Source organism: Pungitius pungitius, unplaced genomic scaffold, assembly GCF_949316345.1.
Source record: "Pungitius pungitius unplaced genomic scaffold, fPunPun2.1 scaffold_26, whole genome shotgun sequence".
NCBI lineage: Eukaryota > Metazoa > Chordata > Actinopteri > Perciformes > Gasterosteidae > Pungitius > Pungitius pungitius.
In genome coordinates, this window is record NW_026909893.1 from 1 (window position 1) to 1,018,546 (window position 1,018,546).

The 1,018,546-nt window shown below is 40.1% G+C and overlaps 3 protein-coding genes, 1112 non-coding genes and 7 pseudogenes across 1115 annotated transcripts; 49 read left to right on the forward strand and 1073 right to left on the reverse strand.

The window, feature by feature from the left end:
- Nucleotides 1–13: 13 nt before the first annotated feature.
- LOC134120316 (5S ribosomal RNA) lies at nt 14–132 on the reverse strand. Its single transcript, XR_009951864.1, has one exon. It is a non-coding gene; the product is annotated as a 5S ribosomal RNA (ribosomal RNA).
- Nucleotides 133–471: 339 nt separating this feature from the next.
- LOC134119744 (5S ribosomal RNA) lies at nt 472–590 on the reverse strand. Its single transcript, XR_009951293.1, has one exon. It is a non-coding gene; the product is annotated as a 5S ribosomal RNA (ribosomal RNA).
- A 395-nt stretch (nt 591–985) lies between these two features.
- Nucleotides 986–1,104, reverse strand: LOC134119855 (5S ribosomal RNA). The gene has a single exon (XR_009951404.1). It is a non-coding gene; the product is annotated as a 5S ribosomal RNA (ribosomal RNA).
- Nucleotides 1,105–1,446: 342 nt separating this feature from the next.
- LOC134119966 (5S ribosomal RNA) lies at nt 1,447–1,565 on the reverse strand. The gene has a single exon (XR_009951515.1). It is a non-coding gene; the product is annotated as a 5S ribosomal RNA (ribosomal RNA).
- A 395-nt stretch (nt 1,566–1,960) lies between these two features.
- LOC134120077 (5S ribosomal RNA) lies at nt 1,961–2,079 on the reverse strand. Its single transcript, XR_009951626.1, has one exon. It is a non-coding gene; the product is annotated as a 5S ribosomal RNA (ribosomal RNA).
- A 395-nt stretch (nt 2,080–2,474) lies between these two features.
- On the reverse strand, nt 2,475–2,593 carry LOC134120188 (5S ribosomal RNA). Its single transcript, XR_009951737.1, has one exon. It is a non-coding gene; the product is annotated as a 5S ribosomal RNA (ribosomal RNA).
- Nucleotides 2,594–2,932: 339 nt separating this feature from the next.
- On the reverse strand, nt 2,933–3,051 carry LOC134120300 (5S ribosomal RNA). Its single transcript, XR_009951848.1, has one exon. It is a non-coding gene; the product is annotated as a 5S ribosomal RNA (ribosomal RNA).
- Nucleotides 3,052–3,446: 395 nt separating this feature from the next.
- Nucleotides 3,447–3,565, reverse strand: LOC134120377 (5S ribosomal RNA). Its single transcript, XR_009951920.1, has one exon. It is a non-coding gene; the product is annotated as a 5S ribosomal RNA (ribosomal RNA).
- A 342-nt stretch (nt 3,566–3,907) lies between these two features.
- On the reverse strand, nt 3,908–4,026 carry LOC134120388 (5S ribosomal RNA). The gene has a single exon (XR_009951931.1). It is a non-coding gene; the product is annotated as a 5S ribosomal RNA (ribosomal RNA).
- A 395-nt stretch (nt 4,027–4,421) lies between these two features.
- On the reverse strand, nt 4,422–4,540 carry LOC134120399 (5S ribosomal RNA). Its single transcript, XR_009951942.1, has one exon. It is a non-coding gene; the product is annotated as a 5S ribosomal RNA (ribosomal RNA).
- A 395-nt stretch (nt 4,541–4,935) lies between these two features.
- Nucleotides 4,936–5,054, reverse strand: LOC134120410 (5S ribosomal RNA). Its single transcript, XR_009951953.1, has one exon. It is a non-coding gene; the product is annotated as a 5S ribosomal RNA (ribosomal RNA).
- Nucleotides 5,055–5,393: 339 nt separating this feature from the next.
- On the reverse strand, nt 5,394–5,512 carry LOC134120422 (5S ribosomal RNA). The gene has a single exon (XR_009951965.1). It is a non-coding gene; the product is annotated as a 5S ribosomal RNA (ribosomal RNA).
- Nucleotides 5,513–5,907: 395 nt separating this feature from the next.
- Nucleotides 5,908–6,026, reverse strand: LOC134120433 (5S ribosomal RNA). Its single transcript, XR_009951976.1, has one exon. It is a non-coding gene; the product is annotated as a 5S ribosomal RNA (ribosomal RNA).
- Nucleotides 6,027–6,365: 339 nt separating this feature from the next.
- On the reverse strand, nt 6,366–6,484 carry LOC134120444 (5S ribosomal RNA). Its single transcript, XR_009951987.1, has one exon. It is a non-coding gene; the product is annotated as a 5S ribosomal RNA (ribosomal RNA).
- A 395-nt stretch (nt 6,485–6,879) lies between these two features.
- Nucleotides 6,880–6,998, reverse strand: LOC134120455 (5S ribosomal RNA). Its single transcript, XR_009951998.1, has one exon. It is a non-coding gene; the product is annotated as a 5S ribosomal RNA (ribosomal RNA).
- Nucleotides 6,999–7,337: 339 nt separating this feature from the next.
- LOC134120466 (5S ribosomal RNA) lies at nt 7,338–7,456 on the reverse strand. The gene has a single exon (XR_009952009.1). It is a non-coding gene; the product is annotated as a 5S ribosomal RNA (ribosomal RNA).
- A 395-nt stretch (nt 7,457–7,851) lies between these two features.
- Nucleotides 7,852–7,970, reverse strand: LOC134120477 (5S ribosomal RNA). The gene has a single exon (XR_009952020.1). It is a non-coding gene; the product is annotated as a 5S ribosomal RNA (ribosomal RNA).
- A 395-nt stretch (nt 7,971–8,365) lies between these two features.
- On the reverse strand, nt 8,366–8,484 carry LOC134120488 (5S ribosomal RNA). The gene has a single exon (XR_009952031.1). It is a non-coding gene; the product is annotated as a 5S ribosomal RNA (ribosomal RNA).
- A 339-nt stretch (nt 8,485–8,823) lies between these two features.
- LOC134120499 (5S ribosomal RNA) lies at nt 8,824–8,942 on the reverse strand. The gene has a single exon (XR_009952042.1). It is a non-coding gene; the product is annotated as a 5S ribosomal RNA (ribosomal RNA).
- Nucleotides 8,943–9,337: 395 nt separating this feature from the next.
- LOC134120510 (5S ribosomal RNA) lies at nt 9,338–9,456 on the reverse strand. Its single transcript, XR_009952053.1, has one exon. It is a non-coding gene; the product is annotated as a 5S ribosomal RNA (ribosomal RNA).
- A 339-nt stretch (nt 9,457–9,795) lies between these two features.
- LOC134120278 (5S ribosomal RNA) lies at nt 9,796–9,914 on the reverse strand. Its single transcript, XR_009951826.1, has one exon. It is a non-coding gene; the product is annotated as a 5S ribosomal RNA (ribosomal RNA).
- Nucleotides 9,915–10,253: 339 nt separating this feature from the next.
- Nucleotides 10,254–10,372, reverse strand: LOC134120521 (5S ribosomal RNA). The gene has a single exon (XR_009952064.1). It is a non-coding gene; the product is annotated as a 5S ribosomal RNA (ribosomal RNA).
- Nucleotides 10,373–10,767: 395 nt separating this feature from the next.
- LOC134120533 (5S ribosomal RNA) lies at nt 10,768–10,886 on the reverse strand. The gene has a single exon (XR_009952076.1). It is a non-coding gene; the product is annotated as a 5S ribosomal RNA (ribosomal RNA).
- Nucleotides 10,887–11,225: 339 nt separating this feature from the next.
- On the reverse strand, nt 11,226–11,344 carry LOC134120544 (5S ribosomal RNA). Its single transcript, XR_009952087.1, has one exon. It is a non-coding gene; the product is annotated as a 5S ribosomal RNA (ribosomal RNA).
- Nucleotides 11,345–11,739: 395 nt separating this feature from the next.
- Nucleotides 11,740–11,858, reverse strand: LOC134120555 (5S ribosomal RNA). Its single transcript, XR_009952098.1, has one exon. It is a non-coding gene; the product is annotated as a 5S ribosomal RNA (ribosomal RNA).
- Nucleotides 11,859–12,253: 395 nt separating this feature from the next.
- On the reverse strand, nt 12,254–12,372 carry LOC134120566 (5S ribosomal RNA). Its single transcript, XR_009952109.1, has one exon. It is a non-coding gene; the product is annotated as a 5S ribosomal RNA (ribosomal RNA).
- A 395-nt stretch (nt 12,373–12,767) lies between these two features.
- Nucleotides 12,768–12,886, reverse strand: LOC134120577 (5S ribosomal RNA). Its single transcript, XR_009952120.1, has one exon. It is a non-coding gene; the product is annotated as a 5S ribosomal RNA (ribosomal RNA).
- Nucleotides 12,887–13,225: 339 nt separating this feature from the next.
- Nucleotides 13,226–13,344, reverse strand: LOC134120588 (5S ribosomal RNA). Its single transcript, XR_009952131.1, has one exon. It is a non-coding gene; the product is annotated as a 5S ribosomal RNA (ribosomal RNA).
- A 395-nt stretch (nt 13,345–13,739) lies between these two features.
- On the reverse strand, nt 13,740–13,858 carry LOC134120599 (5S ribosomal RNA). The gene has a single exon (XR_009952142.1). It is a non-coding gene; the product is annotated as a 5S ribosomal RNA (ribosomal RNA).
- Nucleotides 13,859–14,197: 339 nt separating this feature from the next.
- LOC134120279 (5S ribosomal RNA) lies at nt 14,198–14,316 on the reverse strand. Its single transcript, XR_009951827.1, has one exon. It is a non-coding gene; the product is annotated as a 5S ribosomal RNA (ribosomal RNA).
- Nucleotides 14,317–14,655: 339 nt separating this feature from the next.
- On the reverse strand, nt 14,656–14,774 carry LOC134120610 (5S ribosomal RNA). Its single transcript, XR_009952153.1, has one exon. It is a non-coding gene; the product is annotated as a 5S ribosomal RNA (ribosomal RNA).
- A 395-nt stretch (nt 14,775–15,169) lies between these two features.
- Nucleotides 15,170–15,288, reverse strand: LOC134120621 (5S ribosomal RNA). Its single transcript, XR_009952164.1, has one exon. It is a non-coding gene; the product is annotated as a 5S ribosomal RNA (ribosomal RNA).
- Nucleotides 15,289–15,627: 339 nt separating this feature from the next.
- Nucleotides 15,628–15,746, reverse strand: LOC134120632 (5S ribosomal RNA). The gene has a single exon (XR_009952175.1). It is a non-coding gene; the product is annotated as a 5S ribosomal RNA (ribosomal RNA).
- A 395-nt stretch (nt 15,747–16,141) lies between these two features.
- Nucleotides 16,142–16,260, reverse strand: LOC134120641 (5S ribosomal RNA). The gene has a single exon (XR_009952184.1). It is a non-coding gene; the product is annotated as a 5S ribosomal RNA (ribosomal RNA).
- Nucleotides 16,261–16,599: 339 nt separating this feature from the next.
- On the reverse strand, nt 16,600–16,718 carry LOC134120652 (5S ribosomal RNA). Its single transcript, XR_009952195.1, has one exon. It is a non-coding gene; the product is annotated as a 5S ribosomal RNA (ribosomal RNA).
- Nucleotides 16,719–17,113: 395 nt separating this feature from the next.
- On the reverse strand, nt 17,114–17,232 carry LOC134120663 (5S ribosomal RNA). The gene has a single exon (XR_009952206.1). It is a non-coding gene; the product is annotated as a 5S ribosomal RNA (ribosomal RNA).
- A 342-nt stretch (nt 17,233–17,574) lies between these two features.
- On the reverse strand, nt 17,575–17,693 carry LOC134120674 (5S ribosomal RNA). Its single transcript, XR_009952217.1, has one exon. It is a non-coding gene; the product is annotated as a 5S ribosomal RNA (ribosomal RNA).
- Nucleotides 17,694–18,088: 395 nt separating this feature from the next.
- On the reverse strand, nt 18,089–18,207 carry LOC134120685 (5S ribosomal RNA). Its single transcript, XR_009952228.1, has one exon. It is a non-coding gene; the product is annotated as a 5S ribosomal RNA (ribosomal RNA).
- Nucleotides 18,208–18,602: 395 nt separating this feature from the next.
- LOC134120696 (5S ribosomal RNA) lies at nt 18,603–18,721 on the reverse strand. Its single transcript, XR_009952239.1, has one exon. It is a non-coding gene; the product is annotated as a 5S ribosomal RNA (ribosomal RNA).
- A 339-nt stretch (nt 18,722–19,060) lies between these two features.
- LOC134120707 (5S ribosomal RNA) lies at nt 19,061–19,179 on the reverse strand. The gene has a single exon (XR_009952250.1). It is a non-coding gene; the product is annotated as a 5S ribosomal RNA (ribosomal RNA).
- Nucleotides 19,180–19,574: 395 nt separating this feature from the next.
- On the reverse strand, nt 19,575–19,693 carry LOC134120718 (5S ribosomal RNA). The gene has a single exon (XR_009952261.1). It is a non-coding gene; the product is annotated as a 5S ribosomal RNA (ribosomal RNA).
- A 339-nt stretch (nt 19,694–20,032) lies between these two features.
- LOC134120729 (5S ribosomal RNA) lies at nt 20,033–20,151 on the reverse strand. The gene has a single exon (XR_009952272.1). It is a non-coding gene; the product is annotated as a 5S ribosomal RNA (ribosomal RNA).
- Nucleotides 20,152–20,546: 395 nt separating this feature from the next.
- LOC134120740 (5S ribosomal RNA) lies at nt 20,547–20,665 on the reverse strand. The gene has a single exon (XR_009952283.1). It is a non-coding gene; the product is annotated as a 5S ribosomal RNA (ribosomal RNA).
- Nucleotides 20,666–21,004: 339 nt separating this feature from the next.
- LOC134120752 (5S ribosomal RNA) lies at nt 21,005–21,123 on the reverse strand. The gene has a single exon (XR_009952295.1). It is a non-coding gene; the product is annotated as a 5S ribosomal RNA (ribosomal RNA).
- A 395-nt stretch (nt 21,124–21,518) lies between these two features.
- On the reverse strand, nt 21,519–21,637 carry LOC134120763 (5S ribosomal RNA). The gene has a single exon (XR_009952306.1). It is a non-coding gene; the product is annotated as a 5S ribosomal RNA (ribosomal RNA).
- A 339-nt stretch (nt 21,638–21,976) lies between these two features.
- Nucleotides 21,977–22,095, reverse strand: LOC134120774 (5S ribosomal RNA). Its single transcript, XR_009952317.1, has one exon. It is a non-coding gene; the product is annotated as a 5S ribosomal RNA (ribosomal RNA).
- Nucleotides 22,096–22,490: 395 nt separating this feature from the next.
- LOC134120785 (5S ribosomal RNA) lies at nt 22,491–22,609 on the reverse strand. The gene has a single exon (XR_009952328.1). It is a non-coding gene; the product is annotated as a 5S ribosomal RNA (ribosomal RNA).
- Nucleotides 22,610–22,948: 339 nt separating this feature from the next.
- On the reverse strand, nt 22,949–23,067 carry LOC134120796 (5S ribosomal RNA). Its single transcript, XR_009952339.1, has one exon. It is a non-coding gene; the product is annotated as a 5S ribosomal RNA (ribosomal RNA).
- Nucleotides 23,068–23,462: 395 nt separating this feature from the next.
- On the reverse strand, nt 23,463–23,581 carry LOC134119694 (5S ribosomal RNA). The gene has a single exon (XR_009951243.1). It is a non-coding gene; the product is annotated as a 5S ribosomal RNA (ribosomal RNA).
- A 339-nt stretch (nt 23,582–23,920) lies between these two features.
- LOC134119705 (5S ribosomal RNA) lies at nt 23,921–24,039 on the reverse strand. Its single transcript, XR_009951254.1, has one exon. It is a non-coding gene; the product is annotated as a 5S ribosomal RNA (ribosomal RNA).
- A 395-nt stretch (nt 24,040–24,434) lies between these two features.
- Nucleotides 24,435–24,553, reverse strand: LOC134119716 (5S ribosomal RNA). Its single transcript, XR_009951265.1, has one exon. It is a non-coding gene; the product is annotated as a 5S ribosomal RNA (ribosomal RNA).
- A 395-nt stretch (nt 24,554–24,948) lies between these two features.
- On the reverse strand, nt 24,949–25,067 carry LOC134119727 (5S ribosomal RNA). Its single transcript, XR_009951276.1, has one exon. It is a non-coding gene; the product is annotated as a 5S ribosomal RNA (ribosomal RNA).
- Nucleotides 25,068–25,406: 339 nt separating this feature from the next.
- Nucleotides 25,407–25,525, reverse strand: LOC134119738 (5S ribosomal RNA). The gene has a single exon (XR_009951287.1). It is a non-coding gene; the product is annotated as a 5S ribosomal RNA (ribosomal RNA).
- Nucleotides 25,526–25,920: 395 nt separating this feature from the next.
- LOC134119750 (5S ribosomal RNA) lies at nt 25,921–26,039 on the reverse strand. Its single transcript, XR_009951299.1, has one exon. It is a non-coding gene; the product is annotated as a 5S ribosomal RNA (ribosomal RNA).
- A 339-nt stretch (nt 26,040–26,378) lies between these two features.
- On the reverse strand, nt 26,379–26,497 carry LOC134119761 (5S ribosomal RNA). Its single transcript, XR_009951310.1, has one exon. It is a non-coding gene; the product is annotated as a 5S ribosomal RNA (ribosomal RNA).
- Nucleotides 26,498–26,892: 395 nt separating this feature from the next.
- Nucleotides 26,893–27,011, reverse strand: LOC134119772 (5S ribosomal RNA). Its single transcript, XR_009951321.1, has one exon. It is a non-coding gene; the product is annotated as a 5S ribosomal RNA (ribosomal RNA).
- Nucleotides 27,012–27,350: 339 nt separating this feature from the next.
- LOC134119783 (5S ribosomal RNA) lies at nt 27,351–27,469 on the reverse strand. The gene has a single exon (XR_009951332.1). It is a non-coding gene; the product is annotated as a 5S ribosomal RNA (ribosomal RNA).
- A 395-nt stretch (nt 27,470–27,864) lies between these two features.
- LOC134119794 (5S ribosomal RNA) lies at nt 27,865–27,983 on the reverse strand. The gene has a single exon (XR_009951343.1). It is a non-coding gene; the product is annotated as a 5S ribosomal RNA (ribosomal RNA).
- A 339-nt stretch (nt 27,984–28,322) lies between these two features.
- On the reverse strand, nt 28,323–28,441 carry LOC134119805 (5S ribosomal RNA). Its single transcript, XR_009951354.1, has one exon. It is a non-coding gene; the product is annotated as a 5S ribosomal RNA (ribosomal RNA).
- Nucleotides 28,442–28,836: 395 nt separating this feature from the next.
- Nucleotides 28,837–28,955, reverse strand: LOC134119816 (5S ribosomal RNA). Its single transcript, XR_009951365.1, has one exon. It is a non-coding gene; the product is annotated as a 5S ribosomal RNA (ribosomal RNA).
- A 395-nt stretch (nt 28,956–29,350) lies between these two features.
- LOC134119827 (5S ribosomal RNA) lies at nt 29,351–29,469 on the reverse strand. Its single transcript, XR_009951376.1, has one exon. It is a non-coding gene; the product is annotated as a 5S ribosomal RNA (ribosomal RNA).
- Nucleotides 29,470–29,808: 339 nt separating this feature from the next.
- LOC134119838 (5S ribosomal RNA) lies at nt 29,809–29,927 on the reverse strand. Its single transcript, XR_009951387.1, has one exon. It is a non-coding gene; the product is annotated as a 5S ribosomal RNA (ribosomal RNA).
- Nucleotides 29,928–30,322: 395 nt separating this feature from the next.
- Nucleotides 30,323–30,441, reverse strand: LOC134119849 (5S ribosomal RNA). Its single transcript, XR_009951398.1, has one exon. It is a non-coding gene; the product is annotated as a 5S ribosomal RNA (ribosomal RNA).
- Nucleotides 30,442–30,783: 342 nt separating this feature from the next.
- On the reverse strand, nt 30,784–30,902 carry LOC134119861 (5S ribosomal RNA). The gene has a single exon (XR_009951410.1). It is a non-coding gene; the product is annotated as a 5S ribosomal RNA (ribosomal RNA).
- A 395-nt stretch (nt 30,903–31,297) lies between these two features.
- Nucleotides 31,298–31,416, reverse strand: LOC134119872 (5S ribosomal RNA). The gene has a single exon (XR_009951421.1). It is a non-coding gene; the product is annotated as a 5S ribosomal RNA (ribosomal RNA).
- Nucleotides 31,417–31,811: 395 nt separating this feature from the next.
- LOC134119883 (5S ribosomal RNA) lies at nt 31,812–31,930 on the reverse strand. The gene has a single exon (XR_009951432.1). It is a non-coding gene; the product is annotated as a 5S ribosomal RNA (ribosomal RNA).
- A 339-nt stretch (nt 31,931–32,269) lies between these two features.
- Nucleotides 32,270–32,388, reverse strand: LOC134119894 (5S ribosomal RNA). The gene has a single exon (XR_009951443.1). It is a non-coding gene; the product is annotated as a 5S ribosomal RNA (ribosomal RNA).
- A 395-nt stretch (nt 32,389–32,783) lies between these two features.
- Nucleotides 32,784–32,902, reverse strand: LOC134119905 (5S ribosomal RNA). Its single transcript, XR_009951454.1, has one exon. It is a non-coding gene; the product is annotated as a 5S ribosomal RNA (ribosomal RNA).
- A 339-nt stretch (nt 32,903–33,241) lies between these two features.
- On the reverse strand, nt 33,242–33,360 carry LOC134119916 (5S ribosomal RNA). The gene has a single exon (XR_009951465.1). It is a non-coding gene; the product is annotated as a 5S ribosomal RNA (ribosomal RNA).
- A 395-nt stretch (nt 33,361–33,755) lies between these two features.
- LOC134119927 (5S ribosomal RNA) lies at nt 33,756–33,874 on the reverse strand. Its single transcript, XR_009951476.1, has one exon. It is a non-coding gene; the product is annotated as a 5S ribosomal RNA (ribosomal RNA).
- A 395-nt stretch (nt 33,875–34,269) lies between these two features.
- LOC134120318 (5S ribosomal RNA) lies at nt 34,270–34,388 on the reverse strand. Its single transcript, XR_009951866.1, has one exon. It is a non-coding gene; the product is annotated as a 5S ribosomal RNA (ribosomal RNA).
- Nucleotides 34,389–34,727: 339 nt separating this feature from the next.
- Nucleotides 34,728–34,846, reverse strand: LOC134119938 (5S ribosomal RNA). The gene has a single exon (XR_009951487.1). It is a non-coding gene; the product is annotated as a 5S ribosomal RNA (ribosomal RNA).
- A 395-nt stretch (nt 34,847–35,241) lies between these two features.
- Nucleotides 35,242–35,360, reverse strand: LOC134119949 (5S ribosomal RNA). Its single transcript, XR_009951498.1, has one exon. It is a non-coding gene; the product is annotated as a 5S ribosomal RNA (ribosomal RNA).
- Nucleotides 35,361–35,702: 342 nt separating this feature from the next.
- Nucleotides 35,703–35,821, reverse strand: LOC134119960 (5S ribosomal RNA). The gene has a single exon (XR_009951509.1). It is a non-coding gene; the product is annotated as a 5S ribosomal RNA (ribosomal RNA).
- Nucleotides 35,822–36,216: 395 nt separating this feature from the next.
- Nucleotides 36,217–36,335, reverse strand: LOC134119972 (5S ribosomal RNA). The gene has a single exon (XR_009951521.1). It is a non-coding gene; the product is annotated as a 5S ribosomal RNA (ribosomal RNA).
- A 395-nt stretch (nt 36,336–36,730) lies between these two features.
- Nucleotides 36,731–36,849, reverse strand: LOC134119983 (5S ribosomal RNA). The gene has a single exon (XR_009951532.1). It is a non-coding gene; the product is annotated as a 5S ribosomal RNA (ribosomal RNA).
- A 339-nt stretch (nt 36,850–37,188) lies between these two features.
- LOC134119994 (5S ribosomal RNA) lies at nt 37,189–37,307 on the reverse strand. Its single transcript, XR_009951543.1, has one exon. It is a non-coding gene; the product is annotated as a 5S ribosomal RNA (ribosomal RNA).
- Nucleotides 37,308–37,702: 395 nt separating this feature from the next.
- On the reverse strand, nt 37,703–37,821 carry LOC134120005 (5S ribosomal RNA). The gene has a single exon (XR_009951554.1). It is a non-coding gene; the product is annotated as a 5S ribosomal RNA (ribosomal RNA).
- Nucleotides 37,822–38,163: 342 nt separating this feature from the next.
- On the reverse strand, nt 38,164–38,282 carry LOC134120016 (5S ribosomal RNA). The gene has a single exon (XR_009951565.1). It is a non-coding gene; the product is annotated as a 5S ribosomal RNA (ribosomal RNA).
- A 395-nt stretch (nt 38,283–38,677) lies between these two features.
- Nucleotides 38,678–38,796, reverse strand: LOC134120027 (5S ribosomal RNA). The gene has a single exon (XR_009951576.1). It is a non-coding gene; the product is annotated as a 5S ribosomal RNA (ribosomal RNA).
- Nucleotides 38,797–39,191: 395 nt separating this feature from the next.
- LOC134120038 (5S ribosomal RNA) lies at nt 39,192–39,310 on the reverse strand. Its single transcript, XR_009951587.1, has one exon. It is a non-coding gene; the product is annotated as a 5S ribosomal RNA (ribosomal RNA).
- A 339-nt stretch (nt 39,311–39,649) lies between these two features.
- LOC134120049 (5S ribosomal RNA) lies at nt 39,650–39,768 on the reverse strand. Its single transcript, XR_009951598.1, has one exon. It is a non-coding gene; the product is annotated as a 5S ribosomal RNA (ribosomal RNA).
- A 395-nt stretch (nt 39,769–40,163) lies between these two features.
- Nucleotides 40,164–40,282, reverse strand: LOC134120060 (5S ribosomal RNA). The gene has a single exon (XR_009951609.1). It is a non-coding gene; the product is annotated as a 5S ribosomal RNA (ribosomal RNA).
- A 339-nt stretch (nt 40,283–40,621) lies between these two features.
- On the reverse strand, nt 40,622–40,740 carry LOC134120071 (5S ribosomal RNA). Its single transcript, XR_009951620.1, has one exon. It is a non-coding gene; the product is annotated as a 5S ribosomal RNA (ribosomal RNA).
- Nucleotides 40,741–41,135: 395 nt separating this feature from the next.
- LOC134120083 (5S ribosomal RNA) lies at nt 41,136–41,254 on the reverse strand. The gene has a single exon (XR_009951632.1). It is a non-coding gene; the product is annotated as a 5S ribosomal RNA (ribosomal RNA).
- Nucleotides 41,255–41,593: 339 nt separating this feature from the next.
- Nucleotides 41,594–41,712, reverse strand: LOC134120094 (5S ribosomal RNA). Its single transcript, XR_009951643.1, has one exon. It is a non-coding gene; the product is annotated as a 5S ribosomal RNA (ribosomal RNA).
- A 395-nt stretch (nt 41,713–42,107) lies between these two features.
- On the reverse strand, nt 42,108–42,226 carry LOC134120105 (5S ribosomal RNA). The gene has a single exon (XR_009951654.1). It is a non-coding gene; the product is annotated as a 5S ribosomal RNA (ribosomal RNA).
- A 395-nt stretch (nt 42,227–42,621) lies between these two features.
- Nucleotides 42,622–42,740, reverse strand: LOC134120116 (5S ribosomal RNA). The gene has a single exon (XR_009951665.1). It is a non-coding gene; the product is annotated as a 5S ribosomal RNA (ribosomal RNA).
- Nucleotides 42,741–43,079: 339 nt separating this feature from the next.
- On the reverse strand, nt 43,080–43,198 carry LOC134120127 (5S ribosomal RNA). The gene has a single exon (XR_009951676.1). It is a non-coding gene; the product is annotated as a 5S ribosomal RNA (ribosomal RNA).
- A 395-nt stretch (nt 43,199–43,593) lies between these two features.
- LOC134120138 (5S ribosomal RNA) lies at nt 43,594–43,712 on the reverse strand. Its single transcript, XR_009951687.1, has one exon. It is a non-coding gene; the product is annotated as a 5S ribosomal RNA (ribosomal RNA).
- Nucleotides 43,713–44,051: 339 nt separating this feature from the next.
- On the reverse strand, nt 44,052–44,170 carry LOC134120280 (5S ribosomal RNA). The gene has a single exon (XR_009951828.1). It is a non-coding gene; the product is annotated as a 5S ribosomal RNA (ribosomal RNA).
- A 339-nt stretch (nt 44,171–44,509) lies between these two features.
- LOC134120149 (5S ribosomal RNA) lies at nt 44,510–44,628 on the reverse strand. The gene has a single exon (XR_009951698.1). It is a non-coding gene; the product is annotated as a 5S ribosomal RNA (ribosomal RNA).
- Nucleotides 44,629–45,023: 395 nt separating this feature from the next.
- LOC134120160 (5S ribosomal RNA) lies at nt 45,024–45,142 on the reverse strand. Its single transcript, XR_009951709.1, has one exon. It is a non-coding gene; the product is annotated as a 5S ribosomal RNA (ribosomal RNA).
- Nucleotides 45,143–45,481: 339 nt separating this feature from the next.
- Nucleotides 45,482–45,600, reverse strand: LOC134120171 (5S ribosomal RNA). Its single transcript, XR_009951720.1, has one exon. It is a non-coding gene; the product is annotated as a 5S ribosomal RNA (ribosomal RNA).
- Nucleotides 45,601–45,995: 395 nt separating this feature from the next.
- Nucleotides 45,996–46,114, reverse strand: LOC134120182 (5S ribosomal RNA). Its single transcript, XR_009951731.1, has one exon. It is a non-coding gene; the product is annotated as a 5S ribosomal RNA (ribosomal RNA).
- Nucleotides 46,115–46,509: 395 nt separating this feature from the next.
- Nucleotides 46,510–46,628, reverse strand: LOC134120194 (5S ribosomal RNA). Its single transcript, XR_009951743.1, has one exon. It is a non-coding gene; the product is annotated as a 5S ribosomal RNA (ribosomal RNA).
- A 395-nt stretch (nt 46,629–47,023) lies between these two features.
- Nucleotides 47,024–47,142, reverse strand: LOC134120205 (5S ribosomal RNA). Its single transcript, XR_009951754.1, has one exon. It is a non-coding gene; the product is annotated as a 5S ribosomal RNA (ribosomal RNA).
- A 339-nt stretch (nt 47,143–47,481) lies between these two features.
- LOC134120216 (5S ribosomal RNA) lies at nt 47,482–47,600 on the reverse strand. The gene has a single exon (XR_009951765.1). It is a non-coding gene; the product is annotated as a 5S ribosomal RNA (ribosomal RNA).
- Nucleotides 47,601–47,995: 395 nt separating this feature from the next.
- Nucleotides 47,996–48,114, reverse strand: LOC134120227 (5S ribosomal RNA). The gene has a single exon (XR_009951776.1). It is a non-coding gene; the product is annotated as a 5S ribosomal RNA (ribosomal RNA).
- A 339-nt stretch (nt 48,115–48,453) lies between these two features.
- Nucleotides 48,454–48,572, reverse strand: LOC134120281 (5S ribosomal RNA). The gene has a single exon (XR_009951829.1). It is a non-coding gene; the product is annotated as a 5S ribosomal RNA (ribosomal RNA).
- Nucleotides 48,573–48,911: 339 nt separating this feature from the next.
- On the reverse strand, nt 48,912–49,030 carry LOC134120238 (5S ribosomal RNA). Its single transcript, XR_009951787.1, has one exon. It is a non-coding gene; the product is annotated as a 5S ribosomal RNA (ribosomal RNA).
- A 395-nt stretch (nt 49,031–49,425) lies between these two features.
- LOC134120250 (5S ribosomal RNA) lies at nt 49,426–49,544 on the reverse strand. Its single transcript, XR_009951798.1, has one exon. It is a non-coding gene; the product is annotated as a 5S ribosomal RNA (ribosomal RNA).
- A 339-nt stretch (nt 49,545–49,883) lies between these two features.
- LOC134120261 (5S ribosomal RNA) lies at nt 49,884–50,002 on the reverse strand. The gene has a single exon (XR_009951809.1). It is a non-coding gene; the product is annotated as a 5S ribosomal RNA (ribosomal RNA).
- Nucleotides 50,003–50,397: 395 nt separating this feature from the next.
- LOC134120272 (5S ribosomal RNA) lies at nt 50,398–50,516 on the reverse strand. Its single transcript, XR_009951820.1, has one exon. It is a non-coding gene; the product is annotated as a 5S ribosomal RNA (ribosomal RNA).
- A 339-nt stretch (nt 50,517–50,855) lies between these two features.
- On the reverse strand, nt 50,856–50,974 carry LOC134120283 (5S ribosomal RNA). The gene has a single exon (XR_009951831.1). It is a non-coding gene; the product is annotated as a 5S ribosomal RNA (ribosomal RNA).
- A 395-nt stretch (nt 50,975–51,369) lies between these two features.
- On the reverse strand, nt 51,370–51,488 carry LOC134120294 (5S ribosomal RNA). The gene has a single exon (XR_009951842.1). It is a non-coding gene; the product is annotated as a 5S ribosomal RNA (ribosomal RNA).
- Nucleotides 51,489–51,883: 395 nt separating this feature from the next.
- On the reverse strand, nt 51,884–52,002 carry LOC134120306 (5S ribosomal RNA). Its single transcript, XR_009951854.1, has one exon. It is a non-coding gene; the product is annotated as a 5S ribosomal RNA (ribosomal RNA).
- A 339-nt stretch (nt 52,003–52,341) lies between these two features.
- Nucleotides 52,342–52,460, reverse strand: LOC134120317 (5S ribosomal RNA). The gene has a single exon (XR_009951865.1). It is a non-coding gene; the product is annotated as a 5S ribosomal RNA (ribosomal RNA).
- Nucleotides 52,461–52,855: 395 nt separating this feature from the next.
- LOC134120326 (5S ribosomal RNA) lies at nt 52,856–52,974 on the reverse strand. Its single transcript, XR_009951869.1, has one exon. It is a non-coding gene; the product is annotated as a 5S ribosomal RNA (ribosomal RNA).
- Nucleotides 52,975–53,313: 339 nt separating this feature from the next.
- Nucleotides 53,314–53,432, reverse strand: LOC134120336 (5S ribosomal RNA). The gene has a single exon (XR_009951878.1). It is a non-coding gene; the product is annotated as a 5S ribosomal RNA (ribosomal RNA).
- Nucleotides 53,433–53,827: 395 nt separating this feature from the next.
- On the reverse strand, nt 53,828–53,946 carry LOC134120347 (5S ribosomal RNA). The gene has a single exon (XR_009951889.1). It is a non-coding gene; the product is annotated as a 5S ribosomal RNA (ribosomal RNA).
- Nucleotides 53,947–54,285: 339 nt separating this feature from the next.
- On the reverse strand, nt 54,286–54,404 carry LOC134120358 (5S ribosomal RNA). The gene has a single exon (XR_009951900.1). It is a non-coding gene; the product is annotated as a 5S ribosomal RNA (ribosomal RNA).
- A 395-nt stretch (nt 54,405–54,799) lies between these two features.
- On the reverse strand, nt 54,800–54,918 carry LOC134120369 (5S ribosomal RNA). The gene has a single exon (XR_009951911.1). It is a non-coding gene; the product is annotated as a 5S ribosomal RNA (ribosomal RNA).
- Nucleotides 54,919–55,257: 339 nt separating this feature from the next.
- Nucleotides 55,258–55,376, reverse strand: LOC134120374 (5S ribosomal RNA). Its single transcript, XR_009951917.1, has one exon. It is a non-coding gene; the product is annotated as a 5S ribosomal RNA (ribosomal RNA).
- A 395-nt stretch (nt 55,377–55,771) lies between these two features.
- Nucleotides 55,772–55,890, reverse strand: LOC134120375 (5S ribosomal RNA). Its single transcript, XR_009951918.1, has one exon. It is a non-coding gene; the product is annotated as a 5S ribosomal RNA (ribosomal RNA).
- Nucleotides 55,891–56,285: 395 nt separating this feature from the next.
- On the reverse strand, nt 56,286–56,404 carry LOC134120376 (5S ribosomal RNA). Its single transcript, XR_009951919.1, has one exon. It is a non-coding gene; the product is annotated as a 5S ribosomal RNA (ribosomal RNA).
- A 339-nt stretch (nt 56,405–56,743) lies between these two features.
- Nucleotides 56,744–56,862, reverse strand: LOC134120378 (5S ribosomal RNA). The gene has a single exon (XR_009951921.1). It is a non-coding gene; the product is annotated as a 5S ribosomal RNA (ribosomal RNA).
- Nucleotides 56,863–57,257: 395 nt separating this feature from the next.
- LOC134120379 (5S ribosomal RNA) lies at nt 57,258–57,376 on the reverse strand. The gene has a single exon (XR_009951922.1). It is a non-coding gene; the product is annotated as a 5S ribosomal RNA (ribosomal RNA).
- Nucleotides 57,377–57,715: 339 nt separating this feature from the next.
- Nucleotides 57,716–57,834, reverse strand: LOC134120380 (5S ribosomal RNA). Its single transcript, XR_009951923.1, has one exon. It is a non-coding gene; the product is annotated as a 5S ribosomal RNA (ribosomal RNA).
- Nucleotides 57,835–58,229: 395 nt separating this feature from the next.
- Nucleotides 58,230–58,348, reverse strand: LOC134120381 (5S ribosomal RNA). Its single transcript, XR_009951924.1, has one exon. It is a non-coding gene; the product is annotated as a 5S ribosomal RNA (ribosomal RNA).
- A 339-nt stretch (nt 58,349–58,687) lies between these two features.
- On the reverse strand, nt 58,688–58,806 carry LOC134120382 (5S ribosomal RNA). Its single transcript, XR_009951925.1, has one exon. It is a non-coding gene; the product is annotated as a 5S ribosomal RNA (ribosomal RNA).
- Nucleotides 58,807–59,201: 395 nt separating this feature from the next.
- Nucleotides 59,202–59,320, reverse strand: LOC134120383 (5S ribosomal RNA). Its single transcript, XR_009951926.1, has one exon. It is a non-coding gene; the product is annotated as a 5S ribosomal RNA (ribosomal RNA).
- A 395-nt stretch (nt 59,321–59,715) lies between these two features.
- On the reverse strand, nt 59,716–59,834 carry LOC134120384 (5S ribosomal RNA). Its single transcript, XR_009951927.1, has one exon. It is a non-coding gene; the product is annotated as a 5S ribosomal RNA (ribosomal RNA).
- Nucleotides 59,835–60,173: 339 nt separating this feature from the next.
- Nucleotides 60,174–60,292, reverse strand: LOC134120385 (5S ribosomal RNA). The gene has a single exon (XR_009951928.1). It is a non-coding gene; the product is annotated as a 5S ribosomal RNA (ribosomal RNA).
- A 395-nt stretch (nt 60,293–60,687) lies between these two features.
- LOC134120386 (5S ribosomal RNA) lies at nt 60,688–60,806 on the reverse strand. Its single transcript, XR_009951929.1, has one exon. It is a non-coding gene; the product is annotated as a 5S ribosomal RNA (ribosomal RNA).
- A 395-nt stretch (nt 60,807–61,201) lies between these two features.
- On the reverse strand, nt 61,202–61,320 carry LOC134120253 (5S ribosomal RNA). The gene has a single exon (XR_009951801.1). It is a non-coding gene; the product is annotated as a 5S ribosomal RNA (ribosomal RNA).
- A 339-nt stretch (nt 61,321–61,659) lies between these two features.
- LOC134120387 (5S ribosomal RNA) lies at nt 61,660–61,778 on the reverse strand. Its single transcript, XR_009951930.1, has one exon. It is a non-coding gene; the product is annotated as a 5S ribosomal RNA (ribosomal RNA).
- A 395-nt stretch (nt 61,779–62,173) lies between these two features.
- On the reverse strand, nt 62,174–62,292 carry LOC134120308 (5S ribosomal RNA). The gene has a single exon (XR_009951856.1). It is a non-coding gene; the product is annotated as a 5S ribosomal RNA (ribosomal RNA).
- A 339-nt stretch (nt 62,293–62,631) lies between these two features.
- On the reverse strand, nt 62,632–62,750 carry LOC134120389 (5S ribosomal RNA). The gene has a single exon (XR_009951932.1). It is a non-coding gene; the product is annotated as a 5S ribosomal RNA (ribosomal RNA).
- A 395-nt stretch (nt 62,751–63,145) lies between these two features.
- On the reverse strand, nt 63,146–63,264 carry LOC134120390 (5S ribosomal RNA). The gene has a single exon (XR_009951933.1). It is a non-coding gene; the product is annotated as a 5S ribosomal RNA (ribosomal RNA).
- Nucleotides 63,265–63,603: 339 nt separating this feature from the next.
- On the reverse strand, nt 63,604–63,722 carry LOC134120391 (5S ribosomal RNA). The gene has a single exon (XR_009951934.1). It is a non-coding gene; the product is annotated as a 5S ribosomal RNA (ribosomal RNA).
- Nucleotides 63,723–64,117: 395 nt separating this feature from the next.
- Nucleotides 64,118–64,236, reverse strand: LOC134120392 (5S ribosomal RNA). The gene has a single exon (XR_009951935.1). It is a non-coding gene; the product is annotated as a 5S ribosomal RNA (ribosomal RNA).
- A 339-nt stretch (nt 64,237–64,575) lies between these two features.
- On the reverse strand, nt 64,576–64,694 carry LOC134120393 (5S ribosomal RNA). Its single transcript, XR_009951936.1, has one exon. It is a non-coding gene; the product is annotated as a 5S ribosomal RNA (ribosomal RNA).
- A 395-nt stretch (nt 64,695–65,089) lies between these two features.
- Nucleotides 65,090–65,208, reverse strand: LOC134120394 (5S ribosomal RNA). Its single transcript, XR_009951937.1, has one exon. It is a non-coding gene; the product is annotated as a 5S ribosomal RNA (ribosomal RNA).
- A 339-nt stretch (nt 65,209–65,547) lies between these two features.
- On the reverse strand, nt 65,548–65,666 carry LOC134120395 (5S ribosomal RNA). The gene has a single exon (XR_009951938.1). It is a non-coding gene; the product is annotated as a 5S ribosomal RNA (ribosomal RNA).
- A 395-nt stretch (nt 65,667–66,061) lies between these two features.
- LOC134120396 (5S ribosomal RNA) lies at nt 66,062–66,180 on the reverse strand. The gene has a single exon (XR_009951939.1). It is a non-coding gene; the product is annotated as a 5S ribosomal RNA (ribosomal RNA).
- Nucleotides 66,181–66,575: 395 nt separating this feature from the next.
- On the reverse strand, nt 66,576–66,694 carry LOC134120397 (5S ribosomal RNA). Its single transcript, XR_009951940.1, has one exon. It is a non-coding gene; the product is annotated as a 5S ribosomal RNA (ribosomal RNA).
- Nucleotides 66,695–67,033: 339 nt separating this feature from the next.
- Nucleotides 67,034–67,152, reverse strand: LOC134120398 (5S ribosomal RNA). The gene has a single exon (XR_009951941.1). It is a non-coding gene; the product is annotated as a 5S ribosomal RNA (ribosomal RNA).
- A 395-nt stretch (nt 67,153–67,547) lies between these two features.
- On the reverse strand, nt 67,548–67,666 carry LOC134120400 (5S ribosomal RNA). The gene has a single exon (XR_009951943.1). It is a non-coding gene; the product is annotated as a 5S ribosomal RNA (ribosomal RNA).
- A 339-nt stretch (nt 67,667–68,005) lies between these two features.
- LOC134120401 (5S ribosomal RNA) lies at nt 68,006–68,124 on the reverse strand. Its single transcript, XR_009951944.1, has one exon. It is a non-coding gene; the product is annotated as a 5S ribosomal RNA (ribosomal RNA).
- A 395-nt stretch (nt 68,125–68,519) lies between these two features.
- LOC134120402 (5S ribosomal RNA) lies at nt 68,520–68,638 on the reverse strand. Its single transcript, XR_009951945.1, has one exon. It is a non-coding gene; the product is annotated as a 5S ribosomal RNA (ribosomal RNA).
- Nucleotides 68,639–69,033: 395 nt separating this feature from the next.
- Nucleotides 69,034–69,152, reverse strand: LOC134120403 (5S ribosomal RNA). The gene has a single exon (XR_009951946.1). It is a non-coding gene; the product is annotated as a 5S ribosomal RNA (ribosomal RNA).
- Nucleotides 69,153–69,491: 339 nt separating this feature from the next.
- Nucleotides 69,492–69,610, reverse strand: LOC134120404 (5S ribosomal RNA). The gene has a single exon (XR_009951947.1). It is a non-coding gene; the product is annotated as a 5S ribosomal RNA (ribosomal RNA).
- A 395-nt stretch (nt 69,611–70,005) lies between these two features.
- Nucleotides 70,006–70,124, reverse strand: LOC134120405 (5S ribosomal RNA). The gene has a single exon (XR_009951948.1). It is a non-coding gene; the product is annotated as a 5S ribosomal RNA (ribosomal RNA).
- A 339-nt stretch (nt 70,125–70,463) lies between these two features.
- On the reverse strand, nt 70,464–70,582 carry LOC134120406 (5S ribosomal RNA). Its single transcript, XR_009951949.1, has one exon. It is a non-coding gene; the product is annotated as a 5S ribosomal RNA (ribosomal RNA).
- A 395-nt stretch (nt 70,583–70,977) lies between these two features.
- Nucleotides 70,978–71,096, reverse strand: LOC134120407 (5S ribosomal RNA). Its single transcript, XR_009951950.1, has one exon. It is a non-coding gene; the product is annotated as a 5S ribosomal RNA (ribosomal RNA).
- Nucleotides 71,097–71,435: 339 nt separating this feature from the next.
- Nucleotides 71,436–71,554, reverse strand: LOC134120408 (5S ribosomal RNA). The gene has a single exon (XR_009951951.1). It is a non-coding gene; the product is annotated as a 5S ribosomal RNA (ribosomal RNA).
- Nucleotides 71,555–71,949: 395 nt separating this feature from the next.
- On the reverse strand, nt 71,950–72,068 carry LOC134120409 (5S ribosomal RNA). Its single transcript, XR_009951952.1, has one exon. It is a non-coding gene; the product is annotated as a 5S ribosomal RNA (ribosomal RNA).
- Nucleotides 72,069–72,407: 339 nt separating this feature from the next.
- Nucleotides 72,408–72,526, reverse strand: LOC134120411 (5S ribosomal RNA). Its single transcript, XR_009951954.1, has one exon. It is a non-coding gene; the product is annotated as a 5S ribosomal RNA (ribosomal RNA).
- A 395-nt stretch (nt 72,527–72,921) lies between these two features.
- On the reverse strand, nt 72,922–73,040 carry LOC134120412 (5S ribosomal RNA). Its single transcript, XR_009951955.1, has one exon. It is a non-coding gene; the product is annotated as a 5S ribosomal RNA (ribosomal RNA).
- Nucleotides 73,041–73,379: 339 nt separating this feature from the next.
- LOC134120413 (5S ribosomal RNA) lies at nt 73,380–73,498 on the reverse strand. Its single transcript, XR_009951956.1, has one exon. It is a non-coding gene; the product is annotated as a 5S ribosomal RNA (ribosomal RNA).
- A 395-nt stretch (nt 73,499–73,893) lies between these two features.
- Nucleotides 73,894–74,012, reverse strand: LOC134120414 (5S ribosomal RNA). Its single transcript, XR_009951957.1, has one exon. It is a non-coding gene; the product is annotated as a 5S ribosomal RNA (ribosomal RNA).
- A 339-nt stretch (nt 74,013–74,351) lies between these two features.
- On the reverse strand, nt 74,352–74,470 carry LOC134120415 (5S ribosomal RNA). The gene has a single exon (XR_009951958.1). It is a non-coding gene; the product is annotated as a 5S ribosomal RNA (ribosomal RNA).
- Nucleotides 74,471–74,865: 395 nt separating this feature from the next.
- On the reverse strand, nt 74,866–74,984 carry LOC134120417 (5S ribosomal RNA). Its single transcript, XR_009951960.1, has one exon. It is a non-coding gene; the product is annotated as a 5S ribosomal RNA (ribosomal RNA).
- A 339-nt stretch (nt 74,985–75,323) lies between these two features.
- Nucleotides 75,324–75,442, reverse strand: LOC134120418 (5S ribosomal RNA). Its single transcript, XR_009951961.1, has one exon. It is a non-coding gene; the product is annotated as a 5S ribosomal RNA (ribosomal RNA).
- Nucleotides 75,443–75,837: 395 nt separating this feature from the next.
- On the reverse strand, nt 75,838–75,956 carry LOC134120419 (5S ribosomal RNA). Its single transcript, XR_009951962.1, has one exon. It is a non-coding gene; the product is annotated as a 5S ribosomal RNA (ribosomal RNA).
- Nucleotides 75,957–76,295: 339 nt separating this feature from the next.
- LOC134120420 (5S ribosomal RNA) lies at nt 76,296–76,414 on the reverse strand. Its single transcript, XR_009951963.1, has one exon. It is a non-coding gene; the product is annotated as a 5S ribosomal RNA (ribosomal RNA).
- A 395-nt stretch (nt 76,415–76,809) lies between these two features.
- On the reverse strand, nt 76,810–76,928 carry LOC134120421 (5S ribosomal RNA). Its single transcript, XR_009951964.1, has one exon. It is a non-coding gene; the product is annotated as a 5S ribosomal RNA (ribosomal RNA).
- A 395-nt stretch (nt 76,929–77,323) lies between these two features.
- Nucleotides 77,324–77,442, reverse strand: LOC134120423 (5S ribosomal RNA). Its single transcript, XR_009951966.1, has one exon. It is a non-coding gene; the product is annotated as a 5S ribosomal RNA (ribosomal RNA).
- Nucleotides 77,443–77,781: 339 nt separating this feature from the next.
- On the reverse strand, nt 77,782–77,900 carry LOC134120424 (5S ribosomal RNA). Its single transcript, XR_009951967.1, has one exon. It is a non-coding gene; the product is annotated as a 5S ribosomal RNA (ribosomal RNA).
- A 395-nt stretch (nt 77,901–78,295) lies between these two features.
- Nucleotides 78,296–78,414, reverse strand: LOC134120425 (5S ribosomal RNA). The gene has a single exon (XR_009951968.1). It is a non-coding gene; the product is annotated as a 5S ribosomal RNA (ribosomal RNA).
- A 395-nt stretch (nt 78,415–78,809) lies between these two features.
- LOC134120254 (5S ribosomal RNA) lies at nt 78,810–78,928 on the reverse strand. The gene has a single exon (XR_009951802.1). It is a non-coding gene; the product is annotated as a 5S ribosomal RNA (ribosomal RNA).
- A 339-nt stretch (nt 78,929–79,267) lies between these two features.
- On the reverse strand, nt 79,268–79,386 carry LOC134120426 (5S ribosomal RNA). Its single transcript, XR_009951969.1, has one exon. It is a non-coding gene; the product is annotated as a 5S ribosomal RNA (ribosomal RNA).
- A 395-nt stretch (nt 79,387–79,781) lies between these two features.
- Nucleotides 79,782–79,900, reverse strand: LOC134120309 (5S ribosomal RNA). Its single transcript, XR_009951857.1, has one exon. It is a non-coding gene; the product is annotated as a 5S ribosomal RNA (ribosomal RNA).
- Nucleotides 79,901–80,239: 339 nt separating this feature from the next.
- On the reverse strand, nt 80,240–80,358 carry LOC134120427 (5S ribosomal RNA). Its single transcript, XR_009951970.1, has one exon. It is a non-coding gene; the product is annotated as a 5S ribosomal RNA (ribosomal RNA).
- Nucleotides 80,359–80,753: 395 nt separating this feature from the next.
- LOC134120428 (5S ribosomal RNA) lies at nt 80,754–80,872 on the reverse strand. The gene has a single exon (XR_009951971.1). It is a non-coding gene; the product is annotated as a 5S ribosomal RNA (ribosomal RNA).
- A 339-nt stretch (nt 80,873–81,211) lies between these two features.
- On the reverse strand, nt 81,212–81,330 carry LOC134120429 (5S ribosomal RNA). The gene has a single exon (XR_009951972.1). It is a non-coding gene; the product is annotated as a 5S ribosomal RNA (ribosomal RNA).
- A 395-nt stretch (nt 81,331–81,725) lies between these two features.
- Nucleotides 81,726–81,844, reverse strand: LOC134120430 (5S ribosomal RNA). Its single transcript, XR_009951973.1, has one exon. It is a non-coding gene; the product is annotated as a 5S ribosomal RNA (ribosomal RNA).
- A 339-nt stretch (nt 81,845–82,183) lies between these two features.
- LOC134120431 (5S ribosomal RNA) lies at nt 82,184–82,302 on the reverse strand. The gene has a single exon (XR_009951974.1). It is a non-coding gene; the product is annotated as a 5S ribosomal RNA (ribosomal RNA).
- A 395-nt stretch (nt 82,303–82,697) lies between these two features.
- Nucleotides 82,698–82,816, reverse strand: LOC134120432 (5S ribosomal RNA). Its single transcript, XR_009951975.1, has one exon. It is a non-coding gene; the product is annotated as a 5S ribosomal RNA (ribosomal RNA).
- A 339-nt stretch (nt 82,817–83,155) lies between these two features.
- LOC134120434 (5S ribosomal RNA) lies at nt 83,156–83,274 on the reverse strand. The gene has a single exon (XR_009951977.1). It is a non-coding gene; the product is annotated as a 5S ribosomal RNA (ribosomal RNA).
- Nucleotides 83,275–83,669: 395 nt separating this feature from the next.
- On the reverse strand, nt 83,670–83,788 carry LOC134120435 (5S ribosomal RNA). Its single transcript, XR_009951978.1, has one exon. It is a non-coding gene; the product is annotated as a 5S ribosomal RNA (ribosomal RNA).
- A 395-nt stretch (nt 83,789–84,183) lies between these two features.
- Nucleotides 84,184–84,302, reverse strand: LOC134120436 (5S ribosomal RNA). Its single transcript, XR_009951979.1, has one exon. It is a non-coding gene; the product is annotated as a 5S ribosomal RNA (ribosomal RNA).
- A 339-nt stretch (nt 84,303–84,641) lies between these two features.
- Nucleotides 84,642–84,760, reverse strand: LOC134120437 (5S ribosomal RNA). Its single transcript, XR_009951980.1, has one exon. It is a non-coding gene; the product is annotated as a 5S ribosomal RNA (ribosomal RNA).
- Nucleotides 84,761–85,155: 395 nt separating this feature from the next.
- On the reverse strand, nt 85,156–85,274 carry LOC134120438 (5S ribosomal RNA). The gene has a single exon (XR_009951981.1). It is a non-coding gene; the product is annotated as a 5S ribosomal RNA (ribosomal RNA).
- A 339-nt stretch (nt 85,275–85,613) lies between these two features.
- Nucleotides 85,614–85,732, reverse strand: LOC134120439 (5S ribosomal RNA). Its single transcript, XR_009951982.1, has one exon. It is a non-coding gene; the product is annotated as a 5S ribosomal RNA (ribosomal RNA).
- A 395-nt stretch (nt 85,733–86,127) lies between these two features.
- Nucleotides 86,128–86,246, reverse strand: LOC134120440 (5S ribosomal RNA). Its single transcript, XR_009951983.1, has one exon. It is a non-coding gene; the product is annotated as a 5S ribosomal RNA (ribosomal RNA).
- A 395-nt stretch (nt 86,247–86,641) lies between these two features.
- Nucleotides 86,642–86,760, reverse strand: LOC134120441 (5S ribosomal RNA). The gene has a single exon (XR_009951984.1). It is a non-coding gene; the product is annotated as a 5S ribosomal RNA (ribosomal RNA).
- A 339-nt stretch (nt 86,761–87,099) lies between these two features.
- LOC134120442 (5S ribosomal RNA) lies at nt 87,100–87,218 on the reverse strand. The gene has a single exon (XR_009951985.1). It is a non-coding gene; the product is annotated as a 5S ribosomal RNA (ribosomal RNA).
- Nucleotides 87,219–87,613: 395 nt separating this feature from the next.
- Nucleotides 87,614–87,732, reverse strand: LOC134120443 (5S ribosomal RNA). Its single transcript, XR_009951986.1, has one exon. It is a non-coding gene; the product is annotated as a 5S ribosomal RNA (ribosomal RNA).
- A 339-nt stretch (nt 87,733–88,071) lies between these two features.
- On the reverse strand, nt 88,072–88,190 carry LOC134120445 (5S ribosomal RNA). Its single transcript, XR_009951988.1, has one exon. It is a non-coding gene; the product is annotated as a 5S ribosomal RNA (ribosomal RNA).
- Nucleotides 88,191–88,585: 395 nt separating this feature from the next.
- On the reverse strand, nt 88,586–88,704 carry LOC134120446 (5S ribosomal RNA). Its single transcript, XR_009951989.1, has one exon. It is a non-coding gene; the product is annotated as a 5S ribosomal RNA (ribosomal RNA).
- A 395-nt stretch (nt 88,705–89,099) lies between these two features.
- Nucleotides 89,100–89,218, reverse strand: LOC134120447 (5S ribosomal RNA). The gene has a single exon (XR_009951990.1). It is a non-coding gene; the product is annotated as a 5S ribosomal RNA (ribosomal RNA).
- Nucleotides 89,219–89,557: 339 nt separating this feature from the next.
- LOC134120448 (5S ribosomal RNA) lies at nt 89,558–89,676 on the reverse strand. The gene has a single exon (XR_009951991.1). It is a non-coding gene; the product is annotated as a 5S ribosomal RNA (ribosomal RNA).
- A 395-nt stretch (nt 89,677–90,071) lies between these two features.
- Nucleotides 90,072–90,190, reverse strand: LOC134120449 (5S ribosomal RNA). Its single transcript, XR_009951992.1, has one exon. It is a non-coding gene; the product is annotated as a 5S ribosomal RNA (ribosomal RNA).
- A 339-nt stretch (nt 90,191–90,529) lies between these two features.
- Nucleotides 90,530–90,648, reverse strand: LOC134120450 (5S ribosomal RNA). The gene has a single exon (XR_009951993.1). It is a non-coding gene; the product is annotated as a 5S ribosomal RNA (ribosomal RNA).
- A 395-nt stretch (nt 90,649–91,043) lies between these two features.
- LOC134120451 (5S ribosomal RNA) lies at nt 91,044–91,162 on the reverse strand. Its single transcript, XR_009951994.1, has one exon. It is a non-coding gene; the product is annotated as a 5S ribosomal RNA (ribosomal RNA).
- A 339-nt stretch (nt 91,163–91,501) lies between these two features.
- Nucleotides 91,502–91,620, reverse strand: LOC134120276 (5S ribosomal RNA). Its single transcript, XR_009951824.1, has one exon. It is a non-coding gene; the product is annotated as a 5S ribosomal RNA (ribosomal RNA).
- Nucleotides 91,621–92,015: 395 nt separating this feature from the next.
- LOC134120452 (5S ribosomal RNA) lies at nt 92,016–92,134 on the reverse strand. Its single transcript, XR_009951995.1, has one exon. It is a non-coding gene; the product is annotated as a 5S ribosomal RNA (ribosomal RNA).
- A 395-nt stretch (nt 92,135–92,529) lies between these two features.
- Nucleotides 92,530–92,648, reverse strand: LOC134120453 (5S ribosomal RNA). Its single transcript, XR_009951996.1, has one exon. It is a non-coding gene; the product is annotated as a 5S ribosomal RNA (ribosomal RNA).
- Nucleotides 92,649–92,987: 339 nt separating this feature from the next.
- LOC134120454 (5S ribosomal RNA) lies at nt 92,988–93,106 on the reverse strand. Its single transcript, XR_009951997.1, has one exon. It is a non-coding gene; the product is annotated as a 5S ribosomal RNA (ribosomal RNA).
- A 395-nt stretch (nt 93,107–93,501) lies between these two features.
- LOC134120456 (5S ribosomal RNA) lies at nt 93,502–93,620 on the reverse strand. Its single transcript, XR_009951999.1, has one exon. It is a non-coding gene; the product is annotated as a 5S ribosomal RNA (ribosomal RNA).
- Nucleotides 93,621–93,959: 339 nt separating this feature from the next.
- Nucleotides 93,960–94,078, reverse strand: LOC134120457 (5S ribosomal RNA). Its single transcript, XR_009952000.1, has one exon. It is a non-coding gene; the product is annotated as a 5S ribosomal RNA (ribosomal RNA).
- A 395-nt stretch (nt 94,079–94,473) lies between these two features.
- On the reverse strand, nt 94,474–94,592 carry LOC134120458 (5S ribosomal RNA). The gene has a single exon (XR_009952001.1). It is a non-coding gene; the product is annotated as a 5S ribosomal RNA (ribosomal RNA).
- Nucleotides 94,593–94,987: 395 nt separating this feature from the next.
- On the reverse strand, nt 94,988–95,106 carry LOC134120459 (5S ribosomal RNA). The gene has a single exon (XR_009952002.1). It is a non-coding gene; the product is annotated as a 5S ribosomal RNA (ribosomal RNA).
- Nucleotides 95,107–95,445: 339 nt separating this feature from the next.
- LOC134120460 (5S ribosomal RNA) lies at nt 95,446–95,564 on the reverse strand. Its single transcript, XR_009952003.1, has one exon. It is a non-coding gene; the product is annotated as a 5S ribosomal RNA (ribosomal RNA).
- Nucleotides 95,565–95,959: 395 nt separating this feature from the next.
- LOC134120461 (5S ribosomal RNA) lies at nt 95,960–96,078 on the reverse strand. Its single transcript, XR_009952004.1, has one exon. It is a non-coding gene; the product is annotated as a 5S ribosomal RNA (ribosomal RNA).
- Nucleotides 96,079–96,417: 339 nt separating this feature from the next.
- LOC134120462 (5S ribosomal RNA) lies at nt 96,418–96,536 on the reverse strand. Its single transcript, XR_009952005.1, has one exon. It is a non-coding gene; the product is annotated as a 5S ribosomal RNA (ribosomal RNA).
- Nucleotides 96,537–96,931: 395 nt separating this feature from the next.
- LOC134120463 (5S ribosomal RNA) lies at nt 96,932–97,050 on the reverse strand. The gene has a single exon (XR_009952006.1). It is a non-coding gene; the product is annotated as a 5S ribosomal RNA (ribosomal RNA).
- A 395-nt stretch (nt 97,051–97,445) lies between these two features.
- LOC134120464 (5S ribosomal RNA) lies at nt 97,446–97,564 on the reverse strand. The gene has a single exon (XR_009952007.1). It is a non-coding gene; the product is annotated as a 5S ribosomal RNA (ribosomal RNA).
- A 395-nt stretch (nt 97,565–97,959) lies between these two features.
- On the reverse strand, nt 97,960–98,078 carry LOC134120465 (5S ribosomal RNA). Its single transcript, XR_009952008.1, has one exon. It is a non-coding gene; the product is annotated as a 5S ribosomal RNA (ribosomal RNA).
- A 339-nt stretch (nt 98,079–98,417) lies between these two features.
- LOC134120467 (5S ribosomal RNA) lies at nt 98,418–98,536 on the reverse strand. The gene has a single exon (XR_009952010.1). It is a non-coding gene; the product is annotated as a 5S ribosomal RNA (ribosomal RNA).
- A 395-nt stretch (nt 98,537–98,931) lies between these two features.
- LOC134120468 (5S ribosomal RNA) lies at nt 98,932–99,050 on the reverse strand. Its single transcript, XR_009952011.1, has one exon. It is a non-coding gene; the product is annotated as a 5S ribosomal RNA (ribosomal RNA).
- Nucleotides 99,051–99,389: 339 nt separating this feature from the next.
- On the reverse strand, nt 99,390–99,508 carry LOC134120469 (5S ribosomal RNA). Its single transcript, XR_009952012.1, has one exon. It is a non-coding gene; the product is annotated as a 5S ribosomal RNA (ribosomal RNA).
- A 395-nt stretch (nt 99,509–99,903) lies between these two features.
- On the reverse strand, nt 99,904–100,022 carry LOC134120470 (5S ribosomal RNA). The gene has a single exon (XR_009952013.1). It is a non-coding gene; the product is annotated as a 5S ribosomal RNA (ribosomal RNA).
- Nucleotides 100,023–100,361: 339 nt separating this feature from the next.
- On the reverse strand, nt 100,362–100,480 carry LOC134120471 (5S ribosomal RNA). Its single transcript, XR_009952014.1, has one exon. It is a non-coding gene; the product is annotated as a 5S ribosomal RNA (ribosomal RNA).
- Nucleotides 100,481–100,875: 395 nt separating this feature from the next.
- LOC134120218 (5S ribosomal RNA) lies at nt 100,876–100,994 on the reverse strand. Its single transcript, XR_009951767.1, has one exon. It is a non-coding gene; the product is annotated as a 5S ribosomal RNA (ribosomal RNA).
- A 395-nt stretch (nt 100,995–101,389) lies between these two features.
- LOC134120472 (5S ribosomal RNA) lies at nt 101,390–101,508 on the reverse strand. Its single transcript, XR_009952015.1, has one exon. It is a non-coding gene; the product is annotated as a 5S ribosomal RNA (ribosomal RNA).
- A 339-nt stretch (nt 101,509–101,847) lies between these two features.
- On the reverse strand, nt 101,848–101,966 carry LOC134120473 (5S ribosomal RNA). The gene has a single exon (XR_009952016.1). It is a non-coding gene; the product is annotated as a 5S ribosomal RNA (ribosomal RNA).
- A 395-nt stretch (nt 101,967–102,361) lies between these two features.
- Nucleotides 102,362–102,480, reverse strand: LOC134120474 (5S ribosomal RNA). The gene has a single exon (XR_009952017.1). It is a non-coding gene; the product is annotated as a 5S ribosomal RNA (ribosomal RNA).
- A 339-nt stretch (nt 102,481–102,819) lies between these two features.
- Nucleotides 102,820–102,938, reverse strand: LOC134120475 (5S ribosomal RNA). The gene has a single exon (XR_009952018.1). It is a non-coding gene; the product is annotated as a 5S ribosomal RNA (ribosomal RNA).
- A 395-nt stretch (nt 102,939–103,333) lies between these two features.
- On the reverse strand, nt 103,334–103,452 carry LOC134120476 (5S ribosomal RNA). The gene has a single exon (XR_009952019.1). It is a non-coding gene; the product is annotated as a 5S ribosomal RNA (ribosomal RNA).
- A 395-nt stretch (nt 103,453–103,847) lies between these two features.
- Nucleotides 103,848–103,966, reverse strand: LOC134120298 (5S ribosomal RNA). Its single transcript, XR_009951846.1, has one exon. It is a non-coding gene; the product is annotated as a 5S ribosomal RNA (ribosomal RNA).
- Nucleotides 103,967–104,305: 339 nt separating this feature from the next.
- Nucleotides 104,306–104,424, reverse strand: LOC134120478 (5S ribosomal RNA). The gene has a single exon (XR_009952021.1). It is a non-coding gene; the product is annotated as a 5S ribosomal RNA (ribosomal RNA).
- Nucleotides 104,425–104,819: 395 nt separating this feature from the next.
- LOC134120219 (5S ribosomal RNA) lies at nt 104,820–104,938 on the reverse strand. Its single transcript, XR_009951768.1, has one exon. It is a non-coding gene; the product is annotated as a 5S ribosomal RNA (ribosomal RNA).
- Nucleotides 104,939–105,333: 395 nt separating this feature from the next.
- On the reverse strand, nt 105,334–105,452 carry LOC134120479 (5S ribosomal RNA). The gene has a single exon (XR_009952022.1). It is a non-coding gene; the product is annotated as a 5S ribosomal RNA (ribosomal RNA).
- Nucleotides 105,453–105,791: 339 nt separating this feature from the next.
- LOC134120480 (5S ribosomal RNA) lies at nt 105,792–105,910 on the reverse strand. Its single transcript, XR_009952023.1, has one exon. It is a non-coding gene; the product is annotated as a 5S ribosomal RNA (ribosomal RNA).
- A 395-nt stretch (nt 105,911–106,305) lies between these two features.
- LOC134120299 (5S ribosomal RNA) lies at nt 106,306–106,424 on the reverse strand. Its single transcript, XR_009951847.1, has one exon. It is a non-coding gene; the product is annotated as a 5S ribosomal RNA (ribosomal RNA).
- Nucleotides 106,425–106,763: 339 nt separating this feature from the next.
- On the reverse strand, nt 106,764–106,882 carry LOC134120481 (5S ribosomal RNA). The gene has a single exon (XR_009952024.1). It is a non-coding gene; the product is annotated as a 5S ribosomal RNA (ribosomal RNA).
- Nucleotides 106,883–107,221: 339 nt separating this feature from the next.
- LOC134120482 (5S ribosomal RNA) lies at nt 107,222–107,340 on the reverse strand. Its single transcript, XR_009952025.1, has one exon. It is a non-coding gene; the product is annotated as a 5S ribosomal RNA (ribosomal RNA).
- Nucleotides 107,341–107,735: 395 nt separating this feature from the next.
- LOC134120483 (5S ribosomal RNA) lies at nt 107,736–107,854 on the reverse strand. The gene has a single exon (XR_009952026.1). It is a non-coding gene; the product is annotated as a 5S ribosomal RNA (ribosomal RNA).
- A 395-nt stretch (nt 107,855–108,249) lies between these two features.
- Nucleotides 108,250–108,368, reverse strand: LOC134120484 (5S ribosomal RNA). Its single transcript, XR_009952027.1, has one exon. It is a non-coding gene; the product is annotated as a 5S ribosomal RNA (ribosomal RNA).
- A 339-nt stretch (nt 108,369–108,707) lies between these two features.
- Nucleotides 108,708–108,826, reverse strand: LOC134120220 (5S ribosomal RNA). Its single transcript, XR_009951769.1, has one exon. It is a non-coding gene; the product is annotated as a 5S ribosomal RNA (ribosomal RNA).
- A 395-nt stretch (nt 108,827–109,221) lies between these two features.
- Nucleotides 109,222–109,340, reverse strand: LOC134120485 (5S ribosomal RNA). Its single transcript, XR_009952028.1, has one exon. It is a non-coding gene; the product is annotated as a 5S ribosomal RNA (ribosomal RNA).
- A 339-nt stretch (nt 109,341–109,679) lies between these two features.
- LOC134120486 (5S ribosomal RNA) lies at nt 109,680–109,798 on the reverse strand. The gene has a single exon (XR_009952029.1). It is a non-coding gene; the product is annotated as a 5S ribosomal RNA (ribosomal RNA).
- A 395-nt stretch (nt 109,799–110,193) lies between these two features.
- On the reverse strand, nt 110,194–110,312 carry LOC134120301 (5S ribosomal RNA). The gene has a single exon (XR_009951849.1). It is a non-coding gene; the product is annotated as a 5S ribosomal RNA (ribosomal RNA).
- Nucleotides 110,313–110,651: 339 nt separating this feature from the next.
- LOC134120487 (5S ribosomal RNA) lies at nt 110,652–110,770 on the reverse strand. The gene has a single exon (XR_009952030.1). It is a non-coding gene; the product is annotated as a 5S ribosomal RNA (ribosomal RNA).
- A 339-nt stretch (nt 110,771–111,109) lies between these two features.
- Nucleotides 111,110–111,228, reverse strand: LOC134120489 (5S ribosomal RNA). Its single transcript, XR_009952032.1, has one exon. It is a non-coding gene; the product is annotated as a 5S ribosomal RNA (ribosomal RNA).
- A 395-nt stretch (nt 111,229–111,623) lies between these two features.
- Nucleotides 111,624–111,742, reverse strand: LOC134120490 (5S ribosomal RNA). Its single transcript, XR_009952033.1, has one exon. It is a non-coding gene; the product is annotated as a 5S ribosomal RNA (ribosomal RNA).
- A 395-nt stretch (nt 111,743–112,137) lies between these two features.
- On the reverse strand, nt 112,138–112,256 carry LOC134120491 (5S ribosomal RNA). The gene has a single exon (XR_009952034.1). It is a non-coding gene; the product is annotated as a 5S ribosomal RNA (ribosomal RNA).
- A 339-nt stretch (nt 112,257–112,595) lies between these two features.
- LOC134120492 (5S ribosomal RNA) lies at nt 112,596–112,714 on the reverse strand. The gene has a single exon (XR_009952035.1). It is a non-coding gene; the product is annotated as a 5S ribosomal RNA (ribosomal RNA).
- A 395-nt stretch (nt 112,715–113,109) lies between these two features.
- LOC134120302 (5S ribosomal RNA) lies at nt 113,110–113,228 on the reverse strand. The gene has a single exon (XR_009951850.1). It is a non-coding gene; the product is annotated as a 5S ribosomal RNA (ribosomal RNA).
- Nucleotides 113,229–113,567: 339 nt separating this feature from the next.
- LOC134120493 (5S ribosomal RNA) lies at nt 113,568–113,686 on the reverse strand. Its single transcript, XR_009952036.1, has one exon. It is a non-coding gene; the product is annotated as a 5S ribosomal RNA (ribosomal RNA).
- Nucleotides 113,687–114,025: 339 nt separating this feature from the next.
- Nucleotides 114,026–114,144, reverse strand: LOC134120494 (5S ribosomal RNA). The gene has a single exon (XR_009952037.1). It is a non-coding gene; the product is annotated as a 5S ribosomal RNA (ribosomal RNA).
- A 395-nt stretch (nt 114,145–114,539) lies between these two features.
- Nucleotides 114,540–114,658, reverse strand: LOC134120221 (5S ribosomal RNA). Its single transcript, XR_009951770.1, has one exon. It is a non-coding gene; the product is annotated as a 5S ribosomal RNA (ribosomal RNA).
- A 395-nt stretch (nt 114,659–115,053) lies between these two features.
- Nucleotides 115,054–115,172, reverse strand: LOC134120495 (5S ribosomal RNA). The gene has a single exon (XR_009952038.1). It is a non-coding gene; the product is annotated as a 5S ribosomal RNA (ribosomal RNA).
- Nucleotides 115,173–115,511: 339 nt separating this feature from the next.
- LOC134120496 (5S ribosomal RNA) lies at nt 115,512–115,630 on the reverse strand. The gene has a single exon (XR_009952039.1). It is a non-coding gene; the product is annotated as a 5S ribosomal RNA (ribosomal RNA).
- A 395-nt stretch (nt 115,631–116,025) lies between these two features.
- Nucleotides 116,026–116,144, reverse strand: LOC134120303 (5S ribosomal RNA). Its single transcript, XR_009951851.1, has one exon. It is a non-coding gene; the product is annotated as a 5S ribosomal RNA (ribosomal RNA).
- Nucleotides 116,145–116,483: 339 nt separating this feature from the next.
- On the reverse strand, nt 116,484–116,602 carry LOC134120497 (5S ribosomal RNA). The gene has a single exon (XR_009952040.1). It is a non-coding gene; the product is annotated as a 5S ribosomal RNA (ribosomal RNA).
- A 339-nt stretch (nt 116,603–116,941) lies between these two features.
- On the reverse strand, nt 116,942–117,060 carry LOC134120498 (5S ribosomal RNA). The gene has a single exon (XR_009952041.1). It is a non-coding gene; the product is annotated as a 5S ribosomal RNA (ribosomal RNA).
- A 395-nt stretch (nt 117,061–117,455) lies between these two features.
- Nucleotides 117,456–117,574, reverse strand: LOC134120222 (5S ribosomal RNA). The gene has a single exon (XR_009951771.1). It is a non-coding gene; the product is annotated as a 5S ribosomal RNA (ribosomal RNA).
- A 395-nt stretch (nt 117,575–117,969) lies between these two features.
- On the reverse strand, nt 117,970–118,088 carry LOC134120500 (5S ribosomal RNA). The gene has a single exon (XR_009952043.1). It is a non-coding gene; the product is annotated as a 5S ribosomal RNA (ribosomal RNA).
- A 339-nt stretch (nt 118,089–118,427) lies between these two features.
- Nucleotides 118,428–118,546, reverse strand: LOC134120501 (5S ribosomal RNA). The gene has a single exon (XR_009952044.1). It is a non-coding gene; the product is annotated as a 5S ribosomal RNA (ribosomal RNA).
- Nucleotides 118,547–118,885: 339 nt separating this feature from the next.
- LOC134120502 (5S ribosomal RNA) lies at nt 118,886–119,004 on the reverse strand. The gene has a single exon (XR_009952045.1). It is a non-coding gene; the product is annotated as a 5S ribosomal RNA (ribosomal RNA).
- A 395-nt stretch (nt 119,005–119,399) lies between these two features.
- On the reverse strand, nt 119,400–119,518 carry LOC134120304 (5S ribosomal RNA). The gene has a single exon (XR_009951852.1). It is a non-coding gene; the product is annotated as a 5S ribosomal RNA (ribosomal RNA).
- A 339-nt stretch (nt 119,519–119,857) lies between these two features.
- Nucleotides 119,858–119,976, reverse strand: LOC134120503 (5S ribosomal RNA). Its single transcript, XR_009952046.1, has one exon. It is a non-coding gene; the product is annotated as a 5S ribosomal RNA (ribosomal RNA).
- A 339-nt stretch (nt 119,977–120,315) lies between these two features.
- On the reverse strand, nt 120,316–120,434 carry LOC134120504 (5S ribosomal RNA). The gene has a single exon (XR_009952047.1). It is a non-coding gene; the product is annotated as a 5S ribosomal RNA (ribosomal RNA).
- A 395-nt stretch (nt 120,435–120,829) lies between these two features.
- On the reverse strand, nt 120,830–120,948 carry LOC134120223 (5S ribosomal RNA). Its single transcript, XR_009951772.1, has one exon. It is a non-coding gene; the product is annotated as a 5S ribosomal RNA (ribosomal RNA).
- A 395-nt stretch (nt 120,949–121,343) lies between these two features.
- LOC134120505 (5S ribosomal RNA) lies at nt 121,344–121,462 on the reverse strand. The gene has a single exon (XR_009952048.1). It is a non-coding gene; the product is annotated as a 5S ribosomal RNA (ribosomal RNA).
- Nucleotides 121,463–121,801: 339 nt separating this feature from the next.
- Nucleotides 121,802–121,920, reverse strand: LOC134120506 (5S ribosomal RNA). The gene has a single exon (XR_009952049.1). It is a non-coding gene; the product is annotated as a 5S ribosomal RNA (ribosomal RNA).
- A 395-nt stretch (nt 121,921–122,315) lies between these two features.
- On the reverse strand, nt 122,316–122,434 carry LOC134120305 (5S ribosomal RNA). The gene has a single exon (XR_009951853.1). It is a non-coding gene; the product is annotated as a 5S ribosomal RNA (ribosomal RNA).
- Nucleotides 122,435–122,773: 339 nt separating this feature from the next.
- On the reverse strand, nt 122,774–122,892 carry LOC134120507 (5S ribosomal RNA). The gene has a single exon (XR_009952050.1). It is a non-coding gene; the product is annotated as a 5S ribosomal RNA (ribosomal RNA).
- Nucleotides 122,893–123,231: 339 nt separating this feature from the next.
- On the reverse strand, nt 123,232–123,350 carry LOC134120508 (5S ribosomal RNA). Its single transcript, XR_009952051.1, has one exon. It is a non-coding gene; the product is annotated as a 5S ribosomal RNA (ribosomal RNA).
- Nucleotides 123,351–123,745: 395 nt separating this feature from the next.
- LOC134120224 (5S ribosomal RNA) lies at nt 123,746–123,864 on the reverse strand. The gene has a single exon (XR_009951773.1). It is a non-coding gene; the product is annotated as a 5S ribosomal RNA (ribosomal RNA).
- Nucleotides 123,865–124,259: 395 nt separating this feature from the next.
- On the reverse strand, nt 124,260–124,378 carry LOC134120509 (5S ribosomal RNA). The gene has a single exon (XR_009952052.1). It is a non-coding gene; the product is annotated as a 5S ribosomal RNA (ribosomal RNA).
- A 339-nt stretch (nt 124,379–124,717) lies between these two features.
- Nucleotides 124,718–124,836, reverse strand: LOC134120511 (5S ribosomal RNA). Its single transcript, XR_009952054.1, has one exon. It is a non-coding gene; the product is annotated as a 5S ribosomal RNA (ribosomal RNA).
- Nucleotides 124,837–125,175: 339 nt separating this feature from the next.
- On the reverse strand, nt 125,176–125,294 carry LOC134120512 (5S ribosomal RNA). Its single transcript, XR_009952055.1, has one exon. It is a non-coding gene; the product is annotated as a 5S ribosomal RNA (ribosomal RNA).
- Nucleotides 125,295–125,689: 395 nt separating this feature from the next.
- On the reverse strand, nt 125,690–125,808 carry LOC134120225 (5S ribosomal RNA). The gene has a single exon (XR_009951774.1). It is a non-coding gene; the product is annotated as a 5S ribosomal RNA (ribosomal RNA).
- A 395-nt stretch (nt 125,809–126,203) lies between these two features.
- LOC134120513 (5S ribosomal RNA) lies at nt 126,204–126,322 on the reverse strand. The gene has a single exon (XR_009952056.1). It is a non-coding gene; the product is annotated as a 5S ribosomal RNA (ribosomal RNA).
- A 339-nt stretch (nt 126,323–126,661) lies between these two features.
- On the reverse strand, nt 126,662–126,780 carry LOC134120514 (5S ribosomal RNA). Its single transcript, XR_009952057.1, has one exon. It is a non-coding gene; the product is annotated as a 5S ribosomal RNA (ribosomal RNA).
- Nucleotides 126,781–127,119: 339 nt separating this feature from the next.
- On the reverse strand, nt 127,120–127,238 carry LOC134120515 (5S ribosomal RNA). The gene has a single exon (XR_009952058.1). It is a non-coding gene; the product is annotated as a 5S ribosomal RNA (ribosomal RNA).
- Nucleotides 127,239–127,633: 395 nt separating this feature from the next.
- LOC134120516 (5S ribosomal RNA) lies at nt 127,634–127,752 on the reverse strand. Its single transcript, XR_009952059.1, has one exon. It is a non-coding gene; the product is annotated as a 5S ribosomal RNA (ribosomal RNA).
- Nucleotides 127,753–128,091: 339 nt separating this feature from the next.
- LOC134120517 (5S ribosomal RNA) lies at nt 128,092–128,210 on the reverse strand. The gene has a single exon (XR_009952060.1). It is a non-coding gene; the product is annotated as a 5S ribosomal RNA (ribosomal RNA).
- Nucleotides 128,211–128,605: 395 nt separating this feature from the next.
- LOC134120518 (5S ribosomal RNA) lies at nt 128,606–128,724 on the reverse strand. The gene has a single exon (XR_009952061.1). It is a non-coding gene; the product is annotated as a 5S ribosomal RNA (ribosomal RNA).
- Nucleotides 128,725–129,063: 339 nt separating this feature from the next.
- LOC134119688 (5S ribosomal RNA) lies at nt 129,064–129,182 on the reverse strand. The gene has a single exon (XR_009951237.1). It is a non-coding gene; the product is annotated as a 5S ribosomal RNA (ribosomal RNA).
- Nucleotides 129,183–129,577: 395 nt separating this feature from the next.
- On the reverse strand, nt 129,578–129,696 carry LOC134120519 (5S ribosomal RNA). The gene has a single exon (XR_009952062.1). It is a non-coding gene; the product is annotated as a 5S ribosomal RNA (ribosomal RNA).
- A 339-nt stretch (nt 129,697–130,035) lies between these two features.
- Nucleotides 130,036–130,154, reverse strand: LOC134120240 (5S ribosomal RNA). Its single transcript, XR_009951789.1, has one exon. It is a non-coding gene; the product is annotated as a 5S ribosomal RNA (ribosomal RNA).
- A 395-nt stretch (nt 130,155–130,549) lies between these two features.
- On the reverse strand, nt 130,550–130,668 carry LOC134120520 (5S ribosomal RNA). Its single transcript, XR_009952063.1, has one exon. It is a non-coding gene; the product is annotated as a 5S ribosomal RNA (ribosomal RNA).
- Nucleotides 130,669–131,007: 339 nt separating this feature from the next.
- Nucleotides 131,008–131,126, reverse strand: LOC134120522 (5S ribosomal RNA). Its single transcript, XR_009952065.1, has one exon. It is a non-coding gene; the product is annotated as a 5S ribosomal RNA (ribosomal RNA).
- A 339-nt stretch (nt 131,127–131,465) lies between these two features.
- On the reverse strand, nt 131,466–131,584 carry LOC134120241 (5S ribosomal RNA). The gene has a single exon (XR_009951790.1). It is a non-coding gene; the product is annotated as a 5S ribosomal RNA (ribosomal RNA).
- Nucleotides 131,585–131,979: 395 nt separating this feature from the next.
- LOC134120523 (5S ribosomal RNA) lies at nt 131,980–132,098 on the reverse strand. The gene has a single exon (XR_009952066.1). It is a non-coding gene; the product is annotated as a 5S ribosomal RNA (ribosomal RNA).
- A 4,107-nt stretch (nt 132,099–136,205) lies between these two features.
- LOC134120416 (5S ribosomal RNA) lies at nt 136,206–136,324 on the reverse strand. The gene has a single exon (XR_009951959.1). It is a non-coding gene; the product is annotated as a 5S ribosomal RNA (ribosomal RNA).
- A 395-nt stretch (nt 136,325–136,719) lies between these two features.
- On the reverse strand, nt 136,720–136,838 carry LOC134120524 (5S ribosomal RNA). The gene has a single exon (XR_009952067.1). It is a non-coding gene; the product is annotated as a 5S ribosomal RNA (ribosomal RNA).
- A 339-nt stretch (nt 136,839–137,177) lies between these two features.
- LOC134120242 (5S ribosomal RNA) lies at nt 137,178–137,296 on the reverse strand. Its single transcript, XR_009951791.1, has one exon. It is a non-coding gene; the product is annotated as a 5S ribosomal RNA (ribosomal RNA).
- Nucleotides 137,297–137,691: 395 nt separating this feature from the next.
- On the reverse strand, nt 137,692–137,810 carry LOC134120525 (5S ribosomal RNA). Its single transcript, XR_009952068.1, has one exon. It is a non-coding gene; the product is annotated as a 5S ribosomal RNA (ribosomal RNA).
- Nucleotides 137,811–138,149: 339 nt separating this feature from the next.
- On the reverse strand, nt 138,150–138,268 carry LOC134120244 (5S ribosomal RNA). The gene has a single exon (XR_009951792.1). It is a non-coding gene; the product is annotated as a 5S ribosomal RNA (ribosomal RNA).
- Nucleotides 138,269–138,663: 395 nt separating this feature from the next.
- Nucleotides 138,664–138,782, reverse strand: LOC134120526 (5S ribosomal RNA). The gene has a single exon (XR_009952069.1). It is a non-coding gene; the product is annotated as a 5S ribosomal RNA (ribosomal RNA).
- A 339-nt stretch (nt 138,783–139,121) lies between these two features.
- On the reverse strand, nt 139,122–139,240 carry LOC134120528 (5S ribosomal RNA). Its single transcript, XR_009952071.1, has one exon. It is a non-coding gene; the product is annotated as a 5S ribosomal RNA (ribosomal RNA).
- Nucleotides 139,241–139,635: 395 nt separating this feature from the next.
- On the reverse strand, nt 139,636–139,754 carry LOC134120529 (5S ribosomal RNA). The gene has a single exon (XR_009952072.1). It is a non-coding gene; the product is annotated as a 5S ribosomal RNA (ribosomal RNA).
- A 339-nt stretch (nt 139,755–140,093) lies between these two features.
- On the reverse strand, nt 140,094–140,212 carry LOC134120530 (5S ribosomal RNA). Its single transcript, XR_009952073.1, has one exon. It is a non-coding gene; the product is annotated as a 5S ribosomal RNA (ribosomal RNA).
- A 339-nt stretch (nt 140,213–140,551) lies between these two features.
- Nucleotides 140,552–140,670, reverse strand: LOC134120531 (5S ribosomal RNA). Its single transcript, XR_009952074.1, has one exon. It is a non-coding gene; the product is annotated as a 5S ribosomal RNA (ribosomal RNA).
- Nucleotides 140,671–141,065: 395 nt separating this feature from the next.
- LOC134120532 (5S ribosomal RNA) lies at nt 141,066–141,184 on the reverse strand. Its single transcript, XR_009952075.1, has one exon. It is a non-coding gene; the product is annotated as a 5S ribosomal RNA (ribosomal RNA).
- A 339-nt stretch (nt 141,185–141,523) lies between these two features.
- LOC134120534 (5S ribosomal RNA) lies at nt 141,524–141,642 on the reverse strand. The gene has a single exon (XR_009952077.1). It is a non-coding gene; the product is annotated as a 5S ribosomal RNA (ribosomal RNA).
- A 395-nt stretch (nt 141,643–142,037) lies between these two features.
- Nucleotides 142,038–142,156, reverse strand: LOC134120535 (5S ribosomal RNA). Its single transcript, XR_009952078.1, has one exon. It is a non-coding gene; the product is annotated as a 5S ribosomal RNA (ribosomal RNA).
- Nucleotides 142,157–142,495: 339 nt separating this feature from the next.
- LOC134120536 (5S ribosomal RNA) lies at nt 142,496–142,614 on the reverse strand. The gene has a single exon (XR_009952079.1). It is a non-coding gene; the product is annotated as a 5S ribosomal RNA (ribosomal RNA).
- Nucleotides 142,615–143,009: 395 nt separating this feature from the next.
- LOC134120537 (5S ribosomal RNA) lies at nt 143,010–143,128 on the reverse strand. The gene has a single exon (XR_009952080.1). It is a non-coding gene; the product is annotated as a 5S ribosomal RNA (ribosomal RNA).
- A 339-nt stretch (nt 143,129–143,467) lies between these two features.
- LOC134120538 (5S ribosomal RNA) lies at nt 143,468–143,586 on the reverse strand. Its single transcript, XR_009952081.1, has one exon. It is a non-coding gene; the product is annotated as a 5S ribosomal RNA (ribosomal RNA).
- Nucleotides 143,587–143,925: 339 nt separating this feature from the next.
- On the reverse strand, nt 143,926–144,044 carry LOC134120539 (5S ribosomal RNA). Its single transcript, XR_009952082.1, has one exon. It is a non-coding gene; the product is annotated as a 5S ribosomal RNA (ribosomal RNA).
- A 395-nt stretch (nt 144,045–144,439) lies between these two features.
- Nucleotides 144,440–144,558, reverse strand: LOC134120540 (5S ribosomal RNA). Its single transcript, XR_009952083.1, has one exon. It is a non-coding gene; the product is annotated as a 5S ribosomal RNA (ribosomal RNA).
- Nucleotides 144,559–144,897: 339 nt separating this feature from the next.
- LOC134120541 (5S ribosomal RNA) lies at nt 144,898–145,016 on the reverse strand. Its single transcript, XR_009952084.1, has one exon. It is a non-coding gene; the product is annotated as a 5S ribosomal RNA (ribosomal RNA).
- Nucleotides 145,017–145,411: 395 nt separating this feature from the next.
- Nucleotides 145,412–145,530, reverse strand: LOC134120191 (5S ribosomal RNA). Its single transcript, XR_009951740.1, has one exon. It is a non-coding gene; the product is annotated as a 5S ribosomal RNA (ribosomal RNA).
- A 339-nt stretch (nt 145,531–145,869) lies between these two features.
- LOC134120542 (5S ribosomal RNA) lies at nt 145,870–145,988 on the reverse strand. The gene has a single exon (XR_009952085.1). It is a non-coding gene; the product is annotated as a 5S ribosomal RNA (ribosomal RNA).
- A 395-nt stretch (nt 145,989–146,383) lies between these two features.
- Nucleotides 146,384–146,502, reverse strand: LOC134120543 (5S ribosomal RNA). The gene has a single exon (XR_009952086.1). It is a non-coding gene; the product is annotated as a 5S ribosomal RNA (ribosomal RNA).
- A 339-nt stretch (nt 146,503–146,841) lies between these two features.
- Nucleotides 146,842–146,960, reverse strand: LOC134120545 (5S ribosomal RNA). Its single transcript, XR_009952088.1, has one exon. It is a non-coding gene; the product is annotated as a 5S ribosomal RNA (ribosomal RNA).
- Nucleotides 146,961–147,355: 395 nt separating this feature from the next.
- Nucleotides 147,356–147,474, reverse strand: LOC134120546 (5S ribosomal RNA). Its single transcript, XR_009952089.1, has one exon. It is a non-coding gene; the product is annotated as a 5S ribosomal RNA (ribosomal RNA).
- A 339-nt stretch (nt 147,475–147,813) lies between these two features.
- LOC134120547 (5S ribosomal RNA) lies at nt 147,814–147,932 on the reverse strand. Its single transcript, XR_009952090.1, has one exon. It is a non-coding gene; the product is annotated as a 5S ribosomal RNA (ribosomal RNA).
- A 339-nt stretch (nt 147,933–148,271) lies between these two features.
- Nucleotides 148,272–148,390, reverse strand: LOC134120548 (5S ribosomal RNA). The gene has a single exon (XR_009952091.1). It is a non-coding gene; the product is annotated as a 5S ribosomal RNA (ribosomal RNA).
- A 339-nt stretch (nt 148,391–148,729) lies between these two features.
- LOC134120549 (5S ribosomal RNA) lies at nt 148,730–148,848 on the reverse strand. The gene has a single exon (XR_009952092.1). It is a non-coding gene; the product is annotated as a 5S ribosomal RNA (ribosomal RNA).
- A 395-nt stretch (nt 148,849–149,243) lies between these two features.
- Nucleotides 149,244–149,362, reverse strand: LOC134120550 (5S ribosomal RNA). Its single transcript, XR_009952093.1, has one exon. It is a non-coding gene; the product is annotated as a 5S ribosomal RNA (ribosomal RNA).
- Nucleotides 149,363–149,701: 339 nt separating this feature from the next.
- Nucleotides 149,702–149,820, reverse strand: LOC134120551 (5S ribosomal RNA). The gene has a single exon (XR_009952094.1). It is a non-coding gene; the product is annotated as a 5S ribosomal RNA (ribosomal RNA).
- A 339-nt stretch (nt 149,821–150,159) lies between these two features.
- On the reverse strand, nt 150,160–150,278 carry LOC134120552 (5S ribosomal RNA). Its single transcript, XR_009952095.1, has one exon. It is a non-coding gene; the product is annotated as a 5S ribosomal RNA (ribosomal RNA).
- Nucleotides 150,279–150,673: 395 nt separating this feature from the next.
- LOC134120553 (5S ribosomal RNA) lies at nt 150,674–150,792 on the reverse strand. Its single transcript, XR_009952096.1, has one exon. It is a non-coding gene; the product is annotated as a 5S ribosomal RNA (ribosomal RNA).
- Nucleotides 150,793–151,131: 339 nt separating this feature from the next.
- LOC134120554 (5S ribosomal RNA) lies at nt 151,132–151,250 on the reverse strand. Its single transcript, XR_009952097.1, has one exon. It is a non-coding gene; the product is annotated as a 5S ribosomal RNA (ribosomal RNA).
- A 395-nt stretch (nt 151,251–151,645) lies between these two features.
- LOC134120556 (5S ribosomal RNA) lies at nt 151,646–151,764 on the reverse strand. Its single transcript, XR_009952099.1, has one exon. It is a non-coding gene; the product is annotated as a 5S ribosomal RNA (ribosomal RNA).
- Nucleotides 151,765–152,103: 339 nt separating this feature from the next.
- On the reverse strand, nt 152,104–152,222 carry LOC134120557 (5S ribosomal RNA). The gene has a single exon (XR_009952100.1). It is a non-coding gene; the product is annotated as a 5S ribosomal RNA (ribosomal RNA).
- A 395-nt stretch (nt 152,223–152,617) lies between these two features.
- LOC134120558 (5S ribosomal RNA) lies at nt 152,618–152,736 on the reverse strand. Its single transcript, XR_009952101.1, has one exon. It is a non-coding gene; the product is annotated as a 5S ribosomal RNA (ribosomal RNA).
- Nucleotides 152,737–153,075: 339 nt separating this feature from the next.
- On the reverse strand, nt 153,076–153,194 carry LOC134120559 (5S ribosomal RNA). The gene has a single exon (XR_009952102.1). It is a non-coding gene; the product is annotated as a 5S ribosomal RNA (ribosomal RNA).
- Nucleotides 153,195–153,533: 339 nt separating this feature from the next.
- Nucleotides 153,534–153,652, reverse strand: LOC134120560 (5S ribosomal RNA). The gene has a single exon (XR_009952103.1). It is a non-coding gene; the product is annotated as a 5S ribosomal RNA (ribosomal RNA).
- Nucleotides 153,653–154,047: 395 nt separating this feature from the next.
- On the reverse strand, nt 154,048–154,166 carry LOC134120561 (5S ribosomal RNA). Its single transcript, XR_009952104.1, has one exon. It is a non-coding gene; the product is annotated as a 5S ribosomal RNA (ribosomal RNA).
- A 339-nt stretch (nt 154,167–154,505) lies between these two features.
- LOC134120562 (5S ribosomal RNA) lies at nt 154,506–154,624 on the reverse strand. The gene has a single exon (XR_009952105.1). It is a non-coding gene; the product is annotated as a 5S ribosomal RNA (ribosomal RNA).
- A 339-nt stretch (nt 154,625–154,963) lies between these two features.
- LOC134120563 (5S ribosomal RNA) lies at nt 154,964–155,082 on the reverse strand. The gene has a single exon (XR_009952106.1). It is a non-coding gene; the product is annotated as a 5S ribosomal RNA (ribosomal RNA).
- Nucleotides 155,083–155,477: 395 nt separating this feature from the next.
- Nucleotides 155,478–155,596, reverse strand: LOC134120564 (5S ribosomal RNA). The gene has a single exon (XR_009952107.1). It is a non-coding gene; the product is annotated as a 5S ribosomal RNA (ribosomal RNA).
- A 339-nt stretch (nt 155,597–155,935) lies between these two features.
- LOC134120565 (5S ribosomal RNA) lies at nt 155,936–156,054 on the reverse strand. Its single transcript, XR_009952108.1, has one exon. It is a non-coding gene; the product is annotated as a 5S ribosomal RNA (ribosomal RNA).
- Nucleotides 156,055–156,449: 395 nt separating this feature from the next.
- LOC134120567 (5S ribosomal RNA) lies at nt 156,450–156,568 on the reverse strand. Its single transcript, XR_009952110.1, has one exon. It is a non-coding gene; the product is annotated as a 5S ribosomal RNA (ribosomal RNA).
- A 339-nt stretch (nt 156,569–156,907) lies between these two features.
- LOC134120568 (5S ribosomal RNA) lies at nt 156,908–157,026 on the reverse strand. Its single transcript, XR_009952111.1, has one exon. It is a non-coding gene; the product is annotated as a 5S ribosomal RNA (ribosomal RNA).
- Nucleotides 157,027–157,365: 339 nt separating this feature from the next.
- LOC134120569 (5S ribosomal RNA) lies at nt 157,366–157,484 on the reverse strand. The gene has a single exon (XR_009952112.1). It is a non-coding gene; the product is annotated as a 5S ribosomal RNA (ribosomal RNA).
- Nucleotides 157,485–157,879: 395 nt separating this feature from the next.
- On the reverse strand, nt 157,880–157,998 carry LOC134120570 (5S ribosomal RNA). The gene has a single exon (XR_009952113.1). It is a non-coding gene; the product is annotated as a 5S ribosomal RNA (ribosomal RNA).
- Nucleotides 157,999–158,337: 339 nt separating this feature from the next.
- Nucleotides 158,338–158,456, reverse strand: LOC134120571 (5S ribosomal RNA). Its single transcript, XR_009952114.1, has one exon. It is a non-coding gene; the product is annotated as a 5S ribosomal RNA (ribosomal RNA).
- Nucleotides 158,457–158,851: 395 nt separating this feature from the next.
- On the reverse strand, nt 158,852–158,970 carry LOC134120572 (5S ribosomal RNA). The gene has a single exon (XR_009952115.1). It is a non-coding gene; the product is annotated as a 5S ribosomal RNA (ribosomal RNA).
- Nucleotides 158,971–159,309: 339 nt separating this feature from the next.
- LOC134120573 (5S ribosomal RNA) lies at nt 159,310–159,428 on the reverse strand. The gene has a single exon (XR_009952116.1). It is a non-coding gene; the product is annotated as a 5S ribosomal RNA (ribosomal RNA).
- A 339-nt stretch (nt 159,429–159,767) lies between these two features.
- LOC134120574 (5S ribosomal RNA) lies at nt 159,768–159,886 on the reverse strand. Its single transcript, XR_009952117.1, has one exon. It is a non-coding gene; the product is annotated as a 5S ribosomal RNA (ribosomal RNA).
- A 339-nt stretch (nt 159,887–160,225) lies between these two features.
- On the reverse strand, nt 160,226–160,344 carry LOC134120575 (5S ribosomal RNA). The gene has a single exon (XR_009952118.1). It is a non-coding gene; the product is annotated as a 5S ribosomal RNA (ribosomal RNA).
- A 395-nt stretch (nt 160,345–160,739) lies between these two features.
- Nucleotides 160,740–160,858, reverse strand: LOC134120576 (5S ribosomal RNA). The gene has a single exon (XR_009952119.1). It is a non-coding gene; the product is annotated as a 5S ribosomal RNA (ribosomal RNA).
- A 339-nt stretch (nt 160,859–161,197) lies between these two features.
- Nucleotides 161,198–161,316, reverse strand: LOC134120578 (5S ribosomal RNA). The gene has a single exon (XR_009952121.1). It is a non-coding gene; the product is annotated as a 5S ribosomal RNA (ribosomal RNA).
- Nucleotides 161,317–161,711: 395 nt separating this feature from the next.
- LOC134120579 (5S ribosomal RNA) lies at nt 161,712–161,830 on the reverse strand. The gene has a single exon (XR_009952122.1). It is a non-coding gene; the product is annotated as a 5S ribosomal RNA (ribosomal RNA).
- A 339-nt stretch (nt 161,831–162,169) lies between these two features.
- On the reverse strand, nt 162,170–162,288 carry LOC134120580 (5S ribosomal RNA). The gene has a single exon (XR_009952123.1). It is a non-coding gene; the product is annotated as a 5S ribosomal RNA (ribosomal RNA).
- A 339-nt stretch (nt 162,289–162,627) lies between these two features.
- LOC134120581 (5S ribosomal RNA) lies at nt 162,628–162,746 on the reverse strand. The gene has a single exon (XR_009952124.1). It is a non-coding gene; the product is annotated as a 5S ribosomal RNA (ribosomal RNA).
- A 395-nt stretch (nt 162,747–163,141) lies between these two features.
- LOC134120582 (5S ribosomal RNA) lies at nt 163,142–163,260 on the reverse strand. The gene has a single exon (XR_009952125.1). It is a non-coding gene; the product is annotated as a 5S ribosomal RNA (ribosomal RNA).
- A 339-nt stretch (nt 163,261–163,599) lies between these two features.
- LOC134120583 (5S ribosomal RNA) lies at nt 163,600–163,718 on the reverse strand. The gene has a single exon (XR_009952126.1). It is a non-coding gene; the product is annotated as a 5S ribosomal RNA (ribosomal RNA).
- Nucleotides 163,719–164,057: 339 nt separating this feature from the next.
- On the reverse strand, nt 164,058–164,176 carry LOC134120584 (5S ribosomal RNA). The gene has a single exon (XR_009952127.1). It is a non-coding gene; the product is annotated as a 5S ribosomal RNA (ribosomal RNA).
- A 395-nt stretch (nt 164,177–164,571) lies between these two features.
- Nucleotides 164,572–164,690, reverse strand: LOC134120585 (5S ribosomal RNA). Its single transcript, XR_009952128.1, has one exon. It is a non-coding gene; the product is annotated as a 5S ribosomal RNA (ribosomal RNA).
- Nucleotides 164,691–165,029: 339 nt separating this feature from the next.
- Nucleotides 165,030–165,148, reverse strand: LOC134120586 (5S ribosomal RNA). Its single transcript, XR_009952129.1, has one exon. It is a non-coding gene; the product is annotated as a 5S ribosomal RNA (ribosomal RNA).
- A 339-nt stretch (nt 165,149–165,487) lies between these two features.
- Nucleotides 165,488–165,606, reverse strand: LOC134120587 (5S ribosomal RNA). Its single transcript, XR_009952130.1, has one exon. It is a non-coding gene; the product is annotated as a 5S ribosomal RNA (ribosomal RNA).
- Nucleotides 165,607–166,001: 395 nt separating this feature from the next.
- On the reverse strand, nt 166,002–166,120 carry LOC134120589 (5S ribosomal RNA). Its single transcript, XR_009952132.1, has one exon. It is a non-coding gene; the product is annotated as a 5S ribosomal RNA (ribosomal RNA).
- Nucleotides 166,121–166,459: 339 nt separating this feature from the next.
- LOC134120590 (5S ribosomal RNA) lies at nt 166,460–166,578 on the reverse strand. Its single transcript, XR_009952133.1, has one exon. It is a non-coding gene; the product is annotated as a 5S ribosomal RNA (ribosomal RNA).
- Nucleotides 166,579–166,973: 395 nt separating this feature from the next.
- Nucleotides 166,974–167,092, reverse strand: LOC134120226 (5S ribosomal RNA). Its single transcript, XR_009951775.1, has one exon. It is a non-coding gene; the product is annotated as a 5S ribosomal RNA (ribosomal RNA).
- A 339-nt stretch (nt 167,093–167,431) lies between these two features.
- Nucleotides 167,432–167,550, reverse strand: LOC134120591 (5S ribosomal RNA). The gene has a single exon (XR_009952134.1). It is a non-coding gene; the product is annotated as a 5S ribosomal RNA (ribosomal RNA).
- Nucleotides 167,551–167,945: 395 nt separating this feature from the next.
- LOC134120592 (5S ribosomal RNA) lies at nt 167,946–168,064 on the reverse strand. The gene has a single exon (XR_009952135.1). It is a non-coding gene; the product is annotated as a 5S ribosomal RNA (ribosomal RNA).
- Nucleotides 168,065–168,403: 339 nt separating this feature from the next.
- LOC134120527 (5S ribosomal RNA) lies at nt 168,404–168,522 on the reverse strand. Its single transcript, XR_009952070.1, has one exon. It is a non-coding gene; the product is annotated as a 5S ribosomal RNA (ribosomal RNA).
- Nucleotides 168,523–168,917: 395 nt separating this feature from the next.
- LOC134120593 (5S ribosomal RNA) lies at nt 168,918–169,036 on the reverse strand. Its single transcript, XR_009952136.1, has one exon. It is a non-coding gene; the product is annotated as a 5S ribosomal RNA (ribosomal RNA).
- Nucleotides 169,037–169,375: 339 nt separating this feature from the next.
- LOC134120314 (5S ribosomal RNA) lies at nt 169,376–169,494 on the reverse strand. Its single transcript, XR_009951862.1, has one exon. It is a non-coding gene; the product is annotated as a 5S ribosomal RNA (ribosomal RNA).
- A 395-nt stretch (nt 169,495–169,889) lies between these two features.
- On the reverse strand, nt 169,890–170,008 carry LOC134120594 (5S ribosomal RNA). The gene has a single exon (XR_009952137.1). It is a non-coding gene; the product is annotated as a 5S ribosomal RNA (ribosomal RNA).
- A 339-nt stretch (nt 170,009–170,347) lies between these two features.
- On the reverse strand, nt 170,348–170,466 carry LOC134120636 (5S ribosomal RNA). The gene has a single exon (XR_009952179.1). It is a non-coding gene; the product is annotated as a 5S ribosomal RNA (ribosomal RNA).
- A 395-nt stretch (nt 170,467–170,861) lies between these two features.
- Nucleotides 170,862–170,980, reverse strand: LOC134120595 (5S ribosomal RNA). Its single transcript, XR_009952138.1, has one exon. It is a non-coding gene; the product is annotated as a 5S ribosomal RNA (ribosomal RNA).
- Nucleotides 170,981–171,319: 339 nt separating this feature from the next.
- LOC134120596 (5S ribosomal RNA) lies at nt 171,320–171,438 on the reverse strand. The gene has a single exon (XR_009952139.1). It is a non-coding gene; the product is annotated as a 5S ribosomal RNA (ribosomal RNA).
- Nucleotides 171,439–171,777: 339 nt separating this feature from the next.
- Nucleotides 171,778–171,896, reverse strand: LOC134120315 (5S ribosomal RNA). Its single transcript, XR_009951863.1, has one exon. It is a non-coding gene; the product is annotated as a 5S ribosomal RNA (ribosomal RNA).
- Nucleotides 171,897–172,291: 395 nt separating this feature from the next.
- Nucleotides 172,292–172,410, reverse strand: LOC134120597 (5S ribosomal RNA). The gene has a single exon (XR_009952140.1). It is a non-coding gene; the product is annotated as a 5S ribosomal RNA (ribosomal RNA).
- A 339-nt stretch (nt 172,411–172,749) lies between these two features.
- On the reverse strand, nt 172,750–172,868 carry LOC134120746 (5S ribosomal RNA). The gene has a single exon (XR_009952289.1). It is a non-coding gene; the product is annotated as a 5S ribosomal RNA (ribosomal RNA).
- A 395-nt stretch (nt 172,869–173,263) lies between these two features.
- On the reverse strand, nt 173,264–173,382 carry LOC134120598 (5S ribosomal RNA). The gene has a single exon (XR_009952141.1). It is a non-coding gene; the product is annotated as a 5S ribosomal RNA (ribosomal RNA).
- A 339-nt stretch (nt 173,383–173,721) lies between these two features.
- On the reverse strand, nt 173,722–173,840 carry LOC134120600 (5S ribosomal RNA). Its single transcript, XR_009952143.1, has one exon. It is a non-coding gene; the product is annotated as a 5S ribosomal RNA (ribosomal RNA).
- A 339-nt stretch (nt 173,841–174,179) lies between these two features.
- LOC134120601 (5S ribosomal RNA) lies at nt 174,180–174,298 on the reverse strand. The gene has a single exon (XR_009952144.1). It is a non-coding gene; the product is annotated as a 5S ribosomal RNA (ribosomal RNA).
- A 395-nt stretch (nt 174,299–174,693) lies between these two features.
- On the reverse strand, nt 174,694–174,812 carry LOC134120602 (5S ribosomal RNA). The gene has a single exon (XR_009952145.1). It is a non-coding gene; the product is annotated as a 5S ribosomal RNA (ribosomal RNA).
- A 339-nt stretch (nt 174,813–175,151) lies between these two features.
- Nucleotides 175,152–175,270, reverse strand: LOC134120603 (5S ribosomal RNA). The gene has a single exon (XR_009952146.1). It is a non-coding gene; the product is annotated as a 5S ribosomal RNA (ribosomal RNA).
- A 395-nt stretch (nt 175,271–175,665) lies between these two features.
- On the reverse strand, nt 175,666–175,784 carry LOC134120604 (5S ribosomal RNA). Its single transcript, XR_009952147.1, has one exon. It is a non-coding gene; the product is annotated as a 5S ribosomal RNA (ribosomal RNA).
- A 339-nt stretch (nt 175,785–176,123) lies between these two features.
- On the reverse strand, nt 176,124–176,242 carry LOC134120605 (5S ribosomal RNA). The gene has a single exon (XR_009952148.1). It is a non-coding gene; the product is annotated as a 5S ribosomal RNA (ribosomal RNA).
- Nucleotides 176,243–176,637: 395 nt separating this feature from the next.
- Nucleotides 176,638–176,756, reverse strand: LOC134120606 (5S ribosomal RNA). Its single transcript, XR_009952149.1, has one exon. It is a non-coding gene; the product is annotated as a 5S ribosomal RNA (ribosomal RNA).
- A 339-nt stretch (nt 176,757–177,095) lies between these two features.
- Nucleotides 177,096–177,214, reverse strand: LOC134120607 (5S ribosomal RNA). The gene has a single exon (XR_009952150.1). It is a non-coding gene; the product is annotated as a 5S ribosomal RNA (ribosomal RNA).
- Nucleotides 177,215–177,609: 395 nt separating this feature from the next.
- On the reverse strand, nt 177,610–177,728 carry LOC134120608 (5S ribosomal RNA). The gene has a single exon (XR_009952151.1). It is a non-coding gene; the product is annotated as a 5S ribosomal RNA (ribosomal RNA).
- Nucleotides 177,729–178,067: 339 nt separating this feature from the next.
- On the reverse strand, nt 178,068–178,186 carry LOC134120609 (5S ribosomal RNA). The gene has a single exon (XR_009952152.1). It is a non-coding gene; the product is annotated as a 5S ribosomal RNA (ribosomal RNA).
- A 395-nt stretch (nt 178,187–178,581) lies between these two features.
- On the reverse strand, nt 178,582–178,700 carry LOC134120611 (5S ribosomal RNA). Its single transcript, XR_009952154.1, has one exon. It is a non-coding gene; the product is annotated as a 5S ribosomal RNA (ribosomal RNA).
- A 339-nt stretch (nt 178,701–179,039) lies between these two features.
- On the reverse strand, nt 179,040–179,158 carry LOC134120612 (5S ribosomal RNA). Its single transcript, XR_009952155.1, has one exon. It is a non-coding gene; the product is annotated as a 5S ribosomal RNA (ribosomal RNA).
- Nucleotides 179,159–179,553: 395 nt separating this feature from the next.
- On the reverse strand, nt 179,554–179,672 carry LOC134120613 (5S ribosomal RNA). The gene has a single exon (XR_009952156.1). It is a non-coding gene; the product is annotated as a 5S ribosomal RNA (ribosomal RNA).
- A 395-nt stretch (nt 179,673–180,067) lies between these two features.
- Nucleotides 180,068–180,186, reverse strand: LOC134120614 (5S ribosomal RNA). Its single transcript, XR_009952157.1, has one exon. It is a non-coding gene; the product is annotated as a 5S ribosomal RNA (ribosomal RNA).
- A 339-nt stretch (nt 180,187–180,525) lies between these two features.
- LOC134120615 (5S ribosomal RNA) lies at nt 180,526–180,644 on the reverse strand. The gene has a single exon (XR_009952158.1). It is a non-coding gene; the product is annotated as a 5S ribosomal RNA (ribosomal RNA).
- A 339-nt stretch (nt 180,645–180,983) lies between these two features.
- LOC134120616 (5S ribosomal RNA) lies at nt 180,984–181,102 on the reverse strand. The gene has a single exon (XR_009952159.1). It is a non-coding gene; the product is annotated as a 5S ribosomal RNA (ribosomal RNA).
- A 395-nt stretch (nt 181,103–181,497) lies between these two features.
- Nucleotides 181,498–181,616, reverse strand: LOC134120617 (5S ribosomal RNA). The gene has a single exon (XR_009952160.1). It is a non-coding gene; the product is annotated as a 5S ribosomal RNA (ribosomal RNA).
- Nucleotides 181,617–181,955: 339 nt separating this feature from the next.
- On the reverse strand, nt 181,956–182,074 carry LOC134120618 (5S ribosomal RNA). Its single transcript, XR_009952161.1, has one exon. It is a non-coding gene; the product is annotated as a 5S ribosomal RNA (ribosomal RNA).
- Nucleotides 182,075–182,469: 395 nt separating this feature from the next.
- LOC134120619 (5S ribosomal RNA) lies at nt 182,470–182,588 on the reverse strand. The gene has a single exon (XR_009952162.1). It is a non-coding gene; the product is annotated as a 5S ribosomal RNA (ribosomal RNA).
- Nucleotides 182,589–182,927: 339 nt separating this feature from the next.
- Nucleotides 182,928–183,046, reverse strand: LOC134120620 (5S ribosomal RNA). The gene has a single exon (XR_009952163.1). It is a non-coding gene; the product is annotated as a 5S ribosomal RNA (ribosomal RNA).
- A 395-nt stretch (nt 183,047–183,441) lies between these two features.
- Nucleotides 183,442–183,560, reverse strand: LOC134120321 (5S ribosomal RNA; annotated as a pseudogene).
- A 339-nt stretch (nt 183,561–183,899) lies between these two features.
- LOC134120622 (5S ribosomal RNA) lies at nt 183,900–184,018 on the reverse strand. The gene has a single exon (XR_009952165.1). It is a non-coding gene; the product is annotated as a 5S ribosomal RNA (ribosomal RNA).
- A 339-nt stretch (nt 184,019–184,357) lies between these two features.
- Nucleotides 184,358–184,476, reverse strand: LOC134120623 (5S ribosomal RNA). The gene has a single exon (XR_009952166.1). It is a non-coding gene; the product is annotated as a 5S ribosomal RNA (ribosomal RNA).
- Nucleotides 184,477–184,871: 395 nt separating this feature from the next.
- On the reverse strand, nt 184,872–184,990 carry LOC134120624 (5S ribosomal RNA). Its single transcript, XR_009952167.1, has one exon. It is a non-coding gene; the product is annotated as a 5S ribosomal RNA (ribosomal RNA).
- Nucleotides 184,991–185,329: 339 nt separating this feature from the next.
- LOC134120625 (5S ribosomal RNA) lies at nt 185,330–185,448 on the reverse strand. The gene has a single exon (XR_009952168.1). It is a non-coding gene; the product is annotated as a 5S ribosomal RNA (ribosomal RNA).
- A 395-nt stretch (nt 185,449–185,843) lies between these two features.
- Nucleotides 185,844–185,962, reverse strand: LOC134120626 (5S ribosomal RNA). The gene has a single exon (XR_009952169.1). It is a non-coding gene; the product is annotated as a 5S ribosomal RNA (ribosomal RNA).
- Nucleotides 185,963–186,301: 339 nt separating this feature from the next.
- Nucleotides 186,302–186,420, reverse strand: LOC134120627 (5S ribosomal RNA). The gene has a single exon (XR_009952170.1). It is a non-coding gene; the product is annotated as a 5S ribosomal RNA (ribosomal RNA).
- Nucleotides 186,421–186,815: 395 nt separating this feature from the next.
- Nucleotides 186,816–186,934, reverse strand: LOC134120628 (5S ribosomal RNA). The gene has a single exon (XR_009952171.1). It is a non-coding gene; the product is annotated as a 5S ribosomal RNA (ribosomal RNA).
- Nucleotides 186,935–187,273: 339 nt separating this feature from the next.
- Nucleotides 187,274–187,392, reverse strand: LOC134120629 (5S ribosomal RNA). Its single transcript, XR_009952172.1, has one exon. It is a non-coding gene; the product is annotated as a 5S ribosomal RNA (ribosomal RNA).
- A 339-nt stretch (nt 187,393–187,731) lies between these two features.
- On the reverse strand, nt 187,732–187,850 carry LOC134120630 (5S ribosomal RNA). Its single transcript, XR_009952173.1, has one exon. It is a non-coding gene; the product is annotated as a 5S ribosomal RNA (ribosomal RNA).
- A 395-nt stretch (nt 187,851–188,245) lies between these two features.
- On the reverse strand, nt 188,246–188,364 carry LOC134120631 (5S ribosomal RNA). Its single transcript, XR_009952174.1, has one exon. It is a non-coding gene; the product is annotated as a 5S ribosomal RNA (ribosomal RNA).
- Nucleotides 188,365–188,703: 339 nt separating this feature from the next.
- LOC134120633 (5S ribosomal RNA) lies at nt 188,704–188,822 on the reverse strand. Its single transcript, XR_009952176.1, has one exon. It is a non-coding gene; the product is annotated as a 5S ribosomal RNA (ribosomal RNA).
- A 395-nt stretch (nt 188,823–189,217) lies between these two features.
- LOC134120634 (5S ribosomal RNA) lies at nt 189,218–189,336 on the reverse strand. Its single transcript, XR_009952177.1, has one exon. It is a non-coding gene; the product is annotated as a 5S ribosomal RNA (ribosomal RNA).
- Nucleotides 189,337–189,675: 339 nt separating this feature from the next.
- On the reverse strand, nt 189,676–189,794 carry LOC134120635 (5S ribosomal RNA). Its single transcript, XR_009952178.1, has one exon. It is a non-coding gene; the product is annotated as a 5S ribosomal RNA (ribosomal RNA).
- Nucleotides 189,795–190,133: 339 nt separating this feature from the next.
- Nucleotides 190,134–190,252, reverse strand: LOC119207574 (5S ribosomal RNA). The gene has a single exon (XR_005118640.1). It is a non-coding gene; the product is annotated as a 5S ribosomal RNA (ribosomal RNA).
- Nucleotides 190,253–190,647: 395 nt separating this feature from the next.
- On the reverse strand, nt 190,648–190,766 carry LOC119207576 (5S ribosomal RNA). Its single transcript, XR_005118642.2, has one exon. It is a non-coding gene; the product is annotated as a 5S ribosomal RNA (ribosomal RNA).
- Nucleotides 190,767–191,105: 339 nt separating this feature from the next.
- LOC119202975 (5S ribosomal RNA) lies at nt 191,106–191,224 on the reverse strand. Its single transcript, XR_005116302.1, has one exon. It is a non-coding gene; the product is annotated as a 5S ribosomal RNA (ribosomal RNA).
- A 6,511-nt stretch (nt 191,225–197,735) lies between these two features.
- Nucleotides 197,736–197,854, reverse strand: LOC134120637 (5S ribosomal RNA). The gene has a single exon (XR_009952180.1). It is a non-coding gene; the product is annotated as a 5S ribosomal RNA (ribosomal RNA).
- Nucleotides 197,855–198,249: 395 nt separating this feature from the next.
- On the reverse strand, nt 198,250–198,368 carry LOC134120638 (5S ribosomal RNA). Its single transcript, XR_009952181.1, has one exon. It is a non-coding gene; the product is annotated as a 5S ribosomal RNA (ribosomal RNA).
- A 339-nt stretch (nt 198,369–198,707) lies between these two features.
- LOC134120639 (5S ribosomal RNA) lies at nt 198,708–198,826 on the reverse strand. Its single transcript, XR_009952182.1, has one exon. It is a non-coding gene; the product is annotated as a 5S ribosomal RNA (ribosomal RNA).
- Nucleotides 198,827–199,221: 395 nt separating this feature from the next.
- On the reverse strand, nt 199,222–199,340 carry LOC134120640 (5S ribosomal RNA). Its single transcript, XR_009952183.1, has one exon. It is a non-coding gene; the product is annotated as a 5S ribosomal RNA (ribosomal RNA).
- A 339-nt stretch (nt 199,341–199,679) lies between these two features.
- LOC134120642 (5S ribosomal RNA) lies at nt 199,680–199,798 on the reverse strand. Its single transcript, XR_009952185.1, has one exon. It is a non-coding gene; the product is annotated as a 5S ribosomal RNA (ribosomal RNA).
- Nucleotides 199,799–200,193: 395 nt separating this feature from the next.
- Nucleotides 200,194–200,312, reverse strand: LOC134120643 (5S ribosomal RNA). Its single transcript, XR_009952186.1, has one exon. It is a non-coding gene; the product is annotated as a 5S ribosomal RNA (ribosomal RNA).
- Nucleotides 200,313–200,651: 339 nt separating this feature from the next.
- Nucleotides 200,652–200,770, reverse strand: LOC134120644 (5S ribosomal RNA). Its single transcript, XR_009952187.1, has one exon. It is a non-coding gene; the product is annotated as a 5S ribosomal RNA (ribosomal RNA).
- Nucleotides 200,771–201,109: 339 nt separating this feature from the next.
- LOC134120645 (5S ribosomal RNA) lies at nt 201,110–201,228 on the reverse strand. Its single transcript, XR_009952188.1, has one exon. It is a non-coding gene; the product is annotated as a 5S ribosomal RNA (ribosomal RNA).
- A 395-nt stretch (nt 201,229–201,623) lies between these two features.
- On the reverse strand, nt 201,624–201,742 carry LOC134120646 (5S ribosomal RNA). The gene has a single exon (XR_009952189.1). It is a non-coding gene; the product is annotated as a 5S ribosomal RNA (ribosomal RNA).
- A 339-nt stretch (nt 201,743–202,081) lies between these two features.
- Nucleotides 202,082–202,200, reverse strand: LOC134120647 (5S ribosomal RNA). The gene has a single exon (XR_009952190.1). It is a non-coding gene; the product is annotated as a 5S ribosomal RNA (ribosomal RNA).
- A 395-nt stretch (nt 202,201–202,595) lies between these two features.
- Nucleotides 202,596–202,714, reverse strand: LOC134120648 (5S ribosomal RNA). Its single transcript, XR_009952191.1, has one exon. It is a non-coding gene; the product is annotated as a 5S ribosomal RNA (ribosomal RNA).
- Nucleotides 202,715–203,053: 339 nt separating this feature from the next.
- LOC134120649 (5S ribosomal RNA) lies at nt 203,054–203,172 on the reverse strand. Its single transcript, XR_009952192.1, has one exon. It is a non-coding gene; the product is annotated as a 5S ribosomal RNA (ribosomal RNA).
- A 339-nt stretch (nt 203,173–203,511) lies between these two features.
- On the reverse strand, nt 203,512–203,630 carry LOC134120650 (5S ribosomal RNA). The gene has a single exon (XR_009952193.1). It is a non-coding gene; the product is annotated as a 5S ribosomal RNA (ribosomal RNA).
- Nucleotides 203,631–204,025: 395 nt separating this feature from the next.
- LOC134120651 (5S ribosomal RNA) lies at nt 204,026–204,144 on the reverse strand. The gene has a single exon (XR_009952194.1). It is a non-coding gene; the product is annotated as a 5S ribosomal RNA (ribosomal RNA).
- Nucleotides 204,145–204,483: 339 nt separating this feature from the next.
- On the reverse strand, nt 204,484–204,602 carry LOC134120653 (5S ribosomal RNA). The gene has a single exon (XR_009952196.1). It is a non-coding gene; the product is annotated as a 5S ribosomal RNA (ribosomal RNA).
- Nucleotides 204,603–204,997: 395 nt separating this feature from the next.
- On the reverse strand, nt 204,998–205,116 carry LOC134120654 (5S ribosomal RNA). Its single transcript, XR_009952197.1, has one exon. It is a non-coding gene; the product is annotated as a 5S ribosomal RNA (ribosomal RNA).
- A 339-nt stretch (nt 205,117–205,455) lies between these two features.
- Nucleotides 205,456–205,574, reverse strand: LOC134120655 (5S ribosomal RNA). Its single transcript, XR_009952198.1, has one exon. It is a non-coding gene; the product is annotated as a 5S ribosomal RNA (ribosomal RNA).
- Nucleotides 205,575–205,913: 339 nt separating this feature from the next.
- On the reverse strand, nt 205,914–206,032 carry LOC134120656 (5S ribosomal RNA). Its single transcript, XR_009952199.1, has one exon. It is a non-coding gene; the product is annotated as a 5S ribosomal RNA (ribosomal RNA).
- Nucleotides 206,033–206,427: 395 nt separating this feature from the next.
- LOC134120657 (5S ribosomal RNA) lies at nt 206,428–206,546 on the reverse strand. Its single transcript, XR_009952200.1, has one exon. It is a non-coding gene; the product is annotated as a 5S ribosomal RNA (ribosomal RNA).
- A 339-nt stretch (nt 206,547–206,885) lies between these two features.
- On the reverse strand, nt 206,886–207,004 carry LOC134120658 (5S ribosomal RNA). Its single transcript, XR_009952201.1, has one exon. It is a non-coding gene; the product is annotated as a 5S ribosomal RNA (ribosomal RNA).
- A 395-nt stretch (nt 207,005–207,399) lies between these two features.
- On the reverse strand, nt 207,400–207,518 carry LOC134120659 (5S ribosomal RNA). Its single transcript, XR_009952202.1, has one exon. It is a non-coding gene; the product is annotated as a 5S ribosomal RNA (ribosomal RNA).
- A 339-nt stretch (nt 207,519–207,857) lies between these two features.
- On the reverse strand, nt 207,858–207,976 carry LOC134120660 (5S ribosomal RNA). Its single transcript, XR_009952203.1, has one exon. It is a non-coding gene; the product is annotated as a 5S ribosomal RNA (ribosomal RNA).
- Nucleotides 207,977–208,371: 395 nt separating this feature from the next.
- LOC134120193 (5S ribosomal RNA) lies at nt 208,372–208,490 on the reverse strand. The gene has a single exon (XR_009951742.1). It is a non-coding gene; the product is annotated as a 5S ribosomal RNA (ribosomal RNA).
- A 395-nt stretch (nt 208,491–208,885) lies between these two features.
- LOC134120661 (5S ribosomal RNA) lies at nt 208,886–209,004 on the reverse strand. The gene has a single exon (XR_009952204.1). It is a non-coding gene; the product is annotated as a 5S ribosomal RNA (ribosomal RNA).
- Nucleotides 209,005–209,343: 339 nt separating this feature from the next.
- LOC134120662 (5S ribosomal RNA) lies at nt 209,344–209,462 on the reverse strand. The gene has a single exon (XR_009952205.1). It is a non-coding gene; the product is annotated as a 5S ribosomal RNA (ribosomal RNA).
- A 339-nt stretch (nt 209,463–209,801) lies between these two features.
- Nucleotides 209,802–209,920, reverse strand: LOC134120664 (5S ribosomal RNA). Its single transcript, XR_009952207.1, has one exon. It is a non-coding gene; the product is annotated as a 5S ribosomal RNA (ribosomal RNA).
- A 395-nt stretch (nt 209,921–210,315) lies between these two features.
- Nucleotides 210,316–210,434, reverse strand: LOC134120665 (5S ribosomal RNA). Its single transcript, XR_009952208.1, has one exon. It is a non-coding gene; the product is annotated as a 5S ribosomal RNA (ribosomal RNA).
- Nucleotides 210,435–210,773: 339 nt separating this feature from the next.
- Nucleotides 210,774–210,892, reverse strand: LOC134120666 (5S ribosomal RNA). Its single transcript, XR_009952209.1, has one exon. It is a non-coding gene; the product is annotated as a 5S ribosomal RNA (ribosomal RNA).
- Nucleotides 210,893–211,287: 395 nt separating this feature from the next.
- On the reverse strand, nt 211,288–211,406 carry LOC134120667 (5S ribosomal RNA). The gene has a single exon (XR_009952210.1). It is a non-coding gene; the product is annotated as a 5S ribosomal RNA (ribosomal RNA).
- A 339-nt stretch (nt 211,407–211,745) lies between these two features.
- Nucleotides 211,746–211,864, reverse strand: LOC134120668 (5S ribosomal RNA). The gene has a single exon (XR_009952211.1). It is a non-coding gene; the product is annotated as a 5S ribosomal RNA (ribosomal RNA).
- A 339-nt stretch (nt 211,865–212,203) lies between these two features.
- LOC134120669 (5S ribosomal RNA) lies at nt 212,204–212,322 on the reverse strand. The gene has a single exon (XR_009952212.1). It is a non-coding gene; the product is annotated as a 5S ribosomal RNA (ribosomal RNA).
- A 395-nt stretch (nt 212,323–212,717) lies between these two features.
- LOC134120670 (5S ribosomal RNA) lies at nt 212,718–212,836 on the reverse strand. Its single transcript, XR_009952213.1, has one exon. It is a non-coding gene; the product is annotated as a 5S ribosomal RNA (ribosomal RNA).
- Nucleotides 212,837–213,175: 339 nt separating this feature from the next.
- On the reverse strand, nt 213,176–213,294 carry LOC134120671 (5S ribosomal RNA). Its single transcript, XR_009952214.1, has one exon. It is a non-coding gene; the product is annotated as a 5S ribosomal RNA (ribosomal RNA).
- Nucleotides 213,295–213,689: 395 nt separating this feature from the next.
- On the reverse strand, nt 213,690–213,808 carry LOC134120672 (5S ribosomal RNA). The gene has a single exon (XR_009952215.1). It is a non-coding gene; the product is annotated as a 5S ribosomal RNA (ribosomal RNA).
- Nucleotides 213,809–214,147: 339 nt separating this feature from the next.
- On the reverse strand, nt 214,148–214,266 carry LOC134120673 (5S ribosomal RNA). Its single transcript, XR_009952216.1, has one exon. It is a non-coding gene; the product is annotated as a 5S ribosomal RNA (ribosomal RNA).
- Nucleotides 214,267–214,661: 395 nt separating this feature from the next.
- LOC134120675 (5S ribosomal RNA) lies at nt 214,662–214,780 on the reverse strand. The gene has a single exon (XR_009952218.1). It is a non-coding gene; the product is annotated as a 5S ribosomal RNA (ribosomal RNA).
- Nucleotides 214,781–215,119: 339 nt separating this feature from the next.
- Nucleotides 215,120–215,238, reverse strand: LOC134120676 (5S ribosomal RNA). The gene has a single exon (XR_009952219.1). It is a non-coding gene; the product is annotated as a 5S ribosomal RNA (ribosomal RNA).
- Nucleotides 215,239–215,633: 395 nt separating this feature from the next.
- LOC134120677 (5S ribosomal RNA) lies at nt 215,634–215,752 on the reverse strand. The gene has a single exon (XR_009952220.1). It is a non-coding gene; the product is annotated as a 5S ribosomal RNA (ribosomal RNA).
- A 339-nt stretch (nt 215,753–216,091) lies between these two features.
- LOC134120678 (5S ribosomal RNA) lies at nt 216,092–216,210 on the reverse strand. Its single transcript, XR_009952221.1, has one exon. It is a non-coding gene; the product is annotated as a 5S ribosomal RNA (ribosomal RNA).
- Nucleotides 216,211–216,605: 395 nt separating this feature from the next.
- On the reverse strand, nt 216,606–216,724 carry LOC134120679 (5S ribosomal RNA). Its single transcript, XR_009952222.1, has one exon. It is a non-coding gene; the product is annotated as a 5S ribosomal RNA (ribosomal RNA).
- A 339-nt stretch (nt 216,725–217,063) lies between these two features.
- On the reverse strand, nt 217,064–217,182 carry LOC134120680 (5S ribosomal RNA). Its single transcript, XR_009952223.1, has one exon. It is a non-coding gene; the product is annotated as a 5S ribosomal RNA (ribosomal RNA).
- A 339-nt stretch (nt 217,183–217,521) lies between these two features.
- LOC134120681 (5S ribosomal RNA) lies at nt 217,522–217,640 on the reverse strand. The gene has a single exon (XR_009952224.1). It is a non-coding gene; the product is annotated as a 5S ribosomal RNA (ribosomal RNA).
- Nucleotides 217,641–218,035: 395 nt separating this feature from the next.
- LOC134120682 (5S ribosomal RNA) lies at nt 218,036–218,154 on the reverse strand. The gene has a single exon (XR_009952225.1). It is a non-coding gene; the product is annotated as a 5S ribosomal RNA (ribosomal RNA).
- A 339-nt stretch (nt 218,155–218,493) lies between these two features.
- On the reverse strand, nt 218,494–218,612 carry LOC134120683 (5S ribosomal RNA). Its single transcript, XR_009952226.1, has one exon. It is a non-coding gene; the product is annotated as a 5S ribosomal RNA (ribosomal RNA).
- Nucleotides 218,613–219,007: 395 nt separating this feature from the next.
- On the reverse strand, nt 219,008–219,126 carry LOC134120684 (5S ribosomal RNA). Its single transcript, XR_009952227.1, has one exon. It is a non-coding gene; the product is annotated as a 5S ribosomal RNA (ribosomal RNA).
- Nucleotides 219,127–219,465: 339 nt separating this feature from the next.
- On the reverse strand, nt 219,466–219,584 carry LOC134120686 (5S ribosomal RNA). Its single transcript, XR_009952229.1, has one exon. It is a non-coding gene; the product is annotated as a 5S ribosomal RNA (ribosomal RNA).
- A 339-nt stretch (nt 219,585–219,923) lies between these two features.
- Nucleotides 219,924–220,042, reverse strand: LOC134120687 (5S ribosomal RNA). Its single transcript, XR_009952230.1, has one exon. It is a non-coding gene; the product is annotated as a 5S ribosomal RNA (ribosomal RNA).
- Nucleotides 220,043–220,437: 395 nt separating this feature from the next.
- LOC134120688 (5S ribosomal RNA) lies at nt 220,438–220,556 on the reverse strand. The gene has a single exon (XR_009952231.1). It is a non-coding gene; the product is annotated as a 5S ribosomal RNA (ribosomal RNA).
- A 339-nt stretch (nt 220,557–220,895) lies between these two features.
- Nucleotides 220,896–221,014, reverse strand: LOC134120689 (5S ribosomal RNA). The gene has a single exon (XR_009952232.1). It is a non-coding gene; the product is annotated as a 5S ribosomal RNA (ribosomal RNA).
- Nucleotides 221,015–221,409: 395 nt separating this feature from the next.
- On the reverse strand, nt 221,410–221,528 carry LOC134120690 (5S ribosomal RNA). The gene has a single exon (XR_009952233.1). It is a non-coding gene; the product is annotated as a 5S ribosomal RNA (ribosomal RNA).
- Nucleotides 221,529–221,867: 339 nt separating this feature from the next.
- On the reverse strand, nt 221,868–221,986 carry LOC134120691 (5S ribosomal RNA). The gene has a single exon (XR_009952234.1). It is a non-coding gene; the product is annotated as a 5S ribosomal RNA (ribosomal RNA).
- Nucleotides 221,987–222,325: 339 nt separating this feature from the next.
- On the reverse strand, nt 222,326–222,444 carry LOC134120692 (5S ribosomal RNA). The gene has a single exon (XR_009952235.1). It is a non-coding gene; the product is annotated as a 5S ribosomal RNA (ribosomal RNA).
- Nucleotides 222,445–222,839: 395 nt separating this feature from the next.
- LOC134120693 (5S ribosomal RNA) lies at nt 222,840–222,958 on the reverse strand. Its single transcript, XR_009952236.1, has one exon. It is a non-coding gene; the product is annotated as a 5S ribosomal RNA (ribosomal RNA).
- A 339-nt stretch (nt 222,959–223,297) lies between these two features.
- On the reverse strand, nt 223,298–223,416 carry LOC134120694 (5S ribosomal RNA). Its single transcript, XR_009952237.1, has one exon. It is a non-coding gene; the product is annotated as a 5S ribosomal RNA (ribosomal RNA).
- A 395-nt stretch (nt 223,417–223,811) lies between these two features.
- LOC134120695 (5S ribosomal RNA) lies at nt 223,812–223,930 on the reverse strand. The gene has a single exon (XR_009952238.1). It is a non-coding gene; the product is annotated as a 5S ribosomal RNA (ribosomal RNA).
- Nucleotides 223,931–224,269: 339 nt separating this feature from the next.
- Nucleotides 224,270–224,388, reverse strand: LOC134120697 (5S ribosomal RNA). The gene has a single exon (XR_009952240.1). It is a non-coding gene; the product is annotated as a 5S ribosomal RNA (ribosomal RNA).
- Nucleotides 224,389–224,783: 395 nt separating this feature from the next.
- LOC134120195 (5S ribosomal RNA) lies at nt 224,784–224,902 on the reverse strand. The gene has a single exon (XR_009951744.1). It is a non-coding gene; the product is annotated as a 5S ribosomal RNA (ribosomal RNA).
- A 395-nt stretch (nt 224,903–225,297) lies between these two features.
- LOC134120698 (5S ribosomal RNA) lies at nt 225,298–225,416 on the reverse strand. Its single transcript, XR_009952241.1, has one exon. It is a non-coding gene; the product is annotated as a 5S ribosomal RNA (ribosomal RNA).
- Nucleotides 225,417–225,755: 339 nt separating this feature from the next.
- LOC134120699 (5S ribosomal RNA) lies at nt 225,756–225,874 on the reverse strand. The gene has a single exon (XR_009952242.1). It is a non-coding gene; the product is annotated as a 5S ribosomal RNA (ribosomal RNA).
- Nucleotides 225,875–226,213: 339 nt separating this feature from the next.
- LOC134120700 (5S ribosomal RNA) lies at nt 226,214–226,332 on the reverse strand. Its single transcript, XR_009952243.1, has one exon. It is a non-coding gene; the product is annotated as a 5S ribosomal RNA (ribosomal RNA).
- Nucleotides 226,333–226,727: 395 nt separating this feature from the next.
- LOC134120701 (5S ribosomal RNA) lies at nt 226,728–226,846 on the reverse strand. The gene has a single exon (XR_009952244.1). It is a non-coding gene; the product is annotated as a 5S ribosomal RNA (ribosomal RNA).
- A 339-nt stretch (nt 226,847–227,185) lies between these two features.
- Nucleotides 227,186–227,304, reverse strand: LOC134120702 (5S ribosomal RNA). Its single transcript, XR_009952245.1, has one exon. It is a non-coding gene; the product is annotated as a 5S ribosomal RNA (ribosomal RNA).
- A 395-nt stretch (nt 227,305–227,699) lies between these two features.
- LOC134120703 (5S ribosomal RNA) lies at nt 227,700–227,818 on the reverse strand. Its single transcript, XR_009952246.1, has one exon. It is a non-coding gene; the product is annotated as a 5S ribosomal RNA (ribosomal RNA).
- A 395-nt stretch (nt 227,819–228,213) lies between these two features.
- Nucleotides 228,214–228,332, reverse strand: LOC134120704 (5S ribosomal RNA). The gene has a single exon (XR_009952247.1). It is a non-coding gene; the product is annotated as a 5S ribosomal RNA (ribosomal RNA).
- Nucleotides 228,333–228,671: 339 nt separating this feature from the next.
- Nucleotides 228,672–228,790, reverse strand: LOC134120705 (5S ribosomal RNA). The gene has a single exon (XR_009952248.1). It is a non-coding gene; the product is annotated as a 5S ribosomal RNA (ribosomal RNA).
- A 395-nt stretch (nt 228,791–229,185) lies between these two features.
- LOC134120706 (5S ribosomal RNA) lies at nt 229,186–229,304 on the reverse strand. Its single transcript, XR_009952249.1, has one exon. It is a non-coding gene; the product is annotated as a 5S ribosomal RNA (ribosomal RNA).
- A 339-nt stretch (nt 229,305–229,643) lies between these two features.
- On the reverse strand, nt 229,644–229,762 carry LOC134120708 (5S ribosomal RNA). The gene has a single exon (XR_009952251.1). It is a non-coding gene; the product is annotated as a 5S ribosomal RNA (ribosomal RNA).
- A 339-nt stretch (nt 229,763–230,101) lies between these two features.
- LOC134120709 (5S ribosomal RNA) lies at nt 230,102–230,220 on the reverse strand. The gene has a single exon (XR_009952252.1). It is a non-coding gene; the product is annotated as a 5S ribosomal RNA (ribosomal RNA).
- Nucleotides 230,221–230,615: 395 nt separating this feature from the next.
- On the reverse strand, nt 230,616–230,734 carry LOC134120710 (5S ribosomal RNA). The gene has a single exon (XR_009952253.1). It is a non-coding gene; the product is annotated as a 5S ribosomal RNA (ribosomal RNA).
- A 339-nt stretch (nt 230,735–231,073) lies between these two features.
- LOC134120711 (5S ribosomal RNA) lies at nt 231,074–231,192 on the reverse strand. Its single transcript, XR_009952254.1, has one exon. It is a non-coding gene; the product is annotated as a 5S ribosomal RNA (ribosomal RNA).
- Nucleotides 231,193–231,587: 395 nt separating this feature from the next.
- LOC134120712 (5S ribosomal RNA) lies at nt 231,588–231,706 on the reverse strand. Its single transcript, XR_009952255.1, has one exon. It is a non-coding gene; the product is annotated as a 5S ribosomal RNA (ribosomal RNA).
- Nucleotides 231,707–232,101: 395 nt separating this feature from the next.
- LOC134120713 (5S ribosomal RNA) lies at nt 232,102–232,220 on the reverse strand. The gene has a single exon (XR_009952256.1). It is a non-coding gene; the product is annotated as a 5S ribosomal RNA (ribosomal RNA).
- A 395-nt stretch (nt 232,221–232,615) lies between these two features.
- Nucleotides 232,616–232,734, reverse strand: LOC134120714 (5S ribosomal RNA). The gene has a single exon (XR_009952257.1). It is a non-coding gene; the product is annotated as a 5S ribosomal RNA (ribosomal RNA).
- A 339-nt stretch (nt 232,735–233,073) lies between these two features.
- LOC134120715 (5S ribosomal RNA) lies at nt 233,074–233,192 on the reverse strand. The gene has a single exon (XR_009952258.1). It is a non-coding gene; the product is annotated as a 5S ribosomal RNA (ribosomal RNA).
- A 395-nt stretch (nt 233,193–233,587) lies between these two features.
- On the reverse strand, nt 233,588–233,706 carry LOC134120716 (5S ribosomal RNA). The gene has a single exon (XR_009952259.1). It is a non-coding gene; the product is annotated as a 5S ribosomal RNA (ribosomal RNA).
- Nucleotides 233,707–234,101: 395 nt separating this feature from the next.
- LOC134120717 (5S ribosomal RNA) lies at nt 234,102–234,220 on the reverse strand. The gene has a single exon (XR_009952260.1). It is a non-coding gene; the product is annotated as a 5S ribosomal RNA (ribosomal RNA).
- Nucleotides 234,221–234,615: 395 nt separating this feature from the next.
- LOC134120719 (5S ribosomal RNA) lies at nt 234,616–234,734 on the reverse strand. The gene has a single exon (XR_009952262.1). It is a non-coding gene; the product is annotated as a 5S ribosomal RNA (ribosomal RNA).
- Nucleotides 234,735–235,073: 339 nt separating this feature from the next.
- Nucleotides 235,074–235,192, reverse strand: LOC134120720 (5S ribosomal RNA). The gene has a single exon (XR_009952263.1). It is a non-coding gene; the product is annotated as a 5S ribosomal RNA (ribosomal RNA).
- A 395-nt stretch (nt 235,193–235,587) lies between these two features.
- On the reverse strand, nt 235,588–235,706 carry LOC134120721 (5S ribosomal RNA). Its single transcript, XR_009952264.1, has one exon. It is a non-coding gene; the product is annotated as a 5S ribosomal RNA (ribosomal RNA).
- A 339-nt stretch (nt 235,707–236,045) lies between these two features.
- LOC134120722 (5S ribosomal RNA) lies at nt 236,046–236,164 on the reverse strand. Its single transcript, XR_009952265.1, has one exon. It is a non-coding gene; the product is annotated as a 5S ribosomal RNA (ribosomal RNA).
- Nucleotides 236,165–236,559: 395 nt separating this feature from the next.
- Nucleotides 236,560–236,678, reverse strand: LOC134120723 (5S ribosomal RNA). Its single transcript, XR_009952266.1, has one exon. It is a non-coding gene; the product is annotated as a 5S ribosomal RNA (ribosomal RNA).
- A 395-nt stretch (nt 236,679–237,073) lies between these two features.
- Nucleotides 237,074–237,192, reverse strand: LOC134120724 (5S ribosomal RNA). The gene has a single exon (XR_009952267.1). It is a non-coding gene; the product is annotated as a 5S ribosomal RNA (ribosomal RNA).
- Nucleotides 237,193–237,587: 395 nt separating this feature from the next.
- On the reverse strand, nt 237,588–237,706 carry LOC134120725 (5S ribosomal RNA). Its single transcript, XR_009952268.1, has one exon. It is a non-coding gene; the product is annotated as a 5S ribosomal RNA (ribosomal RNA).
- Nucleotides 237,707–238,045: 339 nt separating this feature from the next.
- Nucleotides 238,046–238,164, reverse strand: LOC134120726 (5S ribosomal RNA). The gene has a single exon (XR_009952269.1). It is a non-coding gene; the product is annotated as a 5S ribosomal RNA (ribosomal RNA).
- Nucleotides 238,165–238,559: 395 nt separating this feature from the next.
- On the reverse strand, nt 238,560–238,678 carry LOC134120727 (5S ribosomal RNA). The gene has a single exon (XR_009952270.1). It is a non-coding gene; the product is annotated as a 5S ribosomal RNA (ribosomal RNA).
- Nucleotides 238,679–239,017: 339 nt separating this feature from the next.
- LOC134120728 (5S ribosomal RNA) lies at nt 239,018–239,136 on the reverse strand. Its single transcript, XR_009952271.1, has one exon. It is a non-coding gene; the product is annotated as a 5S ribosomal RNA (ribosomal RNA).
- A 395-nt stretch (nt 239,137–239,531) lies between these two features.
- On the reverse strand, nt 239,532–239,650 carry LOC134120730 (5S ribosomal RNA). Its single transcript, XR_009952273.1, has one exon. It is a non-coding gene; the product is annotated as a 5S ribosomal RNA (ribosomal RNA).
- A 339-nt stretch (nt 239,651–239,989) lies between these two features.
- LOC134120731 (5S ribosomal RNA) lies at nt 239,990–240,108 on the reverse strand. Its single transcript, XR_009952274.1, has one exon. It is a non-coding gene; the product is annotated as a 5S ribosomal RNA (ribosomal RNA).
- A 395-nt stretch (nt 240,109–240,503) lies between these two features.
- LOC134120271 (5S ribosomal RNA) lies at nt 240,504–240,622 on the reverse strand. Its single transcript, XR_009951819.1, has one exon. It is a non-coding gene; the product is annotated as a 5S ribosomal RNA (ribosomal RNA).
- A 339-nt stretch (nt 240,623–240,961) lies between these two features.
- LOC134120732 (5S ribosomal RNA) lies at nt 240,962–241,080 on the reverse strand. The gene has a single exon (XR_009952275.1). It is a non-coding gene; the product is annotated as a 5S ribosomal RNA (ribosomal RNA).
- A 395-nt stretch (nt 241,081–241,475) lies between these two features.
- LOC134120733 (5S ribosomal RNA) lies at nt 241,476–241,594 on the reverse strand. The gene has a single exon (XR_009952276.1). It is a non-coding gene; the product is annotated as a 5S ribosomal RNA (ribosomal RNA).
- A 339-nt stretch (nt 241,595–241,933) lies between these two features.
- LOC134120734 (5S ribosomal RNA) lies at nt 241,934–242,052 on the reverse strand. Its single transcript, XR_009952277.1, has one exon. It is a non-coding gene; the product is annotated as a 5S ribosomal RNA (ribosomal RNA).
- A 339-nt stretch (nt 242,053–242,391) lies between these two features.
- Nucleotides 242,392–242,510, reverse strand: LOC134120735 (5S ribosomal RNA). The gene has a single exon (XR_009952278.1). It is a non-coding gene; the product is annotated as a 5S ribosomal RNA (ribosomal RNA).
- Nucleotides 242,511–242,849: 339 nt separating this feature from the next.
- On the reverse strand, nt 242,850–242,968 carry LOC134120736 (5S ribosomal RNA). Its single transcript, XR_009952279.1, has one exon. It is a non-coding gene; the product is annotated as a 5S ribosomal RNA (ribosomal RNA).
- A 395-nt stretch (nt 242,969–243,363) lies between these two features.
- Nucleotides 243,364–243,482, reverse strand: LOC134120737 (5S ribosomal RNA). The gene has a single exon (XR_009952280.1). It is a non-coding gene; the product is annotated as a 5S ribosomal RNA (ribosomal RNA).
- Nucleotides 243,483–243,877: 395 nt separating this feature from the next.
- Nucleotides 243,878–243,996, reverse strand: LOC134120738 (5S ribosomal RNA). The gene has a single exon (XR_009952281.1). It is a non-coding gene; the product is annotated as a 5S ribosomal RNA (ribosomal RNA).
- Nucleotides 243,997–244,335: 339 nt separating this feature from the next.
- LOC134120739 (5S ribosomal RNA) lies at nt 244,336–244,454 on the reverse strand. Its single transcript, XR_009952282.1, has one exon. It is a non-coding gene; the product is annotated as a 5S ribosomal RNA (ribosomal RNA).
- A 395-nt stretch (nt 244,455–244,849) lies between these two features.
- LOC134120741 (5S ribosomal RNA) lies at nt 244,850–244,968 on the reverse strand. Its single transcript, XR_009952284.1, has one exon. It is a non-coding gene; the product is annotated as a 5S ribosomal RNA (ribosomal RNA).
- A 339-nt stretch (nt 244,969–245,307) lies between these two features.
- LOC134120742 (5S ribosomal RNA) lies at nt 245,308–245,426 on the reverse strand. The gene has a single exon (XR_009952285.1). It is a non-coding gene; the product is annotated as a 5S ribosomal RNA (ribosomal RNA).
- Nucleotides 245,427–245,821: 395 nt separating this feature from the next.
- Nucleotides 245,822–245,940, reverse strand: LOC134120743 (5S ribosomal RNA). Its single transcript, XR_009952286.1, has one exon. It is a non-coding gene; the product is annotated as a 5S ribosomal RNA (ribosomal RNA).
- A 339-nt stretch (nt 245,941–246,279) lies between these two features.
- LOC134120744 (5S ribosomal RNA) lies at nt 246,280–246,398 on the reverse strand. Its single transcript, XR_009952287.1, has one exon. It is a non-coding gene; the product is annotated as a 5S ribosomal RNA (ribosomal RNA).
- A 395-nt stretch (nt 246,399–246,793) lies between these two features.
- LOC134120745 (5S ribosomal RNA) lies at nt 246,794–246,912 on the reverse strand. The gene has a single exon (XR_009952288.1). It is a non-coding gene; the product is annotated as a 5S ribosomal RNA (ribosomal RNA).
- A 339-nt stretch (nt 246,913–247,251) lies between these two features.
- LOC134120747 (5S ribosomal RNA) lies at nt 247,252–247,370 on the reverse strand. The gene has a single exon (XR_009952290.1). It is a non-coding gene; the product is annotated as a 5S ribosomal RNA (ribosomal RNA).
- A 395-nt stretch (nt 247,371–247,765) lies between these two features.
- Nucleotides 247,766–247,884, reverse strand: LOC134120273 (5S ribosomal RNA). Its single transcript, XR_009951821.1, has one exon. It is a non-coding gene; the product is annotated as a 5S ribosomal RNA (ribosomal RNA).
- Nucleotides 247,885–248,223: 339 nt separating this feature from the next.
- Nucleotides 248,224–248,342, reverse strand: LOC134120748 (5S ribosomal RNA). The gene has a single exon (XR_009952291.1). It is a non-coding gene; the product is annotated as a 5S ribosomal RNA (ribosomal RNA).
- Nucleotides 248,343–248,737: 395 nt separating this feature from the next.
- LOC134120749 (5S ribosomal RNA) lies at nt 248,738–248,856 on the reverse strand. The gene has a single exon (XR_009952292.1). It is a non-coding gene; the product is annotated as a 5S ribosomal RNA (ribosomal RNA).
- Nucleotides 248,857–249,195: 339 nt separating this feature from the next.
- Nucleotides 249,196–249,314, reverse strand: LOC134120750 (5S ribosomal RNA). The gene has a single exon (XR_009952293.1). It is a non-coding gene; the product is annotated as a 5S ribosomal RNA (ribosomal RNA).
- A 339-nt stretch (nt 249,315–249,653) lies between these two features.
- LOC134120751 (5S ribosomal RNA) lies at nt 249,654–249,772 on the reverse strand. The gene has a single exon (XR_009952294.1). It is a non-coding gene; the product is annotated as a 5S ribosomal RNA (ribosomal RNA).
- Nucleotides 249,773–250,167: 395 nt separating this feature from the next.
- On the reverse strand, nt 250,168–250,286 carry LOC134120753 (5S ribosomal RNA). Its single transcript, XR_009952296.1, has one exon. It is a non-coding gene; the product is annotated as a 5S ribosomal RNA (ribosomal RNA).
- A 339-nt stretch (nt 250,287–250,625) lies between these two features.
- Nucleotides 250,626–250,744, reverse strand: LOC134120754 (5S ribosomal RNA). Its single transcript, XR_009952297.1, has one exon. It is a non-coding gene; the product is annotated as a 5S ribosomal RNA (ribosomal RNA).
- Nucleotides 250,745–251,139: 395 nt separating this feature from the next.
- On the reverse strand, nt 251,140–251,258 carry LOC134120755 (5S ribosomal RNA). Its single transcript, XR_009952298.1, has one exon. It is a non-coding gene; the product is annotated as a 5S ribosomal RNA (ribosomal RNA).
- Nucleotides 251,259–251,653: 395 nt separating this feature from the next.
- Nucleotides 251,654–251,772, reverse strand: LOC134120756 (5S ribosomal RNA). The gene has a single exon (XR_009952299.1). It is a non-coding gene; the product is annotated as a 5S ribosomal RNA (ribosomal RNA).
- A 339-nt stretch (nt 251,773–252,111) lies between these two features.
- On the reverse strand, nt 252,112–252,230 carry LOC134120757 (5S ribosomal RNA). Its single transcript, XR_009952300.1, has one exon. It is a non-coding gene; the product is annotated as a 5S ribosomal RNA (ribosomal RNA).
- Nucleotides 252,231–252,625: 395 nt separating this feature from the next.
- LOC134120758 (5S ribosomal RNA) lies at nt 252,626–252,744 on the reverse strand. The gene has a single exon (XR_009952301.1). It is a non-coding gene; the product is annotated as a 5S ribosomal RNA (ribosomal RNA).
- A 395-nt stretch (nt 252,745–253,139) lies between these two features.
- On the reverse strand, nt 253,140–253,258 carry LOC134120759 (5S ribosomal RNA). The gene has a single exon (XR_009952302.1). It is a non-coding gene; the product is annotated as a 5S ribosomal RNA (ribosomal RNA).
- A 339-nt stretch (nt 253,259–253,597) lies between these two features.
- Nucleotides 253,598–253,716, reverse strand: LOC134120760 (5S ribosomal RNA). Its single transcript, XR_009952303.1, has one exon. It is a non-coding gene; the product is annotated as a 5S ribosomal RNA (ribosomal RNA).
- Nucleotides 253,717–254,111: 395 nt separating this feature from the next.
- LOC134120761 (5S ribosomal RNA) lies at nt 254,112–254,230 on the reverse strand. Its single transcript, XR_009952304.1, has one exon. It is a non-coding gene; the product is annotated as a 5S ribosomal RNA (ribosomal RNA).
- Nucleotides 254,231–254,569: 339 nt separating this feature from the next.
- LOC134120762 (5S ribosomal RNA) lies at nt 254,570–254,688 on the reverse strand. Its single transcript, XR_009952305.1, has one exon. It is a non-coding gene; the product is annotated as a 5S ribosomal RNA (ribosomal RNA).
- A 395-nt stretch (nt 254,689–255,083) lies between these two features.
- LOC134120764 (5S ribosomal RNA) lies at nt 255,084–255,202 on the reverse strand. Its single transcript, XR_009952307.1, has one exon. It is a non-coding gene; the product is annotated as a 5S ribosomal RNA (ribosomal RNA).
- A 395-nt stretch (nt 255,203–255,597) lies between these two features.
- Nucleotides 255,598–255,716, reverse strand: LOC134120765 (5S ribosomal RNA). Its single transcript, XR_009952308.1, has one exon. It is a non-coding gene; the product is annotated as a 5S ribosomal RNA (ribosomal RNA).
- Nucleotides 255,717–256,055: 339 nt separating this feature from the next.
- LOC134120766 (5S ribosomal RNA) lies at nt 256,056–256,174 on the reverse strand. Its single transcript, XR_009952309.1, has one exon. It is a non-coding gene; the product is annotated as a 5S ribosomal RNA (ribosomal RNA).
- Nucleotides 256,175–256,569: 395 nt separating this feature from the next.
- Nucleotides 256,570–256,688, reverse strand: LOC134120767 (5S ribosomal RNA). Its single transcript, XR_009952310.1, has one exon. It is a non-coding gene; the product is annotated as a 5S ribosomal RNA (ribosomal RNA).
- A 395-nt stretch (nt 256,689–257,083) lies between these two features.
- On the reverse strand, nt 257,084–257,202 carry LOC134120768 (5S ribosomal RNA). The gene has a single exon (XR_009952311.1). It is a non-coding gene; the product is annotated as a 5S ribosomal RNA (ribosomal RNA).
- A 339-nt stretch (nt 257,203–257,541) lies between these two features.
- LOC134120769 (5S ribosomal RNA) lies at nt 257,542–257,660 on the reverse strand. The gene has a single exon (XR_009952312.1). It is a non-coding gene; the product is annotated as a 5S ribosomal RNA (ribosomal RNA).
- A 395-nt stretch (nt 257,661–258,055) lies between these two features.
- Nucleotides 258,056–258,174, reverse strand: LOC134120770 (5S ribosomal RNA). Its single transcript, XR_009952313.1, has one exon. It is a non-coding gene; the product is annotated as a 5S ribosomal RNA (ribosomal RNA).
- A 339-nt stretch (nt 258,175–258,513) lies between these two features.
- Nucleotides 258,514–258,632, reverse strand: LOC134120771 (5S ribosomal RNA). Its single transcript, XR_009952314.1, has one exon. It is a non-coding gene; the product is annotated as a 5S ribosomal RNA (ribosomal RNA).
- A 395-nt stretch (nt 258,633–259,027) lies between these two features.
- On the reverse strand, nt 259,028–259,146 carry LOC134120772 (5S ribosomal RNA). The gene has a single exon (XR_009952315.1). It is a non-coding gene; the product is annotated as a 5S ribosomal RNA (ribosomal RNA).
- Nucleotides 259,147–259,485: 339 nt separating this feature from the next.
- On the reverse strand, nt 259,486–259,604 carry LOC134120773 (5S ribosomal RNA). Its single transcript, XR_009952316.1, has one exon. It is a non-coding gene; the product is annotated as a 5S ribosomal RNA (ribosomal RNA).
- Nucleotides 259,605–259,999: 395 nt separating this feature from the next.
- On the reverse strand, nt 260,000–260,118 carry LOC134120775 (5S ribosomal RNA). Its single transcript, XR_009952318.1, has one exon. It is a non-coding gene; the product is annotated as a 5S ribosomal RNA (ribosomal RNA).
- Nucleotides 260,119–260,513: 395 nt separating this feature from the next.
- On the reverse strand, nt 260,514–260,632 carry LOC134120776 (5S ribosomal RNA). The gene has a single exon (XR_009952319.1). It is a non-coding gene; the product is annotated as a 5S ribosomal RNA (ribosomal RNA).
- A 395-nt stretch (nt 260,633–261,027) lies between these two features.
- On the reverse strand, nt 261,028–261,146 carry LOC134120777 (5S ribosomal RNA). Its single transcript, XR_009952320.1, has one exon. It is a non-coding gene; the product is annotated as a 5S ribosomal RNA (ribosomal RNA).
- Nucleotides 261,147–261,485: 339 nt separating this feature from the next.
- Nucleotides 261,486–261,604, reverse strand: LOC134120778 (5S ribosomal RNA). The gene has a single exon (XR_009952321.1). It is a non-coding gene; the product is annotated as a 5S ribosomal RNA (ribosomal RNA).
- A 395-nt stretch (nt 261,605–261,999) lies between these two features.
- LOC134120779 (5S ribosomal RNA) lies at nt 262,000–262,118 on the reverse strand. The gene has a single exon (XR_009952322.1). It is a non-coding gene; the product is annotated as a 5S ribosomal RNA (ribosomal RNA).
- Nucleotides 262,119–262,513: 395 nt separating this feature from the next.
- Nucleotides 262,514–262,632, reverse strand: LOC134120780 (5S ribosomal RNA). Its single transcript, XR_009952323.1, has one exon. It is a non-coding gene; the product is annotated as a 5S ribosomal RNA (ribosomal RNA).
- Nucleotides 262,633–262,971: 339 nt separating this feature from the next.
- LOC134120781 (5S ribosomal RNA) lies at nt 262,972–263,090 on the reverse strand. Its single transcript, XR_009952324.1, has one exon. It is a non-coding gene; the product is annotated as a 5S ribosomal RNA (ribosomal RNA).
- A 395-nt stretch (nt 263,091–263,485) lies between these two features.
- On the reverse strand, nt 263,486–263,604 carry LOC134120782 (5S ribosomal RNA). Its single transcript, XR_009952325.1, has one exon. It is a non-coding gene; the product is annotated as a 5S ribosomal RNA (ribosomal RNA).
- A 339-nt stretch (nt 263,605–263,943) lies between these two features.
- LOC134120783 (5S ribosomal RNA) lies at nt 263,944–264,062 on the reverse strand. The gene has a single exon (XR_009952326.1). It is a non-coding gene; the product is annotated as a 5S ribosomal RNA (ribosomal RNA).
- A 395-nt stretch (nt 264,063–264,457) lies between these two features.
- LOC134120322 (5S ribosomal RNA) lies at nt 264,458–264,576 on the reverse strand (annotated as a pseudogene).
- A 339-nt stretch (nt 264,577–264,915) lies between these two features.
- LOC134120784 (5S ribosomal RNA) lies at nt 264,916–265,034 on the reverse strand. Its single transcript, XR_009952327.1, has one exon. It is a non-coding gene; the product is annotated as a 5S ribosomal RNA (ribosomal RNA).
- A 395-nt stretch (nt 265,035–265,429) lies between these two features.
- On the reverse strand, nt 265,430–265,548 carry LOC134120786 (5S ribosomal RNA). Its single transcript, XR_009952329.1, has one exon. It is a non-coding gene; the product is annotated as a 5S ribosomal RNA (ribosomal RNA).
- Nucleotides 265,549–265,943: 395 nt separating this feature from the next.
- Nucleotides 265,944–266,062, reverse strand: LOC134120787 (5S ribosomal RNA). Its single transcript, XR_009952330.1, has one exon. It is a non-coding gene; the product is annotated as a 5S ribosomal RNA (ribosomal RNA).
- Nucleotides 266,063–266,400: 338 nt separating this feature from the next.
- Nucleotides 266,401–266,519, reverse strand: LOC134120788 (5S ribosomal RNA). Its single transcript, XR_009952331.1, has one exon. It is a non-coding gene; the product is annotated as a 5S ribosomal RNA (ribosomal RNA).
- A 395-nt stretch (nt 266,520–266,914) lies between these two features.
- Nucleotides 266,915–267,033, reverse strand: LOC134120789 (5S ribosomal RNA). The gene has a single exon (XR_009952332.1). It is a non-coding gene; the product is annotated as a 5S ribosomal RNA (ribosomal RNA).
- A 395-nt stretch (nt 267,034–267,428) lies between these two features.
- On the reverse strand, nt 267,429–267,547 carry LOC134120790 (5S ribosomal RNA). Its single transcript, XR_009952333.1, has one exon. It is a non-coding gene; the product is annotated as a 5S ribosomal RNA (ribosomal RNA).
- A 339-nt stretch (nt 267,548–267,886) lies between these two features.
- Nucleotides 267,887–268,005, reverse strand: LOC134120791 (5S ribosomal RNA). Its single transcript, XR_009952334.1, has one exon. It is a non-coding gene; the product is annotated as a 5S ribosomal RNA (ribosomal RNA).
- A 395-nt stretch (nt 268,006–268,400) lies between these two features.
- Nucleotides 268,401–268,519, reverse strand: LOC134120792 (5S ribosomal RNA). The gene has a single exon (XR_009952335.1). It is a non-coding gene; the product is annotated as a 5S ribosomal RNA (ribosomal RNA).
- Nucleotides 268,520–268,858: 339 nt separating this feature from the next.
- LOC134120793 (5S ribosomal RNA) lies at nt 268,859–268,977 on the reverse strand. Its single transcript, XR_009952336.1, has one exon. It is a non-coding gene; the product is annotated as a 5S ribosomal RNA (ribosomal RNA).
- A 395-nt stretch (nt 268,978–269,372) lies between these two features.
- Nucleotides 269,373–269,491, reverse strand: LOC134120794 (5S ribosomal RNA). The gene has a single exon (XR_009952337.1). It is a non-coding gene; the product is annotated as a 5S ribosomal RNA (ribosomal RNA).
- Nucleotides 269,492–269,886: 395 nt separating this feature from the next.
- On the reverse strand, nt 269,887–270,005 carry LOC134120795 (5S ribosomal RNA). Its single transcript, XR_009952338.1, has one exon. It is a non-coding gene; the product is annotated as a 5S ribosomal RNA (ribosomal RNA).
- Nucleotides 270,006–270,344: 339 nt separating this feature from the next.
- On the reverse strand, nt 270,345–270,463 carry LOC134120797 (5S ribosomal RNA). Its single transcript, XR_009952340.1, has one exon. It is a non-coding gene; the product is annotated as a 5S ribosomal RNA (ribosomal RNA).
- Nucleotides 270,464–270,858: 395 nt separating this feature from the next.
- LOC134120798 (5S ribosomal RNA) lies at nt 270,859–270,977 on the reverse strand. The gene has a single exon (XR_009952341.1). It is a non-coding gene; the product is annotated as a 5S ribosomal RNA (ribosomal RNA).
- A 339-nt stretch (nt 270,978–271,316) lies between these two features.
- On the reverse strand, nt 271,317–271,435 carry LOC134120799 (5S ribosomal RNA). Its single transcript, XR_009952342.1, has one exon. It is a non-coding gene; the product is annotated as a 5S ribosomal RNA (ribosomal RNA).
- A 395-nt stretch (nt 271,436–271,830) lies between these two features.
- LOC134120800 (5S ribosomal RNA) lies at nt 271,831–271,949 on the reverse strand. Its single transcript, XR_009952343.1, has one exon. It is a non-coding gene; the product is annotated as a 5S ribosomal RNA (ribosomal RNA).
- A 339-nt stretch (nt 271,950–272,288) lies between these two features.
- On the reverse strand, nt 272,289–272,407 carry LOC134120801 (5S ribosomal RNA). The gene has a single exon (XR_009952344.1). It is a non-coding gene; the product is annotated as a 5S ribosomal RNA (ribosomal RNA).
- A 395-nt stretch (nt 272,408–272,802) lies between these two features.
- Nucleotides 272,803–272,921, reverse strand: LOC134119689 (5S ribosomal RNA). The gene has a single exon (XR_009951238.1). It is a non-coding gene; the product is annotated as a 5S ribosomal RNA (ribosomal RNA).
- A 395-nt stretch (nt 272,922–273,316) lies between these two features.
- On the reverse strand, nt 273,317–273,435 carry LOC134119690 (5S ribosomal RNA). Its single transcript, XR_009951239.1, has one exon. It is a non-coding gene; the product is annotated as a 5S ribosomal RNA (ribosomal RNA).
- A 339-nt stretch (nt 273,436–273,774) lies between these two features.
- On the reverse strand, nt 273,775–273,893 carry LOC134119691 (5S ribosomal RNA). The gene has a single exon (XR_009951240.1). It is a non-coding gene; the product is annotated as a 5S ribosomal RNA (ribosomal RNA).
- A 395-nt stretch (nt 273,894–274,288) lies between these two features.
- Nucleotides 274,289–274,407, reverse strand: LOC134119692 (5S ribosomal RNA). The gene has a single exon (XR_009951241.1). It is a non-coding gene; the product is annotated as a 5S ribosomal RNA (ribosomal RNA).
- A 339-nt stretch (nt 274,408–274,746) lies between these two features.
- On the reverse strand, nt 274,747–274,865 carry LOC134119693 (5S ribosomal RNA). Its single transcript, XR_009951242.1, has one exon. It is a non-coding gene; the product is annotated as a 5S ribosomal RNA (ribosomal RNA).
- Nucleotides 274,866–275,260: 395 nt separating this feature from the next.
- Nucleotides 275,261–275,379, reverse strand: LOC134119695 (5S ribosomal RNA). The gene has a single exon (XR_009951244.1). It is a non-coding gene; the product is annotated as a 5S ribosomal RNA (ribosomal RNA).
- Nucleotides 275,380–275,718: 339 nt separating this feature from the next.
- LOC134119696 (5S ribosomal RNA) lies at nt 275,719–275,837 on the reverse strand. Its single transcript, XR_009951245.1, has one exon. It is a non-coding gene; the product is annotated as a 5S ribosomal RNA (ribosomal RNA).
- Nucleotides 275,838–276,232: 395 nt separating this feature from the next.
- LOC134120196 (5S ribosomal RNA) lies at nt 276,233–276,351 on the reverse strand. The gene has a single exon (XR_009951745.1). It is a non-coding gene; the product is annotated as a 5S ribosomal RNA (ribosomal RNA).
- A 395-nt stretch (nt 276,352–276,746) lies between these two features.
- Nucleotides 276,747–276,865, reverse strand: LOC134119697 (5S ribosomal RNA). Its single transcript, XR_009951246.1, has one exon. It is a non-coding gene; the product is annotated as a 5S ribosomal RNA (ribosomal RNA).
- A 339-nt stretch (nt 276,866–277,204) lies between these two features.
- Nucleotides 277,205–277,323, reverse strand: LOC134119698 (5S ribosomal RNA). Its single transcript, XR_009951247.1, has one exon. It is a non-coding gene; the product is annotated as a 5S ribosomal RNA (ribosomal RNA).
- A 395-nt stretch (nt 277,324–277,718) lies between these two features.
- Nucleotides 277,719–277,837, reverse strand: LOC134119699 (5S ribosomal RNA). Its single transcript, XR_009951248.1, has one exon. It is a non-coding gene; the product is annotated as a 5S ribosomal RNA (ribosomal RNA).
- Nucleotides 277,838–278,176: 339 nt separating this feature from the next.
- Nucleotides 278,177–278,295, reverse strand: LOC134119700 (5S ribosomal RNA). The gene has a single exon (XR_009951249.1). It is a non-coding gene; the product is annotated as a 5S ribosomal RNA (ribosomal RNA).
- Nucleotides 278,296–278,690: 395 nt separating this feature from the next.
- LOC134120197 (5S ribosomal RNA) lies at nt 278,691–278,809 on the reverse strand. Its single transcript, XR_009951746.1, has one exon. It is a non-coding gene; the product is annotated as a 5S ribosomal RNA (ribosomal RNA).
- A 395-nt stretch (nt 278,810–279,204) lies between these two features.
- On the reverse strand, nt 279,205–279,323 carry LOC134119701 (5S ribosomal RNA). Its single transcript, XR_009951250.1, has one exon. It is a non-coding gene; the product is annotated as a 5S ribosomal RNA (ribosomal RNA).
- Nucleotides 279,324–279,662: 339 nt separating this feature from the next.
- Nucleotides 279,663–279,781, reverse strand: LOC134119702 (5S ribosomal RNA). Its single transcript, XR_009951251.1, has one exon. It is a non-coding gene; the product is annotated as a 5S ribosomal RNA (ribosomal RNA).
- A 395-nt stretch (nt 279,782–280,176) lies between these two features.
- Nucleotides 280,177–280,295, reverse strand: LOC134119703 (5S ribosomal RNA). The gene has a single exon (XR_009951252.1). It is a non-coding gene; the product is annotated as a 5S ribosomal RNA (ribosomal RNA).
- A 339-nt stretch (nt 280,296–280,634) lies between these two features.
- LOC134119704 (5S ribosomal RNA) lies at nt 280,635–280,753 on the reverse strand. Its single transcript, XR_009951253.1, has one exon. It is a non-coding gene; the product is annotated as a 5S ribosomal RNA (ribosomal RNA).
- A 395-nt stretch (nt 280,754–281,148) lies between these two features.
- Nucleotides 281,149–281,267, reverse strand: LOC134119706 (5S ribosomal RNA). The gene has a single exon (XR_009951255.1). It is a non-coding gene; the product is annotated as a 5S ribosomal RNA (ribosomal RNA).
- Nucleotides 281,268–281,606: 339 nt separating this feature from the next.
- LOC134119707 (5S ribosomal RNA) lies at nt 281,607–281,725 on the reverse strand. Its single transcript, XR_009951256.1, has one exon. It is a non-coding gene; the product is annotated as a 5S ribosomal RNA (ribosomal RNA).
- Nucleotides 281,726–282,120: 395 nt separating this feature from the next.
- On the reverse strand, nt 282,121–282,239 carry LOC134119708 (5S ribosomal RNA). The gene has a single exon (XR_009951257.1). It is a non-coding gene; the product is annotated as a 5S ribosomal RNA (ribosomal RNA).
- A 338-nt stretch (nt 282,240–282,577) lies between these two features.
- On the reverse strand, nt 282,578–282,696 carry LOC134119709 (5S ribosomal RNA). Its single transcript, XR_009951258.1, has one exon. It is a non-coding gene; the product is annotated as a 5S ribosomal RNA (ribosomal RNA).
- Nucleotides 282,697–283,091: 395 nt separating this feature from the next.
- LOC134119710 (5S ribosomal RNA) lies at nt 283,092–283,210 on the reverse strand. Its single transcript, XR_009951259.1, has one exon. It is a non-coding gene; the product is annotated as a 5S ribosomal RNA (ribosomal RNA).
- Nucleotides 283,211–283,605: 395 nt separating this feature from the next.
- Nucleotides 283,606–283,724, reverse strand: LOC134119711 (5S ribosomal RNA). The gene has a single exon (XR_009951260.1). It is a non-coding gene; the product is annotated as a 5S ribosomal RNA (ribosomal RNA).
- A 339-nt stretch (nt 283,725–284,063) lies between these two features.
- Nucleotides 284,064–284,182, reverse strand: LOC134119712 (5S ribosomal RNA). Its single transcript, XR_009951261.1, has one exon. It is a non-coding gene; the product is annotated as a 5S ribosomal RNA (ribosomal RNA).
- A 395-nt stretch (nt 284,183–284,577) lies between these two features.
- LOC134119713 (5S ribosomal RNA) lies at nt 284,578–284,696 on the reverse strand. The gene has a single exon (XR_009951262.1). It is a non-coding gene; the product is annotated as a 5S ribosomal RNA (ribosomal RNA).
- Nucleotides 284,697–285,035: 339 nt separating this feature from the next.
- LOC134119714 (5S ribosomal RNA) lies at nt 285,036–285,154 on the reverse strand. Its single transcript, XR_009951263.1, has one exon. It is a non-coding gene; the product is annotated as a 5S ribosomal RNA (ribosomal RNA).
- A 395-nt stretch (nt 285,155–285,549) lies between these two features.
- Nucleotides 285,550–285,668, reverse strand: LOC134119715 (5S ribosomal RNA). Its single transcript, XR_009951264.1, has one exon. It is a non-coding gene; the product is annotated as a 5S ribosomal RNA (ribosomal RNA).
- A 395-nt stretch (nt 285,669–286,063) lies between these two features.
- Nucleotides 286,064–286,182, reverse strand: LOC134119717 (5S ribosomal RNA). Its single transcript, XR_009951266.1, has one exon. It is a non-coding gene; the product is annotated as a 5S ribosomal RNA (ribosomal RNA).
- A 339-nt stretch (nt 286,183–286,521) lies between these two features.
- LOC134119718 (5S ribosomal RNA) lies at nt 286,522–286,640 on the reverse strand. Its single transcript, XR_009951267.1, has one exon. It is a non-coding gene; the product is annotated as a 5S ribosomal RNA (ribosomal RNA).
- Nucleotides 286,641–287,035: 395 nt separating this feature from the next.
- Nucleotides 287,036–287,154, reverse strand: LOC134119719 (5S ribosomal RNA). The gene has a single exon (XR_009951268.1). It is a non-coding gene; the product is annotated as a 5S ribosomal RNA (ribosomal RNA).
- A 339-nt stretch (nt 287,155–287,493) lies between these two features.
- On the reverse strand, nt 287,494–287,612 carry LOC134119720 (5S ribosomal RNA). The gene has a single exon (XR_009951269.1). It is a non-coding gene; the product is annotated as a 5S ribosomal RNA (ribosomal RNA).
- A 395-nt stretch (nt 287,613–288,007) lies between these two features.
- LOC134120198 (5S ribosomal RNA) lies at nt 288,008–288,126 on the reverse strand. The gene has a single exon (XR_009951747.1). It is a non-coding gene; the product is annotated as a 5S ribosomal RNA (ribosomal RNA).
- Nucleotides 288,127–288,521: 395 nt separating this feature from the next.
- LOC134119721 (5S ribosomal RNA) lies at nt 288,522–288,640 on the reverse strand. Its single transcript, XR_009951270.1, has one exon. It is a non-coding gene; the product is annotated as a 5S ribosomal RNA (ribosomal RNA).
- A 339-nt stretch (nt 288,641–288,979) lies between these two features.
- LOC134119722 (5S ribosomal RNA) lies at nt 288,980–289,098 on the reverse strand. Its single transcript, XR_009951271.1, has one exon. It is a non-coding gene; the product is annotated as a 5S ribosomal RNA (ribosomal RNA).
- A 395-nt stretch (nt 289,099–289,493) lies between these two features.
- Nucleotides 289,494–289,612, reverse strand: LOC134119723 (5S ribosomal RNA). Its single transcript, XR_009951272.1, has one exon. It is a non-coding gene; the product is annotated as a 5S ribosomal RNA (ribosomal RNA).
- A 339-nt stretch (nt 289,613–289,951) lies between these two features.
- Nucleotides 289,952–290,070, reverse strand: LOC134119724 (5S ribosomal RNA). Its single transcript, XR_009951273.1, has one exon. It is a non-coding gene; the product is annotated as a 5S ribosomal RNA (ribosomal RNA).
- Nucleotides 290,071–290,465: 395 nt separating this feature from the next.
- LOC134119725 (5S ribosomal RNA) lies at nt 290,466–290,584 on the reverse strand. The gene has a single exon (XR_009951274.1). It is a non-coding gene; the product is annotated as a 5S ribosomal RNA (ribosomal RNA).
- Nucleotides 290,585–290,923: 339 nt separating this feature from the next.
- On the reverse strand, nt 290,924–291,042 carry LOC134119726 (5S ribosomal RNA). The gene has a single exon (XR_009951275.1). It is a non-coding gene; the product is annotated as a 5S ribosomal RNA (ribosomal RNA).
- Nucleotides 291,043–291,437: 395 nt separating this feature from the next.
- Nucleotides 291,438–291,556, reverse strand: LOC134119728 (5S ribosomal RNA). Its single transcript, XR_009951277.1, has one exon. It is a non-coding gene; the product is annotated as a 5S ribosomal RNA (ribosomal RNA).
- Nucleotides 291,557–291,894: 338 nt separating this feature from the next.
- Nucleotides 291,895–292,013, reverse strand: LOC134119729 (5S ribosomal RNA). The gene has a single exon (XR_009951278.1). It is a non-coding gene; the product is annotated as a 5S ribosomal RNA (ribosomal RNA).
- Nucleotides 292,014–292,408: 395 nt separating this feature from the next.
- LOC134119730 (5S ribosomal RNA) lies at nt 292,409–292,527 on the reverse strand. Its single transcript, XR_009951279.1, has one exon. It is a non-coding gene; the product is annotated as a 5S ribosomal RNA (ribosomal RNA).
- A 395-nt stretch (nt 292,528–292,922) lies between these two features.
- Nucleotides 292,923–293,041, reverse strand: LOC134119731 (5S ribosomal RNA). Its single transcript, XR_009951280.1, has one exon. It is a non-coding gene; the product is annotated as a 5S ribosomal RNA (ribosomal RNA).
- A 339-nt stretch (nt 293,042–293,380) lies between these two features.
- Nucleotides 293,381–293,499, reverse strand: LOC134119732 (5S ribosomal RNA). Its single transcript, XR_009951281.1, has one exon. It is a non-coding gene; the product is annotated as a 5S ribosomal RNA (ribosomal RNA).
- Nucleotides 293,500–293,894: 395 nt separating this feature from the next.
- Nucleotides 293,895–294,013, reverse strand: LOC134119733 (5S ribosomal RNA). Its single transcript, XR_009951282.1, has one exon. It is a non-coding gene; the product is annotated as a 5S ribosomal RNA (ribosomal RNA).
- Nucleotides 294,014–294,352: 339 nt separating this feature from the next.
- LOC134119734 (5S ribosomal RNA) lies at nt 294,353–294,471 on the reverse strand. Its single transcript, XR_009951283.1, has one exon. It is a non-coding gene; the product is annotated as a 5S ribosomal RNA (ribosomal RNA).
- Nucleotides 294,472–294,866: 395 nt separating this feature from the next.
- LOC134119735 (5S ribosomal RNA) lies at nt 294,867–294,985 on the reverse strand. The gene has a single exon (XR_009951284.1). It is a non-coding gene; the product is annotated as a 5S ribosomal RNA (ribosomal RNA).
- A 339-nt stretch (nt 294,986–295,324) lies between these two features.
- LOC134119736 (5S ribosomal RNA) lies at nt 295,325–295,443 on the reverse strand. Its single transcript, XR_009951285.1, has one exon. It is a non-coding gene; the product is annotated as a 5S ribosomal RNA (ribosomal RNA).
- Nucleotides 295,444–295,838: 395 nt separating this feature from the next.
- LOC134119737 (5S ribosomal RNA) lies at nt 295,839–295,957 on the reverse strand. The gene has a single exon (XR_009951286.1). It is a non-coding gene; the product is annotated as a 5S ribosomal RNA (ribosomal RNA).
- Nucleotides 295,958–296,352: 395 nt separating this feature from the next.
- LOC134119739 (5S ribosomal RNA) lies at nt 296,353–296,471 on the reverse strand. The gene has a single exon (XR_009951288.1). It is a non-coding gene; the product is annotated as a 5S ribosomal RNA (ribosomal RNA).
- Nucleotides 296,472–296,810: 339 nt separating this feature from the next.
- On the reverse strand, nt 296,811–296,929 carry LOC134119740 (5S ribosomal RNA). The gene has a single exon (XR_009951289.1). It is a non-coding gene; the product is annotated as a 5S ribosomal RNA (ribosomal RNA).
- Nucleotides 296,930–297,324: 395 nt separating this feature from the next.
- Nucleotides 297,325–297,443, reverse strand: LOC134119741 (5S ribosomal RNA). The gene has a single exon (XR_009951290.1). It is a non-coding gene; the product is annotated as a 5S ribosomal RNA (ribosomal RNA).
- A 395-nt stretch (nt 297,444–297,838) lies between these two features.
- LOC134119742 (5S ribosomal RNA) lies at nt 297,839–297,957 on the reverse strand. Its single transcript, XR_009951291.1, has one exon. It is a non-coding gene; the product is annotated as a 5S ribosomal RNA (ribosomal RNA).
- A 339-nt stretch (nt 297,958–298,296) lies between these two features.
- LOC134119743 (5S ribosomal RNA) lies at nt 298,297–298,415 on the reverse strand. Its single transcript, XR_009951292.1, has one exon. It is a non-coding gene; the product is annotated as a 5S ribosomal RNA (ribosomal RNA).
- Nucleotides 298,416–298,810: 395 nt separating this feature from the next.
- LOC134119745 (5S ribosomal RNA) lies at nt 298,811–298,929 on the reverse strand. The gene has a single exon (XR_009951294.1). It is a non-coding gene; the product is annotated as a 5S ribosomal RNA (ribosomal RNA).
- Nucleotides 298,930–299,268: 339 nt separating this feature from the next.
- On the reverse strand, nt 299,269–299,387 carry LOC134119746 (5S ribosomal RNA). Its single transcript, XR_009951295.1, has one exon. It is a non-coding gene; the product is annotated as a 5S ribosomal RNA (ribosomal RNA).
- Nucleotides 299,388–299,782: 395 nt separating this feature from the next.
- On the reverse strand, nt 299,783–299,901 carry LOC134119747 (5S ribosomal RNA). Its single transcript, XR_009951296.1, has one exon. It is a non-coding gene; the product is annotated as a 5S ribosomal RNA (ribosomal RNA).
- A 339-nt stretch (nt 299,902–300,240) lies between these two features.
- LOC134119748 (5S ribosomal RNA) lies at nt 300,241–300,359 on the reverse strand. The gene has a single exon (XR_009951297.1). It is a non-coding gene; the product is annotated as a 5S ribosomal RNA (ribosomal RNA).
- Nucleotides 300,360–300,754: 395 nt separating this feature from the next.
- On the reverse strand, nt 300,755–300,873 carry LOC134119749 (5S ribosomal RNA). Its single transcript, XR_009951298.1, has one exon. It is a non-coding gene; the product is annotated as a 5S ribosomal RNA (ribosomal RNA).
- A 395-nt stretch (nt 300,874–301,268) lies between these two features.
- Nucleotides 301,269–301,387, reverse strand: LOC134119751 (5S ribosomal RNA). Its single transcript, XR_009951300.1, has one exon. It is a non-coding gene; the product is annotated as a 5S ribosomal RNA (ribosomal RNA).
- Nucleotides 301,388–301,726: 339 nt separating this feature from the next.
- LOC134119752 (5S ribosomal RNA) lies at nt 301,727–301,845 on the reverse strand. Its single transcript, XR_009951301.1, has one exon. It is a non-coding gene; the product is annotated as a 5S ribosomal RNA (ribosomal RNA).
- A 395-nt stretch (nt 301,846–302,240) lies between these two features.
- LOC134119753 (5S ribosomal RNA) lies at nt 302,241–302,359 on the reverse strand. The gene has a single exon (XR_009951302.1). It is a non-coding gene; the product is annotated as a 5S ribosomal RNA (ribosomal RNA).
- Nucleotides 302,360–302,698: 339 nt separating this feature from the next.
- LOC134119754 (5S ribosomal RNA) lies at nt 302,699–302,817 on the reverse strand. Its single transcript, XR_009951303.1, has one exon. It is a non-coding gene; the product is annotated as a 5S ribosomal RNA (ribosomal RNA).
- Nucleotides 302,818–303,212: 395 nt separating this feature from the next.
- On the reverse strand, nt 303,213–303,331 carry LOC134119755 (5S ribosomal RNA). The gene has a single exon (XR_009951304.1). It is a non-coding gene; the product is annotated as a 5S ribosomal RNA (ribosomal RNA).
- A 395-nt stretch (nt 303,332–303,726) lies between these two features.
- LOC134119756 (5S ribosomal RNA) lies at nt 303,727–303,845 on the reverse strand. The gene has a single exon (XR_009951305.1). It is a non-coding gene; the product is annotated as a 5S ribosomal RNA (ribosomal RNA).
- A 339-nt stretch (nt 303,846–304,184) lies between these two features.
- Nucleotides 304,185–304,303, reverse strand: LOC134119757 (5S ribosomal RNA). Its single transcript, XR_009951306.1, has one exon. It is a non-coding gene; the product is annotated as a 5S ribosomal RNA (ribosomal RNA).
- Nucleotides 304,304–304,698: 395 nt separating this feature from the next.
- Nucleotides 304,699–304,817, reverse strand: LOC134119758 (5S ribosomal RNA). Its single transcript, XR_009951307.1, has one exon. It is a non-coding gene; the product is annotated as a 5S ribosomal RNA (ribosomal RNA).
- Nucleotides 304,818–305,212: 395 nt separating this feature from the next.
- LOC134119759 (5S ribosomal RNA) lies at nt 305,213–305,331 on the reverse strand. Its single transcript, XR_009951308.1, has one exon. It is a non-coding gene; the product is annotated as a 5S ribosomal RNA (ribosomal RNA).
- Nucleotides 305,332–305,670: 339 nt separating this feature from the next.
- Nucleotides 305,671–305,789, reverse strand: LOC134119760 (5S ribosomal RNA). The gene has a single exon (XR_009951309.1). It is a non-coding gene; the product is annotated as a 5S ribosomal RNA (ribosomal RNA).
- A 395-nt stretch (nt 305,790–306,184) lies between these two features.
- On the reverse strand, nt 306,185–306,303 carry LOC134120296 (5S ribosomal RNA). Its single transcript, XR_009951844.1, has one exon. It is a non-coding gene; the product is annotated as a 5S ribosomal RNA (ribosomal RNA).
- A 339-nt stretch (nt 306,304–306,642) lies between these two features.
- LOC134119762 (5S ribosomal RNA) lies at nt 306,643–306,761 on the reverse strand. Its single transcript, XR_009951311.1, has one exon. It is a non-coding gene; the product is annotated as a 5S ribosomal RNA (ribosomal RNA).
- Nucleotides 306,762–307,156: 395 nt separating this feature from the next.
- On the reverse strand, nt 307,157–307,275 carry LOC134119763 (5S ribosomal RNA). Its single transcript, XR_009951312.1, has one exon. It is a non-coding gene; the product is annotated as a 5S ribosomal RNA (ribosomal RNA).
- A 339-nt stretch (nt 307,276–307,614) lies between these two features.
- LOC134119764 (5S ribosomal RNA) lies at nt 307,615–307,733 on the reverse strand. The gene has a single exon (XR_009951313.1). It is a non-coding gene; the product is annotated as a 5S ribosomal RNA (ribosomal RNA).
- A 395-nt stretch (nt 307,734–308,128) lies between these two features.
- LOC134119765 (5S ribosomal RNA) lies at nt 308,129–308,247 on the reverse strand. Its single transcript, XR_009951314.1, has one exon. It is a non-coding gene; the product is annotated as a 5S ribosomal RNA (ribosomal RNA).
- Nucleotides 308,248–308,642: 395 nt separating this feature from the next.
- Nucleotides 308,643–308,761, reverse strand: LOC134119766 (5S ribosomal RNA). Its single transcript, XR_009951315.1, has one exon. It is a non-coding gene; the product is annotated as a 5S ribosomal RNA (ribosomal RNA).
- A 339-nt stretch (nt 308,762–309,100) lies between these two features.
- On the reverse strand, nt 309,101–309,219 carry LOC134119767 (5S ribosomal RNA). The gene has a single exon (XR_009951316.1). It is a non-coding gene; the product is annotated as a 5S ribosomal RNA (ribosomal RNA).
- Nucleotides 309,220–309,614: 395 nt separating this feature from the next.
- LOC134119768 (5S ribosomal RNA) lies at nt 309,615–309,733 on the reverse strand. The gene has a single exon (XR_009951317.1). It is a non-coding gene; the product is annotated as a 5S ribosomal RNA (ribosomal RNA).
- Nucleotides 309,734–310,072: 339 nt separating this feature from the next.
- On the reverse strand, nt 310,073–310,191 carry LOC134119769 (5S ribosomal RNA). The gene has a single exon (XR_009951318.1). It is a non-coding gene; the product is annotated as a 5S ribosomal RNA (ribosomal RNA).
- A 395-nt stretch (nt 310,192–310,586) lies between these two features.
- Nucleotides 310,587–310,705, reverse strand: LOC134119770 (5S ribosomal RNA). The gene has a single exon (XR_009951319.1). It is a non-coding gene; the product is annotated as a 5S ribosomal RNA (ribosomal RNA).
- Nucleotides 310,706–311,100: 395 nt separating this feature from the next.
- LOC134119771 (5S ribosomal RNA) lies at nt 311,101–311,219 on the reverse strand. The gene has a single exon (XR_009951320.1). It is a non-coding gene; the product is annotated as a 5S ribosomal RNA (ribosomal RNA).
- A 339-nt stretch (nt 311,220–311,558) lies between these two features.
- Nucleotides 311,559–311,677, reverse strand: LOC134119773 (5S ribosomal RNA). The gene has a single exon (XR_009951322.1). It is a non-coding gene; the product is annotated as a 5S ribosomal RNA (ribosomal RNA).
- Nucleotides 311,678–312,072: 395 nt separating this feature from the next.
- LOC134119774 (5S ribosomal RNA) lies at nt 312,073–312,191 on the reverse strand. The gene has a single exon (XR_009951323.1). It is a non-coding gene; the product is annotated as a 5S ribosomal RNA (ribosomal RNA).
- A 395-nt stretch (nt 312,192–312,586) lies between these two features.
- Nucleotides 312,587–312,705, reverse strand: LOC134119775 (5S ribosomal RNA). Its single transcript, XR_009951324.1, has one exon. It is a non-coding gene; the product is annotated as a 5S ribosomal RNA (ribosomal RNA).
- A 339-nt stretch (nt 312,706–313,044) lies between these two features.
- LOC134119776 (5S ribosomal RNA) lies at nt 313,045–313,163 on the reverse strand. Its single transcript, XR_009951325.1, has one exon. It is a non-coding gene; the product is annotated as a 5S ribosomal RNA (ribosomal RNA).
- A 395-nt stretch (nt 313,164–313,558) lies between these two features.
- Nucleotides 313,559–313,677, reverse strand: LOC134120297 (5S ribosomal RNA). The gene has a single exon (XR_009951845.1). It is a non-coding gene; the product is annotated as a 5S ribosomal RNA (ribosomal RNA).
- A 339-nt stretch (nt 313,678–314,016) lies between these two features.
- LOC134119777 (5S ribosomal RNA) lies at nt 314,017–314,135 on the reverse strand. The gene has a single exon (XR_009951326.1). It is a non-coding gene; the product is annotated as a 5S ribosomal RNA (ribosomal RNA).
- A 395-nt stretch (nt 314,136–314,530) lies between these two features.
- On the reverse strand, nt 314,531–314,649 carry LOC134119778 (5S ribosomal RNA). Its single transcript, XR_009951327.1, has one exon. It is a non-coding gene; the product is annotated as a 5S ribosomal RNA (ribosomal RNA).
- A 339-nt stretch (nt 314,650–314,988) lies between these two features.
- Nucleotides 314,989–315,107, reverse strand: LOC134119779 (5S ribosomal RNA). Its single transcript, XR_009951328.1, has one exon. It is a non-coding gene; the product is annotated as a 5S ribosomal RNA (ribosomal RNA).
- A 395-nt stretch (nt 315,108–315,502) lies between these two features.
- Nucleotides 315,503–315,621, reverse strand: LOC134119780 (5S ribosomal RNA). The gene has a single exon (XR_009951329.1). It is a non-coding gene; the product is annotated as a 5S ribosomal RNA (ribosomal RNA).
- A 395-nt stretch (nt 315,622–316,016) lies between these two features.
- LOC134119781 (5S ribosomal RNA) lies at nt 316,017–316,135 on the reverse strand. The gene has a single exon (XR_009951330.1). It is a non-coding gene; the product is annotated as a 5S ribosomal RNA (ribosomal RNA).
- A 339-nt stretch (nt 316,136–316,474) lies between these two features.
- Nucleotides 316,475–316,593, reverse strand: LOC134119782 (5S ribosomal RNA). Its single transcript, XR_009951331.1, has one exon. It is a non-coding gene; the product is annotated as a 5S ribosomal RNA (ribosomal RNA).
- A 395-nt stretch (nt 316,594–316,988) lies between these two features.
- LOC134119784 (5S ribosomal RNA) lies at nt 316,989–317,107 on the reverse strand. Its single transcript, XR_009951333.1, has one exon. It is a non-coding gene; the product is annotated as a 5S ribosomal RNA (ribosomal RNA).
- A 339-nt stretch (nt 317,108–317,446) lies between these two features.
- On the reverse strand, nt 317,447–317,565 carry LOC134119785 (5S ribosomal RNA). The gene has a single exon (XR_009951334.1). It is a non-coding gene; the product is annotated as a 5S ribosomal RNA (ribosomal RNA).
- A 395-nt stretch (nt 317,566–317,960) lies between these two features.
- Nucleotides 317,961–318,079, reverse strand: LOC134119786 (5S ribosomal RNA). The gene has a single exon (XR_009951335.1). It is a non-coding gene; the product is annotated as a 5S ribosomal RNA (ribosomal RNA).
- Nucleotides 318,080–318,474: 395 nt separating this feature from the next.
- LOC134119787 (5S ribosomal RNA) lies at nt 318,475–318,593 on the reverse strand. The gene has a single exon (XR_009951336.1). It is a non-coding gene; the product is annotated as a 5S ribosomal RNA (ribosomal RNA).
- Nucleotides 318,594–318,932: 339 nt separating this feature from the next.
- On the reverse strand, nt 318,933–319,051 carry LOC134119788 (5S ribosomal RNA). The gene has a single exon (XR_009951337.1). It is a non-coding gene; the product is annotated as a 5S ribosomal RNA (ribosomal RNA).
- Nucleotides 319,052–319,446: 395 nt separating this feature from the next.
- LOC134119789 (5S ribosomal RNA) lies at nt 319,447–319,565 on the reverse strand. Its single transcript, XR_009951338.1, has one exon. It is a non-coding gene; the product is annotated as a 5S ribosomal RNA (ribosomal RNA).
- A 339-nt stretch (nt 319,566–319,904) lies between these two features.
- Nucleotides 319,905–320,023, reverse strand: LOC134120245 (5S ribosomal RNA). Its single transcript, XR_009951793.1, has one exon. It is a non-coding gene; the product is annotated as a 5S ribosomal RNA (ribosomal RNA).
- A 395-nt stretch (nt 320,024–320,418) lies between these two features.
- Nucleotides 320,419–320,537, reverse strand: LOC134119790 (5S ribosomal RNA). Its single transcript, XR_009951339.1, has one exon. It is a non-coding gene; the product is annotated as a 5S ribosomal RNA (ribosomal RNA).
- A 339-nt stretch (nt 320,538–320,876) lies between these two features.
- On the reverse strand, nt 320,877–320,995 carry LOC134120200 (5S ribosomal RNA). The gene has a single exon (XR_009951749.1). It is a non-coding gene; the product is annotated as a 5S ribosomal RNA (ribosomal RNA).
- A 339-nt stretch (nt 320,996–321,334) lies between these two features.
- On the reverse strand, nt 321,335–321,453 carry LOC134119791 (5S ribosomal RNA). The gene has a single exon (XR_009951340.1). It is a non-coding gene; the product is annotated as a 5S ribosomal RNA (ribosomal RNA).
- Nucleotides 321,454–321,848: 395 nt separating this feature from the next.
- Nucleotides 321,849–321,967, reverse strand: LOC134119792 (5S ribosomal RNA). The gene has a single exon (XR_009951341.1). It is a non-coding gene; the product is annotated as a 5S ribosomal RNA (ribosomal RNA).
- A 339-nt stretch (nt 321,968–322,306) lies between these two features.
- LOC134119793 (5S ribosomal RNA) lies at nt 322,307–322,425 on the reverse strand. Its single transcript, XR_009951342.1, has one exon. It is a non-coding gene; the product is annotated as a 5S ribosomal RNA (ribosomal RNA).
- A 395-nt stretch (nt 322,426–322,820) lies between these two features.
- On the reverse strand, nt 322,821–322,939 carry LOC134120228 (5S ribosomal RNA). The gene has a single exon (XR_009951777.1). It is a non-coding gene; the product is annotated as a 5S ribosomal RNA (ribosomal RNA).
- A 339-nt stretch (nt 322,940–323,278) lies between these two features.
- LOC134119795 (5S ribosomal RNA) lies at nt 323,279–323,397 on the reverse strand. Its single transcript, XR_009951344.1, has one exon. It is a non-coding gene; the product is annotated as a 5S ribosomal RNA (ribosomal RNA).
- Nucleotides 323,398–323,792: 395 nt separating this feature from the next.
- On the reverse strand, nt 323,793–323,911 carry LOC134120201 (5S ribosomal RNA). The gene has a single exon (XR_009951750.1). It is a non-coding gene; the product is annotated as a 5S ribosomal RNA (ribosomal RNA).
- A 339-nt stretch (nt 323,912–324,250) lies between these two features.
- On the reverse strand, nt 324,251–324,369 carry LOC134119796 (5S ribosomal RNA). Its single transcript, XR_009951345.1, has one exon. It is a non-coding gene; the product is annotated as a 5S ribosomal RNA (ribosomal RNA).
- A 395-nt stretch (nt 324,370–324,764) lies between these two features.
- On the reverse strand, nt 324,765–324,883 carry LOC134119797 (5S ribosomal RNA). Its single transcript, XR_009951346.1, has one exon. It is a non-coding gene; the product is annotated as a 5S ribosomal RNA (ribosomal RNA).
- A 339-nt stretch (nt 324,884–325,222) lies between these two features.
- Nucleotides 325,223–325,341, reverse strand: LOC134119798 (5S ribosomal RNA). Its single transcript, XR_009951347.1, has one exon. It is a non-coding gene; the product is annotated as a 5S ribosomal RNA (ribosomal RNA).
- A 395-nt stretch (nt 325,342–325,736) lies between these two features.
- On the reverse strand, nt 325,737–325,855 carry LOC134120229 (5S ribosomal RNA). The gene has a single exon (XR_009951778.1). It is a non-coding gene; the product is annotated as a 5S ribosomal RNA (ribosomal RNA).
- A 339-nt stretch (nt 325,856–326,194) lies between these two features.
- LOC134119799 (5S ribosomal RNA) lies at nt 326,195–326,313 on the reverse strand. Its single transcript, XR_009951348.1, has one exon. It is a non-coding gene; the product is annotated as a 5S ribosomal RNA (ribosomal RNA).
- Nucleotides 326,314–326,708: 395 nt separating this feature from the next.
- On the reverse strand, nt 326,709–326,827 carry LOC134120312 (5S ribosomal RNA). Its single transcript, XR_009951860.1, has one exon. It is a non-coding gene; the product is annotated as a 5S ribosomal RNA (ribosomal RNA).
- A 339-nt stretch (nt 326,828–327,166) lies between these two features.
- LOC134120246 (5S ribosomal RNA) lies at nt 327,167–327,285 on the reverse strand. Its single transcript, XR_009951794.1, has one exon. It is a non-coding gene; the product is annotated as a 5S ribosomal RNA (ribosomal RNA).
- Nucleotides 327,286–327,680: 395 nt separating this feature from the next.
- LOC134119800 (5S ribosomal RNA) lies at nt 327,681–327,799 on the reverse strand. Its single transcript, XR_009951349.1, has one exon. It is a non-coding gene; the product is annotated as a 5S ribosomal RNA (ribosomal RNA).
- A 339-nt stretch (nt 327,800–328,138) lies between these two features.
- Nucleotides 328,139–328,257, reverse strand: LOC134120202 (5S ribosomal RNA). The gene has a single exon (XR_009951751.1). It is a non-coding gene; the product is annotated as a 5S ribosomal RNA (ribosomal RNA).
- A 339-nt stretch (nt 328,258–328,596) lies between these two features.
- On the reverse strand, nt 328,597–328,715 carry LOC134119801 (5S ribosomal RNA). The gene has a single exon (XR_009951350.1). It is a non-coding gene; the product is annotated as a 5S ribosomal RNA (ribosomal RNA).
- Nucleotides 328,716–329,110: 395 nt separating this feature from the next.
- On the reverse strand, nt 329,111–329,229 carry LOC134119802 (5S ribosomal RNA). Its single transcript, XR_009951351.1, has one exon. It is a non-coding gene; the product is annotated as a 5S ribosomal RNA (ribosomal RNA).
- Nucleotides 329,230–329,568: 339 nt separating this feature from the next.
- On the reverse strand, nt 329,569–329,687 carry LOC134119803 (5S ribosomal RNA). The gene has a single exon (XR_009951352.1). It is a non-coding gene; the product is annotated as a 5S ribosomal RNA (ribosomal RNA).
- A 395-nt stretch (nt 329,688–330,082) lies between these two features.
- Nucleotides 330,083–330,201, reverse strand: LOC134120230 (5S ribosomal RNA). The gene has a single exon (XR_009951779.1). It is a non-coding gene; the product is annotated as a 5S ribosomal RNA (ribosomal RNA).
- Nucleotides 330,202–330,540: 339 nt separating this feature from the next.
- Nucleotides 330,541–330,659, reverse strand: LOC134119804 (5S ribosomal RNA). The gene has a single exon (XR_009951353.1). It is a non-coding gene; the product is annotated as a 5S ribosomal RNA (ribosomal RNA).
- Nucleotides 330,660–331,054: 395 nt separating this feature from the next.
- Nucleotides 331,055–331,173, reverse strand: LOC134120203 (5S ribosomal RNA). Its single transcript, XR_009951752.1, has one exon. It is a non-coding gene; the product is annotated as a 5S ribosomal RNA (ribosomal RNA).
- A 339-nt stretch (nt 331,174–331,512) lies between these two features.
- Nucleotides 331,513–331,631, reverse strand: LOC134119806 (5S ribosomal RNA). Its single transcript, XR_009951355.1, has one exon. It is a non-coding gene; the product is annotated as a 5S ribosomal RNA (ribosomal RNA).
- Nucleotides 331,632–332,026: 395 nt separating this feature from the next.
- On the reverse strand, nt 332,027–332,145 carry LOC134119807 (5S ribosomal RNA). Its single transcript, XR_009951356.1, has one exon. It is a non-coding gene; the product is annotated as a 5S ribosomal RNA (ribosomal RNA).
- Nucleotides 332,146–332,484: 339 nt separating this feature from the next.
- Nucleotides 332,485–332,603, reverse strand: LOC134119808 (5S ribosomal RNA). The gene has a single exon (XR_009951357.1). It is a non-coding gene; the product is annotated as a 5S ribosomal RNA (ribosomal RNA).
- Nucleotides 332,604–332,998: 395 nt separating this feature from the next.
- On the reverse strand, nt 332,999–333,117 carry LOC134120231 (5S ribosomal RNA). Its single transcript, XR_009951780.1, has one exon. It is a non-coding gene; the product is annotated as a 5S ribosomal RNA (ribosomal RNA).
- Nucleotides 333,118–333,456: 339 nt separating this feature from the next.
- Nucleotides 333,457–333,575, reverse strand: LOC134119809 (5S ribosomal RNA). The gene has a single exon (XR_009951358.1). It is a non-coding gene; the product is annotated as a 5S ribosomal RNA (ribosomal RNA).
- Nucleotides 333,576–333,970: 395 nt separating this feature from the next.
- LOC134120313 (5S ribosomal RNA) lies at nt 333,971–334,089 on the reverse strand. Its single transcript, XR_009951861.1, has one exon. It is a non-coding gene; the product is annotated as a 5S ribosomal RNA (ribosomal RNA).
- Nucleotides 334,090–334,428: 339 nt separating this feature from the next.
- Nucleotides 334,429–334,547, reverse strand: LOC134119810 (5S ribosomal RNA). Its single transcript, XR_009951359.1, has one exon. It is a non-coding gene; the product is annotated as a 5S ribosomal RNA (ribosomal RNA).
- Nucleotides 334,548–334,942: 395 nt separating this feature from the next.
- On the reverse strand, nt 334,943–335,061 carry LOC134120208 (5S ribosomal RNA). Its single transcript, XR_009951757.1, has one exon. It is a non-coding gene; the product is annotated as a 5S ribosomal RNA (ribosomal RNA).
- A 339-nt stretch (nt 335,062–335,400) lies between these two features.
- LOC134120247 (5S ribosomal RNA) lies at nt 335,401–335,519 on the reverse strand. Its single transcript, XR_009951795.1, has one exon. It is a non-coding gene; the product is annotated as a 5S ribosomal RNA (ribosomal RNA).
- A 395-nt stretch (nt 335,520–335,914) lies between these two features.
- Nucleotides 335,915–336,033, reverse strand: LOC134119811 (5S ribosomal RNA). Its single transcript, XR_009951360.1, has one exon. It is a non-coding gene; the product is annotated as a 5S ribosomal RNA (ribosomal RNA).
- Nucleotides 336,034–336,372: 339 nt separating this feature from the next.
- Nucleotides 336,373–336,491, reverse strand: LOC134120204 (5S ribosomal RNA). Its single transcript, XR_009951753.1, has one exon. It is a non-coding gene; the product is annotated as a 5S ribosomal RNA (ribosomal RNA).
- Nucleotides 336,492–336,830: 339 nt separating this feature from the next.
- Nucleotides 336,831–336,949, reverse strand: LOC134119812 (5S ribosomal RNA). The gene has a single exon (XR_009951361.1). It is a non-coding gene; the product is annotated as a 5S ribosomal RNA (ribosomal RNA).
- Nucleotides 336,950–337,344: 395 nt separating this feature from the next.
- Nucleotides 337,345–337,463, reverse strand: LOC134119813 (5S ribosomal RNA). Its single transcript, XR_009951362.1, has one exon. It is a non-coding gene; the product is annotated as a 5S ribosomal RNA (ribosomal RNA).
- Nucleotides 337,464–337,802: 339 nt separating this feature from the next.
- LOC134119814 (5S ribosomal RNA) lies at nt 337,803–337,921 on the reverse strand. The gene has a single exon (XR_009951363.1). It is a non-coding gene; the product is annotated as a 5S ribosomal RNA (ribosomal RNA).
- A 395-nt stretch (nt 337,922–338,316) lies between these two features.
- On the reverse strand, nt 338,317–338,435 carry LOC134120232 (5S ribosomal RNA). Its single transcript, XR_009951781.1, has one exon. It is a non-coding gene; the product is annotated as a 5S ribosomal RNA (ribosomal RNA).
- A 339-nt stretch (nt 338,436–338,774) lies between these two features.
- On the reverse strand, nt 338,775–338,893 carry LOC134119815 (5S ribosomal RNA). Its single transcript, XR_009951364.1, has one exon. It is a non-coding gene; the product is annotated as a 5S ribosomal RNA (ribosomal RNA).
- A 395-nt stretch (nt 338,894–339,288) lies between these two features.
- LOC134120233 (5S ribosomal RNA) lies at nt 339,289–339,407 on the reverse strand. Its single transcript, XR_009951782.1, has one exon. It is a non-coding gene; the product is annotated as a 5S ribosomal RNA (ribosomal RNA).
- A 339-nt stretch (nt 339,408–339,746) lies between these two features.
- Nucleotides 339,747–339,865, reverse strand: LOC134119817 (5S ribosomal RNA). The gene has a single exon (XR_009951366.1). It is a non-coding gene; the product is annotated as a 5S ribosomal RNA (ribosomal RNA).
- Nucleotides 339,866–340,260: 395 nt separating this feature from the next.
- Nucleotides 340,261–340,379, reverse strand: LOC134120209 (5S ribosomal RNA). The gene has a single exon (XR_009951758.1). It is a non-coding gene; the product is annotated as a 5S ribosomal RNA (ribosomal RNA).
- A 339-nt stretch (nt 340,380–340,718) lies between these two features.
- Nucleotides 340,719–340,837, reverse strand: LOC134119818 (5S ribosomal RNA). The gene has a single exon (XR_009951367.1). It is a non-coding gene; the product is annotated as a 5S ribosomal RNA (ribosomal RNA).
- Nucleotides 340,838–341,232: 395 nt separating this feature from the next.
- LOC134119819 (5S ribosomal RNA) lies at nt 341,233–341,351 on the reverse strand. The gene has a single exon (XR_009951368.1). It is a non-coding gene; the product is annotated as a 5S ribosomal RNA (ribosomal RNA).
- Nucleotides 341,352–341,690: 339 nt separating this feature from the next.
- LOC134119820 (5S ribosomal RNA) lies at nt 341,691–341,809 on the reverse strand. Its single transcript, XR_009951369.1, has one exon. It is a non-coding gene; the product is annotated as a 5S ribosomal RNA (ribosomal RNA).
- A 395-nt stretch (nt 341,810–342,204) lies between these two features.
- On the reverse strand, nt 342,205–342,323 carry LOC134120284 (5S ribosomal RNA). Its single transcript, XR_009951832.1, has one exon. It is a non-coding gene; the product is annotated as a 5S ribosomal RNA (ribosomal RNA).
- A 339-nt stretch (nt 342,324–342,662) lies between these two features.
- Nucleotides 342,663–342,781, reverse strand: LOC134119821 (5S ribosomal RNA). Its single transcript, XR_009951370.1, has one exon. It is a non-coding gene; the product is annotated as a 5S ribosomal RNA (ribosomal RNA).
- A 395-nt stretch (nt 342,782–343,176) lies between these two features.
- Nucleotides 343,177–343,295, reverse strand: LOC134119822 (5S ribosomal RNA). Its single transcript, XR_009951371.1, has one exon. It is a non-coding gene; the product is annotated as a 5S ribosomal RNA (ribosomal RNA).
- A 339-nt stretch (nt 343,296–343,634) lies between these two features.
- LOC134119823 (5S ribosomal RNA) lies at nt 343,635–343,753 on the reverse strand. The gene has a single exon (XR_009951372.1). It is a non-coding gene; the product is annotated as a 5S ribosomal RNA (ribosomal RNA).
- A 395-nt stretch (nt 343,754–344,148) lies between these two features.
- LOC134120285 (5S ribosomal RNA) lies at nt 344,149–344,267 on the reverse strand. The gene has a single exon (XR_009951833.1). It is a non-coding gene; the product is annotated as a 5S ribosomal RNA (ribosomal RNA).
- Nucleotides 344,268–344,606: 339 nt separating this feature from the next.
- Nucleotides 344,607–344,725, reverse strand: LOC134119824 (5S ribosomal RNA). The gene has a single exon (XR_009951373.1). It is a non-coding gene; the product is annotated as a 5S ribosomal RNA (ribosomal RNA).
- A 395-nt stretch (nt 344,726–345,120) lies between these two features.
- Nucleotides 345,121–345,239, reverse strand: LOC134119825 (5S ribosomal RNA). Its single transcript, XR_009951374.1, has one exon. It is a non-coding gene; the product is annotated as a 5S ribosomal RNA (ribosomal RNA).
- A 339-nt stretch (nt 345,240–345,578) lies between these two features.
- Nucleotides 345,579–345,697, reverse strand: LOC134119826 (5S ribosomal RNA). The gene has a single exon (XR_009951375.1). It is a non-coding gene; the product is annotated as a 5S ribosomal RNA (ribosomal RNA).
- A 339-nt stretch (nt 345,698–346,036) lies between these two features.
- On the reverse strand, nt 346,037–346,155 carry LOC134119828 (5S ribosomal RNA). Its single transcript, XR_009951377.1, has one exon. It is a non-coding gene; the product is annotated as a 5S ribosomal RNA (ribosomal RNA).
- A 395-nt stretch (nt 346,156–346,550) lies between these two features.
- LOC134119829 (5S ribosomal RNA) lies at nt 346,551–346,669 on the reverse strand. The gene has a single exon (XR_009951378.1). It is a non-coding gene; the product is annotated as a 5S ribosomal RNA (ribosomal RNA).
- A 339-nt stretch (nt 346,670–347,008) lies between these two features.
- Nucleotides 347,009–347,127, reverse strand: LOC134120206 (5S ribosomal RNA). Its single transcript, XR_009951755.1, has one exon. It is a non-coding gene; the product is annotated as a 5S ribosomal RNA (ribosomal RNA).
- Nucleotides 347,128–347,466: 339 nt separating this feature from the next.
- Nucleotides 347,467–347,585, reverse strand: LOC134119830 (5S ribosomal RNA). Its single transcript, XR_009951379.1, has one exon. It is a non-coding gene; the product is annotated as a 5S ribosomal RNA (ribosomal RNA).
- A 395-nt stretch (nt 347,586–347,980) lies between these two features.
- Nucleotides 347,981–348,099, reverse strand: LOC134119831 (5S ribosomal RNA). Its single transcript, XR_009951380.1, has one exon. It is a non-coding gene; the product is annotated as a 5S ribosomal RNA (ribosomal RNA).
- A 339-nt stretch (nt 348,100–348,438) lies between these two features.
- LOC134119832 (5S ribosomal RNA) lies at nt 348,439–348,557 on the reverse strand. Its single transcript, XR_009951381.1, has one exon. It is a non-coding gene; the product is annotated as a 5S ribosomal RNA (ribosomal RNA).
- Nucleotides 348,558–348,952: 395 nt separating this feature from the next.
- LOC134120234 (5S ribosomal RNA) lies at nt 348,953–349,071 on the reverse strand. Its single transcript, XR_009951783.1, has one exon. It is a non-coding gene; the product is annotated as a 5S ribosomal RNA (ribosomal RNA).
- A 339-nt stretch (nt 349,072–349,410) lies between these two features.
- LOC134119833 (5S ribosomal RNA) lies at nt 349,411–349,529 on the reverse strand. The gene has a single exon (XR_009951382.1). It is a non-coding gene; the product is annotated as a 5S ribosomal RNA (ribosomal RNA).
- Nucleotides 349,530–349,924: 395 nt separating this feature from the next.
- Nucleotides 349,925–350,043, reverse strand: LOC134120235 (5S ribosomal RNA). Its single transcript, XR_009951784.1, has one exon. It is a non-coding gene; the product is annotated as a 5S ribosomal RNA (ribosomal RNA).
- A 339-nt stretch (nt 350,044–350,382) lies between these two features.
- Nucleotides 350,383–350,501, reverse strand: LOC134119834 (5S ribosomal RNA). Its single transcript, XR_009951383.1, has one exon. It is a non-coding gene; the product is annotated as a 5S ribosomal RNA (ribosomal RNA).
- Nucleotides 350,502–350,896: 395 nt separating this feature from the next.
- Nucleotides 350,897–351,015, reverse strand: LOC134120210 (5S ribosomal RNA). Its single transcript, XR_009951759.1, has one exon. It is a non-coding gene; the product is annotated as a 5S ribosomal RNA (ribosomal RNA).
- Nucleotides 351,016–351,354: 339 nt separating this feature from the next.
- On the reverse strand, nt 351,355–351,473 carry LOC134119835 (5S ribosomal RNA). Its single transcript, XR_009951384.1, has one exon. It is a non-coding gene; the product is annotated as a 5S ribosomal RNA (ribosomal RNA).
- A 395-nt stretch (nt 351,474–351,868) lies between these two features.
- On the reverse strand, nt 351,869–351,987 carry LOC134119836 (5S ribosomal RNA). Its single transcript, XR_009951385.1, has one exon. It is a non-coding gene; the product is annotated as a 5S ribosomal RNA (ribosomal RNA).
- Nucleotides 351,988–352,326: 339 nt separating this feature from the next.
- LOC134119837 (5S ribosomal RNA) lies at nt 352,327–352,445 on the reverse strand. Its single transcript, XR_009951386.1, has one exon. It is a non-coding gene; the product is annotated as a 5S ribosomal RNA (ribosomal RNA).
- Nucleotides 352,446–352,840: 395 nt separating this feature from the next.
- On the reverse strand, nt 352,841–352,959 carry LOC134120286 (5S ribosomal RNA). The gene has a single exon (XR_009951834.1). It is a non-coding gene; the product is annotated as a 5S ribosomal RNA (ribosomal RNA).
- A 339-nt stretch (nt 352,960–353,298) lies between these two features.
- Nucleotides 353,299–353,417, reverse strand: LOC134119839 (5S ribosomal RNA). The gene has a single exon (XR_009951388.1). It is a non-coding gene; the product is annotated as a 5S ribosomal RNA (ribosomal RNA).
- A 395-nt stretch (nt 353,418–353,812) lies between these two features.
- Nucleotides 353,813–353,931, reverse strand: LOC134119840 (5S ribosomal RNA). Its single transcript, XR_009951389.1, has one exon. It is a non-coding gene; the product is annotated as a 5S ribosomal RNA (ribosomal RNA).
- A 339-nt stretch (nt 353,932–354,270) lies between these two features.
- On the reverse strand, nt 354,271–354,389 carry LOC134119841 (5S ribosomal RNA). The gene has a single exon (XR_009951390.1). It is a non-coding gene; the product is annotated as a 5S ribosomal RNA (ribosomal RNA).
- A 395-nt stretch (nt 354,390–354,784) lies between these two features.
- Nucleotides 354,785–354,903, reverse strand: LOC134120287 (5S ribosomal RNA). The gene has a single exon (XR_009951835.1). It is a non-coding gene; the product is annotated as a 5S ribosomal RNA (ribosomal RNA).
- A 339-nt stretch (nt 354,904–355,242) lies between these two features.
- LOC134119842 (5S ribosomal RNA) lies at nt 355,243–355,361 on the reverse strand. The gene has a single exon (XR_009951391.1). It is a non-coding gene; the product is annotated as a 5S ribosomal RNA (ribosomal RNA).
- A 395-nt stretch (nt 355,362–355,756) lies between these two features.
- On the reverse strand, nt 355,757–355,875 carry LOC134119843 (5S ribosomal RNA). The gene has a single exon (XR_009951392.1). It is a non-coding gene; the product is annotated as a 5S ribosomal RNA (ribosomal RNA).
- A 339-nt stretch (nt 355,876–356,214) lies between these two features.
- On the reverse strand, nt 356,215–356,333 carry LOC134119844 (5S ribosomal RNA). The gene has a single exon (XR_009951393.1). It is a non-coding gene; the product is annotated as a 5S ribosomal RNA (ribosomal RNA).
- Nucleotides 356,334–356,672: 339 nt separating this feature from the next.
- Nucleotides 356,673–356,791, reverse strand: LOC134119845 (5S ribosomal RNA). Its single transcript, XR_009951394.1, has one exon. It is a non-coding gene; the product is annotated as a 5S ribosomal RNA (ribosomal RNA).
- Nucleotides 356,792–357,186: 395 nt separating this feature from the next.
- LOC134120211 (5S ribosomal RNA) lies at nt 357,187–357,305 on the reverse strand. Its single transcript, XR_009951760.1, has one exon. It is a non-coding gene; the product is annotated as a 5S ribosomal RNA (ribosomal RNA).
- A 339-nt stretch (nt 357,306–357,644) lies between these two features.
- On the reverse strand, nt 357,645–357,763 carry LOC134119846 (5S ribosomal RNA). The gene has a single exon (XR_009951395.1). It is a non-coding gene; the product is annotated as a 5S ribosomal RNA (ribosomal RNA).
- A 395-nt stretch (nt 357,764–358,158) lies between these two features.
- LOC134120212 (5S ribosomal RNA) lies at nt 358,159–358,277 on the reverse strand. Its single transcript, XR_009951761.1, has one exon. It is a non-coding gene; the product is annotated as a 5S ribosomal RNA (ribosomal RNA).
- A 339-nt stretch (nt 358,278–358,616) lies between these two features.
- Nucleotides 358,617–358,735, reverse strand: LOC134119847 (5S ribosomal RNA). Its single transcript, XR_009951396.1, has one exon. It is a non-coding gene; the product is annotated as a 5S ribosomal RNA (ribosomal RNA).
- A 395-nt stretch (nt 358,736–359,130) lies between these two features.
- Nucleotides 359,131–359,249, reverse strand: LOC134120213 (5S ribosomal RNA). The gene has a single exon (XR_009951762.1). It is a non-coding gene; the product is annotated as a 5S ribosomal RNA (ribosomal RNA).
- Nucleotides 359,250–359,588: 339 nt separating this feature from the next.
- Nucleotides 359,589–359,707, reverse strand: LOC134119848 (5S ribosomal RNA). The gene has a single exon (XR_009951397.1). It is a non-coding gene; the product is annotated as a 5S ribosomal RNA (ribosomal RNA).
- A 395-nt stretch (nt 359,708–360,102) lies between these two features.
- LOC134119850 (5S ribosomal RNA) lies at nt 360,103–360,221 on the reverse strand. Its single transcript, XR_009951399.1, has one exon. It is a non-coding gene; the product is annotated as a 5S ribosomal RNA (ribosomal RNA).
- Nucleotides 360,222–360,560: 339 nt separating this feature from the next.
- LOC134119851 (5S ribosomal RNA) lies at nt 360,561–360,679 on the reverse strand. The gene has a single exon (XR_009951400.1). It is a non-coding gene; the product is annotated as a 5S ribosomal RNA (ribosomal RNA).
- A 395-nt stretch (nt 360,680–361,074) lies between these two features.
- LOC134120288 (5S ribosomal RNA) lies at nt 361,075–361,193 on the reverse strand. Its single transcript, XR_009951836.1, has one exon. It is a non-coding gene; the product is annotated as a 5S ribosomal RNA (ribosomal RNA).
- Nucleotides 361,194–361,532: 339 nt separating this feature from the next.
- LOC134119852 (5S ribosomal RNA) lies at nt 361,533–361,651 on the reverse strand. Its single transcript, XR_009951401.1, has one exon. It is a non-coding gene; the product is annotated as a 5S ribosomal RNA (ribosomal RNA).
- Nucleotides 361,652–362,046: 395 nt separating this feature from the next.
- LOC134120289 (5S ribosomal RNA) lies at nt 362,047–362,165 on the reverse strand. Its single transcript, XR_009951837.1, has one exon. It is a non-coding gene; the product is annotated as a 5S ribosomal RNA (ribosomal RNA).
- Nucleotides 362,166–362,504: 339 nt separating this feature from the next.
- On the reverse strand, nt 362,505–362,623 carry LOC134119853 (5S ribosomal RNA). Its single transcript, XR_009951402.1, has one exon. It is a non-coding gene; the product is annotated as a 5S ribosomal RNA (ribosomal RNA).
- A 395-nt stretch (nt 362,624–363,018) lies between these two features.
- LOC134119854 (5S ribosomal RNA) lies at nt 363,019–363,137 on the reverse strand. Its single transcript, XR_009951403.1, has one exon. It is a non-coding gene; the product is annotated as a 5S ribosomal RNA (ribosomal RNA).
- Nucleotides 363,138–363,476: 339 nt separating this feature from the next.
- Nucleotides 363,477–363,595, reverse strand: LOC134119856 (5S ribosomal RNA). The gene has a single exon (XR_009951405.1). It is a non-coding gene; the product is annotated as a 5S ribosomal RNA (ribosomal RNA).
- A 395-nt stretch (nt 363,596–363,990) lies between these two features.
- On the reverse strand, nt 363,991–364,109 carry LOC134120214 (5S ribosomal RNA). The gene has a single exon (XR_009951763.1). It is a non-coding gene; the product is annotated as a 5S ribosomal RNA (ribosomal RNA).
- A 339-nt stretch (nt 364,110–364,448) lies between these two features.
- LOC134119857 (5S ribosomal RNA) lies at nt 364,449–364,567 on the reverse strand. Its single transcript, XR_009951406.1, has one exon. It is a non-coding gene; the product is annotated as a 5S ribosomal RNA (ribosomal RNA).
- A 339-nt stretch (nt 364,568–364,906) lies between these two features.
- LOC134119858 (5S ribosomal RNA) lies at nt 364,907–365,025 on the reverse strand. The gene has a single exon (XR_009951407.1). It is a non-coding gene; the product is annotated as a 5S ribosomal RNA (ribosomal RNA).
- Nucleotides 365,026–365,420: 395 nt separating this feature from the next.
- Nucleotides 365,421–365,539, reverse strand: LOC134120236 (5S ribosomal RNA). Its single transcript, XR_009951785.1, has one exon. It is a non-coding gene; the product is annotated as a 5S ribosomal RNA (ribosomal RNA).
- A 339-nt stretch (nt 365,540–365,878) lies between these two features.
- On the reverse strand, nt 365,879–365,997 carry LOC134119859 (5S ribosomal RNA). The gene has a single exon (XR_009951408.1). It is a non-coding gene; the product is annotated as a 5S ribosomal RNA (ribosomal RNA).
- Nucleotides 365,998–366,392: 395 nt separating this feature from the next.
- LOC134119860 (5S ribosomal RNA) lies at nt 366,393–366,511 on the reverse strand. Its single transcript, XR_009951409.1, has one exon. It is a non-coding gene; the product is annotated as a 5S ribosomal RNA (ribosomal RNA).
- Nucleotides 366,512–366,850: 339 nt separating this feature from the next.
- LOC134119862 (5S ribosomal RNA) lies at nt 366,851–366,969 on the reverse strand. The gene has a single exon (XR_009951411.1). It is a non-coding gene; the product is annotated as a 5S ribosomal RNA (ribosomal RNA).
- Nucleotides 366,970–367,308: 339 nt separating this feature from the next.
- LOC134119863 (5S ribosomal RNA) lies at nt 367,309–367,427 on the reverse strand. The gene has a single exon (XR_009951412.1). It is a non-coding gene; the product is annotated as a 5S ribosomal RNA (ribosomal RNA).
- A 395-nt stretch (nt 367,428–367,822) lies between these two features.
- Nucleotides 367,823–367,941, reverse strand: LOC134119864 (5S ribosomal RNA). Its single transcript, XR_009951413.1, has one exon. It is a non-coding gene; the product is annotated as a 5S ribosomal RNA (ribosomal RNA).
- Nucleotides 367,942–368,280: 339 nt separating this feature from the next.
- LOC134119865 (5S ribosomal RNA) lies at nt 368,281–368,399 on the reverse strand. The gene has a single exon (XR_009951414.1). It is a non-coding gene; the product is annotated as a 5S ribosomal RNA (ribosomal RNA).
- A 339-nt stretch (nt 368,400–368,738) lies between these two features.
- On the reverse strand, nt 368,739–368,857 carry LOC134119866 (5S ribosomal RNA). Its single transcript, XR_009951415.1, has one exon. It is a non-coding gene; the product is annotated as a 5S ribosomal RNA (ribosomal RNA).
- A 395-nt stretch (nt 368,858–369,252) lies between these two features.
- Nucleotides 369,253–369,371, reverse strand: LOC134119867 (5S ribosomal RNA). Its single transcript, XR_009951416.1, has one exon. It is a non-coding gene; the product is annotated as a 5S ribosomal RNA (ribosomal RNA).
- A 339-nt stretch (nt 369,372–369,710) lies between these two features.
- Nucleotides 369,711–369,829, reverse strand: LOC134119868 (5S ribosomal RNA). The gene has a single exon (XR_009951417.1). It is a non-coding gene; the product is annotated as a 5S ribosomal RNA (ribosomal RNA).
- Nucleotides 369,830–370,168: 339 nt separating this feature from the next.
- On the reverse strand, nt 370,169–370,287 carry LOC134119869 (5S ribosomal RNA). Its single transcript, XR_009951418.1, has one exon. It is a non-coding gene; the product is annotated as a 5S ribosomal RNA (ribosomal RNA).
- Nucleotides 370,288–370,626: 339 nt separating this feature from the next.
- LOC134119870 (5S ribosomal RNA) lies at nt 370,627–370,745 on the reverse strand. Its single transcript, XR_009951419.1, has one exon. It is a non-coding gene; the product is annotated as a 5S ribosomal RNA (ribosomal RNA).
- Nucleotides 370,746–371,140: 395 nt separating this feature from the next.
- Nucleotides 371,141–371,259, reverse strand: LOC134119871 (5S ribosomal RNA). Its single transcript, XR_009951420.1, has one exon. It is a non-coding gene; the product is annotated as a 5S ribosomal RNA (ribosomal RNA).
- A 339-nt stretch (nt 371,260–371,598) lies between these two features.
- LOC134119873 (5S ribosomal RNA) lies at nt 371,599–371,717 on the reverse strand. The gene has a single exon (XR_009951422.1). It is a non-coding gene; the product is annotated as a 5S ribosomal RNA (ribosomal RNA).
- A 395-nt stretch (nt 371,718–372,112) lies between these two features.
- LOC134119874 (5S ribosomal RNA) lies at nt 372,113–372,231 on the reverse strand. The gene has a single exon (XR_009951423.1). It is a non-coding gene; the product is annotated as a 5S ribosomal RNA (ribosomal RNA).
- Nucleotides 372,232–372,570: 339 nt separating this feature from the next.
- Nucleotides 372,571–372,689, reverse strand: LOC134119875 (5S ribosomal RNA). Its single transcript, XR_009951424.1, has one exon. It is a non-coding gene; the product is annotated as a 5S ribosomal RNA (ribosomal RNA).
- Nucleotides 372,690–373,084: 395 nt separating this feature from the next.
- LOC134119876 (5S ribosomal RNA) lies at nt 373,085–373,203 on the reverse strand. The gene has a single exon (XR_009951425.1). It is a non-coding gene; the product is annotated as a 5S ribosomal RNA (ribosomal RNA).
- A 339-nt stretch (nt 373,204–373,542) lies between these two features.
- On the reverse strand, nt 373,543–373,661 carry LOC134119877 (5S ribosomal RNA). The gene has a single exon (XR_009951426.1). It is a non-coding gene; the product is annotated as a 5S ribosomal RNA (ribosomal RNA).
- A 339-nt stretch (nt 373,662–374,000) lies between these two features.
- On the reverse strand, nt 374,001–374,119 carry LOC134119878 (5S ribosomal RNA). The gene has a single exon (XR_009951427.1). It is a non-coding gene; the product is annotated as a 5S ribosomal RNA (ribosomal RNA).
- Nucleotides 374,120–374,514: 395 nt separating this feature from the next.
- On the reverse strand, nt 374,515–374,633 carry LOC134119879 (5S ribosomal RNA). Its single transcript, XR_009951428.1, has one exon. It is a non-coding gene; the product is annotated as a 5S ribosomal RNA (ribosomal RNA).
- Nucleotides 374,634–374,972: 339 nt separating this feature from the next.
- Nucleotides 374,973–375,091, reverse strand: LOC134119880 (5S ribosomal RNA). The gene has a single exon (XR_009951429.1). It is a non-coding gene; the product is annotated as a 5S ribosomal RNA (ribosomal RNA).
- Nucleotides 375,092–375,486: 395 nt separating this feature from the next.
- Nucleotides 375,487–375,605, reverse strand: LOC134119881 (5S ribosomal RNA). Its single transcript, XR_009951430.1, has one exon. It is a non-coding gene; the product is annotated as a 5S ribosomal RNA (ribosomal RNA).
- Nucleotides 375,606–375,944: 339 nt separating this feature from the next.
- LOC134119882 (5S ribosomal RNA) lies at nt 375,945–376,063 on the reverse strand. Its single transcript, XR_009951431.1, has one exon. It is a non-coding gene; the product is annotated as a 5S ribosomal RNA (ribosomal RNA).
- A 339-nt stretch (nt 376,064–376,402) lies between these two features.
- On the reverse strand, nt 376,403–376,521 carry LOC134119884 (5S ribosomal RNA). The gene has a single exon (XR_009951433.1). It is a non-coding gene; the product is annotated as a 5S ribosomal RNA (ribosomal RNA).
- A 395-nt stretch (nt 376,522–376,916) lies between these two features.
- Nucleotides 376,917–377,035, reverse strand: LOC134119885 (5S ribosomal RNA). Its single transcript, XR_009951434.1, has one exon. It is a non-coding gene; the product is annotated as a 5S ribosomal RNA (ribosomal RNA).
- A 339-nt stretch (nt 377,036–377,374) lies between these two features.
- Nucleotides 377,375–377,493, reverse strand: LOC134119886 (5S ribosomal RNA). The gene has a single exon (XR_009951435.1). It is a non-coding gene; the product is annotated as a 5S ribosomal RNA (ribosomal RNA).
- Nucleotides 377,494–377,888: 395 nt separating this feature from the next.
- On the reverse strand, nt 377,889–378,007 carry LOC134119887 (5S ribosomal RNA). Its single transcript, XR_009951436.1, has one exon. It is a non-coding gene; the product is annotated as a 5S ribosomal RNA (ribosomal RNA).
- Nucleotides 378,008–378,346: 339 nt separating this feature from the next.
- LOC134119888 (5S ribosomal RNA) lies at nt 378,347–378,465 on the reverse strand. The gene has a single exon (XR_009951437.1). It is a non-coding gene; the product is annotated as a 5S ribosomal RNA (ribosomal RNA).
- A 395-nt stretch (nt 378,466–378,860) lies between these two features.
- Nucleotides 378,861–378,979, reverse strand: LOC134119889 (5S ribosomal RNA). Its single transcript, XR_009951438.1, has one exon. It is a non-coding gene; the product is annotated as a 5S ribosomal RNA (ribosomal RNA).
- A 339-nt stretch (nt 378,980–379,318) lies between these two features.
- Nucleotides 379,319–379,437, reverse strand: LOC134119890 (5S ribosomal RNA). The gene has a single exon (XR_009951439.1). It is a non-coding gene; the product is annotated as a 5S ribosomal RNA (ribosomal RNA).
- Nucleotides 379,438–379,832: 395 nt separating this feature from the next.
- LOC134119891 (5S ribosomal RNA) lies at nt 379,833–379,951 on the reverse strand. Its single transcript, XR_009951440.1, has one exon. It is a non-coding gene; the product is annotated as a 5S ribosomal RNA (ribosomal RNA).
- A 395-nt stretch (nt 379,952–380,346) lies between these two features.
- On the reverse strand, nt 380,347–380,465 carry LOC134119892 (5S ribosomal RNA). The gene has a single exon (XR_009951441.1). It is a non-coding gene; the product is annotated as a 5S ribosomal RNA (ribosomal RNA).
- Nucleotides 380,466–380,804: 339 nt separating this feature from the next.
- LOC134119893 (5S ribosomal RNA) lies at nt 380,805–380,923 on the reverse strand. The gene has a single exon (XR_009951442.1). It is a non-coding gene; the product is annotated as a 5S ribosomal RNA (ribosomal RNA).
- A 395-nt stretch (nt 380,924–381,318) lies between these two features.
- On the reverse strand, nt 381,319–381,437 carry LOC134119895 (5S ribosomal RNA). Its single transcript, XR_009951444.1, has one exon. It is a non-coding gene; the product is annotated as a 5S ribosomal RNA (ribosomal RNA).
- Nucleotides 381,438–381,776: 339 nt separating this feature from the next.
- On the reverse strand, nt 381,777–381,895 carry LOC134119896 (5S ribosomal RNA). The gene has a single exon (XR_009951445.1). It is a non-coding gene; the product is annotated as a 5S ribosomal RNA (ribosomal RNA).
- Nucleotides 381,896–382,290: 395 nt separating this feature from the next.
- Nucleotides 382,291–382,409, reverse strand: LOC134119897 (5S ribosomal RNA). The gene has a single exon (XR_009951446.1). It is a non-coding gene; the product is annotated as a 5S ribosomal RNA (ribosomal RNA).
- A 339-nt stretch (nt 382,410–382,748) lies between these two features.
- Nucleotides 382,749–382,867, reverse strand: LOC134119898 (5S ribosomal RNA). Its single transcript, XR_009951447.1, has one exon. It is a non-coding gene; the product is annotated as a 5S ribosomal RNA (ribosomal RNA).
- A 395-nt stretch (nt 382,868–383,262) lies between these two features.
- Nucleotides 383,263–383,381, reverse strand: LOC134119899 (5S ribosomal RNA). The gene has a single exon (XR_009951448.1). It is a non-coding gene; the product is annotated as a 5S ribosomal RNA (ribosomal RNA).
- A 339-nt stretch (nt 383,382–383,720) lies between these two features.
- On the reverse strand, nt 383,721–383,839 carry LOC134119900 (5S ribosomal RNA). The gene has a single exon (XR_009951449.1). It is a non-coding gene; the product is annotated as a 5S ribosomal RNA (ribosomal RNA).
- Nucleotides 383,840–384,234: 395 nt separating this feature from the next.
- On the reverse strand, nt 384,235–384,353 carry LOC134119901 (5S ribosomal RNA). Its single transcript, XR_009951450.1, has one exon. It is a non-coding gene; the product is annotated as a 5S ribosomal RNA (ribosomal RNA).
- A 339-nt stretch (nt 384,354–384,692) lies between these two features.
- Nucleotides 384,693–384,811, reverse strand: LOC134119902 (5S ribosomal RNA). Its single transcript, XR_009951451.1, has one exon. It is a non-coding gene; the product is annotated as a 5S ribosomal RNA (ribosomal RNA).
- Nucleotides 384,812–385,206: 395 nt separating this feature from the next.
- LOC134119903 (5S ribosomal RNA) lies at nt 385,207–385,325 on the reverse strand. Its single transcript, XR_009951452.1, has one exon. It is a non-coding gene; the product is annotated as a 5S ribosomal RNA (ribosomal RNA).
- Nucleotides 385,326–385,664: 339 nt separating this feature from the next.
- LOC134119904 (5S ribosomal RNA) lies at nt 385,665–385,783 on the reverse strand. Its single transcript, XR_009951453.1, has one exon. It is a non-coding gene; the product is annotated as a 5S ribosomal RNA (ribosomal RNA).
- Nucleotides 385,784–386,178: 395 nt separating this feature from the next.
- On the reverse strand, nt 386,179–386,297 carry LOC134119906 (5S ribosomal RNA). The gene has a single exon (XR_009951455.1). It is a non-coding gene; the product is annotated as a 5S ribosomal RNA (ribosomal RNA).
- Nucleotides 386,298–386,636: 339 nt separating this feature from the next.
- On the reverse strand, nt 386,637–386,755 carry LOC134119907 (5S ribosomal RNA). The gene has a single exon (XR_009951456.1). It is a non-coding gene; the product is annotated as a 5S ribosomal RNA (ribosomal RNA).
- Nucleotides 386,756–387,150: 395 nt separating this feature from the next.
- Nucleotides 387,151–387,269, reverse strand: LOC134119908 (5S ribosomal RNA). Its single transcript, XR_009951457.1, has one exon. It is a non-coding gene; the product is annotated as a 5S ribosomal RNA (ribosomal RNA).
- Nucleotides 387,270–387,608: 339 nt separating this feature from the next.
- Nucleotides 387,609–387,727, reverse strand: LOC134119909 (5S ribosomal RNA). Its single transcript, XR_009951458.1, has one exon. It is a non-coding gene; the product is annotated as a 5S ribosomal RNA (ribosomal RNA).
- A 395-nt stretch (nt 387,728–388,122) lies between these two features.
- LOC134119910 (5S ribosomal RNA) lies at nt 388,123–388,241 on the reverse strand. Its single transcript, XR_009951459.1, has one exon. It is a non-coding gene; the product is annotated as a 5S ribosomal RNA (ribosomal RNA).
- A 339-nt stretch (nt 388,242–388,580) lies between these two features.
- On the reverse strand, nt 388,581–388,699 carry LOC134119911 (5S ribosomal RNA). Its single transcript, XR_009951460.1, has one exon. It is a non-coding gene; the product is annotated as a 5S ribosomal RNA (ribosomal RNA).
- Nucleotides 388,700–389,094: 395 nt separating this feature from the next.
- Nucleotides 389,095–389,213, reverse strand: LOC134119912 (5S ribosomal RNA). Its single transcript, XR_009951461.1, has one exon. It is a non-coding gene; the product is annotated as a 5S ribosomal RNA (ribosomal RNA).
- Nucleotides 389,214–389,552: 339 nt separating this feature from the next.
- LOC134119913 (5S ribosomal RNA) lies at nt 389,553–389,671 on the reverse strand. Its single transcript, XR_009951462.1, has one exon. It is a non-coding gene; the product is annotated as a 5S ribosomal RNA (ribosomal RNA).
- A 395-nt stretch (nt 389,672–390,066) lies between these two features.
- LOC134119914 (5S ribosomal RNA) lies at nt 390,067–390,185 on the reverse strand. Its single transcript, XR_009951463.1, has one exon. It is a non-coding gene; the product is annotated as a 5S ribosomal RNA (ribosomal RNA).
- A 339-nt stretch (nt 390,186–390,524) lies between these two features.
- LOC134119915 (5S ribosomal RNA) lies at nt 390,525–390,643 on the reverse strand. Its single transcript, XR_009951464.1, has one exon. It is a non-coding gene; the product is annotated as a 5S ribosomal RNA (ribosomal RNA).
- A 395-nt stretch (nt 390,644–391,038) lies between these two features.
- On the reverse strand, nt 391,039–391,157 carry LOC134119917 (5S ribosomal RNA). Its single transcript, XR_009951466.1, has one exon. It is a non-coding gene; the product is annotated as a 5S ribosomal RNA (ribosomal RNA).
- Nucleotides 391,158–391,496: 339 nt separating this feature from the next.
- Nucleotides 391,497–391,615, reverse strand: LOC134119918 (5S ribosomal RNA). The gene has a single exon (XR_009951467.1). It is a non-coding gene; the product is annotated as a 5S ribosomal RNA (ribosomal RNA).
- A 339-nt stretch (nt 391,616–391,954) lies between these two features.
- LOC134119919 (5S ribosomal RNA) lies at nt 391,955–392,073 on the reverse strand. The gene has a single exon (XR_009951468.1). It is a non-coding gene; the product is annotated as a 5S ribosomal RNA (ribosomal RNA).
- Nucleotides 392,074–392,468: 395 nt separating this feature from the next.
- On the reverse strand, nt 392,469–392,587 carry LOC134119920 (5S ribosomal RNA). Its single transcript, XR_009951469.1, has one exon. It is a non-coding gene; the product is annotated as a 5S ribosomal RNA (ribosomal RNA).
- A 339-nt stretch (nt 392,588–392,926) lies between these two features.
- LOC134119921 (5S ribosomal RNA) lies at nt 392,927–393,045 on the reverse strand. The gene has a single exon (XR_009951470.1). It is a non-coding gene; the product is annotated as a 5S ribosomal RNA (ribosomal RNA).
- A 395-nt stretch (nt 393,046–393,440) lies between these two features.
- On the reverse strand, nt 393,441–393,559 carry LOC134120323 (5S ribosomal RNA; annotated as a pseudogene).
- A 339-nt stretch (nt 393,560–393,898) lies between these two features.
- LOC134119922 (5S ribosomal RNA) lies at nt 393,899–394,017 on the reverse strand. The gene has a single exon (XR_009951471.1). It is a non-coding gene; the product is annotated as a 5S ribosomal RNA (ribosomal RNA).
- A 395-nt stretch (nt 394,018–394,412) lies between these two features.
- Nucleotides 394,413–394,531, reverse strand: LOC134119923 (5S ribosomal RNA). The gene has a single exon (XR_009951472.1). It is a non-coding gene; the product is annotated as a 5S ribosomal RNA (ribosomal RNA).
- A 339-nt stretch (nt 394,532–394,870) lies between these two features.
- Nucleotides 394,871–394,989, reverse strand: LOC134119924 (5S ribosomal RNA). The gene has a single exon (XR_009951473.1). It is a non-coding gene; the product is annotated as a 5S ribosomal RNA (ribosomal RNA).
- Nucleotides 394,990–395,384: 395 nt separating this feature from the next.
- On the reverse strand, nt 395,385–395,503 carry LOC134119925 (5S ribosomal RNA). Its single transcript, XR_009951474.1, has one exon. It is a non-coding gene; the product is annotated as a 5S ribosomal RNA (ribosomal RNA).
- Nucleotides 395,504–395,842: 339 nt separating this feature from the next.
- On the reverse strand, nt 395,843–395,961 carry LOC134119926 (5S ribosomal RNA). The gene has a single exon (XR_009951475.1). It is a non-coding gene; the product is annotated as a 5S ribosomal RNA (ribosomal RNA).
- A 395-nt stretch (nt 395,962–396,356) lies between these two features.
- On the reverse strand, nt 396,357–396,475 carry LOC134119928 (5S ribosomal RNA). Its single transcript, XR_009951477.1, has one exon. It is a non-coding gene; the product is annotated as a 5S ribosomal RNA (ribosomal RNA).
- A 395-nt stretch (nt 396,476–396,870) lies between these two features.
- On the reverse strand, nt 396,871–396,989 carry LOC134119929 (5S ribosomal RNA). The gene has a single exon (XR_009951478.1). It is a non-coding gene; the product is annotated as a 5S ribosomal RNA (ribosomal RNA).
- Nucleotides 396,990–397,328: 339 nt separating this feature from the next.
- LOC134119930 (5S ribosomal RNA) lies at nt 397,329–397,447 on the reverse strand. The gene has a single exon (XR_009951479.1). It is a non-coding gene; the product is annotated as a 5S ribosomal RNA (ribosomal RNA).
- A 395-nt stretch (nt 397,448–397,842) lies between these two features.
- LOC134119931 (5S ribosomal RNA) lies at nt 397,843–397,961 on the reverse strand. The gene has a single exon (XR_009951480.1). It is a non-coding gene; the product is annotated as a 5S ribosomal RNA (ribosomal RNA).
- A 339-nt stretch (nt 397,962–398,300) lies between these two features.
- Nucleotides 398,301–398,419, reverse strand: LOC134119932 (5S ribosomal RNA). Its single transcript, XR_009951481.1, has one exon. It is a non-coding gene; the product is annotated as a 5S ribosomal RNA (ribosomal RNA).
- A 395-nt stretch (nt 398,420–398,814) lies between these two features.
- Nucleotides 398,815–398,933, reverse strand: LOC134119933 (5S ribosomal RNA). The gene has a single exon (XR_009951482.1). It is a non-coding gene; the product is annotated as a 5S ribosomal RNA (ribosomal RNA).
- Nucleotides 398,934–399,272: 339 nt separating this feature from the next.
- LOC134119934 (5S ribosomal RNA) lies at nt 399,273–399,391 on the reverse strand. Its single transcript, XR_009951483.1, has one exon. It is a non-coding gene; the product is annotated as a 5S ribosomal RNA (ribosomal RNA).
- Nucleotides 399,392–399,786: 395 nt separating this feature from the next.
- LOC134119935 (5S ribosomal RNA) lies at nt 399,787–399,905 on the reverse strand. Its single transcript, XR_009951484.1, has one exon. It is a non-coding gene; the product is annotated as a 5S ribosomal RNA (ribosomal RNA).
- Nucleotides 399,906–400,244: 339 nt separating this feature from the next.
- Nucleotides 400,245–400,363, reverse strand: LOC134119936 (5S ribosomal RNA). The gene has a single exon (XR_009951485.1). It is a non-coding gene; the product is annotated as a 5S ribosomal RNA (ribosomal RNA).
- Nucleotides 400,364–400,702: 339 nt separating this feature from the next.
- LOC134119937 (5S ribosomal RNA) lies at nt 400,703–400,821 on the reverse strand. Its single transcript, XR_009951486.1, has one exon. It is a non-coding gene; the product is annotated as a 5S ribosomal RNA (ribosomal RNA).
- A 395-nt stretch (nt 400,822–401,216) lies between these two features.
- Nucleotides 401,217–401,335, reverse strand: LOC134119939 (5S ribosomal RNA). The gene has a single exon (XR_009951488.1). It is a non-coding gene; the product is annotated as a 5S ribosomal RNA (ribosomal RNA).
- Nucleotides 401,336–401,674: 339 nt separating this feature from the next.
- On the reverse strand, nt 401,675–401,793 carry LOC134119940 (5S ribosomal RNA). The gene has a single exon (XR_009951489.1). It is a non-coding gene; the product is annotated as a 5S ribosomal RNA (ribosomal RNA).
- A 395-nt stretch (nt 401,794–402,188) lies between these two features.
- LOC134120324 (5S ribosomal RNA) lies at nt 402,189–402,307 on the reverse strand (annotated as a pseudogene).
- A 339-nt stretch (nt 402,308–402,646) lies between these two features.
- On the reverse strand, nt 402,647–402,765 carry LOC134119941 (5S ribosomal RNA). The gene has a single exon (XR_009951490.1). It is a non-coding gene; the product is annotated as a 5S ribosomal RNA (ribosomal RNA).
- Nucleotides 402,766–403,160: 395 nt separating this feature from the next.
- LOC134119942 (5S ribosomal RNA) lies at nt 403,161–403,279 on the reverse strand. The gene has a single exon (XR_009951491.1). It is a non-coding gene; the product is annotated as a 5S ribosomal RNA (ribosomal RNA).
- A 339-nt stretch (nt 403,280–403,618) lies between these two features.
- LOC134119943 (5S ribosomal RNA) lies at nt 403,619–403,737 on the reverse strand. Its single transcript, XR_009951492.1, has one exon. It is a non-coding gene; the product is annotated as a 5S ribosomal RNA (ribosomal RNA).
- A 395-nt stretch (nt 403,738–404,132) lies between these two features.
- On the reverse strand, nt 404,133–404,251 carry LOC134119944 (5S ribosomal RNA). The gene has a single exon (XR_009951493.1). It is a non-coding gene; the product is annotated as a 5S ribosomal RNA (ribosomal RNA).
- Nucleotides 404,252–404,590: 339 nt separating this feature from the next.
- LOC134119945 (5S ribosomal RNA) lies at nt 404,591–404,709 on the reverse strand. The gene has a single exon (XR_009951494.1). It is a non-coding gene; the product is annotated as a 5S ribosomal RNA (ribosomal RNA).
- A 395-nt stretch (nt 404,710–405,104) lies between these two features.
- On the reverse strand, nt 405,105–405,223 carry LOC134119946 (5S ribosomal RNA). The gene has a single exon (XR_009951495.1). It is a non-coding gene; the product is annotated as a 5S ribosomal RNA (ribosomal RNA).
- Nucleotides 405,224–405,618: 395 nt separating this feature from the next.
- Nucleotides 405,619–405,737, reverse strand: LOC134119947 (5S ribosomal RNA). Its single transcript, XR_009951496.1, has one exon. It is a non-coding gene; the product is annotated as a 5S ribosomal RNA (ribosomal RNA).
- Nucleotides 405,738–406,076: 339 nt separating this feature from the next.
- On the reverse strand, nt 406,077–406,195 carry LOC134119948 (5S ribosomal RNA). The gene has a single exon (XR_009951497.1). It is a non-coding gene; the product is annotated as a 5S ribosomal RNA (ribosomal RNA).
- A 395-nt stretch (nt 406,196–406,590) lies between these two features.
- On the reverse strand, nt 406,591–406,709 carry LOC134119950 (5S ribosomal RNA). Its single transcript, XR_009951499.1, has one exon. It is a non-coding gene; the product is annotated as a 5S ribosomal RNA (ribosomal RNA).
- A 339-nt stretch (nt 406,710–407,048) lies between these two features.
- On the reverse strand, nt 407,049–407,167 carry LOC134119951 (5S ribosomal RNA). The gene has a single exon (XR_009951500.1). It is a non-coding gene; the product is annotated as a 5S ribosomal RNA (ribosomal RNA).
- Nucleotides 407,168–407,562: 395 nt separating this feature from the next.
- Nucleotides 407,563–407,681, reverse strand: LOC134119952 (5S ribosomal RNA). The gene has a single exon (XR_009951501.1). It is a non-coding gene; the product is annotated as a 5S ribosomal RNA (ribosomal RNA).
- A 339-nt stretch (nt 407,682–408,020) lies between these two features.
- Nucleotides 408,021–408,139, reverse strand: LOC134119953 (5S ribosomal RNA). Its single transcript, XR_009951502.1, has one exon. It is a non-coding gene; the product is annotated as a 5S ribosomal RNA (ribosomal RNA).
- A 395-nt stretch (nt 408,140–408,534) lies between these two features.
- LOC134120199 (5S ribosomal RNA) lies at nt 408,535–408,653 on the reverse strand. The gene has a single exon (XR_009951748.1). It is a non-coding gene; the product is annotated as a 5S ribosomal RNA (ribosomal RNA).
- Nucleotides 408,654–409,048: 395 nt separating this feature from the next.
- Nucleotides 409,049–409,167, reverse strand: LOC134119954 (5S ribosomal RNA). The gene has a single exon (XR_009951503.1). It is a non-coding gene; the product is annotated as a 5S ribosomal RNA (ribosomal RNA).
- A 339-nt stretch (nt 409,168–409,506) lies between these two features.
- Nucleotides 409,507–409,625, reverse strand: LOC134119955 (5S ribosomal RNA). The gene has a single exon (XR_009951504.1). It is a non-coding gene; the product is annotated as a 5S ribosomal RNA (ribosomal RNA).
- Nucleotides 409,626–410,020: 395 nt separating this feature from the next.
- Nucleotides 410,021–410,139, reverse strand: LOC134119956 (5S ribosomal RNA). The gene has a single exon (XR_009951505.1). It is a non-coding gene; the product is annotated as a 5S ribosomal RNA (ribosomal RNA).
- A 395-nt stretch (nt 410,140–410,534) lies between these two features.
- On the reverse strand, nt 410,535–410,653 carry LOC134119957 (5S ribosomal RNA). Its single transcript, XR_009951506.1, has one exon. It is a non-coding gene; the product is annotated as a 5S ribosomal RNA (ribosomal RNA).
- A 339-nt stretch (nt 410,654–410,992) lies between these two features.
- LOC134119958 (5S ribosomal RNA) lies at nt 410,993–411,111 on the reverse strand. The gene has a single exon (XR_009951507.1). It is a non-coding gene; the product is annotated as a 5S ribosomal RNA (ribosomal RNA).
- A 395-nt stretch (nt 411,112–411,506) lies between these two features.
- On the reverse strand, nt 411,507–411,625 carry LOC134119959 (5S ribosomal RNA). Its single transcript, XR_009951508.1, has one exon. It is a non-coding gene; the product is annotated as a 5S ribosomal RNA (ribosomal RNA).
- Nucleotides 411,626–411,964: 339 nt separating this feature from the next.
- Nucleotides 411,965–412,083, reverse strand: LOC134119961 (5S ribosomal RNA). Its single transcript, XR_009951510.1, has one exon. It is a non-coding gene; the product is annotated as a 5S ribosomal RNA (ribosomal RNA).
- Nucleotides 412,084–412,478: 395 nt separating this feature from the next.
- LOC134119962 (5S ribosomal RNA) lies at nt 412,479–412,597 on the reverse strand. The gene has a single exon (XR_009951511.1). It is a non-coding gene; the product is annotated as a 5S ribosomal RNA (ribosomal RNA).
- Nucleotides 412,598–412,936: 339 nt separating this feature from the next.
- Nucleotides 412,937–413,055, reverse strand: LOC134119963 (5S ribosomal RNA). The gene has a single exon (XR_009951512.1). It is a non-coding gene; the product is annotated as a 5S ribosomal RNA (ribosomal RNA).
- A 395-nt stretch (nt 413,056–413,450) lies between these two features.
- LOC134120310 (5S ribosomal RNA) lies at nt 413,451–413,569 on the reverse strand. Its single transcript, XR_009951858.1, has one exon. It is a non-coding gene; the product is annotated as a 5S ribosomal RNA (ribosomal RNA).
- Nucleotides 413,570–413,908: 339 nt separating this feature from the next.
- On the reverse strand, nt 413,909–414,027 carry LOC134119964 (5S ribosomal RNA). The gene has a single exon (XR_009951513.1). It is a non-coding gene; the product is annotated as a 5S ribosomal RNA (ribosomal RNA).
- Nucleotides 414,028–414,422: 395 nt separating this feature from the next.
- On the reverse strand, nt 414,423–414,541 carry LOC134119965 (5S ribosomal RNA). The gene has a single exon (XR_009951514.1). It is a non-coding gene; the product is annotated as a 5S ribosomal RNA (ribosomal RNA).
- Nucleotides 414,542–414,880: 339 nt separating this feature from the next.
- LOC134119967 (5S ribosomal RNA) lies at nt 414,881–414,999 on the reverse strand. Its single transcript, XR_009951516.1, has one exon. It is a non-coding gene; the product is annotated as a 5S ribosomal RNA (ribosomal RNA).
- Nucleotides 415,000–415,394: 395 nt separating this feature from the next.
- On the reverse strand, nt 415,395–415,513 carry LOC134119968 (5S ribosomal RNA). Its single transcript, XR_009951517.1, has one exon. It is a non-coding gene; the product is annotated as a 5S ribosomal RNA (ribosomal RNA).
- A 395-nt stretch (nt 415,514–415,908) lies between these two features.
- Nucleotides 415,909–416,027, reverse strand: LOC134119969 (5S ribosomal RNA). Its single transcript, XR_009951518.1, has one exon. It is a non-coding gene; the product is annotated as a 5S ribosomal RNA (ribosomal RNA).
- Nucleotides 416,028–416,366: 339 nt separating this feature from the next.
- Nucleotides 416,367–416,485, reverse strand: LOC134119970 (5S ribosomal RNA). The gene has a single exon (XR_009951519.1). It is a non-coding gene; the product is annotated as a 5S ribosomal RNA (ribosomal RNA).
- A 395-nt stretch (nt 416,486–416,880) lies between these two features.
- LOC134119971 (5S ribosomal RNA) lies at nt 416,881–416,999 on the reverse strand. The gene has a single exon (XR_009951520.1). It is a non-coding gene; the product is annotated as a 5S ribosomal RNA (ribosomal RNA).
- A 395-nt stretch (nt 417,000–417,394) lies between these two features.
- On the reverse strand, nt 417,395–417,513 carry LOC134119973 (5S ribosomal RNA). Its single transcript, XR_009951522.1, has one exon. It is a non-coding gene; the product is annotated as a 5S ribosomal RNA (ribosomal RNA).
- A 339-nt stretch (nt 417,514–417,852) lies between these two features.
- On the reverse strand, nt 417,853–417,971 carry LOC134119974 (5S ribosomal RNA). Its single transcript, XR_009951523.1, has one exon. It is a non-coding gene; the product is annotated as a 5S ribosomal RNA (ribosomal RNA).
- A 395-nt stretch (nt 417,972–418,366) lies between these two features.
- LOC134119975 (5S ribosomal RNA) lies at nt 418,367–418,485 on the reverse strand. The gene has a single exon (XR_009951524.1). It is a non-coding gene; the product is annotated as a 5S ribosomal RNA (ribosomal RNA).
- Nucleotides 418,486–418,824: 339 nt separating this feature from the next.
- Nucleotides 418,825–418,943, reverse strand: LOC134119976 (5S ribosomal RNA). The gene has a single exon (XR_009951525.1). It is a non-coding gene; the product is annotated as a 5S ribosomal RNA (ribosomal RNA).
- A 395-nt stretch (nt 418,944–419,338) lies between these two features.
- Nucleotides 419,339–419,457, reverse strand: LOC134119977 (5S ribosomal RNA). Its single transcript, XR_009951526.1, has one exon. It is a non-coding gene; the product is annotated as a 5S ribosomal RNA (ribosomal RNA).
- A 339-nt stretch (nt 419,458–419,796) lies between these two features.
- On the reverse strand, nt 419,797–419,915 carry LOC134119978 (5S ribosomal RNA). Its single transcript, XR_009951527.1, has one exon. It is a non-coding gene; the product is annotated as a 5S ribosomal RNA (ribosomal RNA).
- Nucleotides 419,916–420,310: 395 nt separating this feature from the next.
- On the reverse strand, nt 420,311–420,429 carry LOC134119979 (5S ribosomal RNA). The gene has a single exon (XR_009951528.1). It is a non-coding gene; the product is annotated as a 5S ribosomal RNA (ribosomal RNA).
- Nucleotides 420,430–420,824: 395 nt separating this feature from the next.
- Nucleotides 420,825–420,943, reverse strand: LOC134119980 (5S ribosomal RNA). The gene has a single exon (XR_009951529.1). It is a non-coding gene; the product is annotated as a 5S ribosomal RNA (ribosomal RNA).
- A 339-nt stretch (nt 420,944–421,282) lies between these two features.
- LOC134119981 (5S ribosomal RNA) lies at nt 421,283–421,401 on the reverse strand. The gene has a single exon (XR_009951530.1). It is a non-coding gene; the product is annotated as a 5S ribosomal RNA (ribosomal RNA).
- Nucleotides 421,402–421,796: 395 nt separating this feature from the next.
- On the reverse strand, nt 421,797–421,915 carry LOC134119982 (5S ribosomal RNA). Its single transcript, XR_009951531.1, has one exon. It is a non-coding gene; the product is annotated as a 5S ribosomal RNA (ribosomal RNA).
- A 395-nt stretch (nt 421,916–422,310) lies between these two features.
- On the reverse strand, nt 422,311–422,429 carry LOC134119984 (5S ribosomal RNA). The gene has a single exon (XR_009951533.1). It is a non-coding gene; the product is annotated as a 5S ribosomal RNA (ribosomal RNA).
- Nucleotides 422,430–422,768: 339 nt separating this feature from the next.
- LOC134119985 (5S ribosomal RNA) lies at nt 422,769–422,887 on the reverse strand. Its single transcript, XR_009951534.1, has one exon. It is a non-coding gene; the product is annotated as a 5S ribosomal RNA (ribosomal RNA).
- A 395-nt stretch (nt 422,888–423,282) lies between these two features.
- LOC134120282 (5S ribosomal RNA) lies at nt 423,283–423,401 on the reverse strand. The gene has a single exon (XR_009951830.1). It is a non-coding gene; the product is annotated as a 5S ribosomal RNA (ribosomal RNA).
- Nucleotides 423,402–423,740: 339 nt separating this feature from the next.
- LOC134119986 (5S ribosomal RNA) lies at nt 423,741–423,859 on the reverse strand. The gene has a single exon (XR_009951535.1). It is a non-coding gene; the product is annotated as a 5S ribosomal RNA (ribosomal RNA).
- A 395-nt stretch (nt 423,860–424,254) lies between these two features.
- On the reverse strand, nt 424,255–424,373 carry LOC134119987 (5S ribosomal RNA). Its single transcript, XR_009951536.1, has one exon. It is a non-coding gene; the product is annotated as a 5S ribosomal RNA (ribosomal RNA).
- Nucleotides 424,374–424,768: 395 nt separating this feature from the next.
- LOC134119988 (5S ribosomal RNA) lies at nt 424,769–424,887 on the reverse strand. Its single transcript, XR_009951537.1, has one exon. It is a non-coding gene; the product is annotated as a 5S ribosomal RNA (ribosomal RNA).
- A 339-nt stretch (nt 424,888–425,226) lies between these two features.
- On the reverse strand, nt 425,227–425,345 carry LOC134119989 (5S ribosomal RNA). The gene has a single exon (XR_009951538.1). It is a non-coding gene; the product is annotated as a 5S ribosomal RNA (ribosomal RNA).
- A 395-nt stretch (nt 425,346–425,740) lies between these two features.
- Nucleotides 425,741–425,859, reverse strand: LOC134119990 (5S ribosomal RNA). Its single transcript, XR_009951539.1, has one exon. It is a non-coding gene; the product is annotated as a 5S ribosomal RNA (ribosomal RNA).
- Nucleotides 425,860–426,198: 339 nt separating this feature from the next.
- Nucleotides 426,199–426,317, reverse strand: LOC134120290 (5S ribosomal RNA). The gene has a single exon (XR_009951838.1). It is a non-coding gene; the product is annotated as a 5S ribosomal RNA (ribosomal RNA).
- A 395-nt stretch (nt 426,318–426,712) lies between these two features.
- LOC134120311 (5S ribosomal RNA) lies at nt 426,713–426,831 on the reverse strand. Its single transcript, XR_009951859.1, has one exon. It is a non-coding gene; the product is annotated as a 5S ribosomal RNA (ribosomal RNA).
- Nucleotides 426,832–427,170: 339 nt separating this feature from the next.
- Nucleotides 427,171–427,289, reverse strand: LOC134119991 (5S ribosomal RNA). Its single transcript, XR_009951540.1, has one exon. It is a non-coding gene; the product is annotated as a 5S ribosomal RNA (ribosomal RNA).
- A 395-nt stretch (nt 427,290–427,684) lies between these two features.
- LOC134119992 (5S ribosomal RNA) lies at nt 427,685–427,803 on the reverse strand. Its single transcript, XR_009951541.1, has one exon. It is a non-coding gene; the product is annotated as a 5S ribosomal RNA (ribosomal RNA).
- Nucleotides 427,804–428,198: 395 nt separating this feature from the next.
- On the reverse strand, nt 428,199–428,317 carry LOC134119993 (5S ribosomal RNA). The gene has a single exon (XR_009951542.1). It is a non-coding gene; the product is annotated as a 5S ribosomal RNA (ribosomal RNA).
- A 339-nt stretch (nt 428,318–428,656) lies between these two features.
- On the reverse strand, nt 428,657–428,775 carry LOC134119995 (5S ribosomal RNA). Its single transcript, XR_009951544.1, has one exon. It is a non-coding gene; the product is annotated as a 5S ribosomal RNA (ribosomal RNA).
- Nucleotides 428,776–429,170: 395 nt separating this feature from the next.
- On the reverse strand, nt 429,171–429,289 carry LOC134119996 (5S ribosomal RNA). Its single transcript, XR_009951545.1, has one exon. It is a non-coding gene; the product is annotated as a 5S ribosomal RNA (ribosomal RNA).
- Nucleotides 429,290–429,628: 339 nt separating this feature from the next.
- LOC134120291 (5S ribosomal RNA) lies at nt 429,629–429,747 on the reverse strand. The gene has a single exon (XR_009951839.1). It is a non-coding gene; the product is annotated as a 5S ribosomal RNA (ribosomal RNA).
- A 395-nt stretch (nt 429,748–430,142) lies between these two features.
- LOC134119997 (5S ribosomal RNA) lies at nt 430,143–430,261 on the reverse strand. The gene has a single exon (XR_009951546.1). It is a non-coding gene; the product is annotated as a 5S ribosomal RNA (ribosomal RNA).
- A 339-nt stretch (nt 430,262–430,600) lies between these two features.
- LOC134119998 (5S ribosomal RNA) lies at nt 430,601–430,719 on the reverse strand. The gene has a single exon (XR_009951547.1). It is a non-coding gene; the product is annotated as a 5S ribosomal RNA (ribosomal RNA).
- A 395-nt stretch (nt 430,720–431,114) lies between these two features.
- Nucleotides 431,115–431,233, reverse strand: LOC134119999 (5S ribosomal RNA). Its single transcript, XR_009951548.1, has one exon. It is a non-coding gene; the product is annotated as a 5S ribosomal RNA (ribosomal RNA).
- Nucleotides 431,234–431,572: 339 nt separating this feature from the next.
- Nucleotides 431,573–431,691, reverse strand: LOC134120000 (5S ribosomal RNA). Its single transcript, XR_009951549.1, has one exon. It is a non-coding gene; the product is annotated as a 5S ribosomal RNA (ribosomal RNA).
- A 395-nt stretch (nt 431,692–432,086) lies between these two features.
- On the reverse strand, nt 432,087–432,205 carry LOC134120001 (5S ribosomal RNA). The gene has a single exon (XR_009951550.1). It is a non-coding gene; the product is annotated as a 5S ribosomal RNA (ribosomal RNA).
- Nucleotides 432,206–432,544: 339 nt separating this feature from the next.
- On the reverse strand, nt 432,545–432,663 carry LOC134120002 (5S ribosomal RNA). Its single transcript, XR_009951551.1, has one exon. It is a non-coding gene; the product is annotated as a 5S ribosomal RNA (ribosomal RNA).
- A 395-nt stretch (nt 432,664–433,058) lies between these two features.
- On the reverse strand, nt 433,059–433,177 carry LOC134120003 (5S ribosomal RNA). The gene has a single exon (XR_009951552.1). It is a non-coding gene; the product is annotated as a 5S ribosomal RNA (ribosomal RNA).
- A 339-nt stretch (nt 433,178–433,516) lies between these two features.
- On the reverse strand, nt 433,517–433,635 carry LOC134120004 (5S ribosomal RNA). Its single transcript, XR_009951553.1, has one exon. It is a non-coding gene; the product is annotated as a 5S ribosomal RNA (ribosomal RNA).
- A 395-nt stretch (nt 433,636–434,030) lies between these two features.
- Nucleotides 434,031–434,149, reverse strand: LOC134120006 (5S ribosomal RNA). The gene has a single exon (XR_009951555.1). It is a non-coding gene; the product is annotated as a 5S ribosomal RNA (ribosomal RNA).
- Nucleotides 434,150–434,488: 339 nt separating this feature from the next.
- LOC134120007 (5S ribosomal RNA) lies at nt 434,489–434,607 on the reverse strand. Its single transcript, XR_009951556.1, has one exon. It is a non-coding gene; the product is annotated as a 5S ribosomal RNA (ribosomal RNA).
- A 395-nt stretch (nt 434,608–435,002) lies between these two features.
- On the reverse strand, nt 435,003–435,121 carry LOC134120008 (5S ribosomal RNA). The gene has a single exon (XR_009951557.1). It is a non-coding gene; the product is annotated as a 5S ribosomal RNA (ribosomal RNA).
- A 339-nt stretch (nt 435,122–435,460) lies between these two features.
- On the reverse strand, nt 435,461–435,579 carry LOC134120009 (5S ribosomal RNA). The gene has a single exon (XR_009951558.1). It is a non-coding gene; the product is annotated as a 5S ribosomal RNA (ribosomal RNA).
- Nucleotides 435,580–435,974: 395 nt separating this feature from the next.
- Nucleotides 435,975–436,093, reverse strand: LOC134120010 (5S ribosomal RNA). The gene has a single exon (XR_009951559.1). It is a non-coding gene; the product is annotated as a 5S ribosomal RNA (ribosomal RNA).
- Nucleotides 436,094–436,432: 339 nt separating this feature from the next.
- LOC134120011 (5S ribosomal RNA) lies at nt 436,433–436,551 on the reverse strand. The gene has a single exon (XR_009951560.1). It is a non-coding gene; the product is annotated as a 5S ribosomal RNA (ribosomal RNA).
- Nucleotides 436,552–436,946: 395 nt separating this feature from the next.
- LOC134120012 (5S ribosomal RNA) lies at nt 436,947–437,065 on the reverse strand. The gene has a single exon (XR_009951561.1). It is a non-coding gene; the product is annotated as a 5S ribosomal RNA (ribosomal RNA).
- A 339-nt stretch (nt 437,066–437,404) lies between these two features.
- On the reverse strand, nt 437,405–437,523 carry LOC134120013 (5S ribosomal RNA). The gene has a single exon (XR_009951562.1). It is a non-coding gene; the product is annotated as a 5S ribosomal RNA (ribosomal RNA).
- Nucleotides 437,524–437,862: 339 nt separating this feature from the next.
- LOC134120014 (5S ribosomal RNA) lies at nt 437,863–437,981 on the reverse strand. Its single transcript, XR_009951563.1, has one exon. It is a non-coding gene; the product is annotated as a 5S ribosomal RNA (ribosomal RNA).
- A 395-nt stretch (nt 437,982–438,376) lies between these two features.
- Nucleotides 438,377–438,495, reverse strand: LOC134120015 (5S ribosomal RNA). The gene has a single exon (XR_009951564.1). It is a non-coding gene; the product is annotated as a 5S ribosomal RNA (ribosomal RNA).
- Nucleotides 438,496–438,834: 339 nt separating this feature from the next.
- LOC134120017 (5S ribosomal RNA) lies at nt 438,835–438,953 on the reverse strand. The gene has a single exon (XR_009951566.1). It is a non-coding gene; the product is annotated as a 5S ribosomal RNA (ribosomal RNA).
- Nucleotides 438,954–439,292: 339 nt separating this feature from the next.
- Nucleotides 439,293–439,411, reverse strand: LOC134120018 (5S ribosomal RNA). Its single transcript, XR_009951567.1, has one exon. It is a non-coding gene; the product is annotated as a 5S ribosomal RNA (ribosomal RNA).
- Nucleotides 439,412–439,806: 395 nt separating this feature from the next.
- LOC134120019 (5S ribosomal RNA) lies at nt 439,807–439,925 on the reverse strand. Its single transcript, XR_009951568.1, has one exon. It is a non-coding gene; the product is annotated as a 5S ribosomal RNA (ribosomal RNA).
- A 339-nt stretch (nt 439,926–440,264) lies between these two features.
- On the reverse strand, nt 440,265–440,383 carry LOC134120020 (5S ribosomal RNA). Its single transcript, XR_009951569.1, has one exon. It is a non-coding gene; the product is annotated as a 5S ribosomal RNA (ribosomal RNA).
- Nucleotides 440,384–440,778: 395 nt separating this feature from the next.
- Nucleotides 440,779–440,897, reverse strand: LOC134120021 (5S ribosomal RNA). The gene has a single exon (XR_009951570.1). It is a non-coding gene; the product is annotated as a 5S ribosomal RNA (ribosomal RNA).
- Nucleotides 440,898–441,236: 339 nt separating this feature from the next.
- Nucleotides 441,237–441,355, reverse strand: LOC134120022 (5S ribosomal RNA). The gene has a single exon (XR_009951571.1). It is a non-coding gene; the product is annotated as a 5S ribosomal RNA (ribosomal RNA).
- Nucleotides 441,356–441,750: 395 nt separating this feature from the next.
- On the reverse strand, nt 441,751–441,869 carry LOC134120023 (5S ribosomal RNA). Its single transcript, XR_009951572.1, has one exon. It is a non-coding gene; the product is annotated as a 5S ribosomal RNA (ribosomal RNA).
- A 339-nt stretch (nt 441,870–442,208) lies between these two features.
- On the reverse strand, nt 442,209–442,327 carry LOC134120024 (5S ribosomal RNA). Its single transcript, XR_009951573.1, has one exon. It is a non-coding gene; the product is annotated as a 5S ribosomal RNA (ribosomal RNA).
- A 395-nt stretch (nt 442,328–442,722) lies between these two features.
- Nucleotides 442,723–442,841, reverse strand: LOC134120025 (5S ribosomal RNA). The gene has a single exon (XR_009951574.1). It is a non-coding gene; the product is annotated as a 5S ribosomal RNA (ribosomal RNA).
- Nucleotides 442,842–443,180: 339 nt separating this feature from the next.
- On the reverse strand, nt 443,181–443,299 carry LOC134120026 (5S ribosomal RNA). Its single transcript, XR_009951575.1, has one exon. It is a non-coding gene; the product is annotated as a 5S ribosomal RNA (ribosomal RNA).
- Nucleotides 443,300–443,694: 395 nt separating this feature from the next.
- Nucleotides 443,695–443,813, reverse strand: LOC134120028 (5S ribosomal RNA). The gene has a single exon (XR_009951577.1). It is a non-coding gene; the product is annotated as a 5S ribosomal RNA (ribosomal RNA).
- Nucleotides 443,814–444,152: 339 nt separating this feature from the next.
- On the reverse strand, nt 444,153–444,271 carry LOC134120029 (5S ribosomal RNA). The gene has a single exon (XR_009951578.1). It is a non-coding gene; the product is annotated as a 5S ribosomal RNA (ribosomal RNA).
- A 395-nt stretch (nt 444,272–444,666) lies between these two features.
- On the reverse strand, nt 444,667–444,785 carry LOC134120030 (5S ribosomal RNA). Its single transcript, XR_009951579.1, has one exon. It is a non-coding gene; the product is annotated as a 5S ribosomal RNA (ribosomal RNA).
- A 339-nt stretch (nt 444,786–445,124) lies between these two features.
- Nucleotides 445,125–445,243, reverse strand: LOC134120031 (5S ribosomal RNA). Its single transcript, XR_009951580.1, has one exon. It is a non-coding gene; the product is annotated as a 5S ribosomal RNA (ribosomal RNA).
- Nucleotides 445,244–445,638: 395 nt separating this feature from the next.
- On the reverse strand, nt 445,639–445,757 carry LOC134120032 (5S ribosomal RNA). The gene has a single exon (XR_009951581.1). It is a non-coding gene; the product is annotated as a 5S ribosomal RNA (ribosomal RNA).
- A 339-nt stretch (nt 445,758–446,096) lies between these two features.
- On the reverse strand, nt 446,097–446,215 carry LOC134120033 (5S ribosomal RNA). The gene has a single exon (XR_009951582.1). It is a non-coding gene; the product is annotated as a 5S ribosomal RNA (ribosomal RNA).
- Nucleotides 446,216–446,610: 395 nt separating this feature from the next.
- On the reverse strand, nt 446,611–446,729 carry LOC134120034 (5S ribosomal RNA). The gene has a single exon (XR_009951583.1). It is a non-coding gene; the product is annotated as a 5S ribosomal RNA (ribosomal RNA).
- Nucleotides 446,730–447,068: 339 nt separating this feature from the next.
- LOC134120035 (5S ribosomal RNA) lies at nt 447,069–447,187 on the reverse strand. The gene has a single exon (XR_009951584.1). It is a non-coding gene; the product is annotated as a 5S ribosomal RNA (ribosomal RNA).
- Nucleotides 447,188–447,582: 395 nt separating this feature from the next.
- LOC134120192 (5S ribosomal RNA) lies at nt 447,583–447,701 on the reverse strand. The gene has a single exon (XR_009951741.1). It is a non-coding gene; the product is annotated as a 5S ribosomal RNA (ribosomal RNA).
- A 339-nt stretch (nt 447,702–448,040) lies between these two features.
- LOC134120274 (5S ribosomal RNA) lies at nt 448,041–448,159 on the reverse strand. The gene has a single exon (XR_009951822.1). It is a non-coding gene; the product is annotated as a 5S ribosomal RNA (ribosomal RNA).
- Nucleotides 448,160–448,554: 395 nt separating this feature from the next.
- Nucleotides 448,555–448,673, reverse strand: LOC134120036 (5S ribosomal RNA). The gene has a single exon (XR_009951585.1). It is a non-coding gene; the product is annotated as a 5S ribosomal RNA (ribosomal RNA).
- Nucleotides 448,674–449,012: 339 nt separating this feature from the next.
- LOC134120037 (5S ribosomal RNA) lies at nt 449,013–449,131 on the reverse strand. The gene has a single exon (XR_009951586.1). It is a non-coding gene; the product is annotated as a 5S ribosomal RNA (ribosomal RNA).
- A 339-nt stretch (nt 449,132–449,470) lies between these two features.
- Nucleotides 449,471–449,589, reverse strand: LOC134120039 (5S ribosomal RNA). Its single transcript, XR_009951588.1, has one exon. It is a non-coding gene; the product is annotated as a 5S ribosomal RNA (ribosomal RNA).
- Nucleotides 449,590–449,984: 395 nt separating this feature from the next.
- On the reverse strand, nt 449,985–450,103 carry LOC134120040 (5S ribosomal RNA). Its single transcript, XR_009951589.1, has one exon. It is a non-coding gene; the product is annotated as a 5S ribosomal RNA (ribosomal RNA).
- Nucleotides 450,104–450,442: 339 nt separating this feature from the next.
- LOC134120041 (5S ribosomal RNA) lies at nt 450,443–450,561 on the reverse strand. The gene has a single exon (XR_009951590.1). It is a non-coding gene; the product is annotated as a 5S ribosomal RNA (ribosomal RNA).
- A 395-nt stretch (nt 450,562–450,956) lies between these two features.
- On the reverse strand, nt 450,957–451,075 carry LOC134120042 (5S ribosomal RNA). Its single transcript, XR_009951591.1, has one exon. It is a non-coding gene; the product is annotated as a 5S ribosomal RNA (ribosomal RNA).
- Nucleotides 451,076–451,414: 339 nt separating this feature from the next.
- On the reverse strand, nt 451,415–451,533 carry LOC134120043 (5S ribosomal RNA). Its single transcript, XR_009951592.1, has one exon. It is a non-coding gene; the product is annotated as a 5S ribosomal RNA (ribosomal RNA).
- Nucleotides 451,534–451,928: 395 nt separating this feature from the next.
- LOC134120044 (5S ribosomal RNA) lies at nt 451,929–452,047 on the reverse strand. The gene has a single exon (XR_009951593.1). It is a non-coding gene; the product is annotated as a 5S ribosomal RNA (ribosomal RNA).
- A 339-nt stretch (nt 452,048–452,386) lies between these two features.
- LOC134120045 (5S ribosomal RNA) lies at nt 452,387–452,505 on the reverse strand. Its single transcript, XR_009951594.1, has one exon. It is a non-coding gene; the product is annotated as a 5S ribosomal RNA (ribosomal RNA).
- A 395-nt stretch (nt 452,506–452,900) lies between these two features.
- On the reverse strand, nt 452,901–453,019 carry LOC134120046 (5S ribosomal RNA). The gene has a single exon (XR_009951595.1). It is a non-coding gene; the product is annotated as a 5S ribosomal RNA (ribosomal RNA).
- Nucleotides 453,020–453,358: 339 nt separating this feature from the next.
- Nucleotides 453,359–453,477, reverse strand: LOC134120275 (5S ribosomal RNA). The gene has a single exon (XR_009951823.1). It is a non-coding gene; the product is annotated as a 5S ribosomal RNA (ribosomal RNA).
- Nucleotides 453,478–453,872: 395 nt separating this feature from the next.
- LOC134120047 (5S ribosomal RNA) lies at nt 453,873–453,991 on the reverse strand. The gene has a single exon (XR_009951596.1). It is a non-coding gene; the product is annotated as a 5S ribosomal RNA (ribosomal RNA).
- A 339-nt stretch (nt 453,992–454,330) lies between these two features.
- On the reverse strand, nt 454,331–454,449 carry LOC134120215 (5S ribosomal RNA). The gene has a single exon (XR_009951764.1). It is a non-coding gene; the product is annotated as a 5S ribosomal RNA (ribosomal RNA).
- Nucleotides 454,450–454,788: 339 nt separating this feature from the next.
- LOC134120048 (5S ribosomal RNA) lies at nt 454,789–454,907 on the reverse strand. The gene has a single exon (XR_009951597.1). It is a non-coding gene; the product is annotated as a 5S ribosomal RNA (ribosomal RNA).
- Nucleotides 454,908–455,302: 395 nt separating this feature from the next.
- Nucleotides 455,303–455,421, reverse strand: LOC134120050 (5S ribosomal RNA). Its single transcript, XR_009951599.1, has one exon. It is a non-coding gene; the product is annotated as a 5S ribosomal RNA (ribosomal RNA).
- A 339-nt stretch (nt 455,422–455,760) lies between these two features.
- Nucleotides 455,761–455,879, reverse strand: LOC134120051 (5S ribosomal RNA). The gene has a single exon (XR_009951600.1). It is a non-coding gene; the product is annotated as a 5S ribosomal RNA (ribosomal RNA).
- A 395-nt stretch (nt 455,880–456,274) lies between these two features.
- On the reverse strand, nt 456,275–456,393 carry LOC134120052 (5S ribosomal RNA). Its single transcript, XR_009951601.1, has one exon. It is a non-coding gene; the product is annotated as a 5S ribosomal RNA (ribosomal RNA).
- A 339-nt stretch (nt 456,394–456,732) lies between these two features.
- On the reverse strand, nt 456,733–456,851 carry LOC134120053 (5S ribosomal RNA). The gene has a single exon (XR_009951602.1). It is a non-coding gene; the product is annotated as a 5S ribosomal RNA (ribosomal RNA).
- A 395-nt stretch (nt 456,852–457,246) lies between these two features.
- LOC134120054 (5S ribosomal RNA) lies at nt 457,247–457,365 on the reverse strand. Its single transcript, XR_009951603.1, has one exon. It is a non-coding gene; the product is annotated as a 5S ribosomal RNA (ribosomal RNA).
- A 339-nt stretch (nt 457,366–457,704) lies between these two features.
- On the reverse strand, nt 457,705–457,823 carry LOC134120055 (5S ribosomal RNA). The gene has a single exon (XR_009951604.1). It is a non-coding gene; the product is annotated as a 5S ribosomal RNA (ribosomal RNA).
- A 395-nt stretch (nt 457,824–458,218) lies between these two features.
- Nucleotides 458,219–458,337, reverse strand: LOC134120056 (5S ribosomal RNA). Its single transcript, XR_009951605.1, has one exon. It is a non-coding gene; the product is annotated as a 5S ribosomal RNA (ribosomal RNA).
- A 339-nt stretch (nt 458,338–458,676) lies between these two features.
- Nucleotides 458,677–458,795, reverse strand: LOC134120057 (5S ribosomal RNA). Its single transcript, XR_009951606.1, has one exon. It is a non-coding gene; the product is annotated as a 5S ribosomal RNA (ribosomal RNA).
- Nucleotides 458,796–459,190: 395 nt separating this feature from the next.
- On the reverse strand, nt 459,191–459,309 carry LOC134120058 (5S ribosomal RNA). Its single transcript, XR_009951607.1, has one exon. It is a non-coding gene; the product is annotated as a 5S ribosomal RNA (ribosomal RNA).
- A 339-nt stretch (nt 459,310–459,648) lies between these two features.
- LOC134120059 (5S ribosomal RNA) lies at nt 459,649–459,767 on the reverse strand. The gene has a single exon (XR_009951608.1). It is a non-coding gene; the product is annotated as a 5S ribosomal RNA (ribosomal RNA).
- A 395-nt stretch (nt 459,768–460,162) lies between these two features.
- Nucleotides 460,163–460,281, reverse strand: LOC134120061 (5S ribosomal RNA). Its single transcript, XR_009951610.1, has one exon. It is a non-coding gene; the product is annotated as a 5S ribosomal RNA (ribosomal RNA).
- A 339-nt stretch (nt 460,282–460,620) lies between these two features.
- LOC134120062 (5S ribosomal RNA) lies at nt 460,621–460,739 on the reverse strand. The gene has a single exon (XR_009951611.1). It is a non-coding gene; the product is annotated as a 5S ribosomal RNA (ribosomal RNA).
- A 395-nt stretch (nt 460,740–461,134) lies between these two features.
- On the reverse strand, nt 461,135–461,253 carry LOC134120063 (5S ribosomal RNA). Its single transcript, XR_009951612.1, has one exon. It is a non-coding gene; the product is annotated as a 5S ribosomal RNA (ribosomal RNA).
- A 339-nt stretch (nt 461,254–461,592) lies between these two features.
- LOC134120064 (5S ribosomal RNA) lies at nt 461,593–461,711 on the reverse strand. The gene has a single exon (XR_009951613.1). It is a non-coding gene; the product is annotated as a 5S ribosomal RNA (ribosomal RNA).
- A 395-nt stretch (nt 461,712–462,106) lies between these two features.
- LOC134120065 (5S ribosomal RNA) lies at nt 462,107–462,225 on the reverse strand. The gene has a single exon (XR_009951614.1). It is a non-coding gene; the product is annotated as a 5S ribosomal RNA (ribosomal RNA).
- Nucleotides 462,226–462,564: 339 nt separating this feature from the next.
- On the reverse strand, nt 462,565–462,683 carry LOC134120066 (5S ribosomal RNA). The gene has a single exon (XR_009951615.1). It is a non-coding gene; the product is annotated as a 5S ribosomal RNA (ribosomal RNA).
- Nucleotides 462,684–463,078: 395 nt separating this feature from the next.
- Nucleotides 463,079–463,197, reverse strand: LOC134120067 (5S ribosomal RNA). The gene has a single exon (XR_009951616.1). It is a non-coding gene; the product is annotated as a 5S ribosomal RNA (ribosomal RNA).
- Nucleotides 463,198–463,536: 339 nt separating this feature from the next.
- On the reverse strand, nt 463,537–463,655 carry LOC134120068 (5S ribosomal RNA). The gene has a single exon (XR_009951617.1). It is a non-coding gene; the product is annotated as a 5S ribosomal RNA (ribosomal RNA).
- Nucleotides 463,656–464,050: 395 nt separating this feature from the next.
- LOC134120069 (5S ribosomal RNA) lies at nt 464,051–464,169 on the reverse strand. Its single transcript, XR_009951618.1, has one exon. It is a non-coding gene; the product is annotated as a 5S ribosomal RNA (ribosomal RNA).
- Nucleotides 464,170–464,508: 339 nt separating this feature from the next.
- LOC134120070 (5S ribosomal RNA) lies at nt 464,509–464,627 on the reverse strand. Its single transcript, XR_009951619.1, has one exon. It is a non-coding gene; the product is annotated as a 5S ribosomal RNA (ribosomal RNA).
- A 395-nt stretch (nt 464,628–465,022) lies between these two features.
- Nucleotides 465,023–465,141, reverse strand: LOC134120072 (5S ribosomal RNA). The gene has a single exon (XR_009951621.1). It is a non-coding gene; the product is annotated as a 5S ribosomal RNA (ribosomal RNA).
- A 339-nt stretch (nt 465,142–465,480) lies between these two features.
- On the reverse strand, nt 465,481–465,599 carry LOC134120073 (5S ribosomal RNA). Its single transcript, XR_009951622.1, has one exon. It is a non-coding gene; the product is annotated as a 5S ribosomal RNA (ribosomal RNA).
- Nucleotides 465,600–465,994: 395 nt separating this feature from the next.
- On the reverse strand, nt 465,995–466,113 carry LOC134120074 (5S ribosomal RNA). Its single transcript, XR_009951623.1, has one exon. It is a non-coding gene; the product is annotated as a 5S ribosomal RNA (ribosomal RNA).
- Nucleotides 466,114–466,452: 339 nt separating this feature from the next.
- Nucleotides 466,453–466,571, reverse strand: LOC134120075 (5S ribosomal RNA). The gene has a single exon (XR_009951624.1). It is a non-coding gene; the product is annotated as a 5S ribosomal RNA (ribosomal RNA).
- A 395-nt stretch (nt 466,572–466,966) lies between these two features.
- Nucleotides 466,967–467,085, reverse strand: LOC134120076 (5S ribosomal RNA). The gene has a single exon (XR_009951625.1). It is a non-coding gene; the product is annotated as a 5S ribosomal RNA (ribosomal RNA).
- Nucleotides 467,086–467,424: 339 nt separating this feature from the next.
- LOC134120078 (5S ribosomal RNA) lies at nt 467,425–467,543 on the reverse strand. Its single transcript, XR_009951627.1, has one exon. It is a non-coding gene; the product is annotated as a 5S ribosomal RNA (ribosomal RNA).
- Nucleotides 467,544–467,938: 395 nt separating this feature from the next.
- On the reverse strand, nt 467,939–468,057 carry LOC134120079 (5S ribosomal RNA). Its single transcript, XR_009951628.1, has one exon. It is a non-coding gene; the product is annotated as a 5S ribosomal RNA (ribosomal RNA).
- A 339-nt stretch (nt 468,058–468,396) lies between these two features.
- Nucleotides 468,397–468,515, reverse strand: LOC134120080 (5S ribosomal RNA). Its single transcript, XR_009951629.1, has one exon. It is a non-coding gene; the product is annotated as a 5S ribosomal RNA (ribosomal RNA).
- Nucleotides 468,516–468,910: 395 nt separating this feature from the next.
- On the reverse strand, nt 468,911–469,029 carry LOC134120081 (5S ribosomal RNA). Its single transcript, XR_009951630.1, has one exon. It is a non-coding gene; the product is annotated as a 5S ribosomal RNA (ribosomal RNA).
- A 339-nt stretch (nt 469,030–469,368) lies between these two features.
- Nucleotides 469,369–469,487, reverse strand: LOC134120082 (5S ribosomal RNA). Its single transcript, XR_009951631.1, has one exon. It is a non-coding gene; the product is annotated as a 5S ribosomal RNA (ribosomal RNA).
- A 395-nt stretch (nt 469,488–469,882) lies between these two features.
- LOC134120325 (5S ribosomal RNA) lies at nt 469,883–469,996 on the reverse strand (annotated as a pseudogene).
- A 339-nt stretch (nt 469,997–470,335) lies between these two features.
- On the reverse strand, nt 470,336–470,454 carry LOC134120255 (5S ribosomal RNA). Its single transcript, XR_009951803.1, has one exon. It is a non-coding gene; the product is annotated as a 5S ribosomal RNA (ribosomal RNA).
- A 344-nt stretch (nt 470,455–470,798) lies between these two features.
- Nucleotides 470,799–470,917, reverse strand: LOC134120084 (5S ribosomal RNA). Its single transcript, XR_009951633.1, has one exon. It is a non-coding gene; the product is annotated as a 5S ribosomal RNA (ribosomal RNA).
- A 339-nt stretch (nt 470,918–471,256) lies between these two features.
- On the reverse strand, nt 471,257–471,375 carry LOC134120085 (5S ribosomal RNA). Its single transcript, XR_009951634.1, has one exon. It is a non-coding gene; the product is annotated as a 5S ribosomal RNA (ribosomal RNA).
- A 339-nt stretch (nt 471,376–471,714) lies between these two features.
- Nucleotides 471,715–471,833, reverse strand: LOC134120086 (5S ribosomal RNA). Its single transcript, XR_009951635.1, has one exon. It is a non-coding gene; the product is annotated as a 5S ribosomal RNA (ribosomal RNA).
- Nucleotides 471,834–472,228: 395 nt separating this feature from the next.
- LOC134120087 (5S ribosomal RNA) lies at nt 472,229–472,347 on the reverse strand. Its single transcript, XR_009951636.1, has one exon. It is a non-coding gene; the product is annotated as a 5S ribosomal RNA (ribosomal RNA).
- A 339-nt stretch (nt 472,348–472,686) lies between these two features.
- On the reverse strand, nt 472,687–472,805 carry LOC134120088 (5S ribosomal RNA). The gene has a single exon (XR_009951637.1). It is a non-coding gene; the product is annotated as a 5S ribosomal RNA (ribosomal RNA).
- Nucleotides 472,806–473,200: 395 nt separating this feature from the next.
- LOC134120307 (5S ribosomal RNA) lies at nt 473,201–473,319 on the reverse strand. The gene has a single exon (XR_009951855.1). It is a non-coding gene; the product is annotated as a 5S ribosomal RNA (ribosomal RNA).
- Nucleotides 473,320–473,658: 339 nt separating this feature from the next.
- Nucleotides 473,659–473,777, reverse strand: LOC134120089 (5S ribosomal RNA). Its single transcript, XR_009951638.1, has one exon. It is a non-coding gene; the product is annotated as a 5S ribosomal RNA (ribosomal RNA).
- A 339-nt stretch (nt 473,778–474,116) lies between these two features.
- LOC134120090 (5S ribosomal RNA) lies at nt 474,117–474,235 on the reverse strand. Its single transcript, XR_009951639.1, has one exon. It is a non-coding gene; the product is annotated as a 5S ribosomal RNA (ribosomal RNA).
- Nucleotides 474,236–474,579: 344 nt separating this feature from the next.
- On the reverse strand, nt 474,580–474,698 carry LOC134120091 (5S ribosomal RNA). The gene has a single exon (XR_009951640.1). It is a non-coding gene; the product is annotated as a 5S ribosomal RNA (ribosomal RNA).
- A 339-nt stretch (nt 474,699–475,037) lies between these two features.
- LOC134120092 (5S ribosomal RNA) lies at nt 475,038–475,156 on the reverse strand. Its single transcript, XR_009951641.1, has one exon. It is a non-coding gene; the product is annotated as a 5S ribosomal RNA (ribosomal RNA).
- Nucleotides 475,157–475,500: 344 nt separating this feature from the next.
- On the reverse strand, nt 475,501–475,619 carry LOC134120093 (5S ribosomal RNA). Its single transcript, XR_009951642.1, has one exon. It is a non-coding gene; the product is annotated as a 5S ribosomal RNA (ribosomal RNA).
- Nucleotides 475,620–475,958: 339 nt separating this feature from the next.
- LOC134120095 (5S ribosomal RNA) lies at nt 475,959–476,077 on the reverse strand. Its single transcript, XR_009951644.1, has one exon. It is a non-coding gene; the product is annotated as a 5S ribosomal RNA (ribosomal RNA).
- Nucleotides 476,078–476,472: 395 nt separating this feature from the next.
- On the reverse strand, nt 476,473–476,591 carry LOC134120096 (5S ribosomal RNA). The gene has a single exon (XR_009951645.1). It is a non-coding gene; the product is annotated as a 5S ribosomal RNA (ribosomal RNA).
- Nucleotides 476,592–476,930: 339 nt separating this feature from the next.
- On the reverse strand, nt 476,931–477,049 carry LOC134120097 (5S ribosomal RNA). The gene has a single exon (XR_009951646.1). It is a non-coding gene; the product is annotated as a 5S ribosomal RNA (ribosomal RNA).
- A 395-nt stretch (nt 477,050–477,444) lies between these two features.
- LOC134120098 (5S ribosomal RNA) lies at nt 477,445–477,563 on the reverse strand. Its single transcript, XR_009951647.1, has one exon. It is a non-coding gene; the product is annotated as a 5S ribosomal RNA (ribosomal RNA).
- A 339-nt stretch (nt 477,564–477,902) lies between these two features.
- On the reverse strand, nt 477,903–478,021 carry LOC134120248 (5S ribosomal RNA). Its single transcript, XR_009951796.1, has one exon. It is a non-coding gene; the product is annotated as a 5S ribosomal RNA (ribosomal RNA).
- A 395-nt stretch (nt 478,022–478,416) lies between these two features.
- LOC134120099 (5S ribosomal RNA) lies at nt 478,417–478,535 on the reverse strand. The gene has a single exon (XR_009951648.1). It is a non-coding gene; the product is annotated as a 5S ribosomal RNA (ribosomal RNA).
- Nucleotides 478,536–478,874: 339 nt separating this feature from the next.
- Nucleotides 478,875–478,993, reverse strand: LOC134120207 (5S ribosomal RNA). The gene has a single exon (XR_009951756.1). It is a non-coding gene; the product is annotated as a 5S ribosomal RNA (ribosomal RNA).
- A 339-nt stretch (nt 478,994–479,332) lies between these two features.
- Nucleotides 479,333–479,451, reverse strand: LOC134120100 (5S ribosomal RNA). The gene has a single exon (XR_009951649.1). It is a non-coding gene; the product is annotated as a 5S ribosomal RNA (ribosomal RNA).
- A 395-nt stretch (nt 479,452–479,846) lies between these two features.
- On the reverse strand, nt 479,847–479,965 carry LOC134120101 (5S ribosomal RNA). Its single transcript, XR_009951650.1, has one exon. It is a non-coding gene; the product is annotated as a 5S ribosomal RNA (ribosomal RNA).
- Nucleotides 479,966–480,304: 339 nt separating this feature from the next.
- On the reverse strand, nt 480,305–480,423 carry LOC134120102 (5S ribosomal RNA). The gene has a single exon (XR_009951651.1). It is a non-coding gene; the product is annotated as a 5S ribosomal RNA (ribosomal RNA).
- Nucleotides 480,424–480,818: 395 nt separating this feature from the next.
- Nucleotides 480,819–480,937, reverse strand: LOC134120237 (5S ribosomal RNA). The gene has a single exon (XR_009951786.1). It is a non-coding gene; the product is annotated as a 5S ribosomal RNA (ribosomal RNA).
- A 339-nt stretch (nt 480,938–481,276) lies between these two features.
- On the reverse strand, nt 481,277–481,395 carry LOC134120103 (5S ribosomal RNA). Its single transcript, XR_009951652.1, has one exon. It is a non-coding gene; the product is annotated as a 5S ribosomal RNA (ribosomal RNA).
- Nucleotides 481,396–481,790: 395 nt separating this feature from the next.
- LOC134120239 (5S ribosomal RNA) lies at nt 481,791–481,909 on the reverse strand. Its single transcript, XR_009951788.1, has one exon. It is a non-coding gene; the product is annotated as a 5S ribosomal RNA (ribosomal RNA).
- Nucleotides 481,910–482,248: 339 nt separating this feature from the next.
- On the reverse strand, nt 482,249–482,367 carry LOC134120104 (5S ribosomal RNA). The gene has a single exon (XR_009951653.1). It is a non-coding gene; the product is annotated as a 5S ribosomal RNA (ribosomal RNA).
- A 395-nt stretch (nt 482,368–482,762) lies between these two features.
- LOC134120217 (5S ribosomal RNA) lies at nt 482,763–482,881 on the reverse strand. Its single transcript, XR_009951766.1, has one exon. It is a non-coding gene; the product is annotated as a 5S ribosomal RNA (ribosomal RNA).
- Nucleotides 482,882–483,220: 339 nt separating this feature from the next.
- Nucleotides 483,221–483,339, reverse strand: LOC134120106 (5S ribosomal RNA). Its single transcript, XR_009951655.1, has one exon. It is a non-coding gene; the product is annotated as a 5S ribosomal RNA (ribosomal RNA).
- A 395-nt stretch (nt 483,340–483,734) lies between these two features.
- LOC134120107 (5S ribosomal RNA) lies at nt 483,735–483,853 on the reverse strand. The gene has a single exon (XR_009951656.1). It is a non-coding gene; the product is annotated as a 5S ribosomal RNA (ribosomal RNA).
- A 339-nt stretch (nt 483,854–484,192) lies between these two features.
- On the reverse strand, nt 484,193–484,311 carry LOC134120108 (5S ribosomal RNA). Its single transcript, XR_009951657.1, has one exon. It is a non-coding gene; the product is annotated as a 5S ribosomal RNA (ribosomal RNA).
- Nucleotides 484,312–484,706: 395 nt separating this feature from the next.
- On the reverse strand, nt 484,707–484,825 carry LOC134120319 (5S ribosomal RNA). The gene has a single exon (XR_009951867.1). It is a non-coding gene; the product is annotated as a 5S ribosomal RNA (ribosomal RNA).
- A 339-nt stretch (nt 484,826–485,164) lies between these two features.
- Nucleotides 485,165–485,283, reverse strand: LOC134120109 (5S ribosomal RNA). The gene has a single exon (XR_009951658.1). It is a non-coding gene; the product is annotated as a 5S ribosomal RNA (ribosomal RNA).
- Nucleotides 485,284–485,678: 395 nt separating this feature from the next.
- Nucleotides 485,679–485,797, reverse strand: LOC134120110 (5S ribosomal RNA). The gene has a single exon (XR_009951659.1). It is a non-coding gene; the product is annotated as a 5S ribosomal RNA (ribosomal RNA).
- A 339-nt stretch (nt 485,798–486,136) lies between these two features.
- Nucleotides 486,137–486,255, reverse strand: LOC134120111 (5S ribosomal RNA). Its single transcript, XR_009951660.1, has one exon. It is a non-coding gene; the product is annotated as a 5S ribosomal RNA (ribosomal RNA).
- Nucleotides 486,256–486,650: 395 nt separating this feature from the next.
- LOC134120112 (5S ribosomal RNA) lies at nt 486,651–486,769 on the reverse strand. Its single transcript, XR_009951661.1, has one exon. It is a non-coding gene; the product is annotated as a 5S ribosomal RNA (ribosomal RNA).
- A 395-nt stretch (nt 486,770–487,164) lies between these two features.
- On the reverse strand, nt 487,165–487,283 carry LOC134120113 (5S ribosomal RNA). Its single transcript, XR_009951662.1, has one exon. It is a non-coding gene; the product is annotated as a 5S ribosomal RNA (ribosomal RNA).
- A 339-nt stretch (nt 487,284–487,622) lies between these two features.
- LOC134120114 (5S ribosomal RNA) lies at nt 487,623–487,741 on the reverse strand. Its single transcript, XR_009951663.1, has one exon. It is a non-coding gene; the product is annotated as a 5S ribosomal RNA (ribosomal RNA).
- Nucleotides 487,742–488,080: 339 nt separating this feature from the next.
- On the reverse strand, nt 488,081–488,199 carry LOC134120115 (5S ribosomal RNA). Its single transcript, XR_009951664.1, has one exon. It is a non-coding gene; the product is annotated as a 5S ribosomal RNA (ribosomal RNA).
- A 339-nt stretch (nt 488,200–488,538) lies between these two features.
- LOC134120117 (5S ribosomal RNA) lies at nt 488,539–488,657 on the reverse strand. The gene has a single exon (XR_009951666.1). It is a non-coding gene; the product is annotated as a 5S ribosomal RNA (ribosomal RNA).
- A 395-nt stretch (nt 488,658–489,052) lies between these two features.
- LOC134120118 (5S ribosomal RNA) lies at nt 489,053–489,171 on the reverse strand. The gene has a single exon (XR_009951667.1). It is a non-coding gene; the product is annotated as a 5S ribosomal RNA (ribosomal RNA).
- A 339-nt stretch (nt 489,172–489,510) lies between these two features.
- On the reverse strand, nt 489,511–489,629 carry LOC134120119 (5S ribosomal RNA). Its single transcript, XR_009951668.1, has one exon. It is a non-coding gene; the product is annotated as a 5S ribosomal RNA (ribosomal RNA).
- Nucleotides 489,630–489,968: 339 nt separating this feature from the next.
- LOC134120120 (5S ribosomal RNA) lies at nt 489,969–490,087 on the reverse strand. Its single transcript, XR_009951669.1, has one exon. It is a non-coding gene; the product is annotated as a 5S ribosomal RNA (ribosomal RNA).
- Nucleotides 490,088–490,482: 395 nt separating this feature from the next.
- LOC134120121 (5S ribosomal RNA) lies at nt 490,483–490,601 on the reverse strand. Its single transcript, XR_009951670.1, has one exon. It is a non-coding gene; the product is annotated as a 5S ribosomal RNA (ribosomal RNA).
- Nucleotides 490,602–490,940: 339 nt separating this feature from the next.
- Nucleotides 490,941–491,059, reverse strand: LOC134120122 (5S ribosomal RNA). Its single transcript, XR_009951671.1, has one exon. It is a non-coding gene; the product is annotated as a 5S ribosomal RNA (ribosomal RNA).
- Nucleotides 491,060–491,454: 395 nt separating this feature from the next.
- On the reverse strand, nt 491,455–491,573 carry LOC134120123 (5S ribosomal RNA). Its single transcript, XR_009951672.1, has one exon. It is a non-coding gene; the product is annotated as a 5S ribosomal RNA (ribosomal RNA).
- Nucleotides 491,574–491,912: 339 nt separating this feature from the next.
- On the reverse strand, nt 491,913–492,031 carry LOC134120124 (5S ribosomal RNA). The gene has a single exon (XR_009951673.1). It is a non-coding gene; the product is annotated as a 5S ribosomal RNA (ribosomal RNA).
- A 339-nt stretch (nt 492,032–492,370) lies between these two features.
- LOC134120125 (5S ribosomal RNA) lies at nt 492,371–492,489 on the reverse strand. Its single transcript, XR_009951674.1, has one exon. It is a non-coding gene; the product is annotated as a 5S ribosomal RNA (ribosomal RNA).
- Nucleotides 492,490–492,828: 339 nt separating this feature from the next.
- LOC134120126 (5S ribosomal RNA) lies at nt 492,829–492,947 on the reverse strand. The gene has a single exon (XR_009951675.1). It is a non-coding gene; the product is annotated as a 5S ribosomal RNA (ribosomal RNA).
- A 395-nt stretch (nt 492,948–493,342) lies between these two features.
- Nucleotides 493,343–493,461, reverse strand: LOC134120128 (5S ribosomal RNA). The gene has a single exon (XR_009951677.1). It is a non-coding gene; the product is annotated as a 5S ribosomal RNA (ribosomal RNA).
- Nucleotides 493,462–493,800: 339 nt separating this feature from the next.
- On the reverse strand, nt 493,801–493,919 carry LOC134120129 (5S ribosomal RNA). The gene has a single exon (XR_009951678.1). It is a non-coding gene; the product is annotated as a 5S ribosomal RNA (ribosomal RNA).
- Nucleotides 493,920–494,258: 339 nt separating this feature from the next.
- LOC134120130 (5S ribosomal RNA) lies at nt 494,259–494,377 on the reverse strand. The gene has a single exon (XR_009951679.1). It is a non-coding gene; the product is annotated as a 5S ribosomal RNA (ribosomal RNA).
- Nucleotides 494,378–494,772: 395 nt separating this feature from the next.
- On the reverse strand, nt 494,773–494,891 carry LOC134120131 (5S ribosomal RNA). Its single transcript, XR_009951680.1, has one exon. It is a non-coding gene; the product is annotated as a 5S ribosomal RNA (ribosomal RNA).
- A 339-nt stretch (nt 494,892–495,230) lies between these two features.
- On the reverse strand, nt 495,231–495,349 carry LOC134120270 (5S ribosomal RNA). The gene has a single exon (XR_009951818.1). It is a non-coding gene; the product is annotated as a 5S ribosomal RNA (ribosomal RNA).
- A 395-nt stretch (nt 495,350–495,744) lies between these two features.
- LOC134120277 (5S ribosomal RNA) lies at nt 495,745–495,863 on the reverse strand. The gene has a single exon (XR_009951825.1). It is a non-coding gene; the product is annotated as a 5S ribosomal RNA (ribosomal RNA).
- Nucleotides 495,864–496,202: 339 nt separating this feature from the next.
- Nucleotides 496,203–496,321, reverse strand: LOC134120132 (5S ribosomal RNA). The gene has a single exon (XR_009951681.1). It is a non-coding gene; the product is annotated as a 5S ribosomal RNA (ribosomal RNA).
- Nucleotides 496,322–496,660: 339 nt separating this feature from the next.
- LOC134120133 (5S ribosomal RNA) lies at nt 496,661–496,779 on the reverse strand. Its single transcript, XR_009951682.1, has one exon. It is a non-coding gene; the product is annotated as a 5S ribosomal RNA (ribosomal RNA).
- Nucleotides 496,780–497,118: 339 nt separating this feature from the next.
- On the reverse strand, nt 497,119–497,237 carry LOC134120134 (5S ribosomal RNA). The gene has a single exon (XR_009951683.1). It is a non-coding gene; the product is annotated as a 5S ribosomal RNA (ribosomal RNA).
- A 339-nt stretch (nt 497,238–497,576) lies between these two features.
- LOC134120135 (5S ribosomal RNA) lies at nt 497,577–497,695 on the reverse strand. Its single transcript, XR_009951684.1, has one exon. It is a non-coding gene; the product is annotated as a 5S ribosomal RNA (ribosomal RNA).
- A 395-nt stretch (nt 497,696–498,090) lies between these two features.
- LOC134120136 (5S ribosomal RNA) lies at nt 498,091–498,209 on the reverse strand. Its single transcript, XR_009951685.1, has one exon. It is a non-coding gene; the product is annotated as a 5S ribosomal RNA (ribosomal RNA).
- Nucleotides 498,210–498,548: 339 nt separating this feature from the next.
- LOC134120137 (5S ribosomal RNA) lies at nt 498,549–498,667 on the reverse strand. Its single transcript, XR_009951686.1, has one exon. It is a non-coding gene; the product is annotated as a 5S ribosomal RNA (ribosomal RNA).
- A 395-nt stretch (nt 498,668–499,062) lies between these two features.
- Nucleotides 499,063–499,181, reverse strand: LOC134120139 (5S ribosomal RNA). The gene has a single exon (XR_009951688.1). It is a non-coding gene; the product is annotated as a 5S ribosomal RNA (ribosomal RNA).
- A 395-nt stretch (nt 499,182–499,576) lies between these two features.
- LOC134120140 (5S ribosomal RNA) lies at nt 499,577–499,695 on the reverse strand. Its single transcript, XR_009951689.1, has one exon. It is a non-coding gene; the product is annotated as a 5S ribosomal RNA (ribosomal RNA).
- A 339-nt stretch (nt 499,696–500,034) lies between these two features.
- LOC134120141 (5S ribosomal RNA) lies at nt 500,035–500,153 on the reverse strand. The gene has a single exon (XR_009951690.1). It is a non-coding gene; the product is annotated as a 5S ribosomal RNA (ribosomal RNA).
- A 395-nt stretch (nt 500,154–500,548) lies between these two features.
- LOC134120142 (5S ribosomal RNA) lies at nt 500,549–500,667 on the reverse strand. The gene has a single exon (XR_009951691.1). It is a non-coding gene; the product is annotated as a 5S ribosomal RNA (ribosomal RNA).
- A 339-nt stretch (nt 500,668–501,006) lies between these two features.
- On the reverse strand, nt 501,007–501,125 carry LOC134120249 (5S ribosomal RNA). The gene has a single exon (XR_009951797.1). It is a non-coding gene; the product is annotated as a 5S ribosomal RNA (ribosomal RNA).
- Nucleotides 501,126–501,520: 395 nt separating this feature from the next.
- Nucleotides 501,521–501,639, reverse strand: LOC134120143 (5S ribosomal RNA). The gene has a single exon (XR_009951692.1). It is a non-coding gene; the product is annotated as a 5S ribosomal RNA (ribosomal RNA).
- Nucleotides 501,640–501,978: 339 nt separating this feature from the next.
- On the reverse strand, nt 501,979–502,097 carry LOC134120144 (5S ribosomal RNA). Its single transcript, XR_009951693.1, has one exon. It is a non-coding gene; the product is annotated as a 5S ribosomal RNA (ribosomal RNA).
- Nucleotides 502,098–502,492: 395 nt separating this feature from the next.
- LOC134120145 (5S ribosomal RNA) lies at nt 502,493–502,611 on the reverse strand. The gene has a single exon (XR_009951694.1). It is a non-coding gene; the product is annotated as a 5S ribosomal RNA (ribosomal RNA).
- Nucleotides 502,612–502,950: 339 nt separating this feature from the next.
- Nucleotides 502,951–503,069, reverse strand: LOC134120251 (5S ribosomal RNA). The gene has a single exon (XR_009951799.1). It is a non-coding gene; the product is annotated as a 5S ribosomal RNA (ribosomal RNA).
- Nucleotides 503,070–503,464: 395 nt separating this feature from the next.
- On the reverse strand, nt 503,465–503,583 carry LOC134120146 (5S ribosomal RNA). Its single transcript, XR_009951695.1, has one exon. It is a non-coding gene; the product is annotated as a 5S ribosomal RNA (ribosomal RNA).
- A 339-nt stretch (nt 503,584–503,922) lies between these two features.
- Nucleotides 503,923–504,041, reverse strand: LOC134120147 (5S ribosomal RNA). Its single transcript, XR_009951696.1, has one exon. It is a non-coding gene; the product is annotated as a 5S ribosomal RNA (ribosomal RNA).
- Nucleotides 504,042–504,436: 395 nt separating this feature from the next.
- On the reverse strand, nt 504,437–504,555 carry LOC134120148 (5S ribosomal RNA). The gene has a single exon (XR_009951697.1). It is a non-coding gene; the product is annotated as a 5S ribosomal RNA (ribosomal RNA).
- A 339-nt stretch (nt 504,556–504,894) lies between these two features.
- Nucleotides 504,895–505,013, reverse strand: LOC134120150 (5S ribosomal RNA). Its single transcript, XR_009951699.1, has one exon. It is a non-coding gene; the product is annotated as a 5S ribosomal RNA (ribosomal RNA).
- A 395-nt stretch (nt 505,014–505,408) lies between these two features.
- LOC134120151 (5S ribosomal RNA) lies at nt 505,409–505,527 on the reverse strand. Its single transcript, XR_009951700.1, has one exon. It is a non-coding gene; the product is annotated as a 5S ribosomal RNA (ribosomal RNA).
- A 339-nt stretch (nt 505,528–505,866) lies between these two features.
- On the reverse strand, nt 505,867–505,985 carry LOC134120152 (5S ribosomal RNA). The gene has a single exon (XR_009951701.1). It is a non-coding gene; the product is annotated as a 5S ribosomal RNA (ribosomal RNA).
- A 339-nt stretch (nt 505,986–506,324) lies between these two features.
- On the reverse strand, nt 506,325–506,443 carry LOC134120153 (5S ribosomal RNA). Its single transcript, XR_009951702.1, has one exon. It is a non-coding gene; the product is annotated as a 5S ribosomal RNA (ribosomal RNA).
- Nucleotides 506,444–506,838: 395 nt separating this feature from the next.
- LOC134120154 (5S ribosomal RNA) lies at nt 506,839–506,957 on the reverse strand. The gene has a single exon (XR_009951703.1). It is a non-coding gene; the product is annotated as a 5S ribosomal RNA (ribosomal RNA).
- Nucleotides 506,958–507,301: 344 nt separating this feature from the next.
- Nucleotides 507,302–507,420, reverse strand: LOC134120155 (5S ribosomal RNA). Its single transcript, XR_009951704.1, has one exon. It is a non-coding gene; the product is annotated as a 5S ribosomal RNA (ribosomal RNA).
- A 339-nt stretch (nt 507,421–507,759) lies between these two features.
- On the reverse strand, nt 507,760–507,878 carry LOC134120156 (5S ribosomal RNA). The gene has a single exon (XR_009951705.1). It is a non-coding gene; the product is annotated as a 5S ribosomal RNA (ribosomal RNA).
- A 395-nt stretch (nt 507,879–508,273) lies between these two features.
- Nucleotides 508,274–508,392, reverse strand: LOC134120157 (5S ribosomal RNA). The gene has a single exon (XR_009951706.1). It is a non-coding gene; the product is annotated as a 5S ribosomal RNA (ribosomal RNA).
- A 339-nt stretch (nt 508,393–508,731) lies between these two features.
- Nucleotides 508,732–508,850, reverse strand: LOC134120158 (5S ribosomal RNA). Its single transcript, XR_009951707.1, has one exon. It is a non-coding gene; the product is annotated as a 5S ribosomal RNA (ribosomal RNA).
- A 395-nt stretch (nt 508,851–509,245) lies between these two features.
- On the reverse strand, nt 509,246–509,364 carry LOC134120159 (5S ribosomal RNA). Its single transcript, XR_009951708.1, has one exon. It is a non-coding gene; the product is annotated as a 5S ribosomal RNA (ribosomal RNA).
- A 339-nt stretch (nt 509,365–509,703) lies between these two features.
- On the reverse strand, nt 509,704–509,822 carry LOC134120252 (5S ribosomal RNA). Its single transcript, XR_009951800.1, has one exon. It is a non-coding gene; the product is annotated as a 5S ribosomal RNA (ribosomal RNA).
- A 395-nt stretch (nt 509,823–510,217) lies between these two features.
- Nucleotides 510,218–510,336, reverse strand: LOC134120161 (5S ribosomal RNA). The gene has a single exon (XR_009951710.1). It is a non-coding gene; the product is annotated as a 5S ribosomal RNA (ribosomal RNA).
- Nucleotides 510,337–510,675: 339 nt separating this feature from the next.
- On the reverse strand, nt 510,676–510,794 carry LOC134120162 (5S ribosomal RNA). Its single transcript, XR_009951711.1, has one exon. It is a non-coding gene; the product is annotated as a 5S ribosomal RNA (ribosomal RNA).
- A 395-nt stretch (nt 510,795–511,189) lies between these two features.
- Nucleotides 511,190–511,308, reverse strand: LOC134120163 (5S ribosomal RNA). The gene has a single exon (XR_009951712.1). It is a non-coding gene; the product is annotated as a 5S ribosomal RNA (ribosomal RNA).
- A 339-nt stretch (nt 511,309–511,647) lies between these two features.
- On the reverse strand, nt 511,648–511,766 carry LOC134120164 (5S ribosomal RNA). Its single transcript, XR_009951713.1, has one exon. It is a non-coding gene; the product is annotated as a 5S ribosomal RNA (ribosomal RNA).
- Nucleotides 511,767–512,161: 395 nt separating this feature from the next.
- LOC134120165 (5S ribosomal RNA) lies at nt 512,162–512,280 on the reverse strand. Its single transcript, XR_009951714.1, has one exon. It is a non-coding gene; the product is annotated as a 5S ribosomal RNA (ribosomal RNA).
- Nucleotides 512,281–512,619: 339 nt separating this feature from the next.
- Nucleotides 512,620–512,738, reverse strand: LOC134120166 (5S ribosomal RNA). The gene has a single exon (XR_009951715.1). It is a non-coding gene; the product is annotated as a 5S ribosomal RNA (ribosomal RNA).
- A 395-nt stretch (nt 512,739–513,133) lies between these two features.
- On the reverse strand, nt 513,134–513,252 carry LOC134120167 (5S ribosomal RNA). Its single transcript, XR_009951716.1, has one exon. It is a non-coding gene; the product is annotated as a 5S ribosomal RNA (ribosomal RNA).
- Nucleotides 513,253–513,591: 339 nt separating this feature from the next.
- LOC134120168 (5S ribosomal RNA) lies at nt 513,592–513,710 on the reverse strand. The gene has a single exon (XR_009951717.1). It is a non-coding gene; the product is annotated as a 5S ribosomal RNA (ribosomal RNA).
- Nucleotides 513,711–514,105: 395 nt separating this feature from the next.
- Nucleotides 514,106–514,224, reverse strand: LOC134120292 (5S ribosomal RNA). Its single transcript, XR_009951840.1, has one exon. It is a non-coding gene; the product is annotated as a 5S ribosomal RNA (ribosomal RNA).
- A 339-nt stretch (nt 514,225–514,563) lies between these two features.
- Nucleotides 514,564–514,682, reverse strand: LOC134120169 (5S ribosomal RNA). Its single transcript, XR_009951718.1, has one exon. It is a non-coding gene; the product is annotated as a 5S ribosomal RNA (ribosomal RNA).
- A 339-nt stretch (nt 514,683–515,021) lies between these two features.
- LOC134120170 (5S ribosomal RNA) lies at nt 515,022–515,140 on the reverse strand. Its single transcript, XR_009951719.1, has one exon. It is a non-coding gene; the product is annotated as a 5S ribosomal RNA (ribosomal RNA).
- A 395-nt stretch (nt 515,141–515,535) lies between these two features.
- LOC134120172 (5S ribosomal RNA) lies at nt 515,536–515,654 on the reverse strand. The gene has a single exon (XR_009951721.1). It is a non-coding gene; the product is annotated as a 5S ribosomal RNA (ribosomal RNA).
- A 344-nt stretch (nt 515,655–515,998) lies between these two features.
- LOC134120173 (5S ribosomal RNA) lies at nt 515,999–516,117 on the reverse strand. Its single transcript, XR_009951722.1, has one exon. It is a non-coding gene; the product is annotated as a 5S ribosomal RNA (ribosomal RNA).
- Nucleotides 516,118–516,456: 339 nt separating this feature from the next.
- Nucleotides 516,457–516,575, reverse strand: LOC134120174 (5S ribosomal RNA). The gene has a single exon (XR_009951723.1). It is a non-coding gene; the product is annotated as a 5S ribosomal RNA (ribosomal RNA).
- A 339-nt stretch (nt 516,576–516,914) lies between these two features.
- Nucleotides 516,915–517,033, reverse strand: LOC134120264 (5S ribosomal RNA). Its single transcript, XR_009951812.1, has one exon. It is a non-coding gene; the product is annotated as a 5S ribosomal RNA (ribosomal RNA).
- Nucleotides 517,034–517,428: 395 nt separating this feature from the next.
- Nucleotides 517,429–517,547, reverse strand: LOC134120265 (5S ribosomal RNA). The gene has a single exon (XR_009951813.1). It is a non-coding gene; the product is annotated as a 5S ribosomal RNA (ribosomal RNA).
- Nucleotides 517,548–517,942: 395 nt separating this feature from the next.
- Nucleotides 517,943–518,061, reverse strand: LOC134120256 (5S ribosomal RNA). The gene has a single exon (XR_009951804.1). It is a non-coding gene; the product is annotated as a 5S ribosomal RNA (ribosomal RNA).
- Nucleotides 518,062–518,405: 344 nt separating this feature from the next.
- LOC134120175 (5S ribosomal RNA) lies at nt 518,406–518,524 on the reverse strand. Its single transcript, XR_009951724.1, has one exon. It is a non-coding gene; the product is annotated as a 5S ribosomal RNA (ribosomal RNA).
- A 395-nt stretch (nt 518,525–518,919) lies between these two features.
- On the reverse strand, nt 518,920–519,038 carry LOC134120257 (5S ribosomal RNA). The gene has a single exon (XR_009951805.1). It is a non-coding gene; the product is annotated as a 5S ribosomal RNA (ribosomal RNA).
- A 344-nt stretch (nt 519,039–519,382) lies between these two features.
- Nucleotides 519,383–519,501, reverse strand: LOC134120176 (5S ribosomal RNA). The gene has a single exon (XR_009951725.1). It is a non-coding gene; the product is annotated as a 5S ribosomal RNA (ribosomal RNA).
- A 395-nt stretch (nt 519,502–519,896) lies between these two features.
- On the reverse strand, nt 519,897–520,015 carry LOC134120258 (5S ribosomal RNA). The gene has a single exon (XR_009951806.1). It is a non-coding gene; the product is annotated as a 5S ribosomal RNA (ribosomal RNA).
- Nucleotides 520,016–521,228: 1,213 nt separating this feature from the next.
- LOC134120177 (5S ribosomal RNA) lies at nt 521,229–521,347 on the reverse strand. The gene has a single exon (XR_009951726.1). It is a non-coding gene; the product is annotated as a 5S ribosomal RNA (ribosomal RNA).
- Nucleotides 521,348–521,686: 339 nt separating this feature from the next.
- LOC134120178 (5S ribosomal RNA) lies at nt 521,687–521,805 on the reverse strand. Its single transcript, XR_009951727.1, has one exon. It is a non-coding gene; the product is annotated as a 5S ribosomal RNA (ribosomal RNA).
- Nucleotides 521,806–522,200: 395 nt separating this feature from the next.
- Nucleotides 522,201–522,319, reverse strand: LOC134120293 (5S ribosomal RNA). Its single transcript, XR_009951841.1, has one exon. It is a non-coding gene; the product is annotated as a 5S ribosomal RNA (ribosomal RNA).
- Nucleotides 522,320–522,658: 339 nt separating this feature from the next.
- Nucleotides 522,659–522,777, reverse strand: LOC134120179 (5S ribosomal RNA). Its single transcript, XR_009951728.1, has one exon. It is a non-coding gene; the product is annotated as a 5S ribosomal RNA (ribosomal RNA).
- Nucleotides 522,778–523,116: 339 nt separating this feature from the next.
- Nucleotides 523,117–523,235, reverse strand: LOC134120266 (5S ribosomal RNA). Its single transcript, XR_009951814.1, has one exon. It is a non-coding gene; the product is annotated as a 5S ribosomal RNA (ribosomal RNA).
- A 395-nt stretch (nt 523,236–523,630) lies between these two features.
- On the reverse strand, nt 523,631–523,749 carry LOC134120267 (5S ribosomal RNA). Its single transcript, XR_009951815.1, has one exon. It is a non-coding gene; the product is annotated as a 5S ribosomal RNA (ribosomal RNA).
- A 395-nt stretch (nt 523,750–524,144) lies between these two features.
- On the reverse strand, nt 524,145–524,263 carry LOC134120259 (5S ribosomal RNA). Its single transcript, XR_009951807.1, has one exon. It is a non-coding gene; the product is annotated as a 5S ribosomal RNA (ribosomal RNA).
- Nucleotides 524,264–524,607: 344 nt separating this feature from the next.
- Nucleotides 524,608–524,726, reverse strand: LOC134120180 (5S ribosomal RNA). Its single transcript, XR_009951729.1, has one exon. It is a non-coding gene; the product is annotated as a 5S ribosomal RNA (ribosomal RNA).
- Nucleotides 524,727–525,121: 395 nt separating this feature from the next.
- On the reverse strand, nt 525,122–525,240 carry LOC134120260 (5S ribosomal RNA). The gene has a single exon (XR_009951808.1). It is a non-coding gene; the product is annotated as a 5S ribosomal RNA (ribosomal RNA).
- Nucleotides 525,241–526,453: 1,213 nt separating this feature from the next.
- LOC134120181 (5S ribosomal RNA) lies at nt 526,454–526,572 on the reverse strand. The gene has a single exon (XR_009951730.1). It is a non-coding gene; the product is annotated as a 5S ribosomal RNA (ribosomal RNA).
- A 339-nt stretch (nt 526,573–526,911) lies between these two features.
- On the reverse strand, nt 526,912–527,030 carry LOC134120183 (5S ribosomal RNA). Its single transcript, XR_009951732.1, has one exon. It is a non-coding gene; the product is annotated as a 5S ribosomal RNA (ribosomal RNA).
- Nucleotides 527,031–527,425: 395 nt separating this feature from the next.
- Nucleotides 527,426–527,544, reverse strand: LOC134120295 (5S ribosomal RNA). Its single transcript, XR_009951843.1, has one exon. It is a non-coding gene; the product is annotated as a 5S ribosomal RNA (ribosomal RNA).
- A 339-nt stretch (nt 527,545–527,883) lies between these two features.
- LOC134120184 (5S ribosomal RNA) lies at nt 527,884–528,002 on the reverse strand. The gene has a single exon (XR_009951733.1). It is a non-coding gene; the product is annotated as a 5S ribosomal RNA (ribosomal RNA).
- Nucleotides 528,003–528,341: 339 nt separating this feature from the next.
- LOC134120185 (5S ribosomal RNA) lies at nt 528,342–528,460 on the reverse strand. Its single transcript, XR_009951734.1, has one exon. It is a non-coding gene; the product is annotated as a 5S ribosomal RNA (ribosomal RNA).
- A 395-nt stretch (nt 528,461–528,855) lies between these two features.
- LOC134120186 (5S ribosomal RNA) lies at nt 528,856–528,974 on the reverse strand. Its single transcript, XR_009951735.1, has one exon. It is a non-coding gene; the product is annotated as a 5S ribosomal RNA (ribosomal RNA).
- A 344-nt stretch (nt 528,975–529,318) lies between these two features.
- On the reverse strand, nt 529,319–529,437 carry LOC134120187 (5S ribosomal RNA). The gene has a single exon (XR_009951736.1). It is a non-coding gene; the product is annotated as a 5S ribosomal RNA (ribosomal RNA).
- Nucleotides 529,438–529,776: 339 nt separating this feature from the next.
- Nucleotides 529,777–529,895, reverse strand: LOC134120189 (5S ribosomal RNA). Its single transcript, XR_009951738.1, has one exon. It is a non-coding gene; the product is annotated as a 5S ribosomal RNA (ribosomal RNA).
- A 339-nt stretch (nt 529,896–530,234) lies between these two features.
- Nucleotides 530,235–530,353, reverse strand: LOC134120268 (5S ribosomal RNA). The gene has a single exon (XR_009951816.1). It is a non-coding gene; the product is annotated as a 5S ribosomal RNA (ribosomal RNA).
- Nucleotides 530,354–530,748: 395 nt separating this feature from the next.
- Nucleotides 530,749–530,867, reverse strand: LOC134120269 (5S ribosomal RNA). Its single transcript, XR_009951817.1, has one exon. It is a non-coding gene; the product is annotated as a 5S ribosomal RNA (ribosomal RNA).
- A 395-nt stretch (nt 530,868–531,262) lies between these two features.
- On the reverse strand, nt 531,263–531,381 carry LOC134120262 (5S ribosomal RNA). The gene has a single exon (XR_009951810.1). It is a non-coding gene; the product is annotated as a 5S ribosomal RNA (ribosomal RNA).
- Nucleotides 531,382–531,725: 344 nt separating this feature from the next.
- Nucleotides 531,726–531,844, reverse strand: LOC134120190 (5S ribosomal RNA). The gene has a single exon (XR_009951739.1). It is a non-coding gene; the product is annotated as a 5S ribosomal RNA (ribosomal RNA).
- A 395-nt stretch (nt 531,845–532,239) lies between these two features.
- Nucleotides 532,240–532,358, reverse strand: LOC134120263 (5S ribosomal RNA). Its single transcript, XR_009951811.1, has one exon. It is a non-coding gene; the product is annotated as a 5S ribosomal RNA (ribosomal RNA).
- Nucleotides 532,359–533,571: 1,213 nt separating this feature from the next.
- Nucleotides 533,572–533,690, reverse strand: LOC134120320 (5S ribosomal RNA). Its single transcript, XR_009951868.1, has one exon. It is a non-coding gene; the product is annotated as a 5S ribosomal RNA (ribosomal RNA).
- Nucleotides 533,691–537,941: 4,251 nt separating this feature from the next.
- LOC134120372 (small nucleolar RNA U3) lies at nt 537,942–538,157 on the forward strand. The gene has a single exon (XR_009951914.1). It is a non-coding gene; the product is annotated as a small nucleolar RNA U3 (small nucleolar RNA).
- Nucleotides 538,158–538,810: 653 nt separating this feature from the next.
- Nucleotides 538,811–539,026, forward strand: LOC134120346 (small nucleolar RNA U3). The gene has a single exon (XR_009951888.1). It is a non-coding gene; the product is annotated as a small nucleolar RNA U3 (small nucleolar RNA).
- Nucleotides 539,027–539,680: 654 nt separating this feature from the next.
- LOC134120345 (small nucleolar RNA U3) lies at nt 539,681–539,896 on the forward strand. The gene has a single exon (XR_009951887.1). It is a non-coding gene; the product is annotated as a small nucleolar RNA U3 (small nucleolar RNA).
- Nucleotides 539,897–540,551: 655 nt separating this feature from the next.
- Nucleotides 540,552–540,767, forward strand: LOC134120348 (small nucleolar RNA U3). Its single transcript, XR_009951890.1, has one exon. It is a non-coding gene; the product is annotated as a small nucleolar RNA U3 (small nucleolar RNA).
- Nucleotides 540,768–541,422: 655 nt separating this feature from the next.
- On the forward strand, nt 541,423–541,638 carry LOC134120353 (small nucleolar RNA U3). Its single transcript, XR_009951895.1, has one exon. It is a non-coding gene; the product is annotated as a small nucleolar RNA U3 (small nucleolar RNA).
- A 655-nt stretch (nt 541,639–542,293) lies between these two features.
- On the forward strand, nt 542,294–542,509 carry LOC134120367 (small nucleolar RNA U3). The gene has a single exon (XR_009951909.1). It is a non-coding gene; the product is annotated as a small nucleolar RNA U3 (small nucleolar RNA).
- A 1,550-nt stretch (nt 542,510–544,059) lies between these two features.
- LOC134120354 (small nucleolar RNA U3) lies at nt 544,060–544,275 on the forward strand. Its single transcript, XR_009951896.1, has one exon. It is a non-coding gene; the product is annotated as a small nucleolar RNA U3 (small nucleolar RNA).
- Nucleotides 544,276–544,930: 655 nt separating this feature from the next.
- LOC134120368 (small nucleolar RNA U3) lies at nt 544,931–545,146 on the forward strand. The gene has a single exon (XR_009951910.1). It is a non-coding gene; the product is annotated as a small nucleolar RNA U3 (small nucleolar RNA).
- Nucleotides 545,147–545,800: 654 nt separating this feature from the next.
- Nucleotides 545,801–546,016, forward strand: LOC134120328 (small nucleolar RNA U3). The gene has a single exon (XR_009951870.1). It is a non-coding gene; the product is annotated as a small nucleolar RNA U3 (small nucleolar RNA).
- A 1,550-nt stretch (nt 546,017–547,566) lies between these two features.
- LOC134120355 (small nucleolar RNA U3) lies at nt 547,567–547,782 on the forward strand. Its single transcript, XR_009951897.1, has one exon. It is a non-coding gene; the product is annotated as a small nucleolar RNA U3 (small nucleolar RNA).
- A 654-nt stretch (nt 547,783–548,436) lies between these two features.
- On the forward strand, nt 548,437–548,652 carry LOC134120329 (small nucleolar RNA U3). Its single transcript, XR_009951871.1, has one exon. It is a non-coding gene; the product is annotated as a small nucleolar RNA U3 (small nucleolar RNA).
- Nucleotides 548,653–550,202: 1,550 nt separating this feature from the next.
- LOC134120356 (small nucleolar RNA U3) lies at nt 550,203–550,418 on the forward strand. Its single transcript, XR_009951898.1, has one exon. It is a non-coding gene; the product is annotated as a small nucleolar RNA U3 (small nucleolar RNA).
- Nucleotides 550,419–551,073: 655 nt separating this feature from the next.
- On the forward strand, nt 551,074–551,289 carry LOC134120338 (small nucleolar RNA U3). Its single transcript, XR_009951880.1, has one exon. It is a non-coding gene; the product is annotated as a small nucleolar RNA U3 (small nucleolar RNA).
- A 655-nt stretch (nt 551,290–551,944) lies between these two features.
- On the forward strand, nt 551,945–552,160 carry LOC134120357 (small nucleolar RNA U3). Its single transcript, XR_009951899.1, has one exon. It is a non-coding gene; the product is annotated as a small nucleolar RNA U3 (small nucleolar RNA).
- Nucleotides 552,161–552,815: 655 nt separating this feature from the next.
- Nucleotides 552,816–553,031, forward strand: LOC134120339 (small nucleolar RNA U3). Its single transcript, XR_009951881.1, has one exon. It is a non-coding gene; the product is annotated as a small nucleolar RNA U3 (small nucleolar RNA).
- Nucleotides 553,032–553,686: 655 nt separating this feature from the next.
- Nucleotides 553,687–553,902, forward strand: LOC134120359 (small nucleolar RNA U3). Its single transcript, XR_009951901.1, has one exon. It is a non-coding gene; the product is annotated as a small nucleolar RNA U3 (small nucleolar RNA).
- Nucleotides 553,903–554,557: 655 nt separating this feature from the next.
- On the forward strand, nt 554,558–554,773 carry LOC134120340 (small nucleolar RNA U3). The gene has a single exon (XR_009951882.1). It is a non-coding gene; the product is annotated as a small nucleolar RNA U3 (small nucleolar RNA).
- A 655-nt stretch (nt 554,774–555,428) lies between these two features.
- Nucleotides 555,429–555,644, forward strand: LOC134120360 (small nucleolar RNA U3). The gene has a single exon (XR_009951902.1). It is a non-coding gene; the product is annotated as a small nucleolar RNA U3 (small nucleolar RNA).
- Nucleotides 555,645–556,299: 655 nt separating this feature from the next.
- LOC134120361 (small nucleolar RNA U3) lies at nt 556,300–556,515 on the forward strand. Its single transcript, XR_009951903.1, has one exon. It is a non-coding gene; the product is annotated as a small nucleolar RNA U3 (small nucleolar RNA).
- A 654-nt stretch (nt 556,516–557,169) lies between these two features.
- Nucleotides 557,170–557,385, forward strand: LOC134120331 (small nucleolar RNA U3). The gene has a single exon (XR_009951873.1). It is a non-coding gene; the product is annotated as a small nucleolar RNA U3 (small nucleolar RNA).
- Nucleotides 557,386–558,039: 654 nt separating this feature from the next.
- Nucleotides 558,040–558,255, forward strand: LOC134120332 (small nucleolar RNA U3). Its single transcript, XR_009951874.1, has one exon. It is a non-coding gene; the product is annotated as a small nucleolar RNA U3 (small nucleolar RNA).
- Nucleotides 558,256–558,910: 655 nt separating this feature from the next.
- On the forward strand, nt 558,911–559,126 carry LOC134120362 (small nucleolar RNA U3). The gene has a single exon (XR_009951904.1). It is a non-coding gene; the product is annotated as a small nucleolar RNA U3 (small nucleolar RNA).
- A 655-nt stretch (nt 559,127–559,781) lies between these two features.
- LOC134120370 (small nucleolar RNA U3) lies at nt 559,782–559,997 on the forward strand. The gene has a single exon (XR_009951912.1). It is a non-coding gene; the product is annotated as a small nucleolar RNA U3 (small nucleolar RNA).
- A 654-nt stretch (nt 559,998–560,651) lies between these two features.
- Nucleotides 560,652–560,867, forward strand: LOC134120333 (small nucleolar RNA U3). The gene has a single exon (XR_009951875.1). It is a non-coding gene; the product is annotated as a small nucleolar RNA U3 (small nucleolar RNA).
- Nucleotides 560,868–561,521: 654 nt separating this feature from the next.
- LOC134120334 (small nucleolar RNA U3) lies at nt 561,522–561,737 on the forward strand. Its single transcript, XR_009951876.1, has one exon. It is a non-coding gene; the product is annotated as a small nucleolar RNA U3 (small nucleolar RNA).
- Nucleotides 561,738–562,392: 655 nt separating this feature from the next.
- LOC134120341 (small nucleolar RNA U3) lies at nt 562,393–562,608 on the forward strand. The gene has a single exon (XR_009951883.1). It is a non-coding gene; the product is annotated as a small nucleolar RNA U3 (small nucleolar RNA).
- Nucleotides 562,609–563,263: 655 nt separating this feature from the next.
- Nucleotides 563,264–563,479, forward strand: LOC134120342 (small nucleolar RNA U3). The gene has a single exon (XR_009951884.1). It is a non-coding gene; the product is annotated as a small nucleolar RNA U3 (small nucleolar RNA).
- Nucleotides 563,480–564,134: 655 nt separating this feature from the next.
- On the forward strand, nt 564,135–564,350 carry LOC134120363 (small nucleolar RNA U3). Its single transcript, XR_009951905.1, has one exon. It is a non-coding gene; the product is annotated as a small nucleolar RNA U3 (small nucleolar RNA).
- A 654-nt stretch (nt 564,351–565,004) lies between these two features.
- Nucleotides 565,005–565,220, forward strand: LOC134120330 (small nucleolar RNA U3). The gene has a single exon (XR_009951872.1). It is a non-coding gene; the product is annotated as a small nucleolar RNA U3 (small nucleolar RNA).
- A 1,550-nt stretch (nt 565,221–566,770) lies between these two features.
- Nucleotides 566,771–566,986, forward strand: LOC134120364 (small nucleolar RNA U3). The gene has a single exon (XR_009951906.1). It is a non-coding gene; the product is annotated as a small nucleolar RNA U3 (small nucleolar RNA).
- Nucleotides 566,987–567,641: 655 nt separating this feature from the next.
- LOC134120343 (small nucleolar RNA U3) lies at nt 567,642–567,857 on the forward strand. Its single transcript, XR_009951885.1, has one exon. It is a non-coding gene; the product is annotated as a small nucleolar RNA U3 (small nucleolar RNA).
- Nucleotides 567,858–568,512: 655 nt separating this feature from the next.
- On the forward strand, nt 568,513–568,728 carry LOC134120351 (small nucleolar RNA U3). Its single transcript, XR_009951893.1, has one exon. It is a non-coding gene; the product is annotated as a small nucleolar RNA U3 (small nucleolar RNA).
- A 656-nt stretch (nt 568,729–569,384) lies between these two features.
- On the forward strand, nt 569,385–569,600 carry LOC134120344 (small nucleolar RNA U3). Its single transcript, XR_009951886.1, has one exon. It is a non-coding gene; the product is annotated as a small nucleolar RNA U3 (small nucleolar RNA).
- A 655-nt stretch (nt 569,601–570,255) lies between these two features.
- On the forward strand, nt 570,256–570,471 carry LOC134120365 (small nucleolar RNA U3). Its single transcript, XR_009951907.1, has one exon. It is a non-coding gene; the product is annotated as a small nucleolar RNA U3 (small nucleolar RNA).
- Nucleotides 570,472–571,126: 655 nt separating this feature from the next.
- LOC134120366 (small nucleolar RNA U3) lies at nt 571,127–571,342 on the forward strand. Its single transcript, XR_009951908.1, has one exon. It is a non-coding gene; the product is annotated as a small nucleolar RNA U3 (small nucleolar RNA).
- A 655-nt stretch (nt 571,343–571,997) lies between these two features.
- On the forward strand, nt 571,998–572,213 carry LOC134120371 (small nucleolar RNA U3). The gene has a single exon (XR_009951913.1). It is a non-coding gene; the product is annotated as a small nucleolar RNA U3 (small nucleolar RNA).
- A 627-nt stretch (nt 572,214–572,840) lies between these two features.
- Nucleotides 572,841–573,054, forward strand: LOC134120349 (small nucleolar RNA U3). Its single transcript, XR_009951891.1, has one exon. It is a non-coding gene; the product is annotated as a small nucleolar RNA U3 (small nucleolar RNA).
- A 653-nt stretch (nt 573,055–573,707) lies between these two features.
- LOC134120335 (small nucleolar RNA U3) lies at nt 573,708–573,923 on the forward strand. The gene has a single exon (XR_009951877.1). It is a non-coding gene; the product is annotated as a small nucleolar RNA U3 (small nucleolar RNA).
- A 627-nt stretch (nt 573,924–574,550) lies between these two features.
- Nucleotides 574,551–574,764, forward strand: LOC134120350 (small nucleolar RNA U3). The gene has a single exon (XR_009951892.1). It is a non-coding gene; the product is annotated as a small nucleolar RNA U3 (small nucleolar RNA).
- Nucleotides 574,765–575,417: 653 nt separating this feature from the next.
- LOC134120337 (small nucleolar RNA U3) lies at nt 575,418–575,633 on the forward strand. Its single transcript, XR_009951879.1, has one exon. It is a non-coding gene; the product is annotated as a small nucleolar RNA U3 (small nucleolar RNA).
- A 629-nt stretch (nt 575,634–576,262) lies between these two features.
- On the forward strand, nt 576,263–576,476 carry LOC134120352 (small nucleolar RNA U3). The gene has a single exon (XR_009951894.1). It is a non-coding gene; the product is annotated as a small nucleolar RNA U3 (small nucleolar RNA).
- Nucleotides 576,477–577,130: 654 nt separating this feature from the next.
- On the forward strand, nt 577,131–577,346 carry LOC134120373 (small nucleolar RNA U3). The gene has a single exon (XR_009951915.1). It is a non-coding gene; the product is annotated as a small nucleolar RNA U3 (small nucleolar RNA).
- Nucleotides 577,347–579,374: 2,028 nt separating this feature from the next.
- LOC134119686 (uncharacterized) lies at nt 579,375–583,129 on the forward strand. Its single transcript, XM_062560581.1, has 2 exons — nt 579,375–580,867; nt 580,909–583,129. The coding sequence occupies exon 2, from the start codon at nt 581,115–581,117 to the stop codon at nt 583,071–583,073; it is 1,959 nt and encodes a 652-aa protein (XP_062416565.1). The 5' UTR covers nt 579,375–580,867; nt 580,909–581,114; the 3' UTR covers nt 583,074–583,129.
- Nucleotides 583,087–584,235, forward strand: LOC134119687 (uncharacterized). The gene has a single exon (XM_062560582.1). The coding sequence runs from the start codon at nt 583,119–583,121 to the stop codon at nt 584,118–584,120; it is 1,002 nt and encodes a 333-aa protein (XP_062416566.1). The 5' UTR covers nt 583,087–583,118; the 3' UTR covers nt 584,121–584,235.
- On the forward strand, nt 584,125–587,531 carry LOC134119685 (uncharacterized; the record flags this gene model as incomplete). Its single annotated transcript, XM_062560580.1, has 2 exons — nt 584,125; nt 584,159–587,531. Coding segments are annotated over 2 exons (3,051 nt in total), but the record flags the coding sequence as incomplete, so codon positions are not given.
- Nucleotides 587,532–738,836: 151,305 nt separating this feature from the next.
- LOC134120327 (U2 spliceosomal RNA) lies at nt 738,837–738,954 on the forward strand (annotated as a pseudogene).
- A 4,687-nt stretch (nt 738,955–743,641) lies between these two features.
- LOC119228245 (U2 spliceosomal RNA) lies at nt 743,642–743,812 on the forward strand (annotated as a pseudogene).
- Nucleotides 743,813–747,739: 3,927 nt separating this feature from the next.
- LOC119228237 (U1 spliceosomal RNA) lies at nt 747,740–747,902 on the forward strand. Its single transcript, XR_005121458.1, has one exon. It is a non-coding gene; the product is annotated as a U1 spliceosomal RNA (small nuclear RNA).
- A 534-nt stretch (nt 747,903–748,436) lies between these two features.
- On the forward strand, nt 748,437–748,550 carry LOC119228258 (U5 spliceosomal RNA). The gene has a single exon (XR_009951916.1). It is a non-coding gene; the product is annotated as a U5 spliceosomal RNA (small nuclear RNA).
- Nucleotides 748,551–1,018,546: the final 269,996 nt, after the last annotated feature.

Below are 1,018,546 nucleotides of genomic sequence, written 5' to 3' on the forward strand. Positions count from 1 at the left end.
AGAGAAGTGAAAAAGCTTACGGCACCTGGGATTCCCAGGCGGTCTTCCATCCAGGTACTAACCAGGCCCTGCTCTGCTCGGCTTCCGAGATCAGACGAGATCGGGCGGAACCAGAGAGGTATGGCCGTAAGCTGCTTTTTATCTTTTTCCTAATCCTTTATAATGCGTCAATGAATTATGACACGCCTGCCGTTGGCATCTTTGTGTGGGTTAAATAAGGGTATGCAAAGAAGGCTGTGACATCCCATGCCGAAAATTGGATGGACTAGAGAAGACCCGCCCAGGGGTCCCAGCCAATCGGTGAATGGCCATTGCAGTCCCCGCCACCTCAAATGGCCTGACGATGGTATGGACGTAAGCCACCTTTCATCTTCTTCCTATTGCATCTCTTCTACAATGTGACATTTTTTTTACAATTGTGTAGGTGTACAATCTACGGCGCTGGGCGGCTTTCAGAGAGAGAAGTGAAAAAGCTTACGGCACCTGGGATTCCCAGGCGGTCTTCCATCCAGGTACTAACCAGGCCCTGCTCTGCTTAGCTTCCGAGATCAGACGAGATCGGGCGGAACCAGAGAGGTATGGCCGTAAGCTGCTTTTCATCTTTTTCCTAATCCTTTAAAACGTGTCAAAGATAATCAGAAGTTTCTTTTTCTAAAATTGAAGCAGTTCTTAGCATTGGCAAGAGAGGTTCCTAAAGCCTGAAGGTAACTTTACTTTTCTTCACTGGCAATTCTAACATGTTGGGTTAGCACCTGTATTTCAACGGCTAAATTACAAACAATAGTATGCCAATCGTAAATGTTGATCAACACTAATTTAGCAATCATGAAACGGAATCATTTTGGATAATATTGTCTAATTTCCTTTCATATCCAACGTTAAAACAACACTAAACATGCATCTCTTCAACAATGTGATATTCTTTTTGTAATTTGTAGGTGTACAATCTGCGGCGCTCGGCGGCTTTCGGAGAGAGAAGTGAAAAAGCTTACGGCACCTGGGATTCCCAGGCGGTCTTCCATCCAGGTACTAACCAGGCCCTGCTCTGCTTAGCTTCCGAGATCAGACGAGATCGGGCGGAACCAGAGAGGTATGGCCGTAAGCTGCTTTTTATCTTTTTCCTAATCCTTTATAATGCGTCAATGAATTATGACACGCCTGCCGTTGGCATCTTTGTGTGGGTTAAATAAGGGTATGCAAAGAAGGCTGTGACATCCCATGCCGAAAATTGGATGGACTAGAGAAGACCCGCCCAGGGGTCCCAGCCAATCGGTGAATGGCCATTGCAGTCCCCGCCACCTCAAATGGCCTGACGATGGTATGGACGTAAGCCACCTTTCATCTTCTTTTTCCTATTGCATCTCTTCTACAATGTGACATTTTTTTTACAATTGTGTAGGTGTACAATCTACGGCGCTGGGCGGCTTTCAGAGAGAGAAGTGAAAAAGCTTACGGCACCTGGGATTCCCAGGCGGTCTTCCATCCAGGTACTAACCAGGCCCTGCTCTGCTTAGCTTCCGAGATCAGACGAGATCGGGCGGAACCAGAGAGGTATGGCCGTAAGCTGCTTTTCATCTTTTTCCTAATCCTTTAAAACGTGTCAAAGATAATCAGAAGTTTCTTTTTCTAAAATTGAAGCAGTTCTTAGCATTGGCAAGAGAGGTTCCTAAAGCCTGAAGGTAACTTTACTTTTCTTCACTGGCAATTCTAACATGTTGGGTTAGCACCTGTATTTCAACGGCTAAATTACAAACAATAGTATGCCAATCGTAAATGTTGATCAACACTAATTTAGCAATCATGAAACGGAATCATTTTGGATATTATTGTCTAATTTCCTTTCATATCCAACGTTAAAACAACACTAAACATGCATCTCTTCAACAATGTGATATTCTTTTTGTAATTTGTAGGTGTACAATCTGCGGCGCTCGGCGGCTTTCGGAGAGAGAAGTGAAAAAGCTTACGGCACCTGGGATTCCCAGGCGGTCTTCCATCCAGGTACTAACCAGGCCCTGCTCTGCTTAGCTTCCGAGATCAGACGAGATCGGGCGGAACCAGAGAGGTATGGCCGTAAGCTGCTTTTCATCTTTTTCCTAATCCTTTAAAACGTGTCAAAGATAATCAGAAGTTTCTTTTTCTAAAATTGAAGCAGTTCTTAGCATTGGCAAGAGAGGTTCCTAAAGCCTGAAGGTAACTTTACTTTTCTTCACTGGCAATTCTAACATGTTGGGTTAGCACCTGTATTTCAACGGCTAAATTACAAACAATAGTATGCCAATCGTAAATGTTGATCAACACTAATTTAGCAATCATGAAACGGAATCATTTTGGATAATATTGTCTAATTTCCTTTCATATCCAACGTTAAAACAACACTAAACATGCATCTCTTCAACAATGTGATATTCTTTTTGTAATTTGTAGGTGTACAATCTGCGGCGCTCGGCGGCTTTCGGAGAGAGAAGTGAAAAAGCTTACGGCACCTGGGATTCCCAGGCGGTCTTCCATCCAGGTACTAACCAGGCCCTGCTCTGCTTAGCTTCCGAGATCAGACGAGATCGGGCGGAACCAGAGAGGTATGGCCGTAAGCTGCTTTTTATCTTTTTCCTAATCCTTTATAATGCGTCAATGAATTATGACACGCCTGCCGTTGGCATCTTTGTGTGGGTTAAATAAGGGTATGCAAAGAAGGCTGTGACATCCCATGCCGAAAATTGGATGGACTAGAGAAGACCCGCCCAGGGGTCCCAGCCAATCGGTGAATGGCCATTGCAGTCCCCGCCACCTCAAATGGCCTGACGATGGTATGGACGTAAGCCACCTTTCATCTTCTTCCTATTGCATCTCTTCTACAATGTGACATTTTTTTTACAATTGTGTAGGTGTACAATCTACGGCGCTGGGCGGCTTTCAGAGAGAGAAGTGAAAAAGCTTACGGCACCTGGGATTCCCAGGCGGTCTTCCATCCAGGTACTAACCAGGCCCTGCTCTGCTTAGCTTCCGAGATCAGACGAGATCGGGCGGAACCAGAGAGGTATGGCCGTAAGCTGCTTTTCATCTTTTTCCTAATCCTTTAAAACGTGTCAAAGATAATCAGAAGTTTCTTTTTCTAAAATTGAAGCAGTTCTTAGCATTGGCAAGAGAGGTTCCTAAAGCCTGAAGGTAACTTTACTTTTCTTCACTGGCAATTCTAACATGTTGGGTTAGCACCTGTATTTCAACGGCTAAATTACAAACAATAGTATGCCAATCGTAAATGTTGATCAACACTAATTTAGCAATCATGAAACGGAATCATTTTGGATAATATTGTCTAATTTCCTTTCATATCCAACGTTAAAACAACACTAAACATGCATCTCTTCAACAATGTGATATTCTTTTTGTAATTTGTAGGTGTACAATCTGCGGCGCTCGGCGGCTTTCGGAGAGAGAAGTGAAAAAGCTTACGGCACCTGGGATTCCCAGGCGGTCTTCCATCCAGGTACTAACCAGGCCCTGCTCTGCTTAGCTTCCGAGATCAGACGAGATCGGGCGGAACCAGAGAGGTATGGCCGTAAGCTGCTTTTTATCTTTTTCCTAATCCTTTATAATGCGTCAATGAATTATGACACGCCTGCCGTTGGCATCTTTGTGTGGGTTAAATAAGGGTATGCAAAGAAGGCTGTGACATCCCATGCCGAAAATTGGATGGACTAGAGAAGACCCGCCCAGGGGTCCCAGCCAATCGGTGAATGGCCATTGCAGTCCCCGCCACCTCAAATGGCCTGACGATGGTATGGACGTAAGCCACCTTTCATCTTCTTTTTCCTATTGCATCTCTTCTACAATGTGACATTTTTTTTACAATTGTGTAGGTGTACAATCTACGGCGCTGGGCGGCTTTCAGAGAGAGAAGTGAAAAAGCTTACGGCACCTGGGATTCCCAGGCGGTCTTCCATCCAGGTACTAACCAGGCCCTGCTCTGCTTAGCTTCCGAGATCAGACGAGATCGGGCGGAACCAGAGAGGTATGGCCGTAAGCTGCTTTTCATCTTTTTCCTAATCCTTTAAAACGTGTCAAAGATAATCAGAAGTTTCTTTTTCTAAAATTGAAGCAGTTCTTAGCATTGGCAAGAGAGGTTCCTAAAGCCTGAAGGTAACTTTACTTTTCTTCACTGGCAATTCTAACATGTTGGGTTAGCACCTGTATTTCAACGGCTAAATTACAAACAATAGTATGCCAATCGTAAATGTTGATCAACACTAATTTAGCAATCATGAAACGGAATCATTTTGGATATTATTGTCTAATTTCCTTTCATATCCAACGTTAAAACAACACTAAACATGCATCTCTTCAACAATGTGATATTCTTTTTGTAATTTGTAGGTGTACAATCTGCGGCGCTCGGCGGCTTTCGGAGAGAGAAGTGAAAAAGCTTACGGCACCTGGGATTCCCAGGCGGTCTTCCATCCAGGTACTAACCAGGCCCTGCTCTGCTTAGCTTCCGAGATCAGACGAGATCGGGCGGAACCAGAGAGGTATGGCCGTAAGCTGCTTTTCATCTTTTTCCTAATCCTTTAAAACGTGTCAAAGATAATCAGAAGTTTCTTTTTCTAAAATTGAAGCAGTTCTTAGCATTGGCAAGAGAGGTTCCTAAAGCCTGAAGGTAACTTTACTTTTCTTCACTGGCAATTCTAACATGTTGGGTTAGCACCTGTATTTCAACGGCTAAATTACAAACAATAGTATGCCAATCGTAAATGTTGATCAACACTAATTTAGCAATCATGAAACGGAATCATTTTGGATAATATTGTCTAATTTCCTTTCATATCCAACGTTAAAACAACACTAAACATGCATCTCTTCAACAATGTGATATTCTTTTTGTAATTTGTAGGTGTACAATCTGCGGCGCTCGGCGGCTTTCGGAGAGAGAAGTGAAAAAGCTTACGGCACCTGGGATTCCCAGGCGGTCTTCCATCCAGGTACTAACCAGGCCCTGCTCTGCTTAGCTTCCGAGATCAGACGAGATCGGGCGGAACCAGAGAGGTATGGCCGTAAGCTGCTTTTTATCTTTTTCCTAATCCTTTATAATGCGTCAATGAATTATGACACGCCTGCCGTTGGCATCTTTGTGTGGGTTAAATAAGGGTATGCAAAGAAGGCTGTGACATCCCATGCCGAAAATTGGATGGACTAGAGAAGACCCGCCCAGGGGTCCCAGCCAATCGGTGAATGGCCATTGCAGTCCCCGCCACCTCAAATGGCCTGACGATGGTATGGACGTAAGCCACCTTTCATCTTCTTCCTATTGCATCTCTTCTACAATGTGACATTTTTTTTACAATTGTGTAGGTGTACAATCTACGGCGCTGGGCGGCTTTCAGAGAGAGAAGTGAAAAAGCTTACGGCACCTGGGATTCCCAGGCGGTCTTCCATCCAGGTACTAACCAGGCCCTGCTCTGCTTAGCTTCCGAGATCAGACGAGATCGGGCGGAACCAGAGAGGTATGGCCGTAAGCTGCTTTTCATCTTTTTCCTAATCCTTTAAAACGTGTCAAAGATAATCAGAAGTTTCTTTTTCTAAAATTGAAGCAGTTCTTAGCATTGGCAAGAGAGGTTCCTAAAGCCTGAAGGTAACTTTACTTTTCTTCACTGGCAATTCTAACATGTTGGGTTAGCACCTGTATTTCAACGGCTAAATTACAAACAATAGTATGCCAATCGTAAATGTTGATCAACACTAATTTAGCAATCATGAAACGGAATCATTTTGGATAATATTGTCTAATTTCCTTTCATATCCAACGTTAAAACAACACTAAACATGCATCTCTTCAACAATGTGATATTCTTTTTGTAATTTGTAGGTGTACAATCTGCGGCGCTCGGCGGCTTTCGGAGAGAGAAGTGAAAAAGCTTACGGCACCTGGGATTCCCAGGCGGTCTTCCATCCAGGTACTAACCAGGCCCTGCTCTGCTTAGCTTCCGAGATCAGACGAGATCGGGCGGAACCAGAGAGGTATGGCCGTAAGCTGCTTTTTATCTTTTTCCTAATCCTTTATAATGCGTCAATGAATTATGACACGCCTGCCGTTGGCATCTTTGTGTGGGTTAAATAAGGGTATGCAAAGAAGGCTGTGACATCCCATGCCGAAAATTGGATGGACTAGAGAAGACCCGCCCAGGGGTCCCAGCCAATCGGTGAATGGCCATTGCAGTCCCCGCCACCTCAAATGGCCTGACGATGGTATGGACGTAAGCCACCTTTCATCTTCTTCCTATTGCATCTCTTCTACAATGTGACATTTTTTTTACAATTGTGTAGGTGTACAATCTACGGCGCTGGGCGGCTTTCAGAGAGAGAAGTGAAAAAGCTTACGGCACCTGGGATTCCCAGGCGGTCTTCCATCCAGGTACTAACCAGGCCCTGCTCTGCTTAGCTTCCGAGATCAGACGAGATCGGGCGGAACCAGAGAGGTATGGCCGTAAGCTGCTTTTCATCTTTTTCCTAATCCTTTAAAACGTGTCAAAGATAATCAGAAGTTTCTTTTTCTAAAATTGAAGCAGTTCTTAGCATTGGCAAGAGAGGTTCCTAAAGCCTGAAGGTAACTTTACTTTTCTTCACTGGCAATTCTAACATGTTGGGTTAGCACCTGTATTTCAACGGCTAAATTACAAACAATAGTATGCCAATCGTAAATGTTGATCAACACTAATTTAGCAATCATGAAACGGAATCATTTTGGATAATATTGTCTAATTTCCTTTCATATCCAACGTTAAAACAACACTAAACATGCATCTCTTCAACAATGTGATATTCTTTTTGTAATTTGTAGGTGTACAATCTGCGGCGCTCGGCGGCTTTCGGAGAGAGAAGTGAAAAAGCTTACGGCACCTGGGATTCCCAGGCGGTCTTCCATCCAGGTACTAACCAGGCCCTGCTCTGCTTAGCTTCCGAGATCAGACGAGATCGGGCGGAACCAGAGAGGTATGGCCGTAAGCTGCTTTTTATCTTTTTCCTAATCCTTTATAATGCGTCAATGAATTATGACACGCCTGCCGTTGGCATCTTTGTGTGGGTTAAATAAGGGTATGCAAAGAAGGCTGTGACATCCCATGCCGAAAATTGGATGGACTAGAGAAGACCCGCCCAGGGGTCCCAGCCAATCGGTGAATGGCCATTGCAGTCCCCGCCACCTCAAATGGCCTGACGATGGTATGGACGTAAGCCACCTTTCATCTTCTTCCTATTGCATCTCTTCTACAATGTGACATTTTTTTTACAATTGTGTAGGTGTACAATCTACGGCGCTGGGCGGCTTTCAGAGAGAGAAGTGAAAAAGCTTACGGCACCTGGGATTCCCAGGCGGTCTTCCATCCAGGTACTAACCAGGCCCTGCTCTGCTTAGCTTCCGAGATCAGACGAGATCGGGCGGAACCAGAGAGGTATGGCCGTAAGCTGCTTTTCATCTTTTTCCTAATCCTTTAAAACGTGTCAAAGATAATCAGAAGTTTCTTTTTCTAAAATTGAAGCAGTTCTTAGCATTGGCAAGAGAGGTTCCTAAAGCCTGAAGGTAACTTTACTTTTCTTCACTGGCAATTCTAACATGTTGGGTTAGCACCTGTATTTCAACGGCTAAATTACAAACAATAGTATGCCAATCGTAAATGTTGATCAACACTAATTTAGCAATCATGAAACGGAATCATTTTGGATATTATTGTCTAATTTCCTTTCATATCCAACGTTAAAACAACACTAAACATGCATCTCTTCAACAATGTGATATTCTTTTTGTAATTTGTAGGTGTACAATCTGCGGCGCTCGGCGGCTTTCGGAGAGAGAAGTGAAAAAGCTTACGGCACCTGGGATTCCCAGGCGGTCTTCCATCCAGGTACTAACCAGGCCCTGCTCTGCTTAGCTTCCGAGATCAGACGAGATCGGGCGGAACCAGAGAGGTATGGCCGTAAGCTGCTTTTCATCTTTTTCCTAATCCTTTAAAACGTGTCAAAGATAATCAGAAGTTTCTTTTTCTAAAATTGAAGCAGTTCTTAGCATTGGCAAGAGAGGTTCCTAAAGCCTGAAGGTAACTTTACTTTTCTTCACTGGCAATTCTAACATGTTGGGTTAGCACCTGTATTTCAACGGCTAAATTACAAACAATAGTATGCCAATCGTAAATGTTGATCAACACTAATTTAGCAATCATGAAACGGAATCATTTTGGATAATATTGTCTAATTTCCTTTCATATCCAACGTTAAAACAACACTAAACATGCATCTCTTCAACAATGTGATATTCTTTTTGTAATTTGTAGGTGTACAATCTGCGGCGCTCGGCGGCTTTCGGAGAGAGAAGTGAAAAAGCTTACGGCACCTGGGATTCCCAGGCGGTCTTCCATCCAGGTACTAACCAGGCCCTGCTCTGCTTAGCTTCCGAGATCAGACGAGATCGGGCGGAACCAGAGAGGTATGGCCGTAAGCTGCTTTTTATCTTTTTCCTAATCCTTTATAATGCGTCAATGAATTATGACACGCCTGCCGTTGGCATCTTTGTGTGGGTTAAATAAGGGTATGCAAAGAAGGCTGTGACATCCCATGCCGAAAATTGGATGGACTAGAGAAGACCCGCCCAGGGGTCCCAGCCAATCGGTGAATGGCCATTGCAGTCCCCGCCACCTCAAATGGCCTGACGATGGTATGGACGTAAGCCACCTTTCATCTTCTTCCTATTGCATCTCTTCTACAATGTGACATTTTTTTTACAATTGTGTAGGTGTACAATCTACGGCGCTGGGCGGCTTTCAGAGAGAGAAGTGAAAAAGCTTACGGCACCTGGGATTCCCAGGCGGTCTTCCATCCAGGTACTAACCAGGCCCTGCTCTGCTTAGCTTCCGAGATCAGACGAGATCGGGCGGAACCAGAGAGGTATGGCCGTAAGCTGCTTTTCATCTTTTTCCTAATCCTTTAAAACGTGTCAAAGATAATCAGAAGTTTCTTTTTCTAAAATTGAAGCAGTTCTTAGCATTGGCAAGAGAGGTTCCTAAAGCCTGAAGGTAACTTTACTTTTCTTCACTGGCAATTCTAACATGTTGGGTTAGCACCTGTATTTCAACGGCTAAATTACAAACAATAGTATGCCAATCGTAAATGTTGATCAACACTAATTTAGCAATCATGAAACGGAATCATTTTGGATAATATTGTCTAATTTCCTTTCATATCCAACGTTAAAACAACACTAAACATGCATCTCTTCAACAATGTGATATTCTTTTTGTAATTTGTAGGTGTACAATCTGCGGCGCTCGGCGGCTTTCGGAGAGAGAAGTGAAAAAGCTTACGGCACCTGGGATTCCCAGGCGGTCTTCCATCCAGGTACTAACCAGGCCCTGCTCTGCTTAGCTTCCGAGATCAGACGAGATCGGGCGGAACCAGAGAGGTATGGCCGTAAGCTGCTTTTTATCTTTTTCCTAATCCTTTATAATGCGTCAATGAATTATGACACGCCTGCCGTTGGCATCTTTGTGTGGGTTAAATAAGGGTATGCAAAGAAGGCTGTGACATCCCATGCCGAAAATTGGATGGACTAGAGAAGACCCGCCCAGGGGTCCCAGCCAATCGGTGAATGGCCATTGCAGTCCCCGCCACCTCAAATGGCCTGACGATGGTATGGACGTAAGCCACCTTTCATCTTCTTCCTATTGCATCTCTTCTACAATGTGACATTTTTTTTACAATTGTGTAGGTGTACAATCTACGGCGCTGGGCGGCTTTCAGAGAGAGAAGTGAAAAAGCTTACGGCACCTGGGATTCCCAGGCGGTCTTCCATCCAGGTACTAACCAGGCCCTGCTCTGCTTAGTTTCCGAGATCAGACGAGATCGGGCGGAACCAGAGAGGTATGGCCGTAAGCTGCTTTTTATCTTTTTCCTAATCCTTTATAATGCGTCAATGAATTATGACACGCCTGCCGTTGGCATCTTTGTGTGGGTTAAATAAGGGTATGCAAAGAAGGCTGTGACATCCCATGCCGAAAATTGGATGGACTAGAGAAGACCCGCCCAGGGGTCCCAGCCAATCGGTGAATGGCCATTGCAGTCCCCGCCACCTCAAATGGCCTGACGATGGTATGGACGTAAGCCACCTTTCATCTTCTTCCTATTGCATCTCTTCTACAATGTGACATTTTTTTTACAATTGTGTAGATGTACAATCTACGGCGCTGGGCGGCTTTCAGAGAGAGAAGTGAAAAAGCTTACGGCACCTGGGATTCCCAGGCGGTCTTCCATCCAGGTACTAACCAGGCCCTGCTCTGCTTAGCTTCCGAGATCAGACGAGATCGGGCGGAACCAGAGAGGTATGGCCGTAAGCTGCTTTTCATCTTTTTCCTAATCCTTTAAAACGTGTCAAAGATAATCAGAAGTTTCTTTTTCTAAAATTGAAGCAGTTCTTAGCATTGGCAAGAGAGGTTCCTAAAGCCTGAAGGTAACTTTACTTTTCTTCACTGGCAATTCTAACATGTTGGGTTAGCACCTGTATTTCAACGGCTAAATTACAAACAATAGTATGCCAATCGTAAATGTTGATCAACACTAATTTAGCAATCATGAAACGGAATCATTTTGGATAATATTGTCTAATTTCCTTTCATATCCAACGTTAAAACAACACTAAACATGCATCTCTTCAACAATGTGATATTCTTTTTGTAATTTGTAGGTGTACAATCTGCGGCGCTCGGCGGCTTTCGGAGAGAGAAGTGAAAAAGCTTACGGCACCTGGGATTCCCAGGCGGTCTTCCATCCAGGTACTAACCAGGCCCTGCTCTGCTTAGCTTCCGAGATCAGACGAGATCGGGCGGAACCAGAGAGGTATGGCCGTAAGCTGCTTTTTATCTTTTTCCTAATCCTTTATAATGCGTCAATGAATTATGACACGCCTGCCGTTGGCATCTTTGTGTGGGTTAAATAAGGGTATGCAAAGAAGGCTGTGACATCCCATGCCGAAAATTGGATGGACTAGAGAAGACCCGCCCAGGGGTCCCAGCCAATCGGTGAATGGCCATTGCAGTCCCCACCACCTCAAATGGCCTGACGATGGTATGGACGTAAGCCACCTTTCATCTTCTTCCTATTGCATCTCTTCTACAATGTGACATTTTTTTTACAATTGTGTAGGTGTACAATCTACGGCGCTGGGCGGCTTTCAGAGAGAGAAGTGAAAAAGCTTACGGCACCTGGGATTCCCAGGCGGTCTTCCATCCAGGTACTAACCAGGCCCTGCTCTGCTTAGCTTCCGAGATCAGACGAGATCGGGCGGAACCAGAGAGGTATGGCCGTAAGCTGCTTTTCATCTTTTTCCTAATCCTTTAAAACGTGTCAAAGATAATCAGAAGTTTCTTTTTCTAAAATTGAAGCAGTTCTTAGCATTGGCAAGAGAGGTTCCTAAAGCCTGAAGGTAACTTTACTTTTCTTCACTGGCAATTCTAACATGTTGGGTTAGCACCTGTATTTCAACGGCTAAATTACAAACAATAGTATGCCAATCGTAAATGTTGATCAACACTAATTTAGCAATCATGAAACGGAATCATTTTGGATAATATTGTCTAATTTCCTTTCATATCCAACGTTAAAACAACACTAAACATGCATCTCTTCAACAATGTGATATTCTTTTTGTAATTTGTAGGTGTACAATCTGCGGCGCTCGGCGGCTTTCGGAGAGAGAAGTGAAAAAGCTTACGGCACCTGGGATTCCCAGGCGGTCTTCCATCCAGGTACTAACCAGGCCCTGCTCTGCTTAGCTTCCGAGATCAGACGAGATCGGGCGGAACCAGAGAGGTATGGCCGTAAGCTGCTTTTCATCTTTTTCCTAATCCTTTAAAACGTGTCAAAGATAATCAGAAGTTTCTTTTTCTAAAATTGAAGCAGTTCTTAGCATTGGCAAGAGAGGTTCCTAAAGCCTGAAGGTAACTTTACTTTTCTTCACTGGCAATTCTAACATGTTGGGTTAGCACCTGTATTTCAACGGCTAAATTACAAACAATAGTATGCCAATCGTAAATGTTGATCAACACTAATTTAGCAATCATGAAACGGAATCATTTTGGATATTATTGTCTAATTTCCTTTCATATCCAACGTTAAAACAACACTAAACATGCATCTCTTCAACAATGTGATATTCTTTTTGTAATTTGTAGGTGTACAATCTGCGGCGCTCGGCGGCTTTCGGAGAGAGAAGTGAAAAAGCTTACGGCACCTGGGATTCCCAGGCGGTCTTCCATCCAGGTACTAACCAGGCCCTGCTCTGCTTAGCTTCCGAGATCAGACGAGATCGGGCGGAACCAGAGAGGTATGGCCGTAAGCTGCTTTTCATCTTTTTCCTAATCCTTTAAAACGTGTCAAAGATAATCAGAAGTTTCTTTTTCTAAAATTGAAGCAGTTCTTAGCATTGGCAAGAGAGGTTCCTAAAGCCTGAAGGTAACTTTACTTTTCTTCACTGGCAATTCTAACATGTTGGGTTAGCACCTGTATTTCAACGGCTAAATTACAAACAATAGTATGCCAATCGTAAATGTTGATCAACACTAATTTAGCAATCATGAAACGGAATCATTTTGGATAATATTGTCTAATTTCCTTTCATATCCAACGTTAAAACAACACTAAACATGCATCTCTTCAACAATGTGATATTCTTTTTGTAATTTGTAGGTGTACAATCTGCGGCGCTCGGCGGCTTTCGGAGAGAGAAGTGAAAAAGCTTACGGCACCTGGGATTCCCAGGCGGTCTTCCATCCAGGTACTAACCAGGCCCTGCTCTGCTTAGCTTCCGAGATCAGACGAGATCGGGCGGAACCAGAGAGGTATGGCCGTAAGCTGCTTTTTATCTTTTTCCTAATCCTTTATAATGCGTCAATGAATTATGACACGCCTGCCGTTGGCATCTTTGTGTGGGTTAAATAAGGGTATGCAAAGAAGGCTGTGACATCCCATGCCGAAAATTGGATGGACTAGAGAAGACCCGCCCAGGGGTCCCAGCCAATCGGTGAATGGCCATTGCAGTCCCCGCCACCTCAAATGGCCTGACGATGGTATGGACGTAAGCCACCTTTCATCTTCTTCCTATTGCATCTCTTCTACAATGTGACATTTTTTTTACAATTGTGTAGGTGTACAATCTACGGCGCTGGGCGGCTTTCAGAGAGAGAAGTGAAAAAGCTTACGGCACCTGGGATTCCCAGGCGGTCTTCCATCCAGGTACTAACCAGGCCCTGCTCTGCTTAGCTTCCGAGATCAGACGAGATCGGGCGGAACCAGAGAGGTATGGCCGTAAGCTGCTTTTCATCTTTTTCCTAATCCTTTAAAACGTGTCAAAGATAATCAGAAGTTTCTTTTTCTAAAATTGAAGCAGTTCTTAGCATTGGCAAGAGAGGTTCCTAAAGCCTGAAGGTAACTTTACTTTTCTTCACTGGCAATTCTAACATGTTGGGTTAGCACCTGTATTTCAACGGCTAAATTACAAACAATAGTATGCCAATCGTAAATGTTGATCAACACTAATTTAGCAATCATGAAACGGAATCATTTTGGATAATATTGTCTAATTTCCTTTCATATCCAACGTTAAAACAACACTAAACATGCATCTCTTCAACAATGTGATATTCTTTTTGTAATTTGTAGGTGTACAATCTGCGGCGCTCGGCGGCTTTCGGAGAGAGAAGTGAAAAAGCTTACGGCACCTGGGATTCCCAGGCGGTCTTCCATCCAGGTACTAACCAGGCCCTGCTCTGCTTAGCTTCCGAGATCAGACGAGATCGGGCGGAACCAGAGAGGTATGGCCGTAAGCTGCTTTTTATCTTTTTCCTAATCCTTTATAATGCGTCAATGAATTATGACACGCCTGCCGTTGGCATCTTTGTGTGGGTTAAATAAGGGTATGCAAAGAAGGCTGTGACATCCCATGCCGAAAATTGGATGGACTAGAGAAGACCCGCCCAGGGGTCCCAGCCAATCGGTGAATGGCCATTGCAGTCCCCGCCACCTCAAATGGCCTGACGATGGTATGGACGTAAGCCACCTTTCATCTTCTTCCTATTGCATCTCTTCTACAATGTGACATTTTTTTTACAATTGTGTAGGTGTACAATCTACGGCGCTGGGCGGCTTTCAGAGAGAGAAGTGAAAAAGCTTACGGCACCTGGGATTCCCAGGCGGTCTTCCATCCAGGTACTAACCAGGCCCTGCTCTGCTTAGTTTCCGAGATCAGACGAGATCGGGCGGAACCAGAGAGGTATGGCCGTAAGCTGCTTTTTATCTTTTTCCTAATCCTTTATAATGCGTCAATGAATTATGACACGCCTGCCGTTGGCATCTTTGTGTGGGTTAAATAAGGGTATGCAAAGAAGGCTGTGACATCCCATGCCGAAAATTGGATGGACTAGAGAAGACCCGCCCAGGGGTCCCAGCCAATCGGTGAATGGCCATTGCAGTCCCCGCCACCTCAAATGGCCTGACGATGGTATGGACGTAAGCCACCTTTCATCTTCTTCCTATTGCATCTCTTCTACAATGTGACATTTTTTTTACAATTGTGTAGATGTACAATCTACGGCGCTGGGCGGCTTTCAGAGAGAGAAGTGAAAAAGCTTACGGCACCTGGGATTCCCAGGCGGTCTTCCATCCAGGTACTAACCAGGCCCTGCTCTGCTTAGCTTCCGAGATCAGACGAGATCGGGCGGAACCAGAGAGGTATGGCCGTAAGCTGCTTTTCATCTTTTTCCTAATCCTTTAAAACGTGTCAAAGATAATCAGAAGTTTCTTTTTCTAAAATTGAAGCAGTTCTTAGCATTGGCAAGAGAGGTTCCTAAAGCCTGAAGGTAACTTTACTTTTCTTCACTGGCAATTCTAACATGTTGGGTTAGCACCTGTATTTCAACGGCTAAATTACAAACAATAGTATGCCAATCGTAAATGTTGATCAACACTAATTTAGCAATCATGAAACGGAATCATTTTGGATAATATTGTCTAATTTCCTTTCATATCCAACGTTAAAACAACACTAAACATGCATCTCTTCAACAATGTGATATTCTTTTTGTAATTTGTAGGTGTACAATCTGCGGCGCTCGGCGGCTTTCGGAGAGAGAAGTGAAAAAGCTTACGGCACCTGGGATTCCCAGGCGGTCTTCCATCCAGGTACTAACCAGGCCCTGCTCTGCTTAGCTTCCGAGATCAGACGAGATCGGGCGGAACCAGAGAGGTATGGCCGTAAGCTGCTTTTTATCTTTTTCCTAATCCTTTATAATGCGTCAATGAATTATGACACGCCTGCCGTTGGCATCTTTGTGTGGGTTAAATAAGGGTATGCAAAGAAGGCTGTGACATCCCATGCCGAAAATTGGATGGACTAGAGAAGACCCGCCCAGGGGTCCCAGCCAATCGGTGAATGGCCATTGCAGTCCCCACCACCTCAAATGGCCTGACGATGGTATGGACGTAAGCCACCTTTCATCTTCTTCCTATTGCATCTCTTCTACAATGTGACATTTTTTTTACAATTGTGTAGGTGTACAATCTACGGCGCTGGGCGGCTTTCAGAGAGAGAAGTGAAAAAGCTTACGGCACCTGGGATTCCCAGGCGGTCTTCCATCCAGGTACTAACCAGGCCCTGCTCTGCTTAGCTTCCGAGATCAGACGAGATCGGGCGGAACCAGAGAGGTATGGCCGTAAGCTGCTTTTCATCTTTTTCCTAATCCTTTAAAACGTGTCAAAGATAATCAGAAGTTTCTTTTTCTAAAATTGAAGCAGTTCTTAGCATTGGCAAGAGAGGTTCCTAAAGCCTGAAGGTAACTTTACTTTTCTTCACTGGCAATTCTAACATGTTGGGTTAGCACCTGTATTTCAACGGCTAAATTACAAACAATAGTATGCCAATCGTAAATGTTGATCAACACTAATTTAGCAATCATGAAACGGAATCATTTTGGATAATATTGTCTAATTTCCTTTCATATCCAACGTTAAAACAACACTAAACATGCATCTCTTCAACAATGTGATATTCTTTTTGTAATTTGTAGGTGTACAATCTGCGGCGCTCGGCGGCTTTCGGAGAGAGAAGTGAAAAAGCTTACGGCACCTGGGATTCCCAGGCGGTCTTCCATCCAGGTACTAACCAGGCCCTGCTCTGCTTAGCTTCCGAGATCAGACGAGATCGGGCGGAACCAGAGAGGTATGGCCGTAAGCTGCTTTTTATCTTTTTCCTAATCCTTTATAATGCGTCAATGAATTATGACACGCCTGCCGTTGGCATCTTTGTGTGGGTTAAATAAGGGTATGCAAAGAAGGCTGTGACATCCCATGCCGAAAATTGGATGGACTAGAGAAGACCCGCCCAGGGGTCCCAGCCAATCGGTGAATGGCCATTGCAGTCCCCGCCACCTCAAATGGCCTGACGATGGTATGGACGTAAGCCACCTTTCATCTTCTTCCTATTGCATCTCTTCTACAATGTGACATTTTTTTTACAATTGTGTAGGTGTACAATCTACGGCGCTGGGCGGCTTTCAGAGAGAGAAGTGAAAAAGCTTACGGCACCTGGGATTCCCAGGCGGTCTTCCATCCAGGTACTAACCAGGCCCTGCTCTGCTTAGCTTCCGAGATCAGACGAGATCGGGCGGAACCAGAGAGGTATGGCCGTAAGCTGCTTTTCATCTTTTTCCTAATCCTTTAAAACGTGTCAAAGATAATCAGAAGTTTCTTTTTCTAAAATTGAAGCAGTTCTTAGCATTGGCAAGAGAGGTTCCTAAAGCCTGAAGGTAACTTTACTTTTCTTCACTGGCAATTCTAACATGTTGGGTTAGCACCTGTATTTCAACGGCTAAATTACAAACAATAGTATGCCAATCGTAAATGTTGATCAACACTAATTTAGCAATCATGAAACGGAATCATTTTGGATAATATTGTCTAATTTCCTTTCATATCCAACGTTAAAACAACACTAAACATGCATCTCTTCAACAATGTGATATTCTTTTTGTAATTTGTAGGTGTACAATCTGCGGCGCTCGGCGGCTTTCGGAGAGAGAAGTGAAAAAGCTTACGGCACCTGGGATTCCCAGGCGGTCTTCCATCCAGGTACTAACCAGGCCCTGCTCTGCTTAGCTTCCGAGATCAGACGAGATCGGGCGGAACCAGAGAGGTATGGCCGTAAGCTGCTTTTTATCTTTTTCCTAATCCTTTATAATGCGTCAATGAATTATGACACGCCTGCCGTTGGCATCTTTGTGTGGGTTAAATAAGGGTATGCAAAGAAGGCTGTGACATCCCATGCCGAAAATTGGATGGACTAGAGAAGACCCGCCCAGGGGTCCCAGCCAATCGGTGAATGGCCATTGCAGTCCCCGCCACCTCAAATGGCCTGACGATGGTATGGACGTAAGCCACCTTTCATCTTCTTTTTCCTATTGCATCTCTTCTACAATGTGACATTTTTTTTACAATTGTGTAGGTGTACAATCTACGGCGCTGGGCGGCTTTCAGAGAGAGAAGTGAAAAAGCTTACGGCACCTGGGATTCCCAGGCGGTCTTCCATCCAGGTACTAACCAGGCCCTGCTCTGCTTAGCTTCCGAGATCAGACGAGATCGGGCGGAACCAGAGAGGTATGGCCGTAAGCTGCTTTTCATCTTTTTCCTAATCCTTTAAAACGTGTCAAAGATAATCAGAAGTTTCTTTTTCTAAAATTGAAGCAGTTCTTAGCATTGGCAAGAGAGGTTCCTAAAGCCTGAAGGTAACTTTACTTTTCTTCACTGGCAATTCTAACATGTTGGGTTAGCACCTGTATTTCAACGGCTAAATTACAAACAATAGTATGCCAATCGTAAATGTTGATCAACACTAATTTAGCAATCATGAAACGGAATCATTTTGGATATTATTGTCTAATTTCCTTTCATATCCAACGTTAAAACAACACTAAACATGCATCTCTTCAACAATGTGATATTCTTTTTGTAATTTGTAGGTGTACAATCTGCGGCGCTCGGCGGCTTTCGGAGAGAGAAGTGAAAAAGCTTACGGCACCTGGGATTCCCAGGCGGTCTTCCATCCAGGTACTAACCAGGCCCTGCTCTGCTTAGCTTCCGAGATCAGACGAGATCGGGCGGAACCAGAGAGGTATGGCCGTAAGCTGCTTTTCATCTTTTTCCTAATCCTTTAAAACGTGTCAAAGATAATCAGAAGTTTCTTTTTCTAAAATTGAAGCAGTTCTTAGCATTGGCAAGAGAGGTTCCTAAAGCCTGAAGGTAACTTTACTTTTCTTCACTGGCAATTCTAACATGTTGGGTTAGCACCTGTATTTCAACGGCTAAATTACAAACAATAGTATGCCAATCGTAAATGTTGATCAACACTAATTTAGCAATCATGAAACGGAATCATTTTGGATAATATTGTCTAATTTCCTTTCATATCCAACGTTAAAACAACACTAAACATGCATCTCTTCAACAATGTGATATTCTTTTTGTAATTTGTAGGTGTACAATCTGCGGCGCTCGGCGGCTTTCGGAGAGAGAAGTGAAAAAGCTTACGGCACCTGGGATTCCCAGGCGGTCTTCCATCCAGGTACTAACCAGGCCCTGCTCTGCTTAGCTTCCGAGATCAGACGAGATCGGGCGGAACCAGAGAGGTATGGCCGTAAGCTGCTTTTTATCTTTTTCCTAATCCTTTATAATGCGTCAATGAATTATGACACGCCTGCCGTTGGCATCTTTGTGTGGGTTAAATAAGGGTATGCAAAGAAGGCTGTGACATCCCATGCCGAAAATTGGATGGACTAGAGAAGACCCGCCCAGGGGTCCCAGCCAATCGGTGAATGGCCATTGCAGTCCCCGCCACCTCAAATGGCCTGACGATGGTATGGACGTAAGCCACCTTTCATCTTCTTCCTATTGCATCTCTTCTACAATGTGACATTTTTTTTACAATTGTGTAGGTGTACAATCTACGGCGCTGGGCGGCTTTCAGAGAGAGAAGTGAAAAAGCTTACGGCACCTGGGATTCCCAGGCGGTCTTCCATCCAGGTACTAACCAGGCCCTGCTCTGCTTAGCTTCCGAGATCAGACGAGATCGGGCGGAACCAGAGAGGTATGGCCGTAAGCTGCTTTTCATCTTTTTCCTAATCCTTTAAAACGTGTCAAAGATAATCAGAAGTTTCTTTTTCTAAAATTGAAGCAGTTCTTAGCATTGGCAAGAGAGGTTCCTAAAGCCTGAAGGTAACTTTACTTTTCTTCACTGGCAATTCTAACATGTTGGGTTAGCACCTGTATTTCAACGGCTAAATTACAAACAATAGTATGCCAATCGTAAATGTTGATCAACACTAATTTAGCAATCATGAAACGGAATCATTTTGGATAATATTGTCTAATTTCCTTTCATATCCAACGTTAAAACAACACTAAACATGCATCTCTTCAACAATGTGATATTCTTTTTGTAATTTGTAGGTGTACAATCTGCGGCGCTCGGCGGCTTTCGGAGAGAGAAGTGAAAAAGCTTACGGCACCTGGGATTCCCAGGCGGTCTTCCATCCAGGTACTAACCAGGCCCTGCTCTGCTTAGCTTCCGAGATCAGACGAGATCGGGCGGAACCAGAGAGGTATGGCCGTAAGCTGCTTTTTATCTTTTTCCTAATCCTTTATAATGCGTCAATGAATTATGACACGCCTGCCGTTGGCATCTTTGTGTGGGTTAAATAAGGGTATGCAAAGAAGGCTGTGACATCCCATGCCGAAAATTGGATGGACTAGAGAAGACCCGCCCAGGGGTCCCAGCCAATCGGTGAATGGCCATTGCAGTCCCCGCCACCTCAAATGGCCTGACGATGGTATGGACGTAAGCCACCTTTCATCTTCTTCCTATTGCATCTCTTCTACAATGTGACATTTTTTTTACAATTGTGTAGGTGTACAATCTACGGCGCTGGGCGGCTTTCAGAGAGAGAAGTGAAAAAGCTTACGGCACCTGGGATTCCCAGGCGGTCTTCCATCCAGGTACTAACCAGGCCCTGCTCTGCTTAGCTTCCGAGATCAGACGAGATCGGGCGGAACCAGAGAGGTATGGCCGTAAGCTGCTTTTCATCTTTTTCCTAATCCTTTAAAACGTGTCAAAGATAATCAGAAGTTTCTTTTTCTAAAATTGAAGCAGTTCTTAGCATTGGCAAGAGAGGTTCCTAAAGCCTGAAGGTAACTTTACTTTTCTTCACTGGCAATTCTAACATGTTGGGTTAGCACCTGTATTTCAACGGCTAAATTACAAACAATAGTATGCCAATCGTAAATGTTGATCAACACTAATTTAGCAATCATGAAACGGAATCATTTTGGATAATATTGTCTAATTTCCTTTCATATCCAACGTTAAAACAACACTAAACATGCATCTCTTCAACAATGTGATATTCTTTTTGTAATTTGTAGGTGTACAATCTGCGGCGCTCGGCGGCTTTCGGAGAGAGAAGTGAAAAAGCTTACGGCACCTGGGATTCCCAGGCGGTCTTCCATCCAGGTACTAACCAGGCCCTGCTCTGCTTAGCTTCCGAGATCAGACGAGATCGGGCGGAACCAGAGAGGTATGGCCGTAAGCTGCTTTTTATCTTTTTCCTAATCCTTTATAATGCGTCAATGAATTATGACACGCCTGCCGTTGGCATCTTTGTGTGGGTTAAATAAGGGTATGCAAAGAAGGCTGTGACATCCCATGCCGAAAATTGGATGGACTAGAGAAGACCCGCCCAGGGGTCCCAGCCAATCGGTGAATGGCCATTGCAGTCCCCGCCACCTCAAATGGCCTGACGATGGTATGGACGTAAGCCACCTTTCATCTTCTTCCTATTGCATCTCTTCTACAATGTGACATTTTTTTTACAATTGTGTAGGTGTACAATCTACGGCGCTGGGCGGCTTTCAGAGAGAGAAGTGAAAAAGCTTACGGCACCTGGGATTCCCAGGCGGTCTTCCATCCAGGTACTAACCAGGCCCTGCTCTGCTTAGCTTCCGAGATCAGACGAGATCGGGCGGAACCAGAGAGGTATGGCCGTAAGCTGCTTTTCATCTTTTTCCTAATCCTTTAAAACGTGTCAAAGATAATCAGAAGTTTCTTTTTCTAAAATTGAAGCAGTTCTTAGCATTGGCAAGAGAGGTTCCTAAAGCCTGAAGGTAACTTTACTTTTCTTCACTGGCAATTCTAACATGTTGGGTTAGCACCTGTATTTCAACGGCTAAATTACAAACAATAGTATGCCAATCGTAAATGTTGATCAACACTAATTTAGCAATCATGAAACGGAATCATTTTGGATAATATTGTCTAATTTCCTTTCATATCCAACGTTAAAACAACACTAAACATGCATCTCTTCAACAATGTGATATTCTTTTTGTAATTTGTAGGTGTACAATCTGCGGCGCTCGGCGGCTTTCGGAGAGAGAAGTGAAAAAGCTTACGGCACCTGGGATTCCCAGGCGGTCTTCCATCCAGGTACTAACCAGGCCCTGCTCTGCTTAGCTTCCGAGATCAGACGAGATCGGGCGGAACCAGAGAGGTATGGCCGTAAGCTGCTTTTTATCTTTTTCCTAATCCTTTATAATGCGTCAATGAATTATGACACGCCTGCCGTTGGCATCTTTGTGTGGGTTAAATAAGGGTATGCAAAGAAGGCTGTGACATCCCATGCCGAAAATTGGATGGACTAGAGAAGACCCGCCCAGGGGTCCCAGCCAATCGGTGAATGGCCATTGCAGTCCCCGCCACCTCAAATGGCCTGACGATGGTATGGACGTAAGCCACCTTTCATCTTCTTCCTATTGCATCTCTTCTACAATGTGACATTTTTTTTACAATTGTGTAGGTGTACAATCTACGGCGCTGGGCGGCTTTCAGAGAGAGAAGTGAAAAAGCTTACGGCACCTGGGATTCCCAGGCGGTCTTCCATCCAGGTACTAACCAGGCCCTGCTCTGCTTAGCTTCCGAGATCAGACGAGATCGGGCGGAACCAGAGAGGTATGGCCGTAAGCTGCTTTTCATCTTTTTCCTAATCCTTTAAAACGTGTCAAAGATAATCAGAAGTTTCTTTTTCTAAAATTGAAGCAGTTCTTAGCATTGGCAAGAGAGGTTCCTAAAGCCTGAAGGTAACTTTACTTTTCTTCACTGGCAATTCTAACATGTTGGGTTAGCACCTGTATTTCAACGGCTAAATTACAAACAATAGTATGCCAATCGTAAATGTTGATCAACACTAATTTAGCAATCATGAAACGGAATCATTTTGGATAATATTGTCTAATTTCCTTTCATATCCAACGTTAAAACAACACTAAACATGCATCTCTTCAACAATGTGATATTCTTTTTGTAATTTGTAGGTGTACAATCTGCGGCGCTCGGCGGCTTTCGGAGAGAGAAGTGAAAAAGCTTACGGCACCTGGGATTCCCAGGCGGTCTTCCATCCAGGTACTAACCAGGCCCTGCTCTGCTTAGCTTCCGAGATCAGACGAGATCGGGCGGAACCAGAGAGGTATGGCCGTAAGCTGCTTTTTATCTTTTTCCTAATCCTTTATAATGCGTCAATGAATTATGACACGCCTGCCGTTGGCATCTTTGTGTGGGTTAAATAAGGGTATGCAAAGAAGGCTGTGACATCCCATGCCGAAAATTGGATGGACTAGAGAAGACCCGCCCAGGGGTCCCAGCCAATCGGTGAATGGCCATTGCAGTCCCCGCCACCTCAAATGGCCTGACGATGGTATGGACGTAAGCCACCTTTCATCTTCTTCCTATTGCATCTCTTCTACAATGTGACATTTTTTTTACAATTGTGTAGGTGTACAATCTACGGCGCTGGGCGGCTTTCAGAGAGAGAAGTGAAAAAGCTTACGGCACCTGGGATTCCCAGGCGGTCTTCCATCCAGGTACTAACCAGGCCCTGCTCTGCTTAGCTTCCGAGATCAGACGAGATCGGGCGGAACCAGAGAGGTATGGCCGTAAGCTGCTTTTCATCTTTTTCCTAATCCTTTAAAACGTGTCAAAGATAATCAGAAGTTTCTTTTTCTAAAATTGAAGCAGTTCTTAGCATTGGCAAGAGAGGTTCCTAAAGCCTGAAGGTAACTTTACTTTTCTTCACTGGCAATTCTAACATGTTGGGTTAGCACCTGTATTTCAACGGCTAAATTACAAACAATAGTATGCCAATCGTAAATGTTGATCAACACTAATTTAGCAATCATGAAACGGAATCATTTTGGATAATATTGTCTAATTTCCTTTCATATCCAACGTTAAAACAACACTAAACATGCATCTCTTCAACAATGTGATATTCTTTTTGTAATTTGTAGGTGTACAATCTGCGGCGCTCGGCGGCTTTCGGAGAGAGAAGTGAAAAAGCTTACGGCACCTGGGATTCCCAGGCGGTCTTCCATCCAGGTACTAACCAGGCCCTGCTCTGCTTAGCTTCCGAGATCAGACGAGATCGGGCGGAACCAGAGAGGTATGGCCGTAAGCTGCTTTTTATCTTTTTCCTAATCCTTTATAATGCGTCAATGAATTATGACACGCCTGCCGTTGGCATCTTTGTGTGGGTTAAATAAGGGTATGCAAAGAAGGCTGTGACATCCCATGCCGAAAATTGGATGGACTAGAGAAGACCCGCCCAGGGGTCCCAGCCAATCGGTGAATGGCCATTGCAGTCCCCGCCACCTCAAATGGCCTGACGATGGTATGGACGTAAGCCACCTTTCATCTTCTTCCTATTGCATCTCTTCTACAATGTGACATTTTTTTTACAATTGTGTAGGTGTACAATCTACGGCGCTGGGCGGCTTTCAGAGAGAGAAGTGAAAAAGCTTACGGCACCTGGGATTCCCAGGCGGTCTTCCATCCAGGTACTAACCAGGCCCTGCTCTGCTTAGCTTCCGAGATCAGACGAGATCGGGCGGAACCAGAGAGGTATGGCCGTAAGCTGCTTTTCATCTTTTTCCTAATCCTTTAAAACGTGTCAAAGATAATCAGAAGTTTCTTTTTCTAAAATTGAAGCAGTTCTTAGCATTGGCAAGAGAGGTTCCTAAAGCCTGAAGGTAACTTTACTTTTCTTCACTGGCAATTCTAACATGTTGGGTTAGCACCTGTATTTCAACGGCTAAATTACAAACAATAGTATGCCAATCGTAAATGTTGATCAACACTAATTTAGCAATCATGAAACGGAATCATTTTGGATATTATTGTCTAATTTCCTTTCATATCCAACGTTAAAACAACACTAAACATGCATCTCTTCAACAATGTGATATTCTTTTTGTAATTTGTAGGTGTACAATCTGCGGCGCTCGGCGGCTTTCGGAGAGAGAAGTGAAAAAGCTTACGGCACCTGGGATTCCCAGGCGGTCTTCCATCCAGGTACTAACCAGGCCCTGCTCTGCTTAGCTTCCGAGATCAGACGAGATCGGGCGGAACCAGAGAGGTATGGCCGTAAGCTGCTTTTCATCTTTTTCCTAATCCTTTAAAACGTGTCAAAGATAATCAGAAGTTTCTTTTTCTAAAATTGAAGCAGTTCTTAGCATTGGCAAGAGAGGTTCCTAAAGCCTGAAGGTAACTTTACTTTTCTTCACTGGCAATTCTAACATGTTGGGTTAGCACCTGTATTTCAACGGCTAAATTACAAACAATAGTATGCCAATCGTAAATGTTGATCAACACTAATTTAGCAATCATGAAACGGAATCATTTTGGATAATATTGTCTAATTTCCTTTCATATCCAACGTTAAAACAACACTAAACATGCATCTCTTCAACAATGTGATATTCTTTTTGTAATTTGTAGGTGTACAATCTGCGGCGCTCGGCGGCTTTCGGAGAGAGAAGTGAAAAAGCTTACGGCACCTGGGATTCCCAGGCGGTCTTCCATCCAGGTACTAACCAGGCCCTGCTCTGCTTAGCTTCCGAGATCAGACGAGATCGGGCGGAACCAGAGAGGTATGGCCGTAAGCTGCTTTTTATCTTTTTCCTAATCCTTTATAATGCGTCAATGAATTATGACACGCCTGCCGTTGGCATCTTTGTGTGGGTTAAATAAGGGTATGCAAAGAAGGCTGTGACATCCCATGCCGAAAATTGGATGGACTAGAGAAGACCCGCCCAGGGGTCCCAGCCAATCGGTGAATGGCCATTGCAGTCCCCGCCACCTCAAATGGCCTGACGATGGTATGGACGTAAGCCACCTTTCATCTTCTTCCTATTGCATCTCTTCTACAATGTGACATTTTTTTTACAATTGTGTAGGTGTACAATCTACGGCGCTGGGCGGCTTTCAGAGAGAGAAGTGAAAAAGCTTACGGCACCTGGGATTCCCAGGCGGTCTTCCATCCAGGTACTAACCAGGCCCTGCTCTGCTTAGCTTCCGAGATCAGACGAGATCGGGCGGAACCAGAGAGGTATGGCCGTAAGCTGCTTTTCATCTTTTTCCTAATCCTTTAAAACGTGTCAAAGATAATCAGAAGTTTCTTTTTCTAAAATTGAAGCAGTTCTTAGCATTGGCAAGAGAGGTTCCTAAAGCCTGAAGGTAACTTTACTTTTCTTCACTGGCAATTCTAACATGTTGGGTTAGCACCTGTATTTCAACGGCTAAATTACAAACAATAGTATGCCAATCGTAAATGTTGATCAACACTAATTTAGCAATCATGAAACGGAATCATTTTGGATAATATTGTCTAATTTCCTTTCATATCCAACGTTAAAACAACACTAAACATGCATCTCTTCAACAATGTGATATTCTTTTTGTAATTTGTAGGTGTACAATCTGCGGCGCTCGGCGGCTTTCGGAGAGAGAAGTGAAAAAGCTTACGGCACCTGGGATTCCCAGGCGGTCTTCCATCCAGGTACTAACCAGGCCCTGCTCTGCTTAGCTTCCGAGATCAGACGAGATCGGGCGGAACCAGAGAGGTATGGCCGTAAGCTGCTTTTTATCTTTTTCCTAATCCTTTATAATGCGTCAATGAATTATGACACGCCTGCCGTTGGCATCTTTGTGTGGGTTAAATAAGGGTATGCAAAGAAGGCTGTGACATCCCATGCCGAAAATTGGATGGACTAGAGAAGACCCGCCCAGGGGTCCCAGCCAATCGGTGAATGGCCATTGCAGTCCCCGCCACCTCAAATGGCCTGACGATGGTATGGACGTAAGCCACCTTTCATCTTCTTCCTATTGCATCTCTTCTACAATGTGACATTTTTTTTACAATTGTGTAGGTGTACAATCTACGGCGCTGGGCGGCTTTCAGAGAGAGAAGTGAAAAAGCTTACGGCACCTGGGATTCCCAGGCGGTCTTCCATCCAGGTACTAACCAGGCCCTGCTCTGCTTAGCTTCCGAGATCAGACGAGATCGGGCGGAACCAGAGAGGTATGGCCGTAAGCTGCTTTTCATCTTTTTCCTAATCCTTTAAAACGTGTCAAAGATAATCAGAAGTTTCTTTTTCTAAAATTGAAGCAGTTCTTAGCATTGGCAAGAGAGGTTCCTAAAGCCTGAAGGTAACTTTACTTTTCTTCACTGGCAATTCTAACATGTTGGGTTAGCACCTGTATTTCAACGGCTAAATTACAAACAATAGTATGCCAATCGTAAATGTTGATCAACACTAATTTAGCAATCATGAAACGGAATCATTTTGGATAATATTGTCTAATTTCCTTTCATATCCAACGTTAAAACAACACTAAACATGCATCTCTTCAACAATGTGATATTCTTTTTGTAATTTGTAGGTGTACAATCTGCGGCGCTCGGCGGCTTTCGGAGAGAGAAGTGAAAAAGCTTACGGCACCTGGGATTCCCAGGCGGTCTTCCATCCAGGTACTAACCAGGCCCTGCTCTGCTTAGCTTCCGAGATCAGACGAGATCGGGCGGAACCAGAGAGGTATGGCCGTAAGCTGCTTTTTATCTTTTTCCTAATCCTTTATAATGCGTCAATGAATTATGACACGCCTGCCGTTGGCATCTTTGTGTGGGTTAAATAAGGGTATGCAAAGAAGGCTGTGACATCCCATGCCGAAAATTGGATGGACTAGAGAAGACCCGCCCAGGGGTCCCAGCCAATCGGTGAATGGCCATTGCAGTCCCCGCCACCTCAAATGGCCTGACGATGGTATGGACGTAAGCCACCTTTCATCTTCTTCCTATTGCATCTCTTCTACAATGTGACATTTTTTTTACAATTGTGTAGGTGTACAATCTACGGCGCTGGGCGGCTTTCAGAGAGAGAAGTGAAAAAGCTTACGGCACCTGGGATTCCCAGGCGGTCTTCCATCCAGGTACTAACCAGGCCCTGCTCTGCTTAGCTTCCGAGATCAGACGAGATCGGGCGGAACCAGAGAGGTATGGCCGTAAGCTGCTTTTCATCTTTTTCCTAATCCTTTAAAACGTGTCAAAGATAATCAGAAGTTTCTTTTTCTAAAATTGAAGCAGTTCTTAGCATTGGCAAGAGAGGTTCCTAAAGCCTGAAGGTAACTTTACTTTTCTTCACTGGCAATTCTAACATGTTGGGTTAGCACCTGTATTTCAACGGCTAAATTACAAACAATAGTATGCCAATCGTAAATGTTGATCAACACTAATTTAGCAATCATGAAACGGAATCATTTTGGATAATATTGTCTAATTTCCTTTCATATCCAACGTTAAAACAACACTAAACATGCATCTCTTCAACAATGTGATATTCTTTTTGTAATTTGTAGGTGTACAATCTGCGGCGCTCGGCGGCTTTCGGAGAGAGAAGTGAAAAAGCTTACGGCACCTGGGATTCCCAGGCGGTCTTCCATCCAGGTACTAACCAGGCCCTGCTCTGCTTAGCTTCCGAGATCAGACGAGATCGGGCGGAACCAGAGAGGTATGGCCGTAAGCTGCTTTTTATCTTTTTCCTAATCCTTTATAATGCGTCAATGAATTATGACACGCCTGCCGTTGGCATCTTTGTGTGGGTTAAATAAGGGTATGCAAAGAAGGCTGTGACATCCCATGCCGAAAATTGGATGGACTAGAGAAGACCCGCCCAGGGGTCCCAGCCAATCGGTGAATGGCCATTGCAGTCCCCGCCACCTCAAATGGCCTGACGATGGTATGGACGTAAGCCACCTTTCATCTTCTTCCTATTGCATCTCTTCTACAATGTGACATTTTTTTTACAATTGTGTAGGTGTACAATCTACGGCGCTGGGCGGCTTTCAGAGAGAGAAGTGAAAAAGCTTACGGCACCTGGGATTCCCAGGCGGTCTTCCATCCAGGTACTAACCAGGCCCTGCTCTGCTTAGCTTCCGAGATCAGACGAGATCGGGCGGAACCAGAGAGGTATGGCCGTAAGCTGCTTTTCATCTTTTTCCTAATCCTTTAAAACGTGTCAAAGATAATCAGAAGTTTCTTTTTCTAAAATTGAAGCAGTTCTTAGCATTGGCAAGAGAGGTTCCTAAAGCCTGAAGGTAACTTTACTTTTCTTCACTGGCAATTCTAACATGTTGGGTTAGCACCTGTATTTCAACGGCTAAATTACAAACAATAGTATGCCAATCGTAAATGTTGATCAACACTAATTTAGCAATCATGAAACGGAATCATTTTGGATATTATTGTCTAATTTCCTTTCATATCCAACGTTAAAACAACACTAAACATGCATCTCTTCAACAATGTGATATTCTTTTTGTAATTTGTAGGTGTACAATCTGCGGCGCTCGGCGGCTTTCGGAGAGAGAAGTGAAAAAGCTTACGGCACCTGGGATTCCCAGGCGGTCTTCCATCCAGGTACTAACCAGGCCCTGCTCTGCTTAGCTTCCGAGATCAGACGAGATCGGGCGGAACCAGAGAGGTATGGCCGTAAGCTGCTTTTCATCTTTTTCCTAATCCTTTAAAACGTGTCAAAGATAATCAGAAGTTTCTTTTTCTAAAATTGAAGCAGTTCTTAGCATTGGCAAGAGAGGTTCCTAAAGCCTGAAGGTAACTTTACTTTTCTTCACTGGCAATTCTAACATGTTGGGTTAGCACCTGTATTTCAACGGCTAAATTACAAACAATAGTATGCCAATCGTAAATGTTGATCAACACTAATTTAGCAATCATGAAACGGAATCATTTTGGATAATATTGTCTAATTTCCTTTCATATCCAACGTTAAAACAACACTAAACATGCATCTCTTCAACAATGTGATATTCTTTTTGTAATTTGTAGGTGTACAATCTGCGGCGCTCGGCGGCTTTCGGAGAGAGAAGTGAAAAAGCTTACGGCACCTGGGATTCCCAGGCGGTCTTCCATCCAGGTACTAACCAGGCCCTGCTCTGCTTAGCTTCCGAGATCAGACGAGATCGGGCGGAACCAGAGAGGTATGGCCGTAAGCTGCTTTTTATCTTTTTCCTAATCCTTTATAATGCGTCAATGAATTATGACACGCCTGCCGTTGGCATCTTTGTGTGGGTTAAATAAGGGTATGCAAAGAAGGCTGTGACATCCCATGCCGAAAATTGGATGGACTAGAGAAGACCCGCCCAGGGGTCCCAGCCAATCGGTGAATGGCCATTGCAGTCCCCGCCACCTCAAATGGCCTGACGATGGTATGGACGTAAGCCACCTTTCATCTTCTTCCTATTGCATCTCTTCTACAATGTGACATTTTTTTTACAATTGTGTAGGTGTACAATCTACGGCGCTGGGCGGCTTTCAGAGAGAGAAGTGAAAAAGCTTACGGCACCTGGGATTCCCAGGCGGTCTTCCATCCAGGTACTAACCAGGCCCTGCTCTGCTTAGCTTCCGAGATCAGACGAGATCGGGCGGAACCAGAGAGGTATGGCCGTAAGCTGCTTTTCATCTTTTTCCTAATCCTTTAAAACGTGTCAAAGATAATCAGAAGTTTCTTTTTCTAAAATTGAAGCAGTTCTTAGCATTGGCAAGAGAGGTTCCTAAAGCCTGAAGGTAACTTTACTTTTCTTCACTGGCAATTCTAACATGTTGGGTTAGCACCTGTATTTCAACGGCTAAATTACAAACAATAGTATGCCAATCGTAAATGTTGATCAACACTAATTTAGCAATCATGAAACGGAATCATTTTGGATAATATTGTCTAATTTCCTTTCATATCCAACGTTAAAACAACACTAAACATGCATCTCTTCAACAATGTGATATTCTTTTTGTAATTTGTAGGTGTACAATCTGCGGCGCTCGGCGGCTTTCGGAGAGAGAAGTGAAAAAGCTTACGGCACCTGGGATTCCCAGGCGGTCTTCCATCCAGGTACTAACCAGGCCCTGCTCTGCTTAGCTTCCGAGATCAGACGAGATCGGGCGGAACCAGAGAGGTATGGCCGTAAGCTGCTTTTTATCTTTTTCCTAATCCTTTATAATGCGTCAATGAATTATGACACGCCTGCCGTTGGCATCTTTGTGTGGGTTAAATAAGGGTATGCAAAGAAGGCTGTGACATCCCATGCCGAAAATTGGATGGACTAGAGAAGACCCGCCCAGGGGTCCCAGCCAATCGGTGAATGGCCATTGCAGTCCCCGCCACCTCAAATGGCCTGACGATGGTATGGACGTAAGCCACCTTTCATCTTCTTTTTCCTATTGCATCTCTTCTACAATGTGACATTTTTTTTACAATTGTGTAGGTGTACAATCTACGGCGCTGGGCGGCTTTCAGAGAGAGAAGTGAAAAAGCTTACGGCACCTGGGATTCCCAGGCGGTCTTCCATCCAGGTACTAACCAGGCCCTGCTCTGCTTAGCTTCCGAGATCAGACGAGATCGGGCGGAACCAGAGAGGTATGGCCGTAAGCTGCTTTTCATCTTTTTCCTAATCCTTTAAAACGTGTCAAAGATAATCAGAAGTTTCTTTTTCTAAAATTGAAGCAGTTCTTAGCATTGGCAAGAGAGGTTCCTAAAGCCTGAAGGTAACTTTACTTTTCTTCACTGGCAATTCTAACATGTTGGGTTAGCACCTGTATTTCAACGGCTAAATTACAAACAATAGTATGCCAATCGTAAATGTTGATCAACACTAATTTAGCAATCATGAAACGGAATCATTTTGGATATTATTGTCTAATTTCCTTTCATATCCAACGTTAAAACAACACTAAACATGCATCTCTTCAACAATGTGATATTCTTTTTGTAATTTGTAGGTGTACAATCTGCGGCGCTCGGCGGCTTTCGGAGAGAGAAGTGAAAAAGCTTACGGCACCTGGGATTCCCAGGCGGTCTTCCATCCAGGTACTAACCAGGCCCTGCTCTGCTTAGCTTCCGAGATCAGACGAGATCGGGCGGAACCAGAGAGGTATGGCCGTAAGCTGCTTTTCATCTTTTTCCTAATCCTTTAAAACGTGTCAAAGATAATCAGAAGTTTCTTTTTCTAAAATTGAAGCAGTTCTTAGCATTGGCAAGAGAGGTTCCTAAAGCCTGAAGGTAACTTTACTTTTCTTCACTGGCAATTCTAACATGTTGGGTTAGCACCTGTATTTCAACGGCTAAATTACAAACAATAGTATGCCAATCGTAAATGTTGATCAACACTAATTTAGCAATCATGAAACGGAATCATTTTGGATAATATTGTCTAATTTCCTTTCATATCCAACGTTAAAACAACACTAAACATGCATCTCTTCAACAATGTGATATTCTTTTTGTAATTTGTAGGTGTACAATCTGCGGCGCTCGGCGGCTTTCGGAGAGAGAAGTGAAAAAGCTTACGGCACCTGGGATTCCCAGGCGGTCTTCCATCCAGGTACTAACCAGGCCCTGCTCTGCTTAGCTTCCGAGATCAGACGAGATCGGGCGGAACCAGAGAGGTATGGCCGTAAGCTGCTTTTTATCTTTTTCCTAATCCTTTATAATGCGTCAATGAATTATGACACGCCTGCCGTTGGCATCTTTGTGTGGGTTAAATAAGGGTATGCAAAGAAGGCTGTGACATCCCATGCCGAAAATTGGATGGACTAGAGAAGACCCGCCCAGGGGTCCCAGCCAATCGGTGAATGGCCATTGCAGTCCCCGCCACCTCAAATGGCCTGACGATGGTATGGACGTAAGCCACCTTTCATCTTCTTCCTATTGCATCTCTTCTACAATGTGACATTTTTTTTACAATTGTGTAGGTGTACAATCTACGGCGCTGGGCGGCTTTCAGAGAGAGAAGTGAAAAAGCTTACGGCACCTGGGATTCCCAGGCGGTCTTCCATCCAGGTACTAACCAGGCCCTGCTCTGCTTAGCTTCCGAGATCAGACGAGATCGGGCGGAACCAGAGAGGTATGGCCGTAAGCTGCTTTTCATCTTTTTCCTAATCCTTTAAAACGTGTCAAAGATAATCAGAAGTTTCTTTTTCTAAAATTGAAGCAGTTCTTAGCATTGGCAAGAGAGGTTCCTAAAGCCTGAAGGTAACTTTACTTTTCTTCACTGGCAATTCTAACATGTTGGGTTAGCACCTGTATTTCAACGGCTAAATTACAAACAATAGTATGCCAATCGTAAATGTTGATCAACACTAATTTAGCAATCATGAAACGGAATCATTTTGGATAATATTGTCTAATTTCCTTTCATATCCAACGTTAAAACAACACTAAACATGCATCTCTTCAACAATGTGATATTCTTTTTGTAATTTGTAGGTGTACAATCTGCGGCGCTCGGCGGCTTTCGGAGAGAGAAGTGAAAAAGCTTACGGCACCTGGGATTCCCAGGCGGTCTTCCATCCAGGTACTAACCAGGCCCTGCTCTGCTTAGCTTCCGAGATCAGACGAGATCGGGCGGAACCAGAGAGGTATGGCCGTAAGCTGCTTTTTATCTTTTTCCTAATCCTTTATAATGCGTCAATGAATTATGACACGCCTGCCGTTGGCATCTTTGTGTGGGTTAAATAAGGGTATGCAAAGAAGGCTGTGACATCCCATGCCGAAAATTGGATGGACTAGAGAAGACCCGCCCAGGGGTCCCAGCCAATCGGTGAATGGCCATTGCAGTCCCCGCCACCTCAAATGGCCTGACGATGGTATGGACGTAAGCCACCTTTCATCTTCTTCCTATTGCATCTCTTCTACAATGTGACATTTTTTTTACAATTGTGTAGGTGTACAATCTACGGCGCTGGGCGGCTTTCAGAGAGAGAAGTGAAAAAGCTTACGGCACCTGGGATTCCCAGGCGGTCTTCCATCCAGGTACTAACCAGGCCCTGCTCTGCTTAGCTTCCGAGATCAGACGAGATCGGGCGGAACCAGAGAGGTATGGCCGTAAGCTGCTTTTCATCTTTTTCCTAATCCTTTAAAACGTGTCAAAGATAATCAGAAGTTTCTTTTTCTAAAATTGAAGCAGTTCTTAGCATTGGCAAGAGAGGTTCCTAAAGCCTGAAGGTAACTTTACTTTTCTTCACTGGCAATTCTAACATGTTGGGTTAGCACCTGTATTTCAACGGCTAAATTACAAACAATAGTATGCCAATCGTAAATGTTGATCAACACTAATTTAGCAATCATGAAACGGAATCATTTTGGATATTATTGTCTAATTTCCTTTCATATCCAACGTTAAAACAACACTAAACATGCATCTCTTCAACAATGTGATATTCTTTTTGTAATTTGTAGGTGTACAATCTGCGGCGCTCGGCGGCTTTCGGAGAGAGAAGTGAAAAAGCTTACGGCACCTGGGATTCCCAGGCGGTCTTCCATCCAGGTACTAACCAGGCCCTGCTCTGCTTAGCTTCCGAGATCAGACGAGATCGGGCGGAACCAGAGAGGTATGGCCGTAAGCTGCTTTTCATCTTTTTCCTAATCCTTTAAAACGTGTCAAAGATAATCAGAAGTTTCTTTTTCTAAAATTGAAGCAGTTCTTAGCATTGGCAAGAGAGGTTCCTAAAGCCTGAAGGTAACTTTACTTTTCTTCACTGGCAATTCTAACATGTTGGGTTAGCACCTGTATTTCAACGGCTAAATTACAAACAATAGTATGCCAATCGTAAATGTTGATCAACACTAATTTAGCAATCATGAAACGGAATCATTTTGGATAATATTGTCTAATTTCCTTTCATATCCAACGTTAAAACAACACTAAACATGCATCTCTTCAACAATGTGATATTCTTTTTGTAATTTGTAGGTGTACAATCTGCGGCGCTCGGCGGCTTTCGGAGAGAGAAGTGAAAAAGCTTACGGCACCTGGGATTCCCAGGCGGTCTTCCATCCAGGTACTAACCAGGCCCTGCTCTGCTCGGCTTCCGAGATCAGACGAGATCGGGCGGAACCAGAGAGGTATGGCCGTAAGCTGCTTTTTATCTTTTTCCTAATCCTTTATAATGCGTCAATGAATTATGACACGCCTGCCGTTGGCATCTTTGTGTGGGTTAAATAAGGGTATGCAAAGAAGGCTGTGACATCCCATGCCGAAAATTGGATGGACTAGAGAAGACCCGCCCAGGGGTCCCAGCCAATCGGTGAATGGCCATTGCAGTCCCCGCCACCTCAAATGGCCTGACGATGGTATGGACGTAAGCCACCTTTCATCTTCTTCCTATTGCATCTCTTCTACAATGTGACATTTTTTTTACAATTGTGTAGGTGTACAATCTACGGCGCTGGGCGGCTTTCAGAGAGAGAAGTGAAAAAGCTTACGGCACCTGGGATTCCCAGGCGGTCTTCCATCCAGGTACTAACCAGGCCCTGCTCTGCTTAGCTTCCGAGATCAGACGAGATCGGGCGGAACCAGAGAGGTATGGCCGTAAGCTGCTTTTCATCTTTTTCCTAATCCTTTAAAACGTGTCAAAGATAATCAGAAGTTTCTTTTTCTAAAATTGAAGCAGTTCTTAGCATTGGCAAGAGAGGTTCCTAAAGCCTGAAGGTAACTTTACTTTTCTTCACTGGCAATTCTAACATGTTGGGTTAGCACCTGTATTTCAACGGCTAAATTACAAACAATAGTATGCCAATCGTAAATGTTGATCAACACTAATTTAGCAATCATGAAACGGAATCATTTTGGATAATATTGTCTAATTTCCTTTCATATCCAACGTTAAAACAACACTAAACATGCATCTCTTCAACAATGTGATATTCTTTTTGTAATTTGTAGGTGTACAATCTGCGGCGCTCGGCGGCTTTCGGAGAGAGAAGTGAAAAAGCTTACGGCACCTGGGATTCCCAGGCGGTCTTCCATCCAGGTACTAACCAGGCCCTGCTCTGCTTAGCTTCCGAGATCAGACGAGATCGGGCGGAACCAGAGAGGTATGGCCGTAAGCTGCTTTTTATCTTTTTCCTAATCCTTTATAATGCGTCAATGAATTATGACACGCCTGCCGTTGGCATCTTTGTGTGGGTTAAATAAGGGTATGCAAAGAAGGCTGTGACATCCCATGCCGAAAATTGGATGGACTAGAGAAGACCCGCCCAGGGGTCCCAGCCAATCGGTGAATGGCCATTGCAGTCCCCGCCACCTCAAATGGCCTGACGATGGTATGGACGTAAGCCACCTTTCATCTTCTTTTTCCTATTGCATCTCTTCTACAATGTGACATTTTTTTTACAATTGTGTAGGTGTACAATCTACGGCGCTGGGCGGCTTTCAGAGAGAGAAGTGAAAAAGCTTACGGCACCTGGGATTCCCAGGCGGTCTTCCATCCAGGTACTAACCAGGCCCTGCTCTGCTTAGCTTCCGAGATCAGACGAGATCGGGCGGAACCAGAGAGGTATGGCCGTAAGCTGCTTTTCATCTTTTTCCTAATCCTTTAAAACGTGTCAAAGATAATCAGAAGTTTCTTTTTCTAAAATTGAAGCAGTTCTTAGCATTGGCAAGAGAGGTTCCTAAAGCCTGAAGGTAACTTTACTTTTCTTCACTGGCAATTCTAACATGTTGGGTTAGCACCTGTATTTCAACGGCTAAATTACAAACAATAGTATGCCAATCGTAAATGTTGATCAACACTAATTTAGCAATCATGAAACGGAATCATTTTGGATATTATTGTCTAATTTCCTTTCATATCCAACGTTAAAACAACACTAAACATGCATCTCTTCAACAATGTGATATTCTTTTTGTAATTTGTAGGTGTACAATCTGCGGCGCTCGGCGGCTTTCGGAGAGAGAAGTGAAAAAGCTTACGGCACCTGGGATTCCCAGGCGGTCTTCCATCCAGGTACTAACCAGGCCCTGCTCTGCTTAGCTTCCGAGATCAGACGAGATCGGGCGGAACCAGAGAGGTATGGCCGTAAGCTGCTTTTCATCTTTTTCCTAATCCTTTAAAACGTGTCAAAGATAATCAGAAGTTTCTTTTTCTAAAATTGAAGCAGTTCTTAGCATTGGCAAGAGAGGTTCCTAAAGCCTGAAGGTAACTTTACTTTTCTTCACTGGCAATTCTAACATGTTGGGTTAGCACCTGTATTTCAACGGCTAAATTACAAACAATAGTATGCCAATCGTAAATGTTGATCAACACTAATTTAGCAATCATGAAACGGAATCATTTTGGATAATATTGTCTAATTTCCTTTCATATCCAACGTTAAAACAACACTAAACATGCATCTCTTCAACAATGTGATATTCTTTTTGTAATTTGTAGGTGTACAATCTGCGGCGCTCGGCGGCTTTCGGAGAGAGAAGTGAAAAAGCTTACGGCACCTGGGATTCCCAGGCGGTCTTCCATCCAGGTACTAACCAGGCCCTGCTCTGCTTAGCTTCCGAGATCAGACGAGATCGGGCGGAACCAGAGAGGTATGGCCGTAAGCTGCTTTTTATCTTTTTCCTAATCCTTTATAATGCGTCAATGAATTATGACACGCCTGCCGTTGGCATCTTTGTGTGGGTTAAATAAGGGTATGCAAAGAAGGCTGTGACATCCCATGCCGAAAATTGGATGGACTAGAGAAGACCCGCCCAGGGGTCCCAGCCAATCGGTGAATGGCCATTGCAGTCCCCGCCACCTCAAATGGCCTGACGATGGTATGGACGTAAGCCACCTTTCATCTTCTTCCTATTGCATCTCTTCTACAATGTGACATTTTTTTTACAATTGTGTAGGTGTACAATCTACGGCGCTGGGCGGCTTTCAGAGAGAGAAGTGAAAAAGCTTACGGCACCTGGGATTCCCAGGCGGTCTTCCATCCAGGTACTAACCAGGCCCTGCTCTGCTTAGCTTCCGAGATCAGACGAGATCGGGCGGAACCAGAGAGGTATGGCCGTAAGCTGCTTTTCATCTTTTTCCTAATCCTTTAAAACGTGTCAAAGATAATCAGAAGTTTCTTTTTCTAAAATTGAAGCAGTTCTTAGCATTGGCAAGAGAGGTTCCTAAAGCCTGAAGGTAACTTTACTTTTCTTCACTGGCAATTCTAACATGTTGGGTTAGCACCTGTATTTCAACGGCTAAATTACAAACAATAGTATGCCAATCGTAAATGTTGATCAACACTAATTTAGCAATCATGAAACGGAATCATTTTGGATAATATTGTCTAATTTCCTTTCATATCCAACGTTAAAACAACACTAAACATGCATCTCTTCAACAATGTGATATTCTTTTTGTAATTTGTAGGTGTACAATCTGCGGCGCTCGGCGGCTTTCGGAGAGAGAAGTGAAAAAGCTTACGGCACCTGGGATTCCCAGGCGGTCTTCCATCCAGGTACTAACCAGGCCCTGCTCTGCTTAGCTTCCGAGATCAGACGAGATCGGGCGGAACCAGAGAGGTATGGCCGTAAGCTGCTTTTTATCTTTTTCCTAATCCTTTATAATGCGTCAATGAATTATGACACGCCTGCCGTTGGCATCTTTGTGTGGGTTAAATAAGGGTATGCAAAGAAGGCTGTGACATCCCATGCCGAAAATTGGATGGACTAGAGAAGACCCGCCCAGGGGTCCCAGCCAATCGGTGAATGGCCATTGCAGTCCCCGCCACCTCAAATGGCCTGACGATGGTATGGACGTAAGCCACCTTTCATCTTCTTTTTCCTATTGCATCTCTTCTACAATGTGACATTTTTTTTACAATTGTGTAGGTGTACAATCTACGGCGCTGGGCGGCTTTCAGAGAGAGAAGTGAAAAAGCTTACGGCACCTGGGATTCCCAGGCGGTCTTCCATCCAGGTACTAACCAGGCCCTGCTCTGCTTAGCTTCCGAGATCAGACGAGATCGGGCGGAACCAGAGAGGTATGGCCGTAAGCTGCTTTTCATCTTTTTCCTAATCCTTTAAAACGTGTCAAAGATAATCAGAAGTTTCTTTTTCTAAAATTGAAGCAGTTCTTAGCATTGGCAAGAGAGGTTCCTAAAGCCTGAAGGTAACTTTACTTTTCTTCACTGGCAATTCTAACATGTTGGGTTAGCACCTGTATTTCAACGGCTAAATTACAAACAATAGTATGCCAATCGTAAATGTTGATCAACACTAATTTAGCAATCATGAAACGGAATCATTTTGGATATTATTGTCTAATTTCCTTTCATATCCAACGTTAAAACAACACTAAACATGCATCTCTTCAACAATGTGATATTCTTTTTGTAATTTGTAGGTGTACAATCTGCGGCGCTCGGCGGCTTTCGGAGAGAGAAGTGAAAAAGCTTACGGCACCTGGGATTCCCAGGCGGTCTTCCATCCAGGTACTAACCAGGCCCTGCTCTGCTTAGCTTCCGAGATCAGACGAGATCGGGCGGAACCAGAGAGGTATGGCCGTAAGCTGCTTTTCATCTTTTTCCTAATCCTTTAAAACGTGTCAAAGATAATCAGAAGTTTCTTTTTCTAAAATTGAAGCAGTTCTTAGCATTGGCAAGAGAGGTTCCTAAAGCCTGAAGGTAACTTTACTTTTCTTCACTGGCAATTCTAACATGTTGGGTTAGCACCTGTATTTCAACGGCTAAATTACAAACAATAGTATGCCAATCGTAAATGTTGATCAACACTAATTTAGCAATCATGAAACGGAATCATTTTGGATAATATTGTCTAATTTCCTTTCATATCCAACGTTAAAACAACACTAAACATGCATCTCTTCAACAATGTGATATTCTTTTTGTAATTTGTAGGTGTACAATCTGCGGCGCTCGGCGGCTTTCGGAGAGAGAAGTGAAAAAGCTTACGGCACCTGGGATTCCCAGGCGGTCTTCCATCCAGGTACTAACCAGGCCCTGCTCTGCTTAGCTTCCGAGATCAGACGAGATCGGGCGGAACCAGAGAGGTATGGCCGTAAGCTGCTTTTTATCTTTTTCCTAATCCTTTATAATGCGTCAATGAATTATGACACGCCTGCCGTTGGCATCTTTGTGTGGGTTAAATAAGGGTATGCAAAGAAGGCTGTGACATCCCATGCCGAAAATTGGATGGACTAGAGAAGACCCGCCCAGGGGTCCCAGCCAATCGGTGAATGGCCATTGCAGTCCCCGCCACCTCAAATGGCCTGACGATGGTATGGACGTAAGCCACCTTTCATCTTCTTCCTATTGCATCTCTTCTACAATGTGACATTTTTTTTACAATTGTGTAGGTGTACAATCTACGGCGCTGGGCGGCTTTCAGAGAGAGAAGTGAAAAAGCTTACGGCACCTGGGATTCCCAGGCGGTCTTCCATCCAGGTACTAACCAGGCCCTGCTCTGCTTAGCTTCCGAGATCAGACGAGATCGGGCGGAACCAGAGAGGTATGGCCGTAAGCTGCTTTTCATCTTTTTCCTAATCCTTTAAAACGTGTCAAAGATAATCAGAAGTTTCTTTTTCTAAAATTGAAGCAGTTCTTAGCATTGGCAAGAGAGGTTCCTAAAGCCTGAAGGTAACTTTACTTTTCTTCACTGGCAATTCTAACATGTTGGGTTAGCACCTGTATTTCAACGGCTAAATTACAAACAATAGTATGCCAATCGTAAATGTTGATCAACACTAATTTAGCAATCATGAAACGGAATCATTTTGGATAATATTGTCTAATTTCCTTTCATATCCAACGTTAAAACAACACTAAACATGCATCTCTTCAACAATGTGATATTCTTTTTGTAATTTGTAGGTGTACAATCTGCGGCGCTCGGCGGCTTTCGGAGAGAGAAGTGAAAAAGCTTACGGCACCTGGGATTCCCAGGCGGTCTTCCATCCAGGTACTAACCAGGCCCTGCTCTGCTTAGCTTCCGAGATCAGACGAGATCGGGCGGAACCAGAGAGGTATGGCCGTAAGCTGCTTTTTATCTTTTTCCTAATCCTTTATAATGCGTCAATGAATTATGACACGCCTGCCGTTGGCATCTTTGTGTGGGTTAAATAAGGGTATGCAAAGAAGGCTGTGACATCCCATGCCGAAAATTGGATGGACTAGAGAAGACCCGCCCAGGGGTCCCAGCCAATCGGTGAATGGCCATTGCAGTCCCCGCCACCTCAAATGGCCTGACGATGGTATGGACGTAAGCCACCTTTCATCTTCTTCCTATTGCATCTCTTCTACAATGTGACATTTTTTTTACAATTGTGTAGGTGTACAATCTACGGCGCTGGGCGGCTTTCAGAGAGAGAAGTGAAAAAGCTTACGGCACCTGGGATTCCCAGGCGGTCTTCCATCCAGGTACTAACCAGGCCCTGCTCTGCTTAGCTTCCGAGATCAGACGAGATCGGGCGGAACCAGAGAGGTATGGCCGTAAGCTGCTTTTCATCTTTTTCCTAATCCTTTAAAACGTGTCAAAGATAATCAGAAGTTTCTTTTTCTAAAATTGAAGCAGTTCTTAGCATTGGCAAGAGAGGTTCCTAAAGCCTGAAGGTAACTTTACTTTTCTTCACTGGCAATTCTAACATGTTGGGTTAGCACCTGTATTTCAACGGCTAAATTACAAACAATAGTATGCCAATCGTAAATGTTGATCAACACTAATTTAGCAATCATGAAACGGAATCATTTTGGATAATATTGTCTAATTTCCTTTCATATCCAACGTTAAAACAACACTAAACATGCATCTCTTCAACAATGTGATATTCTTTTTGTAATTTGTAGGTGTACAATCTGCGGCGCTCGGCGGCTTTCGGAGAGAGAAGTGAAAAAGCTTACGGCACCTGGGATTCCCAGGCGGTCTTCCATCCAGGTACTAACCAGGCCCTGCTCTGCTTAGCTTCCGAGATCAGACGAGATCGGGCGGAACCAGAGAGGTATGGCCGTAAGCTGCTTTTTATCTTTTTCCTAATCCTTTATAATGCGTCAATGAATTATGACACGCCTGCCGTTGGCATCTTTGTGTGGGTTAAATAAGGGTATGCAAAGAAGGCTGTGACATCCCATGCCGAAAATTGGATGGACTAGAGAAGACCCGCCCAGGGGTCCCAGCCAATCGGTGAATGGCCATTGCAGTCCCCGCCACCTCAAATGGCCTGACGATGGTATGGACGTAAGCCACCTTTCATCTTCTTCCTATTGCATCTCTTCTACAATGTGACATTTTTTTTACAATTGTGTAGGTGTACAATCTACGGCGCTGGGCGGCTTTCAGAGAGAGAAGTGAAAAAGCTTACGGCACCTGGGATTCCCAGGCGGTCTTCCATCCAGGTACTAACCAGGCCCTGCTCTGCTTAGCTTCCGAGATCAGACGAGATCGGGCGGAACCAGAGAGGTATGGCCGTAAGCTGCTTTTCATCTTTTTCCTAATCCTTTAAAACGTGTCAAAGATAATCAGAAGTTTCTTTTTCTAAAATTGAAGCAGTTCTTAGCATTGGCAAGAGAGGTTCCTAAAGCCTGAAGGTAACTTTACTTTTCTTCACTGGCAATTCTAACATGTTGGGTTAGCACCTGTATTTCAACGGCTAAATTACAAACAATAGTATGCCAATCGTAAATGTTGATCAACACTAATTTAGCAATCATGAAACGGAATCATTTTGGATATTATTGTCTAATTTCCTTTCATATCCAACGTTAAAACAACACTAAACATGCATCTCTTCAACAATGTGATATTCTTTTTGTAATTTGTAGGTGTACAATCTGCGGCGCTCGGCGGCTTTCGGAGAGAGAAGTGAAAAAGCTTACGGCACCTGGGATTCCCAGGCGGTCTTCCATCCAGGTACTAACCAGGCCCTGCTCTGCTTAGCTTCCGAGATCAGACGAGATCGGGCGGAACCAGAGAGGTATGGCCGTAAGCTGCTTTTCATCTTTTTCCTAATCCTTTAAAACGTGTCAAAGATAATCAGAAGTTTCTTTTTCTAAAATTGAAGCAGTTCTTAGCATTGGCAAGAGAGGTTCCTAAAGCCTGAAGGTAACTTTACTTTTCTTCACTGGCAATTCTAACATGTTGGGTTAGCACCTGTATTTCAACGGCTAAATTACAAACAATAGTATGCCAATCGTAAATGTTGATCAACACTAATTTAGCAATCATGAAACGGAATCATTTTGGATAATATTGTCTAATTTCCTTTCATATCCAACGTTAAAACAACACTAAACATGCATCTCTTCAACAATGTGATATTCTTTTTGTAATTTGTAGGTGTACAATCTGCGGCGCTCGGCGGCTTTCGGAGAGAGAAGTGAAAAAGCTTACGGCACCTGGGATTCCCAGGCGGTCTTCCATCCAGGTACTAACCAGGCCCTGCTCTGCTTAGCTTCCGAGATCAGACGAGATCGGGCGGAACCAGAGAGGTATGGCCGTAAGCTGCTTTTTATCTTTTTCCTAATCCTTTATAATGCGTCAATGAATTATGACACGCCTGCCGTTGGCATCTTTGTGTGGGTTAAATAAGGGTATGCAAAGAAGGCTGTGACATCCCATGCCGAAAATTGGATGGACTAGAGAAGACCCGCCCAGGGGTCCCAGCCAATCGGTGAATGGCCATTGCAGTCCCCGCCACCTCAAATGGCCTGACGATGGTATGGACGTAAGCCACCTTTCATCTTCTTCCTATTGCATCTCTTCTACAATGTGACATTTTTTTTACAATTGTGTAGGTGTACAATCTACGGCGCTGGGCGGCTTTCAGAGAGAGAAGTGAAAAAGCTTACGGCACCTGGGATTCCCAGGCGGTCTTCCATCCAGGTACTAACCAGGCCCTGCTCTGCTTAGCTTCCGAGATCAGACGAGATCGGGCGGAACCAGAGAGGTATGGCCGTAAGCTGCTTTTCATCTTTTTCCTAATCCTTTAAAACGTGTCAAAGATAATCAGAAGTTTCTTTTTCTAAAATTGAAGCAGTTCTTAGCATTGGCAAGAGAGGTTCCTAAAGCCTGAAGGTAACTTTACTTTTCTTCACTGGCAATTCTAACATGTTGGGTTAGCACCTGTATTTCAACGGCTAAATTACAAACAATAGTATGCCAATCGTAAATGTTGATCAACACTAATTTAGCAATCATGAAACGGAATCATTTTGGATAATATTGTCTAATTTCCTTTCATATCCAACGTTAAAACAACACTAAACATGCATCTCTTCAACAATGTGATATTCTTTTTGTAATTTGTAGGTGTACAATCTGCGGCGCTCGGCGGCTTTCGGAGAGAGAAGTGAAAAAGCTTACGGCACCTGGGATTCCCAGGCGGTCTTCCATCCAGGTACTAACCAGGCCCTGCTCTGCTTAGCTTCCGAGATCAGACGAGATCGGGCGGAACCAGAGAGGTATGGCCGTAAGCTGCTTTTTATCTTTTTCCTAATCCTTTATAATGCGTCAATGAATTATGACACGCCTGCCGTTGGCATCTTTGTGTGGGTTAAATAAGGGTATGCAAAGAAGGCTGTGACATCCCATGCCGAAAATTGGATGGACTAGAGAAGACCCGCCCAGGGGTCCCAGCCAATCGGTGAATGGCCATTGCAGTCCCCGCCACCTCAAATGGCCTGACGATGGTATGGACGTAAGCCACCTTTCATCTTCTTCCTATTGCATCTCTTCTACAATGTGACATTTTTTTTACAATTGTGTAGGTGTACAATCTACGGCGCTGGGCGGCTTTCAGAGAGAGAAGTGAAAAAGCTTACGGCACCTGGGATTCCCAGGCGGTCTTCCATCCAGGTACTAACCAGGCCCTGCTCTGCTTAGTTTCCGAGATCAGACGAGATCGGGCGGAACCAGAGAGGTATGGCCGTAAGCTGCTTTTTATCTTTTTCCTAATCCTTTATAATGCGTCAATGAATTATGACACGCCTGCCGTTGGCATCTTTGTGTGGGTTAAATAAGGGTATGCAAAGAAGGCTGTGACATCCCATGCCGAAAATTGGATGGACTAGAGAAGACCCGCCCAGGGGTCCCAGCCAATCGGTGAATGGCCATTGCAGTCCCCGCCACCTCAAATGGCCTGACGATGGTATGGACGTAAGCCACCTTTCATCTTCTTCCTATTGCATCTCTTCTACAATGTGACATTTTTTTTACAATTGTGTAGATGTACAATCTACGGCGCTGGGCGGCTTTCAGAGAGAGAAGTGAAAAAGCTTACGGCACCTGGGATTCCCAGGCGGTCTTCCATCCAGGTACTAACCAGGCCCTGCTCTGCTTAGCTTCCGAGATCAGACGAGATCGGGCGGAACCAGAGAGGTATGGCCGTAAGCTGCTTTTCATCTTTTTCCTAATCCTTTAAAACGTGTCAAAGATAATCAGAAGTTTCTTTTTCTAAAATTGAAGCAGTTCTTAGCATTGGCAAGAGAGGTTCCTAAAGCCTGAAGGTAACTTTACTTTTCTTCACTGGCAATTCTAACATGTTGGGTTAGCACCTGTATTTCAACGGCTAAATTACAAACAATAGTATGCCAATCGTAAATGTTGATCAACACTAATTTAGCAATCATGAAACGGAATCATTTTGGATAATATTGTCTAATTTCCTTTCATATCCAACGTTAAAACAACACTAAACATGCATCTCTTCAACAATGTGATATTCTTTTTGTAATTTGTAGGTGTACAATCTGCGGCGCTCGGCGGCTTTCGGAGAGAGAAGTGAAAAAGCTTACGGCACCTGGGATTCCCAGGCGGTCTTCCATCCAGGTACTAACCAGGCCCTGCTCTGCTTAGCTTCCGAGATCAGACGAGATCGGGCGGAACCAGAGAGGTATGGCCGTAAGCTGCTTTTTATCTTTTTCCTAATCCTTTATAATGCGTCAATGAATTATGACACGCCTGCCGTTGGCATCTTTGTGTGGGTTAAATAAGGGTATGCAAAGAAGGCTGTGACATCCCATGCCGAAAATTGGATGGACTAGAGAAGACCCGCCCAGGGGTCCCAGCCAATCGGTGAATGGCCATTGCAGTCCCCACCACCTCAAATGGCCTGACGATGGTATGGACGTAAGCCACCTTTCATCTTCTTCCTATTGCATCTCTTCTACAATGTGACATTTTTTTTACAATTGTGTAGGTGTACAATCTACGGCGCTGGGCGGCTTTCAGAGAGAGAAGTGAAAAAGCTTACGGCACCTGGGATTCCCAGGCGGTCTTCCATCCAGGTACTAACCAGGCCCTGCTCTGCTTAGCTTCCGAGATCAGACGAGATCGGGCGGAACCAGAGAGGTATGGCCGTAAGCTGCTTTTCATCTTTTTCCTAATCCTTTAAAACGTGTCAAAGATAATCAGAAGTTTCTTTTTCTAAAATTGAAGCAGTTCTTAGCATTGGCAAGAGAGGTTCCTAAAGCCTGAAGGTAACTTTACTTTTCTTCACTGGCAATTCTAACATGTTGGGTTAGCACCTGTATTTCAACGGCTAAATTACAAACAATAGTATGCCAATCGTAAATGTTGATCAACACTAATTTAGCAATCATGAAACGGAATCATTTTGGATAATATTGTCTAATTTCCTTTCATATCCAACGTTAAAACAACACTAAACATGCATCTCTTCAACAATGTGATATTCTTTTTGTAATTTGTAGGTGTACAATCTGCGGCGCTCGGCGGCTTTCGGAGAGAGAAGTGAAAAAGCTTACGGCACCTGGGATTCCCAGGCGGTCTTCCATCCAGGTACTAACCAGGCCCTGCTCTGCTTAGCTTCCGAGATCAGACGAGATCGGGCGGAACCAGAGAGGTATGGCCGTAAGCTGCTTTTCATCTTTTTCCTAATCCTTTAAAACGTGTCAAAGATAATCAGAAGTTTCTTTTTCTAAAATTGAAGCAGTTCTTAGCATTGGCAAGAGAGGTTCCTAAAGCCTGAAGGTAACTTTACTTTTCTTCACTGGCAATTCTAACATGTTGGGTTAGCACCTGTATTTCAACGGCTAAATTACAAACAATAGTATGCCAATCGTAAATGTTGATCAACACTAATTTAGCAATCATGAAACGGAATCATTTTGGATATTATTGTCTAATTTCCTTTCATATCCAACGTTAAAACAACACTAAACATGCATCTCTTCAACAATGTGATATTCTTTTTGTAATTTGTAGGTGTACAATCTGCGGCGCTCGGCGGCTTTCGGAGAGAGAAGTGAAAAAGCTTACGGCACCTGGGATTCCCAGGCGGTCTTCCATCCAGGTACTAACCAGGCCCTGCTCTGCTTAGCTTCCGAGATCAGACGAGATCGGGCGGAACCAGAGAGGTATGGCCGTAAGCTGCTTTTCATCTTTTTCCTAATCCTTTAAAACGTGTCAAAGATAATCAGAAGTTTCTTTTTCTAAAATTGAAGCAGTTCTTAGCATTGGCAAGAGAGGTTCCTAAAGCCTGAAGGTAACTTTACTTTTCTTCACTGGCAATTCTAACATGTTGGGTTAGCACCTGTATTTCAACGGCTAAATTACAAACAATAGTATGCCAATCGTAAATGTTGATCAACACTAATTTAGCAATCATGAAACGGAATCATTTTGGATAATATTGTCTAATTTCCTTTCATATCCAACGTTAAAACAACACTAAACATGCATCTCTTCAACAATGTGATATTCTTTTTGTAATTTGTAGGTGTACAATCTGCGGCGCTCGGCGGCTTTCGGAGAGAGAAGTGAAAAAGCTTACGGCACCTGGGATTCCCAGGCGGTCTTCCATCCAGGTACTAACCAGGCCCTGCTCTGCTTAGCTTCCGAGATCAGACGAGATCGGGCGGAACCAGAGAGGTATGGCCGTAAGCTGCTTTTTATCTTTTTCCTAATCCTTTATAATGCGTCAATGAATTATGACACGCCTGCCGTTGGCATCTTTGTGTGGGTTAAATAAGGGTATGCAAAGAAGGCTGTGACATCCCATGCCGAAAATTGGATGGACTAGAGAAGACCCGCCCAGGGGTCCCAGCCAATCGGTGAATGGCCATTGCAGTCCCCGCCACCTCAAATGGCCTGACGATGGTATGGACGTAAGCCACCTTTCATCTTCTTCCTATTGCATCTCTTCTACAATGTGACATTTTTTTTACAATTGTGTAGGTGTACAATCTACGGCGCTGGGCGGCTTTCAGAGAGAGAAGTGAAAAAGCTTACGGCACCTGGGATTCCCAGGCGGTCTTCCATCCAGGTACTAACCAGGCCCTGCTCTGCTTAGCTTCCGAGATCAGACGAGATCGGGCGGAACCAGAGAGGTATGGCCGTAAGCTGCTTTTCATCTTTTTCCTAATCCTTTAAAACGTGTCAAAGATAATCAGAAGTTTCTTTTTCTAAAATTGAAGCAGTTCTTAGCATTGGCAAGAGAGGTTCCTAAAGCCTGAAGGTAACTTTACTTTTCTTCACTGGCAATTCTAACATGTTGGGTTAGCACCTGTATTTCAACGGCTAAATTACAAACAATAGTATGCCAATCGTAAATGTTGATCAACACTAATTTAGCAATCATGAAACGGAATCATTTTGGATAATATTGTCTAATTTCCTTTCATATCCAACGTTAAAACAACACTAAACATGCATCTCTTCAACAATGTGATATTCTTTTTGTAATTTGTAGGTGTACAATCTGCGGCGCTCGGCGGCTTTCGGAGAGAGAAGTGAAAAAGCTTACGGCACCTGGGATTCCCAGGCGGTCTTCCATCCAGGTACTAACCAGGCCCTGCTCTGCTTAGCTTCCGAGATCAGACGAGATCGGGCGGAACCAGAGAGGTATGGCCGTAAGCTGCTTTTTATCTTTTTCCTAATCCTTTATAATGCGTCAATGAATTATGACACGCCTGCCGTTGGCATCTTTGTGTGGGTTAAATAAGGGTATGCAAAGAAGGCTGTGACATCCCATGCCGAAAATTGGATGGACTAGAGAAGACCCGCCCAGGGGTCCCAGCCAATCGGTGAATGGCCATTGCAGTCCCCGCCACCTCAAATGGCCTGACGATGGTATGGACGTAAGCCACCTTTCATCTTCTTCCTATTGCATCTCTTCTACAATGTGACATTTTTTTTACAATTGTGTAGGTGTACAATCTACGGCGCTGGGCGGCTTTCAGAGAGAGAAGTGAAAAAGCTTACGGCACCTGGGATTCCCAGGCGGTCTTCCATCCAGGTACTAACCAGGCCCTGCTCTGCTTAGTTTCCGAGATCAGACGAGATCGGGCGGAACCAGAGAGGTATGGCCGTAAGCTGCTTTTTATCTTTTTCCTAATCCTTTATAATGCGTCAATGAATTATGACACGCCTGCCGTTGGCATCTTTGTGTGGGTTAAATAAGGGTATGCAAAGAAGGCTGTGACATCCCATGCCGAAAATTGGATGGACTAGAGAAGACCCGCCCAGGGGTCCCAGCCAATCGGTGAATGGCCATTGCAGTCCCCGCCACCTCAAATGGCCTGACGATGGTATGGACGTAAGCCACCTTTCATCTTCTTCCTATTGCATCTCTTCTACAATGTGACATTTTTTTTACAATTGTGTAGATGTACAATCTACGGCGCTGGGCGGCTTTCAGAGAGAGAAGTGAAAAAGCTTACGGCACCTGGGATTCCCAGGCGGTCTTCCATCCAGGTACTAACCAGGCCCTGCTCTGCTTAGCTTCCGAGATCAGACGAGATCGGGCGGAACCAGAGAGGTATGGCCGTAAGCTGCTTTTCATCTTTTTCCTAATCCTTTAAAACGTGTCAAAGATAATCAGAAGTTTCTTTTTCTAAAATTGAAGCAGTTCTTAGCATTGGCAAGAGAGGTTCCTAAAGCCTGAAGGTAACTTTACTTTTCTTCACTGGCAATTCTAACATGTTGGGTTAGCACCTGTATTTCAACGGCTAAATTACAAACAATAGTATGCCAATCGTAAATGTTGATCAACACTAATTTAGCAATCATGAAACGGAATCATTTTGGATAATATTGTCTAATTTCCTTTCATATCCAACGTTAAAACAACACTAAACATGCATCTCTTCAACAATGTGATATTCTTTTTGTAATTTGTAGGTGTACAATCTGCGGCGCTCGGCGGCTTTCGGAGAGAGAAGTGAAAAAGCTTACGGCACCTGGGATTCCCAGGCGGTCTTCCATCCAGGTACTAACCAGGCCCTGCTCTGCTTAGCTTCCGAGATCAGACGAGATCGGGCGGAACCAGAGAGGTATGGCCGTAAGCTGCTTTTTATCTTTTTCCTAATCCTTTATAATGCGTCAATGAATTATGACACGCCTGCCGTTGGCATCTTTGTGTGGGTTAAATAAGGGTATGCAAAGAAGGCTGTGACATCCCATGCCGAAAATTGGATGGACTAGAGAAGACCCGCCCAGGGGTCCCAGCCAATCGGTGAATGGCCATTGCAGTCCCCACCACCTCAAATGGCCTGACGATGGTATGGACGTAAGCCACCTTTCATCTTCTTCCTATTGCATCTCTTCTACAATGTGACATTTTTTTTACAATTGTGTAGGTGTACAATCTACGGCGCTGGGCGGCTTTCAGAGAGAGAAGTGAAAAAGCTTACGGCACCTGGGATTCCCAGGCGGTCTTCCATCCAGGTACTAACCAGGCCCTGCTCTGCTTAGCTTCCGAGATCAGACGAGATCGGGCGGAACCAGAGAGGTATGGCCGTAAGCTGCTTTTCATCTTTTTCCTAATCCTTTAAAACGTGTCAAAGATAATCAGAAGTTTCTTTTTCTAAAATTGAAGCAGTTCTTAGCATTGGCAAGAGAGGTTCCTAAAGCCTGAAGGTAACTTTACTTTTCTTCACTGGCAATTCTAACATGTTGGGTTAGCACCTGTATTTCAACGGCTAAATTACAAACAATAGTATGCCAATCGTAAATGTTGATCAACACTAATTTAGCAATCATGAAACGGAATCATTTTGGATAATATTGTCTAATTTCCTTTCATATCCAACGTTAAAACAACACTAAACATGCATCTCTTCAACAATGTGATATTCTTTTTGTAATTTGTAGGTGTACAATCTGCGGCGCTCGGCGGCTTTCGGAGAGAGAAGTGAAAAAGCTTACGGCACCTGGGATTCCCAGGCGGTCTTCCATCCAGGTACTAACCAGGCCCTGCTCTGCTTAGCTTCCGAGATCAGACGAGATCGGGCGGAACCAGAGAGGTATGGCCGTAAGCTGCTTTTTATCTTTTTCCTAATCCTTTATAATGCGTCAATGAATTATGACACGCCTGCCGTTGGCATCTTTGTGTGGGTTAAATAAGGGTATGCAAAGAAGGCTGTGACATCCCATGCCGAAAATTGGATGGACTAGAGAAGACCCGCCCAGGGGTCCCAGCCAATCGGTGAATGGCCATTGCAGTCCCCGCCACCTCAAATGGCCTGACGATGGTATGGACGTAAGCCACCTTTCATCTTCTTCCTATTGCATCTCTTCTACAATGTGACATTTTTTTTACAATTGTGTAGGTGTACAATCTACGGCGCTGGGCGGCTTTCAGAGAGAGAAGTGAAAAAGCTTACGGCACCTGGGATTCCCAGGCGGTCTTCCATCCAGGTACTAACCAGGCCCTGCTCTGCTTAGCTTCCGAGATCAGACGAGATCGGGCGGAACCAGAGAGGTATGGCCGTAAGCTGCTTTTCATCTTTTTCCTAATCCTTTAAAACGTGTCAAAGATAATCAGAAGTTTCTTTTTCTAAAATTGAAGCAGTTCTTAGCATTGGCAAGAGAGGTTCCTAAAGCCTGAAGGTAACTTTACTTTTCTTCACTGGCAATTCTAACATGTTGGGTTAGCACCTGTATTTCAACGGCTAAATTACAAACAATAGTATGCCAATCGTAAATGTTGATCAACACTAATTTAGCAATCATGAAACGGAATCATTTTGGATATTATTGTCTAATTTCCTTTCATATCCAACGTTAAAACAACACTAAACATGCATCTCTTCAACAATGTGATATTCTTTTTGTAATTTGTAGGTGTACAATCTGCGGCGCTCGGCGGCTTTCGGAGAGAGAAGTGAAAAAGCTTACGGCACCTGGGATTCCCAGGCGGTCTTCCATCCAGGTACTAACCAGGCCCTGCTCTGCTTAGCTTCCGAGATCAGACGAGATCGGGCGGAACCAGAGAGGTATGGCCGTAAGCTGCTTTTCATCTTTTTCCTAATCCTTTAAAACGTGTCAAAGATAATCAGAAGTTTCTTTTTCTAAAATTGAAGCAGTTCTTAGCATTGGCAAGAGAGGTTCCTAAAGCCTGAAGGTAACTTTACTTTTCTTCACTGGCAATTCTAACATGTTGGGTTAGCACCTGTATTTCAACGGCTAAATTACAAACAATAGTATGCCAATCGTAAATGTTGATCAACACTAATTTAGCAATCATGAAACGGAATCATTTTGGATAATATTGTCTAATTTCCTTTCATATCCAACGTTAAAACAACACTAAACATGCATCTCTTCAACAATGTGATATTCTTTTTGTAATTTGTAGGTGTACAATCTGCGGCGCTCGGCGGCTTTCGGAGAGAGAAGTGAAAAAGCTTACGGCACCTGGGATTCCCAGGCGGTCTTCCATCCAGGTACTAACCAGGCCCTGCTCTGCTTAGCTTCCGAGATCAGACGAGATCGGGCGGAACCAGAGAGGTATGGCCGTAAGCTGCTTTTTATCTTTTTCCTAATCCTTTATAATGCGTCAATGAATTATGACACGCCTGCCGTTGGCATCTTTGTGTGGGTTAAATAAGGGTATGCAAAGAAGGCTGTGACATCCCATGCCGAAAATTGGATGGACTAGAGAAGACCCGCCCAGGGGTCCCAGCCAATCGGTGAATGGCCATTGCAGTCCCCGCCACCTCAAATGGCCTGACGATGGTATGGACGTAAGCCACCTTTCATCTTCTTCCTATTGCATCTCTTCTACAATGTGACATTTTTTTTACAATTGTGTAGGTGTACAATCTACGGCGCTGGGCGGCTTTCAGAGAGAGAAGTGAAAAAGCTTACGGCACCTGGGATTCCCAGGCGGTCTTCCATCCAGGTACTAACCAGGCCCTGCTCTGCTTAGCTTCCGAGATCAGACGAGATCGGGCGGAACCAGAGAGGTATGGCCGTAAGCTGCTTTTCATCTTTTTCCTAATCCTTTAAAACGTGTCAAAGATAATCAGAAGTTTCTTTTTCTAAAATTGAAGCAGTTCTTAGCATTGGCAAAAGAGGTTCCTAAAGCCTGAAGGTAACTTTACTTTTCTTCACTGGCAATTCTAACATGTTGGGTTAGCACCTGTATTTCAACGGCTAAATTACAAACAATAGTATGCCAATCGTAAATGTTGATCAACACTAATTTAGCAATCATGAAACGGAATCATTTTGGATATTATTGTCTAATTTCCTTTCATATCCAACGTTAAAACAACACTAAACATGCATCTCTTCAACAATGTGCTATTCTTTTTGTAATTTGTAGGTGTACAATCTGCGGCGCTCGGCGGCTTTCGGAGAGAGAAGTGAAAAAGCTTACGGCACCTGGGATTCCCAGGCGGTCTTCCATCCAGGTACTAACCAGGCCCTGCTCTGCTTAGCTTCCGAGATCAGACGAGATCGGGCGGAACCAGAGAGGTATGGCCGTAAGCTGCTTTTTATCTTTTTCCTAATCCTTTCTAATGCGTCAATGAATTATGACACGCCTGCCGTTGGCATCTTTGTGTGGGTTAAATAAGGGTATGCAAAGAAGGCTGTGACATCCCATGCCGAAAATTGGATGGACTAGAGAAGACCCGCCCAGGGGTCCCAGCCAATCGGTGAATGGCCATTGCAGTCCCCGCCACCTCAAATGGCCTGACGATGGTATGGACGTAAGCCACCTTTCATCTTCTTCCTATTGCATCTCTTCTACAATGTGACATTTTTTTTACAATTGTGTAGGTGTACAATCTACGGCGCTGGGCGGCTTTCAGAGAGAGAAGTGAAAAAGCTTACGGCACCTGGGATTCCCAGGCGGTCTTCCATCCAGGTACTAACCAGGCCCTGCTCTGCTTAGCTTCCGAGATCAGACGAGATCGGGCGGAACCAGAGAGGTATGGCCGTAAGCTGCTTTTCATCTTTTTCCTAATCCTTTAAAACGTGTCAAAGATAATCAGAAGTTTCTTTTTCTAAAATTGAAGCAGTTCTTAGCATTGGCAAGAGAGGTTCCTAAAGCCTGAAGGTAACTTTACTTTTCTTCACTGGCAATTCTAACATGTTGGGTTAGCACCTGTATTTCAACGGCTAAATTACAAACAATAGTATGCCAATCGTAAATGTTGATCAACACTAATTTAGCAATCATGAAACGGAATCATTTTGGATATTATTGTCTAATTTCCTTTCATATCCAACGTTAAAACAACACTAAACATGCATCTCTTCAACAATGTGATATTCTTTTTGTAATTTGTAGGTGTACAATCTGCGGCGCTCGGCGGCTTTCGGAGAGAGAAGTGAAAAAGCTTACGGCACCTGGGATTCCCAGGCGGTCTTCCATCCAGGTACTAACCAGGCCCTGCTCTGCTTAGCTTCCGAGATCAGACGAGATCGGGCGGAACCAGAGAGGTATGGCCGTAAGCTGCTTTTTATCTTTTTCCTAATCCTTTATAATGCGTCAATGAATTATGACACGCCTGCCGTTGGCATCTTTGTGTGGGTTAAATAAGGGTATGCAAAGAAGGCTGTGACATCCCATGCCGAAAATTGGATGGACTAGAGAAGACCCGCCCAGGGGTCCCAGCCAATCGGTGAATGGCCATTGCAGTCCCCGCCACCTCAAATGGCCTGACGATGGTATGGACGTAAGCCACCTTTCATCTTCTTCCTATTGCATCTCTTCTACAATGTGACATTTTTTTTACAATTGTGTAGGTGTACAATCTACGGCGCTGGGCGGCTTTCAGAGAGAGAAGTGAAAAAGCTTACGGCACCTGGGATTCCCAGGCGGTCTTCCATCCAGGTACTAACCAGGCCCTGCTCTGCTTAGCTTCCGAGATCAGACGAGATCGGGCGGAACCAGAGAGGTATGGCCGTAAGCTGCTTTTCATCTTTTTCCTAATCCTTTAAAACGTGTCAAAGATAATCAGAAGTTTCTTTTTCTAAAATTGAAGCAGTTCTTAGCATTGGCAAAAGAGGTTCCTAAAGCCTGAAGGTAACTTTACTTTTCTTCACTGGCAATTCTAACATGTTGGGTTAGCACCTGTATTTCAACGGCTAAATTACAAACAATAGTATGCCAATCGTAAATGTTGATCAACACTAATTTAGCAATCATGAAACGGAATCATTTTGGATAATATTGTCTAATTTCCTTTCATATCCAACGTTAAAACAACACTAAACATGCATCTCTTCAACAATGTGATATTCTTTTTGTAATTTGTAGGTGTACAATCTGCGGCGCTCGGCGGCTTTCGGAGAGAGAAGTGAAAAAGCTTACGGCACCTGGGATTCCCAGGCGGTCTTCCATCCAGGTACTAACCAGGCCCTGCTCTGCTTAGCTTCCGAGATCAGACGAGATCGGGCGGAACCAGAGAGGTATGGCCGTAAGCTGCTTTTTATCTTTTTCCTAATCCTTTATAATGCGTCAATGAATTATGACACGCCTGCCGTTGGCATCTTTGTGTGGGTTAAATAAGGGTATGCAAAGAAGGCTGTGACATCCCATGCCGAAAATTGGATGGACTAGAGAAGACCCGCCCAGGGGTCCCAGCCAATCGGTGAATGGCCATTGCAGTCCCCGCCACCTCAAATGGCCTGACGATGGTATGGACGTAAGCCACCTTTCATCTTCTTCCTATTGCATCTCTTCTACAATGTGACATTTTTTTTACAATTGTGTAGGTGTACAATCTACGGCGCTGGGCGGCTTTCAGAGAGAGAAGTGAAAAAGCTTACGGCACCTGGGATTCCCAGGCGGTCTTCCATCCAGGTACTAACCAGGCCCTGCTCTGCTTAGCTTCCGAGATCAGACGAGATCGGGCGGAACCAGAGAGGTATGGCCGTAAGCTGCTTTTCATCTTTTTCCTAATCCTTTAAAACGTGTCAAAGATAATCAGAAGTTTCTTTTTCTAAAATTGAAGCAGTTCTTAGCATTGGCAAGAGAGGTTCCTAAAGCCTGAAGGTAACTTTACTTTTCTTCACTGGCAATTCTAACATGTTGGGTTAGCACCTGTATTTCAACGGCTAAATTACAAACAATAGTATGCCAATCGTAAATGTTGATCAACACTAATTTAGCAATCATGAAACGGAATCATTTTGGATATTATTGTCTAATTTCCTTTCATATCCAACGTTAAAACAACACTAAACATGCATCTCTTCAACAATGTGATATTCTTTTTGTAATTTGTAGGTGTACAATCTGCGGCGCTCGGCGGCTTTCGGAGAGAGAAGTGAAAAAGCTTACGGCACCTGGGATTCCCAGGCGGTCTTCCATCCAGGTACTAACCAGGCCCTGCTCTGCTTAGCTTCCGAGATCAGACGAGATCGGGCGGAACCAGAGAGGTATGGCCGTAAGCTGCTTTTCATCTTTTTCCTAATCCTTTAAAACGTGTCAAAGATAATCAGAAGTTTCTTTTTCTAAAATTGAAGCAGTTCTTAGCATTGGCAAGAGAGGTTCCTAAAGCCTGAAGGTAACTTTACTTTTCTTCACTGGCAATTCTAACATGTTGGGTTAGCACCTGTATTTCAACGGCTAAATTACAAACAGTAGTATGCCAATCGTAAATGTTGATCAACACTAATTTAGCAATCATGAAACGGAATCATTTTGGATAATATTGTCTAATTTCCTTTCATATCCAACGTTAAAACAACACTAAACATGCATCTCTTCAACAATGTGATATTCTTTTTGTAATTTGTAGGTGTACAATCTGCGGCGCTCGGCGGCTTTCGGAGAGAGAAGTGAAAAAGCTTACGGCACCTGGGATTCCCAGGCGGTCTTCCATCCAGGTACTAACCAGGCCCTGCTCTGCTTAGCTTCCGAGATCAGACGAGATCGGGCGGAACCAGAGAGGTATGGCCGTAAGCTGCTTTTTATCTTTTTCCTAATCCTTTATAATGCGTCAATGAATTATGACACGCCTGCCGTTGGCATCTTTGTGTGGGTTAAATAAGGGTATGCAAAGAAGGCTGTGACATCCCATGCCGAAAATTGGATGGACTAGAGAAGACCCGCCCAGGGGTCCCAGCCAATCGGTGAATGGCCATTGCAGTCCCCGCCACCTCAAATGGCCTGACGATGGTATGGACGTAAGCCACCTTTCATCTTCTTCCTATTGCATCTCTTCTACAATGTGACATTTTTTTTACAATTGTGTAGGTGTACAATCTACGGCGCTGGGCGGCTTTCAGAGAGAGAAGTGAAAAAGCTTACGGCACCTGGGATTCCCAGGCGGTCTTCCATCCAGGTACTAACCAGGCCCTGCTCTGCTTAGCTTCCGAGATCAGACGAGATCGGGCGGAACCAGAGAGGTATGGCCGTAAGCTGCTTTTCATCTTTTTCCTAATCCTTTAAAACGTGTCAAAGATAATCAGAAGTTTCTTTTTCTAAAATTGAAGCAGTTCTTAGCATTGGCAAGAGAGGTTCCTAAAGCCTGAAGGTAACTTTACTTTTCTTCACTGGCAATTCTAACATGTTGGGTTAGCACCTGTATTTCAACGGCTAAATTACAAACAATAGTATGCCAATCGTAAATGTTGATCAACACTAATTTAGCAATCATGAAACGGAATCATTTTGGATAATATTGTCTAATTTCCTTTCATATCCAACGTTAAAACAACACTAAACATGCATCTCTTCAACAATGTGATATTCTTTTTGTAATTTGTAGGTGTACAATCTGCGGCGCTCGGCGGCTTTCGGAGAGAGAAGTGAAAAAGCTTACGGCACCTGGGATTCCCAGGCGGTCTTCCATCCAGGTACTAACCAGGCCCTGCTCTGCTTAGCTTCCGAGATCAGACGAGATCGGGCGGAACCAGAGAGGTATGGCCGTAAGCTGCTTTTTATCTTTTTCCTAATCCTTTATAATGCGTCAATGAATTATGACACGCCTGCCGTTGGCATCTTTGTGTGGGTTAAATAAGGGTATGCAAAGAAGGCTGTGACATCCCATGCCGAAAATTGGATGGACTAGAGAAGACCCGCCCAGGGGTCCCAGCCAATCGGTGAATGGCCATTGCAGTCCCCGCCACCTCAAATGGCCTGACGATGGTATGGACGTAAGCCACCTTTCATCTTCTTCCTATTGCATCTCTTCTACAATGTGACATTTTTTTTACAATTGTGTAGGTGTACAATCTACGGCGCTGGGCGGCTTTCAGAGAGAGAAGTGAAAAAGCTTACGGCACCTGGGATTCCCAGGCGGTCTTCCATCCAGGTACTAACCAGGCCCTGCTCTGCTTAGCTTCCGAGATCAGACGAGATCGGGCGGAACCAGAGAGGTATGGCCGTAAGCTGCTTTTCATCTTTTTCCTAATCCTTTAAAACGTGTCAAAGATAATCAGAAGTTTCTTTTTCTAAAATTGAAGCAGTTCTTAGCATTGGCAAGAGAGGTTCCTAAAGCCTGAAGGTAACTTTACTTTTCTTCACTGGCAATTCTAACATGTTGGGTTAGCACCTGTATTTCAACGGCTAAATTACAAACAATAGTATGCCAATCGTAAATGTTGATCAACACTAATTTAGCAATCATGAAACGGAATCATTTTGGATATTATTGTCTAATTTCCTTTCATATCCAACGTTAAAACAACACTAAACATGCATCTCTTCAACAATGTGATATTCTTTTTGTAATTTGTAGGTGTACAATCTGCGGCGCTCGGCGGCTTTCGGAGAGAGAAGTGAAAAAGCTTACGGCACCTGGGATTCCCAGGCGGTCTTCCATCCAGGTACTAACCAGGCCCTGCTCTGCTTAGCTTCCGAGATCAGACGAGATCGGGCGGAACCAGAGAGGTATGGCCGTAAGCTGCTTTTTATCTTTTTCCTAATCCTTTATAATGCGTCAATGAATTATGACACGCCTGCCGTTGGCATCTTTGTGTGGGTTAAATAAGGGTATGCAAAGAAGGCTGTGACATCCCATGCCGAAAATTGGATGGACTAGAGAAGACCCGCCCAGGGGTCCCAGCCAATCGGTGAATGGCCATTGCAGTCCCCGCCACCTCAAATGGCCTGACGATGGTATGGACGTAAGCCACCTTTCATCTTCTTCCTATTGCATCTCTTCTACAATGTGACATTTTTTTTACAATTGTGTAGGTGTACAATCTACGGCGCTGGGCGGCTTTCAGAGAGAGAAGTGAAAAAGCTTACGGCACCTGGGATTCCCAGGCGGTCTTCCATCCAGGTACTAACCAGGCCCTGCTCTGCTTAGCTTCCGAGATCAGACGAGATCGGGCGGAACCAGAGAGGTATGGCCGTAAGCTGCTTTTCATCTTTTTCCTAATCCTTTAAAACGTGTCAAAGATAATCAGAAGTTTCTTTTTCTAAAATTGAAGCATTTCTTACCATTGGCAAGCGAGGTTCCTAAAGCCTGAAGGTAACTTTACTTTTCTTCACTGGCAATTCTAACATGTTGGGTTAGCACCTGTATTTCAACGGCTAAATTACAAACAATAGTATGCCAATCGTAAATGTTGATCAACACTAATTTAGCAATCATGAAACGGAATCATTTTGGATAATATTGTCTAATTTCCTTTCATATCCAACGTTAAAACAACACTAAACATGCATCTCTTCAACAATGTGATATTCTTTTTGTAATTTGTAGGTGTACAATCTGCGGCGCTCGGCGGCTTTCGGAGAGAGAAGTGAAAAAGCTTACGGCACCTGGGATTCCCAGGCGGTCTTCCATCCAGGTACTAACCAGGCCCTGCTCTGCTTAGCTTCCGAGATCAGACGAGATCGGGCGGAACCAGAGAGGTATGGCCGTAAGCTGCTTTTCATCTTTTTCCTAATCCTTTAAAACGTGTCAAAGATAATCAGAAGTTTCTTTTTCTAAAATTGAAGCAGTTCTTAGCATTGGCAAGAGAGGTTCCTAAAGCCTGAAGGTAACTTTACTTTTCTTCACTGGCAATTCTAACATGTTGGGTTAGCACCTGTATTTCAACGGCTAAATTACAAACAATAGTATGCCAATCGTAAATGTTGATCAACACTAATTTAGCAATCATGAAACGGAATCATTTTGGATAATATTGTCTAATTTCCTTTCATATCCAACGTTAAAACAACACTAAACATGCATCTCTTCAACAATGTGATATTCTTTTTGTAATTTGTAGGTGTACAATCTGCGGCGCTCGGCGGCTTTCGGAGAGAGAAGTGAAAAAGCTTACGGCACCTGGGATTCCCAGGCGGTCTTCCATCCAGGTACTAACCAGGCCCTGCTCTGCTTAGCTTCCGAGATCAGACGAGATCGGGCGGAACCAGAGAGGTATGGCCGTAAGCTGCTTTTTATCTTTTTCCTAATCCTTTATAATGCGTCAATGAATTATGACACGCCTGCCGTTGGCATCTTTGTGTGGGTTAAATAAGGGTATGCAAAGAAGGCTGTGACATCCCATGCCGAAAATTGGATGGACTAGAGAAGACCCGCCCAGGGGTCCCAGCCAATCGGTGAATGGCCATTGCAGTCCCCGCCACCTCAAATGGCCTGACGATGGTATGGACGTAAGCCACCTTTCATCTTCTTCCTATTGCATCTCTTCTACAATGTGACATTTTTTTTACAATTGTGTAGGTGTACAATCTACGGCGCTGGGCGGCTTTCAGAGAGAGAAGTGAAAAAGCTTACGGCACCTGGGATTCCCAGGCGGTCTTCCATCCAGGTACTAACCAGGCCCTGCTCTGCTTAGCTTCCGAGATCAGACGAGATCGGGCGGAACCAGAGAGGTATGGCCGTAAGCTGCTTTTCATCTTTTTCCTAATCCTTTAAAACGTGTCAAAGATAATCAGAAGTTTCTTTTTCTAAAATTGAAGCAGTTCTTAGCATTGGCAAGAGAGGTTCCTAAAGCCTGAAGGTAACTTTACTTTTCTTCACTGGCAATTCTAACATGTTGGGTTAGCACCTGTATTTCAACGGCTAAATTACAAACAATAGTATGCCAATCGTAAATGTTGATCAACACTAATTTAGCAATCATGAAACGGAATCATTTTGGATAATATTGTCTAATTTCCTTTCATATCCAACGTTAAAACAACACTAAACATGCATCTCTTCAACAATGTGATATTCTTTTTGTAATTTGTAGGTGTACAATCTGCGGCGCTCGGCGGCTTTCGGAGAGAGAAGTGAAAAAGCTTACGGCACCTGGGATTCCCAGGCGGTCTTCCATCCAGGTACTAACCAGGCCCTGCTCTGCTTAGCTTCCGAGATCAGACGAGATCGGGCGGAACCAGAGAGGTATGGCCGTAAGCTGCTTTTCATCTTTTTCCTAATCCTTTAAAACGTGTCAAAGATAATCAGAAGTTTCTTTTTCTAAAATTGAAGCAGTTCTTAGCATTGGCAAGAGAGGTTCCTAAAGCCTGAAGGTAACTTTACTTTTCTTCACTGGCAATTCTAACATGTTGGGTTAGCACCTGTATTTCAACGGCTAAATTACAAACAATAGTATGCCAATCGTAAATGTTGATCAACACTAATTTAGCAATCATGAAACGGAATCATTTTGGATAATATTGTCTAATTTCCTTTCATATCCAACGTTAAAACAACACTAAACATGCATCTCTTCAACAATGTGATATTCTTTTTGTAATTTGTAGGTGTACAATCTGCGGCGCTCGGCGGCTTTCGGAGAGAGAAGTGAAAAAGCTTACGGCCCCTGGGATTCCCAGGCGGTCTTCCATCCAGGTACTAACCAGGCCCTGCTCTGCTTAGCTTCCGAGATCAGACGAGATCGGGCGGAACCAGAGAGGTATGGCCGTAAGCTGCTTTTTATCTTTTTCCTAATCCTTTATAATGCGTCAATGAATTATGACACGCCTGCCGTTGGCATCTTTGTGTGGGTTAAATAAGGGTATGCAAAGAAGGCTGTGACATCCCATGCCGAAAATTGGATGGACTAGAGAAGACCCGCCCAGGGGTCCCAGCCAATCGGTGAATGGCCATTGCAGTCCCCGCCACCTCAAATGGCCTGACGATGGTATGGACGTAAGCCACCTTTCATCTTCTTCCTATTGCATCTCTTCTACAATGTGACATTTTTTTTACAATTGTGTAGGTGTACAATCTACGGCGCTGGGCGGCTTTCAGAGAGAGAAGTGAAAAAGCTTACGGCACCTGGGATTCCCAGGCGGTCTTCCATCCAGGTACTAACCAGGCCCTGCTCTGCTTAGCTTCCGAGATCAGACGAGATCGGGCGGAACCAGAGAGGTATGGCCGTAAGCTGCTTTTCATCTTTTTCCTAATCCTTTAAAACGTGTCAAAGATAATCAGAAGTTTCTTTTTCTAAAATTGAAGCAGTTCTTAGCATTGGCAAGAGAGGTTCCTAAAGCCTGAAGGTAACTTTACTTTTCTTCACTGGCAATTCTAACATGTTGGGTTAGCACCTGTATTTCAACGGCTAAATTACAAACAATAGTATGCCAATCGTAAATGTTGATCAACACTAATTTAGCAATCATGAAACGGAATCATTTTGGATATTATTGTCTAATTTCCTTTCATATCCAACGTTAAAACAACACTAAACATGCATCTCTTCAACAATGTGATATTCTTTTTGTAATTTGTAGGTGTACAATCTGCGGCGCTCGGCGGCTTTCGGAGAGAGAAGTGAAAAAGCTTACGGCACCTGGGATTCCCAGGCGGTCTTCCATCCAGGTACTAACCAGGCCCTGCTCTGCTTAGCTTCCGACATCAGACGAGATCGGGCGGAACCAGAGAGGTATGGCCGTAAGCTGCTTTTTATCTTTTTCCTAATCCTTTATAATGCGTCAATGAATTATGACACGCCTGCCGTTGGCATCTTTGTGTGGGTTAAATAAGGGTATGCAAAGAAGGCTGTGACATCCCATGCCGAAAATTGGATGGACTAGAGAAGACCCGCCCAGGGGTCCCAGCCAATCGGTGAATGGCCATTGCAGTCCCCGCCACCTCAAATGGCCTGACGATGGTATGGACGTAAGCCACCTTTCATCTTCTTCCTATTGCATCTCTTCTACAATGTGACATTTTTTTTACAATTGTGTAGGTGTACAATCTACGGCGCTGGGCGGCTTTCAGAGAGAGAAGTGAAAAAGCTTACGGCACCTGGGATTCCCAGGCGGTCTTCCATCCAGGTACTAACCAGGCCCTGCTCTGCTTAGCTTCCGAGATCAGACGAGATCGGGCGGAACCAGAGAGGTATGGCCGTAAGCTGCTTTTCATCTTTTTCCTAATCCTTTAAAACGTGTCAAAGATAATCAGAAGTTTCTTTTTCTAAAATTGAAGCAGTTCTTAGCATTGGCAAAAGAGGTTCCTAAAGCCTGAAGGTAACTTTACTTTTCTTCACTGGCAATTCTAACATGTTGGGTTAGCACCTGTATTTCAACGGCTAAATTACAAACAATAGTATGCCAATCGTAAATGTTGATCAACACTAATTTAGCAATCATGAAACGGAATCATTTTGGATATTATTGTCTAATTTCCTTTCATATCCAACGTTAAAACAACACTAAACATGCATCTCTTCAACAATGTGCTATTCTTTTTGTAATTTGTAGGTGTACAATCTGCGGCGCTCGGCGGCTTTCGGAGAGAGAAGTGAAAAAGCTTACGGCACCTGGGATTCCCAGGCGGTCTTCCATCCAGGTACTAACCAGGCCCTGCTCTGCTTAGCTTCCGAGATCAGACGAGATCGGGCGGAACCAGAGAGGTATGGCCGTAAGCTGCTTTTTATCTTTTTCCTAATCCTTTCTAATGCGTCAATGAATTATGACACGCCTGCCGTTGGCATCTTTGTGTGGGTTAAATAAGGGTATGCAAAGAAGGCTGTGACATCCCATGCCGAAAATTGGATGGACTAGAGAAGACCCGCCCAGGGGTCCCAGCCAATCGGTGAATGGCCATTGCAGTCCCCGCCACCTCAAATGGCCTGACGATGGTATGGACGTAAGCCACCTTTCATCTTCTTCCTATTGCATCTCTTCTACAATGTGACATTTTTTTTACAATTGTGTAGGTGTACAATCTACGGCGCTGGGCGGCTTTCAGAGAGAGAAGTGAAAAAGCTTACGGCACCTGGGATTCCCAGGCGGTCTTCCATCCAGGTACTAACCAGGCCCTGCTCTGCTTAGCTTCCGAGATCAGACGAGATCGGGCGGAACCAGAGAGGTATGGCCGTAAGCTGCTTTTCATCTTTTTCCTAATCCTTTAAAACGTGTCAAAGATAATCAGAAGTTTCTTTTTCTAAAATTGAAGCAGTTCTTAGCATTGGCAAAAGAGGTTCCTAAAGCCTGAAGGTAACTTTACTTTTCTTCACTGGCAATTCTAACATGTTGGGTTAGCACCTGTATTTCAACGGCTAAATTACAAACAATAGTATGCCAATCGTAAATGTTGATCAACACTAATTTAGCAATCATGAAACGGAATCATTTTGGATATTATTGTCTAATTTCCTTTCATATCCAACGTTAAAACAACACTAAACATGCATCTCTTCAACAATGTGATATTCTTTTTGTAATTTGTAGGTGTACAATCTGCGGCGCTCGGCGGCTTTCGGAGAGAGAAGTGAAAAAGCTTACGGCACCTGGGATTCCCAGGCGGTCTTCCATCCAGGTACTAACCAGGCCCTGCTCTGCTTAGCTTCCGAGATCAGACGAGATCGGGCGGAACCAGAGAGGTATGGCCGTAAGCTGCTTTTTATCTTTTTCCTAATCCTTTATAATGCGTCAATGAATTATGACACGCCTGCCGTTGGCATCTTTGTGTGGGTTAAATAAGGGTATGCAAAGAAGGCTGTGACATCCCATGCCGAAAATTGGATGGACTAGAGAAGACCCGCCCAGGGGTCCCAGCCAATCGGTGAATGGCCATTGCAGTCCCCGCCACCTCAAATGGCCTGACGATGGTATGGACGTAAGCCACCTTTCATCTTCTTCCTATTGCATCTCTTCTACAATGTGACATTTTTTTTACAATTGTGTAGGTGTACAATCTACGGCGCTGGGCGGCTTTCAGAGAGAGAAGTGAAAAAGCTTACGGCACCTGGGATTCCCAGGCGGTCTTCCATCCAGGTACTAACCAGGCCCTGCTCTGCTTAGCTTCCGAGATCAGACGAGATCGGGCGGAACCAGAGAGGTATGGCCGTAAGCTGCTTTTCATCTTTTTCCTAATCCTTTAAAACGTGTCAAAGATAATCAGAAGTTTCTTTTTCTAAAATTGAAGCAGTTCTTAGCATTGGCAAAAGAGGTTCCTAAAGCCTGAAGGTAACTTTACTTTTCTTCACTGGCAATTCTAACATGTTGGGTTAGCACCTGTATTTCAACGGCTAAATTACAAACAATAGTATGCCAATCGTAAATGTTGATCAACACTAATTTAGCAATCATGAAACGGAATCATTTTGGATAATATTGTCTAATTTCCTTTCATATCCAACGTTAAAACAACACTAAACATGCATCTCTTCAACAATGTGATATTCTTTTTGTAATTTGTAGGTGTACAATCTGCGGCGCTCGGCGGCTTTCGGAGAGAGAAGTGAAAAAGCTTACGGCACCTGGGATTCCCAGGCGGTCTTCCATCCAGGTACTAACCAGGCCCTGCTCTGCTTAGCTTCCGAGATCAGACGAGATCGGGCGGAACCAGAGAGGTATGGCCGTAAGCTGCTTTTTATCTTTTTCCTAATCCTTTATAATGCGTCAATGAATTATGACACGCCTGCCGTTGGCATCTTTGTGTGGGTTAAATAAGGGTATGCAAAGAAGGCTGTGACATCCCATGCCGAAAATTGGATGGACTAGAGAAGACCCGCCCAGGGGTCCCAGCCAATCGGTGAATGGCCATTGCAGTCCCCGCCACCTCAAATGGCCTGACGATGGTATGGACGTAAGCCACCTTTCATCTTCTTCCTATTGCATCTCTTCTACAATGTGACATTTTTTTTACAATTGTGTAGGTGTACAATCTACGGCGCTGGGCGGCTTTCAGAGAGAGAAGTGAAAAAGCTTACGGCACCTGGGATTCCCAGGCGGTCTTCCATCCAGGTACTAACCAGGCCCTGCTCTGCTTAGCTTCCGAGATCAGACGAGATCGGGCGGAACCAGAGAGGTATGGCCGTAAGCTGCTTTTCATCTTTTTCCTAATCCTTTAAAACGTGTCAAAGATAATCAGAAGTTTCTTTTTCTAAAATTGAAGCAGTTCTTAGCATTGGCAAGAGAGGTTCCTAAAGCCTGAAGGTAACTTTACTTTTCTTCACTGGCAATTCTAACATGTTGGGTTAGCACCTGTATTTCAACGGCTAAATTACAAACAATAGTATGCCAATCGTAAATGTTGATCAACACTAATTTAGCAATCATGAAACGGAATCATTTTGGATATTATTGTCTAATTTCCTTTCATATCCAACGTTAAAACAACACTAAACATGCATCTCTTCAACAATGTGATATTCTTTTTGTAATTTGTAGGTGTACAATCTGCGGCGCTCGGCGGCTTTCGGAGAGAGAAGTGAAAAAGCTTACGGCACCTGGGATTCCCAGGCGGTCTTCCATCCAGGTACTAACCAGGCCCTGCTCTGCTTAGCTTCCGAGATCAGACGAGATCGGGCGGAACCAGAGAGGTATGGCCGTAAGCTGCTTTTCATCTTTTTCCTAATCCTTTAAAACGTGTCAAAGATAATCAGAAGTTTCTTTTTCTAAAATTGAAGCAGTTCTTAGCATTGGCAAGAGAGGTTCCTAAAGCCTGAAGGTAACTTTACTTTTCTTCACTGGCAATTCTAACATGTTGGGTTAGCACCTGTATTTCAACGGCTAAATTACAAACAGTAGTATGCCAATCGTAAATGTTGATCAACACTAATTTAGCAATCATGAAACGGAATCATTTTGGATAATATTGTCTAATTTCCTTTCATATCCAACGTTAAAACAACACTAAACATGCATCTCTTCAACAATGTGATATTCTTTTTGTAATTTGTAGGTGTACAATCTGCGGCGCTCGGCGGCTTTCGGAGAGAGAAGTGAAAAAGCTTACGGCACCTGGGATTCCCAGGCGGTCTTCCATCCAGGTACTAACCAGGCCCTGCTCTGCTTAGCTTCCGAGATCAGACGAGATCGGGCGGAACCAGAGAGGTATGGCCGTAAGCTGCTTTTTATCTTTTTCCTAATCCTTTATAATGCGTCAATGAATTATGACACGCCTGCCGTTGGCATCTTTGTGTGGGTTAAATAAGGGTATGCAAAGAAGGCTGTGACATCCCATGCCGAAAATTGGATGGACTAGAGAAGACCCGCCCAGGGGTCCCAGCCAATCGGTGAATGGCCATTGCAGTCCCCGCCACCTCAAATGGCCTGACGATGGTATGGACGTAAGCCACCTTTCATCTTCTTCCTATTGCATCTCTTCTACAATGTGACATTTTTTTTACAATTGTGTAGGTGTACAATCTACGGCGCTGGGCGGCTTTCAGAGAGAGAAGTGAAAAAGCTTACGGCACCTGGGATTCCCAGGCGGTCTTCCATCCAGGTACTAACCAGGCCCTGCTCTGCTTAGCTTCCGAGATCAGACGAGATCGGGCGGAACCAGAGAGGTATGGCCGTAAGCTGCTTTTCATCTTTTTCCTAATCCTTTAAAACGTGTCAAAGATAATCAGAAGTTTCTTTTTCTAAAATTGAAGCAGTTCTTAGCATTGGCAAGAGAGGTTCCTAAAGCCTGAAGGTAACTTTACTTTTCTTCACTGGCAATTCTAACATGTTGGGTTAGCACCTGTATTTCAACGGCTAAATTACAAACAATAGTATGCCAATCGTAAATGTTGATCAACACTAATTTAGCAATCATGAAACGGAATCATTTTGGATAATATTGTCTAATTTCCTTTCATATCCAACGTTAAAACAACACTAAACATGCATCTCTTCAACAATGTGATATTCTTTTTGTAATTTGTAGGTGTACAATCTGCGGCGCTCGGCGGCTTTCGGAGAGAGAAGTGAAAAAGCTTACGGCACCTGGGATTCCCAGGCGGTCTTCCATCCAGGTACTAACCAGGCCCTGCTCTGCTTAGCTTCCGAGATCAGACGAGATCGGGCGGAACCAGAGAGGTATGGCCGTAAGCTGCTTTTTATCTTTTTCCTAATCCTTTATAATGCGTCAATGAATTATGACACGCCTGCCGTTGGCATCTTTGTGTGGGTTAAATAAGGGTATGCAAAGAAGGCTGTGACATCCCATGCCGAAAATTGGATGGACTAGAGAAGACCCGCCCAGGGGTCCCAGCCAATCGGTGAATGGCCATTGCAGTCCCCGCCACCTCAAATGGCCTGACGATGGTATGGACGTAAGCCACCTTTCATCTTCTTCCTATTGCATCTCTTCTACAATGTGACATTTTTTTTACAATTGTGTAGGTGTACAATCTACGGCGCTGGGCGGCTTTCAGAGAGAGAAGTGAAAAAGCTTACGGCACCTGGGATTCCCAGGCGGTCTTCCATCCAGGTACTAACCAGGCCCTGCTCTGCTTAGCTTCCGAGATCAGACGAGATCGGGCGGAACCAGAGAGGTATGGCCGTAAGCTGCTTTTCATCTTTTTCCTAATCCTTTAAAACGTGTCAAAGATAATCAGAAGTTTCTTTTTCTAAAATTGAAGCAGTTCTTAGCATTGGCAAGAGAGGTTCCTAAAGCCTGAAGGTAACTTTACTTTTCTTCACTGGCAATTCTAACATGTTGGGTTAGCACCTGTATTTCAACGGCTAAATTACAAACAATAGTATGCCAATCGTAAATGTTGATCAACACTAATTTAGCAATCATGAAACGGAATCATTTTGGATAATATTGTCTAATTTCCTTTCATATCCAACGTTAAAACAACACTAAACATGCATCTCTTCAACAATGTGATATTCTTTTTGTAATTTGTAGGTGTACAATCTGCGGCGCTCGGCGGCTTTCGGAGAGAGAAGTGAAAAAGCTTACGGCACCTGGGATTCCCAGGCGGTCTTCCATCCAGGTACTAACCAGGCCCTGCTCTGCTTAGCTTCCGAGATCAGACGAGATCGGGCGGAACCAGAGAGGTATGGCCGTAAGCTGCTTTTCATCTTTTTCCTAATCCTTTAAAACGTGTCAAAGATAATCAGAAGTTTCTTTTTCTAAAATTGAAGCAGTTCTTAGCATTGGCAAGAGAGGTTCCTAAAGCCTGAAGGTAACTTTACTTTTCTTCACTGGCAATTCTAACATGTTGGGTTAGCACCTGTATTTCAACGGCTAAATTACAAACAATAGTATGCCAATCGTAAATGTTGATCAACACTAATTTAGCAATCATGAAACGGAATCATTTTGGATAATATTGTCTAATTTCCTTTCATATCCAACGTTAAAACAACACTAAACATGCATCTCTTCAACAATGTGATATTCTTTTTGTAATTTGTAGGTGTACAATCTGCGGCGCTCGGCGGCTTTCGGAGAGAGAAGTGAAAAAGCTTACGGCACCTGGGATTCCCAGGCGGTCTTCCATCCAGGTACTAACCAGGCCCTGCTCTGCTTAGCTTCCGAGATCAGACGAGATCGGGCGGAACCAGAGAGGTATGGCCGTAAGCTGCTTTTTATCTTTTTCCTAATCCTTTATAATGCGTCAATGAATTATGACACGCCTGCCGTTGGCATCTTTGTGTGGGTTAAATAAGGGTATGCAAAGAAGGCTGTGACATCCCATGCCGAAAATTGGATGGACTAGAGAAGACCCGCCCAGGGGTCCCAGCCAATCGGTGAATGGCCATTGCAGTCCCCGCCACCTCAAATGGCCTGACGATGGTATGGACGTAAGCCACCTTTCATCTTCTTCCTATTGCATCTCTTCTACAATGTGACATTTTTTTTACAATTGTGTAGGTGTACAATCTACGGCGCTGGGCGGCTTTCAGAGAGAGAAGTGAAAAAGCTTACGGCACCTGGGATTCCCAGGCGGTCTTCCATCCAGGTACTAACCAGGCCCTGCTCTGCTTAGCTTCCGAGATCAGACGAGATCGGGCGGAACCAGAGAGGTATGGCCGTAAGCTGCTTTTCATCTTTTTCCTAATCCTTTAAAACGTGTCAAAGATAATCAGAAGTTTCTTTTTCTAAAATTGAAGCAGTTCTTAGCATTGGCAAGAGAGGTTCCTAAAGCCTGAAGGTAACTTTACTTTTCTTCACTGGCAATTCTAACATGTTGGGTTAGCACCTGTATTTCAACGGCTAAATTACAAACAATAGTATGCCAATCGTAAATGTTGATCAACACTAATTTAGCAATCATGAAACGGAATCATTTTGGATAATATTGTCTAATTTCCTTTCATATCCAACGTTAAAACAACACTAAACATGCATCTCTTCAACAATGTGATATTCTTTTTGTAATTTGTAGGTGTACAATCTGCGGCGCTCGGCGGCTTTCGGAGAGAGAAGTGAAAAAGCTTACGGCACCTGGGATTCCCAGGCGGTCTTCCATCCAGGTACTAACCAGGCCCTGCTCTGCTTAGCTTCCGAGATCAGACGAGATCGGGCGGAACCAGAGAGGTATGGCCGTAAGCTGCTTTTTATCTTTTTCCTAATCCTTTATAATGCGTCAATGAATTATGACACGCCTGCCGTTGGCATCTTTGTGTGGGTTAAATAAGGGTATGCAAAGAAGGCTGTGACATCCCATGCCGAAAATTGGATGGACTAGAGAAGACCCGCCCAGGGGTCCCAGCCAATCGGTGAATGGCCATTGCAGTCCCCGCCACCTCAAATGGCCTGACGATGGTATGGACGTAAGCCACCTTTCATCTTCTTCCTATTGCATCTCTTCTACAATGTGACATTTTTTTTACAATTGTGTAGGTGTACAATCTACGGCGCTGGGCGGCTTTCAGAGAGAGAAGTGAAAAAGCTTACGGCACCTGGGATTCCCAGGCGGTCTTCCATCCAGGTACTAACCAGGCCCTGCTCTGCTTAGCTTCCGAGATCAGACGAGATCGGGCGGAACCAGAGAGGTATGGCCGTAAGCTGCTTTTCATCTTTTTCCTAATCCTTTAAAACGTGTCAAAGATAATCAGAAGTTTCTTTTTCTAAAATTGAAGCAGTTCTTAGCATTGGCAAAAGAGGTTCCTAAAGCCTGAAGGTAACTTTACTTTTCTTCACTGGCAATTCTAACATGTTGGGTTAGCACCTGTATTTCAACGGCTAAATTACAAACAATAGTATGCCAATCGTAAATGTTGATCAACACTAATTTAGCAATCATGAAACGGAATCATTTTGGATATTATTGTCTAATTTCCTTTCATATCCAACGTTAAAACAACACTAAACATGCATCTCTTCAACAATGTGCTATTCTTTTTGTAATTTGTAGGTGTACAATCTGCGGCGCTCGGCGGCTTTCGGAGAGAGAAGTGAAAAAGCTTACGGCACCTGGGATTCCCAGGCGGTCTTCCATCCAGGTACTAACCAGGCCCTGCTCTGCTTAGCTTCCGAGATCAGACGAGATCGGGCGGAACCAGAGAGGTATGGCCGTAAGCTGCTTTTTATCTTTTTCCTAATCCTTTCTAATGCGTCAATGAATTATGACACGCCTGCCGTTGGCATCTTTGTGTGGGTTAAATAAGGGTATGCAAAGAAGGCTGTGACATCCCATGCCGAAAATTGGATGGACTAGAGAAGACCCGCCCAGGGGTCCCAGCCAATCGGTGAATGGCCATTGCAGTCCCCGCCACCTCAAATGGCCTGACGATGGTATGGACGTAAGCCACCTTTCATCTTCTTCCTATTGCATCTCTTCTACAATGTGACATTTTTTTTACAATTGTGTAGGTGTACAATCTACGGCGCTGGGCGGCTTTCAGAGAGAGAAGTGAAAAAGCTTACGGCACCTGGGATTCCCAGGCGGTCTTCCATCCAGGTACTAACCAGGCCCTGCTCTGCTTAGCTTCCGAGATCAGACGAGATCGGGCGGAACCAGAGAGGTATGGCCGTAAGCTGCTTTTCATCTTTTTCCTAATCCTTTAAAACGTGTCAAAGATAATCAGAAGTTTCTTTTTCTAAAATTGAAGCAGTTCTTAGCATTGGCAAGAGAGGTTCCTAAAGCCTGAAGGTAACTTTACTTTTCTTCACTGGCAATTCTAACATGTTGGGTTAGCACCTGTATTTCAACGGCTAAATTACAAACAATAGTATGCCAATCGTAAATGTTGATCAACACTAATTTAGCAATCATGAAACGGAATCATTTTGGATATTATTGTCTAATTTCCTTTCATATCCAACGTTAAAACAACACTAAACATGCATCTCTTCAACAATGTGATATTCTTTTTGTAATTTGTAGGTGTACAATCTGCGGCGCTCGGCGGCTTTCGGAGAGAGAAGTGAAAAAGCTTACGGCACCTGGGATTCCCAGGCGGTCTTCCATCCAGGTACTAACCAGGCCCTGCTCTGCTTAGCTTCCGAGATCAGACGAGATCGGGCGGAACCAGAGAGGTATGGCCGTAAGCTGCTTTTTATCTTTTTCCTAATCCTTTATAATGCGTCAATGAATTATGACACGCCTGCCGTTGGCATCTTTGTGTGGGTTAAATAAGGGTATGCAAAGAAGGCTGTGACATCCCATGCCGAAAATTGGATGGACTAGAGAAGACCCGCCCAGGGGTCCCAGCCAATCGGTGAATGGCCATTGCAGTCCCCGCCACCTCAAATGGCCTGACGATGGTATGGACGTAAGCCACCTTTCATCTTCTTCCTATTGCATCTCTTCTACAATGTGACATTTTTTTTACAATTGTGTAGGTGTACAATCTACGGCGCTGGGCGGCTTTCAGAGAGAGAAGTGAAAAAGCTTACGGCACCTGGGATTCCCAGGCGGTCTTCCATCCAGGTACTAACCAGGCCCTGCTCTGCTTAGCTTCCGAGATCAGACGAGATCGGGCGGAACCAGAGAGGTATGGCCGTAAGCTGCTTTTCATCTTTTTCCTAATCCTTTAAAACGTGTCAAAGATAATCAGAAGTTTCTTTTTCTAAAATTGAAGCAGTTCTTAGCATTGGCAAAAGAGGTTCCTAAAGCCTGAAGGTAACTTTACTTTTCTTCACTGGCAATTCTAACATGTTGGGTTAGCACCTGTATTTCAACGGCTAAATTACAAACAATAGTATGCCAATCGTAAATGTTGATCAACACTAATTTAGCAATCATGAAACGGAATCATTTTGGATAATATTGTCTAATTTCCTTTCATATCCAACGTTAAAACAACACTAAACATGCATCTCTTCAACAATGTGATATTCTTTTTGTAATTTGTAGGTGTACAATCTGCGGCGCTCGGCGGCTTTCGGAGAGAGAAGTGAAAAAGCTTACGGCACCTGGGATTCCCAGGCGGTCTTCCATCCAGGTACTAACCAGGCCCTGCTCTGCTTAGCTTCCGAGATCAGACGAGATCGGGCGGAACCAGAGAGGTATGGCCGTAAGCTGCTTTTTATCTTTTTCCTAATCCTTTATAATGCGTCAATGAATTATGACACGCCTGCCGTTGGCATCTTTGTGTGGGTTAAATAAGGGTATGCAAAGAAGGCTGTGACATCCCATGCCGAAAATTGGATGGACTAGAGAAGACCCGCCCAGGGGTCCCAGCCAATCGGTGAATGGCCATTGCAGTCCCCGCCACCTCAAATGGCCTGACGATGGTATGGACGTAAGCCACCTTTCATCTTCTTCCTATTGCATCTCTTCTACAATGTGACATTTTTTTTACAATTGTGTAGGTGTACAATCTACGGCGCTGGGCGGCTTTCAGAGAGAGAAGTGAAAAAGCTTACGGCACCTGGGATTCCCAGGCGGTCTTCCATCCAGGTACTAACCAGGCCCTGCTCTGCTTAGCTTCCGAGATCAGACGAGATCGGGCGGAACCAGAGAGGTATGGCCGTAAGCTGCTTTTCATCTTTTTCCTAATCCTTTAAAACGTGTCAAAGATAATCAGAAGTTTCTTTTTCTAAAATTGAAGCAGTTCTTAGCATTGGCAAGAGAGGTTCCTAAAGCCTGAAGGTAACTTTACTTTTCTTCACTGGCAATTCTAACATGTTGGGTTAGCACCTGTATTTCAACGGCTAAATTACAAACAATAGTATGCCAATCGTAAATGTTGATCAACACTAATTTAGCAATCATGAAACGGAATCATTTTGGATATTATTGTCTAATTTCCTTTCATATCCAACGTTAAAACAACACTAAACATGCATCTCTTCAACAATGTGATATTCTTTTTGTAATTTGTAGGTGTACAATCTGCGGCGCTCGGCGGCTTTCGGAGAGAGAAGTGAAAAAGCTTACGGCACCTGGGATTCCCAGGCGGTCTTCCATCCAGGTACTAACCAGGCCCTGCTCTGCTTAGCTTCCGAGATCAGACGAGATCGGGCGGAACCAGAGAGGTATGGCCGTAAGCTGCTTTTTATCTTTTTCCTAATCCTTTATAATGCGTCAATGAATTATGACACGCCTGCCGTTGGCATCTTTGTGTGGGTTAAATAAGGGTATGCAAAGAAGGCTGTGACATCCCATGCCGAAAATTGGATGGACTAGAGAAGACCCGCCCAGGGGTCCCAGCCAATCGGTGAATGGCCATTGCAGTCCCCGCCACCTCAAATGGCCTGACGATGGTATGGACGTAAGCCACCTTTCATCTTCTTCCTATTGCATCTCTTCTACAATGTGACATTTTTTTTACAATTGTGTAGGTGTACAATCTACGGCGCTGGGCGGCTTTCAGAGAGAGAAGTGAAAAAGCTTACGGCACCTGGGATTCCCAGGCGGTCTTCCATCCAGGTACTAACCAGGCCCTGCTCTGCTTAGCTTCCGAGATCAGACGAGATCGGGCGGAACCAGAGAGGTATGGCCGTAAGCTGCTTTTCATCTTTTTCCTAATCCTTTAAAACGTGTCAAAGATAATCAGAAGTTTCTTTTTCTAAAATTGAAGCAGTTCTTAGCATTGGCAAGAGAGGTTCCTAAAGCCTGAAGGTAACTTTACTTTTCTTCACTGGCAATTCTAACATGTTGGGTTAGCACCTGTATTTCAACGGCTAAATTACAAACAATAGTATGCCAATCGTAAATGTTGATCAACACTAATTTAGCAATCATGAAACGGAATCATTTTGGATAATATTGTCTAATTTCCTTTCATATCCAACGTTAAAACAACACTAAACATGCATCTCTTCAACAATGTGATATTCTTTTTGTAATTTGTAGGTGTACAATCTGCGGCGCTCGGCGGCTTTCGGAGAGAGAAGTGAAAAAGCTTACGGCACCTGGGATTCCCAGGCGGTCTTCCATCCAGGTACTAACCAGGCCCTGCTCTGCTTAGCTTCCGAGATCAGACGAGATCGGGCGGAACCAGAGAGGTATGGCCGTAAGCTGCTTTTTATCTTTTTCCTAATCCTTTATAATGCGTCAATGAATTATGACACGCCTGCCGTTGGCATCTTTGTGTGGGTTAAATAAGGGTATGCAAAGAAGGCTGTGACATCCCATGCCGAAAATTGGATGGACTAGAGAAGACCCGCCCAGGGGTCCCAGCCAATCGGTGAATGGCCATTGCAGTCCCCGCCACCTCAAATGGCCTGACGATGGTATGGACGTAAGCCACCTTTCATCTTCTTCCTATTGCATCTCTTCTACAATGTGACATTTTTTTTACAATTGTGTAGGTGTACAATCTACGGCGCTGGGCGGCTTTCAGAGAGAGAAGTGAAAAAGCTTACGGCACCTGGGATTCCCAGGCGGTCTTCCATCCAGGTACTAACCAGGCCCTGCTCTGCTTAGCTTCCGAGATCAGACGAGATCGGGCGGAACCAGAGAGGTATGGCCGTAAGCTGCTTTTCATCTTTTTCCTAATCCTTTAAAACGTGTCAAAGATAATCAGAAGTTTCTTTTTCTAAAATTGAAGCAGTTCTTAGCATTGGCAAGAGAGGTTCCTAAAGCCTGAAGGTAACTTTACTTTTCTTCACTGGCAATTCTAACATGTTGGGTTAGCACCTGTATTTCAACGGCTAAATTACAAACAATAGTATGCCAATCGTAAATGTTGATCAACACTAATTTAGCAATCATGAAACGGAATCATTTTGGATATTATTGTCTAATTTCCTTTCATATCCAACGTTAAAACAACACTAAACATGCATCTCTTCAACAATGTGATATTCTTTTTGTAATTTGTAGGTGTACAATCTGCGGCGCTCGGCGGCTTTCGGAGAGAGAAGTGAAAAAGCTTACGGCACCTGGGATTCCCAGGCGGTCTTCCATCCAGGTACTAACCAGGCCCTGCTCTGCTTAGCTTCCGAGATCAGACGAGATCGGGCGGAACCAGAGAGGTATGGCCGTAAGCTGCTTTTTATCTTTTTCCTAATCCTTTATAATGCGTCAATGAATTATGACACGCCTGCCGTTGGCATCTTTGTGTGGGTTAAATAAGGGTATGCAAAGAAGGCTGTGACATCCCATGCCGAAAATTGGATGGACTAGAGAAGACCCGCCCAGGGGTCCCAGCCAATCGGTGAATGGCCATTGCAGTCCCCGCCACCTCAAATGGCCTGACGATGGTATGGACGTAAGCCACCTTTCATCTTCTTCCTATTGCATCTCTTCTACAATGTGACATTTTTTTTACAATTGTGTAGGTGTACAATCTACGGCGCTGGGCGGCTTTCAGAGAGAGAAGTGAAAAAGCTTACGGCACCTGGGATTCCCAGGCGGTCTTCCATCCAGGTACTAACCAGGCCCTGCTCTGCTTAGCTTCCGAGATCAGACGAGATCGGGCGGAACCAGAGAGGTATGGCCGTAAGCTGCTTTTCATCTTTTTCCTAATCCTTTAAAACGTGTCAAAGATAATCAGAAGTTTCTTTTTCTAAAATTGAAGCAGTTCTTAGCATTGGCAAGAGAGGTTCCTAAAGCCTGAAGGTAACTTTACTTTTCTTCACTGGCAATTCTAACATGTTGGGTTAGCACCTGTATTTCAACGGCTAAATTACAAACAATAGTATGCCAATCGTAAATGTTGATCAACACTAATTTAGCAATCATGAAACGGAATCATTTTGGATAATATTGTCTAATTTCCTTTCATATCCAACGTTAAAACAACACTAAACATGCATCTCTTCAACAATGTGATATTCTTTTTGTAATTTGTAGGTGTACAATCTGCGGCGCTCGGCGGCTTTCGGAGAGAGAAGTGAAAAAGCTTACGGCACCTGGGATTCCCAGGCGGTCTTCCATCCAGGTACTAACCAGGCCCTGCTCTGCTTAGCTTCCGAGATCAGACGAGATCGGGCGGAACCAGAGAGGTATGGCCGTAAGCTGCTTTTCATCTTTTTCCTAATCCTTTAAAACGTGTCAAAGATAATCAGAAGTTTCTTTTTCTAAAATTGAAGCAGTTCTTAGCATTGGCAAGAGAGGTTCCTAAAGCCTGAAGGTAACTTTACTTTTCTTCACTGGCAATTCTAACATGTTGGGTTAGCACCTGTATTTCAACGGCTAAATTACAAACAATAGTATGCCAATCGTAAATGTTGATCAACACTAATTTAGCAATCATGAAACGGAATCATTTTGGATAATATTGTCTAATTTCCTTTCATATCCAACGTTAAAACAACACTAAACATGCATCTCTTCAACAATGTGATATTCTTTTTGTAATTTGTAGGTGTACAATCTGCGGCGCTCGGCGGCTTTCGGAGAGAGAAGTGAAAAAGCTTACGGCACCTGGGATTCCCAGGCGGTCTTCCATCCAGGTACTAACCAGGCCCTGCTCTGCTTAGCTTCCGAGATCAGACGAGATCGGGCGGAACCAGAGAGGTATGGCCGTAAGCTGCTTTTTATCTTTTTCCTAATCCTTTATAATGCGTCAATGAATTATGACACGCCTGCCGTTGGCATCTTTGTGTGGGTTAAATAAGGGTATGCAAAGAAGGCTGTGACATCCCATGCCGAAAATTGGATGGACTAGAGAAGACCCGCCCAGGGGTCCCAGCCAATCGGTGAATGGCCATTGCAGTCCCCGCCACCTCAAATGGCCTGACGATGGTATGGACGTAAGCCACCTTTCATCTTCTTCCTATTGCATCTCTTCTACAATGTGACATTTTTTTTACAATTGTGTAGGTGTACAATCTACGGCGCTGGGCGGCTTTCAGAGAGAGAAGTGAAAAAGCTTACGGCACCTGGGATTCCCAGGCGGTCTTCCATCCAGGTACTAACCAGGCCCTGCTCTGCTTAGCTTCCGAGATCAGACGAGATCGGGCGGAACCAGAGAGGTATGGCCGTAAGCTGCTTTTCATCTTTTTCCTAATCCTTTAAAACGTGTCAAAGATAATCAGAAGTTTCTTTTTCTAAAATTGAAGCAGTTCTTAGCATTGGCAAGAGAGGTTCCTAAAGCCTGAAGGTAACTTTACTTTTCTTCACTGGCAATTCTAACATGTTGGGTTAGCACCTGTATTTCAACGGCTAAATTACAAACAATAGTATGCCAATCGTAAATGTTGATCAACACTAATTTAGCAATCATGAAACGGAATCATTTTGGATAATATTGTCTAATTTCCTTTCATATCCAACGTTAAAACAACACTAAACATGCATCTCTTCAACAATGTGATATTCTTTTTGTAATTTGTAGGTGTACAATCTGCGGCGCTCGGCGGCTTTCGGAGAGAGAAGTGAAAAAGCTTACGGCACCTGGGATTCCCAGGCGGTCTTCCATCCAGGTACTAACCAGGCCCTGCTCTGCTTAGCTTCCGAGATCAGACGAGATCGGGCGGAACCAGAGAGGTATGGCCGTAAGCTGCTTTTCATCTTTTTCCTAATCCTTTAAAACGTGTCAAAGATAATCAGAAGTTTCTTTTTCTAAAATTGAAGCAGTTCTTAGCATTGGCAAGAGAGGTTCCTAAAGCCTGAAGGTAACTTTACTTTTCTTCACTGGCAATTCTAACATGTTGGGTTAGCACCTGTATTTCAACGGCTAAATTACAAACAATAGTATGCCAATCGTAAATGTTGATCAACACTAATTTAGCAATCATGAAACGGAATCATTTTGGATAATATTGTCTAATTTCCTTTCATATCCAACGTTAAAACAACACTAAACATGCATCTCTTCAACAATGTGATATTCTTTTTGTAATTTGTAGGTGTACAATCTGCGGCGCTCGGCGGCTTTCGGAGAGAGAAGTGAAAAAGCTTACGGCCCCTGGGATTCCCAGGCGGTCTTCCATCCAGGTACTAACCAGGCCCTGCTCTGCTTAGCTTCCGAGATCAGACGAGATCGGGCGGAACCAGAGAGGTATGGCCGTAAGCTGCTTTTTATCTTTTTCCTAATCCTTTATAATGCGTCAATGAATTATGACACGCCTGCCGTTGGCATCTTTGTGTGGGTTAAATAAGGGTATGCAAAGAAGGCTGTGACATCCCATGCCGAAAATTGGATGGACTAGAGAAGACCCGCCCAGGGGTCCCAGCCAATCGGTGAATGGCCATTGCAGTCCCCGCCACCTCAAATGGCCTGACGATGGTATGGACGTAAGCCACCTTTCATCTTCTTCCTATTGCATCTCTTCTACAATGTGACATTTTTTTTACAATTGTGTAGGTGTACAATCTACGGCGCTGGGCGGCTTTCAGAGAGAGAAGTGAAAAAGCTTACGGCACCTGGGATTCCCAGGCGGTCTTCCATCCAGGTACTAACCAGGCCCTGCTCTGCTTAGCTTCCGAGATCAGACGAGATCGGGCGGAACCAGAGAGGTATGGCCGTAAGCTGCTTTTCATCTTTTTCCTAATCCTTTAAAACGTGTCAAAGATAATCAGAAGTTTCTTTTTCTAAAATTGAAGCAGTTCTTAGCATTGGCAAGAGAGGTTCCTAAAGCCTGAAGGTAACTTTACTTTTCTTCACTGGCAATTCTAACATGTTGGGTTAGCACCTGTATTTCAACGGCTAAATTACAAACAATAGTATGCCAATCGTAAATGTTGATCAACACTAATTTAGCAATCATGAAACGGAATCATTTTGGATATTATTGTCTAATTTCCTTTCATATCCAACGTTAAAACAACACTAAACATGCATCTCTTCAACAATGTGATATTCTTTTTGTAATTTGTAGGTGTACAATCTGCGGCGCTCGGCGGCTTTCGGAGAGAGAAGTGAAAAAGCTTACGGCACCTGGGATTCCCAGGCGGTCTTCCATCCAGGTACTAACCAGGCCCTGCTCTGCTTAGCTTCCGACATCAGACGAGATCGGGCGGAACCAGAGAGGTATGGCCGTAAGCTGCTTTTTATCTTTTTCCTAATCCTTTATAATGCGTCAATGAATTATGACACGCCTGCCGTTGGCATCTTTGTGTGGGTTAAATAAGGGTATGCAAAGAAGGCTGTGACATCCCATGCCGAAAATTGGATGGACTAGAGAAGACCCGCCCAGGGGTCCCAGCCAATCGGTGAATGGCCATTGCAGTCCCCGCCACCTCAAATGGCCTGACGATGGTATGGACGTAAGCCACCTTTCATCTTCTTCCTATTGCATCTCTTCTACAATGTGACATTTTTTTTACAATTGTGTAGGTGTACAATCTACGGCGCTGGGCGGCTTTCAGAGAGAGAAGTGAAAAAGCTTACGGCACCTGGGATTCCCAGGCGGTCTTCCATCCAGGTACTAACCAGGCCCTGCTCTGCTTAGCTTCCGAGATCAGACGAGATCGGGCGGAACCAGAGAGGTATGGCCGTAAGCTGCTTTTCATCTTTTTCCTAATCCTTTAAAACGTGTCAAAGATAATCAGAAGTTTCTTTTTCTAAAATTGAAGCAGTTCTTAGCATTGGCAAAAGAGGTTCCTAAAGCCTGAAGGTAACTTTACTTTTCTTCACTGGCAATTCTAACATGTTGGGTTAGCACCTGTATTTCAACGGCTAAATTACAAACAATAGTATGCCAATCGTAAATGTTGATCAACACTAATTTAGCAATCATGAAACGGAATCATTTTGGATATTATTGTCTAATTTCCTTTCATATCCAACGTTAAAACAACACTAAACATGCATCTCTTCAACAATGTGCTATTCTTTTTGTAATTTGTAGGTGTACAATCTGCGGCGCTCGGCGGCTTTCGGAGAGAGAAGTGAAAAAGCTTACGGCACCTGGGATTCCCAGGCGGTCTTCCATCCAGGTACTAACCAGGCCCTGCTCTGCTTAGCTTCCGAGATCAGACGAGATCGGGCGGAACCAGAGAGGTATGGCCGTAAGCTGCTTTTTATCTTTTTCCTAATCCTTTCTAATGCGTCAATGAATTATGACACGCCTGCCGTTGGCATCTTTGTGTGGGTTAAATAAGGGTATGCAAAGAAGGCTGTGACATCCCATGCCGAAAATTGGATGGACTAGAGAAGACCCGCCCAGGGGTCCCAGCCAATCGGTGAATGGCCATTGCAGTCCCCGCCACCTCAAATGGCCTGACGATGGTATGGACGTAAGCCACCTTTCATCTTCTTCCTATTGCATCTCTTCTACAATGTGACATTTTTTTTACAATTGTGTAGGTGTACAATCTACGGCGCTGGGCGGCTTTCAGAGAGAGAAGTGAAAAAGCTTACGGCACCTGGGATTCCCAGGCGGTCTTCCATCCAGGTACTAACCAGGCCCTGCTCTGCTTAGCTTCCGAGATCAGACGAGATCGGGCGGAACCAGAGAGGTATGGCCGTAAGCTGCTTTTCATCTTTTTCCTAATCCTTTAAAACGTGTCAAAGATAATCAGAAGTTTCTTTTTCTAAAATTGAAGCAGTTCTTAGCATTGGCAAAAGAGGTTCCTAAAGCCTGAAGGTAACTTTACTTTTCTTCACTGGCAATTCTAACATGTTGGGTTAGCACCTGTATTTCAACGGCTAAATTACAAACAATAGTATGCCAATCGTAAATGTTGATCAACACTAATTTAGCAATCATGAAACGGAATCATTTTGGATATTATTGTCTAATTTCCTTTCATATCCAACGTTAAAACAACACTAAACATGCATCTCTTCAACAATGTGATATTCTTTTTGTAATTTGTAGGTGTACAATCTGCGGCGCTCGGCGGCTTTCGGAGAGAGAAGTGAAAAAGCTTACGGCACCTGGGATTCCCAGGCGGTCTTCCATCCAGGTACTAACCAGGCCCTGCTCTGCTTAGCTTCCGAGATCAGACGAGATCGGGCGGAACCAGAGAGGTATGGCCGTAAGCTGCTTTTTATCTTTTTCCTAATCCTTTATAATGCGTCAATGAATTATGACACGCCTGCCGTTGGCATCTTTGTGTGGGTTAAATAAGGGTATGCAAAGAAGGCTGTGACATCCCATGCCGAAAATTGGATGGACTAGAGAAGACCCGCCCAGGGGTCCCAGCCAATCGGTGAATGGCCATTGCAGTCCCCGCCACCTCAAATGGCCTGACGATGGTATGGACGTAAGCCACCTTTCATCTTCTTCCTATTGCATCTCTTCTACAATGTGACATTTTTTTTACAATTGTGTAGGTGTACAATCTACGGCGCTGGGCGGCTTTCAGAGAGAGAAGTGAAAAAGCTTACGGCACCTGGGATTCCCAGGCGGTCTTCCATCCAGGTACTAACCAGGCCCTGCTCTGCTTAGCTTCCGAGATCAGACGAGATCGGGCGGAACCAGAGAGGTATGGCCGTAAGCTGCTTTTCATCTTTTTCCTAATCCTTTAAAACGTGTCAAAGATAATCAGAAGTTTCTTTTTCTAAAATTGAAGCAGTTCTTAGCATTGGCAAAAGAGGTTCCTAAAGCCTGAAGGTAACTTTACTTTTCTTCACTGGCAATTCTAACATGTTGGGTTAGCACCTGTATTTCAACGGCTAAATTACAAACAATAGTATGCCAATCGTAAATGTTGATCAACACTAATTTAGCAATCATGAAACGGAATCATTTTGGATAATATTGTCTAATTTCCTTTCATATCCAACGTTAAAACAACACTAAACATGCATCTCTTCAACAATGTGATATTCTTTTTGTAATTTGTAGGTGTACAATCTGCGGCGCTCGGCGGCTTTCGGAGAGAGAAGTGAAAAAGCTTACGGCACCTGGGATTCCCAGGCGGTCTTCCATCCAGGTACTAACCAGGCCCTGCTCTGCTTAGCTTCCGAGATCAGACGAGATCGGGCGGAACCAGAGAGGTATGGCCGTAAGCTGCTTTTTATCTTTTTCCTAATCCTTTATAATGCGTCAATGAATTATGACACGCCTGCCGTTGGCATCTTTGTGTGGGTTAAATAAGGGTATGCAAAGAAGGCTGTGACATCCCATGCCGAAAATTGGATGGACTAGAGAAGACCCGCCCAGGGGTCCCAGCCAATCGGTGAATGGCCATTGCAGTCCCCGCCACCTCAAATGGCCTGACGATGGTATGGACGTAAGCCACCTTTCATCTTCTTCCTATTGCATCTCTTCTACAATGTGACATTTTTTTTACAATTGTGTAGGTGTACAATCTACGGCGCTGGGCGGCTTTCAGAGAGAGAAGTGAAAAAGCTTACGGCACCTGGGATTCCCAGGCGGTCTTCCATCCAGGTACTAACCAGGCCCTGCTCTGCTTAGCTTCCGAGATCAGACGAGATCGGGCGGAACCAGAGAGGTATGGCCGTAAGCTGCTTTTCATCTTTTTCCTAATCCTTTAAAACGTGTCAAAGATAATCAGAAGTTTCTTTTTCTAAAATTGAAGCAGTTCTTAGCATTGGCAAGAGAGGTTCCTAAAGCCTGAAGGTAACTTTACTTTTCTTCACTGGCAATTCTAACATGTTGGGTTAGCACCTGTATTTCAACGGCTAAATTACAAACAATAGTATGCCAATCGTAAATGTTGATCAACACTAATTTAGCAATCATGAAACGGAATCATTTTGGATATTATTGTCTAATTTCCTTTCATATCCAACGTTAAAACAACACTAAACATGCATCTCTTCAACAATGTGATATTCTTTTTGTAATTTGTAGGTGTACAATCTGCGGCGCTCGGCGGCTTTCGGAGAGAGAAGTGAAAAAGCTTACGGCACCTGGGATTCCCAGGCGGTCTTCCATCCAGGTACTAACCAGGCCCTGCTCTGCTTAGCTTCCGAGATCAGACGAGATCGGGCGGAACCAGAGAGGTATGGCCGTAAGCTGCTTTTCATCTTTTTCCTAATCCTTTAAAACGTGTCAAAGATAATCAGAAGTTTCTTTTTCTAAAATTGAAGCAGTTCTTAGCATTGGCAAGAGAGGTTCCTAAAGCCTGAAGGTAACTTTACTTTTCTTCACTGGCAATTCTAACATGTTGGGTTAGCACCTGTATTTCAACGGCTAAATTACAAACAGTAGTATGCCAATCGTAAATGTTGATCAACACTAATTTAGCAATCATGAAACGGAATCATTTTGGATAATATTGTCTAATTTCCTTTCATATCCAACGTTAAAACAACACTAAACATGCATCTCTTCAACAATGTGATATTCTTTTTGTAATTTGTAGGTGTACAATCTGCGGCGCTCGGCGGCTTTCGGAGAGAGAAGTGAAAAAGCTTACGGCACCTGGGATTCCCAGGCGGTCTTCCATCCAGGTACTAACCAGGCCCTGCTCTGCTTAGCTTCCGAGATCAGACGAGATCGGGCGGAACCAGAGAGGTATGGCCGTAAGCTGCTTTTTATCTTTTTCCTAATCCTTTATAATGCGTCAATGAATTATGACACGCCTGCCGTTGGCATCTTTGTGTGGGTTAAATAAGGGTATGCAAAGAAGGCTGTGACATCCCATGCCGAAAATTGGATGGACTAGAGAAGACCCGCCCAGGGGTCCCAGCCAATCGGTGAATGGCCATTGCAGTCCCCGCCACCTCAAATGGCCTGACGATGGTATGGACGTAAGCCACCTTTCATCTTCTTCCTATTGCATCTCTTCTACAATGTGACATTTTTTTTACAATTGTGTAGGTGTACAATCTACGGCGCTGGGCGGCTTTCAGAGAGAGAAGTGAAAAAGCTTACGGCACCTGGGATTCCCAGGCGGTCTTCCATCCAGGTACTAACCAGGCCCTGCTCTGCTTAGCTTCCGAGATCAGACGAGATCGGGCGGAACCAGAGAGGTATGGCCGTAAGCTGCTTTTCATCTTTTTCCTAATCCTTTAAAACGTGTCAAAGATAATCAGAAGTTTCTTTTTCTAAAATTGAAGCAGTTCTTAGCATTGGCAAGAGAGGTTCCTAAAGCCTGAAGGTAACTTTACTTTTCTTCACTGGCAATTCTAACATGTTGGGTTAGCACCTGTATTTCAACGGCTAAATTACAAACAATAGTATGCCAATCGTAAATGTTGATCAACACTAATTTAGCAATCATGAAACGGAATCATTTTGGATAATATTGTCTAATTTCCTTTCATATCCAACGTTAAAACAACACTAAACATGCATCTCTTCAACAATGTGATATTCTTTTTGTAATTTGTAGGTGTACAATCTGCGGCGCTCGGCGGCTTTCGGAGAGAGAAGTGAAAAAGCTTACGGCACCTGGGATTCCCAGGCGGTCTTCCATCCAGGTACTAACCAGGCCCTGCTCTGCTTAGCTTCCGAGATCAGACGAGATCGGGCGGAACCAGAGAGGTATGGCCGTAAGCTGCTTTTTATCTTTTTCCTAATCCTTTATAATGCGTCAATGAATTATGACACGCCTGCCGTTGGCATCTTTGTGTGGGTTAAATAAGGGTATGCAAAGAAGGCTGTGACATCCCATGCCGAAAATTGGATGGACTAGAGAAGACCCGCCCAGGGGTCCCAGCCAATCGGTGAATGGCCATTGCAGTCCCCGCCACCTCAAATGGCCTGACGATGGTATGGACGTAAGCCACCTTTCATCTTCTTCCTATTGCATCTCTTCTACAATGTGACATTTTTTTTACAATTGTGTAGGTGTACAATCTACGGCGCTGGGCGGCTTTCAGAGAGAGAAGTGAAAAAGCTTACGGCACCTGGGATTCCCAGGCGGTCTTCCATCCAGGTACTAACCAGGCCCTGCTCTGCTTAGCTTCCGAGATCAGACGAGATCGGGCGGAACCAGAGAGGTATGGCCGTAAGCTGCTTTTCATCTTTTTCCTAATCCTTTAAAACGTGTCAAAGATAATCAGAAGTTTCTTTTTCTAAAATTGAAGCAGTTCTTAGCATTGGCAAGAGAGGTTCCTAAAGCCTGAAGGTAACTTTACTTTTCTTCACTGGCAATTCTAACATGTTGGGTTAGCACCTGTATTTCAACGGCTAAATTACAAACAATAGTATGCCAATCGTAAATGTTGATCAACACTAATTTAGCAATCATGAAACGGAATCATTTTGGATAATATTGTCTAATTTCCTTTCATATCCAACGTTAAAACAACACTAAACATGCATCTCTTCAACAATGTGATATTCTTTTTGTAATTTGTAGGTGTACAATCTGCGGCGCTCGGCGGCTTTCGGAGAGAGAAGTGAAAAAGCTTACGGCACCTGGGATTCCCAGGCGGTCTTCCATCCAGGTACTAACCAGGCCCTGCTCTGCTTAGCTTCCGAGATCAGACGAGATCGGGCGGAACCAGAGAGGTATGGCCGTAAGCTGCTTTTCATCTTTTTCCTAATCCTTTAAAACGTGTCAAAGATAATCAGAAGTTTCTTTTTCTAAAATTGAAGCAGTTCTTAGCATTGGCAAGAGAGGTTCCTAAAGCCTGAAGGTAACTTTACTTTTCTTCACTGGCAATTCTAACATGTTGGGTTAGCACCTGTATTTCAACGGCTAAATTACAAACAATAGTATGCCAATCGTAAATGTTGATCAACACTAATTTAGCAATCATGAAACGGAATCATTTTGGATAATATTGTCTAATTTCCTTTCATATCCAACGTTAAAACAACACTAAACATGCATCTCTTCAACAATGTGATATTCTTTTTGTAATTTGTAGGTGTACAATCTGCGGCGCTCGGCGGCTTTCGGAGAGAGAAGTGAAAAAGCTTACGGCACCTGGGATTCCCAGGCGGTCTTCCATCCAGGTACTAACCAGGCCCTGCTCTGCTTAGCTTCCGAGATCAGACGAGATCGGGCGGAACCAGAGAGGTATGGCCGTAAGCTGCTTTTTATCTTTTTCCTAATCCTTTATAATGCGTCAATGAATTATGACACGCCTGCCGTTGGCATCTTTGTGTGGGTTAAATAAGGGTATGCAAAGAAGGCTGTGACATCCCATGCCGAAAATTGGATGGACTAGAGAAGACCCGCCCAGGGGTCCCAGCCAATCGGTGAATGGCCATTGCAGTCCCCGCCACCTCAAATGGCCTGACGATGGTATGGACGTAAGCCACCTTTCATCTTCTTCCTATTGCATCTCTTCTACAATGTGACATTTTTTTTACAATTGTGTAGGTGTACAATCTACGGCGCTGGGCGGCTTTCAGAGAGAGAAGTGAAAAAGCTTACGGCACCTGGGATTCCCAGGCGGTCTTCCATCCAGGTACTAACCAGGCCCTGCTCTGCTTAGCTTCCGAGATCAGACGAGATCGGGCGGAACCAGAGAGGTATGGCCGTAAGCTGCTTTTCATCTTTTTCCTAATCCTTTAAAACGTGTCAAAGATAATCAGAAGTTTCTTTTTCTAAAATTGAAGCAGTTCTTAGCATTGGCAAGAGAGGTTCCTAAAGCCTGAAGGTAACTTTACTTTTCTTCACTGGCAATTCTAACATGTTGGGTTAGCACCTGTATTTCAACGGCTAAATTACAAACAATAGTATGCCAATCGTAAATGTTGATCAACACTAATTTAGCAATCATGAAACGGAATCATTTTGGATAATATTGTCTAATTTCCTTTCATATCCAACGTTAAAACAACACTAAACATGCATCTCTTCAACAATGTGATATTCTTTTTGTAATTTGTAGGTGTACAATCTGCGGCGCTCGGCGGCTTTCGGAGAGAGAAGTGAAAAAGCTTACGGCACCTGGGATTCCCAGGCGGTCTTCCATCCAGGTACTAACCAGGCCCTGCTCTGCTTAGCTTCCGAGATCAGACGAGATCGGGCGGAACCAGAGAGGTATGGCCGTAAGCTGCTTTTTATCTTTTTCCTAATCCTTTATAATGCGTCAATGAATTATGACACGCCTGCCGTTGGCATCTTTGTGTGGGTTAAATAAGGGTATGCAAAGAAGGCTGTGACATCCCATGCCGAAAATTGGATGGACTAGAGAAGACCCGCCCAGGGGTCCCAGCCAATCGGTGAATGGCCATTGCAGTCCCCGCCACCTCAAATGGCCTGACGATGGTATGGACGTAAGCCACCTTTCATCTTCTTCCTATTGCATCTCTTCTACAATGTGACATTTTTTTTACAATTGTGTAGGTGTACAATCTACGGCGCTGGGCGGCTTTCAGAGAGAGAAGTGAAAAAGCTTACGGCACCTGGGATTCCCAGGCGGTCTTCCATCCAGGTACTAACCAGGCCCTGCTCTGCTTAGCTTCCGAGATCAGACGAGATCGGGCGGAACCAGAGAGGTATGGCCGTAAGCTGCTTTTCATCTTTTTCCTAATCCTTTAAAACGTGTCAAAGATAATCAGAAGTTTCTTTTTCTAAAATTGAAGCAGTTCTTAGCATTGGCAAGAGAGGTTCCTAAAGCCTGAAGGTAACTTTACTTTTCTTCACTGGCAATTCTAACATGTTGGGTTAGCACCTGTATTTCAACGGCTAAATTACAAACAATAGTATGCCAATCGTAAATGTTGATCAACACTAATTTAGCAATCATGAAACGGAATCATTTTGGATATTATTGTCTAATTTCCTTTCATATCCAACGTTAAAACAACACTAAACATGCATCTCTTCAACAATGTGATATTCTTTTTGTAATTTGTAGGTGTACAATCTGCGGCGCTCGGCGGCTTTCGGAGAGAGAAGTGAAAAAGCTTACGGCACCTGGGATTCCCAGGCGGTCTTCCATCCAGGTACTAACCAGGCCCTGCTCTGCTTAGCTTCCGAGATCAGACGAGATCGGGCGGAACCAGAGAGGTATGGCCGTAAGCTGCTTTTCATCTTTTTCCTAATCCTTTAAAACGTGTCAAAGATAATCAGAAGTTTCTTTTTCTAAAATTGAAGCAGTTCTTAGCATTGGCAAGAGAGGTTCCTAAAGCCTGAAGGTAACTTTACTTTTCTTCACTGGCAATTCTAACATGTTGGGTTAGCACCTGTATTTCAACGGCTAAATTACAAACAATAGTATGCCAATCGTAAATGTTGATCAACACTAATTTAGCAATCATGAAACGGAATCATTTTGGATAATATTGTCTAATTTCCTTTCATATCCAACGTTAAAACAACACTAAACATGCATCTCTTCAACAATGTGATATTCTTTTTGTAATTTGTAGGTGTACAATCTGCGGCGCTCGGCGGCTTTCGGAGAGAGAAGTGAAAAAGCTTACGGCACCTGGGATTCCCAGGCGGTCTTCCATCCAGGTACTAACCAGGCCCTGCTCTGCTTAGCTTCCGAGATCAGACGAGATCGGGCGGAACCAGAGAGGTATGGCCGTAAGCTGCTTTTTATCTTTTTCCTAATCCTTTATAATGCGTCAATGAATTATGACACGCCTGCCGTTGGCATCTTTGTGTGGGTTAAATAAGGGTATGCAAAGAAGGCTGTGACATCCCATGCCGAAAATTGGATGGACTAGAGAAGACCCGCCCAGGGGTCCCAGCCAATCGGTGAATGGCCATTGCAGTCCCCGCCACCTCAAATGGCCTGACGATGGTATGGACGTAAGCCACCTTTCATCTTCTTCCTATTGCATCTCTTCTACAATGTGACATTTTTTTTACAATTGTGTAGGTGTACAATCTACGGCGCTGGGCGGCTTTCAGAGAGAGAAGTGAAAAAGCTTACGGCACCTGGGATTCCCAGGCGGTCTTCCATCCAGGTACTAACCAGGCCCTGCTCTGCTTAGCTTCCGAGATCAGACGAGATCGGGCGGAACCAGAGAGGTATGGCCGTAAGCTGCTTTTCATCTTTTTCCTAATCCTTTAAAACGTGTCAAAGATAATCAGAAGTTTCTTTTTCTAAAATTGAAGCAGTTCTTAGCATTGGCAAGAGAGGTTCCTAAAGCCTGAAGGTAACTTTACTTTTCTTCACTGGCAATTCTAACATGTTGGGTTAGCACCTGTATTTCAACGGCTAAATTACAAACAATAGTATGCCAATCGTAAATGTTGATCAACACTAATTTAGCAATCATGAAACGGAATCATTTTGGATAATATTGTCTAATTTCCTTTCATATCCAACGTTAAAACAACACTAAACATGCATCTCTTCAACAATGTGATATTCTTTTTGTAATTTGTAGGTGTACAATCTGCGGCGCTCGGCGGCTTTCGGAGAGAGAAGTGAAAAAGCTTACGGCACCTGGGATTCCCAGGCGGTCTTCCATCCAGGTACTAACCAGGCCCTGCTCTGCTTAGCTTCCGAGATCAGACGAGATCGGGCGGAACCAGAGAGGTATGGCCGTAAGCTGCTTTTTATCTTTTTCCTAATCCTTTATAATGCGTCAATGAATTATGACACGCCTGCCGTTGGCATCTTTGTGTGGGTTAAATAAGGGTATGCAAAGAAGGCTGTGACATCCCATGCCGAAAATTGGATGGACTAGAGAAGACCCGCCCAGGGGTCCCAGCCAATCGGTGAATGGCCATTGCAGTCCCCGCCACCTCAAATGGCCTGACGATGGTATGGACGTAAGCCACCTTTCATCTTCTTCCTATTGCATCTCTTCTACAATGTGACATTTTTTTTACAATTGTGTAGGTGTACAATCTACGGCGCTGGGCGGCTTTCAGAGAGAGAAGTGAAAAAGCTTACGGCACCTGGGATTCCCAGGCGGTCTTCCATCCAGGTACTAACCAGGCCCTGCTCTGCTTAGCTTCCGAGATCAGACGAGATCGGGCGGAACCAGAGAGGTATGGCCGTAAGCTGCTTTTCATCTTTTTCCTAATCCTTTAAAACGTGTCAAAGATAATCAGAAGTTTCTTTTTCTAAAATTGAAGCAGTTCTTAGCATTGGCAAGAGAGGTTCCTAAAGCCTGAAGGTAACTTTACTTTTCTTCACTGGCAATTCTAACATGTTGGGTTAGCACCTGTATTTCAACGGCTAAATTACAAACAATAGTATGCCAATCGTAAATGTTGATCAACACTAATTTAGCAATCATGAAACGGAATCATTTTGGATAATATTGTCTAATTTCCTTTCATATCCAACGTTAAAACAACACTAAACATGCATCTCTTCAACAATGTGATATTCTTTTTGTAATTTGTAGGTGTACAATCTGCGGCGCTCGGCGGCTTTCGGAGAGAGAAGTGAAAAAGCTTACGGCACCTGGGATTCCCAGGCGGTCTTCCATCCAGGTACTAACCAGGCCCTGCTCTGCTTAGCTTCCGAGATCAGACGAGATCGGGCGGAACCAGAGAGGTATGGCCGTAAGCTGCTTTTTATCTTTTTCCTAATCCTTTATAATGCGTCAATGAATTATGACACGCCTGCCGTTGGCATCTTTGTGTGGGTTAAATAAGGGTATGCAAAGAAGGCTGTGACATCCCATGCCGAAAATTGGATGGACTAGAGAAGACCCGCCCAGGGGTCCCAGCCAATCGGTGAATGGCCATTGCAGTCCCCGCCACCTCAAATGGCCTGACGATGGTATGGACGTAAGCCACCTTTCATCTTCTTCCTATTGCATCTCTTCTACAATGTGACATTTTTTTTACAATTGTGTAGGTGTACAATCTACGGCGCTGGGCGGCTTTCAGAGAGAGAAGTGAAAAAGCTTACGGCACCTGGGATTCCCAGGCGGTCTTCCATCCAGGTACTAACCAGGCCCTGCTCTGCTTAGCTTCCGAGATCAGACAAGATCGGGCGGAACCAGAGAGGTATGGCCGTAAGCTGCTTTTCATCTTTTTCCTAATCCTTTAAAACGTGTCAAAGATAATCAGAAGTTTCTTTTTCTAAAATTGAAGCAGTTCTTAGCATTGGCAAGAGAGGTTCCTAAAGCCTGAAGGTAACTTTACTTTTCTTCACTGGCAATTCTAACATGTTGGGTTAGCACCTGTATTTCAACGGCTAAATTACAAACAATAGTATGCCAATCGTAAATGTTGATCAACACTAATTTAGCAATCATGAAACGGAATCATTTTGGATAATATTGTCTAATTTCCTTTCATATCCAACGTTAAAACAACACTAAACATGCATCTCTTCAACAATGTGATATTCTTTTTGTAATTTGTAGGTGTACAATCTGCGGCGCTCGGCGGCTTTCGGAGAGAGAAGTGAAAAAGCTTACGGCACCTGGGATTCCCAGGCGGTCTTCCATCCAGGTACTAACCAGGCCCTGCTCTGCTTAGCTTCCGAGATCAGACGAGATCGGGCGGAACCAGAGAGGTATGGCCGTAAGCTGCTTTTCATCTTTTTCCTAATCCTTTAAAACGTGTCAAAGATAATCAGAAGTTTCTTTTTCTAAAATTGAAGCAGTTCTTAGCATTGGCAAGAGAGGTTCCTAAAGCCTGAAGGTAACTTTACTTTTCTTCACTGGCAATTCTAACATGTTGGGTTAGCACCTGTATTTCAACGGCTAAATTACAAACAATAGTATGCCAATCGTAAATGTTGATCAACACTAATTTAGCAATCATGAAACGGAATCATTTTGGATAATATTGTCTAATTTCCTTTCATATCCAACGTTAAAACAACACTAAACATGCATCTCTTCAACAATGTGATATTCTTTTTGTAATTTGTAGGTGTACAATCTGCGGCGCTCGGCGGCTTTCGGAGAGAGAAGTGAAAAAGCTTACGGCACCTGGGATTCCCAGGCGGTCTTCCATCCAGGTACTAACCAGGCCCTGCTCTGCTTAGCTTCCGAGATCAGACGAGATCGGGCGGAACCAGAGAGGTATGGCCGTAAGCTGCTTTTTATCTTTTTCCTAATCCTTTATAATGCGTCAATGAATTATGACACGCCTGCCGTTGGCATCTTTGTGTGGGTTAAATAAGGGTATGCAAAGAAGGCTGTGACATCCCATGCCGAAAATTGGATGGACTAGAGAAGACCCGCCCAGGGGTCCCAGCCAATCGGTGAATGGCCATTGCAGTCCCCGCCACCTCAAATGGCCTGACGATGGTATGGACGTAAGCCACCTTTCATCTTCTTCCTATTGCATCTCTTCTACAATGTGACATTTTTTTTACAATTGTGTAGGTGTACAATCTACGGCGCTGGGCGGCTTTCAGAGAGAGAAGTGAAAAAGCTTACGGCACCTGGGATTCCCAGGCGGTCTTCCATCCAGGTACTAACCAGGCCCTGCTCTGCTTAGCTTCCGAGATCAGACGAGATCGGGCGGAACCAGAGAGGTATGGCCGTAAGCTGCTTTTCATCTTTTTCCTAATCCTTTAAAACGTGTCAAAGATAATCAGAAGTTTCTTTTTCTAAAATTGAAGCAGTTCTTAGCATTGGCAAGAGAGGTTCCTAAAGCCTGAAGGTAACTTTACTTTTCTTCACTGGCAATTCTAACATGTTGGGTTAGCACCTGTATTTCAACGGCTAAATTACAAACAATAGTATGCCAATCGTAAATGTTGATCAACACTAATTTAGCAATCATGAAACGGAATCATTTTGGATAATATTGTCTAATTTCCTTTCATATCCAACGTTAAAACAACACTAAACATGCATCTCTTCAACAATGTGATATTCTTTTTGTAATTTGTAGGTGTACAATCTGCGGCGCTCGGCGGCTTTCGGAGAGAGAAGTGAAAAAGCTTACGGCACCTGGGATTCCCAGGCGGTCTTCCATCCAGGTACTAACCAGGCCCTGCTCTGCTTAGCTTCCGAGATCAGACGAGATCGGGCGGAACCAGAGAGGTATGGCCGTAAGCTGCTTTTTATCTTTTTCCTAATCCTTTATAATGCGTCAATGAATTATGACACGCCTGCCGTTGGCATCTTTGTGTGGGTTAAATAAGGGTATGCAAAGAAGGCTGTGACATCCCATGCCGAAAATTGGATGGACTAGAGAAGACCCGCCCAGGGGTCCCAGCCAATCGGTGAATGGCCATTGCAGTCCCCGCCACCTCAAATGGCCTGACGATGGTATGGACGTAAGCCACCTTTCATCTTCTTCCTATTGCATCTCTTCTACAATGTGACATTTTTTTTACAATTGTGTAGGTGTACAATCTACGGCGCTGGGCGGCTTTCAGAGAGAGAAGTGAAAAAGCTTACGGCACCTGGGATTCCCAGGCGGTCTTCCATCCAGGTACTAACCAGGCCCTGCTCTGCTTAGCTTCCGAGATCAGACGAGATCGGGCGGAACCAGAGAGGTATGGCCGTAAGCTGCTTTTCATCTTTTTCCTAATCCTTTAAAACGTGTCAAAGATAATCAGAAGTTTCTTTTTCTAAAATTGAAGCAGTTCTTAGCATTGGCAAGAGAGGTTCCTAAAGCCTGAAGGTAACTTTACTTTTCTTCACTGGCAATTCTAACATGTTGGGTTAGCACCTGTATTTCAACGGCTAAATTACAAACAATAGTATGCCAATCGTAAATGTTGATCAACACTAATTTAGCAATCATGAAACGGAATCATTTTGGATATTATTGTCTAATTTCCTTTCATATCCAACGTTAAAACAACACTAAACATGCATCTCTTCAACAATGTGATATTCTTTTTGTAATTTGTAGGTGTACAATCTGCGGCGCTCGGCGGCTTTCGGAGAGAGAAGTGAAAAAGCTTACGGCACCTGGGATTCCCAGGCGGTCTTCCATCCAGGTACTAACCAGGCCCTGCTCTGCTTAGCTTCCGAGATCAGACGAGATCGGGCGGAACCAGAGAGGTATGGCCGTAAGCTGCTTTTCATCTTTTTCCTAATCCTTTAAAACGTGTCAAAGATAATCAGAAGTTTCTTTTTCTAAAATTGAAGCAGTTCTTAGCATTGGCAAGAGAGGTTCCTAAAGCCTGAAGGTAACTTTACTTTTCTTCACTGGCAATTCTAACATGTTGGGTTAGCACCTGTATTTCAACGGCTAAATTACAAACAATAGTATGCCAATCGTAAATGTTGATCAACACTAATTTAGCAATCATGAAACGGAATCATTTTGGATAATATTGTCTAATTTCCTTTCATATCCAACGTTAAAACAACACTAAACATGCATCTCTTCAACAATGTGATATTCTTTTTGTAATTTGTAGGTGTACAATCTGCGGCGCTCGGCGGCTTTCGGAGAGAGAAGTGAAAAAGCTTACGGCACCTGGGATTCCCAGGCGGTCTTCCATCCAGGTACTAACCAGGCCCTGCTCTGCTTAGCTTCCGAGATCAGACGAGATCGGGCGGAACCAGAGAGGTATGGCCGTAAGCTGCTTTTTATCTTTTTCCTAATCCTTTATAATGCGTCAATGAATTATGACACGCCTGCCGTTGGCATCTTTGTGTGGGTTAAATAAGGGTATGCAAAGAAGGCTGTGACATCCCATGCCGAAAATTGGATGGACTAGAGAAGACCCGCCCAGGGGTCCCAGCCAATCGGTGAATGGCCATTGCAGTCCCCGCCACCTCAAATGGCCTGACGATGGTATGGACGTAAGCCACCTTTCATCTTCTTCCTATTGCATCTCTTCTACAATGTGACATTTTTTTTACAATTGTGTAGGTGTACAATCTACGGCGCTGGGCGGCTTTCAGAGAGAGAAGTGAAAAAGCTTACGGCACCTGGGATTCCCAGGCGGTCTTCCATCCAGGTACTAACCAGGCCCTGCTCTGCTTAGCTTCCGAGATCAGACGAGATCGGGCGGAACCAGAGAGGTATGGCCGTAAGCTGCTTTTCATCTTTTTCCTAATCCTTTAAAACGTGTCAAAGATAATCAGAAGTTTCTTTTTCTAAAATTGAAGCAGTTCTTAGCATTGGCAAGAGAGGTTCCTAAAGCCTGAAGGTAACTTTACTTTTCTTCACTGGCAATTCTAACATGTTGGGTTAGCACCTGTATTTCAACGGCTAAATTACAAACAATAGTATGCCAATCGTAAATGTTGATCAACACTAATTTAGCAATCATGAAACGGAATCATTTTGGATAATATTGTCTAATTTCCTTTCATATCCAACGTTAAAACAACACTAAACATGCATCTCTTCAACAATGTGATATTCTTTTTGTAATTTGTAGGTGTACAATCTGCGGCGCTCGGCGGCTTTCGGAGAGAGAAGTGAAAAAGCTTACGGCACCTGGGATTCCCAGGCGGTCTTCCATCCAGGTACTAACCAGGCCCTGCTCTGCTTAGCTTCCGAGATCAGACGAGATCGGGCGGAACCAGAGAGGTATGGCCGTAAGCTGCTTTTTATCTTTTTCCTAATCCTTTATAATGCGTCAATGAATTATGACACGCCTGCCGTTGGCATCTTTGTGTGGGTTAAATAAGGGTATGCAAAGAAGGCTGTGACATCCCATGCCGAAAATTGGATGGACTAGAGAAGACCCGCCCAGGGGTCCCAGCCAATCGGTGAATGGCCATTGCAGTCCCCGCCACCTCAAATGGCCTGACGATGGTATGGACGTAAGCCACCTTTCATCTTCTTCCTATTGCATCTCTTCTACAATGTGACATTTTTTTTACAATTGTGTAGGTGTACAATCTACGGCGCTGGGCGGCTTTCAGAGAGAGAAGTGAAAAAGCTTACGGCACCTGGGATTCCCAGGCGGTCTTCCATCCAGGTACTAACCAGGCCCTGCTCTGCTTAGCTTCCGAGATCAGACGAGATCGGGCGGAACCAGAGAGGTATGGCCGTAAGCTGCTTTTCATCTTTTTCCTAATCCTTTAAAACGTGTCAAAGATAATCAGAAGTTTCTTTTTCTAAAATTGAAGCAGTTCTTAGCATTGGCAAGAGAGGTTCCTAAAGCCTGAAGGTAACTTTACTTTTCTTCACTGGCAATTCTAACATGTTGGGTTAGCACCTGTATTTCAACGGCTAAATTACAAACAATAGTATGCCAATCGTAAATGTTGATCAACACTAATTTAGCAATCATGAAACGGAATCATTTTGGATATTATTGTCTAATTTCCTTTCATATCCAACGTTAAAACAACACTAAACATGCATCTCTTCAACAATGTGATATTCTTTTTGTAATTTGTAGGTGTACAATCTGCGGCGCTCGGCGGCTTTCGGAGAGAGAAGTGAAAAAGCTTACGGCACCTGGGATTCCCAGGCGGTCTTCCATCCAGGTACTAACCAGGCCCTGCTCTGCTTAGCTTCCGAGATCAGACGAGATCGGGCGGAACCAGAGAGGTATGGCCGTAAGCTGCTTTTCATCTTTTTCCTAATCCTTTAAAACGTGTCAAAGATAATCAGAAGTTTCTTTTTCTAAAATTGAAGCAGTTCTTAGCATTGGCAAGAGAGGTTCCTAAAGCCTGAAGGTAACTTTACTTTTCTTCACTGGCAATTCTAACATGTTGGGTTAGCACCTGTATTTCAACGGCTAAATTACAAACAATAGTATGCCAATCGTAAATGTTGATCAACACTAATTTAGCAATCATGAAACGGAATCATTTTGGATAATATTGTCTAATTTCCTTTCATATCCAACGTTAAAACAACACTAAACATGCATCTCTTCAACAATGTGATATTCTTTTTGTAATTTGTAGGTGTACAATCTGCGGCGCTCGGCGGCTTTCGGAGAGAGAAGTGAAAAAGCTTACGGCACCTGGGATTCCCAGGCGGTCTTCCATCCAGGTACTAACCAGGCCCTGCTCTGCTTAGCTTCCGAGATCAGACGAGATCGGGCGGAACCAGAGAGGTATGGCCGTAAGCTGCTTTTCATCTTTTTCCTAATCCTTTAAAACGTGTCAAAGATAATCAGAAGTTTCTTTTTCTAAAATTGAAGCAGTTCTTAGCATTGGCAAGAGAGGTTCCTAAAGCCTGAAGGTAACTTTACTTTTCTTCACTGGCAATTCTAACATGTTGGGTTAGCACCTGTATTTCAACGGCTAAATTACAAACAATAGTATGCCAATCGTAAATGTTGATCAACACTAATTTAGCAATCATGAAACGGAATCATTTTGGATAATATTGTCTAATTTCCTTTCATATCCAACGTTAAAACAACACTAAACATGCATCTCTTCAACAATGTGATATTCTTTTTGTAATTTGTAGGTGTACAATCTGCGGCGCTCGGCGGCTTTCGGAGAGAGAAGTGAAAAAGCTTACGGCACCTGGGATTCCCAGGCGGTCTTCCATCCAGGTACTAACCAGGCCCTGCTCTGCTTAGCTTCCGAGATCAGACGAGATCGGGCGGAACCAGAGAGGTATGGCCGTAAGCTGCTTTTTATCTTTTTCCTAATCCTTTATAATGCGTCAATGAATTATGACACGCCTGCCGTTGGCATCTTTGTGTGGGTTAAATAAGGGTATGCAAAGAAGGCTGTGACATCCCATGCCGAAAATTGGATGGACTAGAGAAGACCCGCCCAGGGGTCCCAGCCAATCGGTGAATGGCCATTGCAGTCCCCGCCACCTCAAATGGCCTGACGATGGTATGGACGTAAGCCACCTTTCATCTTCTTCCTATTGCATCTCTTCTACAATGTGACATTTTTTTTACAATTGTGTAGGTGTACAATCTACGGCGCTGGGCGGCTTTCAGAGAGAGAAGTGAAAAAGCTTACGGCACCTGGGATTCCCAGGCGGTCTTCCATCCAGGTACTAACCAGGCCCTGCTCTGCTTAGCTTCCGAGATCAGACGAGATCGGGCGGAACCAGAGAGGTATGGCCGTAAGCTGCTTTTCATCTTTTTCCTAATCCTTTAAAACGTGTCAAAGATAATCAGAAGTTTCTTTTTCTAAAATTGAAGCAGTTCTTAGCATTGGCAAGAGAGGTTCCTAAAGCCTGAAGGTAACTTTACTTTTCTTCACTGGCAATTCTAACATGTTGGGTTAGCACCTGTATTTCAACGGCTAAATTACAAACAATAGTATGCCAATCGTAAATGTTGATCAACACTAATTTAGCAATCATGAAACGGAATCATTTTGGATAATATTGTCTAATTTCCTTTCATATCCAACGTTAAAACAACACTAAACATGCATCTCTTCAACAATGTGATATTCTTTTTGTAATTTGTAGGTGTACAATCTGCGGCGCTCGGCGGCTTTCGGAGAGAGAAGTGAAAAAGCTTACGGCACCTGGGATTCCCAGGCGGTCTTCCATCCAGGTACTAACCAGGCCCTGCTCTGCTTAGCTTCCGAGATCAGACGAGATCGGGCGGAACCAGAGAGGTATGGCCGTAAGCTGCTTTTTATCTTTTTCCTAATCCTTTATAATGCGTCAATGAATTATGACACGCCTGCCGTTGGCATCTTTGTGTGGGTTAAATAAGGGTATGCAAAGAAGGCTGTGACATCCCATGCCGAAAATTGGATGGACTAGAGAAGACCCGCCCAGGGGTCCCAGCCAATCGGTGAATGGCCATTGCAGTCCCCGCCACCTCAAATGGCCTGACGATGGTATGGACGTAAGCCACCTTTCATCTTCTTCCTATTGCATCTCTTCTACAATGTGACATTTTTTTTACAATTGTGTAGGTGTACAATCTACGGCGCTGGGCGGCTTTCAGAGAGAGAAGTGAAAAAGCTTACGGCACCTGGGATTCCCAGGCGGTCTTCCATCCAGGTACTAACCAGGCCCTGCTCTGCTTAGCTTCCGAGATCAGACGAGATCGGGCGGAACCAGAGAGGTATGGCCGTAAGCTGCTTTTCATCTTTTTCCTAATCCTTTAAAACGTGTCAAAGATAATCAGAAGTTTCTTTTTCTAAAATTGAAGCAGTTCTTAGCATTGGCAAGAGAGGTTCCTAAAGCCTGAAGGTAACTTTACTTTTCTTCACTGGCAATTCTAACATGTTGGGTTAGCACCTGTATTTCAACGGCTAAATTACAAACAATAGTATGCCAATCGTAAATGTTGATCAACACTAATTTAGCAATCATGAAACGGAATCATTTTGGATAATATTGTCTAATTTCCTTTCATATCCAACGTTAAAACAACACTAAACATGCATCTCTTCAACAATGTGATATTCTTTTTGTAATTTGTAGGTGTACAATCTGCGGCGCTCGGCGGCTTTCGGAGAGAGAAGTGAAAAAGCTTACGGCACCTGGGATTCCCAGGCGGTCTTCCATCCAGGTACTAACCAGGCCCTGCTCTGCTTAGCTTCCGAGATCAGACGAGATCGGGCGGAACCAGAGAGGTATGGCCGTAAGCTGCTTTTTATCTTTTTCCTAATCCTTTATAATGCGTCAATGAATTATGACACGCCTGCCGTTGGCATCTTTGTGTGGGTTAAATAAGGGTATGCAAAGAAGGCTGTGACATCCCATGCCGAAAATTGGATGGACTAGAGAAGACCCGCCCAGGGGTCCCAGCCAATCGGTGAATGGCCATTGCAGTCCCCGCCACCTCAAATGGCCTGACGATGGTATGGACGTAAGCCACCTTTCATCTTCTTCCTATTGCATCTCTTCTACAATGTGACATTTTTTTTACAATTGTGTAGGTGTACAATCTACGGCGCTGGGCGGCTTTCAGAGAGAGAAGTGAAAAAGCTTACGGCACCTGGGATTCCCAGGCGGTCTTCCATCCAGGTACTAACCAGGCCCTGCTCTGCTTAGCTTCCGAGATCAGACGAGATCGGGCGGAACCAGAGAGGTATGGCCGTAAGCTGCTTTTCATCTTTTTCCTAATCCTTTAAAACGTGTCAAAGATAATCAGAAGTTTCTTTTTCTAAAATTGAAGCAGTTCTTAGCATTGGCAAGAGAGGTTCCTAAAGCCTGAAGGTAACTTTACTTTTCTTCACTGGCAATTCTAACATGTTGGGTTAGCACCTGTATTTCAACGGCTAAATTACAAACAATAGTATGCCAATCGTAAATGTTGATCAACACTAATTTAGCAATCATGAAACGGAATCATTTTGGATAATATTGTCTAATTTCCTTTCATATCCAACGTTAAAACAACACTAAACATGCATCTCTTCAACAATGTGATATTCTTTTTGTAATTTGTAGGTGTACAATCTGCGGCGCTCGGCGGCTTTCGGAGAGAGAAGTGAAAAAGCTTACGGCACCTGGGATTCCCAGGCGGTCTTCCATCCAGGTACTAACCAGGCCCTGCTCTGCTTAGCTTCCGAGATCAGACGAGATCGGGCGGAACCAGAGAGGTATGGCCGCAAGCTGCTTTTCATCTTTTTCCTAATCCTTTAAAACGTGTCAAAGATAATCAGAAGTTTCTTTTTCTAAAATTGAAGCAGTTCTTAGCATTGGCAAGAGAGGTTCCTAAAGCCTGAAGGTAACTTTACTTTTCTTCACTGGCAATTCTAACATGTTGGGTTAGCACCTGTATTTCAACGGCTAAATTACAAACAATAGTATGCCAATCGTAAATGTTGATCAACACTAATTTAGCAATCATGAAACGGAATCATTTTGGATAATATTGTCTAATTTCCTTTCATATCCAACGTTAAAACAACACTAAACATGCATCTCTTCAACAATGTGATATTCTTTTTGTAATTTGTAGGTGTACAATCTGCGGCGCTCGGCGGCTTTCGGAGAGAGAAGTGAAAAAGCTTACGGCACCTGGGATTCCCAGGCGGTCTTCCATCCAGGTACTAACCAGGCCCTGCTCTGCTTAGCTTCCGAGATCAGACGAGATCGGGCGGAACCAGAGAGGTATGGCCGTAAGCTGCTTTTTATCTTTTTCCTAATCCTTTATAATGCGTCAATGAATTATGACACGCCTGCCGTTGGCATCTTTGTGTGGGTTAAATAAGGGTATGCAAAGAAGGCTGTGACATCCCATGCCGAAAATTGGATGGACTAGAGAAGACCCGCCCAGGGGTCCCAGCCAATCGGTGAATGGCCATTGCAGTCCCCGCCACCTCAAATGGCCTGACGATGGTATGGACGTAAGCCACCTTTCATCTTCTTCCTATTGCATCTCTTCTACAATGTGACATTTTTTTTACAATTGTGTAGGTGTACAATCTACGGCGCTGGGCGGCTTTCAGAGAGAGAAGTGAAAAAGCTTACGGCACCTGGGATTCCCAGGCGGTCTTCCATCCAGGTACTAACCAGGCCCTGCTCTGCTTAGCTTCCGAGATCAGACGAGATCGGGCGGAACCAGAGAGGTATGGCCGTAAGCTGCTTTTCATCTTTTTCCTAATCCTTTAAAACGTGTCAAAGATAATCAGAAGTTTCTTTTTCTAAAATTGAAGCAGTTCTTAGCATTGGCAAGAGAGGTTCCTAAAGCCTGAAGGTAACTTTACTTTTCTTCACTGGCAATTCTAACATGTTGGGTTAGCACCTGTATTTCAACGGCTAAATTACAAACAATAGTATGCCAATCGTAAATGTTGATCAACACTAATTTAGCAATCATGAAACGGAATCATTTTGGATAATATTGTCTAATTTCCTTTCATATCCAACGTTAAAACAACACTAAACATGCATCTCTTCAACAATGTGATATTCTTTTTGTAATTTGTAGGTGTACAATCTGCGGCGCTCGGCGGCTTTCGGAGAGAGAAGTGAAAAAGCTTACGGCACCTGGGATTCCCAGGCGGTCTTCCATCCAGGTACTAACCAGGCCCTGCTCTGCTTAGCTTCCGAGATCAGACGAGATCGGGCGGAACCAGAGAGGTATGGCCGTAAGCTGCTTTTTATCTTTTTCCTAATCCTTTATAATGCGTCAATGAATTATGACACGCCTGCCGTTGGCATCTTTGTGTGGGTTAAATAAGGGTATGCAAAGAAGGCTGTGACATCCCATGCCGAAAATTGGATGGACTAGAGAAGACCCGCCCAGGGGTCCCAGCCAATCGGTGAATGGCCATTGCAGTCCCCGCCACCTCAAATGGCCTGACGATGGTATGGACGTAAGCCACCTTTCATCTTCTTCCTATTGCATCTCTTCTACAATGTGACATTTTTTTTACAATTGTGTAGGTGTACAATCTACGGCGCTGGGCGGCTTTCAGAGAGAGAAGTGAAAAAGCTTACGGCACCTGGGATTCCCAGGCGGTCTTCCATCCAGGTACTAACCAGGCCCTGCTCTGCTTAGCTTCCGAGATCAGACGAGATCGGGCGGAACCAGAGAGGTATGGCCGTAAGCTGCTTTTCATCTTTTTCCTAATCCTTTAAAACGTGTCAAAGATAATCAGAAGTTTCTTTTTCTAAAATTGAAGCAGTTCTTAGCATTGGCAAGAGAGGTTCCTAAAGCCTGAAGGTAACTTTACTTTTCTTCACTGGCAATTCTAACATGTTGGGTTAGCACCTGTATTTCAACGGCTAAATTACAAACAATAGTATGCCAATCGTAAATGTTGATCAACACTAATTTAGCAATCATGAAACGGAATCATTTTGGATAATATTGTCTAATTTCCTTTCATATCCAACGTTAAAACAACACTAAACATGCATCTCTTCAACAATGTGATATTCTTTTTGTAATTTGTAGGTGTACAATCTGCGGCGCTCGGCGGCTTTCGGAGAGAGAAGTGAAAAAGCTTACGGCACCTGGGATTCCCAGGCGGTCTTCCATCCAGGTACTAACCAGGCCCTGCTCTGCTTAGCTTCCGAGATCAGACGAGATCGGGCGGAACCAGAGAGGTATGGCCGTAAGCTGCTTTTCATCTTTTTCCTAATCCTTTAAAACGTGTCAAAGATAATCAGAAGTTTCTTTTTCTAAAATTGAAGCAGTTCTTAGCATTGGCAAGAGAGGTTCCTAAAGCCTGAAGGTAACTTTACTTTTCTTCACTGGCAATTCTAACATGTTGGGTTAGCACCTGTATTTCAACGGCTAAATTACAAACAATAGTATGCCAATCGTAAATGTTGATCAACACTAATTTAGCAATCATGAAACGGAATCATTTTGGATATTATTGTCTAATTTCCTTTCATATCCAACGTTAAAACAACACTAAACATGCATCTCTTCAACAATGTGATATTCTTTTTGTAATTTGTAGGTGTACAATCTGCGGCGCTCGGCGGCTTTCGGAGAGAGAAGTGAAAAAGCTTACGGCACCTGGGATTCCCAGGCGGTCTTCCATCCAGGTACTAACCAGGCCCTGCTCTGCTTAGCTTGCGAGATCAGACGAGATCGGGCGGAACCAGAGAGGTATGGCCGTAAGCTGCTTTTTATCTTTTTCCTAATCCTTTATAATGCGTCAATGAATTATGACACGCCTGCCGTTGGCATCTTTGTGTGGGTTAAATAAGGGTATGCAAAGAAGGCTGTGACATCCCATGCCGAAAATTGGATGGACTAGAGAAGACCCGCCCAGGGGTCCCAGCCAATCGGTGAATGGCCATTGCAGTCCCCGCCACCTCAAATGGCCTGACGATGGTATGGACGTAAGCCACCTTTCATCTTCTTCCTATTGCATCTCTTCTACAATGTGACATTTTTTTTACAATTGTGTAGGTGTACAATCTACGGCGCTGGGCGGCTTTCAGAGAGAGAAGTGAAAAAGCTTACGGCACCTGGGATTCCCAGGCGGTCTTCCATCCAGGTACTAACCAGGCCCTGCTCTGCTTAGCTTCCGAGATCAGACGAGATCGGGCGGAACCAGAGAGGTATGGCCGTAAGCTGCTTTTCATCTTTTTCCTAATCCTTTAAAACGTGTCAAAGATAATCAGAAGTTTCTTTTTCTAAAATTGAAGCAGTTCTTAGCATTGGCAAGAGAGGTTCCTAAAGCCTGAAGGTAACTTTACTTTTCTTCACTGGCAATTCTAACATGTTGGGTTAGCACCTGTATTTCAACGGCTAAATTACAAACAATAGTATGCCAATCGTAAATGTTGATCAACACTAATTTAGCAATCATGAAACGGAATCATTTTGGATAATATTGTCTAATTTCCTTTCATATCCAACGTTAAAACAACACTAAACATGCATCTCTTCAACAATGTGATATTCTTTTTGTAATTTGTAGGTGTACAATCTGCGGCGCTCGGCGGCTTTCGGAGAGAGAAGTGAAAAAGCTTACGGCACCTGGGATTCCCAGGCGGTCTTCCATCCAGGTACTAACCAGGCCCTGCTCTGCTTAGCTTCCGAGATCAGACGAGATCGGGCGGAACCAGAGAGGTATGGCCGCAAGCTGCTTTTCATCTTTTTCCTAATCCTTTAAAACGTGTCAAAGATAATCAGAAGTTTCTTTTTCTAAAATTGAAGCAGTTCTTAGCATTGGCAAGAGAGGTTCCTAAAGCCTGAAGGTAACTTTACTTTTCTTCACTGGCAATTCTAACATGTTGGGTTAGCACCTGTATTTCAACGGCTAAATTACAAACAATAGTATGCCAATCGTAAATGTTGATCAACACTAATTTAGCAATCATGAAACGGAATCATTTTGGATAATATTGTCTAATTTCCTTTCATATCCAACGTTAAAACAACACTAAACATGCATCTCTTCAACAATGTGATATTCTTTTTGTAATTTGTAGGTGTACAATCTGCGGCGCTCGGCGGCTTTCGGAGAGAGAAGTGAAAAAGCTTACGGCACCTGGGATTCCCAGGCGGTCTTCCATCCAGGTACTAACCAGGCCCTGCTCTGCTTAGCTTCCGAGATCAGACGAGATCGGGCGGAACCAGAGAGGTATGGCCGTAAGCTGCTTTTTATCTTTTTCCTAATCCTTTATAATGCGTCAATGAATTATGACACGCCTGCCGTTGGCATCTTTGTGTGGGTTAAATAAGGGTATGCAAAGAAGGCTGTGACATCCCATGCCGAAAATTGGATGGACTAGAGAAGACCCGCCCAGGGGTCCCAGCCAATCGGTGAATGGCCATTGCAGTCCCCACCACCTCAAATGGCCTGACGATGGTATGGACGTAAGCCACCTTTCATCTTCTTCCTATTGCATCTCTTCTACAATGTGACATTTTTTTTACAATTGTGTAGGTGTACAATCTACGGCGCTGGGCGGCTTTCAGAGAGAGAAGTGAAAAAGCTTACGGCACCTGGGATTCCCAGGCGGTCTTCCATCCAGGTACTAACCAGGCCCTGCTCTGCTTAGCTTCCGAGATCAGACGAGATCGGGCGGAACCAGAGAGGTATGGCCGTAAGCTGCTTTTCATCTTTTTCCTAATCCTTTAAAACGTGTCAAAGATAATCAGAAGTTTCTTTTTCTAAAATTGAAGCAGTTCTTAGCATTGGCAAGAGAGGTTCCTAAAGCCTGAAGGTAACTTTACTTTTCTTCACTGGCAATTCTAACATGTTGGGTTAGCACCTGTATTTCAACGGCTAAATTACAAACAATAGTATGCCAATCGTAAATGTTGATCAACACTAATTTAGCAATCATGAAACGGAATCATTTTGGATATTATTGTCTAATTTCCTTTCATATCCAACGTTAAAACAACACTAAACATGCATCTCTTCAACAATGTGATATTCTTTTTGTAATTTGTAGGTGTACAATCTGCGGCGCTCGGCGGCTTTCGGAGAGAGAAGTGAAAAAGCTTACGGCACCTGGGATTCCCAGGCGGTCTTCCATCCAGGTACTAACCAGGCCCTGCTCTGCTTAGCTTGCGAGATCAGACGAGATCGGGCGGAACCAGAGAGGTATGGCCGTAAGCTGCTTTTTATCTTTTTCCTAATCCTTTATAATGCGTCAATGAATTATGACACGCCTGCCGTTGGCATCTTTGTGTGGGTTAAATAAGGGTATGCAAAGAAGGCTGTGACATCCCATGCCGAAAATTGGATGGACTAGAGAAGACCCGCCCAGGGGTCCCAGCCAATCGGTGAATGGCCATTGCAGTCCCCGCCACCTCAAATGGCCTGACGATGGTATGGACGTAAGCCACCTTTCATCTTCTTCCTATTGCATCTCTTCTACAATGTGACATTTTTTTTACAATTGTGTAGGTGTACAATCTACGGCGCTGGGCGGCTTTCAGAGAGAGAAGTGAAAAAGCTTACGGCACCTGGGATTCCCAGGCGGTCTTCCATCCAGGTACTAACCAGGCCCTGCTCTGCTTAGCTTCCGAGATCAGACGAGATCGGGCGGAACCAGAGAGGTATGGCCGTAAGCTGCTTTTTATCTTTTTCCTAATCCTTTATAATGCGTCAATGAATTATGACACGCCTGCCGTTGGCATCTTTGTGTGGGTTAAATAAGGGTATGCAAAGAAGGCTGTGACATCCCATGCCGAAAATTGGATGGACTAGAGAAGACCCGCCCAGGGGTCCCAGCCAATTGGTGAATGGCCATTGCAGTCCCCGCCACCTCAAATGGCCTGACGATGGTATGGACGTAAGCCACCTTTCATCTTCTTCCTATTGCATCTCTTCTACAATGTGACATTTTTTTTACAATTGTGTAGGTGTACAATCTACGGCGCTGGGCGGCTTTCAGAGAGAGAAGTGAAAAAGCTTACGGCACCTGGGATTCCCAGGCGGTCTTCCATCCAGGTACTAACCAGGCCCTGCTCTGCTTAGCTTCCGAGATCAGACGAGATCGGGCGGAACCAGAGAGGTATGGCCGTAAGCTGCTTTTCATCTTTTTCCTAATCCTTTAAAACGTGTCAAAGATAATCAGAAGTTTCTTTTTCTAAAATTGAAGCAGTTCTTAGCATTGGCAAGAGAGGTTCCTAAAGCCTGAAGGTAACTTTACTTTTCTTCACTGGCAATTCTAACATGTTGGGTTAGCACCTGTATTTCAACGGCTAAATTACAAACAATAGTATGCCAATCGTAAATGTTGATCAACACTAATTTAGCAATCATGAAACGGAATCATTTTGGATAATATTGTCTAATTTCCTTTCATATCCAACGTTAAAACAACACTAAACATGCATCTCTTCAACAATGTGATATTCTTTTTGTAATTTGTAGGTGTACAATCTGCGGCGCTCGGCGGCTTTCGGAGAGAGAAGTGAAAAAGCTTACGGCACCTGGGATTCCCAGGCGGTCTTCCATCCAGGTACTAACCAGGCCCTGCTCTGCTTAGCTTCCGAGATCAGACGAGATCGGGCGGAACCAGAGAGGTATGGCCGTAAGCTGCTTTTCATCTTTTTCCTAATCCTTTAAAACGTGTCAAAGATAATCAGAAGTTTCTTTTTCTAAAATTGAAGCAGTTCTTAGCATTGGCAAGAGAGGTTCCTAAAGCCTGAAGGTAACTTTACTTTTCTTCACTGGCAATTCTAACATGTTGGGTTAGCACCTGTATTTCAACGGCTAAATTACAAACAATAGTATGCCAATCGTAAATGTTGATCAACACTAATTTAGCAATCATGAAACGGAATCATTTTGGATAATATTGTCTAATTTCCTTTCATATCCAACGTTAAAACAACACTAAACATGCATCTCTTCAACAATGTGATATTCTTTTTGTAATTTGTAGGTGTACAATCTGCGGCGCTCGGCGGCTTTCGGAGAGAGAAGTGAAAAAGCTTACGGCACCTGGGATTCCCAGGCGGTCTTCCATCCAGGTACTAACCAGGCCCTGCTCTGCTTAGCTTCCGAGATCAGACGAGATCGGGCGGAACCAGAGAGGTATGGCCGTAAGCTGCTTTTTATCTTTTTCCTAATCCTTTATAATGCGTCAATGAATTATGAAACGCCTGCCGTTGGCATCTTTGTGTGGGTTAAATAAGGGTATGCAAAGAAGGCTGTGACATCCCATGCCGAAAATTGGATGGACTAGAGAAGACCCGCCCAGGGGTCCCAGCCAATCGGTGAATGGCCATTGCAGTCCCCGCCACCTCAAATGGCCTGACGATGGTATGGACGTAAGCCACCTTTCATCTTCTTCCTATTGCATCTCTTCTACAATGTGACATTTTTTTTACAATTGTGTAGGTGTACAATCTACGGCGCTGGGCGGCTTTCAGAGAGAGAAGTGAAAAAGCTTACGGCACCTGGGATTCCCAGGCGGTCTTCCATCCAGGTACTAACCAGGCCCTGCTCTGCTTAGCTTCCGAGATCAGACGAGATCGGGCGGAACCAGAGAGGTATGGCCGCAAGCTGCTTTTCATCTTTTTCCTAATCCTTTAAAACGTGTCAAAGATAATCAGAAGTTTCTTTTTCTAAAATTGAAGCAGTTCTTAGCATTGGCAAGAGAGGTTCCTAAAGCCTGAAGGTAACTTTACTTTTCTTCACTGGCAATTCTAACATGTTGGGTTAGCACCTGTATTTCAACGGCTAAATTACAAACAATAGTATGCCAATCGTAAATGTTGATCAACACTAATTTAGCAATCATGAAACGGAATCATTTTGGATAATATTGTCTAATTTCCTTTCATATCCAACGTTAAAACAACACTAAACATGCATCTCTTCAACAATGTGATATTCTTTTTGTAATTTGTAGGTGTACAATCTGCGGCGCTCGGCGGCTTTCGGAGAGAGAAGTGAAAAAGCTTACGGCACCTGGGATTCCCAGGCGGTCTTCCATCCAGGTACTAACCAGGCCCTGCTCTGCTTAGCTTCCGAGATCAGACGAGATCGGGCGGAACCAGAGAGGTATGGCCGTAAGCTGCTTTTTATCTTTTTCCTAATCCTTTATAATGCGTCAATGAATTATGACACGCCTGCCGTTGGCATCTTTGTGTGGGTTAAATAAGGGTATGCAAAGAAGGCTGTGACATCCCATGCCGAAAATTGGATGGACTAGAGAAGACCCGCCCAGGGGTCCCAGCCAATCGGTGAATGGCCATTGCAGTCCCCACCACCTCAAATGGCCTGACGATGGTATGGACGTAAGCCACCTTTCATCTTCTTCCTATTGCATCTCTTCTACAATGTGACATTTTTTTTACAATTGTGTAGGTGTACAATCTACGGCGCTGGGCGGCTTTCAGAGAGAGAAGTGAAAAAGCTTACGGCACCTGGGATTCCCAGGCGGTCTTCCATCCAGGTACTAACCAGGCCCTGCTCTGCTTAGCTTCCGAGATCAGACGAGATCGGGCGGAACCAGAGAGGTATGGCCGTAAGCTGCTTTTCATCTTTTTCCTAATCCTTTAAAACGTGTCAAAGATAATCAGAAGTTTCTTTTTCTAAAATTGAAGCAGTTCTTAGCATTGGCAAGAGAGGTTCCTAAAGCCTGAAGGTAACTTTACTTTTCTTCACTGGCAATTCTAACATGTTGGGTTAGCACCTGTATTTCAACGGCTAAATTACAAACAATAGTATGCCAATCGTAAATGTTGATCAACACTAATTTAGCAATCATGAAACGGAATCATTTTGGATATTATTGTCTAATTTCCTTTCATATCCAACGTTAAAACAACACTAAACATGCATCTCTTCAACAATGTGATATTCTTTTTGTAATTTGTAGGTGTACAATCTGCGGCGCTCGGCGGCTTTCGGAGAGAGAAGTGAAAAAGCTTACGGCACCTGGGATTCCCAGGCGGTCTTCCATCCAGGTACTAACCAGGCCCTGCTCTGCTTAGCTTGCGAGATCAGACGAGATCGGGCGGAACCAGAGAGGTATGGCCGTAAGCTGCTTTTTATCTTTTTCCTAATCCTTTATAATGCGTCAATGAATTATGACACGCCTGCCGTTGGCATCTTTGTGTGGGTTAAATAAGGGTATGCAAAGAAGGCTGTGACATCCCATGCCGAAAATTGGATGGACTAGAGAAGACCCGCCCAGGGGTCCCAGCCAATCGGTGAATGGCCATTGCAGTCCCCGCCACCTCAAATGGCCTGACGATGGTATGGACGTAAGCCACCTTTCATCTTCTTCCTATTGCATCTCTTCTACAATGTGACATTTTTTTTACAATTGTGTAGGTGTACAATCTACGGCGCTGGGCGGCTTTCAGAGAGAGAAGTGAAAAAGCTTACGGCACCTGGGATTCCCAGGCGGTCTTCCATCCAGGTACTAACCAGGCCCTGCTCTGCTTAGCTTCCGAGATCAGACGAGATCGGGCGGAACCAGAGAGGTATGGCCGTAAGCTGCTTTTTATCTTTTTCCTAATCCTTTATAATGCGTCAATGAATTATGACACGCCTGCCGTTGGCATCTTTGTGTGGGTTAAATAAGGGTATGCAAAGAAGGCTGTGACATCCCATGCCGAAAATTGGATGGACTAGAGAAGACCCGCCCAGGGGTCCCAGCCAATTGGTGAATGGCCATTGCAGTCCCCGCCACCTCAAATGGCCTGACGATGGTATGGACGTAAGCCACCTTTCATCTTCTTCCTATTGCATCTCTTCTACAATGTGACATTTTTTTTACAATTGTGTAGGTGTACAATCTACGGCGCTGGGCGGCTTTCAGAGAGAGAAGTGAAAAAGCTTACGGCACCTGGGATTCCCAGGCGGTCTTCCATCCAGGTACTAACCAGGCCCTGCTCTGCTTAGCTTCCGAGATCAGACGAGATCGGGCGGAACCAGAGAGGTATGGCCGTAAGCTGCTTTTCATCTTTTTCCTAATCCTTTAAAACGTGTCAAAGATAATCAGAAGTTTCTTTTTCTAAAATTGAAGCAGTTCTTAGCATTGGCAAGAGAGGTTCCTAAAGCCTGAAGGTAACTTTACTTTTCTTCACTGGCAATTCTAACATGTTGGGTTAGCACCTGTATTTCAACGGCTAAATTACAAACAATAGTATGCCAATCGTAAATGTTGATCAACACTAATTTAGCAATCATGAAACGGAATCATTTTGGATAATATTGTCTAATTTCCTTTCATATCCAACGTTAAAACAACACTAAACATGCATCTCTTCAACAATGTGATATTCTTTTTGTAATTTGTAGGTGTACAATCTGCGGCGCTCGGCGGCTTTCGGAGAGAGAAGTGAAAAAGCTTACGGCACCTGGGATTCCCAGGCGGTCTTCCATCCAGGTACTAACCAGGCCCTGCTCTGCTTAGCTTCCGAGATCAGACGAGATCGGGCGGAACCAGAGAGGTATGGCCGTAAGCTGCTTTTCATCTTTTTCCTAATCCTTTAAAACGTGTCAAAGATAATCAGAAGTTTCTTTTTCTAAAATTGAAGCAGTTCTTAGCATTGGCAAGAGAGGTTCCTAAAGCCTGAAGGTAACTTTACTTTTCTTCACTGGCAATTCTAACATGTTGGGTTAGCACCTGTATTTCAACGGCTAAATTACAAACAATAGTATGCCAATCGTAAATGTTGATCAACACTAATTTAGCAATCATGAAACGGAATCATTTTGGATAATATTGTCTAATTTCCTTTCATATCCAACGTTAAAACAACACTAAACATGCATCTCTTCAACAATGTGATATTCTTTTTGTAATTTGTAGGTGTACAATCTGCGGCGCTCGGCGGCTTTCGGAGAGAGAAGTGAAAAAGCTTACGGCACCTGGGATTCCCAGGCGGTCTTCCATCCAGGTACTAACCAGGCCCTGCTCTGCTTAGCTTCCGAGATCAGACGAGATCGGGCGGAACCAGAGAGGTATGGCCGTAAGCTGCTTTTTATCTTTTTCCTAATCCTTTATAATGCGTCAATGAATTATGAAACGCCTGCCGTTGGCATCTTTGTGTGGGTTAAATAAGGGTATGCAAAGAAGGCTGTGACATCCCATGCCGAAAATTGGATGGACTAGAGAAGACCCGCCCAGGGGTCCCAGCCAATCGGTGAATGGCCATTGCAGTCCCCGCCACCTCAAATGGCCTGACGATGGTATGGACGTAAGCCACCTTTCATCTTCTTCCTATTGCATCTCTTCTACAATGTGACATTTTTTTTACAATTGTGTAGGTGTACAATCTACGGCGCTGGGCGGCTTTCAGAGAGAGAAGTGAAAAAGCTTACGGCACCTGGGATTCCCAGGCGGTCTTCCATCCAGGTACTAACCAGGCCCTGCTCTGCTTAGCTTCCGAGATCAGACGAGATCGGGCGGAACCAGAGAGGTATGGCCGTAAGCTGCTTTTCATCTTTTTCCTAATCCTTTAAAACGTGTCAAAGATAATCAGAAGTTTCTTTTTCTAAAATTGAAGCAGTTCTTAGCATTGGCAAGAGAGGTTCCTAAAGCCTGAAGGTAACTTTACTTTTCTTCACTGGCAATTCTAACATGTTGGGTTAGCACCTGTATTTCAACGGCTAAATTACAAACAATAGTATGCCAATCGTAAATGTTGATCAACACTAATTTAGCAATCATGAAACGGAATCATTTTGGATATTATTGTCTAATTTCCTTTCATATCCAACGTTAAAACAACACTAAACATGCATCTCTTCAACAATGTGATATTCTTTTTGTAATTTGTAGGTGTACAATCTGCGGCGCTCGGCGGCTTTCGGAGAGAGAAGTGAAAAAGCTTACGGCACCTGGGATTCCCAGGCGGTCTTCCATCCAGGTACTAACCAGGCCCTGCTCTGCTTAGCTTGCGAGATCAGACGAGATCGGGCGGAACCAGAGAGGTATGGCCGTAAGCTGCTTTTTATCTTTTTCCTAATCCTTTATAATGCGTCAATGAATTATGACACGCCTGCCGTTGGCATCTTTGTGTGGGTTAAATAAGGGTATGCAAAGAAGGCTGTGACATCCCATGCCGAAAATTGGATGGACTAGAGAAGACCCGCCCAGGGGTCCCAGCCAATCGGTGAATGGCCATTGCAGTCCCCGCCACCTCAAATGGCCTGACGATGGTATGGACGTAAGCCACCTTTCATCTTCTTCCTATTGCATCTCTTCTACAATGTGACATTTTTTTTACAATTGTGTAGGTGTACAATCTACGGCGCTGGGCGGCTTTCAGAGAGAGAAGTGAAAAAGCTTACGGCACCTGGGATTCCCAGGCGGTCTTCCATCCAGGTACTAACCAGGCCCTGCTCTGCTTAGCTTCCGAGATCAGACGAGATCGGGCGGAACCAGAGAGGTATGGCCGTAAGCTGCTTTTTATCTTTTTCCTAATCCTTTATAATGCGTCAATGAATTATGACACGCCTGCCGTTGGCATCTTTGTGTGGGTTAAATAAGGGTATGCAAAGAAGGCTGTGACATCCCATGCCGAAAATTGGATGGACTAGAGAAGACCCGCCCAGGGGTCCCAGCCAATTGGTGAATGGCCATTGCAGTCCCCGCCACCTCAAATGGCCTGACGATGGTATGGACGTAAGCCACCTTTCATCTTCTTCCTATTGCATCTCTTCTACAATGTGACATTTTTTTTACAATTGTGTAGGTGTACAATCTACGGCGCTGGGCGGCTTTCAGAGAGAGAAGTGAAAAAGCTTACGGCACCTGGGATTCCCAGGCGGTCTTCCATCCAGGTACTAACCAGGCCCTGCTCTGCTTAGCTTCCGAGATCAGACGAGATCGGGCGGAACCAGAGAGGTATGGCCGTAAGCTGCTTTTCATCTTTTTCCTAATCCTTTAAAACGTGTCAAAGATAATCAGAAGTTTCTTTTTCTAAAATTGAAGCAGTTCTTAGCATTGGCAAGAGAGGTTCCTAAAGCCTGAAGGTAACTTTACTTTTCTTCACTGGCAATTCTAACATGTTGGGTTAGCACCTGTATTTCAACGGCTAAATTACAAACAATAGTATGCCAATCGTAAATGTTGATCAACACTAATTTAGCAATCATGAAACGGAATCATTTTGGATAATATTGTCTAATTTCCTTTCATATCCAACGTTAAAACAACACTAAACATGCATCTCTTCAACAATGTGATATTCTTTTTGTAATTTGTAGGTGTACAATCTGCGGCGCTCGGCGGCTTTCGGAGAGAGAAGTGAAAAAGCTTACGGCACCTGGGATTCCCAGGCGGTCTTCCATCCAGGTACTAACCAGGCCCTGCTCTGCTTAGCTTCCGAGATCAGACGAGATCGGGCGGAACCAGAGAGGTATGGCCGCAAGCTGCTTTTCATCTTTTTCCTAATCCTTTAAAACGTGTCAAAGATAATCAGAAGTTTCTTTTTCTAAAATTGAAGCAGTTCTTAGCATTGGCAAGAGAGGTTCCTAAAGCCTGAAGGTAACTTTACTTTTCTTCACTGGCAATTCTAACATGTTGGGTTAGCACCTGTATTTCAACGGCTAAATTACAAACAATAGTATGCCAATCGTAAATGTTGATCAACACTAATTTAGCAATCATGAAACGGAATCATTTTGGATAATATTGTCTAATTTCCTTTCATATCCAACGTTAAAACAACACTAAACATGCATCTCTTCAACAATGTGATATTCTTTTTGTAATTTGTAGGTGTACAATCTGCGGCGCTCGGCGGCTTTCGGAGAGAGAAGTGAAAAAGCTTACGGCACCTGGGATTCCCAGGCGGTCTTCCATCCAGGTACTAACCAGGCCCTGCTCTGCTTAGCTTCCGAGATCAGACGAGATCGGGCGGAACCAGAGAGGTATGGCCGTAAGCTGCTTTTTATCTTTTTCCTAATCCTTTATAATGCGTCAATGAATTATGACACGCCTGCCGTTGGCATCTTTGTGTGGGTTAAATAAGGGTATGCAAAGAAGGCTGTGACATCCCATGCCGAAAATTGGATGGACTAGAGAAGACCCGCCCAGGGGTCCCAGCCAATCGGTGAATGGCCATTGCAGTCCCCACCACCTCAAATGGCCTGACGATGGTATGGACGTAAGCCACCTTTCATCTTCTTCCTATTGCATCTCTTCTACAATGTGACATTTTTTTTACAATTGTGTAGGTGTACAATCTACGGCGCTGGGCGGCTTTCAGAGAGAGAAGTGAAAAAGCTTACGGCACCTGGGATTCCCAGGCGGTCTTCCATCCAGGTACTAACCAGGCCCTGCTCTGCTTAGCTTCCGAGATCAGACGAGATCGGGCGGAACCAGAGAGGTATGGCCGTAAGCTGCTTTTCATCTTTTTCCTAATCCTTTAAAACGTGTCAAAGATAATCAGAAGTTTCTTTTTCTAAAATTGAAGCAGTTCTTAGCATTGGCAAGAGAGGTTCCTAAAGCCTGAAGGTAACTTTACTTTTCTTCACTGGCAATTCTAACATGTTGGGTTAGCACCTGTATTTCAACGGCTAAATTACAAACAATAGTATGCCAATCGTAAATGTTGATCAACACTAATTTAGCAATCATGAAACGGAATCATTTTGGATATTATTGTCTAATTTCCTTTCATATCCAACGTTAAAACAACACTAAACATGCATCTCTTCAACAATGTGATATTCTTTTTGTAATTTGTAGGTGTACAATCTGCGGCGCTCGGCGGCTTTCGGAGAGAGAAGTGAAAAAGCTTACGGCACCTGGGATTCCCAGGCGGTCTTCCATCCAGGTACTAACCAGGCCCTGCTCTGCTTAGCTTGCGAGATCAGACGAGATCGGGCGGAACCAGAGAGGTATGGCCGTAAGCTGCTTTTTATCTTTTTCCTAATCCTTTATAATGCGTCAATGAATTATGACACGCCTGCCGTTGGCATCTTTGTGTGGGTTAAATAAGGGTATGCAAAGAAGGCTGTGACATCCCATGCCGAAAATTGGATGGACTAGAGAAGACCCGCCCAGGGGTCCCAGCCAATCGGTGAATGGCCATTGCAGTCCCCGCCACCTCAAATGGCCTGACGATGGTATGGACGTAAGCCACCTTTCATCTTCTTCCTATTGCATCTCTTCTACAATGTGACATTTTTTTTACAATTGTGTAGGTGTACAATCTACGGCGCTGGGCGGCTTTCAGAGAGAGAAGTGAAAAAGCTTACGGCACCTGGGATTCCCAGGCGGTCTTCCATCCAGGTACTAACCAGGCCCTGCTCTGCTTAGCTTCCGAGATCAGACGAGATCGGGCGGAACCAGAGAGGTATGGCCGTAAGCTGCTTTTTATCTTTTTCCTAATCCTTTATAATGCGTCAATGAATTATGACACGCCTGCCGTTGGCATCTTTGTGTGGGTTAAATAAGGGTATGCAAAGAAGGCTGTGACATCCCATGCCGAAAATTGGATGGACTAGAGAAGACCCGCCCAGGGGTCCCAGCCAATTGGTGAATGGCCATTGCAGTCCCCGCCACCTCAAATGGCCTGACGATGGTATGGACGTAAGCCACCTTTCATCTTCTTCCTATTGCATCTCTTCTACAATGTGACATTTTTTTTACAATTGTGTAGGTGTACAATCTACGGCGCTGGGCGGCTTTCAGAGAGAGAAGTGAAAAAGCTTACGGCACCTGGGATTCCCAGGCGGTCTTCCATCCAGGTACTAACCAGGCCCTGCTCTGCTTAGCTTCCGAGATCAGACGAGATCGGGCGGAACCAGAGAGGTATGGCCGTAAGCTGCTTTTCATCTTTTTCCTAATCCTTTAAAACGTGTCAAAGATAATCAGAAGTTTCTTTTTCTAAAATTGAAGCAGTTCTTAGCATTGGCAAGAGAGGTTCCTAAAGCCTGAAGGTAACTTTACTTTTCTTCACTGGCAATTCTAACATGTTGGGTTAGCACCTGTATTTCAACGGCTAAATTACAAACAATAGTATGCCAATCGTAAATGTTGATCAACACTAATTTAGCAATCATGAAACGGAATCATTTTGGATAATATTGTCTAATTTCCTTTCATATCCAACGTTAAAACAACACTAAACATGCATCTCTTCAACAATGTGATATTCTTTTTGTAATTTGTAGGTGTACAATCTGCGGCGCTCGGCGGCTTTCGGAGAGAGAAGTGAAAAAGCTTACGGCACCTGGGATTCCCAGGCGGTCTTCCATCCAGGTACTAACCAGGCCCTGCTCTGCTTAGCTTCCGAGATCAGACGAGATCGGGCGGAACCAGAGAGGTATGGCCGCAAGCTGCTTTTCATCTTTTTCCTAATCCTTTAAAACGTGTCAAAGATAATCAGAAGTTTCTTTTTCTAAAATTGAAGCAGTTCTTAGCATTGGCAAGAGAGGTTCCTAAAGCCTGAAGGTAACTTTACTTTTCTTCACTGGCAATTCTAACATGTTGGGTTAGCACCTGTATTTCAACGGCTAAATTACAAACAATAGTATGCCAATCGTAAATGTTGATCAACACTAATTTAGCAATCATGAAACGGAATCATTTTGGATAATATTGTCTAATTTCCTTTCATATCCAACGTTAAAACAACACTAAACATGCATCTCTTCAACAATGTGATATTCTTTTTGTAATTTGTAGGTGTACAATCTGCGGCGCTCGGCGGCTTTCGGAGAGAGAAGTGAAAAAGCTTACGGCACCTGGGATTCCCAGGCGGTCTTCCATCCAGGTACTAACCAGGCCCTGCTCTGCTTAGCTTCCGAGATCAGACGAGATCGGGCGGAACCAGAGAGGTATGGCCGTAAGCTGCTTTTTATCTTTTTCCTAATCCTTTATAATGCGTCAATGAATTATGACACGCCTGCCGTTGGCATCTTTGTGTGGGTTAAATAAGGGTATGCAAAGAAGGCTGTGACATCCCATGCCGAAAATTGGATGGACTAGAGAAGACCCGCCCAGGGGTCCCAGCCAATCGGTGAATGGCCATTGCAGTCCCCACCACCTCAAATGGCCTGACGATGGTATGGACGTAAGCCACCTTTCATCTTCTTCCTATTGCATCTCTTCTACAATGTGACATTTTTTTTACAATTGTGTAGGTGTACAATCTACGGCGCTGGGCGGCTTTCAGAGAGAGAAGTGAAAAAGCTTACGGCACCTGGGATTCCCAGGCGGTCTTCCATCCAGGTACTAACCAGGCCCTGCTCTGCTTAGCTTCCGAGATCAGACGAGATCGGGCGGAACCAGAGAGGTATGGCCGTAAGCTGCTTTTTATCTTTTTCCTAATCCTTTATAATGCGTCAATGAATTATGACACGCCTGCCGTTGGCATCTTTGTGTGGGTTAAATAAGGGTATGCAAAGAAGGCTGTGACATCCCATGCCGAAAATTGGATGGACTAGAGAAGACCCGCCCAGGGGTCCCAGCCAATCGGTGAATGGCCATTGCAGTCCCCGCCACCTCAAATGGCCTGACGATGGTATGGACGTAAGCCACCTTTCATCTTCTTCCTATTGCATCTCTTCTACAATGTGACATTTTTTTTACAATTGTGTAGGTGTACAATCTACGGCGCTGGGCGGCTTTCAGAGAGAGAAGTGAAAAAGCTTACGGCACCTGGGATTCCCAGGCGGTCTTCCATCCAGGTACTAACCAGGCCCTGCTCTGCTTAGCTTCCGAGATCAGACGAGATCGGGCGGAACCAGAGAGGTATGGCCGTAAGCTGCTTTTCAACTTTTTCCTAATCCTTTAAAACGTGTCAAAGATAATCAGAAGTTTCTTTTTCTAAAATTGAAGCAGATCTTAGCATTGGCAAGAGAGGTTCCTAAAGCCTGAAGGTAACTTTACTTTTCTTCACTGGCAATTCTAACATGTTGGGTTAGCACCTGTATTTCAACGGCTAAATTACAAACAATAGTATGCCAATCGTAAATGTTGATCAACACTAATTTAGCAATCATGAAACGGAATCATTTTGGATAATATTGTCTAATTTCCTTTCATATCCAACGTTAAAACAACACTAAACATGCATCTCTTCAACAATGTGATATTCTTTTTGTAATTTGTAGGTGTACAATCTGCGGCGCTCGGCGGCTTTCGGAGAGAGAAGTGAAAAAGCTTACGGCACCTGGGATTCCCAGGCGGTCTTCCATCCAGGTACTAACCAGGCCCTGCTCTGCTTAGCTTGCGAGATCAGACGAGATCGGGCGGAACCAGAGAGGTATGGCCGTAAGCTGCTTTTTATCTTTTTCCTAATCCTTTATAATGCGTCAATGAATTATGACACGCCTGCCGTTGGCATCTTTGTGTGGGTTAAATAAGGGTATGCAAAGAAGGCTGTGACATCCCATGCCGAAAATTGGATGGACTAGAGAAGACCCGCCCAGGGGTCCCAGCCAATCGGTGAATGGCCATTGCAGTCCCCGCCACCTCAAATGGCCTGACGATGGTATGGACGTAAGCCACCTTTCATCTTCTTCCTATTGCATCTCTTCTACAATGTGACATTTTTTTTACAATTGTGTAGGTGTACAATCTACGGCGCTGGGCGGCTTTCAGAGAGAGAAGTGAAAAAGCTTACGGCACCTGGGATTCCCAGGCGGTCTTCCATCCAGGTACTAACCAGGCCCTGCTCTGCTTAGCTTCCGAGATCAGACGAGATCGGGCGGAACCAGAGAGGTATGGCCGTAAGCTGCTTTTTATCTTTTTCCTAATCCTTTATAATGCGTCAATGAATTATGACACGCCTGCCGTTGGCATCTTTGTGTGGGTTAAATAAGGGTATGCAAAGAAGGCTGTGACATCCCATGCCGAAAATTGGATGGACTAGAGAAGACCCGCCCAGGGGTCCCAGCCAATTGGTGAATGGCCATTGCAGTCCCCGCCACCTCAAATGGCCTGACGATGGTATGGACGTAAGCCACCTTTCATCTTCTTCCTATTGCATCTCTTCTACAATGTGACACTTTTTTTACAATTGTGTAGGTGTACAATCTACGGCGCTGGGCGGCTTTCAGAGAGAGAAGTGAAAAAGCTTACGGCACCTGGGATTCCCAGGCGGTCTTCCATCCAGGTACTAACCAGGCCCTGCTCTGCTTAGCTTCCGAGATCAGACGAGATCGGGCGGAACCAGAGAGGTATGGCCGTAAGCTGCTTTTCATCTTTTTCCTAATCCTTTAAAACGTGTCAAAGATAATCAGAAGTTTCTTTTTCTAAAATTGAAGCAGTTCTTAGCATTGGCAAGAGAGGTTCCTAAAGCCTGAAGGTAACTTTACTTTTCTTCACTGGCAATTCTAACATGTTGGGTTAGCACCTGTATTTCAACGGCTAAATTACAAACAATAGTATGCCAATCGTAAATGTTGATCAACACTAATTTAGCAATCATGAAACGGAATCATTTTGGATAATATTGTCTAATTTCCTTTCATATCCAACGTTAAAACAACACTAAACATGCATCTCTTCAACAATGTGATATTCTTTTTGTAATTTGTAGGTGTACAATCTGCGGCGCTCGGCGGCTTTCGGAGAGAGAAGTGAAAAAGCTTACGGCACCTGGGATTCCCAGGCGGTCTTCCATCCAGGTACTAACCAGGCCCTGCTCTGCTTAGCTTCCGAGATCAGACGAGATCGGGCGGAACCAGAGAGGTATGGCCGCAAGCTGCTTTTCATCTTTTTCCTAATCCTTTAAAACGTGTCAAAGATAATCAGAAGTTTCTTTTTCTAAAATTGAAGCAGTTCTTAGCATTGGCAAGAGAGGTTCCTAAAGCCTGAAGGTAACTTTACTTTTCTTCACTGGCAATTCTAACATGTTGGGTTAGCACCTGTATTTCAACGGCTAAATTACAAACAATAGTATGCCAATCGTAAATGTTGATCAACACTAATTTAGCAATCATGAAACGGAATCATTTTGGATAATATTGTCTAATTTCCTTTCATATCCAACGTTAAAACAACACTAAACATGCATCTCTTCAACAATGTGATATTCTTTTTGTAATTTGTAGGTGTACAATCTGCGGCGCTCGGCGGCTTTCGGAGAGAGAAGTGAAAAAGCTTACGGCACCTGGGATTCCCAGGCGGTCTTCCATCCAGGTACTAACCAGGCCCTGCTCTGCTTAGCTTCCGAGATCAGACGAGATCGGGCGGAACCAGAGAGGTATGGCCGTAAGCTGCTTTTTATCTTTTTCCTAATCCTTTATAATGCGTCAATGAATTATGACACGCCTGCCGTTGGCATCTTTGTGTGGGTTAAATAAGGGTATGCAAAGAAGGCTGTGACATCCCATGCCGAAAATTGGATGGACTAGAGAAGACCCGCCCAGGGGTCCCAGCCAATCGGTGAATGGCCATTGCAGTCCCCACCACCTCAAATGGCCTGACGATGGTATGGACGTAAGCCACCTTTCATCTTCTTCCTATTGCATCTCTTCTACAATGTGACATTTTTTTTACAATTGTGTAGGTGTACAATCTACGGCGCTGGGCGGCTTTCAGAGAGAGAAGTGAAAAAGCTTACGGCACCTGGGATTCCCAGGCGGTCTTCCATCCAGGTACTAACCAGGCCCTGCTCTGCTTAGCTTCCGAGATCAGACGAGATCGGGCGGAACCAGAGAGGTATGGCCGTAAGCTGCTTTTCATCTTTTTCCTAATCCTTTAAAACGTGTCAAAGATAATCAGAAGTTTCTTTTTCTAAAATTGAAGCAGTTCTTAGCATTGGCAAGAGAGGTTCCTAAAGCCTGAAGGTAACTTTACTTTTCTTCACTGGCAATTCTAACATGTTGGGTTAGCACCTGTATTTCAACGGCTAAATTACAAACAATAGTATGCCAATCGTAAATGTTGATCAACACTAATTTAGCAATCATGAAACGGAATCATTTTGGATATTATTGTCTAATTTCCTTTCATATCCAACGTTAAAACAACACTAAACATGCATCTCTTCAACAATGTGATATTCTTTTTGTAATTTGTAGGTGTACAATCTGCGGCGCTCGGCGGCTTTCGGAGAGAGAAGTGAAAAAGCTTACGGCACCTGGGATTCCCAGGCGGTCTTCCATCCAGGTACTAACCAGGCCCTGCTCTGCTTAGCTTGCGAGATCAGACGAGATCGGGCGGAACCAGAGAGGTATGGCCGTAAGCTGCTTTTTATCTTTTTCCTAATCCTTTATAATGCGTCAATGAATTATGACACGCCTGCCGTTGGCATCTTTGTGTGGGTTAAATAAGGGTATGCAAAGAAGGCTGTGACATCCCATGCCGAAAATTGGATGGACTAGAGAAGACCCGCCCAGGGGTCCCAGCCAATCGGTGAATGGCCATTGCAGTCCCCGCCACCTCAAATGGCCTGACGATGGTATGGACGTAAGCCACCTTTCATCTTCTTCCTATTGCATCTCTTCTACAATGTGACATTTTTTTTACAATTGTGTAGGTGTACAATCTACGGCGCTGGGCGGCTTTCAGAGAGAGAAGTGAAAAAGCTTACGGCACCTGGGATTCCCAGGCGGTCTTCCATCCAGGTACTAACCAGGCCCTGCTCTGCTTAGCTTCCGAGATCAGACGAGATCGGGCGGAACCAGAGAGGTATGGCCGTAAGCTGCTTTTTATCTTTTTCCTAATCCTTTATAATGCGTCAATGAATTATGACACGCCTGCCGTTGGCATCTTTGTGTGGGTTAAATAAGGGTATGCAAAGAAGGCTGTGACATCCCATGCCGAAAATTGGATGGACTAGAGAAGACCCGCCCAGGGGTCCCAGCCAATTGGTGAATGGCCATTGCAGTCCCCGCCACCTCAAATGGCCTGACGATGGTATGGACGTAAGCCACCTTTCATCTTCTTCCTATTGCATCTCTTCTACAATGTGACATTTTTTTTACAATTGTGTAGGTGTACAATCTACGGCGCTGGGCGGCTTTCAGAGAGAGAAGTGAAAAAGCTTACGGCACCTGGGATTCCCAGGCGGTCTTCCATCCAGGTACTAACCAGGCCCTGCTCTGCTTAGCTTCCGAGATCAGACGAGATCGGGCGGAACCAGAGAGGTATGGCCGTAAGCTGCTTTTCATCTTTTTCCTAATCCTTTAAAACGTGTCAAAGATAATCAGAAGTTTCTTTTTCTAAAATTGAAGCAGTTCTTAGCATTGGCAAGAGAGGTTCCTAAAGCCTGAAGGTAACTTTACTTTTCTTCACTGGCAATTCTAACATGTTGGGTTAGCACCTGTATTTCAACGGCTAAATTACAAACAATAGTATGCCAATCGTAAATGTTGATCAACACTAATTTAGCAATCATGAAACGGAATCATTTTGGATAATATTGTCTAATTTCCTTTCATATCCAACGTTAAAACAACACTAAACATGCATCTCTTCAACAATGTGATATTCTTTTTGTAATTTGTAGGTGTACAATCTGCGGCGCTCGGCGGCTTTCGGAGAGAGAAGTGAAAAAGCTTACGGCACCTGGGATTCCCAGGCGGTCTTCCATCCAGGTACTAACCAGGCCCTGCTCTGCTTAGCTTCCGAGATCAGACGAGATCGGGCGGAACCAGAGAGGTATGGCCGCAAGCTGCTTTTCATCTTTTTCCTAATCCTTTAAAACGTGTCAAAGATAATCAGAAGTTTCTTTTTCTAAAATTGAAGCAGTTCTTAGCATTGGCAAGAGAGGTTCCTAAAGCCTGAAGGTAACTTTACTTTTCTTCACTGGCAATTCTAACATGTTGGGTTAGCACCTGTATTTCAACGGCTAAATTACAAACAATAGTATGCCAATCGTAAATGTTGATCAACACTAATTTAGCAATCATGAAACGGAATCATTTTGGATAATATTGTCTAATTTCCTTTCATATCCAACGTTAAAACAACACTAAACATGCATCTCTTCAACAATGTGATATTCTTTTTGTAATTTGTAGGTGTACAATCTGCGGCGCTCGGCGGCTTTCGGAGAGAGAAGTGAAAAAGCTTACGGCACCTGGGATTCCCAGGCGGTCTTCCATCCAGGTACTAACCAGGCCCTGCTCTGCTTAGCTTCCGAGATCAGACGAGATCGGGCGGAACCAGAGAGGTATGGCCGTAAGCTGCTTTTTATCTTTTTCCTAATCCTTTATAATGCGTCAATGAATTATGACACGCCTGCCGTTGGCATCTTTGTGTGGGTTAAATAAGGGTATGCAAAGAAGGCTGTGACATCCCATGCCGAAAATTGGATGGACTAGAGAAGACCCGCCCAGGGGTCCCAGCCAATCGGTGAATGGCCATTGCAGTCCCCACCACCTCAAATGGCCTGACGATGGTATGGACGTAAGCCACCTTTCATCTTCTTCCTATTGCATCTCTTCTACAATGTGACATTTTTTTTACAATTGTGTAGGTGTACAATCTACGGCGCTGGGCGGCTTTCAGAGAGAGAAGTGAAAAAGCTTACGGCACCTGGGATTCCCAGGCGGTCTTCCATCCAGGTACTAACCAGGCCCTGCTCTGCTTAGCTTCCGAGATCAGACGAGATCGGGCGGAACCAGAGAGGTATGGCCGTAAGCTGCTTTTTATCTTTTTCCTAATCCTTTATAATGCGTCAATGAATTATGACACGCCTGCCGTTGGCATCTTTGTGTGGGTTAAATAAGGGTATGCAAAGAAGGCTGTGACATCCCATGCCGAAAATTGGATGGACTAGAGAAGACCCGCCCAGGGGTCCCAGCCAATCGGTGAATGGCCATTGCAGTCCCCGCCACCTCAAATGGCCTGACGATGGTATGGACGTAAGCCACCTTTCATCTTCTTCCTATTGCATCTCTTCTACAATGTGACATTTTTTTTACAATTGTGTAGGTGTACAATCTACGGCGCTGGGCGGCTTTCAGAGAGAGAAGTGAAAAAGCTTACGGCACCTGGGATTCCCAGGCGGTCTTCCATCCAGGTACTAACCAGGCCCTGCTCTGCTTAGCTTCCGAGATCAGACGAGATCGGGCGGAACCAGAGAGGTATGGCCGTAAGCTGCTTTTCAACTTTTTCCTAATCCTTTAAAACGTGTCAAAGATAATCAGAAGTTTCTTTTTCTAAAATTGAAGCAGATCTTAGCATTGGCAAGAGAGGTTCCTAAAGCCTGAAGGTAACTTTACTTTTCTTCACTGGCAATTCTAACATGTTGGGTTAGCACCTGTATTTCAACGGCTAAATTACAAACAATAGTATGCCAATCGTAAATGTTGATCAACACTAATTTAGCAATCATGAAACGGAATCATTTTGGATAATATTGTCTAATTTCCTTTCATATCCAACGTTAAAACAACACTAAACATGCATCTCTTCAACAATGTGATATTCTTTTTGTAATTTGTAGGTGTACAATCTGCGGCGCTCGGCGGCTTTCGGAGAGAGAAGTGAAAAAGCTTACGGCACCTGGGATTCCCAGGCGGTCTTCCATCCAGGTACTAACCAGGCCCTGCTCTGCTTAGCTTCCGAGATCAGACGAGATCGGGCGGAACCAGAGAGGTATGGCCGCAAGCTGCTTTTCATCTTTTTCCTAATCCTTTAAAACGTGTCAAAGATAATCAGAAGTTTCTTTTTCTAAAATTGAAGCAGTTCTTAGCATTGGCAAGAGAGGTTCCTAAAGCCTGAAGGTAACTTTACTTTTCTTCACTGGCAATTCTAACATGTTGGGTTAGCACCTGTATTTCAACGGCTAAATTACAAACAATAGTATGCCAATCGTAAATGTTGATCAACACTAATTTAGCAATCATGAAACGGAATCATTTTGGATAATATTGTCTAATTTCCTTTCATATCCAACGTTAAAACAACACTAAACATGCATCTCTTCAACAATGTGATATTCTTTTTGTAATTTGTAGGTGTACAATCTGCGGCGCTCGGCGGCTTTCGGAGAGAGAAGTGAAAAAGCTTACGGCACCTGGGATTCCCAGGCGGTCTTCCATCCAGGTACTAACCAGGCCCTGCTCTGCTTAGCTTCCGAGATCAGACGAGATCGGGCGGAACCAGAGAGGTATGGCCGTAAGCTGCTTTTTATCTTTTTCCTAATCCTTTATAATGCGTCAATGAATTATGACACGCCTGCCGTTGGCATCTTTGTGTGGGTTAAATAAGGGTATGCAAAGAAGGCTGTGACATCCCATGCCGAAAATTGGATGGACTAGAGAAGACCCGCCCAGGGGTCCCAGCCAATCGGTGAATGGCCATTGCAGTCCCCACCACCTCAAATGGCCTGACGATGGTATGGACGTAAGCCACCTTTCATCTTCTTCCTATTGCATCTCTTCTACAATGTGACATTTTTTTTACAATTGTGTAGGTGTACAATCTACGGCGCTGGGCGGCTTTCAGAGAGAGAAGTGAAAAAGCTTACGGCACCTGGGATTCCCAGGCGGTCTTCCATCCAGGTACTAACCAGGCCCTGCTCTGCTTAGCTTCCGAGATCAGACGAGATCGGGCGGAACCAGAGAGGTATGGCCGTAAGCTGCTTTTTATCTTTTTCCTAATCCTTTATAATGCGTCAATGAATTATGACACGCCTGCCGTTGGCATCTTTGTGTGGGTTAAATAAGGGTATGCAAAGAAGGCTGTGACATCCCATGCCGAAAATTGGATGGACTAGAGAAGACCCGCCCAGGGGTCCCAGCCAATCGGTGAATGGCCATTGCAGTCCCCGCCACCTCAAATGGCCTGACGATGGTATGGACGTAAGCCACCTTTCATCTTCTTCCTATTGCATCTCTTCTACAATGTGACATTTTTTTTACAATTGTGTAGGTGTACAATCTACGGCGCTGGGCGGCTTTCAGAGAGAGAAGTGAAAAAGCTTACGGCACCTGGGATTCCCAGGCGGTCTTCCATCCAGGTACTAACCAGGCCCTGCTCTGCTTAGCTTCCGAGATCAGACGAGATCGGGCGGAACCAGAGAGGTATGGCCGTAAGCTGCTTTTCAACTTTTTCCTAATCCTTTAAAACGTGTCAAAGATAATCAGAAGTTTCTTTTTCTAAAATTGAAGCAGATCTTAGCATTGGCAAGAGAGGTTCCTAAAGCCTGAAGGTAACTTTACTTTTCTTCACTGGCAATTCTAACATGTTGGGTTAGCACCTGTATTTCAACGGCTAAATTACAAACAATAGTATGCCAATCGTAAATGTTGATCAACACTAATTTAGCAATCATGAAACGGAATCATTTTGGATAATATTGTCTAATTTCCTTTCATATCCAACGTTAAAACAACACTAAACATGCATCTCTTCAACAATGTGATATTCTTTTTGTAATTTGTAGGTGTACAATCTGCGGCGCTCGGCGGCTTTCGGAGAGAGAAGTGAAAAAGCTTACGGCACCTGGGATTCCCAGGCGGTCTTCCATCCAGGTACTAACCAGGCCCTGCTCTGCTTAGCTTCCGAGATCAGACGAGATCGGGCGGAACCAGAGAGGTATGGCCGTAAGCTGCTTTTTATCTTTTTCCTAATCCTTTATAATGCGTCAATGAATTATGACACGCCTGTCGTTGGCATCTTTGTGTGGGTTAAATAAGGGTATGCAAAGAAGGCTGTGACATCCCATGCCGAAAATTGGATGGACTAGAGAAGACCCGCCCAGGGGTCCCAGCCAATCGGTGAATGGCCATTGCAGTCCCCACCACCTCAAATGGCCTGACGATGGTATGGACGTAAGCCACCTTTCATCTTCTTCCTATTGCATCTCTTCTACAATGTGACATTTTTTTTACAATTGTGTAGGTGTACAATCTACGGCGCTGGGCGGCTTTCAGAGAGAGAAGTGAAAAAGCTTACGGCACCTGGGATTCCCAGGCGGTCTTCCATCCAGGTACTAACCAGGCCCTGCTCTGCTTAGCTTCCGAGATCAGACGAGATCGGGCGGAACCAGAGAGGTATGGCCGTAAGCTGCTTTTCATCTTTTTCCTAATCCTTTAAAACGTGTCAAAGATAATCAGAAGTTTCTTTTTCTAAAATTGAAGCAGTTCTTAGCATTGGCAAAAGAGGTTCCTAAAGCCTGAAGGTAACTTTACTTTTCTTCACTGGCAATTCTAACATGTTGGGTTAGCACCTGTATTTCAACGGCTAAATTACAAACAATAGTATGCCAATCGTAAATGTTGATCAACACTAATTTAGCAATCATGAAACGGAATCATTTTGGATATTATTGTCTAATTTCCTTTCATATCCAACGTTAAAACAACACTAAACATGCATCTCTTCAACAATGTGATATTCTTTTTGTAATTTGTAGGTGTACAATCTGCGGCGCTCGGCGGCTTTCGGAGAGAGAAGTGAAAAAGCTTACGGCACCTGGGATTCCCAGGCGGTCTTCCATCCAGGTACTAACCAGGCCCTGCTCTGCTTAGCTTCCGAGATCAGACGAGATCGGGCGGAACCAGAGAGGTATGGCCGTAAGCTGCTTTTTATCTTTTTCCTAATCCTTTATAATGCGTCAATGAATTATGACACGCCTGCCGTTGGCATCTTTGTGTGGGTTAAATAAGGGTATGCAAAGAAGGCTGTGACATCCCATGCCGAAAATTGGATGGACTAGAGAAGACCCGCCCAGGGGTCCCAGCCAATCGGTGAATGGCCATTGCAGTCCCCGCCACCTCAAATGGCCTGACGATGGTATGGACGTAAGCCACCTTTCATCTTCTTCCTATTGCATCTCTTCTACAATGTGACATTTTTTTTACAATTGTGTAGGTGTACAATCTACGGCGCTGGGCGGCTTTCAGAGAGAGAAGTGAAAAAGCTTACGGCACCTGGGATTCCCAGGCGGTCTTCCATCCAGGTACTAACCAGGCCCTGCTCTGCTTAGCTTCCGAGATCAGACGAGATCGGGTGGAACCAGAGAGGTATGGCCGTAAGCTGCTTTTCATCTTTTTCCTAATCCTTTAAAACGTGTCAAAGATAATCAGAAGTTTCTTTTTCTAAAATTGAAGCAGTTCTTAGCATTGGCAAGAGAGGTTCCTAAAGCCTGAAGGTAACTTTACTTTTCTTCACTGGCAATTCTAACATGTTGGGTTAGCACCTGTATTTCAACGGCTAAATTACAAACAATAGTATGCCAATCGTAAATGTTGATCAACACTAATTTAGCAATCATGAAACGGAATCATTTTGGATAATATTGTCTAATTTCCTTTCATATCCAACGTTAAAACAACACTAAACATGCATCTCTTCAACAATGTGATATTCTTTTTGTAATTTGTAGGTGTACAATCTGCGGCGCTCGGCGGCTTTCGGAGAGAGAAGTGAAAAAGCTTACGGCACCTGGGATTCCCAGGCGGTCTTCCATCCAGGTACTAACCAGGCCCTGCTCTGCTTAGCTTCCGAGATCAGACGAGATCGGGCGGAACCAGAGAGGTATGGCCGTAAGCTGCTTTTTATCTTTTTCCTAATCCTTTATAATGCGTCAATGAATTATGACACGCCTGCCGTTGGCATCTTTGTGTGGGTTAAATAAGGGTATGCAAAGAAGGCTGTGACATCCCATGCCGAAAATTGGATGGACTAGAGAAGACCCGCCCAGGGGTCCCAGCCAATCGGTGAATGGCCATTGCAGTCCCCGCCACCTCAAATGGCCTGACGATGGTATGGACGTAAGCCACCTTTCATCTTCTTCCTATTGCATCTCTTCTACAATGTGACATTTTTTTTACAATTGTGTAGGTGTACAATCTACGGCGCTGGGCGGCTTTCAGAGAGAGAAGTGAAAAAGCTTACGGCACCTGGGATTCCCAGGCGGTCTTCCATCCAGGTACTAACCAGGCCCTGCTCTGCTTAGCTTCCGAGATCAGAGGAGATCGGGCGGAACCAGAGAGGTATGGCCGTAAGCTGCTTTTCATCTTTTTCCTAATCCTTTAAAACGTGTCAAAGATAATCAGAAGTTTCTTTTTCTAAAATTGAAGCAGTTCTTAGCATTGGCAAGAGAGGTTCCTAAAGCCTGAAGGTAACTTTACTTTTCTTCACTGGCAATTCTAACATGTTGGGTTAGCACCTGTATTTCAACGGCTAAATTACAAACAATAGTATGCCAATCGTAAATGTTGATCAACACTAATTTAGCAATCATGAAACGGAATCATTTTGGATATTATTGTCTAATTTCCTTTCATATCCAACGTTAAAACAACACTAAACATGCATCTCTTCAACAATGTGATATTCTTTTTGTAATTTGTAGGTGTACAATCTGCGGCGCTCGGCGGCTTTCGGAGAGAGAAGTGAAAAAGCTTACGGCACCTGGGATTCCCAGGCGGTCTTCCATCCAGGTACTAACCAGGCCCTGCTCTGCTTAGCTTCCGAGATCAGACGAGATCGGGCGGAACCAGAGAGGTATGGCCGTAAGCTGCTTTTTATCTTTTTCCTAATCCTTTATAATGCGTCAATGAATTATGACACGCCTGCCGTTGGCATCTTTGTGTGGGTTAAATAAGGGTATGCAAAGAAGGCTGTGACATCCCATGCCGAAAATTGGATGGACTAGAGAAGACCCGCCCAGGGGTCCCAGCCAATCGGTGAATGGCCATTGCAGTCCCCGCCACCTCAAATGGCCTGACGATGGTATGGACGTAAGCCACCTTTCATCTTCTTCCTATTGCATCTCTTCTACAATGTGACATTTTTTTTACAATTGTGTAGGTGTACAATCTACGGCGCTGGGCGGCTTTCAGAGAGAGAAGTGAAAAAGCTTACGGCACCTGGGATTCCCAGGCGGTCTTCCATCCAGGTACTAACCAGGCCCTGCTCTGCTTAGCTTCCGAGATCAGACGAGATCGGGCGGAACCAGAGAGGTATGGCCGTAAGCTGCTTTTTATCTTTTTCCTAATCCTTTATAATGCGTCAATGAATTATGACACGCCTGCCGTTGGCATCTTTGTGTGGGTTAAATAAGGGTATGCAAAGAAGGCTGTGACATCCCATGCCGAAAATTGGATGGACTAGAGAAGACCCGCCCAGGGGTCCCAGCCAATCGGTGAATGGCCATTGCAGTCCCCGCCACCTCAAATGGCCTGACGATGGTATGGACGTAAGCCACCTTTCATCTTCTTCCTATTGCATCTCTTCTACAATGTGACATTTTTTTTACAATTGTGTAGGTGTACAATCTACGGCGCTGGGCGGCTTTCAGAGAGAGAAGTGAAAAAGCTTACGGCACCTGGGATTCCCAGGCGGTCTTCCATCCAGGTACTAACCAGGCCCTGCTCTGCTTAGCTTCCGAGATCAGAGGAGATCGGGCGGAACCAGAGAGGTATGGCCGTAAGCTGCTTTTCATCTTTTTCCTAATCCTTTAAAACGTGTCAAAGATAATCAGAAGTTTCTTTTTCTAAAATTGAAGCAGTTCTTAGCATTGGCAAGAGAGGTTCCTAAAGCCTGAAGGTAACTTTACTTTTCTTCACTGGCAATTCTAACATGTTGGGTTAGCACCTGTATTTCAACGGCTAAATTACAAACAATAGTATGCCAATCGTAAATGTTGATCAACACTAATTTAGCAATCATGAAACGGAATCATTTTGGATATTATTGTCTAATTTCCTTTCATATCCAACGTTAAAACAACACTAAACATGCATCTCTTCAACAATGTGATATTCTTTTTGTAATTTGTAGGTGTACAATCTGCGGCGCTCGGCGGCTTTCGGAGAGAGAAGTGAAAAAGCTTACGGCACCTGGGATTCCCAGGCGGTCTTCCATCCAGGTACTAACCAGGCCCTGCTCTGCTTAGCTTCCGAGATCAGACGAGATCGGGCGGAACCAGAGAGGTATGGCCGTAAGCTGCTTTTTATCTTTTTCCTAATCCTTTATAATGCGTCAATGAATTATGACACGCCTGCCGTTGGCATCTTTGTGTGGGTTAAATAAGGGTATGCAAAGAAGGCTGTGACATCCCATGCCGAAAATTGGATGGACTAGAGAAGACCCGCCCAGGGGTCCCAGCCAATCGGTGAATGGCCATTGCAGTCCCCGCCACCTCAAATGGCCTGACGATGGTATGGACGTAAGCCACTTTTCATTCAATTCAATTCAATTCATTTTATTTTGTATAGCCCAAAATCGCAAATTACAAATTTGCCTCAGAGGGCTTTACAGTCTGTACACATGCAACATCCTCTGTCCCGAAACCCTCACATCGGCACAGGAAAAACTCCCCAAAATATGAAAAAACCCTTCAATGGGGAAAAAAGGGAAGAAACCTTAGGGAGAACGTCAGAGGAGGGATCCCTCTCCCGGGATGGACAGACTGCAATGGATGTCATGTGTACAGAATCAACAATGTAAAAGATGTACAATACATTCAATTTCTCTAACTGAAATGATACAAGTAATTGCAAGTAGCAGAAGAGGTGTACGGCAGGACCACTGCAGGGACAACCTCCATCAGATCGAACCACCATCCACAGAGGCTTCTGTGGGGAGGGAGAGCAGAAAGATGTTGGTTTTTGATGACAGTAATATGAATCATATTTAAAGTAATGATGATGGCAGCAGCAGGTGTCAGCAGAGCCATGAGCCAGGAGTCAGAACCGGGGTCCGCACGAAACTATGATCCACGGAGACCTGCTAGGCGAGAAAGCACAAAAAACTCCCGGAAAGAAGCTTAATTAGTGATGTACATTAATAAAGCATGGATGATTGTGGGAGGAGAGAGTGAGAGTGAGAGAGGGGCTCGGTGTGTCCTAAGAAGTCCCCCGGCAGTCTAAGCCTAGAGCAGCTTAACTAAGGGCTGGTCCAGGCTAACCTGAGCCAGCCCTAACTATAAGCAATATCAAAGAGGAACGTTTTAAGCTTTATCTTAAATGAACTGACCGAGTCTGCCCCCCGGACTGAAAGTGGAAGCTGGTTCCACAAAAGAGGAGCTTGATAACTGAAGGCTCTGGCCCCCATCCTACTTTTTAAAACTCTAGGAACCACAAGTAGCCCAGCATCTATGGAGCGTAGATGCCTTGTAGGACAATACGGTGTAACAAGCTCTTTAAGATAAGACGGTGCCTCACCAGCAAGTGCCTTGTAGGTGAGGAGAAGTACCTTAAATTCTATTCTTGATTTAACAGGAAGCCAGTGCAGAGAAGTTAATACAGGAGTTATATGATCCCATTTCTTAGTTCTTGTTAATACACGTGCTGCAGCATTCTGAATCAGTTGGAGAGGTTTAAGCGATTTACAAGAGCAGCCTGATAACAAAGAATTACAGTAATCCAGTCTAGAAGTAACAAATGCATGAACTAGTTTTTCTGCATCACTTTGAGACAGGAAGTTCCTGATTTTTGATATATTCCGTAGATGAAAAAAGGCAGTCCTTGAAGTCTTCTTTATATGAGAGTTGAAGGACATATCCTGGTCGAAGAGAACTCCAAGATTTCTGACGGTGCTGTTGGATACCAGAGCAATTCCATCCATAGAGACTGTATCACGTGACAGCTGACTTCGAAGGCGCTCTGGGCCTATCATGATAACTTCCGTTTTTTCCGAGTTTAACATCAGGAAGTTGCAGGTCATCCAAGTTTTGATGTCTCCAAGACAGTCCTGAAGTCTAACAAGTTGGTTGGTGTCTTCTGGCTTGATCGATAGATACAGTTGAGTATCGTCTGCATAACAATGGAAGTTTATGCGGTGTTTTCTGATAACGTCGCCCAAAGGAAGCATGTACAGGGTAAATAGAATCGGTCCAAGCACAGAACCTTGTGGGACTCCGTGACCAACATTCGTGGTCCTCGATGATTCACCGTTCACAAACACAAACTGGGATCGATCCGATAAATAAGATTTAAACCAGCTGAGTGCAGTTCCTTTGATGCCAATCAAGTGTTCCAGTCTCTGCAGCAGGATACGGTGATCGATGGTGTCAAATGCAGCACTGAGGTCCAGCAATACAAGAAAAGATACAAGTCCTTGGTCCGATGCAAGTAGAAGATCATTTGTAATTTTCACCAGTGCCGTTTCTGTGCTGTGATGCATTCGAAATCCTGACTGGAAATCCTCGAACAAAGCATTGTTTTGTAGAAAGTCACATAATTGATTCGCGACAGATTTCTCCAGGATCTTAGCGAGGAAGGGAAGATTAGAGATGGGTCTGTAGTTAGCCAACACCTCTGGAGGTAGGGTAGGTTTCTTCAGAAGAGGTTTAATTACAGCTACCTTGAAGGACTGTGGTACATGTCCTGTCAACAAAGACAGATTCATAATATCCAGTAGGGATGTGCTAATTAACGGAAAAACTTCCTTAAGCAGCTTAGTTGGAATCGGATCCAGGAGACAAGTGGAAGAGTTGGATTTCAAAATTGTAGAAGTCAGTTGATCAAGGTTGATGGAAGAGAAACCATCCAAGTAGGTATCAGGGCCCACGGCTGCATCCAAGGATCCTACATCCGCGGACGGGTTGGCTCCGGTTGGGGGTAGTAGACCATCAATTTTCTCTTTGATAGTCAGAATCTTATTATTGAAAAAGTTCATAAAGTCGTTACTACTGAGGTCCACAGGAATACACGGCTCGACAGCGCTGTGACTCTCTGTCAGTCTGGCTACAGTGCTGAAGAGAAACCTGGAGTTGTTTTTATTTTTCTCGATTAATGATGAGTAATAAGATGCTCTTGCGTTACGGAGAGCCTTCTTATATGTTTTAACGCTGTCTTGCCAAGTTAGCCTAGATCCTTCTGATTTGGTGGAACGCCATAACCGCTCAAGTTTCCGCACAGTTTGCTTTAGGTTCCGGGTTTGAGAGTTATACCAAGGCGCGAACTTCCTTCTTGTTGCCATTCTTCTTTTGAGGGGAGCAATACCGTCCAGCGCCATTCTCAAAGAGCCTGTGGCAGTATCGACAAGATGGTCGATTTGTGACGGACTGAAGTTTTCACAGGAGTCTTCTGATATCTTGAGACAGGACACTGAACTTAGAGCAGAGGGAATGGTTTCTTTAAATGAGGCTACAGCGGTGTCCGATAAACATCGACTGTAGAAACCCTTGGCAGGAGGAGGAGATTCTGGCAGTAGAAATTCAAAGGTTATCAGACAATGGTCGGACAGGAGAGGGTTCTGTGGAAAGATTGTTAAGTGTTCTATCACAATACCATACACAAGAACCAAGTCGAGGGTGTGGTTAAAACAATGAGTTGGTTTGTTTACAGTCTGACAGAAACCAATTGATTCCAGCAAAGAGAGAAATGAAGTACCAAGGCTGTCGTTATCGACATCCACATGAATGTTAAAGTCACCCACTATAATTACCTTGTCCGTTTTAAGGACCAAACTCGTTAAGAACTGTGAAAATTCACATAAAAATTCAGAATAAGGACCTGGGGCCCTGTACACTATTACAAAGAGAACCGGCTGGATTATTTTCCAGGTTGGTTGTGAAAGACTGAAAGTCAGACTTTCAAATGAGTTATAATCCAGTTTAGGTTTAAGGTTTATTAAAAAGGCAGGAGTCATAAATAGCTGCCACTCCACCCCCTCGGCCTGTGCCTCGGGGGATATGAGTATTAACATGACTTGGAGGAGTCGCTTCATTTAAGCTAAGGTACTCCCCATCCGATAGCCATGTTTCAGTAAGACAGAAAATATCAACATGGTTGTCAGATATTAGTTCATTTACTAAAACAGCTTTAGAGCACAGAGATCTAATATTCAAAAGACCCCCTTTAATTCTCCTAGTTTGTTGCACAGTTGTATTGTTACATTTAACTTTGATTAAGTTATTAAATATAACTCCTCGGTTGTTTACCTTTAACTTAAATAACGGTGTCCGTGGGGCAGAAACAGTTTCTATAGAGTTAATTACGCTTCATCTTCTTCCTATTGCATCTCTTCTACAATGTGACATTTTTTTTACAATTGTGTAGGTGTACAATCTACGGCGCTGGGCGGCTTTCAGAGAGAGAAGTGAAAAAGCTTACGGCACCTGGGATTCCCAGGCGGTCTTCCATCCAGGTACTAACCAGGCCCTGCTCTGCTTAGCTTCCGAGATCAGACGAGATCGGGTGGAACCAGAGAGGTATGGCCGTAAGCTGCTTTTCATCTTTTTCCTAATCCTTTAAAACGTGTCAAAGATAATCAGAAGTTTCTTTTTCTAAAATTGAAGCAGTTCTTAGCATTGGCAAGAGAGGTTCCTAAAGCCTGAAGGTAACTTTACTTTTCTTCACTGGCAATTCTAACATGTTGGGTTAGCACCTGTATTTCAACGGCTAAATTACAAACAATAGTATGCCAATCGTAAATGTTGATCAACACTAATTTAGCAATCATGAAACGGAATCATTTTGGATAATATTGTCTAATTTCCTTTCATATCCAACGTTAAAACAACACTAAACATGCATCTCTTCAACAATGTGATATTCTTTTTGTAATTTGTAGGTGTACAATCTGCGGCGCTCGGCGGCTTTCGGAGAGAGAAGTGAAAAAGCTTACGGCACCTGGGATTCCCAGGCGGTCTTCCATCCAGGTACTAACCAGGCCCTGCTCTGCTTAGCTTCCGAGATCAGACGAGATCGGGCGGAACCAGAGAGGTATGGCCGTAAGCTGCTTTTTATCTTTTTCCTAATCCTTTATAATGCGTCAATGAATTATGACACGCCTGCCGTTGGCATCTTTGTGTGGGTTAAATAAGGGTATGCAAAGAAGGCTGTGACATCCCATGCCGAAAATTGGATGGACTAGAGAAGACCCGCCCAGGGGTCCCAGCCAATCGGTGAATGGCCATTGCAGTCCCCGCCACCTCAAATGGCCTGACGATGGTATGGACGTAAGCCACCTTTCATCTTCTTCCTATTGCATCTCTTCTACAATGTGACATTTTTTTTACAATTGTGTAGGTGTACAATCTACGGCGCTGGGCGGCTTTCAGAGAGAGAAGTGAAAAAGCTTACGGCACCTGGGATTCCCAGGCGGTCTTCCATCCAGGTACTAACCAGGCCCTGCTCTGCTTAGCTTCCGAGATCAGAGGAGATCGGGCGGAACCAGAGAGGTATGGCCGTAAGCTGCTTTTCATCTTTTTCCTAATCCTTTAAAACGTGTCAAAGATAATCAGAAGTTTCTTTTTCTAAAATTGAAGCAGTTCTTAGCATTGGCAAGAGAGGTTCCTAAAGCCTGAAGGTAACTTTACTTTTCTTCACTGGCAATTCTAACATGTTGGGTTAGCACCTGTATTTCAACGGCTAAATTACAAACAATAGTATGCCAATCGTAAATGTTGATCAACACTAATTTAGCAATCATGAAACGGAATCATTTTGGATATTATTGTCTAATTTCCTTTCATATCCAACGTTAAAACAACACTAAACATGCATCTCTTCAACAATGTGATATTCTTTTTGTAATTTGTAGGTGTACAATCTGCGGCGCTCGGCGGCTTTCGGAGAGAGAAGTGAAAAAGCTTACGGCACCTGGGATTCCCAGGCGGTCTTCCATCCAGGTACTAACCAGGCCCTGCTCTGCTTAGCTTCCGAGATCAGACGAGATCGGGCGGAACCAGAGAGGTATGGCCGTAAGCTGCTTTTTATCTTTTTCCTAATCCTTTATAATGCGTCAATGAATTATGACACGCCTGCCGTTGGCATCTTTGTGTGGGTTAAATAAGGGTATGCAAAGAAGGCTGTGACATCCCATGCCGAAAATTGGATGGACTAGAGAAGACCCGCCCAGGGGTCCCAGCCAATCGGTGAATGGCCATTGCAGTCCCCGCCACCTCAAATGGCCTGACGATGGTATGGACGTAAGCCACCTTTCATCTTCTTCCTATTGCATCTCTTCTACAATGTGACATTTTTTTTACAATTGTGTAGGTGTACAATCTACGGCGCTGGGCGGCTTTCAGAGAGAGAAGTGAAAAAGCTTACGGCACCTGGGATTCCCAGGCGGTCTTCCATCCAGGTACTAACCAGGCCCTGCTCTGCTTAGCTTCCGAGATCAGAGGAGATCGGGCGGAACCAGAGAGGTATGGCCGTAAGCTGCTTTTCATCTTTTTCCTAATCCTTTAAAACGTGTCAAAGATAATCAGAAGTTTCTTTTTCTAAAATTGAAGCAGTTCTTAGCATTGGCAAGAGAGGTTCCTAAAGCCTGAAGGTAACTTTACTTTTCTTCACTGGCAATTCTAACATGTTGGGTTAGCACCTGTATTTCAACGGCTAAATTACAAACAATAGTATGCCAATCGTAAATGTTGATCAACACTAATTTAGCAATCATGAAACGGAATCATTTTGGATATTATTGTCTAATTTCCTTTCATATCCAACGTTAAAACAACACTAAACATGCATCTCTTCAACAATGTGATATTCTTTTTGTAATTTGTAGGTGTACAATCTGCGGCGCTCGGCGGCTTTCGGAGAGAGAAGTGAAAAAGCTTACGGCACCTGGGATTCCCAGGCGGTCTTCCATCCAGGTACTAACCAGGCCCTGCTCTGCTTAGCTTCCGAGATCAGACGAGATCGGGCGGAACCAGAGAGGTATGGCCGTAAGCTGCTTTTTATCTTTTTCCTAATCCTTTATAATGCGTCAATGAATTATGACACGCCTGCCGTTGGCATCTTTGTGTGGGTTAAATAAGGGTATGCAAAGAAGGCTGTGACATCCCATGCCGAAAATTGGATGGACTAGAGAAGACCCGCCCAGGGGTCCCAGCCAATCGGTGAATGGCCATTGCAGTCCCCGCCACCTCAAATGGCCTGACGATGGTATGGACGTAAGCCACCTTTCATCTTCTTCCTATTGCATCTCTTCTACAATGTGACATTTTTTTTACAATTGTGTAGGTGTACAATCTACGGCGCTGGGCGGCTTTCAGAGAGAGAAGTGAAAAAGCTTACGGCACCTGGGATTCCCAGGCGGTCTTCCATCCAGGTACTAACCAGGCCCTGCTCTGCTTAGCTTCCGAGATCAGACGAGATCGGGCGGAACCAGAGAGGTATGGCCGTAAGCTGCTTTTCATCTTTTTCCTAATCCTTTAAAACGTGTCAAAGATAATCAGAAGTTTCTTTTTCTAAAATTGAAGCAGTTCTTAGCATTGGCAAGAGAGGTTCCTAAAGCCTGAAGGTAACTTTACTTTTCTTCACTGGCAATTCTAACATGTTGGGTTAGCACCTGTATTTCAACGGCTAAATTACAAACAATAGTATGCCAATCGTAAATGTTGATCAACACTAATTTAGCAATCATGAAACGGAATCATTTTGGATATTATTGTCTAATTTCCTTTCATATCCAACGTTAAAACAACACTAAACATGCATCTCTTCAACAATGTGATATTCTTTTTGTAATTTGTAGGTGTACAATCTGCGGCGCTCGGCGGCTTTCGGAGAGAGAAGTGAAAAAGCTTACGGCACCTGGGATTCCCAGGCGGTCTTCCATCCAGGTACTAACCAGGCCCTGCTCTGCTTAGCTTCCGAGATCAGACGAGATCGGGCGGAACCAGAGAGGTATGGCCGTAAGCTGCTTTTTATCTTTTTCCTAATCCTTTATAATGCGTCAATAAATTATGACACGCCTGCCGTTGGCATCTTTGTGTGGGTTAAATAAGGGTATTCAAAGAAGGCTGTGACATCCCATGCCGAAAATTGGATGGACTAGAGAAGACCCGCCCAGGGGTCCCAGCCAATCGGTGAATGGCCATTGCAGTCCCCGCCACCTCAAATGGCCTGACGATGGTATGGACGTAAGCCACCTTTCATCTTCTTCCTATTGCATCTCTTCTACAATGTGACATTTTTTTTACAATTGTGTAGGTGTACAATCTACGGCGCTGGGCGGCTTTCAGAGAGAGAAGTGAAAAAGCTTACGGCACCTGGGATTCCCAGGCGGTCTTCCATCCAGGTACTAACCAGGCCCTGCTCTGCTTAGCTTCCGAGATCAGACGAGATCGGGCGGAACCAGAGAGGTATGGCCGTAAGCTGCTTTTTATCTTTTTCCTAATCCTTTATAATGCGTCAATGAATTATGACACGCCTGCCGTTGGCATCTTTGTGTGGGTTAAATAAGGGTATGCAAAGAAGGCTGTGACATCCCATGCCGAAAATTGGATGGACTAGAGAAGACCCGCCCAGGGGTCCCAGCCAATCGGTGAATGGCCATTGCAGTCCCCGCCACCTCAAATGGCCTGACGATGGTATGGACGTAAGCCACCTTTCATCTTCTTCCTATTGCATCTCTTCTACAATGTGACATTTTTTTTACAATTGTGTAGGTGTACAATCTACGGCGCTGGGCGGCTTTCAGAGAGAGAAGTGAAAAAGCTTACGGCACCTGGGATTCCCAGGCGGTCTTCCATCCAGGTACTAACCAGGCCCTGCTCTGCTTAGCTTCCGAGATCAGACGAGATCGGGCGGAACCAGAGAGGTATGGCCGTAAGCTGCTTTTCATCTTTTTCCTAATCCTTTAAAACGTGTCAAAGATAATCAGAAGTTTCTTTTTCTAAAATTGAAGCAGTTCTTAGCATTGGCAAAAGAGGTTCCTAAAGCCTGAAGGTAACTTTACTTTTCTTCACTGGCAATTCTAACATGTTGGGTTAGCACCTGTATTTCAACGGCTAAATTACAAACAATAGTATGCCAATCGTAAATGTTGATCAACACTAATTTAGCAATCATGAAACGGAATAATTTTGGATATTATTGTCTAATTTCCTTTCATATCCAACGTTAAAACAACACTAAACATGCATCTCTTCAACAATGTGATATTCTTTTTGTAATTTGTAGGTGTACAATCTGCGGCGCTCGGCGGCTTTCGGAGAGAGAAGTGAAAAAGCTTACGGCACCTGGGATTCCCAGGCGGTCTTCCATCCAGGTACTAACCAGGCCCTGCTCTGCTTAGCTTCCGAGATCAGACGAGATCGGGCGGAACCAGAGAGGTATGGCCGTAAGCTGCTTTTTATCTTTTTCCTAATCCTTTATAATGCGTCAATGAATTATGACACGCCTGCCGTTGGCATCTTTGTGTGGGTTAAATAAGGGTATGCAAAGAAGGCTGTGACATCCCATGCCGAAAATTGGATGGACTAGAGAAGACCCGCCCAGGGGTCCCAGCCAATCGGTGAATGGCCATTGCAGTCCCCGCCACCTCAAATGGCCTGACGATGGTATGGACGTAAGCCACCTTTCATCTTCTTCCTATTGCATCTCTTCTACAATGTGACATTTTTTTTACAATTGTGTAGGTGTACAATCTACGGCGCTGGGCGGCTTTCAGAGAGAGAAGTGAAAAAGCTTACGGCACCTGGGATTCCCAGGCGGTCTTCCATCCAGGTACTAACCAGGCCCTGCTCTGCTTAGCTTCCGAGATCAGACGAGATCGGGCGGAACCAGAGAGGTATGGCCGTAAGCTGCTTTTCATCTTTTTCCTAATCCTTTAAAACGTGTCAAAGATAATCAGAAGTTTCTTTTTCTAAAATTGAAGCAGTTCTTAGCATTGGCAAGAGAGGTTCCTAAAGCCTGAAGGTAACTTTACTTTTCTTCACTGGCAATTCTAACATGTTGGGTTAGCACCTGTATTTCAACGGCTAAATTACAAACAATAGTATGCCAATCGTAAATGTTGATCAACACTAATTTAGCAATCATGAAACGGAATCATTTTGGATAATATTGTCTAATTTCCTTTCATATCCAACGTTAAAACAACACTAAACATGCATCTCTTCAACAATGTGATATTCTTTTTGTAATTTGTAGGTGTACAATCTGCGGCGCTCGGCGGCTTTCGGAGAGAGAAGTGAAAAAGCTTACGGCACCTGGGATTCCCAGGCGGTCTTCCATCCAGGTACTAACCAGGCCCTGCTCTGCTTAGCTTCCGAGATCAGACGAGATCGGGCGGAACCAGAGAGGTATGGCCGTAAGCTGCTTTTTATCTTTTTCCTAATCCTTTATAATGCGTCAATGAATTATGACACGCCTGCCGTTGGCATCTTTGTGTGGGTTAAATAAGGGTATGCAAAGAAGGCTGTGACATCCCATGCCGAAAATTGGATGGACTAGAGAAGACCCGCCCAGGGGTCCCAGCCAATCGGTGAATGGCCATTGCAGTCCCCGCCACCTCAAATGGCCTGACGATGGTATGGACGTAAGCCACCTTTCATCTTCTTCCTATTGCATCTCTTCTACAATGTGACATTTTTTTTACAATTGTGTAGGTGTACAATCTACGGCGCTGGGCGGCTTTCAGAGAGAGAAGTGAAAAAGCTTACGGCACCTGGGATTCCCAGGCGGTCTTCCATCCAGGTACTAACCAGGCCCTGCTCTGCTTAGCTTCCGAGATCAGACGAGATCGGGCGGAACCAGAGAGGTATGGCCGTAAGCTGCTTTTCATCTTTTTCCTAATCCTTTAAAACGTGTCAAAGATAATCAGAAGTTTCTTTTTCTAAAATTGAAGCAGTTCTTAGCATTGGCAAGAGAGGTTCCTAAAGCCTGAAGGTAACTTTACTTTTCTTCACTGGCAATTCTAACATGTTGGGTTAGCACCTGTATTTCAACGGCTAAATTACAAACAATAGTATGCCAATCGTAAATGTTGATCAACACTAATTTAGCAATCATGAAACGGAATCATTTTGGATATTATTGTCTAATTTCCTTTCATATCCAACGTTAAAACAACACTAAACATGCATCTCTTCAACAATGTGATATTCTTTTTGTAATTTGTAGGTGTACAATCTGCGGCGCTCGGCGGCTTTCGGAGAGAGAAGTGAAAAAGCTTACGGCACCTGGGATTCCCAGGCGGTCTTCCATCCAGGTACTAACCAGGCCCTGCTCTGCTTAGCTTCCGAGATCAGACGAGATCGGGCGGAACCAGAGAGGTATGGCCGTAAGCTGCTTTTTATCTTTTTCCTAATCCTTTATAATGCGTCAATAAATTATGACACGCCTGCCGTTGGCATCTTTGTGTGGGTTAAATAAGGGTATTCAAAGAAGGCTGTGACATCCCATGCCGAAAATTGGATGGACTAGAGAAGACCCGCCCAGGGGTCCCAGCCAATCGGTGAATGGCCATTGCAGTCCCCGCCACCTCAAATGGCCTGACGATGGTATGGACGTAAGCCACCTTTCATCTTCTTCCTATTGCATCTCTTCTACAATGTGACATTTTTTTTACAATTGTGTAGGTGTACAATCTACGGCGCTGGGCGGCTTTCAGAGAGAGAAGTGAAAAAGCTTACGGCACCTGGGATTCCCAGGCGGTCTTCCATCCAGGTACTAACCAGGCCCTGCTCTGCTTAGCTTCCGAGATCAGACGAGATCGGGCGGAACCAGAGAGGTATGGCCGTAAGCTGCTTTTTATCTTTTTCCTAATCCTTTATAATGCGTCAATGAATTATGACACGCCTGCCGTTGGCATCTTTGTGTGGGTTAAATAAGGGTATGCAAAGAAGGCTGTGACATCCCATGCCGAAAATTGGATGGACTAGAGAAGACCCGCCCAGGGGTCCCAGCCAATCGGTGAATGGCCATTGCAGTCCCCGCCACCTCAAATGGCCTGACGATGGTATGGACGTAAGCCACCTTTCATCTTCTTCCTATTGCATCTCTTCTACAATGTGACATTTTTTTTACAATTGTGTAGGTGTACAATCTACGGCGCTGGGCGGCTTTCAGAGAGAGAAGTGAAAAAGCTTACGGCACCTGGGATTCCCAGGCGGTCTTCCATCCAGGTACTAACCAGGCCCTGCTCTGCTTAGCTTCCGAGATCAGACGAGATCGGGCGGAACCAGAGAGGTATGGCCGTAAGCTGCTTTTCATCTTTTTCCTAATCCTTTAAAACGTGTCAAAGATAATCAGAAGTTTCTTTTTCTAAAATTGAAGCAGTTCTTAGCATTGGCAAGAGAGGTTCCTAAAGCCTGAAGGTAACTTTACTTTTCTTCACTGGCAATTCTAACATGTTGGGTTAGCACCTGTATTTCAACGGCTAAATTACAAACAATAGTATGCCAATCGTAAATGTTGATCAACACTAATTTAGCAATCATGAAACGGAATCATTTTGGATAATATTGTCTAATTTCCTTTCATATCCAACGTTAAAACAACACTAAACATGCATCTCTTCAACAATGTGATATTCTTTTTGTAATTTGTAGGTGTACAATCTGCGGCGCTCGGCGGCTTTCGGAGAGAGAAGTGAAAAAGCTTACGGCACCTGGGATTCCCAGGCGGTCTTCCATCCAGGTACTAACCAGGCCCTGCTCTGCTTAGCTTCCGAGATCAGACGAGATCGGGCGGAACCAGAGAGGTATGGCCGTAAGCTGCTTTTTATCTTTTTCCTAATCCTTTATAATGCGTCAATGAATTATGACACGCCTGCCGTTGGCATCTTTGTGTGGGTTAAATAAGGGTATGCAAAGAAGGCTGTGACATCCCATGCCGAAAATTGGATGGACTAGAGAAGACCCGCCCAGGGGTCCCAGCCAATCGGTGAATGGCCATTGCAGTCCCCACCACCTCAAATGGCCTGACGATGGTATGGACGTAAGCCACCTTTCATCTTCTTCCTATTGCATCTCTTCTACAATGTGACATTTTTTTTACAATTGTGTAGGTGTACAATCTACGGCGCTGGGCGGCTTTCAGAGAGAGAAGTGAAAAAGCTTACGGCACCTGGGATTCCCAGGCGGTCTTCCATCCAGGTACTAACCAGGCCCTGCTCTGCTTAGCTTCCGAGATCAGACGAGATCGGGCGGAACCAGAGAGGTATGGCCGTAAGCTGCTTTTCATCTTTTTCCTAATCCTTTAAAACGTGTCAAAGATAATCAGAAGTTTCTTTTTCTAAAATTGAAGCAGTTCTTAGCATTGGCAAGAGAGGTTCCTAAAGCCTGAAGGTAACTTTACTTTTCTTCACTGGCAATTCTAACATGTTGGGTTAGCACCTGTATTTCAACGGCTAAATTACAAACAATAGTATGCCAATCGTAAATGTTGATCAACACTAATTTAGCAATCATGAAACGGAATCATTTTGGATATTATTGTCTAATTTCCTTTCATATCCAACGTTAAAACAACACTAAACATGCATCTCTTCAACAATGTGATATTCTTTTTGTAATTTGTAGGTGTACAATCTGCGGCGCTCGGCGGCTTTCGGAGAGAGAAGTGAAAATGCTTACGGCACCTGGGATTCCCAGGCGGTCTTCCATCCAGGTACTAACCAGGCCCTGCTCTGCTTAGCTTCCGAGATCAGACGAGATCGGGCGGAACCAGAGAGGTATGGCCGTAAGCTGCTTTTTATCTTTTTCCTAATCCTTTATAATGCGTCAATAAATTATGACACGCCTGCCGTTGGCATCTTTGTGTGGGTTAAATAAGGGTATGCAAAGAAGGCTGTGACATCCCATGCCGAAAATTGGATGGACTAGAGAAGACCCGCCCAGGGGTCCCAGCCAATCGGTGAATGGCCATTGCAGTCCCCGCCACCTCAAATGGCCTGACGATGGTATGGACGTAAGCCACCTTTCATCTTCTTCCTATTGCATCTCTTCTACAATGTGACATTTTTTTTACAATTGTGTAGGTGTACAATCTACGGCGCTGGGCGGCTTTCAGAGAGAGAAGTGAAAAAGCTTACGGCACCTGGGATTCCCAGGCGGTCTTCCATCCAGGTACTAACCAGGCCCTGCTCTGCTTAGCTTCCGAGATCAGACGAGATCGGGCGGAACCAGAGAGGTATGGCCGTAAGCTGCTTTTCATCTTTTTCCTAATCCTTTAAAACGTGTCAAAGATAATCAGAAGTTTCTTTTTCTAAAATTGAAGCAGTTCTTAGCATTGGCAAGAGAGGTTCCTAAAGCCTGAAGGTAACTTTACTTTTCTTCACTGGCAATTCTAACATGTTGGGTTAGCACCTGTATTTCAACGGCTAAATTACAAACAATAGTATGCCAATCGTAAATGTTGATCAACACTAATTTAGCAATCATGAAACGGAATCATTTTGGATATTATTGTCTAATTTCCTTTCATATCCAACGTTAAAACAACACTAAACATGGATCTCTTCAACAATGTGATATTCTTTTTGTAATTTGTAGGTGTACAATCTGCGGCGCTCGGCGGCTTTCGGAGAGAGAAGTGAAAAAGCTTACGGCACCTGGGATTCCCAGGCGGTCTTCCATCCAGGTACTAACCAGGCCCTGCTCTGCTTAGCTTCCGAGATCAGACGAGATCGGGCGGAACCAGAGAGGTATGGCCGTAAGCTGCTTTTTATCTTTTTCCTAATCCTTTATAATGCGTCAATGAATTATGACACGCCTGCCGTTGGCATCTTTGTGTGGGTTAAATAAGGGTATGCAAAGAAGGCTGTGACATCCCATGCCGAAAATTGGATGGACTAGAGAAGACCCGCCCAGGGGTCCCAGCCAATCGGTGAATGGCCATTGCAGTCCCCACCACCTCAAATGGCCTGACGATGGTATGGACGTAAGCCACCTTTCATCTTCTTCCTATTGCATCTCTTCTACAATGTGACATTTTTTTTACAATTGTGTAGGTGTACAATCTACGGCGCTGGGCGGCTTTCAGAGAGAGAAGTGAAAAAGCTTACGGCACCTGGGATTCCCAGGCGGTCTTCCATCCAGGTACTAACCAGGCCCTGCTCTGCTTAGCTTCCGAGATCAGACGAGATCGGGCGGAACCAGAGAGGTATGGCCGTAAGCTGCTTTTCATCTTTTTCCTAATCCTTTAAAACGTGTCAAAGATAATCAGAAGTTTCTTTTTCTAAAATTGAAGCAGTTCTTAGCATTGGCAAGAGAGGTTCCTAAAGCCTGAAGGTAACTTTACTTTTCTTCACTGGCAATTCTAACATGTTGGGTTAGCACCTGTATTTCAACGGCTAAATTACAAACAATAGTATGCCAATCGTAAATGTTGATCAACACTAATTTAGCAATCATGAAACGGAATCATTTTGGATATTATTGTCTAATTTCCTTTCATATCCAACGTTAAAACAACACTAAACATGCATCTCTTCAACAATGTGATATTCTTTTTGTAATTTGTAGGTGTACAATCTGCGGCGCTCGGCGGCTTTCGGAGAGAGAAGTGAAAAAGCTTACGGCACCTGGGATTCCCAGGCGGTCTTCCATCCAGGTACTAACCAGGCCCTGCTCTGCTTAGCTTCCGAGATCAGACGAGATCGGGCGGAACCAGAGAGGTATGGCCGTAAGCTGCTTTTTATCTTTTTCCTAATCCTTTATAATGCGTCAATGAATTATGACACGCCTGCCGTTGGCATCTTTGTGTGGGTTAAATAAGGGTATGCAAAGAAGGCTGTGACATCCCATGCCGAAAATTGGATGGACTAGAGAAGACCCGCCCAGGGGTCCCAGCCAATCGGTGAATGGCCATTGCAGTCCCCACCACCTCAAATGGCCTGACGATGGTATGGACGTAAGCCACCTTTCATCTTCTTCCTATTGCATCTCTTCTACAATGTGACATTTTTTTTACAATTGTGTAGGTGTACAATCTACGGCGCTGGGCGGCTTTCAGAGAGAGAAGTGAAAAAGCTTACGGCACCTGGGATTCCCAGGCGGTCTTCCATCCAGGTACTAACCAGGCCCTGCTCTGCTTAGCTTCCGAGATCAGACGAGATCGGGCGGAACCAGAGAGGTATGGCCGTAAGCTGCTTTTTATCTTTTTCCTAATCCTTTATAATGCGTCAATGAATTATGACACGCCTGCCGTTGGCATCTTTGTGTGGGTTAAATAAGGGTATGCAAAGAAGGCTGTGACATCCCATGCCGAAAATTGGATGGACTAGAGAAGACCCGCCCAGGGGTCCCAGCCAATCGGTGAATGGCCATTGCAGTCCCCGCCACCTCAAATGGCCTGACGATGGTATGGACGTAAGCCACCTTTCATCTTCTTCCTATTGCATCTCTTCTACAATGTGACATTTTTTTTACAATTGTGTAGGTGTACAATCTACGGCGCTGGGCGGCTTTCAGAGAGAGAAGTGAAAAAGCTTACGGCACCTGGGATTCCCAGGCGGTCTTCCATCCAGGTACTAACCAGGCCCTGCTCTGCTTAGCTTCCGAGATCAGACGAGATCGGGCGGAACCAGAGAGGTATGGCCGTAAGCTGCTTTTTATCTTTTTCCTAATCCTTTATAATGCGTCAATGAATTATGACACGCCTGCCGTTGGCATCTTTGTGTGGGTTAAATAAGGGTATGCAAAGAAGGCTGTGACATCCCATGCCGAAAATTGGATGGACTAGAGAAGACCCGCCCAGGGGTCCCAGCCAATCGGTGAATGGCCATTGCAGTCCCCGCCACCTCAAATGGCCTGACGATGGTATGGACGTAAGCCACCTTTCATCTTCTTCCTATTGCATCTCTTCTACAATGTGACATTTTTTTTACAATTGTGTAGGTGTACAATCTACGGCGCTGGGCGGCTTTCAGAGAGAGAAGTGAAAAAGCTTACGGCACCTGGGATTCCCAGGCGGTCTTCCATCCAGGTACTAACCAGGCCCTGCTCTGCTTAGCTTCCGAGATCAGACGAGATCGGGCGGAACCAGAGAGGTATGGCCGTAAGCTGCTTTTCATCTTTTTCCTAATCCTTTAAAACGTGTCAAAGATAATCAGAAGTTTCTTTTTCTAAAATTGAAGCAGTTCTTAGCATTGGCAAAAGAGGTTCCTAAAGCCTGAAGGTAACTTTACTTTTCTTCACTGGCAATTCTAACATGTTGGGTTAGCACCTGTATTTCAACGGCTAAATTACAAACAATAGTATGCCAATCGTAAATGTTGATCAACACTAATTTAGCAATCATGAAACGGAATAATTTTGGATATTATTGTCTAATTTCCTTTCATATCCAACGTTAAAACAACACTAAACATGCATCTCTTCAACAATGTGATATTCTTTTTGTAATTTGTAGGTGTACAATCTGCGGCGCTCGGCGGCTTTCGGAGAGAGAAGTGAAAAAGCTTACGGCACCTGGGATTCCCAGGCGGTCTTCCATCCAGGTACTAACCAGGCCCTGCTCTGCTTAGCTTCCGAGATCAGACGAGATCGGGCGGAACCAGAGAGGTATGGCCGTAAGCTGCTTTTTATCTTTTTCCTAATCCTTTATAATGCGTCAATGAATTATGACACGCCTGCCGTTGGCATCTTTGTGTGGGTTAAATAAGGGTATGCAAAGAAGGCTGTGACATCCCATGCCGAAAATTGGATGGACTAGAGAAGACCCGCCCAGGGGTCCCAGCCAATCGGTGAATGGCCATTGCAGTCCCCGCCACCTCAAATGGCCTGACGATGGTATGGACGTAAGCCACCTTTCATCTTCTTCCTATTGCATCTCTTCTACAATGTGACATTTTTTTTACAATTGTGTAGGTGTACAATCTACGGCGCTGGGCGGCTTTCAGAGAGAGAAGTGAAAAAGCTTACGGCACCTGGGATTCCCAGGCGGTCTTCCATCCAGGTACTAACCAGGCCCTGCTCTGCTTAGCTTCCGAGATCAGACGAGATCGGGCGGAACCAGAGAGGTATGGCCGTAAGCTGCTTTTTATCTTTTTCCTAATCCTTTATAATGCGTCAATGAATTATGACACGCCTGCCGTTGGCATCTTTGTGTGGGTTAAATAAGGGTATGCAAAGAAGGCTGTGACATCCCATGCCGAAAATTGGATGGACTAGAGAAGACCCGCCCAGGGGTCCCAGCCAATCGGTGAATGGCCATTGCAGTCCCCGCCACCTCAAATGGCCTGACGATGGTATGGACGTAAGCCACCTTTCATCTTCTTCCTATTGCATCTCTTCTACAATGTGACATTTTTTTTACAATTGTGTAGGTGTACAATCTACGGCGCTGGGCGGCTTTCAGAGAGAGAAGTGAAAAAGCTTACGGCACCTGGGATTCCCAGGCGGTCTTCCATCCAGGTACTAACCAGGCCCTGCTCTGCTTAGCTTCCGAGATCAGACGAGATCGGGCGGAACCAGAGAGGTATGGCCGTAAGCTGCTTTTCATCTTTTTCCTAATCCTTTAAAACGTGTCAAAGATAATCAGAAGTTTCTTTTTCTAAAATTGAAGCAGTTCTTAGCATTGGCAAAAGAGGTTCCTAAAGCCTGAAGGTAACTTTACTTTTCTTCACTGGCAATTCTAACATGTTGGGTTAGCACCTGTATTTCAACGGCTAAATTACAAACAATAGTATGCCAATCGTAAATGTTGATCAACACTAATTTAGCAATCATGAAACGGAATCATTTTGGATATTATTGTCTAATTTCCTTTCATATCCAACGTTAAAACAACACTAAACATGCATCTCTTCAACAATGTGATATTCTTTTTGTAATTTGTAGGTGTACAATCTGCGGCGCTCGGCGGCTTTCGGAGAGAGAAGTGAAAAAGCTTACGGCACCTGGGATTCCCAGGCGGTCTTCCATCCAGGTACTAACCAGGCCCTGCTCTGCTTAGCTTCCGAGATCAGACGAGATCGGGCGGAACCAGAGAGGTATGGCCGTAAGCTGCTTTTTATCTTTTTCCTAATCCTTTATAATGCGTCAATGAATTATGACACGCCTGCCGTTGGCATCTTTGTGTGGGTTAAATAAGGGTATGCAAAGAAGGCTGTGACATCCCATGCCGAAAATTGGATGGACTAGAGAAGACCCGCCCAGGGGTCCCAGCCAATCGGTGAATGGCCATTGCAGTCCCCGCCACCTCAAATGGCCTGACGATGGTATGGACGTAAGCCACCTTTCATCTTCTTCCTATTGCATCTCTTCTACAATGTGACATTTTTTTTACAATTGTGTAGGTGTACAATCTACGGCGCTGGGCGGCTTTCAGAGAGAGAAGTGAAAAAGCTTACGGCACCTGGGATTCCCAGGCGGTCTTCCATCCAGGTACTAACCAGGCCCTGCTCTGCTTAGCTTCCGAGATCAGACGAGATCGGGCGGAACCAGAGAGGTATGGCCGTAAGCTGCTTTTCATCTTTTTCCTAATCCTTTAAAACGTGTCAAAGATAATCAGAAGTTTCTTTTTCTAAAATTGAAGCAGTTCTTAGCATTGGCAAGAGAGGTTCCTAAAGCCTGAAGGTAACTTTACTTTTCTTCACTGGCAATTCTAACATGTTGGGTTAGCACCTGTATTTCAACGGCTAAATTACAAACAATAGTATGCCAATCGTAAATGTTGATCAACACTAATTTAGCAATCATGAAACGGAATCATTTTGGATAATATTGTCTAATTTCCTTTCATATCCAACGTTAAAACAACACTAAACATGCATCTCTTCAACAATGTGATATTCTTTTTGTAATTTGTAGGTGTACAATCTGCGGCGCTCGGCGGCTTTCGGAGAGAGAAGTGAAAAAGCTTACGGCACCTGGGATTCCCAGGCGGTCTTCCATCCAGGTACTAACCAGGCCCTGCTCTGCTTAGCTTCCGAGATCAGACGAGATCGGGCGGAACCAGAGAGGTATGGCCGTAAGCTGCTTTTTATCTTTTTCCTAATCCTTTATAATGCGTCAATGAATTATGACACGCCTGCCGTTGGCATCTTTGTGTGGGTTAAATAAGGGTATGCAAAGAAGGCTGTGACATCCCATGCCGAAAATTGGATGGACTAGAGAAGACCCGCCCAGGGGTCCCAGCCAATCGGTGAATGGCCATTGCAGTCCCCGCCACCTCAAATGGCCTGACGATGGTATGGACGTAAGCCACCTTTCATCTTCTTCCTATTGCATCTCTTCTACAATGTGACATTTTTTTTACAATTGTGTAGGTGTACAATCTACGGCGCTGGGCGGCTTTCAGAGAGAGAAGTGAAAAAGCTTACGGCACCTGGGATTCCCAGGCGGTCTTCCATCCAGGTACTAACCAGGCCCTGCTCTGCTTAGCTTCCGAGATCAGACGAGATCGGGCGGAACCAGAGAGGTATGGCCGTAAGCTGCTTTTCATCTTTTTCCTAATCCTTTAAAACGTGTCAAAGATAATCAGAAGTTTCTTTTTCTAAAATTGAAGCAGTTCTTAGCATTGGCAAGAGAGGTTCCTAAAGCCTGAAGGTAACTTTACTTTTCTTCACTGGCAATTCTAACATGTTGGGTTAGCACCTGTATTTCAACGGCTAAATTACAAACAATAGTATGCCAATCGTAAATGTTGATCAACACTAATTTAGCAATCATGAAACGGAATCATTTTGGATAATATTGTCTAATTTCCTTTCATATCCAACGTTAAAACAACACTAAACATGCATCTCTTCAACAATGTGATATTCTTTTTGTAATTTGTAGGTGTACAATCTGCGGCGCTCGGCGGCTTTCGGAGAGAGAAGTGAAAAAGCTTACGGCACCTGGGATTCCCAGGCGGTCTTCCATCCAGGTACTAACCAGGCCCTGCTCTGCTTAGCTTCCGAGATCAGACGAGATCGGGCGGAACCAGAGAGGTATGGCCGTAAGCTGCTTTTTATCTTTTTCCTAATCCTTTATAATGCGTCAATGAATTATGACACGCCTGCCGTTGGCATCTTTGTGTGGGTTAAATAAGGGTATGCAAAGAAGGCTGTGACATCCCATGCCGAAAATTGGATGGACTAGAGAAGACCCGCCCAGGGGTCCCAGCCAATCGGTGAATGGCCATTGCAGTCCCCACCACCTCAAATGGCCTGACGATGGTATGGACGTAAGCCACCTTTCATCTTCTTCCTATTGCATCTCTTCTACAATGTGACATTTTTTTTACAATTGTGTAGGTGTACAATCTACGGCGCTGGGCGGCTTTCAGAGAGAGAAGTGAAAAAGCTTACGGCACCTGGGATTCCCAGGCGGTCTTCCATCCAGGTACTAACCAGGCCCTGCTCTGCTTAGCTTCCGAGATCAGACGAGATCGGGCGGAACCAGAGAGGTATGGCCGTAAGCTGCTTTTTATCTTTTTCCTAATCCTTTATAATGCGTCAATGAATTATGACACGCCTGCCGTTGGCATCTTTGTGTGGGTTAAATAAGGGTATGCAAAGAAGGCTGTGACATCCCATGCCGAAAATTGGATGGACTAGAGAAGACCCGCCCAGGGGTCCCAGCCAATCGGTGAATGGCCATTGCAGTCCCCGCCACCTCAAATGGCCTGACGATGGTATGGACGTAAGCCACCTTTCATCTTCTTCCTATTGCATCTCTTCTACAATGTGACATTTTTTTTACAATTGTGTAGGTGTACAATCTACGGCGCTGGGCGGCTTTCAGAGAGAGAAGTGAAAAAGCTTACGGCACCTGGGATTCCCAGGCGGTCTTCCATCCAGGTACTAACCAGGCCCTGCTCTGCTTAGCTTCCGAGATCAGACGAGATCGGGCGGAACCAGAGAGGTATGGCCGTAAGCTGCTTTTCATCTTTTTCCTAATCCTTTAAAACGTGTCAAAGATAATCAGAAGTTTCTTTTTCTAAAATTGAAGCAGTTCTTAGCATTGGCAAGAGAGGTTCCTAAAGCCTGAAGGTAACTTTACTTTTCTTCACTGGCAATTCTAACATGTTGGGTTAGCACCTGTATTTCAACGGCTAAATTACAAACAATAGTATGCCAATCGTAAATGTTGATCAACACTAATTTAGCAATCATGAAACGGAATCATTTTGGATATTATTGTCTAATTTCCTTTCATATCCAACGTTAAAACAACACTAAACATGGATCTCTTCAACAATGTGATATTCTTTTTGTAATTTGTAGGTGTACAATCTGCGGCGCTCGGCGGCTTTCGGAGAGAGAAGTGAAAAAGCTTACGGCACCTGGGATTCCCAGGCGGTCTTCCATCCAGGTACTAACCAGGCCCTGCTCTGCTTAGCTTCCGAGATCAGACGAGATCGGGCGGAACCAGAGAGGTATGGCCGTAAGCTGCTTTTTATCTTTTTCCTAATCCTTTATAATGCGTCAATGAATTATGACACGCCTGCCGTTGGCATCTTTGTGTGGGTTAAATAAGGGTATGCAAAGAAGGCTGTGACATCCCATGCCGAAAATTGGATGGACTAGAGAAGACCCGCCCAGGGGTCCCAGCCAATCGGTGAATGGCCATTGCAGTCCCCGCCACCTCAAATGGCCTGACGATGGTATGGACGTAAGCCACCTTTCATCTTCTTCCTATTGCATCTCTTCTACAATGTGACATTTTTTTTACAATTGTGTAGGTGTACAATCTACGGCGCTGGGCGGCTTTCAGAGAGAGAAGTGAAAAAGCTTACGGCACCTGGGATTCCCAGGCGGTCTTCCATCCAGGTACTAACCAGGCCCTGCTCTGCTTAGCTTCCGAGATCAGACGAGATCGGGCGGAACCAGAGAGGTATGGCCGTAAGCTGCTTTTTATCTTTTTCCTAATCCTTTATAATGCGTCAATGAATTATGACACGCCTGCCGTTGGCATCTTTGTGTGGGTTAAATAAGGGTATGCAAAGAAGGCTGTGACATCCCATGCCGAAAATTGGATGGACTAGAGAAGACCCGCCCAGGGGTCCCAGCCAATCGGTGAATGGCCATTGCAGTCCCCGCCACCTCAAATGGCCTGACGATGGTATGGACGTAAGCCACCTTTCATCTTCTTCCTATTGCATCTCTTCTACAATGTGACATTTTTTTTACAATTGTGTAGGTGTACAATCTACGGCGCTGGGCGGCTTTCAGAGAGAGAAGTGAAAAAGCTTACGGCACCTGGGATTCCCAGGCGGTCTTCCATCCAGGTACTAACCAGGCCCTGCTCTGCTTAGCTTCCGAGATCAGACGAGATCGGGCGGAACCAGAGAGGTATGGCCGTAAGCTGCTTTTCATCTTTTTCCTAATCCTTTAAAACGTGTCAAAGATAATCAGAAGTTTCTTTTTCTAAAATTGAAGCAGTTCTTAGCATTGGCAAGAGAGGTTCCTAAAGCCTGAAGGTAACTTTACTTTTCTTCACTGGCAATTCTAACATGTTGGGTTAGCACCTGTATTTCAACGGCTAAATTACAAACAATAGTATGCCAATCGTAAATGTTGATCAACACTAATTTAGCAATCATGAAACGGAATCATTTTGGATATTATTGTCTAATTTCCTTTCATATCCAACGTTAAAACAACACTAAACATGCATCTCTTCAACAATGTGATATTCTTTTTGTAATTTGTAGGTGTACAATCTGCGGCGCTCGGCGGCTTTCGGAGAGAGAAGTGAAAAAGCTTACGGCACCTGGGATTCCCAGGCGGTCTTCCATCCAGGTACTAACCAGGCCCTGCTCTGCTTAGCTTCCGAGATCAGACGAGATCGGGCGGAACCAGAGAGGTATGGCCGTAAGCTGCTTTTTATCTTTTTCCTAATCCTTTATAATGCGTCAATAAATTATGACACGCCTGCCGTTGGCATCTTTGTGTGGGTTAAATAAGGGTATGCAAAGAAGGCTGTGACATCCCATGCCGAAAATTGGATGGACTAGAGAAGACCCGCCCAGGGGTCCCAGCCAATCGGTGAATGGCCATTGCAGTCCCCGCCACCTCAAATGGCCTGACGATGGTATGGACGTAAGCCACCTTTCATCTTCTTCCTATTGCATCTCTTCTACAATGTGACATTTTTTTTACAATTGTGTAGGTGTACAATCTACGGCGCTGGGCGGCTTTCAGAGAGAGAAGTGAAAAAGCTTACGGCACCTGGGATTCCCAGGCGGTCTTCCATCCAGGTACTAACCAGGCCCTGCTCTGCTTAGCTTCCGAGATCAGACGAGATCGGGCGGAACCAGAGAGGTATGGCCGTAAGCTGCTTTTCATCTTTTTCCTAATCCTTTAAAACGTGTCAAAGATAATCAGAAGTTTCTTTTTCTAAAATTGAAGCAGTTCTTAGCATTGGCAAGAGAGGTTCCTAAAGCCTGAAGGTAACTTTACTTTTCTTCACTGGCAATTCTAACATGTTGGGTTAGCACCTGTATTTCAACGGCTAAATTACAAACAATAGTATGCCAATCGTAAATGTTGATCAACACTAATTTAGCAATCATGAAACGGAATCATTTTGGATATTATTGTCTAATTTCCTTTCATATCCAACGTTAAAACAACACTAAACATGGATCTCTTCAACAATGTGATATTCTTTTTGTAATTTGTAGGTGTACAATCTGCGGCGCTCGGCGGCTTTCGGAGAGAGAAGTGAAAAAGCTTACGGCACCTGGGATTCCCAGGCGGTCTTCCATCCAGGTACTAACCAGGCCCTGCTCTGCTTAGCTTCCGAGATCAGACGAGATCGGGCGGAACCAGAGAGGTATGGCCGTAAGCTGCTTTTTATCTTTTTCCTAATCCTTTATAATGCGTCAATGAATTATGACACGCCTGCCGTTGGCATCTTTGTGTGGGTTAAATAAGGGTATGCAAAGAAGGCTGTGACATCCCATGCCGAAAATTGGATGGACTAGAGAAGACCCGCCCAGGGGTCCCAGCCAATCGGTGAATGGCCATTGCAGTCCCCGCCACCTCAAATGGCCTGACGATGGTATGGACGTAAGCCACCTTTCATCTTCTTCCTATTGCATCTCTTCTACAATGTGACATTTTTTTTACAATTGTGTAGGTGTACAATCTACGGCGCTGGGCGGCTTTCAGAGAGAGAAGTGAAAAAGCTTACGGCACCTGGGATTCCCAGGCGGTCTTCCATCCAGGTACTAACCAGGCCCTGCTCTGCTTAGCTTCCGAGATCAGACGAGATCGGGCGGAACCAGAGAGGTATGGCCGTAAGCTGCTTTTTATCTTTTTCCTAATCCTTTATAATGCGTCAATGAATTATGACACGCCTGCCGTTGGCATCTTTGTGTGGGTTAAATAAGGGTATGCAAAGAAGGCTGTGACATCCCATGCCGAAAATTGGATGGACTAGAGAAGACCCGCCCAGGGGTCCCAGCCAATCGGTGAATGGCCATTGCAGTCCCCGCCACCTCAAATGGCCTGACGATGGTATGGACGTAAGCCACCTTTCATCTTCTTCCTATTGCATCTCTTCTACAATGTGACATTTTTTTTACAATTGTGTAGGTGTACAATCTACGGCGCTGGGCGGCTTTCAGAGAGAGAAGTGAAAAAGCTTACGGCACCTGGGATTCCCAGGCGGTCTTCCATCCAGGTACTAACCAGGCCCTGCTCTGCTTAGCTTCCGAGATCAGACGAGATCGGGCGGAACCAGAGAGGTATGGCCGTAAGCTGCTTTTCATCTTTTTCCTAATCCTTTAAAACGTGTCAAAGATAATCAGAAGTTTCTTTTTCTAAAATTGAAGCAGTTCTTAGCATTGGCAAAAGAGGTTCCTAAAGCCTGAAGGTAACTTTACTTTTCTTCACTGGCAATTCTAACATGTTGGGTTAGCACCTGTATTTCAACGGCTAAATTACAAACAATAGTATGCCAATCGTAAATGTTGATCAACACTAATTTAGCAATCATGAAACGGAATAATTTTGGATATTATTGTCTAATTTCCTTTCATATCCAACGTTAAAACAACACTAAACATGCATCTCTTCAACAATGTGATATTCTTTTTGTAATTTGTAGGTGTACAATCTGCGGCGCTCGGCGGCTTTCGGAGAGAGAAGTGAAAAAGCTTACGGCACCTGGGATTCCCAGGCGGTCTTCCATCCAGGTACTAACCAGGCCCTGCTCTGCTTAGCTTCCGAGATCAGACGAGATCGGGCGGAACCAGAGAGGTATGGCCGTAAGCTGCTTTTTATCTTTTTCCTAATCCTTTATAATGCGTCAATGAATTATGACACGCCTGCCGTTGGCATCTTTGTGTGGGTTAAATAAGGGTATGCAAAGAAGGCTGTGACATCCCATGCCGAAAATTGGATGGACTAGAGAAGACCCGCCCAGGGGTCCCAGCCAATCGGTGAATGGCCATTGCAGTCCCCGCCACCTCAAATGGCCTGACGATGGTATGGACGTAAGCCACCTTTCATCTTCTTCCTATTGCATCTCTTCTACAATGTGACATTTTTTTTACAATTGTGTAGGTGTACAATCTACGGCGCTGGGCGGCTTTCAGAGAGAGAAGTGAAAAAGCTTACGGCACCTGGGATTCCCAGGCGGTCTTCCATCCAGGTACTAACCAGGCCCTGCTCTGCTTAGCTTCCGAGATCAGACGAGATCGGGCGGAACCAGAGAGGTATGGCCGTAAGCTGCTTTTCATCTTTTTCCTAATCCTTTAAAACGTGTCAAAGATAATCAGAAGTTTCTTTTTCTAAAATTGAAGCAGTTCTTAGCATTGGCAAGAGAGGTTCCTAAAGCCTGAAGGTAACTTTACTTTTCTTCACTGGCAATTCTAACATGTTGGGTTAGCACCTGTATTTCAACGGCTAAATTACAAACAATAGTATGCCAATCGTAAATGTTGATCAACACTAATTTAGCAATCATGAAACGGAATCATTTTGGATAATATTGTCTAATTTCCTTTCATATCCAACGTTAAAACAACACTAAACATGCATCTCTTCAACAATGTGATATTCTTTTTGTAATTTGTAGGTGTACAATCTGCGGCGCTCGGCGGCTTTCGGAGAGAGAAGTGAAAAAGCTTACGGCACCTGGGATTCCCAGGCGGTCTTCCATCCAGGTACTAACCAGGCCCTGCTCTGCTTAGCTTCCGAGATCAGACGAGATCGGGCGGAACCAGAGAGGTATGGCCGTAAGCTGCTTTTTATCTTTTTCCTAATCCTTTATAATGCGTCAATGAATTATGACACGCCTGCCGTTGGCATCTTTGTGTGGGTTAAATAAGGGTATGCAAAGAAGGCTGTGACATCCCATGCCGAAAATTGGATGGACTAGAGAAGACCCGCCCAGGGGTCCCAGCCAATCGGTGAATGGCCATTGCAGTCCCCACCACCTCAAATGGCCTGACGATGGTATGGACGTAAGCCACCTTTCATCTTCTTCCTATTGCATCTCTTCTACAATGTGACATTTTTTTTACAATTGTGTAGGTGTACAATCTACGGCGCTGGGCGGCTTTCAGAGAGAGAAGTGAAAAAGCTTACGGCACCTGGGATTCCCAGGCGGTCTTCCATCCAGGTACTAACCAGGCCCTGCTCTGCTTAGCTTCCGAGATCAGACGAGATCGGGCGGAACCAGAGAGGTATGGCCGTAAGCTGCTTTTTATCTTTTTCCTAATCCTTTATAATGCGTCAATGAATTATGACACGCCTGCCGTTGGCATCTTTGTGTGGGTTAAATAAGGGTATGCAAAGAAGGCTGTGACATCCCATGCCGAAAATTGGATGGACTAGAGAAGACCCGCCCAGGGGTCCCAGCCAATCGGTGAATGGCCATTGCAGTCCCCGCCACCTCAAATGGCCTGACGATGGTATGGACGTAAGCCACCTTTCATCTTCTTCCTATTGCATCTCTTCTACAATGTGACATTTTTTTTACAATTGTGTAGGTGTACAATCTACGGCGCTGGGCGGCTTTCAGAGAGAGAAGTGAAAAAGCTTACGGCACCTGGGATTCCCAGGCGGTCTTCCATCCAGGTACTAACCAGGCCCTGCTCTGCTTAGCTTCCGAGATCAGACGAGATCGGGCGGAACCAGAGAGGTATGGCCGTAAGCTGCTTTTTATCTTTTTCCTAATCCTTTATAATGCGTCAATGAATTATGACACGCCTGCCGTTGGCATCTTTGTGTGGGTTAAATAAGGGTATGCAAAGAAGGCTGTGACATCCCATGCCGAAAATTGGATGGACTAGAGAAGACCCGCCCAGGGGTCCCAGCCAATCGGTGAATGGCCATTGCAGTCCCCGCCACCTCAAATGGCCTGACGATGGTATGGACGTAAGCCACCTTTCATCTTCTTCCTATTGCATCTCTTCTACAATGTGACATTTTTTTTACAATTGTGTAGGTGTACAATCTACGGCGCTGGGCGGCTTTCAGAGAGAGAAGTGAAAAAGCTTACGGCACCTGGGATTCCCAGGCGGTCTTCCATCCAGGTACTAACCAGGCCCTGCTCTGCTTAGCTTCCGAGATCAGACGAGATCGGGCGGAACCAGAGAGGTATGGCCGTAAGCTGCTTTTCATCTTTTTCCTAATCCTTTAAAACGTGTCAAAGATAATCAGAAGTTTCTTTTTCTAAAATTGAAGCAGTTCTTAGCATTGGCAAAAGAGGTTCCTAAAGCCTGAAGGTAACTTTACTTTTCTTCACTGGCAATTCTAACATGTTGGGTTAGCACCTGTATTTCAACGGCTAAATTACAAACAATAGTATGCCAATCGTAAATGTTGATCAACACTAATTTAGCAATCATGAAACGGAATAATTTTGGATATTATTGTCTAATTTCCTTTCATATCCAACGTTAAAACAACACTAAACATGCATCTCTTCAACAATGTGATATTCTTTTTGTAATTTGTAGGTGTACAATCTGCGGCGCTCGGCGGCTTTCGGAGAGAGAAGTGAAAAAGCTTACGGCACCTGGGATTCCCAGGCGGTCTTCCATCCAGGTACTAACCAGGCCCTGCTCTGCTTAGCTTCCGAGATCAGACGAGATCGGGCGGAACCAGAGAGGTATGGCCGTAAGCTGCTTTTTATCTTTTTCCTAATCCTTTATAATGCGTCAATGAATTATGACACGCCTGCCGTTGGCATCTTTGTGTGGGTTAAATAAGGGTATGCAAAGAAGGCTGTGACATCCCATGCCGAAAATTGGATGGACTAGAGAAGACCCGCCCAGGGGTCCCAGCCAATCGGTGAATGGCCATTGCAGTCCCCGCCACCTCAAATGGCCTGACGATGGTATGGACGTAAGCCACCTTTCATCTTCTTCCTATTGCATCTCTTCTACAATGTGACATTTTTTTTACAATTGTGTAGGTGTACAATCTACGGCGCTGGGCGGCTTTCAGAGAGAGAAGTGAAAAAGCTTACGGCACCTGGGATTCCCAGGCGGTCTTCCATCCAGGTACTAACCAGGCCCTGCTCTGCTTAGCTTCCGAGATCAGACGAGATCGGGCGGAACCAGAGAGGTATGGCCGTAAGCTGCTTTTCATCTTTTTCCTAATCCTTTAAAACGTGTCAAAGATAATCAGAAGTTTCTTTTTCTAAAATTGAAGCAGTTCTTAGCATTGGCAAGAGAGGTTCCTAAAGCCTGAAGGTAACTTTACTTTTCTTCACTGGCAATTCTAACATGTTGGGTTAGCACCTGTATTTCAACGGCTAAATTACAAACAATAGTATGCCAATCGTAAATGTTGATCAACACTAATTTAGCAATCATGAAACGGAATCATTTTGGATAATATTGTCTAATTTCCTTTCATATCCAACGTTAAAACAACACTAAACATGCATCTCTTCAACAATGTGATATTCTTTTTGTAATTTGTAGGTGTACAATCTGCGGCGCTCGGCGGCTTTCGGAGAGAGAAGTGAAAAAGCTTACGGCACCTGGGATTCCCAGGCGGTCTTCCATCCAGGTACTAACCAGGCCCTGCTCTGCTTAGCTTCCGAGATCAGACGAGATCGGGCGGAACCAGAGAGGTATGGCCGTAAGCTGCTTTTTATCTTTTTCCTAATCCTTTATAATGCGTCAATGAATTATGACACGCCTGCCGTTGGCATCTTTGTGTGGGTTAAATAAGGGTATGCAAAGAAGGCTGTGACATCCCATGCCGAAAATTGGATGGACTAGAGAAGACCCGCCCAGGGGTCCCAGCCAATCGGTGAATGGCCATTGCAGTCCCCACCACCTCAAATGGCCTGACGATGGTATGGACGTAAGCCACCTTTCATCTTCTTCCTATTGCATCTCTTCTACAATGTGACATTTTTTTTACAATTGTGTAGGTGTACAATCTACGGCGCTGGGCGGCTTTCAGAGAGAGAAGTGAAAAAGCTTACGGCACCTGGGATTCCCAGGCGGTCTTCCATCCAGGTACTAACCAGGCCCTGCTCTGCTTAGCTTCCGAGATCAGACGAGATCGGGCGGAACCAGAGAGGTATGGCCGTAAGCTGCTTTTTATCTTTTTCCTAATCCTTTATAATGCGTCAATGAATTATGACACGCCTGCCGTTGGCATCTTTGTGTGGGTTAAATAAGGGTATGCAAAGAAGGCTGTGACATCCCATGCCGAAAATTGGATGGACTAGAGAAGACCCGCCCAGGGGTCCCAGCCAATCGGTGAATGGCCATTGCAGTCCCCGCCACCTCAAATGGCCTGACGATGGTATGGACGTAAGCCACCTTTCATCTTCTTCCTATTGCATCTCTTCTACAATGTGACATTTTTTTTACAATTGTGTAGGTGTACAATCTACGGCGCTGGGCGGCTTTCAGAGAGAGAAGTGAAAAAGCTTACGGCACCTGGGATTCCCAGGCGGTCTTCCATCCAGGTACTAACCAGGCCCTGCTCTGCTTAGCTTCCGAGATCAGACGAGATCGGGCGGAACCAGAGAGGTATGGCCGTAAGCTGCTTTTCATCTTTTTCCTAATCCTTTAAAACGTGTCAAAGATAATCAGAAGTTTCTTTTTCTAAAATTGAAGCAGTTCTTAGCATTGGCAAGAGAGGTTCCTAAAGCCTGAAGGTAACTTTACTTTTCTTCACTGGCAATTCTAACATGTTGGGTTAGCACCTGTATTTCAACGGCTAAATTACAAACAATAGTATGCCAATCGTAAATGTTGATCAACACTAATTTAGCAATCATGAAACGGAATCATTTTGGATATTATTGTCTAATTTCCTTTCATATCCAACGTTAAAACAACACTAAACATGGATCTCTTCAACAATGTGATATTCTTTTTGTAATTTGTAGGTGTACAATCTGCGGCGCTCGGCGGCTTTCGGAGAGAGAAGTGAAAAAGCTTACGGCACCTGGGATTCCCAGGCGGTCTTCCATCCAGGTACTAACCAGGCCCTGCTCTGCTTAGCTTCCGAGATCAGACGAGATCGGGCGGAACCAGAGAGGTATGGCCGTAAGCTGCTTTTTATCTTTTTCCTAATCCTTTATAATGCGTCAATGAATTATGACACGCCTGCCGTTGGCATCTTTGTGTGGGTTAAATAAGGGTATGCAAAGAAGGCTGTGACATCCCATGCCGAAAATTGGATGGACTAGAGAAGACCCGCCCAGGGGTCCCAGCCAATCGGTGAATGGCCATTGCAGTCCCCGCCACCTCAAATGGCCTGACGATGGTATGGACGTAAGCCACCTTTCATCTTCTTCCTATTGCATCTCTTCTACAATGTGACATTTTTTTTACAATTGTGTAGGTGTACAATCTACGGCGCTGGGCGGCTTTCAGAGAGAGAAGTGAAAAAGCTTACGGCACCTGGGATTCCCAGGCGGTCTTCCATCCAGGTACTAACCAGGCCCTGCTCTGCTTAGCTTCCGAGATCAGACGAGATCGGGCGGAACCAGAGAGGTATGGCCGTAAGCTGCTTTTTATCTTTTTCCTAATCCTTTATAATGCGTCAATGAATTATGACACGCCTGCCGTTGGCATCTTTGTGTGGGTTAAATAAGGGTATGCAAAGAAGGCTGTGACATCCCATGCCGAAAATTGGATGGACTAGAGAAGACCCGCCCAGGGGTCCCAGCCAATCGGTGAATGGCCATTGCAGTCCCCGCCACCTCAAATGGCCTGACGATGGTATGGACGTAAGCCACCTTTCATCTTCTTCCTATTGCATCTCTTCTACAATGTGACATTTTTTTTACAATTGTGTAGGTGTACAATCTACGGCGCTGGGCGGCTTTCAGAGAGAGAAGTGAAAAAGCTTACGGCACCTGGGATTCCCAGGCGGTCTTCCATCCAGGTACTAACCAGGCCCTGCTCTGCTTAGCTTCCGAGATCAGACGAGATCGGGCGGAACCAGAGAGGTATGGCCGTAAGCTGCTTTTCATCTTTTTCCTAATCCTTTAAAACGTGTCAAAGATAATCAGAAGTTTCTTTTTCTAAAATTGAAGCAGTTCTTAGCATTGGCAAGAGAGGTTCCTAAAGCCTGAAGGTAACTTTACTTTTCTTCACTGGCAATTCTAACATGTTGGGTTAGCACCTGTATTTCAACGGCTAAATTACAAACAATAGTATGCCAATCGTAAATGTTGATCAACACTAATTTAGCAATCATGAAACGGAATCATTTTGGATAATATTGTCTAATTTCCTTTCATATCCAACGTTAAAACAACACTAAACATGCATCTCTTCAACAATGTGATATTCTTTTTGTAATTTGTAGGTGTACAATCTGCGGCGCTCGGCGGCTTTCGGAGAGAGAAGTGAAAAAGCTTACGGCACCTGGGATTCCCAGGCGGTCTTCCATCCAGGTACTAACCAGGCCCTGCTCTGCTTAGCTTCCGAGATCAGACGAGATCGGGCGGAACCAGAGAGGTATGGCCGTAAGCTGCTTTTTATCTTTTTCCTAATCCTTTATAATGCGTCAATGAATTATGACACGCCTGCCGTTGGCATCTTTGTGTGGGTTAAATAAGGGTATGCAAAGAAGGCTGTGACATCCCATGCCGAAAATTGGATGGACTAGAGAAGACCCGCCCAGGGGTCCCAGCCAATCGGTGAATGGCCATTGCAGTCCCCACCACCTCAAATGGCCTGACGATGGTATGGACGTAAGCCACCTTTCATCTTCTTCCTATTGCATCTCTTCTACAATGTGACATTTTTTTTACAATTGTGTAGGTGTACAATCTACGGCGCTGGGCGGCTTTCAGAGAGAGAAGTGAAAAAGCTTACGGCACCTGGGATTCCCAGGCGGTCTTCCATCCAGGTACTAACCAGGCCCTGCTCTGCTTAGCTTCCGAGATCAGACGAGATCGGGCGGAACCAGAGAGGTATGGCCGTAAGCTGCTTTTTATCTTTTTCCTAATCCTTTATAATGCGTCAATGAATTATGACACGCCTGCCGTTGGCATCTTTGTGTGGGTTAAATAAGGGTATGCAAAGAAGGCTGTGACATCCCATGCCGAAAATTGGATGGACTAGAGAAGACCCGCCCAGGGGTCCCAGCCAATCGGTGAATGGCCATTGCAGTCCCCGCCACCTCAAATGGCCTGACGATGGTATGGACGTAAGCCACCTTTCATCTTCTTCCTATTGCATCTCTTCTACAATGTGACATTTTTTTTACAATTGTGTAGGTGTACAATCTACGGCGCTGGGCGGCTTTCAGAGAGAGAAGTGAAAAAGCTTACGGCACCTGGGATTCCCAGGCGGTCTTCCATCCAGGTACTAACCAGGCCCTGCTCTGCTTAGCTTCCGAGATCAGACGAGATCGGGCGGAACCAGAGAGGTATGGCCGTAAGCTGCTTTTCATCTTTTTCCTAATCCTTTAAAACGTGTCAAAGATAATCAGAAGTTTCTTTTTCTAAAATTGAAGCAGTTCTTAGCATTGGCAAGAGAGGTTCCTAAAGCCTGAAGGTAACTTTACTTTTCTTCACTGGCAATTCTAACATGTTGGGTTAGCACCTGTATTTCAACGGCTAAATTACAAACAATAGTATGCCAATCGTAAATGTTGATCAACACTAATTTAGCAATCATGAAACGGAATCATTTTGGATATTATTGTCTAATTTCCTTTCATATCCAACGTTAAAACAACACTAAACATGGATCTCTTCAACAATGTGATATTCTTTTTGTAATTTGTAGGTGTACAATCTGCGGCGCTCGGCGGCTTTCGGAGAGAGAAGTGAAAAAGCTTACGGCACCTGGGATTCCCAGGCGGTCTTCCATCCAGGTACTAACCAGGCCCTGCTCTGCTTAGCTTCCGAGATCAGACGAGATCGGGCGGAACCAGAGAGGTATGGCCGTAAGCTGCTTTTTATCTTTTTCCTAATCCTTTATAATGCGTCAATGAATTATGACACGCCTGCCGTTGGCATCTTTGTGTGGGTTAAATAAGGGTATGCAAAGAAGGCTGTGACATCCCATGCCGAAAATTGGATGGACTAGAGAAGACCCGCCCAGGGGTCCCAGCCAATCGGTGAATGGCCATTGCAGTCCCCGCCACCTCAAATGGCCTGACGATGGTATGGACGTAAGCCACCTTTCATCTTCTTCCTATTGCATCTCTTCTACAATGTGACATTTTTTTTACAATTGTGTAGGTGTACAATCTACGGCGCTGGGCGGCTTTCAGAGAGAGAAGTGAAAAAGCTTACGGCACCTGGGATTCCCAGGCGGTCTTCCATCCAGGTACTAACCAGGCCCTGCTCTGCTTAGCTTCCGAGATCAGACGAGATCGGGCGGAACCAGAGAGGTATGGCCGTAAGCTGCTTTTCATCTTTTTCCTAATCCTTTAAAACGTGTCAAAGATAATCAGAAGTTTCTTTTTCTAAAATTGAAGCAGTTCTTAGCATTGGCAAAAGAGGTTCCTAAAGCCTGAAGGTAACTTTACTTTTCTTCACTGGCAATTCTAACATGTTGGGTTAGCACCTGTATTTCAACGGCTAAATTACAAACAATAGTATGCCAATCGTAAATGTTGATCAACACTAATTTAGCAATCATGAAACGGAATAATTTTGGATATTATTGTCTAATTTCCTTTCATATCCAACGTTAAAACAACACTAAACATGCATCTCTTCAACAATGTGATATTCTTTTTGTAATTTGTAGGTGTACAATCTGCGGCGCTCGGCGGCTTTCGGAGAGAGAAGTGAAAAAGCTTACGGCACCTGGGATTCCCAGGCGGTCTTCCATCCAGGTACTAACCAAGCCCTGCTCTGCTTAGCTTCCGAGATCAGACGAGATCGGGCGGAACCAGAGAGGTATGGCCGTAAGCTGCTTTTTATCTTTTTCCTAATCCTTTATAATGCGTCAATGAATTATGACACGCCTGCCGTTGGCATCTTTGTGTGGGTTAAATAAGGGTATGCAAAGAAGGCTGTGACATCCCATGCCGAAAATTGGATGGACTAGAGAAGACCCGCCCAGGGGTCCCAGCCAATCGGTGAATGGCCATTGCAGTCCCCGCCACCTCAAATGGCCTGACGATGGTATGGACGTAAGCCACCTTTCATCTTCTTCCTATTGCATCTCTTCTACAATGTGACATTTTTTTTACAATTGTGTAGGTGTACAATCTACGGCGCTGGGCGGCTTTCAGAGAGAGAAGTGAAAAAGCTTACGGCACCTGGGATTCCCAGGCGGTCTTCCATCCAGGTACTAACCAGGCCCTGCTCTGCTTAGCTTCCGAGATCAGACGAGATCGGGCGGAACCAGAGAGGTATGGCCGTAAGCTGCTTTTCATCTTTTTCCTAATCCTTTAAAACGTGTCAAAGATAATCAGAAGTTTCTTTTTCTAAAATTGAAGCAGTTCTTAGCATTGGCAAGAGAGGTTCCTAAAGCCTGAAGGTAACTTTACTTTTCTTCACTGGCAATTCTAACATGTTGGGTTAGCACCTGTATTTCAACGGCTAAATTACAAACAATAGTATGCCAATCGTAAATGTTGATCAACACTAATTTAGCAATCATGAAACGGAATCATTTTGGATATTATTGTCTAATTTCCTTTCATATCCAACGTTAAAACAACACTAAACATGCATCTCTTCAACAATGTGATATTCTTTTTGTAATTTGTAGGTGTACAATCTGCGGCGCTCGGCGGCTTTCGGAGAGAGAAGTGAAAAAGCTTACGGCACCTGGGATTCCCAGGCGGTCTTCCATCCAGGTACTAACCAGGCCCTGCTCTGCTTAGCTTCCGAGATCAGACGAGATCGGGCGGAACCAGAGAGGTATGGCCGTAAGCTGCTTTTTATCTTTTTCCTAATCCTTTATAATGCGTCAATGAATTATGACACGCCTGCCGTTGGCATCTTTGTGTGGGTTAAATAAGGGTATGCAAAGAAGGCTGTGACATCCCATGCCGAAAATTGGATGGACTAGAGAAGACCCGCCCAGGGGTCCCAGCCAATCGGTGAATGGCCATTGCAGTCCCCGCCACCTCAAATGGCCTGACGATGGTATGGACGTAAGCCACCTTTCATGTTCTTCCTATTGCATCTCTTCTACAATGTGACATTTTTTTTACAATTGTGTAGGTGTACAATCTACGGCGCTGGGCGGCTTTCAGAGAGAGAAGTGAAAAAGCTTACGGCACCTGGGATTCCCAGGCGGTCTTCCATCCAGGTACTAACCAGGCCCTGCTCTGCTTAGCTTCCGAGATCAGACGAGATCGGGTGGAACCAGAGAGGTATGGCCGTAAGCTGCTTTTCATCTTTTTCCTAATCCTTTAAAACGTGTCAAAGATAATCAGAAGTTTCTTTTTCTAAAATTGAAGCAGTTCTTAGCATTGGCAAGAGAGGTTCCTAAAGCCTGAAGGTAACTTTACTTTTCTTCACTGGCAATTCTAACATGTTGGGTTAGCACCTGTATTTCAACGGCTAAATTACAAACAATAGTATGCCAATCGTAAATGTTGATCAACACTAATTTAGCAATCATGAAACGGAATCATTTTGGATAATATTGTCTAATTTCCTTTCATATCCAACGTTAAAACAACACTAAACATGCATCTCTTCAACAATGTGATATTCTTTTTGTAATTTGTAGGTGTACAATCTGCGGCGCTCGGCGGCTTTCGGAGAGAGAAGTGAAAAAGCTTACGGCACCTGGGATTCCCAGGCGGTCTTCCATCCAGGTACTAACCAGGCCCTGCTCTGCTTAGCTTCCGAGATCAGACGAGATCGGGCGGAACCAGAGAGGTATGGCCGTAAGCTGCTTTTTATCTTTTTCCTAATCCTTTATAATGCGTCAATGAATTATGACACGCCTGCCGTTGGCATCTTTGTGTGGGTTAAATAAGGGTATGCAAAGAAGGCTGTGACATCCCATGCCGAAAATTGGATGGACTAGAGAAGACCCGCCCAGGGGTCCCAGCCAATCGGTGAATGGCCATTGCAGTCCCCGCCACCTCAAATGGCCTGACGATGGTATGGACGTAAGCCACCTTTCATCTTCTTCCTATTGCATCTCTTCTACAATGTGACATTTTTTTTACAATTGTGTAGGTGTACAATCTACGGCGCTGGGCGGCTTTCAGAGAGAGAAGTGAAAAAGCTTACGGCACCTGGGATTCCCAGGCGGTCTTCCATCCAGGTACTAACCAGGCCCTGCTCTGCTTAGCTTCTGAGATCAGAGGAGATCGGGCGGAACCAGAGAGGTATGGCCGTAAGCTGCTTTTCATCTTTTTCCTAATCCTTTAAAACGTGTCAAAGATAATCAGAAGTTTCTTTTTCTAAAATTGAAGCAGTTCTTAGCATTGGCAAGAGAGGTTCCTAAAGCCTGAAGGTAACTTTACTTTTCTTCACTGGCAATTCTAACATGTTGGGTTAGCACCTGTATTTCAACGGCTAAATTACAAACAATAGTATGCCAATCGTAAATGTTGATCAACACTAATTTAGCAATCATGAAACGGAATCATTTTGGATATTATTGTCTAATTTCCTTTCATATCCAACGTTAAAACAACACTAAACATGCATCTCTTCAACAATGTGATATTCTTTTTGTAATTTGTAGGTGTACAATCTGCGGCGCTCGGCGGCTTTCGGAGAGAGAAGTGAAAAAGCTTACGGCACCTGGGATTCCCAGGCGGTCTTCCATCCAGGTACTAACCAGGCCCTGCTCTGCTTAGCTTCCGAGATCAGACGAGATCGGGCGGAACCAGAGAGGTATGGCCGTAAGCTGCTTTTTATCTTTTTCCTAATCCTTTATAATGCGTCAATGAATTATGACACGCCTGCCGTTGGCATCTTTGTGTGGGTTAAATAAGGGTATGCAAAGAAGGCTGTGACATCCCATGCCGAAAATTGGATGGACTAGAGAAGACCCGCCCAGGGGTCCCAGCCAATCGGTGAATGGCCATTGCAGTCCCCGCCACCTCAAATGGCCTGACGATGGTATGGACGTAAGCCACCTTTCATCTTCTTCCTATTGCATCTCTTCTACAATGTGACATTTTTTTTACAATTGTGTAGGTGTACAATCTACGGCGCTGGGCGGCTTTCAGAGAGAGAAGTGAAAAAGCTTACGGCACCTGGGATTCCCAGGCGGTCTTCCATCCAGGTACTAACCAGGCCCTGCTCTGCTTAGCTTCCGAGATCAGACGAGATCGGGTGGAACCAGAGAGGTATGGCCGTAAGCTGCTTTTCATCTTTTTCCTAATCCTTTAAAACGTGTCAAAGATAATCAGAAGTTTCTTTTTCTAAAATTGAAGCAGTTCTTAGCATTGGCAAGAGAGGTTCCTAAAGCCTGAAGGTAACTTTACTTTTCTTCACTGGCAATTCTAACATGTTGGGTTAGCACCTGTATTTCAACGGCTAAATTACAAACAATAGTATGCCAATCGTAAATGTTGATCAACACTAATTTAGCAATCATGAAACGGAATCATTTTGGATATTATTGTCTAATTTCCTTTCATATCCAACGTTAAAACAACACTAAACATGCATCTCTTCAACAATGTGATATTCTTTTTGTAATTTGTAGGTGTACAATCTGCGGCGCTCGGCGGCTTTCGGAGAGAGAAGTGAAAAAGCTTACGGCACCTGGGATTCCCAGGCGGTCTTCCATCCAGGTACTAACCAGGCCCTGCTCTGCTTAGCTTCCGAGATCAGACGAGATCGGGCGGAACCAGAGAGGTATGGCCGTAAGCTGCTTTTTATCTTTTTCCTAATCCTTTATAATGCGTCAATGAATTATGACACGCCTGCCGTTGGCATCTTTGTGTGGGTTAAATAAGGGTATGCAAAGAAGGCTGTGACATCCCATGCCGAAAATTGGATGGACTAGAGAAGACCCGCCCAGGGGTCCCAGCCAATCGGTGAATGGCCATTGCAGTCCCCGCCACCTCAAATGGCCTGACGATGGTATGGACGTAAGCCACCTTTCATCTTCTTCCTATTGCATCTCTTCTACAATGTGACATTTTTTTTACAATTGTGTAGGTGTACAATCTACGGCGCTGGGCGGCTTTCAGAGAGAGAAGTGAAAAAGCTTACGGCACCTGGGATTCCCAGGCGGTCTTCCATCCAGGTACTAACCAGGCCCTGCTCTGCTTAGCTTCCGAGATCAGACGAGATCGGGCGGAACCAGAGAGGTATGGCCGTAAGCTGCTTTTTATCTTTTTCCTAATCCTTTATAATGCGTCAATAAATTATGACACGCCTGCCGTTGGCATCTTTGTGTGGGTTAAATAAGGGTATGCAAAGAAGGCTGTGACATCCCATGCCGAAAATTGGATGGACTAGAGAAGACCCGCCCAGGGGTCCCAGCCAATCGGTGAATGGCCATTGCAGTCCCCGCCACCTCAAATGGCCTGACGATGGTATGGACGTAAGCCACCTTTCATCTTCTTCCTATTGCATCTCTTCTACAATGTGACATTTTTTTTACAATTGTGTAGGTGTACAATCTACGGCGCTGGGCGGCTTTCAGAGAGAGAAGTGAAAAAGCTTACGGCACCTGGGATTCCCAGGCGGTCTTCCATCCAGGTACTAACCAGGCCCTGCTCTGCTTAGCTTCTGAGATCAGAGGAGATCGGGCGGAACCAGAGAGGTATGGCCGTAAGCTGCTTTTCATCTTTTTCCTAATCCTTTAAAACGTGTCAAAGATAATCAGAAGTTTCTTTTTCTAAAATTGAAGCAGTTCTTAGCATTGGCAAGAGAGGTTCCTAAAGCCTGAAGGTAACTTTACTTTTCTTCACTGGCAATTCTAACATGTTGGGTTAGCACCTGTATTTCAACGGCTAAATTACAAACAATAGTATGCCAATCGTAAATGTTGATCAACACTAATTTAGCAATCATGAAACGGAATCATTTTGGATATTATTGTCTAATTTCCTTTCATATCCAACGTTAAAACAACACTAAACATGCATCTCTTCAACAATGTGATATTCTTTTTGTAATTTGTAGGTGTACAATCTGCGGCGCTCGGCGGCTTTCGGAGAGAGAAGTGAAAAAGCTTACGGCACCTGGGATTCCCAGGCGGTCTTCCATCCAGGTACTAACCAGGCCCTGCTCTGCTTAGCTTCCGAGATCAGACGAGATCGGGCGGAACCAGAGAGGTATGGCCGTAAGCTGCTTTTTATCTTTTTCCTAATCCTTTATAATGCGTCAATGAATTATGACACGCCTGCCGTTGGCATCTTTGTGTGGGTTAAATAAGGGTATGCAAAGAAGGCTGTGACATCCCATGCCGAAAATTGGATGGACTAGAGAAGACCCGCCCAGGGGTCCCAGCCAATCGGTGAATGGCCATTGCAGTCCCCGCCACCTCAAATGGCCTGACGATGGTATGGACGTAAGCCACCTTTCATCTTCTTCCTATTGCATCTCTTCTACAATGTGACATTTTTTTTACAATTGTGTAGGTGTACAATCTACGGCGCTGGGCGGCTTTCAGAGAGAGAAGTGAAAAAGCTTACGGCACCTGGGATTCCCAGGCGGTCTTCCATCCAGGTACTAACCAGGCCCTGCTCTGCTTAGCTTCCGAGATCAGACGAGATCGGGTGGAACCAGAGAGGTATGGCCGTAAGCTGCTTTTCATCTTTTTCCTAATCCTTTAAAACGTGTCAAAGATAATCAGAAGTTTCTTTTTCTAAAATTGAAGCAGTTCTTAGCATTGGCAAGAGAGGTTCCTAAAGCCTGAAGGTAACTTTACTTTTCTTCACTGGCAATTCTAACATGTTGGGTTAGCACCTGTATTTCAACGGCTAAATTACAAACAATAGTATGCCAATCGTAAATGTTGATCAACACTAATTTAGCAATCATGAAACGGAATCATTTTGGATATTATTGTCTAATTTCCTTTCATATCCAACGTTAAAACAACACTAAACATGCATCTCTTCAACAATGTGATATTCTTTTTGTAATTTGTAGGTGTACAATCTGCGGCGCTCGGCGGCTTTCGGAGAGAGAAGTGAAAAAGCTTACGGCACCTGGGATTCCCAGGCGGTCTTCCATCCAGGTACTAACCAGGCCCTGCTCTGCTTAGCTTCCGAGATCAGACGAGATCGGGCGGAACCAGAGAGGTATGGCCGTAAGCTGCTTTTTATCTTTTTCCTAATCCTTTATAATGCGTCAATGAATTATGACACGCCTGCCGTTGGCATCTTTGTGTGGGTTAAATAAGGGTATGCAAAGAAGGCTGTGACATCCCATGCCGAAAATTGGATGGACTAGAGAAGACCCGCCCAGGGGTCCCAGCCAATCGGTGAATGGCCATTGCAGTCCCCGCCACCTCAAATGGCCTGACGATGGTATGGACGTAAGCCACCTTTCATCTTCTTCCTATTGCATCTCTTCTACAATGTGACATTTTTTTTACAATTGTGTAGGTGTACAATCTACGGCGCTGGGCGGCTTTCAGAGAGAGAAGTGAAAAAGCTTACGGCACCTGGGATTCCCAGGCGGTCTTCCATCCAGGTACTAACCAGGCCCTGCTCTGCTTAGCTTCCGAGATCAGACGAGATCGGGCGGAACCAGAGAGGTATGGCCGTAAGCTGCTTTTTATCTTTTTCCTAATCCTTTATAATGCGTCAATAAATTATGACACGCCTGCCGTTGGCATCTTTGTGTGGGTTAAATAAGGGTATGCAAAGAAGGCTGTGACATCCCATGCCGAAAATTGGATGGACTAGAGAAGACCCGCCCAGGGGTCCCAGCCAATCGGTGAATGGCCATTGCAGTCCCCGCCACCTCAAATGGCCTGACGATGGTATGGACGTAAGCCACCTTTCATCTTCTTCCTATTGCATCTCTTCTACAATGTGACATTTTTTTTACAATTGTGTAGGTGTACAATCTACGGCGCTGGGCGGCTTTCAGAGAGAGAAGTGAAAAAGCTTACGGCACCTGGGATTCCCAGGCGGTCTTCCATCCAGGTACTAACCAGGCCCTGCTCTGCTTAGCTTCCGAGATCAGACGAGATCGGGCGGAACCAGAGAGGTATGGCCGTAAGCTGCTTTTCATCTTTTTCCTAATCCTTTAAAACGTGTCAAAGATAATCAGAAGTTTCTTTTTCTAAAATTGAAGCAGTTCTTAGCATTGGCAAAAGAGGTTCCTAAAGCCTGAAGGTAACTTTACTTTTCTTCACTGGCAATTCTAACATGTTGGGTTAGCACCTGTATTTCAACGGCTAAATTACAAACAATAGTATGCCAATCGTAAATGTTGATCAACACTAATTTAGCAATCATGAAACGGAATAATTTTGGATATTATTGTCTAATTTCCTTTCATATCCAACGTTAAAACAACACTAAACATGCATCTCTTCAACAATGTGATATTCTTTTTGTAATTTGTAGGTGTACAATCTGCGGCGCTCGGCGGCTTTCGGAGAGAGAAGTGAAAAAGCTTACGGCACCTGGGATTCCCAGGCGGTCTTCCATCCAGGTACTAACCAGGCCCTGCTCTGCTTAGCTTCCGAGATCAGACGAGATCGGGCGGAACCAGAGAGGTATGGCCGTAAGCTGCTTTTTATCTTTTTCCTAATCCTTTATAATGCGTCAATGAATTATGACACGCCTGCCGTTGGCATCTTTGTGTGGGTTAAATAAGGGTATGCAAAGAAGGCTGTGACATCCCATGCCGAAAATTGGATGGACTAGAGAAGACCCGCCCAGGGGTCCCAGCCAATCGGTGAATGGCCATTGCAGTCCCCGCCACCTCAAATGGCCTGACGATGGTATGGACGTAAGCCACCTTTCATCTTCTTCCTATTGCATCTCTTCTACAATGTGACATTTTTTTTACAATTGTGTAGGTGTACAATCTACGGCGCTGGGCGGCTTTCAGAGAGAGAAGTGAAAAAGCTTACGGCACCTGGGATTCCCAGGCGGTCTTCCATCCAGGTACTAACCAGGCCCTGCTCTGCTTAGCTTCCGAGATCAGACGAGATCGGGCGGAACCAGAGAGGTATGGCCGTAAGCTGCTTTTCATCTTTTTCCTAATCCTTTAAAACGTGTCAAAGATAATCAGAAGTTTCTTTTTCTAAAATTGAAGCAGTTCTTAGCATTGGCAAGAGAGGTTCCTAAAGCCTGAAGGTAACTTTACTTTTCTTCACTGGCAATTCTAACATGTTGGGTTAGCACCTGTATTTCAACGGCTAAATTACAAACAATAGTATGCCAATCGTAAATGTTGATCAACACTAATTTAGCAATCATGAAACGGAATCATTTTGGATAATATTGTCTAATTTCCTTTCATATCCAACGTTAAAACAACACTAAACATGCATCTCTTCAACAATGTGATATTCTTTTTGTAATTTGTAGGTGTACAATCTGCGGCGCTCGGCGGCTTTCGGAGAGAGAAGTGAAAAAGCTTACGGCACCTGGGATTCCCAGGCGGTCTTCCATCCAGGTACTAACCAGGCCCTGCTCTGCTTAGCTTCCGAGATCAGACGAGATCGGGCGGAACCAGAGAGGTATGGCCGTAAGCTGCTTTTTATCTTTTTCCTAATCCTTTATAATGCGTCAATGAATTATGACACGCCTGCCGTTGGCATCTTTGTGTGGGTTAAATAAGGGTATGCAAAGAAGGCTGTGACATCCCATGCCGAAAATTGGATGGACTAGAGAAGACCCGCCCAGGGGTCCCAGCCAATCGGTGAATGGCCATTGCAGTCCCCGCCACCTCAAATGGCCTGACGATGGTATGGACGTAAGCCACCTTTCATCTTCTTCCTATTGCATCTCTTCTACAATGTGACATTTTTTTTACAATTGTGTAGGTGTACAATCTACGGCGCTGGGCGGCTTTCAGAGAGAGAAGTGAAAAAGCTTACGGCACCTGGGATTCCCAGGCGGTCTTCCATCCAGGTACTAACCAGGCCCTGCTCTGCTTAGCTTCCGAGATCAGACGAGATCGGGCGGAACCAGAGAGGTATGGCCGTAAGCTGCTTTTCATCTTTTTCCTAATCCTTTAAAACGTGTCAAAGATAATCAGAAGTTTCTTTTTCTAAAATTGAAGCAGTTCTTAGCATTGGCAAGAGAGGTTCCTAAAGCCTGAAGGTAACTTTACTTTTCTTCACTGGCAATTCTAACATGTTGGGTTAGCACCTGTATTTCAACGGCTAAATTACAAACAATAGTATGCCAATCGTAAATGTTGATCAACACTAATTTAGCAATCATGAAACGGAATCATTTTGGATAATATTGTCTAATTTCCTTTCATATCCAACGTTAAAACAACACTAAACATGCATCTCTTCAACAATGTGATATTCTTTTTGTAATTTGTAGGTGTACAATCTGCGGCGCTCGGCGGCTTTCGGAGAGAGAAGTGAAAAAGCTTACGGCACCTGGGATTCCCAGGCGGTCTTCCATCCAGGTACTAACCAGGCCCTGCTCTGCTTAGCTTCCGAGATCAGACGAGATCGGGCGGAACCAGAGAGGTATGGCCGTAAGCTGCTTTTTATCTTTTTCCTAATCCTTTATAATGCGTCAATGAATTATGACACGCCTGCCGTTGGCATCTTTGTGTGGGTTAAATAAGGGTATGCAAAGAAGGCTGTGACATCCCATGCCGAAAATTGGATGGACTAGAGAAGACCCGCCCAGGGGTCCCAGCCAATCGGTGAATGGCCATTGCAGTCCCCGCCACCTCAAATGGCCTGACGATGGTATGGACGTAAGCCACCTTTCATCTTCTTCCTATTGCATCTCTTCTACAATGTGACATTTTTTTTACAATTGTGTAGGTGTACAATCTACGGCGCTGGGCGGCTTTCAGAGAGAGAAGTGAAAAAGCTTACGGCACCTGGGATTCCCAGGCGGTCTTCCATCCAGGTACTAACCAGGCCCTGCTCTGCTTAGCTTCCGAGATCAGACGAGATCGGGCGGAACCAGAGAGGTATGGCCGTAAGCTGCTTTTCATCTTTTTCCTAATCCTTTAAAACGTGTCAAAGATAATCAGAAGTTTCTTTTTCTAAAATTGAAGCAGTTCTTAGCATTGGCAAGAGAGGTTCCTAAAGCCTGAAGGTAACTTTACTTTTCTTCACTGGCAATTCTAACATGTTGGGTTAGCACCTGTATTTCAACGGCTAAATTACAAACAATAGTATGCCAATCGTAAATGTTGATCAACACTAATTTAGCAATCATGAAACGGAATCATTTTGGATAATATTGTCTAATTTCCTTTCATATCCAACGTTAAAACAACACTAAACATGCATCTCTTCAACAATGTGATATTCTTTTTGTAATTTGTAGGTGTACAATCTGCGGCGCTCGGCGGCTTTCGGAGAGAGAAGTGAAAAAGCTTACGGCACCTGGGATTCCCAGGCGGTCTTCCATCCAGGTACTAACCAGGCCCTGCTCTGCTTAGCTTCCGAGATCAGACGAGATCGGGCGGAACCAGAGAGGTATGGCCGTAAGCTGCTTTTTATCTTTTTCCTAATCCTTTATAATGCGTCAATGAATTATGACACGCCTGCCGTTGGCATCTTTGTGTGGGTTAAATAAGGGTATGCAAAGAAGGCTGTGACATCCCATGCCGAAAATTGGATGGACTAGAGAAGACCCGCCCAGGGGTCCCAGCCAATCGGTGAATGGCCATTGCAGTCCCCGCCACCTCAAATGGCCTGACGATGGTATGGACGTAAGCCACCTTTCATCTTCTTCCTATTGCATCTCTTCTACAATGTGACATTTTTTTTACAATTGTGTAGGTGTACAATCTACGGCGCTGGGCGGCTTTCAGAGAGAGAAGTGAAAAAGCTTACGGCACCTGGGATTCCCAGGCGGTCTTCCATCCAGGTACTAACCAGGCCCTGCTCTGCTTAGCTTCCGAGATCAGACGAGATCGGGCGGAACCAGAGAGGTATGGCCGTAAGCTGCTTTTCATCTTTTTCCTAATCCTTTAAAACGTGTCAAAGATAATCAGAAGTTTCTTTTTCTAAAATTGAAGCAGTTCTTAGCATTGGCAAGAGAGGTTCCTAAAGCCTGAAGGTAACTTTACTTTTCTTCACTGGCAATTCTAACATGTTGGGTTAGCACCTGTATTTCAACGGCTAAATTACAAACAATAGTATGCCAATCGTAAATGTTGATCAACACTAATTTAGCAATCATGAAACGGAATCATTTTGGATAATATTGTCTAATTTCCTTTCATATCCAACGTTAAAACAACACTAAACATGCATCTCTTCAACAATGTGATATTCTTTTTGTAATTTGTAGGTGTACAATCTGCGGCGCTCGGCGGCTTTCGGAGAGAGAAGTGAAAAAGCTTACGGCACCTGGGATTCCCAGGCGGTCTTCCATCCAGGTACTAACCAGGCCCTGCTCTGCTTAGCTTCCGAGATCAGACGAGATCGGGCGGAACCAGAGAGGTATGGCCGTAAGCTGCTTTTTATCTTTTTCCTAATCCTTTATAATGCGTCAATGAATTATGACACGCCTGCCGTTGGCATCTTTGTGTGGGTTAAATAAGGGTATGCAAAGAAGGCTGTGACATCCCATGCCGAAAATTGGATGGACTAGAGAAGACCCGCCCAGGGGTCCCAGCCAATCGGTGAATGGCCATTGCAGTCCCCGCCACCTCAAATGGCCTGACGATGGTATGGACGTAAGCCACCTTTCATCTTCTTCCTATTGCATCTCTTCTACAATGTGACATTTTTTTTACAATTGTGTAGGTGTACAATCTACGGCGCTGGGCGGCTTTCAGAGAGAGAAGTGAAAAAGCTTACGGCACCTGGGATTCCCAGGCGGTCTTCCATCCAGGTACTAACCAGGCCCTGCTCTGCTTAGCTTCCGAGATCAGACGAGATCGGGCGGAACCAGAGAGGTATGGCCGTAAGCTGCTTTTCATCTTTTTCCTAATCCTTTAAAACGTGTCAAAGATAATCAGAAGTTTCTTTTTCTAAAATTGAAGCAGTTCTTAGCATTGGCAAGAGAGGTTCCTAAAGCCTGAAGGTAACTTTACTTTTCTTCACTGGCAATTCTAACATGTTGGGTTAGCACCTGTATTTCAACGGCTAAATTACAAACAATAGTATGCCAATCGTAAATGTTGATCAACACTAATTTAGCAATCATGAAACGGAATCATTTTGGATAATATTGTCTAATTTCCTTTCATATCCAACGTTAAAACAACACTAAACATGCATCTCTTCAACAATGTGATATTCTTTTTGTAATTTGTAGGTGTACAATCTGCGGCGCTCGGCGGCTTTCGGAGAGAGAAGTGAAAAAGCTTACGGCACCTGGGATTCCCAGGCGGTCTTCCATCCAGGTACTAACCAGGCCCTGCTCTGCTTAGCTTCCGAGATCAGACGAGATCGGGCGGAACCAGAGAGGTATGGCCGTAAGCTGCTTTTCATCTTTTTCCTAATCCTTTAAAACGTGTCAAAGATAATCAGAAGTTTCTTTTTCTAAAATTGAAGCAGTTCTTAGCATTGGCAAGAGAGGTTCCTAAAGCCTGAAGGTAACTTTACTTTTCTTCACTGGCAATTCTAACATGTTGGGTTAGCACCTGTATTTCAACGGCTAAATTACAAACAATAGTATGCCAATCGTAAATGTTGATCAACACTAATTTAGCAATCATGAAACGGAATCATTTTGGATAATATTGTCTAATTTCCTTTCATATCCAACGTTAAAACAACACTAAACATGCATCTCTTCAACAATGTGATATTCTTTTTGTAATTTGTAGGTGTACAATCTGCGGCGCTCGGCGGCTTTCGGAGAGAGAAGTGAAAAAGCTTACGGCACCTGGGATTCCCAGGCGGTCTTCCATCCAGGTACTAACCAGGCCCTGCTCTGCTTAGCTTCCGAGATCAGACGAGATCGGGCGGAACCAGAGAGGTATGGCCGTAAGCTGCTTTTTATCTTTTTCCTAATCCTTTATAATGCGTCAATGAATTATGACACGCCTGCCGTTGGCATCTTTGTGTGGGTTAAATAAGGGTATGCAAAGAAGGCTGTGACATCCCATGCCGAAAATTGGATGGACTAGAGAAGACCCGCCCAGGGGTCCCAGCCAATCGGTGAATGGCCATTGCAGTCCCTGCCACCTCAAATGGCCTGACGATGGTATGGACGTAAGCCACCTTTCATCTTCTTCCTATTGCATCTCTTCTACAATGTGACATTTTTTTTACAATTGTGTAGGTGTACAATCTACGGCGCTGGGCGGCTTTCAGAGAGAGAAGTGAAAAAGCTTACGGCACCTGGGATTCCCAGGCGGTCTTCCATCCAGGTACTAACCAGGCCCTGCTCTGCTTAGCTTCCGAGATCAGACGAGATCGGGCGGAACCAGAGAGGTATGGCCGTAAGCTGCTTTTTATCTTTTTCCTAATCCTTTATAATGCGTCAATGAATTATGACACGCCTGCCGTTGGCATCTTTGTGTGGGTTAAATAAGGGTATGCAAAGAAGGCTGTGACATCCCATGCCGAAAATTGGATGGACTAGAGAAGACCCGCCCAGGGGTCCCAGCCAATCGGTGAATGGCCATTGCAGTCCCCGCCACCTCAAATGGCCTGACGATGGTATGGACGTAAGCCACCTTTCATCTTCTTCCTATTGCATCTCTTCTACAATGTGACATTTTTTTTACAATTGTGTAGGTGTACAATCTACGGCGCTGGGCGGCTTTCAGAGAGAGAAGTGAAAAAGCTTACGGCACCTGGGATTCCCAGGCGGTCTTCCATCCAGGTACTAACCAGGCCCTGCTCTGCTTAGCTTCCGAGATCAGACGAGATCGGGCGGAACCAGAGAGGTATGGCCGTAAGCTGCTTTTCATCTTTTTCCTCATCCTTTAAAACGTGTCAAAGATAATCAGAAGTTTCTTTTTCTAAAATTGAAGCAGTTCTTAGCATTGGCAAGAGAGGTTCCTAAAGCCTGAAGGTAACTTTACTTTTCTTCACTGGCAATTCTAACATGTTGGGTTAGCACCTGTATTTCAACGGCTAAATTACAAACAATAGTATGCCAATCGTAAATGTTGATCAACACTAATTTAGCAATCATGAAACGGAATCATTTTGGATAATATTGTCTAATTTCCTTTCATATCCAACGTTAAAACAACACTAAACATGCATCTCTTCAACAATGTGATATTCTTTTTGTAATTTGTAGGTGTACAATCTGCGGCGCTCGGCGGCTTTCGGAGAGAGAAGTGAAAAAGCTTACGGCACCTGGGATTCCCAGGCGGTCTTCCATCCAGGTACTAACCAGGCCCTGCTCTGCTTAGCTTCCGAGATCAGACGAGATCGGGCGGAACCAGAGAGGTATGGCCGTAAGCTGCTTTTTATCTTTTTCCTAATCCTTTATAATGCGTCAATGAATTATGACACGCCTGCCGTTGGCATCTTTGTGTGGGTTAAATAAGGGTATGCAAAGAAGGCTGTGACATCCCATGCCGAAAATTGGATGGACTAGAGAAGACCCGCCCAGGGGTCCCAGCCAATCGGTGAATGGCCATTGCAGTCCCCGCCACCTCAAATGGCCTGACGATGGTATGGACGTAAGCCACCTTTCATCTTCTTCCTATTGCATCTCTTCTACAATGTGACATTTTTTTTACAATTGTGTAGGTGTACAATCTACGGCGCTGGGCGGCTTTCAGAGAGAGAAGTGAAAAAGCTTACGGCACCTGGGATTCCCAGGCGGTCTTCCATCCAGGTACTAACCAGGCCCTGCTCTGCTTAGCTTCCGAGATCAGACGAGATCGGGCGGAACCAGAGAGGTATGGCCGTAAGCTGCTTTTCATCTTTTTCCTAATCCTTTAAAACGTGTCAAAGATAATCAGAAGTTTCTTTTTCTAAAATTGAAGCAGTTCTTAGCATTGGCAAGAGAGGTTCCTAAAGCCTGAAGGTAACTTTACTTTTCTTCACTGGCAATTCTAACATGTTGGGTTAGCACCTGTATTTCAACGGCTAAATTACAAACAATAGTATGCCAATCGTAAATGTTGATCAACACTAATTTAGCAATCATGAAACGGAATCATTTTGGATAATATTGTCTAATTTCCTTTCATATCCAACGTTAAAACAACACTAAACATGCATCTCTTCAACAATGTGATATTCTTTTTGTAATTTGTAGGTGTACAATCTGCGGCGCTCGGCGGCTTTCGGAGAGAGAAGTGAAAAAGCTTACGGCACCTGGGATTCCCAGGCGGTCTTCCATCCAGGTACTAACCAGGCCCTGCTCTGCTTAGCTTCCGAGATCAGACGAGATCGGGCGGAACCAGAGAGGTATGGCCGTAAGCTGCTTTTTATCTTTTTCCTAATCCTTTATAATGCGTCAATGAATTATGACACGCCTGCCGTTGGCATCTTTGTGTGGGTTAAATAAGGGTATGCAAAGAAGGCTGTGACATCCCATGCCGAAAATTGGATGGACTAGAGAAGACCCGCCCAGGGGTCCCAGCCAATCGGTGAATGGCCATTGCAGTCCCCGCCACCTCAAATGGCCTGACGATGGTATGGACGTAAGCCACCTTTCATCTTCTTCCTATTGCATCTCTTCTACAATGTGACATTTTTTTTACAATTGTGTAGGTGTACAATCTACGGCGCTGGGCGGCTTTCAGAGAGAGAAGTGAAAAAGCTTACGGCACCTGGGATTCCCAGGCGGTCTTCCATCCAGGTACTAACCAGGCCCTGCTCTGCTTAGCTTCCGAGATCAGACGAGATCGGGCGGAACCAGAGAGGTATGGCCGTAAGCTGCTTTTCATCTTTTTCCTAATCCTTTAAAACGTGTCAAAGATAATCAGAAGTTTCTTTTTCTAAAATTGAAGCAGTTCTTAGCATTGGCAAGAGAGGTTCCTAAAGCCTGAAGGTAACTTTACTTTTCTTCACTGGCAATTCTAACATGTTGGGTTAGCACCTGTATTTCAACGGCTAAATTACAAACAATAGTATGCCAATCGTAAATGTTGATCAACACTAATTTAGCAATCATGAAACGGAATCATTTTGGATATTATTGTCTAATTTCCTTTCATATCCAACGTTAAAACAACACTAAACATGCATCTCTTCAACAATGTGATATTCTTTTTGTAATTTGTAGGTGTACAATCTGCGGCGCTCGGCGGCTTTCGGAGAGAGAAGTGAAAAAGCTTACGGCACCTGGGATTCCCAGGCCGTCTTCCATCCAGGTACTAACCAGGCCCTGCTCTGCTTAGCTTCCGACATCAGACGAGATCGGGCGGAACCAGAGAGGTATGGCCGTAAGCTGCTTTTTATCTTTTTCCTAATCCTTTATAATGCGTCAATGAATTATGACACGCCTGCCGTTGGCATCTTTGTGTGGGTTAAATAAGGGTATGCAAAGAAGGCTGTGACATCCCATGCCGAAAATTGGATGGACTAGAGAAGACCCGCCCAGGGGTCCCAGCCAATCGGTGAATGGCCATTGCAGTCCCCGCCACCTCAAATGGCCTGACGATGGTATGGACGTAAGCCACCTTTCATCTTCTTCCTATTGCATCTCTTCTACAATGTGACATTTTTTTTACAATTGTGTAGGTGTACAATCTACGGCGCTGGGCGGCTTTCAGAGAGAGAAGTGAAAAAGCTTACGGCACCTGGGATTCCCAGGCGGTCTTCCATCCAGGTACTAACCAGGCCCTGCTCTGCTTAGCTTCCGAGATCAGACGAGATCGGGCGGAACCAGAGAGGTATGGCCGTAAGCTGCTTTTTATCTTTTTCCTAATCCTTTATAATGCGTCAATGAATTATGACACGCCTGCCGTTGGCATCTTTGTGTGGGTTAAATAAGGGTATGCAAAGAAGGCTGTGACATCCCATGCCGAAAATTGGATGGACTAGAGAAGACCCGCCCAGGGGTCCCAGCCAATCGGTGAATGGCCATTGCAGTCCCCGCCACCTCAAATGGCCTGACGATGGTATGGACGTAAGCCACCTTTCATCTTCTTCCTATTGCATCTCTTCTACAATGTGACATTTTTTTTACAATTGTGTAGGTGTACAATCTACGGCGCTGGGCGGCTTTCAGAGAGAGAAGTGAAAAAGCTTACGGCACCTGGGATTCCCAGGCGGTCTTCCATCCAGGTACTAACCAGGCCCTGCTCTGCTTAGCTTCCGAGATCAGACGAGATCGGGCGGAACCAGAGAGGTATGGCCGTAAGCTGCTTTTCATCTTTTTCCTAATCCTTTAAAACGTGTCAAAGATAATCAGAAGTTTCTTTTTCTAAAATTGAAGCAGTTCTTAGCATTGGCAAGAGAGGTTCCTAAAGCCTGAAGGTAACTTTACTTTTCTTCACTGGCAATTCTAACATGTTGGGTTAGCACCTGTATTTCAACGGCTAAATTACAAACAATAGTATGCCAATCGTAAATGTTGATCAACACTAATTTAGCAATCATGAAACGGAATCATTTTGGATAATATTGTCTAATTTCCTTTCATATCCAACGTTAAAACAACACTAAACATGCATCTCTTCAACAATGTGATATTCTTTTTGTAATTTGTAGGTGTACAATCTGCGGCGCTCGGCGGCTTTCGGAGAGAGAAGTGAAAAAGCTTACGGCACCTGGGATTCCCAGGCGGTCTTCCATCCAGGTACTAACCAGGCCCTGCTCTGCTTAGCTTCCGAGATCAGACGAGATCGGGCGGAACCAGAGAGGTATGGCCGTAAGCTGCTTTTTATCTTTTTCCTAATCCTTTATAATGCGTCAATGAATTATGACACGCCTGCCGTTGGCATCTTTGTGTGGGTTAAATAAGGGTATGCAAAGAAGGCTGTGACATCCCATGCCGAAAATTGGATGGACTAGAGAAGACCCGCCCAGGGGTCCCAGCCAATCGGTGAATGGCCATTGCAGTCCCCGCCACCTCAAATGGCCTGACGATGGTATGGACGTAAGCCACCTTTCATCTTCTTCCTATTGCATCTCTTCTACAATGTGACATTTTTTTTACAATTGTGTAGGTGTACAATCTACGGCGCTGGGCGGCTTTCAGAGAGAGAAGTGAAAAAGCTTACGGCACCTGGGATTCCCAGGCGGTCTTCCATCCAGGTACTAACCAGGCCCTGCTCTGCTTAGCTTCCGAGATCAGACGAGATCGGGCGGAACCAGAGAGGTATGGCCGTAAGCTGCTTTTCATCTTTTTCCTAATCCTTTAAAACGTGTCAAAGATAATCAGAAGTTTCTTTTTCTAAAATTGAAGCAGTTCTTAGCATTGGCAAGAGAGGTTCCTAAAGCCTGAAGGTAACTTTACTTTTCTTCACTGGCAATTCTAACATGTTGGGTTAGCACCTGTATTTCAACGGCTAAATTACAAACAATAGTATGCCAATCGTAAATGTTGATCAACACTAATTTAGCAATCATGAAACGGAATCATTTTGGATAATATTGTCTAATTTCCTTTCATATCCAACGTTAAAACAACACTAAACATGCATCTCTTCAACAATGTGATATTCTTTTTGTAATTTGTAGGTGTACAATCTGCGGCGCTCGGCGGCTTTCGGAGAGAGAAGTGAAAAAGCTTACGGCACCTGGGATTCCCAGGCGGTCTTCCATCCAGGTACTAACCAGGCCCTGCTCTGCTTAGCTTCCGAGATCAGACGAGATCGGGCGGAACCAGAGAGGTATGGCCGTAAGCTGCTTTTTATCTTTTTCCTAATCCTTTATAATGCGTCAATGAATTATGACACGCCTGCCGTTGGCATCTTTGTGTGGGTTAAATAAGGGTATGCAAAGAAGGCTGTGACATCCCATGCCGAAAATTGGATGGACTAGAGAAGACCCGCCCAGGGGTCCCAGCCAATCGGTGAATGGCCATTGCAGTCCCCGCCACCTCAAATGGCCTGACGATGGTATGGACGTAAGCCACCTTTCATCTTCTTCCTATTGCATCTCTTCTACAATGTGACATTTTTTTTACAATTGTGTAGGTGTACAATCTACGGCGCTGGGCGGCTTTCAGAGAGAGAAGTGAAAAAGCTTACGGCACCTGGGATTCCCAGGCGGTCTTCCATCCAGGTACTAACCAGGCCCTGCTCTGCTTAGCTTCCGAGATCAGACGAGATCGGGCGGAACCAGAGAGGTATGGCCGTAAGCTGCTTTTCATCTTTTTCCTCATCCTTTAAAACGTGTCAAAGATAATCAGAAGTTTCTTTTTCTAAAATTGAAGCAGTTCTTAGCATTGGCAAGAGAGGTTCCTAAAGCCTGAAGGTAACTTTACTTTTCTTCACTGGCAATTCTAACATGTTGGGTTAGCACCTGTATTTCAACGGCTAAATTACAAACAATAGTATGCCAATCGTAAATGTTGATCAACACTAATTTAGCAATCATGAAACGGAATCATTTTGGATAATATTGTCTAATTTCCTTTCATATCCAACGTTAAAACAACACTAAACATGCATCTCTTCAACAATGTGATATTCTTTTTGTAATTTGTAGGTGTACAATCTGCGGCGCTCGGCGGCTTTCGGAGAGAGAAGTGAAAAAGCTTACGGCACCTGGGATTCCCAGGCGGTCTTCCATCCAGGTACTAACCAGGCCCTGCTCTGCTTAGCTTCCGAGATCAGACGAGATCGGGCGGAACCAGAGAGGTATGGCCGTAAGCTGCTTTTTATCTTTTTCCTAATCCTTTATAATGCGTCAATGAATTATGACACGCCTGCCGTTGGCATCTTTGTGTGGGTTAAATAAGGGTATGCAAAGAAGGCTGTGACATCCCATGCCGAAAATTGGATGGACTAGAGAAGACCCGCCCAGGGGTCCCAGCCAATCGGTGAATGGCCATTGCAGTCCCCGCCACCTCAAATGGCCTGACGATGGTATGGACGTAAGCCACCTTTCATCTTCTTCCTATTGCATCTCTTCTACAATGTGACATTTTTTTTACAATTGTGTAGGTGTACAATCTACGGCGCTGGGCGGCTTTCAGAGAGAGAAGTGAAAAAGCTTACGGCACCTGGGATTCCCAGGCGGTCTTCCATCCAGGTACTAACCAGGCCCTGCTCTGCTTAGCTTCCGAGATCAGACGAGATCGGGCGGAACCAGAGAGGTATGGCCGTAAGCTGCTTTTTATCTTTTTCCTAATCCTTTATAATGCGTCAATGAATCATGACACGCCTGCCGTTGGCATCTTTGTGTGGGTTAAATAAGGGTATGCAAAGAAGGCTGTGACATCCCATGCCGAAAATTGGATGGACTAGAGAAGACCCGCCCAGGGGTCCCAGCCAATCGGTGAATGGCCATTGCAGTCCCCGCCACCTCAAATGGCCTGACGATGGTATGGACGTAAGCCACCTTTCATCTTCTTCCTATTGCATCTCTTCTACAATGTGACATTTTTTTTACAATTGTGTAGGTGTACAATCTACGGCGCTGGGCGGCTTTCAGAGAGAGAAGTGAAAAAGCTTACGGCACCTGGGATTCCCAGGCGGTCTTCCATCCAGGTACTAACCAGGCCCTGCTCTGCTTAGCTTCCGAGATCAGACGAGATCGGGCGGAACCAGAGAGGTATGGCCGTAAGCTGCTTTTCATCTTTTTCCTAATCCTTTAAAACGTGTCAAAGATAATCAGAAGTTTCTTTTTCTAAAATTGAAGCAGTTCTTAGCATTGGCAAGAGAGGTTCCTAAAGCCTGAAGGTAACTTTACTTTTCTTCACTGGCAATTCTAACATGTTGGGTTAGCACCTGTATTTCAACGGCTAAATTACAAACAATAGTATGCCAATCGTAAATGTTGATCAACACTAATTTAGCAATCATGAAACGGAATCATTTTGGATAATATTGTCTAATTTCCTTTCATATCCAACGTTAAAACAACACTAAACATGCATCTCTTCAACAATGTGATATTCTTTTTGTAATTTGTAGGTGTACAATCTGCGGCGCTCGGCGGCTTTCGGAGAGAGAAGTGAAAAAGCTTACGGCACCTGGGATTCCCAGGCGGTCTTCCATCCAGGTACTAACCAGGCCCTGCTCTGCTTAGCTTCCGAGATCAGACGAGATCGGGCGGAACCAGAGAGGTATGGCCGTAAGCTGCTTTTTATCTTTTTCCTAATCCTTTATAATGCGTCAATGAATTATGACACGCCTGCCGTTGGCATCTTTGTGTGGGTTAAATAAGGGTATGCAAAGAAGGCTGTGACATCCCATGCCGAAAATTGGATGGACTAGAGAAGACCCGCCCAGGGGTCCCAGCCAATCGGTGAATGGCCATTGCAGTCCCCGCCACCTCAAATGGCCTGACGATGGTATGGACGTAAGCCACCTTTCATCTTCTTCCTATTGCATCTCTTCTACAATGTGACATTTTTTTTACAATTGTGTAGGTGTACAATCTACGGCGCTGGGCGGCTTTCAGAGAGAGAAGTGAAAAAGCTTACGGCACCTGGGATTCCCAGGCGGTCTTCCATCCAGGTACTAACCAGGCCCTGCTCTGCTTAGCTTCCGAGATCAGACGAGATCGGGCGGAACCAGAGAGGTATGGCCGTAAGCTGCTTTTCATCTTTTTCCTCATCCTTTAAAACGTGTCAAAGATAATCAGAAGTTTCTTTTTCTAAAATTGAAGCAGTTCTTAGCATTGGCAAGAGAGGTTCCTAAAGCCTGAAGGTAACTTTACTTTTCTTCACTGGCAATTCTAACATGTTGGGTTAGCACCTGTATTTCAACGGCTAAATTACAAACAATAGTATGCCAATCGTAAATGTTGATCAACACTAATTTAGCAATCATGAAACGGAATCATTTTGGATAATATTGTCTAATTTCCTTTCATATCCAACGTTAAAACAACACTAAACATGCATCTCTTCAACAATGTGATATTCTTTTTGTAATTTGTAGGTGTACAATCTGCGGCGCTCGGCGGCTTTCGGAGAGAGAAGTGAAAAAGCTTACGGCACCTGGGATTCCCAGGCGGTCTTCCATCCAGGTACTAACCAGGCCCTGCTCTGCTTAGCTTCCGAGATCAGACGAGATCGGGCGGAACCAGAGAGGTATGGCCGTAAGCTGCTTTTTATCTTTTTCCTAATCCTTTATAATGCGTCAATGAATTATGACACGCCTGCCGTTGGCATCTTTGTGTGGGTTAAATAAGGGTATGCAAAGAAGGCTGTGACATCCCATGCCGAAAATTGGATGGACTAGAGAAGACCCGCCCAGGGGTCCCAGCCAATCGGTGAATGGCCATTGCAGTCCCCGCCACCTCAAATGGCCTGACGATGGTATGGACGTAAGCCACCTTTCATCTTCTTCCTATTGCATCTCTTCTACAATGTGACATTTTTTTTACAATTGTGTAGGTGTACAATCTACGGCGCTGGGCGGCTTTCAGAGAGAGAAGTGAAAAAGCTTACGGCACCTGGGATTCCCAGGCGGTCTTCCATCCAGGTACTAACCAGGCCCTGCTCTGCTTAGCTTCCGAGATCAGACGAGATCGGGCGGAACCAGAGAGGTATGGCCGTAAGCTGCTTTTTATCTTTTTCCTAATCCTTTATAATGCGTCAATGAATCATGACACGCCTGCCGTTGGCATCTTTGTGTGGGTTAAATAAGGGTATGCAAAGAAGGCTGTGACATCCCATGCCGAAAATTGGATGGACTAGAGAAGACCCGCCCAGGGGTCCCAGCCAATCGGTGAATGGCCATTGCAGTCCCCGCCACCTCAAATGGCCTGACGATGGTATGGACGTAAGCCACCTTTCATCTTCTTCCTATTGCATCTCTTCTACAATGTGACATTTTTTTTACAATTGTGTAGGTGTACAATCTACGGCGCTGGGCGGCTTTCAGAGAGAGAAGTGAAAAAGCTTACGGCACCTGGGATTCCCAGGCGGTCTTCCATCCAGGTACTAACCAGGCCCTGCTCTGCTTAGCTTCCGAGATCAGACGAGATCGGGCGGAACCAGAGAGGTATGGCCGTAAGCTGCTTTTCATCTTTTTCCTAATCCTTTAAAACGTGTCAAAGATAATCAGAAGTTTCTTTTTCTAAAATTGAAGCAGTTCTTAGCATTGGCAAGAGAGGTTCCTAAAGCCTGAAGGTAACTTTACTTTTCTTCACTGGCAATTCTAACATGTTGGGTTAGCACCTGTATTTCAACGGCTAAATTACAAACAATAGTATGCCAATCGTAAATGTTGATCAACACTAATTTAGCAATCATGAAACGGAATCATTTTGGATAATATTGTCTAATTTCCTTTCATATCCAACGTTAAAACAACACTAAACATGCATCTCTTCAACAATGTGATATTCTTTTTGTAATTTGTAGGTGTACAATCTGCGGCGCTCGGCGGCTTTCGGAGAGAGAAGTGAAAAAGCTTACGGCACCTGGGATTCCCAGGCGGTCTTCCATCCAGGTACTAACCAGGCCCTGCTCTGCTTAGCTTCCGAGATCAGACGAGATCGGGCGGAACCAGAGAGGTATGGCCGTAAGCTGCTTTTTATCTTTTTCCTAATCCTTTATAATGCGTCAATGAATTATGACACGCCTGCCGTTGGCATCTTTGTGTGGGTTAAATAAGGGTATGCAAAGAAGGCTGTGACATCCCATGCCGAAAATTGGATGGACTAGAGAAGACCCGCCCAGGGGTCCCAGCCAATCGGTGAATGGCCATTGCAGTCCCCGCCACCTCAAATGGCCTGACGATGGTATGGACGTAAGCCACCTTTCATCTTCTTCCTATTGCATCTCTTCTACAATGTGACATTTTTTTTACAATTGTGTAGGTGTACAATCTACGGCGCTGGGCGGCTTTCAGAGAGAGAAGTGAAAAAGCTTACGGCACCTGGGATTCCCAGGCGGTCTTCCATCCAGGTACTAACCAGGCCCTGCTCTGCTTAGCTTCCGAGATCAGACGAGATCGGGCGGAACCAGAGAGGTATGGCCGTAAGCTGCTTTTCATCTTTTTCCTAATCCTTTAAAACGTGTCAAAGATAATCAGAAGTTTCTTTTTCTAAAATTGAAGCAGTTCTTAGCATTGGCAAGAGAGGTTCCTAAAGCCTGAAGGTAACTTTACTTTTCTTCACTGGCAATTCTAACATGTTGGGTTAGCACCTGTATTTCAACGGCTAAATTACAAACAATAGTATGCCAATCGTAAATGTTGATCAACACTAATTTAGCAATCATGAAACGGAATCATTTTGGATAATATTGTCTAATTTCCTTTCATATCCAACGTTAAAACAACACTAAACATGCATCTCTTCAACAATGTGATATTCTTTTTGTAATTTGTAGGTGTACAATCTGCGGCGCTCGGCGGCTTTCGGAGAGAGAAGTGAAAAAGCTTACGGCACCTGGGATTCCCAGGCGGTCTTCCATCCAGGTACTAACCAGGCCCTGCTCTGCTTAGCTTCCGAGATCAGACGAGATCGGGCGGAACTTTTTTTTTTTTCTTTTATTATAAAAAATACATTTTCCAAAAATCATTTTTTACATTGTTTACATATTCACTATATACATTATATATACATACATTATTATACATTATTACATATTATACATACATTATTATTTAATTATTTTCTGAACATCAGCAATCAGGGTCTTTAAGATGAGAACAAAATCATATTATAGGATTTTTTTTATTTTTTTTTTCTTTTCTTTTCTTCACTCGGCAGTAGAAAGTTTTGCCTTATTAGCCATATCTTTTTCCAAACAAAACCAAAAAAAGAAGTGCGCAACGACAACAAGTTAAGGCACACAAGAAAAACATTTAAAACCGAAAGATAAGATCTTTGTCATTGTCCTCCTGAAACAAGAGATTATTTTCGTCCATCCATTCCTTGAGCAGATCTTTTTTGAATGCATATATAGTTTTCCAGTATGCTTTTATATTGCTCTTGAAAAGAGTCTCAACGTCCGTTTTTTTTCCCTCGAAGAGGGCAAGGTTTCTTCTCAGCAGCACTGCTCTTCTAGCAAATGCCAGGCATGCGTTGGCGATATCCATCCTCCGGCCTCCAGCATTCTTTGGCAGTCCGAAACACCAGGTCCAGTCCCATGATGTTCCCCTCGTCATTTTTACTCCACAACCCTTTGTTAGAAGCTCTCTTATGTATTCTCTAAAGGTTCTGAGTGCTGTACAAGACCAAATAAGGTGCTCCAAATCCTCTTCTTCCGTTTCACACACAGAACACATTCTTGAGAATTTTTCCTTGTGTATCTGGTGCAAGACAATTCCTGTAAAATATTTCCGGTGCCTTATCTTAAACTCAGAGCTGTAGACCTCTGGGGGGATGAGGCTGAATTCAAGATTTACCCATATTGAGCTTGTCTTATCTTTTGGGAAGATTTTTTCCCATGCCTTTTCTGCTGCTGGTTTAACTATGTGTTTTTTTATTAGGATGCTGTAGAAAATTTTTGTTTTTACTTCAATTATATTTTTTTGTTTATCTTTAACACACAGCGTAAAACCAAGTGCCCTGTCCTGCTCTGTCACTTCATTCATTCTTTCTTTCCATTCATGACCCATGCATTGATCAAATATTTTCCCTATGTCTTTTATTCTTGCCGGTGCATATTTACTTCCACATGCCTGGAGTTTACCGTTTACTTTTCCTAAATCAAAACAGCCGTTTGTTCCACACACACTCCCTACGGCTGTTAAACCTGCCTGCATTAAGTGGCAACTCGTAATCGGCCTCCCGCCCCCGACAAACCCCGGGCTTGATAGGAAAGGTAATTTTAGCACTTGCACCTTTCCTTTAACGTCAGGTGTGAGATGCGGCATAATTTTGTCCCAAGCCTCCAGCACTTCCCTGTAGAACCCCGACAGACCCACCCTTACGTGTGCTGGCGAGAGGGCACATAGGTTATACACACTTCTCTCTCCGTACCCTGCCAGGAGGCCTGCCAGGAAATCTCTACCGGGCAGCTGCCTTTTTGGATTTAAAAATCTCCCTATTAATTTTACCCTCAGTGCGTCTCTTTTTACACTTACATCAATCAAAGCTAAACCCCCCTCCCTTTTGTTAGCTATTAACGTCTTGCGAGCGATCGAATTCCCCTTTCCCTTCCAAAAAAACGTGGCAACGGCTGCATTGAGCCGATTGAACACCCAAGTGGGCAGCTCACAGGACCCCAGAATGTGATTAATTTTGGACAGTATCAGGGCATTTACTACTATTACCTTTCCCTTCAAAGCGAGGCCTCTTGCATACCATAAATTTAGCAGGTTTTTTATTTTTACCAAAACCTCGTTCCATGTTTTGTCCGTTGCACTCTTTTCATTTTTACCTATATATATACCCAAGATTTTCCTTTCGTCCTCTATTTTTTTAAAACCCCACATATCAGCTGGGACATTGCAGGGCCCGAAGACCATCAGCTCGGTTTTTTTTGTATTAATTTTTGCGCCTGATGCTCTTTCATATTTCTTTATATGGTCTAATACTTTGTTTATGCAGCTACTAGTTTTCACACAAATATTTACATCATCTGCATACTGCATAATTTTAATTTGGTTTCCTGCCGGTGTCCAGATTCCCTTTATTAGGTCGTCATTATTTATAGTATAGGCCAGGGGCTCCGCCACCAGGCTGTAGAGCAGCGCCGACAGCGGGCAACCCTGTCTCACTGATCGTCCTAGCTCAAAACTGTTAGTTAGTAATCCATTACATTTCACCCTACTTTTCGCTCCGCTGTACATCATTTTGATTCTTTTTATGAATATTGGTCCAAAACCAAAACGCTCCAGCACGGCCCACAGGAAGGGATGTTCCACTCTATCAAAAGCCTTCTCTAGGTCTACTCCTAACAAAATCCCTCCCTCCTTATTTAAGCAGCTTACTGTATCTCTGATTGTGTTGATGGTGTCTGAGATGTCCCTCCCCGGAATGCTGTAAGCCTGCGTTGGTCCTATTATTGAATTTATTACAGTTTTTAATCTGTTTGCAAGTATTTTTGTGAATATTTTATAGTCTGTGTTAAGCAAACTGATCGGTCTGTAGTTGGAAAGCAGCTTTTTCTCCCCTTTTTTGAAAATTAGAGTGACTATCCCCTCCGTAAATGATGCTGGAGCCCTCTGCTCAGTGTCCATCTGTTCATAGAGTGTCAGCAAAAGTGGCCCCAGCATTTCCTTAAATTCTTGAAAGAACTCGGCAGGCAAACCGTCTGCCCCCGGGCTTTTATTTTTATTTAGCTTCATTATGGCCTGTTCTATTTCGCTCAGTGAGAGCGGCATCTCGCACCACACACTGTCGTTATCTTCTAGTTTATTATTTATTTTATTTACTACTTCATTCATTTCACTAGTCACAATCCCTTCACTTTCAAATAATTTTTGATAGTAACCCTGTATGGTTCTCAAAATGCCTTCGGTTTCTTCTACTATTTCCCCCCTGGAATTTTCAATGCTCGATATATAAGTCTTTTCTTGATTTGTTTTTTCTAGACCTAGAAAGAAAGCTGTGCATCTTTCTCCTTCAGTTATATATTTTGCTCTACTCCGTATTATTGCACCCGCACATCTTTTTTTTTCTAGTTCAGTTATTCTGGTTTTATACAGTTCATATTTTTCACTGTCATAATTTGGATCCTCTTCACATTTTTCTATTTCGTTTTGCAGGAGGAGAATTAACTCTCGTTCCTCTCTTTTATTCTCCCAGTTTTTGTTTTTGCTGAACCTTATACACATTTTTTTTAGTTTTTCTTTAACATCCTCCCAAAAACCAAACACGTCATCTACAAAAGCCATATCGTGTGTCACCTTTGCTAAATACCTTTCAATTTTACTTTTTAATATGTCGTTTTTCAGGTGGCTTATATTTAGACACCATAAACCCCCTCCCCTCTTCATTCTCGCACCTCCCACACACACTGTCACTGAAGCGTGATCGCTCCCAGAGTAAAAGTAGTATTCACAGGATGTTATATGTTTAACCACACCTGAAGCCACTAAGCAGAAATCAATTCTTGACTGCTTCAATATTCCTTCAACAGCTTGTCTTCTTGAAAATGCAGTTTTGTTTTTATTTAATATCCTCCAAATATCTATTATATTGCAATTATTCATTACTTTTTTCAGTGTACTTCTACTAGAATCATTTCTATAGACATTGTTTTTGGACAAATCTTTTTCCATTAGGACCACATTAAAATCACCAATTACAAAAGTGTTTTCATTACACCATTTCTCTAGATTTTTAAAGAACTGTTTTCTTTCCCCTTCTCCATTTGGTGCATACACATTTATCAGCCTAAATGTATCGTTTGCCAGGCAGAAATCAACGACCAAAACCCTACCTTCTCGGTCCCTATGAACCTCGTTAATGGTTTTGAAGATATTGGCTTGAAAGAGTGAGGCCACACCACAAGAGTTTGGGGTTCCCTCATTTGAGATGACCTTCCCTCCCCACTGTTTGATCACATTTTCCCGTAAAGAAACATCCCAATTTGTTTCCTGAAGGCATATTATTTCTGATTTGAGTTGTTTTAAAGTTGAGTCCAGTTTATTTTTATTTCGAAGCCCGTTGGCATTCAGAGAGGTAATTTGGAAACCAAAGGAAGCCATCATTGTAATATATATGAAAGTGCATACCATCTAGTTATTTTTGTTTTTCAGCTTTTTCTTAGCCATGACCTTTGCTTTTCTCTCCTCGGCTCTATTTCTTAAAACCTTCGCCTTCTCAAAGTCCATGTCCGGGTCTGTTTTAGGATGAGGGTCATCCGAGTCGCTGTGCAGCCTTTTGTCTGGCTGTCTTGCCGGCAACGAGTCTGTCGCCATCGGTAGTTCTAGGTTTCTAGTCGGGGCTTCTTGATCTGATGGTACACACTGCCCTGAGAGCGTCCTTCCACCTTTTTCGCTCGTTGATGCCGGTACACTCTCCTCCGAATTTTCCCTTCTCGTGTCCTCCTTTGTACTTTTGTGCAAACCTGCTCCTCCCATTTTCCCCGTCTCACCCCTCACTTCATCATCCTCTTCTGAGAGTTCTTTATCCCCCTCCTTCTCCAGTTTACTCTCCACACCCTCCTCTCCTATGACACTCTCGTCCCCCGACGTCCCATTGTTATCCTCCCCAGACTCTATAGTTTCATTGTCTATCATGATTGATTCACTCTCACTCTGGTTGCATATGCATTCCTCCATACTGTTATAGCATAAGCTACATTTGTTTTTATTTTTTTTGCATTCTCTAGCAAAGTGCCCCTGGACTCCACACTTATGGCACTGAAACTCCGGACATTCCCTCATGATATGCCCAGGTTGGATACACATCCTGCATACTTTCATTTGTTTGTCGTGTATCACTCTAAAGTATTCTGCACCCAGAGCAGTACTAAACTTTGTAGAATACGGCAGGGACTGGACATGATCATTGAATTTTACCTTTAGGAATCGTGTCCCATCAGCAACATTTGTCCCAGGCCACATCCGCCTTTTGATTGGTGAAGCTGCCGACACACCCCAGCTCGACAGTTTGGCGTGGATCTCGCAGTCCTCAATGTAGAATGGCAGGTTTAGGAATGACACCACCAGCTCGTTGTTGCACAGCTCCCGTGCGTGGATCCTCGTCTCTCCCATTTTGAAGCCTTCCAACAGTCTTTCCTTTCCCTTCGGGTGGCTCATTGTCATTTCATATCTGTTGTGGCCCACCACACGGCAAGCCACCAGACCACCACACAATTGCCGCACGCATTTCATCAGCTCCATTGCACTTATGCTGCTTCCTCCTTCCAGCTCTACACTAACTGTGAGCTTCTTGTTGTTTTTGTCCATACTGTCCATGCTCAAACCACTGTTTGATTCTAAAGCACTATTCATTTGGGATTCCTTTTGTCCGTTCCGTGTTCGTTCATCATGTTGGTCCGCCATTTTAGGTAAGAGAAACACTTACCCCCAAACAGTACAAAACTGCTGGGGGTACTAAACTCTGTCTTGCCAAAAAACCTCAATAAAAAAAGCTTTAGGGCATATCAAAACACCACAAAAAACTGTTCAGATTAGAGCACCGAAATGGATCCAAGCGCCAAACAAATCGCCACTGTGTTCACTTCCTGATTCCTGGTGGGGGCTGGGCCTACAAACGAGATCGGGCGGAACCAGAGAGGTATGGCCGTAAGCTGCTTTTTATCTTTTTCCTAATCCTTTATAATGCGTCAATGAATTATGACACGCCTGCCGTTGGCATCTTTGTGTGGGTTAAATAAGGGTATGCAAAGAAGGCTGTGACATCCCATGCCGAAAATTGGATGGACTAGAGAAGACCCGCCCAGGGGTCCCAGCCAATCGGTGAATGGCCATTGCAGTCCCCGCCACCTCAAATGGCCTGACGATGGTATGGACGTAAGCCACCTTTCATCTTCTTCCTATTGCATCTCTTCTACAATGTGACATTTTTTTTACAATTGTGTAGGTGTACAATCTACGGCGCTGGGCGGCTTTCAGAGAGAGAAGTGAAAAAGCTTACGGCACCTGGGATTCCCAGGCGGTCTTCCATCCAGGTACTAACCAGGCCCTGCTCTGCTTAGCTTCCGAGATCAGACGAGATCGGGCGGAACCAGAGAGGTATGGCCGTAAGCTGCTTTTCATCTTTTTCCTAATCCTTTAAAACGTGTCAAAGATAATCAGAAGTTTCTTTTTCTAAAATTGAAGCAGTTCTTAGCATTGGCAAGAGAGGTTCCTAAAGCCTGAAGGTAACTTTACTTTTCTTCACTGGCAATTCTAACATGTTGGGTTAGCACCTGTATTTCAACGGCTAAATTACAAACAATAGTATGCCAATCGTAAATGTTGATCAACACTAATTTAGCAATCATGAAACGGAATCATTTTGGATAATATTGTCTAATTTCCTTTCATATCCAACGTTAAAACAACACTAAACATGCATCTCTTCAACAATGTGATATTCTTTTTGTAATTTGTAGGTGTACAATCTGCGGCGCTCGGCGGCTTTCGGAGAGAGAAGTGAAAAAGCTTACGGCACCTGGGATTCCCAGGCGGTCTTCCATCCAGGTACTAACCAGGCCCTGCTCTGCTTAGCTTCCGAGATCAGACGAGATCGGGCGGAACCAGAGAGGTATGGCCGTAAGCTGCTTTTTATCTTTTTCCTAATCCTTTATAATGCGTCAATGAATTATGACACGCCTGCCGTTGGCATCTTTGTGTGGGTTAAATAAGGGTATGCAAAGAAGGCTGTGACATCCCATGCCGAAAATTGGATGGACTAGAGAAGACCCGCCCAGGGGTCCCAGCCAATCGGTGAATGGCCATTGCAGTCCCCGCCACCTCAAATGGCCTGACGATGGTATGGACGTAAGCCACCTTTCATCTTCTTCCTATTGCATCTCTTCTACAATGTGACATTTTTTTTACAATTGTGTAGGTGTACAATCTACGGCGCTGGGCGGCTTTCAGAGAGAGAAGTGAAAAAGCTTACGGCACCTGGGATTCCCAGGCGGTCTTCCATCCAGGTACTAACCAGGCCCTGCTCTGCTTAGCTTCCGAGATCAGACGAGATCGGGCGGAACCAGAGAGGTATGGCCGTAAGCTGCTTTTCATCTTTTTCCTAATCCTTTAAAACGTGTCAAAGATAATCAGAAGTTTCTTTTTCTAAAATTGAAGCAGTTCTTAGCATTGGCAAGAGAGGTTCCTAAAGCCTGAAGGTAACTTTACTTTTCTTCACTGGCAATTCTAACATGTTGGGTTAGCACCTGTATTTCAACGGCTAAATTACAAACAATAGTATGCCAATCGTAAATGTTGATCAACACTAATTTAGCAATCATGAAACGGAATCATTTTGGATAATATTGTCTAATTTCCTTTCATATCCAACGTTAAAACAACACTAAACATGCATCTCTTCAACAATGTGATATTCTTTTTGTAATTTGTAGGTGTACAATCTGCGGCGCTCGGCGGCTTTCGGAGAGAGAAGTGAAAAAGCTTACGGCACCTGGGATTCCCAGGCGGTCTTCCATCCAGGTACTAACCAGGCCCTGCTCTGCTTAGCTTCCGAGATCAGACGAGATCGGGCGGAACCAGAGAGGTATGGCCGTAAGCTGCTTTTTATCTTTTTCCTAATCCTTTATAATGCGTCAATGAATTATGACACGCCTGCCGTTGGCATCTTTGTGTGGGTTAAATAAGGGTATGCAAAGAAGGCTGTGACATCCCATGCCGAAAATTGGATGGACTAGAGAAGACCCGCCCAGGGGTCCCAGCCAATCGGTGAATGGCCATTGCAGTCCCCGCCACCTCAAATGGCCTGACGATGGTATGGACGTAAGCCACCTTTCATCTTCTTCCTATTGCATCTCTTCTACAATGTGACATTTTTTTTACAATTGTGTAGGTGTACAATCTACGGCGCTGGGCGGCTTTCAGAGAGAGAAGTGAAAAAGCTTACGGCACCTGGGATTCCCAGGCGGTCTTCCATCCAGGTACTAACCAGGCCCTGCTCTGCTTAGCTTCCGAGATCAGACGAGATCGGGCGGAACCAGAGAGGTATGGCCGTAAGCTGCTTTTCATCTTTTTCCTCATCCTTTAAAACGTGTCAAAGATAATCAGAAGTTTCTTTTTCTAAAATTGAAGCAGTTCTTAGCATTGGCAAGAGAGGTTCCTAAAGCCTGAAGGTAACTTTACTTTTCTTCACTGGCAATTCTAACATGTTGGGTTAGCACCTGTATTTCAACGGCTAAATTACAAACAATAGTATGCCAATCGTAAATGTTGATCAACACTAATTTAGCAATCATGAAACGGAATCATTTTGGATAATATTGTCTAATTTCCTTTCATATCCAACGTTAAAACAACACTAAACATGCATCTCTTCAACAATGTGATATTCTTTTTGTAATTTGTAGGTGTACAATCTGCGGCGCTCGGCGGCTTTCGGAGAGAGAAGTGAAAAAGCTTACGGCACCTGGGATTCCCAGGCGGTCTTCCATCCAGGTACTAACCAGGCCCTGCTCTGCTTAGCTTCCGAGATCAGACGAGATCGGGCGGAACCAGAGAGGTATGGCCGTAAGCTGCTTTTTATCTTTTTCCTAATCCTTTATAATGCGTCAATGAATTATGACACGCCTGCCGTTGGCATCTTTGTGTGGGTTAAATAAGGGTATGCAAAGAAGGCTGTGACATCCCATGCCGAAAATTGGATGGACTAGAGAAGACCCGCCCAGGGGTCCCAGCCAATCGGTGAATGGCCATTGCAGTCCCCGCCACCTCAAATGGCCTGACGATGGTATGGACGTAAGCCACCTTTCATCTTCTTCCTATTGCATCTCTTCTACAATGTGACATTTTTTTTACAATTGTGTAGGTGTACAATCTACGGCGCTGGGCGGCTTTCAGAGAGAGAAGTGAAAAAGCTTACGGCACCTGGGATTCCCAGGCGGTCTTCCATCCAGGTACTAACCAGGCCCTGCTCTGCTTAGCTTCCGAGATCAGACGAGATCGGGCGGAACCAGAGAGGTATGGCCGTAAGCTGCTTTTTATCTTTTTCCTAATCCTTTATAATGCGTCAATGAATCATGACACGCCTGCCGTTGGCATCTTTGTGTGGGTTAAATAAGGGTATGCAAAGAAGGCTGTGACATCCCATGCCGAAAATTGGATGGACTAGAGAAGACCCGCCCAGGGGTCCCAGCCAATCGGTGAATGGCCATTGCAGTCCCCGCCACCTCAAATGGCCTGACGATGGTATGGACGTAAGCCACCTTTCATCTTCTTCCTATTGCATCTCTTCTACAATGTGACATTTTTTTTACAATTGTGTAGGTGTACAATCTACGGCGCTGGGCGGCTTTCAGAGAGAGAAGTGAAAAAGCTTACGGCACCTGGGATTCCCAGGCGGTCTTCCATCCAGGTACTAACCAGGCCCTGCTCTGCTTAGCTTCCGAGATCAGACGAGATCGGGCGGAACCAGAGAGGTATGGCCGTAAGCTGCTTTTCATCTTTTTCCTAATCCTTTAAAACGTGTCAAAGATAATCAGAAGTTTCTTTTTCTAAAATTGAAGCAGTTCTTAGCATTGGCAAGAGAGGTTCCTAAAGCCTGAAGGTAACTTTACTTTTCTTCACTGGCAATTCTAACATGTTGGGTTAGCACCTGTATTTCAACGGCTAAATTACAAACAATAGTATGCCAATCGTAAATGTTGATCAACACTAATTTAGCAATCATGAAACGGAATCATTTTGGATAATATTGTCTAATTTCCTTTCATATCCAACGTTAAAACAACACTAAACATGCATCTCTTCAACAATGTGATATTCTTTTTGTAATTTGTAGGTGTACAATCTGCGGCGCTCGGCGGCTTTCGGAGAGAGAAGTGAAAAAGCTTACGGCACCTGGGATTCCCAGGCGGTCTTCCATCCAGGTACTAACCAGGCCCTGCTCTGCTTAGCTTCCGAGATCAGACGAGATCGGGCGGAACCAGAGAGGTATGGCCGTAAGCTGCTTTTTATCTTTTTCCTAATCCTTTATAATGCGTCAATGAATTATGACACGCCTGCCGTTGGCATCTTTGTGTGGGTTAAATAAGGGTATGCAAAGAAGGCTGTGACATCCCATGCCGAAAATTGGATGGACTAGAGAAGACCCGCCCAGGGGTCCCAGCCAATCGGTGAATGGCCATTGCAGTCCCCGCCACCTCAAATGGCCTGACGATGGTATGGACGTAAGCCACCTTTCATCTTCTTCCTATTGCATCTCTTCTACAATGTGACATTTTTTTTACAATTGTGTAGGTGTACAATCTACGGCGCTGGGCGGCTTTCAGAGAGAGAAGTGAAAAAGCTTACGGCACCTGGGATTCCCAGGCGGTCTTCCATCCAGGTACTAACCAGGCCCTGCTCTGCTTAGCTTCCGAGATCAGACGAGATCGGGCGGAACCAGAGAGGTATGGCCGTAAGCTGCTTTTCATCTTTTTCCTCATCCTTTAAAACGTGTCAAAGATAATCAGAAGTTTCTTTTTCTAAAATTGAAGCAGTTCTTAGCATTGGCAAGAGAGGTTCCTAAAGCCTGAAGGTAACTTTACTTTTCTTCACTGGCAATTCTAACATGTTGGGTTAGCACCTGTATTTCAACGGCTAAATTACAAACAATAGTATGCCAATCGTAAATGTTGATCAACACTAATTTAGCAATCATGAAACGGAATCATTTTGGATAATATTGTCTAATTTCCTTTCATATCCAACGTTAAAACAACACTAAACATGCATCTCTTCAACAATGTGATATTCTTTTTGTAATTTGTAGGTGTACAATCTGCGGCGCTCGGCGGCTTTCGGAGAGAGAAGTGAAAAAGCTTACGGCACCTGGGATTCCCAGGCGGTCTTCCATCCAGGTACTAACCAGGCCCTGCTCTGCTTAGCTTCCGAGATCAGACGAGATCGGGCGGAACCAGAGAGGTATGGCCGTAAGCTGCTTTTTATCTTTTTCCTAATCCTTTATAATGCGTCAATGAATTATGACACGCCTGCCGTTGGCATCTTTGTGTGGGTTAAATAAGGGTATGCAAAGAAGGCTGTGACATCCCATGCCGAAAATTGGATGGACTAGAGAAGACCCGCCCAGGGGTCCCAGCCAATCGGTGAATGGCCATTGCAGTCCCCGCCACCTCAAATGGCCTGACGATGGTATGGACGTAAGCCACCTTTCATCTTCTTCCTATTGCATCTCTTCTACAATGTGACATTTTTTTTACAATTGTGTAGGTGTACAATCTACGGCGCTGGGCGGCTTTCAGAGAGAGAAGTGAAAAAGCTTACGGCACCTGGGATTCCCAGGCGGTCTTCCATCCAGGTACTAACCAGGCCCTGCTCTGCTTAGCTTCCGAGATCAGACGAGATCGGGCGGAACCAGAGAGGTATGGCCGTAAGCTGCTTTTTATCTTTTTCCTAATCCTTTATAATGCGTCAATGAATCATGACACGCCTGCCGTTGGCATCTTTGTGTGGGTTAAATAAGGGTATGCAAAGAAGGCTGTGACATCCCATGCCGAAAATTGGATGGACTAGAGAAGACCCGCCCAGGGGTCCCAGCCAATCGGTGAATGGCCATTGCAGTCCCCGCCACCTCAAATGGCCTGACGATGGTATGGACGTAAGCCACCTTTCATCTTCTTCCTATTGCATCTCTTCTACAATGTGACATTTTTTTTACAATTGTGTAGGTGTACAATCTACGGCGCTGGGCGGCTTTCAGAGAGAGAAGTGAAAAAGCTTACGGCACCTGGGATTCCCAGGCGGTCTTCCATCCAGGTACTAACCAGGCCCTGCTCTGCTTAGCTTCCGAGATCAGACGAGATCGGGCGGAACCAGAGAGGTATGGCCGTAAGCTGCTTTTCATCTTTTTCCTAATCCTTTAAAACGTGTCAAAGATAATCAGAAGTTTCTTTTTCTAAAATTGAAGCAGTTCTTAGCATTGGCAAGAGAGGTTCCTAAAGCCTGAAGGTAACTTTACTTTTCTTCACTGGCAATTCTAACATGTTGGGTTAGCACCTGTATTTCAACGGCTAAATTACAAACAATAGTATGCCAATCGTAAATGTTGATCAACACTAATTTAGCAATCATGAAACGGAATCATTTTGGATAATATTGTCTAATTTCCTTTCATATCCAACGTTAAAACAACACTAAACATGCATCTCTTCAACAATGTGATATTCTTTTTGTAATTTGTAGGTGTACAATCTGCGGCGCTCGGCGGCTTTCGGAGAGAGAAGTGAAAAAGCTTACGGCACCTGGGATTCCCAGGCGGTCTTCCATCCAGGTACTAACCAGGCCCTGCTCTGCTTAGCTTCCGAGATCAGACGAGATCGGGCGGAACCAGAGAGGTATGGCCGTAAGCTGCTTTTTATCTTTTTCCTAATCCTTTATAATGCGTCAATGAATTATGACACGCCTGCCGTTGGCATCTTTGTGTGGGTTAAATAAGGGTATGCAAAGAAGGCTGTGACATCCCATGCCGAAAATTGGATGGACTAGAGAAGACCCGCCCAGGGGTCCCAGCCAATCGGTGAATGGCCATTGCAGTCCCCGCCACCTCAAATGGCCTGACGATGGTATGGACGTAAGCCACCTTTCATCTTCTTCCTATTGCATCTCTTCTACAATGTGACATTTTTTTTACAATTGTGTAGGTGTACAATCTACGGCGCTGGGCGGCTTTCAGAGAGAGAAGTGAAAAAGCTTACGGCACCTGGGATTCCCAGGCGGTCTTCCATCCAGGTACTAACCAGGCCCTGCTCTGCTTAGCTTCCGAGATCAGACGAGATCGGGCGGAACCAGAGAGGTATGGCCGTAAGCTGCTTTTCATCTTTTTCCTAATCCTTTAAAACGTGTCAAAGATAATCAGAAGTTTCTTTTTCTAAAATTGAAGCAGTTCTTAGCATTGGCAAGAGAGGTTCCTAAAGCCTGAAGGTAACTTTACTTTTCTTCACTGGCAATTCTAACATGTTGGGTTAGCACCTGTATTTCAACGGCTAAATTACAAACAATAGTATGCCAATCGTAAATGTTGATCAACACTAATTTAGCAATCATGAAACGGAATCATTTTGGATAATATTGTCTAATTTCCTTTCATATCCAACGTTAAAACAACACTAAACATGCATCTCTTCAACAATGTGATATTCTTTTTGTAATTTGTAGGTGTACAATCTGCGGCGCTCGGCGGCTTTCGGAGAGAGAAGTGAAAAAGCTTACGGCACCTGGGATTCCCAGGCGGTCTTCCATCCAGGTACTAACCAGGCCCTGCTCTGCTTAGCTTCCGAGATCAGACGAGATCGGGCGGAACCAGAGAGGTATGGCCGTAAGCTGCTTTTTATCTTTTTCCTAATCCTTTATAATGCGTCAATGAATTATGACACGCCTGCCGTTGGCATCTTTGTGTGGGTTAAATAAGGGTATGCAAAGAAGGCTGTGACATCCCATGCCAAAAATTGGATGGACTAGAGAAGACCCGCCCAGGGGTCCCAGCCAATCGGTGAATGGCCATTGCAGTCCCCGCCACCTCAAATGGCCTGACGATGGTATGGACGTAAGCCACCTTTCATCTTCTTCCTATTGCATCTCTTCTACAATGTGACATTTTTTTTACAATTGTGTAGGTGTACAATCTACGGCGCTGGGCGGCTTTCAGAGAGAGAAGTGAAAAAGCTTACGGCACCTGGGATTCCCAGGCGGTCTTCCATCCAGGTACTAACCAGGCCCTGCTCTGCTTAGCTTCCGAGATCAGACGAGATCGGGCGGAACCAGAGAGGTATGGCCGTAAGCTGCTTTTTATCTTTTTCCTAATCCTTTATAATGCGTCAATGAATCATGACACGCCTGCCGTTGGCATCTTTGTGTGGGTTAAATAAGGGTATGCAAAGAAGGCTGTGACATCCCATGCCGAAAATTGGATGGACTAGAGAAGACCCGCCCAGGGGTCCCAGCCAATCGGTGAATGGCCATTGCAGTCCCCGCCACCTCAAATGGCCTGACGATGGTATGGACGTAAGCCACCTTTCATCTTCTTCCTATTGCATCTCTTCTACAATGTGACATTTTTTTTACAATTGTGTAGGTGTACAATCTACGGCGCTGGGCGGCTTTCAGAGAGAGAAGTGAAAAAGCTTACGGCACCTGGGATTCCCAGGCGGTCTTCCATCCAGGTACTAACCAGGCCCTGCTCTGCTTAGCTTCCGAGATCAGACGAGATCGGGCGGAACCAGAGAGGTATGGCCGTAAGCTGCTTTTCATCTTTTTCCTAATCCTTTAAAACGTGTCAAAGATAATCAGAAGTTTCTTTTTCTAAAATTGAAGCAGTTCTTAGCATTGGCAAGAGAGGTTCCTAAAGCCTGAAGGTAACTTTACTTTTCTTCACTGGCAATTCTAACATGTTGGGTTAGCACCTGTATTTCAACGGCTAAATTACAAACAATAGTATGCCAATCGTAAATGTTGATCAACACTAATTTAGCAATCATGAAACGGAATCATTTTGGATAATATTGTCTAATTTCCTTTCATATCCAACGTTAAAACAACACTAAACATGCATCTCTTCAACAATGTGATATTCTTTTTGTAATTTGTAGGTGTACAATCTGCGGCGCTCGGCGGCTTTCGGAGAGAGAAGTGAAAAAGCTTACGGCACCTGGGATTCCCAGGCGGTCTTCCATCCAGGTACTAACCAGGCCCTGCTCTGCTTAGCTTCCGAGATCAGACGAGATCGGGCGGAACCAGAGAGGTATGGCCGTAAGCTGCTTTTTATCTTTTTCCTAATCCTTTATAATGCGTCAATGAATTATGACACGCCTGCCGTTGGCATCTTTGTGTGGGTTAAATAAGGGTATGCAAAGAAGGCTGTGACATCCCATGCCGAAAATTGGATGGACTAGAGAAGACCCGCCCAGGGGTCCCAGCCAATCGGTGAATGGCCATTGCAGTCCCCGCCACCTCAAATGGCCTGACGATGGTATGGACGTAAGCCACCTTTCATCTTCTTCCTATTGCATCTCTTCTACAATGTGACATTTTTTTTACAATTGTGTAGGTGTACAATCTACGGCGCTGGGCGGCTTTCAGAGAGAGAAGTGAAAAAGCTTACGGCACCTGGGATTCCCAGGCGGTCTTCCATCCAGGTACTAACCAGGCCCTGCTCTGCTTAGCTTCCGAGATCAGACGAGATCGGGCGGAACCAGAGAGGTATGGCCGTAAGCTGCTTTTCATCTTTTTCCTAATCCTTTAAAACGTGTCAAAGATAATCAGAAGTTTCTTTTTCTAAAATTGAAGCAGTTCTTAGCATTGGCAAGAGAGGTTCCTAAAGCCTGAAGGTAACTTTACTTTTCTTCACTGGCAATTCTAACATGTTGGGTTAGCACCTGTATTTCAACGGCTAAATTACAAACAATAGTATGCCAATCGTAAATGTTGATCAACACTAATTTAGCAATCATGAAACGGAATCATTTTGGATAATATTGTCTAATTTCCTTTCATATCCAACGTTAAAACAACACTAAACATGCATCTCTTCAACAATGTGATATTCTTTTTGTAATTTGTAGGTGTACAATCTGCGGCGCTCGGCGGCTTTCGGAGAGAGAAGTGAAAAAGCTTACGGCACCTGGGATTCCCAGGCGGTCTTCCATCCAGGTACTAACCAGGCCCTGCTCTGCTTAGCTTCCGAGATCAGACGAGATCGGGCGGAACCAGAGAGGTATGGCCGTAAGCTGCTTTTTATCTTTTTCCTAATCCTTTATAATGCGTCAATGAATTATGACACGCCTGCCGTTGGCATCTTTGTGTGGGTTAAATAAGGGTATGCAAAGAAGGCTGTGACATCCCATGCCGAAAATTGGATGGACTAGAGAAGACCCGCCCAGGGGTCCCAGCCAATCGGTGAATGGCCATTGCAGTCCCCGCCACCTCAAATGGCCTGACGATGGTATGGACGTAAGCCACCTTTCATCTTCTTCCTATTGCATCTCTTCTACAATGTGACATTTTTTTTACAATTGTGTAGGTGTACAATCTACGGCGCTGGGCGGCTTTCAGAGAGAGAAGTGAAAAAGCTTACGGCACCTGGGATTCCCAGGCGGTCTTCCATCCAGGTACTAACCAGGCCCTGCTCTGCTTAGCTTCCGAGATCAGACGAGATCGGGCGGAACCAGAGAGGTATGGCCGTAAGCTGCTTTTCATCTTTTTCCTAATCCTTTAAAACGTGTCAAAGATAATCAGAAGTTTCTTTTTCTAAAATTGAAGCAGTTCTTAGCATTGGCAAGAGAGGTTCCTAAAGCCTGAAGGTAACTTTACTTTTCTTCACTGGCAATTCTAACATGTTGGGTTAGCACCTGTATTTCAACGGCTAAATTACAAACAATAGTATGCCAATCGTAAATGTTGATCAACACTAATTTAGCAATCATGAAACGGAATCATTTTGGATATTATTGTCTAATTTCCTTTCATATCCAACGTTAAAACAACACTAAACATGCATCTCTTCAACAATGTGATATTCTTTTTGTAATTTGTAGGTGTACAATCTGCGGCGCTCGGCGGCTTTCGGAGAGAGAAGTGAAAAAGCTTACGGCACCTGGGATTCCCAGGCGGTCTTCCATCCAGGTACTAACCAGGCCCTGCTCTGCTTAGCTTCCGAGATCAGACGAGATCGGGGGGAACCAGAGAGGTATGGCCGTAAGCTGCTTTTCATCTTTTTCCTAATCCTTTAAAACGTGTCAAAGATAATCAGAAGTTTCTTTTTCTAAAATTGAAGCAGTTCTTAGCATTGGCAAGAGAGGTTCCTAAAGCCTGAAGGTAACTTTACTTTTCTTCACTGGCAATTCTAACATGTTGGGTTAGCACCTGTATTTCAACGGCTAAATTACAAACAATAGTATGCCAATCGTAAATGTTGATCAACACTAATTTAGCAATCATGAAACGGAATCATTTTGGATAATATTGTCTAATTTCCTTTCATATCCAACGTTAAAACAACACTAAACATGCATCTCTTCAACAATGTGATATTCTTTTTGTAATTTGTAGGTGTACAATCTGCGGCGCTCGGCGGCTTTCGGAGAGAGAAGTGAAAAAGCTTACGGCACCTGGGATTCCCAGGCGGTCTTCCATCCAGGTACTAACCAGGCCCTGCTCTGCTTAGCTTCCGAGATCAGACGAGATCGGGCGGAACCAGAGAGGTATGGCCGTAAGCTGCTTTTTATCTTTTTCCTAATCCTTTATAATGCGTCAATGAATTATGACACGCCTGCCGTTGGCATCTTTGTGTGGGTTAAATAAGGGTATGCAAAGAAGGCTGTGACATCCCATGCCGAAAATTGGATGGACTAGAGAAGACCCGCCCAGGGGTCCCAGCCAATCGGTGAATGGCCATTGCAGTCCCCGCCACCTCAAATGGCCTGACGATGGTATGGACGTAAGCCACCTTTCATCTTCTTCCTATTGCATCTCTTCTACAATGTGACATTTTTTTTACAATTGTGTAGGTGTACAATCTACGGCGCTGGGCGGCTTTCAGAGAGAGAAGTGAAAAAGCTTACGGCACCTGGGATTCCCAGGCGGTCTTCCATCCAGGTACTAACCAGGCCCTGCTCTGCTTAGCTTCCGAGATCAGACGAGATCGGGCGGAACCAGAGAGGTATGGCCGTAAGCTGCTTTTTATCTTTTTCCTAATCCTTTATAATGCGTCAATGAATCATGACACGCCTGCCGTTGGCATCTTTGTGTGGGTTAAATAAGGGTATGCAAAGAAGGCTGTGACATCCCATGCCGAAAATTGGATGGACTAGAGAAGACCCGCCCAGGGGTCCCAGCCAATCGGTGAATGGCCATTGCAGTCCCCGCCACCTCAAATGGCCTGACGATGGTATGGACGTAAGCCACCTTTCATCTTCTTCCTATTGCATCTCTTCTACAATGTGACATTTTTTTTACAATTGTGTAGGTGTACAATCTACGGCGCTGGGCGGCTTTCAGAGAGAGAAGTGAAAAAGCTTACGGCACCTGGGATTCCCAGGCGGTCTTCCATCCAGGTACTAACCAGGCCCTGCTCTGCTTAGCTTCCGAGATCAGACGAGATCGGGCGGAACCAGAGAGGTATGGCCGTAAGCTGCTTTTCATCTTTTTCCTAATCCTTTAAAACGTGTCAAAGATAATCAGAAGTTTCTTTTTCTAAAATTGAAGCAGTTCTTAGCATTGGCAAGAGAGGTTCCTAAAGCCTGAAGGTAACTTTACTTTTCTTCACTGGCAATTCTAACATGTTGGGTTAGCACCTGTATTTCAACGGCTAAATTACAAACAATAGTATGCCAATCGTAAATGTTGATCAACACTAATTTAGCAATCATGAAACGGAATCATTTTGGATAATATTGTCTAATTTCCTTTCATATCCAACGTTAAAACAACACTAAACATGCATCTCTTCAACAATGTGATATTCTTTTTGTAATTTGTAGGTGTACAATCTGCGGCGCTCGGCGGCTTTCGGAGAGAGAAGTGAAAAAGCTTACGGCACCTGGGATTCCCAGGCGGTCTTCCATCCAGGTACTAACCAGGCCCTGCTCTGCTTAGCTTCCGAGATCAGACGAGATCGGGCGGAACCAGAGAGGTATGGCCGTAAGCTGCTTTTTATCTTTTTCCTAATCCTTTATAATGCGTCAATGAATTATGACACGCCTGCCGTTGGCATCTTTGTGTGGGTTAAATAAGGGTATGCAAAGAAGGCTGTGACATCCCATGCCGAAAATTGGATGGACTAGAGAAGACCCGCCCAGGGGTCCCAGCCAATCGGTGAATGGCCATTGCAGTCCCCGCCACCTCAAATGGCCTGACGATGGTATGGACGTAAGCCACCTTTCATCTTCTTCCTATTGCATCTCTTCTACAATGTGACATTTTTTTTACAATTGTGTAGGTGTACAATCTACGGCGCTGGGCGGCTTTCAGAGAGAGAAGTGAAAAAGCTTACGGCACCTGGGATTCCCAGGCGGTCTTCCATCCAGGTACTAACCAGGCCCTGCTCTGCTTAGCTTCCGAGATCAGACGAGATCGGGCGGAACCAGAGAGGTATGGCCGTAAGCTGCTTTTCATCTTTTTCCTCATCCTTTAAAACGTGTCAAAGATAATCAGAAGTTTCTTTTTCTAAAATTGAAGCAGTTCTTAGCATTGGCAAGAGAGGTTCCTAAAGCCTGAAGGTAACTTTACTTTTCTTCACTGGCAATTCTAACATGTTGGGTTAGCACCTGTATTTCAACGGCTAAATTACAAACAATAGTATGCCAATCGTAAATGTTGATCAACACTAATTTAGCAATCATGAAACGGAATCATTTTGGATAATATTGTCTAATTTCCTTTCATATCCAACGTTAAAACAACACTAAACATGCATCTCTTCAACAATGTGATATTCTTTTTGTAATTTGTAGGTGTACAATCTGCGGCGCTCGGCGGCTTTCGGAGAGAGAAGTGAAAAAGCTTACGGCACCTGGGATTCCCAGGCGGTCTTCCATCCAGGTACTAACCAGGCCCTGCTCTGCTTAGCTTCCGAGATCAGACGAGATCGGGCGGAACCAGAGAGGTATGGCCGTAAGCTGCTTTTTATCTTTTTCCTAATCCTTTATAATGCGTCAATGAATTATGACACGCCTGCCGTTGGCATCTTTGTGTGGGTTAAATAAGGGTATGCAAAGAAGGCTGTGACATCCCATGCCGAAAATTGGATGGACTAGAGAAGACCCGCCCAGGGGTCCCAGCCAATCGGTGAATGGCCATTGCAGTCCCCGCCACCTCAAATGGCCTGACGATGGTATGGACGTAAGCCACCTTTCATCTTCTTCCTATTGCATCTCTTCTACAATGTGACATTTTTTTTACAATTGTGTAGGTGTACAATCTACGGCGCTGGGCGGCTTTCAGAGAGAGAAGTGAAAAAGCTTACGGCACCTGGGATTCCCAGGCGGTCTTCCATCCAGGTACTAACCAGGCCCTGCTCTGCTTAGCTTCCGAGATCAGACGAGATCGGGCGGAACCAGAGAGGTATGGCCGTAAGCTGCTTTTTATCTTTTTCCTAATCCTTTATAATGCGTCAATGAATCATGACACGCCTGCCGTTGGCATCTTTGTGTGGGTTAAATAAGGGTATGCAAAGAAGGCTGTGACATCCCATGCCGAAAATTGGATGGACTAGAGAAGACCCGCCCAGGGGTCCCAGCCAATCGGTGAATGGCCATTGCAGTCCCCGCCACCTCAAATGGCCTGACGATGGTATGGACGTAAGCCACCTTTCATCTTCTTCCTATTGCATCTCTTCTACAATGTGACATTTTTTTTACAATTGTGTAGGTGTACAATCTACGGCGCTGGGCGGCTTTCAGAGAGAGAAGTGAAAAAGCTTACGGCACCTGGGATTCCCAGGCGGTCTTCCATCCAGGTACTAACCAGGCCCTGCTCTGCTTAGCTTCCGAGATCAGACGAGATCGGGCGGAACCAGAGAGGTATGGCCGTAAGCTGCTTTTCATCTTTTTCCTAATCCTTTAAAACGTGTCAAAGATAATCAGAAGTTTCTTTTTCTAAAATTGAAGCAGTTCTTAGCATTGGCAAGAGAGGTTCCTAAAGCCTGAAGGTAACTTTACTTTTCTTCACTGGCAATTCTAACATGTTGGGTTAGCACCTGTATTTCAACGGCTAAATTACAAACAATAGTATGCCAATCGTAAATGTTGATCAACACTAATTTAGCAATCATGAAACGGAATCATTTTGGATAATATTGTCTAATTTCCTTTCATATCCAACGTTAAAACAACACTAAACATGCATCTCTTCAACAATGTGATATTCTTTTTGTAATTTGTAGGTGTACAATCTGCGGCGCTCGGCGGCTTTCGGAGAGAGAAGTGAAAAAGCTTACGGCACCTGGGATTCCCAGGCGGTCTTCCATCCAGGTACTAACCAGGCCCTGCTCTGCTTAGCTTCCGAGATCAGACGAGATCGGGCGGAACCAGAGAGGTATGGCCGTAAGCTGCTTTTTATCTTTTTCCTAATCCTTTATAATGCGTCAATGAATTATGACACGCCTGCCGTTGGCATCTTTGTGTGGGTTAAATAAGGGTATGCAAAGAAGGCTGTGACATCCCATGCCGAAAATTGGATGGACTAGAGAAGACCCGCCCAGGGGTCCCAGCCAATCGGTGAATGGCCATTGCAGTCCCCGCCACCTCAAATGGCCTGACGATGGTATGGACGTAAGCCACCTTTCATCTTCTTCCTATTGCATCTCTTCTACAATGTGACATTTTTTTTACAATTGTGTAGGTGTACAATCTACGGCGCTGGGCGGCTTTCAGAGAGAGAAGTGAAAAAGCTTACGGCACCTGGGATTCCCAGGCGGTCTTCCATCCAGGTACTAACCAGGCCCTGCTCTGCTTAGCTTCCGAGATCAGACGAGATCGGGCGGAACCAGAGAGGTATGGCCGTAAGCTGCTTTTCATCTTTTTCCTAATCCTTTAAAACGTGTCAAAGATAATCAGAAGTTTCTTTTTCTAAAATTGAAGCAGTTCTTAGCATTGGCAAGAGAGGTTCCTAAAGCCTGAAGGTAACTTTACTTTTCTTCACTGGCAATTCTAACATGTTGGGTTAGCACCTGTATTTCAACGGCTAAATTACAAACAATAGTATGCCAATCGTAAATGTTGATCAACACTAATTTAGCAATCATGAAACGGAATCATTTTGGATAATATTGTCTAATTTCCTTTCATATCCAACGTTAAAACAACACTAAACATGCATCTCTTCAACAATGTGATATTCTTTTTGTAATTTGTAGGTGTACAATCTGCGGCGCTCGGCGGCTTTCGGAGAGAGAAGTGAAAAAGCTTACGGCACCTGGGATTCCCAGGCGGTCTTCCATCCAGGTACTAACCAGGCCCTGCTCTGCTTAGCTTCCGAGATCAGACGAGATCGGGCGGAACCAGAGAGGTATGGCCGTAAGCTGCTTTTTATCTTTTTCCTAATCCTTTATAATGCGTCAATGAATTATGACACGCCTGCCGTTGGCATCTTTGTGTGGGTTAAATAAGGGTATGCAAAGAAGGCTGTGACATCCCATGCCGAAAATTGGATGGACTAGAGAAGACCCGCCCAGGGGTCCCAGCCAATCGGTGAATGGCCATTGCAGTCCCCGCCACCTCAAATGGCCTGACGATGGTATGGACGTAAGCCACCTTTCATCTTCTTCCTATTGCATCTCTTCTACAATGTGACATTTTTTTTACAATTGTGTAGGTGTACAATCTACGGCGCTGGGCGGCTTTCAGAGAGAGAAGTGAAAAAGCTTACGGCACCTGGGATTCCCAGGCGGTCTTCCATCCAGGTACTAACCAGGCCCTGCTCTGCTTAGCTTCCGAGATCAGACGAGATCGGGCGGAACCAGAGAGGTATGGCCGTAAGCTGCTTTTCATCTTTTTCCTAATCCTTTAAAACGTGTCAAAGATAATCAGAAGTTTCTTTTTCTAAAATTGAAGCAGTTCTTAGCATTGGCAAGAGAGGTTCCTAAAGCCTGAAGGTAACTTTACTTTTCTTCACTGGCAATTCTAACATGTTGGGTTAGCACCTGTATTTCAACGGCTAAATTACAAACAATAGTATGCCAATCGTAAATGTTGATCAACACTAATTTAGCAATCATGAAACGGAATCATTTTGGATAATATTGTCTAATTTCCTTTCATATCCAACGTTAAAACAACACTAAACATGCATCTCTTCAACAATGTGATATTCTTTTTGTAATTTGTAGGTGTACAATCTGCGGCGCTCGGCGGCTTTCGGAGAGAGAAGTGAAAAAGCTTACGGCACCTGGGATTCCCAGGCGGTCTTCCATCCAGGTACTAACCAGGCCCTGCTCTGCTTAGCTTCCGAGATCAGACGAGATCGGGCGGAACCAGAGAGGTATGGCCGTAAGCTGCTTTTTATCTTTTTCCTAATCCTTTATAATGCGTCAATGAATTATGACACGCCTGCCGTTGGCATCTTTGTGTGGGTTAAATAAGGGTATGCAAAGAAGGCTGTGACATCCCATGCCGAAAATTGGATGGACTAGAGAAGACCCGCCCAGGGGTCCCAGCCAATCGGTGAATGGCCATTGCAGTCCCCGCCACCTCAAATGGCCTGACGATGGTATGGACGTAAGCCACCTTTCATCTTCTTCCTATTGCATCTCTTCTACAATGTGACATTTTTTTTACAATTGTGTAGGTGTACAATCTACGGCGCTGGGCGGCTTTCAGAGAGAGAAGTGAAAAAGCTTACGGCACCTGGGATTCCCAGGCGGTCTTCCATCCAGGTACTAACCAGGCCCTGCTCTGCTTAGCTTCCGAGATCAGACGAGATCGGGCGGAACCAGAGAGGTATGGCCGTAAGCTGCTTTTCATCTTTTTCCTAATCCTTTAAAACGTGTCAAAGATAATCAGAAGTTTCTTTTTCTAAAATTGAAGCAGTTCTTAGCATTGGCAAGAGAGGTTCCTAAAGCCTGAAGGTAACTTTACTTTTCTTCACTGGCAATTCTAACATGTTGGGTTAGCACCTGTATTTCAACGGCTAAATTACAAACAATAGTATGCCAATCGTAAATGTTGATCAACACTAATTTAGCAATCATGAAACGGAATCATTTTGGATAATATTGTCTAATTTCCTTTCATATCCAACGTTAAAACAACACTAAACATGCATCTCTTCAACAATGTGATATTCTTTTTGTAATTTGTAGGTGTACAATCTGCGGCGCTCGGCGGCTTTCGGAGAGAGAAGTGAAAAAGCTTACGGCACCTGGGATTCCCAGGCGGTCTTCCATCCAGGTACTAACCAGGCCCTGCTCTGCTTAGCTTCCGAGATCAGACGAGATCGGGCGGAACCAGAGAGGTATGGCCGTAAGCTGCTTTTTATCTTTTTCCTAATCCTTTATAATGCGTCAATGAATTATGACACGCCTGCCGTTGGCATCTTTGTGTGGGTTAAATAAGGGTATGCAAAGAAGGCTGTGACATCCCATGCCGAAAATTGGATGGACTAGAGAAGACCCGCCCAGGGGTCCCAGCCAATCGGTGAATGGCCATTGCAGTCCCCGCCACCTCAAATGGCCTGACGATGGTATGGACGTAAGCCACCTTTCATCTTCTTCCTATTGCATCTCTTCTACAATGTGACATTTTTTTTACAATTGTGTAGGTGTACAATCTACGGCGCTGGGCGGCTTTCAGAGAGAGAAGTGAAAAAGCTTACGGCACCTGGGATTCCCAGGCGGTCTTCCATCCAGGTACTAACCAGGCCCTGCTCTGCTTAGCTTCCGAGATCAGACGAGATCGGGCGGAACCAGAGAGGTATGGCCGTAAGCTGCTTTTCATCTTTTTCCTCATCCTTTAAAACGTGTCAAAGATAATCAGAAGTTTCTTTTTCTAAAATTGAAGCAGTTCTTAGCATTGGCAAGAGAGGTTCCTAAAGCCTGAAGGTAACTTTACTTTTCTTCACTGGCAATTCTAACATGTTGGGTTAGCACCTGTATTTCAACGGCTAAATTACAAACAATAGTATGCCAATCGTAAATGTTGATCAACACTAATTTAGCAATCATGAAACGGAATCATTTTGGATAATATTGTCTAATTTCCTTTCATATCCAACGTTAAAACAACACTAAACATGCATCTCTTCAACAATGTGATATTCTTTTTGTAATTTGTAGGTGTACAATCTGCGGCGCTCGGCGGCTTTCGGAGAGAGAAGTGAAAAAGCTTACGGCACCTGGGATTCCCAGGCGGTCTTCCATCCAGGTACTAACCAGGCCCTGCTCTGCTTAGCTTCCGAGATCAGACGAGATCGGGCGGAACCAGAGAGGTATGGCCGTAAGCTGCTTTTTATCTTTTTCCTAATCCTTTATAATGCGTCAATGAATTATGACACGCCTGCCGTTGGCATCTTTGTGTGGGTTAAATAAGGGTATGCAAAGAAGGCTGTGACATCCCATGCCGAAAATTGGATGGACTAGAGAAGACCCGCCCAGGGGTCCCAGCCAATCGGTGAATGGCCATTGCAGTCCCCGCCACCTCAAATGGCCTGACGATGGTATGGACGTAAGCCACCTTTCATCTTCTTCCTATTGCATCTCTTCTACAATGTGACATTTTTTTTACAATTGTGTAGGTGTACAATCTACGGCGCTGGGCGGCTTTCAGAGAGAGAAGTGAAAAAGCTTACGGCACCTGGGATTCCCAGGCGGTCTTCCATCCAGGTACTAACCAGGCCCTGCTCTGCTTAGCTTCCGAGATCAGACGAGATCGGGCGGAACCAGAGAGGTATGGCCGTAAGCTGCTTTTTATCTTTTTCCTAATCCTTTATAATGCGTCAATGAATCATGACACGCCTGCCGTTGGCATCTTTGTGTGGGTTAAATAAGGGTATGCAAAGAAGGCTGTGACATCCCATGCCGAAAATTGGATGGACTAGAGAAGACCCGCCCAGGGGTCCCAGCCAATCGGTGAATGGCCATTGCAGTCCCCGCCACCTCAAATGGCCTGACGATGGTATGGACGTAAGCCACCTTTCATCTTCTTCCTATTGCATCTCTTCTACAATGTGACATTTTTTTTACAATTGTGTAGGTGTACAATCTACGGCGCTGGGCGGCTTTCAGAGAGAGAAGTGAAAAAGCTTACGGCACCTGGGATTCCCAGGCGGTCTTCCATCCAGGTACTAACCAGGCCCTGCTCTGCTTAGCTTCCGAGATCAGACGAGATCGGGCGGAACCAGAGAGGTATGGCCGTAAGCTGCTTTTCATCTTTTTCCTAATCCTTTAAAACGTGTCAAAGATAATCAGAAGTTTCTTTTTCTAAAATTGAAGCAGTTCTTAGCATTGGCAAGAGAGGTTCCTAAAGCCTGAAGGTAACTTTACTTTTCTTCACTGGCAATTCTAACATGTTGGGTTAGCACCTGTATTTCAACGGCTAAATTACAAACAATAGTATGCCAATCGTAAATGTTGATCAACACTAATTTAGCAATCATGAAACGGAATCATTTTGGATAATATTGTCTAATTTCCTTTCATATCCAACGTTAAAACAACACTAAACATGCATCTCTTCAACAATGTGATATTCTTTTTGTAATTTGTAGGTGTACAATCTGCGGCGCTCGGCGGCTTTCGGAGAGAGAAGTGAAAAAGCTTACGGCACCTGGGATTCCCAGGCGGTCTTCCATCCAGGTACTAACCAGGCCCTGCTCTGCTTAGCTTCCGAGATCAGACGAGATCGGGCGGAACCAGAGAGGTATGGCCGTAAGCTGCTTTTTATCTTTTTCCTAATCCTTTATAATGCGTCAATGAATTATGACACGCCTGCCGTTGGCATCTTTGTGTGGGTTAAATAAGGGTATGCAAAGAAGGCTGTGACATCCCATGCCGAAAATTGGATGGACTAGAGAAGACCCGCCCAGGGGTCCCAGCCAATCGGTGAATGGCCATTGCAGTCCCCGCCACCTCAAATGGCCTGACGATGGTATGGACGTAAGCCACCTTTCATCTTCTTCCTATTGCATCTCTTCTACAATGTGACATTTTTTTTACAATTGTGTAGGTGTACAATCTACGGCGCTGGGCGGCTTTCAGAGAGAGAAGTGAAAAAGCTTACGGCACCTGGGATTCCCAGGCGGTCTTCCATCCAGGTACTAACCAGGCCCTGCTCTGCTTAGCTTCCGAGATCAGACGAGATCGGGCGGAACCAGAGAGGTATGGCCGTAAGCTGCTTTTCATCTTTTTCCTCATCCTTTAAAACGTGTCAAAGATAATCAGAAGTTTCTTTTTCTAAAATTGAAGCAGTTCTTAGCATTGGCAAGAGAGGTTCCTAAAGCCTGAAGGTAACTTTACTTTTCTTCACTGGCAATTCTAACATGTTGGGTTAGCACCTGTATTTCAACGGCTAAATTACAAACAATAGTATGCCAATCGTAAATGTTGATCAACACTAATTTAGCAATCATGAAACGGAATCATTTTGGATAATATTGTCTAATTTCCTTTCATATCCAACGTTAAAACAACACTAAACATGCATCTCTTCAACAATGTGATATTCTTTTTGTAATTTGTAGGTGTACAATCTGCGGGGCTCGGCGGCTTTCGGAGAGAGAAGTGAAAAAGCTTACGGCACCTGGGATTCCCAGGCGGTCTTCCATCCAGGTACTAACCAGGCCCTGCTCTGCTTAGCTTCCGAGATCAGACGAGATCGGGCGGAACCAGAGAGGTATGGCCGTAAGCTGCTTTTTATCTTTTTCCTAATCCTTTATAATGCGTCAATGAATTATGACACGCCTGCCGTTGGCATCTTTGTGTGGGTTAAATAAGGGTATGCAAAGAAGGCTGTGACATCCCATGCCGAAAATTGGATGGACTAGAGAAGACCCGCCCAGGGGTCCCAGCCAATCGGTGAATGGCCATTGCAGTCCCCGCCACCTCAAATGGCCTGACGATGGTATGGACGTAAGCCACCTTTCATCTTCTTCCTATTGCATCTCTTCTACAATGTGACATTTTTTTTACAATTGTGTAGGTGTACAATCTACGGCGCTGGGCGGCTTTCAGAGAGAGAAGTGAAAAAGCTTACGGCACCTGGGATTCCCAGGCGGTCTTCCATCCAGGTACTAACCAGGCCCTGCTCTGCTTAGCTTCCGAGATCAGACGAGATCGGGCGGAACCAGAGAGGTATGGCCGTAAGCTGCTTTTTATCTTTTTCCTAATCCTTTATAATGCGTCAATGAATCATGACACGCCTGCCGTTGGCATCTTTGTGTGGGTTAAATAAGGGTATGCAAAGAAGGCTGTGACATCCCATGCCGAAAATTGGATGGACTAGAGAAGACCCGCCCAGGGGTCCCAGCCAATCGGTGAATGGCCATTGCAGTCCCCGCCACCTCAAATGGCCTGACGATGGTATGGACGTAAGCCACCTTTCATCTTCTTCCTATTGCATCTCTTCTACAATGTGACATTTTTTTTACAATTGTGTAGGTGTACAATCTACGGCGCTGGGCGGCTTTCAGAGAGAGAAGTGAAAAAGCTTACGGCACCTGGGATTCCCAGGCGGTCTTCCATCCAGGTACTAACCAGGCCCTGCTCTGCTTAGCTTCCGAGATCAGACGAGATCGGGCGGAACCAGAGAGGTATGGCCGTAAGCTGCTTTTCATCTTTTTCCTAATCCTTTAAAACGTGTCAAAGATAATCAGAAGTTTCTTTTTCTAAAATTGAAGCAGTTCTTAGCATTGGCAAGAGAGGTTCCTAAAGCCTGAAGGTAACTTTACTTTTCTTCACTGGCAATTCTAACATGTTGGGTTAGCACCTGTATTTCAACGGCTAAATTACAAACAATAGTATGCCAATCGTAAATGTTGATCAACACTAATTTAGCAATCATGAAACGGAATCATTTTGGATAATATTGTCTAATTTCCTTTCATATCCAACGTTAAAACAACACTAAACATGCATCTCTTCAACAATGTGATATTCTTTTTGTAATTTGTAGGTGTACAATCTGCGGCGCTCGGCGGCTTTCGGAGAGAGAAGTGAAAAAGCTTACGGCACCTGGGATTCCCAGGCGGTCTTCCATCCAGGTACTAACCAGGCCCTGCTCTGCTTAGCTTCCGAGATCAGACGAGATCGGGCGGAACCAGAGAGGTATGGCCGTAAGCTGCTTTTTATCTTTTTCCTAATCCTTTATAATGCGTCAATGAATTATGACACGCCTGCCGTTGGCATCTTTGTGTGGGTTAAATAAGGGTATGCAAAGAAGGCTGTGACATCCCATGCCGAAAATTGGATGGACTAGAGAAGACCCGCCCAGGGGTCCCAGCCAATCGGTGAATGGCCATTGCAGTCCCCGCCACCTCAAATGGCCTGACGATGGTATGGACGTAAGCCACCTTTCATCTTCTTCCTATTGCATCTCTTCTACAATGTGACATTTTTTTTACAATTGTGTAGGTGTACAATCTACGGCGCTGGGCGGCTTTCAGAGAGAGAAGTGAAAAAGCTTACGGCACCTGGGATTCCCAGGCGGTCTTCCATCCAGGTACTAACCAGGCCCTGCTCTGCTTAGCTTCCGAGATCAGACGAGATCGGGCGGAACCAGAGAGGTATGGCCGTAAGCTGCTTTTCATCTTTTTCCTAATCCTTTAAAACGTGTCAAAGATAATCAGAAGTTTCTTTTTCTAAAATTGAAGCAGTTCTTAGCATTGGCAAGAGAGGTTCCTAAAGCCTGAAGGTAACTTTACTTTTCTTCACTGGCAATTCTAACATGTTGGGTTAGCACCTGTATTTCAACGGCTAAATTACAAACAATAGTATGCCAATCGTAAATGTTGATCAACACTAATTTAGCAATCATGAAACGGAATCATTTTGGATAATATTGTCTAATTTCCTTTCATATCCAACGTTAAAACAACACTAAACATGCATCTCTTCAACAATGTGATATTCTTTTTGTAATTTGTAGGTGTACAATCTGCGGCGCTCGGCGGCTTTCGGAGAGAGAAGTGAAAAAGCTTACGGCACCTGGGATTCCCAGGCGGTCTTCCATCCAGGTACTAACCAGGCCCTGCTCTGCTTAGCTTCCGAGATCAGACGAGATCGGGCGGAACCAGAGAGGTATGGCCGTAAGCTGCTTTTTATCTTTTTCCTAATCCTTTATAATGCGTCAATGAATTATGACACGCCTGCCGTTGGCATCTTTGTGTGGGTTAAATAAGGGTATGCAAAGAAGGCTGTGACATCCCATGCCAAAAATTGGATGGACTAGAGAAGACCCGCCCAGGGGTCCCAGCCAATCGGTGAATGGCCATTGCAGTCCCCGCCACCTCAAATGGCCTGACGATGGTATGGACGTAAGCCACCTTTCATCTTCTTCCTATTGCATCTCTTCTACAATGTGACATTTTTTTTACAATTGTGTAGGTGTACAATCTACGGCGCTGGGCGGCTTTCAGAGAGAGAAGTGAAAAAGCTTACGGCACCTGGGATTCCCAGGCGGTCTTCCATCCAGGTACTAACCAGGCCCTGCTCTGCTTAGCTTCCGAGATCAGACGAGATCGGGCGGAACCAGAGAGGTATGGCCGTAAGCTGCTTTTTATCTTTTTCCTAATCCTTTATAATGCGTCAATGAATCATGACACGCCTGCCGTTGGCATCTTTGTGTGGGTTAAATAAGGGTATGCAAAGAAGGCTGTGACATCCCATGCCGAAAATTGGATGGACTAGAGAAGACCCGCCCAGGGGTCCCAGCCAATCGGTGAATGGCCATTGCAGTCCCCGCCACCTCAAATGGCCTGACGATGGTATGGACGTAAGCCACCTTTCATCTTCTTCCTATTGCATCTCTTCTACAATGTGACATTTTTTTTACAATTGTGTAGGTGTACAATCTACGGCGCTGGGCGGCTTTCAGAGAGAGAAGTGAAAAAGCTTACGGCACCTGGGATTCCCAGGCGGTCTTCCATCCAGGTACTAACCAGGCCCTGCTCTGCTTAGCTTCCGAGATCAGACGAGATCGGGCGGAACCAGAGAGGTATGGCCGTAAGCTGCTTTTCATCTTTTTCCTAATCCTTTAAAACGTGTCAAAGATAATCAGAAGTTTCTTTTTCTAAAATTGAAGCAGTTCTTAGCATTGGCAAGAGAGGTTCCTAAAGCCTGAAGGTAACTTTACTTTTCTTCACTGGCAATTCTAACATGTTGGGTTAGCACCTGTATTTCAACGGCTAAATTACAAACAATAGTATGCCAATCGTAAATGTTGATCAACACTAATTTAGCAATCATGAAACGGAATCATTTTGGATAATATTGTCTAATTTCCTTTCATATCCAACGTTAAAACAACACTAAACATGCATCTCTTCAACAATGTGATATTCTTTTTGTAATTTGTAGGTGTACAATCTGCGGCGCTCGGCGGCTTTCGGAGAGAGAAGTGAAAAAGCTTACGGCACCTGGGATTCCCAGGCGGTCTTCCATCCAGGTACTAACCAGGCCCTGCTCTGCTTAGCTTCCGAGATCAGACGAGATCGGGCGGAACCAGAGAGGTATGGCCGTAAGCTGCTTTTTATCTTTTTCCTAATCCTTTATAATGCGTCAATGAATTATGACACGCCTGCCGTTGGCATCTTTGTGTGGGTTAAATAAGGGTATGCAAAGAAGGCTGTGACATCCCATGCCGAAAATTGGATGGACTAGAGAAGACCCGCCCAGGGGTCCCAGCCAATCGGTGAATGGCCATTGCAGTCCCCGCCACCTCAAATGGCCTGACGATGGTATGGACGTAAGCCACCTTTCATCTTCTTCCTATTGCATCTCTTCTACAATGTGACATTTTTTTTACAATTGTGTAGGTGTACAATCTACGGCGCTGGGCGGCTTTCAGAGAGAGAAGTGAAAAAGCTTACGGCACCTGGGATTCCCAGGCGGTCTTCCATCCAGGTACTAACCAGGCCCTGCTCTGCTTAGCTTCCGAGATCAGACGAGATCGGGCGGAACCAGAGAGGTATGGCCGTAAGCTGCTTTTCATCTTTTTCCTAATCCTTTAAAACGTGTCAAAGATAATCAGAAGTTTCTTTTTCTAAAATTGAAGCAGTTCTTAGCATTGGCAAGAGAGGTTCCTAAAGCCTGAAGGTAACTTTACTTTTCTTCACTGGCAATTCTAACATGTTGGGTTAGCACCTGTATTTCAACGGCTAAATTACAAACAATAGTATGCCAATCGTAAATGTTGATCAACACTAATTTAGCAATCATGAAACGGAATCATTTTGGATAATATTGTCTAATTTCCTTTCATATCCAACGTTAAAACAACACTAAACATGCATCTCTTCAACAATGTGATATTCTTTTTGTAATTTGTAGGTGTACAATCTGCGGCGCTCGGCGGCTTTCGGAGAGAGAAGTGAAAAAGCTTACGGCACCTGGGATTCCCAGGCGGTCTTCCATCCAGGTACTAACCAGGCCCTGCTCTGCTTAGCTTCCGAGATCAGACGAGATCGGGCGGAACCAGAGAGGTATGGCCGTAAGCTGCTTTTTATCTTTTTCCTAATCCTTTATAATGCGTCAATGAATTATGACACGCCTGCCGTTGGCATCTTTGTGTGGGTTAAATAAGGGTATGCAAAGAAGGCTGTGACATCCCATGCCGAAAATTGGATGGACTAGAGAAGACCCGCCCAGGGGTCCCAGCCAATCGGTGAATGGCCATTGCAGTCCCCGCCACCTCAAATGGCCTGACGATGGTATGGACGTAAGCCACCTTTCATCTTCTTCCTATTGCATCTCTTCTACAATGTGACATTTTTTTTACAATTGTGTAGGTGTACAATCTACGGCGCTGGGCGGCTTTCAGAGAGAGAAGTGAAAAAGCTTACGGCACCTGGGATTCCCAGGCGGTCTTCCATCCAGGTACTAACCAGGCCCTGCTCTGCTTAGCTTCCGAGATCAGACGAGATCGGGCGGAACCAGAGAGGTATGGCCGTAAGCTGCTTTTCATCTTTTTCCTAATCCTTTAAAACGTGTCAAAGATAATCAGAAGTTTCTTTTTCTAAAATTGAAGCAGTTCTTAGCATTGGCAAGAGAGGTTCCTAAAGCCTGAAGGTAACTTTACTTTTCTTCACTGGCAATTCTAACATGTTGGGTTAGCACCTGTATTTCAACGGCTAAATTACAAACAATAGTATGCCAATCGTAAATGTTGATCAACACTAATTTAGCAATCATGAAACGGAATCATTTTGGATATTATTGTCTAATTTCCTTTCATATCCAACGTTAAAACAACACTAAACATGCATCTCTTCAACAATGTGATATTCTTTTTGTAATTTGTAGGTGTACAATCTGCGGCGCTCGGCGGCTTTCGGAGAGAGAAGTGAAAAAGCTTACGGCACCTGGGATTCCCAGGCGGTCTTCCATCCAGGTACTAACCAGGCCCTGCTCTGCTTAGCTTCCGAGATCAGACGAGATCGGGGGGAACCAGAGAGGTATGGCCGTAAGCTGCTTTTCATCTTTTTCCTAATCCTTTAAAACGTGTCAAAGATAATCAGAAGTTTCTTTTTCTAAAATTGAAGCAGTTCTTAGCATTGGCAAGAGAGGTTCCTAAAGCCTGAAGGTAACTTTACTTTTCTTCACTGGCAATTCTAACATGTTGGGTTAGCACCTGTATTTCAACGGCTAAATTACAAACAATAGTATGCCAATCGTAAATGTTGATCAACACTAATTTAGCAATCATGAAACGGAATCATTTTGGATAATATTGTCTAATTTCCTTTCATATCCAACGTTAAAACAACACTAAACATGCATCTCTTCAACAATGTGATATTCTTTTTGTAATTTGTAGGTGTACAATCTGCGGCGCTCGGCGGCTTTCGGAGAGAGAAGTGAAAAAGCTTACGGCACCTGGGATTCCCAGGCGGTCTTCCATCCAGGTACTAACCAGGCCCTGCTCTGCTTAGCTTCCGAGATCAGACGAGATCGGGCGGAACCAGAGAGGTATGGCCGTAAGCTGCTTTTTATCTTTTTCCTAATCCTTTATAATGCGTCAATGAATTATGACACGCCTGCCGTTGGCATCTTTGTGTGGGTTAAATAAGGGTATGCAAAGAAGGCTGTGACATCCCATGCCGAAAATTGGATGGACTAGAGAAGACCCGCCCAGGGGTCCCAGCCAATCGGTGAATGGCCATTGCAGTCCCCGCCACCTCAAATGGCCTGACGATGGTATGGACGTAAGCCACCTTTCATCTTCTTCCTATTGCATCTCTTCTACAATGTGACATTTTTTTTACAATTGTGTAGGTGTACAATCTACGGCGCTGGGCGGCTTTCAGAGAGAGAAGTGAAAAAGCTTACGGCACCTGGGATTCCCAGGCGGTCTTCCATCCAGGTACTAACCAGGCCCTGCTCTGCTTAGCTTCCGAGATCAGACGAGATCGGGCGGAACCAGAGAGGTATGGCCGTAAGCTGCTTTTTATCTTTTTCCTAATCCTTTATAATGCGTCAATGAATCATGACACGCCTGCCGTTGGCATCTTTGTGTGGGTTAAATAAGGGTATGCAAAGAAGGCTGTGACATCCCATGCCGAAAATTGGATGGACTAGAGAAGACCCGCCCAGGGGTCCCAGCCAATCGGTGAATGGCCATTGCAGTCCCCGCCACCTCAAATGGCCTGACGATGGTATGGACGTAAGCCACCTTTCATCTTCTTCCTATTGCATCTCTTCTACAATGTGACATTTTTTTTACAATTGTGTAGGTGTACAATCTACGGCGCTGGGCGGCTTTCAGAGAGAGAAGTGAAAAAGCTTACGGCACCTGGGATTCCCAGGCGGTCTTCCATCCAGGTACTAACCAGGCCCTGCTCTGCTTAGCTTCCGAGATCAGACGAGATCGGGCGGAACCAGAGAGGTATGGCCGTAAGCTGCTTTTCATCTTTTTCCTAATCCTTTAAAACGTGTCAAAGATAATCAGAAGTTTCTTTTTCTAAAATTGAAGCAGTTCTTAGCATTGGCAAGAGAGGTTCCTAAAGCCTGAAGGTAACTTTACTTTTCTTCACTGGCAATTCTAACATGTTGGGTTAGCACCTGTATTTCAACGGCTAAATTACAAACAATAGTATGCCAATCGTAAATGTTGATCAACACTAATTTAGCAATCATGAAACGGAATCATTTTGGATAATATTGTCTAATTTCCTTTCATATCCAACGTTAAAACAACACTAAACATGCATCTCTTCAACAATGTGATATTCTTTTTGTAATTTGTAGGTGTACAATCTGCGGCGCTCGGCGGCTTTCGGAGAGAGAAGTGAAAAAGCTTACGGCACCTGGGATTCCCAGGCGGTCTTCCATCCAGGTACTAACCAGGCCCTGCTCTGCTTAGCTTCCGAGATCAGACGAGATCGGGCGGAACCAGAGAGGTATGGCCGTAAGCTGCTTTTTATCTTTTTCCTAATCCTTTATAATGCGTCAATGAATTATGACACGCCTGCCGTTGGCATCTTTGTGTGGGTTAAATAAGGGTATGCAAAGAAGGCTGTGACATCCCATGCCGAAAATTGGATGGACTAGAGAAGACCCGCCCAGGGGTCCCAGCCAATCGGTGAATGGCCATTGCAGTCCCCGCCACCTCAAATGGCCTGACGATGGTATGGACGTAAGCCACCTTTCATCTTCTTCCTATTGCATCTCTTCTACAATGTGACATTTTTTTTACAATTGTGTAGGTGTACAATCTACGGCGCTGGGCGGCTTTCAGAGAGAGAAGTGAAAAAGCTTACGGCACCTGGGATTCCCAGGCGGTCTTCCATCCAGGTACTAACCAGGCCCTGCTCTGCTTAGCTTCCGAGATCAGACGAGATCGGGCGGAACCAGAGAGGTATGGCCGTAAGCTGCTTTTCATCTTTTTCCTAATCCTTTAAAACGTGTCAAAGATAATCAGAAGTTTCTTTTTCTAAAATTGAAGCAGTTCTTAGCATTGGCAAGAGAGGTTCCTAAAGCCTGAAGGTAACTTTACTTTTCTTCACTGGCAATTCTAACATGTTGGGTTAGCACCTGTATTTCAACGGCTAAATTACAAACAATAGTATGCCAATCGTAAATGTTGATCAACACTAATTTAGCAATCATGAAACGGAATCATTTTGGATAATATTGTCTAATTTCCTTTCATATCCAACGTTAAAACAACACTAAACATGCATCTCTTCAACAATGTGATATTCTTTTTGTAATTTGTAGGTGTACAATCTGCGGCGCTCGGCGGCTTTCGGAGAGAGAAGTGAAAAAGCTTACGGCACCTGGGATTCCCAGGCGGTCTTCCATCCAGGTACTAACCAGGCCCTGCTCTGCTTAGCTTCCGAGATCAGACGAGATCGGGCGGAACCAGAGAGGTATGGCCGTAAGCTGCTTTTCATCTTTTTCCTAATCCTTTAAAACGTGTCAAAGATAATCAGAAGTTTCTTTTTCTAAAATTGAAGCAGTTCTTAGCATTGGCAAGAGAGGTTCCTAAAGCCTGAAGGTAACTTTACTTTTCTTCACTGGCAATTCTAACATGTTGGGTTAGCACCTGTATTTCAACGGCTAAATTACAAACAATAGTATGCCAATCGTAAATGTTGATCAACACTAATTTAGCAATCATGAAACGGAATCATTTTGGATAATATTGTCTAATTTCCTTTCATATCCAACGTTAAAACAACACTAAACATGCATCTCTTCAACAATGTGATATTCTTTTTGTAATTTGTAGGTGTACAATCTGCGGCGCTCGGCGGCTTTCGGAGAGAGAAGTGAAAAAGCTTACGGCACCTGGGATTCCCAGGCGGTCTTCCATCCAGGTACTAACCAGGCCCTGCTCTGCTTAGCTTCCGAGATCAGACGAGATCGGGCGGAACCAGAGAGGTATGGCCGTAAGCTGCTTTTTATCTTTTTCCTAATCCTTTATAATGCGTCAATGAATTATGACACGCCTGCCGTTGGCATCTTTGTGTGGGTTAAATAAGGGTATGCAAAGAAGGCTGTGACATCCCATGCCGAAAATTGGATGGACTAGAGAAGACCCGCCCAGGGGTCCCAGCCAATCGGTGAATGGCCATTGCAGTCCCCGCCACCTCAAATGGCCTGACGATGGTATGGACGTAAGCCACCTTTCATCTTCTTCCTATTGCATCTCTTCTACAATGTGACATTTTTTTTACAATTGTGTAGGTGTACAATCTACGGCGCTGGGCGGCTTTCAGAGAGAGAAGTGAAAAAGCTTACGGCACCTGGGATTCCCAGGCGGTCTTCCATCCAGGTACTAACCAGGCCCTGCTCTGCTTAGCTTCCGAGATCAGACGAGATCGGGCGGAACCAGAGAGGTATGGCCGTAAGCTGCTTTTCATCTTTTTCCTCATCCTTTAAAACGTGTCAAAGATAATCAGAAGTTTCTTTTTCTAAAATTGAAGCAGTTCTTAGCATTGGCAAGAGAGGTTCCTAAAGCCTGAAGGTAACTTTACTTTTCTTCACTGGCAATTCTAACATGTTGGGTTAGCACCTGTATTTCAACGGCTAAATTACAAACAATAGTATGCCAATCGTAAATGTTGATCAACACTAATTTAGCAATCATGAAACGGAATCATTTTGGATAATATTGTCTAATTTCCTTTCATATCCAACGTTAAAACAACACTAAACATGCATCTCTTCAACAATGTGATATTCTTTTTGTAATTTGTAGGTGTACAATCTGCGGCGCTCGGCGGCTTTCGGAGAGAGAAGTGAAAAAGCTTACGGCACCTGGGATTCCCAGGCGGTCTTCCATCCAGGTACTAACCAGGCCCTGCTCTGCTTAGCTTCCGAGATCAGACGAGATCGGGCGGAACCAGAGAGGTATGGCCGTAAGCTGCTTTTTATCTTTTTCCTAATCCTTTATAATGCGTCAATGAATTATGACACGCCTGCCGTTGGCATCTTTGTGTGGGTTAAATAAGGGTATGCAAAGAAGGCTGTGACATCCCATGCCGAAAATTGGATGGACTAGAGAAGACCCGCCCAGGGGTCCCAGCCAATCGGTGAATGGCCATTGCAGTCCCCGCCACCTCAAATGGCCTGACGATGGTATGGACGTAAGCCACCTTTCATCTTCTTCCTATTGCATCTCTTCTACAATGTGACATTTTTTTTACAATTGTGTAGGTGTACAATCTACGGCGCTGGGCGGCTTTCAGAGAGAGAAGTGAAAAAGCTTACGGCACCTGGGATTCCCAGGCGGTCTTCCATCCAGGTACTAACCAGGCCCTGCTCTGCTTAGCTTCCGAGATCAGACGAGATCGGGCGGAACCAGAGAGGTATGGCCGTAAGCTGCTTTTTATCTTTTTCCTAATCCTTTATAATGCGTCAATGAATCATGACACGCCTGCCGTTGGCATCTTTGTGTGGGTTAAATAAGGGTATGCAAAGAAGGCTGTGACATCCCATGCCGAAAATTGGATGGACTAGAGAAGACCCGCCCAGGGGTCCCAGCCAATCGGTGAATGGCCATTGCAGTCCCCGCCACCTCAAATGGCCTGACGATGGTATGGACGTAAGCCACCTTTCATCTTCTTCCTATTGCATCTCTTCTACAATGTGACATTTTTTTTACAATTGTGTAGGTGTACAATCTACGGCGCTGGGCGGCTTTCAGAGAGAGAAGTGAAAAAGCTTACGGCACCTGGGATTCCCAGGCGGTCTTCCATCCAGGTACTAACCAGGCCCTGCTCTGCTTAGCTTCCGAGATCAGACGAGATCGGGCGGAACCAGAGAGGTATGGCCGTAAGCTGCTTTTCATCTTTTTCCTAATCCTTTAAAACGTGTCAAAGATAATCAGAAGTTTCTTTTTCTAAAATTGAAGCAGTTCTTAGCATTGGCAAGAGAGGTTCCTAAAGCCTGAAGGTAACTTTACTTTTCTTCACTGGCAATTCTAACATGTTGGGTTAGCACCTGTATTTCAACGGCTAAATTACAAACAATAGTATGCCAATCGTAAATGTTGATCAACACTAATTTAGCAATCATGAAACGGAATCATTTTGGATAATATTGTCTAATTTCCTTTCATATCCAACGTTAAAACAACACTAAACATGCATCTCTTCAACAATGTGATATTCTTTTTGTAATTTGTAGGTGTACAATCTGCGGCGCTCGGCGGCTTTCGGAGAGAGAAGTGAAAAAGCTTACGGCACCTGGGATTCCCAGGCGGTCTTCCATCCAGGTACTAACCAGGCCCTGCTCTGCTTAGCTTCCGAGATCAGACGAGATCGGGCGGAACCAGAGAGGTATGGCCGTAAGCTGCTTTTTATCTTTTTCCTAATCCTTTATAATGCGTCAATGAATTATGACACGCCTGCCGTTGGCATCTTTGTGTGGGTTAAATAAGGGTATGCAAAGAAGGCTGTGACATCCCATGCCGAAAATTGGATGGACTAGAGAAGACCCGCCCAGGGGTCCCAGCCAATCGGTGAATGGCCATTGCAGTCCCCGCCACCTCAAATGGCCTGACGATGGTATGGACGTAAGCCACCTTTCATCTTCTTCCTATTGCATCTCTTCTACAATGTGACATTTTTTTTACAATTGTGTAGGTGTACAATCTACGGCGCTGGGCGGCTTTCAGAGAGAGAAGTGAAAAAGCTTACGGCACCTGGGATTCCCAGGCGGTCTTCCATCCAGGTACTAACCAGGCCCTGCTCTGCTTAGCTTCCGAGATCAGACGAGATCGGGCGGAACCAGAGAGGTATGGCCGTAAGCTGCTTTTCATCTTTTTCCTAATCCTTTAAAACGTGTCAAAGATAATCAGAAGTTTCTTTTTCTAAAATTGAAGCAGTTCTTAGCATTGGCAAGAGAGGTTCCTAAAGCCTGAAGGTAACTTTACTTTTCTTCACTGGCAATTCTAACATGTTGGGTTAGCACCTGTATTTCAACGGCTAAATTACAAACAATAGTATGCCAATCGTAAATGTTGATCAACACTAATTTAGCAATCATGAAACGGAATCATTTTGGATAATATTGTCTAATTTCCTTTCATATCCAACGTTAAAACAACACTAAACATGCATCTCTTCAACAATGTGATATTCTTTTTGTAATTTGTAGGTGTACAATCTGCGGCGCTCGGCGGCTTTCGGAGAGAGAAGTGAAAAAGCTTACGGCACCTGGGATTCCCAGGCGGTCTTCCATCCAGGTACTAACCAGGCCCTGCTCTGCTTAGCTTCCGAGATCAGACGAGATCGGGCGGAACCAGAGAGGTATGGCCGTAAGCTGCTTTTCATCTTTTTCCTAATCCTTTAAAACGTGTCAAAGATAATCAGAAGTTTCTTTTTCTAAAATTGAAGCAGTTCTTAGCATTGGCAAGAGAGGTTCCTAAAGCCTGAAGGTAACTTTACTTTTCTTCACTGGCAATTCTAACATGTTGGGTTAGCACCTGTATTTCAACGGCTAAATTACAAACAATAGTATGCCAATCGTAAATGTTGATCAACACTAATTTAGCAATCATGAAACGGAATCATTTTGGATAATATTGTCTAATTTCCTTTCATATCCAACGTTAAAACAACACTAAACATGCATCTCTTCAACAATGTGATATTCTTTTTGTAATTTGTAGGTGTACAATCTGCGGCGCTCGGCGGCTTTCGGAGAGAGAAGTGAAAAAGCTTACGGCACCTGGGATTCCCAGGCGGTCTTCCATCCAGGTACTAACCAGGCCCTGCTCTGCTTAGCTTCCGAGATCAGACGAGATCGGGCGGAACCAGAGAGGTATGGCCGTAAGCTGCTTTTCATCTTTTTCCTAATCCTTTAAAACGTGTCAAAGATAATCAGAAGTTTCTTTTTCTAAAATTGAAGCAGTTCTTAGCATTGGCAAGAGAGGTTCCTAAAGCCTGAAGGTAACTTTACTTTTCTTCACTGGCAATTCTAACATGTTGGGTTAGCACCTGTATTTCAACGGCTAAATTACAAACAATAGTATGCCAATCGTAAATGTTGATCAACACTAATTTAGCAATCATGAAACGGAATCATTTTGGATAATATTGTCTAATTTCCTTTCATATCCAACGTTAAAACAACACTAAACATGCATCTCTTCAACAATGTGATATTCTTTTTGTAATTTGTAGGTGTACAATCTGCGGCGCTCGGCGGCTTTCGGAGAGAGAAGTGAAAAAGCTTACGGCACCTGGGATTCCCAGGCGGTCTTCCATCCAGGTACTAACCAGGCCCTGCTCTGCTTAGCTTCCGAGATCAGACGAGATCGGGCGGAACCAGAGAGGTATGGCCGTAAGCTGCTTTTTATCTTTTTCCTAATCCTTTATAATGCGTCAATGAATTATGACACGCCTGCCGTTGGCATCTTTGTGTGGGTTAAATAAGGGTATGCAAAGAAGGCTGTGACATCCCATGCCGAAAATTGGATGGACTAGAGAAGACCCGCCCAGGGGTCCCAGCCAATCGGTGAATGGCCATTGCAGTCCCCGCCACCTCAAATGGCCTGACGATGGTATGGACGTAAGCCACCTTTCATCTTCTTCCTATTGCATCTCTTCTACAATGTGACATTTTTTTTACAATTGTGTAGGTGTACAATCTACGGCGCTGGGCGGCTTTCAGAGAGAGAAGTGAAAAAGCTTACGGCACCTGGGATTCCCAGGCGGTCTTCCATCCAGGTACTAACCAGGCCCTGCTCTGCTTAGCTTCCGAGATCAGACGAGATCGGGCGGAACCAGAGAGGTATGGCCGTAAGCTGCTTTTCATCTTTTTCCTAATCCTTTAAAACGTGTCAAAGATAATCAGAAGTTTCTTTTTCTAAAATTGAAGCAGTTCTTAGCATTGGCAAGAGAGGTTCCTAAAGCCTGAAGGTAACTTTACTTTTCTTCACTGGCAATTCTAACATGTTGGGTTAGCACCTGTATTTCAACGGCTAAATTACAAACAATAGTATGCCAATCGTAAATGTTGATCAACACTAATTTAGCAATCATGAAACGGAATCATTTTGGATAATATTGTCTAATTTCCTTTCATATCCAACGTTAAAACAACACTAAACATGCATCTCTTCAACAATGTGATATTCTTTTTGTAATTTGTAGGTGTACAATCTGCGGCGCTCGGCGGCTTTCGGAGAGAGAAGTGAAAAAGCTTACGGCACCTGGGATTCCCAGGCGGTCTTCCATCCAGGTACTAACCAGGCCCTGCTCTGCTTAGCTTCCGAGATCAGACGAGATCGGGCGGAACCAGAGAGGTATGGCCGTAAGCTGCTTTTCATCTTTTTCCTAATCCTTTAAAACGTGTCAAAGATAATCAGAAGTTTCTTTTTCTAAAATTGAAGCAGTTCTTAGCATTGGCAAGAGAGGTTCCTAAAGCCTGAAGGTAACTTTACTTTTCTTCACTGGCAATTCTAACATGTTGGGTTAGCACCTGTATTTCAACGGCTAAATTACAAACAATAGTATGCCAATCGTAAATGTTGATCAACACTAATTTAGCAATCATGAAACGGAATCATTTTGGATAATATTGTCTAATTTCCTTTCATATCCAACGTTAAAACAACACTAAACATGCATCTCTTCAACAATGTGATATTCTTTTTGTAATTTGTAGGTGTACAATCTGCGGCGCTCGGCGGCTTTCGGAGAGAGAAGTGAAAAAGCTTACGGCACCTGGGATTCCCAGGCGGTCTTCCATCCAGGTACTAACCAGGCCCTGCTCTGCTTAGCTTCCGAGATCAGACGAGATCGGGCGGAACCAGAGAGGTATGGCCGTAAGCTGCTTTTCATCTTTTTCCTAATCCTTTAAAACGTGTCAAAGATAATCAGAAGTTTCTTTTTCTAAAATTGAAGCAGTTCTTAGCATTGGCAAGAGAGGTTCCTAAAGCCTGAAGGTAACTTTACTTTTCTTCACTGGCAATTCTAACATGTTGGGTTAGCACCTGTATTTCAACGGCTAAATTACAAACAATAGTATGCCAATCGTAAATGTTGATCAACACTAATTTAGCAATCATGAAACGGAATCATTTTGGATAATATTGTCTAATTTCCTTTCATATCCAACGTTAAAACAACACTAAACATGCATCTCTTCAACAATGTGATATTCTTTTTGTAATTTGTAGGTGTACAATCTGCGGCGCTCGGCGGCTTTCGGAGAGAGAAGTGAAAAAGCTTACGGCACCTGGGATTCCCAGGCGGTCTTCCATCCAGGTACTAACCAGGCCCTGCTCTGCTTAGCTTCCGAGATCAGACGAGATCGGGCGGAACCAGAGAGGTATGGCCGTAAGCTGCTTTTTATCTTTTTCCTAATCCTTTATAATGCGTCAATGAATTATGACACGCCTGCCGTTGGCATCTTTGTGTGGGTTAAATAAGGGTATGCAAAGAAGGCTGTGACATCCCATGCCGAAAATTGGATGGACTAGAGAAGACCCGCCCAGGGGTCCCAGCCAATCGGTGAATGGCCATTGCAGTCCCCGCCACCTCAAATGGCCTGACGATGGTATGGACGTAAGCCACCTTTCATCTTCTTCCTATTGCATCTCTTCTACAATGTGACATTTTTTTTACAATTGTGTAGGTGTACAATCTACGGCGCTGGGCGGCTTTCAGAGAGAGAAGTGAAAAAGCTTACGGCACCTGGGATTCCCAGGCGGTCTTCCATCCAGGTACTAACCAGGCCCTGCTCTGCTTAGCTTCCGAGATCAGACGAGATCGGGCGGAACCAGAGAGGTATGGCCGTAAGCTGCTTTTCATCTTTTTCCTAATCCTTTAAAACGTGTCAAAGATAATCAGAAGTTTCTTTTTCTAAAATTGAAGCAGTTCTTAGCATTGGCAAGAGAGGTTCCTAAAGCCTGAAGGTAACTTTACTTTTCTTCACTGGCAATTCTAACATGTTGGGTTAGCACCTGTATTTCAACGGCTAAATTACAAACAATAGTATGCCAATCGTAAATGTTGATCAACACTAATTTAGCAATCATGAAACGGAATCATTTTGGATAATATTGTCTAATTTCCTTTCATATCCAACGTTAAAACAACACTAAACATGCATCTCTTCAACAATGTGATATTCTTTTTGTAATTTGTAGGTGTACAATCTGCGGCGCTCGGCGGCTTTCGGAGAGAGAAGTGAAAAAGCTTACGGCACCTGGGATTCCCAGGCGGTCTTCCATCCAGGTACTAACCAGGCCCTGCTCTGCTTAGCTTCCGAGATCAGACGAGATCGGGCGGAACCAGAGAGGTATGGCCGTAAGCTGCTTTTTATCTTTTTCCTAATCCTTTATAATGCGTCAATGAATTATGACACGCCTGCCGTTGGCATCTTTGTGTGGGTTAAATAAGGGTATGCAAAGAAGGCTGTGACATCCCATGCCGAAAATTGGATGGACTAGAGAAGACCCGCCCAGGGGTCCCAGCCAATCGGTGAATGGCCATTGCAGTCCCCGCCACCTCAAATGGCCTGACGATGGTATGGACGTAAGCCACCTTTCATCTTCTTCCTATTGCATCTCTTCTACAATGTGACATTTTTTTTACAATTGTGTAGGTGTACAATCTACGGCGCTGGGCGGCTTTCAGAGAGAGAAGTGAAAAAGCTTACGGCACCTGGGATTCCCAGGCGGTCTTCCATCCAGGTACTAACCAGGCCCTGCTCTGCTTAGCTTCCGAGATCAGACGAGATCGGGCGGAACCAGAGAGGTATGGCCGTAAGCTGCTTTTCATCTTTTTCCTAATCCTTTAAAACGTGTCAAAGATAATCAGAAGTTTCTTTTTCTAAAATTGAAGCAGTTCTTAGCATTGGCAAGAGAGGTTCCTAAAGCCTGAAGGTAACTTTACTTTTCTTCACTGGCAATTCTAACATGTTGGGTTAGCACCTGTATTTCAACGGCTAAATTACAAACAATAGTATGCCAATCGTAAATGTTGATCAACACTAATTTAGCAATCATGAAACGGAATCATTTTGGATAATATTGTCTAATTTCCTTTCATATCCAACGTTAAAACAACACTAAACATGCATCTCTTCAACAATGTGATATTCTTTTTGTAATTTGTAGGTGTACAATCTGCGGCGCTCGGCGGCTTTCGGAGAGAGAAGTGAAAAAGCTTACGGCACCTGGGATTCCCAGGCGGTCTTCCATCCAGGTACTAACCAGGCCCTGCTCTGCTTAGCTTCCGAGATCAGACGAGATCGGGCGGAACCAGAGAGGTATGGCCGTAAGCTGCTTTTCATCTTTTTCCTAATCCTTTAAAACGTGTCAAAGATAATCAGAAGTTTCTTTTTCTAAAATTGAAGCAGTTCTTAGCATTGGCAAGAGAGGTTCCTAAAGCCTGAAGGTAACTTTACTTTTCTTCACTGGCAATTCTAACATGTTGGGTTAGCACCTGTATTTCAACGGCTAAATTACAAACAATAGTATGCCAATCGTAAATGTTGATCAACACTAATTTAGCAATCATGAAACGGAATCATTTTGGATAATATTGTCTAATTTCCTTTCATATCCAACGTTAAAACAACACTAAACATGCATCTCTTCAACAATGTGATATTCTTTTTGTAATTTGTAGGTGTACAATCTGCGGCGCTCGGCGGCTTTCGGAGAGAGAAGTGAAAAAGCTTACGGCACCTGGGATTCCCAGGCGGTCTTCCATCCAGGTACTAACCAGGCCCTGCTCTGCTTAGCTTCCGAGATCAGACGAGATCGGGCGGAACCAGAGAGGTATGGCCGTAAGCTGCTTTTCATCTTTTTCCTAATCCTTTAAAACGTGTCAAAGATAATCAGAAGTTTCTTTTTCTAAAATTGAAGCAGTTCTTAGCATTGGCAAGAGAGGTTCCTAAAGCCTGAAGGTAACTTTACTTTTCTTCACTGGCAATTCTAACATGTTGGGTTAGCACCTGTATTTCAACGGCTAAATTACAAACAATAGTATGCCAATCGTAAATGTTGATCAACACTAATTTAGCAATCATGAAACGGAATCATTTTGGATAATATTGTCTAATTTCCTTTCATATCCAACGTTAAAACAACACTAAACATGCATCTCTTCAACAATGTGATATTCTTTTTGTAATTTGTAGGTGTACAATCTGCGGCGCTCGGCGGCTTTCGGAGAGAGAAGTGAAAAAGCTTACGGCACCTGGGATTCCCAGGCGGTCTTCCATCCAGGTACTAACCAGGCCCTGCTCTGCTTAGCTTCCGAGATCAGACGAGATCGGGCGGAACCAGAGAGGTATGGCCGTAAGCTGCTTTTTATCTTTTTCCTAATCCTTTATAATGCGTCAATGAATTATGACACGCCTGCCGTTGGCATCTTTGTGTGGGTTAAATAAGGGTATGCAAAGAAGGCTGTGACATCCCATGCCGAAAATTGGATGGACTAGAGAAGACCCGCCCAGGGGTCCCAGCCAATCGGTGAATGGCCATTGCAGTCCCCGCCACCTCAAATGGCCTGACGATGGTATGGACGTAAGCCACCTTTCATCTTCTTCCTATTGCATCTCTTCTACAATGTGACATTTTTTTTACAATTGTGTAGGTGTACAATCTACGGCGCTGGGCGGCTTTCAGAGAGAGAAGTGAAAAAGCTTACGGCACCTGGGATTCCCAGGCGGTCTTCCATCCAGGTACTAACCAGGCCCTGCTCTGCTTAGCTTCCGAGATCAGACGAGATCGGGCGGAACCAGAGAGGTATGGCCGTAAGCTGCTTTTCATCTTTTTCCTAATCCTTTAAAACGTGTCAAAGATAATCAGAAGTTTCTTTTTCTAAAATTGAAGCAGTTCTTAGCATTGGCAAGAGAGGTTCCTAAAGCCTGAAGGTAACTTTACTTTTCTTCACTGGCAATTCTAACATGTTGGGTTAGCACCTGTATTTCAACGGCTAAATTACAAACAATAGTATGCCAATCGTAAATGTTGATCAACACTAATTTAGCAATCATGAAACGGAATCATTTTGGATAATATTGTCTAATTTCCTTTCATATCCAACGTTAAAACAACACTAAACATGCATCTCTTCAACAATGTGATATTCTTTTTGTAATTTGTAGGTGTACAATCTGCGGCGCTCGGCGGCTTTCGGAGAGAGAAGTGAAAAAGCTTACGGCACCTGGGATTCCCAGGCGGTCTTCCATCCAGGTACTAACCAGGCCCTGCTCTGCTTAGCTTCCGAGATCAGACGAGATCGGGCGGAACCAGAGAGGTATGGCCGTAAGCTGCTTTTTATCTTTTTCCTAATCCTTTATAATGCGTCAATGAATTATGACACGCCTGCCGTTGGCATCTTTGTGTGGGTTAAATAAGGGTATGCAAAGAAGGCTGTGACATCCCATGCCGAAAATTGGATGGACTAGAGAAGACCCGCCCAGGGGTCCCAGCCAATCGGTGAATGGCCATTGCAGTCCCCGCCACCTCAAATGGCCTGACGATGGTATGGACGTAAGCCACCTTTCATCTTCTTCCTATTGCATCTCTTCTACAATGTGACATTTTTTTTACAATTGTGTAGGTGTACAATCTACGGCGCTGGGCGGCTTTCAGAGAGAGAAGTGAAAAAGCTTACGGCACCTGGGATTCCCAGGCGGTCTTCCATCCAGGTACTAACCAGGCCCTGCTCTGCTTAGCTTCCGAGATCAGACGAGATCGGGCGGAACCAGAGAGGTATGGCCGTAAGCTGCTTTTCATCTTTTTCCTAATCCTTTAAAACGTGTCAAAGATAATCAGAAGTTTCTTTTTCTAAAATTGAAGCAGTTCTTAGCATTGGCAAGAGAGGTTCCTAAAGCCTGAAGGTAACTTTACTTTTCTTCACTGGCAATTCTAACATGTTGGGTTAGCACCTGTATTTCAACGGCTAAATTACAAACAATAGTATGCCAATCGTAAATGTTGATCAACACTAATTTAGCAATCATGAAACGGAATCATTTTGGATAATATTGTCTAATTTCCTTTCATATCCAACGTTAAAACAACACTAAACATGCATCTCTTCAACAATGTGATATTCTTTTTGTAATTTGTAGGTGTACAATCTGCGGCGCTCGGCGGCTTTCGGAGAGAGAAGTGAAAAAGCTTACGGCACCTGGGATTCCCAGGCGGTCTTCCATCCAGGTACTAACCAGGCCCTGCTCTGCTTAGCTTCCGAGATCAGACGAGATCGGGCGGAACCAGAGAGGTATGGCCGTAAGCTGCTTTTTATCTTTTTCCTAATCCTTTATAATGCGTCAATGAATTATGACACGCCTGCCGTTGGCATCTTTGTGTGGGTTAAATAAGGGTATGCAAAGAAGGCTGTGACATCCCATGCCGAAAATTGGATGGACTAGAGAAGACCCGCCCAGGGGTCCCAGCCAATCGGTGAATGGCCATTGCAGTCCCCGCCACCTCAAATGGCCTGACGATGGTATGGACGTAAGCCACCTTTCATCTTCTTCCTATTGCATCTCTTCTACAATGTGACATTTTTTTTACAATTGTGTAGGTGTACAATCTACGGCGCTGGGCGGCTTTCAGAGAGAGAAGTGAAAAAGCTTACGGCACCTGGGATTCCCAGGCGGTCTTCCATCCAGGTACTAACCAGGCCCTGCTCTGCTTAGCTTCCGAGATCAGACGAGATCGGGCGGAACCAGAGAGGTATGGCCGTAAGCTGCTTTTCATCTTTTTCCTAATCCTTTAAAACGTGTCAAAGATAATCAGAAGTTTCTTTTTCTAAAATTGAAGCAGTTCTTAGCATTGGCAAGAGAGGTTCCTAAAGCCTGAAGGTAACTTTACTTTTCTTCACTGGCAATTCTAACATGTTGGGTTAGCACCTGTATTTCAACGGCTAAATTACAAACAATAGTATGCCAATCGTAAATGTTGATCAACACTAATTTAGCAAACATGAAACGGAATCATTTTGGATATTATTGTCTAATTTCCTTTCATATCCAACGTTAAAACAACACTAAACATGCATCTCTTCAACAATGTGATATTCTTTTTGTAATTTGTAGGTGTACAATCTGCGGCGCTCGGCGGCTTTCGGAGAGAGAAGTGAAAAAGCTTACGGCACCTGGGATTCGCAGGCGGTCTTCCATCCAGGTACTAACCAGGCCCTGCTCTGCTTAGCTTCCGAGATCAGACGAGATCGGGCGGAACCAGAGAGGTATGGCCGTAAGCTGCTTTTTATCTTTTTCCTAATCCTTTATAATGCGTCAATGAATTATGACACGCCTGCCGTTGGCATCTTTGTGTGGGTTAAATAAGGGTATGCAAAGAAGGCTGTGACATCCCATGCCGAAAATTGGATGGACTAGAGAAGACCCGCCCAGGGGTCCCAGCCAATCGGTGAATGGCCATTGCAGTCCCCGCCACCTCAAATGGCCTGACGATGGTATGGACGTAAGCCACCTTTCATCTTCTTCCTATTGCATCTCTTCTACAATGTGACATTTTTTTTACAATTGTGTAGGTGTACAATCTACGGCGCTGGGCGGCTTTCAGAGAGAGAAGTGAAAAAGCTTACGGCACCTGGGATTCCCAGGCGGTCTTCCATCCAGGTACTAACCAGGCCCTGCTCTGCTTAGCTTCCGAGATCAGACGAGATCGGGCGGAACCAGAGAGGTATGGCCGTAAGCTGCTTTTCATCTTTTTCCTAATCCTTTAAAACGTGTCAAAGATAATCAGAAGTTTCTTTTTCTAAAATTGAAGCAGTTCTTAGCATTGGCAAGAGAGGTTCCTAAAGCCTGAAGGTAACTTTACTTTTCTTCACTGGCAATTCTAACATGTTGGGTTAGCACCTGTATTTCAACGGCTAAATTACAAACAATAGTATGCCAATCGTAAATGTTGATCAACACTAATTTAGCAATCATGAAACGGAATCATTTTGGATAATATTGTCTAATTTCCTTTCATATCCAACGTTAAAACAACACTAAACATGCATCTCTTCAACAATGTGATATTCTTTTTGTAATTTGTAGGTGTACAATCTGCGGCGCTCGGCGGCTTTCGGAGAGAGAAGTGAAAAAGCTTACGGCACCTGGGATTCCCAGGCGGTCTTCCATCCAGGTACTAACCAGGCCCTGCTCTGCTTAGCTTCCGAGATCAGACGAGATCGGGCGGAACCAGAGAGGTATGGCCGTAAGCTGCTTTTTATCTTTTTCCTAATCCTTTATAATGCGTCAATGAATTATGACACGCCTGCCGTTGGCATCTTTGTGTGGGTTAAATAAGGGTATGCAAAGAAGGCTGTGACATCCCATGCCGAAAATTGGATGGACTAGAGAAGACCCGCCCAGGGGTCCCAGCCAATCGGTGAATGGCCATTGCAGTCCCCGCCACCTCAAATGGCCTGACGATGGTATGGACGTAAGCCACCTTTCATCTTCTTCCTATTGCATCTCTTCTACAATGTGACATTTTTTTTACAATTGTGTAGGTGTACAATCTACGGCGCTGGGCGGCTTTCGGAGAGAGAAGTGAAAAAGCTTACGGCACCTGGGATTCCCAGGCGGTCTTCCATCCAGGTACTAACCAGGCCCTGCTCTGCTTAGCTTCCGAGATCAGACGAGATCGGGCGGAACCAGAGAGGTATGGCCGTAAGCTGCTTTTTATCTTTTTCCTAATCCTTTATAATGCGTCAATGAATTATGACACGCCTGCCGTTGGCATCTTTGTGTGGGTTAAATAAGGGTATGCAAAGAAGGCTGTGACATCCCATGCCGAAAATTGGATGGACTAGAGAAGACCCGCCCAGGGGTCCCAGCCAATCGGTGAATGGCCATTGCAGTCCCCGCCACCTCAAATGGCCTGACGATGGTATGGACGTAAGCCACCTTTCATCTTCTTCCTATTGCATCTCTTCTACAATGTGACATTTTTTTTACAATTGTGTAGGTGTACAATCTACGGCGCTGGGCGGCTTTCAGAGAGAGAAGTGAAAAAGCTTACGGCACCTGGGATTCCCAGGCGGTCTTCCATCCAGGTACTAACCAGGCCCTGCTCTGCTTAGCTTCCGAGATCAGACGAGATCGGGCGGAACCAGAGAGGTATGGCCGTAAGCTGCTTTTTATCTTTTTCCTAATCCTTTATAATGCGTCAATGAATTATGACACGCCTGCCGTTGGCATCTTTGTGTGGGTTAAATAAGGGTATGCAAAGAAGGCTGTGACATCCCATGCCGAAAATTGGATGGACTAGAGAAGACCCGCCCAGGGGTCCCAGCCAATCGGTGAATGGCCATTGCAGTCCCCGCCACCTCAAATGGCCTGACGATGGTATGGACGTAAGCCACCTTTCATCTTCTTCCTATTGCATCTCTTCTACAATGTGACATTTTTTTTACAATTGTGTAGGTGTACAATCTACGGCGCTGGGCGGCTTTCAGAGAGAGAAGTGAAAAAGCTTACGGCACCTGGGATTCCCAGGCGGTCTTCCATCCAGGTACTAACCAGGCCCTGCTCTGCTTAGCTTCCGAGATCAGACGAGATCGGGCGGAACCAGAGAGGTATGGCCGTAAGCTGCTTTTCATCTTTTTCCTAATCCTTTAAAACGTGTCAAAGATAATCAGAAGTTTCTTTTTCTAAAATTGAAGCAGTTCTTAGCATTGGCAAGAGAGGTTCCTAAAGCCTGAAGGTAACTTTACTTTTCTTCACTGGCAATTCTAACATGTTGGGTTAGCACCTGTATTTCAACGGCTAAATTACAAACAATAGTATGCCAATCGTAAATGTTGATCAACACTAATTTAGCAATCATGAAACGGAATCATTTTGGATAATATTGTCTAATTTCCTTTCATATCCAACGTTAAAACAACACTAAACATGCATCTCTTCAACAATGTGATATTCTTTTTGTAATTTGTAGGTGTACAATCTGCGGCGCTCGGCGGCTTTCGGAGAGAGAAGTGAAAAAGCTTACGGCACCTGGGATTCCCAGGCGGTCTTCCATCCAGGTACTAACCAGGCCCTGCTCTGCTTAGCTTCCGAGATCAGACGAGATCGGGCGGAACCAGAGAGGTATGGCCGTAAGCTGCTTTTCATCTTTTTCCTAATCCTTTAAAACGTGTCAAAGATAATCAGAAGTTTCTTTTTCTAAAATTGAAGCAGTTCTTAGCATTGGCAAGAGAGGTTCCTAAAGCCTGAAGGTAACTTTACTTTTCTTCACTGGCAATTCTAACATGTTGGGTTAGCACCTGTATTTCAACGGCTAAATTACAAACAATAGTATGCCAATCGTAAATGTTGATCAACACTAATTTAGCAATCATGAAACGGAATCATTTTGGATAATATTGTCTAATTTCCTTTCATATCCAACGTTAAAACAACACTAAACATGCATCTCTTCAACAATGTGATATTCTTTTTGTAATTTGTAGGTGTACAATCTGCGGCGCTCGGCGGCTTTCGGAGAGAGAAGTGAAAAAGCTTACGGCACCTGGGATTCCCAGGCGGTCTTCCATCCAGGTACTAACCAGGCCCTGCTCTGCTTAGCTTCCGAGATCAGACGAGATCGGGCGGAACCAGAGAGGTATGGCCGTAAGCTGCTTTTTATCTTTTTCCTAATCCTTTATAATGCGTCAATGAATTATGACACGCCTGCCGTTGGCATCTTTGTGTGGGTTAAATAAGGGTATGCAAAGAAGGCTGTGACATCCCATGCCGAAAATTGGATGGACTAGAGAAGACCCGCCCAGGGGTCCCAGCCAATCGGTGAATGGCCATTGCAGTCCCCGCCACCTCAAATGGCCTGACGATGGTATGGACGTAAGCCACCTTTCATCTTCTTCCTATTGCATCTCTTCTACAATGTGACATTTTTTTTACAATTGTGTAGGTGTACAATCTACGGCGCTGGGCGGCTTTCAGAGAGAGAAGTGAAAAAGCTTACGGCACCTGGGATTCCCAGGCGGTCTTCCATCCAGGTACTAACCAGGCCCTGCTCTGCTTAGCTTCCGAGATCAGACGAGATCGGGCGGAACCAGAGAGGTATGGCCGTAAGCTGCTTTTCATCTTTTTCCTAATCCTTTAAAACGTGTCAAAGATAATCAGAAGTTTCTTTTTCTAAAATTGAAGCAGTTCTTAGCATTGGCAAGAGAGGTTCCTAAAGCCTGAAGGTAACTTTACTTTTCTTCACTGGCAATTCTAACATGTTGGGTTAGCACCTGTATTTCAACGGCTAAATTACAAACAATAGTATGCCAATCGTAAATGTTGATCAACACTAATTTAGCAATCATGAAACGGAATCATTTTGGATAATATTGTCTAATTTCCTTTCATATCCAACGTTAAAACAACACTAAACATGCATCTCTTCAACAATGTGATATTCTTTTTGTAATTTGTAGGTGTACAATCTGCGGCGCTCGGCGGCTTTCGGAGAGAGAAGTGAAAAAGCTTACGGCACCTGGGATTCCCAGGCGGTCTTCCATCCAGGTACTAACCAGGCCCTGCTCTGCTTAGCTTCCGAGATCAGACGAGATCGGGCGGAACCAGAGAGGTATGGCCGTAAGCTGCTTTTTATCTTTTTCCTAATCCTTTATAATGCGTCAATGAATTATGACACGCCTGCCGTTGGCATCTTTGTGTGGGTTAAATAAGGGTATGCAAAGAAGGCTGTGACATCCCATGCCGAAAATTGGATGGACTAGAGAAGACCCGCCCAGGGGTCCCAGCCAATCGGTGAATGGCCATTGCAGTCCCCGCCACCTCAAATGGCCTGACGATGGTATGGACGTAAGCCACCTTTCATCTTCTTCCTATTGCATCTCTTCTACAATGTGACATTTTTTTTACAATTGTGTAGGTGTACAATCTACGGCGCTGGGCGGCTTTCAGAGAGAGAAGTGAAAAAGCTTACGGCACCTGGGATTCCCAGGCGGTCTTCCATCCAGGTACTAACCAGGCCCTGCTCTGCTTAGCTTCCGAGATCAGACGAGATCGGGCGGAACCAGAGAGGTATGGCCGTAAGCTGCTTTTCATCTTTTTCCTAATCCTTTAAAACGTGTCAAAGATAATCAGAAGTTTCTTTTTCTAAAATTGAAGCAGTTCTTAGCATTGGCAAGAGAGGTTCCTAAAGCCTGAAGGTAACTTTACTTTTCTTCACTGGCAATTCTAACATGTTGGGTTAGCACCTGTATTTCAACGGCTAAATTACAAACAATAGTATGCCAATCGTAAATGTTGATCAACACTAATTTAGCAATCATGAAACGGAATCATTTTGGATAATATTGTCTAATTTCCTTTCATATCCAACGTTAAAACAACACTAAACATGCATCTCTTCAACAATGTGATATTCTTTTTGTAATTTGTAGGTGTACAATCTGCGGCGCTCGGCGGCTTTCGGAGAGAGAAGTGAAAAAGCTTACGGCACCTGGGATTCCCAGGCGGTCTTCCATCCAGGTACTAACCAGGCCCTGCTCTGCTTAGCTTCCGAGATCAGACGAGATCGGGCGGAACCAGAGAGGTATGGCCGTAAGCTGCTTTTTATCTTTTTCCTAATCCTTTATAATGCGTCAATGAATTATGACACGCCTGCCGTTGGCATCTTTGTGTGGGTTAAATAAGGGTATGCAAAGAAGGCTGTGACATCCCATGCCGAAAATTGGATGGACTAGAGAAGACCCGCCCAGGGGTCCCAGCCAATCGGTGAATGGCCATTGCAGTCCCCGCCACCTCAAATGGCCTGACGATGGTATGGACGTAAGCCACCTTTCATCTTCTTCCTATTGCATCTCTTCTACAATGTGACATTTTTTTTACAATTGTGTAGGTGTACAATCTACGGCGCTGGGCGGCTTTCAGAGAGAGAAGTGAAAAAGCTTACGGCACCTGGGATTCCCAGGCGGTCTTCCATCCAGGTACTAACCAGGCCCTGCTCTGCTTAGCTTCCGAGATCAGACGAGATCGGGCGGAACCAGAGAGGTATGGCCGTAAGCTGCTTTTCATCTTTTTCCTAATCCTTTAAAACGTGTCAAAGATAATCAGAAGTTTCTTTTTCTAAAATTGAAGCAGTTCTTAGCATTGGCAAGAGAGGTTCCTAAAGCCTGAAGGTAACTTTACTTTTCTTCACTGGCAATTCTAACATGTTGGGTTAGCACCTGTATTTCAACGGCTAAATTACAAACAATAGTATGCCAATCGTAAATGTTGATCAACACTAATTTAGCAATCATGAAACGGAATCATTTTGGATAATATTGTCTAATTTCCTTTCATATCCAACGTTAAAACAACACTAAACATGCATCTCTTCAACAATGTGATATTCTTTTTGTAATTTGTAGGTGTACAATCTGCGGCGCTCGGCGGCTTTCGGAGAGAGAAGTGAAAAAGCTTACGGCACCTGGGATTCCCAGGCGGTCTTCCATCCAGGTACTAACCAGGCCCTGCTCTGCTTAGCTTCCGAGATCAGACGAGATCGGGCGGAACCAGAGAGGTATGGCCGTAAGCTGCTTTTTATCTTTTTCCTAATCCTTTATAATGCGTCAATGAATTATGACACGCCTGCCGTTGGCATCTTTGTGTGGGTTAAATAAGGGTATGCAAAGAAGGCTGTGACATCCCATGCCGAAAATTGGATGGACTAGAGAAGACCCGCCCAGGGGTCCCAGCCAATCGGTGAATGGCCATTGCAGTCCCCGCCACCTCAAATGGCCTGACGATGGTATGGACGTAAGCCACCTTTCATCTTCTTCCTATTGCATCTCTTCTACAATGTGACATTTTTTTTACAATTGTGTAGGTGTACAATCTACGGCGCTGGGCGGCTTTCAGAGAGAGAAGTGAAAAAGCTTACGGCACCTGGGATTCCCAGGCGGTCTTCCATCCAGGTACTAACCAGGCCCTGCTCTGCTTAGCTTCCGAGATCAGACGAGATCGGGCGGAACCAGAGAGGTATGGCCGTAAGCTGCTTTTCATCTTTTTCCTAATCCTTTAAAACGTGTCAAAGATAATCAGAAGTTTCTTTTTCTAAAATTGAAGCAGTTCTTAGCATTGGCAAGAGAGGTTCCTAAAGCCTGAAGGTAACTTTACTTTTCTTCACTGGCAATTCTAACATGTTGGGTTAGCACCTGTATTTCAACGGCTAAATTACAAACAATAGTATGCCAATCGTAAATGTTGATCAACACTAATTTAGCAAACATGAAACGGAATCATTTTGGATATTATTGTCTAATTTCCTTTCATATCCAACGTTAAAACAACACTAAACATGCATCTCTTCAACAATGTGATATTCTTTTTGTAATTTGTAGGTGTACAATCTGCGGCGCTCGGCGGCTTTCGGAGAGAGAAGTGAAAAAGCTTACGGCACCTGGGATTCGCAGGCGGTCTTCCATCCAGGTACTAACCAGGCCCTGCTCTGCTTAGCTTCCGAGATCAGACGAGATCGGGCGGAACCAGAGAGGTATGGCCGTAAGCTGCTTTTTATCTTTTTCCTAATCCTTTATAATGCGTCAATGAATTATGACACGCCTGCCGTTGGCATCTTTGTGTGGGTTAAATAAGGGTATGCAAAGAAGGCTGTGACATCCCATGCCGAAAATTGGATGGACTAGAGAAGACCCGCCCAGGGGTCCCAGCCAATCGGTGAATGGCCATTGCAGTCCCCGCCACCTCAAATGGCCTGACGATGGTATGGACGTAAGCCACCTTTCATCTTCTTCCTATTGCATCTCTTCTACAATGTGACATTTTTTTTACAATTGTGTAGGTGTACAATCTACGGCGCTGGGCGGCTTTCAGAGAGAGAAGTGAAAAAGCTTACGGCACCTGGGATTCCCAGGCGGTCTTCCATCCAGGTACTAACCAGGCCCTGCTCTGCTTAGCTTCCGAGATCAGACGAGATCGGGCGGAACCAGAGAGGTATGGCCGTAAGCTGCTTTTCATCTTTTTCCTAATCCTTTAAAACGTGTCAAAGATAATCAGAAGTTTCTTTTTCTAAAATTGAAGCAGTTCTTAGCATTGGCAAGAGAGGTTCCTAAAGCCTGAAGGTAACTTTACTTTTCTTCACTGGCAATTCTAACATGTTGGGTTAGCACCTGTATTTCAACGGCTAAATTACAAACAATAGTATGCCAATCGTAAATGTTGATCAACACTAATTTAGCAATCATGAAACGGAATCATTTTGGATAATATTGTCTAATTTCCTTTCATATCCAACGTTAAAACAACACTAAACATGCATCTCTTCAACAATGTGATATTCTTTTTGTAATTTGTAGGTGTACAATCTGCGGCGCTCGGCGGCTTTCGGAGAGAGAAGTGAAAAAGCTTACGGCACCTGGGATTCCCAGGCGGTCTTCCATCCAGGTACTAACCAGGCCCTGCTCTGCTTAGCTTCCGAGATCAGACGAGATCGGGCGGAACCAGAGAGGTATGGCCGTAAGCTGCTTTTTATCTTTTTCCTAATCCTTTATAATGCGTCAATGAATTATGACACGCCTGCCGTTGGCATCTTTGTGTGGGTTAAATAAGGGTATGCAAAGAAGGCTGTGACATCCCATGCCGAAAATTGGATGGACTAGAGAAGACCCGCCCAGGGGTCCCAGCCAATCGGTGAATGGCCATTGCAGTCCCCGCCACCTCAAATGGCCTGACGATGGTATGGACGTAAGCCACCTTTCATCTTCTTCCTATTGCATCTCTTCTACAATGTGACATTTTTTTTACAATTGTGTAGGTGTACAATCTACGGCGCTGGGCGGCTTTCAGAGAGAGAAGTGAAAAAGCTTACGGCACCTGGGATTCCCAGGCGGTCTTCCATCCAGGTACTAACCAGGCCCTGCTCTGCTTAGCTTCCGAGATCAGACGAGATCGGGCGGAACCAGAGAGGTATGGCCGTAAGCTGCTTTTTATCTTTTTCCTAATCCTTTATAATGCGTCAATGAATTATGACACGCCTGCCGTTGGCATCTTTGTGTGGGTTAAATAAGGGTATGCAAAGAAGGCTGTGACATCCCATGCCGAAAATTGGATGGACTAGAGAAGACCCGCCCAGGGGTCCCAGCCAATCGGTGAATGGCCATTGCAGTCCCCGCCACCTCAAATGGCCTGACGATGGTATGGACGTAAGCCACCTTTCATCTTCTTCCTATTGCATCTCTTCTACAATGTGACATTTTTTTTACGATTGTGTAGGTGTACAATCTACGGCGCTGGGCGGCTTTCAGAGAGAGAAGTGAAAAAGCTTACGGCACCTGGGATTCCCAGGCGGTCTTCCATCCAGGTACTAACCAGGCCCTGCTCTGCTTAGCTTCCGAGATCAGACGAGATCGGGCGGAACCAGAGAGGTATGGCCGTAAGCTGCTTTTCATCTTTTTCCTAATCCTTTAAAACGTGTCAAAGATAATCAGAAGTTTCTTTTTCTAAAATTGAAGCAGTTCTTAGCATTGGCAAGAGAGGTTCCTAAAGCCTGAAGGTAACTTTACTTTTCTTCACTGGCAATTCTAACATGTTGGGTTAGCACCTGTATTTCAACGGCTAAATTACAAACAATAGTATGCCAATCGTAAATGTTGATCAACACTAATTTAGCAATCATGAAACGGAATCATTTTGGATAATATTGTCTAATTTCCTTTCATATCCAACGTTAAAACAACACTAAACATGCATCTCTTCAACAATGTGATATTCTTTTTGTAATTTGTAGGTGTACAATCTGCGGCGCTCGGCGGCTTTCGGAGAGAGAAGTGAAAAAGCTTACGGCACCTGGGATTCCCAGGCGGTCTTCCATCCAGGTACTAACCAGGCCCTGCTCTGCTTAGCTTCCGAGATCAGACGAGATCGGGCGGAACCAGAGAGGTATGGCCGTAAGCTGCTTTTTATCTTTTTCCTAATCCTTTATAATGCGTCAATGAATTATGACACGCCTGCCGTTGGCATCTTTGTGTGGGTTAAATAAGGGTATGCAAAGAAGGCTGTGACATCCCATGCCGAAAATTGGATGGACTAGAGAAGACCCGCCCAGGGGTCCCAGCCAATCGGTGAATGGCCATTGCAGTCCCCGCCACCTCAAATGGCCTGACGATGGTATGGACGTAAGCCACCTTTCATCTTCTTCCTATTGCATCTCTTCTACAATGTGACATTTTTTTTACAATTGTGTAGGTGTACAATCTACGGCGCTGGGCGGCTTTCAGAGAGAGAAGTGAAAAAGCTTACGGCACCTGGGATTCCCAGGCGGTCTTCCATCCAGGTACTAACCAGGCCCTGCTCTGCTTAGCTTCCGAGATCAGACGAGATCGGGCGGAACCAGAGAGGTATGGCCGTAAGCTGCTTTTCATCTTTTTCCTAATCCTTTAAAACGTGTCAAAGATAATCAGAAGTTTCTTTTTCTAAAATTGAAGCAGTTCTTAGCATTGGCAAGAGAGGTTCCTAAAGCCTGAAGGTAACTTTACTTTTCTTCACTGGCAATTCTAACATGTTGGGTTAGCACCTGTATTTCAACGGCTAAATTACAAACAATAGTATGCCAATCGTAAATGTTGATCAACACTAATTTAGCAATCATGAAACGGAATCATTTTGGATAATATTGTCTAATTTCCTTTCATATCCAACGTTAAAACAACACTAAACATGCATCTCTTCAACAATGTGATATTCTTTTTGTAATTTGTAGGTGTACAATCTGCGGCGCTCGGCGGCTTTCGGAGAGAGAAGTGAAAAAGCTTACGGCACCTGGGATTCCCAGGCGGTCTTCCATCCAGGTACTAACCAGGCCCTGCTCTGCTTAGCTTCCGAGATCAGACGAGATCGGGCGGAACCAGAGAGGTATGGCCGTAAGCTGCTTTTCATCTTTTTCCTAATCCTTTAAAACGTGTCAAAGATAATCAGAAGTTTCTTTTTCTAAAATTGAAGCAGTTCTTAGCATTGGCAAGAGAGGTTCCTAAAGCCTGAAGGTAACTTTACTTTTCTTCACTGGCAATTCTAACATGTTGGGTTAGCACCTGTATTTCAACGGCTAAATTACAAACAATAGTATGCCAATCGTAAATGTTGATCAACACTAATTTAGCAATCATGAAACGGAATCATTTTGGATAATATTGTCTAATTTCCTTTCATATCCAACGTTAAAACAACACTAAACATGCATCTCTTCAACAATGTGATATTCTTTTTGTAATTTGTAGGTGTACAATCTGCGGCGCTCGGCGGCTTTCGGAGAGAGAAGTGAAAAAGCTTACGGCACCTGGGATTCCCAGGCGGTCTTCCATCCAGGTACTAACCAGGCCCTGCTCTGCTTAGCTTCCGAGATCAGACGAGATCGGGCGGAACCAGAGAGGTATGGCCGTAAGCTGCTTTTTATCTTTTTCCTAATCCTTTATAATGCGTCAATGAATTATGACACGCCTGCCGTTGGCATCTTTGTGTGGGTTAAATAAGGGTATGCAAAGAAGGCTGTGACATCCCATGCCGAAAATTGGATGGACTAGAGAAGACCCGCCCAGGGGTCCCAGCCAATCGGTGAATGGCCATTGCAGTCCCCGCCACCTCAAATGGCCTGACGATGGTATGGACGTAAGCCACCTTTCATCTTCTTCCTATTGCATCTCTTCTACAATGTGACATTTTTTTTACAATTGTGTAGGTGTACAATCTACGGCGCTGGGCGGCTTTCAGAGAGAGAAGTGAAAAAGCTTACGGCACCTGGGATTCCCAGGCGGTCTTCCATCCAGGTACTAACCAGGCCCTGCTCTGCTTAGCTTCCGAGATCAGACGAGATCGGGCGGAACCAGAGAGGTATGGCCGTAAGCTGCTTTTCATCTTTTTCCTAATCCTTTAAAACGTGTCAAAGATAATCAGAAGTTTCTTTTTCTAAAATTGAAGCAGTTCTTAGCATTGGCAAGAGAGGTTCCTAAAGCCTGAAGGTAACTTTACTTTTCTTCACTGGCAATTCTAACATGTTGGGTTAGCACCTGTATTTCAACGGCTAAATTACAAACAATAGTATGCCAATCGTAAATGTTGATCAACACTAATTTAGCAATCATGAAACGGAATCATTTTGGATAATATTGTCTAATTTCCTTTCATATCCAACGTTAAAACAACACTAAACATGCATCTCTTCAACAATGTGATATTCTTTTTGTAATTTGTAGGTGTACAATCTGCGGCGCTCGGCGGCTTTCGGAGAGAGAAGTGAAAAAGCTTACGGCACCTGGGATTCCCAGGCGGTCTTCCATCCAGGTACTAACCAGGCCCTGCTCTGCTTAGCTTCCGAGATCAGACGAGATCGGGCGGAACCAGAGAGGTATGGCCGTAAGCTGCTTTTCATCTTTTTCCTAATCCTTTAAAACGTGTCAAAGATAATCAGAAGTTTCTTTTTCTAAAATTGAAGCAGTTCTTAGCATTGGCAAGAGAGGTTCCTAAAGCCTGAAGGTAACTTTACTTTTCTTCACTGGCAATTCTAACATGTTGGGTTAGCACCTGTATTTCAACGGCTAAATTACAAACAATAGTATGCCAATCGTAAATGTTGATCAACACTAATTTAGCAATCATGAAACGGAATCATTTTGGATAATATTGTCTAATTTCCTTTCATATCCAACGTTAAAACAACACTAAACATGCATCTCTTCAACAATGTGATATTCTTTTTGTAATTTGTAGGTGTACAATCTGCGGCGCTCGGCGGCTTTCGGAGAGAGAAGTGAAAAAGCTTACGGCACCTGGGATTCCCAGGCGGTCTTCCATCCAGGTACTAACCAGGCCCTGCTCTGCTTAGCTTCCGAGATCAGACGAGATCGGGCGGAACCAGAGAGGTATGGCCGTAAGCTGCTTTTTATCTTTTTCCTAATCCTTTATAATGCGTCAATGAATTATGACACGCCTGCCGTTGGCATCTTTGTGTGGGTTAAATAAGGGTATGCAAAGAAGGCTGTGACATCCCATGCCGAAAATTGGATGGACTAGAGAAGACCCGCCCAGGGGTCCCAGCCAATCGGTGAATGGCCATTGCAGTCCCCGCCACCTCAAATGGCCTGACGATGGTATGGACGTAAGCCACCTTTCATCTTCTTCCTATTGCATCTCTTCTACAATGTGACATTTTTTTTACAATTGTGTAGGTGTACAATCTACGGCGCTGGGCGGCTTTCAGAGAGAGAAGTGAAAAAGCTTACGGCACCTGGGATTCCCAGGCGGTCTTCCATCCAGGTACTAACCAGGCCCTGCTCTGCTTAGCTTCCGAGATCAGACGAGATCGGGCGGAACCAGAGAGGTATGGCCGTAAGCTGCTTTTCATCTTTTTCCTAATCCTTTAAAACGTGTCAAAGATAATCAGAAGTTTCTTTTTCTAAAATTGAAGCAGTTCTTAGCATTGGCAAGAGAGGTTCCTAAAGCCTGAAGGTAACTTTACTTTTCTTCACTGGCAATTCTAACATGTTGGGTTAGCACCTGTATTTCAACGGCTAAATTACAAACAATAGTATGCCAATCGTAAATGTTGATCAACACTAATTTAGCAATCATGAAACGGAATCATTTTGGATAATATTGTCTAATTTCCTTTCATATCCAACGTTAAAACAACACTAAACATGCATCTCTTCAACAATGTGATATTCTTTTTGTAATTTGTAGGTGTACAATCTGCGGCGCTCGGCGGCTTTCGGAGAGAGAAGTGAAAAAGCTTACGGCACCTGGGATTCCCAGGCGGTCTTCCATCCAGGTACTAACCAGGCCCTGCTCTGCTTAGCTTCCGAGATCAGACGAGATCGGGCGGAACCAGAGAGGTATGGCCGTAAGCTGCTTTTTATCTTTTTCCTAATCCTTTATAATGCGTCAATGAATTATGACACGCCTGCCGTTGGCATCTTTGTGTGGGTTAAATAAGGGTATGCAAAGAAGGCTGTGACATCCCATGCCGAAAATTGGATGGACTAGAGAAGACCCGCCCAGGGGTCCCAGCCAATCGGTGAATGGCCATTGCAGTCCCCGCCACCTCAAATGGCCTGACGATGGTATGGACGTAAGCCACCTTTCATCTTCTTCCTATTGCATCTCTTCTACAATGTGACATTTTTTTTACAATTGTGTAGGTGTACAATCTACGGCGCTGGGCGGCTTTCAGAGAGAGAAGTGAAAAAGCTTACGGCACCTGGGATTCCCAGGCGGTCTTCCATCCAGGTACTAACCAGGCCCTGCTCTGCTTAGCTTCCGAGATCAGACGAGATCGGGCGGAACCAGAGAGGTATGGCCGTAAGCTGCTTTTCATCTTTTTCCTAATCCTTTAAAACGTGTCAAAGATAATCAGAAGTTTCTTTTTCTAAAATTGAAGCAGTTCTTAGCATTGGCAAGAGAGGTTCCTAAAGCCTGAAGGTAACTTTACTTTTCTTCACTGGCAATTCTAACATGTTGGGTTAGCACCTGTATTTCAACGGCTAAATTACAAACAATAGTATGCCAATCGTAAATGTTGATCAACACTAATTTAGCAATCATGAAACGGAATCATTTTGGATAATATTGTCTAATTTCCTTTCATATCCAACGTTAAAACAACACTAAACATGCATCTCTTCAACAATGTGATATTCTTTTTGTAATTTGTAGGTGTACAATCTGCGGCGCTCGGCGGCTTTCGGAGAGAGAAGTGAAAAAGCTTACGGCACCTGGGATTCCCAGGCGGTCTTCCATCCAGGTACTAACCAGGCCCTGCTCTGCTTAGCTTCCGAGATCAGACGAGATCGGGCGGAACCAGAGAGGTATGGCCGTAAGCTGCTTTTCATCTTTTTCCTAATCCTTTAAAACGTGTCAAAGATAATCAGAAGTTTCTTTTTCTAAAATTGAAGCAGTTCTTAGCATTGGCAAGAGAGGTTCCTAAAGCCTGAAGGTAACTTTACTTTTCTTCACTGGCAATTCTAACATGTTGGGTTAGCACCTGTATTTCAACGGCTAAATTACAAACAATAGTATGCCAATCGTAAATGTTGATCAACACTAATTTAGCAATCATGAAACGGAATCATTTTGGATAATATTGTCTAATTTCCTTTCATATCCAACGTTAAAACAACACTAAACATGCATCTCTTCAACAATGTGATATTCTTTTTGTAATTTGTAGGTGTACAATCTGCGGCGCTCGGCGGCTTTCGGAGAGAGAAGTGAAAAAGCTTACGGCACCTGGGATTCCCAGGCGGTCTTCCATCCAGGTACTAACCAGGCCCTGCTCTGCTTAGCTTCCGAGATCAGACGAGATCGGGCGGAACCAGAGAGGTATGGCCGTAAGCTGCTTTTTATCTTTTTCCTAATCCTTTATAATGCGTCAATGAATTATGACACGCCTGCCGTTGGCATCTTTGTGTGGGTTAAATAAGGGTATGCAAAGAAGGCTGTGACATCCCATGCCGAAAATTGGATGGACTAGAGAAGACCCGCCCAGGGGTCCCAGCCAATCGGTGAATGGCCATTGCAGTCCCCGCCACCTCAAATGGCCTGACGATGGTATGGACGTAAGCCACCTTTCATCTTCTTCCTATTGCATCTCTTCTACAATGTGACATTTTTTTTACAATTGTGTAGGTGTACAATCTACGGCGCTGGGCGGCTTTCAGAGAGAGAAGTGAAAAAGCTTACGGCACCTGGGATTCCCAGGCGGTCTTCCATCCAGGTACTAACCAGGCCCTGCTCTGCTTAGCTTCCGAGATCAGACGAGATCGGGCGGAACCAGAGAGGTATGGCCGTAAGCTGCTTTTCATCTTTTTCCTAATCCTTTAAAACGTGTCAAAGATAATCAGAAGTTTCTTTTTCTAAAATTGAAGCAGTTCTTAGCATTGGCAAGAGAGGTTCCTAAAGCCTGAAGGTAACTTTACTTTTCTTCACTGGCAATTCTAACATGTTGGGTTAGCACCTGTATTTCAACGGCTAAATTACAAACAATAGTATGCCAATCGTAAATGTTGATCAACACTAATTTAGCAATCATGAAACGGAATCATTTTGGATAATATTGTCTAATTTCCTTTCATATCCAACGTTAAAACAACACTAAACATGCATCTCTTCAACAATGTGATATTCTTTTTGTAATTTGTAGGTGTACAATCTGCGGCGCTCGGCGGCTTTCGGAGAGAGAAGTGAAAAAGCTTACGGCACCTGGGATTCCCAGGCGGTCTTCCATCCAGGTACTAACCAGGCCCTGCTCTGCTTAGCTTCCGAGATCAGACGAGATCGGGCGGAACCAGAGAGGTATGGCCGTAAGCTGCTTTTCATCTTTTTCCTAATCCTTTAAAACGTGTCAAAGATAATCAGAAGTTTCTTTTTCTAAAATTGAAGCAGTTCTTAGCATTGGCAAGAGAGGTTCCTAAAGCCTGAAGGTAACTTTACTTTTCTTCACTGGCAATTCTAACATGTTGGGTTAGCACCTGTATTTCAACGGCTAAATTACAAACAATAGTATGCCAATCGTAAATGTTGATCAACACTAATTTAGCAATCATGAAACGGAATCATTTTGGATAATATTGTCTAATTTCCTTTCATATCCAACGTTAAAACAACACTAAACATGCATCTCTTCAACAATGTGATATTCTTTTTGTAATTTGTAGGTGTACAATCTGCGGCGCTCGGCGGCTTTCGGAGAGAGAAGTGAAAAAGCTTACGGCACCTGGGATTCCCAGGCGGTCTTCCATCCAGGTACTAACCAGGCCCTGCTCTGCTTAGCTTCCGAGATCAGACGAGATCGGGCGGAACCAGAGAGGTATGGCCGTAAGCTGCTTTTTATCTTTTTCCTAATCCTTTATAATGCGTCAATGAATTATGACACGCCTGCCGTTGGCATCTTTGTGTGGGTTAAATAAGGGTATGCAAAGAAGGCTGTGACATCCCATGCCGAAAATTGGATGGACTAGAGAAGACCCGCCCAGGGGTCCCAGCCAATCGGTGAATGGCCATTGCAGTCCCCGCCACCTCAAATGGCCTGACGATGGTATGGACGTAAGCCACCTTTCATCTTCTTCCTATTGCATCTCTTCTACAATGTGACATTTTTTTTACAATTGTGTAGGTGTACAATCTACGGCGCTGGGCGGCTTTCAGAGAGAGAAGTGAAAAAGCTTACGGCACCTGGGATTCCCAGGCGGTCTTCCATCCAGGTACTAACCAGGCCCTGCTCTGCTTAGCTTCCGAGATCAGACGAGATCGGGCGGAACCAGAGAGGTATGGCCGTAAGCTGCTTTTCATCTTTTTCCTAATCCTTTAAAACGTGTCAAAGATAATCAGAAGTTTCTTTTTCTAAAATTGAAGCAGTTCTTAGCATTGGCAAAAGAGGTTCCTAAAGCCTGAAGGTAACTTTACTTTTCTTCACTGGCAATTCTAACATGTTGGGTTAGCACCTGTATTTCAACGGCTAAATTACAAACAATAGTATGCCAATCGTAAATGTTGATCAACACTAATTTAGCAATCATGAAACGGAATCATTTTGGATATTATTGTCTAATTTCCTTTCATATCCAACGTTAAAACAACACTAAACATGCATCTCTTCAACAATGTGCTATTCTTTTTGTAATTTGTAGGTGTACAATCTGCGGCGCTCGGCGGCTTTCGGAGAGAGAAGTGAAAAAGCTTACGGCACCTGGGATTCCCAGGCGGTCTTCCATCCAGGTACTAACCAGGCCCTGCTCTGCTTAGCTTCCGAGATCAGACGAGATCGGGCGGAACCAGAGAGGTATGGCCGTAAGCTGCTTTTTATCTTTTTCCTAATCCTTTATAATGCGTCAATGAATTATGACACGCCTGCCGTTGGCATCTTTGTGTGGGTTAAATAAGGGTATGCAAAGAAGGCTGTGACATCCCATGCCGAAAATTGGATGGACTAGAGAAGACCCGCCCAGGGGTCCCAGCCAATCGGTGAATGGCCATTGCAGTCCCCGCCACCTCAAATGGCCTGACGATGGTATGGACGTAAGCCACCTTTCATCTTCTTCCTATTGCATCTCTTCTACAATGTGACATTTTTTTTACAATTGTGTAGGTGTACAATCTACGGCGCTGGGCGGCTTTCAGAGAGAGAAGTGAAAAAGCTTACGGCACCTGGGATTCCCAGGCGGTCTTCCATCCAGGTACTAACCAGGCCCTGCTCTGCTTAGCTTCCGAGATCAGACGAGATCGGGCGGAACCAGAGAGGTATGGCCGTAAGCTGCTTTTCATCTTTTTCCTAATCCTTTAAAACGTGTCAAAGATAATCAGAAGTTTCTTTTTCTAAAATTGAAGCAGTTCTTAGCATTGGCAAAAGAGGTTCCTAAAGCCTGAAGGTAACTTTACTTTTCTTCACTGGCAATTCTAACATGTTGGGTTAGCACCTGTATTTCAACGGCTAAATTACAAACAATAGTATGCCAATCGTAAATGTTGATCAACACTAATTTAGCAATCATGAAACGGAATCATTTTGGATATTATTGTCTAATTTCCTTTCATATCCAACGTTAAAACAACACTAAACATGCATCTCTTCAACAATGTGATATTCTTTTTGTAATTTGTAGGTGTACAATCTGCGGCGCTCGGCGGCTTTCGGAGAGAGAAGTGAAAAAGCTTACGGCACCTGGGATTCCCAGGCGGTCTTCCATCCAGGTACTAACCAGGCCCTGCTCTGCTTAGCTTCCGAGATCAGACGAGATCGGGCGGAACCAGAGAGGTATGGCCGTAAGCTGCTTTTTATCTTTTTCCTAATCCTTTATAATGCGTCAATGAATTATGACACGCCTGCCGTTGGCATCTTTGTGTGGGTTAAATAAGGGTATGCAAAGAAGGCTGTGACATCCCATGCCGAAAATTGGATGGACTAGAGAAGACCCGCCCAGGGGTCCCAGCCAATCGGTGAATGGCCATTGCAGTCCCCGCCACCTCAAATGGCCTGACGATGGTATGGACGTAAGCCACCTTTCATCTTCTTCCTATTGCATCTCTTCTACAATGTGACATTTTTTTTACAATTGTGTAGGTGTACAATCTACGGCGCTGGGCGGCTTTCAGAGAGAGAAGTGAAAAAGCTTACGGCACCTGGGATTCCCAGGCGGTCTTCCATCCAGGTACTAACCAGGCCCTGCTCTGCTTAGCTTCCGAGATCAGACGAGATCGGGCGGAACCAGAGAGGTATGGCCGTAAGCTGCTTTTCATCTTTTTCCTAATCCTTTAAAACGTGTCAAAGATAATCAGAAGTTTCTTTTTCTAAAATTGAAGCAGTTCTTAGCATTGGCAAGAGAGGTTCCTAAAGCCTGAAGGTAACTTTACTTTTCTTCACTGGCAATTCTAACATGTTGGGTTAGCACCTGTATTTCAACGGCTAAATTACAAACAATAGTATGCCAATCGTAAATGTTGATCAACACTAATTTAGCAATCATGAAACGGAATCATTTTGGATAATATTGTCTAATTTCCTTTCATATCCAACGTTAAAACAACACTAAACATGCATCTCTTCAACAATGTGATATTCTTTTTGTAATTTGTAGGTGTACAATCTGCGGCGCTCGGCGGCTTTCGGAGAGAGAAGTGAAAAAGCTTACGGCACCTGGGATTCCCAGGCGGTCTTCCATCCAGGTACTAACCAGGCCCTGCTCTGCTTAGCTTCCGAGATCAGACGAGATCGGGCGGAACCAGAGAGGTATGGCCGTAAGCTGCTTTTCATCTTTTTCCTAATCCTTTAAAACGTGTCAAAGATAATCAGAAGTTTCTTTTTCTAAAATTGAAGCAGTTCTTAGCATTGGCAAGAGAGGTTCCTAAAGCCTGAAGGTAACTTTACTTTTCTTCACTGGCAATTCTAACATGTTGGGTTAGCACCTGTATTTCAACGGCTAAATTACAAACAATAGTATGCCAATCGTAAATGTTGATCAACACTAATTTAGCAATCATGAAACGGAATCATTTTGGATAATATTGTCTAATTTCCTTTCATATCCAACGTTAAAACAACACTAAACATGCATCTCTTCAACAATGTGATATTCTTTTTGTAATTTGTAGGTGTACAATCTGCGGCGCTCGGCGGCTTTCGGAGAGAGAAGTGAAAAAGCTTACGGCACCTGGGATTCCCAGGCGGTCTTCCATCCAGGTACTAACCAGGCCCTGCTCTGCTTAGCTTCCGAGATCAGACGAGATCGGGCGGAACCAGAGAGGTATGGCCGTAAGCTGCTTTTCATCTTTTTCCTAATCCTTTAAAACGTGTCAAAGATAATCAGAAGTTTCTTTTTCTAAAATTGAAGCAGTTCTTAGCATTGGCAAGAGAGGTTCCTAAAGCCTGAAGGTAACTTTACTTTTCTTCACTGGCAATTCTAACATGTTGGGTTAGCACCTGTATTTCAACGGCTAAATTACAAACAATAGTATGCCAATCGTAAATGTTGATCAACACTAATTTAGCAATCATGAAACGGAATCATTTTGGATAATATTGTCTAATTTCCTTTCATATCCAACGTTAAAACAACACTAAACATGCATCTCTTCAACAATGTGATATTCTTTTTGTAATTTGTAGGTGTACAATCTGCGGCGCTCGGCGGCTTTCGGAGAGAGAAGTGAAAAAGCTTACGGCACCTGGGATTCCCAGGCGGTCTTCCATCCAGGTACTAACCAGGCCCTGCTCTGCTTAGCTTCCGAGATCAGACGAGATCGGGCGGAACCAGAGAGGTATGGCCGTAAGCTGCTTTTTATCTTTTTCCTAATCCTTTATAATGCGTCAATGAATTATGACACGCCTGCCGTTGGCATCTTTGTGTGGGTTAAATAAGGGTATGCAAAGAAGGCTGTGACATCCCATGCCGAAAATTGGATGGACTAGAGAAGACCCGCCCAGGGGTCCCAGCCAATCGGTGAATGGCCATTGCAGTCCCCGCCACCTCAAATGGCCTGACGATGGTATGGACGTAAGCCACCTTTCATCTTCTTCCTATTGCATCTCTTCTACAATGTGACATTTTTTTTACAATTGTGTAGGTGTACAATCTACGGCGCTGGGCGGCTTTCAGAGAGAGAAGTGAAAAAGCTTACGGCACCTGGGATTCCCAGGCGGTCTTCCATCCAGGTACTAACCAGGCCCTGCTCTGCTTAGCTTCCGAGATCAGACGAGATCGGGCGGAACCAGAGAGGTATGGCCGTAAGCTGCTTTTCATCTTTTTCCTAATCCTTTAAAACGTGTCAAAGATAATCAGAAGTTTCTTTTTCTAAAATTGAAGCAGTTCTTAGCATTGGCAAGAGAGGTTCCTAAAGCCTGAAGGTAACTTTACTTTTCTTCACTGGCAATTCTAACATGTTGGGTTAGCACCTGTATTTCAACGGCTAAATTACAAACAATAGTATGCCAATCGTAAATGTTGATCAACACTAATTTAGCAATCATGAAACGGAATCATTTTGGATAATATTGTCTAATTTCCTTTGATATCCAACGTTAAAACAACACTAAACATGCATCTCTTCAACAATGTGATATTCTTTTTGTAATTTGTAGGTGTACAATCTGCGGCGCTCGGCGGCTTTCGGAGAGAGAAGTGAAAAAGCTTACGGCACCTGGGATTCCCAGGCGGTCTTCCATCCAGGTACTAACCAGGCCCTGCTCTGCTTAGCTTCCGAGATCAGACGAGATCGGGCGGAACCAGAGAGGTATGGCCGTAAGCTGCTTTTCATCTTTTTCCTAATCCTTTAAAACGTGTCAAAGATAATCAGAAGTTTCTTTTTCTAAAATTGAAGCAGTTCTTAGCATTGGCAAGAGAGGTTCCTAAAGCCTGAAGGTAACTTTACTTTTCTTCACTGGCAATTCTAACATGTTGGGTTAGCACCTGTATTTCAACGGCTAAATTACAAACAATAGTATGCCAATCGTAAATGTTGATCAACACTAATTTAGCAATCATGAAACGGAATCATTTTGGATAATATTGTCTAATTTCCTTTCATATCCAACGTTAAAACAACACTAAACATGCATCTCTTCAACAATGTGATATTCTTTTTGTAATTTGTAGGTGTACAATCTGCGGCGCTCGGCGGCTTTCGGAGAGAGAAGTGAAAAAGCTTACGGCACCTGGGATTCCCAGGCGGTCTTCCATCCAGGTACTAACCAGGCCCTGCTCTGCTTAGCTTCCGAGATCAGACGAGATCGGGCGGAACCAGAGAGGTATGGCCGTAAGCTGCTTTTTATCTTTTTCCTAATCCTTTATAATGCGTCAATGAATTATGACACGCCTGCCGTTGGCATCTTTGTGTGGGTTAAATAAGGGTATGCAAAGAAGGCTGTGACATCCCATGCCGAAAATTGGATGGACTAGAGAAGACCCGCCCAGGGGTCCCAGCCAATCGGTGAATGGCCATTGCAGTCCCCGCCACCTCAAATGGCCTGACGATGGTATGGACGTAAGCCACCTTTCATCTTCTTCCTATTGCATCTCTTCTACAATGTGACATTTTTTTTACAATTGTGTAGGTGTACAATCTACGGCGCTGGGCGGCTTTCAGAGAGAGAAGTGAAAAAGCTTACGGCACCTGGGATTCCCAGGCGGTCTTCCATCCAGGTACTAACCAGGCCCTGCTCTGCTTAGCTTCCGAGATCAGACGAGATCGGGCGGAACCAGAGAGGTATGGCCGTAAGCTGCTTTTCATCTTTTTCCTAATCCTTTAAAACGTGTCAAAGATAATCAGAAGTTTCTTTTTCTAAAATTGAAGCAGTTCTTAGCATTGGCAAGAGAGGTTCCTAAAGCCTGAAGGTAACTTTACTTTTCTTCACTGGCAATTCTAACATGTTGGGTTAGCACCTGTATTTCAACGGCTAAATTACAAACAATAGTATGCCAATCGTAAATGTTGATCAACACTAATTTAGCAATCATGAAACGGAATCATTTTGGATAATATTGTCTAATTTCCTTTCATATCCAACGTTAAAACAACACTAAACATGCATCTCTTCAACAATGTGATATTCTTTTTGTAATTTGTAGGTGTACAATCTGCGGCGCTCGGCGGCTTTCGGAGAGAGAAGTGAAAAAGCTTACGGCACCTGGGATTCCCAGGCGGTCTTCCATCCAGGTACTAACCAGGCCCTGCTCTGCTTAGCTTCCGAGATCAGACGAGATCGGGCGGAACCAGAGAGGTATGGCCGTAAGCTGCTTTTTATCTTTTTCCTAATCCTTTATAATGCGTCAATGAATTATGACACGCCTGCCGTTGGCATCTTTGTGTGGGTTAAATAAGGGTATGCAAAGAAGGCTGTGACATCCCATGCCGAAAATTGGATGGACTAGAGAAGACCCGCCCAGGGGTCCCAGCCAATCGGTGAATGGCCATTGCAGTCCCCGCCACCTCAAATGGCCTGACGATGGTATGGACGTAAGCCACCTTTCATCTTCTTCCTATTGCATCTCTTCTACAATGTGACATTTTTTTTACAATTGTGTAGGTGTACAATCTACGGCGCTGGGCGGCTTTCAGAGAGAGAAGTGAAAAAGCTTACGGCACCTGGGATTCCCAGGCGGTCTTCCATCCAGGTACTAACCAGGCCCTGCTCTGCTTAGCTTCCGAGATCAGACGAGATCGGGCGGAACCAGAGAGGTATGGCCGTAAGCTGCTTTTCATCTTTTTCCTAATCCTTTAAAACGTGTCAAAGATAATCAGAAGTTTCTTTTTCTAAAATTGAAGCAGTTCTTAGCATTGGCAAGAGAGGTTCCTAAAGCCTGAAGGTAACTTTACTTTTCTTCACTGGCAATTCTAACATGTTGGGTTAGCACCTGTATTTCAACGGCTAAATTACAAACAATAGTATGCCAATCGTAAATGTTGATCAACACTAATTTAGCAATCATGAAACGGAATCATTTTGGATATTATTGTCTAATTTCCTTTCATATCCAACGTTAAAACAACACTAAACATGCATCTCTTCAACAATGTGATATTCTTTTTGTAATTTGTAGGTGTACAATCTGCGGCGCTCGGCGGCTTTCGGAGAGAGAAGTGAAAAAGCTTACGGCACCTGGGATTCCCAGGCCGTCTTCCATCCAGGTACTAACCAGGCCCTGCTCTGCTTAGCTTCCGACATCAGACGAGATCGGGCGGAACCAGAGAGGTATGGCCGTAAGCTGCTTTTTATCTTTTTCCTAATCCTTTATAATGCGTCAATGAATTATGACACGCCTGCCGTTGGCATCTTTGTGTGGGTTAAATAAGGGTATGCAAAGAAGGCTGTGACATCCCATGCCGAAAATTGGATGGACTAGAGAAGACCCGCCCAGGGGTCCCAGCCAATCGGTGAATGGCCATTGCAGTCCCCGCCACCTCAAATGGCCTGACGATGGTATGGACGTAAGCCACCTTTCATCTTCTTCCTATTGCATCTCTTCTACAATGTGACATTTTTTTTACAATTGTGTAGGTGTACAATCTACGGCGCTGGGCGGCTTTCAGAGAGAGAAGTGAAAAAGCTTACGGCACCTGGGATTCCCAGGCGGTCTTCCATCCAGGTACTAACCAGGCCCTGCTCTGCTTAGCTTCCGAGATCAGACGAGATCGGGCGGAACCAGAGAGGTATGGCCGTAAGCTGCTTTTCATCTTTTTCCTAATCCTTTAAAACGTGTCAAAGATAATCAGAAGTTTCTTTTTCTAAAATTGAAGCAGTTCTTAGCATTGGCAAGAGAGGTTCCTAAAGCCTGAAGGTAACTTTACTTTTCTTCACTGGCAATTCTAACATGTTGGGTTAGCACCTGTATTTCAACGGCTAAATTACAAACAATAGTATGCCAATCGTAAATGTTGATCAACACTAATTTAGCAATCATGAAACGGAATCATTTTGGATATTATTGTCTAATTTCCTTTCATATCCAACGTTAAAACAACACTAAACATGCATCTCTTCAACAATGTGATATTCTTTTTGTAATTTGTAGGTGTACAATCTGCGGCGCTCGGCGGCTTTCGGAGAGAGAAGTGAAAAAGCTTACGGCACCTGGGATTCCCAGGCGGTCTTCCATCCAGGTACTAACCAGGCCCTGCTCTGCTTAGCTTCCGAGATCAGACGAGATCGGGCGGAACCAGAGAGGTATGGCCGTAAGCTGCTTTTCATCTTTTTCCTAATCCTTTAAAACGTGTCAAAGATAATCAGAAGTTTCTTTTTCTAAAATTGAAGCAGTTCTTAGCATTGGCAAGAGAGGTTCCTAAAGCCTGAAGGTAACTTTACTTTTCTTCACTGGCAATTCTAACATGTTGGGTTAGCACCTGTATTTCAACGGCTAAATTACAAACAATAGTATGCCAATCGTAAATGTTGATCAACACTAATTTAGCAATCATGAAACGGAATCATTTTGGATAATATTGTCTAATTTCCTTTCATATCCAACGTTAAAACAACACTAAACATGCATCTCTTCAACAATGTGATATTCTTTTTGTAATTTGTAGGTGTACAATCTGCGGCGCTCGGCGGCTTTCGGAGAGAGAAGTGAAAAAGCTTACGGCACCTGGGATTCCCAGGCGGTCTTCCATCCAGGTACTAACCAGGCCCTGCTCTGCTTAGCTTCCGAGATCAGACGAGATCGGGCGGAACCAGAGAGGTATGGCCGTAAGCTGCTTTTTATCTTTTTCCTAATCCTTTATAATGCGTCAATGAATTATGACACGCCTGCCGTTGGCATCTTTGTGTGGGTTAAATAAGGGTATGCAAAGAAGGCTGTGACATCCCATGCCGAAAATTGGATGGACTAGAGAAGACCCGCCCAGGGGTCCCAGCCAATCGGTGAATGGCCATTGCAGTCCCCGCCACCTCAAATGGCCTGACGATGGTATGGACGTAAGCCACCTTTCATCTTCTTCCTATTGCATCTCTTCTACAATGTGACATTTTTTTACAATTGTGTAGGTGTACAATCTACGGCGCTGGGCGGCTTTCAGAGAGAGAAGTGAAAAAGCTTACGGCACCTGGGATTCCCAGGCGGTCTTCCATCCAGGTACTAACCAGGCCCTGCTCTGCTTAGCTTCCGAGATCAGACGAGATCGGGCGGAACCAGAGAGGTATGGCCGTAAGCTGCTTTTCATCTTTTTCCTAATCCTTTAAAACGTGTCAAAGATAATCAGAAGTTTCTTTTTCTAAAATTGAAGCAGTTCTTAGCATTGGCAAGAGAGGTTCCTAAAGCCTGAAGGTAACTTTACTTTTCTTCACTGGCAATTCTAACATGTTGGGTTAGCACCTGTATTTCAACGGCTAAATTACAAACAATAGTATGCCAATCGTAAATGTTGATCAACACTAATTTAGCAATCATGAAACGGAATCATTTTGGATAATATTGTCTAATTTCCTTTCATATCCAACGTTAAAACAACACTAAACATGCATCTCTTCAACAATGTGATATTCTTTTTGTAATTTGTAGGTGTACAATCTGCGGCGCTCGGCGGCTTTCGGAGAGAGAAGTGAAAAAGCTTACGGCACCTGGGATTCCCAGGCGGTCTTCCATCCAGGTACTAACCAGGCCCTGCTCTGCTTAGCTTCCGAGATCAGACGAGATCGGGCGGAACCAGAGAGGTATGGCCGTAAGCTGCTTTTCATCTTTTTCCTAATCCTTTAAAACGTGTCAAAGATAATCAGAAGTTTCTTTTTCTAAAATTGAAGCAGTTCTTAGCATTGGCAAGAGAGGTTCCTAAAGCCTGAAGGTAACTTTACTTTTCTTCACTGGCAATTCTAACATGTTGGGTTAGCACCTGTATTTCAACGGCTAAATTACAAACAATAGTATGCCAATCGTAAATGTTGATCAACACTAATTTAGCAATCATGAAACGGAATCATTTTGGATAATATTGTCTAATTTCCTTTCATATCCAACGTTAAAACAACACTAAACATGCATCTCTTCAACAATGTGATATTCTTTTTGTAATTTGTAGGTGTACAATCTGCGGCGCTCGGCGGCTTTCGGAGAGAGAAGTGAAAAAGCTTACGGCACCTGGGATTCCCAGGCGGTCTTCCATCCAGGTACTAACCAGGCCCTGCTCTGCTTAGCTTCCGAGATCAGACGAGATCGGGCGGAACCAGAGAGGTATGGCCGTAAGCTGCTTTTTATCTTTTTCCTAATCCTTTATAATGCGTCAATGAATTATGACACGCCTGCCGTTGGCATCTTTGTGTGGGTTAAATAAGGGTATGCAAAGAAGGCTGTGACATCCCATGCCGAAAATTGGATGGACTAGAGAAGACCCGCCCAGGGGTCCCAGCCAATCGGTGAATGGCCATTGCAGTCCCCGCCACCTCAAATGGCCTGACGATGGTATGGACGTAAGCCACCTTTCATCTTCTTCCTATTGCATCTCTTCTACAATGTGACATTTTTTTTACAATTGTGTAGGTGTACAATCTACGGCGCTGGGCGGCTTTCAGAGAGAGAAGTGAAAAAGCTTACGGCACCTGGGATTCCCAGGCGGTCTTCCATCCAGGTACTAACCAGGCCCTGCTCTGCTTAGCTTCCGAGATCAGACGAGATCGGGCGGAACCAGAGAGGTATGGCCGTAAGCTGCTTTTCATCTTTTTCCTAATCCTTTAAAACGTGTCAAAGATAATCAGAAGTTTCTTTTTCTAAAATTGAAGCAGTTCTTAGCATTGGCAAGAGAGGTTCCTAAAGCCTGAAGGTAACTTTACTTTTCTTCACTGGCAATTCTAACATGTTGGGTTAGCACCTGTATTTCAACGGCTAAATTACAAACAATAGTATGCCAATCGTAAATGTTGATCAACACTAATTTAGCAATCATGAAACGGAATCATTTTGGATATTATTGTCTAATTTCCTTTCATATCCAACGTTAAAACAACACTAAACATGCATCTCTTCAACAATGTGATATTCTTTTTGTAATTTGTAGGTGTACAATCTGCGGCGCTCGGCGGCTTTCGGAGAGAGAAGTGAAAAAGCTTACGGCACCTGGGATTCCCAGGCGGTCTTCCATCCAGGTACTAACCAGGCCCTGCTCTGCTTAGCTTCCGAGATCAGACGAGATCGGGCGGAACCAGAGAGGTATGGCCGTAAGCTGCTTTTTATCTTTTTCCTAATCCTTTATAATGCGTCAATGAATTATGACACGCCTGCCGTTGGCATCTTTGTGTGGGTTAAATAAGGGTATGCAAAGAAGGCTGTGACATCCCATGCCGAAAATTGGATGGACTAGAGAAGACCCGCCCAGGGGTCCCAGCCAATCGGTGAATGGCCATTGCAGTCCCCGCCACCTCAAATGGCCTGACGATGGTATGGACGTAAGCCACCTTTCATCTTCTTCCTATTGCATCTCTTCTACAATGTGACATTTTTTTTACAATTGTGTAGGTGTACAATCTACGGCGCTGGGCGGCTTTCAGAGAGAGAAGTGAAAAAGCTTACGGCACCTGGGATTCCCAGGCGGTCTTCCATCCAGGTACTAACCAGGCCCTGCTCTGCTTAGCTTCCGAGATCAGACGAGATCGGGCGGAACCAGAGAGGTATGGCCGTAAGCTGCTTTTCATCTTTTTCCTAATCCTTTAAAACGTGTCAAAGATAATCAGAAGTTTCTTTTTCTAAAATTGAAGCAGTTCTTAGCATTGGCAAGAGAGGTTCCTAAAGCCTGAAGGTAACTTTACTTTTCTTCACTGGCAATTCTAACATGTTGGGTTAGCACCTGTATTTCAACGGCTAAATTACAAACAATAGTATGCCAATCGTAAATGTTGATCAACACTAATTTAGCAATCATGAAACGGAATCATTTTGGATAATATTGTCTAATTTCCTTTCATATCCAACGTTAAAACAACACTAAACATGCATCTCTTCAACAATGTGATATTCTTTTTGTAATTTGTAGGTGTACAATCTGCGGCGCTCGGCGGCTTTCGGAGAGAGAAGTGAAAAAGCTTACGGCACCTGGGATTCCCAGGCGGTCTTCCATCCAGGTACTAACCAGGCCCTGCTCTGCTTAGCTTCCGAGATCAGACGAGATCGGGCGGAACCAGAGAGGTATGGCCGTAAGCTGCTTTTCATCTTTTTCCTAATCCTTTAAAACGTGTCAAAGATAATCAGAAGTTTCTTTTTCTAAAATTGAAGCAGTTCTTAGCATTGGCAAGAGAGGTTCCTAAAGCCTGAAGGTAACTTTACTTTTCTTCACTGGCAATTCTAACATGTTGGGTTAGCACCTGTATTTCAACGGCTAAATTACAAACAATAGTATGCCAATCGTAAATGTTGATCAACACTAATTTAGCAATCATGAAACGGAATCATTTTGGATAATATTGTCTAATTTCCTTTCATATCCAACGTTAAAACAACACTAAACATGCATCTCTTCAACAATGTGATATTCTTTTTGTAATTTGTAGGTGTACAATCTGCGGCGCTCGGCGGCTTTCGGAGAGAGAAGTGAAAAAGCTTACGGCACCTGGGATTCCCAGGCGGTCTTCCATCCAGGTACTAACCAGGCCCTGCTCTGCTTAGCTTCCGAGATCAGACGAGATCGGGCGGAACCAGAGAGGTATGGCCGTAAGCTGCTTTTTATCTTTTTCCTAATCCTTTATAATGCGTCAATGAATTATGACACGCCTGCCGTTGGCATCTTTGTGTGGGTTAAATAAGGGTATGCAAAGAAGGCTGTGACATCCCATGCCGAAAATTGGATGGACTAGAGAAGACCCGCCCAGGGGTCCCAGCCAATCGGTGAATGGCCATTGCAGTCCCCGCCACCTCAAATGGCCTGACGATGGTATGGACGTAAGCCACCTTTCATCTTCTTCCTATTGCATCTCTTCTACAATGTGACATTTTTTTTACAATTGTGTAGGTGTACAATCTACGGCGCTGGGCGGCTTTCAGAGAGAGAAGTGAAAAAGCTTACGGCACCTGGGATTCCCAGGCGGTCTTCCATCCAGGTACTAACCAGGCCCTGCTCTGCTTAGCTTCCGAGATCAGACGAGATCGGGCGGAACCAGAGAGGTATGGCCGTAAGCTGCTTTTCATCTTTTTCCTAATCCTTTAAAACGTGTCAAAGATAATCAGAAGTTTCTTTTTCTAAAATTGAAGCAGTTCTTAGCATTGGCAAGAGAGGTTCCTAAAGCCTGAAGGTAACTTTACTTTTCTTCACTGGCAATTCTAACATGTTGGGTTAGCACCTGTATTTCAACGGCTAAATTACAAACAATAGTATGCCAATCGTAAATGTTGATCAACACTAATTTAGCAATCATGAAACGGAATCATTTTGGATAATATTGTCTAATTTCCTTTCATATCCAACGTTAAAACAACACTAAACATGCATCTCTTCAACAATGTGATATTCTTTTTGTAATTTGTAGGTGTACAATCTGCGGCGCTCGGCGGCTTTCGGAGAGAGAAGTGAAAAAGCTTACGGCACCTGGGATTCCCAGGCGGTCTTCCATCCAGGTACTAACCAGGCCCTGCTCTGCTTAGCTTCCGAGATCAGACGAGATCGGGCGGAACCAGAGAGGTATGGCCGTAAGCTGCTTTTTATCTTTTTCCTAATCCTTTATAATGCGTCAATGAATTATGACACGCCTGCCGTTGGCATCTTTGTGTGGGTTAAATAAGGGTATGCAAAGAAGGCTGTGACATCCCATGCCGAAAATTGGATGGACTAGAGAAGACCCGCCCAGGGGTCCCAGCCAATCGGTGAATGGCCATTGCAGTCCCCGCCACCTCAAATGGCCTGACGATGGTATGGACGTAAGCCACCTTTCATCTTCTTCCTATTGCATCTCTTCTACAATGTGACATTTTTTTTACAATTGTGTAGGTGTACAATCTACGGCGCTGGGCGGCTTTCAGAGAGAGAAGTGAAAAAGCTTACGGCACCTGGGATTCCCAGGCGGTCTTCCATCCAGGTACTAACCAGGCCCTGCTCTGCTTAGCTTCCGAGATCAGACGAGATCGGGCGGAACCAGAGAGGTATGGCCGTAAGCTGCTTTTCATCTTTTTCCTAATCCTTTAAAACGTGTCAAAGATAATCAGAAGTTTCTTTTTCTAAAATTGAAGCAGTTCTTAGCATTGGCAAGAGAGGTTCCTAAAGCCTGAAGGTAACTTTACTTTTCTTCACTGGCAATTCTAACATGTTGGGTTAGCACCTGTATTTCAACGGCTAAATTACAAACAATAGTATGCCAATCGTAAATGTTGATCAACACTAATTTAGCAATCATGAAACGGAATCATTTTGGATATTATTGTCTAATTTCCTTTCATATCCAACGTTAAAACAACACTAAACATGCATCTCTTCAACAATGTGATATTCTTTTTGTAATTTGTAGGTGTACAATCTGCGGCGCTCGGCGGCTTTCGGAGAGAGAAGTGAAAAAGCTTACGGCACCTGGGATTCCCAGGCGGTCTTCCATCCAGGTACTAACCAGGCCCTGCTCTGCTTAGCTTCCGAGATCAGACGAGATCGGGCGGAACCAGAGAGGTATGGCCGTAAGCTGCTTTTTATCTTTTTCCTAATCCTTTATAATGCGTCAATGAATTATGACACGCCTGCCGTTGGCATCTTTGTGTGGGTTAAATAAGGGTATGCAAAGAAGGCTGTGACATCCCATGCCGAAAATTGGATGGACTAGAGAAGACCCGCCCAGGGGTCCCAGCCAATCGGTGAATGGCCATTGCAGTCCCCGCCACCTCAAATGGCCTGACGATGGTATGGACGTAAGCCACCTTTCATCTTCTTCCTATTGCATCTCTTCTACAATGTGACATTTTTTTTACAATTGTGTAGGTGTACAATCTACGGCGCTGGGCGGCTTTCAGAGAGAGAAGTGAAAAAGCTTACGGCACCTGGGATTCCCAGGCGGTCTTCCATCCAGGTACTAACCAGGCCCTGCTCTGCTTAGCTTCCGAGATCAGACGAGATCGGGCGGAACCAGAGAGGTATGGCCGTAAGCTGCTTTTCATCTTTTTCCTAATCCTTTAAAACGTGTCAAAGATAATCAGAAGTTTCTTTTTCTAAAATTGAAGCAGTTCTTAGCATTGGCAAGAGAGGTTCCTAAAGCCTGAAGGTAACTTTACTTTTCTTCACTGGCAATTCTAACATGTTGGGTTAGCACCTGTATTTCAACGGCTAAATTACAAACAATAGTATGCCAATCGTAAATGTTGATCAACACTAATTTAGCAATCATGAAACGGAATCATTTTGGATAATATTGTCTAATTTCCTTTCATATCCAACGTTAAAACAACACTAAACATGCATCTCTTCAACAATGTGATATTCTTTTTGTAATTTGTAGGTGTACAATCTGCGGCGCTCGGCGGCTTTCGGAGAGAGAAGTGAAAAAGCTTACGGCACCTGGGATTCCCAGGCGGTCTTCCATCCAGGTACTAACCAGGCCCTGCTCTGCTTAGCTTCCGAGATCAGACGAGATCGGGCGGAACCAGAGAGGTATGGCCGTAAGCTGCTTTTCATCTTTTTCCTAATCCTTTAAAACGTGTCAAAGATAATCAGAAGTTTCTTTTTCTAAAATTGAAGCAGTTCTTAGCATTGGCAAGAGAGGTTCCTAAAGCCTGAAGGTAACTTTACTTTTCTTCACTGGCAATTCTAACATGTTGGGTTAGCACCTGTATTTCAACGGCTAAATTACAAACAATAGTATGCCAATCGTAAATGTTGATCAACACTAATTTAGCAATCATGAAACGGAATCATTTTGGATAATATTGTCTAATTTCCTTTCATATCCAACGTTAAAACAACACTAAACATGCATCTCTTCAACAATGTGATATTCTTTTTGTAATTTGTAGGTGTACAATCTGCGGCGCTCGGCGGCTTTCGGAGAGAGAAGTGAAAAAGCTTACGGCACCTGGGATTCCCAGGCGGTCTTCCATCCAGGTACTAACCAGGCCCTGCTCTGCTTAGCTTCCGAGATCAGACGAGATCGGGCGGAACCAGAGAGGTATGGCCGTAAGCTGCTTTTTATCTTTTTCCTAATCCTTTATAATGCGTCAATGAATTATGACACGCCTGCCGTTGGCATCTTTGTGTGGGTTAAATAAGGGTATGCAAAGAAGGCTGTGACATCCCATGCCGAAAATTGGATGGACTAGAGAAGACCCGCCCAGGGGTCCCAGCCAATCGGTGAATGGCCATTGCAGTCCCCGCCACCTCAAATGGCCTGACGATGGTATGGACGTAAGCCACCTTTCATCTTCTTCCTATTGCATCTCTTCTACAATGTGACATTTTTTTTACAATTGTGTAGGTGTACAATCTACGGCGCTGGGCGGCTTTCAGAGAGAGAAGTGAAAAAGCTTACGGCACCTGGGATTCCCAGGCGGTCTTCCATCCAGGTACTAACCAGGCCCTGCTCTGCTTAGCTTCCGAGATCAGACGAGATCGGGCGGAACCAGAGAGGTATGGCCGTAAGCTGCTTTTCATCTTTTTCCTAATCCTTTAAAACGTGTCAAAGATAATCAGAAGTTTCTTTTTCTAAAATTGAAGCAGTTCTTAGCATTGGCAAGAGAGGTTCCTAAAGCCTGAAGGTAACTTTACTTTTCTTCACTGGCAATTCTAACATGTTGGGTTAGCACCTGTATTTCAACGGCTAAATTACAAACAATAGTATGCCAATCGTAAATGTTGATCAACACTAATTTAGCAATCATGAAACGGAATCATTTTGGATAATATTGTCTAATTTCCTTTCATATCCAACGTTAAAACAACACTAAACATGCATCTCTTCAACAATGTGATATTCTTTTTGTAATTTGTAGGTGTACAATCTGCGGCGCTCGGCGGCTTTCGGAGAGAGAAGTGAAAAAGCTTACGGCACCTGGGATTCCCAGGCGGTCTTCCATCCAGGTACTAACCAGGCCCTGCTCTGCTTAGCTTCCGAGATCAGACGAGATCGGGCGGAACCAGAGAGGTATGGCCGTAAGCTGCTTTTTATCTTTTTCCTAATCCTTTATAATGCGTCAATGAATTATGACACGCCTGCCGTTGGCATCTTTGTGTGGGTTAAATAAGGGTATGCAAAGAAGGCTGTGACATCCCATGCCGAAAATTGGATGGACTAGAGAAGACCCGCCCAGGGGTCCCAGCCAATCGGTGAATGGCCATTGCAGTCCCCGCCACCTCAAATGGCCTGACGATGGTATGGACGTAAGCCACCTTTCATCTTCTTCCTATTGCATCTCTTCTACAATGTGACATTTTTTTTACAATTGTGTAGGTGTACAATCTACGGCGCTGGGCGGCTTTCAGAGAGAGAAGTGAAAAAGCTTACGGCACCTGGGATTCCCAGGCGGTCTTCCATCCAGGTACTAACCAGGCCCTGCTCTGCTTAGCTTCCGAGATCAGACGAGATCGGGCGGAACCAGAGAGGTATGGCCGTAAGCTGCTTTTCATCTTTTTCCTAATCCTTTAAAACGTGTCAAAGATAATCAGAAGTTTCTTTTTCTAAAATTGAAGCAGTTCTTAGCATTGGCAAGAGAGGTTCCTAAAGCCTGAAGGTAACTTTACTTTTCTTCACTGGCAATTCTAACATGTTGGGTTAGCACCTGTATTTCAACGGCTAAATTACAAACAATAGTATGCCAATCGTAAATGTTGATCAACACTAATTTAGCAATCATGAAACGGAATCATTTTGGATAATATTGTCTAATTTCCTTTCATATCCAACGTTAAAACAACACTAAACATGCATCTCTTCAACAATGTGATATTCTTTTTGTAATTTGTAGGTGTACAATCTGCGGCGCTCGGCGGCTTTCGGAGAGAGAAGTGAAAAAGCTTACGGCACCTGGGATTCCCAGGCGGTCTTCCATCCAGGTACTAACCAGGCCCTGCTCTGCTTAGCTTCCGAGATCAGACGAGATCGGGCGGAACCAGAGAGGTATGGCCGTAAGCTGCTTTTTATCTTTTTCCTAATCCTTTATAATGCGTCAATGAATTATGACACGCCTGCCGTTGGCATCTTTGTGTGGGTTAAATAAGGGTATGCAAAGAAGGCTGTGACATCCCATGCCGAAAATTGGATGGACTAGAGAAGACCCGCCCAGGGGTCCCAGCCAATCGGTGAATGGCCATTGCAGTCCCCGCCACCTCAAATGGCCTGACGATGGTATGGACGTAAGCCACCTTTCATCTTCTTCCTATTGCATCTCTTCTACAATGTGACATTTTTTTTACAATTGTGTAGGTGTACAATCTACGGCGCTGGGCGGCTTTCAGAGAGAGAAGTGAAAAAGCTTACGGCACCTGGGATTCCCAGGCGGTCTTCCATCCAGGTACTAACCAGGCCCTGCTCTGCTTAGCTTCCGAGATCAGACGAGATCGGGCGGAACCAGAGAGGTATGGCCGTAAGCTGCTTTTCATCTTTTTCCTAATCCTTTAAAACGTGTCAAAGATAATCAGAAGTTTCTTTTTCTAAAATTGAAGCAGTTCTTAGCATTGGCAAGAGAGGTTCCTAAAGCCTGAAGGTAACTTTACTTTTCTTCACTGGCAATTCTAACATGTTGGGTTAGCACCTGTATTTCAACGGCTAAATTACAAACAATAGTATGCCAATCGTAAATGTTGATCAACACTAATTTAGCAATCATGAAACGGAATCATTTTGGATATTATTGTCTAATTTCCTTTCATATCCAACGTTAAAACAACACTAAACATGCATCTCTTCAACAATGTGATATTCTTTTTGTAATTTGTAGGTGTACAATCTGCGGCGCTCGGCGGCTTTCGGAGAGAGAAGTGAAAAAGCTTACGGCACCTGGGATTCCCAGGCGGTCTTCCATCCAGGTACTAACCAGGCCCTGCTCTGCTTAGCTTCCGAGATCAGACGAGATCGGGGGGAACCAGAGAGGTATGGCCGTAAGCTGCTTTTCATCTTTTTCCTAATCCTTTAAAACGTGTCAAAGATAATCAGAAGTTTCTTTTTCTAAAATTGAAGCAGTTCTTAGCATTGGCAAGAGAGGTTCCTAAAGCCTGAAGGTAACTTTACTTTTCTTCACTGGCAATTCTAACATGTTGGGTTAGCACCTGTATTTCAACGGCTAAATTACAAACAATAGTATGCCAATCGTAAATGTTGATCAACACTAATTTAGCAATCATGAAACGGAATCATTTTGGATAATATTGTCTAATTTCCTTTCATATCCAACGTTAAAACAACACTAAACATGCATCTCTTCAACAATGTGATATTCTTTTTGTAATTTGTAGGTGTACAATCTGCGGCGCTCGGCGGCTTTCGGAGAGAGAAGTGAAAAAGCTTACGGCACCTGGGATTCCCAGGCGGTCTTCCATCCAGGTACTAACCAGGCCCTGCTCTGCTTAGCTTCCGAGATCAGACGAGATCGGGCGGAACCAGAGAGGTATGGCCGTAAGCTGCTTTTTATCTTTTTCCTAATCCTTTATAATGCGTCAATGAATTATGACACGCCTGCCGTTGGCATCTTTGTGTGGGTTAAATAAGGGTATGCAAAGAAGGCTGTGACATCCCATGCCGAAAATTGGATGGACTAGAGAAGACCCGCCCAGGGGTCCCAGCCAATCGGTGAATGGCCATTGCAGTCCCCGCCACCTCAAATGGCCTGACGATGGTATGGACGTAAGCCACCTTTCATCTTCTTCCTATTGCATCTCTTCTACAATGTGACATTTTTTTTACAATTGTGTAGGTGTACAATCTACGGCGCTGGGCGGCTTTCAGAGAGAGAAGTGAAAAAGCTTACGGCACCTGGGATTCCCAGGCGGTCTTCCATCCAGGTACTAACCAGGCCCTGCTCTGCTTAGCTTCCGAGATCAGACGAGATCGGGCGGAACCAGAGAGGTATGGCCGTAAGCTGCTTTTCATCTTTTTCCTAATCCTTTAAAACGTGTCAAAGATAATCAGAAGTTTCTTTTTCTAAAATTGAAGCAGTTCTTAGCATTGGCAAGAGAGGTTCCTAAAGCCTGAAGGTAACTTTACTTTTCTTCACTGGCAATTCTAACATGTTGGGTTAGCACCTGTATTTCAACGGCTAAATTACAAACAATAGTATGCCAATCGTAAATGTTGATCAACACTAATTTAGCAATCATGAAACGGAATCATTTTGGATAATATTGTCTAATTTCCTTTCATATCCAACGTTAAAACAACACTAAACATGCATCTCTTCAACAATGTGATATTCTTTTTGTAATTTGTAGGTGTACAATCTGCGGCGCTCGGCGGCTTTCGGAGAGAGAAGTGAAAAAGCTTACGGCACCTGGGATTCCCAGGCGGTCTTCCATCCAGGTACTAACCAGGCCCTGCTCTGCTTAGCTTCCGAGATCAGACGAGATCGGGCGGAACCAGAGAGGTATGGCCGTAAGCTGCTTTTTATCTTTTTCCTAATCCTTTATAATGCGTCAATGAATTATGACACGCCTGCCGTTGGCATCTTTGTGTGGGTTAAATAAGGGTATGCAAAGAAGGCTGTGACATCCCATGCCGAAAATTGGATGGACTAGAGAAGACCCGCCCAGGGGTCCCAGCCAATCGGTGAATGGCCATTGCAGTCCCCGCCACCTCAAATGGCCTGACGATGGTATGGACGTAAGCCACCTTTCATCTTCTTCCTATTGCATCTCTTCTACAATGTGACATTTTTTTTACAATTGTGTAGGTGTACAATCTACGGCGCTGGGCGGCTTTCAGAGAGAGAAGTGAAAAAGCTTACGGCACCTGGGATTCCCAGGCGGTCTTCCATCCAGGTACTAACCAGGCCCTGCTCTGCTTAGCTTCCGAGATCAGACGAGATCGGGCGGAACCAGAGAGGTATGGCCGTAAGCTGCTTTTCATCTTTTTCCTAATCCTTTAAAACGTGTCAAAGATAATCAGAAGTTTCTTTTTCTAAAATTGAAGCAGTTCTTAGCATTGGCAAGAGAGGTTCCTAAAGCCTGAAGGTAACTTTACTTTTCTTCACTGGCAATTCTAACATGTTGGGTTAGCACCTGTATTTCAACGGCTAAATTACAAACAATAGTATGCCAATCGTAAATGTTGATCAACACTAATTTAGCAATCATGAAACGGAATCATTTTGGATATTATTGTCTAATTTCCTTTCATATCCAACGTTAAAACAACACTAAACATGCATCTCTTCAACAATGTGATATTCTTTTTGTAATTTGTAGGTGTACAATCTGCGGCGCTCGGCGGCTTTCGGAGAGAGAAGTGAAAAAGCTTACGGCACCTGGGATTCCCAGGCGGTCTTCCATCCAGGTACTAACCAGGCCCTGCTCTGCTTAGCTTCCGAGATCAGACGAGATCGGGGGGAACCAGAGAGGTATGGCCGTAAGCTGCTTTTCATCTTTTTCCTAATCCTTTAAAACGTGTCAAAGATAATCAGAAGTTTCTTTTTCTAAAATTGAAGCAGTTCTTAGCATTGGCAAGAGAGGTTCCTAAAGCCTGAAGGTAACTTTACTTTTCTTCACTGGCAATTCTAACATGTTGGGTTAGCACCTGTATTTCAACGGCTAAATTACAAACAATAGTATGCCAATCGTAAATGTTGATCAACACTAATTTAGCAATCATGAAACGGAATCATTTTGGATAATATTGTCTAATTTCCTTTCATATCCAACGTTAAAACAACACTAAACATGCATCTCTTCAACAATGTGATATTCTTTTTGTAATTTGTAGGTGTACAATCTGCGGCGCTCGGCGGCTTTCGGAGAGAGAAGTGAAAAAGCTTACGGCACCTGGGATTCCCAGGCGGTCTTCCATCCAGGTACTAACCAGGCCCTGCTCTGCTTAGCTTCCGAGATCAGACGAGATCGGGCGGAACCAGAGAGGTATGGCCGTAAGCTGCTTTTTATCTTTTTCCTAATCCTTTATAATGCGTCAATGAATTATGACACGCCTGCCGTTGGCATCTTTGTGTGGGTTAAATAAGGGTATGCAAAGAAGGCTGTGACATCCCATGCCGAAAATTGGATGGACTAGAGAAGACCCGCCCAGGGGTCCCAGCCAATCGGTGAATGGCCATTGCAGTCCCCGCCACCTCAAATGGCCTGACGATGGTATGGACGTAAGCCACCTTTCATCTTCTTCCTATTGCATCTCTTCTACAATGTGACATTTTTTTTACAATTGTGTAGGTGTACAATCTACGGCGCTGGGCGGCTTTCAGAGAGAGAAGTGAAAAAGCTTACGGCACCTGGGATTCCCAGGCGGTCTTCCATCCAGGTACTAACCAGGCCCTGCTCTGCTTAGCTTCCGAGATCAGACGAGATCGGGCGGAACCAGAGAGGTATGGCCGTAAGCTGCTTTTCATCTTTTTCCTAATCCTTTAAAACGTGTCAAAGATAATCAGAAGTTTCTTTTTCTAAAATTGAAGCAGTTCTTAGCATTGGCAAGAGAGGTTCCTAAAGCCTGAAGGTAACTTTACTTTTCTTCACTGGCAATTCTAACATGTTGGGTTAGCACCTGTATTTCAACGGCTAAATTACAAACAATAGTATGCCAATCGTAAATGTTGATCAACACTAATTTAGCAATCATGAAACGGAATCATTTTGGATAATATTGTCTAATTTCCTTTCATATCCAACGTTAAAACAACACTAAACATGCATCTCTTCAACAATGTGATATTCTTTTTGTAATTTGTAGGTGTACAATCTGCGGCGCTCGGCGGCTTTCGGAGAGAGAAGTGAAAAAGCTTACGGCACCTGGGATTCCCAGGCGGTCTTCCATCCAGGTACTAACCAGGCCCTGCTCTGCTTAGCTTCCGAGATCAGACGAGATCGGGCGGAACCAGAGAGGTATGGCCGTAAGCTGCTTTTTATCTTTTTCCTAATCCTTTATAATGCGTCAATGAATTATGACACGCCTGCCGTTGGCATCTTTGTGTGGGTTAAATAAGGGTATGCAAAGAAGGCTGTGACATCCCATGCCGAAAATTGGATGGACTAGAGAAGACCCGCCCAGGGGTCCCAGCCAATCGGTGAATGGCCATTGCAGTCCCCGCCACCTCAAATGGCCTGACGATGGTATGGACGTAAGCCACCTTTCATCTTCTTCCTATTGCATCTCTTCTACAATGTGACATTTTTTTTACAATTGTGTAGGTGTACAATCTACGGCGCTGGGCGGCTTTCAGAGAGAGAAGTGAAAAAGCTTACGGCACCTGGGATTCCCAGGCGGTCTTCCATCCAGGTACTAACCAGGCCCTGCTCTGCTTAGCTTCCGAGATCAGACGAGATCGGGCGGAACCAGAGAGGTATGGCCGTAAGCTGCTTTTCATCTTTTTCCTAATCCTTTAAAACGTGTCAAAGATAATCAGAAGTTTCTTTTTCTAAAATTGAAGCAGTTCTTAGCATTGGCAAGAGAGGTTCCTAAAGCCTGAAGGTAACTTTACTTTTCTTCACTGGCAATTCTAACATGTTGGGTTAGCACCTGTATTTCAACGGCTAAATTACAAACAATAGTATGCCAATCGTAAATGTTGATCAACACTAATTTAGCAATCATGAAACGGAATCATTTTGGATATTATTGTCTAATTTCCTTTCATATCCAACGTTAAAACAACACTAAACATGCATCTCTTCAACAATGTGATATTCTTTTTGTAATTTGTAGGTGTACAATCTGCGGCGCTCGGCGGCTTTCGGAGAGAGAAGTGAAAAAGCTTACGGCACCTGGGATTCCCAGGCGGTCTTCCATCCAGGTACTAACCAGGCCCTGCTCTGCTTAGCTTCCGAGATCAGACGAGATCGGGCGGAACCAGAGAGGTATGGCCGTAAGCTGCTTTTTATCTTTTTCCTAATCCTTTATAATGCGTCAATGAATTATGACACGCCTGCCGTTGGCATCTTTGTGTGGGTTAAATAAGGGTATGCAAAGAAGGCTGTGACATCCCATGCCGAAAATTGGATGGACTAGAGAAGACCCGCCCAGGGGTCCCAGCCAATCGGTGAATGGCCATTGCAGTCCCCGCCACCTCAAATGGCCTGACGATGGTATGGACGTAAGCCACCTTTCATCTTCTTCCTATTGCATCTCTTCTACAATGTGACATTTTTTTTACAATTGTGTAGGTGTACAATCTACGGCGCTGGGCGGCTTTCAGAGAGAGAAGTGAAAAAGCTTACGGCACCTGGGATTCCCAGGCGGTCTTCCATCCAGGTACTAACCAGGCCCTGCTCTGCTTAGCTTCCGAGATCAGACGAGATCGGGCGGAACCAGAGAGGTATGGCCGTAAGCTGCTTTTCATCTTTTTCCTAATCCTTTAAAACGTGTCAAAGATAATCAGAAGTTTCTTTTTCTAAAATTGAAGCAGTTCTTAGCATTGGCAAGAGAGGTTCCTAAAGCCTGAAGGTAACTTTACTTTTCTTCACTGGCAATTCTAACATGTTGGGTTAGCACCTGTATTTCAACGGCTAAATTACAAACAATAGTATGCCAATCGTAAATGTTGATCAACACTAATTTAGCAATCATGAAACGGAATCATTTTGGATATTATTGTCTAATTTCCTTTCATATCCAACGTTAAAACAACACTAAACATGCATCTCTTCAACAATGTGATATTCTTTTTGTAATTTGTAGGTGTACAATCTGCGGCGCTCGGCGGCTTTCGGAGAGAGAAGTGAAAAAGCTTACGGCACCTGGGATTCCCAGGCGGTCTTCCATCCAGGTACTAACCAGGCCCTGCTCTGCTTAGCTTCCGAGATCAGACGAGATCGGGCGGAACCAGAGAGGTATGGCCGTAAGCTGCTTTTTATCTTTTTCCTAATCCTTTATAATGCGTCAATGAATTATGACACGCCTGCCGTTGGCATCTTTGTGTGGGTTAAATAAGGGTATGCAAAGAAGGCTGTGACATCCCATGCCGAAAATTGGATGGACTAGAGAAGACCCGCCCAGGGGTCCCAGCCAATCGGTGAATGGCCATTGCAGTCCCCGCCACCTCAAATGGCCTGACGATGGTATGGACGTAAGCCACCTTTCATCTTCTTCCTATTGCATCTCTTCTACAATGTGACATTTTTTTACAATTGTGTAGGTGTACAATCTACGGCGCTGGGCGGCTTTCAGAGAGAGAAGTGAAAAAGCTTACGGCACCTGGGATTCCCAGGCGGTCTTCCATCCAGGTACTAACCAGGCCCTGCTCTGCTTAGCTTCCGAGATCAGACGAGATCGGGCGGAACCAGAGAGGTATGGCCGTAAGCTGCTTTTCATCTTTTTCCTAATCCTTTAAAACGTGTCAAAGATAATCAGAAGTTTCTTTTTCTAAAATTGAAGCAGTTCTTAGCATTGGCAAGAGAGGTTCCTAAAGCCTGAAGGTAACTTTACTTTTCTTCACTGGCAATTCTAACATGTTGGGTTAGCACCTGTATTTCAACGGCTAAATTACAAACAATAGTATGCCAATCGTAAATGTTGATCAACACTAATTTAGCAATCATGAAACGGAATCATTTTGGATAATATTGTCTAATTTCCTTTCATATCCAACGTTAAAACAACACTAAACATGCATCTCTTCAACAATGTGATATTCTTTTTGTAATTTGTAGGTGTACAATCTGCGGCGCTCGGCGGCTTTCGGAGAGAGAAGTGAAAAAGCTTACGGCACCTGGGATTCCCAGGCGGTCTTCCATCCAGGTACTAACCAGGCCCTGCTCTGCTTAGCTTCCGAGATCAGACGAGATCGGGCGGAACCAGAGAGGTATGGCCGTAAGCTGCTTTTCATCTTTTTCCTAATCCTTTAAAACGTGTCAAAGATAATCAGAAGTTTCTTTTTCTAAAATTGAAGCAGTTCTTAGCATTGGCAAGAGAGGTTCCTAAAGCCTGAAGGTAACTTTACTTTTCTTCACTGGCAATTCTAACATGTTGGGTTAGCACCTGTATTTCAACGGCTAAATTACAAACAATAGTATGCCAATCGTAAATGTTGATCAACACTAATTTAGCAATCATGAAACGGAATCATTTTGGATAATATTGTCTAATTTCCTTTCATATCCAACGTTAAAACAACACTAAACATGCATCTCTTCAACAATGTGATATTCTTTTTGTAATTTGTAGGTGTACAATCTGCGGCGCTCGGCGGCTTTCGGAGAGAGAAGTGAAAAAGCTTACGGCACCTGGGATTCCCAGGCGGTCTTCCATCCAGGTACTAACCAGGCCCTGCTCTGCTTAGCTTCCGAGATCAGACGAGATCGGGCGGAACCAGAGAGGTATGGCCGTAAGCTGCTTTTTATCTTTTTCCTAATCCTTTATAATGCGTCAATGAATTATGACACGCCTGCCGTTGGCATCTTTGTGTGGGTTAAATAAGGGTATGCAAAGAAGGCTGTGACATCCCATGCCGAAAATTGGATGGACTAGAGAAGACCCGCCCAGGGGTCCCAGCCAATCGGTGAATGGCCATTGCAGTCCCCGCCACCTCAAATGGCCTGACGATGGTATGGACGTAAGCCACCTTTCATCTTCTTCCTATTGCATCTCTTCTACAATGTGACATTTTTTTTACAATTGTGTAGGTGTACAATCTACGGCGCTGGGCGGCTTTCAGAGAGAGAAGTGAAAAAGCTTACGGCACCTGGGATTCCCAGGCGGTCTTCCATCCAGGTACTAACCAGGCCCTGCTCTGCTTAGCTTCCGAGATCAGACGAGATCGGGCGGAACCAGAGAGGTATGGCCGTAAGCTGCTTTTCATCTTTTTCCTAATCCTTTAAAACGTGTCAAAGATAATCAGAAGTTTCTTTTTCTAAAATTGAAGCAGTTCTTAGCATTGGCAAGAGAGGTTCCTAAAGCCTGAAGGTAACTTTACTTTTCTTCACTGGCAATTCTAACATGTTGGGTTAGCACCTGTATTTCAACGGCTAAATTACAAACAATAGTATGCCAATCGTAAATGTTGATCAACACTAATTTAGCAATCATGAAACGGAATCATTTTGGATATTATTGTCTAATTTCCTTTCATATCCAACGTTAAAACAACACTAAACATGCATCTCTTCAACAATGTGATATTCTTTTTGTAATTTGTAGGTGTACAATCTGCGGCGCTCGGCGGCTTTCGGAGAGAGAAGTGAAAAAGCTTACGGCACCTGGGATTCCCAGGCGGTCTTCCATCCAGGTACTAACCAGGCCCTGCTCTGCTTAGCTTCCGAGATCAGACGAGATCGGGCGGAACCAGAGAGGTATGGCCGTAAGCTGCTTTTTATCTTTTTCCTAATCCTTTATAATGCGTCAATGAATTATGACACGCCTGCCGTTGGCATCTTTGTGTGGGTTAAATAAGGGTATGCAAAGAAGGCTGTGACATCCCATGCCGAAAATTGGATGGACTAGAGAAGACCCGCCCAGGGGTCCCAGCCAATCGGTGAATGGCCATTGCAGTCCCCGCCACCTCAAATGGCCTGACGATGGTATGGACGTAAGCCACCTTTCATCTTCTTCCTATTGCATCTCTTCTACAATGTGACATTTTTTTTACAATTGTGTAGGTGTACAATCTACGGCGCTGGGCGGCTTTCAGAGAGAGAAGTGAAAAAGCTTACGGCACCTGGGATTCCCAGGCGGTCTTCCATCCAGGTACTAACCAGGCCCTGCTCTGCTTAGCTTCCGAGATCAGACGAGATCGGGCGGAACCAGAGAGGTATGGCCGTAAGCTGCTTTTCATCTTTTTCCTAATCCTTTAAAACGTGTCAAAGATAATCAGAAGTTTCTTTTTCTAAAATTGAAGCAGTTCTTAGCATTGGCAAGAGAGGTTCCTAAAGCCTGAAGGTAACTTTACTTTTCTTCACTGGCAATTCTAACATGTTGGGTTAGCACCTGTATTTCAACGGCTAAATTACAAACAATAGTATGCCAATCGTAAATGTTGATCAACACTAATTTAGCAATCATGAAACGGAATCATTTTGGATAATATTGCCTAATTTCCTTTCATATCCAACGTTAAAACAACACTAAACATGCATCTCTTCAACAATGTGATATTCTTTTTGTAATTTGTAGGTGTACAATCTGCGGCGCTCGGCGGCTTTCGGAGAGAGAAGTGAAAAAGCTTACGGCACCTGGGATTCCCAGGCGGTCTTCCATCCAGGTACTAACCAGGCCCTGCTCTGCTTAGCTTCCGAGATCAGACGAGATCGGGCGGAACCAGAGAGGTATGGCCGTAAGCTGCTTTTCATCTTTTTCCTAATCCTTTAAAACGTGTCAAAGATAATCAGAAGTTTCTTTTTCTAAAATTGAAGCAGTTCTTAGCATTGGCAAGAGAGGTTCCTAAAGCCTGAAGGTAACTTTACTTTTCTTCACTGGCAATTCTAACATGTTGGGTTAGCACCTGTATTTCAACGGCTAAATTACAAACAATAGTATGCCAATCGTAAATGTTGATCAACACTAATTTAGCAATCATGAAACGGAATCATTTTGGATAATATTGTCTAATTTCCTTTCATATCCAACGTTAAAACAACACTAAACATGCATCTCTTCAACAATGTGATATTCTTTTTGTAATTTGTAGGTGTACAATCTGCGGCGCTCGGCGGCTTTCGGAGAGAGAAGTGAAAAAGCTTACGGCACCTGGGATTCCCAGGCGGTCTTCCATCCAGGTACTAACCAGGCCCTGCTCTGCTTAGCTTCCGAGATCAGACGAGATCGGGCGGAACCAGAGAGGTATGGCCGTAAGCTGCTTTTTATCTTTTTCCTAATCCTTTATAATGCGTCAATGAATTATGACACGCCTGCCGTTGGCATCTTTGTGTGGGTTAAATAAGGGTATGCAAAGAAGGCTGTGACATCCCATGCCGAAAATTGGATGGACTAGAGAAGACCCGCCCAGGGGTCCCAGCCAATCGGTGAATGGCCATTGCAGTCCCCGCCACCTCAAATGGCCTGACGATGGTATGGACGTAAGCCACCTTTCATCTTCTTCCTATTGCATCTCTTCTACAATGTGACATTTTTTTTACAATTGTGTAGGTGTACAATCTACGGCGCTGGGCGGCTTTCAGAGAGAGAAGTGAAAAAGCTTACGGCACCTGGGATTCCCAGGCGGTCTTCCATCCAGGTACTAACCAGGCCCTGCTCTGCTTAGCTTCCGAGATCAGACGAGATCGGGCGGAACCAGAGAGGTATGGCCGTAAGCTGCTTTTCATCTTTTTCCTAATCCTTTAAAACGTGTCAAAGATAATCAGAAGTTTCTTTTTCTAAAATTGAAGCAGTTCTTAGCATTGGCAAGAGAGGTTCCTAAAGCCTGAAGGTAACTTTACTTTTCTTCACTGGCAATTCTAACATGTTGGGTTAGCACCTGTATTTCAACGGCTAAATTACAAACAATAGTATGCCAATCGTAAATGTTGATCAACACTAATTTAGCAATCATGAAACGGAATCATTTTGGATAATATTGTCTAATTTCCTTTCATATCCAACGTTAAAACAACACTAAACATGCATCTCTTCAACAATGTGATATTCTTTTTGTAATTTGTAGGTGTACAATCTGCGGCGCTCGGCGGCTTTCGGAGAGAGAAGTGAAAAAGCTTACGGCACCTGGGATTCCCAGGCGGTCTTCCATCCAGGTACTAACCAGGCCCTGCTCTGCTTAGCTTCCGAGATCAGACGAGATCGGGCGGAACCAGAGAGGTATGGCCGTAAGCTGCTTTTTATCTTTTTCCTAATCCTTTATAATGCGTCAATGAATTATGACACGCCTGCCGTTGGCATCTTTGTGTGGGTTAAATAAGGGTATGCAAAGAAGGCTGTGACATCCCATGCCGAAAATTGGATGGACTAGAGAAGACCCGCCCAGGGGTCCCAGCCAATCGGTGAATGGCCATTGCAGTCCCCGCCACCTCAAATGGCCTGACGATGGTATGGACGTAAGCCACCTTTCATCTTCTTCCTATTGCATCTCTTCTACAATGTGACATTTTTTTTACAATTGTGTAGGTGTACAATCTACGGCGCTGGGCGGCTTTCAGAGAGAGAAGTGAAAAAGCTTACGGCACCTGGGATTCCCAGGCGGTCTTCCATCCAGGTACTAACCAGGCCCTGCTCTGCTTAGCTTCCGAGATCAGACGAGATCGGGCGGAACCAGAGAGGTATGGCCGTAAGCTGCTTTTCATCTTTTTCCTAATCCTTTAAAACGTGTCAAAGATAATCAGAAGTTTCTTTTTCTAAAATTGAAGCAGTTCTTAGCATTGGCAAGAGAGGTTCCTAAAGCCTGAAGGTAACTTTACTTTTCTTCACTGGCAATTCTAACATGTTGGGTTAGCACCTGTATTTCAACGGCTAAATTACAAACAATAGTATGCCAATCGTAAATGTTGATCAACACTAATTTAGCAATCATGAAACGGAATCATTTTGGATATTATTGTCTAATTTCCTTTCATATCCAACGTTAAAACAACACTAAACATGCATCTCTTCAACAATGTGATATTCTTTTTGTAATTTGTAGGTGTACAATCTGCGGCGCTCGGCGGCTTTCGGAGAGAGAAGTGAAAAAGCTTACGGCACCTGGGATTCCCAGGCGGTCTTCCATCCAGGTACTAACCAGGCCCTGCTCTGCTTAGCTTCCGAGATCAGACGAGATCGGGGGGAACCAGAGAGGTATGGCCGTAAGCTGCTTTTCATCTTTTTCCTAATCCTTTAAAACGTGTCAAAGATAATCAGAAGTTTCTTTTTCTAAAATTGAAGCAGTTCTTAGCATTGGCAAGAGAGGTTCCTAAAGCCTGAAGGTAACTTTACTTTTCTTCACTGGCAATTCTAACATGTTGGGTTAGCACCTGTATTTCAACGGCTAAATTACAAACAATAGTATGCCAATCGTAAATGTTGATCAACACTAATTTAGCAATCATGAAACGGAATCATTTTGGATAATATTGTCTAATTTCCTTTCATATCCAACGTTAAAACAACACTAAACATGCATCTCTTCAACAATGTGATATTCTTTTTGTAATTTGTAGGTGTACAATCTGCGGCGCTCGGCGGCTTTCGGAGAGAGAAGTGAAAAAGCTTACGGCACCTGGGATTCCCAGGCGGTCTTCCATCCAGGTACTAACCAGGCCCTGCTCTGCTTAGCTTCCGAGATCAGACGAGATCGGGCGGAACCAGAGAGGTATGGCCGTAAGCTGCTTTTTATCTTTTTCCTAATCCTTTATAATGCGTCAATGAATTATGACACGCCTGCCGTTGGCATCTTTGTGTGGGTTAAATAAGGGTATGCAAAGAAGGCTGTGACATCCCATGCCGAAAATTGGATGGACTAGAGAAGACCCGCCCAGGGGTCCCAGCCAATCGGTGAATGGCCATTGCAGTCCCCGCCACCTCAAATGGCCTGACGATGGTATGGACGTAAGCCACCTTTCATCTTCTTCCTATTGCATCTCTTCTACAATGTGACATTTTTTTTACAATTGTGTAGGTGTACAATCTACGGCGCTGGGCGGCTTTCAGAGAGAGAAGTGAAAAAGCTTACGGCACCTGGGATTCCCAGGCGGTCTTCCATCCAGGTACTAACCAGGCCCTGCTCTGCTTAGCTTCCGAGATCAGACGAGATCGGGCGGAACCAGAGAGGTATGGCCGTAAGCTGCTTTTCATCTTTTTCCTAATCCTTTAAAACGTGTCAAAGATAATCAGAAGTTTCTTTTTCTAAAATTGAAGCAGTTCTTAGCATTGGCAAGAGAGGTTCCTAAAGCCTGAAGGTAACTTTACTTTTCTTCACTGGCAATTCTAACATGTTGGGTTAGCACCTGTATTTCAACGGCTAAATTACAAACAATAGTATGCCAATCGTAAATGTTGATCAACACTAATTTAGCAATCATGAAACGGAATCATTTTGGATAATATTGTCTAATTTCCTTTCATATCCAACGTTAAAACAACACTAAACATGCATCTCTTCAACAATGTGATATTCTTTTTGTAATTTGTAGGTGTACAATCTGCGGCGCTCGGCGGCTTTCGGAGAGAGAAGTGAAAAAGCTTACGGCACCTGGGATTCCCAGGCGGTCTTCCATCCAGGTACTAACCAGGCCCTGCTCTGCTTAGCTTCCGAGATCAGACGAGATCGGGCGGAACCAGAGAGGTATGGCCGTAAGCTGCTTTTTATCTTTTTCCTAATCCTTTATAATGCGTCAATGAATTATGACACGCCTGCCGTTGGCATCTTTGTGTGGGTTAAATAAGGGTATGCAAAGAAGGCTGTGACATCCCATGCCGAAAATTGGATGGACTAGAGAAGACCCGCCCAGGGGTCCCAGCCAATCGGTGAATGGCCATTGCAGTCCCCGCCACCTCAAATGGCCTGACGATGGTATGGACGTAAGCCACCTTTCATCTTCTTCCTATTGCATCTCTTCTACAATGTGACATTTTTTTTACAATTGTGTAGGTGTACAATCTACGGCGCTGGGCGGCTTTCAGAGAGAGAAGTGAAAAAGCTTACGGCACCTGGGATTCCCAGGCGGTCTTCCATCCAGGTACTAACCAGGCCCTGCTCTGCTTAGCTTCCGAGATCAGACGAGATCGGGCGGAACCAGAGAGGTATGGCCGTAAGCTGCTTTTCATCTTTTTCCTAATCCTTTAAAACGTGTCAAAGATAATCAGAAGTTTCTTTTTCTAAAATTGAAGCAGTTCTTAGCATTGGCAAGAGAGGTTCCTAAAGCCTGAAGGTAACTTTACTTTTCTTCACTGGCAATTCTAACATGTTGGGTTAGCACCTGTATTTCAACGGCTAAATTACAAACAATAGTATGCCAATCGTAAATGTTGATCAACACTAATTTAGCAATCATGAAACGGAATCATTTTGGATATTATTGTCTAATTTCCTTTCATATCCAACGTTAAAACAACACTAAACATGCATCTCTTCAACAATGTGATATTCTTTTTGTAATTTGTAGGTGTACAATCTGCGGCGCTCGGCGGCTTTCGGAGAGAGAAGTGAAAAAGCTTACGGCACCTGGGATTCCCAGGCGGTCTTCCATCCAGGTACTAACCAGGCCCTGCTCTGCTTAGCTTCCGAGATCAGACGAGATCGGGCGGAACCAGAGAGGTATGGCCGTAAGCTGCTTTTTATCTTTTTCCTAATCCTTTATAATGCGTCAATGAATTATGACACGCCTGCCGTTGGCATCTTTGTGTGGGTTAAATAAGGGTATGCAAAGAAGGCTGTGACATCCCATGCCGAAAATTGGATGGACTAGAGAAGACCCGCCCAGGGGTCCCAGCCAATCGGTGAATGGCCATTGCAGTCCCCGCCACCTCAAATGGCCTGACGATGGTATGGACGTAAGCCACCTTTCATCTTCTTCCTATTGCATCTCTTCTACAATGTGACATTTTTTTTACAATTGTGTAGGTGTACAATCTACGGCGCTGGGCGGCTTTCAGAGAGAGAAGTGAAAAAGCTTACGGCACCTGGGATTCCCAGGCGGTCTTCCATCCAGGTACTAACCAGGCCCTGCTCTGCTTAGCTTCCGAGATCAGACGAGATCGGGCGGAACCAGAGAGGTATGGCCGTAAGCTGCTTTTCATCTTTTTCCTAATCCTTTAAAACGTGTCAAAGATAATCAGAAGTTTCTTTTTCTAAAATTGAAGCAGTTCTTAGCATTGGCAAGAGAGGTTCCTAAAGCCTGAAGGTAACTTTACTTTTCTTCACTGGCAATTCTAACATGTTGGGTTAGCACCTGTATTTCAACGGCTAAATTACAAACAATAGTATGCCAATCGTAAATGTTGATCAACACTAATTTAGCAATCATGAAACGGAATCATTTTGGATATTATTGTCTAATTTCCTTTCATATCCAACGTTAAAACAACACTAAACATGCATCTCTTCAACAATGTGATATTCTTTTTGTAATTTGTAGGTGTACAATCTGCGGCGCTCGGCGGCTTTCGGAGAGAGAAGTGAAAAAGCTTACGGCACCTGGGATTCCCAGGCGGTCTTCCATCCAGGTACTAACCAGGCCCTGCTCTGCTTAGCTTCCGAGATCAGACGAGATCGGGCGGAACCAGAGAGGTATGGCCGTAAGCTGCTTTTTATCTTTTTCCTAATCCTTTATAATGCGTCAATGAATTATGACACGCCTGCCGTTGGCATCTTTGTGTGGGTTAAATAAGGGTATGCAAAGAAGGCTGTGACATCCCATGCCGAAAATTGGATGGACTAGAGAAGACCCGCCCAGGGGTCCCAGCCAATCGGTGAATGGCCATTGCAGTCCCCGCCACCTCAAATGGCCTGACGATGGTATGGACGTAAGCCACCTTTCATCTTCTTCCTATTGCATCTCTTCTACAATGTGACATTTTTTTACAATTGTGTAGGTGTACAATCTACGGCGCTGGGCGGCTTTCAGAGAGAGAAGTGAAAAAGCTTACGGCACCTGGGATTCCCAGGCGGTCTTCCATCCAGGTACTAACCAGGCCCTGCTCTGCTTAGCTTCCGAGATCAGACGAGATCGGGCGGAACCAGAGAGGTATGGCCGTAAGCTGCTTTTCATCTTTTTCCTAATCCTTTAAAACGTGTCAAAGATAATCAGAAGTTTCTTTTTCTAAAATTGAAGCAGTTCTTAGCATTGGCAAGAGAGGTTCCTAAAGCCTGAAGGTAACTTTACTTTTCTTCACTGGCAATTCTAACATGTTGGGTTAGCACCTGTATTTCAACGGCTAAATTACAAACAATAGTATGCCAATCGTAAATGTTGATCAACACTAATTTAGCAATCATGAAACGGAATCATTTTGGATAATATTGTCTAATTTCCTTTCATATCCAACGTTAAAACAACACTAAACATGCATCTCTTCAACAATGTGATATTCTTTTTGTAATTTGTAGGTGTACAATCTGCGGCGCTCGGCGGCTTTCGGAGAGAGAAGTGAAAAAGCTTACGGCACCTGGGATTCCCAGGCGGTCTTCCATCCAGGTACTAACCAGGCCCTGCTCTGCTTAGCTTCCGAGATCAGACGAGATCGGGCGGAACCAGAGAGGTATGGCCGTAAGCTGCTTTTCATCTTTTTCCTAATCCTTTAAAACGTGTCAAAGATAATCAGAAGTTTCTTTTTCTAAAATTGAAGCAGTTCTTAGCATTGGCAAGAGAGGTTCCTAAAGCCTGAAGGTAACTTTACTTTTCTTCACTGGCAATTCTAACATGTTGGGTTAGCACCTGTATTTCAACGGCTAAATTACAAACAATAGTATGCCAATCGTAAATGTTGATCAACACTAATTTAGCAATCATGAAACGGAATCATTTTGGATAATATTGTCTAATTTCCTTTCATATCCAACGTTAAAACAACACTAAACATGCATCTCTTCAACAATGTGATATTCTTTTTGTAATTTGTAGGTGTACAATCTGCGGCGCTCGGCGGCTTTCGGAGAGAGAAGTGAAAAAGCTTACGGCACCTGGGATTCCCAGGCGGTCTTCCATCCAGGTACTAACCAGGCCCTGCTCTGCTTAGCTTCCGAGATCAGACGAGATCGGGCGGAACCAGAGAGGTATGGCCGTAAGCTGCTTTTTATCTTTTTCCTAATCCTTTATAATGCGTCAATGAATTATGACACGCCTGCCGTTGGCATCTTTGTGTGGGTTAAATAAGGGTATGCAAAGAAGGCTGTGACATCCCATGCCGAAAATTGGATGGACTAGAGAAGACCCGCCCAGGGGTCCCAGCCAATCGGTGAATGGCCATTGCAGTCCCCGCCACCTCAAATGGCCTGACGATGGTATGGACGTAAGCCACCTTTCATCTTCTTCCTATTGCATCTCTTCTACAATGTGACATTTTTTTTACAATTGTGTAGGTGTACAATCTACGGCGCTGGGCGGCTTTCAGAGAGAGAAGTGAAAAAGCTTACGGCACCTGGGATTCCCAGGCGGTCTTCCATCCAGGTACTAACCAGGCCCTGCTCTGCTTAGCTTCCGAGATCAGACGAGATCGGGCGGAACCAGAGAGGTATGGCCGTAAGCTGCTTTTCATCTTTTTCCTAATCCTTTAAAACGTGTCAAAGATAATCAGAAGTTTCTTTTTCTAAAATTGAAGCAGTTCTTAGCATTGGCAAGAGAGGTTCCTAAAGCCTGAAGGTAACTTTACTTTTCTTCACTGGCAATTCTAACATGTTGGGTTAGCACCTGTATTTCAACGGCTAAATTACAAACAATAGTATGCCAATCGTAAATGTTGATCAACACTAATTTAGCAATCATGAAACGGAATCATTTTGGATATTATTGTCTAATTTCCTTTCATATCCAACGTTAAAACAACACTAAACATGCATCTCTTCAACAATGTGATATTCTTTTTGTAATTTGTAGGTGTACAATCTGCGGCGCTCGGCGGCTTTCGGAGAGAGAAGTGAAAAAGCTTACGGCACCTGGGATTCCCAGGCGGTCTTCCATCCAGGTACTAACCAGGCCCTGCTCTGCTTAGCTTCCGAGATCAGACGAGATCGGGCGGAACCAGAGAGGTATGGCCGTAAGCTGCTTTTTATCTTTTTCCTAATCCTTTATAATGCGTCAATGAATTATGACACGCCTGCCGTTGGCATCTTTGTGTGGGTTAAATAAGGGTATGCAAAGAAGGCTGTGACATCCCATGCCGAAAATTGGATGGACTAGAGAAGACCCGCCCAGGGGTCCCAGCCAATCGGTGAATGGCCATTGCAGTCCCCGCCACCTCAAATGGCCTGACGATGGTATGGACGTAAGCCACCTTTCATCTTCTTCCTATTGCATCTCTTCTACAATGTGACATTTTTTTTACAATTGTGTAGGTGTACAATCTACGGCGCTGGGCGGCTTTCAGAGAGAGAAGTGAAAAAGCTTACGGCACCTGGGATTCCCAGGCGGTCTTCCATCCAGGTACTAACCAGGCCCTGCTCTGCTTAGCTTCCGAGATCAGACGAGATCGGGCGGAACCAGAGAGGTATGGCCGTAAGCTGCTTTTCATCTTTTTCCTAATCCTTTAAAACGTGTCAAAGATAATCAGAAGTTTCTTTTTCTAAAATTGAAGCAGTTCTTAGCATTGGCAAGAGAGGTTCCTAAAGCCTGAAGGTAACTTTACTTTTCTTCACTGGCAATTCTAACATGTTGGGTTAGCACCTGTATTTCAACGGCTAAATTACAAACAATAGTATGCCAATCGTAAATGTTGATCAACACTAATTTAGCAATCATGAAACGGAATCATTTTGGATATTATTGTCTAATTTCCTTTCATATCCAACGTTAAAACAACACTAAACATGCATCTCTTCAACAATGTGATATTCTTTTTGTAATTTGTAGGTGTACAATCTGCGGCGCTCGGCGGCTTTCGGAGAGAGAAGTGAAAAAGCTTACGGCACCTGGGATTCCCAGGCGGTCTTCCATCCAGGTACTAACCAGGCCCTGCTCTGCTTAGCTTCCGAGATCAGACGAGATCGGGCGGAACCAGAGAGGTATGGCCGTAAGCTGCTTTTTATCTTTTTCCTAATCCTTTATAATGCGTCAATGAATTATGACACGCCTGCCGTTGGCATCTTTGTGTGGGTTAAATAAGGGTATGCAAAGAAGGCTGTGACATCCCATGCCGAAAATTGGATGGACTAGAGAAGACCCGCCCAGGGGTCCCAGCCAATCGGTGAATGGCCATTGCAGTCCCCGCCACCTCAAATGGCCTGACGATGGTATGGACGTAAGCCACCTTTCATCTTCTTCCTATTGCATCTCTTCTACAATGTGACATTTTTTTTACAATTGTGTAGGTGTACAATCTACGGCGCTGGGCGGCTTTCAGAGAGAGAAGTGAAAAAGCTTACGGCACCTGGGATTCCCAGGCGGTCTTCCATCCAGGTACTAACCAGGCCCTGCTCTGCTTAGCTTCCGAGATCAGACGAGATCGGGCGGAACCAGAGAGGTATGGCCGTAAGCTGCTTTTCATCTTTTTCCTAATCCTTTAAAACGTGTCAAAGATAATCAGAAGTTTCTTTTTCTAAAATTGAAGCAGTTCTTAGCATTGGCAAGAGAGGTTCCTAAAGCCTGAAGGTAACTTTACTTTTCTTCACTGGCAATTCTAACATGTTGGGTTAGCACCTGTATTTCAACGGCTAAATTACAAACAATAGTATGCCAATCTTAAATGTTGATCAACACTAATTTAGCAATCATGAAACGGAATCATTTTGGATAATATTGCCTAATTTCCTTTCATATCCAACGTTAAAACAACACTAAACATGCATCTCTTCAACAATGTGATATTCTTTTTGTAATTTGTAGGTGTACAATCTGCGGCGCTCGGCGGCTTTCGGAGAGAGAAGTGAAAAAGCTTACGGCACCTGGGATTCCCAGGCGGTCTTCCATCCAGGTACTAACCAGGCCCTGCTCTGCTTAGCTTCCGAGATCAGACGAGATCGGGCGGAACCAGAGAGGTATGGCCGTAAGCTGCTTTTCATCTTTTTCCTAATCCTTTAAAACGTGTCAAAGATAATCAGAAGTTTCTTTTTCTAAAATTGAAGCAGTTCTTAGCATTGGCAAGAGAGGTTCCTAAAGCCTGAAGGTAACTTTACTTTTCTTCACTGGCAATTCTAACATGTTGGGTTAGCACCTGTATTTCAACGGCTAAATTACAAACAATAGTATGCCAATCGTAAATGTTGATCAACACTAATTTAGCAATCATGAAACGGAATCATTTTGGATAATATTGTCTAATTTCCTTTCATATCCAACGTTAAAACAACACTAAACATGCATCTCTTCAACAATGTGATATTCTTTTTGTAATTTGTAGGTGTACAATCTGCGGCGCTCGGCGGCTTTCGGAGAGAGAAGTGAAAAAGCTTACGGCACCTGGGATTCCCAGGCGGTCTTCCATCCAGGTACTAACCAGGCCCTGCTCTGCTTAGCTTCCGAGATCAGACGAGATCGGGCGGAACCAGAGAGGTATGGCCGTAAGCTGCTTTTTATCTTTTTCCTAATCCTTTATAATGCGTCAATGAATTATGACACGCCTGCCGTTGGCATCTTTGTGTGGGTTAAATAAGGGTATGCAAAGAAGGCTGTGACATCCCATGCCGAAAATTGGATGGACTAGAGAAGACCCGCCCAGGGGTCCCAGCCAATCGGTGAATGGCCATTGCAGTCCCCGCCACCTCAAATGGCCTGACGATGGTATGGACGTAAGCCACCTTTCATCTTCTTCCTATTGCATCTCTTCTACAATGTGACATTTTTTTTACAATTGTGTAGGTGTACAATCTACGGCGCTGGGCGGCTTTCAGAGAGAGAAGTGAAAAAGCTTACGGCACCTGGGATTCCCAGGCGGTCTTCCATCCAGGTACTAACCAGGCCCTGCTCTGCTTAGCTTCCGAGATCAGACGAGATCGGGCGGAACCAGAGAGGTATGGCCGTAAGCTGCTTTTCATCTTTTTCCTAATCCTTTAAAACGTGTCAAAGATAATCAGAAGTTTCTTTTTCTAAAATTGAAGCAGTTCTTAGCATTGGCAAGAGAGGTTCCTAAAGCCTGAAGGTAACTTTACTTTTCTTCACTGGCAATTCTAACATGTTGGGTTAGCACCTGTATTTCAACGGCTAAATTACAAACAATAGTATGCCAATCGTAAATGTTGATCAACACTAATTTAGCAATCATGAAACGGAATCATTTTGGATAATATTGTCTAATTTCCTTTCATATCCAACGTTAAAACAACACTAAACATGCATCTCTTCAACAATGTGATATTCTTTTTGTAATTTGTAGGTGTACAATCTGCGGCGCTCGGCGGCTTTCGGAGAGAGAAGTGAAAAAGCTTACGGCACCTGGGATTCCCAGGCGGTCTTCCATCCAGGTACTAACCAGGCCCTGCTCTGCTTAGCTTCCGAGATCAGACGAGATCGGGCGGAACCAGAGAGGTATGGCCGTAAGCTGCTTTTCATCTTTTTCCTAATCCTTTAAAACGTGTCAAAGATAATCAGAAGTTTCTTTTTCTAAAATTGAAGCAGTTCTTAGCATTGGCAAGAGAGGTTCCTAAAGCCTGAAGGTAACTTTACTTTTCTTCACTGGCAATTCTAACATGTTGGGTTAGCACCTGTATTTCAACGGCTAAATTACAAACAATAGTATGCCAATCGTAAATGTTGATCAACACTAATTTAGCAATCATGAAACGGAATCATTTTGGATAATATTGTCTAATTTCCTTTCATATCCAACGTTAAAACAACACTAAACATGCATCTCTTCAACAATGTGATATTCTTTTTGTAATTTGTAGGTGTACAATCTGCGGCGCTCGGCGGCTTTCGGAGAGAGAAGTGAAAAAGCTTACGGCACCTGGGATTCCCAGGCGGTCTTCCATCCAGGTACTAACCAGGCCCTGCTCTGCTTAGCTTCCGAGATCAGACGAGATCGGGCGGAACCAGAGAGGTATGGCCGTAAGCTGCTTTTTATCTTTTTCCTAATCCTTTATAATGCGTCAATGAATTATGACACGCCTGCCGTTGGCATCTTTGTGTGGGTTAAATAAGGGTATGCAAAGAAGGCTGTGACATCCCATGCCGAAAATTGGATGGACTAGAGAAGACCCGCCCAGGGGTCCCAGCCAATCGGTGAATGGCCATTGCAGTCCCCGCCACCTCAAATGGCCTGACGATGGTATGGACGTAAGCCACCTTTCATCTTCTTCCTATTGCATCTCTTCTACAATGTGACATTTTTTTTACAATTGTGTAGGTGTACAATCTACGGCGCTGGGCGGCTTTCAGAGAGAGAAGTGAAAAAGCTTACGGCACCTGGGATTCCCAGGCGGTCTTCCATCCAGGTACTAACCAGGCCCTGCTCTGCTTAGCTTCCGAGATCAGACGAGATCGGGCGGAACCAGAGAGGTATGGCCGTAAGCTGCTTTTCATCTTTTTCCTAATCCTTTAAAACGTGTCAAAGATAATCAGAAGTTTCTTTTTCTAAAATTGAAGCAGTTCTTAGCATTGGCAAGAGAGGTTCCTAAAGCCTGAAGGTAACTTTACTTTTCTTCACTGGCAATTCTAACATGTTGGGTTAGCACCTGTATTTCAACGGCTAAATTACAAACAATAGTATGCCAATCGTAAATGTTGATCAACACTAATTTAGCAATCATGAAACGGAATCATTTTGGATAATATTGTCTAATTTCCTTTCATATCCAACGTTAAAACAACACTAAACATGCATCTCTTCAACAATGTGATATTCTTTTTGTAATTTGTAGGTGTACAATCTGCGGCGCTCGGCGGCTTTCGGAGAGAGAAGTGAAAAAGCTTACGGCACCTGGGATTCCCAGGCGGTCTTCCATCCAGGTACTAACCAGGCCCTGCTCTGCTTAGCTTCCGAGATCAGACGAGATCGGGCGGAACCAGAGAGGTATGGCCGTAAGCTGCTTTTTATCTTTTTCCTAATCCTTTATAATGCGTCAATGAATTATGACACGCCTGCCGTTGGCATCTTTGTGTGGGTTAAATAAGGGTATGCAAAGAAGGCTGTGACATCCCATGCCGAAAATTGGATGGACTAGAGAAGACCCGCCCAGGGGTCCCAGCCAATCGGTGAATGGCCATTGCAGTCCCCGCCACCTCAAATGGCCTGACGATGGTATGGACGTAAGCCACCTTTCATCTTCTTCCTATTGCATCTCTTCTACAATGTGACATTTTTTTTACAATTGTGTAGGTGTACAATCTACGGCGCTGGGCGGCTTTCAGAGAGAGAAGTGAAAAAGCTTACGGCACCTGGGATTCCCAGGCGGTCTTCCATCCAGGTACTAACCAGGCCCTGCTCTGCTTAGCTTCCGAGATCAGACGAGATCGGGCGGAACCAGAGAGGTATGGCCGTAAGCTGCTTTTCATCTTTTTCCTAATCCTTTAAAACGTGTCAAAGATAATCAGAAGTTTCTTTTTCTAAAATTGAAGCAGTTCTTAGCATTGGCAAGAGAGGTTCCTAAAGCCTGAAGGTAACTTTACTTTTCTTCACTGGCAATTCTAACATGTTGGGTTAGCACCTGTATTTCAACGGCTAAATTACAAACAATAGTATGCCAATCGTAAATGTTGATCAACACTAATTTAGCAATCATGAAACGGAATCATTTTGGATATTATTGTCTAATTTCCTTTCATATCCAACGTTAAAACAACACTAAACATGCATCTCTTCAACAATGTGATATTCTTTTTGTAATTTGTAGGTGTACAATCTGCGGCGCTCGGCGGCTTTCGGAGAGAGAAGTGAAAAAGCTTACGGCACCTGGGATTCCCAGGCGGTCTTCCATCCAGGTACTAACCAGGCCCTGCTCTGCTTAGCTTCCGAGATCAGACGAGATCGGGCGGAACCAGAGAGGTATGGCCGTAAGCTGCTTTTTATCTTTTTCCTAATCCTTTATAATGCGTCAATGAATTATGACACGCCTGCCGTTGGCATCTTTGTGTGGGTTAAATAAGGGTATGCAAAGAAGGCTGTGACATCCCATGCCGAAAATTGGATGGACTAGAGAAGACCCGCCCAGGGGTCCCAGCCAATCGGTGAATGGCCATTGCAGTCCCCGCCACCTCAAATGGCCTGACGATGGTATGGACGTAAGCCACCTTTCATCTTCTTCCTATTGCATCTCTTCTACAATGTGACATTTTTTTTACAATTGTGTAGGTGTACAATCTACGGCGCTGGGCGGCTTTCAGAGAGAGAAGTGAAAAAGCTTACGGCACCTGGGATTCCCAGGCGGTCTTCCATCCAGGTACTAACCAGGCCCTGCTCTGCTTAGCTTCCGAGATCAGACGAGATCGGGCGGAACCAGAGAGGTATGGCCGTAAGCTGCTTTTCATCTTTTTCCTAATCCTTTAAAACGTGTCAAAGATAATCAGAAGTTTCTTTTTCTAAAATTGAAGCAGTTCTTAGCATTGGCAAGAGAGGTTCCTAAAGCCTGAAGGTAACTTTACTTTTCTTCACTGGCAATTCTAACATGTTGGGTTAGCACCTGTATTTCAACGGCTAAATTACAAACAATAGTATGCCAATCGTAAATGTTGATCAACACTAATTTAGCAATCATGAAACGGAATCATTTTGGATAATATTGTCTAATTTCCTTTCATATCCAACGTTAAAACAACACTAAACATGCATCTCTTCAACAATGTGATATTCTTTTTGTAATTTGTAGGTGTACAATCTGCGGCGCTCGGCGGCTTTCGGAGAGAGAAGTGAAAAAGCTTACGGCACCTGGGATTCCCAGGCGGTCTTCCATCCAGGTACTAACCAGGCCCTGCTCTGCTTAGCTTCCGAGATCAGACGAGATCGGGCGGAACCAGAGAGGTATGGCCGTAAGCTGCTTTTCATCTTTTTCCTAATCCTTTAAAACGTGTCAAAGATAATCAGAAGTTTCTTTTTCTAAAATTGAAGCAGTTCTTAGCATTGGCAAGAGAGGTTCCTAAAGCCTGAAGGTAACTTTACTTTTCTTCACTGGCAATTCTAACATGTTGGGTTAGCACCTGTATTTCAACGGCTAAATTACAAACAATAGTATGCCAATCGTAAATGTTGATCAACACTAATTTAGCAATCATGAAACGGAATCATTTTGGATAATATTGTCTAATTTCCTTTCATATCCAACGTTAAAACAACACTAAACATGCATCTCTTCAACAATGTGATATTCTTTTTGTAATTTGTAGGTGTACAATCTGCGGCGCTCGGCGGCTTTCGGAGAGAGAAGTGAAAAAGCTTACGGCACCTGGGATTCCCAGGCGGTCTTCCATCCAGGTACTAACCAGGCCCTGCTCTGCTTAGCTTCCGAGATCAGACGAGATCGGGCGGAACCAGAGAGGTATGGCCGTAAGCTGCTTTTTATCTTTTTCCTAATCCTTTATAATGCGTCAATGAATTATGACACGCCTGCCGTTGGCATCTTTGTGTGGGTTAAATAAGGGTATGCAAAGAAGGCTGTGACATCCCATGCCGAAAATTGGATGGACTAGAGAAGACCCGCCCAGGGGTCCCAGCCAATCGGTGAATGGCCATTGCAGTCCCCGCCACCTCAAATGGCCTGACGATGGTATGGACGTAAGCCACCTTTCATCTTCTTCCTATTGCATCTCTTCTACAATGTGACATTTTTTTTACAATTGTGTAGGTGTACAATCTACGGCGCTGGGCGGCTTTCAGAGAGAGAAGTGAAAAAGCTTACGGCACCTGGGATTCCCAGGCGGTCTTCCATCCAGGTACTAACCAGGCCCTGCTCTGCTTAGCTTCCGAGATCAGACGAGATCGGGCGGAACCAGAGAGGTATGGCCGTAAGCTGCTTTTCATCTTTTTCCTAATCCTTTAAAACGTGTCAAAGATAATCAGAAGTTTCTTTTTCTAAAATTGAAGCAGTTCTTAGCATTGGCAAGAGAGGTTCCTAAAGCCTGAAGGTAACTTTACTTTTCTTCACTGGCAATTCTAACATGTTGGGTTAGCACCTGTATTTCAACGGCTAAATTACAAACAATAGTATGCCAATCGTAAATGTTGATCAACACTAATTTAGCAATCATGAAACGGAATCATTTTGGATAATATTGTCTAATTTCCTTTCATATCCAACGTTAAAACAACACTAAACATGCATCTCTTCAACAATGTGATATTCTTTTTGTAATTTGTAGGTGTACAATCTGCGGCGCTCGGCGGCTTTCGGAGAGAGAAGTGAAAAAGCTTACGGCACCTGGGATTCCCAGGCGGTCTTCCATCCAGGTACTAACCAGGCCCTGCTCTGCTTAGCTTCCGAGATCAGACGAGATCGGGCGGAACCAGAGAGGTATGGCCGTAAGCTGCTTTTTATCTTTTTCCTAATCCTTTATAATGCGTCAATGAATTATGACACGCCTGCCGTTGGCATCTTTGTGTGGGTTAAATAAGGGTATGCAAAGAAGGCTGTGACATCCCATGCCGAAAATTGGATGGACTAGAGAAGACCCGCCCAGGGGTCCCAGCCAATCGGTGAATGGCCATTGCAGTCCCCGCCACCTCAAATGGCCTGACGATGGTATGGACGTAAGCCACCTTTCATCTTCTTCCTATTGCATCTCTTCTACAATGTGACATTTTTTTTACAATTGTGTAGGTGTACAATCTACGGCGCTGGGCGGCTTTCAGAGAGAGAAGTGAAAAAGCTTACGGCACCTGGGATTCCCAGGCGGTCTTCCATCCAGGTACTAACCAGGCCCTGCTCTGCTTAGCTTCCGAGATCAGACGAGATCGGGCGGAACCAGAGAGGTATGGCCGTAAGCTGCTTTTCATCTTTTTCCTAATCCTTTAAAACGTGTCAAAGATAATCAGAAGTTTCTTTTTCTAAAATTGAAGCAGTTCTTAGCATTGGCAAGAGAGGTTCCTAAAGCCTGAAGGTAACTTTACTTTTCTTCACTGGCAATTCTAACATGTTGGGTTAGCACCTGTATTTCAACGGCTAAATTACAAACAATAGTATGCCAATCGTAAATGTTGATCAACACTAATTTAGCAATCATGAAACGGAATCATTTTGGATAATATTGTCTAATTTCCTTTCATATCCAACGTTAAAACAACACTAAACATGCATCTCTTCAACAATGTGATATTCTTTTTGTAATTTGTAGGTGTACAATCTGCGGCGCTCGGCGGCTTTCGGAGAGAGAAGTGAAAAAGCTTACGGCACCTGGGATTCCCAGGCGGTCTTCCATCCAGGTACTAACCAGGCCCTGCTCTGCTTAGCTTCCGAGATCAGACGAGATCGGGCGGAACCAGAGAGGTATGGCCGTAAGCTGCTTTTCATCTTTTTCCTAATCCTTTAAAACGTGTCAAAGATAATCAGAAGTTTCTTTTTCTAAAATTGAAGCAGTTCTTAGCATTGGCAAGAGAGGTTCCTAAAGCCTGAAGGTAACTTTACTTTTCTTCACTGGCAATTCTAACATGTTGGGTTAGCACCTGTATTTCAACGGCTAAATTACAAACAATAGTATGCCAATCGTAAATGTTGATCAACACTAATTTAGCAATCATGAAACGGAATCATTTTGGATAATATTGTCTAATTTCCTTTCATATCCAACGTTAAAACAACACTAAACATGCATCTCTTCAACAATGTGATATTCTTTTTGTAATTTGTAGGTGTACAATCTGCGGCGCTCGGCGGCTTTCGGAGAGAGAAGTGAAAAAGCTTACGGCACCTGGGATTCCCAGGCGGTCTTCCATCCAGGTACTAACCAGGCCCTGCTCTGCTTAGCTTCCGAGATCAGACGAGATCGGGCGGAACCAGAGAGGTATGGCCGTAAGCTGCTTTTTATCTTTTTCCTAATCCTTTATAATGCGTCAATGAATTATGACACGCCTGCCGTTGGCATCTTTGTGTGGGTTAAATAAGGGTATGCAAAGAAGGCTGTGACATCCCATGCCGAAAATTGGATGGACTAGAGAAGACCCGCCCAGGGGTCCCAGCCAATCGGTGAATGGCCATTGCAGTCCCCGCCACCTCAAATGGCCTGACGATGGTATGGACGTAAGCCACCTTTCATCTTCTTCCTATTGCATCTCTTCTACAATGTGACATTTTTTTTACAATTGTGTAGGTGTACAATCTACGGCGCTGGGCGGCTTTCAGAGAGAGAAGTGAAAAAGCTTACGGCACCTGGGATTCCCAGGCGGTCTTCCATCCAGGTACTAACCAGGCCCTGCTCTGCTTAGCTTCCGAGATCAGACGAGATCGGGCGGAACCAGAGAGGTATGGCCGTAAGCTGCTTTTCATCTTTTTCCTAATCCTTTAAAACGTGTCAAAGATAATCAGAAGTTTCTTTTTCTAAAATTGAAGCAGTTCTTAGCATTGGCAAGAGAGGTTCCTAAAGCCTGAAGGTAACTTTACTTTTCTTCACTGGCAATTCTAACATGTTGGGTTAGCACCTGTATTTCAACGGCTAAATTACAAACAATAGTATGCCAATCGTAAATGTTGATCAACACTAATTTAGCAATCATGAAACGGAATCATTTTGGATAATATTGTCTAATTTCCTTTCATATCCAACGTTAAAACAACACTAAACATGCATCTCTTCAACAATGTGATATTCTTTTTGTAATTTGTAGGTGTACAATCTGCGGCGCTCGGCGGCTTTCGGAGAGAGAAGTGAAAAAGCTTACGGCACCTGGGATTCCCAGGCGGTCTTCCATCCAGGTACTAACCAGGCCCTGCTCTGCTTAGCTTCCGAGATCAGACGAGATCGGGCGGAACCAGAGAGGTATGGCCGTAAGCTGCTTTTCATCTTTTTCCTAATCCTTTAAAACGTGTCAAAGATAATCAGAAGTTTCTTTTTCTAAAATTGAAGCAGTTCTTAGCATTGGCAAGAGAGGTTCCTAAAGCCTGAAGGTAACTTTACTTTTCTTCACTGGCAATTCTAACATGTTGGGTTAGCACCTGTATTTCAACGGCTAAATTACAAACAATAGTATGCCAATCGTAAATGTTGATCAACACTAATTTAGCAATCATGAAACGGAATCATTTTGGATAATATTGTCTAATTTCCTTTCATATCCAACGTTAAAACAACACTAAACATGCATCTCTTCAACAATGTGATATTCTTTTTGTAATTTGTAGGTGTACAATCTGCGGCGCTCGGCGGCTTTCGGAGAGAGAAGTGAAAAAGCTTACGGCACCTGGGATTCCCAGGCGGTCTTCCATCCAGGTACTAACCAGGCCCTGCTCTGCTTAGCTTCCGAGATCAGACGAGATCGGGCGGAACCAGAGAGGTATGGCCGTAAGCTGCTTTTTATCTTTTTCCTAATCCTTTATAATGCGTCAATGAATTATGACACGCCTGCCGTTGGCATCTTTGTGTGGGTTAAATAAGGGTATGCAAAGAAGGCTGTGACATCCCATGCCGAAAATTGGATGGACTAGAGAAGACCCGCCCAGGGGTCCCAGCCAATCGGTGAATGGCCATTGCAGTCCCCGCCACCTCAAATGGCCTGACGATGGTATGGACGTAAGCCACCTTTCATCTTCTTCCTATTGCATCTCTTCTACAATGTGACATTTTTTTTACAATTGTGTAGGTGTACAATCTACGGCGCTGGGCGGCTTTCAGAGAGAGAAGTGAAAAAGCTTACGGCACCTGGGATTCCCAGGCGGTCTTCCATCCAGGTACTAACCAGGCCCTGCTCTGCTTAGCTTCCGAGATCAGACGAGATCGGGCGGAACCAGAGAGGTATGGCCGTAAGCTGCTTTTCATCTTTTTCCTAATCCTTTAAAACGTGTCAAAGATAATCAGAAGTTTCTTTTTCTAAAATTGAAGCAGTTCTTAGCATTGGCAAGAGAGGTTCCTAAAGCCTGAAGGTAACTTTACTTTTCTTCACTGGCAATTCTAACATGTTGGGTTAGCACCTGTATTTCAACGGCTAAATTACAAACAATAGTATGCCAATCGTAAATGTTGATCAACACTAATTTAGCAATCATGAAACGGAATCATTTTGGATAATATTGTCTAATTTCCTTTCATATCCAACGTTAAAACAACACTAAACATGCATCTCTTCAACAATGTGATATTCTTTTTGTAATTTGTAGGTGTACAATCTGCGGCGCTCGGCGGCTTTCGGAGAGAGAAGTGAAAAAGCTTACGGCATCTGGGATTCCCAGGCGGTCTTCCATCCAGGTACTAACCAGGCCCTGCTCTGCTTAGCTTCCGAGATCAGACGAGATCGGGCGGAACCAGAGAGGTATGGCCGTAAGCTGCTTTTTATCTTTTTCCTAATCCTTTATAATGCGTCAATGAATTATGACACGCCTGCCGTTGGCATCTTTGTGTGGGTTAAATAAGGGTATGCAAAGAAGGCTGTGACATCCCATGCCGAAAATTGGATGGACTAGAGAAGACCCGCCCAGGGGTCCCAGCCAATCGGTGAATGGCCATTGCAGTCCCCGCCACCTCAAATGGCCTGACGATGGTATGGACGTAAGCCACCTTTCATCTTCTTCCTATTGCATCTCTTCTACAATGTGACATTTTTTTTACAATTGTGTAGGTGTACAATCTACGGCGCTGGGCGGCTTTCAGAGAGAGAAGTGAAAAAGCTTACGGCACCTGGGATTCCCAGGCGGTCTTCCATCCAGGTACTAACCAGGCCCTGCTCTGCTTAGCTTCCGAGATCAGACGAGATCGGGCGGAACCAGAGAGGTATGGCCGTAAGCTGCTTTTCATCTTTTTCCTAATCCTTTAAAACGTGTCAAAGATAATCAGAAGTTTCTTTTTCTAAAATTGAAGCAGTTCTTAGCATTGGCAAGAGAGGTTCCTAAAGCCTGAAGGTAACTTTACTTTTCTTCACTGGCAATTCTAACATGTTGGGTTAGCACCTGTATTTCAACGGCTAAATTACAAACAATAGTATGCCAATCGTAAATGTTGATCAACACTAATTTAGCAATCATGAAACGGAATCATTTTGGATATTATTGTCTAATTTCCTTTCATATCCAACGTTAAAACAACACTAAACATGCATCTCTTCAACAATGTGATATTCTTTTTGTAATTTGTAGGTGTACAATCTGCGGCGCTCGGCGGCTTTCGGAGAGAGAAGTGAAAAAGCTTACGGCACCTGGGATTCCCAGGCGGTCTTCCATCCAGGTACTAACCAGGCCCTGCTCTGCTTAGCTTCCGAGATCAGACGAGATCGGGCGGAACCAGAGAGGTATGGCCGTAAGCTGCTTTTTATCTTTTTCCTAATCCTTTATAATGCGTCAATGAATTATGACACGCCTGCCGTTGGCATCTTTGTGTGGGTTAAATAAGGGTATGCAAAGAAGGCTGTGACATCCCATGCCGAAAATTGGATGGACTAGAGAAGACCCGCCCAGGGGTCCCAGCCAATCGGTGAATGGCCATTGCAGTCCCCGCCACCTCAAATGGCCTGACGATGGTATGGACGTAAGCCACCTTTCATCTTCTTCCTATTGCATCTCTTCTACAATGTGACATTTTTTTTACAATTGTGTAGGTGTACAATCTACGGCGCTGGGCGGCTTTCAGAGAGAGAAGTGAAAAAGCTTACGGCACCTGGGATTCCCAGGCGGTCTTCCATCCAGGTACTAACCAGGCCCTGCTCTGCTTAGCTTCCGAGATCAGACGAGATCGGGCGGAACCAGAGAGGTATGGCCGTAAGCTGCTTTTCATCTTTTTCCTAATCCTTTAAAACGTGTCAAAGATAATCAGAAGTTTCTTTTTCTAAAATTGAAGCAGTTCTTAGCATTGGCAAGAGAGGTTCCTAAAGCCTGAAGGTAACTTTACTTTTCTTCACTGGCAATTCTAACATGTTGGGTTAGCACCTGTATTTCAACGGCTAAATTACAAACAATAGTATGCCAATCGTAAATGTTGATCAACACTAATTTAGCAATCATGAAACGGAATCATTTTGGATAATATTGTCTAATTTCCTTTCATATCCAACGTTAAAACAACACTAAACATGCATCTCTTCAACAATGTGATATTCTTTTTGTAATTTGTAGGTGTACAATCTGCGGCGCTCGGCGGCTTTCGGAGAGAGAAGTGAAAAAGCTTACGGCACCTGGGATTCCCAGGCGGTCTTCCATCCAGGTACTAACCAGGCCCTGCTCTGCTTAGCTTCCGAGATCAGACGAGATCGGGCGGAACCAGAGAGGTATGGCCGTAAGCTGCTTTTCATCTTTTTCCTAATCCTTTAAAACGTGTCAAAGATAATCAGAAGTTTCTTTTTCTAAAATTGAAGCAGTTCTTAGCATTGGCAAGAGAGGTTCCTAAAGCCTGAAGGTAACTTTACTTTTCTTCACTGGCAATTCTAACATGTTGGGTTAGCACCTGTATTTCAACGGCTAAATTACAAACAATAGTATGCCAATCGTAAATGTTGATCAACACTAATTTAGCAATCATGAAACGGAATCATTTTGGATAATATTGTCTAATTTCCTTTCATATCCAACGTTAAAACAACACTAAACATGCATCTCTTCAACAATGTGATATTCTTTTTGTAATTTGTAGGTGTACAATCTGCGGCGCTCGGCGGCTTTCGGAGAGAGAAGTGAAAAAGCTTACGGCACCTGGGATTCCCAGGCGGTCTTCCATCCAGGTACTAACCAGGCCCTGCTCTGCTTAGCTTCCGAGATCAGACGAGATCGGGCGGAACCAGAGAGGTATGGCCGTAAGCTGCTTTTTATCTTTTTCCTAATCCTTTATAATGCGTCAATGAATTATGACACGCCTGCCGTTGGCATCTTTGTGTGGGTTAAATAAGGGTATGCAAAGAAGGCTGTGACATCCCATGCCGAAAATTGGATGGACTAGAGAAGACCCGCCCAGGGGTCCCAGCCAATCGGTGAATGGCCATTGCAGTCCCCGCCACCTCAAATGGCCTGACGATGGTATGGACGTAAGCCACCTTTCATCTTCTTCCTATTGCATCTCTTCTACAATGTGACATTTTTTTTACAATTGTGTAGGTGTACAATCTACGGCGCTGGGCGGCTTTCAGAGAGAGAAGTGAAAAAGCTTACGGCACCTGGGATTCCCAGGCGGTCTTCCATCCAGGTACTAACCAGGCCCTGCTCTGCTTAGCTTCCGAGATCAGACGAGATCGGGCGGAACCAGAGAGGTATGGCCGTAAGCTGCTTTTCATCTTTTTCCTAATCCTTTAAAACGTGTCAAAGATAATCAGAAGTTTCTTTTTCTAAAATTGAAGCAGTTCTTAGCATTGGCAAGAGAGGTTCCTAAAGCCTGAAGGTAACTTTACTTTTCTTCACTGGCAATTCTAACATGTTGGGTTAGCACCTGTATTTCAACGGCTAAATTACAAACAATAGTATGCCAATCGTAAATGTTGATCAACACTAATTTAGCAATCATGAAACGGAATCATTTTGGATAATATTGTCTAATTTCCTTTCATATCCAACGTTAAAACAACACTAAACATGCATCTCTTCAACAATGTGATATTCTTTTTGTAATTTGTAGGTGTACAATCTGCGGCGCTCGGCGGCTTTCGGAGAGAGAAGTGAAAAAGCTTACGGCACCTGGGATTCCCAGGCGGTCTTCCATCCAGGTACTAACCAGGCCCTGCTCTGCTTAGCTTCCGAGATCAGACGAGATCGGGCGGAACCAGAGAGGTATGGCCGTAAGCTGCTTTTTATCTTTTTCCTAATCCTTTATAATGCGTCAATGAATTATGACACGCCTGCCGTTGGCATCTTTGTGTGGGTTAAATAAGGGTATGCAAAGAAGGCTGTGACATCCCATGCCGAAAATTGGATGGACTAGAGAAGACCCGCCCAGGGGTCCCAGCCAATCGGTGAATGGCCATTGCAGTCCCCGCCACCTCAAATGGCCTGACGATGGTATGGACGTAAGCCACCTTTCATCTTCTTCCTATTGCATCTCTTCTACAATGTGACATTTTTTTTACAATTGTGTAGGTGTACAATCTACGGCGCTGGGCGGCTTTCAGAGAGAGAAGTGAAAAAGCTTACGGCACCTGGGATTCCCAGGCGGTCTTCCATCCAGGTACTAACCAGGCCCTGCTCTGCTTAGCTTCCGAGATCAGACGAGATCGGGCGGAACCAGAGAGGTATGGCCGTAAGCTGCTTTTCATCTTTTTCCTAATCCTTTAAAACGTGTCAAAGATAATCAGAAGTTTCTTTTTCTAAAATTGAAGCAGTTCTTAGCATTGGCAAGAGAGGTTCCTAAAGCCTGAAGGTAACTTTACTTTTCTTCACTGGCAATTCTAACATGTTGGGTTAGCACCTGTATTTCAACGGCTAAATTACAAACAATAGTATGCCAATCGTAAATGTTGATCAACACTAATTTAGCAATCATGAAACGGAATCATTTTGGATAATATTGTCTAATTTCCTTTCATATCCAACGTTAAAACAACACTAAACATGCATCTCTTCAACAATGTGATATTCTTTTTGTAATTTGTAGGTGTACAATCTGCGGCGCTCGGCGGCTTTCGGAGAGAGAAGTGAAAAAGCTTACGGCACCTGGGATTCCCAGGCGGTCTTCCATCCAGGTACTAACCAGGCCCTGCTCTGCTTAGCTTCCGAGATCAGACGAGATCGGGCGGAACCAGAGAGGTATGGCCGTAAGCTGCTTTTCATCTTTTTCCTAATCCTTTAAAACGTGTCAAAGATAATCAGAAGTTTCTTTTTCTAAAATTGAAGCAGTTCTTAGCATTGGCAAGAGAGGTTCCTAAAGCCTGAAGGTAACTTTACTTTTCTTCACTGGCAATTCTAACATGTTGGGTTAGCACCTGTATTTCAACGGCTAAATTACAAACAATAGTATGCCAATCGTAAATGTTGATCAACACTAATTTAGCAATCATGAAACGGAATCATTTTGGATAATATTGTCTAATTTCCTTTCATATCCAACGTTAAAACAACACTAAACATGCATCTCTTCAACAATGTGATATTCTTTTTGTAATTTGTAGGTGTACAATCTGCGGCGCTCGGCGGCTTTCGGAGAGAGAAGTGAAAAAGCTTACGGCACCTGGGATTCCCAGGCGGTCTTCCATCCAGGTACTAACCAGGCCCTGCTCTGCTTAGCTTCCGAGATCAGACGAGATCGGGCGGAACCAGAGAGGTATGGCCGTAAGCTGCTTTTTATCTTTTTCCTAATCCTTTATAATGCGTCAATGAATTATGACACGCCTGCCGTTGGCATCTTTGTGTGGGTTAAATAAGGGTATGCAAAGAAGGCTGTGACATCCCATGCCGAAAATTGGATGGACTAGAGAAGACCCGCCCAGGGGTCCCAGCCAATCGGTGAATGGCCATTGCAGTCCCCGCCACCTCAAATGGCCTGACGATGGTATGGACGTAAGCCACCTTTCATCTTCTTCCTATTGCATCTCTTCTACAATGTGACATTTTTTTTACAATTGTGTAGGTGTACAATCTACGGCGCTGGGCGGCTTTCAGAGAGAGAAGTGAAAAAGCTTACGGCACCTGGGATTCCCAGGCGGTCTTCCATCCAGGTACTAACCAGGCCCTGCTCTGCTTAGCTTCCGAGATCAGACGAGATCGGGCGGAACCAGAGAGGTATGGCCGTAAGCTGCTTTTCATCTTTTTCCTAATCCTTTAAAACGTGTCAAAGATAATCAGAAGTTTCTTTTTCTAAAATTGAAGCAGTTCTTAGCATTGGCAAGAGAGGTTCCTAAAGCCTGAAGGTAACTTTACTTTTCTTCACTGGCAATTCTAACATGTTGGGTTAGCACCTGTATTTCAACGGCTAAATTACAAACAATAGTATGCCAATCGTAAATGTTGATCAACACTAATTTAGCAATCATGAAACGGAATCATTTTGGATAATATTGTCTAATTTCCTTTCATATCCAACGTTAAAACAACACTAAACATGCATCTCTTCAACAATGTGATATTCTTTTTGTAATTTGTAGGTGTACAATCTGCGGCGCTCGGCGGCTTTCGGAGAGAGAAGTGAAAAAGCTTACGGCACCTGGGATTCCCAGGCGGTCTTCCATCCAGGTACTAACCAGGCCCTGCTCTGCTTAGCTTCCGAGATCAGACGAGATCGGGCGGAACCAGAGAGGTATGGCCGTAAGCTGCTTTTCATCTTTTTCCTAATCCTTTAAAACGTGTCAAAGATAATCAGAAGTTTCTTTTTCTAAAATTGAAGCAGTTCTTAGCATTGGCAAGAGAGGTTCCTAAAGCCTGAAGGTAACTTTACTTTTCTTCACTGGCAATTCTAACATGTTGGGTTAGCACCTGTATTTCAACGGCTAAATTACAAACAATAGTATGCCAATCGTAAATGTTGATCAACACTAATTTAGCAATCATGAAACGGAATCATTTTGGATAATATTGTCTAATTTCCTTTCATATCCAACGTTAAAACAACACTAAACATGCATCTCTTCAACAATGTGATATTCTTTTTGTAATTTGTAGGTGTACAATCTGCGGCGCTCGGCGGCTTTCGGAGAGAGAAGTGAAAAAGCTTACGGCACCTGGGATTCCCAGGCGGTCTTCCATCCAGGTACTAACCAGGCCCTGCTCTGCTTAGCTTCCGAGATCAGACGAGATCGGGCGGAACCAGAGAGGTATGGCCGTAAGCTGCTTTTTATCTTTTTCCTAATCCTTTATAATGCGTCAATGAATTATGACACGCCTGCCGTTGGCATCTTTGTGTGGGTTAAATAAGGGTATGCAAAGAAGGCTGTGACATCCCATGCCGAAAATTGGATGGACTAGAGAAGACCCGCCCAGGGGTCCCAGCCAATCGGTGAATGGCCATTGCAGTCCCCGCCACCTCAAATGGCCTGACGATGGTATGGACGTAAGCCACCTTTCATCTTCTTCCTATTGCATCTCTTCTACAATGTGACATTTTTTTTACAATTGTGTAGGTGTACAATCTACGGCGCTGGGCGGCTTTCAGAGAGAGAAGTGAAAAAGCTTACGGCACCTGGGATTCCCAGGCGGTCTTCCATCCAGGTACTAACCAGGCCCTGCTCTGCTTAGCTTCCGAGATCAGACGAGATCGGGCGGAACCAGAGAGGTATGGCCGTAAGCTGCTTTTCATCTTTTTCCTAATCCTTTAAAACGTGTCAAAGATAATCAGAAGTTTCTTTTTCTAAAATTGAAGCAGTTCTTAGCATTGGCAAGAGAGGTTCCTAAAGCCTGAAGGTAACTTTACTTTTCTTCACTGGCAATTCTAACATGTTGGGTTAGCACCTGTATTTCAACGGCTAAATTACAAACAATAGTATGCCAATCGTAAATGTTGATCAACACTAATTTAGCAATCATGAAACGGAATCATTTTGGATAATATTGTCTAATTTCCTTTCATATCCAACGTTAAAACAACACTAAACATGCATCTCTTCAACAATGTGATATTCTTTTTGTAATTTGTAGGTGTACAATCTGCGGCGCTCGGCGGCTTTCGGAGAGAGAAGTGAAAAAGCTTACGGCATCTGGGATTCCCAGGCGGTCTTCCATCCAGGTACTAACCAGGCCCTGCTCTGCTTAGCTTCCGAGATCAGACGAGATCGGGCGGAACCAGAGAGGTATGGCCGTAAGCTGCTTTTTATCTTTTTCCTAATCCTTTATAATGCGTCAATGAATTATGACACGCCTGCCGTTGGCATCTTTGTGTGGGTTAAATAAGGGTATGCAAAGAAGGCTGTGACATCCCATGCCGAAAATTGGATGGACTAGAGAAGACCCGCCCAGGGGTCCCAGCCAATCGGTGAATGGCCATTGCAGTCCCCGCCACCTCAAATGGCCTGACGATGGTATGGACGTAAGCCACCTTTCATCTTCTTCCTATTGCATCTCTTCTACAATGTGACATTTTTTTTACAATTGTGTAGGTGTACAATCTACGGCGCTGGGCGGCTTTCAGAGAGAGAAGTGAAAAAGCTTACGGCACCTGGGATTCCCAGGCGGTCTTCCATCCAGGTACTAACCAGGCCCTGCTCTGCTTAGCTTCCGAGATCAGACGAGATCGGGCGGAACCAGAGAGGTATGGCCGTAAGCTGCTTTTCATCTTTTTCCTAATCCTTTAAAACGTGTCAAAGATAATCAGAAGTTTCTTTTTCTAAAATTGAAGCAGTTCTTAGCATTGGCAAGAGAGGTTCCTAAAGCCTGAAGGTAACTTTACTTTTCTTCACTGGCAATTCTAACATGTTGGGTTAGCACCTGTATTTCAACGGCTAAATTACAAACAATAGTATGCCAATCGTAAATGTTGATCAACACTAATTTAGCAATCATGAAACGGAATCATTTTGGATATTATTGTCTAATTTCCTTTCATATCCAACGTTAAAACAACACTAAACATGCATCTCTTCAACAATGTGATATTCTTTTTGTAATTTGTAGGTGTACAATCTGCGGCGCTCGGCGGCTTTCGGAGAGAGAAGTGAAAAAGCTTACGGCACCTGGGATTCCCAGGCGGTCTTCCATCCAGGTACTAACCAGGCCCTGCTCTGCTTAGCTTCCGAGATCAGACGAGATCGGGCGGAACCAGAGAGGTATGGCCGTAAGCTGCTTTTTATCTTTTTCCTAATCCTTTATAATGCGTCAATGAATTATGACACGCCTGCCGTTGGCATCTTTGTGTGGGTTAAATAAGGGTATGCAAAGAAGGCTGTGACATCCCATGCCGAAAATTGGATGGACTAGAGAAGACCCGCCCAGGGGTCCCAGCCAATCGGTGAATGGCCATTGCAGTCCCCGCCACCTCAAATGGCCTGACGATGGTATGGACGTAAGCCACCTTTCATCTTCTTCCTATTGCATCTCTTCTACAATGTGACATTTTTTTTACAATTGTGTAGGTGTACAATCTACGGCGCTGGGCGGCTTTCAGAGAGAGAAGTGAAAAAGCTTACGGCACCTGGGATTCCCAGGCGGTCTTCCATCCAGGTACTAACCAGGCCCTGCTCTGCTTAGCTTCCGAGATCAGACGAGATCGGGCGGAACCAGAGAGGTATGGCCGTAAGCTGCTTTTCATCTTTTTCCTAATCCTTTAAAACGTGTCAAAGATAATCAGAAGTTTCTTTTTCTAAAATTGAAGCAGTTCTTAGCATTGGCAAGAGAGGTTCCTAAAGCCTGAAGGTAACTTTACTTTTCTTCACTGGCAATTCTAACATGTTGGGTTAGCACCTGTATTTCAACGGCTAAATTACAAACAATAGTATGCCAATCGTAAATGTTGATCAACACTAATTTAGCAATCATGAAACGGAATCATTTTGGATAATATTGTCTAATTTCCTTTCATATCCAACGTTAAAACAACACTAAACATGCATCTCTTCAACAATGTGATATTCTTTTTGTAATTTGTAGGTGTACAATCTGCGGCGCTCGGCGGCTTTCGGAGAGAGAAGTGAAAAAGCTTACGGCACCTGGGATTCCCAGGCGGTCTTCCATCCAGGTACTAACCAGGCCCTGCTCTGCTTAGCTTCCGAGATCAGACGAGATCGGGCGGAACCAGAGAGGTATGGCCGTAAGCTGCTTTTCATCTTTTTCCTAATCCTTTAAAACGTGTCAAAGATAATCAGAAGTTTCTTTTTCTAAAATTGAAGCAGTTCTTAGCATTGGCAAGAGAGGTTCCTAAAGCCTGAAGGTAACTTTACTTTTCTTCACTGGCAATTCTAACATGTTGGGTTAGCACCTGTATTTCAACGGCTAAATTACAAACAATAGTATGCCAATCGTAAATGTTGATCAACACTAATTTAGCAATCATGAAACGGAATCATTTTGGATAATATTGTCTAATTTCCTTTCATATCCAACGTTAAAACAACACTAAACATGCATCTCTTCAACAATGTGATATTCTTTTTGTAATTTGTAGGTGTACAATCTGCGGCGCTCGGCGGCTTTCGGAGAGAGAAGTGAAAAAGCTTACGGCACCTGGGATTCCCAGGCGGTCTTCCATCCAGGTACTAACCAGGCCCTGCTCTGCTTAGCTTCCGAGATCAGACGAGATCGGGCGGAACCAGAGAGGTATGGCCGTAAGCTGCTTTTTATCTTTTTCCTAATCCTTTATAATGCGTCAATGAATTATGACACGCCTGCCGTTGGCATCTTTGTGTGGGTTAAATAAGGGTATGCAAAGAAGGCTGTGACATCCCATGCCGAAAATTGGATGGACTAGAGAAGACCCGCCCAGGGGTCCCAGCCAATCGGTGAATGGCCATTGCAGTCCCCGCCACCTCAAATGGCCTGACGATGGTATGGACGTAAGCCACCTTTCATCTTCTTCCTATTGCATCTCTTCTACAATGTGACATTTTTTTTACAATTGTGTAGGTGTACAATCTACGGCGCTGGGCGGCTTTCAGAGAGAGAAGTGAAAAAGCTTACGGCACCTGGGATTCCCAGGCGGTCTTCCATCCAGGTACTAACCAGGCCCTGCTCTGCTTAGCTTCCGAGATCAGACGAGATCGGGCGGAACCAGAGAGGTATGGCCGTAAGCTGCTTTTCATCTTTTTCCTAATCCTTTAAAACGTGTCAAAGATAATCAGAAGTTTCTTTTTCTAAAATTGAAGCAGTTCTTAGCATTGGCAAGAGAGGTTCCTAAAGCCTGAAGGTAACTTTACTTTTCTTCACTGGCAATTCTAACATGTTGGGTTAGCACCTGTATTTCAACGGCTAAATTACAAACAATAGTATGCCAATCGTAAATGTTGATCAACACTAATTTAGCAATCATGAAACGGAATCATTTTGGATATTATTGTCTAATTTCCTTTCATATCCAACGTTAAAACAACACTAAACATGCATCTCTTCAACAATGTGATATTCTTTTTGTAATTTGTAGGTGTACAATCTGCGGCGCTCGGCGGCTTTCGGAGAGAGAAGTGAAAAAGCTTACGGCACCTGGGATTCCCAGGCGGTCTTCCATCCAGGTACTAACCAGGCCCTGCTCTGCTTAGCTTCCGAGATCAGACGAGATCGGGCGGAACCAGAGAGGTATGGCCGTAAGCTGCTTTTTATCTTTTTCCTAATCCTTTATAATGCGTCAATGAATTATGACACGCCTGCCGTTGGCATCTTTGTGTGGGTTAAATAAGGGTATGCAAAGAAGGCTGTGACATCCCATGCCGAAAATTGGATGGACTAGAGAAGACCCGCCCAGGGGTCCCAGCCAATCGGTGAATGGCCATTGCAGTCCCCGCCACCTCAAATGGCCTGACGATGGTATGGACGTAAGCCACCTTTCATCTTCTTCCTATTGCATCTCTTCTACAATGTGACATTTTTTTTACAATTGTGTAGGTGTACAATCTACGGCGCTGGGCGGCTTTCAGAGAGAGAAGTGAAAAAGCTTACGGCACCTGGGATTCCCAGGCGGTCTTCCATCCAGGTACTAACCAGGCCCTGCTCTGCTTAGCTTCCGAGATCAGACGAGATCGGGCGGAACCAGAGAGGTATGGCCGTAAGCTGCTTTTCATCTTTTTCCTAATCCTTTAAAACGTGTCAAAGATAATCAGAAGTTTCTTTTTCTAAAATTGAAGCAGTTCTTAGCATTGGCAAGAGAGGTTCCTAAAGCCTGAAGGTAACTTTACTTTTCTTCACTGGCAATTCTAACATGTTGGGTTAGCACCTGTATTTCAACGGCTAAATTACAAACAATAGTATGCCAATCGTAAATGTTGATCAACACTAATTTAGCAATCATGAAACGGAATCATTTTGGATAATATTGTCTAATTTCCTTTCATATCCAACGTTAAAACAACACTAAACATGCATCTCTTCAACAATGTGATATTCTTTTTGTAATTTGTAGGTGTACAATCTGCGGCGCTCGGCGGCTTTCGGAGAGAGAAGTGAAAAAGCTTACGGCACCTGGGATTCCCAGGCGGTCTTCCATCCAGGTACTAACCAGGCCCTGCTCTGCTTAGCTTCCGAGATCAGACGAGATCGGGCGGAACCAGAGAGGTATGGCCGTAAGCTGCTTTTCATCTTTTTCCTAATCCTTTAAAACGTGTCAAAGATAATCAGAAGTTTCTTTTTCTAAAATTGAAGCAGTTCTTAGCATTGGCAAGAGAGGTTCCTAAAGCCTGAAGGTAACTTTACTTTTCTTCACTGGCAATTCTAACATGTTGGGTTAGCACCTGTATTTCAACGGCTAAATTACAAACAATAGTATGCCAATCGTAAATGTTGATCAACACTAATTTAGCAATCATGAAACGGAATCATTTTGGATAATATTGTCTAATTTCCTTTCATATCCAACGTTAAAACAACACTAAACATGCATCTCTTCAACAATGTGATATTCTTTTTGTAATTTGTAGGTGTACAATCTGCGGCGCTCGGCGGCTTTCGGAGAGAGAAGTGAAAAAGCTTACGGCACCTGGGATTCCCAGGCGGTCTTCCATCCAGGTACTAACCAGGCCCTGCTCTGCTTAGCTTCCGAGATCAGACGAGATCGGGCGGAACCAGAGAGGTATGGCCGTAAGCTGCTTTTTATCTTTTTCCTAATCCTTTATAATGCGTCAATGAATTATGACACGCCTGCCGTTGGCATCTTTGTGTGGGTTAAATAAGGGTATGCAAAGAAGGCTGTGACATCCCATGCCGAAAATTGGATGGACTAGAGAAGACCCGCCCAGGGGTCCCAGCCAATCGGTGAATGGCCATTGCAGTCCCCGCCACCTCAAATGGCCTGACGATGGTATGGACGTAAGCCACCTTTCATCTTCTTCCTATTGCATCTCTTCTACAATGTGACATTTTTTTTACAATTGTGTAGGTGTACAATCTACGGCGCTGGGCGGCTTTCAGAGAGAGAAGTGAAAAAGCTTACGGCACCTGGGATTCCCAGGCGGTCTTCCATCCAGGTACTAACCAGGCCCTGCTCTGCTTAGCTTCCGAGATCAGACGAGATCGGGCGGAACCAGAGAGGTATGGCCGTAAGCTGCTTTTCATCTTTTTCCTAATCCTTTAAAACGTGTCAAAGATAATCAGAAGTTTCTTTTTCTAAAATTGAAGCAGTTCTTAGCATTGGCAAGAGAGGTTCCTAAAGCCTGAAGGTAACTTTACTTTTCTTCACTGGCAATTCTAACATGTTGGGTTAGCACCTGTATTTCAACGGCTAAATTACAAACAATAGTATGCCAATCGTAAATGTTGATCAACACTAATTTAGCAATCATGAAACGGAATCATTTTGGATAATATTGTCTAATTTCCTTTCATATCCAACGTTAAAACAACACTAAACATGCATCTCTTCAACAATGTGATATTCTTTTTGTAATTTGTAGGTGTACAATCTGCGGCGCTCGGCGGCTTTCGGAGAGAGAAGTGAAAAAGCTTACGGCACCTGGGATTCCCAGGCGGTCTTCCATCCAGGTACTAACCAGGCCCTGCTCTGCTTAGCTTCCGAGATCAGACGAGATCGGGCGGAACCAGAGAGGTATGGCCGTAAGCTGCTTTTTATCTTTTTCCTAATCCTTTATAATGCGTCAATGAATTATGACACGCCTGCCGTTGGCATCTTTGTGTGGGTTAAATAAGGGTATGCAAAGAAGGCTGTGACATCCCATGCCGAAAATTGGATGGACTAGAGAAGACCCGCCCAGGGGTCCCAGCCAATCGGTGAATGGCCATTGCAGTCCCCGCCACCTCAAATGGCCTGACGATGGTATGGACGTAAGCCACCTTTCATCTTCTTCCTATTGCATCTCTTCTACAATGTGACATTTTTTTTACAATTGTGTAGGTGTACAATCTACGGCGCTGGGCGGCTTTCAGAGAGAGAAGTGAAAAAGCTTACGGCACCTGGGATTCCCAGGCGGTCTTCCATCCAGGTACTAACCAGGCCCTGCTCTGCTTAGCTTCCGAGATCAGAGGAGATCGGGCGGAACCAGAGAGGTATGGCCGTAAGCTGCTTTTCATCTTTTTCCTAATCCTTTAAAACGTGTCAAAGATAATCAGAAGTTTCTTTTTCTAAAATTGAAGCAGTTCTTAGCATTGGCAAGAGAGGTTCCTAAAGCCTGAAGGTAACTTTACTTTTCTTCACTGGCAATTCTAACATGTTGGGTTAGCACCTGTATTTCAACGGCTAAATTACAAACAATAGTATGCCAATCGTAAATGTTGATCAACACTAATTTAGCAATCATGAAACGGAATCATTTTGGATATTATTGTCTAATTTCCTTTCATATCCAACGTTAAAACAACACTAAACATGCATCTCTTCAACAATGTGATATTCTTTTTGTAATTTGTAGGTGTACAATCTGCGGCGCTCGGCGGCTTTCGGAGAGAGAAGTGAAAAAGCTTACGGCACCTGGGATTCCCAGGCGGTCTTCCATCCAGGTACTAACCAGGCCCTGCTCTGCTTAGCTTCCGAGATCAGACGAGATCGGGCGGAACCAGAGAGGTATGGCCGTAAGCTGCTTTTTATCTTTTTCCTAATCCTTTATAATGCGTCAATGAATTATGACACGCCTGCCGTTGGCATCTTTGTGTGGGTTAAATAAGGGTATGCAAAGAAGGCTGTGACATCCCATGCCGAAAATTGGATGGACTAGAGAAGACCCGCCCAGGGGTCCCAGCCAATCGGTGAATGGCCATTGCAGTCCCCGCCACCTCAAATGGCCTGACGATGGTATGGACGTAAGCCACCTTTCATCTTCTTCCTATTGCATCTCTTCTACAATGTGACATTTTTTTTACAATTGTGTAGGTGTACAATCTACGGCGCTGGGCGGCTTTCAGAGAGAGAAGTGAAAAAGCTTACGGCACCTGGGATTCCCAGGCGGTCTTCCATCCAGGTACTAACCAGGCCCTGCTCTGCTTAGCTTCCGAGATCAGACGAGATCGGGCGGAACCAGAGAGGTATGGCCATAAGCTGCTTTTTATCTTTTTCCTAATCCTTTATAATGCGTCAATGAATTATGACACGCCTGCCGTTGGCATCTTTGTGTGGGTTAAATAAGGGTATGCAAAGAAGGCTGTGACATCCCATGCCGAAAATTGGATGGACTAGAGAAGACCCGCCCAGGGGTCCCAGCCAATCGGTGAATGGCCATTGCAGTCCCCGCCACCTCAAATGGCCTGACGATGGTATGGACGTAAGCCACCTTTCATCTTCTTCCTTTTGCATCTCTTCTACAATGTGACATTTTTTTTACAATTGTGTAGGTGTACAATCTACGGCGCTGGGCGGCTTTCAGAGAGAGAAGTGAAAAAGCTTACGGCACCTGGGATTCCCAGGCGGTCTTCCATCCAGGTACTAACCAGGCCCTGCTCTGCTTAGCTTCCGAGATCAGACGAGATCGGGCGGAACCAGAGAGGTATGGCCGTAAGCTGCTTTTCATCTTTTTCCTAATCCTTTAAAACGTGTCAAAGATAATCAGAAGTTTCTTTTTCTAAAATTGAAGCAGTTCTTAGCATTGGCAAGAGAGGTTCCTAAAGCCTGAAGGTAACTTTACTTTTCTTCACTGGCAATTCTAACATGTTGGGTTAGCACCTGTATTTCAACGGCTAAATTACAAACAATAGTATGCCAATCGTAAATGTTGATCAACACTAATTTAGCAATCATGAAACGGAATCATTTTGGATATTATTGTCTAATTTCCTTTCATATCCAACGTTAAAACAACACTAAACATGCATCTCTTCAACAATGTGATATTCTTTTTGTAATTTGTAGGTGTACAATCTGCGGCGCTCGGCGGCTTTCGGAGAGAGAAGTGAAAAAGCTTACGGCACCTGGGATTCCCAGGCGGTCTTCCATCCAGGTACTAACCAGGCCCTGCTCTGCTTAGCTTCCGAGATCAGACGAGATCGGGCGGAACCAGAGAGGTATGGCCGTAAGCTGCTTTTTATCTTTTTCCTAATCCTTTATAATGCGTCAATGAATTATGACACGCCTGCCGTTGGCATCTTTGTGTGGGTTAAATAAGGGTATGCAAAGAAGGCTGTGACATCCCATGCCGAAAATTGGATGGACTAGAGAAGACCCGCCCAGGGGTCCCAGCCAATCGGTGAATGGCCATTGCAGTCCCCGCCACCTCAAATGGCCTGACGATGGTATGGACGTAAGCCACCTTTCATCTTCTTCCTATTGCATCTCTTCTACAATGTGACATTTTTTTTACAATTGTGTAGGTGTACAATCTACGGCGCTGGGCGGCTTTCAGAGAGAGAAGTGAAAAAGCTTACGGCACCTGGGATTCCCAGGCGGTCTTCCATCCAGGTACTAACCAGGCCCTGCTCTGCTTAGCTTCCGAGATCAGACGAGATCGGGCGGAACCAGAGAGGTATGGCCGTAAGCTGCTTTTCATCTTTTTCCTAATCCTTTAAAACGTGTCAAAGATAATCAGAAGTTTCTTTTTCTAAAATTGAAGCAGTTCTTAGCATTGGCAAAAGAGGTTCCTAAAGCCTGAAGGTAACTTTACTTTTCTTCACTGGCAATTCTAACATGTTGGGTTAGCACCTGTATTTCAACGGCTAAATTACAAACAATAGTATGCCAATCGTAAATGTTGATCAACACTAATTTAGCAATCATGAAACGGAATAATTTTGGATATTATTGTCTAATTTCCTTTCATATCCAACGTTAAAACAACACTAAACATGCATCTCTTCAACAATGTGATATTCTTTTTGTAATTTGTAGGTGTACAATCTGCGGCGCTCGGCGGCTTTCGGAGAGAGAAGTGAAAAAGCTTACGGCACCTGGGATTCCCAGGCGGTCTTCCATCCAGGTACTAACCAAGCCCTGCTCTGCTTAGCTTCCGAGATCAGACGAGATCGGGCGGAACCAGAGAGGTATGGCCGTAAGCTGCTTTTTATCTTTTTCCTAATCCTTTATAATGCGTCAATGAATTATGACACGCCTGCCGTTGGCATCTTTGTGTGGGTTAAATAAGGGTATGCAAAGAAGGCTGTGACATCCCATGCCGAAAATTGGATGGACTAGAGAAGACCCGCCCAGGGGTCCCAGCCAATCGGTGAATGGCCATTGCAGTCCCCGCCACCTCAAATGGCCTGACGATGGTATGGACGTAAGCCACCTTTCATCTTCTTCCTATTGCATCTCTTCTACAATGTGACATTTTTTTTACAATTGTGTAGGTGTACAATCTACGGCGCTGGGCGGCTTTCAGAGAGAGAAGTGAAAAAGCTTACGGCACCTGGGATTCCCAGGCGGTCTTCCATCCAGGTACTAACCAGGCCCTGCTCTGCTTAGCTTCCGAGATCAGACGAGATCGGGCGGAACCAGAGAGGTATGGCCGTAAGCTGCTTTTCATCTTTTTCCTAATCCTTTAAAACGTGTCAAAGATAATCAGAAGTTTCTTTTTCTAAAATTGAAGCAGTTCTTAGCATTGGCAAAAGAGGTTCCTAAAGCCTGAAGGTAACTTTACTTTTCTTCACTGGCAATTCTAACATGTTGGGTTAGCACCTGTATTTCAACGGCTAAATTACAAACAATAGTATGCCAATCGTAAATGTTGATCAACACTAATTTAGCAATCATGAAACGGAATAATTTTGGATATTATTGTCTAATTTCCTTTCATATCCAACGTTAAAACAACACTAAACATGCATCTCTTCAACAATGTGATATTCTTTTTGTAATTTGTAGGTGTACAATCTGCGGCGCTCGGCGGCTTTCAGAGAGAGAAGTGAAAAAGCTTACGGCACCTGGGATTCCCAGGCGGTCTTCCATCCAGGTACTAACCAGGCCCTGCTCTGCTTAGCTTCCGAGATCAGACGAGATCGGGCGGAACCAGAGAGGTATGGCCATAAGCTGCTTTTTATCTTTTTCCTAATCCTTTATAATGCGTCAATGAATTATGACACGCCTGCCGTTGGCATCTTTGTGTGGGTTAAATAAGGGTATGCAAAGAAGGCTGTGACATCCCATGCCGAAAATTGGATGGACTAGAGAAGACCCGCCCAGGGGTCCCAGCCAATCGGTGAATGGCCATTGCAGTCCCCGCCACCTCAAATGGCCTGACGATGGTATGGACGTAAGCCACCTTTCATCTTCTTCCTTTTGCATCTCTTCTACAATGTGACATTTTTTTTACAATTGTGTAGGTGTACAATCTACGGCGCTGGGCGGCTTTCAGAGAGAGAAGTGAAAAAGCTTACGGCACCTGGGATTCCCAGGCGGTCTTCCATCCAGGTACTAACCAGGCCCTGCTCTGCTTAGCTTCCGAGATCAGACGAGATCGGGCGGAACCAGAGAGGTATGGCCGTAAGCTGCTTTTCATCTTTTTCCTAATCCTTTAAAACGTGTCAAAGATAATCAGAAGTTTCTTTTTCTAAAATTGAAGCAGTTCTTAGCATTGGCAAGAGAGGTTCCTAAAGCCTGAAGGTAACTTTACTTTTCTTCACTGGCAATTCTAACATGTTGGGTTAGCACCTGTATTTCAACGGCTAAATTACAAACAATAGTATGCCAATCGTAAATGTTGATCAACACTAATTTAGCAATCATGAAACGGAATCATTTTGGATATTATTGTCTAATTTCCTTTCATATCCAACGTTAAAACAACACTAAACATGCATCTCTTCAACAATGTGATATTCTTTTTGTAATTTGTAGGTGTACAATCTGCGGCGCTCGGCGGCTTTCGGAGAGAGAAGTGAAAAAGCTTACGGCACCTGGGATTCCCAGGCGGTCTTCCATCCAGGTACTAACCAGGCCCTGCTCTGCTTAGCTTCCGAGATCAGACGAGATCGGGCGGAACCAGAGAGGTATGGCCGTAAGCTGCTTTTTATCTTTTTCCTAATCCTTTATAATGCGTCAATGAATTATGACACGCCTGCCGTTGGCATCTTTGTGTGGGTTAAATAAGGGTATGCAAAGAAGGCTGTGACATCCCATGCCGAAAATTGGATGGACTAGAGAAGACCCGCCCAGGGGTCCCAGCCAATCGGTGAATGGCCATTGCAGTCCCCGCCACCTCAAATGGCCTGACGATGGTATGGACGTAAGCCACCTTTCATCTTCTTCCTATTGCATCTCTTCTACAATGTGACATTTTTTTTACAATTGTGTAGGTGTACAATCTACGGCGCTGGGCGGCTTTCAGAGAGAGAAGTGAAAAAGCTTACGGCACCTGGGATTCCCAGGCGGTCTTCCATCCAGGTACTAACCAGGCCCTGCTCTGCTTAGCTTCCGAGATCAGACGAGATCGGGCGGAACCAGAGAGGTATGGCCGTAAGCTGCTTTTCATCTTTTTCCTAATCCTTTAAAACGTGTCAAAGATAATCAGAAGTTTCTTTTTCTAAAATTGAAGCAGTTCTTAGCATTGGCAAAAGAGGTTCCTAAAGCCTGAAGGTAACTTTACTTTTCTTCACTGGCAATTCTAACATGTTGGGTTAGCACCTGTATTTCAACGGCTAAATTACAAACAATAGTATGCCAATCGTAAATGTTGATCAACACTAATTTAGCAATCATGAAACGGAATAATTTTGGATATTATTGTCTAATTTCCTTTCATATCCAACGTTAAAACAACACTAAACATGCATCTCTTCAACAATGTGATATTCTTTTTGTAATTTGTAGGTGTACAATCTGCGGCGCTCGGCGGCTTTCGGAGAGAGAAGTGAAAAAGCTTACGGCACCTGGGATTCCCAGGCGGTCTTCCATCCAGGTACTAACCAAGCCCTGCTCTGCTTAGCTTCCGAGATCAGACGAGATCGGGCGGAACCAGAGAGGTATGGCCGTAAGCTGCTTTTTATCTTTTTCCTAATCCTTTATAATGCGTCAATGAATTATGACACGCCTGCCGTTGGCATCTTTGTGTGGGTTAAATAAGGGTATGCAAAGAAGGCTGTGACATCCCATGCCGAAAATTGGATGGACTAGAGAAGACCCGCCCAGGGGTCCCAGCCAATCGGTGAATGGCCATTGCAGTCCCCGCCACCTCAAATGGCCTGACGATGGTATGGACGTAAGCCACCTTTCATCTTCTTCCTATTGCATCTCTTCTACAATGTGACATTTTTTTTACAATTGTGTAGGTGTACAATCTACGGCGCTGGGCGGCTTTCAGAGAGAGAAGTGAAAAAGCTTACGGCACCTGGGATTCCCAGGCGGTCTTCCATCCAGGTACTAACCAGGCCCTGCTCTGCTTAGCTTCCGAGATCAGACGAGATCGGGCGGAACCAGAGAGGTATGGCCGTAAGCTGCTTTTCATCTTTTTCCTAATCCTTTAAAACGTGTCAAAGATAATCAGAAGTTTCTTTTTCTAAAATTGAAGCAGTTCTTAGCATTGGCAAAAGAGGTTCCTAAAGCCTGAAGGTAACTTTACTTTTCTTCACTGGCAATTCTAACATGTTGGGTTAGCACCTGTATTTCAACGGCTAAATTACAAACAATAGTATGCCAATCGTAAATGTTGATCAACACTAATTTAGCAATCATGAAACGGAATAATTTTGGATATTATTGTCTAATTTCCTTTCATATCCAACGTTAAAACAACACTAAACATGCATCTCTTCAACAATGTGATATTCTTTTTGTAATTTGTAGGTGTACAATCTGCGGCGCTCGGCGGCTTTCGGAGAGAGAAGTGAAAAAGCTTACGGCACCTGGGATTCACAGGCGGTCTTCCATCCAGGTACTAACCAAGCCCTGCTCTGCTTAGCTTCCGAGATCAGACGAGATCGGGCGGAACCAGAGAGGTATGGCCGTAAGCTGCTTTTTATCTTTTTCCTAATCCTTTATAATGCGTCAATGAATTATGACACGCCTGCCGTTGGCATCTTTGTGTGGGTTAAATAAGGGTATGCAAAGAAGGCTGTGACATCCCATGCCGAAAATTGGATGGACTAGAGAAGACCCGCCCAGGGGTCCCAGCCAATCGGTGAATGGCCATTGCAGTCCCCGCCACCTCAAATGGCCTGACGATGGTATGGACGTAAGCCACCTTTCATCTTCTTCCTATTGCATCTCTTCTACAATGTGACATTTTTTTTACAATTGTGTAGGTGTACAATCTACGGCGCTGGGCGGCTTTCAGAGAGAGAAGTGAAAAAGCTTACGGCACCTGGGATTCCCAGGCGGTCTTCCATCCAGGTACTAACCAGGCCCTGCTCTGCTTAGCTTCCGAGATCAGAGGAGATCGGGCGGAACCAGAGAGGTATGGCCGTAAGCTGCTTTTCATCTTTTTCCTAATCCTTTAAAACGTGTCAAAGATAATCAGAAGTTTCTTTTTCTAAAATTGAAGCAGTTCTTAGCATTGGCAAGAGAGGTTCCTAAAGCCTGAAGGTAACTTTACTTTTCTTCACTGGCAATTCTAACATGTTGGGTTAGCACCTGTATTTCAACGGCTAAATTACAAACAATAGTATGCCAATCGTAAATGTTGATCAACACTAATTTAGCAATCATGAAACGGAATCATTTTGGATATTATTGTCTAATTTCCTTTCATATCCAACGTTAAAACAACACTAAACATGCATCTCTTCAACAATGTGATATTCTTTTTGTAATTTGTAGGTGTACAATCTGCGGCGCTCGGCGGCTTTCGGAGAGAGAAGTGAAAAAGCTTACGGCACCTGGGATTCCCAGGCGGTCTTCCATCCAGGTACTAACCAGGCCCTGCTCTGCTTAGCTTCCGAGATCAGACGAGATCGGGCGGAACCAGAGAGGTATGGCCGTAAGCTGCTTTTTATCTTTTTCCTAATCCTTTATAATGCGTCAATGAATTATGACACGCCTGCCGTTGGCATCTTTGTGTGGGTTAAATAAGGGTATGCAAAGAAGGCTGTGACATCCCATGCCGAAAATTGGATGGACTAGAGAAGACCCGCCCAGGGGTCCCAGCCAATCGGTGAATGGCCATTGCAGTCCCCGCCACCTCAAATGGCCTGACGATGGTATGGACGTAAGCCACCTTTCATCTTCTTCCTATTGCATCTCTTCTACAATGTGACATTTTTTTTACAATTGTGTAGGTGTACAATCTACGGCGCTGGGCGGCTTTCAGAGAGAGAAGTGAAAAAGCTTACGGCACCTGGGATTCCCAGGCGGTCTTCCATCCAGGTACTAACCAGGCCCTGCTCTGCTTAGCTTCCGAGATCAGACGAGATCGGGCGGAACCAGAGAGGTATGGCCATAAGCTGCTTTTTATCTTTTTCCTAATCCTTTATAATGCGTCAATGAATTATGACACGCCTGCCGTTGGCATCTTTGTGTGGGTTAAATAAGGGTATGCAAAGAAGGCTGTGACATCCCATGCCGAAAATTGGATGGACTAGAGAAGACCCGCCCAGGGGTCCCAGCCAATCGGTGAATGGCCATTGCAGTCCCCGCCACCTCAAATGGCCTGACGATGGTATGGACGTAAGCCACCTTTCATCTTCTTCCTTTTGCATCTCTTCTACAATGTGACATTTTTTTTACAATTGTGTAGGTGTACAATCTACGGCGCTGGGCGGCTTTCAGAGAGAGAAGTGAAAAAGCTTACGGCACCTGGGATTCCCAGGCGGTCTTCCATCCAGGTACTAACCAGGCCCTGCTCTGCTTAGCTTCCGAGATCAGACGAGATCGGGCGGAACCAGAGAGGTATGGCCGTAAGCTGCTTTTCATCTTTTTCCTAATCCTTTAAAACGTGTCAAAGATAATCAGAAGTTTCTTTTTCTAAAATTGAAGCAGTTCTTAGCATTGGCAAGAGAGGTTCCTAAAGCCTGAAGGTAACTTTACTTTTCTTCACTGGCAATTCTAACATGTTGGGTTAGCACCTGTATTTCAACGGCTAAATTACAAACAATAGTATGCCAATCGTAAATGTTGATCAACACTAATTTAGCAATCATGAAACGGAATCATTTTGGATATTATTGTCTAATTTCCTTTCATATCCAACGTTAAAACAACACTAAACATGCATCTCTTCAACAATGTGATATTCTTTTTGTAATTTGTAGGTGTACAATCTGCGGCGCTCGGCGGCTTTCGGAGAGAGAAGTGAAAAAGCTTACGGCACCTGGGATTCCCAGGCGGTCTTCCATCCAGGTACTAACCAGGCCCTGCTCTGCTTAGCTTCCGAGATCAGACGAGATCGGGCGGAACCAGAGAGGTATGGCCGTAAGCTGCTTTTTATCTTTTTCCTAATCCTTTATAATGCGTCAATGAATTATGACACGCCTGCCGTTGGCATCTTTGTGTGGGTTAAATAAGGGTATGCAAAGAAGGCTGTGACATCCCATGCCGAAAATTGGATGGACTAGAGAAGACCCGCCCAGGGGTCCCAGCCAATCGGTGAATGGCCATTGCAGTCCCCGCCACCTCAAATGGCCTGACGATGGTATGGACGTAAGCCACCTTTCATCTTCTTCCTATTGCATCTCTTCTACAATGTGACATTTTTTTTACAATTGTGTAGGTGTACAATCTACGGCGCTGGGCGGCTTTCAGAGAGAGAAGTGAAAAAGCTTACGGCACCTGGGATTCCCAGGCGGTCTTCCATCCAGGTACTAACCAGGCCCTGCTCTGCTTAGCTTCCGAGATCAGACGAGATCGGGCGGAACCAGAGAGGTATGGCCGTAAGCTGCTTTTCATCTTTTTCCTAATCCTTTAAAACGTGTCAAAGATAATCAGAAGTTTCTTTTTCTAAAATTGAAGCAGTTCTTAGCATTGGCAAAAGAGGTTCCTAAAGCCTGAAGGTAACTTTACTTTTCTTCACTGGCAATTCTAACATGTTGGGTTAGCACCTGTATTTCAACGGCTAAATTACAAACAATAGTATGCCAATCGTAAATGTTGATCAACACTAATTTAGCAATCATGAAACGGAATAATTTTGGATATTATTGTCTAATTTCCTTTCATATCCAACGTTAAAACAACACTAAACATGCATCTCTTCAACAATGTGATATTCTTTTTGTAATTTGTAGGTGTACAATCTGCGGCGCTCGGCGGCTTTCGGAGAGAGAAGTGAAAAAGCTTACGGCACCTGGGATTCCCAGGCGGTCTTCCATCCAGGTACTAACCAAGCCCTGCTCTGCTTAGCTTCCGAGATCAGACGAGATCGGGCGGAACCAGAGAGGTATGGCCGTAAGCTGCTTTTTATCTTTTTCCTAATCCTTTATAATGCGTCAATGAATTATGACACGCCTGCCGTTGGCATCTTTGTGTGGGTTAAATAAGGGTATGCAAAGAAGGCTGTGACATCCCATGCCGAAAATTGGATGGACTAGAGAAGACCCGCCCAGGGGTCCCAGCCAATCGGTGAATGGCCATTGCAGTCCCCGCCACCTCAAATGGCCTGACGATGGTATGGACGTAAGCCACCTTTCATCTTCTTCCTATTGCATCTCTTCTACAATGTGACATTTTTTTTACAATTGTGTAGGTGTACAATCTACGGCGCTGGGCGGCTTTCAGAGAGAGAAGTGAAAAAGCTTACGGCACCTGGGATTCCCAGGCGGTCTTCCATCCAGGTACTAACCAGGCCCTGCTCTGCTTAGCTTCCGAGATCAGACGAGATCGGGCGGAACCAGAGAGGTATGGCCGTAAGCTGCTTTTCATCTTTTTCCTAATCCTTTAAAACGTGTCAAAGATAATCAGAAGTTTCTTTTTCTAAAATTGAAGCAGTTCTTAGCATTGGCAAAAGAGGTTCCTAAAGCCTGAAGGTAACTTTACTTTTCTTCACTGGCAATTCTAACATGTTGGGTTAGCACCTGTATTTCAACGGCTAAATTACAAACAATAGTATGCCAATCGTAAATGTTGATCAACACTAATTTAGCAATCATGAAACGGAATAATTTTGGATATTATTGTCTAATTTCCTTTCATATCCAACGTTAAAACAACACTAAACATGCATCTCTTCAACAATGTGATATTCTTTTTGTAATTTGTAGGTGTACAATCTGCGGCGCTCGGCGGCTTTCAGAGAGAGAAGTGAAAAAGCTTACGGCACCTGGGATTCCCAGGCGGTCTTCCATCCAGGTACTAACCAGGCCCTGCTCTGCTTAGCTTCCGAGATCAGACGAGATCGGGCGGAACCAGAGAGGTATGGCCATAAGCTGCTTTTTATCTTTTTCCTAATCCTTTATAATGCGTCAATGAATTATGACACGCCTGCCGTTGGCATCTTTGTGTGGGTTAAATAAGGGTATGCAAAGAAGGCTGTGACATCCCATGCCGAAAATTGGATGGACTAGAGAAGACCCGCCCAGGGGTCCCAGCCAATCGGTGAATGGCCATTGCAGTCCCCGCCACCTCAAATGGCCTGACGATGGTATGGACGTAAGCCACCTTTCATCTTCTTCCTTTTGCATCTCTTCTACAATGTGACATTTTTTTTACAATTGTGTAGGTGTACAATCTACGGCGCTGGGCGGCTTTCAGAGAGAGAAGTGAAAAAGCTTACGGCACCTGGGATTCCCAGGCGGTCTTCCATCCAGGTACTAACCAGGCCCTGCTCTGCTTAGCTTCCGAGATCAGACGAGATCGGGCGGAACCAGAGAGGTATGGCCGTAAGCTGCTTTTCATCTTTTTCCTAATCCTTTAAAACGTGTCAAAGATAATCAGAAGTTTCTTTTTCTAAAATTGAAGCAGTTCTTAGCATTGGCAAGAGAGGTTCCTAAAGCCTGAAGGTAACTTTACTTTTCTTCACTGGCAATTCTAACATGTTGGGTTAGCACCTGTATTTCAACGGCTAAATTACAAACAATAGTATGCCAATCGTAAATGTTGATCAACACTAATTTAGCAATCATGAAACGGAATCATTTTGGATATTATTGTCTAATTTCCTTTCATATCCAACGTTAAAACAACACTAAACATGCATCTCTTCAACAATGTGATATTCTTTTTGTAATTTGTAGGTGTACAATCTGCGGCGCTCGGCGGCTTTCGGAGAGAGAAGTGAAAAAGCTTACGGCACCTGGGATTCCCAGGCGGTCTTCCATCCAGGTACTAACCAGGCCCTGCTCTGCTTAGCTTCCGAGATCAGACGAGATCGGGCGGAACCAGAGAGGTATGGCCGTAAGCTGCTTTTTATCTTTTTCCTAATCCTTTATAATGCGTCAATGAATTATGACACGCCTGCCGTTGGCATCTTTGTGTGGGTTAAATAAGGGTATGCAAAGAAGGCTGTGACATCCCATGCCGAAAATTGGATGGACTAGAGAAGACCCGCCCAGGGGTCCCAGCCAATCGGTGAATGGCCATTGCAGTCCCCGCCACCTCAAATGGCCTGACGATGGTATGGACGTAAGCCACCTTTCATCTTCTTCCTATTGCATCTCTTCTACAATGTGACATTTTTTTTACAATTGTGTAGGTGTACAATCTACGGCGCTGGGCGGCTTTCAGAGAGAGAAGTGAAAAAGCTTACGGCACCTGGGATTCCCAGGCGGTCTTCCATCCAGGTACTAACCAGGCCCTGCTCTGCTTAGCTTCCGAGATCAGACGAGATCGGGCGGAACCAGAGAGGTATGGCCGTAAGCTGCTTTTCATCTTTTTCCTAATCCTTTAAAACGTGTCAAAGATAATCAGAAGTTTCTTTTTCTAAAATTGAAGCAGTTCTTAGCATTGGCAAAAGAGGTTCCTAAAGCCTGAAGGTAACTTTACTTTTCTTCACTGGCAATTCTAACATGTTGGGTTAGCACCTGTATTTCAACGGCTAAATTACAAACAATAGTATGCCAATCGTAAATGTTGATCAACACTAATTTAGCAATCATGAAACGGAATAATTTTGGATATTATTGTCTAATTTCCTTTCATATCCAACGTTAAAACAACACTAAACATGCATCTCTTCAACAATGTGATATTCTTTTTGTAATTTGTAGGTGTACAATCTGCGGCGCTCGGCGGCTTTCGGAGAGAGAAGTGAAAAAGCTTACGGCACCTGGGATTCCCAGGCGGTCTTCCATCCAGGTACTAACCAAGCCCTGCTCTGCTTAGCTTCCGAGATCAGACGAGATCGGGCGGAACCAGAGAGGTATGGCCGTAAGCTGCTTTTTATCTTTTTCCTAATCCTTTATAATGCGTCAATGAATTATGACACGCCTGCCGTTGGCATCTTTGTGTGGGTTAAATAAGGGTATGCAAAGAAGGCTGTGACATCCCATGCCGAAAATTGGATGGACTAGAGAAGACCCGCCCAGGGGTCCCAGCCAATCGGTGAATGGCCATTGCAGTCCCCGCCACCTCAAATGGCCTGACGATGGTATGGACGTAAGCCACCTTTCATCTTCTTCCTATTGCATCTCTTCTACAATGTGACATTTTTTTTACAATTGTGTAGGTGTACAATCTACGGCGCTGGGCGGCTTTCAGAGAGAGAAGTGAAAAAGCTTACGGCACCTGGGATTCCCAGGCGGTCTTCCATCCAGGTACTAACCAGGCCCTGCTCTGCTTAGCTTCCGAGATCAGACGAGATCGGGCGGAACCAGAGAGGTATGGCCGTAAGCTGCTTTTCATCTTTTTCCTAATCCTTTAAAACGTGTCAAAGATAATCAGAAGTTTCTTTTTCTAAAATTGAAGCAGTTCTTAGCATTGGCAAAAGAGGTTCCTAAAGCCTGAAGGTAACTTTACTTTTCTTCACTGGCAATTCTAACATGTTGGGTTAGCACCTGTATTTCAACGGCTAAATTACAAACAATAGTATGCCAATCGTAAATGTTGATCAACACTAATTTAGCAATCATGAAACGGAATAATTTTGGATATTATTGTCTAATTTCCTTTCATATCCAACGTTAAAACAACACTAAACATGCATCTCTTCAACAATGTGATATTCTTTTTGTAATTTGTAGGTGTACAATCTGCGGCGCTCGGCGGCTTTCGGAGAGAGAAGTGAAAAAGCTTACGGCACCTGGGATTCACAGGCGGTCTTCCATCCAGGTACTAACCAAGCCCTGCTCTGCTTAGCTTCCGAGATCAGACGAGATCGGGCGGAACCAGAGAGGTATGGCCGTAAGCTGCTTTTTATCTTTTTCCTAATCCTTTATAATGCGTCAATGAATTATGACACGCCTGCCGTTGGCATCTTTGTGTGGGTTAAATAAGGGTATGCAAAGAAGGCTGTGACATCCCATGCCGAAAATTGGATGGACTAGAGAAGACCCGCCCAGGGGTCCCAGCCAATCGGTGAATGGCCATTGCAGTCCCCGCCACCTCAAATGGCCTGACGATGGTATGGACGTAAGCCACCTTTCATCTTCTTCCTATTGCATCTCTTCTACAATGTGACATTTTTTTTACAATTGTGTAGGTGTACAATCTACGGCGCTGGGCGGCTTTCAGAGAGAGAAGTGAAAAAGCTTACGGCACCTGGGATTCCCAGGCGGTCTTCCATCCAGGTACTAACCAGGCCCTGCTCTGCTTAGCTTCCGAGATCAGACGAGATCGGGCGGAACCAGAGAGGTATGGCCGTAAGCTGCTTTTCATCTTTTTCCTAATCCTTTAAAACGTGTCAAAGATAATCAGAAGTTTCTTTTTCTAAAATTGAAGCAGTTCTTAGCATTGGCAAGAGAGGTTCCTAAAGCCTGAAGGTAACTTTACTTTTCTTCACTGGCAATTCTAACATGTTGGGTTAGCACCTGTATTTCAACGGCTAAATTACAAACAATAGTATGCCAATCGTAAATGTTGATTAACACTAATTTAGCAATCATGAAACGGAATCATTTTGGATATTATTGTCTAATTTCCTTTCATATCCAACGTTAAAACAACACTAAACATGCATCTCTTCAACAATGTGATATTCTTTTTGTAATTTGTAGGTGTACAATCTGCGGCGCTCGGCGGCTTTCGGAGAGAGAAGTGAAAAAGCTTACGGCACCTGGGATTCCCAGGCGGTCTTCCATTCAGGTACTAACCAGGCCCTGCTCTGCTTAGCTTCCGAGATCAGACGAGATCGGGCGGAACCAGAGAGGTATGGCCGTAAGCTGCTTTTTATCTTTTTCCTAATCCTTTATAATGCGTCAATGAATTATGACACGCCTGCCGTTGGCATCTTTGTGTGGGTTAAATAAGGGTATGCAAAGAAGGCTGTGACATCCCATGCCGAAAATTGGATGGACTAGAGAAGACCCGCCCAGGGGTCCCAGCCAATCGGTGAATGGCCATTGCAGTCCCCGCCACCTCAAATGGCCTGACGATGGTATGGACGTAAGCCACCTTTCATCTTCTTCCTATTGCATCTCTTCTACAATGTGACATTTTTTTTACAATTGTGTAGGTGTACAATCTACGGCGCTGGGCGGCTTTCAGAGAGAGAAGTGAAAAAGCTTACGGCACCTGGGATTCCCAGGCGGTCTTCCATCCAGGTACTAACCAGGCCCTGCTCTGCTTAGCTTCCGAGATCAGAGGAGATCGGGCGGAACCAGAGAGGTATGGCCGTAAGCTGCTTTTCATCTTTTTCCTAATCCTTTAAAACGTGTCAAAGATAATCAGAAGTTTCTTTTTCTAAAATTGAAGCAGTTCTTAGCATTGGCAAGAGAGGTTCCTAAAGCCTGAAGGTAACTTTACTTTTCTTCACTGGCAATTCTAACATGTTGGGTTAGCACCTGTATTTCAACGGCTAAATTACAAACAATAGTATGCCAATCGTAAATGTTGATCAACACTAATTTAGCAATCATGAAACGGAATCATTTTGGATATTATTGTCTAATTTCCTTTCATATCCAACGTTAAAACAACACTAAACATGCATCTCTTCAACAATGTGATATTCTTTTTGTAATTTGTAGGTGTACAATCTGCGGCGCTCGGCGGCTTTCGGAGAGAGAAGTGAAAAAGCTTACGGCACCTGGGATTCCCAGGCGGTCTTCCATCCAGGTACTAACCAGGCCCTGCTCTGCTTAGCTTCCGAGATCAGACGAGATCGGGCGGAACCAGAGAGGTATGGCCGTAAGCTGCTTTTTATCTTTTTCCTAATCCTTTATAATGCGTCAATGAATTATGACACGCCTGCCGTTGGCATCTTTGTGTGGGTTAAATAAGGGTATGCAAAGAAGGCTGTGACATCCCATGCCGAAAATTGGATGGACTAGAGAAGACCCGCCCAGGGGTCCCAGCCAATCGGTGAATGGCCATTGCAGTCCCCGCCACCTCAAATGGCCTGACGATGGTATGGACGTAAGCCACCTTTCATCTTCTTCCTATTGCATCTCTTCTACAATGTGACATTTTTTTTACAATTGTGTAGGTGTACAATCTACGGCGCTGGGCGGCTTTCAGAGAGAGAAGTGAAAAAGCTTACGGCACCTGGGATTCCCAGGCGGTCTTCCATCCAGGTACTAACCAGGCCCTGCTCTGCTTAGCTTCCGAGATCAGACGAGATCGGGCGGAACCAGAGAGGTATGGCCATAAGCTGCTTTTTATCTTTTTCCTAATCCTTTATAATGCGTCAATGAATTATGACACGCCTGCCGTTGGCATCTTTGTGTGGGTTAAATAAGGGTATGCAAAGAAGGCTGTGACATCCCATGCCGAAAATTGGATGGACTAGAGAAGACCCGCCCAGGGGTCCCAGCCAATCGGTGAATGGCCATTGCAGTCCCCGCCACCTCAAATGGCCTGACGATGGTATGGACGTAAGCCACCTTTCATCTTCTTCCTTTTGCATCTCTTCTACAATGTGACATTTTTTTTACAATTGTGTAGGTGTACAATCTACGGCGCTGGGCGGCTTTCAGAGAGAGAAGTGAAAAAGCTTACGGCACCTGGGATTCCCAGGCGGTCTTCCATCCAGGTACTAACCAGGCCCTGCTCTGCTTAGCTTCCGAGATCAGACGAGATCGGGCGGAACCAGAGAGGTATGGCCGTAAGCTGCTTTTCATCTTTTTCCTAATCCTTTAAAACGTGTCAAAGATAATCAGAAGTTTCTTTTTCTAAAATTGAAGCAGTTCTTAGCATTGGCAAGAGAGGTTCCTAAAGCCTGAAGGTAACTTTACTTTTCTTCACTGGCAATTCTAACATGTTGGGTTAGCACCTGTATTTCAACGGCTAAATTACAAACAATAGTATGCCAATCGTAAATGTTGATCAACACTAATTTAGCAATCATGAAACGGAATCATTTTGGATATTATTGTCTAATTTCCTTTCATATCCAACGTTAAAACAACACTAAACATGCATCTCTTCAACAATGTGATATTCTTTTTGTAATTTGTAGGTGTACAATCTGCGGCGCTCGGCGGCTTTCGGAGAGAGAAGTGAAAAAGCTTACGGCACCTGGGATTCCCAGGCGGTCTTCCATCCAGGTACTAACCAGGCCCTGCTCTGCTTAGCTTCCGAGATCAGACGAGATCGGGCGGAACCAGAGAGGTATGGCCGTAAGCTGCTTTTTATCTTTTTCCTAATCCTTTATAATGCGTCAATGAATTATGACACGCCTGCCGTTGGCATCTTTGTGTGGGTTAAATAAGGGTATGCAAAGAAGGCTGTGACATCCCATGCCGAAAATTGGATGGACTAGAGAAGACCCGCCCAGGGGTCCCAGCCAATCGGTGAATGGCCATTGCAGTCCCCGCCACCTCAAATGGCCTGACGATGGTATGGACGTAAGCCACCTTTCATCTTCTTCCTATTGCATCTCTTCTACAATGTGACATTTTTTTTACAATTGTGTAGGTGTACAATCTACGGCGCTGGGCGGCTTTCAGAGAGAGAAGTGAAAAAGCTTACGGCACCTGGGATTCCCAGGCGGTCTTCCATCCAGGTACTAACCAGGCCCTGCTCTGCTTAGCTTCCGAGATCAGACGAGATCGGGCGGAACCAGAGAGGTATGGCCGTAAGCTGCTTTTCATCTTTTTCCTAATCCTTTAAAACGTGTCAAAGATAATCAGAAGTTTCTTTTTCTAAAATTGAAGCAGTTCTTAGCATTGGCAAAAGAGGTTCCTAAAGCCTGAAGGTAACTTTACTTTTCTTCACTGGCAATTCTAACATGTTGGGTTAGCACCTGTATTTCAACGGCTAAATTACAAACAATAGTATGCCAATCGTAAATGTTGATCAACACTAATTTAGCAATCATGAAACGGAATAATTTTGGATATTATTGTCTAATTTCCTTTCATATCCAACGTTAAAACAACACTAAACATGCATCTCTTCAACAATGTGATATTCTTTTTGTAATTTGTAGGTGTACAATCTGCGGCGCTCGGCGGCTTTCGGAGAGAGAAGTGAAAAAGCTTACGGCACCTGGGATTCCCAGGCGGTCTTCCATCCAGGTACTAACCAAGCCCTGCTCTGCTTAGCTTCCGAGATCAGACGAGATCGGGCGGAACCAGAGAGGTATGGCCGTAAGCTGCTTTTTATCTTTTTCCTAATCCTTTATAATGCGTCAATGAATTATGACACGCCTGCCGTTGGCATCTTTGTGTGGGTTAAATAAGGGTATGCAAAGAAGGCTGTGACATCCCATGCCGAAAATTGGATGGACTAGAGAAGACCCGCCCAGGGGTCCCAGCCAATCGGTGAATGGCCATTGCAGTCCCCGCCACCTCAAATGGCCTGACGATGGTATGGACGTAAGCCACCTTTCATCTTCTTCCTATTGCATCTCTTCTACAATGTGACATTTTTTTTACAATTGTGTAGGTGTACAATCTACGGCGCTGGGCGGCTTTCAGAGAGAGAAGTGAAAAAGCTTACGGCACCTGGGATTCCCAGGCGGTCTTCCATCCAGGTACTAACCAGGCCCTGCTCTGCTTAGCTTCCGAGATCAGACGAGATCGGGCGGAACCAGAGAGGTATGGCCGTAAGCTGCTTTTCATCTTTTTCCTAATCCTTTAAAACGTGTCAAAGATAATCAGAAGTTTCTTTTTCTAAAATTGAAGCAGTTCTTAGCATTGGCAAAAGAGGTTCCTAAAGCCTGAAGGTAACTTTACTTTTCTTCACTGGCAATTCTAACATGTTGGGTTAGCACCTGTATTTCAACGGCTAAATTACAAACAATAGTATGCCAATCGTAAATGTTGATCAACACTAATTTAGCAATCATGAAACGGAATAATTTTGGATATTATTGTCTAATTTCCTTTCATATCCAACGTTAAAACAACACTAAACATGCATCTCTTCAACAATGTGATATTCTTTTTGTAATTTGTAGGTGTACAATCTGCGGCGCTCGGCGGCTTTCGGAGAGAGAAGTGAAAAAGCTTACGGCACCTGGGATTCCCAGGCGGTCTTCCATCCAGGTACTAACCAAGCCCTGCTCTGCTTAGCTTCCGAGATCAGACGAGATCGGGCGGAACCAGAGAGGTATGGCCGTAAGCTGCTTTTTATCTTTTTCCTAATCCTTTATAATGCGTCAATGAATTATGACACGCCTGCCGTTGGCATCTTTGTGTGGGTTAAATAAGGGTATGCAAAGAAGGCTGTGACATCCCATGCCGAAAATTGGATGGACTAGAGAAGACCCGCCCAGGGGTCCCAGCCAATCGGTGAATGGCCATTGCAGTCCCCGCCACCTCAAATGGCCTGACGATGGTATGGACGTAAGCCACCTTTCATCTTCTTCCTATTGCATCTCTTCTACAATGTGACATTTTTTTTACAATTGTGTAGGTGTACAATCTACGGCGCTGGGCGGCTTTCAGAGAGAGAAGTGAAAAAGCTTACGGCACCTGGGATTCCCAGGCGGTCTTCCATCCAGGTACTAACCAGGCCCTGCTCTGCTTAGCTTCCGAGATCAGACGAGATCGGGCGGAACCAGAGAGGTATGGCCGTAAGCTGCTTTTCATCTTTTTCCTAATCCTTTAAAACGTGTCAAAGATAATCAGAAGTTTCTTTTTCTAAAATTGAAGCAGTTCTTAGCATTGGCAAGAGAGGTTCCTAAAGCCTGAAGGTAACTTTACTTTTCTTCACTGGCAATTCTAACATGTTGGGTTAGCACCTGTATTTCAACGGCTAAATTACAAACAATAGTATGCCAATCGTAAATGTTGATCAACACTAATTTAGCAATCATGAAACGGAATCATTTTGGATATTATTGTCTAATTTCCTTTCATATCCAACGTTAAAACAACACTAAACATGCATCTCTTCAACAATGTGATATTCTTTTTGTAATTTGTAGGTGTACAATCTGCGGCGCTCGGCGGCTTTCGGAGAGAGAAGTGAAAAAGCTTACGGCACCTGGGATTCCCAGGCGGTCTTCCATTCAGGTACTAACCAGGCCCTGCTCTGCTTAGCTTCCGAGATCAGACGAGATCGGGCGGAACCAGAGAGGTATGGCCGTAAGCTGCTTTTTATCTTTTTCCTAATCCTTTATAATGCGTCAATGAATTATGACACGCCTGCCGTTGGCATCTTTGTGTGGGTTAAATAAGGGTATGCAAAGAAGGCTGTGACATCCCATGCCGAAAATTGGATGGACTAGAGAAGACCCGCCCAGGGGTCCCAGCCAATCGGTGAATGGCCATTGCAGTCCCCGCCACCTCAAATGGCCTGACGATGGTATGGACGTAAGCCACCTTTCATCTTCTTCCTATTGCATCTCTTCTACAATGTGACATTTTTTTTACAATTGTGTAGGTGTACAATCTACGGCGCTGGGCGGCTTTCAGAGAGAGAAGTGAAAAAGCTTACGGCACCTGGGATTCCCAGGCGGTCTTCCATCCAGGTACTAACCAGGCCCTGCTCTGCTTAGCTTCCGAGATCAGACGAGATCGGGCGGAACCAGAGAGGTATGGCCGTAAGCTGCTTTTCATCTTTTTCCTAATCCTTTAAAACGTGTCAAAGATAATCAGAAGTTTCTTTTTCTAAAATTGAAGCAGTTCTTAGCATTGGCAAAAGAGGTTCCTAAAGCCTGAAGGTAACTTTACTTTTCTTCACTGGCAATTCTAACATGTTGGGTTAGCACCTGTATTTCAACGGCTAAATTACAAACAATAGTATGCCAATCGTAAATGTTGATCAACACTAATTTAGCAATCATGAAACGGAATAATTTTGGATATTATTGTCTAATTTCCTTTCATATCCAACGTTAAAACAACACTAAACATGCATCTCTTCAACAATGTGATATTCTTTTTGTAATTTGTAGGTGTACAATCTGCGGCGCTCGGCGGCTTTCGGAGAGAGAAGTGAAAAAGCTTACGGCACCTGGGATTCCCAGGCGGTCTTCCATCCAGGTACTAACCAGGCCCTGCTCTGCTTAGCTTCCGAGATCAGACGAGATCGGGCGGAACCAGAGAGGTATGGCCGTAAGCTGCTTTTTATCTTTTTCCTAATCCTTTATAATGCGTCAATGAATTATGACACGCCTGCCGTTGGCATCTTTGTGTGGGTTAAATAAGGGTATGCAAAGAAGGCTGTGACATCCCATGCCGAAAATTGGATGGACTAGAGAAGACCCGCCCAGGGGTCCCAGCCAATCGGTGAATGGCCATTGCAGTCCCCGCCACCTCAAATGGCCTGACGATGGTATGGACGTAAGCCACCTTTCATCTTCTTCCTATTGCATCTCTTCTACAATGTGACATTTTTTTTACAATTGTGTAGGTGTACAATCTACGGCGCTGGGCGGCTTTCAGAGAGAGAAGTGAAAAAGCTTACGGCACCTGGGATTCCCAGGCGGTCTTCCATCCAGGTACTAACCAGGCCCTGCTCTGCTTAGCTTCCGAGATCAGACGAGATCGGGCGGAACCAGAGAGGTATGGCCGTAAGCTGCTTTTCATCTTTTTCCTAATCCTTTAAAACGTGTCAAAGATAATCAGAAGTTTCTTTTTCTAAAATTGAAGCAGTTCTTAGCATTGGCAAGAGAGGTTCCTAAAGCCTGAAGGTAACTTTACTTTTCTTCACTGGCAATTCTAACATGTTGGGTTAGCACCTGTATTTCAACGGCTAAATTACAAACAATAGTATGCCAATCGTAAATGTTGATCAACACTAATTTAGCAATCATGAAACGGAATCATTTTGGATAATATTGTCTAATTTCCTTTCATATCCAACGTTAAAACAACACTAAACATGCATCTCTTCAACAATGTGATATTCTTTTTGTAATTTGTAGGTGTACAATCTGCGGCGCTCGGCGGCTTTCGGAGAGAGAAGTGAAAAAGCTTACGGCACCTGGGATTCCCAGGCGGTCTTCCATCCAGGTACTAACCAGGGCCTGCTCTGCTTAGCTTCCGAGATCAGACGAGATCGGGCGGAACCAGAGAGGTATGGCCGTAAGCTGCTTTTTATCTTTTTCCTAATCCTTTATAATGCGTCAATGAATTATGACACGCCTGCCGTTGGCATCTTTGTGTGGGTTAAATAAGGGTATGCAAAGAAGGCTGTGACATCCCATGCCGAAAATTGGATGGACTAGAGAAGACCCGCCCAGGGGTCCCAGCCAATCGGTGAATGGCCATTGCAGTCCCCGCCACCTCAAATGGCCTGACGATGGTATGGACGTAAGCCACCTTTCATCTTCTTCCTATTGCATCTCTTCTACAATGTGACATTTTTTTTACAATTGTGTAGGTGTACAATCTACGGCGCTGGGCGGCTTTCAGAGAGAGAAGTGAAAAAGCTTACGGCACCTGGGATTCCCAGGCGGTCTTCCATCCAGGTACTAACCAGGCCCTGCTCTGCTTAGCTTCCGAGATCAGACGAGATCGGGCGGAACCAGAGAGGTATGGCCGTAAGCTGCTTTTCATCTTTTTCCTAATCCTTTAAAACGTGTCAAAGATAATCAGAAGTTTCTTTTTCTAAAATTGAAGCAGTTCTTAGCATTGGCAAGAGAGGTTCCTAAAGCCTGAAGGTAACTTTACTTTTCTTCACTGGCAATTCTAACATGTTGGGTTAGCACCTGTATTTCAACGGCTAAATTACAAACAATAGTATGCCAATCGTAAATGTTGATCAACACTAATTTAGCAATCATGAAACGGAATCATTTTGGATATTATTGTCTAATTTCCTTTCATATCCAACGTTAAAACAACACTAAACATGGATCTCTTCAACAATGTGATATTCTTTTTGTAATTTGTAGGTGTACAATCTGCGGCGCTCGGCGGCTTTCGGAGAGAGAAGTGAAAAAGCTTACGGCACCTGGGATTCCCAGGCGGTCTTCCATCCAGGTACTAACCAGGCCCTGCTCTGCTTAGCTTCCGAGATCAGACGAGATCGGGCGGAACCAGAGAGGTATGGCCGTAAGCTGCTTTTTATCTTTTTCCTAATCCTTTATAATGCGTCAATGAATTATGACACGCCTGCCGTTGGCATCTTTGTGTGGGTTAAATAAGGGTATGCAAAGAAGGCTGTGACATCCCATGCCGAAAATTGGATGGACTAGAGAAGACCCGCCCAGGGGTCCCAGCCAATCGGTGAATGGCCATTGCAGTCCCCGCCACCTCAAATGGCCTGACGATGGTATGGACGTAAGCCACCTTTCATCTTCTTCCTATTGCATCTCTTCTACAATGTGACATTTTTTTTACAATTGTGTAGGTGTACAATCTACGGCGCTGGGCGGCTTTCAGAGAGAGAAGTGAAAAAGCTTACGGCACCTGGGATTCCCAGGCGGTCTTCCATCCAGGTACTAACCAGGCCCTGCTCTGCTTAGCTTCCGAGATCAGACGAGATCGGGCGGAACCAGAGAGGTATGGCCGTAAGCTGCTTTTCATCTTTTTCCTAATCCTTTAAAACGTGTCAAAGATAATCAGAAGTTTCTTTTTCTAAAATTGAAGCAGTTCTTAGCATTGGCAAGAGAGGTTCCTAAAGCCTGAAGGTAACTTTACTTTTCTTCACTGGCAATTCTAACATGTTGGGTTAGCACCTGTATTTCAACGGCTAAATTACAAACAATAGTATGCCAATCGTAAATGTTGATCAACACTAATTTAGCAATCATGAAACGGAATCATTTTGGATAATATTGTCTAATTTCCTTTCATATCCAACGTTAAAACAACACTAAACATGCATCTCTTCAACAATGTGATATTCTTTTTGTAATTTGTAGGTGTACAATCTGCGGCGCTCGGCGGCTTTCGGAGAGAGAAGTGAAAAAGCTTACGGCACCTGGGATTCCCAGGCGGTCTTCCATCCAGGTACTAACCAGGGCCTGCTCTGCTTAGCTTCCGAGATCAGACGAGATCGGGCGGAACCAGAGAGGTATGGCCGTAAGCTGCTTTTTATCTTTTTCCTAATCCTTTATAATGCGTCAATGAATTATGACACGCCTGCCGTTGGCATCTTTGTGTGGGTTAAATAAGGGTATGCAAAGAAGGCTGTGACATCCCATGCCGAAAATTGGATGGACTAGAGAAGACCCGCCCAGGGGTCCCAGCCAATCGGTGAATGGCCATTGCAGTCCCCGCCACCTCAAATGGCCTGACGATGGTATGGACGTAAGCCACCTTTCATCTTCTTCCTATTGCATCTCTTCTACAATGTGACATTTTTTTTACAATTGTGTAGGTGTACAATCTACGGCGCTGGGCGGCTTTCAGAGAGAGAAGTGAAAAAGCTTACGGCACCTGGGATTCCCAGGCGGTCTTCCATCCAGGTACTAACCAGGCCCTGCTCTGCTTAGCTTCCGAGATCAGACGAGATCGGGCGGAACCAGAGAGGTATGGCCGTAAGCTGCTTTTCATCTTTTTCCTAATCCTTTAAAACGTGTCAAAGATAATCAGAAGTTTCTTTTTCTAAAATTGAAGCAGTTCTTAGCATTGGCAAGAGAGGTTCCTAAAGCCTGAAGGTAACTTTACTTTTCTTCACTGGCAATTCTAACATGTTGGGTTAGCACCTGTATTTCAACGGCTAAATTACAAACAATAGTATGCCAATCGTAAATGTTGATCAACACTAATTTAGCAATCATGAAACGGAATCATTTTGGATATTATTGTCTAATTTCCTTTCATATCCAACGTTAAAACAACACTAAACATGGATCTCTTCAACAATGTGATATTCTTTTTGTAATTTGTAGGTGTACAATCTGCGGCGCTCGGCGGCTTTCGGAGAGAGAAGTGAAAAAGCTTACGGCACCTGGGATTCCCAGGCGGTCTTCCATCCAGGTACTAACCAGGCCCTGCTCTGCTTAGCTTCCGAGATCAGACGAGATCGGGCGGAACCAGAGAGGTATGGCCGTAAGCTGCTTTTTATCTTTTTCCTAATCCTTTATAATGCGTCAATGAATTATGACACGCCTGCCGTTGGCATCTTTGTGTGGGTTAAATAAGGGTATGCAAAGAAGGCTGTGACATCCCATGCCGAAAATTGGATGGACTAGAGAAGACCCGCCCAGGGGTCCCAGCCAATCGGTGAATGGCCATTGCAGTCCCCGCCACCTCAAATGGCCTGACGATGGTATGGACGTAAGCCACCTTTCATCTTCTTCCTATTGCATCTCTTCTACAATGTGACATTTTTTTTACAATTGTGTAGGTGTACAATCTACGGCGCTGGGCGGCTTTCAGAGAGAGAAGTGAAAAAGCTTACGGCACCTGGGATTCCCAGGCGGTCTTCCATCCAGGTACTAACCAGGCCCTGCTCTGCTTAGCTTCCGAGATCAGACGAGATCGGGCGGAACCAGAGAGGTATGGCCGTAAGCTGCTTTTTATCTTTTTCCTAATCCTTTATAATGCGTCAATGAATTATGACACGCCTGCCGTTGGCATCTTTGTGTGGGTTAAATAAGGGTATGCAAAGAAGGCTGTGACATCCCATGCCGAAAATTGGATGGACTAGAGAAGACCCGCCCAGGGGTCCCAGCCAATCGGTGAATGGCCATTGCAGTCCCCGCCACCTCAAATGGCCTGACGATGGTATGGACGTAAGCCACCTTTCATCTTCTTCCTATTGCATCTCTTCTACAATGTGACATTTTTTTTACAATTGTGTAGGTGTACAATCTACGGCGCTGGGCGGCTTTCAGAGAGAGAAGTGAAAAAGCTTACGGCACCTGGGATTCCCAGGCGGTCTTCCATCCAGGTACTAACCAGGCCCTGCTCTGCTTAGCTTCCGAGATCAGACGAGATCGGGCGGAACCAGAGAGGTATGGCCGTAAGCTGCTTTTCATCTTTTTCCTAATCCTTTAAAACGTGTCAAAGATAATCAGAAGTTTCTTTTTCTAAAATTGAAGCAGTTCTTAGCATTGGCAAGAGAGGTTCCTAAAGCCTGAAGGTAACTTTACTTTTTTTCACTGGCAATTCTAACATGTTGGGTTAGCACCTGTATTTCAACGGCTAAATTACAAACAATAGTATGCCAATCGTAAATGTTGATCAACACTAATTTAGCAATCATGAAACGGAATCATTTTGGATATTATTGTCTAATTTCCTTTCATATCCAACGTTAAAACAACACTAAACATGCATCTCTTCAACAATGTGATATTCTTTTTGTAATTTGTAGGTGTACAATCTGCGGCGCTCGGCGGCTTTCGGAGAGAGAAGTGAAAAAGCTTACGGCACCTGGGATTCCCAGGCGGTCTTCCATCCAGGTACTAACCAGGCCCTGCTCTGCTTAGCTTCCGAGATCAGACGAGATCGGGCGGAACCAGAGAGGTATGGCCGTAAGCTGCTTTTTATCTTTTTCCTAATCCTTTATAATGCGTCAATGAATTATGACACGCCTGCCGTTGGCATCTTTGTGTGGGTTAAATAAGGGTATGCAAAGAAGGCTGTGACATCCCATGCCGAAAATTGGATGGACTAGAGAAGACCCGCCCAGGGGTCCCAGCCAATCGGTGAATGGCCATTGCAGTCCCCGCCACCTCAAATGGCCTGACGATGGTATGGACGTAAGCCACCTTTCATCTTCTTCCTATTGCATCTCTTCTACAATGTGACATTTTTTTTACAATTGTGTAGGTGTACAATCTACGGCGCTGGGCGGCTTTCAGAGAGAGAAGTGAAAAAGCTTACGGCACCTGGGATTCCCAGGCGGTCTTCCATCCAGGTACTAACCAGGCCCTGCTCTGCTTAGCTTCCGAGATCAGACGAGATCGGGCGGAACCAGAGAGGTATGGCCATAAGCTGCTTTTTATCTTTTTCCTAATCCTTTATAATGCGTCAATGAATTATGACACGCCTGCCGTTGGCATCTTTGTGTGGGTTAAATAAGGGTATGCAAAGAAGGCTGTGACATCCCATGCCGAAAATTGGATGGACTAGAGAAGACCCGCCCAGGGGTCCCAGCCAATCGGTGAATGGCCATTGCAGTCCCCGCCACCTCAAATGGCCTGACGATGGTATGGACGTAAGCCACCTTTCATCTTCTTCCTTTTGCATCTCTTCTACAATGTGACATTTTTTTTACAATTGTGTAGGTGTACAATCTACGGCGCTGGGCGGCTTTCAGAGAGAGAAGTGAAAAAGCTTACGGCACCTGGGATTCCCAGGCGGTCTTCCATCCAGGTACTAACCAGGCCCTGCTCTGCTTAGCTTCCGAGATCAGACGAGATCGGGCGGAACCAGAGAGGTATGGCCGTAAGCTGCTTTTCATCTTTTTCCTAATCCTTTAAAACGTGTCAAAGATAATCAGAAGTTTCTTTTTCTAAAATTGAAGCAGTTCTTAGCATTGGCAAGAGAGGTTCCTAAAGCCTGAAGGTAACTTTACTTTTCTTCACTGGCAATTCTAACATGTTGGGTTAGCACCTGTATTTCAACGGCTAAATTACAAACAATAGTATGCCAATCGTAAATGTTGATCAACACTAATTTAGCAATCATGAAACGGAATCATTTTGGATATTATTGTCTAATTTCCTTTCATATCCAACGTTAAAACAACACTAAACATGCATCTCTTCAACAATGTGATATTCTTTTTGTAATTTGTAGGTGTACAATCTGCGGCGCTCGGCGGCTTTCGGAGAGAGAAGTGAAAAAGCTTACGGCACCTGGGATTCCCAGGCGGTCTTCCATCCAGGTACTAACCAGGCCCTGCTCTGCTTAGCTTCCGAGATCAGACGAGATCGGGCGGAACCAGAGAGGTATGGCCGTAAGCTGCTTTTTATCTTTTTCCTAATCCTTTATAATGCGTCAATGAATTATGACACGCCTGCCGTTGGCATCTTTGTGTGGGTTAAATAAGGGTATGCAAAGAAGGCTGTGACATCCCATGCCGAAAATTGGATGGACTAGAGAAGACCCGCCCAGGGGTCCCAGCCAATCGGTGAATGGCCATTGCAGTCCCCGCCACCTCAAATGGCCTGACGATGGTATGGACGTAAGCCACCTTTCATCTTCTTCCTATTGCATCTCTTCTACAATGTGACATTTTTTTTACAATTGTGTAGGTGTACAATCTACGGCGCTGGGCGGCTTTCAGAGAGAGAAGTGAAAAAGCTTACGGCACCTGGGATTCCCAGGCGGTCTTCCATCCAGGTACTAACCAGGCCCTGCTCTGCTTAGCTTCCGAGATCAGACGAGATCGGGCGGAACCAGAGAGGTATGGCCGTAAGCTGCTTTTCATCTTTTTCCTAATCCTTTAAAACGTGTCAAAGATAATCAGAAGTTTCTTTTTCTAAAATTGAAGCAGTTCTTAGCATTGGCAAAAGAGGTTCCTAAAGCCTGAAGGTAACTTTACTTTTCTTCACTGGCAATTCTAACATGTTGGGTTAGCACCTGTATTTCAACGGCTAAATTACAAACAATAGTATGCCAATCGTAAATGTTGATCAACACTAATTTAGCAATCATGAAACGGAATAATTTTGGATATTATTGTCTAATTTCCTTTCATATCCAACGTTAAAACAACACTAAACATGCATCTCTTCAACAATGTGATATTCTTTTTGTAATTTGTAGGTGTACAATCTGCGGCGCTCGGCGGCTTTCGGAGAGAGAAGTGAAAAAGCTTACGGCACCTGGGATTCCCAGGCGGTCTTCCATCCAGGTACTAACCAAGCCCTGCTCTGCTTAGCTTCCGAGATCAGACGAGATCGGGCGGAACCAGAGAGGTATGGCCGTAAGCTGCTTTTTATCTTTTTCCTAATCCTTTATAATGCGTCAATGAATTATGACACGCCTGCCGTTGGCATCTTTGTGTGGGTTAAATAAGGGTATGCAAAGAAGGCTGTGACATCCCATGCCGAAAATTGGATGGACTAGAGAAGACCCGCCCAGGGGTCCCAGCCAATCGGTGAATGGCCATTGCAGTCCCCGCCACCTCAAATGGCCTGACGATGGTATGGACGTAAGCCACCTTTCATCTTCTTCCTATTGCATCTCTTCTACAATGTGACATTTTTTTTACAATTGTGTAGGTGTACAATCTACGGCGCTGGGCGGCTTTCAGAGAGAGAAGTGAAAAAGCTTACGGCACCTGGGATTCCCAGGCGGTCTTCCATCCAGGTACTAACCAGGCCCTGCTCTGCTTAGCTTCCGAGATCAGACGAGATCGGGCGGAACCAGAGAGGTATGGCCGTAAGCTGCTTTTCATCTTTTTCCTAATCCTTTAAAACGTGTCAAAGATAATCAGAAGTTTCTTTTTCTAAAATTGAAGCAGTTCTTAGCATTGGCAAAAGAGGTTCCTAAAGCCTGAAGGTAACTTTACTTTTCTTCACTGGCAATTCTAACATGTTGGGTTAGCACCTGTATTTCAACGGCTAAATTACAAACAATAGTATGCCAATCGTAAATGTTGATCAACACTAATTTAGCAATCATGAAACGGAATAATTTTGGATATTATTGTCTAATTTCCTTTCATATCCAACGTTAAAACAACACTAAACATGCATCTCTTCAACAATGTGATATTCTTTTTGTAATTTGTAGGTGTACAATCTGCGGCGCTCGGCGGCTTTCGGAGAGAGAAGTGAAAAAGCTTACGGCACCTGGGATTCCCAGGCGGTCTTCCATCCAGGTACTAACCAAGCCCTGCTCTGCTTAGCTTCCGAGATCAGACGAGATCGGGCGGAACCAGAGAGGTATGGCCGTAAGCTGCTTTTTATCTTTTTCCTAATCCTTTATAATGCGTCAATGAATTATGACACGCCTGCCGTTGGCATCTTTGTGTGGGTTAAATAAGGGTATGCAAAGAAGGCTGTGACATCCCATGCCGAAAATTGGATGGACTAGAGAAGACCCGCCCAGGGGTCCCAGCCAATCGGTGAATGGCCATTGCAGTCCCCGCCACCTCAAATGGCCTGACGATGGTATGGACGTAAGCCACCTTTCATCTTCTTCCTATTGCATCTCTTCTACAATGTGACATTTTTTTTACAATTGTGTAGGTGTACAATCTACGGCGCTGGGCGGCTTTCAGAGAGAGAAGTGAAAAAGCTTACGGCACCTGGGATTCCCAGGCGGTCTTCCATCCAGGTACTAACCAGGCCCTGCTCTGCTTAGCTTCCGAGATCAGACGAGATCGGGCGGAACCAGAGAGGTATGGCCGTAAGCTGCTTTTCATCTTTTTCCTAATCCTTTAAAACGTGTCAAAGATAATCAGAAGTTTCTTTTTCTAAAATTGAAGCAGTTCTTAGCATTGGCAAGAGAGGTTCCTAAAGCCTGAAGGTAACTTTACTTTTCTTCACTGGCAATTCTAACATGTTGGGTTAGCACCTGTATTTCAACGGCTAAATTACAAACAATAGTATGCCAATCGTAAATGTTGATCAACACTAATTTAGCAATCATGAAACGGAATCATTTTGGATATTATTGTCTAATTTCCTTTCATATCCAACGTTAAAACAACACTAAACATGCATCTCTTCAACAATGTGATATTCTTTTTGTAATTTGTAGGTGTACAATCTGCGGCGCTCGGCGGCTTTCGGAGAGAGAAGTGAAAAAGCTTACGGCACCTGGGATTCCCAGGCGGTCTTCCATTCAGGTACTAACCAGGCCCTGCTCTGCTTAGCTTCCGAGATCAGACGAGATCGGGCGGAACCAGAGAGGTATGGCCGTAAGCTGCTTTTTATCTTTTTCCTAATCCTTTATAATGCGTCAATGAATTATGACACGCCTGCCGTTGGCATCTTTGTGTGGGTTAAATAAGGGTATGCAAAGAAGGCTGTGACATCCCATGCCGAAAATTGGATGGACTAGAGAAGACCCGCCCAGGGGTCCCAGCCAATCGGTGAATGGCCATTGCAGTCCCCGCCACCTCAAATGGCCTGACGATGGTATGGACGTAAGCCACCTTTCATCTTCTTCCTATTGCATCTCTTCTACAATGTGACATTTTTTTTACAATTGTGTAGGTGTACAATCTACGGCGCTGGGCGGCTTTCAGAGAGAGAAGTGAAAAAGCTTACGGCACCTGGGATTCCCAGGCGGTCTTCCATCCAGGTACTAACCAGGCCCTGCTCTGCTTAGCTTCCGAGATCAGACGAGATCGGGCGGAACCAGAGAGGTATGGCCGTAAGCTGCTTTTCATCTTTTTCCTAATCCTTTAAAACGTGTCAAAGATAATCAGAAGTTTCTTTTTCTAAAATTGAAGCAGTTCTTAGCATTGGCAAAAGAGGTTCCTAAAGCCTGAAGGTAACTTTACTTTTCTTCACTGGCAATTCTAACATGTTGGGTTAGCACCTGTATTTCAACGGCTAAATTACAAACAATAGTATGCCAATCGTAAATGTTGATCAACACTAATTTAGCAATCATGAAACGGAATAATTTTGGATATTATTGTCTAATTTCCTTTCATATCCAACGTTAAAACAACACTAAACATGCATCTCTTCAACAATGTGATATTCTTTTTGTAATTTGTAGGTGTACAATCTGCGGCGCTCGGCGGCTTTCGGAGAGAGAAGTGAAAAAGCTTACGGCACCTGGGATTCCCAGGCGGTCTTCCATCCAGGTACTAACCAGGCCCTGCTCTGCTTAGCTTCCGAGATCAGACGAGATCGGGCGGAACCAGAGAGGTATGGCCGTAAGCTGCTTTTTATCTTTTTCCTAATCCTTTATAATGCGTCAATGAATTATGACACGCCTGCCGTTGGCATCTTTGTGTGGGTTAAATAAGGGTATGCAAAGAAGGCTGTGACATCCCATGCCGAAAATTGGATGGACTAGAGAAGACCCGCCCAGGGGTCCCAGCCAATCGGTGAATGGCCATTGCAGTCCCCGCCACCTCAAATGGCCTGACGATGGTATGGACGTAAGCCACCTTTCATCTTCTTCCTATTGCATCTCTTCTACAATGTGACATTTTTTTTACAATTGTGTAGGTGTACAATCTACGGCGCTGGGCGGCTTTCAGAGAGAGAAGTGAAAAAGCTTACGGCACCTGGGATTCCCAGGCGGTCTTCCATCCAGGTACTAACCAGGCCCTGCTCTGCTTAGCTTCCGAGATCAGACGAGATCGGGCGGAACCAGAGAGGTATGGCCGTAAGCTGCTTTTCATCTTTTTCCTAATCCTTTAAAACGTGTCAAAGATAATCAGAAGTTTCTTTTTCTAAAATTGAAGCAGTTCTTAGCATTGGCAAGAGAGGTTCCTAAAGCCTGAAGGTAACTTTACTTTTCTTCACTGGCAATTCTAACATGTTGGGTTAGCACCTGTATTTCAACGGCTAAATTACAAACAATAGTATGCCAATCGTAAATGTTGATCAACACTAATTTAGCAATCATGAAACGGAATCATTTTGGATAATATTGTCTAATTTCCTTTCATATCCAACGTTAAAACAACACTAAACATGCATCTCTTCAACAATGTGATATTCTTTTTGTAATTTGTAGGTGTACAATCTGCGGCGCTCGGCGGCTTTCGGAGAGAGAAGTGAAAAAGCTTACGGCACCTGGGATTCCCAGGCGGTCTTCCATCCAGGTACTAACCAGGGCCTGCTCTGCTTAGCTTCCGAGATCAGACGAGATCGGGCGGAACCAGAGAGGTATGGCCGTAAGCTGCTTTTTATCTTTTTCCTAATCCTTTATAATGCGTCAATGAATTATGACACGCCTGCCGTTGGCATCTTTGTGTGGGTTAAATAAGGGTATGCAAAGAAGGCTGTGACATCCCATGCCGAAAATTGGATGGACTAGAGAAGACCCGCCCAGGGGTCCCAGCCAATCGGTGAATGGCCATTGCAGTCCCCGCCACCTCAAATGGCCTGACGATGGTATGGACGTAAGCCACCTTTCATCTTCTTCCTATTGCATCTCTTCTACAATGTGACATTTTTTTTACAATTGTGTAGGTGTACAATCTACGGCGCTGGGCGGCTTTCAGAGAGAGAAGTGAAAAAGCTTACGGCACCTGGGATTCCCAGGCGGTCTTCCATCCAGGTACTAACCAGGCCCTGCTCTGCTTAGCTTCCGAGATCAGACGAGATCGGGCGGAACCAGAGAGGTATGGCCGTAAGCTGCTTTTCATCTTTTTCCTAATCCTTTAAAACGTGTCAAAGATAATCAGAAGTTTCTTTTTCTAAAATTGAAGCAGTTCTTAGCATTGGCAAGAGAGGTTCCTAAAGCCTGAAGGTAACTTTACTTTTCTTCACTGGCAATTCTAACATGTTGGGTTAGCACCTGTATTTCAACGGCTAAATTACAAACAATAGTATGCCAATCGTAAATGTTGATCAACACTAATTTAGCAATCATGAAACGGAATCATTTTGGATATTATTGTCTAATTTCCTTTCATATCCAACGTTAAAACAACACTAAACATGGATCTCTTCAACAATGTGATATTCTTTTTGTAATTTGTAGGTGTACAATCTGCGGCGCTCGGCGGCTTTCGGAGAGAGAAGTGAAAAAGCTTACGGCACCTGGGATTCCCAGGCGGTCTTCCATCCAGGTACTAACCAGGCCCTGCTCTGCTTAGCTTCCGAGATCAGACGAGATCGGGCGGAACCAGAGAGGTATGGCCGTAAGCTGCTTTTTATCTTTTTCCTAATCCTTTATAATGCGTCAATGAATTATGACACGCCTGCCGTTGGCATCTTTGTGTGGGTTAAATAAGGGTATGCAAAGAAGGCTGTGACATCCCATGCCGAAAATTGGATGGACTAGAGAAGACCCGCCCAGGGGTCCCAGCCAATCGGTGAATGGCCATTGCAGTCCCCGCCACCTCAAATGGCCTGACGATGGTATGGACGTAAGCCACCTTTCATCTTCTTCCTATTGCATCTCTTCTACAATGTGACATTTTTTTTACAATTGTGTAGGTGTACAATCTACGGCGCTGGGCGGCTTTCAGAGAGAGAAGTGAAAAAGCTTACGGCACCTGGGATTCCCAGGCGGTCTTCCATCCAGGTACTAACCAGGCCCTGCTCTGCTTAGCTTCCGAGATCAGACGAGATCGGGCGGAACCAGAGAGGTATGGCCGTAAGCTGCTTTTCATCTTTTTCCTAATCCTTTAAAACGTGTCAAAGATAATCAGAAGTTTCTTTTTCTAAAATTGAAGCAGTTCTTAGCATTGGCAAGAGAGGTTCCTAAAGCCTGAAGGTAACTTTACTTTTCTTCACTGGCAATTCTAACATGTTGGGTTAGCACCTGTATTTCAACGGCTAAATTACAAACAATAGTATGCCAATCGTAAATGTTGATCAACACTAATTTAGCAATCATGAAACGGAATCATTTTGGATAATATTGTCTAATTTCCTTTCATATCCAACGTTAAAACAACACTAAACATGCATCTCTTCAACAATGTGATATTCTTTTTGTAATTTGTAGGTGTACAATCTGCGGCGCTCGGCGGCTTTCGGAGAGAGAAGTGAAAAAGCTTACGGCACCTGGGATTCCCAGGCGGTCTTCCATCCAGGTACTAACCAGGGCCTGCTCTGCTTAGCTTCCGAGATCAGACGAGATCGGGCGGAACCAGAGAGGTATGGCCGTAAGCTGCTTTTTATCTTTTTCCTAATCCTTTATAATGCGTCAATGAATTATGACACGCCTGCCGTTGGCATCTTTGTGTGGGTTAAATAAGGGTATGCAAAGAAGGCTGTGACATCCCATGCCGAAAATTGGATGGACTAGAGAAGACCCGCCCAGGGGTCCCAGCCAATCGGTGAATGGCCATTGCAGTCCCCGCCACCTCAAATGGCCTGACGATGGTATGGACGTAAGCCACCTTTCATCTTCTTCCTATTGCATCTCTTCTACAATGTGACATTTTTTTTACAATTGTGTAGGTGTACAATCTACGGCGCTGGGCGGCTTTCAGAGAGAGAAGTGAAAAAGCTTACGGCACCTGGGATTCCCAGGCGGTCTTCCATCCAGGTACTAACCAGGCCCTGCTCTGCTTAGCTTCCGAGATCAGACGAGATCGGGCGGAACCAGAGAGGTATGGCCGTAAGCTGCTTTTCATCTTTTTCCTAATCCTTTAAAACGTGTCAAAGATAATCAGAAGTTTCTTTTTCTAAAATTGAAGCAGTTCTTAGCATTGGCAAGAGAGGTTCCTAAAGCCTGAAGGTAACTTTACTTTTCTTCACTGGCAATTCTAACATGTTGGGTTAGCACCTGTATTTCAACGGCTAAATTACAAACAATAGTATGCCAATCGTAAATGTTGATCAACACTAATTTAGCAATCATGAAACGGAATCATTTTGGATATTATTGTCTAATTTCCTTTCATATCCAACGTTAAAACAACACTAAACATGGATCTCTTCAACAATGTGATATTCTTTTTGTAATTTGTAGGTGTACAATCTGCGGCGCTCGGCGGCTTTCGGAGAGAGAAGTGAAAAAGCTTACGGCACCTGGGATTCCCAGGCGGTCTTCCATCCAGGTACTAACCAGGCCCTGCTCTGCTTAGCTTCCGAGATCAGACGAGATCGGGCGGAACCAGAGAGGTATGGCCGTAAGCTGCTTTTTATCTTTTTCCTAATCCTTTATAATGCGTCAATGAATTATGACACGCCTGCCGTTGGCATCTTTGTGTGGGTTAAATAAGGGTATGCAAAGAAGGCTGTGACATCCCATGCCGAAAATTGGATGGACTAGAGAAGACCCGCCCAGGGGTCCCAGCCAATCGGTGAATGGCCATTGCAGTCCCCGCCACCTCAAATGGCCTGACGATGGTATGGACGTAAGCCACCTTTCATCTTCTTCCTATTGCATCTCTTCTACAATGTGACATTTTTTTTACAATTGTGTAGGTGTACAATCTACGGCGCTGGGCGGCTTTCAGAGAGAGAAGTGAAAAAGCTTACGGCACCTGGGATTCCCAGGCGGTCTTCCATCCAGGTACTAACCAGGCCCTGCTCTGCTTAGCTTCCGAGATCAGACGAGATCGGGCGGAACCAGAGAGGTATGGCCGTAAGCTGCTTTTTATCTTTTTCCTAATCCTTTATAATGCGTCAATGAATTATGACACGCCTGCCGTTGGCATCTTTGTGTGGGTTAAATAAGGGTATGCAAAGAAGGCTGTGACATCCCATGCCGAAAATTGGATGGACTAGAGAAGACCCGCCCAGGGGTCCCAGCCAATCGGTGAATGGCCATTGCAGTCCCCGCCACCTCAAATGGCCTGACGATGGTATGGACGTAAGCCACCTTTCATCTTCTTCCTATTGCATCTCTTCTACAATGTGACATTTTTTTTACAATTGTGTAGGTGTACAATCTACGGCGCTGGGCGGCTTTCAGAGAGAGAAGTGAAAAAGCTTACGGCACCTGGGATTCCCAGGCGGTCTTCCATCCAGGTACTAACCAGGCCCTGCTCTGCTTAGCTTCCGAGATCAGACGAGATCGGGCGGAACCAGAGAGGTATGGCCGTAAGCTGCTTTTCATCTTTTTCCTAATCCTTTAAAACGTGTCAAAGATAATCAGAAGTTTCTTTTTCTAAAATTGAAGCAGTTCTTAGCATTGGCAAGAGAGGTTCCTAAAGCCTGAAGGTAACTTTACTTTTTTTCACTGGCAATTCTAACATGTTGGGTTAGCACCTGTATTTCAACGGCTAAATTACAAACAATAGTATGCCAATCGTAAATGTTGATCAACACTAATTTAGCAATCATGAAACGGAATCATTTTGGATAATATTGTCTAATTTCCTTTCATATCCAACGTTAAAACAACACTAAACATGCATCTCTTCAACAATGTGATATTCTTTTTGTAATTTGTAGGTGTACAATCTGCGGCGCTCGGCGGCTTTCGGAGAGAGAAGTGAAAAAGCTTACGGCACCTGGGATTCCCAGGCGGTCTTCCATTCAGGTACTAACCAGGCCCTGCTCTGCTTAGCTTCCGAGATCAGACGAGATCGGGCGGAACCAGAGAGGTATGGCCGTAAGCTGCTTTTTATCTTTTTCCTAATCCTTTATAATGCGTCAATGAATTATGACACGCCTGCCGTTGGCATCTTTGTGTGGGTTAAATAAGGGTATGCAAAGAAGGCTGTGACATCCCATGCCGAAAATTGGATGGACTAGAGAAGACCCGCCCAGGGGTCCCAGCCAATCGGTGAATGGCCATTGCAGTCCCCGCCACCTCAAATGGCCTGACGATGGTATGGACGTAAGCCACCTTTCATCTTCTTCCTATTGCATCTCTTCTACAATGTGACATTTTTTTTACAATTGTGTAGATGTACAATCTACGGCGCTGGGCGGCTTTCAGAGAGAGAAGTGAAAAAGCTTACGGCACCTGGGATTCCCAGGCGGTCTTCCATCCAGGTACTAACCAGGCCCTGCTCTGCTTAGCTTCCGAGATCAGACGAGATCGGGCGGAACCAGAGAGGTATGGCCGTAAGCTGCTTTTCATCTTTTTCCTAATCCTTTAAAACGTGTCAAAGATAATCAGAAGTTTCTTTTTCTAAAATTGAAGCAGTTCTTAGCATTGGCAAGAGAGGTTCCTAAAGCCTGAAGGTAACTTTACTTTTCTTCACTGGCAATTCTAACATGTTGGGTTAGCACCTGTATTTCAACGGCTAAATTACAAACAATAGTATGCCAATCGTAAATGTTGATCAACACTAATTTAGCAATCATGAAACGGAATCATTTTGGATATTATTGTCTAATTTCCTTTCATATCCAACGTTAAAACAACACTAAACATGCATCTCTTCAACAATGTGATATTCTTTTTGTAATTTGTAGGTGTACAATCTGCGGCGCTCGGCGGCTTTCGGAGAGAGAAGTGAAAAAGCTTACGGCACCTGGGATTCCCAGGCGGTCTTCCATTCAGGTACTAACCAGGCCCTGCTCTGCTTAGCTTCCGAGATCAGACGAGATCGGGCGGAACCAGAGAGGTATGGCCGTAAGCTGCTTTTTATCTTTTTCCTAATCCTTTATAATGCGTCAATGAATTATGACACGCCTGCCGTTGGCATCTTTGTGTGGGTTAAATAAGGGTATGCAAAGAAGGCTGTGACATCCCATGCCGAAAATTGGATGGACTAGAGAAGACCCGCCCAGGGGTCCCAGCCAATCGGTGAATGGCCATTGCAGTCCCCGCCACCTCAAATGGCCTGACGATGGTATGGACGTAAGCCACCTTTCATCTTCTTCCTATTGCATCTCTTCTACAATGTGACATTTTTTTTACAATTGTGTATGTGTACAATCTACGGCGCTGGGCGGCTTTCAGAGAGAGAAGTGAAAAAGCTTACGGCACCTGGGATTCCCAGGCGGTCTTCCATCCAGGTACTAACCAGGCCCTGCTCTGCTTAGCTTCCGAGATCAGACGAGATCGGGCGGAACCAGAGAGGTATGGCCGTAAGCTGCTTTTCATCTTTTTCCTAATCCTTTAAAACGTGTCAAAGATAATCAGAAGTTTCTTTTTCTAAAATTGAAGCAGTTCTTAGCATTGGCAAGAGAGGTTCCTAAAGCCTGAAGGTAACTTTACTTTTCTTCACTGGCAATTCTAACATGTTGGGTTAGCACCTGTATTTCAACGGCTAAATTACAAACAATAGTATGCCAATCGTAAATGTTGATCAACACTAATTTAGCAATCATGAAACGGAATCATTTTGGATATTATTGTCTAATTTCCTTTCATATCCAACGTTAAAACAACACTAAACATGCATCTCTTCAACAATGTGATATTCTTTTTGTAATTTGTAGGTGTACAATCTGCGGCGCTCGGCGGCTTTCGGAGAGAGAAGTGAAAAAGCTTACGGCACCTGGGATTCCCAGGCGGTCTTCCATTCAGGTACTAACCAGGCCCTGCTCTGCTTAGCTTCCGAGATCAGACGAGATCGGGCGGAACCAGAGAGGTATGGCCGTAAGCTGCTTTTTATCTTTTTCCTAATCCTTTATAATGCGTCAATGAATTATGACACGCCTGCCGTTGGCATCTTTGTGTGGGTTAAATAAGGGTATGCAAAGAAGGCTGTGACATCCCATGCCGAAAATTGGATGGACTAGAGAAGACCCGCCCAGGGGTCCCAGCCAATCGGTGAATGGCCATTGCAGTCCCCGCCACCTCAAATGGCCTGACGATGGTATGGACGTAAGCCACCTTTCATCTTCTTCCTATTGCATCTCTTCTACAATGTGACATTTTTTTTACAATTGTGTAGGTGTACAATCTACGGCGCTGGGCGGCTTTCAGAGAGAGAAGTGAAAAAGCTTACGGCACCTGGGATTCCCAGGCGGTCTTCCATCCAGGTACTAACCAGGCCCTGCTCTGCTTAGCTTCCGAGATCAGACGAGATCGGGCGGAACCAGAGAGGTATGGCCGTAAGCTGCTTTTCATCTTTTTCCTAATCCTTTAAAACGTGTCAAAGATAATCAGAAGTTTCTTTTTCTAAAATTGAAGCAGTTCTTAGCATTGGCAAAAGAGGTTCCTAAAGCCTGAAGGTAACTTTACTTTTCTTCACTGGCAATTCTAACATGTTGGGTTAGCACCTGTATTTCAACGGCTAAATTACAAACAATAGTATGCCAATCGTAAATGTTGATCAACACTAATTTAGCAATCATGAAACGGAATAATTTTGGATATTATTGTCTAATTTCCTTTCATATCCAACGTTAAAACAACACTAAACATGCATCTCTTCAACAATGTGATATTCTTTTTGTAATTTGTAGGTGTACAATCTGCGGCGCTCGGCGGCTTTCGGAGAGAGAAGTGAAAAAGCTTACGGCACCTGGGATTCCCAGGCGGTCTTCCATCCAGGTACTAACCAGGCCCTGCTCTGCTTAGCTTCCGAGATCAGACGAGATCGGGCGGAACCAGAGAGGTATGGCCGTAAGCTGCTTTTTATCTTTTTCCTAATCCTTTATAATGCGTCAATGAATTATGACACGCCTGCCGTTGGCATCTTTGTGTGGGTTAAATAAGGGTATGCAAAGAAGGCTGTGACATCCCATGCCGAAAATTGGATGGACTAGAGAAGACCCGCCCAGGGGTCCCAGCCAATCGGTGAATGGCCATTGCAGTCCCCGCCACCTCAAATGGCCTGACGATGGTATGGACGTAAGCCACCTTTCATCTTCTTCCTATTGCATCTCTTCTACAATGTGACATTTTTTTTACAATTGTGTAGGTGTACAATCTACGGCGCTGGGCGGCTTTCAGAGAGAGAAGTGAAAAAGCTTACGGCACCTGGGATTCCCAGGCGGTCTTCCATCCAGGTACTAACCAGGCCCTGCTCTGCTTAGCTTCCGAGATCAGACGAGATCGGGCGGAACCAGAGAGGTATGGCCGTAAGCTGCTTTTCATCTTTTTCCTAATCCTTTAAAACGTGTCAAAGATAATCAGAAGTTTCTTTTTCTAAAATTGAAGCAGTTCTTAGCATTGGCAAGAGAGGTTCCTAAAGCCTGAAGGTAACTTTACTTTTCTTCACTGGCAATTCTAACATGTTGGGTTAGCACCTGTATTTCAACGGCTAAATTACAAACAATAGTATGCCAATCGTAAATGTTGATCAACACTAATTTAGCAATCATGAAACGGAATAATTTTGGATAATATTGTCTAATTTCCTTTCATATCCAACGTTAAAACAACACTAAACATGCATCTCTTCAACAATGTGATATTCTTTTTGTAATTTGTAGGTGTACAATCTGCGGCGTTCGGCGGCTTTCGGAGAGAGAAGTGAAAAAGCTTACGGCACCTGGGATTCCCAGGCGGTCTTCCATCCAGGTACTAACCAGGGCCTGCTCTGCTTAGCTTCCGAGATCAGACGAGATCGGGCGGAACCAGAGAGGTATGGCCGTAAGCTGCTTTTTATCTTTTTCCTAATCCTTTATAATGCGTCAATGAATTATGACACGCCTGCCGTTGGCATCTTTGTGTGGGTTAAATAAGGGTATGCAAAGAAGGCTGTGACATCCCATGCCGAAAATTGGATGGACTAGAGAAGACCCGCCCAGGGGTCCCAGCCAATCGGTGAATGGCCATTGCAGTCCCCGCCACCTCAAATGGCCTGACGATGGTATGGACGTAAGCCACCTTTCATCTTCTTCCTATTGCATCTCTTCTACAATGTGACATTTTTTTTACAATTGTGTAGGTGTACAATCTACGGCGCTGGGCGGCTTTCAGAGAGAGAAGTGAAAAAGCTTACGGCACCTGGGATTCCCAGGCGGTCTTCCATCCAGGTACTAACCAGGCCCTGCTCTGCTTAGCTTCCGAGATCAGACGAGATCGGGCGGAACCAGAGAGGTATGGCCGTAAGCTGCTTTTCATCTTTTTCCTAATCCTTTAAAACGTGTCAAAGATAATCAGAAGTTTCTTTTTCTAAAATTGAAGCAGTTCTTAGCATTGGCAAGAGAGGTTCCTAAAGCCTGAAGGTAACTTTACTTTTCTTCACTGGCAATTCTAACATGTTGGGTTAGCACCTGTATTTCAACGGCTAAATTACAAACAATAGTATGCCAATCGTAAATGTTGATCAACACTAATTTAGCAATCATGAAACGGAATCATTTTGGATAATATTGTCTAATTTCCTTTCATATCCAACGTTAAAACAACACTAAACATGCATCTCTTCAACAATGTGATATTCTTTTTGTAATTTGTAGGTGTACAATCTGCGGCGCTCGGCGGCTTTCGGAGAGAGAAGTGAAAAAGCTTACGGCACCTGGGATTCCCAGGCGGTCTTCCATCCAGGTACTAACCAGGGCCTGCTCTGCTTAGCTTCCGAGATCAGACGAGATCGGGCGGAACCAGAGAGGTATGGCCGTAAGCTGCTTTTTATCTTTTTCCTAATCCTTTATAATGCGTCAATGAATTATGACACGCCTGCCGTTGGCATCTTTGTGTGGGTTAAATAAGGGTATGCAAAGAAGGCTGTGACATCCCATGCCGAAAATTGGATGGACTAGAGAAGACCCGCCCAGGGGTCCCAGCCAATCGGTGAATGGCCATTGCAGTCCCCGCCACCTCAAATGGCCTGACGATGGTATGGACGTATGCCACCTTTCATCTTCTTCCTATTGCATCTCTTCTACAATGTGACATTTTTTTTACAATTGTGTAGGTGTACAATCTACGGCGCTGGGCGGCTTTCAGAGAGAGAAGTGAAAAAGCTTACGGCACCTGGGATTCCCAGGCGGTCTTCCATCCAGGTACTAACCAGGCCCTGCTCTGCTTAGCTTCCGAGATCAGACGAGATCGGGCGGAACCAGAGAGGTATGGCCGTAAGCTGCTTTTCATCTTTTTCCTAATCCTTTAAAACGTGTCAAAGATAATCAGAAGTTTCTTTTTCTAAAATTGAAGCAGTTCTTAGCATTGGCAAGAGAGGTTCCTAAAGCCTGAAGGTAACTTTACTTTTCTTCACTGGCAATTCTAACATGTTGGGTTAGCACCTGTATTTCAACGGCTAAATTACAAACAATAGTATGCCAATCGTAAATGTTGATCAACACTAATTTAGCAATCATGAAACGGAATCATTTTGGATATTATTGTCTAATTTCCTTTCATATCCAACGTTAAAACAACACTAAACATGGATCTCTTCAACAATGTGATATTCTTTTTGTAATTTGTAGGTGTACAATCTGCGGCGCTCGGCGGCTTTCGGAGAGAGAAGTGAAAAAGCTTACGGCACCTGGGATTCCCAGGCGGTCTTCCATCCAGGTACTAACCAGGCCCTGCTCTGCTTAGCTTCCGAGATCAGACGAGATCGGGCGGAACCAGAGAGGTATGGCCGTAAGCTGCTTTTTATCTTTTTCCTAATCCTTTATAATGCGTCAATGAATTATGACACGCCTGCCGTTGGCATCTTTGTGTGGGTTAAATAAGGGTATGCAAAGAAGGCTGTGACATCCCATGCCGAAAATTGGATGGACTAGAGAAGACCCGCCCAGGGGTCCCAGCCAATCGGTGAATGGCCATTGCAGTCCCCGCCACCTCAAATGGCCTGACGATGGTATGGACGTAAGCCACCTTTCATCTTCTTCCTATTGCATCTCTTCTACAATGTGACATTTTTTTTACAATTGTGTAGGTGTACAATCTACGGCGCTGGGCGGCTTTCAGAGAGAGAAGTGAAAAAGCTTACGGCACCTGGGATTCCCAGGCGGTCTTCCATCCAGGTACTAACCAGGCCCTGCTCTGCTTAGCTTCCGAGATCAGACGAGATCGGGCGGAACCAGAGAGGTATGGCCGTAAGCTGCTTTTCATCTTTTTCCTAATCCTTTAAAACGTGTCAAAGATAATCAGAAGTTTCTTTTTCTAAAATTGAAGCAGTTCTTAGCATTGGCAAGAGAGGTTCCTAAAGCCTGAAGGTAACTTTACTTTTTTTCACTGGCAATTCTAACATGTTGGGTTAGCACCTGTATTTCAACGGCTAAATTACAAACAATAGTATGCCAATCGTAAATGTTGATCAACACTAATTTAGCAATCATGAAACGGAATCATTTTGGATAATATTGTCTAATTTCCTTTCATATCCAACGTTAAAACAACACTAAACATGCATCTCTTCAACAATGTGATATTCTTTTTGTAATTTGTAGGTGTACAATCTGCGGCGCTCGGCGGCTTTCGGAGAGAGAAGTGAAAAAGCTTACGGCACCTGGGATTCCCAGGCGGTCTTCCATTCAGGTACTAACCAGGCCCTGCTCTGCTTAGCTTCCGAGATCAGACGAGATCGGGCGGAACCAGAGAGGTATGGCCGTAAGCTGCTTTTTATCTTTTTCCTAATCCTTTATAATGCGTCAATGAATTATGACACGCCTGCCGTTGGCATCTTTGTGTGGGTTAAATAAGGGTATGCAAAGAAGGCTGTGACATCCCATGCCGAAAATTGGATGGACTAGAGAAGACCCGCCCAGGGGTCCCAGCCAATCGGTGAATGGCCATTGCAGTCCCCACCACCTCAAATGGCCTGACGATGGTATGGACGTAAGCCACCTTTCATCTTCTTCCTATTGCATCTCTTCTACAATGTGACATTTTTTTTACAATTGTGTAGGTGTACAATCTACGGCGCTGGGCGGCTTTCAGAGAGAGAAGTGAAAAAGCTTACGGCACCTGGGATTCCCAGGCGGTCTTCCATCCAGGTACTAACCAGGCCCTGCTCTGCTTAGCTTCCGAGATCAGACGAGATCGGGCGGAACCAGAGAGGTATGGCCGTAAGCTGCTTTTTATCTTTTTCCTAATCCTTTATAATGCGTCAATGAATTATGACACGCCTGCCGTTGGCATCTTTGTGTGGGTTAAATAAGGGTATGCAAAGAAGGCTGTGACATCCCATGCCGAAAATTGGATGGACTAGAGAAGACCCGCCCAGGGGTCCCAGCCAATCGGTGAATGGCCATTGCAGTCCCCGCCACCTCAAATGGCCTGACGATGGTATGGACGTAAGCCACCTTTCATCTTCTTCCTATTGCATCTCTTCTACAATGTGACATTTTTTTTACAATTGTGTAGATGTACAATCTACGGCGCTGGGCGGCTTTCAGAGAGAGAAGTGAAAAAGCTTACGGCACCTGGGATTCCCAGGCGGTCTTCCATCCAGGTACTAACCAGGCCCTGCTCTGCTTAGCTTCCGAGATCAGACGAGATCGGGCGGAACCAGAGAGGTATGGCCGTAAGCTGCTTTTCATCTTTTTCCTAATCCTTTAAAACGTGTCAAAGATAATCAGAAGTTTCTTTTTCTAAAATTGAAGCAGTTCTTAGCATTGGCAAGAGAGGTTCCTAAAGCCTGAAGGTAACTTTACTTTTCTTCACTGGCAATTCTAACATGTTGGGTTAGCACCTGTATTTCAACGGCTAAATTACAAACAATAGTATGCCAATCGTAAATGTTGATCAACACTAATTTAGCAATCATGAAACGGAATCATTTTGGATAATATTGTCTAATTTCCTTTCATATCCAACGTTAAAACAACACTAAACATGCATCTCTTCAACAATGTGATATTCTTTTTGTAATTTGTAGGTGTACAATCTGCGGCGCTCGGCGGCTTTCGGAGAGAGAAGTGAAAAAGCTTACGGCACCTGGGATTCCCAGGCGGTCTTCCATCCAGGTACTAACCAAGCCCTGCTCTGCTTAGCTTCCGAGATCAGACGAGATCGGGCGGAACCAGAGAGGTATGGCCGTAAGCTGCTTTTTATCTTTTTCCTAATCCTTTATAATGCGTCAATGAATTATGACACGCCTGCCGTTGGCATCTTTGTGTGGGTTAAATAAGGGTATGCAAAGAAGGCTGTGACATCCCATGCCGAAAATTGGATGGACTAGAGAAGACCCGCCCAGGGGTCCCAGCCAATCGGTGAATGGCCATTGCAGTCCCCGCCACCTCAAATGGCCTGACGATGGTATGGACGTAAGCCACCTTTCATCTTCTTCCTATTGCATCTCTTCTACAATGTGACATTTTTTTTACAATTGTGTAGGTGTACAATCTACGGCGCTGGGCGGCTTTCAGAGAGAGAAGTGAAAAAGCTTACGGCACCTGGGATTCCCAGGCGGTCTTCCATCCAGGTACTAACCAGGCCCTGCTCTGCTTAGCTTCCGAGATCAGACGAGATCGGGCGGAACCAGAGAGGTATGGCCGTAAGCTGCTTTTCATCTTTTTCCTAATCCTTTAAAACGTGTCAAAGATAATCAGAAGTTTCTTTTTCTAAAATTGAAGCAGTTCTTAGCATTGGCAAGAGAGGTTCCTAAAGCCTGAAGGTAACTTTACTTTTCTTCACTGGCAATTCTAACATGTTGGGTTAGCACCTGTATTTCAACGGCTAAATTACAAACAATAGTATGCCAATCGTAAATGTTGATCAACACTAATTTAGCAATCATGAAACGGAATCATTTTGGATATTATTGTCTAATTTCCTTTCATATCCAACGTTAAAACAACACTAAACATGGATCTCTTCAACAATGTGATATTCTTTTTGTAATTTGTAGGTGTACAATCTGCGGCGCTCGGCGGCTTTCGGAGAGAGAAGTGAAAAAGCTTACGGCACCTGGGATTCCCAGGCGGTCTTCCATCCAGGTACTAACCAGGCCCTGCTCTGCTTAGCTTCCGAGATCAGACGAGATCGGGCGGAACCAGAGAGGTATGGCCGTAAGCTGCTTTTTATCTTTTTCCTAATCCTTTATAATGCGTCAATGAATTATGACACGCCTGCCGTTGGCATCTTTGTGTGGGTTAAATAAGGGTATGCAAAGAAGGCTGTGACATCCCATGCCGAAAATTGGATGGACTAGAGAAGACCCGCCCAGGGGTCCCAGCCAATCGGTGAATGGCCATTGCAGTCCCCGCCACCTCAAATGGCCTGACGATGGTATGGACGTAAGCCACCTTTCATCTTCTTCCTATTGCATCTCTTCTACAATGTGACATTTTTTTTACAATTGTGTAGGTGTACAATCTACGGCGCTGGGCGGCTTTCAGAGAGAGAAGTGAAAAAGCTTACGGCACCTGGGATTCCCAGGCGGTCTTCCATCCAGGTACTAACCAGGCCCTGCTCTGCTTAGCTTCCGAGATCAGACGAGATCGGGCGGAACCAGAGAGGTATGGCCGTAAGCTGCTTTTTATCTTTTTCCTAATCCTTTATAATGCGTCAATGAATTATGACACGCCTGCCGTTGGCATCTTTGTGTGGGTTAAATAAGGGTATGCAAAGAAGGCTGTGACATCCCATGCCGAAAATTGGATGGACTAGAGAAGACCCGCCCAGGGGTCCCAGCCAATCGGTGAATGGCCATTGCAGTCCCCGCCACCTCAAATGGCCTGACGATGGTATGGACGTAAGCCACCTTTCATCTTCTTCCTATTGCATCTCTTCTACAATGTGACATTTTTTTTACAATTGTGTAGGTGTACAATCTACGGCGCTGGGCGGCTTTCAGAGAGAGAAGTGAAAAAGCTTACGGCACCTGGGATTCCCAGGCGGTCTTCCATCCAGGTACTAACCAGGCCCTGCTCTGCTTAGCTTCCGAGATCAGACGAGATCGGGCGGAACCAGAGAGGTATGGCCGTAAGCTGCTTTTCATCTTTTTCCTAATCCTTTAAAACGTGTCAAAGATAATCAGAAGTTTCTTTTTCTAAAATTGAAGCAGTTCTTAGCATTGGCAAGAGAGGTTCCTAAAGCCTGAAGGTAACTTTACTTTTCTTCACTGGCAATTCTAACATGTTGGGTTAGCACCTGTATTTCAACGGCTAAATTACAAACAATAGTATGCCAATCGTAAATGTTGATCAACACTAATTTAGCAATCATGAAACGGAATCATTTTGGATATTATTGTCTAATTTCCTTTCATATCCAACGTTAAAACAACACTAAACATGGATCTCTTCAACAATGTGATATTCTTTTTGTAATTTGTACGTGTACAATCTGCGGCGCTCGGCGGCTTTCGGAGAGAGAAGTGAAAAAGCTTACGGCACCTGGGATTCCCAGGCGGTCTTCCATCCAGGTACTAACCAGGCCCTGCTCTGCTTAGCTTCCGAGATCAGACGAGATCGGGCGGAACCAGAGAGGTATGGCCGTAAGCTGCTTTTTATCTTTTTCCTAATCCTTTATAATGCGTCAATGAATTATGACACGCCTGCCGTTGGCATCTTTGTGTGGGTTAAATAAGGGTATGCAAAGAAGGCTGTGACATCCCATGCCGAAAATTGGATGGACTAGAGAAGACCCGCCCAGGGGTCCCAGCCAATCGGTGAATGGCCATTGCAGTCCCCGCCACCTCAAATGGCCTGACGATGGTATGGACGTAAGCCACCTTTCATCTTCTTCCTATTGCATCTCTTCTACAATGTGACATTTTTTTTACAATTGTGTAGGTGTACAATCTACGGCGCTGGGCGGCTTTCAGAGAGAGAAGTGAAAAAGCTTACGGCACCTGGGATTCCCAGGCGGTCTTCCATCCAGGTACTAACCAGGCCCTGCTCTGCTTAGCTTCCGAGATCAGACGAGATCGGGCGGAACCAGAGAGGTATGGCCGTAAGCTGCTTTTTATCTTTTTCCTAATCCTTTATAATGCGTCAATGAATTATGACACGCCTGCCGTTGGCATCTTTGTGTGGGTTAAATAAGGGTATGCAAAGAAGGCTGTGACATCCCATGCCGAAAATTGGATGGACTAGAGAAGACCCGCCCAGGGGTCCCAGCCAATCGGTGAATGGCCATTGCAGTCCCCGCCACCTCAAATGGCCTGACGATGGTATGGACGTAAGCCACCTTTCATCTTCTTCCTATTGCATCTCTTCTACAATGTGACATTTTTTTTACAATTGTGTAGGTGTACAATCTACGGCGCTGGGCGGCTTTCAGAGAGAGAAGTGAAAAAGCTTACGGCACCTGGGATTCCCAGGCGGTCTTCCATCCAGGTACTAACCAGGCCCTGCTCTGCTTAGCTTCCGAGATCAGACGAGATCGGGCGGAACCAGAGAGGTATGGCCGTAAGCTGCTTTTCATCTTTTTCCTAATCCTTTAAAACGTGTCAAAGATAATCAGAAGTTTCTTTTTCTAAAATTGAAGCAGTTCTTAGCATTGGCAAGAGAGGTTCCTAAAGCCTGAAGGTAACTTTACTTTTCTTCACTGGCAATTCTAACATGTTGGGTTAGCACCTGTATTTCAACGGCTAAATTACAAACAATAGTATGCCAATCGTAAATGTTGATCAACACTAATTTAGCAATCATGAAACGGAATCATTTTGGATAATATTGTCTAATTTCCTTTCATATCCAACGTTAAAACAACACTAAACATGCATCTCTTCAACAATGTGATATTCTTTTTGTAATTTGTAGGTGTACAATCTGCGGCGCTCGGCGGCTTTCGGAGAGAGAAGTGAAAAAGCTTACGGCACCTGGGATTCCCAGGCGGTCTTCCATCCAGGTACTAACCAGGCCCTGCTCTGCTTAGCTTCCGAGATCAGACGAGATCGGGCGGAACCAGAGAGGTATGGCCGTAAGCTGCTTTTTATCTTTTTCCTAATCCTTTATAATGCGTCAATGAATTATGACACGCCTGCCGTTGGCATCTTTGTGTGGGTTAAATAAGGGTATGCAAAGAAGGCTGTGACATCCCATGCCGAAAATTGGATGGACTAGAGAAGACCCGCCCAGGGGTCCCAGCCAATCGGTGAATGGCCATTGCAGTCCCCGCCACCTCAAATGGCCTGACGATGGTATGGACGTAAGCCACCTTTCATCTTCTTCCTATTGCATCTCTTCTACAATGTGACATTTTTTTTACAATTGTGTAGGTGTACAATCTACGGCGCTGGGCGGCTTTCAGAGAGAGAAGTGAAAAAGCTTACGGCACCTGGGATTCCCAGGCGGTCTTCCATCCAGGTACTAACCAGGCCCTGCTCTGCTTAGCTTCCGAGATCAGACGAGATCGGGCGGAACCAGAGAGGTATGGCCGTAAGCTGCTTTTTATCTTTTTCCTAATCCTTTATAATGCGTCAATGAATTATGACACGCCTGCCGTTGGCATCTTTGTGTGGGTTAAATAAGGGTATGCAAAGAAGGCTGTGACATCCCATGCCGAAAATTGGATGGACTAGAGAAGACCCGCCCAGGGGTCCCAGCCAATCGGTGAATGGCCATTGCAGTCCCCGCCACCTCAAATGGCCTGACGATGGTATGGACGTAAGCCACCTTTCATCTTCTTCCTATTGCATCTCTTCTACAATGTGACATTTTTTTTACAATTGTGTGGGTGTACAATCTACGGCGCTGGGCGGCTTTCAGAGAGAGAAGTGAAAAAGCTTACGGCACCTGGGATTCCCAGGCGGTCTTCCATCCAGGTACTAACCAGGCCCTGCTCTGCTTAGCTTCCGAGATCAGACGAGATCGGGCGGAACCAGAGAGGTATGGCCGTAAGCTGCTTTTTATCTTTTTCCTAATCCTTTATAATGCGTCAATGAATTATGACACGCCTGCCGTTGGCATCTTTGTGTGGGTTAAATAAGGGTATGCAAAGAAGGCTGTGACATCCCATGCCGAAAATTGGATGGACTAGAGAAGACCCGCCCAGGGGTCCCAGCCAATCGGTGAATGGCCATTGCAGTCCCCGCCACCTCAAATGGCCTGACGATGGTATGGACGTAAGCCACCTTTCATCTTCTTCCTATTGCATCTCTTCTACAATGTGACATTTTTTTTACAATTGTGTAGGTGTACAATCTACGGCGCTGGGCGGCTTTCAGAGAGAGAAGTGAAAAAGCTTACGGCACCTGGGATTCCCAGGCGGTCTTCCATCCAGGTACTAACCAGGCCCTGCTCTGCTTAGCTTCCGAGATCAGACGAGATCGGGCGGAACCAGAGAGGTATGGCCGTAAGCTGCTTTTCATCTTTTTCCTAATCCTTTAAAACGTGTCAAAGATAATCAGAAGTTTCTTTTTCTAAAATTGAAGCAGTTCTTAGCATTGGCAAGAGAGGTTCCTAAAGCCTGAAGGTAACTTTACTTTTCTTCACTGGCAATTCTAACATGTTGGGTTAGCACCTGTATTTCAACGGCTAAATTACAAACAATAGTATGCCAATCGTAAATGTTGATCAACACTAATTTAGCAATCATGAAACGGAATCATTTTGGATAATATTGTCTAATTTCCTTTCATATCCAACGTTAAAACAACACTAAACATGCATCTCTTCAACAATGTGATATTCTTTTTGTAATTTGTAGGTGTACAATCTGCGGCGCTCGGCGGCTTTCGGAGAGAGAAGTGAAAAAGCTTACGGCACCTGGGATTCCCAGGCGGTCTTCCATCCAGGTACTAACCAGGCCCTGCTCTGCTTAGCTTCCGAGATCAGACGAGATCGGGCGGAACCAGAGAGGTATGGCCGTAAGCTGCTTTTTATCTTTTTCCTAATCCTTTATAATGCGTCAATGAATTATGACACGCCTGCCGTTGGCATCTTTGTGTGGGTTAAATAAGGGTATGCAAAGAAGGCTGTGACATCCCATGCCGAAAATTGGATGGACTAGAGAAGACCCGCCCAGGGGTCCCAGCCAATCGGTGAATGGCCATTGCAGTCCCCGCCACCTCAAATGGCCTGACGATGGTATGGACGTAAGCCACCTTTCATCTTCTTCCTATTGCATCTCTTCTACAATGTGACATTTTTTTTACAATTGTGTAGATGTACAATCTACGGCGCTGGGCGGCTTTCAGAGAGAGAAGTGAAAAAGCTTACGGCACCTGGGATTCCCAGGCGGTCTTCCATCCAGGTACTAACCAGGCCCTGCTCTGCTTAGCTTCCGAGATCAGACGAGATCGGGCGGAACCAGAGAGGTATGGCCGTAAGCTGCTTTTCATCTTTTTCCTAATCCTTTAAAACGTGTCAAAGATAATCAGAAGTTTCTTTTTCTAAAATTGAAGCAGTTCTTAGCATTGGCAAGAGAGGTTCCTAAAGCCTGAAGGTAACTTTACTTTTCTTCACTGGCAATTCTAACATGTTGGGTTAGCACCTGTATTTCAACGGCTAAATTACAAACAATAGTATGCCAATCGTAAATGTTGATCAACACTAATTTAGCAATCATGAAACGGAATCATTTTGGATAATATTGTCTAATTTCCTTTCATATCCAACGTTAAAACAACACTAAACATGCATCTCTTCAACAATGTGATATTCTTTTTGTAATTTGTAGGTGTACAATCTGCGGCGCTCGGCGGCTTTCGGAGAGAGAAGTGAAAAAGCTTACGGCACCTGGGATTCCCAGGCGGTCTTCCATCCAGGTACTAACCAGGCCCTGCTCTGCTTAGCTTCCGAGATCAGACGAGATCGGGCGGAACCAGAGAGGTATGGCCGTAAGCTGCTTTTTATCTTTTTCCTAATCCTTTATAATGCGTCAATGAATTATGACACGCCTGCCGTTGGCATCTTTGTGTGGGTTAAATAAGGGTATGCAAAGAAGGCTGTGACATCCCATGCCGAAAATTGGATGGACTAGAGAAGACCCGCCCAGGGGTCCCAGCCAATCGGTGAATGGCCATTGCAGTCCCCGCCACCTCAAATGGCCTGACGATGGTATGGACGTAAGCCACCTTTCATCTTCTTCCTATTGCATCTCTTCTACAATGTGACATTTTTTTTACAATTGTGTAGGTGTACAATCTACGGCGCTGGGCGGCTTTCAGAGAGAGAAGTGAAAAAGCTTACGGCACCTGGGATTCCCAGGCGGTCTTCCATCCAGGTACTAACCAGGCCCTGCTCTGCTTAGCTTCCGAGATCAGACGAGATCGGGCGGAACCAGAGAGGTATGGCCGTAAGCTGCTTTTCATCTTTTTCCTAATCCTTTAAAACGTGTCAAAGATAATCAGAAGTTTCTTTTTCTAAAATTGAAGCAGTTCTTAGCATTGGCAAGAGAGGTTCCTAAAGCCTGAAGGTAACTTTACTTTTCTTCACTGGCAATTCTAACATGTTGGGTTAGCACCTGTATTTCAACGGCTAAATTACAAACAATAGTATGCCAATCGTAAATGTTGATCAACACTAATTTAGCAATCATGAAACGGAATCATTTTGGATATTATTGTCTAATTTCCTTTCATATCCAACGTTAAAACAACACTAAACATGGATCTCTTCAACAATGTGATATTCTTTTTGTAATTTGTAGGTGTACAATCTGCGGCGCTCGGCGGCTTTCGGAGAGAGAAGTGAAAAAGCTTACGGCACCTGGGATTCCCAGGCGGTCTTCCATCCAGGTACTAACCAGGCCCTGCTCTGCTTAGCTTCCGAGATCAGACGAGATCGGGCGGAACCAGAGAGGTATGGCCGTAAGCTGCTTTTTATCTTTTTCCTAATCCTTTATAATGCGTCAATGAATTATGACACGCCTGCCGTTGGCATCTTTGTGTGGGTTAAATAAGGGTATGCAAAGAAGGCTGTGACATCCCATGCCGAAAATTGGATGGACTAGAGAAGACCCGCCCAGGGGTCCCAGCCAATCGGTGAATGGCCATTGCAGTCCCCGCCACCTCAAATGGCCTGACGATGGTATGGACGTAAGCCACCTTTCATCTTCTTCCTATTGCATCTCTTCTACAATGTGACATTTTTTTTACAATTGTGTAGGTGTACAATCTACGGCGCTGGGCGGCTTTCAGAGAGAGAAGTGAAAAAGCTTACGGCACCTGGGATTCCCAGGCGGTCTTCCATCCAGGTACTAACCAGGCCCTGCTCTGCTTAGCTTCCGAGATCAGACGAGATCGGGCGGAACCAGAGAGGTATGGCCGTAAGCTGCTTTTTATCTTTTTCCTAATCCTTTATAATGCGTCAATGAATTATGACACGCCTGCCGTTGGCATCTTTGTGTGGGTTAAATAAGGGTATGCAAAGAAGGCTGTGACATCCCATGCCGAAAATTGGATGGACTAGAGAAGACCCGCCCAGGGGTCCCAGCCAATCGGTGAATGGCCATTGCAGTCCCCGCCACCTCAAATGGCCTGACGATGGTATGGACGTAAGCCACCTTTCATCTTCTTCCTATTGCATCTCTTCTACAATGTGACATTTTTTTTACAATTGTGTAGGTGTACAATCTACGGCGCTGGGCGGCTTTCAGAGAGAGAAGTGAAAAAGCTTACGGCACCTGGGATTCCCAGGCGGTCTTCCATCCAGGTACTAACCAGGCCCTGCTCTGCTTAGCTTCCGAGATCAGACGAGATCGGGCGGAACCAGAGAGGTATGGCCGTAAGCTGCTTTTCATCTTTTTCCTAATCCTTTAAAACGTGTCAAAGATAATCAGAAGTTTCTTTTTCTAAAATTGAAGCAGTTCTTAGCATTGGCAAGAGAGGTTCCTAAAGCCTGAAGGTAACTTTACTTTTCTTCACTGGCAATTCTAACATGTTGGGTTAGCACCTGTATTTCAACGGCTAAATTACAAACAATAGTATGCCAATCGTAAATGTTGATCAACACTAATTTAGCAATCATGAAACGGAATCATTTTGGATAATATTGTCTAATTTCCTTTCATATCCAACGTTAAAACAACACTAAACATGCATCTCTTCAACAATGTGATATTCTTTTTGTAATTTGTAGGTGTACAATCTGCGGCGCTCGGCGGCTTTCGGAGAGAGAAGTGAAAAAGCTTACGGCACCTGGGATTCCCAGGCGGTCTTCCATCCAGGTACTAACCAGGCCCTGCTCTGCTTAGCTTCCGAGATCAGACGAGATCGGGCGGAACCAGAGAGGTATGGCCGTAAGCTGCTTTTTATCTTTTTCCTAATCCTTTATAATGCGTCAATGAATTATGACACGCCTGCCGTTGGCATCTTTGTGTGGGTTAAATAAGGGTATGCAAAGAAGGCTGTGACATCCCATGCCGAAAATTGGATGGACTAGAGAAGACCCGCCCAGGGGTCCCAGCCAATCGGTGAATGGCCATTGCAGTCCCCGCCACCTCAAATGGCCTGACGATGGTATGGACGTAAGCCACCTTTCATCTTCTTCCTATTGCATCTCTTCTACAATGTGACATTTTTTTTACAATTGTGTAGATGTACAATCTACGGCGCTGGGCGGCTTTCAGAGAGAGAAGTGAAAAAGCTTACGGCACCTGGGATTCCCAGGCGGTCTTCCATCCAGGTACTAACCAGGCCCTGCTCTGCTTAGCTTCCGAGATCAGACGAGATCGGGCGGAACCAGAGAGGTATGGCCGTAAGCTGCTTTTCATCTTTTTCCTAATCCTTTAAAACGTGTCAAAGATAATCAGAAGTTTCTTTTTCTAAAATTGAAGCAGTTCTTAGCATTGGCAAGAGAGGTTCCTAAAGCCTGAAGGTAACTTTACTTTTCTTCACTGGCAATTCTAACATGTTGGGTTAGCACCTGTATTTCAACGGCTAAATTACAAACAATAGTATGCCAATCGTAAATGTTGATCAACACTAATTTAGCAATCATGAAACGGAATCATTTTGGATAATATTGTCTAATTTCCTTTCATATCCAACGTTAAAACAACACTAAACATGCATCTCTTCAACAATGTGATATTCTTTTTGTAATTTGTAGGTGTACAATCTGCGGCGCTCGGCGGCTTTCGGAGAGAGAAGTGAAAAAGCTTACGGCACCTGGGATTCCCAGGCGGTCTTCCATCCAGGTACTAACCAGGCCCTGCTCTGCTTAGCTTCCGAGATCAGACGAGATCGGGCGGAACCAGAGAGGTATGGCCGTAAGCTGCTTTTTATCTTTTTCCTAATCCTTTATAATGCGTCAATGAATTATGACACGCCTGCCGTTGGCATCTTTGTGTGGGTTAAATAAGGGTATGCAAAGAAGGCTGTGACATCCCATGCCGAAAATTGGATGGACTAGAGAAGACCCGCCCAGGGGTCCCAGCCAATCGGTGAATGGCCATTGCAGTCCCCGCCACCTCAAATGGCCTGACGATGGTATGGACGTAAGCCACCTTTCATCTTCTTCCTATTGCATCTCTTCTACAATGTGACATTTTTTTTACAATTGTGTAGGTGTACAATCTACGGCGCTGGGCGGCTTTCAGAGAGAGAAGTGAAAAAGCTTACGGCACCTGGGATTCCCAGGCGGTCTTCCATCCAGGTACTAACCAGGCCCTGCTCTGCTTAGCTTCCGAGATCAGACGAGATCGGGCGGAACCAGAGAGGTATGGCCGTAAGCTGCTTTTTATCTTTTTCCTAATCCTTTATAATGCGTCAATGAATTATGACACGCCTGCCGTTGGCATCTTTGTGTGGGTTAAATAAGGGTATGCAAAGAAGGCTGTGACATCCCATGCCGAAAATTGGATGGACTAGAGAAGACCCGCCCAGGGGTCCCAGCCAATCGGTGAATGGCCATTGCAGTCCCCGCCACCTCAAATGGCCTGACGATGGTATGGACGTAAGCCACCTTTCATCTTCTTCCTATTGCATCTCTTCTACAATGTGACATTTTTTTTACAATTGTGTAGGTGTACAATCTACGGCGCTGGGCGGCTTTCAGAGAGAGAAGTGAAAAAGCTTACGGCACCTGGGATTCCCAGGCGGTCTTCCATCCAGGTACTAACCAGGCCCTGCTCTGCTTAGCTTCCGAGATCAGACGAGATCGGGCGGAACCAGAGAGGTATGGCCGTAAGCTGCTTTTCATCTTTTTCCTAATCCTTTAAAACGTGTCAAAGATAATCAGAAGTTTCTTTTTCTAAAATTGAAGCAGTTCTTAGCATTGGCAAGAGAGGTTCCTAAAGCCTGAAGGTAACTTTACTTTTCTTCACTGGCAATTCTAACATGTTGGGTTAGCACCTGTATTTCAACGGCTAAATTACAAACAATAGTATGCCAATCGTAAATGTTGATCAACACTAATTTAGCAATCATGAAACGGAATCATTTTGGATAATATTGTCTAATTTCCTTTCATATCCAACGTTAAAACAACACTAAACATGCATCTCTTCAACAATGTGATATTCTTTTTGTAATTTGTAGGTGTACAATCTGCGGCGCTCGGCGGCTTTCGGAGAGAGAAGTGAAAAAGCTTACGGCACCTGGGATTCCCAGGCGGTCTTCCATCCAGGTACTAACCAGGCCCTGCTCTGCTTAGCTTCCGAGATCAGACGAGATCGGGCGGAACCAGAGAGGTATGGCCGTAAGCTGCTTTTTATCTTTTTCCTAATCCTTTATAATGCGTCAATGAATTATGACACGCCTGCCGTTGGCATCTTTGTGTGGGTTAAATAAGGGTATGCAAAGAAGGCTGTGACATCCCATGCCGAAAATTGGATGGACTAGAGAAGACCCGCCCAGGGGTCCCAGCCAATCGGTGAATGGCCATTGCAGTCCCCGCCACCTCAAATGGCCTGACGATGGTATGGACGTAAGCCACCTTTCATCTTCTTCCTATTGCATCTCTTCTACAATGTGACATTTTTTTTACAATTGTGTAGATGTACAATCTACGGCGCTGGGCGGCTTTCAGAGAGAGAAGTGAAAAAGCTTACGGCACCTGGGATTCCCAGGCGGTCTTCCATCCAGGTACTAACCAGGCCCTGCTCTGCTTAGCTTCCGAGATCAGACGAGATCGGGCGGAACCAGAGAGGTATGGCCGTAAGCTGCTTTTCATCTTTTTCCTAATCCTTTAAAACGTGTCAAAGATAATCAGAAGTTTCTTTTTCTAAAATTGAAGCAGTTCTTAGCATTGGCAAGAGAGGTTCCTAAAGCCTGAAGGTAACTTTACTTTTCTTCACTGGCAATTCTAACATGTTGGGTTAGCACCTGTATTTCAACGGCTAAATTACAAACAATAGTATGCCAATCGTAAATGTTGATCAACACTAATTTAGCAATCATGAAACGGAATCATTTTGGATAATATTGTCTAATTTCCTTTCATATCCAACGTTAAAACAACACTAAACATGCATCTCTTCAACAATGTGATATTCTTTTTGTAATTTGTAGGTGTACAATCTGCGGCGCTCGGCGGCTTTCGGAGAGAGAAGTGAAAAAGCTTACGGCACCTGGGATTCCCAGGCGGTCTTCCATCCAGGTACTAACCAGGCCCTGCTCTGCTTAGCTTCCGAGATCAGACGAGATCGGGCGGAACCAGAGAGGTATGGCCGTAAGCTGCTTTTTATCTTTTTCCTAATCCTTTATAATGCGTCAATGAATTATGACACGCCTGCCGTTGGCATCTTTGTGTGGGTTAAATAAGGGTATGCAAAGAAGGCTGTGACATCCCATGCCGAAAATTGGATGGACTAGAGAAGACCCGCCCAGGGGTCCCAGCCAATCGGTGAATGGCCATTGCAGTCCCCACCACCTCAAATGGCCTGACGATGGTATGGACGTAAGCCACCTTTCATCTTCTTCCTATTGCATCTCTTCTACAATGTGACATTTTTTTTACAATTGTGTAGGTGTACAATCTACGGCGCTGGGCGGCTTTCAGAGAGAGAAGTGAAAAAGCTTACGGCACCTGGGATTCCCAGGCGGTCTTCCATCCAGGTACTAACCAGGCCCTGCTCTGCTTAGCTTCCGAGATCAGACGAGATCGGGCGGAACCAGAGAGGTATGGCCGTAAGCTGCTTTTCATCTTTTTCCTAATCCTTTAAAACGTGTCAAAGATAATCAGAAGTTTCTTTTTCTAAAATTGAAGCAGTTCTTAGCATTGGCAAGAGAGGTTCCTAAAGCCTGAAGGTAACTTTACTTTTCTTCACTGGCAATTCTAACATGTTGGGTTAGCACCTGTATTTCAACGGCTAAATTACAAACAATAGTATGCCAATCGTAAATGTTGATCAACACTAATTTAGCAATCATGAAACGGAATCATTTTGGATAATATTGTCTAATTTCCTTTCATATCCAACGTTAAAACAACACTAAACATGCATCTCTTCAACAATGTGATATTCTTTTTGTAATTTGTAGGTGTACAATCTGCGGCGCTCGGCGGCTTTCGGAGAGAGAAGTGAAAAAGCTTACGGCACCTGGGATTCCCAGGCGGTCTTCCATCCAGGTACTAACCAGGCCCTGCTCTGCTTAGCTTCCGAGATCAGACGAGATCGGGCGGAACCAGAGAGGTATGGCCGTAAGCTGCCTTTTATCTTTTTCCTAATCCTTTATAATGCGTCAATGAATTATGACACGCCTGCCGTTGGCATCTTTGTGTGGGTTAAATAAGGGTATGCAAAGAAGGCTGTGACATCCCATGCCGAAAATTGGATGGACTAGAGAAGACCCGCCCAGGGGTCCCAGCCAATCGGTGAATGGCCATTGCAGTCCCCGCCACCTCAAATGGCCTGACGATGGTATGGACGTAAGCCACCTTTCATCTTCTTCCTATTGCATCTCTTCTACAATGTGACATTTTTTTTACAATTGTGTAGGTGTACAATCTACGGCGCTGGGCGGCTTTCAGAGAGAGAAGTGAAAAAGCTTACGGCACCTGGGATTCCCAGGCGGTCTTCCATCCAGGTACTAACCAGGCCCTGCTCTGCTTAGCTTCCGAGATCAGACGAGATCGGGCGGAACCAGAGAGGTATGGCCGTAAGCTGCTTTTCATCTTTTTCCTAATCCTTTAAAACGTGTCAAAGATAATCAGAAGTTTCTTTTTCTAAAATTGAAGCAGTTCTTAGCATTGGCAAGAGAGGTTCCTAAAGCCTGAAGGTAACTTTACTTTTCTTCACTGGCAATTCTAACATGTTGGGTTAGCACCTGTATTTCAACGGCTAAATTACAAACAATAGTATGCCAATCGTAAATGTTGATCAACACTAATTTAGCAATCATGAAACGGAATCATTTTGGATAATATTGTCTAATTTCCTTTCATATCCAACGTTAAAACAACACTAAACATGCATCTCTTCAACAATGTGATATTCTTTTTGTAATTTGTAGGTGTACAATCTGCGGCGCTCGGCGGCTTTCGGAGAGAGAAGTGAAAAAGCTTACGGCACCTGGGATTCCCAGGCGGTCTTCCATCCAGGTACTAACCAGGCCCTGCTCTGCTTAGCTTCCGAGATCAGACGAGATCGGGCGGAACCAGAGAGGTATGGCCGTAAGCTGCTTTTCATCTTTTTCCTAATCCTTTAAAACGTGTCAAAGATAATCAGAAGTTTCTTTTTCTAAAATTGAAGCAGTTCTTAGCATTGGCAAGAGAGGTTCCTAAAGCCTGAAGGTAACTTTACTTTTCTTCACTGGCAATTCTAACATGTTGGGTTAGCACCTGTATTTCAACGGCTAAATTACAAACAATAGTATGCCAATCGTAAATGTTGATCAACACTAATTTAGCAATCATGAAACGGAATCATTTTGGATAATATTGTCTAATTTCCTTTCATATCCAACGTTAAAACAACACTAAACATGCATCTCTTCAACAATGTGATATTCTTTTTGTAATTTGTAGGTGTACAATCTGCGGCGCTCGGCGGCTTTCGGAGAGAGAAGTGAAAAAGCTTACGGCACCTGGGATTCCCAGGCGGTCTTCCATCCAGGTACTAACCAGGCCCTGCTCTGCTTAGCTTCCGAGATCAGACGAGATCGGGCGGAACCAGAGAGGTATGGCCGTAAGCTGCTTTTTATCTTTTTCCTAATCCTTTATAATGCGTCAATGAATTATGACACGCCTGCCGTTGGCATCTTTGTGTGGGTTAAATAAGGGTATGCAAAGAAGGCTGTGACATCCCATGCCGAAAATTGGATGGACTAGAGAAGACCCGCCCAGGGGTCCCAGCCAATCGGTGAATGGCCATTGCAGTCCCCGCCACCTCAAATGGCCTGACGATGGTATGGACGTAAGCCACCTTTCATCTTCTTCCTATTGCATCTCTTCTACAATGTGACATTTTTTTTACAATTGTGTAGGTGTACAATCTACGGCGCTGGGCGGCTTTCAGAGAGAGAAGTGAAAAAGCTTACGGCACCTGGGATTCCCAGGCGGTCTTCCATCCAGGTACTAACCAGGCCCTGCTCTGCTTAGCTTCCGAGATCAGACGAGATCGGGCGGAACCAGAGAGGTATGGCCGTAAGCTGCTTTTCATCTTTTTCCTAATCCTTTAAAACGTGTCAAAGATAATCAGAAGTTTCTTTTTCTAAAATTGAAGCAGTTCTTAGCATTGGCAAGAGAGGTTCCTAAAGCCTGAAGGTAACTTTACTTTTCTTCACTGGCAATTCTAACATGTTGGGTTAGCACCTGTATTTCAACGGCTAAATTACAAACAATAGTATGCCAATCGTAAATGTTGATCAACACTAATTTAGCAATCATGAAACGGAATCATTTTGGATAATATTGTCTAATTTCCTTTCATATCCAACGTTAAAACAACACTAAACATGCATCTCTTCAACAATGTGATATTCTTTTTGTAATTTGTAGGTGTACAATCTGCGGCGCTCGGCGGCTTTCGGAGAGAGAAGTGAAAAAGCTTACGGCACCTGGGATTCCCAGGCGGTCTTCCATCCAGGTACTAACCAGGCCCTGCTCTGCTTAGCTTCCGAGATCAGACGAGATCGGGCGGAACCAGAGAGGTATGGCCGTAAGCTGCTTTTTATCTTTTTCCTAATCCTTTATAATGCGTCAATGAATTATGACACGCCTGCCGTTGGCATCTTTGTGTGGGTTAAATAAGGGTATGCAAAGAAGGCTGTGACATCCCATGCCGAAAATTGGATGGACTAGAGAAGACCCGCCCAGGGGTCCCAGCCAATCGGTGAATGGCCATTGCAGTCCCCGCCACCTCAAATGGCCTGACGATGGTATGGACGTAAGCCACCTTTCATCTTCTTCCTATTGCATCTCTTCTACAATGTGACATTTTTTTTACAATTGTGTAGGTGTACAATCTACGGCGCTGGGCGGCTTTCAGAGAGAGAAGTGAAAAAGCTTACGGCACCTGGGATTCCCAGGCGGTCTTCCATCCAGGTACTAACCAGGCCCTGCTCTGCTTAGCTTCCGAGATCAGACGAGATCGGGCGGAACCAGAGAGGTATGGCCGTAAGCTGCTTTTCATCTTTTTCCTAATCCTTTAAAACGTGTCAAAGATAATCAGAAGTTTCTTTTTCTAAAATTGAAGCAGTTCTTAGCATTGGCAAGAGAGGTTCCTAAAGCCTGAAGGTAACTTTACTTTTCTTCACTGGCAATTCTAACATGTTGGGTTAGCACCTGTATTTCAACGGCTAAATTACAAACAATAGTATGCCAATCGTAAATGTTGATCAACACTAATTTAGCAATCATGAAACGGAATCATTTTGGATAATATTGTCTAATTTCCTTTCATATCCAACGTTAAAACAACACTAAACATGCATCTCTTCAACAATGTGATATTCTTTTTGTAATTTGTAGGTGTACAATCTGCGGCGCTCGGCGGCTTTCGGAGAGAGAAGTGAAAAAGCTTACGGCACCTGGGATTCCCAGGCGGTCTTCCATCCAGGTACTAACCAGGCCCTGCTCTGCTTAGCTTCCGAGATCAGACGAGATCGGGCGGAACCAGAGAGGTATGGCCGTAAGCTGCTTTTTATCTTTTTCCTAATCCTTTATAATGCGTCAATGAATTATGACACGCCTGCCGTTGGCATCTTTGTGTGGGTTAAATAAGGGTATGCAAAGAAGGCTGTGACATCCCATGCCGAAAATTGGATGGACTAGAGAAGACCCGCCCAGGGGTCCCAGCCAATCGGTGAATGGCCATTGCAGTCCCCGCCACCTCAAATGGCCTGACGATGGTATGGACGTAAGCCACCTTTCATCTTCTTCCTATTGCATCTCTTCTACAATGTGACATTTTTTTTACAATTGTGTAGGTGTACAATCTACGGCGCTGGGCGGCTTTCAGAGAGAGAAGTGAAAAAGCTTACGGCACCTGGGATTCCCAGGCGGTCTTCCATCCAGGTACTAACCAGGCCCTGCTCTGCTTAGCTTCCGAGATCAGACGAGATCGGGCGGAACCAGAGAGGTATGGCCGTAAGCTGCTTTTCATCTTTTTCCTAATCCTTTAAAACGTGTCAAAGATAATCAGAAGTTTCTTTTTCTAAAATTGAAGCAGTTCTTAGCATTGGCAAGAGAGGTTCCTAAAGCCTGAAGGTAACTTTACTTTTCTTCACTGGCAATTCTAACATGTTGGGTTAGCACCTGTATTTCAACGGCTAAATTACAAACAATAGTATGCCAATCGTAAATGTTGATCAACACTAATTTAGCAATCATGAAACGGAATCATTTTGGATAATATTGTCTAATTTCCTTTCATATCCAACGTTAAAACAACACTAAACATGCATCTCTTCAACAATGTGATATTCTTTTTGTAATTTGTAGGTGTACAATCTGCGGCGCTCGGCGGCTTTCGGAGAGAGAAGTGAAAAAGCTTACGGCACCTGGGATTCCCAGGCGGTCTTCCATCCAGGTACTAACCAGGCCCTGCTCTGCTTAGCTTCCGAGATCAGACGAGATCGGGCGGAACCAGAGAGGTATGGCCGTAAGCTGCTTTTTATCTTTTTCCTAATCCTTTATAATGCGTCAATGAATTATGACACGCCTGCCGTTGGCATCTTTGTGTGGGTTAAATAAGGGTATGCAAAGAAGGCTGTGACATCCCATGCCGAAAATTGGATGGACTAGAGAAGACCCGCCCAGGGGTCCCAGCCAATCGGTGAATGGCCATTGCAGTCCCCGCCACCTCAAATGGCCTGACGATGGTATGGACGTAAGCCACCTTTCATCTTCTTCCTATTGCATCTCTTCTACAATGTGACATTTTTTTTACAATTGTGTAGGTGTACAATCTACGGCGCTGGGCGGCTTTCAGAGAGAGAAGTGAAAAAGCTTACGGCACCTGGGATTCCCAGGCGGTCTTCCATCCAGGTACTAACCAGGCCCTGCTCTGCTTAGCTTCCGAGATCAGACGAGATCGGGCGGAACCAGAGAGGTATGGCCGTAAGCTGCTTTTCATCTTTTTCCTAATCCTTTAAAACGTGTCAAAGATAATCAGAAGTTTCTTTTTCTAAAATTGAAGCAGTTCTTAGCATTGGCAAGAGAGGTTCCTAAAGCCTGAAGGTAACTTTACTTTTCTTCACTGGCAATTCTAACATGTTGGGTTAGCACCTGTATTTCAACGGCTAAATTACAAACAATAGTATGCCAATCGTAAATGTTGATCAACACTAATTTAGCAATCATGAAACGGAATCATTTTGGATAATATTGTCTAATTTCCTTTCATATCCAACGTTAAAACAACACTAAACATGCATCTCTTCAACAATGTGATATTCTTTTTGTAATTTGTAGGTGTACAATCTGCGGCGCTCGGCGGCTTTCGGAGAGAGAAGTGAAAAAGCTTACGGCACCTGGGATTCCCAGGCGGTCTTCCATCCAGGTACTAACCAGGCCCTGCTCTGCTTAGCTTCCGAGATCAGACGAGATCGGGCGGAACCAGAGAGGTATGGCCGTAAGCTGCTTTTTATCTTTTTCCTAATCCTTTATAATGCGTCAATGAATTATGACACGCCTGCCGTTGGCATCTTTGTGTGGGTTAAATAAGGGTATGCAAAGAAGGCTGTGACATCCCATGCCGAAAATTGGATGGACTAGAGAAGACCCGCCCAGGGGTCCCAGCCAATCGGTGAATGGCCATTGCAGTCCCCGCCACCTCAAATGGCCTGACGATGGTATGGACGTAAGCCACCTTTCATCTTCTTCCTATTGCATCTCTTCTACAATGTGACATTTTTTTTACAATTGTGTAGGTGTACAATCTACGGCGCTGGGCGGCTTTCAGAGAGAGAAGTGAAAAAGCTTACGGCACCTGGGATTCCCAGGCGGTCTTCCATCCAGGTACTAACCAGGCCCTGCTCTGCTTAGCTTCCGAGATCAGACGAGATCGGGCGGAACCAGAGAGGTATGGCCGTAAGCTGCTTTTCATCTTTTTCCTAATCCTTTAAAACGTGTCAAAGATAATCAGAAGTTTCTTTTTCTAAAATTGAAGCAGTTCTTAGCATTGGCAAGAGAGGTTCCTAAAGCCTGAAGGTAACTTTACTTTTCTTCACTGGCAATTCTAACATGTTGGGTTAGCACCTGTATTTCAACGGCTAAATTACAAACAATAGTATGCCAATCGTAAATGTTGATCAACACTAATTTAGCAATCATGAAACGGAATCATTTTGGATAATATTGTCTAATTTCCTTTCATATCCAACGTTAAAACAACACTAAACATGCATCTCTTCAACAATGTGATATTCTTTTTGTAATTTGTAGGTGTACAATCTGCGGCGCTCGGCGGCTTTCGGAGAGAGAAGTGAAAAAGCTTACGGCACCTGGGATTCCCAGGCGGTCTTCCATCCAGGTACTAACCAGGCCCTGCTCTGCTTAGCTTCCGAGATCAGACGAGATCGGGCGGAACCAGAGAGGTATGGCCGTAAGCTGCTTTTTATCTTTTTCCTAATCCTTTATAATGCGTCAATGAATTATGACACGCCTGCCGTTGGCATCTTTGTGTGGGTTAAATAAGGGTATGCAAAGAAGGCTGTGACATCCCATGCCGAAAATTGGATGGACTAGAGAAGACCCGCCCAGGGGTCCCAGCCAATCGGTGAATGGCCATTGCAGTCCCCGCCACCTCAAATGGCCTGACGATGGTATGGACGTAAGCCACCTTTCATCTTCTTCCTATTGCATCTCTTCTACAATGTGACATTTTTTTTACAATTGTGTAGGTGTACAATCTACGGCGCTGGGCGGCTTTCAGAGAGAGAAGTGAAAAAGCTTACGGCACCTGGGATTCCCAGGCGGTCTTCCATCCAGGTACTAACCAGGCCCTGCTCTGCTTAGCTTCCGAGATCAGACGAGATCGGGCGGAACCAGAGAGGTATGGCCGTAAGCTGCTTTTCATCTTTTTCCTAATCCTTTAAAACGTGTCAAAGATAATCAGAAGTTTCTTTTTCTAAAATTGAAGCAGTTCTTAGCATTGGCAAGAGAGGTTCCTAAAGCCTGAAGGTAACTTTACTTTTCTTCACTGTCAATTCTAACATGTTGGGTTAGCACCTGTATTTCAACGGCTAAATTACAAACAATAGTATGCCAATCGTAAATGTTGATCAACACTAATTTAGCAATCATGAAACGGAATCATTTTGGATAATATTGTCTAATTTCCTTTCATATCCAACGTTAAAACAACACTAAACATGCATCTCTTCAACAATGTGATATTCTTTTTGTAATTTGTAGGTGTACAATCTGCGGCGCTCGGCGGCTTTCGGAGAGAGAAGTGAAAAAGCTTACGGCACCTGGGATTCCCAGGCGGTCTTCCATCCAGGTACTAACCAGGCCCTGCTCTGCTTAGCTTCCGAGATCAGACGAGATCGGGCGGAACCAGAGAGGTATGGCCGTAAGCTGCTTTTTATCTTTTTCCTAATCCTTTATAATGCGTCAATGAATTATGACACGCCTGCCGTTGGCATCTTTGTGTGGGTTAAATAAGGGTATGCAAAGAAGGCTGTGACATCCCATGCCGAAAATTGGATGGACTAGAGAAGACCCGCCCAGGGGTCCCAGCCAATCGGTGAATGGCCATTGCAGTCCCCGCCACCTCAAATGGCCTGACGATGGTATGGACGTAAGCCACCTTTCATCTTCTTCCTATTGCATCTCTTCTACAATGTGACATTTTTTTTACAATTGTGTAGGTGTACAATCTACGGCGCTGGGCGGCTTTCAGAGAGAGAAGTGAAAAAGCTTACGGCACCTGGGATTCCCAGGCGGTCTTCCATCCAGGTACTAACCAGGCCCTGCTCTGCTTAGCTTCCGAGATCAGACGAGATCGGGCGGAACCAGAGAGGTATGGCCGTAAGCTGCTTTTCATCTTTTTCCTAATCCTTTAAAACGTGTCAAAGATAATCAGAAGTTTCTTTTTCTAAAATTGAAGCAGTTCTTAGCATTGGCAAGAGAGGTTCCTAAAGCCTGAAGGTAACTTTACTTTTCTTCACTGGCAATTCTAACATGTTGGGTTAGCACCTGTATTTCAACGGCTAAATTACAAACAATAGTATGCCAATCGTAAATGTTGATCAACACTAATTTAGCAAACATGAAACGGAATCATTTTGGATATTATTGTCTAATTTCCTTTCATATCCAACGTTAAAACAACACTAAACATGCATCTCTTCAACAATGTGATATTCTTTTTGTAATTTGTAGGTGTACAATCTGCGGCGCTCGGCGGCTTTCGGAGAGAGAAGTGAAAAAGCTTACGGCACCTGGGATTCCCAGGCGGTCTTCCATCCAGGTACTAACCAGGCCCTGCTCTGCTTAGCTTCCGAGATCAGACGAGATCGGGCGGAACCAGAGAGGTATGGCCGTAAGCTGCTTTTTATCTTTTTCCTAATCCTTTATAATGCGTCAATGAATTATGACACGCCTGCCGTTGGCATCTTTGTGTGGGTTAAATAAGGGTATGCAAAGAAGGCTGTGACATCCCATGCCGAAAATTGGATGGACTAGAGAAGACCCGCCCAGGGGTCCCAGCCAATCGGTGAATGGCCATTGCAGTCCCCGCCACCTCAAATGGCCTGACGATGGTATGGACGTAAGCCACCTTTCATCTTCTTCCTATTGCATCTCTTCTACAATGTGACATTTTTTTTACAATTGTGTAGGTGTACAATCTACGGCGCTGGGCGGCTTTCAGAGAGAGAAGTGAAAAAGCTTACGGCACCTGGGATTCCCAGGCGGTCTTCCATCCAGGTACTAACCAGGCCCTGCTCTGCTTAGCTTCCGAGATCAGACGAGATCGGGCGGAACCAGAGAGGTATGGCCGTAAGCTGCTTTTCATCTTTTTCCTAATCCTTTAAAACGTGTCAAAGATAATCAGAAGTTTCTTTTTCTAAAATTGAAGCAGTTCTTAGCATTGGCAAGAGAGGTTCCTAAAGCCTGAAGGTAACTTTACTTTTCTTCACTGGCAATTCTAACATGTTGGGTTAGCACCTGTATTTCAACGGCTAAATTACAAACAATAGTATGCCAATCGTAAATGTTGATCAACACTAATTTAGCAATCATGAAACGGAATCATTTTGGATAATATTGTCTAATTTCCTTTCATATCCAACGTTAAAACAACACTAAACATGCATCTCTTCAACAATGTGATATTCTTTTTGTAATTTGTAGGTGTACAATCTGCGGCGCTCGGCGGCTTTCGGAGAGAGAAGTGAAAAAGCTTACGGCACCTGGGATTCCCAGGCGGTCTTCCATCCAGGTACTAACCAGGCCCTGCTCTGCTTAGCTTCCGAGATCAGACGAGATCGGGCGGAACCAGAGAGGTATGGCCGTAAGCTGCTTTTTATCTTTTTCCTAATCCTTTATAATGCGTCAATGAATTATGACACGCCTGCCGTTGGCATCTTTGTGTGGGTTAAATAAGGGTATGCAAAGAAGGCTGTGACATCCCATGCCGAAAATTGGATGGACTAGAGAAGACCCGCCCAGGGGTCCCAGCCAATCGGTGAATGGCCATTGCAGTCCCCGCCACCTCAAATGGCCTGACGATGGTATGGACGTAAGCCACCTTTCATCTTCTTCCTATTGCATCTCTTCTACAATGTGACATTTTTTTTACAATTGTGTAGGTGTACAATCTACGGCGCTGGGCGGCTTTCAGAGAGAGAAGTGAAAAAGCTTACGGCACCTGGGATTCCCAGGCGGTCTTCCATCCAGGTACTAACCAGGCCCTGCTCTGCTTAGCTTCCGAGATCAGACGAGATCGGGCGGAACCAGAGAGGTATGGCCGTAAGCTGCTTTTCATCTTTTTCCTAATCCTTTAAAACGTGTCAAAGATAATCAGAAGTTTCTTTTTCTAAAATTGAAGCAGTTCTTAGCATTGGCAAGAGAGGTTCCTAAAGCCTGAAGGTAACTTTACTTTTCTTCACTGGCAATTCTAACATGTTGGGTTAGCACCTGTATTTCAACGGCTAAATTACAAACAATAGTATGCCAATCGTAAATGTTGATCAACACTAATTTAGCAATCATGAAACGGAATCATTTTGGATAATATTGTCTAATTTCCTTTCATATCCAACGTTAAAACAACACTAAACATGCATCTCTTCAACAATGTGATATTCTTTTTGTAATTTGTAGGTGTACAATCTGCGGCGCTCGGCGGCTTTCGGAGAGAGAAGTGAAAAAGCTTACGGCACCTGGGATTCCCAGGCGGTCTTCCATCCAGGTACTAACCAGGCCCTGCTCTGCTTAGCTTCCGAGATCAGACGAGATCGGGCGGAACCAGAGAGGTATGGCCGTAAGCTGCTTTTTATCTTTTTCCTAATCCTTTATAATGCGTCAATGAATTATGACACGCCTGCCGTTGGCATCTTTGTGTGGGTTAAATAAGGGTATGCAAAGAAGGCTGTGACATCCCATGCCGAAAATTGGATGGACTAGAGAAGACCCGCCCAGGGGTCCCAGCCAATCGGTGAATGGCCATTGCAGTCCCCGCCACCTCAAATGGCCTGACGATGGTATGGACGTAAGCCACCTTTCATCTTCTTCCTATTGCATCTCTTCTACAATGTGACATTTTTTTTACAATTGTGTAGGTGTACAATCTACGGCGCTGGGCGGCTTTCAGAGAGAGAAGTGAAAAAGCTTACGGCACCTGGGATTCCCAGGCGGTCTTCCATCCAGGTACTAACCAGGCCCTGCTCTGCTTAGCTTCCGAGATCAGACGAGATCGGGCGGAACCAGAGAGGTATGGCCGTAAGCTGCTTTTCATCTTTTTCCTAATCCTTTAAAACGTGTCAAAGATAATCAGAAGTTTCTTTTTCTAAAATTGAAGCAGTTCTTAGCATTGGCAAGAGAGGTTCCTAAAGCCTGAAGGTAACTTTACTTTTCTTCACTGGCAATTCTAACATGTTGGGTTAGCACCTGTATTTCAACGGCTAAATTACAAACAATAGTATGCCAATCGTAAATGTTGATCAACACTAATTTAGCAATCATGAAACGGAATCATTTTGGATAATATTGTCTAATTTCCTTTCATATCCAACGTTAAAACAACACTAAACATGCATCTCTTCAACAATGTGATATTCTTTTTGTAATTTGTAGGTGTACAATCTGCGGCGCTCGGCGGCTTTCGGAGAGAGAAGTGAAAAAGCTTACGGCACCTGGGATTCCCAGGCGGTCTTCCATCCAGGTACTAACCAGGCCCTGCTCTGCTTAGCTTCCGAGATCAGACGAGATCGGGCGGAACCAGAGAGGTATGGCCGTAAGCTGCTTTTTATCTTTTTCCTAATCCTTTATAATGCGTCAATGAATTATGACACGCCTGCCGTTGGCATCTTTGTGTGGGTTAAATAAGGGTATGCAAAGAAGGCTGTGACATCCCATGCCGAAAATTGGATGGACTAGAGAAGACCCGCCCAGGGGTCCCAGCCAATCGGTGAATGGCCATTGCAGTCCCCGCCACCTCAAATGGCCTGACGATGGTATGGACGTAAGCCACCTTTCATCTTCTTCCTATTGCATCTCTTCTACAATGTGACATTTTTTTTACAATTGTGTAGGTGTACAATCTACGGCGCTGGGCGGCTTTCAGAGAGAGAAGTGAAAAAGCTTACGGCACCTGGGATTCCCAGGCGGTCTTCCATCCAGGTACTAACCAGGCCCTGCTCTGCTTAGCTTCCGAGATCAGACGAGATCGGGCGGAACCAGAGAGGTATGGCCGTAAGCTGCTTTTCATCTTTTTCCTAATCCTTTAAAACGTGTCAAAGATAATCAGAAGTTTCTTTTTCTAAAATTGAAGCAGTTCTTAGCATTGGCAAGAGAGGTTCCTAAAGCCTGAAGGTAACTTTACTTTTCTTCACTGGCAATTCTAACATGTTGGGTTAGCACCTGTATTTCAACGGCTAAATTACAAACAATAGTATGCCAATCGTAAATGTTGATCAACACTAATTTAGCAAACATGAAACGGAATCATTTTGGATATTATTGTCTAATTTCCTTTCATATCCAACGTTAAAACAACACTAAACATGCATCTCTTCAACAATGTGATATTCTTTTTGTAATTTGTAGGTGTACAATCTGCGGCGCTCGGCGGCTTTCGGAGAGAGAAGTGAAAAAGCTTACGGCACCTGGGATTCCCAGGCGGTCTTCCATCCAGGTACTAACCAGGCCCTGCTCTGCTTAGCTTCCGAGATCAGACGAGATCGGGCGGAACCAGAGAGGTATGGCCGTAAGCTGCTTTTTATCTTTTTCCTAATCCTTTATAATGCGTCAATGAATTATGACACGCCTGCCGTTGGCATCTTTGTGTGGGTTAAATAAGGGTATGCAAAGAAGGCTGTGACATCCCATGCCGAAAATTGGATGGACTAGAGAAGACCCGCCCAGGGGTCCCAGCCAATCGGTGAATGGCCATTGCAGTCCCCGCCACCTCAAATGGCCTGACGATGGTATGGACGTAAGCCACCTTTCATCTTCTTCCTATTGCATCTCTTCTACAATGTGACATTTTTTTTACAATTGTGTAGGTGTACAATCTACGGCGCTGGGCGGCTTTCAGAGAGAGAAGTGAAAAAGCTTACGGCACCTGGGATTCCCAGGCGGTCTTCCATCCAGGTACTAACCAGGCCCTGCTCTGCTTAGCTTCCGAGATCAGACGAGATCGGGCGGAACCAGAGAGGTATGGCCGTAAGCTGCTTTTTATCTTTTTCCTAATCCTTTATAATGCGTCAATGAATTATGACACGCCTGCCGTTGGCATCTTTGTGTGGGTTAAATAAGGGTATGCAAAGAAGGCTGTGACATCCCATGCCGAAAATTGGATGGACTAGAGAAGACCCGCCCAGGGGTCCCAGCCAATCGGTGAATGGCCATTGCAGTCCCCGCCACCTCAAATGGCCTGACGATGGTATGGACGTAAGCCACCTTTCATCTTCTTCCTATTGCATCTCTTCTACAATGTGACATTTTTTTTACAATTGTGTAGGTGTACAATCTGCGGCGCTGGGCGGCTTTCAGAGAGAGAAGTGAAAAAGCTTACGGCACCTGGGATTCCCAGGCGGTCTTCCATCCAGGTACTAACCAGGCCCTGCTCTGCTTAGCTTCCGAGATCAGACGAGATCGGGCGGAACCAGAGAGGTATGGCCGTAAGCTGCTTTTCATCTTTTTCCTAATCCTTTAAAACGTGTCAAAGATAATCAGAAGTTTCTTTTTCTAAAATTGAAGCAGTTCTTAGCATTGGCAAGAGAGGTTCCTAAAGCCTGAAGGTAACTTTACTTTTCTTCACTGGCAATTCTAACATGTTGGGTTAGCACCTGTATTTCAACGGCTAAATTACAAACAATAGTATGCCAATCGTAAATGTTGATCAACACTAATTTAGCAATCATGAAACGGAATCATTTTGGATAATATTGTCTAATTTCCTTTCATATCCAACGTTAAAACAACACTAAACATGCATCTCTTCAACAATGTGATATTCTTTTTGTAATTTGTAGGTGTACAATCTGCGGCGCTCGGCGGCTTTCGGAGAGAGAAGTGAAAAAGCTTACGGCACCTGGGATTCCCAGGCGGTCTTCCATCCAGGTACTAACCAGGCCCTGCTCTGCTTAGCTTCCGAGATCAGACGAGATCGGGCGGAACCAGAGAGGTATGGCCGTAAGCTGCTTTTTATCTTTTTCCTAATCCTTTATAATGCGTCAATGAATTATGACACGCCTGCCGTTGGCATCTTTGTGTGGGTTAAATAAGGGTATGCAAAGAAGGCTGTGACATCCCATGCCGAAAATTGGATGGACTAGAGAAGACCCGCCCAGGGGTCCCAGCCAATCGGTGAATGGCCATTGCAGTCCCCGCCACCTCAAATGGCCTGACGATGGTATGGACGTAAGCCACCTTTCATCTTCTTCCTATTGCATCTCTTCTACAATGTGACATTTTTTTTACAATTGTGTAGGTGTACAATCTACGGCGCTGGGCGGCTTTCAGAGAGAGAAGTGAAAAAGCTTACGGCACCTGGGATTCCCAGGCGGTCTTCCATCCAGGTACTAACCAGGCCCTGCTCTGCTTAGCTTCCGAGATCAGACGAGATCGGGCGGAACCAGAGAGGTATGGCCGTAAGCTGCTTTTCATCTTTTTCCTAATCCTTTAAAACGTGTCAAAGATAATCAGAAGTTTCTTTTTCTAAAATTGAAGCAGTTCTTAGCATTGGCAAGAGAGGTTCCTAAAGCCTGAAGGTAACTTTACTTTTCTTCACTGGCAATTCTAACATGTTGGGTTAGCACCTGTATTTCAACGGCTAAATTACAAACAATAGTATGCCAATCGTAAATGTTGATCAACACTAATTTAGCAATCATGAAACGGAATCATTTTGGATAATATTGTCTAATTTCCTTTCATATCCAACGTTAAAACAACACTAAACATGCATCTCTTCAACAATGTGATATTCTTTTTGTAATTTGTAGGTGTACAATCTGCGGCGCTCGGCGGCTTTCGGAGAGAGAAGTGAAAAAGCTTACGGCACCTGGGATTCCCAGGCCGTCTTCCATCCAGGTACTAACCAGGCCCTGCTCTGCTTAGCTTCCGACATCAGACGAGATCGGGCGGAACCAGAGAGGTATGGCCGTAAGCTGCTTTTTATCTTTTTCCTAATCCTTTATAATGCGTCAATGAATTATGACACGCCTGCCGTTGGCATCTTTGTGTGGGTTAAATAAGGGTATGCAAAGAAGGCTGTGACATCCCATGCCGAAAATTGGATGGACTAGAGAAGACCCGCCCAGGGGTCCCAGCCAATCGGTGAATGGCCATTGCAGTCCCCGCCACCTCAAATGGCCTGACGATGGTATGGACGTAAGCCACCTTTCATCTTCTTCCTATTGCATCTCTTCTACAATGTGACATTTTTTTTACAATTGTGTAGGTGTACAATCTACGGCGCTGGGCGGCTTTCAGAGAGAGAAGTGAAAAAGCTTACGGCACCTGGGATTCCCAGGCGGTCTTCCATCCAGGTACTAACCAGGCCCTGCTCTGCTTAGCTTCCGAGATCAGACGAGATCGGGCGGAACCAGAGAGGTATGGCCGTAAGCTGCTTTTCATCTTTTTCCTAATCCTTTAAAACGTGTCAAAGATAATCAGAAGTTTCTTTTTCTAAAATTGAAGCAGTTCTTAGCATTGGCAAGAGAGGTTCCTAAAGCCTGAAGGTAACTTTACTTTTCTTCACTGTCAATTCTAACATGTTGGGTTAGCACCTGTATTTCAACGGCTAAATTACAAACAATAGTATGCCAATCGTAAATGTTGATCAACACTAATTTAGCAATCATGAAACGGAATCATTTTGGATAATATTGTCTAATTTCCTTTCATATCCAACGTTAAAACAACACTAAACATGCATCTCTTCAACAATGTGATATTCTTTTTGTAATTTGTAGGTGTACAATCTGCGGCGCTCGGCGGCTTTCGGAGAGAGAAGTGAAAAAGCTTACGGCACCTGGGATTCCCAGGCGGTCTTCCATCCAGGTACTAACCAGGCCCTGCTCTGCTTAGCTTCCGAGATCAGACGAGATCGGGCGGAACCAGAGAGGTATGGCCGTAAGCTGCTTTTTATCTTTTTCCTAATCCTTTATAATGCGTCAATGAATTATGACACGCCTGCCGTTGGCATCTTTGTGTGGGTTAAATAAGGGTATGCAAAGAAGGCTGTGACATCCCATGCCGAAAATTGGATGGACTAGAGAAGACCCGCCCAGGGGTCCCAGCCAATCGGTGAATGGCCATTGCAGTCCCCGCCACCTCAAATGGCCTGACGATGGTATGGACGTAAGCCACCTTTCATCTTCTTCCTATTGCATCTCTTCTACAATGTGACATTTTTTTTACAATTGTGTAGGTGTACAATCTACGGCGCTGGGCGGCTTTCAGAGAGAGAAGTGAAAAAGCTTACGGCACCTGGGATTCCCAGGCGGTCTTCCATCCAGGTACTAACCAGGCCCTGCTCTGCTTAGCTTCCGAGATCAGACGAGATCGGGCGGAACCAGAGAGGTATGGCCGTAAGCTGCTTTTCATCTTTTTCCTAATCCTTTAAAACGTGTCAAAGATAATCAGAAGTTTCTTTTTCTAAAATTGAAGCAGTTCTTAGCATTGGCAAGAGAGGTTCCTAAAGCCTGAAGGTAACTTTACTTTTCTTCACTGGCAATTCTAACATGTTGGGTTAGCACCTGTATTTCAACGGCTAAATTACAAACAATAGTATGCCAATCGTAAATGTTGATCAACACTAATTTAGCAATCATGAAACGGAATCATTTTGGATATTATTGTCTAATTTCCTTTCATATCCAACGTTAAAACAACACTAAACATGCATCTCTTCAACAATGTGATATTCTTTTTGTAATTTGTAGGTGTACAATCTGCGGCGCTCGGCGGCTTTCGGAGAGAGAAGTGAAAAAGCTTACGGCACCTGGGATTCCCAGGCGGTCTTCCATCCAGGTACTAACCAGGCCCTGCTCTGCTTAGCTTCCGAGATCAGACGAGATCGGGCGGAACCAGAGAGGTATGGCCGTAAGCTGCTTTTTATCTTTTTCCTAATCCTTTATAATGCGTCAATGAATTATGACACGCCTGCCGTTGGCATCTTTGTGTGGGTTAAATAAGGGTATGCAAAGAAGGCTGTGACATCCCATGCCGAAAATTGGATGGACTAGAGAAGACCCGCCCAGGGGTCCCAGCCAATCGGTGAATGGCCATTGCAGTCCCCGCCACCTCAAATGGCCTGACGATGGTATGGACGTAAGCCACCTTTCATCTTCTTCCTATTGCATCTCTTCTACAATGTGACATTTTTTTTACAATTGTGTAGGTGTACAATCTACGGCGCTGGGCGGCTTTCAGAGAGAGAAGTGAAAAAGCTTACGGCACCTGGGATTCCCAGGCGGTCTTCCATCCAGGTACTAACCAGGCCCTGCTCTGCTTAGCTTCCGAGATCAGACGAGATCGGGCGGAACCAGAGAGGTATGGCCGTAAGCTGCTTTTCATCTTTTTCCTAATCCTTTAAAACGTGTCAAAGATAATCAGAAGTTTCTTTTTCTAAAATTGAAGCAGTTCTTAGCATTGGCAAGAGAGGTTCCTAAAGCCTGAAGGTAACTTTACTTTTCTTCACTGGCAATTCTAACATGTTGGGTTAGCACCTGTATTTCAACGGCTAAATTACAAACAATAGTATGCCAATCGTAAATGTTGATCAACACTAATTTAGCAATCATGAAACGGAATCATTTTGGATAATATTGTCTAATTTCCTTTCATATCCAACGTTAAAACAACACTAAACATGCATCTCTTCAACAATGTGATATTCTTTTTGTAATTTGTAGGTGTACAATCTGCGGCGCTCGGCGGCTTTCGGAGAGAGAAGTGAAAAAGCTTACGGCACCTGGGATTCCCAGGCGGTCTTCCATCCAGGTACTAACCAGGCCCTGCTCTGCTTAGCTTCCGAGATCAGACGAGATCGGGCGGAACCAGAGAGGTATGGCCGTAAGCTGCTTTTCATCTTTTTCCTAATCCTTTAAAACGTGTCAAAGATAATCAGAAGTTTCTTTTTCTAAAATTGAAGCAGTTCTTAGCATTGGCAAGAGAGGTTCCTAAAGCCTGAAGGTAACTTTACTTTTCTTCACTGGCAATTCTAACATGTTGGGTTAGCACCTGTATTTCAACGGCTAAATTACAAACAATAGTATGCCAATCGTAAATGTTGATCAACACTAATTTAGCAATCATGAAACGGAATCATTTTGGATAATATTGTCTAATTTCCTTTCATATCCAACGTTAAAACAACACTAAACATGCATCTCTTCAACAATGTGATATTCTTTTTGTAATTTGTAGGTGTACAATCTGCGGCGCTCGGCGGCTTTCGGAGAGAGAAGTGAAAAAGCTTACGGCACCTGGGATTCCCAGGCGGTCTTCCATCCAGGTACTAACCAGGCCCTGCTCTGCTTAGCTTCCGAGATCAGACGAGATCGGGCGGAACCAGAGAGGTATGGCCGTAAGCTGCTTTTTATCTTTTTCCTAATCCTTTATAATGCGTCAATGAATTATGACACGCCTGCCGTTGGCATCTTTGTGTGGGTTAAATAAGGGTATGCAAAGAAGGCTGTGACATCCCATGCCGAAAATTGGATGGACTAGAGAAGACCCGCCCAGGGGTCCCAGCCAATCGGTGAATGGCCATTGCAGTCCCCGCCACCTCAAATGGCCTGACGATGGTATGGACGTAAGCCACCTTTCATCTTCTTCCTATTGCATCTCTTCTACAATGTGACATTTTTTTTACAATTGTGTAGGTGTACAATCTACGGCGCTGGGCGGCTTTCAGAGAGAGAAGTGAAAAAGCTTACGGCACCTGGGATTCCCAGGCGGTCTTCCATCCAGGTACTAACCAGGCCCTGCTCTGCTTAGCTTCCGAGATCAGACGAGATCGGGCGGAACCAGAGAGGTATGGCCGTAAGCTGCTTTTCATCTTTTTCCTAATCCTTTAAAACGTGTCAAAGATAATCAGAAGTTTCTTTTTCTAAAATTGAAGCAGTTCTTAGCATTGGCAAGAGAGGTTCCTAAAGCCTGAAGGTAACTTTACTTTTCTTCACTGGCAATTCTAACATGTTGGGTTAGCACCTGTATTTCAACGGCTAAATTACAAACAATAGTATGCCAATCGTAAATGTTGATCAACACTAATTTAGCAATCATGAAACGGAATCATTTTGGATAATATTGTCTAATTTCCTTTCATATCCAACGTTAAAACAACACTAAACATGCATCTCTTCAACAATGTGATATTCTTTTTGTAATTTGTAGGTGTACAATCTGCGGCGCTCGGCGGCTTTCGGAGAGAGAAGTGAAAAAGCTTACGGCACCTGGGATTCCCAGGCGGTCTTCCATCCAGGTACTAACCAGGCCCTGCTCTGCTTAGCTTCCGAGATCAGACGAGATCGGGCGGAACCAGAGAGGTATGGCCGTAAGCTGCTTTTTATCTTTTTCCTAATCCTTTATAATGCGTCAATGAATTATGACACGCCTGCCGTTGGCATCTTTGTGTGGGTTAAATAAGGGTATGCAAAGAAGGCTGTGACATCCCATGCCGAAAATTGGATGGACTAGAGAAGACCCGCCCAGGGGTCCCAGCCAATCGGTGAATGGCCATTGCAGTCCCCGCCACCTCAAATGGCCTGACGATGGTATGGACGTAAGCCACCTTTCATCTTCTTCCTATTGCATCTCTTCTACAATGTGACATTTTTTTTACAATTGTGTAGGTGTACAATCTACGGCGCTGGGCGGCTTTCAGAGAGAGAAGTGAAAAAGCTTACGGCACCTGGGATTCCCAGGCGGTCTTCCATCCAGGTACTAACCAGGCCCTGCTCTGCTTAGCTTCCGAGATCAGACGAGATCGGGCGGAACCAGAGAGGTATGGCCGTAAGCTGCTTTTCATCTTTTTCCTAATCCTTTAAAACGTGTCAAAGATAATCAGAAGTTTCTTTTTCTAAAATTGAAGCAGTTCTTAGCATTGGCAAGAGAGGTTCCTAAAGCCTGAAGGTAACTTTACTTTTCTTCACTGGCAATTCTAACATGTTGGGTTAGCACCTGTATTTCAACGGCTAAATTACAAACAATAGTATGCCAATCGTAAATGTTGATCAACACTAATTTAGCAATCATGAAACGGAATCATTTTGGATAATATTGTCTAATTTCCTTTCATATCCAACGTTAAAACAACACTAAACATGCATCTCTTCAACAATGTGATATTCTTTTTGTAATTTGTAGGTGTACAATCTGCGGCGCTCGGCGGCTTTCGGAGAGAGAAGTGAAAAAGCTTACGGCACCTGGGATTCCCAGGCGGTCTTCCATCCAGGTACTAACCAGGCCCTGCTCTGCTTAGCTTCCGAGATCAGACGAGATCGGGCGGAACCAGAGAGGTATGGCCGTAAGCTGCTTTTTATCTTTTTCCTAATCCTTTATAATGCGTCAATGAATTATGACACGCCTGCCGTTGGCATCTTTGTGTGGGTTAAATAAGGGTATGCAAAGAAGGCTGTGACATCCCATGCCGAAAATTGGATGGACTAGAGAAGACCCGCCCAGGGGTCCCAGCCAATCGGTGAATGGCCATTGCAGTCCCCGCCACCTCAAATGGCCTGACGATGGTATGGACGTAAGCCACCTTTCATCTTCTTCCTATTGCATCTCTTCTACAATGTGACATTTTTTTTACAATTGTGTAGGTGTACAATCTACGGCGCTGGGCGGCTTTCAGAGAGAGAAGTGAAAAAGCTTACGGCACCTGGGATTCCCAGGCGGTCTTCCATCCAGGTACTAACCAGGCCCTGCTCTGCTTAGCTTCCGAGATCAGACGAGATCGGGCGGAACCAGAGAGGTATGGCCGTAAGCTGCTTTTCATCTTTTTCCTAATCCTTTAAAACGTGTCAAAGATAATCAGAAGTTTCTTTTTCTAAAATTGAAGCAGTTCTTAGCATTGGCAAGAGAGGTTCCTAAAGCCTGAAGGTAACTTTACTTTTCTTCACTGGCAATTCTAACATGTTGGGTTAGCACCTGTATTTCAACGGCTAAATTACAAACAATAGTATGCCAATCGTAAATGTTGATCAACACTAATTTAGCAAACATGAAACGGAATCATTTTGGATATTATTGTCTAATTTCCTTTCATATCCAACGTTAAAACAACACTAAACATGCATCTCTTCAACAATGTGATATTCTTTTTGTAATTTGTAGGTGTACAATCTGCGGCGCTCGGCGGCTTTCGGAGAGAGAAGTGAAAAAGCTTACGGCACCTGGGATTCCCAGGCGGTCTTCCATCCAGGTACTAACCAGGCCCTGCTCTGCTTAGCTTCCGAGATCAGACGAGATCGGGCGGAACCAGAGAGGTATGGCCGTAAGCTGCTTTTTATCTTTTTCCTAATCCTTTATAATGCGTCAATGAATTATGACACGCCTGCCGTTGGCATCTTTGTGTGGGTTAAATAAGGGTATGCAAAGAAGGCTGTGACATCCCATGCCGAAAATTGGATGGACTAGAGAAGACCCGCCCAGGGGTCCCAGCCAATCGGTGAATGGCCATTGCAGTCCCCGCCACCTCAAATGGCCTGACGATGGTATGGACGTAAGCCACCTTTCATCTTCTTCCTATTGCATCTCTTCTACAATGTGACATTTTTTTTACAATTGTGTAGGTGTACAATCTACGGCGCTGGGCGGCTTTCAGAGAGAGAAGTGAAAAAGCTTACGGCACCTGGGATTCCCAGGCGGTCTTCCATCCAGGTACTAACCAGGCCCTGCTCTGCTTAGCTTCCGAGATCAGACGAGATCGGGCGGAACCAGAGAGGTATGGCCGTAAGCTGCTTTTTATCTTTTTCCTAATCCTTTATAATGCGTCAATGAATTATGACACGCCTGCCGTTGGCATCTTTGTGTGGGTTAAATAAGGGTATGCAAAGAAGGCTGTGACATCCCATGCCGAAAATTGGATGGACTAGAGAAGACCCGCCCAGGGGTCCCAGCCAATCGGTGAATGGCCATTGCAGTCCCCGCCACCTCAAATGGCCTGACGATGGTATGGACGTAAGCCACCTTTCATCTTCTTCCTATTGCATCTCTTCTACAATGTGACATTTTTTTTACAATTGTGTAGGTGTACAATCTGCGGCGCTGGGCGGCTTTCAGAGAGAGAAGTGAAAAAGCTTACGGCACCTGGGATTCCCAGGCGGTCTTCCATCCAGGTACTAACCAGGCCCTGCTCTGCTTAGCTTCCGAGATCAGACGAGATCGGGCGGAACCAGAGAGGTATGGCCGTAAGCTGCTTTTCATCTTTTTCCTAATCCTTTAAAACGTGTCAAAGATAATCAGAAGTTTCTTTTTCTAAAATTGAAGCAGTTCTTAGCATTGGCAAGAGAGGTTCCTAAAGCCTGAAGGTAACTTTACTTTTCTTCACTGGCAATTCTAACATGTTGGGTTAGCACCTGTATTTCAACGGCTAAATTACAAACAATAGTATGCCAATCGTAAATGTTGATCAACACTAATTTAGCAATCATGAAACGGAATCATTTTGGATAATATTGTCTAATTTCCTTTCATATCCAACGTTAAAACAACACTAAACATGCATCTCTTCAACAATGTGATATTCTTTTTGTAATTTGTAGGTGTACAATCTGCGGCGCTCGGCGGCTTTCGGAGAGAGAAGTGAAAAAGCTTACGGCACCTGGGATTCCCAGGCGGTCTTCCATCCAGGTACTAACCAGGCCCTGCTCTGCTTAGCTTCCGAGATCAGACGAGATCGGGCGGAACCAGAGAGGTATGGCCGTAAGCTGCTTTTTATCTTTTTCCTAATCCTTTATAATGCGTCAATGAATTATGACACGCCTGCCGTTGGCATCTTTGTGTGGGTTAAATAAGGGTATGCAAAGAAGGCTGTGACATCCCATGCCGAAAATTGGATGGACTAGAGAAGACCCGCCCAGGGGTCCCAGCCAATCGGTGAATGGCCATTGCAGTCCCCGCCACCTCAAATGGCCTGACGATGGTATGGACGTAAGCCACCTTTCATCTTCTTCCTATTGCATCTCTTCTACAATGTGACATTTTTTTTACAATTGTGTAGGTGTACAATCTACGGCGCTGGGCGGCTTTCAGAGAGAGAAGTGAAAAAGCTTACGGCACCTGGGATTCCCAGGCGGTCTTCCATCCAGGTACTAACCAGGCCCTGCTCTGCTTAGCTTCCGAGATCAGACGAGATCGGGCGGAACCAGAGAGGTATGGCCGTAAGCTGCTTTTCATCTTTTTCCTAATCCTTTAAAACGTGTCAAAGATAATCAGAAGTTTCTTTTTCTAAAATTGAAGCAGTTCTTAGCATTGGCAAGAGAGGTTCCTAAAGCCTGAAGGTAACTTTACTTTTCTTCACTGGCAATTCTAACATGTTGGGTTAGCACCTGTATTTCAACGGCTAAATTACAAACAATAGTATGCCAATCGTAAATGTTGATCAACACTAATTTAGCAATCATGAAACGGAATCATTTTGGATAATATTGTCTAATTTCCTTTCATATCCAACGTTAAAACAACACTAAACATGCATCTCTTCAACAATGTGATATTCTTTTTGTAATTTGTAGGTGTACAATCTGCGGCGCTCGGCGGCTTTCGGAGAGAGAAGTGAAAAAGCTTACGGCACCTGGGATTCCCAGGCCGTCTTCCATCCAGGTACTAACCAGGCCCTGCTCTGCTTAGCTTCCGACATCAGACGAGATCGGGCGGAACCAGAGAGGTATGGCCGTAAGCTGCTTTTTATCTTTTTCCTAATCCTTTATAATGCGTCAATGAATTATGACACGCCTGCCGTTGGCATCTTTGTGTGGGTTAAATAAGGGTATGCAAAGAAGGCTGTGACATCCCATGCCGAAAATTGGATGGACTAGAGAAGACCCGCCCAGGGGTCCCAGCCAATCGGTGAATGGCCATTGCAGTCCCCGCCACCTCAAATGGCCTGACGATGGTATGGACGTAAGCCACCTTTCATCTTCTTCCTATTGCATCTCTTCTACAATGTGACATTTTTTTTACAATTGTGTAGGTGTACAATCTACGGCGCTGGGCGGCTTTCAGAGAGAGAAGTGAAAAAGCTTACGGCACCTGGGATTCCCAGGCGGTCTTCCATCCAGGTACTAACCAGGCCCTGCTCTGCTTAGCTTCCGAGATCAGACGAGATCGGGCGGAACCAGAGAGGTATGGCCGTAAGCTGCTTTTCATCTTTTTCCTAATCCTTTAAAACGTGTCAAAGATAATCAGAAGTTTCTTTTTCTAAAATTGAAGCAGTTCTTAGCATTGGCAAGAGAGGTTCCTAAAGCCTGAAGGTAACTTTACTTTTCTTCACTGTCAATTCTAACATGTTGGGTTAGCACCTGTATTTCAACGGCTAAATTACAAACAATAGTATGCCAATCGTAAATGTTGATCAACACTAATTTAGCAATCATGAAACGGAATCATTTTGGATAATATTGTCTAATTTCCTTTCATATCCAACGTTAAAACAACACTAAACATGCATCTCTTCAACAATGTGATATTCTTTTTGTAATTTGTAGGTGTACAATCTGCGGCGCTCGGCGGCTTTCGGAGAGAGAAGTGAAAAAGCTTACGGCACCTGGGATTCCCAGGCGGTCTTCCATCCAGGTACTAACCAGGCCCTGCTCTGCTTAGCTTCCGAGATCAGACGAGATCGGGCGGAACCAGAGAGGTATGGCCGTAAGCTGCTTTTTATCTTTTTCCTAATCCTTTATAATGCGTCAATGAATTATGACACGCCTGCCGTTGGCATCTTTGTGTGGGTTAAATAAGGGTATGCAAAGAAGGCTGTGACATCCCATGCCGAAAATTGGATGGACTAGAGAAGACCCGCCCAGGGGTCCCAGCCAATCGGTGAATGGCCATTGCAGTCCCCGCCACCTCAAATGGCCTGACGATGGTATGGACGTAAGCCACCTTTCATCTTCTTCCTATTGCATCTCTTCTACAATGTGACATTTTTTTTACAATTGTGTAGGTGTACAATCTACGGCGCTGGGCGGCTTTCAGAGAGAGAAGTGAAAAAGCTTACGGCACCTGGGATTCCCAGGCGGTCTTCCATCCAGGTACTAACCAGGCCCTGCTCTGCTTAGCTTCCGAGATCAGACGAGATCGGGCGGAACCAGAGAGGTATGGCCGTAAGCTGCTTTTCATCTTTTTCCTAATCCTTTAAAACGTGTCAAAGATAATCAGAAGTTTCTTTTTCTAAAATTGAAGCAGTTCTTAGCATTGGCAAGAGAGGTTCCTAAAGCCTGAAGGTAACTTTACTTTTCTTCACTGGCAATTCTAACATGTTGGGTTAGCACCTGTATTTCAACGGCTAAATTACAAACAATAGTATGCCAATCGTAAATGTTGATCAACACTAATTTAGCAATCATGAAACGGAATCATTTTGGATATTATTGTCTAATTTCCTTTCATATCCAACGTTAAAACAACACTAAACATGCATCTCTTCAACAATGTGATATTCTTTTTGTAATTTGTAGGTGTACAATCTGCGGCGCTCGGCGGCTTTCGGAGAGAGAAGTGAAAAAGCTTACGGCACCTGGGATTCCCAGGCGGTCTTCCATCCAGGTACTAACCAGGCCCTGCTCTGCTTAGCTTCCGAGATCAGACGAGATCGGGCGGAACCAGAGAGGTATGGCCGTAAGCTGCTTTTTATCTTTTTCCTAATCCTTTATAATGCGTCAATGAATTATGACACGCCTGCCGTTGGCATCTTTGTGTGGGTTAAATAAGGGTATGCAAAGAAGGCTGTGACATCCCATGCCGAAAATTGGATGGACTAGAGAAGACCCGCCCAGGGGTCCCAGCCAATCGGTGAATGGCCATTGCAGTCCCCGCCACCTCAAATGGCCTGACGATGGTATGGACGTAAGCCACCTTTCATCTTCTTCCTATTGCATCTCTTCTACAATGTGACATTTTTTTTACAATTGTGTAGGTGTACAATCTACGGCGCTGGGCGGCTTTCAGAGAGAGAAGTGAAAAAGCTTACGGCACCTGGGATTCCCAGGCGGTCTTCCATCCAGGTACTAACCAGGCCCTGCTCTGCTTAGCTTCCGAGATCAGACGAGATCGGGCGGAACCAGAGAGGTATGGCCGTAAGCTGCTTTTCATCTTTTTCCTAATCCTTTAAAACGTGTCAAAGATAATCAGAAGTTTCTTTTTCTAAAATTGAAGCAGTTCTTAGCATTGGCAAGAGAGGTTCCTAAAGCCTGAAGGTAACTTTACTTTTCTTCACTGGCAATTCTAACATGTTGGGTTAGCACCTGTATTTCAACGGCTAAATTACAAACAATAGTATGCCAATCGTAAATGTTGATCAACACTAATTTAGCAATCATGAAACGGAATCATTTTGGATAATATTGTCTAATTTCCTTTCATATCCAACGTTAAAACAACACTAAACATGCATCTCTTCAACAATGTGATATTCTTTTTGTAATTTGTAGGTGTACAATCTGCGGCGCTCGGCGGCTTTCGGAGAGAGAAGTGAAAAAGCTTACGGCACCTGGGATTCCCAGGCGGTCTTCCATCCAGGTACTAACCAGGCCCTGCTCTGCTTAGCTTCCGAGATCAGACGAGATCGGGCGGAACCAGAGAGGTATGGCCGTAAGCTGCTTTTCATCTTTTTCCTAATCCTTTAAAACGTGTCAAAGATAATCAGAAGTTTCTTTTTCTAAAATTGAAGCAGTTCTTAGCATTGGCAAGAGAGGTTCCTAAAGCCTGAAGGTAACTTTACTTTTCTTCACTGGCAATTCTAACATGTTGGGTTAGCACCTGTATTTCAACGGCTAAATTACAAACAATAGTATGCCAATCGTAAATGTTGATCAACACTAATTTAGCAATCATGAAACGGAATCATTTTGGATAATATTGTCTAATTTCCTTTCATATCCAACGTTAAAACAACACTAAACATGCATCTCTTCAACAATGTGATATTCTTTTTGTAATTTGTAGGTGTACAATCTGCGGCGCTCGGCGGCTTTCGGAGAGAGAAGTGAAAAAGCTTACGGCACCTGGGATTCCCAGGCGGTCTTCCATCCAGGTACTAACCAGGCCCTGCTCTGCTTAGCTTCCGAGATCAGACGAGATCGGGCGGAACCAGAGAGGTATGGCCGTAAGCTGCTTTTTATCTTTTTCCTAATCCTTTATAATGCGTCAATGAATTATGACACGCCTGCCGTTGGCATCTTTGTGTGGGTTAAATAAGGGTATGCAAAGAAGGCTGTGACATCCCATGCCGAAAATTGGATGGACTAGAGAAGACCCGCCCAGGGGTCCCAGCCAATCGGTGAATGGCCATTGCAGTCCCCGCCACCTCAAATGGCCTGACGATGGTATGGACGTAAGCCACCTTTCATCTTCTTCCTATTGCATCTCTTCTACAATGTGACATTTTTTTTACAATTGTGTAGGTGTACAATCTACGGCGCTGGGCGGCTTTCAGAGAGAGAAGTGAAAAAGCTTACGGCACCTGGGATTCCCAGGCGGTCTTCCATCCAGGTACTAACCAGGCCCTGCTCTGCTTAGCTTCCGAGATCAGACGAGATCGGGCGGAACCAGAGAGGTATGGCCGTAAGCTGCTTTTCATCTTTTTCCTAATCCTTTAAAACGTGTCAAAGATAATCAGAAGTTTCTTTTTCTAAAATTGAAGCAGTTCTTAGCATTGGCAAGAGAGGTTCCTAAAGCCTGAAGGTAACTTTACTTTTCTTCACTGGCAATTCTAACATGTTGGGTTAGCACCTGTATTTCAACGGCTAAATTACAAACAATAGTATGCCAATCGTAAATGTTGATCAACACTAATTTAGCAATCATGAAACGGAATCATTTTGGATATTATTGTCTAATTTCCTTTCATATCCAACGTTAAAACAACACTAAACATGCATCTCTTCAACAATGTGATATTCTTTTTGTAATTTGTAGGTGTACAATCTGCGGCGCTCGGCGGCTTTCGGAGAGAGAAGTGAAAAAGCTTACGGCACCTGGGATTCCCAGGCGGTCTTCCATCCAGGTACTAACCAGGCCCTGCTCTGCTTAGCTTCCGAGATCAGACGAGATCGGGCGGAACCAGAGAGGTATGGCCGTAAGCTGCTTTTTATCTTTTTCCTAATCCTTTATAATGCGTCAATGAATTATGACACGCCTGCCGTTGGCATCTTTGTGTGGGTTAAATAAGGGTATGCAAAGAAGGCTGTGACATCCCATGCCGAAAATTGGATGGACTAGAGAAGACCCGCCCAGGGGTCCCAGCCAATCGGTGAATGGCCATTGCAGTCCCCGCCACCTCAAATGGCCTGACGATGGTATGGACGTAAGCCACCTTTCATCTTCTTCCTATTGCATCTCTTCTACAATGTGACATTTTTTTTACAATTGTGTAGGTGTACAATCTACGGCGCTGGGCGGCTTTCAGAGAGAGAAGTGAAAAAGCTTACGGCACCTGGGATTCCCAGGCGGTCTTCCATCCAGGTACTAACCAGGCCCTGCTCTGCTTAGCTTCCGAGATCAGACGAGATCGGGCGGAACCAGAGAGGTATGGCCGTAAGCTGCTTTTCATCTTTTTCCTAATCCTTTAAAACGTGTCAAAGATAATCAGAAGTTTCTTTTTCTAAAATTGAAGCAGTTCTTAGCATTGGCAAGAGAGGTTCCTAAAGCCTGAAGGTAACTTTACTTTTCTTCACTGGCAATTCTAACATGTTGGGTTAGCACCTGTATTTCAACGGCTAAATTACAAACAATAGTATGCCAATCGTAAATGTTGATCAACACTAATTTAGCAATCATGAAACGGAATCATTTTGGATAATATTGTCTAATTTCCTTTCATATCCAACGTTAAAACAACACTAAACATGCATCTCTTCAACAATGTGATATTCTTTTTGTAATTTGTAGGTGTACAATCTGCGGCGCTCGGCGGCTTTCGGAGAGAGAAGTGAAAAAGCTTACGGCACCTGGGATTCCCAGGCGGTCTTCCATCCAGGTACTAACCAGGCCCTGCTCTGCTTAGCTTCCGAGATCAGACGAGATCGGGCGGAACCAGAGAGGTATGGCCGTAAGCTGCTTTTTATCTTTTTCCTAATCCTTTATAATGCGTCAATGAATTATGACACGCCTGCCGTTGGCATCTTTGTGTGGGTTAAATAAGGGTATGCAAAGAAGGCTGTGACATCCCATGCCGAAAATTGGATGGACTAGAGAAGACCCGCCCAGGGGTCCCAGCCAATCGGTGAATGGCCATTGCAGTCCCCGCCACCTCAAATGGCCTGACGATGGTATGGACGTAAGCCACCTTTCATCTTCTTCCTATTGCATCTCTTCTACAATGTGACATTTTTTTTACAATTGTGTAGGTGTACAATCTACGGCGCTGGGCGGCTTTCAGAGAGAGAAGTGAAAAAGCTTACGGCACCTGGGATTCCCAGGCGGTCTTCCATCCAGGTACTAACCAGGCCCTGCTCTGCTTAGCTTCCGAGATCAGACGAGATCGGGCGGAACCAGAGAGGTATGGCCGTAAGCTGCTTTTCATCTTTTTCCTAATCCTTTAAAACGTGTCAAAGATAATCAGAAGTTTCTTTTTCTAAAATTGAAGCAGTTCTTAGCATTGGCAAGAGAGGTTCCTAAAGCCTGAAGGTAACTTTACTTTTCTTCACTGGCAATTCTAACATGTTGGGTTAGCACCTGTATTTCAACGGCTAAATTACAAACAATAGTATGCCAATCGTAAATGTTGATCAACACTAATTTAGCAATCATGAAACGGAATCATTTTGGATATTATTGTCTAATTTCCTTTCATATCCAACGTTAAAACAACACTAAACATGCATCTCTTCAACAATGTGATATTCTTTTTGTAATTTGTAGGTGTACAATCTGCGGCGCTCGGCGGCTTTCGGAGAGAGAAGTGAAAAAGCTTACGGCACCTGGGATTCCCAGGCGGTCTTCCATCCAGGTACTAACCAGGCCCTGCTCTGCTTAGCTTCCGAGATCAGACGAGATCGGGGGGAACCAGAGAGGTATGGCCGTAAGCTGCTTTTCATATTTTTCCTAATCCTTTAAAACGTGTCAAAGATAATCAGAAGTTTCTTTTTCTAAAATTGAAGCAGTTCTTAGCATTGGCAAGAGAGGTTCCTAAAGCCTGAAGGTAACTTTACTTTTCTTCACTGGCAATTCTAACATGTTGGGTTAGCACCTGTATTTCAACGGCTAAATTACAAACAATAGTATGCCAATCGTAAATGTTGATCAACACTAATTTAGCAATCATGAAACGGAATCATTTTGGATAATATTGTCTAATTTCCTTTCATATCCAACGTTAAAACAACACTAAACATGCATCTCTTCAACAATGTGATATTCTTTTTGTAATTTGTAGGTGTACAATCTGCGGCGCTCGGCGGCTTTCGGAGAGAGAAGTGAAAAAGCTTACGGCACCTGGGATTCCCAGGCGGTCTTCCATCCAGGTACTAACCAGGCCCTGCTCTGCTTAGCTTCCGAGATCAGACGAGATCGGGCGGAACCAGAGAGGTATGGCCGTAAGCTGCTTTTTATCTTTTTCCTAATCCTTTATAATGCGTCAATGAATTATGACACGCCTGCCGTTGGCATCTTTGTGTGGGTTAAATAAGGGTATGCAAAGAAGGCTGTGACATCCCATGCCGAAAATTGGATGGACTAGAGAAGACCCGCCCAGGGGTCCCAGCCAATCGGTGAATGGCCATTGCAGTCCCCGCCACCTCAAATGGCCTGACGATGGTATGGACGTAAGCCACCTTTCATCTTCTTCCTATTGCATCTCTTCTACAATGTGACATTTTTTTTACAATTGTGTAGGTGTACAATCTACGGCGCTGGGCGGCTTTCAGAGAGAGAAGTGAAAAAGCTTACGGCACCTGGGATTCCCAGGCGGTCTTCCATCCAGGTACTAACCAGGCCCTGCTCTGCTTAGCTTCCGAGATCAGACGAGATCGGGCGGAACCAGAGAGGTATGGCCGTAAGCTGCTTTTCATCTTTTTCCTAATCCTTTAAAACGTGTCAAAGATAATCAGAAGTTTCTTTTTCTAAAATTGAAGCAGTTCTTAGCATTGGCAAGAGAGGTTCCTAAAGCCTGAAGGTAACTTTACTTTTCTTCACTGGCAATTCTAACATGTTGGGTTAGCACCTGTATTTCAACGGCTAAATTACAAACAATAGTATGCCAATCGTAAATGTTGATCAACACTAATTTAGCAATCATGAAACGGAATCATTTTGGATAATATTGTCTAATTTCCTTTCATATCCAACGTTAAAACAACACTAAACATGCATCTCTTCAACAATGTGATATTCTTTTTGTAATTTGTAGGTGTACAATCTGCGGCGCTCGGCGGCTTTCGGAGAGAGAAGTGAAAAAGCTTACGGCACCTGGGATTCCCAGGCGGTCTTCCATCCAGGTACTAACCAGGCCCTGCTCTGCTTAGCTTCCGAGATCAGACGAGATCGGGCGGAACCAGAGAGGTATGGCCGTAAGCTGCTTTTCATCTTTTTCCTAATCCTTTAAAACGTGTCAAAGATAATCAGAAGTTTCTTTTTCTAAAATTGAAGCAGTTCTTAGCATTGGCAAGAGAGGTTCCTAAAGCCTGAAGGTAACTTTACTTTTCTTCACTGGCAATTCTAACATGTTGGGTTAGCACCTGTATTTCAACGGCTAAATTACAAACAATAGTATGCCAATCGTAAATGTTGATCAACACTAATTTAGCAATCATGAAACGGAATCATTTTGGATAATATTGTCTAATTTCCTTTCATATCCAACGTTAAAACAACACTAAACATGCATCTCTTCAACAATGTGATATTCTTTTTGTAATTTGTAGGTGTACAATCTGCGGCGCTCGGCGGCTTTCGGAGAGAGAAGTGAAAAAGCTTACGGCACCTGGGATTCCCAGGCGGTCTTCCATCCAGGTACTAACCAGGCCCTGCTCTGCTTAGCTTCCGAGATCAGACGAGATCGGGCGGAACCAGAGAGGTATGGCCGTAAGCTGCTTTTTATCTTTTTCCTAATCCTTTATAATGCGTCAATGAATTATGACACGCCTGCCGTTGGCATCTTTGTGTGGGTTAAATAAGGGTATGCAAAGAAGGCTGTGACATCCCATGCCGAAAATTGGATGGACTAGAGAAGACCCGCCCAGGGGTCCCAGCCAATCGGTGAATGGCCATTGCAGTCCCCGCCACCTCAAATGGCCTGACGATGGTATGGACGTAAGCCACCTTTCATCTTCTTCCTATTGCATCTCTTCTACAATGTGACATTTTTTTTACAATTGTGTAGGTGTACAATCTACGGCGCTGGGCGGCTTTCAGAGAGAGAAGTGAAAAAGCTTACGGCACCTGGGATTCCCAGGCGGTCTTCCATCCAGGTACTAACCAGGCCCTGCTCTGCTTAGCTTCCGAGATCAGACGAGATCGGGCGGAACCAGAGAGGTATGGCCGTAAGCTGCTTTTCATCTTTTTCCTAATCCTTTAAAACGTGTCAAAGATAATCAGAAGTTTCTTTTTCTAAAATTGAAGCAGTTCTTAGCATTGGCAAGAGAGGTTCCTAAAGCCTGAAGGTAACTTTACTTTTCTTCACTGGCAATTCTAACATGTTGGGTTAGCACCTGTATTTCAACGGCTAAATTACAAACAATAGTATGCCAATCGTAAATGTTGATCAACACTAATTTAGCAATCATGAAACGGAATCATTTTGGATATTATTGTCTAATTTCCTTTCATATCCAACGTTAAAACAACACTAAACATGCATCTCTTCAACAATGTGATATTCTTTTTGTAATTTGTAGGTGTACAATCTGCGGCGCTCGGCGGCTTTCGGAGAGAGAAGTGAAAAAGCTTACGGCACCTGGGATTCCCAGGCGGTCTTCCATCCAGGTACTAACCAGGCCCTGCTCTGCTTAGCTTCCGAGATCAGACGAGATCGGGCGGAACCAGAGAGGTATGGCCGTAAGCTGCTTTTTATCTTTTTCCTAATCCTTTATAATGCGTCAATGAATTATGACACGCCTGCCGTTGGCATCTTTGTGTGGGTTAAATAAGGGTATGCAAAGAAGGCTGTGACATCCCATGCCGAAAATTGGATGGACTAGAGAAGACCCGCCCAGGGGTCCCAGCCAATCGGTGAATGGCCATTGCAGTCCCCGCCACCTCAAATGGCCTGACGATGGTATGGACGTAAGCCACCTTTCATCTTCTTCCTATTGCATCTCTTCTACAATGTGACATTTTTTTTACAATTGTGTAGGTGTACAATCTACGGCGCTGGGCGGCTTTCAGAGAGAGAAGTGAAAAAGCTTACGGCACCTGGGATTCCCAGGCGGTCTTCCATCCAGGTACTAACCAGGCCCTGCTCTGCTTAGCTTCCGAGATCAGACGAGATCGGGCGGAACCAGAGAGGTATGGCCGTAAGCTGCTTTTCATCTTTTTCCTAATCCTTTAAAACGTGTCAAAGATAATCAGAAGTTTCTTTTTCTAAAATTGAAGCAGTTCTTAGCATTGGCAAGAGAGGTTCCTAAAGCCTGAAGGTAACTTTACTTTTCTTCACTGGCAATTCTAACATGTTGGGTTAGCACCTGTATTTCAACGGCTAAATTACAAACAATAGTATGCCAATCGTAAATGTTGATCAACACTAATTTAGCAATCATGAAACGGAATCATTTTGGATATTATTGTCTAATTTCCTTTCATATCCAACGTTAAAACAACACTAAACATGCATCTCTTCAACAATGTGATATTCTTTTTGTAATTTGTAGGTGTACAATCTGCGGCGCTCGGCGGCTTTCGGAGAGAGAAGTGAAAAAGCTTACGGCACCTGGGATTCCCAGGCGGTCTTCCATCCAGGTACTAACCAGGCCCTGCTCTGCTTAGCTTCCGAGATCAGACGAGATCGGGCGGAACCAGAGAGGTATGGCCGTAAGCTGCTTTTTATCTTTTTCCTAATCCTTTATAATGCGTCAATGAATTATGACACGCCTGCCGTTGGCATCTTTGTGTGGGTTAAATAAGGGTATGCAAAGAAGGCTGTGACATCCCATGCCGAAAATTGGATGGACTAGAGAAGACCCGCCCAGGGGTCCCAGCCAATCGGTGAATGGCCATTGCAGTCCCCGCCACCTCAAATGGCCTGACGATGGTATGGACGTAAGCCACCTTTCATCTTCTTCCTATTGCATCTCTTCTACAATGTGACATTTTTTTTACAATTGTGTAGGTGTACAATCTACGGCGCTGGGCGGCTTTCAGAGAGAGAAGTGAAAAAGCTTACGGCACCTGGGATTCCCAGGCGGTCTTCCATCCAGGTACTAACCAGGCCCTGCTCTGCTTAGCTTCCGAGATCAGACGAGATCGGGCGGAACCAGAGAGGTATGGCCGTAAGCTGCTTTTCATCTTTTTCCTAATCCTTTAAAACGTGTCAAAGATAATCAGAAGTTTCTTTTTCTAAAATTGAAGCAGTTCTTAGCATTGGCAAGAGAGGTTCCTAAAGCCTGAAGGTAACTTTACTTTTCTTCACTGGCAATTCTAACATGTTGGGTTAGCACCTGTATTTCAACGGCTAAATTACAAACAATAGTATGCCAATCGTAAATGTTGATCAACACTAATTTAGCAATCATGAAACGGAATCATTTTGGATATTATTGTCTAATTTCCTTTCATATCCAACGTTAAAACAACACTAAACATGCATCTCTTCAACAATGTGATATTCTTTTTGTAATTTTTAGGTGTACAATCTGCGGCGCTCGGCGGCTTTCGGAGAGAGAAGTGAAAAAGCTTACGGCACCTGGGATTCCCAGGCGGTCTTCCATCCAGGTACTAACCAGGCCCTGCTCTGCTTAGCTTCCGACATCAGACGAGATCGGGCGGAACCAGAGAGGTATGGCCGTAAGCTGCTTTTTATCTTTTTCCTAATCCTTTATAATGCGTCAATGAATTATGACACGCCTGCCGTTGGCATCTTTGTGTGGGTTAAATAAGGGTATGCAAAGAAGGCTGTGACATCCCATGCCGAAAATTGGATGGACTAGAGAAGACCCGCCCAGGGGTCCCAGCCAATCGGTGAATGGCCATTGCAGTCCCCGCCACCTCAAATGGCCTGACGATGGTATGGACGTAAGCCACCTTTCATCTTCTTCCTATTGCATCTCTTCTACAATGTGACATTTTTTTTACAATTGTGTAGGTGTACAATCTACGGCGCTGGGCGGCTTTCAGAGAGAGAAGTGAAAAAGCTTACGGCACCTGGGATTCCCAGGCGGTCTTCCATCCAGGTACTAACCAGGCCCTGCTCTGCTTAGCTTCCGAGATCAGACGAGATCGGGCGGAACCAGAGAGGTATGGCCGTAAGCTGCTTTTCATCTTTTTCCTAATCCTTTAAAACGTGTCAAAGATAATCAGAAGTTTCTTTTTCTAAAATTGAAGCAGTTCTTAGCATTGGCAAGAGAGGTTCCTAAAGCCTGAAGGTAACTTTACTTTTCTTCACTGGCAATTCTAACATGTTGGGTTAGCACCTGTATTTCAACGGCTAAATTACAAACAATAGTATGCCAATCGTAAATGTTGATCAACACTAATTTAGCAATCATGAAACGGAATCATTTTGGATATTATTGTCTAATTTCCTTTCATATCCAACGTTAAAACAACACTAAACATGCATCTCTTCAACAATGTGATATTCTTTTTGTAATTTGTAGGTGTACAATCTGCGGCGCTCGGCGGCTTTCGGAGAGAGAAGTGAAAAAGCTTACGGCACCTGGGATTCCCAGGCGGTCTTCCATCCAGGTACTAACCAGGCCCTGCTCTGCTTAGCTTCCGAGATCAGACGAGATCGGGCGGAACCAGAGAGGTATGGCCGTAAGCTGCTTTTTATCTTTTTCCTAATCCTTTATAATGCGTCAATGAATTATGACACGCCTGCCGTTGGCATCTTTGTGTGGGTTAAATAAGGGTATGCAAAGAAGGCTGTGACATCCCATGCCGAAAATTGGATGGACTAGAGAAGACCCGCCCAGGGGTCCCAGCCAATCGGTGAATGGCCATTGCAGTCCCCGCCACCTCAAATGGCCTGACGATGGTATGGACGTAAGCCACCTTTCATCTTCTTCCTATTGCATCTCTTCTACAATGTGACATTTTTTTTACAATTGTGTAGGTGTACAATCTACGGCGCTGGGCGGCTTTCAGAGAGAGAAGTGAAAAAGCTTACGGCACCTGGGATTCCCAGGCGGTCTTCCATCCAGGTACTAACCAGGCCCTGCTCTGCTTAGCTTCCGAGATCAGACGAGATCGGGCGGAACCAGAGAGGTATGGCCGTAAGCTGCTTTTCATCTTTTTCCTAATCCTTTAAAACGTGTCAAAGATAATCAGAAGTTTCTTTTTCTAAAATTGAAGCAGTTCTTAGCATTGGCAAGAGAGGTTCCTAAAGCCTGAAGGTAACTTTACTTTTCTTCACTGGCAATTCTAACATGTTGGGTTAGCACCTGTATTTCAACGGCTAAATTACAAACAATAGTATGCCAATCGTAAATGTTGATCAACACTAATTTAGCAATCATGAAACGGAATCATTTTGGATAATATTGTCTAATTTCCTTTCATATCCAACGTTAAAACAACACTAAACATGCATCTCTTCAACAATGTGATATTCTTTTTGTAATTTGTAGGTGTACAATCTGCGGCGCTCGGCGGCTTTCGGAGAGAGAAGTGAAAAAGCTTACGGCACCTGGGATTCCCAGGCGGTCTTCCATCCAGGTACTAACCAGGCCCTGCTCTGCTTAGCTTCCGAGATCAGACGAGATCGGGCGGAACCAGAGAGGTATGGCCGTAAGCTGCTTTTCATCTTTTTCCTAATCCTTTAAAACGTGTCAAAGATAATCAGAAGTTTCTTTTTCTAAAATTGAAGCAGTTCTTAGCATTGGCAAGAGAGGTTCCTAAAGCCTGAAGGTAACTTTACTTTTCTTCACTGGCAATTCTAACATGTTGGGTTAGCACCTGTATTTCAACGGCTAAATTACAAACAATAGTATGCCAATCGTAAATGTTGATCAACACTAATTTAGCAATCATGAAACGGAATCATTTTGGATAATATTGTCTAATTTCCTTTCATATCCAACGTTAAAACAACACTAAACATGCATCTCTTCAACAATGTGATATTCTTTTTGTAATTTGTAGGTGTACAATCTGCGGCGCTCGGCGGCTTTCGGAGAGAGAAGTGAAAAAGCTTACGGCACCTGGGATTCCCAGGCGGTCTTCCATCCAGGTACTAACCAGGCCCTGCTCTGCTTAGCTTCCGAGATCAGACGAGATCGGGCGGAACCAGAGAGGTATGGCCGTAAGCTGCTTTTTATCTTTTTCCTAATCCTTTATAATGCGTCAATGAATTATGACACGCCTGCCGTTGGCATCTTTGTGTGGGTTAAATAAGGGTATGCAAAGAAGGCTGTGACATCCCATGCCGAAAATTGGATGGACTAGAGAAGACCCGCCCAGGGGTCCCAGCCAATCGGTGAATGGCCATTGCAGTCCCCGCCACCTCAAATGGCCTGACGATGGTATGGACGTAAGCCACCTTTCATCTTCTTCCTATTGCATCTCTTCTACAATGTGACATTTTTTTTACAATTGTGTAGGTGTACAATCTACGGCGCTGGGCGGCTTTCAGAGAGAGAAGTGAAAAAGCTTACGGCACCTGGGATTCCCAGGCGGTCTTCCATCCAGGTACTAACCAGGCCCTGCTCTGCTTAGCTTCCGAGATCAGACGAGATCGGGCGGAACCAGAGAGGTATGGCCGTAAGCTGCTTTTCATCTTTTTCCTAATCCTTTAAAACGTGTCAAAGATAATCAGAAGTTTCTTTTTCTAAAATTGAAGCAGTTCTTAGCATTGGCAAGAGAGGTTCCTAAAGCCTGAAGGTAACTTTACTTTTCTTCACTGGCAATTCTAACATGTTGGGTTAGCACCTGTATTTCAACGGCTAAATTACAAACAATAGTATGCCAATCGTAAATGTTGATCAACACTAATTTAGCAATCATGAAACGGAATCATTTTGGATAATATTGTCTAATTTCCTTTCATATCCAACGTTAAAACAACACTAAACATGCATCTCTTCAACAATGTGATATTCTTTTTGTAATTTGTAGGTGTACAATCTGCGGCGCTCGGCGGCTTTCGGAGAGAGAAGTGAAAAAGCTTACGGCACCTGGGATTCCCAGGCGGTCTTCCATCCAGGTACTAACCAGGCCCTGCTCTGCTTAGCTTCCGAGATCAGACGAGATCGGGCGGAACCAGAGAGGTATGGCCGTAAGCTGCTTTTCATCTTTTTCCTAATCCTTTAAAACGTGTCAAAGATAATCAGAAGTTTCTTTTTCTAAAATTGAAGCAGTTCTTAGCATTGGCAAGAGAGGTTCCTAAAGCCTGAAGGTAACTTTACTTTTCTTCACTGGCAATTCTAACATGTTGGGTTAGCACCTGTATTTCAACGGCTAAATTACAAACAATAGTATGCCAATCGTAAATGTTGATCAACACTAATTTAGCAATCATGAAACGGAATCATTTTGGATAATATTGTCTAATTTCCTTTCATATCCAACGTTAAAACAACACTAAACATGCATCTCTTCAACAATGTGATATTCTTTTTGTAATTTGTAGGTGTACAATCTGCGGCGCTCGGCGGCTTTCGGAGAGAGAAGTGAAAAAGCTTACGGCACCTGGGATTCCCAGGCGGTCTTCCATCCAGGTACTAACCAGGCCCTGCTCTGCTTAGCTTCCGAGATCAGACGAGATCGGGCGGAACCAGAGAGGTATGGCCGTAAGCTGCTTTTTATCTTTTTCCTAATCCTTTATAATGCGTCAATGAATTATGACACGCCTGCCGTTGGCATCTTTGTGTGGGTTAAATAAGGGTATGCAAAGAAGGCTGTGACATCCCATGCCGAAAATTGGATGGACTAGAGAAGACCCGCCCAGGGGTCCCAGCCAATCGGTGAATGGCCATTGCAGTCCCCGCCACCTCAAATGGCCTGACGATGGTATGGACGTAAGCCACCTTTCATCTTCTTCCTATTGCATCTCTTCTACAATGTGACATTTTTTTTACAATTGTGTAGGTGTACAATCTACGGCGCTGGGCGGCTTTCAGAGAGAGAAGTGAAAAAGCTTACGGCACCTGGGATTCCCAGGCGGTCTTCCATCCAGGTACTAACCAGGCCCTGCTCTGCTTAGCTTCCGAGATCAGACGAGATCGGGCGGAACCAGAGAGGTATGGCCGTAAGCTGCTTTTCATCTTTTTCCTAATCCTTTAAAACGTGTCAAAGATAATCAGAAGTTTCTTTTTCTAAAATTGAAGCAGTTCTTAGCATTGGCAAGAGAGGTTCCTAAAGCCTGAAGGTAACTTTACTTTTCTTCACTGGCAATTCTAACATGTTGGGTTAGCACCTGTATTTCAACGGCTAAATTACAAACAATAGTATGCCAATCGTAAATGTTGATCAACACTAATTTAGCAATCATGAAACGGAATCATTTTGGATAATATTGTCTAATTTCCTTTCATATCCAACGTTAAAACAACACTAAACATGCATCTCTTCAACAATGTGATATTCTTTTTGTAATTTGTAGGTGTACAATCTGCGGCGCTCGGCGGCTTTCGGAGAGAGAAGTGAAAAAGCTTACGGCACCTGGGATTCCCAGGCGGTCTTCCATCCAGGTACTAACCAGGCCCTGCTCTGCTTAGCTTCCGAGATCAGACGAGATCGGGCGGAACCAGAGAGGTATGGCCGTAAGCTGCTTTTTATCTTTTTCCTAATCCTTTATAATGCGTCAATGAATTATGACACGCCTGCCGTTGGCATCTTTGTGTGGGTTAAATAAGGGTATGCAAAGAAGGCTGTGACATCCCATGCCGAAAATTGGATGGACTAGAGAAGACCCGCCCAGGGGTCCCAGCCAATCGGTGAATGGCCATTGCAGTCCCCGCCACCTCAAATGGCCTGACGATGGTATGGACGTAAGCCACCTTTCATCTTCTTCCTATTGCATCTCTTCTACAATGTGACATTTTTTTTACAATTGTGTAGGTGTACAATCTACGGCGCTGGGCGGCTTTCAGAGAGAGAAGTGAAAAAGCTTACGGCACCTGGGATTCCCAGGCGGTCTTCCATCCAGGTACTAACCAGGCCCTGCTCTGCTTAGCTTCCGAGATCAGACGAGATCGGGCGGAACCAGAGAGGTATGGCCGTAAGCTGCTTTTCATCTTTTTCCTAATCCTTTAAAACGTGTCAAAGATAATCAGAAGTTTCTTTTTCTAAAATTGAAGCAGTTCTTAGCATTGGCAAGAGAGGTTCCTAAAGCCTGAAGGTAACTTTACTTTTCTTCACTGGCAATTCTAACATGTTGGGTTAGCACCTGTATTTCAACGGCTAAATTACAAACAATAGTATGCCAATCGTAAATGTTGATCAACACTAATTTAGCAATCATGAAACGGAATCATTTTGGATATTATTGTCTAATTTCCTTTCATATCCAACGTTAAAACAACACTAAACATGCATCTCTTCAACAATGTGATATTCTTTTTGTAATTTGTAGGTGTACAATCTGCGGCGCTCGGCGGCTTTCGGAGAGAGAAGTGAAAAAGCTTACGGCACCTGGGATTCCCAGGCGGTCTTCCATCCAGGTACTAACCAGGCCCTGCTCTGCTTAGCTTCCGAGATCAGACGAGATCGGGCGGAACCAGAGAGGTATGGCCGTAAGCTGCTTTTTATCTTTTTCCTAATCCTTTATAATGCGTCAATGAATTATGACACGCCTGCCGTTGGCATCTTTGTGTGGGTTAAATAAGGGTATGCAAAGAAGGCTGTGACATCCCATGCCGAAAATTGGATGGACTAGAGAAGACCCGCCCAGGGGTCCCAGCCAATCGGTGAATGGCCATTGCAGTCCCCGCCACCTCAAATGGCCTGACGATGGTATGGACGTAAGCCACCTTTCATCTTCTTCCTATTGCATCTCTTCTACAATGTGACATTTTTTTTACAATTGTGTAGGTGTACAATCTACGGCGCTGGGCGGCTTTCAGAGAGAGAAGTGAAAAAGCTTACGGCACCTGGGATTCCCAGGCGGTCTTCCATCCAGGTACTAACCAGGCCCTGCTCTGCTTAGCTTCCGAGATCAGACGAGATCGGGCGGAACCAGAGAGGTATGGCCGTAAGCTGCTTTTCATCTTTTTCCTAATCCTTTAAAACGTGTCAAAGATAATCAGAAGTTTCTTTTTCTAAAATTGAAGCAGTTCTTAGCATTGGCAAGAGAGGTTCCTAAAGCCTGAAGGTAACTTTACTTTTCTTCACTGGCAATTCTAACATGTTGGGTTAGCACCTGTATTTCAACGGCTAAATTACAAACAATAGTATGCCAATCGTAAATGTTGATCAACACTAATTTAGCAATCATGAAACGGAATCATTTTGGATAATATTGTCTAATTTCCTTTCATATCCAACGTTAAAACAACACTAAACATGCATCTCTTCAACAATGTGATATTCTTTTTGTAATTTGTAGGTGTACAATCTGCGGCGCTCGGCGGCTTTCGGAGAGAGAAGTGAAAAAGCTTACGGCACCTGGGATTCCCAGGCGGTCTTCCATCCAGGTACTAACCAGGCCCTGCTCTGCTTAGCTTCCGAGATCAGACGAGATCGGGCGGAACCAGAGAGGTATGGCCGTAAGCTGCTTTTCATCTTTTTCCTAATCCTTTAAAACGTGTCAAAGATAATCAGAAGTTTCTTTTTCTAAAATTGAAGCAGTTCTTAGCATTGGCAAGAGAGGTTCCTAAAGCCTGAAGGTAACTTTACTTTTCTTCACTGGCAATTCTAACATGTTGGGTTAGCACCTGTATTTCAACGGCTAAATTACAAACAATAGTATGCCAATCGTAAATGTTGATCAACACTAATTTAGCAATCATGAAACGGAATCATTTTGGATAATATTGTCTAATTTCCTTTCATATCCAACGTTAAAACAACACTAAACATGCATCTCTTCAACAATGTGATATTCTTTTTGTAATTTGTAGGTGTACAATCTGCGGCGCTCGGCGGCTTTCGGAGAGAGAAGTGAAAAAGCTTACGGCACCTGGGATTCCCAGGCGGTCTTCCATCCAGGTACTAACCAGGCCCTGCTCTGCTTAGCTTCCGAGATCAGACGAGATCGGGCGGAACCAGAGAGGTATGGCCGTAAGCTGCTTTTTATCTTTTTCCTAATCCTTTATAATGCGTCAATGAATTATGACACGCCTGCCGTTGGCATCTTTGTGTGGGTTAAATAAGGGTATGCAAAGAAGGCTGTGACATCCCATGCCGAAAATTGGATGGACTAGAGAAGACCCGCCCAGGGGTCCCAGCCAATCGGTGAATGGCCATTGCAGTCCCCGCCACCTCAAATGGCCTGACGATGGTATGGACGTAAGCCACCTTTCATCTTCTTCCTATTGCATCTCTTCTACAATGTGACATTTTTTTTACAATTGTGTAGGTGTACAATCTACGGCGCTGGGCGGCTTTCAGAGAGAGAAGTGAAAAAGCTTACGGCACCTGGGATTCCCAGGCGGTCTTCCATCCAGGTACTAACCAGGCCCTGCTCTGCTTAGCTTCCGAGATCAGACGAGATCGGGCGGAACCAGAGAGGTATGGCCGTAAGCTGCTTTTCATCTTTTTCCTAATCCTTTAAAACGTGTCAAAGATAATCAGAAGTTTCTTTTTCTAAAATTGAAGCAGTTCTTAGCATTGGCAAGAGAGGTTCCTAAAGCCTGAAGGTAACTTTACTTTTCTTCACTGGCAATTCTAACATGTTGGGTTAGCACCTGTATTTCAACGGCTAAATTACAAACAATAGTATGCCAATCGTAAATGTTGATCAACACTAATTTAGCAATCATGAAACGGAATCATTTTGGATAATATTGTCTAATTTCCTTTCATATCCAACGTTAAAACAACACTAAACATGCATCTCTTCAACAATGTGATATTCTTTTTGTAATTTGTAGGTGTACAATCTGCGGCGCTCGGCGGCTTTCGGAGAGAGAAGTGAAAAAGCTTACGGCACCTGGGATTCCCAGGCGGTCTTCCATCCAGGTACTAACCAGGCCCTGCTCTGCTTAGCTTCCGAGATCAGACGAGATCGGGCGGAACCAGAGAGGTATGGCCGTAAGCTGCTTTTCATCTTTTTCCTAATCCTTTAAAACGTGTCAAAGATAATCAGAAGTTTCTTTTTCTAAAATTGAAGCAGTTCTTAGCATTGGCAAGAGAGGTTCCTAAAGCCTGAAGGTAACTTTACTTTTCTTCACTGGCAATTCTAACATGTTGGGTTAGCACCTGTATTTCAACGGCTAAATTACAAACAATAGTATGCCAATCGTAAATGTTGATCAACACTAATTTAGCAATCATGAAACGGAATCATTTTGGATAATATTGTCTAATTTCCTTTCATATCCAACGTTAAAACAACACTAAACATGCATCTCTTCAACAATGTGATATTCTTTTTGTAATTTGTAGGTGTACAATCTGCGGCGCTCGGCGGCTTTCGGAGAGAGAAGTGAAAAAGCTTACGGCACCTGGGATTCCCAGGCGGTCTTCCATCCAGGTACTAACCAGGCCCTGCTCTGCTTAGCTTCCGAGATCAGACGAGATCGGGCGGAACCAGAGAGGTATGGCCGTAAGCTGCTTTTTATCTTTTTCCTAATCCTTTATAATGCGTCAATGAATTATGACACGCCTGCCGTTGGCATCTTTGTGTGGGTTAAATAAGGGTATGCAAAGAAGGCTGTGACATCCCATGCCGAAAATTGGATGGACTAGAGAAGACCCGCCCAGGGGTCCCAGCCAATCGGTGAATGGCCATTGCAGTCCCCGCCACCTCAAATGGCCTGACGATGGTATGGACGTAAGCCACCTTTCATCTTCTTCCTATTGCATCTCTTCTACAATGTGACATTTTTTTTACAATTGTGTAGGTGTACAATCTACGGCGCTGGGCGGCTTTCAGAGAGAGAAGTGAAAAAGCTTACGGCACCTGGGATTCCCAGGCGGTCTTCCATCCAGGTACTAACCAGGCCCTGCTCTGCTTAGCTTCCGAGATCAGACGAGATCGGGCGGAACCAGAGAGGTATGGCCGTAAGCTGCTTTTCATCTTTTTCCTAATCCTTTAAAACGTGTCAAAGATAATCAGAAGTTTCTTTTTCTAAAATTGAAGCAGTTCTTAGCATTGGCAAGAGAGGTTCCTAAAGCCTGAAGGTAACTTTACTTTTCTTCACTGGCAATTCTAACATGTTGGGTTAGCACCTGTATTTCAACGGCTAAATTACAAACAATAGTATGCCAATCGTAAATGTTGATCAACACTAATTTAGCAATCATGAAACGGAATCATTTTGGATATTATTGTCTAATTTCCTTTCATATCCAACGTTAAAACAACACTAAACATGCATCTCTTCAACAATGTGATATTCTTTTTGTAATTTGTAGGTGTACAATCTGCGGCGCTCGGCGGCTTTCGGAGAGAGAAGTGAAAAAGCTTACGGCACCTGGGATTCCCAGGCGGTCTTCCATCCAGGTACTAACCAGGCCCTACTCTGCTTAGCTTCCGACATCAGACGAGATCGGGCGGAACCAGAGAGGTATGGCCGTAAGCTGCTTTTTATCTTTTTCCTAATCCTTTATAATGCGTCAATGAATTATGACACGCCTGCCGTTGGCATCTTTGTGTGGGTTAAATAAGGGTATGCAAAGAAGGCTGTGACATCCCATGCCGAAAATTGGATGGACTAGAGAAGACCCGCCCAGGGGTCCCAGCCAATCGGTGAATGGCCATTGCAGTCCCCGCCACCTCAAATGGCCTGACGATGGTATGGACGTAAGCCACCTTTCATCTTCTTCCTATTGCATCTCTTCTACAATGTGACATTTTTTTTACAATTGTGTAGGTGTACAATCTACGGCGCTGGGCGGCTTTCAGAGAGAGAAGTGAAAAAGCTTACGGCACCTGGGATTCCCAGGCGGTCTTCCATCCAGGTACTAACCAGGCCCTGCTCTGCTTAGCTTCCGAGATCAGACGAGATCGGGCGGAACCAGAGAGGTATGGCCGTAAGCTGCTTTTCATCTTTTTCCTAATCCTTTAAAACGTGTCAAAGATAATCAGAAGTTTCTTTTTCTAAAATTGAAGCAGTTCTTAGCATTGGCAAGAGAGGTTCCTAAAGCCTGAAGGTAACTTTACTTTTCTTCACTGGCAATTCTAACATGTTGGGTTAGCACCTGTATTTCAACGGCTAAATTACAAACAATAGTATGCCAATCGTAAATGTTGATCAACACTAATTTAGCAATCATGAAACGGAATCATTTTGGATATTATTGTCTAATTTCCTTTCATATCCAACGTTAAAACAACACTAAACATGCATCTCTTCAACAATGTGATATTCTTTTTGTAATTTGTAGGTGTACAATCTGCGGCGCTCGGCGGCTTTCGGAGAGAGAAGTGAAAAAGCTTACGGCACCTGGGATTCCCAGGCGGTCTTCCATCCAGGTACTAACCAGGCCCTGCTCTGCTTAGCTTCCGAGATCAGACGAGATCGGGCGGAACCAGAGAGGTATGGCCGTAAGCTGCTTTTCATCTTTTTCCTAATCCTTTAAAACGTGTCAAAGATAATCAGAAGTTTCTTTTTCTAAAATTGAAGCAGTTCTTAGCATTGGCAAGAGAGGTTCCTAAAGCCTGAAGGTAACTTTACTTTTCTTCACTGGCAATTCTAACATGTTGGGTTAGCACCTGTATTTCAACGGCTAAATTACAAACAATAGTATGCCAATCGTAAATGTTGATCAACACTAATTTAGCAATCATGAAACGGAATCATTTTGGATAATATTGTCTAATTTCCTTTCATATCCAACGTTAAAACAACACTAAACATGCATCTCTTCAACAATGTGATATTCTTTTTGTAATTTGTAGGTGTACAATCTGCGGCGCTCGGCGGCTTTCGGAGAGAGAAGTGAAAAAGCTTACGGCACCTGGGATTCCCAGGCGGTCTTCCATCCAGGTACTAACCAGGCCCTGCTCTGCTTAGCTTCCGAGATCAGACGAGATCGGGCGGAACCAGAGAGGTATGGCCGTAAGCTGCTTTTCATCTTTTTCCTAATCCTTTATAATGCGTCAATGAATTATGACACGCCTGCCGTTGGCATCTTTGTGTGGGTTAAATAAGGGTATGCAAAGAAGGCTGTGACATCCCATGCCGAAAATTGGATGGACTAGAGAAGACCCGCCCAGGGGTCCCAGCCAATCGGTGAATGGCCATTGCAGTCCCCGCCACCTCAAATGGCCTGACGATGGTATGGACGTAAGCCACCTTTCATCTTCTTCCTATTGCATCTCTTCTACAATGTGACATTTTTTTTACAATTGTGTAGGTGTACAATCTACGGCGCTGGGCGGCTTTCAGAGAGAGAAGTGAAAAAGCTTACGGCACCTGGGATTCCCAGGCGGTCTTCCATCCAGGTACTAACCAGGCCCTGCTCTGCTTAGCTTCCGAGATCAGACGAGATCGGGCGGAACCAGAGAGGTATGGCCGTAAGCTGCTTTTCATCTTTTTCCTAATCCTTTAAAACGTGTCAAAGATAATCAGAAGTTTCTTTTTCTAAAATTGAAGCAGTTCTTAGCATTGGCAAAAGAGGTTCCTAAAGCCTGAAGGTAACTTTACTTTTCTTCACTGGCAATTCTAACATGTTGGGTTAGCACCTGTATTTCAACGGCTAAATTACAAACAATAGTATGCCAATCGTAAATGTTGATCAACACTAATTTAGCAATCATGAAACGGAATCATTTTGGATATTATTGTCTAATTTCCTTTCATATCCAACGTTAAAACAACACTAAACATGCATCTCTTCAACAATGTGCTATTCTTTTTGTAATTTGTAGGTGTACAATCTGCGGCGCTCGGCGGCTTTCGGAGAGAGAAGTGAAAAAGCTTACGGCACCTGGGATTCCCAGGCGGTCTTCCATCCAGGTACTAACCAGGCCCTGCTCTGCTTAGCTTCCGAGATCAGACGAGATCGGGCGGAACCAGAGAGGTATGGCCGTAAGCTGCTTTTTATCTTTTTCCTAATCCTTTCTAATGCGTCAATGAATTATGACACGCCTGCCGTTGGCATCTTTGTGTGGGTTAAATAAGGGTATGCAAAGAAGGCTGTGACATCCCATGCCGAAAATTGGATGGACTAGAGAAGACCCGCCCAGGGGTCCCAGCCAATCGGTGAATGGCCATTGCAGTCCCCGCCACCTCAAATGGCCTGACGATGGTATGGACGTAAGCCACCTTTCATCTTCTTCCTATTGCATCTCTTCTACAATGTGACATTTTTTTTACAATTGTGTAGGTGTACAATCTACGGCGCTGGGCGGCTTTCAGAGAGAGAAGTGAAAAAGCTTACGGCACCTGGGATTCCCAGGCGGTCTTCCATCCAGGTAATAACCAGGCCCTGCTCTGCTTAGCTTCCGAGATCAGACGAGATCGGGCGGAACCAGAGAGGTATGGCCGTAAGCTGCTTTTCATCTTTTTCCTAATCCTTTAAAACGTGTCAAAGATAATCAGAAGTTTCTTTTTCTAAAATTGAAGCAGTTCTTAGCATTGGCAAGAGAGGTTCCTAAAGCCTGAAGGTAACTTTACTTTTCTTCACTGGCAATTCTAACATGTTGGGTTAGCACCTGTATTTCAACGGCTAAATTACAAACAATAGTATGCCAATCGTAAATGTTGATCAACACTAATTTAGCAATCATGAAACGGAATCATTTTGGATATTATTGTCTAATTTCCTTTCATATCCAACGTTAAAACAACACTAAACATGCATCTCTTCAACAATGTGATATTCTTTTTGTAATTTGTAGGTGTACAATCTGCGGCGCTCGGCGGCTTTCGGAGAGAGAAGTGAAAAAGCTTACGGCACCTGGGATTCCCAGGCGGTCTTCCATCCAGGTACTAACCAGGCCCTGCTCTGCTTAGCTTCCGACATCAGACGAGATCGGGCGGAACCAGAGAGGTATGGCCGTAAGCTGCTTTTTATCTTTTTCCTAATCCTTTATAATGCGTCAATGAATTATGACACGCCTGCCGTTGGCATCTTTGTGTGGGTTAAATAAGGGTATGCAAAGAAGGCTGTGACATCCCATGCCGAAAATTGGATGGACTAGAGAAGACCCGCCCAGGGGTCCCAGCCAATCGGTGAATGGCCATTGCAGTCCCCGCCACCTCAAATGGCCTGACGATGGTATGGACGTAAGCCACCTTTCATCTTCTTCCTATTGCATCTCTTCTACAATGTGACATTTTTTTTACAATTGTGTAGGTGTACAATCTACGGCGCTGGGCGGCTTTCAGAGAGAGAAGTGAAAAAGCTTACGGCACCTGGGATTCCCAGGCGGTCTTCCATCCAGGTACTAACCAGGCCCTGCTCTGCTTAGCTTCCGAGATCAGACGAGATCGGGCGGAACCAGAGAGGTATGGCCGTAAGCTGCTTTTCATCTTTTTCCTAATCCTTTAAAACGTGTCAAAGATAATCAGAAGTTTCTTTTTCTAAAATTGAAGCAGTTCTTAGCATTGGCAAGAGAGGTTCCTAAAGCCTGAAGGTAACTTTACTTTTCTTCACTGGCAATTCTAACATGTTGGGTTAGCACCTGTATTTCAACGGCTAAATTACAAACAATAGTATGCCAATCGTAAATGTTGATCAACACTAATTTAGCAATCATGAAACGGAATCATTTTGGATATTATTGTCTAATTTCCTTTCATATCCAACGTTAAAACAACACTAAACATGCATCTCTTCAACAATGTGATATTCTTTTTGTAATTTGTAGGTGTACAATCTGCGGCGCTCGGCGGCTTTCGGAGAGAGAAGTGAAAAAGCTTACGGCACCTGGGATTCCCAGGCGGTCTTCCATCCAGGTACTAACCAGGCCCTGCTCTGCTTAGCTTCCGAGATCAGACGAGATCGGGCGGAACCAGAGAGGTATGGCCGTAAGCTGCTTTTCATCTTTTTCCTAATCCTTTAAAACGTGTCAAAGATAATCAGAAGTTTCTTTTTCTAAAATTGAAGCAGTTCTTAGCATTGGCAAGAGAGGTTCCTAAAGCCTGAAGGTAACTTTACTTTTCTTCACTGGCAATTCTAACATGTTGGGTTAGCACCTGTATTTCAACGGCTAAATTACAAACAATAGTATGCCAATCGTAAATGTTGATCAACACTAATTTAGCAATCATGAAACGGAATCATTTTGGATAATATTGTCTAATTTCCTTTCATATCCAACGTTAAAACAACACTAAACATGCATCTCTTCAACAATGTGATATTCTTTTTGTAATTTGTAGGTGTACAATCTGCGGCGCTCGGCGGCTTTCGGAGAGAGAAGTGAAAAAGCTTACGGCACCTGGGATTCCCAGGCGGTCTTCCATCCAGGTACTAACCAGGCCCTGCTCTGCTTAGCTTCCGAGATCAGACGAGATCGGGCGGAACCAGAGAGGTATGGCCGTAAGCTGCTTTTCATCTTTTTCCTAATCCTTTATAATGCGTCAATGAATTATGACACGCCTGCCGTTGGCATCTTTGTGTGGGTTAAATAAGGGTATGCAAAGAAGGCTGTGACATCCCATGCCGAAAATTGGATGGACTAGAGAAGACCCGCCCAGGGGTCCCAGCCAATCGGTGAATGGCCATTGCAGTCCCCGCCACCTCAAATGGCCTGACGATGGTATGGACGTAAGCCACCTTTCATCTTCTTCCTATTGCATCTCTTCTACAATGTGACATTTTTTTTACAATTGTGTAGGTGTACAATCTACGGCGCTGGGCGGCTTTCAGAGAGAGAAGTGAAAAAGCTTACGGCACCTGGGATTCCCAGGCGGTCTTCCATCCAGGTACTAACCAGGCCCTGCTCTGCTTAGCTTCCGAGATCAGACGAGATCGGGCGGAACCAGAGAGGTATGGCCGTAAGCTGCTTTTCATCTTTTTCCTAATCCTTTAAAACGTGTCAAAGATAATCAGAAGTTTCTTTTTCTAAAATTGAAGCAGTTCTTAGCATTGGCAAAAGAGGTTCCTAAAGCCTGAAGGTAACTTTACTTTTCTTCACTGGCAATTCTAACATGTTGGGTTAGCACCTGTATTTCAACGGCTAAATTACAAACAATAGTATGCCAATCGTAAATGTTGATCAACACTAATTTAGCAATCATGAAACGGAATCATTTTGGATATTATTGTCTAATTTCCTTTCATATCCAACGTTAAAACAACACTAAACATGCATCTCTTCAACAATGTGCTATTCTTTTTGTAATTTGTAGGTGTACAATCTGCGGCGCTCGGCGGCTTTCGGAGAGAGAAGTGAAAAAGCTTACGGCACCTGGGATTCCCAGGCGGTCTTCCATCCAGGTACTAACCAGGCCCTGCTCTGCTTAGCTTCCGAGATCAGACGAGATCGGGCGGAACCAGAGAGGTATGGCCGTAAGCTGCTTTTTATCTTTTTCCTAATCCTTTCTAATGCGTCAATGAATTATGACACGCCTGCCGTTGGCATCTTTGTGTGGGTTAAATAAGGGTATGCAAAGAAGGCTGTGACATCCCATGCCGAAAATTGGATGGACTAGAGAAGACCCGCCCAGGGGTCCCAGCCAATCGGTGAATGGCCATTGCAGTCCCCGCCACCTCAAATGGCCTGACGATGGTATGGACGTAAGCCACCTTTCATCTTCTTCCTATTGCATCTCTTCTACAATGTGACATTTTTTTTACAATTGTGTAGGTGTACAATCTACGGCGCTGGGCGGCTTTCAGAGAGAGAAGTGAAAAAGCTTACGGCACCTGGGATTCCCAGGCGGTCTTCCATCCAGGTAATAACCAGGCCCTGCTCTGCTTAGCTTCCGAGATCAGACGAGATCGGGCGGAACCAGAGAGGTATGGCCGTAAGCTGCTTTTCATCTTTTTCCTAATCCTTTAAAACGTGTCAAAGATAATCAGAAGTTTCTTTTTCTAAAATTGAAGCAGTTCTTAGCATTGGCAAAAGAGGTTCCTAAAGCCTGAAGGTAACTTTACTTTTCTTCACTGGCAATTCTAACATGTTGGGTTAGCACCTGTATTTCAACGGCTAAATTACAAACAATAGTATGCCAATCGTAAATGTTGATCAACACTAATTTAGCAATCATGAAACGGAATCATTTTGGATATTATTGTCTAATTTCCTTTCATATCCAACGTTAAAACAACACTAAACATGCATCTCTTCAACAATGTGATATTCTTTTTGTAATTTGTAGGTGTACAATCTGCGGCGCTCGGCGGCTTTCGGAGAGAGAAGTGAAAAAGCTTACGGCACCTGGGATTCCCAGGCGGTCTTCCATCCAGGTACTAACCAGGCCCTGCTCTGCTTAGCTTCCGAGATCAGACGAGATCGGGCGGAACCAGAGAGGTATGGCCGTAAGCTGCTTTTTATCTTTTTCCTAATCCTTTATAATGCGTCAATGAATTATGACACGCCTGCCGTTGGCATCTTTGTGTGGGTTAAATAAGGGTATGCAAAGAAGGCTGTGACATCCCATGCCGAAAATTGGATGGACTAGAGAAGACCCGCCCAGGGGTCCCAGCCAATCGGTGAATGGCCATTGCAGTCCCCGCCACCTCAAATGGCCTGACGATGGTATGGACGTAAGCCACCTTTCATCTTCTTCCTATTGCATCTCTTCTACAATGTGACATTTTTTTTACAATTGTGTAGGTGTACAATCTACGGCGCTGGGCGGCTTTCAGAGAGAGAAGTGAAAAAGCTTACGGCACCTGGGATTCCCAGGCGGTCTTCCATCCAGGTACTAACCAGGCCCTGCTCTGCTTAGCTTCCGAGATCAGACGAGATCGGGCGGAACCAGAGAGGTATGGCCGTAAGCTGCTTTTCATCTTTTTCCTAATCCTTTAAAACGTGTCAAAGATAATCAGAAGTTTCTTTTTCTAAAATTGAAGCAGTTCTTAGCATTGGCAAAAGAGGTTCCTAAAGCCTGAAGGTAACTTTACTTTTCTTCACTGGCAATTCTAACATGTTGGGTTAGCACCTGTATTTCAACGGCTAAATTACAAACAATAGTATGCCAATCGTAAATGTTGATCAACACTAATTTAGCAATCATGAAACGGAATCATTTTGGATAATATTGTCTAATTTCCTTTCATATCCAACGTTAAAACAACACTAAACATGCATCTCTTCAACAATGTGATATTCTTTTTGTAATTTGTAGGTGTACAATCTGCGGCGCTCGGCGGCTTTCGGAGAGAGAAGTGAAAAAGCTTACGGCACCTGGGATTCCCAGGCGGTCTTCCATCCAGGTACTAACCAGGCCCTGCTCTGCTTAGCTTCCGAGATCAGACGAGATCGGGCGGAACCAGAGAGGTATGGCCGTAAGCTGCTTTTTATCTTTTTCCTAATCCTTTATAATGCGTCAATGAATTATGACACGCCTGCCGTTGGCATCTTTGTGTGGGTTAAATAAGGGTATGCAAAGAAGGCTGTGACATCCCATGCCGAAAATTGGATGGACTAGAGAAGACCCGCCCAGGGGTCCCAGCCAATCGGTGAATGGCCATTGCAGTCCCCGCCACCTCAAATGGCCTGACGATGGTATGGACGTAAGCCACCTTTCATCTTCTTCCTATTGCATCTCTTCTACAATGTGACATTTTTTTTACAATTGTGTAGGTGTACAATCTACGGCGCTGGGCGGCTTTCAGAGAGAGAAGTGAAAAAGCTTACGGCACCTGGGATTCCCAGGCGGTCTTCCATCCAGGTACTAACCAGGCCCTGCTCTGCTTAGCTTCCGAGATCAGACGAGATCGGGCGGAACCAGAGAGGTATGGCCGTAAGCTGCTTTTCATCTTTTTCCTAATCCTTTAAAACGTGTCAAAGATAATCAGAAGTTTCTTTTTCTAAAATTGAAGCAGTTCTTAGCATTGGCAAAAGAGGTTCCTAAAGCCTGAAGGTAACTTTACTTTTCTTCACTGGCAATTCTAACATGTTGGGTTAGCACCTGTATTTCAACGGCTAAATTACAAACAATAGTATGCCAATCGTAAATGTTGATCAACACTAATTTAGCAATCATGAAACGGAATCATTTTGGATATTATTGTCTAATTTCCTTTCATATCCAACGTTAAAACAACACTAAACATGCATCTCTTCAACAATGTGCTATTCTTTTTGTAATTTGTAGGTGTACAATCTGCGGCGCTCGGCGGCTTTCGGAGAGAGAAGTGAAAAAGCTTACGGCACCTGGGATTCCCAGGCGGTCTTCCATCCAGGTACTAACCAGGCCCTGCTCTGCTTAGCTTCCGAGATCAGACGAGATCGGGCGGAACCAGAGAGGTATGGCCGTAAGCTGCTTTTTATCTTTTTCCTAATCCTTTCTAATGCGTCAATGAATTATGACACGCCTGCCGTTGGCATCTTTGTGTGGGTTAAATAAGGGTATGCAAAGAAGGCTGTGACATCCCATGCCGAAAATTGGATGGACTAGAGAAGACCCGCCCAGGGGTCCCAGCCAATCGGTGAATGGCCATTGCAGTCCCCGCCACCTCAAATGGCCTGACGATGGTATGGACGTAAGCCACCTTTCATCTTCTTCCTATTGCATCTCTTCTACAATGTGACATTTTTTTTACAATTGTGTAGGTGTACAATCTACGGCGCTGGGCGGCTTTCAGAGAGAGAAGTGAAAAAGCTTACGGCACCTGGGATTCCCAGGCGGTCTTCCATCCAGGTACTAACCAGGCCCTGCTCTGCTTAGCTTCCGAGATCAGACGAGATCGGGCGGAACCAGAGAGGTATGGCCGTAAGCTGCTTTTCATCTTTTTCCTAATCCTTTAAAACGTGTCAAAGATAATCAGAAGTTTCTTTTTCTAAAATTGAAGCAGTTCTTAGCATTGGCAAGAGAGGTTCCTAAAGCCTGAAGGTAACTTTACTTTTCTTCACTGGCAATTCTAACATGTTGGGTTAGCACCTGTATTTCAACGGCTAAATTACAAACAATAGTATGCCAATCGTAAATGTTGATCAACACTAATTTAGCAATCATGAAACGGAATCATTTTGGATATTATTGTCTAATTTCCTTTCATATCCAACGTTAAAACAACACTAAACATGCATCTCTTCAACAATGTGATATTCTTTTTGTAATTTGTAGGTGTACAATCTGCGGCGCTCGGCGGCTTTCGGAGAGAGAAGTGAAAAAGCTTACGGCACCTGGGATTCCCAGGCGGTCTTCCATCCAGGTACTAACCAGGCCCTGCTCTGCTTAGCTTCCGAGATCAGACGAGATCGGGCGGAACCAGAGAGGTATGGCCGTAAGCTGCTTTTTATCTTTTTCCTAATCCTTTATAATGCGTCAATGAATTATGACACGCCTGCCGTTGGCATCTTTGTGTGGGTTAAATAAGGGTATGCAAAGAAGGCTGTGACATCCCATGCCGAAAATTGGATGGACTAGAGAAGACCCGCCCAGGGGTCCCAGCCAATCGGTGAATGGCCATTGCAGTCCCCGCCACCTCAAATGGCCTGACGATGGTATGGACGTAAGCCACCTTTCATCTTCTTCCTATTGCATCTCTTCTACAATGTGACATTTTTTTTACAATTGTGTAGGTGTACAATCTACGGCGCTGGGCGGCTTTCAGAGAGAGAAGTGAAAAAGCTTACGGCACCTGGGATTCCCAGGCGGTCTTCCATCCAGGTACTAACCAGGCCCTGCTCTGCTTAGCTTCCGAGATCAGACGAGATCGGGCGGAACCAGAGAGGTATGGCCGTAAGCTGCTTTTCATCTTTTTCCTAATCCTTTAAAACGTGTCAAAGATAATCAGAAGTTTCTTTTTCTAAAATTGAAGCAGTTCTTAGCATTGGCAAAAGAGGTTCCTAAAGCCTGAAGGTAACTTTACTTTTCTTCACTGGCAATTCTAACATGTTGGGTTAGCACCTGTATTTCAACGGCTAAATTACAAACAATAGTATGCCAATCGTAAATGTTGATCAACACTAATTTAGCAATCATGAAACGGAATCATTTTGGATATTATTGTCTAATTTCCTTTCATATCCAACGTTAAAACAACACTAAACATGCATCTCTTCAACAATGTGCTATTCTTTTTGTAATTTGTAGGTGTACAATCTGCGGCGCTCGGCGGCTTTCGGAGAGAGAAGTGAAAAAGCTTACGGCACCTGGGATTCCCAGGCGGTCTTCCATCCAGGTACTAACCAGGCCCTGCTCTGCTTAGCTTCCGAGATCAGACGAGATCGGGCGGAACCAGAGAGGTATGGCCGTAAGCTGCTTTTTATCTTTTTCCTAATCCTTTATAATGCGTCAATGAATTATGACACGCCTGCCGTTGGCATCTTTGTGTGGGTTAAATAAGGGTATGCAAAGAAGGCTGTGACATCCCATGCCGAAAATTGGATGGACTAGAGAAGACCCGCCCAGGGGTCCCAGCCAATCGGTGAATGGCCATTGCAGTCCCCGCCACCTCAAATGGCCTGACGATGGTATGGACGTAAGCCACCTTTCATCTTCTTCCTATTGCATCTCTTCTACAATGTGACATTTTTTTTACAATTGTGTAGGTGTACAATCTACGGCGCTGGGCGGCTTTCAGAGAGAGAAGTGAAAAAGCTTACGGCACCTGGGATTCCCAGGCGGTCTTCCATCCAGGTACTAACCAGGCCCTGCTCTGCTTAGCTTCCGAGATCAGACGAGATCGGGCGGAACCAGAGAGGTATGGCCGTAAGCTGCTTTTCATCTTTTTCCTAATCCTTTAAAACGTGTCAAAGATAATCAGAAGTTTCTTTTTCTAAAATTGAAGCAGTTCTTAGCATTGGCAAAAGAGGTTCCTAAAGCCTGAAGGTAACTTTACTTTTCTTCACTGGCAATTCTAACATGTTGGGTTAGCACCTGTATTTCAACGGCTAAATTACAAACAATAGTATGCCAATCGTAAATGTTGATCAACACTAATTTAGCAATCATGAAACGGAATCATTTTGGATAATATTGTCTAATTTCCTTTCATATCCAACGTTAAAACAACACTAAACATGCATCTCTTCAACAATGTGATATTCTTTTTGTAATTTGTAGGTGTACAATCTGCGGCGCTCGGCGGCTTTCGGAGAGAGAAGTGAAAAAGCTTACGGCACCTGGGATTCCCAGGCGGTCTTCCATCCAGGTACTAACCAGGCCCTGCTCTGCTTAGCTTCCGAGATCAGACGAGATCGGGCGGAACCAGAGAGGTATGGCCGTAAGCTGCTTTTTATCTTTTTCCTAATCCTTTATAATGCGTCAATGAATTATGACACGCCTGCCGTTGGCATCTTTGTGTGGGTTAAATAAGGGTATGCAAAGAAGGCTGTGACATCCCATGCCGAAAATTGGATGGACTAGAGAAGACCCGCCCAGGGGTCCCAGCCAATCGGTGAATGGCCATTGCAGTCCCCGCCACCTCAAATGGCCTGACGATGGTATGGACGTAAGCCACCTTTCATCTTCTTCCTATTGCATCTCTTCTACAATGTGACATTTTTTTTACAATTGTGTAGGTGTACAATCTACGGCGCTGGGCGGCTTTCAGAGAGAGAAGTGAAAAAGCTTACGGCACCTGGGATTCCCAGGCGGTCTTCCATCCAGGTACTAACCAGGCCCTGCTCTGCTTAGCTTCCGAGATCAGACGAGATCGGGCGGAACCAGAGAGGTATGGCCGTAAGCTGCTTTTCATCTTTTTCCTAATCCTTTAAAACGTGTCAAAGATAATCAGAAGTTTCTTTTTCTAAAATTGAAGCAGTTCTTAGCATTGGCAAAAGAGGTTCCTAAAGCCTGAAGGTAACTTTACTTTTCTTCACTGGCAATTCTAACATGTTGGGTTAGCACCTGTATTTCAACGGCTAAATTACAAACAATAGTATGCCAATCGTAAATGTTGATCAACACTAATTTAGCAATCATGAAACGGAATCATTTTGGATAATATTGTCTAATTTCCTTTCATATCCAACGTTAAAACAACACTAAACATGCATCTCTTCAACAATGTGATATTCTTTTTGTAATTTGTAGGTGTACAATCTGCGGCGCTCGGCGGCTTTCGGAGAGAGAAGTGAAAAAGCTTACGGCACCTGGGATTCCCAGGCGGTCTTCCATCCAGGTACTAACCAGGCCCTGCTCTGCTTAGCTTCCGAGATCAGACGAGATCGGGCGGAACCAGAGAGGTATGGCCGTAAGCTGCTTTTTATCTTTTTCCTAATCCTTTATAATGCGTCAATGAATTATGACACGCCTGCCGTTGGCATCTTTGTGTGGGTTAAATAAGGGTATGCAAAGAAGGCTGTGACATCCCATGCCGAAAATTGGATGGACTAGAGAAGACCCGCCCAGGGGTCCCAGCCAATCGGTGAATGGCCATTGCAGTCCCCGCCACCTCAAATGGCCTGACGATGGTATGGACGTAAGCCACCTTTCATCTTCTTCCTATTGCATCTCTTCTACAATGTGACATTTTTTTTACAATTGTGTAGGTGTACAATCTACGGCGCTGGGCGGCTTTCAGAGAGAGAAGTGAAAAAGCTTACGGCACCTGGGATTCCCAGGCGGTCTTCCATCCAGGTACTAACCAGGCCCTGCTCTGCTTAGCTTCCGAGATCAGACGAGATCGGGCGGAACCAGAGAGGTATGGCCGTAAGCTGCTTTTCATCTTTTTCCTAATCCTTTAAAACGTGTCAAAGATAATCAGAAGTTTCTTTTTCTAAAATTGAAGCAGTTCTTAGCATTGGCAAAAGAGGTTCCTAAAGCCTGAAGGTAACTTTACTTTTCTTCACTGGCAATTCTAACATGTTGGGTTAGCACCTGTATTTCAACGGCTAAATTACAAACAATAGTATGCCAATCGTAAATGTTGATCAACACTAATTTAGCAATCATGAAACGGAATCATTTTGGATATTATTGTCTAATTTCCTTTCATATCCAACGTTAAAACAACACTAAACATGCATCTCTTCAACAATGTGATATTCTTTTTGTAATTTGTAGGTGTACAATCTGCGGCGCTCGGCGGCTTTCGGAGAGAGAAGTGAAAAAGCTTACGGCACCTGGGATTCCCAGGCGGTCTTCCATCCAGGTACTAACCAGGCCCTGCTCTGCTTAGCTTCCGAGATCAGACGAGATCGGGCGGAACCAGAGAGGTATGGCCGTAAGCTGCTTTTTATCTTTTTCCTAATCCTTTCTAATGCGTCAATGAATTATGACACGCCTGCCGTTGGCATCTTTGTGTGGGTTAAATAAGGGTATGCAAAGAAGGCTGTGACATCCCATGCCGAAAATTGGATGGACTAGAGAAGACCCGCCCAGGGGTCCCAGCCAATCGGTGAATGGCCATTGCAGTCCCCGCCACCTCAAATGGCCTGACGATGGTATGGACGTAAGCCACCTTTCATCTTCTTCCTATTGCATCTCTTCTACAATGTGACATTTTTTTTACAATTGTGTAGGTGTACAATCTACGGCGCTGGGCGGCTTTCAGAGAGAGAAGTGAAAAAGCTTACGGCACCTGGGATTCCCAGGCGGTCTTCCATCCAGGTACTAACCAGGCCCTGCTCTGCTTAGCTTCCGAGATCAGACGAGATCGGGCGGAACCAGAGAGGTATGGCCGTAAGCTGCTTTTTATCTTTTTCCTAATCCTTTATAATGCGTCAATGAATTATGACACGCCTGCCGTTGGCATCTTTGTGTGGGTTAAATAAGGGTATGCAAAGAAGGCTGTGACATCCCATGCCGAAAATTGGATGGACTAGAGAAGACCCGCCCAGGGGTCCCAGCCAATCGGTGAATGGCCATTGCAGTCCCCGCCACCTCAAATGGCCTGACGATGGTATGGACGTAAGCCACCTTTCATCTTCTTCCTATTGCATCTCTTCTACAATGTGACATTTTTTTTACAATTGTGTAGGTGTACAATCTACGGCGCTGGGCGGCTTTCAGAGAGAGAAGTGAAAAAGCTTACGGCACCTGGGATTCCCAGGCGGTCTTCCATCCAGGTACTAACCAGGCCCTGCTCTGCTTAGCTTCCGAGATCAGACGAGATCGGGCGGAACCAGAGAGGTATGGCCGTAAGCTGCTTTTCATCTTTTTCCTAATCCTTTAAAACGTGTCAAAGATAATCAGAAGTTTCTTTTTCTAAAATTGAAGCAGTTCTTAGCATTGGCAAAAGAGGTTCCTAAAGCCTGAAGGTAACTTTACTTTTCTTCACTGGCAATTCTAACATGTTGGGTTAGCACCTGTATTTCAACGGCTAAATTACAAACAATAGTATGCCAATCGTAAATGTTGATCAACACTAATTTAGCAATCATGAAACGGAATCATTTTGGATATTATTGTCTAATTTCCTTTCATATCCAACGTTAAAACAACACTAAACATGCATCTCTTCAACAATGTGCTATTCTTTTTGTAATTTGTAGGTGTACAATCTGCGGCGCTCGGCGGCTTTCGGAGAGAGAAGTGAAAAAGCTTACGGCACCTGGGATTCCCAGGCGGTCTTCCATCCAGGTACTAACCAGGCCCTGCTCTGCTTAGCTTCCGAGATCAGACGAGATCGGGCGGAACCAGAGAGGTATGGCCGTAAGCTGCTTTTTATCTTTTTCCTAATCCTTTCTAATGCGTCAATGAATTATGACACGCCTGCCGTTGGCATCTTTGTGTGGGTTAAATAAGGGTATGCAAAGAAGGCTGTGACATCCCATGCCGAAAATTGGATGGACTAGAGAAGACCCGCCCAGGGGTCCCAGCCAATCGGTGAATGGCCATTGCAGTCCCCGCCACCTCAAATGGCCTGACGATGGTATGGACGTAAGCCACCTTTCATCTTCTTCCTATTGCATCTCTTCTACAATGTGACATTTTTTTTACAATTGTGTAGGTGTACAATCTACGGCGCTGGGCGGCTTTCAGAGAGAGAAGTGAAAAAGCTTACGGCACCTGGGATTCCCAGGCGGTCTTCCATCCAGGTACTAACCAGGCCCTGCTCTGCTTAGCTTCCGAGATCAGACGAGATCGGGCGGAACCAGAGAGGTATGGCCGTAAGCTGCTTTTTATCTTTTTCCTAATCCTTTATAATGCGTCAATGAATTATGACACGCCTGCCGTTGGCATCTTTGTGTGGGTTAAATAAGGGTATGCAAAGAAGGCTGTGACATCCCATGCCGAAAATTGGATGGACTAGAGAAGACCCGCCCAGGGGTCCCAGCCAATCGGTGAATGGCCATTGCAGTCCCCGCCACCTCAAATGGCCTGACGATGGTATGGACGTAAGCCACCTTTCATCTTCTTCCTATTGCATCTCTTCTACAATGTGACATTTTTTTTACAATTGTGTAGGTGTACAATCTACGGCGCTGGGCGGCTTTCAGAGAGAGAAGTGAAAAAGCTTACGGCACCTGGGATTCCCAGGCGGTCTTCCATCCAGGTACTAACCAGGCCCTGCTCTGCTTAGCTTCCGAGATCAGACGAGATCGGGCGGAACCAGAGAGGTATGGCCGTAAGCTGCTTTTCATCTTTTTCCTAATCCTTTAAAACGTGTCAAAGATAATCAGAAGTTTCTTTTTCTAAAATTGAAGCAGTTCTTAGCATTGGCAAAAGAGGTTCCTAAAGCCTGAAGGTAACTTTACTTTTCTTCACTGGCAATTCTAACATGTTGGGTTAGCACCTGTATTTCAACGGCTAAATTACAAACAATAGTATGCCAATCGTAAATGTTGATCAACACTAATTTAGCAATCATGAAACGGAATCATTTTGGATATTATTGTCTAATTTCCTTTCATATCCAACGTTAAAACAACACTAAACATGCATCTCTTCAACAATGTGCTATTCTTTTTGTAATTTGTAGGTGTACAATCTGCGGCGCTCGGCGGCTTTCGGAGAGAGAAGTGAAAAAGCTTACGGCACCTGGGATTCCCAGGCGGTCTTCCATCCAGGTACTAACCAGGCCCTGCTCTGCTTAGCTTCCGAGATCAGACGAGATCGGGCGGAACCAGAGAGGTATGGCCGTAAGCTGCTTTTTATCTTTTTCCTAATCCTTTCTAATGCGTCAATGAATTATGACACGCCTGCCGTTGGCATCTTTGTGTGGGTTAAATAAGGGTATGCAAAGAAGGCTGTGACATCCCATGCCGAAAATTGGATGGACTAGAGAAGACCCGCCCAGGGGTCCCAGCCAATCGGTGAATGGCCATTGCAGTCCCCGCCACCTCAAATGGCCTGACGATGGTATGGACGTAAGCCACCTTTCATCTTCTTCCTATTGCATCTCTTCTACAATGTGACATTTTTTTTACAATTGTGTAGGTGTACAATCTACGGCGCTGGGCGGCTTTCAGAGAGAGAAGTGAAAAAGCTTACGGCACCTGGGATTCCCAGGCGGTCTTCCATCCAGGTACTAACCAGGCCCTGCTCTGCTTAGCTTCCGAGATCAGACGAGATCGGGCGGAACCAGAGAGGTATGGCCGTAAGCTGCTTTTCATCTTTTTCCTAATCCTTTAAAACGTGTCAAAGATAATCAGAAGTTTCTTTTTCTAAAATTGAAGCAGTTCTTAGCATTGGCAAAAGAGGTTCCTAAAGCCTGAAGGTAACTTTACTTTTCTTCACTGGCAATTCTAACATGTTGGGTTAGCACCTGTATTTCAACGGCTAAATTACAAACAATAGTATGCCAATCGTAAATGTTGATCAACACTAATTTAGCAATCATGAAACGGAATCATTTTGGATATTATTGTCTAATTTCCTTTCATATCCAACGTTAAAACAACACTAAACATGCATCTCTTCAACAATGTGCTATTCTTTTTGTAATTTGTAGGTGTACAATCTGCGGCGCTCGGCGGCTTTCGGAGAGAGAAGTGAAAAAGCTTACGGCACCTGGGATTCCCAGGCGGTCTTCCATCCAGGTACTAACCAGGCCCTGCTCTGCTTAGCTTCCGAGATCAGACGAGATCGGGCGGAACCAGAGAGGTATGGCCGTAAGCTGCTTTTTATCTTTTTCCTAATCCTTTCTAATGCGTCAATGAATTATGACACGCCTGCCGTTGGCATCTTTGTGTGGGTTAAATAAGGGTATGCAAAGAAGGCTGTGACATCCCATGCCGAAAATTGGATGGACTAGAGAAGACCCGCCCAGGGGTCCCAGCCAATCGGTGAATGGCCATTGCAGTCCCCGCCACCTCAAATGGCCTGACGATGGTATGGACGTAAGCCACCTTTCATCTTCTTCCTATTGCATCTCTTCTACAATGTGACATTTTTTTTACAATTGTGTAGGTGTACAATCTACGGCGCTGGGCGGCTTTCAGAGAGAGAAGTGAAAAAGCTTACGGCACCTGGGATTCCCAGGCGGTCTTCCATCCAGGTACTAACCAGGCCCTGCTCTGCTTAGCTTCCGAGATCAGACGAGATCGGGCGGAACCAGAGAGGTATGGCCGTAAGCTGCTTTTCATCTTTTTCCTAATCCTTTAAAACGTGTCAAAGATAATCAGAAGTTTCTTTTTCTAAAATTGAAGCAGTTCTTAGCATTGGCAAAAGAGGTTCCTAAAGCCTGAAGGTAACTTTACTTTTCTTCACTGGCAATTCTAACATGTTGGGTTAGCACCTGTATTTCAACGGCTAAATTACAAACAATAGTATGCCAATCGTAAATGTTGATCAACACTAATTTAGCAATCATGAAACGGAATCATTTTGGATATTATTGTCTAATTTCCTTTCATATCCAACGTTAAAACAACACTAAACATGCATCTCTTCAACAATGTGCTATTCTTTTTGTAATTTGTAGGTGTACAATCTGCGGCGCTCGGCGGCTTTCGGAGAGAGAAGTGAAAAAGCTTACGGCACCTGGGATTCCCAGGCGGTCTTCCATCCAGGTACTAACCAGGCCCTGCTCTGCTTAGCTTCCGAGATCAGACGAGATCGGGCGGAACCAGAGAGGTATGGCCGTAAGCTGCTTTTTATCTTTTTCCTAATCCTTTCTAATGCGTCAATGAATTATGACACGCCTGCCGTTGGCATCTTTGTGTGGGTTAAATAAGGGTATGCAAAGAAGGCTGTGACATCCCATGCCGAAAATTGGATGGACTAGAGAAGACCCGCCCAGGGGTCCCAGCCAATCGGTGAATGGCCATTGCAGTCCCCGCCACCTCAAATGGCCTGACGATGGTATGGACGTAAGCCACCTTTCATCTTCTTCCTATTGCATCTCTTCTACAATGTGACATTTTTTTTACAATTGTGTAGGTGTACAATCTACGGCGCTGGGCGGCTTTCAGAGAGAGAAGTGAAAAAGCTTACGGCACCTGGGATTCCCAGGCGGTCTTCCATCCAGGTACTAACCAGGCCCTGCTCTGCTTAGCTTCCGAGATCAGACGAGATCGGGCGGAACCAGAGAGGTATGGCCGTAAGCTGCTTTTCATCTTTTTCCTAATCCTTTAAAACGTGTCAAAGATAATCAGAAGTTTCTTTTTCTAAAATTGAAGCAGTTCTTAGCATTGGCAAAAGAGGTTCCTAAAGCCTGAAGGTAACTTTACTTTTCTTCACTGGCAATTCTAACATGTTGGGTTAGCACCTGTATTTCAACGGCTAAATTACAAACAATAGTATGCCAATCGTAAATGTTGATCAACACTAATTTAGCAATCATGAAACGGAATCATTTTGGATATTATTGTCTAATTTCCTTTCATATCCAACGTTAAAACAACACTAAACATGCATCTCTTCAACAATGTGCTATTCTTTTTGTAATTTGTAGGTGTACAATCTGCGGCGCTCGGCGGCTTTCGGAGAGAGAAGTGAAAAAGCTTACGGCACCTGGGATTCCCAGGCGGTCTTCCATCCAGGTACTAACCAGGCCCTGCTCTGCTTAGCTTCCGAGATCAGACGAGATCGGGCGGAACCAGAGAGGTATGGCCGTAAGCTGCTTTTTATCTTTTTCCTAATCCTTTCTAATGCGTCAATGAATTATGACACGCCTGCCGTTGGCATCTTTGTGTGGGTTAAATAAGGGTATGCAAAGAAGGCTGTGACATCCCATGCCGAAAATTGGATGGACTAGAGAAGACCCGCCCAGGGGTCCCAGCCAATCGGTGAATGGCCATTGCAGTCCCCGCCACCTCAAATGGCCTGACGATGGTATGGACGTAAGCCACCTTTCATCTTCTTCCTATTGCATCTCTTCTACAATGTGACATTTTTTTTACAATTGTGTAGGTGTACAATCTACGGCGCTGGGCGGCTTTCAGAGAGAGAAGTGAAAAAGCTTACGGCACCTGGGATTCCCAGGCGGTCTTCCATCCAGGTACTAACCAGGCCCTGCTCTGCTTAGCTTCCGAGATCAGACGAGATCGGGCGGAACCAGAGAGGTATGGCCGTAAGCTGCTTTTCATCTTTTTCCTAATCCTTTAAAACGTGTCAAAGATAATCAGAAGTTTCTTTTTCTAAAATTGAAGCAGTTCTTAGCATTGGCAAAAGAGGTTCCTAAAGCCTGAAGGTAACTTTACTTTTCTTCACTGGCAATTCTAACATGTTGGGTTAGCACCTGTATTTCAACGGCTAAATTACAAACAATAGTATGCCAATCGTAAATGTTGATCAACACTAATTTAGCAATCATGAAACGGAATCATTTTGGATATTATTGTCTAATTTCCTTTCATATCCAACGTTAAAACAACACTAAACATGCATCTCTTCAACAATGTGCTATTCTTTTTGTAATTTGTAGGTGTACAATCTGCGGCGCTCGGCGGCTTTCGGAGAGAGAAGTGAAAAAGCTTACGGCACCTGGGATTCCCAGGCGGTCTTCCATCCAGGTACTAACCAGGCCCTGCTCTGCTTAGCTTCCGAGATCAGACGAGATCGGGCGGAACCAGAGAGGTATGGCCGTAAGCTGCTTTTTATCTTTTTCCTAATCCTTTCTAATGCGTCAATGAATTATGACACGCCTGCCGTTGGCATCTTTGTGTGGGTTAAATAAGGGTATGCAAAGAAGGCTGTGACATCCCATGCCGAAAATTGGATGGACTAGAGAAGACCCGCCCAGGGGTCCCAGCCAATCGGTGAATGGCCATTGCAGTCCCCGCCACCTCAAATGGCCTGACGATGGTATGGACGTAAGCCACCTTTCATCTTCTTCCTATTGCATCTCTTCTACAATGTGACATTTTTTTTACAATTGTGTAGGTGTACAATCTACGGCGCTGGGCGGCTTTCAGAGAGAGAAGTGAAAAAGCTTACGGCACCTGGGATTCCCAGGCGGTCTTCCATCCAGGTACTAACCAGGCCCTGCTCTGCTTAGCTTCCGAGATCAGACGAGATCGGGCGGAACCAGAGAGGTATGGCCGTAAGCTGCTTTTCATCTTTTTCCTAATCCTTTAAAACGTGTCAAAGATAATCAGAAGTTTCTTTTTCTAAAATTGAAGCAGTTCTTAGCATTGGCAAAAGAGGTTCCTAAAGCCTGAAGGTAACTTTACTTTTCTTCACTGGCAATTCTAACATGTTGGGTTAGCACCTGTATTTCAACGGCTAAATTACAAACAATAGTATGCCAATCGTAAATGTTGATCAACACTAATTTAGCAATCATGAAACGGAATCATTTTGGATAATATTGTCTAATTTCCTTTCATATCCAACGTTAAAACAACACTAAACATGCATCTCTTCAACAATGTGATATTCTTTTTGTAATTTGTAGGTGTACAATCTGCGGCGCTCGGCGGCTTTCGGAGAGAGAAGTGAAAAAGCTTACGGCACCTGGGATTCCCAGGCGGTCTTCCATCCAGGTACTAACCAGGCCCTGCTCTGCTTAGCTTCCGAGATCAGACGAGATCGGGCGGAACCAGAGAGGTATGGCCGTAAGCTGCTTTTTATCTTTTTCCTAATCCTTTATAATGCGTCAATGAATTATGACACGCCTGCCGTTGGCATCTTTGTGTGGGTTAAATAAGGGTATGCAAAGAAGGCTGTGACATCCCATGCCGAAAATTGGATGGACTAGAGAAGACCCGCCCAGGGGTCCCAGCCAATCGGTGAATGGCCATTGCAGTCCCCGCCACCTCAAATGGCCTGACGATGGTATGGACGTAAGCCACCTTTCATCTTCTTCCTATTGCATCTCTTCTACAATGTGACATTTTTTTTACAATTGTGTAGGTGTACAATCTACGGCGCTGGGCGGCTTTCAGAGAGAGAAGTGAAAAAGCTTACGGCACCTGGGATTCCCAGGCGGTCTTCCATCCAGGTACTAACCAGGCCCTGCTCTGCTTAGCTTCCGAGATCAGACGAGATCGGGCGGAACCAGAGAGGTATGGCCGTAAGCTGCTTTTCATCTTTTTCCTAATCCTTTAAAACGTGTCAAAGATAATCAGAAGTTTCTTTTTCTAAAATTGAAGCAGTTCTTAGCATTGGCAAAAGAGGTTCCTAAAGCCTGAAGGTAACTTTACTTTTCTTCACTGGCAATTCTAACATGTTGGGTTAGCACCTGTATTTCAACGGCTAAATTACAAACAATAGTATGCCAATCGTAAATGTTGATCAACACTAATTTAGCAATCATGAAACGGAATCATTTTGGATAATATTGTCTAATTTCCTTTCATATCCAACGTTAAAACAACACTAAACATGCATCTCTTCAACAATGTGATATTCTTTTTGTAATTTGTAGGTGTACAATCTGCGGCGCTCGGCGGCTTTCGGAGAGAGAAGTGAAAAAGCTTACGGCACCTGGGATTCCCAGGCGGTCTTCCATCCAGGTACTAACCAGGCCCTGCTCTGCTTAGCTTCCGAGATCAGACGAGATCGGGCGGAACCAGAGAGGTATGGCCGTAAGCTGCTTTTTATCTTTTTCCTAATCCTTTATAATGCGTCAATGAATTATGACACGCCTGCCGTTGGCATCTTTGTGTGGGTTAAATAAGGGTATGCAAAGAAGGCTGTGACATCCCATGCCGAAAATTGGATGGACTAGAGAAGACCCGCCCAGGGGTCCCAGCCAATCGGTGAATGGCCATTGCAGTCCCCGCCACCTCAAATGGCCTGACGATGGTATGGACGTAAGCCACCTTTCATCTTCTTCCTATTGCATCTCTTCTACAATGTGACATTTTTTTTACAATTGTGTAGGTGTACAATCTACGGCGCTGGGCGGCTTTCAGAGAGAGAAGTGAAAAAGCTTACGGCACCTGGGATTCCCAGGCGGTCTTCCATCCAGGTACTAACCAGGCCCTGCTCTGCTTAGCTTCCGAGATCAGACGAGATCGGGCGGAACCAGAGAGGTATGGCCGTAAGCTGCTTTTCATCTTTTTCCTAATCCTTTAAAACGTGTCAAAGATAATCAGAAGTTTCTTTTTCTAAAATTGAAGCAGTTCTTAGCATTGGCAAAAGAGGTTCCTAAAGCCTGAAGGTAACTTTACTTTTCTTCACTGGCAATTCTAACATGTTGGGTTAGCACCTGTATTTCAACGGCTAAATTACAAACAATAGTATGCCAATCGTAAATGTTGATCAACACTAATTTAGCAATCATGAAACGGAATCATTTTGGATAATATTGTCTAATTTCCTTTCATATCCAACGTTAAAACAACACTAAACATGCATCTCTTCAACAATGTGATATTCTTTTTGTAATTTGTAGGTGTACAATCTGCGGCGCTCGGCGGCTTTCGGAGAGAGAAGTGAAAAAGCTTACGGCACCTGGGATTCCCAGGCGGTCTTCCATCCAGGTACTAACCAGGCCCTGCTCTGCTTAGCTTCCGAGATCAGACGAGATCGGGCGGAACCAGAGAGGTATGGCCGTAAGCTGCTTTTTATCTTTTTCCTAATCCTTTATAATGCGTCAATGAATTATGACACGCCTGCCGTTGGCATCTTTGTGTGGGTTAAATAAGGGTATGCAAAGAAGGCTGTGACATCCCATGCCGAAAATTGGATGGACTAGAGAAGACCCGCCCAGGGGTCCCAGCCAATCGGTGAATGGCCATTGCAGTCCCCGCCACCTCAAATGGCCTGACGATGGTATGGACGTAAGCCACCTTTCATCTTCTTCCTATTGCATCTCTTCTACAATGTGACATTTTTTTTACAATTGTGTAGGTGTACAATCTACGGCGCTGGGCGGCTTTCAGAGAGAGAAGTGAAAAAGCTTACGGCACCTGGGATTCCCAGGCGGTCTTCCATCCAGGTACTAACCAGGCCCTGCTCTGCTTAGCTTCCGAGATCAGACGAGATCGGGCGGAACCAGAGAGGTATGGCCGTAAGCTGCTTTTCATCTTTTTCCTAATCCTTTAAAACGTGTCAAAGATAATCAGAAGTTTCTTTTTCTAAAATTGAAGCAGTTCTTAGCATTGGCAAAAGAGGTTCCTAAAGCCTGAAGGTAACTTTACTTTTCTTCACTGGCAATTCTAACATGTTGGGTTAGCACCTGTATTTCAACGGCTAAATTACAAACAATAGTATGCCAATCGTAAATGTTGATCAACACTAATTTAGCAATCATGAAACGGAATCATTTTGGATATTATTGTCTAATTTCCTTTCATATCCAACGTTAAAACAACACTAAACATGCATCTCTTCAACAATGTGATATTCTTTTTGTAATTTGTAGGTGTACAATCTGCGGCGCTCGGCGGCTTTCGGAGAGAGAAGTGAAAAAGCTTACGGCACCTGGGATTCCCAGGCGGTCTTCCATCTAGGTACTAACCAGGCCCTGCTCTGCTTAGCTTCCGAGATCAGACGAGATCGGGCGGAACCAGAGAGGTATGGCCGTAAGCTGCTTTTTATCTTTTTCCTAATCCTTTCTAATGCGTCAATGAATTATGACACGCCTGCCGTTGGCATCTTTGTGTGGGTTAAATAAGGGTATGCAAAGAAGGCTGTGACATCCCATGCCGAAAATTGGATGGACTAGAGAAGACCCGCCCAGGGGTCCCAGCCAATCGGTGAATGGCCATTGCAGTCCCCGCCACCTCAAATGGCCTGACGATGGTATGGACGTAAGCCACCTTTCATCTTCTTCCTATTGCATCTCTTCTACAATGTGACATTTTTTTTACAATTGTGTAGGTGTACAATCTACGGCGCTGGGCGGCTTTCAGAGAGAGAAGTGAAAAAGCTTACGGCACCTGGGATTTCCAGGCGGTCTTCCATCCAGGTACTAACCAGGCCCTGCTCTGCTTAGCTTCCGAGATCAGACGAGATCGGGCGGAACCAGAGAGGTATGGCCGTAAGCTGCTTTTCATCTTTTTCCTAATCCTTTAAAACGTGTCAAAGATAATCAGAAGTTTCTTTTTCTAAAATTGAAGCAGTTCTTAGCATTGGCAAAAGAGGTTCCTAAAGCCTGAAGGTAACTTTACTTTTCTTCACTGGCAATTCTAACATGTTGGGTTAGCACCTGTATTTCAACGGCTAAATTACAAACAATAGTATGCCAATCGTAAATGTTGATCAACACTAATTTAGCAATCATGAAACGGAATCATTTTGGATATTATTGTCTAATTTCCTTTCATATCCAACGTTAAAACAACACTAAACATGCATCTCTTCAACAATGTGATATTCTTTTTGTAATTTGTAGGTGTACAATCTGCGGCGCTCGGCGGCTTTCGGAGAGAGAAGTGAAAAAGCTTACGGCACCTGGGATTCCCAGGCGGTCTTCCATCCAGGTACTAACCAGGCCCTGCTCTGCTTAGCTTCCGAGATCAGACGAGATCGGGCGGAACCAGAGAGGTATGGCCGTAAGCTGCTTTTTATCTTTTTCCTAATCCTTTATAATGCGTCAATGAATTATGACACGCCTGCCGTTGGCATCTTTGTGTGGGTTAAATAAGGGTATGCAAAGAAGGCTGTGACATCCCATGCCGAAAATTGGATGGACTAGAGAAGACCCGCCCAGGGGTCCCAGCCAATCGGTGAATGGCCATTGCAGTCCCCGCCACCTCAAATGGCCTGACGATGGTATGGACGTAAGCCACCTTTCATCTTCTTCCTATTGCATCTCTTCTACAATGTGACATTTTTTTTACAATTGTGTAGGTGTACAATCTACGGCGCTGGGCGGCTTTCAGAGAGAGAAGTGAAAAAGCTTACGGCACCTGGGATTCCCAGGCGGTCTTCCATCCAGGTACTAACCAGGCCCTGCTCTGCTTAGCTTCCGAGATCAGACGAGATCGGGCGGAACCAGAGAGGTATGGCCGTAAGCTGCTTTTTATCTTTTTCCTAATCCTTTATAATGCGTCAATGAATTATGACACGCCTGCCGTTGGCATCTTTGTGTGGGTTAAATAAGGGTATGCAAAGAAGGCTGTGACATCCCATGCCGAAAATTGGATGGACTAGAGAAGACCCGCCCAGGGGTCCCAGCCAATCGGTGAATGGCCATTGCAGTCCCCGCCACCTCAAATGGCCTGACGATGGTATGGACGTAAGCCACCTTTCATCTTCTTCCTATTGCATCTCTTCTACAATGTGACATTTTTTTTACAATTGTGTAGGTGTACAATCTACGGCGCTGGGCGGCTTTCAGAGAGAGAAGTGAAAAAGCTTACGGCACCTGGGATTCCCAGGCGGTCTTCCATCCAGGTACTAACCAGGCCCTGCTCTGCTTAGCTTCCGAGATCAGACGAGATCGGGCGGAACCAGAGAGGTATGGCCGTAAGCTGCTTTTCATCTTTTTCCTAATCCTTTAAAACGTGTCAAAGATAATCAGAAGTTTCTTTTTCTAAAATTGAAGCAGTTCTTAGCATTGGCAAAAGAGGTTCCTAAAGCCTGAAGGTAACTTTACTTTTCTTCACTGGCAATTCTAACATGTTGGGTTAGCACCTGTATTTCAACGGCTAAATTACAAACAATAGTATGCCAATCGTAAATGTTGATCAACACTAATTTAGCAATCATGAAACGGAATCATTTTGGATATTATTGTCTAATTTCCTTTCATATCCAACGTTAAAACAACACTAAACATGCATCTCTTCAACAATGTGCTATTCTTTTTGTAATTTGTAGGTGTACAATCTGCGGCGCTCGGCGGCTTTCGGAGAGAGAAGTGAAAAAGCTTACGGCACCTGGGATTCCCAGGCGGTCTTCCATCCAGGTACTAACCAGGCCCTGCTCTGCTTAGCTTCCGAGATCAGACGAGATCGGGCGGAACCAGAGAGGTATGGCCGTAAGCTGCTTTTTATCTTTTTCCTAATCCTTTCTAATGCGTCAATGAATTATGACACGCCTGCCGTTGGCATCTTTGTGTGGGTTAAATAAGGGTATGCAAAGAAGGCTGTGACATCCCATGCCGAAAATTGGATGGACTAGAGAAGACCCGCCCAGGGGTCCCAGCCAATCGGTGAATGGCCATTGCAGTCCCCGCCACCTCAAATGGCCTGACGATGGTATGGACGTAAGCCACCTTTCATCTTCTTCCTATTGCATCTCTTCTACAATGTGACATTTTTTTTACAATTGTGTAGGTGTACAATCTACGGCGCTGGGCGGCTTTCAGAGAGAGAAGTGAAAAAGCTTACGGCACCTGGGATTCCCAGGCGGTCTTCCATCCAGGTACTAACCAGGCCCTGCTCTGCTTAGCTTCCGAGATCAGACGAGATCGGGCGGAACCAGAGAGGTATGGCCGTAAGCTGCTTTTCATCTTTTTCCTAATCCTTTAAAACGTGTCAAAGATAATCAGAAGTTTCTTTTTCTAAAATTGAAGCAGTTCTTAGCATTGGCAAAAGAGGTTCCTAAAGCCTGAAGGTAACTTTACTTTTCTTCACTGGCAATTCTAACATGTTGGGTTAGCACCTGTATTTCAACGGCTAAATTACAAACAATAGTATGCCAATCGTAAATGTTGATCAACACTAATTTAGCAATCATGAAACGGAATCATTTTGGATAATATTGTCTAATTTCCTTTCATATCCAACGTTAAAACAACACTAAACATGCATCTCTTCAACAATGTGATATTCTTTTTGTAATTTGTAGGTGTACAATCTGCGGCGCTCGGCGGCTTTCGGAGAGAGAAGTGAAAAAGCTTACGGCACCTGGGATTCCCAGGCGGTCTTCCATCCAGGTACTAACCAGGCCCTGCTCTGCTTAGCTTCCGAGATCAGACGAGATCGGGCGGAACCAGAGAGGTATGGCCGTAAGCTGCTTTTTATCTTTTTCCTAATCCTTTATAATGCGTCAATGAATTATGACACGCCTGCCGTTGGCATCTTTGTGTGGGTTAAATAAGGGTATGCAAAGAAGGCTGTGACATCCCATGCCGAAAATTGGATGGACTAGAGAAGACCCGCCCAGGGGTCCCAGCCAATCGGTGAATGGCCATTGCAGTCCCCGCCACCTCAAATGGCCTGACGATGGTATGGACGTAAGCCACCTTTCATCTTCTTCCTATTGCATCTCTTCTACAATGTGACATTTTTTTTACAATTGTGTAGGTGTACAATCTACGGCGCTGGGCGGCTTTCAGAGAGAGAAGTGAAAAAGCTTACGGCACCTGGGATTCCCAGGCGGTCTTCCATCCAGGTACTAACCAGGCCCTGCTCTGCTTAGCTTCCGAGATCAGACGAGATCGGGCGGAACCAGAGAGGTATGGCCGTAAGCTGCTTTTCATCTTTTTCCTAATCCTTTAAAACGTGTCAAAGATAATCAGAAGTTTCTTTTTCTAAAATTGAAGCAGTTCTTAGCATTGGCAAAAGAGGTTCCTAAAGCCTGAAGGTAACTTTACTTTTCTTCACTGGCAATTCTAACATGTTGGGTTAGCACCTGTATTTCAACGGCTAAATTACAAACAATAGTATGCCAATCGTAAATGTTGATCAACACTAATTTAGCAATCATGAAACGGAATCATTTTGGATAATATTGTCTAATTTCCTTTCATATCCAACGTTAAAACAACACTAAACATGCATCTCTTCAACAATGTGATATTCTTTTTGTAATTTGTAGGTGTACAATCTGCGGCGCTCGGCGGCTTTCGGAGAGAGAAGTGAAAAAGCTTACGGCACCTGGGATTCCCAGGCGGTCTTCCATCCAGGTACTAACCAGGCCCTGCTCTGCTTAGCTTCCGAGATCAGACGAGATCGGGCGGAACCAGAGAGGTATGGCCGTAAGCTGCTTTTTATCTTTTTCCTAATCCTTTATAATGCGTCAATGAATTATGACACGCCTGCCGTTGGCATCTTTGTGTGGGTTAAATAAGGGTATGCAAAGAAGGCTGTGACATCCCATGCCGAAAATTGGATGGACTAGAGAAGACCCGCCCAGGGGTCCCAGCCAATCGGTGAATGGCCATTGCAGTCCCCGCCACCTCAAATGGCCTGACGATGGTATGGACGTAAGCCACCTTTCATCTTCTTCCTATTGCATCTCTTCTACAATGTGACATTTTTTTTACAATTGTGTAGGTGTACAATCTACGGCGCTGGGCGGCTTTCAGAGAGAGAAGTGAAAAAGCTTACGGCACCTGGGATTCCCAGGCGGTCTTCCATCCAGGTACTAACCAGGCCCTGCTCTGCTTAGCTTCCGAGATCAGACGAGATCGGGCGGAACCAGAGAGGTATGGCCGTAAGCTGCTTTTCATCTTTTTCCTAATCCTTTAAAACGTGTCAAAGATAATCAGAAGTTTCTTTTTCTAAAATTGAAGCAGTTCTTAGCATTGGCAAAAGAGGTTCCTAAAGCCTGAAGGTAACTTTACTTTTCTTCACTGGCAATTCTAACATGTTGGGTTAGCACCTGTATTTCAACGGCTAAATTACAAACAATAGTATGCCAATCGTAAATGTTGATCAACACTAATTTAGCAATCATGAAACGGAATCATTTTGGATATTATTGTCTAATTTCCTTTCATATCCAACGTTAAAACAACACTAAACATGCATCTCTTCAACAATGTGATATTCTTTTTGTAATTTGTAGGTGTACAATCTGCGGCGCTCGGCGGCTTTCGGAGAGAGAAGTGAAAAAGCTTACGGCACCTGGGATTCCCAGGCGGTCTTCCATCCAGGTACTAACCAGGCCCTGCTCTGCTTAGCTTCCGAGATCAGACGAGATCGGGCGGAACCAGAGAGGTATGGCCGTAAGCTGCTTTTTATCTTTTTCCTAATCCTTTCTAATGCGTCAATGAATTATGACACGCCTGCCGTTGGCATCTTTGTGTGGGTTAAATAAGGGTATGCAAAGAAGGCTGTGACATCCCATGCCGAAAATTGGATGGACTAGAGAAGACCCGCCCAGGGGTCCCAGCCAATCGGTGAATGGCCATTGCAGTCCCCGCCACCTCAAATGGCCTGACGATGGTATGGACGTAAGCCACCTTTCATCTTCTTCCTATTGCATCTCTTCTACAATGTGACATTTTTTTTACAATTGTGTAGGTGTACAATCTACGGCGCTGGGCGGCTTTCAGAGAGAGAAGTGAAAAAGCTTACGGCACCTGGGATTTCCAGGCGGTCTTCCATCCAGGTACTAACCAGGCCCTGCTCTGCTTAGCTTCCGAGATCAGACGAGATCGGGCGGAACCAGAGAGGTATGGCCGTAAGCTGCTTTTCATCTTTTTCCTAATCCTTTAAAACGTGTCAAAGATAATCAGAAGTTTCTTTTTCTAAAATTGAAGCAGTTCTTAGCATTGGCAAAAGAGGTTCCTAAAGCCTGAAGGTAACTTTACTTTTCTTCACTGGCAATTCTAACATGTTGGGTTAGCACCTGTATTTCAACGGCTAAATTACAAACAATAGTATGCCAATCGTAAATGTTGATCAACACTAATTTAGCAATCATGAAACGGAATCATTTTGGATATTATTGTCTAATTTCCTTTCATATCCAACGTTAAAACAACACTAAACATGCATCTCTTCAACAATGTGATATTCTTTTTGTAATTTGTAGGTGTACAATCTGCGGCGCTCGGCGGCTTTCGGAGAGAGAAGTGAAAAAGCTTACGGCACCTGGGATTCCCAGGCGGTCTTCCATCCAGGTACTAACCAGGCCCTGCTCTGCTTAGCTTCCGAGATCAGACGAGATCGGGCGGAACCAGAGAGGTATGGCCGTAAGCTGCTTTTTATCTTTTTCCTAATCCTTTATAATGCGTCAATGAATTATGACACGCCTGCCGTTGGCATCTTTGTGTGGGTTAAATAAGGGTATGCAAAGAAGGCTGTGACATCCCATGCCGAAAATTGGATGGACTAGAGAAGACCCGCCCAGGGGTCCCAGCCAATCGGTGAATGGCCATTGCAGTCCCCGCCACCTCAAATGGCCTGACGATGGTATGGACGTAAGCCACCTTTCATCTTCTTCCTATTGCATCTCTTCTACAATGTGACATTTTTTTTACAATTGTGTAGGTGTACAATCTACGGCGCTGGGCGGGTTTCAGAGAGAGAAGTGAAAAAGCTTACGGCACCTGGGATTCCCAGGCGGTCTTCCATTCAGGTACTAACCAGGCCCTGCTCTGCTTAGCTTCCGAGATCAGACGAGATCGGGCGGAACCAGAGAGGTATGGCCGTAAGCTGCTTTTTATCTTTTTCCTAATCCTTTATAATGCGTCAATGAATTATGACACGCCTGCCGTTGGCATCTTTGTGTGGGTTAAATAAGGGTATGCAAAGAAGGCTGTGACATCCCATGCCGAAAATTGGATGGACTAGAGAAGACCCGCCCAGGGGTCCCAGCCAATCGGTGAATGGCCATTGCAGTCCCCGCCACCTCAAATGGCCTGACGATGGTATGGACGTAAGCCACCTTTCATCTTCTTCCTATTGCATCTCTTCTACAATGTGACATTTTTTTTACAATTGTGTAGGTGTACAATCTACGGCGCTGGGCGGCTTTCAGAGAGAGAAGTGAAAAAGCTTACGGCACCTGGGATTCCCAGGCGGTCTTCCATCCAGGTACTAACCAGGCCCTGCTCTGCTTAGCTTCCGAGATCAGACGAGATCGGGCGGAACCAGAGAGGTATGGCCGTAAGCTGCTTTTCATCTTTTTCCTAATCCTTTAAAACGTGTCAAAGATAATCAGAAGTTTCTTTTTCTAAAATTGAAGCAGTTCTTAGCATTGGCAAAAGAGGTTCCTAAAGCCTGAAGGTAACTTTACTTTTCTTCACTGGCAATTCTAACATGTTGGGTTAGCACCTGTATTTCAACGGCTAAATTACAAACAATAGTATGCCAATCGTAAATGTTGATCAACACTAATTTAGCAATCATGAAACGGAATCATTTTGGATATTATTGTCTAATTTCCTTTCATATCCAACGTTAAAACAACACTAAACATGCATCTCTTCAACAATGTGCTATTCTTTTTGTAATTTGTAGGTGTACAATCTGCGGCGCTCGGCGGCTTTCGGAGAGAGAAGTGAAAAAGCTTACGGCACCTGGGATTCCCAGGCGGTCTTCCATCCAGGTACTAACCAGGCCCTGCTCTGCTTAGCTTCCGAGATCAGACGAGATCGGGCGGAACCAGAGAGGTATGGCCGTAAGCTGCTTTTTATCTTTTTCCTAATCCTTTCTAATGCGTCAATGAATTATGACACGCCTGCCGTTGGCATCTTTGTGTGGGTTAAATAAGGGTATGCAAAGAAGGCTGTGACATCCCATGCCGAAAATTGGATGGACTAGAGAAGACCCGCCCAGGGGTCCCAGCCAATCGGTGAATGGCCATTGCAGTCCCCGCCACCTCAAATGGCCTGACGATGGTATGGACGTAAGCCACCTTTCATCTTCTTCCTATTGCATCTCTTCTACAATGTGACATTTTTTTTACAATTGTGTAGGTGTACAATCTACGGCGCTGGGCGGCTTTCAGAGAGAGAAGTGAAAAAGCTTACGGCACCTGGGATTCCCAGGCGGTCTTCCATCCAGGTACTAACCAGGCCCTGCTCTGCTTAGCTTCCGAGATCAGACGAGATCGGGCGGAACCAGAGAGGTATGGCCGTAAGCTGCTTTTCATCTTTTTCCTAATCCTTTAAAACGTGTCAAAGATAATCAGAAGTTTCTTTTTCTAAAATTGAAGCAGTTCTTAGCATTGGCAAAAGAGGTTCCTAAAGCCTGAAGGTAACTTTACTTTTCTTCACTGGCAATTCTAACATGTTGGGTTAGCACCTGTATTTCAACGGCTAAATTACAAACAATAGTATGCCAATCGTAAATGTTGATCAACACTAATTTAGCAATCATGAAACGGAATCATTTTGGATAATATTGTCTAATTTCCTTTCATATCCAACGTTAAAACAACACTAAACATGCATCTCTTCAACAATGTGATATTCTTTTTGTAATTTGTAGGTGTACAATCTGCGGCGCTCGGCGGCTTTCGGAGAGAGAAGTGAAAAAGCTTACGGCACCTGGGATTCCCAGGCGGTCTTCCATCCAGGTACTAACCAGGCCCTGCTCTGCTTAGCTTCCGAGATCAGACGAGATCGGGCGGAACCAGAGAGGTATGGCCGTAAGCTGCTTTTTATCTTTTTCCTAATCCTTTATAATGCGTCAATGAATTATGACACGCCTGCCGTTGGCATCTTTGTGTGGGTTAAATAAGGGTATGCAAAGAAGGCTGTGACATCCCATGCCGAAAATTGGATGGACTAGAGAAGACCCGCCCAGGGGTCCCAGCCAATCGGTGAATGGCCATTGCAGTCCCCGCCACCTCAAATGGCCTGACGATGGTATGGACGTAAGCCACCTTTCATCTTCTTCCTATTGCATCTCTTCTACAATGTGACATTTTTTTTACAATTGTGTAGGTGTACAATCTACGGCGCTGGGCGGCTTTCAGAGAGAGAAGTGAAAAAGCTTACGGCACCTGGGATTCCCAGGCGGTCTTCCATCCAGGTACTAACCAGGCCCTGCTCTGCTTAGCTTCCGAGATCAGACGAGATCGGGCGGAACCAGAGAGGTATGGCCGTAAGCTGCTTTTCATCTTTTTCCTAATCCTTTAAAACGTGTCAAAGATAATCAGAAGTTTCTTTTTCTAAAATTGAAGCAGTTCTTAGCATTGGCAAAAGAGGTTCCTAAAGCCTGAAGGTAACTTTACTTTTCTTCACTGGCAATTCTAACATGTTGGGTTAGCACCTGTATTTCAACGGCTAAATTACAAACAATAGTATGCCAATCGTAAATGTTGATCAACACTAATTTAGCAATCATGAAACGGAATCATTTTGGATAATATTGTCTAATTTCCTTTCATATCCAACGTTAAAACAACACTAAACATGCATCTCTTCAACAATGTGATATTCTTTTTGTAATTTGTAGGTGTACAATCTGCGGCGCTCGGCGGCTTTCGGAGAGAGAAGTGAAAAAGCTTACGGCACCTGGGATTCCCAGGCGGTCTTCCATCCAGGTACTAACCAGGCCCTGCTCTGCTTAGCTTCCGAGATCAGACGAGATCGGGCGGAACCAGAGAGGTATGGCCGTAAGCTGCTTTTTATCTTTTTCCTAATCCTTTATAATGCGTCAATGAATTATGACACGCCTGCCGTTGGCATCTTTGTGTGGGTTAAATAAGGGTATGCAAAGAAGGCTGTGACATCCCATGCCGAAAATTGGATGGACTAGAGAAGACCCGCCCAGGGGTCCCAGCCAATCGGTGAATGGCCATTGCAGTCCCCGCCACCTCAAATGGCCTGACGATGGTATGGACGTAAGCCACCTTTCATCTTCTTCCTATTGCATCTCTTCTACAATGTGACATTTTTTTTACAATTGTGTAGGTGTACAATCTACGGCGCTGGGCGGCTTTCAGAGAGAGAAGTGAAAAAGCTTACGGCACCTGGGATTCCCAGGCGGTCTTCCATCCAGGTACTAACCAGGCCCTGCTCTGCTTAGCTTCCGAGATCAGACGAGATCGGGCGGAACCAGAGAGGTATGGCCGTAAGCTGCTTTTCATCTTTTTCCTAATCCTTTAAAACGTGTCAAAGATAATCAGAAGTTTCTTTTTCTAAAATTGAAGCAGTTCTTAGCATTGGCAAAAGAGGTTCCTAAAGCCTGAAGGTAACTTTACTTTTCTTCACTGGCAATTCTAACATGTTGGGTTAGCACCTGTATTTCAACGGCTAAATTACAAACAATAGTATGCCAATCGTAAATGTTGATCAACACTAATTTAGCAATCATGAAACGGAATCATTTTGGATATTATTGTCTAATTTCCTTTCATATCCAACGTTAAAACAACACTAAACATGCATCTCTTCAACAATGTGCTATTCTTTTTGTAATTTGTAGGTGTACAATCTGCGGCGCTCGGCGGCTTTCGGAGAGAGAAGTGAAAAAGCTTACGGCACCTGGGATTCCCAGGCGGTCTTCCATCCAGGTACTAACCAGGCCCTGCTCTGCTTAGCTTCCGAGATCAGACGAGATCGGGCGGAACCAGAGAGGTATGGCCGTAAGCTGCTTTTTATCTTTTTCCTAATCCTTTCTAATGCGTCAATGAATTATGACACGCCTGCCGTTGGCATCTTTGTGTGGGTTAAATAAGGGTATGCAAAGAAGGCTGTGACATCCCATGCCGAAAATTGGATGGACTAGAGAAGACCCGCCCAGGGGTCCCAGCCAATCGGTGAATGGCCATTGCAGTCCCCGCCACCTCAAATGGCCTGACGATGGTATGGACGTAAGCCACCTTTCATCTTCTTCCTATTGCATCTCTTCTACAATGTGACATTTTTTTTACAATTGTGTAGGTGTACAATCTACGGCGCTGGGCGGCTTTCAGAGAGAGAAGTGAAAAAGCTTACGGCACCTGGGATTCCCAGGCGGTCTTCCATCCAGGTACTAACCAGGCCCTGCTCTGCTTAGCTTCCGAGATCAGACGAGATCGGGCGGAACCAGAGAGGTATGGCCGTAAGCTGCTTTTCATCTTTTTCCTAATCCTTTAAAACGTGTCAAAGATAATCAGAAGTTTCTTTTTCTAAAATTGAAGCAGTTCTTAGCATTGGCAAAAGAGGTTCCTAAAGCCTGAAGGTAACTTTACTTTTCTTCACTGGCAATTCTAACATGTTGGGTTAGCACCTGTATTTCAACGGCTAAATTACAAACAATAGTATGCCAATCGTAAATGTTGATCAACACTAATTTAGCAATCATGAAACGGAATCATTTTGGATATTATTGTCTAATTTCCTTTCATATCCAACGTTAAAACAACACTAAACATGCATCTCTTCAACAATGTGCTATTCTTTTTGTAATTTGTAGGTGTACAATCTGCGGCGCTCGGCGGCTTTCGGAGAGAGAAGTGAAAAAGCTTACGGCACCTGGGATTCCCAGGCGGTCTTCCATCCAGGTACTAACCAGGCCCTGCTCTGCTTAGCTTCCGAGATCAGACGAGATCGGGCGGAACCAGAGAGGTATGGCCGTAAGCTGCTTTTTATCTTTTTCCTAATCCTTTCTAATGCGTCAATGAATTATGACACGCCTGCCGTTGGCATCTTTGTGTGGGTTAAATAAGGGTATGCAAAGAAGGCTGTGACATCCCATGCCGAAAATTGGATGGACTAGAGAAGACCCGCCCAGGGGTCCCAGCCAATCGGTGAATGGCCATTGCAGTCCCCGCCACCTCAAATGGCCTGACGATGGTATGGACGTAAGCCACCTTTCATCTTCTTCCTATTGCATCTCTTCTACAATGTGACATTTTTTTTACAATTGTGTAGGTGTACAATCTACGGCGCTGGGCGGCTTTCAGAGAGAGAAGTGAAAAAGCTTACGGCACCTGGGATTCCCAGGCGGTCTTCCATCCAGGTACTAACCAGGCCCTGCTCTGCTTAGCTTCCGAGATCAGACGAGATCGGGCGGAACCAGAGAGGTATGGCCGTAAGCTGCTTTTCATCTTTTTCCTAATCCTTTAAAACGTGTCAAAGATAATCAGAAGTTTCTTTTTCTAAAATTGAAGCAGTTCTTAGCATTGGCAAAAGAGGTTCCTAAAGCCTGAAGGTAACTTTACTTTTCTTCACTGGCAATTCTAACATGTTGGGTTAGCACCTGTATTTCAACGGCTAAATTACAAACAATAGTATGCCAATCGTAAATGTTGATCAACACTAATTTAGCAATCATGAAACGGAATCATTTTGGATATTATTGTCTAATTTCCTTTCATATCCAACGTTAAAACAACACTAAACATGCATCTCTTCAACAATGTGATATTCTTTTTGTAATTTGTAGGTGTACAATCTGCGGCGCTCGGCGGCTTTCGGAGAGAGAAGTGAAAAAGCTTACGGCACCTGGGATTCCCAGGCGGTCTTCCATCCAGGTACTAACCAGGCCCTGCTCTGCTTAGCTTCCGAGATCAGACGAGATCGGGCGGAACCAGAGAGGTATGGCCGTAAGCTGCTTTTTATCTTTTTCCTAATCCTTTATAATGCGTCAATGAATTATGACACGCCTGCCGTTGGCATCTTTGTGTGGGTTAAATAAGGGTATGCAAAGAAGGCTGTGACATCCCATGCCGAAAATTGGATGGACTAGAGAAGACCCGCCCAGGGGTCCCAGCCAATCGGTGAATGGCCATTGCAGTCCCCGCCACCTCAAATGGCCTGACGATGGTATGGACGTAAGCCACCTTTCATCTTCTTCCTATTGCATCTCTTCTACAATGTGACATTTTTTTTACAATTGTGTAGGTGTACAATCTACGGCGCTGGGCGGCTTTCAGAGAGAGAAGTGAAAAAGCTTACGGCACCTGGGATTCCCAGGCGGTCTTCCATCCAGGTACTAACCAGGCCCTGCTCTGCTTAGCTTCCGAGATCAGACGAGATCGGGCGGAACCAGAGAGGTATGGCCGTAAGCTGCTTTTCATCTTTTTCCTAATCCTTTAAAACGTGTCAAAGATAATCAGAAGTTTCTTTTTCTAAAATTGAAGCAGTTCTTAGCATTGGCAAAAGAGGTTCCTAAAGCCTGAAGGTAACTTTACTTTTCTTCACTGGCAATTCTAACATGTTGGGTTAGCACCTGTATTTCAACGGCTAAATTACAAACAATAGTATGCCAATCGTAAATGTTGATCAACACTAATTTAGCAATCATGAAACGGAATCATTTTGGATATTATTGTCTAATTTCCTTTCATATCCAACGTTAAAACAACACTAAACATGCATCTCTTCAACAATGTGCTATTCTTTTTGTAATTTGTAGGTGTACAATCTGCGGCGCTCGGCGGCTTTCGGAGAGAGAAGTGAAAAAGCTTACGGCACCTGGGATTCCCAGGCGGTCTTCCATCCAGGTACTAACCAGGCCCTGCTCTGCTTAGCTTCCGAGATCAGACGAGATCGGGCGGAACCAGAGAGGTATGGCCGTAAGCTGCTTTTTATCTTTTTCCTAATCCTTTATAATGCGTCAATGAATTATGACACGCCTGCCGTTGGCATCTTTGTGTGGGTTAAATAAGGGTATGCAAAGAAGGCTGTGACATCCCATGCCGAAAATTGGATGGACTAGAGAAGACCCGCCCAGGGGTCCCAGCCAATCGGTGAATGGCCATTGCAGTCCCCGCCACCTCAAATGGCCTGACGATGGTATGGACGTAAGCCACCTTTCATCTTCTTCCTATTGCATCTCTTCTACAATGTGACATTTTTTTTACAATTGTGTAGGTGTACAATCTACGGCGCTGGGCGGCTTTCAGAGAGAGAAGTGAAAAAGCTTACGGCACCTGGGATTCCCAGGCGGTCTTCCATCCAGGTACTAACCAGGCCCTGCTCTGCTTAGCTTCCGAGATCAGACGAGATCGGGCGGAACCAGAGAGGTATGGCCGTAAGCTGCTTTTCATCTTTTTCCTAATCCTTTAAAACGTGTCAAAGATAATCAGAAGTTTCTTTTTCTAAAATTGAAGCAGTTCTTAGCATTGGCAAAAGAGGTTCCTAAAGCCTGAAGGTAACTTTACTTTTCTTCACTGGCAATTCTAACATGTTGGGTTAGCACCTGTATTTCAACGGCTAAATTACAAACAATAGTATGCCAATCGTAAATGTTGATCAACACTAATTTAGCAATCATGAAACGGAATCATTTTGGATATTATTGTCTAATTTCCTTTCATATCCAACGTTAAAACAACACTAAACATGCATCTCTTCAACAATGTGATATTCTTTTTGTAATTTGTAGGTGTACAATCTGCGGCGCTCGGCGGCTTTCGGAGAGAGAAGTGAAAAAGCTTACGGCACCTGGGATTCCCAGGCGGTCTTCCATCCAGGTACTAACCAGGCCCTGCTCTGCTTAGCTTCCGAGATCAGACGAGATCGGGCGGAACCAGAGAGGTATGGCCGTAAGCTGCTTTTTATCTTTTTCCTAATCCTTTATAATGCGTCAATGAATTATGACACGCCTGCCGTTGGCATCTTTGTGTGGGTTAAATAAGGGTATGCAAAGAAGGCTGTGACATCCCATGCCGAAAATTGGATGGACTAGAGAAGACCCGCCCAGGGGTCCCAGCCAATCGGTGAATGGCCATTGCAGTCCCCGCCACCTCAAATGGCCTGACGATGGTATGGACGTAAGCCACCTTTCATCTTCTTCCTATTGCATCTCTTCTACAATGTGACATTTTTTTTACAATTGTGTAGGTGTACAATCTACGGCGCTGGGCGGCTTTCAGAGAGAGAAGTGAAAAAGCTTACGGCACCTGGGATTCCCAGGCGGTCTTCCATCCAGGTACTAACCAGGCCCTGCTCTGCTTAGCTTCCGAGATCAGACGAGATCGGGCGGAACCAGAGAGGTATGGCCGTAAGCTGCTTTTCATCTTTTTCCTAATCCTTTAAAACGTGTCAAAGATAATCAGAAGTTTCTTTTTCTAAAATTGAAGCAGTTCTTAGCATTGGCAAGAGAGGTTCCTAAAGCCTGAAGGTAACTTTACTTTTCTTCACTGGCAATTCTAACATGTTGGGTTAGCACCTGTATTTCAACGGCTAAATTACAAACAATAGTATGCCAATCGTAAATGTTGATCAACACTAATTTAGCAATCATGAAACAGAATCATTTTGGATATTATTGTCTAATTTCCTTTCATATCCAACGTTAAAACAACACTAAACATGCATCTCTTCAACAATGTGATATTCTTTTTGTAATTTGTAGGTGTACAATCTGCGGCGCTCGGCGGCTTTCGGAGAGAGAAGTGAAAAAGCTTACGGCACCTGGGATTCCCAGGCGGTCTTCCATCCAGGTACTAACCAGGCCCTGCTCTGCTTAGCTTCCGAGATCAGACGAGATCGGGCGGAACCAGAGAGGTATGGCCGTAAGCTGCTTTTTATCTTTTTCCTAATCCTTTATAATGCGTCAATGAATTATGACACGCCTGCCGTTGGCATCTTTGTGTGGGTTAAATAAGGGTATGCAAAGAAGGCTGTGACATCCCATGCCGAAAATTGGATGGACTAGAGAAGACCCGCCCAGGGGTCCCAGCCAATCGGTGAATGGCCATTGCAGTCCCCGCCACCTCAAATGGCCTGACGATGGTATGGACGTAAGCCACCTTTCATCTTCTTCCTATTGCATCTCTTCTACAATGTGACATTTTTTTTACAATTGTGTAGGTGTACAATCTACGGCGCTGGGCGGCTTTCAGAGAGAGAAGTGAAAAAGCTTACGGCACCTGGGATTCCCAGGCGGTCTTCCATCCAGGTACTAACCAGGCCCTGCTCTGCTTAGCTTCCGAGATCAGACGAGATCGGGCGGAACCAGAGAGGTATGGCCGTAAGCTGCTTTTCATCTTTTTCCTAATCCTTTAAAACGTGTCAAAGATAATCAGAAGTTTCTTTTTCTAAAATTGAAGCAGTTCTTAGCATTGGCAAAAGAGGTTCCTAAAGCCTGAAGGTAACTTTACTTTTCTTCACTGGCAATTCTAACATGTTGGGTTAGCACCTGTATTTCAACGGCTAAATTACAAACAATAGTATGCCAATCGTAAATGTTGATCAACACTAATTTAGCAATCATGAAACGGAATCATTTTGGATATTATTGTCTAATTTCCTTTCATATCCAACGTTAAAACAACACTAAACATGCATCTCTTCAACAATGTGCTATTCTTTTTGTAATTTGTAGGTGTACAATCTGCGGCGCTCGGCGGCTTTCGGAGAGAGAAGTGAAAAAGCTTACGGCACCTGGGATTCCCAGGCGGTCTTCCATCCAGGTACTAACCAGGCCCTGCTCTGCTTAGCTTCCGAGATCAGACGAGATCGGGCGGAACCAGAGAGGTATGGCCGTAAGCTGCTTTTTATCTTTTTCCTAATCCTTTATAATGCGTCAATGAATTATGACACGCCTGCCGTTGGCATCTTTGTGTGGGTTAAATAAGGGTATGCAAAGAAGGCTGTGACATCCCATGCCGAAAATTGGATGGACTAGAGAAGACCCGCCCAGGGGTCCCAGCCAATCGGTGAATGGCCATTGCAGTCCCCGCCACCTCAAATGGCCTGACGATGGTATGGACGTAAGCCACCTTTCATCTTCTTCCTATTGCATCTCTTCTACAATGTGACATTTTTTTTACAATTGTGTAGGTGTACAATCTACGGCGCTGGGCGGCTTTCAGAGAGAGAAGTGAAAAAGCTTACGGCACCTGGGATTCCCAGGCGGTCTTCCATCCAGGTACTAACCAGGCCCTGCTCTGCTTAGCTTCCGAGATCAGACGAGATCGGGCGGAACCAGAGAGGTATGGCCGTAAGCTGCTTTTCATCTTTTTCCTAATCCTTTAAAACGTGTCAAAGATAATCAGAAGTTTCTTTTTCTAAAATTGAAGCAGTTCTTAGCATTGGCAAAAGAGGTTCCTAAAGCCTGAAGGTAACTTTACTTTTCTTCACTGGCAATTCTAACATGTTGGGTTAGCACCTGTATTTCAACGGCTAAATTACAAACAATAGTATGCCAATCGTAAATGTTGATCAACACTAATTTAGCAATCATGAAACGGAATCATTTTGGATATTATTGTCTAATTTCCTTTCATATCCAACGTTAAAACAACACTAAACATGCATCTCTTCAACAATGTGCTATTCTTTTTGTAATTTGTAGGTGTACAATCTGCGGCGCTCGGCGGCTTTCGGAGAGAGAAGTGAAAAAGCTTACGGCACCTGGGATTCCCAGGCGGTCTTCCATCCAGGTACTAACCAGGCCCTGCTCTGCTTAGCTTCCGAGATCAGACGAGATCGGGCGGAACCAGAGAGGTATGGCCGTAAGCTGCTTTTTATCTTTTTCCTAATCCTTTATAATGCGTCAATGAATTATGACACGCCTGCCGTTGGCATCTTTGTGTGGGTTAAATAAGGGTATGCAAAGAAGGCTGTGACATCCCATGCCGAAAATTGGATGGACTAGAGAAGACCCGCCCAGGGGTCCCAGCCAATCGGTGAATGGCCATTGCAGTCCCCGCCACCTCAAATGGCCTGACGATGGTATGGACGTAAGCCACCTTTCATCTTCTTCCTATTGCATCTCTTCTACAATGTGACATTTTTTTTACAATTGTGTAGGTGTACAATCTACGGCGCTGGGCGGCTTTCAGAGAGAGAAGTGAAAAAGCTTACGGCACCTGGGATTCCCAGGCGGTCTTCCATCCAGGTACTAACCAGGCCCTGCTCTGCTTAGCTTCCGAGATCAGACGAGATCGGGCGGAACCAGAGAGGTATGGCCGTAAGCTGCTTTTCATCTTTTTCCTAATCCTTTAAAACGTGTCAAAGATAATCAGAAGTTTCTTTTTCTAAAATTGAAGCAGTTCTTAGCATTGGCAAAAGAGGTTCCTAAAGCCTGAAGGTAACTTTACTTTTCTTCACTGGCAATTCTAACATGTTGGGTTAGCACCTGTATTTCAACGGCTAAATTACAAACAATAGTATGCCAATCGTAAATGTTGATCAACACTAATTTAGCAATCATGAAACGGAATCATTTTGGATATTATTGTCTAATTTCCTTTCATATCCAACGTTAAAACAACACTAAACATGCATCTCTTCAACAATGTGATATTCTTTTTGTAATTTGTAGGTGTACAATCTGCGGCGCTCGGCGGCTTTCGGAGAGAGAAGTGAAAAAGCTTACGGCACCTGGGATTCCCAGGCGGTCTTCCATCCAGGTACTAACCAGGCCCTGCTCTGCTTAGCTTCCGAGATCAGACGAGATCGGGCGGAACCAGAGAGGTATGGCCGTAAGCTGCTTTTTATCTTTTTCCTAATCCTTTATAATGCGTCAATGAATTATGACACGCCTGCCGTTGGCATCTTTGTGTGGGTTAAATAAGGGTATGCAAAGAAGGCTGTGACATCCCATGCCGAAAATTGGATGGACTAGAGAAGACCCGCCCAGGGGTCCCAGCCAATCGGTGAATGGCCATTGCAGTCCCCGCCACCTCAAATGGCCTGACGATGGTATGGACGTAAGCCACCTTTCATCTTCTTCCTATTGCATCTCTTCTACAATGTGACATTTTTTTTACAATTGTGTAGGTGTACAATCTACGGCGCTGGGCGGCTTTCAGAGAGAGAAGTGAAAAAGCTTACGGCACCTGGGATTCCCAGGCGGTCTTCCATCCAGGTACTAACCAGGCCCTGCTCTGCTTAGCTTCCGAGATCAGACGAGATCGGGCGGAACCAGAGAGGTATGGCCGTAAGCTGCTTTTCATCTTTTTCCTAATCCTTTAAAACGTGTCAAAGATAATCAGAAGTTTCTTTTTCTAAAATTGAAGCAGTTCTTAGCATTGGCAAGAGAGGTTCCTAAAGCCTGAAGGTAACTTTACTTTTCTTCACTGGCAATTCTAACATGTTGGGTTAGCACCTGTATTTCAACGGCTAAATTACAAACAATAGTATGCCAATCGTAAATGTTGATCAACACTAATTTAGCAATCATGAAACGGAATCATTTTGGATAATATTGTCTAATTTCCTTTCATATCCAACGTTAAAACAACACTAAACATGCATCTCTTCAACAATGTGATATTCTTTTTGTAATTTGTAGGTGTACAATCTGCGGCGCTCGGCGGCTTTCGGAGAGAGAAGTGAAAAAGCTTACGGCACCTGGGATTCCCAGGCGGTCTTCCATCCAGGTACTAACCAGGCCCTGCTCTGCTTAGCTTCCGAGATCAGACGAGATCGGGCGGAACCAGAGAGGTATGGCCGTAAGCTGCTTTTTATCTTTTTCCTAATCCTTTATAATGCGTCAATGAATTATGACACGCCTGCCGTTGGCATCTTTGTGTGGGTTAAATAAGGGTATGCAAAGAAGGCTGTGACATCCCATGCCGAAAATTGGATGGACTAGAGAAGACCCGCCCAGGGGTCCCAGCCAATCGGTGAATGGCCATTGCAGTCCCCGCCACCTCAAATGGCCTGACGATGGTATGGACGTAAGCCACCTTTCATCTTCTTCCTATTGCATCTCTTCTACAATGTGACATTTTTTTTACAATTGTGTAGGTGTACAATCTACGGCGCTGGGCGGCTTTCAGAGAGAGAAGTGAAAAAGCTTACGGCACCTGGGATTCCCAGGCGGTCTTCCATCCAGGTACTAACCAGGCCCTGCTCTGCTTAGCTTCCGAGATCAGACGAGATCGGGCGGAACCAGAGAGGTATGGCCGTAAGCTGCTTTTCATCTTTTTCCTAATCCTTTAAAACGTGTCAAAGATAATCAGAAGTTTCTTTTTCTAAAATTGAAGCAGTTCTTAGCATTGGCAAGAGAGGTTCCTAAAGCCTGAAGGTAACTTTACTTTTCTTCACTGGCAATTCTAACATGTTGGGTTAGCACCTGTATTTCAACGGCTAAATTACAAACAATAGTATGCCAATCGTAAATGTTGATCAACACTAATTTAGCAATCATGAAACGGAATCATTTTGGATAATATTGTCTAATTTCCTTTCATATCCAACGTTAAAACAACACTAAACATGCATCTCTTCAACAATGTGATATTCTTTTTGTAATTTGTAGGTGTACAATCTGCGGCGCTCGGCGGCTTTCGGAGAGAGAAGTGAAAAAGCTTACGGCACCTGGGATTCCCAGGCGGTCTTCCATCCAGGTACTAACCAGGCCCTGCTCTGCTTAGCTTCCGAGATCAGACGAGATCGGGCGGAACCAGAGAGGTATGGCCGTAAGCTGCTTTTTATCTTTTTCCTAATCCTTTATAATGCGTCAATGAATTATGACACGCCTGCCGTTGGCATCTTTGTGTGGGTTAAATAAGGGTATGCAAAGAAGGCTGTGACATCCCATGCCGAAAATTGGATGGACTAGAGAAGACCCGCCCAGGGGTCCCAGCCAATCGGTGAATGGCCATTGCAGTCCCCGCCACCTCAAATGGCCTGACGATGGTATGGACGTAAGCCACCTTTCATCTTCTTCCTATTGCATCTCTTCTACAATGTGACATTTTTTTTACAATTGTGTAGGTGTACAATCTACGGCGCTGGGCGGCTTTCAGAGAGAGAAGTGAAAAAGCTTACGGCACCTGGGATTCCCAGGCGGTCTTCCATCCAGGTACTAACCAGGCCCTGCTCTGCTTAGCTTCCGAGATCAGACGAGATCGGGCGGAACCAGAGAGGTATGGCCGTAAGCTGCTTTTCATCTTTTTCCTAATCCTTTAAAACGTGTCAAAGATAATCAGAAGTTTCTTTTTCTAAAATTGAAGCAGTTCTTAGCATTGGCAAGAGAGGTTCCTAAAGCCTGAAGGTAACTTTACTTTTCTTCACTGGCAATTCTAACATGTTGGGTTAGCACCTGTATTTCAACGGCTAAATTACAAACAATAGTATGCCAATCGTAAATGTTGATCAACACTAATTTAGCAAACATGAAACGGAATCATTTTGGATATTATTGTCTAATTTCCTTTCATATCCAACGTTAAAACAACACTAAACATGCATCTCTTCAACAATGTGATATTCTTTTTGTAATATGTAGGTGTACAATCTGCGGCGCTCGGCGGCTTTCGGAGAGAGAAGTGAAAAAGCTTACGGCACCTGGGATTCCCAGGCGGTCTTCCATCCAGGTACTAACCAGGCCCTGCTCTGCTTAGCTTCCGAGATCAGACGAGATCGGGCGGAACCAGAGAGGTATGGCCGTAAGCTGCTTTTTATCTTTTTCCTAATCCTTTATAATGCGTCAATGAATTATGACACGCCTGCCGTTGGCATCTTTGTGTGGGTTAAATAAGGGTATGCAAAGAAGGCTGTGACATCCCATGCCGAAAATTGGATGGACTAGAGAAGACCCGCCCAGGGGTCCCAGCCAATCGGTGAATGGCCATTGCAGTCCCCGCCACCTCAAATGGCCTGACGATGGTATGGACGTAAGCCACCTTTCATCTTCTTCCTATTGCATCTCTTCTACAATGTGACATTTTTTTTACAATTGTGTAGGTGTACAATCTACGGCGCTGGGCGGCTTTCAGAGAGAGAAGTGAAAAAGCTTACGGCACCTGGGATTCCCAGGCGGTCTTCCATCCAGGTACTAACCAGGCCCTGCTCTGCTTAGCTTCCGAGATCAGACGAGATCGGGCGGAACCAGAGAGGTATGGCCGTAAGCTGCTTTTCATCTTTTTCCTAATCCTTTAAAACGTGTCAAAGATAATCAGAAGTTTCTTTTTCTAAAATTGAAGCAGTTCTTAGCATTGGCAAGAGAGGTTCCTAAAGCCTGAAGGTAACTTTACTTTTCTTCACTGGCAATTCTAACATGTTGGGTTAGCACCTGTATTTCAACGGCTAAATTACAAACAATAGTATGCCAATCGTAAATGTTGATCAACACTAATTTAGCAAACATGAAACGGAATCATTTTGGATATTATTGTCTAATTTCCTTTCATATCCAACGTTAAAACAACACTAAACATGCATCTCTTCAACAATGTGATATTCTTTTTGTAATATGTAGGTGTACAATCTGCGGCGCTCGGCGGCTTTCGGAGAGAGAAGTGAAAAAGCTTACGGCACCTGGGATTCCCAGGGGGTCTTCCATCCAGGTACTAACCAGGCCCTGCTCAGCTTCCGAGATCAGACGAGATCGGGCGGAACCAGAGAGGTATGGCCGTAAGCTGCTTTTTATCTTTTTCCTAATCCTTTATAATGCGTCAATGAATTATGACACGCCTGCCGTTGGCATCTTTGTGTGGGTTAAATAAGGGTATGCAAAGAAGGCTGTGACATCCCATGCCGAAAATTGGATGGACTAGAGAAGACCCGCCCAGGGGTCCCAGCCAATCGGTGAATGGCCATTGCAGTCCCCGCCACCTCAAATGGCCTGACGATGGTATGGACGTAAGCCACCTTTCATCTTCTTCCTATTGCATCTCTTCTACAATGTGACATTTTTTTTACAATTGTGTAGGTGTACAATCTACGGCGCTGGGCGGCTTTCAGAGAGAGAAGTGAAAAAGCTTACGGCACCTGGGATTCCCAGGCGGTCTTCCATCCAGGTACTAACCAGGCCCTGCTCTGCTTAGCTTCCGAGATCAGACGAGATCGGGCGGAACCAGAGAGGTATGGCCGTAACCTGGATTTCATCTTATTCCTAATCCTTTAAAACGTGTCAAAGTTAATCAGAAGTTTCTTTTTCTAAAATTGAAGCAGTTCTTAGCATTGGCAAGAGAGGTTCCTAAAGCCTGAAGGTAACTTTACTTTTCTTCACTGGCAATTCTAACATGTTGGGTTAGCACCTGTATTTCAACGGCTAAATTACAAAAAATAGTATGCCAATCGTAAATGTTGATCAACACTAATTTAGCAATCATGAAACGGAATCATTTTGGATAATATTGTCTAATTTCCTTTCATATCCAACGTTAAAACAGGTGTACAATCTGCGGCGCTCGGCGGCTTTCGGAGAGAGAAGTGAAAAAGCTTACGGCACCTGGGATTCCCAGGCGGTCTTCCATCCAGGTACTAACCAGGCCCTGCTCTGCTTAGCTTCCGAGATCAGACGAGATCGGGCGGAACCAGAGAGGTATGGCCGTAAGCTGCTTTTTATCTTTTTCCTAATCCTTTATAATGCGTCAAAGAATTATGACACGCCTGCCGTTGGCATCTTTGTGTGGGTTAAATAAGGGTATGCAAAGAAGGCTGTGACATCCCATGGCGAAAATTGGATGGACTAGAGAAGACCCGCCCAGGGGTCCCAGCCAATCGGTGAATGGCCATTGCAGTCCCCGCCACCTCAAATGGCCTGACGATGGTATGGACGTAAGCCACCTTTCATCTTCTTCCTATTGCATCTCTTCTACAATGTGAATTTTTTTTTACAATTGTGTAGGTGTACAATCTACGGCGCTGGGCGGCTTTCAGAGAGAGAAGTGAAAAAGCTTACGGCACCTGGGATTCCCAGGCGGTCTTCCATCCAGGTACTAACCAGGCCCTGCTCTGCTTAGCTTCCGAGATCAGACGAGATCGGGCGGAACCAGAGAGGTATGGCCGTAAGCTGCTTTTTATCTTTTTCCTAATCCTTTATAATGCGTCAATGAATTATGACACGCCTGCCGTTGGCATCTTTGTGTGGGTTAAATAAGGGTATGCAAAGAAGGCTGTGACATCCCATGCCGAAAATTGGATGGACTAGAGAAGACCCGCCCAGGGGTCCCAGCCAATCGGTGAATGGCCATTGCAGTCCCCGCCACCTCAAATGGCCTGACGATGGTATGGACGTAAGCCACCTTTCATCTTCTTCCTATTGCATCTCTTCTACAATGTGACATTTTTTTTACAATTGTGTAGGTGTACAATCTACGGCGCTGGGCGGCTTTCAGAGAGAGAAGTGAAAAAGCTTACGGCACCTGGGATTCCCAGGCGGTCTTCCATCCAGGTACTAACCAGGCCCTGCTCTGCTTAGCTTCCGAGATCAGACGAGATCGGGCGGAACCAGAGAGGTATGGCCGTAAGCTGCTTTTCATCTTTTTCCTAATCCTTTAAAACGTGTCAAAGATAATCAGAAGTTTCTTTTTCTAAAATTGAAGCAGTTCTTAGCATTGGCAAGAGAGGTTCCTAAAGCCTGAAGGTAACTTTACTTTTCTTCACTGGCAATTCTAACATGTTGGGTTAGCACCTGTATTTCAACGGCTAAATTACAAACAATAGTATGCCAATCGTAAATGTTGATCAACACTAATTTAGCAATCATGAAACGGAATGATTTTGGATAATATTGTCTAATTTCCTTTCATATCCAACGTTAAAACAACACTAAACATGCATCTCTTCAACAATGTGATATTCTTTTTGTAATTTGTAGGTGTACAATCTGCGGCGCTCGGCGGCTTTCGGAGAGAGAAGTGAAAAAGCTTACGGCACCTGGGATTCCCAGGCGGTCTTCCATCCAGGTACTAACCAGGCCCTGCTCTGCTTAGCTTCCGAGATCAGACGAGATCGGGCGGAACCAGAGAGGTATGGCCGTAAGCTGCTTTTTATCTTTTTCCTAATCCTTTATAATGCGTCAATGAATTATGACACGCCTGCCGTTGGCATCTTTGTGTGGGTTAAATAAGGGTATGCAAAGAAGGCTGTGACATCCCATGCCGAAAATTGGATGGACTAGAGAAGACCCGCCCAGGGGTCCCAGCCAATCGGTGAATGGCCATTGCAGTCCCCGCCACCTCAAATGGCCTGACGATGGTATGGACGTAAGCCACCTTTCATCTTCTTCCTATTGCATCTCTTCTACAATGTGACATTTTTTTTACAATTGTGTAGGTGTACAATCTACGGCGCTGGGCGGCTTTCAGAGAGAGAAGTGAAAAAGCTTACGGCACCTGGGATTCCCAGGCGGTCTTCCATCCAGGTACTAACCAGGCCCTGCTCTGCTTAGCTTCCGAGATCAGACGAGATCGGGCGGAACCAGAGAGGTATGGCCGTAAGCTGCTTTTCATCTTTTTCCTAATCCTTTAAAACGTGTCAAAGATAATCAGAAGTTTCTTTTTCTAAAATTGAAGCAGTTCTTAGCATTGGCAAGAGAGGTTCCTAAAGCCTGAAGGTAACTTTACTTTTCTTCACTGGCAATTCTAACATGTTGGGTTAGCACCTGTATTTCAACGGCTAAATTACAAACAATAGTATGCCAATCGTAAATGTTGATCAACACTAATTTAGCAATCATGAAACGGAATCATTTTGGATATTATTGTCTAATTTCCTTTCATATCCAACGTTAAAACAACACTAAACATGCATCTCTTCAACAATGTGATATTCTTTTTGTAATTTGTAGGTGTACAATCTGCGGCGCTCGGCGGCTTTCGGAGAGAGAAGTGAAAAAGCTTACGGCACCTGGGATTCCCAGGCGGTCTTCCATCCAGGTACTAACCAGGCCCTGCTCTGCTTAGCTTGCGAGATCAGACGAGATCGGGCGGAACCAGAGAGGTATGGCCGTAAGCTGCTTTTTATCTTTTTCCTAATCCTTTATAATGCGTCAATGAATTATGACACGCCTGCCGTTGGCATCTTTGTGTGGGTTAAATAAGGGTATGCAAAGAAGGCTGTGACATCCCATGCCGAAAATTGGATGGACTAGAGAAGACCCGCCCAGGGGTCCCAGCCAATCGGTGAATGGCCATTGCAGTCCCCGCCACCTCAAATGGCCTGACGATGGTATGGACGTAAGCCACCTTTCATCTTCTTCCTATTGCATCTCTTCTACAATGTGACATTTTTTTTACAATTGTGTAGGTGTACAATCTACGGCGCTGGGCGGCTTTCAGAGAGAGAAGTGAAAAAGCTTACGGCACCTGGGATTCCCAGGCGGTCTTCCATCCAGGTACTAACCAGGCCCTGCTCTGCTTAGCTTCCGAGATCAGACGAGATCGGGCGGAACCAGAGAGGTATGGCCGTAAGCTGCTTTTTATCTTTTTCCTAATCCTTTATAATGCGTCAATGAATTATGACACGCCTGCCGTTGGCATCTTTGTGTGGGTTAAATAAGGGTATGCAAAGAAGGCTGTGACATCCCATGCCGAAAATTGGATGGACTAGAGAAGACCCGCCCAGGGGTCCCAGCCAATTGGTGAATGGCCATTGCAGTCCCCGCCACCTCAAATGGCCTGACGATGGTATGGACGTAAGCCACCTTTCATCTTCTTCCTATTGCATCTCTTCTACAATGTGACATTTTTTTTACAATTGTGTAGGTGTACAATCTACGGCGCTGGGCGGCTTTCAGAGAGAGAAGTGAAAAAGCTTACGGCACCTGGGATTCCCAGGCGGTCTTCCATCCAGGTACTAACCAGGCCCTGCTCTGCTTAGCTTCCGAGATCAGACGAGATCGGGCGGAACCAGAGAGGTATGGCCGTAAGCTGCTTTTCATCTTTTTCCTAATCCTTTAAAACGTGTCAAAGATAATCAGAAGTTTCTTTTTCTAAAATTGAAGCAGTTCTTAGCATTGGCAAGAGAGGTTCCTAAAGCCTGAAGGTAACTTTACTTTTCTTCACTGGCAATTCTAACATGTTGGGTTAGCACCTGTATTTCAACGGCTAAATTACAAAAAATAGTATGCCAATCGTAAATGTTGATCAACACTAATTTAGCAATCATGAAACGGAATCATTTTGGATAATATTGTCTAATTTCCTTTCATATCCAACGTTAAAACAGGTGTACAATCTGCGGCGCTCGGCGGCTTTCGGAGAGAGAAGTGAAAAAGCTTACGGCACCTGGGATTCCCAGGCGGTCTTCCATCCAGGTACTAACCAGGCCCTGCTCTGCTTAGCTTCCGAGATCAGACGAGATCGGGCGGAACCAGAGAGGTATGGCCGTAAGCTGCTTTTTATCTTTTTCCTAATCCTTTATAATGCGTCAAAGAATTATGACACGCCTGCCGTTGGCATCTTTGTGTGGGTTAAATAAGGGTATGCAAAGAAGGCTGTGACATCCCATGGCGAAAATTGGATGGACTAGAGAAGACCCGCCCAGGGGTCCCAGCCAATCGGTGAATGGCCATTGCAGTCCCCGCCACCTCAAATGGCCTGACGATGGTATGGACGTAAGCCACCTTTCATCTTCTTCCTATTGCATCTCTTCTACAATGTGACATTTTTTTTACAATTGTGTAGGTGTACAATCTACAGCGCTGGGCGGCTTTCAGAGAGAGAAGTGAAAAAGCTTACGGCACCTGGGATTCCCAGGCGGTCTTCCATCCAGGTACTAACCAGGCCCTGCTCTGCTTAGCTTCCGAGATCAGACGAGATCGGGCGGAACCAGAGAGGTATGGCCGTAAGCTGCTTTTCATCTTTTTCCTAATCCTTTAAAACGTGTCAAAGATAATCAGAAGTTTCTTTTTCTAAAATTGAAGCAGTTCTTAGCATTGGCAAGAGAGGTTCCTAAAGCCTGAAGGTAACTTTACTTTTCTTCACTGGCAATTCTAACATGTTGGGTTAGCACCTGTATTTCAACGGCTAAATTACAAAAAATAGTATGCCAATCGTAAATGTTGATCAACACTAATTTAGCAATCATGAAACGGAATCATTTTGGATAATATTGTCTAATTTCCTTTCATATCCAACGTTAAAACAGGTGTACAATCTGCGGCGCTCGGCGGCTTTCGGAGAGAGAAGTGAAAAAGCTTACGGCACCTGGGATTCCCAGGCGGTCTTCCATCCAGGTACTAACCAGGCCCTGCTCTGCTTAGCTTCCGAGATCAGACGAGATCGGGCGGAACCAGAGAGGTATGGCCGTAAGCTGCTTTTTATCTTTTTCCTAATCCTTTATAATGCGTCAAAGAATTATGACACGCCTGCCGTTGGCATCTTTGTGTGGGTTAAATAAGGGTATGCAAAGAAGGCTGTGACATCCCATGGCGAAAATTGGATGGACTAGAGAAGACCCGCCCAGGGGTCCCAGCCAATCGGTGAATGGCCATTGCAGTCCCCGCCACCTCAAATGGCCTGACGATGGTATGGACGTAAGCCACCTTTCATCTTCTTCCTATTGCATCTCTTCTACAATGTGACATTTTTTTTACAATTGTGTAGGTGTACAATCTACAGCGCTGGGCGGCTTTCAGAGAGAGAAGTGAAAAAGCTTACGGCACCTGGGATTCCCAGGCGGTCTTCCATCCAGGTACTAACCAGGCCCTGCTCTGCTTAGCTTCCGAGATCAGACGAGATCGGGCGGAACCAGAGAGGTATGGCCGTAAGCTGCATTTCATCTTTTTCCTAATCCTTTAAAACGTGTCAAAGATAATCAGAAGTTTCTTTTTCTAAAATTGAAGCAGTTCTTAGCATTGGCAAGAGAGGTTCCTAAAGCCTGAAGGTAACTTTACTTTTCTTCACTGGCAATTCTAACATGTTGGGTTAGCACCTGTATTTCAACGGCTAAATTACAAACAATAGTATGCCAATCGTAAATGTTGATCAACACTAATTTAGCAATCATGAAACGGAATCATTTTGGATAATATTGTCTAATTTCCTTTCATATCCAACGTTAAAACAACACTAAACATGCATCTCTTCAACAATGTGATATTCTTTTTGTAATTTGTAGGTGTACAATCTGCGGCGCTCGGCGGCTTTCGGAGAGAGAAGTGAAAAAGCTTACGGCACCTGGGATTCCCAGGCGGTCTTCCATCCAGGTACTAACCAGGCCCTGCTCTGCTTAGCTTCCGAGATCAGACGAGATCGGGCGGAACCAGAGAGGTATGGCCGTAAGCTGCTTTTTATCTTTTTCCTAATCCTTTATAATGCGTCAATGAATTATGACACGCCTGCCGTTGGCATCTTTGTGTGGGTTAAATAAGGGTATGCAAAGAAGGCTGTGACATCCCATGCCGAAAATTGGATGGACTAGAGAAGACCCGCCCAGGGGTCCCAGCCAATCGGTGAATGGCCATTGCAGTCCCCGCCACCTCAAATGGCCTGACGATGGTATGGACGTAAGCCACCTTTCATCTTCTTCCTATTGCATCTCTTCTACAATGTGACATTTTTTTTACAATTGTGTAGGTGTACAATCTACGGCGCTGGGCGGCTTTCAGAGAGAGAAGTGAAAAAGCTTACGGCACCTGGGATTCCCAGGCGGTCTTCCATCCAGGTACTAACCAGGCCCTGCTCTGCTTAGCTTCCGAGATCAGACGAGATCGGGCGGAACCAGAGAGGTATGGCCGTAAGCTGCTTTTCATCTTTTTCCTAATCCTTTAAAACGTGTCAAAGATAATCAGAAGTTTCTTTTTCTAAAATTGAAGCAGTTCTTAGCATTGGCAAGAGAGGTTCCTAAAGCCTGAAGGTAACTTTACTTTTCTTCACTGGCAATTCTAACATGTTGGGTTAGCACCTGTATTTCAACGGCTAAATTACAAACAATAGTATGCCAATCGTAAATGTTGATCAACACTAATTTAGCAATCATGAAACGGAATCATTTTGGATAATATTGTCTAATTTCCTTTCATATCCAACGTTAAAACAACACTAAACATGCATCTCTTCAACAATGTGATATTCTTTTTGTAATTTGTAGGTGTACAATCTGCGGCGCTCGGCGGCTTTCGGAGAGAGAAGTGAAAAAGCTTACGGCACCTGGGATTCCCAGGCGGTCTTCCATCCAGGTACTAACCAGGCCCTGCTCTGCTTAGCTTCCGAGATCAGACGAGATCGGGCGGAACCAGAGAGGTATGGCCGTAAGCTGCTTTTTATCTTTTTCCTAATCCTTTATAATGCGTCAATGAATTATGACACGCCTGCCGTTGGCATCTTTGTGTGGGTTAAATAAGGGTATGCAAAGAAGGCTGTGACATCCCATGCCGAAAATTGGATGGACTAGAGAAGACCCGCCCAGGGGTCCCAGCCAATCGGTGAATGGCCATTGCAGTCCCCGCCACCTCAAATGGCCTGACGATGGTATGGACGTAAGCCACCTTTCATCTTCTTCCTATTGCATCTCTTCTACAATGTGACATTTTTTTTACAATTGTGTAGGTGTACAATCTACGGCGCTGGGCGGCTTTCAGAGAGAGAAGTGAAAAAGCTTACGGCACCTGGGATTCCCAGGCGGTCTTCCATCCAGGTACTAACCAGGCCCTGCTCTGCTTAGCTTCCGAGATCAGAGGAGATCGGGCGGAACCAGAGAGGTATGGCCGTAAGCTGCTTTTCATCTTTTTCCTAATCCTTTAAAACGTGTCAAAGATAATCAGAAGTTTCTTTTTCTAAAATTGAAGCAGTTCTTAGCATTGGCAAGAGAGGTTCCTAAAGCCTGAAGGTAACTTTACTTTTCTTCACTGGCAATTCTAACATGTTGGGTTAGCACCTGTATTTCAACGGCTAAATTACAAACAATAGTATGCCAATCGTAAATGTTGATCAACACTAATTTAGCAATCATGAAACGGAATCATTTTGGATATTATTGTCTAATTTCCTTTCATATCCAACGTTAAAACAACACTAAACATGCATCTCTTCAACAATGTGATATTCTTTTTGTAATTTGTAGGTGTACAATCTGCGGCGCTCGGCGGCTTTCGGAGAGAGAAGTGAAAAAGCTTACGGCACCTGGGATTCCCAGGCGGTCTTCCATCCAGGTACTAACCAGGCCCTGCTCTGCTTAGCTTCCGAGATCAGACGAGATCGGGCGGAACCAGAGAGGTATGGCCGTAAGCTGCTTTTTATCTTTTTCCTAATCCTTTATAATGCGTCAATGAATTATGACACGCCTGCCGTTGGCATCTTTGTGTGGGTTAAATAAGGGTATGCAAAGAAGGCTGTGACATCCCATGCCGAAAATTGGATGGACTAGAGAAGACCCGCCCAGGGGTCCCAGCCAATCGGTGAATGGCCATTGCAGTCCCCGCCACCTCAAATGGCCTGACGATGGTATGGACGTAAGCCACCTTTCATCTTCTTCCTATTGCATCTCTTCTACAATGTGACATTTTTTTTACAATTGTGTAGGTGTACAATCTACGGCGCTGGGCGGCTTTCAGAGAGAGAAGTGAAAAAGCTTACGGCACCTGGGATTCCCAGGCGGTCTTCCATCCAGGTACTAACCAGGCCCTGCTCTGCTTAGCTTCCGAGATCAGACGAGATCGGGCGGAACCAGAGAGGTATGGCCATAAGCTGCTTTTTATCTTTTTCCTAATCCTTTATAATGCGTCAATGAATTATGACACGCCTGCCGTTGGCATCTTTGTGTGGGTTAAATAAGGGTATGCAAAGAAGGCTGTGACATCCCATGCCGAAAATTGGATGGACTAGAGAAGACCCGCCCAGGGGTCCCAGCCAATCGGTGAATGGCCATTGCAGTCCCCGCCACCTCAAATGGCCTGACGATGGTATGGACGTAAGCCACCTTTCATCTTCTTCCTATTGCATCTCTTCTACAATGTGACATTTTTTTTACAATTGTGTAGGTGTACAATCTACGGCGCTGGGCGGCTTTCAGAGAGAGAAGTGAAAAAGCTTACGGCACCTGGGATTCCCAGGCGGTCTTCCATCCAGGTACTAACCAGGCCCTGCTCTGCTTAGCTTCCGAGATCAGACGAGATCGGGCGGAACCAGAGAGGTATGGCCGTAAGCTGCTTTTCATCTTTTTCCTAATCCTTTAAAACGTGTCAAAGATAATCAGAAGTTTCTTTTTCTAAAATTGAAGCAGTTCTTAGCATTGGCAAGAGAGGTTCCTAAAGCCTGAAGGTAACTTTACTTTTCTTCACTGGCAATTCTAACATGTTGGGTTAGCACCTGTATTTCAACGGCTAAATTACAAACAATAGTATGCCAATCGTAAATGTTGATCAACACTAATTTAGCAATCATGAAACGGAATCATTTTGGATATTATTGTCTAATTTCCTTTCATATCCAACGTTAAAACAACACTAAACATGCATCTCTTCAACAATGTGATATTCTTTTTGTAATTTGTAGGTGTACAATCTGCGGCGCTCGGCGGCTTTCGGAGAGAGAAGTGAAAAAGCTTACGGCACCTGGGATTCCCAGGCGGTCTTCCATCCAGGTACTAACCAGGCCCTGCTCTGCTTAGCTTCCGAGATCAGACGAGATCGGGCGGAACCAGAGAGGTATGGCCGTAAGCTGCTTTTTATCTTTTTCCTAATCCTTTATAATGCGTCAATGAATTATGACACGCCTGCCGTTGGCATCTTTGTGTGGGTTAAATAAGGGTATGCAAAGAAGGCTGTGACATCCCATGCCGAAAATTGGATGGACTAGAGAAGACCCGCCCAGGGGTCCCAGCCAATCGGTGAATGGCCATTGCAGTCCCCGCCACCTCAAATGGCCTGACGATGGTATGGACGTAAGCCACCTTTCATCTTCTTCCTATTGCATCTCTTCTACAATGTGACATTTTTTTTACAATTGTGTAGGTGTACAATCTACGGCGCTGGGCGGCTTTCAGAGAGAGAAGTGAAAAAGCTTACGGCACCTGGGATTCCCAGGCGGTCTTCCATCCAGGTACTAACCAGGCCCTGCTCTGCTTAGCTTCCGAGATCAGACGAGATCGGGCGGAACCAGAGAGGTATGGCCGTAAGCTGCTTTTCATCTTTTTCCTAATCCTTTAAAACGTGTCAAAGATAATCAGAAGTTTCTTTTTCTAAAATTGAAGCAGTTCTTAGCATTGGCAAAAGAGGTTCCTAAAGCCTGAAGGTAACTTTACTTTTCTTCACTGGCAATTCTAACATGTTGGGTTAGCACCTGTATTTCAACGGCTAAATTACAAACAATAGTATGCCAATCGTAAATGTTGATCAACACTAATTTAGCAATCATGAAACGGAATAATTTTGGATATTATTGTCTAATTTCCTTTCATATCCAACGTTAAAACAACACTAAACATGCATCTCTTCAACAATGTGATATTCTTTTTGTAATTTGTAGGTGTACAATCTGCGGCGCTCGGCGGCTTTCGGAGAGAGAAGTGAAAAAGCTTACGGCACCTGGGATTCCCAGGCGGTCTTCCATCCAGGTACTAACCAAGCCCTGCTCTGCTTAGCTTCCGAGATCAGACGAGATCGGGCGGAACCAGAGAGGTATGGCCGTAAGCTGCTTTTTATCTTTTTCCTAATCCTTTATAATGCGTCAATGAATTATGACACGCCTGCCGTTGGCATCTTTGTGTGGGTTAAATAAGGGTATGCAAAGAAGGCTGTGACATCCCATGCCGAAAATTGGATGGACTAGAGAAGACCCGCCCAGGGGTCCCAGCCAATCGGTGAATGGCCATTGCAGTCCCCGCCACCTCAAATGGCCTGACGATGGTATGGACGTAAGCCACCTTTCATCTTCTTCCTATTGCATCTCTTCTACAATGTGACATTTTTTTTACAATTGTGTAGGTGTACAATCTACGGCGCTGGGCGGCTTTCAGAGAGAGAAGTGAAAAAGCTTACGGCACCTGGGATTCCCAGGCGGTCTTCCATCCAGGTACTAACCAGGCCCTGCTCTGCTTAGCTTCCGAGATCAGACGAGATCGGGCGGAACCAGAGAGGTATGGCCGTAAGCTGCTTTTCATCTTTTTCCTAATCCTTTAAAACGTGTCAAAGATAATCAGAAGTTTCTTTTTCTAAAATTGAAGCAGTTCTTAGCATTGGCAAAAGAGGTTCCTAAAGCCTGAAGGTAACTTTACTTTTCTTCACTGGCAATTCTAACATGTTGGGTTAGCACCTGTATTTCAACGGCTAAATTACAAACAATAGTATGCCAATCGTAAATGTTGATCAACACTAATTTAGCAATCATGAAACGGAATAATTTTGGATATTATTGTCTAATTTCCTTTCATATCCAACGTTAAAACAACACTAAACATGCATCTCTTCAACAATGTGATATTCTTTTTGTAATTTGTAGGTGTACAATCTGCGGCGCTCGGCGGCTTTCGGAGAGAGAAGTGAAAAAGCTTACGGCACCTGGGATTCCCAGGCGGTCTTCCATCCAGGTACTAACCAAGCCCTGCTCTGCTTAGCTTCCGAGATCAGACGAGATCGGGCGGAACCAGAGAGGTATGGCCGTAAGCTGCTTTTTATCTTTTTCCTAATCCTTTATAATGCGTCAATGAATTATGACACGCCTGCCGTTGGCATCTTTGTGTGGGTTAAATAAGGGTATGCAAAGAAGGCTGTGACATCCCATGCCGAAAATTGGATGGACTAGAGAAGACCCGCCCAGGGGTCCCAGCCAATCGGTGAATGGCCATTGCAGTCCCCGCCACCTCAAATGGCCTGACGATGGTATGGACGTAAGCCACCTTTCATCTTCTTCCTATTGCATCTCTTCTACAATGTGACATTTTTTTTACAATTGTGTAGGTGTACAATCTACGGCGCTGGGCGGCTTTCAGAGAGAGAAGTGAAAAAGCTTACGGCACCTGGGATTCCCAGGCGGTCTTCCATCCAGGTACTAACCAGGCCCTGCTCTGCTTAGCTTCCGAGATCAGACGAGATCGGGCGGAACCAGAGAGGTATGGCCGTAAGCTGCTTTTCATCTTTTTCCTAATCCTTTAAAACGTGTCAAAGATAATCAGAAGTTTCTTTTTCTAAAATTGAAGCAGTTCTTAGCATTGGCAAGAGAGGTTCCTAAAGCCTGAAGGTAACTTTACTTTTCTTCACTGGCAATTCTAACATGTTGGGTTAGCACCTGTATTTCAACGGCTAAATTACAAACAATAGTATGCCAATCGTAAATGTTGATCAACACTAATTTAGCAATCATGAAACGGAATCATTTTGGATATTATTGTCTAATTTCCTTTCATATCCAACGTTAAAACAACACTAAACATGCATCTCTTCAACAATGTGATATTCTTTTTGTAATTTGTAGGTGTACAATCTGCGGCGCTCGGCGGCTTTCGGAGAGAGAAGTGAAAAAGCTTACGGCACCTGGGATTCCCAGGCGGTCTTCCATTCAGGTACTAACCAGGCCCTGCTCTGCTTAGCTTCCGAGATCAGACGAGATCGGGCGGAACCAGAGAGGTATGGCCGTAAGCTGCTTTTTATCTTTTTCCTAATCCTTTATAATGCGTCAATGAATTATGACACGCCTGCCGTTGGCATCTTTGTGTGGGTTAAATAAGGGTATGCAAAGAAGGCTGTGACATCCCATGCCGAAAATTGGATGGACTAGAGAAGACCCGCCCAGGGGTCCCAGCCAATCGGTGAATGGCCATTGCAGTCCCCGCCACCTCAAATGGCCTGACGATGGTATGGACGTAAGCCACCTTTCATCTTCTTCCTATTGCATCTCTTCTACAATGTGACATTTTTTTTACAATTGTGTAGGTGTACAATCTACGGCGCTGGGCGGCTTTCAGAGAGAGAAGTGAAAAAGCTTACGGCACCTGGGATTCCCAGGCGGTCTTCCATCCAGGTACTAACCAGGCCCTGCTCTGCTTAGCTTCCGAGATCAGACGAGATCGGGCGGAACCAGAGAGGTATGGCCGTAAGCTGCTTTTCATCTTTTTCCTAATCCTTTAAAACGTGTCAAAGATAATCAGAAGTTTCTTTTTCTAAAATTGAAGCAGTTCTTAGCATTGGCAAAAGAGGTTCCTAAAGCCTGAAGGTAACTTTACTTTTCTTCACTGGCAATTCTAACATGTTGGGTTAGCACCTGTATTTCAACGGCTAAATTACAAACAATAGTATGCCAATCGTAAATGTTGATCAACACTAATTTAGCAATCATGAAACGGAATAATTTTGGATATTATTGTCTAATTTTCTTTCATATCCAACGTTAAAACAACACTAAACATGCATCTCTTCAACAATGTGATATTCTTTTTGTAATTTGTAGGTGTACAATCTGCGGCGCTCGGCGGCTTTCGGAGAGAGAAGTGAAAAAGCTTACGGCACCTGGGATTCCCAGGCGGTCTTCCATCCAGGTACTAACCAGGCCCTGCTCTGCTTAGCTTCCGAGATCAGACGAGATCGGGCGGAACCAGAGAGGTATGGCCGTAAGCTGCTTTTTATCTTTTTCCTAATCCTTTATAATGCGTCAATGAATTATGACACGCCTGCCGTTGGCATCTTTGTGTGGGTTAAATAAGGGTATGCAAAGAAGGCTGTGACATCCCATGCCGAAAATTGGATGGACTAGAGAAGACCCGCCCAGGGGTCCCAGCCAATCGGTGAATGGCCATTGCAGTCCCCGCCACCTCAAATGGCCTGACGATGGTATGGACGTAAGCCACCTTTCATCTTCTTCCTATTGCATCTCTTCTACAATGTGACATTTTTTTTACAATTGTGTAGGTGTACAATCTACGGCGCTGGGCGGCTTTCAGAGAGAGAAGTGAAAAAGCTTACGGCACCTGGGATTCCCAGGCGGTCTTCCATCCAGGTACTAACCAGGCCCTGCTCTGCTTAGCTTCCGAGATCAGACGAGATCGGGCGGAACCAGAGAGGTATGGCCGTAAGCTGCTTTTCATCTTTTTCCTAATCCTTTAAAACGTGTCAAAGATAATCAGAAGTTTCTTTTTCTAAAATTGAAGCAGTTCTTAGCATTGGCAAGAGAGGTTCCTAAAGCCTGAAGGTAACTTTACTTTTCTTCACTGGCAATTCTAACATGTTGGGTTAGCACCTGTATTTCAACGGCTAAATTACAAACAATAGTATGCCAATCGTAAATGTTGATCAACACTAATTTAGCAATCATGAAACGGAATCATTTTGGATAATATTGTCTAATTTCCTTTCATATCCAACGTTAAAACAACACTAAACATGCATCTCTTCAACAATGTGATATTCTTTTTGTAATTTGTAGGTGTACAATCTGCGGCGCTCGGCGGCTTTCGGAGAGAGAAGTGAAAAAGCTTACGGCACCTGGGATTCCCAGGCGGTCTTCCATCCAGGTACTAACCAGGGCCTGCTCTGCTTAGCTTCCGAGATCAGACGAGATCGGGCGGAACCAGAGAGGTATGGCTGTAAGCTGCTTTTTATCTTTTTCCTAATCCTTTATAATGCGTCAATGAATTATGACACGCCTGCCGTTGGCATCTTTGTGTGGGTTAAATAAGGGTATGCAAAGAAGGCTGTGACATCCCATGCCGAAAATTGGATGGACTAGAGAAGACCCGCCCAGGGGTCCCAGCCAATCGGTGAATGGCCATTGCAGTCCCCGCCACCTCAAATGGCCTGACGATGGTATGGACGTAAGCCACCTTTCATCTTCTTCCTATTGCATCTCTTCTACAATGTGACATTTTTTTTACAATTGTGTAGGTGTACAATCTACGGCGCTGGGCGGCTTTCAGAGAGAGAAGTGAAAAAGCTTACGGCACCTGGGATTCCCAGGCGGTCTTCCATCCAGGTACTAACCAGGCCCTGCTCTGCTTAGCTTCCGAGATCAGACGAGATCGGGCGGAACCAGAGAGGTATGGCCGTAAGCTGCTTTTCATCTTTTTCCTAATCCTTTAAAACGTGTCAAAGATAATCAGAAGTTTCTTTTTCTAAAATTGAAGCAGTTCTTAGCATTGGCAAGAGAGGTTCCTAAAGCCTGAAGGTAACTTTACTTTTCTTCACTGGCAATTCTAACATGTTGGGTTAGCACCTGTATTTCAACGGCTAAATTACAAACAATAGTATGCCAATCGTAAATGTTGATCAACACTAATTTAGCAATCATGAAACGGAATCATTTTGGATATTATTGTCTAATTTCCTTTCATATCCAACGTTAAAACAACACTAAACATGGATCTCTTCAACAATGTGATATTCTTTTTGTAATTTGTAGGTGTACAATCTGCGGCGCTCGGCGGCTTTCGGAGAGAGAAGTGAAAAAGCTTACGGCACCTGGGATTCCCAGGCGGTCTTCCATCCAGGTACTAACCAGGCCCTGCTCTGCTTAGCTTCCGAGATCAGACGAGATCGGGCGGAACCAGAGAGGTATGGCCGTAAGCTGCTTTTTATCTTTTTCCTAATCCTTTATAATGCGTCAATGAATTATGACACGCCTGCCGTTGGCATCTTTGTGTGGGTTAAATAAGGGTATGCAAAGAAGGCTGTGACATCCCATGCCGAAAATTGGATGGACTAGAGAAGACCCGCCCAGGGGTCCCAGCCAATCGGTGAATGGCCATTGCAGTCCCCGCCACCTCAAATGGCCTGACGATGGTATGGACGTAAGCCACCTTTCATCTTCTTCCTATTGCATCTCTTCTACAATGTGACATTTTTTTTACAATTGTGTAGGTGTACAATCTACGGCGCTGGGCGGCTTTCAGAGAGAGAAGTGAAAAAGCTTACGGCACCTGGGATTCCCAGGCGGTCTTCCATCCAGGTACTAACCAGGCCCTGCTCTGCTTAGCTTCCGAGATCAGACGAGATCGGGCGGAACCAGAGAGGTATGGCCGTAAGCTGCTTTTCATCTTTTTCCTAATCCTTTAAAACGTGTCAAAGATAATCAGAAGTTTCTTTTTCTAAAATTGAAGCAGTTCTTAGCATTGGCAAGAGAGGTTCCTAAAGCCTGAAGGTAACTTTACTTTTCTTCACTGGCAATTCTAACATGTTGGGTTAGCACCTGTATTTCAACGGCTAAATTACAAACAATAGTATGCCAATCGTAAATGTTGATCAACACTAATTTAGCAATCATGAAACGGAATCATTTTGGATATTATTGTCTAATTTCCTTTCATATCCAACGTTAAAACAACACTAAACATGCATCTCTTCAACAATGTGATATTCTTTTTGTAATTTGTAGGTGTACAATCTGCGGCGCTCGGCGGCTTTCGGAGAGAGAAGTGAAAAAGCTTACGGCACCTGGGATTCCCAGGCGGTCTTCCATCCAGGTACTAACCAGGCCCTGCTCTGCTTAGCTTCCGAGATCAGACGAGATCGGGCGGAACCAGAGAGGTATGGCCGTAAGCTGCTTTTCATCTTTTTCCTAATCCTTTAAAACGTGTCAAAGATAATCAGAAGTTTCTTTTTCTAAAATTGAAGCAGTTCTTAGCATTGGCAAGAGAGGTTCCTAAAGCCTGAAGGTAACTTTACTTTTCTTCACTGGCAATTCTAACATGTTGGGTTAGCACCTGTATTTCAACGGCTAAATTACAAACAATAGTATGCCAATCGTAAATGTTGATCAACACTAATTTAGCAATCATGAAACGGAATCATTTTGGATAATATTGTCTAATTTCCTTTCATATCCAACGTTAAAACAACACTAAACATGCATCTCTTCAACAATGTGATATTCTTTTTGTAATTTGTAGGTGTACAATCTGCGGCGCTCGGCGGCTTTCGGAGAGAGAAGTGAAAAAGCTTACGGCACCTGGGATTCCCAGGCGGTCTTCCATCCAGGTACTAACCAGGCCCTGCTCTGCTTAGCTTCCGAGATCAGACGAGATCGGGCGGAACCAGAGAGGTATGGCCGTAAGCTGCTTTTTATCTTTTTCCTAATCCTTTATAATGCGTCAATGAATTATGACACGCCTGCCGTTGGCATCTTTGTGTGGGTTAAATAAGGGTATGCAAAGAAGGCTGTGACATCCCATGCCGAAAATTGGATGGACTAGAGAAGACCCGCCCAGGGGTCCCAGCCAATCGGTGAATGGCCATTGCAGTCCCCGCCACCTCAAATGGCCTGACGATGGTATGGACGTAAGCCACCTTTCATCTTCTTCCTATTGCATCTCTTCTACAATGTGACATTTTTTTTACAATTGTGTAGGTGTACAATCTACGGCGCTGGGCGGCTTTCAGAGAGAGAAGTGAAAAAGCTTACGGCACCTGGGATTCCCAGGCGGTCTTCCATCCAGGTACTAACCAGGCCCTGCTCTGCTTAGCTTCCGAGATCAGACGAGATCGGGCGGAACCAGAGAGGTATGGCCGTAAGCTGCTTTTTATCTTTTTCCTAATCCTTTATAATGCGTCAATGAATTATGACACGCCTGCCGTTGGCATCTTTGTGTGGGTTAAATAAGGGTATGCAAAGAAGGCTGTGACATCCCATGCCGAAAATTGGATGGACTAGAGAAGACCCGCCCAGGGGTCCCAGCCAATCGGTGAATGGCCATTGCAGTCCCCGCCACCTCAAATGGCCTGACGATGGTATGGACGTAAGCCACCTTTCATCTTCTTCCTATTGCATCTCTTCTACAATGTGACATTTTTTTTACAATTGTGTGGGTGTACAATCTACGGCGCTGGGCGGCTTTCAGAGAGAGAAGTGAAAAAGCTTACGGCACCTGGGATTCCCAGGCGGTCTTCCATCCAGGTACTAACCAGGCCCTGCTCTGCTTAGCTTCCGAGATCAGACGAGATCGGGCGGAACCAGAGAGGTATGGCCGTAAGCTGCTTTTTATCTTTTTCCTAATCCTTTATAATGCGTCAATGAATTATGACACGCCTGCCGTTGGCATCTTTGTGTGGGTTAAATAAGGGTATGCAAAGAAGGCTGTGACATCCCATGCCGAAAATTGGATGGACTAGAGAAGACCCGCCCAGGGGTCCCAGCCAATCGGTGAATGGCCATTGCAGTCCCCGCCACCTCAAATGGCCTGACGATGGTATGGACGTAAGCCACCTTTCATCTTCTTCCTATTGCATCTCTTCTACAATGTGACATTTTTTTTACAATTGTGTAGGTGTACAATCTACGGCGCTGGGCGGCTTTCAGAGAGAGAAGTGAAAAAGCTTACGGCACCTGGGATTCCCAGGCGGTCTTCCATCCAGGTACTAACCAGGCCCTGCTCTGCTTAGCTTCCGAGATCAGACGAGATCGGGCGGAACCAGAGAGGTATGGCCGTAAGCTGCTTTTCATCTTTTTCCTAATCCTTTAAAACGTGTCAAAGATAATCAGAAGTTTCTTTTTCTAAAATTGAAGCAGTTCTTAGCATTGGCAAGAGAGGTTCCTAAAGCCTGAAGGTAACTTTACTTTTCTTCACTGGCAATTCTAACATGTTGGGTTAGCACCTGTATTTCAACGGCTAAATTACAAACAATAGTATGCCAATCGTAAATGTTGATCAACACTAATTTAGCAATCATGAAACGGAATCATTTTGGATAATATTGTCTAATTTCCTTTCATATCCAACGTTAAAACAACACTAAACATGCATCTCTTCAACAATGTGATATTCTTTTTGTAATTTGTAGGTGTACAATCTGCGGCGCTCGGCGGCTTTCGGAGAGAGAAGTGAAAAAGCTTACGGCACCTGGGATTCCCAGGCGGTCTTCCATCCAGGTACTAACCAGGCCCTGCTCTGCTTAGCTTCCGAGATCAGACGAGATCGGGCGGAACCAGAGAGGTATGGCCGTAAGCTGCTTTTTATCTTTTTCCTAATCCTTTATAATGCGTCAATGAATTATGACACGCCTGCCGTTGGCATCTTTGTGTGGGTTAAATAAGGGTATGCAAAGAAGGCTGTGACATCCCATGCCGAAAATTGGATGGACTAGAGAAGACCCGCCCAGGGGTCCCAGCCAATCGGTGAATGGCCATTGCAGTCCCCACCACCTCAAATGGCCTGACGATGGTATGGACGTAAGCCACCTTTCATCTTCTTCCTATTGCATCTCTTCTACAATGTGACATTTTTTTTACAATTGTGTAGGTGTACAATCTACGGCGCTGGGCGGCTTTCAGAGAGAGAAGTGAAAAAGCTTACGGCACCTGGGATTCCCAGGCGGTCTTCCATCCAGGTACTAACCAGGCCCTGCTCTGCTTAGCTTCCGAGATCAGACGAGATCGGGCGGAACCAGAGAGGTATGGCCGTAAGCTGCTTTTTATCTTTTTCCTAATCCTTTATAATGCGTCAATGAATTATGACACGCCTGCCGTTGGCATCTTTGTGTGGGTTAAATAAGGGTATGCAAAGAAGGCTGTGACATCCCATGCCGAAAATTGGATGGACTAGAGAAGACCCGCCCAGGGGTCCCAGCCAATCGGTGAATGGCCATTGCAGTCCCCGCCACCTCAAATGGCCTGACGATGGTATGGACGTAAGCCACCTTTCATCTTCTTCCTATTGCATCTCTTCTACAATGTGACATTTTTTTTACAATTGTGTAGATGTACAATCTACGGCGCTGGGCGGCTTTCAGAGAGAGAAGTGAAAAAGCTTACGGCACCTGGGATTCCCAGGCGGTCTTCCATCCAGGTACTAACCAGGCCCTGCTCTGCTTAGCTTCCGAGATCAGACGAGATCGGGCGGAACCAGAGAGGTATGGCCGTAAGCTGCTTTTCATCTTTTTCCTAATCCTTTAAAACGTGTCAAAGATAATCAGAAGTTTCTTTTTCTAAAATTGAAGCAGTTCTTAGCATTGGCAAGAGAGGTTCCTAAAGCCTGAAGGTAACTTTACTTTTCTTCACTGGCAATTCTAACATGTTGGGTTAGCACCTGTATTTCAACGGCTAAATTACAAACAATAGTATGCCAATCGTAAATGTTGATCAACACTAATTTAGCAATCATGAAACGGAATCATTTTGGATAATATTGTCTAATTTCCTTTCATATCCAACGTTAAAACAACACTAAACATGCATCTCTTCAACAATGTGATATTCTTTTTGTAATTTGTAGGTGTACAATCTGCGGCGCTCGGCGGCTTTCGGAGAGAGAAGTGAAAAAGCTTACGGCACCTGGGATTCCCAGGCGGTCTTCCATCCAGGTACTAACCAGGCCCTGCTCTGCTTAGCTTCCGAGATCAGACGAGATCGGGCGGAACCAGAGAGGTATGGCCGTAAGCTGCTTTTTATCTTTTTCCTAATCCTTTATAATGCGTCAATGAATTATGACACGCCTGCCGTTGGCATCTTTGTGTGGGTTAAATAAGGGTATGCAAAGAAGGCTGTGACATCCCATGCCGAAAATTGGATGGACTAGAGAAGACCCGCCCAGGGGTCCCAGCCAATCGGTGAATGGCCATTGCAGTCCCCGCCACCTCAAATGGCCTGACGATGGTATGGACGTAAGCCACCTTTCATCTTCTTCCTATTGCATCTCTTCTACAATGTGACATTTTTTTTACAATTGTGTAGGTGTACAATCTACGGCGCTGGGCGGCTTTCAGAGAGAGAAGTGAAAAAGCTTACGGCACCTGGGATTCCCAGGCGGTCTTCCATCCAGGTACTAACCAGGCCCTGCTCTGCTTAGCTTCCGAGATCAGACGAGATCGGGCGGAACCAGAGAGGTATGGCCGTAAGCTGCTTTTCATCTTTTTCCTAATCCTTTAAAACGTGTCAAAGATAATCAGAAGTTTCTTTTTCTAAAATTGAAGCAGTTCTTAGCATTGGCAAGAGAGGTTCCTAAAGCCTGAAGGTAACTTTACTTTTCTTCACTGGCAATTCTAACATGTTGGGTTAGCACCTGTATTTCAACGGCTAAATTACAAACAATAGTATGCCAATCGTAAATGTTGATCAACACTAATTTAGCAATCATGAAACGGAATCATTTTGGATATTATTGTCTAATTTCCTTTCATATCCAACGTTAAAACAACACTAAACATGGATCTCTTCAACAATGTGATATTCTTTTTGTAATTTGTAGGTGTACAATCTGCGGCGCTCGGCGGCTTTCGGAGAGAGAAGTGAAAAAGCTTACGGCACCTGGGATTCCCAGGCGGTCTTCCATCCAGGTACTAACCAGGCCCTGCTCTGCTTAGCTTCCGAGATCAGACGAGATCGGGCGGAACCAGAGAGGTATGGCCGTAAGCTGCTTTTTATCTTTTTCCTAATCCTTTATAATGCGTCAATGAATTATGACACGCCTGCCGTTGGCATCTTTGTGTGGGTTAAATAAGGGTATGCAAAGAAGGCTGTGACATCCCATGCCGAAAATTGGATGGACTAGAGAAGACCCGCCCAGGGGTCCCAGCCAATCGGTGAATGGCCATTGCAGTCCCCGCCACCTCAAATGGCCTGACGATGGTATGGACGTAAGCCACCTTTCATCTTCTTCCTATTGCATCTCTTCTACAATGTGACATTTTTTTTACAATTGTGTAGGTGTACAATCTACGGCGCTGGGCGGCTTTCAGAGAGAGAAGTGAAAAAGCTTACGGCACCTGGGATTCCCAGGCGGTCTTCCATCCAGGTACTAACCAGGCCCTGCTCTGCTTAGCTTCCGAGATCAGACGAGATCGGGCGGAACCAGAGAGGTATGGCCGTAAGCTGCTTTTCATCTTTTTCCTAATCCTTTATAATGCGTCAATGAATTATGACACGCCTGCCGTTGGCATCTTTGTGTGGGTTAAATAAGGGTATGCAAAGAAGGCTGTGACATCCCATGCCGAAAATTGGATGGACTAGAGAAGACCCGCCCAGGGGTCCCAGCCAATCGGTGAATGGCCATTGCAGTCCCCACCACCTCAAATGGCCTGACGATGGTATGGACGTAAGCCACCTTTCATCTTCTTCCTATTGCATCTCTTCTACAATGTGACATTTTTTTTACAATTGTGTAGGTGTACAATCTACGGCGCTGGGCGGCTTTCAGAGAGAGAAGTGAAAAAGCTTACGGCACCTGGGATTCCCAGGCGGTCTTCCATCCAGGTACTAACCAGGCCCTGCTCTGCTTAGCTTCCGAGATCAGACGAGATCGGGCGGAACCAGAGAGGTATGGCCGTAAGCTGCTTTTTATCTTTTTCCTAATCCTTTATAATGCGTCAATGAATTATGACACGCCTGCCGTTGGCATCTTTGTGTGGGTTAAATAAGGGTATGCAAAGAAGGCTGTGACATCCCATGCCGAAAATTGGATGGACTAGAGAAGACCCGCCCAGGGGTCCCAGCCAATCGGTGAATGGCCATTGTAGTCCCCGCCACCTCAAATGGCCTGACGATGGTATGGACGTAAGCCACCTTTCATCTTCTTCCTATTGCATCTCTTCTACAATGTGACATTTTTTTTACAATTGTGTAGATGTACAATCTACGGCGCTGGGCGGCTTTCAGAGAGAGAAGTGAAAAAGCTTACGGCACCTGGGATTCCCAGGCGGTCTTCCATCCAGGTACTAACCAGGCCCTGCTCTGCTTAGCTTCCGAGATCAGACGAGATCGGGCGGAACCAGAGAGGTATGGCCGTAAGCTGCTTTTCATCTTTTTCCTAATCCTTTAAAACGTGTCAAAGATAATCAGAAGTTTCTTTTTCTAAAATTGAAGCAGTTCTTAGCATTGGCAAGAGAGGTTCCTAAAGCCTGAAGGTAACTTTACTTTTCTTCACTGGCAATTCTAACATGTTGGGTTAGCACCTGTATTTCAACGGCTAAATTACAAACAATAGTATGCCAATCGTAAATGTTGATCAACACTAATTTAGCAATCATGAAACGGAATCATTTTGGATAATATTGTCTAATTTCCTTTCATATCCAACGTTAAAACAACACTAAACATGCATCTCTTCAACAATGTGATATTCTTTTTGTAATTTGTAGGTGTACAATCTGCGGCGCTCGGCGGCTTTCGGAGAGAGAAGTGAAAAAGCTTACGGCACCTGGGATTCCCAGGCGGTCTTCCATCCAGGTACTAACCAGGCCCTGCTCTGCTTAGCTTCCGAGATCAGACGAGATCGGGCGGAACCAGAGAGGTATGGCCGTAAGCTGCTTTTTATCTTTTTCCTAATCCTTTATAATGCGTCAATGAATTATGACACGCCTGCCGTTGGCATCTTTGTGTGGGTTAAATAAGGGTATGCAAAGAAGGCTGTGACATCCCATGCCGAAAATTGGATGGACTAGAGAAGACCCGCCCAGGGGTCCCAGCCAATCGGTGAATGGCCATTGCAGTCCCCACCACCTCAAATGGCCTGACGATGGTATGGACGTAAGCCACCTTTCATCTTCTTCCTATTGCATCTCTTCTACAATGTGACATTTTTTTTACAATTGTGTAGGTGTACAATCTACGGCGCTGGGCGGCTTTCAGAGAGAGAAGTGAAAAAGCTTACGGCACCTGGGATTCCCAGGCGGTCTTCCATCCAGGTACTAACCAGGCCCTGCTCTGCTTAGCTTCCGAGATCAGACGAGATCGGGCGGAACCAGAGAGGTATGGCCGTAAGCTGCTTTTTATCTTTTTCCTAATCCTTTATAATGCGTCAATGAATTATGACACGCCTGCCGTTGGCATCTTTGTGTGGGTTAAATAAGGGTATGCAAAGAAGGCTGTGACATCCCATGCCGAAAATTGGATGGACTAGAGAAGACCCGCCCAGGGGTCCCAGCCAATCGGTGAATGGCCATTGCAGTCCCCGCCACCTCAAATGGCCTGACGATGGTATGGACGTAAGCCACCTTTCATCTTCTTCCTATTGCATCTCTTCTACAATGTGACATTTTTTTTACAATTGTGTAGGTGTACAATCTACGGCGCTGGGCGGCTTTCAGAGAGAGAAGTGAAAAAGCTTACGGCACCTGGGATTCCCAGGCGGTCTTCCATCCAGGTACTAACCAGGCCCTGCTCTGCTTAGCTTCCGAGATCAGACGAGATCGGGCGGAACCAGAGAGGTATGGCCGTAAGCTGCTTTTCATCTTTTTCCTAATCCTTTAAAACGTGTCAAAGATAATCAGAAGTTTCTTTTTCTAAAATTGAAGCAGTTCTTAGCATTGGCAAGAGAGGTTCCTAAAGCCTGAAGGTAACTTTACTTTTCTTCACTGGCAATTCTAACATGTTGGGTTAGCACCTGTATTTCAACGGCTAAATTACAAACAATAGTATGCCAATCGTAAATGTTGATCAACACTAATTTAGCAATCATGAAACGGAATCATTTTGGATAATATTGTCTAATTTCCTTTCATATCCAACGTTAAAACAACACTAAACATGCATCTCTTCAACAATGTGATATTCTTTTTGTAATTTGTAGGTGTACAATCTGCGGCGCTCGGCGGCTTTCGGAGAGAGAAGTGAAAAAGCTTACGGCACCTGGGATTCCCAGGCGGTCTTCCATCCAGGTACTAACCAGGCCCTGCTCTGCTTAGCTTCCGAGATCAGACGAGATCGGGCGGAACCAGAGAGGTATGGCCGTAAGCTGCTTTTTATCTTTTTCCTAATCCTTTATAATGCGTCAATGAATTATGACACGCCTGCCGTTGGCATCTTTGTGTGGGTTAAATAAGGGTATGCAAAGAAGGCTGTGACATCCCATGCCGAAAATTGGATGGACTAGAGAAGACCCGCCCAGGGGTCCCAGCCAATCGGTGAATGGCCATTGCAGTCCCCGCCACCTCAAATGGCCTGACGATGGTATGGACGTAAGCCACCTTTCATCTTCTTCCTATTGCATCTCTTCTACAATGTGACATTTTTTTTACAATTGTGTAGGTGTACAATCTACGGCGCTGGGCGGCTTTCAGAGAGAGAAGTGAAAAAGCTTATGGCACCTGGGATTCCCAGGCGGTCTTCCATCCAGGTACTAACCAGGCCCTGCTCTGCTTAGCTTCCGAGATCAGACGAGATCGGGCGGAACCAGAGAGGTATGGCCGTAAGCTGCTTTTCATCTTTTTCCTAATCCTTTAAAACGTGTCAAAGATAATCAGAAGTTTCTTTTTCTAAAATTGAAGCAGTTCTTAGCATTGGCAAGAGAGGTTCCTAAAGCCTGAAGGTAACTTTACTTTTCTTCACTGGCAATTCTAACATGTTGGGTTTGCACCTGTATTTCAACGGCTAAATTACAAACAATAGTATGCCAATCGTAAATGTTGATCAACACTAATTTAGCAATCATGAAACGGAATCATTTTGGATAATATTGTCTAATTTCCTTTCATATCCAACGTTAAAACAACACTAAACATGCATCTCTTCAACAATGTGATATTCTTTTTGTAATTTGTAGGTGTACAATCTGCGGCGCTCGGCGGCTTTCGGAGAGAGAAGTGAAAAAGCTTACGGCACCTGGGATTCCCAGGCGGTCTTCCATCCAGGTACTAACCAGGCCCTGCTCTGCTTAGCTTCTGAGATCAGACGAGATCGGGCGGAACCAGAGAGGTATGGCCGTAAGCTGCTTTTTATCTTTTTCCTAATCCTTTATAATGCGTCAATGAATTATGACACGCCTGCCGTTGGCATCTTTGTGTGGGTTAAATAAGGGTATGCAAAGAAGGCTGTGACATCCCATGCCGAAAATTGGATGGACTAGAGAAGACCCGCCCAGGGGTCCCAGCCAATCGGTGAATGGCCATTGCAGTCCCCGCCACCTCAAATGGCCTGACGATGGTATGGACGTAAGCCACCTTTCATCTTCTTCCTATTGCATCTCTTCTACAATGTGACATTTTTTTTACAATTGTGTAGGTGTACAATCTACGGCGCTGGGCGGCTTTCAGAGAGAGAAGTGAAAAAGCTTACGGCACCTGGGATTCCCAGGCGGTCTTCCATCCAGGTACTAACCAGGCCCTGCTCTGCTTAGCTTCCGAGATCAGACGAGATCGGGCGGAACCAGAGAGGTATGGCCGTAAGCTGCTTTTCATCTTTTTCCTAATCCTTTATAATGCGTCAATGAATTATGACACGCCTGCCGTTGGCATCTTTGTGTGGGTTAAATAAGGGTATGCAAAGAAGGCTGTGACATCCCATGCCGAAAATTGGATGGACTAGAGAAGACCCGCCCAGGGGTCCCAGCCAATCGGTGAATGGCCATTGCAGTCCCCACCACCTCAAATGGCCTGACGATGGTATGGACGTAAGCCACCTTTCATCTTCTTCCTATTGCATCTCTTCTACAATGTGACATTTTTTTTACAATTGTGTAGGTGTACAATCTACGGCGCTGGGCGGCTTTCAGAGAGAGAAGTGAAAAAGCTTACGGCACCTGGGATTCCCAGGCGGTCTTCCATCCAGGTACTAACCAGGCCCTGCTCTGCTTAGCTTCCGAGATCAGACGAGATCGGGCGGAACCAGAGAGGTATGGCCGTAAGCTGCTTTTTATCTTTTTCCTAATCCTTTATAATGCGTCAATGAATTATGACACGCCTGCCGTTGGCATCTTTGTGTGGGTTAAATAAGGGTATGCAAAGAAGGCTGTGACATCCCATGCCGAAAATTGGATGGACTAGAGAAGACCCGCCCAGGGGTCCCAGCCAATCGGTGAATGGCCATTGCAGTCCCCACCACCTCAAATGGCCTGACGATGGTATGGACGTAAGCCACCTTTCATCTTCTTCCTATTGCATCTCTTCTACAATGTGACATTTTTTTTACAATTGTGTAGGTGTACAATCTACGGCGCTGGGCGGCTTTCAGAGAGAGAAGTGAAAAAGCTTACGGCACCTGGGATTCCCAGGCGGTCTTCCATCCAGGTACTAACCAGGCCCTGCTCTGCTTAGCTTCCGAGATCAGACGAGATCGGGCGGAACCAGAGAGGTATGGCCGTAAGCTGCTTTTTATCTTTTTCCTAATCCTTTATAATGCGTCAATGAATTATGACACGCCTGCCGTTGGCATCTTTGTGTGGGTTAAATAAGGGTATGCAAAGAAGGCTGTGACATCCCATGCCGAAAATTGGATGGACTAGAGAAGACCCGCCCAGGGGTCCCAGCCAATCGGTGAATGGCCATTGCAGTCCCCGCCACCTCAAATGGCCTGACGATGGTATGGACGTAAGCCACCTTTCATCTTCTTCCTATTGCATCTCTTCTACAATGTGACATTTTTTTTACAATTGTGTAGGTGTACAATCTACGGCGCTGGGCGGCTTTCAGAGAGAGAAGTGAAAAAGCTTACGGCACCTGGGATTCCCAGGCGGTCTTCCATCCAGGTACTAACCAGGCCCTGCTCTGCTTAGCTTCCGAGATCAGACGAGATCGGGCGGAACCAGAGAGGTATGGCCGTAAGCTGCTTTTCATCTTTTTCCTAATCCTTTAAAACGTGTCAAAGATAATCAGAAGTTTCTTTTTCTAAAATTGAAGCAGTTCTTAGCATTGGCAAGAGAGGTTCCTAAAGCCTGAAGGTAACTTTACTTTTCTTCACTGGCAATTCTAACATGTTGGGTTAGCACCTGTATTTCAACGGCTAAATTACAAACAATAGTATGCCAATCGTAAATGTTGATCAACACTAATTTAGCAATCATGAAACGGAATCATTTTGGATAATATTGTCTAATTTCCTTTCATATCCAACGTTAAAACAACACTAAACATGCATCTCTTCAACAATGTGATATTCTTTTTGTAATTTGTAGGTGTACAATCTGCGGCGCTCGGCGGCTTTCGGAGAGAGAAGTGAAAAAGCTTACGGCACCTGGGATTCCCAGGCGGTCTTCCATCCAGGTACTAACCAGGCCCTGCTCTGCTTAGCTTCCGAGATCAGACGAGATCGGGCGGAACCAGAGAGGTATGGCCGTAAGCTGCTTTTTATCTTTTTCCTAATCCTTTATAATGCGTCAATGAATTATGACACGCCTGCCGTTGGCATCTTTGTGTGGGTTAAATAAGGGTATGCAAAGAAGGCTGTGACATCCCATGCCGAAAATTGGATGGACTAGAGAAGACCCGCCCAGGGGTCCCAGCCAATCGGTGAATGGCCATTGCAGTCCCCGCCACCTCAAATGGCCTGACGATGGTATGGACGTAAGCCACCTTTCATCTTCTTCCTATTGCATCTCTTCTACAATGTGACATTTTTTTTACAATTGTGTAGGTGTACAATCTACGGCGCTGGGCGGCTTTCAGAGAGAGAAGTGAAAAAGCTTACGGCACCTGGGATTCCCAGGCGGTCTTCCATCCAGGTACTAACCAGGCCCTGCTCTGCTTAGCTTCCGAGATCAGACGAGATCGGGCGGAACCAGAGAGGTATGGCCGTAAGCTGCTTTTCATCTTTTTCCTAATCCTTTAAAACGTGTCAAAGATAATCAGAAGTTTCTTTTTCTAAAATTGAAGCAGTTCTTAGCATTGGCAAGAGAGGTTCCTAAAGCCTGAAGGTAACTTTACTTTTCTTCACTGGCAATTCTAACATGTTGGGTTAGCACCTGTATTTCAACGGCTAAATTACAAACAATAGTATGCCAATCGTAAATGTTGATCAACACTAATTTAGCAATCATGAAACGGAATCATTTTGGATAATATTGTCTAATTTCCTTTCATATCCAACGTTAAAACAACACTAAACATGCATCTCTTCAACAATGTGATATTCTTTTTGTAATTTGTAGGTGTACAATCTGCGGCGCTCGGCGGCTTTCGGAGAGAGAAGTGAAAAAGCTTACGGCACCTGGGATTCCCAGGCGGTCTTCCATCCAGGTACTAACCAGGCCCTGCTCTGCTTAGCTTCCGAGATCAGACGAGATCGGGCGGAACCAGAGAGGTATGGCCGTAAGCTGCTTTTCATCTTTTTCCTAATCCTTTAAAACGTGTCAAAGATAATCAGAAGTTTCTTTTTCTAAAATTGAAGCAGTTCTTAGCATTGGCAAGAGAGGTTCCTAAAGCCTGAAGGTAACTTTACTTTTCTTCACTGGCAATTCTAACATGTTGGGTTAGCACCTGTATTTCAACGGCTAAATTACAAACAATAGTATGCCAATCGTAAATGTTGATCAACACTAATTTAGCAATCATGAAACGGAATCATTTTGGATAATATTGTCTAATTTCCTTTCATATCCAACGTTAAAACAACACTAAACATGCATCTCTTCAACAATGTGATATTCTTTTTGTAATTTGTAGGTGTACAATCTGCGGCGCTCGGCGGCTTTCGGAGAGAGAAGTGAAAAAGCTTACGGCACCTGGGATTCCCAGGCGGTCTTCCATCCAGGTACTAACCAGGCCCTGCTCTGCTTAGCTTCCGAGATCAGACGAGATCGGGCGGAACCAGAGAGGTATGGCCGTAAGCTGCTTTTTATCTTTTTCCTAATCCTTTATAATGCGTCAATGAATTATGACACGCCTGCCGTTGGCATCTTTGTGTGGGTTAAATAAGGGTATGCAAAGAAGGCTGTGACATCCCATGCCGAAAATTGGATGGACTAGAGAAGACCCGCCCAGGGGTCCCAGCCAATCGGTGAATGGCCATTGCAGTCCCCGCCACCTCAAATGGCCTGACGATGGTATGGACGTAAGCCACCTTTCATCTTCTTCCTATTGCATCTCTTCTACAATGTGACATTTTTTTTACAATTGTGTAGGTGTACAATCTACGGCGCTGGGCGGCTTTCAGAGAGAGAAGTGAAAAAGCTTACGGCACCTGGGATTCCCAGGCGGTCTTCCATCCAGGTACTAACCAGGCCCTGCTCTGCTTAGCTTCCGAGATCAGACGAGATCGGGCGGAACCAGAGAGGTATGGCCGTAAGCTGCTTTTCATCTTTTTCCTAATCCTTTAAAACGTGTCAAAGATAATCAGAAGTTTCTTTTTCTAAAATTGAAGCAGTTCTTAGCATTGGCAAGAGAGGTTCCTAAAGCCTGAAGGTAACTTTACTTTTCTTCACTGGCAATTCTAACATGTTGGGTTAGCACCTGTATTTCAACGGCTAAATTACAAACAATAGTATGCCAATCGTAAATGTTGATCAACACTAATTTAGCAATCATGAAACGGAATCATTTTGGATAATATTGTCTAATTTCCTTTCATATCCAACGTTAAAACAACACTAAACATGCATCTCTTCAACAATGTGATATTCTTTTTGTAATTTGTAGGTGTACAATCTGCGGCGCTCGGCGGCTTTCGGAGAGAGAAGTGAAAAAGCTTACGGCACCTGGGATTCCCAGGCGGTCTTCCATCCAGGTACTAACCAGGCCCTGCTCTGCTTAGCTTCCGAGATCAGACGAGATCGGGCGGAACCAGAGAGGTATGGCCGTAAGCTGCTTTTTATCTTTTTCCTAATCCTTTATAATGCGTCAATGAATTATGACACGCCTGCCGTTGGCATCTTTGTGTGGGTTAAATAAGGGTATGCAAAGAAGGCTGTGACATCCCATGCCGAAAATTGGATGGACTAGAGAAGACCCGCCCAGGGGTCCCAGCCAATCGGTGAATGGCCATTGCAGTCCCCGCCACCTCAAATGGCCTGACGATGGTATGGACGTAAGCCACCTTTCATCTTCTTCCTATTGCATCTCTTCTACAATGTGACATTTTTTTTACAATTGTGTAGGTGTACAATCTACGGCGCTGGGCGGCTTTCAGAGAGAGAAGTGAAAAAGCTTACGGCACCTGGGATTCCCAGGCGGTCTTCCATCCAGGTACTAACCAGGCCCTGCTCTGCTTAGCTTCCGAGATCAGAGGAGATCGGGCGGAACCAGAGAGGTATGGCCGTAAGCTGCTTTTCATCTTTTTCCTAATCCTTTAAAACGTGTCAAAGATAATCAGAAGTTTCTTTTTCTAAAATTGAAGCAGTTCTTAGCATTGGCAAGAGAGGTTCCTAAAGCCTGAAGGTAACTTTACTTTTCTTCACTGGCAATTCTAACATGTTGGGTTAGCACCTGTATTTCAACGGCTAAATTACAAACAATAGTATGCCAATCGTAAATGTTGATCAACACTAATTTAGCAATCATGAAACGGAATCATTTTGGATAATATTGTCTAATTTCCTTTCATATCCAACGTTAAAACAACACTAAACATGCATCTCTTCAACAATGTGATATTCTTTTTGTAATTTGTAGGTGTACAATCTGCGGCGCTCGGCGGCTTTCGGAGAGAGAAGTGAAAAAGCTTACGGCACCTGGGATTCCCAGGCGGTCTTCCATCCAGGTACTAACCAGGCCCTGCTCTGCTTAGCTTCCGAGATCAGACGAGATCGGGCGGAACCAGAGAGGTATGGCCGTAAGCTGCTTTTTATCTTTTTCCTAATCCTTTATAATGCGTCAATGAATTATGACACGCCTGCCGTTGGCATCTTTGTGTGGGTTAAATAAGGGTATGCAAAGAAGGCTGTGACATCCCATGCCGAAAATTGGATGGACTAGAGAAGACCCGCCCAGGGGTCCCAGCCAATCGGTGAATGGCCATTGCAGTCCCCGCCACCTCAAATGGCCTGACGATGGTATGGACGTAAGCCACCTTTCATCTTCTTCCTATTGCATCTCTTCTACAATGTGACATTTTTTTTACAATTGTGTAGGTGTACAATCTACGGCGCTGGGCGGCTTTCAGAGAGAGAAGTGAAAAAGCTTACGGCACCTGGGATTCCCAGGCGGTCTTCCATCCAGGTACTAACCAGGCCCTGCTCTGCTTAGCTTCCGAGATCAGACGAGATCGGGCGGAACCAGAGAGGTATGGCCGTAAGCTGCTTTTCATCTTTTTCCTAATCCTTTAAAACGTGTCAAAGATAATCAGAAGTTTCTTTTTCTAAAATTGAAGCAGTTCTTAGCATTGGCAAGAGAGGTTCCTAAAGCCTGAAGGTAACTTTACTTTTCTTCACTGGCAATTCTAACATGTTGGGTTAGCACCTGTATTTCAACGGCTAAATTACAAACAATAGTATGCCAATCGTAAATGTTGATCAACACTAATTTAGCAATCATGAAACGGAATCATTTTGGATAATATTGTCTAATTTCCTTTCATATCCAACGTTAAAACAACACTAAACATGCATCTCTTCAACAATGTGATATTCTTTTTGTAATTTGTAGGTGTACAATCTGCGGCGCTCGGCGGCTTTCGGAGAGAGAAGTGAAAAAGCTTACGGCACCTGGGATTCCCAGGCGGTCTTCCATCCAGGTACTAACCAGGCCCTGCTCTGCTTAGCTTCCGAGATCAGACGAGATCGGGCGGAACCAGAGAGGTATGGCCGTAAGCTGCTTTTTATCTTTTTCCTAATCCTTTATAATGCGTCAATGAATTATGACACGCCTGCCGTTGGCATCTTTGTGTGGGTTAAATAAGGGTATGCAAAGAAGGCTGTGACATCCCATGCCGAAAATTGGATGGACTAGAGAAGACCCGCCCAGGGGTCCCAGCCAATCGGTGAATGGCCATTGCAGTCCCCGCCACCTCAAATGGCCTGACGATGGTATGGACGTAAGCCACCTTTCATCTTCTTCCTATTGCATCTCTTCTACAATGTGACATTTTTTTTACAATTGTGTAGGTGTACAATCTACGGCGCTGGGCGGCTTTCAGAGAGAGAAGTGAAAAAGCTTACGGCACCTGGGATTCCCAGGCGGTCTTCCATCCAGGTACTAACCAGGCCCTGCTCTGCTTAGCTTCCGAGATCAGAGGAGATCGGGCGGAACCAGAGAGGTATGGCCGTAAGCTGCTTTTCATCTTTTTCCTAATCCTTTAAAACGTGTCAAAGATAATCAGAAGTTTCTTTTTCTAAAATTGAAGCAGTTCTTAGCATTGGCAAGAGAGGTTCCTAAAGCCTGAAGGTAACTTTACTTTTCTTCACTGGCAATTCTAACATGTTGGGTTAGCACCTGTATTTCAACGGCTAAATTACAAACAATAGTATGCCAATCGTAAATGTTGATCAACACTAATTTAGCAATCATGAAACGGAATCATTTTGGATAATATTGTCTAATTTCCTTTCATATCCAACGTTAAAACAACACTAAACATGCATCTCTTCAACAATGTGATATTCTTTTTGTAATTTGTAGGTGTACAATCTGCGGCGCTCGGCGGCTTTCGGAGAGAGAAGTGAAAAAGCTTACGGCACCTGGGATTCCCAGGCGGTCTTCCATCCAGGTACTAACCAGGCCCTGCTCTGCTTAGCTTCCGAGATCAGACGAGATCGGGCGGAACCAGAGAGGTATGGCCGTAAGCTGCTTTTTATCTTTTTCCTAATCCTTTATAATGCGTCAATGAATTATGACACGCCTGCCGTTGGCATCTTTGTGTGGGTTAAATAAGGGTATGCAAAGAAGGCTGTGACATCCCATGCCGAAAATTGGATGGACTAGAGAAGACCCGCCCAGGGGTCCCAGCCAATCGGTGAATGGCCATTGCAGTCCCCGCCACCTCAAATGGCCTGACGATGGTATGGACGTAAGCCACCTTTCATCTTCTTCCTATTGCATCTCTTCTACAATGTGACATTTTTTTTACAATTGTGTAGGTGTACAATCTACGGCGCTGGGCGGCTTTCAGAGAGAGAAGTGAAAAAGCTTACGGCACCTGGGATTCCCAGGCGGTCTTCCATCCAGGTACTAACCAGGCCCTGCTCTGCTTAGCTTCCGAGATCAGACGAGATCGGGCGGAACCAGAGAGGTATGGCCGTAAGCTGCTTTTCATCTTTTTCCTAATCCTTTAAAACGTGTCAAAGATAATCAGAAGTTTCTTTTTCTAAAATTGAAGCAGTTCTTAGCATTGGCAAGAGAGGTTCCTAAAGCCTGAAGGTAACTTTACTTTTCTTCACTGGCAATTCTAACATGTTGGGTTAGCACCTGTATTTCAACGGCTAAATTACAAACAATAGTATGCCAATCGTAAATGTTGATCAACACTAATTTAGCAATCATGAAACGGAATCATTTTGGATAATATTGTCTAATTTCCTTTCATATCCAACGTTAAAACAACACTAAACATGCATCTCTTCAACAATGTGATATTCTTTTTGTAATTTGTAGGTGTACAATCTGCGGCGCTCGGCGGCTTTCGGAGAGAGAAGTGAAAAAGCTTACGGCACCTGGGATTCCCAGGCGGTCTTCCATCCAGGTACTAACCAGGCCCTGCTCTGCTTAGCTTCCGAGATCAGACGAGATCGGGCGGAACCAGAGAGGTATGGCCGTAAGCTGCTTTTTATCTTTTTCCTAATCCTTTATAATGCGTCAATGAATTATGACACGCCTGCCGTTGGCATCTTTGTGTGGGTTAAATAAGGGTATGCAAAGAAGGCTGTGACATCCCATGCCGAAAATTGGATGGACTAGAGAAGACCCGCCCAGGGGTCCCAGCCAATCGGTGAATGGCCATTGCAGTCCCCGCCACCTCAAATGGCCTGACGATGGTATGGACGTAAGCCACCTTTCATCTTCTTCCTATTGCATCTCTTCTACAATGTGACATTTTTTTTACAATTGTGTAGGTGTACAATCTACGGCGCTGGGCGGCTTTCAGAGAGAGAAGTGAAAAAGCTTACGGCACCTGGGATTCCCAGGCGGTCTTCCATCCAGGTACTAACCAGGCCCTGCTCTGCTTAGCTTCCGAGATCAGACGAGATCGGGCGGAACCAGAGAGGTATGGCCGTAAGCTGCTTTTCATCTTTTTCCTAATCCTTTAAAACGTGTCAAAGATAATCAGAAGTTTCTTTTTCTAAAATTGAAGCAGTTCTTAGCATTGGCAAGAGAGGTTCCTAAAGCCTGAAGGTAACTTTACTTTTCTTCACTGGCAATTCTAACATGTTGGGTTAGCACCTGTATTTCAACGGCTAAATTACAAACAATAGTATGCCAATCGTAAATGTTGATCAACACTAATTTAGCAAACATGAAACGGAATCATTTTGGATATTATTGTCTAATTTCCTTTCATATCCAACGTTAAAACAACACTAAACATGCATCTCTTCAACAATGTGATATTCTTTTTGTAATTTGTAGGTGTACAATCTGCGGCGCTCGGCGGCTTTCGGAGAGAGAAGTGAAAAAGCTTACGGCACCTGGGATTCCCAGGCGGTCTTCCATCCAGGTACTAACCAGGCCCTGCTCTGCTTAGCTTCCGAGATCAGACGAGATCGGGCGGAACCAGAGAGGTATGGCCGTAAGCTGCTTTTTATCTTTTTCCTAATCCTTTATAATGCGTCAATGAATTATGACACGCCTGCCGTTGGCATCTTTGTGTGGGTTAAATAAGGGTATGCAAAGAAGGCTGTGACATCCCATGCCGAAAATTGGATGGACTAGAGAAGACCCGCCCAGGGGTCCCAGCCAATCGGTGAATGGCCATTGCAGTCCCCGCCACCTCAAATGGCCTGACGATGGTATGGACGTAAGCCACCTTTCATCTTCTTCCTATTGCATCTCTTCTACAATGTGACATTTTTTTTACAATTGTGTAGGTGTACAATCTACGGCGCTGGGCGGCTTTCAGAGAGAGAAGTGAAAAAGCTTACGGCACCTGGGATTCCCAGGCGGTCTTCCATCCAGGTACTAACCAGGCCCTGCTCTGCTTAGCTTCCGAGATCAGACGAGATCGGGCGGAACCAGAGAGGTATGGCCGTAAGCTGCTTTTTATCTTTTTCCTAATCCTTTATAATGCGTCAATGAATTATGACACGCCTGCCGTTGGCATCTTTGTGTGGGTTAAATAAGGGTATGCAAAGAAGGCTGTGACATCCCATGCCGAAAATTGGATGGACTAGAGAAGACCCGCCCAGGGGTCCCAGCCAATCGGTGAATGGCCATTGCAGTCCCCGCCACCTCAAATGGCCTGACGATGGTATGGACGTAAGCCACCTTTCATCTTCTTCCTATTGCATCTCTTCTACAATGTGACATTTTTTTTACAATTGTGTAGGTGTACAATCTACGGCGCTGGGCGGCTTTCAGAGAGAGAAGTGAAAAAGCTTACGGCACCTGGGATTCCCAGGCGGTCTTCCATCCAGGTACTAACCAGGCCCTGCTCTGCTTAGCTTCCGAGATCAGACGAGATCGGGCGGAACCAGAGAGGTATGGCCGTAAGCTGCTTTTCATCTTTTTCCTAATCCTTTAAAACGTGTCAAAGATAATCAGAAGTTTCTTTTTCTAAAATTGAAGCAGTTCTTAGCATTGGCAAGAGAGGTTCCTAAAGCCTGAAGGTAACTTTACTTTTCTTCACTGGCAATTCTAACATGTTGGGTTAGCACCTGTATTTCAACGGCTAAATTACAAACAATAGTATGCCAATCGTAAATGTTGATCAACACTAATTTAGCAATCATGAAACGGAATCATTTTGGATAATATTGTCTAATTTCCTTTCATATCCAACGTTAAAACAACACTAAACATGCATCTCTTCAACAATGTGATATTCTTTTTGTAATTTGTAGGTGTACAATCTGCGGCGCTCGGCGGCTTTCGGAGAGAGAAGTGAAAAAGCTTACGGCACCTGGGATTCCCAGGCGGTCTTCCATCCAGGTACTAACCAGGCCCTGCTCTGCTTAGCTTCCGAGATCAGACGAGATCGGGCGGAACCAGAGAGGTATGGCCGTAAGCTGCTTTTCATCTTTTTCCTAATCCTTTAAAACGTGTCAAAGTTAATCAGAAGTTTCTTTTTCTAAAATTGAAGCAGTTCTTAGCATTGGCAAGAGAGGTTCCTAAAGCCTGAAGGTAACTTTACTTTTCTTCACTGGCAATTCTAACATGTTGGGTTAGCACCTGTATTTCAACGGCTAAATTACAAAAAATAGTATGCCAATCGTAAATGTTGATCAACACTAATTTAGCAATCATGAAACGGAATCATTTTGGATAATATTGTCTAATTTCCTTTCATATCCAACGTTAAAACAGGTGTACAATCTGCGGCGCTCGGCGGCTTTCGGAGAGAGAAGTGAAAAAGCTTACGGCACCTGGGATTCCCAGGCGGTCTTCCATCCAGGTACTAACCAGGCCCTGCTCTGCTTAGCTTCCGAGATCAGACGAGATCGGGCGGAACCAGAGAGGTATGGCCGTAAGCTGCTTTTTATCTTTTTCCTAATCCTTTATAATGCGTCAAAGAATTATGACACGCCTGCCGTTGGCATCTTTGTGTGGGTTAAATAAGGGTATGCAAAGAAGGCTGTGACATCCCATGGCGAAAATTGGATGGACTAGAGAAGACCCGCCCAGGGGTCCCAGCCAATCGGTGAATGGCCATTGCAGTCCCCGCCACCTCAAATGGCCTGACGATGGTATGGACGTAAGCCACCTTTCATCTTCTTCCTATTGCATCTCTTCTACAATGTGAATTTTTTTTTACAATTGTGTAGGTGTACAATCTACGGCGCTGGGCGGCTTTCAGAGAGAGAAGTGAAAAAGCTTACGGCACCTGGGATTCCCAGGCGGTCTTCCATCCAGGTACTAACCAGGCCCTGCTCTGCTTAGCTTCCGAGATCAGACGAGATCGGGCGGAACCAGAGAGGTATGGCCGTAAGCTGCTTTTCATCTTTTTCCTAATCCTTTAAAACGTGTCAAAGATAATCAGAAGTTTCTTTTTCTAAAATTGAAGCAGTTCTTAGCATTGGCAAGAGAGGTTCCTAAAGCCTGAAGGTAACTTTACTTTTCTTCACTGGCAATTCTAACATGTTGGGTTAGCACCTGTATTTCAACGGCTAAATTACAAACAATAGTATGCCAATCGTAAATGTTGATCAACACTAATTTAGCAATCATGAAACGGAATCATTTTGGATAATATTGTCTAATTTCCTTTCATATCCAACGTTAAAACAACACTAAACATGCATCTCTTCAACAATGTGATATTCTTTTTGTAATTTGTAGGTGTACAATCTGCGGCGCTCGGCGGCTTTCGGAGAGAGAAGTGAAAAAGCTTACGGCACCTGGGATTCCCAGGCGGTCTTCCATCCAGGTACTAACCAGGCCCTGCTCTGCTTAGCTTCCGAGATCAGACGAGATCGGGCGGAACCAGAGAGGTATGGCCGTAAGCTGCTTTTTATCTTTTTCCTAATCCTTTATAATGCGTCAATGAATTATGACACGCCTGCCGTTGGCATCTTTGTGTGGGTTAAATAAGGGTATGCAAAGAAGGCTGTGACATCCCATGCCGAAAATTGGATGGACTAGAGAAGACCCGCCCAGGGGTCCCAGCCAATCGGTGAATGGCCATTGCAGTCCCCGCCACCTCAAATGGCCTGACGATGGTATGGACGTAAGCCACCTTTCATCTTCTTCCTATTGCATCTCTTCTACAATGTGACATTTTTTTTACAATTGTGTAGGTGTACAATCTACGGCGCTGGGCGGCTTTCAGAGAGAGAAGTGAAAAAGCTTACGGCACCTGGGATTCCCAGGCGGTCTTCCATCCAGGTACTAACCAGGCCCTGCTCTGCTTAGCTTCCGAGATCAGACGAGATCGGGCGGAACCAGAGAGGTATGGCCGTAAGCTGCTTTTCATCTTTTTCCTAATCCTTTAAAACGTGTCAAAGATAATCAGAAGTTTCTTTTTCTAAAATTGAAGCAGTTCTTAGCATTGGCAAGAGAGGTTCCTAAAGCCTGAAGGTAACTTTACTTTTCTTCACTGGCAATTCTAACATGTTGGGTTAGCACCTGTATTTCAACGGCTAAATTACAAACAATAGTATGCCAATCGTAAATGTTGATCAACACTAATTTAGCAATCATGAAACGGAATCATTTTGGATAATATTGTCTAATTTCCTTTCATATCCAACGTTAAAACAACACTAAACATGCATCTCTTCAACAATGTGATATTCTTTTTGTAATTTGTAGGTGTACAATCTGCGGCGCTCGGCGGCTTTCGGAGAGAGAAGTGAAAAAGCTTACGGCACCTGGGATTCCCAGGCGGTCTTCCATCCAGGTACTAACCAGGCCCTGCTCTGCTTAGCTTCCGAGATCAGACGAGATCGGGCGGAACCAGAGAGGTATGGCCGTAAGCTGCTTTTTATCTTTTTCCTAATCCTTTATAATGCGTCAATGAATTATGACACGCCTGCCGTTGGCATCTTTGTGTGGGTTAAATAAGGGTATGCAAAGAAGGCTGTGACATCCCATGCCGAAAATTGGATGGACTAGAGAAGACCCGCCCAGGGGTCCCAGCCAATCGGTGAATGGCCATTGCAGTCCCCGCCACCTCAAATGGCCTGACGATGGTATGGACGTAAGCCACCTTTCATCTTCTTCCTATTGCATCTCTTCTACAATGTGACATTTTTTTTACAATTGTGTAGGTGTACAATCTACGGCGCTGGGCGGCTTTCAGAGAGAGAAGTGAAAAAGCTTACGGCACCTGGGATTCCCAGGCGGTCTTCCATCCAGGTACTAACCAGGCCCTGCTCTGCTTAGCTTCCGAGATCAGAGGAGATCGGGCGGAACCAGAGAGGTATGGCCGTAAGCTGCTTTTCATCTTTTTCCTAATCCTTTAAAACGTGTCAAAGATAATCAGAAGTTTCTTTTTCTAAAATTGAAGCAGTTCTTAGCATTGGCAAGAGAGGTTCCTAAAGCCTGAAGGTAACTTTACTTTTCTTCACTGGCAATTCTAACATGTTGGGTTAGCACCTGTATTTCAACGGCTAAATTACAAACAATAGTATGCCAATCGTAAATGTTGATCAACACTAATTTAGCAATCATGAAACGGAATCATTTTGGATAATATTGTCTAATTTCCTTTCATATCCAACGTTAAAACAACACTAAACATGCATCTCTTCAACAATGTGATATTCTTTTTGTAATTTGTAGGTGTACAATCTGCGGCGCTCGGCGGCTTTCGGAGAGAGAAGTGAAAAAGCTTACGGCACCTGGGATTCCCAGGCGGTCTTCCATCCAGGTACTAACCAGGCCCTGCTCTGCTTAGCTTCCGAGATCAGACGAGATCGGGCGGAACCAGAGAGGTATGGCCGTAAGCTGCTTTTTATCTTTTTCCTAATCCTTTATAATGCGTCAATGAATTATGACACGCCTGCCGTTGGCATCTTTGTGTGGGTTAAATAAGGGTATGCAAAGAAGGCTGTGACATCCCATGCCGAAAATTGGATGGACTAGAGAAGACCCGCCCAGGGGTCCCAGCCAATCGGTGAATGGCCATTGCAGTCCCCGCCACCTCAAATGGCCTGACGATGGTATGGACGTAAGCCACCTTTCATCTTCTTCCTATTGCATCTCTTCTACAATGTGACATTTTTTTTACAATTGTGTAGGTGTACAATCTACGGCGCTGGGCGGCTTTCAGAGAGAGAAGTGAAAAAGCTTACGGCACCTGGGATTCCCAGGCGGTCTTCCATCCAGGTACTAACCAGGCCCTGCTCTGCTTAGCTTCCGAGATCAGACGAGATCGGGCGGAACCAGAGAGGTATGGCCGTAAGCTGCTTTTCATCTTTTTCCTAATCCTTTAAAACGTGTCAAAGATAATCAGAAGTTTCTTTTTCTAAAATTGAAGCAGTTCTTAGCATTGGCAAGAGAGGTTCCTAAAGCCTGAAGGTAACTTTACTTTTCTTCACTGGCAATTCTAACATGTTGGGTTAGCACCTGTATTTCAACGGCTAAATTACAAACAATAGTATGCCAATCGTAAATGTTGATCAACACTAATTTAGCAATCATGAAACGGAATCATTTTGGATAATATTGTCTAATTTCCTTTCATATCCAACGTTAAAACAACACTAAACATGCATCTCTTCAACAATGTGATATTCTTTTTGTAATTTGTAGGTGTACAATCTGCGGCGCTCGGCGGCTTTCGGAGAGAGAAGTGAAAAAGCTTACGGCACCTGGGATTCCCAGGCGGTCTTCCATCCAGGTACTAACCAGGCCCTGCTCTGCTTAGCTTCCGAGATCAGACGAGATCGGGCGGAACCAGAGAGGTATGGCCGTAAGCTGCTTTTTATCTTTTTCCTAATCCTTTATAATGCGTCAATGAATTATGACACGCCTGCCGTTGGCATCTTTGTGTGGGTTAAATAAGGGTATGCAAAGAAGGCTGTGACATCCCATGCCGAAAATTGGATGGACTAGAGAAGACCCGCCCAGGGGTCCCAGCCAATCGGTGAATGGCCATTGCAGTCCCCGCCACCTCAAATGGCCTGACGATGGTATGGACGTAAGCCACCTTTCATCTTCTTCCTATTGCATCTCTTCTACAATGTGACATTTTTTTTACAATTGTGTAGGTGTACAATCTACGGCGCTGGGCGGCTTTCAGAGAGAGAAGTGAAAAAGCTTACGGCACCTGGGATTCCCAGGCGGTCTTCCATCCAGGTACTAACCAGGCCCTGCTCTGCTTAGCTTCCGAGATCAGACGAGATCGGGCGGAACCAGAGAGGTATGGCCGTAAGCTGCTTTTCATCTTTTTCCTAATCCTTTAAAACGTGTCAAAGATAATCAGAAGTTTCTTTTTCTAAAATTGAAGCAGTTCTTAGCATTGGCAAGAGAGGTTCCTAAAGCCTGAAGGTAACTTTACTTTTCTTCACTGGCAATTCTAACATGTTGGGTTAGCACCTGTATTTCAACGGCTAAATTACAAACAATAGTATGCCAATCGTAAATGTTGATCAACACTAATTTAGCAATCATGAAACGGAATCATTTTGGATAATATTGTCTAATTTCCTTTCATATCCAACGTTAAAACAACACTAAACATGCATCTCTTCAACAATGTGATATTCTTTTTGTAATTTGTAGGTGTACAATCTGCGGCGCTCGGCGGCTTTCGGAGAGAGAAGTGAAAAAGCTTACGGCACCTGGGATTCCCAGGCGGTCTTCCATCCAGGTACTAACCAGGCCCTGCTCTGCTTAGCTTCCGAGATCAGACGAGATCGGGCGGAACCAGAGAGGTATGGCCGTAAGCTGCTTTTTATCTTTTTCCTAATCCTTTATAATGCGTCAATGAATTATGACACGCCTGCCGTTGGCATCTTTGTGTGGGTTAAATAAGGGTATGCAAAGAAGGCTGTGACATCCCATGCCGAAAATTGGATGGACTAGAGAAGACCCGCCCAGGGGTCCCAGCCAATCGGTGAATGGCCATTGCAGTCCCCGCCACCTCAAATGGCCTGACGATGGTATGGACGTAAGCCACCTTTCATCTTCTTCCTATTGCATCTCTTCTACAATGTGACATTTTTTTTACAATTGTGTAGGTGTACAATCTACGGCGCTGGGCGGCTTTCAGAGAGAGAAGTGAAAAAGCTTACGGCACCTGGGATTCCCAGGCGGTCTTCCATCCAGGTACTAACCAGGCCCTGCTCTGCTTAGCTTCCGAGATCAGACGAGATCGGGCGGAACCAGAGAGGTATGGCCGTAAGCTGCTTTTCATCTTTTTCCTAATCCTTTAAAACGTGTCAAAGATAATCAGAAGTTTCTTTTTCTAAAATTGAAGCAGTTCTTAGCATTGGCAAGAGAGGTTCCTAAAGCCTGAAGGTAACTTTACTTTTCTTCACTGGCAATTCTAACATGTTGGGTTAGCACCTGTATTTCAACGGCTAAATTACAAACAATAGTATGCCAATCGTAAATGTTGATCAACACTAATTTAGCAATCATGAAACGGAATCATTTTGGATAATATTGTCTAATTTCCTTTCATATCCAACGTTAAAACAACACTAAACATGCATCTCTTCAACAATGTGATATTCTTTTTGTAATTTGTAGGTGTACAATCTGCGGCGCTCGGCGGCTTTCGGAGAGAGAAGTGAAAAAGCTTACGGCACCTGGGATTCCCAGGCGGTCTTCCATCCAGGTACTAACCAGGCCCTGCTCTGCTTAGCTTCCGAGATCAGACGAGATCGGGCGGAACCAGAGAGGTATGGCCGTAAGCTGCTTTTTATCTTTTTCCTAATCCTTTATAATGCGTCAATGAATTATGACACGCCTGCCGTTGGCATCTTTGTGTGGGTTAAATAAGGGTATGCAAAGAAGGCTGTGACATCCCATGCCGAAAATTGGATGGACTAGAGAAGACCCGCCCAGGGGTCCCAGCCAATCGGTGAATGGCCATTGCAGTCCCCGCCACCTCAAATGGCCTGACGATGGTATGGACGTAAGCCACCTTTCATCTTCTTCCTATTGCATCTCTTCTACAATGTGACATTTTTTTTACAATTGTGTAGGTGTACAATCTACGGCGCTGGGCGGCTTTCAGAGAGAGAAGTGAAAAAGCTTACGGCACCTGGGATTCCCAGGCGGTCTTCCATCCAGGTACTAACCAGGCCCTGCTCTGCTTAGCTTCCGAGATCAGACGAGATCGGGCGGAACCAGAGAGGTATGGCCGTAAGCTGCTTTTCATCTTTTTCCTAATCCTTTAAAACGTGTCAAAGATAATCAGAAGTTTCTTTTTCTAAAATTGAAGCAGTTCTTAGCATTGGCAAGAGAGGTTCCTAAAGCCTGAAGGTAACTTTACTTTTCTTCACTGGCAATTCTAACATGTTGGGTTAGCACCTGTATTTCAACGGCTAAATTACAAACAATAGTATGCCAATCGTAAATGTTGATCAACACTAATTTAGCAAACATGAAACGGAATCATTTTGGATATTATTGTCTAATTTCCTTTCATATCCAACGTTAAAACAACACTAAACATGCATCTCTTCAACAATGTGATATTCTTTTTGTAATTTGTAGGTGTACAATCTGCGGCGCTCGGCGGCTTTCGGAGAGAGAAGTGAAAAAGCTTACGGCACCTTGGATTCCCAGGCGGTCTTCCATCCAGGTACTAACCAGGCCCTGCTCTGCTTAGCTTCCGAGATCAGACGAGATCGGGCGGAACCAGAGAGGTATGGCCGTAAGCTGCTTTTTATCTTTTTCCTAATCCTTTATAATGCGTCAATGAATTATGACACGCCTGCCGTTGGCATCTTTGTGTGGGTTAAATAAGGGTATGCAAAGAAGGCTGTGACATCCCATGCCGAAAATTGGATGGACTAGAGAAGACCCGCCCAGGGGTCCCAGCCAATCGGTGAATGGCCATTGCAGTCCCCGCCACCTCAAATGGCCTGACGATGGTATGGACGTAAGCCACCTTTCATCTTCTTCCTATTGCATCTCTTCTACAATGTGACATTTTTTTTACAATTGTGTAGGTGTACAATCTACGGCGCTGGGCGGCTTTCAGAGAGAGAAGTGAAAAAGCTTACGGCACCTGGGATTCCCAGGCGGTCTTCCATCCAGGTACTAACCAGGCCCTGCTCTGCTTAGCTTCCGAGATCAGACGAGATCGGGCGGAACCAGAGAGGTATGGCCGTAAGCTGCTTTTTATCTTTTTCCTAATCCTTTATAATGCGTCAATGAATTATGACACGCCTGCCGTTGGCATCTTTGTGTGGGTTAAATAAGGGTATGCAAAGAAGGCTGTGACATCCCATGCCGAAAATTGGATGGACTAGAGAAGACCCGCCCAGGGGTCCCAGCCAATCGGTGAATGGCCATTGCAGTCCCCGCCACCTCAAATGGCCTGACGATGGTATGGACGTAAGCCACCTTTCATCTTCTTCCTAATGCATCTCTTCTACAATGTGACATTTTTTTTACAATTGTGTAGGTGTACAATCTACGGCGCTGGGCGGCTTTCAGAGAGAGAAGTGAAAAAGCTTACGGCACCTGGGATTCCCAGGCGGTCTTCCATCCAGGTACTAACCAGGCCCTGCTCTGCTTAGCTTCCGAGATCAGACGAGATCGGGCGGAACCAGAGAGGTATGGCCGTAAGCTGCTTTTCATCTTTTTCCTAATCCTTTAAAACGTGTCAAAGATAATCAGAAGTTTCTTTTTCTAAAATTGAAGCAGTTCTTAGCATTGGCAAGAGAGGTTCCTAAAGCCTGAAGGTAACTTTACTTTTCTTCACTGGCAATTCTAACATGTTGGGTTAGCACCTGTATTTCAACGGCTAAATTACAAACAATAGTATGCCAATCGTAAATGTTGATCAACACTAATTTAGCAATCATGAAACGGAATCATTTTGGATAATATTGTCTAATTTCCTTTCATATCCAACGTTAAAACAACACTAAACATGCATCTCTTCAACAATGTGATATTCTTTTTGTAATTTGTAGGTGTACAATCTGCGGCGCTCGGCGGCTTTCGGAGAGAGAAGTGAAAAAGCTTACGGCACCTGGGATTCCCAGGCGGTCTTCCATCCAGGTACTAACCAGGCCCTGCTCTGCTTAGCTTCCGAGATCAGACGAGATCGGGCGGAACCAGAGAGGTATGGCCGTAAGCTGCTTTTCATCTTTTTCCTAATCCTTTAAAACGTGTCAAAGTTAATCAGAAGTTTCTTTTTCTAAAATTGAAGCAGTTCTTAGCATTGGCAAGAGAGGTTCCTAAAGCCTGAAGGTAACTTTACTTTTCTTCACTGGCAATTCTAACATGTTGGGTTAGCACCTGTATTTCAACGGCTAAATTACAAAAAATAGTATGCCAATCGTAAATGTTGATCAACACTAATTTAGCAATCATGAAACGGAATCATTTTGGATAATATTGTCTAATTTCCTTTCATATCCAACGTTAAAACAGGTGTACAATCTGCGGCGCTCGGCGGCTTTCGGAGAGAGAAGTGAAAAAGCTTACGGCACCTGGGATTCCCAGGCGGTCTTCCATCCAGGTACTAACCAGGCCCTGCTCTGCTTAGCTTCCGAGATCAGACGAGATCGGGCGGAACCAGAGAGGTATGGCCGTAAGCTGCTTTTTATCTTTTTCCTAATCCTTTATAATGCGTCAAAGAATTATGACACGCCTGCCGTTGGCATCTTTGTGTGGGTTAAATAAGGGTATGCAAAGAAGGCTGTGACATCCCATGGCGAAAATTGGATGGACTAGAGAAGACCCGCCCAGGGGTCCCAGCCAATCGGTGAATGGCCATTGCAGTCCCCGCCACCTCAAATGGCCTGACGATGGTATGGACGTAAGCCACCTTTCATCTTCTTCCTATTGCATCTCTTCTACAATGTGAATTTTTTTTTACAATTGTGTAGGTGTACAATCTACGGCGCTGGGCGGCTTTCAGAGAGAGAAGTGAAAAAGCTTACGGCACCTGGGATTCCCAGGCGGTCTTCCATCCAGGTACTAACCAGGCCCTGCTCTGCTTAGCTTCCGAGATCAGACGAGATCGGGCGGAACCAGAGAGGTATGGCCGTAAGCTGCTTTTTATCTTTTTCCTAATCCTTTATAATGCGTCAATGAATTATGACACGCCTGCCGCTGGCATCTTTGTGTGGGTTAAATAAGGGTATGCAAAGAAGGCTGTGACATCCCATGGCGAAAATTGGATGGACTAGAGAAGACCCGCCCAGGGGTCCCAGCCAATCGGTGAATGGCCATTGCAGTCCCCGCCACCTCAAATGGCCTGACGATGGTATGGACGTAAGCCACCTTTCATCTTCTTCCTATTGCATCTCTTCTACAATGTGAAATTTTTTTTACAATTGTGTAGGTGTACAATCTACGGCGCTGGGCGGCTTTCAGAGAGAGAAGTGAAAAAGCTTACGGCACCTGGGATTCCCAGGCGGTCTTCCATCCAGGTACTAACCAGGCCCTGCTCTGCTTAGCTTCCGAGATCAGACGAGATCGGGCGGAACCAGAGAGGTATGGCCGTGAGCTGCATTTCATCTTTTTCCTAATCCTTTAAAACGTGTCAAAGTTAATCAGAAGTTTCTTTTTCTAAAATTGAAGCAGTTCTTAGCATTGGCAAGAGAGGTTCCTAAAGCCTGAAGGTAACTTTACTTTTCTTCACTGGCAATTCTAACATGTTGGGTTAGCACCTGTATTTCAACGGCTAAATTACAAACAATAGTATGCCAATCGTAAATGTTGATCAACACTAATTTAGCAATCATGAAACGGAATCATTTTGGATAATATTGTCTAATTTCCTTTCATATCCAACGTTAAAACAACACTAAACATGCATCTCTTCAACAATGTGATATTCTTTTTGTAATTTGTAGGTGTACAATCTGCGGCGCTCGGCGGCTTTCGGAGAGAGAAGTGAAAAAGCTTACGGCACCTGGGATTCCCAGGCGGTCTTCCATCCAGGTACTAACCAGGCCCTGCTCTGCTTAGCTTCCGAGATCAGACGAGATCGGGCGGAACCAGAGAGGTATGGCCGTGAGCTGCATTTCATCTTTTTCCTAATCCTTTAAAACGTGTCAAAGTTAATCAGAAGTTTCTTTTTCTAAAATTGAAGCAGTTCTTAGCATTGGCAAGAGAGGTTCCTAAAGCCTGAAGGTAACTTTACTTTTCTTCACTGGCAATTCTAACATGTTGGGTTAGCACCTGTATTTCAACGGCTAAATTACAAACAATAGTATGCCAATCGTAAATGTTGATCAACACTAATTTAGCAATCATGAAACGGAATCATTTTGGATAATATTGTCTAATTTCCTTTCATATCCAACGTTAAAACAACACTAAACATGCATCTCTTCAACAATGTGATATTCTTTTTGTAATTTGTAGGTGTACAATCTGCGGCGCTCGGCGGCTTTCGGAGAGAGAAGTGAAAAAGCTTACGGCACCTGGGATTCCCAGGCGGTCTTCCATCCAGGTACTAACCAGGCCCTGCTCTGCTTAGCTTCCGAGATCAGACGAGATCGGGCGGAACCAGAGAGGTATGGCCGTAACCTGCATTTCATCTTTTTCCTAATCCTTTAAAACGTGTCAAAGTTAATCAGAAGTTTCTTTTTCTAAAATTGAAGCAGTTCTTAGCATTGGCAAGAGAGGTTCCTAAAGCCTGAAGGTAACTTTACTTTTCTTCACTGGCAATTCTAACATGTTGGGTTAGCACCTGTATTTCAACGGCTAAATTACAAACAATAGTATGCCAATCGTAAATGTTGATCAACACTAATTTAGCAATCATGAAACGGAATGATTTTGGATAATATTGTCTAATTTCCTTTCATATCCAACGTTAAAACAGGTGTACAATCTGCGGCGCTCGGCGGCTTTCGGAGAGAGAAGTGAAAAAGCTTACGGCACCTGGGATTCCCAGGCGGTCTTCCATCCAGGTACTAACCAGGCCCTGCTCTGCTTAGCTTCCGAGATCAGACGAGATCGGGCGGAACCAGAGAGGTATGGCCGTAAGCTGCTTTTTATCTTTTTCCTAATCCTTTAAAACGTGTCAAAGATAATCAGAAGTTTCTTTTTCTAAAATTGAAGCAGTTCTTAGCATTGGCAAGAGAGGTTCCTAAAACGTGAAGGTAACTTTACTTTTCTTCACTGGCAATTCTAACATGTTTGGTTAGCACCTGTATTTCAACGGCTAAATTACAAACAATAGTAGGCCAATCGTAAATGTTGATCAACACTAATTTAGCAATCATGAAACGGAATCATTTTGGATAATATTGTCTAATTTCCTTTCATATCCAACGTTAAAACAACACTAAACATGCATCTCTTCAACAATGTGATATTCTTTTTGTAATTTGTAGGTGTACAATCTGCGGCGCTCGGCGGCTTTCGGAGAGATAAGTGAAAAAGCTTACGGCACCTGGGATTCCCAGGCGGTCTTCCATCCAGGTACTAACCAGGCCCTGCTCTGCTTAGCTTCCGAGATCAGACGAGATCGGGCGGAACCAGAGAGGTATGGCCGTAACCTGCATTTCATCTTTTTCCTAATCCTTTAAAACGTGTCAAAGTTAATCAGAAGTTTCTTTTTCTAAAATTGAAGCAGTTCTTAGCATTGGCAAGAGAGGTTCCTAAAGCCTGAAGGTAACTTTACTTTTCTTCACTGGCAATTCTAACATGTTGGGTTAGCACCTGTATTTCAACGGCTAAATTACAAACAATAGTATGCCAATCGTAAATGTTGATCAACACTAATTTAGCAATCATGAAACGGAATGATTTTGGATAATATTGTCTAATTTCCTTTCATATCCAACGTTAAAACAGGTGTACAATCTGCGGCGCTCGGCGGCTTTCGGAGAGAGAAGTGAAAAAGCTTACGGCACCTGGGATTCCCAGGCGGTCTTCCATCCAGGTACTAACCAGGCCCTGCTCTGCTTAGCTTCCGAGATCAGACGAGATCGGGCGGAACCAGAGAGGTATGGCCGTAAGCTGCTTTTTATCTTTTTCCTAATCCTTTAAAACGTGTCAAAGATAATCAGAAGTTTCTTTTTCTAAAATTGAAGCAGTTCTTAGCATTGGCAAGAGAGGTTCCTAAAACGTGAAGGTAACTTTACTTTTCTTCACTGGCAATTCTAACATGTTTGGTTAGCACCTGTATTTCAACGGCTAAATTACAAACAATAGTAGGCCAATCGTAAATGTTGATCAACACTAATTTAGCAATCATGAAACGGAATCATTTTGGATAATATTGTCTAATTTCCTTTCATATCCAACGTTAAAACAACACTAAACATGCATCTCTTCAACAATGTGATATTCTTTTTGTAATTTGTAGGTGTACAATCTGCGGCGCTCGGCGGCTTTCGGAGAGATAAGTGAAAAAGCTTACGGCACCTGGGATTCCCAGGCGGTCTTCCATCCAGGTACTAACCAGGCCCTGCTCTGCTTAGCTTCCGAGATCAGACGAGATCGGGCGGAACCAGAGAGGTATGGCCGTAACCTGCATTTCATCTTTTTCCTAATCCTTTAAAACGTGTCAAAGTTAATCAGAAGTTTCTTTTTCTAAAATTGAAGCAGTTCTTAGCATTGGCAAGAGAGGTTCCTAAAGCCTGAAGGTAACTTTACTTTTCTTCACTGGCAATTCTAACATGTTGGGTTAGCACCTGTATTTCAAGGGCTAAATTACAAACAAAAGTATGCCAATTGTTAAATGTTGATCAACACTAATTTAGCAACCATGAAACGGAATCATTTTTGATGATATTGTCTAAGTTCCTTATATATCCAACGTTAAAACAACACTAAACATTAGAGATGAGCCGGATACTCGGCTTAAACGAGTATCCGGTACGGATAAAGCACTTTTGCAGAGTACGAGTATTATACGAGTAATACGAGTCAATATCTGTGCTCGGATTGAATAAAATTCCTCATTGGGTAGCTGTCTGTGTCTGCGTTCTGTGATTGGCTGGTAGTCACAGCGCCCCTCCACTACACACATACTGTTTGTGTTGCTGCGTCCCGCTCGGCTCACTCACCAGGTTCACGGGTCTTTCCCGATAAATTTAAACGATTTCTTCGCCTTTATTTTTTTTTACTTCGGTTTGTTGTTCTTAACTAGTAGAGTTCAGGTAAACGTGGGGCTTGTTAAGACGTGGTGCTTAAGAATGCGACTCGCATTGCGTCTCTGCTCTAACCAGTTTTTTTTTTACTTCACGCACTGACCTCTCTCTCTCTGTCTGTTTGTCTCTCTCTCTCTCTCTCTCTCTCTCTCTCTAATCAGTTTTTTTTACCGTCTGCTGGCTCTCTTCACGCACTCAGTGTCTGACGTTGACTAGTTGTGTTGAATAACTAAATATTAATATTACAAATTAAGCCACACACACACTTCCTCTCTCTCTCTCATGATCATCAGTGATAAGAATTAAGAAGGAATGCTGTTTTAAACGCAGAAAGGCTTAACCCGACAATTTACGGGGTAAATCCTTCCTACTTCCGGGTTAGGCCCCGCCCATTTTCGGGGTAGGCCCCGCCCAGTCCGAGTACGGATACGGATACAGATAATTCATATGGTTCAACAGATACAGATACAGATTATGCTGTACTCGCTCATCTCAACTAAACATGCATCTCTTCAACAATGTGATATTCTTTTTGTAATTTGTAGGTGTACAATCTGCGGCGCTCGGCGGCTTTCGGAGAGAGAAGTGAAAAAGCTTACGGCACCTGGGATTCCCAGGCGGTCTTCCATCCAGGTACTAACCAGGCCCTGCTCTGCTTAGCTTCCGAGATCAGACGAGATCGGGCGGAACCAGAGAGGTATGGCCGTAAGCTGCTTTTTATCTTTTTCCTAATCCTTTATAATGCGTCAATGAATTATGACACGCCTGCCGTTGGCATCTTTGTGTGGGTTAAATAAGGGTATGCAAAGAAGGCTGTGACATCCCATGCCGAAAATTGGATGGACTAGAGAAGACCCGCCCAGGGGTCCCAGCCAATCGGTGAATGGCCATTGCAGTCCCCGCCACCTCAAATGGCCTGACGATGGTATGGACGTAAGCCACCTTTCATCTTCTTCCTATTGCATCTCTTCTACAATGTGACATTTTTTTTACAATTGTGTAGGTGTACAATCTACGGCGCTGGGCGGCTTTCAGAGAGAGAAGTGAAAAAGCTTACGGCACCTGGGATTCCCAGGCGGTCTTCCATCCAGGTACTAACCAGGCCCTGCTCTGCTTAGCTTCCGAGATCAGACGAGATCGGGCGGAACCAGAGAGGTATGGCCGTAAGCTGCTTTTCATCTTTTTCCTAATCCTTTAAAACGTGTCAAAGATAATCAGAAGTTTCTTTTTCTAAAATTGAAGCAGTTCTTAGCATTGGCAAGAGAGGTTCCTAAAGCCTGAAGGTAACTTTACTTTTCTTCACTGGCAATTCTAACATGTTGGGTTAGCACCTGTATTTCAACGGCTAAATTACAAACAATAGTATGCCAATCGTAAATGTTGATCAACACTAATTTAGCAAACATGAAACGGAATCATTTTGGATATTATTGTCTAATTTCCTTTCATATCCAACGTTAAAACAACACTAAACATGCATCTCTTCAACAATGTGATATTCTTTTTGTAATTTGTAGGTGTACAATCTGCGGCGCTCGGCGGCTTTCGGAGAGAGAAGTGAAAAAGCTTACGGCACCTTGGATTCCCAGGCGGTCTTCCATCCAGGTACTAACCAGGCCCTGCTCTGCTTAGCTTCCGAGATCAGACGAGATCGGGCGGAACCAGAGAGGTATGGCCGTAAGCTGCTTTTTATCTTTTTCCTAATCCTTTATAATGCGTCAATGAATTATGACACGCCTGCCGTTGGCATCTTTGTGTGGGTTAAATAAGGGTATGCAAAGAAGGCTGTGACATCCCATGGCGAAAATTGGATGGACTAGAGAAGACCCGCCCAGGGGTCCCAGCCAATCGGTGAATGGCCATTGCAGTCCCCGCCACCTCAAATGGCCTGACGATGGTATGGACGTAAGCCACCTTTCATCTTCTTCCTATTGCATCTCTTCTACAATGTGAATTTTTTTTTACAATTGTGTAGGTGTACAATCTACGGCGCTGGGCGGCTTTCAGAGAGAGAAGTGAAAAAGCTTACGGCACCTGGGATTCCCAGGCGGTCTTCCATCCAGGTACTAACCAGGCCCTGCTCTGCTTAGCTTCCGAGATCAGACGAGATCGGGCGGAACCAGAGAGGTATGGCCGTAAGCTGCTTTTTATCTTTTTCCTAATCCTTTATAATGCGTCAATGAATTATGACACGCCTGCCGCTGGCATCTTTGTGTGGGTTAAATAAGGGTATGCAAAGAAGGCTGTGACATCCCATGGCGAAAATTGGATGGACTAGAGAAGACCCGCCCAGGGGTCCCAGCCAATCGGTGAATGGCCATTGCAGTCCCCGCCACCTCAAATGGCCTGACGATGGTATGGACGTAAGCCACCTTTCATCTTCTTCCTATTGCATCTCTTCTACAATGTGAAATTTTTTTTACAATTGTGTAGGTGTACAATCTACGGCGCTGGGCGGCTTTCAGAGAGAGAAGTGAAAAAGCTTACGGCACCTGGGATTCCCAGGCGGTCTTCCATCCAGGTACTAACCAGGCCCTGCTCTGCTTAGCTTCCGAGATCAGACGAGATCGGGCGGAACCAGAGAGGTATGGCCGTGAGCTGCATTTCATCTTTTTCCTAATCCTTTAAAACGTGTCAAAGTTAATCAGAAGTTTCTTTTTCTAAAATTGAAGCAGTTCTTAGCATTGGCAAGAGAGGTTCCTAAAGCCTGAAGGTAACTTTACTTTTCTTCACTGGCAATTCTAACATGTTGGGTTAGCACCTGTATTTCAACGGCTAAATTACAAACAATAGTATGCCAATCGTAAATGTTGATCAACACTAATTTAGCAATCATGAAACGGAATCATTTTGGATAATATTGTCTAATTTCCTTTCATATCCAACGTTAAAACAACACTAAACATGCATCTCTTCAACAATGTGATATTCTTTTTGTAATTTGTAGGTGTACAATCTGCGGCGCTCGGCGGCTTTCGGAGAGAGAAGTGAAAAAGCTTACGGCACCTGGGATTCCCAGGCGGTCTTCCATCCAGGTACTAACCAGGCCCTGCTCTGCTTAGCTTCCGAGATCAGACGAGATCGGGCGGAACCAGAGAGGTATGGCCGTGAGCTGCATTTCATCTTTTTCCTAATCCTTTAAAACGTGTCAAAGTTAATCAGAAGTTTCTTTTTCTAAAATTGAAGCAGTTCTTAGCATTGGCAAGAGAGGTTCCTAAAGCCTGAAGGTAACTTTACTTTTCTTCACTGGCAATTCTAACATGTTGGGTTAGCACCTGTATTTCAACGGCTAAATTACAAACAATAGTATGCCAATCGTAAATGTTGATCAACACTAATTTAGCAATCATGAAACGGAATCATTTTGGATAATATTGTCTAATTTCCTTTCATATCCAACGTTAAAACAACACTAAACATGCATCTCTTCAACAATGTGATATTCTTTTTGTAATTTGTAGGTGTACAATCTGCGGCGCTCGGCGGCTTTCGGAGAGAGAAGTGAAAAAGCTTACGGCACCTGGGATTCCCAGGCGGTCTTCCATCCAGGTACTAACCAGGCCCTGCTCTGCTTAGCTTCCGAGATCAGACGAGATCGGGCGGAACCAGAGAGGTATGGCCGTAACCTGCATTTCATCTTTTTCCTAATCCTTTAAAACGTGTCAAAGTTAATCAGAAGTTTCTTTTTCTAAAATTGAAGCAGTTCTTAGCATTGGCAAGAGAGGTTCCTAAAGCCTGAAGGTAACTTTACTTTTCTTCACTGGCAATTCTAACATGTTGGGTTAGCACCTGTATTTCAACGGCTAAATTACAAACAATAGTATGCCAATCGTAAATGTTGATCAACACTAATTTAGCAATCATGAAACGGAATGATTTTGGATAATATTGTCTAATTTCCTTTCATATCCAACGTTAAAACAGGTGTACAATCTGCGGCGCTCGGCGGCTTTCGGAGAGAGAAGTGAAAAAGCTTACGGCACCTGGGATTCCCAGGCGGTCTTCCATCCAGGTACTAACCAGGCCCTGCTCTGCTTAGCTTCCGAGATCAGACGAGATCGGGCGGAACCAGAGAGGTATGGCCGTAAGCTGCTTTTTATCTTTTTCCTAATCCTTTAAAACGTGTCAAAGATAATCAGAAGTTTCTTTTTCTAAAATTGAAGCAGTTCTTAGCATTGGCAAGAGAGGTTCCTAAAACGTGAAGGTAACTTTACTTTTCTTCACTGGCAATTCTAACATGTTTGGTTAGCACCTGTATTTCAACGGCTAAATTACAAACAATAGTAGGCCAATCGTAAATGTTGATCAACACTAATTTAGCAATCATGAAACGGAATCATTTTGGATAATATTGTCTAATTTCCTTTCATATCCAACGTTAAAACAACACTAAACATGCATCTCTTCAACAATGTGATATTCTTTTTGTAATTTGTAGGTGTACAATCTGCGGCGCTCGGCGGCTTTCGGAGAGATAAGTGAAAAAGCTTACGGCACCTGGGATTCCCAGGCGGTCTTCCATCCAGGTACTAACCAGGCCCTGCTCTGCTTAGCTTCCGAGATCAGACGAGATCGGGCGGAACCAGAGAGGTATGGCCGTAACCTGCATTTCATCTTTTTCCTAATCCTTTAAAACGTGTCAAAGTTAATCAGAAGTTTCTTTTTCTAAAATTGAAGCAGTTCTTAGCATTGGCAAGAGAGGTTCCTAAAGCCTGAAGGTAACTTTACTTTTCTTCACTGGCAATTCTAACATGTTGGGTTAGCACCTGTATTTCAAGGGCTAAATTACAAACAAAAGTATGCCAATTGTTAAATGTTGATCAACACTAATTTAGCAACCATGAAACGGAATCATTTTTGATGATATTGTCTAAGTTCCTTATATATCCAACGTTAAAACAACACTAAACATTAGAGATGAGCCGGATACTCGGCTTAAACGAGTATCCGGTACGGATAAAGCACTTTTGCAGAGTACGAGTATTATACGAGTAATACGAGTCAATATCTGTGCTCGGATTGAATAAAATTCCTCATTGGGTAGCTGTCTGTGTCTGCGTTCTGTGATTGGCTGGTAGTCACAGCGCCCCTCCACTACACACATACTGTTTGTGTTGCTGCGTCCCGCTCGGCTCACTCACCAGGTTCACGGGTCTTTCCCGATAAATTTAAACGATTTCTTCGCCTTTATTTTTTTTTACTTCGGTTTGTTGTTCTTAACTAGTAGAGTTCAGGTAAACGTGGGGCTTGTTAAGACGTGGTGCTTAAGAATGCGACTCGCATTGCGTCTCTGCTCTAACCAGTTTTTTTTTTACTTCACGCACTGACCTCTCTCTCTCTGTCTGTTTGTCTCTCTCTCTCTCTCTCTCTCTCTCTCTCTAATCAGTTTTTTTTACCGTCTGCTGGCTCTCTTCACGCACTCAGTGTCTGACGTTGACTAGTTGTGTTGAATAACTAAATATTAATATTACAAATTAAGCCACACACACACTTCCTCTCTCTCTCTCATGATCATCAGTGATAAGAATTAAGAAGGAATGCTGTTTTAAACGCAGAAAGGCTTAACCCGACAATTTACGGGGTAAATCCTTCCTACTTCCGGGTTAGGCCCCGCCCATTTTCGGGGTAGGCCCCGCCCAGTCCGAGTACGGATACGGATACAGATAATTCATATGGTTCAACAGATACAGATACAGATTATGCTGTACTCGCTCATCTCAACTAAACATGCATCTCTTCAACAATGTGATATTCTTTTTGTAATTTGTAGGTGTACAATCTGCGGCGCTCGGCGGCTTTCGGAGAGAGAAGTGAAAAAGCTTACGGCACCTGGGATTCCCAGGCGGTCTTCCATCCAGGTACTAACCAGGCCCTGCTCTGCTTAGCTTCCGAGATCAGACGAGATCGGGCGGAACCAGAGAGGTATGGCCGTAAGCTGCTTTTTATCTTTTTCCTAATCCTTTATAATGCGTCAATGAATTATGACACGCCTGCCGTTGGCATCTTTGTGTGGGTTAAATAAGGGTATGCAAAGAAGGCTGTGACATCCCATGCCGAAAATTGGATGGACTAGAGAAGACCCGCCCAGGGGTCCCAGCCAATCGGTGAATGGCCATTGCAGTCCCCGCCACCTCAAATGGCCTGACGATGGTATGGACGTAAGCCACCTTTCATCTTCTTCCTATTGCATCTCTTCTACAATGTGACATTTTTTTTACAATTGTGTAGGTGTACAATCTACGGCGCTGGGCGGCTTTCAGAGAGAGAAGTGAAAAAGCTTACGGCACCTGGGATTCCCAGGCGGTCTTCCATCCAGGTACTAACCAGGCCCTGCTCTGCTTAGCTTCCGAGATCAGACGAGATCGGGCGGAACCAGAGAGGTATGGCCGTAAGCTGCTTTTCATCTTTTTCCTAATCCTTTAAAACGTGTCAAAGATAATCAGAAGTTTCTTTTTCTAAAATTGAAGCAGTTCTTAGCATTGGCAAGAGAGGTTCCTAAAGCCTGAAGGTAACTTTACTTTTCTTCACTGGCAATTCTAACATGTTGGGTTAGCACCTGTATTTCAACGGCTAAATTACAAACAATAGTATGCCAATCGTAAATGTTGATCAACACTAATTTAGCAAACATGAAACGGAATCATTTTGGATATTATTGTCTAATTTCCTTTCATATCCAACGTTAAAACAACACTAAACATGCATCTCTTCAACAATGTGATATTCTTTTTGTAATTTGTAGGTGTACAATCTGCGGCGCTCGGCGGCTTTCGGAGAGAGAAGTGAAAAAGCTTACGGCACCTTGGATTCCCAGGCGGTCTTCCATCCAGGTACTAACCAGGCCCTGCTCTGCTTAGCTTCCGAGATCAGACGAGATCGGGCGGAACCAGAGAGGTATGGCCGTAAGCTGCTTTTTATCTTTTTCCTAATCCTTTATAATGCGTCAATGAATTATGACACGCCTGCCGTTGGCATCTTTGTGTGGGTTAAATAAGGGTATGCAAAGAAGGCTGTGACATCCCATGCCGAAAATTGGATGGACTAGAGAAGACCCGCCCAGGGGTCCCAGCCAATCGGTGAATGGCCATTGCAGTCCCCGCCACCTCAAATGGCCTGACGATGGTATGGACGTAAGCCACCTTTCATCTTCTTCCTATTGCATCTCTTCTACAATGTGACATTTTTTTTACAATTGTGTAGGTGTACAATCTACGGCGCTGGGCGGCTTTCAGAGAGAGAAGTGAAAAAGCTTACGGCACCTGGGATTCCCAGGCGGTCTTCCATCCAGGTACTAACCAGGCCCTGCTCTGCTTAGCTTCCGAGATCAGACGAGATCGGGCGGAACCAGAGAGGTATGGCCGTAAGCTGCTTTTTATCTTTTTCCTAATCCTTTATAATGCGTCAATGAATTATGACACGCCTGCCGTTGGCATCTTTGTGTGGGTTAAATAAGGGTATGCAAAGAAGGCTGTGACATCCCATGCCGAAAATTGGATGGACTAGAGAAGACCCGCCCAGGGGTCCCAGCCAATCGGTGAATGGCCATTGCAGTCCCCGCCACCTCAAATGGCCTGACGATGGTATGGACGTAAGCCACCTTTCATCTTCTTCCTAATGCATCTCTTCTACAATGTGACATTTTTTTTACAATTGTGTAGGTGTACAATCTACGGCGCTGGGCGGCTTTCAGAGAGAGAAGTGAAAAAGCTTACGGCACCTGGGATTCCCAGGCGGTCTTCCATCCAGGTACTAACCAGGCCCTGCTCTGCTTAGCTTCCGAGATCAGACGAGATCGGGCGGAACCAGAGAGGTATGGCCGTAAGCTGCTTTTCATCTTTTTCCTAATCCTTTAAAACGTGTCAAAGATAATCAGAAGTTTCTTTTTCTAAAATTGAAGCAGTTCTTAGCATTGGCAAGAGAGGTTCCTAAAGCCTGAAGGTAACTTTACTTTTCTTCACTGGCAATTCTAACATGTTGGGTTAGCACCTGTATTTCAACGGCTAAATTACAAACAATAGTATGCCAATCGTAAATGTTGATCAACACTAATTTAGCAATCATGAAACGGAATCATTTTGGATAATATTGTCTAATTTCCTTTCATATCCAACGTTAAAACAACACTAAACATGCATCTCTTCAACAATGTGATATTCTTTTTGTAATTTGTAGGTGTACAATCTGCGGCGCTCGGCGGCTTTCGGAGAGAGAAGTGAAAAAGCTTACGGCACCTGGGATTCCCAGGCGGTCTTCCATCCAGGTACTAACCAGGCCCTGCTCTGCTTAGCTTCCGAGATCAGACGAGATCGGGCGGAACCAGAGAGGTATGGCCGTAAGCTGCTTTTCATCTTTTTCCTAATCCTTTAAAACGTGTCAAAGTTAATCAGAAGTTTCTTTTTCTAAAATTGAAGCAGTTCTTAGCATTGGCAAGAGAGGTTCCTAAAGCCTGAAGGTAACTTTACTTTTCTTCACTGGCAATTCTAACATGTTGGGTTAGCACCTGTATTTCAACGGCTAAATTACAAAAAATAGTATGCCAATCGTAAATGTTGATCAACACTAATTTAGCAATCATGAAACGGAATCATTTTGGATAATATTGTCTAATTTCCTTTCATATCCAACGTTAAAACAGGTGTACAATCTGCGGCGCTCGGCGGCTTTCGGAGAGAGAAGTGAAAAAGCTTACGGCACCTGGGATTCCCAGGCGGTCTTCCATCCAGGTACTAACCAGGCCCTGCTCTGCTTAGCTTCCGAGATCAGACGAGATCGGGCGGAACCAGAGAGGTATGGCCGTAAGCTGCTTTTTATCTTTTTCCTAATCCTTTATAATGCGTCAAAGAATTATGACACGCCTGCCGTTGGCATCTTTGTGTGGGTTAAATAAGGGTATGCAAAGAAGGCTGTGACATCCCATGGCGAAAATTGGATGGACTAGAGAAGACCCGCCCAGGGGTCCCAGCCAATCGGTGAATGGCCATTGCAGTCCCCGCCACCTCAAATGGCCTGACGATGGTATGGACGTAAGCCACCTTTCATCTTCTTCCTATTGCATCTCTTCTACAATGTGAATTTTTTTTTACAATTGTGTAGGTGTACAATCTACGGCGCTGGGCGGCTTTCAGAGAGAGAAGTGAAAAAGCTTACGGCACCTGGGATTCCCAGGCGGTCTTCCATCCAGGTACTAACCAGGCCCTGCTCTGCTTAGCTTCCGAGATCAGACGAGATCGGGCGGAACCAGAGAGGTATGGCCGTAAGCTGCTTTTTATCTTTTTCCTAATCCTTTATAATGCGTCAATGAATTATGACACGCCTGCCGCTGGCATCTTTGTGTGGGTTAAATAAGGGTATGCAAAGAAGGCTGTGACATCCCATGGCGAAAATTGGATGGACTAGAGAAGACCCGCCCAGGGGTCCCAGCCAATCGGTGAATGGCCATTGCAGTCCCCGCCACCTCAAATGGCCTGACGATGGTATGGACGTAAGCCACCTTTCATCTTCTTCCTATTGCATCTCTTCTACAATGTGAAATTTTTTTTACAATTGTGTAGGTGTACAATCTACGGCGCTGGGCGGCTTTCAGAGAGAGAAGTGAAAAAGCTTACGGCACCTGGGATTCCCAGGCGGTCTTCCATCCAGGTACTAACCAGGCCCTGCTCTGCTTAGCTTCCGAGATCAGACGAGATCGGGCGGAACCAGAGAGGTATGGCCGTGAGCTGCATTTCATCTTTTTCCTAATCCTTTAAAACGTGTCAAAGTTAATCAGAAGTTTCTTTTTCTAAAATTGAAGCAGTTCTTAGCATTGGCAAGAGAGGTTCCTAAAGCCTGAAGGTAACTTTACTTTTCTTCACTGGCAATTCTAACATGTTGGGTTAGCACCTGTATTTCAACGGCTAAATTACAAACAATAGTATGCCAATCGTAAATGTTGATCAACACTAATTTAGCAATCATGAAACGGAATCATTTTGGATAATATTGTCTAATTTCCTTTCATATCCAACGTTAAAACAACACTAAACATGCATCTCTTCAACAATGTGATATTCTTTTTGTAATTTGTAGGTGTACAATCTGCGGCGCTCGGCGGCTTTCGGAGAGAGAAGTGAAAAAGCTTACGGCACCTGGGATTCCCAGGCGGTCTTCCATCCAGGTACTAACCAGGCCCTGCTCTGCTTAGCTTCCGAGATCAGACGAGATCGGGCGGAACCAGAGAGGTATGGCCGTGAGCTGCATTTCATCTTTTTCCTAATCCTTTAAAACGTGTCAAAGTTAATCAGAAGTTTCTTTTTCTAAAATTGAAGCAGTTCTTAGCATTGGCAAGAGAGGTTCCTAAAGCCTGAAGGTAACTTTACTTTTCTTCACTGGCAATTCTAACATGTTGGGTTAGCACCTGTATTTCAACGGCTAAATTACAAACAATAGTATGCCAATCGTAAATGTTGATCAACACTAATTTAGCAATCATGAAACGGAATCATTTTGGATAATATTGTCTAATTTCCTTTCATATCCAACGTTAAAACAACACTAAACATGCATCTCTTCAACAATGTGATATTCTTTTTGTAATTTGTAGGTGTACAATCTGCGGCGCTCGGCGGCTTTCGGAGAGAGAAGTGAAAAAGCTTACGGCACCTGGGATTCCCAGGCGGTCTTCCATCCAGGTACTAACCAGGCCCTGCTCTGCTTAGCTTCCGAGATCAGACGAGATCGGGCGGAACCAGAGAGGTATGGCCGTAACCTGCATTTCATCTTTTTCCTAATCCTTTAAAACGTGTCAAAGTTAATCAGAAGTTTCTTTTTCTAAAATTGAAGCAGTTCTTAGCATTGGCAAGAGAGGTTCCTAAAGCCTGAAGGTAACTTTACTTTTCTTCACTGGCAATTCTAACATGTTGGGTTAGCACCTGTATTTCAACGGCTAAATTACAAACAATAGTATGCCAATCGTAAATGTTGATCAACACTAATTTAGCAATCATGAAACGGAATGATTTTGGATAATATTGTCTAATTTCCTTTCATATCCAACGTTAAAACAGGTGTACAATCTGCGGCGCTCGGCGGCTTTCGGAGAGAGAAGTGAAAAAGCTTACGGCACCTGGGATTCCCAGGCGGTCTTCCATCCAGGTACTAACCAGGCCCTGCTCTGCTTAGCTTCCGAGATCAGACGAGATCGGGCGGAACCAGAGAGGTATGGCCGTAAGCTGCTTTTTATCTTTTTCCTAATCCTTTAAAACGTGTCAAAGATAATCAGAAGTTTCTTTTTCTAAAATTGAAGCAGTTCTTAGCATTGGCAAGAGAGGTTCCTAAAACGTGAAGGTAACTTTACTTTTCTTCACTGGCAATTCTAACATGTTTGGTTAGCACCTGTATTTCAACGGCTAAATTACAAACAATAGTAGGCCAATCGTAAATGTTGATCAACACTAATTTAGCAATCATGAAACGGAATCATTTTGGATAATATTGTCTAATTTCCTTTCATATCCAACGTTAAAACAACACTAAACATGCATCTCTTCAACAATGTGATATTCTTTTTGTAATTTGTAGGTGTACAATCTGCGGCGCTCGGCGGCTTTCGGAGAGATAAGTGAAAAAGCTTACGGCACCTGGGATTCCCAGGCGGTCTTCCATCCAGGTACTAACCAGGCCCTGCTCTGCTTAGCTTCCGAGATCAGACGAGATCGGGCGGAACCAGAGAGGTATGGCCGTAACCTGCATTTCATCTTTTTCCTAATCCTTTAAAACGTGTCAAAGTTAATCAGAAGTTTCTTTTTCTAAAATTGAAGCAGTTCTTAGCATTGGCAAGAGAGGTTCCTAAAGCCTGAAGGTAACTTTACTTTTCTTCACTGGCAATTCTAACATGTTGGGTTAGCACCTGTATTTCAAGGGCTAAATTACAAACAAAAGTATGCCAATTGTTAAATGTTGATCAACACTAATTTAGCAACCATGAAACGGAATCATTTTTGATGATATTGTCTAAGTTCCTTATATATCCAACGTTAAAACAACACTAAACATTAGAGATGAGCCGGATACTCGGCTTAAACGAGTATCCGGTACGGATAAAGCACTTTTGCAGAGTACGAGTATTATACGAGTAATACGAGTCAATATCTGTGCTCGGATTGAATAAAATTCCTCATTGGGTAGCTGTCTGTGTCTGCGTTCTGTGATTGGCTGGTAGTCACAGCGCCCCTCCACTACACACATACTGTTTGTGTTGCTGCGTCCCGCTCGGCTCACTCACCAGGTTCACGGGTCTTTCCCGATAAATTTAAACGATTTCTTCGCCTTTATTTTTTTTTACTTCGGTTTGTTGTTCTTAACTAGTAGAGTTCAGGTAAACGTGGGGCTTGTTAAGACGTGGTGCTTAAGAATGCGACTCGCATTGCGTCTCTGCTCTAACCAGTTTTTTTTTTACTTCACGCACTGACCTCTCTCTCTCTGTCTGTTTGTCTCTCTCTCTCTCTCTCTCTCTCTCTCTCTAATCAGTTTTTTTTACCGTCTGCTGGCTCTCTTCACGCACTCAGTGTCTGACGTTGACTAGTTGTGTTGAATAACTAAATATTAATATTACAAATTAAGCCACACACACACTTCCTCTCTCTCTCTCATGATCATCAGTGATAAGAATTAAGAAGGAATGCTGTTTTAAACGCAGAAAGGCTTAACCCGACAATTTACGGGGTAAATCCTTCCTACTTCCGGGTTAGGCCCCGCCCATTTTCGGGGTAGGCCCCGCCCAGTCCGAGTACGGATACGGATACAGATAATTCATATGGTTCAACAGATACAGATACAGATTATGCTGTACTCGCTCATCTCAACTAAACATGCATCTCTTCAACAATGTGATATTCTTTTTGTAATTTGTAGGTGTACAATCTACGGCGCTGGGCGGCTTTCAGAGAGAGAAGTGAAAAAGCTTACGGCACCTGGGATTCGAAGGCGGTCTTCCATCCAGGTACTAACCAGGCCCTGCTCTGCTTAGCTTCCGAGATCAGACGAGATCGGGCGGAACCAGAGAGGTATGGCCGTGAGCTGCATTTCATCTTTTTCCTAATCCTTTAAAACGTGTCAAAGTTAATCAGAAGTTTCTTTTTCTAAAATTGAAGCAGTTACGGGGTAACACTTTACTTGAATGGGTGTTCATAAGGCTGACATAACATTGTCATAACCATGACATGACAGCTGTCATAAATATCAATGAATACTTATGACAGTTGTCGTTAAGTGTCATTCGGTTAAGTTAAGTTGTGTCACTTTTGATGCAAAGGTGACATTGTTTGAGATGTCCTTGTTAAGACCACTTGACATAAGCCAAGACAACAAAACCTGTCATAAACATGTCATAGCAGACCTCACTGTCAAACTTAAGAAAAACGTTTGGTTTCATATCTTAGAGCGACATTAAACCGTCCTATATCGATGGTTTTGACACTCGCTGTCACAAAACCATTACAACTGTGTCATAAATGTTGTCCCTTTCTTTAAGATGTCGTTAAGTGTAACTACACTGCCAAATGACTTTATAACAGTGTCACGACTGTTTTCTTTGAATTCAAGTAAAGTGGAACAATTAGATTCTTCAATTAATATGTCATTATATGTTATTACATAGTCAAACCAGTTTATAATTGTGTCATAACTGTTTTCTTTGAATTGAAGTAAAGTGGAACAATTTGAATGTTTCGTTAAAATGTCATTAAGTGTTATTACACTGTCAGATGATATAAATACCTTAACAAAAGCAACAAACAAGTCAAGAGGTAGTGTTTCCTTTATGTATTCCAACACAAAACATTTGGTTGTGATTTTTATCCAAAGTGACATTTTGTAACACACAAGCAAGTATCTGCTCAGGAGAGAACATATGAGTCTGACACGACATAGATGCATAAATACTAGCAGACATTGTAGAGAGTCAGATTTTATTTTTTACTTGTTTTTTCACATCATGGAAAAGTCTGCCCAACACACCATTGTAATGGCGTACACCCAACCAGTGGTGCCACACTATCATCTTAAGATGAAGCTTGAGTGATTCAGGAGTACGATTCCCTCTGTGGCGCCATACTTCCAGTTTGTAGCTTTGCCATGCACACTTAATATGCTGAGTATGAGCACCAGTCTCTCGGTCCACAAAGTTGTTTTTATGGCAGACGGAATAATGATCATACCCATACTGGGCAAGTTGCCCTTTGTAGGCACGCCATTCGTCACTGAGGATGGATGTTCTGGGTTTGACATGGCGTCTAATATGACCTATAAGTGTCTTCCTTCTGCGATCCCTGACGAGTCTCAGAATGGGTCTTCTGGAATTCCTGTCGACCTCCAACATCCCAAAGACCCACTGCCGTTCATGGCGCCAAGTGTTGCCAAATCGACCACGATGGTACTAAAAGTAAATGAGAAAACACAATATTTAATAAGGTTTGGACTGTATTACATCTTAACGTGTGTCCTTCCCACGTGCACTGACAGATAAAGTATAAAATATTACTCCTTATAAAATCTTGATCTAAAATTTGTACAGATGCATACAAATATATAGCCCACCTTTCGTTTGTGGGCAAATTTGCTCTCATCAATAACAACAAATCGATGACGACCACCAATCCTCATCGATCTTTTCCTCAGTCGCTTGACAGCAGCAATGCACACCTTCAAATGAGAAAATAAAATATCAGCATCTTGAGGTATGTGGGATGTGGAGTTCTCTGTGTGTGTCTTCTTGTATTTACTTTTTAGCTTGTAGAATAGATGTCCGCTTGTAGGACAGATGGCGTGACCGGATCGGTCCTTATAAGGCAGACAATGTGAATGGTGGAAGAGAGAGCACAGGAAAAATGAAGATAAAATATTATCTGAGATAACACACCTGCGACCGAAGGGAGAGCCAGTTTGAACCCATTTTCAGAGCAAGGCCGAAGGCTGCAGGAGAGAGTACCAGACACTCATTGTTCGGGGAAGGCATTTGTTACAGAAGGATGAACTGGGTTGAACCAACGTTCAAGGGCACCAGAGGGATTAAAACAGGTCAGTGTCAGAAGGCAGGCGGACTTTGGAAGGGATTTGCTTGCGATGCGTATTTCATTGTCTCCAGATATATCTGTGGAGAATTGCTCATGTACAACTTTTTCTCTTCTAAATAAATGTTAAACTTTTTAACTAATTTCCTGTAGTGGATTCTTCTCGTCAACCAACTCGGGTGGATAAGGAATATCCTAACAATTTTGGGGGCTCGTCCGGGATAGGAGTTTCCCTGCAGGGGGGAATTCGGTCCAAGAGCTTTCACCTGCTGAACACTGCGTACTCCCAGGCCGGCCTCAAAACAAGGTAAGCAGAAACCTGTTACATCTAATTCTGCATATTGATTAATCTAAAATAAGGAGTACGCTGTGGATTGGTGGTGAAGGAACCAAATTGATACATGAGCAATTCGCTAAAGTTAATATTAAGGAAACCGGTAAAAGTGCACAACAATAGTGCCGGCGAGTACTATTGGGTTTAGTAGGTACCGGCGAGTACCAAGGGATCTTCTATCCGACACAAACGAAAGGATCAGGGATCCTATTGGGTTTGGTGGGTACCGGCGAGTACCAAGGGATCAATGATCTGACACAAATAAAAGGATTTTGAATCCTAGTCTTTGGTTTGGCCACCCCATCAGTTCCTGACGAGGACTGAAGTCGCTAGGTGAGTGTCCTGGGGATTTGAGGACCCCCGAAAACTGGTCTTTGGTTTGGCAACCCCATCAGACCCTGACGAGGGCTGAAGTCGCTAGGTGAGTGTCCTGGGGATTTGAGGACCCCCGAAAACTGGTCTTTGGTTTGGCAACCCCATCAGACCCTGACGAGGGCTGAAGTAGCTAGGTTGGAGTCCTGGGGATTTGAGGACCCCCGAATCCCAGGGTTAGAGTCCCTAGGAGTAAAAGCTCCTTAAATCCTGGGCTGCAGTCTCTGAGGGTGCAGCTCGTGTGTCTGTGTGTGTGTGTGGGTGCAAGCAAGCAGGAGAGTGAAGAAAAAAAAAAAAAAAAAGAGGGGAAACTGAGAACATAGAGGTTAATATAAACTTTCGGTGTAATACATTGATGACCGAGAGGTTAACATAAACTTTCGGTGTAATACATTGATTCTCGGAAGGTTAAGATAAACTTCCGTTGTAATACATTGATTCTCGGAAGGTTAAGATAAACTTCCGTTATAATGCATTGATTTCGAAGGGTTAAAATAAACCTTCGTTACAATAAAAGAATTCTGAAAGTATAACATAAGTTCTCAGAACAAACGGGGAAGCTTGCTGGAGCTGCGGAGAACATTTACTGTGTCATACTGAGGTGACCAGCTGTCCGAGCGGGTTAAAGCGATATAACTGGGAACTGTTGTTGGAATGGAAGATGAATATGATCGGGAAACTGTTGACGGCGGCTGGGGGCCAGCGCCGGGGTATCGATGGAAAATAATAAACGACCAGCTGAGGCTGTTGTTGGTGGCGGTGGGTGGAGAAACCACCGGGAAAAAGAAGCATGAGGCTGTGGAGCGCACGGAACGCAGTGAGAAAGTTGTTAGAAAAGAAAGGCGTTAGTTTGGCAGACAGGCTGTCACTGGCGCAGATTTTGTGGGAGAACCGAGTGGTTATCAGACTACGTCAACAGACTTTTATATATAACCCCAAAAATTCGACTTGATTAGTTGATAGAATGGCTGAATTATCCGATATCTTTTACTGTGTTTCAGTTCAAAGGGGGATTTTGTGACACCTTTCCGCATTGACCCTTCGCAGGAAGCCCAATAGTCATCTCCCTCGAGCCTGGAAACCAGTTATCTGCTCACCCGGTTCACACCTCCCTCACATTGTTCTCTTGGAATTTGGTGTCCTAGCAATCCCTGAGCTTGTCCTTCAAGTCACGCTGATTACCCGAATATACCCCTGTCCCTGCAGTTGAAGCCTTTTTTCTTCTCATTGAGAAGACCTTTGAGTTCACTGGTGACCGTTGGCTTGTTGTTGGTGAAGTAGTGTACAGTCCAGATTGGAACGGTGGCATTTTTACAGAATCAAATGTTATTCCGTAAGGCATTCCGGAATGCTGTGGATAACCTCCCAAGAGGTCCACACTGCAGATAGCAGTCCATCAATCCAAGAAGTCCTGCATGGCTTCGTTTGCCTCTGTCCAGCGCCTCACAGTCTGCCTCAGCACCAAAGGAACATACTCTGGTGGTAACAAAAGGAGAACCATCGGTGATAGTTGTTTTTTTGAAAGTCAAATTCCGTTTTCACCCTCAAGCAAACTAAGACTATACTTTCAGGGATCATTTCTATGATTTCCGACTTGAGAAGTGTGTTTCAAAATGGTATGGCCTCGCTATCCACGATGATGAAATGTGATATTTCCCACTGGGCGTGAAGCGGGCACAGAGAAGTGAATCAGTTCACAAGCTTTCTGCCATTGATGACCGCTCTTTAATTCCTAGTGGAGTAAAGAGGTGGGAAATATGGACCGAGTGGTTATCAGACTGTCAACAGACTTTTATATATAACCCCAAAAATTCGACTTGATTAGTTGATAGAATGGCTGAATTATCCGATATATTTTACTGTGTTTCAGTTCAAAGGGGGATTTTGTGACACCTTTCCGCATTGACCCTTCGCAGGAAGCCCAATAGTCATCTCCCTCGAGCCTGGAAACCAGTTATCTGCTCACCCGGTTCACACCTCCCTCACATTGTTCTCTTGGAATTTGGTGTCCTAGCAATCCCTGAGCTTGTCCTTCAAGTCACGCTGATTACCCGAATATACCCCTGTCCCTGCAGTTGAAGCCTTTTTTCTTCTCATTGAGAAGACCTTTGAGTTCACTGGTGACCGTTGGCTTGTTGTTGGTGAAGTAGTGTACAGTCCAGATTGGAACGGTGGCATTTTCACAGAATCAAATGTTATTCCGTAAGGCATTCCGGAATGCTGTGGATAACCTCCCAAGAGGTCCACACTGCGGATAGCAGTCCATCAATCCAAGAAGTCCTACATGGCTTCGTTTGCCTCTGTCCAGCGCCTCACAGTCTGCCTCAGCACCAAAGGAACATACTCTGGTGGTAACAAAAGGAGAACCATCAGTGATAGTTGTTTTTTTGAAAGTCAAATTCCGTTTTCACCCTCAAGCAAACTAAGACTATACTTTCAGGGATCATTTCTATAGTTTCCGACTTGAGAAGTGTGTTTCAAAATGGTATGGCCTCGCTATCCACGATGATGAAATGTGATATTTCCCACTGGGCGTGAAGCGGGCACAGAGAAGTGAATCAGTTCACAAGCTTTCTGCCATTGATGACCGCTCTTTAATTCCTAGTGGAGTAAAGAGGTGGGAAATATGGACCGAGTGGTTATAAGACTATCTCAACAGACTTTTATATATAACCCCAATAATTCGACTTGATTAGTTGATAGAATGGCTGAATTATCCGATATATTTTACTGTGTTTCAGTTGAAGGGGGATTTTGTGACACCTTTCCGCATTGACCCTTGGCAGGAAGCCCAATAGTCATCTCCCTCGAGCCTGGAAACCAGTTATCTGCTCACCCGGTTCACACCTCCCTCACATTGTTCTCTTGGAATTTGGTGTCCTAGCAATCCCTGAGCTTGTCCTTCAAGTCACGCTGATTACCCGAATATACCCCTGTCCCTGCAGTTGAAGCCTTTTTTCTTCTCATTGAGAAGACCTTTGAGTTCACTGGTGACCGTTGGCTTGTTGTTGGTGAAGTAGTGTACAGTCCAGATTGGAACGGTGGCATTTTTACAGAATCAAATGTTATTCCGTAAGGCATTCCGGAATGCTGTGGATAACCTCCCAAGAGGTCCACACTGCGGATAGCAGTCCATCAATCCAAGAAGTCCTACATGGCTTCGTTTGCCTCTGTCCAGCGCCTCACAGTCTGCCTCAGCACCAAAGGAACATACTCTGGTGGTAACAAAAGGAGAACCATCGGTGATAGTTGTTTTTTTGAAAGTCAAATTCCGTTTTCACCCTCAAGCAAACTAAGACTATACTTTCAGGGATCATTTCTATAGTTTCCGACTTGAGAAGTGTGTTTCAAAATGGTATGGCCTCGCTATCCACGATGATGAAATGTGATATTTCCCACTGGGCGTGAAGCGGGCACAGAGAAGTGAATTAGTTCACAAGCTTTCTGCCATTGATGACCGCTCTTTAATTCCTAGTGGAGTAAAGAGGTGGGAAATATGGACCGAGTGGTCATCAGACTATGTCAACAGACTTTTATATATAACCCCGAAAATTCGACTTGATTAGTTGATAGAATGGCTGAATTATCCGATATATTTTACTGTGTTTCAGTTCAAAGGGGGATTTTGTGACACCTTTCCGCATTGACCCTTCGCAGGAAGCCCAATAGTCATCTCCCTCGAGCCTGGAAACCAGTTATCTGCTCACCCGGTTCACACCTCCCTCACATTGTTCTCTTGGAATTTGGTGTCCTAGCAATCCCTGAGCTTGTCCTTCAAGTCACGCTGATTACCCGAATATACCCCTGTCCCTGCAGTTGAAGCCTTTTTTCTTCTCATTGAGAAGACCTTTGAGTTCACTGGTGACCGTTGGCTTGTTGTTGGTGAAGTAGTGTACAGTCCAGATTGGAACGGTGGCATTTTCACAGAATCAAATGTTATTCCGTAAGGCATTCCGGAATGCTGTGGATAACCTCCCAAGAGGTCCACACTGCGGATAGCAGTCCATCAATCCAAGAAGTCCTGCATGGCTTCGTTTGCCTCTGTCCAGCGCCTCACAGTCTGCCTCAGCACCAAAGGAACATACTCTGGTGGTAACAAAAGGAGAACCATCGGTGATAGTTGTTTTTTTGAAAGTCAAATTCCCTTTTCACCCTCAAGCAAACTAAGACTATACTTTCAGGGATCATTTCTATAGTTTCCGACTTGAGAAGTGTGTTTCAAAATGGTATGGCCTCGCTATCCACGATGATGAAATGTGATATTTCCCACTGGGCGTGAAGCGGGCACAGAGAAGTGAATCAGTTCACAAGCTTTCTGCCATTGATGACCGCTCTTTAATTCCTAGTGGAGTAAAGAGGTGGGAAATATGGACCGAGTGGTTATCAGACTATCTCAACAGACTTTTATATATAACCCCAATAATTCGACTTGATTAGTTGATAGAATGGCTGAATTATCTGATATATTTTACTGTGTTTCAGTTCAAAGGGGGATTTTGTGACACCTTTCCGCATTGGCCCTTGGCAGGAAGCCCAATAGTCATCTCCCTCGAGCCTGGAAACCAGTTATCTGCTCACCCGGTTCACACCTCCCTCACATTGTTCTCTTGGAATTTGGTGTCCTAGCAATCCCTGAGCTTGTCCTTCAAGTCACGCTGATTACCCGAATATACCCCTGTCCCTGCAGTTGAAGCCTTTTTTCTTCTCATTGAGAAGACCTTTGAGTTCACTGGTGACCGTTGGCTTGTTGTTGGTGAAGTAGTGTACAGTCCAGATTGGAACGGTGGCATTTTCACAGAATCAAATTTTATTCCGTAAGGCATTCCGGAATGCTGTGGATAACCTCCCAAGAGGTCCACACTGCGGATAGCAGTCCATCAATCCAAGAAGTCCTGCATGGCTTCGTTTGCCTCTGTCCAGCGCCTCACAGTCTGCCTCAGCACCAAAGGAACATACTCTGGTGGTAACAAAAGGAGAACCATCGGTGATAGTTGTTTTTTTGAAAGTCAAATTCCCTTTTCACCCTCAAGCAAACTAAGACTATACTTTCAGGGATCATTTCTATAGTTTCTGACTTGAGAAGTGTGTTTCAAAATGGTTTGGCCTCACTATCCACGATGATGAAATGTGATATTTCCCACTGGGCGTGAAGCGGGCACAGAGAAGTGAATCAGTTCACAAGCTTTCTGCCATTGTTGACCGCTCTTTACTTCCTAGTGGAGTAAAGAGGTGGGAAATATGGACCGAGTGGTCATCAGACTATGTCAACAGACTTTTATATATAACCCCAAAAATTCGACTTGATTAGTTGATAGAATGGCTGAATTATCCGATATATTTTACTGTGTTTCAGTTCAAAGGGGGATTTTGTGACACCTTTCCGCATTGACCCTTGGCAGGAAGCCCAATAGTCATCTCCCTCGAGCCTGGAAACCAGTTATCTGCTCACCCGGTTCACACCTCCCTCACATTGTTCTCTTGGAATTTGGTGTCCTAGCAATCCCTGAGCTTGTCCTTCAAGTCACGCTGATTACCCGAATATACCCCTGTCCCTGCAGTTGAAGCCTTTTTTCTTCTCATTGAGAAGACCTTTGAGTTCACTGGTGACCGTTGGCTTGTTGTTGGTGAAGTAGTGTACAGTCCAGATTGGAACGGTGGCATTTTTACAGAATCAAATGTTATTCCGTAAGGCATTCCGGAATGCTGTGGATAACCTCCCAAGAGGTCCACACTGCGGATAGCAGTCCATCAATCCAAGAAGTCCTACATGGCTTCGTTTGCCTCTGTCCAGCGCCTCACAGTCTGCCTCAGCACCAAAGGAACATACTCTGGTGGTAACAAAAGGAGAACCATCGGTGATAGTTGTTTTTTTGAAAGTCAAATTCCGTTTTCACCCTCAAGCAAACTAAGACTATACTTTCAGGGATCATTTCTATAGTTTCCGACTTGAGAAGTGTGTTTCAAAATGGTATGGCCTCGCTATCCACGATGATGAAATGTGATATTTCCCACTGGGCGTGAAGCGGGCACAGAGAAGTGAATCAGTCCACAAGCTTTCTGCCATTGATGACCGCTCTTTAATTCCTAGTGGAGTAAAGAGGTGGGAAATATGGACCGAGTGGTTATCAGACTATGTCAACAGACTTTTTATATATAATCCCAAAAATTCGACTTGATAGCTCACCGGCCACTTTATTAGGTACCCCATGCTAGTAACGGGTTGGACCCTCTTTTGCCTTCAGAACTGCCTCAATTCTTCGTGGCATAGATTCAACAAGGTGCTGGAAGCATTCCTCAGGGAGTTTGGTCCATATTGACATGATGGCATCACACAGTTGCCGCAGATTTGTCGGCTGCACATCCATGATGCGAATCTCCCGTTCCACCACATCCCAAAGATGCTCTATTGGATTGAGATCTGGTGATTGTGGAGGCCATTTGAGTACAGCGAACTCATTGTCATGTTCAAGAAACCAGTCTGAGATGATTCCAGCTTTATGACATGGCGCTTTATCCTGCTGAAAGTAGCCATCAGAAGTTGGGTACATTGTGGTCATAAAGGGATGGACATGGTCAGCAACAATACTCAGGTAGGCTGTGGCGTTGCAACGATGCTCAATTGGTACCAAGGGGCCCAAAGAGTGCCAAGAAAATATTCCCCACACCATGACACCACCACCACCAGCCTGAACCGTTGATACAAGGCAGGATGGATCCATGCTTTCATGTTGTAGACGCCAAATTCTGACCCTACCATCCGAATGTCGCAGCAGAAATCGAGACTCATCAGACCAGGCAACGTTTTTCCAATCTTCTATTGTCCAATTTCGATGAGCTTGTGCAAATTGTAGCCTCAGTTTCCTGTTCTTAGCTGAAAGGAGTGGCACCCGGTGTGGTCTTCTGCTGCTGTAGCCCATCTGCCTCAAAGTTCGACGTACTGTGCGTTCAGAGATGCTCTTATGCCCACCTTGGTTGTAACGGGGGGTTATTTGAGTCACTGTTGCCCTTCTATCAGCTCGAACCAGTCTGGCCATTCTCCTCTGACCTCTGGCATCAACAAGGCATTTCCGCCCACAGAACTGCCGCTCACTGGATGTTTTTTCTTTTTCGGACCATTCTCTGTAAACCCTAGAGATGGTTGTGCAGGAAAATCCCAGTAGATTAGCAGTTTCTGAAATACTCAGACCAGCCCTTCTGGCACCAACAATCATGCCACGTTCAAAGTCACTCAAATCACCTTTCTTCCCCATACTGATGCTCGGTTTGAACTGCAGGAGATTGTCTTGACAATGTCTACATGCCTAAATGCACTGAGTTGCCGCCATGTGATTGGCTGCTTAGGAATTAAGTGTTAACGAGCAGTTGGACAGGTGTACCTAATAAAGTGGCGGGTGAGTATTTTACAGTCCAGATTGGAACGGTGGCATTTTTACAGAATCAAATGTTATTCCGTAAGGCATTCCGGAATGCTGTGGATAACCTCCCAAGAGGTCCACACTGCAGATAGCAGTCCATCAATCCAAGAAGTCCTGCATGGCTTCGTTTGCCTCTGTCCAGCGCCTCACAGTCTGCCTCAGCACCAAAGGAACATACTCTGGTGGTAACAAAAGGAGAACCATCGGTGATAGTTGTTTTTTTGAAAGTCAAATTCCGTTTTCACCCTTAAGCAAACTAAGACTATACTTTCAGGGATCATTTCTATAGTTTCCGACTTGAGAAGTGTGATTCAAAATGGTATGGCCTCGCTATCCACGATGATGAAATGTGATATTTCCCACTGGGCGTGAAGCGGGCACAGAGAAGTGAATCAGTTCACAAGCTTGCTGCCATTGATGACCGCTCTTTAATTCCTAGTGGAGTAAAGAGGTGGGAAATATGGACCGAGTGGTTATCAGACTATGTCAACCGACTTTTATATATAACCCCAAAAATTCAACTTGATTAGTTGATAGAATGGCTGAATTATCCGATATATTTTACTGTGTTTCAGTTCAAAGGGGGATTTTGTGACACCTTTCCGCATTGAACCTTCGCAGGAAGCCCAATAGTCATCTCCCTCGAGCCTGGAAACCAGTTATCTGCTCACCCGGTTCACACCTCCCTCACATTGTTCTCTTGGAATTTGGTGTCCTAGCAATCCCTGAGCTTGTCCCTCAAGTCACGCTGATTACCCGAATATACCCCTGTCCCTGCAGTTGAAGCCTTTTTTCTTCTCATTGAGAAGACCTTTGAGTTCACTGGTGACCGTTGGCTTGTTGTTGGTGAAGTAGTGTACAGTCCAGATTGGAACGGTGGCAGTTTCACAGAATCAAATGTTATTCCGTAAGGCATTCCGGAATGCTGTGGATAACCTCCCAAGAGGTCCACACTGCAGATAGCAGTCCATCAATCCAAGAAGTCCTGCATGGCTTCGTTTGCCTCTGTCCAGCGCCTCACAGTCTGCCTCAGCACCAAAGGAACATACTCTGGTGGTAACAAACGGAGAACCATCGGTGATAGTTGTTTTTTTGAAAGTCAAATTCCGTTTTCACCCTCAAGCAAACTAAGACTATACTTTCAGGGATCATTTCTATAGTTTCCGACTTGAGAAGTGTGATTCAAAATGGTATGGCCTCGCTATCCACGATGATGAAATGTGATATTTCGCACTGGGCGTGAAGCGGGCACAGAGAAGTGAATCAGTTCACAAGCTTGCTGCCATTGATGACCGCTCTTTAATTCCTAGTGGAGTAAAGAGGTGGGAAATATGGACCGAGTGGTTATCAGACTATGTCAACCGACTTTTATATATAACCCCAAAAATTCGACTTGATTAGTTGATAGAATGGCTGAATTATCCGATATATTTTACTGTGTTTCAGTTCAAAGGGGGATTTTGTGACACCTTTCCGCATTGACCCTTCGCAGGAAGCCCAATAGTCATCTCCCTCGAGCCTGGAAACCAGTTATCTGCTCACCCGGTTCACACCTCCCTCACATTGTTCTCTTGGAATTTGGTGTCCTAGCAATCCCTGAGCTTGTCCTTCAAGTCACGCTGATTACCCGAATATACCCCTGTCCCTGCAGTTGAAGCCTTTTTTCTTCTCATTGAGAAGACCTTTGAGTTCACTGGTGACCGTTGGCTTGTTGTTGGTGAAGTAGTGTACAGTCCAGATTTGAACGGTGGCATTTTTAGAGAATCAAATGTTATTCCGTAAGGCATTCCGGAATGCTGTGGATAACCTCCCAAGAGGTCCACACTGCAGATAGCAGTCCATCAATCCAAGAAGTCCTGCATGGCTTCGTTTGCCTCTGTCCAGCGCCTCACAGTCTGCCTCAGCACCAAAGGAACATACTCTGGTGGTAACAAAAGGAGAACCATCGGTGATAGTTGTTTTTTTAAAGTCAAATTCCGTTTTCACCCTCAAGCAAACTAAGACTATACTTTCAGGGATCATTTCTATAGTTTCCGACTTGAGAAGTGTGTTTCAAAATGGTATGGCCTCGCTATCCACGATGATGAAATGTGATATTTCCCACTGGGCGTGAAGCGGGCACAGAGAAGTGAATCAGTTCACAAGCTTTCTGCCATTGATGACCGCTCTTTACTTCCTAGTGGAGTAAAGAGGTGGGAAATATGGACCGAGTGGTTATCAGACTATGTCAACAGACTTTTTATATATAATCCCAAAAATTCGACTTGATAGCTCACCGGCCACTTTATTAGGTACCCCATGCTAGTAACGGGTTGGACCCTCTTTTGCCTTCAGAACTGCCTCAATTCTTCGTGGCATAGATTCAACAAGGTGCTGGAAGCATTCCTCAGGGAGTTTGGTCCATATTGACATGATGGCATCACACAGTTGCCGCAGATTTGTCGGCTGCACATCCATGATGCGAATCTCCCGTTCCACCACATCCCAAAGATGCTCTATTGGATTGAGATCTGGTGATTGTGGAGGCCATTTGAGTACAGCGAACTCATTGTCATGTTCAAGAAACCAGTCTGAGATGATTCCAGCTTTATGACATGGCGCTTTATCCTGCTGAAAGTAGCCATCAGAAGTTGGGTACATTGTGGTGATAAAGGGATGGACATGGTCAGCAACAATACTCAGGTAGGCTGTGGCGTTGCAACGATGCTCAATTGGTACCAAGGGGCCCAAAGAGTGCCAAGAAAATATTCCCCACACCATGACACCACCACCACCAGCCTGAACCGTTGATACAAGGCAGGATGGATCCATGCTTTCATGTTGTAGACGCCAAATTCTGACCCTACCATCCGAATGTCGCAGCAGAAATCGAGACTCATCAGACCAGGCAACGTTTTTCCAATCTTCTATTGTCCAATTTCGATGAGCTTGTGCAAATTGTAGCCTCAGTTTCCTGTTCTTAGCTGAAAGGAGTGGCACCCGGTGTGGTCTTCTGCTGCTGTAGCCCATCTGCCTCAAAGTTCGACGTACTGTGCGTTCAGAGATGCTCTTATGCCCACCTTGGTTGTAACGGGTGGTTATTTGAGTCACTGTTGCCCTTCTATCAGCTCGAACCAGTCTGGCCATTCTCCTCTGACCTCTGGCATCAACAAGGCATTTCCGCCCACAGAACTGCCGCTCACTGGATGTTTTTTCTTTTTCGGACCATTCTCTGTAAACCCTAGAGATGGTTGTGCGTGAAAATCCCAGTAGATTAGCAGTTTCTGAAATACTCAGACCAGCCCTTCTGGCACCAACAATCATGCCACGTTCAAAGTCACTCAAATCACCTTTCTTCCCCATACTGATGCTCGGTTTGAACTGCAGGAGATTGTCTTGACAATGTCTACATGCCTAAATGCACTGAGTTGCCGCCATGTGATTGGCTGCTTAGGAATTAAGTGTTAACGAGCAGTTGGACAGGTGTACCTAATAAAGTGGCGGGTGAGTATTTTACAGTCCAGATTGGAACGGTGGCATTTTTACAGAATCAAATGTTATTCCGTAAGGCATTCCGGAATGCTGTGGATAACCTCCCAAGAGGTCCACACTGCAGATAGCAGTCCATCAATCCAAGAAGTCCTGCATGGCTTCGTTTGCCTCTGTCCAGCGCCTCACAGTCTGCCTCAGCACCAAAGGAACATACTCTGGTGGTAACAAAAGGAGAACCATCGGTGATAGTTGTTTTTTTGAAAGTCAAATTCCGTTTTCACCCTTAAGCAAACTAAGACTATACTTTCAGGGATCATTTCTATAGTTTCCGACTTGAGAAGTGTGATTCAAAATGGTATGGCCTCGCTATCCACGATGATGAAATGTGATATTTCCCACTGGGCGTGAAGCGGGCACAGAGAAGTGAATCAGTTCACAAGCTTGCTGCCATTGATGACCGCTCTTTAATTCCTAGTGGAGTAAAGAGGTGGGAAATATGGACCGAGTGGTTATCAGACTATGTCAACCGACTTTTATATATAACCCCAAAAATTCGACTTGATTAGTTGATAGAATGGCTGAATTATCCGATATATTTTACTGTGTTTCAGTTCAAAGGGGGATTTTGTGACACCTTTCCGCATTGACCCTTCGCAGGAAGCCCAATAGTCATCTCCCTCGAGCCTGGAAACCAGTTATCTGCTCACCCGGTTCACACCTCCCTCACATTGTTCTCTTGGAATTTGGTGTCCTAGCAATCCCTGAGCTTGTCCTTCAAGTCACGCTGATTACCCGAATATACCCCTGTCCCTGCAGTTGAAGCCTTTTTTCTTCTCATTGAGAAGACCTTTGAGTTCACTGGTGACCGTTGGCTTGTTGTTGGTGAAGTAGTGTACAGTCCAGATTTGAACGGTGGCATTTTTAGAGAATCAAATGTTATTCCGTAAGGCATTCCGGAATGCTGTGGATAACCTCCCAAGAGGTCCACACTGCAGATAGCAGTCCATCAATCCAAGAAGTCCTGCATGGCTTCGTTTGCCTCTGTCCAGCGCCTCACAGTCTGCCTCAGCACCAAAGGAACATACTCTGGTGGTAACAAAAGGAGAACCATCGGTGATAGTTGTTTTTTTAAAGTCAAATTCCGTTTTCACCCTCAAGCAAACTAAGACTATACTTTCAGGGATCATTTCTATAGTTTCCGACTTGAGAAGTGTGTTTCAAAATGGTATGGCCTCGCTATCCACGATGATGAAATGTGATATTTCCCACTGGGCGTGAAGCGGGCACAGAGAAGTGAATCAGTTCACAAGCTTTCTGCCATTGATGACCGCTCTTTACTTCCTAGTGGAGTAAAGAGGTGGGAAATATGGACCGAGTGGTTATCAGACTATGTCAACAGACTTTTTATATATAATCCCAAAAATTCGACTTGATAGCTCACCGGCCACTTTATTAGGTACCCCATGCTAGTAACGGGTTGGACCCTCTTTTGCCTTCAGAACTGCCTCAATTCTTCGTGGCATAGATTCAACAAGGTGCTGGAAGCATTCCTCAGGGAGTTTGGTCCATATTGACATGATGGCATCACACAGTTGCCGCAGATTTGTCGGCTGCACATCCATGATGCGAATCTCCCGTTCCACCACATCCCAAAGATGCTCTATTGGATTGAGATCTGGTGATTGTGGAGGCCATTTGAGTACAGCGAACTCATTGTCATGTTCAAGAAACCAGTCTGAGATGATTCCAGCTTTATGACATGGCGCTTTATCCTGCTGAAAGTAGCCATCAGAAGTTGGGTACATTGTGGTGATAAAGGGATGGACATGGTCAGCAACAATACTCAGGTAGGCTGTGGCGTTGCAACGATGCTCAATTGGTACCAAGGGGCCCAAAGAGTGCCAAGAAAATATTCCCCACACCATGACACCACCACCACCAGCCTGAACCGTTGATACAAGGCAGGATGGATCCATGCTTTCATGTTGTAGACGCCAAATTCTGACCCTACCATCCGAATGTCGCAGCAGAAATCGAGACTCATCAGACCAGGCAACGTTTTTCCAATCTTCTATTGTCCAATTTCGATGAGCTTGTGCAAATTGTAGCCTCAGTTTCCTGTTCTTAGCTGAAAGGAGTGGCACCCGGTGTGGTCTTCTGCTGCTGTAGCCCATCTGCCTCAAAGTTCGACGTACTGTGCGTTCAGAGATGCTCTTATGCCCACCTTGGTTGTAACGGGTGGTTATTTGAGTCACTGTTGCCCTTCTATCAGCTCGAACCAGTCTGGCCATTCTCCTCTGACCTCTGGCATCAACAAGGCATTTCCGCCCACAGAACTGCCGCTCACTGGATGTTTTTTCTTTTTCGGACCATTCTCTGTAAACCCTAGAGATGGTTGTGCGTGAAAATCCCAGTAGATTAGCAGTTTCTGAAATACTCAGACCAGCCCTTCTGGCACCAACAATCATGCCACGTTCAAAGTCACTCAAATCACCTTTCTTCCCCATACTGATGCTCGGTTTGAACTGCAGGAGATTGTCTTGACAATGTCTACATGCCTAAATGCACTGAGTTGCCGCCATGTGATTGGCTGCTTAGGAATTAAGTGTTAACGAGCAGTTGGACAGGTGTACCTAATAAAGTGGCGGGTGAGTATTTTACAGTCCAGATTGGAACGGTGGCATTTTTACAGAATCAAATGTTATTCCGTAAGGCATTCCGGAATGCTGTGGATAACCTCCCAAGAGGTCCACACTGCAGATAGCAGTCCATCAATCCAAGAAGTCCTGCATGGCTTCGTTTGCCTCTGTCCAGCGCCTCACAGTCTGCCTCAGCACCAAAGGAACATACTCTGGTGGTAACAAAAGGAGAACCATCGGTGATAGTTGTTTTTTTGAAAGTCAAATTCCGTTTTCACCCTTAAGCAAACTAAGACTATACTTTCAGGGATCATTTCTATAGTTTCCGACTTGAGAAGTGTGATTCAAAATGGTATGGCCTCGCTATCCACGATGATGAAATGTGATATTTCCCACTGGGCGTGAAGCGGGCACAGAGAAGTGAATCAGTTCACAAGCTTGCTGCCATTGATGACCGCTCTTTAATTCCTAGTGGAGTAAAGAGGTGGGAAATATGGACCGAGTGGTTATCAGACTATGTCAACCGACTTTTATATATAACCCCAAAAATTCGACTTGATTAGTTGATAGAATGGCTGAATTATCCGATATATTTTACTGTGTTTCAGTTCAAAGGGGGATTTTGTGACACCTTTCCGCATTGACCCTTCGCAGGAAGCCCAATAGTCATCTCCCTCGAGCCTGGAAACCAGTTATCTGCTCACCCGGTTCACACCTCCCTCACATTGTTCTCTTGGAATTTGGTGTCCTAGCAATCCCTGAGCTTGTCCTTCAAGTCACGCTGATTACCCGAATATACCCCTGTCCCTGCAGTTGAAGCCTTTTTTCTTCTCATTGAGAAGACCTTTGAGTTCACTGGTGACCGTTGGCTTGTTGTTGGTGAAGTAGTGTACAGTCCAGATTGGAACGGTGGCAGTTTCACAGAATCAAATGTTATTCCGTAAGGCATTCCGGAATGCTGTGGATAACCTCCCAAGAGGTCCACACTGCAGATAGCAGTCCATCAATCCAAGAAGTCCTGCATGGCTTCGTTTGCCTCTGTCCAGCGCCTCACAGTCTGCCTCAGCACCAAAGGAACATACTCTGGTGGTAACAAAAGGAGAACCATCGGTGATAGTTGTTTTTTTTAAAGTCAAATTCCGTTTTCACCCTCAAGCAAACTAAGACTATACTTTCAGGGATCATTTCTATAGTTTCCGACTTGAGAAGTGTGTTTCAAAATAGTATGGCCTCGCTATCCACGATGATGAAATGTGATATTTCCCACTGGGCGTGAAGCGGGCACAGAGAAGTGAATCAGTTCACAAGCTTTCTGCCATTGATGACTGCTCTTTACTTCCTAGTGGAGTAAAGAGGTGGGAAATATGGACCGAGTGGTTATCAGAATATGTCAATAGACTTTTATATATAACCCCAAAAATTTGATTTGATTAGTTGATAGAATGGCTGAATTATCAGATATAATTTACTTTGTTTCAGTTCAAAGGGGGATTTTGTGACACCTTTCCGCATTGACCCTTCGCAGGAAGCCCAATAGTCATCTCCCTCGAGCCTGGAAACCAGTTATCTGCTCACCCGGTTCACACCTCCCTCACATTGTTCTCTTGGAATTTGGTGTCCTAGCAATCCCTGAGCTTGTCCTTCAAGTCACGCTGATTACCCGAATATACCCCTGTCCCTGCAGTTGAAGCCTTTTTTCTTCTCATTGAGAAGACCTTTGAGTTCACTGGTGACCGTTGGCTTGTTGTTGGTGAAGTAGTGTACAGTCCAGATTGGAACGGTGGCAGTTTCACAGAATCAAATGTTATTCCGTAAGGCATTCCGGAATGCTGTGGATAACCTCCCAAGAGGTCCACACTGCAGATAGCAGTCCATCAATCCAAGAAGTCCTGCATGGCTTCGTTTGCCTCTGTCCAGCGCCTCACAGTCTGCCTCAGCACCAAAGGAACATACTCTGGTGGTAACAAACGGAGAACCATCGGTGATAGTTGTTTTTTTGAAAGTCAAATTCCGTTTTCACCCTCAAGCAAACTAAGACTATACTTTCAGGGATCATTTCTATAGTTTCCGACTTGAGAAGTGTGATTCAAAATGGTATGGCCTCGCTATCCACGATGATGAAATGTGATATTTCCCACTGGGCGTGAAGCGGGCACAGAGAAGTGAATCAGTTCACAAGCTTGCTGCCATTGATGACCGCTCTTTAATTCCTAGTGGAGTAAAGAGGTGGGAAATATGGACCGAGTGGTTATCAGACTATGTCAACCGACTTTTATATATAACCCCAAAAATTCGACTTGATTAGTTGATAGAATGGCTGAATTATCCGATATATTTTACTGTGTTTCAGTTCAAAGGGGGATTTTGTGACACCTTTCCGCATTGACCCTTCGCAGGAAGCCCAATAGTCATCTCCCTCGAGCCTGGAAACCAGTTATCTGCTCACCCGGTTCACACCTCCCTCACATTGTTCTCTTGGAATTTGGTGTCCTAGCAATCCCTGAGCTTGTCCTTCAAGTCACGCTGATTACCCGAATATACCCCTGTCCCTGCAGTTGAAGCCTTTTTTCTTCTCATTGAGAAGACCTTTGAGTTCACTGGTGACCGTTGGCTTGTTGTTGGTGAAGTAGTGTACAGTCCAGATTGGAACGGTGGCAGTTTCACAGAATCAAATGTTATTCCGTAAGGCATTCCGGAATGCTGTGGATAACCTCCCAAGAGGTCCACACTGCAGATAGCAGTCCATCAATCCAAGAAGTCCTGCATGGCTTCGTTTGCCTCTGTCCAGCGCCTCACAGTCTGCCTCAGCACCAAAGGAACATACTCTGGTGGTAACAAAAGGAGAACCATCGGTGATAGTTGTTTTTTTTAAAGTCAAATTCCGTTTTCACCCTCAAGCAAACTAAGACTATACTTTCAGGGATCATTTCTATAGTTTCCGACTTGAGAAGTGTGTTTCAAAATAGTATGGCCTCGCTATCCACGATGATGAAATGTGATATTTCCCACTGGGCGTGAAGCGGGCACAGAGAAGTGAATCAGTTCACAAGCTTTCTGCCATTGATGACTGCTCTTTACTTCCTAGTGGAGTAAAGAGGTGGGAAATATGGACCGAGTGGTTATCAGAATATGTCAATAGACTTTTATATATAACCCCAAAAATTTGATTTGATTAGTTGATAGAATGGCTGAATTATCAGATATAATTTACTTTGTTTCAGTTCAAAGGGGGATTTTGTGACACCTTTCCGCATTGACCCTTCGCAGGAAGCCCAATAGTCATCTCCCTCGAGCCTGGAAACCAGTTATCTGCTCACCCGGTTCACACCTCCCTCACATTGTTCTCTTGGAATTTGGTGTCCTAGCAATCCCTGAGCTTGTCCTTCAAGTCACGCTGATTACCCGAATATACCCCTGTCCCTGCAGTTGAAGCCTTTTTTCTTCTCATTGAGAAGACCTTTGAGTTCACTGGTGACCGTTGGCTTGTTGTTGGTGAAGTAGTGTACAGTCCAGATTGGAACGGTGGCAAGTTCACAGAATCAAATGTTATTCCGTAAGGCATTCCGGAATGCTGTGGATAACCTCCCAAGAGGTCCACACTGCAGATAGCAGTCCATCAATCCAAGAAGTCCTGCATGGCTTCGTTTGCCTCTGTCCAGCGCCTCACAGTCTGCCTCAGCACCAAAGGAACATACTCTGGTGGTAACAAACGGAGAACCATCGGTGATAGTTGTTTTTTTGAAAGTCAAATTCCGTTTTCACCCTCAAGCAAACTAAGACTATACTTTCAGGGATCATTTCTATAGTTTCCGACTTGAGAAGTGTGATTCAAAATGGTATGGCCTCGCTATCCACGATGATGAAATGTGATATTTCCCACTGGGCGTGAAGCGGGCACAGAGAAGTGAATCAGTTCACAAGCTTGCTGCCATTGATGACCGCTCTTTAATTCCTAGTGGAGTAAAGAGGTGGGAAATATGGACCGAGTGGTTATCAGACTATGTCAACCGACTTTTATATATAACCCCAAAAATTCGACTTGATTAGTTGATAGAATGGCTGAATTATCCGATATATTTTACTGTGTTTCAGTTCAAAGGGGGATTTTGTGACACCTTTCCGCATTGACCCTTCGCAGGAAGCCCAATAGTCATCTCCCTCGAGCCTGGAAACCAGTTATCTGCTCACCCGGTTCACACCTCCCTCACATTGTTCTCTTGGAATTTGGTGTCCTAGCAATCCCTGAGCTTGTCCTTCAAGTCACGCTGATTACCCGAATATACCCCTGTCCCTGCAGTTGAAGCCTTTTTTCTTCTCATTGAGAAGACCTTTGAGTTCACTGGTGACCGTTGGCTTGTTGTTGGTGAAGTAGTGTACAGTCCAGATTGGAACGGTGGCAGTTTCACAGAATCAAATGTTATTCCGTAAGGCATTCCGGAATGCTGTGGATAACCTCCCAAGAGGTCCACACTGCAGATAGCAGTCCATCAATCCAAGAAGTCCTGCATGGCTTCGTTTGCCTCTGTCCAGCGCCTCACAGTCTGCCTCAGCACCAAAGGAACATACTCTGGTGGTAACAAAAGGAGAACCATCGGTGATAGTTGTTTTTTTTAAAGTCAAATTCCGTTTTCACCCTCAAGCAAACTAAGACTATACTTTCAGGGATCATTTCTATAGTTTCCGACTTGAGAAGTGTGTTTCAAAATAGTATGGCCTCGCTATCCACGATGATGAAATGTGATATTTCCCACTGGGCGTGAAGCGGGCACAGAGAAGTGAATCAGTTCACAAGCTTTCTGCCATTGATGACTGCTCTTTACTTCCTAGTGGAGTAAAGAGGTGGGAAATATGGACCGAGTGGTTATCAGAATATGTCAATAGACTTTTATATATAACCCCAAAAATTTGATTTGATTAGTTGATAGAATGGCTGAATTATCAGATATAATTTACTTTGTTTCAGTTCAAAGGGGGATTTTGTGACACCTTTCCGCATTGACCCTTCGCAGGAAGCCCAATAGTCATCTCCCTCGAGCCTGGAAACCAGTTATCTGCTCACCCGGTTCACACCTCCCTCACATTGTTCTCTTGGAATTTGGTGTCCTAGCAATCCCTGAGCTTGTCCTTCAAGTCACGCTGATTACCCGAATATACCCCTGTCCCTGCAGTTGAAGCCTTTTTTCTTCTCATTGAGAAGACCTTTGAGTTCACTGGTGACCGTTGGCTTGTTGTTGGTGAAGTAGTGTACAGTCCAGATTGGAACGGTGGCAAGTTCACAGAATCAAATGTTATTCCGTAAGGCATTCCGGAATGCTGTGGATAACCTCCCAAGAGGTCCACACTGCAGATAGCAGTCCATCAATCCAAGAAGTCCTGCATGGCTTCGTTTGCCTCTGTCCAGCGCCTCACAGTCTGCCTCAGCACCAAAGGAACATACTCTGGTGGTAACAAACGGAGAACCATCGGTGATAGTTGTTTTTTTGAAAGTCAAATTCCGTTTTCACCCTCAAGCAAACTAAGACTATACTTTCAGGGATCATTTCTATAGTTTCCGACTTGAGAAGTGTGATTCAAAATGGTATGGCCTCGCTATCCACGATGATGAAATGTGATATTTCCCACTGGGCGTGAAGCGGGCACAGAGAAGTGAATCAGTTCACAAGCTTGCTGCCATTGATGACCGCTCTTTAATTCCTAGTGGAGTAAAGAGGTGGGAAATATGGACCGAGTGGTTATCAGACTATGTCAACCGACTTTTATATATAACCCCAAAAATTCGACTTGATTAGTTGATAGAATGGCTGAATTATCCGATATATTTTACTGTGTTTCAGTTCAAAGGGGGATTTTGTGACACCTTTCCGCATTGACCCTTCGCAGGAAGCCCAATAGTCATCTCCCTCGAGCCTGGAAACCAGTTATCTGCTCACCCGGTTCACACCTCCCTCACATTGTTCTCTTGGAATTTGGTGTCCTAGCAATCCCTGAGCTTGTCCTTCAAGTCACGCTGATTACCCGAATATACCCCTGTCCCTGCAGTTGAAGCCTTTTTTCTTCTCATTGAGAAGACCTTTGAGTTCACTGGTGACCGTTGGCTTGTTGTTGGTGAAGTAGTGTACAGTCCAGATTGGAACGGTGGCAGTTTCACAGAATCAAATGTTATTCCGTAAGGCATTCCGGAATGCTGTGGATAACCTCCCAAGAGGTCCACACTGCAGATAGCAGTCCATCAATCCAAGAAGTCCTGCATGGCTTCGTTTGCCTCTGTCCAGCGCCTCACAGTCTGCCTCAGCACCAAAGGAACATACTCTGGTGGTAACAAACGGAGAACCATCGGTGATAGTTGTTTTTTTGAAAGTCAAATTCCGTTTTCACCCTCAAGCAAACTAAGACTATACTTTCAGGGATCATTTCTATAGTTTCCGACTTGAGAAGTGTGATTCAAAATGGTATGGCCTCGCTATCCACGATGATGAAATGTGATATTTCCCACTGGGCGTGAAGCGGGCACAGAGAAGTGAATCAGTTCACAAGCTTGCTGCCATTGATGACCGCTCTTTAATTCCTAGTGGAGTAAAGAGGTGGGAAATATGGACCGAGTGGTTATCAGACTATGTCAACCGACTTTTATATATAACCCCAAAAATTCGACTTGATTAGTTGATAGAATGGCTGAATTATCCGATATATTTTACTGTGTTTCAGTTCAAAGGGGGATTTTGTGACACCTTTCCGCATTGACCCTTCGCAGGAAGCCCAATAGTCATCTCCCTCGAGCCTGGAAACCAGTTATCTGCTCACCCGGTTCACACCTCCCTCACATTGTTCTCTTGGAATTTGGTGTCCTAGCAATCCCTGAGCTTGTCCTTCAAGTCACGCTGATTACCCGAATATACCCCTGTCCCTGCAGTTGAAGCCTTTTTTCTTCTCATTGAGAAGACCTTTGAGTTCACTGGTGACCGTTGGCTTGTTGTTGGTGAAGTAGTGTACAGTCCAGATTGGAACGGTGGCAGTTTCACAGAATCAAATGTTATTCCTTAAGGCATTCCGGAATGCTGTGGATAACCTCCCAAGAGGTCCACACTGCAGATAGCAGTCCATCAATCCAAGAAGTCCTGCATGGCTTCGTTTGCCTCTGTCCAGCGCCTCACAGTCTGCCTCAGCACCAAAGGAACATACTCTGGTGGTAACAAAAGGAGAACCATCGGTGATAGTTGTTTTTTTAAAGTCAAATTCCGTTTTCACCCTCAAGCAAACTAAGACTATACTTTCAGGGATCATTTCTATAGTTTCCGACTTGAGAAGTGTGTTTCAAAATGGTATGGCCTCGCTATCCACGATGATGAAATGTGATATTTCCCACTGGGCGTGAAGCGGGCACAGAGAAGTGAATCAGTTCACAAGCTTTCTGCCATTGATGACTGCTCTTTACTTCCTAGTGGAGTAAAGAGGTGGGAAATATGGACTGAGTGGTTATCAGAATATGTCAATAGACTTTTATATATAACCCCAAAAATGTGATTTGATTAGTTGATAGAATGGCTGAATTATCAGATATAATTTACTTTGTTTCAGTTCAAAGGGGGATTTTGTGACACCTTTCCGCATTGACCCTTCGCAGGAAGCCCAATAGTCATCTCCCTCGAGCCTGGAAACCAGTTATCTGCTCACCCGGTTCACACCTCCCTCACATTGTTCTCTTGGAATTTGGTGTCCTAGCAATCCCTGAGCTTGTCCTTCAAGTCACGCTGATTACCCGAATATACCCCTGTCCCTGCAGTTGAAGCCTTTTTTCTTCTCATTGAGAAGACCTTTGAGTTCACTGGTGACCGTTGGCTTGTTGTTGGTGAAGTAGTGTACAGTCCAGATTGGAACGGTGGCAGTTTCACAGAATCAAATGTTATTCCGTAAGGCATTCCGGAATGCTGTGGATAACCTCCCAAGAGGTCCACACTGCAGATAGCAGTCCATCAATCCAAGAAGTCCTGCATGGCTTCGTTTGCCTCTGTCCAGCGCCTCACAGTCTGCCTCAGCACCAAAGGAACATACTCTGGTGGTAACAAAAGGAGAACCATCGGTGATAGTTGTTTTTTTAAAGTCAAATTCCGTTTTCACCCTCAAGCAAACTAAGACTATACTTTCAGGGATCATTTCTATAGTTTCCGACTTGAGAAGTGTGTTTCAAAATGGTATGGCCTCGCTATCCACGATGATGAAATGTGATATTTCCCACTGGGCGTGAAGCGGGCACAGAGAAGTGAATCAGTTCACAAGCTTTCTGCCATTGATGACTGCTCTTTACTTCCTAGTGGAGTAAAGAGGTGGGAAATATGGACTGAGTGGTTATCAGAATATGTCAATAGACTTTTATATATAACCCCAAAAATGTGATTTGATTAGTTGATAGAATGGCTGAATTATCAGATATAATTTACTTTGTTTCAGTTCAAAGGGGGATTTTGTGACACCTTTCCGCATTGACCCTTCGCAGGAAGCCCAATAGTCATCTCCCTTGAGCCTGGAAACCAGTTATCTGCTCACCCGGTTCACACCTCCCTCACATTGTTCTCTTGGAATTTGGTGTCCTAGCAATCCCTGAGCTTGTCCTTCAAGTCACGCTGATTACCCGAATATACCCCTGTCCCTGCAGTTGAAGCCTTTTTTCTTCTCATTGAGAAGACCTTTGAGTTCACTGGTGACCGTTGGCTTGTTGTTGGTGAAGTAGTGTACAGTCCAGATTGGAACGGTGGCAGTTTCACAGAATCAAATGTTATTCCGTAAGGCATTCCGGAATGCTGTGGATAACCTCCCAAGAGGTCCACACTGCAGATAGCAGTCCATCAATCCAAGAAGTCCTGCATGGCTTCGTTTGCCTCTGTCCAGCGCCTCACAGTCTGCCTCAGCACCAAAGGAACATACTCTGGTGGTAACAAACGGAGAACCATCGGTGATAGTTGTTTTTTTGAAAGTCAAATTCCGTTTTCACCCTCAAGCAAACTAAGACTATACTTTCAGGGATCATTTCTATAGTTTCCGACTTGAGAAGTGTGATTCAAAATGGTATGGCCTCGCTATCCACGATGATGAAATGTGATATTTCCCACTGGGCGTGAAGCGGGCACAGAGAAGTGAATCAGTTCACAAGCTTGCTGCCATTGATGACCGCTCTTTAATTCCTAGTGGAGTAAAGAGGTGGGAAATATGGACCGAGTGGTTATCAGACTATGTCAACCGACTTTTATATATAACCCCAAAAATTCGACTTGATTAGTTGATAGAATGGCTGAATTATCCGATATATTTTACTGTGTTTCAGTTCAAAGGGGGATTTTGTGACACCTTTCCGCATTGACCCTTCGCAGGAAGCCCAATAGTCATCTCCCTCGAGCCTGGAAACCAGTTATCTGCTCACCCGGTTCACACCTCCCTCACATTGTTCTCTTGGAATTTGGTGTCCTAGCAATCCCTGAGCTTGTCCTTCAAGTCACGCTGATTACCCGAATATACCCCTGTCCCTGCAGTTGAAGCCTTTTTTCTTCTCATTGAGAAGACCTTTGAGTTCACTGGTGACCGTTGGCTTGTTGTTGGTGAAGTAGTGTACAGTCCAGATTGGAACGGTGGCAGTTTCACAGAATCAAATGTTATTCCGTAAGGCATTCCGGAATGCTGTGGATAACCTCCCAAGAGGTCCACACTGCAGATAGCAGTCCATCAATCCAAGAAGTCCTGCATGGCTTCGTTTGACTCTGTCCAGCGCCTCACAGTCTGCCTCAGCACCAAAGGAACATACTCTGGTGGTAACAAACGGAGAACCATCGGTGATAGTTGTTTTTTTGAAAGTCAAATTCCGTTTTCACCCTCAAGCAAACTAAGACTATACTTTCAGGGATCATTTCTATAGTTTCCGACTTGAGAAGTGTGATTCAAAATGGTATGGCCTCGCTATCCACGATGATGAAATGTGATATTTCGCACTGGGCGTGAAGCGGGCACAGAGAAGTGAATCAGTTCACAAGCTTGCTGCCATTGATGACCGCTCTTTAATTCCTAGTGGAGTAAAGAGGTGGGAAATATGGACCGAGTGGTTATCAGACTATGTCAACCGACTTTTATATATAACCCCAAAAATTCGACTTGATTAGTTGATAGAATGGCTGAATTATCCGATATATTTTACTGTGTTTCAGTTCAAAGGGGGATTTTGTGACACCTTTCCGCATTGACCCTTCGCAGGAAGCCCAATAGTCATCTCCCTCGAGCCTGGAAACCAGTTATCTGCTCACCCGGTTCACACCTCCCTCACATTGTTCTCTTGGAATTTGGTGTCCTAGCAATCCCTGAGCTTGTCCTTCAAGTCACGCTGATTACCCGAATATACCCCTGTCCCTGCAGTTGAAGCCTTTTTTCTTCTCATTGAGAAGACCTTTGAGTTCACTGGTGACCGTTGGCTTGTTGTTGGTGAAGTAGTGTACAGTCCAGATTGGAACGGTGGCAGTTTCACAGAATCAAATGTTATTCCGTAAGGCATTCCGGAATGCTGTGGATAACCTCCCAAGAGGTCCACACTGCAGATAGCAGTCCATCAATCCAAGAAGTCCTGCATGGCTTCGTTTGCCTCTGTCCAGCGCCTCACAGTCTGCCTCAGCACCAAAGGAACATACTCTGGTGGTAACAAAAGGAGAACCATCGGTGATAGTTGTTTTTTTAAAGTCAAATTCCGTTTTCACCCTCAAGCAAACTAAGACTATACTTTCAGGGATCATTTCTATAGTTTCCGACTTGAGAAGTGTGTTTCAAAATGGTATGGCCTCGCTATCCACGATGATGAAATGTGATATTTCCCACTGGGCGTGAAGCGGGCACAGAGAAGTGAATCAGTTCACAAGCTTTCTGCCATTGATGACTGCTCTTTACTTCCTAGTGGAGTAAAGAGGTGGGAAATATGGACTGAGTGGTTATCAGAATATGTCAATAGACTTTTATATATAACCCCAAAAATGTGATTTGATTAGTTGATAGAATGGCTGAATTATCAGATATAATTTACTTTGTTTCAGTTCAAAGGGGGATTTTGTGACACCTTTCCGCATTGACCCTTCGCAGGAAGCCCAATAGTCATCTCCCTCGAGCCTGGAAACCAGTTATCTGCTCACCCGGTTCACACCTCCCTCACATTGTTCTCTTGGAATTTGGTGTCCTAGCAATCCCTGAGCTTGTCCTTCAAGTCACGCTGATTACCCGAATATACCCCTGTCCCTGCAGTTGAAGCCTTTTTTCTTCTCATTGAGAAGACCTTTGAGTTCACTGGTGACCGTTGGCTTGTTGTTGGTGAAGTAGTGTACAGTCCAGATTGGAACGGTGGCAGTTTCACAGAATCAAATGTTATTCCGTAAGGCATTCCGGAATGCTGTGGATAACCTCCCAAGAGGTCCACACTGCAGATAGCAGTCCATCAATCCAAGAAGTCCTGCATGGCTTCGTTTGCCTCTGTCCAGCGCCTCACAGTCTGCCTCAGCACCAAAGGAACATACTCTGGTGGTAACAAAAGGAGAACCATCGGTGATAGTTGTTTTTTTAAAGTCAAATTCCGTTTTCACCCTCAAGCAAACTAAGACTATACTTTCAGGGATCATTTCTATAGTTTCCGACTTGAGAAGTGTGTTTCAAAATGGTATGGCCTCGCTATCCACGATGATGAAATGTGATATTTCCCACTGGGCGTGAAGCGGGCACAGAGAAGTGAATCAGTTCACAAGCTTTCTGCCATTGATGACTGCTCTTTACTTCCTAGTGGAGTAAAGAGGTGGGAAATATGGACTGAGTGGTTATCAGAATATGTCAATAGACTTTTATATATAACCCCAAAAATGTGATTTGATTAGTTGATAGAATGGCTGAATTATCAGATATAATTTACTTTGTTTCAGTTCAAAGGGGGATTTTGTGACACCTTTCCGCATTGACCCTTCGCAGGAAGCCCAATAGTCATCTCCCTTGAGCCTGGAAACCAGTTATCTGCTCACCCGGTTCACACCTCCCTCACATTGTTCTCTTGGAATTTGGTGTCCTAGCAATCCCTGAGCTTGTCCTTCAAGTCACGCTGATTACCCGAATATACCCCTGTCCCTGCAGTTGAAGCCTTTTTTCTTCTCATTGAGAAGACCTTTGAGTTCACTGGTGACCGTTGGCTTGTTGTTGGTGAAGTAGTGTACAGTCCAGATTGGAACGGTGGCAGTTTCACAGAATCAAATGTTATTCCGTAAGGCATTCCGGAATGCTGTGGATAACCTCCCAAGAGGTCCACACTGCAGATAGCAGTCCATCAATCCAAGAAGTCCTGCATGGCTTCGTTTGCCTCTGTCCAGCGCCTCACAGTCTGCCTCAGCACCAAAGGAACATACTCTGGTGGTAACAAAAGGAGAACCATCGGTGATAGTTGTTTTTTTTAAAGTCAAATTCCGTTTTCACCCTCAAGCAAACTAAGACTATACTTTCAGGGATCATTTCTATAGTTTCCGACTTGAGAAGTGTGTTTCAAAATAGTATGGCCTCGCTATCCACGATGATGAAATGTGATATTTCCCACTGGGCGTGAAGCGGGCACAGAGAAGTGAATCAGTTCACAAGCTTTCTGCCATTGATGACTGCTCTTTACTTCCTAGTGGAGTAAAGAGGTGGGAAATATGGACCGAGTGGTTATCAGAATATGTCAATAGACTTTTATATATAACCCCAAAAATTTGATTTGATTAGTTGATAGAATGGCTGAATTATCAGATATAATTTACTTTGTTTCAGTTCAAAGGGGGATTTTGTGACACCTTTCCGCATTGACCCTTCGCAGGAAGCCCAATAGTCATCTCCCTCGAGCCTGGAAACCAGTTATCTGCTCACCCGGTTCACACCTCCCTCACATTGTTCTCTTGGAATTTGGTGTCCTAGCAATCCCTGAGCTTGTCCTTCAAGTCACGCTGATTACCCGAATATACCCCTGTCCCTGCAGTTGAAGCCTTTTTTCTTCTCATTGAGAAGACCTTTGAGTTCACTGGTGACCGTTGGCTTGTTGTTGGTGAAGTAGTGTACAGTCCAGATTGGAACGGTGGCAGTTTCACAGAATCAAATGTTATTCCGTAAGGCATTCCGGAATGCTGTGGATAACCTCCCAAGAGGTCCACACTGCAGATAGCAGTCCATCAATCCAAGAAGTCCTGCATGGCTTCGTTTGCCTCTGTCCAGCGCCTCACAGTCTGCCTCAGCACCAAAGGAACATACTCTGGTGGTAACAAAAGGAGAACCATCGGTGATAGTTGTTTTTTTTAAAGTCAAATTCCGTTTTCACCCTCAAGCAAACTAAGACTATACTTTCAGGGATCATTTCTATAGTTTCCGACTTGAGAAGTGTGTTTCAAAATAGTATGGCCTCGCTATCCACGATGATGAAATGTGATATTTCCCACTGGGCGTGAAGCGGGCACAGAGAAGTGAATCAGTTCACAAGCTTTCTGCCATTGATGACTGCTCTTTACTTCCTAGTGGAGTAAAGAGGTGGGAAATATGGACCGAGTGGTTATCAGAATATGTCAATAGACTTTTATATATAACCCCAAAAATTTGATTTGATTAGTTGATAGAATGGCTGAATTATCAGATATAATTTACTTTGTTTCAGTTCAAAGGGGGATTTTGTGACACCTTTCCGCATTGACCCTTCGCAGGAAGCCCAATAGTCATCTCCCTCGAGCCTGGAAACCAGTTATCTGCTCACCCGGTTCACACCTCCCTCACATTGTTCTCTTGGAATTTGGTGTCCTAGCAATCCCTGAGCTTGTCCTTCAAGTCACGCTGATTACCCGAATATACCCCTGTCCCTGCAGTTGAAGCCTTTTTTCTTCTCATTGAGAAGACCTTTGAGTTCACTGGTGACCGTTGGCTTGTTGTTGGTGAAGTAGTGTACAGTCCAGATTGGAACGGTGGCAGTTTCACAGAATCAAATGTTATTCCGTAAGGCATTCCGGAATGCTGTGGATAACCTCCCAAGAGGTCCACACTGCAGATAGCAGTCCATCAATCCAAGAAGTCCTGCATGGCTTCGTTTGCCTCTGTCCAGCGCCTCACAGTCTGCCTCAGCACCAAAGGAACATACTCTGGTGGTAACAAACGGAGAACCATCGGTGATAGTTGTTTTTTTGAAAGTCAAATTCCGTTTTCACCCTCAAGCAAACTAAGACTATACTTTCAGGGATCATTTCTATAGTTTCCGACTTGAGAAGTGTGATTCAAAATGGTATGGCCTCGCTATCCACGATGATGAAATGTGATATTTCCCACTGGGCGTGAAGCGGGCACAGAGAAGTGAATCAGTTCACAAGCTTGCTGCCATTGATGACCGCTCTTTAATTCCTAGTGGAGTAAAGAGGTGGGAAATATGGACCGAGTGGTTATCAGACTATGTCAACCGACTTTTATATATAACCCCAAAAATTCGACTTGATTAGTTGATAGAATGGCTGAATTATCCGATATATTTTACTGTGTTTCAGTTCAAAGGGGGATTTTGTGACACCTTTCCGCATTGACCCTTCGCAGGAAGCCCAATAGTCATCTCCCTCGAGCCTGGAAACCAGTTATCTGCTCACCCGGTTCACACCTCCCTCACATTGTTCTCTTGGAATTTGGTGTCCTAGCAATCCCTGAGCTTGTCCTTCAAGTCACGCTGATTACCCGAATATACCCCTGTCCCTGCAGTTGAAGCCTTTTTTCTTCTCATTGAGAAGACCTTTGAGTTCACTGGTGACCGTTGGCTTGTTGTTGGTGAAGTAGTGTACAGTCCAGATTTGAACGGTGGCATTTTTAGAGAATCAAATGTTATTCCGTAAGGCATTCCGGAATGCTGTGGATAACCTCCCAAGAGGTCCACACTGCAGATAGCAGTCCATCAATCCAAGAAGTCCTGCATGGCTTCGTTTGCCTCTGTCCAGCGCCTCACAGTCTGCCTCAGCACCAAAGGAACATACTCTGGTGGTAACAAAAGGAGAACCATCGGTGATAGTTGTTTTTTTAAAGTCAAATTCCGTTTTCACCCTCAAGCAAACTAAGACTATACTTTCAGGGATCATTTCTATAGTTTCCGACTTGAGAAGTGTGTTTCAAAATGGTATGGCCTCGCTATCCACGATGATGAAATGTGATATTTCCCACTGGGCGTGAAGCGGGCACAGAGAAGTGAATCAGTTCACAAGCTTTCTGCCATTGATGACCGCTCTTTACTTCCTAGTGGAGTAAAGAGGTGGGAAATATGGACCGAGTGGTTATCAGACTATGTCAACAGACTTTTTATATATAATCCCAAAAATTCGACTTGATAGCTCACCGGCCACTTTATTAGGTACCCCATGCTAGTAACGGGTTGGACCCTCTTTTGCCTTCAGAACTGCCTCAATTCTTCGTGGCATAGATTCAACAAGGTGCTGGAAGCATTCCTCAGGGAGTTTGGTCCATATTGACATGATGGCATCACACAGTTGCCGCAGATTTGTCGGCTGCACATCCATGATGCGAATCTCCCGTTCCACCACATCCCAAAGATGCTCTATTGGATTGAGATCTGGTGATTGTGGAGGCCATTTGAGTACAGCGAACTCATTGTCATGTTCAAGAAACCAGTCTGAGATGATTCCAGCTTTATGACATGGCGCTTTATCCTGCTGAAAGTAGCCATCAGAAGTTGGGTACATTGTGGTGATAAAGGGATGGACATGGTCAGCAACAATACTCAGGTAGGCTGTGGCGTTGCAACGATGCTCAATTGGTACCAAGGGGCCCAAAGAGTGCCAAGAAAATATTCCCCACACCATGACACCACCACCACCAGCCTGAACCGTTGATACAAGGCAGGATGGATCCATGCTTTCATGTTGTAGACGCCAAATTCTGACCCTACCATCCGAATGTCGCAGCAGAAATCGAGACTCATCAGACCAGGCAACGTTTTTCCAATCTTCTATTGTCCAATTTCGATGAGCTTGTGCAAATTGTAGCCTCAGTTTCCTGTTCTTAGCTGAAAGGAGTGGCACCCGGTGTGGTCTTCTGCTGCTGTAGCCCATCTGCCTCAAAGTTCGACGTACTGTGCGTTCAGAGATGCTCTTATGCCCACCTTGGTTGTAACGGGTGGTTATTTGAGTCACTGTTGCCCTTCTATCAGCTCGAACCAGTCTGGCCATTCTCCTCTGACCTCTGGCATCAACAAGGCATTTCCGCCCACAGAACTGCCGCTCACTGGATGTTTTTTCTTTTTCGGACCATTCTCTGTAAACCCTAGAGATGGTTGTGCGTGAAAATCCCAGTAGATTAGCAGTTTCTGAAATACTCAGACCAGCCCTTCTGGCACCAACAATCATGCCACGTTCAAAGTCACTCAAATCACCTTTCTTCCCCATACTGATGCTCGGTTTGAACTGCAGGAGATTGTCTTGACAATGTCTACATGCCTAAATGCACTGAGTTGCCGCCATGTGATTGGCTGCTTAGGAATTAAGTGTTAACGAGCAGTTGGACAGGTGTACCTAATAAAGTGGCGGGTGAGTATTTTACAGTCCAGATTGGAACGGTGGCATTTTTACAGAATCAAATGTTATTCCGTAAGGCATTCCGGAATGCTGTGGATAACCTCCCAAGAGGTCCACACTGCAGATAGCAGTCCATCAATCCAAGAAGTCCTGCATGGCTTCGTTTGCCTCTGTCCAGCGCCTCACAGTCTGCCTCAGCACCAAAGGAACATACTCTGGTGGTAACAAAAGGAGAACCATCGGTGATAGTTGTTTTTTTGAAAGTCAAATTCCGTTTTCACCCTTAAGCAAACTAAGACTATACTTTCAGGGATCATTTCTATAGTTTCCGACTTGAGAAGTGTGATTCAAAATGGTATGGCCTCGCTATCCACGATGATGAAATGTGATATTTCCCACTGGGCGTGAAGCGGGCACAGAGAAGTGAATCAGTTCACAAGCTTGCTGCCATTGATGACCGCTCTTTAATTCCTAGTGGAGTAAAGAGGTGGGAAATATGGACCGAGTGGTTATCAGACTATGTCAACCGACTTTTATATATAACCCCAAAAATTCGACTTGATTAGTTGATAGAATGGCTGAATTATCCGATATATTTTACTGTGTTTCAGTTCAAAGGGGGATTTTGTGACACCTTTCCGCATTGACCCTTCGCAGGAAGCCCAATAGTCATCTCCCTCGAGCCTGGAAACCAGTTATCTGCTCACCCGGTTCACACCTCCCTCACATTGTTCTCTTGGAATTTGGTGTCCTAGCAATCCCTGAGCTTGTCCTTCAAGTCACGCTGATTACCCGAATATACCCCTGTCCCTGCAGTTGAAGCCTTTTTTCTTCTCATTGAGAAGACCTTTGAGTTCACTGGTGACCGTTGGCTTGTTGTTGGTGAAGTAGTGTACAGTCCAGATTGGAACGGTGGCAGTTTCACAGAATCAAATGTTATTCCGTAAGGCATTCCGGAATGCTGTGGATAACCTCCCAAGAGGTCCACACTGCAGATAGCAGTCCATCAATCCAAGAAGTCCTGCATGGCTTCGTTTGCCTCTGTCCAGCGCCTCACAGTCTGCCTCAGCACCAAAGGAACATACTCTGGTGGTAACAAAAGGAGAACCATCGGTGATAGTTGTTTTTTTTAAAGTCAAATTCCGTTTTCACCCTCAAGCAAACTAAGACTATACTTTCAGGGATCATTTCTATAGTTTCCGACTTGAGAAGTGTGTTTCAAAATAGTATGGCCTCGCTATCCACGATGATGAAATGTGATATTTCCCACTGGGCGTGAAGCGGGCACAGAGAAGTGAATCAGTTCACAAGCTTTCTGCCATTGATGACTGCTCTTTACTTCCTAGTGGAGTAAAGAGGTGGGAAATATGGACCGAGTGGTTATCAGAATATGTCAATAGACTTTTATATATAACCCCAAAAATTTGATTTGATTAGTTGATAGAATGGCTGAATTATCAGATATAATTTACTTTGTTTCAGTTCAAAGGGGGATTTTGTGACACCTTTCCGCATTGACCCTTCGCAGGAAGCCCAATAGTCATCTCCCTCGAGCCTGGAAACCAGTTATCTGCTCACCCGGTTCACACCTCCCTCACATTGTTCTCTTGGAATTTGGTGTCCTAGCAATCCCTGAGCTTGTCCTTCAAGTCACGCTGATTACCCGAATATACCCCTGTCCCTGCAGTTGAAGCCTTTTTTCTTCTCATTGAGAAGACCTTTGAGTTCACTGGTGACCGTTGGCTTGTTGTTGGTGAAGTAGTGTACAGTCCAGATTGGAACGGTGGCAGTTTCACAGAATCAAATGTTATTCCGTAAGGCATTCCGGAATGCTGTGGATAACCTCCCAAGAGGTCCACACTGCAGATAGCAGTCCATCAATCCAAGAAGTCCTGCATGGCTTCGTTTGCCTCTGTCCAGCGCCTCACAGTCTGCCTCAGCACCAAAGGAACATACTCTGGTGGTAACAAACGGAGAACCATCGGTGATAGTTGTTTTTTTGAAAGTCAAATTCAGTTTTCACCCTCAAGCAAACTAAGACTATACTTTCAGGGATCATTTCTATAGTTTCCGACTTGAGAAGTGTGATTCAAAATGGTATGGCCTCGCTATCCACGATGATGAAATGTGATATTTCCCACTGGGCGTGAAGCGGGCACAGAGAAGTGAATCAGTTCACAAGCTTTCTGCCATTGATGACCGCTCTTTAATTCCTAGTGGAGTAAAGAGGTGGGAAATATGGACCGAGTGGTTATCAGACTATGTCAACAGACTTTTTATATATAACCCCAAAAATTCGACTTGATTAGTTGATAGAATGGCTGAATTATCCGATATATTTTACTGTGTTTCAGTTCAAAGGGGGATTTTGTGACACCTTTCCGCATTGACCCTTCGCAGGAAGCCCAATAGTCATCTCCCTCGAGCCTGGAAACCAGTTATCTGCTCACCCGGTTCACACCTCCCTCACATTGTTCTCTTGGAATTTGGTGTCCTAGCAATCCCTGAGCTTGTCCTTCAAGTCACGCTGATTACCCGAATATACCCCTGTCCCTGCAGTTGAAGCCTTTTTTCTTCTCATTGAGAAGACCTTTGAGTTCACTGGTGACCGTTGGCTTGTTGTTGGTGAAGTAGTGTACAGTCCAGATTGGAACGGTGGCAGTTTCACAGAATCAAATGTTATTCCGTAAGGCATTCCGGAATGCTGTGGATAACCTCCCAAGAGGTCCACACTGCAGATAGCAGTCCATCAATCCAAGAAGTCCTGCATGGCTTCGTTTGCCTCTGTCCAGCGCCTCACAGTCTGCCTCAGCACCAAAGGAACATACTCTGGTGGTAACAAAAGGAGAACCATCGGTGATAGTTGTTTTTTTTAAAGTCAAATTCCGTTTTCACCCTCAAGCAAACTAAGACTATACTTTCAGGGATCATTTCTATAGTTTCCGACTTGAGAAGTGTGTTTCAAAATAGTATGGCCTCGCTATCCACGATGATGAAATGTGATATTTCCCACTGGGCGTGAAGCGGGCACAGAGAAGTGAATCAGTTCACAAGCTTTCTGCCATTGATGACTGCTCTTTACTTCCTAGTGGAGTAAAGAGGTGGGAAATATGGACCGAGTGGTTATCAGAATATGTCAATAGACTTTTATATATAACCCCAAAAATTTGATTTGATTAGTTGATAGAATGGCTGAATTATCAGATATAATTTACTTTGTTTCAGTTCAAAGGGGGATTTTGTGACACCTTTCCGCATTGACCCTTCGCAGGAAGCCCAATAGTCATCTCCCTCGAGCCTGGAAACCAGTTATCTGCTCACCCGGTTCACACCTCCCTCACATTGTTCTCTTGGAATTTGGTGTCCTAGCAATCCCTGAGCTTGTCCTTCAAGTCACGCTGATTACCCGAATATACCCCTGTCCCTGCAGTTGAAGCCTTTTTTCTTCTCATTGAGAAGACCTTTGAGTTCACTGGTGACCGTTGGCTTGTTGTTGGTGAAGTAGTGTACAGTCCAGATTGGAACGGTGGCAGTTTCACAGAATCAAATGTTATTCCGTAAGGCATTCCGGAATGCTGTGGATAACCTCCCAAGAGGTCCACACTGCAGATAGCAGTCCATCAATCCAAGAAGTCCTGCATGGCTTCGTTTGCCTCTGTCCAGCGCCTCACAGTCTGCCTCAGCACCAAAGGAACATACTCTGGTGGTAACAAACGGAGAACCATCGGTGATAGTTGTTTTTTTGAAAGTCAAATTCAGTTTTCACCCTCAAGCAAACTAAGACTATACTTTCAGGGATCATTTCTATAGTTTCCGACTTGAGAAGTGTGATTCAAAATGGTATGGCCTCGCTATCCACGATGATGAAATGTGATATTTCCCACTGGGCGTGAAGCGGGCACAGAGAAGTGAATCAGTTCACAAGCTTGCTGCCATTGATGACCGCTCTTTAATTCCTAGTGGAGTAAAGAGGTGGGAAATATGGACCGAGTGGTTATCAGACTATGTCAACCGACTTTTATATATAACCCCAAAAATTCGACTTGATTAGTTGATAGAATGGCTGAATTATCCGATATATTTTACTGTGTTTCAGTTCAAAGGGGGATTTTGTGACACCTTTCCGCATTGACCCTTCGCAGGAAGCCCAATAGTCATCACCCTCGAGCCTGGAAACCAGTTATCTGCTCACCCGGTTCACACCTCCCTCACATTGTTCTCTTGGAATTTGGTGTCCTAGCAATCCCTGAGCTTGTCCTTCAAGTCACGCTGATTACCCGAATATACCCCTGTCCCTGCAGTTGAAGCCTTTTTTCTTCTCATTGAGAAGACCTTTGAGTTCACTGGTGACCGTTGGCTTGTTGTTGGTGAAGTAGTGTACAGTCCAGATTGGAACGGTGGCAGTTTCACAGAATCAAATGTTATTCCGTAAGGCATTCCGGAATGCTGTGGATAACCTCCCAAGAGGTCCACACTGCAGATAGCAGTCCATCAATCCAAGAAGTCCTGCATGGCTTCGTTTGCCTCTGTCCAGCGCCTCACAGTCTGCCTCAGCACCAAAGGAACATACTCTGGTGGTAACAAACGGAGAACCATCGGTGATAGTTGTTTTTTTGAAAGTCAAATTCCGTTTTCACCCTCAAGCAAACTAAGACTATACTTTCAGGGATCATTTCTATAGTTTCCGACTTGAGAAGTGTGATTCAAAATGGTATGGCCTCGCTATCCACGATGATGAAATGTGATATTTCCCACTGGGCGTGAAGCGGGCACAGAGAAGTGAATCAGTTCACAAGCTTGCTGCCATTGATGACCGCTCTTTAATTCCTAGTGGAGTAAAGAGGTGGGAAATATGGACCGAGTGGTTATCAGACTATGTCAACCGACTTTTATATATAACCCCAAAAATTCGACTTGATTAGTTGATAGAATGGCTGAATTATCCGATATATTTTACTGTGTTTCAGTTCAAAGGGGGATTTTGTGACACCTTTCCGCATTGACCCTTCGCAGGAAGCCCAATAGTCATCTCCCTCGAGCCTGGAAACCAGTTATCTGCTCACCCGGTTCACACCTCCCTCACATTGTTCTCTTGGAATTTGGTGTCCTAGCAATCCCTGAGCTTGTCCTTCAAGTCACGCTGATTACCCGAATATACCCCTGTCCCTGCAGTTGAAGCCTTTTTTCTTCTCATTGAGAAGACCTTTGAGTTCACTGGTGACCGTTGGCTTGTTGTTGGTGAAGTAGTGTACAGTCCAGATTGGAACGGTGGCATTTTTAGAGAATCAAATGTTATTCCGTAAGGCATTCCGGAATGCTGTGGATAACCTCCCAAGAGGTCCACACTGCAGATAGCAGTCCATCAATCCAAGAAGTCCTGCATGGCTTCGTTTGCCTCTGTCCAGCGCCTCACAGTCTGCCTTAGCACCAAAGGAACATACTCTGGTGGTAACAAAAGGAGAACCATCGGTGATAGTTGTTTTTTTTTAAGTCAAATTCCGTTTTCACCCTCAAGCAAACTAAGACTATACTTTCAGGGATCATTTCTATAGTTTCCGACTTGAGAAGTGTGTTTCAAAATGGTATGGCCTCGCTATCCACGATGATGAAATGTTATATTTCCCACTGGGCGTGAAGCGGGCACAGAGAAGTGAATCAGTTCACAAGCTTGCTGCCATTGATGACCGCTCTTTAATTCCTAGTGGAGTAAAGAGATGGGAAATATGGACCGAGTGGTTATCAGACTATGTCAACCGACTTTTATATATAACCCCAAAAATTCGACTTGATTAGTTGATAGAATGGCTGAATTATCCGATATATTTTACTGTGTTTCAGTTCAAAGGGGGATTTTGTGACACCTTTCCGCATTGACCCTTCGCAGGAAGCCCAATAGTCATCTCCCTCGAGCCTGGAAACCAGTTATCTGCTCACCCGGTTCACACCTCCCTCACATTGTTCTCTTGGAATTTGGTGTCCTAGCAATCCCTGAGCTTGTCCTTCAAGTCACGCTGATTACCCGAATATACCCCTGTCCCTGCAGTTGAAGCCTTTTTTCTTCTCATTGAGAAGACCTTTGAGTTCACTGGTGACCGTTGGCTTGTTGTTGGTGAAGTATTGTACAGTCCAGATTGGAACGGTGGCGGTTTCACAGAATCAAATGTTATTCCGTAAGGCATTCCGGAATGCTGTGGATAACCTCCCAAGAGGTCCACACTGCGGATAGCAGTCCATCAATCCAAGAAGTCCTGCATGGCTTCGTTTGCCTCTGTCCAGCGCCTCACAGTCTGCCTCAGCACCAAAGGAACATCGGTGATAGTTGTTTTTTTGAAAGTCAAATTCCGTTTTCACCCTCAAGCAAACTAAGACTATACTTTCAGGGATCATTTCTATAGTTTCCGACTTGAGAAGTGTGTTTCAAAATGGTAGCCTCGCTATCCACGATGATGAAATGTGATATTTCCCACTGGGCGTGAAGCGGGCACAGAGAAGTGAATCAGTTCACAAACTTTCTGCCATTGATGACCGCTCTTTACTTCCTAGTGGAGTAAAGAGGTGGGAAATATGGACCGAGTGGTTATCAGACTATGTCAACAGACTTTTATATATAACCCCAAAAATTTGACGTGATTAGTTGATAGAATGGCTGAATTATCAGATATAATTTACTTTGTTTCAGTTCAAAGGGGGATTTTGTGACCTTTCCGCATTGACCCTTCGCAGGAAGCCCAATAGTCATCTCCCTCGAGCCTGGAAACCAGTTATCTGCTCACCCGGATCACACCACCCTCACATTGTTCTCTTGGAATTTGGTGTCCTAGCAATCCCTGAGCTTGTCCTTCAAGTCACGCTGATTACCCGAATATACCCCTGTCCCTGCAGTTGAAGCCTTTTTTCTTCTCATTGAGAAGACCTTTGAGTTCACTGGTGACCGTTGGCTTGTTGTTGGTGAAGTAGTGTACAGTCCAGATTGGAACGGGGGCGGTTTCACAGAATCAAATGTTATTCTGTAAGGCATTCCGGAATGCTGTGGATAACCTCCCAAGAGGTCCACACTGCGGATAGCAGTCCATCAATCCAAGAAGTCGTGCATGGCTTCGTTTGCCTCTGTCCAGCGCCTCACAGTCTGCCTCAGCACCAAAGGAACATACTCTGGTGGTAACAAAAGGAGAACCATCGGTGATAGTTGTTTTTTTGAAAGTCAAATTCCGTTTTCACCCTTAAGCAAATTAAGACTATACTTTCAGGGATCATTTCTATAGTTTCCGACTTGAGAAGTGTGTCTCAAAATAGTATGGCCTCGCTATCCACGATGATGAAATGTGATATTTCCCACTGGGCGTGAAGCGGGCACAGAGAAGTGAATCAGTTCACAAGCTTTCTGCCATTGATGACCGCTCTTTAATTCCTAGTGGAGTAAAGAGGTGGGAAATATGGACCGAGTGGTTATCAGACTATGTCAACAGACTTTTATATATAACCCCAAAAATTCGACTTGATTAGTTGATAGAATGGCTGAATTATCCGATATATTTTACTGTGTTTCAGTTCAAAGGGGGATTTTGTGACACCTTTCCGCATTGACCCTTCGCAGGAAGCCCAATAGTCATCTCCCTCGAGCCTGGAAACCAGTTATCTGCTCACCCGGTTCACACCTCCCTCACATTGTTCTCTTGGAATTTGGTGTCCTAGCAATCCCTGAGCTTGTCCTTCAAGTCACGCTGATTACCCGAATATACCCCTGTCCCTGCAGTTGAAGCCTTTTTTCTTCTCATTGAGAAGACCTTTGAGTTCACTGGTGACCGTTGGCTTGTTGTTGGTGAAGTATTGTACAGTCCAGATTGGAACGGTGGCGGTTTCACAGAATCAAATGTTATTCCGTAAGGCATTCCGGAATGCTGTGGATAACCTCCCAAGAGGTCCACACTGCGGATAGCAGTCCATCAATCCAAGAAGTCCTGCATGGCTTCGTTTGCCTCTGTCCAGCGCCTCACAGTCTGCCTCAGCACCAAAGGAACATCGGTGATAGTTGTTTTTTTGAAAGTCAAATTCCGTTTTCACCCTCAAGCAAACTAAGACTATACTTTCAGGGATCATTTCTATAGTTTCCGACTTGAGAAGTGTGTTTCAAAATGGTAGCCTCGCTATCCACGATGATGAAATGTGATATTTCCCACTGGGCGTGAAGCGGGCACAGAGAAGTGAATCAGTTCACAAACTTTCTGCCATTGATGACCGCTCTTTACTTCCTAGTGGAGTAAAGAGGTGGGAAATATGGACCGAGTGGTTATCAGACTATGTCAACAGACTTTTATATATAACCCCAAAAATTTGACGTGATTAGTTGATAGAATGGCTGAATTATCAGATATAATTTACTTTGTTTCAGTTCAAAGGGGGATTTTGTGACCTTTCCGCATTGACCCTTCGCAGGAAGCCCAATAGTCATCTCCCTCGAGCCTGGAAACCAGTTATCTGCTCACCCGGTTCACACCACCCTCACATTGTTCTCTTGGAATTTGGTGTCCTAGCAATCCCTGAGCTTGTCCTTCAAGTCACGCTGATTACCCGAATATACCCCTGTCCCTGCAGTTGAAGCCTTTTTTCTTCTCATTGAGAAGACCTTTGAGTTCACTGGTGACCGTTGGCTTGTTGTTGGTGAAGTAGTGTACAGTCCAGATTGGAACGGGGGCGGTTTCACAGAATCAAATGTTATTCTGTAAGGCATTCCGGAATGCTGTGGATAACCTCCCAAGAGGTCCACACTGCGGATAGCAGTCCATCAATCCAAGAAGTCGTGCATGGCTTCGTTTGCCTCTGTCCAGCGCCTCACAGTCTGCCTCAGCACCAAAGGAACATACTCTGGTGGTAACAAAAGGAGAACCATCGGTGATAGTTGTTTTTTTGAAAGTCAAATTCCGTTTTCACCCTTAAGCAAATTAAGACTATACTTTCAGGGATCATTTCTATAGTTTCCGACTTGAGAAGTGTGTCTCAAAATAGTATGGCCTCGCTATCCACGATGATGAAATGTGATATTTCCCACTGGGCGTGAAGCGGGCACAGAGAAGTGAATCAGTTCACAAGCTTTCTGCCATTGATGACCGCTCTTTAATTCCTAGTGGAGTAAAGAGGTGGGAAATATGGACCGAGTGGTTATCAGACTATGTCAACAGACTTTTATATATAACCCCAAAAATTCGACTTGATTAGTTGATAGAATGGCTGAATTATCCGATATATTTTACTGTGTTTCAGTTCAAAGGGGGATTTTGTGACACCTTTCCGCATTGACCCTTCGCAGGAAGCCCAATAGTCATCTCCCTCGAGCTTGGAAACCAGTTATCTGCTCACCCGGTTCACACCTCCCTCACATTGTTCTCTTGCAATTTGGTGTCCTAGCAATCCCTGAGCTTGTCCTTCAAGTCACGCTGATTATCCCCGAATATACCCCTGTCCCTGCAGTTGAAGCCTTTTTTCTTCTCATTGAGAAGACCATTGAGTTCACTGGTGACCGTTGGCTTGTTGTTGGTGAAGTAGTGTACAGTCCAGATTGGAACGGTGGCAGTTTCACAGAATCAAATGTTATTCCGTAAGGCATTCCGGAATGCTGTGGATAACCTCCCAAGAGGTCCACACTGCAGATAGCAGTCCATCAATCCAAGAAGTCCTGCATGGCTTCGTTTGCCTCTGTCCAGCGCCTCACAGTCTGCCTCAGCACCAAAGGAACATCGGTGATAGTTGTTTTTTTGAAAGTCAAATTCCGTTTTCACCCTCAAGCAAACTAAGACTATACTTTCAGGGATCATTTCTATAGTTTCCGACTTGAGAAGTGTGTTTCAAAATGGTAGCCTCGCTATCCACGATGATGAAATGTGATATTTCCCACTGGGCGTGAAGCGGGCACAGAGAAGTGAATCAGTTCACAAGCTTTCTGCCATTGATGACCGCTCTTTACTTCCTAGTGGAGTAAAGAGGTGGGAAATGTGGACCGAGTGGTTATCAGAATATGTCAATAGACTTTTATATATAACCCCAAAAATTTGATTTGAATAGTTGATAGAATGGCTGAATTATCAGATATAATTTACTGTGTTTCAGTTCAAAGGGGGATTTTGTGACACCTTTCCGCATTGACCCTTCGCAGGAAGCCCAATAGTCATCTCCCTCGAGCCTGGAAACCAGTTATCTGCTCACCCGGTTCACACCTCCCTCACATTGTTCTCTTGGAATTTGGTGTCCTAGCAATCCCTGAGCTTGTCCTTCAAATGCTGATTATCCCCGAATATACCCCTCTCCCTGCAGTTGAAGCCTTTTTTCTTCTCATTGAGAAGACCTTTGAGTTCACTGGTGACCGTTGGCTTGTTGTTGGTGAAGTAGTGTACAGTCCAGATTGGAACGGTGGCATTTTTAGAGAATCAAATGTTATTCCGTAAGGCATTCCGGAATGGTGTGGATAACCTCCCAAGAGGTCCACACTGCAGATAGCAGTCCATCAATCCAAGAAGTCCTGCATGGCTTCGTTTGCCTCTGTCCAGCGCCTCACAGTCTGCCTCAGCACCAAAGGAACATACTCTGGTGGTAACAAAAGGAGAACCATCGGTGATAGTTGTTTTTTTGAAAGTCAAATTCCGTTTTCACCCTTAAGCAAACTAAGACTATACTTTCAGGGATCATTTCTATAGTTTCTGACTTGAGAAGTGTGTTTCAAAATGGTATGGACTCGCTATTCACGAAGATAAAATGTGATATTTCCCACTGGGCGTTAAGCGGCCACAGAGAAGTGAATCAGTTCACAAGCTTTCTGCCATTGATGACCGCTCTTTACTTCTTAGTGGAGTAAAGAGGTGGGAAATATGGACCGAGTGATTATCAGTCGATGTCAATAGGTTTATATATATAACCCCAAAAATTCTATTTGATTAGTTGATAGAATGGCTTAATTATCCGATATATTTTACTGTGTTTCAGTTCAAAGGGGGATTTTGTGACACCTTTCCGCATTGACCCTTCGCAGGAAGCCCAATAGTGTTGTGGAAGATTTTCTTGTGCAATCGGGAATCAGTTGGAAAGTCTCTTGTCAATCAAAGTTGCATTTTCCGTTTATTTCTTGCAAGGAAGAAGAGGCCTGCGACAGCTGCACATGGACAGGCAGTGGCAATCTCCTTCTCCTTCCTCCACGCAGCGGTGTTATGCAAAGACAAATGGGATCAAAGAGGAGAGATTCTTCTGCTTAGGTTCCCACACAGCTGGTGTGTTGGAACAAAATTAAAGTCACGATTGGTTTTAGACATTAATCTAATAAAACATTATGGCATCATTATATTTTGCCATTACAATAGTCATCTCCCTCGAGCCTGGAAACCAGTTATCTGATCACCCGGTTCACACCTCCCTCTTGGAAATTGGTGTACAAGGCAATCCCAGAGCTTGTCCTTCAAGTCACGCTGATTACCCGAATCTACCCCTGTCCCTGCAGTTGAAGCCTTTTTTCTTCTCATTGAGAAGACCTTTGAGGTCACTGGTGACCGTTGGCTTGTTGTTGGTGAAGTAGTGTACAGTCCAGATTGGAATGGTGGCATTTTCACAGAATTACACCCACACCAACAGTGACTGAGGCGGCCGTAACACCTGGTGGCCCAGCAAACCTGGAGACGGTCACCAGGTCAGGTCGATAAGTTGTCAGTAGAGTTGAGCCGGATACTCGGCTGAAACGAGTATCCGGTACGGATAAAGCACTTTTGCACTTTTAGTACAAGTATTATACGAGTCAATATCTGTGCTAGCTGTCTGTGTCTGCTTTCTGTGATTTGGCTGGTAGTCACAGCGCCCCTCCCTTACACACACGCTGTTTATTGTGTTGCTGTGTACCGCTCGCCTCATACACAGAACACTGAGAAGAGAACAGCTCTCTATCCCTCCCTCAGTCATCAGGTTCGCGGGTCTTTCCCGATAAATTTAAAGGATTTCTTCGGCTTCAGGTTTATTTTTTTTACTTCGGTTTGTTGTTCTTAACTAGTAGAGTTTAGGTAAACGTGGGGCTTGATACTTGATACAGATACAGATAATGCTGTACTCGCTCATCTCTAATACTAATATTCCGGAGGCGATCTCGAGGTGTATAGGCGATGTTAACATAACATCACTGATTCCTGACTTGGCAGGTTTTTAGCTAACTATCTGGAAAAACTAATTATTGTGTAATGTTATTGCGTAATGTAAAAAAAAAGACCGGAAACAGCGTCAAATCATGAGCGTCCAGGTCAGGCATGTACTAGCTTTCGCCGTCCGCGATGGGATACAGTGACGTTAGATACCGTAAACAAGTCTCGTGTCAGCTGGTTTACAGCTGTAGGAACCCAAAATAAACAGGTGTTACACCAAAATCTGTGACCCATCAGAAACTGTGACTGCAGAGGGCGCTGTTTCACATAGTCTGCTCGTGCGTGCTAGATAATAGAGGGCGAAGAAGAGTGACGACACAAACGGCGTAAATGTTAATACATTACGTCCACTGATGAAAGCATCATATTGTAGTGTTAGGAAAAGAAAGAACAAATTAATAAATTAGTCAAACTTCAAAATATTGTTTAGGGTTGTTATTTCATCTCTTCACATTACTCTGGACGCATATTTTCTTATTTGGAGTCTTCACAGAGCCAGTACCTCAGAGTCACCATATCTGACAAGTAGCAGCCGTCAGAATGTGTGACCCCACTATAACTACTGAATAAATGAGTCACACTTTTAGCCGTTTGCGTAGGCGCTCTTCTTCGCCCTCCATTGTCTGGCGCGCACGAGCAGACGATGTGAAACAGCGGCCTCTGCAGTGTGGGATGTGGGGTTCTCTGTGTGTGTCTTCTTGTATTTACTTTTGTATTTACTTTTGTACTCTTGTAGAATAGATGTCCGCTTGTAGGACAGATGGCGTGACCGGATCGGTCCTTATAAGGCAGACAATGTGAATGGTGGAAGAGAGAGCACAGGAAAAATGAAGATAAAATATTATCTGAGATAACACACCTGCGACCGAAGGGAGAGCCAGTTTGAACCCATTTTCAGGGCAAGGCCGAAGGCTGCAGGAGAGAGTACCAGACACTCATTGTTCGGGGAAGGCGTTTGTTACAGAAGGATGAACTGGGTTGAACCAACGTTCAAGGGCACCAGAGGGATTAAAACAGGTCAGTGCCAGAAGGCAGGCGGACTTTGGAAGGGATTTGCTTGCGATACGTATTTCATTGTCTCCAGATATATCTGCGGAGAATTGCTCATGTACAACTTTTTCTCTTCTAAATAAATGTTAAACTTTTTAACTAATTTCCTGCAGTGGATTCTTCTATCAACCAACTCGGGTGGATAAGGAATATCCTAACAATTTTGGGGGCTCGTCCGGGATCGGAGTTTTCCTGCAGGGGGAATTCGGTCCAAGAGCTTTCACCTGCTGAACACTGCGTACTCCCAGGCCGGCCTCAAAACAAGGTAAGCAGAAACCTGTTACTAATTCTGCATATTGATTAATCTAAAATAAGGAGTACGCTGTGGATTGGTGGTGAAGGAACCAAATTGATACATGAGCAATTCGCTAAATTTAATATTAAGGAAACCGGTAAAAGTGCACAACAATAGTACCGGCGAGTACTATTGGGTTTAGTAGGTACCGGCGAGTACCAAGGGATCTTCTATCCGACACAAATTAAAGGATCAGGGATCCTATTGGGTTTAGTAGGTACCGGCGAGTACTATTGGGTTTAGTAGGTACCGGCGAGTACCAAGGGATCTTCTATCCGACACAAATTAAAGGATCAGGGATCCTATTGGGTTTGGTGGGTACCGGCGAGTACCAAGGGATCAATGATCTGACACAAATAAAAGGATTTTGAATCCTAGTCTTTGGTTTGGCAACCCCATCAGTTCCTGACGAGGGCTGAAGTCGCTAGGTGAGTGTCCTGGGGATTTGAGGACCCCCGAAAACTGGTCTTTGGTTTGGCAACCCCATCAGACCCTGACGAGGGCTGAAGTCGCTAGGTGAGTGTCCTGGGGATTTGAGGACCCCCGAAAACTGGTCTTTGGTTTGGCAACCCCATCAGACCCTGACGAGGGCTGAAGTAGCTAGGTTGGAGTCCTGGGGATTTGAGGACCCCCGAATCCCAGGGTTGGAGTCCCTAGGAGTAAAAGCTCCTTAAATCCTGGGCTGCAGTCTCTGAGCAGCTCGTGTGTGTGTGTGTGTGTGTGTGTGGGTGCAAGCAAGCAGGAGAGTGAAAAAAGAAAAAAAAAAAGAGGGGAAACTGAGAACATAGACGGTCCGAGAGGTTAATATAAACTTTCGGTGTAATACATTGATGACCGAGAGGTTAACATAAACTTTCGGTGTAATACATTGATTCTCGGAAGGTTAAGATAAACTTCCGTTGTAATACATTGATTCTCGGAAGGTTAAGATAAACTTCCGTTATAATGCATTGATTTCGAAGGGTTAAAATAAACCTTCGTTACAATAAAAGAATTCTGGAAGTATAACATAAGTTCTCAGAACAAACGGGGAAGCTTGCTGGAGCTGCGGAGAACATTTACTGTGTCACACTGAGGTGACCAGCTGTCCGAGCGGGTTAAAGCGATATAACTGGGAACTGTTGTTGGAATGGAAGATGAATATGATCGGGAAACTGTTGACGGCGGCTGGGGGCCAGCGCCGGGGTATCGATGGAAAATAATAAACGACCAGCTGAGGCTGTTGTTGGTGGCGGTGGGTGGAGAAACCACCGGGAAAAAGAAGCATGAGGCTGTGGAGCGCACGGAACGCGCGGTGAGAAAGTTGTTAGAAAAGAAAGGCGTTAGTTTGGCAGACAGGCTGTCACTGGCGCAGATTTTGTGGGAGAAGGAGAGAGATTGTAGAGAAGAAAAGAAGGAGCTTGAGTCGAAACGCGAGAAGGCGAGTGTGTTGAAAAAAGGAAAACTTCGTAAAGAGATGGAGGATGTGGAGGACATGAGGTCCGCATTGTTTTCGTACTGGATAAAAAGTAAAGCCGTGGGGAGAAATAACCAGGAACGGTGTAATGAGGAAAGACCACCGGCATACGATGTTGAAATAAACGGTGTGAATTCGGCTTCTGCACCTGCTGGGTTGTATCCTGTATTAAATATAACGGGGGGAGAGTTGGAAGTTGAAGAAAGTGTACCACTGCGGGGTTGTCGGGGCAACGAGGTAACGGGGGAAAGCCGGCCTTTCGAAGCGCGTCAAAATCGGGAGGGGTTTAAAGAATGGACGGACTCACGCACTCCGGGGAGAAGGGACAGCTCAGAAGTGCAGCGGAGAAATAAGGCGGATAAGGGAAAGTATTTAGCCGGGGCGAATGAGCGGGTGAAAACACAATTGAGATACGGGGAATCACCAGACATGGGGGAGAGAGGAAAAAAAGGCTCTGCCTCGGCTCAGGAGGAGCAAAACGGGGAATGCGAGGATAACAGCGACCCAGAGATTCACGGGGAACCGGGAAAAATGTATCCGTTATTCATGTCTTCTCGAGGGGTTAATAAATACAAGCCGTGGTCGCTGGGAGACGTGTCCGCTCTAGTCGCGCAAATGCCTGCACCATCTGAAGGGGGAGATAAGTGGCTAAAACAACTCGATACGCTCACTAACGGACACACGCTGGCGCTCGGCGACTTTAGGGCTGTAGCAGCCAGATGCATGACCGCACATGATTTAGCGGACGTGGAAAACAGAGCGGGGGTGACCCGACAAGCCGATGACGACAGATTTTTGTATTTCGCGACGGAGATCGGGGACGCAATGCACGAGAAATGGCCACTTCTAATGTCGACTAAAATACCGAAATTACCATGGGACGCGAAGAAAACCCCGCGCGCGTATTTGGACGAATGTAAAGAGACCTGGGTAAAAAGCACTAGCCATCATCCGGGAACGGAGGGCATACAGAGAGAATGGTTCAGACAGGCGGTGCTGGAGGGAGTACCAGAGGGGGTAAAAGCTAAAATGATCACTAATCCAGACTTGCCAGGAAGTGAATCTGCTGTGTGGGAAAGACATTTACTGCACCATTTACAGGACGCGACTGAGGAAGCGACAGGGGAAGAGAAGCAGCTAAAAGAATTACAGGCTCAGCTTCTTAGGCTTCAGCTCACTAAGGTCAAACAGGAAGTGAGAGACAAGAAGCAGAAAGGGAAAGACGAGCGACAGATGACAGTCCAGGCTGCCCCAGCTGAAGGTAACGCCCCAGATTTGTATCCACTCCCACCATGGGAGGAGACGTCGTATGGGACAGCCCAGGGGTGGGGCCCAAACCGAGGGGGCGGTTATCGGGGAGGTTACAGAAGTAATTACAGGGGTGGCGCTGGTCGGAGAGGATCATACGGTGGGGGAGGAGAAAGAGGCGGCTACCAAGGGGGAGACGCTTGTTTCAACTGTGGTATGGAGGGGCACTGGCGCATGGAGTGTCCTAGCAAAAAGAAGAGACAGGGGAGGGGCAGGGGTGTCCCGTCTCGGGGGGCTTGGGCCCCCAATCCACATGCTGCGCCACCTAGGGGACAATACCCTGCACTGGAGGACTGGGGCTATGAGGCGGATGCCTCTCAGTGACACACCCCGATGGGAGACTCCGACAGCAGGGGCAGGGCAGACCCCATGCTGTCACTCACGGTTCTGCAACAACAACTGCCGTTTCTCGTTGACACTGGGGCCACATACTCCACCATACAAGCAGCGGGCTCGTCTGCTATGTCCAAAGACAGTGTCAGCGTTATGGGATTCTCCGGGGTGTCACAGAAACTGCCTATAACAGTCCCCCTACCGGTGAAAGTGGGAAATCAGACATTGACTCACTCTTTTGTTGTCTCACCTCAAGTTCCAGTGAATCTTATGGGAAGGGATCTTCTCATCAAAACAGGGGCTTCAATCTTTTGCGGCCCGGACGGACTGAGTGTCACATTGCTGGATGGAACTGTGTTGCATTGCAATGACAATGGACAGACTAATGGCCAGTGGGTGATGCAGCCACTGCAACAACAACAGTGCGCAGACATTTACTGGGGCCTCCTAAAGCCTGAGTGTCCTGACATCCCAGGGGTGATGGCTCTTTACCAAAAGTGGAAGCCTTGGATAACTCTTCTTGATCCGTATGTTTCTCCTCCTGACCCGCCTCATGTAACATTGTTCTATGATAGACAAGGGGATGATTGCTACTGGGATGAATTTATGGGGCACTTAGAGAGCACTGAGTGGGAGGTGACGTCCCAAAACCTCTATGTGGGCCCAGAAGGGGTAGCCACAGCTGTTATCCTCTCTCCTGATCAATTGAAATGGTATTTAATAAGCCAAGAGGCGGTGCCACATGTATTGCTGGCTCTGCATCCCAAACATCAGGCTAAAGACTTGGGTCCAATGACTAAACGAGCAGTGCTGCTAGATGACTGGGTGTGCACTCAACTGCCTGATGTTTGTTTTTCTCCTTCCGCTAAGATGTACAGAATTTCAGGGAAAGCGACTAACACTGTCATTTTAACGCACAAACAAGTGTCCAGAGACCACGGAAGGGAGAAGACCGACCATCCCCACACAGCTATCCTTCTTGAGAAACTTCCAGACTACCTCTGGTCCGAAGGCCCGACTGACCGAGGTTTTTTTTAACACATGTAAACCAGTAACGTTTGAAATTTAAAAGCGACCCCCCATTTGGCAGTCCCAATACCCTCACAAGCCAGCCGCGGCAGAGGGGATCAGGGACACTATAGAGGGACTCATTAAGTCAGGAGTACTGGAGCCCTCTCAGTCTGCCTGGAACACACCCATTCTCCCGGTAGAAAAGGCAGCAACTGGTAAATATCGCATGGCACATGATCTCAGAAAGATAAACAACATGCTGGTAACGACAACGGTACCCGTCCCGAACCCATACACTGCGTTGACTAGTCTAACACCACAACAACAATGGTTCACGTGCATTGATTTGGCAAACGCGTTCTTTTGCGTACCCCTACAGGAAAACTTGCGGGATGTATTCTCATTCACATATGGGAACAAGCAACTACGTTATACTCGGCTACCGCAAGGATTTGCTCTTTCACCTGGTATTTTCAATCATGTGTTAAAACAAGCATTGACAGGTTGTCCGCTCCCAGAGGGCACGACGCTGATCCAATACGTCGACAATATCCTCCTCGCATCCACTTCAGCTGAATCCTGTGTGGAAGCAACAGACACCATCTTACGCTGGTTGGCCACGACCGGTTTCAAGGTCAGTAAGTCAAAGTTGCAGGTCGCCAGGCGGCAGGTTTCGTTTCTGGGGAGAGTGCTGTCAGGAAGCGGCTCAGGGCTCTCAGCCGCGCACAGGTCCAGTATTCTCCACCATTCGCGTCCACAGAATGTAAAGGAAATGCTTTCCTTCCTAAGACTCACGGGGTTCAGCAGACAATTCATTCCGCGTTATTCAAATCTCACTCAGATTCTACGTGCAAAGGTAAACGAGAAGGGGATGAGGAACCTCACTGCTAAACTCGAATGGGACCAAGGGGCGAAGGAGGCATTTATTACACTAAAAACAGAGCTGGCGCAGGCCGCAGACCTTGCAGTTCCAGATTACAGCGCGCCGTTTTACCTGGACGTTTCTGAAACAACAGGGGTAGTAAATGGGGTTTTGTTTCAGAAAAAGGGGGAGGGTAAAAGGAAGGTGCTTCTGTATATCAGTGCCATGATGGACAACATGGAAAAACGATACCATGAATGCACACAACACGCAGCAGGGGTTGCAAAGCTATTAATGAAAACAGCACACATAGTCATGGGCCACCCACTACACGTGCTAACAACACACAGCATAGTAGCTTATGTAAACTCACAAACTTTCACGATGACGTCACTAAGACAAAGAAGGCTGAGCAAGCTGTTAGAAGCTCCAAACCTCACCTTCACACATGAAGGCATCAACATGGCTGATCACATGAGAGAGGGGAAACCACACCAATGTGAGTACAAGGTGGAGCTGGAAGCAAAAGCACGAACCGACTTAAAAAGCACACCACTGACACACTTTGATTGGCAATTGTTCACTGATGGCAGCTGCTTCAGACATCCACAACATGGGTTGCAGTCCGGATACGCGGTAGTCAGAAGTAATGGGGCAGGAACAGAGGTTCTGGAAGCGGGAAGAATTCAGGGTCAACAGTCAGCACAGAGAGCGGAGGTACTCGCGCTGATAAGAGCGCTACAGCTGGCAGAAGGGAAGGCAGTAAACATCTATACTGACTCGGCTTATGCGGTAGGAGCAGCTCACGTGGAGCTGGGGCAGTGGTTAAGAGCAGGTTTTCTGACGGCTGGAGGAAAACCGATTAAACACGAACCAGAAATGAAAGACTTGGCGGCAGCCTTGGCTCTACCAAGCACAGTGGCCATTATAAAGTGTAAAGGACACGAGCAGTCCAACAGCACGGTGGCAAAGGGAAACCAGGCAGCAGATCAAGCTGCAAAACAGGCTGCAGGGTATCAAATGGGGCTCCAAATGGTAAATGCAGAAGAAGAGGGACAGTTGGGGCCACAACTTAATGAGGAGCAAATTGCAGAAGCCCAAAAGGGGGCGTCTCCACAGGAGAAAACGGTGTGGAAACAAAGAGGGGCTACGGAGGCTGGAGGCCTCTGGAGGTCCCCGGACGGTCGTCCAGTGCTACCACCTGAAATCAGAAACAGGTGTTTGCAGGAGGCACACGGGATGGCACATGTGGGACACAAACAGATGAATAGGAATCTTTGTCACTGGTGGCATCCGTTTTTGGCAGACATGACACGTGAATATGTTAAGACCTGTAAAATATGCATCACGTTTAACCCAAAACCGACGGTGAAGCCGGAGATGGGGGTGTTTCCGTTGACATTGGTCCCGGGACGGGAAATAGTCATCGACTACACTGACATGATCACCCGATGCGAAGGTAAAAGGTATCTCCTGGTATGCGTGGACGCCTTGACCGGCTGGCCAGAGGCGTGGCCCACAAAAAAAGAGGACAGTAAATCTGTTATCAAATGTTTGATAAACCATTACATACCAAGACATGGGTTCCCTGAGAAAGTCAGGTCTGACAACGGCACACACTTCAAAAATCATGACCTACAAGAAGTGGAGAGAATGTTGGGTCTGAAACATGCTTTTGGTACAGTATATCACCCCCAATCCCAAGGGAAAGTAGAACGCATGAACCAAAACTTAAAACAAAAATTGGCTAAAATCTGTGCACAGACAAATTTAACCTGGGTTCAAGCCCTCCCACTTGCATTAATGGCCATCAGAAGCTCAGTCAATCAGGGTACAGGTTTCACCCCATACGAGCTGACCACTGGAAGACAGTTTCCCGGACCAAGCGCAGGCTTGAAGCTCCAGCCTGACCCGGAGACACCGACAGGTGAGTATGCAAGTCAATATAACGAACTACAAGCTCTCGTTTCAGATTTTGCGGTCCAGGTGCAAGACAGAACCGGAGGGCAGAACACCCCTGATCCCCACACAACAGCCTGGGTCCTCCTGAGGGTCATTAAGAGGAAGTGGTCGGAGCCACGGTGGACAGGACCATACCAGGTGGAGGAGAGAACCTCACACGCTGTGAGGCTGAGAGGGAAAGGGGACACCTGGTACCACTGGAGCCAGTGCGCCCCCGCGGACGAACCGGGTCGCACTCTTCAGGACATCCTGACAACGCAGCAGAAAGAGACGGAACTGGGCACTGGATAGTGCCCGGACGTGCTCTCGGCGGGCAGTGACCGACAGACACCCAGTGCATGGTGTTCTGTGTTGACTGTCTACAACGAAAGAAGAAGACCAGCGACGAAGAAATGCACAATGCTATCCTCTCCTCTCCTCTGTTCTATCTTTCTCAATTCTCCGCAGTTAGTTTAGTTGAAATAGAGAATGTTGAGTACGCTTAATATTTCCATAATTGCTATGGGGGGGGGGGGGTAACGGTTGTTATTGCATTAGCTCTTATATACTTAGCTGTCACAGGTTCCACCTTGTTTGTTTGAGTGTTATTACAGTGTTGATACTATACAGCTTGGGTGGTTTTTGGGTATATCTTTCTGTGAGTTGTTTGTGTAATCTGGTGGAAAGGGAGCGAGCCACAGTAAGCGACAGAACCAACACTTGGGGGTCCCATCTCAAAGTCAGACACGAAAAGACAGGGCGTGGTGTAAGGTAAGAGGACTTAGAGGAGGAGGTCGACCCGGCAGACTTACTCCATTAGTTAGGGTGATCTCTGTAAGAGATCAAAAGGGGGAAATTGTGGGATGTGGGGTTCTCTGTGTGTGTCTTCTTGTATTTACTTTTTAGCTTGTAGAATAGATGTCCGCTTGTAGGACAGATGGCGTGACCGGATCGGTCCTTATAAGGCAGACAATGTGAATGGTGGAAGAGAGAGCACAGGAAAAATGAAGATAAAATATTATCTGAGATAACACACCTGCGACCGAAGGGAGAGCCAGTTTGAACCCATTTTCAGGGCAAGGCCGAAGGCTGCAGGAGAGAGTACCAGACACTCATTGTTCGGGGAAGGCGTTTGTTACAGAAGGATGAACTGGGTTGAACCAACGTTCAAGGGCACCAGAGGGATTAAAACAGGTCAGTGCCAGAAGGCAGGCGGACTTTGGAAGGGATTTGCTTGCGATACGTATTTCATTGTCTCCAGATATATCTGCGGAGAATTGCTCATGTACAACTTTTTCTCTTCTAAATAAATGTTAAACTTTTTAACTAATTTCCTGCAGTGGATTCTTCTATCAACCAACTCGGGTGGATAAGGAATATCCTAACAGCAGTCACAGTTCCTGATGGGTTACAGATTTCGGTGGAACACCGGCATTGCGCTGATTTTATTGCACTAAACTAATAAAAATAGTGCCGAGTTGTTGTTGCCTCTGGCAGCAAAACAACAAGCAAATCATTTTTAAAAGGCTTTTTTCTCTGAATGGAGCTCTGTTAGAGTGAGCTAAACTCCATCAACGCTCCATATAACGTCACACGTTTGTACTTTATGGATTAATATAACTAACGTTTCTTTAGTAATATTGAGTATCAAAGCTCTGAGTGAACGCCTCCAGTAAGGACAGGAGGATAATCTACATGCTGACAGGTTCTTTGAATTGACTTTATATGTTACATTAATCTCCTCGCTCAAGAAAAACTCACCATGCTTTACGTGTGAACATGACGTCATTACGTTAACCAATGGCTAACACTAACATAGCGGCTAAACGCTGACTTTAACTGACGACGTGCTAACGTAACTTGTTAACGTCAAAGCTACTCACCAAAAAGACAAACGCGCGAAGCTATGCAGTAAAGCGTTGGGTTAGAGGTCATGAGGCGTTCATGGGCACTCGGAAATTCAGATGTTAAACGCACAAGCACGAAAATTTTCTCGTACAGTGTTACATCAATCACAAAGCTTACTTCAGAGTAGAGTTGAGCGGATAAATCACGGATAAAGCACTTTTTATTACAAGTAATACGAGTCAATATCTAATTCAATTCAATTCATTTTATTTTGTATAGCCCAAAATCGCAAATTACAAATTTGCCTCAGAGGGCTTTACAGTCTGTACTAGAGTTGAGCCGGATACTCGGCTGAAACGAGTATCCGGTACGGATAAAGCACTTTTGCCGAGTACGAGTATTATACGAGTAATACGAGTCCATATCTGTGCTCGGATTGAATAAAAGTCCTCATTGGGTAGCTGTCTGTGTCTGCGTTCTGTGATTGGCTGGTAGTCACAGCGCCCCTCCCCTACACACATACGGTTTGTGTTGCAGTGTCCCGCTCGGCTCACTCACACACAGAACTAACTAACCACTAACCACTAAAATGAATACAGGCCACTATAACAGAACTTTTTGCAAACCACTAAAACTAATGGGAAATTGCAACGACGAAAACAGTAAATGCCGTCAAAAACACTTTGAAAAAAACCACTAAAATAAATGCAGGCCAATTCAACAGAACACTTTGCAAACCACTAAAACTAATGGGAAATTGCAACGACGGAAACAGTAAATGCCGAAAAAAACACTTTGAAAAAAACCACTAAAATAAATGCAGGCCAATTCAACAGAACACTTTGCAAACCACTAAAACTAATGGGAAATTGCAACGACAAAAACAGTTAACACAGACAAAAACACTTTGAAAAAAACCACTAAAATAAATGCAGGCCAATTCAACAGAACTTTTTGCAAACCACTAAAACTGATGGGAAATTGCAACGACGAAAACAGTAAATGCCGACAAAAACACTTTGAAAAAAACCACTAAAATAAATGCAGGCCAATTCAACAGAACACTTTGCAAACCACTAAAACTGATGGGAAATTGCAACGACGAAAACAGTAAATGCAGACAAAAACACTTTGAAAAAAACCACTAAAATAAATGCAGGCCAATTCAACAAAAACACTTTGAAAAAAACACTAAAATAAATGCAGGCCAATTCAACAGAACACTTTGCAAACCACTAAAACTGATAGGAAATTGCAACGACGAAAACAGTAAATGCCGACAAAAACACTTTGAAAAAAACCACTAAAATAAATGCAGGCCAATTCAACAGAACACTTTGCAAACCACTAAAACTGATGGGAAATTGCAACGACGAAAACAGTAAATGCCGACAAAAACACTTTGAAAAAAACCACTAAAATAAATGCAGGCCAATTCAACAAAAACACTTTGAAAAAAACCACTAAAATAAATGCAGGCCAATTCAACAGAACACTTTGCAAACCACTAAAACTGATGGGAAATTGCAACGACGAAAACAGTAAATGCCGACAAAAACACTTTGAAAAAAACCACTAAAATAAATGCAGGCCAATTCAACAGAACACTTTGCAAACCACTAAAACTGATGGGAAATTGCAACGACGAAAACAGTAAATGCCGACAAAAACACTTTGAAAAAAACCACTAAAATAAATGCGGGCCAATTCAACAGAACACTTTGCAAACCACTAAAACTGATGGGAAATTGCAACGACGAAAACAGTAAATGCCGACAAAAACACTTTGAAAAAAACCACTAAAATAAATGCAGGCCAATTCAACAGAACACTTTGCAAACCACTAAAACTGATGGGAAATTGCAACGACGAAAACAGTAAATGCCGACAAAAACACTTTGAAAAAAACCACTAAAATAAATGCAGGCCAATTCAACAGAACACTTTGCAAACCACTAAAACTGATGGGAAATTGCAACGACGAAAACAGTAAATGCCGACAAAAACACTTTGAAAAAAACCACTTAAATAAATGCAGGCCAATTCAACAAAACACTTTGCAAACCACTAAGACTAATGGGAAATTGCAACGACGAAAACAGTAAATGCCGTCAAAAACACTTTGAAAAAAACCACTAAAATAAATGCAGGCCAATTCAACAAAAACACTTTGAAAAAAACCACTAAAATAAATGCAGGCCAATTCAACAGAACTTTTTGCAAACCACTAAAACTGATGGGAAATTGCAACGACGAAAACAGTAAATGCCGACAAAAACACTTTGAAAAAAACCACTAAAATAAATGCAGGCCAATTCAACAAAAACACTTTTTTTAAAAACCACTAAAATAAATGCAGGCCGATTCAACAGAACTTTTTGCAAACCACTAAAACTGATGGGAAATTGCAACGACGAAAACAGTAAATGCCGACAAAAACACTTTGAAAAAAACCACTAAAATAAATGCAGGCCAATTCAACAAAAACACTTTGAAAAAAACACTAAAATAAATGCAGGCCAATTCAACAGAACACTTTGCAAACCACTAAAACTGATGGGAAATTGCAACGACGAAAACAGTAAATGCCGACAAAAACACTTTGAAAAAAACCACTAAAATAAATGCAGGCCAATTCAACAGAACACTTTGCAAACCACTAAAACTGATGGGAAATTGCAACGACGAAAACAGTAAATGCCGACAAAAACACTTTGAAAAAAACCACTAAAATAAATGCAGGCCAATTCAACAGAACTTTTTGCAAACCACTAAAACTGTTGGGAAATTGCAACGACGAAAACAGTAAATGCCGACAAAAACACTTTGAAAAAAAACACTAAAATAAATGCAGGCCAATTCAACAGAACACTTTGCAAACCACTAAAACTAATGGGAAATTGCAACGACAAAAACAGTTAACACCGACAAAAACACTTTGAAAAAAACCACTAAAATAAATGCAGGCCAATTCAACAGAACTTTTTCCAAACCACTAAAACTGATGGGAAATTGCAACGACGAAAACAGTAAATGCCGACAAAAACACTTTGAAAAAAAACACTAAAATAAATGCAGGCCAATTCAACAGAACACTTTGCAAACCACTAAAACTAATGGGAAATTGCAACGACAAAAACAGTTAACACCGACAAAAACACTTTGAAAAAAACCACTAAAATAAATGCAGGCCAATTCAACAGAACTTTTTGCAAACCACTAAAACTGATGGGAAATTGCAACGACGAAAACAGTAAATGCCGACAAAAACACTTTGAAAAAAACCACTAAAATAAATGCAGCCCATTCAACAGAACACTTTGCAAACCACTAAAACTAATGGGAAATTGCAACGACAAAAACAGTTAACACAGACAAAAACACTTTGAAAAAAACCAATAAAATAAATGCGGGCCAATTCAACAGAACACTTTGCAAACCACTAAAACTAATGGGAAATTGCAACGACGAAAACAGTAAATGCCGTCAAAAACACTTTGAAAAAAACCACTAAAATAAATGCAGGCCAATTCAACAGAACTTTTTGCAAACCACTAAAACTGATGGGAAATTGCAACGACGAAAACAGTAAATGCCGACAAAAACACTTTGAAAAAAACCACTAAAATAAATGCAGGCCAATTCAACAAAAACACTTTGAAAAAAACCACTAAAATAAATGCAGGCCAATTCAACAAAAACACTTTGAAAAAAACACTAAAATAAATGCAGGCCAATTCAACAGAACACTTTGCAAACCACTAAAACTGATGGGAAATTGCAACGACGAAAACAGTAAATGCCGACAAAAACACTTTGAAAAAAACCACTAAAATAAATGCAGGCCAATTCAACAGAACACTTTGCAAACCACTAAAACTGATGGGAAATTGCAACGACGAAAACAGTAAATGCCGACAAAAACACTTTGAAAAAAACCACTAAAATAAATGCAGGCCAATTCAACAAAAACACTTTGAAAAAAACCACTAAAATAAATGCAGGCCAATTCAACAGAACACTTTGCAAACCACTAAAACTGATGGGAAATTGCAACGACGAAAACAGTAAATGCCGACAAAAACACTTTGAAAAAAACCACTAAAATAAATGCAGGCCAATTCAACAGAACACTTTGCAAACCACTAAAACTGATGGGAAATTGCAACGACGAAAACAGTAAATGCCGTCAAAAACACTTTGAAAAAAACCACTAAAATAAATGCAGGCCAATTCAACAAAAACACTTTGAAAAAAACCACTAAAATAAATGCAGGCCAATTCAACAGAACTTTTTGCAAACCACTAAAACTGATGGGAAATTGCAACGACGAAAACAGTAAATGCCGACAAAAACACTTTGAAAAAAACCACTAAAATAAATGCAGGCCAATTCAACAAAAACACTTTTTTTAAAAACCACTAAAATAAATGCAGGCCGATTCAACAGAACTTTTTGCAAACCACTAAAACTGATGGGAAATTGCAACGACGAAAACAGTAAATGCCGACAAAAACACTTTGAAAAAAACCACTAAAATAAATGCAGGCCAATTCAACAAAAACACTTTGAAAAAAACACTAAAATAAATGCAGGCCAATTCAACAGAACACTTTGCAAACCACTAAAACTGATGGGAAATTGCAACGACGAAAACAGTAAATGCCGACAAAAACACTTTGAAAAAAACCACTAAAATAAATGCAGGCCAATTCAACAGAACACTTTGCAAACCACTAAAACTGATGGGAAATTGCAACGACGAAAACAGTAAATGCCGACAAAAACACTTTGAAAAAAACCACTAAAATAAATGCAGGCCAATTCAACAGAACTTTTTGCAAACCACTAAAACTGTTGGGAAATTGCAACGACGAAAACAGTAAATGCCGACAAAAACACTTTGAAAAAAAACACTAAAATAAATGCAGGCCAATTCAACAGAACACTTTGCAAACCACTAAAACTAATGGGAAATTGCAACGACAAAAACAGTTAACACAGACAAAAACACTTTGAAAAAAACCAATAAAATAAATGCGGGCCAATTCAACAGAACACTTTGCAAACCACTAAAACTAATGGGAAATTGCAACGACGAAAACAGTAAATGCCGTCAAAAACACTTTGAAAAAAACCACTAAAATAAATGCAGGCCAATTCAACAAAAACACTTTGAAAAAAACCACTAAAATAAATGCAGGCCAATTCAACAGAACACTTTGCAAACCACTAAAACTGATGGGAAATTGCAACGACGAAAACAGTAAATGCCGACAAAAACACTTTGAAAAAAACCACTAAAATAAATGCAGGCCAATTCAACAAAAACACTTTGAAAAAAACACTAAAATAAATGCAGGCCAATTCAACAGAACACTTTGCAAACCACTAAAACTGATGGGAAATTGCAACGACGAAAACAGTAAATGCCGACAAAAACACTTTGAAAAAAACCACTAAAATAAATGCAGGCCAATTCAACAGAACACTTTGCAAACCACTAAAACTGATGGGAAATTGCAACGACGAAAACAGTAAATGCCGACAAAAACACTTTGAAAAAAACCACTAAAATAAATGCAGGCCAATTCAACAGAACTTTTTGCAAACCACTAAAACTGTTGGGAAATTGCAACGACGAAAACAGTAAATGCCGACAAAAACACTTTGAAAAAAAACACTAAAATAAATGCAGGCCAATTCAACAGAACACTTTGCAAACCACTAAAACTAATGGGAAATTGCAACGACAAAAACAGTTAACACCGACAAAAACACTTTGAAAAAAACCACTAAAATAAATGCAGGCCAATTCAACAGAACTTTTTGCAAACCACTAAAACTGATGGGAAATTGCAACGACGAAAACAGTAAATGCCGACAAAAACACTTTGAAAAAAACCACTAAAATAAATGCAGGCCAATTCAACAGAACTTTTTGCAAACCACTAAAACTGATGGGAAATTGCAACGACGAAAACAGTAAATGCCGACAAAAACACTTTGAAAAAAACCACTAAAATAAATGCAGCCCATTCAACAGAACACTTTGCAAACCACTAAAACTAATGGGAAATTGCAACGACAAAAACAGTTAACACAGACAAAAACACTTTGAAAAAAACCAATAAAATAAATGCGGGCCAATTCAACAGAACACTTTGCAAACCACTAAAACTAATGGGAAATTGCAACGACGAAAACAGTAAATGCCGTCAAAAACACTTTGAAAAAAACCACTAAAATAAATGCAGGCCAATTCAACAAAAACACTTTGAAAAAAACCACTAAAATAAATGCAGGCCAATTCAACAGAACACTTTGCAAACCACTAAAACTGATGGGAAATTGCAACGACGAAAACAGTAAATGCCGACAAAAACACTTTGAAAAAAACCACTAAAATAAATGCAGGCCAATTCAACAGAACACTTTGCAAACCACTAAAACTGATGGGAAATTGCAACGACGAAAACAGTAAATGCCGACAAAAACACTTTGAAAAAAACCACTTAAATAAATGCAGGCCAATTCAACAAAACACTTTGCAAACCACTAAGACTAATGGGAAATTGCAACGACGAAAACAGTAAATGCCGTCAAAAACACTTTGAAAAAAACCACTAAAATAAATGCAGGCCAATTCAACAAAAACACTTTGAAAAAAACCACTAAAATAAATGCAGGCCAATTCAACAGAACTTTTTGCAAACCACTAAAACTGATGGGAAATTGCAACGACGAAAACAGTAAATGCCGACAAAAACACTTTGAAAAAAACCACTAAAATAAATGCAGGCCAATTCAACAAAAACACTTTTTTTAAAAACCACTAAAATAAATGCAGGCCGATTCAACAGAACTTTTTGCAAACCACTAAAACTGATGGGAAATTGCAACGACGAAAACAGTAAATGCCGACAAAAACACTTTGAAAAAAACCACTAAAATAAATGCAGGCCAATTCAACAAAAACACTTTGAAAAAAACACTAAAATAAATGCAGGCCAATTCAACAGAACACTTTGCAAACCACTAAAACTGATGGGAAATTGCAACGACGAAAACAGTAAATGCCGACAAAAACACTTTGAAAAAAACCACTAAAATAAATGCAGGCCAATTCAACAGAACACTTTGCAAACCACTAAAACTGATGGGAAATTGCAACGACGAAAACAGTAAATGCCGACAAAAACACTTTGAAAAAAACCACTAAAATAAATGCAGGCCAATTCAACAGAACTTTTTGCAAACCACTAAAACTGTTGGGAAATTGCAACGACGAAAACAGTAAATGCCGACAAAAACACTTTGAAAAAAAACACTAAAATAAATGCAGGCCAATTCAACAGAACACTTTGCAAACCACTAAAACTAATGGGAAATTGCAACGACAAAAACAGTTAACACCGACAAAAACACTTTGAAAAAAACCACTAAAATAAATGCAGGCCAATTCAACAGAACTTTTTGCAAACCACTAAAACTGATGGGAAATTGCAACGACGAAAACAGTAAATGCCGACAAAAACACTTTGAAAAAAACCACTAAAATAAATGCAGGCCAATTCAACAGAACTTTTTGCAAACCACTAAAACTGATGGGAAATTGCAACGACGAAAACAGTAAATGCCGACAAAAACACTTTGAAAAAAAACACTAAAATAAATGCAGGCCAATTCAACAGAACACTTTGCAAACCACTAAAACTAATGGGAAATTGCAACGACAAAAACAGTTAACACCGACAAAAACACTTTGAAAAAAACCACTAAAATAAATGCAGGCCAATTCAACAGAACTTTTTGCAAACCACTAAAACTGATGGGAAATTGCAACGACGAAAACAGTAAATGCCGACAAAAACACTTTGAAAAAAACCACTAAAATAAATGCAGCCCATTCAACAGAACACTTTGCAAACCACTAAAACTAATGGGAAATTGCAACGACAAAAACAGTTAACACAGACAAAAACACTTTGAAAAAAACCAATAAAATAAATGCGGGCCAATTCAACAGAACACTTTGCAAACCACTAAAACTAATGGGAAATTGCAACGACGAAAACAGTAAATGCCGTCAAAAACACTTTGAAAAAAACCACTAAAATAAATGCAGGCCAATTCAACAGAACTTTTTGCAAACCACTAAAACTGATGGGAAATTGCAACGACGAAAACAGTAAATGCCGACAAAAACACTTTGAAAAAAACCACTAAAATAAATGCAGGCCAATTCAACAAAAACACTTTGAAAAAAACCACTAAAATAAATGCAGGCCAATTCAACAAAAACACTTTGAAAAAAACACTAAAATAAATGCAGGCCAATTCAACAGAACACTTTGCAAACCACTAAAACTGATGGGAAATTGCAACGACGAAAACAGTAAATGCCGACAAAAACACTTTGAAAAAAACCACTAAAATAAATGCAGGCCAATTCAACAGAACACTTTGCAAACCACTAAAACTGATGGGAAATTGCAACGACGAAAACAGTAAATGCCGACAAAAACACTTTGAAAAAAACCACTAAAATAAATGCAGGCCAATTCAACAAAAACACTTTGAAAAAAACCACTAAAATAAATGCAGGCCAATTCAACAGAACACTTTGCAAACCACTAAAACTGATGGGAAATTGCAACGACGAAAACAGTAAATGCCGACAAAAACACTTTGAAAAAAAACACTAAAATAAATGCAGGCCAATTCAACAGAACACTTTGCAAACCACTAAAACTGATGGGAAATTGCAACGACGAAAACAGTAAATGCCGTCAAAAACACTTTGAAAAAAACCACTAAAATAAATGCAGGCCAATTCAACAAAAACACTTTGAAAAAAACCACTAAAATAAATGCAGGCCAATTCAACAGAACTTTTTGCAAACCACTAAAACTGATGGGAAATTGCAACGACGAAAACAGTAAATGCCGACAAAAACACTTTGAAAAAAACCACTAAAATAAATGCAGGCCAATTCAACAAAAACACTTTTTTTAAAAACCACTAAAATAAATGCAGGCCGATTCAACAGAACTTTTTGCAAACCACTAAAACTGATGGGAAATTGCAACGACGAAAACAGTAAATGCCGACAAAAACACTTTGAAAAAAACCACTAAAATAAATGCAGGCCAATTCAACAAAAACACTTTGAAAAAAACACTAAAATAAATGCAGGCCAATTCAACAGAACACTTTGCAAACCACTAAAACTGATGGGAAATTGCAACGACGAAAACAGTAAATGCCGACAAAAACACTTTGAAAAAAACCACTAAAATAAATGCAGGCCAATTCAACAGAACACTTTGCAAACCACTAAAACTGATGGGAAATTGCAACGACGAAAACAGTAAATGCCGACAAAAACACTTTGAAAAAAACCACTAAAATAAATGCAGGCCAATTCAACAGAACTTTTTGCAAACCACTAAAACTGTTGGGAAATTGCAACGACGAAAACAGTAAATGCCGACAAAAACACTTTGAAAAAAAACACTAAAATAAATGCAGGCCAATTCAACAGAACACTTTGCAAACCACTAAAACTAATGGGAAATTGCAACGACAAAAACAGTTAACACCGACAAAAACACTTTGAAAAAAACCACTAAAATAAATGCAGGCCAATTCAACAGAACTTTTTGCAAACCACTAAAACTGATGGGAAATTGCAACGACGAAAACAGTAAATGCCGACAAAAACACTTTGAAAAAAACCACTAAAATAAATGCAGGCCAATTCAACAGAACTTTTTGCAAACCACTAAAACTGATGGGAAATTGCAACGACGAAAACAGTAAATGCCGACAAAAACACTTTGAAAAAAAACACTAAAATAAATGCAGGCCAATTCAACAGAACACTTTGCAAACCACTAAAACTAATGGGAAATTGCAACGACAAAAACAGTTAACACCGACAAAAACACTTTGAAAAAAACCACTAAAATAAATGCAGGCCAATTCAACAGAACTTTTTGCAAACCACTAAAACTGATGGGAAATTGCAACGACGAAAACAGTAAATGCCGACAAAAACACTTTGAAAAAAACCACTAAAATAAATGCAGCCCATTCAACAGAACACTTTGCAAACCACTAAAACTAATGGGAAATTGCAACGACAAAAATGCCGACAAAAACACTTTGAAAAAAACCACTAAAATAAATGCAGGCCAATTCAACAAAAACACTTTGAAAAAAACCACTAAAATAAATGCAGGCCAATTCAACAAAAACACTTTGAAAAAAACACTAAAATAAATGCAGGCCAATTCAACAGAACACTTTGCAAACCACTAAAACTGATGGGAAATTGCAACGACGAAAACAGTAAATGCCGACAAAAACACTTTGAAAAAAACCACTAAAATAAATGCAGGCCAATTCAACAGAACACTTTGCAAACCACTAAAACTGATGGGAAATTGCAACGACGAAAACAGTAAATGCCGACAAAAACACTTTGAAAAAAACCACTAAAATAAATGCAGGCCAATTCAACAAAAACACTTTGAAAAAAACCACTAAAATAAATGCAGGCCAATTCAACAGAACACTTTGCAAACCACTAAAACTGATGGGAAATTGCAACGACGAAAACAGTAAATGCCGACAAAAACACTTTGAAAAAAAACACTAAAATAAATGCAGGCCAATTCAACAGAACACTTTGCAAACCACTAAAACTGATGGGAAATTGCAACGACGAAAACAGTAAATGCCGTCAAAAACACTTTGAAAAAAACCACTAAAATAAATGCAGGCCAATTCAACAAAAACACTTTGAAAAAAACCACTAAAATAAATGCAGGCCAATTCAACAGAACTTTTTGCAAACCACTAAAACTGATGGGAAATTGCAACGACGAAAACAGTAAATGCCGACAAAAACACTTTGAAAAAAACCACTAAAATAAATGCAGGCCAATTCAACAAAAACACTTTTTTTAAAAACCACTAAAATAAATGCAGGCCGATTCAACAGAACTTTTTGCAAACCACTAAAACTGATGGGAAATTGCAACGACGAAAACAGTAAATGCCGACAAAAACACTTTGAAAAAAACCACTAAAATAAATGCAGGCCAATTCAACAAAAACACTTTGAAAAAAACACTAAAATAAATGCAGGCCAATTCAACAGAACACTTTGCAAACCACTAAAACTGATGGGAAATTGCAACGACGAAAACAGTAAATGCCGACAAAAACACTTTGAAAAAAACCACTAAAATAAATGCAGGCCAATTCAACAGAACACTTTGCAAACCACTAAAACTGATGGGAAATTGCAACGACGAAAACAGTAAATGCCGACAAAAACACTTTGAAAAAAACCACTAAAATAAATGCAGGCCAATTCAACAGAACTTTTTGCAAACCACTAAAACTGTTGGGAAATTGCAACGACGAAAACAGTAAATGCCGACAAAAACACTTTGAAAAAAAACACTAAAATAAATGCAGGCCAATTCAACAGAACACTTTGCAAACCACTAAAACTAATGGGAAATTGCAACGACAAAAACAGTTAACACCGACAAAAACACTTTGAAAAAAACCACTAAAATAAATGCAGGCCAATTCAACAGAACTTTTTGCAAACCACTAAAACTGATGGGAAATTGCAACGACGAAAACAGTAAATGCCGACAAAAACACTTTGAAAAAAACCACTAAAATAAATGCAGGCCAATTCAACAGAACTTTTTGCAAACCACTAAAACTGATGGGAAATTGCAACGACGAAAACAGTAAATGCCGACAAAAACACTTTGAAAAAAAACACTAAAATAAATGCAGGCCAATTCAACAGAACACTTTGCAAACCACTAAAACTAATGGGAAATTGCAACGACAAAAACAGTTAACACCGACAAAAACACTTTGAAAAAAACCACTAAAATAAATGCAGGCCAATTCAACAGAACTTTTTGCAAACCACTAAAACTGATGGGAAATTGCAACGACGAAAACAGTAAATGCCGACAAAAACACTTTGAAAAAAACCACTAAAATAAATGCAGCCCATTCAACAGAACACTTTGCAAACCACTAAAACTAATGGGAAATTGCAACGACAAAAACAGTTAACACAGACAAAAACACTTTGAAAAAAACCAATAAAATAAATGCGGGCCAATTCAACAGAACACTTTGCAAACCACTAAAACTAATGGGAAATTGCAACGACGAAAACAGTAAATGCCGTCAAAAACACTTTGAAAAAAACCACTAAAATAAATGCAGGCCAATTCAACAGAACTTTTTGCAAACCACTAAAACTGATGGGAAATTGCAACGACGAAAACAGTAAATGCCGACAAAAACACTTTGAAAAAAACCACTAAAATAAATGCAGGCCAATTCAACAAAAACACTTTGAAAAAAACCACTAAAATAAATGCAGGCCAATTCAACAAAAACACTTTGAAAAAAACACTAAAATAAATGCAGGCCAATTCAACAGAACACTTTGCAAACCACTAAAACTGATGGGAAATTGCAACGACGAAAACAGTAAATGCCGACAAAAACACTTTGAAAAAAACCACTAAAATAAATGCAGGCCAATTCAACAAAAACACTTTGAAAAAAACCACTAAAATAAATGCAGGCCAATTCAACAGAACACTTTGCAAACCACTAAAACTGATGGGAAATTGCAACGACGAAAACAGTAAATGCCGACAAAAACACTTTGAAAAAAACCACTAAAATAAATGCAGGCCAATTCAACAGAACACTTTGCAAACCACTAAAACTGATGGGAAATTGCAACGACGAAAACAGTAAATGCCGACAAAAACACTTTGAAAAAAACCACTAAAATAAATGCGGGCCAATTCAACAGAACACTTTGCAAACCACTAAAACTGATGGGAAATTGCAACGACGAAAACAGTAAATGCCGACAAAAACACTTTGAAAAAAACCACTAAAATAAATGCAGGCCAATTCAACAGAACACTTTGCAAACCACTAAAACTGATGGGAAATTGCAACGACGAAAACAGTAAATGCCGACAAAAACACTTTGAAAAAAACCACTAAAATAAATGCAGGCCAATTCAACAGAACACTTTGCAAACCACTAAAACTGATGGGAAATTGCAACGACGAAAACAGTAAATGCCGACAAAAACACTTTGAAAAAAACCACTTAAATAAATGCAGGCCAATTCAACAGAACACTTTGCAAACCACTAAGACTAATGGGAAATTGCAACGACGAAAACAGTAAATGCCGTCAAAAACACTTTGAAAAAAACCACTAAAATAAATGCAGGCCAATTCAACAAAAACACTTTGAAAAAAACCACTAAAATAAATGCAGGCCAATTCAACAGAACTTTTTGCAAACCACTAAAACTGATGGGAAATTGCAACGACGAAAACAGTAAATGCCGACAAAAACACTTTGAAAAAAACCACTAAAATAAATGCAGGCCAATTCAACAGAACACTTTGCAAACCACTAAAACTGATGGGAAATTGCAACGACGAAAACAGTAAATGCCGACAAAAACACTTTGAAAAAAAACACTAAACTAAATGCAGGCCAATTCAACAGAACACTTTGCAAACCACTAAAACTAATGGGAAATTGCAACGACAAAAACAGTTAACACCTGACAAAAACACTTTGAAAAAAACCACTAAAATAAATGCAGGCCAATTCAACAGAACTTTTTGCAAACCACTAAAACTGATGGGAAATTGCAACGACGAAAACAGTAAATGCTGACAAAAACACTTTGAAAAAAACCACTAAAATAAATGCAGGCCAATTCAACAGAACACTTTGCAAACCACTAAAACTGATGGGAAATTGCAACGACGAAAACAGTAAATGCCGACAAAAACACTTTGAAAAAAACCACTAAAATAAATGCAGGCCAATTCAACAGAACACTTTGCAAACCACTAAAACTGATGGGAAATTGCAACGACGAAAACAGTAAATGCCGACAAAAACACTTTGAAAAAAACCACTAAAATAAATGCAGGCCAATTCAACAAAAACACTTTGAAAAAAACCACTAAAATAAATGCAGGCCAATTCAACAGAACACTTTGCAAACCACTAAAACTGATGGGAAATTGCAACGACGAAAACAGTAAATGCCGACAAAAACACTTTGAAAAAAACCACTAAAATAAATGCAGGCCAATTCAACAGAACACTTTGCAAACCACTAAAACTGATGGGAAATTGCAACGACGAAAACAGTAAATGCCGACAAAAACACTTTGAAAAAAACCACTAAAATAAATGCAGGCCAATTCAACAGAACACTTTGCAAACCACTAAAACTGATGGGAAATTGCAACGACAAAAACAGTAAATGCCGACAAAAACACTTTGAAAAAAACCACTAAAATAAATGCGGGCCAATTCAACAGAACACTTTGCAAACCACTAAAACTGATGGGAAATTGCAACGACGAAAACAGTAAATGCCGACAAAAACACTTTGAAAAAAACCACTAAAATAAATGCAGGCCAATTCAACAGAACTTTTTGCAAACCACTAAAACTGATGGGAAATTGCAACGACGAAAACAGTAAATGCCGACAAAAACACTTTGAAAAAAACCACTAAAATAAATGCAGGCCAATTCAATAAAAACACTTTGAAAAAAACCACTAAAATAAATGCAGGCCAATTCAACAGAACTTTTTGCAAACCACTAAAACTGATGGGAAATTGCAACGACGAAAACAGTAAATGCCGACAAAAACACTTTGAAAAAAACCACTAAAATAAATGCGGGCCAATTCAACAGAACACTTTGCAAACCACTAAAACTAATGGGAAATTGCAACAACAAAAACAGTTAACACCGACAAAAACACTTTGAAAAAAACCACTAAAATAAATGCAGGCCAATTCAACAGAACTTTTTGCAAACCACTAAAACTAATGGGAAATTGCAACGACAAAAACAGTAAATGCCGACAAAAACACTTTGAAAAAAACCACTAAAATAAATGCGGGCCAATTCAACAGAACACTTTGCAAACCACTAAAACTGATGGGAAATTGCAACGACGAAAACAGTAAATGTCGACAAAAACACTTTAAAAAAAACACTAAAATAAATGCAGGCCAATTCAACAGAACACTTTGCAAACCACTAAAACTGATGGGAAATTGCAACGACGAAAACAGTAAATGTCGACAAAAACACTTTGAAAAAAACCACTAAAATAAATGCAGGCCAATTCAACAGAACACTTTGCAAACCACTAAAACTAATGGGAAATTGCAACGACAAAAACAGTAAATGCCGACAAAAACACTTTGAAAAAAACCACTAAAATAAATGCGGGCCAATTCAACAGAACACTTTGCAAACCACTAAAACTAATGGGAAATTGCAACGACGAAAACAGTAAATGCCGACAAAAACACTTTGAAAAAAAACACTAAAATAAATGCAGGCCAATTCAACAGAACTTTTTGCAAACCACTAAAACTGATGGGAAATTGCAACGACGAAAACAGTAAATGCCGACAAAAACACTTTGAAAAAAACCACTAAAATAAATGCAGGCCAATTCAACAGAACACTTTGCAAACCACTAAAACTAATGGGAAATTGCAACGACAAAAACAGTTAACACAGACAAAAACACTTTGAAAAAAACCAATAAAATAAATGCGGGCCAATTCAGCAGAACACTTTGCAAACCACTAAAACTAATGGGAAATTGCAACGACGAAAACAGTAAATGCCGACAAAAACACTTTGAAAAAAACCACTAAAATAAATGCGGGCCAATTCAACAGAACACTTTGCAAACCACTAAAACTGATGGGAAATTGCAACGACGAAAACAGTAAATGCCGACAAAAACACTTTGAAAAAAACCACTAAAATAAATGCAGGCCAATTCAACAGAACACTTTGCAAACCACTAAAACTGATGGGAAATTGCAACGACGAAAACAGTAAATGCCGACAAAAACACTTTGAAAAAAACCACTAAAATAAATGCAGGCCAATTCAACAGAACACTTTGCAAACCACTAAAACTGATGGGAAATTGCAACGACGAAAACAGTAAATGCCGACAAAAACACTTTGAAAAAAACCACTTAAATAAATGCAGGCCAATTCAACAGAACACTTTGCAAACCACTAAGACTAATGGGAAATTGCAACGACGAAAACAGTAAATGCCGTCAAAAACACTTTGAAAAAAACCACTAAAATAAATGCAGGCCAATTCAACAAAAACACTTTGAAAAAAACCACTAAAATAAATGCAGGCCAATTCAACAGAACTTTTTGCAAACCACTAAAACTGATGGGAAATTGCAACGACGAAAACAGTAAATGCCGACAAAAACACTTTGAAAAAAACCACTAAAATAAATGCAGGCCAATTCAACAGAACACTTTGCAAACCACTAAAACTGATGGGAAATTGCAACGACGAAAACAGTAAATGCCGACAAAAACACTTTGAAAAAAAACACTAAACTAAATGCAGGCCAATTCAACAGAACACTTTGCAAACCACTAAAACTAATGGGAAATTGCAACGACAAAAACAGTTAACACCTGACAAAAACACTTTGAAAAAAACCACTAAAATAAATGCAGGCCAATTCAACAGAACTTTTTGCAAACCACTAAAACTGATGGGAAATTGCAACGACGAAAACAGTAAATGCTGACAAAAACACTTTGAAAAAAACCACTAAAATAAATGCAGGCCAATTCAACAGAACACTTTGCAAACCACTAAAACTGATGGGAAATTGCAACGACGAAAACAGTAAATGCCGACAAAAACACTTTGAAAAAAACCACTAAAATAAATGCAGGCCAATTCAACAGAACACTTTGCAAACCACACTAAAACTGATGGGAAATTGCAACGACGAAAACAGTAAATGCCGACAAAAACACTTTGAAAAAAACCACTAAAATAAATGCAGGCCAATTCAACAAAAACACTTTGAAAAAAACCACTAAAATAAATGCAGGCCAATTCAACAGAACACTTTGCAAACCACTAAAACTGATGGGAAATTGCAACGACGAAAACAGTAAATGCCGACAAAAACACTTTGAAAAAAACCACTAAAATAAATGCAGGCCAATTCAACAGAACACTTTGCAAACCACTAAAACTGATGGGAAATTGCAACGACGAAAACAGTAAATGCCGACAAAAACACTTTGAAAAAAACCACTAAAATAAATGCGGGCCAATTCAACAGAACACTTTGCAAACCACTAAAACTGATGGGAAATTGCAACGACGAAAACAGTAAATGCCGACAAAAACACTTTGAAAAAAACCACTAAAATAAATGCAGGCCAATTCAACAGAACACTTTGCAAACCACTAAAACTGATGGGAAATTGCAACGACGAAAACAGTAAATGCCGACAAAAACACTTTGAAAAAAACCACTAAAATAAATGCAGGCCAATTCAACAGAACACTTTGCAAACCACTAAAACTGATGGGAAATTGCAACGACGAAAACAGTAAATGCCGACAAAAACACTTTGAAAAAAACCACTTAAATAAATGCAGGCCAATTCAACAGAACACTTTGCAAACCACTAAGACTAATGGGAAATTGCAACGACGAAAACAGTAAATGCCGTCAAAAACACTTTGAAAAAAACCACTAAAATAAATGCAGGCCAATTCAACAAAAACACTTTGAAAAAAACCACTAAAATAAATGCAGGCCAATTCAACAGAACTTTTTGCAAACCACTAAAACTGATGGGAAATTGCAACGACGAAAACAGTAAATGCCGACAAAAACACTTTGAAAAAAACCACTAAAATAAATGCAGGCCAATTCAACAGAACACTTTGCAAACCACTAAAACTGATGGGAAATTGCAACGACGAAAACAGTAAATGCCGACAAAAACACTTTGAAAAAAAACACTAAACTAAATGCAGGCCAATTCAACAGAACACTTTGCAAACCACTAAAACTAATGGGAAATTGCAACGACAAAAACAGTTAACACCTGACAAAAACACTTTGAAAAAAACCACTAAAATAAATGCAGGCCAATTCAACAGAACTTTTTGCAAACCACTAAAACTGATGGGAAATTGCAACGACGAAAACAGTAAATGCTGACAAAAACACTTTGAAAAAAACCACTAAAATAAATGCAGGCCAATTCAACAGAACACTTTGCAAACCACTAAAACTGATGGGAAATTGCAACGACGAAAACAGTAAATGCCGACAAAAACACTTTGAAAAAAACCACTAAAATAAATGCAGGCCAATTCAACAGAACACTTTGCAAACCACTAAAACTGATGGGAAATTGCAACGACGAAAACAGTAAATGCCGACAAAAACACTTTGAAAAAAACCACTAAAATAAATGCAGGCCAATTCAACAAAAACACTTTGAAAAAAACCACTAAAATAAATGCAGGCCAATTCAACAGAACACTTTGCAAACCACTAAAACTGATGGGAAATTGCAACGACGAAAACAGTAAATGCCGACAAAAACACTTTGAAAAAAACCACTAAAATAAATGCAGGCCAATTCAACAGAACACTTTGCAAACCACTAAAACTGATGGGAAATTGCAACGACGAAAACAGTAAATGCCGACAAAAACACTTTGAAAAAAACCACTAAAATAAATGCAGGCCAATTCAACAGAACACTTTGCAAACCACTAAAACTGATGGGAAATTGCAACGACAAAAACAGTAAATGCCGACAAAAACACTTTGAAAAAAACCACTAAAATAAATGCGGGCCAATTCAACAGAACACTTTGCAAACCACTAAAACTGATGGGAAATTGCAACGACGAAAACAGTAAATGCCGACAAAAACACTTTGAAAAAAACCACTAAAATAAATGCAGGCCAATTCAACAGAACTTTTTGCAAACCACTAAAACTGATGGGAAATTGCAACGACGAAAACAGTAAATGCCGACAAAAACACTTTGAAAAAAACCACTAAAATAAATGCAGGCCAATTCAATAAAAACACTTTGAAAAAAACCACTAAAATAAATGCAGGCCAATTCAACAGAACTTTTTGCAAACCACTAAAACTGATGGGAAATTGCAACGACGAAAACAGTAAATGCCGACAAAAACACTTTGAAAAAAACCACTAAAATAAATGCGGGCCAATTCAACAGAACACTTTGCAAACCACTAAAACTAATGGGAAATTGCAACAACAAAAACAGTTAACACCGACAAAAACACTTTGAAAAAAACCACTAAAATAAATGCAGGCCAATTCAACAGAACTTTTTGCAAACCACTAAAACTAATGGGAAATTGCAACGACAAAAACAGTAAATGCCGACAAAAACACTTTGAAAAAAACCACTAAAATAAATGCGGGCCAATTCAACAGAACACTTTGCAAACCACTAAAACTGATGGGAAATTGCAACGACGAAAACAGTAAATGTCGACAAAAACACTTTAAAAAAAACACTAAAATAAATGCAGGCCAATTCAACAGAACACTTTGCAAACCACTAAAACTGATGGGAAATTGCAACGACGAAAACAGTAAATGTCGACAAAAACACTTTGAAAAAAACCACTAAAATAAATGCAGGCCAATTCAACAGAACACTTTGCAAACCACTAAAACTAATGGGAAATTGCAACGACAAAAACAGTAAATGCCGACAAAAACACTTTGAAAAAAACCACTAAAATAAATGCGGGCCAATTCAACAGAACACTTTGCAAACCACTAAAACTAATGGGAAATTGCAACGACGAAAACAGTAAATGCCGACAAAAACACTTTGAAAAAAAACACTAAAATAAATGCAGGCCAATTCAACAGAACTTTTTGCAAACCACTAAAACTGATGGGAAATTGCAACGACGAAAACAGTAAATGCCGACAAAAACACTTTGAAAAAAACCACTAAAATAAATGCAGGCCAATTCAACAGAACACTTTGCAAACCACTAAAACTAATGGGAAATTGCAACGACAAAAACAGTTAACACAGACAAAAACACTTTGAAAAAAACCAATAAAATAAATGCGGGCCAATTCAGCAGAACACTTTGCAAACCACTAAAACTAATGGGAAATTGCAACGACGAAAACAGTAAATGCCGACAAAAACACTTTGAAAAAAACCACTAAAATAAATGCGGGCCAATTCAACAGAACACTTTGCAAACCACTAAAACTGATGGGAAATTGCAACGACGAAAACAGTAAATGCCGACAAAAACACTTTGAAAAAAACCACTAAAATAAATGCAGGCCAATTCAACAGAACACTTTGCAAACCACTAAAACTGATGGGAAATTGCAACGACGAAAACAGTAAATGCCGACAAAAACACTTTGAAAAAAACCACTAAAATAAATGCAGGCCAATTCAACAGAACACTTTGCAAACCACTAAAACTGATGGGAAATTGCAACGACGAAAACAGTAAATGCCGACAAAAACACTTTGAAAAAAACCACTTAAATAAATGCAGGCCAATTCAACAGAACACTTTGCAAACCACTAAGACTAATGGGAAATTGCAACGACGAAAACAGTAAATGCCGTCAAAAACACTTTGAAAAAAACCACTAAAATAAATGCAGGCCAATTCAACAAAAACACTTTGAAAAAAACCACTAAAATAAATGCAGGCCAATTCAACAGAACTTTTTGCAAACCACTAAAACTGATGGGAAATTGCAACGACGAAAACAGTAAATGCCGACAAAAACACTTTGAAAAAAACCACTAAAATAAATGCAGGCCAATTCAACAGAACACTTTGCAAACCACTAAAACTGATGGGAAATTGCAACGACGAAAACAGTAAATGCCGACAAAAACACTTTGAAAAAAAACACTAAACTAAATGCAGGCCAATTCAACAGAACACTTTGCAAACCACTAAAACTAATGGGAAATTGCAACGACAAAAACAGTTAACACCTGACAAAAACACTTTGAAAAAAACCACTAAAATAAATGCAGGCCAATTCAACAGAACTTTTTGCAAACCACTAAAACTGATGGGAAATTGCAACGACGAAAACAGTAAATGCTGACAAAAACACTTTGAAAAAAACCACTAAAATAAATGCAGGCCAATTCAACAGAACACTTTGCAAACCACTAAAACTGATGGGAAATTGCAACGACGAAAACAGTAAATGCCGACAAAAACACTTTGAAAAAAACCACTAAAATAAATGCAGGCCAATTCAACAGAACACTTTGCAAACCACACTAAAACTGATGGGAAATTGCAACGACGAAAACAGTAAATGCCGACAAAAACACTTTGAAAAAAACCACTAAAATAAATGCAGGCCAATTCAACAAAAACACTTTGAAAAAAACCACTAAAATAAATGCAGGCCAATTCAACAGAACACTTTGCAAACCACTAAAACTGATGGGAAATTGCAACGACGAAAACAGTAAATGCCGACAAAAACACTTTGAAAAAAACCACTAAAATAAATGCAGGCCAATTCAACAGAACACTTTGCAAACCACTAAAACTGATGGGAAATTGCAACGACGAAAACAGTAAATGCCGACAAAAACACTTTGAAAAAAACCACTAAAATAAATGCAGGCCAATTCAACAGAACACTTTGCAAACCACTAAAACTGATGGGAAATTGCAACGACAAAAACAGTAAATGCCGACAAAAACACTTTGAAAAAAACCACTAAAATAAATGCGGGCCAATTCAACAGAACACTTTGCAAACCACTAAAACTGATGGGAAATTGCAACGACGAAAACAGTAAATGCCGACAAAAACACTTTGAAAAAAACCACTAAAATAAATGCAGGCCAATTCAACAGAACTTTTTGCAAACCACTAAAACTGATGGGAAATTGCAACGACGAAAACAGTAAATGCCGACAAAAACACTTTGAAAAAAACCACTAAAATAAATGCAGGCCAATTCAATAAAAACACTTTGAAAAAAACCACTAAAATAAATGCAGGCCAATTCAACAGAACTTTTTGCAAACCACTAAAACTGATGGGAAATTGCAACGACGAAAACAGTAAATGCCGACAAAAACACTTTGAAAAAAACCACTAAAATAAATGCGGGCCAATTCAACAGAACACTTTGCAAACCACTAAAACTAATGGGAAATTGCAACAACAAAAACAGTTAACACCGACAAAAACACTTTGAAAAAAACCACTAAAATAAATGCAGGCCAATTCAACAGAACTTTTTGCAAACCACTAAAACTAATGGGAAATTGCAACGACAAAAACAGTAAATGCCGACAAAAACACTTTGAAAAAAACCACTAAAATAAATGCGGGCCAATTCAACAGAACACTTTGCAAACCACTAAAACTGATGGGAAATTGCAACGACGAAAACAGTAAATGTCGACAAAAACACTTTAAAAAAAACACTAAAATAAATGCAGGCCAATTCAACAGAACACTTTGCAAACCACTAAAACTGATGGGAAATTGCAACGACGAAAACAGTAAATGTCGACAAAAACACTTTGAAAAAAACCACTAAAATAAATGCAGGCCAATTCAACAGAACACTTTGCAAACCACTAAAACTAATGGGAAATTGCAACGACAAAAACAGTAAATGCCGACAAAAACACTTTGAAAAAAACCACTAAAATAAATGCGGGCCAATTCAACAGAACACTTTGCAAACCACTAAAACTAATGGGAAATTGCAACGACGAAAACAGTAAATGCCGACAAAAACACTTTGAAAAAAACCACTAAAATAAATGCAGGCCAATTCAACAGAACTTTTTGCAAACCACTAAAACTGATGGGAAATTGCAACGACGAAAACAGTAAATGCCGACAAAAACACTTTGAAAAAAACCACTAAAATAAATGCAGGCCAATTCAACAGAACACTTTGCAAACCACTAAAACTAATGGGAAATTGCAACGACAAAAACAGTTAACACAGACAAAAACACTTTGAAAAAAACCAATAAAATAAATGCGGGCCAATTCAGCAGAACACTTTGCAAACCACTAAAACTAATGGGAAATTGCAACGACGAAAACAGTAAATGCCGACAAAAACACTTTGAAAAAACCACTAAAATAAATGCAGGCCAATTCAACAGAACTTTTTGCAAACCACTAAAACTGATGGGAAATTGCAACGACGAAAACAGTAAATGCCGACAAAAACACTTTGAAAAAAAACACTAAAACAAATGCAGGCCAATTCAACAGAACACTTTGCAAACCACTAAAACTGATGGGAAATTGCAACGACGAAAACAGTAAATGCCGACAAAAACACTTTGAAAAAAACCACTAAAATAAATGCAGGCCAATTCAACAAAAACACTTTGAAAAAAACACTAAAATAAATGCAGGCCAATTCAACAGAACTTTTTGCAAACCACTAAAACTGATGGGAAATTGCAACGACGAAAACAGTAAATGCCGACAAAAACACATTGAAAAAAAACACTAAAACAAATGCAGGCCAATTCAACAGAACACTTTGCAAACCACTAAAACTAATGGGAAATTGCAACGACAAAAACAGTTAACACCGACAAAAACACTTTGAAAAAAACCACTAAAATAAATGCAGGCCAATTCAACAGAACTTTTTGCAAACCACTAAAACTGATGGGAAATTGCAACGACGAAAACAGTAAATGCCGACAAAAACACTTTGAAAAAAACCACTAAAATTAATGCAGGCCAATTCAACAGAACACTTTGCAAACCACTAAAACTAATGGGAAATTGCAACGACAAAAACAGTTAACACAGACAAAAACACTTTGAAAAAAACCAATAAAATAAATGCGGGCCAATTCAACAGAACACTTTGCAAACCACTAAAACTAATGGGAAATTGCAACGACGAAAACAGTAAATGCCGTCAAAAACACTTTGAAAAAAACCACTAAAATAAATGCAGGCCAATTCAACAGAACACTTTGCAAACCACTAAAACTAATGGGAAATTGCAACGACGAAAACAGTAAATGCCGTCAAAAACACTTTGAAAAAAACCACTAAAATAAATGCAGGCCAATTCAACAAAAACACTTTGAAAAAAACACTAAAATAAATGCAGGCCAATTCAACAGAACACTTTGCAAACCACTAAAACTGATGGGAAATTGCAACGACGAAAACAGTAAATGCCGACAAAAACACTTTGAAAAAAACCACTAAAATAAATGCAGGCCAATTCAACAGAACACTTTGCAAACCACTAAAACTGATGGGAAATTGCAACGACGAAAACAGTAAATGCCGACAAAAACACTTTGAAAAAAACCACTTAAATAAATGCAGGCCAATTCAACAAAAACACTTTGAAAAAAACCACTAAAATAAATGCAGGTCAATTCAACAGAACACTTTGCAAACCACTAAAACTGATGGGAAATTGCAACGACGAAAACAGTAAATGCCGACAAAAACACTTTGAAAAAAACCACTAAAATAAATGCAGGCCAATTCAACAGAACACTTTGCAAACCACTAAAACTGATGGGAAATTGCAACGACGAAAACAGTAAATGCCGACAAAAACACTTTGAAAAAAACCACTAAAATAAATGCAGGCCAATTCAACAGAACACTTTGCAAACCACTAAAACTGATGGGAAATTGCAACGACGAAAACAGTAAATGCCGACAAAAACACTTTGAAAAAAACCACTAAAATAAATGCAGGCCAATTCAACAGAACACTTTGCAAACCACTAAAACTGATGGGAAATTGCAACGACGAAAACAGTAAATGCCGACAAAAACACTTTGAAAAAAACCACTAAAATAAATGCAGGCCAATTCAACAGAAAACTTTGCAAACCACTAAAACTGATGGGAAATTGCAACGACGAAAACAGTAAATGCCGACAAAAACACTTTGAAAAAAACCACTTAAATAAATGCAGGCCAATTCAACAGAACACTTTGCAAACCACTAAGACTAATGGGAAATTGCAACGACGAAAACAGTAAATGCCGTCAAAAACACTTTGAAAAAAACCACTAAAATAAATGCAGGCCAATTCAACAAAAACACTTTGAAAAAAACCACTAAAATAAATGCAGGCCAATTCAACAGAACACTTTGCAAACCACTAAAACTGATGGGAAATTGCAACGACGAAAACAGTAAATGCCGACAAAAACACTTTGAAAAAAACCACTAAAATAAATGCAGGCCAATTCAACAGAACACTTTGCAAACCACTAAAACTGATGGGAAATTGCAACGACGAAAACAGTAAATGCCGACAAAAACACTTTGAAAAAAAACACTAAACTAAATGCAGGCCAATTCAACAGAACACTTTGCAAACCACTAAAACTAATGGGAAATTGCAACGACAAAAACAGTTAACACCTGACAAAAACACTTTGAAAAAAACCACTAAAATAAATGCAGGCCAATTCAACAGAACTTTTTGCAAACCACTAAAACTGATGGGAAATTGCAACGACGAAAACAGTAAATGCTGACAAAAACACTTTGAAAAAAACCACTAAAATAAATGCAGGCCAATTCAACAGAACACTTTGCAAACCACTAAAACTGATGGGAAATTGCAACGACGAAAACAGTAAATGCCGACAAAAACACTTTGAAAAAAACCACTAAAATAAATGCAGGCCAATTCAACAGAACACTTTGCAAACCACTAAAACTGATGGGAAATTGCAACGACGAAAACAGTAAATGCCGACAAAAACACTTTGAAAAAAACCACTAAAATAAATGCAGGCCAATTCAACAAAAACACTTTGAAAAAAACCACTAAAATAAATGCAGGCCAATTCAACAGAACACTTTGCAAACCACTAAAACTGATGGGAAATTGCAACGACGAAAACAGTAAATGCCGACAAAAACACTTTGAAAAAAACCACTAAAATAAATGCAGGCCAATTCAACAGAACACTTTGCAAACCACTAAAACTGATGGGAAATTGCAACGACGAAAACAGTAAATGCCGACAAAAACACTTTGAAAAAAACCACTAAAATAAATGCAGGCCAATTCAACAGAACACTTTGCAAACCACTAAAACTGATGGGAAATTGCAACGACAAAAACAGTAAATGCCGACAAAAACACTTTGAAAAAAACCACTAAAATAAATGCGGGCCAATTCAACAGAACACTTTGCAAACCACTAAAATTGATGGGAAATTGCAACGACGAAAACAGTAAATGCCGACAAAAACACTTTGAAAAAAACCACTAAAATAAATGCAGGCCAATTCAACAGAACTTTTTGCAAACCACTAAAACTGATGGGAAATTGCAACGACGAAAACAGTAAATGCCGACAAAAACACTTTGAAAAAAACCACTAAAATAAATGCAGGCCAATTCAATAAAAACACTTTGAAAAAAACCACTAAAATAAATGCAGGCCAATTCAACAGAACTTTTTGCAAACCACTAAAACTGATGGGAAATTGCAACGACGAAAACAGTAAATGCTGACAAAAACACTTTGAAAAAAACCACTAAAATAAATGCAGGCCAATTCAACAGAACACTTTGCAAACCACTAAAACTGATGGGAAATTGCAACGACGAAAACAGTAAATGCCGACAAAAACACTTTGAAAAAAACCACTAAAATAAATGCAGGCCAATTCAACAGAACACTTTGCAAACCACTAAAACTGATGGGAAATTGCAACGACGAAAACAGTAAATGCCGACAAAAACACTTTGAAAAAAACCACTAAAATAAATGCAGGCCAATTCAACAGAACACTTTGCAAACCACTAAAACTGATGGGAAATTGCAACGACGAAAACAGTAAATGCCGACAAAAACACTTTGAAAAAAACCACTAAAATAAATGCAGGCCAATTCAACAGAACACTTTGCAAACCACTAAAACTGATGGGAAATTGCAACGACAAAAACAGTAAATGCCGACAAAAACACTTTGAAAAAAACCACTAAAATAAATGCGGGCCAATTCAACAGAACACTTTGCAAACCACTAAAACTGATGGGAAATTGCAACGACGAAAACAGTAAATGCCGACAAAAACACTTTGAAAAAAACCACTAAAATAAATGCAGGCCAATTCAACAGAACTTTTTGCAAACCACTAAAACTGATGGGAAATTGCAACGACGAAAACAGTAAATGCCGACAAAAACACTTTGAAAAAAACCACTAAAATAAATGCAGGCCAATTCAATAAAAACACTTTGAAAAAAACCACTAAAATAAATGCAGGCCAATTCAACAGAACTTTTTGCAAACCACTAAAACTGATGGGAAATTGCAACGACGAAAACAGTAAATGCCGACAAAAACACTTTGAAAAAAACCACTAAAATAAATGCGGGCCAATTCAACAGAACACTTTGCAAACCACTAAAACTAATGGGAAATTGCAACAACAAAAACAGTTAACACCGACAAAAACACTTTGAAAAAAACCACTAAAATAAATGCAGGCCAATTCAACAGAACTTTTTGCAAACCACTAAAACTAATGGGAAATTGCAACGACAAAAACAGTAAATGCCGACAAAAACACTTTGAAAAAAACCACTAAAATAAATGCGGGCCAATTCAACAGAACACTTTGCAAACCACTAAAACTGATGGGAAATTGCAACGACGAAAACAGTAAATGTCGACAAAAACACTTTAAAAAAAACACTAAAATAAATGCAGGCCAATTCAACAGAACACTTTGCAAACCACTAAAACTGATGGGAAATTGCAACGACGAAAACAGTAAATGTCGACAAAAACACTTTGAAAAAAACCACTAAAATAAATGCAGGCCAATTCAACAGAACACTTTGCAAACCACTAAAACTAATGGGAAATTGCAACGACAAAAACAGTAAATGCCGACAAAAACACTTTGAAAAAAACCACTAAAATAAATGCGGGCCAATTCAACAGAACACTTTGCAAACCACTAAAACTAATGGGAAATTGCAACGACGAAAACAGTAAATGCCGACAAAAACACTTTGAAAAAAACCACTAAAATAAATGCAGGCCAATTCAACAGAACTTTTTGCAAACCACTAAAACTGATGGGAAATTGCAACGACGAAAACAGTAAATGCCGACAAAAACACTTTGAAAAAAACCACTAAAATAAATGCAGGCCAATTCAACAGAACACTTTGCAAACCACTAAAACTAATGGGAAATTGCAACGACAAAAACAGTTAACACAGACAAAAACACTTTGAAAAAAACCAATAAAATAAATGCGGGCCAATTCAGCAGAACACTTTGCAAACCACTAAAACTAATGGGAAATTGCAACGACGAAAACAGTAAATGCCGACAAAAACACTTTGAAAAAAACCACTAAAATAAATGCGGGCCAATTCAACAGAACACTTTGCAAACCACTAAAACTGATGGGAAATTGCAACGACGAAAACAGTAAATGCCGACAAAAACACTTTGAAAAAAACCACTAAAATAAATGCAGGCCAATTCAACAGAACACTTTGCAAACCACTAAAACTGATGGGAAATTGCAACGACGAAAACAGTAAATGCCGACAAAAACACTTTGAAAAAAACCACTAAAATAAATGCAGGCCAATTCAACAGAACACTTTGCAAACCACTAAAACTGATGGGAAATTGCAACGACGAAAACAGTAAATGCCGACAAAAACACTTTGAAAAAAACCACTTAAATAAATGCAGGCCAATTCAACAGAACACTTTGCAAACCACTAAGACTAATGGGAAATTGCAACGACGAAAACAGTAAATGCCGTCAAAAACACTTTGAAAAAAACTACTAAAATAAATGCAGGCCAATTCAACAAAAACACTTTGAAAAAAACCACTAAAATAAATGCAGGCCAATTCAACAGAACTTTTTGCAAACCACTAAAACTGATGGGAAATTGCAACGACGAAAACAGTAAATGCCGACAAAAACACTTTGAAAAAAACCACTAAAATAAATGCAGGCCAATTCAACAGAACACTTTGCAAACCACTAAAACTGATGGGAAATTGCAACGACGAAAACAGTAAATGTCGACAAAAACACTTTGAAAAAAACCACTAAAATAAATGCAGGCCAATTCAACAGAACACTTTGCAAACCACTAAAACTAATGGGAAATTGCAACGACAAAAACAGTAAATGCCGACAAAAACACTTTGAAAAAAACCACTAAAATAAATGCGGGCCAATTCAACAGAACACTTTGCAAACCACTAAAACTAATGGGAAATTGCAACGACGAAAACAGTAAATGCCGACAAAAACACTTTGAAAAAAACCACTAAAATAAATGCAGGCCAATTCAGCAGAACACTTTGCAAACCACTAAAACTAATGGGAAATTGCAACGACGAAAACAGTAAATGCCGACAAAAACACTTTGAAAAAAACCACTAAAATAAATGCGGGCCAATTCAACAGAACACTTTGCAAACCACTAAAACTGATGGGAAATTGCAACGACGAAAACAGTAAATGCCGACAAAAACACTTTGAAAAAAACCACTAAAATAAATGCAGGCCAATTCAACAGAACACTTTGCAAACCACTAAAACTGATGGGAAATTGCAACGACGAAAACAGTAAATGCCGACAAAAACACTTTGAAAAAAACCACTAAAATAAATGCAGGCCAATTCAACAGAACACTTTGCAAACCACTAAAACTGATGGGAAATTGCAACGACGAAAACAGTAAATGCCGACAAAAACACTTTGAAAAAAACCACTTAAATAAATGCAGGCCAATTCAACAGAACACTTTGCAAACCACTAAGACTAATGGGAAATTGCAACGACGAAAACAGTAAATGCCGTCAAAAACACTTTGAAAAAAACTACTAAAATAAATGCAGGCCAATTCAACAAAAACACTTTGAAAAAAACCACTAAAATAAATGCAGGCCAATTCAACAGAACTTTTTGCAAACCACTAAAACTGATGGGAAATTGCAACGACGAAAACAGTAAATGCCGACAAAAACACTTTGAAAAAAACCACTAAAATAAATGCAGGCCAATTCAACAGAACACTTTGCAAACCACTAAAACTGATGGGAAATTGCAACGACGAAAACAGTAAATGTCGACAAAAACACTTTGAAAAAAACCACTAAAATAAATGCAGGCCAATTCAACAGAACACTTTGCAAACCACTAAAACTAATGGGAAATTGCAACGACAAAAACAGTAAATGCCGACAAAAACACTTTGAAAAAAACCACTAAAATAAATGCGGGCCAATTCAACAGAACACTTTGCAAACCACTAAAACTAATGGGAAATTGCAACGACGAAAACAGTAAATGCCGACAAAAACACTTTGAAAAAAACCACTAAAATAAATGCAGGCCAATTCAACAGAACTTTTTGCAAACCACTAAAACTGATGGGAAATTGCAACGACGAAAACAGTAAATGCCGACAAAAACACTTTGAAAAAAACCACTAAAATAAATGCAGGCCAATTCAACAGAACACTTTGCAAACCACTAAAACTAATGGGAAATTGCAACGACAAAAACAGTTAACACAGACAAAAACACTTTGAAAAAAACCAATAAAATAAATGCGGGCCAATTCAGCAGAACACTTTGCAAACCACTAAAACTAATGGGAAATTGCAACGACGAAAACAGTAAATGCCGACAAAAACACTTTGAAAAAAACCACTAAAATAAATGCGGGCCAATTCAACAGAACACTTTGCAAACCACTAAAACTGATGGGAAATTGCAACGACGAAAACAGTAAATGCCGACAAAAACACTTTGAAAAAAACCACTAAAATAAATGCAGGCCAATTCAATAAAAACACTTTGAAAAAAACCACTAAAATAAATGCAGGCCAATTCAACAGAACTTTTTGCAAACCACTAAAACTGATGGGAAATTGCAACGACGAAAACAGTAAATGCTGACAAAAACACTTTGAAAAAAACCACTAAAATAAATGCAGGCCAATTCAACAGAACACTTTGCAAACCACTAAAACTGATGGGAAATTGCAACGACGAAAACAGTAAATGCCGACAAAAACACTTTGAAAAAAACCACTAAAATAAATGCAGGCCAATTCAACAGAACACTTTGCAAACCACTAAAACTGATGGGAAATTGCAACGACGAAAACAGTAAATGCCGACAAAAACACTTTGAAAAAAACCACTAAAATAAATGCAGGCCAATTCAACAAAAACACTTTGAAAAAAACCACTAAAATAAATGCAGGCCAATTCAACAGAACACTTTGCAAACCACTAAAACTGATGGGAAATTGCAACGACGAAAACAGTAAATGCCGACAAAAACACTTTGAAAAAAACCACTAAAATAAATGCAGGCCAATTCAACAGAACACTTTGCAAACCACTAAAACTGATGGGAAATTGCAACGACAAAAACAGTAAATGCCGACAAAAACACTTTGAAAAAAACCACTAAAATAAATGCGGGCCAATTCAACAGAACACTTTGCAAACCACTAAAACTGATGGGAAATTGCAACGACGAAAACAGTAAATGCCGACAAAAACACTTTGAAAAAAACCACTAAAATAAATGCAGGCCAATTCAACAGAACTTTTTGCAAACCACTAAAACTGATGGGAAATTGCAACGACGAAAACAGTAAATGCCGACAAAAACACTTTGAAAAAAACCACTAAAATAAATGCAGGCCAATTCAATAAAAACACTTTGAAAAAAACCACTAAAATAAATGCAGGCCAATTCAACAGAACTTTTTGCAAACCACTAAAACTGATGGGAAATTGCAACGACGAAAACAGTAAATGCCGACAAAAACACTTTGAAAAAAACCACTAAAATAAATGCGGGCCAATTCAACAGAACACTTTGCAAACCACTAAAACTAATGGGAAATTGCAACAACAAAAACAGTTAACACCGACAAAAACACTTTGAAAAAAACCACTAAAATAAATGCAGGCCAATTCAACAGAACTTTTTGCAAACCACTAAAACTAATGGGAAATTGCAACGACAAAAACAGTAAATGCCGACAAAAACACTTTGAAAAAAACCACTAAAATAAATGCGGGCCAATTCAACAGAACACTTTGCAAACCACTAAAACTGATGGGAAATTGCAACGACGAAAACAGTAAATGTCGACAAAAACACTTTAAAAAAAACACTAAAATAAATGCAGGCCAATTCAACAGAACACTTTGCAAACCACTAAAACTGATGGGAAATTGCAACGACGAAAACAGTAAATGTCGACAAAAACACTTTGAAAAAAACCACTAAAATAAATGCAGGCCAATTCAACAGAACACTTTGCAAACCACTAAAACTAATGGGAAATTGCAACGACAAAAACAGTAAATGCCGACAAAAACACTTTGAAAAAAACCACTAAAATAAATGCGGGCCAATTCAACAGAACACTTTGCAAACCACTAAAACTAATGGGAAATTGCAACGACGAAAACAGTAAATGCCGACAAAAACACTTTGAAAAAAACCACTAAAATAAATGCAGGCCAATTCAACAGAACTTTTTGCAAACCACTAAAACTAATGGGAAATTGCAACGACAAAAACAGTAAATGCCGACAAAAACACTTTGAAAAAAACCACTAAAATAAATGCGGGCCAATTCAACAGAACACTTTGCAAACCACTAAAACTGATGGGAAATTGCAACGACGAAAACAGTAAATGTCGACAAAAACACTTTAAAAAAAACACTAAAATAAATGCAGGCCAATTCAACAGAACACTTTGCAAACCACTAAAACTGATGGGAAATTGCAACGACGAAAACAGTAAATGTCGACAAAAACACTTTGAAAAAAACCACTAAAATAAATGCAGGCCAATTCAACAGAACACTTTGCAAACCACTAAAACTAATGGGAAATTGCAACGACAAAAACAGTAAATGCCGACAAAAACACTTTGAAAAAAACCACTAAAATAAATGCGGGCCAATTCAACAGAACACTTTGCAAACCACTAAAACTAATGGGAAATTGCAACGACGAAAACAGTAAATGCCGACAAAAACACTTTGAAAAAAACCACTAAAATAAATGCAGGCCAATTCAACAGAACTTTTTGCAAACCACTAAAACTGATGGGAAATTGCAACGACGAAAACAGTAAATGCCGACAAAAACACTTTGAAAAAAACCACTAAAATAAATGCAGGCCAATTCAACAGAACACTTTGCAAACCACTAAAACTAATGGGAAATTGCAACGACAAAAACAGTTAACACAGACAAAAACACTTTGAAAAAAACCAATAAAATAAATGCGGGCCAATTCAGCAGAACACTTTGCAAACCACTAAAACTAATGGGAAATTGCAACGACGAAAACAGTAAATGCCGACAAAAACACTTTGAAAAAAACCACTAAAATAAATGCGGGCCAATTCAACAGAACACTTTGCAAACCACTAAAACTGATGGGAAATTGCAACGACGAAAACAGTAAATGCCGACAAAAACACTTTGAAAAAAACCACTAAAATAAATGCAGGCCAATTCAACAGAACACTTTGCAAACCACTAAAACTGATGGGAAATTGCAACGACGAAAACAGTAAATGCCGACAAAAACACTTTGAAAAAAACCACTAAAATAAATGCAGGCCAATTCAACAGAACACTTTGCAAACCACTAAAACTGATGGGAAATTGCAACGACGAAAACAGTAAATGCCGACAAAAACACTTTGAAAAAAACCACTTAAATAAATGCAGGCCAATTCAACAGAACACTTTGCAAACCACTAAGACTAATGGGAAATTGCAACGACGAAAACAGTAAATGCCGTCAAAAACACTTTGAAAAAAACTACTAAAATAAATGCAGGCCAATTCAACAAAAACACTTTGAAAAAAACCACTAAAATAAATGCAGGCCAATTCAACAGAACTTTTTGCAAACCACTAAAACTGATGGGAAATTGCAACGACGAAAACAGTAAATGCCGACAAAAACACTTTGAAAAAAACCACTAAAATAAATGCAGGCCAATTCAACAGAACACTTTGCAAACCACTAAAACTGATGGGAAATTGCAACGACGAAAACAGTAAATGTCGACAAAAACACTTTGAAAAAAACCACTAAAATAAATGCAGGCCAATTCAACAGAACACTTTGCAAACCACTAAAACTAATGGGAAATTGCAACGACAAAAACAGTAAATGCCGACAAAAACACTTTGAAAAAAACCACTAAAATAAATGCGGGCCAATTCAACAGAACACTTTGCAAACCACTAAAACTAATGGGAAATTGCAACGACGAAAACAGTAAATGCCGACAAAAACACTTTGAAAAAAACCACTAAAATAAATGCAGGCCAATTCAACAGAACTTTTTGCAAACCACTAAAACTGATGGGAAATTGCAACGACGAAAACAGTAAATGCCGACAAAAACACTTTGAAAAAAACCACTAAAATAAATGCAGGCCAATTCAACAGAACACTTTGCAAACCACTAAAACTAATGGGAAATTGCAACGACAAAAACAGTTAACACAGACAAAAACACTTTGAAAAAAACCAATAAAATAAATGCGGGCCAATTCAGCAGAACACTTTGCAAACCACTAAAACTAATGGGAAATTGCAACGACGAAAACAGTAAATGCCGACAAAAACACTTTGAAAAAAACCACTAAAATAAATGCGGGCCAATTCAACAGAACACTTTGCAAACCACTAAAACTGATGGGAAATTGCAACGACGAAAACAGTAAATGCCGACAAAAACACTTTGAAAAAAACCACTAAAATAAATGCAGGCCAATTCAATAAAAACACTTTGAAAAAAACCACTAAAATAAATGCAGGCCAATTCAACAGAACTTTTTGCAAACCACTAAAACTGATGGGAAATTGCAACGACGAAAACAGTAAATGCTGACAAAAACACTTTGAAAAAAACCACTAAAATAAATGCAGGCCAATTCAACAGAACACTTTGCAAACCACTAAAACTGATGGGAAATTGCAACGACGAAAACAGTAAATGCCGACAAAAACACTTTGAAAAAAACCACTAAAATAAATGCAGGCCAATTCAACAGAACACTTTGCAAACCACTAAAACTGATGGGAAATTGCAACGACGAAAACAGTAAATGCCGACAAAAACACTTTGAAAAAAACCACTAAAATAAATGCAGGCCAATTCAACAAAAACACTTTGAAAAAAACCACTAAAATAAATGCAGGCCAATTCAACAGAACACTTTGCAAACCACTAAAACTGATGGGAAATTGCAACGACGAAAACAGTAAATGCCGACAAAAACACTTTGAAAAAAACCACTAAAATAAATGCAGGCCAATTCAACAGAACACTTTGCAAACCACTAAAACTGATGGGAAATTGCAACGACAAAAACAGTAAATGCCGACAAAAACACTTTGAAAAAAACCACTAAAATAAATGCGGGCCAATTCAACAGAACACTTTGCAAACCACTAAAACTGATGGGAAATTGCAACGACGAAAACAGTAAATGCCGACAAAAACACTTTGAAAAAAACCACTAAAATAAATGCAGGCCAATTCAACAGAACTTTTTGCAAACCACTAAAACTGATGGGAAATTGCAACGACGAAAACAGTAAATGCCGACAAAAACACTTTGAAAAAAACCACTAAAATAAATGCAGGCCAATTCAATAAAAACACTTTGAAAAAAACCACTAAAATAAATGCAGGCCAATTCAACAGAACTTTTTGCAAACCACTAAAACTGATGGGAAATTGCAACGACGAAAACAGTAAATGCCGACAAAAACACTTTGAAAAAAACCACTAAAATAAATGCGGGCCAATTCAACAGAACACTTTGCAAACCACTAAAACTAATGGGAAATTGCAACAACAAAAACAGTTAACACCGACAAAAACACTTTGAAAAAAACCACTAAAATAAATGCAGGCCAATTCAACAGAACTTTTTGCAAACCACTAAAACTAATGGGAAATTGCAACGACAAAAACAGTAAATGCCGACAAAAACACTTTGAAAAAAACCACTAAAATAAATGCGGGCCAATTCAACAGAACACTTTGCAAACCACTAAAACTGATGGGAAATTGCAACGACGAAAACAGTAAATGTCGACAAAAACACTTTAAAAAAAACACTAAAATAAATGCAGGCCAATTCAACAGAACACTTTGCAAACCACTAAAACTGATGGGAAATTGCAACGACGAAAACAGTAAATGTCGACAAAAACACTTTGAAAAAAACCACTAAAATAAATGCAGGCCAATTCAACAGAACACTTTGCAAACCACTAAAACTAATGGGAAATTGCAACGACAAAAACAGTAAATGCCGACAAAAACACTTTGAAAAAAACCACTAAAATAAATGCGGGCCAATTCAACAGAACACTTTGCAAACCACTAAAACTAATGGGAAATTGCAACGACGAAAACAGTAAATGCCGACAAAAACACTTTGAAAAAAACCACTAAAATAAATGCAGGCCAATTCAACAGAACTTTTTGCAAACCACTAAAACTGATGGGAAATTGCAACGACGAAAACAGTAAATGCCGACAAAAACACTTTGAAAAAAACCACTAAAATAAATGCAGGCCAATTCAACAGAACACTTTGCAAACCACTAAAACTAATGGGAAATTGCAACGACAAAAACAGTTAACACAGACAAAAACACTTTGAAAAAAACCAATAAAATAAATGCGGGCCAATTCAGCAGAACACTTTGCAAACCACTAAAACTAATGGGAAATTGCAACGACGAAAACAGTAAATGCCGACAAAAACACTTTGAAAAAAACCACTAAAATAAATGCGGGCCAATTCAACAGAACACTTTGCAAACCACTAAAACTGATGGGAAATTGCAACGACGAAAACAGTAAATGTCGACAAAAACACTTTGAAAAAAACCACTAAAATAAATGCAGGCCAATTCAACAGAACACTTTGCAAACCACTAAAACTAATGGGAAATTGCAACGACAAAAACAGTAAATGCCGACAAAAACACTTTGAAAAAAACCACTAAAATAAATGCGGGCCAATTCAGCAGAACACTTTGCAAACCACTAAAACTAATGGGAAATTGCAACGACGAAAACAGTAAATGCCGACAAAAACACTTTGAAAAAACCACTAAAATAAATGCAGGCCAATTCAACAGAACTTTTTGCAAACCACTAAAACTGATGGGAAATTGCAACGACGAAAACAGTAAATGCCGACAAAAACACTTTGAAAAAAAACACTAAAACAAATGCAGGCCAATTCAACAGAACACTTTGCAAACCACTAAAACTGATGGGAAATTGCAACGACGAAAACAGTAAATGCCGACAAAAACACTTTGAAAAAAACCACTAAAATAAATGCAGGCCAATTCAACAAAAACACTTTGAAAAAAACACTAAAATAAATGCAGGCCAATTCAACAGAACTTTTTGCAAACCACTAAAACTGATGGGAAATTGCAACGACGAAAACAGTAAATGCCGACAAAAACACATTGAAAAAAAACACTAAAACAAATGCAGGCCAATTCAACAGAACACTTTGCAAACCACTAAAACTAATGGGAAATTGCAACGACAAAAACAGTTAACACCGACAAAAACACTTTGAAAAAAACCACTAAAATAAATGCAGGCCAATTCAACAGAACTTTTTGCAAACCACTAAAACTGATGGGAAATTGCAACGACGAAAACAGTAAATGCCGACAAAAACACTTTGAAAAAAACCACTAAAATTAATGCAGGCCAATTCAACAGAACACTTTGCAAACCACTAAAACTAATGGGAAATTGCAACGACAAAAACAGTTAACACAGACAAAAACACTTTGAAAAAAACCACTAAAATAAATGCGGGCCAATTCAACAGAACACTTTGCAAACCACTAAAACTGATGGGAAATTGCAACGACGAAAACAGTAAATGCCGACAAAAACACTTTGAAAAAAACCACTAAAATAAATGCAGGCCAATTCAACAGAACTTTTTGCAAACCACTAAAACTGATGGGAAATTGCAACGACGAAAACAGTAAATGCCGACAAAAACACTTTGAAAAAAACCACTAAAATAAATGCAGGCCAATTCAATAAAAACACTTTGAAAAAAACCACTAAAATAAATGCAGGCCAATTCAACAGAACTTTTTGCAAACCACTAAAACTGATGGGAAATTGCAACGACGAAAACAGTAAATGCCGACAAAAACACTTTGAAAAAAACCACTAAAATAAATGCGGGCCAATTCAACAGAACACTTTGCAAACCACTAAAACTAATGGGAAATTGCAACAACAAAAACAGTTAACACCGACAAAAACACTTTGAAAAAAACCACTAAAATAAATGCAGGCCAATTCAACAGAACTTTTTGCAAACCACTAAAACTAATGGGAAATTGCAACGACAAAAACAGTAAATGCCGACAAAAACACTTTGAAAAAAACCACTAAAATAAATGCGGGCCAATTCAACAGAACACTTTGCAAACCACTAAAACTGATGGGAAATTGCAACGACGAAAACAGTAAATGTCGACAAAAACACTTTAAAAAAAACACTAAAATAAATGCAGGCCAATTCAACAGAACACTTTGCAAACCACTAAAACTGATGGGAAATTGCAACGACGAAAACAGTAAATGCCGACAAAAACACTTTGAAAAAAACCACTAAAATAAATGCGGGCCAATTCAACAGAACACTTTGCAAACCACTAAAACTAATGGGAAATTGCAACAACAAAAACAGTTAACACCGACAAAAACACTTTGAAAAAAACCACTAAAATAAATGCAGGCCAATTCAACAGAACTTTTTGCAAACCACTAAAACTAATGGGAAATTGCAACGACAAAAACAGTAAATGCCGACAAAAACACTTTGAAAAAAACCACTAAAATAAATGCGGGCCAATTCAACAGAACACTTTGCAAACCACTAAAACTGATGGGAAATTGCAACGACGAAAACAGTAAATGTCGACAAAAACACTTTAAAAAAAACACTAAAATAAATGCAGGCCAATTCAACAGAACACTTTGCAAACCACTAAAACTGATGGGAAATTGCAACGACGAAAACAGTAAATGTCGACAAAAACACTTTGAAAAAAACCACTAAAATAAATGCAGGCCAATTCAACAGAACACTTTGCAAACCACTAAAACTAATGGGAAATTGCAACGACAAAAACAGTAAATGCCGACAAAAACACTTTGAAAAAAACCACTAAAATAAATGCGGGCCAATTCAACAGAACACTTTGCAAACCACTAAAACTAATGGGAAATTGCAACGACGAAAACAGTAAATGCCGACAAAAACACTTTGAAAAAAACCACTAAAATAAATGCAGGCCAATTCAACAGAACTTTTTGCAAACCACTAAAACTGATGGGAAATTGCAACGACGAAAACAGTAAATGCCGACAAAAACACTTTGAAAAAAACCACTAAAATAAATGCAGGCCAATTCAACAGAACACTTTGCAAACCACTAAAACTAATGGGAAATTGCAACGACAAAAACAGTTAACACAGACAAAAACACTTTGAAAAAAACCAATAAAATAAATGCGGGCCAATTCAGCAGAACACTTTGCAAACCACTAAAACTAATGGGAAATTGCAACGACGAAAACAGTAAATGCCGACAAAAACACTTTGAAAAAAACCACTAAAATAAATGCGGGCCAATTCAACAGAACACTTTGCAAACCACTAAAACTGATGGGAAATTGCAACGACGAAAACAGTAAATGTCGACAAAAACACTTTGAAAAAAACCACTAAAATAAATGCAGGCCAATTCAACAGAACACTTTGCAAACCACTAAAACTAATGGGAAATTGCAACGACAAAAACAGTAAATGCCGACAAAAACACTTTGAAAAAAACCACTAAAATAAATGCGGGCCAATTCAGCAGAACACTTTGCAAACCACTAAAACTAATGGGAAATTGCAACGACGAAAACAGTAAATGCCGACAAAAACACTTTGAAAAAACCACTAAAATAAATGCAGGCCAATTCAACAGAACTTTTTGCAAACCACTAAAACTGATGGGAAATTGCAACGACGAAAACAGTAAATGCCGACAAAAACACTTTGAAAAAAAACACTAAAACAAATGCAGGCCAATTCAACAGAACACTTTGCAAACCACTAAAACTGATGGGAAATTGCAACGACGAAAACAGTAAATGCCGACAAAAACACTTTGAAAAAAACCACTAAAATAAATGCAGGCCAATTCAACAAAAACACTTTGAAAAAAACACTAAAATAAATGCAGGCCAATTCAACAGAACTTTTTGCAAACCACTAAAACTGATGGGAAATTGCAACGACGAAAACAGTAAATGCCGACAAAAACACATTGAAAAAAAACACTAAAACAAATGCAGGCCAATTCAACAGAACACTTTGCAAACCACTAAAACTAATGGGAAATTGCAACGACAAAAACAGTTAACACCGACAAAAACACTTTGAAAAAAACCACTAAAATAAATGCAGGCCAATTCAACAGAACTTTTTGCAAACCACTAAAACTGATGGGAAATTGCAACGACGAAAACAGTAAATGCCGACAAAAACACTTTGAAAAAAACCACTAAAATTAATGCAGGCCAATTCAACAGAACACTTTGCAAACCACTAAAACTAATGGGAAATTGCAACGACAAAAACAGTTAACACAGACAAAAACACTTTGAAAAAAACCAATAAAATAAATGCGGGCCAATTCAACAGAACACTTTGCAAACCACTAAAACTAATGGGAAATTGCAACGACGAAAACAGTAAATGCCGTCAAAAACACTTTGAAAAAAACCACTAAAATAAATGCAGGCCAATTCAACAGAACACTTTGCAAACCACTAAAACTAATGGGAAATTGCAACGACGAAAACAGTAAATGCCGTCAAAAACACTTTGAAAAAAACCACTAAAATAAATGCAGGCCAATTCAACAGAACTTTTTGCAAACCACTAAAACTGATGGGAAATTGCAACGACGAAAACAGTAAATGCCGACAAAAACACTTTGAAAAAACCACTAAAATAAATGCAGGCCAATTCAACAGAACTTTTTGCAAACCACTAAAACTGATGGGAAATTGCAACGACGAAAACAGTAAATGCCGTCAAAAACACTTTGAAAAAAACCACTAAAATAAATGCAGGCCAATTCAACAGAACTTTTTGCAAACCACTAAAACTGATGGGAAATTGCAACGACGAAAACAGTAAATGCCGACAAAAACACTTTGAAAAAACCACTAAAATAAATGCAGGCCAATTCAACAGAACTTTTTGCAAACCACTAAAACTGATGGGAAATTGCAACGACGAAAACAGTAAATGCCGACAAAAACACTTTGAAAAAAAACACTAAAACAAATGCAGGCCAATTCAACAGAACACTTTGCAAACCACTAAAACTGATGGGAAATTGCAACGACGAAAACAGTAAATGCCGACAAAAACACTTTGAAAAAAACCACTAAAATAAATGCAGGCCAATTCAACAAAAACACTTTGAAAAAAACACTAAAATAAATGCAGGCCAATTCAACAGAACTTTTTGCAAACCACTAAAACTGATGGGAAATTGCAACGACGAAAACAGTAAATGCCGACAAAAACACATTGAAAAAAAACACTAAAACAAATGCAGGCCAATTCAACAGAACACTTTGCAAACCACTAAAACTAATGGGAAATTGCAACGACAAAAACAGTTAACACCGACAAAAACACTTTGAAAAAAACCACTAAAATAAATGCAGGCCAATTCAACAGAACTTTTTGCAAACCACTAAAACTGATGGGAAATTGCAACGACGAAAACAGTAAATGCCGACAAAAACACTTTGAAAAAAACCACTAAAATTAATGCAGGCCAATTCAACAGAACACTTTGCAAACCACTAAAACTAATGGGAAATTGCAACGACAAAAACAGTTAACACAGACAAAAACACTTTGAAAAAAACCAATAAAATAAATGCGGGCCAATTCAACAGAACACTTTGCAAACCACTAAAACTAATGGGAAATTGCAACGACGAAAACAGTAAATGCCGTCAAAAACACTTTGAAAAAAACCACTAAAATAAATGCAGGCCAATTCAACAGAACACTTTGCAAACCACTAAAACTAATGGGAAATTGCAACGACGAAAACAGTAAATGTCGACAAAAACACTTTAAAAAAAACCACTAAAATAAATGCGGGCCAATTCAACAGAACACTTTGCAAACCACTAAAACTGATGGGAAATTGCAACGACGAAAACAGTAAATGCCGACAAAAACACTTTGAAAAAAACCACTAAAATAAATGCAGGCCAATTCAACAGAACTTTTTGCAAACCACTAAAACTGATGGGAAATTGCAACGACGAAAACAGTAAATGCCGACAAAAACACTTTGAAAAAAACCACTAAAATAAATGCAGGCCAATTCAACAAAAACACTTTGAAAAAAACACTAAAATAAATGCAGGCCAATTCAACAGAACACTTTGCAAACCACTAAAACTGATGGGAAATTGCAACGACGAAAACAGTAAATGCCGACAAAAACACTTTGAAAAAAACCACTAAAATAAATGCAGGCCAATTCAACAGAACACTTTGCAAACCACTAAAACTGATGGGAAATTGCAACGACGAAAACAGTAAATGCCGACAAAAACACTTTGAAAAAAACCACTTAAATAAATGCAGGCCAATTCAACAAAAACACTTTGAAAAAAACCACTAAAATAAATGCAGGCCAATTCAACAGAACACTTTGCAAACCACTAAAACTGATGGGAAATTGCAACGACGAAAACAGTAAATGCCGACAAAAACACTTTGAAAAAAACCACTAAAATAAATGCAGGCCAATTCAACAGAACACTTTGCAAACCACTAAAACTGATGGGAAATTGCAACGACGAAAACAGTAAATGCCGACAAAAACACTTTGAAAAAAACCACTAAAATAAATGCAGGCCAATTCAACAGAACACTTTGCAAACCACTAAAACTGATGGGAAATTGCAACGACGAAAACAGTAAATGCCGACAAAAACACTTTGAAAAAAACCACTAAAATAAATGCAGGCCAATTCAACAGAAAACTTTGCAAACCACTAAAACTGATGGGAAATTGCAACGACGAAAACAGTAAATGCCGACAAAAACACTTTGAAAAAAACCACTTAAATAAATGCAGGCCAATTCAACAGAACACTTTGCAAACCACTAAGACTAATGGGAAATTGCAACGACGAAAACAGTAAATGCCGTCAAAAACACTTTGAAAAAAACCACTAAAATAAATGCAGGCCAATTCAACAAAAACACTTTGAAAAAAACCACTAAAATAAATGCAGGCCAATTCAACAGAACACTTTGCAAACCACTAAAACTGATGGGAAATTGCAACGACGAAAACAGTAAATGCCGACAAAAACACTTTGAAAAAAACCACTAAAATAAATGCAGGCCAATTCAACAGAAAACTTTGCAAACCACTAAAACTGATGGGAAATTGCAACGACGAAAACAGTAAATGCCGACAAAAACACTTTGAAAAAAACCACTTAAATAAATGCAGGCCAATTCAACAGAACACTTTGCAAACCACTAAGACTAATGGGAAATTGCAACGACGAAAACAGTAAATGCCGTCAAAAACACTTTGAAAAAAACCACTAAAATAAATGCAGGCCAATTCAACAAAAACACTTTGAAAAAAACCACTAAAATAAATGCAGGCCAATTCAACAGAACTTTTTGCAAACCACTAAAACTGATGGGAAATTGCAACGACGAAAACAGTAAATGCCGACAAAAACACTTTGAAAAAACCACTAAAATAAATGCAGGCCAATTCAACAGAACTTTTTGCAAACCACTAAAACTGATGGGAAATTGCAACGACGAAAACAGTAAATGCCGTCAAAAACACTTTGAAAAAAACCACTAAAATAAATGCAGGCCAATTCAACAGAACTTTTTGCAAACCACTAAAACTGATGGGAAATTGCAACGACGAAAACAGTAAATGCCGACAAAAACACTTTGAAAAAACCACTAAAATAAATGCAGGCCAATTCAACAGAACTTTTTGCAAACCACTAAAACTGATGGGAAATTGCAACGACGAAAACAGTAAATGCCGACAAAAACACTTTGAAAAAAAACACTAAAACAAATGCAGGCCAATTCAACAGAACACTTTGCAAACCACTAAAACTGATGGGAAATTGCAACGACGAAAACAGTAAATGCCGACAAAAACACTTTGAAAAAAACCACTAAAATAAATGCAGGCCAATTCAACAAAAACACTTTGAAAAAAACACTAAAATAAATGCAGGCCAATTCAACAGAACTTTTTGCAAACCACTAAAACTGATGGGAAATTGCAACGACGAAAACAGTAAATGCCGACAAAAACACATTGAAAAAAAACACTAAAACAAATGCAGGCCAATTCAACAGAACACTTTGCAAACCACTAAAACTAATGGGAAATTGCAACGACAAAAACAGTTAACACCGACAAAAACACTTTGAAAAAAACCACTAAAATAAATGCAGGCCAATTCAACAGAACTTTTTGCAAACCACTAAAACTGATGGGAAATTGCAACGACGAAAACAGTAAATGCCGACAAAAACACTTTGAAAAAAACCACTAAAATTAATGCAGGCCAATTCAACAGAACACTTTGCAAACCACTAAAACTAATGGGAAATTGCAACGACAAAAACAGTTAACACAGACAAAAACACTTTGAAAAAAACCAATAAAATAAATGCGGGCCAATTCAACAGAACACTTTGCAAACCACTAAAACTAATGGGAAATTGCAACGACGAAAACAGTAAATGCCGTCAAAAACACTTTGAAAAAAACCACTAAAATAAATGCAGGCCAATTCAACAGAACACTTTGCAAACCACTAAAACTAATGGGAAATTGCAACGACGAAAACAGTAAATGCCGTCAAAAACACTTTGAAAAAAACCACTAAAATAAATGCAGGCCAATTCAACAGAACTTTTTGCAAACCACTAAAACTGATGGGAAATTGCAACGACGAAAACAGTAAATGCCGACAAAAACACTTTGAAAAAAACCACTAAAATAAATGCAGGCCAATTCAACAAAAACACTTTGAAAAAAACACTAAAATAAATGCAGGCCAATTCAACAGAACACTTTGCAAACCACTAAAACTGATGGGAAATTGCAACGACGAAAACAGTAAATGCCGACAAAAACACTTTGAAAAAAACCACTAAAATAAATGCAGGCCAATTCAACAGAACACTTTGCAAACCACTAAAACTGATGGGAAATTGCAACGACGAAAACAGTAAATGCCGACAAAAACACTTTGAAAAAAACCACTAAAATAAATGCAGGCCAATTCAACAGAACACTTTGCAAACCACTAAAACTGATGGGAAATTGCAACGACGAAAACAGTAAATGCCGACAAAAACACTTTGAAAAAAACCACTAAAATAAATGCAGGCCAATTCAACAGAAAACTTTGCAAACCACTAAAACTGATGGGAAATTGCAACGACGAAAACAGTAAATGCCGACAAAAACACTTTGAAAAAAACCACTTAAATAAATGCAGGCCAATTCAACAGAACACTTTGCAAACCACTAAGACTAATGGGAAATTGCAACGACGAAAACAGTAAATGCCGTCAAAAACACTTTGAAAAAAACCACTAAAATAAATGCAGGCCAATTCAACAAAAACACTTTGAAAAAAACCACTAAAATAAATGCAGGCCAATTCAACAGAACACTTTGCAAACCACTAAAACTGATGGGAAATTGCAACGACGAAAACAGTAAATGCCGACAAAAACACTTTGAAAAAAACCACTAAAATAAATGCAGGCCAATTCAACAGAAAACTTTGCAAACCACTAAAACTGATGGGAAATTGCAACGACGAAAACAGTAAATGCCGACAAAAACACTTTGAAAAAAACCACTTAAATAAATGCAGGCCAATTCAACAGAACACTTTGCAAACCACTAAGACTAATGGGAAATTGCAACGACGAAAACAGTAAATGCCGTCAAAAACACTTTGAAAAAAACCACTAAAATAAATGCAGGCCAATTCAACAGAACTTTTTGCAAACCACTAAAACTGATGGGAAATTGCAACGACGAAAACAGTAAATGCCGACAAAAACACTTTGAAAAAACCACTAAAATAAATGCAGGCCAATTCAACAGAACTTTTTGCAAACCACTAAAACTGATGGGAAATTGCAACGACGAAAACAGTAAATGCCGTCAAAAACACTTTGAAAAATACCACTAAAATAAATGCAGGCCAATTCAACAGAACTTTTTGCAAACCACTAAAACTGATGGGAAATTGCAACGACGAAAACAGTAAATGCCGACAAAAACACTTTGAAAAAACCACTAAAATAAATGCAGGCCAATTCAACAGAACTTTTTGCAAACCACTAAAACTGATGGGAAATTGCAACGACGAAAACAGTAAATGCCGACAAAAACACTTTGAAAAAAAACACTAAAACAAATGCAGGCCAATTCAACAGAACACTTTGCAAACCACTAAAACTGATGGGAAATTGCAACGACGAAAACAGTAAATGCCGACAAAAACACTTTGAAAAAAACCACTAAAATAAATGCAGGCCAATTCAACAAAAACACTTTGAAAAAAACACTAAAATAAATGCAGGCCAATTCAACAGAACTTTTTGCAAACCACTAAAACTGATGGGAAATTGCAACGACGAAAACAGTAAATGCCGACAAAAACACATTGAAAAAAAACACTAAAACAAATGCAGGCCAATTCAACAGAACACTTTGCAAACCACTAAAACTAATGGGAAATTGCAACGACAAAAACAGTTAACACCGACAAAAACACTTTGAAAAAAACCACTAAAATAAATGCAGGCCAATTCAACAGAACTTTTTGCAAACCACTAAAACTGATGGGAAATTGCAACGACGAAAACAGTAAATGCCGACAAAAACACTTTGAAAAAAACCACTAAAATTAATGCAGGCCAATTCAACAGAACACTTTGCAAACCACTAAAACTAATGGGAAATTGCAACGACAAAAACAGTTAACACAGACAAAAACACTTTGAAAAAAACCAATAAAATAAATGCGGGCCAATTCAACAGAACACTTTGCAAACCACTAAAACTAATGGGAAATTGCAACGACGAAAACAGTAAATGCCGTCAAAAACACTTTGATAAAAACCACTAAAATAAATGCAGGCCAATTCAACAGAACTTTTTGCAAACCACTAAAACTGATGGGAAATTGCAACGACGAAAACAGTAAATGCCGACAAAAACACTTTGAAAAAAACCACTAAAATAAATGCAGGCCAATTCAACAAAAACACTTTGAAAAAAACACTAAAATAAATGCAGGCCAATTCAACAGAACACTTTGCAAACCACTAAAACTGATGGGAAATTGCAACGACGAAAACAGTAAATGCCGACAAAAACACTTTGAAAAAAACCACTAAAATAAATGCAGGCCAATTCAACAGAACACTTTGCAAACCACTAAAACTGATGGGAAATTGCAACGACGAAAACAGTAAATGCCGACAAAAACACTTTGAAAAAAACCACTTAAATAAATGCAGGCCAATTCAACAAAAACACTTTGAAAAAAACCACTAAAATAAATGCAGGCCAATTCAACAGAACACTTTGCAAACCACTAAAACTGATGGGAAATTGCAACGACGAAAACAGTAAATGCCGACAAAAACACTTTGAAAAAAACCACTAAAATAAATGCAGGCCAATTCAACAGAACACTTTGCAAACCACTAAAACTGATGGGAAATTGCAACGACGAAAACAGTAAATGCCGACAAAAACACTTTGAAAAAAACCACTAAAATAAATGCAGGCCAATTCAACAGAACACTTTGCAAACCACTAAAACTGATGGGAAATTGCAACGACGAAAACAGTAAATGCCGACAAAAACACTTTGAAAAAAACCACTAAAATAAATGCAGGCCAATTCAACAGAACACTTTGCAAACCACTAAAACTGATGGGAAATTGCAACGACGAAAACAGTAAATGCCGACAAAAACACTTTGAAAAAAACCACTAAAATAAATGCAGGCCAATTCAACAGAAAACTTTGCAAACCACTAAAACTGATGGGAAATTGCAACGACGAAAACAGTAAATGCCGACAAAAACACTTTGAAAAAAACCACTTAAATAAATGCAGGCCAATTCAACAGAACACTTTGCAAACCACTAAGACTAATGGGAAATTGCAACGACGAAAACAGTAAATGCCGTCAAAAACACTTTGAAAAAAACCACTAAAATAAATGCAGGCCAATTCAACAAAAACACTTTGAAAAAAACCACTAAAATAAATGCAGGCCAATTCAACAGAACACTTTGCAAACCACTAAAACTGATGGGAAATTGCAACGACGAAAACAGTAAATGCCGACAAAAACACTTTGAAAAAAACCACTAAAATAAATGCAGGCCAATTCAACAGAAAACTTTGCAAACCACTAAAACTGATGGGAAATTGCAACGACGAAAACAGTAAATGCCGACAAAAACACTTTGAAAAAAACCACTTAAATAAATGCAGGCCAATTCAACAGAACACTTTGCAAACCACTAAGACTAATGGGAAATTGCAACGACGAAAACAGTAAATGCCGTCAAAAACACTTTGAAAAAAACCACTAAAATAAATGCAGGCCAATTCAACAAAAACACTTTGATAAAAACCACTAAAATAAATGCAGGCCAATTCAACAGAACTTTTTGCAAACCACTAAAACTGATGGGAAATTGCAACGACGAAAACAGTAAATGCCGACAAAAACACTTTGAAAAAAACCACTAAAATAAATGCAGGCCAATTCAACAGAACACTTTGCAAACCACTAAAACTGATGGGAAATTGCAACGACGAAAACAGTAAATGCCGACAAAAACACTTTGAAAAAAACCACTAAAATAAATGCAGGCCAATTCAACAAAAACACTTTGAAAAAAACACTAAAATAAATGCAGGCCAATTCAACAGAACACTTTGCAAACCACTAAAACTGATGGGAAATTGCAACGACAAAAACAGTAAATGCCGACAAAAACACTTTGAAAAAAACCACTAAAATAAATGCAGGCCAATTCAACAGAACACTTTGCAAACCACTAAAACTGATGGGAAATTGCAACGACGAAAACAGTAAATGCCGACAAAAACACTTTGAAAAAAACCACTAAAATAAATGCAGGCCAATTCAACAGAACTTTTTGCAAACCACTAAAACTGATGGGAAATTGCAACGACGAAAACAGTAAATGCCGACAAAAACACTTTGAAAAAAAACACTAAAATAAATGCAGGCCAATTCAACAGAACACTTTGCAAACCACTAAAACTAATGGGAAATTGCAACGACAAAAACAGTTAACACCGACAAAAACACTTTGAAAAAAACCACTAAAATAAATGCAGGCCAATTCAACAGAACTTTTTGCAAACCACTAAAACTGATGGGAAATTGCAACGACGAAAACAGTAAATGCCGTCAAAAACACTTTGAAAAAAACCACTAAAATAAATGCAGGCCAATTCAACAAAAACACTTTGAAAAAAACCACTAAAATAAATGCAGGCCAATTCAACAGAACTTTTTGCAAACCACTAAAACTGATGGGAAATTGCAACGACGAAAACAGTAAATGCCGACAAAAACACTTTGAAAAAAACCACTAAAATAAATGCAGGCCAATTCAACAAAAACACTTTGAAAAAAACCACTAAAATAAATGCAGGCCAATTCAACAGAACACTTTGCAAACCACTAAAACTGATGGGAAATTGCAACGACGAAAACAGTAAATGCCGACAAAAACACTTTGAAAAAAACCACTAAAATAAATGCAGGCCAATTCAACAGAACACTTTGCAAACCACTAAAACTGATGGGAAATTGCAACGACGAAAACAGTAAATGCCGACAAAAACACTTTGAAAAAAACCACTAAAATAAATGCAGGCCAATTCAACAAAAACACTTTGAAAAAAACAGGCCAATTCAACAGAACACTTTGCAAACCACTAAAACTGATGGGAAATTGCAACGACGAAAACAGTAAATGCCGACAAAAACACTTTGAAAAAAACCACTAAAATAAATGCAGGCCAATTCAACAGAATACTTTGCAAACCACTAAAACTGATGGGAAATTGCAACGACGAAAACAGTAAATGCCGACAAAAACACTTTGAAAAAAACCACTAAAATAAATGCACGCCAATTCAACAAAAACACTTTGAAAAAAACCACTAAAATAAATGCAGGCCAATTCAACAGAACTTTTTGCAAACCACTAAAACTGATGGGAAATTGCAACGACGAAAACAGTAAATGCCGACAAAAACACTTTGAAAAAAACCACTAAAATAAATGCAGGCCAATTCAACAAAAACACTTTGAAAAAAACCACTAAAATAAATGCAGGCCAATTCAACAAAAACACTTTGAAAAAAACCACTAAAATAAATGCAGGCCAATTCAACAGAACTTTTTGCAAACCACTAAAACTGATGGGAAATTGCAACGACGAAAACAGTAAATGCCGACAAAAACACTTTGAAAAAAACCACTAAAATAAATGCAGGCCAATTCAACAAAAACACTTTTTTAAAAAACCACTAAAATAAATGCAGGCCAATTCAACAGAACTTTTTGCAAACCACTAAAACTGATGGGAAATTGCAACGACAAAAACAGTTAACACAGACAAAAACACTTTGAAAAAAACCAATAAAATAAATGCGGGCCAATTCAACAGAACACTTTGCAAACCACTAAAACTAATGGGAAATTGCAACGACGAAAACAGTAAATGCCGACAAAAACACTTTGAAAAAAAACACTAAAACAAATGCAGGCCAATTCAACAGAACACTTTGCAAACCACTAAAACTAATGGGAAATTGCAACGACAAAAACAGTTAACACCGACAAAAACACTTTGAAAAAAACCACTAAAATAAATGCAGGCCAATTCAACAGAACTTTTTGCAAACCACTAAAACTGATGGGAAATTGCAACGACGAAAACAGTAAATGCCGACAAAAACACTTTGAAAAAAACCACTAAAATAAATGCAGGCCAATTCAACAGAACTTTTTGCAAACCACTAAAACTGATGGGAAATTGCAACGACGAAAACAGTAAATGCCGACAAAAACACTTTGAAAAAAAACACTAAAATAAATGCAGGCCAATTCAACAGAACACTTTGCAAACCACTAAAACTGATGGGAAATTGCAACGACGAAAACAGTAAATGCCGTCAAAAACACTTTGAAAAAAACCACTAAAATAAATGCAGGCCAATTCAACAGAACTTTTTGCAAACCACTAAAACTGATGGGAAATTGCAACGACGAAAACAGTAAATGCCGACAAAAACACTTTGAAAAAAAACACTAAAATAAATGCAGGCCAATTCAACAAAAACACTTTGAAAAAAACACTAAAATAAATGCAGGCCAATTCAACAGAACTTTTTGCAAACCACTAAAACTGATGGGAAATTGCAACGACGAAAACAGTAAATGCCGACAAAAACACTTTGAAAAAAACCACTAAAATAAATGCAGGCCAATTCAACAGAACACTTTGCAAACCACTAAAACTGATGGGAAATTGCGACGAAAACAGTAAATGCCGACAAAAACACTTTGAAAAAAACCACTAAAATAAATGCAGGCCAATTCAACAAAAACACTTTGAAAAAAACAGGCCAATTCAACAGAACACTTTGCAAACCACTAAAACTGATGGGAAATTGCAACGACGAAAACAGTAAATGCCGACAAAAACACTTTGAAAAAAACCACTAAAATAAATGCAGGCCAATTCAACAGAATACTTTGCAAACCACTAAAACTGATGGGAAATTGCAACGACGAAAACAGTAAATGCCGACAAAAACACTTTGAAAAAAACCACTAAAATAAATGCACGCCAATTCAACAAAAACACTTTGAAAAAAACCACTAAAATAAATGCAGGCCAATTTAACAGAACTTTTTGCAAACCACTAAAACTGATGGGAAATTGCAACGACGAAAACAGTAAATGCCGACAAAAACACTTTGAAAAAAACCACTAAAATAAATGCAGGCCAATTCAACAAAAACACTTTGAAAAAAACCACTAAAATAAATGCAGGCCAATTCAACAAAAACACTTTGAAAAAAACCACTAAAATAAATGCAGGCCAATTCAACAGAACTTTTTGCAAACCACTAAAACTGATGGGAAATTGCAACGACGAAAACAGTAAATGCCGACAAAAACACTTTGAAAAAAACCACTAAAATAAATGCAGGCCAATTCAACAAAAACACTTTTTTAAAAAACCACTAAAATAAATGCAGGCCAATTCAACAGAACTTTTTGCAAACCACTAAAACTGATGGGAAATTGCAACGACGAAAACAGTAAATGCCGACAAAAACACTTTGAAAAAAAACACTAAAATAAATGCAGGCCAATTCAACAAAAACACTTTGAAAAAAACACTAAAATAAATGCAGGCCAATTCAACAGAACTTTTTGCAAACCACTAAAACTGATGGGAAATTGCAACGACGAAAACAGTAAATGCCGACAAAAACACTTTGAAAAAAAACACTAAAATAAATGCAGGCCAATTCAACAGAACACTTTGCAAACCACTAAAACTAATGGGAAATTGCAACGACAAAAACAGTTAACACCGACAAAAACACTTTGAAAAAAACCACTAAAATAAATGCAGGCCAATTCAACAGAACTTTTTGCAAACCACTAAAACTGATGGGAAATTGCAACGACGAAAACAGTAAATGCCGACAAAAACACTTTGAAAAAAAACACTAAAATAAATGCAGGCCAATTCAACAGAACACTTTGCAAACCACTAAAACTAATGGGAAATTGCAACGACAAAAACAGTTAACACAGACAAAAACACTTTGAAAAAAACCAATAAAATAAATGCGGGCCAATTCAACAGAACACTTTGCAAACCACTAAAACTAATGGGAAATTGCAACGACGAAAACAGTAAATGCCGACAAAAACACTTTGAAAAAAAACACTAAAACAAATGCAGGCCAATTCAACAGAACACTTTGCAAACCACTAAAACTAATGGGAAATTGCAACGACAAAAACAGTTAACACCGACAAAAACACTTTGAAAAAAACCACTAAAATAAATGCAGGCCAATTCAACAGAACTTTTTGCAAACCACTAAAACTGATGGGAAAATGCAACGACGAAAACAGTAAATGCCGACAAAAACACTTTGAAAAAAACCACTAAAATAAATGCAGGCCAATTCAACAGAACTTTTTGCAAACCACTAAAACTGATGGGAAATTGCAACGACGAAAACAGTAAATGCCGACAAAAACACTTTGAAAAAAAACACTAAAATAAATGCAGGCCAATTCAACAGAACACTTTGCAAACCACTAAAACTGATGGGAAATTGCAACGACGAAAACAGTAAATGCCGTCAAAAACACTTTGAAAAAAACCACTAAAATAAATGCAGGCCAATTCAACAGAACTTTTTGCAAACCACTAAAACTGATGGGAAATTGCAACGACGAAAACAGTAAATGCCGACAAAAACACTTTGAAAAAAACCACTAAAATAAATGCAGGCCAATTCAACAGAACACTTTGCAAACCACTAAAACTAATGGGAAATTGCAACGACAAAAACAGTTAACACAGACAAAAACACTTTGAAAAAAACCAATAAAATAAATGCGGGCCAATTCAACAGAACACTTTGCAAACCACTAAAACTAATGGGAAATTGCAACGACGAAAACAGTAAATGCCGACAAAAACACTTTGAAAAAAAACACTAAAACAAATGCAGGCCAATTCAACAGAACACTTTGCAAACCACTAAAACTAATGGGAAATTGCAACGACAAAAACAGTTAACACCGACAAAAACACTTTGAAAAAAACCACTAAAATAAATGCAGGCCAATTCAACAGAACTTTTTGCAAACCACTAAAACTGATGGGAAAATGCAACGACGAAAACAGTAAATGCCGACAAAAACACTTTGAAAAAAACCACTAAAATAAATGCAGGCCAATTCAACAGAACTTTTTGCAAACCACTAAAACTGATGGGAAATTGCAACGACGAAAACAGTAAATGCCGACAAAAACACTTTGAAAAAAAACACTAAAATAAATGCAGGCCAATTCAACAGAACACTTTGCAAACCACTAAAACTGATGGGAAATTGCAACGACGAAAACAGTAAATGCCGTCAAAAACACTTTGAAAAAAACCACTAAAATAAATGCAGGCCAATTCAACAGAACTTTTTGCAAACCACTAAAACTGATGGGAAATTGCAACGACGAAAACAGTAAATGCCGACAAAAACACTTTGAAAAAAAACACTAAAATAAATGCAGGCCAATTCAACAAAAACACTTTGAAAAAAACACTAAAATAAATGCAGGCCAATTCAACAGAACTTTTTGCAAACCACTAAAACTGATGGGAAATTGCAACGACGAAAACAGTAAATGCCGACAAAAACACTTTGAAAAAAACCACTAAAATAAATGCAGGCCAATTCAACAGAACACTTTGCAAACCACTAAAACTGATGGGAAATTGCAACGACGAAAACAGTAAATGCCGACAAAAACACTTTGAAAAAAACCACTAAAATAAATGCAGGCCAATTCAACAAAAACACTTTGAAAAAAACAGGCCAATTCAACAGAACACTTTGCAAACCACTAAAACTGATGGGAAATTGCAACGACGAAAACAGTAAATGCCGACAAAAACACTTTGAAAAAAACCACTAAAATAAATGCAGGCCAATTCAACAGAATACTTTGCAAACCACTAAAACTGATGGGAAATTGCAACGACGAAAACAGTAAATGCCGACAAAAACACTTTGAAAAAAACCACTAAAATAAATGCACGCCAATTCAACAAAAACACTTTGAAAAAAACCACTAAAATAAATGCAGGCCAATTCAACAGAACTTTTTGCAAACCACTAAAACTGATGGGAAATTGCAACGACGAAAACAGTAAATGCCGACAAAAACACTTTGAAAAAAACCACTAAAATAAATGCAGGCCAATTCAACAAAAACACTTTGAAAAAAACCACTAAAATAAATGCAGGCCAATTCAACAAAAACACTTTGAAAAAAACCACTAAAATAAATGCAGGCCAATTCAACAGAACTTTTTGCAAACCACTAAAACTGATGGGAAATTGCAACGACGAAAACAGTAAATGCCGACAAAAACACTTTGAAAAAAACCACTAAAATAAATGCAGGCCAATTCAACAAAAACACTTTTTTAAAAAACCACTAAAATAAATGCAGGCCAATTCAACAGAACTTTTTGCAAACCACTAAAACTGATGGGAAATTGCAACGACAAAAACAGTTAACACAGACAAAAACACTTTGAAAAAAACCAATAAAATAAATGCGGGCCAATTCAACAGAACACTTTGCAAACCACTAAAACTAATGGGAAATTGCAACGACGAAAACAGTAAATGCCGACAAAAACACTTTGAAAAAAAACACTAAAACAAATGCAGGCCAATTCAACAGAACACTTTGCAAACCACTAAAACTAATGGGAAATTGCAACGACAAAAACAGTTAACACCGACAAAAACACTTTGAAAAAAACCACTAAAATAAATGCAGGCCAATTCAACAGAACTTTTTGCAAACCACTAAAACTGATGGGAAATTGCAACGACGAAAACAGTAAATGCCGACAAAAACACTTTGAAAAAAACCACTAAAATAAATGCAGGCCAATTCAACAGAACTTTTTGCAAACCACTAAAACTGATGGGAAATTGCAACGACGAAAACAGTAAATGCCGACAAAAACACTTTGAAAAAAACCACTAAAATAAATGCAGGCCAATTCAACAAAAACACTTTTTTAAAAAACCACTAAAATAAATGCAGGCCAATTCAACAGAACTTTTTGCAAACCACTAAAACTGATGGGAAATTGCAACGACGAAAACAGTAAATGCCGACAAAAACACTTTGAAAAAAAACACTAAAATAAATGCAGGCCAATTCAACAAAAACACTTTGAAAAAAACACTAAAATAAATGCAGGCCAATTCAACAGAACTTTTTGCAAACCACTAAAACTGATGGGAAATTGCAACGACGAAAACAGTAAATGCCGACAAAAACACTTTGAAAAAAAACACTAAAATAAATGCAGGCCAATTCAACAGAACACTTTGCAAACCACTAAAACTAATGGGAAATTGCAACGACAAAAACAGTTAACACAGACAAAAACACTTTGAAAAAAACCACTAAAATAAATGCAGGCCAATTCAACAGAACACTTTGCAAACCACTAAAACTGATGGGAAATTGCAACGACGAAAACAGTAAATGCCGACAAAAACACTTTGAAAAAAACCACTAAAATAAATGCAGGCCAATTCAACAGAACACTTTGCAAACCACTAAAACTGATGGGAAATTGCAACGACGAAAACAGTAAATGCCGACAAAAACACTTTGAAAAAAACCACTAAAATAAATGCAGGCCAATTCAACAGAAAACTTTGCAAACCACTAAAACTGATGGGAAATTGCAACGACGAAAACAGTAAATGCCGACAAAAACACTTTGAAAAAAACCACTTAAATAAATGCAGGCCAATTCAACAGAACACTTTGCAAACCACTAAGACTAATGGGAAATTGCAACGACGAAAACAGTAAATGCCGTCAAAAACACTTTGAAAAAAACCACTAAAATAAATGCAGGCCAATTCAACAAAAACACTTTGAAAAAAACCACTAAAATAAATGCAGGCCAATTCAACAGAACACTTTGCAAACCACTAAAACTGATGGGAAATTGCAACGACGAAAACAGTAAATGCCGACAAAAACACTTTGAAAAAAACCACTAAAATAAATGCAGGCCAATTCAACAGAAAACTTTGCAAACCACTAAAACTGATGGGAAATTGCAACGACGAAAACAGTAAATGCCGACAAAAACACTTTGAAAAAAACCACTTAAATAAATGCAGGCCAATTCAACAGAACACTTTGCAAACCACTAAGACTAATGGGAAATTGCAACGACGAAAACAGTAAATGCCGTCAAAAACACTTTGAAAAAAACCACTAAAATAAATGCAGGCCAATTCAACAAAAACACTTTGATAAAAACCACTAAAATAAATGCAGGCCAATTCAACAGAACTTTTTGCAAACCACTAAAACTGATGGGAAATTGCAACGACGAAAACAGTAAATGCCGACAAAAACACTTTGAAAAAAACCACTAAAATAAATGCAGGCCAATTCAACAAAAACACTTTGAAAAAAACACTAAAATAAATGCAGGCCAATTCAACAGAACACTTTGCAAACCACTAAAACTGATGGGAAATTGCAACGACAAAAACAGTAAATGCCGACAAAAACACTTTGAAAAAAACCACTAAAATAAATGCAGGCCAATTCAACAGAACACTTTGCAAACCACTAAAACTGATGGGAAATTGCAACGACGAAAACAGTAAATGCCGACAAAAACACTTTGAAAAAAACCACTAAAATAAATGCAGGCCAATTCAACAGAACTTTTTGCAAACCACTAAAACTGATGGGAAATTGCAACGACGAAAACAGTAAATGCCGACAAAAACACTTTGAAAAAAAACACTAAAATAAATGCAGGCCAATTCAACAGAACACTTTGCAAACCACTAAAACTAATGGGAAATTGCAACGACAAAAACAGTTAACACCGACAAAAACACTTTGAAAAAAACCACTAAAATAAATGCAGGCCAATTCAACAGAACTTTTTGCAAACCACTAAAACTGATGGGAAATTGCAACGACGAAAACAGTAAATGCCGTCAAAAACACTTTGAAAAAAACCACTAAAATAAATGCAGGCCAATTCAACAAAAACACTTTGAAAAAAACCACTAAAATAAATGCAGGCCAATTCAACAGAACTTTTTGCAAACCACTAAAACTGATGGGAAATTGCAACGACGAAAACAGTAAATGCCGACAAAAACACTTTGAAAAAAACCACTAAAATAAATGCAGGCCAATTCAACAAAAACACTTTGAAAAAAACCACTAAAATAAATGCAGGCCAATTCAACAGAACACTTTGCAAACCACTAAAACTGATGGGAAATTGCAACGACGAAAACAGTAAATGCCGACAAAAACACTTTGAAAAAAACCACTAAAATAAATGCAGGCCAATTCAACAGAACACTTTGCAAACCACTAAAACTGATGGGAAATTGCAACGACGAAAACAGTAAATGCCGACAAAAACACTTTGAAAAAAACCACTAAAATAAATGCAGGCCAATTCAACAAAAACACTTTGAAAAAAACAGGCCAATTCAACAGAACACTTTGCAAACCACTAAAACTGATGGGAAATTGCAACGACGAAAACAGTAAATGCCGACAAAAACACTTTGAAAAAAACCACTAAAATAAATGCAGGCCAATTCAACAGAATACTTTGCAAACCACTAAAACTGATGGGAAATTGCAACGACGAAAACAGTAAATGCCGACAAAAACACTTTGAAAAAAACCACTAAAATAAATGCACGCCAATTCAACAAAAACACTTTGAAAAAAACCACTAAAATAAATGCAGGCCAATTCAACAGAACTTTTTGCAAACCACTAAAACTGATGGGAAATTGCAACGACGAAAACAGTAAATGCCGACAAAAACACTTTGAAAAAAACCACTAAAATAAATGCAGGCCAATTCAACAAAAACACTTTGAAAAAAACCACTAAAATAAATGCAGGCCAATTCAACAAAAACACTTTGAAAAAAACCACTAAAATAAATGCAGGCCAATTCAACAGAACTTTTTGCAAACCACTAAAACTGATGGGAAATTGCAACGACGAAAACAGTAAATGCCGACAAAAACACTTTGAAAAAAACCACTAAAATAAATGCAGGCCAATTCAACAAAAACACTTTTTTAAAAAACCACTAAAATAAATGCAGGCCAATTCAACAGAACTTTTTGCAAACCACTAAAACTGATGGGAAATTGCAACGACAAAAACAGTTAACACAGACAAAAACACTTTGAAAAAAACCAATAAAATAAATGCGGGCCAATTCAACAGAACACTTTGCAAACCACTAAAACTAATGGGAAATTGCAACGACGAAAACAGTAAATGCCGACAAAAACACTTTGAAAAAAAACACTAAAACAAATGCAGGCCAATTCAACAGAACACTTTGCAAACCACTAAAACTAATGGGAAATTGCAACGACAAAAACAGTTAACACCGACAAAAACACTTTGAAAAAAACCACTAAAATAAATGCAGGCCAATTCAACAGAACTTTTTGCAAACCACTAAAACTGATGGGAAATTGCAACGACGAAAACAGTAAATGCCGACAAAAACACTTTGAAAAAAACCACTAAAATAAATGCAGGCCAATTCAACAGAACTTTTTGCAAACCACTAAAACTGATGGGAAATTGCAACGACGAAAACAGTAAATGCCGACAAAAACACTTTGAAAAAAAACACTAAAATAAATGCAGGCCAATTCAACAGAACACTTTGCAAACCACTAAAACTGATGGGAAATTGCAACGACGAAAACAGTAAATGCCGTCAAAAACACTTTGAAAAAAACCACTAAAATAAATGCAGGCCAATTCAACAGAACTTTTTGCAAACCACTAAAACTGATGGGAAATTGCAACGACGAAAACAGTAAATGCCGACAAAAACACTTTGAAAAAAAACACTAAAATAAATGCAGGCCAATTCAACAAAAACACTTTGAAAAAAACACTAAAATAAATGCAGGCCAATTCAACAGAACTTTTTGCAAACCACTAAAACTGATGGGAAATTGCAACGACGAAAACAGTAAATGCCGACAAAAACACTTTGAAAAAAACCACTAAAATAAATGCAGGCCAATTCAACAGAACACTTTGCAAACCACTAAAACTGATGGGAAATTGCGACGAAAACAGTAAATGCCGACAAAAACACTTTGAAAAAAACCACTAAAATAAATGCAGGCCAATTCAACAAAAACACTTTGAAAAAAACAGGCCAATTCAACAGAACACTTTGCAAACCACTAAAACTGATGGGAAATTGCAACGACGAAAACAGTAAATGCCGACAAAAACACTTTGAAAAAAACCACTAAAATAAATGCAGGCCAATTCAACAGAATACTTTGCAAACCACTAAAACTGATGGGAAATTGCAACGACGAAAACAGTAAATGCCGACAAAAACACTTTGAAAAAAACCACTAAAATAAATGCACGCCAATTCAACAAAAACACTTTGAAAAAAACCACTAAAATAAATGCAGGCCAATTTAACAGAACTTTTTGCAAACCACTAAAACTGATGGGAAATTGCAACGACGAAAACAGTAAATGCCGACAAAAACACTTTGAAAAAAACCACTAAAATAAATGCAGGCCAATTCAACAAAAACACTTTGAAAAAAACCACTAAAATAAATGCAGGCCAATTCAACAAAAACACTTTGAAAAAAACCACTAAAATAAATGCAGGCCAATTCAACAGAACTTTTTGCAAACCACTAAAACTGATGGGAAATTGCAACGACGAAAACAGTAAATGCCGACAAAAACACTTTGAAAAAAACCACTAAAATAAATGCAGGCCAATTCAACAAAAACACTTTTTTAAAAAACCACTAAAATAAATGCAGGCCAATTCAACAGAACTTTTTGCAAACCACTAAAACTGATGGGAAATTGCAACGACGAAAACAGTAAATGCCGACAAAAACACTTTGAAAAAAAACACTAAAATAAATGCAGGCCAATTCAACAAAAACACTTTGAAAAAAACACTAAAATAAATGCAGGCCAATTCAACAGAACTTTTTGCAAACCACTAAAACTGATGGGAAATTGCAACGACGAAAACAGTAAATGCCGACAAAAACACTTTGAAAAAAAACACTAAAATAAATGCAGGCCAATTCAACAGAACACTTTGCAAACCACTAAAACTAATGGGAAATTGCAACGACAAAAACAGTTAACACCGACAAAAACACTTTGAAAAAAACCACTAAAATAAATGCAGGCCAATTCAACAGAACTTTTTGCAAACCACTAAAACTGATGGGAAATTGCAACGACGAAAACAGTAAATGCCGACAAAAACACTTTGAAAAAAAACACTAAAATAAATGCAGGCCAATTCAACAGAACACTTTGCAAACCACTAAAACTAATGGGAAATTGCAACGACAAAAACAGTTAACACAGACAAAAACACTTTGAAAAAAACCAATAAAATAAATGCGGGCCAATTCAACAGAACACTTTGCAAACCACTAAAACTAATGGGAAATTGCAACGACGAAAACAGTAAATGCCGACAAAAACACTTTGAAAAAAAACACTAAAACAAATGCAGGCCAATTCAACAGAACACTTTGCAAACCACTAAAACTAATGGGAAATTGCAACGACAAAAACAGTTAACACCGACAAAAACACTTTGAAAAAAACCACTAAAATAAATGCAGGCCAATTCAACAGAACTTTTTGCAAACCACTAAAACTGATGGGAAAATGCAACGACGAAAACAGTAAATGCCGACAAAAACACTTTGAAAAAAACCACTAAAATAAATGCAGGCCAATTCAACAGAACTTTTTGCAAACCACTAAAACTGATGGGAAATTGCAACGACGAAAACAGTAAATGCCGACAAAAACACTTTGAAAAAAAACACTAAAATAAATGCAGGCCAATTCAACAGAACACTTTGCAAACCACTAAAACTGATGGGAAATTGCAACGACGAAAACAGTAAATGCCGTCAAAAACACTTTGAAAAAAACCACTAAAATAAATGCAGGCCAATTCAACAGAACTTTTTGCAAACCACTAAAACTGATGGGAAATTGCAACGACGAAAACAGTAAATGCCGACAAAAACACTTTGAAAAAAAACACTAAAATAAATGCAGGCCAATTCAACAAAAACACTTTGAAAAAAACACTAAAATAAATGCAGGCCAATTCAACAGAACTTTTTGCAAACCACTAAAACTGATGGGAAATTGCAACGACGAAAACAGTAAATGCCGACAAAAACACTTTGAAAAAAACCACTAAAATAAATGCAGGCCAATTCAACAGAACACTTTGCAAACCACTAAAACTGATGGGAAATTGCAACGACGAAAACAGTAAATGCCGACAAAAACACTTTGAAAAAAACCACTAAAATAAATGCAGGCCAATTCAACAAAAACACTTTGAAAAAAACAGGCCAATTCAACAGAACACTTTGCAAACCACTAAAACTGATGGGAAATTGCAACGACGAAAACAGTAAATGCCGACAAAAACACTTTGAAAAAAACCACTAAAATAAATGCAGGCCAATTCAACAGAATACTTTGCAAACCACTAAAACTGATGGGAAATTGCAACGACGAAAACAGTAAATGCCGACAAAAACACTTTGAAAAAAACCACTAAAATAAATGCACGCCAATTCAACAAAAACACTTTGAAAAAAACCACTAAAATAAATGCAGGCCAATTCAACAGAACTTTTTGCAAACCACTAAAACTGATGGGAAATTGCAACGACGAAAACAGTAAATGCCGACAAAAACACTTTGAAAAAAACCACTAAAATAAATGCAGGCCAATTCAACAAAAACACTTTGAAAAAAACCACTAAAATAAATGCAGGCCAATTCAACAAAAACACTTTGAAAAAAACCACTAAAATAAATGCAGGCCAATTCAACAGAACTTTTTGCAAACCACTAAAACTGATGGGAAATTGCAACGACGAAAACAGTAAATGCCGACAAAAACACTTTGAAAAAAACCACTAAAATAAATGCAGGCCAATTCAACAAAAACACTTTTTTAAAAAACCACTAAAATAAATGCAGGCCAATTCAACAGAACTTTTTGCAAACCACTAAAACTGATGGGAAATTGCAACGACAAAAACAGTTAACACAGACAAAAACACTTTGAAAAAAACCAATAAAATAAATGCGGGCCAATTCAACAGAACACTTTGCAAACCACTAAAACTAATGGGAAATTGCAACGACGAAAACAGTAAATGCCGACAAAAACACTTTGAAAAAAAACACTAAAACAAATGCAGGCCAATTCAACAGAACACTTTGCAAACCACTAAAACTAATGGGAAATTGCAACGACAAAAACAGTTAACACCGACAAAAACACTTTGAAAAAAACCACTAAAATAAATGCAGGCCAATTCAACAGAACTTTTTGCAAACCACTAAAACTGATGGGAAATTGCAACGACGAAAACAGTAAATGCCGACAAAAACACTTTGAAAAAAACCACTAAAATAAATGCAGGCCAATTCAACAGAACTTTTTGCAAACCACTAAAACTGATGGGAAATTGCAACGACGAAAACAGTAAATGCCGACAAAAACACTTTGAAAAAAACCACTAAAATAAATGCAGGCCAATTCAACAAAAACACTTTTTTAAAAAACCACTAAAATAAATGCAGGCCAATTCAACAGAACTTTTTGCAAACCACTAAAACTGATGGGAAATTGCAACGACGAAAACAGTAAATGCCGACAAAAACACTTTGAAAAAAAACACTAAAATAAATGCAGGCCAATTCAACAAAAACACTTTGAAAAAAACACTAAAATAAATGCAGGCCAATTCAACAGAACTTTTTGCAAACCACTAAAACTGATGGGAAATTGCAACGACGAAAACAGTAAATGCCGACAAAAACACTTTGAAAAAAAACACTAAAATAAATGCAGGCCAATTCAACAGAACACTTTGCAAACCACTAAAACTAATGGGAAATTGCAACGACAAAAACAGTTAACACCGACAAAAACACTTTGAAAAAAACCACTAAAATAAATGCAGGCCAATTCAACAGAACTTTTTGCAAACCACTAAAACTGATGGGAAATTGCAACGACGAAAACAGTAAATGCCGACAAAAACACTTTGAAAAAAAACACTAAAATAAATGCAGGCCAATTCAACAGAACACTTTGCAAACCACTAAAACTAATGGGAAATTGCAACGACAAAAACAGTTAACACAGACAAAAACACTTTGAAAAAAACCAATAAAATAAATGCGGGCCAATTCAACAGAACACTTTGCAAACCACTAAAACTAATGGGAAATTGCAACGACGAAAACAGTAAATGCCGACAAAAACACTTTGAAAAAAAACACTAAAACAAATGCAGGCCAATTCAACAGAACACTTTGCAAACCACTAAAACTAATGGGAAATTGCAACGACAAAAACAGTTAACACCGACAAAAACACTTTGAAAAAAACCACTAAAATAAATGCAGGCCAATTCAACAGAACTTTTTGCAAACCACTAAAACTGATGGGAAAATGCAACGACGAAAACAGTAAATGCCGACAAAAACACTTTGAAAAAAACCACTAAAATAAATGCAGGCCAATTCAACAGAACTTTTTGCAAACCACTAAAACTGATGGGAAATTGCAACGACGAAAACAGTAAATGCCGACAAAAACACTTTGAAAAAAAACACTAAAATAAATGCAGGCCAATTCAACAGAACACTTTGCAAACCACTAAAACTGATGGGAAATTGCAACGACGAAAACAGTAAATGCCGTCAAAAACACTTTGAAAAAAACCACTAAAATAAATGCAGGCCAATTCAACAGAACTTTTTGCAAACAACTAAAACTGATGGGAAATTGCAACGACGAAAACAGTAAATGCCGACAAAAACACTTTGAAAAAAAACACTAAAATAAATGCAGGCCAATTCAACAAAAACACTTTGAAAAAAACACTAAAATAAATGCAGGCCAATTCAACAGAACTTTTTGCAAACCACTAAAACTGATGGGAAATTGCAACGACGAAAACAGTAAATGCCGACAAAAACACTTTGAAAAAAACCACTAAAATAAATGCAGGCCAATTCAACAGAACACTTTGCAAACCACTAAAACTGATGGGAAATTGCAACGACGAAAACAGTAAATGCCGACAAAAACACTTTGAAAAAAACCACTAAAATAAATGCAGGCCAATTCAACAAAAACACTTTGAAAAAAACAGGCCAATTCAACAGAACACTTTGCAAACCACTAAAACTGATGGGAAATTGCAACGACGAAAACAGTAAATGCCGACAAAAACACTTTGAAAAAAACCACTAAAATAAATGCAGGCCAATTCAACAGAATACTTTGCAAACCACTAAAACTGATGGGAAATTGCAACGACGAAAACAGTAAATGCCGACAAAAACACTTTGAAAAAAACCACTAAAATAAATGCACGCCAATTCAACAAAAACACTTTGAAAAAAACCACTAAAATAAATGCAGGCCAATTCAACAGAACTTTTTGCAAACCACTAAAACTGATGGGAAATTGCAACGACGAAAACAGTAAATGCCGACAAAAACACTTTGAAAAAAACCACTAAAATAAATGCAGGCCAATTCAACAAAAACACTTTGAAAAAAACCACTAAAATAAATGCAGGCCAATTCAACAAAAACACTTTGAAAAAAACCACTAAAATAAATGCAGGCCAATTCAACAGAACTTTTTGCAAACCACTAAAACTGATGGGAAATTGCAACGACGAAAACAGTAAATGCCGACAAAAACACTTTGAAAAAAACCACTAAAATAAATGCAGGCCAATTCAACAAAAACACTTTTTTAAAAAACCACTAAAATAAATGCAGGCCAATTCAACAGAACTTTTTGCAAACCACTAAAACTGATGGGAAATTGCAACGACAAAAACAGTTAACACAGACAAAAACACTTTGAAAAAAACCAATAAAATAAATGCGGGCCAATTCAACAGAACACTTTGCAAACCACTAAAACTAATGGGAAATTGCAACGACGAAAACAGTAAATGCCGACAAAAACACTTTGAAAAAAAACACTAAAACAAATGCAGGCCAATTCAACAGAACACTTTGCAAACCACTAAAACTAATGGGAAATTGCAACGACAAAAACAGTTAACACCGACAAAAACACTTTGAAAAAAACCACTAAAATAAATGCAGGCCAATTCAACAGAACTTTTTGCAAACCACTAAAACTGATGGGAAATTGCAACGACGAAAACAGTAAATGCCGACAAAAACACTTTGAAAAAAACCACTAAAATAAATGCAGGCCAATTCAACAGAACTTTTTGCAAACAACTAAAACTGATGGGAAATTGCAACGACGAAAACAGTAAATGCCGACAAAAACACTTTGAAAAAAACCACTAAAATAAATGCAGGCCAATTCAACAAAAACACTTTTTTAAAAAACCACTAAAATAAATGCAGGCCAATTCAACAGAACTTTTTGCAAACCACTAAAACTGATGGGAAATTGCAACGACGAAAACAGTAAATGCCGACAAAAACACTTTGAAAAAAAACACTAAAATAAATGCAGGCCAATTCAACAAAAACACTTTGAAAAAAACACTAAAATAAATGCAGGCCAATTCAACAGAACTTTTTGCAAACCACTAAAACTGATGGGAAATTGCAACGACGAAAACAGTAAATGCCGACAAAAACACTTTGAAAAAAAACACTAAAATAAATGCAGGCCAATTCAACAGAACACTTTGCAAACCACTAAAACTAATGGGAAATTGCAACGACAAAAACAGTTAACACCGACAAAAACACTTTGAAAAAAACCACTAAAATAAATGCAGGCCAATTCAACAGAACTTTTTGCAAACCACTAAAACTGATGGGAAATTGCAACGACGAAAACAGTAAATGCCGACAAAAACACTTTGAAAAAAAACACTAAAATAAATGCAGGCCAATTCAACAGAACACTTTGCAAACCACTAAAACTAATGGGAAATTGCAACGACAAAAACAGTTAACACAGACAAAAACACTTTGAAAAAAACCAATAAAATAAATGCGGGCCAATTCAACAGAACACTTTGCAAACCACTAAAACTAATGGGAAATTGCAACGACGAAAACAGTAAATGCCGACAAAAACACTTTGAAAAAAAACACTAAAACAAATGCAGGCCAATTCAACAGAACACTTTGCAAACCACTAAAACTAATGGGAAATTGCAACGACAAAAACAGTTAACACCGACAAAAACACTTTGAAAAAAACCACTAAAATAAATGCAGGCCAATTCAACAGAACTTTTTGCAAACCACTAAAACTGATGGGAAAATGCAACGACGAAAACAGTAAATGCCGACAAAAACACTTTGAAAAAAACCACTAAAATAAATGCAGGCCAATTCAACAGAACTTTTTGCAAACCACTAAAACTGATGGGAAATTGCAACGACGAAAACAGTAAATGCCGACAAAAACACTTTGAAAAAAAACACTAAAATAAATGCAGGCCAATTCAACAGAACACTTTGCAAACCACTAAAACTGATGGGAAATTGCAACGACGAAAACAGTAAATGCCGTCAAAAACACTTTGAAAAAAACCACTAAAATAAATGCAGGCCAATTCAACAGAACTTTTTGCAAACCACTAAAACTGATGGGAAATTGCAACGACGAAAACAGTAAATGCCGACAAAAACACTTTGAAAAAAAACACTAAAATAAATGCAGGCCAATTCAACAAAAACACTTTGAAAAAAACACTAAAATAAATGCAGGCCAATTCAACAGAACTTTTTGCAAACCACTAAAACTGATGGGAAATTGCAACGACGAAAACAGTAAATGCCGACAAAAACACTTTGAAAAAAACCACTAAAATAAATGCAGGCCAATTCAACAGAACACTTTGCAAACCACTAAAACTGATGGGAAATTGCAACGACGAAAACAGTAAATGCCGACAAAAACACTTTGAAAAAAACCACTAAAATAAATGCAGGCCAATTCAACAAAAACACTTTGAAAAAAACAGGCCAATTCAACAGAACACTTTGCAAACCACTAAAACTGATGGGAAATTGCAACGACGAAAACAGTAAATGCCGACAAAAACACTTTGAAAAAAACCACTAAAATAAATGCAGGCCAATTCAACAGAATACTTTGCAAACCACTAAAACTGATGGGAAATTGCAACGACGAAAACAGTAAATGCCGACAAAAACACTTTGAAAAAAACCACTAAAATAAATGCACGCCAATTCAACAAAAACACTTTGAAAAAAACCACTAAAATAAATGCAGGCCAATTCAACAGAACTTTTTGCAAACCACTAAAACTGATGGGAAATTGCAACGACGAAAACAGTAAATGCCGACAAAAACACTTTGAAAAAAACCACTAAAATAAATGCAGGCCAATTCAACAAAAACACTTTGAAAAAAACCACTAAAATAAATGCAGGCCAATTCAACAAAAACACTTTGAAAAAAACCACTAAAATAAATGCAGGCCAATTCAACAGAACTTTTTGCAAACCACTAAAACTGATGGGAAATTGCAACGACGAAAACAGTAAATGCCGACAAAAACACTTTGAAAAAAAACACTAAAATAAATGCAGGCCAATTCAACAAAAACACTTTTTTAAAAAACCACTAAAATAAATGCAGGCCAATTCAACAGAACTTTTTGCAAACCACTAAAACTGATGGGAAATTGCAACGACAAAAACAGTTAACACAGACAAAAACACTTTGAAAAAAACCAATAAAATAAATGCGGGCCAATTCAACAGAACACTTTGCAAACCACTAAAACTAATGGGAAATTGCAACGACGAAAACAGTAAATGCCGACAAAAACACTTTGAAAAAAAACACTAAAACAAATGCAGGCCAATTCAACAGAACACTTTGCAAACCACTAAAACTAATGGGAAATTGCAACGACAAAAACAGTTAACACCGACAAAAACACTTTGAAAAAAACCACTAAAATAAATGCAGGCCAATTCAACAGAACTTTTTGCAAACCACTAAAACTGATGGGAAATTGCAACGACGAAAACAGTAAATGCCGACAAAAACACTTTGAAAAAAACCACTAAAATAAATGCAGGCCAATTCAACAGAACTTTTTGCAAACAACTAAAACTGATGGGAAATTGCAACGACGAAAACAGTAAATGCCGACAAAAACACTTTGAAAAAAACCACTAAAATAAATGCAGGCCAATTCAACAAAAACACTTTTTTAAAAAACCACTAAAATAAATGCAGGCCAATTCAACAGAACTTTTTGCAAACCACTAAAACTGATGGGAAATTGCAACGACGAAAACAGTAAATGCCGACAAAAACACTTTGAAAAAAAACACTAAAATAAATGCAGGCCAATTCAACAAAAACACTTTGAAAAAAACACTAAAATAAATGCAGGCCAATTCAACAGAACTTTTTGCAAACCACTAAAACTGATGGGAAATTGCAACGACGAAAACAGTAAATGCCGACAAAAACACTTTGAAAAAAAACACTAAAATAAATGCAGGCCAATTCAACAGAACACTTTGCAAACCACTAAAACTAATGGGAAATTGCAACGACAAAAACAGTTAACACCGACAAAAACACTTTGAAAAAAACCACTAAAATAAATGCAGGCCAATTCAACAGAACTTTTTGCAAACCACTAAAACTGATGGGAAATTGCAACGACGAAAACAGTAAATGCCGACAAAAACACTTTGAAAAAAAACACTAAAATAAATGCAGGCCAATTCAACAGAACACTTTGCAAACCACTAAAACTAATGGGAAATTGCAACGACAAAAACAGTTAACACAGACAAAAACACTTTGAAAAAAACCAATAAAATAAATGCGGGCCAATTCAACAGAACACTTTGCAAACCACTAAAACTAATGGGAAATTGCAACGACGAAAACAGTAAATGCCGACAAAAACACTTTGAAAAAAAACACTAAAACAAATGCAGGCCAATTCAACAGAACACTTTGCAAACCACTAAAACTAATGGGAAATTGCAACGACAAAAACAGTTAACACCGACAAAAACACTTTGAAAAAAACCACTAAAATAAATGCAGGCCAATTCAACAGAACTTTTTGCAAACCACTAAAACTGATGGGAAAATGCAACGACGAAAACAGTAAATGCCGTCAAAAACACTTTGAAAAAAACCACTAAAATAAATGCAGGCCAATTCAACAGAACTTTTTGCAAACCACTAAAACTGATGGGAAATTGCAACGACGAAAACAGTAAATGCCGACAAAAACACTTTGAAAAAAAACACTAAAATAAATGCAGGCCAATTCAACAAAAACACTTTGAAAAAAACACTAAAATAAATGCAGGCCAATTCAACAGAACTTTTTGCAAACCACTAAAACTGATGGGAAATTGCAACGACGAAAACAGTAAATGCCGACAAAAACACTTTGAAAAAAACCACTAAAATAAATGCAGGCCAATTCAACAGAACACTTTGCAAACCACTAAAACTGATGGGAAATTGCAACGACGAAAACAGTAAATGCCGACAAAAACACTTTGAAAAAAACCACTAAAATAAATGCAGGCCAATTCAACAAAAACACTTTGAAAAAAACAGGCCAATTCAACAGAACACTTTGCAAACCACTAAAACTGATGGGAAATTGCAACGACGAAAACAGTAAATGCCGACAAAAACACTTTGAAAAAAACCACTAAAATAAATGCAGGCCAATTCAACAGAATACTTTGCAAACCACTAAAACTGATGGGAAATTGCAACGACGAAAACAGTAAATGCCGACAAAAACACTTTGAAAAAAACCACTAAAATTAATGCAGGCCAATTCAACAGAACACTTTGCAAACCACTAAAACTAATGGGAAATTGCAACGACAAAAACAGTTAACACCGACAAAAACACTTTGAAAAAAACCACTAAAATAAATGCAGGCCAATTCAACAGAACTTTTTGCAAACCACTAAAACTGATGGGAAATTGCAACGACGAAAACAGTAAATGCCGACAAAAACACTTTGAAAAAAACCACTAAAATTAATGCAGGCCAATTCAACAGAACACTTTGCAAACCACTAAAACTAATGGGAAATTGCAACGACAAAAACAGTTAACACAGACAAAAACACTTTGAAAAAAACCAATAAAATAAATGCGGGCCAATTCAACAGAACACTTTGCAAACCACTAAAACTAATGGGAAATTGCAACGACGAAAACAGTAAATGCCGTCAAAAACACTTTGATAAAAACCACTAAAATAAATGCAGGCCAATTCAACAGAACTTTTTGCAAACCACTAAAACTGATGGGAAATTGCAACGACGAAAACAGTAAATGCCGACAAAAACACTTTGAAAAAAACCACTAAAATAAATGCAGGCCAATTCAACAAAAACACTTTGAAAAAAACACTAAAATAAATGCAGGCCAATTCAACAGAACACTTTGCAAACCACTAAAACTGATGGGAAATTGCAACGACGAAAACAGTAAATGCCGACAAAAACACTTTGAAAAAAACCACTAAAATAAATGCAGGCCAATTCAACAGAACACTTTGCAAACCACTAAAACTGATGGGAAATTGCAACGACGAAAACAGTAAATGCCGACAAAAACACTTTGAAAAAAACCACTTAAATAAATGCAGGCCAATTCAACAAAAACACTTTGAAAAAAACCACTAAAATAAATGCAGGCCAATTCAACAGAACACTTTGCAAACCACTAAAACTGATGGGAAATTGCAACGACGAAAACAGTAAATGCCGACAAAAACACTTTGAAAAAAACCACTAAAATAAATGCAGGCCAATTCAACAGAACACTTTGCAAACCACTAAAACTGATGGGAAATTGCAACGACGAAAACAGTAAATGCCGACAAAAACACTTTGAAAAAAACCACTAAAATAAATGCAGGCCAATTCAACAGAACACTTTGCAAACCACTAAAACTGATGGGAAATTGCAACGACGAAAACAGTAAATGCCGACAAAAACACTTTGAAAAAAACCACTAAAATAAATGCAGGCCAATTCAACAGAACACTTTGCAAACCACTAAAACTGATGGGAAATTGCAACGACGAAAACAGTAAATGCCGACAAAAACACTTTGAAAAAAACCACTAAAATAAATGCAGGCCAATTCAACAGAAAACTTTGCAAACCACTAAAACTGATGGGAAATTGCAACGACGAAAACAGTAAATGCCGACAAAAACACTTTGAAAAAAACCACTTAAATAAATGCAGGCCAATTCAACAGAACACTTTGCAAACCACTAAGACTAATGGGAAATTGCAACGACGAAAACAGTAAATGCCGTCAAAAACACTTTGAAAAAAACCACTAAAATAAATGCAGGCCAATTCAACAAAAACACTTTGAAAAAAACCACTAAAATAAATGCAGGCCAATTCAACAGAACACTTTGCAAACCACTAAAACTGATGGGAAATTGCAACGACGAAAACAGTAAATGCCGACAAAAACACTTTGAAAAAAACCACTAAAATAAATGCAGGCCAATTCAACAGAAAACTTTGCAAACCACTAAAACTGATGGGAAATTGCAACGACGAAAACAGTAAATGCCGACAAAAACACTTTGAAAAAAACCACTTAAATAAATGCAGGCCAATTCAACAGAACACTTTGCAAACCACTAAGACTAATGGGAAATTGCAACGACGAAAACAGTAAATGCCGTCAAAAACACTTTGAAAAAAACCACTAAAATAAATGCAGGCCAATTCAACAAAAACACTTTGATAAAAACCACTAAAATAAATGCAGGCCAATTCAACAGAACTTTTTGCAAACCACTAAAACTGATGGGAAATTGCAACGACGAAAACAGTAAATGCCGACAAAAACACTTTGAAAAAAACCACTAAAATAAATGCAGGCCAATTCAACAAAAACACTTTGAAAAAAACACTAAAATAAATGCAGGCCAATTCAACAGAACACTTTGCAAACCACTAAAACTGATGGGAAATTGCAACGACAAAAACAGTAAATGCCGACAAAAACACTTTGAAAAAAACCACTAAAATAAATGCAGGCCAATTCAACAGAACACTTTGCAAACCACTAAAACTGATGGGAAATTGCAACGACGAAAACAGTAAATGCCGACAAAAACACTTTGAAAAAAACCACTAAAATAAATGCAGGCCAATTCAACAGAACTTTTTGCAAACCACTAAAACTGATGGGAAATTGCAACGACGAAAACAGTAAATGCCGACAAAAACACTTTGAAAAAAACCACTAAAATAAATGCAGGCCAATTCAACAGAACTTTTTGCAAACCACTAAAACTGATGGGAAATTGCAACGACGAAAACAGTAAATGCCGACAAAAACACTTTGAAAAAAACCACTAAAATAAATGCAGGCCAATTCAACAGAATACTTTGCAAACCACTAAAACTGATGGGAAATTGCAACGACGAAAACAGTAAATGCCGACAAAAACACTTTGAAAAAAACCACTAAAATAAATGCACGCCAATTCAACAAAAACACTTTGAAAAAAACCACTAAAATAAATGCAGGCCAATTCAACAGAACTTTTTGCAAACCACTAAAACTGATGGGAAATTGCAACGACGAAAACAGTAAATGCCGACAAAAACACTTTGAAAAAAACCACTAAAATAAATGCAGGCCAATTCAACAAAAACACTTTGAAAAAAACCACTAAAATAAATGCAGGCCAATTCAACAAAAACACTTTTTTAAAAAACCACTAAAATAAATGCAGGCCAATTCAACAGAACTTTTTGCAAACCACTAAAACTGATGGGAAATTGCAACGACGAAAACAGTAAATGCCGACAAAAACACTTTGAAAAAAAACACTAAAATAAATGCAGGCCAATTCAACAGAACACTTTGCAAACCACTAAAACTGATGGGAAATTGCAACGACGAAAACAGTAAATGCCGTCAAAAACACTTTGAAAAAAACCACTAAAATAAATGCAGGCCAATTCAACAGAACTTTTTGCAAACCACTAAAACTGATGGGAAATTGCAACGACGAAAACAGTAAATGCCGACAAAAACACTTTGAAAAAAAACACTAAAATAAATGCAGGCCAATTCAACAAAAACACTTTGAAAAAAACACTAAAATAAATGCAGGCCAATTCAACAGAACTTTTTGCAAACCACTAAAACTGATGGGAAATTGCAACGACGAAAACAGTAAATGCCGACAAAAACACTTTGAAAAAAACCACTAAAATAAATGCAGGCCAATTCAACAGAACACTTTGCAAACCACTAAAACTGATGGGAAATTGCGACGAAAACAGTAAATGCCGACAAAAACACTTTGAAAAAAACCACTAAAATAAATGCAGGCCAATTCAACAAAAACACTTTGAAAAAAACAGGCCAATTCAACAGAACACTTTGCAAACCACTAAAACTGATGGGAAATTGCAACGACGAAAACAGTAAATGCCGACAAAAACACTTTGAAAAAAAACACTAAAATAAATGCAGGCCAATTCAACAAAAACACTTTGAAAAAAACACTAAAATAAATGCAGGCCAATTCAACAGAACTTTTTGCAAACCACTAAAACTGATGGGAAATTGCAACGACGAAAACAGTAAATGCCGACAAAAACACTTTGAAAAAAACCACTAAAATAAATGCAGGCCAATTCAACAGAACACTTTGCAAACCACTAAAACTGATGGGAAATTGCGACGAAAACAGTAAATGCCGACAAAAACACTTTGAAAAAAACCACTAAAATAAATGCAGGCCAATTCAACAAAAACACTTTGAAAAAAACAGGCCAATTCAACAGAACACTTTGCAAACCACTAAAACTGATGGGAAATTGCAACGACGAAAACAGTAAATGCCGACAAAAACACTTTGAAAAAAACCACTAAAATAAATGCAGGCCAATTCAACAGAATACTTTGCAAACCACTAAAACTGATGGGAAATTGCAACGACGAAAACAGTAAATGCCGACAAAAACACTTTGAAAAAAACCACTAAAATAAATGCACGCCAATTCAACAAAAACACTTTGAAAAAAACCACTAAAATAAATGCAGGCCAATTTAACAGAACTTTTTGCAAACCACTAAAACTGATGGGAAATTGCAACGACGAAAACAGTAAATGCCGACAAAAACACTTTGAAAAAAACCACTAAAATAAATGCAGGCCAATTCAACAAAAACACTTTGAAAAAAACCACTAAAATAAATGCAGGCCAATTCAACAAAAACACTTTGAAAAAAACCACTAAAATAAATGCAGGCCAATTCAACAGAACTTTTTGCAAACCACTAAAACTGATGGGAAATTGCAACGACGAAAACAGTAAATGCCGACAAAAACACTTTGAAAAAAACCACTAAAATAAATGCAGGCCAATTCAACAAAAACACTTTTTTAAAAAACCACTAAAATAAATGCAGGCCAATTCAACAGAACTTTTTGCAAACCACTAAAACTGATGGGAAATTGCAACGACGAAAACAGTAAATGCCGACAAAAACACTTTGAAAAAAAACACTAAAATAAATGCAGGCCAATTCAACAAAAACACTTTGAAAAAAACACTAAAATAAATGCAGGCCAATTCAACAGAACTTTTTGCAAACCACTAAAACTGATGGGAAATTGCAACGACGAAAACAGTAAATGCCGACAAAAACACTTTGAAAAAAAACACTAAAATAAATGCAGGCCAATTCAACAGAACACTTTGCAAACCACTAAAACTAATGGGAAATTGCAACGACAAAAACAGTTAACACCGACAAAAACACTTTGAAAAAAACCACTAAAATAAATGCAGGCCAATTCAACAGAACTTTTTGCAAACCACTAAAACTGATGGGAAATTGCAACGACGAAAACAGTAAATGCCGACAAAAACACTTTGAAAAAAAACACTAAAATAAATGCAGGCCAATTCAACAGAACACTTTGCAAACCACTAAAACTAATGGGAAATTGCAACGACAAAAACAGTTAACACAGACAAAAACACTTTGAAAAAAACCAATAAAATAAATGCGGGCCAATTCAACAGAACACTTTGCAAACCACTAAAACTAATGGGAAATTGCAACGACGAAAACAGTAAATGCCGACAAAAACACTTTGAAAAAAAACACTAAAACAAATGCAGGCCAATTCAACAGAACACTTTGCAAACCACTAAAACTAATGGGAAATTGCAACGACAAAAACAGTTAACACCGACAAAAACACTTTGAAAAAAACCACTAAAATAAATGCAGGCCAATTCAACAGAACTTTTTGCAAACCACTAAAACTGATGGGAAAATGCAACGACGAAAACAGTAAATGCCGACAAAAACACTTTGAAAAAAACCACTAAAATAAATGCAGGCCAATTCAACAGAACTTTTTGCAAACCACTAAAACTGATGGGAAATTGCAACGACGAAAACAGTAAATGCCGACAAAAACACTTTGAAAAAAAACACTAAAACAAATGCAGGCCAATTCAACAGAACACTTTGCAAACCACTAAAACTGATGGGAAATTGCAACGACGAAAACAGTAAATGCCGTCAAAAACACTTTGAAAAAAACCACTAAAATAAATGCAGGCCAATTCAACAGAACTTTTTGCAAACCACTAAAACTGATGGGAAATTGCAACGACGAAAACAGTAAATGCCGACAAAAACACTTTGAAAAAAAACACTAAAATAAATGCAGGCCAATTCAACAAAAACACTTTGAAAAAAACACTAAAATAAATGCAGGCCAATTCAACAGAACTTTTTGCAAACCACTAAAACTGATGGGAAATTGCAACGACGAAAACAGTAAATGCCGACAAAAACACTTTGAAAAAAACCACTAAAATAAATGCAGGCCAATTCAACAGAACACTTTGCAAACCACTAAAACTGATGGGAAATTGCAACGACGAAAACAGTAAATGCCGACAAAAACACTTTGAAAAAAACCACTAAAATAAATGCAGGCCAATTCAACAAAAACACTTTGAAAAAAACAGGCCAATTCAACAGAACACTTTGCAAACCACTAAAACTGATGGGAAATTGCAACGACGAAAACAGTAAATGCCGACAAAAACACTTTGAAAAAAACCACTAAAATAAATGCAGGCCAATTCAACAGAATACTTTGCAAACCACTAAAACTGATGGGAAATTGCAACGACGAAAACAGTAAATGCCGACAAAAACACTTTGAAAAAAACCACTAAAATAAATGCACGCCAATTCAACAAAAACACTTTGAAAAAAACCACTAAAATAAATGCAGGCCAATTCAACAGAACTTTTTGCAAACCACTAAAACTGATGGGAAATTGCAACGACGAAAACAGTAAATGCCGACAAAAACACTTTGAAAAAAACCACTAAAATAAATGCAGGCCAATTCAACAAAAACACTTTGAAAAAAACCACTAAAATAAATGCAGGCCAATTCAACAAAAACACTTTGAAAAAAACCACTAAAATAAATGCAGGCCAATTCAACAGAACTTTTTGCAAACCACTAAAACTGATGGGAAATTGCAACGACGAAAACAGTAAATGCCGACAAAAACACTTTGAAAAAAACCACTAAAATAAATGCAGGCCAATTCAACAAAAACACTTTTTTAAAAAACCACTAAAATAAATGCAGGCCAATTCAACAGAACTTTTTGCAAACCACTAAAACTGATGGGAAATTGCAACGACAAAAACAGTTAACACAGACAAAAACACTTTGAAAAAAACCAATAAAATAAATGCGGGCCAATTCAACAGAACACTTTGCAAACCACTAAAACTAATGGGAAATTGCAACGACGAAAACAGTAAATGCCGACAAAAACACTTTGAAAAAAAACACTAAAACAAATGCAGGCCAATTCAACAGAACACTTTGCAAACCACTAAAACTAATGGGAAATTGCAACGACAAAAACAGTTAACACCGACAAAAACACTTTGAAAAAAACCACTAAAATAAATGCAGGCCAATTCAACAGAACTTTTTGCAAACCACTAAAACTGATGGGAAATTGCAACGACGAAAACAGTAAATGCCGACAAAAACACTTTGAAAAAAACCACTAAAATAAATGCAGGCCAATTCAACAGAACTTTTTGCAAACCACTAAAACTGATGGGAAATTGCAACGACGAAAACAGTAAATGCCGACAAAAACACTTTGAAAAAAACCACTAAAATAAATGCAGGCCAATTCAACAAAAACACTTTTTTAAAAAACCACTAAAATAAATGCAGGCCAATTCAACAGAACTTTTTGCAAACCACTAAAACTGATGGGAAATTGCAACGACGAAAACAGTAAATGCCGACAAAAACACTTTGAAAAAAAACACTAAAATAAATGCAGGCCAATTCAACAAAAACACTTTGAAAAAAACACTAAAATAAATGCAGGCCAATTCAACAGAACTTTTTGCAAACCACTAAAACTGATGGGAAATTGCAACGACGAAAACAGTAAATGCCGACAAAAACACTTTGAAAAAAACCACTAAAATAAATGCAGGCCAATTCAACAGAACTTTTTGCAAACCACTAAAACTGATGGGAAATTGCAACGACGAAAACAGTAAATGCCGACAAAAACACTTTGAAAAAAAACACTAAAATAAATGCAGGCCAATTCAACAGAACACTTTGCAAACCACTAAAACTAATGGGAAATTGCAACGACAAAAACAGTTAACACCGACAAAAACACTTTGAAAAAAACCACTAAAATAAATGCAGGCCAATTCAACAGAACTTTTTGCAAACCACTAAAACTGATGGGAAAATGCAACGACGAAAACAGTAAATGCCGACAAAAACACTTTGAAAAAAACCACTAAAATAAATGCAGGCCAATTCAACAGAACTTTTTGCAAACCACTAAAACTGATGGGAAATTGCAACGACGAAAACAGTAAATGCCGACAAAAACACTTTGAAAAAAAACACTAAAATAAATGCAGGCCAATTCAACAGAACACTTTGCAAACCACTAAAACTGATGGGAAATTGCAACGACGAAAACAGTAAATGCCGTCAAAAACACTTTGAAAAAAACCACTAAAATAAATGCAGGCCAATTCAACAGAACTTTTTGCAAACCACTAAAACTGATGGGAAATTGCAACGACGAAAACAGTAAATGCCGACAAAAACACTTTGAAAAAAAACACTAAAATAAATGCAGGCCAATTCAACAAAAACACTTTGAAAAAAACACTAAAATAAATGCAGGCCAATTCAACAGAACTTTTTGCAAACCACTAAAACTGATGGGAAATTGCAACGACGAAAACAGTAAATGCCGACAAAAACACTTTGAAAAAAACCACTAAAATAAATGCAGGCCAATTCAACAGAACACTTTGCAAACCACTAAAACTGATGGGAAATTGCAACGACGAAAACAGTAAATGCCGACAAAAACACTTTGAAAAAAACCACTAAAATAAATGCAGGCCAATTCAACAAAAACACTTTGAAAAAAACAGGCCAATTCAACAGAACACTTTGCAAACCACTAAAACTGATGGGAAATTGCAACGACGAAAACAGTAAATGCCGACAAAAACACTTTGAAAAAAACCACTAAAATAAATGCAGGCCAATTCAACAGAATACTTTGCAAACCACTAAAACTGATGGGAAATTGCAACGACGAAAACAGTAAATGCCGACAAAAACACTTTGAAAAAAACCACTAAAATAAATGCACGCCAATTCAACAAAAACACTTTGAAAAAAACCACTAAAATAAATGCAGGCCAATTCAACAGAACTTTTTGCAAACCACTAAAACTGATGGGAAATTGCAACGACGAAAACAGTAAATGCCGACAAAAACACTTTGAAAAAAACCACTAAAATAAATGCAGGCCAATTCAACAAAAACACTTTGAAAAAAACCACTAAAATAAATGCAGGCCAATTCAACAAAAACACTTTGAAAAAAACCACTAAAATAAATGCAGGCCAATTCAACAGAACTTTTTGCAAACCACTAAAACTGATGGGAAATTGCAACGACGAAAACAGTAAATGCCGACAAAAACACTTTGAAAAAAACCACTAAAATAAATGCAGGCCAATTCAACAAAAACACTTTTTTAAAAAACCACTAAAATAAATGCAGGCCAATTCAACAGAACTTTTTGCAAACCACTAAAACTGATGGGAAATTGCAACGACAAAAACAGTTAACACAGACAAAAACACTTTGAAAAAAACCAATAAAATAAATGCGGGCCAATTCAACAGAACACTTTGCAAACCACTAAAACTAATGGGAAATTGCAACGACGAAAACAGTAAATGCCGACAAAAACACTTTGAAAAAAAACACTAAAACAAATGCAGGCCAATTCAACAGAACACTTTGCAAACCACTAAAACTAATGGGAAATTGCAACGACAAAAACAGTTAACACCGACAAAAACACTTTGAAAAAAACCACTAAAATAAATGCAGGCCAATTCAACAGAACTTTTTGCAAACCACTAAAACTGATGGGAAATTGCAACGACGAAAACAGTAAATGCCGACAAAAACACTTTGAAAAAAACCACTAAAATAAATGCAGGCCAATTCAACAGAACTTTTTGCAAACCACTAAAACTGATGGGAAATTGCAACGACGAAAACAGTAAATGTTGACAAAAACACTTTGAAAAAAAACACTAAAATAAATGCAGGCCAATTCAACAGAACACTTTGCAAACCACTAAAACTGATGGGAAATTGCAACGACGAAAACAGTAAATGCCGTCAAAAACACTTTGAAAAAAACCACTAAAATAAATGCAGGCCAATTCAACAGAACTTTTTGCAAACCACTAAAACTGATGGGAAATTGCAACGACGAAAACAGTAAATGCCGACAAAAACACTTTGAAAAAAAACACTAAAATAAATGCAGGCCAATTCAACAAAAACACTTTGAAAAAAACACTAAAATAAATGCAGGCCAATTCAACAGAACTTTTTGCAAACCACTAAAACTGATGGGAAATTGCAACGACGAAAACAGTAAATGCCGACAAAAACACTTTGAAAAAAACCACTAAAATAAATGCAGGCCAATTCAACAGAACACTTTGCAAACCACTAAAACTGATGGGAAATTGCAACGACGAAAACAGTAAATGCCGACAAAAACACTTTGAAAAAAACCACTAAAATAAATGCAGGCCAATTCAACAAAAACACTTTTTTAAAAAACCACTAAAATAAATGCAGGCCAATTCAACAGAACTTTTTGCAAACCACTAAAACTGATGGGAAATTGCAACGACGAAAACAGTAAATGCCGACAAAAACACTTTGAAAAAAAACACTAAAATAAATGCAGGCCAATTCAACAAAAACACTTTGAAAAAAACACTAAAATAAATGCAGGCCAATTCAACAGAACTTTTTGCAAACCACTAAAACTGATGGGAAATTGCAACGACGAAAACAGTAAATGCCGACAAAAACACTTTGAAAAAAAACACTAAAATAAATGCAGGCCAATTCAACAGAACACTTTGCAAACCACTAAAACTAATGGGAAATTGCAACGACAAAAACAGTTAACACCGACAAAAACACTTTGAAAAAAACCACTAAAATAAATGCAGGCCAATTCAACAGAACTTTTTGCAAACCACTAAAACTGATGGGAAATTGCAACGACGAAAACAGTAAATGCCGACAAAAACACTTTGAAAAAAAACACTAAAATAAATGCAGGCCAATTCAACAGAACACTTTGCAAACCACTAAAACTAATGGGAAATTGCAACGACAAAAACAGTTAACACAGACAAAAACACTTTGAAAAAAACCAATAAAATAAATGCGGGCCAATTCAACAGAACACTTTGCAAACCACTAAAACTAATGGGAAATTGCAACGACGAAAACAGTAAATGCCGACAAAAACACTTTGAAAAAAAACACTAAAACAAATGCAGGCCAATTCAACAGAACACTTTGCAAACCACTAAAACTAATGGGAAATTGCAACGACAAAAACAGTTAACACCGACAAAAACACTTTGAAAAAAACCACTAAAATAAATGCAGGCCAATTCAACAGAACTTTTTGCAAACCACTAAAACTGATGGGAAATTGCAACGACGAAAACAGTAAATGCCGACAAAAACACTTTGAAAAAAAACACTAAAATAAATGCAGGCCAATTCAACAGAACACTTTGCAAACCACTAAAACTGATGGGAAATTGCAACGACGAAAACAGTAAATGCCGTCAAAAACACTTTGAAAAAAACCACTAAAATAAATGCAGGCCAATTCAACAGAACTTTTTGCAAACCACTAAAACTGATGGGAAATTGCAACGACGAAAACAGTAAATGCCGACAAAAACACTTTGAAAAAAAACACTAAAATAAATGCAGGCCAATTCAACAAAAACACTTTGAAAAAAACACTAAAATAAATGCAGGCCAATTCAACAGAACCTTTTGCAAACCACTAAAACTGATGGGAAATTGCAACGACGAAAACAGTAAATGCCGACAAAAACACTTTGAAAAAAACCACTAAAATAAATGCAGGCCAATTCAACAGAACACTTTGCAAACCACTAAAACTGATGGGAAATTGCAACGACGAAAACAGTAAATGCCGACAAAAACACTTTGAAAAAAACCACTAAAATAAATGCAGGCCAATTCAACAAAAACACTTTGAAAAAAACAGGCCAATTCAACAGAACACTTTGCAAACCACTAAAACTGATGGGAAATTGCAACGACGAAAACAGTAAATGCCGACAAAAACACTTTGAAAAAAACCACTAAAATAAATGCAGGCCAATTCAACAGAACACTTTGCAAACCACTAAAACTGATGGGAAATTGCAACGACGAAAACAGTAAATGCCGACAAAAACACTTTGAAAAAAACCACTAAAATAAATGCAGGCCAATTCAACAGAACTTTTTGCAAACCACTAAAACTGATGGGAAATTGCAACGACGAAAACAGTAAATGCCGACAAAAAACACTTTGAAAAAAACCACTAAAATAAATGCAGGCCAATTCAACAAAAACACTTTGAAAAAAACCACTAAAATAAATGCAGGCCAATTCAACAAAAACACTTTGAAAAAAACCACTAAAATAAATGCAGGCCAATTCAACAGAACTTTTTGCAAACCACTAAAACTGATGGGAAATTGCAACGACGAAAACAGTAAATGCCGACAAAAACACTTTGAAAAAAACCACTAAAATAAATGCAGGCCAATTCAACAAAAACACTTTTTTAAAAAACCACTAAAATAAATGCAGGCCAATTCAACAGAACTTTTTGCAAACCACTAAAACTGATGGGAAATTGCAACGACAAAAACAGTTAACACAGACAAAAACACTTTGAAAAAAACCAATAAAATAAATGCGGGCCAATTCAACAGAACACTTTGCAAACCACTAAAACTTATGGGAAATTGCAACGACGAAAACAGTAAATGCCGACAAAAACACTTTGAAAAAAACCACTAAAATAAATGCAGGCCAATTCAACAGAACTTTTTGCAAACCACTAAAACTGATGGGAAATTGCAACGACGAAAACAGTAAATGCCGACAAAAACACTTTGAAAAAAACCACTAAAATAAATGCAGGCCAATTCAACAGAACTTTTTGCAAACCACTAAAACTGATGGGAAATTGCAACGACGAAAACAGTAAATGCCGACAAAAACACTTTGAAAAAAAACACTAAAATAAATGCAGGCCAATTCAACAAAAACACTTTGAAAAAAACCACTAAAATAAATGCAGGCCAATTCAACAGAACTTTTTGCAAACCACTAAAACTGATGGGAAATTGCAACGACGAAAACAGTAAATGCCGACAAAAACACTTTGAAAAAAAACACTAAAATAAATGCAGGCCAATTCAACAAAAACACTTTGAAAAAAACACTAAAATAAATGCAGGCCAATTCAACAGAACTTTTTGCAAACCACTAAAACTGATGGGAAATTGCAACGACGAAAACAGTAAATGCCGACAAAAACACTTTGAAAAAAACCACTAAAATAAATGCAGGCCAATTCAACAGAACACTTTGCAAACCACTAAAACTGATGGGAAATTGCAACGACGAAAACAGTACATGCCGACAAAAACACTTTGAAAAAAACCACTAAAATAAATGCAGGCCAATTCAACAAAAACACTTTGAAAAAAACAGGCCAATTCAACAGAACACTTTGCAAACCACTAAAACTGATGGGAAATTGCAACGACGAAAACAGTAAATGCCGACAAAAACACTTTGAAAAAAACCACTAAAATAAATGCAGGCCAATTCAACAGAATACTTTGCAAACCACTAAAACTGATGGGAAATTGCAACGACGAAAACAGTAAATGCCGACAAAAACACTTTGAAAAAAACCACTAAAATAAATGCACGCCAATTCAACAAAAACACTTTGAAAAAAACCACTAAAATAAATGCAGGCCAATTTAACAGAACTTTTTGCAAACCACTAAAACTGATGGGAAATTGCAACGACGAAAACAGTAAATGCCGACAAAAACACTTTGAAAAAAACCACTAAAATAAATGCAGGCCAATTCAACAAAAACACTTTTTTAAAAAACCACTAAAATAAATGCAGGCCAATTCAACAGAACTTTTTGCAAACCACTAAAACTGATGGGAAATTGCAACGACGAAAACAGTAAATGCCGACAAAAACACTTTGAAAAAAACCACTAAAATAAATGCAGGCCAATTCAACAAAAACACTTTGAAAAAAACACTAAAATAAATGCAGGCCAATTCAACAGAACACTTTGCAAACCACTAAAACTGATGGGAAATTGCAACGACGAAAACAGTAAATGCCGACAAAAACACTTTGAAAAAAACCACTAAAATAAATGCAGGCCAATTCAACAGAACACTTTGCAAACCACTAAAACTGATGGGAAATTGCAACGACGAAAACAGTAAATGCCGACAAAAACACTTTGAAAAAAACCACTAAAATAAATGCAGGCTAATTCAACAAAAACACTTTTTAAAAAAACCACTAAAATAAATGCAGGCCAATTCAACAGAACTTTTTGCAAACCACTAAAACTGATGGGAAATTGCAACGACAAAAACAGTTAACACCGACAAAAACACTTTGAAAAAAACCACTAAAATAAATGCAGGCCAATTCAACAGAACACTTTGCAAACCACTAAAACTAATGGGAAATTGCAACGACAAAAACAGTTAACACCGACAAAAACACTTTGAAAAAAAACACTAAAACAAATGCAGGCCAATTCAACAGAACACTTTGCAAACCACTAAAACTTATGGGAAATTGCAACGACGAAAACAGTAAATGCCGACAAAAACACTTTGAAAAAAACCACTAAAATAAATGCAGGCCAATTCAACAGAACTTTTTGCAAACCACTAAAACTGATGGGAAATTGCAACGACGAAAACAGTAAATGCCGACAAAAACACTTTGAAAAAAACCACTAAAATAAATGCAGGCCAATTCAACAGAACTTTTTGCAAACCACTAAAACTGATGGGAAATTGCAACGACGAAAACAGTAAATGCCGACAAAAACACTTTGAAAAAAAACACTAAAATAAATGCAGGCCAATTCAACAAAAACACTTTGAAAAAAACCACTAAAATAAATGCAGGCCAATTCAACAGAACTTTTTGCAAACCACTAAAACTGATGGGAAATTGCAACGACGAAAACAGTAAATGCCGACAAAAACACTTTGAAAAAAAACACTAAAATAAATGCAGGCCAATTCAACAAAAACACTTTGAAAAAAACACTAAAATAAATGCAGGCCAATTCAACAGAACTTTTTGCAAACCACTAAAACTGATGGGAAATTGCAACGACGAAAACAGTTAACACCGACAAAAACACTTTGAAAAAAAACACTAAAACAAATGCAGGCCAATTCAACAGAACACTTTGCAAACCACTAAAACTAATGGGAAATTGCAACGACAAAAACAGTTAACACCGACAAAAACACTTTGAAAAAAACCACTAAAATAAATGCAGGCCAATTCAACAGAACTTTTTGCAAACCACTAAAACTTATGGGAAATTGCAACGACGAAAACAGTAAATGCCGACAAAAACACTTTGAAAAAAACCACTAAAATAAATGCAGGCCAATTCAACAGAACTTTTTGCAAACCACTAAAACTGATGGGAAATTGCAACGACGAAAACAGTAAATGCCGACAAAAACACTTTGAAAAAAACCACTAAAATAAATGCAGGCCAATTCAACAGAACTTTTTGCAAACCACTAAAACTGATGGGAAATTGCAACGACGAAAACAGTTAACACCGACAAAAACACTTTGAAAAAAAACACTAAAACAAATGCAGGCCAATTCAACAGAACACTTTGCAAACCACTAAAACTAATGGGAAATTGCAACGACAAAAACAGTTAACACCGACAAAAACACTTTGAAAAAAACCACTAAAATAAATGCAGGCCAATTCAACAGAACTTTTTGCAAACCACTAAAACTTATGGGAAATTGCAACGACGAAAACAGTAAATGCCGACAAAAACACTTTGAAAAAAACCACTAAAATAAATGCAGGCCAATTCAACAGAACTTTTTGCAAACCACTAAAACTGATGGGAAATTGCAACGACGAAAACAGTAAATGCCGACAAAAACACTTTGAAAAAAACCACTAAAATAAATGCAGGCCAATTCAACAGAACTTTTTGCAAACCACTAAAACTGATGGGAAATTGCAACGACGAAAACAGTAAATGCCGACAAAAACACTTTGAAAAAAAACACTAAAATAAATGCAGGCCAATTCAACAAAAACACTTTGAAAAAAACCACTAAAATAAATGCAGGCCAATTCAACAGAACTTTTTGCAAACCACTAAAACTGATGGGAAATTGCAACGACGAAAACAGTAAATGCCGACAAAAACACTTTGAAAAAAAACACTAAAATAAATGCAGGCCAATTCAACAAAAACACTTTGAAAAAAACACTAAAATAAATGCAGGCCAATTCAACAGAACTTTTTGCAAACCACTAAAACTGATGGGAAATTGCAACGACGAAAACAGTAAATGCCGACAAAAACACTTTGAAAAAAACCACTAAAATAAATGCAGGCCAATTCAACAGAACACTTTGCAAACCACTAAAACTGATGGGAAATTGCAACGACGAAAACAGTACATGCCGACAAAAACACTTTGAAAAAAACCACTAAAATAAATGCAGGCCAATTCAACAAAAACACTTTGAAAAAAACAGGCCAATTCAACAGAACACTTTGCAAACCACTAAAACTGATGGGAAATTGCAACGACGAAAACAGTAAATGCCGACAAAAACACTTTGAAAAAAACCACTAAAATAAATGCAGGCCAATTCAACAGAATACTTTGCAAACCACTAAAACTGATGGGAAATTGCAACGACGAAAACAGTAAATGCCGACAAAAACACTTTGAAAAAAACCACTAAAATAAATGCACGCCAATTCAACAAAAACACTTTGAAAAAAACCACTAAAATAAATGCAGGCCAATTTAACAGAACTTTTTGCAAACCACTAAAACTGATGGGAAATTGCAACGACGAAAACAGTAAATGCCGACAAAAACACTTTGAAAAAAACCACTAAAATAAATGCAGGCCAATTCAACAAAAACACTTTGAAAAAAACCACTAAAATAAATGCAGGCCAATTCAACAAAAACACTTTGAAAAAAACCACTAAAATAAATGCAGGCCAATTCAACAGAACTTTTTGCAAACCACTAAAACTGATGGGAAATTGCAACGACGAAAACAGTAAATGCCGACAAAAACACTTTGAAAAAAACCACTAAAATAAATGCAGGCCAATTCAACAAAAACACTTTTTTAAAAAACCACTAAAATAAATGCAGGCCAATTCAACAGAACTTTTTGCAAACCACTAAAACTGATGGGAAATTGCAACGACGAAAACAGTAAATGCCGACAAAAACACTTTGAAAAAAACCACTAAAATAAATGCAGGCCAATTCAACAAAAACACTTTGAAAAAAACACTAAAATAAATGCAGGCCAATTCAACAGAACACTTTGCAAACCACTAAAACTGATGGGAAATTGCAACGACGAAAACAGTAAATGCCGACAAAAACACTTTGAAAAAAACCACTAAAATAAATGCAGGCCAATTCAACAGAACACTTTGCAAACCACTAAAACTGATGGGAAATTGCAACGACGAAAACAGTAAATGCCGACAAAAACACTTTGAAAAAAACCACTAAAATAAATGCAGGCTAATTCAACAAAAACACTTTTTAAAAAAACCACTAAAATAAATGCAGGCCAATTCAACAGAACTTTTTGCAAACCACTAAAACTGATGGGAAATTGCAACGACAAAAACAGTTAACACCGACAAAAACACTTTGAAAAAAACCACTAAAATAAATGCAGGCCAATTCAACAGAACACTTTGCAAACCACTAAAACTAATGGGAAATTGCAACGACAAAAACAGTTAACACCGACAAAAACACTTTGAAAAAAAACACTAAAATAAATGCAGGCCAATTCAACAGAACTTTTTGCAAACCACTAAAACTGATGGGAAATTGCAACGACGAAAACAGTAAATGCCGACAAAAACACTTTGAAAAAAACCACTAAAATAAATGCAGGCCAATTCAACAGAACACTTTGCAAACCACTAAAACTGATGGGAAATTGCAACGACGAAAACAGTAAATGCCGACAAAAACACTTTGAAAAAAAACACTAAACTAAATGCAGGCCAATTCAACAGAACACTTTGCAAACCACTAAAACTAATGGGAAATTGCAACGACAAAAACAGTTAACACCGACAAAAACACTTTGAAAAAAAACACTAAAATAAATGCAGGCCAATTCAACAGAACACTTTGCAAACCACTAAAACTAATGGGAAATTGCAACGACAAAAACAGTTAACACCGACAAAAACACTTTGAAAAAAAACACTAAAATAAATGCAGGCCAATTCAACAGAACTTTTTGCAAACCACTAAAACTGATGGGAAATTGCAACGACGAAAACAGTAAATGCCGACAAAAACACTTTGAAAAAAAACACTAAAATAAATGCAGGCCAATTCAACAGAACACTTTGCAAACCACTAAAACTGATGGGAAATTGCAACGACGAAAACAGTAAATGCCGACAAAAACACTTTGAAAAAAAACACTAAACTAAATGCAGGCCAATTCAACAGAACACTTTGCAAACCACTAAAACTAATGGGAAATTGCAACGACAAAAACAGTTAACACCTGACAAAAACACTTTGAAAAAAACCACTAAAATAAATGCAGGCCAATTCAACAGAACTTTTTGCAAACCACTAAAACTGATGGGAAATTGCAACGACGAAAACAGTAAATGCTGACAAAAACACTTTGAAAAAAACCACTAAAATAAATGCAGGCCAATTCAACAGAACACTTTGCAAACCACTAAAACTGATGGGAAATTGCAACGACGAAAACAGTAAATGCCGACAAAAACACTTTGAAAAAAACCACTAAAATAAATGCAGGCCAATTCAACAGAACACTTTGCAAACCACTAAAACTGATGGGAAATTGCAACGACGAAAACAGTAAATGCCGACAAAAACACTTTGAAAAAAAACACTAAACTAAATGCAGGCCAATTCAACAGAACTTTTTGCAAACCACTAAAACTGATGGGAAATTGCAACGACGAAAACAGTAAATGCCGACAAAAACACTTTGAAAAAAACCACTAAAATTAATGCAGGCCAATTCAACAGAACACTTTGCAAACCACTAAAACTAATGGGAAATTGCAACGACAAAAACAGTTTTACACAGACAAAAACACTTTGAAAAAAACCAATAAAATAAATGCGGGCCAATTCAACAGAACACTTTGCAAACCACTAAAACTAATGGGAAATTGCAACGACGAAAACAGTAAATGCCGTCAAAAACACTTTGAAAAAAACCACTAAAATAAATGCAGGCCAATTCAACAGAACTTTTTGCAAACCACTAAAACTGATGGGAAATTGCAACGACGAAAACAGTAAATGCCGACAAAAACACTTTGAAAAAAAACACTAAAATAAATGCAGGCCAATTCAACAGAACACTTTGCAAACCACTAAAACTGATGGGAAATTGCAACGACGAAAACAGTAAATGCTGACAAAAACACTTTGAAAAAAACCACTAAAATAAATGCAGGCCAATTCAACAGAACACTTTGCAAACCACTAAAACTGATGGGAAATTGCAACGACGAAAACAGTAAATGCCGACAAAAACACTTTGAAAAAAACCACTAAAATAAATGCAGGCCAATTCAACAGAACACTTTGCAAACCACTAAAACTGATGGGAAATTGCAACGACGAAAACAGTAAATGCCGACAAAAACACTTTGAAAAAAAACACTAAACTAAATGCAGGCCAATTCAACAGAACTTTTTGCAAACCACTAAAACTGATGGGAAATTGCAACGACGAAAACAGTAAATGCCGACAAAAACACTTTGAAAAAAACCACTAAAATTAATGCAGGCCAATTCAACAGAACACTTTGCAAACCACTAAAACTAATGGGAAATTGCAACGACAAAAACAGTTAACACAGACAAAAACACTTTGAAAAAAACCAATAAAATAAATGCGGGCCAATTCAACAGAACACTTTGCAAACCACTAAAACTAATGGGAAATTGCAACGACGAAAACAGTAAATGCCGTCAAAAACACTTTGAAAAAAACCACTAAAATAAATGCAGGCCAATTCAACAGAACTTTTTGCAAACCACTAAAACTGATGGGAAATTGCAACGACGAAAACAGTAAATGCCGACAAAAACACTTTGAAAAAAAACACTAAAATAAATGCAGGCCAATTCAACAGAACACTTTGCAAACCACTAAAACTAATGGGAAATTGCAACGACAAAAACAGTTAACACAGACAAAAACACTTTGAAAAAAACCAATAAAATAAATGCGGGCCAATTCAACAGAACACTTTGCAAACCACTAAAACTGATGGGAAATTGCAACGACGAAAACAGTAAATGCCGACAAAAACACTTTGAAAAAAAACACTAAAATAAATGCAGGCCAATTCAACAAAAACACTTTGAAAAAAACACTAAAATAAATGCAGGCCAATTCAACAGAACTTTTTGCAAACCACTAAAACTGATGGGAAATTGCAACGACGAAAACAGTAAATGCCGACAAAAACACTTTGAAAAAAAACACTAAAACAAATGCAGGCCAATTCAACAGAACACTTTGCAAACCACTAAAACTAATGGGAAATTGCAACGACAAAAACAGTTAACACCGACAAAAACACTTTGAAAAAAACCACTAAAATAAATGCAGGCCAATTCAACAGAACTTTTTGCAAACCACTAAAACTGATGGGAAATTGCAACGACGAAAACAGTAAATGCCGACAAAAACACTTTGAAAAAAACCACTAAAATAAATGCAGGCCAATTCAACAGAACACTTTGCAAACCACTAAAACTAATGGGAAATTGCAACGACAAAAACAGTTAACACAGACAAAAACACTTTGAAAAAAACCAATAAAATAAATGCGGGCCAATTCAACAGAACACTTTGCAAACCACTAAAACTAATGGGAAATTGCAACGACGAAAACAGTAAATGCCGTCAAAAACACTTTGAAAAAAACCACTAAAATAAATGCAGGCCAATTCAACAGAACTTTTTGCAAACCACTAAAACTGATGGGAAATTGCAACGACGAAAACAGTAAATGCCGACAAAAACACTTTGAAAAAAACCACTTAAATAAATGCAGGCCAATTCAACAGAACACTTTGCAAACCACTAAGACTAATGGGAAATTGCAACGACGAAAACAGTAAATGCCGTCAAAAACACTTTGAAAAAAACCACTAAAATAAATGCAGGCCAATTCAACAAAAACACTTTGAAAAAAACCACTAAAATAAATGCAGGCCAATTCAACAGAACACTTTGCAAACCACTAAAACTGATGGGAAATTGCAACGACGAAAACAGTAAATGCCGACAAAAACACTTTGAAAAAAACCACTAAAATAAATGCAGGCCAATTCAACAGAACACTTTGCAAACCACTAAAACTGATGGGAAATTGCAACGACGAAAACAGTAAATGCCGACAAAAACACTTTGAAAAAAACCACTAAAATTAATGCAGGCCAATTCAACAAAAACACTTTGAAAAAAACCACTAAAATAAATGCAGGCCAATTCAACAGAACTTTTTGCAAACCACTAAAACTGATGGGAAATTGCAACGACGAAAACAGTAAATGCCGACAAAAACACTTTGAAAAAAACCACTAAAATAAATGCAGGCCAATTCAACAAAAACACTTTTTTAAAAAACCACTAAAATAAATGCAGGCCAATTCAACAGAACTTTTTGCAAACCACTAAAACTGATGGGAAATTGCAACGACAAAAACAGTTAACACAGACAAAAACACTTTGAAAAAAACCAATAAAATAAATGCGGGCCAATTCAACAGAACACTTTGCAAACCACTAAAACTAATGGGAAATTGCAACGACGAAAACAGTAAATGCCGACAAAAACACTTTGAAAAAAAACACTAAAACAAATGCAGGCCAATTCAACAGAACACTTTGCAAACCACTAAAACTAATGGGAAATTGCAACGACAAAAACAGTTAACACCGACAAAAACACTTTGAAAAAAACCACTAAAATAAATGCAGGCCAATTCAACAGAACTTTTTGCAAACCACTAAAACTGATGGGAAATTGCAACGACGAAAACAGTAAATGCCGTCAAAAACACTTTGAAAAAAACCACTAAAATAAATGCAGGCCAATTCAACAAAAACACTTTGAAAAAAACACTAAAATAAATGCAGGCCAATTCAACAGAACACTTTGCAAACCACTAAAACTGATGGGAAATTGCAACGACGAAAACAGTAAATGCCGACAAAAACACTTTGAAAAAAACCACTAAAATAAATGCAGGCCAATTCAACAGAACACTTTGCAAACCACTAAAACTGATGGGAAATTGCAACGACGAAAACAGTAAATGCCGACAAAAACACTTTGAAAAAAACCACTTAAATAAATGCAGGCCAATTCAACAAAAACACTTTGAAAAAAACCACTAAAATAAATGCAGGCCAATTCAACAGAACACTTTGCAAACCACTAAAACTGATGGGAAATTGCAACGACGAAAACAGTAAATGCCGACAAAAACACTTTGAAAAAAACCACTAAAATAAATGCAGGCCAATTCAACAGAACACTTTGCAAACCACTAAAACTGATGGGAAATTGCAACGACGAAAACAGTAAATGCCGACAAAAACACTTTGAAAAAAACCACTAAAATAAATGCAGGCCAATTCAACAGAACACTTTGCAAACCACTAAAACTGATGGGAAATTGCAACGACGAAAACAGTAAATGCCGACAAAAACACTTTGAAAAAAACCACTAAAATAAATGCAGGCCAATTCAACAGAACACTTTGCAAACCACTAAAACTGATGGGAAATTGCAACGACGAAAACAGTAAATGCCGACAAAAACACTTTGAAAAAAACCACTAAAATAAATGCAGGCCAATTCAACAGAAAACTTTGCAAACCACTAAAACTGATGGGAAATTGCAACGACGAAAACAGTAAATGCCGACAAAAACACTTTGAAAAAAACCACTTAAATAAATGCAGGCCAATTCAACAGAACACTTTGCAAACCACTAAGACTAATGGGAAATTGCAACGACGAAAACAGTAAATGCCGTCAAAAACACTTTGAAAAAAACCACTAAAATAAATGCAGGCCAATTCAACAAAAACACTTTGAAAAAAACCACTAAAATAAATGCAGGCCAATTCAACAGAACACTTTGCAAACCACTAAAACTGATGGGAAATTGCAACGACGAAAACAGTAAATGCCGACAAAAACACTTTGAAAAAAACCACTAAAATAAATGCAGGCCAATTCAACAGAACACTTTGCAAACCACTAAAACTGATGGGAAATTGCAACGACGAAAACAGTAAATGCCGACAAAAACACTTTGAAAAAAAACACTAAACTAAATGCAGGCCAATTCAACAGAACACTTTGCAAACCACTAAAACTAATGGGAAATTGCAACGACAAAAACAGTTAACACCTGACAAAAACACTTTGAAAAAAACCACTAAAATAAATGCAGGCCAATTCAACAGAACTTTTTGCAAACCACTAAAACTGATGGGAAATTGCAACGACGAAAACAGTAAATGCTGACAAAAACACTTTGAAAAAAACCACTAAAATAAATGCAGGCCAATTCAACAGAACACTTTGCAAACCACTAAAACTGATGGGAAATTGCAACGACGAAAACAGTAAATGCCGACAAAAACACTTTGAAAAAAACCACTAAAATAAATGCAGGCCAATTCAACAAAAACACTTTGAAAAAAACCACTAAAATAAATGCAGGCCAATTCAACAGAACACTTTGCAAACCACTAAAACTGATGGGAAATTGCAACGACGAAAACAGTAAATGCCGACAAAAACACTTTGAAAAAAACCACTAAAATAAATGCAGGCCAATTCAACAGAACACTTTGCAAACCACTAAAACTGATGGGAAATTGCAACGACGAAAACAGTAAATGCCGACAAAAACACTTTGAAAAAAACCACTAAAATAAATGCAGGCCAATTCAACAGAACACTTTGCAAACCACTAAAACTGATGGGAAATTGCAACGACAAAAACAGTAAATGCCGACAAAAACACTTTGAAAAAAACCACTAAAATAAATGCGGGCCAATTCAACAGAACACTTTGCAAACCACTAAAATTGATGGGAAATTGCAACGACGAAAACAGTAAATGCCGACAAAAACACTTTGAAAAAAACCACTAAAATAAATGCAGGCCAATTCAACAGAACTTTTTGCAAACCACTAAAACTGATGGGAAATTGCAACGACGAAAACAGTAAATGCCGACAAAAACACTTTGAAAAAAACCACTAAAATAAATGCAGGCCAATTCAATAAAAACACTTTGAAAAAAACCACTAAAATAAATGCAGGCCAATTCAACAGAACTTTTTGCAAACCACTAAAACTGATGGGAAATTGCAACGACGAAAACAGTAAATGCTGACAAAAACACTTTGAAAAAAACCACTAAAATAAATGCAGGCCAATTCAACAGAACACTTTGCAAACCACTAAAACTGATGGGAAATTGCAACGACGAAAACAGTAAATGCCGACAAAAACACTTTGAAAAAAACCACTAAAATAAATGCAGGCCAATTCAACAGAACACTTTGCAAACCACTAAAACTGATGGGAAATTGCAACGACGAAAACAGTAAATGCCGACAAAAACACTTTGAAAAAAACCACTAAAATAAATGCAGGCCAATTCAACAAAAACACTTTGAAAAAAACCACTAAAATAAATGCAGGCCAATTCAACAGAACACTTTGCAAACCACTAAAACTGATGGGAAATTGCAACGACGAAAACAGTAAATGCCGACAAAAACACTTTGAAAAAAACCACTAAAATAAATGCAGGCCAATTCAACAGAACACTTTGCAAACCACTAAAACTGATGGGAAATTGCAACGACGAAAACAGTAAATGCCGACAAAAACACTTTGAAAAAAACCACTAAAATAAATGCAGGCCAATTCAACAGAACACTTTGCAAACCACTAAAACTGATGGGAAATTGCAACGACAAAAACAGTAAATGCCGACAAAAACACTTTGAAAAAAACCACTAAAATAAATGCGGGCCAATTCAACAGAACACTTTGCAAACCACTAAAACTGATGGGAAATTGCAACGACGAAAACAGTAAATGCCGACAAAAACACTTTGAAAAAAACCACTAAAATAAATGCAGGCCAATTCAACAGAACTTTTTGCAAACCACTAAAACTGATGGGAAATTGCAACGACGAAAACAGTAAATGCCGACAAAAACACTTTGAAAAAAACCACTAAAATAAATGCAGGCCAATTCAATAAAAACACTTTGAAAAAAACCACTAAAATAAATGCAGGCCAATTCAACAGAACTTTTTGCAAACCACTAAAACTGATGGGAAATTGCAACGACGAAAACAGTAAATGCCGACAAAAACACTTTGAAAAAAACCACTAAAATAAATGCGGGCCAATTCAACAGAACACTTTGCAAACCACTAAAACTAATGGGAAATTGCAACGACAAAAACAGTTAACACAGACAAAAACACTTTGAAAAAAACCAATAAAATAAATGCGGGCCAATTCAACAGAACACTTTGCAAACCACTAAAACTAATGGGAAATTGCAACGACGAAAACAGTAAATGCCGTCAAAAACACTTTGAAAAAAACCACTAAAATAAATGCAGGCCAATTCAACAGAACTTTTTGCAAACCACTAAAACTGATGGGAAATTGCAACGACGAAAACAGTAAATGCCGACAAAAACACTTTGAAAAAAAACACTAAAATAAATGCAGGCCAATTCAACAGAACACTTTGCAAACCACTAAAACTGATGGGAAATTGCAACGACGAAAACAGTAAATGCCGACAAAAACACTTTGAAAAAAAACACTAAAATAAATGCAGGCCAATTCAACAAAAACACTTTGAAAAAAACACTAAAATAAATGCAGGCCAATTCAACAGAACTTTTTGCAAACCACTAAAACTGATGGGAAATTGCAACGACGAAAACAGTAAATGCCGACAAAAACACTTTGAAAAAAAACACTAAAACAAATGCAGGCCAATTCAACAGAACACTTTGCAAACCACTAAAACTAATGGGAAATTGCAACGACAAAAACAGTTAACACCGACAAAAACACTTTGAAAAAAACCACTAAAATAAATGCAGGCCAATTCAACAGAACTTTTTGCAAACCACTAAAACTGATGGGAAATTGCAACGACGAAAACAGTAAATGCCGACAAAAACACTTTGAAAAAAACCACTAAAATAAATGCAGGCCAATTCAACAGAACACTTTGCAAACCACTAAAACTAATGGGAAATTGCAACGACAAAAACAGTTAACACAGACAAAAACACTTTGAAAAAAACCAATAAAATAAATGCGGGCCAATTCAACAGAACACTTTGCAAACCACTAAAACTAATGGGAAATTGCAACGACGAAAACAGTAAATGCCGTCAAAAACACTTTGAAAAAAACCACTAAAATAAATGCAGGCCAATTCAACAGAACTTTTTGCAAACCACTAAAACTGATGGGAAATTGCAACGACGAAAACAGTAAATGCCGACAAAAACACTTTGAAAAAAACCACTTAAATAAATGCAGGCCAATTCAACAGAACACTTTGCAAACCACTAAGACTAATGGGAAATTGCAACGACGAAAACAGTAAATGCCGTCAAAAACACTTTGAAAAAAACCACTAAAATAAATGCAGGCCAATTCAACAAAAACACTTTGAAAAAAACCACTAAAATAAATGCAGGCCAATTCAACAGAACTTTTTGCAAACCACTAAAACTGATGGGAAATTGCAACGACGAAAACAGTAAATGCTGACAAAAACACTTTGAAAAAAACCACTAAAATAAATGCAGGCCAATTCAACAGAACACTTTGCAAACCACTAAAACTGATGGGAAATTGCAACGACGAAAACAGTAAATGCCGACAAAAACACTTTGAAAAAAACCACTAAAATAAATGCAGGCCAATTCAACAGAACACTTTGCAAACCACTAAAACTGATGGGAAATTGCAACGACGAAAACAGTAAATGCCAACAAAAACACTTTGAAAAAAAACACTAAACTAAATGCAGGCCAATTCAACAGAACACTTTGCAAACCACTAAAACTGATGGGAAATTGCAACGACGAAAACAGTAAATGCCGACAAAAACACTTTGAAAAAAACCACTAAAATAAATGCAGGCCAATTCAACAGAACTTTTTGCAAACCACTAAAACTGATGGGAAATTGCAACGACGAAAACAGTAAATGCCGACAAAAACACTTTGAAAAAAACCACTAAAATTAATGCAGGCCAATTCAACAGAACACTTTGCAAACCACTAAAACTAATGGGAAATTGCAACGACAAAAACAGTTAACACAGACAAAAACACTTTGAAAAAAACCAATAAAATAAATGCGGGCCAATTCAACAGAACACTTTGCAAACCACTAAAACTAATGGGAAATTGCAACGACGAAAACAGTAAATGCCGTCAAAAACACTTTGAAAAAAACCACTAAAATAAATGCAGGCCAATTCAACAGAACTTTTTGCAAACCACTAAAACTGATGGGAAATTGCAACGACGAAAACAGTAAATGCCGACAAAAACACTTTGAAAAAAAACACTAAAATAAATGCAGGCCAATTCAACAGAACACTTTGCAAACCACTAAAACTGATGGGAAATTGCAACGACGAAAACAGTAAATGCCGACAAAAACACTTTGAAAAAAAACACTTAAATAAATGCAGGCCAATTCAACGGAACACTTTGCAAACCACTAAGACTAATGGGAAATTGCAACGACGAAAACAGTAAATGCCGTCAAAAACACTTTGAAAAAAACCACTAAAATAAATGCAGGCCAATTCAACAAAAACACTTTGAAAAAAACCACTAAAATAAATGCAGGCCAATTCAACAGAACTTTTTGCAAACCACTAAAACTGATGGGAAATTGCAACGACGAAAACAGTAAATGCCGACAAAAACACTTTGAAAAAAACCACTAAAATAAATGCAGGCCAATTCAACAAAAACACTTTTTTAAAAAACCACTAAAATAAATGCAGGCCAATTCAACAGAACTTTTTGCAAACCACTAAAACTGATGGGAAATTGCAACGACAAAAACAGTTAACACAGACAAAAACACTTTGAAAAAAACCAATAAAATAAATGCGGGCCAATTCAACAGAACACTTTGCAAACCACTAAAACTAATGGGAAATTGCAACGACGAAAACAGTAAATGCCGACAAAAACACTTTGAAAAAAAACACTAAAACAAATGCAGGCCAATTCAACAGAACACTTTGCAAACCACTAAAACTAATGGGAAATTGCAACGACAAAAACAGTTAACACCGACAAAAACACTTTGAAAAAAACCACTAAAATAAATGCAGGCCAATTCAACAGAACTTTTTGCAAACCACTAAAACTGATGGGAAATTGCAACGACGAAAACAGTAAATGCCGACAAAAACACTTTGAAAAAAACCACTAAAATAAATGCAGGCCAATTCAACAGAACTTTTTGCAAACCACTAAAACTGATGGGAAATTGCAACGACGAAAACAGTAAATGCCGACAAAAACACTTTGAAAAAAAACACTAAAATAAATGCAGGCCAATTCAACAGAACACTTTGCAAACCACTAAAACTGATGGGAAATTGCAACGACGAAAACAGTAAATGCCGTCAAAAACACTTTGAAAAAAACCACTAAAATAAATGCAGGCCAATTCAACAGAACTTTTTGCAAACCACTAAAACTGATGGGAAATTGCAACGACGAAAACAGTAAATGCCGACAAAAACACTTTGAAAAAAAACACTAAAATAAATGCAGGCCAATTCAACAAAAACACTTTGAAAAAAACACTAAAATAAATGCAGGCCAATTCAACAGAACTTTTTGCAAACCACTAAAACTGATGGGAAATTGCAACGACGAAAACAGTAAATGCCGACAAAAACACTTTGAAAAAAACCACTAAAATTAATGCAGGCCAATTCAACAGAACACTTTGCAAACCACTAAAACTAATGGGAAATTGCAACGACAAAAACAGTTAACACAGACAAAAACACTTTGAAAAAAACCAATAAAATAAATGCGGGCCAATTCAACAGAACACTTTGCAAACCACTAAAACTAATGGGAAATTGCAACGACGAAAACAGTAAATGCCGTCAAAAACACTTTGAAAAAAACCACTAAAATAAATGCAGGCCAATTCAACAGAACTTTTTGCAAACCACTAAAACTGATGGGAAATTGCAACGACGAAAACAGTAAATGCCGACAAAAACACTTTGAAAAAAAACACTAAAATAAATGCAGGCCAATTCAACAGAACACTTTGCAAACCACTAAAACTGATGGGAAATTGCAACGACGAAAACAGTAAATGCCGACAAAAACACTTTGAAAAAAAACACTTAAATAAATGCAGGCCAATTCAACGGAACACTTTGCAAACCACTAAGACTAATGGGAAATTGCAACGACGAAAACAGTAAATGCCGTCAAAAACACTTTGAAAAAAACCACTAAAATAAATGCAGGCCAATTCAACAAAAACACTTTGAAAAAAACCACTAAAATAAATGCAGGCCAATTCAACAGAACTTTTTGCAAACCACTAAAACTGATGGGAAATTGCAACGACGAAAACAGTAAATGCCGACAAAAACACTTTGAAAAAAAACACTAAACTAAATGCAGGCCAATTCAACAGAACACTTTGCAAACCACTAAAACTAATGGGAAATTGCAACGACAAAAACAGTTAACACCGACAAAAACACTTTGAAAAAAACCACTAAAATAAATGCAGGCCAATTCAACAGAACTTTTTGCAAACCACTAAAACTGATGGGAAATTGCAACGACGAAAACAGTAAATGCCGACAAAAACACTTTGAAAAAAACCACTAAAATAAATGCAGGCCAATTCAACAGAACACTTTGCAAACCACTAAAACTGATGGGAAATTGCAACGACGAAAACAGTAAATGCCGACAAAAACACTTTGAAAAAAACCACTAAAATAAATGCAGGCCAATTCAACAGAACACTTTGCAAACCACTAAAACTGATGGGAAATTGCAACGACGAAAACAGTAAATGCCGACAAAAACACTTTGAAAAAAAACACTAAACTAAATGCAGGCCAATTCAACAGAACACTTTGCAAACCACTAAAACTGATGGGAAATTGCAACGACGAAAACAGTAAATGCCGACAAAAACACTCTGAAAAAAACCACTAAAATAAATGCAGGCCAATTCAACAGAACACTTTGCAAACCACTAAAACTGATGGGAAATTGCAACGACGAAAACAGTAAATGCCGACAAAAACACTCTGAAAAAAACCACTAAAATAAATGCAGGCCAATTCAACAGAACACTTTGCAAACCACTAAAACTGATGGGAAATTGCAACGACGAAAACAGTAAATGCCGACAAAAACACTTTGAAAAAAAACACTAAACTAAATGCAGGCCAATTCAACAGAACACTTTGCAAACCACTAAAACTAATGGGAAATTGCAACGACAAAAACAGTTAACACCGACAAAAACACTTTGAAAAAAACCACTAAAATAAATGCAGGCCAATTCAACAGAACACTTTGCAAACCACTAAAACTGATGGGAAATTGCAACGACGAAAACAGTAAATGCCGACAAAAACACTTTGAAAAAAACCACTAAAATAAATGCAGGCCAATTCAACAGAAAACTTTGCAAACCACTAAAACTGATGGGAAATTGCAACGACGAAAACAGTAAATGCCGACAAAAACACTTTGAAAAAAAACACTAAAATAAATGCAGGCCAATTCAACAAAAACACTTTGAAAAAAACACTAAAATAAATGCAGGCCAATTCAACAGAACTTTTTGCAAACCACTAAAACTGATGGGAAATTGCAACGACGAAAACAGTAAATGCCGACAAAAACACTTTGAAAAAAAACACTAAAACAAATGCAGGCCAATTCAACAGAACACTTTGCAAACCACTAAAACTAATGGGAAATTGCAACGACAAAAACAGTTAACACCGACAAAAACACTTTGAAAAAAACCACTAAAATAAATGCAGGCCAATTCAACAGAACTTTTTGCAAACCACTAAAACTGATGGGAAATTGCAACGACGAAAACAGTAAATGCCGACAAAAACACTTTGAAAAAAACCACTAAAATAAATGCAGGCCAATTCAACAGAACACTTTGCAAACCACTAAAACTAATGGGAAATTGCAACGACAAAAACAGTTAACACAGACAAAAACACTTTGAAAAAAACCAATAAAATAAATGCGGGCCAATTCAACAGAACACTTTGCAAACCACTAAAACTAATGGGAAATTGCAACGACGAAAACAGTAAATGCCGTCAAAAACACTTTGAAAAAAACCACTAAAATAAATGCAGGCCAATTCAACAGAACTTTTTGCAAACCACTAAAACTGATGGGAAATTGCAACGACGAAAACAGTAAATGCCGACAAAAACACTTTGAAAAAAACCACTTAAATAAATGCAGGCCAATTCAACAGAACACTTTGCAAACCACTAAGACTAATGGGAAATTGCAACGACGAAAACAGTAAATGCCGTCAAAAACACTTTGAAAAAAACCACTAAAATAAATGCAGGCCAATTCAACAAAAACACTTTGAAAAAAACCACTAAAATAAATGCAGGCCAATTCAACAGAACTTTTTGCAAACCACTAAAACTGATGGGAAATTGCAACGACGAAAACAGTAAATGCTGACAAAAACACTTTGAAAAAAACCACTAAAATAAATGCAGGCCAATTCAACAGAACACTTTGCAAACCACTAAAACTGATGGGAAATTGCAACGACGAAAACAGTAAATGCCGACAAAAACACTTTGAAAAAAACCACTAAAATAAATGCAGGCCAATTCAACAGAACACTTTGCAAACCACTAAAACTGATGGGAAATTGCAACGACGAAAACAGTAAATGCCGACAAAAACACTTTGAAAAAAAACACTAAACTAAATGCAGGCCAATTCAACAGAACACTTTGCAAACCACTAAAACTGATGGGAAATTGCAACGACGAAAACAGTAAATGCCGACAAAAACACTTTGAAAAAAACCACTAAAATAAATGCAGGCCAATTCAACAGAACTTTTTGCAAACCACTAAAACTGATGGGAAATTGCAACGACGAAAACAGTAAATGCCGACAAAAACACTTTGAAAAAAACCACTAAAATTAATGCAGGCCAATTCAACAGAACACTTTGCAAACCACTAAAACTAATGGGAAATTGCAACGACAAAAACAGTTAACACAGACAAAAACACTTTGAAAAAAACCAATAAAATAAATGCGGGCCAATTCAACAGAACACTTTGCAAACCACTAAAACTAATGGGAAATTGCAACGACGAAAACAGTAAATGCCGTCAAAAACACTTTGAAAAAAACCACTAAAATAAATGCAGGCCAATTCAACAGAACTTTTTGCAAACCACTAAAACTGATGGGAAATTGCAACGACGAAAACAGTAAATGCCGACAAAAACACTTTGAAAAAAAACACTAAAATAAATGCAGGCCAATTCAACAGAACACTTTGCAAACCACTAAAACTGATGGGAAATTGCAACGACGAAAACAGTAAATGCCGACAAAAACACTTTGAAAAAAAACACTTAAATAAATGCAGGCCAATTCAACGGAACACTTTGCAAACCACTAAGACTAATGGGAAATTGCAACGACGAAAACAGTAAATGCCGTCAAAAACACTTTGAAAAAAACCACTAAAATAAATGCAGGCCAATTCAACAAAAACACTTTGAAAAAAACCACTAAAATAAATGCAGGCCAATTCAACAGAACTTTTTGCAAACCACTAAAACTGATGGGAAATTGCAACGACGAAAACAGTAAATGCCGACAAAAACACTTTGAAAAAAACCACTAAAATAAATGCAGGCCAATTCAACAAAAACACTTTTTTAAAAAACCACTAAAATAAATGCAGGCCAATTCAACAGAACTTTTTGCAAACCACTAAAACTGATGGGAAATTGCAACGACAAAAACAGTTAACACAGACAAAAACACTTTGAAAAAAACCAATAAAATAAATGCGGGCCAATTCAACAGAACACTTTGCAAACCACTAAAACTAATGGGAAATTGCAACGACGAAAACAGTAAATGCCGACAAAAACACTTTGAAAAAAAACACTAAAACAAATGCAGGCCAATTCAACAGAACACTTTGCAAACCACTAAAACTAATGGGAAATTGCAACGACAAAAACAGTTAACACCGACAAAAACACTTTGAAAAAAACCACTAAAATAAATGCAGGCCAATTCAACAGAACTTTTTGCAAACCACTAAAACTGATGGGAAATTGCAACGACGAAAACAGTAAATGCCGACAAAAACACTTTGAAAAAAACCACTAAAATAAATGCAGGCCAATTCAACAGAACTTTTTGCAAACCACTAAAACTGATGGGAAATTGCAACGACGAAAACAGTAAATGCCGACAAAAACACTTTGAAAAAAAACACTAAAATAAATGCAGGCCAATTCAACAGAACACTTTGCAAACCACTAAAACTGATGGGAAATTGCAACGACGAAAACAGTAAATGCCGTCAAAAACACTTTGAAAAAAACCACTAAAATAAATGCAGGCCAATTCAACAGAACTTTTTGCAAACCACTAAAACTGATGGGAAATTGCAACGACGAAAACAGTAAATGCCGACAAAAACACTTTGAAAAAAAACACTAAAATAAATGCAGGCCAATTCAACAAAAACACTTTGAAAAAAACACTAAAATAAATGCAGGCCAATTCAACAGAACTTTTTGCAAACCACTAAAACTGATGGGAAATTGCAACGACGAAAACAGTAAATGCCGACAAAAACACTTTGAAAAAAACCACTAAAATTAATGCAGGCCAATTCAACAGAACACTTTGCAAACCACTAAAACTAATGGGAAATTGCAACGACAAAAACAGTTAACACAGACAAAAACACTTTGAAAAAAACCAATAAAATAAATGCGGGCCAATTCAACAGAACACTTTGCAAACCACTAAAACTAATGGGAAATTGCAACGACGAAAACAGTAAATGCCGTCAAAAACACTTTGAAAAAAACCACTAAAATAAATGCAGGCCAATTCAACAGAACTTTTTGCAAACCACTAAAACTGATGGGAAATTGCAACGACGAAAACAGTAAATGCCGACAAAAACACTTTGAAAAAAAACACTAAAATAAATGCAGGCCAATTCAACAGAACACTTTGCAAACCACTAAAACTGATGGGAAATTGCAACGACGAAAACAGTAAATGCCGACAAAAACACTTTGAAAAAAAACACTTAAATAAATGCAGGCCAATTCAACGGAACACTTTGCAAACCACTAAGACTAATGGGAAATTGCAACGACGAAAACAGTAAATGCCGTCAAAAACACTTTGAAAAAAACCACTAAAATAAATGCAGGCCAATTCAACAAAAACACTTTGAAAAAAACCACTAAAATAAATGCAGGCCAATTCAACAGAACTTTTTGCAAACCACTAAAACTGATGGGAAATTGCAACGACGAAAACAGTAAATGCCGACAAAAACACTTTGAAAAAAAACACTAAACTAAATGCAGGCCAATTCAACAGAACACTTTGCAAACCACTAAAACTAATGGGAAATTGCAACGACAAAAACAGTTAACACCGACAAAAACACTTTGAAAAAAACCACTAAAATAAATGCAGGCCAATTCAACAGAACTTTTTGCAAACCACTAAAACTGATGGGAAATTGCAACGACGAAAACAGTAAATGCCGACAAAAACACTTTGAAAAAAACCACTAAAATAAATGCAGGCCAATTCAACAGAACACTTTGCAAACCACTAAAACTGATGGGAAATTGCAACGACGAAAACAGTAAATGCCGACAAAAACACTTTGAAAAAAACCACTAAAATAAATGCAGGCCAATTCAACAGAACACTTTGCAAACCACTAAAACTGATGGGAAATTGCAACGACGAAAACAGTAAATGCCGACAAAAACACTTTGAAAAAAAACACTAAACTAAATGCAGGCCAATTCAACAGAACACTTTGCAAACCACTAAAACTGATGGGAAATTGCAACGACGAAAACAGTAAATGCCGACAAAAACACTCTGAAAAAAACCACTAAAATAAATGCAGGCCAATTCAACAGAACACTTTGCAAACCACTAAAACTGATGGGAAATTGCAACGACGAAAACAGTAAATGCCGACAAAAACACTCTGAAAAAAACCACTAAAATAAATGCAGGCCAATTCAACAGAACACTTTGCAAACCACTAAAACTGATGGGAAATTGCAACGACGAAAACAGTAAATGCCGACAAAAACACTTTGAAAAAAAACACTAAACTAAATGCAGGCCAATTCAACAGAACACTTTGCAAACCACTAAAACTAATGGGAAATTGCAACGACAAAAACAGTTAACACCGACAAAAACACTTTGAAAAAAACCACTAAAATAAATGCAGGCCAATTCAACAGAACACTTTGCAAACCACTAAAACTGATGGGAAATTGCAACGACGAAAACAGTAAATGCCGACAAAAACACTTTGAAAAAAAACACTAAACTAAATGCAGGCCAATTCAACAGAACACTTTGCAAACCACTAAAACTAATGGGAAATTGCAACGACAAAAACAGTTAACACCGACAAAAACACTTTGAAAAAAACCACTAAAATAAATGCAGGCCAATTCAACAGAACACTTTGCAAACCACTAAAACTGATGGGAAATTGCAACGACGAAAACAGTAAATGCCGACAAAAACACTTTGAAAAAAACCACTAAAATAAATGCAGGCCAATTCAACAGAAAACTTTGCAAACCACTAAAACTGATGGGAAATTGCAACGACGAAAACAGTAAATGCCGACAAAAACACTTTGAAAAAAACCACTAAAATAAATGCAGGCCAATTCAACAGAACACTTTGCAAACCACTAAAACTGATGGGAAATTGCAACGACGAAAACAGTAAATGCCGACAAAAACACTTTGAAAAAAAACACTAAACTAAATGCAGGCCAATTCAACAGAACACTTTGCAAACCACTAAAACTGATGGGAAATTGCAACGACGAAAACAGTAAATGCCGACAAAAACACTTTGAAAAAAACCACTAAAATAAATGCAGGCCAATTCAACAGAACTTTTTGCAAACCACTAAAACTGATGGGAAATTGCAACGACGAAAACAGTAAATGCCGACAAAAACACTTTGAAAAAAACCACTAAAATTAATGCAGGCCAATTCAACAGAACACTTTGCAAACCACTAAAACTAATGGGAAATTGCAACGACAAAAACAGTTAACACAGACAAAAACACTTTGAAAAAAACCAATAAAATAAATGCGGGCCAATTCAACAGAACACTTTGCAAACCACTAAAACTAATGGGAAATTGCAACGACAAAAACAGTTAACACCGACAAAAACACTTTGAAAAAAAACACTAAAATAAATGCAGGCCAATTCAACAGAACTTTTTGCAAACCACTAAAACTGATGGGAAATTGCAACGACGAAAACAGTAAATGCCGACAAAAACACTTTGAAAAAAACCACTAAAATAAATGCAGGCCAATTCAACAGAACACTTTGCAAACCACTAAAACTGATGGGAAATTGCAACGACGAAAACAGTAAATGCCGACAAAAACACTTTGAAAAAAAACACTAAACTAAATGCAGGCCAATTCAACAGAACACTTTGCAAACCACTAAAACTAATGGGAAATTGCAACGACAAAAACAGTTAACACCTGACAAAAACACTTTGAAAAAAACCACTAAAATAAATGCAGGCCAATTCAACAGAACACTTTGCAAACCACTAAAACTAATGGGAAATTGCAACGACAAAAACAGTTAACACAGACAAAAACACTTTGAAAAAAACCAATAAAATAAATGCGGGCCAATTCAACAGAACACTTTGCAAACCACTAAAACTAATGGGAAATTGCAACGACGAAAACAGTAAATGCCGTCAAAAACACTTTGAAAAAAACCACTAAAATAAATGCAGGCCAATTCAACAGAACTTTTTGCAAACCACTAAAACTGATGGGAAATTGCAACGACGAAAACAGTAAATGCCGACAAAAACACTTTGAAAAAAAACACTAAAATAAATGCAGGCCAATTCAACAGAACACTTTGCAAACCACTAAAACTGATGGGAAATTGCAACGACGAAAACAGTAAATGCCGACAAAAACACTTTGAAAAAAAACACTTAAATAAATGCAGGCCAATTCAACGGAACACTTTGCAAACCACTAAGACTAATGGGAAATTGCAACGACGAAAACAGTAAATGCCGTCAAAAACACTTTGAAAAAAACCACTAAAATAAATGCAGGCCAATTCAACAAAAACACTTTGAAAAAAACCACTAAAATAAATGCAGGCCAATTCAACAGAACTTTTTGCAAACCACTAAAACTGATGGGAAATTGCAACGACGAAAACAGTAAATGCCGACAAAAACACTTTGAAAAAAAACACTAAACTAAATGCAGGCCAATTCAACAGAACACTTTGCAAACCACTAAAACTAATGGGAAATTGCAACGACAAAAACAGTTAACACCGACAAAAACACTTTGAAAAAAACCACTAAAATAAATGCAGGCCAATTCAACAGAACTTTTTGCAAACCACTAAAACTGATGGGAAATTGCAACGACGAAAACAGTAAATGCCGACAAAAACACTTTGAAAAAAACCACTAAAATAAATGCAGGCCAATTCAACAGAACACTTTGCAAACCACTAAAACTGATGGGAAATTGCAACGACGAAAACAGTAAATGCCGACAAAAACACTTTGAAAAAAACCACTAAAATAAATGCAGGCCAATTCAACAGAACACTTTGCAAACCACTAAAACTGATGGGAAATTGCAACGACGAAAACAGTAAATGCCGACAAAAACACTTTGAAAAAAAACACTAAACTAAATGCAGGCCAATTCAACAGAACACTTTGCAAACCACTAAAACTGATGGGAAATTGCAACGACGAAAACAGTAAATGCCGACAAAAACACTCTGAAAAAAACCACTAAAATAAATGCAGGCCAATTCAACAGAACACTTTGCAAACCACTAAAACTGATGGGAAATTGCAACGACGAAAACAGTAAATGCCGACAAAAACACTCTGAAAAAAACCACTAAAATAAATGCAGGCCAATTCAACAGAACACTTTGCAAACCACTAAAACTGATGGGAAATTGCAACGACGAAAACAGTAAATGCCGACAAAAACACTTTGAAAAAAAACACTAAACTAAATGCAGGCCAATTCAACAGAACACTTTGCAAACCACTAAAACTAATGGGAAATTGCAACGACAAAAACAGTTAACACCGACAAAAACACTTTGAAAAAAACCACTAAAATAAATGCAGGCCAATTCAACAGAACACTTTGCAAACCACTAAAACTGATGGGAAATTGCAACGACGAAAACAGTAAATGCCGACAAAAACACTTTGAAAAAAACCACTAAAATAAATGCAGGCCAATTCAACAGAAAACTTTGCAAACCACTAAAACTGATGGGAAATTGCAACGACGAAAACAGTAAATGCCGACAAAAACACTTTGAAAAAAACCACTAAAATAAATGCAGGCCAATTCAACAGAACACTTTGCAAACCACTAAAACTGATGGGAAATTGCAACGACGAAAACAGTAAATGCCGACAAAAACACTTTGAAAAAAAACACTAAACTAAATGCAGGCCAATTCAACAGAACACTTTGCAAACCACTAAAACTGATGGGAAATTGCAACGACGAAAACAGTAAATGCCGACAAAAACACTTTGAAAAAAACCACTAAAATAAATGCAGGCCAATTCAACAGAACTTTTTGCAAACCACTAAAACTGATGGGAAATTGCAACGACGAAAACAGTAAATGCCGACAAAAACACTTTGAAAAAAACCACTAAAATTAATGCAGGCCAATTCAACAGAACACTTTGCAAACCACTAAAACTAATGGGAAATTGCAACGACAAAAACAGTTAACACAGACAAAAACACTTTGAAAAAAACCAATAAAATAAATGCGGGCCAATTCAACAGAACACTTTGCAAACCACTAAAACTAATGGGAAATTGCAACGACAAAAACAGTTAACACCGACAAAAACACTTTGAAAAAAAACACTAAAATAAATGCAGGCCAATTCAACAGAACTTTTTGCAAACCACTAAAACTGATGGGAAATTGCAACGACGAAAACAGTAAATGCCGACAAAAACACTTTGAAAAAAACCACTAAAATAAATGCAGGCCAATTCAACAGAACACTTTGCAAACCACTAAAACTGATGGGAAATTGCAACGACGAAAACAGTAAATGCCGACAAAAACACTTTGAAAAAAAACACTAAACTAAATGCAGGCCAATTCAACAGAACACTTTGCAAACCACTAAAACTAATGGGAAATTGCAACGACAAAAACAGTTAACACCTGACAAAAACACTTTGAAAAAAACCACTAAAATAAATGCAGGCCAATTCAACAGAACACTTTGCAAACCACTAAAACTGATGGGAAATTGCAACGACGAAAACAGTAAATGCCGACAAAAACACTTTGAAAAAAAACACTAAACTAAATGCAGGCCAATTCAACAGAACACTTTGCAAACCACTAAAACTGATGGGAAATTGCAACGACGAAAACAGTAAATGCCGACAAAAACACTCTGAAAAAAACCACTAAAATAAATGCAGGCCAATTCAACAGAACACTTTGCAAACCACTAAAACTGATGGGAAATTGCAACGACGAAAACAGTAAATGCCGACAAAAACACTCTGAAAAAAACCACTAAAATAAATGCAGGCCAATTTCAACAGAACACTTTGCAAACCACTAAAACTGATGGGAAATTGCAACGACGAAAACAGTAAATGCCGACAAAAACACTTTGAAAAAAAACACTAAACTAAATGCAGGCCAATTCAACAGAACACTTTGCAAACCACTAAAACTAATGGGAAATTGCAACGACAAAAACAGTTAACACCGACAAAAACACTTTGAAAAAAACCACTAAAATAAATGCAGGCCAATTCAACAGAACACTTTGCAAACCACTAAAACTGATGGGAAATTGCAACGACGAAAACAGTAAATGCCGACAAAAACACTTTGAAAAAAACCACTAAAATAAATGCAGGCCAATTCAACAGAACACTTTGCAAACCACTAAAACTGATGGGAAATTGCAACGACGAAAACAGTAAATGCCGACAAAAACACTTTGAAAAAAAACACTAAACTAAATGCAGGCCAATTCAACAGAACACTTTGCAAACCACTAAAACTGATGGGAAATTGCAACGACGAAAACAGTAAATGCCGACAAAAACACTCTGAAAAAAACCACTAAAATAAATGCAGGCCAATTCAACAGAACACTTTGCAAACCACTAAAACTGATGGGAAATTGCAACGACGAAAACAGTAAATGCCGACAAAAACACTTTGAAAAAAAACACTAAACTAAATGCAGGCCAATTCAACAGAACACTTTGCAAACCACTAAAACTAATGGGAAATTGCAACGACAAAAACAGTTAACACCGACAAAAACACTTTGAAAAAAACCACTAAAATAAATGCAGGCCAATTCAACAGAACTTTTTGCAAACCACTAAAACTGATGGGAAATTGCAACGACGAAAACAGTAAATGCCGACAAAAACACTTTGAAAAAAACCACTAAAATAAATGCAGCCCATTCAACAGAACACTTTGCAAACCACTAAAACTAATGGGAAATTGCAACGACAAAAACAGTTAACACAGACAAAAACACTTTGAAAAAAACCACTAAAATAAATGCAGGCCAATTCAACAGAACACTTTGCAAACCACTAAAACTGATGGGAAATTGCATTGACGAAAACAGTAAATGCCGACAAAAACACTTTGAAAAAAACCACTAAAATAAATGCAGGCCAATTCAACAGAACACTTTGCAAACCACTAAAACTGATGGGAAATTGCAACGACGAAAACAGTAAATGCCGACAAAAACACTTTGAAAAAAACCACTAAAATAAATGCAGGCCAATTCAACAGAACACTTTGCAAACCACTAAAACTGATGGGAAATTGCAACGACGAAAACAGTAAATGCCGACAAAAACACTTTGAAAAAAAACACTAAAATAAATGCAGGCCAATTCAACAGAACACTTTGCAAACCACTAAAACTGATGGGAAATTGCAACGACGAAAACAGTAAATGCCGACAAAAACACTTTGAAAAAAACCACTTAAATAAATGCAGGCCAATTCAACAGAACACTTTGCAAACCACTAAGACTAATGGGAAATTGCAACGACGAAAACAGTAAATGCCGTCAAAAACACTTTGAAAAAAACCACTAAAATAAATGCAGGCCAATTCAACAAAAACACTTTGAAAAAAACCACTGAAATAAATGCAGGCCAATTCAACAGAACTTTTTGCAAACCACTAAAACTGATGGGAAATTGCAACGACGAAAACAGTAAATGCCGACAAAAACACTTTGAAAAAAACCACTAAAATAAATGCAGGCCAATTCAACAAAAACACTTTTTTTAAAAACCACTAAAATAAATGCAGGCCAATTCAACAGAACTTTTTGCAAACCACTAAAACTGATGGGAAATTGCAACGACGAAAACAGTAAATGCCGACAAAAACACTTTGAAAAAAACCACTAAAATAAATGCAGGCCAATTCAACAGAACACTTTGCAAACCACTAAAACTGATGGGAAATTGCAACGACGAAAACAGTAAATGCCGACAAAAACACTTTGAAAAAAAACACTAAAATAAATGCAGGCCAATTCAACAGAACACTTTGCAAACCACTAAAACTGATGGGAAATTGCAACGACGAAAACAGTAAATGCCGACAAAAACACTTTGAAAAAAACCACTAAAATAAATGCAGGCCAATTCAACAGAAAACTTTGCAAACCACTAAAACTGATGGGAAATTGCAACGACGAAAACAGTAAATGCCGACAAAAACACTTTGAAAAAAACCACTTAAATAAATGCAGGCCAATTCAACAGAACACTTTGCAAACCACTAAGACTAATGGGAAATTGCAACGACGAAAACAGTAAATGCCGTCAAAAACACTTTGAAAAAAACCACTAAAATAAATGCAGGCCAATTCAACAAAAACACTTTGAAAAAAACCACTGAAATAAATGCAGGCCAATTCAACAGAACTTTTTGCAAACCACTAAAACTGATGGGAAATTGCAACGACGAAAACAGTAAATGCCGACAAAAACACTTTGAAAAAAACCACTAAAATAAATGCAGGCCAATTCAACAAAAACACTTTTTTTAAAAACCACTAAAATAAATGCAGGCCAATTCAACAGAACTTTTTGCAAACCACTAAAACTGATGGGAAATTGCAACGACGAAAACAGTAAATGCCGACAAAAACACTTTGAAAAAAACCACTAAAATAAATGCAGGCCAATTCAACAAAAACACTTTGAAAAAAACACTAAAATAAATGCAGGCCAATTCAACAGAACACTTTGCAAACCACTAAAACTGATGGGAAATTGCAACGACGAAAACAGTAAATGCCGACAAAAACACTTTGAAAAAAACCACTAAAATAAATGCAGGCCAATTCAACAGAACACTTTGCAAACCACTAAAACTGATGGGAAATTGCAACGACGAAAACAGTAAATGCCGACAAAAACACTTTGAAAAAAACCACTAAAATAAATGCAGGCCAATTCAACAGAACTTTTTGCAAACCACTAAAACTGATGGGAAATTGCAATGACGAAAACAGTAAATGCCGACAAAAACACTTTGAAAAAAAACACTAAAATAAATGCAGGCCAATTCAACAGAACACTTTGCAAACCACTAAAACTAATGGGAAATTGCAACGACAAAAACAGTTAACACCGACAAAAACACTTTGAAAAAAACCACTAAAATAAATGCAGGCCAATTCAACAGAACTTTTTGCAAACCACTAAAACTGATGGGAAATTGCAACGACGAAAACAGTAAATGCCGACAAAAACACTTTGAAAAAAACCACTAAAATAAATGCAGGCCAATTCAACAGAACTTTTTGCAAACCACTAAAACTGATGGGAAATTGCAACGACGAAAACAGTAAATGCCGACAAAAACACTTTGAAAAAAAACACTAAAATAAATGCAGGCCAATTCAACAGAACACTTTGCAAACCACTAAAACTAATGGGAAATTGCAACGACAAAAACAGTTAACACCGACAAAAACACTTTGAAAAAAACCACTAAAATAAATGCAGGCCAATTCAACAGAACTTTTTGCAAACCACTAAAACTGATGGGAAATTGCAACGACGAAAACAGTAAATGCCGACAAAAACACTTTGAAAAAAACCACTAAAATAAATGCAGGCCAATTCAACAGAACTTTTTGCAAACCACTAAAACTGATGGGAAATTGCAACGACGAAAACAGTAAATGCCGACAAAAACACTTTGAAAAAAAACACTAAAATAAATGCAGGCCAATTCAACAAAAACACTTTGAAAAAAACACTAAAATAAATGCAGGCCAATTCAACAGAACTTTTTGCAAACCACTAAAACTGATGGGAAATTGCAACGACGAAAACAGTAAATGCCGACAAAAACACTTTGAAAAAAAACACTAAAACAAATGCAGGCCAATTCAACAGAACACTTTGCAAACCACTAAAACTAATGGGAAATTGCAACGACAAAAACAGTTAACACCGACAAAAACACTTTGAAAAAAACCACTAAAATAAATGCAGGCCAATTCAACAGAACTTTTTGCAAACCACTAAAACTGATGGGAAATTGCAACGACGAAAACAGTAAATGCCGACAAAAACACTTTGAAAAAAACCACTAAAATAAATGCAGGCCAATTCAACAGAACTTTTTGCAAACCACTAAAACTGATGGGAAATTGCAACGACGAAAACAGTAAATGCCGACAAAAACACTTTGAAAAAAAACACTAAAATAAATGCAGGCCAATTCAACAGAACACTTTGCAAACCACTAAAACTGATGGGAAATTGCAACGACGAAAACAGTAAATGCCGTCAAAAACACTTTGAAAAAAACCACTAAAATAAATGCAGGCCAATTCAACAGAACTTTTTGCAAACCACTAAAACTGATGGGAAATTGCAACGACGAAAACAGTAAATGCCGACAAAAACACTTTGAAAAAAAACACTAAAATAAATGCAGGCCAATTCAACAAAAACACTTTGAAAAAAACACTAAAATAAATGCAGGCCAATTCAACAGAACTTTTTGCAAACCACTAAAACTGATGGGAAATTGCAACGACGAAAACAGTAAATGCCGACAAAAACACTTTGAAAAAAACCACTAAAATTAATGCAGGCCAATTCAACAGAACACTTTGCAAACCACTAAAACTAATGGGAAATTGCAACGACGAAAACAGTAAATGCCGTCAAAAACACTTTGAAAAAAACCACTAAAATAAATGCAGGCCAATTCAACAGAACTTTTTGCAAACCACTAAAACTGATGGGAAATTGCAACGACGAAAACAGTAAATGCCGACAAAAACACTTTGAAAAAAAACACTAAAATAAATGCAGGCCAATTCAACAGAACACTTTGCAAACCACTAAAACTGATGGGAAATTGCAACGACGAAAACAGTAAATGCCGACAAAAACACTTTGAAAAAAAACACTTAAATAAATGCAGGCCAATTCAACGGAACACTTTGCAAACCACTAAGACTAATGGGAAATTGCAACGACGAAAACAGTAAATGCCGTCAAAAACACTTTGAAAAAAACCACTAAAATAAATGCAGGCCAATTCAACAAAAACACTTTGAAAAAAACCACTAAAATAAATGCAGGCCAATTCAACAGAACTTTTTGCAAACCACTAAAACTGATGGGAAATTGCAACGACGAAAACAGTAAATGCCGACAAAAACACTTTGAAAAAAAACACTAAACTAAATGCAGGCCAATTCAACAGAACACTTTGCAAACCACTAAAACTAATGGGAAATTGCAACGACAAAAACAGTTAACACCGACAAAAACACTTTGAAAAAAACCACTAAAATAAATGCAGGCCAATTCAACAGAACTTTTTGCAAACCACTAAAACTGATGGGAAATTGCAACGACGAAAACAGTAAATGCCGACAAAAACACTTTGAAAAAAACCACTAAAATAAATGCAGGCCAATTCAACAGAACACTTTGCAAACCACTAAAACTGATGGGAAATTGCAACGACGAAAACAGTAAATGCCGACAAAAACACTTTGAAAAAAACCACTAAAATAAATGCAGGCCAATTCAACAGAACACTTTGCAAACCACTAAAACTGATGGGAAATTGCAACGACGAAAACAGTAAATGCCGACAAAAACACTTTGAAAAAAAACACTAAACTAAATGCAGGCCAATTCAACAGAACACTTTGCAAACCACTAAAACTGATGGGAAATTGCAACGACGAAAACAGTAAATGCCGACAAAAACACTCTGAAAAAAACCACTAAAATAAATGCAGGCCAATTCAACAGAACACTTTGCAAACCACTAAAACTGATGGGAAATTGCAACGACGAAAACAGTAAATGCCGACAAAAACACTCTGAAAAAAACCACTAAAATAAATGCAGGCCAATTCAACAGAACACTTTGCAAACCACTAAAACTGATGGGAAATTGCAACGACGAAAACAGTAAATGCCGACAAAAACACTTTGAAAAAAAACACTAAACTAAATGCAGGCCAATTCAACAGAACACTTTGCAAACCACTAAAACTAATGGGAAATTGCAACGACAAAAACAGTTAACACCGACAAAAACACTTTGAAAAAAACCACTAAAATAAATGCAGGCCAATTCAACAGAACACTTTGCAAACCACTAAAACTGATGGGAAATTGCAACGACGAAAACAGTAAATGCCGACAAAAACACTTTGAAAAAAAAACTAAACTAAATGCAGGCCAATTCAACAGAACACTTTGCAAACCACTAAAACTAATGGGAAATTGCAACGACAAAAACAGTTAACACCGACAAAAACACTTTGAAAAAAAACACTAAAATAAATGCAGGCCAATTCAACAGAACACTTTGCAAACCACTAAAACTGATGGGAAATTGCAACGACGAAAACAGTAAATGCCGACAAAAACACTTTGAAAAAAACCACTAAAATAAATGCAGGCCAATTCAACAGAAAACTTTGCAAACCACTAAAACTGATGGGAAATTGCAACGACGAAAACAGTAAATGCCGACAAAAACACTTTGAAAAAAACCACTAAAATAAATGCAGGCCAATTCAACAGAACACTTTGCAAACCACTAAAACTGATGGGAAATTGCAACGACGAAAACAGTAAATGCCGACAAAAACACTTTGAAAAAAAACACTAAACTAAATGCAGGCCAATTCAACAGAACACTTTGCAAACCACTAAAACTGATGGGAAATTGCAACGACGAAAACAGTAAATGCCGACAAAAACACTTTGAAAAAAACCACTAAAATAAATGCAGGCCAATTCAACAGAACTTTTTGCAAACCACTAAAACTGATGGGAAATTGCAACGACGAAAACAGTAAATGCCGACAAAAACACTTTGAAAAAAACCACTAAAATTAATGCAGGCCAATTCAACAGAACACTTTGCAAACCACTAAAACTAATGGGAAATTGCAACGACAAAAACAGTTAACACAGACAAAAACACTTTGAAAAAAACCAATAAAATAAATGCGGGCCAATTCAACAGAACACTTTGCAAACCACTAAAACTAATGGGAAATTGCAACGACAAAAACAGTTAACACCGACAAAAACACTTTGAAAAAAAACACTAAAATAAATGCAGGCCAATTCAACAGAACTTTTTGCAAACCACTAAAACTGATGGGAAATTGCAACGACGAAAACAGTAAATGCCGACAAAAACACTTTGAAAAAAACCACTAAAATAAATGCAGGCCAATTCAACAGAACACTTTGCAAACCACTAAAACTGATGGGAAATTGCAACGACGAAAACAGTAAATGCCGACAAAAACACTTTGAAAAAAAACACTAAACTAAATGCAGGCCAATTCAACAGAACACTTTGCAAACCACTAAAACTAATGGGAAATTGCAACGACAAAAACAGTTAACACCTGACAAAAACACTTTGAAAAAAACCACTAAAATAAATGCAGGCCAATTCAACAGAACACTTTGCAAACCACTAAAACTAATGGGAAATTGCAACGACAAAAACAGTTAACACAGACAAAAACACTTTGAAAAAAACCAATAAAATAAATGCGGGCCAATTCAACAGAACACTTTGCAAACCACTAAAACTAATGGGAAATTGCAACGACGAAAACAGTAAATGCCGTCAAAAACACTTTGAAAAAAACCACTAAAATAAATGCAGGCCAATTCAACAGAACTTTTTGCAAACCACTAAAACTGATGGGAAATTGCAACGACGAAAACAGTAAATGCCGACAAAAACACTTTGAAAAAAAACACTAAAATAAATGCAGGCCAATTCAACAGAACACTTTGCAAACCACTAAAACTGATGGGAAATTGCAACGACGAAAACAGTAAATGCCGACAAAAACACTTTGAAAAAAAACACTTAAATAAATGCAGGCCAATTCAACGGAACACTTTGCAAACCACTAAGACTAATGGGAAATTGCAACGACGAAAACAGTAAATGCCGTCAAAAACACTTTGAAAAAAACCACTAAAATAAATGCAGGCCAATTCAACAAAAACACTTTGAAAAAAACCACTAAAATAAATGCAGGCCAATTCAACAGAACTTTTTGCAAACCACTAAAACTGATGGGAAATTGCAACGACGAAAACAGTAAATGCCGACAAAAACACTTTGAAAAAAAACACTAAACTAAATGCAGGCCAATTCAACAGAACACTTTGCAAACCACTAAAACTAATGGGAAATTGCAACGACAAAAACAGTTAACACCGACAAAAACACTTTGAAAAAAACCACTAAAATAAATGCAGGCCAATTCAACAGAACTTTTTGCAAACCACTAAAACTGATGGGAAATTGCAACGACGAAAACAGTAAATGCCGACAAAAACACTTTGAAAAAAACCACTAAAATAAATGCAGGCCAATTCAACAGAACACTTTGCAAACCACTAAAACTGATGGGAAATTGCAACGACGAAAACAGTAAATGCCGACAAAAACACTTTGAAAAAAACCACTAAAATAAATGCAGGCCAATTCAACAGAACACTTTGCAAACCACTAAAACTGATGGGAAATTGCAACGACGAAAACAGTAAATGCCGACAAAAACACTTTGAAAAAAAACACTAAACTAAATGCAGGCCAATTCAACAGAACACTTTGCAAACCACTAAAACTGATGGGAAATTGCAACGACGAAAACAGTAAATGCCGACAAAAACACTCTGAAAAAAACCACTAAAATAAATGCAGGCCAATTCAACAGAACACTTTGCAAACCACTAAAACTGATGGGAAATTGCAACGACGAAAACAGTAAATGCCGACAAAAACACTCTGAAAAAAACCACTAAAATAAATGCAGGCCAATTCAACAGAACACTTTGCAAACCACTAAAACTGATGGGAAATTGCAACGACGAAAACAGTAAATGCCGACAAAAACACTTTGAAAAAAAACACTAAACTAAATGCAGGCCAATTCAACAGAACACTTTGCAAACCACTAAAACTAATGGGAAATTGCAACGACAAAAACAGTTAACACCGACAAAAACACTTTGAAAAAAACCACTAAAATAAATGCAGGCCAATTCAACAGAACACTTTGCAAACCACTAAAACTGATGGGAAATTGCAACGACGAAAACAGTAAATGCCGACAAAAACACTTTGAAAAAAACCACTAAAATAAATGCAGGCCAATTCAACAGAAAACTTTGCAAACCACTAAAACTGATGGGAAATTGCAACGACGAAAACAGTAAATGCCGACAAAAACACTTTGAAAAAAACCACTAAAATAAATGCAGGCCAATTCAACAGAACACTTTGCAAACCACTAAAACTGATGGGAAATTGCAACGACGAAAACAGTAAATGCCGACAAAAACACTTTGAAAAAAAACACTAAACTAAATGCAGGCCAATTCAACAGAACACTTTGCAAACCACTAAAACTGATGGGAAATTGCAACGACGAAAACAGTAAATGCCGACAAAAACACTTTGAAAAAAACCACTAAAATAAATGCAGGCCAATTCAACAGAACTTTTTGCAAACCACTAAAACTGATGGGAAATTGCAACGACGAAAACAGTAAATGCCGACAAAAACACTTTGAAAAAAACCACTAAAATTAATGCAGGCCAATTCAACAGAACACTTTGCAAACCACTAAAACTAATGGGAAATTGCAACGACAAAAACAGTTAACACAGACAAAAACACTTTGAAAAAAACCAATAAAATAAATGCGGGCCAATTCAACAGAACACTTTGCAAACCACTAAAACTAATGGGAAATTGCAACGACAAAAACAGTTAACACCGACAAAAACACTTTGAAAAAAAACACTAAAATAAATGCAGGCCAATTCAACAGAACTTTTTGCAAACCACTAAAACTGATGGGAAATTGCAACGACGAAAACAGTAAATGCCGACAAAAACACTTTGAAAAAAACCACTAAAATAAATGCAGGCCAATTCAACAGAACACTTTGCAAACCACTAAAACTGATGGGAAATTGCAACGACGAAAACAGTAAATGCCGACAAAAACACTTTGAAAAAAAACACTAAACTAAATGCAGGCCAATTCAACAGAACACTTTGCAAACCACTAAAACTAATGGGAAATTGCAACGACAAAAACAGTTAACACCTGACAAAAACACTTTGAAAAAAACCACTAAAATAAATGCAGGCCAATTCAACAGAACACTTTGCAAACCACTAAAACTGATGGGAAATTGCAACGACGAAAACAGTAAATGCCGACAAAAACACTTTGAAAAAAAACACTAAACTAAATGCAGGCCAATTCAACAGAACACTTTGCAAACCACTAAAACTGATGGGAAATTGCAACGACGAAAACAGTAAATGCCGACAAAAACACTCTGAAAAAAACCACTAAAATAAATGCAGGCCAATTCAACAGAACACTTTGCAAACCACTAAGACTAATGGGAAATTGCAACGACGAAAACAGTAAATGCCGACAAAAACACTTTGAAAAAAAACACTAAACTAAATGCAGGCCAATTCAACAGAACACTTTGCAAACCACTAAAACTAATGGGAAATTGCAACGACAAAAACAGTTAACACCGACAAAAACACTTTGAAAAAAACCACTAAAATAAATGCAGGCCAATTCAACAGAACACTTTGCAAACCACTAAAACTGATGGGAAATTGCAACGACGAAAACAGTAAATGCCGACAAAAACACTTTGAAAAAAAAACTAAACTAAATGCAGGCCAATTCAACAGAACACTTTGCAAACCACTAAAACTAATGGGAAATTGCAACGACAAAAACAGTTAACACCGACAAAAACACTTTGAAAAAAACCACTAAAATAAATGCAGGCCAATTCAACAGAACACTTTGCAAACCACTAAAACTGATGGGAAATTGCAACGACGAAAACAGTAAATGCCGACAAAAACACTTTGAAAAAAACCACTAAAATAAATGCAGGCCAATTCAACAGAAAACTTTGCAAACCACTAAAACTGATGGGAAATTGCAACGACGAAAACAGTAAATGCCGACAAAAACACTTTGAAAAAAACCACTAAAATAAATGCAGGCCAATTCAACAGAACACTTTGCAAACCACTAAAACTGATGGGAAATTGCAACGACGAAAACAGTAAATGCCGACAAAAACACTTTGAAAAAAAACACTAAACTAAATGCAGGCCAATTCAACAGAACACTTTGCAAACCACTAAAACTGATGGGAAATTGCAACGACGAAAACAGTAAATGCCGACAAAAACACTTTGAAAAAAACCACTAAAATAAATGCAGGCCAATTCAACAGAACTTTTTGCAAACCACTAAAACTGATGGGAAATTGCAACGACGAAAACAGTAAATGCCGACAAAAACACTTTGAAAAAAACCACTAAAATTAATGCAGGCCAATTCAACAGAACACTTTGCAAACCACTAAAACTAATGGGAAATTGCAACGACAAAAACAGTTAACACAGACAAAAACACTTTGAAAAAAACCAATAAAATAAATGCGGGCCAATTCAACAGAACACTTTGCAAACCACTAAAACTAATGGGAAATTGCAACGACAAAAACAGTTAACACCGACAAAAACACTTTGAAAAAAAACACTAAAATAAATGCAGGCCAATTCAACAGAACTTTTTGCAAACCACTAAAACTGATGGGAAATTGCAACGACGAAAACAGTAAATGCCGACAAAAACACTTTGAAAAAAACCACTAAAATAAATGCAGGCCAATTCAACAGAACACTTTGCAAACCACTAAAACTGATGGGAAATTGCAACGACGAAAACAGTAAATGCCGACAAAAACACTTTGAAAAAAAACACTAAACTAAATGCAGGCCAATTCAACAGAACACTTTGCAAACCACTAAAACTAATGGGAAATTGCAACGACAAAAACAGTTAACACCTGACAAAAACACTTTGAAAAAAACCACTAAAATAAATGCAGGCCAATTCAACAGAACACTTTGCAAACCACTAAAACTAATGGGAAATTGCAACGACAAAAACAGTTAACACAGACAAAAACACTTTGAAAAAAACCAATAAAATAAATGCGGGCCAATTCAACAGAACACTTTGCAAACCACTAAAACTAATGGGAAATTGCAACGACGAAAACAGTAAATGCCGTCAAAAACACTTTGAAAAAAACCACTAAAATAAATGCAGGCCAATTCAACAGAACTTTTTGCAAACCACTAAAACTGATGGGAAATTGCAACGACGAAAACAGTAAATGCCGACAAAAACACTTTGAAAAAAAACACTAAAATAAATGCAGGCCAATTCAACAGAACACTTTGCAAACCACTAAAACTGATGGGAAATTGCAACGACGAAAACAGTAAATGCCGACAAAAACACTTTGAAAAAAAACACTTAAATAAATGCAGGCCAATTCAACGGAACACTTTGCAAACCACTAAGACTAATGGGAAATTGCAACGACGAAAACAGTAAATGCCGTCAAAAACACTTTGAAAAAAACCACTAAAATAAATGCAGGCCAATTCAACAAAAACACTTTGAAAAAAACCACTAAAATAAATGCAGGCCAATTCAACAGAACTTTTTGCAAACCACTAAAACTGATGGGAAATTGCAACGACGAAAACAGTAAATGCCGACAAAAACACTTTGAAAAAAAACACTAAACTAAATGCAGGCCAATTCAACAGAACACTTTGCAAACCACTAAAACTAATGGGAAATTGCAACGACAAAAACAGTTAACACCGACAAAAACACTTTGAAAAAAACCACTAAAATAAATGCAGGCCAATTCAACAGAACTTTTTGCAAACCACTAAAACTGATGGGAAATTGCAACGACGAAAACAGTAAATGCCGACAAAAACACTTTGAAAAAAACCACTAAAATAAATGCAGGCCAATTCAACAGAACACTTTGCAAACCACTAAAACTGATGGGAAATTGCAACGACGAAAACAGTAAATGCCGACAAAAACACTTTGAAAAAAACCACTAAAATAAATGCAGGCCAATTCAACAGAACACTTTGCAAACCACTAAAACTGATGGGAAATTGCAACGACGAAAACAGTAAATGCCGACAAAAACACTTTGAAAAAAAACACTAAACTAAATGCAGGCCAATTCAACAGAACACTTTGCAAACCACTAAAACTGATGGGAAATTGCAACGACGAAAACAGTAAATGCCGACAAAAACACTCTGAAAAAAACCACTAAAATAAATGCAGGCCAATTCAACAGAACACTTTGCAAACCACTAAAACTGATGGGAAATTGCAACGACGAAAACAGTAAATGCCGACAAAAACACTCTGAAAAAAACCACTAAAATAAATGCAGGCCAATTCAACAGAACACTTTGCAAACCACTAAAACTGATGGGAAATTGCAACGACGAAAACAGTAAATGCCGACAAAAACACTTTGAAAAAAAACACTAAACTAAATGCAGGCCAATTCAACAGAACACTTTGCAAACCACTAAAACTAATGGGAAATTGCAACGACAAAAACAGTTAACACCGACAAAAACACTTTGAAAAAAACCACTAAAATAAATGCAGGCCAATTCAACAGAACACTTTGCAAACCACTAAAACTGATGGGAAATTGCAACGACGAAAACAGTAAATGCCGACAAAAACACTTTGAAAAAAACCACTAAAATAAATGCAGGCCAATTCAACAGAAAACTTTGCAAACCACTAAAACTGATGGGAAATTGCAACGACGAAAACAGTAAATGCCGACAAAAACACTTTGAAAAAAACCACTAAAATAAATGCAGGCCAATTCAACAGAACACTTTGCAAACCACTAAAACTGATGGGAAATTGCAACGACGAAAACAGTAAATGCCGACAAAAACACTTTGAAAAAAAACACTAAACTAAATGCAGGCCAATTCAACAGAACACTTTGCAAACCACTAAAACTGATGGGAAATTGCAACGACGAAAACAGTAAATGCCGACAAAAACACTTTGAAAAAAACCACTAAAATAAATGCAGGCCAATTCAACAGAACTTTTTGCAAACCACTAAAACTGATGGGAAATTGCAACGACGAAAACAGTAAATGCCGACAAAAACACTTTGAAAAAAACCACTAAAATTAATGCAGGCCAATTCAAAAGAACACTTTGCAAACCACTAAAACTAATGGGAAATTGCAACGACAAAAACAGTTAACACAGACAAAAACACTTTGAAAAAAACCAATAAAATAAATGCGGGCCAATTCAACAGAACACTTTGCAAACCACTAAAACTAATGGGAAATTGCAACGACAAAAACAGTTAACACCGACAAAAACACTTTGAAAAAAAACACTAAAATAAATGCAGGCCAATTCAACAGAACTTTTTGCAAACCACTAAAACTGATGGGAAATTGCAACGACGAAAACAGTAAATGCCGACAAAAACACTTTGAAAAAAACCACTAAAATAAATGCAGGCCAATTCAACAGAACACTTTGCAAACCACTAAAACTGATGGGAAATTGCAACGACGAAAACAGTAAATGCCGACAAAAACACTTTGAAAAAAAACACTAAACTAAATGCAGGCCAATTCAACAGAACACTTTGCAAACCACTAAAACTAATGGGAAATTGCAACGACAAAAACAGTTAACACCTGACAAAAACACTTTGAAAAAAACCACTAAAATAAATGCAGGCCAATTCAACAGAACACTTTGCAAACCACTAAAACTGATGGGAAATTGCAACGACGAAAACAGTAAATGCCGACAAAAACACTTTGAAAAAAAACACTAAACTAAATGCAGGCCAATTCAACAGAACACTTTGCAAACCACTAAAACTGATGGGAAATTGCAACGACGAAAACAGTAAATGCCGACAAAAACACTCTGAAAAAAACCACTAAAATAAATGCAGGCCAATTTCAACAGAACACTTTGCAAACCACTAAAACTGATGGGAAATTGCAACGACGAAAACAGTAAATGCCGACAAAAACACTCTGAAAAAAACCACTAAAATAAATGCAGGCCAATTTCAACAGAACACTTTGCAAACCACTAAAACTGATGGGAAATTGCAACGACGAAAACAGTAAATGCCGACAAAAACACTTTGAAAAAAAACACTAAACTAAATGCAGGCCAATTCAACAGAACACTTTGCAAACCACTAAAACTAATGGGAAATTGCAACGACAAAAACAGTTAACACCGACAAAAACACTTTGAAAAAAACCACTAAAATAAATGCAGGCCAATTCAACAGAACACTTTGCAAACCACTAAAACTGATGGGAAATTGCAACGACGAAAACAGTAAATGCCGACAAAAACACTTTGAAAAAAACCACTAAAATAAATGCAGGCCAATTCAACAGAACACTTTGCAAACCACTAAAACTGATGGGAAATTGCAACGACGAAAACAGTAAATGCCGACAAAAACACTTTGAAAAAAAACACTAAACTAAATGCAGGCCAATTCAACAGAACACTTTGCAAACCACTAAAACTGATGGGAAATTGCAACGACGAAAACAGTAAATGCCGACAAAAACACTCTGAAAAAAACCACTAAAATAAATGCAGGCCAATTCAACAGAACACTTTGCAAACCACTAAAACTGATGGGAAATTGCAACGACGAAAACAGTAAATGCCGACAAAAACACTTTGAAAAAAAACACTAAACTAAATGCAGGCCAATTCAACAGAACACTTTGCAAACCACTAAAACTAATGGGAAATTGCAACGACAAAAACAGTTAACACCGACAAAAACACTTTGAAAAAAACCACTAAAATAAATGCAGGCCAATTCAACAGAACTTTTTGCAAACCACTAAAACTGATGGGAAATTGCAACGACGAAAACAGTAAATGCCGACAAAAACACTTTGAAAAAAACCACTAAAATAAATGCAGCCCATTCAACAGAACACTTTGCAAACCACTAAAACTAATGGGAAATTGCAACGACAAAAACAGTTAACACAGACAAAAACACTTTGAAAAAAACCACTAAAATAAATGCAGGCCAATTCAACAGAACACTTTGCAAACCACTAAAACTGATGGGAAATTGCATTGACGAAAACAGTAAATGCCGACAAAAACACTTTGAAAAAAACCACTAAAATAAATGCAGGCCAATTCAACAGAACACTTTGCAAACCACTAAAACTGATGGGAAATTGCAACGACGAAAACAGTAAATGCCGACAAAAACACTTTGAAAAAAACCACTAAAATAAATGCAGGCCAATTCAACAGAACACTTTGCAAACCACTAAAACTGATGGGAAATTGCAACGACGAAAACAGTAAATGCCGACAAAAACACTTTGAAAAAAAACACTAAAATAAATGCAGGCCAATTCAACAGAACACTTTGCAAACCACTAAAACTGATGGGAAATTGCAACGACGAAAACAGTAAATGCCGACAAAAACACTTTGAAAAAAACCACTTAAATAAATGCAGGCCAATTCAACAGAACACTTTGCAAACCACTAAGACTAATGGGAAATTGCAACGACGAAAACAGTAAATGCCGTCAAAAACACTTTGAAAAAAACCACTAAAATAAATGCAGGCCAATTCAACAAAAACACTTTGAAAAAAACCACTGAAATAAATGCAGGCCAATTCAACAGAACTTTTTGCAAACCACTAAAACTGATGGGAAATTGCAACGACGAAAACAGTAAATGCCGACAAAAACACTTTGAAAAAAACCACTAAAATAAATGCAGGCCAATTCAACAAAAACACTTTTTTTAAAAACCACTAAAATAAATGCAGGCCAATTCAACAGAACTTTTTGCAAACCACTAAAACTGATGGGAAATTGCAACGACGAAAACAGTAAATGCCGACAAAAACACTTTGAAAAAAACCACTAAAATAAATGCAGGCCAATTCAACAGAACACTTTGCAAACCACTAAAACTGATGGGAAATTGCAACGACGAAAACAGTAAATGCCGACAAAAACACTTTGAAAAAAAACACTAAAATAAATGCAGGCCAATTCAACAGAACACTTTGCAAACCACTAAAACTGATGGGAAATTGCAACGACGAAAACAGTAAATGCCGACAAAAACACTTTGAAAAAAACCACTAAAATAAATGCAGGCCAATTCAACAGAAAACTTTGCAAACCACTAAAACTGATGGGAAATTGCAACGACGAAAACAGTAAATGCCGACAAAAACACTTTGAAAAAAACCACTTAAATAAATGCAGGCCAATTCAACAGAACACTTTGCAAACCACTAAGACTAATGGGAAATTGCAACGACGAAAACAGTAAATGCCGTCAAAAACACTTTGAAAAAAACCACTAAAATAAATGCAGGCCAATTCAACAAAAACACTTTGAAAAAAACCACTGAAATAAATGCAGGCCAATTCAACAGAACTTTTTGCAAACCACTAAAACTGATGGGAAATTGCAACGACGAAAACAGTAAATGCCGACAAAAACACTTTGAAAAAAACCACTAAAATAAATGCAGGCCAATTCAACAAAAACACTTTTTTTAAAAACCACTAAAATAAATGCAGGCCAATTCAACAGAACTTTTTGCAAACCACTAAAACTGATGGGAAATTGCAACGACGAAAACAGTAAATGCCGACAAAAACACTTTGAAAAAAACCACTAAAATAAATGCAGGCCAATTCAACAAAAACACTTTGAAAAAAACACTAAAATAAATGCAGGCCAATTCAACAGAACACTTTGCAAACCACTAAAACTGATGGGAAATTGCAACGACGAAAACAGTAAATGCCGACAAAAACACTTTGAAAAAAACCACTAAAATAAATGCAGGCCAATTCAACAGAACACTTTGCAAACCACTAAAACTGATGGGAAATTGCAACGACGAAAACAGTAAATGCCGACAAAAACACTTTGAAAAAAACCACTAAAATAAATGCAGGCCAATTCAACAGAACTTTTTGCAAACCACTAAAACTGATGGGAAATTGCAATGACGAAAACAGTAAATGCCGACAAAAACACTTTGAAAAAAAACACTAAAATAAATGCAGGCCAATTCAACAGAACACTTTGCAAACCACTAAAACTAATGGGAAATTGCAACGACAAAAACAGTTAACACCGACAAAAACACTTTGAAAAAAACCACTAAAATAAATGCAGGCCAATTCAACAGAACTTTTTGCAAACCACTAAAACTGATGGGAAATTGCAACGACGAAAACAGTAAATGCCGACAAAAACACTTTGAAAAAAACCACTAAAATAAATGCAGGCCAATTCAACAGAACTTTTTGCAAACCACTAAAACTGATGGGAAATTGCAACGACGAAAACAGTAAATGCCGACAAAAACACTTTGAAAAAAAACACTAAAATAAATGCAGGCCAATTCAACAGAACACTTTGCAAACCACTAAAACTAATGGGAAATTGCAACGACAAAAACAGTTAACACCGACAAAAACACTTTGAAAAAAACCACTAAAATAAATGCAGGCCAATTCAACAGAACTTTTTGCAAACCACTAAAACTGATGGGAAATTGCAACGACGAAAACAGTAAATGCCGACAAAAACACTTTGAAAAAAACCACTAAAATAAATGCAGCCCATTCAACAGAACACTTTGCAAACCACTAAAACTAATGGGAAATTGCAACGACAAAAACAGTTAACACAGACAAAAACACTTTGAAAAAAACCAATAAAATAAATGCGGGCCAATTCAACAGAACACTTTGCAAACCACTAAAACTAATGGGAAATTGCAACGACGAAAACAGTAAATGCCGTCAAAAACACTTTGAAAAAAACCACTAAAATAAATGCAGGCCAATTCAACAGAACTTTTTGCAAACCACTAAAACTGATGGGAAATTGCAACGACGAAAACAGTAAATGCCGACAAAAACACTTTGAAAAAAACCACTAAAATAAATGCAGGCCAATTCAACAAAAACACTTTGAAAAAAACACTAAAATAAATGCAGGCCAATTCAACAGAACACTTTGCAAACCACTAAAACTGATGGGAAATTGCAACGACGAAAACAGTAAATGCCGACAAAAACACTTTGAAAAAAACCACTAAAATAAATGCAGGCCAATTCAACAGAACTTTTTGCAAACCACTAAAACTGATGGGAAATTGCAACGACGAAAACAGTAAATGCCGACAAAAACACTTTGAAAAAAAACACTAAAATAAATGCAGGCCAATTCAACAGAACACTTTGCAAACCACTAAAACTAATGGGAAATTGCAACGACAAAAACAGTTAACACAGACAAAAACACTTTGAAAAAAACCAATAAAATAAATGCGGGCCAATTCAACAGAACACTTTGCAAACCACTAAAACTAATGGGAAATTGCAACGACGAAAACAGTAAATGCCGTCAAAAACACTTTGAAAAAAACCACTAAAATAAATGCAGGCCAATTCAACAGAACTTTTTGCAAACCACTAAAACTGATGGGAAATTGCAACGACGAAAACAGTAAATGCCGACAAAAACACTTTGAAAAAAACCACTAAAATAAATGCAGGCCAATTCAACAAAAACACTTTGAAAAAAACACTAAAATAAATGCAGGCCAATTCAACAGAACACTTTGCAAACCACTAAAACTGATGGGAAATTGCAACGACGAAAACAGTAAATGCCGACAAAAACACTTTGAAAAAAAACACTAAACTAAATGCAGGCCAATTCAACAGAATTTTTTGCAAACCACTAAAACTGATGGGAAATTGCAACGACGAAAACAGTAAATGCCGACAAAAACACTTTGAAAAAAACCACTAAAATAAATGCAGGCCAATTCAACAGAACTTTTTGCAAACCACTAAAACTGATGGGAAATTGCAACGACGAAAACAGTAAATGCCGACAAAAACACTTTGAAAAAAAACACTAAAATAAATGCAGGCCAATTCAACAGAACTTTTTGCAAACCACTAAAACTGATGGGAAATTGCAACGACGAAAACAGTAAATGCCGACAAAAACACTTTGAAAAAAAACACTAAAATAAATGCAGGCCAATTCAACAGAACACTTTGCAAACCACTAAAACTAATGGGAAATTGCAACGACAAAAACAGTTAACACCGACAAAAACACTTTGAAAAAAACCACTAAAATAAATGCAGGCCAATTCAACAGAATTTTTTGCAAACCACTAAAACTGATGGGAAATTGCAACGACGAAAACAGTAAATGCCGACAAAAACACTTTGAAAAAAACCACTAAAATAAATGCAGGCCAATTCAACAGAACTTTTTGCAAACCACTAAAACTGATGGGAAATTGCAACGACGAAAACAGTAAATGCCGACAAAAACACTTTGAAAAAAACCACTAAAATAAATGCAGCCCATTCAACAGAACACTTTGCAAACCACTAAAACTAATGGGAAATTGCAACGACAAAAACAGTTAACACAGACAAAAACACTTTGAAAAAAACCACTAAAATAAATGCAGGCCAATTCAACAGAACTTTTTGCAAACCACTAAAACTGATGGGAAATTGCAACGACGAAAACAGTAAATGCCGACAAAAACACTTTGAAAAAAACCACTAAAATAAATGCAGGCCAATTCAACAGAACACTTTGCAAACCACTAAAACTGATGGGAAATTGCAACGACGAAAACAGTAAATGCCGACAAAAACACTTTGAAAAAAACCACTAAAATAAATGCAGGCCAATTCAACAGAACACTTTGCAAACCACTAAAACTGATGGGAAATTGCAACGACGAAAACAGTAAATGCCGACAAAAACACTTTGAAAAAAAACACTAAACTAAATGCAGGCCAATTCAACAGAACACTTTGCAAACCACTAAAACTGATGGGAAATTGCAACGACGAAAACAGTAAATGCCGACAAAAACACTCTGAAAAAAACCACTAAAATAAATGCAGGCCAATTCAACAGAACACTTTGCAAACCACTAAAACTGATGGGAAATTGCAACGACGAAAACAGTAAATGCCGACAAAAACACTCTGAAAAAAACCACTAAAATAAATGCAGGCCAATTCAACAGAACACTTTGCAAACCACTAAAACTGATGGGAAATTGCAACGACGAAAACAGTAAATGCCGACAAAAACACTTTGAAAAAAAACACTAAACTAAATGCAGGCCAATTCAACAGAACACTTTGCAAACCACTAAAACTAATGGGAAATTGCAACGACAAAAACAGTTAACACCGACAAAAACACTTTGAAAAAAACCACTAAAATAAATGCAGGCCAATTCAACAGAACTTTTTGCAAACCACTAAAACTGATGGGAAATTGCAACGACGAAAACAGTAAATGCCGACAAAAACACTTTGAAAAAAACCACTAAAATAAATGCAGGCCAATTCAACAGAACACTTTGCAAACCACTAAAACTGATGGGAAATTGCAACGACGAAAACAGTAAATGCCGACAAAAACACTTTGAAAAAAACCACTAAAATAAATGCAGGCCAATTCAACAGAACACTTTGCAAACCACTAAAACTGATGGGAAATTGCAACGACGAAAACAGTAAATGCCGACAAAAACACTTTGAAAAAAACCACTAAAATAAATGCAGGCCAATTCAACAGAACACTTTGCAAACCACTAAAACTGATGGGAAATTGCAACGACGAAAACAGTAAATGCCGACAAAAACACTTTGAAAAAAAACACTAAACTAAATGCAGGCCAATTCAACAGAACACTTTGCAAACCACTAAAACTGATGGGAAATTGCAACGACGAAAACAGTAAATGCCGACAAAAACACTCTGAAAAAAACCACTAAAATAAATGCAGGCCAATTCAACAGAACACTTTGCAAACCACTAAAACTGATGGGAAATTGCAACGACGAAAACAGTAAATGCCGACAAAAACACTCTGAAAAAAACCACTAAAATAAATGCAGGCCAATTCAACAGAACACTTTGCAAACCACTAAAACTGATGGGAAATTGCAACGACGAAAACAGTAAATGCCGACAAAAACACTTTGAAAAAAAACACTAAACTAAATGCAGGCCAATTCAACAGAACACTTTGCAAACCACTAAAACTAATGGGAAATTGCAACGACAAAAACAGTTAACACCGACAAAAACACTTTGAAAAAAACCACTAAAATAAATGCATGCCAATTCAACAGAACTTTTTGCAAACCACTAAAACTGATGGGAAATTGCAACGACGAAAACAGTAAATGCCGACAAAAACACTTTGAAAAAAACCACTAAAATAAATGCAGGCCAATTCAACAGAACACTTTGCAAACCACTAAAACTGATGGGAAATTGCAACGACGAAAACAGTAAATGCCGACAAAAACACTTTGAAAAAAAACACTAAACTAAATGCAGGCCAATTCAACAGAACACTTTGCAAACCACTAAAACTGATGGGAAATTGCAACGACGAAAACAGTAAATGCCGACAAAAACACTCTGAAAAAAACCACTAAAATAAATGCAGGCCAATTCAACAGAACACTTTGCAAACCACTAAAACTGATGGGAAATTGCAACGACGAAAACAGTAAATGCCGACAAAAACACTCTGAAAAAAACCACTAAAATAAATGCAGGCCAATTCAACAGAACACTTTGCAAACCACTAAAACTGATGGGAAATTGCAACGACGAAAACAGTAAATGCCGACAAAAACACTTTGAAAAAAACCACTTAAATAAATGCAGGCCAATTCAACAGAACACTTTGCAAACCACTAAGACTAATGGGAAATTGCAACGACGAAAACAGTAAATGCCGTCAAAAACACTTTGAAAAAAACCACTAAAATAAATGCAGGCCAATTCAACAAAAACACTTTGAAAAAAACCACTAAAATAAATGCAGGCCAATTCAACAGAACTTTTTGAAAACCACTAAAACTGATGGGAAACTGCAACGACGAAAACAGTAAATGCCGACAAAAACACTTTGAAAAAAACCACTAAAATAAATGCAGGCCAATTCAACAGAACACTTTGCAAACCACTAAAACTAATGGGAAATTGCAACGACAAAAACAGTTAACACAGACAAAAACACTTTGAAAAAAACCAATAAAATAAATGCGGGCCAATTCAACAGAACACTTTGCAAACCACTAAAACTAATGGGAAATTGCAACGACGAAAACAGTAAATGCCGTCAAAAACACTTTGAAAAAAACCACTAAAATAAATGCAGGCCAATTCAACAGAACTTTTTGCAAACCACTAAAACTGATGGGAAATTGCAACGACGAAAACAGTAAATGCCGACAAAAACACTTTGAAAAAAAACACTAAACTAAATGCAGGCCAATTCAACAAAAACACTTTGAAAAAAACCACTAAAATAAATGCAGGCCAATTCAACAGAACTTTTTGCAAACCACTAAAACTGATGGGAAATTGCAACGACGAAAACAGTAAATGCCGACAAAAACACTTTGAAAAAAACCACTAAAATAAATGCAGGCCAATTCAACAGAACACTTTGCAAACCACTAAAACTGATGGGAAATTGCAACGACGAAAACAGTAAATGCCGACAAAAACACTTTGAAAAAAACCACTAAAATAAATGCAGGCCAATTCAACAGAACACTTTGCAAACCACTAAAACTGATGGGAAATTGCAACGACGAAAACAGTAAATGCCGACAAAAACACTTTGAAAAAAAACACTAAACTAAATGCAGGCCAATTCAACAGAACACTTTGCAAACCACTAAAACTGATGGGAAATTGCAACGACGAAAACAGTAAATGCCGACAAAAACACTCTGAAAAAAACCACTAAAATAAATGCAGGCCAATTCAACAGAACACTTTGCAAACCACTAAAACTGATGGGAAATTGCAACGACGAAAACAGTAAATGCCGACAAAAACACTCTGAAAAAAACCACTAAAATAAATGCAGGCCAATTTAACAGAACACTTTGCAAACCACTAAAACTGATGGGAAATTGCAACGACGAAAACAGTAAATGCCGACAAAAACACTTTGAAAAAAAACACTAAACTAAATGCAGGCCAATTCAACAGAACACTTTGCAAACCACTAAAACTAATGGGAAATTGCAACGACAAAAACAGTTAACACCGACAAAAACACTTTGAAAAAAACCACTAAAATAAATGCAGGCCAATTCAACAGAACTTTTTGCAAACCACTAAAACTGATGGGAAATTGCAACGACGAAAACAGTAAATGCCGACAAAAACACTTTGAAAAAAACCACTAAAATAAATGCAGGCCAATTCAACAGAACACTTTGCAAACCACTAAAACTGATGGGAAATTGCAACGACGAAAACAGTAAATGCCGACAAAAACACTTTGAAAAAAAACACTAAACTAAATGCAGGCCAATTCAACAGAACACTTTGCAAACCACTAAAACTGATGGGAAATTGCAACGACGAAAACAGTAAATGCCGACAAAAACACTCTGAAAAAAACCACTAAAATAAATGCAGGCCAATTCAACAGAACACTTTGCAAACCACTAAAACTGATGGGAAATTGCAACGACGAAAACAGTAAATGCCGACAAAAACACTCTGAAAAAAACCACTAAAATAAATGCAGGCCAATTCAACAGAACACTTTGCAAACCACTAAAACTGATGGGAAATTGCAACGACGAAAACAGTAAATGCCGACAAAAACACTTTGAAAAAAACCACTTAAATAAATGCAGGCCAATTCAACAGAACACTTTGCAAACCACTAAGACTAATGGGAAATTGCAACGACGAAAACAGTAAATGCCGTCAAAAACACTTTGAAAAAAACCACTAAAATAAATGCAGGCCAATTCAACAAAAACACTTTGAAAAAAACCACTAAAATAAATGCAGGCCAATTCAACAGAACTTTTTGCAAACCACTAAAACTGATGGGAAACTGCAACGACGAAAACAGTAAATGCCGACAAAAACACTTTGAAAAAAACCACTAAAATAAATGCAGGCCAATTCAACAGAACACTTTGCAAACCACTAAAACTAATGGGAAATTGCAACGACAAAAACAGTTAACACAGACAAAAACACTTTGAAAAAAAACAATAAAATAAATGCGGGCCAATTCAACAGAACACTTTGCAAACCACTAAAACTAATGGGAAATTGCAACGACGAAAACAGTAAATGCCGTCAAAAACACTTTGAAAAAAACCACTAAAATAAATGCAGGCCAATTCAACAGAACTTTTTGCAAACCACTAAAACTGATGGGAAATTGCAACGACGAAAACAGTAAATGCCGACAAAAACACTTTGAAAAAAAACACTAAACTAAATGCAGGCCAATTCAACAGAACACTTTGCAAACCACTAAAACTAATGGGAAATTGCAACGACAAAAACAGTTAACACCGACAAAAACACTTTGAAAAAAACCACTAAAATAAATGCAGGCCAATTCAACAGAACTTTTTGCAAACCACTAAAACTGATGGGAAATTGCAACGACGAAAACAGTAAATGCCGACAAAAACACTTTGAAAAAAACCACTAAAATAAATGCAGGCCAATTCAACAGAACACTTTGCAAACCACTAAAACTGATGGGAAATTGCAACGACGAAAACAGTAAATGCCGACAAAAACACTTTGAAAAAAACCACTAAAATAAATGCAGGCCAATTCAACAGAACACTTTGCAAACCACTAAAACTGATGGGAAATTGCAACGACGAAAACAGTAAATGCCGACAAAAACACTTTGAAAAAAAACACTAAACTAAATGCAGGCCAATTCAACAGAACACTTTGCAAACCACTAAAACTGATGGGAAATTGCAACGACGAAAACAGTAAATGCCGACAAAAACACTCTGAAAAAAACCACTAAAATAAATGCAGGCCAATTCAACAGAACACTTTGCAAACCACTAAAACTGATGGGAAATTGCAACGACGAAAACAGTAAATGCCGACAAAAACACTCTGAAAAAAACCACTAAAATAAATGCAGGCCAATTCAACAGAACACTTTGCAAACCACTAAAACTGATGGGAAATTGCAACGACGAAAACAGTAAATGCCGACAAAAACACTTTGAAAAAAAACACTAAACTAAATGCAGGCCAATTCAACAGAACACTTTGCAAACCACTAAAACTAATGGGAAATTGCAACGACAAAAACAGTTAACACCGACAAAAACACTTTGAAAAAAACCACTAAAATAAATGCAGGCCAATTCAACAGAACTTTTTGCAAACCACTAAAACTGATGGGAAATTGCAACGACGAAAACAGTAAATGCCGACAAAAACACTTTGAAAAAAACCACTAAAATAAATGCAGGCCAATTCAACAGAACACTTTGCAAACCACTAAAACTGATGGGAAATTGCAACGACGAAAACAGTAAATGCCGACAAAAACACTTTGAAAAAAAACACTAAACTAAATGCAGGCCAATTCAACAGAACACTTTGCAAACCACTAAAACTGATGGGAAATTGCAACGACGAAAACAGTAAATGCCGACAAAAACACTCTGAAAAAAACCACTAAAATAAATGCAGGCCAATTCAACAGAACACTTTGCAAACCACTAAAACTGATGGGAAATTGCAACGACGAAAACAGTAAATGCCGACAAAAACACTCTGAAAAAAACCACTAAAATAAATGCAGGCCAATTCAACAGAACACTTTGCAAACCACTAAAACTGATGGGAAATTGCAACGACGAAAACAGTAAATGCCGACAAAAACACTTTGAAAAAAACCACTTAAATAAATGCAGGCCAATTCAACAGAACACTTTGCAAACCACTAAGACTAATGGGAAATTGCAACGACGAAAACAGTAAATGCCGTCAAAAACACTTTGAAAAAAACCACTAAAATAAATGCAGGCCAATTCAACAAAAACACTTTGAAAAAAACCACTAAAATAAATGCAGGCCAATTCAACAGAACTTTTTGCAAACCACTAAAACTGATGGGAAACTGCAACGACGAAAACAGTAAATGCCGACAAAAACACTTTGAAAAAAACCACTAAAATAAATGCAGGCCAATTCAACAGAACACTTTGCAAACCACTAAAACTAATGGGAAATTGCAACGACAAAAACAGTTAACACAGACAAAAACACTTTGAAAAAAACCAATAAAATAAATGCGGGCCAATTCAACAGAACACTTTGCAAACCACTAAAACTAATGGGAAATTGCAACGACGAAAACAGTAAATGCCGTCAAAAACACTTTGAAAAAAACCACTAAAATAAATGCAGGCCAATTCAACAGAACTTTTTGCAAACCACTAAAACTGATGGGAAATTGCAACGACGAAAACAGTAAATGCCGACAAAAACACTTTGAAAAAAAACACTAAACTAAATGCAGGCCAATTCAACAAAAACACTTTGAAAAAAACCACTAAAATAAATGCAGGCCAATTCAACAGAACTTTTTGCAAACCACTAAAACTGATGGGAAATTGCAACGACGAAAACAGTAAATGCCGACAAAAACACTTTGAAAAAAACCACTAAAATAAATGCAGGCCAATTCAACAGAACACTTTGCAAACCACTAAAACTGATGGGAAATTGCAACGACGAAAACAGTAAATGCCGACAAAAACACTTTGAAAAAAACCACTAAACTAAATGCAGGCCAATTCAACAGAACACTTTGCAAACCACTAAAACTGATGGGAAATTGCAACGACGAAAACAGTAAATGCCGACAAAAACACTCTGAAAAAAACCACTAAAATAAATGCAGGCCAATTCAACAGAACACTTTGCAAACCACTAAAACTGATGGGAAATTGCAACGACGAAAACAGTAAATGCCGACAAAAACACTCTGAAAAAAACCACTAAAATAAATGCAGGCCAATTCAACAGAACACTTTGCAAACAACTAAAACTGATGGGAAATTGCAACGACGAAAACAGTAAATGCCGACAAAAACACTTTGAAAAAAACCACTTAAATAAATGCAGGCCAATTCAACAGAACACTTTGCAAACCACTAAGACTAATGGGAAATTGCAACGACGAAAACAGTAAATGCCGTCAAAAACACTTTGAAAAAAACCACTAAAATAAATGCAGGCCAATTCAACAAAAACACTTTGAAAAAAACCACTAAAATAAATGCAGGCCAATTCAACAGAACTTTTTGCAAACCACTAAAACTGATGGGAAACTGCAACGACGAAAACAGTAAATGCCGACAAAAACACTTTGAAAAAAACCACTAAAATAAATGCAGGCCAATTCAACAGAACACTTTGCAAACCACTAAAACTAATGGGAAATTGCAACGACAAAAACAGTTAACACAGACAAAAACACTTTGAAAAAAAACAATAAAATAAATGCGGGCCAATTCAACAGAACACTTTGCAAACCACTAAAACTAATGGGAAATTGCAACGACGAAAACAGTAAATGCCGTCAAAAACACTTTGAAAAAAACCACTAAAATAAATGCAGGCCAATTCAACAGAACTTTTTGCAAACCACTAAAACTGATGGGAAATTGCAACGACGAAAACAGTAAATGCCGACAAAAACACTTTGAAAAAAAACACTAAACTAAATGCAGGCCAATTCAACAAAAACACTTTGAAAAAAACCACTAAAATAAATGCAGGCCAATTCAACAGAACTTTTTGCAAACCACTAAAACTGATGGGAAATTGCAACGACGAAAACAGTAAATGCCGACAAAAACACTTTGAAAAAAAACACTAAACTAAATGCAGGCCAATTCAACAGAACACTTTGCAAACCACTAAAACTAATGGGAAATTGCAACGACAAAAACAGTTAACACCTGACAAAAACACTTTGAAAAAAACCACTAAAATAAATGCAGGCCAATTCAACAGAACTTTTTGCAAACCACTAAAACTGATGGGAAATTGCAACGACGAAAACAGTAAATGCCGACAAAAACACTTTGAAAAAAACCACTAAAATAAATGCAGGCCAATTCAACAGAACACTTTGCAAACCACTAAAACTGATGGGAAATTGCAACGACGAAAACAGTAAATGCCGACAAAAACACTTTGAAAAAAACCACTAAAATAAATGCAGGCCAATTCAACAGAACACTTTGCAAACCACTAAAACTGATGGGAAATTGCAACGACGAAAACAGTAAATGCCGACAAAAACACTTTGAAAAAAACCACTAAAATAAATGCAGGCCAATTCAACAGAACACTTTGCAAACCACTAAAACTGATGGGAAATTGCAACGACGAAAACAGTAAATGCCGACAAAAACACTTTGAAAAAAAACACTAAACTAAATGCAGGCCAATTCAACAGAACACTTTGCAAACCACTAAAACTGATGGGAAATTGCAACGACGAAAACAGTAAATGCCGACAAAAACACTCTGAAAAAAACCACTAAAATAAATGCAGGCCAATTCAACAGAACACTTTGCAAACCACTAAAACTGATGGGAAATTGCAACGACGAAAACAGTAAATGCCGACAAAAACACTTTGAAAAAAAACACTAAACTAAATGCAGGCCAATTCAACAGAACACTTTGCAAACCACTAAAACTAATGGGAAATTGCAACGACAAAAACAGTTAACACCTGACAAAAACATTTGAAAAAAACCACTAAAATAAATGCAGGCCAATTCAACAGAACTTTTTGCAAACCACTAAAACTGATGGGAAATTGCAACGACGAAAACAGTAAATGCCGACAAAAACACTTTGAAAAAAACCACTAAAATAAATGCAGGCCAATTCAACAGAACACTTTGCAAACCACTAAAACTGATGGGAAATTGCAACGACGAAAACAGTAAATGCCGACAAAAACACTTTGAAAAAAACCACTAAAATAAATGCAGGCCAATTCAACAGAACACTTTGCAAACCACTAAAACTAATGGGAAATTGCAACGACAAAAACAGTTAACACCGACAAAAACACTTTGAAAAAAACCACTAAAATAAATGCAGGCCAATTCAACAGAACACTTTGCAAACGACTAAAACTGATGGGAAATTGCAACGACGAAAACAGTAAATGCCGACAAAAACACTTTGAAAAAAACCACTAAAATAAATGCAGGCCAATTCAACAGAACACTTTGCAAACCACTAAAACTAATGGGAAATTGCAACGACAAAAACAGTAAATGCCGACAAAAACACTTTGAAAAAAACCACTAAAATAAATGCAGGCCAATTCAACAGAACACTTTGCAAACCACTAAAACTAATGGGAAATTGCAACGACAAAAACAGTTAACACAGACAAAAACACTTTGAAAAAAACCACTAAAATAAATGCGGGCCAATTCAACAGAACACTTTGCAAACCACTAAAACTAATGGGAAATTGCAACGACGAAAACAGTAAATGCCGACAAAAACACTTTGAATAAAACCACTAAAATAAATGCAGGCCAATTCAACAGAACACTTTGCAAACCACTAAAACTAATGGGAAATTGCAACGACGAAAACAGTAAATGCCGACAAAAACACTTTGAAAAAAACACTAAAATAAATGCAGACCAATTCAACAGAACACTTTGCAAACCACTAAAACTAATGGGAAATTGCAACGACGAAGACAGTAAATGCCGACAAAAACACTTTGAAAAAAAACACTAAAATAAATGCAGGCCAATTCAACAGAACACTTTGCAAACCACTAAAACTGATGGGAAATTGCAACGACGAAAAGAGTAAATGCCGACAAAAACACTTTGAAAAAAACACTAAAATAAATGCAGGCCAATTCAACAGAACACTTTGCAAACCACTAAAACTGATGGGAAATTGCAACGACAAAAACAGTAAATGCCGACAAAAACACTTTGAAAAAAACCACTAAAATAAATGCAGGCCAATTCAACAGAACACTTTGCAAACCACTAAAACTAATGGGAAATTGCAACGACGAAAACAGTAAATGCCGTCAAAAACACTTTGAAAAAAACCACTAAAATAAATGCAGGCCAATTCAACAAAAACACTTTGAAAAAAACCACTAAAATAAATGCAGGCCAATTCAACAGAACTTTTTGCAAACCACTAAAACTGATGGGAAACTGCAACGACGAAAACAGTAAATGCCGACAAAAACACTTTGAAAAAAACCACTAAAATAAATGCAGGCCAATTCAACAGAACACTTTGCAAACCACTAAAACTAATGGGAAATTGCAACGACAAAAACAGTTAACACAGACAAAAACACTTTGAAAAAAACCAATAAAATAAATGCGGGCCAATTCAACAGAACACTTTGCAAACCACTAAAACTAATGGGAAATTGCAACGACGAAAACAGTAAATGCCGTCAAAAACACTTTGAAAAAAACCACTAAAATAAATGCAGGCCAATTCAACAGAACTTTTTGCAAACCACTAAAACTGATGGGAAATTGCAACGACGAAAACAGTAAATGCCGACAAAAACACTTTGAAAAAAAACACTAAACTAAATGCAGGCCAATTCAACAAAAACACTTTGAAAAAAACCACTAAAATAAATGCAGGCCAATTCAACAGAACTTTTTGCAAACCACTAAAACTGATGGGAAATTGCAACGACGAAAACAGTAAATGCCGACAAAAACACTTTGAAAAAAACCACTAAAATAAATGCAGGCCAATTCAACAGAACACTTTGCAAACCACTAAAACTGATGGGAAATTGCAACGACGAAAACAGTAAATGCCGACAAAAACACTTTGAAAAAAACCACTAAACTAAATGCAGGCCAATTCAACAGAACACTTTGCAAACCACTAAAACTGATGGGAAATTGCAACGACGAAAACAGTAAATGCCGACAAAAACACTCTGAAAAAAACCACTAAAATAAATGCAGGCCAATTCAACAGAACACTTTGCAAACCACTAAAACTGATGGGAAATTGCAACGACGAAAACAGTAAATGCCGACAAAAACACTCTGAAAAAAACCACTAAAATAAATGCAGGCCAATTCAACAGAACACTTTGCAAACCACTAAAACTGATGGGAAATTGCAACGACGAAAACAGTAAATGCCGACAAAAACACTTTGAAAAAAACCACTTAAATAAATGCAGGCCAATTCAACAGAACACTTTGCAAACCACTAAGACTAATGGGAAATTGCAACGACGAAAACAGTAAATGCCGTCAAAAACACTTTGAAAAAAACCACTAAAATAAATGCAGGCCAATTCAACAAAAACACTTTGAAAAAAACCACTAAAATAAATGCAGGCCAATTCAACAGAACTTTTTGCAAACCACTAAAACTGATGGGAAACTGCAACGACGAAAACAGTAAATGCCGACAAAAACACTTTGAAAAAAACCACTAAAATAAATGCAGGCCAATTCAACAGAACACTTTGCAAACCACTAAAACTAATGGGAAATTGCAACGACAAAAACAGTTAACACAGACAAAAACACTTTGAAAAAAAACAATAAAATAAATGCGGGCCAATTCAACAGAACACTTTGCAAACCACTAAAACTAATGGGAAATTGCAACGACGAAAACAGTAAATGCCGTCAAAAACACTTTGAAAAAAACCACTAAAATAAATGCAGGCCAATTCAACAGAACTTTTTGCAAACCACTAAAACTGATGGGAAATTGCAACGACGAAAACAGTAAATGCCGACAAAAACACTTTGAAAAAAAACACTAAACTAAATGCAGGCCAATTCAACAAAAACACTTTGAAAAAAACCACTAAAATAAATGCAGGCCAATTCAACAGAACTTTTTGCAAACCACTAAAACTGATGGGAAATTGCAACGACGAAAACAGTAAATGCCGACAAAAACACTTTGAAAAAAAACACTAAACTAAATGCAGGCCAATTCAACAGAACACTTTGCAAACCACTAAAACTAATGGGAAATTGCAACGACAAAAACAGTTAACACCTGACAAAAACACTTTGAAAAAAACCACTAAAATAAATGCAGGCCAATTCAACAGAACTTTTTGCAAACCACTAAAACTGATGGGAAATTGCAACGACGAAAACAGTAAATGCCGACAAAAACACTTTGAAAAAAACCACTAAAATAAATGCAGGCCAATTCAACAGAACACTTTGCAAACCACTAAAACTGATGGGAAATTGCAACGACGAAAACAGTAAATGCCGACAAAAACACTTTGAAAAAAACCACTAAAATAAATGCAGGCCAATTCAACAGAACACTTTGCAAACCACTAAAACTGATGGGAAATTGCAACGACGAAAACAGTAAATGCCGACAAAAACACTTTGAAAAAAACCACTAAAATAAATGCAGGCCAATTCAACAGAACACTTTGCAAACCACTAAAACTGATGGGAAATTGCAACGACGAAAACAGTAAATGCCGACAAAAACACTTTGAAAAAAAACACTAAACTAAATGCAGGCCAATTCAACAGAACACTTTGCAAACCACTAAAACTGATGGGAAATTGCAACGACGAAAACAGTAAATGCCGACAAAAACACTCTGAAAAAAACCACTAAAATAAATGCAGGCCAATTCAACAGAACACTTTGCAAACCACTAAAACTGATGGGAAATTGCAACGACGAAAACAGTAAATGCCGACAAAAACACTTTGAAAAAAAACACTAAACTAAATGCAGGCCAATTCAACAGAACACTTTGCAAACCACTAAAACTAATGGGAAATTGCAACGACAAAAACAGTTAACACCTGACAAAAACACTTTGAAAAAAACCACTAAAATAAATGCAGGCCAATTCAACAGAACTTTTTGCAAACCACTAAAACTGATGGGAAATTGCAACGACGAAAACAGTAAATGCCGACAAAAACACTTTGAAAAAAACCACTAAAATAAATGCAGGCCAATTCAACAGAACACTTTGCAAACCACTAAAACTGATGGGAAATTGCAACGACGAAAACAGTAAATGCCGACAAAAACACTTTGAAAAAAACCACTAAAATAAATGCAGGCCAATTCAACAGAACACTTTGCAAACCACTAAAACTAATGGGAAATTGCAACGACAAAAACAGTTAACACCGACAAAAACACTTTGAAAAAAACCACTAAAATAAATGCAGGCCAATTCAACAGAACACTTTGCAAACGACTAAAACTGATGGGAAATTGCAACGACGAAAACAGTAAATGCCGACAAAAACACTTTGAAAAAAACCACTAAAATAAATGCAGGCCAATTCAACAGAACACTTTGCAAACCACTAAAACTAATGGGAAATTGCAACGACAAAAACAGTAAATGCCGACAAAAACACTTTGAAAAAAACCACTAAAATAAATGCAGGCCAATTCAACAGAACACTTTGCAAACCACTAAAACTAATGGGAAATTGCAACGACAAAAACAGTTAACACAGACAAAAACACTTTGAAAAAAACCACTAAAATAAATGCGGGCCAATTCAACAGAACACTTTGCAAACCACTAAAACTAATGGGAAATTGCAACGACGAAAACAGTAAATGCCGACAAAAACACTTTGAATAAAACCACTAAAATAAATGCAGGCCAATTCAACAGAACACTTTGCAAACCACTAAAACTAATGGGAAATTGCAACGACGAAAACAGTAAATGCCGACAAAAACACTTTGAAAAAAACACTAAAATAAATGCAGACCAATTCAACAGAACACTTTGCAAACCACTAAAACTAATGGGAAATTGCAACGACGAAGACAGTAAATGCCGACAAAAACACTTTGAAAAAAAACACTAAAATAAATGCAGGCCAATTCAACAGAACACTTTGCAAACCACTAAAACTGATGGGAAATTGCAACGACGAAAAGAGTAAATGCCGACAAAAACACTTTGAAAAAAACACTAAAATAAATGCAGGCCAATTCAACAGAACACTTTGCAAACCACTAAAACTGATGGGAAATTGCAACGACAAAAACAGTAAATGCCGACAAAAACACTTTGAAAAAAACCACTAAAATAAATGCAGGCCAATTCAACAGAACACTTTGCAAACCACTAAAACTAATGGGAAATTGCAACGACGAAAACAGTAAATGCCGTCAAAAACACTTTGAAAAAAAACACTAAAATAAATGCAGGCCAATTCAACAGAACACTTTGCAAACCACTAAAACTGATGGGAAATTGCAACGACGAAAACAGTAAATGCCGACAAAAACACTTTGAAAAAAAACACTAAAATAAATGCAGGCCAATTCAACAGAACACTTTGCAAACCATTAAAACTAATGGGAAATTGCAACGACGAAAACAGTAAATGCCGTCAAAAACACTTTGAAAAAAAACACTAAAATAAATGCAGGCCAATTCAACAGAACACTTTGCAAACCACTAAAACTGATGGGAAATTGCAACGACGAAAAGAGTAGATGCCGACAAAAACACTTTGAAAAAAACACTAAAATAAATGCAGGCCAATTCAACAGAACACTTTGCAAACCACTAAAACTGATGGGAAATTGCAACGACAAAAACAGTAAATGCCGACAAAAACACTTTGAAAAAAACCACTAAAATAAATGCAGGCCAATTCAACAGAACACTTTGCAAACCACTAAAACTAATGGGAAATTGCAACGACGAAAACAGTAAATGCCGTCAAAAACACTTTGAAAAAAAACACTAAAATAAATGCAGGCCAATTCAACAGAACACTTTGCAAACCACTAAAACTAATGGGAAATTGCAACGACGAAAACAGTAAATGCCGACAAAAACACTTTGAAAAAAACCACTAAAATAAATTCAGGCCAATTCAACAGAACACTTTGCAAACCACTAAAACTAATGGGAAATTGCAACGACAAAAACAGTTAACACCGACAAAACACTTTGAAAAAAACCACTAAAAGAACCCAGCGAGTTCTCGCGAGATGGCGGGTCGCTATCGCTCGGGTCTAACTCTCACGTCTAATCGGCTCGCTTCGGCCCACTGGGCTCCACGGAACACGCGTTAGCCCCGTGAGGTCCATCCGTGCGTGCAGCACCCCGATCGGCCACAAGCATGCACAAACCGACAGAAAACAAAAATCACACACACATTCACACCATAAAGACTCGAAATAATAAACGAAATTCAAGCTCAAACGATCACAATCAAACAATTCACCTCACGCTCCGTTCACTCCGCACTCCTTCCACTCAGAGAGAGAGAGAGAGAGAAAGAGAGAGAGAGAGAGAGATTTTTTTTTGATTTTTAAAAAACCTTTATTTTTTCGTAAAGCAATATCAATTTTTAGACAATCTAACGGTATATAATTTATTTAATATAATCAATTTGGACGATCTGGAGTCTCTTTTCCAATGGGCCGCCCCGCTCAGGAACCTCCTCAGCCGGACTGACGCCTCACTCGGTCCCGGTTGTGCTCCCCCCTTCTCGGTTGAGCTTGAGGAGGAACTTTCTCAGCCTGTAGACTGTAGAGAGAGAGAGAGAGAGAGAAAGAGACAGAGACGGAGCAAGAGGAATAGATTGATTTTTTTTTTAAACGCTTTATTTACATCTTTATAGTCCTTTAAAATTCAGACGTGCTAAAAGTTCACGTTGTTTTGTTTTCCTTTAAAAAAGTACACATTTCTTTAAAAACTGGAGCAAACACCAATTCATTTTCGATTACAGAACAAACAACATCATTAAAACACCAGCGTTGTTTAAAAGCGTCTACGTCTCCAATGTGCTTATAAAAACTGAACTCGAGCCAGAGTCTGGCCCTGATGTTCCCCAGCCACACTGCCCTGGCTTCCTGCCCCTCTCCGCTCTTTACCTTGGCTTTCCGGCTTAGGTAGATGGCCATTTTTGCTTCTCCCGAGAGATAGTTGAGGAGCTGCAACTTTTCTTTTTCTGTTTTCTTGTAGGTAGCTCCCATGATAAAAATTTTCTCTGTAAAAACCACATTAAAAAGACTAAAAACCAATGTTAAAAGAGAGAAGAAACTCGCAAGTCTCTTGCACTCTTTAAAAACATGATAAATAGTCTCTCGGAGGTCATAGAAGGGGCACTTGCTCAGAACAGTGGGGTTGATGACAGAAATAAAAGCACTGGAGGCGACAGCACCATGTAAAATTCTCCACTAGAGGTCGGCAGTCCGTTTTTTTAGGGGAGGTTTGTATAAAATCCTCCACTGTGGGCCAGGTCCATTTTGTCCCAGTCTGTTTGACCACACAGTGGGGAGCCTGTTGCATAGTCCAGCCCGGTTTATGCCCTTGACACAGAGTCTTCTTATCTGCTTCGTGTAATGTCAGCGCCTCCGGGCGTGTTGTAGCGAGCAGGGGGCCGGTGAGGTCCCCCAGCCCCGGGCTCAAGTAGATCTCGGGGAAAGGGTCTGCAGGGTAAGGCTCCACTTGGCTCTGGCTGTAGTTTTTGAGGAGGGTCCTTTCTTCTCCTGTCAGCCCCTGGTTCCACAGCTCAAGGACCCTCCTTGCCACTCGGACGGAATGCAGTCCCAGTAAAGAGCCCAGGGCCAGGGCGTCGTTCAGAATCGGCCCCACTGCGTCCACCAGCTGCTGCATGCACAGGACTCGTGCCCTCAGCAGCGCCCCCGTCCGGCCAGGGGTACTACTGCTGCAGATGTCCAGCTTCGCTACATGAATCAAAGGTTCTCTCAACAACCAGTACAGAGAGGAAGACTGTGGGCACCTTTTACGATTAAAGAACTTTAAATAATTAGAATCAATTAAAAACAGAGCAGTATCCAGCCTCATGTTGTTTGCACGCCTGAGAATGCAGCTGGCCACGTCTCTCCACACTAAATCATCTAGATCTGTGACCTGTATTTTTGTATAAACTGGAGTCTAAAAGTGGCCGTCCGGCTGGCCAGGTGGACGAAGCCCTGTCCCCCCTCCTCCCTGGCTAAAAACAGCACCCCTTGTGGCACCCAGTGTAGACCCCCCCAAAAGAAATCTACCATTTTTTTGTATGTGGGCCAGGAAGCCCAAGGGAGGGTCTAAACAAGTGATTCGGTGCCACAACTGAGATGCAATCAAGTTGTTTAAAAACAGAATTCTATCTTTAAAAGACATTTGAGGGAGCAGCAAATCCATTTAGAAAGTTTCCCCTCAATTCTTTCTCTGACGCCCTCCTAATTCTTCTGGATTATGCTCTCTTGTCCGAGATATATTCCAAGGTATCTAAAGCCGTCCTTCTTCCACACTATGTTCTGGGGAAGTATTCGCGCCTCCCGCCAGAGACGTGTCCGCCGCGGGCCCCGCCTGCGGAGCGGAGGCGGCGACGGCGGCGGCCGCGGAGACGACGGAAGCGGAGGCGACGGAGGCGGCGGCGGCGGCGCGCACCTGCGACTATTGGAGGGCGCGAGGACAACAAGGGGTGGAGGGGGGTGACGGCTGAAAGCGTGACGTGCGTGCGACTACCGGAGGGCGGGGGGTGTGAAGGATGAACGCGTGACGTAGGCGCGTACGTGCGTGCGACTACCGGAGGGCGGGGGGTGTGAAGGCTGAACGCGTGACGTAGGCGCGTACGTGCGTGCGACTACCGGAGGGCGGGGGGTGTGAAGGCTGAACGCGTGACGTAGGCGCGTACGTGCGTGCGACTACCGGAGGGCGGGGGGTGTGAAGGCTGAATGCGTGACGTAGGCGCGTACGTGCGTGCGACTACCGGAGGGCGGGGGGTGTGAAGGCTGAACGCGTGACGTAGGCGCGTACGTGCGTGCGACTACCGGAAGCAAACATTCTAGTGTCATCGCTTCTCGGCCTTTTGGCTAAGATCAAGTGTAGTATCTGTTCTTATCAGAGGAAGTCAGAGCTGTGCGGTGTATGGAGCAGCGGGTGGAGGGTTCGATTTGACGCTACACACCCAAGCCCTGTACGATAGAGTGATGGAGACCGCGAGGGAAAAAGCGGAAGAAGAGCCCTTCTCAAAGTTCCGAGTCGAGGCGCTCTGCAAGAGGAATTAAAAAATTATTACAGTCCATATGTACAACCCATATGTGGGCGATGAGTCAGTAATTTCCTGGTTGGCGAAGTATGGGAAGGTGGAGTCCTCAGTGAGATACCTGAGGGACAGTTTCGGCATCTTGTCTGGGCGACGGCAATTTAAAGTTCATCTAGAAGACAATCCTGGTGGCTGCGGTGGGTTACGGCATCCTTCGGCTTATTTTAGCATTGGAGAAGACAGGGGTTTCCTCTTTTACTCCGGTCAACCCAGTTTTTGCAGACAATGCCGCAGTTTTGGGCACATGGCGACGGACTGCACTGAAGGTCGATGCCGCAACTGTGGTGGAAGGGGACATAGCGTGGCCACGTGTGGGGCCCCATAGACCTGTCATGGCTGCGGAGGAGAGGGGCACATTGTCCGGGACTGCCCAGTTCGAGCGCGAAGCTATGCGGAGGTGGCAGTACAGGAAGAGGTCTCAATCCTTACCCCATTGGAGGAGGCGTTGCAGGGGCTTTCCGAAGAGGATGGACGGGTTGCTGCAAGGGATGACGCTGCAATGAACGAGGCCGGCGCAAATGTGGGTGAGGAGCAGATGGACACACAGGTGGTAGTGGGCCTGGGAGACTCTCTGCCGCTGATGGGGTCCTGGGCGGATTGTGTGGTCAGCTCAGAGGAGGAGGACACCAGAAACGAAACAGCAAAGGGGTCAGGAAGAGGAGCACTTCATCCGGAGGTGAGCTGGCTAAGTCCTCGGCAGAGTCAACTGAGGCAAGACCACAGGTGCAGAGGCCAAATAGGAGAAAGAAGAAGTTGGCAACAAAATGTGCAAGGGAGGATGACGGCAAATCCCCCCTGAAGGTAACCCCAGTAACCGAGTCGGACATTAGAAGCCAACAGTCTTCTGGGCAGACTACATTGGAGGCTGAAGGAACTGAAAATGGGGAGGGGACTCAACGGACGGAGCTGCCCCGGAATAGTTCACAAAGCCCAGTACAGCTTATGGTGACAAAGGACAGGCATATGCTGCAGGAGGTTTCCCAACAAAGACCGACTGGAAGAAGGATTTGGACCAACACCAGACAAGCAGGGGACCGAGGGTAATGGGGCGGAAGGGGAACATCTATGATGTATTGAATGGCCTTATTTTCAGTACTGACCATAAATGTCAGGGGTATGAGGAATGTGGTGAAGAGGGCAAGTATTTACCAATACCTGTTTCAGACGCCTTTACATGTTTGCTTTCTGCAGGAAGTGCATCTGAGGGATGGTGGGGATGTCAGGGCCTTTTCGGAGGCCTGGCTCAAGGCCGAGTCCAGATGGGGAGTCGGGGGGGTACACTCCTCAGGGGTCGGAATCCTCTTTGAGAATAAAGAGTTTCAAATTCGGGACAGTTTTTCAGTGGTCCAGGGGAGGGTCCTGGTGGTGGATGCATTTTGGAGGGGAGTTTCATTTAGATTTATTAATGTGTATGCACCAGCGGAGCCGAAGGGACGTAAGGCCCTATTTATTGCACTAACAGAGGTGTGTGTCACAAACAACGTGGTGGTTCTAGGGGGGGATTTCAATGTCTCTTTTGAGGGGTCGGGGGATTTTAGTTTGCCGTATTTGACAGATTTGGTGAAGGGGTTCATGCTGAAAGACGGGTACAGGGCTGTGGAGCCAACAGGGGAGGGTACAACATGGTCAAATTCACGGGGTGCAAATAGTAGGATTGATTTTGTTTTTGTGCTGTTGCTGTACGTAAGGCAGTTGTGAGACCAGTGTGATTCTCTGACCACAACCAACTGGAGGTGGCCTTTTTAGTGGTGGCCCCAAGTTTTGGAAGGGGGTACTGGAAGTTAAATTGTAGGGTTTTGGGGGAGGAGGCTTTCCGTAGAGCCTTCATTTCACACTATGAGGGGTGGGTCTCACTGAAGCCCTTTTTTGGCAATATTGTGGACTGGTGGGAATACATAAAGGTAGACATCAGGAGGTTGACGGTTGAATATTGTTCAGAAAGAGCAAGGGAAGAGAGGGGGGGTTTTAGGAGGCTTCAACAGGAGTTGCATACTTTAATGGAGGCAGAGAACAAGAGGGGAATACGGGATAAGCAGAGGTACAGGGAAGTGAGGGAACAATTGGGCCTGTATTTTAAAGGGAAAGCTGATGACTTCCTGAAAAGATATAGGATGGAATCATTAAATGTGGCAGAGACCTGTACACCCATGTTTTTTAAACAGGTGAGGGATGCCCGGTCAAGGGCGTGTATTCCCGGGCTACGGGAGAAAGATGGTAACCTTGTCTCGGATCCAAGAGGCATGGTTGGGATTGCCTCCAAATTTTTTGGGGATACCATAGGGCCACAAGAGGTGGACGGACCAGAAGAAGGAGGTTTTTTAAAGGGCCTTGAGGTTAAGGTGCCAGGGGAAGTGGTGGAGGCCTTAGAACGTCCGGTGGGTCTTGCGGAATTGGAGGAAGCTATGAGAGGGTTGGGAGCGGGAAAGGTGCCGGGGATTGATGGGTTACCAAAGGAATTTTATGCAACTTTTTGGGGAATCCTGGGGGAGGATTTTTTTTAAAGTAGTGGGGTCAGTGATAGAAGGGGGGCTGTTGGGGAAGACAATGAGGGAGGGGGTGTTGACACTGTTACACAAAAAAGGGGAAAAAGAGGACCTGGGAAATTTCAGGCCAATAACTCTCCTCTGCGTTGATTACAAGATCATCGCCAGAGTGTTGGCTAGACGACTCCGATCGGCTCTACCTCATGTGGTAAATGTGGATCAGACATGCAGGGTGGAGGGGAGACACATCCAATGGAATTTAGGGCTGGTGAGGGATTGTATCCACTGGGCGGAGGAACGTGGGGTGCCTCTCATGCTGGTGGGGTTGGACATGGAAAAGGCGTTTGATAGGGTCAACCAAGGTTTTTTGGCAGCTGTCTTAGAGAGGATGGGTTTCGGACCAATTTTTCAGAGGTGGTCAGGGATTATGTATACAGGGGTTGGGAGTAGGGTGGAAGTGAATGGGCATATGGGGGATCTGGTGCCACAGCCAACAGGGGTGAGGCAAGTGTGTCCACTCTCACCACTGCTTTTTGTTTTATATGTTGAACCTCTAGCTTTAGCTATTAGGGCGGATGCTGAGGTTAAAGGATTGCGCCTTCCAGGAGGGGGAGAAAGAGACTTGAGGATGTCTCAGTATGCAGATGACATGACTCTATTTTTAACAACGGAGAGCTCCTTGCTTCGTGTTTTGGACATCTTGGAGTCCTTTTCCAAAGTATCCGGGGCAAAGGTCCATGTGGGAAAATCCAAAGTCAAGTATTTTGGACCATGGAAGGGGAGAGGGGGGGTGCAGTTTGGATTGTCAGAGTGCCAGGGTCCAATGAGAATACTGGGGGTGGATTTCGATAAAAGCGAGAGTGGGCGGGTGAACTGGAGAAGGCGACTGGCTGGTGTGAGGTCAAGAATAGGGCTGTGGAAGACCCAACGTTTATCCTTAACTGGGAGGGTTTTGGCACTCAAGGCGTATGTTTTCCCGCTGCCTCCGGAGTATAGGAGAAGATTGGTGTGGGATGTTTTCTCCTTTGTGTGGGGGGGATATGAGTATGTGAGGAGGGACTGGATGAAGCAAGGCGTAACAGAGGGTGGGAGGGGAGTGCCTGATGTTCCGCTTAAATTAGATGTTCTTTTCTTTTCTTTTTGCTGCAATGGGGTAAGATCCCCCAGTGGGCACTGGTACCACGTGCTGCTCATGTTTTGGCTGTCCTTTCCCCTGAGTAATTTGGTGAAATGGGAGAATGGGCGGCCGAAAGGGGAAATTATTCCACCACATTACAAGCAGATGATAGGCTGGGCTAAGAGGCACAAGGAGTGCGGGGAAGGGGACCTATGTCTGGATCATAGGAGGCTATACAAGGCCTTACTGGCAAAACAGGGACCTGTGAGGGTTCTCGGAGTCGGCAGAGACGAGTGGAGTTTTACGCAGCACAAGGAGCTGCCAAACCGACTGAAAGACATCAACTGGCTATGCCTACATAAGAGGATGCCTGTGAGGGATACTTTGTACAGGCATGGCCTGTCAAGGCTACGCTCCTGTCCACTGTTAGGTTGCGGCAGAGACGAGGATTTGTGCCATGTTTTTTGGGGATGTGGGTTTGCAAGAGCAATGTGGGGAGAGCTGGGGTTATTTTTTCCGAGATTAGGGAGACTGTTTTATGAGGTTTTGATGTTGGGTGTGGGATTAAGAAGACGAGGGAGGGAGGGATTTTTGTTGTGGTTAATTCTGTCAATGGGGAAGGCAGCACTGTGGGATGCCAGAATGGCCCTTATTAAAAGTAATGAGGGAAACAAGGTAGAAAGTATTGTCGCGAGGGTGAGGGAGAAGCTGCGCCAGATGAAAAGGGGGGAGGAGGAAAAGTATGGCTACCATGCAGCTAAGGAACGATGGAAGGGAGTGTGGCCCTAGGTGGTAGGGTTTGAGTTCTACAAACTGTATTATGTATGAGTTCTGCATTGTATTATCTACAACACATCAGTCCGTGGGGTCGGCAATCTCTTTTTTCTTCAAGGCGTTTTTATTGTATTTTTGCTGGTGTAATGGATGATGTAAGGTAATGATGTGTAATTAAATTTTTTTTTTTTTTAAATCTGTTCTTATCAGTTTAATATCTGATACGTCCTCTATATGAGGACTACATATTAAGCCGATTTTTAGCTCTGGGAGATGAAAAAGGGGCTTGCTCTGTTCACTTCAAGCATTGACCCGGTATTGCAGCACTTCCGGGAATGGTGCAACTTTCATCTTGTGAAAAAAATAACTGGTGACCCAATTCAGTGGTGTAGTCTAGCTAGTTGGTTTTGCTCTGTGTACAAGTCTCAACTGGAGATAGTCCTTTAGGCTGAGACTTTTGGCAAGCAAATGATATGTTTACTCATCAATTGTGCCTTTATTTTGCATTTCTCACTGATCACTGAAATTCACTGATCTGTGAGGACGGCGCCATCCGGGAACCGTCACCCCAAGTGCTCTGTCTGGGAATACCATCCCTGTCTCTGTCACTACCAACTTAAACTTACCTGGCAGGGGATACCAATGATCACAAAGGTGGTTCACCTAGGGAATGGCTTCATCTATACCCCGTAGAAATGCAGTCCGTTTTGAGCTGCAGGACAACCTGGAAATGGACAGACTTCGTTTCAGCCGAAACGTCATCCAGAAGGAATGGAGCTTCACCCCGCAACAACTGGACTATGTTTTTGCCCTTCCTGGAAAGAGAACCTTTGAGGTAATCTTTACTTCTTATGCCTTGTTTGAGCAATGTATCAAACGTTTTGTCCAGAAAAAAGACAACAACCCTAGACTTTAGAAAGTCCATCTCATTCCTCTATCCGAGCGTGAATCAAAAGCTGTCATTGTCATTATGTACTCGGGAAAAGTTACTACTGAAGACATGGTTGTCCTTCCATTGCTCTGTTTCCCGGAGTATGGAGCTGAAAGATGAAGATGGTTGCAGGACTGGAGCAAGGCGTTTTTACGTACGCCTGAAGAGAGGCAGAGACTGTGGAAAACTTCAGCACCTCCCTTCCAACATTTAGCTTGGTCCAATTAGGGGCCACATCTTCTAAGCTGGACAACCCAAAAACTGTAGGAAGTGTAGCTCCTCAACTCATCTTGCAGCAAATTGCACTACGACCTTCTGCAGGAACTGCAAGACCACCAACCATACTACCAAAGACTGTGATCAACCAATGAGATGTAACCTTTGTGGCTCTAATATTCATGTATTCAGAGATTGCCTTGAATCATATGAAAATCGAGCCAGAGGCTTTAACCAAAACGTCCCCTCCTCCAATCCACGGCCTGAGCAAGACCCAAACAACACTAAACCGGAACCTTCAAATCAGAACCCAGAGCAACTGGGGCTCTTTGGTCACGACCGCCCTCAAGCAACAGAAGGAGTCAATCAGCAGCCCCCCTTCCCCCCAGAGGTTTGCAGAGAGACCAGAATGGAGTGCCACAAACCGGATACTAATGAGAGGTTTTGCGCCCAATCCCCCCAGATCACTCAACAGGTGCAACCTGACCAATTAAACATGGACATTGAGAAACCCCAAGAGGCTCTACCAGCCGGACCAACAACGCAGCCTTCAACGTGTGAGGGTCCTGTTTGATCTAAGGATTGCAGACAATTACTGGACACGATACTAGCAGACGCCACACACCCTGGCCACACAGTTTGCACACCACCCCATGACGACAATCAGACACCATTGGGGGACACAGAGAAACCCCCCACCCTTCCCAACTCCTCCCTGGAGAGTACACCATCCCGAAAGAGGCCTCAGAATCCAGCAGTGGATACGTCCAATTCCAGCCAAGAACTTCAGGTGTGGTCCGACCCGCTGTCCACCTCGTCCTCTTTCCTGGACCCCCAGTCTCTGTCCACTTTCTCAGCCACCACCCAAATGAGTTGTAGCATGGGCAGGGCAGAGGAGAGTATTAGAGGCCAAAGGAAGAAGAAGAAGAAGAAAAAAGAGATTGCCGACCCCACGGACTGATGTGTTGTAGAACTTTGATCTTCATCCCCCTAAAAATAAATAAAAAAGGGTAATGCCATTCCTCAAGGTAGTCACTATTAACACTAGAGGCCTCAATGACCCCACCAAATGTCAGTCTGTATTCAGTTTTCTTCACAGAAGTGAGGGGGACATATTTCTACTCCAGGAGTGTTCGATTAGTTTTAAGAGAAATTACAAACTATACAAAAACAGATGTACATTTGGACCGTCAGTATGGTCAGGAGACAACCAAAACAGAGCCTCTGGGGTTGCAATACTCTTCAGAGGCCAACATATTGTTATCCAAAAAGTAGATAGCAGTAGATGGCAGACTGCTAATGGTGGACATAGAAGGGAGGGGGATCAGATTAAGGGTTATAAACATCTACTGCCCCACTGAGCTGCAGGAACGTGTAAAAGTGCTCCAAGCTATTCAACCTTTAGCTCACTGCGGGAGGGAAGTTATTGTTGGGGGAGACTTTAACTGTATTTTTGACGCAGCAGACAGAAGATCAACCTCTGCTGTAAAATTAGATGCTAGTTCCCATACACTCCAAGGCATCATAAAAGATTACAAACTGGTTGATACAAAAAAATCCAACATCTCCTGGGTTTACTTGGACTAATGGGAGAACCTTCTCACGTGTAGATCTCTTGCTCACTACACCGGGAGTCACAACGCTTAACAGCACAATCGATCCTGCCCCCTTCTCAGACCACCAAAAACTTACCAGTGCCCTGGAAATACAGGGGCCGTGTGAGCTCGGTCCAGGTAACTGGAAACTAAACATAAGCCTGCTAGACAACAAAGAGGTGACAACTAGGTATAGGGAAAAATTTAACCAATGGCTCACCCTGCAGATATTGTTTGACTCCTTGGGAGAATGGTGGGAGGATATTAAACGTAAAACGAGATGTTTTTTCATGTCCGAAAGGAAAAAAGCAGCTGTAAAAAAACGAGCTTTTCAAAAAAGAATGCAGGAAAAGTTACAACGTTACTACCTACTGCTACTGTCTGGCTATGAGGTGAATGAAGACATACAAAAACTGAAGAAAAAAGAATTGACAATTAGGGAGCTAACTATGGCAATGAAGAGCATGCAGTGCAGTAGAACCCCAGGTCACGACGGGTTACCAACAGAGTTCTATAACACCTTTTGGGATGAGCTAAAAGCTCCCTTACTGGCAGTGTTAAACGAAAGCTTCTTAAGAGGGGTTTTACCCACATCTCTACGAACAGGCTCCAGTTCTCTACTTTTTTAAAAAGGTGATAAGAAGAACCTGAAAAATTGGAGACCATTGACGTTGCTGGGAGTGGACCTTAAGATACTATCAAAGTCCCTCTTTTTCCGAATACAACCGCTGGTTAATCAATTGGTCGGAATAGAACAAACATGTGGGGTACAAGGCAGGTCCATGAACGACAACCTGGCCCTAGTCAGAGACGCCTATTTGTTTGCAAAAGATCGTAACCTCCCTCTATGCATATTGGGGCTAGACTTGGAGAAGGCTTTTAGTAGTGTAAGTCACCAGTACCTAAAAGCCATTTTGTCTCATTTTAAATACGGCAACCATTTTAGGACATGGCTAGACTTGCTGTATACCGATATAACAAGCACAGTCTCTATAAATAAAACAAATACAGTACCTTTTTTGATCAAATCAGGCGTTCGACAGGGTTGTCAACTTTCCCCCCCATTGTTTATCCTTGCAATAGAACCCCTAGCGTGTGTCTTAAGGAAATCCCATAATATCAGAGGCCTTCCCATGCCTGGGGCAACAGGAAAAGAGGCAAAACTTAGCTTGTACATGGACGACCTAACACTTATCCTCACAGACAATAGATCCGTAAGAGAGACATTGGCGATTTGTGACATTTCACTGCGGCTTCTGGAACCAAAATCAACAAAGAAAATGCTTCGCCTAAACTGGAGAGAGCCCGTGGAACATTTAGGCCGCATACAAAAAAACGACGTAATCAAAGTCCTAGGATTACAAATAGGTAAAGACATGGAAAACAATGCAGTGCAAAATGCCCCCGCCTTGCCTGCGGGGATAGTGAAACTACACAACACCTTTTTTGGTCATGCCCAGCAGCCAAAGGGTCTGGTTGATAGTGTCACCCTGGCTACAAGCATTATTCAAACTCCCTGTCTGTTATAATGACATAGCTTACGGCAGCCTTTAAAACTTTTAAAATTGAATTCGTTCACCCAGGGCGGGGCTCAGCCATTGCACTCCGGCTGTGTTGACCACTGCGAATTCCTCAAATGTGGGAATCTCGACTGCATAATTTGTGGTAGTAGGGGACTGCATCCACGCTCTTCCCTGATATTAGTGTAAAAGAAAAAACAGTGCTTTTCACTTGTATGCTTGCCCACATCTCTTTGAACTACAGTTGGTCCCCAAGATTGAGCCTCTTTGCCAACAATGGACCTGTTTACTCACGACTGGAGTGTTAACTCACTGATTGTATGAATTAACAGTAAACCAACAACATTTCAGGAGGACCTTACACTTTTGATTGATAAAAAATCAATGATTTTTTAGGTTTGTTTGCGGTGGTTCCATTTTCGGACAGAGGTGCCTAAAAGTGAAAAACAAACCAAGGTTCTGTTTACACATCACTGGAGTCGCTGATTAAGCTTTGGAACAAGTCTCAAATCACTGTCCGAATTTAAAGTGAAATCAACAAGATTTCAGCAGGAGCTTACACTTTTGACTGGAAAAAAATCATAGATTTTGAGAAAAGGGGGCTGGGAAATGGGTTAGGCATTGGACACCCGCAGCTCAACCACTCCCTACCGCAAGAGGGATTACTGGTTCGACAGGGATATAGGGCTGCCTTCCACCTGATTGTGCTACCAACTTTGGTTTCTCTTCAATACGCATAAGTCTTTCGCCTTTTACTAAAGACTTTCATGGAGAGGAACAACAATGAATTGACCTTATTTTTTGTCAGGCTCTGTTATTTGGCTAAGCCTCATGTACTTGTAAGAAAAAGAAACTAGTAGGACAGAAGAGCCTGTTGTTTGAGTAAACTTATTACTATAGTCTCTGGTTGAGCATTGGATCAAGTCTTAAATTACTGTCTGAATTCAGTGAAATCAGCAAGATTTACGCCGGAGCTTACACTTTTGATTGCAAAAAAACCCAATGATCTTTCAGGGCTGTTTGGGGTTGGTTCCATTTTCGGACAGAGGTGCCTAAAAGTGAAATCATTGTCAGAATTAAAAGTGAATTCAACAAGAGTTTATCAGGAGTTTACACTTTTGATTGGAAGGAAATAAAAAGTAACAATAATGGTCAAAACGTAGTTGAGTAAATCAGGTTCTAAAACTAAACCTAATCCTTCACACCATAATGATAATGATGAAAAAAGGTCATTGGCTTGATGGAAACAGTGTAAGCTAAAGCATTATTCATACATTCCGTTTTAGCTGTTTCTCCTTCTGCAAAAGCTTTGAAAGTAACAATAATGGTCAAAACGTAGTTGAGTTAATCAGGTTCTAAAACTAAGCCTATTCCATCATACCATAATGATAATGATGAAAAAAGGTCATTGGCGTGATGGAAACAGTGTAAGCTAAATTAATAATCATTAAATTCCGTTTTAGCTGTTTCTCCTTCTGCAAAAGCTTTGAAAGTAACAATAATGGTCAAAACGTAAGTTGAGTGAATCAGGTTCTAAAACTTAACCTAATCCTTCATACCATAATGATAATGATGAAAAAAGGTAATTTGCTTGATGGAAACAGTTTAAGCTAAAGCATTCTTCATACAGTCCGTTTTAGCTGTTTCTCCTTCTGCAAAAGCTTTGAAAGTAACAACAATGGTCAAAACGTAGTTGAGTTAATCAGGTTCTAAAACCAAGCCTATTCCATCATACCATAATGATAATGATGAAAAAAGGTCATTGGCTTGATGGAAACAGTGTAAGCTAGAGCATTATTCATTAGATTTCGTTTTAGCTGTTTCTCCTTCTGCAAAAGCTTTGAAAGTAACAATAATGGTCAAAACGTAGTTGAGTTAATCAGGTTCTAAAACCAAGCCTATTCCATCATACCATAATGAAAATGATGAAAAAAGGTAATTTGCTTTATGGAAACAGTGTAAGCTAAAGCATTCTTCATACAGTCGGTTTTAGCTGTTTTCTCCTTCTGCAAAAGCTTTGAAAGTAACAATAATGGTCAAAACGTAGTTGAGTGAATCAGGTTCTAAAACTAAACCTAATCCTTCATACCATAATGATAATGATGAAAAAAGGTAATTTGCTTGATGGAAACAGTGTAAGCTAAAGCATTCTTCATACAGTCCGTTTTAGCTGTTTCTCCTTCTGCAAAAGCTTTGAAAGTAACAATAATGGTCAAAACGTAGTTGAGTGAATTTAGGTTCTAAAACTAAACCTAATCCTTCATACCATAATGATAATGATGAAAAAAGGTCATTGGCTTGATGGAAACAGTGTAAGCTAAAGTATTAATCATTAAATTCCGTTTTAGCTGTTTCTCCTTCTGCAAAAGCTTTGAAAGTAACAATAATGGTCAAAACGTAGTTGAGTGAATCAGGTTCTAAAACTAAACCTAATCCTTCATACCATAATGATAATGATGAAAAAACGTCATCGGCTTGATGGAAACAGTGTAAGCTAAAGCATTCTTCATAAAGTCCGTTTTAGCTGTTTTCTCCTTCTGCAAAAGCTTTGAAAGTAACAATAATGGTCAAAACGTAGTTGAGTGAATTTAGGTTCTAAAACTTAACCTAATCCTTCATACCATAATGATAATGATGAAAAAAGGTCATTGGCTTGTTGGAAACAGTGTAAGCTAAAGCATTATTCATTAGATTTTGTTTTAGCTGTTTCTCCTTCTGCAAAAGCTTTGAAAGTAACAATAATGGTCAAAACGTAGTTGAGTGAATTTAGGTTCTAAAACTAAACCTAATCCTTCATACCATAATGATAATGATGAAAAAAGGTCATTGGCTTGATGGAAACAGTGTAAGCTAAAGCATTCTTCATACAGTCCGTTTTAGCTGTTTTCTCCTTCTGCAAAAGCTTTGAAAGTAACAATAATGGTCAAAACGTAGTTGAGTGAATCAGGTTCTAAAACTTAACCTAATCCTTCATACCATAATGATAATGATGAAAAAAGGTCATTGGCTTGATGGAAACAGTGTAAGCTAAAGTATTAATCATTAAATTCCGTTTGAGCTGTTTCTCCTTCTGCAAAAGCTTTGAAAGTAACAATAATGGTCAAAACGTAAGTTGAGTGAATCAGGTTCTAAAACTTAACCTAATCCTTCATACCATAATGATAATGATGAAAAAAGGTCATTGGCTTGATGGAAACAGTGTAAGCTAAAGCATTCTTCATACAGTCCGTTTTAGCTGTTTTCTCCTTCTGCAAAAGCTTTGAAAGTAACAATAATGGTCAAAACGTAGTTGAGTGAATCAGGTTCTAAAACTAAACCTAATCCTTCATACCATAATGATAATGATGAAAAAAGGTCATTGGCTTGTTGGAAACAGTGTAAGCTAAAGCATTATTCATTAGATTTTGTTTTAGCTGTTTCTCCTTCTGCAAAAGCTTTGAAAGTAACAATAATGGTCAAAACGTAGTTGAGTGAATCAGGTTCTAAAACTAAACCTAATCCTTCATACCATAATGATAATGATGAAAAAAGGTCATTGGCTTGATGGAAACAGTGTAAGCTAGAGCATTATTCATTAGATTCCGTTTTAGCTGTTTCTCCTTCTGCAAAAGCTTTGAAAGTAAGAATAATGGTCAAAACATAGTTGAGTGAATCATGTTTTAAAACTAAACCTAATCCTTCATACCATAATGATAATGATGAAAAAAGGTAATTTGCACTGCAAAAGCTTTGAAAGTAACAATAATGGTCAAAACGTAGTTGAGTGAATTTAGGTTCTAAAACTAAACCTAATCCTTCATACCATAATGATAATGATGAAAAAAGGTCATTGGCTTGATGGAAACAGTGTAAGCTAAAGCATTCTTCATACAGTCCGTTTTAGCTGTTTTCTCCTTCTGCAAAAGCTTTGAAAGTAACAATAATGGTCAAAACGTAGTTGTGTGAATCAGGTTCTAAAACTTAACCTAATCCTTCATACCATAATGATAATGATGAAAAAAGGTCATTGGCTTGATGGAAACAGTGTAAGCTAAAGCATTCTTCATACAGTCCGTTTTAGCTGTTTTCTCCTTCTGCAAAAGCTTTGAAAGTAACAATAATGGTCAAAACGTAGTTGAGTGAATCAGGTTCTAAAACTAAACCTAATCCTTCATACCATAATGATAATGATGAAAAAAGGTAATTTGCTTGATGGAAACAGTGTAAGCTAAAGCATTCTTCATACAGTCCGTTTTAGCTGTTTTCTCCTTCTGCAAAAGCTTTGAAAGTAACAATAATGGTCAAAACGTAGTTGAGTGAATCAGGTTCTAAAACTTAACCTAATCCTTCATACCATAATGATAATGATGAAAAAAGGTCATTGGCTTGTTGGAAACAGTGTAAGCTAAAGCATTATTCATAAGATTTTGTTTTAGCTGTTTCTCCTTCTGCAAAAGCTTTGAAAGTAACAATAATGGTCAAAACGTAGTTGAGTGAATCAGGTTCTAAAACTAAACCTAATCCTTCATACCATAATGATAATGATGAAAAAAGGTCATTGGCTTGATGGAAACAGTGTAAGCTAGAGCATTATTCATTAGATTCCGTTTTAGCTGTTTCTCCTTCTGCAAAAGCTTTGAAAGTAAGAATAATGGTCAAAACATAGTTGAGTGAATCATGTTTTAAAACTAAACCTAATCCTTCATACCATAATGATAATGATGAAAAAAGGTCATTGGCTTGATGGAAACAGTGTAAGCTAAAGCATTCTTCATACAGTCCGTTTTAGCTGTTTTCTCCTTCTGCAAAAGCTTTGAAAGTAACAATAATGGTCAAAACGTAGTTGAGTGAATCAGGTTCTAAAACTAAACCTAATCCTTCATACCATAATGATAATGATGAAAAAAGGTCATTGGCTTGTTGGAAACAGTGTAAGCTAAAGCATTATTCATTAGATTTTGTTTTAGCTGTTTCTCCTTCTGCAAAAGCTTTGAAAGTAACAATAATGGTCAAAACGTAGTTGAGTGAATCAGGTTCTAAAACTAAACCTAATCCTTCATACCATAATGATAATGATGAAAAAAGGTCATTGGCTTGATGGAAACAGTGTAAGCTAGAGCATTATTCATTAGATTCCGTTTTAGCTGTTTCTCCTTCTGCAAAAGCTTTGAAAGTAAGAATAATGGTCAAAACATAGTTGAGTGAATCATGTTTTAAAACTAAACCTAATCCTTCATACCATAATGATAATGATGAAAAAAGGTAATTTGCACTGCAAAAGCTTTGAAAGTAACAATAATGGTCAAAACGTAGTTGAGTGAATTTAGGTTCTAAAACTAAACCTAATCCTTCATACCATAATGATAATGATGAAAAAAGGTCATTGGCTTGATGGAAACAGTGTAAGCTAAAGCATTCTTCATACAGTCCGTTTTAGCTGTTTTCTCCTTCTGCAAAAGCTTTGAAAGTAACAATAATGGTCAAAACGTAGTTGTGTGAATCAGGTTCTAAAACTTAACCTAATCCTTCATACCATAATGATAATGATGAAAAAAGGTCATTGGCTTGATGGAAACAGTGTAAGCTAAAGCATTCTTCATACAGTCCGTTTTAGCTGTTTTCTCCTTCTGCAAAAGCTTTGAAAGTAACAATAATGGTCAAAACGTAGTTGAGTGAATCAGGTTCTAAAACTAAACCTAATCCTTCATACCATAATGATAATGATGAAAAAAGGTAATTTGCTTGATGGAAACAGTGTAAGCTAAAGCATTCTTCATACAGTCCGTTTTAGCTGTTTTCTCCTTCTGCAAAAGCTTTGAAAGTAACAATAATGGTCAAAACGTAGTTGAGTGAATCAGGTTCTAAAACTTAACCTAATCCTTCATACCATAATGATAATGATGAACAAAGGTCATTGGCTTGTTGGAAACAGTGTAAGCTAAAGCATTATTCATTAGATTCCGTTTGAGCTGTTTCTCCTTCTGCAAAAGCTTTGAAAGTAACAATAATGGTCAAAACGTAAGTTGAGTGAATCAGGTTCTAAAACTTAACCTAATCCTTCATACCATAATGATAATGATGAAAAAAGGTCATTGGCTTGATGGAAACAGTGTAAGCTAAAGCATTCTTCATACAGTCCGTTTTAGCTGTTTTCTCCTTCTGCAAAAGCTTTGAAAGTAACAATAATGGTCAAAACGTAGTTGAGTGAATCAGGTTCTAAAACTAAACCTAATCCTTCATACCATAATGATAATGATGAAAAAAGGTCATTGGCTTGTTGGAAACAGTGTAAGCTAAAGCATTATTCATTAGATTTTGTTTTAGCTGTTTCTCCTTCTGCAAAAGCTTTGAAAGTAACAATAATGGTCAAAACGTAGTTGAGTGAATCAGGTTCTAAAACTAAACCTAATCCTTCATACCATAATGATAATGATGAAAAAAGGTCATTGGCTTGATGGAAACAGTGTAAGCTAGAGCATTATTCATTAGATTCCGTTTTAGCTGTTTCTCCTTCTGCAAAAGCTTTGAAAGTAAGAATAATGGTCAAAACATAGTTGAGTGAATCATGTTTTAAAACTAAACCTAATCCTTCATACCATAATGATAATGATGAAAAAAGGTAATTTGCACTGCAAAAGCTTTGAAAGTAACAATAATGGTCAAAACGTAGTTGAGTGAATTTAGGTTCTAAAACTAAACCTAATCCTTCATACCATAATGATAATGATGAAAAAAGGTCATTGGCTTGATGGAAACAGTGTAAGCTAAAGCATTCTTCATACAGTCCGTTTTAGCTGTTTTCTCCTTCTGCAAAAGCTTTGAAAGTAACAATAATGGTCAAAACGTAGTTGTGTGAATCAGGTTCTAAAACTTAACCTAATCCTTCATACCATAATGATAATGATGAAAAAAGGTCATTGGCTTGATGGAAACAGTGTAAGCTAAAGCATTCTTCATACAGTCCGTTTTAGCTGTTTTCTCCTTCTGCAAAAGCTTTGAAAGTAACAATAATGGTCAAAACGTAGTTGAGTGAATCAGGTTCTAAAACTAAACCTAATCCTTCATACCATAATGATAATGATGAAAAAAGGTAATTTGCTTGATGGAAACAGTGTAAGCTAAAGCATTCTTCATACAGTCCGTTTTAGCTGTTTTCTCCTTCTGCAAAAGCTTTGAAAGTAACAATAATGGTCAAAACGTAGTTGAGTGAATCAGGTTCTAAAACTTAACCTAATCCTTCATACCATAATGATAATGATGAAAAAAGGTCATTGGCTTGTTGGAAACAGTGTAAGCTAAAGCATTATTCATAAGATTTTGTTTTAGCTGTTTCTCCTTCTGCAAAAGCTTTGAAAGTAACAATAATGGTCAAAACGTAGTTGAGTGAATCAGGTTCTAAAACTAAACCTAATCCTTCATACCATAATGATAATGATGAAAAAAGGTCATTGGCTTGATGGAAACAGTGTAAGCTAGAGCATTATTCATTAGATTCCGTTTTAGCTGTTTCTCCTTCTGCAAAAGCTTTGAAAGTAAGAATAATGGTCAAAACATAGTTGAGTGAATCATGTTTTAAAACTAAACCTAATCCTTCATACCATAATGATAATGATGAAAAAAGGTCATTGGCTTGATGGAAACAGTGTAAGCTAAAGCATTCTTCATACAGTCCGTTTTAGCTGTTTTCTCCTTCTGCAAAAGCTTTGAAAGTAACAATAATGGTCAAAACGTAGTTGAGTGAATCAGGTTCTAAAACTAAACCTAATCCTTCATACCATAATGATAATGATGAAAAAAGGTCATTGGCTTGTTGGAAACAGTGTAAGCTAAAGCATTATTCATTAGATTTTGTTTTAGCTGTTTCTCCTTCTGCAAAAGCTTTGAAAGTAAGAATAATGGTCAAAACATAGTTGAGTGAATCATGTTTTAAAACTAAACCTAATCCTTCATACCATAATGATAATGATGAAAAAAGGTAATTTGCACTGCAAAAGCTTTGAAAGTAACAATAATGGTCAAAACGTAGTTGAGTGAATTTAGGTTCTAAAACTAAACCTAATCCTTCATACCATAATGATAATGATGAAAAAAGGTCATTGGCTTGATGGAAACAGTGTAAGCTAAAGCATTCTTCATACAGTCCGTTTTAGCTGTTTTCTCCTTCTGCAAAAGCTTTGAAAGTAACAATAATGGTCAAAACGTAGTTGTGTGAATCAGGTTCTAAAACTTAACCTAATCCTTCATACCATAATGATAATGATGAAAAAAGGTCATTGGCTTGATGGAAACAGTGTAAGCTAAAGCATTCTTCATACAGTCCGTTTTAGCTGTTTTCTCCTTCTGCAAAAGCTTTGAAAGTAACAATAATGGTCAAAACGTAGTTGAGTGAATCAGGTTCTAAAACTAAACCTAATCCTTCATACCATAATGATAATGATGAAAAAAGGTAATTTGCTTGATGGAAACAGTGTAAGCTAAAGCATTCTTCATACAGTCCGTTTTAGCTGTTTTCTCCTTCTGCAAAAGCTTTGAAAGTAACAATAATGGTCAAAACGTAGTTGAGTGAATCAGGTTCTAAAACTTAACCTAATCCTTCATACCATAATGATAATGATGAACAAAGGTCATTGGCTTGTTGGAAACAGTGTAAGCTAAAGCATTATTCATTAGATTCCGTTTGAGCTGTTTCTCCTTCTGCAAAAGCTTTGAAAGTAACAATAATGGTCAAAACATAGTTGAGTGAATCATGTTTTAAAACTAAACCTAATCCTTCATACCATAATGATAATGATGAAAAAAGGTAATTTGCACTGCAAAAGCTTTGAAAGTAACAATAATGGTCAAAACGTAGTTGAGTGAATTTAGGTTCTAAAACTAAACCTAATCCTTCATACCATAATGATAATGATGAAAAAAGGTCATTGGCTTGATGGAAACAGTGTAAGCTAAAGCATTCTTCATACAGTCCGTTTTAGCTGTTTTCTCCTTCTGCAAAAGCTTTGAAAGTAACAATAATGGTCAAAACGTAGTTGTGTGAATCAGGTTCTAAAACTTAACCTAATCCTTCATACCATAATGATAATGATGAAAAAAGGTCATTGGCTTGATGGAAACAGTGTAAGCTAAAGCATTCTTCATACAGTCCGTTTTAGCTGTTTTCTCCTTCTGCAAAAGCTTTGAAAGTAACAATAATGGTCAAAACGTAGTTGAGTGAATCAGGTTCTAAAACTAAACCTAATCCTTCATACCATAATGATAATGATGAAAAAAGGTAATTTGCTTGATGGAAACAGTGTAAGCTAAAGCATTCTTCATACAGTCCGTTTTAGCTGTTTTCTCCTTCTGCAAAAGCTTTGAAAGTAACAATAATGGTCAAAACGTAGTTGAGTGAATCAGGTTCTAAAACTTAACCTAATCCTTCATACCATAATGATAATGATGAACAAAGGTCATTGGCTTGTTGGAAACAGTGTAAGCTAAAGCATTATTCATTAGATTTTGTTTTAGCTGTTTCTCCTTCTGCAAAAGCTTTGAAAGTAACAATAATGGTCAAAACGTAGTTGAGTGAATCAGGTTCTAAAACTAAACCTAATCCTTCATACCATAATGATAATGATGAAAAAAGGTCATTGGCTTGATGGAAACAGTGTAAGCTAGAGCATTATTCATTAGATTCCGTTTTAGCTGTTTCTCCTTCTGCAAAAGCTTTGAAAGTAAGAATAATGGTCAAAACATAGTTGAGTGAATCATGTTTTAAAACTAAACCTAATCCTTCATACCATAATGATAATGATGAAAAAAGGTAATTTGCACTGCAGAAGCTTTGAAAGTAACAATAATGGTCAAAACGTAGTTGAGGGAATTTAGGTTCTAAAACTAAACCTAATCCTTCATACCATAATGATAATGATGAAAAAAGGTCATTGGCTTGATGGAAACAGTGTAAGCTAAAGTAATAATCATTAAATTCCGTTTTAGCTGTTTCTCCTTCTGCAAAAGCTTTGAAAGTAACAATAATGGTCAAAACGTAAGTTGAGTGAATCAGGTTCTAAAACTTAACCTAATCCTTCATACCATAATGATAATGATGAAAAAAGGTCATTGGCTTGATGGAAACAGTGTAAGCTAAAGCATTCTTCATACAGTCCGTTTTAGCTGTTTTCTTCTTCTGCAAAAGCTTTGAAAGTAACAATAATGGTCAAAACGTAGTTGAGTGAATTTAGGTTCTAAAACTAAACCTAATCCTTCATACCATAATGATAATGATGAAAAAAGGTCATTGGCTTGATGGAAACAGTGTAAGCTAAAGCATTCTTCATACAGTCCGTTTTAGCTGTTTTCTCCTTCTGCAAAAGCTTTGAAAGTAACAATAATGGTCAAAACGTAGTTGAGTGAATCAGGTTCTAAAACTTAACCTAATCCTTCATACCATAATGATAATGATGAAAAAAGGTCATTGGCTTGTTGGAAACAGTGTAAGCTAAAGCATTATTCATTAGATTTTGTTTTAGCTGTTTCTCCTTCTGCAAAAGCTTTGAAAGTAACAATAATGGTCAAAACGTAGTTGAGTGAATCAGGTTCTAAAACTAAACCTAATCCTTCATACCATAATGATAATGATGAAAAAAGGTCATTGGCTTGATGGAAACAGTGTAAGCTAGAGCATTATTCATTAGATTCCGTTTTAGCTGTTTCTCCTTCTGCAAAAGCTTTGAAAGTAAGAATAATGGTCAAAACATAGTTGAGTGAATCATGTTTTAAAACTAAACCTAATCCTTCATACCATAATGATAATGATGAAAAAAGGTAATTTGCACTGCAGAAGCTTTGAAAGTAACAATAATGGTCAAAACGTAGTTGAGGGAATTTAGGTTCTAAAACTAAACCTAATCCTTCATACCATAATGATAATGATGAAAAAAGGTCATTGGCTTGATGGAAACAGTGTAAGCTAGAGCATTATTCATTAGATTCCGTTTTAGCTGTTTCTCCTTCTGCAAAAGCTTTGAAAGTAAGAATAATGGTCAAAACATAGTTGAGTGAATCAGGTTTTAAAACTAAACCTATTCCATCATACCATAATGAAAATGGACAAAAAAGGTAATTTGCTTGATGGAAACAGTGTAAGCTAAAGCATTCTTCATACAGTCCGTTTTAGCTGTTTTCTCCTTCTGCAAAAGCTTTGAAAGTAACAATAATGGTCAAAACGTAGTTGAGTGAATCAGGTTTTAAAACTAAACCTAATCCTTCATACCATAATGATAATGATGAAAAAAGGTAATTTGCTTGATGGAAACAGTGTAGCTAAAGCATTCTTCATACAGTCCGTTTTAGCTGTTTTCTCCTTCTGCAAAAGCTTTGAAAGTAAGAATAATGGTCAAAACGTAGTTGAGTGAATCAGGTTTTAAAACTAAACCTAATCCTTCATACCATAATGATAATGATGAAAAAAGGTCATTGGCTTGATGGAAACAGTGTAAGCTAGAGTATTATTCATTAGATTCCGTTTTAGCTGTTTCTCCTTCTGCAAAAGCTTTGAAAGTAACAATAATGGTAAAAACGTTACTTTCAAAAGCTTTGAAAGTAACAATAATGGTCAAAACGTAGTTGAGTGAATCAGATTCTGAAACTATACCTAATCCTTCATACCATAATGATAATGATGAAAAAAGGTAATTTGCTTGATGGAAACAGTAAAAGCTAAAGCATTATTCATTAGATTCCGTTTTAGTTGTTTCTCCTTCTGCAAATGTTTTGAAACTAACAATAATGGTCAAAACGTAGTTGAGTGAATCAGGTTCTAAAACTAAACCTAAACCGTCATACCATAATGATAATGATGAAAAAAGGTCATTTGCTTGATGGAAACAGTAAAAGCTAAAGCATTCTTCATTAAGTCCGTTTTAGCTGTTTTCTCCTTCTGCAAAAGCTTTGAGAGTAACAATAATGGTCAAAACGTAGTTGAGTGAATCAGGTTTTAAAACTAAACCTAATTCTTCATACCATAATGATAATGATGAAAAAAGGTAATTTGCTTGATGGAAACAGTAAAAGCTAAAGCATTCTTCATTCAGTCCGTTTTAGCTGTTTTCTCCTTCTGCAAAAGCTTTGAAAGTAACAAAAATGGTAAAAACGTTACTTACAAAAGCTTTGAAAGTAACAATAAAGGTCAAAACGTAGTTGAGTGAATCAGGTTTTAAAACTAAACCAAATCCTTCATACCATATTGATAATGATGTAAAAAGGTAATTTGCTTGATGGAAACAGTGTAAGCTAGAGTATTATTCATTAGATTCCGTTTTAGCTGTTTCTCCTTCTGCAAAAGCTTTGAAAGTAACAATAATGGTAAAAACGTTACTTTCAAAAGCTTTGAAAGTAACAATAATGGTCAAAACGTAGTTGAGTGAATCAGATTCTGAAACTATACCTAATCCTTCATACCATAATGATAATGATGAAAAAAGGTAATTTGCTTGATGGAAACAGTAAAAGCTAAAGCATTATTCATTAGATTCCGTTTTAGTTGTTTCTCCTTCTGCAAATGTTTTGAAACTAACAATAATGGTCAAAACGTAGTTGAGTGAATCAGGTTCTAAAACTAAACCTAAACCTTCATACCATAATGATAATGATGAAAAAAGGTCATTTGCTTGATGGAAACAGTAAAAGCTAAAGCATTCTTCATTCAGTCCGTTTTAGCTGTTTTCTCCTTCTGCAAAAGCTTTGAAAGTAACAATAATGGTCAAAACGTAGTGGAGTGAATCAGGTTCTAAAACTAAACCTCATCCATCATACCATGATGAAAATTGTGAAAAAAGGTCCTTTGCTTGATGGAAACAGTGTAAGCTAAAGCATTCCTCTTACAGTCCGTTTTAGCTGTTAACTCCTTCTGCAAAAGCTTTGAAAGTAACAATAATGGTCAAAACGTAGTTGAGTGTATCAGGTTCTAAAACTTTACCTAATCCTTCATACCATAATGATAATGATGAAAAAAGGTCCTTTGCTTGATGGAAACCGTGTAAGCTAAAGTGTTATTCATTAGATTTCGTTTTAGCTGTTTCTCCTTCTGCAAAAGCTTTGAAAGTAACAATAATGGTCAAAACGTAGTTGAGTGAATCAGCTTCTGAAACTATACCTAATCCTTCATACCATAATGATAATGATGAAAAAAGGTAATTTGCTTGATGGAAACAGTGTAAGCTAGCGCATTATTCATTAGATTCCGTTTTAGCTGTTTCTCCTTCTGCAAAAGCTTTGAAAGTAACAATAATGGTAAAAACGTTACTTTCAAAAGCTTTGAAAGTAACAATAATGGTCAAAACGTAGTTGAGTGAATCAGATTCTGAAACTATACCTAATCCTTCATACCATAATGATAATGATGAAAAAAGGTCCTTTGCTTGATGGAAACAGTGTAAGCTAAAGCATTCCTCTTACAGTCCGTTTTAGCTGTTAACTCCTTCTGCAAAAGCTTTGAAAGTAACAATAATGGTCAAAACGTAGTTGAGTGTATCAGGTTCTAAAACTTTACCTAATCCTTCATACCATAATGATAATGATGAAAAAAGGTCCTTTGCTTGATGGAAACCGTGTAAGCTAAAGTGTTATTCATTAGATTTCGTTTTAGCTGTTTCTCCTTCTGCAAAAGCTTTGAAAGTAACAATAATGGTCAAAACGTAGTTGAGTGAATCAGCTTCTGAAACTATACATAATCCTTCATACCATAATGATGAAAAAAGGTCCTTTGCTTGATGGAAACAGTAAAAGCTAAAGCATTATTCATTAGATTTCGTTTTAGCTGTTTCTCCTTCTGCAAAAGCTTTGAAAGTAACAATAATGGTAAAAACGTTACTTTCAAAAGCTTTGAAAGTAACAATAATGGTCAAAACGTAGTTGAGTGAATCAGATTCTGAAACTATACCTAATCCTTCATACCATAATGATAATGATGAAAAAAGGTAATTTGCTTGATGGAAACAGTAAAAGCTAAAGCATTATTCATTAGATTCCGTTTTAGTTGTTTCTCCTTCTGCAAATGTTTTGAAAGTAACAATAATGGTCAAAACGTAGTTGAGTGAATCAGATTCTTAAACTATACCTAATCCTTCATACCATAATGATAATGATGAAAAAAGGTAATTTGCTTGATGGAAACAGTAAAAGCTAAAGCATTATTCATTAGATTTCGTTTTATCTGTTTCTCCTTCTGCAAAAGCTTTGAAAGTAACAATAATGGTCAAAACGTAGTTGAGTGAATCAGCTTCTGAAACTATACCTAATCCTTCATACCATAATGATAATGATGAAAAAAGGTCATTTGCTTGATGGAAACAGTAAAAGCTAAAGCATTCTTCATTAAGTCCGGTTTAGCTGTTTTCTCCTTCTGCAAAAGCTTTGAAAGTAACAATAATGGTCAAAACGTAGTTGAGTGAATCAGGTTCTAAAACTAAACCTAATCCTTCATACCATAATGATAATGATGAAAAAAGGTCCTTTGCTTGATGGAAACAGTGTAAGCTAGAGTATTATTCATTAGATTCCGTTTTAGCTGTTTCTCCTTCTGCAAAAGCTTTGAAAGTAACAATAATGGTAAAAACGTTACTTTCAAAAGCTTTGAAAGTAACAATAATGGTCAAAACGTAGTTGAGTGAATCAGATTCTGAAACTATACCTAATCCTTCATACCATAATGATAATGATGAAAAAAGGTAATTTGCTTGATGGAAACAGTAAAAGCTAAAGCATTATTCATTAGATTCCGTTTTAGTTGTTTCTCCTTCTGCAAATGTTTTGAAACTAACAATAATGGTCAAAACGTAGTTGAGTGAATCAGGTTCTAAAACTAAACCTAAACCGTCATACCATAATGATAATGATGAAAAAAGGTCATTTGCTTGATGGAAACAGTAAAAGCTAAAGCATTCTTCATTAAGTCCGTTTTAGCTGTTTTCTCCTTCTGCAAAAGCTTTGAGAGTAACAATAATGGTCAAAACGTAGTTGAGTGAATCAGGTTCTAAAACTAAACCTAATTCTTCATACCATAATGATAATGATGAAAAAAGGTCATTTGCTTGATGGAAACAGTAAAAGCTAAAGCATTCTTCATTCAGTCCGTTTTAGCTGTTTTCTCCTTCTGCAAAAGCTTTGAAAGTAACAATAAAGGTCAAAACGTAGTTGAGTGAATCAGGTTTTAAAACTAAACCAAATCCTTCATACCATATTGATAATGATGAAAAAAGGTCCTTTGCTTGATGGAAACAGTAAAAGCTAAAGCATTATTCATTAGATTTCGTTTTAGCTGTTTCTCCTTCTGCAAAAGCTTTGAAAGTAACAATAATGGTCAAAACGTAGTTGAGTGAATCAGGTTTTAAAACTAAACCAAATCCTTCATACCATATTGATAATGATGAAAAAAGGTCCTTTGCTTGATGGAAACAGTAAAAGCTAAAGCATTATTCATTAGATTTCGTTTTAGCTGTTTCTCCTTCTGCAAAAGCTTTGAAAGTAACAATAATGGTAAAAACGTTACTTTCAAAAGCTTTGAAAGTAACAATAATGGTCAAAACGTAGTTGAGTGAATCAGATTCTGAAACTATACCTAATCCTTCATACCATAATGATAATGATGAAAAAAGGTAATTTGCTTGATGGAAACAGTAAAAGCTAAATCATTATTCATTAGATTCCGTTTTAGTTGTTTCTCCTTCTGCAAATGTTTTGAAAGTAACAATAATGGTCAAAACGTAGTTGAGTGAATCAGATTCTGAAACTATACCTAATCCTTCATACCATAATGATAATGATGAAAAAAGGTAATTTGCTTGATGGAAACAGTAAAAGCTAAAGCATTATTCATTAGATTTCGTTTTATCTGTTTCTCCTTCTGCAAAAGCTTTGAAAGTAACAATAATGGTCAAAACGTAGTTGAGTGAATCAGCTTCTGAAACTATACCTAATCCTTCATACCATAATGATAATGATGAAAAAAGGTCATTTGCTTGATGGAAACAGTAAAAGCTAAAGCATTCTTCATTAAGTCCGTTTTAGCTGTTTTCTCCTTCTGCAAAAGCTTTGAAAGTAACAATAATGGTCAAAACGTAGTTGAGTGAATCAGGTTCTAAAACTAAACCTAATCCTTCATACCATAATGATAATGATGAAAAAAGGTCCTTTGCTTGATGGAAACAGTGTAAGCTAAAGCATTCCTCTTACAGTCCGTTTTAGCTGTTAACTCCTTCTGCAAAAGCTTTGAAAGTAACAATAATGGTCAAAACGTAGTTGAGTGAATCAGCTTCTGAAACTATACATAATCCTTCATACCATAATGATAATGATGAAAAAAAGGTAATTTGCTTGATGGAAACAGTGTAAGCTAGAGCATTATTCATTAGATTCCGTTTTAGCTGTTTCTCCTTCTGCAAAAGCTTTGAAAGTAACAATAATGGTAAAAACGTTACTTTCAAAAGTTTAAAAGTAACAATAAAGGTCAAAACGTAGTTGAGTGAATCAGGTTTTAAAACTAAACCAAATCCTTCATACCATATTGATAATGATGTAAAAAGGTAATTTGCTTGATGGAAACAGTGTAAGCTAGAGTATTATTCATTAGATTCCGTTTTAGCTGTTTCTCCTTCTGCAAAAGCTTTGAAAGTAACAATAATGGTAAAAACGTTACTTTCAAAAGCTTTGAAAGTAACAATAATGGTCAAAACGTAGTTGAGTGAATCAGATTCTGAAACTATACCTAATCCTTCATACCATAATGATAATGATGAAAAAAGGTAATTTGCTTGATGGAAACAGTAAAAGCTAAAGCATTCTTCATTAAGTCCGTTTTAGCTGTTTTCTCCTTCTGCAAAAGCTTTGACAGTAACAATAATGGTCAAAACGTAGTTGAGTGAATCAGGTTCTAAAACTAAACCTAATCCTTCATACCATAATGATAATGATGAAAAAAGGTCCTTTGCTTGATGGAAACAGTGTAAGCTAGAGTATTATTCATTAGATTCCGTTTTAGCTGTTTCTCCTTCTGCAAAAGCTTTGAAAGTAACAATAATGGTAAAAACGTTACTTTCAAAAGCTTTGAAAGGAACAATAATGGTCAAAACGTAGTTGAGTGAATCAGATTCTGAAACTATACCTAATCCTTCATACCATAATGATAATGATGAAAAAAGGTAATTTGCTTGATGGAAACAGTAAAAGCTAAAGCATTATTCATTAGATTCCGTTTTAGTTGTTTCTCCTTCTGCAAATGTTTTGAAAGTAACAATAATGGTCAAAACGTAGTTGAGTGAATCAGATTCTTAAACTATACCTAATCCTTCATACCATAATGATAATGATGAAAAAAGGTAATTTGCTTGATGGAAACAGTAAAAGCTAAAGCATTATTCATTAGATTTCGTTTTATCTGTTTCTCCTTCTGCAAAAGCTTTGAAAGTAACAATAATGGTCAAAACGTAGTTGAGTGAATCAGCTTCTGAAACTATACCTAATCCTTCATACCATAATGATAATGATGAAAAAAGGTCATTTGCTTGATGGAAACAGTAAAAGCTAAAGCATTCTTCATTAAGTCCGTTTTAGCTGTTTTCTCCTTCTGCAAAAGCTTTGAAAGTAACAATAATGGTCAAAACGTAGTTGAGTGAATCAGGTTCTAAAACTAAACCTAATCCTTCATACCATAATGATAATGATGAAAAAAGGTCCTTTGCTTGATGGAAACAGTGTAAGCTAAAGCATTCCTCTTACAGTCCGTTTTAGCTGTTAACTCCTTCTGCAAAAGCTTTGAAAGTAACAATAATGGTAAAAACGTTACTTTCAAAAGTTTAAAAGTAACAATAAAGGTCAAAACGTAGTTGAGTGAATCAGGTTTTAAAACTAAACCAAATCCTTCATACCATATTGATAATGATGTAAAAAGGTAATTTGCTTGATGGAAACAGTGTAAGCTAGAGTATTATTCATTAGATTCCGTTTTAGCTGTTTCTCCTTCTGCAAAAGCTTTGAAAGTAACAATAATGGTAAAAACGTTACTTTCAAAAGCTTTGAAAGTAACAATAATGGTATAAACGTAGTTGAGTGAATCAGATTCTGAAACTATACCTAATCCTTCATACCATAATGATAATGATGAAAAAAGGTAATTTGCTTGATGGAAACAGTAAAAGCTAAAGCATTATTCATTAGATTCCGTTTTAGTTGTTTCTCCTTCTGCAAATGTTTTGAAACTAACAATAATGGTCAAAACGTAGTTGAGTGAATTAGGTTCTAAAACTAAACCTAAACCTTCATACCATAATGATAATGATGAAAAAAGGTCATTTGCTTGATGGAAACAGTAAAAGCTAAAGCATTCTTCATTAAGTCCGTTTTAGCTGTTTTCTCCTTCTGCAAAAGCTTTGACAGTAACAATAATGGTCAAAACGTAGTTGAGTGAATCAGGTTCTAAAACTAAACCTAATCCTTCATACCATAATGATAATGATGAAAAAAGGTCCTTTGCTTGATGGAAACAGTGTAAGCTAAAGCATTCCTCTTACAGTCCGTTTTAGCTGTTAACTCCTTCTGCAAAAGCTTTGAAAGTAACAATAATGGTAAAAACGTTACTTTCAAAAGCTTTAAAAGTAACAATAAAGGTCAAAACGTAGTTGAGTGAATCAGGTTTTAAAACTAAACCAAATCCTTCATACCATATTGATAATGATCTAAAAAGGTAATTTGCTTGATGGAAACAGTGTAAGCTAGAGTATTATTCATTAGATTCCGTTTTAGCTGTTTCTCCTTCTGCAAAAGCTTTGAAAGTAACAATAATGGTAAAAACGTTACTTTCAAAAGCTTTGAAAGGAACAATAATGGTCAAAACGTAGTTGAGTGAATCAGATTCTGAAACTATACCTAATCCTTCATACCATAATGATAATGATGAAAAAAGGTAATTTGCTTGATGGAAACAGTAAAAGCTAAAGCATTATTCATTAGATTCCGTTTTAGTTGTTTCTCCTTCTGCAAATGTTTTGAAACTAACAATAATGGTCAAAACGTAGTTGAGTGAATCAGGTTCTAAAACTAAACCTAAACCTTCATACCATAATGATAATGATGAAAAAAGGTCATTTGCTTGATGGAAACAGTAAAAGCTAAAGCATTCTTCATTCAGTCCGTTTTAGCTGTTTTCTCCTTCTGCAAAAGCTTTGAAAGTAACAAAAATGGTAAAAACGTTACTTACAAAAGCTTTGAAAGTAACAATAAAGGTCAAAACGTAGTTGAGTGAATCAGGTTTTAAAACTAAACCAAATCCTTCATACCATATTGATAATGATGTAAAAAGGTAATTTGCTTGATGGAAACAGTGTAAGCTAGAGTATTATTCATTAGATTCCGTTTTAGTTGTTTCTCCTTCTGCAAATGTTTTGAAACTAACAATAATGGTCAAAACGTAGTTGAGTGAATCAGGTTCTAAAACTAAACCTAAACCTTCATACCATAATGATAATGATGAAAAAAGGTCATTTGCTTGATGGAAACAGTAAAAGCTAAAGCATTCTTCATTCAGTCCGTTTTAGCTGTTTTCTCCTTCTGCAAAAGCTTTGAAAGTAACAAAAATGGTAAAAACGTTACTTACAAAAGCTTTGAAAGTAACAATAAAGGTCAAAACGTAGTTGAGTGAATCAGGTTTTAAAACTAAACCAAATCCTTCATACCATATTGATAATGATGTAAAAAGGTAATTTGCTTGATGGAAACAGTGTAAGCTAGAGTATTATTCATTAGATTCCGTTTTAGTTGTTTCTCCTTCTGCAAATGTTTTGAAACTAACAATAATGGTCAAAACGTAGTTGAGTGAATCAGGTTCTAAAACTAAACCTAAACCTTCATACCATAATGATAATGATGAAAAAAGGTCATTTGCTTGATGGAAACAGTAAAAGCTAAAGCATTCTTCATTCAGTCCGTTTTAGCTGTTTTCTCCTTCTGCAAAAGCTTTGAAAGTAACAAAAATGGTAAAAACGTTACTTACAAAAGCTTTGAAAGTAACAATAAAGGTCAAAACGTAGTTGAGTGAATCAGGTTTTAAAACTAAACCAAATCCTTCATACCATAATGATAATGATGTAAAAAGGTAATTTGCTTGATGGAAACAGTGTAAGCTAGAGTATTATTCATTAGATTCCGTTTTAGCTGTTTCTCCTTCTGCAAAAGCTTTGAAAGTAACAATAATGGTAAAAACGTTACTTTCAAAAGCTTTGAAAGTAACAATAATGGTCAAAACGTAGTTGAGTGAATCAGATTCTGAAACTATACCTAATCCTTCATACCATAATGATAATGATGAAAAAAGGTCATTTGCTTGATGGAAACAGTAAAAGCTAAAGCATTCTTCATTCAGTCCGTTTTAGCTGTTTTCTCCTTCTGCAAAAGCTTTGAAAGTAACAATAATGGTCAAAACGTAGTTGAGTGAATCAGGTTCTAAAACTAAACATAATCCTTCATACCATAATGATAATGATGAAAAAAGGTCCTTTGCTTGATGGAAACAGTGTAAGCTAAAGCATTCCTCTTACAGTCCGTTTTAGCTGTTAACTCCTTCTGCAAAAGCTTTGAAAGTAACAATAATGGTCAAAACGTAGTTGAGTGTATCAGGTTCTAAAACTTTACCTAATCCTTCATACCATAATGATAATGATGAAAAAAGGTCCTTTGCTTGATGGAAACCGTGTAAGCTAAAGTGTTATTCATTAGATTTCGTTTTAGCTGTTTCTCCTTCTGCAAAAGCTTTGAAAGTAACAATAATGGTCAAAACGTAGTTGAGTGAATCAGCTTCTGAAACTATACCTAATCCTTCATACCATAATGATAATGATGAAAAAAGGTAATTTGCTTGATGGAAACAGTGTAAGCTAGCGCATTATTCATTAGATTCCGTTTTAGCTGTTTCTCCTTCTGCAAAAGCTTTGAAAGTAACAATAATGGTAAAAACGTTACTTTCAAAAGCTTTGAAAGTAACAATAATGGTCAAAACGTAGTTGAGTGAATCAGATTCTGAAACTATACCTAATCCTTCATACCATAATGATAATGATGAAAAAAGGTCCTTTGCTTGATGGAAACAGTGTAAGCTAAAGCATTCCTCTTACAGTCCGTTTTAGCTGTTAACTCCTTCTGCAAAAGCTTTGAAAGTAACAATAATGGTCAAAACGTAGTTGAGTGAATCAGGTTCTAAAACTAAACCTAATCCTTCATACCATAATGATAATGATGAAAAAAGGTCATTGGCTTGATGGAAACAGTGTAAGCTAGAGCATTATTCATTAGATTCCGTTTTAGCTGTTTCTCCTTCTGCAAAAGCTTTGAAAGTAGGAATAATGGTCAAAACATAGTTGAGTGAATCAGGTTCTAAAACTTTACCTAATCCTTCATACCATAATGATAATGATGAAAAAAGGTCCTTTGCTTGATGGAAACCGTGTAAGCTAAAGTGTTATTCATTAGATTTCGTTTTAGCTGTTTCTCCTTCTGCAAAAGCTTTGAAAGTAACAATAATGGTCAAAACGTAGTTGAGTGAATCAGCTTCTGAAACTATACATAATCCTTCATACCATAATGATAATGATGAAAAAAGGTCCTTTGCTTGATGGAAACAGTAAAAGCTAAAGCATTATTCATTAGATTTCGTTTTAGCTGTTTCTCCTTCTGCAAAAGCTTTGAAAGTAACAATAATGGTAAAAACGTTACTTTCAAAAGCTTTGAAAGTAACAATAATGGTCAAAACGTAGTTGAGTGAATCAGGTTCTAAAACTAAACCTAATCCTTCATACCATAATGATAATGATGAAAAAAGGTCATTGGCTTGATGGAAACAGTGTAAGCTAGAGCATTATTCATTAGATTCCGTTTTAGCTGTTTCTCCTTCTGCAAAAGCTTTGAAAGTAGGAATAATGGTCAAAACATAGTTGAGTGAATCAGGTTTTAAAACTAAACCTAATCCTTCATACCATAATGATAATGATGAAAAAAGGTCATTGGCTTGATGGAAACAGTGTAAGCTAGAGCATTATTCATTAGATTCCGTTTTAGCTGTTTTCTCCTTCTGCAAAAGCTTTGAAAGTAACAATAATGGTCAAAACGTAGTTGAGTGAATCAGGTTCTAAAACTAAACCTAATCCTTCATACCATAATGATAATGATGAAAAAAGGTCATTGGCTTGATGGAAACAGTGTAAGCTAGAGCATTATTCATTAGATTCCGTTTTAGCTGTTTCTCCTTCTGCAAAAGCTTTGAAAGTAAGAATAATGGTCAAAACATAGTTGAGTGAATCAGGTTTTAAAACTAAACCTATTCCATCATACCATAATGAAAATGGACAAAAAAGGTAATTTGCTTGATGGAAACAGTGTAAGCTAAAGCATTCTTCATACAGTCCGTTTTAGCTGTTTTCTCCTTCTGCAAAAGCTTTGAAAGTAACAATAATGGTCAAAACGTAGTTGAGTGAATCAGGTTCTAAAACTAAACCTAATCCTTCATACCATAATGATAATGATGAAAAAAGGTCATTGGCTTGATGGAAACAGTGTAAGCTAGAGCATTATTCATTAGATTCCGTTTTAGCTGTTTCTCCTTCTGCAAAAGCTTTGAAAGTAGGAATAATGGTCAAAACATAGTTGAGTGAATCAGGTTTTAAAACTAAACCTAATCCTTCATACCATAATGATAATGATGAAAAAAGGTAATTTGCTTGATGGAAACAGTGTAAGCTAAAGCATTCTTCATACAGTCCGTTTTAGCTGTTTTCTCCTTCTGCAAAAGCTTTGAAAGTAACAATAATGGTCAAAACGTAGTTGAGTGAATCAGGTTCTAAAACTAAACCTAATCCTTAATACCATAATGATAATGATGAAAAAAGGTAATTTGCTTGATGGAAACAGTGTAGCTAAAGCATTCTTCATACAGTCCGTTTTAGCTGTTTTCTCCTTCTGCAAAAGCTTTGAAAGTAACAATAATGGTCAAAACGTAGTTGAGTGAATCAGGTTTTAAAACTAAACCTAATCCTTCATACCATAATGATAATGATGAAAAAAGGTCATTGGCTTGATGGAAACAGTGTAAGCTAGAGCATTATTCATTAGATTCCGTTTTAGCTGTTTCTCCTTCTGCAAAAGCTTTGAAAGTAAGAATAATGGTCAAAACATAGTTGAGTGAATCATGTTTTAAAACTAAACCTAATCCTTAATACCATAATGATAATGATGAAAAAAGGTAATTTGCTTGATGGAAACAGTGTAAGCTAAAGCATTCTTCATACAGTCCGATTTAGCTGTTTTCTCCTTCTGCAAAAGCTACAAAGTAACAATAATGGTCAAAACGTAGTTGAGTTAATCAGGTTCTAAAACTAAGCCTATTCCATCATACCATAATGAAAATGGACAAAAAAGGTCATTTGCTTGTAATTATAGTGAAAGTTAAAGCCTTCCTCTTACAGTCCGTTTTAGCTGTTTTCTCCTTCTGCAAAAGCTTTGAAAGTAACAATAATGGTCAAAACGTAGTGGAGTGAATCAGGTTCTAAAACTAAACCTCATCCATTATACCATGATGAAAATGGTGAAAAAAGGTCATTTGCTTGATAATTATAGTGAAAGTTAAAGCCTTCCTCTTACAGTCCGTTTTAGCTGTTTTCTCCTTCTGCAAAAGCTTTGAAAGTAACAATAATGGTCAAAACGTAGTTGAGTGAATCAGGTTCTAAAACTAAACCTAATCCTTCATACCATGATGAAAATGGTGAAAAAAGGTCATTTGCTTGATAATTATAGTGAAAGTTAAAGCCTTCCTCTTACAGTCCGTTTTAGCTGTTTTCTCCTTCTGCAAAAGCTTTGAAAGTAACAATAATGGTCAAAACGTAGTTGAGTGAATCAGGTTCTAAAACTAAACCTAATCCTTCATACCATAATGATAATGATGAAAAAAGGTCATCGGCTTGATGGAAACAGTGTAAGCTAAAGCATTCTTCATAAAGTCCGTTTTAGCTGTTTTCTCCTTCTGCAAAAGCTTTGAAAGTAACAATAATGGTCAAAACGTAGTTGAGTGAATCAGGTTCTAAAACTAAACCTAATCCTTAATACCATAATGATAATGATGAAAAAAGGTCATTGGCTTGATGGAAACAGTGTAAGCTAGAGCATTATTCATTAGATTCCGTTTTAGCTGTTTCTCCTTCTGCAAAAGCTTTGAAAGTAGGAATAATGGTCAAAACATAGTTGAGTGAATCAGGTTTTAAAACTAAACCTAATCCTTCATACCATAATGATAATGATGAAAAAAGGTCATTGGCTTGATGGAAACAGTGTAAGCTAGAGCATTATTCATTAGATTCCGTTTTAGCTGTTTTCTCCTTCTGCAAAAGCTTTGAAAGTAACAATAATGGTCAAAACGTAGTTGAGTGAATCAGGTTCTAAAACTAAACCTAATCCTTCATACCATAATGATAATGATGAAAAAAGGTCATTGGCTTGATGGAAACAGTGTAAGCTAGAGCATTATTCATTAGATTCCGTTTTAGCTGTTTTCTCCTTCTGCAAAAGCTTTGAAAGTAACAATAATGGTCAAAACGTAGTTGAGTGAATCAGGTTCTAAAACTAAACCTAATCCTTCATACCATAATGATAATGATGAAAAAAGGTCATTGGCTTGATGGAAACAGTGTAAGCTAGAGCATTATTCATTAGATTCCGTTTTAGCTGTTTTCTCCTTCTGCAAAAGCTTTGAAAGTAACAATAATGGTCAAAACGTAGTTGAGTGAATCAGGTTCTAAAACTAAACCTAATCCTTCATACCATAATGATAATGATGAAAAAAGGTCATTGGCTTGATGGAAACAGTGTAAGCTAGAGCATTATTCATTAGATTCCGTTTTAGCTGTTTTCTCCTTCTGCAAAAGCTTTGAAAGTAACAATAATGGTCAAAACGTAGTTGAGTGAATCAGGTTCTAAAACTAAACCTAATCCTTCATACCATAATGATAATGATGAAAAAAGGTCATTGGCTTGATGGAAACAGTGTAAGCTAGAGCATTATTCATTAGATTCCGTTTTAGCTGTTTCTCCTTCTGCAAAAGCTTTGAAAGTAAGAATAATGGTCAAAACATAGTTGAGTGAATCAGGTTTTAAAACTAAACCTATTCCATCATACCATAATGAAAATGGACAAAAAAGGTAATTTGCTTGATGGAAACAGTGTAAGCTAAAGCATTCTTCATACAGTCCGTTTTAGCTGTTTTCTCCTTCTGCAAAAGCTTTGAAAGTAACAATAATGGTCAAAACGTAGTTGAGTGAATCAGGTTCTAAAACTAAACCTAATCCTTCATACCATAATGATAATGATGAAAAAAGGTCATTGGCTTGATGGAAACAGTGTAAGCTAGAGCATTATTCATTAGATTCCGTTTTAGCTGTTTCTCCTTCTGCAAAAGCTTTGAAAGTAGGAATAATGGTCAAAACATAGTTGAGTGAATCAGGTTTTAAAACTAAACCTAATCCTTCATACCATAATGATAATGATGAAAAAAGGTAATTTGCTTGATGGAAACAGTGTAAGCTAAAGCATTCTTCATACAGTCCGTTTTAGCTGTTTTCTCCTTCTGCAAAAGCTTTGAAAGTAACAATAATGGTCAAAACGTAGTTGAGTGAATCAGGTTTTAAAACTAAACCTAATCCTTCATACCATAATGATAATGATGAAAAAAGGTCATTGGCTTGATGGAAACAGTGTAAGCTAGAGCATTATTCATTAGATTCCGTTTTAGCTGTTTCTCCTTCTGCAAAAGCTTTGAAAGTAAGAATAATGGTCAAAACATAGTTGAGTGAATCATGTTTTAAAACTAAACCTAATCCTTAATACCATAATGATAATGATGAAAAAAGGTAATTTGCTTGATGGAAACAGTGTAAGCTAAAGCATTCTTCATACAGTCCGATTTAGCTGTTTTCTCCTTCTGCAAAAGCTACAAAGTAACAATAATGGTCAAAACGTAGTTGAGTTAATCAGGTTCTAAAACTAAGCCTATTCCATCATACCATAATGAAAATGGACAAAAAAGGTCATTTGCTTGTAATTATAGTGAAAGTTAAAGCCTTCCTCTTACAGTCCGTTTTAGCTGTTTTCTCCTTCTGCAAAAGCTTTGAAAGTAACAATAATGGTCAAAACGTAGTGGAGTGAATCAGGTTCTAAAACTAAACCTCATCCATTATACCATGATGAAAATGGTGAAAAAAGGTCATTTGCTTGATAATTATAGTGAAAGTTAAAGCCTTCCTCTTACAGTCCGTTTTAGCTGTTTTCTCCTTCTGCAAAAGCTTTGAAAGTAACAATAATGGTCAAAACGTAGTTGAGTGAATCAGGTTCTAAAACTAAACCTAATCCTTCATACCATAATGATAATGATGAAAAAAGGTCATCGGCTTGATGGAAACAGTGTAAGCTAAAGCATTCTTCATAAAGTCCGTTTTAGCTGTTTTCTCCTTCTGCAAAAGCTTTGAAAGTAACAATAATGGTCAAAACGTAGTTGAGTGAATCAGGTTCTAAAACTAAACCTAATCCTTAATACCATAATGATAATGATGAAAAAAGGTAATTTGCTTGATGGAAACAGTGTAGCTAAAGCATTCTTCATACAGTCCGTTTTAGCTGTTTTCTCCTTCTGCAAAAACTTTGAAAGTAAGAATAATGGTCAAAACGTAGTTGAGTGAATCAGGTTTTAAAACTAAACCTAATCCTTCATACCATAATGATAATGATGAAAAAAGGTCATCGGCTTGATGGAAACAGTGTAAGCTAAAGCATTAATCATTAAATTCCGTTTTAGCTGTTTCTCCTTCTGCAAAAGCTTTGAAAGTAACAATAATGGTCAAAACGTAGTTGAGTGAATCAGGTTCTAAAACTAAACCTAATCCTTCATACCATAATGATAATGATGAAAAAAGGTCATTGGCTTGATGGAAACAGTGTAAGCTAAAGCATTCTTCATACAGTCCGATTTAGCTGTTTTCTCCTTCTGCAAAAGCTACAAAGTAACAATAATGGTAAAAACGTAGTTGAGTTAATCAGGTTCTAAAACTAAGCCTATTCCATCATACCATAATGAAAATGGACAAAAAAGGTCATTTGCTTGTAATTATAGTGAAAGTTAAAGCCTTCCTCTTACAGTCCGTTTTAGCTGTTTTCTCCTTCTGCAAAAGCTTTGAAAGTAACAATAATGGTCAAAACGTAGTGGTGTGAATCAGGTTCTAAAACTAAACCTCATCCATCATACCATGATGAAAATGGTGAAAAAAGGTCATTTGCTTGATAATTATAGTGAAAGTTAAAGCCTTCCTCTTACAGTCCGTTTTAGCTGTTTTCTCCTTCTGCAAAAGCTTTGAAAGTAACAATAATGGTCAAAACGTAGTTGAGTGAATCAGGTTGTAAAACTAAACCTAATCCTTCATACCATAATGATAATGATGAAAAAAGGTCATCGGCTTGATGGAAACAGTGTAAGCTAAAGCATTCTTCATAAAGTCCGTTTTAGCTGTTTTCTCCTTCTGCAAAAGCTTTGAAAGTAAGAATAATGGTCAAAACATAGTTGAGTGAATCAGGTTCTAAAACTTAACCTAATCCTTCATACCATAATGATAATGATGAAAAAAGGTAATTTGCTTGATGGAAACAGTGTAAGCTAAAGCATTCTTCATACAGTCCGTTTTAGCTGTTTTCTCCTTCTGCAAAAGCTTTGAAAGTAACAATAATGGTCAAAACGTAGTTGAGTGAATTTAGGTTCTAAAACTAAACCTATTCCTTCATACCATAATGATAATGATGAAAAAAGGTAATTTGCTTGATGGAAACAGTGTAAGCTAAAGCATTCTTCATACAGTCCGATTTAGCTGTTTTCTCCTTCTGCAAAAGCTACAAAGTAACAATAATGGTCAAAACGTAGTTGAGTTAATCAGGTTCTAAAACTAAGCCTATTCCATCATACCATAATGAAAATGGACAAAAAAGGTCATTTGCTTGTAATTATAGTGAAAGTTAAAGCCTTCCTCTTACAGTCCGTTTTAGCTGTTTTCTCCTTCTGCAAAAGCTTTGAAAGTAACAATAATGGTCAAAACGTAGTGGAGTGAATCAGGTTCTAAAACTAAACCTCATCCATTATACCATGATGAAAATGGTGAAAAAAGGTCATTTGCTTGATAATTATAGTGAAAGTTAAAGCCTTCCTCTTACAGTCCGTTTTAGCTGTTTTCTCCTTCTGCAAAAGCTTTGAAAGTAACAATAATGGTCAAAACGTAGTTGAGTGAATCAGGTTCTAAAACTAAACCTAATCCTTCATACCATGATGAAAATGGTGAAAAAAGGTCATTTGCTTGATAATTATAGTGAAAGTTAAAGCCTTCCTCTTACAGTCCGTTTTAGCTGTTTTCTCCTTCTGCAAAAGCTTTGAAAGTAACAATAATGGTCAAAACGTAGTTGAGTGAATCAGGTTCTAAAACTAAACCTAATCCTTCATACCATAATGATAATGATGAAAAAAGGTCATCGGCTTGATGGAAACAGTGTAAGCTAAAGCATTCTTCATAAAGTCCGTTTTAGCTGTTTTCTCCTTCTGCAAAAGCTTTGAAAGTAACAATAATGGTCAAAACGTAGTTGAGTGAATCAGGTTCTAAAACTAAACCTAATCCTTAATACCATAATGATAATGATGAAAAAAGGTAATTTGCTTGATGGAAACAGTGTAGCTAAAGCATTCTTCATACAGTCCGTTTTAGCTGTTTTCTCCTTCTGCAAAAACTTTGAAAGTAAGAATAATGGTCAAAACGTAGTTGAGTGAATCAGGTTTTAAAACTAAACCTAATCCTTCATACCATAATGATAATGATGAAAAAAGGTCATCGGCTTGATGGAAACAGTGTAAGCTAAAGCATTAATCATTAAATTCCGTTTTAGCTGTTTCTCCTTCTGCAAAAGCTTTGAAAGTAACAATAATGGTCAAAACGTAGTTGAGTGAATCAGGTTCTAAAACTAAACCTAATCCTTCATACCATAATGATAATGATGAAAAAAGGTCATTGGCTTGATGGAAACAGTGTAAGCTAAAGCATTCTTCATACAGTCCGATTTAGCTGTTTTCTCCTTCTGCAAAAGCTACAAAGTAACAATAATGGTAAAAACGTAGTTGAGTTAATCAGGTTCTAAAACTAAGCCTATTCCATCATACCATAATGAAAATGGACAAAAAAGGTCATTTGCTTGTAATTATAGTGAAAGTTAAAGCCTTCCTCTTACAGTCCGTTTTAGCTGTTTTCTCCTTCTGCAAAAGCTTTGAAAGTAACAATAATGGTCAAAACGTAGTGGTGTGAATCAGGTTCTAAAACTAAACCTCATCCATCATACCATGATGAAAATGGTGAAAAAAGGTCATTTGCTTGATAATTATAGTGAAAGTTAAAGCCTTCCTCTTACAGTCCGTTTTAGCTGTTTTCTCCTTCTGCAAAAGCTTTGAAAGTAACAATAATGGTCAAAACGTAGTTGAGTGAATCAGGTTGTAAAACTAAACCTAATCCTTCATACCATAATGATAATGATGAAAAAAGGTCATCGGCTTGATGGAAACAGTGTAAGCTAAAGCATTCTTCATAAAGTCCGTTTTAGCTGTTTTCTCCTTCTGCAAAAGCTTTGAAAGTAAGAATAATGGTCAAAACATAGTTGAGTGAATCAGGTTCTAAAACTTAACCTAATCCTTCATACCATAATGATAATGATGAAAAAAGGTAATTTGCTTGATGGAAACAGTGTAAGCTAAAGCATTCTTCATACAGTCCGTTTTAGCTGTTTTCTCCTTCTGCAAAAGCTTTGAAAGTAACAATAATGGTCAAAACGTAGTTGAGTGAATTTAGGTTCTAAAACTAAACCTAATCCTTCATACCATAATGATAATGATGAAAAAAGGTAATTTGCTTGATGGAAACAGTGTAAGCTAAAGCATTCTTCATACAGTCCGTTTTAGCTGTTTTCTCCTTCTGCAAAAGCTTTGAAAGTAACAATAATGGTCAAAACGTAGTTGAGTGAATCAGGTTCTAAAACTAAACCTAATCCTTAATACCATAATGATAATGATGAAAAAAGGTAATTTGCTTGATGGAAACAGTGTAGCTAAAGCATTCTTCATACAGTCCGTTTTAGCTGTTTTCTCCTTCTGCAAAAGCTTTGAAAGTAAGAATAATGGTCAAAACGTAGTTGAGTGAATCAGGTTCTAAAACTAAACCTAATCCTTCATACCATAATGATAATGATGAAAAAAGGTCATTGGCTTGATGGAAACAGTGTAAGCTAGAGCATTATTCATACAGTCCGTTTTAGCTGTTTCCTCCTTCTGCAAAAGCTTTGAAAGTAAGAATAATGGTCAAAACGTAGTTGAGGGAATCAGGTTCTAAAACTAAACCTAATCCTTCATACCATAATGATAATGATGAAAAAAGGTAATTTGCTTGATGGAAACAGTGTAGCTAAAGCATTCTTCATACAGTCCGTTTTAGCTGTTTTCTCCTTCTGCAAAAGCTTTGAAAGTAACAATAATGGTCAAAACGTAGTTGAGTGAATCAGGTTTTAAAACTAAACCTAATCCTTCATACCATAATGATAATGATGAAAAAAGGTCATTGGCTTGATGGAAACAGTGTAAGCTAGAGCATTATTCATTAGATTCCGTTTTAGCTGTTTCTCCTTCTGCAAAAGCTTTGAAAGTAAGAATAATGGTCAAAACATAGTTGAGTGAATCATGTTTTAAAACTAAACCTAATCCTTAATACCATAATGATAATGATGAAAAAAGGTAATTTGCTTGATGGAAACAGTGTAAGCTAAAGCATTCTTCATACAGTCCGATTTAGCTGTTTTCTCCTTCTGCAAAAGCTACAAAGTAACAATAATGGTCAAAACGTAGTTGAGTTAATCAGGTTCTAAAACTAAGCCTATTCCATCATACCATAATGAAAATGGACAAAAAAGGTCATTTGCTTGTAATTATAGTGAAAGTTAAAGCCTTCCTCTTACAGTCCGTTTTAGCTGTTTTCTCCTTCTGCAAAAGCTTTGAAAGTAACAATAATGGTCAAAACGTAGTGGAGTGAATCAGGTTCTAAAACTAAACCTCATCCATTATACCATGATGAAAATGGTGAAAAAAGGTCATTTGCTTGATAATTATAGTGAAAGTTAAAGCCTTCCTCTTACAGTCCGTTTTAGCTGTTTTCTCCTTCTGCAAAAGCTTTGAAAGTAACAATAATGGTCAAAACGTAGTTGAGTGAATCAGGTTCTAAAACTAAACCTAATCCTTCATACCATGATGAAAATGGTGAAAAAAGGTCATTTGCTTGATAATTATAGTGAAAGTTAAAGCCTTCCTCTTACAGTCCGTTTTAGCTGTTTTCTCCTTCTGCAAAAGCTTTGAAAGTAACAATAATGGTCAAAACGTAGTTGAGTGAATCAGGTTCTAAAACTAAACCTAATCCTTCATACCATAATGATAATGATGAAAAAAGGTCATCGGCTTGATGGAAACAGTGTAAGCTAAAGCATTCTTCATAAAGTCCGTTTTAGCTGTTTTCTCCTTCTGCAAAAGCTTTGAAAGTAACAATAATGGTCAAAACGTAGTTGAGTGAATCAGGTTCTAAAACTAAACCTAATCCTTAATACCATAATGATAATGATGAAAAAAGGTAATTTGCTTGATGGAAACAGTGTAGCTAAAGCATTCTTCATACAGTCCGTTTTAGCTGTTTTCTCCTTCTGCAAAAACTTTGAAAGTAAGAATAATGGTCAAAACGTAGTTGAGTGAATCAGGTTTTAAAACTAAACCTAATCCTTCATACCATAATGATAATGATGAAAAAAGGTCATCGGCTTGATGGAAACAGTGTAAGCTAAAGCATTAATCATTAAATTCCGTTTTAGCTGTTTCTCCTTCTGCAAAAGCTTTGAAAGTAACAATAATGGTCAAAACGTAGTTGAGTGAATCAGGTTCTAAAACTAAACCTAATCCTTCATACCATAATGATAATGATGAAAAAAGGTCATTGGCTTGATGGAAACAGTGTAAGCTAAAGCATTCTTCATACAGTCCGATTTAGCTGTTTTCTCCTTCTGCAAAAGCTACAAAGTAACAATAATGGTAAAAACGTAGTTGAGTTAATCAGGTTCTAAAACTAAGCCTATTCCATCATACCATAATGAAAATGGACAAAAAAGGTCATTTGCTTGTAATTATAGTGAAAGTTAAAGCCTTCCTCTTACAGTCCGTTTTAGCTGTTTTCTCCTTCTGCAAAAGCTTTGAAAGTAACAATAATGGTCAAAACGTAGTGGTGTGAATCAGGTTCTAAAACTAAACCTCATCCATCATACCATGATGAAAATGGTGAAAAAAGGTCATTTGCTTGATAATTATAGTGAAAGTTAAAGCCTTCCTCTTACAGTCCGTTTTAGCTGTTTTCTCCTTCTGCAAAAGCTTTGAAAGTAACAATAATGGTCAAAACGTAGTTGAGTGAATCAGGTTGTAAAACTAAACCTAATCCTTCATACCATAATGATAATGATGAAAAAAGGTCATCGGCTTGATGGAAACAGTGTAAGCTAAAGCATTCTTCATAAAGTCCGTTTTAGCTGTTTTCTCCTTCTGCAAAAGCTTTGAAAGTAACAATAATGGTCAAAACGTAGTTGAGTGAATCAGGTTGTAAAACTAAACCTAATCCTTCATACCATAATGATAATGATGAAAAAAGGTCATCGGCTTGATGGAAACAGTGTAAGCTAAAGCATTCTTCATAAAGTCCGTTTTAGCTGTTTTCTCCTTCTGCAAAAGCTTTGAAAGTAAGAATAATGGTCAAAACATAGTTGAGTGAATCAGGTTCTAAAACTTAACCTAATCCTTCATACCATAATGATAATGATGAAAAAAGGTAATTTGCTTGATGGAAACAGTGTAAGCTAAAGCATTCTTCATACAGTCCGTTTTAGCTGTTTTCTCCTTCTGCAAAAGCTTTGAAAGTAACAATAATGGTCAAAACGTAGTTGAGTGAATTTAGGTTCTAAAACTAAACCTAATCCTTCATACCATAATGATAATGATGAAAAAAGGTAATTTGCTTGATGGAAACAGTGTAAGCTAAAGCATTCTTCATACAGTCCGTTTTAGCTGTTTTCTCCTTCTGCAAAAGCTTTGAAAGTAACAATAATGGTCAAAACGTAGTTGAGTGAATCAGGTTCTAAAACTAAACCTAATCCTTAATACCATAATGATAATGATGAAAAAAGGTAATTTGCTTGATGGAAACAGTGTAGCTAAAGCATTCTTCATACAGTCCGTTTTAGCTGTTTTCTCCTTCTGCAAAAGCTTTGAAAGTAAGAATAATGGTCAAAACGTAGTTGAGTGAATCAGGTTCTAAAACTAAACCTAATCCTTCATACCATAATGATAATGATGAAAAAAGGTCATTGGCTTGATGGAAACAGTGTAAGCTAGAGCATTATTCATTAGATTCCGTTTTAGCTGTTTCTCCTTCTGCAAAAGCTTTGAAAGTAAGAATAATGGTCAAAACATAGTTGAGTGAATCAGGTTCTAAAACTAAACCTAATCCTTAATACCATAATGATAATGATGAAAAAAGGTAATTTGCTTGATGGAAACAGTGTAGCTAAAGCATTCTTCATACAGTCCGTTTTAGCTGTTTTCTCCTTCTGCAAAAGCTTTGAAAGTAAGAATAATGGTCAAAACGTAGTTGAGTGAATCAGGTTCTAAAACTAAACCTAATCCTTCATACCATAATGATAATGATGAAAAAAGGTCATTGGCTTGATGGAAACAGTGTAAGCTAGAGCATTATTCATTAGATTCCGTTTTAGCTGTTTCTCCTTCTGCAAAAGCTTTGAAAGTAAGAATAATGGTCAAAACATAGTTGAGTGAATCAGGTTCTAAAACTTAACCTAATCCTTCATACCATAATGATAATGATGAAAAAAGGTAATTTGCTTGATGGAAACAGTGTAAGCTAAAGCATTCTCCATACAGTCCGTTTTAGCTGTTTTCTCCTTCTGCAAAAGCTTTGAAAGTAACAATAATGGTCAAAACGTAGTTGAGTGAATTTAGGTTCTAAAACTAAACCTAATCCTTCATACCATAATGATAATGATGAAAAAAGGTAATTTGCTTGATGGAAACAGTGTAAGCTAAAGCATTCTTCATACAGTCCGTTTTAGCTGTTTTCTCCTTCTGCAAAAGCTTTGAAAGTAACAATAATGGTCAAAACGTAGTTGAGTGAATCAGGTTCTAAAACTAAACCTAATCCTTAATACCATAATGATAATGATGAAAAAAGGTAATTTGCTTGATGGAAACAGTGTAAGCTAAAGCATTCTCCATACAGTCCGTTTTAGCTGTTTTCTCCTTCTGCAAAAGCTTTGAAAGTAACAATAATGGTCAAAACGTAGTTGAGTGAATTTAGGTTCTAAAACTAAACCTAATCCTTCATACCATAATGATAATGATGAAAAAAGGTAATTTGCTTGATGGAAACAGTGTAAGCTAAAGCATTCTTCATACAGTCCGTTTTAGCTGTTTTCTCCTTCTGCAAAAGCTTTGAAAGTAAGAATAATGGTCAAAACGTAGTTGAGGGAATCAGGTTCTAAAACTAAACCTAATCCTTCATACCATAATGATAATGATGAAAAAAGGTCATTGGCTTGATGGAAACAGTGTAAGCTAGAGCATTATTCATTAGATTCCGTTTTAGCTGTTTCTCCTTCTGCAAAAGCTTTGAAAGTAAGAATAATGGTCAAAACATAGTTGAGTGAATCAGGTTCTAAAACTTAACCTAATCCTTCATACCATAATGATAATGATGAAAAAAGGTAATTTGCTTGATGGAAACAGTGTAAGCTAAAGCATTCTCCATACAGTCATCGGCTTGATGGAAACAGTGTAAGCTAAAGCATTAATCATTAAATTCCGTTTTAGCTGTTTCTCCTTCTTCAAAAGCTTTGAAAGTAAGAATAATGGTCAAAACGTAGTTGAGTGAATCAGGTTCTAAAACTAAACCTAATCCTTCATACCATAATGATAATGATGAAAAAAGGTCATTGGCTTGATGGAAACAGTGTAAGCTAGAGCATTATTCATTAGATTCCGTTTTAGCTGTTTCTCCTTCTGCAAAAGCTTTGAAAGTAAGAATAATGGTCAAAACATAGTTGAGTGAATCAGGTTTTAAAACTAAACCTATTCCATCATACCATAATGAAAATGGACAAAAAAGGTAATTTGCTTGATGGAAACAGTGTAAGCTAAAGCATTCTTCATACAGTCCGTTTTAGCTGTTTTCTCCTTCTGCAAAAGCTTTGAAAGTAACAATAATGGTCAAAACGTAGTTGAGTGAATCAGGTTTTAAAACTAAACCTAATCCTTCATACCATAATGATAATGATGAAAAAAGGTAATTTGCTTGATGGAAACAGTGTAAGCTAAAGCATTCTTCATACAGTCCGTTTTAGCTGTTTTCTCCTTCTGCAAAAGCTTTGAAAGTAACAATAATGGTCAAAACGTAGTTGAGTGAATCAGGTTCTAAAACTAAACCTAATCCTTAATACCATAATGATAATGATGAAAAAAGGTAATTTGCTTGATGGAAACAGTGTAGCTAAAGCATTCTTCATACAGTCCGTTTTAGCTGTTTTCTCCTTCTGCAAAAGCTTTGAAAGTAAGAATAATGGTCAAAACGTAGTTGAGTGAATCAGGTTCTAAAACTAAACCTAATCCTTCATACCATAATGATAATGATGAAAAAAGGTCATTGGCTTGATGGAAACAGTGTAAGCTAGAGTATTATTCATTAGATTCCGTTTTAGCTGTTTCTCCTTCTGCAAAAGCTTTGAAAGTAACAATAATGGTAAAAACGTTACTTTCAAAAGCTTTGAAAGTAACAATAATGGTCAAAACGTAGTTGAGTGAATCAGATTCTGAAACTATACCTAATCCTTCATACCATAATGATAATGATGAAAAAAGGTAATTTGCTTGATGGAAACAGTGTAAGCTAGAGCATTATTCATTAGATTCCGTTTTAGCTGTTTCTCCTTCTGCAAAAGCTTTGAAAGTAGGAATAATGGTCAAAACATAGTTGAGTGAATCAGGTTTTAAAACTAAACCTAATCCTTCATACCATAATGATAATGATGAAAAAAGGTCATTGGCTTGATGGAAACAGTGTAAGCTAGAGCATTATTCATTAGATTCCGTTTTAGCTGTTTTCTCCTTCTGCAAAAGCTTTGAAAGTAACAATAATGGTCAAAACGTAGTTGAGTGAATCAGGTTCTAAAACTAAACCTAATCCTTCATACCATAATGATAATGATGAAAAAAGGTCATTGGCTTGATGGAAACAGTGTAAGCTAGAGCATTATTCATTAGATTCCGTTTTAGCTGTTTCTCCTTCTGCAAAAGCTTTGAAAGTAAGAATAATGGTCAAAACATAGTTGAGTGAATCATGTTTTAAAACTAAACCTAATCCTTAATACCATAATGATAATGATGAAAAAAGGTAATTTGCTTGATGGAAACAGTGTAAGCTAAAGCATTCTTCATACAGTCCGATTTAGCTGTTTTCTCCTTCTGCAAAAGCTACAAAGTAACAATAATGGTCAAAACGTAGTTGAGTTAATCAGGTTCTAAAACTAAGCCTATTCCATCATACCATAATGAAAATGGACAAAAAAGGTCATTTGCTTGTAATTATAGTGAAAGTTAAAGCCTTCCTCTTACAGTCCGTTTTAGCTGTTTTCTCCTTCTGCAAAAGCTTTGAAAGTAACAATAATGGTCAAAACGTAGTGGAGTGAATCAGGTTCTAAAACTAAACCTCATCCATTATACCATGATGAAAATGGTGAAAAAAGGTCATTTGCTTGATAATTATAGTGAAAGTTAAAGCCTTCCTCTTACAGTCCGTTTTAGCTGTTTTCTCCTTCTGCAAAAGCTTTGAAAGTAACAATAATGGTCAAAACGTAGTTGAGTGAATCAGGTTGTAAAACTAAACCTAATCCTTCATACCATAATGATAATGATGAAAAAAGGTCATCGGCTTGATGGAAACAGTGTAAGCTAAAGCATTCTTCATAAAGTCCGTTTTAGCTGTTTTCTCCTTCTGCAAAAGCTTTGAAAGTAAGAATAATGGTCAAAACATAGTTGAGTGAATCAGGTTCTAAAACTTAACCTAATCCTTCATACCATAATGATAATGATGAAAAAAGGTAATTTGCTTGATGGAAACAGTGTAAGCTAAAGCATTCTTCATACAGTCCGTTTTAGCTGTTTTCTCCTTCTGCAAAAGCTTTGAAAGTAACAATAATGGTCAAAACGTAGTTGAGTGAATTTAGGTTCTAAAACTAAACCTAATCCTTCATACCATAATGATAATGATGAAAAAAGGTAATTTGCTTGATGGAAACAGTGTAAGCTAAAGCATTCTTCATACAGTCCGTTTTAGCTGTTTTCTCCTTCTGCAAAAGCTTTGAAAGTAACAATAATGGTCAAAACGTAGTTGAGTGAATCAGGTTCTAAAACTAAACCTAATCCTTAATACCATAATGATAATGATGAAAAAAGGTAATTTGCTTGATGGAAACAGTGTAGCTAAAGCATTCTTCATACAGTCCGTTTTAGCTGTTTTCTCCTTCTGCAAAAGCTTTGAAAGTAAGAATAATGGTCAAAACGTAGTTGAGTGAATCAGGTTCTAAAACTAAACCTAATCCTTCATACCATAATGATAATGATGAAAAAAGGTCATTGGCTTGATGGAAACAGTGTAAGCTAGAGCATTATTCATACAGTCCGTTTTAGCTGTTTCCTCCTTCTGCAAAAGCTTTGAAAGTAAGAATAATGGTCAAAACGTAGTTGAGGGAATCAGGTTCTAAAACTAAACCTAATCCTTCATACCATAATGATAATGATGAAAAAAGGTAATTTGCTTGATGGAAACAGTGTAGCTAAAGCATTCTTCATACAGTCCGTTTTAGCTGTTTTCTCCTTCTGCAAAAGCTTTGAAAGTAACAATAATGGTCAAAACGTAGTTGAGTGAATCAGGTTTTAAAACTAAACCTAATCCTTCATACCATAATGATAATGATGAAAAAAGGTCATTGGCTTGATGGAAACAGTGTAAGCTAGAGCATTATTCATTAGATTCCGTTTTAGCTGTTTCTCCTTCTGCAAAAGCTTTGAAAGTAAGAATAATGGTCAAAACATAGTTGAGTGAATCATGTTTTAAAACTAAACCTAATCCTTAATACCATAATGATAATGATGAAAAAAGGTAATTTGCTTGATGGAAACAGTGTAAGCTAAAGCATTCTTCATACAGTCCGATTTAGCTGTTTTCTCCTTCTGCAAAAGCTACAAAGTAACAATAATGGTCAAAACGTAGTTGAGTTAATCAGGTTCTAAAACTAAGCCTATTCCATCATACCATAATGAAAATGGACAAAAAAGGTCATTTGCTTGTAATTATAGTGAAAGTTAAAGCCTTCCTCTTACAGTCCGTTTTAGCTGTTTTCTCCTTCTGCAAAAGCTTTGAAAGTAACAATAATGGTCAAAACGTAGTGGAGTGAATCAGGTTCTAAAACTAAACCTCATCCATTATACCATGATGAAAATGGTGAAAAAAGGTCATTTGCTTGATAATTATAGTGAAAGTTAAAGCCTTCCTCTTACAGTCCGTTTTAGCTGTTTTCTCCTTCTGCAAAAGCTTTGAAAGTAACAATAATGGTCAAAACGTAGTTGAGTGAATCAGGTTCTAAAACTAAACCTAATCCTTCATACCATGATGAAAATGGTGAAAAAAGGTCATTTGCTTGATAATTATAGTGAAAGTTAAAGCCTTCCTCTTACAGTCCGTTTTAGCTGTTTTCTCCTTCTGCAAAAGCTTTGAAAGTAACAATAATGGTCAAAACGTAGTTGAGTGAATCAGGTTCTAAAACTAAACCTAATCCTTCATACCATAATGATAATGATGAAAAAAGGTCATCGGCTTGATGGAAACAGTGTAAGCTAAAGCATTCTTCATAAAGTCCGTTTTAGCTGTTTTCTCCTTCTGCAAAAGCTTTGAAAGTAAGAATAATGGTCAAAACATAGTTGAGTGAATCAGGTTCTAAAACTTAACCTAATCCTTCATACCATAATGATAATGATGAAAAAAGGTAATTTGCTTGATGGAAACAGTGTAAGCTAAAGCATTCTTCATACAGTCCGTTTTAGCTGTTTTCTCCTTCTGCAAAAGCTTTGAAAGTAACAATAATGGTCAAAACGTAGTTGAGTGAATTTAGGTTCTAAAACTAAACCTAATCCTTCATACCATAATGATAATGATGAAAAAAGGTAATTTGCTTGATGGAAACAGTGTAAGCTAAAGCATTCTTCATACAGTCCGTTTTAGCTGTTTTCTCCTTCTGCAAAAGCTTTGAAAGTAACAATAATGGTCAAAACGTAGTTGAGTGAATCAGGTTCTAAAACTAAACCTAATCCTTAATACCATAATGATAATGATGAAAAAAGGTAATTTGCTTGATGGAAACAGTGTAGCTAAAGCATTCTTCATACAGTCCGTTTTAGCTGTTTTCTCCTTCTGCAAAAACTTTGAAAGTAAGAATAATGGTCAAAACGTAGTTGAGTGAATCAGGTTTTAAAACTAAACCTAATCCTTCATACCATAATGATAATGATGAAAAAAGGTCATCGGCTTGATGGAAACAGTGTAAGCTAAAGCATTAATCATTAAATTCCGTTTTAGCTGTTTCTCCTTCTGCAAAAGCTTTGAAAGTAACAATAATGGTCAAAACGTAGTTGAGTGAATCAGGTTCTAAAACTAAACCTAATCCTTCATACCATAATGATAATGATGAAAAAAGGTCATTGGCTTGATGGAAACAGTGTAAGCTAAAGCATTCTTCATACAGTCCGATTTAGCTGTTTTCTCCTTCTGCAAAAGCTACAAAGTAACAATAATGGTAAAAACGTAGTTGAGTTAATCAGGTTCTAAAACTAAGCCTATTCCATCATACCATAATGAAAATGGACAAAAAAGGTCATTTGCTTGTAATTATAGTGAAAGTTAAAGCCTTCCTCTTACAGTCCGTTTTAGCTGTTTTCTCCTTCTGCAAAAGCTTTGAAAGTAACAATAATGGTCAAAACGTAGTGGTGTGAATCAGGTTCTAAAACTAAACCTCATCCATCATACCATGATGAAAATGGTGAAAAAAGGTCATTTGCTTGATAATTATAGTGAAAGTTAAAGCCTTCCTCTTACAGTCCGTTTTAGCTGTTTTCTCCTTCTGCAAAAGCTTTGAAAGTAACAATAATGGTCAAAACGTAGTTGAGTGAATCAGGTTGTAAAACTAAACCTAATCCTTCATACCATAATGATAATGATGAAAAAAGGTCATCGGCTTGATGGAAACAGTGTAAGCTAAAGCATTCTTCATAAAGTCCGTTTTAGCTGTTTTCTCCTTCTGCAAAAGCTTTGAAAGTAAGAATAATGGTCAAAACATAGTTGAGTGAATCAGGTTCTAAAACTTAACCTAATCCTTCATACCATAATGATAATGATGAAAAAAGGTAATTTGCTTGATGGAAACAGTGTAAGCTAAAGCATTCTTCATACAGTCCGTTTTAGCTGTTTTCTCCTTCTGCAAAAGCTTTGAAAGTAACAATAATGGTCAAAACGTAGTTGAGTGAATTTAGGTTCTAAAACTAAACCTAATCCTTCATACCATAATGATAATGATGAAAAAAGGTAATTTGCTTGATGGAAACAGTGTAAGCTAAAGCATTCTTCATACAGTCCGTTTTAGCTGTTTTCTCCTTCTGCAAAAGCTTTGAAAGTAACAATAATGGTCAAAACGTAGTTGAGTGAATCAGGTTCTAAAACTAAACCTAATCCTTAATACCATAATGATAATGATGAAAAAAGGTAATTTGCTTGATGGAAACAGTGTAGCTAAAGCATTCTTCATACAGTCCGTTTTAGCTGTTTTCTCCTTCTGCAAAAGCTTTGAAAGTAAGAATAATGGTCAAAACGTAGTTGAGTGAATCAGGTTCTAAAACTAAACCTAATCCTTCATACCATAATGATAATGATGAAAAAAGGTCATTGGCTTGATGGAAACAGTGTAAGCTAGAGCATTATTCATTAGATTCCGTTTTAGCTGTTTCTCCTTCTGCAAAAGCTTTGAAAGTAAGAATAATGGTCAAAACATAGTTGAGTGAATCAGGTTCTAAAACTAAACCTAATCCTTAATACCATAATGATAATGATGAAAAAAGGTAATTTGCTTGATGGAAACAGTGTAGCTAAAGCATTCTTCATACAGTCCGTTTTAGCTGTTTTCTCCTTCTGCAAAAGCTTTGAAAGTAAGAATAATGGTCAAAACGTAGTTGAGTGAATCAGGTTCTAAAACTAAACCTAATCCTTCATACCATAATGATAATGATGAAAAAAGGTCATTGGCTTGATGGAAACAGTGTAAGCTAGAGCATTATTCATTAGATTCCGTTTTAGCTGTTTCTCCTTCTGCAAAAGCTTTGAAAGTAAGAATAATGGTCAAAACATAGTTGAGTGAATCAGGTTCTAAAACTTAACCTAATCCTTCATACCATAATGATAATGATGAAAAAAGGTAATTTGCTTGATGGAAACAGTGTAAGCTAAAGCATTCTCCATACAGTCCGTTTTAGCTGTTTTCTCCTTCTGCAAAAGCTTTGAAAGTAACAATAATGGTCAAAACGTAGTTGAGTGAATTTAGGTTCTAAAACTAAACCTAATCCTTCATACCATAATGATAATGATGAAAAAAGGTAATTTGCTTGATGGAAACAGTGTAAGCTAAAGCATTCTTCATACAGTCCGTTTTAGCTGTTTTCTCCTTCTGCAAAAGCTTTGAAAGTAACAATAATGGTCAAAACGTAGTTGAGTGAATCAGGTTCTAAAACTAAACCTAATCCTTAATACCATAATGATAATGATGAAAAAAGGTAATTTGCTTGATGGAAACAGTGTAAGCTAAAGCATTCTCCATACAGTCCGTTTTAGCTGTTTTCTCCTTCTGCAAAAGCTTTGAAAGTAACAATAATGGTCAAAACGTAGTTGAGTGAATTTAGGTTCTAAAACTAAACCTAATCCTTCATACCATAATGATAATGATGAAAAAAGGTAATTTGCTTGATGGAAACAGTGTAAGCTAAAGCATTCTTCATACAGTCCGTTTTAGCTGTTTTCTCCTTCTGCAAAAGCTTTGAAAGTAAGAATAATGGTCAAAACGTAGTTGAGGGAATCAGGTTCTAAAACTAAACCTAATCCTTCATACCATAATGATAATGATGAAAAAAGGTCATTGGCTTGATGGAAACAGTGTAAGCTAGAGCATTATTCATTAGATTCCGTTTTAGCTGTTTCTCCTTCTGCAAAAGCTTTGAAAGTAAGAATAATGGTCAAAACATAGTTGAGTGAATCAGGTTCTAAAACTTAACCTAATCCTTCATACCATAATGATAATGATGAAAAAAGGTAATTTGCTTGATGGAAACAGTGTAAGCTAAAGCATTCTCCATACAGTCATCGGCTTGATGGAAACAGTGTAAGCTAAAGCATTAATCATTAAATTCCGTTTTAGCTGTTTCTCCTTCTGCAAAAGCTTTGAAAGTAAGAATAATGGTCAAAACGTAGTTGAGTGAATCAGGTTCTAAAACTAAACCTAATCCTTCATACCATAATGATAATGATGAAAAAAGGTCATTGGCTTGATGGAAACAGTGTAAGCTAGAGCATTATTCATTAGATTCCGTTTTAGCTGTTTCTCCTTCTGCAAAAGCTTTGAAAGTAAGAATAATGGTCAAAACATAGTTGAGTGAATCAGGTTTTAAAACTAAACCTATTCCATCATACCATAATGAAAATGGACAAAAAAGGTAATTTGCTTGATGGAAACAGTGTAAGCTAAAGCATTCTTCATACAGTCCGTTTTAGCTGTTTTCTCCTTCTGCAAAAGCTTTGAAAGTAACAATAATGGTCAAAACGTAGTTGAGTGAATCAGGTTTTAAAACTAAACCTAATCCTTCATACCATAATGATAATGATGAAAAAAGGTAATTTGCTTGATGGAAACAGTGTAAGCTAAAGCATTCTTCATACAGTCCGTTTTAGCTGTTTTCTCCTTCTGCAAAAGCTTTGAAAGTAACAATAATGGTCAAAACGTAGTTGAGTGAATCAGGTTCTAAAACTAAACCTAATCCTTAATACCATAATGATAATGATGAAAAAAGGTAATTTGCTTGATGGAAACAGTGTAGCTAAAGCATTCTTCATACAGTCCGTTTTAGCTGTTTTCTCCTTCTGCAAAAGCTTTGAAAGTAAGAATAATGGTCAAAACGTAGTTGAGTGAATCAGGTTCTAAAACTAAACCTAATCCTTCATACCATAATGATAATGATGAAAAAAGGTCATTGGCTTGATGGAAACAGTGTAAGCTAGAGTATTATTCATTAGATTCCGTTTTAGCTGTTTCTCCTTCTGCAAAAGCTTTGAAAGTAACAATAATGGTAAAAACGTTACTTTCAAAAGCTTTGAAAGTAACAATAATGGTCAAAACGTAGTTGAGTGAATCAGATTCTGAAACTATACCTAATCCTTCATACCATAATGATAATGATGAAAAAAGGTAATTTGCTTGATGGAAACAGTGTAAGCTAGAGCATTATTCATTAGATTCCGTTTTAGCTGTTTCTCCTTCTGCAAAAGCTTTGAAAGTAGGAATAATGGTCAAAACATAGTTGAGTGAATCAGGTTTTAAAACTAAACCTAATCCTTCATACCATAATGATAATGATGAAAAAAGGTCATTGGCTTGATGGAAACAGTGTAAGCTAGAGCATTATTCATTAGATTCCGTTTTAGCTGTTTTCTCCTTCTGCAAAAGCTTTGAAAGTAACAATAATGGTCAAAACGTAGTTGAGTGAATCAGGTTCTAAAACTAAACCTAATCCTTCATACCATAATGATAATGATGAAAAAAGGTCATTGGCTTGATGGAAACAGTGTAAGCTAGAGCATTATTCATTAGATTCCGTTTTAGCTGTTTCTCCTTCTGCAAAAGCTTTGAAAGTAAGAATAATGGTCAAAACATAGTTGAGTGAATCATGTTTTAAAACTAAACCTAATCCTTAATACCATAATGATAATGATGAAAAAAGGTAATTTGCTTGATGGAAACAGTGTAAGCTAAAGCATTCTTCATACAGTCCGATTTAGCTGTTTTCTCCTTCTGCAAAAGCTACAAAGTAACAATAATGGTCAAAACGTAGTTGAGTTAATCAGGTTCTAAAACTAAGCCTATTCCATCATACCATAATGAAAATGGACAAAAAAGGTCATTTGCTTGTAATTATAGTGAAAGTTAAAGCCTTCCTCTTACAGTCCGTTTTAGCTGTTTTCTCCTTCTGCAAAAGCTTTGAAAGTAACAATAATGGTCAAAACGTAGTGGAGTGAATCAGGTTCTAAAACTAAACCTCATCCATTATACCATGATGAAAATGGTGAAAAAAGGTCATTTGCTTGATAATTATAGTGAAAGTTAAAGCCTTCCTCTTACAGTCCGTTTAAGCTGTTTTCTCCTTCTGCAAAAGCTTTGAAAGTAACAATAATGGTCAAAACGTAGTTGAGTGAATCAGGTTCTAAAACTAAACCTAATCCTTCATACCATGATGAAAATGGTGAAAAAAGGTCATTTGCTTGATAATTATAGTGAAAGTTAAAGCCTTCCTCTTACAGTCCGTTTTAGCTGTTTTCTCCTTCTGCAAAAGCTTTGAAAGTAACAATAATGGTTAAAACGTAGTTGAGTGAATCAGGTTCTAAAACTAAACCTAATCCTTCATACCATAATGATAATGATGAAAAAAGGTCATCGGCTTGATGGAAACAGTGTAAGCTAAAGCATTCTTCATAAAGTCCGTTTTAGCTGTTTTCTCCTTCTGCAAAAGCTTTGAAAGTAAGAATAATGGTCAAAACATAGTTGAGTGAATCAGGTTCTAAAACTTAACCTAATCCTTCATACCATAATGATAATGATGAAAAAAGGTAATTTGCTTGATGGAAACAGTGTAAGCTAAAGCATTCTTCATACAGTCCGTTTTAGCTGTTTTCTCCTTCTGCAAAAGCTTTGAAAGTAACAATAAAGGTCAAAACGTAGTTGAGTGAATTTAGGTTCTAAAACTAAACCTAATCCTTCATACCATAATGATAATGATGAAAAAAGGTAATTTGCTTGATGGAAACAGTGTAAGCTAAAGCATTCTTCATACAGTCCGTTTTAGCTGTTTTCTCCTTCTGCAAAAGCTTTGAAAGTAACAATAATGGTCAAAACGTAGTTGAGTGAATCAGGTTCTAAAACTAAACCTAATCCTTAATACCATAATGATAATGATGAAAAAAGGTAATTTGCTTGATGGAAACAGTGTAGCTAAAGCATTCTTCATACAGTCCGTTTTAGCTGTTTTCTCCTTCTGCAAAAGCTTTGAAAGTAAGAATAATGGTCAAAACGTAGTTGAGTGAATCAGGTTCTAAAACTAAACCTAATCCTTCATACCATAATGATAATGATGAAAAAAGGTAATTTGCTTGATGGAAACAGTGTAAGCTAAAGCATTCTTCATACAGTCCGTTTTAGCTGTTTTCTCCTTCTGCAAAAGCTTTGAAAGTAACAATAATGGTCAAAACGTAGTTGAGTGAATCAGGTTCTAAAACTAAACCTAATCCTTAATACCATAATGATAATGATGAAAAAAGGTAATTTGCTTGATGGAAACAGTGTAAGCTAAAGCATTCTCCATACAGTCCGTTTTAGCTGTTTTCTCCTTCTGCAAAAGCTTTGAAAGTAACAATAATGGTCAAAACGTAGTTGAGTGAATTTAGGTTCTAAAACTAAACCTAATCCTTCATACCATAATGATAATGATGAAAAAAGGTAATTTGCTTGATGGAAACAGTGTAAGCTAAAGCATTCTCCATACAGTCATCGGCTTGATGGAAACAGTGTAAGCTAAAGCATTAATCATTAAATTCCGTTTTAGCTGTTTCTCCTTCTGCAAAAGCTTTGAAAGTAAGAATAATGGTCAAAACGTAGTTGAGTGAATCAGGTTCTAAAACTAAACCTAATCCTTCATACCATAATGATAATGATGAAAAAAGGTCATTGGCTTGATGGAAACAGTGTAAGCTAGAGCATTATTCATTAGATTCCGTTTTAGCTGTTTCTCCTTCTGCAAAAGCTTTGAAAGTAAGAATAATGGTCAAAACGTAGTTGAGTGAATTTAGGTTCTAAAACTAAACCTAATCCTTCATACCATAATGATAATGATGAAAAAAGGTAATTTGCTTGATGGAAACAGTGTAAGCTAAAGCATTCTTCATACAGTCCGTTTTAGCTGTTTTCTCCTTCTGCAAAAGCTTTGAAAGTAAGAATAATGGTCAAAACGTAGTTGAGGGAATCAGGTTCTAAAACTAAACCTAATCCTTCATACCATAATGATAATGATGAAAAAAGGTCATTGGCTTGATGGAAACAGTGTAAGCTAGAGCATTATTCATTAGATTCCGTTTTAGCTGTTTCTCCTTCTGCAAAAGCTTTGAAAGTAAGAATAATGGTCAAAACATAGTTGAGTGAATCAGGTTCTAAAACTTAACCTAATCCTTCATACCATAATGATAATGATGAAAAAAGGTAATTTGCTTGATGGAAACAGTGTAAGCTAAAGCATTCTCCATACAGTCATCGGCTTGATGGAAACAGTGTAAGCTAAAGCATTAATCATTAAATTCCGTTTTAGCTGTTTCTCCTTCTGCAAAAGCTTTGAAAGTAAGAATAATGGTCAAAACGTAGTTGAGTGAATCAGGTTCTAAAACTAAACCTAATCCTTCATACCATAATGATAATGATGAAAAAAGGTCATTGGCTTGATGGAAACAGTGTAAGCTAGAGCATTATTCATTAGATTCCGTTTTAGCTGTTTCTCCTTCTGCAAAAGCTTTGAAAGTAAGAATAATGGTCAAAACATAGTTGAGTGAATCAGGTTTTAAAACTAAACCTATTCCATCATACCATAATGAAAATGGACAAAAAAGGTAATTTGCTTGATGGAAACAGTGTAAGCTAAAGCATTCTTCATACAGTCCGTTTTAGCTGTTTTCTCCTTCTGCAAAAGCTTTGAAAGTAACAATAATGGTCAAAACGTAGTTGAGTGAATCAGGTTTTAAAACTAAACCTAATCCTTCATACCATAATGATAATGATGAAAAAAGGTAATTTGCTTGATGGAAACAGTGTAAGCTAAAGCATTCTTCATACAGTCCGTTTTAGCTGTTTTCTCCTTCTGCAAAAGCTTTGAAAGTAACAATAATGGTCAAAACGTAGTTGAGTGAATCAGGTTCTAAAACTAAACCTAATCCTTAATACCATAATGATAATGATGAAAAAAGGTAATTTGCTTGATGGAAACAGTGTAGCTAAAGCATTCTTCATACAGTCCGTTTTAGCTGTTTTCTCCTTCTGCAAAAGCTTTGAAAGTAAGAATAATGGTCAAAACGTAGTTGAGTGAATCAGGTTCTAAAACTAAACCTAATCCTTCATACCATAATGATAATGATGAAAAAAGGTCATTGGCTTGATGGAAACAGTGTAAGCTAGAGTATTATTCATTAGATTCCGTTTTAGCTGTTTCTCCTTCTGCAAAAGCTTTGAAAGTAACAATAATGGTAAAAACGTTACTTTCAAAAGCTTTGAAAGTAACAATAATGGTCAAAACGTAGTTGAGTGAATCAGATTCTGAAACTATACCTAATCCTTCATACCATAATGATAATGATGAAAAAAGGTAATTTGCTTGATGGAAACAGTGTAAGCTAGAGCATTATTCATTAGATTCCGTTTTAGCTGTTTCTCCTTCTGCAAAAGCTTTGAAAGTAGGAATAATGGTCAAAACATAGTTGAGTGAATCAGGTTTTAAAACTAAACCTAATCCTTCATACCATAATGATAATGATGAAAAAAGGTCATTGGCTTGATGGAAACAGTGTAAGCTAGAGCATTATTCATTAGATTCCGTTTTAGCTGTTTTCTCCTTCTGCAAAAGCTTTGAAAGTAACAATAATGGTCAAAACGTAGTTGAGTGAATCAGGTTCTAAAACTAAACCTAATCCTTCATACCATAATGATAATGATGAAAAAAGGTCATTGGCTTGATGGAAACAGTGTAAGCTAGAGCATTATTCATTAGATTCCGTTTTAGCTGTTTCTCCTTCTGCAAAAGCTTTGAAAGTAAGAATAATGGTCAAAACATAGTTGAGTGAATCATGTTTTAAAACTAAACCTAATCCTTAATACCATAATGATAATGATGAAAAAAGGTAATTTGCTTGATGGAAACAGTGTAAGCTAAAGCATTCTTCATACAGTCCGATTTAGCTGTTTTCTCCTTCTGCAAAAGCTACAAAGTAACAATAATGGTCAAAACGTAGTTGAGTTAATCAGGTTCTAAAACTAAGCCTATTCCATCATACCATAATGAAAATGGACAAAAAAGGTCATTTGCTTGTAATTATAGTGAAAGTTAAAGCCTTCCTCTTACAGTCCGTTTTAGCTGTTTTCTCCTTCTGCAAAAGCTTTGAAAGTAACAATAATGGTCAAAACGTAGTGGAGTGAATCAGGTTCTAAAACTAAACCTCATCCATTATACCATGATGAAAATGGTGAAAAAAGGTCATTTGCTTGATAATTATAGTGAAAGTTAAAGCCTTCCTCTTACAGTCCGTTTTAGCTGTTTTCTCCTTCTGCAAAAGCTTTGAAAGTAACAATAATGGTCAAAACGTAGTTGAGGGAATCAGGTTCTAAAACTAAACCTAATCCTTCATACCATAATGATAATGATGAAAAAAGGTCATTGGCTTGATGGAAACAGTGTAAGCTAGAGCATTATTCATTAGATTCCGTTTTAGCTGTTTCTCCTTCTGCAAAAGCTTTGAAAGTAAGAATAATGGTCAAAACATAGTTGAGTGAATCAGGTTCTAAAACTTAACCTAATCCTTCATACCATAATGATAATGATGAAAAAAGGTAATTTGCTTGATGGAAACAGTGTAAGCTAAAGCATTCTCCATACAGTCATCGGCTTGATGGAAACAGTGTAAGCTAAAGCATTAATCATTAAATTCCGTTTTAGCTGTTTCTCCTTCTGCAAAAGCTTTGAAAGTAAGAATAATGGTCAAAACGTAGTTGAGTGAATCAGGTTCTAAAACTAAACCTAATCCTTCATACCATAATGATAATGATGAAAAAAGGTCATTGGCTTGATGGAAACAGTGTAAGCTAGAGCATTATTCATTAGATTCCGTTTTAGCTGTTTCTCCTTCTGCAAAAGCTTTGAAAGTAAGAATAATGGTCAAAACATAGTTGAGTGAATCAGGTTTTAAAACTAAACCTATTCCATCATACCATAATGAAAATGGACAAAAAAGGTAATTTGCTTGATGGAAACAGTGTAAGCTAAAGCATTCTTCATACAGTCCGTTTTAGCTGTTTTCTCCTTCTGCAAAAGCTTTGAAAGTAACAATAATGGTCAAAACGTAGTTGAGTGAATCAGGTTCTAAAACTAAACCTAATCCTTAATACCATAATGATAATGATGAAAAAAGGTAATTTGCTTGATGGAAACAGTGTAGCTAAAGCATTCTTCATACAGTCCGTTTTAGCTGTTTTCTCCTTCTGCAAAAGCTTTGAAAGTAAGAATAATGGTCAAAACGTAGTTGAGTGAATCAGGTTCTAAAACTAAACCTAATCCTTCATACCATAATGATAATGATGAAAAAAGGTCATTGGCTTGATGGAAACAGTGTAAGCTAGAGTATTATTCATTAGATTCCGTTTTAGCTGTTTCTCCTTCTGCAAAAGCTTTGAAAGTAACAATAATGGTAAAAACGTTACTTTCAAAAGCTTTGAAAGTAACAATAATGGTCAAAACGTAGTTGAGTGAATCAGATTCTGAAACTATACCTAATCCTTCATACCATAATGATAATGATGAAAAAAGGTAATTTGCTTGATGGAAACAGTGTAAGCTAGAGCATTATTCATTAGATTCCGTTTTAGCTGTTTCTCCTTCTGCAAAAGCTTTGAAAGTAGGAATAATGGTCAAAACATAGTTGAGTGAATCAGGTTTTAAAACTAAACCTAATCCTTCATACCATAATGATAATGATGAAAAAAGGTCATTGGCTTGATGGAAACAGTGTAAGCTAGAGCATTATTCATTAGATTCCGTTTTAGCTGTTTTCTCCTTCTGCAAAAGCTTTGAAAGTAACAATAATGGTCAAAACGTAGTTGAGTGAATCAGGTTCTAAAACTAAACCTAATCCTTCATACCATAATGATAATGATGAAAAAAGGTCATTGGCTTGATGGAAACAGTGTAAGCTAGAGCATTATTCATTAGATTCCGTTTTAGCTGTTTCTCCTTCTGCAAAAGCTTTGAAAGTAAGAATAATGGTCAAAACATAGTTGAGTGAATCATGTTTTAAAACTAAACCTAATCCTTAATACCATAATGATAATGATGAAAAAAGGTAATTTGCTTGATGGAAACAGTGTAAGCTAAAGCATTCTTCATACAGTCCGATTTAGCTGTTTTCTCCTTCTGCAAAAGCTACAAAGTAACAATAATGGTCAAAACGTAGTTGAGTTAATCAGGTTCTAAAACTAAGCCTATTCCATCATACCATAATGAAAATGGACAAAAAAGGTCATTTGCTTGTAATTATAGTGAAAGTTAAAGCCTTCCTCTTACAGTCCGTTTTAGCTGTTTTCTCCTTCTGCAAAAGCTTTGAAAGTAACAATAATGGTCAAAACGTAGTGGAGTGAATCAGGTTCTAAAACTAAACCTCATCCATTATACCATGATGAAAATGGTGAAAAAAGGTCATTTGCTTGATAATTATAGTGAAAGTTAAAGCCTTCCTCTTACAGTCCGTTTTAGCTGTTTTCTCCTTCTGCAAAAGCTTTGAAAGTAACAATAATGGTCAAAACGTAGTTGAGGGAATCAGGTTCTAAAACTAAACCTAATCCTTCATACCATAATGATAATGATGAAAAAAGGTCATTGGCTTGATGGAAACAGTGTAAGCTAGAGCATTATTCATTAGATTCCGTTTTAGCTGTTTCTCCTTCTGCAAAAGCTTTGAAAGTAAGAATAATGGTCAAAACATAGTTGAGTGAATCAGGTTCTAAAACTTAACCTAATCCTTCATACCATAATGATAATGATGAAAAAAGGTAATTTGCTTGATGGAAACAGTGTAAGCTAAAGCATTCTCCATACAGTCATCGGCTTGATGGAAACAGTGTAAGCTAAAGCATTAATCATTAAATTCCGTTTTAGCTGTTTCTCCTTCTGCAAAAGCTTTGAAAGTAAGAATAATGGTCAAAACGTAGTTGAGTGAATCAGGTTCTAAAACTAAACCTAATCCTTCATACCATAATGATAATGATGAAAAAAGGTCATTGGCTTGATGGAAACAGTGTAAGCTAGAGCATTATTCATTAGATTCCGTTTTAGCTGTTTCTCCTTCTGCAAAAGCTTTGAAAGTAAGAATAATGGTCAAAACATAGTTGAGTGAATCATGTTTTAAAACTAAACCTAATCCTTAATACCATAATGATAATGATGAAAAAAGGTAATTTGCTTGATGGAAACAGTGTAAGCTAAAGCATTCTTCATACAGTCCGATTTAGCTGTTTTCTCCTTCTGCAAAAGCTACAAAGTAACAATAATGGTCAAAACGTAGTTGAGTTAATCAGGTTCTAAAACTAAGCCTATTCCATCATACCATAATGAAAATGGACAAAAAAGGTCATTTGCTTGTAATTATAGTGAAAGTTAAAGCCTTCCTCTTACAGTCCGTTTTAGCTGTTTTCTCCTTCTGCAAAAGCTTTGAAAGTAACAATAATGGTCAAAACGTAGTGGAGTGAATCAGGTTCTAAAACTAAACCTCATCCATTATACCATGATGAAAATGGTGAAAAAAGGTCATTTGCTTGATAATTATAGTGAAAGTTAAAGCCTTCCTCTTACAGTCCGTTTTAGCTGTTTTCTCCTTCTGCAAAAGCTTTGAAAGTGACAATAATGGTCAAAACGTAGTTGAGTGAATCAGGTTCTAAAACTAAACCTAATCCTTCATACCATAATGATAATGATGAAAAAAGGTCATTGGCTTGATGGAAACAGTGTAAGCTAGAGCATTATTCATTAGATTCCGTTTTAGCTGTTTCTCCTTCTGCAAAAGCTTTGAAAGTAAGAATAATGGTCAAAACATAGTTGAGTGAATCATGTTTTAAAACTAAACCTAATCCTTAATACCATAATGATAATGATGAAAAAAGGTAATTTGCTTGATGGAAACAGTGTAAGCTAAAGCATTCTTCATACAGTCCGATTTAGCTGTTTTCTCCTTCTGCAAAAGCTACAAAGTAACAATAATGGTCAAAACGTAGTTGAGTTAATCAGGTTCTAAAACTAAGCCTATTCCATCATACCATAATGAAAATGGACAAAAAAGGTCATTTGCTTGTAATTATAGTGAAAGTTAAAGCCTTCCTCTTACAGTCCGTTTTAGCTGTTTTCTCCTTCTGCAAAAGCTTTGAAAGTAACAATAATGGTCAAAACGTAGTGGAGTGAATCAGGTTCTAAAACTAAACCTCATCCATTATACCATGATGAAAATGGTGAAAAAAGGTCATTTGCTTGATAATTATAGTGAAAGTTAAAGCCTTCCTCTTACAGTCCGTTTTAGCTGTTTTCTCCTTCTGCAAAAGCTTTGAAAGTAACAATAATGGTCAAAACGTAGTTGAGTGAATCAGGTTCTAAAACTAAACCTAATCCTTCATACCATAATGATAATGATGAAAAAAGGTCATCGGCTTGATGGAAACAGTGTAAGCTAAAGCATTCTTCATAAAGTCCGTTTTAGCTGTTTTCTCCTTCTGCAAAAGCTTTGAAAGTAACAATAATGGTCAAAACGTAGTTGAGTGAATCAGGTTCTAAAACTAAACCTAATCCTTAATACCATAATGATAATGATGAAAAAAGGTAATTTGCTTGATGGAAACAGTGTAGCTAAAGCATTCTTCATACAGTCCGTTTTAGCTGTTTTCTCCTTCTGCAAAAGCTTTGAAAGTAACAATAATGGTTAAAACGTAGTTGAGTGAATCAGGTTCTAAAACTAAACCTAATCCTTCATACCATAATGATAATGATGAAAAAAGGTCATCGGCTTGATGGAAACAGTGTAAGCTAAAGCATTCTTCATAAAGTCCGTTTTAGCTGTTTTCTCCTTCTGCAAAAGCTTTGAAAGTAAGAATAATGGTCAAAACATAGTTGAGTGAATCAGGTTCTAAAACTTAACCTAATCCTTCATACCATAATGATAATGATGAAAAAAGGTAATTTGCTTGATGGAAACAGTGTAAGCTAAAGCATTCTTCATACAGTCCGTTTTAGCTGTTTTCTCCTTCTGCAAAAGCTTTGAAAGTAACAATAAAGGTCAAAACGTAGTTGAGTGAATTTAGGTTCTAAAACTAAACCTAATCCTTCATACCATAATGATAATGATGAAAAAAGGTAATTTGCTTGATGGAAACAGTGTAAGCTAAAGCATTCTTCATACAGTCCGTTTTAGCTGTTTTCTCCTTCTGCAAAAGCTTTGAAAGTAACAATAATGGTCAAAACGTAGTTGAGTGAATCAGGTTCTAAAACTAAACCTAATCCTTAATACCATAATGATAATGATGAAAAAAGGTAATTTGCTTGATGGAAACAGTGTAGCTAAAGCATTCTTCATACAGTCCGTTTTAGCTGTTTTCTCCTTCTGCAAAAGCTTTGAAAGTAAGAATAATGGTCAAAACGTAGTTGAGTGAATCAGGTTCTAAAACTAAACCTAATCCTTCATACCATAATGATAATGATGAAAAAAGGTAATTTGCTTGATGGAAACAGTGTAAGCTAAAGCATTCTTCATACAGTCCGTTTTAGCTGTTTTCTCCTTCTGCAAAAGCTTTGAAAGTAACAATAATGGTCAAAACGTAGTTGAGTGAATCAGGTTCTAAAACTAAACCTAATCCTTAATACCATAATGATAATGATGAAAAAAGGTAATTTGCTTGATGGAAACAGTGTAAGCTAAAGCATTCTCCATACAGTCCGTTTTAGCTGTTTTCTCCTTCTGCAAAAGCTTTGAAAGTAACAATAATGGTCAAAACGTAGTTGAGTGAATTTAGGTTCTAAAACTAAACCTAATCCTTCATACCATAATGATAATGATGAAAAAAGGTAATTTGCTTGATGGAAACAGTGTAAGCTAAAGCATTCTCCATACAGTCATCGGCTTGATGGAAACAGTGTAAGCTAAAGCATTAATCATTAAATTCCGTTTTAGCTGTTTCTCCTTCTGCAAAAGCTTTGAAAGTAAGAATAATGGTCAAAACGTAGTTGAGTGAATCAGGTTCTAAAACTAAACCTAATCCTTCATACCATAATGATAATGATGAAAAAAGGTCATTGGCTTGATGGAAACAGTGTAAGCTAGAGCATTATTCATTAGATTCCGTTTTAGCTGTTTCTCCTTCTGCAAAAGCTTTGAAAGTAAGAATAATGGTCAAAACGTAGTTGAGTGAATTTAGGTTCTAAAACTAAACCTAATCCTTCATACCATAATGATAATGATGAAAAAAGGTAATTTGCTTGATGGAAACAGTGTAAGCTAAAGCATTCTTCATACAGTCCGTTTTAGCTGTTTTCTCCTTCTGCAAAAGCTTTGAAAGTAAGAATAATGGTCAAAACGTAGTTGAGGGAATCAGGTTCTAAAACTAAACCTAATCCTTCATACCATAATGATAATGATGAAAAAAGGTCATTGGCTTGATGGAAACAGTGTAAGCTAGAGCATTATTCATTAGATTCCGTTTTAGCTGTTTCTCCTTCTGCAAAAGCTTTGAAAGTAAGAATAATGGTCAAAACATAGTTGAGTGAATCAGGTTCTAAAACTTAACCTAATCCTTCATACCATAATGATAATGATGAAAAAAGGTAATTTGCTTGATGGAAACAGTGTAAGCTAAAGCATTCTCCATACAGTCATCGGCTTGATGGAAACAGTGTAAGCTAAAGCATTAATCATTAAATTCCGTTTTAGCTGTTTCTCCTTCTGCAAAAGCTTTGAAAGTAAGAATAATGGTCAAAACGTAGTTGAGTGAATCAGGTTCTAAAACTAAACCTAATCCTTCATACCATAATGATAATGATGAAAAAAGGTCATTGGCTTGATGGAAACAGTGTAAGCTAGAGCATTATTCATTAGATTCCGTTTTAGCTGTTTCTCCTTCTGCAAAAGCTTTGAAAGTAAGAATAATGGTCAAAACATAGTTGAGTGAATCAGGTTTTAAAACTAAACCTATTCCATCATACCATAATGAAAATGGACAAAAAAGGTAATTTGCTTGATGGAAACAGTGTAAGCTAAAGCATTCTTCATACAGTCCGTTTTAGCTGTTTTCTCCTTCTGCAAAAGCTTTGAAAGTAACAATAATGGTCAAAACGTAGTTGAGTGAATCAGGTTTTAAAACTAAACCTAATCCTTCATACCATAATGATAATGATGAAAAAAGGTAATTTGCTTGATGGAAACAGTGTAAGCTAAAGCATTCTTCATACAGTCCGTTTTAGCTGTTTTCTCCTTCTGCAAAAGCTTTGAAAGTAACAATAATGGTCAAAACGTAGTTGAGTGAATCAGGTTCTAAAACTAAACCTAATCCTTAATACCATAATGATAATGATGAAAAAAGGTAATTTGCTTGATGGAAACAGTGTAGCTAAAGCATTCTTCATACAGTCCGTTTTAGCTGTTTTCTCCTTCTGCAAAAGCTTTGAAAGTAAGAATAATGGTCAAAACGTAGTTGAGTGAATCAGGTTCTAAAACTAAACCTAATCCTTCATACCATAATGATAATGATGAAAAAAGGTCATTGGCTTGATGGAAACAGTGTAAGCTAGAGTATTATTCATTAGATTCCGTTTTAGCTGTTTCTCCTTCTGCAAAAGCTTTGAAAGTAACAATAATGGTAAAAACGTTACTTTCAAAAGCTTTGAAAGTAACAATAATGGTCAAAACGTAGTTGAGTGAATCAGATTCTGAAACTATACCTAATCCTTCATACCATAATGATAATGATGAAAAAAGGTAATTTGCTTGATGGAAACAGTGTAAGCTAGAGCATTATTCATTAGATTCCGTTTTAGCTGTTTCTCCTTCTGCAAAAGCTTTGAAAGTAGGAATAATGGTCAAAACATAGTTGAGTGAATCAGGTTTTAAAACTAAACCTAATCCTTCATACCATAATGATAATGATGAAAAAAGGTCATTGGCTTGATGGAAACAGTGTAAGCTAGAGCATTATTCATTAGATTCCGTTTTAGCTGTTTTCTCCTTCTGCAAAAGCTTTGAAAGTAACAATAATGGTCAAAACGTAGTTGAGTGAATCAGGTTCTAAAACTAAACCTAATCCTTCATACCATAATGATAATGATGAAAAAAGGTCATTGGCTTGATGGAAACAGTGTAAGCTAGAGCATTATTCATTAGATTCCGTTTTAGCTGTTTCTCCTTCTGCAAAAGCTTTGAAAGTAAGAATAATGGTCAAAACATAGTTGAGTGAATCATGTTTTAAAACTAAACCTAATCCTTAATACCATAATGATAATGATGAAAAAAGGTAATTTGCTTGATGGAAACAGTGTAAGCTAAAGCATTCTTCATACAGTCCGATTTAGCTGTTTTCTCCTTCTGCAAAAGCTACAAAGTAACAATAATGGTCAAAACGTAGTTGAGTTAATCAGGTTCTAAAACTAAGCCTATTCCATCATACCATAATGAAAATGGACAAAAAAGGTCATTTGCTTGTAATTATAGTGAAAGTTAAAGCCTTCCTCTTACAGTCCGTTTTAGCTGTTTTCTCCTTCTGCAAAAGCTTTGAAAGTAACAATAATGGTCAAAACGTAGTGGAGTGAATCAGGTTCTAAAACTAAACCTCATCCATTATACCATGATGAAAATGGTGAAAAAAGGTCATTTGCTTGATAATTATAGTGAAAGTTAAAGCCTTCCTCTTACAGTCCGTTTTAGCTGTTTTCTCCTTCTGCAAAAGCTTTGAAAGTAACAATAATGGTCAAAACGTAGTTGAGTGAATCAGGTTCTAAAACTAAACCTAATCCTTCATACCATAATGATAATGATGAAAAAAGGTCATCGGCTTGATGGAAACAGTGTAAGCTAAAGCATTCTTCATAAAGTCCGTTTTAGCTGTTTTCTCCTTCTGCAAAAGCTTTGAAAGTAACAATAATGGTCAAAACGTAGTTGAGTGAATTTAGGTTCTAAAACTAAACCTAATCCTTCATACCATAATGATAATGATGAAAAAAGGTAATTTGCTTGATGGAAACAGTGTAAGCTAAAGCATTCTTCATACAGTCCGTTTTAGCTGTTTTCTCCTTCTGCAAAAGCTTTGAAAGTAACAATAATGGTCAAAACGTAGTTGAGTGAATCAGGTTCTAAAACTAAACCTAATCCTTAATACCATAATGATAATGATGAAAAAAGGTAATTTGCTTGATGGAAACAGTGTAGCTAAAGCATTCTTCATACAGTCCGTTTTAGCTGTTTTCTCCTTCTGCAAAAGCTTTGAAAGTAAGAATAATGGTCAAAACGTAGTTGAGTGAATCAGGTTCTAAAACTAAACCTAATCCTTCATACCATAATGATAATGATGAAAAAAGGTCATTGGCTTGATGGAAACAGTGTAAGCTAGAGCATTATTCATTAGATTCCGTTTTAGCTGTTTCTCCTTCTGCAAAAGCTTTGAAAGTAAGAATAATGGTCAAAACATAGTTGAGTGAATCAGGTTCTAAAACTAAACCTAATCCTTAATACCATAATGATAATGATGAAAAAAGGTAATTTGCTTGATGGAAACAGTGTAGCTAAAGCATTCTTCATACAGTCCGTTTTAGCTGTTTTCTCCTTCTGCAAAAGCTTTGAAAGTAAGAATAATGGTCAAAACGTAGTTGAGTGAATCAGGTTCTAAAACTAAACCTAATCCTTCATACCATAATGATAATGATGAAAAAAGGTCATTGGCTTGATGGAAACAGTGTAAGCTAGAGCATTATTCATTAGATTCCGTTTTAGCTGTTTCTCCTTCTGCAAAAGCTTTGAAAGTAAGAATAATGGTCAAAACATAGTTGAGTGAATCAGGTTCTAAAACTTAACCTAATCCTTCATACCATAATGATAATGATGAAAAAAGGTAATTTGCTTGATGGAAACAGTGTAAGCTAAAGCATTCTCCATACAGTCCGTTTTAGCTGTTTTCTCCTTCTGCAAAAGCTTTGAAAGTAACAATAATGGTCAAAACGTAGTTGAGTGAATTTAGGTTCTAAAACTAAACCTAATCCTTCATACCATAATGATAATGATGAAAAAAGGTAATTTGCTTGATGGAAACAGTGTAAGCTAAAGCATTCTTCATACAGTCCGTTTTAGCTGTTTTCTCCTTCTGCAAAAGCTTTGAAAGTAACAATAATGGTCAAAACGTAGTTGAGTGAATCAGGTTCTAAAACTAAACCTAATCCTTAATACCATAATGATAATGATGAAAAAAGGTAATTTGCTTGATGGAAACAGTGTAAGCTAAAGCATTCTCCATACAGTCCGTTTTAGCTGTTTTCTCCTTCTGCAAAAGCTTTGAAAGTAGGAATAATGGTCAAAACATAGTTGAGTGAATCAGGTTTTAAAACTAAACCTAATCCTTCATACCATAATGATAATGATGAAAAAAGGTCATTGGCTTGATGGAAACAGTGTAAGCTAGAGCATTATTCATTAGATTCCGTTTTAGCTGTTTTCTCCTTCTGCAAAAGCTTTGAAAGTAACAATAATGGTCAAAACGTAGTTGAGTGAATCAGGTTCTAAAACTAAACCTAATCCTTCATACCATAATGATAATGATGAAAAAAGGTCATTGGCTTGATGGAAACAGTGTAAGCTAGAGCATTATTCATTAGATTCCGTTTTAGCTGTTTCTCCTTCTGCAAAAGCTTTGAAAGTAAGAATAATGGTCAAAACATAGTTGAGTGAATCAGGTTTTAAAACTAAACCTATTCCATCATACCATAATGAAAATGGACAAAAAAGGTAATTTGCTTGATGGAAACAGTGTAAGCTAAAGCATTCTTCATACAGTCCGTTTTAGCTGTTTTCTCCTTCTGCAAAAGCTTTGAAAGTAACAATAATGGTCAAAACGTAGTTGAGTGAATCAGGTTCTAAAACTAAACCTAATCCTTCATACCATGATGAAAATGGTGAAAAAAGGTCATTTGCTTGATAATTATAGTGAAAGTTAAAGCCTTCCTCTTACAGTCCGTTTTAGCTGTTTTCTCCTTCTGCAAAAGCTTTGAAAGTAACAATAATGGTCAAAACGTAGTTGAGTGAATCAGGTTCTAAAACTAAACCTAATCCTTCATACCATAATGATAATGATGAAAAAAGGTCATCGGCTTGATGGAAACAGTGTAAGCTAAAGCATTCTTCATAAAGTCCGTTTTAGCTGTTTTCTCCTTCTGCAAAAGCTTTGAAAGTAACAATAATGGTCAAAACGTAGTTGAGTGAATCAGGTTCTAAAACTAAACCTAATCCTTAATACCATAATGATAATGATGAAAAAAGGTAATTTGCTTGATGGAAACAGTGTAGCTAAAGCATTCTTCATACAGTCCGTTTTAGCTGTTTTCTCCTTCTGCAAAAGCTTTGAAAGTAAGAATAATGGTCAAAACGTAGTTGAGTGAATCAGGTTTTAAAACTAAACCTAATCCTTCATACCATAATGATAATGATGAAAAAAGGTCATTGGCTTGATGGAAACAGTGTAAGCTAGAGCATTATTCATTAGATTCCGTTTTAGCTGTTTCTCCTTCTGCAAAAGCTTTAAAAGTAAGAATAATGGTCAAAACGTAGTTGAGTGAATCAGGTTTTAAAACTAAACCTAATCCTTCATACCATAATGATAATGATGAAAAAAGGTCATTGGCTTGATGGAAACAGTGTAAGCTAGAGCATTATTCATTAGATTCCGTTTTAGCTGTTTCTCCTTCTGCAAAAGCTTTGAAAGTAGGAATAATGGTCAAAACGTAGTTGAGTGAATCAGGTTCTAAAACTAAACCTAATCCTTCATACCATAATGATAATGATGAAAAAAGGTCATCGGCTTGATGGAAACAGTGTAAGCTAGAGCATTATTCATTAGATTCCGTTTTAGCTGTTTCTCCTTCTGCAAAAGCTTTGAAAGTAACAATAATGGTCAAAACGTAGTTGAGTGATTCAGCTTCTGAAACTATACCTAATCTTTCATACCATAATGATAATGATGAAAAAAGGTAATTTGCTTGATGGAAACAGTGTAAGCTAGAGTATTATTCATTAGATTCCGTTTTAGCTGTCTCTCCTTCTGCAAAAGCTACAAAGTAACAATAATGGTCAAAACGTAGTTGAGTTAATCAGGTTCTAAAACTAAGCCTATTCCATCATACCATAATGAAAATGGACAAAAAAGGTCATTTGCTTGTAATTATAGTGAAAGTTAAAGCCTTCCTCTTACAGTCCGTTTTAGCTGTTTTCTCCTTCTGCAAAAGCTTTGAAAGTAACAATAATGGTCAAAACGTAGTGGAGTGAATCAGGTTCTAAAACTAAACCTCATCCATTATACCATGATGAAAATGGTGAAAAAAGGTCATTTGCTTGATAATTATAGTGAAAGTTAAAGCCTTCCTCTTACAGTCCGTTTTAGCTGTTTTCTCCTTCTGCAAAAGCTTTGAAAGTAACAATAATGGTCAAAACGTAGTTGAGTGAATCAGGTTCTAAAACTAAACCTAATCCTTCATACCATGATGAAAATGGTGAAAAAAGGTCATTTGCTTGATAATTATAGTGAAAGTTAAAGCCTTCCTCTTACAGTCCGTTTTAGCTGTTTTCTCCTTCTGCAAAAGCTTTGAAAGTAACAATAATGGTCAAAACGTAGTTGAGTGAATCAGGTTCTAAAACTAAACCTAATCCTTCATACCATAATGATAATGATGAAAAAAGGTCATTGGCTTGATGGAAACAGTGTAAGCTAGAGCATTATTCATTAGATTCCGTTTTAGCTGTTTCTCCTTCTGCAAAAGCTTTGAAAGTAAGAATAATGGTCAAAACATAGTTGAGTGAATCAGGTTTTAAAACTAAACCTATTCCATCATACCATAATGAAAATGGACAAAAAAGGTAATTTGCTTGATGGAAACAGTGTAAGCTAAAGCATTCTTCATACAGTCCGTTTTAGCTGTTTTCTCCTTCTGCAAAAGCTTTGAAAGTAACAATAATGGTCAAAACGTAGTTGAGTGAATCAGGTTCTAAAACTAAACCTAATCCTTCATACCATGATGAAAATGGTGAAAAAAGGTCATTTGCTTGATAATTATAGTGAAAGTTAAAGCCTTCCTCTTACAGTCCGTTTTAGCTGTTTTCTCCTTCTGCAAAAGCTTTGAAAGTAACAATAATGGTCAAAACGTAGTTGAGTGAATCAGGTTCTAAAACTAAACCTAATCCTTCATACCATAATGATAATGATGAAAAAAGGTCATCGGCTTGATGGAAACAGTGTAAGCTAAAGCATTCTTCATAAAGTCCGTTTTAGCTGTTTTCTCCTTCTGCAAAAGCTTTGAAAGTAACAATAATGGTCAAAACGTAGTTGAGTGAATCAGGTTCTAAAACTAAACCTAATCCTTAATACCATAATGATAATGATGAAAAAAGGTAATTTGCTTGATGGAAACAGTGTAGCTAAAGCATTCTTCATACAGTCCGTTTTAGCTGTTTTCTCCTTCTGCAAAAGCTTTGAAAGTAAGAATAATGGTCAAAACGTAGTTGAGTGAATCAGGTTTTAAAACTAAACCTAATCCTTCATACCATAATGATAATGATGAAAAAAGGTCATTGGCTTGATGGAAACAGTGTAAGCTAGAGCATTATTCATTAGATTCCGTTTTAGCTGTTTCTCCTTCTGCAAAAGCTTTGAAAGTAAGAATAATGGTCAAAACGTAGTTGAGTGAATCAGGTTTTAAAACTAAACCTAATCCTTCATACCATAATGATAATGATGAAAAAAGGTCATTGGCTTGATGGAAACAGTGTAAGCTAGAGCATTATTCATTAGATTCCGTTTTAGCTGTTTCTCCTTCTGCAAAAGCTTTGAAAGTAGGAATAATGGTCAAAACGTAGTTGAGTGAATCAGGTTCTAAAACTAAACCTAATCCTTCATACCATAATGATAATGATGAAAAAAGGTCATCGGCTTGATGGAAACAGTGTAAGCTAAAGCATTCTTCATAAAGTCCGTTTTAGCTGTTTTCTCCTTCTGCAAAAGCTTTGAAAGTAAGAATAATGGTCAAAACGTAGTTGAGTGAATCAGGTTTTAAAACTAAACCTAATCCTTCATACCATAATGATAATGATGAAAAAAGGTCATTGGCTTGATGGAAACAGTGTAAGCTAGAGCATTATTCATTAGATTCCGTTTTAGCTGTTTCTCCTTCTGCAAAAGCTTTGAAAGTAAGAATAATGGTCAAAACATAGTTGAGTGAATCATGTTTTAAAACTAAACCTAATCCTTAATACCATAATGATAATGATGAAAAAAGGTAATTTGCTTGATGGAAACAGTGTAGCTAAAGCATTCTTCATACAGTCCGTTTTAGCTGTTTTCTCCTTCTGCAAAAGCTTTGAAAGTAAGAATAATGGTCAAAACGTAGTTGAGTGAATCAGGTTTTAAAACTAAACCTAATCCTTCATACCATAATGATAATGATGAAAAAAGGTCATTGGCTTGATGGAAACAGTGTAAGCTAGAGCATTATTCATTAGATTCCGTTTTAGCTGTTTCTCCTTCTGCAAAAGCTTTGAAAGTAAGAATAATGGTCAAAACATAGTTGAGTGAATCATGTTTTAAAACTAAACCTAATCCTTCATACCATAATGATAATGATGAAAAAAGGTAATTTGCTTGATGGAAACAGTGTAAGCTAAAGCATTCTTCATACAGTCCGATTTAGCTGTTTTCTCCTTCTGCAAAAGCTACAAAGTAACAATAATGGTCAAAACGTAGTTGAGTTAATCAGGTTCTAAAACTAAGCCTATTCCATCATACCATAATGAAAATGGACAAAAAAGGTCATTTGCTTGTAATTATAGTGAAAGTTAAAGCCTTCCTCTTACAGTCCGTTTTAGCTGTTTTCTCCTTCTGCAAAAGCTTTGAAAGTAACAATAATGGTCAAAACGTAGTGGAGTGAATCAGGTTCTAAAACTAAACCTCATCCATTATACCATGATGAAAATGGTGAAAAAAGGTCATTTGCTTGATAATTATAGTGAAAGTTAAAGCCTTCCTCTTACAGTCCGTTTTAGCTGTTTTCTCCTTCTGCAAAAGCTTTGAAAGTAACAATAATGGTCAAAACGTAGTTGAGTGAATCAGGTTCTAAAACTAAACCTAATCCTTCATACCATAATGATAATGATGAAAAAAGGTCATCGGCTTGATGGAAACAGTGTAAGCTAAAGCATTCTTCATAAAGTCCGTTTTAGCTGTTTTCTCCTTCTGCAAAAGCTTTGAAAGTAACAATAATGGTCAAAACGTAGTTGAGTGAATTTAGGTTCTAAAACTAAACCTAATCCTTCATACCATAATGATAATGATGAAAAAAGGTAATTTGCTTGATGGAAACAGTGTAAGCTAAAGCATTCTTCATACAGTCCGTTTTAGCTGTTTTCTCCTTCTGCAAAAGCTTTGAAAGTAACAATAATGGTCAAAACGTAGTTGAGTGAATCAGGTTCTAAAACTAAACCTAATCCTTAATACCATAATGATAATGATGAAAAAAGGTAATTTGCTTGATGGAAACAGTGTAGCTAAAGCATTCTTCATACAGTCCGTTTTAGCTGTTTTCTCCTTCTGCAAAAGCTTTGAAAGTAAGAATAATGGTCAAAACGTAGTTGAGTGAATCAGGTTCTAAAACTAAACCTAATCCTTCATACCATAATGATAATGATGAAAAAAGGTCATTGGCTTGATGGAAACAGTGTAAGCTAGAGCATTATTCATTAGATTCCGTTTTAGCTGTTTCTCCTTCTGCAAAAGCTTTGAAAGTAAGAATAATGGTCAAAACATAGTTGAGTGAATCAGGTTCTAAAACTTAACCTAATCCTTCATACCATAATGATAATGATGAAAAAAGGTAATTTGCTTGATGGAAACAGTGTAAGCTAAAGCATTCTCCATACAGTCCGTTTTAGCTGTTTTCTCCTTCTGCAAAAGCTTTGAAAGTAACAATAATGGTCAAAACGTAGTTGAGTGAATTTAGGTTCTAAAACTAAACCTAATCCTTCATACCATAATGATAATGATGAAAAAAGGTAATTTGCTTGATGGAAACAGTGTAAGCTAAAGCATTCTTCATACAGTCCGTTTTAGCTGTTTTCTCCTTCTGCAAAAGCTTTGAAAGTAACAATAATGGTCAAAACGTAGTTGAGTGAATCAGGTTCTAAAACTAAACCTAATCCTTAATACCATAATGATAATGATGAAAAAAGGTAATTTGCTTGATGGAAACAGTGTAAGCTAAAGCATTCTCCATACAGTCCGTTTTAGCTGTTTTCTCCTTCTGCAAAAGCTTTGAAAGTAGGAATAATGGTCAAAACATAGTTGAGTGAATCAGGTTTTAAAACTAAACCTAATCCTTCATACCATAATGATAATGATGAAAAAAGGTCATTGGCTTGATGGAAACAGTGTAAGCTAGAGCATTATTCATTAGATTCCGTTTTAGCTGTTTTCTCCTTCTGCAAAAGCTTTGAAAGTAACAATAATGGTCAAAACGTAGTTGAGTGAATCAGGTTCTAAAACTAAACCTAATCCTTCATACCATAATGATAATGATGAAAAAAGGTCATTGGCTTGATGGAAACAGTGTAAGCTAGAGCATTATTCATTAGATTCCGTTTTAGCTGTTTCTCCTTCTGCAAAAGCTTTGAAAGTAAGAATAATGGTCAAAACATAGTTGAGTGAATCAGGTTTTAAAACTAAACCTATTCCATCATACCATAATGAAAATGGACAAAAAAGGTAATTTGCTTGATGGAAACAGTGTAAGCTAAAGCATTCTTCATACAGTCCGTTTTAGCTGTTTTCTCCTTCTGCAAAAGCTTTGAAAGTAACAATAATGGTCAAAACGTAGTTGAGTGAATCAGGTTCTAAAACTAAACCTAATCCTTCATACCATGATGAAAATGGTGAAAAAAGGTCATTTGCTTGATAATTATAGTGAAAGTTAAAGCCTTCCTCTTACAGTCCGTTTTAGCTGTTTTCTCCTTCTGCAAAAGCTTTGAAAGTAACAATAATGGTCAAAACGTAGTTGAGTGAATCAGGTTCTAAAACTAAACCTAATCCTTCATACCATAATGATAATGATGAAAAAAGGTCATCGGCTTGATGGAAACAGTGTAAGCTAAAGCATTCTTCATAAAGTCCGTTTTAGCTGTTTTCTCCTTCTGCAAAAGCTTTGAAAGTAACAATAATGGTCAAAACGTAGTTGAGTGAATCAGGTTCTAAAACTAAACCTAATCCTTAATACCATAATGATAATGATGAAAAAAGGTAATTTGCTTGATGGAAACAGTGTAGCTAAAGCATTCTTCATACAGTCCGTTTTAGCTGTTTTCTCCTTCTGCAAAAGCTTTGAAAGTAAGAATAATGGTCAAAACGTAGTTGAGTGAATCAGGTTTTAAAACTAAACCTAATCCTTCATACCATAATGATAATGATGAAAAAAGGTCATTGGCTTGATGGAAACAGTGTAAGCTAGAGCATTATTCATTAGATTCCGTTTTAGCTGTTTCTCCTTCTGCAAAAGCTTTGAAAGTAAGAATAATGGTCAAAACGTAGTTGAGTGAATCAGGTTTTAAAACTAAACCTAATCCTTCATACCATAATGATAATGATGAAAAAAGGTCATTGGCTTGATGGAAACAGTGTAAGCTAGAGCATTATTCATTAGATTCCGTTTTAGCTGTTTCTCCTTCTGCAAAAGCTTTGAAAGTAGGAATAATGGTCAAAACGTAGTTGAGTGAATCAGGTTCTAAAACTAAACCTAATCCTTCATACCATAATGATAATGATGAAAAAAGGTCATCGGCTTGATGGAAACAGTGTAAGCTAAAGCATTCTTCATAAAGTCCGTTTTAGCTGTTTTCTCCTTCTGCAAAAGCTTTGAAAGTAAGAATAATGGTCAAAACGTAGTTGAGTGAATCAGGTTTTAAAACTAAACCTAATCCTTCATACCATAATGATAATGATGAAAAAAGGTCATTGGCTTGATGGAAACAGTGTAAGCTAGAGCATTATTCATTAGATTCCGTTTTAGCTGTTTCTCCTTCTGCAAAAGCTTTGAAAGTAAGAATAATGGTCAAAACATAGTTGAGTGAATCATGTTTTAAAACTAAACCTAATCCTTAATACCATAATGATAATGATGAAAAAAGGTAATTTGCTTGATGGAAACAGTGTAGCTAAAGCATTCTTCATACAGTCCGTTTTAGCTGTTTTCTCCTTCTGCAAAAGCTTTGAAAGTAAGAATAATGGTCAAAACGTAGTTGAGTGAATCAGGTTTTAAAACTAAACCTAATCCTTCATACCATAATGATAATGATGAAAAAAGGTCATTGGCTTGATGGAAACAGTGTAAGCTAGAGCATTATTCATTAGATTCCGTTTTAGCTGTTTCTCCTTCTGCAAAAGCTTTGAAAGTAAGAATAATGGTCAAAACATAGTTGAGTGAATCATGTTTTAAAACTAAACCTAATCCTTCATACCATAATGATAATGATGAAAAAAGGTAATTTGCTTGATGGAAACAGTGTAAGCTAAAGCATTCTTCATACAGTCCGATTTAGCTGTTTTCTCCTTCTGCAAAAGCTACAAAGTAACAATAATGGTCAAAACGTAGTTGAGTTAATCAGGTTCTAAAACTAAGCCTATTCCATCATACCATAATGAAAATGGACAAAAAAGGTCATTTGCTTGTAATTATAGTGAAAGTTAAAGCCTTCCTCTTACAGTCCGTTTTAGCTGTTTTCTCCTTCTGCAAAAGCTTTGAAAGTAACAATAATGGTCAAAACGTAGTGGAGTGAATCAGGTTCTAAAACTAAACCTCATCCATTATACCATGATGAAAATGGTGAAAAAAGGTCATTTGCTTGATAATTATAGTGAAAGTTAAAGCCTTCCTCTTACAGTCCGTTTTAGCTGTTTTCTCCTTCTGCAAAAGCTTTGAAAGTAACAATAATGGTCAAAACGTAGTTGAGTGAATCAGGTTCTAAAACTAAACCTAATCCTTCATACCATAATGATAATGATGAAAAAAGGTCATCGGCTTGATGGAAACAGTGTAAGCTAAAGCATTCTTCATAAAGTCCGTTTTAGCTGTTTTCTCCTTCTGCAAAAGCTTTGAAAGTAACAATAATGGTCAAAACGTAGTTGAGTGAATTTAGGTTCTAAAACTAAACCTAATCCTTCATACCATAATGATAATGATGAAAAAAGGTAATTTGCTTGATGGAAACAGTGTAAGCTAAAGCATTCTTCATACAGTCCGTTTTAGCTGTTTTCTCCTTCTGCAAAAGCTTTGAAAGTAACAATAATGGTCAAAACGTAGTTGAGTGAATCAGGTTCTAAAACTAAACCTAATCCTTAATACCATAATGATAATGATGAAAAAAGGTAATTTGCTTGATGGAAACAGTGTAGCTAAAGCATTCTTCATACAGTCCGTTTTAGCTGTTTTCTCCTTCTGCAAAAGCTTTGAAAGTAAGAATAATGGTCAAAACGTAGTTGAGTGAATCAGGTTCTAAAACTAAACCTAATCCTTCATACCATAATGATAATGATGAAAAAAGGTCATTGGCTTGATGGAAACAGTGTAAGCTAGAGCATTATTCATTAGATTCCGTTTTAGCTGTTTCTCCTTCTGCAAAAGCTTTGAAAGTAAGAATAATGGTCAAAACATAGTTGAGTGAATCAGGTTCTAAAACTAAACCTAATCCTTAATACCATAATGATAATGATGAAAAAAGGTAATTTGCTTGATGGAAACAGTGTAGCTAAAGCATTCTTCATACAGTCCGTTTTAGCTGTTTTCTCCTTCTGCAAAAGCTTTGAAAGTAAGAATAATGGTCAAAACGTAGTTGAGTGAATCAGGTTCTAAAACTAAACCTAATCCTTCATACCATAATGATAATGATGAAAAAAGGTCATTGGCTTGATGGAAACAGTGTAAGCTAGAGCATTATTCATTAGATTCCGTTTTAGCTGTTTCTCCTTCTGCAAAAGCTTTGAAAGTAAGAATAATGGTCAAAACATAGTTGAGTGAATCAGGTTCTAAAACTTAACCTAATCCTTCATACCATAATGATAATGATGAAAAAAGGTAATTTGCTTGATGGAAACAGTGTAAGCTAAAGCATTCTCCATACAGTCCGTTTTAGCTGTTTTCTCCTTCTGCAAAAGCTTTGAAAGTAACAATAATGGTCAAAACGTAGTTGAGTGAATTTAGGTTCTAAAACTAAACCTAATCCTTCATACCATAATGATAATGATGAAAAAAGGTAATTTGCTTGATGGAAACAGTGTAAGCTAAAGCATTCTTCATACAGTCCGTTTTAGCTGTTTTCTCCTTCTGCAAAAGCTTTGAAAGTAACAATAATGGTCAAAACGTAGTTGAGTGAATCAGGTTCTAAAACTAAACCTAATCCTTAATACCATAATGATAATGATGAAAAAAGGTAATTTGCTTGATGGAAACAGTGTAAGCTAAAGCATTCTCCATACAGTCCGTTTTAGCTGTTTTCTCCTTCTGCAAAAGCTTTGAAAGTAGGAATAATGGTCAAAACATAGTTGAGTGAATCAGGTTTTAAAACTAAACCTAATCCTTCATACCATAATGATAATGATGAAAAAAAGGTCATTGGCTTGATGGAAACAGTGTAAGCTAGAGCATTATTCATTAGATTCCGTTTTAGCTGTTTTCTCCTTCTGCAAAAGCTTTGAAAGTAACAATAATGGTCAAAACGTAGTTGAGTGAATCAGGTTCTAAAACTAAACCTAATCCTTCATACCATAATGATAATGATGAAAAAAGGTCATTGGCTTGATGGAAACAGTGTAAGCTAGAGCATTATTCATTAGATTCCGTTTTAGCTGTTTCTCCTTCTGCAAAAGCTTTGAAAGTAAGAATAATGGTCAAAACATAGTTGAGTGAATCAGGTTTTAAAACTAAACCTATTCCATCATACCATAATGAAAATGGACAAAAAAGGTAATTTGCTTGATGGAAACAGTGTAAGCTAAAGCATTCTTCATACAGTCCGTTTTAGCTGTTTTCTCCTTCTGCAAAAGCTTTGAAAGTAACTATAATGGTCAAAACGTAGTTGAGTGAATCAGGTTCTAAAACTAAACCTAATCCTTCATACCATGATGAAAATGGTGAAAAAAGGTCATTTGCTTGATAATTATAGTGAAAGTTAAAGCCTTCCTCTTACAGTCCGTTTTAGCTGTTTTCTCCTTCTGCAAAAGCTTTGAAAGTAACAATAATGGTCAAAACGTAGTTGAGTGAATCAGGTTCTAAAACTAAACCTAATCCTTCATACCATAATGATAATGATGAAAAAAGGTCATCGGCTTGATGGAAACAGTGTAAGCTAAAGCATTCTTCATAAAGTCCGTTTTAGCTGTTTTCTCCTTCTGCAAAAGCTTTGAAAGTAACAATAATGGTCAAAACGTAGTTGAGTGAATCAGGTTCTAAAACTAAACCTAATCCTTAATACCATAATGATAATGATGAAAAAAGGTAATTTGCTTGATGGAAACAGTGTAGCTAAAGCATTCTTCATACAGTCCGTTTTAGCTGTTTTCTCCTTCTGCAAAAGCTTTGAAAGTAAGAATAATGGTCAAAACGTAGTTGAGTGAATCAGGTTTTAAAACTAAACCTAATCCTTCATACCATAATGATAATGATGAAAAAAGGTCATTGGCTTGATGGAAACAGTGTAAGCTAGAGCATTATTCATTAGATTCCGTTTTAGCTGTTTCTCCTTCTGCAAAAGCTTTAAAAGTAAGAATAATGGTCAAAACGTAGTTGAGTGAATCAGGTTTTAAAACTAAACCTAATCCTTCATACCATAATGATAATGATGAAAAAAGGTCATTGGCTTGATGGAAACAGTGTAAGCTAGAGCATTATTCATTAGATTCCGTTTTAGCTGTTTCTCCTTCTGCAAAAGCTTTGAAAGTAGGAATAATGGTCAAAACGTAGTTGAGTGAATCAGGTTCTAAAACTAAACCTAATCCTTCATACCATAATGATAATGATGAAAAAAGGTCATCGGCTTGATGGAAACAGTGTAAGCTAGAGCATTATTCATTAGATTCCGTTTTAGCTGTTTCTCCTTCTGCAAAAGCTTTGAAAGTAACAATAATGGTCAAAACGTAGTTGAGTGATTCAGCTTCTGAAACTATACCTAATCTTTCATACCATAATGATAATGATGAAAAAAGGTAATTTGCTTGATGGAAACAGTGTAAGCTAGAGTATTATTCATTAGATTCCGTTTTAGCTGTCTCTCCTTCTGCAAAAGCTACAAAGTAACAATAATGGTCAAAACGTAGTTGAGTTAATCAGGTTCTAAAACTAAGCCTATTCCATCATACCATAATGAAAATGGACAAAAAAGGTCATTTGCTTGTAATTATAGTGAAAGTTAAAGCCTTCCTCTTACAGTCCGTTTTAGCTGTTTTCTCCTTCTGCAAAAGCTTTGAAAGTAACAATAATGGTCAAAACGTAGTGGAGTGAATCAGGTTCTAAAACTAAACCTCATCCATTATACCATGATGAAAATGGTGAAAAAAGGTCATTTGCTTGATAATTATAGTGAAAGTTAAAGCCTTCCTCTTACAGTCCGTTTTAGCTGTTTTCTCCTTCTGCAAAAGCTTTGAAAGTAACAATAATGGTCAAAACGTAGTTGAGTGAATCAGGTTCTAAAACTAAACCTAATCCTTCATACCATGATGAAAATGGTGAAAAAAGGTCATTTGCTTGATAATTATAGTGAAAGTTAAAGCCTTCCTCTTACAGTCCGTTTTAGCTGTTTTCTCCTTCTGCAAAAGCTTTGAAAGTAACAATAATGGTCAAAACGTAGTTGAGTGAATCAGGTTCTAAAACTAAACCTAATCCTTCATACCATAATGATAATGATGAAAAAAGGTCATTGGCTTGATGGAAACAGTGTAAGCTAGAGCATTATTCATTAGATTCCGTTTTAGCTGTTTCTCCTTCTGCAAAAGCTTTGAAAGTAAGAATAATGGTCAAAACATAGTTGAGTGAATCAGGTTTTAAAACTAAACCTATTCCATCATACCATAATGAAAATGGACAAAAAAGGTAATTTGCTTGATGGAAACAGTGTAAGCTAAAGCATTCTTCATACAGTCCGTTTTAGCTGTTTTCTCCTTCTGCAAAAGCTTTGAAAGTAACAATAATGGTCAAAACGTAGTTGAGTGAATCAGGTTCTAAAACTAAACCTAATCCTTCATACCATGATGAAAATGGTGAAAAAAGGTCATTTGCTTGATAATTATAGTGAAAGTTAAAGCCTTCCTCTTACAGTCCGTTTTAGCTGTTTTCTCCTTCTGCAAAAGCTTTGAAAGTAACAATAATGGTCAAAACGTAGTTGAGTGAATCAGGTTCTAAAACTAAACCTAATCCTTCATACCATAATGATAATGATGAAAAAAGGTCATCGGCTTGATGGAAACAGTGTAAGCTAAAGCATTCTTCATAAAGTCCGTTTTAGCTGTTTTCTCCTTCTGCAAAAGCTTTGAAAGTAACAATAATGGTCAAAACGTAGTTGAGTGAATCAGGTTCTAAAACTAAACCTAATCCTTAATACCATAATGATAATGATGAAAAAAGGTAATTTGCTTGATGGAAACAGTGTAGCTAAAGCATTCTTCATACAGTCCGTTTTAGCTGTTTTCTCCTTCTGCAAAAGCTTTGAAAGTAAGAATAATGGTCAAAACGTAGTTGAGTGAATCAGGTTTTAAAACTAAACCTAATCCTTCATACCATAATGATAATGATGAAAAAAGGTCATTGGCTTGATGGAAACAGTGTAAGCTAGAGCATTATTCATTAGATTCCGTTTTAGCTGTTTCTCCTTCTGCAAAAGCTTTGAAAGTAAGAATAATGGTCAAAACGTAGTTGAGTGAATCAGGTTTTAAAACTAAACCTAATCCTTCATACCATAATGATAATGATGAAAAAAGGTCATTGGCTTGATGGAAACAGTGTAAGCTAGAGCATTATTCATTAGATTCCGTTTTAGCTGTTTCTCCTTCTGCAAAAGCTTTGAAAGTAGGAATAATGGTCAAAACGTAGTTGAGTGAATCAGGTTCTAAAACTAAACCTAATCCTTCATACCATAATGATAATGATGAAAAAAGGTCATCGGCTTGATGGAAACAGTGTAAGCTAAAGCATTCTTCATAAAGTCCGTTTTAGCTGTTTTCTCCTTCTGCAAAAGCTTTGAAAGTAAGAATAATGGTCAAAACGTAGTTGAGTGAATCAGGTTTTAAAACTAAACCTAATCCTTCATACCATAATGATAATGATGAAAAAAGGTCATTGGCTTGATGGAAACAGTGTAAGCTAGAGCATTATTCATTAGATTCCGTTTTAGCTGTTTCTCCTTCTGCAAAAGCTTTGAAAGTAAGAATAATGGTCAAAACATAGTTGAGTGAATCATGTTTTAAAACTAAACCTAATCCTTAATACCATAATGATAATGATGAAAAAAGGTAATTTGCTTGATGGAAACAGTGTAGCTAAAGCATTCTTCATACAGTCCGTTTTAGCTGTTTTCTCCTTCTGCAAAAGCTTTGAAAGTAAGAATAATGGTCAAAACGTAGTTGAGTGAATCAGGTTTTAAAACTAAACCTAATCCTTCATACCATAATGATAATGATGAAAAAAGGTCATTGGCTTGATGGAAACAGTGTAAGCTAGAGCATTATTCATTAGATTCCGTTTTAGCTGTTTCTCCTTCTGCAAAAGCTTTGAAAGTAAGAATAATGGTCAAAACATAGTTGAGTGAATCATGTTTTAAAACTAAACCTAATCCTTCATACCATAATGATAATGATGAAAAAAGGTAATTTGCTTGATGGAAACAGTGTAAGCTAAAGCATTCTTCATACAGTCCGATTTAGCTGTTTTCTCCTTCTGCAAAAGCTACAAAGTAACAATAATGGTCAAAACGTAGTTGAGTTAATCAGGTTCTAAAACTAAGCCTATTCCATCATACCATAATGAAAATGGACAAAAAAGGTCATTTGCTTGTAATTATAGTGAAAGTTAAAGCCTTCCTCTTACAGTCCGTTTTAGCTGTTTTCTCCTTCTGCAAAAGCTTTGAAAGTAACAATAATGGTCAAAACGTAGTGGAGTGAATCAGGTTCTAAAACTAAACCTCATCCATTATACCATGATGAAAATGGTGAAAAAAGGTCATTTGCTTGATAATTATAGTGAAAGTTAAAGCCTTCCTCTTACAGTCCGTTTTAGCTGTTTTCTCCTTCTGCAAAAGCTTTGAAAGTAACAATAATGGTCAAAACGTAGTTGAGTGAATCAGGTTCTAAAACTAAACCTAATCCTTCATACCATGATGAAAATGGTGAAAAAAGGTCATTTGCTTGATAATTATAGTGAAAGTTAAAGCCTTCCTCTTACAGTCCGTTTTAGCTGTTTTCTCCTTCTGCAAAAGCTTTGAAAGTAACAATAATGGTCAAAACGTAGTTGAGTGAATCAGGTTCTAAAACTAAACCTAATCCTTCATACCATAATGATAATGATGAAAAAAGGTAATTTGCTTGATGGAAACAGTGTAGCTAAAGCATTCTTCATACAGTCCGTTTTAGCTGTTTTCTCCTTCTGCAAAAGCTTTGAAAGTAAGAATAATGGTCAAAACGTAGTTGAGTGAATCAGGTTTTAAAACTAAACCTAATCCTTCATACCATAATGATAATGATGAAAAAAGGTCATTGGCTTGATGGAAACAGTGTAAGCTAGAGCATTATTCATTAGATTCCGTTTTAGCTGTTTCTCCTTCTGCAAAAGCTTTGAAAGTAAGAATAATGGTCAAAACGTAGTTGAGTGAATCAGGTTTTAAAACTAAACCTAATCCTTCATACCATAATGATAATGATGAAAAAAGGTCATTGGCTTGATGGAAACAGTGTAAGCTAGAGCATTATTCATTAGATTCCGTTTTAGCTGTTTCTCCTTCTGCAAAAGCTTTGAAAGTAGGAATAATGGTCAAAACGTAGTTGAGTGAATCAGGTTCTAAAACTAAACCTAATCCTTCATACCATAATGATAATGATGAAAAAAGGTCATCGGCTTGATGGAAACAGTGTAAGCTAAAGCATTCTTCATAAAGTCCGTTTTAGCTGTTTTCTCCTTCTGCAAAAGCTTTGAAAGTAAGAATAATGGTCAAAACGTAGTTGAGTGAATCAGGTTTTAAAACTAAACCTAATCCTTCATACCATAATGATAATGATGAAAAAAGGTCATTGGCTTGATGGAAACAGTGTAAGCTAGAGCATTATTCATTAGATTCCGTTTTAGCTGTTTCTCCTTCTGCAAAAGCTTTGAAAGTAAGAATAATGGTCAAAACATAGTTGAGTGAATCATGTTTTAAAACTAAACCTAATCCTTAATACCATAATGATAATGATGAAAAAAGGTAATTTGCTTGATGGAAACAGTGTAGCTAAAGCATTCTTCATACAGTCCGTTTTAGCTGTTTTCTCCTTCTGCAAAAGCTTTGAAAGTAAGAATAATGGTCAAAACGTAGTTGAGTGAATCAGGTTTTAAAACTAAACCTAATCCTTCATACCATAATGATAATGATGAAAAAAGGTCATTGGCTTGATGGAAACAGTGTAAGCTAGAGCATTATTCATTAGATTCCGTTTTAGCTGTTTCTCCTTCTGCAAAAGCTTTGAAAGTAAGAATAATGGTCAAAACATAGTTGAGTGAATCATGTTTTAAAACTAAACCTAATCCTTCATACCATAATGATAATGATGAAAAAAGGTAATTTGCTTGATGGAAACAGTGTAAGCTAAAGCATTCTTCATACAGTCCGATTTAGCTGTTTTCTCCTTCTGCAAAAGCTACAAAGTAACAATAATGGTCAAAACGTAGTTGAGTTAATCAGGTTCTAAAACTAAGCCTATTCCATCATACCATAATGAAAATGGACAAAAAAGGTCATTTGCTTGTAATTATAGTGAAAGTTAAAGCCTTCCTCTTACAGTCCGTTTTAGCTGTTTTCTCCTTCTGCAAAAGCTTTGAAAGTAACAATAATGGTCAAAACGTAGTGGAGTGAATCAGGTTCTAAAACTAAACCTCATCCATTATACCATGATGAAAATGGTGAAAAAAGGTCATTTGCTTGATAATTATAGTGAAAGTTAAAGCCTTCCTCTTACAGTCCGTTTTAGCTGTTTTCTCCTTCTGCAAAAGCTTTGAAAGTAACAATAATGGTCAAAACGTAGTTGAGTGAATCAGGTTCTAAAACTAAACCTAATCCTTCATACCATGATGAAAATGGTGAAAAAAGGTCATTTGCTTGATAATTATAGTGAAAGTTAAAGCCTTCCTCTTACAGTCCGTTTTAGCTGTTTTCTCCTTCTGCAAAAGCTTTGAAAGTAACAATAATGGTCAAAACGTAGTTGAGTGAATCAGGTTCTAAAACTAAACCTAATCCTTCATACCATAATGATAATGATGAAAAAAGGTCATCGGCTTGATGGAAACAGTGTAAGCTAAAGCATTCTTCATAAAGTCCGTTTTAGCTGTTTTCTCCTTCTGCAAAAGCTTTGAAAGTAACAATAATGGTCAAAACGTAGTTGAGTGAATCAGGTTCTAAAACTAAACCTAATCCTTAATACCATAATGATAATGATGAAAAAAGGTAATTTGCTTGATGGAAACAGTGTAGCTAAAGCATTCTTCATACAGTCCGTTTTAGCTGTTTTCTCCTTCTGCAAAAGCTTTGAAAGTAAGAATAATGGTCAAAACGTAGTTGAGTGAATCAGGTTTTAAAACTAAACCTAATCCTTCATACCATAATGATAATGATGAAAAAAGGTCATTGGCTTGATGGAAACAGTGTAAGCTAGAGCATTATTCATTAGATTCCGTTTTAGCTGTTTCTCCTTCTGCAAAAGCTTTGAAAGTAAGAATAATGGTCAAAACATAGTTGAGTGAATCATGTTTTAAAACTAAACCTAATCCTTCATACCATAATGATAATGATGAAAAAAGGTAATTTGCTTGATGGAAACAGTGTAAGCTAAAGCATTCTTCATACAGTCCGATTTAGCTGTTTTCTCCTTCTGCAAAAGCTACAAAGTAACAATAATGGTCAAAACGTAGTTGAGTTAATCAGGTTCTAAAACTAAGCCTATTCCATCATACCATAATGAAAATGGACAAAAAAGGTCATTTGCTTGTAATTATAGTGAAAGTTAAAGCCTTCCTCTTACAGTCCGTTTTAGCTGTTTTCTCCTTCTGCAAAAGCTTTGAAAGTAACAATAATGGTCAAAACGTAGTGGAGTGAATCAGGTTCTAAAACTAAACCTCATCCATTATACCATGATGAAAATGGTGAAAAAAGGTCATTTGCTTGATAATTATAGTGAAAGTTAAAGCCTTCCTCTTACAGTCCGTTTTAGCTGTTTTCTCCTTCTGCAAAAGCTTTGAAAGTAACAATAATGGTCAAAACGTAGTTGAGTGAATCAGGTTCTAAAACTAAACCTAATCCTTCATACCATGATGAAAATGGTGAAAAAAGGTCATTTGCTTGATAATTATAGTGAAAGTTAAAGCCTTCCTCTTACAGTCCGTTTTAGCTGTTTTCTCCTTCTGCAAAAGCTTTGAAAGTAACAATAATGGTCAAAACGTAGTTGAGTGAATCAGGTTCTAAAACTAAACCTAATCCTTCATACCATAATGATAATGATGAAAAAAGGTCATCGGCTTGATGGAAACAGTGTAAGCTAAAGCATTCTTCATAAAGTCCGTTTTAGCTGTTTTCTCCTTCTGCAAAAGCTTTGAAAGTAACAATAATGGTCAAAACGTAGTTGAGTGAATCAGGTTCTAAAACTAAACCTAATCCTTAATACCATAATGATAATGATGAAAAAAGGTAATTTGCTTGATGGAAACAGTGTAGCTAAAGCATTCTTCATACAGTCCGTTTTAGCTGTTTTCTCCTTCTGCAAAAACTTTGAAAGTAAGAATAATGGTCAAAACGTAGTTGAGTGAATCAGGTTTTAAAACTAAACCTAATCCTTCATACCATAATGATAATGATGAAAAAAGGTCATCGGCTTGATGGAAACAGTGTAAGCTAAAGCATTAATCATTAAATTCCGTTTTAGCTGTTTCTCCTTCTGCAAAAGCTTTGAAAGTAACAATAATGGTCAAAACGTAGTTGAGTGAATCAGGTTCTAAAACTAAACCTAATCCTTAATACCATAATGATAATGATGAAAAAAGGTAATTTGCTTGATGGAAACAGTGTAGCTAAAGCATTCTTCATACAGTCCGTTTTAGCTGTTTTCTCCTTCTGCAAAAGCTTTGAAAGTAAGAATAATGGTCAAAACGTAGTTGAGTGAATCAGGTTTTAAAACTAAACCTAATCCTTCATACCATAATGATAATGATGAAAAAAGGTCATTGGCTTGATGGAAACAGTGTAAGCTAGAGCATTATTCATTAGATTCCGTTTTAGCTGTTTCTCCTTCTGCAAAAGCTTTGAAAGTAAGAATAATGGTCAAAACATAGTTGAGTGAATCATGTTTTAAAACTAAACCTAATCCTTAATACCATAATGATAATGATGAAAAAAGGTAATTTGCTTGATGGAAACAGTGTAAGCTAAAGCATTCTTCATACAGTCCGATTTAGCTGTTTTCTCCTTCTGCAAAAGCTACAAAGTAACAATAATGGTCAAAACGTAGTTGAGTTAATCAGGTTCTAAAACTAAGCCTATTCCATCATACCATAATGAAAATGGACAAAAAAGGTCATTTGCTTGTAATTATAGTGAAAGTTAAAGCCTTCCTCTTACAGTCCGTTTTAGCTGTTTTCTCCTTCTGCAAAAGCTTTGAAAGTAACAATAATGGTCAAAACGTAGTGGAGTGAATCAGGTTCTAAAACTAAACCTCATCCATTATACCATGATGAAAATGGTGAAAAAAGGTCATTTGCTTGATAATTATAGTGAAAGTTAAAGCCTTCCTCTTACAGTCCGTTTTAGCTGTTTTCTCCTTCTGCAAAAGCTTTGAAAGTAACAATAATGGTCAAAACGTAGTTGAGTGAATCAGGTTCTAAAACTAAACCTAATCCTTCATACCATGATGAAAATGGTGAAAAAAGGTCATTTGCTTGATAATTATAGTGAAAGTTAAAGCCTTCCTCTTACAGTCCGTTTTAGCTGTTTTCTCCTTCTGCAAAAGCTTTGAAAGTAACAATAATGGTCAAAACGTAGTTGAGTGAATCAGGTTCTAAAACTAAACCTAATCCTTCATACCATAATGATAATGATGAAAAAAGGTCATCGGCTTGATGGAAACAGTGTAAGCTAAAGCATTCTTCATAAAGTCCGTTTTAGCTGTTTTCTCCTTCTGCAAAAGCTTTGAAAGTAACAATAATGGTCAAAACGTAGTTGAGTGAATCAGGTTCTAAAACTAAACCTAATCCTTAATACCATAATGATAATGATGAAAAAAGGTAATTTGCTTGATGGAAACAGTGTAGCTAAAGCATTCTTCATACAGTCCGTTTTAGCTGTTTTCTCCTTCTGCAAAAACTTTGAAAGTAAGAATAATGGTCAAAACGTAGTTGAGTGAATCAGGTTTTAAAACTAAACCTAATCCTTCATACCATAATGATAATGATGAAAAAAGGTCATCGGCTTGATGGAAACAGTGTAAGCTAAAGCATTAATCATTAAATTCCGTTTTAGCTGTTTCTCCTTCTGCAAAAGCTTTGAAAGTAACAATAATGGTCAAAACGTAGTTGAGTGAATCAGGTTCTAAAACTAAACCTAATCCTTCATACCATAATGATAATGATGAAAAAAGGTCATTGGCTTGATGGAAACAGTGTAAGCTAAAGCATTCTTCATACAGTCCGATTTAGCTGTTTTCTCCTTCTGCAAAAGCTACAAAGTAACAATAATGGTAAAAACGTAGTTGAGTTAATCAGGTTCTAAAACTAAGCCTATTCCATCATACCATAATGAAAATGGACAAAAAAGGTCATTTGCTTGTAATTATAGTGAAAGTTAAAGCCTTCCTCTTACAGTCCGTTTTAGCTGTTTTCTCCTTCTGCAAAAGCTTTGAAAGTAACAATAATGGTCAAAACGTAGTGGTGTGAATCAGGTTCTAAAACTAAACCTCATCCATCATACCATGATGAAAATGGTGAAAAAAGGTCATTTGCTTGATAATTATAGTGAAAGTTAAAGCCTTCCTCTTACAGTCCGTTTTAGCTGTTTTCTCCTTCTGCAAAAGCTTTGAAAGTAACAATAATGGTCAAAACGTAGTTGAGTGAATCAGGTTCTAAAACTAAACCTAATCCTTCATACCATAATGATAATGATGAAAAAAGGTCATCGGCTTGATGGAAACAGTGTAAGCTAAAGCATTCTTCATAAAGTCCGTTTTAGCTGTTTTCTCCTTCTGCAAAAGCTTTGAAAGTAAGAATAATGGTCAAAACATAGTTGAGTGAATCAGGTTCTAAAACTTAACCTAATCCTTCATACCATAATGATAATGATGAAAAAAGGTAATTTGCTTGATGGAAACAGTGTAAGCTAAAGCATTCTTCATACAGTCCGTTTTAGCTGTTTTCTCCTTCTGCAAAAGCTTTGAAAGTAACAATAATGGTCAAAACGTAGTTGAGTGAATTTAGGTTCTAAAACTAAACCTAATCCTTCATACCATAATGATAATGATGAAAAAAGGTAATTTGCTTGATGGAAACAGTGTAAGCTAAAGCATTCTTCATACAGTCCGTTTTAGCTGTTTTCTCCTTCTGCAAAAGCTTTGAAAGTAACAATAATGGTCAAAACGTAGTTGAGTGAATCAGGTTCTAAAACTAAACCTAATCCTTAATACCATAATGATAATGATGAAAAAAGGTAATTTGCTTGATGGAAACAGTGTAGCTAAAGCATTCTTCATACAGTCCGTTTTAGCTGTTTTCTCCTTCTGCAAAAGCTTTGAAAGTAAGAATAATGGTCAAAACGTAGTTGAGTGAATCAGGTTCTAAAACTAAACCTAATCCTTCATACCATAATGATAATGATGAAAAAAGGTCATTGGCTTGATGGAAACAGTGTAAGCTAGAGCATTATTCATTAGATTCCGTTTTAGCTGTTTCTCCTTCTGCAAAAGCTTTGAAAGTAAGAATAATGGTCAAAACATAGTTGAGTGAATCAGGTTCTAAAACTAAACCTAATCCTTAATACCATAATGATAATGATGAAAAAAGGTAATTTGCTTGATGGAAACAGTGTAGCTAAAGCATTCTTCATACAGTCCGTTTTAGCTGTTTTCTCCTTCTGCAAAAGCTTTGAAAGTAAGAATAATGGTCAAAACGTAGTTGAGTGAATCAGGTTCTAAAACTAAACCTAATCCTTCATACCATAATGATAATGATGAAAAAAGGTCATTGGCTTGATGGAAACAGTGTAAGCTAGAGCATTATTCATTAGATTCCGTTTTAGCTGTTTTCTCCTTCTGCAAAAGCTACAAAGTAACAATAATGGTCAAAACGTAGTTGAGTTAATCAGGTTCTAAAACTAAGCCTATTCCATCATACCATAATGAAAATGGACAAAAAAGGTCATTTGCTTGTAATTATAGTGAAAGTTAAAGCCTTCCTCTTACAGTCCGTTTTAGCTGTTTTCTCCTTCTGCAAAAGCTTTGAAAGTAACAATAATGGTCAAAACGTAGTGGAGTGAATCAGGTTCTAAAACTAAACCTCATCCATTATACCATGATGAAAATGGTGAAAAAAGGTCATTTGCTTGATAATTATAGTGAAAGTTAAAGCCTTCCTCTTACAGTCCGTTTTAGCTGTTTTCTCCTTCTGCAAAAGCTTTGAAAGTAACAATAATGGTCAAAACGTAGTTGAGTGAATCAGGTTCTAAAACTAAACCTAATCCTTCATACCATGATGAAAATGGTGAAAAAAGGTCATTTGCTTGATAATTATAGTGAAAGTTAAAGCCTTCCTCTTACAGTCCGTTTTAGCTGTTTTCTCCTTCTGCAAAAGCTTTGAAAGTAACAATAATGGTCAAAACGTAGTTGAGTGAATCAGGTTCTAAAACTAAACCTAATCCTTCATACCATAATGATAATGATGAAAAAAGGTCATCGGCTTGATGGAAACAGTGTAAGCTAAAGCATTCTTCATAAAGTCCGTTTTAGCTGTTTTCTCCTTCTGCAAAAGCTTTGAAAGTAACAATAATGGTCAAAACGTAGTTGAGTGAATCAGGTTCTAAAACTAAACCTAATCCTTAATACCATAATGATAATGATGAAAAAAGGTAATTTGCTTGATGGAAACAGTGTAGCTAAAGCATTCTTCATACAGTCCGTTTTAGCTGTTTTCTCCTTCTGCAAAAACTTTGAAAGTAAGAATAATGGTCAAAACGTAGTTGAGTGAATCAGGTTTTAAAACTAAACCTAATCCTTCATACCATAATGATAATGATGAAAAAAGGTCATTGGCTTGATGGAAACAGTGTAAGCTAGAGCATTATTCATTAGATTCCGTTTTAGCTGTTTCTCCTTCTGCAAAAGCTTTGAAAGTAAGAATAATGGTCAAAACATAGTTGAGTGAATCATGTTTTAAAACTAAACCTAATCCTTAATACCATAATGATAATGATGAAAAAAGGTAATTTGCTTGATGGAAACAGTGTAAGCTAAAGCATTCTTCATACAGTCCGATTTAGCTGTTTTCTCCTTCTGCAAAAGCTACAAAGTAACAATAATGGTCAAAACGTAGTTGAGTTAATCAGGTTCTAAAACTAAGCCTATTCCATCATACCATAATGAAAATGGACAAAAAAGGTCATTTGCTTGTAATTATAGTGAAAGTTAAAGCCTTCCTCTTACAGTCCGTTTTAGCTGTTTTCTCCTTCTGCAAAAGCTTTGAAAGTAACAATAATGGTCAAAACGTAGTGGAGTGAATCAGGTTCTAAAACTAAACCTCATCCATTATACCATGATGAAAATGGTGAAAAAAGGTCATTTGCTTGATAATTATAGTGAAAGTTAAAGCCTTCCTCTTACAGTCCGTTTTAGCTGTTTTCTCCTTCTGCAAAAGCTTTGAAAGTAACAATAATGGTCAAAACGTAGTTGAGTGAATCAGGTTCTAAAACTAAACCTAATCCTTCATACCATGATGAAAATGGTGAAAAAAGGTCATTTGCTTGATAATTATAGTGAAAGTTAAAGCCTTCCTCTTACAGTCCGTTTTAGCTGTTTTCTCCTTCTGCAAAAGCTTTGAAAGTAACAATAATGGTCAAAACGTAGTTGAGTGAATCAGGTTCTAAAACTAAACCTAATCCTTCATACCATAATGATAATGATGAAAAAAGGTCATCGGCTTGATGGAAACAGTGTAAGCTAAAGCATTCTTCATAAAGTCCGTTTTAGCTGTTTTCTCCTTCTGCAAAAGCTTTGAAAGTAACAATAATGGTCAAAACGTAGTTGAGTGAATCAGGTTCTAAAACTAAACCTAATCCTTAATACCATAATGATAATGATGAAAAAAGGTAATTTGCTTGATGGAAACAGTGTAGCTAAAGCATTCTTCATACAGTCCGTTTTAGCTGTTTTCTCCTTCTGCAAAAACTTTGAAAGTAAGAATAATGGTCAAAACGTAGTTGAGTGAATCAGGTTTTAAAACTAAACCTAATCCTTCATACCATAATGATAATGATGAAAAAAGGTCATCGGCTTGATGGAAACAGTGTAAGCTAAAGCATTAATCATTAAATTCCGTTTTAGCTGTTTCTCCTTCTGCAAAAGCTTTGAAAGTAACAATAATGGTCAAAACGTAGTTGAGTGAATCAGGTTCTAAAACTAAACCTAATCCTTCATACCATAATGATAATGATGAAAAAAGGTCATTGGCTTGATGGAAACAGTGTAAGCTAAAGCATTCTTCATACAGTCCGATTTAGCTGTTTTCTCCTTCTGCAAAAGCTACAAAGTAACAATAATGGTAAAAACGTAGTTGAGTTAATCAGGTTCTAAAACTAAGCCTATTCCATCATACCATAATGAAAATGGACAAAAAAGGTCATTTGCTTGTAATTATAGTGAAAGTTAAAGCCTTCCTCTTACAGTCCGTTTTAGCTGTTTTCTCCTTCTGCAAAAGCTTTGAAAGTAACAATAATGGTCAAAACGTAGTGGTGTGAATCAGGTTCTAAAACTAAACCTCATCCATCATACCATGATGAAAATGGTGAAAAAAGGTCATTTGCTTGATAATTATAGTGAAAGTTAAAGCCTTCCTCTTACAGTCCGTTTTAGCTGTTTTCTCCTTCTGCAAAAGCTTTGAAAGTAACAATAATGGTCAAAACGTAGTTGAGTGAATCAGGTTCTAAAACTAAACCTAATCCTTCATACCATAATGATAATGATGAAAAAAGGTAATTTGCTTGATGGAAACAGTGTAAGCTAAAGCATTCTTCATACAGTCCGTTTTAGCTGTTTTCTCCTTCTGCAAAAGCTTTGAAAGTAACAATAATGGTCAAAACGTAGTTGAGTGAATTTAGGTTCTAAAACTAAACCTAATCCTTCATACCATAATGATAATGATGAAAAAAGGTAATTTGCTTGATGGAAACAGTGTAAGCTAAAGCATTCTTCATACAGTCCGTTTTAGCTGTTTTCTCCTTCTGCAAAAGCTTTGAAAGTAACAATAATGGTCAAAACGTAGTTGAGTGAATCAGGTTCTAAAACTAAACCTAATCCTTAATACCATAATGATAATGATGAAAAAAGGTAATTTGCTTGATGGAAACAGTGTAGCTAAAGCATTCTTCATACAGTCCGTTTTAGCTGTTTTCTCCTTCTGCAAAAGCTTTGAAAGTAAGAATAATGGTCAAAACGTAGTTGAGTGAATCAGGTTCTAAAACTAAACCTAATCCTTCATACCATAATGATAATGATGAAAAAAGGTCATTGGCTTGATGGAAACAGTGTAAGCTAGAGCATTATTCATTAGATTCCGTTTTAGCTGTTTCTCCTTCTGCAAAAGCTTTGAAAGTAAGAATAATGGTCAAAACATAGTTGAGTGAATCAGGTTCTAAAACTAAACCTAATCCTTAATACCATAATGATAATGATGAAAAAAGGTAATTTGCTTGATGGAAACAGTGTAGCTAAAGCATTCTTCATACAGTCCGTTTTAGCTGTTTTCTCCTTCTGCAAAAGCTTTGAAAGTAAGAATAATGGTCAAAACGTAGTTGAGTGAATCAGGTTCTAAAACTAAACCTAATCCTTCATACCATAATGATAATGATGAAAAAAGGTCATTGGCTTGATGGAAACAGTGTAAGCTAGAGCATTATTCATTAGATTCCGTTTTAGCTGTTTTCTCCTTCTGCAAAAGCTACAAAGTAACAATAATGGTCAAAACGTAGTTGAGTTAATCAGGTTCTAAAACTAAGCCTATTCCATCATACCATAATGAAAATGGACAAAAAAGGTCATTTGCTTGTAATTATAGTGAAAGTTAAAGCCTTCCTCTTACAGTCCGTTTTAGCTGTTTTCTCCTTCTGCAAAAGCTTTGAAAGTAACAATAATGGTCAAAACGTAGTGGAGTGAATCAGGTTCTAAAACTAAACCTCATCCATTATACCATGATGAAAATGGTGAAAAAAGGTCATTTGCTTGATAATTATAGTGAAAGTTAAAGCCTTCCTCTTACAGTCCGTTTTAGCTGTTTTCTCCTTCTGCAAAAGCTTTGAAAGTAACAATAATGGTCAAAACGTAGTTGAGTGAATCAGGTTCTAAAACTAAACCTAATCCTTCATACCATGATGAAAATGGTGAAAAAAGGTCATTTGCTTGATAATTATAGTGAAAGTTAAAGCCTTCCTCTTACAGTCCGTTTTAGCTGTTTTCTCCTTCTGCAAAAGCTTTGAAAGTAACAATAATGGTCAAAACGTAGTTGAGTGAATCAGGTTCTAAAACTAAACCTAATCCTTCATACCATAATGATAATGATGAAAAAAGGTCATCGGCTTGATGGAAACAGTGTAAGCTAAAGCATTCTTCATAAAGTCCGTTTTAGCTGTTTTCTCCTTCTGCAAAAGCTTTGAAAGTAACAATAATGGTCAAAACGTAGTTGAGTGAATCAGGTTCTAAAACTAAACCTAATCCTTAATACCATAATGATAATGATGAAAAAAGGTAATTTGCTTGATGGAAACAGTGTAGCTAAAGCATTCTTCATACAGTCCGTTTTAGCTGTTTTCTCCTTCTGCAAAAACTTTGAAAGTAAGAATAATGGTCAAAACGTAGTTGAGTGAATCAGGTTTTAAAACTAAACCTAATCCTTCATACCATAATGATAATGATGAAAAAAGGTCATTGGCTTGATGGAAACAGTGTAAGCTAGAGCATTATTCATTAGATTCCGTTTTAGCTGTTTCTCCTTCTGCAAAAGCTTTGAAAGTAAGAATAATGGTCAAAACATAGTTGAGTGAATCATGTTTTAAAACTAAACCTAATCCTTAATACCATAATGATAATGATGAAAAAAGGTAATTTGCTTGATGGAAACAGTGTAAGCTAAAGCATTCTTCATACAGTCCGATTTAGCTGTTTTCTCCTTCTGCAAAAGCTACAAAGTAACAATAATGGTCAAAACGTAGTTGAGTTAATCAGGTTCTAAAACTAAGCCTATTCCATCATACCATAATGAAAATGGACAAAAAAGGTCATTTGCTTGTAATTATAGTGAAAGTTAAAGCCTTCCTCTTACAGTCCGTTTTAGCTGTTTTCTCCTTCTGCAAAAGCTTTGAAAGTAACAATAATGGTCAAAACGTAGTGGAGTGAATCAGGTTCTAAAACTAAACCTCATCCATTATACCATGATGAAAATGGTGAAAAAAGGTCATTTGCTTGATAATTATAGTGAAAGTTAAAGCCTTCCTCTTACAGTCCGTTTTAGCTGTTTTCTCCTTCTGCAAAAGCTTTGAAAGTAACAATAATGGTCAAAACGTAGTTGAGTGAATCAGGTTCTAAAACTAAACCTAATCCTTCATACCATGATGAAAATGGTGAAAAAAGGTCATTTGCTTGATAATTATAGTGAAAGTTAAAGCCTTCCTCTTACAGTCCGTTTTAGCTGTTTTCTCCTTCTGCAAAAGCTTTGAAAGTAACAATAATGGTCAAAACGTAGTTGAGTGAATCAGGTTCTAAAACTAAACCTAATCCTTCATACCATAATGATAATGATGAAAAAAGGTCATCGGCTTGATGGAAACAGTGTAAGCTAAAGCATTCTTCATAAAGTCCGTTTTAGCTGTTTTCTCCTTCTGCAAAAGCTTTGAAAGTAACAATAATGGTCAAAACGTAGTTGAGTGAATCAGGTTCTAAAACTAAACCTAATCCTTAATACCATAATGATAATGATGAAAAAAGGTAATTTGCTTGATGGAAACAGTGTAGCTAAAGCATTCTTCATACAGTCCGTTTTAGCTGTTTTCTCCTTCTGCAAAAGCTTTGAAAGTAACAATAATGGTCAAAACGTAGTTGAGTGAATCAGGTTCTAAAACTAAACCTAATCCTTCATACCATAATGATAATGATGAAAAAAGGTCATCGGCTTGATGGAAACAGTGTAAGCTAAAGCATTCTTCATAAAGTCCGTTTTAGCTGTTTTCTCCTTCTGCAAAAGCTTTGAAAGTAACAATAATGGTCAAAACGTAGTTGAGTGAATCAGGTTCTAAAACTAAACCTAATCCTTAATACCATAATGATAATGATGAAAAAAGGTCATTGGCTTGATGGAAACAGTGTAAGCTAAAGCATTCTTCATACAGTCCGATTTAGCTGTTTTCTCCTTCTGCAAAAGCTACAAAGTAACAATAATGGTAAAAACGTAGTTGAGTTAATCAGGTTCTAAAACTAAGCCTATTCCATCATACCATAATGAAAATGGACAAAAAAGGTCATTTGCTTGTAATTATAGTGAAAGTTAAAGCCTTCCTCTTACAGTCCGTTTTAGCTGTTTTCTCCTTCTGCAAAAGCTTTGAAAGTAACAATAATGGTCAAAACGTAGTGGTGTGAATCAGGTTCTAAAACTAAACCTCATCCATCATACCATGATGAAAATGGTGAAAAAAGGTCATTTGCTTGATAATTATAGTGAAAGTTAAAGCCTTCCTCTTACAGTCCGTTTTAGCTGTTTTCTCCTTCTGCAAAAGCTTTGAAAGTAACAATAATGGTCAAAACGTAGTTGAGTGAATCAGGTTCTAAAACTAAACCTAATCCTTCATACCATAATGATAATGATGAAAAAAGGTAATTTGCTTGATGGAAACAGTGTAAGCTAAAGCATTCTTCATACAGTCCGTTTTAGCTGTTTTCTCCTTCTGCAAAAGCTTTGAAAGTAACAATAATGGTCAAAACGTAGTTGAGTGAATTTAGGTTCTAAAACTAAACCTAATCCTTCATACCATAATGATAATGATGAAAAAAGGTAATTTGCTTGATGGAAACAGTGTAAGCTAAAGCATTCTTCATACAGTCCGTTTTAGCTGTTTTCTCCTTCTGCAAAAGCTTTGAAAGTAACAATAATGGTCAAAACGTAGTTGAGTGAATCAGGTTCTAAAACTAAACCTAATCCTTAATACCATAATGATAATGATGAAAAAAGGTAATTTGCTTGATGGAAACAGTGTAGCTAAAGCATTCTTCATACAGTCCGTTTTAGCTGTTTTCTCCTTCTGCAAAAGCTTTGAAAGTAAGAATAATGGTCAAAACGTAGTTGAGTGAATCAGGTTCTAAAACTAAACCTAATCCTTCATACCATAATGATAATGATGAAAAAAGGTCATTGGCTTGATGGAAACAGTGTAAGCTAGAGCATTATTCATTAGATTCCGTTTTAGCTGTTTTCTCCTTCTGCAAAAGCTACAAAGTAACAATAATGGTCAAAACGTAGTTGAGTTAATCAGGTTCTAAAACTAAGCCTATTCCATCATACCATAATGAAAATGGACAAAAAAGGTCATTTGCTTGTAATTATAGTGAAAGTTAAAGCCTTCCTCTTACAGTCCGTTTTAGCTGTTTTCTCCTTCTGCAAAAGCTTTGAAAGTAACAATAATGGTCAAAACGTAGTGGAGTGAATCAGGTTCTAAAACTAAACCTCATCCATTATACCATGATGAAAATGGTGAAAAAAGGTCATTTGCTTGATAATTATAGTGAAAGTTAAAGCCTTCCTCTTACAGTCCGTTTTAGCTGTTTTCTCCTTCTGCAAAAGCTTTGAAAGTAACAATAATGGTCAAAACGTAGTTGAGTGAATCAGGTTCTAAAACTAAACCTAATCCTTCATACCATGATGAAAATGGTGAAAAAAGGTCATTTGCTTGATAATTATAGTGAAAGTTAAAGCCTTCCTCTTACAGTCCGTTTTAGCTGTTTTCTCCTTCTGCAAAAGCTTTGAAAGTAACAATAATGGTCAAAACGTAGTTGAGTGAATCAGGTTCTAAAACTAAACCTAATCCTTCATACCATAATGATAATGATGAAAAAAGGTCATCGGCTTGATGGAAACAGTGTAAGCTAAAGCATTCTTCATAAAGTCCGTTTTAGCTGTTTTCTCCTTCTGCAAAAGCTTTGAAAGTAACAATAATGGTCAAAACGTAGTTGAGTGAATCAGGTTCTAAAACTAAACCTAATCCTTAATACCATAATGATAATGATGAAAAAAGGTAATTTGCTTGATGGAAACAGTGTAGCTAAAGCATTCTTCATACAGTCCGTTTTAGCTGTTTTCTCCTTCTGCAAAAACTTTGAAAGTAAGAATAATGGTCAAAACGTAGTTGAGTGAATCAGGTTTTAAAACTAAACCTAATCCTTCATACCATAATGATAATGATGAAAAAAGGTCATCGGCTTGATGGAAACAGTGTAAGCTAAAGCATTAATCATTAAATTCCGTTTTAGCTGTTTCTCCTTCTGCAAAAGCTTTGAAAGTAACAATAATGGTCAAAACGTAGTTGAGTGAATCAGGTTCTAAAACTAAACCTAATCCTTCATACCATAATGATAATGATGAAAAAAGGTCATTGGCTTGATGGAAACAGTGTAAGCTAAAGCATTCTTCATACAGTCCGATTTAGCTGTTTTCTCCTTCTGCAAAAGCTACAAAGTAACAATAATGGTAAAAACGTAGTTGAGTTAATCAGGTTCTAAAACTAAGCCTATTCCATCATACCATAATGAAAATGGACAAAAAAGGTCATTTGCTTGTAATTATAGTGAAAGTTAAAGCCTTCCTCTTACAGTCCGTTTTAGCTGTTTTCTCCTTCTGCAAAAGCTTTGAAAGTAACAATAATGGTCAAAACGTAGTGGTGTGAATCAGGTTCTAAAACTAAACCTCATCCATCATACCATGATGAAAATGGTGAAAAAAGGTCATTTGCTTGATAATTATAGTGAAAGTTAAAGCCTTCCTCTTACAGTCCGTTTTAGCTGTTTTCTCCTTCTGCAAAAGCTTTGAAAGTAACAATAATGGTCAAAACGTAGTTGAGTGAATCAGGTTCTAAAACTAAACCTAATCCTTCATACCATAATGATAATGATGAAAAAAGGTCATCGGCTTGATGGAAACAGTGTAAGCTAAAGCATTCTTCATAAAGTCCGTTTTAGCTGTTTTCTCCTTCTGCAAAAGCTTTGAAAGTAAGAATAATGGTCAAAACATAGTTGAGTGAATCAGGTTCTAAAACTTAACCTAATCCTTCATACCATAATGATAATGATGAAAAAAGGTAATTTGCTTGATGGAAACAGTGTAAGCTAAAGCATTCTTCATACAGTCCGTTTTAGCTGTTTTCTCCTTCTGCAAAAGCTTTGAAAGTAACAATAATGGTCAAAACGTAGTTGAGTGAATTTAGGTTCTAAAACTAAACCTAATCCTTCATACCATAATGATAATGATGAAAAAAGGTAATTTGCTTGATGGAAACAGTGTAAGCTAAAGCATTCTTCATACAGTCCGTTTTAGCTGTTTTCTCCTTCTGCAAAAGCTTTGAAAGTAACAATAATGGTCAAAACGTAGTTGAGTGAATCAGGTTCTAAAACTAAACCTAATCCTTAATACCATAATGATAATAATGAAAAAAGGTAATTTGCTTGATGGAAACAGTGTAGCTAAAGCATTCTTCATACAGTCCGTTTTAGCTGTTTTCTCCTTCTGCAAAAGCTTTGAAAGTAACAATAATGGTCAAAACGTAGTTGAGTGAATTTAGGTTCTAAAACTAAACCTAATCCTTCATACCATAATGATAATGATGAAAAAAGGTAATTTGCTTGATGGAAACAGTGTAAGCTAAAGCATTCTTCATACAGTCCGTTTTAGCTGTTTTCTCCTTCTGCAAAAGCTTTGAAAGTAACAATAATGGTCAAAACGTAGTTGAGTGAATCAGGTTCTAAAACTAAACCTAATCCTTAATACCATAATGATAATGATGAAAAAAGGTAATTTGCTTGATGGAAACAGTGTAAGCTAAAGCATTCTCCATACAGTCCGTTTTAGCTGTTTTCTCCTTCTGCAAAAGCTTTGAAAGTAACAATAATGGTCAAAACGTAGTTGAGTGAATTTAGGTTCTAAAACTAAACCTAATCCTTCATACCATAATGATAATGATGAAAAAAGGTAATTTGCTTGATGGAAACAGTGTAAGCTAAAGCATTCTTCATACAGTCCGTTTTAGCTGTTTTCTCCTTCTGCAAAAGCTTTGAAAGTAAGAATAATGGTCAAAACGTAGTTGAGGGAATCAGGTTCTAAAACTAAACCTAATCCTTCATACCATAATGATAATGATGAAAAAAGGTCATTGGCTTGATGGAAACAGTGTAAGCTAGAGCATTATTCATTAGATTCCGTTTTAGCTGTTTCTCCTTCTGCAAAAGCTTTGAAAGTAAGAATAATGGTCAAAACATAGTTGAGTGAATCAGGTTCTAAAACTTAACCTAATCCTTCATACCATAATGATAATGATGAAAAAAGGTAATTTGCTTGATGGAAACAGTGTAAGCTAAAGCATTCTCCATACAGTCATCGGCTTGATGGAAACAGTGTAAGCTAAAGCATTAATCATTAAATTCCGTTTTAGCTGTTTCTCCTTCTGCAAAAGCTTTGAAAGTAAGAATAATGGTCAAAACGTAGTTGAGTGAATCAGGTTCTAAAACTAAACCTAATCCTTCATACCATAATGATAATGATGAAAAAAGGTCATTGGCTTGATGGAAACAGTGTAAGCTAGAGCATTATTCATTAGATTCCGTTTTAGCTGTTTCTCCTTCTGCAAAAGCTTTGAAAGTAACAATAATGGTCAAAACGTAGTTGAGTGAATCAGGTTCTAAAACTAAACCTAATCCTTCATACCATAATGATAATGATGAAAAAAGGTCATTGGCTTGATGGAAACAGTGTAAGCTAAAGCATTCTTCATACAGTCCGATTTAGCTGTTTTCTCCTTCTGCAAAAGCTACAAAGTAACAATAATGGTAAAAACGTAGTTGAGTTAATCAGGTTCTAAAACTAAGCCTATTCCATCATACCATAATGAAAATGGACAAAAAAGGTCATTTGCTTGTAATTATAGTGAAAGTTAAAGCCTTCCTCTTACAGTCCGTTTTAGCTGTTTTCTCCTTCTGCAAAAGCTTTGAAAGTAACAATAATGGTCAAAACGTAGTGGTGTGAATCAGGTTCTAAAACTAAACCTCATCCATCATACCATGATGAAAATGGTGAAAAAAGGTCATTTGCTTGATAATTATAGTGAAAGTTAAAGCCTTCCTCTTACAGTCCGTTTTAGCTGTTTTCTCCTTCTGCAAAAGCTTTGAAAGTAACAATAATGGTCAAAACGTAGTTGAGTGAATCAGGTTCTAAAACTAAACCTAATCCTTCATACCATAATGATAATGATGAAAAAAGGTAATTTGCTTGATGGAAACAGTGTAAGCTAAAGCATTCTTCATACAGTCCGTTTTAGCTGTTTTCTCCTTCTGCAAAAGCTTTGAAAGTAACAATAATGGTCAAAACGTAGTTGAGTGAATTTAGGTTCTAAAACTAAACCTAATCCTTCATACCATAATGATAATGATGAAAAAAGGTAATTTGCTTGATGGAAACAGTGTAAGCTAAAGCATTCTTCATACAGTCCGTTTTAGCTGTTTTCTCCTTCTGCAAAAGCTTTGAAAGTAACAATAATGGTCAAAACGTAGTTGAGTGAATCAGGTTCTAAAACTAAACCTAATCCTTAATACCATAATGATAATGATGAAAAAAGGTAATTTGCTTGATGGAAACAGTGTAGCTAAAGCATTCTTCATACAGTCCGTTTTAGCTGTTTTCTCCTTCTGCAAAAGCTTTGAAAGTAAGAATAATGGTCAAAACGTAGTTGAGTGAATCAGGTTCTAAAACTAAACCTAATCCTTCATACCATAATGATAATGATGAAAAAAGGTCATTGGCTTGATGGAAACAGTGTAAGCTAGAGTATTATTCATTAGATTCCGTTTTAGCTGTTTCTCCTTCTGCAAAAGCTTTGAAAGTAACAATAATGGTCAAAACGTAGTTGAGTGAATCAGGTTCTAAAACTAAACCTAATCCTTAATACCATAATGATAATGATGAAAAAAGGTAATTTGCTTGATGGAAACAGTGTAGCTAAAGCATTCTTCATACAGTCCGTTTTAGCTGTTTTCTCCTTCTGCAAAAACTTTGAAAGTAAGAATAATGGTCAAAACGTAGTTGAGTGAATCAGGTTTTAAAACTCAACCTAATCCTTCATACCATAATGATAATGATGAAAAAAGGTCATCGGCTTGATGGAAACAGTGTAAGCTAAAGCATTAATCATTAAATTCCGTTTTAGCTGTTTCTCCTTCTGCAAAAGCTTTGAAAGTAACAATAATGGTCAAAACGTAGTTGAGTGAATCAGGTTCTAAAACTAAACCTAATCCTTCATACCATAATGATAATGATGAAAAAAGGTCATTGGCTTGATGGAAACAGTGTAAGCTAAAGCATTCTTCATACAGTCCGATTTAGCTGTTTTCTCCTTCTGCAAAAGCTACAAAGTAACAATAATGGTAAAAACGTAGTTGAGTTAATCAGGTTCTAAAACTAAGCCTATTCCATCATACCATAATGAAAATGGACAAAAAAGGTCATTTGCTTGTAATTATAGTGAAAGTTAAAGCCTTCCTCTTACAGTCCGTTTTAGCTGTTTTCTCCTTCTGCAAAAGCTTTGAAAGTAACAATAATGGTCAAAACGTAGTGGTGTGAATCAGGTTCTAAAACTAAACCTCATCCATCATACCATGATGAAAATGGTGAAAAAAGGTCATTTGCTTGATAATTATAGTGAAAGTTAAAGCCTTCCTCTTACAGTCCGTTTTAGCTGTTTTCTCCTTCTGCAAAAGCTTTGAAAGTAACAATAATGGTCAAAACGTAGTTGAGTGAATCAGGTTCTAAAACTAAACCTAATCCTTCATACCATAATGATAATGATGAAAAAAGGTCATCGGCTTGATGGAAACAGTGTAAGCTAAAGCATTCTTCATAAAGTCCGTTTTAGCTGTTTTCTCCTTCTGCAAAAGCTTTGAAAGTAAGAATAATGGTCAAAACATAGTTGAGTGAATCAGGTTCTAAAACTTAACCTAATCCTTCATACCATAATGATAATGATGAAAAAAGGTAATTTGCTTGATGGAAACAGTGTAAGCTAAAGCATTCTTCATACAGTCCGTTTTAGCTGTTTTCTCCTTCTGCAAAAGCTTTGAAAGTAACAATAATGGTCAAAACGTAGTTGAGTGAATTTAGGTTCTAAAACTAAACCTAATCCTTCATACCATAATGATAATGATGAAAAAAGGTAATTTGCTTGATGGAAACAGTGTAAGCTAAAGCATTCTTCATACAGTCCGTTTTAGCTGTTTTCTCCTTCTGCAAAAGCTTTGAAAGTAACAATAATGGTCAAAACGTAGTTGAGTGAATCAGGTTCTAAAACTAAACCTAATCCTTAATACCATAATGATAATGATGAAAAAAGGTAATTTGCTTGATGGAAACAGTGTAGCTAAAGCATTCTTCATACAGTCCGTTTTAGCTGTTTTCTCCTTCTGCAAAAGCTTTGAAAGTAAGAATAATGGTCAAAACGTAGTTGAGTGAATCAGGTTCTAAAACTAAACCTAATCCTTCATACCATAATGATAATGATGAAAAAAGGTCATTGGCTTGATGGAAACAGTGTAAGCTAGAGCATTATTCATTAGATTCCGTTTTAGCTGTTTCTCCTTCTGCAAAAGCTTTGAAAGTAAGAATAATGGTCAAAACATAGTTGAGTGAATCAGGTTCTAAAACTAAACCTAATCCTTAATACCATAATGATAATGATGAAAAAAGGTAATTTGCTTGATGGAAACAGTGTAGCTAAAGCATTCTTCATACAGTCCGTTTTAGCTGTTTTCTCCTTCTGCAAAAGCTTTGAAAGTAAGAATAATGGTCAAAACGTAGTTGAGTGAATCAGGTTCTAAAACTAAACCTAATCCTTCATACCATAATGATAATGATGAAAAAAGGTCATTGGCTTGATGGAAACAGTGTAAGCTAGAGCATTATTCATTAGATTCCGTTTTAGCTGTTTTCTCCTTCTGCAAAAGCTACAAAGTAACAATAATGGTCAAAACGTAGTTGAGTTAATCAGGTTCTAAAACTAAGCCTATTCCATCATACCATAATGAAAATGGACAAAAAAGGTCATTTGCTTGTAATTATAGTGAAAGTTAAAGCCTTCCTCTTACAGTCCGTTTTAGCTGTTTTCTCCTTCTGCAAAAGCTTTGAAAGTAACAATAATGGTCAAAACGTAGTGGAGTGAATCAGGTTCTAAAACTAAACCTCATCCATTATACCATGATGAAAATGGTGAAAAAAGGTCATTTGCTTGATAATTATAGTGAAAGTTAAAGCCTTCCTCTTACAGTCCGTTTTAGCTGTTTTCTCCTTCTGCAAAAGCTTTGAAAGTAACAATAATGGTCAAAACGTAGTTGAGTGAATCAGGTTCTAAAACTAAACCTAATCCTTCATACCATGATGAAAATGGTGAAAAAAGGTCATTTGCTTGATAATTATAGTGAAAGTTAAAGCCTTCCTCTTACAGTCCGTTTTAGCTGTTTTCTCCTTCTGCAAAAGCTTTGAAAGTAACAATAATGGTCAAAACGTAGTTGAGTGAATCAGGTTCTAAAACTAAACCTAATCCTTCATACCATAATGATAATGATGAAAAAAGGTCATCGGCTTGATGGAAACAGTGTAAGCTAAAGCATTCTTCATAAAGTCCGTTTTAGCTGTTTTCTCCTTCTGCAAAAGCTTTGAAAGTAACAATAATGGTCAAAACGTAGTTGAGTGAATCAGGTTCTAAAACTAAACCTAATCCTTAATACCATAATGATAATGATGAAAAAAGGTAATTTGCTTGATGGAAACAGTGTAGCTAAAGCATTCTTCATACAGTCCGTTTTAGCTGTTTTCTCCTTCTGCAAAAACTTTGAAAGTAAGAATAATGGTCAAAACGTAGTTGAGTGAATCAGGTTTTAAAACTAAACCTAATCCTTCATACCATAATGATAATGATGAAAAAAGGTCATCGGCTTGATGGAAACAGTGTAAGCTAAAGCATTAATCATTAAATTCCGTTTTAGCTGTTTCTCCTTCTGCAAAAGCTTTGAAAGTAACAATAATGGTCAAAACGTAGTTGAGTGAATCAGGTTCTAAAACTAAACCTAATCCTTCATACCATAATGATAATGATGAAAAAAGGTCATTGGCTTGATGGAAACAGTGTAAGCTAAAGCATTCTTCATACAGTCCGATTTAGCTGTTTTCTCCTTCTGCAAAAGCTACAAAGTAACAATAATGGTAAAAACGTAGTTGAGTTAATCAGGTTCTAAAACTAAGCCTATTCCATCATACCATAATGAAAATGGACAAAAAAGGTCATTTGCTTGTAATTATAGTGAAAGTTAAAGCCTTCCTCTTACAGTCCGTTTTAGCTGTTTTCTCCTTCTGCAAAAGCTTTGAAAGTAACAATAATGGTCAAAACGTAGTGGTGTGAATCAGGTTCTAAAACTAAACCTCATCCATCATACCATGATGAAAATGGTGAAAAAAGGTCATTTGCTTGATAATTATAGTGAAAGTTAAAGCCTTCCTCTTACAGTCCGTTTTAGCTGTTTTCTCCTTCTGCAAAAGCTTTGAAAGTAACAATAATGGTCAAAACGTAGTTGAGTGAATCAGGTTCTAAAACTAAACCTAATCCTTCATACCATAATGATAATGATGAAAAAAGGTCATCGGCTTGATGGAAACAGTGTAAGCTAAAGCATTCTTTATAAAGTCCGTTTTAGCTGTTTTCTCCTTCTGCAAAAGCTTTGAAAGTAAGAATAATGGTCAAAACATAGTTGAGTGAATCAGGTTCTAAAACTTAACCTAATCCTTCATACCATAATGATAATGATGAAAAAAGGTAATTTGCTTGATGGAAACAGTGTAAGCTAAAGCATTCTTCATACAGTCCGTTTTAGCTGTTTTCTCCTTCTGCAAAAGCTTTGAAAGTAACAATAATGGTCAAAACGTAGTTGAGTGAATTTAGGTTCTAAAACTAAACCTAATCCTTCATACCATAATGATAATGATGAAAAAAGGTAATTTGCTTGATGGAAACAGTGTAAGCTAAAGCATTCTTCATACAGTCCGTTTTAGCTGTTTTCTCCTTCTGCAAAAGCTTTGAAAGTAACAATAATGGTCAAAACGTAGTTGAGTGAATCAGGTTCTAAAACTAAACCTAATCCTTAATACCATAATGATAATGATGAAAAAAGGTAATTTGCTTGATGGAAACAGTGTAGCTAAAGCATTCTTCATACAGTCCGTTTTAGCTGTTTTCTCCTTCTGCAAAAGCTTTGAAAGTAACAATAATGGTCAAAACGTAGTTGAGTGAATTTAGGTTCTAAAACTAAACCTAATCCTTCATACCATAATGATAATGATGAAAAAAGGTAATTTGCTTGATGGAAACAGTGTAAGCTAAAGCATTCTTCATACAGTCCGTTTTAGCTGTTTTCTCCTTCTGCAAAAGCTTTGAAAGTAACAATAATGGTCAAAACGTAGTTGAGTGAATCAGGTTCTAAAACTAAACCTAATCCTTAATACCATAATGATAATGATGAAAAAAGGTAATTTGCTTGATGGAAACAGTGTAAGCTAAAGCATTCTCCATACAGTCCGTTTTAGCTGTTTTCTCCTTCTGCAAAAGCTTTGAAAGTAACAATAATGGTCAAAACGTAGTTGAGTGAATTTAGGTTCTAAAACTAAACCTAATCCTTCATACCATAATGATAATGATGAAAAAAGGTAATTTGCTTGATGGAAACAGTGTAAGCTAAAGCATTCTTCATACAGTCCGTTTTAGCTGTTTTCTCCTTCTGCAAAAGCTTTGAAAGTAAGAATAATGGTCAAAACGTAGTTGAGGGAATCAGGTTCTAAAACTAAACCTAATCCTTCATACCATAATGATAATGATGAAAAAAGGTCATTGGCTTGATGGAAACAGTGTAAGCTAGAGCATTATTCATTAGATTCCGTTTTAGCTGTTTCTCCTTCTGCAAAAGCTTTGAAAGTAAGAATAATGGTCAAAACATAGTTGAGTGAATCAGGTTCTAAAACTTAACCTAATCCTTCATACCATAATGATAATGATGAAAAAAGGTAATTTGCTTGATGGAAACAGTGTAAGCTAAAGCATTCTCCATACAGTCATCGGCTTGATGGAAACAGTGTAAGCTAAAGCATTAATCATTAAATTCCGTTTTAGCTGTTTCTCCTTCTGCAAAAGCTTTGAAAGTAAGAATAATGGTCAAAACGTAGTTGAGTGAATCAGGTTCTAAAACTAAACCTAATCCTTCATACCATAATGATAATGATGAAAAAAGGTCATTGGCTTGATGGAAACAGTGTAAGCTAGAGCATTATTCATTAGATTCCGTTTTAGCTGTTTCTCCTTCTGCAAAAGCTTTGAAAGTAAGAATAATGGTCAAAACATAGTTGAGTGAATCAGGTTTTAAAACTAAACCTATTCCATCATACCATAATGAAAATGGACAAAAAAGGTAATTTGCTTGATGGAAACAGTGTAAGCTAAAGCATTCTTCATACAGTCCGTTTTAGCTGTTTTCTCCTTCTGCAAAAGCTTTGAAAGTAACAATAATGGTCAAAACGTAGTTGAGTGAATCAGGTTTTAAAACTAAACCTAATCCTTCATACCATAATGATAATGATGAAAAAAGGTAATTTGCTTGATGGAAACAGTGTAAGCTAAAGCATTCTTCATACAGTCCGTTTTAGCTGTTTTCTCCTTCTGCAAAAGCTTTGAAAGTAACAATAATGGTCAAAACGTAGTTGAGTGAATCAGGTTCTAAAACTAAACCTAATCCTTAATACCATAATGATAATGATGAAAAAAGGTAATTTGCTTGATGGAAACAGTGTAGCTAAAGCATTCTTCATACAGTCCGTTTTAGCTGTTTTCTCCTTCTGCAAAAGCTTTGAAAGTAAGAATAATGGTCAAAACGTAGTTGAGTGAATCAGGTTCTAAAACTAAACCTAATCCTTCATACCATAATGATAATGATGAAAAAAGGTCATTGGCTTGATGGAAACAGTGTAAGCTAGAGTATTATTCATTAGATTCCGTTTTAGCTGTTTCTCCTTCTGCAAAAGCTTTGAAAGTAACAATAATGGTAAAAACGTTACTTTCAAAAGCTTTGAAAGTAACAATAATGGTCAAAACGTAGTTGAGTGAATCAGATTCTGAAACTATACTTAATCCTTCATACCATAATGATAATGATGAAAAAGGTAATTTGCTTGATGGAAACAGTGTAAGCTAGAGCATTATTCATTAGATTCCGTTTTAGCTGTTTTCTCCTTCTGCAAAAGCTTTGAAAGTAACAATAATGGTCAAAACGTAGTTGAGTGAATCAGGTTCTAAAACTAAACCTAATCCTTCATACCATAATGATAATGATGAAAAAAGGTCATCGGCTTGATGGAAACAGTGTAAGCTAAAGCATTCTTCATAAAGTCCGTTTTAGCTGTTTTCTCCTTCTGCAAAAGCTTTGAAAGTAACAATAATGGTCAAAACGTAGTTGAGTGAATCAGGTTCTAAAACTAAACCTAATCCTTAATACCATAATGATAATGATGAAAAAAGGTAATTTGCTTGATGGAAACAGTGTAGCTAAAGCATTCTTCATACAGTCCGTTTTAGCTGTTTTCTCCTTCTGCAAAAGCTTTGAAAGTAAGAATAATGGTCAAAACGTAGTTGAGTGAATCAGGTTTTAAAACTAAACCTAATCCTTCATACCATAATGATAATGATGAAAAAAGGTCATTGGCCTTAATGGAAACAGTGTAAGCTAGAGCATTATTCATTAGATTCCGTTTTAGCTGTTTCTCCTTCTGCAAAAGCTTTGAAAGTAAGAATAATGGTCAAAACGTAGTTGAGTGAATCAGGTTTTAAAACTAAACCTAATCCTTCATACCATAATGATAATGATGAAAAAAGGTCATTGGCTTGATGGAAACAGTGTAAGCTAGAGCATTATTCATTAGATTCCGTTTTAGCTGTTTCTCCTTCTGCAAAAGCTTTGAAAGTAGGAATAATGGTCAAAACGTAGTTGAGTGAATCAGGTTCTAAAACTAAACCTAATCCTTCATACCATAATGATAATGATGAAAAAAGGTCATCGGCTTGATGGAAACAGTGTAAGCTAAAGCATTCTTCATAAAGTCCGTTTTAGCTGTTTTCTCCTTCTGCAAAAGCTTTGAAAGTAAGAATAATGGTCAAAACGTAGTTGAGTGAATCAGGTTTTAAAACTAAACCTAATCCTTCATACCATAATGATAATGATGAAAAAAGGTCATTGGCTTGATGGAAACAGTGTAAGCTAGAGCATTATTCATTAGATTCCGTTTTAGCTGTTTCTCCTTCTGCAAAAGCTTTGAAAGTAAGAATAATGGTCAAAACATAGTTGAGTGAATCATGTTTTAAAACTAAACCTAATCCTTAATACCATAATGATAATGATGAAAAAAGGTAATTTGCTTGATGGAAACAGTGTAGCTAAAGCATTCTTCATACAGTCCGTTTTAGCTGTTTTCTCCTTCTGCAAAAGCTTTGAAAGTAAGAATAATGGTCAAAACGTAGTTGAGTGAATCAGGTTTTAAAACTAAACCTAATCCTTCATACCATAATGATAATGATGAAAAAAGGTCATTGGCTTGATGGAAACAGTGTAAGCTAGAGCATTATTCATTAGATTCCGTTTTAGCTGTTTCTCCTTCTGCAAAAGCTTTGAAAGTAAGAATAATGGTCAAAACATAGTTGAGTGAATCATGTTTTAAAACTAAACCTAATCCTTCATACCATAATGATAATGATGAAAAAAGGTAATTTGCTTGATGGAAACAGTGTAAGCTAAAGCATTCTTCATACAGTCCGATTTAGCTGTTTTCTCCTTCTGCAAAAGCTACAAAGTAACAATAATGGTCAAAACGTAGTTGAGTTAATCAGGTTCTAAAACTAAGCCTATTCCATCATACCATAATGAAAATGGACAAAAAAGGTCATTTGCTTGTAATTATAGTGAAAGTTAAAGCCTTCCTCTTACAGTCCGTTTTAGCTGTTTTCTCCTTCTGCAAAAGCTTTGAAAGTAACAATAATGGTCAAAACGTAGTGGAGTGAATCAGGTTCTAAAACTAAACCTCATCCATTATACCATGATGAAAATGGTGAAAAAAGGTCATTTGCTTGATAATTATAGTGAAAGTTAAAGCCTTCCTCTTACAGTCCGTTTTAGCTGTTTTCTCCTTCTGCAAAAGCTTTGAAAGTAACAATAATGGTCAAAACGTAGTTGAGTGAATCAGGTTCTAAAACTAAACCTAATCCTTCATACCATGATGAAAATGGTGAAAAAAGGTCATTTGCTTGATAATTATAGTGAAAGTTAAAGCCTTCCTCTTACAGTCCGTTTTAGCTGTTTTCTCCTTCTGCAAAAGCTTTGAAAGTAACAATAATGGTCAAAACGTAGTTGAGTGAATCAGGTTCTAAAACTAAACCTAATCCTTCATACCATAATGATAATGATGAAAAAAGGTCATCGGCTTGATGGAAACAGTGTAAGCTAAAGCATTCTTCATAAAGTCCGTTTTAGCTGTTTTCTCCTTCTGCAAAAGCTTTGAAAGTAACAATAATGGTCAAAACGTAGTTGAGTGAATCAGGTTCTAAAACTAAACCTAATCCTTAATACCATAATGATAATGATGAAAAAAGGTAATTTGCTTGATGGAAACAGTGTAGCTAAAGCATTCTTCATACAGTCCGTTTTAGCTGTTTTCTCCTTCTGCAAAAGCTTTGAAAGTAAGAATAATGGTCAAAACGTAGTTGAGTGAATCAGGTTTTAAAACTAAACCTAATCCTTCATACCATAATGATAATGATGAAAAAAGGTCATTGGCTTGATGGAAACAGTGTAAGCTAGAGCATTATTCATTAGATTCCGTTTTAGCTGTTTCTCCTTCTGCAAAAGCTTTGAAAGTAAGAATAATGGTCAAAACATAGTTGAGTGAATCATGTTTTAAAACTAAACCTAATCCTTCATACCATAATGATAATGATGAAAAAAGGTAATTTGCTTGATGGAAACAGTGTAAGCTAAAGCATTCTTCATACAGTCCGATTTAGCTGTTTTCTCCTTCTGCAAAAGCTACAAAGTAACAATAATGGTAAAAACGTAGTTGAGTTAATCAGGTTCTAAAACTAAGCCTATTCCATCATACCATAATGAAAATGGACAAAAAAGGTCATTTGCTTGTAATTATAGTGAAAGTTAAAGCCTTCCTCTTACAGTCCGTTTTAGCTGTTTTCTCCTTCTGCAAAAGCTTTGAAAGTAACAATAATGGTCAAAACGTAGTGGAGTGAATCAGGTTCTAAAACTAAACCTCATCCATTATACCATGATGAAAATGGTGAAAAAAGGTCATTTGCTTGATAATTATAGTGAAAGTTAAAGCCTTCCTCTTACAGTCCGTTTTAGCTGTTTTCTCCTTCTGCAAAAGCTTTGAAAGTAACAATAATGGTCAAATCGTAGTTGAGTGAATCAGGTTCTAAAACTAAACCTAATCCTTCATACCATGATGAAAATGGTGAAAAAAGGTCATTTGCTTGATAATTATAGTGAAAGTTAAAGCCTTCCTCTTACAGTCCGTTTTAGCTGTTTTCTCCTTCTGCAAAAGCTTTGAAAGTAACAATAATGGTCAAAACGTAGTTGAGTGAATCAGGTTCTAAAACTAAACCTAATCCTTCATACCATAATGATAATGATGAAAAAAGGTCCTTTGCTTGATGGAAACAGTGTAAGCTAAAGCATTCCTCTTACAGTCCGTTTTAGCTGTTAACTCCTTCTGCAAAAGCTTTGAAAGTAACAATAATGGTCAAAACGTAGTTGAGTGTATCAGGTTCTAAAACTTTACCTAATCCTTCATACCATAATGATAATGATGAAAAAAGGTCCTTTGCTTGATGGAAACCGTGTAAGCTAAAGTGTTATTCATTAGATTTCGTTTTAGCTGTTTCTCCTTCTGCAAAAGCTTTGAAAGTAAGAATAATGGTCAAAACATAGTTGAGTGAATCAGGTTCTAAAACTTAACCTAATCCTTCATACCATAATGATAATGATGAAAAAAGGTAATTTGCTTGATGGAAACAGTGTAAGCTAAAGCATTCTTCATACAGTCCGTTTTAGCTGTTTTCTCCTTCTGCAAAAGCTTTGAAAGTAACAATAATGGTCAAAACGTAGTTGAGTGAATTTAGGTTCTAAAACTAAACCTAATCCTTCATACCATAATGATAATGATGAAAAAAGGTAATTTGCTTGATGGAAACAGTGTAAGCTAAAGCATTCTTCATACAGTCCGTTTTAGCTGTTTTCTCCTTCTGCAAAAGCTTTGAAAGTAACAATAATGGTCAAAACGTAGTTGAGTGAATCAGGTTCTAAAACTAAACCTAATCCTTAATACCATAATGATAATGATGAAAAAAGGTAATTTGCTTGATGGAAACAGTGTAGCTAAAGCATTCTTCATACAGTCCGTTTTAGCTGTTTTCTCCTTCTGCAAAAGCTTTGAAAGTAACAATAATGGTCAAAACGTAGTTGAGTGAATTTAGGTTCTAAAACTAAACCTAATCCTTCATACCATAATGATAATGATGAAAAAAGGTAATTTGCTTGATGGAAACAGTGTAAGCTAAAGCATTCTTCATACAGTCCGTTTTAGCTGTTTTCTCCTTCTGCAAAAGCTTTGAAAGTAACAATAATGGTCAAAACGTAGTTGAGTGAATCAGGTTCTAAAACTAAACCTAATCCTTAATACCATAATGATAATGATGAAAAAAGGTAATTTGCTTGATGGAAACAGTGTAAGCTAAAGCATTCTCCATACAGTCCGTTTTAGCTGTTTTCTCCTTCTGCAAAAGCTTTGAAAGTAACAATAATGGTCAAAACGTAGTTGAGTGAATTTAGGTTCTAAAACTAAACCTAATCCTTCATACCATAATGATAATGATGAAAAAAGGTAATTTGCTTGATGGAAACAGTGTAAGCTAAAGCATTCTTCATACAGTCCGTTTTAGCTGTTTTCTCCTTCTGCAAAAGCTTTGAAAGTAAGAATAATGGTCAAAACGTAGTTGAGGGAATCAGGTTCTAAAACTAAACCTAATCCTTCATACCATAATGATAATGATGAAAAAAGGTCATTGGCTTGATGGAAACAGTGTAAGCTAGAGCATTATTCATTAGATTCCGTTTTAGCTGTTTCTCCTTCTGCAAAAGCTTTGAAAGTAAGAATAATGGTCAAAACATAGTTGAGTGAATCAGGTTCTAAAACTTAACCTAATCCTTCATACCATAATGATAATGATGAAAAAAGGTAATTTGCTTGATGGAAACAGTGTAAGCTAAAGCATTCTCCATACAGTCATCGGCTTGATGGAAACAGTGTAAGCTAAAGCATTAATCATTAAATTCCGTTTTAGCTGTTTCTCCTTCTGCAAAAGCTTTGAAAGTAAGAATAATGGTCAAAACGTAGTTGAGTGAATCAGGTTCTAAAACTAAACCTAATCCTTCATACCATAATGATAATGATGAAAAAAGGTCATTGGCTTGATGGAAACAGTGTAAGCTAGAGCATTATTCATTAGATTCCGTTTTAGCTGTTTCTCCTTCTGCAAAAGCTTTGAAAGTAAGAATAATGGTCAAAACATAGTTGAGTGAATCAGGTTTTAAAACTAAACCTATTCCATCATACCATAATGAAAATGGACAAAAAAGGTAATTTGCTTGATGGAAACAGTGTAAGCTAAAGCATTCTTCATACAGTCCGTTTTAGCTGTTTTCTCCTTCTGCAAAAGCTTTGAAAGTAACAATAATGGTCAAAACGTAGTTGAGTGAATCAGGTTTTAAAACTAAACCTAATCCTTCATACCATAATGATAATGATGAAAAAAGGTAATTTGCTTGATGGAAACAGTGTAAGCTAAAGCATTCTTCATACAGTCCGTTTTAGCTGTTTTCTCCTTCTGCAAAAGCTTTGAAAGTAACAATAATGGTCAAAACGTAGTTGAGTGAATCAGGTTCTAAAACTAAACCTAATCCTTCATACCATAATGATAATGATGAAAAAAGGTCATTGGCTTGATGGAAACAGTGTAAGCTAGAGCATTATTCATTAGATTCCGTTTTAGCTGTTTCTCCTTCTGCAAAAGCTTTGAAAGTAAGAATAATGGTCAAAACATAGTTGAGTGAATCAGGTTTTAAAACTAAACCTATTCCATCATACCATAATGAAAATGGACAAAAAAGGTAATTTGCTTGATGGAAACAGTGTAAGCTAAAGCATTCTTCATACAGTCCGTTTTAGCTGTTTTCTCCTTCTGCAAAAGCTTTGAAAGTAACAATAATGGTCAAAACGTAGTTGAGTGAATCAGGTTCTAAAACTAAACCTAATCCTTCATACCATGATGAAAATGGTGAAAAAAGGTCATTTGCTTGATAATTATAGTGAAAGTTAAAGCCTTCCTCTTACAGTCCGTTTTAGCTGTTTTCTCCTTCTGCAAAAGCTTTGAAAGTAACAATAATGGTCAAAACGTAGTTGAGTGAATCAGGTTCTAAAACTAAACCTAATCCTTCATACCATAATGATAATGATGAAAAAAGGTCATCGGCTTGATGGAAACAGTGTAAGCTAAAGCATTCTTCATAAAGTCCGTTTTAGCTGTTTTCTCCTTCTGCAAAAGCTTTGAAAGTAACAATAATGGTCAAAACGTAGTTGAGTGAATCAGGTTCTAAAACTAAACCTAATCCTTAATACCATAATGATAATGATGAAAAAAGGTAATTTGCTTGATGGAAACAGTGTAGCTAAAGCATTCTTCATACAGTCCGTTTTAGCTGTTTTCTCCTTCTGCAAAAACTTTGAAAGTAAGAATAATGGTCAAAACGTAGTTGAGTGAATCAGGTTTTAAAACTAAACCTAATCCTTCATACCATAATGATAATGATGAAAAAAGGTCATCGGCTTGATGGAAACAGTGTAAGCTAAAGCATTAATCATTAAATTCCGTTTTAGCTGTTTCTCCTTCTGCAAAAGCTTTGAAAGTAACAATAATGGTCAAAACGTAGTTGAGTGAATCAGGTTCTAAAACTAAACCTAATCCTTCATACCATAATGATAATGATGAAAAAAGGTCATTGGCTTGATGGAAACAGTGTAAGCTAAAGCATTCTTCATACAGTCCGATTTAGCTGTTTTCTCCTTCTGCAAAAGCTACAAAGTAACAATAATGGTAAAAACGTAGTTGAGTTAATCAGGTTCTAAAACTAAGCCTATTCCATCATACCATAATGAAAATGGACAAAAAAGGTCATTTGCTTGTAATTATAGTGAAAGTTAAAGCCTTCCTCTTACAGTCCGTTTTAGCTGTTTTCTCCTTCTGCAAAAGCTTTGAAAGTAACAATAATGGTCAAAACGTAGTGGTGTGAATCAGGTTCTAAAACTAAACCTCATCCATCATACCATGATGAAAATGGTGAAAAAAGGTCATTTGCTTGATAATTATAGTGAAAGTTAAAGCCTTCCTCTTACAGTCCGTTTTAGCTGTTTTCTCCTTCTGCAAAAGCTTTGAAAGTAACAATAATGGTCAAAACGTAGTTGAGTGAATCAGGTTCTAAAACTAAACCTAATCCTTCATACCATAATGATAATGATGAAAAAAGGTCATCGGCTTGATGGAAACAGTGTAAGCTAAAGCATTCTTTATAAAGTCCGTTTTAGCTGTTTTCTCCTTCTGCAAAAGCTTTGAAAGTAAGAATAATGGTCAAAACATAGTTGAGTGAATCAGGTTCTAAAACTTAACCTAATCCTTCATACCATAATGATAATGATGAAAAAAGGTAATTTGCTTGATGGAAACAGTGTAAGCTAAAGCATTCTTCATACAGTCCGTTTTAGCTGTTTTCTCCTTCTGCAAAAGCTTTGAAAGTAACAATAATGGTCAAAACGTAGTTGAGTGAATTTAGGTTCTAAAACTAAACCTAATCCTTCATACCATAATGATAATGATGAAAAAAGGTAATTTGCTTGATGGAAACAGTGTAAGCTAAAGCATTCTTCATACAGTCCGTTTTAGCTGTTTTCTCCTTCTGCAAAAGCTTTGAAAGTAACAATAATGGTCAAAACGTAGTTGAGTGAATCAGGTTCTAAAACTAAACCTAATCCTTAATACCATAATGATAATGATGAAAAAAGGTAATTTGCTTGATGGAAACAGTGTAGCTAAAGCATTCTTCATACAGTCCGTTTTAGCTGTTTTCTCCTTCTGCAAAAGCTTTGAAAGTAACAATAATGGTCAAAACGTAGTTGAGTGAATTTAGGTTCTAAAACTAAACCTAATCCTTCATACCATAATGATAATGATGAAAAAAGGTAATTTGCTTGATGGAAACAGTGTAAGCTAAAGCATTCTTCATACAGTCCGTTTTAGCTGTTTTCTCCTTCTGCAAAAGCTTTGAAAGTAACAATAATGGTCAAAACGTAGTTGAGTGAATCAGGTTCTAAAACTAAACCTAATCCTTAATACCATAATGATAATGATGAAAAAAGGTAATTTGCTTGATGGAAACAGTGTAAGCTAAAGCATTCTCCATACAGTCCGTTTTAGCTGTTTTCTCCTTCTGCAAAAGCTTTGAAAGTAACAATAATGGTCAAAACGTAGTTGAGTGAATTTAGGTTCTAAAACTAAACCTAATCCTTCATACCATAATGATAATGATGAAAAAAGGTAATTTGCTTGATGGAAACAGTGTAAGCTAAAGCATTCTTCATACAGTCCGTTTTAGCTGTTTTCTCCTTCTGCAAAAGCTTTGAAAGTAAGAATAATGGTCAAAACGTAGTTGAGGGAATCAGGTTCTAAAACTAAACCTAATCCTTCATACCATAATGATAATGATGAAAAAAGGTCATTGGCTTGATGGAAACAGTGTAAGCTAGAGCATTATTCATTAGATTCCGTTTTAGCTGTTTCTCCTTCTGCAAAAGCTTTGAAAGTAAGAATAATGGTCAAAACATAGTTGAGTGAATCAGGTTCTAAAACTTAACCTAATCCTTCATACCATAATGATAATGATGAAAAAAGGTAATTTGCTTGATGGAAACAGTGTAAGCTAAAGCATTCTCCATACAGTCATCGGCTTGATGGAAACAGTGTAAGCTAAAGCATTAATCATTAAATTCCGTTTTAGCTGTTTCTCCTTCTGCAAAAGCTTTGAAAGTAAGAATAATGGTCAAAACGTAGTTGAGTGAATCAGGTTCTAAAACTAAACCTAATCCTTCATACCATAATGATAATGATGAAAAAAGGTCATTGGCTTGATGGAAACAGTGTAAGCTAGAGCATTATTCATTAGATTCCGTTTTAGCTGTTTCTCCTTCTGCAAAAGCTTTGAAAGTAAGAATAATGGTCAAAACATAGTTGAGTGAATCAGGTTTTAAAACTAAACCTATTCCATCATACCATAATGAAAATGGACAAAAAAGGTAATTTGCTTGATGGAAACAGTGTAAGCTAAAGCATTCTTCATACAGTCCGTTTTAGCTGTTTTCTCCTTCTGCAAAAGCTTTGAAAGTAACAATAATGGTCAAAACGTAGTTGAGTGAATCAGGTTTTAAAACTAAACCTAATCCTTCATACCATAATGATAATGATGAAAAAAGGTAATTTGCTTGATGGAAACAGTGTAAGCTAAAGCATTCTTCATACAGTCCGTTTTAGCTGTTTTCTCCTTCTGCAAAAGCTTTGAAAGTAACAATAATGGTCAAAACGTAGTTGAGTGAATCAGGTTCTAAAACTAAACCTAATCCTTAATACCATAATGATAATGATGAAAAAAGGTAATTTGCTTGATGGAAACAGTGTAGCTAAAGCATTCTTCATACAGTCCGTTTTAGCTGTTTTCTCCTTCTGCAAAAGCTTTGAAAGTAAGAATAATGGTCAAAACGTAGTTGAGTGAATCAGGTTCTAAAACTAAACCTAATCCTTCATACCATAATGATAATGATGAAAAAAGGTCATTGGCTTGATGGAAACAGTGTAAGCTAGAGTATTATTCATTAGATTCCGTTTTAGCTGTTTCTCCTTCTGCAAAAGCTTTGAAAGTAACAATAATGGTAAAAACGTTACTTTCAAAAGCTTTGAAAGTAACAATAATGGTCAAAACGTAGTTGAGTGAATCAGATTCTGAAACTATACTTAATCCTTCATACCATAATGATAATGATGAAAAAGGTAATTTGCTTGATGGAAACAGTGTAAGCTAGAGCATTATTCATTAGATTCCGTTTTAGCTGTTTTCTCCTTCTGCAAAAGCTTTGAAAGTAACAATAATGGTCAAAACGTAGTTGAGTGAATCAGGTTCTAAAACTAAACCTAATCCTTCATACCATAATGATAATGATGAAAAAAGGTCATCGGCTTGATGGAAACAGTGTAAGCTAAAGCATTCTTCATAAAGTCCGTTTTAGCTGTTTTCTCCTTCTGCAAAAGCTTTGAAAGTAACAATAATGGTCAAAACGTAGTTGAGTGAATCAGGTTCTAAAACTAAACCTAATCCTTAATACCATAATGATAATGATGAAAAAAGGTAATTTGCTTGATGGAAACAGTGTAGCTAAAGCATTCTTCATACAGTCCGTTTTAGCTGTTTTCTCCTTCTGCAAAAGCTTTGAAAGTAAGAATAATGGTCAAAACGTAGTTGAGTGAATCAGGTTTTAAAACTAAACCTAATCCTTCATACCATAATGATAATGATGAAAAAAGGTCATTGGCCTTAATGGAAACAGTGTAAGCTAGAGCATTATTCATTAGATTCCGTTTTAGCTGTTTCTCCTTCTGCAAAAGCTTTGAAAGTAAGAATAATGGTCAAAACGTAGTTGAGTGAATCAGGTTTTAAAACTAAACCTAATCCTTCATACCATAATGATAATGATGAAAAAAGGTCATTGGCTTGATGGAAACAGTGTAAGCTAGAGCATTATTCATTAGATTCCGTTTTAGCTGTTTCTCCTTCTGCAAAAGCTTTGAAAGTAGGAATAATGGTCAAAACGTAGTTGAGTGAATCAGGTTCTAAAACTAAACCTAATCCTTCATACCATAATGATAATGATGAAAAAAGGTCATCGGCTTGATGGAAACAGTGTAAGCTAAAGCATTCTTCATAAAGTCCGTTTTAGCTGTTTTCTCCTTCTGCAAAAGCTTTGAAAGTAAGAATAATGGTCAAAACGTAGTTGAGTGAATCAGGTTTTAAAACTAAACCTAATCCTTCATACCATAATGATAATGATGAAAAAAGGTCATTGGCTTGATGGAAACAGTGTAAGCTAGAGCATTATTCATTAGATTCCGTTTTAGCTGTTTCTCCTTCTGCAAAAGCTTTGAAAGTAAGAATAATGGTCAAAACATAGTTGAGTGAATCATGTTTTAAAACTAAACCTAATCCTTAATACCATAATGATAATGATGAAAAAAGGTAATTTGCTTGATGGAAACAGTGTAGCTAAAGCATTCTTCATACAGTCCGTTTTAGCTGTTTTCTCCTTCTGCAAAAGCTTTGAAAGTAAGAATAATGGTCAAAACGTAGTTGAGTGAATCAGGTTTTAAAACTAAACCTAATCCTTCATACCATAATGATAATGATGAAAAAAGGTCATTGGCTTGATGGAAACAGTGTAAGCTAGAGCATTATTCATTAGATTCCGTTTTAGCTGTTTCTCCTTCTGCAAAAGCTTTGAAAGTAAGAATAATGGTCAAAACATAGTTGAGTGAATCATGTTTTAAAACTAAACCTAATCCTTCATACCATAATGATAATGATGAAAAAAGGTAATTTGCTTGATGGAAACAGTGTAAGCTAAAGCATTCTTCATACAGTCCGATTTAGCTGTTTTCTCCTTCTGCAAAAGCTACAAAGTAACAATAATGGTCAAAACGTAGTTGAGTTAATCAGGTTCTAAAACTAAGCCTATTCCATCATACCATAATGAAAATGGACAAAAAAGGTCATTTGCTTGTAATTATAGTGAAAGTTAAAGCCTTCCTCTTACAGTCCGTTTTAGCTGTTTTCTCCTTCTGCAAAAGCTTTGAAAGTAACAATAATGGTCAAAACGTAGTGGAGTGAATCAGGTTCTAAAACTAAACCTCATCCATTATACCATGATGAAAATGGTGAAAAAAGGTCATTTGCTTGATAATTATAGTGAAAGTTAAAGCCTTCCTCTTACAGTCCGTTTTAGCTGTTTTCTCCTTCTGCAAAAGCTTTGAAAGTAACAATAATGGTCAAAACGTAGTTGAGTGAATCAGGTTCTAAAACTAAACCTAATCCTTCATACCATGATGAAAATGGTGAAAAAAGGTCATTTGCTTGATAATTATAGTGAAAGTTAAAGCCTTCCTCTTACAGTCCGTTTTAGCTGTTTTCTCCTTCTGCAAAAGCTTTGAAAGTAACAATAATGGTCAAAACGTAGTTGAGTGAATCAGGTTCTAAAACTAAACCTAATCCTTCATACCATAATGATAATGATGAAAAAAGGTCATCGGCTTGATGGAAACAGTGTAAGCTAAAGCATTCTTCATAAAGTCCGTTTTAGCTGTTTTCTCCTTCTGCAAAAGCTTTGAAAGTAACAATAATGGTCAAAACGTAGTTGAGTGAATCAGGTTCTAAAACTAAACCTAATCCTTAATACCATAATGATAATGATGAAAAAAGGTAATTTGCTTGATGGAAACAGTGTAGCTAAAGCATTCTTCATACAGTCCGTTTTAGCTGTTTTCTCCTTCTGCAAAAGCTTTGAAAGTAAGAATAATGGTCAAAACGTAGTTGAGTGAATCAGGTTTTAAAACTAAACCTAATCCTTCATACCATAATGATAATGATGAAAAAAGGTCATTGGCTTGATGGAAACAGTGTAAGCTAGAGCATTATTCATTAGATTCCGTTTTAGCTGTTTCTCCTTCTGCAAAAGCTTTGAAAGTAAGAATAATGGTCAAAACATAGTTGAGTGAATCATGTTTTAAAACTAAACCTAATCCTTCATACCATAATGATAATGATGAAAAAAGGTAATTTGCTTGATGGAAACAGTGTAAGCTAAAGCATTCTTCATACAGTCCGATTTAGCTGTTTTCTCCTTCTGCAAAAGCTACAAAGTAACAATAATGGTAAAAACGTAGTTGAGTTAATCAGGTTCTAAAACTAAGCCTATTCCATCATACCATAATGAAAATGGACAAAAAAGGTCATTTGCTTGTAATTATAGTGAAAGTTAAAGCCTTCCTCTTACAGTCCGTTTTAGCTGTTTTCTCCTTCTGCAAAAGCTTTGAAAGTAACAATAATGGTCAAAACGTAGTGGAGTGAATCAGGTTCTAAAACTAAACCTCATCCATTATACCATGATGAAAATGGTGAAAAAAGGTCATTTGCTTGATAATTATAGTGAAAGTTAAAGCCTTCCTCTTACAGTCCGTTTTAGCTGTTTTCTCCTTCTGCAAAAGCTTTGAAAGTAACAATAATGGTCAAATCGTAGTTGAGTGAATCAGGTTCTAAAACTAAACCTAATCCTTCATACCATGATGAAAATGGTGAAAAAAGGTCATTTGCTTGATAATTATAGTGAAAGTTAAAGCCTTCCTCTTACAGTCCGTTTTAGCTGTTTTCTCCTTCTGCAAAAGCTTTGAAAGTAACAATAATGGTCAAAACGTAGTTGAGTGAATCAGGTTCTAAAACTAAACCTAATCCTTCATACCATAATGATAATGATGAAAAAAGGTCCTTTGCTTGATGGAAACAGTGTAAGCTAAAGCATTCCTCTTACAGTCCGTTTTAGCTGTTAACTCCTTCTGCAAAAGCTTTGAAAGTAACAATAATGGTCAAAACGTAGTTGAGTGTATCAGGTTCTAAAACTTTACCTAATCCTTCATACCATAATGATAATGATGAAAAAAGGTCCTTTGCTTGATGGAAACCGTGTAAGCTAAAGTGTTATTCATTAGATTTCGTTTTAGCTGTTTCTCCTTCTGCAAAAGCTTTGAAAGTAACAATAATGGTCAAAACGTAGTTGAGTGAATCAGCTTCTGAAACTATACCTAATCCTTCATACCATAATGATAATGATGAAAAAAGGTAATTTGCTTGATGGAAACAGTGTAAGCTAGCGCATTATTCATTAGATTCCGTTTTAGCTGTTTCTCCTTCTGCAAAAGCTTTGAAACTAACAATAATGGTCAAAACGTAGTTGAGTGAATCAGGTTCTAAAACTAAACCTAAACCTTCATACCATAATGATAATGATGAAAAAAGGTAATTTGCTTGATGGAAACAGTAAAAGCTAAAGCATTCCTCCTACAGTCCGTTTTAGCTGTTAACTCCTTTTGCAAAAGCTTTGAAAGTAACAATAATGGTCAAAACGTAGTTGAGTGAATCAGCTTCTGAAACTATACCTAATCCTTCATACCATAATGATAATGATGAAAAAAGGTAATTTGCTTGATGGAAACAGTGTAAGCTAGAGCATTATTCAATAGATTCCGTTTTAGTTGTTTCTCCTTCTGCAAATGTTTTGAAACTAACAATAATGGTCAAAACGTAGTTGAGTGAATCAGGTTCTAAAACTAAACCTAAACCTTCATACCATAATGATAATGATGAAAAAAGGTCATTTGCTTGATGGAAACAGTAAAAGCTAAAGCATTCTTCATTCAGTCCGTTTTAGCTGTTTTCTCCTTCTGCAAAAGCTTTGAAAGTAACAATAATGGTCAAAACGTAGTTGAGTGAATCAGGTTCTAAAACTAAACCTAAACCTTCATACCATAATGATAATGATGAAAAAAGGTAATTTGCTTGATGGAAACAGTAAAAGCTAAAGCATTCCTCCTACAGTCCGTTTTAGCTGTTAACTCCTTTTGCAAAAGCTTTGAAACTAACAATAATGGTCAAAACGTAGTTGAGTGAATCAGGTTCTAAAACTAAACCTAAACCTTCATACCATAATGATAATGATGAAAAAAGGTAATTTGCTTGATGGAAACAGTAAAAGCTAAAGCATTCCTCCTACAGTCCGTTTTAGCTGTTAACTCCTTTTGCAAAAGCTTTGAAAGTAACAATAATGGTCAAAACGTAGTTGAGTGAATCAGCTTCTGAAACTATACCTAATCCTTCATACCATAATGATAATGATGAAAAAAGGTAATTTGCTTGATGGAAACAGTGTAAGCTAGAGCATTATTCATTAGATTCCGTTTTAGCTGTTTCTCCTTCTGCAAATGTTTTGAAACTAACAATAATGGTCAAAACGTAGGTGAGTGAATCAGGTTCTAAAACTAAACCTAAACCTTCATACCATAATGATAATGATGAAAAAAGGTCATTTGCTTGATGGAAACAGTAAAAGCTAAAGCATTCTTCATTCAGTCCGTTTTAGCTGTTTTCTCCTTCTGCAAAAGCTTTGAAAGTAACAATAATGGTCAAAACGTAGTTGAGTGAATCAGGTTCTAAAACTAAACCTAATCCTTCATACCATAATGATAATGATGAAAAAAGGTCCTTTGCTTGATGGAAACAGTGTAAGCTAAAGCATTCCTCTTACAGTCCGTTTTAGCTGTTAACTCCTTCTGCAAAAGCTTTGAAAGTAACAATAATGGTCAAAACGTAGTTGAGTGTATCAGGTTCTAAAACTTTACCTAATCCTTCATACCATAATGATAATGATGAAAAAAGGTCCTTTGCTTGATGGAAACCGTGTAAGCTAAAGTGTTATTCATTAGATTTCGTTTTAGCTGTTTCTCCTTCTGCAAAAGCTTTGAAAGTAACAATAATGGTCAAAACGTAGTTGAGTGAATCAGCTTCTGAAACTATACCTAATCCTTCATACCATAATGATAATGATGAAAAAAGGTAATTTGCTTGATGGAAACAGTGTAAGCTAGCGCATTATTCATTAGATTCCGTTTTAGCTGTTTCTCCTTCTGCAAAAGCTTTGAAACTAACAATAATGGTCAAAACGTAGTTGAGTGAATCAGGTTCTAAAACTAAACCTAAACCTTCATACCATAATGATAATGATGAAAAAAGGTAATTTGCTTGATGGAAACAGTAAAAGCTAAAGCATTCCTCCTACAGTCCGTTTTAGCTGTTAACTCCTTTTGCAAAAGCTTTGAAAGTAACAATAATGGTCAAAACGTAGTTGAGTGAATCAGCTTCTGAAACTATACCTAATCCTTCATACCATAATGATAATGATGAAAAAAGGTAATTTGCTTGATGGAAACAGTGTAAGCTAGAGCATTATTCATTAGATTCCGTTTTAGCTGTTTCTCCTTCTGCAAATGTTTTGAAACTAACAATAATGGTCAAAACGTAGTTGAGTGAATCAGGTTCTAAAACTAAACCTAAACCTTCATACCATAATGATAATGATGAAAAAAGGTCATTTGCTTGATGGAAACAGTAAAAGCTAAAGCATTCTTCATTCAGTCCGTTTTAGCTGTTTTCTCCTTCTGCAAAAGCTTTGAAAGTAACAATAATGGTCAAAACGTAGTTGAGTGAATCAGGTTCTAAAACTAAACCTAATCCTTCATACCATAATGATAATGATGAAAAAAGGTCCTTTGCTTGATGGAAACAGTGTAAGCTAAAGCATTCCTCTTACAGTCCGTTTTAGCTGTTAACTCCTTCTGCAAAAGCTTTGAAAGTAACAATAATGGTCAAAACGTAGTTGAGTGTATCAGGTTCTAAAACTTTACCTAATCCTTCATACCATAATGATAATGATGAAAAAAGGTCCTTTGCTTGATGGAAACCGTGTAAGCTAAAGTGTTATTCATTAGATTTCGTTTTAGCTGTTTCTCCTTCTGCAAAAGCTTTGAAAGTAACAATAATGGTCAAAACGTAGTTGAGTGAATCAGCTTCTGAAACTATACCTAATCCTTCATACCATAATGATAATGATGAAAAAAGGTAATTTGCTTGATGGAAACAGTGTAAGCTAGCGCATTATTCATTAGATTCCGTTTTAGCTGTTTCTCCTTCTGCAAAAGCTTTGAAACTAACAATAATGGTCAAAACGTAGTTGAGTGAATCAGGTTCTAAAACTAAACCTAAACCTTCATACCATAATGATAATGATGAAAAAAGGTAATTTGCTTGATGGAAACAGTAAAAGCTAAAGCATTCCTCCTACAGTCCGTTTTAGCTGTTAACTCCTTTTGCAAAAGCTTTGAAAGTAACAATAATGGTCAAAACGTAGTTGAGTGAATCAGCTTCTGAAACTATACCTAATCCTTCATACCATAATGATAATGATGAAAAAAGGTAATTTGCTTGATGGAAACAGTGTAAGCTAGAGCATTATTCAATAGATTCCGTTTTAGTTGTTTCTCCTTCTGCAAATGTTTTGAAACTAACAATAATGGTCAAAACGTAGTTGAGTGAATCAGGTTCTAAAACTAAACCTAAACCTTCATACCATAATGATAATGATGAAAAAAGGTCATTTGCTTGATGGAAACAGTAAAAGCTAAAGCATTCCTCCTACAGTCCGTTTTAGCTGTTAACTCCTTTTGCAAAAGCTTTGAAAGTAACAATAATGGTCAAAACGTAGTTGAGTGAATCAGCTTCTGAAACTATACCTAATCCTTCATACCATAATGATAATGATGAAAAAAGGTAATTTGCTTGATGGAAACAGTGTAAGCTAGAGCATTATTCAATAGATTCCGTTTTAGTTGTTTCTCCTTCTGCAAATGTTTTGAAACTAACAATAATGGTCAAAACGTAGTTGAGTGAATCAGGTTCTAAAACTAAACCTAAACCTTCATACCATAATGATAATGATGAAACAAGGTAATTTGCTTGATGGAAACAGTGTAAGCTAGAGTATTATTCATTAGATTCCGTTTTAGCTGTCTCTCCTTCTGCAAAAGCTTTGAAAGTAACAATAATGGTAAAAACGTTACTTTCAAAAGCTTTGAAAGTAACAATAATGGTCAAAACGTAGTTGAGTGAATCAGATTCTGAAACTATACCTAATCCTTCATACCATAATGATAATGATGAAAAAAGGTAATTTGCTTGATGGAAACAGTGTAAGCTAAAGCATTCTTCATACAGTCCGTTTTAGCTGTTTTCTCCTTCTGCAAAAGCTTTGAAAGTAACAATAATGGTCAAAACGTAGTTGAGTGAATCAGCTTCTGAAACTATACCTAATCCTTCATACCATAATGATAATGATGAAAAAAGGTAATTTGCTTGATGGAAACAGTGTAAGCTAGCGCATTATTCATTAGATTCCGTTTTAGCTGTTTCTCCTTCTGCAAAAGCTTTGAAACTAACAATAATGGTCAAAACGTAGTTGAGTGAATCAGGTTCTAAAACTAAACCTAAACCTTCATACCATAATGATAATGATGAAAAAAGGTAATTTGCTTGATGGAAACAGTAAAAGCTAAAGCATTCCTCCTACAGTCCGTTTTAGCTGTTAACTCCTTTTGCAAAAGCTTTGAAAGTAACAATAATGGTCAAAACGTAGTTGAGTGAATCAGCTTCTGAAACTATACCTAATCCTTCATACCATAATGATAATGATGAAAAAAGGTAATTTGCTTGATGGAAACAGTGTAAGCTAGAGCATTATTCATTAGATTCCGTTTTAGCTGTTTCTCCTTCTGCAAATGTTTTGAAACTAACAATAATGGTCAAAACGTAGTTGAGTGAATCAGGTTCTAAAACTAAACCTAAACCTTCATACCATAATGATAATGATGAAAAAAGGTCATTTGCTTGATGGAAACAGTAAAAGCTAAAGCATTCTTCATTCAGTCCGTTTTAGCTGTTTTCTCCTTCTGCAAAAGCTTTGAAAGTAACAATAATGGTCAAAACGTAGTTGAGTGAATCAGGTTCTAAAACTAAACCTAATCCTTCATACCATAATGATAATGATGAAAAAAGGTCCTTTGCTTGATGGAAACAGTGTAAGCTAAAGCATTCCTCTTACAGTCCGTTTTAGCTGTTAACTCCTTCTGCAAAAGCTTTGAAAGTAACAATAATGGTCAAAACGTAGTTGAGTGTATCAGGTTCTAAAACTTTACCTAATCCTTCATACCATAATGATAATGATGAAAAAAGGTCCTTTGCTTGATGGAAACCGTGTAAGCTAAAGTGTTATTCATTAGATTTCGTTTTAGCTGTTTCTCCTTCTGCAAAAGCTTTGAAAGTAACAATAATGGTCAAAACGTAGTTGAGTGAATCAGCTTCTGAAACTATACCTAATCCTTCATACCATAATGATAATGATGAAAAAAGGTAATTTGCTTGATGGAAACAGTGTAAGCTAGCGCATTATTCATTAGATTCCGTTTTAGCTGTTTCTCCTTCTGCAAAAGCTTTGAAACTAACAATAATGGTCAAAACGTAGTTGAGTGAATCAGGTTCTAAAACTAAACCTAAACCTTCATACCATAATGATAATGATGAAAAAAGGTAATTTGCTTGATGGAAACAGTAAAAGCTAAAGCATTCCTCCTACAGTCCGTTTTAGCTGTTAACTCCTTTTGCAAAAGCTTTGAAAGTAACAATAATGGTCAAAACGTAGTTGAGTGAATCAGCTTCTGAAACTATACCTAATCCTTCATACCATAATGATAATGATGAAAAAAGGTAATTTGCTTGATGGAAACAGTGTAAGCTAGAGCATTATTCAATAGATTCCGTTTTAGTTGTTTCTCCTTCTGCAAATGTTTTGAAACTAACAATAATGGTCAAAACGTAGTTGAGTGAATCAGGTTCTAAAACTAAACCTAAACCTTCATACCATAATGATAATGATGAAAAAAGGTCATTTGCTTGATGGAAACAGTAAAAGCTAAAGCATTCTTCATTCAGTCCGTTTTAGCTGTTTTCTCCTTCTGCAAAAGCTTTGAAAGTAACAATAATGGTCAAAACGTAGTTGAGTGAATCAGGTTCTAAAACTAAACCTAATCCTTCATACCATAATGATAATGATGAAAAAAGGTCCTTTGCTTGATGGAAACAGTGTAAGCTAAAGCATTCCTCTTACAGTCCGTTTTAGCTGTTAACTCCTTCTGCAAAAGCTTTGAAAGTAACAATAATGGTCAAAACGTAGTTGAGTGTATCAGGTTCTAAAACTTTACCTAATCCTTCATACCATAATGATAATGATGAAAAAAGGTCCTTTGCTTGATGGAAACCGTGTAAGCTAAAGTGTTATTCATTAGATTTCGTTTTAGCTGTTTCTCCTTCTGCAAAAGCTTTGAAAGTAACAATAATGGTCAAAACGTAGTTGAGTGAATCAGATTCTGAAACTATACCTAATCCTTCATACCATAATGATAATGATGAAAAAAGGTAATTTGCTTGATGGAAACAGTAAAAGGTAAAGCATTATTCATTAGATTCCGTTTTAGCTGTTTCTCCTTCTGCAAATGTTTTGAAACTAACAATAATGGTCAAAACGTAGTTGAGTGAATCAGGTTCTAAAACTAAACCTAAACCCTCATACCATAATGATAATGATGAAAAAAGGTCATTGGCTTGATGGAAACAGTGTAAGCTAAAGCATTATTCATTAGATTCCGTTTTAGCTGTTTCTCCTTCTGCAAAAGCTTTGAAACTAACAATAATGGTCAAAACGTAGTTGAGTGAATCAGGTTCTAAAACTAAACCTAAACCCTCATACCATAATGATAATGATGAAAAAAGGTCATTTGCTTGATGGAAACAGTAAAAGCTAAAGCATTCTTCATTCAGTCCGTTTTAGCTGTTTTCTCCTTCTGCAAAAGCTTTGAAAGTAACAATAATGGTCAAAACGTAGTTGAGTGAATCAGGTTCTAAAACTAAACCTAATCCTTCATACCATAATGATAATGATGAAAAAAGGTCCTTTGCTTGATGGAAACAGTGTAAGCTAAATATTCCTCCTACAGTCCGTTTTAGCTGTTAACTCCTTCTGCAAAAGCTTTGAAAGTAACAATAATGGTCAAAACGTAGTTGAGTGTATCAGGTTCTAAAACTTAACCTAATCCTTCATACCATAATGATAATGATGAAAAAAGGTCCTTTGCTTGATGGAAACCGTGTAAGCTAAAGTGTTATTCATTAGATTTCGTTTTAGCTGTTTCTCCTTCTGCAAAAGCTTTGAAAGTAACAATAATGGTCAAAACGTAGTTGAGTGAATCAGCTTCTGAAACTATACCTAATCCTTCATACCATAATGATAATGATGAAAAAAGGTAATTTGCTTGATGGAAACAGTGTAAGCTAGAGCATTATTCATTAGATTCCGTTTTAGCTGTTTCTCCTTCTGCAAAAGCTTTGAAAGTAACAATAATGGTCAAAACGTAGTTGAGTGATTCAGCTTCTGAAACTATACCTAATCTTTCATACCATAATGATAATGATGAAAAAAGGTAATTTGCTTGATGGAAAAAGTGTAAGCTAGAGTATTATTCATTAGATTCCGTTTTAGCTGTCTCTCCTTCTGCAAAAGCTTTGAAAGTAACAATAATGGTAAAAACGTTACTTTCAAAAGCTTTGAAAGTAACAATAATGGTCAAAACGTAGTTGAGTGAATCAGATTCTGAAACTATACCTAATCCTTCATACCATAATGATAATGATGAAAAAAGGTAATTTGCTTGATGGAAACAGTGTAAGCTAAAGCATTCTTCATACAGTCCGTTTTAGCTGTTTTCTCCTTCTGCAAAAGCTTTGAAAGTAACAATAATGGTCAAAACGTAGTTGAGTGAATCAGCTTCGGAAACTATACCTAATCTTTCATACCATAATGATAATGATGAAAAAAGGTAATTTGCTTGATGGAAACAGTGTAAGCTAGAGTATTATTCATTAGATTCTGTTTTAGCTGTTTCTCCTTCTGCAAAAGCTTTGAAAGTAACAATAATGGTCAAAACGTAGTTGAGTGAATCAGATTCTGAAACTATACCTAATCCTTCATACCATAATGATAATGATGAAAAAAGGTAATTTGCTTGATGGAAACAGTAAAAGGTAAAGCATTATTCATTAGATTCCGTTTTAGCTGTTTCTCCTTCTGCAAATGTTTTGAAACTAACAATAATGGTCAAAACGTAGTTGAGTGAATCAGGTTCTAAAACTAAACCTAAACCTTCATACCATAATGATAATGATGAAAAAAGGTCATTTGCTTGATGGAAACAGTAAAAGCTAAAGCATTCTTCATTCAGTCCGTTTTAGCTGTTTTCTCCTTCTGCAAAAGCTTTGAAAGTAACAATAATGGTCAAAACGTAGTTGAGTGAATCAGGTTCTAAAACTAAACCTAATCCTTCATACCATAATGATAATGATGAAAAAAGGTCCTTTGCTTGATGGAAACAGTGTAAGCTAAAGCATTCCTCTTACAGTCCGTTTTAGCTGTTAACTCCTTCTGCAAAAGCTTTGAAAGTAACAATAATGGTCAAAACGTAGTTGAGTGTATCAGGTTCTAAAACTTTACCTAATCCTTCATACCATAATGATAATGATGAAAAAAGGTCCTTTGCTTGATGGAAACCGTGTAAGCTAAAGTGTTATTCATTAGATTTCGTTTTAGCTGTTTCTCCTTCTGCAAAAGCTTTGAAAGTAACAATAATGGTCAAAACGTAGTTGAGTGAATCAGCTTCTGAAACTATACCTAATCCTTCATACCATAATGATAATGATGAAAAAAGGTAATTTGCTTGATGGAAACAGTGTAAGCTAGCGCATTATTCATTAGATTCCGTTTTAGCTGTTTCTCCTTCTGCAAAAGCTTTGAAACTAACAATAATGGTCAAAACGTAGTTGAGTGAATCAGGTTCTAAAACTAAACCTAAACCTTCATACCATAATGATAATGATGAAAAAAGGTAATTTGCTTGATGGAAACAGTAAAAGCTAAAGCATTCCTCCTACAGTCCGTTTTAGCTGTTAACTCCTTTTGCAAAAGCTTTGAAAGTAACAATAATGGTCAAAACGTAGTTGAGTGAATCAGCTTCTGAAACTATACCTAATCCTTCATACCATAATGATAATGATGAAAAAAGGTAATTTGCTTGATGGAAACAGTGTAAGCTAGAGCATTATTCAATAGATTCCGTTTTAGTTGTTTCTCCTTCTGCAAATGTTTTGAAACTAACAATAATGGTCAAAACGTAGTTGAGTGAATCAGGTTCTAAAACTAAACCTAAACCTTCATACCATAATGATAATGATGAAAAAAGGTCATTTGCTTGATGGAAACAGTAAAAGCTAAAGCATTCTTCATTCAGTCCGTTTTAGCTGTTTTCTCCTTCTGCAAAAGCTTTGAAAGTAACAATAATGGTCAAAACGTAGTTGAGTGAATCAGGTTCTAAAACTAAACCTAAACCCTCATACCATAATGATAATGATGAAAAAAGGTCATTTGCTTGATGGAAACAGTAAAAGCTAAAGCATTCTTCATTCAGTCCGTTTTAGCTGTTTTCTCCTTCTGCAAAAGCTTTGAAAGTAACAATAATGGTCAAAACGTAGTTGAGTGAATCAGGTTCTAAAACTAAACCTAATCCTTCATACCATAATGATAATGATGAAAAAAGGTCCTTTGCTTGATGGAAACAGTGTAAGCTAAATATTCCTCCTACAGTCCGTTTTAGCTGTTAACTCCTTCTGCAAAAGCTTTGAAAGTAACAATAATGGTCAAAACGTAGTTGAGTGTATCAGGTTCTAAAACTTAACCTAATCCTTCATACCATAATGATAATGATGAAAAAAGGTCCTTTGCTTGATGGAAACCGTGTAAGCTAAAGTGTTATTCATTAGATTTCGTTTTAGCTGTTTCTCCTTCTGCAAAAGCTTTGAAAGTAACAATAATGGTCAAAACGTAGTTGAGTGAATCAGCTTCTGAAACTATACCTAATCCTTCATACCATAATGATAATGATGAAAAAAGGTAATTTGCTTGATGGAAACAGTGTAAGCTAGAGCATTATTCATTAGATTCCGTTTTAGCTGTTTCTCCTTCTGCAAAAGCTTTGAAAGTAACAATAATGGTCAAAACGTAGTTGAGTGATTCAGCTTCTGAAACTATACCTAATCTTTCATACCATAATGATAATGATGAAAAAAGGTAATTTGCTTGATGGAAACAGTGTAAGCTAGAGTATTATTCATTAGATTCCGTTTTAGCTGTCTCTCCTTCTGCAAAAGCTTTGAAAGTAACAATAATGGTAAAAACGTTACTTTCAAAAGCTTTGAAAGTAACAATAATGGTCAAAACGTAGTTGAGTGAATCAGATTCTGAAACTATACCTAATCCTTCATACCATAATGATAATGATGAAAAAAGGTAATTTGCTTGATGGAAACAGTGTAAGCTAAAGCATTCTTCATACAGTCCGTTTTAGCTGTTTTCTCCTTCTGCAAAAGCTTTGAAAGTAACAATAATGGTCAAAACGTAGTTGAGTGAATCAGCTTCTGAAACTATACCTAATCCTTCATACCATAATGATAATGATGAAAAAAGGTAATTTGCTTGATGGAAACAGTGTAAGCTAGAGCATTATTCAATAGATTCCGTTTTAGTTGTTTCTCCTTCTGCAAATGTTTTGAAACTAACAATAATGGTCAAAACGTAGTTGAGTGAATCAGGTTCTAAAACTAAACCTAAACCTTCATACCATAATGATAATGATGAAAAAAGGTCATTTGCTTGATGGAAACAGTAAAAGCTAAAGCATTCTTCATTCAGTCCGTTTTAGCTGTTTTCTCCTTCTGCAAAAGCTTTGAAAGTAACAATAATGGTCAAAACGTAGTTGAGTGAATCAGGTTCTAAAACTAAACCTAATCCTTCATACCATAATGATAATGATGAAAAAAGGTCCTTTGCTTGATGGAAACAGTGTAAGCTAAAGCATTCCTCTTACAGTCCGTTTTAGCTGTTAACTCCTTCTGCAAAAGCTTTGAAAGTAACAATAATGGTCAAAACGTAGTTGAGTGTATCAGGTTCTAAAACTTTACCTAATCCTTCATACCATAATGATAATGATGAAAAAAGGTCCTTTGCTTGATGGAAACCGTGTAAGCTAAAGTGTTATTCATTAGATTTCGTTTTAGCTGTTTCTCCTTCTGCAAAAGCTTTGAAAGTAACAATAATGGTCAAAACGTAGTTGAGTGAATCAGATTCTGAAACTATACCTAATCCTTCATACCATAATGATAATGATGAAAAAAGGTAATTTGCTTGATGGAAACAGTAAAAGGTAAAGCATTATTCATTAGATTCCGTTTTAGCTGTTTCTCCTTCTGCAAATGTTTTGAAACTAACAATAATGGTCAAAACGTAGTTGAGTGAATCAGGTTCTAAAACTAAACCTAAACCCTCATACCATAATGATAATGATGAAAAAAGGTCATTGGCTTGATGGAAACAGTGTAAGCTAAAGCATTATTCATTAGATTCCGTTTTAGCTGTTTCTCCTTCTGCAAAAGCTTTGAAACTAACAATAATGGTCAAAACGTAGTTGAGTGAATCAGGTTCTAAAACTAAACCTAAACCCTCATACCATAATGATAATGATGAAAAAAGGTCATTTGCTTGATGGAAACAGTAAAAGCTAAAGCATTCTTCATTCAGTCCGTTTTAGCTGTTTTCTCCTTCTGCAAAAGCTTTGAAAGTAACAATAATGGTCAAAACGTAGTTGAGTGAATCAGGTTCTAAAACTAAACCTAATCCTTCATACCATAATGATAATGATGAAAAAAGGTCCTTTGCTTGATGGAAACAGTGTAAGCTAAATATTCCTCCTACAGTCCGTTTTAGCTGTTAACTCCTTCTGCAAAAGCTTTGAAAGTAACAATAATGGTCAAAACGTAGTTGAGTGTATCAGGTTCTAAAACTTAACCTAATCCTTCATACCATAATGATAATGATGAAAAAAGGTCCTTTGCTTGATGGAAACCGTGTAAGCTAAAGTGTTATTCATTAGATTTCGTTTTAGCTGTTTCTCCTTCTGCAAAAGCTTTGAAAGTAACAATAATGGTCAAAACGTAGTTGAGTGAATCAGCTTCTGAAACTATACCTAATCCTTCATACCATAATGATAATGATGAAAAAAGGTAATTTGCTTGATGGAAACAGTGTAAGCTAGAGCATTATTCATTAGATTCCGTTTTAGCTGTTTCTCCTTCTGCAAAAGCTTTGAAAGTAACAATAATGGTCAAAACGTAGTTGAGTGATTCAGCTTCTGAAACTATACCTAATCTTTCATACCATAATGATAATGATGAAAAAAGGTAATTTGCTTGATGGAAAAAGTGTAAGCTAGAGTATTATTCATTAGATTCCGTTTTAGCTGTCTCTCCTTCTGCAAAAGCTTTGAAAGTAACAATAATGGTAAAAACGTTACTTTCAAAAGCTTTGAAAGTAACAATAATGGTCAAAACGTAGTTGAGTGAATCAGATTCTGAAACTATACCTAATCCTTCATACCATAATGATAATGATGAAAAAAGGTAATTTGCTTGATGGAAACAGTGTAAGCTAAAGCATTCTTCATACAGTCCGTTTTAGCTGTTTTCTCCTTCTGCAAAAGCTTTGAAAGTAACAATAATGGTCAAAACGTAGTTGAGTGAATCAGCTTCGGAAACTATACCTAATCTTTCATACCATAATGATAATGATGAAAAAAGGTAATTTGCTTGATGGAAACAGTGTAAGCTAGAGTATTATTCATTAGATTCTGTTTTAGCTGTTTCTCCTTCTGCAAAAGCTTTGAAAGTAACAATAATGGTCAAAACGTAGTTGAGTGAATCAGATTCTGAAACTATACCTAATCCTTCATACCATAATGATAATGATGAAAAAAGGTAATTTGCTTGATGGAAACAGTAAAAGGTAAAGCATTATTCATTAGATTCCGTTTTAGCTGTTTCTCCTTCTGCAAATGTTTTGAAACTAACAATAATGGTCAAAACGTAGTTGAGTGAATCAGGTTCTAAAACTAAACCTAAACCTTCATACCATAATGATAATGATGAAAAAAGGTCATTTGCTTGATGGAAACAGTAAAAGCTAAAGCATTCTTCATTCAGTCCGTTTTAGCTGTTTTCTCCTTCTGCAAAAGCTTTGAAAGTAACAATAATGGTCAAAACGTAGTTGAGTGAATCAGGTTCTAAAACTAAACCTAATCCTTCATACCATAATGATAATGATGAAAAAAGGTCCTTTGCTTGATGGAAACAGTGTAAGCTAAAGCATTCCTCTTACAGTCCGTTTTAGCTGTTAACTCCTTCTGCAAAAGCTTTGAAAGTAACAATAATGGTCAAAACGTAGTTGAGTGTATCAGGTTCTAAAACTTTACCTAATCCTTCATACCATAATGATAATGATGAAAAAAGGTCCTTTGCTTGATGGAAACCGTGTAAGCTAAAGTGTTATTCATTAGATTTCGTTTTAGCTGTTTCTCCTTCTGCAAAAGCTTTGAAAGTAACAATAATGGTCAAAACGTAGTTGAGTGAATCAGCTTCTGAAACTATACCTAATCCTTCATACCATAATGATAATGATGAAAAAAGGTAATTTGCTTGATGGAAACAGTGTAAGCTAGCGCATTATTCATTAGATTCCGTTTTAGCTGTTTCTCCTTCTGCAAAAGCTTTGAAACTAACAATAATGGTCAAAACGTAGTTGAGTGAATCAGGTTCTAAAACTAAACCTAAACCTTCATACCATAATGATAATGATGAAAAAAGGTAATTTGCTTGATGGAAACAGTAAAAGCTAAAGCATTCCTCCTACAGTCCGTTTTAGCTGTTAACTCCTTTTGCAAAAGCTTTGAAAGTAACAATAATGGTCAAAACGTAGTTGAGTGAATCAGCTTCTGAAACTATACCTAATCCTTCATACCATAATGATAATGATGAAAAAAGGTAATTTGCTTGATGGAAACAGTGTAAGCTAGAGCATTATTCAATAGATTCCGTTTTAGTTGTTTCTCCTTCTGCAAATGTTTTGAAACTAACAATAATGGTCAAAACGTAGTTGAGTGAATCAGGTTCTAAAACTAAACCTAAACCTTCATACCATAATGATAATGATGAAAAAAGGTCATTTGCTTGATGGAAACAGTAAAAGCTAAAGCATTCTTCATTCAGTCCGTTTTAGCTGTTTTCTCCTTCTGCAAAAGCTTTGAAAGTAACAATAATGGTCAAAACGTAGTTGAGTGAATCAGGTTCTAAAACTAAACCTAAACCCTCATACCATAATGATAATGATGAAAAAAGGTCATTTGCTTGATGGAAACAGTAAAAGCTAAAGCATTCTTCATTCAGTCCGTTTTAGCTGTTTTCTCCTTCTGCAAAAGCTTTGAAAGTAACAATAATGGTCAAAACGTAGTTGAGTGAATCAGGTTCTAAAACTAAACCTAATCCTTCATACCATAATGATAATGATGAAAAAAGGTCCTTTGCTTGATGGAAACAGTGTAAGCTAAATATTCCTCCTACAGTCCGTTTTAGCTGTTAACTCCTTCTGCAAAAGCTTTGAAAGTAACAATAATGGTCAAAACGTAGTTGAGTGTATCAGGTTCTAAAACTTAACCTAATCCTTCATACCATAATGATAATGATGAAAAAAGGTCCTTTGCTTGATGGAAACCGTGTAAGCTAAAGTGTTATTCATTAGATTTCGTTTTAGCTGTTTCTCCTTCTGCAAAAGCTTTGAAAGTAACAATAATGGTCAAAACGTAGTTGAGTGAATCAGCTTCTGAAACTATACCTAATCCTTCATACCATAATGATAATGATGAAAAAAGGTAATTTGCTTGATGGAAACAGTGTAAGCTAGAGCATTATTCATTAGATTCCGTTTTAGCTGTTTCTCCTTCTGCAAAAGCTTTGAAAGTAACAATAATGGTCAAAACGTAGTTGAGTGATTCAGCTTCTGAAACTATACCTAATCTTTCATACCATAATGATAATGATGAAAAAAGGTAATTTGCTTGATGGAAACAGTGTAAGCTAGAGTATTATTCATTAGATTCCGTTTTAGCTGTCTCTCCTTCTGCAAAAGCTTTGAAAGTAACAATAATGGTAAAAACGTTACTTTCAAAAGCTTTGAAAGTAACAATAATGGTCAAAACGTAGTTGAGTGAATCAGATTCTGAAACTATACCTAATCCTTCATACCATAATGATAATGATGAAAAAAGGTAATTTGCTTGATGGAAACAGTGTAAGCTAAAGCATTCTTCATACAGTCCGTTTTAGCTGTTTTCTCCTTCTGCAAAAGCTTTGAAAGTAACAATAATGGTCAAAACGTAGTTGAGTGAATCAGCTTCGGAAACTATACCTAATCTTTCATACCATAATGATAATGATGAAAAAAGGTAATTTGCTTGATGGAAACAGTGTAAGCTAGAGTATTATTCATTAGATTCTGTTTTAGCTGTTTCTCCTTCTGCAAAAGCTTTGAAAGTAACAATAATGGTCAAAACGTAGTTGAGTGAATCAGATTCTGAAACTATACCTAATCCTTCATACCATAATGATAATGATGAAAAAAGGTAATTTGCTTGATGGAAACAGTAAAAGGTAAAGCATTATTCATTAGATTCCGTTTTAGCTGTTTCTCCTTCTGCAAATGTTTTGAAACTAACAATAATGGTCAAAACGTAGTTGAGTGAATCAGGTTCTAAAACTAAACCTAAACCTTCATACCATAATGATAATGATGAAAAAAGGTCATTTGCTTGATGGAAACAGTAAAAGCTAAAGCATTCTTCATTCAGTCCGTTTTAGCTGTTTTCTCCTTCTGCAAAAGCTTTGAAAGTAACAATAATGGTCAAAACGTAGTTGAGTGTATCAGGTTCTAAAACTTTACCTAATCCTTCATACCATAATGATAATGATGAAAAAAGGTCCTTTGCTTGATGGAAACCGTGTAAGCTAAAGTGTTATTCATTAGATTTCGTTTTAGCTGTTTCTCCTTCTGCAAAAGCTTTGAAAGTAACAATAATGGTCAAAACGTAGTTGAGTGAATCAGCTTCTGAAACTATACCTAATCCTTCATACCATAATGATAATGATGAAAAAAGGTAATTTGCTTGATGGAAACAGTGTAAGCTAGCGCATTATTCATTAGATTCCGTTTTAGCTGTTTCTCCTTCTGCAAAAGCTTTGAAACTAACAATAATGGTCAAAACGTAGTTGAGTGAATCAGGTTCTAAAACTAAACCTAAACCTTCATACCATAATGATAATGATGAAAAAAGGTAATTTGCTTGATGGAAACAGTAAAAGCTAAAGCATTCCTCCTACAGTCCGTTTTAGCTGTTAACTCCTTTTGCAAAAGCTTTGAAAGTAACAATAATGGTCAAAACGTAGTTGAGTGAATCAGCTTCTGAAACTATACCTAATCCTTCATACCATAATGATAATGATGAAAAAAGGTAATTTGCTTGATGGAAACAGTGTAAGCTAGAGCATTATTCAATAGATTCCGTTTTAGTTGTTTCTCCTTCTGCAAATGTTTTGAAACTAACAATAATGGTCAAAACGTAGTTGAGTGAATCAGGTTCTAAAACTAAACCTAAACCTTCATACCATAATGATAATGATGAAAAAAGGTCATTTGCTTGATGGAAACAGTAAAAGCTAAAGCATTCTTCATTCAGTCCGTTTTAGCTGTTTTCTCCTTCTGCAAAAGCTTTGAAAGTAACAATAATGGTCAAAACGTAGTTGAGTGAATCAGGTTCTAAAACTAAACCTAATCCTTCATACCATAATGATAATGATGAAAAAAGGTCCTTTGCTTGATGGAAACAGTGTAAGCTAAAGCATTCCTCTTACAGTCCGTTTTAGCTGTTAACTCCTTCTGCAAAAGCTTTGAAAGTAACAATAATGGTCAAAACGTAGTTGAGTGTATCAGGTTCTAAAACTTTACCTAATCCTTCATACCATAATGATAATGATGAAAAAAGGTCCTTTGCTTGATGGAAACCGTGTAAGCTAAAGTGTTATTCATTAGATTTCGTTTTAGCTGTTTCTCCTTCTGCAAAAGCTTTGAAAGTAACAATAATGGTCAAAACGTAGTTGAGTGAATCAGCTTCTGAAACTATACCTAATCCTTCATACCATAATGATAATGATGAAAAAAGGTAATTTGCTTGATGGAAACAGTGTAAGCTAAAGCATTCTTCATACAGTCCGTTTTAGCTGTTTTCTCCTTCTGCAAAAGCTTTGAAAGTAACAATAATGGTCAAAACGTAGTTGAGTGAATCAGCTTCTGAAACTATACCTAATCTTTCATACCATAATGATAATGATGAAAAAAGGTAATTTGCTTGATGGAAACAGTGTAAGCTAGAGTATTATTCATTAGATTCTGTTTTAGCTGTTTCTCCTTCTGCAAAAGCTTTGAAAGTAACAATAATGGTCAAAACGTAGTTGAGTGAATCAGATTCTGAAACTATACCTAATCCTTCATACCATAATGATAATGATGAAAAAAGGTAATTTGCTTGATGGAAACAGTAAAAGGTAAAGCATTATTCATTAGATTCCGTTTTAGCTGTTTCTCCTTCTGCAAATGTTTTGAAACTAACAATAATGGTCAAAACGTAGTTGAGTGAATCAGGTTCTAAAACTAAACCTAAACCCTCATACCATAATGATAATGATGAAAAAAGGTCATTTGCTTGATGGAAACAGTGTAAGCTAAAGCATTATTCATTAGATTCCGTTTTAGCTGTTTCTCCTTCTGCAAAAGCTTTGAAACTAACAATAATGGTCAAAACGTAGTTGAGTGAATCAGGTTCTAAAACTAAACCTAAACCCTCATACCATAATGATAATGATGAAAAAAGGTCATTTGCTTGATGGAAACAGTAAAAGCTAAAGCATTCTTCATTCAGTCCGTTTTAGCTGTTTTCTCCTTCTGCAAAAGCTTTGAAAGTAACAATAATGGTCAAAACGTAGTTGAGTGAATCAGGTTCTAAAACTAAACCTAATCCTTCATACCATAATGATAATGATGAAAAAAGGTCCTTTGCTTGATGGAAACAGTGTAAGCTAAATATTCCTCCTACAGTCCGTTTTAGCTGTTAACTCCTTCTGCAAAAGCTTTGAAAGTAACAATAATGGTCAAAACGTAGTTGAGTGTATCAGGTTCTAAAACTTAACCTAATCCTTCATACCATAATGATAATGATGAAAAAAGGTCCTTTGCTTGATGGAAACCGTGTAAGCTAAAGTGTTATTCATTAGATTTCGTTTTAGCTGTTTCTCCTTCTGCAAAAGCTTTGAAAGTAACAATAATGGTCAAAACGTAGTTGAGTGAATCAGCTTCTGAAACTATACCTAATCCTTCATACCATAATGATAATGATGAAAAAAGGTAATTTGCTTGATGGAAACAGTGTAAGCTAGAGCATTATTCATTAGATTCCGTTTTAGCTGTTTCTCCTTCTGCAAAAGCTTTGAAAGTAACAATAATGGTCAAAACGTAGTTGAGTGATTCAGCTTCTGAAACTATACCTAATCTTTCATACCATAATGATAATGATGAAAAAAGGTAATTTGCTTGATGGAAACAGTGTAAGCTAGAGTATTATTCATTAGATTCCGTTTTAGCTGTCTCTCCTTCTGCAAAAGCTTTGAAAGTAACAATAATGGTAAAAACGTTACTTTCAAAAGCTTTGAAAGTAACAATAATGGTCAAAACGTAGTTGAGTGAATCAGATTCTGAAACTATACCTAATCCTTCATACCATAATGATAATGATGAAAAAAGGTAATTTGCTTGATGGAAACAGTGTAAGCTAAAGCATTCTTCATACAGTCCGTTTTAGCTGTTTTCTCCTTCTGCAAAAGCTTTGAAAGTAACAATAATGGTCAAAACGTAGTTGAGTGAATCAGCTTCGGAAACTATACCTAATCCTTCATACCATAATGATAATGATGAAAAAAGGTAATTTGCTTGATGGAAACAGTGTAAGCTAAAGCATTCTTCATACAGTCCGTTTTAGCTGTTTTCTCCTTCTGCAAAAGCTTTGAAAGTAACAATAATGGTCAAAACGTAGTTGAGTGAATCAGCTTCTGAAACTATACCTAATCCTTCATACCATAATGATAATGATGAAAAAAGGTAATTTGCTTGATGGAAACAGTGTAAGCTAAAGCATTCTTCATACAGTCCGTTTTAGCTGTTTTCTCCTTCTGCAAAAGCTTTGAAAGTAACAATAATGGTCAAAACGTAGTTGAGTGAATCAGGTTCTAAAACTAAACATCATCCTTCATACCATAATGATAATGATGAAAAAAGGTCATTGGCTTGATGGAAACAGTGTAAGCTAAAGCATTCCTCCTACAGTCCGTTTTAGCTGTTAACTCCTTCTGCAAAAGCTTTGAAAGTAACAATAATGGTCAAAACGTAGTTGAGTGAATCAGTTTCTGAAACTATACCTAATCCTTCATACCATAATGATAATGATGAAAAAAGGTAATTTGCTTGATGGAAACAGTAAAAGGTAAAGCATTATTCATTAGATTCCGTTTTAGCTGTTTCTCCTTCTGCAAAAGCTTTGAAAGTAACAATAATGGTCAAAACGTAGTTGAGTGAATCAGATTCTGAAACTATACCTAATCCTTCATACCATAATGATAATGATGAAAAAAGGTAATTTGCTTGATGGAAACAGTAAAAGGTAAAGCATTATTCATTAGATTCCGTTTTAGCTGTTTCTCCTTCTGCAAATGTTTTGAAACTAACAATAATGGTCAAAACGTAGTTGAGTGAATCAGGTTCTAAAACTAAACCTAAACCCTCATACCATAATGATAATGATGAAAAAAGGTAATTTGCTTGATGGAAACAGTAAAAGCTAAAGCATTCTTCATTCAGTCCGTTTTAGCTGTTTTCTCCTTCTGCAAAAGCTTTGAAAGTAACAATAATGGTCAAAACGTAGTTGAGTGAATCAGGTTCTAAAACTAAACCTAATCCTTCATACCATAATGATAATGATGAAAAAAGGTCCTTTGCTTGATGGAAACAGTGTAAGCTAAAGCATTCCTCCTACAGTCCGTTTTAGCTGTTAACTCCTTCTGCAAAAGCTTTGAAAGTAACAATAATGGTCAAAACGTAGTTGAGTGAATCAGCTTCTGAAACTATACCTAATCCTTCATACCATAATGATAATGATGAAAAAAGGTAATTTGCTTGATGGAAACAGTGTAAGCTAGAGCATTATTCATTAGATTCCGTTTTAGCTGTTTCTCCTTCTGCAAAAGCTTTGAAAGTAACAATAATGGTAAAAACGTTACTTTCAAAAGCTTTAAAAGTAACAAAAAAGGTCAAAACGTAGTTGAGTGAATCAGGTTTTAAAACTAAACCAAATCCTTCATACCATATTGATAATGATGAAAAAAGGTAATTTGCTTGATGGAAACAGTGTAAGCTAGAGTATTATTCATTAGATTCCGTTTTAGCTGTTTCTCCTTCTGCAAAAGCTTTGAAAGTAACAATAATGGTCAAAACGTAGTTGAGTGAATCAGCTTCTGAAACTATACCTAATCCTTCATACCATAATGATAATGATGAAAAAAGGTAATTTGCTTGATGGAAACAGTGTAAGCTAAAGCATTCTTCATACAGTCCGTTTTAGCTGTTTTCTCCTTCTGCAAAAGCTTTGAAAGTAACAATAATGGTCAAAACGTAGTTGAGTGAATCAGGTTCTAAAACTAAACATCATCCTTCATACCATAATGATAATGATGAAAAAAGGTCATTGGCTTGATGGAAACAGTGTAAGCTAAAGCATTCCTCCTACAGTCCGTTTTAGCTGTTAACTCCTTCTGCAAAAGCTTTGAAAGTAACAATAATGGTCAAAACGTAGTTGAGTGAATCAGTTTCTGAAACTATACCTAATCCTTCATACCATAATGATAATGATGAAAAAAGGTAATTTGCTTGATGGAAACAGTAAAAGGTAAAGCATTATTCATTAGATTCCGTTTTAGCTGTTTCTCCTTCTGCAAAAGCTTTGAAAGTAACAATAATGGTCAAAACGTAGTTGAGTGAATCAGATTCTGAAACTATACCTAATCCTTCATACCATAATGATAATGATGAAAAAAGGTAATTTGCTTGATGGAAACAGTAAAAGGTAAAGCATTATTCATTAGATTCCGTTTTAGCTGTTTCTCCTTCTGCAAATGTTTTGAAACTAACAATAATGGTCAAAACGTAGTTGAGTGAATCAGGTTCTAAAACTAAACCTAAACCCTCATACCATAATGATAATGATGAAAAAAGGTAATTTGCTTGATGGAAACAGTAAAAGCTAAAGCATTCTTCATTCAGTCCGTTTTAGCTGTTTTCTCCTTCTGCAAAAGCTTTGAAAGTAACAATAATGGTCAAAACGTAGTTGAGTGAATCAGGTTCTAAAACTAAACCTAATCCTTCATACCATAATGATAATGATGAAAAAAGGTCCTTTGCTTGATGGAAACAGTGTAAGCTAAAGCATTCCTCCTACAGTCCGTTTTAGCTGTTAACTCCTTCTGCAAAAGCTTTGAAAGTAACAATAATGGTCAAAACGTAGTTGAGTGAATCAGCTTCTGAAACTATACCTAATCCTTCATACCATAATGATAATGATGAAAAAAGGTAATTTGCTTGATGGAAACAGTGTAAGCTAGAGCATTATTCATTAGATTCCGTTTTAGCTGTTTCTCCTTCTGCAAAAGCTTTGAAAGTAACAATAATGGTAAAAACGTTACTTTCAAAAGCTTTAAAAGTAACAAAAAAGGTCAAAACGTAGTTGAGTGAATCAGGTTTTAAAACTAAACCAAATCCTTCATACCATATTGATAATGATGAAAAAAGGTAATTTGCTTGATGGAAACAGTGTAAGCTAGAGTATTATTCATTAGATTCCGTTTTAGCTGTTTTCTCCTTCTGCAAAAGCTTTGAAAGTAACAATAATTGTAAAAACGTAGTTGAGTGAATCAGGTTCTAAAACTAAACATCATCCTTCATACCATAATGATAATGATGAAAAAAGGTCATTGGCTTGATGGAAACAGTGTAAGCTAATGCATTCTTCATACAGTCCGTTTTAGCTGTTTTCTCCTTCTGCAAAAGCTTTGAAAGTAACAATAATGGTAAAAACGTAGTTGAGTGAATCAGATTCTAAAACTAAACCTAATCCTTCATACCATAATGATAATGATGTAAAAAGGTAATTTGCTTGATGGAAACAGTGTAAGCTAGAGCATTATTCATTAGATTCCGTTTTAGCTGTTTCTCCTTCTGCAAAAGCTTTGAAAGTAACAATAATGGTAAAAACGTTACTTTCAAAAGCTTTAAAAGTAACAATAAAGGTCAAAACGTAGTTGAGTGAATCAGGTTTTAAAACTAAACCAAATCCTTCATACCATATTGATAATGATGTAAAAAGGTAATTTGCTTGATGGAAACAGTGTAAGCTAGAGTATTATTCATTAGATTCCGTTTTAGCTGTTTCTCCTTCTGCAAAAGCTTTGAAAGTAACAATAATGGTCAAAACGAAGTTGAGTGATTCAGCTTCTGAAACTATACCTAATCTTTCATACCATAATGATAATGATGAAAAAAGGTAATTTGCTTGATGGAAACAGTGTAAGCTAGAGTATTATTCATTAGATTCCGTTTTAGCTGTCTCTCCTTTTGCAAAAGCTTTGAAAGTAACAATAATGGTCAAAACGTAGTTGAGTGAATCAGATTCTGAAACTATACCTAATCCTTCATACCATAATGATAATGATGAAAAAAGGTAATTTGCTTGATGGAAACAGTGTAAGCTAAAGCATTCTTCATACAGTCCGTTTTAGCTGTTTTCTCCTTCTGCAAAAGCTTTGAAAGTAACAATAATGGTCAAAACGTAGTTGAGTGAATCAGCTTCTGAAACTATACCTAATCTTTCATACCATAATGATAATGATGAAAAAAGGTAATTTGCTTGATGGAAACAGTGTAAGCTAGAGTATTATTCTCTAGATTCTGTTTTAGCTGTTTCTCCTTCTGCAAAAGCTTTGAAAGTAACAATAATGGTCAAAACGTAGTTGAGTGAATCAGATTCTGAAACTATACCTAATCCTTCATACCATAATGATAATGATGAAAAAAGGTAATTTGCTTGATGGAAACAGTAAAAGGTAAAGCATTATTCATTAGATTCCGTTTTAGCTGTTTCTCCTTCTGCAAATGTTTTGAAACTAACAATAATGGTCAAAACGTAGTTGAGTGAATCAGGTTCTAAAACTAAACCTAATCCTTCATACCATAATGATAATGATGAAAAAAGGTAATTTGCTTGATGGAAACAGTGTAAGCTAGAGCATTATTCATTAGATTCCGTTTTAGCTGTTTCTCCTTCTGCAAAAGTTTTGAAAGTAACAATAATGGTAAAAACGTTACTTTCAAAAGCTTTAAAAGTAACAATAAAGGTCAAAACGTAGTTGAGTGAATCAGGTTTTAAAACTAAACCAAATCCTTCATACCATATTGATAATGATGTAAAAAGGTAATTTGCTTGATGGAAACAGTGTAAGCTAGAGTATTATTTATTAGATTCCGTTTTAGCTGTTTCTCCTTCTGCAAAAGCTTTGAAAGTAACAATAATGGTAAAAACGTTTCTTTCAAAAGCTTTGAAAGTAACAATAATGGTCAAAACGTAGTTGAGTGAATCAGATTCTGAAACTATACCTAATCCTTCATACCATAATGATAATGATGAAAAAAGGTAATTTGCTTGATGGAAACAGTAAAAGCTAAAGCATTATTCATTAGATTTCGTTTTATCTGTTTCTCCTTCTGCAAAAGCTTTGAAAGTAACAATAATGGTCAAAACGTAGTTGAGTGAATCAGATTCTGAAACTATACCTAATCCTTCATACCATAATGATAATGATGAAAAAAGGTCCTTTGCTTGATGGAAACAGTAAAAGCTAAAGCATTATTCATTAGATTTCATTTTAGCTGTTTCTCCTTCTGGAAAAGCTTTGAAAGTAACAATAATGGTCAAAACGTAGTTGAGTGAATCAGGTTCTAAAACTAAACATCATCCTTCATACCATAATGATAATGATGAAAAAAGGTCATTGGCTTGATGGAAACAGTGTAAGCTAAAGCATTCCTCCTACAGTCCGTTTTAGCTGTTAACTCCTTCTGCAAAAGCTTTGAAAGTAACAATAATGGTCAAAACGTAGTTGAGTGAATCAGTTTCTGAAACTATACCTAATCCTTTATACCATAATGATAATGATGAAAAAAGGTAATTTGCTTGATGGAAACAGTGTAAGCTAGAGTATTATTCATTAGATTCCGTTTTAGCTGTTTCTCCTTCTGCAAAAGCTTTGAAAGTAACAATAATGGTAAAAACGTTTCTTTCAAAAGCTTTGAAAGTAACAATAATGGTCAAAACGTAGTTGAGTGAATCAGATTCTGAAACTATACCTAATCCTTCATACCATAATGATAATGATGAAAAAAGGTAATTTGCTTGATGGAAACAGTAAAAGCTAAAGCATTATTCATTAGATTTCGTTTTATCTGTTTCTCCTTCTGCAAAAGCTTTGAAAGTAACAATAATGGTCAAAACGTAGTTGAGTGAATCAGATTCTGAAACTATACCTAATCCTTCATACCATAATGATAATGATGAAAAAAGGTCCTTTGCTTGATGGAAACAGTAAAAGCTAAAGCATTATTCATTAGATTTCGTTTTAGCTGTTTCTCCTTCTGGAAAAGCTTTGAAAGTAACAATAATGGTCAAAACGTAGTTGAGTGAATCAGGTTCTAAAACTAAACATCATCCTTCATACCATAATGATAATGATGAAAAAAGGTCATTGGCTTGATGGAAACAGTGTAAGCTAAAGCATTATTCATTAGATTCCGTTTTAGCTGTTTCTCCTTCTGCAAAAGCTTTGAAACTAACAATAATGGTCAAAACGTAGTTGAGTGAATCAGGTTCTAAAACTAAACCTAAACCCTCATACCATAATGATAATGATGAAAAAAGGTCATTTGCTTGATGGAAACAGTAAAAGCTAAAGCATTCTTCATTCAGTCCGTTTTAGCTGTTTTCTCCTTCTGCAAAAGCTTTGAAAGTAACAATAATGGTCAAAACGTAGTTGAGTGAATCAGGTTCTAAAACTAAACCTAATCCTTCATACCATAATGATAATGATGAAAAAAGGTCCTTTGCTTGATGGAAACAGTGTAAGCTAAATATTCCTCCTACAGTCCGTTTTAGCTGTTAACTCCTTCTGCAAAAGCTTTGAAAGTAACAATAATGGTCAAAACGTAGTTGAGTGTATCAGGTTCTAAAACTTAACCTAATCCTTCATACCATAATGATAATGATGAAAAAAGGTCCTTTGCTTGATGGAAACCGTGTAAGCTAAAGTGTTATTCATTAGATTTCGTTTTAGCTGTTTCTCCTTCTGCAAAAGCTTTGAAAGTAACAATAATGGTCAAAACGTAGTTGAGTGAATCAGCTTCTGAAACTATACCTAATCCTTCATACCATAATGATAATGATGAAAAAAGGTAATTTGCTTGATGGAAACAGTGTAAGCTAGAGCATTATTCATTAGATTCCGTTTTAGCTGTTTCTCCTTCTGCAAAAGCTTTGAAAGTAACAATAATGGTCAAAACGTAGTTGAGTGATTCAGCTTCTGAAACTATACCTAATCTTTCATACCATAATGATAATGATGAAAAAAGGTAATTTGCTTGATGGAAACAGTGTAAGCTAGAGTATTATTCATTAGATTCCGTTTTAGCTGTCTCTCCTTCTGCAAAAGCTTTGAAAGTAACAATAATGGTAAAAACGTTACTTTCAAAAGCTTTGAAAGTAACAATAATGGTCAAAACGTAGTTGAGTGAATCAGATTCTGAAACTATACCTAATCCTTCATACCATAATGATAATGATGAAAAAAGGTAATTTGCTTGATGGAAACAGTGTAAGCTAAAGCATTCTTCATACAGTCCGTTTTAGCTGTTTTCTCCTTCTGCAAAAGCTTTGAAAGTAACAATAATGGTCAAAACGTAGTTGAGTGAATCAGCTTCGGAAACTATACCTAATCCTTCATACCATAATGATAATGATGAAAAAAGGTAATTTGCTTGATGGAAACAGTGTAAGCTAAAGCATTCTTCATACAGTCCGTTTTAGCTGTTTTCTCCTTCTGCAAAAGCTTTGAAAGTAACAATAATGGTCAAAACGTAGTTGAGTGAATCAGCTTCTGAAACTATACCTAATCCTTCATACCATAATGATAATGATGAAAAAAGGTAATTTGCTTGATGGAAACAGTGTAAGCTAAAGCATTCTTCATACAGTCCGTTTTAGCTGTTTTCTCCTTCTGCAAAAGCTTTGAAAGTAACAATAATGGTCAAAACGTAGTTGAGTGAATCAGGTTCTAAAACTAAACATCATCCTTCATACCATAATGATAATGATGAAAAAAGGTCATTGGCTTGATGGAAACAGTGTAAGCTAAAGCATTCCTCCTACAGTCCGTTTTAGCTGTTAACTCCTTCTGCAAAAGCTTTGAAAGTAACAATAATGGTCAAAACGTAGTTGAGTGAATCAGTTTCTGAAACTATACCTAATCCTTCATACCATAATGATAATGATGAAAAAAGGTAATTTGCTTGATGGAAACAGTAAAAGGTAAAGCATTATTCATTAGATTCCGTTTTAGCTGTTTCTCCTTCTGCAAAAGCTTTGAAAGTAACAATAATGGTCAAAACGTAGTTGAGTGAATCAGATTCTGAAACTATACCTAATCCTTCATACCATAATGATAATGATGAAAAAAGGTAATTTGCTTGATGGAAACAGTAAAAGGTAAAGCATTATTCATTAGATTCCGTTTTAGCTGTTTCTCCTTCTGCAAATGTTTTGAAACTAACAATAATGGTCAAAACGTAGTTGAGTGAATCAGGTTCTAAAACTAAACCTAAACCCTCATACCATAATGATAATGATGAAAAAAGGTAATTTGCTTGATGGAAACAGTAAAAGCTAAAGCATTCTTCATTCAGTCCGTTTTAGCTGTTTTCTCCTTCTGCAAAAGCTTTGAAAGTAACAATAATGGTCAAAACGTAGTTGAGTGAATCAGGTTCTAAAACTAAACCTAATCCTTCATACCATAATGATAATGATGAAAAAAGGTCCTTTGCTTGATGGAAACAGTGTAAGCTAAAGCATTCCTCCTACAGTCCGTTTTAGCTGTTAACTCCTTCTGCAAAAGCTTTGAAAGTAACAATAATGGTCAAAACGTAGTTGAGTGAATCAGCTTCTGAAACTATACCTAATCCTTCATACCATAATGATAATGATGAAAAAAGGTAATTTGCTTGATGGAAACAGTGTAAGCTAGAGCATTATTCATTAGATTCCGTTTTAGCTGTTTCTCCTTCTGCAAAAGCTTTGAAAGTAACAATAATGGTAAAAACGTTACTTTCAAAAGCTTTAAAAGTAACAAAAAAGGTCAAAACGTAGTTGAGTGAATCAGGTTTTAAAACTAAACCAAATCCTTCATACCATATTGATAATGATGAAAAAAGGTAATTTGCTTGATGGAAACAGTGTAAGCTAGAGTATTATTCATTAGATTCCGTTTTAGCTGTTTCTCCTTCTGCAAAAGCTTTGAAAGTAACAATAATGGTCAAAACGTAGTTGAGTGAATCAGCTTCTGAAACTATACCTAATCCTTCATACCATAATGATAATGATGAAAAAAGGTAATTTGCTTGATGGAAACAGTGTAAGCTAAAGCATTCTTCATACAGTCCGTTTTAGCTGTTTTCTCCTTCTGCAAAAGCTTTGAAAGTAACAATAATGGTCAAAACGTAGTTGAGTGAATCAGGTTCTAAAACTAAACATCATCCTTCATACCATAATGATAATGATGAAAAAAGGTCATTGGCTTGATGGAAACAGTGTAAGCTAAAGCATTCCTCCTACAGTCCGTTTTAGCTGTTAACTCCTTCTGCAAAAGCTTTGAAAGTAACAATAATGGTCAAAACGTAGTTGAGTGAATCAGTTTCTGAAACTATACCTAATCCTTCATACCATAATGATAATGATGAAAAAAGGTAATTTGCTTGATGGAAACAGTAAAAGGTAAAGCATTATTCATTAGATTCCGTTTTAGCTGTTTCTCCTTCTGCAAAAGCTTTGAAAGTAACAATAATGGTCAAAACGTAGTTGAGTGAATCAGATTCTGAAACTATACCTAATCCTTCATACCATAATGATAATGATGAAAAAAGGTAATTTGCTTGATGGAAACAGTAAAAGGTAAAGCATTATTCATTAGATTCCGTTTTAGCTGTTTCTCCTTCTGCAAATGTTTTGAAACTAACAATAATGGTCAAAACGTAGTTGAGTGAATCAGGTTCTAAAACTAAACCTAAACCCTCATACCATAATGATAATGATGAAAAAAGGTAATTTGCTTGATGGAAACAGTAAAAGCTAAAGCATTCTTCATTCAGTCCGTTTTAGCTGTTTTCTCCTTCTGCAAAAGCTTTGAAAGTAACAATAATGGTCAAAACGTAGTTGAGTGAATCAGGTTCTAAAACTAAACCTAATCCTTCATACCATAATGATAATGATGAAAAAAGGTCCTTTGCTTGATGGAAACAGTGTAAGCTAAAGCATTCCTCCTACAGTCCGTTTTAGCTGTTAACTCCTTCTGCAAAAGCTTTGAAAGTAACAATAATGGTCAAAACGTAGTTGAGTGAATCAGCTTCTGAAACTATACCTAATCCTTCATACCATAATGATAATGATGAAAAAAGGTAATTTGCTTGATGGAAACAGTGTAAGCTAGAGCATTATTCATTAGATTCCGTTTTAGCTGTTTCTCCTTCTGCAAAAGCTTTGAAAGTAACAATAATGGTAAAAACGTTACTTTCAAAAGCTTTAAAAGTAACAAAAAAGGTCAAAACGTAGTTGAGTGAATCAGGTTTTAAAACTAAACCAAATCCTTCATACCATATTGATAATGATGAAAAAAGGTAATTTGCTTGATGGAAACAGTGTAAGCTAGAGTATTATTCATTAGATTCCGTTTTAGCTGTTTTCTCCTTCTGCAAAAGCTTTGAAAGTAACAATAATTGTAAAAACGTAGTTGAGTGAATCAGGTTCTAAAACTAAACATCATCCTTCATACCATAATGATAATGATGAAAAAAGGTCATTGGCTTGATGGAAACAGTGTAAGCTAATGCATTCTTCATACAGTCCGTTTTAGCTGTTTTCTCCTTCTGCAAAAGCTTTGAAAGTAACAATAATGGTCAAAACGAAGTTGAGTGATTCAGCTTCTGAAACTATACCTAATCTTTCATACCATAATGATAATGATGAAAAAAGGTAATTTGCTTGATGGAAACAGTGTAAGCTAGAGTATTATTCATTAGATTCCGTTTTAGCTGTCTCTCCTTCTGCAAAAGCTTTGAAAGTAACAATAATGGTCAAAACGTAGTTGAGTGAATCAGATTCTGAAACTATACCTAATCCTTCATACCATAATGATAATGATGAAAAAAGGTAATTTGCTTGATGGAAACAGTGTAAGCTAAAGCATTCTTCATACAGTCCGTTTTAGCTGTTTTCTCCTTCTGCAAAAGCTTTGAAAGTAACAATAATGGTCAAAACGTAGTTGAGTGAATCAGCTTCTGAAACTATACCTAATCTTTCATACCATAATGATAATGATGAAAAAAGGTAATTTGCTTGATGGAAACAGTGTAAGCTAGAGTATTATTCTCTAGATTCTGTTTTAGCTGTTTCTCCTTCTGCAAAAGCTTTGAAAGTAACAATAATGGTCAAAACGTAGTTGAGTGAATCAGATTCTGAAACTATACCTAATCCTTCATACCATAATGATAATGATGAAAAAAGGTAATTTGCTTGATGGAAACAGTAAAAGGTAAAGCATTATTCATTAGATTCCGTTTTAGCTGTTTCTCCTTCTGCAAATGTTTTGAAACTAACAATAATGGTCAAAACGTAGTTGAGTGAATCAGGTTCTAAAACTAAACCTAATCCTTCATACCATAATGATAATGATGAAAAAAGGTAATTTGCTTGATGGAAACAGTGTAAGCTAGAGCATTATTCATTAGATTCCGTTTTAGCTGTTTCTCCTTCTGCAAAAGTTTTGAAAGTAACAATAATGGTAAAAACGTTACTTTCAAAAGCTTTAAAAGTAACAATAAAGGTCAAAACGTAGTTGAGTGAATCAGGTTTTAAAACTAAACCAAATCCTTCATACCATATTGATAATGATGTAAAAAGGTAATTTGCTTGATGGAAACAGTGTAAGCTAGAGTATTATTTATTAGATTCCGTTTTAGCTGTTTCTCCTTCTGCAAAAGCTTTGAAAGTAACAATAATGGTAAAAACGTTTCTTTCAAAAGCTTTGAAAGTAACAATAATGGTCAAAACGTAGTTGAGTGAATCAGATTCTGAAACTATACCTAATCCTTCATACCATAATGATAATGATGAAAAAAGGTAATTTGCTTGATGGAAACAGTAAAAGCTAAAGCATTATTCATTAGATTTCGTTTTATCTGTTTCTCCTTCTGCAAAAGCTTTGAAAGTAACAATAATGGTCAAAACGTAGTTGAGTGAATCAGATTCTGAAACTATACCTAATCCTTCATACCATAATGATAATGATGAAAAAAGGTCCTTTGCTTGATGGAAACAGTAAAAGCTAAAGCATTATTCATTAGATTTCATTTTAGCTGTTTCTCCTTCTGGAAAAGCTTTGAAAGTAACAATAATGGTCAAAACGTAGTTGAGTGAATCAGGTTCTAAAACTAAACATCATCCTTCATACCATAATGATAATGATGAAAAAAGGTCATTGGCTTGATGGAAACAGTGTAAGCTAAAGCATTCCTCCTACAGTCCGTTTTAGCTGTTAACTCCTTCTGCAAAAGCTTTGAAAGTAACAATAATGGTCAAAACGTAGTTGAGTGAATCAGTTTCTGAAACTATACCTAATCCTTTATACCATAATGATAATGATGAAAAAAGGTAATTTGCTTGATGGAAACAGTGTAAGCTAGAGCATTATTCATTAGATTCCGTTTTAGCTGTTTCTCCTTCTGCAAAAGCTTTGAAAGTAACAATAATGGTAAAAACGTTACTTTCAAAAGCTTTAAAAGTAACAATAAAGGTCAAAACGTATTTGAGTGAATCAGGTTTTAAAACTAAACCAAATCCTTCATACCATATTAATAATGATGTAAAAAGGTAATTTGCTTGATGGAAACAGTGTAAGCTAGAGTATTATTCATTAGATTCCGTTTTAGCTGTTTCTCCTTCTGCAAAAGCTTTGAAAGTAACAATAATGGTAAAAACGTTTCTTTCAAAAGCTTTGAAAGTAACAATAATGGTCAAAACGTAGTTGAGTGAATCAGATTCTGAAACTATACCTAATCCTTCATACCATAATGATAATGATGAAAAAAGGTAATTTGCTTGATGGAAACAGTAAAAGCTAAAGCATTATTCATTAGATTTCGTTTTATCTGTTTCTCCTTCTGCAAAAGCTTTGAAAGTAACAATAATGGTCAAAACGTAGTTGAGTGAATCAGATTCTGAAACTATACCTAATCCTTCATACCATAATGATAATGATGAAAAAAGGTCCTTTGCTTGATGGAAACAGTAAAAGCTAAAGCATTATTCATTAGATTTCGTTTTAGCTGTTTCTCCTTCTGGAAAAGCTTTGAAAGTAACAATAATGGTCAAAACGTAGTTGAGTGAATCAGGTTCTAAAACTAAACATCATCCTTCATACCATAATGATAATGATGAAAAAAGGTCATTGGCTTGATGGAAACAGTGTAAGCTAAAGCATTCCTCCTACAGTCCGTTTTAGCTGTTAACTCCTTCTGCAAAAGCTTTGAAAGTAACAATAATGGTCAAAACGTAGTTGAGTGAATCAGTTTCTGAAACTATACCTAATCCTTTATACCATAATGATAATGATGAAAAAAGGTAATTTGCTTGATGGAAACAGTGTAAGCTAGAGCATTATTCATTAGATTCCGTTTTAGCTGTTTCTCCTTCTGCAAAAGCTTTGAAAGTAACAATAATGGTAAAAACGTTACTTTCAAAAGCTTTAAAAGTAACAATAAAGGTCAAAACGTATTTGAGTGAATCAGGTTTTAAAACTAAACCAAATCCTTCATACCATATTAATAATGATGTAAAAAGGTAATTTGCTTGATGGAAACAGTGTAAGCTAGAGTATTATTCATTAGATTCCGTTTTAGCTGTTTCTCCTTCTGCAAAAGCTTTGAAAGTAACAATAATGGTAAAAACGTTTCTTTCAAAAGCTTTGAAAGTAACAATAATGGTCAAAACGTAGTTGAGTGAATCAGATTCTGAAACTATACCTAATCCTTCATACCATAATGATAATGATGAAAAAAGGTAATTTGCTTGATGGAAACAGTAAAAGCTAAAGCATTATTCATTAGATTTCGTTTTATCTGTTTCTCCTTCTGCAAGAGCTTTGAAAGTAACAATAATGGTCAAAACGTAGTTGAGTGAATCAGCTTCTGAAACTATACCTAATCCTTCATACCATAATGATAATGATGAAAAAAGGTAATTTGCTTGATGGAAACAGTGTAAGCTAAAGCATTCTTCATACAGTCCGTTTTAGCTGTTTTCTCCTTCTGCAAAAGCTTTGAAAGTAACAATAATTGTAAAAACGTAGTTGAGTGAATCAGGTTCTAAAACTAAACATCATCCTTCATACCATAATGATAATGATGAAAAAAGGTCATTGGCTTGATGGAAATAGTGTAAGCTAAAGCATTCTTCATACAGTCCGTTTTAGCTGTTTTCTCCTTCTGCAAAAGCTTTGAAAGTAACAATAATTGTAAAAACGTAGTTGAGTGAATCAGGTTCTAAAACTAAACATCATCCTTCATACCATAATGATAATGATGAAAAAAGGTCATTGGCTTGATGGATACAGTGTAAGCTAATGCATTCTTCATACAGTCCGTTTTAGCTGTTTTCTCCTTCTGCAAAAGCTTTGAAAGTAACAATAATGGTAAAAACGTAGTTGAGTGAATCAGATTCTAAAACTAAACCTAATCCTTCATACCATAATGATAATGATGAAAAAAGGTCCTTTGCTTGATGGAAACAGTGTAAGCTAAAGCATTCCTCCTACAGTCCGTTTTAGCTGTTAACTCCTTCTGCAAAAGCTTTGAAAGTAACAATAATGGTCAAAACGTATTTGAGTGAATCAGCTTCTGAAACTATACCTAATCCTTCATACCATAATGATAATGATGAAAAAAGGTAATTTGCTTGATGGAAACAGTAAAAGCTAAAGCATTATTCATTAGATTTCGTTTTATCTGTTTCTCCTTCTGCAAAAGCTTTGAAAGTAACAATAATGGTCAAAACGTAGTTGAGTGAATCAGATTCTGAAACTATACCTAATCCTTCATACCATAATGATAATGATGAAAAAAGGTAATTTGCTTGATGGAAACAGTGTAAGCTAGAGCATTATTCATTAGATTCCGTTTTAGCTGTTTCTCCTTCTGCAAAAGCTTTGAAAGTAACAATAATGGTAAAAACGTTACTTTCAAAAGCTTTAAAAGTAACAATAAAGGTCAAAACGTATTTGAGTGAATCAGGTTTTAAAACTAAACCAAATCCTTCATACCATATTAATAATGATGTAAAAAGGTAATTTGCTTGATGGAAACAGTGTAAGCTAGAGTATTATTCATTAGATTCCGTTTTAGCTGTTTCTCCTTCTGCAAAAGCTTTGAAAGTAACAATAATGGTAAAAACGTTTCTTTCAAAAGCTTTGAAAGTAACAATAATGGTCAAAACGTAGTTGAGTGAATCAGATTCTGAAACTATACCTAATCCTTCATACCATAATGATAATGATGAAAAAAGGTAATTTGCTTGATGGAAACAGTAAAAGCTAAAGCATTATTCATTAGATTCCGTTTTAGCTGTTTCTCCTTCTGCAAAAGCTTTGAAAGTAACAATAATTGTAAAAACGTAGTTGAGTGAATCAGGTTCTAAAACTAAACATCATCCTTCATACCATAATGATAATGATGAAAAAAGGTCATTGGCTTAATGGAAACAGTGTAAGCTAAAGCATTCTTCATACAGTCCGTTTTAGCTGTTTTCTCCTTCTGCAAAAGCTTTGAAAGTAACAATAATTGTAAAAACGTAGTTGAGTGAATCAGGTTCTAAAACTAAACATCATCCTTCATACCATAATGATAATGATGAAAAAAGGTCCTTTGCTTGATGGAAACAGTGTAAGCTAAATATTCCTCCTACAGTCCGTTTTAGCTGTTAACTCCTTCTGCAAAAGCTTTGAAAGTAACAATAATGGTCAAAACGTAGTTGAGTGTATCAGGTTCTAAAACTTAACCTAATCCTTCATACCATAATGATAATGATGAAAAAAGGTCCTTTGCTTGATGGAAACCGTGTAAGCTAAAGTGTTATTCATTAGATTTCGTTTTAGCTGTTTCTCCTTCTGCAAAAGCTTTGAAAGTAACAATAATGGTCAAAACGTAGTTGAGTGAATCAGCTTCTGAAACTATACCTAATCCTTCATACCATAATGATAATGATGAAAAAAGGTAATTTGCTTGATGGAAACAGTGTAAGCTAGAGCATTATTCATTAGATTCCGTTTTAGCTGTTTCTCCTTCTGCAAAAGCTTTGAAAGTAACAATAATGGTCAAAACGTAGTTGAGTGATTCAGCTTCTGAAACTATACCTAATCTTTCATACCATAATGATAATGATGAAAAAAGGTAATTTGCTTGATGGAAACAGTGTAAGCTAGAGTATTATTCATTAGATTCCGTTTTAGCTGTCTCTCCTTCTGCAAAAGCTTTGAAAGTAACAATAATGGTAAAAACGTTACTTTCAAAAGCTTTGAAAGTAACAATAATGGTCAAAACGTAGTTGAGTGAATCAGATTCTGAAACTATACCTAATCCTTCATACCATAATGATAATGATGAAAAAAGGTAATTTGCTTGATGGAAACAGTGTAAGCTAAAGCATTCTTCATACAGTCCGTTTTAGCTGTTTTCTCCTTCTGCAAAAGCTTTGAAAGTAACAATAATGGTCAAAACGTAGTTGAGTGAATCAGCTTCTGAAACTATACCTAATCTTTCATACCATAATGATAATGATGAAAAAAGGTAATTTGCTTGATGGAAACAGTGTAAGCTAGAGTATTATTCATTAGATTCTGTTTTAGCTGTTTCTCCTTCTGCAAAAGCTTTGAAAGTAACAATAATGGTCAAAACGTAGTTGAGTGAATCAGATTCTGAAACTATACCTAATCCTTCATACCATAATGATAATGATGAAAAAAGGTAATTTGCTTGATGGAAACAGTAAAAGGTAAAGCATTATTCATTAGATTCCGTTTTAGCTGTTTCTCCTTCTGCAAATGTTTTGAAACTAACAATAATGGTCAAAACGTAGTTGAGTGAATCAGGTTCTAAAACTAAACCTAAACCCTCATACCATAATGATAATGATGAAAAAAGGTCATTTGCTTGATGGAAACAGTAAAAGCTAAAGCATTCTTCATTCAGTCCGTTTTAGCTGTTTTCTCCTTCTGCAAAAGCTTTGAAAGTAACAATAATGGTCAAAACGTTACTTTCAAAAGCTTTAAAAGTAACAAAAAAGGTCAAAACGTAGTTGAGTGAATCAGGTTTTAAAACTAAACCAAATCCTTCATACCATATTGATAATGATGAAAAAAGGTAATTTGCTTGATGGAAACAGTGTAAGCTAGAGTATTATTCATTAGATTCCGTTTTAGCTGTTTCTCCTTCTGCAAAAGCTTTGAAAGTAACAATAATGGTCAAAACGTAGTTGAGTGAATCAGCTTCTGAAACTATACCTAATCCTTCATACCATAATGATAATGATGAAAAAAGGTAATTTGCTTGATGGAAACAGTGTAAGCTAAAGCATTCTTCATACAGTCCGTTTTAGCTGTTTTCTCCTTCTGCAAAAGCTTTGAAAGTAACAATAATGGTCAAAACGTAGTTGAGTGAATCAGCTTCTGAAACTATACCTAATCCTTCATACCATAATGATAATGATGAAAAAAGGTAATTTGCTTGATGGAAACAGTGTAAGCTAGAGCATTATTCATTAGATTCCGTTTTAGTTGTTTCTCCTTCTGCAAATGTTTTGAAACTAACAATAATGGTCAAAACGTAGTTGAGTGAATCAGGTTCTAAAACAAAACCTAATCCTTCATACCATAATGATAATGATGAAAAAATCTCATTGGCTTGATGGAAACAGTGTAAGCTAAAGCATTATTCATTAGATTCCGTTTTAGCTGTTTCTCCTTCTGCAAAAGCTTTGAAACTAACAATAATGGTCAAAACGTAGTTGAGTGAATCAGGTTCTAAAACTAAACCTAAACCTTCATACCATAATGATAATGATGAAAAAAGGTAATTTGCTTGATGGAAACAGTAAAAGCTAAAGCATTCCTCCTACAGTCTGTTTTAGCTGTTAACTCCTTTTGCAAAAGCTTTGAAAGTAACAATAATGGTCAAAACGTAGTTGAGTGAATCAGCTTCTGAAACTATACCTAATCCTTCATACCATAATGATAATGATGAAAAAAGGTAATTTGCTTGATGGAAACAGTGTAAGCTAGAGCATTATTCAATAGATTCCGTTTTAGTTGTTTCTCCTTCTGCAAATGTTTTGAAACTAACAATAATGGTCAAAACGTAGTTGAGTGAATCAGGTTCTAAAACTAAACCTAAACCTTCATACCATAATGATAATGATGAAAAAAGGTCATTTGCTTGATGGAAACAGTAAAAGCTAAAGCATTCTTCATTCAGTCCGTTTTAGCTGTTTTCTCCTTCTGCAAAAGCTTTGAAAGTAACAATAATGGTCAAAACGTAGTTGAGTGAATCAGGTTCTAAAACTAAACCTAATCCTTCATACCATAATGATAATGATGAAAAAAGGTCCTTTGCTTGATGGAAACAGTGTAAGCTAAAGCATTCCTCTTACAGTCCGTTTTAGCTGTTAACTCCTTCTGCAAAAGCTTTGAAAGTAACAATAATGGTCAAAACGTAGTTGAGTGTATCAGGTTCTAAAACTTTACCTAATCCTTCATACCATAATGATAATGATGAAAAAAGGTCCTTTGCTTGATGGAAACCGTGTAAGCTAAAGTGTTATTCATTAGATTTCGTTTTAGCTGTTTCTCCTTCTGCAAAAGCTTTGAAAGTAACAATAATGGTCAAAACGTAGTTGAGTGAATCAGCTTCTGAAACTATACCTAATCCTTCATACCATAATGATAATGATGAAAAAAGGTAATTTGCTTGATGGAAACAGTGTAAGCTAGAGCATTATTCATTAGATTCCGTTTTAGCTGTTTCTCCTTCTGCAAAAGCTTTGAAAGTAACAATAATGGTCAAAACGTAGTTGAGTGATTCAGCTTCTGAAACTATACCTAATCTTTCATACCATAATGATAATGATGAAAAAAGGTAATTTGCTTGATGGAAACAGTGTAAGCTAGAGTATTATTCATTAGATTCCGTTTTAGCTGTCTCTCCTTCTGCAAAAGCTTTGAAAGTAACAATAATGGTAAAAACGTTACTTTCAAAAGCTTTGAAAGTAACAATAATGGTCAAAACGTAGTTGAGTGAATCAGATTCTGAAACTATACCTAATCCTTCATACCATAATGATAATGATGAAAAAAGGTAATTTGCTTGATGGAAACAGTGTAAGCTAAAGCATTCTTCATACAGTCCGTTTTAGCTGTTTTCTCCTTCTGCAAAAGCTTTGAAAGTAACAATAATGGTCAAAACGTAGTTGAGTGAATCAGCTTCTGAAACTATACCTAATCTTTCATACCATAATGATAATGATGAAAAAAGGTAATTTGCTTGATGGAAACAGTGTAAGCTAGAGTATTATTCATTAGATTCTGTTTTAGCTGTTTCTCCTTCTGCAAAAGCTTTGAAAGTAACAATAATGGTCAAAACGTAGTTGAGTGAATCAGATTCTGAAACTATACCTAATCCTTCATACCATAATGATAATGATGAAAAAAGGTAATTTGCTTGATGGAAACAGTAAAAGGTAAAGCATTATTCATTAGATTCCGTTTTAGCTGTTTCTCCTTCTGCAAATGTTTTGAAACTAACAATAATGGTCAAAACGTAGTTGAGTGAATCAGGTTCTAAAACTAAACCTAAACCCTCATACCATAATGATAATGATGAAAAAAGGTCATTTGCTTGATGGAAACAGTAAAAGCTAAAGCATTCTTCATTCAGTCCGTTTTAGCTGTTTTCTCCTTCTGCAAAAGCTTTGAAAGTAACAATAATGGTCAAAACGTTACTTTCAAAAGCTTTAAAAGTAACAAAAAAGGTCAAAACGTAGTTGAGTGAATCAGGTTTTAAAACTAAACCAAATCCTTCATACCATATTGATAATGATGAAAAAAGGTAATTTGCTTGATGGAAACAGTGTAAGCTAGAGTATTATTCATTAGATTCCGTTTTAGCTGTTTCTCCTTCTGCAAAAGCTTTGAAAGTAACAATAATGGTCAAAACGTAGTTGAGTGAATCAGCTTCTGAAACTATACCTAATCCTTCATACCATAATGATAATGATGAAAAAAGGTAATTTGCTTGATGGAAACAGTGTAAGCTAAAGCATTCTTCATACAGTCCGTTTTAGCTGTTTTCTCCTTCTGCAAAAGCTTTGAAAGTAACAATAATGGTCAAAACGTAGTTGAGTGAATCAGCTTCTGAAACTATACCTAATCCTTCATACCATAATGATAATGATGAAAAAAGGTAATTTGCTTGATGGAAACAGTGTAAGCTAGAGCATTATTCATTAGATTCCGTTTTAGTTGTTTCTCCTTCTGCAAATGTTTTGAAACTAACAATAATGGTCAAAACGTAGTTGAGTGAATCAGGTTCTAAAACAAAACCTAATCCTTCATACCATAATGATAATGATGAAAAAATCTCATTGGCTTGATGGAAACAGTGTAAGCTAAAGCATTATTCATTAGATTCCGTTTTAGCTGTTTCTCCTTCTGCAAAAGCTTTGAAACTAACAATAATGGTCAAAACGTAGTTGAGTGAATCAGGTTCTAAAACTAAACCTAAACCTTCATACCATAATGATAATGATGAAAAAAGGTAATTTGCTTGATGGAAACAGTAAAAGCTAAAGCATTCCTCCTACAGTCTGTTTTAGCTGTTAACTCCTTTTGCAAAAGCTTTGAAAGTAACAATAATGGTCAAAACGTAGTTGAGTGAATCAGCTTCTGAAACTATACCTAATCCTTCATACCATAATGATAATGATGAAAAAAGGTAATTTGCTTGATGGAAACAGTGTAAGCTAGAGCATTATTCAATAGATTCCGTTTTAGTTGTTTCTCCTTCTGCAAATGTTTTGAAACTAACAATAATGGTCAAAACGTAGTTGAGTGAATCAGGTTCTAAAACTAAACCTAAACCTTCATACCATAATGATAATGATGAAAAAAGGTCATTTGCTTGATGGAAACAGTAAAAGCTAAAGCATTCTTCATTCAGTCCGTTTTAGCTGTTTTCTCCTTCTGCAAAAGCTTTGAAAGTAACAATAATGGTCAAAACGTAGTTGAGTGAATCAGGTTCTAAAACTAAACCTAATCCTTCATACCATAATGATAATGATGAAAAAAGGTCCTTTGCTTGATGGAAACAGTGTAAGCTAAAGCATTCCTCTTACAGTCCGTTTTAGCTGTTAACTCCTTCTGCAAAAGCTTTGAAAGTAACAATAATGGTCAAAACGTAGTTGAGTGTATCAGGTTCTAAAACTTTACCTAATCCTTCATACCATAATGATAATGATGAAAAAAGGTCCTTTGCTTGATGGAAACCGTGTAAGCTAAAGTGTTATTCATTAGATTTCGTTTTAGCTGTTTCTCCTTCTGCAAAAGCTTTGAAAGTAACAATAATGGTCAAAACGTAGTTGAGTGAATCAGCTTCTGAAACTATACCTAATCCTTCATACCATAATGATAATGATGAAAAAAGGTAATTTGCTTGATGGAAACAGTGTAAGCTAGCGCATTATTCATTAGATTCCGTTTTAGCTGTTTCTCCTTCTGCAAAAGCTTTGAAAGTAACAATAATGGTCAAAACGTAGTTGAGTGAATCAGGTTCTAAAACTAAACCTAATCCTTCATACCATAATGATAATGATGAAAAAAGGTCCTTTGCTTGATGGAAACAGTGTAAGCTAAAGCATTCCTCTTACAGTCCGTTTTAGCTGTTAACTCCTTCTGCAAAAGCTTTGAAAGTAACAATAATGGTCAAAACGTAGTTGAGTGTATCAGGTTCTAAAACTTTACCTAATCCTTCATACCATAATGATAATGACGAAAAAAGGTCCTTTGCTTGATGGAAACCGTGTAAGCTAAAGTGTTATTCATTAGATTTCGTTTTAGCTGTTTCTCCTTCTGCAAAAGCTTTGAAAGTAACAATAATGGTCAAAACGTAGTTGAGTGAATCAGCTTCTGAAACTATACCTAATCCTTCATACCATAATGATAATGATGAAAAAAGGTAATTTGCTTGATGGAAACAGTGTAAGCTAAAGCATTCTTCATACAGTCCGTTTTAGCTGTTTTCTCCTTCTGCAAAAGCTTTGAAAGTAACAATAATGGTCAAAACGTAGTTGAGTGAATCAGCTTCTGAAACTATACCTAATCTTTCATACCATAATGATAATGATGAAAAAAGGTAATTTGCTTGATGGAAACAGTGTAAGCTAGAGTATTATTCATTAGATTCTGTTTTAGCTGTTTCTCCTTCTGCAAAAGCTTTGAAAGTAACAATAATGGTCAAAACGTAGTTGAGTGAATCAGGTTCTAAAACTAAACCTAAACCTTCATACCATAATGATAATGATGAAAAAAGGTCATTTGCTTGATGGAAACAGTAAAAGCTAAAGCATTCTTCATTCAGTCCGTTTTAGCTGTTTTCTCCTTCTGCAAAAGCTTTGAAAGTAACAATAATGGTCAAAACGTAGTTGAGTGAATCAGGTTCTAAAACTAAACCTAATCCTTCATACCATAATGATAATGATGAAAAAAGGTCCTTTGCTTGATGGAAACAGTGTAAGCTAAAGCATTCCTCTTACAGTCCGTTTTAGCTGTTAACTCCTTCTGCAAAAGCTTTGAAAGTAACAATAATGGTCAAAACGTAGTTGAGTGTATCAGGTTCTAAAACTTTACCTAATCCTTCATACCATAATGATAATGATGAAAAAAGGTCCTTTGCTTGATGGAAACCGTGTAAGCTAAAGTGTTATTCATTAGATTTCGTTTTAGCTGTTTCTCCTTCTGCAAAAGCTTTGAAAGTAACAATAATGGTCAAAACGTAGTTGAGTGAATCAGCTTCTGAAACTATACCTAATCCTTCATACCATAATGATAATGATGAAAAAAGGTAATTTGCTTGATGGAAACAGTGTAAGCTAGCGCATTATTCATTAGATTCCGTTTTAGCTGTTTCTCCTTCTGCAAAAGCTTTGAAACTAACAATAATGGTCAAAACGTAGTTGAGTGAATCAGGTTCTAAAACTAAACCTAAACCTTCATACCATAATGATAATGATGAAAAAAGGTAATTTGCTTGATGGAAACAGTAAAAGCTAAAGCATTCCTCCTACAGTCCGTTTTAGCTGTTAACTCCTTTTGCAAAAGCTTTGAAAGTAACAATAATGGTCAAAACGTAGTTGAGTGAATCAGCTTCTGAAACTATACCTAATCCTTCATACCATAATGATAATGATGAAAAAAGGTAATTTGCTTGATGGAAACAGTGTAAGCTAGAGCATTATTCAATAGATTCCGTTTTAGTTGTTTCTCCTTCTGCAAATGTTTTGAAACTAACAATAATGGTCAAAACGTAGTTGAGTGAATCAGGTTCTAAAACTAAACCTAAACCTTCATACCATAATGATAATGATGAAAAAAGGTCATTTGCTTGATGGAAACAGTAAAAGCTAAAGCATTCTTCATTCAGTCCGTTTTAGCTGTTTTCTCCTTCTGCAAAAGCTTTGAAAGTAACAATAATGGTCAAAACGTAGTTGAGTGAATCAGGTTCTAAAACTAAACCTAATCCTTCATACCATAATGATAATGATGAAAAAAGGTCCTTTGCTTGATGGAAACAGTGTAAGCTAAAGCATTCCTCTTACAGTCCGTTTTAGCTGTTAACTCCTTCTGCAAAAGCTTTGAAAGTAACAATAATGGTCAAAACGTAGTTGAGTGTATCAGGTTCTAAAACTTTACCTAATCCTTCATACCATAATGATAATGACGAAAAAAGGTCCTTTGCTTGATGGAAACCGTGTAAGCTAAAGTGTTATTCATTAGATTTCGTTTTAGCTGTTTCTCCTTCTGCAAAAGCTTTGAAAGTAACAATAATGGTCAAAACGTAGTTGAGTGAATCAGCTTCTGAAACTATACCTAATCCTTCATACCATAATGATAATGATGAAAAAAGGTAATTTGCTTGATGGAAACAGTGTAAGCTAAAGCATTCTTCATACAGTCCGTTTTAGCTGTTTTCTCCTTCTGCAAAAGCTTTGAAAGTAACAATAATGGTCAAAACGTAGTTGAGTGAATCAGCTTCTGAAACTATACCTAATCTTTCATACCATAATGATAATGATGAAAAAAGGTAATTTGCTTGATGGAAACAGTGTAAGCTAGAGTATTATTCATTAGATTCTGTTTTAGCTGTTTCTCCTTCTGCAAAAGCTTTGAAAGTAACAATAATGGTCAAAACGTAGTTGAGTGAATCAGGTTCTAAAACTAAACCTAAACCTTCATACCATAATGATAATGATGAAAAAAGGTCATTTGCTTGATGGAAACAGTAAAAGCTAAAGCATTCTTCATTCAGTCCGTTTTAGCTGTTTTCTCCTTCTGCAAAAGCTTTGAAAGTAACAATAATGGTCAAAACGTAGTTGAGTGAATCAGGTTCTAAAACTAAACCTAATCCTTCATACCATAATGATAATGATGAAAAAAGGTCCTTTGCTTGATGGAAACAGTGTAAGCTAAAGCATTCCTCTTACAGTCCGTTTTAGCTGTTAACTCCTTCTGCAAAAGCTTTGAAAGTAACAATAATGGTCAAAACGTAGTTGAGTGTATCAGGTTCTAAAACTTTACCTAATCCTTCATACCATAATGATAATGATGAAAAAAGGTCCTTTGCTTGATGGAAACCGTGTAAGCTAAAGTGTTATTCATTAGATTTCGTTTTAGCTGTTTCTCCTTCTGCAAAAGCTTTGAAAGTAACAATAATGGTCAAAACGTAGTTGAGTGAATCAGCTTCTGAAACTATACCTAATCCTTCATACCATAATGATAATGATGAAAAAAGGTAATTTGCTTGATGGAAACAGTGTAAGCTAGCGCATTATTCATTAGATTCCGTTTTAGCTGTTTCTCCTTCTGCAAAAGCTTTGAAACTAACAATAATGGTCAAAACGTAGTTGAGTGAATCAGGTTCTAAAACTAAACCTAAACCTTCATACCATAATGATAATGATGAAAAAAGGTAATTTGCTTGATGGAAACAGTAAAAGCTAAAGCATTCCTCCTACAGTCCGTTTTAGCTGTTAACTCCTTTTGCAAAAGCTTTGAAAGTAACAATAATGGTCAAAACGTAGTTGAGTGAATCAGCTTCTGAAACTATACCTAATCCTTCATACCATAATGATAATGATGAAAAAAGGTAATTTGCTTGATGGAAACAGTGTAAGCTAGAGCATTATTCAATAGATTCCGTTTTAGTTGTTTCTCCTTCTGCAAATGTTTTGAAACTAACAATAATGGTCAAAACGTAGTTGAGTGAATCAGGTTCTAAAACTAAACCTAAACCTTCATACCATAATGATAATGATGAAAAAAGGTCATTTGCTTGATGGAAACAGTAAAAGCTGAAGCATTCTTCATTCAGTCCGTTTTAGCTGTTTTCTCCTTCTGCAAAAGCTTTGAAAGTAACAATAATGGTCAAAACGTAGTTGAGTGAATCAGGTTCTAAAACTAAACCTAATCCTTCATACCATAATGATAATGATGAAAAAATCTCATTGGCTTGATGGAAACAGTGTAAGCTAAAGCATTATTCATTAGATTCCGTTTTAGCTGTTTCTCCTTCTGCAAATGCTTTGAAACTAACAATAATGGTCAAAACGTAGTTGAGTGAATCAGGTTCTAAAACTAAACCTAAACCTTCATACCATAATGATAATGATGAAAAAAGGTAATTTGCTTGATGGAAACAGTAAAAGCTAAAGCATTCCTCCTACAGTCCGTTTTAGCTGTTAACTCCTTCTGCAAAAGCTTTGAAAGTAACAATAATGTTTAAAACGTAGTTGAGTTAATCAGGTTCTAAAACTAAACCTAATCCTTCATACCATAATGATAATGATGAAAAAAGGTAATTTGCTTGATGGAAACAGTGTAAGCTAAAGCATTCTTCATACAGTCCGTTTTAGCTGTTTTCTCCTTCTGCAAAAGCTTTGAAAGTAACAATAATGGTCAAAACGTAGTTGAGTGAATCAGATTCTAAAACTAAACCTAATCCTTCATACCATAATGATAATGATGAAAAAAGGTCCTTTGCTTGATGGAAACAGTGTAAGCTAAAGCATTCCTCCTACAGTCCGTTTTAGCTGTTAACTCCTTCTGCAAAAGCTTTGAAAGTAACAATAATGGTCAAAACGTAGTTGAGTGAATCAGCTTCTGAAACTATACCTAATCCTTCATACCATAATGATAATGATGAAAAAAGGTAATTTGCTTGATGGAAACAGTGTAAGCTAGAGCATTATTCATTAGATTCCGTTTTAGCTGTTTCTCCTTCTGCAAAAGCTTTGAAAGTAACAATAATGGTAAAAACGTTACTTTCAAAAGCTTTAAAAGTAACAAAAAAGGTCAAAACGTAGTTGAGTGAATCAGGTTTTAAAACTAAACCAAATCCTTCATACCATATTGATAATGATGAAAAAAGGTAATTTGCTTGATGGAAACAGTGTAAGCTAGAGTATTATTCATTAGATTCCGTTTTAGCTGTTTCTCCTTCTGCAAAAGCTTTGAAAGTAACAATAATGGTCAAAACGTAGTTGAGTGAATCAGCTTCTGAAACTATACCTAATCCTTCATACCATAATGATAATGATGAAAAAAGGTAATTTGCTTGATGGAAACAGTGTAAGCTAAAGCATTCTTCATACAGTCCGTTTTAGCTGTTTTCTCCTTCTGCAAAAGCTTTGAAAGTAACAATAATGGTCAAAACGTAGTTGAGTGAATCAGCTTCTGAAACTATACCTAATCCTTCATACCATAATGATAATGATGAAAAAAGGTAATTTGCTTGATGGAAACAGTGTAAGCTAGAGCATTATTCATTAGATTCCGTTTTAGTTGTTTCTCCTTCTGCAAATGTTTTGAAACTAACAATAATGGTCAAAACGTAGTTGAGTGAATCAGGTTCTAAAACTAAACCTAAACCTTCATACCATAATGATAATGATGAAAAAAGGTCATTTGCTTGATGGAAACAGTAAAAGCTAAAGCATTCTTCATTCAGTCCGTTTTAGCTGTTTTCTCCTTCTGCAAAAGCTTTGAAAGTAACAATAATGGTCAAAACGTAGTGGAGTGAATCAGGTTCTAAAACTAAACCTCATCCATCATACCATGATGAAAATTGTGAAAAAAGGTCATTTGCTTGATAATTATAGTGAAAGTTAAAGCCTTCCTCTTACAGTCCGTTTTAGCTGTTTTCTCCTTCTGCAAAAGCTTTGAAAGTAACAATAATGGTCAAAACGTAGTTGAGTGAATCAGCTTCTGAAACTATACCTAATCCTTCATACCATAATGATAATGATGAAAAAAGGTAATTTGCTTGATGGAAACAGTGTAAGCTAAAGCATTCTTCATACAGTCCGTTTTAGCTGTTTTCTCCTTCTGCAAAAGCTTTGAAAGTAACAATAATGGTCAAAACGTAGTTGAGTGAATCAGCTTCTGAAACTATACCTAATCTTTCATACCATAATGATAATGATGAAAAAAGGTAATTTGCTTGATGGAAACAGTGTAAGCTAGAGTATTATTCATTAGATTCTGTTTTAGCTGTTTCTCCTTCTGCAAAAGCTTTGAAAGTAACAATAATGGTCAAAACGTAGTTGAGTGAATCAGGTTCTAAAACTAAACCTAAACCTTCATACCATAATGATAATGATGAAAAAAGGTCATTTGCTTGATGGAAACAGTAAAAGCTAAAGCATTCTTCATTCAGTCCGTTTTAGCTGTTTTCTCCTTCTGCAAAAGCTTTGAAAGTAACAATAATGGTCAAAACGTAGTTGAGTGAATCAGGTTCTAAAACTAAACCTAATCCTTCATACCATAATGATAATGATGAAAAAAGGTCCTTTGCTTGATGGAAACAGTGTAAGCTAAAGCATTCCTCTTACAGTCCGTTTTAGCTGTTAACTCCTTCTGCAAAAGCTTTGAAAGTAACAATAATGGTCAAAACGTAGTTGAGTGTATCAGGTTCTAAAACTTTACCTAATCCTTCATACCATAATGATAATGATGAAAAAAGGTCCTTTGCTTGATGGAAACCGTGTAAGCTAAAGTGTTATTCATTAGATTTCGTTTTAGCTGTTTCTCCTTCTGCAAAAGCTTTGAAAGTAACAATAATGGTCAAAACGTAGTTGAGTGAATCAGCTTCTGAAACTATACCTAATCCTTCATACCATAATGATAATGATGAAAAAAGGTAATTTGCTTGATGGAAACAGTGTAAGCTAGCGCATTATTCATTAGATTCCGTTTTAGCTGTTTCTCCTTCTGCAAAAGCTTTGAAACTAACAATAATGGTCAAAACGTAGTTGAGTGAATCAGGTTCTAAAACTAAACCTAAACCTTCATACCATAATGATAATGATGAAAAAAGGTAATTTGCTTGATGGAAACAGTAAAAGCTAAAGCATTCCTCCTACAGTCCGTTTTAGCTGTTAACTCCTTTTGCAAAAGCTTTGAAAGTAACAATAATGGTCAAAACGTAGTTGAGTGAATCAGCTTCTGAAACTATACCTAATCCTTCATACCATAATGATAATGATGAAAAAAGGTAATTTGCTTGATGGAAACAGTGTAAGCTAGAGCATTATTCAATAGATTCCGTTTTAGTTGTTTCTCCTTCTGCAAATGTTTTGAAACTAACAATAATGGTCAAAACGTAGTTGAGTGAATCAGGTTCTAAAACTAAACCTAAACCTTCATACCATAATGATAATGATGAAAAAAGGTCATTTGCTTGATGGAAACAGTAAAAGCTAAAGCATTCTTCATTCAGTCCGTTTTAGCTGTTTTCTCCTTCTGCAAAAGCTTTGAAAGTAACAATAATGGTCAAAACGTAGTTGAGTGAATCAGGTTCTAAAACTAAACCTAATCCTTCATACCATAATGATAATGATGAAAAAAGGTCCTTTGCTTGATGGAAACAGTGTAAGCTAAAGCATTCCTCTTACAGTCCGTTTTAGCTGTTAACTCCTTCTGCAAAAGCTTTGAAAGTAACAATAATGGTCAAAACGTAGTTGAGTGTATCAGGTTCTAAAACTTTACCTAATCCTTCATACCATAATGATAATGATGAAAAAAGGTCCTTTGCTTGATGGAAACCGTGTAAGCTAAAGTGTTATTCATTAGATTTCGTTTTAGCTGTTTCTCCTTCTGCAAAAGCTTTGAAAGTAACAATAATGGTCAAAACGTAGTTGAGTGAATCAGCTTCTGAAACTATACCTAATCCTTCATACCATAATGATAATGATGAAAAAAGGTAATTTGCTTGATGGAAACAGTGTAAGCTAGCGCATTATTCATTAGATTCCGTTTTAGCTGTTTCTCCTTCTGCAAAAGCTTTGAAAGTAACAATAATGGTCAAAACGTAGTTGAGTGAATCAGGTTCTAAAACTAAACCTAATCCTTCATACCATAATGATAATGATGAAAAAAGGTCCTTTGCTTGATGGAAACAGTGTAAGCTAAAGCATTCCTCTTACAGTCCGTTTTAGCTGTTAACTCCTTCTGCAAAAGCTTTGAAAGTAACAATAATGGTCAAAACGTAGTTGAGTGTATCAGGTTCTAAAACTTTACCTAATCCTTCATACCATAATGATAATGACGAAAAAAGGTCCTTTGCTTGATGGAAACCGTGTAAGCTAAAGTGTTATTCATTAGATTTCGTTTTAGCTGTTTCTCCTTCTGCAAAAGCTTTGAAAGTAACAATAATGGTCAAAACGTAGTTGAGTGAATCAGCTTCTGAAACTATACCTAATCCTTCATACCATAATGATAATGATGAAAAAAGGTAATTTGCTTGATGGAAACAGTGTAAGCTAAAGCATTCTTCATACAGTCCGTTTTAGCTGTTTTCTCCTTCTGCAAAAGCTTTGAAAGTAACAATAATGGTCAAAACGTAGTTGAGTGAATCAGCTTCTGAAACTATACCTAATCTTTCATACCATAATGATAATGATGAAAAAAGGTAATTTGCTTGATGGAAACAGTGTAAGCTAGAGTATTATTCATTAGATTCTGTTTTAGCTGTTTCTCCTTCTGCAAAAGCTTTGAAAGTAACAATAATGGTCAAAACGTAGTTGAGTGAATCAGGTTCTAAAACTAAACCTAAACCTTCATACCATAATGATAATGATGAAAAAAGGTCATTTGCTTGATGGAAACAGTAAAAGCTAAAGCATTCTTCATTCAGTCCGTTTTAGCTGTTTTCTCCTTCTGCAAAAGCTTTGAAAGTAACAATAATGGTCAAAACGTAGTTGAGTGAATCAGGTTCTAAAACTAAACCTAATCCTTCATACCATAATGATAATGATGAAAAAAGGTCCTTTGCTTGATGGAAACAGTGTAAGCTAAAGCATTCCTCTTACAGTCCGTTTTAGCTGTTAACTCCTTCTGCAAAAGCTTTGAAAGTAACAATAATGGTCAAAACGTAGTTGAGTGTATCAGGTTCTAAAACTTTACCTAATCCTTCATACCATAATGATAATGATGAAAAAAGGTCCTTTGCTTGATGGAAACCGTGTAAGCTAAAGTGTTATTCATTAGATTTCGTTTTAGCTGTTTCTCCTTCTGCAAAAGCTTTGAAAGTAACAATAATGGTCAAAACGTAGTTGAGTGAATCAGCTTCTGAAACTATACCTAATCCTTCATACCATAATGATAATGATGAAAAAAGGTAATTTGCTTGATGGAAACAGTGTAAGCTAGCGCATTATTCATTAGATTCCGTTTTAGCTGTTTCTCCTTCTGCAAAAGCTTTGAAACTAACAATAATGGTCAAAACGTAGTTGAGTGAATCAGGTTCTAAAACTAAACCTAAACCTTCATACCATAATGATAATGATGAAAAAAGGTAATTTGCTTGATGGAAACAGTAAAAGCTAAAGCATTCCTCCTACAGTCCGTTTTAGCTGTTAACTCCTTTTGCAAAAGCTTTGAAAGTAACAATAATGGTCAAAACGTAGTTGAGTGAATCAGCTTCTGAAACTATACCTAATCCTTCATACCATAATGATAATGATGAAAAAAGGTAATTTGCTTGATGGAAACAGTGTAAGCTAGAGCATTATTCAATAGATTCCGTTTTAGTTGTTTCTCCTTCTGCAAATGTTTTGAAACTAACAATAATGGTCAAAACGTAGTTGAGTGAATCAGGTTCTAAAACTAAACCTAAACCTTCATACCATAATGATAATGATGAAAAAAGGTCATTTGCTTGATGGAAACAGTAAAAGCTGAAGCATTCTTCATTCAGTCCGTTTTAGCTGTTTTCTCCTTCTGCAAAAGCTTTGAAAGTAACAATAATGGTCAAAACGTAGTTGAGTGAATCAGGTTCTAAAACTAAACCTAATCCTTCATACCATAATGATAATGATGAAAAAATCTCATTGGCTTGATGGAAACAGTGTAAGCTAAAGCATTATTCATTAGATTCCGTTTTAGCTGTTTCTCCTTCTGCAAATGCTTTGAAACTAACAATAATGGTCAAAACGTAGTTGAGTGAATCAGGTTCTAAAACTAAACCTAAACCTTCATACCATAATGATAATGATGAAAAAAGGTAATTTGCTTGATGGAAACAGTAAAAGCTAAAGCATTCCTCCTACAGTCCGTTTTAGCTGTTAACTCCTTCTGCAAAAGCTTTGAAAGTAACAATAATGTTTAAAACGTAGTTGAGTTAATCAGGTTCTAAAACTAAACCTAATCCTTCATACCATAATGATAATGATGAAAAAAGGTAATTTGCTTGATGGAAACAGTGTAAGCTAAAGCATTCTTCATACAGTCCGTTTTAGCTGTTTTCTCCTTCTGCAAAAGCTTTGAAAGTAACAATAATGGTCAAAACGTAGTTGAGTGAATCAGATTCTAAAACTAAACCTAATCCTTCATACCATAATGATAATGATGAAAAAAGGTCCTTTGCTTGATGGAAACAGTGTAAGCTAAAGCATTCCTCCTACAGTCCGTTTTAGCTGTTAACTCCTTCTGCAAAAGCTTTGAAAGTAACAATAATGGTCAAAACGTAGTTGAGTGAATCAGCTTCTGAAACTATACCTAATCCTTCATACCATAATGATAATGATGAAAAAAGGTAATTTGCTTGATGGAAACAGTGTAAGCTAGAGCATTATTCATTAGATTCCGTTTTAGCTGTTTCTCCTTCTGCAAAAGCTTTGAAAGTAACAATAATGGTAAAAACGTTACTTTCAAAAGCTTTAAAAGTAACAAAAAAGGTCAAAACGTAGTTGAGTGAATCAGGTTTTAAAACTAAACCAAATCCTTCATACCATATTGATAATGATGAAAAAAGGTAATTTGCTTGATGGAAACAGTGTAAGCTAGAGTATTATTCATTAGATTCCGTTTTAGCTGTTTCTCCTTCTGCAAAAGCTTTGAAAGTAACAATAATGGTCAAAACGTAGTTGAGTGAATCAGCTTCTGAAACTATACCTAATCCTTCATACCATAATGATAATGATGAAAAAAGGTAATTTGCTTGATGGAAACAGTGTAAGCTAAAGCATTCTTCATACAGTCCGTTTTAGCTGTTTTCTCCTTCTGCAAAAGCTTTGAAAGTAACAATAATGGTCAAAACGTAGTTGAGTGAATCAGCTTCTGAAACTATACCTAATCCTTCATACCATAATGATAATGATGAAAAAAGGTAATTTGCTTGATGGAAACAGTGTAAGCTAGAGCATTATTCATTAGATTCCGTTTTAGTTGTTTCTCCTTCTGCAAATGTTTTGAAACTAACAATAATGGTCAAAACGTAGTTGAGTGAATCAGGTTCTAAAACTAAACCTAAACCTTCATACCATAATGATAATGATGAAAAAAGGTCATTTGCTTGATGGAAACAGTAAAAGCTAAAGCATTCTTCATTCAGTCCGTTTTAGCTGTTTTCTCCTTCTGCAAAAGCTTTGAAAGTAACAATAATGGTCAAAACGTAGTGGAGTGAATCAGGTTCTAAAACTAAACCTCATCCATCATACCATGATGAAAATTGTGAAAAAAGGTCATTTGCTTGATAATTATAGTGAAAGTTAAAGCCTTCCTCTTACAGTCCGTTTTAGCTGTTTTCTCCTTCTGCAAAAGCTTTGAAAGTAACAATAATGTTTAAAACGTAGTTGAGTTAATCAGGTTCTAAAACTAAACCTAATCCTTCATACCATAATGATAATGATGAAAAAAGGTAATTTGCTTGATGGAAACAGTGTAAGCTAAAGCATTCTTCATACAGTCCGTTTTAGCTGTTTTCTCCTTCTGCAAAAGCTTTGAAAGTAACAATAATGGTCAAAACGTAGTTGAGTGAATCAGGTTCTAAAACAAAACCTAATCCTTCATACCATAATGATAATGATGAAAAAATCTCATTGGCTTGATGGAAACAGTGTAAGCTAAAGCATTATTCATTAGATTCCGTTTTAGCTGTTTCTCCTTCTGCAAATGCTTTGAAACTAACAATAATGGTCAAAACGTAGTTGAGTGAATCAGGTTCTAAAACTAAACCTAAACCTTCATACCATAATGATAATGATGAAAAAAGGTAATTTGCTTGATGGAAACAGTAAAAGCTAAAGCATTCCTCCTACAGTCCGTTTTAGCTGTTAACTCCTTCTGCAAAAGCTTTGAAAGTAACAATAATGTTTAAAACGTAGTTGAGTTAATCAGGTTCTAAAACTAAACCTAATCCTTCATACCATAATGATAATGATGAAAAAAGGTAATTTGCTTGATGGAAACAGTGTAAGCTAAAGCATTCTTCATACAGTCCGTTTTAGCTGTTTTCTCCTTCTGCAAAAGCTTTGAAAGTAACAATAATGGTAAAAACGTAGTTGAGTGAATCAGATTCTAAAACTAAACCTAATCCTTCATACCATAATGATAATGATGAAAAAAGGTCCTTTGCTTGATGGAAACAGTGTAAGCTAAAGCATTCCTCCTACAGTCCGTTTTAGCTGTTAACTCCTTCTGCAAAAGCTTTGAAAGTAACAATAATGGTCAAAACGTAGTTGAGTGAATCAGCTTCTGAAACTATACCTAATCCTTCATACCATAATGATAATGATGAAAAAAGGTAATTTGCTTGATGGAAACAGTGTAAGCTAGAGCATTATTCATTAGATTCCGTTTTAGCTGTTTCTCCTTCTGCAAAAGCTTTGAAAGTAACAATAATGGTAAAAACGTTACTTTCAAAAGCTTTAAAAGTAACAAAAAAGGTCAAAACGTAGTTGAGTGAATCAGGTTTTAAAACTAAACCAAATCCTTCATACCATATTGATAATGATGAAAAAAGGTAATTTGCTTAATGGAAACAGTGTAAGCTAGAGTATTATTCATTAGATTCCGTTTTAGCTGTTTCTCCTTCTGCAAAAGCTTTGAAAGTAACAATAATGGTCAAAACGTAGTTGAGTGAATCAGCTTCTGAAACTATACCTAATCCTTCATACCATAATGATAATGATGAAAAAAGGTAATTTGCTTGATGGAAACAGTGTAAGCTAGAGCATTATTCATTAGATTCCGTTTTAGTTGTTTCTCCTTCTGCAAATGTTTTGAAACTAACAATAATGGTCAAAACGTAGTTGAGTGAATCAGGTTCTAAAACTAAACCTAAACCTTCATACCATAATGATAATGATGAAAAAAGGTCATTTGCTTGATGGAAACAGTAAAAGCTAATGCATTCTTCATTCAGTCCGTTTTAGCTGTTTTCTCCTTCTGCAAAAGCTTTGAAAGTAACAATAATGGTCAAAACGTAGTGGAGTGAATCAGGTTCTAAAACTAAACCTCATCCATCATACCATGATGAAAATTGTGAAAAAAGGTCATTTGCTTGATAATTATAGTGAAAGTTAAAGCCTTCCTCTTACAGTCCGTTTTAGCTGTTTTCTCCTTCTGCAAAAGCTTTGAAAGTAACAATAATGGTCAAAACGTAGTTGAGTGAATCAGGTTCTAAAACTAAACCTAAACCTTCATACCATAATGATAATGATGAAAAAAGGTAATTTGCTTGATGGAAACAGTAAAAGCTAAAGCATTCCTCCTACAGTCCGTTTTAGCTGTTAACTCCTTCTGCAAAAGCTTTGAAAGTAACAATAATGTTTAAAACGTAGTTGAGTTAATCAGGTTCTAAAACTAAACCTAATCCTTCATACCATAATGATAATGATGAAAAAAGGTAATTTGCTTGATGGAAACAGTGTAAGCTAAAGCATTCTTCATACAGTCCGTTTTAGCTGTTTTCTCCTTCTGCAAAAGCTTTGAAAGTAACAATAATGGTAAAAACGTAGTTGAGTGAATCAGGTTTTAAAACTAAACCAAATCCTTCATACCATATTGATAATGATGAAAAAAGGTAATTTGCTTGATGGAAACAGTGTAAGCTAGAGCATTATTCATTAGATTCCGTTTTAGCTGTTTCTCCTTCTGCAAAAGCTTTGAAAGTAACAATAATGGTCAAAACGTAGTTGAGTGATTCAGCTTCTGAAACTATACCTAATCTTTCATACCATAATGATAATGATGAAAAAAGGTAATTTGCTTGATGGAAACAGTGTAAGCTAGAGTATTATTCATTAGATTCCGTTTTAGCTGTCTCTCCTTCTGCAAAAGCTTTGAAAGTAACAATAATGGTAAAAACGTTACTTTCAAAAGCTTTGAAAGTAACAATAATGGTCAAAACGTAGTTGAGTGAATCAGATTCTGAAACTATACCTAATCCTTCATACCATAATGATAATGATGAAAAAAGGTAATTTGCTTGATGGAAACAGTGTAAGCTAAAGCATTCTTCATACAGTCCGTTTTAGCTGTTTTCTCCTTCTGCAAAAGCTTTGAAAGTAACAATAATGGTCAAAACGTAGTTGAGTGAATCAGCTTCGGAAACTATACCTAATCTTTCATACCATAATGATAATGATGAAAAAAGGTCCTTTGCTTGATGGAAACAGTGTAAGCTAAAGCATTCCTCCTACAGTCCGTTTTAGCTGTTAACTCCTTCTGCAAAAGCTTTGAAAGTAACAATAATGGTCAAAACGTAGTTGAGTGAATCAGATTCTAAAACTAAACCTAATCCTTCATACCATAATGATAATGATGAAAAAAGGTCCTTTGCTTGATGTAAACAGTGTAAGCTAAAGCATTCCTCCTACAGTCCGTTTTAGCTGTTAACTCCTTCTGCAAAAGCTTTGAAAGTAACAATAATGGTCAAAACGTAGTTGAGTGAATCAGCTTCTGAAACTATACCTAATCCTTCATACCATAATGATAATGATGAAAAAAGGTAATTTGCTTGATGGAAACAGTGTAAGCTAGAGCATTATTCATTAGATTCCGTTTTAGCTGTTTCTCCTTCTGCAAAAGCTTTGAAAGTAACAATAATGGTAAAAACGTTACTTTCAAAAGCTTTAAAAGTAACAAAAAAGGTCAAAACGTAGTTGAGTGAATCAGGTTTTAAAACTAAACCAAATCCTTCATACCATATTGATAATGATGAAAAAAGGTAATTTGCTTGATGGAAACAGTGTAAGCTAGAGTATTATTCATTAGATTCCGTTTTAGCTGTTTCTCCTTCTGCAAAAGCTTTGAAAGTAACAATAATGGTCAAAACGTAGTTGAGTGAATCAGCTTCTGAAACTATACCTAATCCTTCATACCATAATGATAATGATGAAAAAAGGTCCTTTGCTTGATGGAAACAGTGTAAGCTAAAGCATTCCTCCTACAGTCCGTTTTAGCTGTTAACTCCTTCTGCAAAAGCTTTGAAAGTAACAATAATGGTCAAAACGTAGTTGAGTGAATCAGCTTCTGAAACTATACCTAATCCTTCATACCATAATGATAATGATGAAAAAAGGTAATTTGCTTGATGGAAACAGTGTAAGCTAGAGCATTATTCATTAGATTCCGTTTTAGCTGTTTCTCCTTCTGCAAAAGCTTTGAAAGTAACAATAATGGTAAAAACGTTACTTTCAAAAGCTTTAAAAGTAACAAAAAAGGTCAAAACGTAGTTGAGTGAATCAGGTTTTAAAACTAAACCAAATCCTTCATACCATATTGATAATGATGAAAAAAGGTAATTTGCTTGATGGAAACAGTGTAAGCTAGAGTATTATTCATTAGATTCCGTTTTAGCTGTTTCTCCTTCTGCAAAAGCTTTGAAAGTAACAATAATGGTCAAAACGTAGTTGAGTGAATCAGCTTCTGAAACTATACCTAATCCTTCATACCATAATGATAATGATGAAAAAAGGTAATTTGCTTGATGGAAACAGTGTAAGCTAAAGCATTCTTCATACAGTCCGTTTTAGCTGTTTTCTCCTTCTGCAAAAGCTTTGAAAGTAACAATAATGGTCAAAACGTAGTTGAGTGAATCAGCTTCTGAAACTATACCTAATCCTTCATACCATAATGATAATGATGAAAAAAGGTAATTTGCTTGATGGAAACAGTGTAAGCTAGAGCATTATTCATTAGATTCCGTTTTAGTTGTTTCTCCTTCTGCAAATGTTTTGAAACTAACAATAATGGTCAAAACGTAGTTGAGTGAATCAGGTTCTAAAACTAAACCTAAACCTTCATACCATAATGATAATGATGAAAAAAGGTCATTTGCTTGATGGAAACAGTAAAAGCTAAAGCATTCTTCATTCAGTCCGTTTTAGCTGTTTTCTCCTTCTGCAAAAGCTTTGAAAGTAACAATAATGGTCAAAACGTAGTGGAGTGAATCAGGTTCTAAAACTAAACCTCATCCATCATACCATGATGAAAATTGTGAAAAAAGGTCATTTGCTTGATAATTATAGTGAAAGTTAAAGCCTTCCTCTTACAGTCCGTTTTAGCTGTTTTCTCCTTCTGCAAAAGCTTTGAAAGTAACAATAATGTTTAAAACGTAGTTGAGTTAATCAGGTTCTAAAACTAAACCTAATCCTTCATACCATAATGATAATGATGAAAAAAGGTAATTTGCTTGATGGAAACAGTGTAAGCTAAAGCATTCTTCATACAGTCCGTTTTAGCTGTTTTCTCCTTCTGCAAAAGCTTTGAAAGTAACAATAATGGTCAAAACGTAGTTGAGTGAATCAGGTTCTAAAACAAAACCTAATCCTTCATACCATAATGATAATGATGAAAAAATCTCATTGGCTTGATGGAAACAGTGTAAGCTAAAGCATTATTCATTAGATTCCGTTTTAGCTGTTTCTCCTTCTGCAAATGCTTTGAAACTAACAATAATGGTCAAAACGTAGTTGAGTGAATCAGGTTCTAAAACTAAACCTAAACCTTCATACCATAATGATAATGATGAAAAAAGGTAATTTGCTTGATGGAAACAGTAAAAGCTAAAGCATTCCTCCTACAGTCCGTTTTAGCTGTTAACTCCTTCTGCAAAAGCTTTGAAAGTAACAATAATGTTTAAAACGTAGTTGAGTTAATCAGGTTCTAAAACTAAACCTAATCCTTCATACCATAATGATAATGATGAAAAAAGGTAATTTGCTTGATGGAAACAGTGTAAGCTAAAGCATTCTTCATACAGTCCGTTTTAGCTGTTTTCTCCTTCTGCAAAAGCTTTGAAAGTAACAATAATGGTAAAAACGTAGTTGAGTGAATCAGATTCTAAAACTAAACCTAATCCTTCATACCATAATGATAATGATGAAAAAAGGTCCTTTGCTTGATGGAAACAGTGTAAGCTAAAGCATTCCTCCTACAGTCCGTTTTAGCTGTTAACTCCTTCTGCAAAAGCTTTGAAAGTAACAATAATGGTCAAAACGTAGTTGAGTGAATCAGCTTCTGAAACTATACCTAATCCTTCATACCATAATGATAATGATGAAAAAAGGTAATTTGCTTGATGGAAACAGTGTAAGCTAGAGCATTATTCATTAGATTCCGTTTTAGCTGTTTCTCCTTCTGCAAAAGCTTTGAAAGTAACAATAATGGTAAAAACGTTACTTTCAAAAGCTTTAAAAGTAACAAAAAAGGTCAAAACGTAGTTGAGTGAATCAGGTTTTAAAACTAAACCAAATCCTTCATACCATATTGATAATGATGAAAAAAGGTAATTTGCTTGATGGAAACAGTGTAAGCTAGAGTATTATTCATTAGATTCCGTTTTAGCTGTTTCTCCTTCTGCAAAAGCTTTGAAAGTAACAATAATGGTCAAAACGTAGTTGAGTGAATCAGCTTCTGAAACTATACCTAATCCTTCATACCATAATGATAATGATGAAAAAAGGTAATTTGCTTGATGGAAACAGTGTAAGCTAGAGCATTATTCATTAGATTCCGTTTTAGTTGTTTCTCCTTCTGCAAATGTTTTGAAACTAACAATAATGGTCAAAACGTAGTTGAGTGAATCAGGTTCTAAAACTAAACCTAAACCTTCATACCATAATGATAATGATGAAAAAAGGTCATTTGCTTGATGGAAACAGTAAAAGCTAATGCATTCTTCATTCAGTCCGTTTTAGCTGTTTTCTCCTTCTGCAAAAGCTTTGAAAGTAACAATAATGGTCAAAACGTAGTGGAGTGAATCAGGTTCTAAAACTAAACCTCATCCATCATACCATGATGAAAATTGTGAAAAAAGGTCATTTGCTTGATAATTATAGTGAAAGTTAAAGCCTTCCTCTTACAGTCCGTTTTAGCTGTTTTCTCCTTCTGCAAAAGCTTTGAAAGTAACAATAATGGTCAAAACGTAGTTGAGTGAATCAGGTTCTAAAACTAAACCTAAACCTTCATACCATAATGATAATGATGAAAAAAGGTAATTTGCTTGATGGAAACAGTAAAAGCTAAAGCATTCCTCCTACAGTCCGTTTTAGCTGTTAACTCCTTCTGCAAAAGCTTTGAAAGTAACAATAATGTTTAAAACGTAGTTGAGTTAATCAGGTTCTAAAACTAAACCTAATCCTTCATACCATAATGATAATGATGAAAAAAGGTAATTTGCTTGATGGAAACAGTGTAAGCTAAAGCATTCTTCATACAGTCCGTTTTAGCTGTTTTCTCCTTCTGCAAAAGCTTTGAAAGTAACAATAATGGTAAAAACGTAGTTGAGTGAATCAGGTTTTAAAACTAAACCAAATCCTTCATACCATATTGATAATGATGAAAAAAGGTAATTTGCTTGATGGAAACAGTGTAAGCTAGAGTATTATTCATTAGATTCCGTTTTAGCTGTTTCTCCTTCTGCAAAAGCTTTGAAAGTAACAATAATGGTCAAAACGTAGTTGAGTGAATCAGCTTCTGAAACTATACCTAATCCTTCATACCATAATGATAATGATGAAAAAAGGTAATTTGCTTGATGGAAACAGTGTAAGCTAAAGCATTCTTCATACAGTCCGTTTTAGCTGTTTTCTCCTTCTGCAAAAGCTTTGAAAGTAACAATAATGGTCAAAACGTAGTTGAGTGAATCAGCTTCTGAAACTATACCTAATCCTTCATACCATAATGATAATGATGAAAAAAGGTAATTTGCTTGATGGAAACAGTGTAAGCTAGAGCATTATTCATTAGATTCCGTTTTAGTTGTTTCTCCTTCTGCAAATGTTTTGAAACTAACAATAATGGTCAAAACGTAGTTGAGTGAATCAGGTTCTAAAACTAAACCTAAACCTTCATACCATAATGATAATGATGAAAAATGTTGATTTGCTTGATGGAAACAGTAAAAGCTAAAGCATTCTTCATTCAGTCCGTTTTAGCTGTTTTCTCCTTCTGCAAAAGCTTTGAAAGTAACAATAATGGTCAAAACGTAGTTGAGTGAATCAGCTTCTGAAACTATACCTAATCCTTCATACCATAATGATAATGATGAAAAAAGGTAATTTGCTTGATGGAAACAGTGTAAGCTAGAGCATTATTCATTAGATTCCGTTTTAGTTGTTTCTCCTTCTGCAAATGTTTTGAAACTAACAATAATGGTCAAAACGTAGTTGAGTGAATCAGGTTCTAAAACTAAACCTAAACCTTCATACCATAATGATAATGATGAAAAAAGGTCATTTGCTTGATGGAAACAGTAAAAGCTAAAGCATTCTTCATTCAGTCCGTTTTAGCTGTTTTCTCCTTCTGCAAAAGCTTTGAAAGTAACAATAATGGTCAAAACGTAGTGGAGTGAATCAGGTTCTAAAACTAAACCTCATCCATCATACCATAATGATAATGATGAAAAAAGGTCATCGGCTTGATGGAAACAGTGTAAGCTAGAGTATTATTCATTAGATTCCGTTTTAGCTGTTTCTCCTTCTGCAAAAGCTTTGAAAGTAACAATAATGGTAAAAACGTTTCTTTCAAAAGCTTTGAAAGTAACAATAATGGTCAAAACGTAGTTGAGTGAATCAGATTCTGAAACTATACCTAATCCTTCATACCATAATGATAATGATGAAAAAAGGTACATTGCTTGATGGAAACAGTAAAAGCTAAAGCATTATTCATTAGATTTCGTTTTATCTGTTTCTCCTTCTGCAAAAGCTTTGAAAGTAACAATAATGGTCAAAACGTAGTTGAGTGAATCAGATTCTGAAACTATACCTAATCCTTCATACCATAATGATAATGATGAAAAAAGGTCCTTTGCTTGATGGAAACAGTAAAAGCTAAAGCATTATTCATTAGATTTCGTTTTAGCTGTTTCTCCTTCTGCAAAAGCTTTGAAAGTAACAATAATGGTCAAAACGTAGTTGAGTGAATCAGGTTCTAAAACTAAACCTAATCCTTCATACCATAATGATAATGATGAAAAAAGGTCATTGGCTTGATGGAAACAGTGTAAGCTAAAGCATTATTCATTAGATTCCGTTTTAGCTGTTTCTCCTTCTGCAAAAGCTTTGAAACTAACAATAATGGTCAAAACGTAGTTGAGTGAATCAGATTCTAAAACTAGACCTAATCCTTCATACCATAATGATAATGATGAAAAAAGGTCCTTTGCTTGATGGAAACAGTGTAAGCTAAAGCATTCCTCCTACAGTCCGTTTTAGCTGTTAACTCCTTCTGCAAAAGCTTTGAAAGTAACAATAATGGTCAAAACGTAGTTGAGTGAATCAGCTTCTGAAACTATACCTAATCCTTCATACCATAATGATAATGATGAAAAAAGGTAATTTGCTTGATGGAAACAGTGTAAGCTAGAGCATTATTCATTAGATTCCGTTTTAGCTGTTTCTCCTTCTGCAAAAGCTTTGAAAGTAACAATAATGGTAAAAACGTTACTTTCAAAAGCTTTAAAAGTAACAAAAAAGGTCAAAACGTAGTTGAGTGAATCAGGTTTTAAAACTAAACCAAATCCTTCATACCATATTGATAATGATGAAAAAAGGTAATTTGCTTGATGGAAACAGTGTAAGCTAGAGTATTATTCATTAGATTCCGTTTTAGCTGTTTCTCCTTCTGCAAAAGCTTTGAAAGTAACAATAATGGTCAAAACGTAGTTGAGTGAATCAGCTTCTGAAACTATACCTAATCCTTCATACCATAATGATAATGATGAAAAAAGGTAATTTGCTTGATGGAAACAGTGTAAGCTAAAGCATTCTTCATACAGTCCGTTTTAGCTGTTTTCTCCTTCTGCAAAAGCTTTGAAAGTAACAATAATGGTCAAAACGTAGTTGAGTGAATCAGCTTCTGAAACTATACCTAATCCTTCATACCATAATGATAATGATGAAAAAAGGTAATTTGCTTGATGGAAACAGTGTAAGCTAGAGCATTATTCATTAGATTCCGTTTTAGTTGTTTCTCCTTCTGCAAATGTTTTGAAACTAACAATAATGGTCAAAACGTAGTTGAGTGAATCAGGTTCTAAAACTAAACCTAAACCTTCATACCATAATGATAATGATGAAAAAAGGTCATTTGCTTGATGGAAACAGTAAAAGCTAAAGCATTCTTCATTCAGTCCGTTTTAGCTGTTTTCTCCTTCTGCAAAAGCTTTGAAAGTAACAATAATTGTAAAAACGTAGTTGAGTGAATCAGGTTCTAAAACTAAACATCATCCTTCATACCATAATGATAATGATGACAAAAGGTCATTGGCTTGATGGAAACAGTGTAAGCTAAAGCATTCTTCATACAGTCCGTTTTAGCTGTTTTCTCCTTCTGCAAAAGCTTTGAAAGTAACAATAATTGTAAAAACGTAGTTGAGTGAATCAGATTCTAAAACTAAACCTAATCCTTCATACCATAATGATAATGATGAAAAAAGGTAATTTGCTTGATGGAAACAGTGTAAGCTAGAGCATTATTCATTAGATTCCGTTTTAGCTGTTTCTCCTTCTGCAAAAGCTTTGAAAGTAACAATAATGGTAAAAACGTTACTTTCAAAAGCTTTAAAAGTAACAATAAAGGTCAAAACGTAGTTGAGTGAATCAGGTTTTAAAACTAAACCAAATCCTTCATACCATATTGATAATGATGTAAAAAGGTAATTTGCTTGATGGAAACAGTGTAAGCTAGAGTATTATTCATTAGATTCCGTTTTAGCTGTTTCTCCTTCTGCAAAAGCTTTGAAAGTAACAATAATGGTAAAAACGTTTCTTTCAAAAGCTTTGAAAGTAACAATAATGGTCAAAACGTAGTTGAGTGAATCAGATTCTGAAACTATACCTAATCCTTCATACCATAATGATAATGATGAAAAAAGGTAATTTGCTTGATGGAAACAGTAAAAGCTAAAGCATTATTCATTAGATTTCGTTTTATCTGTTTCTCCTTCTGCAAAAGCTTTGAAAGTAACAATAATGGTCAAAACGTAGTTGAGTGAATCAGATTCTGAAACTATACCTAATCCTTCATACCATAATGATAATGATGAAAAAAGGTCCTTTGCTTGATGGAAACAGTAAAAGCTAAAGCATTATTCATTAGATTTCGTTTTAGCTGTTTCTCCTTCTGCAAAAGCTTTGAAAGTAACAATAATGGACAAAACGTAGTTGAGTGAATCAGGTTCTAAAACTAAACCTAGTCCTTCATACCATAATGATAATGATGAAAAAAGGTCATTGGCTTGATGGAAACAGTGTAAGCTAAAGCATTATTCATTAGATTCCGTTTTAGCTGTTTCTCCTTCTGCAAAAGCTTTGAAACTAACAATAATGGTCAAAACGTAGTTGAGTGAATCAGATTCTAAAACTAGACCTAATCCTTCATACCATAATGATAATGATGAAAAAAGGTCCTTTGCTTGATGGAAACAGTGTAAGCTAAAGCATTCCTCCTACAGTCCGTTTTAGCTGTTAACTCCTTCTGCAAAAGCTTTGAAAGTAACAATAATGGTCAAAACGTAGTTGAGTGAATCAGCTTCTGAAACTATACCTAATCCTTCATACCATAATGATAATGATGAAAAAAGGTAATTTGCTTGATGGAAACAGTGTAAGCTAGAGCATTATTCATTAGATTCCGTTTTAGCTGTTTCTCCTTCTGCAAAAGCTTTGAAAGTAACAATAATGGTAAAAACGTTACTTTCAAAAGCTTTAAAAGTAACAAAAAAGGTCAAAACGTAGTTGAGTGAATCAGGTTTTAAAACTAAACCAAATCCTTCATACCATATTGATAATGATGAAAAAAGGTAATTTGCTTGATGGAAACAGTGTAAGCTAGAGTATTATTCATTAGATTCCGTTTTAGCTGTTTCTCCTTCTGCAAAAGCTTTGAAAGTAACAATAATGGTCAAAACGTAGTTGAGTGAATCAGCTTCTGAAACTATACCTAATCCTTCATACCATAATGATAATGATGAAAAAAGGTAATTTGCTTGATGGAAACAGTGTAAGCTAAAGCATTCTTCATACAGTCCGTTTTAGCTGTTTTCTCCTTCTGCAAAAGCTTTGAAAGTAACAATAATGGTCAAAACGTAGTTGAGTGAATCAGCTTCTGAAACTATACCTAATCCTTCATACCATAATGATAATGATGAAAAAAGGTAATTTGCTTGATGGAAACAGTGTAAGCTAGAGCATTATTCATTAGATTCCGTTTTAGTTGTTTCTCCTTCTGCAAATGTTTTGAAAGTAACAATAATGGTCAAAACGTAGTGGAGTGAATCAGGTTCTAAAACTAAACCTCATCCATCATACCATGATGAAAATTGTGAAAAAAGGTCATTTGCTTGATGGAAACAGTAAAAGCTAAAGCATTCTTCATTCAGTCCGTTTTAGCTGTTTTCTCCTTCTGCAAAAGCTTTGAAAGTAACAATAATGGTCAAAACGTAGTTGAGTGAATCAGGTTCTAAAACTAAACCTAATCCTTCATACCATAATGATAATGATGAAAAAAGGTCCTTTGCTTGATGGAAACAGTGTAAGCTAAAGCATTCCTCTTACAGTCCGTTTTAGCTGTTAACTCCTTCTGCAAAAGCTTTGAAAGTAACAATAATGGTCAAAACGTAGTTGAGTGTATCAGGTTCTAAAACTTTACCTAATCCTTCATACCATAATGATAATGATGAAAAAAGGTCCTTTGCTTGATGGAAACCGTGTAAGCTAAAGTGTTATTCATTAGATTTCGTTTTAGCTGTTTCTCCTTCTGCAAAAGCTTTGAAAGTAACAATAATGGTCAAAACGTAGTTGAGTGAATCAGCTTCTGAAACTATACCTAATCCTTCATACCATAATGATAATGATGAAAAAAGGTAATTTGCTTGATGGAAACAGTGTAAGCTAGCGCATTATTCATTAGATTCCGTTTTAGCTGTTTCTCCTTCTGCAAATGTTTTGAAACTAACAATAATGGTCAAAACGTAGTTGAGTGAATCAGGTTCTAAAACTAAACCTAAACCTTCATACCATAATGATAATGATGAAAAAAGGTCATTTGCTTGATGGAAACAGTAAAAGCTAATGCATTCTTCATTCAGTCCGTTTTAGCTGTTTTCTCCTTCTGCAAAAGCTTTGAAAGTAACAATAATGGTCAAAACGTAGTGGAGTGAATCAGGTTCTAAAACTAAACCTCATCCATCATACCATGATGAAAATTGTGAAAAAAGGTCATTTGCTTGATAATTATAGTGAAAGTTAAAGCCTTCCTCTTACAGTCCGTTTTAGCTGTTTTCTCCTTCTGCAAAAGCTTTGAAAGTAACAATAATGGTCAAAACGTAGTTGAGTGAATCAGGTTCTAAAACTAAACCTAAACCTTCATACCATAATGATAATGATGAAAAAAGGTAATTTGCTTGATGGAAACAGTAAAAGCTAAAGCATTCCTCCTACAGTCCGTTTTAGCTGTTAACTCCTTCTGCAAAAGCTTTGAAAGTAACAATAATGTTTAAAACGTAGTTGAGTTAATCAGGTTCTAAAACTAAACCTAATCCTTCATACCATAATGATAATGATGAAAAAAGGTAATTTGCTTGATGGAAACAGTGTAAGCTAAAGCATTCTTCATACAGTCCGTTTTAGCTGTTTTCTCCTTCTGCAAAAGCTTTGAAAGTAACAATAATGGTAAAAACGTAGTTGAGTGAATCAGGTTTTAAAACTAAACCAAATCCTTCATACCATATTGATAATGATGAAAAAAGGTAATTTGCTTGATGGAAACAGTGTAAGCTAGAGCATTATTCATTAGATTCCGTTTTAGCTGTTTCTCCTTCTGCAAAAGCTTTGAAAGTAACAATAATGGTCAAAACGTAGTTGAGTGATTCAGCTTCTGAAACTATACCTAATCTTTCATACCATAATGATAATGATGAAAAAAGGTAATTTGCTTGATGGAAACAGTGTAAGCTAGAGTATTATTCATTAGATTCCGTTTTAGCTGTCTCTCCTTCTGCAAAAGCTTTGAAAGTAACAATAATGGTAAAAACGTTACTTTCAAAAGCTTTGAAAGTAACAATAATGGTCAAAACGTAGTTGAGTGAATCAGATTCTGAAACTATACCTAATCCTTCATACCATAATGATAATGATGAAAAAAGGTAATTTGCTTGATGGAAACAGTGTAAGCTAAAGCATTCTTCATACAGTCCGTTTTAGCTGTTTTCTCCTTCTGCAAAAGCTTTGAAAGTAACAATAATGGTCAAAACGTAGTTGAGTGAATCAGCTTCGGAAACTATACCTAATCTTTCATACCATAATGATAATGATGAAAAAAGGTCCTTTGCTTGATGGAAACAGTGTAAGCTAAAGCATTCCTCCTACAGTCCGTTTTAGCTGTTAACTCCTTCTGCAAAAGCTTTGAAAGTAACAATAATGGTCAAAACGTAGTTGAGTGAATCAGATTCTAAAACTAAACCTAATCCTTCATACCATAATGATAATGATGAAAAAAGGTCCTTTGCTTGATGTAAACAGTGTAAGCTAAAGCATTCCTCCTACAGTCCGTTTTAGCTGTTAACTCCTTCTGCAAAAGCTTTGAAAGTAACAATAATGGTCAAAACGTAGTTGAGTGAATCAGCTTCTGAAACTATACCTAATCCTTCATACCATAATGATAATGATGAAAAAAGGTAATTTGCTTGATGGAAACAGTGTAAGCTAGAGCATTATTCATTAGATTCCGTTTTAGCTGTTTCTCCTTCTGCAAAAGCTTTGAAAGTAACAATAATGGTAAAAACGTTACTTTCAAAAGCTTTAAAAGTAACAAAAAAGGTCAAAACGTAGTTGAGTGAATCAGGTTTTAAAACTAAACCAAATCCTTCATACCATATTGATAATGATGAAAAAAGGTAATTTGCTTGATGGAAACAGTGTAAGCTAGAGTATTATTCATTAGATTCCGTTTTAGCTGTTTCTCCTTCTGCAAAAGCTTTGAAAGTAACAATAATGGTCAAAACGTAGTTGAGTGAATCAGCTTCTGAAACTATACCTAATCCTTCATACCATAATGATAATGATGAAAAAAGGTCCTTTGCTTGATGGAAACAGTGTAAGCTAAAGCATTCCTCCTACAGTCCGTTTTAGCTGTTAACTCCTTCTGCAAAAGCTTTGAAAGTAACAATAATGGTCAAAACGTAGTTGAGTGAATCAGCTTCTGAAACTATACCTAATCCTTCATACCATAATGATAATGATGAAAAAAGGTAATTTGCTTGATGGAAACAGTGTAAGCTAGAGCATTATTCATTAGATTCCGTTTTAGCTGTTTCTCCTTCTGCAAAAGCTTTGAAAGTAACAATAATGGTAAAAACGTTACTTTCAAAAGCTTTAAAAGTAACAAAAAAGGTCAAAACGTAGTTGAGTGAATCAGGTTTTAAAACTAAACCAAATCCTTCATACCATATTGATAATGATGAAAAAAGGTAATTTGCTTGATGGAAACAGTGTAAGCTAGAGTATTATTCATTAGATTCCGTTTTAGCTGTTTCTCCTTCTGCAAAAGCTTTGAAAGTAACAATAATGGTCAAAACGTAGTTGAGTGAATCAGCTTCTGAAACTATACCTAATCCTTCATACCATAATGATAATGATGAAAAAAGGTAATTTGCTTGATGGAAACAGTGTAAGCTAAAGCATTCTTCATACAGTCCGTTTTAGCTGTTTTCTCCTTCTGCAAAAGCTTTGAAAGTAACAATAATGGTCAAAACGTAGTTGAGTGAATCAGCTTCTGAAACTATACCTAATCCTTCATACCATAATGATAATGATGAAAAAAGGTAATTTGCTTGATGGAAACAGTGTAAGCTAGAGCATTATTCATTAGATTCCGTTTTAGTTGTTTCTCCTTCTGCAAATGTTTTGAAACTAACAATAATGGTCAAAACGTAGTTGAGTGAATCAGGTTCTAAAACTAAACCTAAACCTTCATACCATAATGATAATGATGAAAAAAGGTCATTTGCTTGATGGAAACAGTAAAAGCTAAAGCATTCTTCATTCAGTCCGTTTTAGCTGTTTTCTCCTTCTGCAAAAGCTTTGAAAGTAACAATAATGGTCAAAACGTAGTGGAGTGAATCAGGTTCTAAAACTAAACCTCATCCATCATACCATGATGAAAATTGTGAAAAAAGGTCATTTGCTTGATAATTATAGTGAAAGTTAAAGCCTTCCTCTTACAGTCCGTTTTAGCTGTTTTCTCCTTCTGCAAAAGCTTTGAAAGTAACAATAATGTTTAAAACGTAGTTGAGTTAATCAGGTTCTAAAACTAAACCTAATCCTTCATACCATAATGATAATGATGAAAAAAGGTAATTTGCTTGATGGAAACAGTGTAAGCTAAAGCATTCTTCATACAGTCCGTTTTAGCTGTTTTCTCCTTCTGCAAAAGCTTTGAAAGTAACAATAATGGTCAAAACGTAGTTGAGTGAATCAGGTTCTAAAACAAAACCTAATCCTTCATACCATAATGATAATGATGAAAAAATCTCATTGGCTTGATGGAAACAGTGTAAGCTAAAGCATTATTCATTAGATTCCGTTTTAGCTGTTTCTCCTTCTGCAAATGCTTTGAAACTAACAATAATGGTCAAAACGTAGTTGAGTGAATCAGGTTCTAAAACTAAACCTAAACCTTCATACCATAATGATAATGATGAAAAAAGGTAATTTGCTTGATGGAAACAGTAAAAGCTAAAGCATTCCTCCTACAGTCCGTTTTAGCTGTTAACTCCTTCTGCAAAAGCTTTGAAAGTAACAATAATGTTTAAAACGTAGTTGAGTTAATCAGGTTCTAAAACTAAACCTAATCCTTCATACCATAATGATAATGATGAAAAAAGGTAATTTGCTTGATGGAAACAGTGTAAGCTAAAGCATTCTTCATACAGTCCGTTTTAGCTGTTTTCTCCTTCTGCAAAAGCTTTGAAAGTAACAATAATGGTAAAAACGTAGTTGAGTGAATCAGATTCTAAAACTAAACCTAATCCTTCATACCATAATGATAATGATGAAAAAAGGTCCTTTGCTTGATGGAAACAGTGTAAGCTAAAGCATTCCTCCTACAGTCCGTTTTAGCTGTTAACTCCTTCTGCAAAAGCTTTGAAAGTAACAATAATGGTCAAAACGTAGTTGAGTGAATCAGCTTCTGAAACTATACCTAATCCTTCATACCATAATGATAATGATGAAAAAAGGTAATTTGCTTGATGGAAACAGTGTAAGCTAGAGCATTATTCATTAGATTCCGTTTTAGCTGTTTCTCCTTCTGCAAAAGCTTTGAAAGTAACAATAATGGTAAAAACGTTACTTTCAAAAGCTTTAAAAGTAACAAAAAAGGTCAAAACGTAGTTGAGTGAATCAGGTTTTAAAACTAAACCAAATCCTTCATACCATATTGATAATGATGAAAAAAGGTAATTTGCTTGATGGAAACAGTGTAAGCTAGAGTATTATTCATTAGATTCCGTTTTAGCTGTTTCTCCTTCTGCAAAAGCTTTGAAAGTAACAATAATGGTCAAAACGTAGTTGAGTGAATCAGCTTCTGAAACTATACCTAATCCTTCATACCATAATGATAATGATGAAAAAAGGTAATTTGCTTGATGGAAACAGTGTAAGCTAGAGCATTATTCATTAGATTCCGTTTTAGTTGTTTCTCCTTCTGCAAATGTTTTGAAACTAACAATAATGGTCAAAACGTAGTTGAGTGAATCAGGTTCTAAAACTAAACCTAAACCTTCATACCATAATGATAATGATGAAAAAAGGTCATTTGCTTGATGGAAACAGTAAAAGCTAATGCATTCTTCATTCAGTCCGTTTTAGCTGTTTTCTCCTTCTGCAAAAGCTTTGAAAGTAACAATAATGGTCAAAACGTAGTGGAGTGAATCAGGTTCTAAAACTAAACCTCATCCATCATACCATGATGAAAATTGTGAAAAAAGGTCATTTGCTTGATAATTATAGTGAAAGTTAAAGCCTTCCTCTTACAGTCCGTTTTAGCTGTTTTCTCCTTCTGCAAAAGCTTTGAAAGTAACAATAATGGTCAAAACGTAGTTGAGTGAATCAGGTTCTAAAACTAAACCTAAACCTTCATACCATAATGATAATGATGAAAAAAGGTAATTTGCTTGATGGAAACAGTAAAAGCTAAAGCATTCCTCCTACAGTCCGTTTTAGCTGTTAACTCCTTCTGCAAAAGCTTTGAAAGTAACAATAATGTTTAAAACGTAGTTGAGTTAATCAGGTTCTAAAACTAAACCTAATCCTTCATACCATAATGATAATGATGAAAAAAGGTAATTTGCTTGATGGAAACAGTGTAAGCTAAAGCATTCTTCATACAGTCCGTTTTAGCTGTTTTCTCCTTCTGCAAAAGCTTTGAAAGTAACAATAATGGTAAAAACGTAGTTGAGTGAATCAGGTTTTAAAACTAAACCAAATCCTTCATACCATATTGATAATGATGAAAAAAGGTAATTTGCTTGATGGAAACAGTGTAAGCTAGAGTATTATTCATTAGATTCCGTTTTAGCTGTTTCTCCTTCTGCAAAAGCTTTGAAAGTAACAATAATGGTCAAAACGTAGTTGAGTGAATCAGCTTCTGAAACTATACCTAATCCTTCATACCATAATGATAATGATGAAAAAAGGTAATTTGCTTGATGGAAACAGTGTAAGCTAAAGCATTCTTCATACAGTCCGTTTTAGCTGTTTTCTCCTTCTGCAAAAGCTTTGAAAGTAACAATAATGGTCAAAACGTAGTTGAGTGAATCAGCTTCTGAAACTATACCTAATCCTTCATACCATAATGATAATGATGAAAAAAGGTAATTTGCTTGATGGAAACAGTGTAAGCTAGAGCATTATTCATTAGATTCCGTTTTAGTTGTTTCTCCTTCTGCAAATGTTTTGAAACTAACAATAATGGTCAAAACGTAGTTGAGTGAATCAGGTTCTAAAACTAAACCTAAACCTTCATACCATAATGATAATGATGAAAAATGTTGATTTGCTTGATGGAAACAGTAAAAGCTAAAGCATTCTTCATTCAGTCCGTTTTAGCTGTTTTCTCCTTCTGCAAAAGCTTTGAAAGTAACAATAATGGTCAAAACGTAGTTGAGTGAATCAGCTTCTGAAACTATACCTAATCCTTCATACCATAATGATAATGATGAAAAAAGGTAATTTGCTTGATGGAAACAGTGTAAGCTAGAGCATTATTCATTAGATTCCGTTTTAGTTGTTTCTCCTTCTGCAAATGTTTTGAAACTAACAATAATGGTCAAAACGTAGTTGAGTGAATCAGGTTCTAAAACTAAACCTAAACCTTCATACCATAATGATAATGATGAAAAAAGGTCATTTGCTTGATGGAAACAGTAAAAGCTAAAGCATTCTTCATTCAGTCCGTTTTAGCTGTTTTCTCCTTCTGCAAAAGCTTTGAAAGTAACAATAATGGTCAAAACGTAGTGGAGTGAATCAGGTTCTAAAACTAAACCTCATCCATCATACCATGATGAAAATTGTGAAAAAAGGTCATTTGCTTGATAATTATAGTGAAAGTTAAAGCCTTCCTCTTACAGTCCGTTTTAGCTGTTTTCTCCTTCTGCAAAAGCTTTGAAAGTAACAATAATGTTTAAAACGTAGTTGAGTTAATCAGGTTCTAAAACTAAACCTAATCCTTCATACCATAATGATAATGATGAAAAAAGGTAATTTGCTTGATGGAAACAGTGTAAGCTAAAGCATTCTTCATACAGTCCGTTTTAGCTGTTTTCTCCTTCTGCAAAAGCTTTGAAAGTAACAATAATGGTCAAAACGTAGTTGAGTGAATCAGGTTCTAAAACAAAACCTAATCCTTCATACCATAATGATAATGATGAAAAAATCTCATTGGCTTGATGGAAACAGTGTAAGCTAAAGCATTATTCATTAGATTCCGTTTTAGCTGTTTCTCCTTCTGCAAAAGCTTTGAAACTAACAATAATGGTCAAAACGTAGTTGAGTGAATCAGGTTCTAAAACTAAACCTAAACCTTCATACCATAATGATAATGATGAAAAAAGGTAATTTGCTTGATGGAAACAGTAAAAGCTAAAGCATTCCTCCTACAGTCCGTTTTAGCTGTTAACTCCTTCTGCAAAAGCTTTGAAAGTAACAATAATGTTTAAAACGTAGTTGAGTTAATCAGGTTCTAAAACTAAACCTAATCCTTCATACCATAATGATAATGATGAAAAAAGGTCATCGGCTTGATGGAAACAGTGTAAGCTAGAGTATTATTCATTAGATTCCGTTTTAGCTGTTTCTCCTTCTGCAAAAGCTTTGAAAGTAACAATAATGGTAAAAACGTTTCTTTCAAAAGCTTTGAAAGTAACAATAATGGTCAAAACGTAGTTGAGTGAATCAGATTCTGAAACTATACCTAATCCTTCATACCATAATGATAATGATGAAAAAAGGTACATTGCTTGATGGAAACAGTAAAAGCTAAAGCATTATTCATTAGATTTCGTTTTATCTGTTTCTCCTTCTGCAAAAGCTTTGAAAGTAACAATAATGGTCAAAACGTAGTTGAGTGAATCAGATTCTGAAACTATACCTAATCCTTCATACCATAATGATAATGATGAAAAAAGGTCCTTTGCTTGATGGAAACAGTAAAAGCTAAAGCATTATTCATTAGATTTCGTTTTAGCTGTTTCTCCTTCTGCAAAAGCTTTGAAAGTAACAATAATGGTCAAAACGTAGTTGAGTGAATCAGGTTCTAAAACTAAACCTAATCCTTCATACCATAATGATAATGATGAAAAAAGGTCATTGGCTTGATGGAAACAGTGTAAGCTAAAGCATTATTCATTAGATTCCGTTTTAGCTGTTTCTCCTTCTGCAAAAGCTTTGAAACTAACAATAATGGTCAAAACGTAGTTGAGTGAATCAGATTCTAAAACTAGACCTAATCCTTCATACCATAATGATAATGATGAAAAAAGGTCCTTTGCTTGATGGAAACAGTGTAAGCTAAAGCATTCCTCCTACAGTCCGTTTTAGCTGTTAACTCCTTCTGCAAAAGCTTTGAAAGTAACAATAATGGTCAAAACGTAGTTGAGTGAATCAGCTTCTGAAACTATACCTAATCCTTCATACCATAATGATAATGATGAAAAAAGGTAATTTGCTTGATGGAAACAGTGTAAGCTAGAGCATTATTCATTAGATTCCGTTTTAGCTGTTTCTCCTTCTGCAAAAGCTTTGAAAGTAACAATAATGGTAAAAACGTTACTTTCAAAAGCTTTAAAAGTAACAAAAAAGGTCAAAACGTAGTTGAGTGAATCAGGTTTTAAAACTAAACCAAATCCTTCATACCATATTGATAATGATGAAAAAAGGTAATTTGCTTGATGGAAACAGTGTAAGCTAGAGTATTATTCATTAGATTCCGTTTTAGCTGTTTCTCCTTCTGCAAAAGCTTTGAAAGTAACAATAATGGTCAAAACGTAGTTGAGTGAATCAGCTTCTGAAACTATACCTAATCCTTCATACCATAATGATAATGATGAAAAAAGGTAATTTGCTTGATGGAAACAGTGTAAGCTAAAGCATTCTTCATACAGTCCGTTTTAGCTGTTTTCTCCTTCTGCAAAAGCTTTGAAAGTAACAATAATGGTCAAAACGTAGTTGAGTGAATCAGCTTCTGAAACTATACCTAATCCTTCATACCATAATGATAATGATGAAAAAAGGTAATTTGCTTGATGGAAACAGTGTAAGCTAGAGCATTATTCATTAGATTCCGTTTTAGTTGTTTCTCCTTCTGCAAATGTTTTGAAACTAACAATAATGGTCAAAACGTAGTTGAGTGAATCAGGTTCTAAAACTAAACCTAAACCTTCATACCATAATGATAATGATGAAAAAAGGTCATTTGCTTGATGGAAACAGTAAAAGCTAAAGCATTCTTCATTCAGTCCGTTTTAGCTGTTTTCTCCTTCTGCAAAAGCTTTGAAAGTAACAATAATTGTAAAAACGTAGTTGAGTGAATCAGGTTCTAAAACTAAACATCATCCTTCATACCATAATGATAATGATGACAAAAGGTCATTGGCTTGATGGAAACAGTGTAAGCTAAAGCATTCTTCATACAGTCCGTTTTAGCTGTTTTCTCCTTCTGCAAAAGCTTTGAAAGTAACAATAATTGTAAAAACGTAGTTGAGTGAATCAGATTCTAAAACTAAACCTAATCCTTCATACCATAATGATAATGATGAAAAAAGGTAATTTGCTTGATGGAAACAGTGTAAGCTAGAGCATTATTCATTAGATTCCGTTTTAGCTGTTTCTCCTTCTGCAAAAGCTTTGAAAGTAACAATAATGGTAAAAACGTTACTTTCAAAAGCTTTAAAAGTAACAATAAAGGTCAAAACGTAGTTGAGTGAATCAGGTTTTAAAACTAAACCAAATCCTTCATACCATATTGATAATGATGTAAAAAGGTAATTTGCTTGATGGAAACAGTGTAAGCTAGAGTATTATTCATTAGATTCCGTTTTAGCTGTTTCTCCTTCTGCAAAAGCTTTGAAAGTAACAATAATGGTAAAAACGTTTCTTTCAAAAGCTTTGAAAGTAACAATAATGGTCAAAACGTAGTTGAGTGAATCAGATTCTGAAACTATACCTAATCCTTCATACCATAATGATAATGATGAAAAAAGGTAATTTGCTTGATGGAAACAGTAAAAGCTAAAGCATTATTCATTAGATTTCGTTTTATCTGTTTCTCCTTCTGCAAAAGCTTTGAAAGTAACAATAATGGTCAAAACGTAGTTGAGTGAATCAGATTCTGAAACTATACCTAATCCTTCATACCATAATGATAATGATGAAAAAAGGTCCTTTGCTTGATGGAAACAGTAAAAGCTAAAGCATTATTCATTAGATTTCGTTTTAGCTGTTTCTCCTTCTGCAAAAGCTTTGAAAGTAACAATAATGGTCAAAACGTAGTTGAGTGAATCAGGTTCTAAAACTAAACCTAGTCCTTCATACCATAATGATAATGATGAAAAAAGGTCATTGGCTTGATGGAAACAGTGTAAGCTAAAGCATTATTCATTAGATTCCGTTTTAGCTGTTTCTCCTTCTGCAAAAGCTTTGAAACTAACAATAATGGTCAAAACGTAGTTGAGTGAATCAGATTCTAAAACTAGACCTAATCCTTCATACCATAATGATAATGATGAAAAAAGGTCCTTTGCTTGATGGAAACAGTGTAAGCTAAAGCATTCCTCCTACAGTCCGTTTTAGCTGTTAACTCCTTCTGCAAAAGCTTTGAAAGTAACAATAATGGTCAAAACGTAGTTGAGTGAATCAGCTTCTGAAACTATACCTAATCCTTCATACCATAATGATAATGATGAAAAAAGGTAATTTGCTTGATGGAAACAGTGTAAGCTAGAGCATTATTCATTAGATTCCGTTTTAGCTGTTTCTCCTTCTGCAAAAGCTTTGAAAGTAACAATAATGGTAAAAACGTTACTTTCAAAAGCTTTAAAAGTAACAAAAAAGGTCAAAACGTAGTTGAGTGAATCAGGTTTTAAAACTAAACCAAATCCTTCATACCATATTGATAATGATGAAAAAAGGTAATTTGCTTGATGGAAACAGTGTAAGCTAGAGTATTATTCATTAGATTCCGTTTTAGCTGTTTCTCCTTCTGCAAAAGCTTTGAAAGTAACAATAATGGTCAAAACGTAGTTGAGTGAATCAGCTTCTGAAACTATACCTAATCCTTCATACCATAATGATAATGATGAAAAAAGGTAATTTGCTTGATGGAAACAGTGTAAGCTAAAGCATTCTTCATACAGTCCGTTTTAGCTGTTTTCTCCTTCTGCAAAAGCTTTGAAAGTAACAATAATGGTCAAAACGTAGTTGAGTGAATCAGCTTCTGAAACTATACCTAATCCTTCATACCATAATGATAATGATGAAAAAAGGTAATTTGCTTGATGGAAACAGTGTAAGCTAGAGCATTATTCATTAGATTCCGTTTTAGTTGTTTCTCCTTCTGCAAATGTTTTGAAAGTAACAATAATGGTCAAAACGTAGTGGAGTGAATCAGGTTCTAAAACTAAACCTCATCCATCATACCATGATGAAAATTGTGAAAAAAGGTCATTTGCTTGATGGAAACAGTAAAAGCTAAAGCATTCTTCATTCAGTCCGTTTTAGCTGTTTTCTCCTTCTGCAAAAGCTTTGAAAGTAACAATAATGGTCAAAACGTAGTTGAGTGAATCAGGTTCTAAAACTAAACCTAATCCTTCATACCATAATGATAATGATGAAAAAAGGTCCTTTGCTTGATGGAAACAGTGTAAGCTAAAGCATTCCTCTTACAGTCCGTTTTAGCTGTTAACTCCTTCTGCAAAAGCTTTGAAAGTAACAATAATGGTCAAAACGTAGTTGAGTGTATCAGGTTCTAAAACTTTACCTAATCCTTCATACCATAATGATAATGATGAAAAAAGGTCCTTTGCTTGATGGAAACCGTGTAAGCTAAAGTGTTATTCATTAGATTTCGTTTTAGCTGTTTCTCCTTCTGCAAAAGCTTTGAAAGTAACAATAATGGTCAAAACGTAGTTGAGTGAATCAGCTTCTGAAACTATACCTAATCCTTCATACCATAATGATAATGATGAAAAAAGGTAATTTGCTTGATGGAAACAGTGTAAGCTAGCGCATTATTCATTAGATTCCGTTTTAGCTGTTTCTCCTTCTGCAAAAGCTTTGAAAGTAACAATAATGGTAAAAACGTTACTTTCAAAAGCTTTAAAAGTAACAATAAAGGTCAAAACGTAGTTGAGTGAATCAGGTTTTAAAACTAAACCAAATCCTTCATACCATATTGATAATGATGAAAAAAGGTAATTTGCTTGATGGAAACAGTGTAAGCTAGAGTATTATTCATTAGATTCCGTTTTAGCTGTTTCTCCTTCTGCAAAAGCTTTGAAAGTAACAATAATGGTCAAAACGTAGTTGAGTGAATCAGATTCTGAAACTATACCTAATCCTTCATACCATAATGATAATGATGAAAAAAGGTAATTTGCTTGATGGAAACAGTAAAAGCTAAAGCATTATTCATTAGATTTCGTTTTATCTGTTTCTCCTTCTGCAAAAGCTTTGAAAGTAACAATAATGGTCAAAACGTAGTTGAGTGAATCAGCTTCTGAAACTATACCTAATCCTTCATACCATAATGATAATGATGAAAAAAGGTAATTTGCTTGATGGAAACAGTGTAAGCTAAAGCATTCTTCATACAGTCCGTTTTAGCTGTTTTCTCCTTCTGCAAAAGCTTTGAAAGTAACAATAATTGTAAAAACGTAGTTGAGTGAATCAGGTTCTAAAACTAAACATCATCCTTCATACCATAATGATAATGATGAAAAAAGGTCATTTGCTTGATGGAAACAGTAAAAGCTAAAGCATTCTTCATTCAGTCCGTTTTAGCTGTTTTCTCCTTCTGCAAAAGCTTTGAAAGTAACAATAATTGTAAAAACGTAGTTGAGTGAATCAGGTTCTAAAACTAAACATCATCCTTCATACCATAATGATAATGATGAAAAAAGGTCATTGGCTTGATGGAAACAGTGTAAGCTAAAGCATTCTTCATACAGTCCGTTTTAGCTGTTTTCTCCTTCTGCAAAAGCTTTGAAAGTAACAATAATTGTAAAAACGTAGTTGAGTGAATCAGGTTCTAAAACTAAACATCATCCTTCATACCATAATGATAATTATGAAAAAAGGTCATTGGCTTGATGGAAACAGTGTAAGCTAATGCATTCTTCATACAGTCCGTTTTAGCTGTTTTCTCCTTCTGCAAAAGCTTTGAAAGTAACAATAATGGTAAAAACGTAGTTGAGTGAATCAGATTCTGAAACTATACCCAATCCTTCATACCATAATGATAATGATGAAAAAAGGTAATTTGCTTGATGGAAACAGTAAAAGCTAAAGCATTATTCATTAGATTTCGTTTTATCTGTTTCTCCTTCTGCAAAAGCTTTGAAAGTAACAATAATGGTCAAAACGTAGTTGAGTGAATCAGATTCTGAAACTATACCTAATCCTTCATACCATAATGATAATGATGAAAAAAGGTAATTTGCTTGATGGAAACAGTAAAAGCTAAAGCATTATTCATTAGATTTCGTTTTATCTGTTTCTCCTTCTGCAAAAGCTTTGAAAGTAACAATAATGGTCAAAACGTAGTTGAGTGAATCAGATTCTGAAACTATACCTAATCCTTCATACCATAATGATAATGATGAAAAAAGGTCCTTTGCTTGATGGAAACAGTAAAAGCTAAAGCATTATTCATTAGATTTCGTTTTAGCTGTTTCTCCTTCTGCAAAAGCTTTGAAAGTAACAATAATGGTCAAAACGTAGTTGAGTGAATCAGGTTCTAAAACTAAACCTAATCCTTCATACCATAATGATAATGATGAAAAAAGGTCATTGGCTTGATGGAAACAGTGTAAGCTAAAGCATTATTCATTAGATTCCGTTTTAGCTGTTTCTCCTTCTGCAAAAGCTTTGAAAGTAACAATAATGGTAAAAACGTAGTTGAGTGAATCAGATTCTAAAACTAAACCTAATCCTTCATACCATAATGATAATGATGAAAAAAGGTCCTTTGCTTGATGGAAACAGTGTAAGCTAAAGCATTCCTCCTACAGTCCGTTTTAGCTGTTAACTCCTTCTGCAAAAGCTTTGAAAGTAACAATAATGGTCAAAACGTAGTTGAGTGAATCAGCTTCTGAAACTATACCTAATCCTTCATACCATAATGATAATGATGAAAAAAGGTAATTTGCTTGATGGAAACAGTGTAAGCTAGAGCATTATTCATTAGATTCCGTTTTAGCTGTTTCTCCTTCTGCAAAAGCTTTGAAAGTAACAATAATGGTAAAAACGTTACTTTCAAAAGCTTTAAAAGTAACAATAAAGGTCAAAACGTAGTTGAGTGAATCAGGTTTTAAAACTAAACCAAATCCTTCATACCATATTGATAATGATGTAAAAAGGTAATTTGCTTGATGGAAACAGTGTAAGCTAGAGTATTATTCATTAGATTCCGTTTTAGCTGTTTCTCCTTCTGCAAAAGCTTTGAAAGTAACAATAATGGTAAAAACGTTTCTTTCAAAAGCTTTGAAAGTAACAATAATGGTCAAAACGTAGTTGAGTGAATCAGATTCTGAAACTATACCTAATCCTTCATACCATAATGATAATGATGAAAAAAGGTAATTTGCTTGATGGAAACAGTAAAAGCTAAAGCATTATTCATTAGATTTCGTTTTATCTGTTTCTCCTTCTGCAAAAGCTTTGAAAGTAACAATAATGGTCAAAACGTAGTTGAGTGAATCAGATTCTGAAACTATACCTAATCCTTCATACCATAATGATAATGATGAAAAAAGGTCCTTTGCTTGATGGAAACAGTAAAAGCTAAAGCATTATTCATTAGATTTCGTTTTAGCTGTTTCTCCTTCTGCAAAAGCTTTGAAAGTAACAATAATGGTCAAAACGTAGTTGAGTGAATCAGGTTCTAAAACTAAACCTAATCCTTCATACCATAATGATAATGATGAAAAAAGGTCATTGGCTTGATGGAAACAGTGTAAGCTAAAGCATTATTCATTAGATTCCGTTTTAGCTGTTTCTCCTTCTGCAAAAGCTTTGAAACTAACAATAATGGTCAAAACGTAGTTGAGTGAATCAGATTCTAAAACTAGACCTAATCCTTCATACCATAATGATAATGATGAAAAAAGGTCCTTTGCTTGATGGAAACAGTGTAAGCTAAAGCATTCCTCCTACAGTCCGTTTTAGCTGTTAACTCCTTCTGCAAAAGCTTTGAAAGTAACAATAATGGTCAAAACGTAGTTGAGTGAATCAGATTCTGAAACTATACCTAATCCTTCATACCATAATGATAATGATGAAAAAAGGTCCTTTGCTTGATGGAAACAGTAAAAGCTAAAGCATTATTCATTAGATTTCGTTTTAGCTGTTTCTCCTTCTGCAAAAGCTTTGAAAGTAACAATAATGGTCAAAACGTAGTTGAGTGAATCAGGTTCTAAAACTAAACCTAATCCTTCATACCATAATGATAATGATGAAAAAAGGTCATTGGCTTGATGGAAACAGTGTAAGCTAAAGCATTATTCATTAGATTCCGTTTTAGCTGTTTCTCCTTCTGCAAAAGCTTTGAAAGTAACAATAATGGTAAAAACGTAGTTGAGTGAATCAGATTCTAAAACTAAACCTAATCCTTCATACCATAATGATAATGATGAAAAAAGGTCCTTTGCTTGATGGAAACAGTGTAAGCTAAAGCATTCCTCCTACAGTCCGTTTTAGCTGTTAACTCCTTCTGCAAAAGCTTTGAAAGTAACAATAATGGTCAAAACGTAGTTGAGTGAATCAGCTTCTGAAACTATACCTAATCCTTCATACCATAATGATAATGATGAAAAAAGGTAATTTGCTTGATGGAAACAGTGTAAGCTAGAGCATTATTCATTAGATTCCGTTTTAGCTGTTTCTCCTTCTGCAAAAGCTTTGAAAGTAACAATAATGGTAAAAACGTTACTTTCAAAAGCTTTAAAAGTAACAATAAAGGTCAAAACGTAGTTGAGTGAATCAGGTTTTAAAACTAAACCAAATCCTTCATACCATATTGATAATGATGTAAAAAGGTAATTTGCTTGATGGAAACAGTGTAAGCTAGAGTATTATTCATTAGATTCCGTTTTAGCTGTTTCTCCTTCTGCAAAAGCTTTGAAAGTAACAATAATGGTAAAAACGTTTCTTTCAAAAGCTTTGAAAGTAACAATAATGGTCAAAACGTAGTTGAGTGAATCAGCTTCTGAAACTATACCTAATCCTTCATACCATAATGATAATGATGAAAAAAGGTAATTTGCTTGATGGAAACAGTGTAAGCTAAAGCATTCTTCATACAGTCCGTTTTAGCTGTTTTCTCCTTCTGCAAAAGCTTTGAAAGTAACAATAATGGTCAAAACGTAGTTGAGTGAATCAGCTTCTGAAACTATACCTAATCCTTCATACCATAATGATAATGATGAAAAAAGGTAATTTGCTTGATGGAAACAGTGTAAGCTAGAGCATTATTCATTAGATTCCGTTTTAGTTGTTTCTCCTTCTGCAAATGTTTTGAAACTAACAATAATGGTCAAAACGTAGTTGAGTGAATCAGGTTCTAAAACTAAACCTAAACCTTCATACCATAATGATAATGATGAAAAAAGGTCATTTGCTTGATGGAAACAGTAAAAGCTAAAGCATTCTTCATTCAGTCCGTTTTAGCTGTTTTCTCCTTCTGCAAAAGCTTTGAAAGTAACAATAATGGTCAAAACGTAGTGGAGTGAATCAGGTTCTAAAACTAAACCTCATCCATCATACCATGATGAAAATTGTGAAAAAAGGTCATTTGCTTGATAATTATAGTGAAAGTTAAAGCCTTCCTCTTACAGTCCGTTTTAGCTGTTTTCTCCTTCTGCAAAAGCTTTGAAAGTAACAATAATGTTTAAAACGTAGTTGAGTTAATCAGGTTCTAAAACTAAACCTAATCCTTCATACCATAATGATAATGATGAAAAAAGGTAATTTGCTTGATGGAAACAGTGTAAGCTAAAGCATTCTTCATACAGTCCGTTTTAGCTGTTTTCTCCTTCTGCAAAAGCTTTGAAAGTAACAATAATGGTCAAAACGTAGTTGAGTGAATCAGGTTCTAAAACAAAACCTAATCCTTCATACCATAATGATAATGATGAAAAAATCTCATTGGCTTGATGGAAACAGTGTAAGCTAAAGCATTATTCATTAGATTCCGTTTTAGCTGTTTCTCCTTCTGCAAATGCTTTGAAACTAACAATAATGGTCAAAACGTAGTTGAGTGAATCAGGTTCTAAAACTAAACCTAAACCTTCATACCATAATGATAATGATGAAAAAAGGTAATTTGCTTGATGGAAACAGTAAAAGCTAAAGCATTCCTCCTACAGTCCGTTTTAGCTGTTAACTCCTTCTGCAAAAGCTTTGAAAGTAACAATAATGTTTAAAACGTAGTTGAGTTAATCAGGTTCTAAAACTAAACCTAATCCTTCATACCATAATGATAATGATGAAAAAAGGTAATTTGCTTGATGGAAACAGTGTAAGCTAAAGCATTCTTCATACAGTCCGTTTTAGCTGTTTTCTCCTTCTGCAAAAGCTTTGAAAGTAACAATAATGGTAAAAACGTAGTTGAGTGAATCAGATTCTAAAACTAAACCTAATCCTTCATACCATAATGATAATGATGAAAAAAGGTCCTTTGCTTGATGGAAACAGTGTAAGCTAAAGCATTCCTCCTACAGTCCGTTTTAGCTGTTAACTCCTTCTGCAAAAGCTTTGAAAGTAACAATAATGGTCAAAACGTAGTTGAGTGAATCAGCTTCTGAAACTATACCTAATCCTTCATACCATAATGATAATGATGAAAAAAGGTAATTTGCTTGATGGAAACAGTGTAAGCTAGAGCATTATTCATTAGATTCCGTTTTAGCTGTTTCTCCTTCTGCAAAAGCTTTGAAAGTAACAATAATGGTAAAAACGTTACTTTCAAAAGCTTTAAAAGTAACAAAAAAGGTCAAAACGTAGTTGAGTGAATCAGGTTTTAAAACTAAACCAAATCCTTCATACCATATTGATAATGATGAAAAAAGGTAATTTGCTTAATGGAAACAGTGTAAGCTAGAGTATTATTCATTAGATTCCGTTTTAGCTGTTTCTCCTTCTGCAAAAGCTTTGAAAGTAACAATAATGGTCAAAACGTAGTTGAGTGAATCAGCTTCTGAAACTATACCTAATCCTTCATACCATAATGATAATGATGAAAAAAGGTAATTTGCTTGATGGAAACAGTGTAAGCTAGAGCATTATTCATTAGATTCCGTTTTAGTTGTTTCTCCTTCTGCAAATGTTTTGAAACTAACAATAATGGTCAAAACGTAGTTGAGTGAATCAGGTTCTAAAACTAAACCTAAACCTTCATACCATAATGATAATGATGAAAAAAGGTCATTTGCTTGATGGAAACAGTAAAAGCTAATGCATTCTTCATTCAGTCCGTTTTAGCTGTTTTCTCCTTCTGCAAAAGCTTTGAAAGTAACAATAATGGTCAAAACGTAGTGGAGTGAATCAGGTTCTAAAACTAAACCTCATCCATCATACCATGATGAAAATTGTGAAAAAAGGTCATTTGCTTGATAATTATAGTGAAAGTTAAAGCCTTCCTCTTACAGTCCGTTTTAGCTGTTTTCTCCTTCTGCAAAAGCTTTGAAAGTAACAATAATGGTCAAAACGTAGTTGAGTGAATCAGGTTCTAAAACTAAACCTAAACCTTCATACCATAATGATAATGATGAAAAAAGGTAATTTGCTTGATGGAAACAGTAAAAGCTAAAGCATTCCTCCTACAGTCCGTTTTAGCTGTTAACTCCTTCTGCAAAAGCTTTGAAAGTAACAATAATGTTTAAAACGTAGTTGAGTTAATCAGGTTCTAAAACTAAACCTAATCCTTCATACCATAATGATAATGATGAAAAAAGGTAATTTGCTTGATGGAAACAGTGTAAGCTAAAGCATTCTTCATACAGTCCGTTTTAGCTGTTTTCTCCTTCTGCAAAAGCTTTGAAAGTAACAATAATGGTAAAAACGTAGTTGAGTGAATCAGGTTTTAAAACTAAACCAAATCCTTCATACCATATTGATAATGATGAAAAAAGGTAATTTGCTTGATGGAAACAGTGTAAGCTAGAGCATTATTCATTAGATTCCGTTTTAGCTGTTTCTCCTTCTGCAAAAGCTTTGAAAGTAACAATAATGGTCAAAACGTAGTTGAGTGATTCAGCTTCTGAAACTATACCTAATCTTTCATACCATAATGATAATGATGAAAAAAGGTAATTTGCTTGATGGAAACAGTGTAAGCTAGAGTATTATTCATTAGATTCCGTTTTAGCTGTCTCTCCTTCTGCAAAAGCTTTGAAAGTAACAATAATGGTAAAAACGTTACTTTCAAAAGCTTTGAAAGTAACAATAATGGTCAAAACGTAGTTGAGTGAATCAGATTCTGAAACTATACCTAATCCTTCATACCATAATGATAATGATGAAAAAAGGTAATTTGCTTGATGGAAACAGTGTAAGCTAAAGCATTCTTCATACAGTCCGTTTTAGCTGTTTTCTCCTTCTGCAAAAGCTTTGAAAGTAACAATAATGGTCAAAACGTAGTTGAGTGAATCAGCTTCGGAAACTATACCTAATCTTTCATACCATAATGATAATGATGAAAAAAGGTCCTTTGCTTGATGGAAACAGTGTAAGCTAAAGCATTCCTCCTACAGTCCGTTTTAGCTGTTAACTCCTTCTGCAAAAGCTTTGAAAGTAACAATAATGGTCAAAACGTAGTTGAGTGAATCAGATTCTAAAACTAAACCTAATCCTTCATACCATAATGATAATGATGAAAAAAGGTCCTTTGCTTGATGTAAACAGTGTAAGCTAAAGCATTCCTCCTACAGTCCGTTTTAGCTGTTAACTCCTTCTGCAAAAGCTTTGAAAGTAACAATAATGGTCAAAACGTAGTTGAGTGAATCAGCTTCTGAAACTATACCTAATCCTTCATACCATAATGATAATGATGAAAAAAGGTAATTTGCTTGATGGAAACAGTGTAAGCTAGAGCATTATTCATTAGATTCCGTTTTAGCTGTTTCTCCTTCTGCAAAAGCTTTGAAAGTAACAATAATGGTAAAAACGTTACTTTCAAAAGCTTTAAAAGTAACAAAAAAGGTCAAAACGTAGTTGAGTGAATCAGGTTTTAAAACTAAACCAAATCCTTCATACCATATTGATAATGATGAAAAAAGGTAATTTGCTTGATGGAAACAGTGTAAGCTAGAGTATTATTCATTAGATTCCGTTTTAGCTGTTTCTCCTTCTGCAAAAGCTTTGAAAGTAACAATAATGGTCAAAACGTAGTTGAGTGAATCAGCTTCTGAAACTATACCTAATCCTTCATACCATAATGATAATGATGAAAAAAGGTCCTTTGCTTGATGGAAACAGTGTAAGCTAAAGCATTCCTCCTACAGTCCGTTTTAGCTGTTAACTCCTTCTGCAAAAGCTTTGAAAGTAACAATAATGGTCAAAACGTAGTTGAGTGAATCAGCTTCTGAAACTATACCTAATCCTTCATACCATAATGATAATGATGAAAAAAGGTAATTTGCTTGATGGAAACAGTGTAAGCTAGAGCATTATTCATTAGATTCCGTTTTAGCTGTTTCTCCTTCTGCAAAAGCTTTGAAAGTAACAATAATGGTAAAAACGTTACTTTCAAAAGCTTTAAAAGTAACAAAAAAGGTCAAAACGTAGTTGAGTGAATCAGGTTTTAAAACTAAACCAAATCCTTCATACCATATTGATAATGATGAAAAAAGGTAATTTGCTTGATGGAAACAGTGTAAGCTAGAGTATTATTCATTAGATTCCGTTTTAGCTGTTTCTCCTTCTGCAAAAGCTTTGAAAGTAACAATAATGGTCAAAACGTAGTTGAGTGAATCAGCTTCTGAAACTATACCTAATCCTTCATACCATAATGATAATGATGAAAAAAGGTAATTTGCTTGATGGAAACAGTGTAAGCTAAAGCATTCTTCATACAGTCCGTTTTAGCTGTTTTCTCCTTCTGCAAAAGCTTTGAAAGTAACAATAATGGTCAAAACGTAGTTGAGTGAATCAGCTTCTGAAACTATACCTAATCCTTCATACCATAATGATAATGATGAAAAAAGGTAATTTGCTTGATGGAAACAGTGTAAGCTAGAGCATTATTCATTAGATTCCGTTTTAGTTGTTTCTCCTTCTGCAAATGTTTTGAAACTAACAATAATGGTCAAAACGTAGTTGAGTGAATCAGGTTCTAAAACTAAACCTAAACCTTCATACCATAATGATAATGATGAAAAAAGGTCATTTGCTTGATGGAAACAGTAAAAGCTAAAGCATTCTTCATTCAGTCCGTTTTAGCTGTTTTCTCCTTCTGCAAAAGCTTTGAAAGTAACAATAATGGTCAAAACGTAGTGGAGTGAATCAGGTTCTAAAACTAAACCTCATCCATCATACCATGATGAAAATTGTGAAAAAAGGTCATTTGCTTGATAATTATAGTGAAAGTTAAAGCCTTCCTCTTACAGTCCGTTTTAGCTGTTTTCTCCTTCTGCAAAAGCTTTGAAAGTAACAATAATGTTTAAAACGTAGTTGAGTTAATCAGGTTCTAAAACTAAACCTAATCCTTCATACCATAATGATAATGATGAAAAAAGGTAATTTGCTTGATGGAAACAGTGTAAGCTAAAGCATTCTTCATACAGTCCGTTTTAGCTGTTTTCTCCTTCTGCAAAAGCTTTGAAAGTAACAATAATGGTCAAAACGTAGTTGAGTGAATCAGGTTCTAAAACAAAACCTAATCCTTCATACCATAATGATAATGATGAAAAAATCTCATTGGCTTGATGGAAACAGTGTAAGCTAAAGCATTATTCATTAGATTCCGTTTTAGCTGTTTCTCCTTCTGCAAATGCTTTGAAACTAACAATAATGGTCAAAACGTAGTTGAGTGAATCAGGTTCTAAAACTAAACCTAAACCTTCATACCATAATGATAATGATGAAAAAAGGTAATTTGCTTGATGGAAACAGTAAAAGCTAAAGCATTCCTCCTACAGTCCGTTTTAGCTGTTAACTCCTTCTGCAAAAGCTTTGAAAGTAACAATAATGTTTAAAACGTAGTTGAGTTAATCAGGTTCTAAAACTAAACCTAATCCTTCATACCATAATGATAATGATGAAAAAAGGTAATTTGCTTGATGGAAACAGTGTAAGCTAAAGCATTCTTCATACAGTCCGTTTTAGCTGTTTTCTCCTTCTGCAAAAGCTTTGAAAGTAACAATAATGGTAAAAACGTAGTTGAGTGAATCAGATTCTAAAACTAAACCTAATCCTTCATGCCATAATGATAATGATGAAAAAAGGTCCTTTGCTTGATGGAAACAGTGTAAGCTAAAGCATTCCTCCTACAGTCCGTTTTAGCTGTTAACTCCTTCTGCAAAAGCTTTGAAAGTAACAATAATGGTCAAAACGTAGTTGAGTGAATCAGCTTCTGAAACTATACCTAATCCTTCATACCATAATGATAATGATGAAAAAAGGTAATTTGCTTGATGGAAACAGTGTAAGCTAGAGCATTATTCATTAGATTCCGTTTTAGCTGTTTCTCCTTCTGCAAAAGCTTTGAAAGTAACAATAATGGTAAAAACGTTACTTTCAAAAGCTTTAAAAGTAACAAAAAAGGTCAAAACGTAGTTGAGTGAATCAGGTTTTAAAACTAAACCAAATCCTTCATACCATATTGATAATGATGAAAAAAGGTAATTTGCTTGATGGAAACAGTGTAAGCTAGAGTATTATTCATTAGATTCCGTTTTAGCTGTTTCTCCTTCTGCAAAAGCTTTGAAAGTAACAATAATGGTCAAAACGTAGTTGAGTGAATCAGCTTCTGAAACTATACCTAATCCTTCATACCATAATGATAATGATGAAAAAAGGTAATTTGCTTGATGGAAACAGTGTAAGCTAGAGCATTATTCATTAGATTCCGTTTTAGTTGTTTCTCCTTCTGCAAATGTTTTGAAACTAACAATAATGGTCAAAACGTAGTTGAGTGAATCAGGTTCTAAAACTAAACCTAAACCTTCATACCATAATGATAATGATGAAAAAAGGTCATTTGCTTGATGGAAACAGTAAAAGCTAATGCATTCTTCATTCAGTCCGTTTTAGCTGTTTTCTCCTTCTGCAAAAGCTTTGAAAGTAACAATAATGGTCAAAACGTAGTGGAGTGAATCAGGTTCTAAAACTAAACCTCATCCATCATACCATGATGAAAATTGTGAAAAAAGGTCATTTGCTTGATAATTATAGTGAAAGTTAAAGCCTTCCTCTTACAGTCCGTTTTAGCTGTTTTCTCCTTCTGCAAAAGCTTTGAAAGTAACAATAATGGTCAAAACGTAGTTGAGTGAATCAGGTTCTAAAACTAAACCTAAACCTTCATACCATAATGATAATGATGAAAAAAGGTAATTTGCTTGATGGAAACAGTAAAAGCTAAAGCATTCCTCCTACAGTCCGTTTTAGCTGTTAACTCCTTCTGCAAAAGCTTTGAAAGTAACAATAATGTTTAAAACGTAGTTGAGTTAATCAGGTTCTAAAACTAAACCTAATCCTTCATACCATAATGATAATGATGAAAAAAGGTAATTTGCTTGATGGAAACAGTGTAAGCTAAAGCATTCTTCATACAGTCCGTTTTAGCTGTTTTCTCCTTCTGCAAAAGCTTTGAAAGTAACAATAATGGTAAAAACGTAGTTGAGTGAATCAGGTTTTAAAACTAAACCAAATCCTTCATACCATATTGATAATGATGAAAAAAGGTAATTTGCTTGATGGAAACAGTGTAAGCTAGAGTATTATTCATTAGATTCCGTTTTAGCTGTTTCTCCTTCTGCAAAAGCTTTGAAAGTAACAATAATGGTCAAAACGTAGTTGAGTGAATCAGCTTCTGAAACTATACCTAATCCTTCATACCATAATGATAATGATGAAAAAAGGTAATTTGCTTGATGGAAACAGTGTAAGCTAAAGCATTCTTCATACAGTCCGTTTTAGCTGTTTTCTCCTTCTGCAAAAGCTTTGAAAGTAACAATAATGGTCAAAACGTAGTTGAGTGAATCAGCTTCTGAAACTATACCTAATCCTTCATACCATAATGATAATGATGAAAAAAGGTAATTTGCTTGATGGAAACAGTGTAAGCTAGAGCATTATTCATTAGATTCCGTTTTAGTTGTTTCTCCTTCTGCAAATGTTTTGAAACTAACAATAATGGTCAAAACGTAGTTGAGTGAATCAGGTTCTAAAACTAAACCTAAACCTTCATACCATAATGATAATGATGAAAAATGTTGATTTGCTTGATGGAAACAGTAAAAGCTAAAGCATTCTTCATTCAGTCCGTTTTAGCTGTTTTCTCCTTCTGCAAAAGCTTTGAAAGTAACAATAATGGTCAAAACGTAGTTGAGTGAATCAGCTTCTGAAACTATACCTAATCCTTCATACCATAATGATAATGATGAAAAAAGGTAATTTGCTTGATGGAAACAGTGTAAGCTAGAGCATTATTCATTAGATTCCGTTTTAGTTGTTTCTCCTTCTGCAAATGTTTTGAAACTAACAATAATGGTCAAAACGTAGTTGAGTGAATCAGGTTCTAAAACTAAACCTAAACCTTCATACCATAATGATAATGATGAAAAAAGGTCATTTGCTTGATGGAAACAGTAAAAGCTAAAGCATTCTTCATTCAGTCCGTTTTAGCTGTTTTCTCCTTCTGCAAAAGCTTTGAAAGTAACAATAATGGTCAAAACGTAGTGGAGTGAATCAGGTTCTAAAACTAAACCTCATCCATCATACCATGATGAAAATTGTGAAAAAAGGTCATTTGCTTGATAATTATAGTGAAAGTTAAAGCCTTCCTCTTACAGTCCGTTTTAGCTGTTTTCTCCTTCTGCAAAAGCTTTGAAAGTAACAATAATGTTTAAAACGTAGTTGAGTTAATCAGGTTCTAAAACTAAACCTAATCCTTCATACCATAATGATAATGATGAAAAAAGGTAATTTGCTTGATGGAAACAGTGTAAGCTAAAGCATTCTTCATACAGTCCGTTTTAGCTGTTTTCTCCTTCTGCAAAAGCTTTGAAAGTAACAATAATGGTCAAAACGTAGTTGAGTGAATCAGGTTCTAAAACAAAACCTAATCCTTCATACCATAATGATAATGATGAAAAAATCTCATTGGCTTGATGGAAACAGTGTAAGCTAAAGCATTATTCATTAGATTCCGTTTTAGCTGTTTCTCCTTCTGCAAAAGCTTTGAAACTAACAATAATGGTCAAAACGTAGTTGAGTGAATCAGGTTCTAAAACTAAACCTAAACCTTCATACCATAATGATAATGATGAAAAAAGGTAATTTGCTTGATGGAAACAGTAAAAGCTAAAGCATTCCTCCTACAGTCCGTTTTAGCTGTTAACTCCTTCTGCAAAAGCTTTGAAAGTAACAATAATGTTTAAAACGTAGTTGAGTTAATCAGGTTCTAAAACTAAACCTAATCCTTCATACCATAATGATAATGATGAAAAAAGGTCATCGGCTTGATGGAAACAGTGTAAGCTAGAGTATTATTCATTAGATTCCGTTTTAGCTGTTTCTCCTTCTGCAAAAGCTTTGAAAGTAACAATAATGGTAAAAACGTTTCTTTCAAAAGCTTTGAAAGTAACAATAATGGTCAAAACGTAGTTGAGTGAATCAGATTCTGAAACTATACCTAATCCTTCATACCATAATGATAATGATGAAAAAAGGTACATTGCTTGATGGAAACAGTAAAAGCTAAAGCATTATTCATTAGATTTCGTTTTATCTGTTTCTCCTTCTGCAAAAGCTTTGAAAGTAACAATAATGGTCAAAACGTAGTTGAGTGAATCAGATTCTGAAACTATACCTAATCCTTCATACCATAATGATAATGATGAAAAAAGGTCCTTTGCTTGATGGAAACAGTAAAAGCTAAAGCATTATTCATTAGATTTCGTTTTAGCTGTTTCTCCTTCTGCAAAAGCTTTGAAAGTAACAATAATGGTCAAAACGTAGTTGAGTGAATCAGGTTCTAAAACTAAACCTAATCCTTCATACCATAATGATAATGATGAAAAAAGGTCATTGGCTTGATGGAAACAGTGTAAGCTAAAGCATTATTCATTAGATTCCGTTTTAGCTGTTTCTCCTTCTGCAAAAGCTTTGAAACTAACAATAATGGTCAAAACGTAGTTGAGTGAATCAGATTCTAAAACTAGACCTAATCCTTCATACCATAATGATAATGATGAAAAAAGGTCCTTTGCTTGATGGAAACAGTGTAAGCTAAAGCATTCCTCCTACAGTCCGTTTTAGCTGTTAACTCCTTCTGCAAAAGCTTTGAAAGTAACAATAATGGTCAAAACGTAGTTGAGTGAATCAGCTTCTGAAACTATACCTAATCCTTCATACCATAATGATAATGATGAAAAAAGGTAATTTGCTTGATGGAAACAGTGTAAGCTAGAGCATTATTCATTAGATTCCGTTTTAGCTGTTTCTCCTTCTGCAAAAGCTTTGAAAGTAACAATAATGGTAAAAACGTTACTTTCAAAAGCTTTAAAAGTAACAAAAAAGGTCAAAACGTAGTTGAGTGAATCAGGTTTTAAAACTAAACCAAATCCTTCATACCATATTGATAATGATGAAAAAAGGTAATTTGCTTGATGGAAACAGTGTAAGCTAGAGTATTATTCATTAGATTCCGTTTTAGCTGTTTCTCCTTCTGCAAAAGCTTTGAAAGTAACAATAATGGTCAAAACGTAGTTGAGTGAATCAGCTTCTGAAACTATACCTAATCCTTCATACCATAATGATAATGATGAAAAAAGGTAATTTGCTTGATGGAAACAGTGTAAGCTAAAGCATTCTTCATACAGTCCGTTTTAGCTGTTTTCTCCTTCTGCAAAAGCTTTGAAAGTAACAATAATGGTCAAAACGTAGTTGAGTGAATCAGCTTCTGAAACTATACCTAATCCTTCATACCATAATGATAATGATGAAAAAAGGTAATTTGCTTGATGGAAACAGTGTAAGCTAGAGCATTATTCATTAGATTCCGTTTTAGTTGTTTCTCCTTCTGCAAATGTTTTGAAACTAACAATAATGGTCAAAACGTAGTTGAGTGAATCAGGTTCTAAAACTAAACCTAAACCTTCATACCATAATGATAATGATGAAAAAAGGTCATTTGCTTGATGGAAACAGTAAAAGCTAAAGCATTCTTCATTCAGTCCGTTTTAGCTGTTTTCTCCTTCTGCAAAAGCTTTGAAAGTAACAATAATTGTAAAAACGTAGTTGAGTGAATCAGGTTCTAAAACTAAACATCATCCTTCATACCATAATGATAATGATGACAAAAGGTCATTGGCTTGATGGAAACAGTGTAAGCTAAAGCATTCTTCATACAGTCCGTTTTAGCTGTTTTCTCCTTCTGCAAAAGCTTTGAAAGTAACAATAATTGTAAAAACGTAGTTGAGTGAATCAGATTCTAAAACTAAACCTAATCCTTCATACCATAATGATAATGATGAAAAAAGGTAATTTGCTTGATGGAAACAGTGTAAGCTAGAGCATTATTCATTAGATTCCGTTTTAGCTGTTTCTCCTTCTGCAAAAGCTTTGAAAGTAACAATAATGGTAAAAACGTTACTTTCAAAAGCTTTAAAAGTAACAATAAAGGTCAAAACGTAGTTGAGTGAATCAGGTTTTAAAACTAAACCAAATCCTTCATACCATATTGATAATGATGTAAAAAGGTAATTTGCTTGATGGAAACAGTGTAAGCTAGAGTATTATTCATTAGATTCCGTTTTAGCTGTTTCTCCTTCTGCAAAAGCTTTGAAAGTAACAATAATGGTAAAAACGTTTCTTTCAAAAGCTTTGAAAGTAACAATAATGGTCAAAACGTAGTTGAGTGAATCAGATTCTGAAACTATACCTAATCCTTCATACCATAATGATAATGATGAAAAAAGGTAATTTGCTTGATGGAAACAGTAAAAGCTAAAGCATTATTCATTAGATTTCGTTTTATCTGTTTCTCCTTCTGCAAAAGCTTTGAAAGTAACAATAATGGTCAAAACGTAGTTGAGTGAATCAGATTCTGAAACTATACCTAATCCTTCATACCATAATGATAATGATGAAAAAAGGTCCTTTGCTTGATGGAAACAGTAAAAGCTAAAGCATTATTCATTAGATTTCGTTTTAGCTGTTTCTCCTTCTGCAAAAGCTTTGAAAGTAACAATAATGGTCAAAACGTAGTTGAGTGAATCAGGTTCTAAAACTAAACCTAGTCCTTCATACCATAATGATAATGATGAAAAAAGGTCATTGGCTTGATGGAAACAGTGTAAGCTAAAGCATTATTCATTAGATTCCGTTTTAGCTGTTTCTCCTTCTGCAAAAGCTTTGAAACTAACAATAATGGTCAAAACGTAGTTGAGTGAATCAGATTCTAAAACTAGACCTAATCCTTCATACCATAATGATAATGATGAAAAAAGGTCCTTTGCTTGATGGAAACAGTGTAAGCTAAAGCATTCCTCCTACAGTCCGTTTTAGCTGTTAACTCCTTCTGCAAAAGCTTTGAAAGTAACAATAATGGTCAAAACGTAGTTGAGTGAATCAGCTTCTGAAACTATACCTAATCCTTCATACCATAATGATAATGATGAAAAAAGGTAATTTGCTTGATGGAAACAGTGTAAGCTAGAGCATTATTCATTAGATTCCGTTTTAGCTGTTTCTCCTTCTGCAAAAGCTTTGAAAGTAACAATAATGGTAAAAACGTTACTTTCAAAAGCTTTAAAAGTAACAAAAAAGGTCAAAACGTAGTTGAGTGAATCAGGTTTTAAAACTAAACCAAATCCTTCATACCATATTGATAATGATGAAAAAAGGTAATTTGCTTGATGGAAACAGTGTAAGCTAGAGTATTATTCATTAGATTCCGTTTTAGCTGTTTCTCCTTCTGCAAAAGCTTTGAAAGTAACAATAATGGTCAAAACGTAGTTGAGTGAATCAGCTTCTGAAACTATACCTAATCCTTCATACCATAATGATAATGATGAAAAAAGGTAATTTGCTTGATGGAAACAGTGTAAGCTAAAGCATTCTTCATACAGTCCGTTTTAGCTGTTTTCTCCTTCTGCAAAAGCTTTGAAAGTAACAATAATGGTCAAAACGTAGTTGAGTGAATCAGCTTCTGAAACTATACCTAATCCTTCATACCATAATGATAATGATGAAAAAAGGTAATTTGCTTGATGGAAACAGTGTAAGCTAGAGCATTATTCATTAGATTCCGTTTTAGTTGTTTCTCCTTCTGCAAATGTTTTGAAAGTAACAATAATGGTCAAAACGTAGTGGAGTGAATCAGGTTCTAAAACTAAACCTCATCCATCATACCATGATGAAAATTGTGAAAAAAGGTCATTTGCTTGATGGAAACAGTAAAAGCTAAAGCATTCTTCATTCAGTCCGTTTTAGCTGTTTTCTCCTTCTGCAAAAGCTTTGAAAGTAACAATAATGGTCAAAACGTAGTTGAGTGAATCAGGTTCTAAAACTAAACCTAATCCTTCATACCATAATGATAATGATGAAAAAAGGTCCTTTGCTTGATGGAAACAGTGTAAGCTAAAGCATTCCTCTTACAGTCCGTTTTAGCTGTTAACTCCTTCTGCAAAAGCTTTGAAAGTAACAATAATGGTCAAAACGTAGTTGAGTGTATCAGGTTCTAAAACTTTACCTAATCCTTCATACCATAATGATAATGATGAAAAAAGGTCCTTTGCTTGATGGAAACCGTGTAAGCTAAAGTGTTATTCATTAGATTTCGTTTTAGCTGTTTCTCCTTCTGCAAAAGCTTTGAAAGTAACAATAATGGTCAAAACGTAGTTGAGTGAATCAGCTTCTGAAACTATACCTAATCCTTCATACCATAATGATAATGATGAAAAAAGGTAATTTGCTTGATGGAAACAGTGTAAGCTAGCGCATTATTCATTAGATTCCGTTTTAGCTGTTTCTCCTTCTGCAAAAGCTTTGAAAGTAACAATAATGGTAAAAACGTTACTTTCAAAAGCTTTAAAAGTAACAATAAAGGTCAAAACGTAGTTGAGTGAATCAGGTTTTAAAACTAAACCAAATCCTTCATACCATATTGATAATGATGAAAAAAGGTAATTTGCTTGATGGAAACAGTGTAAGCTAGAGTATTATTCATTAGATTCCGTTTTAGCTGTTTCTCCTTCTGCAAAAGCTTTGAAAGTAACAATAATGGTCAAAACGTAGTTGAGTGAATCAGATTCTGAAACTATACCTAATCCTTCATACCATAATGATAATGATGAAAAAAGGTAATTTGCTTGATGGAAACAGTAAAAGCTAAAGCATTATTCATTAGATTTCGTTTTATCTGTTTCTCCTTCTGCAAAAGCTTTGAAAGTAACAATAATGGTCAAAACGTAGTTGAGTGAATCAGCTTCTGAAACTATACCTAATCCTTCATACCATAATGATAATGATGAAAAAAGGTAATTTGCTTGATGGAAACAGTGTAAGCTAAAGCATTCTTCATACAGTCCGTTTTAGCTGTTTTCTCCTTCTGCAAAAGCTTTGAAAGTAACAATAATTGTAAAAACGTAGTTGAGTGAATCAGGTTCTAAAACTAAACATCATCCTTCATACCATAATGATAATGATGAAAAAAGGTCATTTGCTTGATGGAAACAGTAAAAGCTAAAGCATTCTTCATTCAGTCCGTTTTAGCTGTTTTCTCCTTCTGCAAAAGCTTTGAAAGTAACAATAATTGTAAAAACGTAGTTGAGTGAATCAGGTTCTAAAACTAAACATCATCCTTCATACCATAATGATAATGATGAAAAAAGGTCATTGGCTTGATGGAAACAGTGTAAGCTAAAGCATTCTTCATACAGTCCGTTTTAGCTGTTTTCTCCTTCTGCAAAAGCTTTGAAAGTAACAATAATTGTAAAAACGTAGTTGAGTGAATCAGGTTCTAAAACTAAACATCATCCTTCATACCATAATGATAATTATGAAAAAAGGTCATTGGCTTGATGGAAACAGTGTAAGCTAATGCATTCTTCATACAGTCCGTTTTAGCTGTTTTCTCCTTCTGCAAAAGCTTTGAAAGTAACAATAATGGTAAAAACGTAGTTGAGTGAATCAGATTCTGAAACTATACCCAATCCTTCATACCATAATGATAATGATGAAAAAAGGTAATTTGCTTGATGGAAACAGTAAAAGCTAAAGCATTATTCATTAGATTTCGTTTTATCTGTTTCTCCTTCTGCAAAAGCTTTGAAAGTAACAATAATGGTCAAAACGTAGTTGAGTGAATCAGATTCTGAAACTATACCTAATCCTTCATACCATAATGATAATGATGAAAAAAGGTAATTTGCTTGATGGAAACAGTAAAAGCTAAAGCATTATTCATTAGATTTCGTTTTATCTGTTTCTCCTTCTGCAAAAGCTTTGAAAGTAACAATAATGGTCAAAACGTAGTTGAGTGAATCAGATTCTGAAACTATACCTAATCCTTCATACCATAATGATAATGATGAAAAAAGGTCCTTTGCTTGATGGAAACAGTAAAAGCTAAAGCATTATTCATTAGATTTCGTTTTAGCTGTTTCTCCTTCTGCAAAAGCTTTGAAAGTAACAATAATGGTCAAAACGTAGTTGAGTGAATCAGGTTCTAAAACTAAACCTAATCCTTCATACCATAATGATAATGATGAAAAAAGGTCATTGGCTTGATGGAAACAGTGTAAGCTAAAGCATTATTCATTAGATTCCGTTTTAGCTGTTTCTCCTTCTGCAAAAGCTTTGAAAGTAACAATAATGGTAAAAACGTAGTTGAGTGAATCAGATTCTAAAACTAAACCTAATCCTTCATACCATAATGATAATGATGAAAAAAGGTCCTTTGCTTGATGGAAACAGTGTAAGCTAAAGCATTCCTCCTACAGTCCGTTTTAGCTGTTAACTCCTTCTGCAAAAGCTTTGAAAGTAACAATAATGGTCAAAACGTAGTTGAGTGAATCAGCTTCTGAAACTATACCTAATCCTTCATACCATAATGATAATGATGAAAAAAGGTAATTTGCTTGATGGAAACAGTGTAAGCTAGAGCATTATTCATTAGATTCCGTTTTAGCTGTTTCTCCTTCTGCAAAAGCTTTGAAAGTAACAATAATGGTAAAAACGTTACTTTCAAAAGCTTTAAAAGTAACAATAAAGGTCAAAACGTAGTTGAGTGAATCAGGTTTTAAAACTAAACCAAATCCTTCATACCATATTGATAATGATGTAAAAAGGTAATTTGCTTGATGGAAACAGTGTAAGCTAGAGTATTATTCATTAGATTCCGTTTTAGCTGTTTCTCCTTCTGCAAAAGCTTTGAAAGTAACAATAATGGTAAAAACGTTTCTTTCAAAAGCTTTGAAAGTAACAATAATGGTCAAAACGTAGTTGAGTGAATCAGATTCTGAAACTATACCTAATCCTTCATACCATAATGATAATGATGAAAAAAGGTAATTTGCTTGATGGAAACAGTAAAAGCTAAAGCATTATTCATTAGATTTCGTTTTATCTGTTTCTCCTTCTGCAAAAGCTTTGAAAGTAACAATAATGGTCAAAACGTAGTTGAGTGAATCAGATTCTGAAACTATACCTAATCCTTCATACCATAATGATAATGATGAAAAAAGGTCCTTTGCTTGATGGAAACAGTAAAAGCTAAAGCATTATTCATTAGATTTCGTTTTAGCTGTTTCTCCTTCTGCAAAAGCTTTGAAAGTAACAATAATGGTCAAAACGTAGTTGAGTGAATCAGGTTCTAAAACTAAACCTAATCCTTCATACCATAATGATAATGATGAAAAAAGGTCATTGGCTTGATGGAAACAGTGTAAGCTAAAGCATTATTCATTAGATTCCGTTTTAGCTGTTTCTCCTTCTGCAAAAGCTTTGAAACTAACAATAATGGTCAAAACGTAGTTGAGTGAATCAGATTCTAAAACTAGACCTAATCCTTCATACCATAATGATAATGATGAAAAAAGGTCCTTTGCTTGATGGAAACAGTGTAAGCTAAAGCATTCCTCCTACAGTCCGTTTTAGCTGTTAACTCCTTCTGCAAAAGCTTTGAAAGTAACAATAATGGTCAAAACGTAGTTGAGTGAATCAGATTCTGAAACTATACCTAATCCTTCATACCATAATGATAATGATGAAAAAAGGTCCTTTGCTTGATGGAAACAGTAAAAGCTAAAGCATTATTCATTAGATTTCGTTTTAGCTGTTTCTCCTTCTGCAAAAGCTTTGAAAGTAACAATAATGGTCAAAACGTAGTTGAGTGAATCAGGTTCTAAAACTAAACCTAATCCTTCATACCATAATGATAATGATGAAAAAAGGTCATTGGCTTGATGGAAACAGTGTAAGCTAAAGCATTATTCATTAGATTCCGTTTTAGCTGTTTCTCCTTCTGCAAAAGCTTTGAAAGTAACAATAATGGTAAAAACGTAGTTGAGTGAATCAGATTCTAAAACTAAACCTAATCCTTCATACCATAATGATAATGATGAAAAAAGGTCCTTTGCTTGATGGAAACAGTGTAAGCTAAAGCATTCCTCCTACAGTCCGTTTTAGCTGTTAACTCCTTCTGCAAAAGCTTTGAAAGTAACAATAATGGTCAAAACGTAGTTGAGTGAATCAGCTTCTGAAACTATACCTAATCCTTCATACCATAATGATAATGATGAAAAAAGGTAATTTGCTTGATGGAAACAGTGTAAGCTAGAGCATTATTCATTAGATTCCGTTTTAGCTGTTTCTCCTTCTGCAAAAGCTTTGAAAGTAACAATAATGGTAAAAACGTTACTTTCAAAAGCTTTAAAAGTAACAATAAAGGTCAAAACGTAGTTGAGTGAATCAGGTTTTAAAACTAAACCAAATCCTTCATACCATATTGATAATGATGTAAAAAGGTAATTTGCTTGATGGAAACAGTGTAAGCTAGAGTATTATTCATTAGATTCCGTTTTAGCTGTTTCTCCTTCTGCAAAAGCTTTGAAAGTAACAATAATGGTAAAAACGTTTCTTTCAAAAGCTTTGAAAGTAACAATAATGGTCAAAACGTAGTTGAGTGAATCAGATTCTGAAACTATACCTAATCCTTCATACCATAATGATAATGATGAAAAAAGGTAATTTGCTTGATGGAAACAGTAAAAGCTAAAGCATTATTCATTAGATTTCGTTTTATCTGTTTCTCCTTCTGCAAAAGCTTTGAAAGTAACAATAATGGTCAAAACGTAGTTGAGTGAATCAGATTCTGAAACTATACCTAATCCTTCATACCATAATGATAATGATGAAAAAAGGTCCTTTGCTTGATGGAAACAGTAAAAGCTAAAGCATTATTCATTAGATTTCGTTTTAGCTGTTTCTCCTTCTGCAAAAGCTTTGAAAGTAACAATAATGGTCAAAACGTAGTTGAGTGAATCAGGTTCTAAAACTAAACCTAATCCTTCATACCATAATGATAATGATGAAAAAAGGTCATTGGCTTGATGGAAACAGTGTAAGCTAAAGCATTATTCATTAGATTCCGTTTTAGCTGTTTCTCCTTCTGCAAAAGCTTTGAAACTAACAATAATGGTCAAAACGTAGTTGAGTGAATCAGATTCTAAAACTAGACCTAATCCTTCATACCATAATGATAATGATGAAAAAAGGTCCTTTGCTTGATGGAAACAGTGTAAGCTAAAGCATTCCTCCTACAGTCCGTTTTAGCTGTTAACTCCTTCTGCAAAAGCTTTGAAAGTAACAATAATGGTCAAAACGTAGTTGAGTGAATCAGCTTCTGAAACTATACCTAATCCTTCATACCATAATGATAATGATGAAAAAAGGTAATTTGCTTGATGGAAACAGTGTAAGCTAGAGCATTATTCATTAGATTCCGTTTTAGCTGTTTCTCCTTCTGCAAAAGCTTTGAAAGTAACAATAATGGTAAAAACGTTACTTTCAAAAGCTTTAAAAGTAACAAAAAAGGTCAAAACGTAGTTGAGTGAATCAGGTTTTAAAACTAAACCAAATCCTTCATACCATATTGATAATGATGAAAAAAGGTAATTTGCTTGATGGAAACAGTGTAAGCTAGAGTATTATTCATTAGATTCCGTTTTAGCTGTTTCTCCTTCTGCAAAAGCTTTGAAAGTAACAATAATGGTCAAAACGTAGTTGAGTGAATCAGCTTCTGAAACTATACCTAATCCTTCATACCATAATGATAATGATGAAAAAAGGTAATTTGCTTGATGGAAACAGTGTAAGCTAAAGCATTCTTCATACAGTCCGTTTTAGCTGTTTTCTCCTTCTGCAAAAGCTTTGAAAGTAACAATAATGGTCAAAACGTAGTTGAGTGAATCAGCTTCTGAAACTATACCTAATCCTTCATACCATAATGATAATGATGAAAAAAGGTAATTTGCTTGATGGAAACAGTGTAAGCTAAAGCATTCTTCATACAGTCCGTTTTAGCTGTTTTCTCCTTCTGCAAAAGCTTTGAAAGTAACAATAATGGTCAAAACGTAGTTGAGTGAATCAGCTTCTGAAACTATACCTAATCCTTCATACCATAATGATAATGATGAAAAAAGGTAATTTGCTTGATGGAAACAGTGTAAGCTAGAGCATTATTCATTAGATTCCGTTTTAGTTGTTTCTCCTTCTGCAAATGTTTTGAAAGTAACAATAATGGTCAAAACGTAGTGGAGTGAATCAGGTTCTAAAACTAAACCTCATCCATCATACCATGATGAAAATTGTGAAAAAAGGTCATTTGCTTGATGGAAACAGTAAAAGCTAAAGCATTCTTCATTCAGTCCGTTTTAGCTGTTTTCTCCTTCTGCAAAAGCTTTGAAAGTAACAATAATGGTCAAAACGTAGTTGAGTGAATCAGGTTCTAAAACTAAACCTAATCCTTCATACCATAATGATAATGATGAAAAAAGGTCCTTTGCTTGATGGAAACAGTGTAAGCTAAAGCATTCCTCTTACAGTCCGTTTTAGCTGTTAACTCCTTCTGCAAAAGCTTTGAAAGTAACAATAATGGTCAAAACGTAGTTGAGTGTATCAGGTTCTAAAACTTTACCTAATCCTTCATACCATAATGATAATGATGAAAAAAGGTCCTTTGCTTGATGGAAACCGTGTAAGCTAAAGTGTTATTCATTAGATTTCGTTTTAGCTGTTTCTCCTTCTGCAAAAGCTTTGAAAGTAACAATAATGGTCAAAACGTAGTTGAGTGAATCAGCTTCTGAAACTATACCTAATCCTTCATACCATAATGATAATGATGAAAAAAGGTAATTTGCTTGATGGAAACAGTGTAAGCTAGCGCATTATTCATTAGATTCCGTTTTAGCTGTTTCTCCTTCTGCAAAAGCTTTGAAAGTAACAATAATGGTAAAAACGTTACTTTCAAAAGCTTTAAAAGTAACAATAAAGGTCAAAACGTAGTTGAGTGAATCAGGTTTTAAAACTAAACCAAATCCTTCATACCATATTGATAATGATGAAAAAAGGTAATTTGCTTGATGGAAACAGTGTAAGCTAGAGTATTATTCATTAGATTCCGTTTTAGCTGTTTCTCCTTCTGCAAAAGCTTTGAAAGTAACAATAATGGTCAAAACGTAGTTGAGTGAATCAGCTTCTGAAACTATACCTAATCCTTCATACCATAATGATAATGATGAAAAAAGGTAATTTGCTTGATGGAAACAGTGTAAGCTAAAGCATTCTTCATACAGTCCGTTTTAGCTGTTTTCTCCTTCTGCAAAAGCTTTGAAAGTAACAATAATTGTAAAAACGTAGTTGAGTGAATCAGGTTCTAAAACTAAACATCATCCTTCATACCATAATGATAATGATGAAAAAAGGTCATTTGCTTGATGGAAACAGTAAAAGCTAAAGCATTCTTCATTCAGTCCGTTTTAGCTGTTTTCTCCTTCTGCAAAAGCTTTGAAAGTAACAATAATTGTAAAAACGTAGTTGAGTCAATCAGGTTCTAAAACTAAACATCATCCTTCATACCATAATGATAATGATGAAAAAAGGTCATTGGCTTGATGGAAACAGTGTAAGCTAAAGCATTCTTCATACAGTCCGTTTTAGCTGTTTTCTCCTTCTGCAAAAGCTTTGAAAGTAACAATAATTGTAAAAACGTAGTTGAGTGAATCAGGTTCTAAAACTAAACATCATCCTTCATACCATAATGATAATTATGAAAAAAGGTCATTGGCTTGATGGAAACAGTGTAAGCTAATGCATTCTTCATACAGTCCGTTTTAGCTGTTTTCTCCTTCTGCAAAAGCTTTGAAAGTAACAATAATGGTAAAAACGTAGTTGAGTGAATCAGATTCTGAAACTATACCCAATCCTTCATACCATAATGATAATGATGAAAAAAGGTAATTTGCTTGATGGAAACAGTAAAAGCTAAAGCATTATTCATTAGATTTCGTTTTATCTGTTTCTCCTTCTGCAAAAGCTTTGAAAGTAACAATAATGGTCAAAACGTAGTTGAGTGAATCAGGTTCTAAAACTAAACCTAATCCTTCATACCATAATGATAATGATGAAAAAAGGTCATTGGCTTGATGGAAACAGTGTAAGCTAAAGCATTATTCATTAGATTCCGTTTTAGCTGTTTCTCCTTCTGCAAAAGCTTTGAAAGTAACAATAATGGTAAAAACGTAGTTGAGTGAATCAGATTCTAAAACTAAACCTAATCCTTCATACCATAATGATAATGATGAAAAAAGGTCCTTTGCTTGATGGAAACAGTGTAAGCTAAAGCATTCCTCCTACAGTCCGTTTTAGCTGTTAACTCCTTCTGCAAAAGCTTTGAAAGTAACAATAATGGTCAAAACGTAGTTGAGTGAATCAGCTTCTGAAACTATACCTAATCCTTCATACCATAATGATAATGATGAAAAAAGGTAATTTGCTTGATGGAAACAGTGTAAGCTAGAGCATTATTCATTAGATTCCGTTTTAGCTGTTTCTCCTTCTGCAAAAGCTTTGAAAGTAACAATAATGGTAAAAACGTTACTTTCAAAAGCTTTAAAAGTAACAATAAAGGTCAAAACGTAGTTGAGTGAATCAGGTTTTAAAACTAAACCAAATCCTTCATACCATATTGATAATGATGTAAAAAGGTAATTTGCTTGATGGAAACAGTGTAAGCTAGAGTATTATTCATTAGATTCCGTTTTAGCTGTTTCTCCTTCTGCAAAAGCTTTGAAAGTAACAATAATGGTAAAAACGTTTCTTTCAAAAGCTTTGAAAGTAACAATAATGGTCAAAACGTAGTTGAGTGAATCAGATTCTGAAACTATACCTAATCCTTCATACCATAATGATAATGATGAAAAAAGGTAATTTGCTTGATGGAAACAGTAAAAGCTAAAGCATTATTCATTAGATTTCGTTTTATCTGTTTCTCCTTCTGCAAAAGCTTTGAAAGTAACAATAATGGTCAAAACGTAGTTGAGTGAATCAGATTCTGAAACTATACCTAATCCTTCATACCATAATGATAATGATGAAAAAAGGTCCTTTGCTTGATGGAAACAGTAAAAGCTAAAGCATTATTCATTAGATTTCGTTTTAGCTGTTTCTCCTTCTGCAAAAGCTTTGAAAGTAACAATAATGGTCAAAACGTAGTTGAGTGAATCAGGTTCTAAAACTAAACCTAATCCTTCATACCATAATGATAATGATGAAAAAGGTCATTGGCTTGATGGAAACAGTGTAAGCTAAAGCATTATTCATTAGATTCCGTTTTAGCTGTTTCTCCTTCTGCAAAAGCTTTGAAACTAACAATAATGGTCAAAACGTAGTTGAGTGAATCAGATTCTAAAACTAGACCTAATCCTTCATACCATAATGATAATGATGAAAAAAGGTCCTTTGCTTGATGGAAACAGTGTAAGCTAAAGCATTCCTCCTACAGTCCGTTTTAGCTGTTAACTCCTTCTGCAAAAGCTTTGAAAGTAACAATAATGGTCAAAACGTAGTTGAGTGAATCAGCTTCTGAAACTATACCTAATCCTTCATACCATAATGATAATGATGAAAAAAGGTAATTTGCTTGATGGAAACAGTGTAAGCTAGAGCATTATTCATTAGATTCCGTTTTAGCTGTTTCTCCTTCTGCAAAAGCTTTGAAAGTAACAATAATGGTAAAAACGTTACTTTCAAAAGCTTTAAAAGTAACAAAAAAGGTCAAAACGTAGTTGAGTGAATCAGGTTTTAAAACTAAACCAAATCCTTCATACCATATTGATAATGATGAAAAAAGGTAATTTGCTTGATGGAAACAGTGTAAGCTAGAGTATTATTCATTAGATTCCGTTTTAGCTGTTTCTCCTTCTGCAAAAGCTTTGAAAGTAACAATAATGGTCAAAACGTAGTTGAGTGAATCAGCTTCTGAAACTATACCTAATCCTTCATACCATAATGATAATGATGAAAAAAGGTAATTTGCTTGATGGAAACAGTGTAAGCTAAAGCATTCTTCATACAGTCCGTTTTAGCTGTTTTCTCCTTCTGCAAAAGCTTTGAAAGTAACAATAATGGTCAAAACGTAGTTGAGTGAATCAGCTTCTGAAACTATACCTAATCCTTCATACCATAATGATAATGATGAAAAAAGGTAATTTGCTTGATGGAAACAGTGTAAGCTAAAGCATTCTTCATACAGTCCGTTTTAGCTGTTTTCTCCTTCTGCAAAAGCTTTGAAAGTAACAATAATGGTCAAAACGTAGTTGAGTGAATCAGCTTCTGAAACTATACCTAATCCTTCATACCATAATGATAATGATGAAAAAAGGTAATTTGCTTGATGGAAACAGTGTAAGCTAGAGCATTATTCATTAGATTCCGTTTTAGTTGTTTCTCCTTCTGCAAATGTTTTGAAAGTAACAATAATGGTCAAAACGTAGTGGAGTGAATCAGGTTCTAAAACTAAACCTCATCCATCATACCATGATGAAAATTGTGAAAAAAGGTCATTTGCTTGATGGAAACAGTAAAAGCTAAAGCATTCTTCATTCAGTCCGTTTTAGCTGTTTTCTCCTTCTGCAAAAGCTTTGAAAGTAACAATAATGGTCAAAACGTAGTTGAGTGAATCAGGTTCTAAAACTAAACCTAATCCTTCATACCATAATGATAATGATGAAAAAAGGTCCTTTGCTTGATGGAAACAGTGTAAGCTAAAGCATTCCTCTTACAGTCCGTTTTAGCTGTTAACTCCTTCTGCAAAAGCTTTGAAAGTAACAATAATGGTCAAAACGTAGTTGAGTGTATCAGGTTCTAAAACTTTACCTAATCCTTCATACCATAATGATAATGATGAAAAAAGGTCCTTTGCTTGATGGAAACCGTGTAAGCTAAAGTGTTATTCATTAGATTTCGTTTTAGCTGTTTCTCCTTCTGCAAAAGCTTTGAAAGTAACAATAATGGTCAAAACGTAGTTGAGTGAATCAGCTTCTGAAACTATACCTAATCCTTCATACCATAATGATAATGATGAAAAAAGGTAATTTGCTTGATGGAAACAGTGTAAGCTAGCGCATTATTCATTAGATTCCGTTTTAGCTGTTTCTCCTTCTGCAAAAGCTTTGAAAGTAACAATAATGGTAAAAACGTTACTTTCAAAAGCTTTAAAAGTAACAATAAAGGTCAAAACGTAGTTGAGTGAATCAGGTTTTAAAACTAAACCAAATCCTTCATACCATATTGATAATGATGAAAAAAGGTAATTTGCTTGATGGAAACAGTGTAAGCTAGAGTATTATTCATTAGATTCCGTTTTAGCTGTTTCTCCTTCTGCAAAAGCTTTGAAAGTAACAATAATGGTCAAAACGTAGTTGAGTGAATCAGCTTCTGAAACTATACCTAATCCTTCATACCATAATGATAATGATGAAAAAAGGTAATTTGCTTGATGGAAACAGTGTAAGCTAAAGCATTCTTCATACAGTCCGTTTTAGCTGTTTTCTCCTTCTGCAAAAGCTTTGAAAGTAACAATAATTGTAAAAACGTAGTTGAGTGAATCAGGTTCTAAAACTAAACATCATCCTTCATACCATAATGATAATGATGAAAAAAGGTCATTTGCTTGATGGAAACAGTAAAAGCTAAAGCATTCTTCATTCAGTCCGTTTTAGCTGTTTTCTCCTTCTGCAAAAGCTTTGAAAGTAACAATAATTGTAAAAACGTAGTTGAGTCAATCAGGTTCTAAAACTAAACATCATCCTTCATACCATAATGATAATGATGAAAAAAGGTCATTGGCTTGATGGAAACAGTGTAAGCTAAAGCATTCTTCATACAGTCCGTTTTAGCTGTTTTCTCCTTCTGCAAAAGCTTTGAAAGTAACAATAATTGTAAAAACGTAGTTGAGTGAATCAGGTTCTAAAACTAAACATCATCCTTCATACCATAATGATAATTATGAAAAAAGGTCATTGGCTTGATGGAAACAGTGTAAGCTAATGCATTCTTCATACAGTCCGTTTTAGCTGTTTTCTCCTTCTGCAAAAGCTTTGAAAGTAACAATAATGGTAAAAACGTAGTTGAGTGAATCAGATTCTGAAACTATACCCAATCCTTCATACCATAATGATAATGATGAAAAAAGGTAATTTGCTTGATGGAAACAGTAAAAGCTAAAGCATTATTCATTAGATTTCGTTTTATCTGTTTCTCCTTCTGCAAAAGCTTTGAAAGTAACAATAATGGTCAAAACGTAGTTGAGTGAATCAGATTCTGAAACTATACCTAATCCTTCATACCATAATGATAATGATGAAAAAAGGTCCTTTGCTTGATGGAAACAGTAAAAGCTAAAGTATTATTCATTAGATTTCGTTTTAGCTGTTTCTCCTTCTGCAAAAGCTTTGAAAGTAACAATAATGGTCAAAACGTAGTTGAGTGAATCAGGTTCTAAAACTAAACCTAATCCTTCATACCATAATGATAATGATGAAAAAAGGTCATTGGCTTGATGGAAACAGTGTAAGCTAAAGCATTATTCATTAGATTCCGTTTTAGCTGTTTCTCCTTCTGCAAAAGCTTTGAAAGTAACAATAATGGTAAAAACGTAGTTGAGTGAATCAGATTCTAAAACTAAACCTAATCCTTCATACCATAATGATAATGATGAAAAAAGGTCCTTTGCTTGATGGAAACAGTGTAAGCTAAAGCATTCCTCCTACAGTCCGTTTTAGCTGTTAACTCCTTCTGCAAAAGCTTTGAAAGTAACAATAATGGTCAAAACGTAGTTGAGTGAATCAGCTTCTGAAACTATACCTAATCCTTCATACCATAATGATAATGATGAAAAAAGGTAATTTGCTTGATGGAAACAGTGTAAGCTAGAGCATTATTCATTAGATTCCGTTTTAGCTCTTTCTCCTTCTGCAAAAGCTTTGAAAGTAACAATAATGGTAAAAACGTTTCTTTCAAAAGCTTTGAAAGTGACAATAATGGTCAAAACGTAGTTGAGTGAATCAGATTCTGAAACTATACCTAATCCTTCATACCATAATGATAATGATGAAAAAAGGTAATTTGCTTGATGGAAACAGTAAAAGCTAAAGCATTATTCATTAGATTTCGTTTTATCTGTTTCTCCTTCTGCAAAAGCTTTGAAAGTAACAATAATGGTCAAAACGTAGTTGAGTGAATCAGATTCTGAAACTATACCTAATCCTTCATACCATAATGATAATGATGAAAAAAGGTCCTTTGCTTGATGGAAACAGTAAAAGCTAAAGCATTATTCATTAGATTTCGTTTTAGCTGTTTCTCCTTCTGCAAAAGCTTTGAAAGTAACAATAATGGTCAAAACGTAGTTGAGTGAATCAGGTTCTGAAACTAAACCTAATCCTTCATACCATAATGATAATGATGAAAAAAGGTCATTGGCTTGATGGAAACAGTGTAAGCTAAAGCATTATTCATTAGATTCCGTTTTAGCTGTTTCTCCTTCTGCAAAAGCTTTGAAACTAACAATAATGGTCAAAACGTAGTTGAGTGAATCAGATTCTAAGACTAAACCTAATCCTTCATACCATAATGATAATGATGAAAAAAGGTCCTTTGCTTGATGGAAACAGTGTAAGCTAAAGCATTCCTCCTACAGTCCGTTTTAGCTGTTAACTCCTTCTGCAAAAGCTTTGAAAGTAACAATAATGGTCAAAACGTAGTTGAGTGAATCAGCTTCTGAAACTATACCTAATCCTTCATACCATAATGATAATGATGAAAAAAGGTAATTTGCTTGATGGAAACAGTGTAAGCTAGAGCATTATTCATTAGATTCCGTTTTAGCTGTTTCTCCTTCTGCAAAAGCTTTGAAAGTAACAATAATGGTAAAAACGTTACTTTCAAAAGCTTTAAAAGTAACAAAAAAGGTCAAAACGTAGTTGAGTGAATCAGGTTTTAAAACTAAACCAAATCCTTCATACCATATTGATAATGATGAAAAAAGGTAATTTGCTTGATGGAAACAGTGTAAGCTAGAGTATTATTCATTAGATTCCGTTTTAGCTGTTTCTCCTTCTGCAAAAGCTTTGAAAGTAACAATAATGGTCAAAACGTAGTTGAGTGAATCAGGTTCTAAAACTAAACCTAATCCTTCATACCATAATGATAATGATGAAAAAAGGTCCTTTGCTTGATGGAAACAGTGTAAGCTAAAGCATTCCTCCTACAGTCCGTTTTAGCTGTTAACTCCTTCTGCAAAAGCTTTGAAAGTAACAATAATGGTCAAAACGTAGTTGAGTGAATCAGCTTCTGAAACTATACCTAATCCTTCATACCATAATGATAATGATGAAAAAAGGTAATTTGCTTGATGGAAACAGTGTAAGCTAGAGCATTATTCATTAGATTCCGTTTTAGCTGTTTCTCCTTCTGCAAAAGCTTTGAAAGTAACAATAATGGTAAAAACGTTACTTTCAAAAGCTTTAAAAGTAACAAAAAAGGTCAAAACGTAGTTGAGTGAATCAGGTTTTAAAACTAAACCAAATCCTTCATACCATATTGATAATGATGAAAAAAGGTAATTTGCTTGATGGAAACAGTGTAAGCTAGAGTATTATTCATTAGATTCCGTTTTAGCTGTTTCTCCTTCTGCAAAAGCTTTGAAAGTAACAATAATGGTCAAAACGTAGTTGAGTGAATCAGCTTCTGAAACTATACCTAATCCTTCATACCATAATGATAATGATGAAAAAAGGTAATTTGCTTGATGGAAACAGTGTAAGCTAGCGCATTATTCATTAGATTCCGTTTTAGCTGTTTCTCCTTCTGCAAAAGCTTTGAAAGTAACAATAATGGTAAAAACGTTACTTTCAAAAGCTTTAAAAGTAACAATAAAGGTCAAAACGTAGTTGAGTGAATCAGGTTTTAAAACTAAACCAAATCCTTCATACCATATTGATAATGATGAAAAAAGGTAATTTGCTTGATGGAAACAGTGTAAGCTAGAGTATTATTCATTAGATTCCGTTTTAGCTGTTTCTCCTTCTGCAAAAGCTTTGAAAGTAACAATAATGGTCAAAACGTAGTTGAGTGAATCAGCTTCTGAAACTATACCTAATCCTTCATACCATAATGATAATGATGAAAAAAGGTAATTTGCTTGATGGAAACAGTGTAAGCTAGAGCATTATTCATTAGATTCCGTTTTAGTTGTTTCTCCTTCTGCAAATGTTTTGAAACTAACAATAATGGTCAAAACGTAGTTGAGTGAATCAGGTTCTAAAACTAAACCTAAACCTTCATACCATAATGATAATGATGAAAAAAGGTCATTTGCTTGATGGAAACAGTAAAAGCTAAAGCATTCTTCATTCAGTCCGTTTTAGCTGTTTTCTCCTTCTGCAAAAGCTTTGAAAGTAACAATAATGGTCAAAACGTAGTGGAGTGAATCAGGTTCTAAAACTAAACCTCATCCATCATACCATGATGAAAATTGTGAAAAAAGGTCATTTGCTTGATAATTATAGTGAAAGTTAAAGCCTTCCTCTTACAGTCCGTTTTAGCTGTTTTCTCCTTCTGCAAAAGCTTTGAAAGTAACAATAATGGTCAAAACGTAGTTGAGTGAATCAGGTTCTAAAACAAAACCTAATCCTTCATACCATAATGATAATGATGAAAAAATCTCATTGGCTTGATGGAAACAGTGTAAGCTAAAGCATTATTCATTAGATTCCGTTTTAGCTGTTTCTCCTTTTGCAAAAGCTTTGAAACTAACAATAATGGTCAAAACGTAGTTGAGTGAATCAGGTTCTAAAACTAAACCTAAACCTTCATACCATAATGATAATGATGAAAAAAGGTAATTTGCTTGATGGAAACAGTAAAAGCTAAAGCATTCCTCCTACAGTCCGTTTTAGCTGTTAACTCCTTCTGCAAAAGCTTTGAAAGTAACAATAATGTTTAAAACGTAGTTGAGTTAATCAGGTTCTAAAACTAAACCTAATCCTTCATACCATAATGATAATGATGAAAAAAGGTAATTTGCTTGATGGAAACAGTGTAAGCTAAAGCATTCTTCATACAGTCCGTTTTAGCTGTTTTCTCCTTCTGCAAAAGCTTTGAAAGTAACAATAATGGTAAAAACGTAGTTGAGTGAATCAGATTCTAAAACTAAACCTAATCCTTCATACCATAATGATAATGATGAAAAAAGGTCCTTTGCTTGATGGAAACAGTGTAAGCTAAAGCATTCCTCCTACAGTCCGTTTTAGCTGTTAACTCCTTCTGCAAAAGCTTTGAAAGTAACAATAATGGTCAAAACGTAGTTGAGTGAATCAGCTTCTGAAACTATACCTAATCCTTCATACCATAATGATAATGATGAAAAAAGGTAATTTGCTTGATGGAAACAGTGTAAGCTAAAGCATTCTTCATACAGTCCGTTTTAGCTGTTTTCTCCTTCTGCAAATGTTTTGAAACTAACAATAATGGTCAAAACGTAGTTGAGTGAATCAGGTTCTAAAACTAAACCTAAACCTTCATACCATAATGATAATGATGAAAAAAGGTCCTTTGCTTGATGGAAACAGTGTAAGCTAAAGCATTCCTCTTACAGTCCGTTTTAGCTGTTAACTCCTTCTGCAAAAGCTTTGAAAGTAACAATAATGGTCAAAACGTAGTTGAGTGTATCAGGTTCTAAAACTTTACCTAATCCTTCATACCATAATGATAATGACGAAAAAAGGTCCTTTGCTTGATGGAAACCGTGTAAGCTAAAGTGTTATTCATTAGATTTCGTTTTAGCTGTTTCTCCTTCTGCAAAAGCTTTGAAAGTAACAATAATGGTCAAAACGTAGTTGAGTGAATCAGCTTCTGAAACTATACCTAATCCTTCATACCATAATGATAATGATGAAAAAAGGTAATTTGCTTGATGGAAACTGTGTAAGCTAGCGCATTATTCATTAGATTCCGTTTTAGCTGTTTCTCCTTCTGCAAAAGCTTTGAAAGTAACAATAATGGTCAAAAAGTAGTTGAGTGAATCAGCTTCTGAAACTATACCTAATCCTTCATACCATAATGATAATGATGAAAAAAGGTAATTTGCTTGATGGAAACAGTGTAAGCTAAAGCATTCTTCATACAGTCCGTTTTAGCTGTTTTCTCCTTCTGCAAAAGCTTTGAAAGTAACAATAATTGTAAAAACGTAGTTGAGTGAATCAGGTTCTAAAACTAAACATCATCCTTCATACCATAATGATAATGATGAAAAAAGGTCATTGGCTTGATGGAAACAGTGTAAGCTAAAGCATTCTTCATACAGTCCGTTTTAGCTGTTTTCTCCTTCTGCAAAAGCTTTGAAAGTAACAATAATTGTAAAAACGTAGTTGAGTGAATCAGGTTCTAAAACTAAACCTAAACCTTCATACCATAATGATAATGATGAAAAAAGGTCATTTGCTTGATGGAAACAGTAAAAGCTAAAGCATTCTTCATTCAGTCCGTTTTAGCTGTTTTCTCCTTCTGCAAAAGCTTTGAAAGTAACAATAATGGTAAAAACGTAGTTGAGTGAATCAGGTTCTAAAACTAAACATCATCCTTCATACCATAATGATAATGATGAAAAAAGGTCATTGGCTTGATGGAAACAGTGTAAGCTAAAGCATTCTTCATACAGTTCGTTTTAGCTGTTTTCTCCTTCTGCAAAAGCTTTGAAAGTAACAATAATGGTAAAAACGTAGTTGAGTGAATCAGATTCTAAAACTAAACCTAATCCTTCATACCATAATGATAATGATGAAAAAAGGTCCTTTGCTTGATGGAAACAGTGTAAGCTAAATATTCCTCCTACAGTCCGTTTTAGCTGTTAACTCCTTCTGCAAAAGCTTTGAAAGTAACAATAATGGTCAAAACGTAGTTAAGTGTATCAGGTTCTAAAACTTAACCTAATCCTTCATACCATAATGATAATGATGAAAAAAGGTCCTTTGCTTGATGGAAACCGTGTAAGCTAAAGTGTTATTCATTAGATTTCGTTTTAGCTGTTTTCTCCTTCTGCAAAAGCTTTGAAAGTAACAATAATGGTCAAAATGTAGTTGAGTGAATCAGGTTTTAAAACTAAACCTAATCCTTCATACCATAATGATAATGATCAAAAAAGGTAATTTGCTTGATGGAAACAGTGTAAGCTAGAGCATTATTCATTAGATTCCGTTTTAGCTGTTTCTCCTTCTGCAAAAGCTTTGAAAGTAACAATAATGGTCAAAACGTAGTTGAGTGATTCAGCTTCTGAAACTATACCTAATCTTTCATACCATAATGATAATGATGAAAAAAGGTAATTTGCTTGATGGAAACAGTGTAAGCTAGAGTACTATTCATTAGATTCCGTTTTAGCTGTCTCTCCTTCTGCAAAAGCTTTGAAAGTAACAATAATGGTCAAAACGTAGTTGAGTGAATCAGGTTCTGAAACTATACCTAATCCTTCATACCATAATGATAATGATGAAAAAAGGTAATTTGCTTGATGGAAACAGTGTAAGCTAGCGCATTATTCATTAGATTCCGTTTTAGCTGTTTCTCCTTCTGCAAAAGCTTTGAAAGTAACAATAATGGTCAAAACGTAGTTGAGTGAATCAGGTTCTAAAACTAAACCTAATCCTTCATACCATAATGATAATGATGAAAAAAGGTCCTTTGCTTGATGGAAACAGTGTAAGCTAAAGCATTCCTCTTACAGTCCGTTTTAGCTGTTAACTCCTTCTGCAAAAGCTTTGAAAGTAACAATAATGGTCAAAACGTAGTTGAGTGTATCAGGTTCTAAAACTTTACCTAATCCTTCATACCATAATGATAATGACGAAAAAAGGTCCTTTGCTTGATGGAAACCGTGTAAGCTAAAGTGTTAATCATTAGATTTCGTTTTAGCTGTTTCTCCTTCTGCAAAAGCTTTGAAAGTAACAATAATGGTCAAAACGTAGTTGAGTGAATCAGCTTCTGAAACTATACCTAATCCTTCATACCATAATGATAATGATGAAAAAAGGTAATTTGCTTGATGGAAACTGTGTAAGCTAGCGCATTATTCATTAGATTCCGTTTTAGCTGTTTCTCCTTCTGCAAAAGCTTTGAAAGTAACAATAATGGTCAAAAAGTAGTTGAGTGAATCAGCTTCTGAAACTATACCTAATCCTTCATACCATAATGATAATGATGAAAAAAGGTAATTTGCTTGATGGAAACAGTGTAAGCTAAAGCATTCTTCATACAGTCCGTTTTAGCTGTTTTCTCCTTCTGCAAAAGCTTTGAAAGTAACAATAATTGTAAAAACGTAGTTGAGTGAATCAGGTTCTAAAACTAAACATCATCCTTCATACCATAATGATAATGATGAAAAAAGGTCATTGGCTTGATGGAAACAGTGTAAGCTAAAGCATTCTTCATACAGTCCGTTTTAGCTGTTTTCTCCTTCTGCAAAAGCTTTGAAAGTAACAATAATTGTAAAAACGTAGTTGAGTGAATCAGGTTCTAAAACTAAACCTAAACCTTCATACCATAATGATAATGATGAAAAAAGGTCATTTGCTTGATGGAAACAGTAAAAGCTAAAGCATTCTTCATTCAGTCCGTTTTAGCTGTTTTCTCCTTCTGCAAAAGCTTTGAAAGTAACAATAATGGTAAAAACGTAGTTGAGTGAATCAGGTTCTAAAACTAAACATCATCCTTCATACCATAATGATAATGATGAAAAAAGGTCATTGGCTTGATGGAAACAGTGTAAGCTAAAGCATTCTTCATACAGTTCGTTTTAGCTGTTTTCTCCTTCTGCAAAAGCTTTGAAAGTAACAATAATGGTAAAAACGTAGTTGAGTGAATCAGATTCTAAAACTAAACCTAATCCTTCATACCATAATGATAATGATGAAAAAAGGTCCTTTGCTTGATGGAAACAGTGTAAGCTAAATATTCCTCCTACAGTCCGTTTTAGCTGTTAACTCCTTCTGCAAAAGCTTTGAAAGTAACAATAATGGTCAAAACGTAGTTAAGTGTATCAGGTTCTAAAACTTAACCTAATCCTTCATACCATAATGATAATGATGAAAAAAGGTCCTTTGCTTGATGGAAACCGTGTAAGCTAAAGTGTTATTCATTAGATTTCGTTTTAGCTGTTTTCTCCTTCTGCAAAAGCTTTGAAAGTAACAATAATGGTCAAAACGTAGTTGAGTGAATCAGGTTTTAAAACTAAACCTAATCCTTCATACCATAATGATAATGATCAAAAAAGGTCCTTTGCTTGATGGAAACAGTGTAAGCTAAAGCATTCCTCCTACAGTCCGTTTTAGCTGTTAACTCCTTCTGCAAAAGCTTTGAAAGTAACAATAATGGTCAAAACGTAGTTGAGTGAATCAGCTTCTGAAACTATACCTAATCCTTCATACCATAATGATAATGATGAAAAAAGGTAATTTGCTTGATGGAAACAGTGTAAGCTAGAGCATTATTCATTAGATTCCGTTTTAGCTGTTTCTCCTTCTGCAAAAGCTTTGAAAGTAACAATAATGGTAAAAACGTTACTTTCAAAAGCTTTAAAAGTAACAAAAAAGGTCAAAACGTAGTTGAGTGAATCAGGTTTTAAAACTAAACCAAATCCTTCATACCATATTGATAATGATGAAAAAAGGTAATTTGCTTGATGGAAACAGTGTAAGCTAGAGTATTATTCATTAGATTCCGTTTTAGCTGTTTCTTCTTCTGCAAAAGCTTTGAAAGTAACAATAATGGTCAAAACGTAGTTGAGTGAATCAGCTTCTGAAACTATACCTAATCCTTCATACCATAATGATAATGATGAAAAAAGGTAATTTGCTTGATGGAAACAGTGTAAGCTAAAGCATTCTTCATACAGTCCGTTTTAGCTGTTTTCTCCTTCTGCAAAAGCTTTGAAAGTAACAATAATGGTCAAAACGTAGTTGAGTGAATCAGCTTCTGAAACTATACCTAATCCTTCATACCATAATGATAATGATGAAAAAAGGTAATTTGCTTGATGGAAACAGTGTAAGCTAAAGCATTCTTCATACAGTCCGTTTTAGCTGTTTTCTCCTTCTGCAAATGTTTTGAAACTAACAATAATGGTCAAAACGTAGTTGAGTGAATCAGGTTCTAAAACTAAACCTAAACCTTCATACCATAATGATAATGATGAAAAAAGGTCCTTTGCTTGATGGAAACAGTGTAAGCTAAAGCATTCCTCTTACAGTCCGTTTTAGCTGTTAACTCCTTCTGCAAAAGCTTTGAAAGTAACAATAATGGTCAAAACGTAGTTGAGTGTATCAGGTTCTAAAACTTTACCTAATCCTTCATACCATAATGATAATGACGAAAAAAGGTCCTTTGCTTGATGGAAACCGTGTAAGCTAAAGTGTTATTCATTAGATTTCGTTTTAGCTGTTTCTCCTTCTGCAAAAGCTTTGAAAGTAACAATAATGGTCAAAACGTAGTTGAGTGAATCAGCTTCTGAAACTATACCTAATCCTTCATACCATAATGATAATGATGAAAAAAGGTAATTTGCTTGATGGAAACTGTGTAAGCTAGCGCATTATTCATTAGATTCCGTTTTAGCTGTTTCTCCTTCTGCAAAAGCTTTGAAAGTAACAATAATGGTCAAAAAGTAGTTGAGTGAATCAGCTTCTGAAACTATACCTAATCCTTCATACCATAATGATAATGATGAAAAAAGGTAATTTGCTTGATGGAAACAGTGTAAGCTAAAGCATTCTTCATACAGTCCGTTTTAGCTGTTTTCTCCTTCTGCAAAAGCTTTGAAAGTAACAATAATTGTAAAAACGTAGTTGAGTGAATCAGGTTCTAAAACTAAACATCATCCTTCATACCATAATGATAATGATGAAAAAAGGTCATTGGCTTGATGGAAACAGTGTAAGCTAAAGCATTCTTCATACAGTCCGTTTTAGCTGTTTTCTCCTTCTGCAAAAGCTTTGAAAGTAACAATAATTGTAAAAACGTAGTTGAGTGAATCAGGTTCTAAAACTAAACCTAAACCTTCATACCATAATGATAATGATGAAAAAAGGTCATTTGCTTGATGGAAACAGTAAAAGCTAAAGCATTCTTCATTCAGTCCGTTTTAGCTGTTTTCTCCTTCTGCAAAAGCTTTGAAAGTAACAATAATGGTAAAAACGTAGTTGAGTGAATCAGGTTCTAAAACTAAACATCATCCTTCATACCATAATGATAATGATGAAAAAAGGTCATTGGCTTGATGGAAACAGTGTAAGCTAAAGCATTCTTCATACAGTTCGTTTTAGCTGTTTTCTCCTTCTGCAAAAGCTTTGAAAGTAACAATAATGGTAAAAACGTAGTTGAGTGAATCAGATTCTAAAACTAAACCTAATCCTTCATACCATAATGATAATGATGAAAAAAGGTCCTTTGCTTGATGGAAACAGTGTAAGCTAAATATTCCTCCTACAGTCCGTTTTAGCTGTTAACTCCTTCTGCAAAAGCTTTGAAAGTAACAATAATGGTCAAAACGTAGTTAAGTGTATCAGGTTCTAAAACTTAACCTAATCCTTCATACCATAATGATAATGATGAAAAAAGGTCCTTTGCTTGATGGAAACCGTGTAAGCTAAAGTGTTATTCATTAGATTTCGTTTTAGCTGTTTTCTCCTTCTGCAAAAGCTTTGAAAGTAACAATAATGGTCAAAATGTAGTTGAGTGAATCAGGTTTTAAAACTAAACCTAATCCTTCATACCATAATGATAATGATCAAAAAAGGTAATTTGCTTGATGGAAACAGTGTAAGCTAGAGCATTATTCATTAGATTCCGTTTTAGCTGTTTCTCCTTCTGCAAAAGCTTTGAAAGTAACAATAATGGTCAAAACGTAGTTGAGTGATTCAGCTTCTGAAACTATACCTAATCTTTCATACCATAATGATAATGATGAAAAAAGGTAATTTGCTTGATGGAAACAGTGTAAGCTAGAGTACTATTCATTAGATTCCGTTTTAGCTGTCTCTCCTTCTGCAAAAGCTTTGAAAGTAACAATAATGGTCAAAACGTAGTTGAGTGAATCAGGTTCTAAAACTAAACCTAAACCTTCATACCATAATGATAATGATGAAAAAAGGTCATTTGCTTGATGGAAACAGTAAAAGCTAAAGCATTCTTCATTCAGTCCGTTTTAGCTGTTTTCTCCTTCTGCAAAAGCTTTGAAAGTAACAATAATGGTCAAAACGTAGTTGAGTGAATCAGGTTCTAAAACTAAACCTAATCCTTCATACCATAATGATAATGATGAAAAAAGGTCCTTTGCTTGATGGAAACAGTGTAAGCTAAAGCATTCCTCTTACAGTCCGTTTTAGCTGTTAACTCCTTCTGCAAAAGCTTTGAAAGTAACAATAATGGTCAAAACGTAGTTGAGTGTATCAGGTTCTAAAACTTTACCTAATCCTTCATACCATAATGATAATGATGAAAAAAGGTCCTTTGCTTGATGGAAACCGTGTAAGCTAAAGTGTTATTCATTAGATTTCGTTTTAGCTGTTTCTCCTTCTGCAAAAGCTTTGAAAGTAACAATAATGGTCAAAACGTAGTTGAGTGAATCAGCTTCTGAAACTATACCTAATCCTTCATACCATAATGATAATGATGAAAAAAGGTAATTTGCTTGATGGAAACAGTGTAAGCTAGCGCATTATTCATTAGATTCCGTTTTAGCTGTTTCTCCTTCTGCAAAAGCTTTGAAAGTAACAATAATGGTCAAAACGTAGTTGAGTGTATCAGGTTCTAAAACTTTACCTAATCCTTCATACCATAATGATAATGACGAAAAAAGGTCCTTTGCTTGATGGAAACCGTGTAAGCTAAAGTGTTATTCATTAGATTTCGTTTTAGCTGTTTCTCCTTCTGCAAAAGCTTTGAAAGTAACAATAATGGTCAAAACGTAGTTGAGTGAATCAGCTTCTGAAACTATACCTAATCCTTCATACCATAATGATAATGATGAAAAAAGGTAATTTGCTTGATGGAAACTGTGTAAGCTAGCGCATTATTCATTAGATTCCGTTTTAGCTGTTTCTCCTTCTGCAAAAGCTTTGAAAGTAACAATAATGGTCAAAAAGTAGTTGAGTGAATCAGCTTCTGAAACTATACCTAATCCTTCATACCATAATGATAATGATGAAAAAAGGTAATTTGCTTGATGGAAACAGTGTAAGCTAAAGCATTCTTCATACAGTCCGTTTTAGCTGTTTTCTCCTTCTGCAAAAGCTTTGAAAGTAACAATAATTGTAAAAACGTAGTTGAGTGAATCAGGTTCTAAAACTAAACATCATCCTTCATACCATAATGATAATGATGAAAAAAGGTCATTGGCTTGATGGAAACAGTGTAAGCTAAAGCATTCTTCATACAGTCCGTTTTAGCTGTTTTCTCCTTCTGCAAAAGCTTTGAAAGTAACAATAATTGTAAAAACGTAGTTGAGTGAATCAGGTTCTAAAACTAAACCTAAACCTTCATACCATAATGATAATGATGAAAAAAGGTCATTTGCTTGATGGAAACAGTAAAAGCTAAAGCATTCTTCATTCAGTCCGTTTTAGCTGTTTTCTCCTTCTGCAAAAGCTTTGAAAGTAACAATAATGGTAAAAACGTAGTTGAGTGAATCAGGTTCTAAAACTAAACATCATCCTTCATACCATAATGATAATGATGAAAAAAGGTCATTGGCTTGATGGAAACAGTGTAAGCTAAAGCATTCTTCATACAGTTCGTTTTAGCTGTTTTCTCCTTCTGCAAAAGCTTTGAAAGTAACAATAATGGTAAAAACGTAGTTGAGTGAATCAGATTCTAAAACTAAACCTAATCCTTCATACCATAATGATAATGATGAAAAAAGGTCCTTTGCTTGATGGAAACAGTGTAAGCTAAATATTCCTCCTACAGTCCGTTTTAGCTGTTAACTCCTTCTGCAAAAGCTTTGAAAGTAACAATAATGGTCAAAACGTAGTTAAGTGTATCAGGTTCTAAAACTTAACCTAATCCTTCATACCATAATGATAATGATGAAAAAAGGTCCTTTGCTTGATGGAAACCGTGTAAGCTAAAGTGTTATTCATTAGATTTCGTTTTAGCTGTTTTCTCCTTCTGCAAAAGCTTTGAAAGTAACAATAATGGTCAAAACGTAGTTGAGTGAATCAGGTTTTAAAACTAAACCTAATCCTTCATACCATAATGATAATGATCAAAAAAGGTAATTTGCTTGATGGAAACAGTGTAAGCTAGAGCATTATTCATTAGATTCCGTTTTAGCTGTTTCTCCTTCTGCAAAAGCTTTGAAAGTAACAATAATGGTCAAAACGTAGTTGAGTGATTCAGCTTCTGAAACTATACCTAATCTTTCATACCATAATGATAATGATGAAAAAAGGTAATTTGCTTGATGGAAACAGTGTAAGCTAGAGTACTATTCATTAGATTCCGTTTTAGCTGTCTCTCCTTCTGCAAAAGCTTTGAAAGTAACAATAATGGTCAAAACGTAGTTGAGTGAATCAGGTTCTAAAACTAAACCTAAACCTTCATACCATAATGATAATGATGAAAAAAGGTCATTTGCTTGATGGAAACAGTAAAAGCTAAAGCATTCTTCATTCAGTCCGTTTTAGCTGTTTTCTCCTTCTGCAAAAGCTTTGAAAGTAACAATAATGGTCAAAACGTAGTTGAGTGAATCAGGTTCTAAAACTAAACCTAATCCTTCATACCATAATGATAATGATGAAAAAAGGTCCTTTGCTTGATGGAAACAGTGTAAGCTAAAGCATTCCTCTTACAGTCCGTTTTAGCTGTTAACTCCTTCTGCAAAAGCTTTGAAAGTAACAATAATGGTCAAAACGTAGTTGAGTGTATCAGGTTCTAAAACTTTACCTAATCCTTCATACCATAATGATAATGATGAAAAAAGGTCCTTTGCTTGATGGAAACCGTGTAAGCTAAAGTGTTATTCATTAGATTTCGTTTTAGCTGTTTCTCCTTCTGCAAAAGCTTTGAAAGTAACAATAATGGTCAAAACGTAGTTGAGTGAATCAGCTTCTGAAACTATACCTAATCCTTCATACCATAATGATAATGATGAAAAAAGGTAATTTGCTTGATGGAAACAGTGTAAGCTAGCGCATTATTCATTAGATTCCGTTTTAGCTGTTTCTCCTTCTGCAAAAGCTTTGAAAGTAACAATAATGGTCAAAACGTAGTTGAGTGAATCAGGTTCTAAAACTAAACCTAATCCTTCATACCATAATGATAATGATGAAAAAAGGTCCTTTGCTTGATGGAAACAGTGTAAGCTAAAGCATTCCTCTTACAGTCCGTTTTAGCTGTTAACTCCTTCTGCAAAAGCTTTGAAAGTAACAATAATGGTCAAAACGTAGTTGAGTGTATCAGGTTCTAAAACTTTACCTAATCCTTCATACCATAATGATAATGACGAAAAAAGGTCCTTTGCTTGATGGAAACCGTGTAAGCTAAAGTGTTATTCATTAGATTTCGTTTTAGCTGTTTCTCCTTCTGCAAAAGCTTTGAAAGTAACAATAATGGTCAAAACGTAGTTGAGTGAATCAGCTTCTGAAACTATACCTAATCCTTCATACCATAATGATAATGATGAAAAAAGGTAATTTGCTTGATGGAAACTGTGTAAGCTAGCGCATTATTCATTAGATTCCGTTTTAGCTGTTTCTCCTTCTGCAAAAGCTTTGAAAGTAACAATAATGGTCAAAAAGTAGTTGAGTGAATCAGCTTCTGAAACTATACCTAATCCTTCATACCATAATGATAATGATGAAAAAAGGTAATTTGCTTGATGGAAACAGTGTAAGCTAAAGCATTCTTCATACAGTCCGTTTTAGCTGTTTTCTCCTTCTGCAAAAGCTTTGAAAGTAACAATAATTGTAAAAACGTAGTTGAGTGAATCAGGTTCTAAAACTAAACATCATCCTTCATACCATAATGATAATGATGAAAAAAGGTCATTGGCTTGATGGAAACAGTGTAAGCTAAAGCATTCTTCATACAGTCCGTTTTAGCTGTTTTCTCCTTCTGCAAAAGCTTTGAAAGTAACAATAATTGTAAAAACGTAGTTGAGTGAATCAGGTTCTAAAACTAAACCTAAACCTTCATACCATAATGATAATGATGAAAAAAGGTCATTTGCTTGATGGAAACAGTAAAAGCTAAAGCATTCTTCATTCAGTCCGTTTTAGCTGTTTTCTCCTTCTGCAAAAGCTTTGAAAGTAACAATAATGGTAAAAACGTAGTTGAGTGAATCAGGTTCTAAAACTAAACATCATCCTTCATACCATAATGATAATGATGAAAAAAGGTCATTGGCTTGATGGAAACAGTGTAAGCTAAAGCATTCTTCATACAGTTCGTTTTAGCTGTTTTCTCCTTCTGCAAAAGCTTTGAAAGTAACAATAATGGTAAAAACGTAGTTGAGTGAATCAGATTCTAAAACTAAACCTAATCCTTCATACCATAATGATAATGATGAAAAAAGGTCCTTTGCTTGATGGAAACAGTGTAAGCTAAATATTCCTCCTACAGTCCGTTTTAGCTGTTAACTCCTTCTGCAAAAGCTTTGAAAGTAACAATAATGGTCAAAACGTAGTTAAGTGTATCAGGTTCTAAAACTTAACCTAATCCTTCATACCATAATGATAATGATGAAAAAAGGTCCTTTGCTTGATGGAAACCGTGTAAGCTAAAGTGTTATTCATTAGATTTCGTTTTAGCTGTTTTCTCCTTCTGCAAAAGCTTTGAAAGTAACAATAATGGTCAAAACGTAGTTGAGTGAATCAGGTTTTAAAACTAAACCTAATCCTTCATACCATAATGATAATGATCAAAAAAGGTAATTTGCTTGATGGAAACAGTGTAAGCCAGAGCATTATTCATTAGATTCCGTTTTAGCTGTTTCTCCTTCTGCAAAAGCTTTGAAAGTAACAATAATGGTCAAAACGTAGTTGAGTGATTCAGCTTCTGAAACTATACCTAATCTTTCATACCATAATGATAATGATGAAAAAAGGTAATTTGCTTGATGGAAACAGTGTAAGCTAGAGTACTATTCATTAGATTCCGTTTTAGCTGTCTCTCCTTCTGCAAAAGCTTTGAAAGTAACAATAATGGTCAAAACGTAGTTGAGTGAATCAGGTTCTAAAACTAAACCTAAACCTTCATACCATAATGATAATGATGAAAAAAGGTCATTTGCTTGATGGAAACAGTAAAAGCTAAAGCATTCTTCATTCAGTCCGTTTTAGCTTTTTTCTCCTTCTGCAAAAGCTTTGAAAGTAACAATAATGGTCAAAACGTAGTTGAGTGAATCAGGTTCTAAAACTAAACCTAATCCTTCATACCATAATGATAATGATGAAAAAAGGTCCTTTGCTTGATGGAAACAGTGTAAGCTAAAGCATTCCTCTTACAGTCCGTTTTAGCTGTTAACTCCTTCTGCAAAAGCTTTGAAAGTAACAATAATGGTCAAAACGTAGTTGAGTGTATCAGGTTCTAAAACTTTACCTAATCCTTCATACCATAATGATAATGATGAAAAAAGGTCCTTTGCTTGATGGAAACCGTGTAAGCTAAAGTGTTATTCATTAGATTTCGTTTTAGCTGTTTCTCCTTCTGCAAAAGCTTTGAAAGTAACAATAATGGTCAAAACGTAGTTGAGTGAATCAGCTTCTGAAACTATACCTAATCCTTCATACCATAATGATAATGATGAAAAAAGGTAATTTGCTTGATGGAAACAGTGTAAGCTAGCGCATTATTCATTAGATTCCGTTTTAGCTGTTTCTCCTTCTGCAAAAGCTTTGAAAGTAACAATAATGGTCAAAACGTAGTTGAGTGAATCAGGTTCTAAAACTAAACCTAATCCTTCATACCATAATGATAATGATGAAAAAAGGTCCTTTGCTTGATGGAAACAGTGTAAGCTAAAGCATTCCTCTTACAGTCCGTTTTAGCTGTTAACTCCTTCTGCAAAAGCTTTGAAAGTAACAATAATGGTCAAAACGTAGTTGAGTGTATCAGGTTCTAAAACTTTACCTAATCCTTCATACCATAATGATAATGACGAAAAAAGGTCCTTTGCTTGATGGAAACCGTGTAAGCTAAAGTGTTATTCATTAGATTTCGTTTTAGCTGTTTCTCCTTCTGCAAAAGCTTTGAAAGTAACAATAATGGTCAAAACGTAGTTGAGTGAATCCGCTTCTGAAACTATACCTAATCCTTCATACCATAATGATAATGATGAAAAAAGGTAATTTGCTTGATGGAAACTGTGTAAGCTAGCGCATTATTCATTAGATTCCGTTTTAGCTGTTTCTCCTTCTGCAAAAGCTTTGAAAGTAACAATAATGGTCAAAAAGTAGTTGAGTGAATCAGCTTCTGAAACTATACCTAATCCTTCATACCATAATGATAATGATGAAAAAAGGTAATTTGCTTGATGGAAACAGTGTAAGCTAAAGCATTCTTCATACAGTCCGTTTTAGCTGTTTTCTCCTTCTGCAAAAGCTTTGAAAGTAACAATAATTGTAAAAACGTAGTTGAGTGAATCAGGTTCTAAAACTAAACATCATCCTTCATACCATAATGATAATGATGAAAAAAGGTCATTGGCTTGATGGAAACAGTGTAAGCTAAAGCATTCTTCATACAGTCCGTTTTAGCTGTTTTCTCCTTCTGCAAAAGCTTTGAAAGTAACAATAATTGTAAAAACGTAGTTGAGTGAATCAGGTTCTAAAACTAAACCTAAACCTTCATACCATAATGATAATGATGAAAAAAGGTCATTTGCTTGATGGAAACAGTAAAAGCTAAAGCATTCTTCATTCAGTCCGTTTTAGCTGTTTTCTCCTTCTGCAAAAGCTTTGAAAGTAACAATAATGGTAAAAACGTAGTTGAGTGAATCAGGTTCTAAAACTAAACATCATCCTTCATACCATAATGATAATGATGAAAAAAGGTCATTGGCTTGATGGAAACAGTGTAAGCTAAAGCATTCTTCATACAGTCCGTTTTAGCTGTTTTCTCCTTCTGCAAAAGCTTTGAAAGTAACAATAATGGTAAAAACGTAGTTGAGTGAATCAGATTCTAAAACTAAACCTAATCCTTCATACCATAATGATAATGATGAAAAAAGGTCCTTTGCTTGATGGAAACAGTGTAAGCTAAATATTCCTCCTACAGTCCGTTTTAGCTGTTAACTCCTTCTGCAAAAGCTTTGAAAGTAACAATAATGGTCAAAACGTAGTTAAGTGTATCAGGTTCTAAAACTTAACCTAATCCTTCATACCATAATGATAATGATGAAAAAAGGTCCTTTGCTTGATGGAAACCGTGTAAGCTAAAGTGTTATTCATTAGATTTCGTTTTAGCTGTTTTCTCCTTCTGCAAAAGCTTTGAAAGTAACAATAATGGTCAAAACGTAGTTGAGTGAATCAGGTTTTAAAACTAAACCTAATCCTTCATACCATAATGATAATGATCAAAAAAGGTAATTTGCTTGATGGAAACAGTGTAAGCTAGAGCATTATTCATTAGATTCCGTTTTAGCTGTTTCTCCTTCTGCAAAAGCTTTGAAAGTAACAATAATGGTCAAAACGTAGTTGAGTGATTCAGCTTCTGAAACTATACCTAATCTTTCATACCATAATGATAATGATGAAAAAAGGTAATTTGCTTGATGGAAACAGTGTAAGCTAGAGTACTATTCATTAGATTCCGTTTTAGCTGTCTCTCCTTCTGCAAAAGCTTTGAAAGTAACAATAATGGTAAAAACGTTACTTTCAAAAGCTTTGAAAGTAACAATAATGGTCAAAACGTAGTTGAGTGAATCAGATTCTGAAACTATACCTAATCCTTCATACCATAATGATAATGATGAAAAAAGGTAATTTGCTTAATGGAAACAGTGTAAGCTAAAGCATTCTTCATACAGTCCGTTTTAGCTGTTTTCTCCTTCTGCAAAAGCTTTGAAAGTAACAATAATGGTCAAAACGTAGTTGAGTGAATCAGCTTCTGAAACTATACCTAATCTTTCATACCATAATGATAATGATGAAAAAAGGTAATTTGCTTGATGGAAACAGTGTAAGCTAGAGTATTATTCATTAGATTCTGTTTTAGCTGTTTCTCCTTCTGCAAAAGCTTTGAAAGTAACAATAATGGTCAAAACGTAGTTGAGTGAATCAGATTCTGAAACTATACCTAATCCTTCATACCATAATGATAATGATGAAAAAAGGTAATTTGCTTGATGGAAACAGTAAAAGGTAAAGCATTATTCATTAGATTCCGTTTTAGCTGTTTCTCCTTCTGCAAATGTTTTGAAACTAACAATAATGGTCAAAACGTAGTTGAGTGAATCAGGTTCTAAAACTAAACCTAAACCCTCATACCATAATGATAATGATGAAAAAAGGTCATTTGCTTGATGGAAACAGTAAAAGCTAAAGCATTCTTCATTCAGTCCGTTTTAGCTGTTTTCTCCTTCTGCAAAAGCTTTGAAAGTAACAATAATGGTCAAAACGTAGTTGAGTGAATCAGGTTCTAAAACTAAACCTAATCCTTCATACCATAATGATAATGATGAAAAAAGGTCATTGGCTTGATGGAAACAGTGTAAGCTAAAGCATTATTCATTAGATTCCGTTTTAGCTGTTTCTCCTTCTGCAAAAGCTTTGAAACTAACAATAATGGTCAAAACGTAGTTGAGTGAATCAGATTCTAAAACTAAACCTAATCCTTCATACCATAATGATAATGATGAAAAAAGGTCCTTTGCTTGATGGAAACAGTGTAAGCTAAAGCATTCCTCCTACAGTCCGTTTTAGCTGTTAACTCCTTCTGCAAAAGCTTTGAAAGTAACAATAATGGTCAAAACGTAGTTGAGTGAATCAGCTTCTGAAACTATACCTAATCCTTCATACCATAATGATAATGATGAAAAAAGGTAATTTGCTTGATGGAAACAGTGTAAGCTAGAGCATTATTCATTAGATTCCGTTTTAGCTGTTTCTCCTTCTGCAAAAGCTTTGAAAGTAACAATAATGGTAAAAACGTTACTTTCAAAAGCTTTAAAAGTAACAAAAAAGGTCAAAACGTAGTTGAGTGAATCAGGTTTTAAAACTAAACCAAATCCTTCATACCATATTGATAATGATGAAAAAAGGTAATTTGCTTGATGGAAACAGTGTAAGCTAGAGTATTATTCATTAGATTCCGTTTCAGCTGTTTCTCCTTCTGCAAAAGCTTTGAAAGTAACAATAATGGTCAAAACGTAGTTGAGTGAATCAGCTTCTGAAACTATACCTAATCCTTCATACCATAATGATAATGATGAAAAAAGGTAATTTGCTTGATGGAAACAGTGTAAGCTAAAGCATTCTTCATACAGTCCGTTTTAGCTGTTTTCTCCTTCTGCAAAAGCTTTGAAAGTAACAATAATGGTCAAAACGTAGTTGAGTGAATCAGCTTCTGAAACTATACCTAATCCTTCATACCATAATGATAATGATGAAAAAAGGTAATTTGCTTGATGGAAACAGTGTAAGCTAGAGCATTATTCATTAGATTCCGTTTTAGTTGTTTCTCCTTCTGCAAATGTTTTGAAACTAACAATAATGGTCAAAACGTAGTTGAGTGAATCAGGTTCTAAAACTAAACCTAAACCTTCATACCATAATGATAATGATGAAAAAAGGTCATTTGCTTGATGGAAACAGTAAAAGCTAAAGCATTCTTCATTCAGTCCGTTTTAGCTGTTTTCTCCTTCTGCAAAAGCTTTGAAAGTAACAATAATGGTCAAAACGTAGTGGAGTGAATCAGGTTCTAAAACTAAACCTCATCCATCATACCATGATGAAAATTGTGAAAAAAGGTCATTTGCTTGATGGAAACAGTAAAAGGTAAAGCATTATTCATTAGATTCCGTTTTAGCTGTTTCTCCTTCTGCAAAAGCTTTGAAACTAACAATAATGGTCAAAACGTAGTTGAGTGAATCAGGTTCTAAAACTAAACCTAAACCTTCATACCATAATGATAATGATGAAAAAAGGTAATTTGCTTGATGGAAACAGTAAAAGCTAAAGCATTCCTCCTACAGTCCGTTTTAGCTGTTAACTCCTTTTGCAAAAGCTTTGAAAGTAACAATAATGGTCAAAACGTAGTTGAGTGAATCAGCTTCTGAAACTATACCTAATCCTTCATACCATAATGATAATGATGAAAAAAGGTCCTTTGCTTGATGGAAACAGTGTAAGCTAAAGCATTCTTCATACAGTCCGTTTTAGCTGTTTTCTCCTTCTGCAAAAGCTTTGAATGTAACAATAATTGTAAAAACGTAGTTGAGTGAATCAGGTTCTAAAACTAAACATCATCCTTCATACCATAATGATAATGATGAAAAAAGGTAATTTGCTTGATGGAAACAGTAAAAGCTAAAGCATTATTCATTAGATTTCGTTTTATCTGTTTCTCCTTCTGCAAAAGCTTTGAAAGTAACAATAATGGTCAAAACGTAGTTGAGTGAATCAGCTTCTGAAACTATACCTAATCCTTCATACCATAATGATAATGATGAAAAAAGGTAATTTGCTTGATGGAAACAGTGTAAGCTAGAGCATTATTCATTAGATTCCGTTTTAGCTGTTTCTCCTTCTGCAAAAGCTTTGAAAGTAACAATAATGGTCAAAACGTAGTTGAGTGTATCAGGTTCTAAAACTTTACCTAATCCTTCATACCATAATGATAATGACGAAAAAAGGTCCTTTGCTTGATGGAAACCGTGTAAGCTAAAGTGTTATTCATTAGATTTCGTTTTAGCTGTTTCTCCTTCTGCAAAAGCTTTGAAAGTAACAATAATGGTCAAAACGTAGTTGAGTGAATCAGCTTCTGAAACTATACCTAATCCTTCATACCATAATGATAATGATGAAAAAAGGTAATTTGCTTGATGGAAACAGTGTAAGCTAGCGCATTATTCATTAGATTCCGTTTTAGCTGTTTCTCCTTCTGCAAAAGCTTTGAAAGTAACAATAATGGTCAAAACGTAGTTGAGTGAATCAGGTTCTAAAACTAAACCTAATCCTTCATACCATAATGATAATGATGAAAAAAGGTCCTTTGCTTGATGGAAACAGTGTAAGCTAAAGCATTCCTCTTACAGTCCGTTTTAGCTGTTAACTCCTTCTGCAAAAGCTTTGAAAGTAACAATAATGGTCAAAACGTAGTTGAGTGTATCAGGTTCTAAAACTTTACCTAATCCTTCATACCATAATGATAATGATGAAAAAAGGTCCTTTGCTTGATGGAAACCGTGTAAGCTAAAGTGTTATTCATTAGATTTCGTTTTAGCTGTTTCTCCTTCTGCAAAAGCTTTGAAAGTAACAATAATGGTCAAAACGTAGTTGAGTGAATCAGCTTCTGAAACTATACCTAATCCTTCATACCATAATGATAATGATGAAAAAAGGTAATTTGCTTGATGGAAACAGTGTAAGCTAGCGCATTATTCATTAGATTCCGTTTTAGCTGTTTCTCCTTCTGCAAAAGCTTTGAAAGTAACAATAATGGTCAAAACGTAGTTGAGTGAATCAGGTTCTAAAACTAAACCTAATCCTTCATACCATAATGATAATGATGAAAAAAGGTCCTTTGCTTGATGGAAACAGTGTAAGCTAAAGCATTCCTCTTACAGTCCGTTTTAGCTGTTAACTCCTTCTGCAAAAGCTTTGAAAGTAACAATAATGGTCAAAACGTAGTTGAGTGTATCAGGTTCTAAAACTTTACCTAATCCTTCATACCATAATGATAATGACGAAAAAAGGTCCTTTGCTTGATGGAAACCGTGTAAGCTAAAGTGTTATTCATTAGATTTCGTTTTAGCTGTTTCTCCTTCTGCAAAAGCTTTGAAAGTAACAATAATGGTCAAAACGTAGTTGAGTGAATCAGCTTCTGAAACTATACCTAATCCTTCATACCATAATGATAATGATGAAAAAAGGTAATTTGCTTGATGGAAACTGTGTAAGCTAGCGCATTATTCATTAGATTCCGTTTTAGCTGTTTCTCCTTCTGCAAAAGCTTTGAAAGTAACAATAATGGTCAAAAAGTAGTTGAGTGAATCAGCTTCTGAAACTATACCTAATCCTTCATACCATAATGATAATGATGAAAAAAGGTAATTTGCTTGATGGAAACAGTGTAAGCTAAAGCATTCTTCATACAGTCCGTTTTAGCTGTTTTCTCCTTCTGCAAAAGCTTTGAAAGTAACAATAATTGTAAAAACGTAGTTGAGTGAATCAGGTTCTAAAACTAAACATCATCCTTCATACCATAATGATAATGATGAAAAAAGGTCATTGGCTTGATGGAAACAGTGTAAGCTAAAGCATTCTTCATACAGTCCGTTTTAGCTGTTTTCTCCTTCTGCAAAAGCTTTGAAAGTAACAATAATTGTAAAAACGTAGTTGAGTGAATCAGGTTCTAAAACTAAACCTAAACCTTCATACCATAATGATAATGATGAAAAAAGGTCATTTGCTTGATGGAAACAGTAAAAGCTAAAGCATTCTTCATTCAGTCCGTTTTAGCTGTTTTCTCCTTCTGCAAAAGCTTTGAAAGTAACAATAATGGTAAAAACGTAGTTGAGTGAATCAGGTTCTAAAACTAAACATCATCCTTCATACCATAATGATAATGATGAAAAAAGGTCATTGGCTTGATGGAAACAGTGTAAGCTAAAGCATTCTTCATACAGTTCGTTTTAGCTGTTTTCTCCTTCTGCAAAAGCTTTGAAAGTAACAATAATGGTAAAAACGTAGTTGAGTGAATCAGATTCTAAAACTAAACCTAATCCTTCATACCATAATGATAATGATGAAAAAAGGTCCTTTGCTTGATGGAAACAGTGTAAGCTAAATATTCCTCCTACAGTCCGTTTTAGCTGTTAACTCCTTCTGCAAAAGCTTTGAAAGTAACAATAATGGTCAAAACGTAGTTAAGTGTATCAGGTTCTAAAACTTAACCTAATCCTTCATACCATAATGATAATGATGAAAAAAGGTCCTTTGCTTGATGGAAACCGTGTAAGCTAAAGTGTTATTCATTAGATTTCGTTTTAGCTGTTTTCTCCTTCTGCAAAAGCTTTGAAAGTAACAATAATGGTCAAAACGTAGTTGAGTGAATCAGGTTTTAAAACTAAACCTAATCCTTCATACCATAATGATAATGATCAAAAAAGGTAATTTGCTTGATGGAAACAGTGTAAGCTAGAGCATTATTCATTAGATTCCGTTTTAGCTGTTTCTCCTTCTGCAAAAGCTTTGAAAGTAACAATAATGGTCAAAACGTAGTTGAGTGATTCAGCTTCTGAAACTATACCTAATCTTTCATACCATAATGATAATGATGAAAAAAGGTAATTTGCTTGATGGAAACAGTGTAAGCTAGAGTACTATTCATTAGATTCCGTTTTAGCTGTCTCTCCTTCTGCAAAAGCTTTGAAAGTAACAATAATGGTCAAAACGTAGTTGAGTGAATCAGGTTCTAAAACTAAACCTAAACCTTCATACCATAATGATAATGATGAAAAAAGGTCATTTGCTTGATGGAAACAGTAAAAGCTAAAGCATTCTTCATTCAGTCCGTTTTAGCTGTTTTCTCCTTCTGCAAAAGCTTTGAAAGTAACAATAATGGTCAAAACGTAGTTGAGTGAATCAGGTTCTAAAACTAAACCTAATCCTTCATACCATAATGATAATGATGAAAAAAGGTCCTTTGCTTGATGGAAACAGTGTAAGCTAAAGCATTCCTCTTACAGTCCGTTTTAGCTGTTAACTCCTTCTGCAAAAGCTTTGAAAGTAACAATAATGGTCAAAACGTAGTTGAGTGTATCAGGTTCTAAAACTTTACCTAATCCTTCATACCATAATGATAATGATGAAAAAAGGTCCTTTGCTTGATGGAAACCGTGTAAGCTAAAGTGTTATTCATTAGATTTCGTTTTAGCTGTTTCTCCTTCTGCAAAAGCTTTGAAAGTAACAATAATGGTCAAAACGTAGTTGAGTGAATCAGCTTCTGAAACTATACCTAATCCTTCATACCATAATGATAATGATGAAAAAAGGTAATTTGCTTGATGGAAACAGTGTAAGCTAGCGCATTATTCATTAGATTCCGTTTTAGCTGTTTCTCCTTCTGCAAAAGCTTTGAAAGTAACAATAATGGTCAAAACGTAGTTGAGTGAATCAGGTTCTAAAACTAAACCTAATCCTTCATACCATAATGATAATGATGAAAAAAGGTCCTTTGCTTGATGGAAACAGTGTAAGCTAAAGCATTCCTCTTACAGTCCGTTTTAGCTGTTAACTCCTTCTGCAAAAGCTTTGAAAGTAACAATAATGGTCAAAACGTAGTTGAGTGTATCAGGTTCTAAAACTTTACCTAATCCTTCATACCATAATGATAATGACGAAAAAAGGTCCTTTGCTTGATGGAAACCGTGTAAGCTAAAGTGTTATTCATTAGATTTCGTTTTAGCTGTTTCTCCTTCTGCAAAAGCTTTGAAAGTAACAATAATGGTCAAAACGTAGTTGAGTGAATCAGCTTCTGAAACTATACCTAATCCTTCATACCATAATGATAATGATGAAAAAAGGTAATTTGCTTGATGGAAACTGTGTAAGCTAGCGCATTATTCATTAGATTCCGTTTTAGCTGTTTCTCCTTCTGCAAAAGCTTTGAAAGTAACAATAATGGTCAAAAAGTAGTTGAGTGAATCAGCTTCTGAAACTATACCTAATCCTTCATACCATAATGATAATGATGAAAAAAGGTAATTTGCTTGATGGAAACAGTGTAAGCTAAAGCATTCTTCATACAGTCCGTTTTAGCTGTTTTCTCCTTCTGCAAAAGCTTTGAAAGTAACAATAATTGTAAAAACGTAGTTGAGTGAATCAGGTTCTAAAACTAAACATCATCCTTCATACCATAATGATAATGATGAAAAAAGGTCATTGGCTTGATGGAAACAGTGTAAGCTAAAGCATTCTTCATACAGTCCGTTTTAGCTGTTTTCTCCTTCTGCAAAAGCTTTGAAAGTAACAATAATTGTAAAAACGTAGTTGAGTGAATCAGGTTCTAAAACTAAACCTAAACCTTCATACCATAATGATAATGATGAAAAAAGGTCATTTGCTTGATGGAAACAGTAAAAGCTAAAGCATTCTTCATTCAGTCCGTTTTAGCTGTTTTCTCCTTCTGCAAAAGCTTTGAAAGTAACAATAATGGTAAAAACGTAGTTGAGTGAATCAGGTTCTAAAACTAAACATCATCCTTCATACCATAAGGATAATGATGAAAAAAGGTCATTGGCTTGATGGAAACAGTGTAAGCTAAAGCATTCTTCATACAGTTCGTTTTAGCTGTTTTCTCCTTCTGCAAAAGCTTTGAAAGTAACAATAATGGTAAAAACGTAGTTGAGTGAATCAGATTCTAAAACTAAACCTAATCCTTCATACCATAATGATAATGATGAAAAAAGGTCCTTTGCTTGATGGAAACAGTGTAAGCTAAATATTCCTCCTACAGTCCGTTTTAGCTGTTAACTCCTTCTGCAAAAGCTTTGAAAGTAACAATAATGGTCAAAACGTAGTTAAGTGTATCAGGTTCTAAAACTTAACCTAATCCTTCATACCATAATGATAATGATGAAAAAAGGTCCTTTGCTTGATGGAAACCGTGTAAGCTAAAGTGTTATTCATTAGATTTCGTTTTAGCTGTTTTCTCCTTCTGCAAAAGCTTTGAAAGTAACAATAATGGTCAAAACGTAGTTGAGTGAATCAGGTTTTAAAACTAAACCTAATCCTTCATACCATAATGATAATGATCAAAAAAGGTAATTTGCTTGATGGAAACAGTGTAAGCTAGAGCATTATTCATTAGATTCCGTTTTAGCTGTTTCTCCTTCTGCAAAAGCTTTGAAAGTAACAATAATGGTCAAAACGTAGTTGAGTGATTCAGCTTCTGAAACTATACCTAATCTTTCATACCATAATGATAATGATGAAAAAAGGTAATTTGCTTGATGGAAACAGTGTAAGCTAGAGTACTATTCATTAGATTCCGTTTTAGCTGTCTCTCCTTCTGCAAAAGCTTTGAAAGTAACAATAATGGTCAAAACGTAGTTGAGTGAATCAGGTTCTAAAACTAAACCTAAACCTTCATACCATAATGATAATGATGAAAAAAGGTCATTTGCTTGATGGAAACAGTAAAAGCTAAAGCATTCTTCATTCAGTCCGTTTTAGCTGTTTTCTCCTTCTGCAAAAGCTTTGAAAGTAACAATAATGGTCAAAACGTAGTTGAGTGAATCAGGTTCTAAAACTAAACCTAATCCTTCATACCATAATGATAATGATGAAAAAAGGTCCTTTGCTTGATGGAAACAGTGTAAGCTAAAGCATTCCTCTTACAGTCCGTTTTAGCTGTTAACTCCTTCTGCAAAAGCTTTGAAAGTAACAATAATGGTCAAAACGTAGTTGAGTGTATCAGGTTCTAAAACTTTACCTAATCCTTCATACCATAATGATAATGATGAAAAAAGGTCCTTTGCTTGATGGAAACCGTGTAAGCTAAAGTGTTATTCATTAGATTTCGTTTTAGCTGTTTCTCCTTCTGCAAAAGCTTTGAAAGTAACAATAATGGTCAAAACGTAGTTGAGTGAATCAGCTTCTGAAACTATACCTAATCCTTCATACCATAATGATAATGATGAAAAAAGGTAATTTGCTTGATGGAAACAGTGTAAGCTAGCGCATTATTCATTAGATTCCGTTTTAGCTGTTTCTCCTTCTGCAAAAGCTTTGAAAGTAACAATAATGGTCAAAACGTAGTTGAGTGAATCAGGTTCTAAAACTAAACCTAATCCTTCATACCATAATGATAATGATGAAAAAAGGTCCTTTGCTTGATGGAAACAGTGTAAGCTAAAGCATTCCTCTTACTGTCCGTTTTAGCTGTTAACTCCTTCTGCAAAAGCTTTGAAAGTAACAATAATGGTCAAAACGTAGTTGAGTGTATCAGGTTCTAAAACTTTACCTAATCCTTCATACCATAATGATAATGACGAAAAAAGGTCCTTTGCTTGATGGAAACCGTGTAAGCTAAAGTGTTATTCATTAGATTTCGTTTTAGCTGTTTCTCCTTCTGCAAAAGCTTTGAAAGTAACAATAATGGTCAAAACGTAGTTGAGTGAATCAGCTTCTGAAACTATACCTAATCCTTCATACCATAATGATAATGATGAAAAAAGGTAATTTGCTTGATGGAAACTGTGTAAGCTAGCGCATTATTCATTAGATTCCGTTTTAGCTGTTTCTCCTTCTGCAAAAGCTTTGAAAGTAACAATAATGGTCAAAAAGTAGTTGAGTGAATCAGCTTCTGAAACTATACCTAATCCTTCATACCATAATGATAATGATGAAAAAAGGTAATTTGCTTGATGGAAACAGTGTAAGCTAAAGCATTCTTCATACAGTCCGTTTTAGCTGTTTTCTCCTTCTGCAAAAGCTTTGAAAGTAACAATAATTGTAAAAACGTAGTTGAGTGAATCAGGTTCTAAAACTAAACATCATCCTTCATACCATAATGATAATGATGAAAAAAGGTCATTGGCTTGATGGAAACAGTGTAAGCTAAAGCATTCTTCATACAGTCCGTTTTAGCTGTTTTCTCCTTCTGCAAAAGCTTTGAAAGTAACAATAATTGTAAAAACGTAGTTGAGTGAATCAGGTTCTAAAACTAAACCTAAACCTTCATACCATAATGATAATGATGAAAAAAGGTCATTTGCTTGATGGAAACAGTAAAAGCTAAAGCATTCTTCATTCAGTCCGTTTTAGCTGTTTTCTCCTTCTGCAAAAGCTTTGAAAGTAACAATAATGGTAAAAACGTAGTTGAGTGAATCAGGTTCTAAAACTAAACATCATCCTTCATACCATAATGATAATGATGAAAAAAGGTCATTGGCTTGATGGAAACAGTGTAAGCTAAAGCATTCTTCATACAGTCCGTTTTAGCTGTTTTCTCCTTCTGCAAAAGCTTTGAAAGTAACAATAATGGTAAAAACGTAGTTGAGTGAATCAGATTCTAAAACTAAACCTAATCCTTCATACCATAATGATAATGATGAAAAAAGGTCCTTTGCTTGATGGAAACAGTGTAAGCTAAATATTCCTCCTACAGTCCGTTTTAGCTGTTAACTCCTTCTGCAAAAGCTTTGAAAGTAACAATAATGGTCAAAACGTAGTTAAGTGTATCAGGTTCTAAAACTTAACCTAATCCTTCATACCATAATGATAATGATGAAAAAAGGTCCTTTGCTTGATGGAAACCGTGTAAGCTAAAGTGTTATTCATTAGATTTCGTTTTAGCTGTTTTCTCCTTCTGCAAAAGCTTTGAAAGTAACAATAATGGTCAAAACGTAGTTGAGTGAATCAGGTTTTAAAACTAAACCTAATCCTTCATACCATAATGATAATGATCAAAAAAGGTAATTTGCTTGATGGAAACAGTGTAAGCTAGAGCATTATTCATTAGATTCCGTTTTAGCTGTTTCTCCTTCTGCAAAAGCTTTGAAAGTAACAATAATGGTCAAAACGTAGTTGAGTGAATCAGGTTTTAAAACTAAACCTAATCCTTCATACCATAATGATAATGATCAAAAAAGGTAATTTGCTTGATGGAAACAGTGTAAGCTAGAGTACTATTCATTAGATTCCGTTTTAGCTGTCTCTCCTTCTGCAAAAGCTTTGAAAGTAACAATAATGGTAAAAACGTTACTTTCAAAAGCTTTGAAAGTAACAATAATGGTCAAAACGTAGTTGAGTGAATCAGATTCTGAAACTATACCTAATCCTTCATACCATAATGATAATGATGAAAAAAGGTAATTTGCTTGATGGAAACAGTGTAAGCTAAAGCATTCTTCATACAGTCCGTTTTAGCTGTTTTCTCCTTCTGCAAAAGCTTTGAAAGTAACAATAATGGTCAAAACGTAGTTGAGTGAATCAGCTTCTGAAACTATACCTAATCTTTCATACCATAATGATAATGATGAAAAAAGGTAATTTGCTTGATGGAAACAGTGTAAGCTAGAGTATTATTCATTAGATTCTGTTTTAGCTGTTTCTCCTTCTGCAAAAGCTTTGAAAGTAACAATAATGGTCAAAACGTAGTTGAGTGAATCAGATTCTGAAACTATACCTAATCCTTCATACCATAATGATAATGATGAAAAAAGGTAATTTGCTTGATGGAAACAGTAAAAGGTAAAGCATTATTCATTAGATTCCGTTTTAGCTGTTTCTCCTTCTGCAAATGTTTTGAAACTAACAATAATGGTCAAAACGTAGTTGAGTGAATCAGGTTCTAAAACTAAACCTAATTCCTCATACCATAATGATAATGATGAAAAAAGGTCATTTGCTTGATGGAAACAGTAAAAGCTAAAGCATTCTTCATTCAGTCCGTTTTAGCTGTTTTCTCCTTCTGCAAAAGCTTTGAAAGTAACAATAATGGTCAAAACGTAGTTGAGTGAATCAGGTTCTAAAACTAAACCTAATCCTTCATACCATAATGATAATGATGAAAAAAGGTCATTGGCTTGATGGAAACAGTGTAAGCTAAAGCATTATTCATTAGATTCCGTTTTAGCTGTTTCTCCTTCTGCAAAAGCTTTGAAACTAACAATAATGGTCAAAACGTAGTTGAGTGAATCAGATTCTAAAACTAAACCTAATCCTTCATACCATAATGATAATGATGAAAAAAGGTCCTTTGCTTGATGGAAACAGTGTAAGCTAAAGCATTCCTCCTACAGTCCGTTTTAGCTGTTAACTCCTTCTGCAAAAGCTTTGAAAGTAACAATAATGGTCAAAACGTAGTTGAGTGAATCAGCTTCTGAAACTATACCTAATCCTTCATACCATAATGATAATGATGAAAAAAGGTAATTTGCTTGATGGAAACAGTGTAAGCTAGAGCATTATTCATTAGATTCCGTTTTAGCTGTTTCTCCTTCTGCAAAAGCTTTGAAAGTAACAATAATGGTAAAAACGTTTCTTTCAAAAGCTTTAAAAGTAACAATAAAGGTCAAAACGTAGTTGAGTGAATCAGGTTTTAAAACTAAACCAAATCCTTCATACCATATTGATAATGATGTAAAAAGGTAATTTGCTTGATGGAAACAGTGTAAGCTAGAGTATTATTCATTAGATTCCGTTTTAGCTGTTTCTCCTTCTGCAAAAGCTTTGAAAGTAACAATAATGGTAAAAACGTTTCTTTCAAAAGCTTTGAAAGTAACAATAATGGTCAAAACGTAGTTGAGTGAATCAGATTCTGAAACTATACCTAATCCTTCATACCATAATGATAATGATGAAAAAAGGTAATTTGCTTGATGGAAACAGTAAAAGCTAAAGCATTATTCATTAGATTTCGTTTTATCTGTTTCTCCTTCTGCAAAAGCTTTGAAAGTAACAATAATGGTCAAAACGTAGTTGAGTGAATCAGATTCTGAAACTATACCTAATCCTTCATACCATATTGATAATGATGAAAAAAGGTCCTTTGCTTGATGGAAACAGTAAAAGCTAAAGCATTATTCATTAGATTTCGTTTTAGCTGTTTCTCCTTCTGCAAAAGCTTTGAAAGTAACAATAATGGTCAAAACGTAGTTGAGTGAATCAGGTTCTAAAACTAAACCTAATCCTTCATACCATAATGATAATGATGAAAAAAGGTCATTGGCTTGATGGAAACAGTGTAAGCTAAAGCATTATTCATTAGATTCCGTTTTAGCTGTTTCTCCTTCTGCAAAAGCTTTGAAACTAACAATAATGGTCAAAACGTAGTTGAGTGAATCAGCTTCTGAAACTATACCTAATCCTTCATACCATAATGATAATGATGAAAAAAGGTAATTTGCTTGATGGAAACAGTGTAAGCTAGAGCATTATTCATTAGATTCCGTTTTAGCTGTTTCTCCTTCTGCAAAAGCTTTGAAAGTAACAATAATGGTAAAAACGTTACTTTCAAAAGCTTTAAAAGTAACAATAAAGGTCAAAACGTAGTTGAGTGAATCAGGTTTTAAAACTAAACCAAATCCTTCATACCATATTGATAATGATGTAAAAAGGTAATTTGCTTGATGGAAACAGTGTAAGCTAAAGCATTCTTCATACAGTCCGTTTTAGCTGTTTCTCCTTCTGCAAAAGCTTTGAAAGTAACAATAATGGTAAAAACGTTTCTTTCAAAAGCTTTGAAAGTAACAATAATGGTCAAAACGTAGTGGAGTGAATCAGGTTCTAAAACTAAACCTCATCCATCATACCATGATGAAAATTGTGAAAAAAGGTCATTTGCTTGATAATTATAGTGAAAGTTAAAGCCTTTCTCTTACAGTCCGTTTTAGCTGTTTTCTCCTTCTGCAAAAGCTTTGAAAGTAACAATAATGGTCAAAAAGTAGTTGAGTGAATCAGGTTCTAAAACTAAACCTAATCCTTCATACCATATTGATAATGATGAAAAAAGGTAATTTGCTTGATGGAAACAGTGTAAGCTAGAGCATTATTCATTAGATTCCGTTTTAGCTGTTTCTCCTTCTGCAAAAGCTTTGAAAGTAACAATAATGGTAAAAACGTTACTTTCAAAAGCTTTAAAAGTAACAAAAAAGGTCAAAACGTAGTTGAGTGAATCAGGTTTTAAAACTAAACCAAATCCTTCATACCATATTGATAATGATGAAAAAAGGTAATTTGCTTGATGGAAACAGTGTAAGCTAGAGTATTATTCATTAGATTCCGTTTCAGCTGTTTCTCCTTCTGCAAAAGCTTTGAAAGTAACAATAATGGTCAAAACGTAGTTGAGTGAATCAGCTTCTGAAACTATACCTAATCCTTCATACCATAATGATAATGATGAAAAAAGGTAATTTGCTTGATGGAAACAGTGTAAGCTAAAGCATTCTTCATACAGTCCGTTTTAGCTGTTTTCTCCTTCTGCAAAAGCTTTGAAAGTAACAATAATGGTCAAAACGTAGTTGAGTGAATCAGCTTCTGAAACTATACCTAATCCTTCATACCATAATGATAATGATGAAAAAAGGTAATTTGCTTGATGGAAACAGTGTAAGCTAGAGCATTATTCATTAGATTCCGTTTTAGTTGTTTCTCCTTCTGCAAATGTTTTGAAACTAACAATAATGGTCAAAACGTAGTTGAGTGAATCAGGTTCTAAAACTAAACCTAAACCTTCATACCATAATGATAATGATGAAAAAAGGTCATTTGCTTGATGGAAACAGTAAAAGCTAAAGCATTCTTCATTCAGTCCGTTTTAGCTGTTTTCTCCTTCTGCAAAAGCTTTGAAAGTAACAATAATGGTCAAAACGTAGTGGAGTGATTCAGGTTCTAAAACTAAACCTCATCCATCATACCATGATGAAAATTGTGAAAAAAGGTCATTTGCTTGATGGAAACAGTAAAAGGTAAAGCATTATTCATTAGATTCCGTTTTAGCTGTTTCTCCTTCTGCAAAAGCTTTGAAACTAACAATAATGGTCAAAACGTAGTTGAGTGAATCAGGTTCTAAAACTAAACCTAAACCTTCATACCATAATGATAATGATGAAAAAAGGTAATTTGCTTGATGGAAACAGTAAAAGCTAAAGCATTCCTCCTACAGTCCGTTTTAGCTGTTAACTCCTTTTGCAAAAGCTTTGAAAGTAACAATAATGGTCAAAACGTAGTTGAGTGAATCAGCTTCTGAAACTATACCTAATCCTTCATACCATAATGATAATGATGAAAAAAGGTCCTTTGCTTGATGGAAACAGTGTAAGCTAAAGCATTCTTCATACAGTCCGTTTTAGCTGTTTTCTCCTTCTGCAAAAGCTTTGAATGTAACAATAATTGTAAAAACGTAGTTGAGTGAATCAGGTTCTAAAACTAAACATCATCCTTCATACCATAATGATAATGATGAAAAAAGGTAATTTGCTTGATGGAAACAGTAAAAGCTAAAGCATTATTCATTAGATTTCGTTTTATCTGTTTCTCCTTCTGCAAAAGCTTTGAAAGTAACAATAATGGTCAAAACGTAGTTGAGTGAATCAGCTTCTGAAACTATACCTAATCCTTCATACCATAATGATAATGATGAAAAAAGGTAATTTGCTTGATGGAAACAGTGTAAGCTAGAGCATTATTCATTAGATTCCGTTTTAGCTGTTTCTCCTTCTGCAAAAGCTTTGAAAGTAACAATAATGGTAAAAACGTTACTTTCAAAAGCTTTAAAAGTAACAAAAAAGGTCAAAACGTAGTTGAGTGAATCAGGTTTTAAAACTAAACCAAATCCTTCATACCATATTGATAATGATGAAAAAAGGTAATTTGCTTGATGGAAACAGTGTAAGCTAAAGCATTCTTCATACAGTCCGTTTTAGCTGTTTTCTCCTTCTGCAAAAGCTTTGAAAGTAACAATAATGGTCAAAACGTAGTTGAGTGAATCAGGTTCTAAAACAAAACCTAATCCTTCATACCATAATGATAATGATGAAAAAATCTCATTGGCTTGATGGAAACAGTGTAAGCTAAAGCATTATTCATTAGATTCCGTTTTAGCTGTTTCTCCTTCTGCAAAAGCTTTGAAACTAACAATAATGGTCAAAACGTAGTTGAGTGAATCAGGTTCTAAAACTAGACCTAAACCTTCATACCATAATGATAATGATGAAAAAAGGTAATTTGCTTGATGGAAACAGTAAAAGCTAAAGCATTCCTCCTACAGTCCGTTTTAGCTGTTAACTCCTTTTGCAAAAGCTTTGAAAGTAACAATAATGGTCAAAACGTAGTTGAGTGAATCAGCTTCTGAAACTATACCTAATCCTTCATACCATAATGATAATGATGAAAAAAGGTAATTTGCTTGATGGAAACAGTGTAAGCTAGCGCATTATTCATTAGATTCCGTTTTAGCTGTTTCTCCTTCTGCAAAAGCTTTGAAAGTAACAATAATGGTCAAAACGTAGTTGAGTGAATCAGCTTCTGAAACTATACCTAATCCTTCATACCATAATGATAATGATGAAAAAAGGTAATTTGCTTGATGGAAACAGTGTAAGCTAAAGCATTCTTCATACAGTCCGTTTTAGCTGTTTTCTCCTTCTGCAAAAGCTTTGAAAGTAACAATAATTGTAAAAACGTAGTTGAGTGAATCAGGTTCTAAAACTAAACATCATCCTTCATACCATAATGATAATGATGAAAAAAGGTCATTGGCTTGATGGAAACAGTGTAAGCTAAAGCATTCTTCATACAGTCCGTTTTAGCTGTTTTCTCCTTCTGCAAAAGCTTTGAAAGTAACAATAATTGTAAAAACGTAGTTGAGTGAATCAGGTTCTAAAACTAAACATCATCCTTCATACCATAATGATAATGATGTAAAAAGGTAATTTGCTTGATGGAAACAGTGTAAGTTAAAGCATTCTTCATACAGTCCGTTTTAGCTGTTTCTCCTTCTGCAAAAGCTTTGAAAGTAACAATAATGGTAAAAACGTTTCTTTCAAAAGCTTTGAAAGTAACAATAATGGTCAAAACGTAGTTGAGTGAATCAGATTCTGAAACTATACCTAATCCTTCATACCATAATGATAATGATGAAAAAAGGTAATTTGCTTGATGGAAACAGTAAAAGCTAAAGCATTATTCATTAGATTTCGTTTTATCTGTTTCTCCTTCTGCAAAAGCTTTGAAAGTAACAATAATGGTCAAAACGTAGTTGAGTGAATCAGCTTCTGAAACTATACCTAATCCTTCATACCATAATGATAATGATGAAAAAAGGTAATTTGCTTGATGGAAACAGTGTAAGCTAGAGCATTATTCATTAGATTCCGTTTTAGCTGTTTCTCCTTCTGCAAAAGCTTTGAAAGTAACAATAATGGTAAAAACGTTACTTTCAAAAGCTTTAAAAGTAACAAAAAAGGTCAAAACGTAGTTGAGTGAATCAGGTTTTAAAACTAAACCAAATCCTTCATACCATATTGATAATGATGAAAAAAGGTAATTTGCTTGATGGAAACAGTGTAAGCTAAAGCATTCTTCATACAGTCCGTTTTAGCTGTTTTCTCCTTCTGCAAAAGCTTTGAAAGTAACAATAATGGTCAAAACGTAGTTGAGTGAATCAGGTTCTAAAACAAAACCTAATCCTTCATACCATAATGATAATGATGAAAAAATCTCATTGGCTTGATGGAAACAGTGTAAGCTAAAGCATTATTCATTAGATTCCGTTTTAGCTGTTTCTCCTTCTGCAAAAGCTTTGAAACTAACAATAATGGTCAAAACGTAGTTGAGTGAATCAGGTTCTAAAACTAGACCTAAACCTTCATACCATAATGATAATGATGAAAAAAGGTAATTTGCTTGATGGAAACAGTAAAAGCTAAAGCATTCCTCCTACAGTCCGTTTTAGCTGTTAACTCCTTTTGCAAAAGCTTTGAAAGTAACAATAATGGTCAAAACGTAGTTGAGTGAATCAGCTTCTGAAACTATACCTAATCCTTCATACCATAATGATAATGATGAAAAAAGGTAATTTGCTTGATGGAAACAGTGTAAGCTAGCGCATTATTCATTAGATTCCGTTTTAGCTGTTTCTCCTTCTGCAAAAGCTTTGAAAGTAACAATAATGGTCAAAACGTAGTTGAGTGAATCAGCTTCTGAAACTATACCTAATCCTTCATACCATAATGATAATGATGAAAAAAGGTAATTTGCTTGATGGAAACAGTGTAAGCTAAAGCATTCTTCATACAGTCCGTTTTAGCTGTTTTCTCCTTCTGCAAAAGCTTTGAAAGTAACAATAATTGTAAAAACGTAGTTGAGTGAATCAGGTTCTAAAACTAAACATCATCCTTCATACCATAATGATAATGATGAAAAAAGGTCATTGGCTTGATGGAAACAGTGTAAGCTAAAGCATTCTTCATACAGTCCGTTTTAGCTGTTTTCTCCTTCTGCAAAAGCTTTGAAAGTAACAATAATTGTAAAAACGTAGTTGAGTGAATCAGGTTCTAAAACTAAACATCATCCTTCATACCATAATGATAATGATGTAAAAAGGTAATTTGCTTGATGGAAACAGTGTAAGTTAAAGCATTCTTCATACAGTCCGTTTTAGCTGTTTCTCCTTCTGCAAAAGCTTTGAAAGTAACAATAATGGTAAAAACGTTTCTTTCAAAAGCTTTGAAAGTAACAATAATGGTCAAAACGTAGTTGAGTGAATCAGATTCTGAAACTATACCTAATCCTTCATACCATAATGATAATGATGAAAAAAGGTAATTTGCTTGATGGAAACAGTAAAAGCTAAAGCATTATTCATTAGATTTCGTTTTATCTGTTTCTCCTTCTGCAAAAGCTTTGAAAGTAACAATAATGGTCAAAACGTAGTTGAGTGAATCAGCTTCTGAAACTATACCTAATCCTTCATACCATAATGATAATGATGAAAAAAGGTAATTTGCTTGATGGAAACAGTGTAAGCTAGAGCATTATTCATTAGATTCCGTTTTAGCTGTTTCTCCTTCTGCAAAAGCTTTGAAAGTAACAATAATGGTAAAAACGTTACTTTCAAAAGCTTTAAAAGTAACAAAAAAGGTCAAAACGTAGTTGAGTGAATCAGGTTTTAAAACTAAACCAAATCCTTCATACCATATTGACAATGATGAAAAAAGGTAATTTGCTTGATGGAAACAGTGTAAGCTAGAGTATTATTCATTAGATTCCGTTTTAGCTGTTTCTCCTTCTGCAAAAGCTTTGAAAGTAACAATAATGGTCAAAACGTAGTGGAGTGAATCAGGTTCTAAAACTAAACCTCATCCATCATACCATGATGAAAATTGTGAAAAAAGGTCATTTGCTTGATAATTATAGTGAAAGTTAAAGCCTTCCTCTTACAGTCCGTTTTAGCTGTTTTCTCCTTCTGCAAAAGCTTTGAAAGTAACAATAATGGTCAAAACGTAGTTGAGTGTATCAGGTTCTAAAACTTTACCTAATCCTTCATACCATAATGATAATGATGAAAAAAGGTCCTTTGCTTGATGGAAACAGTGTAAGCTAAAGCATTCCTCCTACAGTCCGTTTTAGCTGTTAACTCCTTCTGCAAAAGCTTTGAAAGTAACAATAATGGTCAAAACGTAGTTGAGTGAATCAGCTTCTGAAACTATACCTAATCATTCATACCTAATGATAATGATGAAAAAAGGTAATTTGCTTGATGGAAACAGTGTAAGCTAGAGCATTATTCATTAGATTCCGTTTTAGCTGTTTCTCCTTCTGCAAAAGCTTTGAAAGTAACAATAATGGTAAAAACGTTATTTTCAAAAGCTTTAAAAGTAACAAAAAAGGTCAAAACGTAGTTGAGTGAATCAGGTTTTAAAACTAAACCAAATCCTTCATACCATATTGATAATGATGAAAAAAGGTAATTTGCTTGATGGAAACAGTGTAAGCTAGAGCATTATTCATTAGATTCCGTTTTAGTTGTTTCTCCTTCTGCAAATGTTTTGAAAGTAACAATAATGGTCAAAACGTAGTTGAGTGAATCAGCTTCTGAAACTATACCTAATCCTTCATACCATAATGATAATGATGAAAAAAGGTAATTTGCTTGATGGAAACAGTGTAAGCTAGAGCATTATTCATTAGATTCCGTTTTAGCTGTTTCTCCTTCTGCAAAAGCTTTGAAAGTAACAATAATGGTCAAAACGTAGTTGAGTGATTCAGCTTCTGAAACTATACCTAATCTTTCATACCATAATGATAATGATGAAAAAAGGTAATTTGCTTGATGGAAACAGTGTAAGCTAAAGCATTCTTCATACAGTCCGTTTTAGCTGTTTTCTCCTTCTGCAAAAGCTTTGAAAGTAACAATAATGGTAAAAACGTTACTTTCAAAAGCTTTGAAAGTAACAATAATGGTCAAAACGTAGTTGAGTGAATCAGATTCTGAAACTATACCTAATCCTTCATACCATAATGATAATGATGAAAAAAGGTAATTTGCTTGATGGAAACAGTGTAAGCTAAAGCATTCTTCATACAGTCCGTTTTAGCTGTTTTCTCCTTCTGCAAAAGCTTTGAAAGTAACAATAATGGTCAAAACGTAGTTGAGTGAATCAGCTTCTGAAACTATACCTAATCTTTCATACCATAATGATAATGATGAAAAAAGGTAATTTGCTTGATGGAAACAGTGTAAGCTAGAGTATTATTCATTAGATTCTGTTTTAGCTGTTTCTCCTTCTGCAAAAGCTTTGAAAGTAACAATAATGGTCAAAACGTAGTTGAGTGAATCAGATTCTGAAACTATACCTAATCCTTCATACCATAATGATAATGATGAAAAAAGGTAATTTGCTTGATGGAAACAGTAAAAGGTAAAGCATTATTCATTAGATTCCGTTTTAGCTGTTTCTCCTTCTGCAAATGTTTTGAAACTAACAATAATGGTCAAAACGTAGTTGAGTGAATCAGGTTCTAAAACTAAACCTAAACCCTCATACCATAATGATAATGATGAAAAAAGGTCATTTGCTTGATGGAAACAGTAAAAGCTAAAGCATTCTTCATTCAGTCCGTTTTAGCTGTTTTCTCCTTCTGCAAAAGCTTTGAAAGTAACAATAATGGTCAAAACGTAGTTGAGTGAATCAGCTTCTGAAACTATACCTAATCCTTCATACCATAATGATAATGATGAAAAAAGGTAATTTGCTTGATGGAAACAGTGTAAGCTAAAGCATTCTTCATACAGTCCGTTTTAGCTGTTTTCTCCTTCTGCAAAAGCTTTGAAAGTAACAATAATTGTAAAAACGTAGTTGAGTGAATCAGGTTCTAAAACTAAACATCATCCTTCATACCATAATGATAATGATGTAAAAAGGTAATTTGCTTGATGGAAACAGTGTAAGTTAAAGCATTCTTCATACAGTCCGTTTTAGCTGTTTCTCCTTCTGCAAAAGCTTTGAAAGTAACAATAATGGTAAAAACGTTTCTTTCAAAAGCTTTGAAAGTAACAATAATGGTCAAAACGTAGTTGAGTGAATCAGATTCTGAAACTATACCTAATCCTTCATACCATAATGATAATGATGAAAAAAGGTAATTTGCAGTGTACAATAATGGTAAAAACGTTACTTTCAAAAGCTTTAAAAGTAACAAAAAAGGTCAAAACGTAGTTGAGTGAATCAGGTTTTAAAACTAAACCAAATCCTTCATACCATATTGACAATGATGAAAAAAGGTAATTTGCTTGATGGAAACAGTGTAAGCTAGAGTATTATTCATTAGATTCCGTTTTAGCTGTTTCTCCTTCTGCAAAAGCTTTGAAAGTAACAATAATGGTCAAAACGTAGTGGAGTGAATCAGGTTCTAAAACTAAACCTCATCCATCATACCATGATGAAAATTGTGAAAAAAGGTCATTTGCTTGATAATTATAGTGAAAGTTAAAGCCTTCCTCTTACAGTCCGTTTTAGCTGTTTTCTCCTTCTGCAAAAGCTTTGAAAGTAACAATAATGGTCAAAACGTAGTTGAGTGTATCAGGTTCTAAAACTTTACCTAATCCTTCATACCATAATGATAATGATGAAAAAAGGTCCTTTGCTTGATGGAAACAGTGTAAGCTAAAGCATTCCTCCTACAGTCCGTTTTAGCTGTTAACTCCTTCTGCAAAAGCTTTGAAAGTAACAATAATGGTCAAAACGTAGTTGAGTGAATCAGATTCTGAAACTATACCTAATCATTCATACCTAATGATAATGATGAAAAAAGGTAATTTGCTTGATGGAAACAGTGTAAGCTAGAGCATTATTCATTAGATTCCGTTTTAGCTGTTTCTCCTTCTGCAAAAGCTTTGAAAGTAACAATAATGGTAAAAACGTTACTTTCAAAAGCTTTAAAAGTAACAAAAAAGGTCAAAACGTAGTTGAGTGAATCAGGTTTTAAAACTAAACCAAATCCTTCATACCATATTGATAATGATGAAAAAAGGTAATTTGCTTGATGGAAACAGTGTAAGCTAGAGTATTATTCATTAGATTCCGTTTTAGCTGTTTCTCCTTCTGCAAAAGCTTTGAAAGTAACAATAATGGTCAAAACGTAGTTGAGTGAATCAGCTTCTGAAACTATACCTAATCCTTCATACCATAATGATAATGATGAAAAAAGGTAATTTGCTTGATGGAAACAGTGTAAGCTAAAGCATTCTTCATACAGTCCGTTTTAGCTGTTTTCTCCTTCTGCAAAAGCTTTGAAAGTAACAATAATGGTCAAAACGTAGTTGAGTGAATCAGCTTCTGAAACTATACCTAATCCTTCATACCATAATGATAATGATGAAAAAAGGTAATTTGCTTGATGGAAACAGTGTAAGCTAGAGCATTATTCATTAGATTCCGTTTTAGTTGTTTCTCCTTCTGCAAATGTTTTGAAACTAACAATAATGGTCAAAACGTAGTTGAGTGAATCAGGTTCTAAAACTAAACCTAAACCTTCATACCATAATGATAATGATGAAAAAAGGTCATTTGCTTGATGGAAACAGTAAAAGCTAAAGCATTCCTCCTACAGTCCGTTTTAGCTGTTAACTCCTTTTGCAAAAGCTTTGAAAGTAACAATAATGGTCAAAACGTAGTTGAGTGAATCAGCTTCTGAAACTATACCTAATCCTTCATACCATAATGATAATGATGAAAAAAGGTCCTTTGCTTGATGGAAACAGTGTAAGCTAAAGCATTCTTCATACAGTCCGTTTTAGCTGTTTCTCCTTCTGCAAAAGCTTTGAAAGTAACAATAATGGTCAAAACGTAGTTGAGTGAATCAGGTTCTAAAACTAAACCTAATCCTTCATACCATAATGATAATGATGAAAAAAGGTCATTGGCTTGATGGAAACAGTGTAAGCTAAAGCATTATTCATTAGATTCCGTTTTAGCTGTTTCTCCTTCTGCAAAAGCTTTGAAACTAACAATAATGGTCAAAACGTAGTTGAGTGAATCAGCTTCTGAAACTATACCTAATCCTTCATACCATAATGATAATGATGAAAAAAGGTAATTTGCTTGATGGAAACAGTGTAAGCTAGAGCATTATTCATTAGATTCCGTTTTAGCTGTTTCTCCTTCTGCAAAAGCTTTGAAAGTAACAATAATGGTAAAAACGTTACTTTCAAAAGCTTTAAAAGTAACAATAAAGGTCAAAACGTAGTTGAGTGAATCAGGTTTTAAAACTAAACCAAATCCTTCTTACCATATTGATAATGATGTAAAAAGGTAATTTGCTTGATGGAAACAGTGTAAGCTAAAGCATTCTTCATACAGTCCGTTTTAGCTGTTTCTCCTTCTGCAAAAGCTTTGAAAGTAACAATAATGGTAAAAACGTTTCTTTCAAAAGCTTTGAAAGTAACAATAATGGTCAAAACGTAGTGGAGTGAATCAGGTTCTAAAACTAAACCTCATCCATCATACCATGATGAAAATTGTGAAAAAAGGTCATTTGCTTGATAATTATAGTGAAAGTTAAAGCCTTTCTCTTACAGTCCGTTTTAGCTGTTTTCTCCTTCTGCAAAAGCTTTGAAAGTAACAATAATGGTCAAAAAGTAGTTGAGTGAATCAGGTTCTAAAACTAAACCTAATCCTTCATACCATATTGATAATGATGAAAAAAGGTAATTTGCTTGATGGAAACAGTGTAAGCTAGAGCATTATTCATTAGATTCCGTTTTAGCTGTTTCTCCTTCTGCAAAAGCTTTGAAAGTAACAATAATGGTAAAAACGTTACTTTCAAAAGCTTTAAAAGTAACAAAAAAGGTCAAAACGTAGTTGAGTGAATCAGGTTTTAAAACTAAACCAAATCCTTCATACCATATTGATAATGATGAAAAAAGGTAATTTGCTTGATGGAAACAGTGTAAGCTAGAGTATTATTCATTAGATTCCGTTTCAGCTGTTTCTCCTTCTGCAAAAGCTTTGAAAGTAACAATAATGGTCAAAACGTAGTTGAGTGAATCAGCTTCTGAAACTATACCTAATCCTTCATACCATAATGATAATGATGAAAAAAGGTAATTTGCTTGATGGAAACAGTGTAAGCTAAAGCATTCTTCATACAGTCCGTTTTAGCTGTTTTCTCCTTCTGCAAAAGCTTTGAAAGTAACAATAATGGTCAAAACGTAGTTGAGTGAATCAGCTTCTGAAACTATACCTAATCCTTCATACCATAATGATAATGATGAAAAAAGGTAATTTGCTTGATGGAAACAGTGTAAGCTAGAGCATTATTCATTAGATTCCGTTTTAGTTGTTTCTCCTTCTGCAAATGTTTTGAAACTAACAATAATGGTCAAAACGTAGTTGAGTGAATCAGGTTCTAAAACTAAACCTAAACCTTCATACCATAATGATAATGATGAAAAAAGGTCATTTGCTTGATGGAAACAGTAAAAGCTAAAGCATTCTTCATTCAGTCCGTTTTAGCTGTTTTCTCCTTCTGCAAAAGCTTTGAAAGTAACAATAATGGTCAAAACGTAGTGGAGTGATTCAGGTTCTAAAACTAAACCTCATCCATCATACCATGATGAAAATTGTGAAAAAAGGTCATTTGCTTGATGGAAACAGTAAAAGGTAAAGCATTATTCATTAGATTCCGTTTTAGCTGTTTCTCCTTCTGCAAAAGCTTTGAAACTAACAATAATGGTCAAAACGTAGTTGAGTGAATCAGGTTCTAAAACTAAACCTAAACCTTCATACCATAATGATAATGATGAAAAAAGGTAATTTGCTTGATGGAAACAGTAAAAGCTAAAGCATTCCTCCTACAGTCCGTTTTAGCTGTTAACTCCTTTTGCAAAAGCTTTGAAAGTAACAATAATGGTCAAAACGTAGTTGAGTGAATCAGCTTCTGAAACTATACCTAATCCTTCATACCATAATGATAATGATGAAAAAAGGTCCTTTGCTTGATGGAAACAGTGTAAGCTAAAGCATTCTTCATACAGTCCGTTTTAGCTGTTTTCTCCTTCTGCAAAAGCTTTGAATGTAACAATAATTGTAAAAACGTAGTTGAGTGAATCAGGTTCTAAAACTAAACATCATCCTTCATACCATAATGATAATGATGAAAAAAGGTAATTTGCTTGATGGAAACAGTAAAAGCTAAAGCATTATTCATTAGATTTCGTTTTATCTGTTTCTCCTTCTGCAAAAGCTTTGAAAGTAACAATAATGGTCAAAACGTAGTTGAGTGAATCAGCTTCTGAAACTATACCTAATCCTTCATACCATAATGATAATGATGAAAAAAGGTAATTTGCTTGATGGAAACAGTGTAAGCTAGAGCATTATTCATTAGATTCCGTTTTAGCTGTTTCTCCTTCTGCAAAAGCTTTGAAAGTAACAATAATGGTAAAAACGTTACTTTCAAAAGCTTTAAAAGTAACAAAAAAGGTCAAAACGTAGTTGAGTGAATCAGGTTTTAAAACTAAACCAAATCCTTCATACCATATTGATAATGATGAAAAAAGGTAATTTGCTTGATGGAAACAGTGTAAGCTAAAGCATTCTTCATACAGTCCGTTTTAGCTGTTTTCTCCTTCTGCAAAAGCTTTGAAAGTAACAATAATGGTCAAAACGTAGTTGAGTGAATCAGGTTCTAAAACAAAACCTAATCCTTCATACCATAATGATAATGATGAAAAAATCTCATTGGCTTGATGGAAACAGTGTAAGCTAAAGCATTATTCATTAGATTCCGTTTTAGCTGTTTCTCCTTCTGCAAAAGCTTTGAAACTAACAATAATGGTCAAAACGTAGTTGAGTGAATCAGGTTCTAAAACTAGACCTAAACCTTCATACCATAATGATAATGATGAAAAAAGGTAATTTGCTTGATGGAAACAGTAAAAGCTAAAGCATTCCTCCTACAGTCCGTTTTAGCTGTTAACTCCTTTTGCAAAAGCTTTGAAAGTAACAATAATGGTCAAAACGTAGTTGAGTGAATCAGCTTCTGAAACTATACCTAATCCTTCATACCATAATGATAATGATGAAAAAAGGTAATTTGCTTGATGGAAACAGTGTAAGCTAGCGCATTATTCATTAGATTCCGTTTTAGCTGTTTCTCCTTCTGCAAAAGCTTTGAAAGTAACAATAATGGTCAAAACGTAGTTGAGTGAATCAGCTTCTGAAACTATACCTAATCCTTCATACCATAATGATAATGATGAAAAAAGGTAATTTGCTTGATGGAAACAGTGTAAGCTAAAGCATTCTTCATACAGTCCGTTTTAGCTGTTTTCTCCTTCTGCAAAAGCTTTGAAAGTAACAATAATTGTAAAAACGTAGTTGAGTGAATCAGGTTCTAAAACTAAACATCATCCTTCATACCATAATGATAATGATGAAAAAAGGTCATTGGCTTGATGGAAACAGTGTAAGCTAAAGCATTCTTCATACAGTCCGTTTTAGCTGTTTTCTCCTTCTGCAAAAGCTTTGAAAGTAACAATAATTGTAAAAACGTAGTTGAGTGAATCAGGTTCTAAAACTAAACATCATCCTTCATACCATAATGATAATGATGTAAAAAGGTAATTTGCTTGATGGAAACAGTGTAAGTTAAAGCATTCTTCATACAGTCCGTTTTAGCTGTTTCTCCTTCTGCAAAAGCTTTGAAAGTAACAATAATGGTAAAAACGTTTCTTTCAAAAGCTTTGAAAGTAACAATAATGGTCAAAACGTAGTTGAGTGAATCAGATTCTGAAACTATACCTAATCCTTCATACCATAATGATAATGATGAAAAAAGGTAATTTGCTTGATGGAAACAGTAAAAGCTAAAGCATTATTCATTAGATTTCGTTTTATCTGTTTCTCCTTCTGCAAAAGCTTTGAAAGTAACAATAATGGTCAAAACGTAGTTGAGTGAATCAGCTTCTGAAACTATACCTAATCCTTCATACCATAATGATAATGATGAAAAAAGGTAATTTGCTTGATGGAAACAGTGTAAGCTAGAGCATTATTCATTAGATTCCGTTTTAGCTGTTTCTCCTTCTGCAAAAGCTTTGAAAGTAACAATAATGGTAAAAACGTTACTTTCAAAAGCTTTAAAAGTAACAAAAAAGGTCAAAACGTAGTTGAGTGAATCAGGTTTTAAAACTAAACCAAATCCTTCATACCATATTGATAATGATGAAAAAAGGTAATTTGCTTGATGGAAACAGTGTAAGCTAAAGCATTCTTCATACAGTCCGTTTTAGCTGTTTTCTCCTTCTGCAAAAGCTTTGAAAGTAACAATAATGGTCAAAACGTAGTTGAGTGAATCAGGTTCTAAAACAAAACCTAATCCTTCATACCATAATGATAATGATGAAAAAATCTCATTGGCTTGATGGAAACAGTGTAAGCTAAAGCATTATTCATTAGATTCCGTTTTAGCTGTTTCTCCTTCTGCAAAAGCTTTGAAACTAACAATAATGGTCAAAACGTAGTTGAGTGAATCAGGTTCTAAAACTAGACCTAAACCTTCATACCATAATGATAATGATGAAAAAAGGTAATTTGCTTGATGGAAACAGTAAAAGCTAAAGCATTCCTCCTACAGTCCGTTTTAGCTGTTAACTCCTTTTGCAAAAGCTTTGAAAGTAACAATAATGGTCAAAACGTAGTTGAGTGAATCAGCTTCTGAAACTATACCTAATCCTTCATACCATAATGATAATGATGAAAAAAGGTAATTTGCTTGATGGAAACAGTGTAAGCTAGCGCATTATTCATTAGATTCCGTTTTAGCTGTTTCTCCTTCTGCAAAAGCTTTGAAAGTAACAATAATGGTCAAAACGTAGTTGAGTGAATCAGCTTCTGAAACTATACCTAATCCTTCATACCATAATGATAATGATGAAAAAAGGTAATTTGCTTGATGGAAACAGTGTAAGCTAAAGCATTCTTCATACAGTCCGTTTTAGCTGTTTTCTCCTTCTGCAAAAGCTTTGAAAGTAACAATAATTGTAAAAACGTAGTTGAGTGAATCAGGTTCTAAAACTAAACATCATCCTTCATACCATAATGATAATGATGAAAAAAGGTCATTGGCTTGATGGAAACAGTGTAAGCTAAAGCATTCTTCATACAGTCCGTTTTAGCTGTTTTCTCCTTCTGCAAAAGCTTTGAAAGTAACAATAATTGTAAAAACGTAGTTGAGTGAATCAGGTTCTAAAACTAAACATCATCCTTCATACCATAATGATAATGATGTAAAAAGGTAATTTGCTTGATGGAAACAGTGTAAGTTAAAGCATTCTTCATACAGTCCGTTTTAGCTGTTTCTCCTTCTGCAAAAGCTTTGAAAGTAACAATAATGGTAAAAACGTTTCTTTCAAAAGCTTTGAAAGTAACAATAATGGTCAAAACGTAGTTGAGTGAATCAGATTCTGAAACTATACCTAATCCTTCATACCATAATGATAATGATGAAAAAAGGTAATTTGCTTGATGGAAACAGTAAAAGCTAAAGCATTATTCATTAGATTTCGTTTTATCTGTTTCTCCTTCTGCAAAAGCTTTGAAAGTAACAATAATGGTCAAAACGTAGTTGAGTGAATCAGCTTCTGAAACTATACCTAATCCTTCATACCATAATGATAATGATGAAAAAAGGTAATTTGCTTGATGGAAACAGTGTAAGCTAGAGCATTATTCATTAGATTCCGTTTTAGCTGTTTCTCCTTCTGCAAAAGCTTTGAAAGTAACAATAATGGTAAAAACGTTACTTTCAAAAGCTTTAAAAGTAACAAAAAAGGTCAAAACGTAGTTGAGTGAATCAGGTTTTAAAACTAAACCAAATCCTTCATACCATATTGACAATGATGAAAAAAGGTAATTTGCTTGATGGAAACAGTGTAAGCTAGAGTATTATTCATTAGATTCCGTTTTAGCTGTTTCTCCTTCTGCAAAAGCTTTGAAAGTAACAATAATGGTCAAAACGTAGTGGAGTGAATCAGGTTCTAAAACTAAACCTCATCCATCATACCATGATGAAAATTGTGAAAAAAGGTCATTTGCTTGATAATTATAGTGAAAGTTAAAGCCTTCCTCTTACAGTCCGTTTTAGCTGTTTTCTCCTTCTGCAAAAGCTTTGAAAGTAACAATAATGGTCAAAACGTAGTTGAGTGTATCAGGTTCTAAAACTTTACCTAATCCTTCATACCATAATGATAATGATGAAAAAAGGTCCTTTGCTTGATGGAAACAGTGTAAGCTAAAGCATTCCTCCTACAGTCCGTTTTAGCTGTTAACTCCTTCTGCAAAAGCTTTGAAAGTAACAATAATGGTCAAAACGTAGTTGAGTGAATCAGCTTCTGAAACTATACCTAATCATTCATACCTAATGATAATGATGAAAAAAGGTAATTTGCTTGATGGAAACAGTGTAAGCTAGAGCATTATTCATTAGATTCCGTTTTAGCTGTTTCTCCTTCTGCAAAAGCTTTGAAAGTAACAATAATGGTAAAAACGTTATTTTCAAAAGCTTTAAAAGTAACAAAAAAGGTCAAAACGTAGTTGAGTGAATCAGGTTTTAAAACTAAACCAAATCCTTCATACCATATTGATAATGATGAAAAAAGGTAATTTGCTTGATGGAAACAGTGTAAGCTAGAGCATTATTCATTAGATTCCGTTTTAGTTGTTTCTCCTTCTGCAAATGTTTTGAAAGTAACAATAATGGTCAAAACGTAGTTGAGTGAATCAGCTTCTGAAACTATACCTAATCCTTCATACCATAATGATAATGATGAAAAAAGGTAATTTGCTTGATGGAAACAGTGTAAGCTAGAGCATTATTCATTAGATTCCGTTTTAGCTGTTTCTCCTTCTGCAAAAGCTTTGAAAGTAACAATAATGGTCAAAACGTAGTTGAGTGATTCAGCTTCTGAAACTATACCTAATCTTTCATACCATAATGATAATGATGAAAAAAGGTAATTTGCTTGATGGAAACAGTGTAAGCTAAAGCATTCTTCATACAGTCCGTTTTAGCTGTTTTCTCCTTCTGCAAAAGCTTTGAAAGTAACAATAATGGTAAAAACGTTACTTTCAAAAGCTTTGAAAGTAACAATAATGGTCAAAACGTAGTTGAGTGAATCAGATTCTGAAACTATACCTAATCCTTCATACCATAATGATAATGATGAAAAAAGGTAATTTGCTTGATGGAAACAGTGTAAGCTAAAGCATTCTTCATACAGTCCGTTTTAGCTGTTTTCTCCTTCTGCAAAAGCTTTGAAAGTAACAATAATGGTCAAAACGTAGTTGAGTGAATCAGCTTCTGAAACTATACCTAATCTTTCATACCATAATGATAATGATGAAAAAAGGTAATTTGCTTGATGGAAACAGTGTAAGCTAGAGTATTATTCATTAGATTCTGTTTTAGCTGTTTCTCCTTCTGCAAAAGCTTTGAAAGTAACAATAATGGTCAAAACGTAGTTGAGTGAATCAGATTCTGAAACTATACCTAATCCTTCATACCATAATGATAATGATGAAAAAAGGTAATTTGCTTGATGGAAACAGTAAAAGGTAAAGCATTATTCATTAGATTCCGTTTTAGCTGTTTCTCCTTCTGCAAATGTTTTGAAACTAACAATAATGGTCAAAACGTAGTTGAGTGAATCAGGTTCTAAAACTAAACCTAAACCCTCATACCATAATGATAATGATGAAAAAAGGTCATTTGCTTGATGGAAACAGTAAAAGCTAAAGCATTCTTCATTCAGTCCGTTTTAGCTGTTTTCTCCTTCTGCAAAAGCTTTGAAAGTAACAATAATGGTCAAAACGTAGTTGAGTGAATCAGCTTCTGAAACTATACCTAATCCTTCATACCATAATGATAATGATGAAAAAAGGTAATTTGCTTGATGGAAACAGTGTAAGCTAAAGCATTCTTCATACAGTCCGTTTTAGCTGTTTTCTCCTTCTGCAAAAGCTTTGAAAGTAACAATAATTGTAAAAACGTAGTTGAGTGAATCAGGTTCTAAAACTAAACATCATCCTTCATACCATAATGATAATGATGTAAAAAGGTAATTTGCTTGATGGAAACAGTGTAAGTTAAAGCATTCTTCATACAGTCCGTTTTAGCTGTTTCTCCTTCTGCAAAAGCTTTGAAAGTAACAATAATGGTAAAAACGTTTCTTTCAAAAGCTTTGAAAGTAACAATAATGGTCAAAACGTAGTTGAGTGAATCAGATTCTGAAACTATACCTAATCCTTCATACCATAATGATAATGATGAAAAAAGGTAATTTGCAGTGTACAATAATGGTAAAAACGTTACTTTCAAAAGCTTTAAAAGTAACAAAAAAGGTCAAAACGTAGTTGAGTGAATCAGGTTTTAAAACTAAACCAAATCCTTCATACCATATTGACAATGATGAAAAAAGGTAATTTGCTTGATGGAAACAGTGTAAGCTAGAGTATTATTCATTAGATTCCGTTTTAGCTGTTTCTCCTTCTGCAAAAGCTTTGAAAGTAACAATAATGGTCAAAACGTAGTGGAGTGAATCAGGTTCTAAAACTAAACCTCATCCATCATACCATGATGAAAATTGTGAAAAAAGGTCATTTGCTTGATAATTATAGTGAAAGTTAAAGCCTTCCTCTTACAGTCCGTTTTAGCTGTTTTCTCCTTCTGCAAAAGCTTTGAAAGTAACAATAATGGTCAAAACGTAGTTGAGTGTATCAGGTTCTAAAACTTTACCTAATCCTTCATACCATAATGATAATGATGAAAAAAGGTCCTTTGCTTGATGGAAACAGTGTAAGCTAAAGCATTCCTCCTACAGTCCGTTTTAGCTGTTAACTCCTTCTGCAAAAGCTTTGAAAGTAACAATAATGGTCAAAACGTAGTTGAGTGAATCAGATTCTGAAACTATACCTAATCATTCATACCTAATGATAATGATGAAAAAAGGTAATTTGCTTGATGGAAACAGTGTAAGCTAGAGCATTATTCATTAGATTCCGTTTTAGCTGTTTCTCCTTCTGCAAAAGCTTTGAAAGTAACAATAAT

Bases quoted from the DNA above. Each gene is read 5' to 3' on its own strand.
- LOC134119686 (XM_062560581.1), top strand. From the start codon at position 581,115: ATGGAAGATGAATATGATCGGGAAACTGTTGACGGCGGCTGGGGGCCA.
- LOC134119687 (XM_062560582.1), top strand. From the start codon at position 583,119: ATGCTGTCACTCACGGTTCTGCAACAACAACTGCCGTTTCTCGTTGAC.